The 1,153,433-nt window shown below is 37.8% G+C and overlaps 2 protein-coding genes, 2 non-coding genes and 1 pseudogene across 4 annotated transcripts; 3 read left to right on the top strand and 2 right to left on the bottom strand.

Moving 5' to 3' along the window:
* The first annotated feature begins 336,200 nt into the window (after positions 1-336,200).
* Positions 336,201-336,272, top strand: TRNAC-GCA (transfer RNA cysteine (anticodon GCA)). The gene has a single exon. It is a non-coding gene; the product is annotated as a tRNA-Cys (tRNA).
* A 137,206-nt stretch (positions 336,273-473,478) lies between these two features.
* Positions 473,479-1,141,244, top strand: NBEA (neurobeachin). Its single transcript, XM_052650319.1, has 59 exons — positions 473,479-473,775; positions 565,747-565,978; positions 569,487-569,587; positions 569,829-569,924; positions 578,692-578,813; positions 580,706-580,832; positions 585,867-585,986; positions 587,839-587,985; positions 617,411-617,608; positions 618,224-618,357; positions 640,221-640,329; positions 648,044-648,196; positions 650,106-650,274; positions 650,700-650,779; positions 651,498-651,560; positions 651,657-651,754; positions 655,430-655,522; positions 670,390-670,498; positions 672,248-672,329; positions 672,557-672,680; positions 673,533-673,725; positions 675,624-676,634; positions 678,464-678,681; positions 680,974-681,127; positions 687,186-687,194; positions 689,754-689,934; positions 692,202-692,332; positions 696,159-696,266; positions 699,952-700,120; positions 701,571-701,666; positions 717,490-717,928; positions 728,944-729,098; positions 731,316-731,442; positions 742,501-742,628; positions 773,726-773,787; positions 790,883-790,947; positions 811,501-811,609; positions 816,757-816,923; positions 876,941-877,065; positions 897,288-897,431; positions 921,312-921,448; positions 1,009,831-1,009,948; positions 1,010,271-1,010,373; positions 1,017,522-1,017,637; positions 1,032,062-1,032,174; positions 1,058,282-1,058,422; positions 1,068,948-1,069,067; positions 1,080,998-1,081,150; positions 1,100,687-1,100,854; positions 1,117,378-1,117,440; positions 1,117,760-1,117,849; positions 1,120,636-1,120,828; positions 1,122,686-1,122,757; positions 1,124,658-1,124,813; positions 1,125,339-1,125,509; positions 1,136,001-1,136,102; positions 1,137,876-1,138,072; positions 1,139,190-1,139,341; positions 1,141,154-1,141,244. The coding sequence occupies exons 1-59, from the start codon at positions 473,479-473,481 to the stop codon at positions 1,141,242-1,141,244; spliced, it is 8,901 nt and encodes a 2,966-aa protein (XP_052506279.1).
* On the bottom strand, positions 924,031-925,110 carry MAB21L1 (mab-21 like 1). The gene has a single exon (XM_052650320.1). It carries the CDS (start codon positions 925,108-925,110, stop codon positions 924,031-924,033), a length of 1,080 nt encoding a protein of 359 aa, XP_052506280.1.
* Positions 974,361-974,432, bottom strand: TRNAE-UUC (transfer RNA glutamic acid (anticodon UUC)). Its single transcript has one exon. It is a non-coding gene; the product is annotated as a tRNA-Glu (tRNA).
* Positions 974,884-976,247, top strand: LOC128057823 (protein ABHD18-like; annotated as a pseudogene).
* Positions 1,141,245-1,153,433: the final 12,189 nt, after the last annotated feature.

The raw sequence follows: 1,153,433 nt of genomic DNA, 5'->3' as shown, positions 1-1,153,433 counted from the left end.
CCTAGATAGGTTCACGTGCAATAATCTGATGCAGTGTTACCTGGAAGACATCCAACTGGAGCTCTCCAGGAATCTGGCTGCTTTTTATTTGCTGTTTTTATAAGACATGTGTCTGACAAAATCTTGAGATCTCAACAAACAGTCTTTGGTATGAGAAACTGCCATTCAGTGACTGTGATTTGGGCGATTTGCTCAACTATCCCATCCAAGCCTCCATTTTCTAAAATGGAGAGGAAATAAAAACTAAAGTCGTCAGTGAAGACTAAGTGAAATAACACTTATAAGGGAGTGGCCTCAGGTACAGTAGGTGGTCAGTAACTGTTGGTGACCATTTACCAGCATCACAGACTTAAACACAGCTTCAAGTCTGGAGCTGACTAATGCAAATGTTATTGTCTCCTTCAGAGAATAGGTCCCCTAAAGTGAAGTGAAAGTGAAGACGTTCAGTCGTGTCCGACTCTTCGTGACCCTGTGGACTGCAGCCTACCAGGCTCCTCCGTGTTGTTGTTAAATGAAAGTAGGAGCAGACGCTAAGCACTGTCACCTACAAAAAGGAAAGGCAGATGCTGCAGGCATGGCAGTGAGTTGCCCAAAGTCTGAGGATTCTGATAGAAGAAGGCTGTAGGAGCCAAACCAGGACTGCAGCTCAAGTCGCTGATATGGAAGCAATTAAAGAATGTGATAAAGGCTCTCTTTCATCCACATGTAGTTTGATTTAAAGTGAAAGCAATAGGAAGAGACCTGGTGGCATCTGGAAGGTATCAGCAGGTCTGATTTTAAGTTCAGAAACATACAACAGTCATGTTAAACACAGAGGAACTGTTGGGTGGTGGGTGGCTCTGTGCGGCTGAGGGCCTCAAGGGAAAGTGAGTTACTGACACTACAAGGACCCTCGGAGATAGAACTTACTGGCTTGGCTGGGCTCACTTCATCTCCTGCAGCTGAGTAGAGAGGTGTGAGCAGGAATGTGGGAGAGACCCAGAGCAGGCGTCACAAACTCACTGAGTGTTCCTGATGACCCACTATGTTGTTCTCCCGAGGGCACCACATATATCATCAGGTGCTCCACAGCCAAAGAGCACAAAGTCAGCCTCACTGCTCATCAGCTCAAGTGAGCTTGACAAACTGACACCCTAGTGCCTATGGGAAATGGGATGGCCTGTGTGTCTGGAGCGGAACACAAGCAGGAGACTCACAGGCGTTTTCCAAGGCAGTTAGAAGACAAATGGAAGCGCATCAAATGAAAATCAAATGTCCCTGTCTTGATTTTGCAGATTGTAATCTGTGAATGGGTAACTGATACTGAAAAATAATAACAGAGATAGATATAACAAGGCAATATTTTGAAAATTATGAGTGTGACTTTTTCCTTGCCTTTCTGAGTTCATGATCTTCACCCACCTTGGCCCGAGACAACCACCCGCACGGGAAATCAAGATTTGTTCCAGAAATGTACAGGGTGAGATTGAGGTTGTACTTGGTTTCTGACAATGTAGGAACTTTTAGCAACATAAAGCTTTACTAATACTCTAAATCGCTTTATTCCTTACATTTCTTCTTCCATGGTATAAAGAAAATAATCCTCCTAGCTATGTTGTGACTAGAGGAGCAAGTCAATAAAGCTTATGGTTCTACTGCAGATGAAAGACCTTACACAGAAGAAGGCGGTGGGAACCCGAAGGAAAGAGGAGACCAGGGAAAAAGAAAGGGAGGAGGGGAAGACCATTACACTGTGTGACCATTTCATTGTGCAACAGACATTGCCTGTCTTATCTGGGCCTCAACCTAGCCTGGTGTGGATATCACATATCAAACCATCAACATTCAGGCTGAGGACAGATAGAGGGCTCCTGGGACTATACCAGCCTGTACACAGTCGCAACAAAATAATCTTGGTTGTTTGGCAAGGTGAGGGGGAGACAGGCCTAAGTTTTAGCTTCTCTGGACCACTCTTGGTTCCAAACAGCATAGAAGAGACCCAGGTATACTGAGAATATGGCTGGGGTCCAGGCTCAGAGCATCACTGCCCCTGGGGCCAGGTAGCTCTGGATTGAGGGTTTTGGCCTAGACAGAAGCCAAATGAGAGTCACCCTCAGAATTCAGAAGGCTTCCTAGTACCCCTGGGAGAACAGTGGAGGCTAAGCGTCCTGTAGAGTATGACAGGCATTGACAAAGAGGGAGAAACAACAGCCAGAATGCAGCCACAGAGGTTCACAGGGTGCAAATCATCCCAGGAGCCAGGGAGCCAAAGGACACCAAGTCTGAGGACCCTGATTTTGCTTCCACCATGAGATCTTGTAAGTCTCACCATTCTTACCACTTAACCCAGATGACTTTTTGAAATGAAACTACGTGCTAAGCAGATGACACAAATCTGAGAGATAAATAGTGTTGGGGTTCTTTTCCTAAAAGACTGAGCTGAAGGTGCCTTTTTAAGACTGCAAATCAGAATCCAAAGTATTAAAGTTAGTTGCGAATTGTATTGGCTTTTTTTTCCCCAGGTAATTCAGTTCAGTTCAGTTCAGTTCAGTTGCTCAATCGTGTCCGACTCTTTGCGACCCCATGAATCACAGCACACCAGGCCTCCCTGTCCATGGCAACAAAACCAGATTAATTATAGAAAAAAAAAAAGAGAGATACATAGTCTCTGCATATTATAGCTAAAGTGTGAATGAAATCTGCAGTCCTACTCTGTAGCTGAATAAAACGAGAAGTGGGAATGGACAGACCAACCAGGAGATATACCAGGCATTTGTTCCTCATCAAAGTGAATCAGGAATGGGGTAATCCACAGCAATAACAAGGAATGACAGTGTTAAATGTTGACCTTGTTCTTATGTATATTTTTTGAGGGATTGCATGAACATGGATGAATGTCACTAATGAGCTCACCCTAAGAGACGAGGCTGATTATCATTTAAAAAAATAATGTTTATGGTCAGTGACTAAGCAGTAAACACATCTACTGCCTGAATTCAGGAAGTGACGTTTCATAGTGCTTCTCAGTCATTAGTTATACACACGTACCTACATCAGATATCTGCTACCACATAACCAATAGCTTAAAATAACAAACACTTACAGTCTCGGAGGTTCAGGGATCCCAGAGCAGCACAGCTGGGTAGTTGGATGGTTCCAAGTCAGGGCCTCCCAGTTAGCTGTTGCCTTGCAGTCTGCAGTCCCCTGAAGGCTGGCTCTAGAGGATCAGCTCCAAGATGCTCCCTCTCATGGCTTTTGGCATGAGGCCTTAGAGCCTTGTCATGGGAGTTTCTTCATAGAACAGCCAGAGGGTCTTCATGATGTGGCAGCTGGCTCCCTCAGAGTGAATGATCTGAGAGAGAGAAGCAGAAATGACATCCCATCACTTTGCAGTATTCTATTAGTCCCACTGACCAACTGTAATACAACATGGGCCGTGATTACACAGGGCAAGAATACCCGGAGCTGGGATTGCTGGGACCATCCTGGAGGCTGCCTGTATGAGGCTTTGTAAAGGAGAAAAAAATCAACAGACCACCCCTGCCCCCAATAAGTCCTCTGTGACTTGAACTTGCAAAAACATGAAACTAAATTACAAACCCCTTTGGCATAAATAAGTTGTACAAAAATACACTATAACATTTTAAAGCTTTGTTTTGCTCCAGAATAATCAGGCCTCAAGAAATCTTCTCAATCCCAAGATACACATTTTAATAAGGTGTCCCTTGATAACTCCACAACCATCTAGCTTGCTCACTGGAAGATAAGTTTCACATTGCAGTGTTATTGAAAGCTGCATTAAATAGATATCTAATCCACTTACTGCTAGAATCAACAGAAAATTCTGCATTGCTTTTTTACTGCTACACTTTTTGCTGATGAATGGCTGCAAGTTTGCCTGTGCAAAAATGGAATCTGCATAATACATCTGCTCCCAGCATAAATATGGTACTGGCTGCCACAGCACAAATTCTTTGGATTTCGGCATGCCTATATTCTGTAGGCCCCAAAATGATTCATTTCCCCTCTCCCCTTTTTGATCTGAACTACTGTAAAATCTTCCTTTTCAGAATGCTGTGATATCATTTGCCTTTGGCTTGGCATAAGAAAGATCATAAATGAAACTGCAAAGCAGCCACTGAAATCACGTGGTGATGCTCAGTTTGAAGGCGAATCTCTAGATGGTACACAACATACTCATATTAATTAATTCTAATCACGGAAATTAAAAAGTGACCTCAACTTGTGTCCTACTAGTACAAATGTTTTCTCCGCATGCAACTGTTTCCAAATGTTTCGATTTATGCTGAGAAGCACAATCGAATGAAAAAGTGCCAGTTTTCATTTATAGACACATCAGAATGTTACCCCAAGAGAGGGGAAGGGAAAGGCATCCCCAGATCACAGCTGGGTCTCCATCAGTAGCGCTGGTTCCATTAGTCCTGCCAGTGTGGGGGCCATGCTGAGAACCAGGGGCCTTCTGTTCCGACTCCCTCTTTCTTGTGTCCTGTCTAGATTGTGAGATTACCCCACCTTCACACCAGGTCCAGCAAGATGACAAGTCATCATTTTGAAGTATTAACTGAAGGGGCAGAATGACTGTGGGGATTAGGAAGCTCTTGTCACGGTAAAGTTGGTTCAGTACTGGAAAACATTTTCTATATGTTTGAGGAGATTTTGAACCACTTGCTACTGAACTTCCTTTGACCATCCAGAAAAATACTCTCTGGGCCTGAGAGCTGCTTAACAAAGGATTTTGTAGCTTTGACATGAGCATGGCTTTCAAGGATTGGACATCGGGACCATCAGCCACAGTCCATTATGTTCTAACAGTCTATCAGGACCCCTTGTCTATCTGAGCACGTAAAATAATCCTCAAAAAATATCCCCTAGCCTTGACCCTCACTTCACGGGAACCCAGGAGATGGAGCTCTGACATTAGCTGCTCAGCTCTGTCTGTTGGTTTATGGCAGCTGACATCAACACCAGTCCTGGAGAGATATAGCTCATGGGTCTTCCTGTTCACCCTCTCTCTTGCCTGCTGTTAGGAGATGAATGGCCACTTACTCATTGAAAGAGACAAGAAATTAAATCTCTCACATAGAGCCAAGAACACACCAACTTCAGGCCTTTGTTAAAGCACAGCTGCAGACGGAGAAAGGCCCCCTACCCCGACCCCATCCCACTCCCAGTTTCTGGCTAATCAGTATATGGCTTGGGGGGACTCTGCAGAAGAGCCTGAAGTACTGTAAAGCCCTGCATGCAAAATGCTGATGTCGACTCTGCTCCAGGCCTTTGCTTTTTAAAGACATGCTTTCAAAACCCTAAAAGCATGGAGGGATGATGGCTGGAGACAAAGAGAGAGAAACTGCTTTGCTATGAAATCCCTTGGGATAGTTCTCTGCTGTACTCAGGATTCAGTTCTGGTGGGGAAGTTCCCAGAAACCCATTTTACCGAGGGTCACGTTCACTCTTTGCTGCTGAACTGCTTCAGGTGATCCGAACTAAAGCATCACGAAGAGAAGGAGGAAAGGAGAACAAGGAAATCCTCACAGCAGCAGAGTAGGCTTGGGGCGCCCACAGCCAAACCCGACCCGCCAGCAGTCATCTCAGGTCCCCTGGCAACACTTCTGTGTTGCTGGGACATGGCTAGATTCCCCTTTCAGTGACGATGAAAATGCATCCTGTAGAGACCAAGAAAGGGATCCCTGGAAGTGAGCTGCCTGTTTACACTTTAGCCACCTGGGCTGGGAGGAGACACAGGGGCTAGAATCTCATTAGACCTGAAGCCAGGGAGTGGTTTCAAGCATTATTATGTCATGAGGTCGTCAAGGTCACTGGCCAGGCTGCCTCTCTGAAATCCTGTGGTTCTTGATGACAGGTTCTCTCAACCAGGTAAGGAGCGGAGCGGTGGCCAGCAGCCTGAGGCACACGAGCAAGCAGCCCAGCTTGGCTCACGAAAGTGACTGCACACTGAGCTGAGTCGTGGGGGGCAGGGGCCGGCAGCAGTAACAACCCTTACTGTCCACTGAACTGGTGGAAAGACTATCCCCGGTGTTACCACCACTCACAGTTCTGGAAGAGTCCCTGCCTGCCCTGTCATCACCCTGACATCTGAAAGAGACACCCATCACTCCCTGAGTGCTCAGGCTGAGTTACCTATCCCTTCATTTCCAAATGGGACCCTGTATTAGTTCCCTCAGGATATGTAACAAAGTGGCACAAACTGTGTTGTCTCAAATGATGGAAATTTATCCTCTTACAGTACTGGTGTCTAGAAGTCCAAGATTAAGGTGTTGGCAGGGCCAGGCTTCCTTCAGCGCCTCTGGGAAGGACTTTTCCCAGTTTCTTCACATGTCTCATAACCCCAGGTGTTCCTTGATTTGCAGTGGCCTCATCTGTCTTCCCGCTATGTCTTTTTGTCTTCACACGGCATGTCTGTCTTTGTCTAAACTCCCCTCTTATAATGACACCAGTCATACTAAATTGATCTGATTACATCTTCAAGACCCTATTTCCAAATAAGGGTCATTTACAGAAACTGCCAGGTGAGGATTTCTACATATCTTTTTGAGGAACATGATTCAATCAACAACAAGCCCATTCTTCACTCTGTACCAAGACAGGAACACATATGACTTTCCCAGGTTCACAGCTGGACAAACCCTGCTGCCTGACAAGCTCACTGAACACCAGGCAGATGGCCAACCAAAGTCGAGGTATTAAAATGGAATCTTTGAAGAAGTGAAGGGCAACCCTGTGCCCTTGGAAGTCGAGGTCATCTTAGGATCCTGAACCTGACAACAGCTTCCATGGTTGTCCCTGTCTTCTTTCCTGAAGTTCCAGAGGAGAAGGTATAGACCTTCCCCAAAAAAGTTAGCTGGGAGGGGCTGTCCTTCCTGCAACCTCAGAAAAATGGATCCTGGCTGTCTGTTCAGTGGTGTTCTTGAAGATCTCTAGACCTACCGGGCAAAGCCTTCTCAGTTTGGGAATCACTCAGTCTGCGGAACTCAGAGAAAATGTGCCTGGTGAGATGTGCCTGCCTTAGCTCTCCCAATGGAGGCTGTTCCTTAGGACTAGCACAGCCCTTTTGCATTGTCCTCATGTCAGGACCCTGTCAGAAACTCTTCCAAAGGGTGGTATTCTTGTGCATCGAAGCCACAGGGTGGAGATCTCACTCTGGAGAAACAGAAAAGACCCAAACATCACACCTCACCACTTGTGTGCTTTCTCTAGGATGTTCAGAGAGGGAGGCTCCGATGCTTTTCACCGGACGCTACTACTGTGTTGTCTAAAACATCACCCTTCATAACCGGATTAAAGTTACTGACTTTGACACAGCAATTTTCTTTTTGGAAGCAAGGATATGGTTAATATAAAGTGCTGTTATTGTTCGGTTGCTAAGTCATGCCCTACTCTTTTGCAACGCCACAGACTATAGCCTGCCAGGCTCCTCTGTCCATGGGATTTCCCAGGCAAGAATACTGGAGTGGGTTGCCATTTCTTTCCCAAGGAGATCTTCCCGAGCCAGGGATTGAACCCATTGGCAGGCAGATTCTTTACCCCTGATCCACCAGGGAGGGTTGGAAAAGGTTAATGGGCAAATAGCAGAATTGGGAGAACATACTTCTCACAGCCAAGGGAGAGAAAAAAACAAAACAAAACCACAGAGATATTTGGTGTTCATTACAAAATTCTTTCTCATATTCGGGGATTATTTCTCTCTCACATCTTGAAGCCAGCTTGGTCCTCAAAAATCTGTGACTGTCATTTAGTCACTTGCTGGGGGGTTTACATATATGATCTGACAGACCCCTAAAGAGACGGTCTAGCATGGTAAGTAACTGGTCCCAGAGCCAGACGGTTGGGCTCAAGTCCACATCCTACCTTCTATCTCCTCACATGACTCTAGGCAGGCTGGCAAGTCTCTGTGCTGTGAAAAAGGAGATCTGAGCACCAACTTCCCAGAGCGATTACAAAGATTAAAAGAAAAAACCTGTAGAAACACTCAATAAATGTTAGCTCCTGTGGTTAGGTAGGCTTCCCTGGTGGCTGAGTGGTAAAGAATCTGTCTGCAATGCAGGAGACGCCAGGAGACGCATGCTGGATCCCTGGAGGAGGGCATGGCAACCCACTCCAGTGTTCCTGCCTGGAGAATCCCATGGACAGAGGAGCCTGGTGGGCTACAGTCTGCAGGGTTGCAACAAGTCAGACATGACTGAAGATGACTGAGCACACCCTGTTAGGTACTATAACTATCCCCACTTTATATAAAAGGAATCTGAGCTTTGGGAAGAATGAATTGTTTGCTCTGGTCACACAACTACCTGTGGAAAACAGGACTCAACCCTGGATTTGAAAGCTCCCTGGACCCCCACCACAGCATGACTATTACGCATGACTGGCTCCCTGACAATTTGGACCAACATCACCTTTCAGATTTCTCCTGGAAATCCAGCACTGTCCTAGCCTCCCCTCTGGCTCAGAGCTTTGGAACCCATCTTCCCCAGCAAGCACCTCATAGTTCAGTCCAAACCCCCACCTTCAGCCAGATGCTTTCCTTGGAATCTCCTTCAGCCAGCACTGCTCTTGAATTTCTAACACAAGAGTGGCCACACATGTCTGCTGAAACAGCAGCAGCTGATGATAGCTTAATTCCTTGTCCTTCCTTCATTCAGTGATAACAGATTTTCCAGGCACTATGGGTCAGGCACCATGTTGCCACTGATGACACAACCCAAGCTCATGGCCCCAGTCCGCACAGAGTTTACGGTCTAGAAAAGAAGGAAGACATATGGGTAATTAACTCACACATAAACGTTATGAACTGAGGTACCATTTATGAACACTGAGCAGTGGGAATACCAAGGGGGAGATGCTTTGGATGGGTCTAGATGATTGAGTCTGATTTCATAAAGAGGGTATCAGAATTGCAAAGCACACTGGGGAAAAAGAAACAGGAAAGAGAGATGAAACAGGTCTGAACTTGAGTTACCATGGTGGTATGGTCAGTGTGGCTAGAGCTTGCTGAGCCTGAGAGAGGGTGATAGGATACGGCTGGAGGTCCAAGTAGAGTCCAGAGGGAGAGGTCCTAGAAAATCTGGTGAGTAAACAATTTGTTTTTTCTGGTCCTGAAGCTGAAGCTCCAATACTTTGGCCATCTGATGTGAAGAGTCAACTCACTGGAAAAGATCCTGATGTTGGGAAAGATTGAGGGCAAGAGGAAAAGGGTGCGACAGAGGATGAGATGGCTGAAAGGCACTTCTGACCTAAAGGACATGAGTCTGCACAAACTCAGGGAGACAGTGAAGGACAGGGAAGTCTGTCATGCTGCCGTTCATGGGGTTGCAAAGAGTGGGACTGGACTTAGCAACTGAACAACAATTGGTTCTTAAAATTTAAGCTGCATCAGAATCGCATGAGGGATTGATAAAACACAAATTTCTGGCTTCCTCCCAAAGTTTTTGATTCAGCAAATCTGGGATGAAAGTGAAAGTGCTAGCTGCTCAGTTGTGTCCCACTCATTGCAACTCCATGGCCTGTAGCCCAACAGTCTCCTCTATTGGAGTGGGTTGTCATTCCCTTCTCCAGGGGATCTTCCCAACCGAGGGACTGAAGTTGGATTTCCTGTATTCCAGTGGTCATGTATGGATGTGAGAGTTGGACCATAAAGAAAGCTGAGCACTGAAGAACTGATGCTTTTGAACTGTGGTGTGGAGAAGACTCTTGAGAGTCCCTTGGACTGCAAGGAGATCCAACCAGTCCATCCTAAAGGAAATCAGTCCTGAATATTCACTGGAAGGACTGATGCTGAAGCTGAAACTTCAATACTTTGGCTGCCTGATGTGAAGAACTGACTCATTAGAAAAGACCCTGATGCTGGCAAAGACTGAAGGCAGGAGGAGAAGGGGTCAACAGAGGATGAGATGGTTGGATGGCATCACCAACTTGATGGATATGAGTTTGAGTGAGCTCTGGGAGTTGGTGAAGGACAGGGAGGCCTGGCGTGCTGCAGTCCATGGGATCTCAAAGAGCTGGACATGACTGAGCGACTGAACTGAACTTCCTGCTTTGAAGGCAGATTCTTTACTGTCTGAGCCACCAGGGAAGCCCCCAAATCTAGGATGGGGCCTGGAAATTCCCATTTCTAACATTTCCAGGTCTCTGCTCCCACTAGCACCACACTTTGAAATTCCCCTGAAACGGCAAAGAAAATCTCTTGAAAAAGATACATCATTGAGAAGTTGGGAACCAAAATTTAATGATTTCTGCATATCTCTCTGACCTTGTGACTTTCTCTCTCTCTCTCTTTTTTTTCTAGCCCACTCACCATGCTATCGACATTTATCTGATAAAGCAGGCAAGCCTCGGTGCTCTGCACTGGTTACTCCTCTTGCCTGGCATGCCCTTTCCTCATAGCCACAGGCTTACTCCTGCCAGGCTTTTGGATTTTTCTCATTGAAAGGTCTTCTGGACAATGGTTTAAAATAACATGGCCCCTCTCCCCAACACAGACACACGCACACACACACTATCCCCCTAATCCAGTTTCATTTTTCTCCATAGCATACATTACCACACTTTACACTGTATATTTTAAATCACTTATTTGAATAAATGTATGTATCTCAACCATGAAAATTTAAGCTCTATGAAGGCATGGATTCTAGTGTTGTTTGTTCACTACGGGGAATCTAACAGAACAGTACTTGAAACACACAGTAAAAATACTTAATATTTCTTGAATGAATCAATCAAATTGACTTTCTCACACTCTGTTTTAAGACCTAGGCTTTCTCAGTCATTTTCTTGCTCAGTAAGGCCAGTCAAATGGCTCTATGTCACTTATTAATAGAATGGGAATAACAACATCTGTTTTACCCAGATTTCAGAGTTTGAAGAAGAAAAACTGAATTATGAAAGGGCTGTGAAACATTAACTGTAATGCAAATGAAAGTTGTTTTTAATCATTTTCCAATTCCCACAAAAGAATATGACATATATATGCAAAGGAGCCATTACTATGACCAGTATTTTTTTAGGCATACTTGAATAGGCAGATTTCTTTATTTCGCTATGTATTCATAAATAACTCTTTGTATGTGCCATAGAAATAGAAAAAATACAAAAGCTTCTAGTAGTGAGAAAAATAAATGGAAAGAAGTCAAGTGTAAGATTATTCAATTGAGTATATTTAATTAATATATAAACAGTAATGAGTGACATTGTTACAAGGCAACTCAAGGATTGTTCATTCAATATCATCTAGTAAAGTAACAGGGAAAAGCAAATGTTCATCAATTTTATTAATATATATATATATAACTCAAATGTCCCTAGGCCACTCCAAACTATGGGTTCAACTGAGATCACACTGACTGAATTCACGGTCTGCTGGCCTATAGGCAGGCTCCCCTATACAACAGGCCACCTGAACAGACTGCTCCATTTATTCCGTGATGCTGTGGGTTATTTCCCTTTTGCTTATGATTATTTCAGGGTTTTCTGTAGCATCCTGTTTATTGATGTCTAGCACCCATAGCCCTTAAAGAAGGTGCCATGGGAACAGTGCTTTAGAGATTAGAGAACCATTTCTTATCACCTCAAAGTTATATACCCTACAAAGAGCCCACGGGTCCTACCCAGACTGAAGCCATGTTGTGTCAGCTTCCAGAAGGATCAGGTTGGCCCCTCTCTTTAGGTCTAGCATCTAAACCCTGGGGATCTAGACACTGAGCATCTAGACCCTATGAAATGACAAATGAAAAGACAATAGCCTTTTTCCCTTCCTCCATGTCATGCAGTTTAAGGCAAGTCCTATAAAATGATCATTATCAGAAAGCATGCCTTCTTCACATGACCACAAAAAGTCCTTACTGTTGCACAAGCCATAAACAGGCTTTATCTTAAATTTCCTGAAAGCTTTACCTGGTGTATTAACTCCTCTAAGAAAGCAGACAGGGTTGTTGAAAGATAGGAAACAGGTAAAATAGACTCTCCGGCTTCAGCAGAACTAGTCGCAATTACACTTGAATTATGATTGGTGGAGCTACAAATAGGGCTGTTTTCCAAAGCACCCCTGACTTCCCCTTTGACCATTCTGCACTCTGGGTGAGTTTGCTCCAGAGGCACATATTTTCTGCTTTCCGGCAAGGGGATGGAGTGCCTGCATGCTAAGTCACCTTGGTCGTGTCCGACTCTTGCGACCCCATGGACTGTAGCCCACCAGCCTCTTCTGTCCATGGGGATTCTCCAGGCAAGAATACTGGAGTGGGTTGCCATGCCCTCCTCCAGGGGATCTTCCCAACCCAGAGATGGAACCTGCGTCTCTTACTTCACCTGCGTTGACAGGCAGGTTCTTTACCACTAGCGCCACCTGGGAAGTCCACTAGCAAGGGGACATTTCTACAATTCTTCATTAAAGCAGTGAAGAATGACTCTTAATTTTTTCACCTTTGATGGGAAATATAAACAATCAGGACACCCTATCCTCTGGAGATGCACAATGGAGGGACCATCTCAGGTAACAGCCCTCATGACAGTGCTCCCGACAGGGTCGCTGCTCCCACTCCATTTCTCTACTGAGCAGGTGGCAATGCCTTTACTTCAGGCCAAGCACGGGGAGTCAGCGGGCTTTTGCATTTACAGTTGAGGAGTATTCCACATCTAACAAATGGGTATTTTCTTCTCAGTTAATAACACAACACTCTGACTTCCCTGGCAGTCTAGTACTTAAGACTTTGCCTTACAATGCAAGGAGTGTGGATTTGATCCCTAGTTGGGGAGCTAAGATCCTACACACCTCAAGACCAGAAAACCCAGAGAACCTGAAACAGAAGCAATATTGTCACAAATTCAATAAAGACTTTAAAAATGGCCTGCATCAGGGCTTCCCTGGTGGCTCAGTGGTAAAGAATCTGACTACCAATGCAGGGAACCCAGGATGGATATCTGATCCAGGAAGATCTCACATGCTGCAGAGCAGCTAGGCCTGTGCGCCACAACTATTGAGTCTGTGCTCTAGAGCCTGGCAGTCCCAACCACAGAGCCCATGAGCTGCAACTACGGAAGCCTGAGCGCCTAAAACCTGTGCTGCACAAGAGAAGCCCCCCAAAGAGAAGGCTGCACACCACAGCTAGAGAGTGTCTTGTGCAGCAACGAAGACCCAGAACAGCCAAAAATCTCAATAAATAAATAAAATTATTTTAAAAACGGTCCCCATCAAAAAATTTAAACATAAACCCACCACAATATTGTAAAGCAACTATACTCCAAATTAAAAAAATAATAATTTTGTTAAAAATAAAAATGCAGTTTTATTGTTAAAAAAAAAAAAAAAACCTCATTGGAGAGATCCTGAAATTCAAATGTCATAGAACCTTTCCCTTGATAAGATATACTCTTATTTCCATTTTTCTTGATTTTTCACTCTCCCCCTGAAAAACCCACAAATATTTGCCTGTGAGCTGTGATCTGTACAGTGCTCATAAACTGAGTATCTGATAGTGAAAATGCCATGTGTTATTAGCCCAGCTTGGAAGTCATTACAAAATGCAGCCACAGAAGCTGGTAGAGTCAGAACAGGCACTGCAAATTCAAAGGAGTCTCTTATATTATACACTTAAGGAGACACAATGCCACTAGCACTATTTACCTTCAGGTTCAAGTTCAAAAATCTCATTATTGTTTTTTGTGAATAATTTAACAACATCACATCTTGCAAATTTAAAAAAATGGTAAGAAAAGAAAAAGAAATGACAGAAAATTGAAATTTCTATTTTGTGTAATATTTAAAAGCAAACTGAGGGCTTAAAGGAGATGCTACATTGGAGATTAAAAATAACAACAAAATGGAGAAAACAGGAGTGAGGAGATAGGATGAGTAAGAGACCTTTAGCACCCTCAGCTTTGTCTTTCCCTAGGTTCTATTGACAGTAACCTATTTGTTTGTTCAAAGGTCTAACTCTTTTTCTGGAGCCCAAGAATGATAAGAAGGAAATTGTAAGCAATAGTCCTGCTCAACCCCAGTCTGAAATCGGAAGTTTAAAAAAAAAATAGGACACACATAATGGAAGCCGCCTCTTGAAGGACATCAGAAAGGAGATTTCTAAGTCATTTCTTGTCAGTTCGGTTCAGTAGCTCAGTTGTGTTCGACTATTTGTGACCCCATGAACCGTAGCACGCCAGGCCTCCATGTCCATCACCAACTCCCGGAGTCCACCCAAACCCATGTCCACTGAGTCAGTGATGTGATCCAACCATCTCATCTTCTGTCGTCCCTTCTCCTGCCCTCAGTCTTTCCCAGCATCAGGGTCTTTTCAAATGAGTCAGCTCTCCACATCAGGTGGCCACAGTATTGGAGTTTCAGCTTCAACATCAGTCCCTCCAATGAACACCCAGGACTGATCTCCCTTAGGATGGACTGGTTGGATCTCCTTGCAGTCCAAGGAACTCTCAAGATTCTTCTCCAACACCACAGTTCAAAGGCATCAATTCTTTGGTGCTCAGCTTTCTCTGTAGTCCAACTCTCACATCCATATATGACCACTAGAAAAACCATAGCCTTGATTACACAGACCTTTGTTGGAAAAATAATGTTACTACTTTTTAATATGTTCTCTAGGTTGGTCATAACTTTCCTTCCAAGAAGTAAGTGACTTTTAATTTCATTACTGCAATCACCATCTGCAGTGATTTGGGAAAAATAAAGTCTGACACTGTTTCCACTGTTTCCCCATCTATTTGCCATGAAGTGATGGGACCGGATGCCATGACCTTAGTTTTCTGAATGTTGAGCTTTACGCCAACTTTTTCACTCTCCTCTTTCACTTTCATCAAGAGGCTTTTTAGCTTCTCTTCACTTTCTGCCATAAGGGTAGTGTCATCTGCATATCTGAGGTGATTGATATTTCTCCCATAAATCTTGATTACAGCTTGTGTTTCTCCCAGCCCAGCGTTTCTCATGAGTACTCTGCACAGAAGTTAAATAAGCAGGTGACAATATATAGCCTTGACATACTCCTTTTCCTATTTGGAACCAGTCTGTTGTTCCATGTTCAGTTCTACCTGTTGCTTCCTAACCTGCATACAGGTTTCTCAAGAGGCAGGTCAGGTGGTCTGGTTTTCCCATCTCTTTCAGAATGTTCCACAGTTTCTTGTGATTCACATAGTCAAAGGCTTTGGCATAGTCAATAAAGCAGAAATAGATGTTTTTCTGGAACTCTCTTGATTTTTCCATGATCCAGCGGATGTTGGCAATTTGATCTCTGGTTCTTCTGCCTTTTCTAAAACCAGCTTGAACATCTGGAAGTTCATGGTTCACATACTGTTAAAGCCTGGCTTGGAGAATTTTGAGCATTATTTTGCTTGCGTGTGAGATGAGTGCAATTGTGCAGTAGTTTGAGCATTCTTTGACATTGTCTTTCTTTGGGATTGGAATGAAAACTGACTTTTTCCAGTCCTGTGGCCACAGCTGAATTTTTTAAATTTGCTGACATATTGACTGCAGCACATTCACAGCTTCATCTTTTAAAATTTGAAATAGCTCAACTGGAATTCCATCGCCTCCACTAGCTTTATTCGTAGTGATGCTTCCTAAGGCCCACCTGACTTCACATTCCAGAATGTCCAGCTCTCGGTGAGTGGGAGTGATCACAACTTCGTGATTATCTGGGTCATGAAGATCTTTTTTGTACAGTTCTTCTGTGTATTCTTGCCACCTTTTCTTAATATCTTCTGCTTTTGTTAGGTCCATACAATTTCTGTCCTTTATTGAGCCTATCTTTGCATCAAATGTTCCCTTGGTATCTCTAATTTTCTTGAAGAGATCTCTAGTCTTCCCATTCTATTGTTTTCCTCTATTTCTTTGCATTGATCGCTGAGGAAGGCTTTATCTCTCCTTGCTATTCTTTGGAACTCTGCATTCAAATGGGTTTATCTTTCCTTTTCTCCTTTGCTTTTGACTTCTCTTCTTTTCACAGCTATTTGTAAGGCCTCCTCGAACAGCCATTTTGCTTTTTTGCATTTCTTTTTCTTGGGGATGGTCTTGATCCCTGTCTCCGGTCAATGTCACGAACCTCTGTCCATAGTTCATCAGGCACTCGGTCTGTCAGATCTAGTCCCTTAAATCTATTTCTCACTTCCACTGTATAGTCATAAGGGATTTGATTTAGGTCATACCTGAATGGTCTAGTGGTTTTCCCCACTTTCTTCAATTTAAGTCTGAATTTGGCAATAAGGAGTTCATGATCTGAGCCACAGTCAGCTCCTGGTCTTGTTTTTACTGGCTGCATAGAGCTTCTCCATCTTTGGCTACAAAGAATATAATCAATCTGATTTCGGTGTTGATCATGTGGTGATGTCCATGTGTAGAGTCTTCTCCTGTGTTGTTGGAAGAGGATGTTTGCTATGACCAGTGCATTCGAGGGCACACGAGCACAGCAGCTGTGATGGTGCAGGAGCGTGGCTGAGAGGAGCTACCCCACGTCCAAGCTCAGGGACAGCAGCTGAGAGGAGCTATCCTATTTCTTGTATAACATAGCTATTTAAATTAGCACACAATCATTGCAACATTTTTAAATAAAACGTTTTTTAACCTTCAAAAACAAAAACAAAAAACAAAGGTTTGTGAATCATTTATAATATTTTGTGAAACTGTAGGATTAATGCATTTCCTTTTAATTTTTAAACTTATGGAAAACATTATAATATTAACATATCTTGTGAGTGAAAGTCACTCAGTCCTGTCAGACTGTCTGCGACCCCATATACTATACAGTCCATGGAATTCTCCAAGCCAGAATACTGGAGTGTATAGCCTTTCCCTTCTCCAGGGGATCTTCCCAACTGAGGGACTGAACTCAGGTCTCCTGCATTGCAGGCGGATTCTTTACCAGCTGAGCCACAATATTTCTTTTTAATATAAGATTACTCAATTGCAAAGTAAAAGTGATTATAATCTTCAAATCATTCCATTTGCCTTAATTCTTTAAAAGTAAAAAAAAAAAAGAAAAGATAGTGTCAAATGCTAATTGTTTAATATTTTTGTTCATGTAATTTCTTTATGATATTAAAATGTTCACTGAAACCAATCACAAAGTCAATATATGTTGAAGGACTTTTCTGAAGTGGGGATGCAGCAGTTTAAAATTTGGCAAAAATGAACATCAGCATCTCAGTTATAGGAGATGACACAAGTTACTACGTATAGACAGGACCAATAGGACACACAGGTAGTGAGAGAACGTGAGAGTTAAAAGAAGTGATTCACAGAATTATGGAGGTTGGCAAATCTAAAGTAAGCTGAAAATTCAGGTAAGAGTTAATGTTGCACTCTTGAGGGCAAATTTGTGGGGCAGGCCAATTGACTGGAAACTCTGGCATGATTTCTTTGTTTCAGTCTTGAGAGGAAATTTCTTCCAGAAACCTCAGTATTTGTTGCCAAGGCCTTCAACTGATTGGATGAGGCCTGCCATATTATACAGAGAAATCTGCTTTATTTAAATCTTCTTTACTTAAATATTGTATATGTCAATCATATCTAAAAATACCTTTACAGCAACATCTAGCTGGTGTTTGACACTGTAGCCTAGCCAAGTTGACATGCAAAATTAACCATCACAGTCCTAAAAGTAGCTAGTGTTCTAGGAGCAAAGGTAGGAGTTAAAGTTTCCTTATCTTACTTTCCCACAAGAAACACTATCTGTCAATAACTTAGTCCTCATAGAAACAGAGAGAAGGCGATGGCACCCCACTCCAGTACTCTTGCCTGGAAAATCCCATGGACAAAGGAGCCTGGTGGGCTGCAGTCCATGGGGTCGGGAAGAGTCTGACACAGCTGAGTGACTTCACTTTCATTTTTCACTTTCATGCATTGGAGAAGGAAATGGCAACCCACTCCAGTGTTCTTGCCTGGAGAATCCCAGGGATGGTGGAGCCTGGTGGGCTGCCATCTATGGGGTCACACAGAGTCGGACACAACTGAAGCGACTTAGCAGCAGCAGCACAGAAATAGATTTCTGTGTGCAAGAATAAGAATGTGTCTGTGTATGTAAATAAAAGGGAGCTAGCAAAGGAAAACACGTGATCAATAATGACTTTATTTCTATTTGATTATACAATTTAAAGGGAGCATCTTTTATTCATAAGCCCAGGGATTAGACATAAACATAAATTTATATTAGTGTTAAAACTATAAAAATTACTGTTAAAAACTGTAAAAAAGTATTTTTTTAAATCAAATGGCAGTCTGATAACAGTGGTTTACTTTAAAATAAATTAACCTTCACAGAGATAATTATTATAAATTCTATTAACAAAACAAAAAAATCCAACTATTTCAAAGTACTGAAAGTCTCTAAAGCAAAACAAAAACTAGGGTCAAGGAGGAGGGTAGTGTGAAGGAAGGGACTCACTGGGTCAGATTCACATTTGTATAACCTCTCCTGGGGACACCTGCCTTTTCTGTAAAGCACAGGATGGTTACAACTCAAGAAGAAAGTGACATTCTTATGGTGTAAAGTGTTCTGATAACGAGTGAGTGAAAGTTGCTCCATCGTGTCTGACTCTTTGTGACCCCATGGACTATACAGTCCATGGAATCCTCCAGGCCGGAATACCGGAGTGGGTAGCCTTTCCCTTCTCCAGGGGATCTTTCTAACCCTGGGATTGAATCTAGGTCTCCTGCATTGCAGGTGGATTCTCTACCAGCTGAGACACCAGGGAAGCCCAAGAATACTGGAGTGGGTAGACTATCCCTTCTCCAGAGGATCTTTCTAACCCAGGGATTGAACCCAGGTCTCCCCCATTGCAGGCAGATTCTTTACCAGCTGAGCTATCAGGGAAGCCCAATAATGATAGCATTTGAGGCTATAAGAGTCATAGTAAATTAAGGGGGGAAATTCTGGAGAGGTGGTAGCTACAAAGATACTCAAAATCCACATATAAAAGACTGACTGACCCCTAACTGTACATGCTCAGAGGAGACTACAGAGGCTCCAGCAGAAAGCAACAGGTGAAAGACTGAAAGAACTGGGCACACGCTCCAGGGGCTACCCCCACAGAAGATAAAGCAGTTGAGTTTGAGTCTTTCCAGTAACCTTGTAGGCTAGAAGGAGAAGCCTGGGATATTAAAAGACTGTGGTTTAGTGTAGCCATGTGACTTTGCTATGGCTTTGGGTTTTGTCCCAAAAGAGCAAGTCAGTAACAAAAATGGGAAAATGTGGTTCAGACCACCTAAGTGTGAGATAGATGCATCATTATTTGGTGAACCATGACAAAGAATAATTATCAGTGGGTTCCCAGACATGATCAATCTGTGCCAAGGGTGAGAAAATATTTTCATCAAGATGTTATCTGATAAAACAGAGAGCAGCCTTTTCTTTTCTTTTTCATTTGTAGAGGGATCAAAAATGAGGGAAAGAGAAATGGTGAATCTTCTTAACTCATAAAGATCCAGATCCAAATGGTCTTGTTAAGTTGAAGAAATGGTTATATCAATAATCTAACAATACAATCTGGTAGACAAATGTGTAGGCAAGTGAACCAAATGCACAAATACATGTGACAAAAAGCATGAGACAGACTAGGAGAGTGGCTCTTAAACTTCCTGGTCTTAGGACCCCTTCATTCCCTTAAAAACTATTGTGAACTTCAAAGTGCTTCATTGGTGTGGATTGTATACTCTGTGGGCATCTGTGCTCAGTCATGTCCAACTCTTTGCGACCCCATGGGTTGGAACTCGCCAGGCTCCTCTGTCCATGGAACTTTCCAGGCAAGAATACTGGAGTGGGTTGCCATTTCCTACTACAAGGGATCCTCCAGACCCAGGGTTCCAACCTGTGTCTCTTATGTCATCTGCACTGGCAGGCAGGTTCTTTACCACTAGCATCACCTGGGAAAACTGAAGACTATATATATTAGAAGCAGAAATTGAAAAAATTTGAAATGTATTTTATTCATTTGTAACTAATAATTCATTCCAGTCTTTATCAACACATAGGTTTTTATGAAAAGTAAAATAGCGGCTGATTAGCACAGCATTATTTGATATATTTGCAAGTCTCTTTAATGTCTGTCTTACTAGAATATAGCTTAAGTCTCTTATCTGATTTGATAACGAACATGGTGAATTGTCACCTATCATGTAGCCCCAGAAAATACCACTCTATACTCACGAAACATTATGAGCAAAAACTGCCAATAATGTCTTAATATTATTAGGAAAATAGTTCTGAATCTGTGGACCACCTGAAATGGTCTCAAAGGCCCCAGGAGAATCCCCTTGCAGAGAATTCACATGTAAAACGAATATTCTCAAACTCTGGGTAACCTCTGAGACTCCATTTGACATACTTCCTTTCTGGGAACTCTATCGCCAGTCCTTCAATCTTCTTCTTTACAAATATCAGGTCATCCCACAGAATCATTCATAGCTTCCCAAGAATCTGTAGTTCCACACCTCTGTTCATTTTTCTTTCTAAGCAAAGTGGACAAGCATATGTATCACTTGAAATTCTGACCACTGGGGAATACACCTTCCTGGTCACACTTGTTGGATACCTGTCAGGTAAGGCATAAACCTGCAGCATCCCACTTTGGACTGATTCTAGCATATTGTGCTGACACCTCTCTAAATCAGGCTGGAATATTCTCCTCGGCTCCCGTGATGCCCTGTAGCTGGCGGAGAGGTGGGCAAGGCAGCAAATGCAGGTGCATTAAGACTATGAGGCACCTGACCATGTGGAATACCGGTGCCTTTAATACCTGCTCTAACCCAACTCTGTAACCGATGTTGATCCACTGTCCAAATTTATGGCTCAGTGGGTCAAAAAGCACCCTGCTTCTGATAGACACTCGATTTGCTTGACCACTTGGTATCCCTTAAGTTCGATAGTTTCCCAGGTGGCACTGGTGGTAAAGAATCCCTCTGCCAAAGTAGGAGATGCAAGAGACGCGGGTTTGGTCCCTGATTCAGGAAGATCCTCTGATTCAAGAAGGAAATGGCAACCCGCTCCAATATTCTTATCTGGAAACTTCCATCGACAGAGGAGCCTGGTGGGCTACAGCCCATGGAGTAGCCAATAGTCAGACACAACTGAGCCCAAGGCTTAATAACTAGGGGTTATTTCTTTCAAAGAGAATAAATATTTCCTGGAAAAAGTACAGTTCTGCTCTGGGACTCAAGACACGTGCACTGTGATTCTCCTAATAGGCCTTCCCACAAGATCCATGGAGTATCTATCATAGTGAATACTGAACAGTGTTACATTCACTGTGACATAAGGTCCAAGTAGCGGAGCTTCTTACAATGCAGCCGGGGTTTAGTTGCTCCCAAATGTGATAAATTGTTGCCTTCAAAATCCCCAAAGCTCCTTTCTTAAGTGGTGGGAGTTTTGCAAAATATAGAAACTTGTCTTCACTTTGGATGTAATATCCTGATGTGCCCTGTATTACAGGAGTACCAGAAATTTCTCTGAGATGACAAGCACATACATTTTCATTGAGTTTATATTCCACCGTGGACAGACATATATCTTATCAGGTGTTTGGGCTCTACTGTTGTGTAACAAATCACTCCAAAACTTAGCGACTTAAAACAACAATCATTTCATTATCTCTCACGGTTTCTATGAGTCAAGAATAAGGGGAGGGTTTGGCTGGGCAGCTCTGGCTCAGAATCTATCATGTAGCTGCAGTCAGATTGCGGCCACTGGAACGGATGGAGTGCTGAGGCAGCTAGAGGAAGGCGAGATATCTCCCTTCGTGTAATCTCAGGTCTCTTTGTATGATCTTTCTATTTCTTTACAGTATAGAGTCTTTCTGCTTCTATAGCAGGTGGAGGCTTCCGGGACAAATAATTTACTGAATAGAATGAGAACGGAAAGCATTTTATTTCTTACGACCGAGTCGGGTAGGTCACACCGCACTACTTTCTGACGTGCTCTTCTGCTTGAAGGAGTTAGAAAAGCCCACCCAGTTTAGGGGACAGGAATGTCGGATTGACTCTACTTTTGAGTGGGAGGCGTGTCGGAATCCCACTGTATGAAACATATGTGGGGTTGGAGATACCGTTGCAGCCATTTTGGGAAAATGTGGTCTACCAAACCAGGTATCAAACGTATCGACTCACTCTTGCCACAGAAGTGCTGGAACAAGTTATCACCTATCAGAGTGAAAATGAAATGATGAGATGGTCACAGTTTAGAGGACAGATGGGCATGAGAGTTTGTTTTGCCTTCTTAGTAACAGCACAGCAGCACGCATAAGGGTACTGCTGTTGCCTTTCAGAGGAAGGCAAATTGCTTCTAGTTGTTCTCTGTTTATTAGAATAGTCTTCAAAAGCGTTTTCTAGAAAAACAGCTGCAGGACAGTGGTGGTTTTAGAAAATAAGACTACACCTAGAACAGTAAGTATAATTTGAATCACTTCCTGATAGCTTTACAATAATCCCGTCATTCTCCTAGACTCTTCCATTTTCTGCACGGAAAGAAAAATATGTTGCCTTCTTTGAGAATAAACTAGAAATCTCTGAATATTTTATGTCTTTGTATGTGGCACTAATGTGTGTTGTAATTCACCATGAGGTACAGTACCGCTTATGTGTAACTTTTTAGTTAGACATGCAGTTGCAGAGTCTTACGTTTGGCCCAGCCTCCCATAATAGCCTTCATTCTTTTTATCAGACAGTTATTCTGGGGAATCTGTTAGTAGCCAAATTTGTATGTTACAACTATGCCTTCAGGAACCAGAGAAATAACTATGGTACAGAAAATGCACATGGACACTGTGACCCACTGTTGACAGACAGGGGCCAACTCCACTTGACCCCTGATCTCCATTCTGAGTCTTAAACAGATTTATATCATTCAAAGTCAGTAGCCAATAATGCTCACATTTCCTTGGCATTTATTTCCTCAACTCAGTTTTTCTGGTAAGTGGCTGTAAGTCTCTTTGAGAACACATAGAAGGAAACTTGCAAAGTACATAGTCATTCCAACATCTTAGGATATTTCTGCAAGGATCTGTGAACTGGTTCATGTCTGGACGTTGAGAGAGTGACCACAACTCTCACTCATATAACCCAAATCATATTTCATTTCCAGATTTAGGTGTTGTTTTGGTTTCTATTTTTTTAATGAAGCCTAACTTTACAAGCCTCCCTATTTAGTTAGAGTTCTAGGGATCATATGATCAATGATTAACTTGTTGTTTAGTCACTAAGCAGTGTCCAACTCTTTTGCAACCCAATGGAGTTTAGCCCACTGGGCTCCTCTGTCCGTGGGATTTCCCAGGCAAGAATACTGGAGTGGGTTGCCACTTCCTTCACCGGGGGATCTTCCTGACCCAGGGATCGAACCTGTGTCTCCTGCATTGGCAGGTGAATTATTTACCACCAAGCCACAGGGGAAGTCCCCGTGATCAATTAACTACCAACAAAGACATTCATGGGTCAAACTGTTGTGATGACCACAATAGCTTACTGTTTGTTTCAGTAATAGATGACCATTTTCTGGTGATTAATTATAGCCACGGGACTCTGCCAACAGGAGATCTGATCAGATTCTAACTCAGGGAACTAGTTTCAAAGCCAGAACTTTTTGAAACTTTCATACTGAGCCTAACAGAGACATGCATTCCCTAGCATTTTTCAAACATACTAATCCTTACATAGCTAATATATATTTTGTGTGCATGCTCAGTCACTAAGTTGTGTCTGACTCATTTGCAGTCTTATGGATGGAGGAGCCCACCAGGCTCCTCTCTGACCATAGGATTTTTCAGTGGGCTGCCATTTCCTTCTCCAGGGGAGACCCAGGGATCGAACCCACAGCTCCTGTGTCTCCTGCACTGGCAGGCAGATTCTTTACCACTAAGCCACCTGGGAAGCCCAATATATATTTTATTTCTTAGTTAACAGAGTGTCCTTGAGGATCCTTTCTGGGTACGTGATAAAGGTGAAAATGAAAGTCTCGCAGCAAAACTCTATTGAAAATTTCCATCTCCCTAAGTTTCTGGCTTCCTCCTCTACATTATCTAAGAGTTTCTGATATCTCAGCCTTGTTTAGTGGAAGCATCACTGCAACTAGCAGGAAACAGGAAAAGGTAGAGTTTTGGCTCAAGACTCTATAGTAGAAAACAGAAAAACATAGAGTTTTGACCCAAGACTGTCTCAGAGTGGGTTCTCAGGGTGCACAGACTTATCTCATGATTATTTCTTGAGTGTGTATTATTATATTCCAAAACTTGGTAAACCAATATTTAAATTTTCTAGACTCTTTTCAGAAGGTTTTGAATATTAATAAATATATCTGTACTTATTAGAAGAAGCTATGCAAGACTTAGAGGAGGGGTTGGTGAAAGTAAGTTATCAACTATATCCAATAAAAAGACCAGTTAAAGACAAGTATCAAAATAAAACTAGCTGAGATCCAGACCTTTGAAACGTGTAATACCGAGATTTTCCAAGGTTTGAAATCAGAGCAAAGGTGAGGAAGTATTTCTGTAGTATTAATAAAATGAAATGCCCTTTCTAAGTTCTAATTTTTTTTCTGTATAGTTATAATATGCATATGAGTATAGTAGTACAAAGAATTTATAATACAACTATGAACAGAAAGGATGTTTGCTTTAAAATATTATTGATGAAGTGTACATTCAGAATATTTGAATACCACTGATCTAGAAGACAGAGCACTAAGCCAAAAGTTACGTACAGCACTATAGTTTAAAAAAGAAGAAAGAATCATATATGCGTTAGATTTGATATATACATATAGTAGAAAAACACACCCCCACACAGACACATACATGTATACAGGTACATGTATCTTTTTGAGTTGCATTGTTAGACTATTCAGTTATAATGGCCCAACTTTAAAGCCCTCATCTGATATAAACACAGAGCTGACATTTTTTGAAAAGCATTTGTTTCCATTTACTGGATGTATGAGCTTGGCAACCACCTCTATGGCAACAATGTAAGTTAAGAAAAATCTTATCAATGTTCTCCTTTAAAAGAGATTTGTAAGATGTAGGTAATGAATATGATGAAGAGTGGACCAGAAAGACCAGGTGAAACTCATCAAACATATTTCAAATTCTACTTTAGGTTTTCAGCCAGGTTGTTAAATATGCAAGATATTTCCTTTTAATCTAAGTGGCTTAATCTCAAAGATGAACGTTTTTAAAACCCATTCTACATCATATGGACTTGTGATAGACAGAACAACAGAGATTCTGGAGATTATTTCTGTAATGATTCTGAAAAGCACTTAAGGAAAGATTGCAGATCTTTTATATAAAATCACTTACATTAATGAATATTAGTCAAGGTCAAATAGTTTTCCTAAGAAATATAAATTAGTGAATTAAGACAGTGCACACAGTATGAAAAAATGCAATGCTGTGTACAGTACATTTCAATAACATTTCTTATCTTCGACAAAGGAGGCAAGAATATACAATGGATTAAAGACAATCTCTTTAACAAGTGGTGCTGGGAAAACTGGTCAACCACTTGTAAAAGAATGAAACTAGATCACTTTCTAACACCATACACAAAAATAAACTCATAATGGATTAAAGATCTAAATGTAAGACCAGAAACTATAAAACTCTGACATAAATCACAGTAGGATCCTCTATGATCTACCCCCCAGAATTCTGGAAATAAAAGCAAAAATAAACAAATGGGATCTAATTAAAATTAAAAGCTTCTGCACAACAAAGGAAAATATAAGCAAGGTGAAAAGACAGCCTTCTGAATGGGAGAAAATAATAGCAAATGAAGCAACTGACAAACAACTAATCTCAAAAATATACAAGCAACTTATGCAGCTCAATTCCAGAAAAATAAACAACCCAATCAAAAAAATGGGCCAAAGAACTAAATAGACATTTCTCCAAAGAAGACATATGGATGGCTCACAAACACATGAAAAGATGCTCAACATCACTCATTATTAGAGAAATGCAAATCAAAACCACAATGAGGTACCATTTCACACCAGTCAGAATGGCTGCGATCCAAAAGTCAGCAAGCAATAAATGCTGGAGAGGGTGTGGAGAAAAGGGAACCCTCCTACACTGTTGGTGGGAATGCAAACTAGTACAGCCGCTATGGAGAACAGTGTGGAGATTCCTTAAAAAATTGCAAATAGAGCTGCCTTCTGACCCAGCAATCCCACTGCTGGGCATACACACCGAGGAAACCAGAATTGAAAGAGACACATGTACCCCAATGTTCATCGCAGCACTGTTTATAATAGCCAGGACATGGAAACAACCTAGATGTCCATCAGCAGATGAATGGATAAGAAAGCTGTGGTTCATACACACAATGGAGTATTACTCAGCCATTTAAAAGAATACATTTGAATCAGTTCTGATGACATGGATGAAACTGCAGCCGATTATACAGAGTGAAGCAAGCCAGAAAGAAAAACACCAATACAGTATACTAACACCTATATATGGAATTTAGAAAGATGGCAATGATGACCCTGTATGTGAGACAGCAAAAGAGACACAGATGTGTAGAGTGGACTTTTGGACTCTGAGGGAGAGGGAGAGGGTGGGATGATTTGGGAGAATGGCACTGAAACATGTATACTATCATGTAAGAAACGAATCGCCAGTCTATGTCCGATGCAGGATACAGGATGCTTGGGGCTGGTGCGCGGGGATGACCCAGAGAGATGTTATGAGGAGGGAGGTGGGAGGGGGTTCATATTTGGGAACACATGTACACCCGTGGTGGATTCATGTCAATGTATGGCAAAACCAATACAGTATTGTAAAGTAAAATAAAGTAAAAATAAAAATTTAATAAAAAAATAATAAAGATCTAAATGTAAGACCAGAACTATAAAACTCCTAGAGGAGAACATAGGCAAAACACTCTCCAACATAAATCACAGCAGGATCCTCTATGATCCACCTCCCAGAATACTGGAAATATTTTCTAAAAATAAATCAAAATTGCTGAAATGCAAGAGCAAATCTACTTTTGACTGAGTCATATTTTCAGTCATAATTTAAATAAAAATACTTTACCTAAATCTCTCTATTCCTCAAAAGTAATACAATATTTTCCTAGACATTTTCATCACCCTATCAGAGTAGAGATGATGAATCTTGAAACACAGTCATCAGTCAAAATGATGTCATGCAGGGATACTCAAATCATAATAGGATAAGGATACTGAATGATTAGGAATTATGAATAACTAAAATATTTTTAACATTTTTCCAACTTTTCCCAATTAGATTGCTTCTTAAAAAATTCAACAAGAAACTAAAGTAAAATTAAGAAGTGCATCTGCTAATCTGAAATTGAGACCAGAGGAAGATCACATACGTGGTACAAATGTCTCCTTAGAGATAATACACGATATAGAAACCTATGGAAACAAGTTTCTTGAGATATTTGTTGTTCACAAGCCAATAACCACTTCCACACATCTGAATATTGCTCACTGTGAAATACACTACTTTGAATGGATGTGGGATATTTGCAAGCTGGACATTTCAGTCAACTTCTCTGTATCTCAGATGGTAAAGAATCTGCCTGCAATGCAGGAGATCCAGGTTTGATCCCTGGGTCAGGAAGACCCCCTGGAGAAGGGATTTGCAACCTACTCCAGAATTCTTGCCTGGAGAATCCCATGGACAGAGGAGCCTTGCCGGGGTCCAGCCCTGGTGGATCCAGGGAATTCGAAGGTGGGGACGGTGTCGGTGTCTTTGGAAAAATACATATTTAATTACAGATATAGAGAGAGATTAGAAATGGATAGTGTAGTAGGAGATAGTGTAGTGGAGAAAAGGAGGCTGAATCCAGATGGGAATTCAGCCAGAGAAACGGGAGCAAGAAGGAAGTGACATGGGGGAATCAGTCTTTCCGGAAACTGATCTGATTTCTTTATTTTGGGGTTTGCTTATATACCTTTTGTTACATATAGGGATGAATACGGAGTCACATGGGGGTCAGCAGTCCTGACCTTTATCAAAATCAGGTGCTTCACATAAATGTATAAAAAAAAGGTCTTAGGGATATTACATCATCTTCTGGCCATGAGTGAGACCTGCTGACATTTTATGATCCTTTCTTTCTGATAACCAAAAAACTTATTTCTTCCAAGGGTGTTTTTCCTTAAACCAGGCACCACCCTCCAAATAAAGTTACATTCCTATAGGGTGAGGGTGTAGTGAGTTACAATCAAGAAAGGAATTTATTTAACCCAAGGTTAACATGATTAATCTTAAAGGTTAATACTTATTTCTCCTATATGCTTAAAGGTTAATACTTATTTCTCCTATATGTTAGTTATATTCATTATAAGGGCAGGGAATATGGAGATTTAGCAGCAAACATCAGCCCAACAAATGAAAATCCTTTCAGCAATGTTCCCCTTAAGATCTATTTAGTTTTAAGATAGTGATAAAGTTACATTTTTACATAGCAAGGACACAGTGATTTATAACAAAGTACAGTGATCTATTACAAAAGAGAAAATTCATTAACTCAAAAAGTCTAGTATTGCTAACCTTAAAAACTACTATATTTCCTTTTCTATATTCCAAATACATTGATTAATATATTCCCAGGTGCCTAAGGATATGGAGGCCTGGTGGCAATCATTGACTCAACAAGAAGAAAAAGCCCTATGCTAATTAAGACTCTCAAAATACTCCAAAACTCTGTGCTGTTTATGGTTGAGAGGTAGTAAACAATCATGTGGGTAGTGGCAGGAGTATGGATAATCCTGTCACACAAGCTAGTCTGTCAGCAGAGAGGTTTGACCTGAGACATCCTTGTCCCACCCAGGGCAGGGAATTAGCAGCAATTATTGACACAACAAATGAAAAACCCTTCACCAATATAATTCCTAACCAACCCACTATACTAATAATTTCTAACTCCGCACAAGAATTTGCCTTTAGTAAGCCTAAAACATCTCATGCCTCTCAGATTGGGAGGCTGTAAACAATCACATGTGGCCGGATGAACCTATACAGGTGGGCTAGATAAGCTTCAGAAGAGTCTGTAAGCTGAAACACTCTTGTCACGCCCAGGAATTTTTATTGCCTTGGAGCTGCAAGTTAACTCCTTCTCCAAGAGAAATGGTGATGGGGGAGAGCCCCCCGTAAAGTCAGAGGTGTAGGTGAGAGCATAAAATAGACTCTGGTTTTGGGGTTAGCTGCTTGGGAACAGGGGGTTTCCTGAGGCTTGATCACGCCTTTGCGTATGCCAAGCCTCCTTCCTCATGAGCTTTGCCATGGGCGGAGTTCCTCACGCTGGCCCCCGGCAGAGCCTGGTGGGCTATAGTCCATGGGGTCACAAAGAGTCAGACATGCCTCAGTGACTAGCACTTAGCGCTACTACATTTCAGTCAGGTTGGCTACCTCTAGCCTGCTGCTGCTGCTGCTGCTGCTGCGTCGCTTCAGTCGTGTCTGACTCTGTGCGACCCCAGAGACGGCAGCCCACCAGGCTCCCCCGTCCCTGGGATTCTCCAGGCAAGAACACTGGAGTGGGGTGCCATTTCCTTCTCCAATGCATGAAAGTGAAAAGTGAACGTGAAGTCGCTCAGGCGTGTCCAACTCCTAAGGACCCCATAGACTGCAGCCTACCGGGCTCCTCCATCCATGGGATTTGCCAGGCAAGAGTACTGGAGTAGGGTGCCATTGCCTTCTCCTAGTCTTATTTATATATTTATTTTTTGCTCTAACACTGTCATTTATTATACAATGTAAATTAAATAAATAGAAAATATTTGAGTAACAAGGGATTTTAGTAGGAGGAAAGTACCTTGATTTTACGTTATTTTGAGTTTTGTGATTCATAACTGAATTCAGAATTGTCCTTTTCTGCCAATGATAATGTTATTAATCCTAGAAGGTTAAGGACTCTGTTTTCTCCTGTATTTTCCTATAGCTTCTCTTTTATTTTTCCATGGATGATAATGATAACAAAGCAACAACCCCACATTTTTATTTAGTTCTTACTGGGTGGTACCAGACATGCTAGTGATTTCATGTATTATCTCGTTAACTCTCAGAATAACTCTAGGAGGTAGGTATTATTTCAAGGCTCTATTACAAATGAGGAAACCAAAGTTAAAGAAAGGTTAAGTAAATTATCCTGAAGTGGAGTGACTCTGGGTGTCATACACGCACTTTGAGCTGTCTTATACTCTTAACCACGACATCATACTGTGCTTCCTAGAAATGAAATGTCATATCCTATACCAAAGACAGAACAGCTTTTTATAGAGTCAGATGTTCACCTCTGACTCATTTTCTTTTATACAATTCTAATAAGGGTATGGAAAATCCTGGGGTGAACTGTTTCTAGACTTCTCACGCTTGCAGAGATCAGAGATCGCGACTCACTTTCCCTCTGTCATCCTGCAAGTCGGGTGTATGTGACATAGTGACACCCAGATTTCAGACCCTCCTTCCAAAGTTCATGCAAGCCCTGGACTGAGGAAATGCTCGGGGTGATCAGGAGAGCAGGATTGAGAAAAATAAGCAAAACTTAGCAATTTTTCTCTCCAGTAGAAGTGCACAGAATAAGAGTCTTCAATAAATTATTTATGTAATGTATATTTATGATGCAAATTTGGTCTAAAAAATGAATTATCAAAAACAAAGTGGTATTTACAAAGAAATTCCACTAAAAATTCCCTTTGAACGTCTAAGATAAGATTTATTGAATACATAATTTCTAGTATTTTGAAGTGATAGTGAATTATCTGTTTACCATTGTCAGGAACACATTTATTTTATAAATAAGAATCCCCTATATTTACTAAATCAATTCAAGTAGATTTTTTTTTATTACCAATTTATAATATTGGTATATTTAATTATGAAAATATGAGGGAATTTTTTTTTAAATTGCTTCTTTCTGGCTGTGCTAGGTCTTTGCTGCTGCCTGGGCTTTTTTCCAGTTGCAGCAAGCAGGCCTGCTCTCTAGTGTGCTGTGCAGACTGCTCATTGCCATGGCTTCTCGAGTTGTGGAATATGAGCTCTAGGGCACTTGGGCCTCAGTGGTTGCAGGGGCTTAGTATTTGTGGCCCACAGGCTTAGCTGTTCCTCGGCGTGTGGAACTTCCCAGATCAGGGATCAAACTTGTGTCTCCGGCATTAGCAGGCAGACTCTTCAGAACTGAGCCACCAGGGAAGTCCAAGATGAGGAAATTTGTTAATAGAATTTTTCTCAGCGCTTTGCAAGGAATTCAGGTAGGGATGCTTATTAAAAATATGAGACAATTTCCCCAGTTTTCAGTGCAATATATGCAAGTGAAATAAAAGTAACCAATCAATAAGATTCATTACTAAATAAAAGAAGTTAAATGGTAACAAAATGTTAAATCTTTATTGAATTAGAATAACACCATTTAGCAGATGATGTTATTAAAAATAAACATTTTGTTTTATATATTTCTTGAATTTATCAATGTGAACAATATCTAAAGATAATTTTCACATAAAATTCTTCTCAATTGCATTTTCTTCATTATCAAACTTGATATTATTAGCAAATCAATATGTTTGCTATCATAGTGTAATAACTTAATTTGGTCTTTTCAGAATCCAAATTAGGACCAGTTTGGATTTTTCCTTGAATGAAATCACTGGGGAAAAAATATTCCACCCATTTAATTTAATCCTTCCTTTTTAGTACAATATCTTCCTGGAATCACAATCCTGGCCATGATCTCAGCATTATTCAGGTATGTAATTGGCAGTGTGCCCTGAAAACAAGAGTTCAGTTAAACTTTCACAGTTCTAAATATAGATGTTCTTCAGAAAACGTGGTAACAGTCCTTAGTAAATTTAGTCTTATTGAAAATTACTATATAAGGCACATAATAAAAAGTTAGAGAAGTGTGGAATGAATGGAAACAGAAAACAGTCCATTGAGAAGAGAAATTCTGGACTATGAGAATGCAAAGTTGTCTAGACCTACAACCACTATACTATTGCTTTAACCCTCTCTCTTTTGGCTCAACTATCATGTACATTTTCACTGCAGCAGTTCGTGATGTAGTGACACCACTTTATTTCCCTCTTTATTGGTCTGGTCGTCATTAAGATAATAATTAACAGCAAGGGTATAGGTGCAGTTTTAACATAAGGAAATTATTTCAAAGAAAAAAAATTTTTTTAACTTAAAGTACTTTCAATCTAAAAAAATCAAATTGAAAGCCAATTTTTTAAACTGAATTTTCCCAGGGTATAGTAAAATATTTCAAATTCATGTAATGACCTTAAGAAGTCCAAGTAGTTGCTCTCCAGTGAGTAACTGTTGTTCGCAGGGGGGAAATGATGTGGGCATTTATTTCATCAGAAAGCATTTTTAAGAATTGAGCCCACATTTCCTCTCTCTATGGACATTCCTAACTCTTGAATTTCTTTAAAGCTAGAAAAGCAACTCATCTACATTATCAGGAATGTTACTTGGACCTAGAGATTGTCAAAGTGAGTGAAGTAAATCAGACAGAGAAAGACAAGTATCATATGTTATTGCTTATATGAAGAATCTTTTTAAAAAACGGTTACAAATGAACTTATTTACAAAAGGGAAACAGAGTTACAGATATAGAAAACAATTTATGATTACCAAGGGGGAAAGAGGGTGAGGGTAAACTGGGAGATTGGGATTGACACATATACACTACTATTATCTATAAAAGAAATACCTAATAAGGGCCCACTAAAATAGTAAGTAGGCTTCCCTGGTAGCTAAGGAGTAAGGAATCTGCCTGCAATGCAGGAGCAGTGGGTTCGATCCCTGGGTCAGGAATATCCCCTGGAGAAGGAAATGGCAACCCACTCCAGTATTCTTGCCTGGAAAATCCCATGGACAGAGGAGCCTGGAGGGCTAGAGTCCATGGGGTTGAAAAAGAGTGAGACATGACTTAGTGACTAGACAAGAACTGTATAGCACAGGGAACTCTGCTCAATATTATATAATGACCTATGTGGGAAAAGCATCTTAAAAAGAGGGGATATATGTATGTGTATAACTGATTCACTTTTACTCTACAGCAGAAACTAACACGACACTGCAAATCAACTACACTCCAATAAAACTAAAAAAAAAAAAAAACCTGAAAAAAACAGAATGTTACTAAAATAAGACATCTTTTAAGTCACTCTCATCTATCACTGCCAAAGTGACTGATTCCTTTGGGCTACCCTGCCAAAAAATTTAGTAGATTACTTTCCATTTTCTGCCAAAAGATGCTCTACCTCATTTCCTACTTCAAGTTAGTTCTCCTGGTTAACATACTGGCAGTATACTCTTCTCTATAATACAAAACTAAGAAGACAGACTTTGAGATGGAAAAACAAAACATTTTCCACATTAACCAGTGTTCATGATATATACCAGAAATTTGGCAAAAAGAAAAAAACAATGTTCTCAGTATCTCTCACAGTTTTTAATACTTTGCTGAAATACAGTATTGGATAGGGCCTTGAACTAGGGTTCTGTGACTTAGGTTAAATATCTAAACCTTGCTAATCTTGGTTTCCACACATACATTAAATAGGTAATAATAGAATGCGATAAATAATTCATGGTTATTTAAGGGAGCAAAAATATTAGAAAATTATGAGTATTCAAATTACTATGAAATATTATTATTGCAGCTGATGACTAGATAACTAATTCTGCACTGCAGCAAAAACAGAAATCTGTCTAATCCTGATTGTGGACTGTTAAGGGGCTGTTGCAGAATTAAGTTTGAAAAAGGTAAATCATCCCTCGGTACTTAGTAAAAGACACTCATGTGGTCCTACACTCCTATGGTATACAGATACCCTACTGACTTTAAAGCCAACACACAAAAATCTTTCCTTGGTTTTTCTTCCATCCCTGCATGTGAAAGGCACTGCAATGAATGCCGAGGGCGTCCACATGAATCCGACCCCCGTTCAGTTCCCTCCACTGCCCACATTCTTTCCAAAGAGCTCACAATTTTCTGCTTCTTCCTTTAGTTACAGGATTAGTAAGGCCATGAAAACCAAGAGGACACACACACACGCGCGCGCGCGCACACACACACACACACACACACACACACACACTAAACTAAACTAGGACTTCCCTGGTGATCCAGTGGTTGAGAATATGCCCGCCAATCCAGGGGACACGAGTTTGATCCTTGGTCCATGAAGATCCCAGATGCCACGGAGCAACTAAGCCCATGTGTCCCAACTGCTGAAGCCTGCATGCTCGGGAGCCCACGCTCTGCAACAAGAAACACCACTCCAATGAGAAGCCCGTGCACAGCAACTAGAGAGTAGTCCCCACCTGCCACAACGAGAGAAAGTCCATGCACAGCAATGGAGACCCAGTACAGCCATAAATAAATACATAAATTAAAAACAACAACAACACAAGACTCAAAAGAAGCCAAGCTAAAATAAGCATTAATCTGGCAGAAATCCGGGGTATAAAGGGAACCATCCGGTGCCAACCAAATCATGTATTTTGACCAGATTTAAGCAGGTAATGAAGTTCCTCTCCACAGAGAAATGAACAAACCCTGAAGGAGTACTGTTATTTGCAATGGTGCCAAATCCAAGAACTCTATAGCTTGTAAGGGCTTCTGACTATAAAATCCCCTTTCATCATATATCAGTTTTCTAGGGCTGCCATAACAAATCACCACAAACTGGGTGGCTTAACACAACAAAACTTTGTTCTTTCAGAGTTCTGGAGGCTCGAAATCAAATCAAGATATTGGCGAGGTCATGTCCCCATGGAAGGCCTTAGGGAAGAATTCTTCCTTGCTTCCTCATAGCTTCTGGTGGCTCCTTGAAACCCTTGGCGCTCTGACTGGTAGATGCATCACTGTAATTTCTCCCTTCATCTTCACGTAATCTTCTTCCCTTGGGTCGTCTCTGTATCCAAGTCTCCTTCCTTTCTCTTATAAAAATACCAGTCACTGACTTTCAGATCAGTTCAGTTCAGTCACTCAGTCGTGTGTGACTGTTTGTGACCCCATGGACTGCAGCACTTCAGGCTTCCTTGTCCATCACCAACTCCCAGAGCTTGCTCAAACTCATGTCCATTGAGTCGGTGATATCATCCAACCAGCTCATCCTTTGTTGTCCCCTTCTCCTCCTGCCTTCAATATTTCCCAGCACCAGGGTCTTTTCCAATGAGTCAGTTCTTCGCATCAGGTGGCCAAAGTATTGGAGCTTCAGCTTCAGCATCAGTCATCCCAATGAATACTCAGGACTGATTTCCTTTAGGATTAACTGGATTGATCTCCCTGTAGTCCAAGGGACTCTCAAGAGTCTTCTCCAGCACCACAGTTCAAAAGCATCAGTTCTTCAGTGCTCAGCTTTCTTTATGGTCCAACTCTCACATCCATATATGACTACTGGAAAAACCATAGCTTTGACTAAATGGACCGTTGTTGGCAAAGTAATGTCTCTGCTTTTTAATACGCTGTCTAAGTTGTCATAGTTTTTTCTTCCAAGGAGCATGGGAAATTGATTTTAGGTCCCACTCTAATTCAGTTTCAGCTTACCTTGGTTACATCTGCAAAGACCCTATTTCCAAATAAAGCCACATTTACAGGTACTGGGGACTAAAATTTGAATGTATCTTTCAGGGGAACATAATTCAATCATTGCACCCAATAAAAGAAGGATTGTATTTAAACCTGAAATACCTGAGAAATAGTGGATAAAACAACGTGAATTAAGAATTAGTGATTAAAGTACTAAAATAGACCTATGTGTGTCCTTTGAAACCTGGTTTTATTTTAAGTATACAATCTTTTAGAAAAACACTATATATTATTTACCTTTATAGTCAATTATAATATTAAAGTCAAGTGAGTGAAAGTTGCTCAGTCTTGTTCAGCTCTTTGCGAGTCTATGGACTATCACACAGTCCGATACAGTCCATGGAATTCTCTAGGCCAGAATACTGGAGTGGGTAGCCTTTCCCTTCTCCAGGGGATCTTCCCGACCCAGGAATCAAACCCAGGTCTTTTGCATTGCAGGCGGATTCTTTACCAGCTGAGCTATCAAGGAAGCCCAAAAAGTCGAGAGAAAACATTAAATATGAATAAAATGATAAAATAAATAAATAAAGTCATAGTTGAAATAAAGAATACACTAAATAAGTAGTCAGATATATTTCATGAAAAAGGAATTTATGAATCAGAAAGATTGTACCATCTCAGAAGTCGTCAAGAAATGATAAACAGATAAAATATAAAACAAAAACCAGGAGGCAGAGGAGATTGAAATAGAGTGTCCGCATCCATAAGATAGAAGTCCTCATGTATGTATATATAAAAATATTTGTATATATAAAAATGTTTGTAAAATTTGACAAGTCTTGATTTCTACTTCAACTGGTAGAGTATTAAAGATTGTTTGGGCTGAAGTCTAATAGTTGCTATTCTTTAGTCATTAAGTCATGTCCGACTCTTTTTGGGATCCCATGGATTGTATCCCACAAAACTCCTCTGTCTATGGGATTTCCCAGGCAAGAATACTGGAATGGGTTGCCATTTCCTTCTCTAAGGGATCTTCCTGACACAAAGATTGAACCTGAGTCTCCTGCATTGGTAGGCGGATTCTTTACTGCTGAGCCATTTAGGAAATCCATTGATTAGTTATGCGTGTGTTACAATCAATTTCAAATATGGTTCACCTTGATCAATCTCTTACTATAGTCAGAGGTGGCTTTTTAGTTTTTGTTTGTTTTATCATAAGACTGTACTACACCAATTTATATTCAAATAACTTTACCTTCAATATTGAAATGTTTAACTAAATTTACAATAATTGCAAGTATTTCATCTTCTCTTAAACGAGCATTCAAAGCTTTTTTTTTTTTTTTTGGATTGCATAAATTGCCTGAAAATACTAAGCTACGATTGGAATTAATTTGACTGTTATTTCCATTTGAATCATTTGATGGCACTGACATAAAACTCACATTCCTCAAATGTTTACCAAGTTCTTCAAAAAATATGGCCAGTTTATTAAGAACTATCCTTTTCTTTTCATGCCTACAAAGGAAACCACAGAATTTAACATGAGTAAAATAAATTTAGAGAAACAATCATTTCATATATATGAAAAGTCACATAAAAAAATTAAACACATTTCCTGCCACTGTTCATGTTTAGTTATTATCCTCGGGCATTTTAAAAATACCTACCAATTTTTGAAGTATATGCTGTTGCTTCTTTAGGAAATTTTTATTTTCTGATTTTCTAGTAGTTAGTGATATCATTATGACACCCATAATGGATAGTGAATGTTCATAAATATTTTGTGCAAGTCACGCAGTTATTATCACTTTCTCAGGAAACAGAAAATCAGTACTTCATTTTAACTAAACATGCACTTTCATTTTTCTTGTAGCACTTGGCTGTCAAAAAGGTTTACTAGGGGAAAGAAAATATTACCAAGTAATGAGAAGCACTTATAGAATTATAGCTTAAAATTATTGAGAAAACCACTGAAGCAAGGGTGTTCAGACTGTTTTTGATATATTCTACTGCAGAATTTCTCAGCACCTATTTCCCAGACACATTTCACATACACCTAAATCATAACTTCCCATGGTTTTCACTGACTCCAACTGACTCTACCAACTGGTAGCCTGGTGTCTTCATGCATCTCACAGAGGATTACATAAGCCACAGCACAGCTTGCTTCCCCCACCACCATCCAAGTATTTGCCAATGTCCAACCTCACTTATTTTTATCAGTAAATGCCCTGTTTGCTGTCTGTAAAATGAAGGAGTTAACTCAGTGCATCTGGAAAGAGATGGAAAAGAACATGTATCTTGTTCTCAATGCAACCATGAGCTAAACTGAGAATTCTGTTTACTATAAGTACCTCTCACACATTATAAGATGACATCATCTGGAAAGACAAAGTGAAGGTCTATGAAGCCAATCCAGGTTAACTCTAATACAACTATAAATGAGAATACTATATTCAAAAACAATGAATTTATAATGAATGTGAGACAGGATGATGCAGAACAATAGATTTAAACCCGTGATCATGGGCTATCTGGCTACTCTATGTTTAAGGTTCGTGTAATGATTTACTATTAAAGATACCAAAGAGGCATAAAGTATAATTGAGCAAGAAAGCTGTGAATATCATCAACCCTTCCTATTGGAAGATGAGTCCTGGCTGCCATCTCGTTACATTTTATTTTTTGAAGGAAAAGTTTCTAAAAAGAAACAGTCACTTAAAAACTACAAACTCAAGAAGGGCAAATCCCTAATCTTTTGAAATAAAGAAATCTTACCTTAGGAAAGCAGGTTGATAACAGAAGTATTAACGATCTAGCAATTTTAAGTCATCCAAAATTAAACATGTTTCAGATTGGCTATTGGTTTTGTTACAACTGAAGCTGGAGATTTTCTGTGCATCTTGGAGTTTATAAAGGAAAATCTGCAGTTCAAAGATCCCTTTTGTCAATTTGTTTCAAGGTATTAGAATCGTGGCTTCCCAGCAGCTTTTATGATCCAAAACACTATAATTCTGCATTTCAAATTTCTAATTCAATAGAGTAGAAATGAAGGATAAAACATGTCATTATTACAACAATAAAATCTTTTTATTCGCTAAATGTAAAAGAAAATAAAAGTGAGTTGACTGAGATTAACGGCTGACCAGTTTTTACACTGAGGCCATTTTGAGGTCATCAGGTTTGTTCCTGCCTGTCTCTTGTGAGACTGGCTTCAGAGGACGGTGCATATCTGTAAGTCTGCAAGGAGCTTTCAGACTAAAAAGTGGTCTTTTCCTGGGACAAGTCTTGACAGTTTTCCTGGGACAAGTCTCGACAGAGACACTTAGGCTATGTAAAGCCAAGACCTTTGCAGATCATTACATTTTTTATTTCTTTTGGGGAACTTTTAGTTTCATCATTAGTTTGTTTATTTCATCATTTAAAAGTTTTTCCTTAAGTTAAGGTGATATAACTTCCAAGAGCTAAACAGTATCAACAAAAAAAGGTAAACTTGGGCCAAGAAATTATGGATTTCTCCCATGGACATTAAGGATCAATCAGAAGATTCTGTTTTCTGACTCAGAAGCCAAATTCCTCATATAATCATCAAGTGTTTTCCCTGTGCGTTTTAAGTGGCTTCAGTGGTGTCGGACTCTTTGCAACCCACAGACTGTAGCAACCTGTCAGGTTCCTCTGTCCATGGGATTCTCCAGGTAAGAATACTGGTTTGGGTTGCCACGCCCTCCTTGTTTTCCATATGTTTTACTTATTTTTATTCATTTATTTGGCTGCGTCAAGTCTTACTCATAGCATACGGGATCTTTAGTGGTGGCATGTGAGATCAAGTTCCCTGATCAATAACTGAACCCAGGGTCCCAATATTAGGAGCTCAGAGTCTTAGCCACCGGACCACCATGGAGGTCTCTTCCCTCTATGTTTTAAATAAATTTTGCAAAGTGCTATGTGCCCACTAGGGATCCCATCTTGTGACCCAAAGTTCACCTTGTGAACCCAGAGTCACACTGAGGAGAGAAGCAATGGGATTGAAAGCACGACCTCATTCCTCCAGGTTCCACCTCACCCCCAGCGAGAATCATACAGAATGATGTCAGGATGAAATTTGCACTTGGGTCCTAGATGACCTGTTTCCTTTTCTTTCCTTTCTCCACTATGCCATCTTCTTTTCCAAAGAATTCTGTGAAGCCTCCTGCAGTGAGGGCTTGCTTATGTCCACAGTAGAGATATATCGAGCCCTGCTGACACCTACAGAGGCAACATATTTGTAAGAAACTCCTATACTTTCTCCTTGTTAATTTTTATTTTATACTGGAATATAGTTGATTAACAAGGTCGTGTTAGTTTCAGGTGTACAACAAAGTGACTCGGTCATACACACATACTTGTATCTATTCTTTTTCAAGTTATTTTCCCATTCAGGTTACTACAGAATATTGAGCAGAGTTCCCTGTGCTATACAGTAGGTCCTTGTTGGTTATCTATCTTAAACCTAACAGTGTGAACATGTCAGTGCCAAACTCCCAATCTATCACCCACCTCTCTTCCCTCAGGTAACCATACGTTTGTTCTCTAAGTTTGTGAGTCTGTTTCTGTGTTTTGAATAAATTCAGTTGTATCATTTTTCCTATACTCTTTCTTTATTGGGGTATGGTTGCCCCATAATGAGGTGCTAGCCTCCATTGTAGAACAAAGCCAATCACCTTTCTGTGCATGTGCGTCCTGGCCCTCTTGGACCTCCCTCCCATCTCCAGCCGCATCCCGTCCATCTCAGTCACCACAGAGCACTGAGCTGAGTCCGCTGTGCCACACAGTAGGTTCCACCAGCCATCCGTTCTACACTTGGCAGTACACATACGTCAATCCCAGTCTGCAGATTCGTCGTCCCACATCCGTTCCCTATATCTGTACTCTTTATTCGTGCTGGAGATTTATTCACCTCCAGAGACGACGGGTGGAAGAGTCTCTTTCCCACTTAAGAGAAGATGAGATCCTCTGAGTTTGATACTAACTCCCATTAATGGCTCAGAAGAGGAAGCACAGGCCCTGGGTGCTCCTTTCCTAAGTGTTATGAATCTCTCTATGGCTGTGGTGGACCACTGGAAGAGCCTCATGCAAGTTTTAGTACTTTTACAGAGTAGTTCTTTCTCTCTCACAAAGAATAAGAGAAATGATAGCCCTCAATGCATGGTCATGGAATGATGCTGCCTAAAAGAGGTAGCTTTCCAACTTATTTCTCTCAAGTGCTCCAATACAATTCACTTGACCAGTGGAACAAACTTTATCCTTTCTTTAAGCACCTAGACAAATTGTGAGCAGCTTTATGGGGTTTGTAATATTTCTTCCTTCTGTCCAATTATAAACATATCAGAGGAGACTCCCTGATAGGATAGAAGAGGCATTCAGGAGTGTGTGCAGCCCAAATTTTGCTGAGCCAGGAAAAGGAAAATCAGAATCATCAGGAATAGAAAGCACATTTGCCTCCCTCACATTTGCTTTCTTTTGCTGTACCATATGGAAAGTGCCTTTTAAAGCAAAATGCTTTACAAATGAGCATGACTTCTCCCCAATGTGTTCTTGGCACACTCAGCTCATTGGTGGACACTTTATCCTATTTGACTTTTCGAAAACTCTACTGTCAAACATCACAGAACATCAAAAGCAGCTGTAAATATCCTATAGGTTTTGGGGAAAAGCAGATGGAACTCCAAATCCATTAACCATTAAGGAGTGTCCTCCCCAGCGATTTGCTCTGGAAACCTGAGATAAGCATTCTGCCAGAAAGTTGTGCATTTCCAAAATCATGGACATGAAGCTTCAACAAGATAGCCCTAGAGCAGGGAGAGGAAGAACTGGCCAGAACTATGAGACAGATTGACGTGCTTAGAGCAGTGAGGCAAGGGGCATAAAGGAAATGAAGGTTCAAATCAGAGTCTTCAGTATGATTTATCACACCAAGGAATCATCATTCTGCAAGGTATTTCTTAGGCAGGCTTCTGAAGGAAAGACAGGGGACCAACTTCTCCTGAACATGAACCATTTGACAAGCTTTAAACATGCACTTCTCCTTTTACCCCGCTGATAATTTTAGGAGGTTCATTCGAAGCACTCCTAACACATCTTCACTTAACAGACTGACTGAAATGACTGACGTTCTTCATTCTCTCCATATGCCAGCAGATGTCTGTGGCCAGTGGGAGGCTGTTCTCCTGTACATTCACTGGCTTCTGCTCTCACCATCTGAGTTCTTTGCCTGCCAAATACCAGTTGCATTTGCTCGCAAACCAGCTGCAATTATAATTAGGTAAGCCCTCGGTGGCTAAGACCGTAAAGAATCTGCCTACAATGGCAGAGATCAGGTTCAATCCCTGGGTCAGAAAGATCCCCGGAAAAAGGGAATGACAACCCACTCCAGTATTCTTGCCTGGATAATCCCATAGACAAGAGGAGCCTGGTAGGCTATAGTCCATGGGGTCACAAGAAGTCAGACATGACTGAGTGACTAACTTTCACTTTCAACCTAATGAGTTAGTGGTAGCTCCACAGTAGAGAATCCGCCTGCCAATGAAGGAGACACAGTTTCAATCTCTGGGTGGGGAAGATCCCCTGGAGAAGGAAAATGGTAACCCACTCCAGTATTCTTGCCTGAGAAATCCCATGGACAGAGGAGCCTGCTGGGCTACAATCCACAGGTTCGCAAAAGAGTAGGACATGACTCAGCAACCAAATAGCAACAACAACATAGTAATATATCAATGAAATACAGTGGTAAAGGAATGAAAGCTGCTGTTCCTATGAAAAGCACGCTGAATAATCTGAAAGGACTCATTTTAAAGGCAAGTCACACAACTGGAGCAACTTAGCACGCATGTAAGCACAACTAAAATTTGCAAAAAAAGGACTTTAATCAACCTGTCATGGGCCAGATCCCACCCCCCTCCTAAAACAAAAACAAAAACAAAAACAAAAAAAGAGTGGAAATAATGGGAGTGAGAAAAAAGATTTAAAATATCTGTCTAAACTGAAGTCTAAGATTATACTCCATTTAAACACAAAACCAGAGGACCTCCCTGGTGGTAGAGTGGATAGGAATCTGCCTGACAATGCAGAGGACCCGGTTCGATCCCTGGTCTGGGAAGACTGCACATGCCTCAAAGTAACTAAAAGTAACGAAGCCTGTGCACCACAACTATTGAACCACACTCTAGAGCCTGCCTGCTACAGCTACTGAAGTCCCTGTGCCTGGAGTCTGTGCTCCACAACAAGAGAAGCCACCACAGTGAGGAGCCCAGGGACTACCACAAAGAGTAGCCCCCGCTCAGTGCAACAAGAGAAAGCCTGCGCGCAGCAACGAAGACCCAGCACAGCCAAATCGAAATAAATTAATTTTAAAAAATGAGATCACTGACGATTCATCATGGGTGTTGCTTTTGCAGGTAAAGGGAAGGACTCCAATCTTATTCCAAAAAATGTCTTGGCCCGCACCAAAATACTGGGTAACAAATGTAAAAATACCTCAGGTGTAATGCATATTACTGCTCCAGGCTCCCCAAACACAAACTTATTTTTTTTTAACTAATCAAACAGCTGATCATGTCAGACATGAGAACTTGCACTGAATCCTGAGCTCCACTTTACAGACAGAGAAACTAAGGGTTTGAAAGAGTAAGCTGATTTCTCAATAAGCCACAGCTAGTTTATGGCAGAGGTAAGACTTGACTTCTGGCTATTTCTACAGAGTTATAATTCTGAGGGTATGTTTTTTTAATCCCTTTCAGTCTTTTCTTATAATCTCACCCCATGTTTCAGTCCTTCTGTGAACCAGCTCAGAGCCTGGCAGATTTCTTCTGGCCTCAAGCGGGGACAGGGCAGTCAGATGAAATTCAACCAAATGCCTCCGGAAGCATCAGCACGGAGGGCCTCGTCAGAAACTCCTCCGGGTTCTGTCTGAGCCCTTGATCCTGGAGCCTGCCCTTCTGCCCAGCCTGCTAGGCTGACTTCTCTGGACAGGTTTTCTTAGCTCTTACTGGACCTCCTCTGCCTCATACTCTATAATCCTGCCTTGCTTCAAATCTGACCTGGATTTGAATCCTGGAATCTGGAATCTCTTCCTGAATCTGGTGCGTCAAAACCTAACTTCTCATGGAGAGGAGTTGAGGCAACCATCGTTTTACCTCATCCAGGTGGTTCCTTGTGATCACTTGCTTTCATTTTATGGAAGCCATGATTTCCCATACCTTGATGAGAAACCAAAAGGGAATTTTCTAATCTTATTTTAATTTCCAAACTAGGTTTGTACTCCGAGTCTTTAGGATATTGGCCCCATCTCTAAATACTTTCAAAGTCTCCATGTGTGTTCACTTCGTGTGTTTCTGGGCCCTTGGGAGAGCTTTTACACCCCGTGAATAGGCACAGTGCCCAGTCACTAACCCTTCTCTTTACTCTCCTCGTGGCTCCCTGTTCTCACTGCCCCTGGAATCAGGGCAATGCCAGTCAGAATCCAAAAGAAGGCCTCAGAGATACTGCTAAGTGACCTATACTGTGGGCTCTTTGATTCCTCTGGATTCACAGCAGAGATGATTATTCTTTAGGACTCTACACCTGCCACGTTGAACTTTTTTACACCAACTCAATACTCTGAAAGGGAAAATAATAATGACTGAGAAAAACTGAGCAAAACTTTCATTTCTCTAACGAATAATTTTGAGTATGATATCAAACCATAGGCTGTCAGAGGCTTATTCATGTGCTGGGCAAGGGGAGGGCATTAATAAGCAACTAAAATGGGAACTGACAATGGATGGCCCAGCCTAACCCTAATATTTCACTGCCCCCACATTGTCATGACGCAGCTGTACATAACAGTGTGAAATCATCAGAAATAATGACTTGTCTGTGAAGATGTTGCAGACTGAAATCGTAATGAGCTGTTTAGGCTGAAAAACTTAATTATTTCCATTCCCTTAGTGTGAGCTTATAAAATGAATTTATGGATATAAATATAATTTTAAAAACTAGAAAATGGTCACAGGAATATTAAGTGAGGCTTCCTCTTCCATGCGTAGCTCTGACTTGAGTTGTCACAACTAGACCCAAACCCTTGCCCCATGACAAACAAATGACTTTGGCCCTCTGCCAAAAGCATTTGCTTTTATTGATTTCATATCAGCACTAAGTGATCTCTAGCTTCTCATGGAAATATTCTGTAAGACAGGACATATTTTCATTTGGGATTTATCTGAGCTTGTCAGAGGGGGAAGAAACTTCTCTTGTGTTATCTTGAGCTATTATTACACTTTGAGGCTGTTTGTCAGCAGTTTAGCCCACCTTACCTAACACGTATGATAATACTGCGGTTTGGGTTGGGAGGGCACGGGATGGTAAGCTGGATAAGCTGTCAGCCTAGGCAGCACTTCCACCCGTGGGTTCTGTCACCTGTCATGACCCCGTTCCCCTACAAAACTTCATGCTTTGCTCCCTTCCAGCCCAGCCAACCTTGGGGAATCAGCATAAACAGGCCAAAGAAGCTACAAGTTACCCCAGCACTGAGGAAACTGGTAGAAGGCTGGAATTCTAGCCATAAAATGGTATATTTTATGTTATACACATTTACATATATATAATTTAAAAAATGAAAACAAATTTAAAAAGAATAATGGAACATATTATGAATTCTTTAAAAAGTACTTTAGCATTAGTTACATATAATACATTAGGATTAAGGCTTCAAGCATCTGAATTATTCAGAAAATCTTCCTGCACAGAACTAATCTTTTTGGGAGGTGAATAAACCGCTTGGAAATTTTGCTCCCATTAAGTAAGAAAGTTGAGTAAATGTGCAGGAGTCACATTTTGGAGCGTTTTATTCGGGTTTGTACTCTTCACTTGCCTTCCTCATCCATGATGGTCCCTTTGTTTTGCCCAACCACTGCCACCACTGGGCACACCATCTACACTGTGAGTCTGCACTCCTCTAAGCTCACTGGAACAATAGGCACTGGGCCCAAGCTGAGTCAATGAAAAGCGTGTGCTAATGACTTTGGAACTGGGAGAAAGATAAAGACAGAGAGGATGTGATAAGCAGTCTCTAAAAGGCCCTGAGTGATCTCTACATAGAATTTCTGCCTTCTCCCCCTTGACTATGCTTTGAACCTACTATTTCACTTCTCACAAGTTGAACAGGGACAAGTCATGTCATGTCACTTCTGAGATCAGGTTACAGAAAGACAGCAACTTCTTTCTCTCCCTCTCTTGCAACTTTCCTCCGACGGAAACCAGTTGCCATACTGTGAGCTGCCCTACAGAGAGGCCCATATTGCAAGGAATTGTGGGAAGTCAATAGCCAGTGCGCCCAACAACCTGCAAGGGACAGAAACCTGCCAACAGCCATGTGTGTGAATTGAGGAGCAGATCTTCCCTCAGAAGAGCCTTTTGAAAAGACTACAGCTCTAGTTAATGCCTTGACTGTGGCCTTATATGATATCTTGAGGAAAAGACACCCAGCTAAGTCACACCTGGATTTCTGCTCTGAAAAACACAGCAAGATAATAAATGTTTGCTGCTTTAAGTTGCTAAGTATTGGGGTAAATTTTTAATATAGCAACAGATGAACCTAATCAAAGGAATGGAGATGTTGACCTTTTGGGAGGCAAAAATTAACACACATAAACATAGCAGTTGAGGATGGCTGCATTATGCCATGTAGATGAAGAAGCAGGGAAATGAGTCCTAAGAAAAAGAAAACAAGGATCTGCACGGAGAGAGGTAGGGATAGAATCTCCCAGTGGCTTGCCAGTTTCCCATGCCTTCCTGAGGCTTGACTGCATCTCTGTCTTGGTGTTCTGTGAGGTCCCAGTACTGTATGATAAACTGCCTTTCAGTTCAGCTCAGTCGCTCAGTCATGTCCGACTCTTTGCGACCCCATGAATCGCAGCACACCAGGCCTCCCTGTCCATCACCATCTCCCAGAGTTCACTCAGACTCACGTCCATCGAGTCAGTGATGCCATCCAGCCATCTCATCCTCGGTCGTCCCCTTCTCCTCCTGCCCCCATTCCCTCCCAGCATCAGAGTCTTTTCCACTGAGTCAACTCTTCGCATGAGGTGGCCAAAGTACTGGAGCTTCAGCTTTAGCATCATTCCTTCCAAAGAAATCCCAGGGTTGATCTCCTTCAGAATGGACTGGTTGGATCTCCTTGCAGTCCAAGGGACCTTCAAGAGTCTTCTCCAACACCACAGTTCAAACGCATCAATTCTTTGGCACTCAGCCTTCTTCACAGTCCAACTCTCACATCCATACATGACCACAGGAAAAACCATAGCCTTGACTAGGTGGACCTTAGTCGGCAAAGGTCTGTCTCTGCTTTTGAATATACTACCTAGGTTGGTCATAACTTTTCTTCCAAGGAGTAAGCGTCTTTTAATTTCATGGCTGCAGTCACCATCTGCAGTGATTTTGGAGCCCAAAAAACTAAAGTCTGACACTGTTTCTGCTGTTTCCCCATCTATTTCCCATGAAGTGATGGGACTGGACCATGATCTTCATTTTCTGAATGTTGAGCTTTAAGCCAACTTTTTCACTCTCCTCTTTCACTTTCATCAAGTGGCTTTTTAGCTCCTCTTCACTTTCTGCCATAAGGGTGGTGTCATCTGCATATCTGAGCTTATTGATATTTCTTCCAGCAATCTTGCTTCCAGCTTTTGTTTCTTCCAGTCCAGCGTTTCTCATGATGTACTCTGCATAGAAGTTAAATAAGCAGGGTGACAATATATAGCCTTGACGTACTCCTTTTCCTATTCAGAACCAGTCTGTTGTTCCATGTCCAGTTCTAACTATTTCTTCCTGACCTGCATACAGATATCTCAAGAGGCAGGTTAGGTGGCCTAGTATTCCCATCTCTTTCAGAATTTTCCACAGTTTCTTGTGATCCACACAGTCAAAGGCTTTGGCATAGTCAATAAAGCAGAAATAGATGTTTTTCTGGAACTCTCTTGCTTTTTCCATGATCCAGCATATGTTGGCAATTTGATCTCTGGTTCCGCTGCCTTTTCTAAAACCAGCTTGAACATCAGGGAGTTCACGGTTCACGTATTGCTGAAGTCTGGCTTGGAGAATTTTGAGCATTACTTTACTAGCACGTGAGATGAGTGCAATTGTGTGGTAGTTTGAGCATTCTTTGGCATTGCCTTTCTCTGGAATTGGAATGAAAACTGACATTTTCCAGTCCTGTGGCCACTGCTGAGTTTTCCAAACTTGCTGGCATATTGAGTACAGTACTTCCACAGCATCATCTTTCAGGATTTGAAACAGCTCAACTGGAATTCCATCACCTCCACTAGCTTTGTTCATAGTGATGCTTTCTAAGGCCCACTTGACTTCACATTCCAAGATGTCTGGCTCTAGATTAGTGATCACATCATCATGATTTTCTGGGTCGTGAAGATCTTTTTTGTACATTTCTTCCATGTATTCTTGCCACCTCTTCTTAATATCTTCTGCTTCTGTTAGGTCCAGACTATTTCTGTTCTTTATCGAGCCCAACTTTGCATGAAATGTTCCCTTGGTATCTCTAATTTTCTTGAAGAGATCTCTAGTCTTTCCCATTCTGTTCTTTTCCTCTATTTCTTTGCATTGATCGCTGAAGAAGGCTTTCTTATCTCTTCTTGCTATTCTTTGGAACTCTGCATTCAGATGTTTATATCTTTCCTTTTCTCCTTTGCTTTTCACCTCTCTTCTTTCCCCAGCTATTTGTAAGGCCTCCCCAGACAGCCATTTTGCTTTTTTGCATTTCTTTTTCATGGGGATGGTCTTGATCCCTGTCTCCTGTAGAATGTCATGAACCTCATTCCATAGTTCATCAAGCACTCTATCTATCAGATCTAGACCCTTAAATCTATTTCTCACTTCCACTGTATAATCATAAGGGATTTGATTTAGGTCATACCTGAATGGTCTAGCGGTTTTCCCTACTTTCTTCAATTTAAGTCTGAATTTGGCAATAAGGAGTTCATGATCTGAGCCACAGTCAGATAAATAAACTGCCTTTATTTTCCTTATTTATTTCAGTTGATTTTTTTTAAACTTGCAATCGGAATCCTAAGATCCTAGGATGCATCAAGCTGTGTGTGTGTGTGTGTGTGTGTGTGTGCACGCGCGTGCTTAGTCGTGTCCAACTCTTTGCCACTTCATGGACTGTAGCCCACCAGGCTCCTCTGAACATGGGATTTCCAGGCAAGAAATACTGGAGTGGGTTTGCCATTTCCTACTCCAGGGGAAGCCAGGGATCGAACCTGAGTTTCCTGCATTGGCAGGTGAATTCTTTATCACTGCACCACCTGGGGAATAGCTGTGATTTTTGAAGCCAATCAGATGCTTGACAATGAGTTTGGCAGTTTAAGAAGCTCTTGGCCTGAAAATCACCCAGATGTTCTGAGCCACTTGACTTCCGGTCATAAGAAATGGAGCCAGCTTCCAGGGGATGTAGCTTTCAACCTACTACTCTAATTAGCGATCAACCATAGCAACATCTATTCCACATTACATGGTTTGGATAATATTTGTACAGAACTTGGAGATCCTAGCTGAAAGCTGTTTGAAATACACAATATTGCTGTTGATACAGAACAAACTGTTACCCTTTATTCAAAGAACACAGTGGTATTTTTGGAGCTCTCTTATTATATTACATGATGGAAACACATATCCAGAGGAGAGATATTTTAATTCTTGGAAACAGCCTAACTACATAAAATGTACTATGCTTCTCTCTTAATCCTGTTAAATCTCTTCTCTGTTTTCTGTTTTAAAGTTTTGTCACTACCTAATCACTCATGTCTTAACAAAATTCAAAGTAGTTTACATACTACGAGGTTGACAATAAAACAGAGACTTAAAAGCAATAAACATATTTGGAACAATTCATCAAGCCCTAAGAAAGTGCCAGAATGAGTTTTGGAATGGTAAGTCTGAATTTAAAAATAAAAACTTTGTCTCAGGCTGAGCCTGAAAATCCATAAATACATTTTTATAGCCAATTTATAAACCTTAAAAAATAGCCTAGACCTCGAAGCAAACACAGATGCACTGCTGTGGCTCTTTGATGGTCAGGGCACCTCTCTGGGTTCTAGCTAAGTGTGTCTCCTCATGTGTGTACACTTGAGGCTGTGACTTGGGACCCTTTGCTGCAATGTTTGCACCTGGACAAATGTCTCAAGCAACAAAATACAAATAAACTATAAGGGGCTAAAAATAACTGTGCATGGGCAGTTGGGGCAAATTAGGGACAAGATACAAGAAGACTATATCATCAGTTCAGTTCAGTCACTCAGTCATGTCCAACTCTGCAACCCCATGAATCGCAGCACGCCAGGCCTCCCTGACCATCACCAACTCCCAGAGTTCACTCACACTCACGTCCATTGAGTCCGTGATGCCATCCAGCCATCTCATCCTCTGTCGTGCCCTTCTCCTCCTGCCCCCAATTCCTCCCAGCATCAGAGTCTTTTCCAATGAGTCAACTCTTTGCATGAGGTGGCCAAAGTACTGGAGTTTCAGCTTTAGCATCAGTCCTTCCAAAGAACACCCAGGACTGAGCTCCTTCAGGATGGACTTGTTGGATCTCTTTGCAGTCCAAGGACTCTCAAGAGTCTTCTCCAACACCACAGCTCAAAAGCATCAATTCTTTGGCGCTCAGCTTTTTTCACAGTCCAAATCTCACATCTATACATGACTACTGGAAAAACCATAGCCTGACTAGAAGGACATTTGTTGACAACGTAATGTCTCTGCTTTCCATGAAAGAGACCAAAAAACCCAACCTCCACTTCTAAAGGGCCAGGATCAAAAGCAGGGCATCTAGAGCAGGGTACTATGCATGCCCCTTGCACACAGCACCCCCAAAAGGGTGGGCAAACCGCATAAGCCACCCCTCTGGCCAGACTACTGGATACATTCCTACCTTCACCCCATACAAGGGACCAGTTCACTCCTCCTTGGAGAGGGAGCAAGGGGATCTGTTGCTTGTTCTTGCTCCCCTGCTGCAGCAGGAGTCTTAGTAAAGACTTGCTTGAACTTCTTAACTGACTTCTGATCAGTTTCTATTAAGGAGGCCAAAAAATCTGATTAGTTACACAATATCTGGATTTCTGCCTTATTCTTTCCACATATTTAACATTCTTTCTAATGCAGAGAGGTGCAGCTTCCACATGATGCAAAGGTGCCTGTTTCTCACTAGTGCTTCCCCAGTTCCACTGGTCCCCAGGGTCCTCAACCATAGTGAGTGTCCCATTCCCTCTTCACCTTCTTGAGGACCACATCTCACAAACTTCCAAGTCCCAGGCAACAGGAATGAATGAAGCAGTAACATGTTAAGGCCAGAAGATACATTAAGGGAAGCTCAGTAATCTTGTTGTAGTCACATTTTGGAGTGTATCACTTTATCTGCCTTCTTCATCCCTGATAGTCTTGCCTTACTACTGCCCCCACCATGCCAGGATACCATGAATTCACAGCCCCATTAGAGCTGACTGAAGTAACACACACAAGACCCAAAGGCACTCTAATTCAAACATTTTTTAAAAACATTCATCAGTTTATAAATTTTTACAAAGCATCCTCAAAACAAGTCCTCAACCTGTGGTTGATAGCTCAAGGTTCTCTCTCAAGTCAACCTTAAACCATACCTGCCTGGTGTCCTGTCCCTCCAGGACCCACGTGGCATATACACTTTGCTGTGATCACACCCATCCATGGGCAAGTCCTTCCTACCTGCCTAGGTGATCATATTTCCATTATTACTGGATCATAGAAACCAGGATCTTGATGGCAACTGCCAATGGGTTCTACCATTTCCAAATATCGCTTTTAGATAATAACATAAAGAGTTTCTTCTATTCAGACATTTGCGATGGCAGCAACATTGAGAATACCTAAATAACAATACTAAATATATGCAGTTTACTTTTTTTTTTTTTGGAAAAATGTGTGTGCATGTCCTCATCACTTGAATGTTTATCTCCTCAACAATATCGACTGGCCCTTCCTGAGCTTTGCCTTCTCTGTTCTCTACTGGAATCACTCTTCCTCTTCTTTTGGTCTCTGCTCAGATGTTGCCTTATCACAGAGGTTCCCTTGATTGTCCTGTATCAATAGCAACTCCTGCCCCTCCACCATGCACACTCTTTCTCTTACCCTGCTTTATTTTTCTGCATGATACTCACCACCTTCTGACACACAATCGTTTGTCTTCTTCCACTGGAATCTTAAGTGCTAAGAACACAGAAACTGCTGAGTGGGCAAAGCCTAGAACAGACCTCGCCTCCAGCAGTCTCTCAGTAAATATCTATTGCATGAATAAATACACACATTATATGTAGATACCAAAAAAAATCTATCTGATGTTTCAGTAAATTGTGATGATAAGGCTCGATGAAGCTTAACTGGTCTTAAAGCCATCTTATCTTGCTCTTTGGAATTTTTCTCTAAATCAATGGCTCATCTTGTTTTGTGTATTCTTGTCCTGTCACACTAATCTATATCAAGTTGCTCCCTTGTATTGTATCTGAAATACTGCATTGTAGAAAGATCTTACTCTGTCACAACTACTCAAACTGCTCATTGCAGGTCAAGTTGTGATCAACTCCATGCCTCTAATTATCTCCTTTACTGTTGGCTTCCACACAGCTCTGCAATGCGAGAACCAAAAATATCATTCTTTCTCAGAAGTGTACTCAGCAAAAGAGGCAGCAGAAATGATCTAAAGTGGCCTCCTTGATGCTGTGGTTTATAGTGTGGTTTATGCATCAGCCCAGACCACACACAAGCCAGGTGTTGCTCACAGTCAGGGAGCCTGCTTGCAGCTGCTACACGTTTACAAACTCGGGGTCCTGGGCTGCATCCTTTTTGGGAGAGTGACGCACTTTACACCCAGGCCTTGCAAGTACCCGAGCACTTCCCTGTGGCTGCTCAGTGTGTACAGATGTGTGACTGAGGAGGGAAGGCTGTGAATATACTACAGAGGTACATTTCAGCCCCCAAGAGATGGAATCCAGTGACATAATTCTCCTCCCCTTCTCATCTCCAAAGTTTTCTGGGGCACCAAGCACTCAGTTCATCATCATATGATGATGTGTATGAGATGTGTTCATCTCAGGAAAAGGCTCCCTTCTGTTAGTTCACTCCCCTTCCCCACCTCACCTTGCTTCTCTCTCATTCCTGCTTCCTTGGGATTCAGTCTTCAATAAAGTTTTGGCACAGAAGCTTTATTTTAGGTTCTGTTTTCTAGCGAACTGTACACACACACACACACACACACACACACACACACACATATATAAACCTACCTTTTAAAGGACAGAAAATAACTTTCAGACTGAGAGTTACCAAAAAAGTAAAACAAAATAAAAGCCAAGGCAAAACAGCATAAAACAAAACAATAACAAAACTCATTCTATCACCTAGAAGTTATCCCTACTGTTATTTCCTATGTCGTACTATGAGAAATTTTCCCCTGTGGAAGGTGGCTGGATTTTGCCATTTAATTATTCGCTTCGTATGGACATGTGAGCTTTGAAAATACTTTACAACATACAATGTGTGCTCATACACATCATCTCATTTCATTCGGAGTTAGGAGGACAGGCACTTCTGGCCGTGTTATATTAAAGAGTAAATGAGTTTTTCCTCCCATACTACCCAAGAACCCTTAGCAATAAAGCACCTGAACCTAAGAATGAAAGAATGATGATGGTAATTTCTGCAGTGTGCTCAGAGAAGGTAGGAGAGACCTGATCTACTGAAGTTTTGTGGGCTTTTCAAATCAGACCACCCTGACAATATTTTTAGCTTAAGTGTATTTCTAACTCCAATGAAGAGTTAATCCACATCATTCGTTAGTTCTCTATAACCATATAATCTTTATATGAGGTTATTCAGTGTTTTTTTTTTCCCAAAATATAGATACTTTATGATTTGGGTAAAACAGAGCTTTTGTTATAAGTGAACTGAGAATTGTCAGTATAAAAGTGTATTCAGAGCTTGGCACCACAAAATCAGAAAGATAAAAAATTTACTTAATGAAGTCAAAGTCACAAACTCCCACAATTAGAATGCTTAATATTTAGTCCCAAATTCCTTCAAAAGTTAATATAGTGATAAGCGACTTGCTATGGACTGCACGGAGATCCAACCAGTCCATTCTGAAGGAGATCAGCCCTGGGATTTCTTTGGAGGGAATGATGCTAAAGCTGAAACTCTAGTACTTTGGCCACCTCATACGAAGAGTTGACTCTTTGGAAAAGACTCTGATGCTGGGAGAAGGGGGCGACAGAGGATGAGATGGCTGGATGGCATCACGGACTGGATGGACGTGAGTCTGAGTGAACTCCGGGAGTCGGTGATGGACAGGGAGGCCTGGCGTGCTGCGATTCATGGGGTCACAAAGAGTCGGACACGACTGAGCGACTGCACTGAACTGAACTGAACTGATCCCTATTAAGCCACTATGAAGAGTGGCTTCTAGGTCAGTTGTTTGGAATTTGGAACTTATTTCCCATGGGAACAAAATCCCACAAGGTGATCAAGTCTCAGACCAATTTTACCAGGCCCATTTAACCCATGATGTTGAATCCTATTTCTGGAAGGAAGAAAAATCAAAAAAAGAAAAATCAGCTTTCTCTAGTTTTCCTGGCTCAGAGCCATCTTCCAAAACACTTTTGAAAAATGGCCGATCTGGCTTAAGCCTCATTTCACTTTTCTTTTTTCAGCCCTTTTCACCTCTCTGCATTCTTCCTAAAACACTTCATGGGCAGGGAGCCGGCATATCCCTCCACTGAGGACCTACTCTCCCCTGGGACTCCCCTCTCTCTGGGATCCACAGGATCTGCCCCTGCTCACAGATGCTCTTCTCAGATGTTGGGTTGAACCATCTGCCCCAATAATTTACAAGAATGTATGACTGGTCAATCATACACCATCACCCTCTCATAGTGGAGACCTGCTGAAAATAGCCTAAAAACACTTGTTTTCAGAGTACTTTTGTTTACAATAAAATTGAGAGAAAAGTACAAAGATTTCCCTCATAGCTTCTGCTCCCACACATGCATGCTGCTGCTAAGTGGCTAAGTCACTTCAGTCGTGTCCAACTCTGTGCGACCCCATAGACGGCAGCCCTCCAGGCTCCCTTGTCGCTGGGATTCTCCAGGCAAGAACACTGGAGTGGGTTGCCATTTCCTTCTCCAATGCATGAAAGTGAAAAGTGAAAGTGAAGTCGCTCAGTGGTATCCAACTCTTTGTGACCCCATGGACTGAAGCCCACCAGGCTCCTCCATCCATGGGATTTTCCAGGCAAGAATACTGGAGTGGGGTGCCATTGCCTTAGCTTCCCCTGTTATCAACATCATTCACCATAACTATATATCTTTTTTTTTTTTTTTTTAATACCAAGGCAAGGACAGATACATCACAATCACCCAAAGTCCACAGTTTACACTAGAGTTTGCTCTTGGTGTTATAAATTCTGTGTGTTTGGACAAATGCATAACCCATGACTGAGCAACTAAGCAACAACAACAAAAAGGAATCACATATATTAGTCATTATAACATCATACTGAGTGTTTTCACTGCCCTAAAATCTTCTGTGCTCTGTCTATTCCGTTCTTCTCCTCCCACCCTTCAGTTCAGTTCAGTTCAGTTGCTCAGTCGTGTCCGACTCTTTGTGACCCCATGAATTGCAGCACGCCAGGCCTCCCTGTCCATCACCATCTCCCGGAGTTCACTCAGACTCACATATCTTCGAGTCCGTGATGCCATCCAGCCATCTCATCCTCGGTCATCCCCTTCTCCTCCTGCCCCCAGTCCCTCCCAGCATCAGGGTCTTTTCCAATGAGTCAACTCTTTGCATGAGGTGGCCAAAGTACTGGAGCTTCAGCTTTAGCATCATTCCCTCCAAAGAAATCCCAGGACTGATCTCCTTCAGAATGGACTGGTTGGATCTCCTTGCAGTCCAAGGGACTCTCAACCGTCTTCTCCAACACCACACTTCAAAAGCATCAATTCTTCGGCACTCAGCTTTCTTCACAGTCCAACTCTCACATCCATACATGACCACAGGAAAAACCATAGCCTTGACTAGATGGACCTTTGTTGGCAAAGTAATGTCTCTGCTTTTGAATATGCTATCTAAGCTGGTCATAACTTTTCTTCCAAGGAGTAAGCATCTTTCAATTTCATGGCTGCAGTCACCATCTGCAGTGATTTTGGAGCCCCCAAAAGTAAATTCTGACACTGTTTCCACTGTTTCCCCATCTATTTCCCATGAAGTGATGGGACCAGATGCCATGATCTTCGTTTTCTGAATGTTGAGCTTTAAGCCAACTTTTTCACTCTCCTCTTTCACTTTCATTAAGAGGCTCTTTAGTTCCTCTTCACTTTCTGCCATAAGGGTGGTGTCATCTGCATATCTGAAGTTACTGATATTTCTTCCGGCAATCTTGATTCCAGCTTGTGCTTCTTCCAGCCCAGCGTTTCTCATGATGTACTCTGCATAGAAGTTAAATAAGCAGGGTGACAATATACAGCCTTGACGTACTCCTTTTCCTATTTGGAACCAGTCTGTTGTTCCATGTCCAGTTCTAACGGTTGCTTCTTGACCTGCATATAGGTTTCTCAAGAGGCAGGTCAGGTGGTCTGGTATTCCCATCTCTTTCAGAATTTTCCACAGTTTCTTGTGATCCACACAGTCAAAAGCTTTGGCATAGTCAATAAAGCAGAAATAGATGTTTTTCTGGAACTCTCTTGCTTTTTCCATGACCCAGCGGATGTTGGCAATTTGATCTCCCACCCTCAGCAACCATTAATCTTTTTACTGTTTCCATAACTTTCCCTCTCCAGAATGTCTTATAGGGCTTTCCTGATGGCTCAGCAGTGAAGAATCCACCTGCAATGCAGGAGACCAAGAATGTCATATAACTGGAAGCATACAATATGAAGCCTTTTCATATTTTCTTCTTTCACACAGTAATATATAGTTAAGATTCTTCATCACTTGATAGATCATTTCTTTCATCATGCAACAATGTTCTGTTATCTGGATATACCACAGTTTATCCATTCGCCTACTTAGAGGCATTTTTGCTGCTTCAGAGTTTTGCCAATCATGAATAAAGCAGCTACAAACATCCATGTGCAGGATTTTGTGTGGAGATACGTTTTCAATTCCTTAAATATCAAGGAGCACCATTTCTCTATCATATAGAGTATGCTTAGTTTTGAGAAACTGCCAAATGGCTGTATCATTTTGCATTCCCATCAGTGATGAATGAGAGTTCTTGTTGCTCCATATTCTCATCATCATTTGGTGTTGTCAGTCTTCTGGTTTTAATCATTTCATTTTGCAGTTCCCTGATGATGTATATTATAGGGCATATTTCCATATTTTTTTTTGCCATGTATGGCTTCTTTATTTCTGAAATTACAGATGTCTTAAGAAGTTTAGATGTGATTTCCCTGGCTCTGATAGTAATGCCAGGGCCTCTGATAGAAGGGAGAGCAGGCCTGGATGATGGTTGTCATCTGGACACACAGATGGTTGGTGAGTTGGGATTGATTATCCAGCACAAATAGAAATCTGCATATATGAGCGTTACCTCTGTTTTAGACAAAAGATAAGCACCTTTATTCATGAAATTATTTAACTCATTCAAAAGTCTGACCTTTCTGCATTAAATAAGGGTTAATGTTCAGTCCTTCTCCAAGTCAGCACCATCACCTCAGAAACCTATCCATCAGTACCTATCCTCAGCACCTATGCATCAGTGAAGATAGGAACTTCCCAATCTCTGGGATCCCCACTCTTGCTTCCCCACATCCAAGGTCTGGGGTACTGCTTGGAGGACAAAAGGTGTTTAATAAGTGAGTTTTATTAAAATTCAATTTGATAAAACTTCTACTTATTCCTCCAAAACTCACTGAATAAACCCAAGGGTGGGAAGAAGCATATATCCACTGGCAATGGAAAAGGAAAGAAACAGAACCAAGCATGCCTCCAGCTCTTCAAGTCTTCAGCCTAACAGTCGTTGGATCAAAAATGACTGAGCTAAAATCAAGCAAGTTTCTAATAATCACTGCAGGATGAGGTAGAGAATGTCAGTTGAGAGCAAGGGTGGGAAGGATGAAGCCTGGCACTTTCTGAGGAGCCCGATTAGAATGCTGCAAGTCAGCACTTTAGGATGCTGCTGAGAACTGGTGAGAGATGAGGAACAAAACAGGATAAAGGGGCCAGACAGAGCCAGGAGCTCACACCCAAATCAGTAACTTGAGATGGATGAGTAGGCACCCTGGGTGCCTGAGGAGTTGGAAGGGCCTGGGAGAAAACAAAAGGGAGTAAGCTTTGAGCACAATCCTATCCCAGGAGACAGCAGGTGAGGCCCTGAAGAGGAAGTCTCCACATAGCAGGAGCCCCTGGTTTTGAATCAGGAACTAGATTTCCTTGAAAAGCTGCAGGAACTGCCTTCTCTCTATGATGTGCTGCACCTCCTGTCCACATCCACACTTTCCCTAAACCTCCAGGGTCTCACTTCTGCTCTCTGGGTGATATATTCAGTAGAAAATAAAAGCACTGTTATTAACTGTGTCCTGAGCACACGTGTCTTTTGTTTCTTTGTTGTCCTCTTTTGTTAGAGCCTCAAGGAAAGTTCTAACTATCTCACTGAGATAAGAGGGGTGAGGTAAGAGGTGGGGAACCTCATAAAGAGCCTAGTTGGCAACAGCCAGAGCAGCAGTAAGATGCTCAAGAGGAAAATGGAACTCAGAGCTGCAGCCTGGATCAGAAGGGCCTCCACACCTGCCGCCTGCAGGTTCTCCTACCAACCCCAGCCTTGGAGCCGCTGGGAGGCATTGAACCATACAGTCCCCTGCCTCCTTGATTGATCAGCTCTGGATTTTTGCTTTCTTGTGTCTTTGATATATGATCAAAAGATTGGGAGGAGTAATGCTTATACCTTTTTTTAATTTTAATTGATGAGGAAACTCACACAGAAAGAAAATAAACCTTATAAAATCCAGCCAGAACAAGCACAGAATTTGGCATTTACTTTTTAAAATGGTTTAATCAAGTCACTTTAAATGAAAGTAACTTCATTTAAGAAATTGCCTTCTCCAAAGAATATGTGTTGGAGAGATCAGGTATTACTCATCCCAAGAAATCATAATATGATGGAGTAACAGAATAACACTGTTACACACAGGGGCCCGTGAGCCCGGCCTCTGTCTTTTAATTCTAAGGATGGGCCTCCAAATTGTCAGGAACTTGAAGGCAACTGCATTTCTCTCAACTCCTGTATGCTCTGTCGCTCAGTTATGTTCAACTCTTGGTGACCCCATGGATTGCAGTCCTCCAGGCTCCTCTGTCCATGGTATATTCCAGGTAAGAATACTGGAGTGGATTGCCGTTTCCCACTCCATCTGTCCCTGTAAGGAGGTACTATATTCCTAAGTTAAGGCTTTGTCTTTCCTTTGAAAGGCAGCATGACTTACTCAGGAGAGAGGTTCTCTTACACTAGAAGAGAAACTGTGGGTCCTCAGTGAACTTGGGGTGACAGTGAAATGAATAATTGCCAGTTGACCTGTGAACAGATCAATTCTTATTCAAAAATCACCAAGCAAATTCTGGGGCTAACTGACATCTGTCCCTCAGTCCTGCCCCTGCAGCATCACAGTTCAAGATGCTGTTATGTCAAAATGCTGCTGTGCCACTTACACTCCATTTCTTCTTCCGGTTGTGGTTTCACTGCAGGCGTGTGAAACCGAGGTCCTTCCTGGAGAAACAAGGGCAGCTGCCCATCTCAATGAGTCACACCGATGGCCTGGTTCAGCAGTGCAGACTGATGTGGGAGAGGCTGTCGGGACCAATTGTGATGACTGGCCCTTCTGTTGCCTGGCTTATTCACTCACTCTGTCTAGACTTCAATTTCTGGAGCCTTTAGTGACTCATTTTTCAGCAAAATGCAAGTAATTTCACTTTGCTTTGCCTTAAGCTCTATATAACCTAATACTGAATGTGCGCTGAATAGCACTATGTGCAGCCCTCAGAAAACCCTCTGCAGATGTCCTAGAACATTAGGTCACTTTGACTTTGATCATAATTATACATTAATATTAACCCTTTTATTGAAAACTTGGTGGAAACATACATCCTAGAATCCTATTCAAAGCTACAGTTGGCCTGAATACCTTCCACAATATTTTGACATCTCATATTTGCTTTGCAATAAGCTTAAAATGCTATAACCTCTCCTTAGGTTGGCCTGAAGTTAACTGCTGCCCATTCCTTTAACATCTTAATATGAATTGTCTTAAAAGACTTGAACATATACACAACCCCTGTTTGAGTTTCCTAAGCCATACAGCAAATTCCCATTGGCTATCCATTTTACATATGGTAATGTAAGTTTCCATGTTACTCTTTCCATACATGTCACCCTCTCCTCCCCTCTCTATAAAGCAATTATCCTTCAAGAAAAAAAAAAAAGACTTGAATAGTCAAATCATAAAGGATGATTGTTCAGAGTACCTTAAATGGTTAGACTACAGAGCCAGCAGCAAAAGCTTGGGGATTTTCCGAAAACAGCCAGCAGTAACTGTATGAACACATCCCGTGAGACTAACTATGTCGTGCTTTCAAACAAGCATATGTAGGCACAGGGCTGAAAATTTTAAGATTCTGCATCTCCGAAGTTCTCAGGAGAAGAGTATAGCCTTGTTCTGCCTATAGGTTTTCAGAGAACTGGACTTAGAAGCAAAAAGCAATCTGTTACGGTTATTCTGTCTACTGCAGGGCAGTGTTGTTTCCTTAAATATCCCAACAACTTTGTTCACTTGAGAATGGTCCCTTACCTTCATTGTAAAACATCACTCAATAGGCTAATAAAGTTAACACTGAAACTATTTCCTGAGATAATGCAAAAACTTTGCTTTCCTTCAAGACCCTTGGTACCAATGGTAAAGAATCCACCTGCTAACGCAGGAAACACAAGAGATGCGAGTTCAGTCCCTAGGTTGGGAAGATCCCCTGAAGGAGAAAGTGACAACCCACTCCAGTACTCTTGCCTGAAAAATTCCATGGACAGAAGAGCCTGGTGGGCTACATTCCATGGGGTTGCAAAAAAGTCAGAGACGATTGAGCACACACACACGTGCATAAGACCTTTATTTCTGCTAAGTCTGTAAGATCATTTGAAACATCTGCCCTGCCCTAGACTTTACCTTTTCATATACATGTATCCTATTACCTAACAAGAATTCTCTGAATTTTCTCATAAACCAACTTAGATACACCATTTTATTCAAGTTCCTCATTTATATATATTCATTTATTTTTATTTTTTTAATAATTCCTATACTTTATTTTTTTAGTGTTTTATTTTTTATTTTTTTTAATTTTTATTTTTACTTTATTTTACTTTACAATACTGTATTGGTTTTTCCATATATTGACATGAATCCACCATGGGTGTATATGCGTTCCCAAACATGAACCCCCCTCCCACCTCCCACCTCCCCTTCATATAAATGAACTTATATTCATTTATAACTTTTAAATTTATTCTTTCAATAACTGTTATGAGTCCAGAAATCATTCTTGGACCAAAGATATGTCAATGAATAAGTCAGACAAGATCCGGTCTCTCGTGGAGTTTACAGACCAAGGGATGATGACTGGTACAATCATCAAGGGCTAAACATTCCCCTTCCCCGATCCCATTTAATTCTCAGATCAGTCTGAGGCAGGCGTTATTATCCTTATTTTATCAGTGAGAAGAGTGAAGTTCCGAACAGCATGTCCAGGGTCCTTTGGCAATTTAGTTCTGAATCCTGGACCAATTCTGCATCCAGACCCTGCTGCACATTAGCAACATCCTCACAGGGAACACTCAGCTACCTTTCCTCTGCTACCCCAAATTCTTACACACTCAGGCCTTTCCCTCGCTCTTCGGCATTACAATCACACACCTCCATTGCTTTTCTTTTCTCTCTCTGAGTCTCCTCAGGAGTTCCCATTTATTCTGAACAACTACGATATCTCTATTCATGATTGCTTTCACTACATAATTACCAAATGGGAAAACATCTATAACATTACAGGTTTCTTTTCCCCTCTTAATTATGGCTTTGGCAATCAGAGGAACTTTAATATTTAATATTGAAGTAAAACACTTAATGATTACAAAGTGATCTTCCACTTTTGATGTAAGACCAGACTTAATGTGAACTCTGAGCAAAGCTAATCTGCTTGCCTGACAAATGGAAGAAAGCATGCATTTAAACTCTTTACAGATGACCTGCAGAGCCATCCTGTGCCTCAGTTCTGGTCCCCCTTTGTTTGCTCCTCATGAATTATCCAGGACTTTTATGTGATGAAGATAAAGGAGGTTCTTCATTGCCAATACCCCTCCACACTGTCGTGATGCAGATGAGTTGATAAACAGGCTGCTCATTATATTAGCATTTTGCAATGTATGATTCAGTGTTGTTCAGTGTAAAAAGCAACCGTCCTGACTTTGAATATTTACCTTTTTTCCTGATGGTGCTTTGCCTCCAGTACATGTTGGAGGCCCACCAATCTTATTCTCCTATGATAGGTGACAAACTTCAGGAATTATAAGAGTATATCAATAAGTGAACTGTAAAAAAAAAATAAGATGAAATACCAGAGCTGCCTAATAGATGACAACTTGAAACTCAAGGGAAACAATTTCTATTCATAATAAATTATCAGAGAGATCCCTGCCTGTGAATATTTACGGAGGGTCACTGAGAGGAGCTTGACTTTACCAAATCTCTTTTAAAACAAGTCACCTAAGGATTTGGTTGGGGTTGGGTTTTGCTGGTGCCATTACCATGTATGGGAGGGTAGATTCTGAGATTTCTAGCTAGGACCTGGAGGGTTACTCTGAGTAACAGAACATAGGAGAACCAGAAAAGTAGGCCTTTCCAAAAGGTGGTGCCAATTAAAATGATGACAAGCCTCAGGTTTCATAGGTGACCGATGCTAAGAGATCAGAAGCCAGAAGGTCAGAAGTTGCCAAGGCAGCTTTAGCTAGAGTTGGAAGGGAAACTGTGAATAATGCAGTGCTGTGGGGGCACACTGTTACACATCGTTGAGATAACCGTGTGTTGTCCTGATGGCTTTACCTTGCCCTAACAAGGGAATCTATGAACTTCTTACCAGGTGCCAGAAAACCTAGCTCAGAACTTTTGTTCCCCACATAACTAGCTGGGTGAGCCTAAGCTAATAAACTAGGTAAGTACCTTTCCTACCACTTACTTGGCAGGACTGTCGAAAGGTAAAGCAAAATGTTACTTACTATCTGGCCTATGGAGGTGCCCACTTGCGGCTTTTATTATTCATTTATTATTATTATCATTGCTGCTAATATTTATTTTCAGGAGTGAGGTAGTTGATATGATATTTCCTAACATTTCCCTTCTTTTGCTCCGTTTGACATTAGGCTTGACCATGTGAATTCTTTTAGCAATGAAATGTAAGAGAAAGTGGTAATGCCCCTTTATAGCAGAACCTTATAAAGCCATCATGTAGCACTTCCATTACTCATTTCCTACTATCACAAGACCAGTATACCCTAGATGGGCTGAACTTTTCACACTGGATCCTATAAAGAAGAGAAATTAAGAACATGTATGGAAGCAGAAAGAAGATATTTTCCTCCAGTGAGAAATCTGCAAACCCTAGTTATAGGAGTTGCAGAAAATCCCACCATGATCAAGACATACACCCTGTTCTCTGTGAGGGAGGGTGTAGGTGTACAGACTGCTCCAACCTTCTATGAGATCACAGTGGCCCTGTGTGCCATGGAGTGGCTCCTTCTCTTAGGAAATGTGAGTCATCAAAATCTTCTTTCAGTGGCATGAGCTTCTCCATGTTATCACTCAGTCACCTTCACAAACTGAAGTTTCACACATACACTGAGACAATCATGTTATTATTTATCATCTGGTACCCACCCTCCCCAATGGAAAGCAGACTTAATAAAGCCATGGACCTCTAGCAGAGGTCAGAGGAAGCTTAGCGAAGTAGCTAATCTTTGACTTGCACTCCTGCAGGCTAGATCACATTGAGAGTGGCAGATTATTTGATGTGGGGAAGCATAGTGAGTCGGGGGAGGAGGGTGGAGAGAACAGTCGAACAAAAGCACAGAAGTAGGAAATTAAAATTATCTTTAGGAAATGACTAGCAATTCAGTTTGACTGAAGTAAAGAGTTCATGAGGAAGCAAGGCTGTAGTTGAGCTGTTTTGGTACTGAGTCAGTGAGAACTGATAAACCAAGAAGGGTGAAGACTTCTTGGAAAGACATCCCATGTCTTTGAACAGAGGCTGTCTGACCAGAAGTGCGTTGATTCCAATTCAGGCATAAATAAAAGAGATTTAAATGTATTGGCTAAACAGCAAAAATTACAATAAGAGATAGTGATTTTCTATTTGAGATGGTGGCCAAGCACACAAGTTTCATTTCCTTTCCTCTCAAAGAATTACAAAAGCCATGGGTTTGTAATATCACTGAGAATGAGAGTGGGTCTATCAACCGTCCAGAGTTTGATAAATATTCAAAATCTGATAAAATTTCAGAACTTTAATGGATATTCAGAACATTTGTGGATAAGAAAAGAATGCAGAAAGTTCCCATTTAGCATCAAAAATATGGATAGTCTTCATGGTAAGTTCATAGAAGCTCAAAGCTCTGGACTGGCAAATGAGAGAATGGGAGTGAAAAGTAAGGTAAGGGGCTTCCCTGGTGGTCCAGTGGTTAAGACTCTGCACTTTCAATGCACTTCAGATGCAGGGGAAGCAAGTTCAATCTCTGGGGAACTAGGATCTCACAGGTCTTACGGTTTGGCCAAAAAGAAAAGGAAAGTAAGGCAAAAATCTGCTGGTAATTGAAGGTCTGTCTATGAAAGAATTCTGCCAATAATCCACCTTTTTCCCCCTGCTTTCTCAGGTGCCTACCAGTGGTATTTACCTCCCTCCAGGCTAAAATTGGGAAATTGCTCTTCAAAAAGTTATAATCCACCAATGAAAGGCTGGAGGTACTAGCCTGTGGGTTTGAGTTTTTCCGTCCCTTCTCATTTGAGGGGAATGGAATATAAACACCAGAAAGTCTGTCAGTGTAAAAGTAGTGGAACTCTTCTCTGGAAGAATGTATGAAGCCGTATTTCTCCTCCTAATGGTTGTCTGGAGATACTGTCTAAAGTTGATGGATGAAGAAAGGGGTGAGTATATTATTTAGTGCTATAGAGGTAACCAACACAAAATCCTAAATTTATAACATTAATAACAAAAACATGAGAAGTGGGAGGAGAAGGAAAGAGAAACTTAAGTATGCTGACTTCTTCATCTTTCATAAAGGGAAGTTACTGAATATGTTTAACTTTTTAAAGTGCATCAAGAAATATTGCTGTTACTACCTGACTCAGATATAAGGAGGTAGCCACTAGAAGAACCAAAACAGACAAGATTAAAACTTGCGCCTTCTCAGCAATGAAACTTGGGTCTAGTGAGGATTTTAAGGGTTAGGGGAGGCATTTTATGTCCTTCTATTCTTTTGAATAACTATGGATAAATCATTTCTGTTGAAATTTAAACATAGGAAAAGAGATCATTTGAATTTTACTCAATGCTCAGATGACAAGCATTACTAATTAATTTTTTGTTGAGCCCAAGAATTCCTAGGAAAACAAGTAGTACAAGTCTGCTATGGATTTCTCTTCTGTCTCATGGCAATGGTCTGACAACAGCAGATTTTTGTTTGTTTCTTTGCCTTACATGATTTTATTCTCTTAGAAATAAAAAGGTGGGTGTTTTTTTTTTTTTCTGTTGTGTGAGTCCTACACTTGGACTTCTACATGCCCATTTATCAGTAATGTTGAGTTTTACATTTCCCAGGAACAACTGGGCCCAATACAAAATGACATGAGCTTTAGTTCGACCAGTCTTCAGAATTTAAAGAAGAAAATGACAGATATTTAGTGTTAAGCATGTAGTTATATGTAAATATTATTATAGAATATACCTACAAATAAAAAAATAGTTTAATTTAGTTTAATATCTAATTGCTTTAATTTTCCTTCATCTGCTTGACTGTACATGGATATCTGCATGAGGGCTATGAGGGAAGATTTAAATGAAGTTATTTTCCTAATAAGATTTCAAGTAGGCAGATGTTTGCCCCAAGGAGCTGTTCAAACAACAGAACTGACAGAAGAACATTATGAGAGCTAGAAAAAGTGTACATCTTCAACTATCAAATTTCTGTATCATTTTTAAAGACAAATCATGGTTCACTTCAATTTCCAATGTATAATTTTTGAACTGATGGAATTAACCTTTGCCCAATGATAAGTTTTCCACTAAGGAGACCTAGAAAATGCTAAATGTTTATCCTGAATATTCTCCTGAGAATATTACAGCTTTAAAAAATGTTAATTTATACAGATATAAACTACTCAATTAGGCTCATGCTCAGAACAGTCTTCTCTGACAAGAGCTGCCTACCATCTGTTAAGTCAACTATTTCCATTTCCAGTGATCCCAAGTTCATCATTTTAGTTGCTGAGATTGAAATTCTCAGTCAGTCATAAATATCATCTGTTCTATCCCTCTTTCTCCTGTGCTCACTTAAGTCGTGATTTTTTCCTTCTTTTTCAATCAACAAGTTTGAAAGCGACATCATATGAAGAATGGGTAAACAATTTCATTTTCATGACTGATGACTTTGAAATAACCTCTAGCTCAAGTCTGATGGTCCAGAAGACTTATTTTCCTGCTGTGTAAAAAGGAACAGGTGACAGGTAGAGGAGAAAATGTGCAATACGGGGAGGATTTCAGGAGGACCTGCAATTCTATACCCTTCTCCAGATCAAGAGCCACTTCAGATCTGCAGAGTCAACTCCTCAGTTCTAAAAGCTCTGACATGACAACAATCCCATAAAAATCATGTGGGTAGTTATTTGCAGCAGTTAACAATTTTATCGTCACTGCCTGGTCTAGGATTTTAAAATCCAGAAAGTCAACAAATCAGTAAAGAATTGGTCCACTTAGCTAAATGTCTCTGACTCTTCACAGCCCTTTCATTCTTCGTCAGAGAAGAACGTCAGTTGGCAGCATAGCAGTTGGGTTAAAGTCCTCCTTCTCATGAGATTTATTCTCCATGTGCAGTGTCATAGAACTCCACGGAAAGACTGGAGAGGTCATTTGGTTCATTCCCCTGACTTCAAATAGACAAAAAGGGAACACTTGTGTGCTGTTGCTTGGAATGTAAATTGGTATAGCCACTATGGAAAATAATAAGGAGGGTCTTCAAAACATTAAGAAATAGAGCTATCATATGATCTAATAATCCCACTTCTAACAATGAAAATACTATCTCCAATAGACCAACTAAACCTCTGTGTTCTGCAACATTATTCACAATAACCAAGATATGGAAACAACCAAAATGTTGATCAAAAAATGAATGGATAAAGAATATATGATGCATAAACATACAATGAAATAGTATTCAGTCATGAGAAGGAAGGAAATCCTTCATTTTTCACAACTTGGATGAAACATGAAAACATTATGCAAAGTGAACTAAGTCAAACAAAAGACAAATACTGCATGATATCACTTACATGCAGAATCTAAAATAAACAAACAAACAAAAAACTAAACTCATAGAAACAGAGTGTAGAGTGGTGGTTACCAGGGGTTGGAACATGGGAGGGAAAGGGAGAATGTTGGTCAAAGTGTACAAACTTCCAGTTACAAGATTAACAACTTCTGGGGATATAATGTACAAGGTAGTGATTATAGCCAGTAATACTGTATACTAGAAAATTTCTACGAGAGTAGATCTTAAATATTCTCACCACAAAAAAGAAATAATTATGTGATGGGTTGGTGGCATTAGCTAATGCTATTGTGGTAATTATTTTGCAGCATATAATTGAATCAAATCAACACATTTTAAACATTTAACTTACTTAATGTTATATGTCACTTATATCTCAATAAAGCTGGAAAAACATGAATGCATTGTTGAAATTAGTCAAATTATTCTAGAATGTATAAAGAAAAATTTATTATTCATTCCCCCCATCCATTCTCATCTCCAATCCTGACCTGAGGTAGCCATTGTTAATACATCTTTCCATATATGTGTACTGCTCCTACAAAGATACACACACACACACACACACACACACACACACATTTATATAAATATACATACAGATGAACAAATGTGATGCTGCTCTTGTTTTTGTTTTTGCTTACTCTATTGCTTATATAAAACTGGATTATATTATACACATTATTTTATAGTTATGTTTTCTTATACAATATAGATACTAAAGAACTAAATAATAATCTATAGAATGGATGTACTATATTCATTTGAAATTCTCATTATTAATACATTAAGATTATTGCCAATTCCTATTCTGCTATAAATTATTCTGCAGTAAATAGCCTGTATATACATCTTTTATGCACTGGAACTCTTATTCCTACAGCTGATGTTCCCAGGAGTGGGACTGCTGGTTCAAAGGTCAGGTACAATGGAGGATGATTTGTTGGGAAGTTAAAGAAGCTTCAGTTTCAAAGCCCTGGTTACATAGACTTCTTACATGGTCCTAGACTTAACTTTTTATTTTTATTTAATTTTCTTTAATCTTTCCTGAAGAATAATGAAAAAAGGCTAAAATGAAGGAAGCTAATGAAATTTAAGCTCTGGGCCTCAGGACCTCACTATGCGCCAATATGACATATTCAGTTTTAACAAATACTGATGAATTACTTTCCCAAAATGTAGTAGCAATTCATGTATTCACCAACAAGGTAGGGCAAAGCCCAATGGCTTGCATATTTAAGTAGCACTCGATGTTACTGCATTTCAACCTTCTTGACAATTTGATGCGTAAACATATGGTATCATTCTATTACTGTATATTCCCTTTACTTCTATAAGTTTAAGCATTTGCCATATGTTTATTGACCATTTAGATTTCTTCTGTGAGTTTTATAGTCACGTTTCCATTAGATTTTAATCTTTTTCTCATCACTTTATAGAAGCTCTTCATATGGTATGATTCCTTGGTTCAAACAAGACTGACCACGGACTATACCCAGGGCCCTTCTGTGGGCTGGGGATAGAGCAGTGAGCAAAATCCCTGACTTCACAAAACTTACTTCCTGGTCAAAAGACAAACTAAAAGCAAATAAGCAAGAGTAGGAGGAATATAGCAAAGTGCTACGCAGAAAATGAAGCAGTGTAAATGCAGTCCAAATGGGAAAGGTTTGATCGTTTGTGTAGGGTTTGGGGGAAGGCCACACTGATAAGAGCATCTCAAGGAGCCTGATCAGCACTGGCAGAGGGCCCTGAGGTGGCACACGCTTGATCTATCCATGGAACAGCAAGAAGGCCAGTGTGACTAGGACAAAGTGAACAAGGGCAGGACATGGAGAGCAAGTGATAAAGGCTGGAAGACGGTGCGAGATGATGCTGACCTCCTCAGTCATAGTAGTGACACTGGCTGTTACTCAACAAAACTGAAGGCCAGTGAAGGTTTTCCTCAAAAGAGTGACATAATTTAATTATAAAGATCTCTCTGCTGCTGGAGAGCAAATACACTGGATATCCTGTTATCTATCACATCTATTCATTAGAAGTACTAATGCTGAAGCTGAAGCTCCAATACTTGGACCATCTGATGTGAAGAGCTGACTCATTGGAAAAGACTCTGATGCTGGGAAAGACTGAAGGCAAAAGGAGAAGGGGGCAACTGAGGACGAGATGGTTAAACAGCATGAGTTTGAACAAGCTCTGGGAGATATTGAAGGACAGGGATGCCTGGGGTACTTCAGTCCACGGTATCACAAAGAGGCAGACATGACTTAGCAAGTGAACAACAACAACATCACATCTATATCCATTGCAAATATTTTCCCCCAGTCTATTGTTTGTCCTTTGAATCTATGCTAGTTCCAACTGAGTATTAAAACAATAAAAATGTTATATAATTTTTATCTGCAAAAAAGTTGCAGAAAATTCTAAATTTTAGTATTTTTTTTCTATTATTTAAGCTAATGATATAATACAAGTGTTAGAGATTCAGAATCTGATCTGAGACTACAAAATACTGTCCCCTTTCTCTATTTTAGATGATTTGGAAACACACTTGGGCACATATTTAACTCTTCTCTTTGTTTGATTGTTTTGACTTTTTGGGATTCAAAATTATCTTAGGAAAAGAAGATGGAAAGTAAGAAATCTCTGACTTAGCACTAAATGTATGAGGATAAAATCCTGAATAAGGATTTTATATTTTAATAAGATTATATATATTTTAATAAACTTTTATATTTTAGTAAGAATAATAATTTCTTATTTCAGGAATGCACATAAACGTATAAATATATTAAAACTTGTGTTTTTTAAGACATTAAATTATCTATATGTACTATAAAAAGTGGGTTTCCCAGGTGGCTCAGCGGTAAAGTATCTGCTTGCAATCTAGGAGACATGGGTTCAATCCCTGGGTCAGGAAGATCCCCTGAAGAAGGAATTGGCAACCCACTCCAGCATTCTTGCCTGGAAAATTCCATGGTCAGAGGAGTCTGGCAGACTACAGTCCATGGGGTTGCCAAAGAGTTGGACATGACTTGGTGACTAAACAACTACCGAAAGTGAAAGTGAAAGTCACCCAGTTGTGTCCAACCCTTTGCGACCCCATGGACTAGAGTCCATGGAACTTTCCAGGTCAAAATACTGGACTGGGTAGCCTTTTCCTTCTCCAGGGGCTCTTCCCAACCCAGCGATCGAACCCAGGTCTCCTGCATTGCAGGCAGATTCTTTACCAGTTGAGCCACAAGGGAAGCTGAAGAATACTGGAGTGGGTAGCCTATCCCTTCTCCAGGGTATCTTCCCAATCCAGGAATCGAACCGGGGTTTCCTGTATTGTAGGCGGATTCTTTAACCAACTGAATTATCATGGAAACCCACAAAGAGTGAGTCAAAAGCAATACTAATATCTGAAGAAACAGGAAGGAAAAGCTTGTTTATCACATGAGCAACAAAAGCAAAAATTTCTTAACACTAGATTCTCTAGTTATTCTCTCAATTATGCATATAAATTTGACTTTGTATTGATAGTATTCAAATTAATGCTTCAGTATAAATCTTAAGTTTTCATATAAGTACTGAATAAACAGAGCTGTATTCATAACAAATATGAGTATAGGATTTATTATTCTGATTTATTTATTCAGAAAACATATTAATATCAGAAAATTAGACAACTCCTATTATTTTGCATTTTACTGACCCATTTTCCTACCTTTAACATACACACAATGTGCTAAAACTTTGGCTGTAGGACTTTACTAAATTTCAGTGTGATCCAGTTAGTCTAGGTTCATGTAGACAGAGTCTAAGTCATAGTAGATATAGCACCAGATTTAACTGTGGTCAATGTCCCTACTGTTAAAGGGGAACGATGACCTGGATCATAAAAGAAAGCATGTCATACCCTGCTCTCTTGATTGTCTGAGGTTGAATAGAGATGACAGCTGTCAAGTGAAAAGCAGGATGTGAACCAGCCCTGTGGTCTCTTCCCTGGACTGAGCAGCCTCCTTTGGAAGAGCTCCTGGACACATCCAAATTGAAATTTCTACACTATTGCTGCCTTTCGTTTCACTTTCTTTTCAACTCCATCTTCCACACACTGCTGCTTCTCCCAATAACCTTTGGTTGCCTGCACACGGGATGTCAGAACCGCACCATCACCCGAGGGGTCCTATGAAGGGAACAGGAGAATGAACTGTGTGGCCTTTGCCACCATAAAAAATGTGAATGAAAAATTATAGGGAAATGCGATCACATTTCCTTAAAACCACAGCTTACAGGTCAAACTATGAAAGACGCTTACCACCAGAAGTTTCATAAATACCCGCAGGCATATTCTCACCTTCTTAAGAGCCGCGGTCTGCTCTTGAGCTGACTGCCTGTCTGTGTTCACCTCGGAAACACACAAGCGTGTCCTTCTGTAGTTAAGCCCTGAGGCCCTTGGATTCACTTTCTCTTTGTCAAGGGTCAGGACTTAGTCTACTTTTGTCCTCACTTTGTAACTGACACTGGGCACGCGCACACACACACACACACACACACACACACACATTCTACACAGATAATGCCAACAGCTAATGTTTCTTTAGTTTCCTCGTCCTTTGCAGCCCCAAAGTTAAGCATACAGGCCCTTTCTGTTTTCAGATTTGTATTCTAATTGTTTTAGCAAAACAATCATTGAGAAATCAGTAATACCACAGGATCTTATAAAATGTTTACCCTCTTGGTCCCCACATGGTACCGTCTTCCATTCTAGCTGAAAGGTTAGAGCATTTCCAACTCTCTGCTGTTACATCTGAGCTCCCTGAATGCTTCTCTGTATGTTTTCAGGAAAAGCCACCCCTTTTCCCCAAGATCTTCTCTTATTTCTTGTAGAAATAAATCAACATCCTCTAACCCATATGGAAAACATACTTTCATATATGTCACACTCTCCCTGAGCTCCAACTGGGCAAGGGGGCAAAGTAACCCACTTAAATCATAGTGTAATTTATTTAAAATGTTCTTTGATACACATCTCTTTGATATATATTTTAGTTGCACATTTTGGGCATATGAGAATAAACTTGACATATTCTTCATTCATAATCAGACTCAAGAAACTATCCCGATGTGATGGAGAAGACCCAAAGGGAAACTGGCTGCTGGGCAGTACCTTAGGTAGTTGCATCCTGGAGGTGGGATTGGGCAGGGGCCTCAGATTGCCTGGCATAGCTGTAATCACCAAGGTGGCAGTTGCCTCCAAGGTCATTCTCCTAAGTTCCCACTCCACCAGAGGGAGGAGCCACCTCTGGGAGAGGCTGGATATCATCAGGACTGACAGGCTAATGGGTGGTTTGATCCACAGTTAGATCAGGAAAGTCTGCTTTGGAATGGGAACCACTCCCCACCCCCGCCCCCCGCCCAGGTACTACCACCCATATGCTCACATATAGTAGGCATGCCTCTCACTAGTTCTGAAGACAAGCTTCAGGGGGAGGGGGTGGGCTGGGGATCCCCAGGAACAATCAGTTACCGTCTCTGACATTTCCTTGCCAATTTCTACCCCATATTTCCCTTTGGAAATCCTTATTTTAAAAGGGATGTGAGAATTAATTTTTAAAGTTTCATAGGTCATTCAATAATACAAATGAATATTTACTGAATACTTGCTATATGTCAGGTTGTTGTGTATGTTTTACAAATATCAATGTCACATAAGTCTCCCAAGAGCCCAAGAGGTGGGTATTATCCATTTATATAGATGGGATGAAAAGTTTAGCTCAAACTGAAGAATTTCTTTGTCCTCCCCAATCACCTTCATTCCTTCAAGGAAACTTATATGAAGTATCTACAAGTTATGAGACCACATTGCAAGCAGTGGAGCAACAGAAATAAGTCTCTACTCCCAAGTAGCTGACCACCTAACAGGGGTTTACTGATAAAAACAAATTTAAAAAATTAAATTTACTATTAGAGGGAAGTGCATATCAGGTGCTATGATAGAGGCTCACCCAACCAAAATGAGGGCAGGAATTATTATTAGGGAGTGTGAGTGTGAGTCATGGAAAATTTGCCAGAGAAGGCGATAAAGGCTGAACAGGACAAAGCATCAAGCATTAGGGTCTGGGCTAAGTGACAAATGACAAGCCAGAGAAATGAGCTGGGGACCATAACATGAAAAATATATGTATTATGCTAATAAACTGGGATTTTATCCTAAAACTAATGAGAATCCAGAAAATAATTATTATAAAATATATGCAACATAAATGTATCATTTTAACCAGTTTTAGTTTCAGGGGTAGAGTTCAGTTCATTGGCAATAAATACAGTCACATTGTTGTACAACTTTCACCACAATCTATCTTCAGAAACTTTCATCTTCTAAAACTGAAACTCTGAACTCACTAAACAGTAACTGCCCACTCCCCCACCTTCTATTTCCTGGAAACAACCATCATTCTGCTTTTAGTTTCTAGGAGTTTGACTACTCTAGGAAACTTACATCTGTGGAATCACACAATATATGTCCTTTGTGACTGAGGTTTTACTTAATAGAATGTCTTCAAGGTTCACTATGTTATAGTATATGCCAGAATTTCCTTCTTTTTTAAGGTTGAATAATATATCATTATACACATATACCACATTTTATTTATCCATCTGTCAAAGGATACTTGGGTTGCTTTCACATTTTGGTTATTGTCAATAAATGCTGCTATGAACATGAGTGTACAAATATCTGAGTCTTTGCTTTAAGTTTTGGGAGTATATACCTAGGAGTGGAATTGCTGGATTAAATGACAATTTTTATGCTTAACTTTCGAGGAATCTAATACTGTTTTTGACAGTGACTAAGACAATTTAAATTCTCAGCAGCAATGCACAAGGGTTTCTAATTTCTTCACATCCTCACCGATATTTATATTTTTTTTTTTTTAGTAATAGTGATCCTAATGAGATAAAGAGGTATCCCTTTGTGGTTCTGACGTGTATTTCCCTAATGACTGGGGCTTTCCTGATAGTTCGGTTGGTAAAGAATCTGCTTGTAAATGCAGAAGACCCTGGTTCAATTCCTGGATCAGAAAGATCTGCTGGACAAGAGATAGGCTACTCACCCCAGTATCTTGGGCTTCTCTTGTGGCTCAGCTGCTAAAGAATCTGCCTGCAATGCGGGAGACCTGGGTTCAGTCCCTGGGTTGGGAAGATCCCCTGGAGAAGGGAAAGGCTACCCACTCCAGCATTCTGGCCTGGAGAATTCCATGGATTATATAGTCCATGGGGTCGAAAAGAGTTGGACACAACTGAGTGACTTTCACTTTCTTTCCCTAATAACTGTAATGGTGATCACACAACTTCATGTGATTACTGCCATCTGTACATCTTCTTCAGAGAAATTTCTACTTAATTCTTTCCCCCACCCAAATTGATTTTAAGTAAGGGGTCATATGATGCAATCTGTGTTTCAGAAAGAGGCCTCTGGTGCAGAAAGAACCATGGCTCAGAGAGCAAGAGGCTGGACGTCACCCAGGAATGAAACAATGAGGCCAGAACTGCACTGGTGTCAGGACGGCTTTGAGAGGATTGGACCTGCGATGTGTGAAGAGGTAAGATTAATAAGATTCAGCAGTATGGTGAATGAAGTAGAGAGAATCAAGGCTTGTCCTGCTACAGCCGAAGGGGAGGCAGTGACCTCTAGATAACTGTCCCTCAAGGGCTTTGCCCCATCTGTGGAGCATCTGGGCAGACCTCTCGAGTCTTTCTGTCTTCTACCTCTGCATTCTCTTGGGTCTTTCTCCCTTCCTTTCCCATAACACCCCTTTCCATTTTTCCATAAACCCATGCCCTCATGTGGTCTCAGCCTTGCTTCTTCTCGACACATCTATCTGCATCACCACTGCATACTTCTTCACACATACTTCTTCACATCTCTGGTCACCTCTTTTCTGACTGTTCAGGGGAAACTAGGCCCTGATGTACTTCTAGATGGAGGCAGAAGAAAGCCAACAGCCCTGAGGCCACAAAGGAGAAAATGAGCATTTTTGTCTTTTTTGACTTCATGAATTCCAATTCCCTCTCCTTTAAAGAATCAATATCATTTCTCACTTTCTTATGTAATTGTTACTCATCTATCATCTTCTCAGAAAAATGTTAAACTAAAATATGTACAATATTAGTATCATACATATTATATATGTGATAGAGTGATATCAAATTCCATCTAAGCTGACTAGTGTCAAATATATATGCTGAAATCATGAGAGAGAAAAGATTCTGTATTTCTTTATAATACATGCCTTTTAATTTTCCGAAGAGGAGTTTTTAGCAGATGTTATAATAAATATAACCAAGGTATCAAAATAAATGGTGAGGAAAATGTAATGACGAGTGATCAGGCTTTATGGTAATTAACACTGAGGAAACATGTTATAACTACATTAATGCTTCTAAATATGAGGGAACAGTACTAAATATGCTAAAAATGATTGTCACTTTTTAAACTGGCTTCCCTGGTGGCTCAGACAGTTAAGTGTCAGTCTGCAATGCAGGAGACCTGGGTTCGATTTCTGGGTTGGGAAGATCCCCTGGAGAAGGAAATGGCAGCCCACTCCAGTAACCTTGCCTGGAAAATCCCATGGACGGAGAAGCCTGGTAGGCTGTCCCAGTCCATGAGGTCACAAAGAGTCGGACACAACTGAGCGACTTCACTTTCACTTTCAGATTGTTCATTATGAGGTGGGCTCAAGAAAGTATTGCAAGAGATATATTTTATAGAAATTTGTTGTTGTTCAGTTGCTAAGTCATGTCCGACTCTTTGTGACTCCATAGACTACAGCACACCAGGTTCTTCTATCCTTTACTATCTCCCAGCTGCTGCTGCTAAGTCGCTTCAGTCGTGTCCGACTCTGTGCGACCCCATAGACGGCAGACCACCAGGCTCCGCCGTCCCTGGGATTCTCCAGGCAAGAACACTGGAGTGGGTTGCCATTTCCTTCTCCAATGCATGAAAGTGAAAAGTGAAAGTGAAGTCACTGAGTCGTGTCCAACTCTCAGCAACCCCATGGACTGCAGCCTACCAGGCTCCTCCGTCCATGGGATTTTCCAGGCAAGAGTACTGGAGTGGGGTGCCATTGCCTTCTCCAACTATCTCCCAGAGTTTGCTCCAATTCATGTCCACTGAGTTGGTGATGCTATCTAACCATCTCATCCTCTACCACCACTTTGTGTTGCCTTCAATTTTTCCCAGCATCAGGGTCTTTCTAACAAATCAGCTCTTTGCATCAGGTGGCCAAAATATTGGAGCTTCTGTGTCAGCATCAGTTCTTCCAAAGAATATTCAGAGTTGATTTCCCTCAGGATTGACTGGTTGATCTCCCTGTAGTCCAAAGGACTATCGAGAATCTTCTCCAGGACCACAGTTTCAAAGCATCTATTCTTTGGCGTTTAGCCTTCTTTATGGTCCAACTGTCACATCCATACATGACTACTGGAAAAATCACAGCTTTCACTATATGGACCTTTATCGGCAAAGTGATGTCTCTGCTCTTTAATACCTGTCTAGGTTTGTCATTGCTTTCCTTCCAAGGAGCAAGTGTCTTTTAATTTCATGGCAGCAGTTTACATACATGTTATCATTACGAAATTAGCAAATTTTTGTCAGCAATGAAGGTTTCATCAGAAGAAAAATACATTGAGGTTTTTTTTGCTTTTCATAAAAATTTAATGGAGCAAGCTTTTTCTTTTTCCTCCTCTTCATTCTCCCCTTCCTTTTCCTCTTTCTTTCCCTTCTTCTTCTTTTCGTGAGATTGAGACTTCTTTACTACACAGCAAAAAAGTCCAATGCCAACTTTACTCATTCAGCCAATAAAAACAGATTTTCAAAAACTGGAGATTTTGTACACTTGAATTTAGAAGTTGGTTCCCTATCTCTCATACCCAGGAAATGATCTAACATCGAAATATGAGGAAATAGCATTTTGAGTTAAGAATTGATAAGATGTTATGCTGTGATTCTGGGAAAAATAATCAACCCGAGAAAAGTATATGTTTTTTCTAGTAAATAAAGTTACAGGCTGGTAGATGACAGTTTATGAGAAGAAAGAGTTGTTTTAAACCCTGCAGCAGGATTTCACACTGAATAAATGCCTTAAGTAAAAATCACAACTATGAGATAAAATGCCACATAATGAATAGTACACAAGTTTCCTTTGTGCAGTTAAATTAACAATAATAGGCAACAACACTGAAGTTGTATGCTCTAGCCATTGGTACCAATCTTATCACCTGACCTCCTGTTTTACAAAAAAAAAAAAAAGAGTTTCTTTGGGGTTTTTGTTTTCAGAAACCAATTCAGTTGCTACTTTTAGGATAGAAAAACCTATTTCATGGTTAGTTTGGAATTAGGGGAGCCCAGAGTCCCAGGACTCTATTTGTGATGCACCAGTAGTATTAAAACAGCTAACAGTGTAACACTACTTATCGCAACTACTGATTTTGAAAAAGAAAAGCCTAAAATCAATAAGAAAGAAAAGAACTTAAATGCCAGTTAAAAGAATGGAAAACGGATATGAATAACAATTCACAGAAGAAATGGAAAAATAGCATATGAAAAAATATTCAATCTCCCAATAGTTAAAAAATTCTAGTACATAATATGAGAGCACTTTTTACTATTAAATTAGTAAATATTAAAAGAAATAATGATGCCTGAGTTTGACAAGGTTGTTGGGAATATAACTCGGTATTTAAGTTTTTTAAAAACCATTTTATACACACACACACACACACACACACACACAAATAGTCCTTAACAATGCATCTAGTTTAGGCCAACAATGCCCTTGCTGGGAAAACAACCTAAAGAAATAGACAGTTGAACAAAGATATACATACCAGCAACATAAACAACCAGGTTTTAATAAAATGAAAATAGCCTAAATGTTAAAAAATAATGTAAAGCTTAAATTAATTGTGGCTTACAAATGCAGACAGACCTCATTTTACTGCACTTTGCTTTATTGCACTTCACAGATATTATGCTTCTTACAAATTGAAGGTTTGTGGCAACCCAACATTGAACAAGGCTGTCAATGCAATTTTCCCAGCAGCATTTGCTCATTCTGTGTCTATAGGCCAGTTCAGTTCAGTTCAGTCACTCAGCCATATCTGACTCTTTGCGACCCCATAGACTGCAGCACACCAGGCTTCCCTGTCCTTCACCAACTCCCAGAGCTTGTTCAAACTCATGTCCATCGAGTCAGAGATGCCATCTAACCATCTCATCTTCTGTTGTCCCCTTCTCCTCCTGCTTTCAATCTTTCCCAGGATCATGATCTTTTACGAGTCAGTTCTTCGCATCAGGTGGTCAAAATACTGGAACTTCAGCTTCAGCATCAGTCCTTCCAATGAACACCCAGGACTGATTTCCTTTACGATTGACTTGGTTGATCTCCTTACAGTACAAGGGATTCTCAAGAGTCTTCTAAAACACCACAGTTCAAACGCAATTCTTCAGCATTCAGCTTTCTTCATGGGCCAACTCTCACAACCATGCATGACTACTGGGAAAACTATAGCTTTGACTAGATGGACCTTTGTCAACAAAGTAATGTCTCTGCTTTTTAATATGCTGTCTAGGTTGGTCATAGCTTTGCTTCCAAGGAGGAAGCGTCTTTTAATTTCATGACGGCAGTCACCATCTGCAGTGATTTTGGAGCCCAAGAAAATAAAGTCTGTCACTGTTTCCATTGTTTCCTCATTTATTTGCCATGAAGTGATGGGACCAGATGCCATGATCTTTGTTTTTTGAATGTTGAGTTTTAAACCAACTTTTTCACTCTCACTTTCATCAAGAGGCTCTTTAATTCTTCTTTGCTTTCTGCCATAAAGGTGGTGTCATCTGTGTATCTGAGGTTATTGGTATTTCTCCTGGCAATCTTGACCAGTTTGTGTTTCATCCAGGCTGGCATTTCACATGATGTACTCTGCATATAAGTTAAATAAGCAGGGTGACAATATATAGCCCTGACATACTCCTTTCCCTATTTAGAACCATTCTGTTGTCCCACGTCTGGTTCTAACTATTGCTTCTTGACCTGCATACAGATTTCTCAGGAGGCAGGTAAGATGGTGGTATCCCCATTTCTTTAAGAATTTTTCAAACTTTGTTGTGATTCACACAGTCAAAGGCTTTGGCATAGTAAGTAAAGCAGAAGTAGATGTTTTTCTGGAACTCTCTTGCTTTTTCCATGATCCAGTGGATGTTGGCAATTTGATCTCTGGTTCCTCTGCCTTGTCTAAATCCAGCTTGAACATCTGGAATTTCACAGTTCACGTACTGTTGAAGCCTGGCTTGGAGAATTTTGAGCATTACTTTGCTAATGTGAGGTGTGAGATGAGTGCAATTGTGCAGTAGTTTGAACAATCTTTGGCACTGCCTTTCTTTGGGATTGGAATGAAAACTGACCTTTTCCAGTCCTGCGGCCACTGCTGAGTTTTCCAAATTTGCTGGTATACTGAGTGCAGCACTTTAATAGCATCATCTTTTAGGATTTGAAATAGCTCAACTGGAATTTCATCACCTCCACTAGCTTTGTTCACAGTGATGCTTCCTAAGGCCTGCTTGACTTTGGATTCCAGGATATCTGGCTCTAGGTGAGTGTGAGTGATCACACCATCGTGGTTATCTGGGTCAGGAAGATCTTTTTGGCATAGTTCTATGTTTTTCCCACCTCCTCTTAATATCTTCTGCTTCTGTTAGGTCTATAGCATTTCTGTCCTTTATTGTACCCATCTTTCCATGAAATGTCTACAGGTCAAATTTTTGTAGTTCTCACATATTTCCAATTTTTCCATTATTATTATTATTATGCCTTTGTTATGGTGATCTGTGATCAGTGATCTTTGATGTTATTTCATAAAATGCAACCTTTCAAGATGGTGAACCTCCCAGGCCCCCCCGTCAGCAGGCCGGCAGCAGCCATGCCCACCAGCAGGCATGTCACAGAACAGCCACACAGGGAGTCTGCCCACAAACCAGGGGGTCTGCAGCCACTGCACAAGGCAGGGCCTCAGAGCCAACTGGAACAGGGTTCGCCCCTGCCTATCAGTGAATCCACAGCAGTCAACCCTGCCATGGCAAAGGGCCCAGGCAGCCTACATAGGGGCACCCCTTGAGCATACAGCTCTGGTGGCCAGGGGAGAGTGTGCTGGGCCACAGAGGACACTCCCTATACAAGGCAACCTCTCCAAGGTGGAGATGTAACTGACCTCCCTAACACATAAAAATAAATACCGAGGATTAGGCAAAATGAGAGGACAGAAGAATGTACTCCAAGTGAAGGAACAAAACAAAATTTCAGGAAGAGAACTGACATAAAAAATTAATAGAAGGAATCAATAGTAAATTAGATTATACTGAGGAACCGACCAGCAAATTGGAAGAAAGGACAATGGAAGTCACCCAAGCTTAACAGAAAAAAACATTTAAAAATAAGGATAGTACTTTAAGCCATATCTGGGACAACATCAAGCTTGGTACGTTCCCCATTATAGGAGTCCTGGAAGGAGAAGAGGAAAAGGGAAGAAAATTATTTGAAGAAATAGTAGCTGAAAACTTCCCTAACCTCAGGAAACAGTTACTCATGTTCAGGAATCACAGAGAGTTCCCTAAAAAGAGGTCCACACCAAGAAACATTATAATTAAAATTAAAAAGATAATGATAAAGAGTCTTATAATAAATAAAAGAAAAACAACTACTTCCATACTGGGAATTTCCAAAAGACTGTCAACTGACTTTTAAAGAAAGAATCTGTCTCCATAACATAAAGTACAAGGTGAACTAGCACGTGATGATGTAGAAGCTATAGCAGGTTACCCAGAAGATCTAGCATTAACGGAGGAAGGTACACTAAATAGAAGATTTTCAGTGTAGATGAAACAACTTTAAATTAGAAGAAGATGCCATCTAGGACTTTCATAGGTACAAAGGAGAAGTCAGTGCCTGGCTTCAAGACAGGCTGATTCTCTTGTTAAGGGCTAATGCAATTGGTGACTGAAGTCTAATCTAATGCTCGTTTACCATCCTGGGAAATTCTAGGGCGCTTAAGAATTATGCTCACCTCTGCCTGTGCTGTATAAATGGAAGAACAAAGCCTGACTGACAGTGCATTCATTTAAAACATGGTTTACTGAATATTTTAAGGCCACTTTTGAGACCTACTACTAGGGAGGAAAAAAAAAAAAAAGATTCCTTTCAAAATGTTACTCCTCACTGATAATGTACCTGGTCACCCAAGAGCTCTGATAATGTACAATGAGATTAATGTTATTTTTGTGCCTGCTAATACAGCCTCCATTCAGCAGTCCATGGATCAAGGAGTCCTTTGATTTTCAGTCTTACTAGTTTACATTTCATAAGGCTATGGCTGCTACAAATAGTGATTCCTTTGATGGATCTGGGCAAAGCCAACTGAAAACTTTCTGGAAAGGATTTACCATTAAGGACATTTATGATTCATGAAAAGAGGTCAAAATATCAACATAAGCCTCATGGATGACTTTGAGGGATTCAAGACTTCAGTGGAGGAAATAAATGCAGATGTAGTAGAAATAGCAAGATAACTAGAATTAGAAATAGAGCCTGAAGATATGATTGCATTGCTACAATCTAATAAAACTTTCATGGTTGAGGAGTTGCTTCCTGTCAGTAAGCAAAGAAAGTAGTTTCTTGGGGGACTTTCCTGGCAGTCCAGTGGTTAGGGATCCATACTTTCACTTCAGTCAGCAGAGGTTCAATCCCTGGTCTGGTCAGGGAACTAATATCCCACAAGCTGTAAACATGGCCAAATAAAAAAAAAAAAAGATGCTAACAACAAAAGATTTAGAATATTACATAAATTCAGCTAAGTTGAGGAGATAGACGTCAATTTTGAAAGAAGTTTTACTGTGGGCAAAGGCTGTCAAACAATACTGCATACTGTGAAACTGTGGAAGGAGGTGTCAATAAGGTGAAAGAGGAGTCAAGGAAGTGGTAAATGTCATTGTTGCCTTATTTTAAGAAATTATTAAAACCACTCCCACCTTTAGCAACCACCACCCCAGTTCAGTCTACAGCTATCAACACTGAAGCAAGACTCTCCACCAGCAAAAATTACAACTGGCTTAGAGGCAACCCACTCCAGTATTCTTGCCTGGAGAATCCCATGAACAGAGGAGCTTGATGGGCTACAGTCCATAGGGTTGCAGAGTCAGACATGACTGAAGTGCCTTAGCACACAGCACACAAAGGTTCAGATGACAGCACTTATTAACAATCAAGCATTTTTAATTAAGACATGCACATTGGTATTTTAGACAGAATACTATTGCACATATAATAAATTACAGTGTAATGCAAACATAACTTTTTTAATATAAATTTATTTATTTTAATTGGAGGTTAATTACTTTACAATATTGTATTGGTTTTGCCATACATCAACATGAATCCACCACAGGTATACACGTGTTCCCCATCCTGAACACCCCTCCCCCCTCCCTCCCCGTATCATCCCTCTGGGTCGTCTCAGTGCACCAGCCCCAAGCATCCAGTACCATGCATCGAACCTGGACTGGTGGTTCGTTTCATATATGATATTATACATGTTTCAATGTCATTCTCCCAAATCATCCCACCCTCTCCCTCTCCCACAGAGTCTAAAAGACTGTTCTATACATCTGTGTCTCTTTTGCTGTCTCACATACAGGGTTATCATTACCGTCTCTAAATTCCATAACTTTTATATGCTCTGAGAAACCAAATAAAAAAAAATTATGTGACACACTCTATTACACTGTTCACCTTATTATTGTCATCTGGAACTAAATTAGCAACATTTCCAAGGTATGCCTGTACTATTGAATATCATTTTACTATTAAAAGTTGTGTTAATGAGATAGGGAAATGCTCATGACACAATGTTAGTTAAAAACAAGGACAGTGAAGTGAAGTTGCTCAGTCATGTCCGATTCTTTGCGACCCCATGTACTGTAGCCTACCAGGCTCCTCCATCCATGGGATTTTCCAGGCAAGAATACTGGAATGGGTTGCCATAACAAGGATATAAAATTATTAATTAATCTCAGTGTGATTTTGTAAAATATGTATGTGTGTATCCATGCTAAGTCACTTCAGTTGTATCTGACTCTTTGTGACTGCATGAGCCATAGCCCACCAGGCTTCCCAGTCCATGGGATTCTCCAGGCAAGAATACTGGAATGGGTTGCCATGCCCTCCTCCAGGGGATCTTCCTGACCAAGGGATCAAATCCCCGTCTCTTACATCTCCTCCATTGGCAAGTGGGTTCTTTGCCACTAGTGCCACCTGGGAATGTCCATATGCAAAAACATGTATTTATATCCATATATGCAAAAATAATTCTGAATTTGTAAAAATTAAGATTCTTATGTTATAAACAAGGATAAGAAAAATAATGGAAAAACACATCAAAGCTATAATCAAAGTTGTGTATTTATGTTAGATAAGAAAAAGAATAGGAAGTAAATATATAAAAATTGAATCAAAGGTGATTTAATTTTTAAGAAGTTATTTAAAAGATGCTTACTCCTTGGAAGGAAAGTTATGACCAATCTAGAGAGCATATTCAAAAGCAGAGACATTACTTTGCCAACAAAGGTCCATCTAGTCAAAGCTATGGTTTTTCCAGTGGTCAGGTATGGATGTGAGAGTTGGACTGTGAAGAAGGCTGAGTGCCAAAGAATTGATACTTTTGAACTGTGGTGTTGGAGAAGACTCTTGAGAGTCCCTTGGACTGCAAGGAGATCCAACCAGTCCATCCTAAAGGAGATCAGTCCTCGGTGTTCTTCGGAAGGACTGATGCTAAAGCTGAAACTCCAATACTTTGGCCATCTCATGCGAAGAGTTGACTCATTGGACAAGACTCTGATGCTGGGAGGGATTGGGGGCAGGAGGAGAAGGGGATAACAGAGGATGAGATGGCTGGATGGCATCACTGACTCGATGGACATGAGTTTGGGTAAACTCCGGGAGATGGTGATGGTCAGGGAGGCCTGGCATGCTGCAATTCATGGGGTCGCAAAGAGTAGGACATGACTGAGGGACTGAACTGAACTGAAGAAATGTATCTATTGGGATTTTTCCGACTGTAGCTGAATCCTACTAACTTGACAAAAAAAAAGTTTACTTATTTGTTTTCATGATACAAAGTTCTGGGACAGGCATTGCTGCTTGGCTAAATACAGGGGCTTAAAGGAGTCTAGCAGGATTCTATTTCTCTTCTAAGTTGTACTTCTTGTGTTGGTTACTTCTCAGAAAGACTCTCCCTTGGGGGTCCCAGTTCTGGAGCTAAATATTTCCATGTTCTAGTCAACACCTCCAGCAAAACTCCTATGGTCCATTCTGATTGATCTGCCTTGAATTCTGTGCTCAAAATAAACTGACTGCATGTCAGGAGAATATGAAGCACTTGTTCAGCTCAGGTTATGTGCCCTGTCCTAGGCTCTCTGGGAGAGCCACCTAGACCGAGTGAAATGAAAATTAGGAAAAGACGGGTTCCCAGATAAAAACCCAAGCTGCTGCCAAGAAAGAGAGTTAAAAGCTGATGGCCCAGTGGCTAAGAATCTGCGCTCCCAATTCAGGGGACACGGTTGCATCGGTGGCTAGGGATCTAAAATTTCCCATGCTGCACAGCACAGCACAGAAAAAAAAAAAAGAAAGGTAGTAAAACCACAATCGCAAATACAGACATGTATAACTTTTATAAGCAGAAAATGTAAGAATATTTTTTCAAACACAGGGCCACTCCTCTTTTCCATTAAATCTGAAGTCTTTCTTTATCAGCCACAATATCCGTTAATCTCCTATCATCTTCACAGGATGGAACTGTTCAACTTGCTGATGGCAAACATATTGTTTATATACTTCATAATCGCAAGTGATATTTCTTGTGGATATTTAGAATGAGTGACAAAGTAAAAATCTTTGTTTCCTGTTAGAATTCAAAGTAAAACTAAAAACTGTTATTGTCAATACTTGATGCTATGCTTTTTTCTCCAATAGTTATGTCAGGCCACCTAGATACAGTGACTCTATTATGCTGCACTGTTGTTTTGAAGTATCATTAGAGAGAAAAGGAGAGGGAGGTGATGCCAGGCTATCAGCTTCATCTCACCTAATACTACTCTGCCTTTTCCAGTAACCTTGGCAACATTTGCCAATTGGGTAACATAACATTCACTAGTTTGAATTTTGGAAATTATCTTAAATATATTCTTCTAATTTTTTCATTGTTAATTTTTCAGTAACAATACTTTTCGAAATGGAATGCAGCTTTTTCTTTGTGAGCCTTTTCTCGTGTGACTATATGAATGATTTTGGTGGGCATAATTTTACTCTGTCTCATGAAGCTAATTTATTCTTGAAAAACCACTTGTTAAATGAATTCTCACAAGTAAAAACATAATAACCATTAACTTTTATGAACACCGATTTACACTAAAACAATGCCAAAGCCTATTAAAATCAGTTCAATTTCTTCAACAGTCACATTAGTTAAACAACTAATAAGGCCTTTTTGCTACATTAATTATACCAAATTATGTCTGTTCACCTGTTCTCATTAAGTTCCTGGAGAGCTATTATGTAATATATCCTTGAGATTATTCTTACAAACAGAACATATTGGATACTCAATATTTAAATAGCTTAGAATTTATTGCAGAAAAACAATAATGACCCAAAGATTTACTGCAAACAAGGGCAAATTATTTCACACTCACCAAATAACTCAAAATCCCTAAAGCATGAGATTATCATTGCTGTAAACTACAAAACACTAGGCCTCTGCAAGAACTTCATGCATTATTGGCTGGAGATGTATTAATATGTTTTTACAAAGTGATACAATTAATGCATTACTCCATCAATGATAGTGACCATTTGAACATAGTGCTTCTGGTCTGGCAAGGTTCAGATACCCATGTGACATCTGAAATCCAAATCTATCCTCATAAGTTCAAAGAAATACCCTGTAGGCCAAAGCTTTGAAAACAATAAAATCCAGGCCACTCTGCTCCATGTTCAGTACAGTACAGTTCAGTACAGTCGCTCAGTCATGTCCGACTCCTTGCGATCCCATGAATCACAGCATGCCAGGCCTCCCTGTCCATCACCAACTCCCAGTGTTTACTCAAACTCATGTCCATCGAGTCAGTGATGCCATCCAGCCATCTCATCCTCTGTTATCCCCTTCTCCTCTTGCCCCCAATCCCTCCAGCCTCCAATCCCTCCCAGCATCAATGAGTCAACTCTTCGCACGAAGTGGCCAAAGTATTGGAGTTTCAGTTTTAGCATCAGTCCTTCCAATGAACACCCAGGACTGATCTCCTTTAGGATGGACTGGTTGGATCTCCTTGCAGTCCAAGGGACTCTCAAGAGTCTTCTCCAACACCACAATTCAAAAGCATCAATTCTTTGGCCCTCAGCTTTCTTCACAGTCCAACTCTCACATCCATACATGATCACTGGAAAAACCAAAGCCTTGACTAGATGGACCTTTGTTGGCAAAGTAATGTCTCTGCTTTTAAATATGCTCTCTAGGTTGGTCATAACTTTCCTTCCAAGGAGTAAGCGTCTTTTAATTTCATGGCTGCAGTCACCATCTGCAGTGATTTTGGAGCCCCCCAAAATAAAATCTGACACTGTTTCCACTGTTTCCCCATCTATTTCCCATGAAGTGATGGGACCAGATGCCATGATCTTAGTTTTCTAAATGTTAAATTTTAAGCCAACTTTTTCACTCTCCTCTTTCACTTTCACCAAGAGGCTCTTTAGTTCCTCCTCACTTTCTGCCATAAGGGTGGTGTCATCTGTGTATCTGAGGTTATTGATATTTCTCCCAGCAATCTTGATTCTAGCTTGTGCTTCTTCCAGCCCAGCATTCTCATGATGTACTCTGCATATAACTTAAATAAGCAGGGTGACAATATACAGCCTTGACGTACACCTTTTCCTATTTGGAACCAGTCTGTTGTTCCATGTCCAGTTCTAACTCTTGCTTCCTGATCTGCATATAGGTTTCTCAAGAGGCAGGTCAGGTGGTCTGGTATTCCCATCTCTTTCAGAATGTTCCACAGTTTATTGAGATCCACATAGTCAAAGGCTTTGGCATAGTCAATAAAGCAGAAATAGATGTTTTTCTGGAACTCTCTTGCTTTTTCCATGATCCAGCGGATGTTGGCAATTTGATCTCTGGTTCCTCTGCCTTTTTTAAAACCACCTTGAACATCTGGAAGTTCATGGTTCACCCAAAACTTCAGGAGAACTGACAGTTTTAATTTGCTTATGTGACGATCACACCAAGTGACCAGAATTATCAATATCTTTATTAATATTTTTTGAAAGTGTTTTTTAAAATGTTTCATTTGCCTGAACTAGTTGAAGTTATTTGTTTTCAGTCACTCTACAAAGTATCTCAGTTTCCCACCCCAGTGTTTAATCAGTGAAAATGTATTAATGACACATCATCGCAATCATTACTCTGTCAGAGAAATTTGCTGAATTTGAGTGTTTGTGAGGACAGCTGCCCTAAGTATTCACCTTCGCTATAATTGTGACAGCAAACAACTCTTAACCTCATCTCTACTTTCCAGTTCCTTTTTTCACAACTATAAATTAGCTGTTAGTCTTTGCTCAGCTTTATTACTAAGGATGAGGTGTCCCTCATAGCTCAGTAAGTAAAGAATCTGCCTGCAATGCAGATGACCTGGGTTTGATTCCTGGGTTGGGAAGATCCCCTAGAGAAGGAAATGGCAACCCACTCCAGTGTTCTTGCCTGGAAAATCCCATGGACAAGGAGCCTGGCAGGCTACTTGGGATCGCAAGTGTCAGACATGACTTAGCAACTAAACCACCATCACCACCATTACTAAGGATACTATCCTGAGAAAACACGGCCCAGGAACAAAGAACAGCTCTAAAACTGAAGTATCACTAACAATGCTTGGATCTTTTCTCCATTTTAAAAGAAGGTACAGAACAGGAAATGAGCTTTAGCCTTTAGTTTCACCTTGTCTTGAGAGAAATTCAATATAAAGCTGAAAATGAAGGATGCTTCAGATTTGAAAGGTAATTGTGAAATGGAAGGGAAGGGTGTTCTTCAACATTCTAGAAGACTCTTCAGCCATACTAATAATATTGTAAAGAAATGGCCCATAATAGCATTGAGCGTCCCATGTTTTGTTCATTCCATCTATAGCACATCAACAGGCTTTTTGTAAAAGTGTGTGAACAAAACACTTTGAGCTGAGATCTGTAGCCTTAGCCTTCGAAAGATGATATCTACAGGTTGTCATGGTAACTCTCAGGGCACCATCTTTAAAAACACTAAATTCTGAGGAAAAATGCACACAGAGAAATTTCTGTCCTAAAAGCTATTCTCTCAGACAAATTGTCCATTAGCCTGCATATTTCTGTTCTTTTACAGCTTTGCTTTGATTTTTATTTTCATTCTACTGTTCAATGAATACAGAACTCTGAAACAAGTGAAAAAAAAAAATTGAGGTCTTTTGCTATAGATTTTCCATGATAAATTCTGCATTAGTTTTGAACTGAATGAGCACCGCTCGCACCACTCCATGTTTTGCCTTCTGTTTGACTTTTTATGTGCACTTTCTCCTTTTATCAATAGACACAATTTGTTTCCTCTTCATATTGTCCTGTTGTTTAGTCACTAAGTCATGTCTGACTCTTTTGCTACCAAATGGACTGTAGCATGCCGGCTCTTCTGTCCATGTGATTTCCCAGGCAAGAATACTGGAGGGAGTCACCATTTCCTTCTTCAGGAGATCTTCCTGACCCAGGGATAGAACCCACATCTCCTGCATTGGCAGGTGGATTCTTTACCACTGAGCCACCAGGGAAATCCCAATATTGTCCAATAGCCAATATTAAAATGAGAGATTTCTCCCTTTTTTGAAACTGCAAGTTCTAGATGCTGATCCATTAGTCAACAGTATGGAGACACAGTAACTGCCCTCCTCTCTTAGAACACTTGTTTGTGTGTGTTAGTCATAAAGGAATTAGCAGGTTTGACCTTGAATCTCTAACTACTTTCACATTAGCATCTGATAACCCTCCAAAGTGGCTTATAAGCTCTCAGAAGACAAGGTGAACTCTTTGTATCTCTGGAGTTAGAAGCACTACACAGAAGGTCACAGTAAATATTTTATGACTTAGACCCCAACTTCAAGGATAATGGCACTAAAAAGACCTTGTGTGCTATGTGCTAAGTCACTTCAGTCGTGTCCCCGACTCTTCACGACCCTATGGACTGTAGCTGGCCAAGCTCCTCTATCCATGGGATTCTCCAGGCAAGAACAGTGGAGTCAGCTGCCATGTCCTCCTTCTGAGGATCTTCCTGACCCAAGGATCAAGCCCACATCTCCTGTGTCACCTGCATTGGCAGACAGGTTCTTTATCTCTAGTGCCACCTGGGAAACCCTTGGGGATCATCAAAGCTACCTCTTTTTTTTTTCATAAATTAGGACACTGAAAAAAGGAGAGGTAAATATTTTGGCGAGAGTCCCTTGGACTTCAAGGAGATCCAACCAATCCATTCTAAAGGAGATCAGCCCTGGGATTTCTTTAGAAGGACTGATGCTAAAGCTGAAACTCCAGTACTTTGGCCACCTCATGCGAAGAGTTGACTCATTGGAAAAGACTCTGATGCTGGGAGGGATTGGGGGAAGGAGGAGAAGGGGACAACAGAGGATGAGATGGCTGGATGGCATCACAGACTCGATGGACGTTGAGTCTGAGTGAACTCCGGGAGTTGGTGATGGACATGGAGGCCTGGCGTGCTGCAATTCATGGGGTCGCAAAGAGTTGGATACGACTGAGTGACTGAACTGAACTGAATGTTATACCTAGTTAAAGACATTATTTTGAGGTCAGCAAAGGAGGTTCTAATCCCCAGGCTGCAAGTATGGGGAAAGCAAAAAGGAAAACTGAGATTCTTTATTCACAAAACAAAGCAACTAATAGCCACTCCTGGTTTACATACCTCATCAGATTGTTGTTTTGAGGTTCCCATTGAACAGTTGGATCTGTAGCAGAGGGAATGTTTTAAGCATTGTTCAAACATGAAGCATCATTAAGAGAAGGGTGCAAATAAAGCTCATGAGGAAAAGATGAATGGAAAAAGTAAGGAAAAGAGTTACTGGTAAATTGAGCATTGCCTTGTTCTTAATTTACAGGCAATCTCTCATCATGAAAGTGACTGCATTTGGAAAACTAATGATAGGGAAAATTCTAAACCATAAGCTTAAGAGAGAAATATGGATGAAAATAACCAGCATAAGGGAATGGGCTAATCAGAAGTCTAGAATAGACATACAGAGTAGTATAAAGCGGATTCTCCTTCTCTGAGTTTCTTTGTAGTTAATCCTTAACAGAATCTGTACTAGGGAAAATCCCATATATGCATGTGCCAGGAAGATTCTTGCGTTCTATTAGTTCATTTGTATCTGTTCCAGAAACAATGGAAGGTAATGATTAAAGGAAGGGCCACATAGATAATTAGAGAAGGACCTAATAAAAAAACATGTAGAGATTACAATGATATGTGTATGTGACTTAAATTCTTAGTATATTGATTACAAGGAAAGTTGACCAGTAACAGTTTACAGGTATATAAGGCCCTTACAACTTACATTCCTCAAGGAATATCCTCCACTACTCTCAGATGTTAGAAGAAGAACTGTTCTCGTTTCTACTTATTGATGGGTTTTAGTTAAGTGATTTATACAAGGTTACACATTAGGGAGTTCTGATACAAAAGCCTAAGAATTTTAGAGAGGGGAGTTCCTTGGTGGTCCAACGACTAAGGAAGGTTCTGGGCCCCCAGTGCAGCAGGGCAGGGTTCGATCCCTGGTCAGGGAACTAGATCCCACATGCTGCAACTACAGTTTGCATGCTGCAACTAAAGATCCCGCATGCCTCTACTAAGACCCAGCACAGCCAAATAAATAAATAAAAATAAATATTAAAATATTTTAGAGAAAAATTACATTTTGCCTCTTCATTACTTTTGTAGGTCCCCATTCAAGACTCTGCCACTACCTGGAGACTGCTTCATAAAGACTGGGCAGATGTGAAAAAAAGAAGATAAAATAGCTGTTTCATAGTCAGTCAATAGGAATAGGAAAGAAGGTTCAAAGGGCTTAAAATCAAATTTGAATCTGAATGGAGCACTACTTTATGTGTCTTCAGCTAATATATATATATATATACATATATATATATATATATATATATATATATATGTATCTGATTAGTTAGAGCTTCTAAAAAGAAGGCCAAAGGAGAAATCATTGTTACAGCTAAGCCAAATGACTTTAACAGCTGTTTTAATACTAATTTTACAAGAGCAATGGTAGCAGGTGATCACTGGTGATAAACCATCGGAACAATGTACAGCACATTACCAGTTATTAGCAATGATTTGGGAATAACAATTGAACAATTGTACCTGTGCTAATAACCAAGCATGGAAGTCTGGGAAAATAATGAATGAATGATTTTTCAGAGACTAGCTGAAAACATGACTTAGTAAATTAATTCCTGCAATTGAAATCTGACTAGAAAAGAATGTAAGACAAACATTGGGACCATTTCATACAAGACTGAGGAGATTCCCAAATATCAGTTATTCCATCACTCACCTAGCACTGGTTAATAAGAGTCAAGCCAGACTGAACAGACTGGGATGTTGCTGGATCAACTGGTGAAATGATCATCTATAAAATGATATATAAGTTGAGTAGAAAGAACTCAGAAAGCTGTTTGGGTGTTATAAAAGAGATATCAAGAAGATCAGGGCTTAGAGATTTTTACAATCAAATTTCCATGGAGGTTCTCCCCAGAGGCCTGTGTCAGAGATGGCCCCTCTGCACGGATCATGTAACCATGAACTTCTGGTGCAGAAGGATGCATACCTGTTCACAGGCTGGTTTATATACACATGTGAGCTGGTGAACAAAACTGTTAGATTAATAAATCTGCTACTAAAAAAAATTAGGGTTTCATGGTGCTTCCTCCTCCCACTCTTCCAAAATGTTTCACAGTGTGAACGAATACTGCCTTTTTGTTTTATATCATCCTTTCATTTCTACAACAGTGACAGTTTTCAGACTGAATGAAAAGGCTAAGAAATCAGAATGGATGTTAAGAATAAAGTAATGATTTTCATTTATTGAACACATACCACATTTCAGCACTGTGCTAAATAAAGCACTTTTCCCTGAAGGGGTTCAGAACTTGCCACCCCAAAATGTACCACTGTGGCATATGGATAATTTTGAGCTGAAAGCAATCAAGACACAACAGATGCAGAGAAAGTGTTTCCCTCTTAACTACCTAAAAGAGTTTGTGGAGGAAATCTACATTCATAAAGGACATTTCCATTAGAAGGGGTGCCTATTCTAGGAGGAGAGCTTCTATTAGAGATACTTCTTTTTTCTACTTGAGAGAGCTATCTGCATAACAAGGCAACATTTGTTTTCCATACTTTTCCTCTCATCTTCCCTCAAATTGCCTCCTCTGCTTCCAGAAGCACCAAAGCCCCATCAATTTCCTTTAATCTGGATGATATATAAGTTTCAATCACCTAGCTGCCTTTCGAATCTCATATCTTTGTGAAACTCCTGCATATACATACATAATTAAATTTGGTGGTTTTTCCCCCCCCTTCTCTTTATCTGCTTTATGTCAATTTAATTCTTGGACCAGCTATAGAACCTAAAAGGGTAGAAGATAAAATTTTTCCTATTCTACAACCTATACTGTCTTCTTTAATCCTCATAATGAATCTAACAGGTAGGTATGATCACTTTCATCTTATGAATGAGGAAATCCAGGCTTCATGTAGTTAAATTAATTGTAGACTAGGGATTTGAACCAGGTCTGTCTGCCTACAAAGTCTATGTTTCGATTGTTTTAATGCCCAACTTAAACTTCTCCTGTCCCAGTAGGAAGCAGACAAAGAAACAGTGTTGTGATGGGTCTAGAAGCTGAAAATGTTCAAAGAGAACATTATCACCTCAATGGGGAAGACAGACTTCCTTCCTTCCTTTTAGCTCAGTTGGTAAAGAATCCGCCTGCAATGCGGGAGACCCTGGTTCAATTCCTGGATTAGGAAGATCCCCTGCAGAAGGGAGAGGCCACCCACTCCAGTATTCTTGGGCTTCCCTTGTGGGTCAGCAGGTAAAGAATCTGCCTACAATGCAGGAAACCTGGGTTCAATCTCTGGGTTGGGAAGATTCCCTGGAGAAGGGAAAGGCTACCCACGCCAGTATTCTGGCCTGGAGAATTCCATGGACTATACAGTCCATGTGATGGAGGAAACAGAGAGAACAGGCTCCATCTTGAAAGCAGGACTCCATCTTGGGCCGGACTGTGGACTTTGAGCTATATGCCCAATATCTATGGAAACGACAAATCAACTGGAAAACCAGACCCACCCGGAAGGAAGAACCCCAGAACTCATACCTAGACTCTCCATTGCCTAAAAGAACACCCTAATTATCTGTGTAACCAAATAGAATAATAAATTCTATTATGCTTATTGGGGTATGACCACAGGCCTATTGTCCACTGTTAACTACCTAGGCTTAAGGCATATGAATCCCGGGTTAACTTGGATTGTATCTTTATCTTCCTTTGTTCAGACTAGTTTTCAGGGAATTTGGGGAGGTGGATTTGGGCATGTACACTTTGGGTATATAAGGTTTTCACAAAAACTGGTTGGGGTCCTTGGCTAAGAGGAGACTCTGCTTTGGGCCCTCCGGTGTAATAAACTGCACTTCACTATCTGCATTGTCCTTCTGAGTGAGTTTGTTTCCTGGAACGCGTGGCTACAACGATAAAGAGTCAGACATGACTGAGCGACTTTCACTTTCACTTTTATCTGGAAATGTCTTGCAGAGGAGAGAAAAGAGGGTTCCCTCAAGGGCCCTCAGACCTTCACTGTCAGCCTTAGTAGAGAGAGGTCTATTGAAGGTCTCTTTTACGAACAATGGGATATTTTAAGTAGTAGGCAAAAAGCCTCTGAATCAGTCCCGTTTCCTGGATGTGCGTGGCAGGCTCAGAGTTTGAACCCAGAAAAGGTGTTTTAATCAAGTCTAATCAGTGTAATCTGATTAGATTAGTCCACTGTGTGAGTCCTTGGCATTTGGTATAAAACCATTCCAGTTCTTCAGCTTTGGGGCAGGTGTGTGTGCGTTGGGGGGGAGGGGAATTCTGGTGGAGATGAAGCCAGCCATCAAAGGCAATGTTGGCTTCTTTCGAGGCTGGATAAGAGAAACAAGCAGAAATATTGATATCTCCCACACTTACCCCAGCAAATATTTATTGAAGTCTGTCTGTGTCTCGACCTGAGCCAGAGGTCGAGACACAGACCTCTGTGTCTGTGAACACATGAATCCTCTTCATATGTTCATTCTTTCTCCTGGGCTGATCTTGAAGTGAGCAGTCCAGAGAACACTGGGGGCCTGTTTCTTTCGCAGGTTCATCTTTTTCTACTTACATGAAGTGTCAGATACTCCAGGCTTTGGACTGTCCTTCTCACTCCATGTTCTCCCTCCTGGAAATCTGACCCAAGCCCTTTCAGCAGCTACACATACATAAACAAGTAACTTGCATATTTATATTTCTAGGCTACATCCCTCCTTCCAAGGTCAGACCCATGAAACCAATTGCCTACTTGAACTCCTCACATGTATGGTCCAAAGGAATCTCAGTAACCTTATGTCCAAAATCAGTCCTGTGGTCTTCACCATAAGACCTGATCTCTTCCACTGTCCCTTGTCTCAGTGAGTGGCACCACCCTCCTTCCTCATGTACAAACCAGAGACCCAGAAGTCACTCTTGATGCCTGATTTTTCCTCACTTCATTATCTGATTCAGGCTTCCCTGGTAGCTCAGTGGTAAAGAATCTACTTGTAATGCAGGAGACATGGGTTGGATCCTTTGGTCGGGAAGATCTCTTGAAGTAGGAAATGGCAACCTACTCCATTATTTTTGCCTGGGAAATCCCAAGGACAGAGGAGCCTGGTGGGCTACAGTCCATGGGGTTGCAAAAGAGTAGGACCCGACTTAATAACTGAGCATGCACACGTGCTGGGAGGCAAGTCTTGACTCAGGTCTTTTCTTAAGTCTCGCCTTCTCCATGAGACTTACCAGACCACACTGTTTAACACTGTGATCTATTCATATGCCACCCACTGACATTTCCTAAATCCTATGCCAAGCTCTAATTTTTTTTCCCTTTTCTCTGAACATTTATCACCTTATAACATACTGGAAAATTTTGCTTATTTATAATAAGCAAAATTGTTCTAATTGTGTTTTCTTAGATTCTACATTTATTTTGGCATCCATTCACCATAGGGTCAATTACATTAATTACATTTTCTTGTTTTCCATATTCTTGATGATCTGGCATTTGTGGCCTCACTGACTAGAGAGAAACTGCCAGTTTTGGCTAAGTCTTGAGATAATAAAGTCCTCAGCCAGGACTTCCATATGCAAACTAATCAACCAAGGGCTGAGTATCAGATAACCAAGGAAAACCCTAAATCCCAAAGTCTGCAAGAATTATTCAAACTAGTCAGTTTTAAGATGTTTACCCTGTCCTACCTTGCCTTTTCCATGGAAAACACAACGAAAGTTCTGTCTTTCCTTCTCTTAAATGACACTGGTGCTTCCCCAGGTCACCCTGCATGGCACAGTGTGTCTCCTCCTCTCAGAAAATGTGAGTAAACAAAATCTTCTTAGTTTCTCTATATCATCACCCAGTCACCTCCATAAATTATATTCCACAGATATAATGAGACAGTCATGTTATATATCATTTAGTACCCACTCTCCCTGATGGAAAACAGACTTAATAATTAAGTCATGGACCTATGTCTGTTTCGTTCCTGTGTTTGGTGCTTTGAGCAGTGCCTGGTACATGGTAGAACTTCAATAAATATATGCTGAATGAATGAATGAAATGAGCGACTGAATGGATGCTTCTGGCCCCAATTGTAACACAATATTATTCCAGACTTTGAGCTTTCATTGCACAAAATCATATCTGACTCTCTTTCATATGACTAAGCTCTCTCTCTGTGTCTGGTTAAAAGCTCAGTAACTCTTTGGTGTGATTCATGTAAACTAGCCCAGTGCATTATGCTTAAGTTTTGCTGATCCTGAGCTCTCAAGTTCTGAGGCCACCAATGGCTTCTGCCGTCAATGGCAAGGAATACTCTTTCTTGTATCTTTTCAGGGGCTTCCCAACCACAAAATGTATGATTTGTGGCCAAGAAAGAGGTGAGAACCTGGGTTCGGCGCCCTGCCCTGCCTCTAACCCTGGGTGCCCTTAAGCAAGTGAATTAATCATTATGAGAGTCATTCAGTACTACCTTCCTGAGTAGACAAGTGTAGGAAAGACAAATACACAGAATTTAATGCCTTCAATGTGGATTACATTAGTACTCGACCAGTTAACAGCTCAAGATCTCTATGACTTTTATGAGTTCGTGATCCCTCCTATGACTGCCAAACATGACTGCAATTTATCAGTCTCACCGCACTTTCCAGCTCTGCTACTAAACAATAAGGTACAATTCAATGCTTAAATCTTTTCCTTTGAAGTTTATTGACATACGCCATCTATGCAACATTGATTGTTTTTATTTCATTGATTCAAACTTCTATTTACAGCTGCTATATTCTTAAAACATGCTTGAAGCCCAACTCTTATAAGCTCACTGTACAAATGTAGTCTTGGAATTCTGTCATTCTCTTTTGAGTCTAGGAAGATTCTAGATGAAAATAGCTGATATTATTGAGCACTGCATGCCTTACCTTATTTAATCCTTATAATAGTGAAGTCTAATTTTACAAATAAGGAAAAGGAGGTCCAGAGCAGTTAAATCATTTGTTATAGGTTACACAGACAGTAACCACTTACTTGCATTACCTCTGTGGGTTGACTGAACTCAACTTAAATTCTTACTGACTTAAGTCTATTTTCTTTCCTAATTGTGTATTTCACAAATACATTATGTTTCAGACACATGCGGGACTCTCTTGAGCTGTATATTGTTGGTAAGTGAGTATAATCATCCTTATTAAAGATCAGAAGACAGATGCAGATAGAGGCTGCTATAGCCTGGGGAAGCTGATGGTAAGAGGAGGGTTAAAATTCATTTTAATACTCTGTTATTTTTGTAACTTCTTTGAAACTTCGTAAGTTTTATTTAATTTTTTTAGCTTCACAGAGATGTTCAGGAGCTGAAGGTAGATTCAGGTTTCATTCCTGGATAAAGGTAGTAGCTTAGATGACAAATTACTTTATAGACATTTCAGTACAGGTAGCAGCAGGCATGTTTGAGGATTTGAAATTTTGCCCATTAATATGCAGAAAATCCATCAACCGCCTAAGTCACTTTCTAATAAACCAGGTCTTCATTACATCCCAATTGCCCAAAGTGTGTTTGCCTTGTCAGACACAGATTTTTAAAAGCAGTTCAGTCTTGAGCCATTTTAACTAACATGGATTTCTCTCTCCCTATTCATTTGCAGGCCTCCTCTCTGGTGCTCTATATCTTTTTTCCAATATATTTGAAAAGCTTTTATTCCATTTAATCCATCCAGCTCTTTTTAGCACAGTCAGCAATTTTGCCAGCCTTATCTCTTTCCTCTTGGCTTCAGCAGTCTGTTGCTTGCACTTCCACAGTTTATTGGCAGCATGTTTTTTGACAAGCCATCTTGAAATCTAATTGACTGTTTCTTGTTTTAAAATTTCTTTCTCAGAGGAACACTAGCTGGCTGGTTCTCCATCACTGCCTTCTTTCATTAACCTTCTACCTGCACTCCTACTTTAATATAAAATAAACATTCAAACTGTGCAAATCAATATATGTTGAATTAAATTAATTAAAAGAAAATATTTTGAGAATATAGTAACACGAGGGGAAAAATGTTCCACCAGAAGGCAATTCCTTAGATGTCAGTTCAAAGAAAACATCATCAAAATTTTCAAACAACCTTCCTGGGGCACACATATTTTACTTTCAATTCAAATAAATTTTCTAAGTGTACAGGAATAAAAGTATTGTCAAAAAATCAAAAGAGAAAATATTTTGGTATTCTGATATATTTCACCCCGAGTCAAGCAAAGCAGAAAGGAAATAGTTTTCTATTTGAATCTCAAATTGAGTATAAATGTACACAATCAATATTTTCAAAACTGATGGTCATTAATAGTTAAGATTACATTATTTTTCCACAATGTGTTGTGAACTACACCATCAAAGGCTTTCCTGTAGTCACTGAGGAAAAAGTAGATGTTTTTCTGGAATTTGCTTACTTTCTTTATGATCCAACAATGTTGGCAATTTGAACTCTGGTTCCTCTGCCTTTTCTAAATCTAGTTTGTATATATGGAAATTCTCAGTTCATGTACCACTGAAGCAACAAACTGGAAAAATCTTACAGATATGGGAATACCAGACCACCATATCTGTCTCCTGAGAAATATGCAGGTCAAGAAGCAACAGTTAGAATCAGACAGGGAACAAATGACTGATTCAAAATTGAAAAGTAGTAAGACAAGGCTGTATACTGTTATCCCACTTATTTAACTTATATGTAGAGTACATCACGTGAAATGCCAGACTGGATGAATCACAAGCTGGAATCAAGACTGCTGGGAGAAATATCAACAACCTCATATATGCAGATGATAACACTCTAATGAAGAAAATGAAGAGGAACTAAAGAGCCTCTTGTGAGGGTGAAAGAGGGAAGTGAAAAAGCTGACTTAAAACTCAACATTCAAAAAATTAAGATCAGGGCATTCAGTCCCATCACTTCATGGCAAACAGAAGAGGGAAAAGTGAAAACAGTGACAGATTTTATTTTCCTGGGCTTCAAAATCACTGTGGATGGTGACTGCAGCCATGAAATGAAGATAGTTGGCTCCTTGGAAGAAAAGCTAGGACAAATCTAGGCAGTGTATTAAAAAGCAGAGATATTACTTTGCCGACAAAGGTCCATATAGTCAAAGCTATGTTTTTCCAGTAGTCATGCACAGATGTGAGAGTTAGACCATAAAGAAGGCTGAGCGCTGAAGAACTGATGCTTTCAAATTGTGGTGCTGGAGAAGACTCTTGAGAATCCCTTGGACAGCAAAGAGATCAAACCAGTCAATCCTAAAGGAAATCAATCCTGACTATTCATTGGAAGGACTGAAGCTAAAGTTCCAAAACTTTGGCCACTTGATGTGAAGAGTTGACTCATTGGAAAAGACCCTGAGACTGGGAAAGACTGAGGACAGGAGAAGGGGGTGACAGAGGATGAAGTGGTTGGGTGGCAGCACCGACTCAATGGACACGATTTCTGAGCAAACGCCGGGAGATAGTGAAGGACAGGGAAGCCTGGCGTGCTGCAGTCCGTGGAGTCGCAGAGTCGAAGACAACTTAGCGACTGAACACAATAACATATTATTTTTCCAATATGGTTAGAGCTCTATTTTTTAATCTTTGATTTCATTGTGATGCACACCAGATTTTCATAACCTTTTTAAAAAATAACTGAACACAGCCTTTCTATTTGATAGGGTAACCATTTATTCACCTCAAATAGTATCTCCTAGAATAGTAAGACTACTTTATAGATAAAGAGTGAAGGACTAAAAAAATGGAAGAATTAATCTTCATTATTTTTGTTTTGATGTTTACTACTTGCTATATGTTAGTAATAAATATTTGAGTTAATTTAAATATCAGTGTACTTGTTGCTGTTTAATCCAAAATAAATGTACATAAAAATGACCCTGAAAAATCAGAATTTCTCTTTATTTTACTGTGTTTATTTAATAAACCTACTATATGGAAAATATGCTTCATCCAGTGGAGGATATAAACATTGCTTAGCTATTGCCAGAGGAATCTTTTAGAGTTAAGTCAAGTCTTATTACTCTGCTCAAATATCCCCATGGTTTTATATCTCATTAGAGGGAGAAATCAAAGATGAAGAATCTGAGGCTTGCAGAACTGAACTTAGGATTCAACATTAAAGCTAGAAATGAAACACTGAAATGGTTCCCTTACAGCAGATGTTTGTCCCATGCTCTACACAGCCTGGGTGACGGGCTCCCTCCTGGACCTCCACTCTTCTCTCCTGCCACTCACTCGCTTTCAGGCACAATAGCCACCGTATCCTTCCTCGAAAATGCCGGGCAGGCTCCTGCCTCAGGACTTCAGTAATTCTCCTTGTCTTTGTTGGATGCTGTTTCCCCAGATGAAACATGTTCCACGTCACCTGGCTCAATCTCTCCTTTCTCTCTCAAATATCAGGAGGATCCTCCCTGAAAACCCAACATGAGATTATGCTGCCCACCTGATCACTCCCTATCCACTTATCCTTGCTGTATTTCCCACATCACATTTGCCTTTATCATCACCTTGTATAGTGTATGTTCGCACATTTACTGGCTCCCTGGCTGTAACTTAAATGTAAGCTAGGGTGAGAACATGACTGCCATGGTTTTCACAGTATCCTCAGAAACTAGAAGAGTGCCAGGCATATAACAGGCATCTAGGAATTACTCACTGAACTAGTGAATGACGTTGTCCTCCCTGACCTCTGGAGGCAAATAAATTGTGAAGACACAGACATATAAGTAAAACGAGCACTGAACCAAATGAAGGGGAGTGACAGACAGAGACAAGTGTTGAACTTGTGCTCGGTATGAAATTAGACAACCTTAAAGGTAGAAATTGAAATGCTAAAAAAGAGCTCCCAAGCATCAGAAAGGGGGCTTACATTATATTCCTACCTGAAAAATGGGGTCAGGAAAGGAGGCCAGATGCATGAGCCATCTAAAAATCTCTCCCCCATTGAATGATTGATGGTGAAGATGCTTTCAGTGGCGCTCACTGCTGTCTGAGACAACCATAATTTCAAATATGTTAGACATTTGCACTGGGAAATCCAGGAGGGCCTGAATGGATTTATGCCAATCAAAAGACATCCATTTTTAAGATATTATAATAGAAGCAAAATTTTCTAAGTATCCTACTAAGATAAATTTTCAGAGCAGCCTTTATAGACCCTTAAAAAGTCTATGAGTAGGGGGACTTCCCTGGTGGTCCAGTGGGTAAGACTCCAAGCTCTCAATGCAAAGGGATGGGTTCAATCCCTGGTCAGGGAACTAGATTCCACATGCTGCAACTATTATAAAAAGATCTTGCATGCCACAACAAAAAAGATCCCTCAGGCCACCACGAAAAGATCCTGCATGTTCCAATGAAGATTGATGCAGCTAAATAAAATAAATATATTTAAGAAAATCTATGTGTGTGAAAGACAGGGACTTGTCTATACCCCTGGTGCTTGGGTTCCCAAGGCTAAAAGGAACAGCCCAAAATGCCACTGACCCATTCAGCTTCTTTGTGTGGAATCAGCAGAAAGGCACCTCTTCCTCCTGGGGATGAGGAAGCCCTTGCCTAGCTAATGTGTCCCCTGTCCAGCCCACCTTACACAGGGGGCCGTTATTTGTGGTGGCTGAGGGAATAGTGGGATGCTTCAGAACAAACTGAGTTGACCGCTGGCCCTCAACATTTCCACCCCAGCAGCCTTCCATGGCCTCCAGCTTTCTGAGCTCTCCAGCTGAAAGAAAGGACTCTAAAAGCCGCAAGGTCCTTCTCTCTCAGATCCTTCAAATTCTAGGTGAATATTTCGTCACAGCACCTGATGCATGGGATCTTCACGTCCAGTTTGTGCTCCCCCCACCCATCTCCTGGCTCTTTACACATCTACTGAGAGGTCTCTGTGCACACCAGTGCCACAGAGCATCATGATTAAAGGCACTATTAAGGAGTCAGACGGGCTTCCCTGGTAGCTTAGTTGGTAAAGAATCCACCAGCAGTGCAGGAGACCCTGGTTCAATTCCTGGGTGGGGAAGGTCCCCTGGAGAAGGGATAGGCTATCCATTCCAGTATTCTTGGGCTTCCCTGGTGGCTCAGACAATAAAGAATCCACCTGAATGCAAGAAATCCCTGTTTGATCTCTGGGTTGGGAAGATCCCCTGGAGGAGGGAACAACTACCCACTCCAGTATTCCTGCCTGGAGAATTCCATGGACAGAGGAGCCTGGCAGGCTAAAGTCCATGGGATCACAAAGAGTTGGACACAACTGACTGACTTTCACTTTCACTAAGGAGTCAGACAGGCACAGGTTTGAATGTCAGTTTGGCTCATATCATTGTGAAAATCTCTTCATTTCCAGAAAGCTCCATTTCTCTATCTTTAAAATGGGGGTTGATAAGAATAGCTATCTCAGGATTGTTTCAAACTTTAAATAATAAAATGTACTTATATAGTGGCTGGCAGATAATGCTAGGTATTATCATTGTCTGTTAGCTACTATTCTTAGTACTGTTAGTATATTTGACCACAATTCATACCCAGAGTTGAAATTATGAAAAACTCTAAGCTTTTGCTCTGAAAAAAATGTAATTCCTCACCAGTGCAATATATCCTTAAATTCCAAATACAAGTTACATAAGCCTTATAATCAGAGAAGGCAATGGCAACCCACTCCAGTGTTCTTGCCTGGAGAATCCCAGGGATCGGGGAGCCTGTTGGGCTGCCGCCTACCGGGTCGCGCAGAGTCGGACATGACTGAAGCGACTTAGCATAAGCACCAGCAGCAAGCCTTATAATTGCTGATGGCTCAGCTGGTAAAGAATTCACCTGCAGTACGAGAGACCTGGGTTCGATCCCTGGGTTGGGAAGATCCCCTGAAGAAGGGAATAGCTATACGCTCTAGTATTCTGGCCTGGAGAATTCCATGGACTATATATATAGTACATGGAGTCACAAAGAGTCGGACATGACTGAGCGACTTTCACTTCACTCAGAGCCTATTATATACTATTACACCTTTTCACTTAAAAATATGTCAGCACAGATATATCAATTCCTTTCGATCTATTTTCCTCCATTTTTTCTAACTTTTCTGAACTTTTCTAAGTGTGTGTCTTTAAAGAGCATATTCTAGATTTTTGAAATCCACCTGTAAAATCTCTATGTTTAGTTGCAAATTTATGTCATTAGCATTTATTTTATTTAAAATTTGTGATTGGGACTGATTTCTACCATTTTATTTAGAGCTTTCTTTTTTTTTTTTTGAAGACTACTGATGTTTGTTATTGACTTGTAGTGCAATATGCTTTCAATCTACCATGTTTTCCCTTCATTTCTACCTTTTATCAGTTATTGTTTTAATTTTTTATTCTGTATTAGTTTGAAATTTAGATAAACTATTTATTAAAGGTTACCTTTAAATTTTTAGTTTTTGTGCTCGATCTAACAATGTCTAAATTTGATCATTATCTCTCTTCCTCTAGAAAGGGAAGTATCTTTTCTTCCATCTCACATACCATTTGTGTCAACATTTCAATTCTCTTACCTATCCCAGATTAATCATCATCAGCTAATATTTTATACAATCAATGCTTATCTACATTCACCCATCTTTACCATCTTCTTGGTTCACGATTATTTCTTATCTAGCAATCGATCCTCTGGATTCAATTTCCTCCTTGTGAAGTCCATTCGTTTTTTAAATGAGCTTTTTCTCCTAATTTTATTTTGTTTGTTTGTTTGTTTTGTTTTGATTTTTTTGGCCGCAGCTCGAGGCACGTGGGATCCTAGTCCCCTGACTGGGATTGAACCCACATCCTATGCATTAGAAGCATGGAGTCTTAACCACTGGACCACAAGGGTAATCCCTGAAGTCCATTCTTTAGTAATTCACCCCTGTGCCTCTTGGCATTAAAGCCTAAATCCTTTGTTGAGACCAGCACCAGCACCCAGAGTAGCTGAAGCATCAGCTAATGAGTTTTCAGCTCTGGTTTCCCAATCCTGCTTTAGTGGTGGCAACTGAAGAATTTAATTTCTCTCTTTCAAGCTCAGATATGCAGCTAAAGAATGCTTATTCTATCATAGTATGTATTTCAAGGTATTTAAGGTGGAGTTCATTTTTCCGTGATGAGATGTCACCATTCTTTTATCTGGTGTGTATTACGTGGCAGACTGTATTCTAGTGTTAGAAATATAAAGATGAAAATGAAATAGTTTGGCCCTCAAGGAGCTTACAATCTAACAGAGATAGTTATCAAACAAATATATGTAATAATGTATCATAGGTCTTATGTTTGATACAATGATCAGATTCTGCACTATATTGAGCTCCTTAAGAATAAGTACATTGTCTTAGTGTCTTTCCATTCTTAGTATCTAGGGGAGTACTAACACATAGAAGTTGCCTAATAAATGTTTCTTGCCTGGAAGTATGAGCTACCAGGGAAGCCCCATATGAACTGTAGAGATCAACAAATATTTTCACTGTTACTTATTCCCACTTTTTAATTCATGAAAAATAAGATATTTATTCTTTTCTAATTATAGAAGTTTTATAAAGATTTAATTTTAAAGATGTTCAATTTTTGTTGTAGTATTAAAAAGTGTTCATAATCGAGTCCTCATTCGATGTCAGGCATTGTTCTTGGAACTATTCAAGAATTACCTTATTTGAATCTCAAGATAACCCTAAATGGTTGGAATTTGTGATGAACCCTGGGTAACAGCTGAAGCTATATTAAGGGTTAGTTTAAATTAGTCTGACTCTAGCTTCTGTGCCTAGGTACTATGTATGTGTGCATTTGTTCAGTAGTAATTTCCAATTAGAGATTACCCTTTGTTTTAACAGCTACCATCTATGTTTGCAGAATTTAGACCATTTACAATGTGATTAGTGTCTTACTGATTGATTAATTACCATTGGACTAGAAAATCCCCTTCATTTCCAGTGACTACACACCACGCTGGTTTTACCACTCCTATGTTCTGAAAGTGCATGCTAGAACACACTTTAATCTGGGGCCTATCTCTCATCCTTAGTTCTCCTATCACCTTCCACCTAGGAGTGGCACAGTAACTACTCTAATGAACAACCCCAAACACTTACAAATAAACCACTTACTAATAATTTAGAATTTTTAAATTTAGACGGGAACCAAAATTTAGCATATTGCCCTTAAGAATTGGGCTAATATTAGCCCATACATTTTCTTGTTATCTTTGCTGTTCTCCATGAGCTCTCAAAAAATTATTGACAGTAGTTATGGAATTATATCTGAAATTATTTTAGTAACCTAATATGTCATTTTTCAATAGTCCAAAATATTGAGCTTATTAAAATCTTCTAGATGTCATTTTACTGTCCTGGCTTTATATGTCCTTTACTGATAACATTCTATGTTTCCAGTTTGAGTTTTGTCTCTTTGATAGAGAAAATGTAAACAAAATGAGAGTTGAACATTTCCACAAAGATAAGACTTACATTTGCCATCCTCAGAATAATAGTATTTCACAGTCACTCATCAAACATTTATACAGCACACACTATGTTCTAGGTACTCTTCCAGAGGCCATGCACAGAACAGTAGGCAAAATGGACAAAAATTTCAGATTGCCTACAATGGAGTATTATGTGACATGAACGACCTTTATCTACTCTGAACTCTCTGTCTTTACAGATCCCAGCAAGCCTTTCCAGCCCACCCCCACCCACTTCTGCCATCCTCATCATGAACACCAGCAGAAAGACAAGTGTAGAAATATATGACCCTCAAGGCACACCAGACTGCTCACTATTTCAGAATCCAACTTTGCATTTTCCTATTTCTATGCCTTTGTTTTGGGCATCATCTCTACATAGAAGGGCCTTCAACATTCAAATCCTACCAATAATTCAAAACTGACCATAATCTTATCTCCAGTTCAATTCAGTCGCTCAGTCGTGTCCGACTCTTTGCGACCCCATGAATCGCAGCACGCCAGGCCTCCCTGTCCATCACCAACTCCCGGAGTTCACTCAAACTCACGTCCATCGAGTTGGTGATGCCATCCAGCCACCTCATCCTTGGTTGTCCCCTTCTCCTCCTGCCCCCAATCCCTCCCAGAATCAGAGTTTTTTTCCAATGAGTCAACTCTTCTCATGAGATGGTCAAAGTACTGTAGTTTCAGCTTTAGCATCATTCCTTCCAAAGAACACCCAGGGCTGATCTCCTTCAGAATGGACTGGTTGGATCTCCTTGCAGTCCAAGGGACTCTCAAGCGTCTTCTCCAACACCACAGTTCAACAGCATCAATTCTTCAGTGCTCAGCCTTCTTCACAGTCCAACTCTCACATCCATACATGACCACTGGAAAAACCATAGCCTTGACTAGACAGACCTTTGTTGGCAAAGTAATGTCTCTGCTTTTGAATATGCTGTCTAGGTTGGTCATAGCTTTCCTTCCAAGGAGTAAGCGTCTTTTAATTTCATGGCTGCAGTCACCATCTGCAGTGATTTTGGAGCCCAAGAAAATAAAGTCTGACACTGTTTCTACTGTTTCTCCATCTATTTCCCATGAAGTGATGGGACCAGATGCCATGATCTTCGTTCCTGAATGTTGAGCTTTAAACCAACTTTTTCACTCTCCTCTTTCACTTTCATCAAGAGGCTTTTTAGTTCCTCTTCACTTTCTGCCATTAGGGTGGTGTCATCTGCATATCTGAGGTTATTGATATTTCTCCTGGCAATCTTGATTGCAGCTTGTGCTTCTTCCAGCCCAGCATTTCTCATGATGTACTCCGCATATAAGTTAAACAAGCAGGGTGACAATATACAGCCTTGACGTACTCCTTTGCCTATTGGAGCCAGTCTGTTGTTCCATGTCCAGTTCTACGCATAGTGCTATTTAGGCACTGTATGAATTTAGAAGATATAAAAAGTCTCTTAATCCCTGGTTCTATTTCTCATAACTTAAGGAGTATATATCTGTACATACAAGTGACTCCAATCCATAACAGACTATAAAAGGTATTATCACTATAATCCATAACATACTGAGATAGCATGAAATGAAGACCTGTAGTTGTATTAAGATGAATAAAGATGTATATTGTCATCCTGGTTATTTAACTTATATGCAGAGTACATCATGAGAAACTCTGGGCTGGAGGAAGCACAAGCTGGAATCAAGATTTCCAGAAGAAATATCAATAAACTCAGATATGCAGATGACACCACCCTAATGGCAGAAAGTGAAGAGGAACTAAAAAGCCTCTTGATGAAATTGAAAGAGGAGAGTGAAAAAGTTGGCTTAAAGCTCAACATTCAGAAAACTAAGATCATGGCATCTGGTCCCATCACTTCATGGGAAATAGATGGGGAAACAATGGAAACAGTTTCAGACTTTATTTTGGGGGCTCTAAAATCACTGCAGATGGTGACTGCAGCCATGAAATTAAAAGATGCTTACTCCTTGTAAGAAAAGCTATGATCAACCTAGACAGCATATTAAAAAGCAAAGACATTACTTTGCCAACAAAAGTTCATCTAGTCAAGGCTATGGTTTTTCCAGTAGTCATGCATGGATGTGAGAGTTGGACTGTGAAGAAGGCTGAGCATTGAAGAATTGATGCTTTTGAACTGTGGTGTTGGAGAAGACTCTTGAGAGTCCCTTGGCCTACAAGGAGATCCAACCAGTCCATCCTAAAGGAAATGAGTCCTGAATATTCACTGGAAGGACTGATGCTGAAGCAGAAATGCCAATACTTTGGCCACATGATGCAAAGAACTGACTCACTGGAGAAGACCCTGATGCTGGGAAAGATTGAAGGTGGGAGGAGAAGGGGACCTCAGAGAATGAGATGGTTGGATGGCATCACCGACTCAATGGACATGAGTTTGAGTAAACTCCAGGAGCTGATGATGGACAGGGAGGCCTGGTGTGCTGCAGTCCATGGGGTCGCAAAGGGTCAGACATGACTGAGCAACTAAACTGAACTGAACTGAATTGATAGAATAAGTTTTCAATAATACTTGGTAACTAGAACAATTACATCACTTTATCTGCTGTGTAAGTTAATTTTAACATATTTATTCAGTTTTTTTTATTCATTTATTCAAAAGATTTTAGTTAGTGCCTTTTAGTTTTGTAGTTTAGTCGTTAAGTCCTGTCCAACCCTTTTGTGACCCCATGGACTGCAGCCCGCCAGGCTCCTCTGTCGATGAGATTTCCTAAGCAAGCATACTGGAGTGGATTGCCATTTCCTTCTCCAGGGGATCTTCTTGACCAAGGGATTGAATCCAAATCTCAATGGCAAGAAGGTTCTTTCCTGCTGAGCTACCTGTCCCAGTTAGTGCCTAATAGATGCCAATCTCTTTCTCAAGAAATTGAAGCTATGTGGATGAGTGAAGCAGACAATAACATTTTTTACCTAGTTTTGAAATTATTTATGTTAGGGCTCATGAAAAATCACCTGTCCGTAAGGACTGATAAGACACTGGAGCATATATTAAAGTGGCAGAGTTTCTTCTGGAGATTGTTAAGTGCAGTCGACTTTATGTCTTGAGGTTTTGGAATAAATTTTCCCTTGGAAGCTGCGGATGGAGGCTTTTATCTCAGAATGTTCCCTTCAGGTCTTTGGTTTTATGCATTAGTATGCATGAGGGCAAACAACCAACTGAGTCCATTGTTCACCACCCCCCCCCCTTTGTTATTCTTTCAAACAATGATGCAAGTGAAAGGCTTCTGTAAAAATCATTAGTTGTGGGAAATTATAGTAGATTTAACACATTCAACAGCACTTGAGACCTCATCTAAAGTAATCTATTTTTCCAGGAGCTGAAAGAGTTTAACAACCTAGAGAGGTCAGTTCCCTGAAAAGGATCTCAACAATATCTGGATTGCTCACATTTTTTGAGAAGGGCAGATACAAGGTAATTTTGTAAGGAAAAAAGTTACTTGAATAGCAGAAGAAACCCAAATTAGCCTTTTATCCCCCAGAGAATAGTACCTGGAGAATGTCAAGATTGAGCAAAATATAAATGTATAATACAGACCTTAGGAAAGCCTGGAATTATAAAGTGGCCACTCCTAAGAAAAGATAGGAAGATATGGAGATATTCATCATTCATCAGCGGACAAGTTCATAACCCTTTGTCATCTCTCTCTTCTCCTCCCCACTGCCTCCATTTGCTTGACACTTCCAACCCTCCTGCAAGATAGCCAGGACAGGGGCCCCAGAGAGATTCTTTCTTAAACTGACCTGACCACTTGCAGAAATTTCACCATTCAAACTTCTGCACTCTCTCGAGAGCCCTAACGCTATTTTTCCAACTGGATGACTTCAAATGGCGTTTATTTCAGCTGTGCTGAAGTCAGAGGAATTAGTTGCTTCTGATCACTTGCTTTATGCCAATGAGATGCCCATGTGAAAGGTTGAAGAAACTTATCTTTCTGTCATTATTACTCAAAGGCTCCTGGAAGTCAGTCCGGATCAGGAAAAGAAATTCAAGCATGAGTAATAAAACTGTGTTTATCACTGAGCAGCTGAAGGGTGAACAGCACAATTGGGGATGCTCTGACGTCCCCAGGATTCCAGGAAGACTGGTTCCTCCCAGGATGCTTAGGGATCCCTGGCCTATCTCAGACAGACTATTAAGATGTGGAAAACGCCTCTCCACCTCTGCGTCAAGCACTGACCACCCTCCTCCTGGAAGATGGAGCAGCTGGCAAGTGAAAGCTATACCAGAACAAAATATTCCACTCGGGTTTTTGCCTTTATCTGGGCCATTGGCAGTCAGCCCAGCCATGAAAGAAATATTGCTGGACTGGGCTGAGGCAAGGAATTTCGTCAGAAAGGATTATAGGCTGAAGGAGCTATGGGGGAGAGATTGCATTGAGGGCTTCTGGCTGGAGGAGGAACTAGGCCTATTTTGAAATGAGAGCAGCTGCCACCCACAGAAGCCCTCAGGCTTTCATCTATTTTAATAAGATTTCTTCAGTGGAGGCTTCTGGTGTGGGGTTGGTTTATCATTTATGATAACCCATTCTTCACCATAAATTCAAACATTTCCTTTCAGACTCACTGACATTTAGGAAACATGATTTTACACTCCCTTCACTGAACAAACACATATTGAAAGCTTACAGTGTAACAGGCTCTGAGCATTAGTCCTGAAACCAGAAAGGCAGGGCCTGTCTCACATGGGCTTTGCATTCTGGGGTGTGGGCTTCTGGGGAAGGGGACATACAGAATAAGCAAAGCAACAAAGATATTAATGTAATTTCTTATACCCTTCCTGGTTAAAGAAACTAAGACAGGGCTTTGTGATCAGGTGACTGGACTAAAGATAGATTTTGATTTTTAGGATGAGGGGTCAGGACACATCCTGCTGAAGAGATGACCTTGGAACTTGAGAGTCAACTATAAGAGCAGTCAGCACAGATATGTGGACAGAAGACTGTAATGGAGGGTTTGAGAAGTAGAATATTTAAAACAGAACTAAAACTTGGAGCTTAAATATAATAAAAATATGGACTTGAGAAAATGGATAGAGAAGAAAAGCTTGACTTTTCATAAAAATATTAATCAAAGAAAGTAAGATATATGAGAAATAGGATATTACAAATATAAAATGTTTAAGTATTTTCTATTCGTATGTATATGACATTATAGCTCATATTATATATAATCTCAAAGTACAATACATTTTACCAAAAATTATTTGTATTTGTTGTTGTTGTTCAGTCACTCAGTTGTGTCTCTCTGCAGCATTCCAGGTTTCTCTGTCCTTAACTATCTCCCAGAGTTTGCTCAGAAATAGACTTTGATTCATAGTTCACTTCTTCAATTTGAAACTTTAATCTTTTCAAATTAAAGGCATGATAACAATGAAGAAAGACTGGTCACCAAATTTAAAGACCTGAGATAATCCTGCCTGTGCCAGGACACTGCCTACAAGAGTGAACTCCAGAAGTCAGCTGATACTTACCAAGTCACAAAAACAAACACCTCTGTCTTTCAGGAGTACAAATGTTGTCAAAATGTTTGCTATATCATAAAAATATGTCATTAAATGTAAGACGTAATGACTACAAGTGACGTATAAACAAAGTTTCCTAAAAGCATCCGGATATAGTGATTTATGGTGGCTCAGATGGTAAAGAATCTGCCTGCAATGCAGGAGACCCAGGTTTTATCCCTGGGTTGGGAAGATCTCCTGGAGAAGGAAATAACAATCCCCTCCAGTATTCTTGCCTGGAGAATCCCAGGAATAGAGGAGCCTGGTGTGCTACAGTCCATGGGGTCACAAAGAGTTGGACATGACTGAATGAATAACACTTTCATTTTCATAGTGATTTATTCCAAAAGAACTGGCAAAAGCAAACCGAAAAATACTAAGAAAAGGCAAACCGAAAAACACTGAATTCAAAGTCCATGGCAAACGATCTCTGAGAATTGCAAAACTGTTGTTATGGTAATGCATTAGGAAGAGCTGAAAATAATATTTCTAAGTGATTTACTTTTTAGCTTAACCAACTGACTGGCTTAAAACTATTAATACAACTCAATCCAGACAGAATCTAGGAACTAGAATGAATAATATCTGAAGTCTGTTTTGATGATTTGCATCAAAAAATATTCTATTAATTAATAGATATTATTAAGAAAATGTTTATTTTGACTTTTCAAGAGGGACTTTAAAATTATAAAAGAAACAAAGTACAAACAATAAAATTAATTTTTGTTATCCACGTTCTTTTGTTTATTGGATATGTATTTGAGAGGCTCCTAGGTATCAGGTAAGAATACAAAAGAAAGATGTAATTTTTCTTTAGTTTGTTTCTGGTGTATCTGGGAAGAAAAAACAAATGCTGTTCATGCAAAACTTGGAAGACGAAACACCGTGAGTCAGTGAGAAAATGAATGATATATGTCAATGTTCACTTCAATTTGTTGAACTGTCAACCCTGAGACTACTTGTGGGATGTTTAATCAAAGACAGCTCACACAGTTAAGATGACCTTAATTTGAGGAGATGCGTAGTGTTTATTTTGCTATACAGCAAAAAGATGTAAATACCAAGTAGCCATACAAATGACCACTCTCAGTATTATTATTCTATAACCAAATAAAACTTCAGCCGTTTTCTCTTCTAGGTTCTTCAGTTTTTTTCAACATGTATAACCAGTGTTGATAATTTCCCTGATAAAGTATAAACACAGCCATGCAGGCACCCTGAAACCCTCAGGTGTTTTATCACAAGGTTCAGATTTTATTCCTGATACTTAAGAACTTCTTGTATTTCCAGTCCTGCTTTCTTCAAGTCATAATTCACTTGTGAATTCTCTGCACCTGCAGCCCCAGCACCAGACGGAGCATTGACTCTTGCCCTGCTGTGGAACTCGTGGGGATCACAGTCACTTCACTGTGTTGGGAAGTGAGTTCCCGCACGGAAGACAAGCACCTGGAGAAAGACCCCATCTGCAGCGAACTTTGAACAAGTGAGAAGTAAACCCCATAGTTAAGCCACTGAAAAGAGAAGTTAACTTTGCTATGAGGCCCCCCAGATGGGGACTTGTTTGTTATTAAAAGTATAATTTAGCTTATCTCGATTAATAAAGGCACTGGAAGATTCAGTGAAATGATACGTTTTTGAGGATAAGTTATTAAGGAAAATAGACCAACTTTGAAGACTACTTTGTTCTCAGTGAAAACATATCACATTCCATGAAAAAGGAACAGAAAACCATAAAGAGAAATAACATATAAAAGTATAAGAAAAAAATAGGGAACAAGTTGAAATAAGAAAGGATTCTAAATAAATATGTTAGATACTAGAATTAAAATTCAAGATGATCTCCTGTAAAGCAGGGGGAAAGGCAAATAAACAGAATGAGAGAGAGTAAGGTAAATGTGGAAATCAAGAAGAAAAAAGAAGAATAATCAGAGATAACTGAAGGAAATGTTTCTTGGTTAACTTTTAAAGCTAACTTGGCAAATTGAAAGAATTTCTCAACTAACGACACACTTTGGTTTGTTTTGTGAGGTTCTAAATGAAAGGATAAAAGAAAAATACCAAAAGATGTTGACCTGTCTCCAAATTGTGCTTTGGCTAGTGATGAGGCATCATAAAGTTTACCACTGAAAGGGCCGAAGATCTACCAGAAAGAGTACTTTTCAGTTAACTCACATGTGGTGGTCCCTTGAATCTAGTAATTCTCAGAACAGCTTCCACCCAAGAGCTCTTGCCTCTCAATTTATCTGGCAGAAATTCAATGACAAGATAGAAAATCTGACGTACGTACCAAGAGAAATACAGTTCTTTCTTCCCCTACCCCGTTTCCACCTCCAGCTCCCTCCCTGGAACTTCCTCCTTCTACATAAATGTTCCTCTCTTCTTTGTTATATATCTGGCTTCAGTTTTATAATTACTTTATTGTGAATCACTATTTCCTATTATATGACATATCTTTCTCTTTTCATTACCGATAGAATCATCCAGAAGCTTTATCTCACAAGAACCATTCTAGGTGCTCAGCTTTCTTTTTCAGACACTTGGCTAGTCTAACATTGTACAACTTAGTACAGGGGGCTTCTTCTACCTGGTTATTATGTGTGACCCTCAGTCTCCATCAGTTTTTCCTTCCTTTTCATAGTATAAGATTCTATTGTTTTCTGTAACTCCAGATTATTCCTAATGCCTTATACACACCCTCCACTACGTATTCTAGAAATGAAAATAGTTATCTATACTGTATAGTAATGTTTCTACTTAAGAGACAAAACAGAACTATCATACACACCAACAAGAGTATGCAAGTGGTAAGAAAGCTAGGTGAGCCTCAGAGAGCTCATCTGCCACATGAAAGGCTGGATGAAGACAGAACAATACATACGAAACCATGGAGAGGATAACATCTGAAGTCAAGAACCTTAAGCCCAGCCAATTGCTATTTATGTATAAAAACAGTCTCTGCCATATAACTTCCTAAGGAAAACTTCATGTAATTCATTTCACCAAAAGCCAAACAAAATTTAAGAATCTCCAAATGGGGAATGTCATGTAAGCTATGAACTAGTTAAACTGAGTTAAACATCAGTAACTTTGGAAATATGGTTACAAATGGTAAAGCAGAATGTAAACATAAAAAATTCTTCCCAATGAAGAAACATGGTGCAAAATGTAATCTTTGGCTCCATACCCCATATGAGCTTAGAAAAGTTTGGGTGTTAACTGGGGTGGAGACAGAATGACAGGCCATAAATTCCTCATTTCATCCATAGGGACCCAAGAGATACCATTTCATTCTTGAACTTTCATTAAGTAGAAAGACTTAGAGGTGCATTCTTAGAGTTTGTCTATTTTTTTTTTTTGCTCCTTACTCCAATACTCTGGCCACCTGATGCAAAGAGCCGACTCATTGGAAAAGACCCTGATGCTGGGAAAGATTGAGGGCAGAAGGAAAAGGGGGCAACAGAGAATGGGATGGTTAGACAGTATCACCGACTCAATGGACATGAGTTTGAGCAAACTTCAGGAGACAGTGGAAGAGGAGCCTGGCGTGCTGCAGTCTATAGGGTTGCAAACAGTCAGATACAACTTAGAGACTGAACAACAACAACAACAGAAATGAGGTTTGACATGCTGACTTGTGTATCTAAAGTTACAAAGAATAAAAATGTTAGGTAAAGGAATTTTTATTAAAGCCAAATTCTGACTTCTGGGTATTCCAGTCTTATGCAAGTCTTTCTGGTGACCCCAACCCTGTCTTCGAACTCATGCTTCACACAGACTCTTCTAGCTTCAAGTATGTGCCCACAGAATCAGCCTCCCTCTGCTCCTGCTTCCTTCATTCACCTGAGAACATAACTTTTCTGCCTACACAGCCCTACCTGTACCTTAAACTTCTCAGTTGAGTTTCTTTCCCATATAGTTTGCATTAACAGGTTGTCTACCAGTCCTTCTAGACTACAAGGCACACAGCACCCAGCAAAATTGCCCATTTCTCCCAGGCACTTAATACAGAGCAGTAATAAGCAATATTCCACTCACCTGTTTCTGCACCTGTTTTCTATTTCTCCCCAGCTGCTCTGATAGCTAGTTCCTGATGTAATGTCTCCTTAAAAGGGATCCTTCCTACAGTTAATGCTCCCCATCCCGTCTCCTCACACTAATAAAAGCAAAAACCGGAATAATGTTAACAGTGAACAACAGCAGCCAAAAGAAACCCAAAGCAGCACACTGGCCATATTTTCTATTTGGATTATAGTGTCTATTTGCTTGGACCATTATTTCTTTCAGGCCTAATGCCTAGAGGTACGTGCTGAAAGCCAAGCTGCTTTAATATTTAGTGAGGAGCCACAGCTGACTAATAATTTTTAATAGCTTGTCTTCTATTGATTTCAACCCACACACTAAAGCACCTAATAAAAATTTTAAAAGGATAGGTGAAGGGACATAAGGACAAAAGAAAGTTAATAGCCTTTGTCCACCTCCATTTGAAGAGATAAAGAGGATTATTTCAACTTATAGGCAGAGTTTGTATAATAAGACAGTTGCTGACTGCACCATCTTTCAACAATGGCTTTTTTCCTTTTGATGAGCTTCAAAATATACATGTTTTAACTGATAGGAAGCGAGCTCTGAAATCAGTAATTTCTGATGAGGCACAGATGGGTGGGTGGTTTGCATAAAACCCTTGTGGACACAGTAATGAAATCAGAAAAAAAAAAAATCCTTAACAAGTTAATGGAACTTCTAATGTTGACAAACACATATCCCCACATACACTAAGACGATCTGATTTGCTATGGGGATGCAACAGGTAGAGCAAAGATGGGCCTAAAAGAGGAGGCATGAATTGCAATTCCAAGGTAGAGGAGTTGAAGGAAAAAATTAAGGTTGGGATTAACATATACACACTGCTATATATATAATAGATAATCAACAAAGACTACTACTCTACAGCACAGGGAACCCTCTGAGAGTCAATATTTTGTAACAACCTATATGGGTAGAGAATCTGAAAAAGAATAGATATATGCGTAAGTGAATCACTTTGCTGTACACCTGAAACTAACACAACATTGTGAATCAACTACACTTCCATATAAAACAATAAGAAAAAAAAGAAAGGTGAGAAAGAATTGCAGTTTCAGAAATGGACCGGAAAACCTCCCTGCAGCCTTAGGCTTTATTAAAGCTGGGGACTGTGCTTGTCCCTGGATATGGCTTGAGGGAGAAAGGAGGCAGCAGAGCTGTCTGAGATGCATTATATCAGAAGGAAAGGGTTCATTTAAAGCATCCCCCAAACTTAGCATAAAAAACAAACACCATCAAAGGAGGCTTACCCCCCAAAATGGACAGAAATCAAATCCTCCTTTGGGTCAGAAACTCCAAAAATTCTCCAATTTAAACCTGCTCAATAATTCACTATCTCTATTCTCATGAATGTTGAGGTTAGTAGATTACCTAAGGGGTGATTTCTCTCAGGCTAAGTACCAGGAGGCTGAGGGGAACAGAACTATCATAGGCATTTAAATCAGGAAAGGCCAGGAAAGGGGCAGTACACAATGGTACTTATGTGTCCTTGGTAGCTGTGCCACAGGGCAGTGCCCTATTTGTGCGGAAAGATATTCTTGGAGACATCAAAAGTGGTGCAGGGAAAGGATTGTTTACAACACTGAAGAGGGATTTAACAGGCTGCCATTTAAACTCATATGTTCAGAAAAAAGAGGCCATCAAGCTTTCCTACTCAGCAAGCAAGCATGTGTTCATCACCTGCAGGCCAAGCACAGAGCTGGCAGCATGGGGACACAAAGCAAAAAGGACATAATTTCTTCCTCAAAGATAATCACACTGTCACTGTAAAAACCAAAGACACTCATGAACCAGTGCTGGGGAGAAAGCAATGTGACATTTCAGTGGAGCATTATTCAAGGCTTGGAGGAAAGCATGGAGGAAAGGCCTTGGACTGTGTATCAAGGGCTTCTTTCTAACACAGCTGGGGAGTCACAATGGGAATGTCTATTGTGTATTCAAGGGGGCTGAAGTCTTGAAGATGTGGTAGGAGAAGAACCATCCAGTTTGCCAGGGACCATGTGAGTTTCCTGCAATGTGGGATTTTCAGTCCTAATACTGGGACAATCCGGGGAAAGCCAGGATGAGCTGCCATCACTGTGGTGGCTCAAGCACAAGTGTAAACCAAAATTCTTCTAGCACTGTCTCTGAGAAGCAAGTTATGGAAAACTGCTCTTTGTATTTTTCTTCTCTGAAAATAGATTTAATTGATTATAGATTAAAGATAGTGTATTAAAGCCTTTAGCATATAGTAGGCACATTATTTTTATGGTGTATTCTATGTGTTATCGGAGAAGGTGATGGCACTCCACTCCAGTACTCTCGCCTGGAAAATCCCATGGACAGAGGAGCCTGGTAGGCTGCAGTCCATGGGGTCATGAAGAGTCGGACATGGCTGAGCAACTTCCATTTCACTTTTCACTTTCATGCATTGGAGAAGGAAATGGCAACCCACTCCAGTGTTCTTGCCTGGAGAATCCCAGGAACAGGGGAGCCTGGTGGGCTGCTATCTATGGGGTCGCACAGAGTCGGACACGACTGAAGTGACTTAGCAGTAGCAGCTCTGTGTTATAGCAGGGCTTTAGTCAGGAAAGCCCCAGTGGATTTCAGAGGAGGAAAATAATCACTATGTTTGGGATAGAAAAGGAAAGATTCAGAAGTAGAGTGACCATCCCATTTCTCCTCCAAGCTGGGGCATTTCTGAATGACAAAGAAGGTGTTCTCATTACGTATGTGAGGCAATGGGTATCAACTATGTATATTTCAGACCAACCAGAAGAGTGGTCAACAAGCACTGAATTTAAGATTTGAAGGAAGAAAGGAAATTAAACAGCAGAAATGCCACGAGATGCAAACGCCAGGGGACATGAAGTGTTTTTAAGAACTGTGACGAGAGGAGACTGATCAGTCCGTGCTAAGGAATTCTGAATGAAGTTTGAGATAAGAATAGGGATAGAAAGAAAGGATTTCTGCTGTAGAACATCTTACATAAAAAAAAAAAAAAAAGTAGGATAGCAAAACACCAAAATAGCAATATTAAGATCGATTTGGCAAACTGGAATGGAGGGAGATTTTAAAAATCAAATGGGTAAATACTAAAGGCAATCTAAAGGCAATATTCAGATATAAGGCGAAGTGACAATGGTCTAGAGCAGAAGAAAACTATCTACAGTAAGAAATACGTGGAAGAAAATTTGAGAGGGCTTGGTCATAACTAATTATGAAAAATAAGAGAGAACTGAACATAATTTAATGGGCTGAAAGCTATTTGATTAGAAAGAAAAAACTGATGTTGGTGGCAAAGACTGATAATACATGTCAATAATTTTCAAAAGTATCTCAACATGCTTTCACTGACAAGCTCTCATCAGGTGATAATATCATAGATGCAGATGCTTTGACAGGATGCAACCCTGGGACCTTGACTTTGTAATCTATACTGAATGACAGCTGCAAAAGTGGGCGGGCGTCACTGATATAGGCGTCCAGATGGTCAGGCGTGGCCTGAGATCAAATATCAAGCCCAGCAAATCCAGTTAAGGAAGAGAAAGTCAAGTTCATTTGTGGATACAAGTAGGGTAAGAAGGGTAGGATTCAATGCCAGAAAAATCAGACCACGGAAAATGAGGAAACCAGACAAGGACATTGAGGAAGTTATCTGAGCCAAGTGAGAAAGATGTGAGAAGAAATGAATGGGGGCAGTGAAATGACAGTTGAATGGGAAGGAATTTGACATCTATTGAAGAGACCTACAATTAGTCTCATGACAGGCACCAAATAGGCCACCCTAAAACATGCCACTTTGGCATAAGTATTATTTTGAGCTGAAGGCAACTGAGAATCAACAGATGCAGAAGAGTTCTCTGCCCTCCTCTCATCTGCCTAAAAGCAGGGCATGTTTCCCTTTGAGGAAGGTACCTCCCACTTCAGCCCTCCTCATTTCTCACCTCCTCCCCCAATAAGAGAAGAGCAAAATTCTCACTGAAGAAGGGGCAGCTGACATCAAAATGTTTTTGCATAAATAAACCTCACTAAAATAACCCATTTTCCATTAGTTGCCCCATTTATTTCCTAGTCACTCCCCCACAATTCATTGACCCTTTAAGCCCAAATCCCCTTTTTTTTGCTACAAGGATATATAAGCCCCTGAGTATAACCCCTGATTTAGTTCCATTTTTTTTTCTGTGAATTTCTGTTCATGTAAAAATAAATAAAGTTCTATGCTTTTTCTTCTTGTTAATATGCCTTTTGTTAGTTTAAATTGCAGTCCTCAATTACCAAACTAAGAGGGTAAGAGAAACATTTCTCCTCCGAGACACTCATTTTACCATGAGAAAAATCAAGGAAACTCCAACTTGTCTAACTGCAAGTCTCTGTATGATATACCAGAACTCCCTCCATATCATACTTCCCAGTGGAAGCAGAAAATAGTTTCAGAGAATGGATGCTCTGAGGTCACAGGAGACATGGGGTCCTCAGACTGGCTGAGAGGAAAGGGAGTGTGGAGAACAAGGCAAGATTATTCTAAAGCAATGTGCCACCTAATTTCTCCACAGGTAAAACTCCTGAAGGCCAATGAACTGGGTGAAAAAAAGCTAAATGAACCTGCTAGCTCTTTTTAAATTTTTTTTTTAATTTTTACTTTATTTTACTTTACAATACTGTATTGGTTTTGCCATACATTGACATGAATCCACCATGGGTGTACATGCGTTCCCAAACATGAACCCCCCTCCCACCTCCCTCCCCATAACATCTCTCTGGGTCATCCCCGTGCACCAGCCCCAAGCATGCTGTATCCCGCATCGGACATAGACTGGCGATTCGATTCTTACATGATAGTATACCTGTTTCAATGCCATTCTCCCAAATCATCCCACCCTCTCCCTCTCCCTCAGAGTCCAAAAGTCTGCTCTGCACATCTGTGTCTTTTTTGCTGTCTCGCATACAGGGTCATCATTGCCATCTTTCTAAATTCCATATATAGGTGTTAGTATACTGTATTGGTGTTTTTCTTTCTGGCTTACTTCACTCTGTATAATCGGCTCCAGTTTCATCCATCTCATCAGAACTGATTCAAATGTATTCTTTTTAATGGCTGAGTAATACTCCATTGTGTATATGTACCACTGCTTTCTTATCCATTCATCTGCTGATGGACATCTAGGTTGTTTCCATGTCCTGGCTATTATAAACAGTGCTGCGATGAACATTGGGGTACATGTGTCTCTTTCAATTCTGGTTTCCTCGGTGTGTATGCCCAGCAGTGGGATTGCTGGGTCATAAGGCAGTTCTATTTGCAACTTTTTAAGGAATCTCCACACTGTTCTCCAAAGTGGCTGTACTAGTTTGCATTCCCACCAACAGTGTAGGAGGGTTCCCTTTTCTCCACACCCTCTCCAGCATTTATTGCTTGCAGACTTTTGGATCGCAGACATTCTGACTGGTGTGAAGTGGTACCTCATTGTGGTTTTGATTTGCATTTCTCTAATAATGAGTGATGTTGAGCATCTTTTCATGCGTTTGTTAGCCATCCATATGTCTTCTTCGGAGAAATGTCTATTTAGTTCTTTGGTCCATTTTTTGATTGGGTTGTTTATTTTTCTGGAATTGAGCTGCATAAGTTGCTTGTATATTTTTGAGATTAGTTGTTTGTCAGTTGCTTCATTTGCTATTATTTTCTCCCATTCAGAAGGCTGTCTTTTCACCTTGCTTATAGTTTCCTTTGTTGTGCAGAAGCTTTTAATTTTAATTAGATCCCATTTGTTTATTTTTGCTTTTATTTCCGGAATTCTGGGAGGTGGATCATAGAGGATCCTGCTGTGATTTATGTCGGAGAGTGTTTTGCCTATGTTCTCCTCTAGGAGTTTTATAGTTTCTGGTCTTACATTTAGATCTTTAATCCATTTTGAGTTTATTTTTGTGTGCGGTGTTAGAAAGTGATCTAATTTCATTCTTTTACAAGTGGTTGACCAGTTTTCCCAGCACCACTTGTTAAAGAGATTGTCTTTACTCCATTGTATATTCTTGCCTCCTTTGTCAAAGATAAGGTGTCCAAAGATAAGGTGTGGATTTATCTCTGGGCTTTCTATTTTGTTCCATTGATCTATATTTCTGTCTTTGTGCCAGTACCATACTGTCTTGATGACTGTGGCTTTGTAGTAGAGCCTGAAGTCAGGCAAGTTGATTCCTCCAGTTTCATTCTTCTTTCTCAAGATTGCTTTGGCTATTTGAGGTTTTTTTGTATTTCCATACAAATCTTGAAATTGTTTGTTCTAGTTCTGTGAAAAATATCTCTGGTAGCTTGATAGGGATTGCATTGAATTTGTAAATTGCTTTGGGTAGTATACTCATTTTCACTATATTGATTTTTCTGATCCATGAACATGGTATATTTCTCCATCTATTAGTGTCCTCTTTGATTTCTTTCACCAGTGTTTTATAGTTTTCTATATATAGGTCTTTAGTTTCTTTAGGTAGATATATTCCTAAGTATTTTATTCTTTTCGTTGCAATGGTGAATGGAATTGTTTCCTTAATTTCTTTTTCTACTTTCTCATTATTAGTGTATAGGAGTGCAAGGGATTTCTGTGTGTTGATTTTATATCCTGCAACTTTACTATATTCATTGATTAGCTCTAGTAATTTTCTGGTGGAGTCTTTAGGGTTTTCTATGTAGAGGATCATGTCATCTGCAAACAGTGGGAGTTTTACTTCTTCTTTTCCAATTTGGATTCCTTTTATTTCTTTTTCTGCTCTGATTGCTGTGGCCAAAATTTCCAGAACTATGTTGAATAGTAGCAGTGAAAGTGGGCACCCTTGTCTTGTTCCTGACTTTAGGGGAAATGCTTTCAATTTTTCACCACTGAGGATAATGTTTGCTCTGGGTTTGTCATATATAGCTTTTATTATGTTGAGGTATGTTCCTTCTATTCCTCTTTCTGCAGAGTTTTTATCATAAATGGATGTTGAATTTTGTCAAAGGCCTTCTCTGCATCTATTGAGATAATCATCTGGTTTTTATTTTTCAATCTGTTAATGTGGTGAATTACATTGATTGATTTGTGGATATTGAAGAATCCTTGCATCCCTGGGATAAAGCCCACTTGGTCATGGTGTATGATCTTTTTAATGTGTTGTTGGATTCTGATTGCTAGAATTGTGTTGAGGATTTTTGCATCTATGTTCATCAGTGATATTGGCCAGTAGTTTTCTTTTTTTGTAGTATCTTTGTCAGCTTTTGTTATTAGGGTGATGGTGGCCTCATAGAATGAGTTTGGAAGTTTACCTTCCTCTGCAATTTTCTGGAAGAGTTTGAGTAGCATAGGTGTTAGCTCTTCTCGAAATTTTTGGTAGAATTCAGCTGTGAAGCCATCTGGACTTGGGCTTTTGTTTGCTGGAAGATTTCTGATTACAGTTTCAATTTCCGTGCTTGTGATGGGTCTGTTAAGATTTTCTATTTCTTCCTGGTTCAGTTTTGGAAAGTTGTACTAGCTCTTTTTTAAAAAAATTATTTAATATCTTAATTTGTCCTTTCCCCGAGCTGTATATTGAAGTACACAGTAGTCCCAAAGTACATAAACACCCCCAAAGCTATAAATGTCACATCTTCAACTCTTGGATCAGCTGGATATAAAATAACATTGAAGTAGGGATTCACAATAACATATTTTAAAATGTTATTCTGTCCTACACATTGTTGTTGTTTAGTCACTAAGTCGTATCTGACTCTTTTGTGACCCCATGGACTATAGCCCGCCAGCCTCCTCTGCCCATGGGATTTCCCAGGGAAGAATATTGGAGTGGGTTGACATTTTCTTCATCTCCCCTACTCATCCTCCATTGAAAATTGCAAAAAAAAATTATTTTAAATTAAACTCTGGAGAAATTGATTGTCAGTGACAGTCTCTATAGAGGAGTATGGGAATCAATTAAACAGCAGCTGCAAAATGTCTCAGGGTATAACTGATAACATGATGAGACAGGAAGAACAATTTCAAGTATGAAGTTAAATCCGAAACTTCTTACTTAGAGAAAATGCAGAGGCTTCTCGTGTCCCACAGGACCAATCTGCAGAACTATTAGAGTTTGAGGAAGCAAGAACCAGAGAATAATTGTTGTTGTTTGTTTATTCTTGGCAGTTTTAAAGGACAACTTCTCTCGGGGAGGAAATTTCTGTTTTCCTACTTAGAAGTTACTTCTAAACTCAAGACTGTCCCAAGAAAGCTTTTTGGCTCTTTCTGAAACTTTGGAAATGGATTTTGCATAAAATTGCATAACCTGTTTACTTAATTGCTTCAGTATATTAACATTCCTCAAATTCAGAGGTTTAAAAGCATCACTGAATATGAAACATGTTCAGAAAAAGTGAAAAAAAAAAATGTCACTGTTACAAAGATTAGTTGCCAAACCAGTGACTGAAAGAACAGCATTTTGTCCTTGGTGGTCTCTGAACTGGACAACTGCCATTTTCAGCATGAAAGCCTATTCATTGTTGATGTGATTTTTTTGTTAAATGTTAAAATGGCCCAAATGTTTTCTTGAATTATAGCCCAGGCAATTTAGGCCTTTAGGTCTAAAGGTTGGTTGCCAGATTTTCTTAGTGCATTATCCACTAAGCCACATGCACTGCAGAGAAAGCCTTAATTTCTATTAAAAATTTAAAAGTTGATAAAAAGAATTTGCTTTTGTGTAAGAACAAACTCATCACTTGCAGTATTAAAAGTTTAATAATTGCCTATATGAGAATTAAAATATAAAAGCATTTGGTACTAATGCTACATAATACTTCAATTCTTAAATAACTTTTTGAATCATGAGGATCTTTCAAGGAAAATAGGAAGTACAGATACCTGGAATACATTACTAAAATTAAGGTAAAATTATCGTACACCATTAAAATTTGTAATCTCCTGTTAACGAGGTTTTAAAAGACAGCCCATTTATTGCAGGGGAGCTTAGGGAAAGGAAGTAGTAATTATCAGAATATATGCCCCAAATCATTATTCTACTTAATTCCTTATGCATTTAAACTCTCTCCCTCTGCTACCAGAGTCTTTGTAATAAAAGCAGAAGATTTTGATAGCCGACTTAATGTAAATTTAGATGTAATTCACAGCAAGTTTTAAAAGAAGGAGAAAAAGGTCAAATTTTATTAGCAAAGCTTCAGATTAATTTGTTGCAGAAGGGTCAAAATACATATTAGTCTTGTTAACAGATAATTGATTCTTATTCCTAAAAGACAGTTCCTCCTTTTTTATGCCAGGCATCTAGGTTGCAAAATTAGGTAATGTTCTTGAGGAAGACAGTGTAGCAAGAAGGGTCTATGCAGGCTTCATTTATTTATCCCTTTCTAAAGTTATTTTTAATCATAATAATAACAAACTTTTGTGTGCCCACTGTAAACTAAGCACTTGATAAGCACTATCTTGTTTAAGCCTGACAGCAATTCTATGTTGTCTGAATTAATATTTTCCTTATTACACAAGTGAAAAATTGAGGACTAAAAGAACTAAGTTGTTCAAGGTAGTTCAGCAAGTAAATGGTATGTCTTGGATTTGAATCTAGGTTCGACTGACACTTCAGTTTGTGGTTTATTACTGAGCAAAACTGCAGTCATCAAATCATCTGATAAATTTCTTCTGCAAAGTCGGAAAACTTTTCAAATTGGACAAGCTATCTCACTAACATTTTTCTTTCTTTACTGCCTATAAATGATGAACCTGCCAGCAAAAATAGGCATAAGCTTATCAGCTGTTCCACTTTTAGCAGAATGATACTCTCAAAACATGTCCATACATTTAGAGTCTTGTACCACTTCTTTATTATGCCTGTAACAGCTTTATGATCTATATGAGAAAAAAAAAAACGTTCCATCTCACCCCTCTGGCTGACTTGTCAATCAACAGCATCCTTCCCCAGTAATATCCATATCTGAAATAGCAAAAAAGACCTAAAGACATCTCAAATAAACTACTTCTCTGAAGTTTTCCTTTGCTCACTCAGAAAAATGAGGCATTTTGGCTTTGACACTATCTTAGTGCTTAGTCTTTACTGCCATCAGAGAACAAACCACAGAACATTCTAAATTATTTGCTGGTGAATCATCTTCTACGTGGACCAGACTCCAGATCTCTTAGCTTTCAAAGAATCTGTATGGTGAACACAGTAAATCCATTTCTTGATTATTCTTTCATTTTTTAAAAGCATGTTGAAACAGCTGATTATTACTGCAATTTTTTCCTCATGAACTTTCTCAATTATTATTCTAAAAAACAAACAAAAACAGTGCTCTTCACTTTACAAATGGGAAAACCAAATGGTTTTAAGCACTGTACCACAAAATCACAAAGTATCCGAAGCTTCTGCTTGAGGAAAGACTTTTGAATAATAGAGAATGCCACATACTGCATTGCATTCCATTTCTTACTACTCTACACCGTAAATATTCTAGAGAACTTTCATAATTTAGAAAGGGAAAATTAATACTTAGTTTTTTGAAAACTAGATATTTGATGAACATCTTGAAAACTGTAAATTATATAAATCTGATATAATATGAAATAAAATAGAAAATACTACTTAGCAAAAACAAACTCAGTTTTCCCTTAAAGGAAAACATAGAGATCTTTTAGAAGATTCAAGATTCATATTTGTGCTTCTTTCTGATAATTGCTATGAATCATTCAGTCTTATTGAAGTGTACAATTACTACATACATAAATAGAACATTCTCATATATATATATGTGTTCATTTTTATATTTTTGTGTCATCAATGTAACTAGAATTTTAAAATTCATGTATTAAAAAAAAACAAAACAAGATATTTGAGATTTTAACCAGCTTCTATTCTGCCTAGAGCTGTGAAATAAATGAGTAAAGACAGACAAGATTAAGATATTCTAGGAATGGAAGAGTCACTATAAAGTAATATGCTCTGAAAATTCCAGAAACTCTAACCTAATCTGACAGGATTCTTCTTAGCTATGAGCCTAAGGATGAAAGGCAACTATTTCCAACCTAAACAATTTCCAAGACTGGAGAAATCTCAAGCTGTAGGATCTCTTGGCTACCAAAGATGCTACCATCAAAATGCTTCAGAAGGGAGCTTTTTTTTTCCCTTCAAATGATTAAGGAAAGCCCAGCATTTATTGAAGGGTGCCAGGCTAGAAGAATGGGCAGCTAATGCTCAAAGACCCAAACTCCACAATGGCTTTCAAGTAACGGTTTTAAAAAGCAACAACTGGGGTGAGGGTTGCACCTCATGGACTTTTTTTTTCTTTTCTGATTGGTTGGTGGTGAGATAATAGGATGGTGGTGATGTTTCCAAAATCTTAATCATTAACTTTCTCACTCCAATCAGTCTGGGGTCTATGTACTTTTGGTCAGCATGTAGTCACAATCCTCAACCTGAGGCGGGCAGGTCTTAATTTCTGAAGAACAGCTCAAAGACATGCATCAAATCATTATGCATGTAAAAGGGAGTTCACTTGTGCCCCTGTCATAATGTACTTGTAGGGCTTACGCATTCACATGTGGACATGTGCACAGCGCAGTACTTAATTATTGTTCATAGCTAAGAAAAGAGAAAGGTAAGCAAGCAAGTGCACACAAAAAAAGTGTCAATACAAAAAGTGTCACACGAAAGTCATCAGTCACTGAAGATGTTGGACAACAGGTGACAAGACAGAGAGCGAAATGACTGATTTTACTAATGATCTTCATTCTGTCTTTTGGGAATGCAAAAGATCATATCTTTTATCTCCCCAACTAAAAGTTTTATTTAACACCAGAAGTAACAGAATCCATGTTAGACAGGAAAAAATGACCCCCTGAAGACATCCATAATCCCCAGCACCTCCATAAATAAGTCACCATATAGTGGCAAAAGGGACTTTACAGATGTAGTTCAAGATCTTCAGATAGATTATTTTGAATTATCTTGGTGAGCCAAATGCAGTCACAAGGTTCGCAGGAGGGGTAGAGATAGAGAAGGAGATGTGAGGATGATGATGATGATGATGACAGAAGTACAGGTCAAGGGGATGTTGCCATGAGCCAAGGACAGTGGTCTGCCTCGTGAAGCTAGGCGAGGCAAGGAATGGATTCTCTCATAGAGCCAACAGAAGGAATGCAGTGCTACCAATACTTTGATCTTAGCCCCATAAGCCCTATTTCAGAATTCTGACCTTCAGAACTATAAGATAATAAATCTCTGCTGCTTTAAGTCATTAAATTTGTGATAATTTGTTACAGCAACATTGGAAACTTATACAATGTCTTTGTTGAATATCTTGTTTCCATTGATGTCTTCAATCTAAATATGCATTTTCTTTTTCCAGGGAGTAATCTATGCTAGGGCCCTATTTTGTACCATAATGTATAAAGCATTTGTAAGTTAGTGTCAGGATATGCTTTTATACATCAGAGAGTTACCTTCAACTAAAAAGGCTAGAAATATTAAGAAGTCCTATAAATTGTCATTTAGGAATTAAGTCCTATGTTTTTGTAATACATCCTTCATCCTGGTTCAGCCCTCATCCTCTTTCACATACAAAGAGAGTAGGCAAATAATTCAGACACTGTGACAGACACAATGTAGGGCAATCAGGATGGCATAATGCCTTTGTAGAGGATTGAGGTTGTGTGGGGTTATATGGCAGCCTGTGCCAGAGAAACCAACAGATGCCCAAAGATCTCAATCAACCTTATAAGCTGTCATGAAGTTCTGCTACCTAAGCAGCATAAAATGCAATGATAATGAAATAGAAAGCTAAACTAAGAATTTCAATATGTCCTATAGCAAACTGGCAGAAAAACCATTGCACCAATGTGATCTGCAGCCCAATGAGTCTAGTTTCAATGGGAAATCAATTGGCTGCTATCTCTTTATCTTGAAATACTGTCACACTATGGTAGACCAGTTGACTGCTCTATCCAGGTGATTCCACCCAAGACTTGAGGTATTCCACCCAAGTGTCCTTAGTAACCATGATAAGAGCAGGTAGATTTGGGAATCCTTTAGGCTACCAACAGTTTGTATAACAAGTTATTTCTCAGGATTCTGGTGCTTTTATTCATCTTGGACTCAGCCCCATCAGCCTCTCCACTCAATATCAGGTCAGGAGTCTAGACAGCAAAATTTATACTAGAGAACTAACATGAACACTCCCTATTCACGTGCTCTCCCAGCAATGCATCAGGGATCGTTCTTAGCATGGTGGTCACTGGTAATCTTCTCAATAGGGAAAAAGAATTTTAAAAAATGTAAATGAACGATTTGAAAGGCCAAGTGGAACTCAGGTACCAAATAACTAGTTACATTTTTACCTGCCTTCTTCTCCCAAAGGAAGTCTCTCCCCTGAGATTTCCAACTCTAGAGAAAAGGAAGGGAGGGATCCAATTACAGGTTGGAAGGGTACTTCCTGACAGTCAATCATAGTCTTTATGTCTCAGCAGTTTGACAAGGGATGGAAGATATTGCTGGGTTGTGTGTGTGGGATAAAGCCTTGGTTAAGACAAAAAATTCTACATCCCTCGATAAAGAGAAGTCTATTACAGAGGCCACTGAATTACTTGGAGAGCTAAAAACTATCAGTTATCAGTTCACTGGGGGGATGTAAACAGGTGGCTCAGATGGTAAAGAATCCACCTGCAACGTAGGAGACTTGGGTTCATATGGGTTAGGTGCTGTCTCGTTAATGGAGATACAGACATGATTAGAGCAGAGCACTTCACAGACAGGCATATGGAGACTTGTACTTTCCTGAGTTTAAATCCTGGCTTCATCTCTGAATAGCCATGAGACTTTGAATAGGTTCTACTGTTTCTCTCTCATCTACAAAGTGATGATATTGAAGCTCCTACTACCTAATTAAGGTAGTTGGATACTGTTTCTGCTGAGTAGCTTATAATCTGATGGGGGAGATAAATACCCACACAGATGCCTAAATGTTGCAAGAGAGGTGTATGCAGTTATGTGGAAGCTTAGGGACCTAGCTAGAAGGGGACTTGAAGAGGAATTTGTAGATGGTGGAAGAGCCTGCAGTCCAGACAAAACTCTGATTTATCAGATTTAGGGACTAAGGCTCCTCTGTGCTCATTTAGCCTGACATGTTCTAACAGAGAATCCTACCTACATAGTCTAAAAGTGCAGGCTGAACTTCCAAGGTTCTCTTTCTTGTTTGAAAGTAAACTGAAACTAATAAAACAATGTACTTGCACTCATTTATTCTTTCAGCTCCTATTTGGACAAAGAAGTAGCAAGCATCAGTCAAGGCTAAGAATTTTACTGAAATGCTAACTCCAAGGCAGGAAGTCAGCTGCCCCTTACTCTTCAGGCATTGATTGAGTCTGATTTAATTGATTAGCATGGATTCCTTTCTCCATATAAACCTGCTAGTATAGATTCAATGTTAATCAAAATATATTTCAAACGATGAAATTGGGCCAATTTGAATTAAGTAGGGAAACTAGGAAATAATTCCTGTAATTATAATATAATTACAATCTATTTAAGAAACGTAAATTACATTGGGAGTCCCTAACTGGATGCCCTTTGTTGGCCATTTTATTAAATGGCATAATTCTATTTGCAGTATTAGGCCTACAACTATCACACGAGAAGCTTACTGGCAGATCATCAATTTATATTGTATTCATGAAACAGCATTCCTTACTAAGTTGTCTTGGTCTTTTGTACAATTAGAAGGACATTCAGAACATGTGACCTATTGGAATAGAACAATTTTTATGGGTTTTCAGAATCCTAAATTCTTACTTCCATGTAACAACTGCACTGAGGGTCAGTTTCTCACCTCTATTGAATCCTACTTTTCTAACTTTCCAAGACTGTATTTCCCAAGAGTATTAACCAATATACCACTCTGAAAGTGATCTTACATCTCAAAAGTCTGTTTCCAGGTAACCCAGCCTAACATGGGGTTGTCAATCAAAATGGTCCCCGTGGGAAGCTTCATATAATTCTAATCATTCTGCCCTTGCTTGGAACCTACTGAGAATTACACTTGAGGGTCTGTTTTTAGAAACAAAAGCACATTTTGGGGGAGATCTGTCCTAAAGTGCCAAATCTTTATCAACTGGGAGGTATGTATGTATATGTTTTGAAAAAGGCTAAAAGTTATTCTAAGTTGAATCTGAAAAATAAGATTTATGACTAAACTAGAGTCTACTATTTAGGACACAAAATTAGGTGCAGCTAAAATGTGTTGGGTATAATCTGCTAAATGGTGATCAAATGGGTTTGGAAACAATATCAAAAAAGATGCTAAATGTGTTTTTAGCAACAGCAATATCAGTAAAATGAATGTGCAGCCTCTCAAGAGAATTACTTAAAAATGATAAATCTCATGTTTGTGTATAGCTTGTACCATTCTTATTAAAATATCAGTGTCATCATTTTATAGTCACACTGAAGTTGCAACTATGGAATTCTATTTAAAGCCTATTATTCTCCTTCTAATTATAGACCAAAGAGCTTCATGGAAAAATGGGACTTAAGGACCTAGGTTGCAGACTCTGAATAAATGAAGGGGTTTAAAGAGCACCTGGTATTTTCCCAATACAAGGATTTGAGAATATTTATAGGTTAATGGCAATAATTATTTCTGACTCATCACTAGCTCCCAGTTCAGTACCTGATACACAGTAGTTCACTGTGGAAATAACTAAATTATTCAATTACAAGACAAGTGCTAGAGACAAGCAGGATTTCTGGGAACCCAGCGAGCAAAAAAACACCCCAGATTATAAGCAAGATGTATAAGTATAATGATTATATCTTGTATTTCTGTAGGTTATTTATTATATTCATATAATGAATACAAGGGCATCCCCTTGTATTTCCCCCACAACTTCATATTCTCTTTAGTTATCAGCTGGATCCTAAAAGTATAAAGAATCTCTATGTTTGTGTGCACTGATACCAGGAGCTAAGTCCTCAGCAAGTAGCCGGAGAACCCAAGATATAAAGTGGGTGGGGGTTATTGCAAAGAGAATAGAAAAGCTGAGGAACCCCCAGGACCGGGAGTGGAAGGGGAAACCTAAGGAATAACCGCAGCCTAAAAACAGGGCCCAGGATTCTCAAAGCAGGATATGTTCACAGTTTACCAAACAAGAAGCACTGATGTTACAATAACCAACAGCATATGGTTATGTTGAAAAAAGAGTTGATGATGTGTGCTATGTGACATAAGGGCAGAGATCATTATACACTGGGGAAAAAATCATTAGATATATAAAGAGAAGCAGAGCTACTGTTTGAAAGAAAGATCATTAGATCTTCCAGGACTGCACAGGAAGTGCTAAAGGAAGAAAGCATTCCCAGCAGGAAGAGTTTAAGTGAAGGCTCAGAGGCACAAAGAGCCCGGACTTCAGTGGCTGCCTCGTGGCAGCCACATCCTCTTCACAAGCATTGATAGAGGGTTCTGTGGACCTGCTGAGCCAGATCTGGGCAGGCACTGAGAAGGCTAGAGATGTGTATAGATAAGCATTCCATCCAGAGTTTTCTCAGCAGGGTTGTAGAGGGAAAACCAACACACACAAAACCATTAACCCTAAACATGATACCAATTATCTGGAAACAGAAATTCAGAGAAATAAGAGATACATTTGAGAAAGATTCATGGAGAAAAGATCTCAAGCTAAGTCCTGAGGAGTGGTCAGGATATTGATAGGCTGATGGGAGTGGAAAAAAAGAGCAGCAGGGTGGTGGTGGGGAGGTCAAAAACAAGTATGATTTGTGTTCTGCAGGACAAAAAGGGCATGTTGGATAGTATGAGGAATTACCATCAAACATATGCATATTGGACACATGCATATCAGATAAAAAGCAGAGACATTACTTTGCTGACAAAGGTCCATCCAGTCAAAGCTATGGTTTTTATGGATGTGAGAATTGTATACAAAGTCATGTATGGATGTGAGAGTTGGATTATAAAGAAAGCTGAGAGCCGAAGAATTGATGCTTTTGAACTGTGGTGTTAGAGAGGACGCATGAGTGTCCCTTGGACTGCAAAGAGATCCAACCAGTCAATCCTAAAGGAAATCAGTCCTGAATATTCATTGGAAGGACTGATGCTGAAGCTGAAACTCCAATACTTTAGCCACCTGATGCAAAGAACTGACTCACTGGAAAAGACCCTGATGCTGGGAAAGATTGAAGGTGGGAGAAGAAGGGGACAACAGAGGATAAGATGGTTGGGTGGCATCACCGACTCAAGGGACATGAATTTGAGCAAGCTCTAGGAGTTGATGATGGACAGGGAGGCCTGGCGTGCTGCAGTCCCTGGGGTCACAAAGAGTTGGACATGATGAGCGACTGAACTGAACTGAATGTGCATATCAGAGCCAAATTAGAGAGGGCTTTAAAAGAACAAGAGGGCTTGGGTTTGGTATGGTAGATGATGAAGAATCACTTCACAAATGGGCTGCAGTAGGGAGAGACTGAAGCCAGAGCCACCCTCCAGGTGGCAGCTACCTTTACCCAGATCAAAATTGATGAGGGCCTCGATGAGGGAGCAGAAATGGCAGGAGAAAGGGGGAGACACTAACAAACATTTCAAAAAGCCCAAGAGAATTAACTATGAGGATGGAAACAGAGACAGATCCAAGGTGACACTGCTCACAGAAGCTAGATTATTAGTCAGAGAACTCAGGTTAGAAAATAGATAGTACGTTGGTTTAAAATATAGGAGCCAGGACTTCCCTGGCAGTCCAGTGGCTAAGACCCCATGCCTCCAATGCAGGGGATGTAGCCTTGATCCCTGGTTAGGGAACTAAGATCCCACATGCTATGCTGGGCAGCCAAAAAAAAATTTAAAAATAATTAAATAATAAATTAAAAAAATAAAATATATGAGATATGGCAAGGGCACAGGCTCTGAATGGAAAGGTCTGCATGCTCATTTCAATCTCAGAGGCTCAGTCACCCCACAGACTCCTAGAAATCAGTCTTAAGCATTTTCCCATTGTGACTCAACTAGTCCCTTATGCTATTCAGCTGCTCCTCACAAAGCTTATGCATAATTCTTTAGTCCAGACCATATAGAGTTAACAATCAGGATATAGTATCAATTGTTAGATTCATTACAGTACATCCACTATGTTCTAACTACTAACCTAGATTTCTCTCTTGTATCTCACTTCATTTTTAAACACTAACCCAATGTCAAAGATTTGTTCACCTACTTTTACAGAAAAAGAAAACAAGTTCAAGGAGGTTGAATTTTAAATTCACAAACTCATATAAATGGAGCAAGAATTCTAACTCAGCTCTTTTATGAATACAAGCCTATGGTCTTTCACAAAGATGCACACACACAGAGTGCATACATGTGGGCAATAATGTCAAACGTGCTATGCAGCCAGGTAACATTTTAGATAAACTTGATTGACTTTTAATAAAAACTGTTAAAATGCACACTGATTGTATATAAAAACCTTATATATGACAAATTAAATTTAAGAAAAAGGAAAAAAAAAAAATATATATATTCTGAGAACCCAGATGAGGGGGAAGTGATAATCTGATCAAGAGTTCTACATTTTCATTCCTGAGAACTGCAAAGACTTAAATGACTGCCATCCATTTATTATTAAGAACTCATCGATATCTAATTTTTTAGATTCAGAACACCTGTAATATTTATCATTAATGATTTTAATAGCACTAATCTGTGTTTCAAAATATAATTTAAAAGTTAAACCTCATTACATCTTCATCAGTAAAATCAAAATATATATCCCAATACAAATGGGCAAATGACAATTTATAAAGAAATAAATACAAATGGCTAAAAAGATAATTGAGTAAGTTTACAGTATCATTAATAACAAAAACCACTGAAATAAAGGAGATAACATTTTTCATCTCATAAATAGCACAGGATTTTTCTTGGAATCCAATTGATGAGATTAAGTAAAAATTATGAGTCTCATATCTTGTTGATTAAAGTACAAATTGACATCATCTGTCTAGAGGACAGGTTGGTGGTATAAATCAAAATCATAAGAATAAACAAACTGTTTGACACAGCAATTTCTTATGTATAAATATATTCATCACAATGTTATTTAAAGTAGTAAAAAATTTCAAACAGCCTAAAGTTCAACAATAATTAATCACTAAACTGAAGTTAAAGGTAGCATACAATAGAATGCACTCAGTTATTAAAAATCAAGTTGTGTAAGGATATAAAATGACCTAGAAAAAATGATTACAGCATATCATTAAATAAAGAAAACCATACCTCACATTAGTATCCCACTACGATTGAATTTTGTTGAGTCTGACCTAGAACTTCACCTTAAATCTTAACAAAGATCCTTTTTGAGCAATGGGATTATTTTTCCTTCCCGGTGCTTTCCCATGACCTCTGAATTTTCTACAATGAACTATATACAGCTTTTATCATCAGGAAAAAGCCATGTAAAAACCATATTCTGTTAAATGATCTGTTATATATTACCAGGGAAACCAGGAACCAGTCTAGCTCCTGCACTTGTTCCCTCTCTTCTATCTCCAGAACATCCCAAACCCTCTTTAATTCCTCTCCTTCCATTCCAGAAGGATGCAGCTTTGTGAGACGTGCACAGCTGGTTTCAGCCATTGCTCTGATCACAAACCTTTCCACAAGGATGTCCCATTGGGTCAGATTTTCATCTTCTCCAATCTGATCTATTAACTCATTTGTGCATTTAGCAGTTACTGAACATCTACTTTGTGCTAGGCAATATCGAGATTCCCATGCCACAAAAGTCAAGTAGGACAAAGTCATACAGTTGGATGTACATAGATCCTGTATACACTATGAGTTTAATGGATGCACAGAGGAGGAAATTCAAAATCAGATACAGAATAGGAAGGAAAGCAAGAAAGAACACTCAGAGGCAGTGATGCTCATCCTGAAAAAAAACAGGAGCTATTTAGATGAATAACTCAGGGAAAGATACTCTAGGCAAAGGGAAGGCCTGTGTAAGGCACACAGGTGAGAGGGACTATCACATTTTCTGGGAACCTCAACAGTCTCCATTTGGCTACAGTACAGTGAGTAAGGACAAGTGTCAGGAAATAAAGTTGGAAAGGGATGTTCCAAAATGTGTTACATGGACTCTCAAAACTCTGACATTATCTTTGGGGGGAAAAAAAAAGATTCCTTAACCAAACAACTCTGAGAAGCACTGTGTGGTGTTATCTACCTCTGGTAAGACTGATAGTAAACAGAACCCCTCTATTCCTTTCCCTCAGTATTCCTGGAATCCAACACTATAGGAAACATTAAACAGAGTAATGAGAAGAGTCCAGAATTACCCTGAGAGCTCTGGCGAACCGTGACAGCTTTCAAACAGAAGAGCCATGCGGGCAGCTTCGATTCAGAAGGTGCCCCTGTGGCAGCAGCAGAGAGCACTGCAGTGAAGGGAGCAAGAGGAGCAGCAGATGCCATCCGTGGGAGACTGGTAGGGTGACCAAGAGGGGAAGGAATATGGCCTGAGACTAGCGCTGAAGGACAAGGAAGAAATTGTGGATTAGAGAGAACGTCACCTGAGCAGAATGTAAGACTTAGTAACAGACAGAAACATGGTGGGATCAGGACAAAGCTCGTGACCGGAAACTGTCTAAGATGTTTTAGGTATTTCTCAGCCTTTTTTTTTTTTTTTTCTTGAGAATCACTGGGGGAAGCAAAGTAGGTCTGGAGTAAAATGCAATAAAGCCTTGGACTTGTCCAACCATGATGGGAAATACAAGTCTGGAGGTCAGCAAAAAGGTCTAAAGAGACAATATCTATTATGGGGTAATTAGAATATCAGAAACCATGGGCTTTGGTGGGAAATACAATGAGTGTGCAGGTTCAAGGATATAATCCTTGAGTCACATCAAAGTTTATCCAGAAACAGTAAATCTATAAATGTGGAAAGGAGAGGTCAGAAAGGAAGGATGAAGACCTCAAGAGAAAAACGCCAAGGGAGCCCATGCAAGAGACTTTTAAGTGTAGGTCATGGCAACTTGGATTAAATGCCAGAGAGATCTAGTGAGACATGAACCTGGACGTATCTACCAGCTCTGGTGAAATGTGAGTAATCAAGACCTCATCAGAGTCTTTTCAGGGCAGGTGGGACTGGAAGTCAGAGTAAGAGTGAAATAAGAGAGACAGAGCAAGGTGGACTTGTCCTTTACAGAGCTAACAGAGAGGGTGTTTCAGACTCAACAAAATGCTGATGTTTTGAGTTTGGATGTTTTTGCTTTCACTTGGGAGATAGCTGAGTATATGTTTCTATGTTAAGAGTGAGTGGCAGGCACAAGACAGTGGGATGTCAGTAGAAAAGAGAGATTGAAGTAAAAAGAGCAGTGGTTGCCAAGAGAGTCTGGGGGTGTGGATGGCATGGTGCCCACAGTGCAGATGCTGGAGAGCAGGAGAGACCTGAGCTCCTCAGAATTCAGAGGAGGGGGGAATTGATAGGCAGCAGGGAAGGAATTAAATACTGTGTTCACCTGATGACTTCAAGGTACCCAAAGCAAAGTTTTGTAAAAGGTGCTTGGAAGGCATGAAATGGTTTAACGGGAAAAGGTTAGGTTTCAGAAATGAGTCAGTTAATTATTCTGAATCACAAAAAAAGAAAGACTCCAGAATTGTCAAATCTGCCTGTGTGTCTATGTGTGCATGCGTGTGCATGTGTGCATGCTCAGTCGTGTCTGACTCTTGCAACCTCATGGACTATAGCCTGCAAGGCTCCTCTGTCCATGGGATTATCCAAACAAGAATACTGGAGTAGGTTGCCATTACTTCTTCAGGGGAATCTTCCCGACCCAAGGATCAAACCCAGGTCTCCTGCGTCTCTTGCATTGGCAGGTAGATTCTTTACCAATTAGCCAACAGGGAAACCCAAATCTGCCCTTAAAGCTTCTCAAATAAGATCAATTCAATACCTTTTTAAATGTCAATATTAGTAAAGATATATGAGCATAGGTTTCCCCGGTGGCACTAGTGGTAAAGGACCCACCTGCCAATGCAGGAGATGCAAGAGACAAGGGTTCAATTCCTGGGCTAGGAAGAACCCCTGGAGAGGGGAATGACAACCCACTCCAGTATTCTTGCCTGGATAATCCCATGGACAGAGGAGCCTGGTGGGCCACAGTACATGGATTCACAAAGAGTCAGGCGTGACTGAGCACACTCAGCACAGATGTAGCACAGCATATGAGCACAGTTAAAGTTCAAAATAAAGTTCTTTGGACATAAAAATGTGACTATTTATGCCAGGTGTATGCATTTTTTGCATATTTTTTTTAACAAGAATTTTTTCTTAGGCATGTAGATTTGGTGAAATGTAATCTGAGCTTAGTGAATTTCTCTTTTACTTCCCCTTCAAAATCTGGGATCATTTAGTTTAAAAACACATGAGTAATATAGACACTACTTTCCACTTATTACTCTTGTTCACACTACTTTCAACTTCTCAGGTAATAAATTGAAGTGTTATCAATTACTAGGGTAATAATGTTTCTTCATTTTCACCATTGATTTCCATTTAAAAGTCTATCTTTGAGCTAATTTAAAAATTAAGCTATCGACTAGGTCGATGCAGGAACAGGATGCATACCATCTGACATTATAGCAAAACTTTAATCAGCCAAGTGGATTCTTACACCATGGCCTGAAGACAGAAACAAACAACAACAACAACAACAACAACAACAAATCCACACCTGGAGTAAAAATGCTAGGCCCATTTACGAGTTATTTTTGGTTCCTTGATTACAGTGAAATGTCGAAAGTACATATGTTTCAAGCAGAAACAAATCCACACAGTATGGAGGCAAATCAAGCAAGATAGTGCTTCTAAAATTGATTGTAAATGTCACTACCCACTACCACCATTTCTTCTAACATAACCTTAGATAATGCAGTGCTTCCTTCTAAAGGCGGAATGATCTTGTTAGCTGAACTGGAGAGGTTCAGACCCAGAAGGCAAGCTTAAGAGGAAAGACCTATGAGCATTCAGTCTGTAGAGACTGGGGGCTCCAGAAAAGCTTCAAGGCTCAAGAATTCAGAACTGCTCTCCCTCCCTACAAACTCAGACTCTGATATAAGCAAAAACAGCCATTGCAATCCACGTACTTTTTCAACAATGCGTCCTCTTGTGATCTATTTAGATAGCCACATTTACCTAATTTATTGTCTACTGCTTTATTCAGAATTCACAGGGGGAAGTTAACAATTTATAGAAAATCTTTAAAAGACATAATTAGTATTTAATTTATCAGGTCTGTAAACCTATATTTTTCATATACTTTATTGGGGTTGTTTTAAGAGGGGCTTATCTTTAATTATAAGTGTGTAGGAGCTGGGTACCACATTTTTAGTACCAAAAACAAAAAAACTTTTTGGAAGACTATCCTCCTCTAGTATCAGTGAGAAGTCTATAGAACTAAGTTTGAAAAAGTCATGAAAAACCATTAAAGTTCAGGCAGCCAGAAATACAGCCCAACCATACCTGATAAGGAGTCTGGTCAGGATGCTGCTGCCATTGCTGCTGGTCACTGCACGTGATCATCACGGACGTGGACACCATGACCAATACTGACTATGAAGGCCTGTTGACATGGAACCCTGAGACCTAACCCAGGGCCCCATGGTCACTGGCACAACAAGACATCCAGGTCTTTCCCATCTATTTTGGTGAGGACATGGGATGGACCAGGCTTATTTATTCATTCACTTTACAGCAGCCAAGGAGCTAGGGAAGGGAATATTTCTTCAGCCTCCATGGGATTCTCTCCAAGTAGGAAAGCTAGGTAGATGCCAGGTGGCTAATCATAGCAAAATCCACTATGGGCTACTACTCTGCATCCATAAATATGTCCAACTGTTGCTAGGGATGATACAGAATTATCTTTTTACAGTAAATAAAAAAAAGAGGTCATGATTTTGTGCAGAAAAGGAGTGAGAAAGATTGTTAGGTCTCTTGGAGTTTTAATGTCTTGGATGTAGTTCCAAATAACATTGCAAAGAGCTGTTGAGTGTATGGAAACTTTTTGCAAGAGAAATAAAGGCCAATTTTCACATTCTGAGCAATCTTCATAATTTGCACATTAAGGAGAAAATAAAGGCATAGTAACTGCATTAGAATAAAGGCTTAATGTGCTAATGTATAATAAATTAGCCCCTGTGGAGCCTGAAAAGAGAAGATGGAGGAGCTATGACACTCCCAGCTCTACTCCCAATCTTAGGAAGCCTTCAGGCCCAAGGTAGACTTTTACAGAGAGAGAGGAGCCTCAGGAGCTGCCCTCCATCTGACCTGCCTCGGTAAGGGACAATATGGAAGAATCACCTTCTCACAGTCAATGAGAGAGTCAAATCTTCTCTGTGGTTCCCAGATTCATCTGTTCATTCACTCATCCATTTATGCAATGACACGCATTGGTGAGCAAGGGGGACATAATCCTTCTTTTCTTTCTGACTGGTTTCTTTTTCAATATTCCTACCCCTCCCCTCCTATGGACTCAGTGGACCTGAGTTTGAGCAAACTCCAGGAGATAGGAAAGACAGGGAAGCCTGGTGTGCTGTAGTTCATGGGGTCACATAGAGTCAGACATGACTGAGCAACTGAACAATAACAACCTCCTATGGACATTGCAGTATACTTCTTTGGAAGAGCATGCAATGCATTCTTATGAAGTGAGTACAGATGAAGCAGAATGACTATACATTGATAGATTTGGATCAAGAGAATACTCAGCTGACCCCTGTTCAGTTCAGTTCAGTCACTCAGTCGTGTCCGACTCGTTGCGACTCCATGAATAGCAGCACGCCAGGCCTCCCTGTCCATCACCAACTCCCGGGTTCACTCAAACTCACGTCCATTGAGTCCGTGATGCCATCCAGCCATCTCATCCTCTGTCGTGCCCTTCTCCTCCTGCCCCCAATCCCTCCCAGCATCAGAGTCTTTTCCAATGAGTCAACTCTTTGCATGAGGTGGCCAAAGTACTGGAGTTTCAGCTTCAGTATCATTCCCTCCAAAGAAATCCCAGGGCTGATCTCCTTCAGAATGGACTGATTGGATCTCCTTGCAGTCCAAGGGACTCTCAAGAATCTTCTCCAACACCACAGTTCAAAGCATCAATTCTTTAGCGCTCAGCTTTCTTCATAGTCCAACTCTCACATCCACACATGACCACTGGAAAAACCATAGCCTTGACTAGACGGACCTTTGTTGGCCAAGTAATGTCTCTGCTTTTCAATATGCTATCTAGGTTGGTCATAACTTTTCTTCCAAGGAGTAAGTGTGGAATAACTGTCTAATCTGGCATAGTTTTAAACAGGTCTTCTTTTACCCGGTCAGGTAATAATCTCACACATTGGATTAGGAAGATGGAAACTATTTTTAAAATTCAAGTTGCTCACATGAACTATCCTTTTGCCTCTATGAGTTTGCGGCGGTCAAGAGGACAAGTAGTCCAATCAAGTCAGAACACTTTTAGTCCCATCTGCCAGTAGATATCCTCCTAATAAACTGTCCCTTCTCCAGTCTCTGTATGTTGTAACTCTGATTTAAGATGACAGTTAAAGCATTCCCTCATGGCTCAGAAGGTAAAGAGTCCACCTGCAATGCAGGAGACCTGGGTTAAATCCCTGGGTTGGGAAGAGCCCCTGGAGGAGGGCATGGCAACCCACTCCAGTATTCTTGCCTGGAGAACCCCCATGGACAGAGGTGCCTGGCAGGTTACAGTCCATGGGATCGCAAAGAATTGGACAGGACTGAGTGACTAAGCACACAGCAAAGCATGTGATGAAGGTGACATGAGGCATCAATAGATTCTCTGGATTTTTTAAAAAAGAATCATATTTTATAAATCTTCTTGTGCCAGACACTAATCAAAACATTGGTGACTGAATTGTAGGGCTTACATTCAAAAGTCGTCTACACTGACATGGATTTGCTTCAGAAAAGGACAATTAGACAAATAGTTACAAACAATGGATCTACAAAGATATCTGATTTGTAATGCAAGGAAGAACTGATCTATAATGAGAAACTAAGCTAATAACAATAACAATGACTGTTAATGTTTACTGAGTTCTTCCTACATTCTCCCATTATTCTAAGCTATTGTGCCATATATCATTCCATTTTCACTGTCTCCTGGTGAGGTATAGAGTGAAAGTGTTCAGGGCCCTGTATTCCATTTGTTGAAGCTGTAAGGTTGATCCATGTTGGTTCTCCATTTAATCACAGAATTAGGGGAGAAAATGGTTATTTTAACCAGTGTTGATGGGCTTAGAGGATGGTGGGCTAAGTCCAGAGATGTGGAAGGCAGAAAATGCGACTCATGAATTGCCATGGCTGAAAATAAAGACAAACACTGTGAGATAAGAAAACCTAGGCAATACAGGGAGCTTGACCATGCCTTGAAATAAAGGTAAGAAAGAAGGGTCCATGGAGAACATGGTAGGTATTCATCATTCGGACCAAACCAAAGAAGAGACCAGCAAGAAAATAAGCAGAGAGAGAAATGTGACTGGTGTGGTTCCTGGGGAGGGGTGAGTGCTGGAAATAAGCTTAGGTTTTCATGGGTCAGGTAGGGGGAGTCAGAGCTAAGCATAGATATAAACAAGGGCAGAGAAAAAAAGAGAATAGACACAGGAATATATAGAGAGAGAACCAGCAGGCTAACTTGCCAGATTGGACGTGGGTGTGGAAACACAACAAAAGAAGATGGCTCCAAGGCTAAACTGGCAAGATGTATTTTGGTGTCTGCAGAAATATGTCCACAGAGCTGCCCTTTCTTTGTTCACTACTCTTGTTATCTGGTCCTGTATCAACAACAACCAACTAATTTTTCAAGCTGTTCCACTTTGCACCTTCTATGTATGCTGACATTTTATTGCTCACACTTCTCAGTTGCCAGAGCTGCATGGTAACCATTCTCTGCCCAATGTTATGTAATTCAAACCCTAAACATCCAAAGGTTGTTTAGCCAGATTCTCCCCTCCACAGAAGGCATGGAGATCTCAAGGCTGAGAGTGGCTCAGATAGCTTTAGAGTTCACTTTCGGAGAAATCTGCAGCCCAAGAGGCCAAGCAAATCTCAGAAGTGCCTGGATAATCAAACAGTTCATCTGGGAAGGACCAGAGAACCAGGAGGTCAGGATGCTTATGGTAGTCTGAATAACTATGCCAAAGATATCATGTTCTGGTCCTTGGAATCTGTGATTAGTAGCTTTTATGGCAAAAAAAAAAAAAAAAAAAAAAAAAAAGAACTATTCAAATGTGATTAGATTAAGGATCTAGAATTGGGGAGATTATCCTGGGTTATTTTGATGAATTAAATGTAATCACAAGTGACCTTATAAGAGAGAAAGGGGGGAATATGAGCACAGAGGAGAAGGCCCTGGGATGGCAGGGCAGGAGCTGAATTCTAACCCATGGAATGCTGGCGCCATCAGAGGCTGAAAGAAGCAAGGACTATATTCTTCCCTGGAACCTCTTTAAGGAACAGCCCTGCCACCATCTTGATTTTGGACCCTAAGACTCATTTTAGATTTCTAGCCTCCAATATTTCAAGAGAATAAAATTCCATGTTTTAGTAATTTGTCACTGCAGCCATAAGATCCTACTACTAGGCTTTTTCCTCAGTTGGCTGAGGTAGACAGTTAAGCCCGATTATTAAAGAAAACAAGTACTCCTCTAGCTATATCAGCTTTCCAATAGTGGTCCAAAGAAAAGACAACTTTCATGTTTTCCTCAAGAACCTAAACTAGTACACATATAGATTTATTTTCTCCATGCTCTCCTTCTCTTCATTCATACCCTCCACCCCCAAGTACTCAGCTACCTAACTACACCCCCAGTTTGCTCTTCTCAGTGTATCGCCAGTTCCTCCTCACCTCCCTGCCTCTGCTCATGCAAGATCTCTCTTCAGAGCCAGACCTGTGCTGTTCTTTGCTCTCCATTCTTAAAATGCCCATCCATCCTTTGAGACAACAGAAAACGTCCTTCCTTCCAATCCCTCCTTTTATCAAGAAAAGGAGTTGCTCTCTCCTTTGCATTCCCATGGCTTGAGATCACTGAGCACAAACCACGCCCTATTCATCATGGACTCACCAGAGGCAGAGTTCCCTGATGATGGAGACTTTTGTATCCTCCTCCCCAGCAATGAACTTGCCATGTGTTGGGTATAAAGGGGATATATGAGTGAACGAAGACATGAACCTTTCTTTTCTCCCTGGAGTCCACATTCCACATTCTGATTCTCCCATACTTTAAAAACCAAGTTTATCTGCCCCATTTTTTTTTTTTTTCCATTTAACATCTTTAAGTTAAACGGGAAACTCTTTCCATTAATTTGATAATTTAGTTATCAAATTCACATTACATGAGAAAATGACATGGTAACTGCAGTGACAGCATGTCAGGTTAAACCAAAAGGCTGATAATTCTGTCTTTTCGAAAAACTCTTCTAAAGCCAAGTTTTGTTCCAGATGAAAATTGATCCTTCTGGTCACAACAATTCCAATCCACCACCTCCTTCTACTGCCGATTAGTTCTATTTCAATCTGATATAACTGAATATAGATAGATACATTCAGTTCTATTTCATGAGTGTGTGTGTATGTATATATATATATATGTAATTGTACAGCTACAGATTCAATGGGGCTTCCCTGGTGGCTCAGTGGTAAAGAATGTCTGCAAATGCAGGAAACACAGGTTCAATACCTGGGTCAGGAAGACTCCCTGGAGAAGGAAATGGCAACCCACTCCAGTATTCTTGCCTGGGAAATCCCATGGACAGAGGAGCCTGGCAGTCCATGGGGTCACAAAAGATTTGGACATGACTTAGTGACTAAACAACAACAACAATAGATTCTATAGATATATTAGACGTGTCCTATATCTAGTACCTGTAGTCACATGAGGCATATATGCAAGGTATGAGTCGATGCCTTTATGCATCAATATTAAATGGTAGGAAGCATAGGTTTAATTTAATGTTCTGTTGTTTACTCTTTGCATGGCCTTAGAAAAATTCTTCAAAATGAGGTTTAGTTTCTATAACTGTAAAATGGGGATAAGTAGCTATATTTTAAGGTTATAATGAGAACTATCAAACATAGGTAATAAAGCCTAGCATATACTGAGTGTTCACTAAATTATATCTATCATTAATACCCCCCCCCCCCCCCTTACATGTTCCTTATTCTTTAGAAGGTTGCCTCTACACAGTATTTCCTTACACAGGTCCTGAAAACGAGTGTGGTATATGGACAGATCATTAATGGCAGAAACCAACACAGCACTATAAAAAATTTTTTTAATTTATACATTTAAAGAAAAAAAGAAGTTGAGTGATATACAAATATCTTCAATCCCTCCTAGTGCATCCGACTCCCCTAGACATCTGCCCAGTGAGATCCAGCCTCTTATTTCAGCTCTTCTCTAAGTCATTTTAGATCGAGTCTTCTTCATCATCATTCTAATTATTAACAGCTTATTAGCATCACACTATAAGTGATTCAAAATTGCCTAATATGTTAGACCTTCTTTTCTGGAAATTTAAATTTGGAAAGGTCACAGTGATGGAACAGACTATTTTATGGGAGTCGGAAAAGCAGGGTTCATTAAGAACTAGAAAATCCATGCGAGTGGACACAAAAGAGAAAACTCTGAGTCAGAACGAAGCCCTTCTAACGAGCCACTGCCTGCTGCCTGCTTTCCCAACCACCTGAGATCCTTAGGGCCAAGGTGAAGGTTACCTGAGCCTTTTAACAAGGCTAGGCTAGTCCAGGTCCTGGATCTTTCTGATGTACGATCTGGAGAATGGGTTAAGGGGCTGAACAGGAGATTGAGAGGAAACCTGTAAGAATAAGTGACAGATTTCACAATATACATTATAAACGGCTCAGCCAGGGAAGGGGAAAGGGTATAAAGCCTTCTAAGGCTGAGCAGTGGCAGAAAAGTTTGGAGTTTGTTATGGGAAAGGCTAGTGGAGAGGTGGAAAAAAAGGAAAAGGAAAGGCCAATGTGGTGGAATCAGATCCCCTTGAAAGTTCTTCCAAAGATACAGGTAAAAAATCAATTTATTCTTATTTCTGTTTGGACACTAATTGAGCCTCTCCAATTTGACCTCCTTGAGAAGCAGAAGCCTCTGGTTTTACCAGAGTTATATATGAAAACAGAGAATGCATAAATTAGTACTTAGTGTAACCTAAGCCATTCAAGAACCCTACAGGCTGATACTCCAGTGCCACATGTTGAAGCCAGAAATCAGCAAGGGTGGACCCTGGGGAGTTCATCTCTTTCAAGGTCAATGTCCTGACCTTGTCCTCTTAAACAGCATTAAATGTAGGTACCTTATGTAAGTATGCCTTTTCAGAGTCTTGGTCCCAGCCTTGTGTCTTAACTACAGCTCTAAATTTCATTCAAGACTGACTCTGCTGATTTTCAATACTGACCTCTGGCTTCTCTGCCTCTTTGAGTGGCTCTTATCCTTCTGGTCTCAACTGCTCAGGACTGGGCTAGACCTAAGCCTCAGAAATCTTCCTCAGGTAACCTTTACCCTGGCCCTGAGTTTCTCAGATAAGGTGAATGTTTTAATTAATCCAGGACAGCTTCATGGAGGGAAAAAAATCTCAAACTATTTGAATGAGAGCTTAGATATTTTAAGGAAAGACTAGAACACAACTCAAAATAATTTCATTAATATAAGTTTGTGGGTGCTGAAAGGTTAGAATGGATTCAGAAAGGGGTTCTGTGCAAACCTTCCTTAGAATGAAAGTAAAAGCTACTGAGGAGGAAACAAGAAGAAATAATTCACATTCTGGTCCCTCAAGTGGTTCTTTTCCTCAATTGATATGCATTCCACTCCTCTGGGGGTAACTTTGCTCCCTGGCTAATAGAGCAGTAGACGAGTGAGCCCCATTTTCCTCCACCATCAAAAACAGTAAGTGATTCATTAAGTCAAGAGCTGGGGTGAATTTGGGTCTGGTTGAAAGTGATAGCAGGCTGGAGAAAATGCAACAGCTGTCTTCCATTTTCTACAGAACTCTTGCTGGAACTTTTTTTTTTTTTTTGCCTTGCAGTTTATTTAAAAATGTTGCCAAAATGCTGCTGCTCTGCCTGCTCATCCTTGACCCAGGCATTTTGTGTGGGAGTGATTGAAGTGGGCAATTAGATTCCCCTCTTAGTTCCTCTTCATTTTCCTTTGGTAGACATTTATTTCTTCACTGTGCAATAAAAAAAGGATTTTTGAACAGGAGGAAAAAAAAAACTCATTTCATTTTACCCTATTTGGATCCAGGATTGATCATGGATATGTGTGTTTCCTGATACACTGGTGATATTAGACAGTAAAAGAGAAGAAGCATTTTGATTAGGGGGAATTAGAGAAAAAATATGAATATCCCCTTAGTCTCTGGGGCTACTGGCACCCTTAATTGTTCTGCTCCGTGCACTTCACCAGTGAAAGAGAAAAGTGTCCAAAACCACATATTTTCAAATATACTAATTATAAGTGTTCTACACTGAGCCCTCAACTGAACATAAACAGCATATCAAAACATGTTCATTCATTCATCTCTAACTTTGCTGATAATAATGCCAAAATGTAAGTATGTCTCTTCCTAACCATAGGTGGGGCTTCCGCAGTGACTCAGCAGCAAAGAATCTGCCTGCAATGAAGGAGACCTGGGTTGGATTCCTGGGTTAGTAAGATTCCCTGGAGAAGGGATAGGCTACCCACTCCAGTATTCCTGGGCTTCACCGGTGGCTCAGCCGGTAAAGAATCCGCCTGCAATGTGGGAGACCTGGGTTTGATCCTTGGGTTGGGAAGGTCCCCTGGAGAAGGGAACAGCCACCCACTCTAGTATTCTGGCCTGGAGAATTCCATGGTCTGTATAGTCCATGGGGTTGCAAAGAGTCAGATACGACTGAATGACTTTTACTTTCACTTAACCATAAGCGCCCAAGTTCTCCATCAATGTTCTCCCCTCAAACTACACATTTTATCACTTCCCCTCCTTCTTGATCCATGCACTCCTCTTAGTTGCCAGGACACTGAATGAGAAAGTAATGCTCTGGAGTTGATACTTTCAATGCTACCCAGGTTTAGTATGGAGAGACTTGGGACTTGATCCTGTCAGCCTCCAAAGTGCTCTGATATCTGAAGCTACACTTCATAGATTTCAACATGTTTTATCAGTGTGCTGCGGTTTTGCTGCCCTTCATTTCGCAAATCTGCTTGGTGCACCAGTAGATGAGACCTACATTTAAATCCAACAAACAGATTTTTTCATCTTAAATTACCAGGACCAATTTAAAGACATCATAGACAAAAGGCTTTGCTGCTTATTGGTTGGTGTTCTCTTTGCAGAGTTGGGTGCTCCTGCCAGCCTCCACTGCAGAAGAGAATCATGTGAAGAAGGGGGAGATCTGGTCAAGTCTGCATATGTCGTTTTAGCACCTGACACTCCTTGTACACTCGCACTGTGTAACTGTTTCCTTGTGCTCAGAACTCTATCCATGGCCCACTGGAAGAACCTGACTAAAGATCATCACTGCAGCCTACAAAGAGGGGGCAGTGCTCAGTCACATGGACATGTCCATCAGGATCTCTGAGGCTGAAAGGACTGCTCATGACAAACTAATACGTGAGTGTGTGTGTGTGTGTGTGTGTGCTCAGTCGTGTCTGAGTCTTTGTGATCCTATGGACAGGCAAGAATACTGAAGTGGGTTGCCATTTCCTCCTACAGGGGATCTTCCTGACTCAGGGGTTTGAACCAGTGTTTGGCAGGCTGATTCTTTATGTCTGAGCCACCTGGGAAGCCCCATAGAAATGGCAACCCACTTCAGTATTCTTGCCTGAAAAATCCCATGGACAGAGGAGCCTGGAGGGTCATAGTCCATAGGGTCACAAAGAGTCAGACACGACTGAGCACACACACACACACAAACACACCCCCCTACACACAAACACACCCCCACTCACACACACACACACACACACACACCCCTTCCTTCTTGAGAAGTCATCATTTTACAACTAAAATTACATAAAAGCTATAGATACAGTGGTGTTCTAATCTCAGTCTGTATTCTCTCCTGTTACCACTCTACCCTAAGCTTCCTCATCTTCTAACATCAGGTACCCTGTGTTTACGGAATGTAAATCAATTAAATTTGAGCCCAAACTAAAGAGAAGACTCTTGAGAGTCCCTTGGACTGCAAGGAGATCCAACCAGTCCATTTTAAAGGAGATCAGCCCTGGGATTTCTTTGGAAGGAATGATGCTGAAGCTGAAACTCCAGTACTTTGGCCACCTCATGTGAAGAGTTGACTCATTGGAAAAGACTCTGATGCTGGGAGGGATTGGGGGCAGGAGGAGAAGGGGATGACAGAGTATGAGATGGCTGGATGGCATCACTGACTGGATGGGCATGAGTTTGAGTGAACCCGGGAGTTGGTGATGGACAGGGAGGCCTGGTGTGCTGTGATTCATGGGGTCGTAGAGTAGGACATGACTGAGCGACTGAACTGAACTGAACTGAAAACAACTGCTAGGGTAAACCTGCTGTCAAATTTCTTCTGAAACAAATAGCACCAATACAATGCTTAGCCTGGAAGACTTTTGATAAATATGCCTTGAATCAGCAAACATTTTAAAACAAATGAATATTATTAATTCTTTGCATCCATCCACGGTTTGGGTTATCTGTCATATTAGATTATTTTTTCCATTTATCCCTTCTTTTCGTTAGGTCATTGAAAATGTACTACAATCTGAGTTGTCCTAAGAGCACATAAAATAAGAATCAGAATGTTGGGAAGGAAAATGTATTATCTGCTTCACAAAATCTGTGTGTTATCTTACAGGGCTCTCTGTTTTATGTCCACATGAGAGGATAGATAAACTTGGAGGGAAATCAGAATGCCCTACACCATCCAGTGGTTCTAATTTTTTTAAAAGTTTGAAGGAAATAACATTATTAAATGCCTACAACATGCCTTTGCTTTTACATATATTATCTTGCTTAACACTCAACACATCCTTGGGTAGTATAATACTATCTTAATTTTAAAAAGGAAAAAGAACTGAGACTCAGAAAAAGTAAGTGGAGGAACTAATTTAAAAATAGCTCCCAATCTGGCAAGGCTAGCTATGCTCAGCATTTGTGGAAACTGTACAGACTACACATGCCTGAGAGTTACTACTGATAGCGCTTTATTGAAGGTTTAGTATGGCCAGACACCATTCCCAGTGGTTTATATGGATTTACTCATGAGACAGGAACTGTATGGTCTCCACATCATATGCAGAAAATACAGGACAGAGAGGTTAAAAACTTGTCCCAAATCACACAGCTAGTGAGTAGTAGGTCCAGGATTTAGACTCCAGAAACCTAACTCCAGAGCTTATGTTTATAAATGCTGTCTTACAGAGCTCCTCAGAAGGGACACAACAGATAAATGACTATCTGTATAGGTGGTAATTGCAGCAAACCAATCAGAAAAAAGGCTGACTCTAGGTTTTACTGATTCTGTGCACCAGTTGATATCTTTGGGAACAATGTCTTTTGTTCTCTCTCACTCTCTCTCTCATTTGAGGTACTGTCCAGCAGAACTTTCTGCAATGATGGGAGTGTTCCGTATTTGCTATACTACCCAATATGGTTAGCACTGGCTACATGTCCCTACTGAGCATCTGAAATTTCACTAGAGCAACTGAGGAGTTGAATTTCTAACTATGCTTAATTTTAATGAATTTAAATTTAAATAGTTACATGTCTTGAGTTGGCTATATTGACTGTAGAGTGCAACTGGAGAGACTCCAGTGAAATGATAATGGCTATGGTAAGACCTAATGTGTGTTGAGCATCTATTAGCCCATTCAAGCCTCAAACGATTCTGTGTGGTAAGTACTACAATCATCCCCACTGTACAGATGTAGAAAACTTATTTTACATAGTGTAACTGGCTTGTCCTATCCCATGTAGCATGTAAATGCAACAGATAGGAACAGAAATTAAGGGTTGTAAAAAATTGACCTAAGGAAAAAAAAAAAAAGCAAAGATTCTTTGAGCATGAAGATAAATTCAAAAGGCTGAGGCACTTTTGTTCTGCTAAATATTTTCCCAGGGTCTGGCTCTTAGTTTTAGTAGATGCTCAATAAAAACATGTTGAATGAAAGTGTGAATAAATATATAGCTATAATCTTGGTCTATTATACAAAGGATTGTAGCCAATTGTCCTTCATCTTTGCTAAGAATAGCTAGAAGATTTAGACAAGATGGAAAAAACTTTCTGACACTGAAATGTTTCTGGAGGATATTAAAAATTATATTCTGAAAGTATGTAAAACTATGATTTCTTCTGATCAAAATGTAATGAATTTGATTTCCCACTTACAGAATAAAGGACTAAGTTCATCCTTCATACCTCTGAAATAATCATTCATTGTTAAATGTTAAAAGAACCTATCCTAGCATATAAAGCATGACAAGCACTTCCTGAACCAAAGCAATTTCTGAAAACAAATTCTTGCCAAATGTATTCCACTTGGGGAATGAGTCACAAAGAGGGCACACTTATTCCCTAATTATAGGTCTGTTGATTAAGAAGGTTACAACAAATCATTTTTGGGTTATTTAAAACAGTATACATTTTACACCTCTCTCAGCTTCATTTATAAAACTCCTTAGACTAAAAGGGTCCATGGTCTCCATCTAGTTTTAATGAGAGCATTTCCACATGCTTTGTGATCCTCAAACAGTTACATGGTCATTTACTAACACTGACTTGAAAAGGTAATGGGTGCTTTAAAGGAAATATGACTACTGAGGCACTGCTATTGAAGTCAGCATCTTTTAAATGACTGTGTTGCACACACCTTTCATCCCCCTGGTCTGTGATGTTCTGGACCAGCGATCATATCTGTCGTGATGATTATCATCCTCAGGGCTGGTATGGAACCTCCGCTGAGTAGATCTTCCACAAAATATGTTGGATGAATGAGTGAATAAATTCCAAGATGGAAAAATACATTACATTTTTCTGATTTTCTTTAGGTGAGAGATCTGAGTCCAAGGAAAATTAAAATTTTCTCTATAGCATCGACAAGACAACAATAGGATATTAAGCACTGATATAAAAAGGGATGAAATCTCTAGAAACTGCCCCATTCCATTAGCTTTTAAATATGCCCTTCTTTTGGGTCTTCCTGGTGGTCCAGGGTCTAAGACTCTGAGTTCCCAATGCTGGGGGCCTGGGTTCAATCCCTGTTCAGGGAGTTAGATCCAAGATGCTGCAACTAAAGATCCCTGATGTTGCAATGAAGATGCCACATGCCACAGCAAAGATCAGAGAAGCCCCAGCAAGGCAAGTAAATAAATGAAAATAGTTTTAAAATATGCCCTTCTTTGAGAAGTTTCTGAATCAGCCAAGGTTGAGTCGGGAAACAGCATTTAAGGCGTTTCAATGACTTTATTGTTGGGTATGGATTTCACAGGTGATGGAAAAGCCAAGGAGCCTGTAGGGGTGGGGGCCGTGGCAGCCAAGAGACTAGAAAAAGCATGAGCCTTACAGGAAGAAGTCAGTGTTTCCAGCGCCAAGGAGCTGGGCCCCCTGGAGGAAGCTGGAACAGTCGGCTTACCCAGCAGGTCTGGCAGCCACGCAGGAGACTCAGCAGCTAGTGCTGCAAACCCCACGCCGAGCAGAGAGATGATGGAGAAACACCGTGATTTATCTCCTCATCTGACCCTTACTTTTTCCACCCTGCCTCCCTGCTGGCTTCACTGGAAGCCAGGAGGCAAGGGATCCTGGGAAATATTGCTCTCTGAGTTATACTACAGAGAAGAGTAGGACAGAAAATGCATGTAGAGAAAACAGGCAGACAACCCATACATCTGCTTTTATGCTTTCTGACACAGTTAGCTTCTTCCTCCTATGTATCTGTACAGCACACTAGGCAGAAAACTATCATAACACTCATCTTATTACATAGTATGCTTTGCTTACACATCTGTATCGACTTGTATCTTCTGATTTCCCCAGCACCAGTACTGGGGCATTGCAACATCTGAATAAAAGATTTTTGAATGAATGGCTAAATAAATGATGGATTTCATTCAATTTCAACAAAGGCTTATTGAGCATTTACATTGGACCACAATGTTCTGGTTGATGCCACCTACAAGCTTTCATTCACAGAATGTTCTGAAAAGCCTACCATCTATTACATACTCCTTGCCACAAACTGTCAATTCTCATCAACGAACCAATTGTTGGCAGTGTGTGTTATGGCCCATCAGCACAGATAGTGAGTTTATTTCCATGGTAATGAGTATTAAACTTCAACATATATGAAGCCTGGCATTACACATGGTGCTCACCACTGTGTGGTGACAAGGGTGAAAATTCATGCCCCTGTCTTCAAGGAACTTGCACTCTGCCAGGGGCATGGAAAGACACATCCAGAGACAATTCTGGTGACCTGCTGAGTTAGAGTTATACACAGGATGCTGTGGAGTTAGAACTGGTACTTCTCCCAGGCTGGGAATTCAGGGAAGTTTCTGGAATCATGAAAGGGGACTAAGTGTGCATCAGTAAAGATAGAAAGGGACCAGCATGAGCATGGGCCTCCCACGGGGCTCAGTGCTAAAGCAGCCACCTGCCAATGCAAGAGATATGGGTTGAATTCCTGGGTCCAGAATATCCCCTAGAGGCGGAAATGGCAACCCACTCCAGTATTCTTGCCTGGGAAATCCCATGGACAGGGAGTCTTGTGGGCTACAGTCCATGGGATCACAAAAGAGTCAGGCATGACTTAGCAACCAAACAAAAATAATAAATAGCCTGAACACAGGCACAGTTGCAAAATTGATTTATACATGTTGCTCACTATGACTGGACAAGAGGCTAGAGGCTAGATGGCGTCAATATTGTAAATACTTAGTCTGAAGGCAGTGGGGAGAAACTGGTGTCACATGGTCCACTCTGGCCACAGCATGGAAGATTAACAGTGAGTAACACTGGATGCAGTAAAAAAGGTAATACAGATCCTACAGAAACAGGCAGGCAAATACCAAAGCCCATACGTAAACATGTGTTCACATCAGCATTGCTTCTAGGAATGCAAACCTGACAACCAACTAAACCACCACTTTTTAAAGTTTTTGTATGCAAAAAAATGGTTTTCAACTTCCAAAATCTCATGTCAGAATGTGATTTTGTATCTATGTTTGTCTGTGTGTTCCACACTATTTTTGTAACAGGTCCACAATTATAATCATTTAGCAAGGACCAGGCCCTACAGTGTCCCAAGTACTGGTGTGAAAGTCAGTCCCAGGGTTGGGAGGGAGACAGATAATCTGCTGGGCACCTCACCAAGCTGGGAACAACTCATGGAAAGATGCTGTCAGCACTGAGACTTCTAACATCATATGGTTCCCTCTGGTCATAGATCTATAACTGCTTTCTCCTTGAACTGTGTAACATCTGTTTTCTTAAAGTGTGAGGGTATGTCTGATTATATCTAACATTCTTTCTCTCAGTACAAAAATTGCTCAAGGACTTCCTTGTCAGTCCAGTGGTTAAGATTTCACGCTTCCAATGCAGGGGACCTGGGTTTGAACACTGGCAGTGGGGTAACTAAGATCCCACATGCTGTATGGTGAGGCCAAAAAATTTTTAAAAATAAAAATCTCTCAGTGATGTGGTCACTTTCTCCTAAGTTTTCATTAATTTCCCCTTTAGTCAGTAGCAAGTTCTTCCCTTATTTTCAGGTAATAGGAATTAATTCCACTCACAGTTGCACTCTTCTTTCTACGTACTGAGCTTACACCTCTGCCAAAAAAAAAAAAAAGAAGAAGAAGAATTTATTAGATATTCTGGAGATGGTGACTATCTTATCAATTTTGTATATCTGGTTTCTGGCCCATAGTCATGGTCTATAAATGGTTAGCCCAATTTAATAAACTAAGTTGTATTTTAAAAATTCAATTTCTTCACTGTATAGGCAGGATTCACTGTGTCCAATCATTTTTTTCCTTACCTTTGAGCCAATTTTGTATTTTAAAACAATTTTTAAAGCTATTTTTATTATCCCACACCAAGTTGGACATGCTTGCTATCTGCCGCCATGACTGCAATGTTTTTATGGCCTGTTATAGGCTGACTTAGCAGCAGCAGCAGAGGCTGAATTATGTCACCCAAAAGACCACTGGAGTCTTAACTCCCAGCCCCAAGGCATGGGGCCTCATTTGGAAACAAGCTCTTTGTAAATCATCAAGTAAGGCTGCAGGCATGAGAATAATATGTAAACCAATGTAAGCACTAACCTTGAAAATACTGAAATCTGGACATGGACACATTCAGCAGGAAGAATATCATGTGAAAATGAAGGCAGAGAGGAGCTTCTATAAGCCAAGGAGTGACAAAGATCGCCCACAAACCATGAGAATCTAGGAGAGATGCATAGGACAGAGTCTGCCTCAAGGACCCCAAAAAGAACCAGCCCTACCCACTCCTTGATCCCAGACTTCCAGTCTCCAAGACTGTAAGACAATGCATTTCTGTTGTTTAACTACCCAGTGTGTGGTACTTTGTGACAGCAGCTCCAGGAAATGAATACAGAGCCCTTCGGGCATATCAGTTACAATTCTTATCACTTCTTTAGTTAAATATTTACGTATCCATCTCCCCTTGTGCTTGTAAATTCTTTGATATCAAATATTAAGTCTTAGACATCTTTGTATCTTTACCTCCTCTGCACAGACACACTATTGATCTGAATTAACGTTGTGTTCTTGATTTGCTCTGCTAGACCCCTGGTCCGTATCGAATGTATTTCTTTGGAACAGTATGTTGTCTTCTATTTCGGTTCACTGAAACATACTGATAGCTATCAGATAACCTCTGCTTCCCTGTATGAACATTTCAAGCTCATTTTGCTTGAATTCCTCATTGTTCTGCACTTATATGCAAACAAGTTTGGCCATAAATTATTATTCTTGACCAGTTTCTCTGCTGCTTTCTCATGAGAATAACTGGACTCTTCTTGCACTTTAGTTTGTGTTGTCTTTTTTTGTTTTATCTCTAATGTATTATCACTTATAGAATTGTGATTACTTTGGTCTAACATTTTCTTCTTTCTACCTCTTAAAGCCTCAGTATTAAGCCCCTACTATTTGTAGAGCACTGTATTAGATGCTAAAGATGCAGGCATGAATAAAATAGGACTTTGCTCTCAAGAGATTCAGTCAGCTCCTTTCCTGAACAATATTTTCTTCAGTCTTCATGGAATACTTCTTATTATTTTGCTATCATAAACCACACATGAGAGGACCAAATTCATTTGTTTTCTAACGTATATCCTACTTCCTATATATTCCTATCTTCTTCTCAGTGTTATGACTTTAGAGGAATAAATAACACGCTCTATGCACCTAAGTCCACCAGCTTTCTATTCAGAACTTCCAAATAACTAGAAATATACTGTAAGTTCATGTTTGCAGAAACATGCATTCTCAAGTGGGTACACAGAAAGCAAATGCATCAGGTAGATGAAAATCGGAGGGCCACTGGGTTTTGTCAGGCTCTCTTTAATACACTCATATTATAACTAGGACTTCCCAAGTGGCTCAGATGGTAAAGACTCTCTGCACTGTGGGAGACCGGGGTTTGATCCCTGGGTTGGGAAGATCCCCTGGAGTAGGAAACGTCAACCCACTCCAGTATTCTTACTTGGAGAATTACACGGACGGAGGAGCATAGTGGGCTACCATCCGTGGGGTTGCAAAAAGTCAGACATGACTGAGCAACTAACACTTTGACACTTTTATTTCTTGCATATTTCTTGGTATGGATTCATCCACCACCATCCATCACTGTGTATATGTGCATTGAAGAGGTGGGGAGAGTAACAGCTCCCTGCGGTGCCAGCAGGATTTCACTCTCACTAACAGCACTTAGGAATCCTATTCCCAGAAAAGCAGCCCACTGTTTCCTAGAGCAGAGTTCTGTTATGTTGTACTGGTGATGATATTTTTCCTTGTCTTTTCCCCCAACGTCACATTCGTTCACTGCTGTACTGCTTAACACCGGCACTGATTTTTCTAGTACTCACTGTTACTTCTTTAGAATATATTTTTATGATGCTTTCTGAATTCTTTTCTTTTTATCATCTCTAGAGATTTTTCATCCTCCTTAATAAGCTGGAGCACAGAGGTATGCTGTTGACATCCTTTAACCTTCTTCTAAAGGAAAGATTAGTATGCATTTAGAGCACACAGAATTGATGACTGTCTCAGCAGAGGAGACAAACATAGCATATATTCTACAGGTCATTGGAAGAGGACTCAGTTCCCATACTTCCTGGATTCTCCGCTGAAAACATAACCAGAGGAGGCCAACCATCAAGACTCCCACATAAAGAGATCTCAGGGTGCCCATGTTGAAACGAAACATAAATACATCTACTTAGCACAATGCACCTGGAGGGGAACTTTCAGATAGATACTGTCATGCTCTGTCAAGGTTAATGACCCTACCTGAGAAAGATATTTTAAAATAATGACATCTCAAAGTCAGGATTTGATTAGATAAGCAGATTTATAACCCTGGTGGTTTACCTGCAGAAGTATAGCATCTGTCTGCAATGGAGGAGACCTAGGTTCAATCCCTGGGTAGGGAAGATTCCCTGGATAAGGGAATGGCGACTCATTACAGTATTCTTGACTGGAGAACCCCATGGACAGGGGAGCCTGACAGGCTACCGTCAAAGGGGCTGCAGGGAGTCAAACACAACTGAGCAACTAACACTTTCAATTTTAACCATTGAAACAGTCTTTTCTTGGAAAAAAGAGGTATTTACTGAATATTTATACCTTGATTTACACTAAAGACAATGTACAGATTACCTTCATTGTGCCCAAACACTTCCTCTTTGCCCTAGATTCCTTCTTTTGGACACAATTACATTCTGGCTTCCCTTCAACACTGGCAACCCAGTTCCTACCTCCTCACTTTTCCAAACTCAGCCATTGCCCATTCATATCTCCCCACACTATCCTCTTCTTGAGAAAGCTCCTGAGGCTCCACTAGTCCAGAGCGCTTTTTGCATTGGTCAGCACGCACAAGCAATTGTACTCTCTGAGCTGCTGCTACTCTTCACTCTTTATTGTTTTTAACATTATGAAGCCCATTATGTATGGTAAACTTATTTCCAATGCTTTTTCTTTCTTTATTTCATGTCCTTTTATGTTTAATATATAAAAATGCACATTATATTGTAAATTCTTAAAAAATAGGGATACCACTCCCCAAATCCTCTCTACCAATATCTGACATTACCCACATAGAATAAATTGTTCCAAGGAATGGTGTAAGAAAAAGACAGTCACCCATGGCCAGTCTTTCTTAAAGGGGCAACTATATTTTGAAGAACTTTTTGAAAGAATTGCACTGCACTTTCTTAACGGAACAGTTTTAAACTATTCTACTCAATTGTGTATAAGGTGTTCTTTAAGTCAAATCTAATCAGTCCACAAATTGTGTTTTATTTATTTAGTCTTCATAGGACCCCAAACACTGTATTTGGAAATTTTTACACACACACACACACACACACACACACTTTATATATATATATATGTATGTATATATAACTATATAAATATATATATATATATATATATATATACACACACACACACACACATGAATTGAAGTTTAGGCAAGGAGCTCACATTAAAAGACTTTATCTTGAACTCCAAACCCACTGCATATCTCCCCTTCATGTCTCTGGAACATCTCAAATTAAACACGGTGCTAAAGTAATATTAAGACAGTATCTTCTCTGTGAATCTTTTCCTGGCATCCCCTCCTTCCGAGCACATGGGAAGTGATCTGTCATTGGTTCATTGTTAACTTTTTAATGAATTCCTCTGTTGGTCCTCTGTCCTCCTTTGTCTGTGTTGTTTTTGAATGCAGGGACTTTGTCTATTTGACCCCCACGCTCATTCACTCAGTTACTATTTCTTTAGTGTTTAACCATGTTCAGATGCTATGACCTAGAGGAGGAATTCAACAGTGAGCAGAAGAGTGGGTCCTCCCTAAAGAAGCTTATGTCTAGTGGCAGGGGGAGATAGTAAGAAATAATATCAAAGTGCATGATAGCCTCAAAATTTGGCAAATACAGGCTCTTAAAATAGCATTCATAAACACAGAATAGAAGATACTACATAGAGTTGACAGACACATAAAACTGTTTTTCTTATAGGGCCTGATTGGTATGAAGCTATGAGAAAGTGATTATGGTTTCTTGGCATATCTTCTGTTGGGTACCAAGCAGGCAACGTTTTGCCAACAAAGGTCCATATAGTCAAAGCTGTCGTTTTCAGATGAGAATTGGACCATAAAGAAGGCTGAGTGCTGAAGAATTTATGCTTTCTAACTGTGCTGCTGGAGAAGCCTCTTGAGAGCTCCTTGGGCTGGAAGAACATTAAACCAGTCAATCCTAAAAGGAATCAACCCTGAATATTCATTGGAATAACTGATATTGAAGATGAAACTCCAATATTTTGACCACCTGATGCGAAGAGCTAAGTCATCGGAAAAGATCCTGATACTGGGAAAGATTGAAGGCAGGAGGAGAATGGAACGACAGGATGAGATGGGTGGATGGCATCACCAATTCAGTGGATATGAGTGAGCAAACTCCAGGAAATTGTGAAAGACAGGGAGGTCTGTCGTGCTGCAGTCCATAGAGTCGCAAAGAGTCAGATACCACTTAGCGACTGAACAACAACAAGGGAAAGATAAATAAACAATTGTCAAAAACTTTGTTCATATATTTTTTGTTGCCCAACCAATGGTAGTTTCCACACCAAAATTTGGAAGTGGGAATACACAGTACTGGCTGCACCTAAAGAAGTCAGAACTTCAGCCAGAGAAAAAGAAAAGACTCCTGGCCAAAAACAAAAGCACTCTAATTAGTTGTTTCATTTCAAGATGTTGAAACAACTCCAACCCAAGGAAACCAATGCCTTCAGAGTGAGAACAGATTATAGAAGGAAAAAAAGATGTTTCACTTATTTAGGAGTTTGATCTGAATCCAATTTGGAATGAAAAACCTAAAACCTTTTAGAATAATAAACCCGAATAGAACTTTTTTTAATATGAAAAGACCTATGCTTTGCATGAAATCTATTTTAAGATCTTCAATTTGTATAATCAGGGCAGGTATTTAAACAGTTATCTTAAATGGTTTTTAGTTAATACTCAGTATTGCTTTCTGTGAAATAGTCCCTTTAAAGTAATCTGTATGCTCTTCATTAAAAGCTTGATTTTAGAAATCTCATGGACAAATAACTTTCTACTGGCAGGTAGTTCTCAAACAGAGACTATATCTGAGATAATTTGGAATCAGATATAATTTTTTTTAAATAGTAAGAAATATGATGTGTGGGAAAATTTCAATTCTTATGTTGTAAGAATGAAAGGCTGTATATTGTAATCCTGCTTATTTAACTTATATGCAGAGTACATCACAAGAAATGCTGGGCTGGATGAAGCATAAGCTGGAATCAAGATGTCCAGGAGAAATATCAATAATCTCAGATATGCAGATGACACCACCCTTATGGCAGAAAGCAAAGAAGAACTAAAGAGCCTCTTGATGAAAGCAAAAGAGGAGAGTGAAAAACTTGGCTTAAAACTCAACATTCAAAAAACTAAGATCATGGCATCTGGTCCCACCACTTCATGGCAAATAGATGGGGAAACAGTAGAAACAGTGACAGACTTTATTTCGGGGGCTCCAAAATCACTGTAGATGGTGACTGCAACCATGAAATTAAAAGATGCTTGCTCCTTGGAAGGAAATTTATAACCAACCAGAGACATTACTTTGCCAACAAGAGTCCATCTAGTCAAAGCTATTGTTTTTCCAGTAGTCATGTATGGATGTGAGAGTTGGACTATAAAGAAAGCTGAGTGCCAAAGAACTGATGCTTTTGAACTCTGGTGTGGAGAAGACTCTTGAGAGTCCCTTGGACTGTAAGGAGATCCAGTCAGTCTGTCCTAAAGGAAATCAGTCCTGAATATTCATTGGAAGGACTGATGCTGAAGCTGAAACACCAATCCTTTGGCCACCTGATATGGAGAACTAATTGGAAAAGACCCTGATGCTGGGAAAGATTGAAGGTGGGAGAAGGGGACAACTGAGGATAAGATGGTTGGATGGCGTCATCAACTCGATGGACGTGAGTCTGAGTAAGCTCCAGGAGTTGGTGATGGACAGGGAAGCCTGGCGTGCTGCAGTCCGTGGGATCACAAAGAGTCGGGCATGACTGAGCAACTGAACTGAATTGAAGAATGAATTAACATTAAAAAGCATGATCTCTTCCCACCTGTGAAACCTGTCTTTCCTTTAAAACTAAAAAGATGGTAAATAATGATCTTTACTATGTCTTAACTTGAATAAGAAAGGAACAAAAGGGGAGAAAGAAGAAAATAGGCATGCTTACAGAGGATATTTCAGGCTACTCAAAAATGTGAAAGCAATTTATTAAGAGATTCAGATCCTTGTAATTATTTCATCTGCATCCCAGCAGGTATAAGGTTTCTAAATTAATTATAAAAAGTCCAAATGCATTATTCTATTGTCTACACTCTTCATTATCTAATTAAATTAAAGGAAATTATATCAAATACTTTATTCACAATGTCTCTCCTTGCACAGCCAACACAATTTTCCATGCCAAAATGCACACCGGGGAATGAAAAAGTCATCTGACATGAGATTTTCATTTTTCTCTACTCATTCATAACTATTATCCAAATTCTTGCAATTCTCCAAATATGCTATATTTTTAACCCCTGCCTGCTTTGGACACATGGTGTTTCATCTGTCTGGCCAATCCCAGTCTGCTCAATCCTAGCTCTTCCTTCAAGCCTTCGCTGGCCCTTCCTCTGGAACACCATCCTGATAGTTCTTCTTTTGTGCTGTCATAACAGCTTGTGGAAACTTTCCCCAGTAAATAATCAGGTTTGGTTAGTTTCCATGTCCATCTCTTCTAGTAAATTCTAAAGATCAAAGACTATGTTCCTTTCCCATTTGTATTTCCAGAACCTTGTGGGGTTCTACAACTGAATTAAACATTCAGTAAGCTGTCTAGTCAAGGCTATGGTTTTTCCTGTGGTCATGTATGGATGTGAGAGTTGGACTGTGAAGAAAGCTGAGAGCCAAAGAATTGATGCCTTTGAACTGTGGTGTTGGAGAAGACTCTTGAGAGTCCCTTGGGCTGCAAGGAGATCCAACCAGTCCATTCTGAAGGAGATCAGCCCTGGGATTTCTTTGGAAGGAATGATGCTGAAGCTGAAACTCCAGTACTTTGGCCACCTCATGCGAAGAGTTGACTCATTGGAAAAGACTCTGATGCTGGGAGGGATTGGGGGGCAGGAGGAGAAGGGGATGACAGAGGATGAGATGGCTGGATGACATCACTGACTCGATGGACGCGAGTCTGAGTGAACTCCGGGAGTTGGTGATGGACAGGGAGGCCTGGCGTGGTTGCAAAGAGTCGGACACGACTGAGCGACTGAATTGAACTGAACTGAAAGCTAACAAGGGAAATAAAAGTGGAGGTGGAAACCTTAGATCGTGAGCAATATTTTTACTTTGTAAGCTTGTCCATCTAACTTGTTGATCACAAACACTTTCTGAAAAAAATGATCTCTCTCTGGATGTTTTTCAACACAAAAGGAAAAGATTACATATCCATTCAATGCACAAAATAGATGGGAAAACAAAACATTGACTTGGTCAAGAAGTTCATTTGGGTTTTTCCATACAATGTAATAGAAAACACCGAACAGACTTTTTGGCCAAACCAATAGTATTAACATAATGCCAACCTACACTTTTTTTGAGGTAGATATTATTTCATGTAAGCACAGATCCATTAATCCTCAGATTTTAAAGACTGAATTATTTTTATCCCTTCATAAAACAATTAGGAAAGTACTTTTTAGAACATCAAATGCCTTTAAAAATTTTTTATTGATATGAAGAAAAATATCCAAAAAATAGATCAACATAAATTATACCTATGAACATATCAGAAAGCAAAATAAAATGGTGCTATGACATGAAGTAAGATATAAAATCAGTATTTTCAGTTTCAATCATATAATAATTCATAATGGCCAGGAAATTTTTAAATATACATTTTGTTATCTGTGTTTGTACTGTTTTATAAAATATCAGGGAGAAAGGTCATATTAGCATATCCCTGTATCTTTTTTCTAATCACATCCTCAAAAACCACTTTACTCACAGAAAGCCATTCTAGAGGCGAATTACATGCAAATGTGGGAACTCTGGAGCTCCACACCTCATGTTTATGCACGAGCCTCACAAATCTCCCGCGCTTTAGGGCAGGGGAGCATCACACAGCGTCATCCTCTTACACCACATGCACGGCTGGCATCTGCTGTGTCATCGGTAGTCTCTTGCACCTGCTGCGATTCACTATCGATCAGTCTGCTGAAAATAACAGCCATATTACCTCCTCGACAGTTAACAACACTCCCACTCTGTCTTCCCCACACCAGTCCACTCCATGTCCCCACCATCTTGTGCAGGAACTTATACAAGAGCTGACTTCCCAGGCTCCTCATTTTCCTCAATCTATTTCTCTCCTCTGCAGCAAGAGTGATAATTTAAAATACAAATCTGACCATGTCTTTGCTTTTTAAAAGCTTTTTAATGACTGATGTAGGATGTTTAGCTAAAAACCAGAGCCTGCGACAATCTTGAAAGCCTCCTTATGCCTGTGCCCTGCCCACCTCCACCCCACAGCCCGCTCCAAGCACTCCTCATTCCCCATGCTCCAGCCACTCAGGTGCCTTCAGCTCCCCGGGGGTGCCACAGACCCTCCAGCCACGGAGTCTGTGCTGCCTCCGCTGCCTGGGAATCTCATCCACTCCCATACACAGACTAACTAACTGTTTTGCCTGCCTCGGGCCTCAGCTTGAACTTCACACCTTAATCCTGCCAGGTGATGACAGGCCGCTCTGATACTCACTCCATTCCCCTCAGGCTCTCCGCTTTGCCTTTACAGCATTATCACACTTTGTAATTCTACACTGACCTGTGCATTTACACCCTGTCTTTCCACCTGAGACAGGGATTGTGGCGATTTTCAATCCCCAATTTTATCACCAATATCCACAGCTCAGTTCAGTCGCTCAGTCGTTTCCGACTCTGCAACCCGATGGACTGCAGCACACCAAACCTCCCTATCCATCACCAACTCCCAGAGTGTACCCAAACTCATGTGCATTGAGTCAGGGATGCCATCCAACCATCTCATCCTCTGTCATCCCCTTCTTCTTCTGCCCCCAATCCCTCTGAGCATTAGGGTCTTTTCATGTGAGGCAGCTCTTCCCATCAGGTGGCCAGAGTACCAGAGTTTCAGCTTCAACATCAGTCCTTCCAATGAACACCCAGGACTGATCTCCTTTAGGATGGACTGGATGGATCTCCTTGCAGTCCAACGGACTCACAAGAGTCTTCTCCAACACCACAATTCAAAAGCATCAATTCTTTGGTGTTCAGCTTTCTTTATAGTCCAACTCTCACATCCATACACGACTACTGGAAAAACCATCACCTTGACTCAACAGAACTTTGATGGCAAACTAATGTCTCAGCTTTTTAATATGCTGTCTAGGTTGGTCATAATTTTCCTTCCAAGGAGTAAATGTCTTTTAATTCTATGGCTGCAGTCATCATCTGCAGTGATTTTGGAGCAAAAAAAAAAAAAAGTCTGACACTGTTTCCACCGTTTCCCCATCTATTTGCCATGAAGTGATGGGACCAGATGCTATGATCTTAGTTTTCTGAATGTTGAGCTTTAGGCCAACTTTTTCACTCTCATCTTTCACTTTCATCAAGAGGCTCTTTAGGTCTTCTTCACTTTCTGCCATAAGGGTGGTGTCATCTGCATATCTGAGGTTATTGATGTTTCTCCTGGCAATCTTGATTCCAGCTTGTGCTTCTTCCAGCCCAGCATGTCTCATGATGTACTCTGCATAGAAGTTAAATAAGCAGAGTGACAATATACAGCCTTGATGAAGTCTGACTTGGAGAACTCACATGCTAGTAAAATAATGCTCAAAATTCTCCAAGCCAGGCTTCAGCAATACGTGAACCATGAACTTCCAGATGTTCAAGCTGGTTTTAGAAAAGGCAGAGGAACCAGAGATCAAATTGCCAACATCCACTGGATCATCGAAAAAGCAAGAGAGTTCCAGAAAACCGTCTATTTCTGCTTTAGTGACTATGCCACAGCCTTTGACTGTGTGGATCACAAGAAACTGTGAAAAATTCTGAAAGAGACAGGAATACCAGACCACCTGACCTACCTCTTGAGAAACCTATATGCAGGTCAGGAAGTAACAGTTAGAACTGGACATGGAACAACAGACTGGCTCCAAATAGGAAAACGAGTACATCAAGGCTGTATATTGTCACCCTGCTTATTTAACTTCTATGCAGAGTACATCATGAGAAACGCTGGGCTGGAAGAATCACAACCTGGAATCAAAATTGCCAGGAAAAATATCAATAACCTCAGATATGCAGATGACACCACCCTTATGGCAGAAAGTGAAGAGGAACTAAAAAGCCTCTTGATGAAAGTGAAAGAGGAGATTGAAAAAGTTGGCCTAAGGCTCAACATTCAGAAAACTAAGATCATAGCATCTGGTCCCATCACTTCATGGGAAATAGATGGGGAAACAGTGGAAACAGTGTCAGACTTTATTTTGGGGGGCTCCAAAATCACTGCAGATGGTGATTGCAGCCATGAAATTAAAAGACACTGCTTGGAAGAAAAGTTATGACCAACATAGATAGCATATTCAAAAGCAGAGACATTACTTTGCCAACAAACGTCCATCTAGTCAAGGCGATGGTTTTTCCAGTAGTCATGTATAGATGTGAGAGTTGGACTGTGAAGAAAGCTGAGGGCCAAAGAATTGATGCCTTTGAACTGTGGTGTTGGAGAAGACTCTTGAGAGTCCCTTGGACTGCAAGGAGATTCAACCAGTCCATTCTAAAGGAGATAAGTCCTGGGTGTTCTTTGGAAGGACTGATGCTAAAGCTGAAACTCCAGAACTTTGGCCACCTCATGTGAAGAGTTGACTCACTGGAAAAGACTCTGATTCTGGGAGGAATTGGGAGCAGGAGTAGAGGGGGACGACAGAGGATGAGATGGCTGGATGACATCACTGACTTGATGGACGTGAGTCTGAGTGAACTCCGGGAGTTGGTGATGGACAGGGAGGCCTGGCGTGCTGCAATTCATGGGGTCACAAAGAGTCAGATATGACTGAGAGACTGAACTGAACTGAAGTGAACTGACTTGGAGAATTTTGAGCATTATTTTGCTGGCTTGTGAGATGAGTGCAATTGTGCAGTAGTTTGAGCATTCTTTGGCATTGCTTTTCTTTGGGATTGGAATGAAAACTGTCCACAGGGCCTGGCATATAAGATGACCCTAGTAAAATCGTGTTGAGTGAAAACAGGACTTACCTAAGTATATGAATGAAATCCAGTAGGCAAAGGACACGGCATACCTAAGGGAATATATAATTTGAGACCAGATGCAGTTGATTCTTGTTATTTGTGTTAGTTTCTATCTATAAAGTTGACATAAACACTGCATTAGTGATGCTAAAGCACTGCTCCTAAGGCAGAAACATTTAGGTTTCTAGGAGCCTCTAGTCACACATTTCATCAACCAATCAATACAAAACCTTGTTTTAAGTGTGTTTACGGCATCTCATTTAATATCTATTACTGATTCATTAATGTTGACCTCACAACACTATAACTCATGTCTGAAGCAGCTTATTGAACACACACCCTTTTCTCCATAAGGCACATCCCAGATTTCACAGACTTAGGACACTTAGACAGCTCTTCAGTACTTTATCCAGGGGCCTTGTAAACACTGAAATCACCAATAAAAATTATATAAGTGCAAGACACAGATTAGACTGTGAAAAGGACATGTGTCCACAGTGAACAGAAACAATGTCGCTGTGCTTGGCCTTAGCTGGGAACATGCTCCCCCAACAACTCAAAGTTTACACTGCTCTGCTCATGTCCAGAGATGACTACAAAATACTGCAAATATTGATCTGGAGGTTACAAATCAATCTTAGTGAGTAGGGGAATTCACAAATACAGGGTCCTTAAATGATGAGACTCAACTATATTTGTTAGAAGTCGGTGGAGCATGTATATATGGGGGCCTATGCATGCATACTCACCAAGTCGCTTCAGTTGTGTTTAAATCTTTGATATCCTGCGGACTGTAGTCCACCAGAATTCTCTGTCCATGGGATTCTCCAGGCAAGAATACTGGACTGGGTTGCCATGCCCTCCTCTAAGGGATCTTCCCGAAACAGGGATCGAACCAGTATCTGTGTCCTGCATTGGCAGGTGGGTTCTTTACCACCAGAACTACCTGGAAAGCCCAAGGGTACGTATATATATACATATTTACTGGACATGGAGAATAGACCCTGCCAGTTTATACTATGTAGTTCACAACCCTTTATAGGTGTGTAACAAACGTTTAATTACCATATCCAATTGGAGACGATTAAGCTTCTAAGATTCTCTTATTCAACTGACTTAACCACTTAAGATCCTAGCACATCCAGTTGGAGGAAAACACCGTAATATTCGATTCTCACAAAGAATATGCAAGACGTGAGAGCAAGCCAACAGATCATTAATTATATACATCCTCTTTGTAAGAATCTCAATGCTTTCTGATCATAAACTGTCCTAGAAATAAATAAATGTGTGATTCTTAGACATTTCCAAAATAACAAAACCAACTCTGAATTTATTTGCTAAGTAAATAACCATGCCAGTGAATCATATGTATATAAATCTTAAGCCCAAAGGACAGTTTAATACCCTGGTTACTCTTTAAGTATATCTACGTGAGAATTTTAGTACCTAAAGTGAAAATGGCGAGTTCTGGGCTTCTCGCCAATTTCATTTTGGGTGTGAAATTTCTGACTCGCAAGCTGAAATTCTTGGAATCTTATAAGCCTTTTTTTTTTTTTTTTTGCAATTGAGAGTGGTTTTTCCACTCACAAAATTACCTACTTCCCTTTACTTAACAGTTATGGAGAAGTATAATTTACAGGCATGAGGACGACTTTCTGAGAGTGAGCATCTCAGCCCATCTCCAGCCCCACACCTCTCTCCTCACTGCTGGATGCCACTTTGGGAAATGAGCATCCCATATCTTAAGGGATGTCACAGCACATAGTAGGGCAGGAAGCCAGAAGCACCAAATCCCCACCCCAAGTTATGTGAGGCAAAGGAATCAATGAGTAATGGGAGGAAGTGACAGCACCCACTTCCTGCTCCCTCCTCCAGCTTCCCCAAAGCTCCTTCCTATGGAGGGTCATCATAGCCACCCTTTCTCCAGAAGCTCCCTGACCTCCCTCAAATTTGCTGCCTAAGTAACCGCCTCCTATCACCTTTATTTCTCACTTAGGATATTTTTACCCATGTATGTGAGGAACAGAGAAGTATGCTGGAAGAAGGGTGATTTCTCATCATTCTTTTACCAAAGCCCCATTCTCCTCCTCAATGCAGGAAGAGGAAGAGAATTTCTCAGGGGCACACAGCTCTTCCTCATCCTGGAACACTTGGCTTGCCTCCCCTGAAACTTCACAGTGCAGGAACCGGCTACCTGTTCTCACTGGAGGAAGCTGAAGACAACTATAGGTGTGGTCTGATTCCTGCACAGGAAATACAGTAAGGTTTTGGGCAGCGGGGCAACACACCACCCTGCCACTGGGTACCATGGCCACATTTCTATGCCAGGTCAGACGTGGGCCTTGAAGGACACAGGGTGTTGGTGTGAGTACCTGGGTCCTGTCCCAACTGACAGAGTTACCAGGAGGTGCAAGGAGCCGCCTGCAGAAAGAGGTTGTTGGGAGATAGGGTAGGGATCCTGCCTCAAGCTGAGAAAGGAACCACAGGTGACCACCAAGAATAGAGACTCATGCTTTCTTATGACAGTTTCGGGTGAGAGGGCCCACACCAGAACCTACAGAGTGCATGGCCCCTAAACAGGACAAAACATAGCTATTAATATCTGCAAGGCCCAGAGTGTAAAGCCATTGGCCCATGTATGTGTCAGGAAGCGCCTGATGCTTTCTTTGATGTTAAACCAAGGGAGACATCTTGAGTAATACCTTTGACTGGACATTAAGTGTTTGAGATTATGCCTGCAACCCCAAATCACCATAAGAATGTGCTTTTACCAAAAATAAACAGAATGCTTTATTATACCAGATGCTGAGATGATGCTTTAAAATCCCAGATGCTGGAATCTTCCAGCATCTCCATCCAGCATCTGAAGAAGGAAAACTCCATTGAAAAAGCTTAAAGGAGGAGTGAGAGGCAAAGTTGTGATTGTCCTAAATGCAATTCTTGTTTGTTACATTTACTCAGAGTTAGAAACAACAGGAAGGATAAAATGAAGTAGGAAACTAGCTCATGGATTACCAGTCAGAGGTTTAGGAAGCAAACATTTAGAAGAACATGTTCAGAATCTCTCAAATCCATCTCCAGCTGGATTTCTCTGACCTAAAACCTTGTATCTTTCATGCAAAATGCTCCACAGGCATCCCTGCAGGAACAGGTTCAAAGAGAGAACCTCCCCTACTTCAAGGCACTCCCCTTCCAAGGATCCATATTCAGGTTCTTACAGCAGCTTTTTTGTTCATACTTTCAATAACAAATAAATGGGAAATGCATAAACCGCAGTTAGTAGTTTGCTGGGGACAAAACATAGTTCTCATTATTACAAGCTGGCCAAGGGAAAGAAGGAAGGAAATATGGTAAAAAGGAAGGCAGGAAAGAAGGAAGACAGAGAGAGAGAAAGGAAGAAGAGAGGAAGGGAGAGAAGAGGGAGGGGGAAGGACTGAGGAGGAGGAAAGGTGCCCACTCCATGACACGCACATACAGGTGTGCTCCAGCCTACGCCTCCACTCATGGACAGAGATCCTCAGGCTGACACACACGAGGACATGCAGTTTAATCACAGCAGCTCACTCGAAGAGCAGGCATTTCAACACTGCAGGGGGAATCTGGTATTCTATTTAGTAAGTAGATACCTGTGACAAGGAGGTGGTGGGTTATGTGATGGAGGAAAGAGTGTTGACAGGACATGAAATCAGAAGACCCGTTTGAGACTTAGATGCATCATTTGCAACTTTGAGAATTTGAGTAAGCTATTTAATCTCTTTAAATCTCAGTTTTCTTACCTGTAAAATGGGAATAACAATTGTAACTCTGGTTACCTGCCTGGAAGGTATAGAAATAGATGTAATGGGTATCCAGATGTCCAGCAGAAGATCAAGTCACTGATTTCCCCAGCTCTCAGGACTTCCTTGGTGACTCAGATGGTAAAGTGTCTGCCTACAGTGCAGGAGACCCAGGTTCAATCCCTGGGTTGGGAAGATCTCCTAGAGAAGAAAATGGCAACCTACTCCAGTATTCTTGCCTGTAAAAGTCCCATGGATGGAGGAACCTGGTAGGCTATAGTCCATGGGGTTGCAAAGAGTCAGACACAACTGAGCAACTTCACTTTCACTTTCAGGAGAGTTGACTGCTAACATCCCTCTCTGAGACTTACCCTCAACTTTTCCCAAAGTCTGTCCCCGGTGCCTGCCTACTCCAACAACTCCTCGATCCAAATTCAAAATATCTTCAGAATCCAACACCATCTCTACACCTCCTCTGCTTCCACCATGAGCCATGCCTCCATCATCTCTCATTTAGCTTCTTGCAATAATTTTGTAATTGTTCTCCCTCATTCTGTGCTTGACTCACTACAGCCTGAATGATCCCTTTAAAACAGGACTTAAGTCATGTCCTCCATCACCTCTCACTCCCTTACATAAAAGCCAAAGTCCTTGTGGATGGTTACCAAGCCCTACACAATGTTCCACCACTGGCTCACTCATCCTGGGGAAATCCTCTGATCTCGCCTTGAGGTCTACTGTCCCCCCTCTCTTGTTTATGTCGCCCCAGCCATACTGGTCTCCTTGCTCTTGTTAGATGTGTCAGGAGTGCTCCAAGCTCAGTCCAGACCTTGGAACTTGCACCTCCCTTTATCTGGAACACTCTTCCTCTACATGAATTGTTCCTCTACATGAATTGTTTCCTCAAATCTTTGTACAAATTACTCCTGATTAGTGACATCTTCTCTCGCCACCTTAATTAAAATTGCAATACCCCATCCCTTCTTTCTGCTTCATTTTCCTACTCAATACTTATTATTTATCAACACACTATGTATTTTACTTACATGTTTGCTTATATTCCTCTCCTTGCACTAGAATATAACCTCTGTGATTATAGGAATTTTTACTTAATTTTGTTCACTGCTATATCCTCACCACTTAATACAGAGCTGAACACATACTAAATGACCAATAAATATTTACTGATATAGTTTAATAAATTAATAAAAGGTGAGGAATTTTCATAACAAATGGTAATCAACAATTTTTTCCTGTAAGGATCCAACAAAATTCAGATACACCTAACCTAAATGTATGTGGATACATATCCACACATATAACATTTTGAACACAGTGACATTATACATCAAAAGACACACAAAAAATCTGTAGAGCTGGTTAGGCGTGACAGGGATATGTTCTGAGAACTGACATTATCAACATCTAACTCCTACTCCATCTCGTTTCACAGAATGACATATTTTCATTATCATGACATCCTTTCTTCTTTGTCAAAGAAACTGGTGAGAAAAGTCTGTGAATTCAAAGGGCAGATGCTAACATACAGTCTATGTGTTTTTCTTCCCTTACCATTTCTCAAAGCACTTGGGCTGTAAGCATCCAATCACATCATTGTTTTCCATAATGAATACTAAGCCTGGGAGTCCTTTCCAAATAACAAACAGCTCCTAATGGTGGAAAAATATCCTCTGTCTTCTGCAATTTGCCTGCACTCTCTGTCCCTGCTACAGGTCCAGCTTCTCAGATTTAGACTTCTCACTGAGTTGACAAAAGGCTTTGCTGGATCCATTAATAGAGTCATCTCCAGTTTTTGCTATTAGCCAACAATTTGTTGTTCCGTGCTTGCCAACAAATTTCTTTGCTCTACCAAATTGCTGGAGTCCACATAGTTGGCAGTGGTTTGAAGGGACTGGGTCTCTCAGCAACACCTAACAGGAAAACAAATTTGAACCAGAAACGCTTTGGTTTCGGTGGCACTCAGCCTCTCGGGCTTTGCCAAATCTCTCTGATTGCTAGCCAGGCACTCTTTGGAAAGGCAGAAAGAGCATGAACCACAGAAAGAGTCACACTCACCACCTTTGAGGCATCCTGAGAAATGTGATTGGTGCATCACAAGCCCTGTTGAAGCTTTTGCGTAAATTCCTAGGATCAATCTCCCTCCTGGCTCTGATCCAGAGGCTATGAGTAGAAGACACCCACTGACTATCCTCATAGACCCCCTCTCAGAACCCATGAGAAAAGGAACTCAATAATTAGAATAATGAGAGACTTCAGGCCTGAACATTTGGTGGTGAAGGGTGGTAAAAAAGCAAAAAAATTCTAATGCTAGTAGGGAAGAAGACAAAGCAATGGAAAATCCTATTTGGTTGCCCGAGAGCAAGTACAATACCTCAGCGTAGTATCTTTGTGGTCATAGGAAGCCCTATAGAGATTTCTTACTATAGTAGGAAAGGGTATATATAAAAGACTGAGAGCAGAAGCAGAAGTTTTCATGTTAGGGTCCCTCTCTGCAGTTTCAGAGAGCTCAGTAAGAATTTGGTCATTCTAAACTTGGCAGATCTTCAATGGGAAAGCAGCCGCTGGCCTCCAGACATGCAGGTTACTTGGGTGCTACTTATGTTTTGATAGATAAGTGTACACTGTCTAGATAAGAAGCAAAGTTCTCTTGCAGTGATGTTTCAAAGGAGCAGCTGTCTGGGAAGATGAATCAATGCCAGGACAGTTCAAGAGCCAAACCAAACACCAGTAACCATGGTAAACACTAACAGATGAGGCAACCACTTGAAAGAGGCAACTTACTCTCAATCCACAGAGCACTCAACATAGTATGATACATATTTCTTCTTTATTTCTCATTAAGAGGTCACCTAACAAAGAATTATCATCTTTAAAGAATTATCTTGGTTTCTATGAATTGTGACTGTCATATTGCTTTCAAAATAAGGAAGAGGAAGCGTATTTTATTTCCCATTCTCTTACATTCTTTACCATAGCAGTCAATGCCCCTAATGGTTTTGTGTTGTATGCTTTCACATTCCATCTACTGCGACTCCCCACCATCCATACATTCAATTTAGTAAAAGCTGAGGGCCCATCATTCCTTAAACTTTCAGAAATTTCACTTATTCTCTTTCTTCTGTCTGGAATTGCTTCCCCACAGTCCCATTGGATCAAACCCTAATCCCCAACTGACATCTTCTTTGGGGAAACCCTCCCAAATGTCATCCTAATTTAATTTATTCTGGAAAATGTGATCCTCTAGTATAGTAATGACACTACTGCAGCATTTGTCACACAATGTGTTTGTCCATTGTTCATAGGTCTCTCTCTTCTACTCTACAATGAAGTTTATTGGTGGATTGGTCTGTATCTTACTGATATACCACATGCTCCTTCATTAAGTATTTTATCAATGAATGAACAAAAGAAAAAGGTCAGAATCTTTTGGCTCTCTTACTTTACACCCTTTGTTTTACTGAAGAAAAAACTACAATAGTCCAGAGAAATTCAGAGTCTTGCTCTAGATAACATTATCAAAGCTGAAAATACAGAATTAAATCTTTATAGAGATCCTTCTTGGATCCATGAATATAGTTAATATGAGGGTGACCATACTGTATTTTTTCCAACAACCAGAAGCAGGTATAGAACAGGGAAAGATCACAGGTGTTAAAAAGAAAGCATCAGTTCAGTTCAGTTGCTCATTTGTGTCTCACTCTTTGCCACCCCATGAATAGAAGCACGCCGGGCCTCCCTGTCCATCACCAACTCCCGGAGTGTACTCAAACTCATGTCCATTGAGTCAGTGATGCCATCCAGCCATCTCATCCTCTGTTGTCCCCTTCTCCTCCTGCCCCCAACCCCTCCCAGCATCAGAGTCTTTTCCAATGAGTCAACTCTTCGCATGAGGTGGCCAAAGTACTGGAGTTTCAGCCTCAGCATCTGTCCTTCTAATGAACACCCAGGACTGATCTCCTTCAGAATGGACTGGTTGGATCTCCTTGCAGTCCAAGGGACTCTCAAGAGTCTTCTCCAACACCACAGTTCAAAAGCATCAATGCTTCGGCGCTCAGCCTTCTTCACAGTCCAACTCTCACATCCATACATGACCACTGGAAAAATCATAGCCTTGACTAGATGGACATTTGTTGGCAAAGTAATGTCTCTGCTTTTGAATATGCTATCTATGTTGGTCATAACTTTCCTTCCAAGGAGTAAGCATCTTTTAATTTCATGGCTGCAATCACCATCTGCAGTGACTTTGGAGCCTCCCAAAATAAAGTTTGACACTGTTTCCCCATCTATTTGCCATGAAGTGATGGGACCAGATGCTACGATCTTAGTTTGCTGAATGTTGAGCCTTAGGCCAACTTTTTCAATCTCCTCTTTCACTTTCATCAAGAGGCTTTTTAGTTCCTCTTCACTTTCTGCCATAAGGGTGGTGTCATCTGCATATCTGAGGTTATTGACATTTCTCCTGGCAATCTTGATTCCAGGTTGTGCCTCTTCCAGCCCAGTGTTTCTCATGATGTACTCAGCATAGAAGTTAAATAAGCAGGGTTCTTAATAAAATTCTGAAACTTTAGATTAAAACTCCAGTAAAAGCACCTGCATGGTTTGCAATAGGTATCAGTCTTTAGCAAAAAGGAGTGCTTCTTCTGGATCTGACCTCCTCTTTCCTCAAACTCCCAACACATATTCCAACCCACAGACACTACCAAACTCAAAGGTTGACAACCATCCTTGAATCATACTGCTGTCATTGAGAGACGTCAATGAGTCAGTTTTTAGGAACTGGGAGCATCACCTCAATGACGGTTCCTTGGAGTGGGAGATATAGGCAAGAGTTTTGATTCTAATTTCTTTTATTTCTGCATTACAACCTTTTAAGTTCATGTGAGTGATCAACACATGCAATCTTTAGCAAGTGGGAACTTTCATCTGAGAGAAAAGGAATTTTCTAATGTCAATAATGTCTGTAAATTCACTAAGTGTAAAGATCTTGGAGGGGTCTAATAATACTATTCTGGAAAGTTTTCATTCCAATCCCAAAGAAAGACAATGACAAAGAATGTTCAAACTATAGCATAATTGTACTCATTTCACACACTGGCAAAGTAACGCTCAAAATTCTCCAAGACGGCTTCAACAGTATGTGAACTGACAACTTCCATATGTTCAAGCTGGATTTAGAAAGGTAGAGGAAGCAGAGATCAAACTGTTGGATCAGAGAAAAAGCAAGAGAGTTTCAGAAAAACATCTACTTCTGCTTCATTGACTATGCTAAAGCCTTTGACTGTTTGGATCACAAACAAAATGTGGAAAATTCTTAAAGAGATGGGAATACCAGTCCACCTGACCTGCCTCCTGAGAAACTTGCATGCAGGTCAAGAAGCAACAGTTAGCACCATGGAAAAATGGACTAGTTCCAAATTGAGAAAGGAGTATGTCAAGGCTGTATATTGTCACTCTGCTTCTTTAACTTTATGCAGAGTACTTCATGCAAAATGATGAGCTGGATGAAGAAAAACTTGGAATCAAGATTGCCGGGAGAAATATCAATAACCTCAGATATGCAGATGACACCACCTTTATGCCAGAAAGGGAAGAAGAACTAAAGAGCCTCTTGATAAAGGTGAAAGAGGAGAGTGAAAGTTAGCTTAAAATTCAACATTCCAAAAACTAAGATCATGGCATCTGTTCCCATCACTTCATGGCAAATAGATGGGGAAACAGTGGAAAGGGTGACAGACTATTTTCTTGGGCTCCAAAATCATCGCAGATGATGACAGCAGCCATGAAATTAAAAGACACTTGCTCCTTGGGAGAAAAGCTATGATCAAGCTAGACAGCATATTAAAAAGCAGAGACATTACTTTAACAACAAAGGTCTGTCTAGTCAAAGCTATGGTTTTTCCAGTCATCATGTATGGATGTGAGAGTTGGACCATGAAGAAGGCTGAGTGCCAAAGAATTGATGCTTTTGAACTGTGGTGTTGGAAAGGACTCTTGAGAGTCCTTTGGACAGCAAGGAGATCAAATCAGTCAATCCTAAAGGAAATCAGTCTTGAATATTCATTGGAAGAACTGATGCTGAAGCTGATGCTCCAATACTTTGGTCTCCTGATGGGAAGAGTTGACTCATTAGAAAAGACTCTGATGCTGGGAAAGATTGTGGGCAGGAGGAGAAGGACGACAGAGGATGAGATGGTTGGATGGTATCACTGACTGTAGACATGAATTTGAGCAAAGGGATGGTGAAGGACAGGGAAGCCTGGAGTGCTACAGTCCATGGGGTCACAGAGAGTTGGACATTAATGAGCAACTGAATAGCAAAAGATCTTGGAGTGTTTTAGTAATACTACTCATGTCTCTTGTTGAATAAGCAGAAACAAAGACAAAGACAAAGGTATTGAACCCATTTCTTGGCCCAGATCTCAGGGCCCCAAACATTGCAGGGACTTGGCAGGGAGCTTTACCTTAGAATGGGAAGCATCCCCATATGAGTGACTTTCTGGAAGCTACTGAAAGGGAGAGAATGGTAATTTCATCATTATCACATCAACATGCCCAATGATGCGTTTATAATGTACAAGAGCATTCCTAAAGCGTTTGGCCAAAATTGCTGGGTCAATTCACAGGGCAGTCAAGATTCTCCTCGAGTGCTATGGAATAGGATGCTAATGGCACACAGCAGTGACAGAATGTCAAAGTGATGATAGTCTAAGATGCATGAGATCTCAGTAAGGGTGAGAGCAAAAGGAGATGCAGAACCTTATCTCTGTAGGAAGAGAGAAAGGCTTAGTTTAGCTAAAATGGCATGTTATTCCATAACCATCATCATCATCATTCTATCACTAAGTAATCATTATCGATCACTGGGTCAGAGTTAATTCTCTCTCTCTCTCTCTCTCTCTCTCACACACACACACAAATGAATCTGATCTCAGACTCTGCTCTGATCAGCTCCCACTTGATTTTCAGTAGCTGAATTTATAAGTAACTGTAAATACACATATTTAGACTTGGCCATGGAATTAGGGATTGCAGTAGGAGTGACAAGGGTACACAAAGGTAAAATGATTTGTGTATACGAAAGTTAAGAGAATCTCTGAAGAATAAGTGTTCTTCACCAAATATAAAGTCCTAGGACCATCAGCTCACTCTCACCTGAGTTTTATATATCCTGGCTTCCACTGTCTTTTCATTCTATATGTTTTACCTGAGTCTCTTGACCATTTCTATGACTTCTATATATTGATGATATCCTAATATCTAAGGTCTAGACTCATAATTCTAACTGTCTATTGGTACTGAATATTGGTATCTAGATACCTCAAATTCAACACATCAAAAAGAAGATGACTCCAGTGGGTCAAAGATGGGTAGTTTTGATTTGTAACAGGTAGCTTTTATGACTGTGTTCAATGACAAAAAAAAAATAGGGCAGTGTTTCTCAATCCTATATTATCTATTGTCTAACTACTTTATTGGTAATACAGGCCACAAACCAAAAGGAATGCTAAAGCTCTCAGTGGATGAACTTAGAATTCAGACAAATTCTTCATATGTCCCCTAGAATTCTCAAAAACATATTTCAAAGTGCACATGGATCATCATCCAGGAGGTGATTCCTGATTTTCTTCAAGGAAAAGATGTTGCAAGTTGAGGTGTCCTTCATCAGTCTCCAAGGGGAAAGACCTTTGTACATAAAGACTGAGGACAAAGTTACAAAAGAGGCTTAATTCAGAGGTCGAGCACTGGAGCACTGAGGGCTTGGTGTAATTACAACGAATTTCACCTCCTTCAAACCCTTCTTCTGCTGTGTTCAGTTGTGGAAGCTCAGAAGACACACCTAACTTTCTAAATTTCAGGGGTTCTCATCTGTCATAAAGGACAAAAATGCTTGCTTTGAGAGGCTTCTGTGGAAATGAAATGAGACAATTCATAAGAAATACTTCGTCTGGTATGATCTGGTACAGAGTAAGCAATGAATGACTATTAGCCTTATTATTTATATTGTTGTTATTACCACAGTCAGGGTTATTATTATCATTCTATTATCTCAGACACCTAAAATTAACTTCCATATTAAATCAACAACATTATTTGGTATCATTTAGGAAAGACGCATCCCTTTTCTTATTCTACAGCTTTTTTCTACTCATCTATTAGCCCGCTGTAAATTTGTTTTGTTCCTCTTATTACAATTTACATTGGATCAGAAGTCTTTTTGAATGACTCACAGTAACAACAGCAATGACAATTAATAGATATCAAGTGTTTATAGTGAGCCATATATGCAGCTAGGGGTTCACATGCATTATCTCACAACCACCTGATGATAGTGGTACTTCTGTTATCTTCTCATGATAAATTTACCAAAAGAATATACATTATTTCTTCCTTCTGTTGTCCAGACCACGATTCACTATTTGGCTTTAAGGAAAACAAAATCCCTTTTATATTGCTCTGATGGTGAGGTGCACAAGGTACACAGAGGACATGAGGGAGAGGGTGCCCAGCAACGACTCTACGAGGCCACCGAAGGCATCCCACATAAGATAAACATGAACCCTGTCTTAAATGACGATACAGATCCACCACGCAAAGCAAATATAGGAAAGCCAGAGCACAAAGGCTCTCTGGAGACTGGAACTACTACAGGGGCTGATAGAAGGAGTGATGCAGGGAAGAAATGCAGGGCCAAACTGTGGAAGACCAATGCACCTAATTACAGTGTCTGCACTTGATGTTGTAGGGATTGTGGCAACGGGGAGCACTGAAGGGATTTAAGCTGGAGTTTTACATGATCCTTTCCCATATATTTTCTCTTACAAAGACCTCTCACTGGCAGTGTGGAGGTCTGTAATTCTAGACAAGAATTACTGAATACAGGACATATGAAAATGAGAAGGACCTGCAGGAAGTCTGTGTTAGCAGAGCTAGGAAAGAGGGACAAATTCCAGAGAGAGGAGATGGAATGGGCAAAGCCTGGTGGTGATGGGATGTGCCTGATGAATAGGAGAGAGGCCAACAAGATTCCTAGTCTTGATGACTGAATGGATGGTGGTAATAATAAACAGAAAAAGTTTTTTTTTTCTTTTTGGTTAATGGGGGAAAATAATGATTTCAGGATTGGGCATGTTGGAGAAGAGTAATAAGGATTTGCAAAATTTCTAAGTACCAGGTTGGCAAATATTTAAAGATTAAAAAAAAAGATTGTGGAGGGGCTTCCAATGGATTACAGGAGAGTCTTTAGTGGCTGGAACCTTGCCCTGGGTCACCTGGCCTTTGGTTTGAGTCCTGCTGCTGCCACCTACAAGGCACAGAGGGCTGTGTAGACCTGTGGTGCCTGTGAGTGTGTGCTAAGTTGCTTCAGTCATGTCTGACTCTTTTTGAACCTAGGGACCAGAGCCCACCAGACTCCTTTGTCCATGATATTCTCCAGGCAAGAATACTGGAGTGGATCGCCATTTCCTTCTCCAGGGATCTTCCATACCCAGGGATTAAACCTAGGTTTCCTGTATTACAGGCAGATTCTTCACTACTGAGCTACCTAGGAAGCCCGTAGAATTGTGGGGCTTACACAAAATGCCTATAAATTTTGACTATATAATCCTACTTCTGGGAATTGATCAAAAGGAAATAATCAGGAGGGCTCTGTATGTGTGACCAAGGCAGCTCCTTTAAGCACTGTTTATAGCAGTAGGTACTGGAATGAAGGGAAGAAAGTCATGGCACAACTATAAAGTAGAATCCAGTGCAGCCAGTGAGATGATGCACAATCATGTTTCTTACATGAGAGATATCCACCACTCTGAGGAAGTCAGAGCACACATCACAGAGCAACTCATCTCATCCATCCCCCACTCCATCACTCTCTCCAACAGCTGCCTCCTTAACAAGACTTCTCTGACCCTACCTCCCAAGTCACTATCATTTCTCCCAGTTTATATTCTTATCATTCATCAAGCTTCTTAATCATCATGAATGTGTTTCTATATCAAATGGAAATTGTGTGAAAACTATGGTGCGATTTAAATAAGCTGTGGGTTTCCTAGGCAATGCATTGGTAAAGCATTTGCCTGTCAGTGCAGGAGATGCAGGAGACACAGTTTCAATCCCTAGGTCGGGAAGATACCCTGAAGGAGGAAATGGCTACACACTCTAGTATTCTTGCCTGGAAAATCTCATGGACAGAGGAGCCTGGTGGGTACAGTCCATGGGATCACAAAAAGACACAAATAAGTGACTGAGCAAACACTTACACATAATTTGTGTCAAATGAGATGGTAGGTAAATATATAAATATGCCTGGTACAAAATAAATGCTGAATACTTTTCAACTTTAATTATTTATTTATTTTCTTTCCTTAATAATTCTCTGCTAAGTATTTGTTGTTATCTTCCTAACATCACTTTGAGATCTCTCAAAAGTCCCTTGTAAAAACAGTAGGTGAATATGTGGGGTTGAACATGATGAAATGCACACTGGTATTTAGGGAACACCAGATTATTTCTTCATGTAATAAGAAAAAGAGCTATTAAATCTCTTTCTCTGTGAAGATATAATTTATCATATATACATACATAATAAATACATTAGTACTTTATTAAAAATGTGAAGTTGCTCAATTGTGTCCAACTCTTTGTGACCCCATGGACTATAGCCCACCAGGCTCCTTCATCCATGGAATTTTCTAGGCAAGAATACTGGAGTGGGTTGCCATTTGCTTCTCCAGGGGATCTTCCCAACGTAGGGATCAAACCCAGGTCTCCCGCATTGTGGGCAGATGCTTTACTGTCTGAGCCACCAGGGAATCTCCAAATTATTTTCTTATTAAAAAATAAGATGAGTGACAGAGTTTTTTCCCTATTTAAATATTTATGAGTTTGTAAATCCTTAAGGGAGGATTTGAATAACACTATCTTGTGCTTTAAAATTAATCTTTAAAATACTGATCTAGTATTTGGCTGATCTAGCTAGTGGAATCACTTCTGAGAATATATCCAAAAAATATGGACACACAAGTTCGAGAAGACAATGTGCACCCCATGTTCACTGCAGTATTATATACCATAGCCAAGATATGAAAAGAACACATCCATCAAAGGATGAATGGATAAAGAAAAGGTAGTGTGTATGTATATATATAATATACACACATACACACAATGGGATACTACTTACCTCATAAACATGAAATCTTGCCATTGCATACTAAGAGAAATGTCAGATGGAGAAAGACAAAGATCATGTGATTTCACTCATGTATGAACAACAGACTGGTTCCAAATAGGAAAAGGAGTGCATCAAGGCTGTATATTGTCACCCTGCTTATTTAACTTCTATGCAGAGTACATCATGAGAAATGCTGGACTGGAAGAAACACAAGCTGGAATCAAGATTGTCGCGAGAAATATCAATAACCTCAGATATGCAGATGACACCACCCTTATGGCAGAAAGTGAAGAGGAACTAAAAAGCCTCTTGGTGAAAGTGAAAGAAGAGAATGAAAAAGTTGGCTTAAAGCTCAACATTCAGAAAACTAAGATCATGGCATCTGGTCCCATCACTTCATGGGAAATAGATGGGGAAACAGTGGAAAGTGTCAGACTTTATTTTTGGGGGCTCCAAAATCACTGCAGATGGTGACTGCAGCCATGAAATTAAAAGACGCTTACTCCTTGGAAGAAAAGTTATGAGCAACCTAGATAGCATATTCAAAAGCAGAGACATTACTTTGCTGACAAAGGTCCGTCTAGTCAAGGCTATGGTTTTTCCTGTGGTCATGTATGGATGTGAGAGTTGGACTGTGAAGAAGGCTGAGCGCCGAAGCATTGATGCTTTTGAACTGTGGTGTTGGAGAAGACTCTTGAGAGTCCCTTGGACTGCAAGGAGATCCAACCAGTCCATCCTGAAGGAGATCAGCCCTGGGATTTCTTTGGAAGGAATGATGCTAAAGCTGAAAGTCCAGTACTTTGGCCACCTCATGCGAAGAGTTGACTCACTGGAAAAGACTGATGCTGGGAGGGATTGGGGGCAGGAGGAGAAGGGGACGACCGAGGATGAGATGGCTGGATGGCATCACGGACTTGATGGACGTGAGTCTGAGTGAACTCCGGGAGATGGTGATGGACAGGGAGGCCTGGCGTGCTGCGATTCATGGGGTCGCAAAGAGTCGGACACGACTGAGCGACTGAACTGAACTGAACTGATGGACTCTAAAAAGAAAACAAATGGATAAACAAAACAAACTCATAGATGAAGAAACAGCTTGGTGGTTACCAGAGGGGAAAGGGGTTGGAAAGAGGGAAAAGTGAGTGAAAGGGGTGATAATGGATGGTGACTGGACCTTAGGTTGGTGATCACTTTGTAGTCAAATTATAATGTTGTACACCTGAGTCTTGGGTAATGTTATGTACTAATTTTACCTCAATTAATAACATACTGGCTGTCAATAAAGAAACAAACTCAAACATTCTGGAAAGTTTGAAAGACATATGCCCATCCTCAAACTTGATACATTCTTATGAGTCCCTGAGTACCTTAGTCAATATACATGGTTTCTGAAGCAAACCCACAGGAACACACAGCCCATAATCTGCTATTTAATGAGGGTCTAGATATATTACAGATTCTAAGAAAAGTAAACAGGATACATATACATATGCCCTTCCACACACACATAAACCATGTGCCATAAAAATCAGACCAAATGTACAGGGTCCTCCCCCTACTTTAACATACAGTGATGTAGCTCAAGAGCTATGCATTAGCTCAGCATGTTGCAGCAACTAGCTACTGAAAGGGCAAGATAGCAAAACAGTATTTGAAGGCAACACTTGGGAATCTGCATTTTTTAAATTAACTACTAAAAATAGAATCTTTTCCTACATTCCTCCCTTCTCCTTACCTCACAATAGCCTTTAAGCCAGTTATCTTCAGCTTCCATTTGAAATACTGCAATTGTTATAAAACAATGAGGGTCAGAGCTGTGCAGCAATAGATGAACCAATTACAGGACTGGGGTGGGAAGGGGCAGTGTGGAGTTCATTTATTAGCAGGAACAAAATTGCATCATTATAATTTTAATAAAAAACATCTCTCGTTCTCTTATTCTTTGAAAACAATTAGCTTTTTGATCCTAATTGTGCTTTATTTACATGCCCTCAAATTGCTTATTTAACAGTATTTTTGAAAACATGTAATTTTAAATTTTTTCATCATTTATTTTTACACAGAAAAGGTCTTGTCATTTTCAATATTAAGATAAAATTTGGTAGGTTTCAGAATGATGCAGATCCAGAAAAGAAAAAGTGCTAGGAAATGAAATAGTGGGAAGTAAAAAACCATAAAGCAGTATCAACTGATGTCAAGGGAAAAAATATATACACTGATGTTAATAAAGTGACAAATGCTGCTACCTGACATTTCTACTGCTCCACTCCAAAAAAGAGGATTTGCCCTTTGATACTTATCACTCCTTTGTGTACATTTCTTTCACAGATTCATTTTGCATTGTCTTCTCTTCTTTTTTGAAGTGTTAGTTATGTAAAGACCAATGTTATTTGAATGCAGAGATTCTGAATAACACACATTCTTTTTCCTTTATTTTCCTCTCTCATCTCCTTTGTGACTCTCATATTTTTGTGTATCTCATCTATTGTAGTAAGATGAATGCCTAATTGTTCTCTCATAAAAGAAATGACTTGTTAATGAGAATATGCTTACTACTGAAGCATATGCATGAAAAAAAATAGTGTTTCTATGGAATCTGTGGAGTCAGGAGGGTAGTCCCTGTTAGGTACTGGGGAGAAATGTTGGTTCTGGTTTCAGAAGAGAGAAGCTTGCAATTTCAATTCCTTGAAATCTATCAGAAGCCATTTTCCATGGCCATAGGAAGGCTGCCTGATAAGGCTGCAGTTGAAAATGTACTCCTTGGGCAGAATTTCTGATACACTATGACAATGGAGGAGTCTGCACACTTAATAGCATGAAATTTGGGTAAGAATTGACAGCCAAGTGTGTATCTAAGAAAGCCCATCCTAATTTGAGGACAAGTTTTGTTAATAAACCAGGATATAAAAGTTTATCGTCCCCTTCCAAAAAAAAAAAAAAACCCGAAATGGCAATAAAACGCCTTAGGTTAAGTTCTGCTTGCATTAAAGTATTGCCCACAACACCATATCTTTTATGCTGGTGGGCAGCTCTGCTTCAGCTCAAAATCTTAAGCAACATACATTTAACAGCGTGACACGTTAAAGGGAGAGCAAATTTCTTTTCTTCACACCAGATGGGAATAAGAAACGTGAGTGTTGTGCACAATGAAACAATATCTATAAATCTACCATTTTATCATCCCATTTCAGACTATAAAATTAGAAGATTCATCAGTTACACCTCTACTCATGAAATATACCTGCTGAGGTATGAGGTCCCTGTGGGAAGACTGATACGGATAACACATTCAGAGGGTGAAGTCATACATCAGTGAGCATCACACGATCAGCAAGAGCTGTGACCCTCATACCCAGCTGCATTTGCTTTATGCTGGGGATGTCAGGAGTGTGTCAGAAAACAAAGAATTGTTAGGAATCTGCTTGTTACCAACTCTGCAACTGGAGAGATCTAACACAAAGATCTCGACATACAAAGATATTCCCAAATCATAATAAGGTAATATTCAAAGTTGCCTAAAAATGTTCTCCTATTATCAGGAGGCTATCTTCTTATGTGGAAAAATAAGCAGCTTTTCACGTATTTCTTCTGTTTTCTCTCTTTCCCAGTTTCTAATTCTAACCCACATCCACACTTTGTCCTCACAATTGTGACAATGACATGTGATAATCTGCAAGGTGCAGAAAATATTTAGAGCTCTTCCACCTTTATCATCTCATGTGATCCCCCAGCCACCCAGGGAGGTTAGAGCAGAAATGGCTTAATGATTTGACCAAGAGTGGGGATGAAAACAAAGATTCTAAATACATTTTCAGTGTTTCTTATTTTCTTCCTCCCTCTCTCAATATGTTGTGTTAACACTCCCAGTGTTTCAGTGGTATTAGCAAACTAGGAAAAATACAGGTCAGAGATTCTTTGTTTTCTGTATTCTTTTTTTTTTTTTTTTGATAGACTAGCTGTAGAATCTAAGGAAAATAACTAGGTTTCTGTGGCCATGTCCTCTCTATTTGAGTCATGTTAGATGGGCATCATGCCTACTTCAGGCCTGGAAGGTTTACCCTAATTTGCCTGGTTTGGGAAGATGACACAATTAATCATACATAATAAACTACTCCGAAACCTAGTGTCTTAAAAAAGAACAGTAAGTACTTATTATCTTTGCCATTTTTTCATGGCCAAGAATTTGGGAGCAACTTAGCTGGGCAGTTTGACTTGGAGGAGTCCTTCATGAAACGTTAGTCAGAGGGGCAATTATCTGAAGACAAAAGGATCAGCTAGCAAGATGACCACTCACATGACTGACGTTGGTGCTGCTGAGTGGCAGGAGGTCTTAGCTCCTTTCCATATAATCCTCTCCCAGGGCTTGTTCAGTGTCCTGCCAACCAGACCAAGCAACCCATAAGAGCAAGTGGAAGCCACAGTGCCATGTATGACCCAGCCTGCAAAGCCATAATTCCATCTGCCTCACTGTTCTTTTTATCACACAGGCCAGTCTGGATTCAACATGGGGTAAAACCACGTGTGTAGTTTCACTGGGTCCATTTTGGAGGCTGGTATGATTACTCTGGACTTTCCTGAGGGAGTCAGCAAATATACCATTTTTCCCCCAAGAAGCAAGAATGTCCTGGGGAGTGTATACATGGTGGCAGAGGGTTGATGTCATGTTGGTGGATATCTGGTACTTTCTTTCACCATCACCCTCACTCTTATGTCTTCTGGGAACTGTCCCTCCAATACACGACCACCACGGGAACCACTCTGGACTTACGCAATCCTGACTGCTTAACCATAATTTGCTGGTTCAGTATCAGGCAACGGACCCAAGAGCGGGGAGGAGCATTAAAAATAACACCGCCTGCCAGGGACTTCCCTATTGGTTCAGTGGTTAAGAATCCACCTTGCAATGCAGGGGACATGACTTTGGTCCCTGGTCAGGGAACTAAGATCTCACCTGTCGAGGAGCAACTAAGCCCGTGTCATAACTAGAGAGTCCACGGCCCACAAGAAAGATCCCCCATGACAACAAAGACCCAACACAACCAAATAAATAATAAAGATAAACATTTAAAAATGTTTAAAGTAAAGGAAATAACATTCTGTAGACTATACAGATATTTTTTCCACATGGGACACCCGACTCGTAGACTAATACAGTCATTCCCTGGGATTTAGAACTTGAGAGGAAAACAACCTTGAGGGAGATCTCCCTTCTTCTAATGGTTAAACTATAGAATATAAAACTTCCCCATGTGCAGGATCTGGTTCATAGTGAGAAAGCAAGTCGGTAGTGGACAAAGCAGAGATTAGAAGAGAACAAAACTGAGCTCCTGCCTCCAGGTTAGACTGTACACTTTTCACAGCTTAGTTTGTCTCCTTTACAACCCTTTGGAATCTGTGAACCAATAAATTCCCACTCACAGATGAACTAATCTAAAAAGTTGCAAAATCGTTCACAGTTCAACTCATATGCAGAGAAAATATAAATTTTCTGGGCTTTGAGGAGAGAAAACGTACTTGACTTTCTCTAATCTGGGATAACTGCTCACTCCTATGTCTGCAAGCTCCCTCTTAATGGTACTGGGTATTAAGGGACCAGAGCTCGCGTGGCCTTGGGCTCTGAAGCACAGAAGTTCTTAGCTCTCCATGGCGCCTCTGGCCTCTGGTTAGGTATCTTTTGTCCATCTGACCACTGCTCACACCCTGACAACATGCACAGCTGCAGCCCCTGGAGTAATCCATGGTCTAGCCTCTTTCTGCTTGCACTCCAATAGCACCTCTTCCTCTGCCCCTCAGTGGCTACAGAACACTCTACTCTGAGCCTCAGCTGCTTTCTCCTTGAGACTTCAACTTCTGACAACAGGGCGCCTCTAAGCTCAGCCTCTGCAGCTTCCCGGGGTATCAGAGAGAAAACCATTGTCCTCTGAGCTTCCCTCAATTTCCCTAGCACACCTGCCACTCTCAGGCAAATGTCCAGCTCGGTCTTTCCTCTCCTTTTCACCATCAGCCTGCTACAGGGACGGGTTTCTCCATCTGTCGTCCACTTGAGACTTCCCTTATATAGAACTCTAAGACCTCTCCCCAAGCCTGCTATGCCACTAAAATGATGATGAGTCGTTCTCCTCTACCCTGGGACAATAAAGCAAGACTTTAAGGGAAACAAGAATTTGAGAAGAATGTTTAGACTAACAAGCTCAATACTTTTTTTAATAGCCTCTTTAAGCACATCTGAATTCTATAACCTAAACCCAAAGTCCTAACAAATGTCATCAGGCAGCAGTAAAACAGCCAAGTGACAGTCAGTCAGTCAGTCAGTCAACTAGTCAACCATTTTTTGAGCAACTTTGAGTTCCTGCATCCTGAAACCGTGAATATAACTCATTAACTTACTCACAATCTAGGGAGGGAAAACATACACCTGTATGAAAAGAAGAATATAATGAATTCATTGTATTCCCTAAAAGAAAGATGATCAAAAGTCCCCCCAGCACCACCACCACAGATGGATGCGTGACATTCTGTGAGGGAAGAGTGGGGTTGGAAGCAGATGGCTGGGCTCTGTAACCTGAGAAACTATTCCCTCCCCGGTTGCTGAGTCAGTTTATTAAACTTAAATCTTTGAACAAAGTGCTTCAAAAGATTGAATTCTAAGTGAGACAGGGATCATAAAAGATTGTATCACGCACTATGTTAGACTGTATAGATGGACAAATGCAAAACATAGTTCTACCCACGATCTTTGTTTCTGTGAACTTAAATATAAAACACAAGTGAAGTGATACTAGAACACACTGGCCAGGACTAAGGGACGCAGGCACACCCACACAGGGCTGCAAACTTGGTGTGGTTCTGCTTAAGCCCCAGTAGTCCCTGGATCCCCCCTGTCTGGCATCCAATAGTGCTGTTTACATACTTAGTGACGTCTCTATTAGGACAGGGTCTGTGCTGTCTTAGTCACTGCTTAATCCTCATCTCATAGCACAACTCTGGCCACAGGCAGGGCTCAGTTAGTAAATGTGTGTTCAGTGCATGATGACTGGACACAAATTTTTAGAATGATGATTTGGTTATATGTATCAGAAGTTCTTAATTATCTTTAGAGATTCATCCCAAGGAATAATAATGTATGTATGTATGTATGTATGCATGTAATTATCTATATAAATATTCAGGAAAATGTGGTTTATACTAAGAGAAATTCAGAAACAACTGAAATATGAAACAATAGAGTCTTGTTTAAATACATTATGGTATCATCTTAGATGACTATTATACAACCATTGAAAACAATGTTTATAATAAAACGATCACATTTTGGTAAATCTGTATGTGCTGTGTGTATATGTATAAATGTACATGCAAAGAAAAGATATCAGAAAAATGGACACTTTTATGTAAACTGTGATTCTCTTCCAGGTGGAAAGTTTCAATCCACTCATTATCTCACTTTTGTTTCTCTGTATTTTCTCAGTGTTCTAAAATAACACATATTTCTTTGTGGTAAGAGTAAAGCAATAATAACAAAAATGCATTAACAATCTCTGAGCATGTACCCTAGAAAGTTGTCTAACAGGACTTAAACTCATCACTGTGTCCCCATTTCCAGAGAGGGTCCCCTCAGTCTCCCTGGGAAAGTTACATCCAAGTGTTTGCCCAAGACACTTATGACAGAGTTCATATCACCTCCTGTCCTTCCAACCTGCTCACCAAAACATGTGTTGGGCAGCAGTATGTTAGGTAAGGTACAAGCAAGTCTTTATTAATAAAGCATTTCTCTACTGACACCCATACTGACCTGGGCAACGAGTCAGACACTACTGAGCGACTGAACTGAATTGAACTGAAGCCAACACTACTGTCCCTTTGCACCCAACAACCAAAATGGGGACAAGCCTTGCTGCTAACAGGAATTCAAAAGAAATAAAAGCAACCACACTGGCTCATCCCACCTCTTAACAGCTGTACTGACTGGTGTGCCATTGTTCGACAAGTCTGTTGCTCCAGACCTACAGCCCACTCGTCCGAAGTCATTTCAAGGTGGGCTGGCACCAGCAGCCTCTAATAACTCTGCAAAAACTTGTAATGGGTCCAGGCATTTTGTACATAGCCTGAGACTACAGTATATCTTCTAAAGCCATGAAAATCATCTACCACACTGTTCCTCTTGACTGAGTAAGGAGAGATGTAGGAGGAAGGAGAAGGGGAAGATGATCATGATATTTCCTTAGCAGAAGGAGTAATTGCCTCAGATACAGTCACAGATATAGGAAGAGCCACCTCCAGCCTCCTCAATGTCCGGCTTAAATCTCTCCTAAACCTCTACCATTGCTGCTCTCTCCCAAGACTAATTCATCCCTGTGTTTCACCTTGCCCTCACCTCAATGAGTTCTAACTTGGCAACTCATTTTTTTTTTTAAGTTTGTGCTTTCTTCTATGAGGGCTTCCCAGGTGGCACTAGAAGCAAGAAATCTGCCTATTAATGCAGGAGATGCAAGAGATATGGGTTCCCTGGGTTGGGATGATCCCCTGGAGTAGGAAATGGCAACTCACTCCAATATTCTTGCCTGGAAAATTCCATAGATGGAGGAGCCTAGCAGGCTACAGTCCTTGGGATCACAAAGAGTTGGACAAGACTGAGCACACACTGGCATCCACTTCCTCTTTGAAAGCACTTTTAACTCTTTTTTTTTCCCCTAAAGGGTTCATTTAAAAAAAAATGAATTTAGTGATAAAATTCCTAATGAAATGATTGCTTCTGTGTAAGTGATATTAATAGAAGTGAAATGCCCTGACAAATCCTACAGGATAATGGTTTCTTTGCTAATGTTTACCATCATTCAGTTCAGTTCAGTTAGGTTCAGTTCATTCGCTCAGTCATGTCCGACTCTTTGCGACCCCATGAATCGCAGCACGCCAGGCCTCCCTGTTCATCACCAACTCCCAGAGTTCACTCAGACTCACGTCCATCGAGTCCATGATGTCATCCAGCCATCTCATCCTGGGTCATCCCCTTCTCCTCCTGCCACCAATCCCTCCCAGCATCAGAGTCTTTTCCAATGAGTCAACTCTTCGCATGAGGTGGCCAAAGTACTGGAGCTTCAGCTTTAGCATCATTCCTTCCAAAGAAATCCCAGGGCTGATCTCCTTCAGAATGGACTGGTTGGATCTCCTTGCAGTCCAAGGGACTCTCAAGAGTCTTCTCCAACACCACAGTTCAAAAGCATCAATGCTTCGGCGCTCAGCCTTCTTCACAGTCCAACTCTCACATCCATACAGGACCACAGGAAAAACCATAGCCTTGACTAGACGGACCTTTGTCGGCAAAGTAATGTCTCTGCTTTTGAATATGCTATCTAGGTTGCTCATAACTTTTCTTCCAAGGAGTAAGCGTCTTTTAATTTCATGGCTGCAATCACCATCTGCAGTGATTTTGGAGCCCCCAAAAATAAAGTTTGACACTGTTTCCACTGTTTCCCCATCTATTTCCCATGAAGTGATGGGACCAGATGCCATGATCTTAGTTTTCTGAATGTTGAGCTTTAAGCCAACTTTTTCATTCTCTTCTGTCACTTTCATCAAGAGGCTTTTTAGTTCCTCTTCACTTTCTGCCATAAGGGTGGTGTCATCTGCATATCTGAGGTTATTGATATTTCTCGCGACAATCTTGATTCCAGCTTGTGTTTCTTCCAGTCCAGCATTTCTCATGATGTACTCTGCATAGAAGTTAAATAAGCAGGGTGACAATATACAGCCTTGACGTACTCATTTTCCTATTCGGAACCAGTCTGTTGTTCCATGTCCAGTTCTAACTGTTGCTTCCTGACCTGCATACGGGTTTCTCAAGAGGCAGGTTAGGTGGTCTGGTATTCCCATCTCTTTCAGAATTTTCCACAGTTTCTTGTGATCCACACAGTCAAAGGCTTTGGCATAGTCAATAAGGCAGAAATAGATGTTTTTCTGGAACTCTCTTGCTTTTTCCATGATCCAGCAGATATTGGCAATTTGATCTCTGGTTCCTCTGCCTTTCCTAAAACCAGCTTGAACATCAGGGAGTTCACAGTTCACGCATTGCTGAAGCCTCGCTTGGAGAATTTTGAGCATTACTTTACTAGCACGTGAGATGAGTGCAATTGTGCGGTAGTTTGAGCATTCTTTGGTATTGCCTTTCTTTGGAATTGGAATGAAAACTGACCTTTTCCAGTCCTGTGGCCACTGCTGAGTTTTCCAAACTTGCTGGCATATTGAGTGCAGCACTTTCACAGCATCATCTTTCAGGATTTGAAATAGCTCAACTGGAATTCCATCACCTCCACTAGCTTTGTTCGTAGTGATGCTTTCTAAGGCCCACTTGACTTCACATTCCAAGATGTCTGGTTCTAGATTAGTGATCACATCATCATGATTTTCTGGGTCGTGAGGATCTTTTTTGTACTGTTCTTCCGTGTATTCTTGCCACCTCTTCTTAATATCTTCTGCTTCTGTTAGGTCCATACCATTTCTGTCCTTTATCAAGCCCATCTTTGCATGAAATGTTCCCTTGGTGTCTCTAATTTTCTTGAAGAGATCTCTAGTCTTTCCCATTCTGTTCTTTTCATCTATTTCTTTGCATTGATCGCTGAAGAAGGCTTTCTTATCTCTCCTTGCTATTCTTTGGAACTCTGCATTCAGATGCTTATATCTTTCCTTTTCTCCTTTGCTTTTCGCCTCTCTTCTTTTCACAGCTATTTGTAAGGCCTCCCTAGACAGCCATCATTACCTACCCTAAATTTCACCCCCAAAACAGATCAACACAATTAATCTGATTAAAAAGGAACCATTTATAGTTACAAACTGCCTTCATCTCAGGTTGATCAAAGCATTTCACTGATGATAATTTGTTCCAATTCACTATAATTTTTGCATTGCTCATTGCTATCAAATTGAGTGCTTTAATCCTCATAGGTTTGTCTTTTTTAAAAAATAAATTACAAATTGGGTATCATACAAAAGTTATTGAAGAATCTGTTCTTTTCATACCCTGCTTCTGAGTTGATAATCCTTTTTGCCAACATTCTCATCATTATAATTCTCTTGATGGGGTCAGAGCTCATGAAAACTTGTACATGGAAATTATAACATGGTTTACAAAGGTGGGGGATAGAAAGAGGAAGAAGATACTAAATTAAAAATCTGCTGTGAACACCCTAAATATGGATTCCAAGTCTTTTTAATAGTGAATGACTGACTCCTCCATGCAGACTCTAAAAAGTTGTGTTCTCAGACTAAAAGACATAAGTACAGAAATTTTCTCCCAACTTAATCTTACATACATTTTTCTTTCCCTTGCAAACTCAGTGCATGATTGCCTGGCTGCTTTCAGCCTGTCTCACACAAATTATGTTGTATCGACTTCAAAGAAAGGGCTTGTGATTTTTGTGTATTCAATCTACCCCGTAATGCTCTCAGGGCAGTGCCCAGTACTCCAGGAGCTTGACTAAATAAATACTGAGTTGAAAAGTATAGACTAAAAAAATTACTTCTATCCAACACAAATAAAAATAAGCACCCAGACTTCAGTGTATTTATTCTGTCCCTTACAAATCACCCGAGGTGATTCCCTTTTCTTAAATAATAACCACACTTTCATCCCATGACTCAAATTCTTTCCTAGAAATTGGCTGCTAGCTCAGCTACTCTTGGGAATTCTGAGTGATACAGAGGGAACTAGATTCTCCTTCTGGGCTGAAAGACAGCCATTAACTAATGTAGGAGCACAGAACAAAGAGCTTCCTTACTTTCTTTCTGGGTTTCATAGCCCGGCCAGAATTAGGAAATGCCTCCATTTCCATCACATTTTGCTACTAAATGAGCCCAAGTCAAGAAACACCCTTTGACACACTGATTACTGGTGTTCTGGATAAATCTCCATAGCTGGGAACTTTGTGGAATCTACCCAATTTCAAATTCCTTCAGTCTCAAAATATTTGGGATAGTAGCTACAAATATTGTTTTACTAATAATTTTATATTAACACAGTGATTTGAATATTTAAAAACCTTTCCAAAGGCAATGCATAAGTTTGCTGGGTCTGCCATAATAAAGTAACAAAGACAAGGCAATGTGAACAACAGAAATATATTTTCTCAAAATTCTGGATGGTATCTCATCTATGCATTGTGTTCATTTGTGTCCTAATCTCCTTTTCATATAAGGACACCAGTCATACTGCATTCTTAGAGAAGGCATGGCAACCCTCTTTAGTATTCTTGCCTGGGAAATCCCATGGACAGAGGAGCCTGGTGAGCTACAGTCCATGGGGTCGCAAAGAGTCAGACACGACTTAGCAACTAAACGGCAACAGCATATAGCATTAGACCACATCCACAAAACTTTAAGTTAATTACCTTTTAAAGACATATCTCAAATACACTCACATTCTGAGGAATTGGAGGTTAAAAGATCAACCTATGAATTTGTGGAGGAGGGGACATAATTCAACCCATGATAGTCATGCTTTCATTTTATAATTATGAACCTAAACTTTAAAAAAGAAAAAAACAAACAAACTGCATCACCAAGCTCACCAGTCATTAGGTGATATAGCTAAAATTGGAGCCCCTGGGTCTCTGATTCCAAATGCTATACTTTCTCCCTTATAATCTGCTGCTTCTATGATACCTAAATTGTGTCTGTTTATCATTTATAGACAATGCATCATCTCACTGATTTGCCTGAGGAAAGAAAAGCTGGTATTACCCTAGGAACCACCTGGCCAATTTGATACGTCTCTACTTTGAAACTCCTGGGGCAGGAGAGGAGATTCTTCTAGAATTCTCATCAGTTTACTCTCTACCCACAACCCTTACCCACTAGCTGGACCTTAACATTGAAGATGCAGAAAAAGGTCATTGGACCAAAGCTTGACTCTCAAAAGTTTTCCTAATTTTGACTGCAGCTCAGAACCAATTTCATCTAAGGAATAAGTATGGAGATTCATCATAATGTTGCTCCCAATTTATCCGAGTCAGACCTCAGGTACCAGCTAAATCTGAGAGTAGGTGGATGGATCTAGAGAACAGCAGATATTCCTGAGTCCTCCATACAGTCAGCCTAAGAGAAAAGAACCTGTTCCCATCATTCACAGCACTTAAATAGCCGTTGTGTTTTAAATTCTGAAAGCACCACTTTTTGGAAGGTTAAATGTAAACAAGAGTATTTAAACACCTATTTACCGTTTTTTCTAAAAAAACAGAGCAAAGATTAAAAGTGTGTTAAGAGACATACAGATGGATAATGGGCACATGAAAAGATGCTCAGCATTGCTAAGTATTAGAGAAATGCAATTCAAAACCACAATGTGATATTACCTTAAACCTGTCAAAACGGACATCATTAAAAGTCTACACTGTTGATGGGAATGGAAATTGCAGCCACTATGGAAACAATATAAAGTTTCCTCCAAAAACTATAAGTAGAACTACCATATTTTAACAATCATGAGAAATGATACAAGGACTGTGGTGTAAATCACTCAGTTCTGGAGTGATTTATCACACAGCAACATATAACCTGTAATATCATTCTTTATTTCCCACCTTCACTCCTCAGTTCTGCTTCCTTTTGTATTATTATTATTTTTAATTGGAGGACAATTGCTTTACAATGTTGTGTTGGTTTCTGCCATACAGCAACATGAATCAGCCATAAGCGTATAGACAATCCATGCGTGCTCAGTTGCTTCAGTTGTGTCCAACTCTGTGTGACCCTATGTACTGTAGCTCACAGAGCTTCTCTGTCCATGGGATTGTCCCAGCAAGAATACTGAAGTGGGTCACCGTTTCCTTCTCCAGGGAATCTTCCCAACCCAGAGACTGAACCCACATCTCCTCCATTGGCAGATGGGTTCTTTACCACTAGCACCACTGGGGAAGCTCATAGACAGTCCTTGGGGTCACAAAGAATTGGACACAACTGAGTGGCTAAATATACATATACATATATACATATATATATCTGTGTGTGTGTGCACAAATACATATACTTAAATATATATATCTATATATAAATTTACATATATATATAGCCTGGTGGGCTACAGTTTACAGGGTCACAAAGACATTTGAATCAGTTCTGATGAGATGGATAAAACTGGAGCCGATTATACAGAGTAAAGTAAGCCAGAAAGAAAAACACCAATACAGTATACTAACACATATATATGGAATTTAGAAAGATGGCAATGATGACCCTGTATGCAAGACAGCAAAAAAGACACAGATGTGTATAGCGGACTTTTGGACTCAGAGGGAGAGGGAGAGGGTGGGATGATTTGGGAGAATGGCATTGAAACATGTATACTATCATGTAAGAATCAAATCACCAGTCTATGTCCAATGCAGGATACAGCATGCTTGGGGCTGGTGCACAGGGATGACCCAGAGGGATGTTGTGGGGAGGGAGGTGGGAGGAGGGCTCATGTTTGGGATCGCATGTACACCCGTGGTGGATTCATGTCAATGTATGGCAAAACCAATACAGTATTGTAAAGTAAAATAAAGTAAAAATAAAAATTAAAAAAAAAAAACATATTCAATAAAAACAAAAAACAAAGACTGACACCTCCCTCTTACCCACCCCCCAATTTTAACTCCAATCTAAGTTCTGAAAGTTAGAGCTACAAAATCAGTTCTTTCCCCTCAATGTAAACATTTATACTACAAACTCAGGCATCTGGAAAAACTGATCGCAAGGTCTTAATGTTGTTTCTGCTCTTTTCATCAAGAAATAAATAACTCTAGTGTGATAATTTTTTCCTCCTGTTTATATGCAAATTGTTTAAGAACTGAACTGTTCCAGTTGTTTGCAATTGCTTCCATATTATCCAAAAACAATTCAAAATTCAAAACATGCAATAAAATCAGTGATTTATTGGTCTCACATTTCTTTCCTCTCAGAATCCATCAAACCAACCATATTTATTTGAATTTTTCATTTGGAGGAGGGGACAGTCTGTCTTTTCCTTTGTTCTTTTCTTGGCTATTAAACAGGATTATTTGCCAATTTGATAACTGACATCTAAAGGCATTCTTCATTCATTAAGAAAATAAAATAATCATCAGTCTAATGAAAATGCAGAGGAGAAGGGATCACATTTTATAATATCATGGTCGATGTAGGTGGTTGAGCTGAGATGTGTTTATTAAATCTCTGAATATAGATGGATGCTCTTAAAAGCTAATTTTAAGATGAAGAAATTGTTGCTTATCCTAATTGCTCTCTAGAAAGTGACTGCATGTGATTAATAGGAAGGGAAAAAGTGAGGGTGGGTTTGCAATGTGACTCCTCCCTATGACACTCCTTATTCCATTTTTAGTAAAATCAACTGAAATTATAGGAAGAAAAAAATCTTCACACTGTAAAAACCTGTCCATATTAGCTCTTTACAACTCAGAGAAGCATAATCATTTAATGCAGTATTTTCAGCAACAAAAAAATCCCCACCTTCAAAAAATGTTCATTTACCCTTGAAATTGTTTTTGCTATCACCACATGATGAATTCTGAAGCAAGGCTTGAATATATGTTGAGTCAGTGTTGATTTAAACACAGATCGACCTCCCACATAGCTACCATCTTTGAGTTGTTTCTAGAACTGAAAGAAGCTGAAAGGAAATGATCAAAATCCGTGCCCCCCCCCCCCCAAAAACTAATTTCCCCTCTGCCCAAATTGCTTCTAATGAACAGAAAATCAGTTCCTCTAACACAGAATGTGAAGTAATTTGGTTTAAAATGACACATGAAAGGTACTGCTAAGGGAACATTTTCTAAGTTTTTGAATTCTTTTCTACTTATATCAAATGCATCCTTCTACAATAAGAAAAGGCCAAAGTTATGTCTTACACTGCCTTACACTCCTCGGGAGCTTCTCCCTTGGCCTCAGCATTTGGAGCTGGAGATACTATTTGTGGAATGAGGCTGAGGACATGAGCCAAAATGAATTTCAGGCTTGCCAGAGCTTACAGTCTTAATGCAAATTCAACAATTAGCAATGCCTCAGCTGTGAAAGCTGGAAAAAATTCCACACATCAGATGGTGAGAGAGGCTGGTGGGGAAAAGCACTTCCATTTTACTGTTGTCATCCTGTCATCTCCTAACTCAACGCATAACCTTGAAAGCAGACCTGGGCTCTACGGGTTATAAACTCATTCAGATGGTTCCAGAAAGGCAGCACCCTCACTAATCCAGAGTAGAACTGTAAATGTGTAAAAAGGCTAAATAGAGAAAGAACTTTAAACTATAAGAAACACTGTATCAGCAGCTTCAAAAAACCCCTAGGCTAATGAGTATCACTAGTTCAGTATTACCGAATGCTAAGAGGATCCAACTATACGAAGTCAGAAGAAACAGCTCTAATGTGTCCTTGTCAACCTGAACCACTGAGCGAGTGTTGCTCTGTAATAAGGCACTTTTTGTTTGTTTCTTGAGATGTTTGAGGCCGGCAGAAAAAAATACACATGCATTACAAACAATGAGATCATTTAAAAGTGAAAGTCACTCAGTCGTGTCCGACTCTGCGACCCCAGGGCCATACAGTCCTTGGAATTCTCCAGGCTAGAAGAATGGAGTGAGTAGTCCTTCCCTTCTCCAGGGGATCTTCCCAACCCAGGGATCAAACCCAGGTCTCCCACATTGCAGGCTGGATTCTTTACCAGCTGGGCCACAAGGGAAACCTTAGAAATCATTTAGAAACCCAAAAACATTGGGTTTCCTTGCCTTCATCTTCCCACATTGGTCTTTTTCTAAAGAAAAGAGAAAAAAATATAGCTGCAGTTGTACAAGTGAACACTTCCACTGGAAAGAATACGACGATACAGCCCATTGAGGGGAAAGATCAGAAATTCTAAGGACTTCACATGCTAAACACAATTATTCATTCCTTGTATGGTTTCCTCCCAACTATTTTCTTCCTATTCACATCATCAATCATTATTTTTAATATTTATTTTATTTATTTATTTAGCTGCCCTGGGTCTTAGTTGCGGCATTTGGGATCTAATTCCCCAACCAAGGACTGAACCCGTGCCCTCTGCATTGGGAGCATGGAGTCTTAGCCACTGGACCACCAGGGAAGTCCCACCAATCATTACTGATGATGCAGACTTTGTGACAATGCCCCAAACTAAGAATCACATTCTACTGCAACCTGTTAATCAGTTACCTCATGACCACACTGGGAGTAAATCTTGCTATTTCCCTTAAATACTTCCCTTCATGACTTTTCCTCACTACCATTCATCAAAATACTCACAGCTCCAATAAACTCTGTTCTTCTAAATGAAAATCAAACATGATTCAAAAAAAATTTTTTTTTTTTTACAAAAATGCCCTCAATTGTTCTCTATCAAGCATCTATTCTGCGTGTATCTTTGTTTGGATTCCCTCCAAAGAAAAGTCAGGGGAAAAATCTTGAGTACAAGTAGCTTACTTAAGAAGTGATTCCATGAAGCAGAGTATAGTTCAAGGGATGTGAGCCAAGGAAGAGGGAAAAGCCAGATGCTTGAAGGAGAAAGCCCTCAGTGTGGTCGGGAACCACCCACCAAAGTTGGGTAAGGGATGTTGACGGGGCTCCAACTATGGTGACCGCCGTGGCAGATGCCTGAATTCCACCAGATGCTCAGCTGTGCACATAGTAGGGAATTGTGTTTCCCGAGTGAACATTAAAATTCTCTCCCTTTTATGCTCTCATGAAATTATGACCCTTATTTGTATCCTTTCCCAAAGTCGACCTTTAACCCAATCATTCATATACACATCTTTTCACCTGTACGAAAAGCTTCCTGTCTCCACTCTGCAAACACTTGTTTTGAACCCAATTATCTCAGTGCACTTCTCTCTCTTATGCACTGTCAAGGCAATTTACTTCAAATGAGCAAATAGCTCCAGCTCATGGCCCTTGCTTTCGAATCTTCAAAAAGAAACTAGGATATCTTTTTCAACCAGAGGGATACATCAAGAGTTTTTTCACAAGTTTTAAAAAATGTTTAAATTTTCAGATTCACAGTGTTATTTTATACATCTTTATTTACATAAGTAAAAATGAAACATGTCCCTTTGTATATTAGCCTCTTTTCCAATCAGCAAATTTGAGGGCAAGAAATTTTATCACAGAAAATTCTGTTGATTTTATATCTAGAGCACAATTGGCACTTTGTGAAAGAGAATAAAGGCCATATAGAAACAGAAAGAATCAAGCATTATCCTAAAATGTGAACCATCATCTTAAAACTCATTTTTATCTTTCATACTAGACAATATCTATCGAATATTCTTCTTTCCACCACATCATCTCCTTCTTATAACCAAGGATGGTTTATTAACCCCAATTTTGGGCAACTGTACCAATGTATTGATACCCAAAAGATTTTTCCACCGAATGGTGACTTTTTCAATTAACTGTCATTACCAAGAATGTTGAGGTGTAGACATGTGCTAGGGATTCGGAGACATCATTTCTCACCTTCTGTCATGGCTGAAGTACCACATTTTCTAAAATGGAATCAACAGCCTTAAGTACAATATTGTCTCCTGTCTGATTCACATTTGTAATGAACCTGCTTTGGGACTGCTGGCAATATAAGGGACATAATCCTTAAGTAGGTTTCAGAGAAGCTTGACTAATTTATGTGACAGGACTCAATCTCATGCGAAGGTTTAATGAGAACCTCAAGTTGTATAAAGTGTGCCTGGCATCCGCTTATCCCTCTGTCAGGAAGAGCAGAGGGATACCTTATGTGAAGAACATATATCCAGATTTCTTTAACTGATATGGATGAACCTAATAGAGAATAAGGGGAAAGAGCAACAACCACCAAAAAGACTAGTGCAGCAAATATTGATCCATTATACACTTGCTGGTTATTGTAATAACCTTTGAATGTTCCCCAAAAGGAAAGCATGACATGGATAATGTATGTGCCTACTGCAAGTCATCTTCCAAGCATGAATGGCTGAAGGATTATAATTTCTTTTCACCAGATCATCATAGGTGTCCCAGAGGTCATACAAATAACCAGCATCCTTTCATCCTAAACACTACCAAGCCAAGGTTGAGATATAAGCCTATTAAAATCTGGTTTAAAAAAGAATTTTATTGTGCCGGTGATTTCATCCATTAATTGCAGACTGCCTTTTAAAGCCTTCTGCGAAAGACAAAGAGACCTTCAAATCCTTTCTCTGAGAATTAAAGCTTTCATTTAAGGATTCCAGATGGGCTGTATTTTAAGTATAAAAGTTCAAATACTTTTAACCACCGACAGATGAAAGGAATTTTACACAGTTATGTTGCACAATTGCCACCCAGTAGTTCTTCAATCCTGGCCAAATTGAGCATCAATTTAAATTAGATTTAATCGTGGGACCCTTGACAATCACAATCAACACAAGATATTAGGGAGTTTAGGAAATGGGTCTATTAAATGACAATTAAAGCTGTCAGCCTTCCAGAGCTTATTTTCAGTTAATTTGATCCCTAGTAGACAGCCGCATTCAACTGCTATAAACAAAGAGGTCTGTTTGAAAGTGCAAGCTGAGATGGGAACTGGTTCCATAGAACCTTGGTTGATGGCGTGCTTCACTTCCAGGTTCGGGTGGCTCCATCTGTTACTCAGAATAAGTGACTTCAAAATAACTTCCTGTGCAACTACTGAAGTCCTCCTGAAAGTCCTGAGAGAGTGTGGGGAGTGGCTGGCTTTTCCTTTTTGTGTAAAGTCACATGGAAATTCTTTAGGGTCAGGTGCTCTCAGTCTGGCACAAATTAAATAGTGCTTTTGCCTAGAATGTGCCCGAAATTGACTATGGAAAGTCTTAGATTATCCATACCCTTTAATGCAGTATTTTCACTTTCAGGGATTTATCCTAAAGAAACAGATATCTGCACAAAGAGTTATGAACAGGCGTGTTTGCTACAGAATGAAATGAGGATAAAACATAGAGCAAGTTTAGTTTTGGCTGTTCTTCTCACCCTATTCCCCTTAACCCTTCCAATAGGCCAGACCATGTTTCTCTACCTTGAAACCTTCTTCAGCGTTACTTCCTCCCATACCTTTGCATGGAGAACCTGCCAAAAATTTCCAAGTCCTGGGCTTTTCTCCATCAAAATATGTCTCCCACCCCCTTAGGTTCATGCCCTCTGCAGTCTGCCCAGGCCAGAAATTAGGTACATTTTTCTTTCTGAGATGTTAATGGATTTATATTACCTTCTAGAAGCAACATGTTATATTTTAAAATGAGATCCTCCTGAAGACAATGCTATCAACTCAAAGTGGGATTATAATGGGAATTTCAGTCTCCAAATAAACCCAGTAGTTTGTATGATTTAAAAGTCCTTTTCAAATACATTTCCAGGACATGTACATGTGTATATGTGTCTTACTCATTTTGCTTTATTATGAAAAGGCATTCATGTTTATTAATAGAGAATGTGGGAAACAAGAAAAAGTAAAAGGAAGATGAAAATCATCAATATTCCCTACCACACAGAAATGACATTTTTAACATTCTATTGTGCTTCTTCCCAGTCATAGTCATATGCACTAATTTATTTTCTGGAGGCATGATTACAGCATATGTAAATTTTTGCATTCTTTTTTTCACTTTGCTATTTATTTGACAATTGTCAAAATAGCTTTATTCCAAAGACATCATCAATGGGGCCATGCTACATGCTAGGTCACTTCAGTTGTGTCCAGCTCTTTGTGACCATATGGACTGTAGCCTGCCAGGCTCCTCTGTCAATGGGATTTTCCAGGCAAGAATACTGGAGTGGGTTGCCACGTCTTCTCTAGGGAATCTTCCCAACCCAGGGATTGAACCCATGTCTCTTATGTCTCCTGTATTGGCAGGTGGGTTCTTTACCTCTAGCACCACCTGGGAAGCCATACTTCACAGTAATTCACCCTTTTCTTCAGTCATTATTTTTCCTGCCAAGAATACTTTAAACATGTGGCTATTCTTTCTGGACTTCTTATCTATTACAACCGCTACATTACCATATTTAACTGGTAAGTCAATTTCCCAAGATAAAAGCACTCAAATTCAGTTCTGGAACAGGAAAGGACTGAAATGAGTTAAAGCAACATGGATGCAGCCCATGCAGGACACTGGCAGGAAGTCAAGGTCACGGTCTGTCATCGGGGTGAGAGCCTCCAATGGCCACAGCAAAATATCTTCTTTTTTTCCCTCACCCCTCTCATCACTCAACTCAGCCATACCCACTTCCTTGTCTCCCATTTTAAAGGTGCAGGAAGACTTGGAGACTCATAGTTGCCTGTGATCTGGGTAGCACATTCACATTACTACCTGGGCTGTTTTTATCCTAGTGTTGCCCCTGACCAAGTGACAAATGCCATGTAATCCTACTTGGTAACTGATAATCATTCTTATTACAGCTTCAGATTAAATAGAAAAAGTACAGCCAATTTTTTTTTAAGGAAACAAGGTGGGGAAATCTAGCTTTGTTTTGAGTCAGACCAATTAGGCATGTTTTTCAAATAATGTTCAAAGAGGACATTAAAAGAAGAAAGGGATAGAAAGGGTGTGGAGAATTTTTTAGACCACAGTTGATTTGAGTGTTTTATTTGTAAATAGCATGTTATTTTACTAATGGAGTTGAATTACATTTAACCACTCTATAAACGTTGGTTTGTATTCCATTTAAACATGTTATAAAGAGCTTTTAGCTATTTTTGAGCAAGTAAGACTGCCCTGCCTATTAATAAACACTTAGGTGGAGTATCAGATTTCCAATAACTAACAATATGATTATCTACCCAGCGACTTGGAAAGAACTATGTTCACATTGTCTTATGATTGGCAAGTTTGCTGCCTTTGACATGGAATACTAAGCACACAGCATGCTGAAACACTGGGGGAAGGGGCTCCTTTTCTCTACCAGTAACTGCTAACCTGCCTGGCAACAAGTGGGGTGCCCTGAACTGCCTTGTGAAACAGAACCTGCTTCTCAAAGGGGATGCAGGGAAATGGGGACATGGGATTCATCAGAAGTCAGAGCTTTTTCTGAAGTCTTGGCAGTTATGTGACTGTTGTCATTATTCTTATTGATTGCCACACCAGATCTGTTCAGCCTTGTAATAAAAACAGATAAAGGGGGTGACCAAATCAGAATAAAAATGAAGAGGGAGCCTAAATGGTTGAGAATATGCATTATTATCCTCATAAATGACCTGACAGATACATAGCCCAATAGAATGAAATGAATGGTATGTTTCTTTTTACCATTGTCTTACATCAGGAAAAGTCTGAAGTGGTATAGAATCTCCATTTTTTAAACAAATAATCACCAATCTAGTCTATGTTTAAGAGACATCATGATTTATTTTTTCATGTTCTGCATTTCTCCATGAAGAGATACCTGTTAGAAATGTTACCATACATATACCCGCTAAAAGTATTATTCTGTGCTTTCATTAATCATCTTATAGTGCTCTCGGAATGGAACTCATACATATTAGGGAACTTACTTATTGTGAAGTTCTTACCAAAATCTATAACTTGAACTTGATATGAGGAAAACACAGCCTCAAATTGATGGGCTTTTTACAAAATAACTGAATGATATTCTTCAAAAGTCAGGAAAAATAAAGACTGAGAAACTGTCCCAGATTGGAGACTAAGAAATCAGGAAAACTAAATATAATGTGTAAACCTGGACTAGATCCTAGGTCAGAAAAAGAATACTAGTGGTGCAATTAGAAAAGTTTTTGTAAGGTCTATAGATTAGTTAAGAGTATCCTATGTTAGTTTCCTGGTTTCAATCATTAAACTAAGATTACATAAGATGTTAACATTAGGGGAAGTGAGGTGAAGGGTATATCGAAATTCTTTGTACTATATTGCTACATATTTTGTAAGTTCAGAATCCTTTCAAAGGAACAGTTCATTTTTTTTAATTAAAAATAAATCTGAAAATCTAGGTAATTGGATTTCAGTGCATATCTGCAAGGAGTTGATGCATTTCTGAGAAAAAGAAAATGGAGATTTCAAGTTGCTTGCATTTACTTAAGATCAGTGAATAGCTTGAGCATCCTGGCATTTTAATTAAACAGAGAATGAGACCCACGAAGGCAGAAAGACACACAGTGAAAGGCATCCTACGATGGTGGTAGGCATTGACAAAGCATTTCAGGACTTCCTCTTGGAGTCATACCAAGGAGGTGATCCCTGGCCTTGTCACAGCCATGTCTGTGCTGCAGAATCAAAGGCAGGCTTTTCTCTGATTGGTTGGGTCAGGCTGCTAATGAGGCAAAGGTCGTGGGTTGGATCCGCTCTCAGGGCCTGTGAGTGTCACTCTGCCTCCTGACATTTCTCTGATCACAGAGAGCCAGGTGTGACAGCTCTACGGCACCAGCACAAGGCTGGCTCTGCTGTGGAGAAATAATGAAGACCCTCACCCTCCCTAAGGTCACCTTTAAACATAATAGGCATACTTGAGTAGAATCCCTGTCATCTAAATATGTTTCTAAAAATAACTGCACCAGGAAAGGGATCCCTTATTAGATTCACTTTCCCATATTTAACCTATAATTAGGAGACCTGGAAGGGTGAAGCTGATTGGCCTCCAATGCAATTCATAGACACAGAGAAATTCTTGAAAGCCACATTACCTTCTTAGCAGAAGCATGAGCTTGCTTTAAAGGCATGAGCTCTGATTTAATATCACTTAGGCAGCCACCAAAGAACATAAAGAATGAGGCTGGCTGACCTTGTTCCTGATGGACATTTTCGGTTTTCATGTTCCAAAAATTATTAAGAAGGGCCTTCTATCAACATGACTTTTCCTGAGTCTCTTGTGTTTACGAGGAGAACTTTCCTGATGTACTCACAATTTCAAACTGGAAGGTAAGCATGAAGATGGAAAAGTCTTTGTTTCAAGTATCAGTATGTTTCAGAGACAAAAGCAGCTAAGAAATTAGAACAGATTTAAGCATACAAATTGATCTCATTATCATGAGCAAATACAGTAATTAGAAAGAAAATTTACTTGTGTGGTAATTTTTAAGTTAAAAAAAATCATTTAGTGGGCTTTAGTCTCTTCTACCTACAGTTAGAAGAGCTGAATCTATACTAAGTGAAGTTATCCATTCGAAATTCTTTTTTAATTTTTTATTGGAGTATAGTTGCTTCCCAGGGTCTTCTGTGCTGGCTCAACAGGTAAAGAATCCACCTTCAGTGCAAGAGACACAGGTTCAATTCCTGGGGTAGGAAGATCCCCTGAAGGAGGAAATGGCAACCCACTCCAGTATTTTTGCCTGGAGAATCTCATGGACTGAAGAGCCTGGTGGGCCACAGTCCATGGGTTTGCACAGAGTTGGACACAACTGATGTGACTTAGCACACACGCAGGTATAGTTGCTTTCCAGGTGGCACTAGTAGTAAGAAACTTGCCCGACAATGCAGGAGACATAAGAGACATGGGTTTGATCCCCTGGAGGAGAGCATGGCAACCCACTTCAGTATTCTTGCCTGGAAAATCCCATGGACAGAGGAGCCTGATGGGCTATAGTCCTAAGGTCGCAAAGAGTCGGACAAGACTGAACAAACACATCCACATTCATAATTAGTTTACAGTCTTGTGTTAGTTTCAGTTTGTAAACATAAAATGGCTGGGTGACAGGGAAGTGCCTTTGAATGGCAGCGTTCCCCACTCCAGTGCTTTCTCCAGTAATAGATGGATCTTCAGGTCCTCCCAGCATTTACTGGACAAGACGAGGTTTGGAAATGAGCAACACATACCCACCCCCAAAAATCTTTTAAATCTCTCTTGCTGCTGCTGCTAAGTCACTTCAGTCATGTCCGACTCTGTGCAACCCCATAGACAGCCTCCCAGTAGGCTCCTCCGTCCTTGGGATTCTCCAGGCAAGAACACTGGAGTGGGTTGCCATTTCCTTCTCCAATGCATGAAAGCGAAAAGTGAAAGTGAAGTCGCTCAGTCATGTCCGACTCTTAGTGACCCCATGGACTGCAGCCCACCAGGCTCCTCCGTCCATGGGATTTTCCAGGCAAGATTACCAGAGTGGGGTGCCATTGCCTCTCCTAATATCAGCGTACTCAATAGATGGCAGGAAAATGAGCTGTTTCTCTAGGTTGAGACTTGTCCAAAGTGCCTCATGATAACAGAAATAAAATGAAAACTAGGAACGTATTCTCCATCTAAAATTTGTGAAACCATAGTCCACCTGGGCTGAGTAGAGCTGAAGACAGCTACAGAAATCAATGGTAGCAAAACCAACACCTGTGGAATAGAAGGGAGATAAAATCCCTCGAGACTCTGGAACCACTTGGTTGTAAATATTCTTAAACCAAGGCTTATAAGACAAAGACGCCAGCCCATATTATACTAAAATGGTTGTCATTTTTAAATGAAGTGATTCACATTCGGCCATTCCATCTTGATTTGTTTTCCCACAGGCAGACCTGAATAGGCATATCCCTGTGTTCCTTTTTTATAGATTTTTACTGTCCCAAGAATAGATTAATTTCACATTTCTATTGCCTGGGTCCTTTACCAGTACACCAAACATAAGGAAAAATAGTCCAAATTATATTCCTCTCTGGAAATAGTTATAAAAGTTTATGTCACTCCACATATACATTCTGCTAGGAGAGCTGGGAGAAAAAATTACCTACAACAAATTGGTCCATAAGATACAACATTGTCCCAGAGAAAACCAGAGAATATGTTAAAGAAAAAAAGTTTGTATGACACTTGCTAAAGAATGGTATGGGCAACTTTATACAGAACCATGGCAATAGGTGTGGGGATCACTGCAGTGGGATTTTGCAGGAGGAGAGAGTGATCTGGCTCAAGTCAGAACAGAACAAAAAGTAGGGGTTTTACAGCCAAGGGGTGAGGTGGGAGTGGTGGTCAATAAATGGAAAATTACTACGAGGGAGGGCAATTATTGCTAAACCAGCCTACCAGGACTCTTGCTCAAGGCAAGCCATAGTGATCAGATGTCACCTGGGGGATGGTGGGGGTGAGGAACCCAATCAGATATCAAGGATGATCAGATATCAAGGATGATCAGATATCGGGGATGGGGTATTCTGGCTAAATCAACTTAGCAGGACTCTTGCTAAAATCAGGCAATGTGAAGACAAACACAGAAGCCCCAAAGTTGAGGCTTAGTTAGGGAGAAGATTCAGAGGAGGCTGACTGAAGTTTGGTCAAGGAGAGACCCTTTGTCAATAATGGGAAGTTACCTCCTAATGAGGACCCAGCTTCCCGTACTATAGGGTGAGCCATGAGGACACAGGAGTCATGACTGCTCTTGGAAAGACAGTAAAAAGCAGTGAGGACCCCTATTCAGGGCTGAACAAACCCCTCCAAATAACTCGCTCAACCTCGTTTCTGCCCATGCTTGTATTGGGAAATCATGAAGAATTTCTTTTCATAGTTTATTCTGCACATTTTCACACATTATCTCATTCAAAATAAATCATTTTACAAGTGAGATAGTTGACACTCAGAAGCCAAGGTGAGACTCAAGAGGCCAGGGTGGAGACATGCCCCAGCTTGCAGAGCTGTTCCTCCTCTCCCCATCTCCCGCGGGAGGAGTCTGTTTCCGACCAGCATCCTCATGACGACAGGCCTGCACCCTTTGTGCATGCAGGTGCCTTAGATCACCTCTCTTTTTCTCTCAAAATCCACAGAATGAACATTTGGCCAAAGGGTCCCTATCAATCCTACCAAAATATCACCTCAAACTGAATGCAAAACATCCACAGCTTCCTAAATGATCCTTTTAATAATTATAATGGCCCTGTTGGAGACAGAAGTAGTTTTGCAATCTTGCTTTTAACCATGGTGACCTATCACCTAAAAGTTCACGTTCAGACATGAGCACATGCATTACATTCAAGCTTTGAGAAATCTCGAGAAGCATCAGGACTCCCTGATCAAGTTTTAGTCCAAGTGGAAAAACTCCACAACATTCAAAACTCCGAGAACCACTACAGTCCATCTGAGATTGGTTAAATCCGTGGATGCAGAACCCGCGGTTACAGAGGGACAGCCATACTTCAAAATGAAAACACCTGAACAAACAGCAGCTGAGAAAAGTTTACCTAAACTTTGTTTTAACAGAGCTTTCTGAGAATTCAGCTGCCAGAGATAGAGAGAGAGAGAAGACTTACCCTCAGCACCTAGAGAATGTGAGAATCCACTGCCACAAATCCCCATCCAGGGACCTTCCAGCCAGGCAGGAGAGCGACCATTTGCACCAGCACCTGGATGAGAATTGTGAAAATATGTCACAAACCTTATCAGAACCTCCCACACTTTCCCACAGAAGCTCTGACCATCAACATGCCCTTATTATGCTGATAGCATATAAACCTTTACCCATGGCTGTTCAAAGAGATTCTCTTTACAGAATGCTGCTGCATGAGTGTGCAATAACATTTTCTCCTGTTACTCTGAAGAAAACTCCAGATTGTCGATTAATTTGCAGGCCCCAACCACCACCATTCAGACCTCACTTGGTCAAGGATAAGTTTTCCTGCCAGGTCTCCAAAATCAACAAGCCACTGAAATGACCCTGCTCCCCCTCACCTCCAGGATTCCTGCCATGAGAGAATAAACCCCAGTTTGTTTAAGCCACTATTGGTTGGATTTTCTGCAACTTGAAGCAGAAAGAAGAGCCAGTAGTTCACCCTGTTCATTCTTTTTGAGCCAAGACACAAGTGCCCACTCTCCATTCCCCAAAATGATGGGAAAACTCATAGTTCAGACTTGGACTCCAGAACAATCACAAAGGAAAGTGGAACCTTGTCTGGTCAGATCTATGTTCCAACTTCTATATATCGCTAATGTAGATCAGCTTCTCACACTTTTTCTGTGCACTGCTGCTGCTGCTAAGTCGCTTCAGTCGTGTCCGACTCTGTGCGACCCCATAGAAGGCAGCCCACCGGGCTCCCCCGTCCCTGGGATTCTCCAGGCAAGAACACTGGAGTGGGTTGCCATTTCCTTCTCCAATGCATGAAAGTGAAAAGTCAAAGTGAAGTCACTCAGCCGTGTCCGACTCCTAGCGACCCCATGGACTGCAGCCCACCAGGCTCCTCCGTCCATGGGATTTTCCAGGCAAGAGTACTGGAGTGGGGTGCCATTGCCTTCTCCACAACCTATATCAACTCTGGATTAATCTGGTAAAATGAATAAGACATTTTTAAAACACTGCCATGGCTTTCAAAAACCCCTTTATTGTTCAGAAAATGTTTAGTTTGGGAAAAAAGCAACTATGTGTTTTCATAATTAAGTGACGCTCTTTTCCCTGAAGTCCTCAGTTTGTTGAGGGACATTTGGAGCTAGGTGATGAACGGTAGACAGAGAAATGCTGAAAAGGCAGATCACCCAGGAAAATTTCTCAAGAGGATCCCCCAGCCAAAGTCCTCCCCACATCTGCGGCATTTTTCAGTGTCTGGGGTTTCTAGTGGTCCAACCTATGACACTTTGCAGCAAGTGTCAGTCACAGAGACACACAACGTGGCACCCACTGGCAGCCATTCCCTAACTTTTCGGGTCCCCGCACATCCTCCCTTCTCCATGGAGAAATTAGAGTCCTTGAACTGAATGTGTGTTTCTTCCAGAGTTAGCAGTAGAGGAGGAGGCAGAGGTGGGAGTGAGCTGAGTTCTAGGCAAACGGGCTGAAAGAAGCAGGATGGAAGGATGGGAAATAATGAGCGCCACACCCAGACCTGTGTCCCAGTGGGAAGCATTCAGAAACTTTGAGAAACTGAACGGGAACTTGACTACAAAGCCCAAACCTTTAAATTAACCTGGCAGTTGGCAAGACTCTAATCGAATATTTTCACATTTTAAAAGCTCCATGAAAACTATTTGAATCTCAGTATCTTCATTCACAAAATAAAAGTATGGGAATAAGTGGGTCCTGAGATTCTCGAGGCTCTGAGACCTTATAATTGTATAATTGTCTTCATGAGAGGATTTTGGCCATAGCTTTTTCAAGTTAAATCCATATCTCTTTCAACAGCCTGAAGAAAGAAAGCTCATGAGCTTGAAAAAGAAATTCTCATATTACCGCCCCCCTCCTCCAATGGAATAGCTAGTGCATTTACTTCCAGCCAACAATTGAATCTCATAAATTAGCAGGTTCAGTAAATCTTTCTGTAAATTTTTTTAAAAAACACCCACCATGTATCAGAGACACGGGCTGCATTCAGGATTCAAAGAAAGATAAGATACAGCATCTGCTTTCCTTGCTTAGCTTACACCAACAATTTTTCAAATATTTGTTCCAAATATTATTGATTAAATTAATGAAAAATTATTGTGATCCTGTAATAATTATTCTAAGGGGAAGAATCTTCCTTTTCGTTAGCACCACCTGACGTTGTTAACATAAAAGAGAATTTTCTTATTCCTCTGGCTGTTTTCGGCCTAGCACCCAATAGCCCATAATGAGGGTGTGGACTGCTGTTGGATGAACAGCAAAGCAGGGCATTCCTACCCATTCTGAATGCTTTCTTGCCCAAACATGAGTAAATATGTTATGAAGGGTTAGGTATTTCTTTGTTGAAGGGTTCAGGTAATTTTTCCAAAAGCTGACAGAGGAGAGAAATGAGGGTGAAGGATGGGATCAATTACTATGCCAGTGAGCACTCTACTCTCTCCAACCTCAAAAGGAAGAGGCTCTTCTTTCAAAGGTGCCCCACATGGATGGTCCAGTTTCTTCTCTTATTCTATTCTTCTTTCTGTCTCCCCCTTTAAGTTTCATCCTCACCTATGACCTAATATCACAGTCTCCTTCCTTATCTCAGGATATCCCAAATCCTCTAGCAAATAATTATTTGTTAGAATTACTGACTCTAGTCAGTTTGTTAGAAACTCAAGTCAGTTTGTTAGAAACTGACTCTAGTCAGTTTCTGCTTCTAGGAAATTTCACAATTTTAGGCACCTAGTACATAGCAAAGCTTTCTCCCAGACACAATTTCTGTTGGTACTGAAAAGAGGGTTCCCTAGCCCCACTTAGGAAATGAGGAGCTCACAATCCTTAGATTTAGGTTGATGGTGAAAGGAGAGAAACAGTAGAGCTTTCTCTCAGGATTGAGGTGACTTTTATTCAAATATAGCAGCAATGCCCCCATCCTGAAAAGAAACATGAGTGGACTAACTTCCTTCCACTGCCCATGTGTACTTGTCCTAGTAGTATTACTTTAAGAGTGAGGGTTTACATTTACCCATCAGGCTGAGAATAAAGAGATATGCAAGCAGATATTGATAAACACACAGAAAAAGGAGTGACTCCATTTAATGAGCGTGAGAAAGGCTTCACAATGTGATATTTAACTTCGCATATGAAGGCAGTTCACCAGGCACAGAGGTGGTATAAGGATGGAAATTCTGAGGTCATATTTTAGGCAAGGGGAAAATATGAGCAGGGCACAGAGGCATGAATATGTCTGGTGTGTTAAAGACATTATTAAAAGGTAGTCATTCTAAGAGTATTTTGGGAATCGTAGACCTGTAGCTTCCTTCCTAGTTGCTACTCAATGAAAAGACTTTTGAAGGCTCAAACAACTTTTGAGAAATAACAGTGGGAAACTCTGAGATGGTCCCCAGCTAATTTCATAAACATCCTTCTGATGTTAAATGAAGCTGTCTAGAGGACAACGGAAGCAGAGTCAAATAGGGAAGAACAAAGCCATGTGCACTGCTATTTGTACAGACTATGTCCTCTAATAAAATATAAACTTCAGTTCTATCTGTCATTCCATGGCTTCTTAAAGTGAGTAATTCAATCTGACCCTTATTTTCCACAAACCAATTTAAGCAAAAAAAAAACCAAAAACAAAAAAAACAGAAGTTACCATGGGGTTACTCCACAGGAAGCATGAGAGCCTGCAAGAATAAAGTAATTATAATAGAGCAGGATAGCATGATAGAAAAGATCACTGATCAAGAAGAAAGACTGTGAAAAGTGCCAACAGAAAGGTATAATCCAAGAAATGAGAGGTGATGTCTAAATAGAGGCATCAGTGAAGGCTTCCTGAGGGAAACGGTAAGCTAGGTCATGAAGACCGGGTAGGAGTTTGACAGGTAAACATGTAGAAGGAAGGCAGTTCAAGGAGGAGCAGCATGGGGTGGGAAAACCATAGCATGTGTAGTGTCCAGTGAAACTTCTGGAGATGATGAAAATATTCCATGTTTACACTGCCCAGTACAATAGTTACAAGTTACATGGGGCTACTGAGCACTTCAAATTTAGTTAGTGCAACTGAGGAACTGAATTTGTCATTTAATATAATTTTAATTAGCTTAACTAGCCACTGTGGAAATAAACAAAGACCAACCAAATGAGAACAGGCTAAGTCTTTACACAGAGTTCACTCTAACAAGGGAGTCAGACACTGTCAGTCTACACTCTGCATTTTATAGAGGCTCAAAGGCAGGCAGGGGAGCAGGAGAGCTTTATGGTGGAAAAAAGGGAAGGAAGGCCTCAGGTGCGCCCTGACTGAAGGCTGTCAGCCTGGGGAAGGTTCAGGCATTAAGAAGTGGTGCAACCTATGTGGTTGGTTAGGGGTACACAGTTGGCTTTCTCTGATTTGTCCTATGCTGGAAATGGAGACAAAAAAGAGAGAAACTGTCAGTTATGAGTCAAGTCCTGGTTTGGGGGCACTACTGTTGCAGGGGTTACTGTTCAGCTTCCTGGAGTGTTGCTGGAGATGGAGATCCAATTTTCTATAGCTCTGACATATAGACAACCAGCTGGTTACAGCAGATCACGGGCTGGTGTTCTGGGTTATCTGCTGCAGATGGTGTGTCAGAGTTCTATTTTCCTACGTGGTCTTCACATCTGTATATGCGTTCTCTCACCACTAAAGGCTAGTGGCTGCAGCGTCAGATGGTGCAGTCCTGTAGCAACAAGAGATTGGCTTTGGTGGAATATAGGATGTGTTTCCAGAAATGGTAGAACATAAGGCTGAGAAGAGAGAGAGAGAAGACCAGAATGTGGAAACCAGGGTGCCAGTCTAAAGAATTTGTTTCGTTACATCAATAAAGTATCATGGGAAATTTAACAGCAGGAAGCTACATGATCACAGCTTTGTTTTATATGGATTAATCTAATTTTAACATGTAAGATGGAACTGAAAAAGAAGTTGCTGGAAATAGTCAACATACTTTCATAGTCCAAGCAAGAGGAAGTGAGGCTGCAGGATGCTAGAAACGTGAATGAAAAGTGAGCAGGGGCAAAAACAATTTGGATGCACTACCCGGAGTTCTTGAAATCTGATTGGATATGATGAATTAAAACACAAGAGGCTTCCCAATGACTTTTGATTCCAGAGTAGGTGAAGATCATAGATCTTTTAAGGACTAAGAAAGTAAAGAAATAGCAAGGTTGGAGAATAGTGCAAAGAGAGGGAAAATTATGAGTTTGGGTTTCAGACTAGTCAGCCTCAAAAGACTGAAAACAAATAAAAATTAGGAAAAATAAATCAGAAGAAACCAAAAGAAAATATACATTCAAACAAGAGAAAGAACCCCTGAAAGATTAATAAATAGATATGCCAATCAAAAATTACATTATTTAATGGGGAAGATCCCCTAGAGAAGGAAATGGCATTCCAGTATTCTTTCCTGGGAAATGCCATGGACAGAAAAGCCTGGTGGGCTACAGTCCATGGGGTTGCAAAAGAGTTGGATATGACTTAGCGAATTAACAACAAACAACAACATTCAATAAACAATTATGTTCAGTTCAGTTCAGTTCAGTTCAGTCGCTCAGTCATGTCTGACTCTGCGACCTCACGGACTGCAGCACACCAGGCCTCCCTGTCCATCACCAAATCCCGGAGCTTACTCAAACTCATGTCCATTGAGTCAGTGATGCCATCCAACCATCTCATCCTCTGTCATCCCCTTCTCCTGCCTTCAATCTTTCCCAGCATCAGGGTCTTTTCAAATGAGTCAGCTCTTCACATCAGGCGGCCAAAGTACTGGAGTTTCAGCTTCAGCATCAGTCCTTCCAATGAATATTCAGGACTGATTTCCTTTAGGATGGACTGGTTGGATCTCCTTGCAGTCCAAAGGACTCTCAAGAGTCTTCTCCAACATCACAGTTCAAAAGCATCAGTTCTTCAGTGTTCAGCTTTCTTTCTAGTCCAACTCTCACATCCATACATGACCACTGGAAAAACCATAGCCTTGACTAGAGGGACCTTTGTTGGCAATTATGTATTCTACTTCAATCCACAGATTATGCTTAAGACACAGTTTTCAGATGGTCTCAATTAAATTAAGAGTCTGTTCAACATAAACAGTAATATCGGGAATTGTTTTGTTTTGTTTTGTTTTGTTTTCAGATAAAAGACCTGATTTGGCTCTCTGTTCTGCTTAAGTTTTCTTAGTTGATTAAAATAAACAAATCTAAACAAATGTTCTTAGTAACATGCTCTGCTACTAATTAATACAGTCTTTGTAAGAGGACTCCTTCACTTTTCAAGAGATTGTAATCAAGGAAATACTGGTTTCACGGAAGAGACTGAGTGTTCATCAAGGCTTTGGTGTCAACTAGTATCTCCTCTTCCTGGTTAATCAGTTTCTTTTGGTTTATAGAAACATTTTTTAAAATTTTCATCCCATTGTATCACTTTTCTTGGTGCTTCTGTGGCAAAGGTAATTCTAATTCAAGCACACCAGCTCCCTGAGTAGGTGATACTCAACAACCAGGACCCTTCCTACTAGCCAGTTTCCTACAGCTGTCGTCTTTCCAACCTCTCACATGGAAACTGATCAGTGAGGGGTCAGCTAATTCAAAGGCAGTTGACAAGCCTGACAAAGATGCCCTCCTCCCAAATGACCACCACCGTGTGAGATCTCAGAAGCCAGAGAGTCTTCTTCAGTTCAATGCCACCTTTGATGTCCCTCATAAAAAGGGGTCGTCCCTCAAACCACTTTTGCTGAATGAATCACTAAAACAAAAAAAAAAGTGGGGGGGAGTCTGAAAAGCAAGGTGAAAAACTTGACGTACGCTACATCCTCAAGGATCATTACATCCTTCATTTAAGTACTTGCTGAGTGCAAACTACAGGTCAGACAGCAGTAGCCCACTGCCTGATATACAGAGAGAAATACTATACAGACCCTGTCTTCCAAAAATACATTAAGTTAAAATCTTTCTTATCTGTGTTTTCATGTAAAGTTGACAACTTATCATGCTTAATTCCTATGCCATTTAATATGCAGCACTGCACTGCACTTATGCTCAAATTCTGTATTAAAAAAAAAAAAAAAAAACAGTGTTGAAGGATATCACTGTCACTTTTCAGGAATGCCAGGTCCTTTCTGTTTGTCAGCTCTTTCACTTTAGTGGTTTAAACAAGAAGATGTGATTGAAAAGTTAAAACACAACTCAGCTATTTCATACTGAGGAAGTAAACGTGCTAAAAAACATTTTTTCTAGTCTCATAACAAAATCCAAACAAGCTAAAAATCAAATGCAAGTTCTTTGTTTCAATAATCCCCCCTTAAAAAAGTGAATCTTTATAGACCAGACTATATAAGTTAACTAACATGAAACTTTCCAACTCAATTTATTCTTTAAAAAAATTTTCTATTGGAGGATAGTTGCTTCACAATGTGCTAGTTTCCACTGTATAGTGAAGCGAATCAGCCACCTGTACACGTACATCCCCTCTTCCATGGATATTCCTCTCATTTAGGATAATTCTGTGTTAACCAGTCAGTTCTCATTAGTTATCTATTTTGTAGATAGTACAGTATATATGCCAATCCCAATGTCCCAATCCATCCCACCTCCTTCCCCCACTGGTATCCACACATTTGTTCTCCTAACTTCATCTTACCTTCAATTCCAGAAAAATAAACGACCCAATCAAAAAATGGGCCAAAGAACTAAATAGACATTTCTCCAAAGAAGACATACGGATGGCTAACAAACACATGAAAAGATGCTCAACATCACTCATTATCGGAGAAATGCAAATCAAAACCACAATGAGGTACCACTTCACATCAGTCAGAATGTCTGCGATCCAAAAATCTGCAAGCAATAAATGCTGGAGAGGGTGTGGAGAAAAGAGAACCCTCCTACACTGTTGGTGGGAATGCAAACTAGTACAGCCACTATGGAAAACAGTGTGGAGATTCCTTAAAAAATTGCAAATAGAACTGCCATATGACCCAGCAATCCCACTGCTGGGCATACACACCGAGGAAACCAGAATTGAAAGAGACACATGTACCCCAATGTTCATCGCAGCACTGTTTATAATAGCGAGGACATGGAAACAACCTAGATGTCCATCAGCAGATGAATGGATAAGAAAGCTGTGGTACATATACACAATGGAGTATTACTCAGCCATTAAAAAGAATACATTTGAATCAGTTCTGTTGAGATGGATGAAACTGGAGCCGATTATACAGAGTGAAGTAAGCCAGAAAGAAAAACATCAATACAGTATGGAATTTAGAAAGATGGCAATGATGACCCTGTATGCAAGACAGCAAAAAAGACACAGATGTGTATAGCAGACTTTGGGACTCAGAGGGAGAGGGAGAGGGTGGGATGATTTGGGAGAATGGCATTGAAACATGTATACTATCATGTAAGAATCGAATCACCAGTCTATGTCCAATGCAGGATACAGCATGCTTGGGGCCGGTGCACGGGGATGACCCAGAGGGATATTGTGGGGAGGGAGGTGGGAGGGGGGTTCACGTTGGGATCGCATATACACCCGTGGTGGATTCAGGTCAATGTATGTCAAAACCAATACAGTATTGTAAAGTAAAATAAAGTAAAAAAAATAAAAAAATAAAAAATCAAGATTCCTTCCAAAATCAAACCAAAAAAAAAAAAAAAAACAACTGGATATGTAATCAACTGTTTTCAAAAATACATAAAGGAAAGTAATTAAGATACACTGATGATAACAAATGCATAATAAAATTGCGGTCACTTATTTTCAGTTGCCTTTTCTTTTCACATCCTGAATATTTCACAGATAAAAAAACAGTCATAAACAGGATTTGGTTTGAATCTGTGACTATACATTTTTAGAGCAATTTTAGTTATCACTCATGTAATATATGCAAATCTGGAGTTGAATACAGCCTCAGGTGTTAAAAGTCTTATTCTCAGCCTTAAGGAAAGTATTAATGAACCACAGTTCTGATTCCCAAAGCCAAAGTAAAATATCTCACTGCTGTAGTGATCTAGAAACCAGTAGTTCTATTTGAGTATTTTCAAAATTCCAAAGGAGCCTGTAAAAATGGATATCATTCTGAAAGCAATGATCCAGCACCATCCTCAGTGGTAAATTTTTCTCCCTGGGATTTTTGCCAACCTGGAAAAAGATCAATACCACATTTAGATAGATTTATTTGCAATAGATAAATAACCCACATATGGGAAAGTCACCTAATGCTACACCGAGCTCTCAGACTCCTCATCACTCCACTCCCTCAGATTGCATTTATTGGAAGCAGAACAAGACTCAAGGAAGTCTCAAAGCTGTTGCGTGCCCCTTCTGCACACTGCTCTGTCCTTCACAGTCTCTGCTTCCTTACAGTCCATTCATATGAATAAATGCTTATCAAGCTTCCTAAAGAAACAGGTCAGCACTTTCAGGAAGCAGCATGCCTGATGAGGCCAAGAACAGTGGACACTGGGCTCATTCTTATTTCAAAGAGACTATCTATCTGAAGGGTTCTGGCAAGCATAATAATCCAACTCAGGCCAATGTAGTCAGAAAGGAGATTTCATCAAGACACACCACGGAGCTCACAGAACAGAATTAGGAAGATCATAAAACCAACCTGGAGGATATACACATGGAAAAGAGGCCCTCTTGCACAAGAAGGAGCCGTCATGAAAACAGTAACAAGGGGACTGGAGAAACAGCCCAGCACCTCCACCCCCTGAGACTGACTGGCCAGCTCACGTGGACCCTGATTCCTCTCAGCTGCATTAACTGTGAGCCCAAGCCAGGGTGGCTCTGATATCTGCACCAATCCCAGAAGAGATGTACAGTGACAATATAAATACCCAGGACTTAAAATGAAAACTGACATAATGACCAGGCTCAGAACTGAAGCTGTCCAAGGCACAGAGAAGTCCAAGGCAAAATTAACAAAGGCTGATGATTCATAAACTTGCAGTAAAGAAACCCAGCTCTGCCCTTATCCTTGATTCAGTAGGGGTCCAGGGTTGTAGGTTCTATGGAAGTTAAAAGAGCAAATACTGAGAGGATGTCTGATTGGCAAGCATTCTGTTGCGGTGGGATTTTTGGAGGTGGGAGATTTTCTAACTGGTCTTCAGGTACATGTGACAGTCCCTCGTTGGCTACAACGGGGAGGGTGGGGGGCAAATGTTCAATTTTGAGGACATTTCAAAAGAGAAAGAATTGTTCAATGTCAAGGGCAGTGGGATTTCTATTCTGCCCATTATGTAGAACAAGACCGGGTAGAAGGGATGGAGGGGTGCTTTTTTACAGCAATGGTCCTTGTGGCAAGCTGACTCCCAGGACAGGCATTTTCTCAAAGTTTAGGAGAGAAACTGGGTCAGGAACCAAGGGAGGCCCCGTGTGGCACAGATACAAACCAGAGAAAGCGGGTGCAGGGTAGCACTGACAATTGTTTTCCAGCAGTTTTCTGCCATCTCAGCTGAATTTTACTAGTCCAGCCGTAGAAACAGCAGCTATCCACAGAAGAATCTGGGTTTTCAGATCTCCCAAACACAATATTTCCATCACTGGGATTGTGAGCTTCTGGTCATCAGAACTGCAGATTGCCTTTGCATTGGGTTTCCTCTATGCAATCGGACATTCAGAACTCTCTGACATGAAAATAAGGATGCTACACAGAACATGTGCTATGGACTAAATGTTTGTGTCCCTGCCCAAATTCGTATTTTGGAACCCTAATCACTTAATGGGATGGTTATTGGGAGGTGGGGCTTTGGGAGTTAAGTAGGATTAAATGATGTCATGAGGGTGGAGCCCTCTCAAAAGAAAGGTATTAATGCTCTTAACGGAGAAGGAAATGGCAACCCACTCCAGTATTCTTGCCTGGAGAATCCCATGGACGATTCATGAGAAACTGAATTGTGAATTCATGATTCATGAATTAATGATTCAACAGTCTTGAGAGAGACTGCTTCTCTCTGCTTTCTACCACTAGAGGACACAGCTGGAAGTCTGCAACCCAGAAGAGGGCTCTGAACAGAACTCGACCATGCTGGTGCCCTGGTCTTTGGCTTCCAGGCTTCAGAACTGTGATAAATAAATATCTATTGTTTAAAAATCAGTCAGTCCATGGTACTTCTTTTACAGCAACCATGACTATGTCACTAACATATCGGTAAGGCTACCATTAAAAGGCACTGGGCAGCCCCTGAACCTGATCCAACAATACAAAATTATAAAATTGTTCTCCAAATCGACCCTACAGCACTGTGTCTTTCAAGTTAATAGCTTACCCTCTATCATTTCTTCCTATACCACTGTAAGTGTATATGTGTGTTGTGTATGTAGGTGCACACTAGATTAATGATCCGGGTTGGAATGAATAAAAAGAAAAGAAAAAGAAAAACTGAGAAGTTCAGAAAACATCTGGGGAAAAGTCTGTGCTTTCTACATAGCCCGATGTAAATTTTATGTAAATACATATACTTGGCACTTAATTTAGCTTTCAGTAAAAACTAAGTGATGACCATTACTTCTAACATTTCATTAGCTTTTCACCCTGTTCCTTATGAAATTACCTAGTCAACATTCTCATGCAAATTTATCTTAAATGCTTAGTACCAATCTCTTTGATTAAGTGCCTCCTAACAAAAGCAAAAAAGAGAAAAAAACATTGTTCACTCTGTCAACTTGTTTAAATTAAAATCAAACTTCTGGAGGAAAGAAGTATCTTTAATAAGATACTTATCACACTGAGAGCTTTAAATATCAAATACCACTGTGTATGAAATACCCACATCTTTGAAAAAAAGGACCAACAAAACCTTACCATGAATTCATCAGGAGTTAATACATAGTTTGAATGGTATTTGTATATTTTTTCTGATATTTTCTGGAAATGCAGAAGTGAATGTTAATTTTTCCAAATACATTTTATTTTGCTTATCAACAAAAGCTAGTTTGAACAAAGCAGCTTTTTGTTTTTTTCTTTATTAAACTCATACCTGTACACAAATTGCCCTTCTCATTTGTAGTTTTGGTGTTCTGATTACTGTTGCTTTTTCCTTCTTGTTTTGCAAGTCCATAATTTGATGGTTGCCTTGGTAATAGAAAAGTGGATTCAAACCTTCTCAAATGATAACCATCTCTATGCCACATTATATATTGGATTTCATTCAGGTGTATTCTCCTTTCTATTTTTCCCTTTGTGAAACTGAAAGTTACTCCTTCCTTTGTCATCCTGATTTCCATTTTCTAAATACTTTTCTAACAGCCAGTATGTCTTTATTCTATTCAAATGAAAATTGAGTCCATTATTTTATATGCATTTGAAGAATACACATTTGCACTTGCTTTTTAACCAGTACTGTGACTGGGCACCACCTGCACAGACAGTCACTCACACCTACTATGTCTGATAGCTACCCTGAGCAGGGATTTCAGGAGGACTAAGATCTGGGGTGTAGGGCAGTCAGGAACCATGCGGCTGGGGAGCACCTGGTGAACTCCACTGAGCCATTAGGCAGCACTATTCCTTAGGTTAGCAGAGAGTTTCTGCTGCAGTGGCTGGTCCAATCTCCCCCTCTTCTGTGGGTGATTGTGGAAAGAAGCTATATCTTATATGTAAAGCGTAAAGTCTCACAAATATAAAGAGACATCAGGTGTGGATCTGTAGTAAGGGCTGAGTACTTAAGAGTGGAAACTGTCCAGAGTCAGCGCTATAAATGACTCAGATTGTCAGCATACTAGATTGATGGAGTTACATAATTTTAATGCAGGAACTTCGGGTAATTTTACTCAGGAGTATTTTTTCTTAATCTATAAGAAACCTATAGGAGATCCCTATATTTCAATAGATAAACTGTAGTGGGATCAAGCACTACTCAAATTATATGAAAATTTTAGGCTGCAAGTGTGTGTGCTTCTCCAAAAAAAACCACCTTTTTTTTTAATACATTCTTATAGAGGCCTATGACAAACATATCTTCTCACAGCTTGCATTTAGTTTAGGTGATAAATTATATGGTTTTCCTACTTTTGACCAACAAAAGGATAAAAACGACTGATTCGGTCCAACCTTCCATTTCCACACAAAACTATCATGCTATTTATTATTTTATAGCAGAAACTGTCAAGACATAAAAATTTATGGACAAATTTATTTGAAAAAGTAAGTTGTAGTTAATAACACAGATCTGAAAACAAAGCAAAATTCTTTAGGCACCACTAAGATAAATATTTTAATTATCAATATCAGCACTGTTGCAAAGTTAAAACATATTCCTAATCATAAGAAACAACTTGCTTGTGGCAGTGGTTCTGGGATTAATTAAAAAATTAGGGAAGTCCACTTTGTCATTGCAGTTCAGAAATGTTATTCTTTCAAATATCTTTTTAGTTCAAGTTAACAGATACCAATTGAGCTTTGACCATATACCAGACACTGTACTAGGTTCTATGGGAAGACAAGGATGAACAAGGTCATAGGTAAGCCTTCAAAGATATTAGAGTCTAACAGGGAAGAAAAAAAAATACAAATAATGGACAAAATGCAATCATTCAAAGCACAACTATTTATAAAGGATTAGGTTCAAATGAAATGGGAAGAAAATTCACAATAACAAAGGCTTACTTAACAAGATTAAATTTTCTTTAAAACATTCTTAAATTTTTGTCTCTTTACAAAAATATGAAACAGGCAGTTCAAAACTAGAGGGTTTTCTGCAGAGTCAAGGGCCCAGGCTTTCAATTGTTGATCCATCATTTACAGCCTCTGTTACCAATGTTATCATAGACCTGGATGGCTGCTCCAGCTCTAGCCATCTCATCTGCATTCATGCCAGGAGAAAGGAAGAAAGAGAAGGAAAAACATACACATCTCCCCTTAAGGATTATTGTCAGAAGATACACATCTCACTTCCCCTTATGTCCGATCAACTAGACCTAGCTCACATGGCCATACCTGGCTACAAGAAAGTTGGAACTGTGGCCTTTATTCTTAACATACATGTGCCTGGGTAACACTCATGTATTCTATTACTATGGAAGGAAAAATAAAGCTACTGGAAGACAATTAGTTGTCTCTGCAACATCTATAGTGATACAATTGGAAAGGAGAAGGAAAATCCTTCTCTGCTGACATGAAAGGTGTCCAATAAATATTTCCAAGTGAAAAGTGACATTATGGAGTCATATGTCTATTAGCATCCATTCAATATTTTTTAAAATGATATATGTTTATCAGTGTCTGGAAAAAGTTCTGAAAGTAACACTTGCCATTGGTTTACTCTAGGGAATAAATGGGATTGAGGAAGGAAGAGAAGAGGAAATATATATACTTCCTCAATTTTTGTATTTTTTGTTAGACTGCCTTGAGAACTTGTATTCTGCTGTCATTTTAAAAACCAAGGGGTTAAAAAGAACAGGATACAAGGAAGAATGCAATAAGAGCTTTCAGAGTAAAATAGCAAATAACAGATGAAAGCCAACTAGGGATGGCTTTTGACTTAGGGTGGTTTTGAGTTTGCCTTTTAAAATAACAAGCTTTAAACTGGTACAAATTTGAGAAGAAGATAATCCTGTCATAGAGTAAAGCATGAGTTGATTCAAATAGTAAGGGATTATAACTGGTGTCCACTGCCCTGAATGCAGTTGCAATGGATTATCATGAGCAGGAAAACTGGAAAATGTATTGAAACAAGATTACAGAGTGCCTTGAAGGATTTGCTGAAGTTTTGGTTTCTACTCTGAAGCTGAAGGAACTTCAAAGATTTCCAAGCAAAGTAGTATCAATGACTATATTTGAAAAGATGATCTGGGCAGTAAATGGAAGGATATTCTGACCAAATGAAATATTGAATTTGGAAAGGCTAGTTAGGAGGCCTGACACCTCAGGTCCTGGATGGTGAGGTTCCATATTTGGTTAGAAGCCCTAGGAACTGGAAGGACTGGACAAATTCAAAGTATATTGGTTTTTATTTCCAGTATTGGGAAGATAGAGCAACAGTCTCGTTACCCACTTTGCTTTAGGAAGTAAAAGAGGAAGGTTGAGAAAAACACTCTGAGTAATTCAGAGAAATCTTGACGTTATTAACACAAAAGAAGAAACAGATTTATTTGAAGGAGAGGTTTAATTCCACTTCGCATCTTTTCAGAACACAGGTTTGTCCTCAGGATGAAAATAAGGACTAGAAATGCAGCTTACTGATAATTTGTGGTAATACATTGATAATATGTACATTCAGAGGAGAGAACAGTGGAAGAGAAGTGGACCCAGAATCTTAAGAAGGAAGAGGAGAAGGGAAGGAAAATGAGCACAAACTTAGTCAGAAAAAGAAAATATTTCATTATGTTTATGAAAGCATTGATTCCACTAATTCTCACCTTTCTATGAGCTAGCAAAAACTATGCCACTTATGTTACAGGGAAGAAAATAAGGAGTAGGTCTTCATTCATTTAATAACCATTTATTAAGCCCTTATTAGACATGAGCATGAAGCTAGGCTCTGAGAATTCAGTGTGAGCAAGTTAGTCCAAGCTTCTGTTTTCATAATACTTATATTCTTGTGCAGTAAACAGTCAACAAAAAAAAAGAAATAATGAGTTAGACAATCATAGTTTGAGTGCAATAAAGGAAACATGCAGAGTGATGCAATAGAGTACCTGGGGGAGGCTGCTTCAGAGAAACAACTAAGAGAAGTCCTCCTTGCAGAGGTGAACTTTGCCTTGAGATTTGAAAAATAAGGATAAAAAGAAGTGGCAAAAGTCATTTCACCCACAAGGTGAAAATAAGAGCTCATAACAGAAAAGGACCTGATGTGTTTAAGAAACATGAAGAACCTACTGTGTTGCTGCTTAATGAATAAATAGCAGAGCCTGGTGGTCTACAGTCCATGGGGTCACAAAGAGTGGGACACGACTGCACGTAGCAGAGTAAAATGAGATGGGATTGGAAAGATGAGAAGATGAGCAGAACCTTGTAAATCATGGTGAATAGCCAGGGCTTCATTGTCTGAAGGAAGAAGGAGCCAAGTGAAGGGTCTTAAGCAGGGAAGGGACATAATCCAATTCACATATTAGAAAAGGTCCAGGGTGGAAGATTAAGACATAAGATATAATGGGAGTCTGATTCAAGGTAGTGAACTAGAGACAGAGAGAAAAATAATTTGAGATACACTGAAGGTGAAAATTACAGGACTTACTATTGGAGAGAACAGAGGGAAGATAAAGAATCAAGGATAACTCCTGTTTTTGAGGCTTGGCAACTAAGTGGATGATGGTACTATATACGGAGAAGGGAAAGACTGGGAAGGGGGTTACTTTGGGCACAAGAATGATGGGGGTGTAGGAATGGGTTGAGGAGATAGCTATCAAAATCTGCATTTTAGAAATATTTAATATTAATATTGGAATGACTATTAGACATTCAAATAAAATTGTCAAGTTGGCAGTTGACTATATGTACAACTACAAATTTGAAATATGTTGGAATATAGAGGGATTTAAAATCTTAGGACTGGATAAGTTTATAGACCAGGAAGAAAAAATCGATAGAAAAGAAAATCTGACCAATAACTGAGTCCCAAAGTTGGAAAACTCACTCTGGCCCCTTCTAAGCACCAGAGTCGACCTTAGCAATTATTTTACCTAGTCAAGTATATTGGGATGGATAAGGTCATTTTTCGGAACTTGGCTAAAGGGAGGTAGAATTATGAATATATTTAGTAGATTCAGTAAGCCATATTTCTGTGATTCATAGCCTCTGTATTGTACAGTTAATTTACGTTTTACCATCCCTATATAGGAACTTTTTACTATCTTTATATAGGAACAGCTTACAGGAACACTCTAATCATCATCTTACTTAGAGATTCTATGTTGGTTGTTACAAGTGCAGGTCAGTTGGCAATTATCATGCCCTACTTTTATCAGGGAAAAATTCCATGGCAATTCTTAACTTTTTCACCATCAGAAGGCATGTGAAACATAAAATGCTTCTGGAGTTCACAAAGTGTAACAAATTCAGGTCAGTTTTAACCTGACATTGAGCTACACAGTTCATGGGTGGTCATATGACAAGGCAACTATATAAAACATATGACAATGCAACTATATAAAAAGTAAGGGCAAAGGGCTGCAACACACTTTAAGAACTTTAATAAGTATTTATAATACATACCTTGCACAGCTTATTCCCTTAATTGTTCTAGAGAAAAAGCTGCTGCCACATCACCTAATACTATTGGACTACCCAGTAGGTTGAAACAGTTATGAATACCTCATTTTGATTGTTAAGAATTTAAATGTAACAAGACAATGTCTCCATTACAAAGTTGTTCAAGCCCTACAACCTAGATACATTGATATTCTAAAGACCCTAAAATGTTGTGGAAGAGTTGAAAGAGAAACTTGAACATAAACAAGAAGCAAAAAAGTTTATTCAAAAAGTTACTTAAATGGATACATGTATATGTATACTTGAGACTCTCTGCTGTCCACCTGAAACAATCACAACCTTATTAATTGGCTACACTTCAATATAAAATAAAAAGGTTTTTTTTTAAGTTACTAATATTCCAACACAGCATTTTAACTACAATTCTGAAAGACATTTGTATCATCTTAAGAGAAATAACAGAAACTACACATTGAATTGAGCTTCATATGAAGAGTTCCTTCTTTTGTTGTCTTTAAATTTATTTAATTATAGAATTAAAAGGTAAGTCCAAGTAAAATTATTAATGGACTGTGAAACAAAAACAATAAAGATGAGAGATGAAATCAATATATATTATTCTAAAAAAGCAAATGGTAAAAAAATATATGTATATATCATACTAAGAGCAGTTATTTATTAGGAGGAAAAGATAAATTTAGAATAGCAAAGAATAGGATTTATGTTGTTTGTTAGTCTTATTAAGGACAAGAAGTGAATCTCAGTAGCACAGTGGAAAGGAATTAAAGCTCTTGCTGATGTGAGGAAAAATACTAAGAATGTACAAGATAATATAAATCTCATTCTACCTCACAATGAGGAGGACACTGATGACAAATGGTTAATGAGTGTTGTCATTTCACAGTAATTATAATTAATCACTCTACAAGAAGACTTGAAGTGTCATAAAATCTTACAGCTTAAATATGAAAGAAACTTGATTGAAGTTATGCAAGTTAGCCATCCTAAAACTTTATATGGTATTACCAATAATGATACAGAGCTGAAAAAAAGTCACTAAGCTATACATAATATCAAACAATTTCTGTTCAACCAAAAGAAACAACTGCATTATTTTTCTAGTCTCTCTACAGAAAATATTACAAAATCACTGTCATATGAAGTGATGACCAAAAAATATCCAGGCAAAATTGTAGAGGGGAAAAAGTACTATGAAGGCATGTCTGAAAGCTAATTAATTAAAAATATGCTTTCTAAGAATTTTAAGATGTTTTTGGTTTATAAACATTTAAAAATTGTTGCAATTTCTCTTTCTGAATAGATACTTTCATAGTTAATTATGTATTTATAAATTTGTATCTTTTTACTTAAGAATGCCTCTACATTAGATAAGCACCATGCCACACACACCTGGCTAGACCTCTGTCTGAGGCATTTGAGAACTCAGATTTTGGATAGAGAAAGAGAAACTATGCCAAAGGGTAGGCAACTGTGCAAAATGCTCCTGGAAGTCAAGATAAAGGAAGAGATGTGTTCTTTGCATTCAGCAACTTGAGCATGTTGGTGACCTTGACAAGACCTGATTTCCTGGCATATGGGAGATGAAGTCATATTGGAGAAGGCTGAAGAGCAAATTGGCCACGTGTAATATTCAATTATACTGTGCTGGTTATTTTCTGGTTTTCTCTCTAGATCAATTTTCCACCCTTCCCTGCCTGGCTTAGTCTTGGGAGGCTGACTTTTATCAACAGTTTCACCAGCCCTGCCTGCTGGTTTCCCCTTGGGTGGACTAGTTAAAAGCTCTGGCAGAAAACTGAGGTGATAGACAGATGAACTAACATAATTATAGCAGTCATTTTGCAGTATATGCATATATCAAATGATTATATTGCATACCTTAAGCCTATACAATGTTGTACATCAATTATATCTTAGTAAACCTAGGAAAAATTGATTAAATCTGAGAAATAATTATTTCAATATAGAGAGTGTACTCTGAATGAAATTTCCCTGCTGATGTAGAAAGTCGCTTCAGTACAGCTATTAACACAGAAAAAGAAAATCTCACTGATCCATCTTTGATGTTTCCTAGCACTTTCTCTCTCAAGAAGATTACTAGAAAATGCCTATCTGATCATGTCACTCCCGTGCTTTAAATCTTTCACTGTTCTCCAGAGTGGTGGGAGTCAAGTTCAAATTTGCTGGTTGAATACACAGGCCTTTCATTCCCTGAATTCAGCCTACCTCTTCATCTTCACTTCTTGCTATTCCTGACTCAGGCTCTTGGGAGCAGCCTTTGCCACTACCTGTCTATTTCCTGAGCACACTGCGCTCTGGAGGCCTCTTTTGTTGACATGTGTCAACAAAACACGTGGCTGATTCCTCAGCTACTTGGAATGCCCTTCCTCTTCTTCTTCCTTCAATATTTATCTCAAGCATTCTCTCTTAGGGAGAACTATTTTTTACACTCCAGCGAATGTAAAAAGTACTTCCTTTTGATATTCGTATAGTCTCTCTCACATGAAATCGTCATGCTTAACATTATAGCACTTACTCATCTGTTGATTATTAGCCTCTAATGATTTCTGGAGAAATTGTTCATTTTGATATTTCCAGCATCCAAGACAGACTCTGACATGTAGTGGCATTTAAATTTATGTACATATTGACTAAATAGATTAGAGGAATGAGGGAAAACTGTGGTGAGGAAAAGCTATGAGAAAAGACAAGACATGAAATGAAAATATTGGGAATATTTGTACTAGGAAAGACAGGATATAAGATAGCCCATTTTCACATATGTAACACATTATCACAATTATAAGTAGGCATATTAAAGGAAATGTGCTAGAATTGTGTCAAAGAGTATATTTAAACATGAAGAAACACTTTCATCATAACTGGGGCATATATAAAGTCTTCCTTTATATTTTTAAAAAATGCTATCCTTGGATTGGGATTGACATGTATACAACATTATATTTAAAATAGATAATTAATAAGGACCTACTGTATAGCACAGGGAACTCTGCTTAATATTCATAATAATTTGAAAAAGGATACATGCATATATATAATTGAATCACTATGCTATATACCTGAAACTAAAAACATTATTAATCTACTTTGTACCAATATAAAATAATTCTAATGGTCTCCCTAGAAATAGTAAAAAAAACAAGATGGAAAACCATCTTGCTTAATGGTTTGGGTAGGCATTTGCCTGGAGGAAAAATATATGGAAATATATTGTCACATCGACTTAGAGTTGCACATATCAGCTAGTCCACCTGAGTCAGGATAGCACAGTGGTGGAGTATAGACCTGAGCACAGTTCTCATCCTCACTTCATGTGACTTACTATTAACTTATTACTACCTTACTACTTGCTAACCATGTCACTTTTATCATCACCAACACTATTGTTTCACACAGAAGGAAGTTATGATCCAGGAAGGTGCAATTACACCCAAGGTTCCACCTCAAACCAGCTATTCAGATATGCTTCCCACTACACTTTCCGTGACAGAAGGACTAGGAACCGAATATACTGAATGCTGCTTGGCTTTCACACAATACTGAATACATAGTGAAAAACTGCATTAAGAATTCAAAACTGGAATCATGTAACCTTTATTAATAAAATGTTTAAAGCTCTATTTTCATTAGGCTTATTTTTTTTTAACTGCAAAACACTTTTCTGATGATGGGTTATTTAAAGACTTCCTTTCAAAACCAAAAGGTTTAACATTACTTCCTTATTCGAAGCTAGAATTTTTTGAAGGTAATTGAAAGTTAAATTGACATCAAGACCTCCACAATAGAGCTAAAAAAGAATGTTGGCCGTAGGGCTTCCCCAGTGGCTCAGAAGTAAAGAATCCACTTGCCAAGCAGGAGACATGCGTTCGATCCTTAGGTCAGAAAGATCCCCTGGAGGAGGAAATGGCAACCCTCCCCAGTATTCTTGCCTGAATAATGCTAAGGACAGAGGAACCTGGCAGACTACAATCCACAGGGTTGCCAAGAGTCAGACACAACTGAGTAAATGAGCACACATGCACATACAAAGTTTGTTACCTACGAGAAGCTTCATAGTTATTATTTAGAAAAAGCTGAGTGATGAAATGGAGGGTTTCTGCTTACACTTGGATGGCTGAGGTATGTGCTTGTTAGACAACTGTAGGCCCACAAATAGACAATTTACTGTGTGTATGTATATATATATATATATATATATATATATATATATATATATACACACATATCTTTTTTGTTGAATACATTTGGAAATTGGTCCTTAGCTATCTTTTTAAATATCACTTTTACTTCAATATTTTTTCAAGGACAAAATGTAGGTAGAAGATGAAAGTTTAAAGGATTATAAATAAAAATCATGAAGATTCATGGAATCATCAATCCATTCGTATTTATAGAGTTTGCATGCCTCTCATAGTTTTAAGATGATTATTTCACAGTCAGGGTTGTGCTTTCCTCTTAGTAATCTCTGCCCTCTAAAAATTCAATTCACAGTAATCTTTTTCTTCCTACATTGCATGAATTAAGTCTTCTCCTCCAGTGTGATAGATTTTTTAAAAACCTAATGACTAGGTGATTGCAAATCTTTTTGCAGCTATTATAAATAACAATGTCTCATTTCTGGATGAATATGAAGAATTTGCACTGTGCTTGCTGTTTAAAATATCTTTTAAATGTCCACAATTGAATTAAAGCCTTATGTTCAATCATGAACCATGAAATTAGTTGGTATTACCAGTGTTCTGCAACTCAGCCCTTGAAAAAAATTAAATAAAAAGATGCAATGCAAAATCACTGAGTCTCAACTAAAACTGGGTATTTGTAAATTGATACTTTATAAATGTATTGATTGCATCACTACCAAAGGACAAAAAACAAAAGAACCTCACCTTGACTGCATAATTTTTTATTTTAACCCCACCCACCCCCAATAAACCAGGTAAAGTTGATTTTTGTGGCAGAGACTATCACAAGATTATTTCTTTGTTTCAGTTTTTTTAATGAGAGCTAATATTATGTTTACATATAGTGTCTGTTTAAATTTTGGATGACTTTCTGACCCATTTAATCAAGTACTCATCATTTCACCCAAAGGATAAGATATTATATAGTGATCAAAATAATAGCCAAATAGTCAAACAGACTATACTGCAAGATCTGAACTGAATTGAAGCCAGCCCATTACTGTTGCACCAAGTCTTTACCAAATTTTGACTTAAAACAACAAGAGACACTACTTTTACCGCAAAATGGATTTATTAGGGATTAACAGGGACTAGAAAATGTAATTTATGGCAAATCACAGACAACTCTGGAAAAAAAGGACTCTTTCTTTTATAATGGGTAAGGGGATTTGGGAGAAGCTTAGTATTATAAACAAAAAGCCCATTGGAGGAAACTGAGAGTTCAAAGTGTAATAGCTTTTCATTGGTTGAGTTGTGACAGGCTCTCATTGGCTTGGCTGTTGCTGGGCAAGGAGGAATTTTTCTTTTTCTCCTGCTGAGTGGTAATAGCAGTAACCTCATTCCAACTGGAGATGAAGATATTCTTCTTTTCCTGAAGGGTCTTAAATTGTTCCCTTAGTTTATGAGAGCTTCCCCTTCTGGCTTCCCAACTCCATTTTAAATGGGGTTTCTGATTATTAATTTTCACACCAAGGACAATTTCACTGTGTCATAAGGGAAGTTGCCATGGTTTGGCTCTTTGCTACTCAAAGAGGTCTGCAGAATGCAGTGTTGACATCACCTTAGAGTGTGTTAGAAATGCAGAATTTCAGGCCCTTCCTCAGACTTCCTGAAGCACAATCTACACTTTAACAAGATCCCAGGTAAATCAAATGCATGTTAAGGTTTGAGAAGCACTGATTTAGCTGATTAGCCTAAAGGTTTAAGTTTCTTCCCTAATTGCTTAAAATAATACCTAGGAAGAAAACTGAGCAATCGTTTTGGGAGAGAAATGCTATGGCACCTACCATGTGCAGTTTCAGATTTTACCTCATTTAATCTTCTCTGAAAACCCTGCACTTCAGTTCAGTTCAGTTCAGTCGCTCAGTCGTGTCCGACTCTTTGCGACCCCATGAATCGCAGCACGCCAGGCCCCCTGTCCATCACCAACTCCCAGAGTTCACTCAGACCCACGTCCATCGAGTCAGTGATGCCATTCAGCCATCTCATCCTCGGTCATCCCCTTCTCCTCCTGTCCCCAATCCCTCCCAGCATCAGAGTCTTTTCCAATGAGTCAACTCTTTGCATGAGGGGGCCAGAGTACTGGAGTTTCAGCTTTAGCATCATTCCTTCCAAAGAAATCCCAGGGCTGATCTCCTTCAGAATGGACTGGTTGGATCTCCTTGCAGTCCAAGGGACTCTCAAGAGTCTTCTCCAACACCACAGTTCAAAAGCATCAGTAGGTTTACTTCCATTTTTACAGTGAAGGAACTAAGTACCTTGTCAAAAATTACACAGCTAATAAATGTTGGAGCCAAGATTGGCTCTGACGAACCCCATGTCTTTTCTATTATAAAGCACACTACCCTTTACCTTATTCATTTTAAAATATTACTTAGAGTCATTAAATGTTTCCAATATAACCCTTAGATTGAACTTTATCATCAAAATCCATTTATTAAGCTCACTTGGTTTGTCACTTGCAGTTTTCCATTCAGTGTCCAAGGCTCCCCTGTATTGGTCACATCTTCAGTATAGCAAGCTGAGTTGTTCATCCAATCACCTAAAGTCCTTTATGGCATATATTTTCCCCTGGACCTCAGAAATTATCTTTTTTGGAATTTTATAGATACATATATTTTTCAAGGTTTATTACAGGTAAAATGATCTCTAATCTTATTTTCAAACATGGTGGTTAAAAAATTACATAGGAATCCAGCAAATGGTGCCCCACTAACTATGTAAGGTAAGAATTACTATTTTCTTTTCGTTTGGTAGGGGAAGTAAAAGAAAGTGAAAGTCATTCAGCCGCGTCCGACTCTCTGCAACCCCACGAACTATACAGTCCATGGAATTCTCCAGGCCAGACTATTGGAGTGGGTAGACTTTCCCTTCTCCAGGGGATCTTCCAATCCAGGGATCAAACCCAGGTCTCCCTCACTGCAGGAGGATTATTTACCAGCTGAGCCACAAGGGAAGCCCTTGGTGGGAAGTGTGTGCCACTTAAGATAGTCCACTAGGGTCACTGTCATGCCACTGCCCATCATCGCCTACAGATAAATTGTAATTCTGTCACCCATTGAATTAGTCTCTGGATCTGATGTTCAGAAATATGTCACACATAAGATAAGGTTTACATTTTAGAGACTTCCTCACCACATTTTCTAAGGTTCTTTTCCTCTAGTACCACTTTCTAGTACTAATTTCTATATCATTTCAGCTTAACTAAAAAGCACAACTGCTCGTAAATTATGTTAAACCAAAACCATTTTAAGAGAAGGGAACGGCAAACCACTTCAGTATTCTTGCCTTGAGAACCCCAAGAACAGTATGAAAAGGCAAAAAGACAGGGCACTGAAAGATGCACTCCCCAGGTTGGGAGGTGCCCAGTATGCTACAGGAGATCAGTGGAGAAATAACTCCAGAAAGATTGAAGAGATGGAGCCAAAGCAAAACCAACACCCAGTTGTGGATGTGACTGGTAATGGAAGTAAAGTTCGATGCTGTAAAGAGCAATATTGCATAGGAACCTGGAATGTTAGGTCCATGAATCAAGGCAAATTGGAAGTGGTCAAACAGGAGATGGCAAGAGTGAACATCAACATCTTAGGAATCAGCTAAAATGGACTGGAATGGGTGAATTTAACTCAGATGACCATTATATCTGCAACTGTGGGCAAGAATCCCTTAGAAGAAATGGAGTAGCAGTCAGAGTCAACAGAAGAGTCTGAAATGCTGTAACTGCATGCAATCTCAAAGAAACAGAAGGATCTCTGTTCATTTCCAAGGCAAACCATTCAATATTAGGGTGATCCAAGTCTGTGCCCCAACCAGTATGCTGAAGAAGCTGAAGTTGAACAGTTCTATGAAGACCTACAAGACCTTCTAGAACTAACACCCAGAAGATATGTCCTTTTAATCATAGGGGACTGGAATGCAAAAGGAGGAAGTCAAGAAATACCTGGAGTAACAGGCAAATTTGACCGAGGAGTAGAGAATGAAGGATGGCAAAGGGTAAAAGAGTTTCACCAAGAGGACACACTGGTCATAGGAAACACCCTCTTCCAACAACACAAGAGAAGACACTATACAGGGACATCACCAGATGTCTGAATCAATACCAAAATCAGATTGATTATCTTCTTTGCAGCCAAAGATGGAGAAGCTCTATACAGACAGCAAAAACAAGCCCAGGAGCTGACTGTGGCTCATATCATGAGCTCCTTATTGCCAAATTCAGAATTAAATTGAAGAAAGCAGGGAAAACCACTAGACCATTCCAGTATGACCTAAATCAAATCCCTTAGGATTATATAGCATAAGTGACAAATAGATTCAAGGGATTAGATCTGACACACAGAGTGTCTGAAGAACTATGGGCAGAGGTTCACAACACTGTACAGGAGGCAGGGATCAAGACCATCCCCAAGAAAAAGAAATGCAAAAAGGCAAAATGGTTGTCTGAGGAGGCCTTACAAATAGCTGTGAAAAGAAGAGAAGTGAAAGGCGAGGAAGAAAAGGGAAGATACCCGTTTGAATGCAGTCACAAAGAACAGTAAGGAAACATAAGAAAGCCTTCCTTAGTGACCAATGCAAAGAAATAGAGGAAAACAATAGAGTGGGAAAGACTAGAGAGCTCTTAAAGAAAACTAGAGATACCAAGAGAAAATTTCATGCAAAGATGGGCATAAAAAAGGACACAAGTGGTATGGACCTAACAGAAGCAGAAGATATTAAGAAGAGGTGGCAAGAATACATAGAAGAACTATACAAAAAAGATCTTCATGACACAGATAACCATGACGGTGTGATCACTCACCTAGAGCCAGACATCCTGGAATGTGAAGTCAAGTGGGCCTTAGGAAGCATTGATACAAACAAACTAATGGAGGTGATGGTATTCCAGTTTAGATATTTCAATTCCTAAAAGATGATGCTGTGAAAATGCTACACTCAATATGCCAGCAAACTTGGAAAACTCAGCAGTGGCCACAGGACTGGAAAAGGTCAGTTTTCATTCCAATCCCAAACAAAGACAATGCCAAAGAATGCTTAAACTATTGCACAACTGCACTCATCTCATACGCTAGCAAAGTAATGCTCAAAATTCTCCAAGCCAGGCTTCAACAGGATGTGAACTGTGAACTTCCAGATGTTCAAGCTGGATTTCGAAAAGGCAGAGGAACCAGAAGTCAAATTGCCAACATCCACTGAATCATTGAAAAAGCAAGAGAGTTCCAGAAAAACACCTACTTCTGCTTTATTGACTATGCCAAAGTCTTTGACTGTGTAGATCACAACAAACTCTGGAAAATTCTTAAGGGAAGGGAATACCAGACCACCTGACCTGCCTCCTGAGAAATCTGTATGCAGGTCAAGATCAACAGTTAGAACTGGACATGGAAAAACAGACTGGTTCTAAATGGGGAAAGGATTATGTCAACACTGTATATTGTCACCTGCTTATTTAACTTCTGTGCAGAGTACATCATGAGAAATGTTGGGCTGGATGAAGCACAAGCTGGAATCAAGTTTGCTGGAGAAATATCAATAACCTCAGATATGCAGATGACACCACTCTTAGTGGCAGAAAGCAAAGAACTAAAGAGCCTCTTGATGAAAGTGAAAGAGGAGAATGAAAAAGTTGGCTTAAAGCTCAACATTCAGAAAACTAAGATCATGGCATCTGGTCCCATCAGTTCATGGCAAATGGGGAAACAATGGAAACACAGAGAGATTTTATTTTGTGGGGGCGGGGGGGGGGGGGGTGTCCAAAATCACTGCAGATGGTGACTATGGCCACAAAATTAAAAGATGCCTCCTCCTTGGAAGAAAAGTTATGAACAACCTAGACATCATATTAAAAAGCAGAGACATTACTTTGCCAACAAATGTCCTAGTCAAAGCTATGGTTTTTCCAGTAGTCATGTATGGATGTGAGAGTTGGATTATAAAGAAAGCTGAGCACTGAAGAACTGATGCTTTGAACTGTGGTGTTGGAGAAAACTCCCTTGGACTCAAGGAGCTCAAACCAGTCCATCCTAAAGGAAATCAGTCCCGAATATTCACTGGAAGGACTAATGCCAAAGCTGAAACTCCAATAGTTTGCCCACCTGATGTAAAGAAATGACTCATTTGAAAAGACCCTGATTCTGGGAAAGAGTGAAGGCAGGAGGAGAAAGGGATGAGAGAGGATCAGATGGTTGGATGGCATCACTGACTCAATGGACATGAGCTGGAGTAAGTTCCAGGAATTGTTGATGGACTAGGAAGCCTGTTGTGCTGCAGTCCACAGGGTTTCAAAGAGTCAGACACAACTGAGCAACTGAACTGAAACTAAAATTCTTATTGCAGGAGTAGAACTCACTCAGCTGTGAAAATTGATGGAGTATTCTATGAAGGCTGATGCCTCTGCACCTAAAGTTAGCTCAAAGTTCCTTTAGGCCAGCCAGTCTAGATGTCAGAAAAGAAAGTTGGCTATGGATGAGAGCAAAGACAGGTAGAACCTATGGGAATAGTCAAATTGACTTGGAAAACTAGAGGCCATGTCTCTCACCAACTCCCACTTCAATGCTGTAGGTGACCTGCAAGGGAAGCCACTGTCTTTTCCCATAAAGAGGTATACACAGTTGGCTCATCTCTCAGGATCTGAAAGAATCACCAGATGTTGCTCCATTCCAACAAGATGAGCAGATAAATGACCTTGAACATTGGCCAAGGTGGATTGGCCCTTAACGGGTATTCAAAAAATTAAAAATGCAGTTTCTCTTTCACATCCACTTTCCAAATCTTGTGCTTAATGACTTTATAGACAATGTCAACCCAGGACCATACTGGAAAGGAAATTTCTGAGAAATGTCATTCCATATTAGGTGAATTGAAGCTGTAGAAGCCACTATCAAAAATCATTAACTAACTTTTTTCCATAAATCATCAAGATGTTTCACATACATTAATACAATAAAACTTTATATAGGTTTCCCCACAATGTTTATTTTAGAAATTCTGGATCTGCAGGAAACTTTGTTGGGGGAAAATTAGGATTACTCAAATTACTTAATTAAATTCCATCACCCTCTCTAGATGTACAAAAATACACATTATTTTATGAAAGGTTCTGAGAAGTCTTGAGTCCTATTTACCATGGTTTCACCCAAAGTCACCCAAATTCATTTGTCCATAGAATCCTTTTTCACCCATAGTAACTTTTAACATCCTATACAAATAATCTTTCATAAAATAAATGTTAGAAAACACTGCCTTAGAGAGTTACCTAAAACAAAACAAAAAAACTTCTATCTCATATGCCAAATCTAACCCATTTACAAGGTTCTTGAAGCAGGGAGGTTAGAAGATTTAGAAGTCTGAATGTAGGCTCCATGAGTGAAAAAAAGACCATGATCATTTAGAAATGTCTATTCTAGCCATGGGCTTCCCACATGGCTCAGTGGTAAAGAATCCACCAGCAGTGCAGGAGATATGGGTTCAACCTCTGGGCTGGGAAGATCCCCTGGAGAATGAAATGGCAACTCACTGCAGTATTCTTGCCTGCTAAATCTCATGACAAAGAAGCCTGCTGGGCTACAGTTCACAGGGCCAAAAAGCCTCAGACATGACTTAGCGACTTGAGCACACATCCATGCTCTAGATATGAGAACTGAGAAAAATACCAGGAGTGCATTTGCTAACATTGACCTCTGTGGTAGTAATTTACCTCAACCAGCAGTGAAACAGCAGTCTCAAGTTTACAACCAAGGAGGAAAACAGAATTCACATCAAACTCACAATGTATAGGTCATTCTTCTAAACTGGATTCTTATTCTGTTTCTTCTTTTGCTTGTTGAGCTAACTCACATGGCTAGACAGACATTATTCTTGGACAAACTTTCATACCCGCTCTCGTGAGACCATGTTTTGATTAAACCTATTTAAAGTTTCTCTGTTTAGTTATATCCATTAATAAAATAAATGTGTGTATCTCAAGTATTGATTTTGGACTGGTTTATTCTGAGCTATATTTTCACGAACTATTTCATTCTTAGCAACTCTTAAGTCAAATTGTTTCATTTATTAAATGAAACAGGCATAAATTATCTTCAACTATAATCAATGTCTGGAGATTAATTTTTGTGGTAATATTAATAATTAAAATTTGTATAGAACAGTACTATTTATAAAGCAATTTCATATGCTTTAACAGTTTTAGAGGTTACTTCAGATGTTTCAGACACTTAGAAATGCAGGTAAGCCTATCAAGAAATGTTTTCCACTTCAGTTCCCACATTTCAGAAATCTGAATAAGTCTAAGAAGATAAAAATATAGAGCAACTCTAGCTGAATGCTTACTTGTGCACAGGACAGTCTCCTTAATAAATGGATATTGCTTCAGAAGACTGAAGTGCTACAGTTGCCTTGTTTATTCACAGCAACACAACATTCTATTTTCGGTCTCATTCAAAGTGAACTCAGAAATTCCTATAGAGACTTGCACAATCAAAAGCGCTTCCTGTTGTCTACTAGAGAAGTTGAGTTCATGATGAAAGCTGCTAGGTCAAGTCTCACACCAAGTAGAAATTTAACAATTTCACAAATATCTAGTTTAGCCACCCGTACAACAGATTCCAGTAAATTTTAATGTTCCATATTTACCTCTGGATATCTAAGAGCCATTAAAAATTTAGAATTTTTAAATTCTAAATGAATTAAAATCACTAAATGAATTAAAATCACCATCATGAATTTAGGATCATGTTAAGTTTACTTAACAACTCATGGACAAGACGATCAAATATATCATCATTTATCTGTCTATGTACCACATCAAAAAGCTGAATATTAATCAACTAAATGCTGAATAATTTCAACTCTCTCCATAATAACAAGAAAGGCTCATCTCAAGATAGCAAAAGTATTGAAGTAAAGAAACGTGTGGCAAAATGGCAGCCAAAAGTCTCCAGGGCCATGTATGATGCTATGAGAGGAAAATGATGGAAATTTTGCTGGTGTCATTCTGAGAAATATTCTTATACAGATGCTGTTGGTGCCCATATGTATGTGATTCTCTGGGTAAAGAACCTGCCTGCAAATGCAGGAGACACAAGGGACATGGGTTGGGTCCCTGAGTCAAGAAGATCCCCTGGAGGAGGAAATGGCAACCCACTCCAGTGTTCTTCCCTGGAAATCCCATGGACAGAGGAGCCTGGCAGGTTACAGTCCATAGGGTTGCAAAGAGTCAGACATAACTGAGCATGCATGCACACACAGCAGACCTAACATTAAAGTTAAAACTATAAAACACTTGAAAGAAATGTATGAAAGTTTAATCTCAAAAAAAAGACTATCAAAAATAATAAACAGTAGTAGAAGAAAGAAGCAAAAATGAAAATAAGAATAACAAAATGGTGAGAGCTTTTGAACTAGGTGACGCAGGGGAAGGTTCATCAAACTATTCTGTTCATAAATAAATGCACATTTAAATACATTAACCCATACATGGTGAGTTGATTATCAACAAAGGTGCCAAAGGGAATGAATAATCTTTTCAATATATGGTAGTGGAACAACTAGATACATATATTTTAAAAAGAAGAACAATGCTTACTCACAGCACACAAGAATTATTTCTAAATGGTTCTAGACAGAAACATAAATCTCCAAACTATAAAGCTTCTAGAGAATACAGGAGAAAATTCATGCAACTTTTGCATCACAGAACTTCTTTGGACACAAAAAATATAAAGCACAAAACACTTCGGTAAATTGGATCTTATCAAAATTAAAAACTTCTAACCTTCAAAAGACATTGGTAACAAAGTGACAAGGAGGCACAAGACCAGAAGAAAATATCCTCAGTACATATTTCCAACAAAGGCTACACATATAGACTATTTAACAAATCCCATAATACAAACCTAGACAGCATATTAAAAAGCAGAGACATTACTCTGTCAACAAAGGCCCATATAGTCAAAGCTATGGTTTCACTAGTAGTTATGTATGAACGTGAGAGTTGAATCATAAAGAAGGCTGAGCGCCGAAGAACTGATGCTTTTGAATTGTCGTGTTGAAGACTCTTGAGAGTCCCTTGGACTGCAAGATCAACCCAGTCAATCCTAAAGGAAATCAGTCCTGAATATTATTGGAATGACTGATGCTGAAGCTGAAGCTCCAATACTTTGACCACCTGACGCCAAGAGTCAACTCACTGGCCAAGACTCTGATGCTGCAAAAGATAGAAGGCAGGAGGAGAAGCGGATGACAGAGGACGAGAAACTTTGATGGCATCATTGACTCAATGGACAGGAGTCTGAGCAAACTCCGGGAGATAGTGAAGGACAGGGAAGCCTGGCATGCTGAAGTCCACAAGGTCACAAAGAGTTGGATACAACTCAGCAACTGAACAACAACAATAATACAAAGGCCAAATATTCAAGATAAAGGGAAAAAGATCAGAATAATTACTTTACAAAAAGGACAAACAAATGACCAAAAGGTACATGAAAAGATATTCAAGAACATCATCATCAGAGAGTTGCAAATTAAACCATGAAAGATCAATACAGTCACCAGAATGGCTAATACTGAAAATGTCTGACAACTGCAAGCATTGTTGAGGATATAGAGCAGCTGGAACTTTCATGCACTGCTGATGAGACTATGAGGCAGTTTAACCACTTCGGAAAAGACCGTATAGTCTTTTCTTCTTAAATGCACAACTCAAAATTCCACACTAGAAAAATGAAAATACATTATCAAAATGAAAACTTTTACATGACTGATTACCATAATTTTACTCATAACAGCCGAATGAAGTAGTTCAAGTATCCATCAAACGGTAACTGGATAAACAAACTGGAGTATAGCTCTCAATGGGGAACTAGGGTAAGGCATAGATGAAACAATCGTAGAAAGCTGATAGCCATTGATGCTGAATGCTTGATGCATAGGGGTTCATTATCCTGTCCCATTTACTTTTCATATATTTGAAATTTTTCCATAATAAGTATTTTTAAAGTAACGTGGCAACCATTTTTCAAAGTTATATTCTTTGATCTAGTTATTCCACTTTTGAAAAAGTTATCCTAGAAAATAATCAGAAAGAAGAAATAAACTAAATGCATGAAAATAATCATCCAATCTGATTTACAATGTTGGAAAAATTGGGAAGACCCCAGATATACAAAAGCAAAGAAATGTTCAAGAAACAGTACTTTGAGAATATTATGCAGAATTACAATTCATTAAATTGAAAAAACAACCAACATTTATTGTGCACTTTTCATGTTCTAGGCCCTATTCTGAGCACTTTAATTGACTTAACTCATTTATTATGAATCATATGGAGGAAAAATAGTTTATTTAACAAATATTATCCACTATGTGCACCAGGGATGTCTGAGGCCCTATGAACTTAAGAGTGACCAAAGAAAAGTTTCTTTGGTCTCATGAAACTCTGATAGTCTATTAGAGGAAACTGAGAAGCAAATAAATGATTACAATAGAATGTAATAAGCATACTGATGAGGAAAACAAAACACATCTTTTGATTTAAGCAGCAAAATGAATATGTAAGTGTAGTTCGCATATGATGACATCTATATAAGGGAATCAGGAGTAAAGAAAAAGGCTTGACTTCTTCAGTTCAGTTCATTTCAGTCGCTCAGTTGTATCTGACTTTTTGCAACTCCATGGACTACAGCACACCAGGCCTCCTTGGTCATAACCAAATCCTGGAGCTTACTCAAACTCATGTCCATTGAGTCGGTGAAGCCATCCAACCATCTCATCCTCTGTCATCCTCTTCTCCTCCCACCTTCAATCTTTTCCATCAGGTGGCCAAAGTATTGGAGTTTCAGCTTCAGCATCCGTCCTTCCAATGAATATTCAGCACCAATTAGGATGGACTGGTTAGATCTCCTTGCAGTCCAAGGGACTCTCAAGAGTCTTCTCCAACACCACAGTTCAAAAGCATCAATTCTTCGGTGCTCAGCTTTCTTTATAGTCCAACTCACAAATACATACGTGAGTACTGGAAAAACCATAGCTTTGACTAGATGAACTTTGTTGGCAAAGTAATGTCTCTGCTTTTAATATGTTATCTAGGTTGGTCACAACTTTTCTTCCAAGGAGCAAGTGTCTTTTAACTTCATGGTGGCAGTCATCATCTGCAGTGATTTTGCAGCCCAGAAAAATAGTCTGTCACTGTCTCCATTGTTTCCCCATCTATTTGCCATGAAGTGATGGGACTGGATGCCATGATCTTGATTTTTGGAATGTTGAGTTTTAAGCCAACTTTTTCATTCTCCTCTTTCACTTTCATTAAGAGTTTCTTTAGTTACTCTTCACTTTCTGCCATAAGGGTGGTGTCATCTGCATATCTGAGGCTATTGATATTTCTTCGGTAAATCTTCATTTCAGCTTATGCTTCATCCAGCCCAGAATTTCTCATGATGTACTCTGCATAAAAGTTAAATAAGCAAGTGACAATATACAGTGTTGATGTACTCCTTTCCCCATTTGGAACCAGTCTGTTTTTCCATGTCCAGTTCTAACTGTTGATTCTTGACCTGCATACAGATTTCTCAGGAAGCAGGTCAGGTGGTATGGTATTTCCATCTCTTTAAGAATTTTCCAGAGTTTGTTGTGATCCACACAGTCAAAGGCTTTGGCATAGTCAATAAAGCAGAAGTAGGTATTTTTCTGGAACTCTCTTGCTTTTTCGATGATTCAGTGGATGTTGGCAATTTGATCTCTGGTTCCTCTGCCTTTTCGAAATCCAGCTTGAACATCTGGAAGTTCATGGTCACGTATTGCTGAAGCCTGGCTTGGAGAATTTTGAGCATTACTTTGCTAGTGTATGAGATGAGTGCAGTTGGGTAATAGTTTAAGCATTCTTTGGGATTGGAATGAAAACTGACCTTTTCCAGTCCTGTGGCCACTGCTGAGTTTTCCAAGTTTGCTGGCATACTGAGTGCAGCACTTTCACAGCATCATCTTTCAGGATTTGAAATAGCTCAACTGGAATTCCATCACTTCCACCAGCTTTGTTCATAGTGATGCTTCCTAAGGCCCACTTGACTTCACATTCCAGCATGTCTGATTCTAGGTGAGTGATCATACCATTGTGGTTATCTGTGTCATGATTTTTTTTTGTATAGTTCTTCTGTGTATTCTTGCCACCTCTTCTTAATATCTTCTGCTTCTGTTAGGTCCATACCACTTGTGTCCTTTATTGTGCCCATGGTACATGAAATGTTCCGTTGGTATCTCTAATTTTTTTGAAGAGCTCTCTAGTCTTTCCCACTCTATTATTTTCCTCTATTTCTTTGCATTGGTCACTAAGGAAGGCTTTCTTACGTTTCCTTACTATTCTTTGTAACTGCATTCAAACGGGTATATCTTTCCTTTTCTTCCTCGCCTTTCATTTCTCTTCTTTTCACAGCTATTTGTAAGTCCTCCTCAGACAACCATTTTGCCTTTTTGCATTTCTTTTTCTTGGGGATGGTCTTGATCCCTGCCTCCTGTACAGTGTTGTGAACCTCTGCCCATAGTTCTTCAGGCACTCTGTGTGTCAGATCTAATCCCTTGAATCTATTTGTCACTTATGCTATATAATCCTAAGGGATTTGATTTAGGTCATACCGGAATGGTCTAGTGGTTTTCCCTGCTTTCTTCAATTTAATTCTGAATTTGGCAATAAGGAGCTCATGATCTGAGCCACTGTCCGCTCCCGGTCTTGACTTGCTGACCATATTGAGCTTCTTCATCTTTGGCTGCAAAGAATATAATCAGTCTTATTTTGGTACTGACTTTTTCAGGTGATATAATTATAACATGATTTAAATTTTTATTTTTAATTCCTTTAATTTTGCTACACTCTTTTAAGTATAACAAAATGAAATCACATACATCAGATAATCAGTTTAGGAGCGCAAGAAGTTTATTACATAGTAATTTTAATGGAATTTTAAAAATATAATTAGCAAATCTTTCTCAGACTTCTCCTATTAATCAGGCTAACAGAAAATGTATTTATTTGTTCTGGTCCTCTATATACTGAATGTCTGATCTAGTTACTCTTCTAAAGTAGTTCTCAACCTGGCTCTGTATCAGAATCCCCATGGGGATTTTAAAAACCTAATGATGCCTGGCCTTTACCCAAGCCAATTAAATTCAAAACTCTGAAGAAGGACCTGCTGATCCAGGGGAAGAGCCACGGATCACTTCAAAAATTTTACTTAGGTTATTACTGAGTTCTTTCCATTCAGGATGTTTGACATCCATAAGCACTATAATTTGGACTGGGAAGATAGTTAAATTTACTAATGTAGACACTTCAAAAAGTGACTAAACAAAATATAAGCCTTCAATTCATTTTTCTGTATTCTAAATGTGTTTGCTCTGAGGAGTGTGAATTTCTGATGACTCACCACATACAAGGCAACAATGGGTGCCACACAAAATGAAAAAAAGCAAAGTTACTTATTCCCTCCAAAAAGTATTTTCATCATTCCCCAATACACAGAATAGATACCACAAAGAAAGAGAATAGAGAATGCATGCTACCGGAAGTAAACATCAGAGCTCAGCAGGAGCCTAGAGACAAGAGGCTAAAATGTGGATAATCCTGCTGCAGATGAAATGACAGCAGTGACAGTTCTCTCGGTCCACCTCCTTCCGAACAGCCAGTGTACCAACTTAGGCTCCCACACGAAGAACTGAGATGACTCCAAGTGGAGCTGACTCAAAGAGATGAACAGTGTCAATATTTCCTCAGTTTTCATGAGGTACGTTCTCTTCACACCTTGACTCTCCTTCCATAGGCTACAATGGAAAGGGCCTGTATAGCTGCTTATACTCTCCTGCACTTTGGCAGGTTGCCCTGGTAAATCTTCAGCAAGGACCATGTGGAAGGCAGGGATAATAGCTATTTAACTTGCTTGATACAGTACTTAGGACAGTAACACATGCATGTGGATCCCTAATAAGCCACGGAGTAAAATTAGCCTAATTCTGCTCAGATTCCTGGTTTCATCAGCCTTTGGGGAGATAATGATAATTAGCTGATATAGCTGGAGAATAGCACTTAATCATAGAAAACCAATGCAGAAAAATTACCAAAAACAAGTTGTCTTTGCCTAAGGTACATTTCTATCTGAAAAAAAAAAAAAAAAAAAAAAAGCTAAATTAAGCAACCATGAAGTCCTCTAAGCCTTGTATCCTAAAATGTTGGGATTTTTCCCCCCCTTCTTTTAATATAATCACTGTAGGCAGATATTTGACTCCAATTTTCACCTGGGTCAAGATTTCCTCAACCTTATCAAATAATTAATGTGAGATTTGTACAGAAACCTTCACAGTTTATTTTACTAATTAATGTAAAATATAATTAAATGCACAGCAATTCTTTCAAAATGTTCAATTATTTCAAGTTTAGAGATAATCACTTTGTCTCATATACAGAGACCAATACTGTTTTTGATACACTAACTTGCATAATGTTCAACAAGGTAATTAAAAACAAAAGAAAAGAGAGCAAACTTTATCTAAAATAATAAAACCGTTTCAGCTGCTTGAGTTCAAATTAAGCACCTTTCTGAAAAAGAAAAGTATGATTAAATAAAGTGTATGGTTATAAAGTGTGGGTGGTTAGATACCCAGATTTGCAGAATAGTTACAAGCTGTGCTTTCTCCACCCTGAACAGCCCTTTAAGGCTTCTCTAATACTATTAAGGTGTCAATTAAAGGATAATTAGCTTCGTAGCAAAACTGACACTCAAAATAGAGAAACTTTTCCATGCATTTCAAAATATAACAATACTAAAACACAAACCCAAAGAATATTAGCTGCAATACATTTTAAATAGTTTTTCTTTTTTTAATTTGCATGCCGTCATTTTGTAACAATGACAATTTCCAAGGGCTGCAGCTCCCCGTCCCCCACAGCGTAGGTGTGAGACTTCAGGGCTGTTTCTGCCTGCAGGCTCCCTCCATCGCCAGGGTTGCAGCTCCCTTTCTAAACAGAATGAGGGCTGGAGGTCCTGAATTGTTCTCATATTTCCTTTTACTTTTGGAAAATATTTAAGCAAGATTCATGTCTGCTTTAGCATAGTGGCTATGCCAAATTATGACTTCGATTTGCCTTTTTTATACAATCTTTAATAAAGTCATATATTGCAAAGACTAAGCCAAGGAAGAAAAACAGACTGCTTGGGAGCACCTGTTACTGCACTCCTCTGGGGTGAGAAAAGCAGAAATAGGAGGCACACCCACAGGGCTGCTAATGCTAGTGAACGGGTATGTAGAAAGTAAAATGGATTCCAGTAAGCCATCTGCCTTTGACAGAGAACCTACGACCATGTCAGCAGTGAAAATCATCTGAGAGGTACAGGCTGAAAATCAGCTCTGTCCCCTCAAGAGCACCGCTTCCTCTGCTACAGGTGGTTTAACTTAACCTCGCCCCCCCACCCCCACCCCAGGTAATGTTTTCAGAGTCCTATCCTCTTTTTCTTTGCCTTCACACATCCTTTTGCCTTTGAGGAATGAAATAGGCTGGACTACCTGAAGCCTGACTTTTAAAAGGAACAGATCTGAAGTGCCCTCTCTTTCTCTGTGTGTGTCTCTACTGTGTGTTGAAGTTCAAAAACACACACACTTTGTTGTTGAGGGATGGCTGCGGGGTGTTGTATTTGGTATATAAGGTATTGATTTATGAATGAGCAATACCTTGAACTAGGCTTGACAGATATCAGTCAAGGTGGAGCTGAAACCTAAAGCCTGAAGTAGCGGGACTGGTTCTGCAGAGCTTGCTCAGTATCTGACAGAGCAGCTGTGCAGAAAAAGTTCAGCAAGAACAAATGAATGAGCAAGTCAATGGATGAACAAACGAATCTACGTGGACCAACAAGTTAAATGAGGCATCCATCACCACTTATCATTCCCACACGCCTACAGCTTTTATATACCTGTTTCTGCCCAGCTTTTCTTTTCCCTCTATAACTTCATCATAGACCCCTAGACTCCGTTTTTAGCCTCATGGTTTCTCCCCAACTTTTCCTAAAATTCTACTATTCACCCACTTCCCCTAGGACCTCAAGGCTTTATGCCCCAGTCCACCTCACATACTGCCTCCAGAGAGACCATGTAAAGAGTTGATAAACCCCTGGCTTATTGGACTCAAATCACCTAAAATTATTAAGCCAAATAATAAATCATGGTCCTTGTGTCAAATTTCATCATAACAATTAATTTCCTCTCATATTACCCCATTTTAACTAGTCTAGGTTGCTTTATGAAATAATTTATTATTTTAGTATTTAAATAATGGTGGCTCTTATCTCCATAATCTGTATTCTATGTGGCCACCATTACTATATTTGAAATGCCAGTGTCCATCTGTTTCCTGGGAGATGATTCCAGTTCAGAGGGTGTCTGTATGTGGGGCTTCACAAAGCGTTCAGAAAACAGGATCACTCAAGTATTCAGTGGTGGGACATACACATGACAAGACAACTGTGAAAAGATGTACCTGACCTCTCTTGTAAGTAATGCATTGAACAAAAACCTTTACCTTGATTGAACAACTGTGCTCTGAGAAAGAATTTTTTTTTTTTAATGTCAAGCATCAAAGTCTTCAAACAATTCCACACTTCCCTGGTTCTCATTGTAATTTTCATCAGAAATCAAACAGGATAATCTACTTCGAGGCAATACCTTTTGCCTCAACAAATGTGATCAAAAAATGATATCCAACAATGATATTATTCATGTTTTGGGGTTAGTTATGATTACTCAGAGGTGAGCTAAAGATGAGGAAAAAAAAAAAAAGAACCAGCTTCCTAGCTTGAGAATATACACTGCTTGTTCAGATAACTCAGAATTTTCTATTCGAAGCTTAGCTTTCACCTTGACCCCCATTTTCTAGCTGCTTCTTTTGCTGATAGCAGGAAATGTCCCAGCCCAAGCACAAACATGATTCAGGCATGTACCAGCAAGCGTGGAGTTAGAGGGAAGCGTCCAGGGATTACTTGCAGGAATCTTTGAAGAGACACCAGCTGGAAATAAGTGGTGGCAACAATTAATTTTTAGGGAAAGTGGAAAGGAAGTGGGAGGGGTTAAAAGTTTATTCAAAGGTAGAGGCCAGTCATTGGACTAAAGGGAAGTACAGTGTCCATTATTCTCATAGTCCACGGGCCCAACTCACCAGAGATTCAGTCAAAGGACTATGAGAGGTGTTAAGTAGAAACAAAAGCTCTGAGTTTTTTTTCTTACAATTTTAATGGGCATGGAGAGGGCAATATTATCCTCCGTATCTGTGCCAGAAGCTACTAGTTGTATTTCTGGGTCAGGAATTGACTCAGAATCTTCAATAAAATAGGAATGACAAGAAAAATATTATTTTGCTGCACTTATTTGGCTCTAGGCACTGTGCTAAGCACTTTATGTACATTGTGTTATCTAAGAAGCATCAACAACCTCAACTTCAAGAATCCTCAGCTTCAGCCCAGGCACCTAGCACAGCTCTGATGTATAGAGCTCTGGTCAATATGGGAAGTCTCAATGGAAAGACATAGTCAGTGAACACCTGTGGCATAGATGCTGATTTGGGTATCTGTAAGAGTCATCCTCCAAGGTACCCCACCAAAGTTCTCTCTCTCTCCTAGTACCCATACCTTTGTATAATCTCTCCCATGTAGAATGAATATAATTGATCTGTGAAACAAGTTGAATATTGGCTTTTCTACAATATTCAACTGGTTTCACAGATCATAAAAGACACTGCAGCTCTAATATTTTTTTCTTCTTTCTTGAATCATTTGCTCTGTTTATAAGTCAGCTGCCATGAACACTCAAACAGCCCTATGGATAGGATATGTGATGAGGAACTCAGAGCTCCTGTCAAAAAGCCAGTGACAGGTTGAGGCTTTCTGCCAACAACCCTGTAAGTGAGCCATCTTGGAAGCAAATCTTCCAGCCCCAGTTAAGCCTTCAGTTGACTTCATCCCAAGCCAAAAATTTAACCTTAGCCTCATTAGTCATCTGAAGCCAAAATTACCCAAACGAGCTGGATTCTTGACCATAAAAATGGTGAAAAGATAAATGTTTACTAGTTTAAGTAACCAAGTTTTGGAGTAATTTATTACATAGCAATAGATAATATTATTGATTGTGTTACTCTGGTACTTGGAAGTGGAGCATCAGACTAACAAATAACTAAAAATATGGAAATGGTTTTGGAAAAGGCAGTGGACAGAAGCAGCAAAGACTCCGGAGAGAGTATTAGTGTGAGCCTCATGTGTGGTGAACAGACTACAAGTAAAAGTCAGAATGCCTTTGAGGAAGGTATGAGTCAAGGCTGAAAGGAGATGTACAAAAAATCACTGGAAACTGGAGGAAAAGGGATACTGTTATACAGCATCAGCAGTTTAGTGACACTACTTCCTGTGGTTATATAGGAAGCAGAAAATGTACCATGTAAAATGGGATGACCTAACCAATATCAATGCAGGTGTTTAATACATTGGATGTTCCTTGCCACTTATAGTGAAATGTAAGCAGAGAGAGAGAGAGATGCTAAAGGAAAGACAAACAAAAAGGAAAAAGGACCTTCTGGCTTTACAAATCCCTAGTCTCTCCAGGTAACTGACAATGCTATAATTAAGAAATGGCTTCCAGGCGACGGTGAAGTCCAAGACATTTCCAGGAACATATCATCTTATAGATTTGATGTGGTGCCTCAAAGAACTGTTCAGTCACACAGTAGAGCTTCTAAGAAACTTTAGGGTGGATTTCCTCAGCGATTTCAGCAGAAATCCAAGTTAGAGATGGACTTATCTCAAAAAAGATTTGCAGACATGCTTCCTGTCTAATAAGGAACATACAAAATTTTTAGAACAATTATTTTGGCAGAAACACCACTACCCTGGACTGAATGGGGCAGAAACAGCACAAAATGAAAAAGAAAAAGGGTTTGGTCTTTCAAAATTCAAGTTGCAGGGATCAGGCTTGAAAGCTACACAGCTGCAAACCTGAGTTGCCTCTCATGGAAAGTGATGAGTGACTCAGAGGCCAGAAACTAGAGCCTGGAGGGCAGATCCATGAACCACAGAGAGGTACAACCACATTCTAATCTAGTAGTTTCCAATATGTGCCCGGTTAGGTTTCAGGCCACTGGCACTTGTGCGCCTCCTGTTTTCTACCTTTTTAAACAGCAGTTTCTCTAGCAGTTACCTTATGTATCTCTCACCATTGTCTGGTCGGTGCGCTAGAGGGGAAAAAAAACCAACTTGCCTCTTTAGGTTCATAAATGTTTAGATAAAGCACAATTGTACTCAAGGAGTTGTACTTGAAAAACTATACCTGAGGAAGTGCATCTATATCTGGGCATGACTTAGATGATGGGATTCTGGACTTCAATCTGAAATTGTAGCTGGTTGAGACTGTAGGGGTTGCTGGGAGGCATGTGAGTGCATTTTGCATATGGAAGAGACATGAATCATCGGGGACTAAAAGGCAGACTAGCTGTTGGCCTCCAAAGTGGTCCCCAATGTATTCCCTGACTCATATATTTTATTTATGTGTATATGTGTGTGTGTGTGTGTGTGTGTGTGTGTGTGTGTGTGCACTTAGTCACTTAGTTGTGTCTGACTCTTTACAACCTCATGGACTGTAGCCCACCAGGCTCCTCTGTCCATGGGGATTCTCCAGGTAAGAATACTAGAGTGGGTCACCATGCCCTCCTTCAGGGGATCTTCCCAACCCAGGGATTGAACCCAGGTCTCCTACATTGCAGGCGGATTGTTTACTGCCTATATACTGTCAATACCATATATATAATACATATATATATCAATACCATATATAATATATATATCTCAATACCACATACATAATATATATATCTCAATACCATATATATGGGCTTCCCAGGTGATGCTAGTGGTAAAGAATCCACCTGCCAATGCAGGAGATGCAAGATTCACAAGTTCAGTTCCTGAGTCGGGAAGATCCCCTAGAGTAGGAAGTGGCAACCCATTCCAGTATTCTTGCCTGGAAACGTCCATGGACAGAGGAGCCTGGCAGGCTACAGTACATGAAGCTATAAAGAGTCCGATACAATGGGGCGCACGTACACACACACACACACACACACACACACACACATAATTAAACCATTATAAAGGATGTACAGGGCACAAATTATACTTTCTAAAGTCTAAACAATCAATAATACAATAAATCAGGTTTTGATTTGTAGTGCTTGCTAATATCTACATATAAATGCTTCCACCATGACTGATTTCAAGCAACCAACATAATGTCACTGAATTCAGAGATAGGATGAGACTGATATATGCTATAGGTCACAGCAATATATTATTTCCTCCATAAAGATATAAAAGACCTAAAGAACCACAAGGGCATCAATACAGGAAAAATGGAGTAAGTGAGTACTTTTGATGATTTATTATCTTAACTTTTAGTACATTTGTCAAAAATACATTTTACAAAGTTTAATTTTTAATAATGGCGTTTTTTAACAATTGGCTTGCAAAATTCTTAAATGTTTACAATTAGTTTTTAAAAGCAATAATGAGCCAGCTTCAGCTCACCACTGAACTGAGGCTCCTGTCAGCAGCCCTGCACATGAACCATCTTGGAAGCAGACCCTTCAGCCCCACTCAAGCCTTTGGATGATTGAAGCCCCACCTAATATCTCCATTGCAACCTCATGAAGAACCTTGAGCCAGAAGCATTCAGCTGAGCCACCTCTGAATGCCTGACCTATATACTCTGTGAGATACTAAATGTTTACTATTTAGTCCACAAAATGTTGAGGCAATTTGTCACTCAATAACAGATAATAATATATCAGCAGCTGCTGCAGCCATGAGAGACACTGCCTCCTTGAAACAAAGGATTAAAGGAGGGAAATGGGGAGTCCCAGATAAGTAAGAGTAACATTTCATGGGGTACCCGTGGCACTTCTGTAAGTAACCCAAAACTATTTGAGATAAATTTATGAGGAATTGGAGTTTTTCCTGGGTTGCATTTTAGTCTCATATTACCAGTGAAGTAGCTGAGGCTCGGAGAAATTAGCAGATCTAAAAGCACATAGCCAATAAGCCAGTAAAAGGTTAAACCAGGATCTAAACCCAAATCTAAGTCTATGCTCTCGCAGGGAGACCTTAAGAAGGCCATTAGTGTTTAGAACACTTTATTGTTTATGAATAATTCGATGCCCACCTAATCTGATGAGGGAAGGGATTATTATTTCTACTTTAAATTTTTCAAAATTGAGATTTGTATAACTATTTCAGAGCTGAAATGAGAAAATCTGTAAACCTCTAGTATAGCATTCCCAAAAGTTCATTTGAATATAAAATATGATCATGTGCAAAATTAAGTATTTAAATTAGGCAGTATAGAAAAACTGGAGAAGAAAATAGCAACCCACTCCAGTATTCTTGCCTAGAGAATCCCAGGGACAGAGGAGCCTGGTGGGCTGCCATCTATGGGGTCGCACAGAGTCAGACACGACTGAAGCGACTTAGCAGCAGCAGTATAGAAAAATAAAATTCAGAATTCAGAAGCCTTGTTATATTTTACTAGTCTTTGTAATTTACAGTTAGAGGCAAGGACACATAACTAAAGCAAGCCTCTATGGTCAATAAACGTAGACATTTTTTAAGATTTATTAAAATTTGTATTTGTTCAAAATCAAATTTCTTTTGGGCCTTATCCAGTTTGACCCAGTACCTATAGGTTTCTACTAATTTGCATGATTGCTTCATACAATATTAAAATACTTCCAAGCTCTTTAAATTATTCCCTTTAATAGCTTTCTATACACAGTTAAAATGAATAGTAACATGGCTTTGTTTTCCAGATGTCATTTCATGTGCCTGAATAATTCTACCAGACTTTAGTGATTACATCAATACACGATGGCAAAGAACAAACACCAAATTTAACTTGGAACAATTTTAACAAATCCCATATTTGCTTTTCCTATTAAGCATTTACTGCTGGGTTTCCCAGGTGGCGCAGTGGTTAAAAAATCCACCTGCCAATGCAGGAGACACAAGAGATGTCACTTCAACCCCTGGGTCAGAAAGATCCCCTGGAGAAGGAAGCAGCAATCCACTCAAGGATTCTTTCCTGGCAAATTCGATCCCTAGGTCAGGATGATCCCCTGAAGAAGGGAATGGCAACCCACTCCAGTCTTCTTGCTGGAGAATCCCAGGGACAGAGGAGCCTGATGGGCTACAGTCCACGGGGTCACAAAGAGTCAGACCCGACTGAGCACACATGTGCAGGCACAGCAGGTAGAGTGGTGGAAGCTCCATTAAAAAGACCTAGAAGGTGAAAGACTGGGATGTTCTCTGGGATTAAGTTTGAGGAACATAAACCAAATGGCCGACCCTGAGAGGTGGATTGGAAATGTGATGATTAGAGCAACAGGATGAACTCAAAATCCATTCAGGAATACCAGAAGGTGGCTGCAGTTCAATTAACATGAAGCGGGCAGAGTTTCAGGAAGGCATAAAAATGACTGCAGTCAGAGGAAATAGCATCTAATCAACTACACTATAATTTGTAGGAGAGGAAGGTTTCAACAGAACAGTACAAGTCTTATCTTCATAAGAATCTGGGGAAAGGGAAGTAAAGATTCAGTGATGCAGGAGAGTGTGTAGGCATCAAATACCTCCAGACAAAAGCTAGAGAATGGACCCATTCCAGAAATAAAATCGTCCCCTCTTGGATTAAACATTCCAGACAGTTTGGTCTCAGTAGCCCTTATAACTTTCAAAATTATTGAGGACTTCAAAGAGCTTTTTAATCTGAGTTATATCTATTGATATTTACTATAATAGAAATTAAAGCTGAGAAAAATGTTTAAATGCAAAATACTTAATTGTAAATTCTTATTAACTGTCATAATGATATCATCATCATATATCATGCAGACTCTGGAAAATGCCACTATACATTCAGGATGGAGAGTGAAAAAAGCAAATAATCTCTTAACATTGTTATAAAAATGTTTTGACTTCAGAGATGTCCTAAAGGGTCTCAAGGACTTGGAGGACACCCTGTGGAGTCCTGTCCTTGATGATAACGGTTAAACAATTGCCTGAGGGCACGATGACTTTCCATGTGAAACTGACTACAGGAGAGAAAGGAATGTTCCTTCTCCACAGTCTACTTACCAGCCTTTTCCTCACCAGCATTCTGATTTATATGCCAGACTGGGGTTGACTAGCTTAGGGAAAGGGGTTTTTCTCAGAGTCTCCTCAACTACAATAAAACCATATTTTGATTTTTTAAAGTTGATAAAGAACCTTTCCCTTTGTAAAGCTCAAATTCAATCTCCTCCTGAAACCTCACTGCTCAGGAATGTCAGAAATACATTAGGCCACACGTTCATAGTTAGGGAGCCACTGAAGAAGTTAGAAGCACGAGTAAGGAGCGGTGGCTGCGCGGGCGCAGGAGGGCCGAGAGGGGCAACTCCATGTTCAATGTCAGGAGGGGTGGCAGTGAGGAGATACCCCTCATCCAAGGTAAGGAGCAGCCGCTGCATTTTGCTGGAGCAGCTGTGAAGAGACACCCCATGTCCAAGGTAAGAGAAAGCCAAGTAAGATGGTAGGTGTTGCAAGAGGACATCAGAGGGCAGACACATTGAAACCATACTCACAGAAAACTAGTCAATCTAATCACACTAGGACCACAGCGTTGTCTAACTCAATGAAACCAAGCCATGCCATGTGGGGCCACCCAAGATGGGAGGGTCATGGCAGGGAGGTCTGACAGAATGTGGTCCACTGGAGAAGGGAATGGCAAACCACTTCAGTATTCTTGCCTTGAGAACCCCATGAACAGTATGAAAAGGCAAAATGATAGGATACCAAAAAAGGAACTCCCCAGGTCAGTAGGTGCTCAATATGCTACTGGAGATCAGTGGAGAAATAACTCCAGGAAGAATGAAGGGATGGAGCCAAAGCAAAAACAATACCTGGTTGTCGATGTGACTGGTGATAGAAGCAAAGTCTGATGCTGTAAAGAGCAATATTGCATAGGAACCTGGAATGTCAGGTCCATGAATCAAGGCAAATTGGAAGTGGTCAAACAGAAGATGGCAAGAGTGAACACTGACATTCTAGAAATCAGCTAATTAAAATGGACTGGAATGGGTGAATTTAACTCAGATGACCATTATATCTACTATTGCGGGCAGAAATCCCTTAGAAGAAATGGAGTAGCCATCATGGTCAACAAAGGAATCTGAAATGCAGTACTCGGATGCAATCTCAAAAATGACAGAATGATCTCTGTTCGTTTCCAAGGCAAACCATTCAATATCACAGTTATCCAAGTCTATGCCCCAACCAGTTACGCTGAAGAGGATGAAATTGAACGGTTTTATGAAGACCTACGAGACCTTTTAGAACTAACACCCCAAAAAGATGTCCTTTTCATTATAGGGGACTGGAATGCAAAAGTAGGAATTCAAGAAACACCTGGAGTAACGGGCAAATTTGGCCTTGGAATGCGGAATGAAGCAGGGCAAAGGCTAATAGAGTTTTACCAATAGAACGCACTAGTCATAGCAAACACCCTCTTCCAACAACACAAGAGAAGACTCTACACATGGACATCACCAGAGGGTCAACACTGAAATCAGACTGATTATGTTCTTTGCAGCCAAAGATGGAGAAGCTCTATACAGTAAACAAAAACAAGACCGGGAGCTGACAGTGGCTCAGATCATGAACCCCTTATTGCCAAATTCAGACTGAAATTGAAGAAAGTGGGGAAAACCACTAGACCACTCAGGTTTGACCTAAATCAAATCCCTTATGATTATACAGTAGAAGTGAGAAATAGATTTAAGGGACTAGATCTGATAGAGTGCCTAATGAACTATGGATGGAGGTTCGGGACATTGTACTGGAGACAGGGATCAAGACCATCCCCATGGAAAAGAAATGCAAAAAAGCAAAAATGGCTGTCTGTGGAGGCCTTGCAAATAGCTGTGAAAAGAAGAGAAGTGAAAAGCAAAGGAGAAAAAGAAACATATAAGCATCTGAATGCAGAGTTCCAAAGAATAGCAAGGAGAGATAAGAAAGCCTTCCTCAGCGACCAGTGCGAAGAAATAAAGGAAAAGAACAGAATGGGAAAGACTAGAGATCTCATCAAGAAAATTAGAGATACCAAGGGAACATGTCATGCAAAGATGGGCTCGATAAAGGACAGAAATGGTAAGGACCTAACAGAAGCAGAAAATATTAAGAAGAGTTGGCAAGAATACACAGAAGAACTGTACAAAAAAGATCTTCACGACCCAGATAATCACGATGATGTGATCACTCACCTAGTGCCAGACATCCTGGAATGTGAAGTCAAGTGGGCCTTAGAAAGCATTACTACGAACAAAGCTAGTGGAGGTGATGGAATTCCAGTTGGCTATTTCAAATCCTGAAAGATGATGCTGTGCAAGTGCTGTACTCAATATGCCAGCAAATTTGGAAAATTCAGCAGTGGCGATAGGACTGGGAAAGGTCAGTTTTCATTCCAATCCCAAAAAAGGCAATGCTAAAGAATGCTCAACTTCAGTTCAGTTCAGTCGCTCGGTCGTGTCCAACTCTTTGCGACCCCATGAATCGCAGCACGCCAGGCCTCTCTGTCCATCACCATCTCCCGGAGTTCATTCAGACTGACCTCCATCAAGTCCGTGATGCCATCCAGCCATCTCATCCTCGGTCATCCCCTTCTCCTCCTGCCCCCATTCCCTCCCAGCATCAGGGTCTTTTCCAATGAGTCAACTCTTCGCATGAGGTGGCCAAAGTACTGGAGCTTCAGCTTTAGCGTCATTCCTTCCAAAGAAATCCTAGGGTTGATCTCCTTCAGAATGGACTGGTTGGATCTCCTTGCAGTCCAAGGGACTCTCTAGAGTCTTCTCCAACACCACAGTTCAAAAGCATCAATTCTTCAGCGCTCAGCCTTCTTCACAGTCCAACTCTCACATTCATACATGACCACAGGAAAAACCATAGCCTTGACTAGATGGACCTTAGTCAGCAAAGTAATGTCTCTGCCTTTGAATATACTATCTAGGTTGGTCATAACTTTTCTTCCAAGGAGTAAGCGTCTTTTAATTTCACGGCTGCAGTCACCATCTGCAGTGATTTTGGAGCCCCCCAAAATAAAGTCTGACACTGTTTCCACTGTTTCCCCATCTATTTGCCATGAAGTGATGGGACCGGGTGCCATGATCTTCGTTTTCTGAATGTGGAGCTTTAAGCCAATTTTTTCACTCTCCTCTTTCACTTTCATCAAGAGGCTTTTTAGTTCCTCTTCACTTTCTGCCATAAGGGTGGTGTCATCTGCATATCTGAGGTTACTGATATTTCTTGCGGCAATCTTGATTCCAGGTTGTGCTTCTTCCAGCCTAGCGTTTCTCATGATGTACTCTGCATAGAAGTTAAATAAGCAGGGTGACAATATACAGCCTTGACGTACTCCTTGTCCTCTTTGGAACCAGTCTGTTGTTCCATGTCCAATTCTAACTGTTGCTTCCTGACCTGCATAAAGATTACTCAAGAAGCAGGTTAGGTGGTCTGGCATTCCCATCTCTTTCAGAACTTTCCATTTTCACAGTTTATTGTGATCCACAAAGTCAAATGCTTTGGCATAGTCAATAAAGCAGAAATAGACGGTTTTCTGGAACTCTCTTGCTTTTTCCAAGAACCAGCAGATGTTGGCAATTTGAACTCTGGTTCCTCTCCCTTTTCTAAAACCAGCCTGAACATCAGGGAGTTCACATTTCACGGACTGCTGAAGTCTGGCTTGGAGAATTTTGAGCATTACTTTACTAGCATGTGAGATGAGTGCAATTGTGCGGTAGTTTGAGCATTCTTTGGCATTGCCGTTCTTTGGGATTGGAATGAAAACTGACCTTTTCCAGTCCTGTGGCCACTGCTGAGTTTTCCAAATTCGCTGGTATATTGAGTGCAGCACTTTCACAGCATCATCTTTCAGGATTTGAGAATTCCATCACCTCCACTAGCTTTGTTCGTAGTGATGCTTTCTAAGGCCCACTTGACTTCACGTTCCAAGATGTCTGGCTCTAGATTAGTGATCACATCATCATGATTTTCTGGGTCGTGAAGATCTTTTTTGTACAGTTCTGTGTATTCTTGCCACCTCTACTTAATATCTTCTGCTTCTGTTAGGTCCATACCATTTCTGTTCTTTATCGAGCCCATCTTTGCATGAAATGTTCCCTTGGTATCTCTAATTTTCTTGAAGAGATCTCTAGTCTTTCCCATTCTGTTCTTTTCCTCTATTTCTTTGCATTGATTGCTGAGGAAGGTTTTCTCATCTCTTCTTGCTATTCTTTGGAACTTTGCATTCAGATGCTTGTATGTTTCTTTTTCTCCTTGCTTTTCGCCTCTCTTCTTTTCATAGCTATTTTAAGTCCTCCCCAGACAGCCATTTTTCTTTTTTGCATTTCTTTTCCATGGGGATGGTCTTCATCCCTGTCTCCTGGACAATGTCACGAATCTCATTCCATTGTTCATCAGGCACTGTATCTATCAGAAATAGGCCCTTAATTCTATTTCTCACTTCCACTGTATAATCATAAGGGATTTGATTTAGGTCATACTGGAATGGTCTAGCGGTTTTCCCTACATTCTTCAATTTCAGTCTGAATTTGGTAATAAGGAGTTCATGAGCTGAGCCACAGTCAGCTCCTGGTCTTGTTTTTGCTGACTGTATAGAGCTTCTCCATCTTTGGCTGCAAAGGATATAATCAATCTGATTTCAGTGTTGACCATCTGGTGATGTCCATGTGTAGAGTCTTCTCTTGTGTTGTTGGAAGAGGGTGTTTGCTATGACTAGTGCGTTCTATTGGTAAAACTCTATTAGCCTTTGCCCTGCTTCATTCCGCATTCCAAGGCCAAATTTGCCCGTTACTCCAGGTGTTTCTTGAATTCCTACTTTTGCATTCCAGTCCCCTATAATGAAAAGGACATCTTTTTGGGGTGTTAGTTCTAAAAGGTCTTGTAGGTCTTCATAAAACTGTTCAATTTCATCCTCTTCAGTGTAACTGGTTGGGGCATAGACTTGGATAACTGTGATATTGAATGGTTTGCCTTGGAAAAGAACAGAAATCATTCTGTCATTTTTGAGATTGCATCCGAGTACTGCATTTCAGATTCCTTTGTTGACCATGATGGCTACTCCATTTCTTCTAAGGGATTTCTGCCCGCAATAGTAGATATAATGGTCATCTGAGTTAAATTCACCCATTCCAGTCCATTTTAGTTCACTGATTCCTAGAATGTTGACGTTCACTCTTGCCGTCTCTTCTTTGATACTTCCAATTTGCCTTGATTCATGGACCTGACATTCCAGGTTCCTATGCAATATTGCTCTTCACAGCATTGGATCTTGCTTCTATCACCAGTCACATCGACAACCAGGTATTGTTTTTGCTTTGGCTCCATCCCTTCATTCTTCCTGGAGTTATTTCTCCACTAATTTCCAGTAGCATATTGGGCACCTACTGACCTGGGGAGTTCCTTTTTTGGTATCCTATCATTTTGCCTTTTCATACTGTTCATGGGGTTCTCAAGGCAAGAATACTGAAGTGGTTCGCCATTCCCTTCTCCAGTGGACCACATTCTGTCAGACCTCTCCACCCGCCCGTCTTGGGTTGTCCCGCAGGCATGGCTTGGTTTCATTGAGTTAGACAACGCTGTGGTCCTAGTGTGATTAGATTGACTAGTTTTCTGTGAGTATGGTTTCAATGTGTCTGCCCTCTGATGTCCTCTTGCAACACCTACCATCTTACTTGGGTTTCTCTTACCTTGGGCATGGTGTATCTCTTCACAGCTGCTCCAGCAAGCACAGCTGCTGCTCCTTACCTTAGACGAGGGGTATCTCCTTACCACCGCTGCTCCTGACCTTCAACATGGGATAACTCCTCTATGCCCTCCTGTGCCTGCGCAGCCACCGCTCCTGGGGTTGCTCCTCCCGGCCCTGCCCTGGGCTTGGGGTGGCTCCTCAGGGTCACCGCCCCTGGCCTTGGACACGGGGTCTCTCCTACTGGCCACCACTGGCCTGAGATGCCGGGTAGCTTCTCCAGGCCGCCACTGATCTCGGACGTGGGGTAGCTCCTCTCCGCCGCCACCCCTGACCTTGGACGTGGGGTGTCTCCTCCCGGCCGCCGCCCCTGACCTCGGACATGGGGTAGCTCCTCTCAGCTGCTGCCCCTGACCTCGGATGCAGGGTAGCTCCTCTCAGCCGTTCCTGCTCTAGCAGGAACGTAGCCTGGCACTCTGGGCGGCTGCCCCTGACCTCGGACGTGGGGTAGCTCCTCTCCCCTGCGCTTCATGCGCTGGCTAGCAGCCGCCTGCGCTTCGTGCGCGGCTACCACACAATTGCACTCATCTCACACGCTAGTGAAGTAATGCTCAAAAGTCTCCAAGCCAGGGTTCAGATATACATGAACCGGGAACTTCAGATGTTCAAGCTGGATTTAGAAAAGGCAGAGGAACCAGAGATCAAATTGCCAATATTCACTGGATCATGGAAAAAGCAAGAGAGTTCCAGAAAAACATCTACTTTTGTTTTATTGACTATACCAAGCATTTGACTGTGTGGATCACAATAAACTGTGGAAAATTCTGAAAGAGATGGGAATACCACACCACCTGACCTGCCTCTTGAGAAACCCATATGCAAGTCAGGAAGTAACAGTTAGAACTGGACATGGAACACAGACTCGTTCCAAAGAGGACAAGGAGTACATCAAGGCTGTATATTGTCACCCTGCTTATTGAACTTCTATGCAGAGTACATCAGGAGAAACGCTGGGCTGGAAGAAGCACAACCTGGAATCAAGAGTGCCAGGAGAAATATCAGTAACCTCAGATATGCAGATGACACCACCCTTATGGCAGAAAGTGAAGAGGAACTAAAAAGCCTCTTGATGAAAGTGAAAGAGGAGAGCGAAAAAGTTGGCTTAAAGCTCAACATTCAGAAAACGAAGATCATGGCATCTGGTCCCATCACTTCATGGCAAATAGATGGGGAAACAGTGGAAACAGTGTCAGACTTTATTTTGGGGGGCTCCAAAATCACTGCAGATGGTAACTGCAGCCATGAAATTAAAAGACTCTTGCTCCTTGGAAGGAAAGTTATCCAACCTAGATAGCATATTCAAAAGTAGAGACATTACATTGCCAACAAAGGTCCATCTAGTCAAGGCAATGCTTTTTCCAGTAGTCATGTATAGATGTGAGAGTTGGACTGTGAAGAAAGCTGAGTGCCAAAGAATTGATGCTTTTGAACTGTGGTGTTGGAGAAGACTCTTGAGAGTCCCTTGGACTGCAAGGAGATCCAACCAGTCCATCCTAAAGGAGATCAGTCCTGGGTGTTCTTTGGAAGGACTGTTGCTAAAGCTGAAACTCCAGTACTTTGGCCACTTCATGCAAGAGTTGACTCATTGGAAAAGACTCTGATGCTGGGAGGGATTGAGGGTTGGAGGAGAAGGAGACGACAGAAGATGAGATGGCTGGATGGCATCACTGACTCGATGGACGTGAGTTTGAGTGAACTCCAGGGGTTGGTGATGGACAGGGAGGCCTGGCATGCTGCGATTCATGGGGTCGCAAAGAGTCGGACACAACTGAGTGACTGAACTGAACTGAGGCCCTTATATAGTCCAAGTTCTGTGTTCTCTACTCTGTATTTTCTATAATATTAATTCCCACCCTGTGAAAGAGGTCTTATAATCTTCATTTTAGAGATTGGACAAACGGAAGGGTTAAGACATTACACAAGATCATATTGGTATGTGATGAAGCTGGAGTGTGAAAGTGTTAATAATAACAATACAATAATAAATAGCAACTGACTACATTCTGAGTGTGTTGAAACATTGCTCTAAATACTTTGTGTGTAAAGTAATTCTATAAGACAAATACTATGATTAATTTACCATTTATATTTGAGGAAACTAATACACAAGCAGATTGAATGAAATATGCAAGATCATATAGCACATAATTGGAAGAGCTGGAATTTGGCTGAAACCAGACAGTCTGACTCCAGGACCCATGCTCTTAAACCCTACATTCCATCCCTCTTAGCAGTCTTGTTTAATCCCAAACCTATGCTCTTACTTAGCCTCTTATGCACTGTGTATGTTAGTCACTCAGTCATGTCTGACTCTGCAACCCCTTGGACTGTAGCCCACCCGGCTCCTCTGTCCATGGGATTCCCCAGGCAAGAATACTGGAGTGGGTTGCCATTTCCTTGTCCAGGGGAGTTTGCTGACCCGGTGATCAAACCAAGGTCTCCTGCCTTACAGGCCGATTCTTTGCCATCTGAGCTATAGGGAAGTCCCAATGCACTGCCTCTCCAAAAATCTTCCAAGGAGAGACCTCACTAAGTTTCCCTCTCCTGGCTGCAGAGTATGTACTATGGTTAATCAGTTACAATAAGATCCTCATCATAACATGAATGTATATAAGCAGTGTGGCTGTAAGTATTTAGAAAAAAATGCACTAAATATCTGTATGTTCTCAGGAACAAACTTGATAGAAAAATTAGGAGCCATTTTTATGGAAGTATTAAAAAATAAAAAATAACTACAGAATAAGAGAATCCTCGGTATGCCAAAACCAATACAGTATTATAAAGTAAAATAAAGTAAAAAAAAAAAAAAAAATAAAGAGAGAGAGAATCCTCGAATCTCAGAATCATAAAGGTTGACTTATGAATAGAGAGAATATTTAAATCTATGTAGTGCTTCAACTCTAGATTACTAAACAGGAATATATGGACTTTGGCCAATAGGAATAATTTCAAGCACTCTTACCCTCCCTGGCCCAGGAGTATAAGTGAGCCCATTGGCCACTTTTAAACACCCATTTATTTCCTATGTGCTCTAATTCTGAATATCTGTAAAGTGGCTTAACTTTCTATTTAAGAGGGGAAAAAGCACATCACTGTTAAGAAAGAATTAAAAACTGGTTCTTAGGTAATGAATTTTATGGATGCAGAATATTTTTAAGAGTATGATTAAAATTGATTTTTTTAAAGATATATTTAACACATCACACCCTGTTTTCATCTATATGGTTATTTATTTACCGTACTGGCAACTCTGATGATGACTTAGCACTCCGAATTCCTGCTGACTAAAAATCCATTTCCATTAGCAATAGTTTAAGATTTTTTTTTTTACAGACATTTGGAGAGAAAGATGAACTTAGAAGCAATTCCTTTGATATTCTTTGAAAATTTCAAAAAGGAGGGAATTTGGAATCTGTTTTCAACTGGCAAATAAGTGCCAGTCAGAACCGGTTTAACCCTTCCCAACCTTGTGTGGCATTTAAGTACTCTTCTTCCAACCTAACTTACTTTGTCCTAGCTAGATAGACACTGGATTTTAGTGTTTATAAAGGGAGTTCAAGCTCCACTGTATGGATTGTAGTGCTATTCACATGTAGTCATAAAATCTCTCTCTCTCTCTCTTACTTCCCTTCAATATTTCATTCCTTCCCTTGCTCCCTTGAAGTTCTGGACAAATGATCAACTTGCCTACTGGTTATAAATCATTCTCCTATTTAGGAGGAGAAAGCAATTAAACCTAATTGCTCCAAGAGTTTCCTTATTATAAGCCATATTATCAAAAATTATTTAATAATGCTTTTAAATTACTTTACTAAAACACTGCAAAATATGTATGACATTCTATGGGACTTCCCTGGTGGTCCAATGGTACAGAATACACCTAACAATGCAGGTGAAACAGGTTTGATCCCTGGTCTGGGAAGATCCCACATGCTGCAGGACAACTAAGCCCCTATGCCACAACTACTGAGTCCACACTCTGCAACTACTGAAAACCCGTGCTCCGCAACAAAAGAAACCACCGCGAGGAAGAGTAGCCCCACTTGCTGCAACTAGACAATGCCTGAGCGCTACGCAGACCCAGCAGAGCCAAATAAATAAATAAAACAAAATAAAAACATGTATGATGTCCTAGGCCACATTTTTTTATTGGTTCTATTTTCGGTTGAAACAGGTATGGCTGGGGGTAGGGAAACATTAAAAAATAGATTTTAGAAAAGAGAAGGACTATAGTGAAAGGACAACCTAAATGAAGTTTTAAAAACTAATTGGCATTTTATGTGTATTTGTGTGTGTGTGTGTGTGTGTGTGTCTTAGGCAATCAGTTCAGTTCAGTTCAGTTACTCAGTCATGTCCAACTCTTTGCGACCCCATGAATCACAGCACGCCAGGCCTCCCTGTCCATCACCAACTCCCGGAGTTCACTCAGATTCACATCCATCGAGTCAGTGATACCATCCAGCAATCTCACCCTCGGTCGTCCCCTTCTCCTGCCCCCAATCCCTCCCAGCATCAGGGTCTTTCCCAATGAGTCAACTCTTCTCATGAGGTGGCCAAAGTACTGGAGTTTCAGCTTTAGCATCATTCCTTCCAAAGAAATCCCAGGGTTGATCTCCTTCAGAATGGACTGGTTGGATCTCCTTGCAGTCCAAGGGACTCTCAAGAGTCTTCTCCAACACCACACTTCAAAAGCATCAATTCTTTGGCTCTCAGCTTTCTTCACAGTCCAACTCTCACATCCATACATGACCACTGGAAAAACCATAGCCTTGACTAGGAGGACCTTAGTCAGCAAAGTAATGTCTCTGCTTTTCAATATGCTATCTAGGTTGGTCATAACTTTTCTTTCAAGCAGTAAGTGTCTTTTAATTTCATGGCTGCAGTCACCATCTGCAGTGATTTTGGAGCCCAAAAAATAAAGTCTTAGGCAATGAGTGGCATCTAAAACACTGGACAGCATGAACAAGAGGATTCAATATGCAGATCATATAGACAATGTACATTTCAAAATTTTTAACTGAATTGGGTTGTGTAATTAATTATCCCAACAGCAGCAGCTGATAGACTCAGAAAAGAGTTCAAAAGAACCAGGATAAACACGCAAGAATTTATAAATAACATCCATCTGTTAATAGTTATATCTCATAGATGCAGAATATCAACACATGTTCCTCATACCAATTACTGTTTATCCTAAAACATCTCTCTTGCCAAAGCACCTTGATGAACAGGGACAGGAGACAAAGAGAGAGTTGGGAGGGAAGACACTTCAATTTTTTAGTTTGCAACATTTCTATAAGATGGTGTGTTTTCTTTTCTTCCTCCTTTTGCAACACGCTTGAGAGGTTATCTTTATCTGAAATCATAGGGCCAATACCAAAGAATGAAGCAAGGGAAGTCATGGGTCAGAGTCAAGCATTGTTCAATCTGTGATGTGACTCTGCTGAGAGTATCAGGGCTGCAGAACCCAGAGTACTCAGTGCAGGTTAATGACAGCAGTGCCTGCGAAAGAACCAGCAGCAGAAAAGGACAACCTGGGACCTCCAGAGAGCTCAGGGAAGCAAAAGATTTGAAACATGTTGACTTGATACATTCTTTTCTAAATCAGGGTTTAGACATCAGCTTCTGTTAAGTTTTAGGCCCATGGTCAAATAATTATCTTTAACTTGTCCCATTCATATTAGAACAGCATTAGTAGTGCCCGTTTTCTCCTACTGACCTCACAGGCACTGTTCAGAATAGCTAGTACCTGTGAAAAAGTTTAAGCAGGTAGATAAAAAAATACTTTTCTATCTTTCTCTCTTGAGTTGAATAGATAAATGTGAGCACCATGAGGAATCAGAAAGCTGGGAATCCTTCTTCAAGGAGCTTATAGTCTAGCTGGGGAGATAAAATACTTAGTCATCTAAGGCTACATAACAAATTACCCCCAAATAAGTAGATCAACATTCATTATCTCACAGTTGCTGTAGGACAAGGAGCTGAGAGCAGTTTGGCCAGGTCAATCTGACTCAAAGTATCTGAGAAGGTTGCAGAGAAGACACCCACTAGGGCCGCAGACTAATCCACGAAGGGATTGACCGCTTCCAATCTCAACCACATAGTTGTCAGGCCTCCGGTTTTTGCCTGCTTGTTTGCCAGAGACTTCAGTTACCACAGGGCTCTATCCACAGATGGTCTGAGTGGTCTCAGGACGTGGTAGTTGGCTTTCCTTGAGGAGCAGAATCTGAAAGAGAAGGCATCCAAGGTGGAAGCTACATTCAAATATCAGAAGTGACATACCATCACTCCTGCCACGGATTGTAGTCATACAGACCAGCTCTGATGAAATGTGGAAGGGGACCACACAAGTGTGTGAAAACCAGGAGGTGGGGATCGCTGGGGCCCACCTTGGAAGCTAACACACATACATCCTTACAGAAGCACATGTGCAAGTTCAATGAATGATAATTCTGAGGGAGTGATTCTGAAAATAAATGCTGTGCAAGAACATTGCAGGAGGTTAGGCTAATCAGGAAGGGGTCATGGTGCTGACAGGGCTTCCAATAAGTCTTAAAGGATTGGTTTAGCATTTAAACAAGCAAACAGAAGCTGGGAAAACATTCCTGTCTCCAGGAAGATTACCCACAAGACAAACAGTGGAGGAACTAGGAAAGCCAGCCAAGTGTTGCTCTAGCAGCCTTCCACTTTGGGGGCCAAACAAGTTTTTTAAGAGAAAGTAACATTGACTTTTCTTGCCTAGACTTCTGATTTGTAACTCTTTGATGCTAGAAACTGTGACCCACTGAATCTTTTGAAAAATCATGTTTAGAGTAAAAAATGTAGAAGGAAATTTACATGGCATCAACTCCATGGCATCAATTACATGGAGTACCTGTAACACCAAACAGGGAAAACTCTATGTAAGGTGTCTAATGCTCCCCACGGGTTTTGTATACTGCATCCGAGTGTTACCAGATGCTGAAAGAGAGGATTGTTTTTCAAATCAAAAATATCACATCAAAAATGGGATTAATAAAACATTAATGGATTCTGATGAGCTGTTTTCACAGTGTGTATTATCTAGTGATTAATACTCTATCAATGAAATATTTCTCATATCATTTAGCCTCTTAATTTATGTAGATGTGAAATAAACAAAGGCAAATGATATATTTATGTTGGAGTATTTTTTTTGTCTTTGAGGTTGATGTTTAATAGTGAGATAAGCACTCAACTCAGAAGCCCCTGCATTGTTCCCTCTCTTTTAGGGTGTGTGGGCCGTCTGTAATGAGCACCTGGATGCAACAGATGATGAAGGCAAGTCATATTAATAAGTCTCCTTTGAACTCTCATGGCCTGTACTCTGGTGATTGAGAGGAAGTGACTTGTTCCAGCTCCAGAGTATTTAGTATATTTCAAATGTGGTTCATTTTGCCCTGCACTATCTTTGTGGGTGTGGGTTGTGGCACTAGTGGTAAAGAACTCACCTACTAATGCAGGAGACATAACAGATGTGGGTTTGATCTCTGGATCAGGAAGGTCCCCTGGAGGAGGGCATGGCAACCCACTCCAGTATTCTTGCCTAGAGAATCCCATGGACAGAGAAGCCTGGCAGGCTATGGTCCACAGGGTCACAAACAGTCATACACAACTGAAGCAACTTAGCACTCATTCATACACAAAATACACATACCTTAAAATTTACCATGTGAACCATCTTTAAGTGTAGAGTTCAGTAACATTAATCACATTACTGTGTAATAATTAACACAAACCAATTCCAGAACACTTCATCAACTGAAAGTCTATACATATTAAATAAAAACTCTCCAGTGACCCCCCTCTCAACCCCCTGGCAAACACTATTCTACTTTCTATCTGTATGAATTTGACTATTACAGGCGCTTCATATAAGTGCGTTAGTTGACTTTTTGTGTCTGGCAAAATCACATAGCAGAATGTCTTCAAATTTTGTCATATGTCTTAAATATACTTTGACCAAGAAGAAAGTCAGAGTCCCTCTTGAGCATATGGCATTTGTCTGTATCTTTATGTGAGACTATATGTAGTTTCATCTCCTGTCAACGTGCAGCATGCACGTTATCTTAGGAGGGCTAAGGGCTGTATACTTTTACCCCTGAAACAGGAGAAGAGAAACAGAAATAGTTCAGTTGACATTGCTTCTTGAGGATGTGGGCAAGAACCTATGGGATCAGGATTAGTGAGCAGCAGGAGTTGGAGGTGAGGGGTTATGGGTATTTCCCCTCACCCTTCTGACTTCTACCTTTTTAACAGGCCCCTGAATGATCCTTTTGTTGTTGTTGTCATTAATTTTTTTTTTTTCTGGAGTGTCTATCTTATTACTACCATATGGCATGAACTGCTTCTAGTCTTACGCATTTCCCTTCATTGATGCAATGATATAAACGATTTTTTAAATGTTCAACCTTCATTACATTTCACTGCTTATGAAGATTTATGGATTTTGTTGCTATTAAATGGAACCAGAAGTTGTTTAAAATCTCAGTGTGTCCAGGAAGAAATGTTACTGAATCATTTCAAGACCTATGTGTGATATATTTCACAATATCAAATATATACAGATAGATAAATCACATCACACTAAGATCATTAATTGATTCATGTGTGTCTGTATGAGTGTGGGTATATGTGCACGTGTGTGACAGAAATAACAACGGGATTTCTAGATGAATATGACAGACAGTGAGGATAGAAAATGTCTCCTTGAACACCTGATGAGCTATAATCAGCAAATTGACCAATCTGATACTGTCCCTGTCTCAGACATCAAAAAAGCAGTCAGAGAGGTGTGATCTTTACAGTGGATGTCACCTCATGGTCCACAGCTGTGAAATACATAAAAATATGAGGAGAGGAAAGAAGCTTTTCAACTCTGTTTGAAGGCATAATCTGGATTCTTTTCAATGTTCTTTAAGAGATTCAAGTAAAGCATAAAAACTTCTTTTAAAATAATTTTGGCTGTTGGACTACAATTTACATGTAATTCTATGCAGAGATGAGACCATGTGCAGCCCTAGCTAGTATCACAGTTACAAGCTACAGTTTCACTTTTTTCTTTCCATCAATAGAAACATCATTACATGGTCTTAACTGGGCACATTTTCAGTTCACCATTGCAAAGGAAAAAAGGCAAAATTCAACTAGTGGGATTACATCAAACTGAAAAGTTTATGCAAAGCAAAGGAAGCAATTAAAACAAAAAAGGCCACCTAATGAATGGGAGAAAATAGTCTCTAATCATATATCTGATAAAGGGCTAATATCCAAATATAAAAGGAACTCTCTTAACAACTCAACAGCAAAAAATAAAAACCCAATTTTAAAATGGGAAAAGAACCTGAATAGACATTTTCCCAAATAAGATATACAAATGACCAACAGGTATATGAAAAGATGCTCACTCAAACACAATAGGATACTACATCACACCTATTAGGATGGTTATCATCAAAAGGACAAAATAATACATGTGTGTGTCAATGTGTGTATCAAACCATCACAATGTACACTTTAAATATATTACAATTGTATTTGCCAACATCAACAAAGGGGGAAGACTTCTCTGATCCCATGGCACTCTTTCCTTCCTCATTATAGCATTTACCTCATAGATAGTCTCATTTAATAAACATCTCCTGAGCACCAATTATACATCAGTCGGTATTGAAAGTATGGAGGTACATCATTAAACAAAGCAGACGAAATGGTTTAAATTGTCTAGTACTTGTTTGTGATTTTTCACAGGACTTGAAGTTCCAGGATGGTAGAAATATAATCTTTCCCGCTGGTATATCAAATCTCAATGCTTAGCACTGGATTTGACACATAGTAAATAGGCTCTTAAAATTAGTTTTTGTTTAATGAATATTATTGAATGACAAAAGCATGTCACTTTAGCATATAACAGAAACCTCCCATACTCAATATGCCGTCTTTTAGTTAAATTCTGCTAGCATAACAAATAAGCCAGTGACCACCAAAGACACATAAGTTTTCGCTTATAAGAAAAATTCAAACATGCTTGGTGTTGAATGGACTTGGGTGTGACATCAAAGGGGAAAAAATGGATGAGGAATATCATTAGAGAAAATGCACTTTATACCTTCTCTTCTTCCTCCCTTCTGAGGAATAAGCTTTGCAACAGCCAGCACACACATATAAAAGGACACCAAAATAAAACAAAAACAACCCCAAAACTTTCTTTGCATACAAATTGCATGACATCACATGGCATACATTTCTATACCCAAGTCCATATGACACCAAAGGCAAGTGTTAACATAGAAGATAGGCTTTGAAGGGACTTCTCTGGTGGTGGTCCAGTGGTTAAGAATCCACCTGCCAGTACATGGGACATAGGTTCAATCTCTGATCTAGAAGATCCCACATGATGCAGAGCAAAAGAGTAGCTCCTACTTGCTGCCAACTAGAGAAAACCTGCACACAGCAATGAAGACCCAGCACAGCCAAAAATAAATAAATAAATAAACAAATTTAAGAACAGCAACAACAAAAAGAAAATATGCTTTGGGCCTTGGATGATTAATCCATCAGGTAAATTTTAGGTTCTAATTTCCCTGTAGTTGCTTCTCCCAGAGATGAAGATAAAAACTCCCCAAAGCCACCCATCCAGAGAGTCCTGCAAAGGAGAGAGACAGGAAGCATTCCTTCCTGGCAACAAGCATCTACTTACCACTCACCAGTAAAAGTCTTTCCTTTTGGGAGCCTAGTTTTATTCCACATGACAATGATAGCACAGAAACCATGTTACATCCATGTCAGCTAGGCATACAATGGCTTACCCACACCCTTTTCATTTTTCATTTTAGTTTTCCTTTTCTTTTTTTTTAACTACTTCTCTTCTACCACCTTTGTTTAATGGACCCCCTGTGAGCTATTCATGAAAATTCTTTAAACTAGGAGGAAAACTGATTACTAAGATTTATGAGGTTGTGATGATTTATTCACCTCTTACGGAAAGAGGCAATCCATCACACTTTGAAAGGCTAGACAATCAAGTTCTGCCTGTATTTATATGATATCATAAAGCTGTTTTCTTGAAGTACAACTAAGCCACCAACTTAAAGATGATGCTGATTTGCTGTAGGCAGATATTTTGGACAAGAATATTTTAGAGGCCAGTGTATTTGCTTGCCATTGAGGATATTTTCAATGGAAAATAAGCTCAATAGTGGAATTACTTTGACTCAATATTGCCTGGCATTTAAATAAATTCATTTGGAAAAATGTTTGGTAGGCATCTATCAATACAATGGGACTAAGTGCTATGCTAGATGTAACAGGTTTCCTACCAACCACGGGCTCACAAGAATTCACAGTATAAAAGGAAAGTGAAGTGAAGAAGTGAAGTGAAGTCACTCAGTCATGTCCGACTCTTTGCGACCCCATGGACTGTAGCCCACCAGGCTCTTCCGTCCATGGGATTCTCCAGGCAAGAATACTGGAGTGGGTTGCCATTTCCTTCTCTAGGATATCTTCCCAACCCAGGGATTGAACCCAGGTCTCCCACATTAATAATAGGGAAACAGATAGCTAGATAAAAAATTGTAACAACGCTAATTGCTAAAAACACAAAGCCAAAACTTGCCCAAATTGGAAAGTTCATTATTGTCTATATGAACCCCAAACCATGAGTAATGTCCATTTTTGACTGTTGGCGTTAAAGGATTTTCAATCTTTTACAGAAGAAAAAATGATATTATAGGAAACCCCAAATATGAAAAAAAAAGATCTACTTTCAATACATAAAAAGAAACAAGAGTGTACCCTTGCTTGTTTCTTTTTATGTATTGAAAGTAGATCTTTTTTTTTCATATTTGGGGTTTCCTATCAAATTGCCAACATCTGCTGGATCATCAAAAAGGCAAGAGAGTTCCAGAAAAACATCTACTTTTGCTTTATGGACTATGCCAAAGCCTTTGACTGTGTGGATCACAATACACTGTGGAAAATTCTGAAACAGATGGGAATACCAGACCACCTGACCTGCCTCTTCAGAAACCTATATGCAGGTCAGGAAGCAACAGTTAGAACAGGACATGGAACACAGACTGGTTCCAAAGAGGACAAGGAGTACGTCAAGGCTGTATATTGTCACCCTGCTTATTGAACTTCTATGCAGAGTACATCAGGAGAAACGCTGGGCTGGAAGAAGCACAACCTGGAATTAAGAGTGCTGGGAGAAATATCAATAACCTCAGATATGCAGATGACACCACCCTTATGGCAGAAAGTGAAGAGGAACTAAAAAGCCTCTTGATGAAAGTGAAAGAGGAGAGCGAAAAAGTTGGCTTAAAGCTCAACATTCAGAAAACGAAGATCATGGCATCTGGTCCCATCACTTCATGGCAAATAGATGGGGAAACAGTGGAAACAGTGTCAGACTTTATTTTTGGGGGCTCCAAAATCACTGCAGATGGTAATTGCAGCCATGAAATTAAAAGACTCTTGCTCCTTGGAAGGAAAGTTATGACCAACCTAGATATTCAAAAGCAGAGACATTACATTGCCAATAAAGGTCCATTTAGTCAAGGCGATGCTTTTTCCATTGGTCATGTATGGATGTGAAAGTAGGACTGTGAAGAAAGCTGAGTGCCAAAGAATTGATGCTTTTGAACTGTGGTGTTGGAGAAGACTCTTGAGAGTCCCTTGGACTGCAAGGAGATCCAACCAGTCCATCCTAAAAGAGATCAGTCCTGGGTGTTCTTTGGAAGGACTGTTGCTAAAGCTGAAACTCCAATACTTTGGCCACTTCATGCAAAGAGTTGACTCATTGGAAAAGACTCTGATGCTGGGAGGGATTGGGGGCAGGAGGAGAAGGGGACGACAGAGGATGAGAAGGCATCACCGACTCTATGGACGTGAGTTTGGGTGGACTCTGGGAGTTGATGATGGACAGGGAGGCCTGGCGTGCTGCAATTCATGGGGTCGCAAAGAGTCGGACATGACTGAGCGACTGAACTGAACAGAAGGATAGGTATAAATGTGAGGCTACTGGTAAAATTTCCCACCCCCCCCCCCCTTTTTTTTTATAGTGGCTCCTTGTTGGTTATCTATTTTAAATATAGCAATGTATACATGTCAATCCTAAATTCCCTAATGATCTCGTCCCCCAACACCTTTCCCCTCTGGTAACAATAAAGTCATTCTCTAAGTCCGTGAGTCTGTTTCTATTTTGTAAATAAGTTCATGTGTGCTCCTTTCAGAATTTTCCAGTTCTATGTACTATTCCATCTCAGACAACTCTTATGTTGGAAAAAAATCTGATAAATGAATTTTAACTGAGATGCTAATGGCTTGTAGTCTAAGATATCATCATACTGGAAATTTTTACACTAATAGAAATAAAATTTTACACTCTTAGAACTAAAAGCTTTAACTTACTATTATGAATCACTGGAGTATAAAGCATTGCATGAGTTTCATCTCCAAATCTGAATACTCTGCCCTGATTTGTTCAAATTAAAATACTCTGACATTCACCAACTCCAAAAATCAAACACTGTTCTAAGTCACATGCATCCAGAAATAAATAATTTAGTAGACTACTGTTTTTTATCTAATTATGTGTGACATAGAATACATGATAACAAAACCAAAATGAAAAATTTATATAAAACTATTACCATCAGAATTATGGTAATCATGGGAAAATGACTCAAGTTGTATTTTTTTAAAGGCCTGGATCATATTTTGCTTTTTATTTTTCCCTTTCACAAGAAAACTCAGAACTATAATAAAGTAATTTTTAAAGAAATAATATATTCACATCCTTAACTAAGCATATACTCAAACACCTCACCTGTGTATAACCACTGCAGGTCATGAGATTTCACTCTTTAAGCAGCCACATCCCAGATCAGCAGCAAGCAGGCAGTCTGTAATTCCTGCAACTTCTGCTAAGGAAAAAAAAAAACATTAATAAATAAACTCAAGAAGAAACTAATGGAGGAAACAGTGTCTTCTGATTTACTGAGCAGTCTTCCAAGTGCCATTCAGATCAGAATTTATACTAGCAGGGGTTTTAAATCACCCCAGGCCAAAGGTTATCTGGAAATCCCATTTTAGAATAAGGCAGAGAGAAGCTCTCTAATTTTACCGCTGGAATATACAAACTCTGGCCATCATACCTGGGTCAGGATTCTGGGAGGTGAGCCCACGGGTGAGGGAGGTGGGTCTGAGTCCTCAAGATAACAACTTATATGAGACCAAGATAACTTTCTAGCAAAATCAGAATTTTATAAGTGTAAATCAAGCGTCAGATTAAAGGCTTGGTCACAGAGGTGAAAACTGTACAGGATGTTGGGATGGCCCTCCAACCAGTAAGATGGGAGCGGGCCAGACATGTTGGGGGAAAACCTGAGGCCCCCTGACCTGCCTCATCATAATGTCCACTACTTGCCTGTATGGGGTGAAGAAAGCAAGGACAGAGCAGATATAAACAGAGGAAAGGCTTCCGAGCAGAAGATGTACAGCACGCACTTTTAAGAAAGTTATTTCTGAATTAAGATATGGAGTAGGCACTAGTGGGCGAAGGTTAGGATGCCCCAAGAGATAAAGAGTGAATGCTAAATTCCTCTCAACTTTGTTCAACAGATTTCAGTTCCCAAAGTGCCAAATTATTTTGGTTTCACTAAACTTAATCCCAAATGCAAAGCTTCAGTTCATTAAAATAGCAACACCTAACATTCTCTGCAGCTAATTCAGTTGGTTTCAAAACTTCAGCAGAGCCCTTTTAATAGTTTCAAGCAAATTACACATCAAAACTGCTATTGGGGCTGCCTAGCAACAAAGCTAATTGCATAACATAAACTCACTGCAAATTCTTAGTAAAACAGATTTTTATTCAAATATAAAAGTCTTTCTCCACAGAAATATTTTTAAAGGTATAATGTGGAAATAACATATAAAATATTCCATTAGACTATCATATACATGAAAAACATATGAAAAACTTATATATGTACAAAATCAGTTTACCTCTGGAAACTGCATATTTATCACAATTAATGCATTAATAAATGTTTACTTTCTTCCACCCTGAGTGAAAGTGTTAGTTGCTCAGTAGTGTCTAACTCTTCGGACCACATGAACTGTAGCCTTCCAGGCTCCTCTGTCCATGGAATTCTCCAGGCAAGAATACTGGAGCCAGTTGCCATTCCCTTCTCCAGGGGATCTTCCCAACCTAGGGATTGAATCTGAGTCTCCTGCACTGTAGGCAGGTTTTTTACCAACTGAGCTACCATGGAAGCCTCAACCACCCCTTGCATGTTGTAATATGTTTCCTCATTTATGAACTAGAGATGATTTCTTCTGAACCCATGAAGATGTCTTTATGGCATCATCCATGGAAGTAACTGTCCTGCTGGTTAGCACTACCGTCCTATTCATGGCACTGAGTTTGACAGAAGCCTTAAAATTAACCATGCCAGACTTTCCTCTGTCTGACTTGTTCTTATAGGGATGAAGAACATAGTCTGAGTTATTTTGGAAAAGCATTTGTTTACACGCTAAAAAAATCTACAACAGAAATCAAGAAGAATATTCATAGCCAATGTCACTGGACTATTTTTTACACAAGAACTAGGTAAATCCTACAATCTCATTAATCTTACAATCACTAATATTAATAGATAATCCTGTGGTAGTGATTATGTCTCCATAAATATCAAATATATTTTAATGGCATGTTCATCATGAAAACATTAAAGTAAAAACCAAAATTTTATTATAGGTTTCTATAGGAATGGTTCAACTGTGACTAGTTCTTGTAAGGAAACATTAAGGACTAGGTGTTTTTTCCTCTAACCTACAACATTTTCCCTCTAACCTACAATCATCCTTCCAATCCACAAGTTTTTGAAATTTGATGATAAATGACTAATGCCCTATTAAGTTACTGTGCTGAACATTCATTAGTGTTCAATAAATACTGATTATAGTTCTTTTCCTCCTCAGCATGTATCAATATCTAGCATTTTTATTTCATTTCTTACCATTCCCTTGAAAAATAATGATTGCAAATTATTTTATTCCACAGAGCTTCAAATACTTAAAAACCACGTTAGTAGAAAATCTGATTTTTTTTAAAGTAAGCTTTAGAATGTAATGTATTGGTTTTCCTGTATACTTCATAATGACCTGTGGATTTGTTCATTCTGCCTATAATCATTTAATTATTTGTTTAAGCCAGTATGAAAGCTGCTCACTATGGTGTTTTAATTTATTGCCTCAATCTGTAGTAAAGATTTACAAGATAACCTCATCCTTTCAACCTGTCATGACTGATAAAAGCTTTAAATAATCTATTAGAGAAAGGCAATGCCACACACCTGAGTAATGCTTCACATTTTAGAGCCAATTTTGATATGCAGAATTCGGAAGACAAGGTGTTAATCATCCTTGTGACATTTCAGAAATCCCCAATGACTGACAACGTTTGGTGCTTAGTAAACTAAACAAGGCATTACTAAGACAATCATCAAAAATTTGCCTCAACTGTGAAGGACCAATCTGATCAAGAACAGATACACCAGTTCTGGTGAAAATTCTAAGGAACCATTTTCAACCATAATAGTGGGGGTAATAACTGGGCTTAGGGAGAAAATTGGAACTGGCTTAATATTTCAGAGCCATACCATTCAGTAGTGCTTAGAGAAACACAGCTACGGTGTTCAAAAGCTATAGAATTGAAAACTGAAAAGACAAAAAGTGTCTCTACCATTCTCTAAAGTTGAAACTAAACAAAATATGCAACACAAAGTCAAAACAGATTTAAGCCTGCACAAATGGAACAAAAAATTGATTTTGTTAATTCCTTGAAGAATAATGAAAAAGGAGATCTTTGTAATCAAGAGAGAATTATTTTGTCTTTTGTTTCTTTTGTTTTTTGTTTTTGGTCACTGGCATGTTTTTTCCTGCAAACACTGCGGTGTTTCTTCCTGTTATGTTTCTTCCTAGGTGCATATGATTTAAGGACACTGAATGAGAGGAAGCAGGGTATTAAAACAGTTATTATAACAGTTACCCTACAGAGGGTTCTAGGGTAAGAGCCTTCTCACTCTAGATTTGGTTTTAAAACCTGGTTCCATCATTTCTTTCCATAAGATTTTTAGGCAAGTGTATGCTTAAGAATTCTTCTGTAGAATAGGAATAAATAACAGCACTGTATCATAATCTTGCTAGAAAAACTGAGAGAAGGTACATAAAATTTTTAACATGGTAGCTGCTCCGTCACTGATGCTCAGAAATAAATGGTAGCTATTATAATTAATAGCACTTTGAACATGTACATGCTCAGCAGAGGCTGATCGGATGGATAGATGGATGCATTGCTGAAATAAGAGAGTTGGAGACAGTAAGCAAACAGCTCAGTAGGTATAGACATAAACCCTTTGTTTACCAGCATTTTACTCTCTGGAAAGACTGAATACCAGAGATGCTGAACTAGAAAATCACCAGTCCAGCAAATCAACGCAAGAGAATTGGGATAACCAAGCACGTCAGTCCTTTCAGTTCTGGGTTATTTGTTAAAACTTTCAATTCACACAATGTTTTGAAATGTCATTTCATAGAAATCCTAGGAGTTTCCTCTTAGCCTCTTAATGTTGGAAATTTTACATCTAAAAATCTATGAGACTGATAACGATATTTGTTTCATGTTCATTACAAAGCACTGACATTATTATTATCTCTATTTCTTAAGAAATTTAGAGTCAGAACTTTTGATAACTTGTCCCAACCCCATATCAAGCAAATGGAAGAGCCAAGACTCAAACCTGGGTTTTAAATCGCATTTTAGTGCAATTGTATTCAATCCCTACTATATGTGTGGTGGTGTTTAGATATTATGGATACAAAGGTAAACAATATGCCACAGCTCCCCTCAAATGGTTTATGAATTAATATTTTTTTTAAAAAAAGAGAGAAATACACTCAAAACCACACTAAGTAGCTTATGAAAACTGGATTCTGGGTCACACCCAGAGTTCTGATTCAGCAAGAATGGGATACAGGCCAGGAATCTGCACTTGTAAGAGGTCTTCCCAGGGTCATTCTCTCAGACCACACCTTGTTGTTCAGTCACCAAGTCATGTCTGACTCTTCATGCTCCTATGGACTGCAGCAAGCACCCCCTGTCCCTCACCATCTCCGGGAGTTTGCCCAAGTTCACAGTTCAAAAGCACCAATTCTTTGACGCTCTGCCTTCTTTATGGTCCAGCTCTCACAACAGTACATGACTACTGGAAAAACCATAGCCGTGACTATATGGACCTAGAGACCACACCTAGACAAAGTTTATAATAGAGACAAGTCTAGGAATGGAAAGGGACACTTCTTGGGATGATGGCTCCTGAACTGAGGGTTGAAGGACCAGTGGAAGTTATCTAAACACAGAGTAGGGAAGAAGAGTGAAGCATTTAGACAGAAAAACAGAATTTATCAAGGTTTTGAGAGATGAAACTCAACACTGGGAAAATACGGCAGATAAAGTAAGTGAAGCTGTTCAGTCATGTCTGATTCTTTGTGACCCCATGGACTATAGCCCACCAGGCTCCTCCGTCCATGGGATTCTCCAGGCAAGAATACTGGAGTGGGTTTGCATTTCGTTCTCCAGGGGATCTTCCTGACCCAGGGATCAAACTGTATGCAGACTCCCACACTGCAAGAAGACTCTTCACCATCTGAGCCACCAGGGAAGCTCCATGGCAGTAAGTGTAACTAAATTAAAAGGGGGGTAAAGGGGAAAGGATTTAGAGAAAATGAATGCAAATACCTAGGGATCAAGGTCCCATGGGAGTAAAATACAGAGTTAGAGAATGTGCAGAAGGCCAGGGCTGCCCCAGGTGGATCTGAAGCAAATGAGCAAGAGACGTAAGTTGCTTCCTCCCAAACTTCTGTGAATCTCAGATTGTGCTATAGTGAGAGTTGTACTAGTTATTCCTGAAAAATAATATTTCCCTTGGAATGACCTGTTTCAGTTAAAATGTGTCTCTAAGGAGGATCTGAGCCAAGTTAGTAGCAGGTTTCTATATACAAAACACATATTTCAAGATGAAACAGTGAATCTTCCAATTACACTTAAGTCAATACAAGTTACAAAGCCAATGAAAGTGCAGTAGAGGTGAGACCCAGTAGCTCTTAATCTTCTGTGCTTTGCTTTACCAAATTTGAAGTCTTTCCTCTCAGGTATGCAGAGCAGATGTTAAATCATTATGCCAGGCCTTGTCCTGCTTAGAGGCCTCCTACATCTAAAACATTATCAATATTCCCTGGGTTCTGTGTAGTAAGAGTTGGCCTTTTAGACTGAATCTTCTCCATTTCACCCATGGGGAATGACATTTGTTCTCCACAGTCTTTGGTTTGAAGAAAGTGGGTATAATAGGATGAACATAACGAGATGGATAAGAAAAATGACACAAAAACATGCAAGCTTGTAATGGGGCATAGTTATTGATTGTTGGAGAAAGACATCTGTCCGACCCAGAAAGTCAGAGATAAGAGTGGCTCAATTCCAGCAATCTGGGAGACAAAGAAGCAGCACATTTCATCAGCAGCCAAAGTTAGATTGCTCTGTCAGCCATGGGGGTGTTTCCATTATGTCCTACTCATGCAGGAAAGGGCTAGGATAGGAGAAGCCAGGAAGCAGAAGAAATCACTTCATGGCTAGTTGTTCCTATTTCTCATGGTATTTCCCAGAGGGACATCACTGGCTTTTACTTTATCCTGGACAATTCTTTCATTTGCAAGCTTTTCTCATTTACTCAAACATATTTGTTATCCCTGGCCCCTGCATACTAAATGCCAAAAGTGACCCCAAAACTCTCCCTAGTGAGGATGAAATTCCCGTGAGGAGAACCACTGAGTAGATCTTTGAACCCTTGGAGAGGATCTTTGAGGTCATCAAGGTTCCACATTTCTATTTTGTAGATAAAGAAAGTGAACTCCATTCCAGATTTTATTAAGTAGGGACAAGCCTAGAACCTGATTTTCATGACTCTCAGGTAAACACTTATCCCCTCTATCTTGGTGCTGCCAGATTTTGAAATGGTTCCCTACCTTCCCACTGACATCTCTTATTTACACCATCTAAAACCTCTCTCTTGACCACAAGGAAAATGCAGATTTCTGACAACTTCTCTCTGTGGCAACATATGCTGGCCTACTTTATTTCTTGAACTTAAAGTACTGGCTAGAACTGAAGCCGGTAGGCAAAAACTAGGCTTAGAGCTATGGGAAAAGCCAGACATCTTTAGATGGAAAGTGTAGGCAAGATTAATGGATCTTATCCTCATGAAATTTCAGAGTAAAGATAAAAAAAAGAACTGAAAAGTTTTGCAAGAAAAAGGTGAAAAACAAATTTCTTTAAAGAAATAATCAGATTTACACCATAATTTTTATCAGAAATATTGGATCCTAGTAATAATAGCCAGTAAGCATTGCTATCAAGTAGATAAAGAAACAAAATCTTCAAATTGAAGGGAGGAGGGTGGCAGTGTTAATTTTTGAAACTAGAATTCTGTATCATTCAAAACAGGAGATAAAATGCATGCATATATGAATATATATTCAGGCGTATATGCAATAAAATGTTCATCTGACATACAAAACAATTACCTCAGTTTTTTCCCCCCAGAAAGTGAGAAGTCTAAGAAAGACATTCAGTTCAGTTCACTGGCTCAGTTGTGTCCGACTCTTTGTGACCCCATGGACTGCAGAATGCCAGGCTTCCCTACCATCACCAACTCCCAGAGTTTACTCAAACTCATGTCCATTGAGTCAGTGATGCCATCCAACCATTTCACCCTCTGTCGTTCCCTTCTCCTCCTTCTACCTTCAATCTTTCCCAGCATTAGAGTCTCCCTGGTGGCTCAGACAGTAAAGCATCTGTCTACAATGTGAGAGACCTCGGTTCGATCCTTGGGTTGGGAAGATTCCCTGGAGAAGGAAATGGCAACCCACTCCAGTACTCTTGCCTTGAAAATCCCATGGACGGAGGAGCTTGGTGCAGGCTACTATCCACAGGGTCGAAAAGAGTCGGACACGACTGAGCGACTTCACTTTCACTTTCACTTTCAGGGTCTTTTCCAATGAGTCAGTTCTTCCCATCAGGTGGCCAAAGTACTGGAGTTTCAACTTCAGCATCAGTCCTTCCAATGAATATTCAGGACTGATTTCCTTTAGGATGGACGGGTTGGATCTCCTTGCAGTTCAAGGGACTCTCAAGAGTCTTTTCCAACACCACAAAAGCATCAAATCTTTGGCGCTCAGCTTTCTTTCTAGTCCAACTCTCACATCCATACATGACTACTAGAAAAACCATAGCCTTGACTAGATGGACCTTTGTTGGCAAAGTAATGTCTCTGCTTTTTAATATGCTATCTAGGTTGGTCATAACTTTCCTTCCAAGGAGCAAGAGTCTTTTAATTTCATGGCTGCAATTACCATCTGCAGTGATTTTGGAACCCAAAAGAATAAAGTCTGTCACTGTTTCCATTGTTCCCACATCTATTTGCCATGAAGTGATAGGACCAGATGCCATGATCTTCGTTTTCTGAATGTTGAGTTTTAAGCCAACTTTTTCACTCTCCTCTTTCACTTTCATCAAGAGGCTTTTTAGTTCCTCTTCACTTTCTGCCATATGGGTGGTGTCATCTGCATATCTGAGGTTATTGATATTTCTCCCAGCAATCCTGATTCCAGCTTGTGGTTCATCCAGCCCAGCATTTCTCATGATGTACTCTGGATGTAAGTTAAAAAGCAGCGTGACAATATCTAGCCTTGACGTGCTCCTTTCGCACTTTGGAACCAGTCTCTTGTTCTATGTCCAGTTCTAACTCTTGCTTCCTGACCTGCATACAGATTTCTCAAGAGGCAGGTCAGGTGGTCTAGTATTCTCATCAACAAAAGAGTCCAAAATGCAGTACTTGGATGTAATCTCAAAAATGACAGAATGATCTCTGTTGGTTTCCAAAGCAAACCATTCAATATTACAGTAATCCAAGTTTATGCCCCAACCAGTAATGCTGAAGAAGCTGAAGTTGAATGGTTCTATGAAGACCTACAAGATCTTCTAGAAGTAACACTCAAAAAAGATGTCCTTTTCTTTATAGCAAAAGTGAAAGTGAAATCTCTGAGTCGTGTCTGACTCTCTGCAACCCCATGGACTATACCCCAGCAGGCTCCTCCGTCCATGGGATTTTCCAGGCAAGAATACTGGAGTGGGTTGCCATTTCCTTCTCCATCATTATAGGGAACTGGAATGTAAAAGTAGGAAATCAAGAAATACCCGGAGTAACAGGCAAATTTGGCCTTGGACTGCAGAATGAAGCAGGGCAAAGGCTATTAGAATTTTGCCAAGAGAATGCACTGATCATAGCAAACACCTTCTTCCAAACAAACAAGAGAAGACTCTACACATGGACATCACCAGATGGTCAATACCAAAATCAGACTGATTGTATTATTTGCAGCCAAAGATGGAGAAGCTCTATACAGTCAGCAAAAACAAGACCAGGAGCTGACTGTAGCTCAGATCATGAACTCCTTATTGCCAAAGTCAGAATTAAATTGAAGAAAGTGGGGAAAACCACTAGATCATTCAGGTATGACCTAAATCAAATCCCTTATGACTATATAGTAGAAGTGACAAACAGATTCAAGGGATTAGATCTGATAGACAGAGTGCCTGAAGAACTATGAAGAGAGGTTTTTGACATTGTAGAGGAGGCAGGGATCAAGACCATCCCCAAGAAAAAGAAATGCAAAAAGGAAAAAGTGTTTTCTGAGGAGGCCTTACAAATAGTTCTGAAAAGAAGAAAAGTGAAAGGCAAAGTAGAAAAGGAAAGATACACCCATTTGAATGCACAGTTCCAAAGAATAGCAAGGAGAGATAAGAAAGCCTTCCTCAGGGATCAATGCAAAGACATAGATGAAAACAAAAGAATGGGAAAGACTAGAGATCTCTTCAAGAAAATTAAAGATACCAAGAGAACGTTTCATGCAAAGATGGGCACAATAAAGGACAGAAATAGTATGGACCTAACAGAAGCAGAAGATATTAAGAAGATGTGGCAAGAATACACAGAAGAACTATACAAAAAAAGACCATCAAGGCCCAGAGAAGCACGATGGTGTGATCACTTACCTAGAGCCAGACATCCTGGAATGCAAAGTCAATTGGGCCTTCGGAAGTATCACTACGAACAAAGCTAGAGGAGGTGATGGAATTCCAGTTGAGCTATTTCTAATGCTAGAAGATGTTGCTGTGAAAGTGCTGCACTCAATATGCCAGCAAATTTGGAAAACTCAGCAGTGGACACAGGACTGGAAAAGGTCAGTTTTCATTCCAATCCCAAAGAAAGGCAATGCCAAAGAATGCTCAAACTATGGCAAAATTGCACTCATCTCACACACTAGTAAAGTAATGCTCAAAATTCTCCGAGCCAGGCTTCAAAAGGATGTGAACCATGAACTTCCAGATGTTCATGCAGGATTTCAAAAAGGCGGAGGAACCAGAGATTAAATTGCCAACATCCATTGGATCATCAAAAAAGCAAGAAAGTTCCAGAAGAACATCTACTTCTGCTCTATTGACTACATCAAAGCCTTTGACTGTGTGGATCACAACAAACTGTAGAAAAGAAAGACATCAGATTTTTTAATATAATGAAACTAACTCAATTTAAAACAACATAATTCCTGGTGTGCCAGCTGCAGCACACACAGAATCCACTAGGCATGTGCATGAAAGATGTTAGAGAGCTCAGTGCAGGGAGACCACACCAGGGTGAGCAGACGGGGCAACCTCTGGGTTTGTTCATTCACAAATGGCACCCCAGTCTACCTCTAAAGCAGGTTATGCATACACAATGTCACAGAGATGCACAAGTGAGGTTTAATTCTTGAAATTTTTGATGGTTTGAACTTCCTTCCCAGAAAACTTAAATGACAGTGGCCTAAATAATATAGGGATTCATTTTTTCCTCATAAAATAAGAACCCAGCATGAATGGAACTTAAGGTCATTGAATTAAGTGAAATAAATCAGAGAAAGATGAATACTGTAAGATCTCACTTGCATATGGAATCTAAAAAAGTCAAACACTAGAGACAGGTACTAGAAATGGGGGAAATTTTGGTTACAAGATGAGTAAGTTCTGGGGATCTAACATACAGCATGGTGAATATAGTTTACAATACTGTTTTATATGCTTGAAAGTTGCTAAGAGAGTAGATCTTAAATGTTCTCACTAAAAAAAAGAAGGTCATCATGCAGTTTTTGACTGAAGCATTAACTAATGGTGCTATGGTAACCATTTCACAGTATATATGCATCAAATCAACAGATTTTACACCTTAAACTCACTATTTTATATGTCAATTATATGCGGGGGGAGAACATTCAAGCCCAAGGAATGACATAAGCAACAGGAGTCAGGTAAGCAGACTGGACAGACAAAGAGCAGGAATCAGAACAGCAGTTCTCAGCCTGTGGGCCTGGGACCTGGGGCTAAGCAGCTCTTACAAGAGGGCTGTGAGTCAAGGTATCAGACTCCTGGCAGACAGACTGAGTAGTACCCTTACACATAAATACTACTACTGTCACTCAAATGTATTAGGTTCCCTTGTGATTAGATAAATTCGTGTGAATTTAAAAGAACTAGTAAATTCATTTTCAGTATCTAATCTTACATTTTCTCAACTAGTAAGTATTAAAATACAAATTCTCCATATCAAGAAGTGTATAGGTTTGTTTTTTTATGGTTAAAGTGAGAATTTCATACTTTAAATGTTTGAAACTATTGTGTTAATAAATATTGGAGGTTTCATTCTCTGACAATGGAGATGGGAGAGGCAGTGTATATGAAGCAGCCCAGACACCATAGGCAGTTGAAGACATTTTTTTCTAACTAATATTTCGATTAAAGAGAAAATCAAATATAACATTTTGTAAAAATGTATTAAAAGGTTACATATTAAAACCTGTAAACTTTGAAGCTTTTTCCAGGAAATACAAAGTATTAAAGTCGATGTAAAAAGAAAGGGACGACAGAGGATGAGATGGTGGGATGGCATCACTGACTGAATGGACATGAGTTTGACTAAGCTCTAGGAGATGGCGACGGACAGGGAAGCCTGGCATGCTGCCATCTGTGGGGTCACAAAGAGCTGGACATGACTTAGTGACTGAACAACAATAATAATGTGGTCTTTAAATATAGACAACACTGGAAAAGTTGATAAGTAGTTGTATGCTAGAAGGAATCTCTCTCAAAGAATAGATAATTATTGTCATATTTAAACTATTCCAGGAAATTGGAAAATATTTTTTCAAGACTAACATAAGCCAGATACCCAAACTGAACAAGAACAAAGTAAAGCATAATATAATTATGACTTAAGAATACAAGATAAATATACAGTACTCTAAGCATTAATATATTAAATTCAGCCTTCTATTAAATATTAATTCACAACGATTAAGTAGGGCTTATTTCAGGATGTTTTAGTATTAAGAAAATCTACATGAACAGATTAAACAAGAAAAACTCATAGATCATTCTGAAATATGACAAAAAACTTTTAGTAAATTTCACCTCACTTTCACGATGGAGGAATTATATCTTACTACTAATTGATTGGGAAAATACAGGATAAGACACCATAAATGAATTAAATAACACTTTCAAATGAATTTGACTTTCCTTAATTATAGTAGTTAATGTGATAATGGGTGACTGGCAGAAGCCTTCAGGAAACTACACAGTGAAACATTAGAAAGGTTGCTATTAGTTTCTAGAGTAAAATAAAATGTTGTGTGCATCCAAAGTCGTGCTGGAGTTAAAAAAAAATCCCCAATTTCAGTTCCTTACAACTATGTAGTTCTACTTTTCACACTTCATGACAATCCCTTGTCAATTCCGACTTTGTCCCACATGGTATACACGACTTCAAAACTCCACCTCTTTGTTATTTGTCAGAGAGATATTCCACACATGCACAAAGATATTTGTATAAATATGTTCACTGAAAACCCAAAACCCATCACTAGCAGAATAGTTTTCAAAATTATGGTAAATCCCTACTATGAATCAAGAAAACTTATCTTCAGGAATTGAAAAGCTCTATGAATGATTAAGGAAAAGTTATACAAAGATACATAGAAAATACTAGAGGTCATCTCTGGGCAGATTGTAGAATAAGGGAATTATAATTGAGATGTTCTCTTTTCTTATTTTATACTTCTATGTTGTTTGAACATACTGTATAATAATCATATACTATTAATATATACTTATATTTCCTTTTTTTCTTAATTTCAAATATACTTCAAGTATACTACTGTATACTCACTATGATGGCTTTATCAAGTTCTTGTGTTTCTGGGACATTGTATTTTGGGGTTTTACTTTTATTTGTGGGGTTTTTTTGGTTTATTATTTGTCATACAAAAGTTTAAGACAAAGATAATACCTTTGTAGTTTATATTCTTTATTATTACATTATAACACTCTATACCCCAATTAATTCCTTGAGATTTGGATTCCACATTCTAGAAAATTGTAGTATCATTCCTGTTTTCATCTTGTTTGCATTTGGTGAGTGTGTTTTGCCTCTTGTTTCCTTTGTACTCTTTTTTAGTTATTGTGGTGTGCTTCTTCCAGATCTTACAGAGCCTTGACTTTAAAAGTATAACTGAAGCCAGAAAGTTCATGGATTCAATGAAACTCTGAAACAATGAAATATGGTTCAAACAAGTTCTTTGAAAAGCTACATGCTTAGCTGGCCATAATGTCTTATTGGACAGATAAGGTAAGCCATCAGTGAAATTTTACATACTTGTTCTCTTTAATTGAAAGTAAATGTATACCCACTATTTAACTTGCCATTTTAAAGTTGAATTTATATGTCAGCCTGTTTTCTAAGGAAGGAGAAGAGCTTTCCTAATATTTAAGGATTTGTTTTAAGAGTTCGAAGAATTGTTGATTTGTAAAGTTGACACAAGACTTCTTTCTATAGGAAACTATTTAAACTGTTTATGGTATAAGATTGTGTGTGTTCTATGATGTGGTAAACCACAGCTGTCATAGGAGATTAACCTTAACTACCAATTATATCTCACTGTGATCTTAACAACTAGAGCTAATTAATTCTACTTCTTGAAGGGACTGTGCAGGTTACCTAAACACAAAACATAAAAATATTTTCTTCTTATATAAACTACCTTTAATAAAATACAAATGACTCTAACAGATTAAAAGATAAGAAAAAAAATCTCAATTTGCCATGTCAGTAAGACTAGTATGATTGAACAAAAATGTAACATGTGTATCTTATGGGTTATTTTCAAAGAAACTGCAAAAGATGAAGACTGACAATCAGGAAAAAAAATTCCACAGATAGATCTAAACCTCTTTCACCTTGAGACTCACATCTGTAGCCAGGATAACTGAGCTGGAAGAAGTTCAAAAACTGTCTACCATACTTAGCAAAAATCTTTATCCCCATAGAAACTGAGACTTGTTACACTGAGTATGTCTCCAAGAGCAAGATAAAATGGTGAGCTAAGTCTCTCTCATAGTCCAAGCTCCATGAAAGACCTTAGAATATAGCAGTGACACGTGTAAACACTGCCCTCCTGAATTACAGTTTAATATTGTTGTTTAATCGCTAAGTCCTGTCTGACTCTTTTGCGACCCCATGGACTGAAGACTGCCAGGCTCCTCTATCCATGGGCTTCTCCAGGCAAGAATACTAGAGTGGGCAGCCATTTCTGGGTTTTTCTTACAGATTAATATATTAATACTTGCCTGTTATCCTGCTCTTGCTGCCCAATTTGGTACCATAAGCCACACATAGATATTTAAAGTTAAATTTAATAAAGTTTAAAATCAGTCATGCTAGCCATATTTCAAGTGCTAATGGACAACATGATGACTATAGTTAACACTAATATGCCTTCCCTGGTGGCTCAGAGGTTAAAGCATCTGCCTGCAATGCGGGAGACCTGGGTTCAATCCCTGGGTTGGGAAGATACCCTGGAGAAGGAAGTTGTTGACAGAGTAGATCCTAAGAGTTCTCATTACAAAAGAAAGAGATTTTTTTCTTTTTTTCTAGTCATTTTATTTATTTATATATTTTTACTTTACAATATTGTATTGGTTTTGCCATACATCAACATGAATCCGCCACGGGTATACACATGTTTCCCATCCTGAACCCCTCTCCCACCTGAGATGATGGATGTAACTAAACTTATTTGGGTAACTATTTCACAATATATATCTTAAACTTACACAGTACTGTGTGTCAATTATATCTCAATAAAACTAGAGAAAAACAAATTTAGGACTTAACTAGAGGTAAGTCCTATCTATGAGGTAAAACGAAAGGAAAGGGAAAAATCTATCTATGAGGTATGAAGTAAAAAGAAAGAAACGGGAAAACCCATTTCTTTGCTATCTCTTTGTAAATTCTGAGACATTTAATACTGAAACACGTCATGTAACTCTTGCTCAGCATCACCATCCCATGGTTATGGAGGGGGCCACATTACATCTATACCCTTGCTAGAGCTATGAAAGAATTTCAGTATATTTAAAAGCACAATACCTTGCATACAAGAATTGCACAATAAATATTTGGACAGTCCCTGAGAGGTGCCTATATACCTGAATTAGTGCAAGCTTCCAGTAATCTTTTTCTTTCTGAGCCTAGGTGATCTAGCCAGCATTTTACTCTACAAGCATCTGTCCATCCAAGACCACAGCTGCTCTTCATCTTTTTTTTATTACTATACCAGGCCATGCAAAATGAGCACAAGCAATCTCTCCTCTGTGTTACACTTAGGTAAGGTGGGAGGACCAACACAGCAGGGTTGCTGGGTCCTCTCCCCTAACCCATATGCATTGTCACTGAGTCCGAGTCTGGTTATACTGCCAGAACTCACAGGAGAGATCCCCTAGCAGGGCAGGGCCTTTGCCATTGCATCTTGCAACATGACCTCTACTGCTCGACTCCCATCCTCATCTCCCAGCTCCCATTCTTAGACCCACCCAATCTGTCTGACGTGAATGTGGGTCAAGTTTTACTTCTCCTCAGGAGGTTCCTCACCCAGTGTAAGTCTGACATTGATTGTATCCTGTAATAGCTGCTGGTCAATTGTGATGTAGCTGTGTCCGTACAAACTTGGTCAGAATTGTTCATGTTGTGGTCCCTTGTGCTAAGTGATACGTATTGATCGGTAACTACAATGAGTTCAATTTCCATGTAAAATATCTTTAGGAAATTCATACTATGATTCAGCTTTGACATGAAAAGCTGCTATATATGAAGGAAGGAATGGAAACAGCAATGGAACACAAGTGTGAACTTAGTAAAGCCATACTTTGTCATTGGAAGAATGACTGAAGTTCTATATTTTATTGCAAAAAACAATAATCAAGTGCTTTGTAGGAACTAAAAAAGAAAGATACCCACAACTAAATGAATCTGTGTTACATTCTGTTACTGCTGCTGCTGCTAAGTCGCTTCAGTTGTGTCAGACTGTGTGCAACACCACAGACGGCAGCCCACCAGGCTCCCCCATCCCTGGGACTCTCCAGGCAAGAACACTGGAGTGGGTTGCCATTTCCTTCTCCAATGCATGAAAGTGAAAAGTCAAAGTGAAGTCGCTCAATCGTGTCTGACTCTTAGCGACCCCATGGACTGTAGTCTACCAGGCTCCTCCATCCATGGGATTTTCCAGGCAAGAGTACTGGAGTGGGGTGCCATTGCCTTATCTGTCTGTTACTGAGATAATGGAGAAGAACTGACAATCACACCTAAGCAACATATGTGAAGGGAGAGGAAACTGCTCAGACCATCAGATGGGTGAAGGAAAATTCAAAGCAATGAGAGGTTGATGTGATTGGTTTGTGCATGCAATGGGACTAGCATTAAGGGACCCAACACTATTTTGTCTTCTAATTTTGAACAGGAACCACTTAAATTCCAATAAAAGTGATTTAATTGATAAAAACATGAAATTTAATTTAGACAAGTATACAAAACCCTAGAGAAACTCCAGTATTCTTTGACATGCTTAGAAATTATATTATGAATATAATGAAGTCAAGAAATCAAAATCATGAGTTTGAGTAACAAAGAGTGGTTTATTACTGTGTTGCTATGCTAAATTGCCAATGGCCAAAAGTTTGGTTCCACACTTAAGAGTGTAAAGCAAAAAAAAACAAAAAAAATCTAGAGTAAGAAATCACCCCCCAAATAAACATCACTTCCCCCCAAATAATTATTTGTGACAGCTGAGTGATTAAATTCCATCAAAGAAACTCCAAAGAAACTCCAAAGAACCTAAGTAACCCATCAAGCATGTTAGTTCTGGATGCTTTCGAGATGTGTCTAGACAGTTCTAGCAAGAACAACAAAATGATAGCACTGAAACTGTTGGTGGATTGGAGAAAAATTCCAAAGAAAACAACGGAGTATTTCTTTCAAGAACTGTTGCATCAGCAAGGTTTCTGACATATGCATTTATGGGTGTGATTCAAAAGTCATTTAGAAGAGTCAGACCATGAATGGGAAGTATTTCAGGAATGCTTTAACCAATCAGCTTCATTTATATTTCCCTTTTAAAAGGAACGAGTGACAAATTATTTTTTAAACTATGCTAAATAAGTCTAAAAGAGCTCTTCAATATACAAAATGTTGTTTAATTGGAAAGATGCACTGTGCCATGGTTTAATTTGAATTATTTTCTCTAAGTAGTATATAAGATAATGGTGCACCTTACAATAGGTAGCACCTTTAATTTGATGAAATTCTATACACTTTTTTGCTTATTACTTTTCTAGCTGGCTGTAACAGTTTAGACAGCCATAAGGACATACAATAAAGATGACCATTTCAGTGGTGAAAATTAAACCCCAGGCTCTTAATCCTGACTTTGTTGAGACCATTGCACTTCTCAGGGAATCTCCAGTGCATACTCTAAAGAAGGCTCATTCTCCTTCAGCACCAAAACACGATGTCTCTATTGAGCTATCCTTAGGAATCAAGAAGAATGGAAATCTTTGATGAAAAAGCAATGTAACGGCCCTTCACATATGCCACAAATACACCCAAGTGGCTGACATTTTTCCTACATTCAACAAGCATTTTGGAGCATATTTACTATTGTCTAGATATTACAGTAGGCAGATCTCATTTTAAGGAAATTTAGTTTTGAAGTGATCTTGATGTTTTTGCCCCTAATTGACCGTTAGTCAAAATATTAAGTCTTGAGATGTTTAATTAGAAAAGCATGTTTTCATAGTTTTATAATCTGTGTAATAAATATAACCATGTAAAGGCATAGCAAAACGTAGTCTTTCTTTCACTGAATGTCACTGTAGCCACAGAAGCAGCCTGCTGACAAGCCTGATAAGGCTATTTTTAGCATATCACCTTTTTAGAAGATTTGTGATTGTTAATTATGACCATTTGGAGCTCACAGATGGTATATGAAATTGTAGTGTTCTGTTTTAGATAATGAGGGTGGTGATATAACAAATAAATCATTGTGAAACAAAAGGACAAAGTTGGTGCACAGCATGGTGTATTGGTTATTTATTACACACAGTACCTTGCCTGTTAACAGTGCTTTCTAGTTGATTTCTAGCCACTGTTCCATCTGCCACTCTGGTCTTCTGTTTACACAACTTGCTACCTCTCTACTTGTAACCTCTGGTCTCTCCTTTTTTGCAGCTCCTGAGTTCCTCAGCTTAAAGTTCAATGCTAAAGAATTAGACACAACCCTGCCAATGGAAATGATTTTCCACAGCCTCCAACAAGCAGTTTTCCTTCAGTTAGTACATTCTTCACCCCGGTTCTCTATGCCTTCTGGTCATTGCCAGTTACACTCCCACCAACAATTTCTCTACGTATAGTGATTATTTTCCTTTCTTCTGCCTATCAAAACTCTGCCAGTCCTTCAAGATACACCTTAGATCCAAAGCTCTCTGCACAGCATGCACTGACTTCACAAACTGTCATCATTTTCTTCCTTGAATTCCAAGTGCAAACACAGTAAGTGCCACATAATTTTATATGAAATTTTCCCTGATTGTGTCTTATTCCCATGGAGGTCTTAGTTCAACCAGTTGACAAAGTTACGAACAGCAGAAAGCCTAGATGCTCTTCTGTGGCTTCCTCCACCACACCAAATAAAGATACAAGTGAGACAAGGAAGAATCGGTGGTTAATAAACACCTGTTGAGTCTCTAATACAGAAATAATTTCCAACTGAATATTCAGAAGATAACATTTTCAGGTCCATTTTCTTAAGGTAGAAGAAGCTGAATCTAACAGCTGGTGTAGAATGTTGACTCTGATGATGTGATAAATAATCCCTCAGAAATTTACAATTCTGTAAACTGTCAAGGACCTCTCCAAGGTGTGCATCACAGGATCCTGAATTTCCAGGGCTCAAATCACTAATTTAATAGTTGGAGCTTTACAAGACCAAGGAGACTGAGCAACAGAAGGAAGGAATCTATTTGGGGGTTACCACTAGCAATTTGTTACAATATTCAGTGCCCTGTTCTGTATTGATTTGGGCATTTGGCATAGTGTTTCAGTTATATATTATTCACTTAGCATTTTGATATTTCTACTGCTGAGATAAAGGCCTCAGGAAAATGGTATACAAATTCATATAATGAGATATAAAAAGTTACTTGATAGAAAATTATTAGGAGGTTTGATCAGTATATTATTTACATTTGGGATACTTAAATTCAGAAAAACAAGGTTTGCTATGAACTAATATACATTTTAAAGGGAGGGAGGGAGAGAGAGAGAAGATAAAGTATCCATGTTAAAGAAGACAGGAAATCCAATCAATGAGAAGGAAAATAGCTTACAAATTAACTATTGCATCCCTCTGTCACACTGTCTTGATATGTTATCTGTCTCAATGGCTCTGATTTTGATGGTAAAGAAAAGAACTGGAGCCTCATACTCCTCTTTGGGTGTCTGCATCCCTTTTGTGACAGTCTTTTATTTTGAACCTGAAGTTACAATGTGTACAAAATACTACGATGATAAAGGAGATGAAACTTCACTGGAAAGTTTAAATTAGATAGCCAAAGTGGCAAGTCAAGTCAGCATGGCTTCTGACCCAACAACTCTACTGTCCTAATGATTTCTGATACTTCATATTAGATCATTGTTGCCAGGGACCTGACTTTCTAGAAAAGCCATTAGTAAGAGAAGGTAGGGCTATCCAAAAAAGTGCCCTTTATACCCTCTTTTCCTTCTCTTGTTTTCTACTTTGACCTGTGTTGCTCCTATTTTTCTAAGTAGTGTGGGCACCTCAAAATAGAAACCGTTTTTTTTATGTCTGTGAACGGATCTTACAATGTCTGTATTATGCTAAGCAAACTGAAATGTAAAATGCATACTTGGTGGTTGATTACTAGTTTGAGAGAAGTTAGTAAATTATATGTATAAGAAAAAGAAGAAAGAATAATCTGACTATTATAAATCTAGTTACTTATGAACAATTCTCACCCAGAATTCATCCTAAGACACTTATTTGAAAACTCTCTGAGATTTTCCACCGCAGGGACTTTAGATAATTATGGAGATACATTAAATTTTAAGGTAGGTAGAATTAATTTTATTTATTTTGTTAATCCCCTGCCTCTTCTTTTTTCCTCATGTTAATTCTCTAACTACTCATACACATTTTTTTTACTCTTTTTAACATTCATACTTTTATTCAGCTTTCCAGAGACACTAGATGAACATCTAAGTTCTGAGCCCTCTGAATGCCACCAAGGATATAAACAAATAAGGCATGTTTCAGGCTACCCAGGTGGTGCAGGGGTAAAGAATCTGCTTGCCAATGCAGAGATCCAAGAGACTCAGGCTCCATCCCTGGGTTGGGAAGATCCTCTGGAATTGGAAATGGCAACTGCTTCAGTACACTTGCCTGGAAAATTCAGAGGAGCCTGATGGGTTACAGTCCACAGGGTCACAAAGCATCAGACACAAATGACCACACAAACACAAAGTTTCTTAGTAACTATCAAGTAGCACATGAGAGAGTTTTTGTGCAACTGAATAAGGTTAGGACTGCTATTACAGGAAACTAATTTTGTGCAGAAGCATTTGATAAGTCATGATTAACTAGAATACTACAATTTCCCATTTTATTCTTGCTGAATATATACTATCACTCCAGTCATTCTTTAGAGGACAACATGCATGCACGCTCAGTCTCTTTATCATGTCTGACTCTTTGCGAATCGCACAGACTATAATCCACCAGGTTCTTCTGTCCATGGAATTTTCCAGGCAAGAATACTGGAGCAGGTTGCCATTTCCTACTCCAGATGATCTTCCTGACCTAGGGATCAAACCCATTTCTTGCACCTCCTGCATTGGCAGGTAGATTCTTTACCACTGAGCCACCAGAGAAACTTTTTAGAGGACAAAGGATTCTATAAATGGAACAACAGGTGTGTGAGTGTCATGTGTAATTATGTCCTATTAATAGAGGTTTCCTTTTCTATAAGATTTCTCATGATTGAGTGCTTGGTACATGGTTTGTTTTCTAATTATAATTAATCATTTTTTACTTGAAGGCATTCTGGTAACACATTTCTGCCACTATTTTTAGATCTATGACAAATCATATATTCTGTACTAACTCAGAAATGTTTTTCATTGAATAGCTCTCATCAAACACTGCTTGAGAGAAGATACAAATAGTCTCATGTGATCCCAAGGGTTGGCTTCACTTCAAAGAGAGGAAATTTAAGCCCATTATACCAACTAACCCATCAATGAGGGCTGCAGGGAGGGCAATCTTAGGTCTGTTGTAAAGAAGACATTTGCTGTTGTTTGGAATGGACTCTGACCCCAAAATGTCTCCTTATAGAGTCATTTATTGTTGATTTTCCTTCAATAAAAGATGATCTTTTATTTCCGAACTCCTTCCTGTTAAAATGTAAACAATACCGAGAGATCCAAATTCACACCAAAGTAAAAATAATATCAACTGATGTCAGCTCTTACCTGAGAAAAAATTGTGTGATTCAACTGACTTTAAGAACCTGGAAGAATTTATCCTGAAAGGAGGAAAGGACAAACATTTGTGAGATGCTGAGGACACATTTCTCTTTATTTGCAGTTTGCCAAGGATTGAGGCAGACTAGAAAGTTGGCAGAATTTTCACCAACGTTTTCAGTCTTAAAGTCCATCCTTCCACCTGCCAATTTCCTGACTTCTGGGGAGGGAGGCTTGCCACTGACACCCAAGCCACGCACATAGTCAAGTCCTTACAGGAACCACAGTTCACTGTATGTCTGCTTATGTTTAAGTCAAGGGTTTAGCGGAGTTTCGAAAGTTCAATCCATTACGCAAACTCAACTGTTCTCAGTCCAGTTACCTTTCTGATCACCCGGGAAAGATAAACCACATCTCCTCAGATCTTTCCTGAATTCCACTAACACGTTCTGGGCTCTTCAATCTACAGAAGCACTAGAATATTTATTAAATGGGTGAATAAGTGAAAGAATAAAGAAACAAAAGAAGGTAAAATATGGTGGAAGCAACCTGGTAAGCAAATGGTTTGGGAAGCAGACAATCTGATTTAAATATAATCACTCTCCGTGACTGCTCAATAGCTATAAGCTTTAAATATCACTAAAGATTCTTCCTCTTTCAGATCCCTTCACTTGGTAGGACATACCACGACACTAGGAATGCCTCAGAGTAGTGAGGACAGTTGCATTAAAAAGTGTTGATTCTCACTCTACTTTCACAAAATGGTTTGGGTATAACTGTAGCATGACTGCCCCGAGGTTCCTAGCCTTCCCGCTTATCTCATTGAGAAGAGGATTATGTGGTGGTGTAAGGCATTATCTATACAGCACTCCCGCTTCATTGTGTGTGCTTTTACCAGCTTGTGAAAAGTGAAAGCATTGCCATTATGTGGTGTTCTACGGAAAAACCTCTCTTTTCACAGAATACAGGTGTGTGGGTTTGGAACAAAGTAGTTTCTGATGCACAAGTGGTGACTACTCCAAATGCCTTACGCTTGGATTTATCACACAAAGAACCAAGGTTACACTCTCCATAAAAAAAGCCTTTTTTGCCAGCTAAAGTTCATTCTATGCAAGCAGAGTAACAGGGAATTTGATAGAATCATAGCCAGAACATTCAAGCAAAACAATTACTCTTGCCTGAATTATTCAGGATAAGGTATTTCTCCCATTAAATAATGGCTTTACCAGAGTAATTTAAATAGCCCTATCAGAATCTCTAAGTGAGAACTTATTTGATGAATAGAGATAAAAGATTTAAGAAAAGAAGTCTAATTTTTCAATTACTAAGGAAACATATAGTTAACTAAAAATAAATAAGATGTTGAAGCTCCCTTGAAAGCGGGGCAGGCGGGGGGGAACTAACAAAAGATACGGATCTTTCAGTATCAAGCAATACAGAATTGTTTATGGTCTTAATTTACCTGAAGAATCTTTTGCCTTCACTTAGAAGACTTTCATGTAGTTAAAATCAATCTCTTACATTCCCTTGGACCATTTTGGTGATTTTTGACATGCAAAATCATTTTGATATGCAAAATCATTTACTCAAAGTGACTAGAAAAGCGGAAAAATTAGAGTTTCATGGTTTACGAATTGGAATTTATACAGATTTTACAGCTTTGCTTTTAAAGAAAGGAAAATGTTTTCTGCAGTTAAAAAATCACTTCAACAGATGGACCTATCTCCTCTATTTTTATTTCTAGTTGGCTTACGGGTGAATTACCCTGGACATAGTTATAAATTTGAAATTATAGGAACTGCTGAGGGGTGATTTTTTTCTGGCTATAAAATACAATGAGGACACAGCTGCAGCATCTAGAAAGTAAGGGAAGCTAAAACCATAAAAATAATACTGTTTCTTCTTTGTTTTGGATGCAAGAGTAAGCTTCTCTGGTTTCCCATTATTTATAATGATTAATCTAAGGCCACATTCCCAGAAGAGTAATTAGCCAGTCAATTGCTTCAGTGTGAATCCAGCATTTCTGATTAAGTGTAACTTTACAATTAGAAGTGGCCAAACATTCAATAAAGCATAGTACAGTGTATCTTTTTATATCGAGGGAGAGAGGATCTATGGGAGGAGGCAGAAAATATGATAGGAATAAGTGACTGATGTAACTCCATTGAAAAGAGGTATTAGGACAATTGTGAATCATCTACTGAATAGAAGTCAACACTGAAATTCTATCTATTTATCTTTCTATATATGTGCTTCTATATATGTCTGGTTTTTACATGTATTTGGCCTACTACATGCTCAGTCTCTAACTATCTACTTCATACTTTATCTTTGGCAAATTTTTTTTCATTAAGAGCTAACTCTTCTGACATTTGATATATTTCCCAACTTTCCTCACTATCTCCTAATCAACTCCTGTATATTGGTGTCAGTAGCAATGCTCTGAATAGGCATTTTCAAAACATATTAATCCTCTGATAAAATTCTTTAAGAACATATTCCCCAGTAGCCACAATATCTAGCTACAGTTCTTTCATATGAGGCTCTTCTTGGATTGGATTTTGCCTACCCTTCCAGTTTAATCTTGCTCCCTTTTTATGCCTTATGCTCCAGCGATACTAACAGAAATGGTAGTATTAGAAATATCTGTAGCAATAACAGTGACCATTTATGGAGCATCAATTACATGAGAGATAAAATATTAAATAGTTTATCTCATTTAATAATGTTTATAATATCACCACAGGGCAGGTATTATTATTCCCATTCTACAGTTGGAAGAAGTGGGGCTCTGAGACATTAAGTAACTTGTTCAAGTACCCACAGGTAGTAAGTAGCAGACCTCAAGTTCTTCTCTTAATCTCTTTGTTTTAACTTGAATAGGCCACGGTGCTTCATGTCCTTAGACTTTTTCACATTTTCTTTTATCTTACTATGGTACCATTCCCTGCGTTGTTCACCTTGTTCACTTTAGAAACTCCTGCTCATTTTTCAAAGACTTTCTCTATGAAGATCTTCTTTGATCTGCCACCCTGGAAAAGGTAGTCTTCCTCCTTGTCTTCCATAGTTCTATCCCAGACATTTGCACATACACACCCATTACTATACTCTTCATTATGCTTTATAATATTTATATACATATGGAAATAGCTATCTCTTTATTAAGTTGTGACAAGCCTTCATTAATCTTGAAACAACAAAAAAAAGCACTCAATAAATTTCCATTAAATTCATAGAGAAATGTATGTATTTCATAGAGAAATGTATGTATTTCAGAGCAATCGATGCACTGTGTTGGTAGTCAGGCCATGGATCATCAGAAGAGTTTGTAAAGGAGAAGAGCACTCAAGCAGCTTTGTAGGCTGTGATCAGAATCATATGTGATTTCTGATATCTCTTGCTCTCTTCACAGGTTCATAGCAAGTCTGACTGCAATTTTTTTGCCAGCTCTAGGTTCTTGCATTATCTCATGCTTTTATTTAGATTTTCTAACACTGAATGGAAACAGTGACAGACATTATTTTGGGGGGCTCCCAAATCACTGCAGATGGTGACTGCAGCCATGAAATTAAAAGACGCTTGCTCCTTGGAAGAAAAGTTATAACCAACCTAAACAGCATGTTAAAACGCAGAGACATTACTTTGCTGACAAGAATCCATCTAGTCAAAGCTATGGTTTTTCCAGTAGTCAAGTATGGATGTGAGAGTTGGACTATAAAGAAAGCTGAGCGCCAAAGAATTGATGCCTTTGAACTGTGGTGTTGGAGAAGACTCTTGAGAGTCCCTTGGACAGTCCATCCAAAAGGAAATCAGCCCTGAATATTCATTGGAAGGACTGATGCTAAAGTGGAAACTCATACTTTGGCCACCTGGTGTGAAGAACTGACTCATTGGAAAAGACCCTGATGCTGGGAAGGATTGAAGGCAGGAGAAGGGGATGACAGACGAAGAGATGGTTGGATGGCATTACCAACTCAATGGACGTGAGTTTGAGTAAGCTCCAGGAGTTGGTGATGGACAGGGAAGCCTGGCGTGCTGCAGTCCATGGGGTTGCAAAGAGTTGGATACGACTGAGCAACTGAACTGAAGTGAACACTAAATACCTAAGAAATGTGCACCTGTTGGCTGGCTTCCCTCTCATTTTACTGTACTTAGATCAGGTGATCTCAATTCTAAGAATATTTTTTTAATCTGTCAGTAAACAAATATTTTTCACCTAATATTAGCTAGGGATAGCTAGATAAACAGAAACAGACAGAAGTCTTTGGTTTTTACGAAGCATATGGTAGTCTAGTAGAAAAAACAATAAAAATATAGGAACAAATAAAAAAGACATTCTACAATTCCAGGTACACTTTCCTACTTCTTTACTATATATCCTTCTCCAGGAAGAGCTATGACTACACTTGGAAAATACAAAGCAATTTAAATTTTGGCTAATTCTACACAAATATATCTATACTGGTGTTTTATTCTACACCATTATCAGCTTCCTGAAAAAAAAAAAAAAACAGAAAATAAGAAATAGGGAAGTGAAAAACAAATAGTAATATAACAGATCTGGTGGTGGTGGTTTAGTCACTAAGTCACGTCCGACTCCTGTGACCTTGTGGACTGTAGCTTGCGAAGATAACTTTTGTCCATCAGGTTTCCCAAGCAGGAACACTGGAATGTTGCCATTTCCTTCTCCAGAGGATCTTCCCAACCCAGGAATCAAACTCAGGTCTCCTGCATTGCTGGTGGATTCTTCACCAATTGAGATAACAGATCTAAACCTAATTATATCAATAATCACATTAAATGTAAAATGCCTAAACTCCCCCAGTTAAAAGGCAAGGATTATGTATGTTGCCAATACGAAATGTACTTTAAACATGAAGATACAAATAGGCGAGTAAAAAACAGGAAAAGAAATAGCATGCCAATTCTAACCAGAAAGAAAGCCAGAGTGACCCTGGTAATATCATTTATTACTCTCTTTCTCAGAGAAAACAGTGGTTTTCAGGGATAAATAAGGTCAGTTTACAATGTTAAAGCAATAAATCTCCAGGAGGACAGAAAAATTCAAACAAACTTCAAGATATATGTAGAAAAGCTGGTAAAAAAAAAAATGCAAGGAGTAATTTAAAAATTCACAATTAAAAGCAGAGATTTCAATATCCTCTGATAATAACCAGGAACAAGGAGACTGAAAATATATCACCAACCAGCTGGCCTAATTGACACATTTAGAATATACCACTTAAAAACAATAGTATACACATTCTTTTCAAGTGTATAAAGAAATCTTACCAAAATATACCATAATCTGACGGTTAAAACAAATATCAGTAAATTCAGATTATCCAAGTCACACAAAGTATGTTCTGTGTAAAATGGAATAAAAATAGAAATCAATAACACAAATTTCTCTAGAATATTCCAAATATTTGTGAACTAAACAACATTTCTAAATAACCAAATGGATAAAGAATACATCAAATGGAATACAGAAAGTATTTTTTTGACCTGAAAGGAAAGGAAAACACAGGATATGAAAATTTGTAGGTTGCCAATGAAAGAAAAATGTATAGTACTAGAACTGTGTATTAGAAATGTAGGAAGATCTTAACTCAATGACCTCAATGTCTATCTTAATAAACTAGAGGAACAAAGGAGCAAATGGAGTCAAAGTAAGCAGAAGAATGGAAATAATAAAAATCAGAATGGAAACCAATGAAACAGGAAACAAACAAAAACATATTTTTGAGATCAATAAAATGAAAAAAATATCTAGACAAATTAGGAAAGAAGTGATAAGACAAACATTACCATTGTCAAGAATAGGGGAGTTGATGTCACTACTGATTTCACAATGCTAAAAGGAAAATATCATAAATTTAACAACTCAGATAAAATGGACAAAGTATTTGAAAAATACAATACCAAAGTTCATTCAAGAAGAAATAAACTGCGTATTTATAGGGTTCTTTTTTTTTTTCAATTTTTTACTGTGGTAAAATACACATTATCATAAAATTTACTATCTTAATCCTTTTAAAGTATACAGTTGAGTGGAATTCAACTCTTTCATCTTTCATAATGTGGTACAATCACCACCATTCTTCTCCAGAATGCTTTCATCTTGCAAAACTGAACTCTGTACCCATGCAATAATAACTGCCCATATCTCTTTTCCCTTACTCCCTGGCAACCATCATTATACTTTCCATCTCTATGATTTGGACTGCGCTAAGTGGAATCATACAGTATTTGTGTTTTTGTGACTAGCTTATTTCACTTAGCATAATGTCTCTAAGTTTCATCCATTTTGTAGCATATGTCAGAGCTTTGTTCCTTTTAAAGGTACATTTATTGTATATACTGTATTTTACTTACTCATTTATCCATAAATAAACATTTAGGTTGCTTCCATATTTTGCTGATGGAAACAATGTTTCAATGAACACGAGTGTGCAAATATCTCTTCAAGATCCTGCTTTCAATTTTTAAGGGTATATACTTAGAAGCAGAATTACTAGGTCAGATGGTAATTCTATTTTTAATTTTTTGAGGAACCACTATACTGTTTTCAACAACAGCTGCACCATTTTCAACTCCCATCAATAGTGCACAAAAGTTTCCATTTTTCTATATCATCACCAATACTTTTTATTTTCTGTTTTTTTAAATAGTACCCATACTAATGGTTGTTGAGTTTTAGGAGTTCTTTATACCTTCCAGATATTCATCCTGTATCTTAAGTATAATTTGTAAATATTTTCTCCCTTTATGTAATTGCTTTGTTGCTCAGTTGATAGGGTCTTTTGATGTACAACTGTTTTTAATTTTCACAAAGTCTAATTTGTCTTTTGCTGCTTGTGACTGTTCTCTCCCAACAACTGGCCATGCACTATACTAGTTATCTGTCACTGTGTAATAAATTAATCCAAAATTTAGCCGCTAAAAACAACAAATATTTATCATCTCATGGTTCTGAGGGTCAGGAATCTGGGAACAGCTTAAGTATTGTAGTTCAGACTCAGGTTCTCCTTAAGGCTACAGCTAAGTTTTTGACCAAAGATTCTGTCATTTCAAGGCTCCAAAGGGGAGGACTCACTCCCAAACTTGCTCACTTGGGCCCTTTTACAGGACTGCCCCATGACATAGTAGCCAGTTGGCTTCCTCTAGAGGAAGCGATGCAACAAAGATTTATAGAGAACCTAAGATGTAAACCACAGTTTTTGTGTGTTTTTTTTTTTAATAAACTAACCTCAGAAGTGTATTTTATTCATGCTATATCCTATTTATGAAAAGTGACTCAGTAACTCCAATTCATATTCAAAGGGAAATGATTACCCAAGATCACAAATATTAAAAGGTTAGAGTCACTGCAGTCTACCTTGAAGGCTGCCTACCATACACACATAGAAGTCCTCAAATTTCACTTTTAAAAGGTCAAGATTTAAATAATAATTTCAACATTTGATTTTTCTAACTTAAAAGCACATCAGATGCCATTATTTCATTTAATACTGTGAATCCCCAAAATACTTTTTTAATTTTCTGAGCACTGGGAAAATCTGACACTAGATTTCCTAGCACACCTAAAATTTTGGAGCAAGTATTTAATTTAGGGCTGATCAGAGCAGACAATGTGATTTAAAGACATCAAGTAATTCTGTTGACAAAAACTGTGTATCTCTTATGATAACTTTTACAATTATATCCTCATTTTATTTGATCTGAAAGTCCTACTTTCAAGTCATCTGTTTCATCAATTAGTAATATTTAAGTATCTACCAGTAGCTAAGTTTAAAGCATTATGAGTTTAAAACATTATCATCTTAAAAAAAAAAAGTTATCATCTCTGCCTTTAAAAACTTAAATTTAGTTAATAAAATATAAGCAGCAAAATAATGAAATGTAAGTAACATAGTAAAATAGTGGTGAAATATAAGTAACACCAAGAGGGAGGAGGGCTCCCTAAATGATCTTCAGCAGAACAGTTCCTTTCTGCTTAAGAAAATAAATGACTAGAAGTTAATAAAAAATAATTGAAAAATAACTCTACCATATCTTTACTCTCCCTAGAATCACACTTAATTGGATCATGGAAATGGAAAAAAAAATGTAACTAAAATAGAATACCCTTTCAGCAGGAGCAGTAGGCTGCCCACTACCACCAGGTTCATGAGTCCACCTGAGTTAACTCATGACTGTTCTACCACTGTGATGCTCAGTTACATAGAATGCCAGGAGAGCCAGCAACATCACTAGGATAAACATGCAAAAAAAGAGTCTATATTAATGTCTGTCAGCGTAAAACCAAAAGAGATGCATGTTACATTTCTTATGGATAAATGTGACTCTGTCCCTACATTAGTATGAAACCTTTATTCTTCAGATCAACTAATCTAGTCATCATGGAAATACCATGTGGATATATGTCAACATCCTCTAAAAAACATAGCTAGTATATAGTAACTACAAGAAAAGATCCTGTGGCAACTACGATTCATGATCTCTAATGCAAGTTCCACGTCAATGGATGGAGTCTTGGGCTGCAAGGACAGAGGGGCACAGTAAACGGAAAGAGTGAGGCAAGAGAGATGGAGGTTACCATCACTAAAAGTGACTTCTTTTACACACATACACACACACACACACACACACACTACCCTTCTAAAATTCAAAAAAAGTTAAGAAGAATCAACTATATTTCCCTGAACATAAATGATTTTATTTCTCATAACATGATAAATTTAAAGGGATTCAGAAATGCCCTTGAAAGGACTATTCTGCTTATCTCTATTTATTAAAGAGGTGTAGAATCATTAAAATCCTGATCGACAAAGCAGATGTTGAGAACCATTCTCACTCCCATACCACTATACAAGACTGACCAATAGAGCCCAAGCAAGCACCTATTTCATAACACAACTCATACAAGTACCTCCTCTTAAATTGAACTGTAGTATTCTGACCTCAACAGAGTACAGTATACTTAAGATTTTCTTTTTATATTTTGAAAGAATTTATCTTACACATCTTGACAGAGTGAACCCTTTTCTTGAGAGAGAGTAAAATAGGGAAAGTAAACTCATTATCTTTGTAATTACAGCTAAATTAAAACAACATTATGTCAATTATCTGACCAGGATAATAACCTTCACTCTCTACTTCACCTTGCATGTGTAGCATGTCTGTTTTCCAAGATATAAAATTAAAAATTAATAAGTATTTAAAAACAGCTATCTCTCAGGAGTCTATGAAAATGGGTGGAATTTAAGATAGAAACAATGCAATTAGCTGGCCTGGAATTTGGCTAGTACAGCTATGTTAACACCATAGCTTTTTCAAAACTGTGCCATGAGGCCTGTAAGCTTAGAGAGTACAATGCCCGTGACCCCGAACACATGTCACCTCAAGAAAAGGTCCTTTCAAGTCAGAGGCAATCCCTTCACTAAAGCACATGACCAGTCACCAGTTACAGGTCGGCGGAAATAACAGTCTTCTGTCATTTACCAAAAATTCCTTCTATAATAAATCAGAAAAAATACCGAATGCATGGAAAGCCTGATCAACTGAGCTGGAGGGTCTGTTCACACAGGGTTGTTAAACTCAGTGTTATAATGAATCCTGCTGTAAAAGCCTAACCTTAAGCAACATGTGCAGAAACTCTGTATCCCTTAATATTTAGATCAATCAGAAGTCCTAAACACCTCTGTTCCCTCCAACAGCTTGTCCGACAAATTAGCACTTTCTCTTAACCTACATACTACAGCAAAAAAAAAAAAAAAAACAACTAGTAATATTTTTGAAATTATCCTTGGTTGGATTTGGTTGGATTAGTAAAAGCATTCCTAAGACTCTCTGAAGGCTGTCTTTACACCTCAAGCTTAGAAATCTTTTCATGCACCTATTAAGTTTAAGGCTGAATTGGGTGCTGGCCTCAACTCTGCATTAGAGAAGTCTGCCTTTGACTCTATAACCAGGGATTTTTTTACCCTGTTTTACAGGTATTCATTAACCCTTGACATTTTAAGCAAAACTTGGGATGTTTTCTGTGAAGAGAGTTGTTTTATAATAAAGAATTTGTTTGTTCTTTGTTCTGGGTTTCTGGCATGGAGCTTCTGAAACAGTATTTCCTGAGTGATGGCATTATCTTTGTTATTTATGAGCTCCTAGATCATCCCTTAGTTTACACTAATGAGATGACTCGGGATGAGAGTTGCTCACCAGAACAAACAGCCATATGACTGGGGCTTTAACCCAGCCTGACCTCTGAAGATGGAGGTAGGGCTAGAGAGCGAGTTTAGCCCTATGACAAGTGCTTCAATCAATCAAATTCATGTACAGAAGCACCAGTAAAAACTCTGGACATGGAGACTTAGGCAAGTTTCCTGGTTGTTGGTTGCTGAACACACTGATACATCAATATCCAGGAAGTGATGCATTCTCATTTTATTGGAAGAGGACAGTGGAAACTGTGTTTGAAACCATCTCAGCCTTGTCCCATGAGTCTCTTCATTTGACAGGTCCTCATTTGTGTCTTTTATGATAAACTGGTTTAAGTGTTAACACTTTCCTGAATTCTATGAAAATTTCTGAATTTGTGGCCAGTTGGTTAAAAGTACAGGTTGCCTGGGAACCCCAAACTTGCAATGGACATACAAAGTGAGGACAGCCTTGTGGGGACTTGTGCCCTTAAACTTGTGGAGTCTGACATTAACTCTGAATGGTTAACATTAGAACTGACCAGCAGTAAACTGGGCATCCATAAACTGTTGTCAGATTCCCAGAGGGCTATTTGGCCCAAACACTAGCATTATAAACCACTTCTATAGAGAGTCCTAAGAAAAGAGTTTTCCAAATGAAGGTAAAGTTCTTAAAGAGAGAACTAAGAAAGCTACACTAGCTATGAAGAACAGTCAGATGATTTCCACAAACTTGTAAAAGATTGGAAAAATGCTCCAGATGCTTAAAAGTCAGAATAAATAGTAAATCTTAAGCTTTCAAAACTGAGAAACAAAAATTTTAAAACTAGCCAACAAGTTTTCCCAAGGCAGAAAGTTCAATACCTAACTCCTAATTTCTGTGCCCAGCCCAAACTTTCCACCTTTATTCCTTTATCTCCACTCCATCACCTGTTTCCTTCCATCTTCTCATTCTCAGCAAATAATAACACTAGTTATTCAGGCATCAATTCTGGAGTCTTCCCTGCCTCCTCTATTTTTCTCACGCCCCACAACTAAAATACCATCAAATTCTTGAAAATGTATTCAATAGCAGACAATACCTCACCTTCCACTGCAGTCCCCAAGAACCTTACAGGGAAAGGGACAGTCCAACAAAGTTAGCCTATCACTTCAAGGGAAAAAAATTACAAAATACTCAAATATCTGACTTCTTCACTGTGTTGTTGCTTGCAGAGATGGTACCAAAAAAACAATGGCAAAGAAAACTGTTCTTAACACAAATCCAACCAATGGCACAAAACTGCACTACTGATCTGTATTTCTCACTGGCACACACTCATGGTGGGAGGGAGTAAGGGAGAGGGAGCCAGTTTTCACTTAAGAATGCCCTTAATGAATCACTATCGATTTTCAATTTTAATGTTATTAAATATCAACCTTTGAGTTCATGTTTTTTTAAGACTCAAGATGATAAAAGAGAAAACATAAATAAAATACTTTGTTAAATGCTGAAATACACGTGTGCAATTGTTTGTGTTGTAAGCTCAACTAACCACTTTTTCCATGGAAGACCATTTTAACTTAAAAGAATAATTGATAGACAAACTATTATCATTGGTATTGGCTATTTGCAGGTATTTTCCTGAAAAATGAACAATGAGTTTGTCACTTTTCAAGGAAAAGGAACCACAGAAATTTGATGCCAATGATAAAATTGAAGATTATTTGGGGAAATCAGAATTTTTGAAAAGGCGTATCTGCCACTGGGGCTTGAGAGCTTCTGAATAGTTGAAAACTTTTTGATAAGACTGGTGGCAATATGAGTGAATGTGCTTTTTATATTATACAGTAAAATGCATCATACCATTTTGGAAATCTGCATAACTCAATATTCAGTATTTTCCAAATGACCACTTCATGATGTTGTCAAATTAGGCATGAATGAAGATGTATTCACAATATGGAACAGATCAATGAGTATTAATAAAACAGAGTACAAAAAGTTTGTTGATATAGTTTCAATAAAATTATATTGCTCAAATATATTTTGAATTGATAATTGAAAATAACATTGAAGAACTATTAACTTTTTAAAAATTTTGACCACATTCTGTGGCATATGGGACCTTAGTTCCCTGACCAGGGATCGAACTCCTGCCCCCTGCACTGGAAGAAGGAATCAGCCTCTGGATCACGGGGTAAGTCCCAAAGAATTATTACTTATAAACACTGGCAGAATATCAAAGAAGAATATCCACTATAATCTGAAAACACTTCCCTTTTCCAAGAACATATCTCTGCAAGAATAGATTTTCTTCATATACTTCAACCAAAACAACAAACCACAGCAGATTGAATGCCGTAGGAAATATGAGAATCTGTCTTCTATGAAGCCAAATATTAAGGAGATTTGCAAAACTGTAGCTAAAGCAGTACTAATACTACTATCAATATGTATTCTACCAATTTTTTTTTCAGTTGTCTGCTTCTCTCTACTAAAGGAGAAGTTCTTTTCAAGCAGGAATTTTGCTAATTTTCTGCTGTATCCCCTGGTGCATATTAGGCACTCAATGTATACTTGCTGAATGAATGAATGAAATGAGACAGCATGAATATAAAGAAAAATACCTCCAAATATTCTAAAAAACTCTAGCCTAACTTTGGCCACCTGATGTGAAGAAACTGATTCATTGGAAAAGACCCTGATGCTTGGAGAGATTGAAGGCAAAAGGAGAAGGGGTCGACAGAGGATGAGATAGTTGCATGGCATCACAGACTCAATGGACAGGAGTTTGAGCAAGCTCTGGGAGTTGGCGGTGGACAGGGAAGCCTGGCGTGCTACAGTCCCTGGGGTTGCAAAGAGTCAGACATGACTGAGCGACTGAACTGAACTGACTGAATCAAAGAGATTCTTTGATGATTAAACTTTAAATCTAATTTTAATTAATTTAAATTTCAATGCCCACATTTCTCGAGTGACTGCTGTACTAGACAGTGTAGCACAAGAATTATAGACCAGGTTGCTCAGATGGTAAAGAGTCTGCCTGCAATGCAGGAGACCCAGGTTCAATCCCGAGGTCAGGAAGATCCCCCGGAGAAGGAAATGGCAACCCACTCCAGTAATTTCGCCTGGAGAATTTCATGGACAGAGGAGCCTGGTGGGCTATAGGCCATTGGGTTGTAAAGACTTGGTTACACCTGAGTGACTAACACTTCACTCTTAAGATCCTTCAGAATTTCTAGTCTAGGACCACTGAGGTCATCCTCTATCTGCCTAAGTCACCTAAGGAGTTCATTTACAATGCAAACTCTATTTGCATGTTGATAGTGGCCTCTTAAAAATATTAACTGATTCAGGGGCATAGGAAACAGGAAATTTACACTGAACAAACCAAAAAAGTGGACTATTTCCAAATAAACATGAAGCTAGAATTATCATTAGGAAATAGAAACTTTTAATTCCACCACAATCTCTTTTCTCTCTGAATTCGTATTTGCATCAATTTATTGATCACTATTTGAGCGAGAAAAAGTTTCTGGTTTATTATTTCTTCTAAATCACTCTTGCCTTTTTAAAAAAAAAAAACAACTGATCCTTTCTCTCTAATATTGATGCTTCAATGGATGAATTATTACTACTTCTCCAAAGTTAAAATTGATCCAAACATTTAAAATGTAAAAATCTATATATACAGTCATTTGACTGGAGACATGAAAACTTCTATACAAATGAAATAATTAAAAATAAATTTACCGGAGGTTATCTAAAACCTTATTTGGATATTCAGAGTAAGACCTAGGGCAAATCTTTACAAAGAATGTAAATCACATTCCAAAAAGTTGTAGTTTGTCCTTATAAAATATGTACATACATATATACATAAATGGATAAATCCAAATAGAGAAAATTTTAAATCCTTTATGCAAATGGTAGAAATATACCTAAAAATCATAAGATGAGAAGACCTGGATATCTTAAACACACAAGCAAAAACACACAATACTAAAGTTGCTTGCTGCTGCTGCTGCTGCTGCTGCTGCTAAGTGTCCGACTCTGTGCGACCCCACAGACGGCAGCCCACCAGGCTCCCCCGTCCCTGGGATTCTCCAGGCAAGAACACTGGAGTGGATTGCCATTGCCTTCTTCGCTAAAGCTGCTTACATAAACAGAAATAGTGACATAATAAAATAGCATACTGTCTTAACCCATTGTTTGTTGAATACACGGGTGGTTCCTACATGCCAAATTAGCGGGTGATCTGTTAGCCACTCAGTAGTCTATCCCATTGCTTCCCTGGAGGTTTACTGCTGCTATGGCTACTACCACCGCCTCTCCCACTGGGAGCTCCCTTCTGACTCCCACAGTCTATTACCCTAATCTCCCCTGAATCTACAACTTTGGAGTCAATTTGTCAGCCTGCATGCCCTCTGAAAGCAATAACTGGAGACAAGGAAGTATATTGGGAAGGAATATAAGGCCAACAAGCATTTTCAGTTGAGCTGAGGCCATACAGGGCATTGCTGGCTGCCAGAGGACTTTGAGATGTTTGACATGTTTCTGCAGAAAGAAAGTCCTCATGCAGGGACTTTCCTGGTGGCCCAGTTGTTGAGGCTGAGCCTTTTAGTGCAGGGGTAGTGAGTTCAGTCCCTGGTCTGGGAACTGGGGTCCTGCAGGCCTCATGGCCAAAGGGCCAAGATGTAAAGTGGGAGCAATATTGTAATGAATTCAGTCGGGACTTTGAAGATGGTCCATATCAAGAAAAATCTTAAAAAAAAGAAAGAAAGAAAGCCCTCATGCATACCAATCAGATTGTGTATTCATATTTCTATATCATTTGTCCAGCAGTGTCACTATTTTTCATTGAGCACTCTGATTTAAAAAAAAATAGTCTTTACCCCCTAATGTCTGTTGATCCTCACAGACCCAAGGAAATAGTAATGGTTATCCCATTTTACAGAAATATATGGAGTCTAAGAACCATGGCTGAAGACCCCAAGGTAGTAAAGGGTGAAGTTAGTTCACAAGAGCAAGTCGGAGACCTGGAAATGTCTTTCCTCCTCTACGCAGATTATCTCATCACACAGATAAAGTGCATGGAGGTCATTAGAGGTCATCTAAATATTGTGCTTCATTTCCTCCTGCCTCATAGTCTGCCTACATGAAGAGAAGGAACAGCTGGGTTAATTCCTAGGCAGCAACACCCAGGAGAGCTTTCGACAGAAGTCTAATTTTATATGAAAATGCTACAAGATCACTTACAGCAGAGACATCCTCCAGATGAATCCTAATCTTAAAGTGAACAGATCAGCAAATTATATTCATATTTAAGGAAAGAGGTCCTGTAAAGACACGCCCTAAAATATGCCATTACATTTCTCTGGAATGTGTTCAGGAGGTGAAAATAACTTAAAAAATCGGCTAGCTTTCCTTATCACACAATATTCCCAACCATCTGCTGCATGTGCTTATGAAGACAGAGCTCAGTGCTTAAAATTCTCATCAAAGAAAATGTGAATAACCAGTTTACAACCTGTGAGGAAAAGGGAAAAGAATGCCTCCTTCCCATTGCCACAAGTTCAGATTCACAGTTAACACATGTAGTTGTGGGTGGCTGTGCTTGTTTCTTAAAAGAAGATAATTGCACACACCACCAAATAACAAAACAAAAGGAGAAAATGTGTGTGGGAGGTGGGAGTGAGTTGTTAGAATAATTTAATTACTGCCAGGTGGTTTTCAAGCTGCACTAGAGGAAAAAAAAGCCTAAACAAGATCTATTACCCAGAAAACAACTTGAGCTACCATCTCTGCTCATTTTTATCAAATGATCCCAAAGATTTTCAAGAATTTGACAAACTTTAGGTAGATATATGAACCAGTTGCTACTTGCTTTGAATGCAAAGATAGGTTTAATAAAGGCCTTAAAGGCCAATAATGTGCAATCTATTCTATGACTATTAACAGTGTTTTACACACTGGTGAACACTGGGACCATTACTGATAAAAACAACCTTCTGGCTTCCTCTGAACAGTATGTGTGGCTCAGGCTCATATAGAAAGTGAAAGTGAAGTTGCTCAGTAGTATCTGACTCTGTGGCCCCATGGGCTGGAACCCAGCAGGCTCCAGGAATTTTCCAGGCAAGAGTACTGGAATAGATTGCCATTTCCTTCATATAGAGACTCGGGAAATTTATTACCTATTTGTGTAAGGTCTCAAGCTTTGGGAAGGGGGGAAACTCACCTTATAGGGATGATAGGGAAAGTGAAAGTGGCCACTACAATAGGAAAGAGAGGCTTTAAAAAAAAGAGAGAAAAGACATGTCTCCTGCAGCCTAGCTCAGACCCATGGCCTCTGCCCTACTTTAATGGCCTTAAGCTTTGAGGATGGCACTGAAATGTGCCACAGGTAAAACATAGGCAGGTGTGGCCTGATTCCTGCCCTGAAGGGGTACTTCATGAGGCGCGTCATGCTTTGAGAGTTCAGAGTCCAGAAGAGGAGGAACACTGGCAAGAGAGGTACCCATGTGCCAGAGACACACACAGCTATGAGCCCCTGTAACAACAGTATTCCACGCTCTGGCAGTGGCCTAGAGCAGGTATCAGTGTGGACATGATAGAAGATTCTCTAGGACAGTGACGAAGATTGCAACAATGCTTTGGCGAACTCAGCAATGGACAGTCGTGGAATAGACAAGACCTGACATGAAGAGAGGTAACTGCATCATTCAGGACAGGCTTCATATAAGGAAGCATAGTAGGTTGATCCAAATAATCTTTGGAATGACAGTCATACAGGTCAGGTGAAAGAGTCCTGAACCTGGGAGTACTGGCTTGATGGACTGCCCAACTCTCCCCACACCCTCTCCACTGCTAGCTCCAATCACACACTCCACCTTTGCCTCAGAACTTTAAATCTGTTGAGGATTAAAACAAATACTCTGTGAAATGTAATAAGCATACCTATCACTGTTAGCTGTCAACAGGATCACAAATGTTGACACTGACCATCAGAGTATTAAATGAATATGTCCTTGAAAATAAGACAACTGGTTATATGCAGGTCTGTGAGCAACTCTGAGTGAACAGAAAATTACTACTGTCATCTTGACACACTACAGGGTTAATTACATACTAATAAAAGTCAATAATTGTACCATTACAGTTACTAAAATTCAAATGGCGTCATTTTGTTTGTGAATCATTGGATTAAAGATATTAGGGCCAGTGAATTAATCTTTGCATTCCTTCCTTTAGACATAGCACAGCCAAATGCTTGTTTACTTGGCATGCTCCCTGTTACTCCAAGAGAAGCACTTGGGCTGAACTGAGTCCCCTGGTTACAAGCACGTCATCAACCACACTTAAACCAGGAAATACAGGGCTCTCAGGAAGTGCACTTGATAATGAAGCATAGAGAGCCAATAATCAGCATTACTCTTCATCCTGAAATGATGCAATCGTATTTTACAAGGCAGGCTAGCAGTGGAGATCAGTTTGGTGAACATATAGGAACTCTTTCCTAGGTTTGTCACCAGTTTGTATGGTTTTAAATAACCAGGTTTAAATGACTTCCCAGTGTATCAAACTTTTCTTTTTCAAAATCTCAGAAACAGCCCATCAGTAGCAGAGCTCATAGTTCATATGGGTGGCAAATTTAACTAGGCTGTAAGATCTTTAATGCTAGGAACAATGTTTTATCCTTTCTTATATGTAGTGAGCACAACACTTGGTACTGAAAATATTTAATTAATGTTTGCTAAATTATTAACAGTGAGAATACTAAATGATGAATGAGCTCTATTAGTCACTGGCTGATTGGACAGGACTTCTTATTGTCATCTGGCACTACTGAGCAGAGGGATGATGGGAATGACTAGCCTAAGATAGTTTACAGAATCACAAAAGCCCATGTGGCTTCCTAGCTCGTGGAGTCAAGAGCCCATCTAAACAGAACTAACTCAGTAACACACTCTTCCTACCAACATGGAGAAAAATAGCTTTGTTAGATTCTAGGATTTTAAGGCCCACTTATTTCAGGTTACTTGCTTTCGGCAGGTATTGCATAAATACCAAAGAAACAGTGCTAAAAGTAAAGGGATTTTCTATTTTAATTCCTAGAAAACTCATAGATAGTATTATGTCTTGTAGTGGATGAGTACAGCTGGATTCTCTTTATACTGAAAAGTGCACAGCAGACAAAGGTACTGAGGAATCATTCCCAGAGAATGACAGAATCCTGTTTTTTTCCCTGATTTACAGTCTAACACCTGAGTGACTCTTTAAAGAAAAAGCATCTAGGCTTACCTTTAGCAAACTGTTAATTAGCATGTAGGCTTGCACAGGCACTGGAGTGAAAAGAACTGGGTTTTAGATTTCCCACTTACTGGCTATACGACCTTGGGCAAATCACTTGACCTCTCTGAACCTTGGTTATTATAACTGTTCCATTTCTCAGCCTTCTTTTAAGATCCAGCTGAAGCCAGGTATGTTCCTAGAGACTCCATAAGCCATAAAGAAATAAAAAATGTTATTCACTGTTGTTTTCATAGATGTCTCTTTCTGTATATATAGAAGGTAAAGATCTATACTATAGGAAAATACCCAATTTAAAAGCAGTGATTCAGAGAGATATAATTGCAAATTGGAAGTGAATTCCAGTGTGATGGAGTGACTGAAAATCAAATCGTGGATTCATCCAGGTGTCCAGAGACATCACTGCATACCAGGAAGGTAATAATGTCTTTCTACACAAGTCTGTTTAAAAGACAAAAGAATTTGTCTCTAAGTTCTGGTGCCTCCAATATCACAGTGATTCTGATACCCTGAAATTAAAAGTGGCATTCACTCAATGTCTACCATATGTATTTAATTTTTTAATTTAAACTTTAACACATATCTATCACATAGCTTTTTATTCAGGTTTTATTCAGGTTTTAAAATCTACTTTTAAAACTTTCCAGAAATACTTGTGTAAGAAATATTACTGTTGGTAGAAACAAATATTAATAAAAGGGCTCGAATGTCCAAAGTGTAAGACACTGCCCAATAACAGAATTTCAGTGATTTTATGCTTTCCTATAAACCCGTGTGCCTTCTCTATAAAATAAGCAATTTTTCTGACATTCTTTAATGGCCCAGTTCCTCTAGTCATTAAGAGACACATTTTTTAAATGAATTTTAGTACTTTTGTATTTGTAACAATGGTGTATTTTACAGAGGTATATACAGTTAGCTTTTCTTTTCTTTTTTTTTTTTTTTCCGAGTTTCTAGTTAACCTTTCCCCTGCACAGTTGGGTTGCTGCTGTAAATTTGTCAGAGAATCCTTAATTTTCTTTTCTCCCTCATCTTCTTTTCCTCGTTGCGTCCTTCCGACAATCATCATGACTCTCCTGACACTGATGCGGGGGAAACAGATGGCGCCCTAGCTCTCCTCTCAGGGCTTTATCGAGCTGCGTCTCAGAATCCACACAGAGGGAGGAATTTAGGTCCCAAACACATGCTTCTCTAAAGATGAGGTAACGTCTCTCTTCTGCACCGAGATCAGACAGAGGCTTATCCACCGAGGGGGTCCGGTGAGGTAGAGGGTTGGATGCTGTGTTGGGCTCCTCCCTGTGAGCAGTCGGTCTCCATGGAGACAGACGCTCAACAGAAGAATCACGACGGGGCCAGGTGGGGACCAGAAGCAGCAAAGGGAAACGCCAAGAGTCAACAGATTGGGAAAAACAAGGAACTGAAATGAGAGACTCAGTCGTTTGGGTGGGAGGATTTACCTTCTAGCTGATTTTTTAAATATTTCGTCTCAAAAAAATAAAATAAAATAGACTATTTAGGTGAGTAAAACTAAACTTTTAGTTGTTAATTACAAATAATTTCCTCAGGGTCAGAATGTTTTTTATCATTTCAGTGTTTATCATTGTAGATCTGCTCAACTTTCATTAAGCAGAATTAGTGAAAAAGTAGTTGATCATGAAAACTGTTGCTTCCACTTGGCAAATAATCACATTCCCATTTAAAACCCTCATCAAATTGCACACACGATATGATCTATTAAGCTCTTGGCTTTCTCTAGCATCTCATTAATTTCAGAGAGTGATTTCTAATGATCACATTTCAGAAATTGTCAAAAACGTTTTTCTCCTTTTGTTGCCTGTCACCGAGTGAGAACAATCTTGGAATGACACCACACGTTTCAACATGCCTTTTCATAATGAGTCTTTAGGGGGAAATTCAACTTATGAGAATTAAGAAAACAGTCTGCTACTTCCCATAACATCAAAACCATAGGAACATAGCTTTGCATGCATAATACCACATGACTATAATGCCACCAATGGGGGTGGTTGTATTCTACATAGATTATGAGCCTTTGCTGCTAATCAGTTTAAGTGCAGTATTAATTGCACTTGCCAATATACACAAAGTCATTGACTACCATATAATTTGTCACTATTTCTAAGAACTAAGGAATAAAAGGGAAATGTGAAAGGTGAAAACAAATTCTCAGCTTTGCCTCTCGACAATTGTATGCTATGGATCACAAAAAGCTAATGTACTCAATCTTACAACTTCTAAAAAGCAGGAATACATTCATTTTATTACTTTCTGCCACCACTCAGGACAAACCTTAGTTATTAGTATTGTTTTCAAAATAAAACAGTGAATTATAATCACTGCAGGAAAAACAGACTAGTCAAAGAGGTGCATTTATCTAAAATCCTTTGTCCTTAGAGACCAAAAATGACTCACAACTTGGGACTTGAACAGCAGATGTGACAGCCAGTGTCACAGGAGCCAAAAGTGAAGTGAGAGCAATGGTCTCAATCTCATTCCCTAGGGGATGCTTTTTAAAGAAATGTCCTTTGAGTTTATGCCAGTCACACAACACCTTTTTATGATACTGCAATGTTGTTCTGCTACATTGTCAAAAATCCTTGGAAACAGAACAAACCTGTGATATTTCAAAGATATTTCAGAAAGACCTAATAATTCATTTTACTTATGAAATACTTGAACTACCAGGGCAAGAAAAAAAAAAAAAAAACGTGTTCATTGTTACAGTTTAACTCATGATTATCAAAGTCAGTTCTTCTGCATGATCTGAATCAAGTGAAAAAATCCACATACCCCAAATATAATGCTTTTGCCCACCTGAAGTTGCATTTGAGTCAACATAGATTCTGACTTCCCTGGTAACTCAGATGGTAAAGTCTGCAATGCAGGAGACCTGGGTTCAATCCCTGGGTCGGGAAGATTCCCTGGAGAAGGGAATGGCAACCCACTCCAGTATTCTTGCCTGGAGAATTCCATGGGCAGAGAAGCCTGGCGGGCTACAGTCCCTGGGGTCCCAAAGATTTGGACATGACTGAGTGACTAACACACAGATTCTGACATTATTTCCAGAAGAACCCTATTAAACTTACAATTCTATCATCAAAAATTAAAGAATTAAATTATACTAGTAAAAAAAATGCTTAGCTAAATGAAGTTCCTTGAGGAAATATGATGACAGATACAATAGGTAAAGAAATATTGAGACTGAGAGAGAAAGATCAATCTGGCATTTTTTGAATACATATTATGTCCCTGCATTCTATTTTTGAATCCTCACAATAAATTATTATTGCTCCCATATTATAAGTCGATCACACAGACAGTGAGGAGCAGAGCCTGAATTCTAAGTACACTGATGAGTGAGTAGAGATGGTGGATGAGTGGAGAGGAGTGTCTGGAGATAGTTCACTGCATGAGGAGATCCTAGGACAGTTGGGAAAGTAGTAGGTGTCAGAGGACAAAGTTCCAAAGGCAAAGTTCACCAAAGAAGTGGTTCAAATGGACATAACAGAATCCTAACACTGGCTCTACTTTATTTCATAATCAAGTTTAAAACATCTGAAGGATTTGGGAAGAATGATTCATACAGGGGAAACTACAAGGGCCCTTTAATGGTCACATTCTTCAAAAATAGTAGTAAAATGCTGTTGCGGGGTTAATGCAAAAATTAAGTGGTCTAGTGCTAAGTGTGGTGAGGGTGTATATATAAGTGTGGTACATATGAGTGTGTAGGCATGCACATGGCAGTGTAGTATGTATGTGAATAAGTGTGGTGTGGGGGGTGCGTGTCTGTGTGTGCTGTGTCTGGATCTGTGTATGTGTGATGAAGCACATTTAACACATTATTACTGATACTTTATGATCCTTTATTCACTCACCTAGGGAAACAACTGACTACTTGAACCCTCTACCGACTGGGAGCCCTGCCCTTCAGAAAATGAGCATAGTGTTGCTGACTGGGCTCCTCTTGAATTCAAAAGGGGTACCAAAAAATGCCCAGTAAATCTAATGTTTCCTATAAGCAAATCTTCCACATTCTCCAAGAAGCCCATTTAATACCTTCTCGTCTGTTTTCTGACCTCCAATATTCCCAACTCACTCTTTTAACTGTTGACTTCAACTTGTATTTCTCTGAGAAGCTAGATATAACCACATAGGAATTCTCTCACATTTCCAGCATCACCACCTACCCCTGTTGCTACCTAAATGCTCTGCCTTTCTTCCTGTTTGTTACATTACTCATTCTTTCGCAGTTCCTTTGCTGGTCACACCTTAGTATGAATAAAAACAAAAATACAATATATCAAGATGGATGGGATGCAGAGGAAGTAGTACTCAGAGGGAAATTTATAGCTGTAAACACATATATTGTTTAAAAGATCTCAAAACAATAACCTAACATTATAGAAAAAAATATTATTAACATATACTAGGAAAAAATGTATGTCAACAGTTAGATAACTTGGATATATTAAAAACAACTGAATTGAATATTTTAAGTGAGTAAGTTTTCTGGTATGTGAATTATATCTTAATAAAGATGTTAAAAAATTAGTGTGAAAGAGTCCCTGCACAGGGCTGAAGTGAAAGAGTTGTTCAATATCTGATAAGTTATTAAATGCAATTTCTTGCCACGCCCTCCCCCTCATCTTACACTTCTGCCACACCAAACAACCAAAAGGCCATATTGTACCCCCATTACTTTATCTTTCTTTCAACTTGAATTCTTTGTCCCACCCTTTCCACTTCATGAACCCCCAAAGCCTCACAGCTGGGTTCCAACCATCTCCTCTGTCGACACTTGGGCAAAACTCCCTGCTTTTGCAGTGACTGGCTGTGTAGTCCAGAAGTGATTTGTTCATTTATTTATCTTGCATATTAGATGGTGAATTTCTGAGGGCTACAACTTTGACTTTTCCAACATAAGTTTCCATGGCATCTACCTCATAGTAAATGCTCATTAAATATTTACTAAATAAGTGTACCACTAAAACAGCCACATGGACTGCTTGTAAGTCATTGTTTATATGAAAAGAGTCACATGGACTGTTTGTAAGTCACTGTTTATCTGTTGAGAAAGTTTTTTTTGTTGGGCCAACTTGGAAGCAAAAAAGTTAAAGTAGATACCATGCATCCAGGGAAGGTGTTCAAATGATGAGCAGGCATTCCAGATTTACCTGAGCGTGGTTTCAGCATGCAGGAGAATCCTGTCCTCTCTGTGTCTGAATATACAATGCTGTCAAACTGTGGAATATGAGGTAAACTCAAGGATTGGCTCCATCAGAATGAATTATGTTCTGTCTTTCGGTTATACTCATGAAGTTTCATTGCTTTCAAGTACTTCTTCAAAATTATTTTTAGTATATTTTTATCTATCAAAATTTCTTTTGGTCTATTGTACTAGACTAATTTTCTCTGTCATGTGAAAGTGTCATCATTTTTGGAACTTAGAGGACTCAAAGTTTTAATGGGAAGATTTAGTCCATCTTTTAAAATATGTTTTTTAAAAGTATACTTTCTTAGATGCACACTGTAGTTAGATTTTCTTGCTCTATAATTGATTTCTCTGTCTTGAACTTATTTTTGCTGATGGTTTTTTTTTTCTGTCCTTGAAACAATAAGATACTATAACTTCACCTGCCTGTTTATAAGGGTTTTCAGGTGCAGCAGCACACCTGCTGAGAAAAACTGTTAGCACATAAGGAAAAGTGAAGTGGACAGCCTTGCCTGAGAGAATACAAGCAATTTTGAATGCATGAAAAGATCTGAATAAAATGAGAAGCAACATAACCTGATAGACCCATGGTTCAAAATACACTGAAACAAATTTAAAAATCACTATTATAAATTACTCTGGAAAATATTCTACAAAAGTCAGTACTTTGAATCTCACATAAAGGCACCTTACTGAAGCAGGAAATGCCCAGGTATTAAAAGAACAGCAGCAGCATTCTTTATAGACTAAAATGAGGATGTACTAGAAAGCAATCTTCAAATCCTACTTTTCACAAAGTCAAATCCATTTTGCAAAATTTGAAAGTTTCTAGAAGCAACCAAACATTAGAGCAAGGATTGCTTAGGGTACCAATTCTTTTACATAAAAAAATAATGAAATACGTTGTTTCTTGCCTACAGATGCAAGAAATAGAAACTTGAAAAATTAAAGTTCTGATATTGATCAGTCTTATCTAATTAGTGCTATAATTATTCCTGATTTTTAAATATTCTTGTCACTTACTGATTTCATCTTGGCAAAAGGAGAGCACTAGTGTGGTAGAGTAGGGTTCAGAAACCTAGCTTCAATGCTGGCAATATCTAGTTGTGTTCCCATGGGTAAGTCCTTTCATTTTTTTGAGTTTCAGTTTTTTCTATTTAAAAAATTAAGAAGTTGAATAAAATTATTCCAATTCTGGTTGTGTGACTAAAATTAATTATATAAAATGAAATATAAAGCATAGTCTGGAAATAAAAGCAAGATGAAAATTAAAATTTAAGGGAGGAAGATTTGACTTAAAAAGACAAAAAACAACATTTCATTTATTTATTGTCACACCACTGTCTGTAGATAAGATTGGTGTCAAAGATACAAAAAGAAGAATGTTGTAACTTTAAGCAAGAAGAACAAATAAACTGCTGATGGAATGCCATCTCTACCTGATTGGAACAGAATACAGAGGAGCCCAAGGCCAAGTCTAAGTTCAGTGGGAAAGAATGCTAAGATTTATTAGTAACGTCTATCATAGACTCAGTAAAAGAAGTAGCATATGCAAGATAGTTGCCATTACATAAGCTCTAAAACGATATTTTAACCAAGTATAGTACATACCTGTTATTTGTGTTTCAAAAAATGCCTGAAGACTTTAGGACAGTCTCTATCCTCAAATAACACAACAGCATATAATCTGTCACATGAATTACAGTAAAACATAACTTTAAAATGTAAGTATCTCCTCTCAGGCCCTAAACTGTTCTATAAATATGAGTTAAGCAGAAAAGCTAGTTGCAGCTACATGCCCTCCCCATTGTTATTCATCTTTTCTGTAGTAGTAAGAGTTCTGGAAATTTATTTGGGAAATTTACCCTACCACTCTAGTGCTCTCCTTTTGCCAAATAAATGCTCTGTTTCTCAGCCTTTCTTGTAGTTTTAGATGGGGCTGTTTGGCTAAGTGCTGACTAGTGAGATCTGAGCAGAAGTGACGTGACCAACTTCCTGGTTGTACCCTTACCTTTCCTTCCAAAGGCAGACTGGGTGATGGTGAGCCATGGATGGGGATGAAGATAAGGTGACACCCTGAATCACTATATCAGCTATACACTTCTAGGGAAAGTTACTCATGACAGAAATAATCCTCTATCTTGCTTAAAGCCACTATAATTTCAGATCTCTCTTAGAGCAGCCAAATGCATAACTTAACTATAAAATAGTTATAAAATAGTAACTTTGGGATAAGAAATGTGTCTCATTGTGGGAAATGTGATTCAGGAGAAACCATACCCATTATGTGGATATTTTCAAGAAGTATCCAAGAAGGTGAAAGTTGCAGTGCAGCTACCCAACATATTCTTACACGGGAGTTACATGGGTCAAATACAGCCAAGCACCTGCTTGTAAATAAAGTTTTATTGGAACACAGCCATGTTCATTTGTAATTGCCTATGGCTGCCATCTGAACTACAATAGCAGAGCTGATTCATTCTGACAGACACCATATGGTCCACAAAGATACTTACTATCTGGACTTATACAGAAAAAGTTTGATGGCCCCTGTCTTGAAAGACGTTAGCCACACGAACTCTGAACTAATTTCAGATACCACTTCTTATTTCCATATGGCAGTTTGTCACATATGTATTAATATTCAACATCTTTGTTTCAGTTTATCCAGATACAGTATTTTCTGTCAAAGAACTATTTCCCCTCTTTCCTCTCCCTAGTAACTATACTTCAGTGCCACTTAACCCCAGGACCATTTTTCATGAAAAGATGTTATTGCTTCACAAGAATTAGTGCATCACAAAGGTGAGTAAGGAAAACCAGTGGGATAAGGCACAATCTTCTGGTTGTTGGCTCTATTCACTTCCAAATTTAGTGACTGATGCCCACATTCTGGTCTCACTATGTGTAAGTTCAAGTTCACTCTCTGATCTCAGACACTTAGAAACAGTGACTTTTTTTCACTGTTAAAGAAAATATATCTAAAATATTTTAAAAAAACAAGACTGTTTACATTAAATCTAATAATGATATGGGTCTATTTTAGCAGAAGTTTTAGAGATGAGCCAGTGTGAGTTTTCAAAGGTGAATCTGACTTAAACAGAATTTCAGATGGAAAAAGAAAGTGAGGCCAATGAAGTAGCATATGCTGCATTTATCTCAACAGCAGTCAAATAATCAAAAAGAAAGAAAATGATTGCATTTCTAACTGCAAATTAAAAACCACACCTGTCAAATTAGGCATCCAACTAACAGTGAAAATTTGTAATGCTGGCTCTAAAAATGCTTGGTTTTTGAATTCATTCTTTCAATATATTTTTAATAAGAAAAATTGAGTCAAACTTTAGGCCATTGAAATATAATGAAGACTTTGTAAAAAAGGATCTATAGATCAAAATTAATAAAAGAAATTCATTTGGTATATGTGTATAAATCCACATATAAAAAATACATCATACCTATATTTTAAAAATATATTTTAAAATTAAATTTATTTTATATACCCATCATCTATAACATGCCTGGTCTTAGTACCTATGAGATTTCAAAATCTAATTTGTAAAAATTTATTTTAAGAAAACCCAAGGTTGTGGGAAATATAAAATGTTTTAAAATTATAGTTACACATATATTTAGAACATGTACTAATTTTATTACCCTTATTATCTCTGAGTGTGTCTAATATAGTAGCCACTAACCACATGTGGTTCCAAGTGTTACTGAACACTTGAAATGTGGCTAGTTCAAATTTAGATGGTATAAAATACATACTGAATATTGAAAACTTGGTATAATAAAAAATATAAAATATAGTGTCTCCATTTTTACATTTTGATTATATATGGAAATAATGTTAGATACATTGAATTCAATACATTTGACCTAAATAATCTCATTCAAAGAACAAAAATTTAGCACCTTACATAATTAATTTTTCTATTTATTGATTGATTGCACCTTCACAATCAATCTAGGATACTAGCTTGGTACAGATGGAGAAAAGGCTTGTATGCAAAAACATATGAGATTCTTAACTGATATGCCCTCCAAGGACAATCAAGTAATACTATTTAGGACATGAATTCTAAAACATATTACAAAGTACTTTTTTACTGTAACAGCTCTAAAATGCTGACTTACTTTCCTGATCATCTAATTTTGTCTTAATGAACTTTATTCTTTATTCAATGAATCACTATTCTTGTAAGGTCTTCTGCATAACAGAACAGAATGTGACAGCTAACAGCATGGACGAGTGACAGTGCCCACTGCCTCTAGCCCTGTTGTGTTGAGTGATTTTCTCAGGATAGAGATACTTGACCCTGCAGAAACACAGTCCTTTGAATTTTCTCCTAAGGCCCACTTGAAAGCTATCTCCCACTGCTCTTTCGATGTCAAGTCTTGCCAAGAATAAAAGTGCTGTGTCACACAATCCATCAGTTCTTTGTCTCCAAACAGATGAAAAGTCCTTGTTTTCCCTTCTAAGATGTCAGGGAATGAAAAGAGAGAAAAGTAATTTCAGTGCCCAGAAGTAGACATGCCTGTGTGATCATTTCCAAACAACACCAGTTGCTCCTAAAGTCAACGGGGGGACATGAAGTGCAATTCTTCTGTTTTTAATTCTCTGGTGAATTAAAAAACTTCACCTGTCTTGAAAAAAATCCATACTTTATTTTTAATTCAGTGAGAGAACAAAGACAAAGGAAACTGTGGTAAATGTTTAGAACATGTATCATTCATTAACAGGGATCGCGATTACAGGAAAAACAACCCTCCCTCCTTAAACTTCCAAGTTAACCAACCTACAGCAGGATCTTCCTACCATGCCTGACATGAGGGCTTTTCATATTTGCTCTTTCGGAGGTGAGAAGAGTGTTTGCAGGAGCTCTGGGGAAAAGTACAGTTGGAAAAGACGCAACAAATAGAGAGGACAAGATAGCCTAAACCAGACTCACGGACTAGGTCTAACCTTTCTCAGAAAGGGATGAAAATGTTTTTTTGATGAAGAAACTTATGAGACGCTGGATATAAATTTGAGTTTATATTGTTAACAAGGGAGAGATAATATGACTCCAACAGAGTTCATGATATGACCAGGTGCTAAGACATGGTGAAGCCAGCCAGGGCAGGTGGTGTGTTGTTTGGTAAGATTATCATCAGTGATAGCTGAGGAAGTGAGCACGCATATGAATAGTACCACATTTACCTATTTCCTGTATCTATATCGCAGTCTTGTCTTCACTTTCTTCCTCATTTTCCTGCCATCACAATCTTAACTGCAATGTCAACATAATGCCTTTTTAAAATCTGTTCATACAAACACTTCTGGTGCACGTGATGGGTGTGCATTACTGTTTCTGTCACAACCTTTGTGCAGCAATGAAGCTATAGGATAAGGATGAACAGCAGCCAGAAAGTGCCCACCACCCCAGCACAGCAAATGGGTTGCCAGATGCAGCCACTGTAGTCAGCACCTTCCCTCAGCTAAACTGCTGGGGTACCTAGAGAGGGAGAAGATTTGAAGTCTTGATCAAGGCCACTAGTGAGACAAAGCTTAGGAAACTCTGAGGAGGGACTGGGGTCACCAACATGTTCATGTGGCCTCCTCATTCACACACAGAGCCTGGAGAAGTCAACACACATTCAGATCACATGCAACTTTTCTCCCAGAGAATGAGACAGGAGTCAACAGAGCAGGAAGTAAGAATCTCTGATCCCAGAAGTGATGTTACTACTACATCTCTATAACAGGAAGGAAGGACAGAAAATAAAACTGGTTCCAAAATTTAGATTGGGATTTTTTTATTTGCATACTTCTTCAATATTTATCTCATATTACTCAGTAGATGCACTCATGAACTTAATAGTATTTTTTTTTTGAAACTGAATTATACTTTAAATTCTCCAGGGAACATCATATTGAAAGGAATCTGCAATAACATCCCTTAGCAGCTCGGACTGTAAGGAATCTGCTTGCCATGTGGGAAACTCAGGTTCAATCCTTGGGTCAGGAAGATCTCCTGGAGAAGGGAATGGCTACCCACTTCAATATTCTTGCCTGGAGAATTCCATGGACAGAGAACCTGGTGCACTACAGTCCATAGGGTCGCAGAGAGTCGGACACAACCGAGTGACTAACACTTACTAAAACACCACCTACTAAATGCATCTGCTTTGTACAATTGTACTTTTACATCCTGTTTTCTTGAAAAAAAAATAATTTCTAGCAAATTCACAATATATTCATTCAGTTCAGTTCAGTCGCTCAGTCATGCCTGACTCTGCAACCCCATAACTGCAGCATGCCAGGCTTCCCTATCCATCACCAACTCCTGGAGCCTACCCAAACTCATACCCATTGAGTCGGTGATGCCATCCAGCCATCTCATCCTCTGTCGTCCCCTTCTCCTCCTGCCCTCAAGCTTTCCCAGTATCAGGGTCTTTTCAAATGAGTCAGCTCTTTGCCTCAGGTGGCCAAAGTACTGGAGTCTCAGCTTCAACATCAGTCCTTCCAATGAACACCCAGGACTGATCTCCTTTAGGATGGACAGGGTGGATCTCCTTGCAGTCCAAGGGATTCTCAAGAGTCTTCTCCAACACCATAGTTCAAAAGCATCAATTCTTCGGCGCTCAGCTTTCTTCACAGTTCAACTCTCACATCCATACATGACCACTGGAAAAACCATAGCCGTAACTAGATGGACCTTTGTTGACAAACTAATGTCTCTGCTTTTTAATATGCTATCTAGGTTGGTCATAACTTTCCTTCCAAGGAGTAAGTGTCTTTTAATTTCATGGCTGCAATCACCATCTGCAGTGATTTTGGAGCCCCCCCACAATAAAGTCTGACACTGTTCTCATGGTTCCCCCATATATTTGCCATGAAATGATAGGACTGGATGCCATGATTTTAGTTTTCTGAATGTTGAGCTTTAAGCCAACTTTTTCACTCTCCTCTTTCACTCTCATCAAGATACTCTTTAATTCTTCTTCACTTTCTGCAATAAGGGTGGTGTCATCTGCATATCTGAGATTATTGATATTTCTCCTGGCAATCTTGATTCCAGCTTGTGCTTCCTCCAGTCCAGTGTTTCTCATGATGTACTCTGCATAGAAGTTAAATAAGCAGGGTGACAGTATACAGCCTTGATGTACTCCTTTTCCTATTTGGAGCCAGTCTGTTCCATGTCCAGTTCTAACTGTTGCTTCCTAACCTGCATACAGGTTTCTCAAGAGGCAGGTCAGGTGGTCTGGGATTCCCATCTCTCTCAGAATTTTCCACAGTTTATTGTGCTCCACACAGCCAATGGCTTTGGCATAGTCAATAAAGCAGAAATAGATGTTTTTCTGGAACTCTCTTGCTTTTTCAATGATCCATTGGATGTTGGCAATTTGATCTCTGGTTCCTCTGCCAGAGGAACCTAAAACCAGCTTGAACATCTGAAAGTTCACGGTTCATGTATTGCTAAAGCCTTGGGAACTGAATATGTGCCAAGCTTTGAGCTACATCCTCTGATTTCCAAAGTGAATAAAACACAGTCCTTGTTCTCAAAGATTTTATGGATTCTCAGAGAAGATAGTTATGATGCCATGTGGGAAAAACTCAGCACTAAGGAAGAAGTGATTAATTCAGCAACAGCAGGGTGAAGTTTGGAAAGCTTTATGACTTTGAAGCCAGGTATTAAAAGAAGGATGGTTAAAATTTCAATATGTCAATCAGTTAAGGGAAGAAGTGATATCCCAAACATAGAAAAAACATGTACCTGGGGCAAAATGGATGAAGCATACATAAATAAGACCTATGTCAGTTATCCAACTTCCTGTGAATTTACATTTATTTTAATTTTTTACTGTTTTATATGCTAATACTCATATGTATGAATATGCATGGTATTTAGGAAAAATTGCAAGTAATACTGGGGGAGGGATTGAGATGGGAGAAGGTGGGACAGGTAGCTAGGAATCAGCTTGTACTGCAGAAAAGTAAAGCTGTCAGCAAGTTGAAAAGCCTTGGAACATCAGAAATAGAAGACAGAAGAGATAATTTTAGGATAAAAGCAAAATTCTTTGTTGATTCTGGTAAAGAAAGAGAAGACGTAAAGAGAATTCTAAGACTAAGGTGAGAATTCATGTCAACAATCACTGTAGAATATTCAAGGAAGCATTTATAGTGAAAGATGATGAGTCCAATTTGGAACTATTGAACTTGAGTCTCAAAACCCATACACAAAATGAGATTGGAATTCAAGAACAAAGTCTCAAAATGTGCATTTCCCATGTTGTTGGAGAATATTCAGTTGTACTATAGAAGATAAGGAAACAAATGGGAGAGTCTGAACTCATAAGAATTGTTAAATATAGTTCATATAAATTATAAAAAAATAGGTAAAGCTTATAGGATATATTATATATACATAATAAGCAAGCAAGTAATAAGTAAGCAAGTTGCTCATGAGACATAGGTAGAACTCATGTGCTATGTTAAAATACATGGCAAGTTAGCAACCTGTAAGACATGCCAACAATTGATTAATAAAATAAAAACCATGATAGAATAAACAAGATTGTTGTTTGGAGGTGGAAAGGAACAAAAAGACCAAATCATGCCAACTCTAGGATGAATACTATGTCAGCCTCAAATTCGGTCATCCATTGGTGACATCTAGTATGTCATTCTGGCCCCATTTGTACTCTACCCCAGATGACTTGAGTACTCTACACCTATTTAGCAGGCTGACAATTCACTGTGATGTCCAAATGTCATTGGTCTTGAGTGTCTCCAATAAAACAAGTATATATCATGGCCCAGGACTACTACCTGTGAAGTTCCACCTCAATCATCAACTCTGGTCCTCATAAGCACACTATGAGCAGGGAGGACAGCAATGGCAAAGAGAGACAGAGAGGAAAAGAGGATACGTGAGCCTTGTGAACTCCAGGTCTTAGATACGATGGTCCTTCCATGTGCTTGTACCCTAATCTAAGAACGTTTACTTACTCTATCTCTTTACCCTTGATATTATTGTGTGTGTTGTTCATTTAATAAATCCTGTGGCCTGTGATCCTTTCTGCTCTGTGACTTCTAAGATACCATGCTTCAGGCAATTCCCTGGGGGTCTAGTTGTTAGAAATGGTTGCTTTAACTGCCAGGGCCTGGTTTGATACTTGGTCAGGGATCCCACAAACAACCCGGCACAGCACAAAAAGAGAGACAGAGAGACAAATAAGATAGCATGCTTCATAGTGTACTTGTAACATTCAAGGTCACTACCCATAGGTTAGGTCTGAGCTAGAGTGTTATAGTGGAAAAGGCAATGGCACCCCACTCCAGTACTCTTGCCTGGAAAATCCCATGGATGGAGGAGCCTGGTAGGCTGCAGTCCATGGGGTCGCGAAGAGTCGGACACGACTGAGCGACTTCACTTTCACTTTTCACTTTCATGCATTAGAGAAGGAAATGGCAACCCACTCCAGTGTTCTTGCCTGGAGAATCCCAGGGACGGGGGAGCCTGGTGGCCTGCCGTCTATGGAGTCACACAGAGTCGGACACGACTGAAGCGGCTTAGCAGCAGCAGCAGCAGCAGCAGCAGCAGCAGAGGGTTATAGTCATTGAGGTGGTTGAAATAATCCAACTAGACCCCAGTTACCTTGTTTTAACACAGTTTTTTGATGTATGCAAGCTTTCAATACATGGAAAATAGCATGATGCAAAATCGAGCCTCCACCTTTGAAAATACATTGTCTCTTTTTATATCTATTTCTGAAACCTAATGTAAGCCCTTTGAGGGCAAAAACCATACTCCATTTATCTTTGTTTCTCCATGCATGGGTGTGTGCTAAGTTGCTTCAGTCTTGTCTGACTCTTTGAGACTGTACAGACTGTAGCCCACGAGGCTCCTCTGTCCATGGGATTCTCCAGGCATGAATTCTTCCCTCCTCCAGTAGATCTTCCCCACCCAGGGACTGAACACACATCTCTTAGGTCTTCTGCACTGGCAGGCAGATTCTTTACCATTAGCACCACCTAAGAGGCCTTTGCACCTCCATACCTAGCCTATTACCAGTAACACTGCAGATACTTAATGTGTTTTGCTTAACTGAAGAATAGGTTACAGTGCCTTTTCATAACTTGAGCATTCACTTACTGATATTTATATGTTGACTCTGACAAAGTTCATCAGTACAACAAAAAGCAATTTTATTAACAACTGAATGGATTAGATCATTTATCCAGACAGAGACTGTCATGGGAAAATACTGAATTCCTCTTGGGCAGGACTGACAGAATGAAAATGACTTCAATGACACAATGGCTCAAGACTCCTGGACTGATGAATCTCAACTTTGTTTTCAACAGATTATCACAAAGATCCCAAATCCTCGATTCATTGTCAAAGTAAGCTTGCAAACAGAATTTGAGACTGTGGGAATGTGGAAAAGTAAACTACATGTCATATAAATTGTTTGCTGAGGCATAGTAGAGCAGAGGGGTGATGCAAGTGTCAGGACAAGCCAAGCCTCAACACATGAAAAAGTAAGAAAGAGAAAGAAAAAAATATGAAAGTCTCCTTGTTCATTTATCTGAGGTGATTGTTAAACTGAAGACACATTAGATAATTATGGTTCTTTCATACAAGAGAATATTTTGTAGCTGTTTAAAAAGAGACAAAAAACAATTTACAAGACAATATAGAACAATCTATCAGATAAATGGTTAAACAAAAGAATCAAGGTAAGGGTAAGTTTGTATAGCATGTTAATAGTTTGTGTTTAAAGAAAACAATGTGGATAGACACTTGTAAATGCATAAAATTTTGTTAAATGATAGACCATTTATTATAGTCATTGACTCTAGAAGGGGAGCTGATAATTTTGAAATGTAGCAGAAAGAAGGCTTGTTTTTTTGTTTTTCTGTATTTTTAAATTTTTGTAATTTTACATGTACATTTAAAAAAAAACAAAAATAGAGAAATATAATTAAAAATAAATATTTTTAATGACAGAATGTATGGCAAAACCAATACAATATTGTAAAGTGATTACCCTCCAAAAAATAAATATTTTTTTTTTTTAAAGGGAAAAAGAAAATGCTTTTCCATCAAAAATACCTGGAGGGTGTTGTGCTTAGTGAAATAAGTCAGACAGAGAAAGACAAATACTCTACATGATCACTTATATGTAGAATCTAAAAAATAAAATGAATGAATGTAACAAAACAGAAATAGACTCAGAGAGAGAACAAACTAGTGGTAGGGAATTAAGAGGGACAAACTATCATGTATAAAATAAATAAGCTACAAGAATAAACTGCACAGCACAAGGAACATACCCCACATTTTATAATGATTTGAAATGGAGTATAACCTTGAAAAATGTTGAATCATTATATTGTACACCTGAAACTAGTATTTCAACTATACCTCAAATAAATAAAGCCTTAAAATATGTAAAACTCAATACAGTAAACAAATATATTTCTATCCATATTTATATCTACAGCAAACAGTATTTCACTGTGCAGTGGAAGGTTTTTCATTTAGGATTTTCTAAAACTCCCAAAACTGGATAAAACACTAATTTCTAATTATGTTGTATATTTTGAGTACTTTTCTTTCAAGTTCATATGTCACAAGAAGCCATTAACTCACTAAGCCCTATTCAACACTTCAAGGTTCCAGTTTAATTGATTTCAGAAATTTCACAAATTTTAATTTATGAATTGAATTCTTTAGAATTAATTTATTTCTTTAGAAAACCCTTTCTTCACAATAGGAGGTAGACAGTCCCATTAAATTCAAATTGTGAGTCTGACTCTTCAGGAACAAGATCGAGAAGAAAATAACAGATAAGCACCTTGGTTTCTTCTCTATAAAAAAGAAAAAATAAAAGTAGCCTGAAAATATCTATAAAATCCACAATGGATAATAGTTGTGACTAACACAGCTTAAGGCCAAATGAAGATATGCTGGTTCTATATAAATTTATGTCAGAAAACATGATTTTATTGTCTTAGTTAAGTAAAAACGATGCTTGGTGATGGGTACTATCCTTGTATTACGGCTTGGCAAACATCTCTCCCAAATATTATGATTACCTGTCTGAATTGGAAATGGCTCATTTCCCAGTGTATTCACAATTAACTGTTTCCATCTGCTTTGGTAAACAAAATAACAAAATTGTTGTTCAAATTACTTACATAGTTGTAAATTTTAATTCATTTAAAATGGATTTCTAAAATGTAGGTTTGTTTAAAAAAAAGAAAAGAAAAAGATACATACTATATATTTACCTTCCTGTGATGAAAATCCTGAATTAGGATTATAAAGATATTAAGATATATTTGGGAGAGGAAGAATTAAATCTATCTTCCTAAGGACTGATGTAAAACTAATTTTAAAACAACTCATCACCGTTTTCAGTGAGAGAGAGAGATTTAAGACACCAGCCCACAAGGCACAGGGAACTTCACCCCATCTCACTAACCAGGTTAGTGACTCCTTGCTTTGAGGACTGGGAAAGTTCAAGTTTAAGCTACATCCTCAATCCAATCCTGAGAAGGTGGGCATGTTGGTGAAAGTCCCTATTTAACAAAAGCAACAGAAGGAGGTGAAGAAAAGTGTTTCTCTTCATGAGCCCTAATACTAATTACATAGGTTCCTCATGCCTCTTATCAATCTTCCACAAACCTGCAGGCCTTCCCTAAAACGTGTTAGGCACTGTCACACCTTAGGGTGAAGACATTCATACTGTTTCCTTTCCCTGAATTCATTCTCCTCATTCCTATCCATCTTCTCTTCCCCTATTGTTGCTATCTTATGTATCTCTGAGGTCATCTAGAATATTCTCTCCTTTTAATATCTTTCCCCAACTCTCCACTCCCACAGGAAAGTAAATTCCTGGCACTATCAGTTGCTCTGTGACCTGGGGTAACAGTCTCACTGTCCTCATCTATAAAACAGGAAAGTTGTTGTGCAGTTGCTAAGTCATGTCCAACTCTCTGTGACCCCACGGACTGCAGCACGCCAGACTTCCCTGTCCTTCACTACTTCCCAGAGTTCGCTCAAACTCATGTCCATTGAGTGAGTGATGCCATCCAACTATCTCAACCTCTGTTGCCCCCTTCGCTTCCTGCCCTCAAGCTTTCCTAGCATCAGGGTTATTTGCAATGAGTCAACTAATAATACTACTTAACTCTTCAGGGCTAGAGTGAAGATTAAAGCATGCAGTATTACCTGGTTAATAAGTGATGTTTAATAAATGTTACTTTCTTTCTCGACTCTGAGACTGAAATTGAATTAATTTACTGTGTCTTTGTTAAATAGTCCTGGAACCAAGAATATTTTCCTTTGCCTATGTTAAAAAATATTCAGAAGCAAAAATAACTTTGCTCTTTCCTCTAGGAAATATTTGTTCCTATAAGATAAAACTATGAGTCAACTCAAGTAGTTTACATATCAAGACAGAGTGTTCATCAAGACTCACTCAATATCCTCAACTCACTGTGTGCTTACCAACCCGAAACTATTTTATCAAAAACTCTGGACACTGGTAGTTTGGCTATGTTTAATAAACTCATTTGATCTGGGTTTGATCCCTGGGCTGGGAAGATCCCCTGGAGAAGGGAAAGGCTACTCACTCCAGTATTCTGGCCTGGAGAATTCCATGGACTGTATAGTCTATGGGGTCACAAAGAGTTGAACACAACTGAGCGACTTTCACTTTCACCAAACTAAACTTTGCTTAGTCAACAGGTCTTTTTGGAGAACTGACAGTTGACACCTCTTTTTAATAGTGATTCAGTTGCACTTTGCTTAAACGTCTGCTGTAAGCACTATGTTGTAACTTCATTGTTGGTTAATTGTCTGATTATCTGCCTTTCTTTATAAAATGGTAAGTGTTAAGAAAGCAAGGTTGTGTCTTTGTAATGCCAGTGCTCATCATCAGTGTGCCAAAAGGTAAGTAGGAAAAAACAAAACAAAACAAAAGACAGACATATTTCCTTGAATGAATGGATGAATGAAGGAACAGCCATCCTTGAAGTCACATAATCCACTTTTAATCCATTAACCTAGTTGTTTCACCCAAGGCTTTAATCTGGCTTCCGGTTAGACCCAGCCAAGGGGAAGCACCAATTAAGGGTCAGAACATGCTAGCAGAACAGGGACCAGGTACTTACTTCCCCAGCTCCCTGCTCCCAGGTCACAGTTGCCAGAGGTTGCTCTACTAAGGCCAGAGCTCCTCCTCAGGTACTTTTCTTTTAGCTATACTGCTCCAGGTTCTAACAGTCACTTCCTTCCCTTTGCCCCCACAGGCCATGGCACAAGTAAATAGCCCTCCTATTGATTGCCTTCACCATCCTTCATGGATTTCCTAATCCTAGTTACACCCTGAAAATGAGACCCTTCATTAAATCTTCCTCAGTTACCCTATATGGGTGTGCTGTCAGTATTACAAGGAATCCTGACTGATGCATCTTCTAGGGATAGGGATCACACAGAAAGAGGTACCACCATCGAGCTGATATCTCTCATAACATAAGAAGTAGTAAGTCTGAGTCTACCTAAGTAACAATGCCAGGACTCCTTAGAATGGAGACTTGTGCTTCTGGAAAAGCTGCTTTCACTTATGTCTTCTGGGAACTAACCTGGCCCCTAACCACTGAAATCAAAGAGTGCCTTTTAAAGTTGTTTCTGGGGGAAAAATCTTCCCCTCTGAACCTTGGTGAAGTGGTTTTAGGGCAGTAAAGGCCATTATACTTTAGCAAAAACAACTGCATCAAGCTATAACATTTGTGCTGAGTGGTGAAAACCATTCCAGTAGCCTCTATAGCATATCTGAATTATGAAAAGAAAAGCTAAGAAATAAGAGGTTTGATCTCTTCCCCTCAATTCAAAAATTACTGAAATCTGTAATCCTATTAGGAAAAAAATCAACAGAATAAGCAGACTTCTCTCACATGCAGAAAGAACCTGAGATTTACTCTGATTTTTAGTTGAATTTGATATGTACTACAGTACATAGCAAAGCCCTTCTATAAACTAATACTCAGGAAAAGAGAAGATATTTGAAATTGGAAAAAACATCGTATGTTTTCCCTGGTATATCCAACTACAAGTCCAGGTATAAATCTTTTCAGTGCTGTCAGGCCTAGAAAGGGGGGAATTATATAATGGAATATGCAAGAGGAGGGCTTAAGGTCCTTATACAGATGCAAGTTGATTAAAATTAGCACTTCATGAAATTGCTTTTTTCCCCCTACTAGATGAAAAGTGATTCTAAGTGGGACAGAGCTATAAAAGTAAAAAAGTCCTCATTTTTCAACCTACACTAGAGTTTCTTTCCATGTGTGACCTTATTTGACACTTTAACCTAAGATTGTAATACATGAAGAATTTTAAACATTTCCATTTGCTTATTATGGTTCTTATGAAAAACTGCCAAGATTATCTGAGGGCAGAGAAACTAGCATAGTAGAAAGAAAATTCAAACCCCAAGCTTAGGACTTACACAAAGCCACATAGTGTGTTTAAGATTTAGTCCTAAAGTTGCTGAGAGGATTAGGTGAGAGTACATCTACATAGCACTTCTTACAGTGTCTGGTGCTGTGCACATGGCAACTCAGTAGCAGTTACCATCATGATCAGTGTCCATGAGTGGCATAAGATTCAGAGGCAGTGCTGTCATTCAAGTCTGAAAACTTCGGCAGTACACCTATGAGGCAGTAGATGCCTGCAAAGAGTTTCTAATTTTGTACGTATACAAATAACTTGACTCAACTTGATTTGAAAAGAGAAGAAGTTACAGTCTAGCAGGAATTTTAACCAAAATTGAAATTCCCCTTGGATTGCTGATTCAGATCTGTTACTACCAAAATACTGCAGAGCCTGTGACGTGGTAGTGCTGAAAAAAATCATCCTTAATGACATAAAGGGCCTGTTTTAAGACTACTTGGTTCCATTAGATTTCCAAGGTAATACAGTCTTCTGGGTGTCTTCATATTATCAAGTTAACTGGTGCACCATCCTACTAGGGTTGCCAATCACCCCTGAGTACCTTTTATCACATGCTTGGGTTGTTTCTATTTAAGTGCTCTCTGTTCTGCTGACTCACCATCCTCAGAAGTGCATGCTGCCTATTACTGACATTTCTGAGAGATGCACAAATTAGACTGAAGCACTGGCAATTAATACTTCTACTCTTCTCTGCATGACATATACAATATTATAAGTGGTACTTTTCTTTTGTAGAAATGAAATTAAGTTACAGAAAAAAGATAGAGTTTTTCAGATCAAAATCAATGACAGGCACACTTTCCAGACAGACTTATAACGGAGAAGAAGACTAAAACATAATGTAGCACTTTTTTTTTTTCCTCTCCCCAAAGAGCTTAAAGCAGGAGGTGGAATAGCATCTATGACATTATATTATTTTTAAAAATCCCTAAAGGAATATAATAATTATTTTATCACTTAAATGTCTTTATCATTTAAAATTAAACAAATATAATCTATGATTCAAAAACTGTTATTAGGAGCCCCAAATTTATTGGCCATGGTAAAGGCCAAACTTTTAGAACCATACAATGGTTATTATGCACGGTTATTGCACAGCATTTGACCACCCAATGGTTACACGCAATAACACCAAAGTTCTGAAATGTCATCTAAGCCCATACCAGTTAGAAGTTTCCCTCTTCACACCCTTCTCTCCGAGGGAGACAATACAAACTCCATCATCTCCCTGTGCCCAACCTTGGCACCAGTCCTCTTCGCTACCTTTATATCCACTCAAGTGTCACTTCTATGAGTGTTTCCTAAAAGTGGTAACACTCCTCTTTCCCACTTCTTGCTTGATTCGTGGCACTTTCCATCATTTGACACTGTCACACATCTCAACACCCAACAGTCTCCACCTAACATGTAGACACCTGTTGCTTATAATCTATCTCCTCCTACTGCCTGCCCTCCTCTAGGGGATCTTCCCAACCCAAGGATCAAACCCATGTCTCCCTCATTGCAGGTGGATTTTTTTTTTTTTTTTTTTTTACTGTCTGAGCCACCAGGGAAACTACTAGAATGTAAGGACCATCAGATATTTTGCAATGATTTGCTTATTGCTATACTCTTGGGCCCAGTACAGTGTCTAGCACAAAATACATGTCAAATACTTTTGATGAATGAATAAAAGAGACCTTCCCTTCCTGAGAATAGAAATTTACATTTCTGTGTAAGTTCCCTGGGGCCAACTACAGGAGAATATCATACTCATAAAATTAAAAAATTGCAAAATGAGGAAAAAGGAAGGTTGCTTGTCCTGTTTCACTGTTATACTGAATCACTGTCTGATAGATCCATGCAGGGAATATTTAATTTTCCATGGGACTGTAACTCTGTCATATCATTTACTGTTAATTAGGGTTCAGATGCTACGAAGTTAAACTGTGACTATCAGATTTTTATATTATAGAAATTAAATGATTTCTGTGCAGAAAAAAATAACTCCAAAGATTATACCTTTATTGCACTTTATAAAACAATTTTTTATCTACCTGGCAATCGTTTTTTTTTTCTTTTTTTCATTGCCTTTAAATGCACTGTGCCTCAAATGCATTTTGAACCAGCTTTACCACTTGTCTGGTTCCCTTACCAATGAATTAAATAAATCTTTTACATGCACTTAGTCCATATCTGTATGAGAGTAATATTTTAAAATTTTAAAGATAACATTTTGGGAGTTTGTGTGTGTGTGTGTGTGTGTGTGTGTGTGTGTGTGTGCCGGGGGAGGGGGGGGGTGGCGGTTGTCCTATCACAAGATTCCCAAACATATAATAGAGATCAGGAAAAAAGCAGTAAATCTGGTTTGCTGGCATATTCATTTCTTTGTCAAGTTGTTTGCAAGCGCAAATCAGTTTTTTAAAGTATCCACTTGTGTTTTGTGATTTTGAATTTAATTCTGACCTATGGCTGATGTTGCAGAACTGGAGAGTCAAGCTATGTCCAGCTGTTTGTCATTGAGAACATCTTTCCCTCTTGTTTGGCTTCCCTGGTGGCTCAGATGGTAAAGCGTCTGCCTGCAATGCAGGAGACCCAGGTTCAATCCCTGGGTTGGGAAGATCCCCTGGAGAAGGAAATGACAATCCACTCCAGTATTCTTGCCTGGAAAATCCCATGGATGGAGGAGCCTGGTAGGCTACAGTCAATGTGGTCGCAACTTCACTGAGCGACTTCACTTTTCTTTCCCTCTGGTTTGGAGAAGGAAATGGCAACCACTCCAGTATTCTTGCTTGGAAAATCCCATGGACAGAGGAGCCTGGTAGGCTACAGTCCATGGGGCTGCAAAGAGTTGGACACGACTGAGCAACTTCACTTTCACTTCCCTCTTGTTGCCTGAGACTCAAATATGTAACTACACTGGGCAAGTATTAACAAAATAGATTATAAAACCTCACAAAGGAGCTCTGTTCTGATTGTGTTATAAATAATAATAAGCCTGTACAAAAATCTAACATTACCAGAATTCCCAGAAAGTAAACTAAGCATCTATACTTTAAATATGTTATCATTCATTTCTTAAATCCACAAACCAACAAATAGCTAACAGGAAAGCTGCTTGCTTGGTAAAAACCCAAGTTTATGTAACCAAAGTGAATCCTTGGACATATTAGACTTGTTTGACCATTTCAGTTTAAAAGCAGCTATATATCTTCTCCCTGACTTTATCTATGTAGACTATAATACAAGAAAACATTTCACAATAGATTTCTATTTTTTTTCACATGAATAAATAATTTCATCTGAAGTCCTCAAAACTCCTATGTGTTTACTGATCAGAAAGACAACATATTTGACATAAAATTTGGGGTTATAAAAACATAAAATTATTTAATTTAAACAAGTTCTGGTAACAAATTAAACAAATTAAATTATAATTCTGATAATTACATCCGTTTAATGTCATCAGTGATTGTGTTCTGTAATATACTAATTTACACATAATATTCAAGATCTTTAGTTAACATTAAGAACATAAGATAATATTAAATTTAGTTAATTAATAAATAATCTTTGGGTATCTGGATAATTTTTTAAATTTTGTTGAAAGTGATCATGAAGTCACTCAGTTGTGTCTGACTCTTTGCAATCACATGGACTGTAGCCTACCAGGCTCCTCCATCCATGGGATTTTCCAGGCAAGAATACTGGAGTGGATTGCCATTTCCTTCTCCAGGGCATCTTCTCAACGCAGGGATCGAACCTGGGTCTCCCACATTGCAGGCAGACACTTTACCATCTGAGCCACCAGGGAAGCCAAATTTCGTTGAAGTCCAGCTGATTTAAAATGTGCTAATTTCTGCTCTACAGCAAAATGATTTAGTTACACATGGATAATTCTTTTCTGGGGGTAATTTCTAATAAGATAAAATATTATAACATTTGTCAGAAAGCATAGTTTTATATGTATACATGTGTATATATTATATGAGAAACCCTGAATAATACAGCTTCAAGGAAAAGCCCATTGCAATATAAGCAGAAGCAAAGATTACATATATGTGTGTGTGTATATATGCAACTCAAGTTTGGGACATATATTCATACGTATATCTGTGTGCATGCATGCTTAGTCCTATCCAACTCTTTGCAATCCCATGGACTGTAGCCTGCCAGGCTTCTCTGTCCATGAGATTTCCCAGGCAAGAATACTGGAGTGGGTTGACATTTCCTCCTCCAAGGACCTTGTCGACCCAGAAATTAAACCCGGTCTCCTGCATCTGCTGCACTGGCAGCAGAATTCTTTACCACTGAGACACTTCAGAAGCTACTCTGTTAATAAGGGACCAAATTTCCCCAGATTTCAAAATGGGGAGAAAATTCAAAGTGTTTTTTACACTTAAACTGACTTTGGTGTTTTCCAGAGGGTCCTGGGATTTCCCAGGTGGTACAGTGATAAAGAATCTGCCTTTGAGCCAGGGGGTTCAATCCCTGGGTCAGGAAGGTCCTCTGGAGAAGTAAATGGCAACCCACTCCAGTATTCTTGCCTGAGAAATCCCATGGACAGAGGAGCCTGACAGGCTACAGTCCACAGGGTTGCAAAGAGTTGGAAACAACTGAGCATGCATGCACACTTGGAAAATCACAAAGATTTGTTTTGCTTTAACTCATGGATTTGCTATTGTCACTGTAACAAATCACCACCACTTGTCTTAAAACAACACAAATACAACCCCCCTTACATTTCTGGGAGATCAGAAATACAAAGCAAGGTTCAGTCAACTAAAATCAAGATGTTGGCAGGGATGGTTCCTTCTAGAGGTTTTGAGGGTAGACTACGTTTCCCTCCTTTTTTTCAGCTTCTAGAGTGCCCACCCATATTCCTTGGCTTATGGTCCCTTCCCCCATATCCAAAGCATATCACTCCAATTTCTGCCTCCATTATCACACCACATACTCTTCTCTTTTATATAATCCTTATGATAATACTGGTCTCACTCAGATAATGCAAAACAATCTTCCATTTCAAAAACCTTAATTTAATTATGCCTGGAAAGACATGTCTTTTATGGTAACATATTTTACATTAGATATAAAGATCTCTGGGAACCCATTATTCAGTCTAGCATACCTTGTAAAAAGAGAACCAGAAATAATTAGGTAATCTACTTGAAGACCATGAGCCTGTAGCCCCCAGACCTAGTGGAGCCTGAGGATTGATAATGTTAACCCTTCTGGCAATGCCCTGTTACCTCACCATCAACCAAGCAGAGAACTGTTAAGGAACTGATCAAACACCTAAGATTCTTCTCCCTCACCTTGTCTTTTAAAATGCTTCTCTGAAACTCTTTGGGGAATTCAGGTGATTTGGGCATCAGCTTCCCTGCTCTTCTTGTGTGGCCCTTGCAAAAAACCTTTCTGCACTCCAAACTCTGACTTTTTGGTTTGCTTGGCCTTGCTGTGTATTGGGCATGTGATCTTGGGTTCACAATACCAAGAAGGAGAACCCTTGATGTTCTGACATATCTCTTCCCTGAGACACTTTCTTTTGTTCTCTGTGAGATAGTCTTATCTTTTTCAAGCTCTGAAGGCAAGGCTTGCAGACAGCTGAAGTCATCTTAGATTCCTTAAAGGCATCACTGAGAGGTATGCAAATATATGCAAATAGAGTACACAACAGAGTAATTAAAATAAAATCTAGTAGCCTTAAATAGATACCAAATAATAGTCCTAGGAGAGGCAATTAATTCTATTGTTTACAACCACTCCCTTTGTTAGCTGATCTTTTTTTTTTCCCCCAAATGAAGAGATAAATCACTTACTTTGCTTCTGTGAAAGAAAAACAAAAAACATTTCATTTATATTCTGCTTCATTTTTGTCTGGAAAAGCATAGCCAAACAATGCCTATTAATAAGAGGAAAAATAACTCAGAAATGGACAACAGCTTGGAAAGCTTTCAGAGTCTGGCCACTGCTCACATTTTAGCCTCATCTTATTCCCCAACCCCCTCTCTCAACTCTCAGCTCCTTCTACATGGAAATCCTGGCAATTCCACCATCCCACATGCAACCAGTCCCAACCAAAGGTTATTCCTCCATCAGAAGACAGACTACATCCCTTCCTTCAGATGCACACCACCCAGTCAGGGAAAGATACTAAAAAAGCAGGTAATTGTATCATCCAGGATGCTGAATGCAATGCTGCAGATGCAAACAGAGTGTGGTGGAGGTGTGAACTGGAGCTCCTAAAAGAGGAGGAAGGACCGGTCAGTGAAGAGCCTGAAAGATGTTACACTTGAGCTGACTAAAGGAGGTATAGGAAGCAAGTCCTAGTAGAGCAGAGACCTAGAATACAGGATCTAAAAATCTGTATTTGGAACAACTACTCAGAGTTACAGGGGTGAAACATCAAGTGTGAGGCCAGGAGGGACAGGAGAATGAGGCTCCAAAGGCAGAGCGGCCAGAGTCTGGGGCCTGGGTTTGCCACTACTAAAAGATGAACTCTGGTGCGTTCAAAGTTCAAAGCTTATTTAAGCAAGGGCTTCCCTGGTGGTCCAGCAGCTAAGACTGCCCGCTTCAAATTCATGGAGCCTAGGTTTGATCCCTGGTGAAGGACTGGGAAGCCTGGCATACTGCAATCCATGAGGTCACGAAGAGTCAGACATGACTAAGCAACTGAACAACAACAACAGGGAACTAGATCCACGTGCCAAGGACTAAAAGATCCTGCATGTAGTGAGGAAAACTTAAGATTCAGCATGCCACAGCTAAGATCCGGGGCAGCCAAAAAATTATTTTTTGAAAAAGTTTATTTGAGCAATAGTAAATTCCAACCCAGCAGCACCAAACCAGAAGTGGTTAGGAATGTTCTACCAACAGGGACTGGGCAGAGACTTTTATAGAGAAAAGGCAGAGTAAGGAAATTATTGGCTCTCTACAGCTTATGGGAGTAACTATCCATCTAGAGTGGAGACCACCTGTGTACACCTTCACAGAAGAAAGGAGGGGCCAAGACTAAAGGAGCCGGTCTCTAGTTCAGAGGCTGCTACTGTAAAACCCAGGTGGCTTCAGTGAAATAAGCATCAGTGGACAAGAGAGGGGGGCACATTTTAAATATATTAAGGATGGAGAGAATTAACTGAATTGATCATAGATAAAGAGCTGGGATGAGAAAATAGTCAATGTCACTTCCCAGTTGTCAATGGCAAAGCCCTTTGCTATGCTATGCTAAGTCACTTCAGTCGTGTCTGACTCTGTGCGACCCCATAGACGGCAGCCCACCAGGCTCCCCCGTCCCTGGAATTCTCCAGGCAAGAACACTGGAGTGGGTTGCCATTTCCTTCTCCAATGCATGAAAGTGAAAAGTCAAAGTGAAGTCGCTCAGTCGTGTCCGACCCTCAGCGACCCCATGGACTGCAGCCTACCAGGCTCCTCCGTCCATGGGATTTTCCAGGCATGAGTACTAGACTGGGGTGCCATTGCTTTATCCGGGCAAAGCCCTTTAACGAATCCCAAATAATAAAAATAGGTTTCGGGTAATAAAGTCAAGTCTAACCGTTACCCCCTCCCCACTCCTCCGCCACCCCTTTTCCTTTATGCTTAGTTCCACTGGCTCATAAGGTGGCACGTGCAGAGGCCGAACACCTGGAGCTTCGGACCCAAGTTCCTGGTATGAACCGGCTGGGCTGCACATCACCTCGGGGCATGTGCTGCTGCTGCTGCTGCTAAGTCGCTCAGCCGTGTCCGACTCTTAGCGACCCCATGGACTGCAGCCCACCAGGCTCCTCCGTCCATGGGATTTTCCAGGCAAGCGTACTAGAGTGGGGAGCCATTGCCTTCTCCTCAGGGCGTGTACAAGTGCCTAAAACAGCCCTCAGGCAAGATGGCGACAGGCCACGTGCAGAGAGGCTGCGCAATCCTGGAAGAGAGGCGGGAACCACACAGCAGGGCCCGGCCCGAACCCCACACCTCCTCGCTGACTACACCCCCGAAAAGCCGCCCTGCCCACCACCTGATGCCACGGCAAGAGAGCGTTTACGCTCACATGTCTCTATTCTCTGATAAAGACTTTGCTTCTGAACTGAACTGAGTCTCATTCTGTGGGTGGGCTCGAGTGACACCAGACAGGCTGACTCGTGCAAGGCCTGACTTGGAAGAACTGCTAACAGAATTTTCATGCTTGGCAACTCTGTAGGTACTGGTGTCCACAATGAAACAGGAGCATGGGAATAGGATTTGGGGTTGGAAAGATGCTGAGTAGCATATTAAATGCACTGAGGAAAAAAAAATGCTTGATGAGCAGGAGGCAGATAGGTTCTGGCACGTGGATGGTCACATGGAGTATTAGTGTAAGGCGATATGGCAATAGGGGAAAAAGACCCCATAAGAGGCTAGCTGGCAGCTGGGCAGGGGGAAAAAAAAGTGATGGTTGAAGTAGGACAGTGACAGCACGGATTTAGAAGTGACAGATTCAAGATATATTTAGGAAGTAAATTGATTTTGTCCCCTTCATTCTTCAACCATTCAAACATTATTCATGAGCCCAAGACTATGTTAATTGCTTTTATGGAATGAGTAATCACAAGCTAGAAAAATTTGGATGCTGAAGACTTTGGCATGTATTGTTAGGGTCTTTTTTTCCACTCTAATGTCTAGAGCCTTCTTAATGTTCATGCTAGAAATACGCAAAAAGAGTATTCCAGTCTCTTTATTTTCTGGGAGTAATGGAGGTGATTTACCCAAGTCACTTAGCTAATTGACAAAGTAGAATTAAAATCCTTCTGGTTTCTAATACGATACTGATCTCTCAACTTGGTGTGTACTTATAAATATTTAAAACAGCCTTCTAAAGATACACAGAATGTCAGAGAAGCTACACTTTAAACAATCCATCCTTATGCCCAAAGGTACATTAGAACTAGAATCATGAAATTAATAGCTATTGATACTTACTCACCCAGAATCAATACATTTCTTGGTTAAGATGAGTGGTTGTTTTTGGGTGTAACATAAAGAGATCTGGGAAAGCCCAGTGCACCTGAGTGCTGCTGACAGACGGAAACAGCATGCTGGGAAGGCAGGGGAGCCTGCAGCTGGACACAGGGGCTGGGGCCAGCTTCAGCCAGGCCAGAGCTTACGACTCGTGTTATGACCAGCCCTGGGCATGGGTGGAGACATGAAATTAGTAACTGAGTCCATGAATTTAAGAACCTCAAATCTGGAAACCTTCAGGACATCCAGGTTCCTAATCCAGGTCCCCAAATTTAAGTGTTCTGTGACTTTGGACCAACATAATTTTTTAAAATTTTTTCAAAATTGTTGTTGGAGTGTAGTTGCTTTACAATATTGTGTTACTTTCTACCATACAGCAAAGTGAATCAGCAATATGTGTACATATATTCCCTCTTTTTTGGGTTTCCTTCCCATTTAGGTTACTGCAGAGCATTGAGTAGAGTTCCCTGTGCTATACAGTAGGTTCTCATTAGTTATGTTTTAAACAGTAGTAGTGTATATATGTCAATGCCAATATTCAAATTCATCCCACCCCCACTGTTCCCCCTTGGTATCCACACATTTGTGCTCTATGTCTGTGTCTCTATTTCTATAAAAAAGATTGTCTATACCAATTTTTTCAGATTCCACATATATGCTTTAATATATGATATTTGTTTTGCTCTTTCTGATTTACTTTACACTGTAAAATTGATTAGCCATATGTGAATGTTGCAGGCTAGAAGTAGAAGTGCGCCCCAAAATGTGATATTCTAAAGAAAACCTATGACCAAAATGGTGCTCTGGCCCTAGACTGGAAGTAAAAATACATGATGTATATAGGTTATAAAAACCCCTAAAACAGGTCATGTTTATTCAAATTATTTTATCGTGAAATGAAAAAAAAAAAAACAAGCAGACTTACTAATATAATGAATCTAAATTGAAATGCCACATTCTTTATGAGCCACTGCTACTTTCAAACAGTGTTAAGAACAAGTGTTCACTAAATGCATTCCTTTTAGAAGCTGTCTTAATGTGGAAGTGAAATACCATATACACTCACCATTTCTATGGTAACTATTTTCTTACTAAATGGAACTAGCATAATCAGCATTTAAGACCTTCTATTTCCTGAAATGTTCATCTTATGTGAATGTCTTTATATTCAAGTTACATGCAGTATCTTCCTGTTTTATTTTCTTCTTTTAATTAAACCTAATTTTGTTAAATGTGGTGGCTCTCTAGAGGAAAAATAATGTGGTGTATTTGTTGCTCTATTGTTTATAAGAGATTCCTTTAATATTTTAGTGTTTTCTAATAAAAACTGACATATTTCTTTTTTTCGTAATGTTGAGAATTCAGAGCTTCTTTAAAAATAATTCAGTCAATATATGTCCTGGATGTGGTGGTTAAACACCACAAGAAATGTTTTGTCTGTGTTAAAAGATTATTTTCAGAAAACGTAGAATCATGTTTCTTATAAACATATGAAAATAAATATGTGTTTAAAATGTTTATTTTACTCATTATATGAATCTCTCTCCATGACATCTGAGTCTTATTTTCTACTAGGTCTCAACCTTTAGTCCTTGATGAACGTGCATAGCCCAGTTTTACCAAGAATCAATTTAGAATCTCCATCCTTGATATCTGATAACCCTGGCCTGCCTTCAAGAATAATCCTGTTAAGTTGGTTTAGAAAGAATCCCTCTACCCTTGAAATCCACTCTTAGTAAATTTTCATTGTTCATCTGCTCACTCAGCTGTTTGGCTATAAATTCCCAGCTGTTTTTGCTGTATTTGGACTTCCCTGGGAGCTCAGATGGTAAAGAATCTGCCTGCAATGCAGGAGACCCCGGTTGGATTCCTGGATCAGGAAGATGCACTGGAGAAGGGATAGGCTACCCACTCTAGTATTCTTGAGCTTCCCTGGTGGCTCAGCTGGTAAAGAATCCACCTGCAATGTGGGAAACCTGGGTTCGATCCCTAGGTTGGGAAGATCCCCTGGAGAAGGGAAAGGCTACCCACTCGAGTATTCTGTACAGTCCATGGGGTTGCAAAGAGTCAGACATGACTGAGCAACTTTCACTCACTTGCTGTATTTGGAGTTGAGCCCAGTATCTCAATAGTCTTCACATTTATCACAACAGTCCTGAAAAAAGTCTTCCTTACCATTTGAACAAGCATAAGCATAATTTTTTTTCTTTAACTCAGACATGTTATAACCAGTTCAAAGGAAAAATAAAAAGCACAAACTTAAGGAAATAAAGGAATAAAATTGTAAATGGTGACAAAACTGGTTTTTCTCAAGGGGCAAGGAAGTCTCATAGACAAGACAGAGTTTACATATCTGCCAATTACCTACAGTTTACAAACCCTGCAAAATAGTTCAAAGACAACATTCTAGAATTTGTTGCAGAGCGACAGGAAGACAGCCAGGAAGACAGAGAGTACTTAATTTTCCACCAAAGTATAATTTTTATTTCTAGCATTGTGTGGTGACCATAGACAGCACAAGTCACACTGTAAATTTCTTTCAGCATCAGTTTTGTAATCATACTTTTCCAGAACCCTAAGCATGGCTTCTCACAATTTGAGCTGAAAAACAATTAACTGTGACAAAGTAAGAAAAAAGTAGATATTTAACTCTTACAGGTCATCTATGAAGTGCAATCTATACACTTTTGAGAAGAATCCAGTCTATTGATAATACTTATTTAAAACCCCATAAATAATCACTCAGTATGGCCAATAAATGTATAAGATAGATTAATATTCTCATTAGTAAATACATCTTTTGAATTTTAAGAAAAATACATTAGAAGGAAAATAGAAACTAGCTAGATAGAAAAGAAAGTGCTAGAGAGATCAAAGAGTTCTTAATTCGTTGAAATAATTATATAGCTTTCATGGCAGTTTTTTCATACTGTCTTATTTAAACTGTTTTAAAACATATTTTGACCCTACTCCATTCAGTACAGTGGTGGTGCATGCTCAGCCACTATCGTGTCTGACTCTTTTGCAACCCCATGGAATGTAGCCCGCCAGTCTCCTGTACATGAGACTTTTCATGCAAGTATAGTGGAGTGGGTTGGCATTTCCCCCTCCAGGTGATCTTCCCAACCCAGGGACACAACCCACGTCTCCTAGGTCTCTTGCAATGGCAGGTAGATTCCATCGAGCTACCTGGGAAGCCCCTGTCCAGCACAGGGACTGTGTCTATCACCATGGTCTCCTCCACAGATCTTAGTGCCTTGGACATATTATATGTTGAGTGTGGGACTGAGTTGAATGCAACTCAATGAAGGCTTCTCTGTGTATGTAAAGTGCCATTTCCCAGGCTTTCTATGGCCCTAATTTAATTTTAAAAATCATTTTAGATAATACTACTATCATTTATTGAGCACTGATCATGTGCCAGGCTGTGTGCTAAGAGTTTTACACTTATTATTTCATTTAATCTCTGAAACAACTATATGAAGTTATTATCCTCCTTTTACCAGAGATATAATGGTATTAGATTTAATTGTTGTGCAGACCTACCCAAATATACACATGCATTTTGTCCTCTGCACCATCATCATCTTTCTGGGATTAAAGCTAGTTTTCTTACCCCCATTTCTAACCTCTATGTTTTGGGCCATTAAAAAGTGGGGGTGTGCACATAGGCAATTTGAATGGGGCTCCACAAAGTGTTAGGCTTCCCAGGTGGTTCAGTGGTAAAGAATCCACCTGCCAATGCAGGAGACTTGGGTTCAATTAATGGGCCAGAAAGAACCCCTGGAGAAGGAAATGGCAACACACTCAATCCAATGGACAGAGGAGCCTGGTGGCTACAGTGCATGGAGTCACAAAGAGTCAGTCATGACTTAGTGATTAAGCAATGACAACCACTAAATCTTGGGGTGTATATTCTGCTGAGTTATCTACAGGCAATTATAGACATCCGTGGAAGGAGACCCTCACACCCAAGTGAGGAACAGCTCACCATATGCCTCAGCTCAGATACTGTGAAGTTGTCATCTCAAATGTAGGCAGATTGCAGGCACTGATCCATCTTTCTGACAGCAGAGGTCACCAGGTTATCCTCCTTCTAGGCTCACTAACCTCCTCTAAAGACAGAACACACACCCCACTCAGGCACAACCCAACATTCTTCTGATCTCCCTGGGCCATAGCAAAATGAGTCTTCATCCTTTTTCTAATTAATTGTTATGGTACCAACATCTCTCTTGATTTTTTAAAAAATTTTTATTTTTACTTTATTTTGCTTTACAATACTGTATTGGTTTTGCCATACATTGACATGAATCAGCCACGGGTGTACATGAGTTCCCAATCCTGAACCCCATCTCTCTTGATTTTTAAGAAGCATTTATTTTTCACTCTCAAACCAGCTAAGTTCTTGAGAAGGAAAAACCTTAATTTTAGAAACTTACTGTTCTGATGTAGGCTTCAGAGGTTTTAGAATTCAAAAACTGAATAGGCTTCTTGTGCCTTCATAAAAGAAGAGTCCAGATGCTTCTGCAACCATTTGGAGGCCTCTGATTGAGTCTCAGGGGTAGGGAAGCATTTTCTGTTAAAGGCCAGATAGTAAATATTTCAGATTTTGTGGGCCACAGAGAGTCTGTGTCACATAATCAGCATTTTTTGCATAACCTTTTCAAAGTATAAAACAATTCTCAGCTCCATTGCTTCTGTAAGTTCAAGGGATTCACTTTCGTGATCTGAGTTGTAAGAAGAGATGTGTTCAAGACATTTGTTTGTCTATTTTTCTCTTTTGAGCTCAAATCAGTTAAGAATGTCATGCCCATTGAGAAGTGAATATCTGAACTTGTGAGTTTTGTATTTCTATATGTATGTTTGACCCATGGCTGAAATTTTAAAACTCAAGCTATAATAAGCTCTTTTTCAAAAATACAAATATTATATATCTTTTCTGAATCTTTATACATCTATAATTTACAATGACCTTTAAGTGTTGAGTGTGCAAGATTCATAAATTAGATAACAAAGTCTCTCCAATTAAAGGCACTCTATTATAATTGACTTATAGGGATAAATGGTATTTATATAAATTGAATATTACTAAAATTCTGAGAAATCAAAGAAACTTATCTTTTAATAATTTCAGTGAGCTAAAACAAGACATTCTTAATGAAATTAACTGAAATAATTTAAGAATTCAAGTTCACATAATTTGGATAAGTTTTTGCAAACGAAACTAATTTAATATTGGTTTGGTAAAACAGTTATATCTTCTCTGGGATATCATCATTTAAGAATCATACAAGATTACATTTTTATTTAACTTGGGTATGTTCTTCTTACATTCATACAGACTTACTTATGGAATAAGCTGCTGCTGCTGCTGCTGCTTCTGCTAAGTCGCTTCAGTCGTGTCCGACTCTGTGTGACCCCACAGACAGCAGCCCACCAGGCTCCCCCGTCCCTGGTATTCTCCAGGCAAGAACACTGGAGTGGGCTGCCATTTCCTTCTCCAATGCATGAAAGTGAAAAGTGAAAGTGAAGTCACTCAATCGTGTCCAACTCTTCGAGACCCCATGGACTGCAGCCTACCAGGCTCCTCCGTCCATGGGATTTTCCAGGCAAGAGTACTGGAGTGGGGTGCCATTGCCTTCTCCATGGAATAAGCTAGCACTACTTAAATAAGCTAGCATTACTTCTGAGGAAATATCAATAGCCTTAGATATGCAGATGACACCACCCTTATGGCAGAAAGTGAAGAGGAACTAAAGAGCCTCTTGATGAAAGAAGAGAGTGAAATAGTTGGCTTAAAATTCAACATCCTGAAAACTAAGATCATGGCGTCTGGTCACATCACTTTATGGCAAATAGATGGGGAAACAATGGAAACAGTGACAGACTTTATTCTTTTGGGCTCCAAAATCACTGCAGATGTTGGCTGCAGCGATGAAATTAAAAGACGCTTGCTTCTTGGAAGAAAAGCTATGACAAACCTAGACAGCATATTAAAAAGCAGAGACATTGCTTTACCAACAAAGGTCCATCTAGTCAAAGCTATGGTTTTTCCTGTAGTCAGGTATGGATGTGAGAGTTGACTATGAAGAAAGTTAAGCGCTAAAGAAGTGATGCTTTTGAACTGTGGTAGTGGAGAAGACTCTTGAGAGTCCCTTGGACTGCAAGGAGATCCAACCTGTCAATCCTAAAGGAAATCATTCCTGAATATTCATTGGAAGGACTGATGCTGAAGCTGAAGTTCTAATACTTTGGCCGCCTGATGCAAAGAACCAACTCATTTGAAAAGACCCTGATGCTGGAAAAGATTGAAGGTGGGAAGAGAAGGGGACGACAGAGGATGAGATGTGACGACATGATGTGATGACATGTCACTGATGTGATGACATGAGTTTGAGTAGGCTCTGGGAGTTGGTGATGGAGAGGGAAGCCTGGCGTGCTGAATTTGCAAAGAGTCAGATAGGACTGAGAGACTGAACAGAACTGAGCATTATTTCTACTAACTGTTTAAGGTTTTGAATAGTGTGAATTTGTGTTTAATCAAATTAAATCACTGTTCTAATAACTTTATTTCAACATTAATTATATTTTATAATATGTCAGCTAAATGATAGCTTCCAAGATTTTTAGATAATTTAAAATCTTGCACTGATATTAAATTGAATAAATTAATGGATATTCATTAAATACCAGATCATTTCTAGATCATTTCTAGGTAAGATGGAATACTGACTAAATATATTAATTACTAAATATAACTATAAGTCTATATGCTTTTTATCTCTTATTTTTTGATGGTATGGAGAATCTATATTTGGGGTGTTTTATGAATGTTTTCATATTTTTCCACTTTGAAAACCTGTACTTAAGGACTATATAGGAAATAGGAAGTTACAGAGGTTCAGTAAATGGGAATTTTATTCATCCTGGTCAGAGATGGGTATAGTTTGATAGTTTTGTTTATAAAATTTTCAAAAAGAGTTTTATATCAAATATTATAATAATATAAAACTAGAATTTAGTTTTCTGTTAAAATGAAAAAATTTGTCTTGGATTATTGACTAGGTCTTGATAAATAGTCATGAAAGTTTATTTTTATCTTCTGTCTAGATAGAAAAAATTCTGTAATACAGATTCATTTTCACAGATTATGTTTATTATTTCCTTGATTATACAGGAAAACAAATGTTTCTCATTTAGGAGAAAGTTAAGGTTCTTTCCAATCAAGTTACCTTCCAGGCTTACTTTTAAAATATTTTATAGTCACTTTGGTATTTAAGCATCCCATGATCTTAGATAGCCAAGTATCCCATAATCCTGGCTCAAAAAAAAGTGAAAGTGTTAGTCACTTAGTTGTGTCCAACTTTTTCTGACCCCATGGATTGTAGCCTACCAGGCTCCTCTGTCCATGGAATTTTCCAGGCAAGAATACTGGAGTGGGTTCCCATTTCCTCCTCCAGGGGATCTTCCTGCACGAGGGATTGAACCAGGGTCCCCCACACTGAAGGTGGATTCTTTACCATCTGAGCCACCTGGGAAGCCCATTCTGGCTCAACCAAGCATTCAAATCTCCTAACAACTTTTCATATCTTGCCTTTCCAAAATTGAAACCTAAAATATGTCTTTTTAATATATATATTTCATTGTGGATAAAGAAGATGTGGTTAAAGAAGATTCTTTATCCACTTATCTGTGGATAGTCACTTAGGTTGCATTTATATACAGAAGGTCTTCCCAGGTGGTGTTAGTGGTAAAGAACCTTCCTGCCAATGCAGGCAATGTAAGAGATTCAATCCCTGGGTAGCAAAGATACCCTGGAGGAGGGTATGGCAACCCACTCCAGTATTCTTGCCTGGAGAATCCCATGGACAGAGGAGCCTGGCAGGTTACAGTCCATACGGTCACAAAGAATTGGACATGACTGAAGCAACTTAGCATAGCACACAAGGGAATATTATTCAGCCATGAAAATAAATCTTGCCATTTTCTACAGCATGGATGGGCTTAGAGATATTATGCTAAGTGAAATAATTCAGACAGAGGAAGACAATTTCCAGTCCTCTTCTTCTGGCAGGCTGGGAGGTAGGGCTAAAAGATCCAATCATCTAATTACATGTTTAGTTTCTCTGGAAACCAGGTCCCATCCTCCAAGAATCACTTCATTAGCACAAGGAGGAGAAGGGGACGACAGAGGATGAGATGGCTGGATGGCATCACTGGCTCGATGGACGTGAATCTGAGTGAACTCCGGGAGTTGGTGATGGACAGGAAGGCCTGGTGTGCTGCGATTCATGGGGTCACAAAGAGTCAGACACGACTGAGCTACTGAACTGAACAGAACTGAAGATGTGGTTGAAAGGGGCTTATTGTGAATAACAGAACATTCTCTTCTCAGCCTTATCTCTAAAGAAATTACAAGTGTTTGGAAGTTTTGTGCCAGGAACCAGGGACAAGATCAAATATATATCTCTTGTATGTAACAATATCACAAGGTGTGAGATAAAACTTTAGCTGAAACAGTTCTAAAACGTACAGTAAAAACATATGCCAGAGGCCACTTCAAGTAAGGACAATTGATATACTTAATTACTCATACATAAATGACACTGCTTTTCAAATCTTTTCTAAAAGAATAATACATATAAATAAATAGTATTAGGAGCAGGAGCAAACTTCAATTAGCCCATCATTTTTAATGATGTAATAGTTTAAAGAAATGGTAATGGTAATAGTTTAAAGAAATGGTAATGGTAATAGTTTAAAGAAAAAAACAAAGAAATACCCCAGAGCTATGCATTATTTGGTTAACAAAACTTACTATGACAAAATATGTCTCTTGGACTTGATGATTATTCGGGGCTGGTTGTTTTTAAGAAACAAAGCATCTCCTCCCATTAACTGCCTGAAATAATTCATATAAAAGGCCTGTTCCAGGAAGAACTATCAGCGTAAAGTACTGAAACATAATATGAACTAGGGGTGGCACTGTAGGAGAAACTAAGCATTTTGTTTGCTCAAAGTGTTATATCTGCCCATTGTCTCTGTGTGGCCTGGAAATCATTTGTTTGCCAAACATTTGCATCTTTCATTGCCAACTAAGAAGTATCACTTGTCATCAGGCTCTACAAGAATAGAGTGCTTAGCCACTGCAGTTGCTGACCTTCAACACACTCTGAAAGGTGTTCAGGGAAGAGGTCAGAATGAAGCACTCTGTAGTCTGGGAGAACAGGCCTTCAGGTAGATATTTTCAGATTTATGAGCCCAATATCTTGGATCTTCTCATATCCAGAAAAGCAGGAAAATCATGAAAGGAGGTATCTGTTCTTCATGACTAGCAGTAACATTCTTGTGACTAGCCTGAACCTTCTGCCTAAATGTGTGCTTAACTACATGTACACACCCTTTACTAAAATCATGTACATAGAGACCTCCCCCAAGATCTCCTCTGAGTAGTTCCTCAGAGCTATCTGACAGGCTTTCTCCCATGCTTTTTTCCTCAACTTGCCCCGAATAAAACTATACTCACAACTCTTACATTGTGCATGTTTTTTTTTTTTTAATAGACATCATCTTCCTATAAATTGTCTCCCTTCCCTTTGAAGTCCCAAACCCCTACCTGCTTCTCTTTCTCTCAGATGGCACAGAAGCTTCAGTTGCCTGGCCTGCCTTAGACTCATATTCTTATGGAGCCTCCAAACATAAATAAATTTTATTTTCTCCTGTTGATCTCTCTCACACTCACTTAATTCTGACCAGCCAGATAACCTAGAAGGATAGAGAAAAGTTTTTTCCCTTCTGCACAGTGAGCACTTTTGAAATATAGTGGATAGTAAAATGATGGGAAAGTGAAAGTGAAGTCGCTCAGTCATGTCCGACTCTTTGTGACCCCAAGGACTGTAGCCCACAAGGCTTCTTAGTCCATGGAATTTTCCAGGCAAGAGTACTGGAGTGGGTTGCCATAAAATAATGGGAGGGGAACACTAGAACAGCAGAATGGTTTTCCCAGGACTCTGGAAAGGCTGTAGGGCTTATTAGGAAGTACAATCTACAAGTGAGTAAAAGGTAATGGAGTGAATTACCAAAGGTAGCAAATTATCAAAGGAGACAATTCTACGGTAATGCTCTCCATTTCACGCCTTGAACTAAAACCCAGCCAGCAAATGAAATAAAGTGAGCAGGAAGATCCTAGGAATTGACATTCAAATAAGCACTCCAGGCAACCCACACTGAATTCTGCCAGGGAAAGAATGTTTGGGGTGCTTATTTGCATGTTGGTTACCAGACAGTTCTTTCAGTTCATAGTCATTTTAAGACACTCATTGTCAGAGCCTGGGAACACACTGAAGTATCTGAACAAAGGTGAACTGGCAGTGAGTTCTCTTCTGTAACCCATAGTAGTTTGTTGTTGTTGTTTAGTTGCTAAGTCCTGTCTGACTCTTTGCAACCCCAAGGACTGTAGTCTGCCAGGCTTCTCTGTCTATAAGATTTCCCAGACAGGAATATTGGAGTGGGTTGCTATTTCCTTCTCCAAGGGATCTTCCCAACCCAGGGATTGAACCCAAGTCTCTGGTGTCTCCTGCACTGGTAGGCGGATTCATTAACACTGAACCACCTGGGAAGTCCATAGGAGATAATATGTCTACATGTTTATCACGCAAATGGAGCCGTGCCTATGACCACTGGACTCCTGTTAAAGAAAAGAGCTCTGACCACATTGACTTCTGTTTCCGCCTTAATCTCTGTATTCTGATGCTGTGGAGCCTCTGAGTTCCCCTTCTCAGAAAGAGTAATATCTCAACTCTGCTGTTACTGCATCCGCTTTCTATTTATAAAGGGTGCACTTTAAGAAAAGCAATGCTTCTTTCTTTAATCCACAGCAATATTTATTGCGTCAGGGGAATTCCGGTTTTGTCCTTTGGTAAGTTCACAGCTATCAATTTAAAAAGGCAAAGCAAATGCATTTTCTCTCCTTCATGTGAAAAAGGCTGTCGTTAACAGGATTCTGTCACTGGCAACTATAATCATTTTAATTATTTTAAAATAAATAAACAAATAAAAGTAAACACTAGAAGATAATCTTAAAGTCAAGAGACCACTCTAGACATTTCTCTCTCCAGGCATCTTTGCAATTAGCACAATTCAGCTTCCATCATCATTGTTTTTTAAGTGCCTGCTAAGTACTAGTTGTGGTTAGAGTGCCCACCTCTGCCCTTTAGTCACCAGTACTCACCAGAATAAACACACAAACAGGTCTGTACAATAATTACACTCAATAGTTTCTAAATCTCGTAAGTTGACACAGTATTCTCTTTAAGGAAAGAGTACCAGGAAGACTATAGGTTGCATGATGATGAAGAGAGATGCAATCCAGGATGATGTGCTTATAAGCAGGATAGAACAGCAACAAAGATAATATCTCTTTCCTTTGGACTAAGGGGATGCTTTATAATGATGGCCAGATTTTTGCAGTGAACGCAAATGAATTAGGACAGTCCCCAGCTGTTTCTATCCCTTTGGTATGTATAAGGTGAGTTCTTCTGAAACGTGGTCTTAAGAGTAGAATAATTATTTTAGGTATGCTGGTATAATAGACTTCATCAGTCTCATACTCAAAGCTCATTTCAACATTGATCTATTATAATACCAACTATACTCAGAGGATCCTCTGAAATTAAATTCCAGTCACTTTTACTAGTGATACTCAAAAGACAACAATGGTGTGTCCTCTCGACCTCATAATCAAGGACTGTGCAGAGAAAATACATAAAATTAGCTCAACAGATCATATGATGATTTTTTTTATGCACAGTGACTGCAAATAGCTCTTTACTAAGGGAATCCCTAGCTGTGTGTATGTACTGCTTTTAATCCTACCTACTTCCTTTTAGTATGTTAGTTGTGCTTCACGCAGGAGAAATGCAAACATTTTTTTTAGCATGCAAACAAAAGTAAATCACCTCTTTTCTCAGTTTTATAGCTCGATGCAAATATTTAACATTTATCTCATGTTTCTTATTATCAAAGCACCTGCTATCATGTGAGAGAAATAGATTTTCATTTTAGTCACTATATAGAGGAATAAATCAAGATAAAAAGAGAAAAATAATGTTGAATATACATAAGGTCTATGATGGGCTTCCCAGGTGGCTCAGTAATGAAGAATTTGCCTGCAGATGCAGGAGTTTGGGTTCACTCCCTTAGTCAAGAAGATACCCTGGAGAAGGAAATGGCAACCCACTCCAGTATTCTTGCCTGGAAAATCCCATTGACAGAGGAGCCTGGTGGGGCCATAGTCCATAGGGTCACAAAAGACTTAGTGACTAAGCAGCAACAAGGTCTACGACACAACTGAAATCTGAATTCAGAATTTCTAATGTAGATTCTTCTCATAAATGTAGGTATAGCACACAGAATTTTTGACCAATGAAAGCCACAGAATGAGGACCAACTACTTAGTGGAAAGTGTGTATCTTGTAAATGTTTTATCAGTGTCTTTTCCCAGAAATAATTTGCTTCTATATTCCTCATGAAATGGCCTGAATAGAATAACTAATAACGTAATTACTTAAGACCTTTGAAATAGTTGAAGAGAATCTGATGAATGTATTAAAAACTCTGTCCTTTTTATGAGTATCATTACTATAATTTGATTGTATACGGAGTTTTATTGAGCATTATTAATCTTTCTTAAATGCTAAGACAGGAGATTTAGATATTTTTAAAAGTTCTCTCTTAATGTTTGCCAGGCCACAAAAACTACTGAAATGTCAGGGTTTTTAAAATGTTGATGGTAATTAGAATGAGTATGTGTTTAAATCAAAAGAAACAAAATTTCTACAAAGCTAATATCTTTAAATACTTACTAAATATCAACATATTGAGCAATATTAAATCATTTCGTGGAGGTGAGTTGTTTATTGAGGAAGAAATCTAATCTAAGATACTAACCATTTAATTTTGGTATTAAATCAATTCCTTTTTTAAGGCAAAGTCCTGCCCAAAGTCACTGTAATTTAAAATTCTAGAGAGAAATCTATCTCAACTGAAAACTAAACTGTTCCACACATCTTATTTTGTAGAAAATACATCTTAAATTTTATAGGTTGACTGGAAAGCAACATGTTCATGAAATACCTGGAGATAAATGACTAGAACAAAAATATGGGTTTTACTATCATATATCAAATAAGTAGTGGGCTTTGACTGCCTTTTTTTCTGATTCAAAATTTTAGATACGTTTCAATTCAACTTTTATTGAAATAATCATTTTCTCTACTTTATTTTGGTTGCTTATCATTGCCAATATTTCTTCAGATGACAGAAATAGGACTTTATAGACAAATTTCAAAAGTACTGGAGAAATGAGATGGTTGTGGATCTCAGAGAAAGCATCAGAATTGAACAGCATGAAGGGATTGGGTTGGGAGAGAAACAAGGAAAACTGAACAAAGGGACATGTCTTAATCAGAGCACATTTAGAAATGTGAATTTACTAAAAGTAGCTTAAATAAAGAGGGATCTCACAGGTTCCAGAGAATGAAATCTAAGTTCACACAGGGCTGGGAGTCTGAATGAAGATGAAGACCAAGATGGCTCTGCATCTCTCAAAGACACGTGGCTTCCCTCCATTCTGCTTCTCTGCTCTGGCCTCTAGTTTTCTAGCTTTGTCTTCAAAACTATTGATTATTCTTTCTTGAATCATTGACAGGCAGGCAGTTCTGGTTCTCCATGGTACAGATTCTTACCCTGGTTCTATAAGACAAATTATTTCAATAACTGATTTTCTTCCATTCTGATTGCTTCAGTTCCTGAGCCTCCACCTCTTGCAGTCAGCTCTGGTCATGGGGCAGAATCAAATGGTGATAAGGTTGCCCCATCTGGAACCTGTCTGAAGCAATATTTCTAAAATGAGTGTTAGGAAGGTATGAAATGGCCAGCGTCTGTATGCTATGGAATAGAAAAAATCTTGGGCATTTGTAGAGAAATCGTCACTTGTTTATCAGGCTATATTGTTGTCTTGGAAGGCTGAATTTGAGACCAGGCAGTGAAAAGTGGAAATGATGGGATCAGTGTTACAAAGTAACAAAATAAATTCTGCATGAAATCAAAAGCAGGAGTCTTTGGAGAATGTCCATAGCAATATAGAGTAGAACATTATCCATAAGTTTGTCTTTTATGTAGTGTAGAAATGGAAAGGAATGTCAACAATTATGTCTTGAAAATTGTAAATCCTTATATACTGTGTTAAGAAATTACTATTTATAAAATACCATAAATACAATAAATAATAGTATTTCTATTTATAGATGATTAAATGTGGGTCAGAGAGAAGGCATTCATGATGACTATTCATAGATCCCAAACCAATCTGTTGTCAGGTATAAAAAAAGAACTTAAAGTCTGAATCTCTGATATCTCCAGGTTACTATATTTAATATACTTATGAAAATGAGTCAATCTCTCACATATTTGATACACAATTCCTTAAATGTAAAAATAAATAAAACTCTTTCTAAATAACAAAATTAATAAGCCTTTAGAGTTTGGAACACCTTTACTTAGTATATGAAATAATCTACTTATCAAACCAAGAGTATGTTTACTTCCCTGTTTTACCCAGCATTCATTCAGAGCTAAAATGTGTGATTAATTCTTCATCCCAATAGTTTCAGTAATAAGAAATTAATCTGGGATAGGTATGTTAATAGAAGATCTGACTGAAGGGGGCTTTATCTAGAACCCTTTTCTCCAGATCTATGGCTTTAAAATTTCTTTGATGTTTTATGTATTGATCTAGTATATATACATATAAATAAGTTTATATAATATATATATATACATTTTGCATGTTACAAATATGCATGTACAATAGAATGTACAGTTGGCCCTCCATATCCACGGGTTCTGCACCTGCAGAGAACCATCTGTGAGGGGCTTGAGCATCTGCTTAGTTTGGTATTCAAGAGATCCTGTGGCCAATCCCTTGTGGATACCAAGGGACAAATGTGTATAAAATATGTATATACATATGAAATAAAAATGGGATTTTTTGGCTGCACAGTGTGGCATGCAAGTCTTATTTGGCCAGGGATCGAACCCACACCCCCTGCATTATGAGCAAGGAGTCCTAAACACTGGACAACCAAGGAAGTCCCTGAAAAGGAAATTTTACAAAGTATTACTTATTCTGTCTATAGGCAATATTCTCTGCTCTTTTCATTATTTTTCTTATTGTTTTCTCTTTTAAAAAACACTGGTCACAACCCACTAAATTGATTTCACAAGCCATTAATGAGTTTCAATCTAGTTTGACAAACATTGCTGTAGACCAATTAAATATTGTACTTTATTTCAGGCTTCTTCAATTAATTTGATACACCTAGAGACGACTGTGTCACTTACGAAGGTGATAGCTAAGACCAATATATGACACATTGGTCTACCAACCCATAAATGTTCTACCTAGTAATCCATGCAGCCTCTCTCTTAGCACGGTGGTGGCACTGCACATTGCAAGGCATTTCCTTTATCTGGAGAAAATATCTATTTTTAAATGTAAGAAAAAATCCCCATGAAAAAAAAAATCTAAATCACACAATACATCTAACAGAAAGTGATTAATGGGATTGGTTGTTAGCATAGTCCAGCTTACTTCCCTCAAAAAGTGTGAGTAGGACCTCGAATTCATCTTCATTAATATGTTATCACTTAGTGAGGTGTTCTAGAGATGCACTTGCTAGTTAGTAATTAATCAGAAAAGCCTCTAGTGATAATGGCAGAACGCAGAATGAATGGGTAGATTTGCCCTGCATAGAGAAAGATTTCCAACAATGATACCATAGCCTTAAAGACAAAAGAACAAAGGCTTTTATGAAATCTGGATGAAATGATGGATTTTTAAAGACACACCCCTCCTCAGAAACAGGTTTAGTCTCATTACACCAATAATGCCCACTGTTCCACATCACCTCCCGCTCTGGCTCATATATCCCTAAACTTTCCCTGTCACATAATATACTGGTTTATCCTTCAAAATGCTCATCCTGACTACAATTAATTATTCTAGCCTTATTTGCTTTATGTCTGCCCTTCCCTCCAGATTAGCTAAGTCAAGATGGAATTCACAATGCCTAGCTGGGGTGGGTACCACATCAACAGAACTCAACAAATACTTAGTGAATAAATGAATGAACAGATGAATGAAAGTAAGTGAATATTTTATAACATTGATTATCACATTTTTTCTGCCTTGAAATAAGGAAGAGACTAACAGTACTAGGACATGTGTTTGTGCATTTAATAAGAAGCCCATTCCCTTCCTCGTATTCACCCAAGCCAAGAACTCTTCAGTTCTGTTCATCTTTTCTCCCTTGTATTTCATTCAGCTAATGTTTATTGAGTTCCTGCCGTGGGCCAGCAACTATAATCTCTCTCTAATCCATCTGTTGTGCCACAGTCTTACCATATCTCCCCTGCATTATTGCAGTAGTGTCTTAAATCTTCCCTGCATTCTGTCTTAATAGTGATCTCTCCAAACCTATTCTACACATGGCTGCCTAAGTCATCTTCCTGAAACATATGCTATCCCCTAGCTCAAAATCCTCAAATCCAAACTTCTAAGTCTAACATACAAAGCCCTACCATTTTTCCCCTAGGTTTATCTCCCTGACATCAATTCTATACTGATAGAACAACATTTCTGTAATACTTTGCTGAATGCCCCATCCAGTGTCATCACTCCATAACTTTGAACATTCTATTCCTTCATCTTGAAATAACTTTCCATTTTCTTCACCTGACATATTATTCTTAAAGATCTAATGCTAAGTTTCCTATTAAATCTTCCTCAGTCCAACAACCCTTCACAGTCAATTGCACTTCTAGGGCACTGTTCTTTTTTTTGTTGTTCTTCTCACTCATTTAAAGCCCACAACATCTATTAACTTTTACTGTTATTTTATCACTAATTATCTGGGAAATGCAAATCAAAACCACGATGAGATATAACTCACATCTGTCAGAATCAGTTCAGTTCACTCAGTCGTGTCCGACACTGCAACCCCATGGTCTGCAACATGACAGGCTTCCTTGTCCATCACCAACTTCCAGAGTTTACGCAAACTCATGTCCATTGAGTCGAAGATGCCATCTAACCATCTCATCCTCTGTCATCCCCTTCTCCCTCCTTCAATCTTTCCCAGCATCAGGGTCTTTTCAAATCAGTCAGTTCTTCCATCAGGTGGCCAAAGGATTGGAGCTTCAGCATCAGTCCTTCCAATGAATATTCAGGACTGATTTCCTTTAGGATGGACTGGTTGGATCTCCTTGCAGTCCAAGGGACTCTCAAGAGTCTTCTCCAATACCACAGTTCAAAAGCATTAATCCTTCAGCACTCAGCCCTCTTTATAGCCCAACTTTCACATCCATACATGACTACTGGAAAAACCATAGCTTTGACTAGATGGATCTTTGTTGGTGAAGAAATGTCTCTGCTTTTTAATATGCTGTCTACGTTTGTCATAGCTTTTCTTCCAAGAAGCAAGCGTCTTTTAATTTCATGGCTGCAGTCAGCATCCATAGTGATTTTGGAGCCCTAAAAAATAAAGTCTGTCACTGTTTCCATCATTTCCCCATCTATTTGCCATGAAGTGATGGGACCAGATGCCATGATCTTCGTTTTCTGAATGTTGAGTTTTAAGCAACTTTTTCACTCTCCTCTTTCTCTTTCATGAAGAGGCTCTTTAGTTCCTCTTCGCTTTCTGGCATAAGTGTGCGGTCATCTGCATATCTGAGTTTATAGATATTTCTCCCAGCAATCTTGATTCCAGCTTGTGCTTCATCCATCTTGGCATTTCACTGATGTAATCTGTATATAAGTTAAATAAGCAAGGTGACAATATATAGTCCTGACGTACTCCTTTCCCAATTTGGAACCGGTCTGTTGTTCCACGTTCATTTCTAACTGTTGCTTAGAAGCAGGTCAGGTGGTCTGGTATTCCCATCTCTTGAAGAATTTTCCACAGTTTGTTGGGATCAACACAGTCAAAGGCTTTGGCCTAGTCAATGAAGCAGAAGTAGATGTTCTTCTGGAATTCTCTTGCTTTTTCTCTGATCCAACAGATGTTGGCAATTTGATCTCTGGTTCCTCTGCCTTTTCTAAATCCAGCTTGAACATCTGGAAGTTCTCGGTTCACATACTGTTGAAGCCTAGCTTGTAGAATTTTGAGCATTACTTTGCTAGTGTGTGAAATGAGTGCAATTGTGTGGTAGTCTGAACATTCAATTCAGCAGTGGCCACAGAACTGGAAAAGGTAAATTTTCATTCTAATCCCAAAAGAGACAGTGGCAAAGAATGTTAAAACCTGTCAGAATGGCTGTCACCAAAAGAACACTAACAAATGTTGGTGAGGATGTGGAGAAAAGGAACTCTTATACACTGTTTTTGGGTATGTAAAATGGTGTAACTACTGTGTAAGACAGTATGGATGTTTCTCAAAAAATTTAAAATAGAACTACCATATGACGCAGCAACATATACACACACAATGGACTACTACTCAATCATAAATAGGGGTAAAATTTTGCCATTTGCAGCAATATGGATGGACTCTAAGGGCAGTATGTAAGTGAAATAAGTCAGACAAAAGATAAATACTGTATGATATCACTTATATATGGAATCTAAAACTACAACAAACTTGTGAGTATAACAAAAAAAGAAGCAAACTCATAGATGCAGACAATGAACAAGTGGTTACCAGTAGGTAGAGGTAATGTAGGGATGAGGGACGGGAGGCATAAACTGTTGGATATAATGTAGGCTTAAGGAGGTGTGGTACTACATTGAGAATGTAGCGAATATTCTGTAATAACAAATGGAAAGCAACTTTTAAGATGTAGTTTAAAACATTTTTAAAAAGTAAAATAATAAATACATTTTTGCTGTTATTTACATGCCTATTTTTGCCTCATCCACAAGACTTTAGAGTGCTCCAGGAGGAATATTAGTGAGTATGAAGATTTGGGCATAAACCCACTTTTCTACGTGTAGTACCAATCACAGATGTTGTCCATCAGATTCCACAGTTGCTCGACACTGTATCCAATTAAGCTGGTTATGCAAAACAGAAGCTATTATAAGGTGTAAGGCAGATAACATGCTAAAAGGGGATTAAAGTAGGTGATGAGTGAACAACTTTGCAGTTCCTCTCCCATAAATGCCTAATAAATGATAAGGAGGAATGAACAGATAGAAGGAAAAAATAAAAGGGCTGTAATGGTGGCAAGTGTAAAGAATCCACCTGCCATTGCAGGAGATGCAGGAGAGGCAGGTTTGACCCCTGGGTTGGGAAGATCCCTTGGAGTAGAAAATGGCTTCCCACTCCAGTATTCTTGCCTGGAGAATCCCATGGACAAAGGAGTCTGACAGGCTACAGTCCCTGGGGTCACAAAGACTTGGACACAACAGAGCAGCTGAGCATGCTGGCACACAATTATTATCTTAACTCGTCCATATTGCTCTGTTTAAGCAATTCAAATTTAGCTTTTAATTAACAAAATATAAGATTGTTTCTTCAAAAATATTATTTACTTTCTTCTTTTCAGGAGTTGTTTTGTTCTGTTTTTAGTACATCATGATCTCTAAATTTTTCTACTATTACATATGTTTCTTCTAGTTTAGCTTGTGATTCGGAACATACTGCATTCTTTTTCATTCGTACAGGAACATGCACCCTGTGATTATAACAACACATACTGACTCTGACTAACAATAATAACAATAAAAATCTCTTTCATGTGAAACCGTAATTCCAAATTATTTCTATCAGAAAAAATTGAACATAATTTTGATTTCTCTCTGAATTTGAAATCTTTATAGCACATTGATGACAGCAATTAAGCTATCTATTTTAGGCATATTAAATACAGAACTCTTTTGTAAAAACTCACAAGTCTAAACATTCTTTTTTTTTTAAAACCTGTATTTAAGTTTTTGTTTTCCAAAGATCAAGCCCCAAATAAGCAATCTTGTAGTGAGTTTCCAATGCATGGCTTTTATACACCCAGATTGAGTTTCTAAAGATGAAAGTATGTTTAGTGATAGAACTTACTGTATCCCAATTCAGTCATTGACTCACTGCATAATACAAATCTTTCCTGTTGGCTCAGACGGTAAAGACTCTGCCTGTGTTGTGGGAGACCTGGGTTTGATCCCTGGCTCAGAAAGATCTCCTGGAGAAGCAAATGGCAATCCACTCCTGTATTCTTTCCTAGAGTATTCCATGGACAGAGGACCCTGGTGGGCTATAGTCCATGAGGTCACATATAGTCGGACGTGACTGAGCGACTAACACTATGTCCTATGTAAGATATAGTACTCTGTTTAAGTACAGCAAGTGAACTACAGGAAGTGTTAGAGGTTAGGAGAATAAAACTCTGGTAGATGAGAACTGGGTGAATTTTTTTTTATTACAGCAATAATAATGTGAAATCATTTCTAAACAGTACTTTGTAATTTGTAAAAAAGTGCTTCTGTTATTAAACAATGCTCACATTTCTGGGAAACAATCAGGTATTTCCATTTTGAAGATGTGGGAACCAAATTGAATAAGTAAAACACAATTTGTATGTTGAGCACATACTACATGCCAGATGCTGTGTTAGGAATGATGCTCAGCACAGCACAGTTACAGTATCTGCAGATAGTGCAGAGGCAGCGTAGTGAATGTAATAAATACCATGATAGGAAAGTACAGAGTAGAATAGAGTGGTGTAGGATAGGGTAGAAGTATTAAAGTAGAAAAGATGCACAAAATCAGCTCTTAGCCCAGACTTCCAGTGAAAGTGAGAGTAACTCGAAACCAGTGGTTCTCATCCAGTGGCGGTTTTATTTGCATCCCCACCTGTGGGACATTTTCTAATGTATCAGGATATATTTGATCATCTCAAATTTTTGAAAGGTGGGAAGTACTACTGGTTTCTAGAGGCTAGAAGTCTACCTGCAGTCCTGTGGAAAAGATTATTCAATCCAAAATGTCAATAGTGCTGTAGCTAAGAAACCTCGACCAAGGCTGAGCTGATATACAACTAGGAGTTGACAAGTGGAGGCAGAAGGGGAGGAAATGCCAGGAGTGGAGAAACGACAGAGAACATGTTCCAAGGGTGAGAAACACTTGTGTGAAGGACCTCCACACTGGCTTGTTCACCATTTTTAAAAAACTGTCATAAAATACTCATAATGTAAAAGTTACCAAACCACTTTTAAGTGTACAGTTGAGTGACATTAAGTACTTTCACACTGTTGTGCAATAATCACTACTATTCATCTCCAGAACCTTTCATCATCCAAATTATAATTCTGCACACAGTAAACAACAACTCCCCATTATCCCTTCCCACAGCTCTGGCAACCACATTCCACTCTTTGTTTTTATGGATTTGACTGCTCTAGGTATCTCATATAAGTGGAATCAGATAGTAGTTGTTCTTTTGTGTCTGGCTTACTTCACATAGTACACTGTACTCAAGGTACATCCAGATAGCATGTGTCAGATTTTCCTTCCTTTTTAGGACCGAATAATATTTATGAATAGATCACATTTTGTTTATCCACTCATCCGTTCAGGAATACATGAGTTGCTTTCATCTTTTAGGTATTGGAAATAATGCTGCTATGAACATATGTGTACAAGTATCAGTTTGAATCCCCACATTCAATTTTCCTTTGAGTATATACCTAGAAGTAATTCACTAATTGTTTTTATGTACCAATTAATTGTTTTAGGACTTAGTATATGGTAAAAAATACCAATGACCTCTCTTATCATGAAACCAATTCTAGTGAAGGAAAGCAAACACATGAACAAGGTCATTTCAAAGAGTCTTATCCAGGAAAGAAAAGGAGACCATGTGGAGTCGAATATGACTGGAACTTAGCGTGTTAGAACCTACAAAGGGAGTGGTAAGAAGGAAAGGTGGTAGAAACGTTACAATGCAGGTAACCCAGGTAAGGATTCTCTATTTCATTTTATGTGCAATGAAAAGTTCAGAGAAGTTAAATGAATTGCCCAAAGTCTTATAGCTAATAAATTCTACATGCCTAACCTTACAGCAACCTTACTATACAGATTTCCTATGAAGCTGCAGAATTGGATGAGGGTACATGTTTGTCAAACACCCCCTGGAGGAGGAAATGGCAACCCACTCCAGTATTTCTGCCTGGAAAATTCCATGGACAGAGGAGCCTGGCAGGCACAGTCCATGGGGTTGCAAAGAATCAGGTACGACTGAGCAACACTTATCAAACACAGCAACCTACACCCTGCCAATCAGACGTCTGATCTTCTCCATCTGCTTTCATGACTTTCTCCAGAATCAAGGCCATGAATGGTCAGAGGACATTTTAATGTTCTACTTACCCACATTCATTCTGTATCCAGCTTTGCTGCTGGTAGTCCTTTTTGCTTTTATAAAGAGATATTCTACAAGTATAAGATAAAATAGAACTGATTCTAAAAAGAAATGCCATACTTTCCTACAGCCTAGCTTTGAAATAAACAACCATTATTCAGTTCAAAAAAATCTGCATATGACCTGAGTAAGTAATATTTGACAAAATAAAGAAGCATTCTGTTGAACAATAAGAACACTGTTTCTTCTAACCCTTGCTTTCATTCAAGGTCATGTGCAGATTACATAAATATTACATGAAACCTGTTTTGCAAGGAATCACTGTCTATGTTGATTTATAGAGACAAAAGTCCATTGGCAGAGTCTACCTTTTCAAATACCACAAGCTTTTATTTTCTAACAAGAGGAAAACGCAACTCTCATTGGGTAAATGGAGCTATTCTTTCATGTAGGATTAAAACTTTAACAGTTTATGTGTACAGTTAAGATTTATCAAAAGTTTTCTTGTGTCAGGTGACAAGATGTGTTGCAATTTGGTTTTTAATCCAGATCTCATTGAGATCTGGAAGAGCAAAATAATTTATGACACAAAGTTTGTATCAGGAAAAGAGAGCATATTTTCTTTTTCATTCTCATTTAATCTTTTGCTGTAATGTGAGCTATTATGGAATTAAATAGTGAGTAGATACGTTTAGCCTTAAAAGTGTTTTACAAAGAGACGCCAATTTTGCTGAATATATTGCTCTGTCAACAAACAGTTGCTGAACAACTATTATGTATAAAACACTTTAATAGGTGTCATTTTGAAGAAAAACACTTTCCTACATATATCAGCTGATTGGTCTGGTTAAGGGAAAACCAAACACCCTGTGTGAAAAGATTTAACATGCTTTAGAGAAGTTTTGGAGAAGGAAATGGCAACCCACTCTAGTGTTCTTGCCTGGAGAATCCCAGGGACAGCGGAGCCTGGTGAGCTGCCATCTATGGGGTTGCACAGAGTTGGACACGACGGAAGCGACTTAGCAGCAGCAGCAGAGAAGTTTTACTTTATTATTTTAAAATCCCATAATTACTGCCAGGGGACCTCTTATTTTTATCATTTACAATTGACCTCAGATAAAGTATTTTGTAAATACGTTACTTAATATAATACCACAAGAAGTAATAAGGTTTTTCATTGTCTTGCTTTTCACATAATCTCCTTCTGCCTCTCTGATAAACTCCTTAGCTCTTGTTTGCTTATTCAATATTCAACACATTTTTATTGTATCAGGCACTGTGCTTGACATTGAGGATACAAAAGTGAAGAAAGAACACGGTTGCTCTTTTGTGAAGTTGACAGTCTGTTTGGGGAGACAAGTAAATAACATGACAGGTCAAGTAGAGGTTACCATTGGGACACGGTAGGAGCATCACAACCAACACAGGGTGGAGAGATTGAAAAGTGGAAATGGCAGGGAAAACATCCCAGAGGAAGAGACATTCATCTCATCCATAAAGAATTCTCCACAGTCTCATCACTGCTAGAGAAAGAATGGTTTTTAATGCAGGTTTCAAACCCAGTTTTATGTGACTCCTTAAATCATTCCACTAGGTACCCATTATCCCCAACTGATTCATTCTTGAATTGGTCTTGCTTCCTTAATTCCATTACTTGATGAGTCTGAAGGGGCCCTAGCAATTGTGCCTCCCAAGCTGTAATGTTATTAATTTTCTGTTGCCTTTGTTTTAGGAGTGAATTTCATTTTCCAGTGAAACTGAAGCACTCTCCTGAACTCCAAGTGGTTTATTTAGTACCTGAATCCTCTTCCTGAAAAAGTGAAAGTTGCTCAGTCGTGTCCGACTTTTTGTGACCCCATGGACTATACAGCCCATGGAATTCTCCAGGCCAGAGTACTGGAATGGCTACCCTTTCCCTCTTCTAGGGGATCTCCCAACCCAGGGATCACACCTAGGTCTCTTGCATTGCAGGCGGATTCTTTACCAGCTGAGCCACAAGGGAAGCCCAAGAATACTGCAGTGGGTAGCCTGTCCCTTCTCCAAAAGATCTTCCCGACCCAGGAACCAAATCAGGGTCTCCTGCATTGTGGGAGAATATTTTTACCAACTGAGCTCTCAGGGAAGCCTCTTCATAGCTCTTGCCAGGTTCTCCCACACTCATTCCCACTCTCCTCAAATATCAAAGTGCCTATTTCTGGGTTACTTCCATTATAGGATGGGCCCATTCTCCAATTCAGACAGAAGTCATAAAAACTGTATCTAGTTTCACATATCAAATTGGACCCCAGAAAACAAACACCATTTCACGAGGAAGGCAGCCAGCCACACCCCCATGAACATTGTGATCCAGAGGCACTGCAAGCTGTCCCCTCATTTGGGCTGAGGATTTGTATCAGTAAGTGTTGTTTAGTTGCAAGCGACACAAATCATTTCAGCATCTTTAATTAAAGAAAAGAGAAAACACATTGGAAAGAAGCTGAGTAGCTCACAGAGCAAAAGGAAATTCTAAAGAACCAAAGTTCAGAAAGGCCAGAAACCAGAGCTGTTCTGAGCATCTCTGATGCATGAGGAATGAAAAGACAATCTCTCCAGGTGGGCATCACTGGAATGAATTTACTCTGAACACATTCTGCAAGACTTCAAGCCTAGAGAAAAGGTATCAGGTTGGCTAAGCTTGGAACATGTGCCCACCCATTGACCAGAGGAAGACAACCATCACTATTAACTACATGCAATAGAAGAGGGGATTTGATTTAGGTCATTCCTGAATGGTCTAGTGGTTTCCCCTACATTCTTCAATTTAAGTCTGAATTTGGATATAAGGAGTTCATGATCTGAGCCAGAGTGCTTAGATCTGATAGACGGAGTGCCTGAAGAACTATGGATGGAGGTTTGCGACACTGTACAGGAGACAGTGATCAAGACCATCCCCAAGAAAAAGAAATTAAAAAAAGGCAAAATGGTGTCTGAGGAGGTCTTACAACTAGCTGAGAAAAGAAGAGAAGCTAAGGGCAAAGGAGAAAGGAAAATCATACGCAACTGAATGTGGAGTTCCAAAGAATAGCAAGGAGAGATAAGAAAGCCTTCCTCAGTGATTAATGCAAAGAAATAGAGGAAAACAATAGACTGGGAAAGACTAGAGATCTCTTCAAGAAAATTAAAGATACTAAGGGATGGCATCTGGTCCCATCACTTCATGGGAAATAGATGGGGAAACAGTGGAAACAGTCTCAGACTTTATTTTCTGGGGCTCCAAAATCACTGTAGATGGTGATTGCAGCCATGAAATTAAAAGACGCTTACTCCTTGGAAGAAAAGTTATGACCAACCTAGATAGCATATTCAAAAGCAGGGACATTACTTTGCCGAATAAGGTCCGTCTAGTCAAGGCTATGGTTTTTCCTGTGGTCATGTATGAATGTGAGAGTTGGACTGTGAAGAAGGCTGAGTGCCGAAGAATTGATGCTTTTGAACTGTGGTGTTGGAGAAGACTCTTGAGAGTCCCTTGGACTGCAAGGAGATCCAACTAGTCCATTCTGAAGGAGATCAGCCCTGGGATTTCTTTGGAGGGAATGATGCTGAAGCTGAAACTCCAGTACTTTGGCCACCTCATGCGAAGAGTTGACTCATTGGAAAAGACTCTGATGCTGGGAGGGATTGGGGGCAGGAGGAGAAGGGGACGACCGAGGATGGGATGGCTGGATGGCATCACGGACTCGATGGACATGAGTCTGAGTGAACTCCAGGAGATGATGATGGACAGGGAGGCCTGGCGTGCTGCAATTCATGGGGTCGCAAAGAGTCAGACACAACTGAGTGACTGAACTGAACTGAAGGGAACATGTCATGAAAAGATGGGCACAACAAAGGATAGAAATGCTAGGGACCTAACAGAAGCAGAGGATATTAAGAAGAGGTGGCAAGAATACACAGAAGAACTATACAAAAAATATCTTCATGACCCAGATAACTTTGATCCTGTGATCACTCACCTAGAGCCAGACATTCTGGAATGCAAAGTCAAGTGGGCCTTAGGAAGCATCACTATGAACAAAGCTAGTGGAGGTGATGGAATTCCAGTTGAGCTATTTCAAATTCTAAAAGATGATGCTGTGAAAGTGCTGCACTCAATATGCCAGCAAATTTTGAAAACTCAGCAGAGCCCACAGGACTGGGAAAGGTCAGTTTTTATTCCAATCCCAAAGAAAGGCAATGCCAAAGAATGCTCAAACTACCACAAATGGCACCCATCTCACATGCTAGCAAAGTAATGTTCAAAATTCTCCAAGCCAGGCTTCAACAGTACATGAACAGTGAACTTTCAGATGTTCAAGCTGGTTTTAGAAAAGGCAGAGGAACCAGAGATCAAATTGCCAACATCCATTGGATCATCGAAAAGGCAAGAGTTCCAGAAAAACAGTTATCTACTTCTGGTTCATTGACTACGCAAAGCCTTTGTGTGGATCACAACAAACTGTGGAAAATTCTTAAAGAGATGGGAATACCAGACCACATGACCTGCCTCCTGAGAAATCTATATACAGGTCAAGAAGCCACAGTTAGAACCTGACAGGGAACAACAGACTGGCTTATTTAACTTACATGCAGAGAGCATCATGTGAAATGCCCGGCTGGATGAAGCACAAGCTGGAATCAAGATTGCCGGGAGAAATATCAATAACCTCAGATACGCAGATGACACCACACTTATGGCAGAAAGCAAAGAGGAACTAAAGAGCCTCTTGATGAAAGTGAAAGAGGAGAGTGAAAAAGTTGCTTCAAATTCAACATTCCAGAAACTAAGATCATGGCATCTGGTCCCATCACTTCATGGCAAATAGATGGCGAACAGTGGAAACAGTGACAGACTTTATTTTGGGGGGCTCCAAAATCACTGCAGATGGTGACTGCAGTCGTGAAATTAAAAGATGCTTACTCCTTGGAAGAAAAGTTATGACCAACATAGACAGCATATTAAAAAGCAGAGACATTGCTTTACCAATGAAGGTCTGTCTAATCAAAGCTATGGTTTTCCCAGTAGTCATGTATAGATGTGAGAGTTGGACTACAAAGAAAGTTGAGCACCCAAGAATTGATGCTTTTGAACTGTGGTGTTGGAGAAGACTCTTGGGAATCCCTTGGACTGCAAGGAGATCTAACTGGTCAATCCTAATGGAAATCAGTCCTGAATATTCACTGGAAGGACTGATGCTGAAGCTGAAACTCCAATACTCTGGCCACCTGATGCGAAGAACTGACTCATTTAAAAAGACCCTGATTCTGGGAAAAACTGAAGGCAGGAGACAAAGGGAATGACAGAGGATGAGATGGTTGGATGGCATCACCGACTTGATGGACAAGAGTTTGAGGAAACTCTGGAAGTTGGTTATGGACAGAGAAACGTGGTGTGCTGCAGTACATGCAGCATCACAACTGTGCTTTGAAGACTCACTCCTCTTCTATTCAGTTCAGTTCAGTCACTCAATCATGTCTGACTTTTTGCGACCCAGCAATGGAAAGAGGGATTAGTTAACATGTCAATTAACTACTGAGAGTTGGTATAAATATAGGGCATGACTTTTCAAGGTTGCTCTAAAAGATAAGATCACACAGAATCCTTTTCATATAACAAAAGGATTTGTTAGTGCCTTTTGACTTTATAAGTCATGCCCTATATTTTATACCAACTCTCAATAGTTAATTGACATGTTAACTAATCCCTCTTTCCATTGCTGGGTCACAAAGAGTCAGACACAATTAAGTGACTGAACTGAACTGAATAGAAGAGGAGTGATTCTTCAAAGCATAGTTGTGATGTTGTTACCACCAGGAGGGATAATAGACACTGAGCTGTAAAAAATAAAAACTTACACTATAGGAATCATCTTGTTGCTGGGTGAATTCTCAGAGCACCAGTCTTGTGGGTTCCTAATCTATACACTTCTCTCCACTGTATGAAGTTTTGGCATTCCTTCTAACCCATTCCACATGGGTTCCAAAGCTTTCAACATATGAGCATCAGGAGTCTTCAAAGATATAAACCTCAAATAAAAATTAGAAATTAGCCTCCAATTAGAATAAATAAATTTAAATTTAAAAAAATTAACAATGGAAACAAAACCATCTTTTTCCAGAAAAGTCATTTTTTAGTATTGATCATGTAAATAACAAAAAGAGCACACTAACATATTCTTTTGTTATATGGGAAAAAAAAGAATTCTGTGTGTTCTTATCTTTTAGAGTAACCTTGAAAAGTCATGCCCTATATTTATACCAACTCTCAATAGTTAATTGACATGTTAACTAATCCCTCTTTCCATTGAGCTAAGGATTTTTTTGAGCTATTTTCCTACTTGCACTTTTGAGATTCCTCCATAAACTGTCACATGGCAACACTTTAAATTACACTATTTCACTGGGCTCTCCCCATTAACCACCACGTGAGCATAGACATCTTGTGGTGTCAGCTCATTCTGTCTTCCTATCTTTTTTTTACAAAAAGTCAGAAAATATTAAGAGCTCATTTCTCATCTTCATCATCTTTGAGTACCTAAATGTTGGTCTTGATGACAATCTTCGGAGTGGAATTTTTCAAGACTTGATACGGAAGGCCTGATACATATCACTATGACAAACTTCAATGTGGATGATTCTGAAGAAGATGACAGTAATAGCAATACTAACAGATGATATGATGAGCCTTTATTGTTCACAGGCTCTGCCCTGAGTACTTCACATGCATTATGCTTCCACACTGGTGGGAATGAGCTGGGAGAGAGAGAGAAGCACAGGAGAGAAAACAGATTACTGCTGGAGCCAAGTCCCTGCATAGATGGAGAAGGGAAGGAAAAGAGGATCAAGTGGAAAAGCTTCCTCAAAAGGAACAGGGGTGTCCATCCATTATAACTAAGAGACTGGTTGATTTGGTTTTAGAAAGATGAAGCAGTTGTCTTATGATACCTTCTAGCTTCTCAGAGAAATAAGAGGAAAATGGTAGAAGAGAAAAAGGTGGGTAGTTACTGGAGGTATTAGGGAAATGGCAGGCAACAGAGCTGCTACTATTAACTTTAGCCAAAATAAAAGACTGTCACAATAATCTGGAGAAGAGGGGAAAAACTGTAAATTCTAGGTGGAACAGCAGAAGATACTCCTGAGGTCATGCTTAATTTTTAGAAGATGATTCTGAGTTCTCACAAAACAGGCTGGAGCAGGGCAAATAGAAACAATCTTCTGTGAATAGTTCAGTCCTACTTCTACAACCACTGTAATAGATGGACCTTGAAAGAAAAGGATTCCATGTGTTTTTTATTCAATCCCACTAAATCCAACAGTTAAAGAAGCAACACCATACACTTCTTAAGATAAGGTGCATCTATCTTGTTCACTGCTCTATCTCCAGTGGTAGGCAAAATGCCTGAAATGGAAGAGGAGCTTGATAAATATTTTATCAATGAGTTGACAACTACATAGACGGATGGATGAATAAGGAATTTATGACATTTTATTGATCACAGTCTTGTCGTGGCAAAGGGGCTTGCTTAACTCAATGCAGCTATGAGCCATGCTGTGCAGGGCCACCCAACACAGAGGGGTCATGGTGAACAGTTCTGACAAAACATGGTCCACTGGAGGAGGGAATGGCAAAACACTCAGGTATTCTTGCTGCGAGAACCCCATGGACAGTATGAAAAGGCAAAAGACATGACACCAGAAGATGAGCCCCCCAGGTTGGAAAGTGTCCGATATGCTACTGGGGAAGAGCAGAGGGCAATTACTAATAGCTCTGAAATGGTGAGATAGCATCACCAACTCAATGTATATAAATCTGAGCAAACTCTGGGAGATAACTGAAGGACAAGGGAGCCTGGAGAGCTGAAGTCCACGGGGTTGCAAAGAGTTGGACACAACTTGGTGACTGAACAACAACAACAAATTGATAGTCCACATTCATAGCTTTCCTACATAAAATTCTATTGCATGTCGATAGCAGTGTCATGCTTGGGTTTCTCCCAAGCTGCTACTCAGAAACCAGAGGAAGTCCTAGTAGGATTTTTTTTTTTAACTAGGACTAAAAATGAAATAAAAATTATATATTATCTGTAGATATTTATAACCACCTAATATTCCCCAATGTACTGGAATAAGTGTCCCTCCTTATCACTTTCTGGTTTAATAGGAGAAATATTTTAGTACTAAGCTCTCCCATGAGTCAGAAGTCTGCTGGAGTTGTCACTCCATGTATATTCTGCTCTCTCAAAGAAATTATTCCAGTTGAAGTGGGAATTCCAGTCACATAACTACTCATAATGTTCTCTGCTTACTTGATTCAACATCTTCAACTGGAGTTCTCTTTTGTACCATGAGAGTACCTAATGTTCCCCTTGGATCGCTCAAGAGAGTCCAGAATTCCCTTCTAATATGCCTAACATTCTATCTATACAACCAGAGGCCACAGGTGTTGCTGCTGCTGCTAAGTCACTTCAGTAGTGTCTGACTCCAGGTGTTGCTACAAGATTTCAAATAGGTGTCCTCTTTTAACACCCTTACCTCCCCTTTCCATGTAATGTTTGCAATGGCAGAAACTCATCCTCAGAGTATGAGCCTGTGTCTTATTTGATACCGTCAGCACTTAGCATGGAATCTGCTGAAGGAATAAACACATGATTGACTAATGAATGAATACTGAATTATTCTGAGTGACCTACCCCAGTCACTGGAATTCGATCTGTCCTCCACGCTGCAGGAGAGGCAACAACACTGAATGCTTATCTCAATGTCTGTTCTATCTTCACAATATAGAATTAAACATCTTTCCCTTAAGAATTAGCAAAGTAGTACAGTTGTCCTCTTAGTCCTATTTACTCTCACTAAGCAGAAAAATCTAATCCCTCAGGGAATTCAGAGTCTAGCATTGACTGTTTGCTTTCAACTAACAGAGAGTAAATACATTCACTGTTTCTCTCAAACTCTACTACCTCTAAAGCCTACTTTCAATTTTCTTGGAGCTATTCCTTACCAATAACTTTATGGCATCTCCTGTACACAATTCCTCTTTCCAGCATTTTCTTCTATAGATTACATTAAGTTTGAAATGCTTTTAACTGAATTCCCGGGGATGTGTGTACGTACAAAACTTGGCAATTGTGTCTAGCACTACTCCTTTGTAATAGTTTCAGATATTCTTCACTTTTGCTAATATTAAAATTAAAAATAAGTATTATCCAGCCACAAATTATAAAATCATTAAAATGATCTTATTTGCTGTTTAGTTCAAATGTGGGCCAAATTCAAGACTCTTCCTATAGAAGTAAAGTCCCAGAGGACCAGATTATAAACCAGTGAAGGCTGACTCTGTTCTAATATTCAATTTGCTTTGATTTGGGGAAAAGCATGTAACTTTCCTCTCATCTTTTTTTCTATATTGAAAATAATGCATTTTCTTACTAACTGATAAAGATGTGTTTTGATTGGTGAGATGATAGCTCTTAATCATATTAAGTATCAGATTACTTAACCAGTAATAGCTTCTTGGCATCTCCGACACACAGTTCTTTTCTCAAACATTTCCTTCTAGGGAGCCTACATTAAGGATGAAAAGCTTTTAACTAAGTGTGCAGAGAAGAGAGGCAGGCTTTTAAATCATTTACAGAAAGGGATTAATAACAAACATTTTTAAAACATCCATAATTAAAACAATTCAAGCTCTAGGAAAAAAAATAATAACACTCCATTAGGGAGAGAGAGAAGCAATAAGCCAGTTCTGAGCCAGTGTCTACAAGCCAGGCCTTCTCCAAGGGTTCTGTCCACTGCTTTTTTCATTTGAATTCTCACAACAGCCTATTAACAGTGTTAGCAGCCCCATGATCATAATGAGTACCACACAATTGTACTCATATCATATGCTAGCAAAGTAAAGCTCAAAATTTTCCAAGCCAGGCTTCAACAGTACATGAACTGTGAACCTCCAGATGTTCAAGCTGGATTTAGGAAAGGCAGAACCAGAGATCTGTTGCCAACATCTGTTGGATCACTGAAAAAGCAAGAAAGTTCCAGAAAAACATCTACTTCTGCTTTATTGACTATGCCAAAGCCTTTGACTGTGTGGATCACAACAAACTGTGGAAAATTCTTAAAGAGATGGGAATACCAGACCACCTGACCTGCTTCTAAGCAACAGTTAGAAATGAACGTGGAACAACAGACCGGTTCCAAATCAGGAAACGAGTATGTCAAGGCTGTATATTGTCACCCTGCTTGTTTAACTTATGTGCAGAGTACATCATGAGAAATGTCGGGCTGGATGAAGCACAAGCTGAAATCAAGATTGCCAGGAGAAATATCAATAACCTCAGATATGCAGATGACACCACACTTATGGCAGAAAGCGAAGAGGAACTAAAGAGCCTCTTGATGAAAGTGAAAGAAGAGAGTGAAAAAGTTGCCTAATACTCAACATTCCAAAAACTAAGATCATGGCATCTGATCCCATCACTTCATGGCAAATAGATGGGGGAACAGTGGAAACAGTGACAGACTTTATTTTTAAGGCTCCAAAATCACTGCAGATGGTGACTTCAGCCATGAAATTAAAAGACGCTTGCTTCTTGGAAGAAAATTCATGACCAACCTAGACAGCATATTAAAAAGCAGAGACAATACTTTGCCAACAAAGATCCGTCTGTCTAGTCAAAGCTATGGTTTTTCCAGTAGTCATGTACGGATGTGAGAGTTGGACTATAAAGAAAGCTGAGCACTGAAGAATTGATGCTTTTGAACTGTGGTGTTGGAGAAGATTATTGAGAGTCCCTTGGACTGCAAGGATATCCAGCCAGTCCATCCTAAAGGAAATCAGTCCTGAATATTCATTGGAAGGACTGATGCTGAAATCCTTTGGCCACCTGATGGAAGAACTGACTCATTTGAAAAGACCCTGATGCTGGGAAAGATTGAAGGTAGGAGGAGAAGGGGATGACAGAGGATGAGATGGTTGGATGGCATCACCGATGCAATGGACACGAGTTTGAGTAAACTCCAGGATTTGGTGATGGACAGAGGCTGGGCGTGCTGCCGTCCATGGGGTCACAGAGTCTGACACGGCTGAGCGAATGAACTGAACTGAACTCAGTAGCCCCACCTTATATAGGGTATAGGCTAAATCTTTAAGACACATAGAATGCTATTTTAATAAAAACACAACTAAAAATCTAAACCTATTGTTTGCATACATAATATCGGTAAGATTTTTGTATCTCATATCATCAGAAATTGCTTCCTAAATTCTACTACTGTGGCCCAAAGCCAGGTGGCCCACAGGAAAGAAGGAGATATGATATAGGGAAAGCCACTATCAGAAAAGGACAGGAAACTCAAGGGGTGTGTGGAAAGGGGAAGAAAGACATGGAGAGGGAGGAAAGCAGTTACACAACCGACAGGAGTTTCCTCAACTTTTTGCTCCTGTCTCCCCACACCCTAGTCCGAGTCAACATGCCAGTGAGATCCCAAGGGCAAAGCCAAAAGCAGAGAGACTATTTTCCCCATGCTACATTTGTAGCCTTAGGTAAGTGACTACCCTGGGACCTCCCTGTCAGTCCAGTGTCTAAAACTTTGCCTTCAAATGCAGGCGGTGCAGGTTCAATTCCTGGTGGGGAGCTAAGATCCCACATGCCTTGCAGCCAAAAACTAAAACATAAAAATAAAAGCAATATTGCAACAAATTCAATAAAAACTTTTTTAAAAATGGCCCATATCAAAAATACCTTTAAAGGAAAGAAAAGGGACTACCTCTTCAGTGCCCTCAGCACCCCTCTTCTGGGGAAAGCCCCAGGAGCTGGCAGTGGCCACTTCACAGAGTTAAGCTCAAAGTCCGAGTTAATGCCCCTGGGTTGTATTTGGCTTCCACATAGTATGGGAAAGACTCAGAAGTGCCTGCAAAGTAGCAGAGAATGGGACCAGGAAACTTCCTGGAGGGAGTTACTACAACAAGGACAAAGTGATCTCATCACCAGAAAGACCCAGGAGTTTGGAAACTCAGCTGGGATCCCCCAGCAGAAGGGGACCACTGAGTCCAGGGAAAAGGTCAGCAGCAGAGACCACTAGTGGAAGTGTGGCCAGTGAAACAAGGGACAGCATCAAGGCACAGGTGATTAGGGAGCCAGAAGGTAACAGAAGGACGTCCACAGAGCCACGAAAAGGACAGTCACACAGAGGGAAGAAGTCTAAACATTTATCTACAAGCAACAGCCTTTTCAATCACTTATAGAAAGGAATTCATAACAATTTTTTTTAAAATCCACAATTAAAATAATTCATGCTCCACACGCAAAGGTGGCTCAGTGGTTAAGAATCCACCTGCAAATGCAAGAGCTGCAGATCTATGTCTGATTCCTGGGTCTAAAGAGCCCCTAGAGTAGGCACCCCACTCCAGTATTCTTGCCTCAAGAATCACATGGACAAAGGAGACTGGCAGGCTACAGTCCACGGGGTCACAAAGAGTTGGCCACAGCTGAGCACACATGCAATGCCAATGCCACAAACAGAGACACCACGCCAAACAAAATATGGAGTTAAACCAGAAGCCACAGAGAACTCACTCCTGGCAGTTTAAGACTTTCTCTGCAGCACAAAAGGGTTCACGACACTGATTAGATCTGTTCCAGGAAGTAAAGTGTTGAGGAACCAAATTACTTTTTCTTTGCACATTTCAGTCATGGTGTGAGTAAACACACAGGCCAACTACAACATGATTACAAAGATACAATGCTCAGGGCACTGTGCATTAAGTGTGTGTGTGCAGTCGTTTCCAACTCTCCGTTACCCCATAGACTGTAGCCTGCCAGGCTCCCCGTCCATGAAATTTTCTAGGCAAGAATACTGGAGTAGGTTGCCATTCCCTCTACCAGGGGATCTTCCAAATCCAGGGATCAAACTTGTGTCTCTTGCATCTCCTGCATTGGCTGGCAGATTGTTTATCATGGCACCTCCTGGGAAGCCCTGCAGAGGGCACGACTGTCCATAAAACAAGGAGACCCCCCCTGGGATTTTTCTTCTATCAGCTGATATCATGTCTTCAGACACTTAAGTCAAAGCCAGAAAATAAATACATCCTCGCCATTTTCCTATAGTGTCAGTTTAAGTTAGAAAAATTTATTCTCAGTTCTGTGGTCTTAACATACCTAGAAGTGAGACTTTACCATAGAAAATATTTTCTTTGAGATAACATTCTAGAGAGCCAGTCCTTCACTTGTATGCCACCAAATTTGATTATTATGTAAACTTTATTTTTGTTTCTAGTCTAAGTGCTTTATATAAAATAAAATGTTGAGTTAAAGGGATTATGATGCAACAGACAGGACTTCAAGGAAAAATATTTGGAATGGAATAGCTACCATTCAGTCATGACTAGAGAAAGAGTGTGTGTTTGCTAAGATAAGTGAAAATTTTGCAATGAATATACCTGGGACAGGATATTGTTTTATTCAAATTGTGACATAGAGTTAAAGGTTAAACAGGTACAAAGAAAGAAATTGTAAATATTTTTTATACAGCCATTTGCAGTAGCAACAAAAATATAACGGATTTAGGAATAAAATTTTAAAACTTTATTGAAAGAAATTAAAAACCTGAATAAATCAGAAGATAAACCATGTCCATGTGTAGAAAGAGTCAGTTTTGTCAAGATGCCCATTTTTTCCCATATTAATTGGATACTTCAATGCTATTCCAATCAAATTCTCAATAGTGTTTCTCATGGAATATCTCAAGCTGATTTTAAACTTGTATGGATATGCAAAAATCAAGAAGAGTCAAGGCAGTTTTGAAGAAAAACAGATGGCGACACTCATAAAACCGTAATAATTTTTAAAAGGTGTGATAATGGTGCTAGAACAGACAAATAGATCAATAAAACAGAATAAAGATCTCATAAACATATCCAAATACATGGATACTTGATATACAGCATTCTGATCAGCAAGGAAAGAATAGACTACTCAACATACAATACTGGGCTGTTATTCGAATAGGAAAAAATGAATTGAATTGTTATGTAAAAATACACAAAAATCAATTCCAGATACACTGAAACCCTAAATGTGAAAGGCACATTTTAAATCCTCTGGAATAAATTGTGAGAATATATTTATGATGTCAAGATAGAGTAGAATTTCTGGAACTAGACATACCAAAAGAAAGGGGAGAGACAAAGAGGAGCTTAAAGAAAAAGATTGAAATATTTGATCACATTAAAATTGTATATTTCTGTGATTCAAAAGTTACTGTAAAAAAGTGAAAAGAAATGTCACAGGAATAATATATTTGCAATGAATATAACTGACAAAACATTTATATCCATAATATATAAAGAATTCCAATGTTGATAAGACAACCTAGTAGAAAAATGGACAAATGTATTATTAATAAATAGATATGTCAAAAAAGGACACTCATAGTGCCAGTACATGTATAAGATAAGCTCTATCTCACTAGTAATCAGGGAAAAGCATATTAAAACCATACTAAGGTACTTTTTGGGCTTTCCAAGTGGTGCTAGTGGTAAAGAACCTGACTACCAATGAAGAAGACATAAGAGACACGGGTTTAATCCCTGGGTTGGGAAGACCCCCCGTAGGAGGGCATGGCAGCATACTCCAGTATTCTTGCCCAGAGAATCCCATGGACAGAGGAGCCTGGTGGGCTACAATCCATAGGGTCACAAAGAGTCAGACACTAAGTGACTTAGCACACATGCAAGATACTTTTCATCCATTATATTACCAAAACCAAAAAATCTGACAAATCAATAGATGACAAGAATATAGAGAACCACGATGTCTCATTTTCTGCTAGTAAGAGTACAAACTGAAACGACAGCTTTGGAGATCAATTTGACAACACCTTGTCAAATCAAAGATGCACATACACTATGACTCAGCATTTAACTCCTGTATATCACAGAGAAACTATAGGAGTATACAATGGAGACAGATAAAAGAGTCTTCATTACAATATTACAAGAGCAATAATTTGGAACAATATAGATGTGCATTAGCAGGTTAATGAATGAATAAATTATAATATATTTACATAATATATTAATACAGCAGTAAAAATGAATTATCAGCTATATAACATAGATAAATCTTAAACAAATATCATTGTGAAAAAAGAAAGTTGTAAAAGCTATGTACAAAGCTTAATAACCTAAAACAATAATATATAAGTATACTTTAAATGGGTGAATTGGATGGGATGTGAATTGTATCTCTCAATAAAACTGCTTTTAAGAAAGTATATATGTGTGTATATATATATATATATATATATATATATATATATATATGACAGAAAGACAAACAGACATGAAAATAATGAACACCAAAAATCAGGATAGTGTCTGTGGTACTTTGGTATTCCAAGATAGGACTACATGTCAAAAAACTTTTGGGGAAAATGGCTGTGAAGGATGAAGGAGAAGAAACAGGAGTATCAGGAAAACCCTCCCACTCCAAGGCAAGATTGGTACCTATGAAAGGAGACAGGAAATGAAGAAGGATCAGGTGAGAGAGATTCACCTGCACCAGGGACGTTAAGAATGTTGTGGCAAGGCCGATAAGGAGTCCTTAAGCCAGTCACCTTTTATGGAAATTTTGCAACAAAGAGAAACAAGCCTGAATCTGTGTCCCCACCATGTACAGTCATTACTGGGAGCACCCAGGGGGAATTAATACGGCAGTAAATTCAGAAGAAAATCATCTAAGACCATTATAAACTATGTTTCCCACAGCAGAGGAAATGAGTATCCCAGTTATCCTGGTGCCACATGAACTACCTCTGTGTTCAGGGGTGGGAACTGTGATCCAGAAGAGAGAAAAGAAAAGCTCTAAGTGTGTTTGTAACATTTTACTACTAAAGCTGAGCAGTAGGGGTGTAGATGTTCACTATACTGGTCTCTTTAATTTGGGGGGCAGGGATGAGGTAGGAAAAATAGGAGGTTAAGAAGCTGAACTCTCACATCCATACATGACCACTGGAAAAACCATAGCCTTGACTAGATGGACTTTTGTTGGCAAAGTAATATCTCTGCTTTTGAATATGCTATCTCGGTTGGTCATAACTTTCCTTCCAAGGAGTAAGTGTCTTTTAATTTCATGGCTGCAATCACCATCTGCAGTGATTTTGGAGCCCAGAAAAATAAAGTCTGACACTGCTTCCACTGTTTCCCCATCTATTTCCCATGAAGTGATAGGACCAGGTGCCATGATCTTCGTTTTCTGAATGTTGAGCTTTAAGCCAACTTTTTCACTCTCCTCTTTCACTTTCCTCAGAAGGATTTTTAGTTCCTCCTCACTTTCTGCCATAAGGGTGGTGTCATCTGCATATCTGAGGTGATTGATGTTTCCCCCAGCAATCTTGATTCCAGCTTGTGCTTCTTCCAGCCCAGTGTTTCTCATGATGTACTCTACATAGAAGTTAAATAAGCAGGGTGACAATATACAGCCTGGACGTACTCCTTTTCCTATTTGGAACCAGTCTGTTGTTCCATGTACAATTCTAACTGTTGCTTCTTGACCTGAATATAGGTTTCTCAAGAGGCAGGTCAGTGTGAAGAAAGCTGAGCACTGAAGCATTGATGCTTTTGAACTGTGGTGTTGGAGAAGACTCTTGAGAGTCCCTTGGACTGCAAGGAGATCTAACCAGTCCGTTCTAAAGGAGATCAGTCCTAGGTGTTCATTGGAAGGACTGATCCTGAAGCTGAAACTCCAATACTTTGGCCACCTCATGCGAAGAGTTGACTCATTGGAAAAGACCCTGATGCTGGGAGGGATTGGAGGCAGGAGGAGAAGGGGACAACAGAGGATGAGTTGGCTGGATGGCATCACCGACTCGATGGACGTGAGTTTGGGTAAACTCCGGGAGTTGGTGATGGACAGGGAGGCCTGGTGTGCTGCAATTCATGGGATCGCAAAGAGTTGGACACAACTGAGTGACTGAACTGAAGAAGCTGATAGACTGGATTTACACAAGGCCTTCTCTAGAAATTTGCTATAGTGTGAAGTAACAGACCAACAGGACTAATGGATAAAAATATTACAGCCTTCTCGATGCTAATCCAACTTATAGGGAAATTTGGAAGATTAAAAATAAAACAGGGAAAGTTGCAGGGGAAAATGTCCCTATGTGCTGCCTGGGGCCAAAAGGGAGGAGTTAGCTTTACCTAGGAGCACAATAAGTTTATTCACCCTTGAAAAGGAAAGACTGAATTTATGGGAAAGCTGAAAGTAGAAGAACAGATTCTGTGGTGGGTAGGCAAGGAAATTCTCTAATGACTGCTTTCATTTTCTCAGTAAAATGAGAAGTGAGCTGATCAGTTGTGAGTGAGGAAGAGGAAAGTGGTTTAGGAGGTTTGAGGACACTGAAATTGCCAAGGAGTCCCGAGGGCTCACTTGAGGTTTGTGGTAAGAGATTCAAAATGATACCAGTCAGCAGAGCTGTGTGCTTTCTATCAGCCAGAAACTGTTGCTCATGCAGTTGGCTGAGAGAACGGAATGTTAGATTTAACCAAAGCAAGGTTTTGCCAGTAAAATACAATGAACAGAGATAAGGTGGAGGACTTTGAAGCTGCAAGGAAAGACACTGTTATATGATGGACTACAGGGAGTGTGGATACAGTATCATTTTACTCCCGTTTCCTTTCCTTTGTATTTTCTATAAACTGGAAGTTAGAGCTAAAAGCTTGATTAGTTTCAGTTAAGCATTTTTGGCAAGAATACTTTGTAGGTGATGCTGTGAATTTCATATTGCATATCAGAAGGCACATAATATCTGGTTGTCCTACTATTTTTGATGCTAAGATTGATCTCTGTGAGAACAATAAATAACTCAGGTAACACCTTGCAAATATCCCATTTTGAATATGTAAATCTCTTAACTGTGCCTGAGAAAAAGTCTAGTTATCAAAAGTATGAAGCAAGCACAAAAGTTTGGAGAACTGCTGTTTGAGAAGGTTACAGAATTTTTGACATTGAAGGACTCACAAGGCAGAGTTTTATAGTCATTGTTAGAAGCACAAGACCTCAGTGTGGAGAAAATTGTGGACAGGAAGAAGTTATGCATTACTTTATCCCCTTCCATTACTCTAAGCCTGAAACTAAATGACAGCTAGACTATAGATCGTTCCCCCCAAAATATCCCTGGATAGTCTAAGTATAATTTTGTAACACTACTGCATGCTGGCGAACAAACTAGTTTTTGGATTGCATCTGAAAAACAACATCAAATGTTGTAGAGGTTCCTGCTGTTTTTTGTAAAAAGCCTGAGAGGGCGAAGACCAAAGAAAGAAACATAATTAAAATGCATTTTTATATAGCATGTCAAGGAACTCACTGAGAAGTAGCAATGGTTCCTTCAATACAGAAACCTGTCAGCATTCATTTGGCTAGCATAGATAGCAAATACTAACTTGTGACACATATTTCCTGATTTTAGAATTTTGCCATTGAGCAAGAAAAATTAATTTAATCAATATGGTATAGAGGTTTTCTACCTGCTAACAGTGATTATCTGAAACTGAAGTAGTCTTTTCTGACCTTAAGGGCTGCCTGATCCTATTGGTATAGGTACCTTGTCAACTGTCAGGCCAAAGACACCCAGAGTCCCTCTTCAACCAAAGGCTGTATTCAGGTATTGTCAAGATTACTCACATATAAGTAATTTTGAGTACAATTCAAGCCGGTGCTGTTTTTGTTCTATATTCACTGTATCATATAACACTAACACAGGTTGCATCTGAGCCTAGAGGAATCATTTCTAAACCCAACTGCATTTCTGAATCACCAGGGAGCTTACAAAAATTACAAATTCCAAAACCTCATCTGAATCTGATCATACTGAAAAATATATGAAGGTGAAGCCCAGAGCAGAATCTTCTCTTTTAGTGGAACACACTGACAACGAAGGTTCTCACAAAAATGAGATAGTTTAACTCTTCTTTGCTTTTCTCACCTGTAGGAACTCTGGCTAATTATCAGTTCAGTTCATGTGCCCTTTGATCAGATAGTTTAGAATTCCCAAGGAAGATTTAGTACTCAGAATTCCTCTTCAAATGGAAACTGCTCGGGTGTCTTGAACAGCTCAAGGGAATTCTGTTAAGCTCAAACCTTTGGTGCACTGAAAGGCAAGGGATATTATATATGTTTTTAAAAATGAGATTTTAGATTTGACTTTTCTTGGTCACTTTGACTTAGGTAGATTCTTTAAAAACAACATATACCTGGATTTATTGTTCCATCCCAACTTCTTGCTCTCTGTCTTTTGATAGGTAAATTCAGTTTGTTCAGACTTATCTTGAAAAGTAATATAGTTCATTTTACCTCCTATCTTCTTTATGTTTTTACTTTTATCCTGTGTGATTTTCTTTCATTCTCTGTTACATTTATGGTCTGCTTCAGTTATTTTTATCCCCCCCTACCTACTAACATTAATTTGTAAATTCTCCTATGCTTTACAAAGGCAATGCCAAAGAATGCTCAAACTACTGCACAATTGTACTCATCTCACATGCTAGTAAAGTAATGCTCAAAATTCTCCAAGCCAGCCTTCAGCAATATGTGAACCGTGAGCTTCCTGATGTGCAAGCTGGTTTTAGAAAAGCAGAGGAACCAGAGATCAAATTGCCAACATCCGCTGGATCATGGCAAAAGCAAGAGAGTTCCAGAAAAACATCTATTTCTGCTTTATTGACTATGCCAAAGCCTTTGACTGTGTGGATCACAATACACTGTGGAAAATTCTGAAAGAGATGGGAATACCAGACCACCTGACCTGCCTCTTGAGAAATCTGTATGCAGGCCAGGAAGCAACAGTTAGAACTGGACACGGAACAACAGACTGGTTCCAAATAGGAAAAGGAGTACATCAAGGCTGTATATTGTCACCCTGCTTATTGAACTTCTATGCAGAGTACATCATGAGACACACTGGGCTGGAAGAAGCACAAGCTGGAATCAAGAGTGCCGGGAGAAATATCAATAACCTCAGATCTTCAGATGACACCACCCTTATGGCAGAAAGTGAAGAGGAACTAAAATGCCTCTTGATGAAAGTGAAAGAGGAGAGTGAAAAAGTTAGCTTAAAGCTCAACATTCAGAAAATGAAGATCATGGCACCCAGTCCCATCACTTCATGGGAAATAGATGGGGAAACAGTGGAAACAGTGTCAGACTTTATTTTTCTGGGCTCCAAAATCACTGCAGATGGTGATTGCAGCCATGAAATTAAAAGACGCTTACTTCTTGGGAGAAAAGTTATGATCAACCTAGATAGCATATTCAAAAACAGAGACATTACTTTGCCGACTAACGTCCGTCAAGGCTATGCTTTTTCCTGTGGTCATGTATGGATGTGAGAGTTGGACTGTGAAGAAAGCTGAGCACGGAAGAATTGATGCTTTTGAACTGTGGTGTTGGAGAAGACTCTTGAGAGTCCCTTGGACTGCAAGGAGATCCAACCAGTCCATTCTAAAGGAGATCAACCTGGGGATTTCTTTGGAAGGACTGATGCTAAAGCTGAAACTCCAGTACTTTGGCCACCTCATGAGAAGAGTTGAGTCATTGGAGAAGACTTTGATGCTGGGAGGGATTGGGGGCAGGAGGAGAAGGGAACGACCGAGAATGAGATGGCTGGATGGTATCACTGACTCGATGGACGCGAGTCTGAGTGAACTCCGGGAGTTGGTGATGGACAGGGAGGCCTGGTGTGCTGTGATTCATGGGGTCGCAAAGAGTTGGGCACAACTGAGCGACTGAACTGAACTGAACTGAACTGATGACATAAAAATGCAACAACTATTACTTCCATCAAAGTGTTTACCAACATTCTCCCAACTCTGGAAATAAAACTTGAGATTGCCTTTACCTCCCACCTTTAGCCCACTTTCCTTAGCCCTGCACTCAACATCTTTCTGGATTTTGCCAAAATAGTTCAGAATTTCAGCTGAAGGCTGTCATTTAGTCTTCTATTACATGTATTTTCCATTTTAAAGTTTACTTAGCACTTGCATTGTCACTTCTCAGTAATATGATCAGTATCCATTGATGTAGGTAGATAGGTAGATAACCATTGAGGTAGACGGATAGATAGGTAGATAGTCAATTGACTTTATTTTATTCTTGTTAAAGGAAATATTTATATTCATCATAATTACTAATATCTTCCAATTTTTCTTCATTACATCATCTATTGAGTGAAATCAACCCTGAAAATTCATTGGAAGGACTGATGCCAAAGCTGAAGCTCAATACTATGGCCACCTGATGTGAACAGCTGACTCACTGGTAAAGACCCTGATGCTGGGAAAGACTGAAGGCAAAAGGTGAAGAGGGTGGTGGAGGATGAGATGGTTAGATAGCATCACTGACTCAATGGATAGGAATTTGAATGAATTCTAGGAGACGGTGAAGGACTCGTGTACTTGGCATCCTGCAATTCATGGAGTTGCAAAGAATCAGGCACAACTTAGTGACTGAACAACAACTGAGTGAAATTCATTCTATTTTCCTTGTTGGCAGTTTTCTTTCCTAAGAGTTTTCTTCAGATAGTGTTCATGTCCTTTAGTGGCTCTGTAAGGAGCAATATCTTATCAATGTATTTAAAGCTTAGATCACAGTCTGTTTCTCCCAAAAGATTATCTTTCAGGTTTCACTGTAGCAAATGGAAATCTGATGCTAACTGCCCTTTCTCTGTGAGTAATTTTCCTTGAATCTAGAACTAAAAGATTTTCTCATGACTCCTGAAATTCAGAAACTTCATTAGAATAAGTCTTGGTGTGCCCGGGTCTTGTAAATCCTTTCAATATATGATGTCAAGCCTTTTTTCCACCTTTTTATAATATTAAGGAAATTTTTCTGTACAAATTAATTTTATGCTCTGCCTTTCAATCTAGATATTTTCCACCATTTGGGCTTCTTTATATTCACAAGTTAAGCTTCCTGAACCTATCTTTCAAATCTTCCTAATTTTTATTTTATTTTTCTCTGCAGAGTAAGATATTCCCTTTGTTTATCTTCTGTTTATCTCTCAGCAGCAAATTATTTTTTTCAGTTCGTTATTTTCTGTCCCTCTCCCTTCAGTTCATTTTTAGTTTTGGAAAAATTACAGAGTTTTTTTTTTTAATGCCCATAAATATCCTTCCTATGATCTTATTGCATCTCTGTGAAGATTTTCATTACTTTTTTGATAAAAGTTTTTGTCATTGTTCTATTGGTTCATGTCATCTGGTAACTGAGCTTGGACTTCTTCCATCAGGTCACTGTAGCCGTTAAAGAAGGGTATGATTTTTCTTTGCCTTCTCTACCTCCAAACATACTCTAATAAGTCACTTCCCACTATCCCCACTGCTAACACCCTAGTCCCACTCATCATCATGTCTTCCCTGGATTTCAGCAACAGCCTCTGAACTGTTTTCAGCCCTGCCCTCCCCATAGCAGCCATCATGATCCTTTTAAATGTGAAGTCAGATCATGTAACTTCTTTGCTCTTTTTTCTGCAAGGGCTTTCTATTTCATTCAGAGTAAAAGCCTACAAGGCCTTACAAAGGCTGGACTGGGTTATTTCCCTCCTCTCCTATTACTATGCCTCAGTCCTTTGCTGCAACCAGAAGTGAAGCATCCTTGCTTATCTGAAAGGATACTAGATGAACTCCTGTGTTAGGGTCTTTGCACTGATTGTCCCCTCCTCCTAAAAAGCTCTGGAATCTTGGCTGATTCTCTTACCAGTTTCAATTCTTTGCTCAAATGGCATCTTCCCAATAATGCCTGCTCTAACTACTCTATTTAAAACCACAACTCACTCTGCCCCATCACAGTACTTTTATCCCTTTTCCACTATTTTATGTGTTCTATTTGCATCTTTACCATCTTACATGCATTACATATTCCTTTTGTTTATTATTTATTTTTAATAAATGAAATCATACATAAATTATCCTGCTAGAATGTAAGCTCCATGAAGTCTAGATCTTTGTTTAATTCACTGATATGCCCAAGTGCCTATAACAGTTTCTGGAACACACTGGATATTTAGGAAACATTTGTTAAACGATTATCAAGTAAATTATTTTTAAAATTATTTGCTGTCCAAAATTCATCAGTTTCTTTTTAGGCCACTTGTTTTTGCTGCTGCTTCTTGTGCTATTTATTTACCCAAATATCTGACAGTCCTGAGACATCTATTCATATTTATGAATGAAGGTAGCTGGAATGGCATATCCCTGCAAGTACAAAGGTCTGTTTCCTTTAATGGGAGGTTGGCTGCAAGCAAGTCTTTCATGGAGGTGCTTGGAGATAGAACAGACACTTATACTTGGACCACACCCAACCCCCAGCCTCTCTGATCAAGCTAAAATGGTAAGGGCTACATCCTTTGTGCCAAAACCAACCCTACACCTCAACAGAGCTATTAATGTCTTTGATGTACAGGTCTTGGAATTTAGTCTGAGGATAAACATGAGATCAGGAACTCTGCATATTGATGATGGAGGAAAGTAGGAAGGATGGGAGAGGGAAGACTAGCACACCTGTTTTGAAGATGTCCTTTCCACTCGTCATTTCAGTGGGTCCTTCCTGGCACCTTTCATTCTGTTTGCATGCTTGTTTCCAAGACTCTCAGTGAGGAACCATACTTCCTTACAAGGGATAACTCTCCACCGATGACCTCAGTGCATGTGTGAGATGAAATGCCCTCCTGTCCAATTTATTCCTCAGGATAATCCCATCATTTTCACTCTTTCAGAAATCCTCTGCCAAATTGCTTAGTATTTTGATGACCCAGCCTACATCACCTTCTTCACAGCTAATCATTACTCTATTCCCTTTTATGTATTTTAATTAGCATCTCTGTGCAATTTACTTAGAGATGTGAATAAAGGAATATTTAGACCTGTATCTTGAACCAGAGGCCAGATGAAACTTTGAGGAAACAGTACAACTTCTTAGGAAGAAGAGAAAACATTTATCTGAAGTAGAGAAAATTCTTAAGTTTTGCTTCTGTTTCTTTTTCTTTTTTTTAATTCAGATAAAATTACATTTAATATATTGAAAGTTAATGCTTTTAAATATCCAAGAAGAAACTCCCCATGTGCACACTGGAAAATGCAGTCACTATGATTCCTAAATCATTCCTACACAATAGATGATGGTCATAGTCCATTTCATTTTCAGAAAGATGGATGGAAAGATATGGGAGGTGACTAAGGACTTAGAGCAATCCTACCAATCATCTACATACTCCATAGACATGTATCAAATGTTTGTGTCATACAAATTCACAAATCTGGTTTATCTTAGAATTCTATAAGGACTATATAAATCTTTGACTTTAATACAGTCTTTGTATTTGCAATACCCAAAAGACAATGACAAAATTGGTTTCTATAACAAAATCAGCCATTTAAAATTAGGATGTATTTTATCCTTGGTGATAACTATAAAATGATAAACTGACAGCTTTTTAAATGTATGTCAAATTTCTTTTGTGATCACCCAACTGAAAAATATTTCTAAATGCATTCCCTGGTGATAACTGACAATGACTTTAGTATTCTCAAATCTTTGATTCAAATACATCAGAACTCTAAAGAAGTACATTTCAGAATAAATTTCTTAAGATAAAAAATTCTTATAGGCTTAATTCATTCCAATAGTTCAACTGCTCTTTGTTTCCCCAGGTTAATTGTAAAGCAGAATAAATACAAGCTGGATTACATTACAACAAAAGTGATACAGCAGCCTATGATGTTATACATGAATAGTTACTGCAGGCACAGTCTCTCTAGAAAAAGCATACTTGTTACAGTGAAGATAGAGTCTGCTCTTGAAAGAGAATGAGAGGCTCTCCAAGCGATAATTTTACAGTGTTTCTTCAAGGCATTGATCTAAATTATACTTACCTTAAACCAATAAAATGAAATGGCAATGTTCATTAACAAAGTAGGTGACTGCCTACATGGTTTAATTTGAAGGTTGCTCTGAGCTCTCTCTATTAATGGGATGTTATAGTGCTTGGAATCCACAAAAATCTGACCTATTCTTTGAGATTTTCAGAAGGATCCTAGAAAATGCTGAAAAAGTTTCTTGGGAGAAAATAAGGAGCTTTGAGATAGGAGAATCTGAAAGGTCATGCAGGCCTGATTTTAGATCCAATCATTAGGCAGATAGGGCTTTCCTGATGGCTCAGATGGTAAAGCATCTGCCTACAATGAGGGAGACCTGGGTTCAATCCTTGGGTTGGGAAGATCCCCTGGAGAAGGACATGGCAACCCACTCCAGTACTCTTACCTGGAAAATCCCAAGGACAGAGGAACCTGGGAGGCTACAGTCCATAGGATCGCAAAAAGTCAGACATGACTGAGTGACTTCACTTCATTAGGCGGATAATCTCCAGCAATAAACTTTCTCTTCCACTTAACACTATTACAAAGAAAAAAAATCACTCCATCTATCTTAAGAAAGGAAGAGAATTTATTTTACATTCAGTGAAGTATCATAGGAAACCAAGAAAAAACACCCAACCAGAGGCCAGAAGATGGGCTGACTCCAAGGTAACTTTCTTTGTTGTTGTTGTTGTTGTTTTTTCATTTTTATTTACTTATTATGTGGGTGCTCCAGGTCTTAGTTGTGGCAGCAGGATCTTTGATCTTCATTGCAACATGCAGTATCTTTAGTTGCCTTGCATGTGAACTCTTAGTTGCAGCATGTGGGAATCTAGTTCCCTGACCAGGGATTGAACTGGGACCCCTGCATTGGGAGCACAAGTCTTAGCCTTTGGACCACCACCAAAGTCCCAGCAGTCACTTTTTTTATCTTCATTTCTCTCACCATTTCTGTGCATCTTAGAACACCTCTGTCATTCTCCTTCGTATTGTTCAGCTTCTCTATCCATCTTAAACACAATCATAATGGACAGCTTCCTCTTTAAGCCTATAGATCCTTAAGTTAGTGACTCTCTGCTGGATTTGCTGGTTACCTGCCCAAAGAATATCAGATGGTCGCAGCTCATCTTTTCAGGCCAGACCATCCACTCATGTCTCTGGTCATTGGTAAGCAATAAGTGGACCAATCTTGAGCCAGGGGTTCACCTTGACCCAATACTTGCAGCCAGGGGGAGTATGGTCACACAGACAGTAGGTCCATCCAAAGGGGCCAGGTGGCGGGAGATGAAAGGCTGGTATACATTCTGCATCTTATTTTTTTTTTTCTGTAAAAGATGGGCAAGTAAACTGTTCCATAAATTTCCCTTGGGATTGAGGTACTTTAGACATTTTTGTTGTTCAGTCACTAAGTCAACTCTTTGTGGTTCCATGGACTGCAGCACACCAGGCTCCTCTAATCCTTCATTATTATCCAGAGTTTGCTCAAATTCATGGCCATTGATTTGGTGATGCCATCCAACCATCTCACTCTCTGCTGCCCCCTTCTCCTATTGCCTTTTTACTTAAACAAATAATAGCATGTTGAGAATAGCACATTGTCCTTCAGAGCTTCTCAGCAAATGCCACTAGCTTAATTCACTTAATATAGTTATCACTGATGGTGACTGCCTTCAAATTTGATCTTCACTGCAGTGTCAGCATGTATAAGCAATGGGTCCAGAAGATAAAGACAGTGCCTGAATTCTGAGGACAACTTCTTGAGATCGATTTATGTAAAGCCTCATATTTGCAGAACATTTTATAGTTTACAAAGTGCTCTCTCACAGATGCCATCATTTCATGCAGATTCCCTTCCAAGGCCTATGTAACTATTTCTGCTGCATCTCCTTTGCTCTGAGGCCAGAGTTCTGCTCACCAGCTCTGCTGGTGCTACTCCTTAAGACAGAAGGCTGCCAGGCATGTGATTCATGATTTGATTTTGATTATTCAAATGATAAAAGAAATTCCATAGGTGGTACCAATGTTAATGGAAGAAACACTCAGGATGGGCATGTTATGGGAAGTTAGGAGGGTGGAGAAGTAGTGGCCCAATCCTCCAGTAAAAGAGAAAACTAAAGAGATTAATATAGTTCAGAAACTATCTTGTAGTTTTTTGATGATCCAAAGCTCAAGGGGTTACCTCTTACCCTTCCTTATTTCAGACTTCTCAGTATGTTTCATTGATGAAAGTGAAATAGGAGAGTGAAAGAGTTGGCTTAAAACTCAACATTTGAAAAACTAAGATAATGGCATTTGGTCCCATCACTTCATGGCAAGTAGATGGGGAAACAGTGGAAACAGTGACAGACTTTCTTTTTCAGGGCTCCAAAATCACTGCAGATGGTGACTGCAGCCATGAAATTAAGAGACGCTTGCTCCTTGGAAGAAAAGTTACGACCAACTTAGCATATTAAAAAGCAGAGACATTACTTTGCCAATAAAGATCTGTCTAGTCAAGGCTATGGTTTTTCCAGTGGTCACGTATGGATGTGAGAGTTGGACTGAATATTCATTGGAAGGACTGATGCTGAAGCTGAAACTCCAATTCTTTGGCCACCTGATGCAAAGAACTGACTCATTTGAAAAGACTCTTATGCTGGGAAAGATTGAAGGTGGGAGGAGAAGACGACGACAGAGGATGGTTGGATGGCATCACTGACTTGATAGACATGAGTTTGAATAAATTCCGGGAATTGGTGATGGACAGGGAGGCCTGGTGTGCTGCAGTCCATGGGGTCGCCATGGGTTGGTCACGACTGAGCGACTGAACTGAACTGACCTGAAAAATCTTGGATAATTATTATATTTGCATCACTTCAGAGGTTTAAAATACAGCCTGATACAATGGGGAAAAGATACTTTCTTCAGCAAGTGACGCTGGGAAATTTGAACAGCTCCATGTAAATCAATGAAGTTAGAACACACCATCACAGCATACACAAAATAAATTCAAAATGGCTTAAAGACTTAAATATAAGACAGGACACCATAATTCCTATTAGAGAACATAGGCAAAACACTCTCTGACATAAATTGTAGCGATGTTTTCTTAAGTCAGTCTCCCAAGGCAACAAAAATAAAAGCAAAAATAAACAAATGGGATCCAATCAGACGTACAAGCTTCTGTACAGCAAAGGAAGCCATAAACAAAACAAAAAGACAGTCTATGGGCTGTCTATGGGCTGGGAGAAAGTATTTGCAAATGATGTGACAGAAAAGGGCTTAATTTCCAAAATATACAAACAGCTCATAGAACTCAATAACAACAACAAAACAAACAACCCAATCAAAAAATGGGCAGAAGAGCTAAATAGACATTCTCCAAAGGAGACATACAGATGGCAAGCAGACACATGAAAAGATGTTTATCATAGCTAATTATTACAAACATGCAAATCAAAACTACAGTGAAGTACCACCTCACACCACTCAGAATAGCCATCATTAAAATGCCTACAAATAACAAATGCTGGAGAGGGTGTGGAGAAAAGGGAACACTCTAACACTATTGGTGGGAATGAGAGTTGATGCAGCCACTATGGAGAACAGTATGGCATTTCCTTACAATGCTAAAAATAGAGTTACCATATGATCCAGTGAACCACACTCCTGGGCATATACCCACAGAAAATAATAGTTCAAAAATTACATGCACACCTGTGTTCATGGCAACACTATTTACAATAGTCATGACATGGAAACAAACTAAATGTTCATCAACAGATGGACAGATAAAGAAGATATGGTACATATATATTGAAATACTACTCAGCCACAAAAAGAATGAAATAATGCCACTTGCATCAACATGGATGGACCTAGAGATTATTATAATAAATGAAGTTAGGGAAAAACAAATACCATATGATATCACTTATATGTGGAATCTAAAATATGACATATCTATGAAACAGAAACAGACTCACAGACATAGAGAATAGATTTGTGGTTGCCAAGGGGAAAGAGGGGTTAGGGGAGGGAAGGACAGGAAGCTTGGGATTAGTTAATGCAAACTAGTATACATAGGATGGGTAAACAACAAGGTCCAAGGTCTACTGTATAACACAGGGAACTATATTCAATATCTTGTGATAAACCACAATGGAAGATAATATGAAAAAAATGTGTGTTTGTGTGTGTGTTTAACTGAGTCACTTTGCTATACAGCAGAAATTAAAACAACATTTTAAATCAACTAAACTTCAATAGAATTTTTTTAAAAAAGAAAAAATAGCCTGCAATCTGTCTTCTTACAGCTATCTTTAAAGAAACAGGTGCCCTGCAAACGGTACCTGCTTTGAAGACTCATCCACAAATTAGTCCTTTCCTCCTCTGTGGGTTCTTCCTATTTAGAAAGAATCACATATAATTGGATAGTCAATTGTATCTAGGATTCACCTTTAAATATGAATTTTAGGGAAACAGCATAAAAGCAATCTAATAGCAACTTGTGTTGTATGCTTCTTATCAGATTCTCAGTTTCCAGACTCATCAAATATTAAAGTTCTTGGAGCAAAACCCAACCCTCCAGAACCTGAAATATTTACCTGGAATTATACTCGGAATACAGAGAGCTAAGACAGGAAAGAAAAACAAAATACAATCACAATGGTCTGTTTCTCCCAGAATGTGTGTTCTGAAAGAGGAATGTCAAGGGGCAGTCAGATGGAACCTGCTTAGCCTATCTCTTGTTCTCCAGCCTCTTGGACTATCCCTGGCCTTGTGCAATGGTAGCAACTGTTAAATTACCACCCACTACAGGAAACCCTTCTCTGTGGGATCATGACTAAGGAGAACACGATCTAGTACTGCCTTTGCCCTTAGAGAACCAGGTGACTTGCATTTCTTATTTAACCTCTTGATCTGCTTGTCTTAAAATGAGGTCAGACAGTCATAGCTGATCTGCTTACTTCAGTAGGCTGTTTAAAGTATAAAATAGGATCATATATGAAACGCTATTTTGAAAAGATAAGAATTGCTAGCAAAATGAGAAATGCAGTGAAGGTGGGCTATTTTTGCTCAGAACCCAAACAGTAACATTATTTTTGATCTTATCCACTGAAAAGCAGCCTCAATCTAAGTAATTTTCTTTTCTTGGATTTAAGCAGTTTGGGAAAGAATGTGATGTGAACATTCTGCCACCATCATCCCACCTGACCTCTTTAGGCATCTGCTGACACTTTTCTCAACACACTGGTGGATCCTACTGACATTTTCCTCAAAGCCCTTTTGGCTTCTGACCACAACCAAGTCCCAAAGTCAATGCCACACGTTTCATGGTTTTCTTACAGATAGCCAACTCCTATATCTATTTATAGGGAGTCAAATCATAATATGTGTAAGCCATTACACACAAACACACACCACATATACCTGCTGAAAAACTGTCCTTTCATATTTTCAATTCTGCTGCCTACATTTCCTAATACTAAAGGTTCTGAGTCCCTGACTCTGTTCTTCATACTTCAGTGGCCCAGTAGCAAGGGACCAAATTCAAATTTTAAATATATCTGCCAGATTTTAGTGTTCTTCTATGACTACACATATACTGATAAGCTAGAAAAAAGTGTCTTAATCAAAAGCAACTGCCTTAACTGCTTGGAAGAGACACCGTTGTTGTTTATATTTTGAAAAACCAATGCTTCTTTCAATATAAAAAGGCAAACAAAAGCCAGACAAGCAAATCCAAACCCTGATACCAGATCTTTATTCACAGAATGGCATATAAGTGTCCGATGCCACTGTAACTTCATTGCAATAAGATGATATTCAAATTATTAATAAATTTCCAAACACAGAAATTAAGGATTAGAATTAACTGCAAATGCAAGTTTATAGACAAAAAAGTCTATAAATCTTAATGGAATTCTCCAAAAAGGTCATTTAAATGATAAAGTTTAGGGTTTCCCTGTGGCTCATGGTAAATGCAGGAGACAGAGGTTCAGTCCCTGGTCTGGGAAGATCCCACATGCCATGGAGCAACTAAGCTCATGGGCTACAACTATCGGGCCTGTATGCTAGCGCTCAGGAGCCTTGACTATTGAAGCTCGTGTGCCCTACAGCCCATGGTCCACAAGAAAAGTCACTGCAATGAGAACCTTGCACAATGAAACAAAGAGTAATCCCTGCTGGCCCCAACTAGAGAAAAGCCTGAGCAGCAATGAAGACTTAGCACAGTCAAAAATGAAAAAGACAATTAAAAAAATTTTAATTTAGAGCTGCTGCCCTTTTAACAGAATAAACACTGAAGTCTAACTAACTACACCATCTGCAGAAGTTAGAGCCTCTACAAAGACGTGTCATCTGTAAGTCAGACACCCAATAATTACAGAATCCTAGAGGTGGAATGAATTGAAAAATCCCTTAAAAGTACTGAGACAGACAGTACAGGTGAAATGTATATACTATAAGAACCAAACACACAACCTGGCAAGTTTAAGCACTGTAAATATTTCAACTGAATCTATTTCAGTTGTTACTGAAGGGAAGCCCAGGGGGGTAAGAGGTAAAGAAACTACCTGCAATGAAGGAGACAAGGGTTTGTCTGGGTCGGGAAGATCCCCTAGAGTAGGAAATGGCAACCCACTCCAGTATTCTTGCCTGGAGAATCCCATGGACAGAGGAGCCTGGCAGGCTATACCCCATGGGTTCGCAAAGAGTCAGACACAACTGAGAGACTGAACACACACACACAGTTTTTACTGATTGAAAGTAAATATTTCAGATAAAATCCTGCAACAAGAAACACTCCCCTATAATTTAGAGTACGCAGATTAGCAAGCACATACATTAAACACACAGTAGGTAGTAGCACTGAACTTTAAGAAAAACTAAGTTCAAATCCCAGCTCAACCACCTACCAGCTGTCTGACACTGGAAACTTCATTTAACTTGTCCAAATATCCAACTTCTTACTTGGATAGAATGGGAATAATAGCATCTCATCACATATTAGGTAGGGTTATTATAAGCATGAAATCAAGTGAGATAATTTTCTGGAAAGAAAAACATAAATCCGAGATATCACTGTCATTGTTATTACTGTACCAGTATAATTTTACTCTTCAAATATTCTGAAGAGTAGGTTTGGAAAATGACAGATTCAGCTGCAATATTAAAGGGAATTTCAACAGAGATATGGACATTCGTACATTCTTGTAAAATAGTTTCCCAGAGGTATATTGTATTGTAATGTATCAGTCAGTTCAGTTCAGTCGCTCAGTCATGTACGACTCTTTGCGGCCCCATGAACTGCAGCACACCAGGCCTCCCTGTCCATCACCAACTCCCAGAGTTCACTCAGACTCACGTCCATCAAGTTGGTGATGCCATCCAGCCATCTCATCCTCTGTCATCCCTTTCTCCTCCTGCCCGCAATCCCTCCCAGCATCAGGGTCTTTTCCAATGAGTCAACTCTTCTCATGAGGTGGCCAAAGTACTGGAGTTTCAGCTTTAGCATCATTCCTTCCAATGAACACCCAGGACTGATCTCCTTCAGAATGGACTGGTTGGATCTCCTTTCAGTTCAAGGGACTCTCAAGAGTCTTCTCCAACACCACAGTTCAAAACCATCAATTCTTCAGCGTTCAGCTTTCTTCACAGTCCAACTCTCACATCCATACATGACCACTGGAAAAACCATAGCCTTGACTAGACGGACCTTTGTTGGTCACGTAATATCTCTGCTTTTTAATACGCCATCTAGGTTGGTGATAACTTTCCTTCCAAGGAGTAAGCATCTTTTAATTTCATGGCTGCAATAAACATTGCAATTTATATTGTGATGCAATTTATACATCACTGTAAATCAGATGAAAGAAAGTGAAAGTGCTAGTTGTTCAGTAGTGTCTGACTCTTTGCCACTCTATGAACTGTAGCCCACCAAGCTCCTCTGTCCATGGGATTCTCCAAGCAAGAATACTGGAGTGGATTTCCATTTCCTACTCCAGGGGATCTTCCCAACTCAGGGATCGAACACACATCTCTTATGTCTCCTGCACTGGCACTGGCAGGTTCTTTACCACTAGCGCCACCTATGAGTGACTTAGATAAATCAGATAGAACAGATAAATTTTGCACTTAACCCAGTAAAACTTTCAGAGTCCATGCAGTTTTCATTGAAGAATTTTGCTTAGGACTTATAGGCAAAAAACTCCATAGTAACCAAGTAGAGAGATTTATAACAATGACTTTAAAACCATCCAGTGACTCACTAGACAATTTCCTCAATTCTGGAACAGTTTTGCAAATATTTTTTAATAACCGATAAACTGCCTAAGCTGTAAAATATAAATCAGCTTAAAAGAGGCAGATATAAATAATTTTGAAAAAAATTAAATATGTGTCACCCAATTCACCATAAAATAACTTTCTGAAAAACATGTAGAGGTTTTAAATATAAAAGGCTAAATCACACATCAAGATATCTTTGCAATAATTAGACATTTTATTTTTCATAATAAAATGCTAAACTATGAAGCATGGTTTCCTAGTAACAGTAATACTAGGTAAATAAAATAGAATTCAGCTTCCAGCAATCAGCAACCATTCAGCTTCCAATGAGAGGTTGAAATCACATGGATGCCTGCTTTTTCATTTTCATTATCATCAAAATAAAAAAAAAGTAATTGACTTTCTAGTTGTAGAATTATTCTTTCAAAATTTGTAGGAGACATCAAAGAGGTGCCCAGTGTTCCCTGGACAATCTTGATCCTTCCTGGTCAGTGTGTAACTACACTCAACAAGATCATCCTTACCCAATATGTGAAGGAAGAAGCTTCCAACATGGCATAAATTTTGAAGGACCAAGACTGATCTCAACTCTACTCACTGAAGTCTGAATTTCCACACTTGGAAGGAATCTGTTTTTGCTTGACTGGAGCTCTTTGCTTTGCTTTTTTTGTTTTTTTCTTTTTCTACCTTTTCTGAAAGATGTCTCTCTCTTTTTTTTTTTTTTATTGCAAATATTCCCATATGCATCCTGGTGTCTCAAGTATAAATCTTTGACCAAATCAAAGGCTAGACATGTGAAAGAACTGCGCAGAAACAGACAGAAACTGATAACATCTTCCTTCCTGGAAGATCCCTGTTTTTGGTTTGTGTCATTTGTCTATCCTACTTCCTTATGGTCAAGTGCTTATGAAGTATAATCTAATTCCTAGCTAAGGAGTAAATGCTGAGTACTCTAGGCTAATCATGGTAAAAACCCTTGCTAGTGACTACTTTAGAAATGGGTATGTGGTATAATCTGATCAATGAAACATTAGATAGAAGTCTACTCTGTAGATCTCTTCACTGATGTATAAAACAAAAAGACACAGAAAAAGATATGCTTTTATAGTAGAGAGTGTTTTGCCCAGGTGCAATGCAGGTATCCTGTGACCAAGAGGAACAATATCCTAAAGATAAGCCAGCATAATAAAGATGGTAGGACATAAAGAGGAAAAGAACTCAGATCCTTTATGTCAATGAACTGCTGAATTAACCAACCCTAGTGAGTGAGTGAGTGAGTGAGTGACTGAAGTCGCTCAGTCGTGTCCGACTCTGAGACCCCATGGACTATGGCCTACCAGGCTTTCCGTGGGATTCTCCAGGCAAGAGTACTGGAGTGAGTTGCCATTTTCCTTCTCCAGGGAACCAACCCTAAAGCTGCTTCAAATCTGGGTTTCTTAAGATAATACATATCTTTACCATTCAAGTCAATTGAATAGTATGCAAATTTTCTATTATTTGCAGTCTAAGAGCAAATGCAAAGTTGCATTCTAACTACTGTAGAACTTATGTCAGAGCAAGACATATGAGAAGTCTCTTACAATATCCTTGTGGATTTGATGGAGAAATGTGGATTGAAGGACAATTTTATTCAGTCGACTAAATTAAAAAAACCACTTATTTGAAACTGAAGGACAAGAATAAAAGAAACAAAATTGAAAAGTTAATGGAAACTATTGAAGACCAGAAAAAATCTGAGTCCAGCCACAATAAGACAAATTATTAAGAAACATTTTAGGAGGTTGTTTTGTCTCCTAAATGAGCCTTTTTCTCCTTCATTTATAACTTGTTCATATATGTGTGTTCACATGCACAAATGCACAACCTAGTGTTATAGATGGCCGGAATATTTCACACTCTTCAAGACTTTCTTTGCAAGAACACAAACTAGCTTTAAACAATAATCACTGAATATTCAGTTACTGTAGAAATCACCAATAGCCCAGACAGAGCAACTCTGTACTTTAGCCTCTCTGAAAAGTCCTGTGCCATGATGATGGCAATGCATAATAAAATACTTGGAATTAAAACCTAATCTCTATATAATTTTCTTGTCCTTCAATAGCCTGTTTATTTTACTTTCCAATGCCTTCTCCAATTCCACCCCATGTTCCCTTTTACTAGTCATGCTCATAAATTTGTTAAAGCATGAGATGTAAGATTTATGCTAATTCTTAACTGTACAGAGCTAAATATATATTACATGTTTTCTAGAAAGCTTAACAATTCAAAGCAATCATATGTGTTCAGAATAAAAGTGATATATTCACTTTGTTTGAGAGTGAGATAGAGATGCACTGACTTCAGAATGCAGAGAAGAAACCAAAATTATGACCTACCAAATCATACTTCAAACTCAAAGACCCATTCACTGAAAGTGAAAAACCGGCCAATAAAACCACTGACTAAACAATAAAATTCATAATACTTGAGCTTTATTTTGATATCACAAGGCTTCAGGTTAATTCCTCCACATGAATGAGCTCTTGGTAAATATTCTCAAACCTTCTCAGTTAGAGCTAGTTGTAAAATCAAACTAAGAATCAATGTGAAAACTGAAAATTCATGTATGAGCCTTAGAGAAGACAAATTTAAATATTAATTTAGAATTTTGAAAATGTGACTATGAGCACGTGAGTAGTTTTTTCATCTAAGCTTAAATGATCCAGTCAAGAGGTCACCAGTTTCTACTCTCTGACTCTAGTGACCACTTCCTTATGTAGCTCTAAGAGAAAATTATTTATAAGAAATACGGTGTTCAGAGTATCCAAGATAATAGTCTCTCTATGTCATGTCTTCTATGATTTACAGGAAATATTCGTGTTGGTACCATGTGTTATGTACAGGAAAAGGAAGAATGAACATTATACCAAATCATATGTATATATGTAATGGATTATAGGAAAGTTTCAAGTACTAAAATTTAAAATTCTATTCAATAATAACTCACTGAGCACACATTCCATGTAATGTTATATATTTTATGCTACGCATTGATTTTTTTAAAGTCACATTTATCAGAGTCCTGCACTCAAAAAATTCTTGTAACATCCTCGTAAGGGAAGTATAATTGAATGGCTAAGAAAAGTGAAATTAGCCAGTCACAGAAAGATCAGTAATGTATAATTCCACTTACATGAGGTATCTAAAGTAGCCAACTCTAAGAAAGTAGAATGGTGCTTGCCAGGGGCTGGGGGATTGGGAAATGAAGAGTCACTGTTCAATGGTTCATGAAGTTTCAGTCATTCAACCTGAACAAAATCTAGAGACCTGCTGTGATATGGTGCATGTAGGTGGCAATACTATAAACTTACAAGTTTGTCAAGAAGACAGATAACACATTATATGTTTCTTAACCACAATGAAAAGCAAACATCATGGAAATATGAAATTTCTTTTTTATAGAAATAAGAAATTTGGATAGCCACAAAAAAGAAACTTTTAATTCACTCTGATTTTAAAAACACACCATTCACAAACTTCAATACTTTAGTGATTAAGCATTAATGAGATGCCACACAGTGTACAAGTGATTGTAAAATGTCACTGATTACTCTCCACATCTGGGAGCATCTCTGGTTCAAGAGGATGGGCTCTGGAATCAGTAGAGATGGCGCTGAATCTCACCTCTGCCACTTGCATCTTAACACAATAGCTGATGAGAGAGGACAGGGGACCTACGGAGTTTGTGAATCTGGGTTTTAATCCCAGGTATACCACCTTGCAGCTCTCCATGACCTGAAAAAAGATACTTAATCTTTGTCCCTCCATCCTAGACTGGCCTGACAATATTTCTATGATGACTAAATGAGATAATGCCCTTAAAACAGTGTCTGGCACTGAGAAGTCACTCTCTGCATACCATCTGAAATGCCACATGTTCTTAGAAAGGCTTTTTACAACTCTGCAAATTAGAGCTTCAGGATATTAGAAGTAGGATAACAATATCCAACTCATTAAGGTGATTGTTAGGATTAAATAACAGACAAACAATGGCTCAAAAAAATGGCAGCTTAATATAACTTGTTGTTCAGTTATTAAGTCATGTCCGACTATTTGCAACCTCATGGACTGCAGCTTGACAGGCTTCCTTGTCTTTCACTATCTCCTGGAGTTTGCTCAAATTCATGTCCATTGAGTCAGTGATGCTATCTAACAATGTCATCGTCTGCCGCCCTCTTCTTATTTTGCCTTCAATCTTTCCTAGCATCAGGTTTTTTTCCAATGAGTCAGCTCTTGGATCAGGTGGCCAAAGTACTGGAGCTTCAGTTTTAGCATCAGTCCTTCCAGTGAATATTCAGGGTTGATTTCCTTTACGACTGACTGCTTTAATCTTCTTGTAGTCCAAGGGACTCTGAAGAGTCTTTTCCAGCACAGCAATTTGAAAGCATCATTTCTTCAGTGCTCAGCCTTCTTTATGGTACAACTCTCACATCCAAACACAACTACTGGAAAAACCACAGCTTTGAGTATATTGAGTTTTGTCAGTAAACTCATGTCTCTCTTTTTAATATGCTGTTTAGGTTTGTCACAGCTTTCCTTAAAAGGAACAAATGTCTTTTAATTCCATGGCCACAGTAACTGTCCACAGTGATTTTGGAGTCTAAGAAAATAAAATTTGTCACTGTTTCCATGCTTCCCCCTTCTATTTGACATGAAGAGATGTGACTGGCTTGCCATGTTCTTCGTTTTTTGAATGTTGAGCTTTAAGCCAGTTTTTTCACTCTTGTCATTCACCCTAATCAAGAGTCTCTTTAGTTCCTCTTCACTTTCTGTCATTAGAGTGTTAATAATCTGCATATCTGAGGTTGTTGATATTTCTTCCAGCAATCTTGATTCCAGCTTGTGATTCATACAGTCCAGCATTTCACATGATATACTCTGCATATAAGTTAAATAAGCAAGGTGACAATATGCAGCCTTGTTGTACTCCTTTCACAATTTTGAACCAGTCATTTGTTCCATATCCAGTTCTAACTGTTGTTTCTTGACCCACATATAGGTTTTTCAGGAGATAGGTAAGGTAGTTTGTGATCACTAATATCTGCCCTAGGCATGAAAGTAGTCATACACATGCACCATGTCTGCAATTCCTAGTAGTACATGTGGTATGGTCACAAGCATTTACCAGCATATATAGGTACTATGTGTGCGTGTGTGTGTGTGTGTGTGTGTGTGTATGCATACGTGCAAAATCACTTCACTGTGACCCCATGGTGATCTTCAGATTGTGATCCTAGGGTGATTTGGTTTGAATTTTAAAATATTTAGGTATTTATCACATTTTCTACATTAAGCACATATTGGTTCTACATTAATTTCTTTTTTAGATCTTCAAATTGTTCAAGTAATTTTTTTTTAACAGGATGTTACATTTGCTCTAGGGAAAGGGGCAGGAGGTAGGGAATAAAAACACAGGCCAATAAATTTTAGGTGCTTTCATTTCTTTTCCCAGGAGGTACATATATTATGAGAGTTAGGAATATCTCAGTGCAGGTGAATTCTAAATCTCTTCAAGCTTGGTTATAAATAAGAATATGACCTTTTGTCTCCTATGGAAATCCAAGAACTTGAAAGAAGATTTCTGTGAATGACTTTTTAAAAAAGAATCAATTTTTGTCAGTATAAATACCAAAGGGCCTGGAAATAATGACTACATTTGAAAGTGCCAGTCTTATGGTGAGTTTTTAAAATTTTGAAACAGTTAATGACATTTTTCTTTTTTTATCAGTTTGTATACTGCTGAGTCATGCCCACTCTTGGAGCTGGTTTTTATATTTTTAAAGCTACTATGTCTTTACAAAAAGTAATTACCAGGTGAAGAAGCATGTGAACAGGGCTTCATGGCTGAATTTCTTGTTCCTGGAGGCTTAGTCTCAGAACTGGAAACCTTAAGCTACAGAGAGTCAGGGACAAGATGTTGGCCCAGATGCTGCTCTCCATTTAGTCAGCTCTGTGACATGAGACAACTCATTATCTCTGTTCCTTTTAAGAATTTCCACATTTGTGATATGAAAGTATTCCATTACTGTCCTCCTGGGCATGATATGTGAGGATAAATTGAGTACAAGATGCAAAATGTATAACCTGACAGGCGGCCATCCTTCTACTGGGTCTCTCTCCCAGAGGATAGTGTACAAATTCCTCTGAAGGTGTTAACTGATAATTAGGATGTTAGCAAGCAGCTAGGGAGTCAGTGATACTTGAGTTTCTAAAACTAAATTAAGTGGTGGTGGTGGTTTAGTCGCTAAGTCGTGTCTGACTCTTGCAACCCCATGGACTGTAGCCGACCAGGCTCCTTGGTCCATGGGATTTCCTGGGCAAGAATACTGGAGTGGGTTGCCATTTCCTTCTCGAAGGGATCTTCCTGATTCAGAGATAGAAAACACATCTGTGTTGAAGGCAGTGACCAGCATTGCATCTGTATCTGGCTACAGTTTCCCATAGCCTCAACCCAATGGTATCCAAACTAAAATTCATCAAGACAATCACATTGCCTTTCACTAATTAGTGTTCAACCACAGCTGAGTGAATTTTCCACCTTGCTTATAGCTGATGTTTGTGTTAACTTTCTCCATCGGGATCTGAAAGAACCAGGTAGGCCCCCACCTGCTTGCTGGTTCCCTCTAGATTTGTAGTTTAGGAAGCTCATTCTGGATGTAGAATGGAAAATGAATTGGAGAGAAACAAAAGCAGTAAGCAGGCAAAGGTTGCCTGGACTGGATGGTGGCTACAATGATGAAAAGAAAAAAATAGACCTGTCAGATATTGGTCAGGATTCTGGGGGATGATTTAAAGTGGGTGATGAGGGAGAGAAAACAAAAAACAAACAAACAAAAACTTCCAAGCTTTTCATCTAAGGAGTTGGGTCTGTAAACAGTTCTGTTTACAAGGAGACATAGGATGTTTAATTGTAGACCTTGTGAAGTTGAGACACCCAAGAGGCCACTAAGTAGATATGTCCAGTAGTTTGGACACTCGTGTTTGGAGGTCCAAACTAAAATCTGGAGTGGATAAAATGATTCCAGTATCATCAGCATATTGCTTCCTATTCTACAGTCTCTCTGAGAGAATAAGTTGAGCACAAATAACCAGAATCCAGATGGAGGGCTGTATTTAAAAATATTAGAGAAGAAAAGGAGCCTTTGGAAAAGGCAGGGAAATTCTACTGGAGAAGGAGGGAGGAGACAAACCAGGAGAGTAAAATTCCTAGAAATCTGTTGGAGAAGGAGAGTGTTGTTAGTGCTATAAAGTAGTGCTGAAAAGTGAAGTAAGATAATTACTGAAGTGTTCATTAGTTTAAAGGACACGGAGGCTACTAATGACCCTGCAGAAAGCAGTTTCAATGGAGATAGAAAATAAATGACATACAGTGCTTTGTGGAGAAAGAGCAAAAGAAAGAAGGGAGAGAACAGTATAGAAATGTTATTCACTAAGTTTGCCAGTGTAGGAGAGGTGGGAGACAGAAATGAAATGAAGATAGGGCATGACTGAGAATATGCGACGTAATGACGTTAATTAGAGAGAAGTTCTAAGGCAGCCGTGTATACAAATGTCAACAAATGGGCATCAGCCCAGCCACAGCAGGGCACAGCCGAAATCAGAGTGAGGGAGCTTCTGTCTTGGGCTCCAGTGACAGCAAAACAAGTACCAACATGTCGTGGGAGTCAGGAGAAGAGAGTTAAAACTCTCACTCTGGCACTGACTAAGGTTTTCTCATCTGTGAAATGGGAACAATCCTTACTTTTTTTTGAGACAATCTGTACAAGAGTACTTGCTATCTAGCAAAAAGTTACCACATATTAGTTTTTCTTTCTCTCTTTCTTTTCAAGTTAAAACAAAGGAGCAAGAAGACTTTAATAGTAAAATGTAGATCCATAAAATATAGAAACCTCACATAGTAAAGAATTTTGCATTTTCCCATTTAAAATGCACTCAGCCAACGTTCTATGATAACATCAACACTGTATATTTTATACCACTTTAAATTTGTTCCATTGTTTTGCTTTAGTCTCACAACAACTCTGTGAGGGAAGCAGAACAAGTATTATTATCCCTTGTTAAAGATAAAGAAACTGGGGCATGCTGAGGTCAGGGAACTGCCCATCCTCGATGGTTAGCAGTGAAGGCTGGACTGGAGATGGTCCCTGGAATCAGTGCTTTGTTTAGGAGCTTGTAATATACAGATAAAAACTATCACAACTGCAGTCACAGTGGCACATTGAGAATAATATTTAAGTGGGAAATTATTTGGTACTTACTCCTGAATTTTTAGAAATGAATACATTAAGTTTTATTCAGCTGAATTTCATATCATCCTTACAACTAATTCCTTGGGATTGAATCCTCTTTGCCTCTGAGACAGACCAGGTGTTTGCCTTTAAACCCAAAGGGACTTAGGAGGACAGAGATTTAGTCCCCATAACCCAGCTGCAAGGCAAAGAAAACAAGAAACCTATCCAAGAGAGTCACAACAACCCAGGAGAAGAAGTTTGGTTAAAACACCAGAAGAGGGCTTCCCTGGCAGTCTAGTCATTAAGAATCTATCTTGCAATGCAAGGGCACTGGTTCAGACCCTGGTCTGGGAAGATCCCAAATGCCACGGAGCAACTAACCCTGTGCACCACACCTACCGAGCCCACATTCTAGGGCCCATGAGCCAAAACTGCTGAAGCCCACATGCCTAGAGGCCGCGCTCCTCAACAAGAGAAGACACGGCGATAAGAAGCCCGTGCACTGCAACTAGAGAACAGGCCGTGCTCTCCGCAACTAGAGAAAGCCTGCATTAGCAGCAACAGGCCCATCACAGCCAATAAATAAATAAATCTTTAAAAATCCAGGAGAGAATTTCTAGCAAAATGGAACTGTAAAAGAAGACAGATCTCAATCCAAACCAAAATACTACTATTGTTACTTCTGCTGCTACTACCATTACCACCACCACCTGTCATTACAACAACAGTAACAGCAGTACATGAAGGAAATTTAATTTCATCACATATTCCCCCAAAAAGGACATTTGCAAAAGAAAATCTCTGATTCTCCCACTTAAAAGATAAAAAAGAGTAATCTAGAACATCAAGTGGGACCAAAAAAGGGAAAAAAAATTACAAAGGACTAGATATTATGAGAGAAAACATAAGGTTAGATAGACAGATCCAGGGGACATAATTCCAGGAATTCCAGGAGAAAAACGTTACAGATTCAGAAGAGGAAGTAATTATGCACATAAAAGAAAAATAATGTCCCTGAGTTGATGGAAAAGAATAGATGTAAAGGGCTAAGTTCCCAGCAGGACATACATTTGGCATATGCAGGTAAAATTCCTGAACTTATGAAAAACTCTTACAAGAGTTTTATGAAAGAAAGATTAAGTTCAAAACAAATCATCAGAAAAGCTTGGCTTCTCAGCTACACACAACAGAGGGACCCAGAAAATGACAGACCACTTTCAACTGACAGAGAGTAAAGGACAGAACTCAAGAATCCTAAAGCCATCCAAGGTGCCATATACCAACCAGATCAAAGGAAAAATATTTGCCCAAAAGCAGAAATTCAGAGAACTCCCAATAAGAAGCATACTGGAAATAAATCTACAACCAGACAGTAAATTAACAAGAAAGACCGTAGGAAAAGGAAAGATGAAGATGAAAGGAACAGCAATGAAAGTTTACCTAGCAACATGCATACTTAAATTTAAGTAGATAATAACTGGGAATGGGGCAAAATATATGCTAAATAAAGATTCTTGACATAAAAAAGTTATGCTTAAAAGGAAAAGCTAATAACAGTTTGGAAAGTAAAATTGAGTATGCACACGAAAGGACCTTTATCTTCCGAAGAACTGAGAGAACTACAAATAAAGTAACTAACAATCACTAAATTAATAATAACTTGAAAAGTTGATGATATCTATTGCTGTTAGGGATGTTATAAAAAAGCATTTCCAACCAAATTGGTGAAAATACAAATGCTAGCATGCGGGGGGCAATTTGTATGTATATTATTTTTTTACTGAGGTATAGTTGACTTGCCTGGAAAATCCCATGGATGGAGGAGCCTGGTGGGCCACAGTCCATGGGGTCACTAAGAGTCCGACACAACTGAACGACTTCACTTTCACTTTTCACTTTCATGCATTGGAGAAGGAAATGGCAATCCACTCCAATGTTCTTGCCTGGAGAATCCCAGGGACGGAGGACCCTGGTGGACTGCCATCTATGGGGTCGCACAGAGTCGGACACGACTGAAGCAACTTAGCAGCATCAGCAGCAGTGTATATAATGGCAACCCACTCCAGCACTCTTGCCTGGAAAACCCCATGGCCGGAGGAGCCTGGAGGGCTACAGTCCATAGGGTCACTAAGAGTCGGACATGACTGAGCAACTTCACTTTCACTTTTCACTTTCATGCACTGGAGAAGGAAATGGCAACCCACTCCAGTGTTCTTGCTTGGAGAATCCCAGGGACGGGAGAGCCTGGTGGACTGCCATCCATGGGGTTGCACAGAGTCGGACACGACTGAAGTGACTTAGCAGCAGTAGCAGCAGCATAGTTGACATATGGGGCTTCCTCAATAGCTCAGCGGTAAAGAAACTGCCTGCAGGGCAAGAGACTCAGGAGATGCAGGTTCCAACCCTAGGTTGGGAAGATCCCCTGGAGATGGAAATGGCAACCCACTCCAGTATTCCTGCTTGAAAAATCCCAGGAACAGAGGAGCCTTGTGAGCTACAGTCCAAAGGGTCTCAGAGTTGGACACGACAGACCGAATGAGCACACAGTTGACGTATATGGCTTCCTAGTTGGCTCAGCGGTAAGGAATTCATCTGCAATGCAGGAGACTTGGGTTTGATCCCTGGGTCAGGAAGATCTCCTAGAGAAGGAAACAGCAAACCACTCCAGTATTCTTGCCTAGGAAATCCCATTGACAGAGGAGCCTGGCAGACTACCATCCATGGGGTCCCAAAGAGTGGGACATGACTTAGCAACTAAACAACAACAAAATGTTGACATATAACATTATGCTAATTTCAGGTGTACAACATAATTCAGTATTTGTATATATCGTGAAATGATTACCACAGAAAATGCACCATTCATTTCTTTTTATGAGAAATTTTAAGATTTACACTCATAGCAACTTTCAAATATGCGATACTAACTATGGTCAGTACTATAGTAGCATTGGCATTTCAACAATATTAATTCTTTCAACTCATGAGCACAGAATATCTTTCTATTTATTTGTGTCTTCAATTTCTTTCATTAACATCTTACATGTTTTCATGTCTCTTTGTGACCTGATGAACTGTAGCTCACCAGGCTCCTCTATCCGTGGGATTTCCCAGGCAAGAATATCGGAGTGGGTTGCAATTTCCTTCTCCAGGGGATCTCCCTGACCCAGGGATCAAACCCACGTCTCCTGTTTGGCAGGCAGATTCTTTACTTCACCACCTGAAATTTACTTTATTCTTTTTATGCAATTGTAAATGCCATTGTTTTCTTAATTATTCTGAGAGTTCATTATGCCTGTATAGAAATGCAACAGATTTTTGTATAGTGATTTTGTATCATGCAACTTTAATGAATTCACTTACTGGTTCTAACAGTTTTTTTGGTGAAATTTTTAGGGTTTTCTACATCTAATATCATGTCATCTGCAAACAGTGATAGTTTTACTTCTTCCTTCCCAATTTAGATATCTTTTATTTCTTTTCTTTGTCTAATCACTCTGGCTAGGGCTTCCAGTACTATACTAAATAAAAGTGGGAAGAGTGAGCATCCTTGTCTCGTTCCTGATCTTACCGGACAAGCTTTCAGCTTTTCACTATTGTCTGGTTTTTAATTACATGCATCTTATGTTCAGCAACAACACTCCTAGGAAACAAAAATTTCCAGTACATATAAGAATATGGTGTTTACACAATATTCTTTTAGTGGCAAAAGATGGAATCAAAGAAAGAACCACCCATTTGTGAAGAGTTGAATAAACTGCAGCATAGTGGATATCTTTTTCTAAAATAAAAGTGTCTCCTGAAACCCTGATTACTATATGACATGTGTGTGTATGTGTGTTTCCTTTCAGTTCCTCTACTCCTCTTCACACGACTCTGTGCCTAAAATATTTATCATTCCAGTTTTCTCCTTTTATAAAGTCCTTGTTCCTCTTCCTAGGCCAACCTTTACTCCACTTTTTCAGGAAGACTTCCCTAGTCCCCTAGCTGAAGGTAAGTCTGCTCCTTATTTGCTTCCTTAAAGTTTTTCTCTCTTTTACAGCTTTCATGAATATTATAATAATTATTTTAATTGTTTATCTTTCCCACTAAGGTAACCAGGGACTGTGCAAACCAGGGACTGTCTATCGTATTCACCCCCACTTTCTTGCATGGCTCCTAGCATATTCTAGGAACTCAAAGCTCAATCAATATTGACTGAATGAATGATTCCCTCGTAAGGTTCTCAAGGACACAGTCAGTATGTAACTTCTACATCTAGAGAGTAGAGTCTAGACTCTATTGCCTAGGCAGGAACTACCAACACTTATTAAGTTAATATATGAATCAGTTCAGTTCAGTTCAGTCGCTCAGTCGTGTCCGACTCTTTGCGACCCCGTGAATTGCAGCACACTGAATAGATGAGAGGAAAAGTCATAGTTATGATACATGAAAGATCTACATCCTAGAGTAGACTTGAATAACATTCAAGATACTAGACCACTTATGGCTTTTAAGGGAATTCAGGTCAGGTCAGTCACTCAGTCATGTCTGACTCTTCGTGACCCCATGAATCGCGGCACGCCAGGCCTCCCTGTCCATCACCAACTCCCGGAGTTCACTCAGACTCATGTCCATAGAGTCAGTGATGCCATCCAGCCATCTCATCCTCTGTCATCCCCTTCTCCTCCTGCCCACGATCCCTCCCAGCATCAGGGTCTTTTCCAGTGAGTCAACTCTTCTCATGAGGTGGCCAAAGTATTGGAGTTTCAGCCTCAGCATCAGTCCTTCCAAAGAACACCCAGGACTGATCCCCTTTAGGATGGACTGGTTGCATCTCCTTGCAGTCCAAGGGACTCGCAAGAGTCTTCTCCGGCACCACAGTTCAAAAGCATCAATTCTTGCTTTCTTCACAGTCCAACTCTCATATCTATACATGACCACTGGAAAAACCATAGCCTTGACTAGATGGACCTTTGTTGGCAAAGTAATGTCTCTGCTTTTCAATATGCTATCTAGGTTGGTCATAACTTTCCTTCCAAGGAGTAAGTGTCTTTTAATTTCATGGATGCAATCACCATCTGCAGTGATTTGGGAGCCCAGAAAAATAAAGTCTGACATTGTTTCCACTGTTTCCCCATCTATTTCCCATGAAATGATGGGACCAGATGCCATGATCTTCGTTTTCTGAATGTTGAGCTTTAAGCCAACTTTTTCACTCTCCTCTTTTACTTTCAAGAGGCTTTTTAGTTCCTCTTCACTTTCTGCCATAAGGGTGGTGTCATCTACATATCTGAGCTTATTGATATATCTCCCAGCAATCTTGATTCCAGCTTGTGTTTCTTCCAGCCCAGCGTTTCTCATGATGTACTCTGCATAGAAGTTCAATAAGCAGGGTGACAATATACAGCTTTGACGTACTCCTTTTCCTATCTGGAAACAGTCTGTTGTTCCACGTCCAGGTCTAACTGTTACTTCCTAACCTACATATAGGTTTCTCAAGAAGCAGGTCAGGTGGTCTGGTATTCCTATTTCTTTCAGAATTTTCCACAGTTTCTTGTGATCCACACAGTCAAAGGCATTGGTATAGTCAATAAAGCAGAAATAGATGTTTTTCTGGAACTCTCTTGCTTTTACGATGATCCAGCAGATCTCTGGTTCTCTGCCGTTCCTAAAACCAGCTTGAGCATCTGGAATTTCACAGTTCACATATTTCGGAAGCCTGGCTTGGTGAATTTTGAGCATTAATTTATTAGCGTGTGAGATGAGTGCAATTGTGCAGTAGTTTGAGCATTGTTTGGCATTGCCTTTTTGGGGGATTGGAATCAAAACTGACCTTTTGAGAGCTAGTAAATAAGACTTTTATGGATATGTTTCATTTACTAAAATCTAATTTGAGACAAATTGATTATATCACTTTCCCTCTATAGATCACTTGAGGGATGAATGTAGTTACAACTAGAGTCCTTGCTGAAGAGATGGGTTATGCAGCCCTACATAGTTTGTGACAACATATCCCCACCCCCACCTGCAGTTCCTTACATAAAGCATGGACAATGACCCAAATGTTTCTTATTCTCCTTCTTAAATTCACAGTTGAGAAACTGAGAGACTCTAGAGCCAAAAGAACAGGCAAAATCAGGGCCAAATTACTGAGATAGCAGAGCAAAGCCAATGATAAGTATATATGAGAGAACAAAGACACCAATGTATAGCAGGGAGAGCATATAAATGGAGCAGATGTACATGAATGATGGATTATCTAGCACCATGAGAGACAAAGTGAGCAACCTCATTTATTTATCCACTCATTCAAATATTTGCTAAACCTACTAGGATCCCTACATTACCATAGATTCTAGGGATTCAACAGCAGATGGGACAATAAAAGCCCACGCCTTCATAGGCTTGATTCTCAAAAAGGACTGAGAGGAACTGATTATGATAAATGCCACAATTGTTATGATAGGGAAAGTTCAGGATACTATGGGAACATAAAAGTGGGAAACCCAACCCCACTTAGCCGTAGGGGAGACTTTGCAGTTCCAATCTCTTTGTGGCCCTGTTGTATCTCATTTCCTGTTTCTAACCCTACAAGATTCCTCAAGGTCTTTTTTTGTTTGTTTGTTTTTCACTTGAACCAGAGTACTAGATGTCAGACAACTTTTGTCTGCCCATCACCCTTTTGGATGCTCTTGTTTTAGGAACTGTCCCTTCTCTTCCTAGTGGTGAAGGGGGAGGTTGTTGAACAAAACCCATCCTCGGTGATTTACAATCCCTTTCTGGAGACTGGTAAGAGAATTGAGAGTCTCTGCCCTTCTGAGATCTCAAGCACAAAGGGACTTCACAAGGTTGGGAATTGTTGAGGCCATTCTCACCACCATTTGGGGGTGGCTTGCCTGAGCATGAAGATACCACAGAGGACAACAGAGCCAAGAAATGCTGAAAAAGATGAAGATTCCTCATGACATCTTTTCCAGCATCTCTAAGGCTTTCTAGTTGCATGAACCAATGAATTCCGGTTTTTTTTTTTTCCCTTAAGATTAATGAATTGTCACAACTGAAAAGTATCCTCATTGTTCAATATCAGCTGTTCTGGATAACTGTCTGTTTGAGGCACAAATAATCCTTGACCAAGATGGTTTAGTGGGATGGGTGGTGGGGAGGACAAAATTGACTTGCTTTGTTTTTCCATTACTCTTTTCCAGGTTATAATAACTCATTGGCATAATACAGTTCCTCACATAGCTTCCTGTGCTCCTCCTGCAATTTCTGTGAAGCAGAATACAGTGGTGTTCTAAGGTTGATCAGCTACAAAGTGATTGATTTGGTACTTGGAATGCTGTTCTGACAACGATGCACACTTCTGATTCCTGCTCTCCCTGAATCCAGACCCCTCATGCCAATGCCACTATAATCAGTAGTAGCCCCTTAAGATGCCAACTGAAAAATGCCCAGTGGGAAACCATGAACCTGTGTAACTATCTTTTTTGAAGAATTAAAATCATAGCATAAATTTTATTATCCAGCTAGAGTTTAATTTTCATATGCAAATTTTTGATAAGTTAATAGTATAATCAGACTTTTTAAGAACCTTAAATCATTTTTAATGCAGTAGATAAATGCATATTTTTTGGAAACTTGGCAAAAATATCTGGAAATGGTTAGGGCAATAATCACACATAGGTATTCATCAGATGATGGATAGAAAGATCTCTTTTATCCATATTCCTTCTTCTCATAAATACATAGGAGTCCAGAGCCAAAATAAAATACATAAAACTGCCACTATTTTTTAATAATATATTCTCTGTACTGCTATGAACTTGGTCCTTAAAGCAGTAGGATTTGGGAAACAGAATTCATTTTTTGCTCAATTACCCTAAAACATTCCAAAGAAATATTAGTTTGGATTGAAACATTTAAAATACTATTTATTTTAAAATTTCACTGATGATTAAGTTTATGTTAAAATAAATTACTTCACTTTAATTTCTTGACAATTTAATAAAATTAAACTCTCTCTTTCAAACTTAGTTATATTTTTAGTACACTAGAATTTCACTTGGATACTGTCTTGTATTTGTGCTGGGGTTTGAAGAATGACACCAACAATTATACCTTTGCAAGCCCTCCACTAAGTTACCTGCTAAAAATAAGCCAGAGGCCATCAGCACTCAATACAGTTTTATTTTGATGAGCTATTAGGTAGAGGTTTATTTTAAAATTTAAATCTTACCATTTGCTACACATAATGCAGTCTATGACCACATATTACAGACACTGAAACACAATGTCTTCATTAAAATATTACCCTAATTTGTACATGAAGCAAAAATTTTTAAAAAGCCTAAAATTCTTTTCCAAGCCCATTCTGAAATTCCTTCTTGGTTATTATAAGATAAATCTAGTTAAGAATTTTGAGGGGGCTTCCCTAGGGTTTCAGTGGTAAAGAATCTGCCTGTCAATACAGGAGACATGGTTTCGATTCCTGATTTGGGAAGATCTCACACGCCTGGTGGGCTGCCATCTATGGGGTCGCACAGAGTCGAACACGACTGAAGCAACTTAGCAGCAGCCGCAGCACATGCCACAGAGCAACTAAGCCTGTACATCACAACTACTGAGCCTGTGCTCCAGAGCCCAGGAACCACAACTACTAAGCGCAAGTGCCACAAGTACTGAAACCCTCGCACCCTAGAGCCTGTGCTCCACAACAAGAGAGGCCACTGCAATAAGAAGCCCACAAACTACAACTAGAGGGTAGCCCCCACTTGTGGCAACTAGAGAAAAGCCCGCAAAGCAATGAAGACCCAGCATAGCCAAAAATAAATGAATAAAAATTTAAAAATTAAAAAGAAAAATTTTTTCTGAACTTATTTTCATCTCACCCATACAATAGTCAAGCATGAAAAAGACATGGCAGATTCAGTTCTAAGACACTCTACACAATAGGATTTTGAAGATTTCTCATCTCTCAAAATTGAAGTCACTTAATACTTTTTAAAAGCAGACACCTTTGTACCTCCTTGAAGAGTCATTGTCAACTGCTCATACCTGCCATAGATAAATCAGATTTCCTATTAGAATGAAATGCTAAAAGAATGGAGTAGAGAATCAGTGAATTTTTGGAGGAGTAGGAGGGAGGGAAGAAGACATGTACAGAATGACTGCATGGAGTTTTGAGCAGGCAGGGAGCATGAGAAAAGCCCTGAGTCACTAGACTCCCAGGACTAGGGAAGGGACTCAATAAAACGTAGGACATGTTAAGGGATCTAAAGAGAAACCCACAAGAAATTCCCCCGAGTTCTCATTTTTGACGACACTAACTGTATTTAGTAATATTTTCAAAATGCAGCATCAGGATCTTGACATTGAAAACAGACTCTGGAACTAAAGGGAAAAATTATTCCATTAATTAAGCTCACGGAGATAGTCAGCTGACTTTGGTGATGAAACTTAATTTATTCTTTTCTTCATTCTCTCATATGCACACTCTGCTATACCTTACTGAACAAGTTGAAAATTCAATAAATAAATGCACTCATTAATGATTTAGTATAACCCAAAAGGAAAGGAAAGCTGTCAGAGCCACTCCACAGGTCTCCCACTTTTCCAAAAACAATTACAACTATGCAGAATTGATGGTGTGAATCCGAACATGAGGGGTGGGGGGCCAGGGACATTGGGATGCCGCTGCTCTTCAGCTGCTGCAGTTAGAGCAACACTGAAGTAGCCATGTCTCTGGCCCTAAAATTTGCACACCCACTGTGATTGGGAAGCTGCTGCTGCTGCCGCTAAGTTGCTTCAGTCGTGTCTGACTCTGTGCAACCCCATAGACGGCAGCCCACCAGGCTCCACCATCCCTGGAATTCTCCAGGCAAAAATACTGGAGTGGGTTGCCATTTCCTTCTCCAATGCATGAAAGTGAAAAGTGAAAGTGAAGTTGCTCAGTTGTGTCCGACTCTTAGCGACCCCATGGACTGCAGCCCACCAGGCTCCTCCGTCCATGGGATTTTCCAGGCAAGAGTACTGGAGTGGGGTGCCATCGCCTTCTCCGGAGTGGGGTGCCATCGCCTTCTCCGGACTGGGAAGAGAGGAATTTAAATATATTCAGGTTCTTCCTTCTTTCCCTTCATTTTGCACCAAGAGATGTTCTAGTAAAACTCAAGACATCAGCTTAGAATATGTTAATGCTTATAAATTACATTGCTCACAGAAGGTGATCAATTTTTAATGTTTACACTCAAGATTTTCTTTTTAATTAACACTTAGCTACATTTGTACTCTCTGTTTGCTGCAGAAAATGTCTGAACTTGCAGAGAACTGCAATAAGTTGTAAGACATCAAACTGCAGTCATTTTCAAAGCTGCACCCTTCAACTAAAGAAAAAGGACTTAGCTTCAGAGGGCTGACATCATAAAAAGACCTAACTTACTCTTAGGAGGTGGTGGGAAGCTACTCTGGGTATGTAGATATTTTTGGAAAGTTACCACATTCCTCATATGGAGGTGGAAATTACTCATTCATAAATGCCTGTGATGCATCCTGAGGCATATATGAAAAAATGAAAAGTGATTTCCAAATTTAATGAGCAAGAGCTCATTAAATAAGAATCCACTGATTTATAATTAATGTTAATTGATCACTTGTTAGTTACATCGGACTATAAAAAAGATTGTTTACCAGCTTATGACCTTGAAAATCCACCTACTCATCAGTAAAAATGGAAACGATACCTGTATGATGATTTCTTATGACAATTAAATAACATATGTGAAGTGCTTATCAAGGCTTTGCATGTATTAGATACTAAATAAATAAAAGTTTCTTTCCTGTGTTATCACTGTGCTTTTTTACACTGTGCTTCTTAGTACTTTTTCTCTAAAATTGGGAATAAGAGTATAAAAAAAATTATATATATATATGCATATACATATATGTACACACCACACACACACACACACACACACACACACACACACATACATATTCCCAGGTGGTTCACTGGTAAAGAATCTGCTGCCAATACAGGAGACACAGGTTTGATCCATGGATCTGGAAAATCCCCTGGGGAAGGAAACTGCAATCTACTTCAGTATTCTTGCCTGAAAAATCCTATGGATGGAGGAGCCTGGCGGGTTACAGTCCATGGGGTCATAAAGAGCTGGACACGACTGAGCGACTGAACATATGCACAGTATGTATATGTATATATGTATGTATATATATATACACACACACACACACACACACCCCAAGAGAATGTTATTCTCTCACTGTGGAGAATATTACTTCTGATACAGTCTGAGGTTCTGCTGTAAGAAGGGAAGCAGACCCAGGATTTTGCAGTCTTCTGCAAAGAAAAATGCATGCATCATTTAAAGAGAAACTAGTCTCAGTAGAAAACAGATATTCTCAGATGAGGATGAACAGATTGGTTTTCATGGTGGCATTGCCAATTCCACAGAAAGTAAGAACAGAAGAGTAAGTATAAAGAGAACATGATTTAAAAAAAAAATTAGATGGATTCTTCTCATCATTACAATCTATCAGAATTTCGTTAAGGATCTGTAAGAATATCTCTAGCCAAAAGATTTCCAAGTTTTCCTAGTTTGATGGGAGAGGAAATTTCAGGCTTTGAGAAGACAGTAGTGAAGAAGAACACAGTAGTGAAGAAGAACTGGCACCAAACAGGGTGGGTGTGGCCAAGACAGATATTTTAGACTGATTTGGCAAAATGGATGGAAATTTTCATCTCCACATATGCTTGAACTAGTTGCTAGGCTGGTAAAAATTAAATTATAAATGTATAATTTTTACTATTGGTGCACTAACCTGTCTAGGAAATTCTCAAGATACATCTTTGGAATAAGCATCTTAAAGTGTGATTTTCTCCATCTATAAATAACTTCTGCCTTTGTGTCATTCCAGTAATTCACTGAAGTCTTACTTTCAGATGTCTATGAAAAAATTTGGAATATGCCTTATCAAAATTACTACTTAAACTCATAAAAAGTCAGTGGTGCACTAAACAGGACAACGAGTGTATATATCCTTAGAACCAGAGCTGCGAAAGAGCTTCCTGAGCCACTATTCCTGGGATACCCATTATAATTTGCCACATGTTGAACTAGAAAAAAATTGTCTTTATCTAGCCAAAACTAAATTCTCTTGTATTCTACCAAATTTTTCAAGTGCTTTCTAAGTAGTATTTCAATGTGAACAAGATTTCTAACTGCAAGACAGAATATAGCTATATCAGGATTTATTTTCTGAAGTAAATGATTCAAGAGTGTTAAGAAAGTAAGGCACACACACAAAAAATAGACTTAAATAACTTTTTTGTTAGCCTGACTATTAGTTTTGAATCTGGAGATTTGTGGCTGCTTTACAAATAAGAAAATTGGATCAGCAAAAATTCTTTCGGCTTGGGACTTTAAAATGGCTCAGTCTGAATTAGTACCGGACATTCCCGGAAATTTTTATATTCCATTTTGTTAAGCTATTTCAGATTCACTTTCTATCATATTTGAACCACTGTAAGTCAAACAGGCTAGTTATACCATCTAACCTCTGTAAGAGCAAACAACTAAAATATAAAATAATAACCTTGATCAATGCTTTGTAACCTTATAGCATATCAGATTCAACTGAGCAGCTTTCAAAAATATGTATACCTCACATGGGTCATATCCCAGTATTAATAGTTTTAACAACTCTACTCAGTTAATTTTAATATGCAGACAGAATTAAAAACCACTACTTGGGCTACACTGCTTGTGCTACCATTTTTAAGTAGGAAAGAGCCCATCAAAGGGTTACGTCCATTCCAGTTCCCTGAATATGGAAAGCAGTTAATCAGCATTAGCTCCTTAACCATTTCAATTCATCAGGGGTTGACAAACTTTTTCTGTAGTAGGTCAGATAGCAAATATCTCAGGTTTTGCAGGCTATAAGGTCTCCACTGCAGCTACTCAACTCTGCTGGTCTCCACTGCAACTACTGGATCCTGTTATCCTGGTGCAAAAATAGCTATAGGCCGATGGCTGTGTTCCAATAAAATTTTATTTATAAAAACAGATGGGACCTCCCTGGTGGTCCAGAGGTTAAGACTCCATGCTTCCACTGCAGGGGGCACAGGTTTGATCCCTGATTAGGGAGCCCACATGCTGCCTGGCACAGCCAACAAACAAAAACAAAAAACAGGTGGCAGATTGAATTTGGCCCACTAGCCATTGGCCATAGTTGGCTAACCCTCACCTCTCAATTTAACTCTTACAGACTTTTGCAATTTTATCATTGTAACTTTATTTTATAGTTTAAAAATATTGTTTATTGCAAAAAATATTGCCATGGATTAAATAACTAAATAACCATTATACATAATTGTTAAAGAAACTGCATAAATAAGAATGACCAAGATAATAGCCTTTACACTTTAGATGAGGTTACTATCTCTAAAGATGTCAGTTATCAGTGAATCTTATTAAGCTCTATCTAGGCTAGCTAATATAACTTTATAAACTATGCCTACTGGGTACAAAGTGATTAAACAGAAATCCCCTAGTGTTGCTACTATTAGAGGAAAGGAGCTGTTTAATTGTTTTCAGAGAAAGTACCATGACCAACAGTAGGAAATACAATGCAAAGTGTACCAAGCACCTCTTTCCTCTCCAGGAAAGACATCGTCAATCAGTTATAGCTGAACCTGGATGTGGCTTTGCAGTATTTCTTAATATTACTCCAGGCAGTCACCACAAATCAGAATTATCAGACAAGATGAAATATATGTGATGTTCTTGGCACAAGAAGAGATCTTTTTCCAGCTCAGACAACAAACAGGAAACTACTCTTCTCTCCAAGAGCATAAATGCCCTTCCCAACACTGAACTGAAGAGGGTGCTGATCTTGCGGAGGGAACACAGAATTGCCTGTTCATGTTAGCACAGCAGAAAACTTCAGGAAGCCACCCATTCAAAGCAGATTTCCCAAATAAATCAATCAATTAAAATTTTTCTTATTAAAGTTTTATAATTTGAGCTCATGCAAAGGAAAACAGTAAAATCTTGCTTATCATTTATATAAAACAAAGCTTGAAGCAGAGATTTGGGGGCAGCTGGTATGAGACTAGAGAATGTAGGGCACAAAGAAGATGACCAAGATGGGACCAGAACTTTTCACTTTGCCACCCTGACATGACTCTGGCTATCATGGGCTATCACCTGGGCAACCATGGTTCTCCTCCACACGGCCTCTCACCCTCCAGCATATAGATCAGTTTCCTCACATGGTGGTCTTAGGGAACATTCCGAGATAGCAAAGATGAAAGCTGAAAGGCTTTGGAGTCCTAAGATCCAAAACTTAAACAACACCGCTTTGCACAAATTGAAGCAAGATTCAAGGGGTGAGAAAAAAGACTCTCAACAGGCAGTAGTACAAAATATTGGGGCTACCTTTCCCAATCTTCTGCTCATGGTGGAGCTATAGTCTTATTAACACATTCTTTGGTTTCTTCATAAAAGCCTGAGTTAGGCTCTTTTAATTTCTAAGTATGAACAGCAGGACCTGATGGCCTCTCTCACACTGCCTTAAGATTCTGATGCCCAAGGACTTCCCTAGTGGTCCAGCGGCCAAGACTCTGAGCTCCTAATGCAGGTTCCACACCTGGCCAGGGAACTAGATCCCATATGCCTCAACTTAAAATTCACATGTACCACAGTGAAGATAGAAGATATGGCTCCCGCCATAACTAAGACCTAGCACAGCCAAACAAACAAAAAAATTCTGATGGCCAGAGTATTCAAAATGGATGAGGTTGGTCTAATGGAATTCTTTGATTTTGGACTTCGACGCTCCAGAACAGTGAGACAATAAATCTCCATAGTTCTAAGCTACCTGGTCTACAGTACTTTGCTACAGCAGCCCTAGCTAACTAACACACTATATAACTTGCTTTGTCCAGCGATGCAGGGCTGGAATAGCAGTATGCCAGCCTACAGCCTAGGCCTTAAGAAACTTCACACTCACTTTTTCACCTGCCCTCTTACACCTACCTCTTCCATTGTTATGAGAAAAATATTCTCTAACAGCATCCTGCTGATCTAAGAAGCCTGAAAGACATTTAAATCAGAGACACTCCTGAGCCAAGACTAACCTCCTGCAGATACAACAACAGTATGTGGTTTCCGTTAAGCCACTGAGTTTTGGCCTGGACTGCAATATACTCATGGGTAATTGATTCAAATTTAAGTTTAAGATTAGATAAATTCTGAAAATAGGGGGGCTGTGCTCAGTTGCTTCAGTCATGTTTGACTCTGCAACCTTGTGGACTGTAGCCCTCCAGGCTCCTCTGTCCATGGGATTTTTCAGATAAGAATACTAGAGTGGGTAGCCATGCCCTCCTCCATGGGATCTTCCTGACCCAGGGATCAAACCCACATCTCCTGAGTAACATCTAATTAAGGACTACGACTTTATTTTTTCTTGCATGTGCTTTGCTTATTCCACTAAAAAAAGTCAACTATTGAAAACGCTGTTCTCTACTTCCACCCCCACACCCAGTTCTTTTCCCCTCTAGTGAAAACAATAATGAATGAGTACTTGAATGGATTAAAAACCCACTAGCCGGTTTTCTTTTAACTCAGGCCAGAAAAACTGATACATAGTTCCATTCCTCAATTGCAGCTGCAAAAATCTGCACTGCTTTCAGGAGCCTAATTTTATCAGCCAGGCTAAGTCTCCCCTCCCCAAATGTATTGATATATAATTGACAAAATTTTTATATATTTAAGGTGTATAATATGATGATTTGATAAAGACTACTTACGAAACCTTGAGTTTTATCTATAAAAATATACTTTGTTGTTGTTGTTGCTAACTAAATAATGTGATCCATTTCAAACACACAGAATTACAGCATATTTTTTGAACAGATACACAGTAGATCTCTTCGGTACTCTCAGTCTTCAGTATGCTGCCTAACCTCTTAATTTTTGATCAGTTGAATGAAATCAGACTAGTCAGTGCATTAGGTTTCTAATGTTGTCGTAACATAGCACCACAAGTTGGGTGGCTTAAAATAACAAAAATTTATTGTCTCACAGTACAGAGTGTTAGAAGTGCAAAATCCAAGTATCAGCAGGGCCACGCTCCCTCTGAAACTTAGAGAGGGGAAGCCTTCCTGGCTGCTTCTGGCTTCTGGTGTTTCCCAGGATTCCTCAGTGCTCCTTGGTTTGCAGCTGCTCCTGTCCCAGCCTCTGTCTTCACATGACTGCCTTCTCCCTGAGCATCTTTCTTCTCTTCTTACAAGGACACCAGTCAGGTTAGATTAAGGTCCCACTCCATACTGCCTACTGAAGTATGACCTCATCTTGATTTTAATTATAACTGCAACAGCCCTATTTCCAAAAAAGGTCACTTTCTGAAGCACTGGAGGTTCAGATTCAATATAATGTCTTTGAGAGGCACAATTAAACCTGTAACAATTGGTTTTCAGTTCTGTTTTGCATTTTTAAACCCAAGTACCTTTTCTTCAGATGAGCTTTTACCCAGAAATATAAATCAGGAAAATAGTTTGAAACACAGCTGCTCTGGTTCAAAGAACAGCAGGCACTCAAAAGCATGCCCAGTCACCCAACAAGGCCCGTTTTCAAAACTCCTGAATCCAGTGGTGACTCAGGAACCTTGAATCATAACCTTTAAAACCACTGGTCTATTTAAACTCTGGCTTTGAATGATTTTTCTTACAAATATAAAATATTCTGAAAGATTATATTTTCTCTCAATTATTGTGTTGAGTAACACTTTCTATTGGAAAATAAAATTTTATGTCCCAAATCAGTTACTCTATAAGTGATTAAAATTTCTCTATGAAGCTACATTTTAGGTGGCCAATTCTATTTCAATTCATTTCTGCATATACCTATTAGATTTATCTTAACTGTGCATAATGGCCTTTGACCAGCTACTGGGAGATATCCTCTAGACTCTTGAAATATCTTGCCTGATAAGAGTGTTTATATACTTGTAGCTTTGGGACTTGCCAGGTAGTTAATCAATGTGATTTATAGTGGGAGTCTGGGCCATGCTGAATCAGTATGACCTCTGAGGGGAGCTAGAGATGAAATAACTAAAGTCAGTCATATGCACGAGTCCTATCCAACTCTTTGGGACCTCATAGACTGCAGCATGTCAGGCTCCCCTGTCCTTCACCGTCTTTCGAAGATTGCTCAAAGTCAGGTTCATGGAGTCAGTGATACTATTTAACCATCTTATCCTCTGCTGCCCCCTCCTTTTGCCTTCAATCTTTCCCAGGATCAGTGTCTTTTCCAATGAGTTGGCTCTTCACATCAGGTGGCCAAAGTACTGCAGCTTCAGCTTCAGCATCAGTCTTTTCAATGAATATACAAGGTTGATTTCCTTTAAGACTGACTGATTTGACCAACCTGCAATAGCAACTCTAGACATTAATGCTTGAGTGAGTTTCCTGATAGGCAAAGCACTGTGTATCTGTCCTGTCATTGCTGAGAGAATTAAGCTCTGCCAAGTGACTCCACTGGGAAAGGACAACTAGAAATTGATTCTGGTCTCTCCTCTCCAATTTGTGACCCTTCTGCCTTTGCTGATTTTAATCTGTATCCTTTGGCTGCAATAAACAATTACTATGAATATAACAGTTTTTCTGAGTTCTGTGAGCCCTTTTAGCAAATCACTGAAACTGAGTGGTCTTGAAGACCCCTAAACATCGAACTATCTGTGCTAATATACCTGAATGGAAAATGCAAGAGTGTGATATAACTTCTGTATTGAGTATATGTGTGATAATTGTATAGTGTTCTGCTATACATTACATTCATTTAGGTTTTATGTATGTGGAAGGTTCCTAAACCTATGTGTAAGTAGTCAAGTCATTGAAACCAGTGGGATCCTGAGTCAGGACCTGTCCACCCATTTTGTTAAAAGGGTATCAGCATTACCATTGGCTAATCCAGTCTTTACAGGGAATGGATTTGACCTTAACCAGTCTCACAAAAAACTTGCCCTCTAGGCTCTTACAAGACCAGGATTCACAATGTCAGCTGAACCAGTTTCTAGTTATGAGACTCTGAGCAAATTCTATAAACTCTTGGAAACTTTGTTTCCTGCATGTAAACAGAAAAACAATATATGTCACACTGCATCATTATAAAGTTTAACAAAGATAATGTATGTGTGACTGAATAAAACTTAATAACAGAGGCTGGCTCTTAACCACTAACCTTGTTAAGGATCCTGTCTATCTACTCCCCCTTCCCTGCCTTCCAAGGAGGATTCTGCCTTTGTCAGGTTCATTATTTGTTATTCAATGGTGTAAAATTAGAAAAGAGGTACAGAGGGTAAGACCGGAAAACAAGTTTTTCGGAAAGAACTCTCAGAGAAATAGGTCTGACAGCTCTGCAGTAGGAGAGAAAGTATATGGGAGATAAATACTGGAATTTGAACGAGGGTGGAAACTGAACAAGTGTGGAATCCTCTTCATAATATTTAGGGATCACAGGTACATACTTGAGTAACCTCAAACAGTTTGCTGCCCAACTTACACCAAAACCCTAGCTGAGAGAGCAAAAATGGAATAATGTTTAAAGAATAGTCCATTTTTCTGTCGATTAGGCCAGATCAGATCACACAAAACTTCATATGCTTGTATCTGTCTTAGTCCCCAGAAATTCTTTCACTAAGTTCCACTTGAGCTCTCTGTCCTTAACTTATATTGAGGGGACTGTAGACTCAAAAATGTACTGTATTGGGGGACATTTTTCAGTGTGATGTCACACTCCAGAAATGTCACTCAGAACCTAATGCCACACAAAGTTGTTTCCCTAAAGATCTAATACATTCCTCCCTCTATATACTGATAAACACATATGTTTGGCTATAAGGAAGATCAGAAGAAAGCTGAGCACCAAAGAATTGATGCTTTTGAACTGTGGTGTTGGAGAAGACTCTTGAGAGTCCCTTGGACTGCAAGGAAATCCAATTAGTCCATCCTAAAGGAGATCAGTCCTGGGTGTTCATTGGAAGGACTGATGCTGAAGCTGAAACTCCCAATACTTCAGCCACCTCATGTGAGGATTTGACTCACTGGAAAAGACCTTGATGTTGGGAGGGATTGGGGGCAGGAGGAGAAAGGGATGACAGAGGATGAGATAGCTGGATGGCATCACCGACTCGATGGACATGAGTTTGAGTAAACTCTGGGAGTTGCTGATGGACAGGGAGGCCTGGCGTGCTGCGATTCATGGGGTCGCAAAGAGTCGGACACAACTGACTGACTGAACTGACTGACTGACTGAAGATCAGTCAGATTTCTAGTCCAATGTCTGTAATGATCTAAACCCTGACTTTTATCTATTTGCATTTGAACTGCCTTCTTCATCCTTTCATGATGACCAGATGAGGCCACTGGGAGTGGAGGAAGATAATACCAAAAGAGCAGGGATTTTTGAGGTTGTTGGAAAGGACAAGGAGGTTAACAGGCTTCCTTCATGTGTGTGTGTGGAAGAGAATATCAGTGGGAGTAAACTTAAAACAAGCAAGCATTAAACCAACACAAATTTAGGAGCTCCGGGAAGCCAGCGAGAATGGGGCATTTTGATGGAGCTTTAAGAGTCAAGGCTAAATGAAAAAAGCTTCTTATAAAACTTGACCCAGCTTAAAAGATCTGAGTGATAAAAACAAGTATGGTGTTTTGGTTTTAGGATCTATGCAAAGAATTCAATTCATGATCAGTGGCTGCCAAGTGTTCAGTTTTGATTTTTAAATACCAGAAGACTGAACCTTGGAGCCCCACCAGAAAGGATTGAGAGAGGTTTAACCAGCTGGGGGTGAAAGACTTTGCAACGGAATAATCTAAATGGTTATTTTAAGTACTGTGTCATGCAGAGAACCCATAATTTACTTCTATGATTATTTGAAAAGAAGAATATTCTTGAACCACTACTGACTCTAGAAGGCAATATGAAGAGCCTTCTTTTTGAGGATCTTTTTATTCGTCTCATGAAGAAAATCCAGCCTGTCCACATCAGTTTTTCTTAACATGGTCATTATTCAAGGTTAGTCAAATGGACTAAAGATAAGACCCTCAGAACTGCATCCAAGAAGAATCTGATAAATCATCTAGCCCTACTCCTCCATTTTATAAATTTAAGACGAAAATTCTCAAAGGTCAGAATCAAATGGCTCAGCTAACAGCAAAAAGCTGAGGTCTCTGGATCCCAGGACAAGCTCCCTGTTCTGTGAGAAAAGCATCAATCTTGCTCAGGTGCTAAGTCGTGTCCAACTTTCCAACCCCATAGACTGCAGAAGGCCAGGCTTCCCTGTCCTTTACTACCTCCCAAAGTCTGCTCAAACTCATATTCACTGAGTTGGTGATGTCATCCAAGCATTCTCTGTCAACCCCTTTTCCTCTAGCCCTCAATCCTTCCCAGCATCAGGGTCTTTTCTAATGAGTTGGCTATTCACATCAGGTGACCAAAGTATTGCATCAGTTCTTCGGCGTTGAGCATCAGTCTACTCTACCCCAAATGCAACGGATGCAAGCCATACAATGTGTTTGAAGCTGTTTCTGGTGCAAGAACAAAGAAACCCATCTCTACTATTCCCTGTGTATCAAACAGCAGTTCACATTTGCCTTTTTTCTTATAATTATTTCAACTTTTTTAGCTTTAAAATTCCACTGTAATTTGCATTTTCTATAAAATTCCCAGGCGACTTTATTGAGCATATGTGTTGATGGTACAGACAAATTTCATCTTATGACTTGTTACTACATGTCTTTCTTTATGACTCTCCTCAATGTTCTTTTATGACTCAAAATTTCCTTTTAAATCTCTTTGGACCAATATTTCTACATTTCGCTAACGTTTGCTTAGCACTTTCAAACTCAAACACATAATCTATAACCATGAATCTTTTCCTCAGCAGGATAAGCATGCTTTTGTAGTTCTTGGAAACTAAGCTTTTCCCTTCAACTCCTTTCATGCCAGGATATCTGCAGAAAGTTTCATTTGTCCTAATTTTCAGTCCATAAGTATCTCTTCTACCCACAGAGCATCCTCATTCCAAGTTGAAGGACAGATACAAAACAGAATCAAAGTTGTATTAAAATATAGCAGATGCACTTTTAAGACAATTCAGATCTTTGCTTTGTTTAGAAATTTTGTGCACTATTTACTTTTTCAATAACACAATATCTATATCATTTTAAGAACATACTGTCTATGTTTCCTATTGTAATAGAGCCAATTATTTCTTCTTATTTAAGAAAACGGTACTCTTGCTGTTCAGTTCAGTTCAGTCGCCCAGTCGTGTCCGACTCTTTGCAACCCCATGAATCGCAGCACGCCAGGCCTCCCTGTCCATCACCATCTCCCAGAGTTCACTCAGACTCACGTCCATTGAGTCCGTGATGCCATCCAGCCATCGCATCCTCGGTCATTCCCTTCTCCTCCTGCCCCCAATCCCTCCCAGCATCAGAGTCTTTTATCCTGTGTAATTGACAGAAGTAAACTCACAAAGAATGAAAAATTATTTTTGCAATGAAGAGTTAGTCAAAACAGGCAGCTATTTCCTCAAACATTAAAACTATGGGAAAGTTTCTGTAAGAATTAAATTCACAAAGTCTTCAGTTCAGTTCAGTTGCTCAGTCGTGTCTGACTCTTTGCGACCCCATGAATCACAGCATGCCAGGCCTCCCTGTCCATCACCAACTCCCGGAGTTCACCCAAACTCATGTCCATCGAATTGGTGATGCCATCCAGCCATCTCATCCTCGGTCGTCCCCTTCTCCTCCTGCCTCCAATCCCTCCCAGCATCAGAGTCTTTTCCAATGAGTCAACTCTTTGCATGAGGTGGCCAAAGTACTGGAGTTTCAGCTTTATAGCATCAGTCCTTCCAAAGAACACGCACGACTGATCTCCTTTAGAATGGACTGGTTGGATTAGATGAGCTCAAATCTGGAAACAGCACATATAGTCAATATATCTGAAGCAGCAGATAAAGTAATTCCTCAGAATGGCTCTATCTTTTCCATTTTTCATGTCCCCTTCTTGAAATTTATTATCATAAATTATTAGATTCTATTTGGTTTTTTCAATTCCCCTCTCTCCAAATTTGTCACCACTTAGAATTCACCTCAAGCTAATATTTGAATTATTGCTTTATCACTAAAAACTTTCTAAGTCTGATGAAAAAGTGAAAGTAAAGTTTCTCAGTCGGTCCAACTCTTTGAGACCCTATGGACTGTAGCCTGCCAGGCTGCTTCATCCATAGAATTTTCCAGACAAGCGTACTGAAGTGGGTTGCCATTTCCTTCCCCAGGGGATCTTTCCCAGCCCAGGGATAGAACCTGGGTCTCCTGCATTGCAGGCAGACACTTTACAGCTGAGCCACCTGGAAGCCCTTTAAGTCTGCTACTGCCTGTAAAATTCCTTCAGGAGCAGGTTCTCTTTGAAAAGATCAAATTTGTAATTAGGATGAATTTCAAGGCTATGATTTTAAACCATCTCCAGTTTTTCCCAGAGCATTTCAGGGACACTCGCCTCAAGGAAACGTGTTCTGGAGTCAAGCCAGCATGGCCAGAGCCCAACTGTAGTGGAGTTATTTTAGTGCCCTGTGATATTTTCATCTCAATTCTTTGTCCTCCTTTTCTGTAGTATCACTTTCAGGATTATACCTCATACATAAAAAAAGGAATAGAAAAGTGCCAAGGAAAAATAAATATTAGTAGAGTAGAATTTAAAATGTGGTTAAAGGGTTATTTACTTATTTTTCTAATAAGAAAATATCTTTCTCTATGTGTATATATCAATTCAGTTGAGTCACTCAGTCGTGTCCCATGAATCCCAGTCTTTGCGATCCCATGAATTGCAGCACGCCAAGCCTCCCTGTCCATCACCAAATACCGGCGTTTACTCAAACTCATGTCCACCGAGTCAGTGATGCCATCCAGCCATCTCATCCTCTGTCATCCCCTTCTCCTCCTGCCCCCAATCCCTCCCAGCATCAGGGTCTTTTTCAATGAATCAACTCTTCACACAAGGTGGCCAAAGTATTGGAGTTTCAGCTTCAACATCAGTCCTTCCAATGAACAACCAGGACTGATCTCCTTTAGGATGGACTGGTTGGATCTCCTTGCAGTCCAAGGGACTCTCAAGAGTCTTCTCCAACACCACAGTTCAAAAGCATCAATTCTTCGGCGCTCAGCCTTCTTCACAGTCCAACTCTCACATCCATACATAACTACTGGAAAAACCATAGCCTTGACTAGACGGACCTTTGTGGGCAAAGTAATGTCTCTGCTTTTCAATATGCTATCTAAGTTGGTCATAACTTTCCTTCCAAGGAGTAAGCGTCTTTGAATTTCATGGATGCAATCACCATCTGCAGTGATTTTGGAGCCCAGAAAAATAAAGTCTGACACTGTTTCCACTGTTTCCCCATCTATTTGCCATGAAGTGATGGGACCAGATGCCATGATCTTCGTTTTCTGAATGTTGAACTTTAAGCCAACTTTTTCACTCTCCTCTTTCACTTTCATCAAGAGGCTTTTTAGTTCCTCTTCACTTTCTGCCATAAGGGTGGTGTCATCTGCATATCTGAGGTTATTGGTATTTCTCACAGCAATCTTGATTCCAGCTTGTGCTTCTTCCAGCCCAGCGTTTCTCATGATGTACTCTGCATAGAAGTTAAATAAGCAGGGTGACAATATACAGCCTTGACGTACTCCATTTCCTATTTGGAACCAGTCTGTTGTTCTATGTCCAGTTCTAACTGTTGCTTCCTGACCTGCATATAGGTTTCTAAAGAGGTAGGTCAGGTGGTCTGGTATTCCCATCTCGTTCAGAATTTTCCACAGTTTATTGTGATCCACACAGCCAAAGACTTTGACATAGTCAATAAGCAGAAATAGATGTTTTTCTGGGACTCTCTTGCTTTTTCCATGATCCAGCGGATGTTGGCAATTTGGTATGTATATATATACACATACTTGCGTATACATATGTTTACCTATACACACCTCTCTATAAAGATATACACACATGTGAGTTTAAAAGTTATATGTAATTAAGCTACATTTTCATATTGCTTCTGAATATCACTGACCTACATGTGCACAAACTTTTAAAATCATGAATCTTATTTAACTTATTTTGCCAATTCAATTATAACTTAAAATTTAATTTACATATGAATAGTTACCAAAACATATGTTTTTAATGACCATTTACTGCTTATTTTTTCTTGTGTAAAAACAAGTATTCGTAGACTTTTTTGGCTCCATGTCCTTCACACACAACTCATTTCCTGTCAACATTGTCTTTCACCGCATACTGTGATTTTCAAAGTGCAGGAAATAATGTTTCGTGAATATTTTGTAGAAGCTTTTGCTGTAAACTTTCCCTCTCCTCCAATTTTGAGTTTTTCTGTCTTCCTACACACAAAAAGGGAGTATGACATTACTCTTTGGACAATTATGATTCTAAAGTCTTTTTCCGCACTTGACAATTTCTCACATGAACCCTTAAGTATTCATGTGTGCTTAGTCACTCAGTTATGTCCAGCTCTTTACAACTCCCATGGACTGTAGCACACCAGGCTCCTCTGTCCATGGGGATTCTCCAGGCAAGAATACTAGAGTGGGTTGCCATGCCCTCCTCTAGGGGATCTTCCCAACCCAGGGATCAAACCCAGGTCTCCTGCACTGCAGGTGCATTCTTTACCATCTGAGTATCCATAACTTCACATATAAAACTGAAGTATTTTTAAGTAACAAGTTTGTATCAGTTATCTAAACCACATTTTAAGTTTCAGTCTTATCTTAATGCTTTTTTATGTCTCAGTTAATACAGCCAAAAACATTTTTATTGTCTTTGATGGTATTTTTAAAAGGTCCAGTTCAAGAAAAAAACTTAATTATTCCTCAAATGAGACTTCCTACATCATTGAATTTTCAGCTACCTATGCTACTGCTAAGTCACTTCAGTCTTGTCCGACTCTGTGCAACACCATAGACAGCAGCCCACCAGGCTCCCCATCCCTGGGATTCTCCAGGCAAGAACACTGGAGTGGGTTGCCATTTCCTTCTCCAATGCATGAAAGTGAAAAGTGAAAGTGAAGTCGCTCAGTCGTGCCCGACCCTCAGGGACCCCACGGACTGCAGCCTTCCAGGCTCCTGTGGCCATGGGATTTTCCAGGCAAGGGTACTGGAGTGGGGTGCCATTGCCTTCCCTGACAGCTACCTATATTTGTATACTAAATTTCCTTAACCTATTTTCTAGGGCTGTCATTTTCTCTTGTACTATAATTAGTTTATATGTTTTATCCCTGATGGGAGACATTTTGATTCATTGTTGCTGTATTACTGCTCTTCACAGCCTCCAGAAATATTTTTAGTTCATCAATAGTGTTAACTGGTTTAGAATTTTTTTTCATTGTCATAGTTAATCTTTTTCTACAATCTTTGTTTTCTCCTTAATTACGTCTCAAAAAGAGTATGTGTCAGTTCATTTACACATACAGGTCAGCCTTCTTTACTTATTTCAGGCATCACAGGTTTCTTTTCCAGGTATATCTGTTTTCCCCTTTGGAGCTGCAATATTTGTTCACCAGGCACAGAGTTTTGAAAAGGCTTCATTGTTGTTGGAACTTATATTATTGGATTTTGTTATTTTCCCTTTTCAACACTTTTTTTTTTTTAAACTATATGCAGAAATAAGGGATAATCTGATGCCATAGTGTTACTTCTCCCACTGTACCATCTTTTCAGAATGTCATAGACTGGCACCACTGAATACAGTAATTTTTTTCTATAGTCATACTTGATTTTTTTCTTGTTAACCTCTTATGATGATCACTGCACAGTGTATTAAAATAGATGGACACATCGCTTCCAAAGTATCTTTCAGTCTTCCAACAGACTCTGCCTGGTGCTCCAGGTTTGGACACTAAATGATAACCATTTAGAATATAAAATAATTCATGTTCATAGATTTCTCCAAGTAGGATTAATGAGTAAATTTAGAGGCAATTTTCTTTATCCTAGCAACCTTTTTTACCTAGAGCACAGCACAGCTGTCATCCCTTCCTTGCTGTGATGCTGGGAGCCTCAGTTACTGAGTCAAGCCCATTCTTAAACAAGCCAAGAGTACTGTCACTTGCCTTACCAAGGTGCAGCTTCAAGCCCCAGCTACATCATCACGTACACAGAAGGGTTGTTTTGTTTTGTTGCTGACTGGTTTTCCTTTCTGTTAAAACTACGGAAAAAGTTGGGGTAAGTATAAAATATAAGCCCTGCTTTAGAGTTTAATACGGGCCACTCCTATGTTTTAATTTGTTTTATAATGTTCTATTTTGTCTCCACAAAAAAGACCTCCAGTCACTTTCTCCTTCAAGCAGACCAAGTGGTACCTCTGCCTTGAATCACTGTGCCCTTTTATTCTCATCCCCAAAGCACTGTAAGCTCCTTTGACCCACATCTGGACTCCAAGACTTTTATTTATCTTTGCATAACTTAAAGATGTCTATCTCCATCATAAAAAAATAGTTTGCCTGGAAGCTGCTTGGAGCATCTATCTCCCACCAAAGGAAAACTTTTTGCAGTTTTTAAATAATGAAATTTGAGAGGCTGGAGAGTTACACTCTGTCATGCCTGCTCTAGTTTTCTTTGAAGTTTGTGGAACCTGGGAAATCTGATAAAACTTCTCATAATTTGTGAGACTGGCATTACTGCATCCAAGCAATTTTCACAGCATTCTGCAAATGTTTACTGAGTGTTTATGATGTACCCGACTCTGTCTGGGATGTATCAGCGAACAAGGGAGACAGAAGTTTCTCCACTTATCTAGCTGGTGGAAAGAACTAACCTTAAATGAAAAGAGAAACCACAAAAATAAATATATATTACATCTAATATATATATTATGTATATATATGTATATATGCATAAATATATTTATAATATATATAATGTTATATATTATCTATATTATATATATCTATATTATATTATATATATTATATATTGTATTGCATTATATATATTCTGTATTATGTATATACAGTAGATGTATTAGATGTAATGTATATCAGATGTTATATATAACTATAGGCACTAGCAAGAAAAATAAAGAAGGAAAGGGAGGTGGGAATGTTATTGTGGCATGATGAGAGCTTTGAGACATCATGCAAAGCCCTAAAAGAAGAAAGAGTTGCAGGTAAAGGAGCCCTTGAAGAAACCAGAAACCACAGCTCTCAGACCTCTCAGGACTAAAGTTTCCTCAAATCGAGAAAAATGTGATATACAATTAAAGTATGCATGTGCTCAGTCACTCAGTTGTGTCCGATTCTTTGTAACCCCATGGATTGTAACCCACCACTTTTCTCTGTCCATGAGACACTCGAGGCAAGAATACTGGAGTGGGTTGCCATTTTCTCCTCCAGGGGATCTTTCTGACTCAGGGATTCAACCCATGTCTTGAACCCATGTCTCCTGCTTGTGTCTCCTGCACTGCAGACTGATTTGTTACCGCTGAGTCATCAGGGAAGATTTCTCTTTTTCTTAAGCTTTCTTGACCCTTATTGCATCTGAGATCCTTGAGCTGTCTTAAGAACTCCTTATGTTTAGATCTTTAATACATTTTGAGTTTATTTTTGTGTATGGTGTTAGAAAGTGACTAGTTTCATTCTTTTACAAGTGGTTGACCAGTTTTCCCAGCACCACTTGTTAAAGAGATTGTGTTTAATCCATTGTATATTCTTGCCTCCTTTGTCAAAGATAAGGTCTCCATAGGTGAGTGGATTTACCTCTGGGCTTTCTATTCTGTTCCATTGATCTATATTTCTGTCTTTGTGCCAGTACCCTACTGTCTTGATGACTGTGGCTTTGTAGTAGAGCCTGAAGTTAGGCAGGTTGATTCCTCCAGTTCCATTCTTCTTTCTCAAGATTGCTTTGGCTATTCGAGGTTTTTTGTATTTCCATACAAATTTTGAAATTATTTGTTCTAGCTCTGTGAAAAATACCGTTGGTAGCTTGATAGGGATTGCACTGACTCTACAGATTGCTTTGGGTAGTATACTCATTTTCACTATATTGATTCTTCTGATCCATGAACATGGTATATTTCTCCATCTATTAGTGTCCTCTTTGATGTCTTTCACCAGTGTTTTATAGTTTTCTATATACAGGTCTTTTGTTTCTTTAGGTAGATATATTCCTAAGTATTTTATTCTTTTCATTGCAATCATGAAAGGACTTGTTTCCTTAATTTCTCGTTCTATTTTCTCATTATTAGTGTATAGGAATGCAAGGGATTTCTGTGTGTTGATTTTATATCCTGTAACTTTACTATATTCATTGATTAGCTGTAGTAATTTTCTGGTGGAGTCTGTAGGGTTTTCTATGTAGAGGATCATGTCATCTGCAAACAGTGAGAGTTTTACTTCTTCTTTTCCAATTTGGATTCCTTTTATTTCTTTTTCTGCTCTGATTGCTGTGGCCAAAACTTCCAAAACTATGTTGAACAGTAGTGGTGAAAGTGGGCACCCTTGTCTTGTTCCTGACTTTAGGGGGAATGCTTTGAGTCAGTTCTAATGAGGTGGATGAAACTGGAGCCTATTATACAGAGTGAAGTAAGCCAGAAAGAAAAACACCAATACAGTATACTAATGCATACATATGGAATTTAGAAAGATGGTAATGATAACCCTGTATGAGAGACAGCAAAAGAGACACAGATGTATAGAACAGTCTTTTGGACTCTGTGGGAGAGGGCAAGGGTGGGATGATTTGGGAGAATGGCACTGAAACATGTATAATATCATATGTGAAACAAATCACCAGTCCAGGTTCGATGCATGATACAGGATGCTCAGGGCTGGTGCACTGGGATGACCCAGAGGGATGGTATGGGGAGGGATGTGGGAGGGGGGGGTTCAGGATAGGGAACACGTGTACACCCGTGGAAGATTCATGTTGACATATGCCAAAACCAATACAATATTGTAAATCCTCCAATTAAAATAAATAAATTTATATTAAAAAATAAAAAAGAACTCCTTAGCAAACAGAGAGTTTTAGAAGCTGCCTTCAACTTTTTCTGCAGCCTAGGCCAGTTTACTTTAAAAGCAATCATTTCATATCTATTTCTCCTAAATATATAGACCATAATTAAACATTTTTTTGGATCTATTTTGGTTTTTCTTACCCACAGCCACCCCCTGCTGTGTTCCTAATTGCTTAGAGGTGACATCTCATTGAGAGCTGTAAGGTGACAGACCTCATGCCAATCTCACCAAAATGAAATGATTCAGTACCTGAGGGGATCCTGGCCTTCTGGACTCTGGCTCTGGCTGAGAAATCCGTGTCCTACTTTGATGGCCTGAACCACAGGGGAAGAAGGTAATTTACAGAAGTTCCTATTGCTCTCATTCCTCACCTCCAAAGCCGCCTTAATGTGAAACAGGGCTTATAGATCCTGCGCCTGTGCTTTCTAGACTGAAAATTCTGGGAGATCTGAGTGAAGAGCCATAAGCACTTAAGAGTCACAGTAGAACAAGGAAGGGCAGTCAAAGTTTATCATGCAAAAAAGCCAAGTTCGATGAGAGGGGCCTGGGACAAAGTTGGGAGCTTCCAATGTTGAGGGGAGAGCCACTTCTCACATCCAGCCAGTGGCTGCAAGATTGCAATAAAAGTCAAGCATTGCCAAATCTGTCTTTTAAAGGAAAGAGAAATCTGAGTATTTGTAATACATTTCTTGATGTTTTACTGTTGGGAACCAGTAAATCAAAAAAAAAAAGGCAAAAGTGCTGTTGAATTAGGCCAGATCAAATTTGTCTGCAGCCTGGGTTCTGCCTAAGGGCTCACATTCTACATCCCATCAGTCATTGCCTATTTCATGGTGTTCATCGGAGACTGAAATTCAAAATCAAGAGACAGAGCAAGGATGGCAAATAATTTTTAAATTGCATGCCAACTCTGATTTAAGTGGCTGCCCTGAGCATTGTGTTTAGGATGCTGAGGTTATTTCTGGGTCAGCAGAAAAAGTATTGTGTGAATTATCAATGTTGAATGGTGGTCCATAAGACATGTATTTGCCACGCCTCACCCACATTATCCACTTGATGGTTATGTTGAGGGTGGCAGAATAAATGTTTTCAGCTGCCCCTATTTACTTAGCTTGTCATTTTATGTTCATTTCTCTCACATTCCCAGAACCTGGGAAAATAGGTGCTGACTTTCAAAGAATGGGTCGGTGGGGGGTGGTTGCGGGAGGCAGGCAGGGGCCTGTCAAGACCAGTTGACTTTACAGGTGTGTAATTCATGACACACAAACCACATTAACACTATCATTTTAAAGAAGGAGGGCAATCTCTCTGATCTATCAGCCACACACCTAAGGCATAATTTATTCAGTTTATGTGATGTAAAAATATCACAGCAAAGTACTACTATAGATCAATGAGGTTTCACATCATCAAATATTTTCATCTTTTTGAGTTGATTTTAATTTACCAAGATGAGTTCCATCAGTATTAGAATGCTTTTTAATACAAGATTCAAGCATTTTATCTTAAAGAGAACAATAAAAAGCAACACTGGAAAGCAGGCTAAAAGATTGTTATTTTTGGAGTTTTAATTCTTGCTCAGGAGACCAAAACCAAGAAAATAATTGAAAATGTTATCATCTGCAAGAATATCTTATAGGTAAAGGTATTTGGGTGTTTAGAAAAATATTTTTAAATATACATGCAATTATGTTGAAATTCAGAGGGAATTTCTTTACAGGAAAATAGAGACAAAAACACAAAACTTATCAGATACATTATTATCTGTTAATTCACTCTGTTTTCCATATAATAAATCCCCTACTCTGTTCAAAATAAGAGAAGGCTCAACAAACTCCCAGTTTCAAATAACTGCTAACTTGGTATTAAAATAAACTTTTGAGTAAATGGAGAAGACAGTAGAGGGTCATATGTGATTTTATACCCTACAAGATGAAAGTGTTTGATATGAGAAAGCTTCTTCCCACAACTGTAAAGTTGCTTTCCCACCAACTTGCTGTTGATGCCTGAATTTTGAGAGAAAATGGTGCATTATCGATAGCATGCTCTCCCACTTACTTGATTCTGATTCTATGGGAGAATTTTTTCCCCCCAAATGTGTAATGTGGAGGGTGCTTACAGCACTGTAAAATGATTCTTGTTTGTAGGCACACAGGTGAACTGGGATCAACTCCCTAACCGATGAAAAAACAGTTTTCTCTCCATTGGTACATTCATTTCTGTTGTCCTGATCTAGAAATGTACTTGTTCTTTTTTGATCTTTCTTTGAACCACTTGCAGCATCTGCCTGGTTCTGTCACTGATCAATGAATTAACAGATTTTTAACACAGATACAGTGTTTTACACCTGTCTGAAAATCATGATATTCCCCCTTTGAAAATTCTCTCTTAACAGTATTTACCTCTTGACCAATGTAAGTGCAATTTGTAATAAGTTCAGATGGTAAAGAATCTGCTTGCAATGAAGGGGACTCAGGTCCAATCCCTGGGTCAAGAAGATCCCCTGGAAACCTGAGAATGGCAATCCACTTCAGTATTCTTGCCTGGAGAATTCCATGGACAGAGAAGCCTGGCAGGCTAGAGTCCATGGGGTCAAAAAGAGTCGGACATGACTGAGTGACTAACACACACATACACAATATCAAAATTTCTCCACATTTTGAAAAATTTTTAAAACTTCCAAAAAAACCATAAATCAACTATATTCCAACTAAAAAGGAAAAAAATCTTCTGGCCTGATTAATTTTTTGTGTGACTTTATTTTACTCTATCAAAACTTTCATTGAGAAATTTGTTTACAAAGAATATATTTCACAGCTAAGCACACTTCCACTTTGTATTTCACTTAATATCCTATTCATTCCAATGGTTTAAAAAAAAAGTAAAGAATATAAATAACATGAAAAAAAGTTTCAAGGAATACCTAATGAGCATGTGCTCTGTTCTACCCTTGTTCTTTGTTAGAGAATGGATTATGTTTCCCCCTCTCCAAATTCATATGTTGAAGTCCCAATCCTCAGTACCTCAGAATGTAACCATATTCGGAGTTAAAGAGGTGATTCATTTAAATAAGGCAATTAGGGTGAGGCCCTAATCTATTATGACTGATGTCATAAGAAGAAGAAACACCACAGCTAACATGCACAGAGGGACAACCATGTGAAGAGGCAGAAAGACAAGGACCATTCACAAGCCAAGGAGAGAGGCCTGGAACAGATTCTTTATTTATGGCCCTCAGAGGAAACTAACCCTAACCTTTCTCTTGAACCTCCAGCCTCCAGGACTATGCAAAATACATTTCTATTGTTTTAATCCATGCAGTCTGTGGTATCTTGTTATGACTACTCTAGCAAACTACACATTTGTATGTTAGACTGAGGGATCCAGAATGTGTCTCCCGTTTGGAGAGCCCCTTTAAAGGCCACCCAAGAAATTCACCTTGCCAGTACCCACTACCCCAAGCAAAAGCCGGTCAAAGCACATGCCACAAGTCCTCAAAGAGCTGCTTCAATATAACATCCACTGTTAACAGGATGACTGAGCCAATTCCCCAGGCTGCCACGCCCTATGCTACCTTTGATAAGCCTGTCTTCCAATTCAGCTTAACCATTGGTTCAGTCAACGTCAACCTTGCTACCAAGACAAACTCTCACTCAGCCTAGTCCTGCCTTCCAGTAAAAAGAGCAGTTCCAGATGATGGAGAGAGTCTATAGCCTGGGAAGGAAGGATGTGGGAAAAAGTAAGATGGCAGTAAATTTGGAGGTGAAGACTTTCCATTCACTAGTCTTTCCATTTCCAGTAGTCACAAGGCTGTTGAAGTCCCTCAATATAAAGCAGGGGTAGAACCAGAGAGGAAGATCTGTAGCCAGAGGTGAGAACATCCCCATGAATATGGGAGAATAACAACAAGGCTGAGGCAGGTAACAGAAGAGAGTGGAATCATCTGGAACAAGCAAGAAGACAGCATTACTCTCCTGCCCTAAAGGTATTAAGTCAGGAGAGGGAGACATATCAGCAAACGGGTAATTAAAATACACTCTGATGTGTACATGATCAAGGCATGCTAAGGGAGCCCATGAGAGGTAGAGGATCCTAGTTTGGGTCAGAGTGTTACGAAGCGAAGGTTAAGGGAGAATTTGGCCCAATCCAGAGAGGAATTGTGAGACCTGCCTTTTGAGAAACCTGTATGCAGGTCAGGAAACCAGTTAGAACTGGACATGGCACAACAGATTGGTTCCAAATAGGAAAAGGAGTACGTCAAAGCTGTATATTGTCACCCTGCTTATTGAAATTCTATGCAGAGTACATCATGAGAAACGCTGGGCTGGAAGAAGCACAAGCTGGAATCAAGATTGCTGGGAGAAATATCAATAACCTCAGATATGCAGATGACACCACCCTTATGGCAGAAACTGAAGAGGAACTAAAATGCCTCTTGATGAAAGTGAAAGAGGAGAGTAAAAAAGTTGGTTTAAAGCTCAACATTCAGAAAACGAATATCATGGCATCTGGTCCCATCACTTCATGGCAAATAGATGGGGAAACAGTGGAAACAGTGGCTGACTTTATTTTTTTGGGCTCCAAAATCAATGCGGATGGTGACTGCAGACATGAAATTAAAAGACACTTACTCCTTGGAAGAAGAGTAATGACCAACGTAGACAGCATATTAAAAAGCAGAGACATTACTTTGTCAACAAAGGTCCGTCTAGTCAAGGCTATGGTTTTTCCAGTGGTCATGTATGGATGTGAGAGTTGGACTATAAAGAAAGCTAAGCACCGAAGAATTGATGCTTTTAAACTGCAGTGTTGGAGAAGACTCTTGAGAGTCCCTTAGACTGCAAGGAGATCCAACCAGTCCATCCTAAAGGAGATCAGTCCTGGGTGTTCATTGGAAGGACTGCTGTTGAAGCTGAAATGCCAATACTTTGGCCACCTGATGCGAAGAGCTGACTCATTGGAAAAGATCCCAATGCTGGGAAAGATCGAGGGCAATAGGAGAAAGGGACAACAGAGGATGAGATGGTTGGATGGCATCACCAACTCAATGGACAGGAGCTTGGGTGAACTCTGGCAGTTGGTGATGGAGAGAGAGGCCTGGTGTGCGACGTGCGATTCATGGGGTCACAAGTCGGACACAACTGAGCGACTGAACTGAACTGAACTGAGAGAGGAATACCAAATGTGGCCAAGATGAGCTAGAAAGTTTTGAGAAAAACAAACCTGTGCATGAAGTAGAGGCGACTGACTAGACCCTGGCCACAGAGAGACCCAACCACCTGAAAGGCAGACTTTTAGTGTTCTCCTTTTTTATTGCTTTGTTCAGTGGCTAAGTTGTGTTCAACTCTTTGTGATCCCATGGACTGTAACATGACAGGCTTCCCTTTCTTTCACTGTCTCGCAGAATTTGCTCAAACTCATGTCCTCCTGGCAGCACCCTAACCCGCTCTATAAGGTCTTCTGCAACTTTAAACAGTGGGTGTGGTGAGTATGGCCTGGACGTCACCCATTAGTTTGGTGGAAACACAAAGCCCATTCTATTTTTATGATGACCTCATCTTTCCTTTGACAAGCCCCATTACTTCTCAATAGCAGAAAAACTAAATTTGGTCTAACAGAAAATTTAGTCTAGACCAATAAAATTTCCAAATGCTTCTGACTTAAAATTGAGCATTTCTCTGGCAAATATACAATCTAATGCAGGTATTATTATTACCTGTCACTGTCCAGCTGAGTATTCCCTCTGCCCAATGGATCGAATGTTTGTGTCCCCCCACCCCAATTCATATGCTGAAATCCTAATCCCCAATGTGATGTTATTAGAAGGTGGGGCCTTTGGTAGGTAAATAGCTCACCAGGGCAGAGCCCCTGCGTGGAATTAGCTGCCTTACAGAAGGGACTTTAGAAGCCCTCTACCCGCCTATGACACAATGTGGTCCACTGGAGAAGAGAATGGCAAACCACTTCAGTGTTCTTGCCTTGAGAACCCCATGAACAGTATGAAAAGGCAAAATGATAGGATAATGAAAGAGGAACTTCCCAGGTCAGTAGGTGCCCAATATGCTACTGGAGATCAGTGGAGAAATAACTCCAGAAAGAATGAAGGGATGGAGCCAAAGCAAAAACAATACCCAGTTGTATATGTGACTGGTGATAGAAGCAAGGTCCGATGCTGTAAAGAGCAATATTGCATAGGAATCTGGAATGTCAGGTCCATGTATTAAGACAAATTGGAAGTGGTCAAACAGGAGATGGCAAGAGTGAATGTCGACATTCTAGGAATCAGCGAATTAAAATGGACAGGAATGGGTGAATTTAACTCAGATGACCATTATATCTACTACTGCAGGCAGGAATCCCTCAGAAGAAATGGAGTAGCCATCATGGTCAACAAAAGAGTCCAAAATGCAGTACTTGGATGCAATCTCAGAAACGACAGAATGATCTCTGTTCGTTTCCAAGGCAAACCATTCAATATCACGGTAATCCAATTTATGCACCAACTAGTAATGCTGAAGAAGCTGAAGTTGAAGTGTTCTATGAAGACCTACAAGACCTTTTAGAACTAATAGCCAAAAAAGATGTCCTTTTCATTATAGGGGACTGGAATGCAAAAGTAGGAAGTCAAGAAACACCTGGAGTAACAGGCAAATTTGGCCTTGGAATATGGAATGAAGCAGGGCAAAGACTAATAGAGTTTTGCCAAGAGAACACACTCGTCATAGCAAACACCCTCTTCCAACAACACAAGAGAAGACTCTACACATGGATATCACCAGATGGTCAACACAGAAATCAGATTGATTATATTCGGTGCAGCCAAAAAAGGAGAAGCTCTGTTCAGTCAACAAAAACAAGACCAGGAGCTGACTGTGGCTCAGATCATGAACTCCTTATTGCCAAATTCAGACTCAAATTGAAGAAAGTAGGGAAAACCACTACACCATTCAGGTATGACCTAAAGCAAATCCCTTATGATTATACAGTGGAAGTGAGAAATAGATTTAAGGGACTAGATCTGATAGAGTGCCTGATGAACTATGGACAGAGGTTCATGACATTGTACAGGAGACAGGGATCAAGACCACCCCCAAAGAAAAGAAATGCAAAAATGCAAAATGGCTGTCTAAGGAGGCCTTACACATAGCTGTGAAAAGAAGAGAAGTGAAAAGCAAAGGAGAAAAGGAAAGATATAAGCATCTGAATGCAGAGTTCCAAAGAATAGCAAGAAGAGATAAGAAAGCCTTCCTCAGTGATCAATGCAAAGAAATAGAGGAAAAGAACAGAATGGGAAAGACTAGAGATCTCTTCAAGAAAATTAGCGATACCAAGGGAACATTTCATGCAAAGATGGGCTCAATAAAGGACAGAAACGGTATGGACCTAACAGAAGCAGAAGATATTAAGGAGAGGTGGCAAGAATACACAGAAGAACTATACAAAAAAGATCTTCACGACCAAGATAATCACGATGGTATGATCACTCACCTAGAGCCAGACATCTTGGAATGTGAAGTCAAGTGGGCCTTAGAAAGCATCACTATGAACAAAGCTAGTGGAGGTGATGGAATTCCAGTGGAGCTGTTTCAAATCCTGAAAGATGATGCTGTGAAAGTGCTACACTCAATATGCCAGCCAATTTGGAAAACTCAGCAGTGGCCACAGGACTGCAAAAGGTCAGTTTTCATTCCAATCCCAAAGAAAGGCAATGCCAAACAATGCTCAAATTATTGCATAATTGCACTCATATCACATGCTAGTAAAGTAATGCTCAAAATTCTCGAAGCCAGGCTTCAGCAAAACGTGAACCGTGAACTTCCTGATGTTCAAGCTGGTTTTAGAAAAGGCAGAGGAACCAGAGATCAAATTGCCAACATCTGCTGGATCATCAAAAAAGCAAGAGAGTCCCAGAAAAACATCTATTCTGCTTTATGGACTATGCCAAAGCCTTTGACTGTGTGGATCACAATAAACTGTGGAAAATTCTGAAAGAGATGGGACCTGCCTCTTGAGAAACTTGTATGCAGGTCAGGAAGCAACAGTTAGAACTGGACATAGAACAACAGACTGGTTCCAAATAGGAAAAGGAGTACGTCAAAGCTGTATATTGTCACCCTGCTTATTGAACTTCTATGCAGAGTACATCACGAGAAACACTGGGCTAGAAGAAGCACAAGCTGGAATCAAGAGTGCCGGAAGAAATATCAATAACCTCAGATATGCAGATGACACCACCCTTATGGCAGAAACTGAAGAGGAACTAAAACGCCTCTTGATGAAAGTTAAAGAGGACAGCGAAAAAGTTGGCTTAAAGCTCAACATTCAGAAAACGAAGATCATGGCATCTGGTCCCATCACTTCATAGCAAATAGATGGGGAAATAGTGGAAACAGTGTCAGACTTTATTTTTTGGGCTCCAAAATCACTGCAGATGGTGATTGCAGCCATGAAATTAAAAGACGCTTACTCCTTGGAAGGAAATTTATGACCAACCTAGATAGCATATTGAAAAGCAGAGACATTACTTTGCCCACAAAGGTCCATCTAGTCAAGGCTATGGTTTTTTCAGTGGTCATGTATGGATGTGAGAGTTGGACTGTGAAGAAAGCTGAGCGCCGAAGAATTGATGCTTTTGAACTGTGATGTTGGAGAAGACTCTTGAGAATCCCTTGGACTGCAAGGAGATCTAACCAGTCCATTCTGAAGGAGATCAGCCCTGGGATTTCTTTGGAGGGAATGATGCTGAAGCTGAAACTCCAGTACTTTGGCCACCTCATGCGAAGAACTGACTCACTGGAAAAGACTCTGATGCTGGGAGGGATTGGGGGCAGGAGGAAAAGGGGATGACAGAGGATGAGATGGGTGAATGGCATCACTGACTCGATGGACGTGAGTCTGCGTGAACTCCAGGACTTGCTGATGGACAGAGAGGCCTGGCGTCCTCCGATTCACGGGGTCTCAAAGAGTCGGACACAATTGAGCAACTGAACTGTACTGACCCACCTTCTACGATGTGAGGACACAGTGAAAAGATGACCATCTTTGAACCAAGAATCATCTTCTCAATAGACATCAAATGCTCCAGTACTTTGATCTTGAGATTCCCAGCTTCCAGAATTGTCAGAAGTAAATTTCTGTTGTTTATAAGGCACTCAGTGTATAAGAAAGACTCTGTCAGAAAGGGCGGACACTGGTTCTCCTTAAGGGCCAGTCACCCTCTCTTTTTTCTTTAATAAATTTCCCTTTTCTTGCCTAACTCCCCAGCTCTCTCTCTCTTTTTCTCTGCACTCACCCTTACATTCTGGAGCTGAAACCCCAGAGGGAAGATCCACCGCAACTGGGTTGTCCCCTCCCTTGGACCCTGCCGAGAAACAGAGACAAGCTCCGGGATGGGATTTTCCACTTGCCTTGCTGGACTAACATCCCCACATCCACCCACATTTCATCCATTGGTTTCAATGGTAAGTGAAATCTCATTCCCTCGGATCCTCTCTCTCTCGCCAGGTTTCCAAGTCTTAGCACTAGGCAGGAAGATCCACAATGCCCTCGGGCCCTTGGCCTTGTGTCCCGTCTGACTTTGAAACAGGGTACACTCATTTCAAAGCAGAATATTATTACTCTCTGAGAAAGTCCTGAGAATGGGGATGCCTTTTCTCTCAGACCTTTCTCCGCATTTTATCTCACTCTTGTCTACACTTCCTATTCAGCTGCAATGGGAAATTCTTAGTCCCAGCCCTCAAAATCTACTCCTCTAGGATGCCTTCTCCGAAACCTGAAAGCCTTGGCCTTCCAAGGGGAGATAAGACCAAAAACACTTATTTACTATTTTAACAGTGTTTGGCTGCAATATAAACTTGATAAAAGGTCCCAATTGCCAGAAAACGGAACTCTCGATTATAATACTCTACAGTACCTCGATAACTTCTGCTGCTGCAATGGCAAGTGGTTAGAAATCCCTTATGTTCAGGTTTTCTTCGCTCTCTGCTCTCGACCCTCTCTCTGTGAATCCTGTTCTACTTCTCAAATACTCTTAGCTTTACTCTGGGCCACATCCTTCTAATATAATGTCTCCCGGATCCCTGTTCAAACTTTTGTTCTTCCTTCGACTCTTCTGACCACAGCGCACCCCCCCTCTAGTACTCCCAATCACTTGCAGCTGCTCCAGATCCAGTTCCACAACCTCCACCTTATGTCCCCTCTTCCCTCCCTCCTCATAAGCTCAGGCCTCCACCACCAGCCACCACTGCAGCTCCCAACCCCCTTCCCCAGCCTGTGCCTGGGATTAGCTCTGAGACCTCAGCCCCACCCTCTACCCCGAGGGTCCCAAGGCTTTACCTCCGACTTCCCTAGGTCCCCTCCCCATGCCCAGTCCGAACAACTTTAAAACAGGAAACTTCACTGCAGGACCCTGCTCCACTCCTCCCTTTAAGGGAAGTAGCTGGAGCAGAAGGCATTGTTGGAGTTCATGTCCCATTCTCAAATCTCTCCAGTTTTCCTTTGAACACAGTCCTACTCTCGACCCTGTGACACTCATCCCTAATTCTTCTGAGCCAGCCACTCATACTTGCAAAAAGGCAGAAGAAGGCCCTCAAACCCCTCAACAAGACCTTTTAAGTTTAGACTTTAAGATTTTCAATAACCAGGAAGGAACAGGCAAAGCTAGAGAAGACCCAATGAGATCAGGCCAAATACCACCTTTTATCCACTGCCCTGCTCCAAGCCTCCATCAACCAACAAAGAAATGAAGCCACCTGGGCCCTGGGCCCGCTCATGCCTCAAGCCAAGGCCCCCTCCAGGTCCATGTCCCACTGTGGCATAAAGGGACATTGGAAGGTGGACATAATGACCTTCTTATCAGTGAGACATGTGGACCCTATCAGTTATATCAGCCTGGTTGGGCAGGTCCCGTAAGGAGAATCCTTAGCACATGGTCTACCCCCATTGATTTAGTATGTGAGGCCTTGTCTCAATTGGAAGCCTCTTGTTACAGAGTGTTTGGCAATGCAACCAAGATTTCAGCTATCTTCCCTAGCTGACCCCAAGCGCACAGCAGCCTGTGAACTTCCCCAGGCTGAGTTTGGTTCCAGGGGAAGCTGAAGGTGATCTCTGCCTTCTCCTGATTCACGCTGTTATTTCATCAGGGCCCTTCATGCTCCAAAGGCAACAGAGGGCTCTGCAGAGCCTGTTGTTTTAGCAAACTCTTGAAATGGCACATCCCTTTCTTACTTATTTGCTCATAGCTGCAAAACTAAAAATGAAGGTTTAGAATATGTTTCCCATGTTTAGACACATGGTCAGAATAAATCTCTCCACTCAAATGCTCTCTTTTTCTTCCCCTGTCCTGACCTTCTTTCTCTTTACAGTCATGTTGCACAGTAAGAGTTTCTGTGCTCACTTTCTTCACTCCCTCTCCTCATATTTACTCTTTGTTGCAATCTGACTCCACTCCCTGAAAGTCCTCTCAGTAGTCATCATTCATCTTCACATTGTTAAATTCAACAACAGTTTACATGCTAGCCTCGTTTGACCTCACTGTGGCATTTGATACTGCTCTCCTCTCCCTTCTTAAAACTCGCTTTTAGTGTTAGTAACACCATGCATCATGCCTAGCTGTTCACCTCCTTCTCTGATCATTTTTCAGTTTCTTGAAAAGCAGGCTCTTCCAGTGACTGCCTCAGTGATGCTGCCACCACAGCTTTAGGGTGTGATTTTCAGTCCTGTGCTCCTCTGTCCACATATGTTCTCATTGGCCACCATGTTTAAGTCTCTGCTCTCTTTCAGTGACAGCTTAAGACCCAGTGTCTCCATCTCCTTATACTCAGCTCAGACGTCACTGCTGGGCTCTGGACCCACAGCATCTGCTCTGTGTTTGACAATTCTAACTAAACGTTGTCTACTCACTTCCTATACAATATGAATTAAAACCTCTTACTCCCTCTGCATTCCCCTCACTGAAGGCCCAATCATTTCCCTAATGACCTAGTAAACCCAGTCATTCTATCTGTCCCTTCTATCTTCATCTCCTAAGAGTTGGGTTTTGCTTCCTAAATATACGTCAGGGCTCTTTTTCCTGCTTGCCAATCACACTGCATGATCTTAGGCCCTCACTACTACTTTTTGCCTGGAGCACTGCTCTCTCTAGGCTGTACCTACCCCTTCCTCTGCCCAGTCTCCACAGTGATTTTTCTAGAGCTATAAATCTGTTTGTGTCAGGTCACTTTCCTGCTTCAAACCCTTCAGGCTCCCATCACTTTCAGAATAGAGGCCAAACTCCTCAGACTGGTACACAAGGCCCATCAAGATCCAATGGTGAGAAGCTGACACTCAGCATCACACTTACTAGCACTGGAAACGTAGACAATAACTTAACCTTTCCATACCTTGGTTTCCTCCACCTGAAAACATACATGATATCACTTATGAGATAAGATTGCTGGAAGGATTGAATGAGGAGATATGTAAAGCAGCTATGGTAGTGCCTAGCACATCCCAAGCAACTACTGTCTGATAGTAGCTGACATTTTTTAGCTGACTGAGGGTGTTAGTCTAGTTGCTCAGTCATGTCTGAGTCTTTGTGACCCCATGGACTACAGCCGACCAGGCTCCTCTGTCCATGAAATTCTCCAGGCAAGAATACTGGAATGGGTAGTCATTCCCTTCTCCAGGGGATCTTCCTGACCCACGGATCAAACCTGGGTCTCCTACATTGCAGGTGGATATCATCTGAGCCAACCAGGAAGCCTGTCTTTATGACTATCCTTCTAATCCTTCTCTTTCCGTTTGATTGTATTGTTCTACTTCACATTTCTGAAAACAGCCTGTGGTTTCATTCTTCTGAGCTTTATTTTTACCTTGTTGCTTCCTTCATCTGTAATGTCTTTCTCCCATTATCCATCTAGCTAACACACACTTTAAAAATCTCCTCCATGTCACTTTCAGGAAATCTTCCTTACCTTTCGACTTCAATCTGATTTAGCTTCTCCTAGTCTTCAAGAGATGGGAATACCAGACCACCTGACCTGCCTCCTGAGAAACCTATATGCAAGTCAGGAAGCAACAGTTAGAACTGGACATAGAACAACAGACTGGTTCCAAATAGGAAAAGGAGTATGTCAAGGCTGTATATTGTCACCCTGCTTATTTAACTTCTATGCAGAGTACATCATGAGAAACACTGGGCTGGAAGAAGCACAAGCTGGAATCAAGAGTGCCGGAAGAAATATCAATAACCTCAGATCTTCAGATGACACCACCCTTATGGCAGAAAGTGAAGAGGAACTAAAACGCCTCTTGATGAAAGCGAAAGAGGAGAGTGAAAAAGTTGGCTTAAAGCTCAACATTCAGAAAACGAAGATCATGGCATCTGGTCCCATCACTTCATGGCATTAGATGGGGAAACAGTGTCAGACTTTATCTTTTTCAGCTCCAAAATCACTGCAGATGGTGACTGCAGCCATGAAATTAAAAGACGCTTACTCCTTGGAAGAAAAGTTATGACCAACCTAGATAGCATATTCAAAAGCAGAGACATTACTTTGCCAACAAAGGTCCGTCTAGTCAAGGTTATGGTTTTTCCAGTGGTCATGTATGGATGTGCGAGTTGGACTGTGAAGAAAGCTGAGCACTGAAGAATTGATGCTTTTGATCTGTGGTGTTGGAGAAGACTCTTGAGAGTCCCTTGGACTGCAAGGAGATCCAACTAGTCCATTCTAAAGGAGATCAGCCCTGGGTGTTCTTTGGAAGGAATGATGCTGAAGCTGAAACCCCAGTACTTTGGCCACCTCATGTGAAGAGTTGATTCATTGAAAAAGACTCTGATGCTGGGAGGGACTGGGGGCAGGAGGAGAAGGGGACGACAGAGGATGAGATGGCTGGATGGCATCACGGACTCATGATGGACGTGAGTTTGAGTGAACTCTGGGAGTTGGTGATAGACATGGAGGCCTGGCATGCTGCAATTCATGAGGTCGCAAAGAGTCGGACATGACTGAGCGATTCAACTGAACTGAGGCTTTTGTAGCTCTTTTTAAAATTAAGAAAATAATTATTTATTTTTGGTTGTGCTGGGTCTTCATTGATGTGTGCAGGTTTTCTCTAGTTGTGGCGAGTGGGGGCTACTCTTCATTGCAGTGTGCAGGTTTCTCATTGTGGTGGCTTTTCTTGTTGCAGAGCACAGGCTCTAGGCACACAGACTTCAGTAGTTGAAGCAGGTGGGCTTCAGTCGTTGTGGCATATGGACTTAGCTGCTCAGCGGCATGTAGAGTCTTCATGGACCAGAGATCGAACCCATGTTGCCTGGATTGGCAGGTGGATTCTCATCCACTGTACCACTGGGGAAGTCCTCTAGTTCTTTTTAGAAACATTTATTCCAGCACTCAATACTCTGCATTAGACTTGGTTATATGTCTGCCTCCTGTACAAAACTGTGGTTGCTTAAAATAAGATACAACTCTAAGTCCTCGGTTCTAAGAGTAAGGCTTGACACCATTCAAGTAGGGGGTCAATAAATGACTGTTGGGTGAATTAAGATACTAATCATTTCCTTTCATCAGATGCTCAGAGATTCTGGACCATTTTTGCTTCAGAAAAGCACCTTACTCCAAAATTATTTTTATCTTATTCCTTCCTCTACTAAAAAAAAACACCCTTTAAGCAGCACTATTAGCTTACTGTCTGTGGAGAAAATGAGCTAATCAACTGATAATACATTACAGTTCAATATACTTCTAAAGGATATCTGTATTTTCAAAGTAGTTAATTAAGACAACAGGAAGGTTTTTAGTGATGGTATTTAAAGAAGTATAGAATAAGTCAGGGAGTATATGATAAGGTGGGGAAGATAAATTTTACAGGGGAATTGCTTAGCGTTCTTTAAATAATATCAAATGAGTGTTCAGCCTCTATAGGTAGGTAAGGCTTAGGGCTACTGTATGGGGGGTTTGGCTAGGAAAGCATCAAGAAAATTTTCATAATGAAGCTAATTGCTGAGACACTTGAGTGACATCAGTAATGAACTAACAGTATGACCATGTGTGTGTGTGCATGCTCAGCTGCTTCAGTTGTTTCCGACTCTGAGACCCTATGGACTGTACGTAGCCGACCAGGCTCTTCTTTCCATGGGATTCTCCCGGTAAGAATACTGGAGTGATCTTCCTAACCCAAGGATAGAACCTGGGGCTCCTGCATTGCAGGTGGATTGCTTACCCACTGAGCCACCTGCAAAGCCCAAGTATGACCATATAAAGGAATAAAATCTTGAAAGATGCTAGAAGAAGCTAAGTGAAAAAAAGAAAAAAGATGTAAAATGCCGTACATACATTATTTAATTCTATTTATATGAAATGTTCTGAATAGGCAAATCCATAGAGACAGAAAATAGATTAGTGGTTGCCAGGGGTTGTAGGAATGGGCAGTGACTTCTAATGAAGTCACAGTTTTTTGGGGTGACTGATAAAAGTGTTCTGAAATAGTGGTGATGGGGGTACAAGGTTGTGACTACACTAAAAGCTGGGTCAATTTTATGGCATGTGAATTCTATTTCAGTAAAATATATATAAGAAAACAAACAATATACCAGAAAAATTATCAATAGAAAAAGCAGCATTAGTTATTTATCATTAGTATTAGAAGGTCCAGAAATAAAATTGCAGTTTCTAAATATAAAGGATCATGTAGCTAGCCATTTTAATAGCTTATATAAAGAATTTTTACATTTATTTTCACCAGTCCTATAAATCTTCTGCTATATTTTAACCATTCATTTATAGACTCTAAAAACTACAATTGTCAGTTATTTGGTGTTTATTTCTACTTTAATCTTTCAATTAAAAAATATTTCTCTTAGTTTATACTGCTCTCAACTTAGATCTTTAACAAAAATAAAAACCTATCTTAAGTTAAATTTAAATGTTCCTTTCAAATATTAGTTCCATTTTCAAGATGGGCATTTTAAACTATTTATTCTATGCCAAATATATGCTGCAATTAATAACATTTTATGCTTCTTTTTTATTTTTCATAGTGATGTAATTTTTTACTATAGCTTTGTTTTCTTCATCACACATATTGCCACTTGTTATATTTATTCACCTGTTATCTGCTCCCCATATATATATCCATGAGAGCAGAGAAATCCTAGGGCTTATGCACTAGGCTAGACCCTTAGTGCCTGGAACGAGTAGGCTTTCAGTATTGACTGACTGAATAAATGAAGTAGGTCACTGCCAGGTACAGAGAAGATGTTGCAATGAACATTTGCAAAAAACTTTCTGATTTACTCTAATTTGGCTTTGCACACTGAGAAATACAGGCTGATGTGGTGACTTACCTTCTCACTTAAGTGAATCCTGAGGCTAAAACTCAAGAACCCTGCTTTCCTTTATTTCCACAGCTGACATTCTGTGATTATAACTTCAGTGATGATAGAATGAATTTTGTGTAGGATCTTAAGATATTGTCTTATTTACTGTTGCCCACGAATATTAACAAAATATAGGCATGCCATTACCTCAGGTTCAAGAATCATCTCTACAGTAATAGGAAAACAGAACATCTGAAAGAACCATATGCACGACAATTGTTGCTGCCTCCCAGAAAGATGTGACCAAGGCTCTGTAACACCCTAACAGCACAGTTTGTAAATTGCCTAGTTAAGTCTGGACTCAAACTGTGTTACCCACTTTTAAACTGTTGTTAAATTCCTTAATACTTTAGAGTTGCTAGGGTGAACCCATTTACTGTGACAAAAGGATTACCTTTAAGTTGGTCTTTTACTTTAAGTAAGTGATATTTCTTCTTTAATGATTCTAACAAAAGAGGGCTATAGTTTACTACCTATGAATGAGAAAACAGATGATCAGAGGCATATTGGATTCTCACAGGAGATGGTAAGCACATGTACACTGTATCCCACAACAGATACTGGGAAGCTGTATAAAGAAATCATTTGGATGATGGGCCCTTAGACACCAATCTCAGATTATGAATACATATTCATAAGTAGATCCAAGCACTTAATAAAATTAAATTTGATAATTTGAAAATGTTCTCTCCTAATTTACATATGTAAATATTTACCTTTTAAAAATAAAAATAATAATTTTGAAATCAGCACTCGTCAAAGGTTTGGCAATCAGGCAGTAGCTGTGAAAGACTGATTTTTTTTTAAATACCAAAAGGATATTTTTTCCAATTGCATTCATTTATTTGTTTCCATATTTTTAAAAGATCCTTCTTCAACTTTTTAAACTATTCCTTTTGGTAACAAAAAGTGCTAATGTTCTCCTGTTTTTGGTTTCTTTGTATAATATCCCATTACTGTATTCTTTAGGAAGTTCAGGTCTATGCCAGCATTCTCTCGTCTCCATCTTTCACATTTCATTCTTCAGAGATCTCTTGAGATTTTTGGCATCTATGCTCCACTTAGTTTTGCTTTAGAATTTTTAACTGGTTGTCCAGTCCCAAAAGACCCATCACATATCTTTACTGACAAATAGACAGTGGATTTCTCATTGATTTCACTGAGAAATCAATCCCTAAAGGCAGCACATTACTTTCACTGAAAAAGGCACAGTTAAGTGGTATGCAAAAGGCATTTCTGAATTATAAGATGAGCCCTAAAATTGACACTGAGTCAGCACTATTTGTAGAAAATATTTTACTTTATTTTCAAAGTGAAATTATTCTATTCCCTACAGTGACATCAGAGATAGGTTTGCTGTTATTGACACAGAGTTTCCTGCCTTGAGTCAAAACAGTTAATTCCTTCCTGCAGTAAGGCTTCTAGGAAATGAACTTATTCTGTACTCTGTGGACAGAGAATAGGATATCTTTGGAGGCACTGTAATTACTCCCTTGGAGGCCCTTTGGTTATATCTCCCTTAAAACTATCAGGGAACATACAGGCAACTGCAAAATAATCTTGCTTTTTTGGAAACATCTCCACTCTCTTATCTCCATACCTCTCTGTGCCTTACTTCTGAACCAAACTTTCTTCCCTCTTCAACTTTTCCACTGTGACTTCCAGAAACATTATAGGATATTCATTTCATTTCTTTGCTTTAATTAAAAGTTCCTTTCCTCTGTGGAGGCATTGCTTCTCTTGAAATGTATTCAAGTGGAAGTTGGCTATTTTCCCAAAGACTAAGTTGTCACAGGATTTAAAAGTGGGTTTGCTTTCAGCTCCATGTTTCCTATTCTGAATCATTGTTCCCATCCAGGCATATCGTCTGTTTTTTAAAAAAACACTTGTTTAGTTATTTGGCTGTACTACGTCTTAGTTGCAGCACATGGGATCTTTAGTCTTCAGTTGTGATATGTGGGATCTAGTTCCCTGAGCAGGGATCGAACTCAGGCCCTCTGCACTGGGAGTGTGGAGCCTTTGTGAGTGGACCAGGGAAGTCCCTCAGCTTCTAACAACAACTACCACATTAATTTCCAGAGTCTCCTCTCTATCCAAGTCCCAGACTAGTTAACTCTTTGAGCTCCAGATCTGATGTAGATAACTGCCTATCTTCAGCTCCACTTGGATATTCCACAGTCACCTCCAACTTAGCAAAATGTGAAAATTATCAAACCTCTAAATATGAACTACCATAGAACCTGCTCAGATTCTATTTCTTGGATATGTTATGGTTATGAAAGACACTATTAGTTCAATCAAGAATCCCGTGAGTGACCTTGAATCCTCCCCCTCCTTTATTTCTTCACCACCTCATCCATCCTTATTCAATAAGCCATCAAGTCTTGTTAATTCTACCACAACGTATGTACATTTTCATTTAAGTCTCCATAAACAAGATCACACAGTCTTTCTACTCTTCCTAATATCGCATTAGACCTGTTCATAGTCTCCTAACTGATCTGTCTACTTCTAGGCTTGCATTTTCCAATTCATCTCCTTACTGCTGTCAAACTGATTTTCTAAAATGCATATTTGAGAATGCTTATTCCATGGGTGGCGAGGAAGTCAATGGTTCTCAACTCAAATCAGGAATAAAATTCACATACTTTAACAAGATATAGAGGCTCTTCATAGCCTCAGTTCTTCATCTGTCTTCAGCTTCATCTCTTAAGCGTCTCTCAGACACCTTCTTCTCAGTATGTTATAGCTACATGTAGGCCATCACACATGCCATATCTTCCCCAAACAATTATTTTCTATGCATGTTCTGCAGTGGCAAACTCTTTGCAGCCCCATGGACTGCAGTGACTTCATCCAAGTTCTTTCATCACATGGATGATATCTACTCTTTCTTTAAGACTCAGTTCAGTTATTTTTTCCTTTAAGAAGACTTCCTACCTTTCTTCACCTTGGTCTGACTAGGTCTGTTTATTTATGTTCCCTTCATACTACTTCTTATCATTGTTTTATAATTATTAATATTCTGTCTCCTCCATCAGACATGAGCTCCTTGATGCAAGGAGCCAAGTTATTTACCTTTGAATTAACACCTAGCATGCTGCCCTGTATACTCTGCATGCTCAATAAACATAAAAGAATCAATTTTGAACAATACTATTGACCACTGCTTATAAACCAGTATTACTACATAAGAAGTTTAGACAGATCCATAAGAAATCAAGAAAAGCCAGAAGCAATTTGAAATGTTACAATGTTCATCAATTTTACCTCATAGAGGGCAATTCCTCCTATTATAAATCTTGGCTTTACTCCCAGAAAAAGAACACAATAGATGACACAAAAAAAGCTATTCTTACATTTTGAGTTCCTCATTCCTTAATTTACATTAGATTAAGGACTGGGATGTTGTCTTTATTTTATCAAATTCAGTAACATAAATATGTATGTACACACATAATTTCAATAGCATAGATATCTTTTTGAAGTGCATTTATAAAGTTGGAAGTAAATGATTCTGTGCTCTTTTTCAATTTTCTAGTCTTACCTCAAGTCTAGAATAATACTTTCTCCAAAAAAGAAAAAAAATAGGAAACTTATGAGAATCCTGTTTAGGGATAGCCTTTCTAGTGAATTCTGTCACTTTTACTACAATCCTTAATAAAACCTGTCAGATTAATTAAGATATAGCTATGACTAATGTTGTAAATGTCTAATCTAACGGTAAGTTCATAAGATGGAAGTTTATTTCTTTTACACTTAACAGTCCAAGCTGGTATTGTTTCATGAACAACGGAAGTAGTTCTGTTTCACGAAGTCATCAGAGGATCAGGCTTCTTATTGTTTCTCTCTGACTAGCATGTCACCTTGCCGTCATCTGCATGTCTTAAGACAGCTTGCTAACAGACCCACTAACCACTGGAAAGGGGAGAGGGGACATACCATTAAAGGCATGTCTTAGAAGTTAAACACCTCACTTCTGCTCACATTTAATTGACTCATGGTCTCTTGACATAGTAATTGCAAAGAAGCTAAGAAGTACAACCTTTAGTCCAGGAACCCAGGAACCTACCTAAAAATTGAGCTTCTATTAATAAAAAGAGAGACTGACATAATACTAGAACATAAACTCTTTGAGAACTAAGATTGTGCATTTTTGCATTTGTAGATGCTTTGTGTTTCTTCTGTTATTTTAATGACCTTTTATATACTTAAGAAAAGAACTTGGGTGCATTCTATCTCATCTTCCATTTTCCTCAAGGCATGTATCAGATAAGGGATAATGGGACTCTATCAGGAGAAAGGAACTCAGATCAGGAAGTTCAACACTTCACAGCCTGTCTTGGCCCTGCACTCAAATGTTCTAGAACTAAAGATGAGGTTTTCTGACTATTTTTAACTCCTAGAACTGGACAGCAGGAACTTCAAGGAAACAAAAAAAAAAAAAAGAAAAGAAGAGGCTTTCTTTCAACTTCCTACAAGGTTTATAATAGGAATGTAATGGATATTTTCAGAAAACAGAATAGAAGAATCTTACTGAAAAAATCATGACAGGTAATTTCATAAAAATTTTGCTCCTAAACCCATCCTCTTACTATATATACTTATCTGTCAGGCTATTCTGAGAACCTGCTATTCATTTTTCAAATAATTCAAATAGTAATGTGTTTCCATAGGTAATTTACATAAAATTATTTTTAGAAATCATGATCAATTGCAATCTGTCACCTGATTATCTATGGTTTAATTCCTCTGGAAGCAATTAAGTCTGTCTGGACTCTAACTATGATGATCTCTAATTCTGTAGAGCTCTTAGTTGTTCTTGCTCATTTACTTGTTCATTTAGAATGACCTTCTGTGTCTTTTCATCTGTAGGGATTTTCTAAGGTTAAACGGTTTGAATTCAAAAGCTCACAGATACATAGTGCTTGAATGTCTATCAAACATGTAAGAGGAAGGGAGGATATAAGTTGATGTAAGAAACATTAACAAGAAGTGTTCTCAGACAGTTTACCAAGGTTGCTTTCTTTGACTTTCACTTTCATATCTCCTGATTCAAAACCTTGGGGAGCTGTCCCTGGAACACTTTTTTCTCTTAATCATAGAAAGCTAGACCCAACACATCAGACAGTATTAAATGTTTTAAAAAATAAAACAATAAGTAGTCTCAGAGAAACAGCAGCATCACATATTTGAAGATATATATATATATATATGTTCTTCTTTTCTATTCTAAGTTCAATTCAGTTCAGTCGCTCAGTCATGTCTGACTCTGCGACCCCATGAATCGCAGCACGCCAGGCCTCCCTGTCCATCACCAACTCCCGGAGTTCACTCAGATTCATGTCCATCGAGTCCGTGATGCCATCCAGCCATCTCATCCTCTGTCATCCCCTTCTCCTCCTACCCCCAATCCCTCCCAGCATCAGAGTCTTTTCCAATGAGTCAACTCTTCACATGAGGTGGCCAAAGTACTGGACTTTCAGCTTTAGCATCATTTCTTCCAAAGAAATCCCAGGGCTGATCTCCTTTAGAATGGACTGGTTGGATCTCCTTGCAGTCCAAGGGACTCTCAAGAGTCTTCTCCAGTAACACAGTTCAAAAGCATCAATTCTTCGGCGCTCAGCCTTCTTCACAGTCCAACTCTCACATCCATACATGACCACTGGAAAAACCATAGCCTTGACTAGATGGACCTTAGTCAGCAAAGTCATGTCTCTGCTTTTCAATATGCTATCTAGATTGGTCATAACTTTTCTTCCAAGGAGTAAGTGTCTTTTAATTTCATGGCTACAGTCATCTGCAGTGATTTTGGAGCCCAGAAAAATAAAGTCTGACACTGTTTCTACTGTTTCCCCATCTATTTCCCATGAAGTGATGGGACTGGATGCCATGATCTTAGTTTTCTGAATGTTGAGCTTTAAGCCAACTTTTTCACTCTCCTCTTTCACTTTCATCAAGAGGCTTTTTAGTTCCTCTTCAGTTTCTGCCATAAGGGTGGTGTCATCTGCATATCTGAGGTTATTGATATTTCTCCCGGAAATCTTGATTCCAGCTTGTGCTTCTTCCAGTCCAGCGTTTCTCATGATGTACTCTGCATCTAAGTTAAATAAGCAGGGTGACAATAAACAGCCTTGACGTACTCCTTTTCCTATTTGGAACCAGTCTGTTGTTCCATGTCCAGTTCTAACTGTTGCTTCCTGACCTGCATACAGGTTTCTCAAGAGGCAGGTCAAGTGGTCTGGTATTCCCATCTCTTTCAGAATCTTCCACAGTTTATTGTGATCCACACAGTCAAAGGCTTTGGCATAGTCAATAAAGCAGAAATAGATGTTTTTCTGGAACTCTTTTGCTTTTGCCATGATCCAGCGGATGTTGGCAATTTGATCTCTGGTTCCTCTGCCTTTTCTAAAACCAGCTTGAACATCACGAAGTTCACGGTTCACGTATTGCTGAAGCCTGGCTTGGAGAATTTTGAGCATTACTTTACTAGCATGTGAGATGAGTGCAATTCTAAGACAATGAGACTATTAACTGATTTTTTAAAAATCACATAATCTTTTAATGTTATACTGGTCTGAGATCAGTATGTGTTTTTTATATAAAATTTGAGACAAACTCAAAGAGATCACAGTCACAGTTTTTATTAGAAGGAAAAAGTTATAGATACTGTATGAGGAAGAGAGTTTCTCTTCTTTGCCAGTTGTTATTTCTTAAGCATACTAATTTTCAAGCCACAACATGAACAAAAGAACTCATGTAATCATGTCACTAGGTATTGAACATTCAGTTGTTCATTTGCTCATTTCACGTTTCACTAGTGCCTGCCAGAGCCACCAATGAAAGGGGAAGTGGCTCACAGGCAAGTGAGGACACGAACAACCAACACACAGGTTTATGAGGGCTGCAGTGGAAGAGGGTACTGAAGAAACTAGTGAACTCTTGCTATTAATATGCTCTAGTCATTGTCGGAGATGCACCTCATAAACTTAACTCACTTTTCCCTTATAGAAACTCCCTGATAAAACATTATTAATCCCCAAAGAAACTAACATTCAGAGGGCTGAAGTGACTTTTCTAAAGTCAGAAAACCAATATGCAATGGAGCCATGAATCCAAATCAGGCCTGCCTCACATTACAATTGTATTCTGTCCACTGAACTCCTGAAGTCTCCCTGAGCTTTGCAAGGTGCCATGGGTGCCAAGACTTTAACCCCATCTGGGAAGATAGCAACTTTTTTTTAAATATAAATTTATTTTTAATTGGAGGCTAATTACTTTACAATATTGTCTTGGTTTTGCCATACATCAACATGAATCTGCCACGGGTGTACATGTGTTCCCCATCCTGAACCCCCCTCCCACCTCCCTCCCGGTACTATCCCTCTGGGTCATCCCAGTGCTTCAGCCCCAAGCATCCTGCACTAAGAAAGGACAGCTGGAGTCAAGTCTTGAAGAATAAGCATTGGTCCTATAGGCAGATAACAGTTGGGGAAGGCTTTCCAGACAATGGAAAGACCATGTGAAAGACACAGAGGCTTGTCAGAAATGTCAAGGTTAGGAACTCCAAGTTTAGCAAAAGAAAGCCACTGTAGACACTAGAGGTAGGCTGCCTGGATTCAAGTCCCAGCTGCTCTACTTCTTAGATGTATATATCAGTAAGAGAAGACTTTAACTTCTCTTTCCTTACCTATAAAGTATGGATAAAAATAGGACCTACCTAATAAAGTTCTTGAGGATTAACTGACATAATATAAGTAAATTATTTTACATAGTGGCTGGGACCCAGGGAGGGCTCCATGAATATTGCGGATTATTATTTTGAAATATTAATAGCTGGGATATAATGTACAAGGGAAACAGTGACAGGATACAAGTCTGGGTTGAAAGGTCAGGGGTTGATCATAAAATGCCTCTTATTTTACATAATTAGGAACATCACTGAGGGATTTCAAGTGTGTGTTTATGTGTGTATGTGTTTTTCATAAAATTAGTTTCAGTTCATTTAAAAATATCTTTGTGACGTCAGTGCAAAGAACAGATCAGAAGTGAGATTTGAGTCAAGGAGACTGACTCTGATTACTGCAATAATCAAGGGAAGCTACCAGAAGGATATGAACTTGAAGTTAAGTAAGTAGTGATAAGAGGAAGGACAGGCCTAAAGAATACTCAGGAATTAGTATTTGTAGGACCTGCTAAACAGTTACATGGCAGAGGTAAACTAGAGGAGTTGGAGGTGCCATCTGCAGAGATAAGGAATATAGAAGTATTCTCTGAAAAAGATGCTTATATAGTAAAGTCAAGTCTTGCTAAAACAGTAGAAGAAATCAACTCATTCAGGCACAAAATACAGGAACTATTGTGGTTGAAAAGAGTGACCCTGAAACTCTTGCTTGAAGTTTAAAGTTAAAAATAAGGAAATTTATTGTTACTAACAAAGTTATTCATAGGAAAAAAAAACACATTTTGTAGGATAAAACTAATAATTAGTTTAATGTCATTCACGTTCAACTTTTATATACTATCCCCCAACACACACAAACACAGTATTTTCAGGTTAGGTATAATTTCACAAAAAGAGAGAACACACAAAAAGTTTAGATTACATTTATGATTTTATTAGTAATGAAGGCAAAATTGGTTGGCCACATCAAGCAGAGGCAGATGCTGCTTTCCCAGCACAGACTTCTTTGATTCCCAAAGTCCCCAAGTGGGCACGTAAATGCAGGTGATATAGTCAGAACAAAGCAGGACCAATGTATTTACTCTGGTCTTACCTGTCTAAGAAGAACTTGTACCAACATTTTACCTACTTCTATTTACAGGAACGTATAAAAGCATAGCTGTCCCCAGATTTGTTACCCTTACTCAGGATTAACAAAGCAATTCTCTTGGAGAAAGCCCATTTTGCCATAATTCTAAGTTATTTTCAGTGTTGAATAAGCACTAACTACCTGCAATCAAGTGGGCTGTAATACAGTTAGGGAATTTGATTGCATGTATTTATTTCAAAAACAAATCCTTTAATTTTGACACATTAAATCAAAATGCTAGTTGACATGAACAAAGTCAAGCCTTTGGTGGGTATTAATATGTTTTGATATCTGGAACATTCATTGATTTCTCAATGTCCTATGTACTAACTTTTTTTTGAACTACTAATTATCCTCTGGAAAAAAAATTTCCAAAGATAAAATAGCCAGAATAAACAGAATATATTGATTTGAAAATTATTCATCAAGACATTAACATAGATGAAATTTAATACTTCCTTCTAGATATGAACATTTATCTAGTTCATAACTTCAATGAAAGGGTACATCTAAAGAAACTGTTTCATTCTTCAACCACTAGGACTACACAAAGCAGTTTCAGCACCAGGGATAGAAATCTTCCCTGATAATAGTGAATGCCATAATACAGAGGAGTAAACGCTAGGTTTACATGACTAAGTATAAGCGCAGGCACAAGGGAAGCATTCTATAAATGTGTTGTTGTTGTTCTTGCTATTATTCTTGCTATATGTGAAGCTGATGCAGTAAAAATAGTTATATTTCTCCTCAGTCACAGAAACCCATAATATGTGGAAAATTGATGACCCTAATTAAATATTTCTTGTTTTATATGCATTAATTTAAAATCTAGCACAACAGTGAACCACCATTTCTCAATATGAGCAAAATACAAGAAAGAAAAACAATAAAATCATGAATTAAAGTTCTTTAATCAAATTAAACTTCACTGTAAAAGTTAAAAAGAAAAAAAATACAAAGTTTTAAAGAAAAATTATCTTTGCAAACATAGTCATAGGATTCTTTTGCATTATCATTTTTCATAGAAATTTTAACCAGTATATTTTTACTACATGTTTTGAAGAATAAAACAATTAGTGAACTGTTGATGACCAACTGTAATATATTATTTCATATTATGTGCATTTCCAAATAAGCTGAAAAAAATCACATTAAAATCTCTAGGAAGTCAAAATATATTTAGCAATTTATAGAAATAACCAAAAAGTGTTAATGTCTACTCCAAGAATGACTGCAAATTCATGCATTAAAAAGCCATTCATATGTGAATAGACATATTTGAACTAACATATAATCTTCATTAGAAACTAGGTAATCTGGGTTCTGCATAATTTTGGATATGGACATTTATTTGTTTATATACCAACAACAAATATAAACATATTTTGATGTCACCAATACCCAATATATTTTCAGTGGATAGATCAATCTCTGTGTTACATATATGGTTATCAGACCAAGTTACATTTTAACAGGCATCTAAGTGTGATGCTGGACCAAGATTACCTAGGTTTTTTTGTTCTCTAGTGTTTCCTGACTCAACTGTTTGCCCAACTCTGGATTGCTTTCTGCCTCTATTCTTGAGGATTCATGGTTGCCTCCACTTTCCTTTTCAAGTTTGCCCCCACTGTGGCTTTTTATTCCTGACCATTTAATTCTGACTATTTACTAGCTCTTGGCATTGAACTTCCTTCTCCTCAAAGAAAACCAGTTTCCTGCTGCATATACACTCATGACTCACTACTGCCTGTATTCCCAGAACTGAGAAAGTAGTCCTTATTTCGGATGTCTGTCAGAATTCATGCTATTGTTTTCACTGTAATACTCTGTACTTTTCAAAGCAGGATCACAATTTATATCATTTGTGAGACTACAATAATCTCATTACATAACAAGCATTGTTCATTCCCATTTCATTGGTAAGGGAAGTGAGACTCAAAGAGGTTGAAGAGTTTACTAAACAGTGACAATTCAATAACTTGAACACTAGTTTTAAGGAACTTAACCTCCTCAAAATTCATGTTTTAAATAATTTAAGAATACTTTAGAGGAATGATTTTACTCATATTTTAAGTCTATTCATTTCTTCAATAGTTGAGCCAATTAAATCTTGAATATATTCACATTGTTGAATATACTGAATTATTAAAATCTGTTTTTAATTTCTTTCCTCCTCCTTTTATTTATCCAAACATTTATTAAGTACTTACCATGTATCAGTCAATGATCACAATATACTACTGAAGGTTTTATTTGTAAGAATGATATAGTCCTTGACTTCAAGTAGTTGCTGACCTAGTGAGAAAAAAAAACAAACGAACATATAATGAATGGCTGTACCACCATACTTTTTTGCATAAAAGTAATTATAATGTAAAAGCACACTTTCTGAAATCATATTATTTATATAAATTTTACTAATCTATTGCCATTGTCTGTTGTAGAATATGAATAACATGAAGACAGGGACTTTGGCTTACTCATTGCTCTATTTTCTGTGGGTTTGAACTATCTACACCTTGTACAACATACTCAACAGGTACATGCAGTGAGGAACATTATGTTTATTTTCTTCTAGGCTTTTAAAAAATTATACTGTGTGTTTAGCAAATGAAGACAATCTATTAGATACATAAATTCAATGCATTTCTCCCAAACTTCTGGCTAATTTAAACTTTTTGAGAAAAGTTTTCTACCTTATCAAACAGACATCTATATCTATTATCCATCAGATATACCATCTATTAAGAATAGAATTTCTTTCAGTTATTCAACAATAAATATACACTGTTAGAAGTAGATAATGTCTCTCTAAAGTTGTCCTGTTGCATAGTTTCATTATTTGAGACTTTTTAGTATGTTTTCTGAAGTATCTAATGAATATTAGAGAGTTTCTACTTGTTTATGTAATAACATCGGAGGAATAAGTTCCTATTAATTTATTAGTCTACATGAAATTTCATTTTCAGTTAATGCATATTGAATAGTACATGGTCACAAAGCTCAAAGGATTGATGTTTCAATTATACTATCTTATGTTTATAGTTGCTAAGTTCTAAGTTTCACTGCACGTCTTCTCTTGGTCTAAACTGTGTCATATATGACTATATTTCCTTTGGCATTTTCCTTATTAAAAAATCAAATAGATTATATCTTACAGTTCTAGAGTGCTGAGAACATATCTCTCTGGTTTGCTTTCAAAACAATTAACAGTATTGTTCACATGTGAAAAGTTAATATATGTTTTACAGTGATTCAATATTTAAGATATTTTCAGTTTAGACATTAGTAAAGGTATCAAGGCAATGAAAAAAACATTATGAATTCTATAAACATTCCAGGTTAGGACAATCCAAAGAACTAGCAAATAGGAAAAGAAAGTAGAGATACAAAAATATCCAATGTCAACTCACATTTCAATAACTGGAAGCTATGTGGGTAACCTTAGGAATTGCTGAGAAGTTTATGGCATATGAATGATGTCATTAGTGTTGTGGGTTCCTGCCAATCAATGTCAAAATTAAACAAACATAACTAAGAAATAATTTGAAAAAATTAATTACATGAAATCCCACTGTCTCTTCAAAAAAGAAAGGGAAAATATCTTTGTCTTGGTATGAATTCAAAATACTAAACTTTATTTACAAAGAAAGCAATAACCAAACATTTACTGAAAATGACAAGTAGAGAATCAGATACTGAAACAACAGGACAAAATTTGGGTTTAAACCTTCCGATATATTTTGGTAGACATTTTACTTGTGTGGGTTAGTAAACCATGAAGGATCATTTTAGTATTATTTGCTTATTCTTTTGGCTATTTTATCTTTGCAAAGTCTCAGAGAAAAATCCCTAGTTCATAATATGCCTTCTCTCTCCATGGCTAGTGAAAAAAGAGAAAAAATATATCGCTAATTAGGTTTTAAATACTTAAAAGCGATACAACGTTTAAGTATGAAAGGGGAATTGTCAGAATTCTTATAAATACAGAATGTGTATAGCTATTTATTTAACAAAACTAAAAAAGAAAATGCTGTTCTATTTGCTCTCTGAAGAAGGGAAAATCAGATCAATGAATAAAGACAAAATAAGTGGATATTAGTGTACTCCATTAAATAATTTGAAAATTCAAAATTCTGCTGTCTTTTTGTGTTAGTGTATAGTTGCAATTTCTACCATCTATTAAGTACCTATTATAGGCAATGTTCTAAATGCTATATATCTTCAATCTAGTACAATGTAGTACATGCTTAGAGTATTTAAAAACTCCATACATGTGAGGTAGTTATATTTTATAGGTGTAGAATGAGGTTCAAGGTCAATTTGTTTGCATATGAACCCAATCTATCTGATTTCAAAACCCTCCTTTTAGCCACTCTACCCTACTTCAAAGGACTATTTGGGATTAGGATGCAAATGGTAGAACAAAAAATATTGAAATGTTTATAAAATGAGATGTCTTATTTCATAAGGTAACCATGTGAGTTTTCTGTTATGCATATGAAAGAAAACACCATGGTGTTAATTATGGGGGTGAATCATGTAGCCATCATCTTTCTATGCTTCACTGAATGCAAACAGCCCCAAAACATGCTCTTTTATGTCTTTTGCCACTGCAAAAGAAATCACGCTGAGTTTGTTTTAACAGAAACAAAGAAACCCATGACAAAGCTGTGGCCAACACAGAACATTCCATCTACTTCTCACAGACTTAAGATTAGCCAAACAGAAATAAAGTTTGATATACACATTTATGTTGCTTTAACAGACACCCAAACATACTGAATGTGATGAAGCATCTTGACTCTTAAGATATCTGTTAACCTTAAGATTATCTGTGCTACTTAAGCTTCATTTTCACATTAACAACAAAGAGGCTGTATATAACAAATTCCCCAAAATGTGTAAGATTCAACTCCCAAGGAAAAGCTACAGTCCTGGTAATCTGTTCCACTTTTCCTCTCCATTTCCTTTCTCATTCTGATTCTTGTGTCTGTTAAGAGAGATGTACTATAGCTACAGAATATCAAAACATAAACCTCAGATTGTTTCCATGTACTATCTGTTAACTGATTAATGAGGTGGTTATTTCAAGACATTCTTCCACTGGTTAATCTGTGGCTGCCGGCACCATTAGAGGAAGGTTCTAATCTAAAGTTTTATGTACCAGGCTCAGACTGAATCTATGCACTGCTTCTCAACTGGGCTAAAGTTGGTAAAGATCCCTCTCATACTGTGCAGAGATCCTATTAATGAGATAACTATTCTAAAGAACTCTTGGACACTTCCTCATAGCATGCTTTCCCTCTTTCTAGGCAGAGTATGTGCTTTTTTTTAAAAAAAAATTATGATTATATAGACATACAATGACAATACTTTCAACAGGGACTAGGAGATTAATGGTTAGTTAGACATACAACAAAATCTTTGCCAGAAAAGCATAATAAGGAGTGATATATTAATGGAACCATGCAATTAAATTTTGGTTAACCTTAATGAACATAATTAAAAACAATTTATTTATTCCAAGTAATTTTTGTCTAGAATTAAAGTGATTCCCAGGAAACAAAAAGGCTAATAGAGTTTTCTGAACCTTTATAGGCACAAAGACAATACAATCAGATTGACTCTAAAGATCATCTCTTGGGACTAGCATGCTGGTCCAGTGGTTAAGAATCTGCCTTCCAGTGTAGGGGATATGGGTTTAATCCCTGGTCTGAGAACTAAGATTCCACATGCTCTGGGGAAACTAAGCCTACGTGACAACTAAGTCAAGACATGGAGACTATTAAGCCTGTGCCCTTTAGAGCCTGCGTGCCACAACTAGACAGCTTTGTGCACACCACAACAAACAGCCCAGGCAGCAAATAAACTCAAACAAACAAACAAAAGATCACCCCTTGGTGGGGTGCTTTCACCAAAACATGTAAAACCATGATGACTTTGTTTTTTCCATGAACTTGCCTAGTCTCCTTATCTTTCGTCTGGTAAATTTGGTAAAAATAAAATAACGACCTCATTCTAGGTCCCAATGTGGCCTTGCAGAATAGTGAATAAACCTGAGGAATTGGCCAGCCATAAGTGGGATGGAATCCTAATTTTGTCACTTCCTAAACTATGATTTGCACAACTGATACCTTCTCTTCACACTAGTTTCCTCATTTGAAAAATGCGGACAATAAAACCTTACTTAAAGAACTGAAGTCAGAGTTAGAAATCATACATGTAAAAATGCATGGTAGACAGGAGATGAACAGGATATGACAGCTTTAATTATTAAAAATAATCAACTATGACCTCACTCTTTAACATACTTGTCTTCCTATCACACATGCAAACCAAAGACAACAATGATGACAACGCACTGGCTGCCGCTGTGTAAAAACAAAGAGAAACTTATGGTCATGTTGTTAGTATGGAAATAATTATTCATGTACATTTAAAAAATTTTCAGTGAAGACTGTTTAGGTGACTACATATATTGTTATGTGAATTCCTCACTCTTGGCAAATGAGGGTGAGAGGATGGAAACTATTAATTTATTTAAGCAAAAATGTGCCAACCTATGCTACCTGGGGGAAAAAAGGCAGAATCTTTTTTTTTTTTTTTTTCTAATGCTGGGAATGGTAGAAAGTTTCAAATCATTTTTCTCTAGGTTGTATTCTGAATGTATTCATGAAAGTGTATTTCAGCTGGTAAGAATTTCAGTAGGGGAGATAAGGAGGACAGTGCTATAGATAGATGGACAAATACTAAAACACTGAAATATAAAAGCACAATGTATTAACTGGGGACAAAGTAATTCGGGGTTGGCTAAAGCATCTTTCCCCAACCCAGGGACTTGAGAATTATTGAAAATGATCCACAAATATTTACACGGTAGGCATTGTTTGTGGACAGAATAAGTATCAAACATATTTATGTTGTATGTAGGAATACTAGTTTCCTAGGGTTGCTGTGGCAAAATATCATAAAATATGTGGCTTAAAACAACTGAAATTTATTCCCTCCCAGTTCTGGAGTTTAGAAGTAGCAAGGTATCAGAAGGGTCACGCTTTTTCTGAAGGCTCTAAGGATGAATCTTTCCTAGTTATAATGAGGTTATAACTCCAGTATAACTTCCTCTGAACTTGATTACATTTGCAATGGCCTTATTTTCAAACAAGGTCACATTCCCAGGTACTGAGGGTAGGACTTAAACATATCTTTTTGAGAGACACAATGCAACCCACAATTGTGTGTTTCAATTATATGTAGATGTTATGATTTTTTTTTGATGTTTTGATTTTTTAAATGCAAACATTTTTAAATAGGATATTAAATTGTTAATACTTTTACCATACTTTTCTCAATCAATGGATATTAAAAGGATAAGTCTCAGGCAGGAGTTTGCTGCTGCCGCTGCTAAGTCGCTTCAGTCGTGCCTGACTCTGTGAGACCCCAGAGACGGCAGCCCACCAGGCTCCCCCGGCCCTCCGATTCTCCAGGCAAGAACATGCCAAGGAAGAATGTGTAGAGGTATGGCTAATCTGGTGTTGAATGTGTATGTGTGTGTGTGCATCTATATGTAGATTTATGTGGATGTTTAAGGGCGTATATGAACAAAGGGTATTTGCAAGTCTAGTTCTTTGGAAATTCAAGAGTACTTTTTATTTCTGTTTGATATTTTTAATATATTGACTTGCTGATTAACTTTCCACGCATAAATACAGAATTTCTCTAAATGGGAAATTTGAAAATATCCATCTCGTTTACTTTTTTGCACACAATGGGCGCTCAGATATTTGTTGGCTGGTAAGCATCATTTTAGCCATCCCCAAACTAGGTCAGACTTATTAACACGTATTGAATTTCTATGTGTCTGTTTTCTGTTTAAGATTAAAAGTAATGGAGTGAAAGGTAGAACTAATAATAGCTAGAAGTTTAAGTTTGGTAAAGAAACTGTAAATAGGAATCCAGCTAGTCTAAATGGATTCAAGTCCCTAAGGCAGGACAAATTATATCCATTGATCCTGAAAGATCTGAAAACTAGATCACTGAGCAACTCTCAAATATCTTTGAGGAGTTGTAGAAAATGAGATGTGCCAGAGGATTAAAGGGAGAAGGAGGGGATAAATTCTTAAAAATCCATAGCAAGTAGTTTAATACTACCTGTAGGTGAGATTATGGAATGACTCATTCATTAGAAAGAGAGCAGTAAGTCCTATTATCAAATCAGAAACATTTTCTTATTTGTGAAATAGATGTTGGAAAAATTGATAATAATTCTATAATTATAGATAATAAATCTATGTATTTTCACTTTAATTTTGCTCAGAGAAACAGAGTGCATCCAGACTTCAACGAACTAGTTGTCAAGGACCCTTATGATATTCTGTTGGACAAGCTAGAGAAATATGGCCTGTTTTTCAGCACAGGATGGTAGCTATTTAATAATTGAAGGATTATGCCAAACAGGTGTTTATATACAACTTAAATCAGTGTTTTTCAAGCTTCTTGACAATGACTTGCAGTAAGAAATAGATTTTTCATATTATCCACTAAGCATACACGTATGTAGTATGTGCACGTGCATAATTTTAAAAATGGATGTACTGTCATGTTTTTCAGCCTATATTTTCCTATTATATTTCATTAAGAAAACTGCTGGTTATAACCTAATAAATCTGTTTCGTGACTCATTACTGGCTTGGGAGGCACAGTTTGAAAAATGTGATTTCAATCAGAATGTTTCTAGGAACTACAGAACTGTTTTTATCCTGTTTGATAAAATATTTGGATGAAGACATAGAAGGACTGTTCTCAGATATGCAGATAATAAGATAATAAAAAGAAGAAGACAATTTTTTTTTGCATGATGTAATCAGGATTAAGAAATTCCTAGCATATTAAATTTAAATAGAAAATTAAATAGAAAATTTAAATAAAATTAAATTAAATCTAAAATAGATATGTACAGTTCTGCAGTTGATATCTTCAAATCTACGTGCAAAGCTACTACTGGCTATGTGCTGCTGCCTAGAAGCAGAATGGCTAGAAACAAAACAAAACAACAATAAAACAGAACTCTGCTGTTTCAGTTCACAGTAATTTTAAGATAAGAAGGGAATGGAACCAAAATTGTCTGAGAACCTACTACACATCAAGTATGAATCACTATGCGTTACATGAACCACTGGTGTTATATTGCTGGAAAACCCAGAACCAAACCAAACCAAACCAAAGCAAATTAATTCAACTTTGGGATACATTAACAGAGAATCTGTTTCTAAAGACGGAGGTTCAGGGTAAGAGCTTCCCTCTGTTTTATACTGTCTAAATTCATCTAGGATTTGGAGTACTTTGTTCAGATAAAACTTAGAGGAAAGCAAGAAATTTGCTTTTTAAATGACATCTGAAGGGAATGGGAACATTTAGCCTAGCCAACTGCTGTTTTCGTTCTTTTTTTTCTGGTCACATATAAGGTGCAGGAGACACACAAATAATTACAGTGTAGTCTTTTCCCACAGCCAGAGAAAGGAAACATTATTTATTGACACTTGCTACTATGTTAAATACCTTAAATGTATTAGCTCCTTTCATCCTTTAATCCTATCAATCTCTACTTTGGGTTGGGTAAAATGGGCCTTTGAAGAGAAGCCATTTGCCCAAGATCACATGGATAAGTGGGTAGTGAAACTGGAATCCAAACCCCGGTTCCACTGAGTCTGGAGGCTGTGTTCACAACCACTACACAGTATTGCCTCTTGAAACTCAGAGCTTCATGGGCTTATCTTTGAAGGACTGTCCTTTGGAAGTATGGGTATGCATCTATTAAAGCATGAATGCATACACAATTGACATTTACTACATAAAATATTTTTAATCTGGAGACTTTAAAATGAACATTATAGGTAATCTCTTATATTTCAAAATACTGTTAATGCAAATGCTAAGTTATTTGTATCTCTGTTAGAAAGAGGCTTTGTTGACTATAAGGAAACAGACCTGCTTGAATTTTCTAAACTTTATGTTTCAGAGGGCAGTGCTGAAACTACAGCACATGTAACTGCAATTATAAAGACTTGCATGTGGTTATAATTGCTCTTACTAGTGTTTATAGGTAATTCAACACAGATTGTTCCTGTATACCAAGTGTACAAGGACATATTTACTCTATGCTGGCTGCTGAGTTGAAATTATTTCATTGAATTCTCACTCCCTGTGGAATAGATAATCTCATCCCTATTAGTGAATAGAAGACTGAGTTCAATAACTTGAGGAGACTGCACAGGTGGTTAGTTGTGAGTGTGGTTCAAAGTTGTGTGTGTAGTTTCCACCATGCCACACCCACTTCAAGGAGCTGCCAGGGAACTGGTGAACACTTTTTAAAGTCTAAAAGTAGCAAGAAGTAGAACCTGCTGTCATATTGAACAGCGGGGTAAAAAGAAGCTAGTGTGATGACCTTTCAATCTGGATTTACAGATATAAGATAGATATATCATTTTAACTTGCACATGAAAAAAGTGCTTACAAAAGTAGATGCTATTCACTTGGGACATATAAAAGGTAATAGGTGGATATATGTCACAGGATTTTTCTTTCTTTCTTTTTCTTTTTTTTACTTTATTTTACTTTACAATACTGTATTGGTTTTGCCATACATCAACATGAATCACACTATTAAGATCTAGAGGTCACTTTTAATCTTTCTAACATTTTATAATTCACTTGCTATTTAATTTATATGGACATACCAATCACCATTTCTTTCAGAAATTTTTGCTGAGCTATTTTAATAATTCAATTACTTCAGGAAAAGTTTAAACAGAAGCACACAATCAAGGACTAATCCAAGCACCGGTCTTGAGGAATTTTGGTATACATGACTTATGGCACTTTAGAATTTTAATGCATCCCAATATCCCAGGAGTTAACTTGACTAGCCAATCCAATTAAACATGAGCACTAACAAATCAGATTATGACAGATTTGTATATCGACTATTTTCAATTGAGATGACAGTTAAAATGATTTGAATATACCTCAAGATACCTAATAGCTAAAATGATTTGAATATACCTCAAGATACCTAAGTTCTGGTATCTGACAATATATTTCTATTGAAAAGGGTATACCTCATGAAATATTAAAAAAAAATACATCCTTCATTTCAAGATAAACACTAGTCCTGCCTATTTAGTTTTAATTCGACACGAGCGGCAAGACTGTTGTGTACATTTTAATTTTCAAAAGTAAAACTATTTTTTGTTTTCATTCTCTATACGTGAAGACACAGAAATCCATTACTTTAACCACAAATTAAGGCTGGCAGAGAATTACTTATATTTTAAGATAATTCTCAAATCCTCTGAACTGTACATGCCTAACAAAAAGGGGCACATCATTAGTTGGCATCATACCTGAGGATCGTTAAGGATTTTTTAAATGTGGGATTTGTCGCTCCCACCACCTACTACCCCACAGTGCCACACGGTGCAGCCTTTTTAGTCTGGGAGGTGAGTTCAAGAACTGTTTGTTGTTCAGAGCTCCATCCAGAGAGGATCACTGTTTGACAAGTTCTATTTTAAGTCGTGCCTGTGTGTGCAGGTGTCAGCCTCTTTGATGGCTGTAGAAAAAGACCCATTATACTCCATCTGTATCCTTCCCCCGACAATGCAGGATTATTCCCCACAGTGCGTTCGTTTCTGCTTTGCCAGCCACTTTTTTTCACTGGGCAATTCCAAGGCGGGCAGGCGGACAGGACTGAGGGAAGGGCCTGAGGGGGCAGAAAGAGGTCGTCTGCCACTCCCCTACCTTACAAGGCACGTGGCACTGGCTGTAGCAGCTGCTGGATGCGACGACGAAGATGACGAACCTCCTTCCTAGCAAGAGGATAGCAAGGGAATAAGGAGGTGGCAGCGAAGGCGAGACACACACTCGGGTGTCCTTCCCCACAGGGAGAGTCCACCCTCAAGGGAAAAACTCTGTGGAAACCACCACCCGCCCCGCCTCTGCCAGCTCGCCCCAGTGTCTGGCAGCGGTCCCCATGCACCTGCTCACCTGTCTATCCGTTCAGGGCGGTTGGGGGAGGGACGAGGGGTGTCGGGCTGGGTGGGTGGAAGGGGAAGGAGGGCAGGGCGAAAGAGGGGGTGCACGAGGGCTCCGCCCCCCGGAGGCTCTGCGCAGGCGCGGTGGCCGCTACCGCAGGCAGGGGGCGGCAACATGGCGGAGTGAGCGGCGGCGTCGGGGCTTCACAACAACAGTGGCGCCTGTAGCAGCGGCGGCAGCGGCGGCAGTCACAGCTCTGAGCTTCAGCGCCGGCCAGCGCCTCGGGCAGCTGCTCGCGCCCCAGGGTTATTCCGAACGGCGGCAGCATCTCCGCGGGGGGCGGGCCGGGCCGGACCGACTGGGAGGGGGAGCGTGAGGAGGCAGCGGCGGCGGCAGCGGCACAGCTGCTGGGCGGGCACTGCCGCTCGCCGGGCAGCGGTTAGCGGCGCCGCCACCGCCGGGAATAAGCCTGAGAATAACCCACCGCCTCCGCCTGGGAGGGCGTCGGAGCGGGCCGGGTCGAGGCGCAGGCGGGGAGCGGGCCCGGCGCCGCGGCGCTGGTGGATGCTGGGGCTCCGAGGCGACGGCCGGGGGGCGGGGGCCGAGGCAGGTATAACGGTACCGGCGGCGGCGGCGCCTCGGCTCTTCCCTTCTCGTCAGGAGGGGGGCAAATGGCGAGCGAGAAGCCGGGCCCGGGCCCGGGGCTCGAGCCTCAGCCCGTGGGGCTCATCGCCGTCGGGGCCAGCGGTGGCGGAGGCGGCGGGGGCAGCGGCGGCGGTGGCAGCGGGGGCAGCGGGATGGGGGAGTTGAGGGGGGCGTCCGGCTCCGGCTCGGTGGTGCTGCCCGCGGGGATGATTAACCCTTCGGTGCCGATCCGCAACATCCGGATGAAATTCGCAGTGTTGATTGGACTCATACAGGTCGGAGAGGTCAGCAACAGGGACATCGTGGAGACGGTGCTCAACCTGGTAAGGGGAAAGGCGTGCTCGCCATCTGCCTCCCAGCCCCCCCCCCCCCCCCCACGGCCTGCCCCCCTCCCCCGGCGCTGGCTTCCACCCCTGCACCCCCCTCCCCGGGTCCCACAAGCAGCGCGTCCCCGCGAGCACAGATCGTCCAGCGGGTATCGCCCAGCGGGTGAGCTGCCTGCGCGCTGCCAGAGCCACGCCACCTCGCCGTTCTCTTCTCCGGTCCTCTCCTGCCACCTGAGCGCAGTGCCCAACTTAGCACCGCCTAGGATCACTTCTCATGACTGCGAGTCGTCAGTCGTCCCTGGCCGTGCAGGGTTTGGGTCTTCTTGAGAGTTTATGGTCACGGGGAGAGGAGGGCCTCCTTTTCTCTGGGGTCCTTCCTGCCACACTCATAACTGTCGGTGCGGTGGCTCTCGGAGGATGGAAGCCTTGCCCCTGGAGCCTAAATTCCCCGGTGCTCCTGAAACGTGAGAAGCACGTTAGCTCCAACTTGAGCAGCTGGGTTGTGATGTTTTCGAACGAGGAGGAAAATGATGCAGTTTTGCATCTGCCTTTAAATATATTCCCAGACTGTGCTGGAGAGTGTTGTGGCTGTTTCTCCTCCCCAGGCCCCCCCTCCCCACCCCCCCTCCCCCTGCCCGCATCTCTTTTTAGGTAGCCTTTCTTTCTTTGTAATACGGCCCTGAATACACTGACCTCGTAGTCATTTTTTTTGTGCACGTGAGGTGTTAAAATGTGGGGACACCTAATCATACAGGTTGGTTTCTATGGTTGCCTTCAGAGAGCGTGGCATGTGCCTAAAGACGAGAGGAAAGGTGTTAAATTCAGTCCTAGGCTTTGGTTTCTTACATGATAAGAAAGAGTTACTGCAGAACTGTGTATGACTTAATGTTTGGCGATATCTATCTACGGAGAGGCTAAGAATCTAAAAGATGTCAGGGAAAGACACGGGGAAGAACTAAACAGAGGAGAATCATAGATTTCGGGTAATAAGACTAGTTCATTTAAGATTAGTTCTTTTTTTTTTAAGTGCCTTTTAAATGCAGTTTTTGCTGCAGCACAGCTTTTTAAACAGTTTCCTCTGCAATATTTAGTCTTTGACAAAATGTCAGGTTGGGTTTTGGAAGGCAAGGCTTAAATCAGGAGCAATCAGTTGACTATTGTATTTGATGTGGAGTCACAGGAATATAAAAATATGCTTATAAGGAGATTTGATAACACCCATGCAGTCAGAATTTTCAGCTAAGCAATTATTTTTATTTGATCTATTGGGAAGCTGAAAGATAGCTGCAGCAGCGGTGCCCTGAGACAGGGATTAGATAATGTCTATGGTATATGTACCTCTTAAATGTACAGAAAAGTTAAAGCTGTTGGTTTTTTTTTTTTCTTTTTGTTTTTTTCTTGCTTGGGTGTCAAGTGAAAGATAGGAAAATATCTGACTCTTCTTTGTTGTATTTATTACTGTTTAAGTACCAAACATTTCTTTGTACTTCTGTGTACCCTTCAAACAAATCACAAAAAAGTCAGTATAAGTTTGGGGGACTGTCACTTCCTTGGTATAACCAAATTCTTTTCAAAACACTAATAGAAGTACTGTTTTCTTGGACATTTTAATTTTAACCAGCAGCCAATAGGAGGTCAGTACTTGCCTTTTTTAAAGAGATGAAATCTCAAAATATGTTAGTAGGTTAGCAGATACTGTTCTTCTGTAAATTTAAAAGAAAACATTTAAAGTTTTTTTTTTTTTTAACAGTTTTCTAATACCATTTTTACCTTAGGTGATGTGATTTTAGGTTATTTTAAGAAGTATTCATATGCTTACCTAATACATTTTTCTGTGAGAAGAGGCAATAGAGACTGTTAAAAGCTGGAAACTGATTTGAATGTGTAACCAGTTTGGACTCTGCAGCAGTACCAATGTATGCTGGATCAGTTCTTAACAGATGGGGTTCTATAGATATATAGTAGGTTAAGAAAGGAAGTGAAATATATCTGTTGAGGTGAAAAAGAATTTTCACTATCTTCAGTGCACTGAAAATCTGGCATGAAGTCCCCGTATGCAGACATTATTAAAGATTAACTTTACTGGTAAGCTTAGAGTAACCAGAAATAAGGTAATACTGACATGGTACATCCCCAAATCCACTTAAGATGTAACTGCATTGGTTTTTGGCATTAAAAATCAGGTTTAAAATTTCTTTGTACGTACTTAAAGAGTACAGTTGATGGAAACTTTTGAGGAAAAGAATGACAAAAGCATCTATTTACTATTAAGTTGTTAAGTATATTGATTGTGGAATGCACATTAGTCATTTGCAGTGTAATATTTCTTGAGTGGAAGGTTTAGTGCTTTATTTTTCCCATATACTCATGATGAAAGTGTCATGTGAAAATTTGTTGATTGAGAAAATATTTGGAAATCAATATGTTTAAAAATAATCATCAAACTTAATTCTGTTTACTTAATGAGTATATCAGTAAAATCAATTTAGGGCTCTCTGTGACCTGCTAAAGGTTGGAAGCCTCTAATGTCTCTTAAAATGAGTTTTTTGTTTTTGATCTTAATTTAAAACATTAAATTAAAATGTAGTCGGGAATAGTGGAATATGTATCACAATGCTTTTCATGACAGAAAAGAAAGGAAGAAGAACTAATGAAACTTCAAAACAATTCCTGCCTTAAAACCCTGTCTCAGCCACCTTTGTCAAAATATTTTTTTCCTGTATATTCTTTTTTTTATATGATGAAACTACTAATACTTGGTTTTTAGGTTTCTCACATACCTTACCCAAAGAATTAAAAGTTTTACAGAGCAAAGTTGAAGTATACACTTAAATATTAAGACTCGTTTAATACAGCCATGGTTGTAAGTTTGGGTCGTTTTTTGGCCAGAGGTAGAGATCCATTTCCACTGTTAGGTGGATTATGGGAATTTGTTGAAGAATCACCAATGGAATGAGAAATAAAATGAGTAATTCCACTGTAGATGAATGTGTTTGTATGATGATATTATAGTTCACTTGAAACATTCAAATATGAGATGGATCGGATCAGGGATATGAGTAAGTATAATTTGTACATAAATTACAATGAGAATATATTGTGAAGGATTTTGCATTACAGCTTTACCAATGGAAAAAACTGATCATCAGCAAAGTTTGGCTTTGGGAGGTATTATTTAATCTGGCAGAATAAGAGCATTTAACTATAGAAAAGGAATTTTGTTGGTTGTTTCAATTATAAAACAGGCATACTACTTAATCCATTGCTTACTTTGTAAACACTATATATGTGTGTGTGTGTATATATATATATATGGTTTTTACTTTCTTGAAGTAAATTTTGTGTATACATAACATGTTCTTTGTTTATACCATAAAAGTATCTTATCATAGATTTTAATATAAACATTTTTAGAGCAGATAAAATACAACATTAATGTTTACTTAATTCACAATAGGTTTATTTTTGGGAATTGCTGTCTTAGGTAGTATAAATCTATAGCATTTGATTTTTTCACAAATCATGCAATATACTAGTGTATCTTTAATGGTAGAAAACATTTCCTTTGATAATTTTTTTACATTCTAAGTGATATACTGTATATTGTAATAAAAGTATAACAAGATACTTTGAGGGGATTTTATGTGCTAAGTTCCTCTCTACTCTTGATATATGAATTGTGGTATTATTGTTAAAAAGAAATTTAAAAGATTTTCCCTTCTGTACTTGAATGTGACAGTGACTTTTCTTCCTTAGAATTTTTTTCATCTGCAGCTTCATAATCAGAATAATTTATATTTTAAAGATATTTATAATTTCATGAACAAAAGATGTGTTCTGCTTTTGAACTAAATTTCTTTTAAAAATATGTAGTTAGATTGTTGAGCCATGGAAGCCCTTAATATCAACAGAACCACATTTATTTATATTAAAATAGAATTTTCTTCATTTTATGTTCATATGTAAGTCCTTTCACATTAATTTGAATTATATTTTATTCTTATTATTAGGTATAGAAAACTAAATTGAGTGTGTATGTAGATATTGGGAATTTCAATATCCTGAGGAGTTCTGAGGTTTTCTTTTAAAGTGTTAGTTTTGTTGTATTAATACAACTAACCACTAAGTAGCATGTGTTCTATGTGTTTGTGATCAAGTTATAGTAATTTTAAATAAGTATTCTTTATATTGCTAGTCAGTTTTTGGCAAATACTTTGTGGTTAATTAAATGTATCTCAAGGTTCTCATCTTTTGCTCTACCTTCTCCAAATACAGTGTCAAATTTATTGATTCCAGTAAACTCAGCTTCCATTTTGGATCACTGATGTGGCAGTATTGTAAAATTCAGTTGTCCACATTTTTTATTATTTACTTTAATAGTAGTTTGCATCAGTTTCATAGGTTTTTTTCATTTATTGCCTCTAATTGTGATATTTTGTCCAGTGTCAGCATATCTCCTTATTATACAAAGATATAACCATCATTTTCTAGTTTTGTGTGTGGTGTTTAGTCTCTAGTTAATTATACATGTTTCATTGCCTATGCTGTGAACTCTGTGAGGGCAGAAGGCTATGTTATGTATACTTTAATTTATTTATTTATTTTGTATTTCTGGCTCTTGGATAAGTTAACTGAATTTTGAGAATGTACAGGACACCATTATTAGGCAGTAGAGGGCAAGTTTCTGAAATTCTGTTTAGCAGTAGGGTCCAGAAACAAGATCTTGAAATAAATGACTCATATAAAGTTAATGTATTTCCTGTTCTTACAATTAGAAATATTTGTTGACTATATATGAATGTTTTCTATGTAGGGTATTACTATATAAGTAAATATTATTTTGAACTGATGTGTTGGAATAAATAAGAATCTGTTAATTGTTTTTCGGTATATATTGTCAGATATATACACTCATAACTAAGAACACGTTATTTTAAGCAAATTATGTGTGTATATATGGCATTGAATAGAAATTAAAAATATTGTTACTATTTGTCAGGTATAGTGGACATTTCTTTTTTGTCTATCTTGCATACATTTCTCCTTTTAAATAATAGTACCCCACTTTCCTTAAAGTTATTTCCTTAGTTGCAGCTTCCAGGATCTTTGTTTCTCTCTAGTGGTGACCTGCAGGCTCAGTGGTTGCAGGGCCCTGGGCTTAGATACCCCAAGGCAAGTAGGATCTTAGTTCGCCTGCCAGGGGTCAGACCTTTGTCCCCTGCATTGGAAGGTGGATTCTTAACCACTGGACCACCAGTGAGGTCCCCAGAGACCTATATCTTGATGCTGCTTGAGCACCTGGAGTTCTTTGTCTGTGGTGATCATCTTCTAACCATTGACGTCTCTCTTGTAAAGTTTATTATTTTTTATTGTTATTACTTTCAAGTCAGCTTAAATTGCATTTTTGTCACTTGAAAAATTTCCTTGCTAGCGTAGACATTAGTAACTGGAAGTGGGACAATGTGGGAACAGATCCTGAATGTTGAAATGGAGTGCAAGGCAGTGAGGACTGCTTTCCCCCAGCAATTCCTTTTAAGGAATTATGAAACAGCTCTTTCGATTGTTACCTGGGTTGTCTTTGGCCGTAGAGCTACTGAGGCTGGAACTTTAGGGATTCTCAAGTGTTTTGGCCAGTTTTTGCCTCATAAGAAAGGAATTTTCTTCGGTCCAAGCTGGTGTGCTTGGAAGAAGAGAGGGAAGAACAGATTGTCTTTCCAAGTAAGGAGGCCTTTTCTGCTTGTAGCTGCCATCTAAGAGAATCAGAAAATCAAGAATCTTGAAGGTTGGAAATTCTGATTTTTTATTTTAACCTTGTGCTAAAATTAGTAAGAGGAAAGACGGGAGTTTAAACTCAGGCAAAGTTCTGGTTTACAACTTTTCTCAAGCACCTCATCCATTATAGTCCCAGTCTGCTGACCAAAGTAACAGTCCAGTAACTAAAGAGTTTTGAAAGAGGATCTAACCAGGGAACAAATGATAGGGTAGCTGTGCCTCCTCTTCCAGCATATTATTTCACATCGCTTCAAGGAAAATCATTAAACAGAGGGTTTTAATGGGTGAGTAATGTGAAGGCTTATTGCTATGAGATTCAGTATTGCTATGAAACTTAAAAGGTAGTTTGGTATCTTGACAAGATCTCTGGCTTTGGTTGCTAGTTCAACCAGTTGACTGAAGTACATTGACCAAAAGTTTATTGAGCTTTTAGGGGCACTATTTCCAGGGTAACCTCAAGCCTGGTAAACAAAGTCTTGTATTCTTTTTACTTCTAAGGCAATTCTCAGCCTCAATAAGAGGAAGCAGGCTACTAAAACAGCACAGCTGCTAGAAGGAAGATCTGAGGCCATAGAGGATAAGGGACAAGTGAGGTCTTCTGAGGGGGTGGTGCATCCCCATCATGATGATGGTGGTGCATCCAGATTGGTTGACCAAGAGACTCCATTGCTACGACAGGCAGTTCTTGCTACTCTGACCAGTAGTATATGGTCTGTTGGTTTGAATTAATAACCATGATATGTTCACTGTTGGTTTGTGAACTGATCCATATTGCACAGAGGGCAAGGAGATATCAAAGAAAAGAGGGAGACCACTCCAGATTGGTCACTGGCAGGTTTATTAAGCAGGAGAATGTGTAAGGCTTGTCTTTGGCAGCCACAAGATGAATGGTTTCCACACCTGCCTACCAGAATCTTTAAACTACAGAGGCCTTAACTGAGTTCACTCATTTGTACCATCCAGATGGTTTCCATACCACCTTGCTCTCAAGGCTGTTTCCCATTGTGGGGAGAGTAGACAGAATGTACATTCAAAGGACAGGGGAGGGGGTGAGGAGCCGGATTGCCCAGATCCAGCTCATGGGTCAGCTGACGGTCATGTCCTCTTGATTATCTTCTCCATATTTACATTTTCCACTCTTCTAAGTGGGCATTATGATTATTTATTTTTTCGTTTACCATTGTGTATTAATTACATGGGGGATAGTTACATTTATTATATAGATATACATTTGTTATATAGATACTATTGTGAGATTGTGAGGTACCACCAAAAAAATTCATGTTTGGACCTGCTCTAGAATAACATTCATAATACGAACATTTCAGACTTGTTGAATCCAGTAACTTGGCATTGTCTTTGTCTTCCGTCCTGCCTTCCCACCCATGATGAAGTAATGGGTACATTTTCTGTTATGGTTAAGATAGTAATATTGTTAAACATGGATATTTAAGAAGTTATATATATGGAAAGAAATGAATGTATAGGTGGTTGGAGATCCAAGGGATAGAATGTTACAGATTTCTATTGATTTTAACTTCCTAGCATCCATTCCTTTTAAATTTTTGATACTACTTTGAGAAGTCTTCTCTTCTTGATGTTTGGTTTGCATGCTTTGAGCTTTTCCTGGACTCCTTTCGGCTTTCCTGGACTAGAAAGAGAGACTATACTTGGCCCATCAATAACATTATGGTTAAATATCTACTTGCACATCTGCGAAGGCTTTGTAACTCCTTTCCTTATGCTGGAGAAAGAAGATGCTCATTACTGGAGTTGCTAAGATGTTAGAATGTAGGTCTAGACTTGACTGGCATGCTGCTACAATGAAGGCAGAGGATGCTTGAGGATGGGGCTATTATACAGGCCTCAAGAACCAAGAGAGAGATTACTAATGATATCTGTGAAGCCTTTCGAGTCTCTTATATTACCAAGCTTTTCAGTGCATTAGACTAATGTATTTCTTGTTTTGCTTAAGCTATTTTGAATCAGGTTTCTCTTTGCTGCATCCCAGTGATTTCTAACTAATACTTAGAATTAAAATTAAAAGAAAAAACTTTAGGTATTAGGTATCATCAGGCAAATCTTAAGAGAAATATTAACTTGGCAGAGGGCTTGATAAATTTCAAGAAAAAGACATTGCAAATTATTTTAATAATTCACTAAATAAGAACATAAGGTAAAACTGAGATACCATGAAAAAGGAATGATTAAAAAAAAAACTACCAGTGTTCATCAGCATGCTAAAATAATCTTAAATGATGTTATAGCGTCTGTAAAATGTTACAGCTGTTCTTAATGAAATTTTCCCGATATGCATCAAGAAATTTAAGAAGTTCTTTTTATTAATCTTCATTCTTTTTAAATTAATTTATTTTTTAATTGAAGGATAATTGCATTACGGGATTTTGTTGTTTTCTGTCAAACCTCAACATGAATCAGTCATAGGTATACATATATCCCCTCCCTCTTGAACCTCCCTCCCATCTCCCTCCCCATCCCACCCATCTATGTTGATACAGAGCCCCTGTTTGGGTTTCCTGAGACATACAGCAAATTCCCATTGGCTATCTATTTTACATATGGTGATATAAGTTTCCATGTTACTCTTTCCGTACATCTCATCCTCTCTTCCCCTCTCCCCGTGTCCATAAATCTGTTCTCTTAAGTCTGTTTCTCCATTGCTAGCCTGCAAATAAATTCTGCAGTACCATTTTTTCTAGATTCCGTATATATGCATTAGTATACAATATTTATCTTTCTCTTTCTGACTCACTTCACTCTGTATAAATAGGTTCTAGGTTCATCCACCTCACTAGAACTGACTCAAATGCTTTCCATTTTATGGCTGAATAATATTCCATCATGTGTATGTACCATAATTTCTTTATCCATTCATCTGTCAATGGACATTTAAGTTGCTTCCATGTTGTAGCTATTGTATATAGTGCTGCAGTGAACAGTGGGATACATGTCTCTTTTTCAGTTTTGGTTTCCTCAGAGTGCATGCCTGGGAGTGGAATTGCTGGGTCATATGGTGGTTTTATTCCTAGTTTTTAAAGGAATCTCCATACCGTCTTCCATAGTGGCTGTATCAATTTACATTCCCACCAACAGTGCAAGAGCATTCCCTTTTCTCCATACCCCTCCAGCATTTATTGTTTGTAGACTTTTTGATGATGGCCATTCTGACCAGTGTGAGGTGATATCTCATTGTAGTTTTGATATGCATTTCTCTAATAATGAGCATTGTTGAGCATCTTTTCATGTGTTTGTTAGCCATCTGTATGTCTTCTTTGGAGAAATGTCTGTTTAGGTCTTTACCCCACTTTTTGATTGGGTTGTTTGTTTTTCTGATATTGAGTTATATGAGCTGCTTGTATATTTTGGAAATTAATCCTTTGTGAGTTGTTTCATTTGTTGTTATTTTCTCCTGTTCTGAGGGTTGTCTTTTCACCTTGCTTATAGTTTCCTTTCCTGTGCAAAAGCTAAGTTTAATCAAGTCCCACTTGTGTACTTTTGTTTTTATTTACATTACTCTAGGAGGTGGATCATAGAGGATCTTGCTTTGATTTATGTCATCAAGTGTTCTGCATGTTTTCCTCTAAGAGTTTTATAGTTTCTGGTCTTACATTTAGGTCTTTAATCCATTTTGAGTTTATCTTTGTGTATGGTGTTAGGAAGTGTTCTAATTTCATTCTTTTACATGTAGCTGGCCAGTTTTCCCAGCACCATATATTTAAAAGGCTTTGTCCCATTGTACATTCTTGTCTCTTTTGCCAAAAATAAGGTACCCATAGGTGCATGGGTTTATTTCTGGGCTTTCTATCTTGTTCCATTGGTCTATATTTCTGTTTTTGTGCCAGTACCATACTGTCTTGATGACTGTAGCTTTGTAGTATAATCTGAAGTCAGGAAGGTAGATTCCTCCAGCTGCATTCTTCTTTCTCAGGAATGCTTTGGTTATTCGGTGTCTTCTGTGTTTCCATATGAATTGTGAAATCTTTTGTTCTAGTTCTGTGAAAAATGCCATTGGTAATTTGATAGGGATCACATTGAATCTGTAGATTGCATTTGGTAGTGTAGTCATTTTTACAATATTGATTCTTCCTTCCCAGGAACATGGAATATCTCTCCATCTGTTTATGTCATCTTTGATTTCTTTCATCAGTATCTTATAATTTTCTGTATACAGTTCTTTTGTCTCCTCAATCATTCATTCTTTAGGTTAAGGAAAAATTACCTGTTGAGAAGTATGAGGGTTAAATGAAATTTAATGATATAAAAAGAAATCTGCAGTAAGTATATGGTCAACAATGGGAAAAGGTTAAGTAATTTTAAGTCTGTGTTGTGAAATATACTGCCATTAAAAGTTTACTTAACCTCAGTTTCCTTATGTATGAAGGGGTTACCTCAAAAGATTGTTGCACAGATTAAATGAATTAATATGTGTAATGTGCTTGGTACAAAGTTAACTTTGTGTAGTACTTACTATTGTTATTTTTATTATCCTGAGTCTGATCATCATCTGATTATAGAAAGAAAATAATGATCTAACTAAAACTGAGTTCTGTTTTAACTTGAAGTACCTGAGCTGGTGAACCTGTCAGAGAAGGGATCTCAAGTGTCCACAGATCCTGATCTCCTAATGAAACATAGAGGAGTTTATCCTGAATCCTGCATAGTCTTTAACAGTGTCTGGGGTTTTTATCATAATGAAAAACTGGGGAACAAATAGGATAAAGAAACACAGACAGCTTCCTTTGCCTAGAATCCCTGCTATCTCTTCCTTTCTTGACAGCTGAATGTCACTTGTGGATGTGTACTAGGACATGAAGGGTGATCTTGGGTAAATAATACCTCCCTCTTGGAGTATTAGCTTAAATATTTAGAAAAATTTTTCAGTAGCAAACCTTGAGGCAAGGTGGGGGACTAGAAAATATTTTGTGATCGGTTGTTTTAGAAAATAATATTAGTGTAAGTATATCTTTTAATAGCTCTTAACTGATTACAGGGTACTTACAGAATTGTGCTGTGTTAACTCATCCTCAGAAGCACTTCCTTTTCAGGTGCAATTTCTTCTCTACAAATGTGGAAACTAATACTGCAGGAAATATGAAATATTAGTCAGTTGTCCAGGTATCAGTTTCCATAGCTTAGACTCAGGCCTTCAGATTCAAAGACTATCGTCTTCTGCATTATTTGAACAAAACATAGCTACTTAGAAATTATCCCAAAGCACTGCATTACATGAAGAGATGGTGCTGAAAGGTGAGGGACCAGCCAGCTTTAGTGAGGTGATTCTGTGGTAAAAAATGCTGCCCATAGAGGACTCGGTCCACAGAAAATAAAATGAATGCAGGACAATTTGATGGATATGTACAGAAAATGATCTAATGACTTACATTGTGAACTTTTAATTTTTGAGTTTGGGGGAACTGATTATACAGTATTATTAATGTTAACTAGCTTTCATTTGTACAACTTTTCACTAGGCAAAGTGTGGATATTTTAGATACTACTATGAAAAAGAAATAATGTATGCATTGATATTTTTATATGGAAAAAGTAAATGTGTTATGTTTTAGTGTTAATCAGATGAACCACCGCATAAATCATGTTTGCTTGGATAAAACAGATGAATGAATTATAGAAGGAGTTATAATAGAGTCTAGGTGATACCATTTCCAATAATTATGATTCACTTTTTTCAGTTCACTGATTAATAGAAAATTTTATGGAAGGGTAAATGTCTAGATATTTTCCTCTTTAGCAACCACTTCCATTTTCTAAGAGAAATAAGCTACAGCTGATTTAAAAATGGCACATAAGTATTTTTAGTGTTATTTTAAAACTTCTCACGTGTGGGAAAGGGAATTGGCATTTATAAAATTGGGTTTGATGTCATACCTCATGCTTTTAAAATCCTCTATCAAGCCCTTTGAAATAAAGCCCTTTCAAATAAATATATTCGAATAACTATACTTTAATATAATAACTGCTGCTGCTGGTCCGACTCTGTGTGACCCCATAGACGGCAGCCCACCGGGCTCCCCCTTCCCTGGGATTCTCCAGGCAAGAGTACTGGAGTGGGGTGCCATCACCGTCTCCAATATAATAACTAAACTATGACAAAAATTAAGGGGCTTGTTCAAGGTTGCAGATCTGTTTAGTTGCAGAAATTAGACTCAAAGCTAGAGGTTCTAAGTTGTGCTTTAATGATGATGACAGTGATAAATGATACTTATTGAATCTTTACATGCCAAGCACTATATTTAGCATATAATATGCATTATCTTATTATCTTGACATGGAATATATAAACTCTTCAATGAAATAAAAATAGTCATTGTCTTTCAGGGTTAAACTAAGTCTGGTATTTTAAGAGAGGAGAAGTACTTGCAACTTTAATTATATCAGCAGTATTTTATTATAAAATGTCATAGAATTATTTTATTTGACTTGTAATGATTTTTTATAGCTTGATTACCCTTTAAAAGTCCTTGAATTTAAATTAAATATTTAAATTATTTTTAAAGCTTATTAAATATGAGTCATCAGGGAAGAATGTTTATTTTGTTATACTGTCTTGACTATTACTTCCTAAACAATCACTGCATTTCTCAAGTCATCCTGTCGTCTTTTTTTTTTTTTTTGGTCTAAAGAACTCCTGCTCATGTTTCAAGAATTAACTCTATCCCCCTCTTAAGTAATGCCTTCTTTGATCTCCCCCTAAAAGCACTTTCTCCCATCCTGTGCTCTCCCATCACACTTTGTACGTAATTCAGATTTAAAGTAATTTGGATTGCCTGATCTATTTTAATTGTTTGTTTTCACTTGTTGGACTGCCATAGGGACTCTGAATCCCTTGAGATCAGAGCGTTGTCACCTTGGTATCCTGAGTACTTAACATAAAATCTAGAAGTTTTGTGCTGCTTAGTGAACTTTCTCTGAATGAGGATTTTTTTCACATTTGATACAGTTTGCTTGTTTTTGTCACTTCTGGCTTGGATATGAATCTTTTCTTTCCAGGCTATTCTGGTTTTCCAAATTTCTGTGTTTACTTCTCGCTTTAACATACCAGTTTTTTTTTTTTTTTTTTTTTTTTGAGGAGAAGGGAGGATGGATGTGTGTATGTGTGTACACACATACACATGCGTGGAGTCATAGAGTCTTCAAATCTGGTGAATAACCTGACACACACACTCGTATATGTGGAGTCATAGGGGAGGATGGATGTGTGTATGTGTGTATATACACACACAGAGTCATAGAGTCTTCAGATCTGGTAAATAGTCTGACTCTGTCACTTGCATAGGTGAAGAAAGAATATGGGTCAGATCCCATAGCTTTTCAGCAAATTTTAATTATCACCTAGATTCTCAATCCACTGTTTGCTTGTTTAATTTTATCTTTGTGCCTGTAGTTCCACTTTGCCTCAGCCCATTTTGAGGTTACAACTCTCATCAAGGCACATACTTTAAAAAAAAAATACTCCTACACACTCAGAACATTTGAAATGATGATTAAATAAATTACTGAGTAATCCTAACCTAGCATTCTTTTGCCAGAGTCAAGATACTCATTGGGAATATAACAAGGAATTATAGTCTCTGCTTTCAGTAACTCAACACTCAGTACAGGAAAAGGAAGGAAAAGACACACAGATTCCATTGGCAAAAAGTGATACTATAGAGATTTTAACAAAATGCTCTGGAAATATTAATGGTTCCACTGCCTTTGCCTGGAGGAGTCTGGAAAGTTATCATTGGTTAGATCACTTTGGATTGCATCTTGAAGGACAAGTAACTGTTTCCCAGGATAAAAAGGGCAGGAGTGGAAAAGCTTTCCACACAGAGGGAATGAGGGAGTCCTTCCATGGTTGTATCCCCTAATGTTAACTACAAATTACAGTCAGATAAGCTTTATTTCTTCATGTAGAAATCCGCCCCACATCTTTTTTTTTAATTTCATGAGTGTTTATTGGCTTAATGTTTTTTAAAGCCCTTTCAAGCTTGCCCAGGGGAAATGGTAAAATTTATTAGAGTCCAATTAAGTGAGTTATTTCAGGAGTTCTGTTTATGTGGGCATTTTTGGTTCATCAGTAAGAGAAAAGGTGAAGAGATGAACAGAACTGAGGGTGTTGAAAGTTATTTTTAATTTTTTTAGTCTTATAAAATCAGAATTCTTAACATTTTATCAAAGTACAGTTAATGGTTTTCTAAAATCTAGAAGAAAATTCAAGTGCTCCTGATACAGTTCAGTATCAGGATCACCATGAATAAGCTGTTTTGCTTAACTGGTTTAGTATTAGTACTGTTTTGTTAAACTTCTTCCTCTGTAAGGAAATCCTGTTCCCTCCCACCCCATTAAGGACAGTGGTTTTTCCCTTCTGCAAATCAAATTATAGTTTTTCCATTACCAACATTACAAAATTGAAAGAATGTTCAAGAAAAAATTGTCAGACACTAAGTCAAGTAATGTTATATATAATAATACTCCAGCTGTTTATAAAGTTGTATATTTTCATGATTTTTAAGAGTTGAGATTTAATGATTAATGTTTATCAAAGTGTGACTTTCACATTTTCGTTTCTTTGGAGTTTCTGAGCCTATTAATAAAATATGCTAAGGTGTCAATTTTATGTTTTCCTTTATTTTTGCGTGTTAATCTGTTAATCTGCTTGTTTCTTTGCTGTTATCCGTATGGCAGACAGCAGACCTTAATTGGGTGGGACTGTAGGTGCAGTCTTTCAACCACTGACTATATACTAAGTTTAGATTCAAATGGAAATGTAACCCATTATTTTGGTCTCATTAGTACCACCTAGGGACTGACTACATTAATTGGTCACAGTTCAGCAAGACAGCCTGAGTGGTCTTGGAGTTGTTTTGAACCTTTAGCATTTTTTCATCCTGGGCTTTAGGATCAAAAATACTCATTTTTTAGGATGACTGCCTTATTTTAGGGGTGGGTGGTGTAGCTACGAAGAAGCATTTTTCTATGTGAACATACTCATTTAGATACTTTGATAGGAAGTATGTTGAGCAAATAGATTTTAGTCAGATTTACTGTTTTTTTCATTGTCCTGTGCTTTTTTATTCTAAAATAATGTTTAAACTTATTAGTGATCTATACACTGAAAGGTAAACTAATGTATTTTAGTTACTGCATGACAAACTGTCATTCAGAATGACAGCTGCACCCAATTACATTGAAAAATTATGCCGCCATACTCTGAAATAAATTGAAGATGCCCTGCTTAGAAAATATGGGAAATAGACATTTACAAGAGAGATTTTTCTGGTGAAATAGTGCTTGGGGTTTTAGATCACTGTTATAATGCATTCTGTATCTTAGAGCTCAAATTTATTATCTTTGTATATAAAAGAAATAATGTATTTTCATTTTAATGCCATACCTGACCACATAACTAACCACTTTATTTCACAGATACTTTTTGAATACTTACACCGTGTGTGATTCTAAGGTCTGAGGATATAGTGATCATGACCACAGTCCCCACCGTGGAATTTATAGCACTGTAGGGAGTGAAAAATGCAGGCAATCAAAGTGTAAATTCTGTGATAGAAGTAAGTTAGCGAATAGGTGGTGACACTGAAGGGAGAAATGTGCCAAGGGAATCAAGGGAGGACTTCATGAAAGTGATGATGTTTGAGTTGAGTTTTGGAAGATGACCTGATCTGTGTAGGGCTGTGCAATCATATGGTAGCTACCAGTCACATGTGGCTAAGTGAGCACTTGCAGTGTTCCATAAGCATAAAATGTGCTCTTGATTTTGAAGAGCTGGTATAGAAAATGTAAAATCTGTCATTAATAATTTAAAAATATTTATTACATGCTGAAATCATGCTTTAGATACATTGTGTTAAATAAAATAAAAATTTGCCTATTTTCTATTTTTCTTTTAATGTAGCTAATAGAAAATTTTAAATTACATGGCTTGCTTTATATTTTTATTGGCACTGAGTTACAGCATTGATTTGTAGGGGACATCTCAAAAGTTGATGAACTGTTGGGAGTATAGGAAGAAACTACTAGATACTCTAGCATGCTCTCTCTTTTAAGAGAAATATGTATGCCTATGCATGTGTGTGTAGTGTGTATATACTATGTATTCATATACTGAATATACTTAGACATACAGACCTATACATAATATTTATATTGTCTGAGACACTCATATTGTGGGTTTTCCTGTTACATGTCAGTAAACCTCAACCTAACTAATGCATTGACTTAATAGCAACAATTTAAAAACCGCAAGTCACTAGGGAAAAACTTGTTCTCCCTGCCCTGGTAAAAGTTGCCTAAATAATTCATGGAAATCAATATTGCAACAAATTAAAATGCATTTTATTGTCAGCAAATACTTTGGAAGGCAAGTTGTAGATACTGCTACAGAGTTGAAGCAGAATAAAATCTAGTTGCTTTAAAAGAGTTGGACGAAGTTATTTCTAACATGTTTTGCTCATAAAATTTGCTGGATAGTTTCTTAATGAATTAAACAACTGGTTTTTGTAAGTTAACTATTAAAAATTTATATGAAAATATACTTTCTGGAAATGCATGTATGCCTTGTTTACCAAAACCATAAATCAGAAGTAACCTTACCTTTCTTTGGAGAGCAGATTATATATATATATATATATATACACACACACACACACACACACACACACACACACACACACACACACGCGCACACACACACACACACTTCATGGAGGTTTATTTATCACGATAAGAGGTCTCTATTGTATTTAGGTTGCTAATTTCACTATTAATTATCAGGAATACCATATTTTAAACAAGACATAACTGAATACTAAAATACTAAAGTTCTGTAATGCTAGTGCTTATCTTGCTAAGATTTCAAAGATTATCTTGATTTCAGATATGGAAACCTAGGCACAGAGGAGTTACGATGTTTTCCTTTTGCAGTGCCCATATTCTCTTACTTGGAATCATTTTATCCTTTCTTCAGCTTTTCCCCTCTGTCTCCCTCGTACTTTTATTCTCTTCCGCCTTCATCTGTGCATTCAAAGGCATTGCATGTGTACTGGTGTCACCCCTAGTCCAAACAGTGGACTAAAATAATTAACTCTTTCCTTTAGTTAATTAGAATTTTATATCTGCTGCAGTGTTTGTAGAAGATTGAGATATTTACTTTAATAATAGCAATAATAATCATACTTGATGGAGATGAGAGGGACGTTAATTTAAACATACTTTTATTTCTAGTTACTTAGGGATACTATAATCAAACCTAGGGACAGAGTGAGACTGGAAAGATGATTTGTTTCTTTAAGGACTTCAAATTCTAGAAAAAGGGACCACTGTATAAATAAGAAAAAGAAAACAAAACAACTATGTGATCAGACCTTTGTGGTGTAGCTAATCTGAATTCAGATTCTGGCTCTGCTTTTGTTTTTCTCTTGTGACCTTGAGTAGAAGTATGTATTAGAATACAGTATCAGAGAGGAGGAAGTGATGAACTATTTGCAGGAGTCAGGAAAGACTTCAAGTGGAGGCTTCTCTTGAAATTGGCTTCAAGGGGAGCAGGCATTTGCTGAGTAAACAGAGTGGAGTTAAGGACATTCCAGATCTGGAAATTTAAATCGGCATATTATAAAGTAGTTAACATCGTTCTAGGAGTACTTTTTTTCTGGCAGATTTCTGCCTATCTTTTTGGACTTAGCTTAGGCTTTTATCTCTACTGCAGATCCTTCTCTAACTTTTGAGGCAGTTAAGCAATTCCATTTTTGTGTTCCATTAGTGCCTTCTATATACATCAATCTCCCAACACCCTTAGGAGTCACATTCTTGAAATGTAATATCGTTTGCAAAACTGCATGGCAAAACTTCAATTGGCAAAGTCAAGGTCAAGGTCAACAAAGGGTAGGGAGAAGAAAAAACAATGCATTAAACGTGTATATTTGTATATAAGTATATAAAGAAAAGTTCTATAATGTAGCCGTTTCCAAAGCAAACCAGGTTCATCTGGTTTTTGTTTGTACAAGTATAATAAAAATAATAGAGTAGCCTGGTAGGCTGCAGTCTATGGGTTGCAAAGAGTTGGACATGAGTTGGGGACTAAAAACCATTTTTGTTAGCTATGCTGCTAGATTGTTGACTGATTTAATAACACGTCTTGATGGGGAATGAAGAAACACAGCTACGTTAAATGTATGTATCAGTTATGAGTTATATGTTGATTTCAGAAATGTTAAAATGTGAAAAATATTCCTTAGAATAAAAGAAATACAGTGTTCTCCTTTAGTATAAGAACTCGATGACATAGACATTCCTGTCACCATTTAGGACTTGGGAAAAGTGAAACTGTGTATTTGTAGCTGAGAACTTTGGGCAATGTGGAGCAAGACGTTTTGGCAATAGAGACATGAGCAAAGCAATATGTTCATTCCATGTAAGTTGATCTGATTAGAGAGACCAGTGTTATCTTACTCTTTGAACAACAGGATTGGTCAGAGAGGACAGCTTGTTCAGTGGTCAAGTGTGTTATTTGTGGATGCTGCTTCTTGCTCCATCTTGTACCTGCTTCTTTTAGGACTTTTATAACTAAACTACTATATCTGACTCTCTGTGTTTAGATTTGTAAATTACTGTGTAAATACTATTTGAGTCAAACCAGTCTTGGTATCCTGCTGCTGCTGCTGCTAAATTGCTTCAGTCGTGTCCGACTCTGTGCGACCACATAGACGGCAGTCCACCAGGCTCCCCCATCCCTGGGATTCTCCAGGCAAGAACACTGGAATGGGTTGCCATTTCCTTCTCCAGTGCATGAAAGTGAAAAGTGAAAGTGAAGTCACTCAGTCTTGTCTGACTCTTAGCGACCCCATGGAGTACAGCCTACCAGGCTCCTCCGTCCATGGATTTTCCAGGCAAGAGTACTGGAGTGGGGTGCCATTGCCTTCTCCACTTGGTATCCTGGTTTTCTGTAAAGAGCTTGACTTTTGGGATAAGACTGATCTGAATTCAAATTCTGGCTCTGCCTTGGCTTTGTGACCTTGAAGCAAGTATTTCAGCTCTCTGACCGTCTTTCTCTTTCTTGTTCTTTGAGTCTATGTGTCTATCAATGTCTAGGTCTATATATCCCACTGTATGTACTTTATATATGTATATTCATATATAATATATCTGAAAAGATTTTTTTTTGAAAAAATGTTCTTTTCTCTTGTATTCTTCTTGTGTGGGAACTGTGGATGTGAATTATATATATGACAGATCATTGTATTATTAAATTTCTCCTACTGTACAGTATGTTCATTTAGCACATGGTATTCAAAGTGTGGTGGTCTCCCTGGTGGTTCAGTGGTAAACAATCTCCCTGCCACTGCAGAAGACTCAGATTCTATCCCAGGAAGATCCCCTGAAGAAGGAAATGGCAACTCACTCCAGTGTTCTTGCCTGGAAAATCCCATAGACAGAGGAGCCTGGTAGACTACAGGCCATGGGGTAGCAGAGTTGGACACGGCTTAACAATTAAACAAAAACAATTCAAAATGTGGGCCACAGATCAGGTTTACATATTTGTGAAAATGTCTGTGGTATAAAATGAGATACAGAGCTTGTGACAGAATAGACATGATTTTGTCAGTAAGCACACTGTTTATTTCAAATGCTTCCTTTCCCCCCCATAATAACTTTTTAATTGTTTTTTTAAAGACTTTCTTGATGAGGGAAGCAGTGTGTAAATGCATTTTTGATTCAGTTGACTTCTCATTGGCTGGTACTCTGAATAGCTTGAATTAAAGGTACTTTTCCAGTGAACAAAACTTAGTTTTGTGTTATTTTTTGTTTGTGGTGTTAGAAAGGTTCACTGCTGTTAATGAAAAGGTACTGATTTTGGACTTGGATCCTAATCTTGTCTGTGTTACTAATTAGTTGGGAGCGTTGTTTACGTGTCATAGACCTTACTTTGCTTGACTGAAAATGAGGATTACGTTAGATGATAACATGTGGACCTTTCAAGGTTTAACATGCTATTACTCTGTGATTTTAAATAGTACTTCTTTTCTTTTTCTTTTTTTTAGAGCCAGAACATAGAATTGTTTATTACAGTTGAAGATAAGATGCACTAGGATAGAAACATACTGTAAGAAGCTTGTTTTTGAAATAGATATTTTTATTAAACTTTAGTCAACCATATGCCAGGAAGTTGGTTCTAAAGGTAGAATGGTTAATGAAACTGGTTTTTGTTTATAAGTAGTAATCTCCAAGGGGAGATAGGTAAACAGAACAAGGTTGACCCTTGAACAATGTGAGGATTAGGGGTGTACAAGTGCCAAGCACTCAAAACTTGCATATAACTGTACAGTTAGTCCTCCATGCCCATAGTTCCACATCTGGAGATTCAGCCAACTACAGATCCTGTAGTTCTGTATAGTATTTATTGAAAAATACCCACATAGAATTAGACCTGCATAGTTTAAACTCATGCAGTTCAAGAATCAACTGTATATATACATGTAAATATACAAATGGAGTAGGTGATGTGTTAGTGATATGGACCAAAAATGTTGAAAGAGGAGGTCGTGAGAAACCATCTAGGGGTAGGTAAGCTTTTTCTATAAAGATGCAAGTATGTTAGGCTTTGTAGGCCATATGGTGTCTATCACAACTACTCAGTTCTGTAGTTGTAATGGGAATGCAGTCATAACCAGTATTTAAATGAAAATACATAATTTTCCAACACTAATTTTCTGGCAGACTTTAGTGCAGTTCTGACACAACCTGGAGTTAACACAAACCCCAGGTTAAGGGCTTAGTCCCATAAGAATGCCTACATTTCAGATGCCAGCTGCAAATGGGGTTACCTGAATTTGGCCTGGCTGACAGTAGTCCCTTAGGGTCACTAATTTGCTAGAATGACTTACAGAACCCAGGAGAGCACCATACTGGCAGTTTTACTGTAAAGGATACAAATCAGAAACAGCCAGATGGAAGAGAGTTAGGATAAGGTATTGGAGTGGGCACACAGAGCTTCCATGTCCTCTCTGTACCCAGAAACACATCAGTGCATTGACTAACCCAGAAAGCCCCTGAACCTCATTGTTCAGGAGTTTGTATGGAGTCTTTATTATGTAGGATGGTTGATTTAATGATGGCCACATGACAGAATTCGGTCTCCAACCCTCTAATCACATGCTTGGTCTTTCATTGGACATCCCCTCTCTTGAAACTATCTAAAGGCCCACCTCGAGTCACTTGTTAGCATAACTTGAGGTATGATCAAAAGAAGCTAATCATGAATAGAAAAATAAATTCCTATCACTCATGAAATTTCAAGGATTTTCAAAGCTTTGTGAGGGCAAAGATCAAATATATAAGTTTTAAGTTATGCTATAGGCAGGTTTAACCAATATGTAAATGAATGGGCATGACCTTTCCTATAAAACCTTATTTACAGTAAGGCAGCAAGCTGAAATTGACGTTTAGGGATAGTTTGAAGACCCTTGCTCTAGAAAAACAGGAAAGGCTTCTCCAAGAAGATGACATTTAAACTGTGTCTTTTATTTCTTTACAAGTTTTTATTGGTGTTATACTATTTTATAGAATTTTAAAATGATACGTTACAACCCTAGTGATGTAATTTTAGGGAAAATTTGTATAATTCTGTGGCACTACCTATAGAGAGACCTTTTTAAGGTGCTTGGTGAGTGAACAAGGAAATTTTCCACTTATGTACATTGATTACTAATATGTTTTAATAATTGAGAAAATTCTCTCAGATGTTTAATTCCTTTTAGCTACTATGAGTAAGTAGGCTTGAATATTACCTGCTGGGTAACAGCTGATAGGTGTTGTTCTGTTGATTAACCATGATTTTTATTGGATTCCTTGATTAGTGATATTTTGTATAGTCTTTTGCTATTGGAATGCTGTTTTCTTCCTGTTGTTTTTATTTTGAATCCCACCCTTTTGGTTTTTGTTTTTTTTTTCTTTTTTTTCAGTGAAAGGAACTAGAGCCTTGAGTTTGAGTTTTATACCTTTGACTAAGGGAGCCTATGCAAGTTCCACATTATGATAGCCGTCTAGTGAGACAATAGAAATCACACTTATTACTGTGTATTGCAGATCAAGGCATCGACTTTTGTATTGAAGACTTTTGGTTTCTCCCTTCTTTTTTATTCCTGTTTGCCAGAGTATGAATTGTTTCCTCTCCTTTCACAATGGAATGAATAATCATGCTGTTAACAGTTTTTCAACTTCTCTTCTTAATTATTTTGTTTATGTCTTAGCATATATGAAGTTTCAAATTTTCATGTAGATGAACATTTGGAAAGGCCTCTAACCAAGGAAAATTGGGTGAAAACCAGAGCTATTACAATAGGGATGCTGTGGTTTCAGTTGGCTTTCATTCATGTGTTTAGGTGATACAACTATTAGCTTAGGGTAAGGAGTGGAAAGAATTACCTTCATGAAGCCATGCAGAAATGTTGATGAAAATGAAGGTGATGAAAATTTATGTAATATTTTAGGACTAAAATAAAAGCAAAATTCAGAAGAATCAAAGGGAAGCTCATTTGTTTTTTTTTGTCAATAGCCACAGAAGAGTTAGTAGCATCATTGTTAAACATAAAAGGGCATAAAAAGTTACTTATGTTTATGTTACATAAACATAAAAAGTTACTTAAAAGTATTTGTATCTATGGGTTTCCTTGGTGACTCAGTGGTAAAGAATCTGCCTGCCAATGCAGGAAACACAGGTTCTATCACTTGGTTTGAAAGGTCCCCTGGAAAGGAAATGGCAACCCACTCCAGTATTCTTGCCTGGGAAATCCCATGGAGAGAGAGGCCTGGGAGGCTGCAGTCCATGGGATCCCAAAAGAGTTGGACACGACTTAGCGATTAAACAACAACAATTTATATGTATGGGTCAACAGCAATATTCTGTCAATCAGTAACACATGAATAGCTTATTCACCTGCTGCTTCAGTAAAGTATTTTTTTAAGTTGACTTACCTATTAAATATTGTTGGTACTGAAGTAGGCTCATAGGGAGAAAATGATAGAATAATGATAATTTTTATCCAATGGTCTGTGCAGGAGGCTAAACTTAATCTTCACAGTACATTGTGAGACAAAGTCCTGTTGTCTACAGTCCACATGTGAGAAAATAAGATTCTGCAGGTAAAGTTGATTGCCTGATGCTCAATCCTTTTAAAAGTCTGTTTCTTCCTAGTAGACACAAATTTCCTTAGTTTTATAAGAGAAACTAAAAAATCATAAACTTTCTGAGATGAGGTAAATCTTTGAGGCTTATTTGAGGAGTGAGCCTCAGGGAAAGTGGTGTAAAGAAGAGACATGCGAGATGATGTGAACATTAAAGTGAGACCTGAGCCTGGAAGACATTGAATATTAGGTCACAACATGGAGAGTGACCTGAGTCATAAAGCTAATCTTTTTATTCATTGAGGCCTGTTGCAAACTATCCCATGCTGCTTTCTTTTCTGGAAAATAAAATTCAGATTTCTGAGGCTTTGTGCTTGTGGTGTTTTCCTCTAGAGGTCTTATCTGGTACCACTCTGCTGCTTTACTCTTCCTCCACTTGTTTGCATGCTTGTGCTTGTGGATTAAGTGTGTATATAAGTGAATGTAGATTGTACAACATTATCTTTAACAGAATAGATGCTATCATTAATCAGTACTTTAAACAATTGTAATCTGTCTTGAAGTTTGGAGTCATTTTCCTTTCTAGATTAAGGTTCACAAGGTTCAGGATTTTTTGATTCATATTTCCTGTGCTTGTTAAAAACTAGAGATTTAGTCACTGTGGAAGGAGAGAGGGAAGTAGAAGGATACACATATAATGTAAAGTTGTTCTTTAGTCAGTGTTCTTATCTGTGCTTGGGCGTATTCTAAGCAATGCTGATCAAAAAGTAAGTAACAATAGGTTAGAGAAATATTTAGAAAGACTGTGGATTGGTCGTATTTGTTAATGATAAGATTTATTGCTGGTTCACTAGCCTCTGATAATCAGTCTTTACTGATGGAATTGGAAACTTTTTACAGTGAACACACATATACCCAGCATATCTATTGTACATTTAACATTTTACTAAACTTCTTTAATACGTATTTTCAGGAAAATGGAGAGGGAAGATAGATGGACTGTGTTTTCAGAGACCACTTTTAATGTAAAGATAAAAGAGTGATGTGAAACATAGAGCCAGGTCTGGTTGGAAATCTTAAAATCATCCTTAACTTCTCCTGTCCTTCCTTCTTCTATTATGTCTGAGATTTCTTCAACTTCGATAATTGGGTTACTGACCTCTGATGTGCTGATTTATAGAATTCCAGTATGAATTGGCCAGTTTCCTCTGTGTTCTACAAATACTTCAGATTAGCACTGTAATGACCCAGAAACTGGGAGGAGTGAGAGCTAGAACATAAATGTGATAATTGCTCAGTCGTGTCTGACTCTTTGAGACCCATGGACTATAACCTCCCAGGCTCCTCTGTCCATGGAATTCTGATACTGGTCCTGAAATCTGTCAGCTTTTCAAACAGCTGGGATGGCAGATAAAGATTGTAACCCATAGATCACAGTGATAAGCTTACAGTAAGAATTAATTTTTGTTTGTGAATTGATCAGTCAACAGTGTTAAGGTCTGTGATCACATAGTTTATTTTAATGCAACTGTTTGCATCAGGGATTGTTTTATTTGTACATAACTTTCAGCAGAGGCTTGCTAGTACCTTTTACTTTTGCTGACAGTTCTCAGTTCATCTAAAGGGCTAGATTAACTGTCTATGTTAGCAGTTGTTGGGCTCCTCAGGAAATTGTCACCGAGAGCTGAGGAAATTGTAATCTTCCATTTGGGGAAAGTTGACTCAATTTCGTAATCCCGAGTCCCTTAATGAGAAGAAAAGGAGCTAAATGAAATAAATCTTTAAGTGTTAACCTTTTGACTTGATAAAGAGGTATTTGAAAGAGGAATAGTATCCTTCAGTGCTTACCCATTGCACTTAAAGCTGGAAATTCTTAGTATGACTGAAGCTCTGACATGGTCCAATAACCCCTCAGTATCATCTCCTCCTCCTCTTCCATTCTTTACTCCTTCCTCATTGTCCTTGCTTTCTGCATGCCAGCCACACTGGTCATCTTTTGTTAGAGATTCTTCCTATTCTAAGACTTTGATAAATCCTAATATCTCTGCCTGAGATTCTTTTCCTCATTTCTTTCATCTTCCCATCCTTACTTTCTCCACTCCCAATGATCTCAGCTAAATTTTTAAAGTTAATTCATAGTCTACCAGATAAACTTACAGGCAGTAATCTGCTTCAGGGCTAGAATTTAAGCTCTCTGACAACAAGAGTTTTTTATGTTCGTTACTGTGTTTTGAGCATCTAATATAACCCCTTACATATAGCCCCTTGCTCAATTAAACATGTGAATGAATGATGGTGAATAAATAAATCCAAGGATGAATTATCTTCCCTGGTGGCTCAGAGGTTAAAGTGTCTGCCTCCAATGCGGGAGACCCGGGTTCGATCCCTGGGTCGGGAAGATACCTTGGAGAAGGAAATGGGAACCCACTCCAGTACTCTTGCCTGGAAGATCCCATGGACAGAGAAGCCTCGTAGACTACAGTCCATAGGGTCGCAAAGAGTCGGACACGACTGAGCGACTTCACTTACTCACTTCATTTACTTACTTAAGGATGAATTGATTATTTGGAATTCCACCTAGCTGATTTTCAAGGAGAAGTAAATTTTTGAACATTAGGATGAAAAACTTATTCCTGCCTGTTTTATTATCAGAGTGAGGAGGTAAATCTCTGAAACTAAATAACCAAGATATATGAGAACTGCTTTTAGAGATTTATTGTCATATTGCTTGAGTATGATCCCTAGTTACAATATTGTGAGTAGTGCCTATCAATAACAATAGAATGGGAAAGACTAAAGATTTCTTCAACAAAATTAGAGATACCAAGGAAACATTTCATGCAAAGATGGGCTCAATAAAGGACAGAAATGGTATGGACCTAACAGAAGCAGAAGATATTAAGAAGAGGTGGAAAGAAAACACAGAAGAACTATACAAAAAAGATCTTCACAACCCAGATAATCATGATGGTGTGATCACTCACCTAGAGCCAGACATCGTGGAGTGTGAAGTCAGGTGGGCCTTAGGAAGCATCACTACGAACAAAGCTAGTGGAGGTGATGGAATCCCGGTTGAGCTGTTTCAAATCCTGAAAGATGATGCTGTGAAAGTGCTGCACTCAGTATGTCAGCAAATGTGGAAAACTCAGCAGTGGCCACAGGACTGGAAAAGGTCAGTTTTCGTTCCAATCCCAAAGAAAGGCAATGCCAAAGAATGCTCAAACTACTGCACAATTGCACTCATCTCAAACGCTAGTAAAGTAATATTCAAAATTCTCCAAGCCAGGCTTCAACAGTAGGTGAACCGTGAACTTCCTGATGTTCAAGCTGGTTTTAGAAAAGGCAGAGGAACCAGAGATCAAATTGCCAGCATCCACTGGATCATCGAAAAAGCAAGAGAGTTCCAGAAAAACATCTATTTCTGCTTTATTGTCTATGCCTTTGACTGTGTGGATCACAATAAACTGTGGAAAATTCTGAAAGAGATGGGAATACCACATCACCTGACCTTCCTGCTGAGAAATCTGAATGCAGGTCAGGAAGCAACAGTTAGAACTGGACATGGAAGAACAGACTGGTTCCAAATAGAAAAAGGAGTACGTCAAGACTGTATATTGTCACCCTGCTTATTTAACTTCGATGCAGAGTACATGATGAGAAATGCTGGGCTGGATGAAGCACAAGCTGGAATCAAGATTGCTGGGGAAAATATCAATAACCTCAGATGTGCAGACGACACCACCCGTATGGCAGAAAGTGAAGAACTAAAGAGCCGCTTGATGAAAGTGGATGAAAGTGATGAAAGAGGAGATTGAAAAAGCTGGCTTAAAGCTCAAGATTCAGAAAATTAAGATAACTTCATGGCAAATAGATTGGGGAACAGTGGAAACAATGCCTGACTTTATTTTCTGGGGCTCCAAAATCACTGCAGATGGTGACTGCAGCCATGAAATTAAAAGACGCTTACTCCTTGGAAGAAAAGTTATGACTAACCTAGACAGCATGTTAAAAAGCAAGAGACACTACTTTGCCAACAAAGGTCTGTCTTGTCAAGGCTATGGTTTTTCCATAGAGAGTTGGAAAGACACTCTATGTAAGAGTTGGACTATATAGAAAGCTGAGTGCCAAAGGATTGATGCTTTTCAACTGTGGTGTTGGAGAAGACTCTCGAGCATTCCTTGGACTGCAAAGACATCCAACGAGTCCATCCTAAAGGAGATCAGTCCTGAGTGTTCATTGGAAGGACTGATGTTGAAGCTGAAACTCCAGTACTTTGGCCACCTGATACAAAGAGCTGACTCATTTGAAAAGATCCTGATGCTAGGAAAGATTGAAGGCGGGAGGAGAAGGGGACAACAGAGGATGAGATGGTTGGCTGGCATCACCGACTCAATGGACATGAGTCTGGGTAAACTCCGGGAGTTGGTGATGGACAGGGAGGCCTGTCGTGCTGCAGTTCATGGGGTGGCAGAGTCGGACATGACTGAGCGACTGAACTGAACTGAACTGAAGTGCTGATCAAGCTCTTGTTCTTATTATGTAGATGGTGTCCAGTACACACTCGGAAGTACAGTGAATAACATTATGTCTGACTTTCACTCAGTTTTTAAAAAGATGTTTGTAAATAAGAGATATGGTAATTTTTTCTATACTCTTTATTAGTTATATTAAAAAAAAATTAAGCTGTTCTAATTGTTTTTAGCTGTTTGAACCCAGTTTTGATAATGATTTTTTTTAAATTTATGTAGAAACAAGCATAAGGTCACATAGTTATGAAAATAGGTTGAATGTTGGATGGCTTATGTTAAATAATTGAGAGGATGCCTATATTAAATTTCAGTGACATGAAAGGGATTTGTACCAATCACTTATCTACTTTAGTGAAGGGATGAGAAAAAATTACATCTTTCAACAGGGAAAATTTATTTCAGATGAAGCACATTTTGATAATTAAGGGTGAAATCAGCATAGAAGAAATATTCTAGGAAGTTAGGCTGTTGACAATCCATTTTTGAAGATCTTTTAAAAAGAAAGTAGGAAAATATTAGTTTAAAATATTTTATTGAATACAGACAGCTGGCTTGGGTAAGACCTCTTAGCTATTTACAGTTGTGATTGCCTAGTTTTATTTAAAGCGCTTGCTAGTTTCAGTGGGTCATACAGAATTAGTTGTTCAATCACCAAGTCATGTCCGATTCTTTGTGACCTCATGGACTGCTCATGCTGGACTTTCTGTTCCTTCACTGTCTCCCAGGGTTTGCTCACATTTATGTCCATTGAGTCAGGTATGTCATCTAACCATATCTGTAAATATACATAAAGGTCCCCGAGAGCAAATGTGTGCATGTATCGGCAGTGGCAGCCCACTCGGGTACTCTGGCTGGAAACTCCCATGGACGGAGGAGCCTGGTGGGCTGCAGGCCATGGGGTCACTATGAGTCGGACGTGACTGAGCGACTTAGTGGCAGTAGCAGCAGTCTGTCTGCAGTGCATGAGTGTTGCACTTTTTCTTTCCCTCTCTCTTTTTTTTTAATGGTGCCTTACATAATGGACTAACTTAAAAAAAATTTGGAGTATATTTGCTCTACAGTATTGTATTAGTTTCTGCTATACAGCATAGCAAGTCAGCTATATGTATACATATCTCTCCTCTTTATGGGTTTCTTTCCCATTTAGGTAACCACAGAGGATTGAGCAGAATTCTCTGTGCTATATAGTAGAATCTCACTAGTTATCTGCTTTATATATGGTAGTGTGTATGTTAGTCATAATGGACTTCTAAAAATGAGATACACTTTTTAAAAGAACTCTTGTTGATCTTGCTTGAAATTTGAGATAAAACATCTCATGTTGTCTGAACTGTTCATGACTATGTCCATGGTTCATATTCTGTCTAGAAAATCATAGTAGCAGAGAGGAACCATTGCCTGTGAAACTTTTGTCCCAAAGAGGAGACTTTTACCAGGTTTTGTAATTAGGAATGGTTTGGGGTCAGAGACCAATGAAGTTTCAATATTTTTTAATTAAACATTTTATAATTTGAAAAAAGTTCCCTCAGTGAAAATTTCAAGGTATTAGGAAGTAACAGCCATCCACAATGTCCTTGAGAGTCAATATTTATAATTAGCAGTAGTTCTTTCTAGGTTTTTGTGTTTTTGTTCGCTTGTTTTTTCTTTTTCTGGGTTGGATATGCATTGTTGTTGTACAGTTGCTCATTCGTGCCCAACTCTTTGCGACCCCAGGGTTCCCTGTCCTTAATTATCTCCTGGAGTTTGCTCAAACTCATGTCGATTGAGTCAGTATGCCATCCAACCATCTCATCGTCTCTCATCCCTTTCTCCTCAGACAGAGAACATCAGAGTTTTTTTCCTGTGAGTTGGCTCTTCTCATCAGGTGGCCAAAGTATCAGAGCTTCAGCTTCAGCATCAGTCCTTCCAGTGAATATTCAGGGTTGGTTTTCTTTAGGATTGACTGAATAAAATCACCATATTCCCTTTGCCCCAAATATAATTTCTAGATGAGACACTGCAATGGCAACAACAAAATAAAAATTATGAATTCACTCTCTCTAATGGATAGGCATTAGACAGAATAAAAGGCAGCCTCTACCATGTCGGTACACATTTGGAGTGTTGCAGCGAAGATGTGGTGCTGTGAGTTAAACACTACTCACCTACCCCCTCAAAGGCTGTGTATCTTCACCCTGCTTATATAACTTATATGCAGAGTACATCATGTGAAATGCCGGACTGGATGAAACACCAGCTGGAATCAAGATTGCCAGGAGAAATATGAAAAACCTCAGATATGCAGAGGACACTACCCTTAAAAGCGAAGAAGAACTAAAGAACTTCTTGATGAAGGTGAAAGAGGAGAGTGAAAAAGCTGGCTTAAAACTCAACATTCAGAAAACGAAGATCATGGCATCCTGTCCCATCACTTCACGGCAAATAGATGGGGAAACAGTGAGAGACTTTCTTTTCCTGGGCTCTAAAATCACTGCAGATGGTGACTGCAGCCATAAAATTAAAAGATGCTTGCTCCTTGGAAGAAAGGTATGACCAACCTAGACACCATATTAAAAGCAGAGACATTACTCTGTGGACAAAGGTCCATCTAGTCAAAGCTATGGTTTTTCCAGTAGTCATGTATGGATGTGAGATTTGGACCATAAAGAAAGCCGAGCGCTGAAGAATTGATGCTTTTGAACTGTGGTGTTGGAGAAGTCTCTTGAGAGTCCCTTGGGCTGCAAGGAGATAAAACCAGTTAATCCTAAGGAAGTCAGTCCTGAATATTCATTGGAAGGACTGATGCTGAAGCTGAAACTCTAATAATTTTGGCCACCTGATATGAAGAGCTGACTCATTGGGAAAAACCCTGATGCTGGGCAAGTTTGAAGGCAGGAGGAGAAGGGGACAACAGAGGATGAGATGGTCAGATGGCATCACCAATTCGATGGACATGATGAGTTTGAGCAAGCTCTGGGAGTTGGTGATGGACAGGGAAGCCTGGCGTGCTGCAGTCTGTAGGGTTGCAAAGAGTTGGACTTGACTGAGCCACTGAACTGAACCCCCTCAAAAAAAAAAAAAAAAAAAGGCTGGGAATCTTAATGTTAGCCATATGGCCTTATTTAGAGAGAGAATCAAGTTAAAATGCCATCATTAGGGTGGACCCTAGTCCTACATAATTGATGTCCTTATAAAAAGGGGAAATTTGGACTCAGAGACAGATATGCATAGAGGGAAGATGATATGAAGAGACACAAGGAAGATAATATGAAGATGGTCATCTGTATGCCATGGCCTGGAACAAATATTTCCTTCACAGACTGCAGAAGGAAACAGTTCTGCTTACACCTTGGTCTTAGACTCCTAGCCTATGGACTGTGAGAGGATAGATGTGTTATTTAAGGCACCTAGTTTGTGTTACTTTGTTAACACAACCTTAGCAAACTAATACAACATGGTATCAAACTGCATTAAAGCAACTTTGTGATTACTTTATGTTTTGATGTTTAAAGTTTTCTTAGATTTGTTTTATGCCTGTGCTATGTATACCCAAGTAAATTGTAAAATTTATGAGATCTGACTTATACTTTCCTATCTTTTCCTTCCTTATAGGGATGTAAAAGATGTTTGTAAGATGCAAATAGGCATGCTGTTGATGAAAAGAATTCACATTATGCAAAAATAATACTATGTACAATATAGAAATAGGGAGAAGCTATTCAATTTTAGATGATTTTCTTTTAGCTGAATGGTTATTTTATATTCTTGAAGTCTATATATATTTGTGTGTGTGTTTATATATAGACTCCCAAGAATATATCCGCACATGAAATTTGTGTATTTTGATTATATCATGAGAATTTTTATTTTAAAGTCAGTGTAACAGTTTACAGGGAAATTGGATAAACAGGAAACAAGATGGCTCATTGTTCTATCCCTGAAATACTACAACTGCTAAAGTTTTTGTTGTTTTTCTTTTAGATTTTAACCTAATACAGAGAACATGTTTATTTGTATAATTATAATTGTGTGTTTGTGTATATAAAGTTAAATCTTTTTTAGCTAACGTTATGAATATTTATTTCTTATATAGTCTGTCAAATTTAGAATGGATGTGTAATATTTAACTGTACATATAATACATATACATGACTTTTCTATTTTGTGGTATTTAAAATTGTTTCCACTTGTTGAGTATGAAAGCTGTGCTGCAGAGAACATTTTTGTGCATGAATATGTTTCCATCATTAGGATTATTTTTTTGAAGCTTGACTTCTTGGTCAAAGTAATGGAATACTTTTTTCTTAGTAATGGAATTTTTTTTTAAACTCTAGATGCATACTGAAATTGGCTTTACAAAACGATTGTACAGTTTTCAAAGGAATTATTTCCTATATATTCTAATTTGGAGCCAAACTTGCAGTACTTATTGAAATTTATTTTTATATGTATAATTTTTAATTATTATTTTCAGCTACATTTCCCTTTTTTTTTTCTTAATTTTTTCATCTCTTGATTTTGGAGAAAATCCTTCCTTTACTGGTTTAGATGAGAAAAAGAGTTTCATTACAATTATTCCTCTAAGTCTTGATCACCAGATATCATGTACATGAGTTGGCATAGTGAGAGACCTTGTGCAACAGGGAATTCAGCTAAAATGTGTGAAATGATAAGTTTGCCTCTTGGCACATTCCTGGAAGTTCACATTACCATATCTGAGGTTTTGGTGCATTTAAGTAGATTTTTAGATTGGCTCTGTTACCCAGAGTTTCTGACATGGTGGGTAGTATGCACAAGTGATGTTTTTATTTGAGTAGTTAACAGTTTAATGGTTACAAAGAAGAATCATTACACGTTGAAACGGAATTTCAGTCAGTGGCTAGAGATAAATGCACAGACCTAGAGATAGGGACTTTTGAGAGCTTGTTAGGTGTTAGGGACCCCAGCTCTATGTTTTCTTTGCCCCTGATCTTCTGGCAAGGAGAGTATAATTAAGTGAGGAAACCAAAGCAGAATCTCTTTTTCTAGAACTAGTTAAACACAAAGAGGATTAGAAGTTAAAAGTTTACCTTCTCTCCCCTTCGAATATCTGAATTAGAACACAAAAAAGAAAGATAATCTTACCTGCCTGTGGGACCTGGGTCCTGCTGCCCTGCTAGGTGTGACTGATTTAGCTCTACACCTGAGCTTTTGTTACCTGTACTGTTGGAGTTTGGAAAAGCAGGGATTCAACCAAAGATAAATTGAGTTGCCCAAGATCACATTATTAACTTGAGATGATGTGAGAACTGAGATCCACATCTTATGTGCACTGCTAACTGTATAGTGCTTTGGCTGTATAACATTGTCTGAAATGTTAAAATGAAGTGCAAACTCATAGTTAATTTACAAAGTGTGATTATTGCTAGAGGACCTACAATATAACTCGCCACTTAGAGAAATATTCTTGAATATTTAGATTAATCTTGACTTTATATAAATATAAAATTATATAAAATTAAAATTGATATGGCTTTTATTCTTTTATTTTGATTTTCATCCCAGGTTATTAACTTGCCACACTATGTTGAAGTTTTAGCAGTATTGCATACTCAGTGGCTCAGTTGTGCCTGACTGTTTGCGACCCCGTGGACTGTAGCCTCCTTTGTCCATGGAATTTTTCAGGCAAGAATACTGGGGTGGGTTGTCCTCCTCCAGGGGATCTTCCTGACCCAGGGATCGATTTGCATCTCCTGCATCTCCTGCATTGGCTGGCTGATTCTTTACCCCTGTGCGTCCAGGGAAGCCCTTATCAATATTAGACTTTGATAAATATTTGTGAAATGAATACTGATACCTGAAATAGTAGTCAGAGGAGTTGGGCCTTTAAAAGAGTTATATGTATATGTAATCTTGATCATGATGGGATTTATACTGAACGAAAATTAACTTGGTTTTAGAAGTGATCTGTTAAAGAATTCTTTTGCTTTTGCTCTTTTGAGTTGTCACAACAAAAGTAGTGAAACATAAAACTGTTGTCTTTAATTTATAAATAAGAAAATATGATCAAGAAATTATGTGAATGGAAGATAGGGCACATTGGAAAATCATGCTTTTGGACATGACTTGTGTGTTTAACAGATTTGGTTTTGGGAAAGGTCACTCTTAAGTGTGTATTTTTGTATTTTCTGATTATAATAGTGTATATTTTCATTGTAGATCATTTTGAAAATATATGTGAAGAAGAAATTAAAAATTAATGGGGAGAATGGGTGCATGTATATGTATGGCTGAGTCCCTTGGCTCTCTACCTGAAACTATCACATCATGGTTATTCAGCTATACTCCAATATAAAATAAAAAGTTAAAAAATTAAACAAAAGATAAAATAAAACAAGTGAAAAATTCCTACTGCCAAGAAATCCTTTGGATCTTTGACTATACTATAATAAACTGGGTCTAAAGAGTTAAAAAAAAAAAAAAGAAAGAAAAATTAATCTCATTGCTCCATAGTAATTGCCGTAAACACTTTGGTATTCATTAATGCCATTATTTATATTCTATATTTAAAGAGGTGTGGAAGCAAGAACACTGTTTCTGCAAGGTAGGAAACCTGGATGTTCTACTTAGCTATTCCTGCAGTTGTTGATTCCTATTGTAGGAATTTCATAAACTTTTTTTTTTTAATCATGAAGGATTCCTTTGTTTTTTAATCACAAAGGATTCCTTTTCTTACCCTCCCATCTGTCACATTTTTAATATATTATTTTATTAAATAAATATTAAAATCTGATTTCCTGTGAGGTAAATAGTGTAACAACACTGCATTTATCTGTACCCAATGAAGAATAAAGAAAGATGATGTTTAGGTTAGCAGATATAATTTTAATTATGGGGGAATATGGTATGTTCGATTTTTTTGAAGTATTTGAAGTAGGTTGAACATTGCCCGTTTGACTGTGTAAAGGCCTATGGTCTCCATCAAGGGAGCCACTGGAGCAGAGAGTCTGTAATAAAATACTTTTCAGGTTTAAAATGCTGCTGCTCTGACTTCATTGCACATTGGTGTGAAAGTGAAGTCGCTCACTCGTGTCTGACTCTTTGCGACCCCGTGGACTGTAGCCCACCAGGCTTCTCTGTCCGTGGGATTCTCCAGGCAAGAATATTGGAGTGGGTTGCCATTTCCTTCTCCAGGGGATCTTCCTGACCCAGGGATCGAACCCAGGTCACCTGCATTGCAGGCAGACGCTTTAACCTCTGAGCCACCAGGGAAGCCCTGCACATTGGTGTATGAACTTGATTTTATTGTTATTTCCAAAGTGGTAATTATTATATTTTGCTTTCCAAACCAAGCTAATATACCCAAAATCTTTACCTGTGAATATAGTTATTTTAATATATTTGTGCTGTATAATACAAATTGTGAGTTACAGATATGATATCCCTCAAACTTACCATACTCTTTTGTCTAATAATCTATTTAATGAAAAACTAAAATTTATTTTATTACTTCACCTGAAATCTAAGTGCTTTTTCATTCTTTTAAGTCCAGTATACCACAAGATGAGCAAAGAACTTGGCATTCTGTAGATATTTTGCTTCCAGATCCCCTTTTGATCACCTTCTTTCAATAATCTCTTCTCACCTTGAAATCTGTGCTATACCTGCTTTATCATAGTTGCCTCTGTACTTACTGCCATTATCTATTAGCCTATGGGTATCCCTCTAGGACTCTTGTTTCGTGGCTCATCGTTTTCCTTTGTAGCCTATCTCTTTCCTGAGCATCATCACAGGGAAATGTCTCCTGTGTAGCAGGCCTCTGATGCTACTCCATCAGCTTGTATTTTCATGCCACTTTAGCATCTGGCATATATGGCCAGACATCAGACCTTGGAATCACCAGAATGGTTGTTTTAAAAATGTTAATGTTGGGACTTCCCTGGTGTGTGGCTAAAACTCCACACTCTCAATGCAGAGGGCCAGGTTCCATCCCTGGTCAAGGAGCTATTGATAGATCCCACGTGCTGCACGACTAAAACATCCCACCTGTGGCAACTAAGACCTCGTGTAGCCAAATAAATAAAACAAAAAAAAATAGTAAAAATCTTAATGTTATAATTACCTATTCTGATACCAACATACCTTTCCATGTTCCATTTCCAGTAACCTGGCTTTTGTGTTCATTGAGACACTTGGTGTCTTAACTTTCTTTACTTCATTCTTGTTTATACCAAATTCAGATCTGATCAAAGGCTGACTCAGTTAGGTACATATGTGAGAATCTTTGGCTTATTTGATCTTGGCACTCTTATTTTTTGATAATCCTATAAGACCTTTATCTGTATGATTTTTGTATTAGCTGTAAGTGTGCCTGGCATTGCTGGGCAGAGGGAAGGATAAGGTGGAAGCACATATTCATCTTCATTAGGGTATTAGAAATGCATGTTCTACAATCTTATCTGCTATCTTAATGTCTCTAAATTTTTAAATGTTTTTAATTTGGCTTGTATATGCCCCAAAACTTTTTCTAATGCATAAGAAGACTTGTGGTCAGATGTACTGCTATAAAATAAGTTTGTATATTATACATTTGGTAATTACCTTCTATTCTTCATCCACATATCATTCTCAATAATATTAATAAAATAATGAACCCACCCTCCAACTTAAGATCTAGAATAATTTCCATATTCTTTTGTTTTTAGTTTTTTGAATGTTGGGTTTTATTTATTTATTTAAATATAAATTTATTTATTTTAATTTGAGGTTAATTACTTTACAGTATTGTATTGGTTTTGCCATATATCAACATGAATCCGCCACAGGTATACACGTGTTACCCATCCTGAATCTCCCTCTCGGTAATGATAACCCTGTATGCTAGACAGCAAAAGAGACACAGATGTATAGAACAGTCTTCTGGACTCTCTGGGAGAGGGAGAGGGTGGGATGATTGGGAGAATGGCATTGAAACATGTATAATATCAGATATCAATATTCTTGAAGCTCACCTCCCCTTGTGTTACTTCCCAGTCCCACTTTCCTGTGTGACTAATTTTGTGATTATTCTGTTTATCATTCTATTTTACATGGTTTTATATATATATATATATATACACACACACACACACACACACACACACACACACACACACATGCACTTCAGCCATTTACTGTTCAGTTTTGATTTCTTAAATACGCTTTCTAAAAATGGAAGCCAAGTGCAGTGAATTTTTCTTATTTTTAAAAAATTCTGTATCATGGTCTTGAGTTCCTTCATTTGACTATCTTCCAAAAACCTTACAATGAAACTATGAATTAGACTGTTATTATCCACATATTACAGTTGTGGAGGCTGAGCACAGTATATAAGTAACTTGCCTAAAGTTATACATCCAGTTAGTGTCAGTGTGTAAATTTTAACCCAGATAATCTATCTCAAATTCCAAACGCTTAAACATTATACTGTACTCACATTCACTAGTAATCAGGACAATGCATGTTAAACTGTGATGCCCACCATCCATGGATATATCTGTATCTATTTTCTTTTTGTCTTTACATTTACATGTATTTAAAATATCAACAGGTTATCTGCAGATGACTCAGACTAAGATGGAAGGACAGCAGATTTCTTATCAGCAACATTGTTATTCCAGAAGACAGTGCACTGGTAAAAGGGGTTGGGGAAATGAATTTGAATCTAAAACTATTTTAGCCAGACAAATTAACATTTTAGAATAGGATAGAAATAAAGACAGTTTCCATCATTCGGGAACTTAGAAACTATCCTGTCCGTTCATCATTGCTGAAAGACTTAATAATGATGTACTCTAGCATGAGGAGCAGTGAACTGAGATAAAATAGTTGGATATAGGATGTAGTGATGCACAAACAAAGCAGTAAAACATGTTGTTAAACCTAAATATGATTGGAAAAATCACATGGGGGTTGGAAGAGGAGCAAGTGTAGAGGAGAACAAAGTAGTAAGCTATGATTCTGGTCCTGTTTGGGAGAAAGGTGGATAAACTTGCTAACATTAGATTTGGCTAGGAAAAAAATTACTACTGCTACTACTACAACTTACTACAATTTAGACACTTTGTAAACATTTTACAGGTATTATAAGAGAATATATATGTGTGTGTGTGTGTATATATATATATCTTGATTTTATATATACACATATATATCTTGGGGCTTCCCAGCTGGCACAGTGGTAAAAGAATTTTCCTGTTGATGCAAGAGACAAGGGTTCGATCCCTGGGTCAGAAAGATCCCCTGGAGAAGGAAATGGCAACCTACTCCAGCCTTCTTGCCTGAGAAATCCCATGGACAGAGGAGCCTGGCAGGGTCCCTGGCAGTTGTCCGTGGTTGGACAAGACTGAGCACACACATACATAAGTATCAATGTGAGCACACACTCGTGAAGGTGTGTAAGCAAGCCCTTCTTCATGCCTTTATTTCCTCCATTTTATACAATCTGTGTTTTAATTGTGTACTAATTACACGGGTCCAGGGGGCCACTTTGAGTGAGTACAGGGGGAGACCTGTTTGTTTTCAGTCACCCTGTACACCTAGAAGAGAGTTTTTTGGTGGGCGTCAATGTGTTACTCTAATGTACCCCTCAAATTCCTGTAGTGATTTCCTTAGGGCTGTGGCCCATATGGGCATTGCTCAAATAGGTCAGATTTCCATTGCCCTCCTGCCTGACCATAGGGCCAAGGCTATTGGCTACTACCCATGTGTCAGTAAAAACCCAAACATAGGGGCTTTTTACTTCTGTTCACTTTTTCCATCACTGCTAGGCAAACAGTATGCAATTCAGCACAACAGACTGATCTGTTTATATCATCTTTGATCAGAGTGGTGGCCATCCAGATAGGATGTTGTCCATTCACCTTGGAACTGCCAAGCAGCTCTTTGTTGGTCAGTTAAGAACTGTTTATGGGGAACTGCCAAAGTGACGGTGGAATCCAGCAACTCCTCATACAGTTGCAGAGTCAGTCCTAGGGAAAAAAGGCTCCCTACTCCTCCTTGCATTCCCCAGGCAGCATGGTCTTAGATAAACCATGTCCAGTTTGTTACTTTACTCTTTTGGATACACCTTCCCCATTAGAGTGTTTCTCAGACATCCTAGACGTTATGGCTATTTCACGATTCAAGATCATTTTATGTCCTTCAGTCATAGTGGTAGCTTCAGTTAATAATGTCCAATGGCAAGATAGTAAATGCCCCTCAGTTGGAAATTCTCCAGTCTGAAGTCCCAGTAGTCATTGCTGAGAGGTGCTCACAGACATTTGCCCTAAGCCCCAGTTTGCTGCATATACTGCTGTTACACAGAGAACCTGTCCCTTCTAGCACTCTAGCTTCTGTTCCACACCGCGAACACTCAAGCAGTTTTACTAGTTCCCATTTAGCATATTCAATTAATCTTACTTGAAACATGGATTTACATGTCTAAGGGGAGTGTTTCCCAATCAGATACAGTGTTCATCCCTGTAATAAAGTCCAGTAAAACGGTGCAGCCACTTTACATAAAGCTTGTTCAAATGTACCAGGTCTCCTGTAAATCTTTAGAGATCTCTTCAAGAAAATTAGAGATACCAAGGGAACATCTCATGCAAAGATAGACACAATAAAGGACAGAAATGATATGGACCTAACAGAAGCAGAAGAATATTAAGAAGAGGTAGCAAGGATATGCAAAACAGTTATACAAAAAAGATCTTAATAACCCAGATAACCATGATGATGTGATCACCCAGCTAGAGCCAGAAATTCTGGAGTGCGAAGTCAAGTGGGCCTTAGGAAGCATCACTATGAACAAAGCTAGTGGAGGTGATAGAATTCCAGGTGAGTTATTTCAAATCCTAAAAGCTGATGCTGTTAAAGTACTGCACTCAATAATGCCAGCAAATATGGAAAACTCAGCAGTAGCCACAAATCTCGAAAAGGTCAGTTTTCATTCCAATCTCAAAGAAAGGCAATGCCAAAGAATGCTCAAACTACTGCACATTTGCATTCATCTCACATACTAGCAAAGTAATGTGCAAAATTCTCCAAGTGAGGCTTCAGCAGTATGTGAACTGAGAACTTCCAGATGTTCAAGCTGGATTTAGAAAAGGCAGAGGAACCAGAGATCAAATTGCCAACATCCGTTGAATCATAGAAAAACCAAGATAATTCCATAAAAACATCTGCTTCATTGACTATGCTAACACTTTTGACTGTATCAAGCTGTGGAAAATTCTTCAAGAGATGGGAATACCAGACCACCTTACCTGCCTCCTGAGAAACCTGTATGCTGGTCAAGAAACAATAGTTAGAACTGGACATGGAACAACAGATGGGTTCCAAATTGGGAAGGAGTGCATCAAGGCTGTATATTGTCACCCTGGTTATTTAACTTATATGCAATGTACATCATGTGAAATGCCAGGCTGGATGAAGCACAAGCTGGAATCAAGATTGCCAGGAAAATATCAATAACCTCAGGTAGACAGATGATACCACCCTTATGGCAGAAAGTGAAAAGAAATTAAATACCTTCTTGATGGAGGTGAAAGAGGAGAGTGAAAAAGATGACTTAAAACTCAACATTCAGAAAATTAAGACCATGGCATCTGGTCTCATCACTTCATGGCAAATAGATGGGGAAACAATGGAAAACAGTGACAAACTTTCTTTTCTTTGGCTCCACAATCACTGCAGATGGTGACTGCAGCCATGAAATTAAGACACTTGCTCCCTGGAAGAAAATACATGACCAACCTAGACAGCATATTAAAAAGCAGAGACATTACTTTGTCAACAAAGGTCCGTCTAGTCAAAGCTATGGTTTTTCCAGTAGTCATGTATGGATGTTAGAGTTGGACCGTAAAGAAAGCTGATCACCAAAGAATTGATGCTTTTGAACTGTGGTGATGGAGAAGACTCTTTCGAGTCCCTTGGACTGCCAGGATATCCAAGCAGTCCATCCTGAAGGAAATCAGTCCTGAATATTCATTGGAAGGACTGATTCTGAAGCTGAAGCTTGAATACTTCAGTCACCTGATAGGCAGAACTGACTCTTTGGAAAAAAAACCCTGGTGCTAGGAAAGATTGAAGGCAAGAGGGAAAGGGGTGGCAGAGGATGAGATGGTTGGATGGCATCACCCACTCAATGGACATGAGTTTGAGCAAGCTCCGGGAGTTGGTGATAGACAGGGAAGCCTGGCGTGCTGCAGTCCAAGGGGTCACAAAGAGCTGGACACGAGTGAGTGACTGAACAACAACTGCTGATAGGTTTTCCTCCCTGGGTTTGGGTTTTACAATACTTGGTAGAGAAAGGTGTCGTCACCCAGATAGAACATCCATCTCCATAAGACATTCATGTGAAGTTGATACAACTTTTTTACATAATAGCTGCTTTAGCATTCCAACTTTCATACCACATCATGCCATCCATTACATTTTACATGCTTTCACTATAATTGTAGCCCAAGTGAGGAGTTAGGCAATGGTTTCGCTACCACAGTTCACAAAACTCTTGTAGAAAGTGAAAGTGAATGTTGCTCAGTTGTGTCTGACTCTTTATGACCCCATGGACTACACAGTCCATGCAGTTCTTCAGGCCAGAATACTGGAGTGGGTAGCCTTTCCCTTCTTCAGGTTATTTTCCCAATCCAGGGATCGAACCCAGGTCTCCCACATTGCAGCGGGATTTTTTACCAGCTGAGGCACAAAGGAAGCCCAAGAACACTGGGGTGGGTAGCCTATCCCTTCTCCAGTGGATATTCCTGAACCAGGAATCAAACTGGGGTCTCCTGCATTACAGGCAGAATCTTTACCAACTGAGCTATCACTCATGAAAACTTATCTTTCCTGTCCCTTACCAGTTTATTTACTCTTGTGCAGAAAGCTTTGATTCTTAGTGAGGGATTGAGCCAAGAGACCCTGCCCTTTTTTCAGTTTTTATTTTGAATAATTTGCTAAAGCACTGTCCCAGGATGTTGCATGTCAGGTTTCTCATTGTAATTTCTGCTTTCTGACTTAAAATTTTTTCCAAACTAGGGTAAATAGGATAGATTTGTTTCGGGCCGTTTAATGTTGGAAGGCCAGCAGGGGACCGGGGTCTCTACCTCACGTAGCCTTTGGTAAATGACTGTATTAAAAACTGTTTTTAACCTCATCATGTTTGTTTATCCTATTTCATAACAACCTCCAAACACTTTCCATCCTGCTGAGATGAGTCCCGTGATTCTCCCTCTGTCATTCTTCTTTTTTCATTCCTATCAGTAGTTGCTTTATTCACCTGATTTCTTAATAACCATTAAACATTTCCATTTATTGGAAAGAGTCCCTTGACTCTCCCCTGGGCCTCTTCTCTGATTATCCTAATGTTTTTACTAGCATCTGTGAGACCTATGAGGAGAAGGTGAGTCAGCAAATTTGATAAAGTTCCTGGAACTGTTTTGGTTCATGGGCAGTAAGGTATATACAGGATACCCGTGTGAAAGGGGCCCATTAACAAAGAAAGGCATTTATGATGATATTCATAATGGGTATATTCAGCAGGTGAGTATCCCTATAGGCCAGTCCAACATGGCTTGCCTGAAAAGTATATCAGCTGTTTCACCTGGGGTGTTCCGCTTGACATTTATAGATGGTGATGGACAATTCCCCTTACTCAAGGAAATCAGACCTTACAGTGGCTTTCTAAAAAATCTAGTCTTCCATACTGGCTGTTTTCTCAGGAATAATCTCCTATGTGTCTGGATCACAAACCTGTGAATGTTCTGTAGTGATGCTCTTTTACTCTTCATCATTCACAACCAGAGAGACTCCTCCTAAATTAGTCACTCTCATAATCCATTTCAGTAAAGTTTCCTTAGGAACCTGATGATACTGATCTACAAAATTAAACAAATCCTTCACACTCTACCACCTCTTCTTTGTGGTGACCAGGGTTCTTAGGGATGCTTTCTGTTGTCCTGCATAATTTTTCCTTTGGACAGCAGATTTGAGGCCTGTGCCGAGGTGGAAAAATCTGAACTTGGTCTGTCAGTGTCCAACTTGGCACTCCTAATTTTGTTTTAGCTGTTATAGATAATGATAACCAAGAAATTATATATTTCATCTTTTTCTTATTAGTTTATATTTCCTTGTTCATCCCGTGAACCAGCTCCTAGGGAGTTGGATCTGTCTCTCAATTCCTTTGGTAACTTTTTCCTTTAGTAATTGCAGAACAGCTTCTGCTCCATATCATGGCTGACCATGTGGCTACCCAAGAATCATAGATTGTTCATCAGAATCACTTTCATCCTTTCTCTTCCTAAGCCATATTTCCCGGAGCTAGGCCATTCTAGCAAATCCCACTTCTGTCATGAGCTTGCATTCTGACACCAATTCACTTTCTAATACCAATTCTGATATAGTTTACCCTCCCCCAACCCATACCATCAAGCACTTAATTCTGATTGTTTACTTGAGATAATACTATCAGGTCCCATAGGTTAAAGGCTCAGTTTTTTGTGTGTGTGTGTACATAATGAATTTATTTATTTATTTATTTATTTTTAAATTAATTTTTTATTTTTTTAATTTTAAAATCTTTAATTCTTACATGCATTCCCAAACATGAACCCCCCTCCCACCTCCCTCCCCATAACATCTCTCTGGGTCATCCCTATGCACCAGCCCCAAGCATGCTGTATCCTGCGTCAGACATAGACTGGCGATTTGATTCTTACATGATAGTATACATGTTAGAATGCCATTCTCCCAAATCATCCCACCCTCTCCCTCTCCCTCTGAGCAGATGAATGGATAAGAAAGCTGTGGCACATATACACAATGGAGTATTACTCAGCCGTTAAAAAGAATTCATTTGAATCAGTTCTGATGAGATGGATGAAACTGGAGCCGATTATACAGAGTGAAGTAAAGGCTCAGTTTTACAAGACTGCTGTCCTTCCCACCTTATGCTACTTGTTAGACCACGTGTCTCTTGTATCTGATCAGCTGGCTGTAAGATTAGAGGTTCTAACAAACTCCTTCCTTAGGTTTGCTTAGTTTGCTAGAGAAGCTTGCTCATACAAGTCAGAGAAGCATTTTACATACTATATTTCTGGTTTATTAGAGAAGCTCAGAAACTCCTAGATTGAAGAGATGTGTAGGGCAAGGTTTGGAGAAAGTGATGTGCAATTTCTGTGCTCTTTTCACTACTCCCTTGAATTGCCAGGTGTTTATCAACTCAGAAATTCTTCAAACCCCATTATTTTGGTTTTTATGGACCCTTTATTACAGAGGCATGATTGATGAAATCTTTAGCCATTGGTGATTGAATTTAACCTCCACACTTCTCCCCAGAGGGTGGGAGGATGGGAGGGCTGGACTCCCGAGTTCCAACCTTCTGATCTGTGGTTGGTTCCCCTGGCAACCAGTCCCCCACTTTAGGTTACCTAAAGGCTTTCCCCACATCACCTTAACATGACAAAGTATATTTATTGCTCTCTTCTTTTAGAAAATGTCAAGTTTTAGGAGCTCCCTATTGGGAATAAAGACAGACAGAAAGCAGTTGACCCTTGAACGACATGATTTGAGTTACATGGATCCACTTAGACGTCAATTTTTTTTCAATAGGAAAGAGTATAATAATAGTACACTGTGTGATTAGTTGAAGCTCAAAATACAGAACCTTGGTTAGAGAGGATCCAGGGATACAGTGGACTGACAAATTATATGTGGATTTTCAACTGCATGACGCATTGGCTCTCATAACCATTGTGTTGTTAAAGGGTCAAGTGTATAAATTTCTTATTATAAATCACAGAATTATCTCACATCAGCTGTCAGCAGAAGCTACAATATGTTTGGGCTTCCCAGGTGGTGCTAGTGGTAAAGAATCTGCCTCCCAGTACGGGAGATGCAAGAGACACTGTTGTGATCCCTGGGTTGGGAAGATCCCCTGTAAAATAGCACCCTACTCCAAGTATTCTTGCCTGGAAAATTCCATGCTCAGAGGAGCCTGGTGGGCTGCAGTCCATGGGGCTGCAAAGAGTCAGATATGACTGAGCGCGTGCAGACGCACACACAATATGTTCAGGGAGAAAGAGACATATTAATAATCAGAGACTTTAACACTTCCCTCTTACCATTTCCCTCTTCATCCAAGATAGATCATATTCATGAAAAATAAGCAAGTATGTAAGATATGATCAAGAGTGGATCTTGTTTATAGCAAATTCTAAGCCCTGACATTAAGGTACTATATTTTCTTTATAAGCACATACAGAATGTTAATGAATTTTGAACAGGTCAGAGACCAATAAAATTACTCTGATTTACAAAGAATGGAGATAATAAAAAGAGCATTTTCTGATCATAATGCAGTGTATTAAGACTGAACAGCTCAGTCCAAAAACAGCAAGAAAGGAGAAAAATGATTCATAGAAAACCTTGGATAGATAGTATCAAATGACAAAATTAAAACAACTTTCTAATGGGTTTATTGTTCTTTATTGAAAAGAAAGCAGTGCATGGGTTGAGAAAGTAAGTTCAGAGGCCTCACAGCTGTGGAACTCTCCAGAGGGATTTGGACCAGAGGGATTTTTATAGAGCACTGGGAGCTGCAGTGTAGAAACAAAGCATGATTGCTGGGGATGCATATCTATCATTATTTAGAAAGACTGAGGAACGAGGAAAGAAGTATAGAATCCAGCCTTGACTTTGCATTTGGGGTTCAACCAACTGGATATATTGCTATTTGGGGCAAGGGAAGCACCTATAGGAACACCAGACTTTGGTTTGCTGATGTGGCAGTGGGCAGAAACTACTCCATCCTGGACCTAGAAACTTATTCAACAATAGAAAACACAAAGATGATAGAAAAAAATTGAGGTGTTGATAAGTCATCGTGGAGTGTGTGTAATAGTACATGACTGAGGACTTAACCTGGCAGTCCAGTGGTTAAGGCTTCTATGTCCACTACAGGGGACACAGGTTGCATCCCTGGGTGGGGAACTCTGGCATGCCATGTGATACATGCCAGCTCCTCCCTGCACATCGCCCCCCCCCCCCCCCCGCCCCAAAAGAAAAACTAGCCATATATGACTGAGGTTATACTTTGGGGAAGAGAAGGAAATTCTGGTGTATGCTTTTTACAACAGGTATGTAATTGGCAAAAAGAAGACAAGCCAGGTGATTAGCACTCCTCTTTACCACCTCTTACCAAAAGTTAAGCAACTTTCTTAAAGAGTACACAAATTTGATTTCAAGATAAAGAGGATAAAGAGGTTCACTAAATGATATGTTTGGGTTCATAATCTGTAAATGATTTTGGTTCCACCAAGTTTGTGATTGTGTGTTCCCATATGGTTCAGGAATATGACATCCTAAAATTGTCATCCATGTACGTTTTATTTCTTAAGTTGAATTTTGGTCTGATTTAGACTTAGGAGCATGCGTTATCTTCCATTCTAGATCGTAAGTCTAGTCAAATCTGTGAGTTGCAGGATATTTGAAATACTTTGCTGAGATGAAAAAGAAAATAAAAGCACACACACGAAAACAAAACGCTGCAACTAAAGAGTATGCAACTGAACTTGGATAGGTTACTACCATGCTTTGTTGTTTCCTCTTGAATAATTTATTTTTTTGTTAATGCCTTTTAGGTCCATAATATCCCGTTTGGGAAGCAATTCTTGTGTGTTAGGGATATCTCTTTATTTTTGCCTCTGCAGAAATTATCAGTGCGTTTCTTTGATTTGCACTTTAGCTTATTTATTTCAGCAAGTCTTATCATTGAAAAAAATGATTACGACATTCCAAGTGAGTACATAACATCATAAAGGTATTATCTGGTTGAAGATTGAAAATAAATAGAAATTAGAATAACCAGTGCTTGCCTAGAAATTGCTCATCTGAAAAGAGAGTAATAGAACAAACAGTGTGACTTTGCAGTTGACATAATGCAGTTATACACATGGTAGAATCAAAATATAGCTAATGTCTTTATTTTAAGAAAGCTTGAGAATTCAAAATGATTTAATGTTTTATCATGACAGTTAATATTTTTCCCAGTTTTTCATTGCTTCACTTATTATATATCTGTCATGCATTCTGCTACTATTGATTACCATTTATGTGTCAAGCAATTAATTATTGTACGTAAAATAGTGAACTATATTTTGGAAGACAGTTCTCCATTTGGGGGGGGCATTTTTTTAATATAAATTTATTTATTTTAATTGGAGATTAGTTACTTTACAATATTGTATTGGTTTTGCCATACATCAACGTGAATCCGCCACAGGTATACACGTGTTCCCCATCCTGAACCCGCCTCTCTCCTCCCTCCCCGTAGCATCCCTCTGGGTCATCCCAGTGCACCAGCCCCAAGCATCCAGTATCATACATCGAACCTGGACTGGCAATTCGTTTCATATATGATATTATACATGTTTCAGTGGCATTCTCCCAAATCATCCCACCCTCGCCCTCTCCCACAGAGTCCAAAAGACTGTTCTATACATCTGTGTCTCTTGCTGTCTCGCATACAGAGTTATCGTTACCATCTTTCTAAATTCCATATATATGTGTTAGTATACTGTATTGGTGTTTTTCTTTCTGGCTTACTTCACTCTGTATAATCGGCTCCAGTTTCATCCACCTCATTAGAACTGATTCAAATGTATTCTTTTTAACGGCTGAGTAATACTCCATTGTGTATATGTACCCACAGCTTTCTTATCCATTCATATGCTGATGGACATCTAGGTTGCTTCCATGTCCTGGCTATTATAAACAGTGCTGCGATGAACATTGGGGTACACGTATCTCTTTCAATTCTGGTTTCTTCAGTGTGTATGCCCAGCAGTGGGATTGCTGGGTCATAAGGCAGTTCTATTGGCAATTTTTTAAGGAATCTCCACACTGTTCTCCATAGTGACTGTACTAGTTTGCATTCCCACCAACAGTGCAAGAGGGTTCCCTTTTCTCCACACCCTCTCCAGCATTTATTGTTTGTAGACTTTTGGATCACAGCCATTCTGACTGGCATGAAATGGTACCTCATTGTGGTTTAGATTTGCATTTATCTGATAATGAGTGATGTTGAGCATCTTTTCATGTGTTTGTTAGCCATCTGTATGTCTTCTTTGGAGAAATGTCTATTTAGTTCTTTGGTGCATTTTTTGATTGGGTCATTTATTTTTCTGGAATTGAGCTCTAGGAGTTGCTTGTATATTTTTGAGATTAGTTGTTTGTCAGTTACTTCATTTGCTATTATTTTCTTCCATTCTGAAGGCTGTCTTTTCACCTTGCTTATAGTTTCCTTTGTTGTGCAGAAGCTTTTAATTTTAATTAGGTCCCATTTGTTTTTTTTTTGCTTTTATTTCTAATATTCTGGGAGGTGGGTCATAGAGGAACCTGCTGTGATGTATGTCAGAGAATGTTTTGCCTATGTTCTCCTCTAGGAGTTTTATAGTTTCTGATCTTACGTTTAGATCTTTAATCCATTTTGAGTTTATTTTTGTGTATGGTGTTAGAAAGTGACCAGTTTCATTCTTTTACAAATGGTTGACCAGTTTTCCCAGCACCACTTGTTAAAGAGATTGTCTTTAATCCGTTGTATATTCTTGCCTCCTTTGTCAAAGATAAGGTCTCCATAGTTGCGTGGATTTATCTCTGGGCTTTCTATTTTGTTCCATTGATCTATATTTCTGTCTTTGTGCCAGTACCATACTGTCTTGATGACTGTGGCTTTGTAGTGGAGCCTGAAGTCAGGCAGGTTGATTCCTCCAGTTCCATTCTTCTTTCTCAAGATTGCTTTGTCTATTCGAGGTTTTTTGTATTTCCATACAAATTGTGAAAATTTTTGTTCTAGCTCTGAAAAATACCATTGGTAGCTAGATAGGGATTGCATTTGAATCTGTAGATTGCTTTGGGTAGTATACTCATTTTCATTATATTGATTCTTCTGATCCATGAACATGGTATATTTCTCCATCTATTAGTGTCCTCTTTGATGTCTTTCACCAGTGTTTTATAGTTTTCTATATATAGGTCTTTAGTTTCTTTAGGTAGATATATTCCTAAGTATTTTATTCTTTTCATTGCAGTGGTGAACGGACTTGTTTCCTTAATTTCTATTTTCTCATTATTAATGTATAGGAATGCAAGGGATTTCTGTGTATTGATTTTATATCCTGCAACTTTACTATATTCATTGATTAGCTCTAGTAATTTTCTGGTGGAGTCTTTAGGGTTTTCTAGGTAGAGGATCATGTCGTCTGCAAACAGTGAGAGTTTTACTTCTTCTTTTCCAATCTGGATTCCTTTTATTTCTTTTTCTGCTCTGATTGCTGTGGCCAAAACTTCCAAAACTATGTTGAACAGTAGTGGTGAAAGTGGGCACCCTTGTCTTGTTCCTGACTTTAGGGGAAATGCTTTCAATTTTTCACCATTGAGGATAATGTTTGCTGTGGGTTTCTCATATATAGCTTTTATTATGTTGAGGTATGTTCCTTCTATTCCTGCCTTCTGGAGAGTTTTTACCATAAATGGATGTTGAATTTTGTCAAAGGCTTTCTCTGCATCTATTGAGATAATCATATGGTTTTTATTTTTTAATTTGTTAATGTGGTGAATTACATTGATTGATTTGTGGATATTGAAGAATCCTTGCACCCCTGGGATAAAGCCCACTTGGTCATGGTGTATGATCTTTTTAATGTGTTGTTGGATTCTGATTGTTGGAATTTTGTTAAGGATTTTTGCATCTATGTTCATCAGTGATATTGGCCTGTAGTTTTCTTGTTTTGTGGCATCTTTGTCAGGTTTTGCTATTAGGGTGATGGTGGCCTCATAAAATGAGTTTGGAAGTTTACCTTCCTCTGCAATTTTCTGGAAGAGTTTGAGTAGGATAGGTGCTAGCTCTTCTCTAAATTTTAGGTAGAATTCAGCTGTGAAGCCATCTGGACCTGGGCTTTTGTTTGTTGGAAGAATTCTGATTACGGTTTCAATTTCCGTGCTTGTGATGGGTCTGTTAAGATTTTCTATTTCTCCTGGTTCAGTTTTGGAAAGTGTACTTTTCTAAGAATTTGTCCATTTCTTCCATGTTGTCCATTTTATTGGCTTATAATTGCTGATGGTAGTCTCTTATGATCCTTTATATTTCTGTGTTGTCTGTTGTGATCTCTCCATTTTCATTTCTAATTTTATTGATTTGGTTTTTCTCCCTTTGTTTCTTGATGAGTCTGGCTAATGGTTTGTCTATTTTATTTATCCTTTCAAAGAACCAGCTTTTGGCTTTGTTGATTTTTCCTATGGTCTCTTTTGTTTCTTTTGCATTTATTTCTGCCCTAATTTTTAAGATTTCTTTCCTTCTAGTAACCCCAGGGTTCTTAATTTCTTCCTTTTCTAGTTGCTTTAGGTGTAGAGTTAGGTTATTTATTTGACTTTTTTCTTGTTTCTTGAGGTATGCCTGTATTGCTATGAACTTTCCCCTTAGCACTGCTTTTATAGTGTCCCACAGGTTTTGGGTTGTTGTGTTTTCATTTTCATTCGTTTCTATCCATATTTTGATTTCTTTTTTGATTTCTTCTGTGATTTGTTGGTTATTCAGAAGCGTGGTGTTCAGCCTCCATATGTTGGAATTTTTAATAGTTGTTCTCCTATAATTGAGATCTAATCTTACTGCATTGGGGTCAGAAAAGATGCTTGGAATGATTTCATTTTTTTTTTTGAATTTACCAAGGCTAGATTTATGGCCCAGGATGTGATCTATCCTGGAAAAGATTCCATGTGTGCTTGAGAAAAAGGTGAAATTCATTGTTTTGGGGTCAAATGTCCTATAGATCTCAATTAGGTCTAACTGGTTTGTTGTATCATTTAAAGTTTGTGTTTCTTTGTTAATTTTCTGTGTAGTTGATCTATCCATAGGTGTGAGTGGTGTATTAAAGTCTCCCAGTATTATTGTGTTATTGTTAATTTTCCCTTTCATACTTGTTAGCATTTGTCTTACATATTGCAGTCCTCCTATGTTGGGTGCATATATATCTATAATTGTTATATCTTCTTGGATTGATCCTTTGATTATTATGTAGTGTCCTTCTTTTTCTCTTTTCACAGCCTTTGTTTTAAAGTCTATTTTATCTGATATGAGTATTGTTACTCCTGCTTTCTTTTGGTCTCTATTTGCACGGAATATCTTTTTCCAGCCCTTCACTTTCAGTCTGTATGTGTCCCTTGTTTTGAGGTGGGTCTCTTGTAGACACCATATATAGGGGTCTTGTTTTTGTATCCATTCAGCCAGTCTTTGTCTTTGGTTGGGGGCATTCAAACCCATTTACATTTAAGGTAATTATTGATAAATATGATCCCATTGCCATTTACTTTATTGTTTTGGGTTTGAGTTTATACACCCTTTTTGTGTTTCCTGTCTAGAGAATATCCTTTAGAATTTGTTGGAGAGCTGGTTTGGTGGTGATGAATTCTCTCAGCTTTCGCTTGTCTGTAAAGCTTTTGATTTCTCCTTCGTATTTGAATGAGATCCTTGCTGGGTACAGTAATCTGGACTGTAGGTTATTTTCTTTCATCACTTTAAGTATGTCTTGCCATTCCCTCCTGGCCTGAAGAGTTTCTATTGAAAGATCAGCTGTTATCCTTATGGGAATCCCCTTGTGTGTTATTTGTTGTTTTTCCCTTGCTGCTTTTACTATTTGTTCTTTGTGTTTGATCTCTGTTAATTTGATTAATATGTGTCTTGGGGTGTTTCACTTTGAGTTTATCCTGTTTGGGACTCTCTGGGTTTCTTGGACTTGGGTGATTATTTCCTTCCTCATTTTAGGGAAGTTTTCAACTATTGTCTCCTCAAGTATTTTCTCATAGTCTTTCTTTTTGTCTTCTTCTTCTGGGACTCCTATGATTAGAATGTTGGGGCATTTAACACTGTCCTGGAGGTCTCTGAGATTGTCATTTCTTTTCATTCACTTTTCTTTTTTCCTCTCTGATTCATTTATTTCTACCATTCTATCTTCCAATTCACTAATCCTATCTTCTGCCTCTGTCATTCTACTATTTGTTGCCTCCAGAGTGTTTTTGATCTCATTTATTGCATTATTCATTATATATTGACTCTTATTTATTTCTTCTAGGTCCTTGTTAAACCTTTTTTGCATCTTCTCAATCCTTGTCTCCAGGCTATTTATCTGTGATTCTATTTTGATTTCAAGATTTTGGATCATTTTCACTATCATTATTCTGGATTCTTTATCAGGTAGATTCCCTATCTCTTCCTCTTTTGTTTGGTTTGGTGGGCATTTATCCTGTTCCTTTACCTGCTGGGTATTCCTCTGTCTCTTCATCTTGTTTATATTGCTGAGTTTGGGGTGGCCTTTCTGTATTCTGGCAGTTTGTGGAGTTCTCTTTATTGTGGAGTTTCCTTGCTGTGGGTGGGTTTTTACAGGTGGCTTGTCAAGGTTTCTTGGTTAGGGAAGCTTGTGTCAGTGTTCTGGTGGGTGGAGCTGGATTTCTACTCTCTGGAGTGCAATGAAGTGTCCAGTAATGAGTCATGAGATGTCAATGGTTTTGAGGTAACTTTGGGCAGCCTGTATATTGGAGCTCAGGGCTGTGTTCCTGTGTTGTTGGAGAATTTGCATGGTATGTCTTGCTCTGGAACGTGTTGGCCCTTGGGTGGTGCTTGGTTTTAGTGTAGGTATGGAGGCATTTGATGAGCTCCTGTCGATTAATGTTCCCTGGAGTCAGGAGTTCTCTGGTGTTCTCAGGATTTGGACTTAAGCCACCTGCCTCTGGTTTTCAGTCTTATTTTTATAGTAGTCTCAAGACTTCTCCATCTATACAGCACTGTTGATAAAACACCTAGGTTAAAGATGAAAAGTTTCTCCACAGTGAGGGACACCCAGAGAGATTCACAGCATTACATGGAGAAGAGAAGATGGAGGAGGGAGTTAGAGGTGACCCGAATGAGATGAGGTAGAATCAATAGAGGAGAGAGCAAGCTAGCCAGTAATCACTTCCTTATGTGCACTCCACAAATGGACTGCTAGAGATGTTGACAGAATTATACAGAGAAGAGAAGAGGGAGGAAGGAGACAGAGGTGGCCAGGAGAATAAAAGGGGGGAATCAAAAAGGGAGCGATCCAGCCGGTAATCAGTTCCCTAAGTGTTCTCCACTGTCTGGAACAAACAGAGATTCACAGAATTGGGTAGAGAAGAGAGGGGGTAGGGTGGAGACAGAGATGATCTGGTGGAGAAAAAGGAGAGTCCAAAGGGGAAGAGAGCAGTCAAGCCAGCAATCTTGCTCCCAAGTAAAAATGAGTACTGAAGATTGGGTTCTTAAAGGTACAAAATTAATAACAAATACCAAAAAGCAAAGATTAAAAGTCTAGAGTAGAGTTTGGAATTTCAAAAATACAATATTAAAGAAAAGAAGGAAAAAAACCCAAAAAACCAAAGTCACAAAAATTATAAAATATATATATATATTTATGAAGTTTGCTTTAAAAATTAGGGTCTTTTTTTTGCAAAGTAATAGGTTATAAAAGTGAAAATTAAAGGAGTAGTAAAGGACTTAAAAATTTTAAAAAAAAAATTAAAAAAAAGAATGATCATAAAAATAGTAAAAATATATGTAGGACTTTCTCCGGTGGTGTTGTGGGCAGTATGGGGTCAGTTCATTTTTGGATAGTTCCTTGGTCCGGCTTGTATTTCTCAAGATCTATAGGCCCCTTCCTATGTAGTCGGTACTAACGACAGGGTTTTAATCTATTGCACCTGTCACTTCCAAGGTGGTTCCCTCTGTTTTAGGTTCTTCTGTTTGCTGGTCTCTTCAGCGTCTGATTTCCGTCCTGACACAAAGGGGGTGGTGGTGGACACTTTTTTTAGGCCCACTTGTTCAGTTGTGCTGTGGGGAGGGAGGGATGCTGCAAACAAATAACACTGGCATGTGCTCTCAGTGCCTCAGCCACCCTGGGCCTGCCCCTGCTCATGGTGCGTGTGCCCTCCCTGCCCACTCTGCTCAGGCTCTAGGTTGCTCCTCCGGGAACCATCAGAGGCTGGCCCTGGGCTGCATGCACCTCCCAGGTCTAAGCCGCTCAGGTTCAGGCACTCGGGTAGTCCTCAGAGGTGCAGACTCGGTTGGGCCTGCGTTTTGGCCCCTTCCCAGGTCCGAGCAGCTCAGGTGATGAGGTGTTTGGTGAGCACGGTCGCTGTGACTTATCGCCTCCCCCATCCCTGGCGCTCGGTTTTCTGGGTGTACAACTGGCGCACCTTCTCAGGTGGATGTTGACCGTCCAGAACCCTAAGTAGTCTTAGTTAGCAAAGAAGCTTGCTTGCAGTTTGGTAGATAATGTCTCTCTGGGGCTATGATTGCCCCATTCCGGCTCTGGCTGCCTGTCACCAGAGGGGGGATGGTCTGCAGCCAGGTAGTTCTGTTCAGTCCTTTGTTCTGTGCGCGGGCCTGGCGGTGTCTTAGGGCTTTTTGCATGGTAGCTATCCCACATTCTGGTTTTCTAGCCCAAGTTAGTTCACTCAGATTGCCCTCGGGGCATTCAGGCCAGATCCTTACTCTAAGCAATGTAGCCTGCGCCTCCCTGCCCAGCCCCCACTTGCTAGTGGTGGATGCAGGTGTCTGCGCTGCTTCTCCGCTGGGGGAGTTACCGTTGGGCTCATAATCTGTGGGTTTTAATTATTTATTTATTTTTCCTCTCTGTTATGTTGCCCTCTGTGCTTCCAAGGCTCACCACAGACTTGGCAGTGAGAGTGTTTCCTGGAAACTTCTCTCTTTTTAAGACTCCCTTCCCGGGACAGAGCTCCATCCCTACCTCTTTTGTCTCTTTTTTTGTCTTTTGTATTTCTTCCTACCTCCTTTCAAAGACAATGGGCTGCTTTTCTGGGTGCCTGATGTCCTCTGCCGGCATTCAGAAGTTGTTTTGTGGAATTTACTCAGCGTTTAAATGTTCTTTGGATGAATTTGTGGGGGAGAAAGTGGTCTCCCTGTCCTATTCCTCCGCCATCTTCCATATTTTGTATCATTGGTTTTTTTTCCAATAATTTTTGAATCTTTGAATCTTTTCATTCTTTTCATGGGTTTTTGTATAGAAAGTCTACTTGATGGAGATATTTAGGACACAAGGCAGATTCTTTTCCTAACCATAATAATAAAGATGTCTCCCTCTAAGGCAAAGGTTAGTCAGGCTTGCTAGCAACCCCTGGGAAAGATTGGAGTTTCTGTGTGTGCAGAAACTGCTTGGACTTCTCTCTGCATCAGCTTTATGGGACTTTGGAGGGCAGAGCAAACCAATGCAGACCTGAAGCTCATACAGCCTGCTGTGCTTGAGTAATAGAATTCCCTGTCTCTGACCCAGTAGCCTCCGGCTTTTGCCAGCATTTATGAAATGTGTAGGCTAATTTGTCAGCTTGTAAGTAGGGCAAAATCTCAGACCTTTCATAGTTCTTGACCCAGTAGATTCTGGGTTCTTGATCTTACAGAATTTGTTTTCTAGTGGAAGAGACAGACTATGAAACAGTCTACACTGTGATAATTGTTGTGATGGATAATTACAGTTAGTTTTGAAGTACCTACCAGGAACACTTAACTCAGCTAACCTCGTTAAAGAGAATCAAGGAAAACTTTCTGAGGGAACTGACATGATAAAAACTAGAGAAGTTAGCCAGGGAAACAACAGGAATGCAAAAGAGTTAAACTTCTTAAAATGTGTGTGCATGATTGTCTTACATTTTGTTTTGTGTTTATGAATTATCTTGTTCACATTTTAAACTTCTGGAATACAGGCACCATTTCATATCTCCCATAGGTTCTATTCTGTGCTGTTGCTCATGATTAAGATATATTTTTTCATTTCTTGTAAGCTGCACCTAGTTGAGTGTTTTGTTCTTAAAAATATATCCAGTTTGACAATCCTCGTCTTTAGATTGGAGTGTTTAATCTCTCTACATGTAATGTAACTACTGATGTATTTGGCTTTAGTCATATCACATTACTCTTAGCTTTCTATTTTTCTTGCCTGTTTAGCATGTTTTCCTCATGCTTACTGACTTTTATATTTACTTTTTAAAATTATTTTCACCCCCTCTATTAAGTTTTAGAAGTATATTATTTCGCTTTCAGTGGTTATACTAGAAATTATAATGTATATCATTGATTTATTAAAGGGTGAAATAAACTCCATTCTTTTTATCTCTCTCCCAGCTTTAGAGCTTTTGTTTTTATTTATTTTAATCTTTTTTATCTTTTAAGCCTTTTTTGACTTTGTTGTTACTGACAGATACATATAAAATAAATATTTATTTAGATTTACCTATATTTTTACCCTTGTTGTAAGTTGTAACTCTTTTGTCGCCTATGTGTATATGAAACTGTTTTAGTTTCCTTTCATTTTTGAAGAATGTATTTCTTGTTATTCAGTTGTTCAGTCATGTCTGACTCTGCAACCCTATGGGCTGGCTTCCCAGTCCTTTACTATCTCCCAGACTTTGCCCAGACTCATATCCATTCAGTTGATGGTGCAATGCAACCATATCCAACCTCTGTCGCCCCCTTCTCCTGCCGTCAGTCTTTCCTGGCATCAGGATGTATTTCTGGATATAGATAAAAAATGATAGTTCTTTTCTCTCCTCACTTAGGAGATAAAATGACTTGTTTTGATATCTTCTGACTTTTTGTTTTAAAACAGTATCTTGCTACCTCTTTGAAGATAATGTGCTTCTTCTGGTTACTTTTTAAGATATTTCTTTGTATATTTTTGGCACCTTTTCTCTGATGTGCACAGGTGTGATTTTTGTAGTGAACTGAATGATAGAAGTGATTCTTAAACCTATGGCTTAATTTCTTTAAAAAGCCTTGAAAATTCCTCTACCTTTGTGTGTTTAAATAGTGCCACCTGTCTGACTGGAGATCTAATTATCCATATAATAAATGTATTAATTGCATTTCATATCCTTCCCCCACCACCTGATCTATTTTAATCCTTATTTTACTCAGTTCATATGTCTGCATTTTTTGCAGGCATGTTCCAGTTCACTAATTCTTCAGCTGTTTGTAGTCAGCTATAAGACTCACTGTTAAGTTATTAAATTCAGTTATTTTATTTTTCAGTTCTAGAAAGTACATGTTATAGTCTTATAGTTTCCAATTAACTGCTGAAATCCTAAATCCTGTTGCTTATTTCCTTGAACACATTAGTTAAAACTGGTTTAAATTATGAGTCTCATAACTCCATGTATTTGCTTCCTAGGTGGCTCAGTGGTAAAGAATCCACCTGCAATACAGGAGACGTGGGTTAGATCCCTGGGTTGGGAAGTTTTTCTGGAGAAGAAAATGGCAACCCACTGCAGTCTTCTTTCCTGGGAAATCCCAGGGACAGAGAAGCCTGGTGGGCTAGAGTCCATGGTATCGCAAGAAAGTTGGACATGGTTTAGGCACTAAAAACAAAAATATATTTGCTTCATGTATGTCTCATTTTTCTTGGCTTTCATTCCCGTCTTCTCTTTTGACAGGCTATTTTTGTGTAAGGTCTGAATAAAGTACACAAAAAGTTGTGGAGCTAATTTGAGGCTTTGTGTGCTGTTCTCATCCTCCAGGGGTTACTTTTGCTTTAGGCAAGCACCCAAGCTTGAGACCCTAGCAGTCTCAGATTGTCATAATCCACTCAGGAGTTGAAATGGTTTGAATTTCTGTTTCATCTCTGCAAGGGCTTTTCTGTTTCTTTCTTTTTAAAATTGGTATAAAACTCACATTAAGCAATTCACCATAGCCATTTTAAAGGATACAATTCAGTGACTTTTAGTGTATTTACAGTGCTGTATGACTGTTACCACTGTCTAATCCCAGAATATTTCTATCACCCCCAAAAGAGACTGTTTACTTCCCAGTCTCCCATCTCTCCATCTTTGACAACCACCGATCTACTGTTTGTCCCTGTGGATTTGCCTTTTTTAAGTGTAATCATACAATAGGTGGTCTTTTATGACTGACTTCTTTTACTTGGTATGTGTGGGCTATAGTTTTTCCGCCTTACCCCTGGTTAGTAGCTCTTCATGGTAGCAAGCAAGAGGTCCATGTTTGTAAAGATTCTTCCCTTGTAAGATTCTGAACCATAGTTTTTGTCTCACTGTTTCCAGAGTGAGAAAACATAAATAAATGTTCAGGTTCTCAGCCTTTCACTTATTTCTTTTGCAGTGGCCATTTGGCTTCAGGGGAAAAATAGCTTTAATACTGAGATTATTTACTTCTCTGAGCTTTCTTCCTCTCTGAATCTGGCTTGGGAATTCTTTCTTGTATTCAGAGATCCTGATGTCTTCAAATATTGTTTTTATATTTTCTAGTTTTCAGGGGGAGGACAGTGGGAGTGGGCTCCATAAATTTTCCTGAACAGCTGAATTCAGTTATTCAGTGAGTATCTATTGAATGACATATAGGTGCCAGGTGCTAGCGTATAGCTGTGTACAAAGCAGAGAGAAGTCTATGGTCTCATAGTGGTGACATTCTAGGGACAGGTAGTACAAAATAAACATATACTATATTGGACCATACAGAAAGCTGAGCACCGAAGAATTGATGCTTTTGAAATGTGGTGTTGGACGTCAGGATGGGGAACACATGTACACCCATGGCTGATTCATGTGAGTGTGTGGCAAAAACCACCACAATATTGTAAAGTAATTAGCCTCCAATTAAAATAAATTTTAAAAAAAGAAAAAAAAATGAAATGTGGTGTTGGAGACATCTCTTGAGAGTCCTTTGGACTGCCAGGAGCTCCAACCAGTCCATCCTAAAGGAAATCAGTACTGAATATTCATTGCAAGGATTGATGCTGAAGCTGAAACTTCAATACTTTGGCCACCTGATGCAAAGAACCAACTCATTTGAAAAGACCCTGTTGCTGGGAAAGATTGAAGGCAGGAGGAGAAGGGGATGACAGAGGATGAGATGGTTGGATGGCGTCACTGACTCAGTGGACATTAGTTTGAGCAAGCTCTGGGAGTTGGGGGTGGACAGGGAAGCCTGGCCTGCTGCAATCCATGGGGTCACAAAGATTCAGACATGACTGAGTGGCTGAACTGAACTAAAAATACATAGTATGTAGAATTCTAACTTTCTGTGGAGAAAATAATGTGAGAAATAAGGATAGAGGGGGTTCTGGGATGCTAACTCTTCTAAGTAAAGTAGTTTATGAAAGCCCTGTTTTATAAAGTGATGTCTGAAGAGAGACCTGAAGGGAAAGAGCCATATGGATATCTGGGGAAGAACTTGGCAGGCAGAGGGAACAGCAGATAGTCATGAACATGTGGAGATTGTCAAGACGATAGTATGGTTGGAACAGAAATGAGTGTGGTGGATTTGACCTGAAAAGTAGAGGATGGGGCAGATTATGTAGAATGGCCTACGAGTTTGAACTGTATTGGAACTGAGTTGGGAAGCCATTTGAGTGTTTGAGCTTAGAGATATAATATGCTTAGCACTCACATTAGAACCAGTGTTGAGAATAAGTTCCAGGTTGTGAGGATGAATAAAGAGAAACCCTTGAGGGGGAAGTTCTTTCAGTAACCCTGACAAGAGCTAGATACTGTTCAGATCATGGTGGTAGCAGTATATACAGCAAGAATTGATCGGATTCTAGATATATTGTGAGGGCACAGCTGATTTTGTTTGCTGGAAATTTGGATGTGAGCATGTGACAAAGAGGAAAAGTCAAGGATGACTCTGGAACTTTTGGTTTTACCAAGTGGAAGAAGAGAGAGTTGCCAGTGATTGAGACTGGGAACTTCGCTAGAGAATCTAATAAGCAGGTGCAGTGGGGAGAAGATTGGGAGTTTGATCTTGGTCCCCTTAAATTTTAGATGTTTATTATCTATCAGAGAGGAGATGTCAGGAAATCAGTTGGATATATGAAGGTACAGATGGTCTTAGCTGAAGCTATACATTTGTGAGCCAGTAGTATCTAGTTATGCAAGCAAATTTGGAAAACTCAGCAGTGGCCACAGGACTGAAAAAGATCAGTTTTCATTCCAATCCCAAAGAAAGGCAATGCCAAATACAGTTCAAACTGCTGCACAATTGCACTCACCTCACATGCTAGCAAAGTAATGCTCAAAATTCTCCAAGCCAGGTTTCAATAGTATGTGAACTGAGAACTTCCAGATGTTCAAGACAAACCAGAGATCAAATTGCCAGCATCCACAGGATCATAGAAAAAGGAAGAGAATTCCAGAGAAACATCTACTTCTGCTTTACTGACCACACTAACGCTTTGACTATGTGGATCACAACAAACTGTGGAAAATTCATCAAGAGATGAGAATACCAGACCACCTTACCTGCCTCCTGAGAAATCTGTATGCAGGTCAGGAAGCAACAGTTAGAACTGGACATGGCACAACAGACTGGTTCCAAGTTGGAAAAGGACTATGTCAAAGCTCTGTATTGTCACTCTGCTTATTTAATTTATATGCAGAATACATCATGGAAAATGCCAGGCTGGATGAAGCACAAGTTGGAATCAAGATTGCTGGGATAAATATCAATAATAACTTCAGATATGCACTTGACATCAACCTCATGGCACAAAGTGAAGAGGAACTAAAGAGCCTCTTGATGAAAGTGAAAGAGAAGAGTGAAAAAGCTGGCTTAAAACCCAACAGTCCAAAAATGAAGATCGTGGCATCTTGTCCCATTTCTTCATGGCAAATAGATGGGGAAACAATGGAAATAGTGACAGACTTTCTTTTCTTGGGTTCCAAAATCACTGCAGATGGTGACTGCAGCCATGAAATTAAAGGATACTTGCTCCTTGGAAGAAAAGCCATGAGCAGCCTAGATAGCTATTGAAAAAGAGAGACATTTGCTGACATAGGTCCATCCAGTCAAAGCTATGATCTTTCCAGTAGTCATGTATGGATGTGAGAGTTGGACCATAAAGAAGGCTGAGCACCAAAGAACTGGTGATTTTGAGCTGAGGTGTTGGAGAAGACCCTTGAGAGTCTTGGACTCTTTGGACTGCTAGGAGACCAAGCCAATCAGTCCTTAAGGAAATCAGTCCTAAATATTCATTGGAAGGACTGATGCTGAAGCTAAAGCTCCAATACTTTGGCCACCTGATGCGAAAAACTGACTCATTGGGAAAGACCCTGATGCTGGGAAAGACTGAAGGCAGGAGGCGAAGGGGAGGACAGAGGATGAGATGGTTGGATGGCATCACTGACTCAGTGGACATGAGTTTGAGCAACCTCCTGGTGTTGGTGATAGACAGGAAATCCTGGCATGCTACAGTCCTTGAAGTTGCAAAGAATTGAACATGAGTGACTGAACTGAACTGAGTACCTAGTTGGTATTATAAGCTGTGAGTTTGAATGTCTACTTAGAATGGACAGAGAAGAGTCACAAATATTGGGACTAGGGACAGTTCAAATTTTTAAGTCCTGGGGATGAGGAGGATTCAAAAATAAGAGTAGAGAAATAGGCCAGTGGCTGAAGAGTGAGGTAGAGTCTGATTTTTATTTTGTTAAGAAGAGGTAGTTTTTAGTGTGTTATCCCCTAGACACACTTGTGTTTTTAGTGTGTTTGTTTAGTGCTGATAGGGATAACCCAGTAGAGGGAATGATCTACAGGGACATCTATGGTTGAGAACAATTCACGGAAAAAAAGTGACATCCAAAGAGCTAATATACCCTTTTTAACAAAGGAAAGAGGGCATGGACTCCAAGGAATGCTTTATGGGGAAGTGACTAGGACATATATGGGATAACTAATGGAAGATAAGGGTTATTTTAGTATAGTTTAGGGTATGCAGAGTCATCCTGGGGCTGCTCTTCATCTTCAGTGACAAGGGTTGCTCTCTCATGGTAGAACTGAAGAGGTGGAATATTTATGGCACTTTCACAGTGGGAAATTTATGCCCAGCTTCCAGGCAGATAAGGGGAAAGTGGAGAACTCTGTTGACTCTTAATTGCCTTCAGGTTTAAATAACCCTTATGCCAAAATGGCATTTTTGGGGATGGCATATGCTGATTCCTTTCAATGTCAATCAGTGATTGTCTACCACACACTGAAACTAGATGGATTATTTCTCTTGATTTAATTTTCAAAGAGTAAAAACAACTGAAGTCTACGTACACATATGTATTACATTAATTGATGGACATATGATATAAAATACAAACTGTATTTCAAGTAAAAATCATTTTGATAGTGACTTCTGTACGTAAACTGTTGATCAAGGAAAACTACGGCAGTTATCCATAGTTGGGAATTCCTGTAAGAACTAAATGCTGCTCTCAGTACTCCTTAGGATTTCTAAGAAGTATTTATGGAAGCTGAGTTTAGGTATGTATCTTCATTTTAAGGATTATTCATTGAAGGTTAGATGATGTTTTACTTATTTAATCCTTCACAATTATGCTATTGTATTTACAAGGGAAATTATTAGTTTTTATGCCCATGTATACAGGGCTTCTCTTGTGGCTCAGACGGTAAAGCGTCTGCCTACACTGCAGGAGACCCGGGTTCGAGCCCTGGGTCGGGAAGATCCACACTGCGGGAGACCCGGGTTCAAGCCCTGGGTCGGGAAGATCCTCTGGAGAAGGAAATGGCAACCCACTCCAGTACTCTTGCCTGGAAAATCCCATGTATGGAGGAGCCCGGTAGGCTTCAGTCCATGGGGTCACAAAGAGTCGGACACGACTGAGCGACTTCACTTCACTTCACTTCATGCCTGTATATGAAATGTGTGTTTGTATTTTCTAAAAAGCAAAACTAACACTTCCTATATTTTACTATCTCTTAAAGTTTTTGGTAGTTTCGTTTTTTAATATAATATTGCAGTTTTATCTGATAATAGTATTAATCACTTGTCATTTAGATCTGTTTATTAGCACATGATGCTAATGAAGTTAATGTCATGAGTGTTATTCCCATGTAAACTGGTAAGTTTCCTTTTCCTTCCTTATTTTTTTCTGGCTGCCTATCTCATCCTGGAAAAATACGGGAAATAAGTGTTTTTTGTGTACCTGTTCTAAGCTGGTTACTGTTGGGTACTTACATGGAATAGCCTCTTTAATCATCCAGTGTATCTGTGAGGTAGGTGGTGTTATATCAAGAATTTACTTGCCACGCCATGAATTCAGTGAGCTGCAGAGTCAGGCTTTGGTCCCAAGTTGGCCCAACTGCAAGAATTTGTATCATGATCAACTGTGGGTCAGTGAAAACCACTTTTTACATAAAACAGAACAGTGGATTTTTAGCCTTGTGTTAGTGAATTGTTCCTTTTCTTCTTGGTTAAGTGGCATCCTTAATCAGTATCTCCTTGGACTACATCACCTTCCTTTAATTAGCTTTTATTTTATATTCTGATTAAAATTTGATAAATCGCCATGTTAGGGGATGAAGAGAAATTGTATAATGAAGGGACTGCTTAGAATATTATGGTGACTTCCCTGGTGGCTCAGGTGGTAAAGCATCTGCCTACAATGCAGGAAACACGGGTTTGATCCCTGGGTCAGGAAGATGCCCTGGAGAAGGAAATAGCAACCTACTCTAGTACTCTTGCCTGGAAAAAATCCCATGGACAGAGGAGCCTGGTAGGCTACAGTCCATGGGGTTGCAAAGAGTCTGACATGACTGAGTGACTTAGGATATTACAGAGTGGAACTGGAGGTGGAAAGTTGAATGGCATTAGGGTTGCTTCTGATTCTGTATGTAAAAGATACCTCATTTTCATGGGAGAATTGGGAGGAATTCTTTGATCAAAAAGGCCAAAAAACTATAAAGTTGAAAATTCTAAAAATGTAAATACTATTTTATATCTCATTTTAAATATACTAATATCACAGAACTATATTAAATGCTTGTTTAGTAGGTACCTAATAGTTTCAGTATTATAGTGCATACTGTATAGGTGCTGCTTATGGTTTGGTTAATAAGACAAATGTGAACCCTGTTTTCAGGGAGCTTATGGTCTAGTATTTATATACAAATCCTGATAATTACAGTTACTACAGCCCTCTCCTCAGCTTATATTTTTCTTCTGATTGTAAATATAAAAGATTTTCTTATTAGAAAATTTATAGAATCAAAAATATATAAAGATTAAAAGATTGCCTACAAGTCAGTTACAGTTTTAGAAACATTCTTATTCCTTTTCTCTCCATGTAAATTTATTAACACAGCTGGAACATTTGTCTCATGAGAAAAAGGAAAAAGTTTACTGTTTTAATGTAGCTCTCTTTTAAATTTTAATTTTCAGAGTCTATTCTCTTTTTGTTTGAGGATTGTATATTACTATATTACTCATTTTCTTCTATGAATCATATTATGGATTTATCTATGAGATCTATAATATTTCTGTTTTCAAACCCATGAAAGAAAGAAATGGCAAACCACTTCAGTATTCTTGCCTTGAGAACCCCATAAGCAGTATGAAAAGGCAAAAAAGACAGGACAGTGAAAAATGAACTCCCTAGGTCAGTAGGTGCCCAATATGCTACTGGAGATTGGTGGAGAAATAACTCCAGAAGAATGAAGAGACGGAGCCAAAGCAAAAACAATATCCAGTTGTGGATGTGACTGGTGATGGAAGTAAAGTCCGATGCTGTAAAGAGCAATATTGCATAGGAACCTGGAATGTCAGGTCCGTGAATCAAGGTGCTTAATTGGAAGTGGTCAAACAGGAGATAGCAAGAGTGAACACCAACATTTTAGGAATCAGTGAGCTAAAATGGACTCGAATGGGTGATTGTAACTCAGATGACCATTATATCTGCAACTGTAGGCAAGAATCCCTTAGAAGAAATGCAGTAGCCATCATAGTCAACAGAAGAGTCTGAAATGCTGTAATTGCATGCAGTCTCAAAGATGACAGAATGATCTCTGTTCTTTTCCAAGGCAAACCATTCAGTATCACAGTGATCCCAGTCTGTACCCCAATCAGTATGCTGAAGAAGCTGAAGTTGAAGGGTTCTATGAAGACCTACAAGACCTTCTAGAACTAACACCCAAAAGAGATGTCCTTTTCATCAAGGGGACTGGAATGCAAAAGTAAGAAGTCAAGAGATACCTGCAGTACCAGGCAAATTTGGCCTTAGAGTGCAAAAAAAAGCAGGGCAAAGGCTAACAGAGTTTTGCCAAGAGAAGGTGATGGTCAGAGCAAACACCTTCTTCCAACAACACAAGAGAAGACTCTACACATGGACATCACCAGATGGTCAGTACCGAAATCAGATTGATTATATTCTTTGCAGCCAAGGATGGAGAAGCTCTGTTCAGTCAGCAAAAACAAGACCGGGAGCTGACTGTAGCTCAGATCATGAACTCCTTATTGCCAAATTCAGACTTAAATGGAAGGAAGTAGAGAAAACCACTAGACAATTCAGGTATGAGCTAAAGCATATTCCTTATAATTATACAGTAGAACTGACAAATAGATTCAAGGAATTAGATCTAATAGACAGAGTGCCTGAAGAACTAAGGACGAAGGTTCATGACCTTGTTCAGGAGGCAGCGATCAAGACCATCCCCAAGAAAAATAAATGCAGATAAGGCTAAATGGTTGTCTGAGGAGGCCTTACAAATAGCTGAGAAAAGAAGAGATGCTCAAGGCAAAGGAGAAAAGGAGAGAGATACCCATTTGAATGCAGAGTTCCAAAGAACAGTAAGGAGAGATAAGAAAGCCTTCCTCAGTGATCAGTGCAAAAAAATAGAGGAAAACAATAGAATGGGAAAGACTAGAGACCTCTTCAAGAAAATTAGAGATGCCAATGGAACATTCCATGCAAAGATGGGCACAATAAAGGACAGAAATGGTATGGACTTAACAGAATCAGAAGATATTAAGAAGAGGTGGCAAGAATACACAGAAGACCTATGTAAAAAGATCTTCGTGATCCAGATAACCACGATGGTGTGATCACTCACCTAGAGCCAGACATCCTGGAATGCGAAGTCAAAGTGCCTTTGGAAGTATCACTACAAATAAAGCTAGTGGAGGTGATGGAATTCCTGTTGAGCTATTTCAAATCCTAAAAGATGATGCAGTGAAAGTGCTGCACTCAGTATGCCATCAAATTTGGAAAACTCAGGAGTGGCCACAGTACTGAGAAGGTCAGTTTTCATTCCAATCCCAAAGAAAGGCAATACCAAAGAATGTTCAAACTACCGCACAATTACACTTCATATCACACGCTAGTAAAGTAATGCTCAAAATTCTCCAAGCCAGGCTTCAACAGTATGTGAACCGTGAACTTCCATATGTTCAAGCTGGATTTAGAAAAGGCAGAGGAACCAGAGATTAAATTGCCAACATCCGTTGGATCGTTGAAAAGGCAGGAGAGTTCCAGAAATACATCTACTTCTGCTTTATTGACTATGCCAAAGCCTTTGTGTGGATCCCAGCAAACTGTGGAAAATTGTTAAAGAGATGAGAATACCAGACCACCTGACCTGCCTCCTGAGAAATGTGTATGCGTGTCAAGAAGCAACATTTAGAACTGGACAGGGAACAACAGACTGTTCTAAATCATGAAAGGAGTATGTAAAGCCTGCATATTGTCACACTGTTTACTTAACTTATATGCAGAGTACATCATGAGAAATGCCAGGCTGGATGAAGCACAAGCTGGAATCAAGATTGATGGGAGAAATATCAGTAACCTCAGATATGCAGATGACACCACCCTTATGGCAGAAAGTGAAGAGGAACTAAAGAGTCTCTTAATGAAAGTGAAAGAGGAGGGTGAAGAAGTTGGCTTGAAACTCAGCATTCAGAAAACTAAGATCATGGCATCTGGTCCCATCACTTCATGGCAAATAGATGGGAAAACAATGGAAACAATGATTGAGTTTATTTTGGGGGGCTCCAAAATCACTGCAGATGGTGACTGCAGCCATGAAATTAAAAGACGCTTACTCCTTGGAAGGAAAGTTATGACCAACCTAGACGGCATATTCAGAAGCAGACATTACTTTGCCAACAAAGGTCTGTCTAGTCAAGGCTATGGTTTTTCCAGTAGTCATGTGTGGATGTGAAAGTTGGAGTATAAAGAAAGCTGAGTGCCAAAGAATTGATGCATTTGAATTGTGGTGTTGGAGAAGACTCTTGAGAGTCCCTTGGACTACAAGGAGATCCAACCAGTCCATCCTAAAGGAAATAAGTCCTGAATATTCATCAGAAGGACTGATGCTAAAGCTGAAACTCCAATACTTTGGCCCTCTGATGCGTAGAACTGACTCACTAGAAAAGACCTTGATGCTTGGAAAGATAGAGGGAGAGAGGAAAAGGGGATGACAGAGGAAGAGATGGTTGGATGGCATCACTGACTTGATGGACATGAGTTTGAGTAAGCTCCAGGAGTTCGTGATGAACAGGGAAGTCTGACAAGCTGCAGTCTATGGAATTGCAAAGGTCAGACACAACTGACTGACTGAACTGAACTGAACCCATGAAATGAGTTCTTCTTTACCATTTATTTGTCGCTTTTTTTGAAAGCCTTTTAAAGGAGGTATTCATTCTTTTAGGATATAAACAGCCCTTTGGGAAGTCACATTCCTGTCTTGGTTATTACTGGTGAAAAACTGTTTATTTCATGCAACTTCTGTGAATTGTAGGAATCAAAGTTTAATATTTATTACTCTAATGACATTTTTTATATCTTTCAAAGATAAATTTTGAGTTAATGAATCATCTCTTTAGCTTTTACCTCATCAGTCAACCTTTGGAATTCATTCTTTGCTTTACTTGCAGTCTTTAAAAATGACTTTACCCACTTTGGTCTTTAGATTATAAATTCCTTCCTTGTTTTATGATATATACCGTAGCTGTTGCATATATCACAGTGGTTTTCTCAATTAGAGGTTGTAGTTCATTGTATCATAGAACTAGAAGATCTAGAAATCGTATAATTTTGGCGTTTTCCCTTATATATAAAGAAGTGTAAACTGAGGTTTGGAAGAGAAATAACGCTGATGTACCCACTGTACTAAATGAAATATACTTTTGCCCATAGCTTTTAGCAGAGCTTTGCTTTAAAAGCAGGGCTCTAGCTCTTTTCCATTTTACCAGTTTGTGCCTGATCAGTACTTGTGTGAGAAGAGTTTCTGCTAATAAATTCAGATAATTCAGATAACTTAGATATTCAAATATTAGAGAAATAACTCATTTAGTAAAAAAGTTGTTGAGACACTGATTATTAAGATCTAAGGGCTGTTGTAGAAAGATTAATTTGGCAGTGGTGACTTGAAGTAGGAAGGTATTGCAAGAAGGCAAAAAAGTGATTTTGAAAATACCTTATGTGAGAGCTAGGGAAAATTAAGGAGGTCTGAGTCAGGTATGAATAAGGAGGAAATACTAGGGCTTGACATGAAAAAAGCAGAGCAGTCAAAGGTAATGTGAAGGCCTCAAGGGTTTATGACTGAGCTACAAGAGTAGTTAATTTTATTTTAGGGAGATAGTTTTTAGTTGGTTTTTTTTTTTTCAATTCATGATGTGTTGCAGAACGAATGATCGTCTTTTTCCAAGAAGTTGAAGTTCTGAGGGATGTGTTTTATGTTATATAAATGTATTCTGTTTCAGCTGAACGTGAGCTCTTAGGTTTAGTTAATTTTTTTCTTCTTTGTTTTAATTTGTCATACATTATAGAGATTCTGTGCTAGTTCCTTGGGAAAGAAATTGGCAAGAGAGAGGTTGAAACCTTGAGGAGTTCAAGGTTGTGTTACTTAGAGTATTCTAAGTAGTAGCTGAATACTGATAACCCATGACTTGAAGTAATACACTGTAGTGATGTTTTTTGTTTGTTTGTTTTACTTTGTTTTTGTAAAATGAACACAATAGTACATGTAATTAATGAATTTTACAAAGTTCTAGAATTCCGAGAAAATTTAAAGATGTAAGAAAAGTGATAATGGAACACAATAAAAGTGATTGTTTCCTTTTTATTCAAATGTTTTTATTTTTCTTCTACAAATTGAAGTTTTATTGCATTCGTCTTATAGGTACAAAGTTACTTTAAAATGTTGGTGTTTATTTTTGTAATATGATTTCAGTTGTTTATTTGTTGGTTTCTTTATTTGATGCTAGAAATCCTTAAAAAATAAATACCCAAAGTAAACAAACAGTATTTATAAGTACTTTTTACTCTTTTTCAGTATTAGTTTTTACATTTCTTTTATGTGAAATAAAGCATTATACTTCTCTGTAACAACTAATGTCATATTAAATGATATAATTGTTGTTGTTGTTGTTGTTGTTGTTAAGCCATGTCTGGCTCTTTTTAACCCCATGAACTGCAGCACACCAGGCTTCTTGTCCTTCACCATCTCCTGGGAGTTTGCTCAAACTCATGTCCATTGATCTAGGGATGCTAACTAAACATCTTATTCTCTTTTGCTCTTCTCCTGCCTTCAGTCCTTCCCAGGATCAGGTTCTTTTCCAGTGAGTTGACTCTTCACATCAGGTGGCCAAAATATTCGAACTCTTCAGCATCAGTCCTTCTAGTGATCATTCAGGGTCTGTTTCCTTTAGGATTGACTGGCTGGATCTTCTTCCTGTCTAAAGGACTCTCAAGAGTCTTCTCCAGTATCAGTTTGAAAGCATCAGTTCTTTGTTGCTCTGCCTTCTTTATGGTCCAACTCTGACATCTGTACATGACTACAGTAATGACCATAGCTTTGAGTATACAGACAACATTTTTCAGAATTAAGATTAGAATAATTATAATTGCAAAAATATTTTAGAATTTAAATTTAACATTTAAAGATTTTCTATATATAGAAGAGTATATACAATAAAAATCCATTTATTATAGAAGTCCTTCTCTGTGCTGTTTTAGAGAACTTACAAAATAACCTTACTTGACCAGCAAAATACATAATGATTTATGTGTGCAGGTTTTATGTGTATTTTCACAAAGTACTGGTATATTTATGACTAAAAATTGAAATTCAGATAAAATAATGAAATTTGGATGTTTTTTCTTCTTGTATAATCTCTGGTGACCTTTTATTCATCCATTCAAAAGACATCATTCGTTATATAGTTACATTCAGTTCAGTTTAGTCACTCAGTTGTGTCTGACTCTTTGCAACCCCATGAATCGCAGCACGCCAGGCCTCCCTGTCCATCACCAACTCCCAGAGTTCACGCAGACTCACGTCCATCGAGTCCGTGATGCCATCCAGCCATCTCATCCTCTGTCGTCCCCTTCTCCTCCTGCCCCCAATCCCTCCCAGCATCAGAGTCTTTTCCAATAAGTCAACTCTTTGCATGAGGTGGCCAAAGCACTGGAGTTTCAGCTTTAGCATCATTCCTTCCAAAGAAATCCCAGGGCTGATCTCCTTCAGAATGGACTGGTTGGATCTCCTGTGGCCACTGCTGAGTTTTCCAAATTTGCTGGCATATTGAGTACAGCACTTTCATAGCATCATCTTTCAGGATTTGAAATAGCTCCACTGGGATTCCATCACCTCCACTAGCTTTGTCCGTAATGATGCTTACATTAAGTTGAGGCAAATAGTTAGAGTTATATTTTTATATCAAAGTCATCACCTCTTAAAACCCTCAAATATTCAAGCATTATTATATTTAGAATTTTAGAAGTTGGAAGTGAAATTCATTATGCTGTCATATAATTTTTGTGAGTTAGTCTTGGATGTTGCTGATTCCGCATAATTTCTTTGTCAACAGACACTGCCATATGTGTTTGTGTGCATGTGTACACACACGTAAAATATATAATGAAAATTATATATTTATATACACACAAAACATATATAATGAAAATTATTTGTGAAGGGATTTTTAAGTTTTATGGTGAGTAATGGAGTAGTACTGTGTCTAATTGAGAAATGTACTTTGTAGTAATTGATTCATCAGCTACTTGAATTTCTAGGGCCTCTTTAGTGAAAGTTACCTTATGTACCAGACACTGAGGTAGGCACTAGGATATATAATGGAAAGCAAGACTAGGCCTCTGTCCTTCAGTCGCTTACATTTTTTATGAGATACAGATAAAATACATATAAATCAAGTGTAGGTCTTAATTAGTTCTATGAATGAAATAATGTGTTTCAATATAGAATGATGGAGACTTAACTTTAGGTAGAGTAACCAGTAAATGCCTCTTTGAAGAGATGGCAGCTCAAACTGAGAATTGAAAAGTAAGAAAGAGTTGGTCATGCAAAGAACTAGTGAAAGAGCACTGTAAACAGAGGAAACAGTGAGCAAAACATCTGTGAATTGGAGGAAACAAGGTCTTTTGAGGAACTGATCAAAATCTGGGTGATTGGAGCCTATAGAGACCAAATGGAAGAACAGTGTGAAATGAAGCCCATAAGGTAGACATTGAGATTTGTTAAGGTTTTACAAACTGGGGGACAGAGCTTATATTGTGTTACAGGAGCAGTGGGAAGCCATTGAAAGGCTAAAGGAGTGACACTGATGTTTTAATAAGATCTTTCTGCTGTGGTGGAAAGAGGCAGGGGCAAAGTAAATGGAGATCTGGTATAGTGTTTTGTTCACGTTAGCTACACAGGAATTTATTAAATTAATGAAACTAAAATTAAGCAGAGGAGTCTTGTTTCTAGCTGTTTCCAATGAGGTTGTTTCCACTTGGTGACTATGAGTAAAATGCATGGTCATATTTTGATTTCCCATGGGTAAATATCTAACAGTAGAATTACTGGAAGATATGGGTAAATGTGTGTTTAAGATTATTAGAAACTTGATCAATTGTTTTCCAAAGGTGGCTATGACATTTTGTATCCACACAAGAAACAATGGAGTTCTAAATGTTCCATATTCTCTTCAAATCTTTGTATAGTCAGTCTTTTTGATTTGAATCCAGTGTGTTCATAGTGGTTACTTACTGTGGGTTTAATTTGCATTTTCTTAATGACAAATGAGGTTGAACATCATTTTTTGTGCTTATAGGACAGTTTTATAACTACTTAAAAATATGGTTAGATCTTTTGCTTACTGAAAAAATGAGTTTTTATCATCATGAGAGAGCTGTTTATAAATTCTGGTATTGGTCCTTTTATCAGATAAATGATTTCCTGTTCTCTAAACAGTAAATTAATTTTGCAGAATTCTGAGTTAGCAATATATCTTATGTAGCTTGTCCTTTTGTTTCCTGTTTAAAAATATCTGCCTCAGTTCAGTTCAGTTCAGTTGCTCAGTCATGTCTGACTCTGTGACCCCATGAATTGCAGCACGCCAGGCCTCCCTGTCCATCACCAACTCCCAGAGTTCACTCAAACTCATGTCCGTCGAGTCGGTGATGCCATCCAGCCATCTCATCCTCTATCATCCCCTTCTCCTCTTGTCCCCAATCCCTCCCAGCATCAGAGTCTTTTCCAATGAGTCAACACTTCACATGAGGTGGCCAAAGTACTGGAGTTTCAGCTTTAGCATCATTCCTTCCAAAGAAATCCCAGGGCTGATCTTCTTCAGAATGGACTGGTTGGATCTCCTTGCAGTCCAAGAGACTCTCAAGAGTCTTCTCCAACACCACAGTTCAAAAGCATCAATTCTTCGGCGCTCAGCTTTCTTCACAGTCCAACTCTCACATCGATACATGACCACTGGAAAAACCATAACCTTGACCTTTGTTGGCAAAGTAATGTGTCTGCTTTTGAATATGCTGTCTAGGTTGGTCATAACTTTTCTTCCAAGGAGTAAGCGTCTTTTAATTTCATGGCTGTAGTCACCATCAGCAATGATTTTGGAGCCCTCCAAAATAAAGTCTGTCACTGTTTCCACTGTTTCCCCATCTATTTCCCATGAAGTGATGGGACCAGATGCCATGATCTTCGTTTTCTGAATGTTGAGCTTTAACCCAACTTTTTCATTCTAATGCCAGAATATCTACCTAATTTAAAGGCAATGCCAAAGAATGTTCAACCTACTGCATAATAGCTTTCATCTCACATGCTGTCAAAGTAATGCTCAAAATTCTGCAAGCGAGGCTTCAATAGTATGTGAACCAAAAACTTCCAGGTGTTCAAGATAGATTTAGAAAAGGCAGAGGAACCAGAGATCAAACTACCAACATCTGGAGAAAAAGAGAGAAAGCAAGAGAGTTCCAGAAATAACATCTGCTTTATTGACTACTCCAAAGCCTTTAACTGTATGGATCCCAACAAACTGGAAAATTCTTCAAGAGATGGGAATACCAGACCACCTTACCTGCTTCCTGAGAAATCTGTATGTTCATCAAGAAGCGACATTTAGAACTGGACATGGAAGAACAGACTGGTTCCAAGTTGGGAAGGGAGTACTTCAGGGCTGTGTGTTGTCACCCTGGTTATTTAACTCATGAGAAATGGTGGGTTAGATGAAACACAAGCTGGAGTCAAGATTGAAGGGGAACCATCAATAACTTCATATATGCAGATGACACCACCCTTATGGCAAAAAGTTAAGAGGAATTGAAGAACCTCTTGATGAAAGTAAAAGAGGACAGTGAAGAAGCTGGCTTAAAACTCAGCATTCAAAAAATGAAGATCATGGAATCTGGTCCCATCACTTCATGGCAAATAGATGCGGAAGCAGTGGCAGACTTTATTTTCATGGGCTGCAAAATCACTGCAGATGGTGAAATCACTGCAGCCATGAAATTGAAAGACACTTGCTCCTTGGAAGAAAAGCTATAACCAACCTAGACAGCATATTGAAAAACAGAGAAATTACTTTGCCAACAACAGTCTGTCTAGTCAAAGCTACAGTTTTTCCAGTAGTTGGGTATGGATGTGAGAGTTGGACTATAAAGAAAGCTGAGTGCCGAACAATTGATGCTTTTGAATTTTGGTGTTGGAGAAGACTCTTGAGAGTCTCTTGGACTGCAAGGAGATCCCACCAGTTCATCCTAGAAGAAATTAGTCCTGTATATTCCTTGGAAGGACTGATGCTGAAACTGAAGCTCTGATATTTGGCCACCTGATGTGAAGAACTGAGGCACTGGAAAATACCCTGATGCTGGGAAAGACTGAAGGCTGGAAATGAAGGGATTGACAGAGGATGAGATAGTTGGATGGCATCACCAACTCAATGGACATGAATTTAAGCAAGCTCTGGGTGTTGGTGATGGGCAGGGAAGCCTGGCGTGCTTGGGGTCACAAAGAATTGGACACAACTGAGCAACTGAACTGAACTGAATCTAAAGTAGTAAAAGAGAGATTTTTCTAGATGTTTTATAGACCTAACTCATATCATTGTGAATAGTGTAAAGTATAAGTCAAGGTTCATTTATTGGCCTATGGATGTCCAGTTTTTCCTGTTAATAAATAGTGACCATCTATTATCGTTTATCTTGTTTTTTGTCAACTGATCATCCACTGATATGATTTGTGTGTGTCTATTTCTGGACTTCCTGTAATGTTTTATGAATTCAGATGTTAATTCTTGTGGCAGTACCATGTTGTCTTCCTTTTTGTTACTTTGTCATAAAATTTACTAGTTTACGACCTCTCAAGTTTGTTCTGTGTTGGATTTATTTGGTCTGGTAAGCATGTGTGCTAAGTTGCTTCAGTTGTGTCTGATTTTTTGTGATCCTAGGGACTGTAGACCGCCAGGCTTCTCTGTCCATGGGATTCTTCAGGCAATAATACTGGAGTGGGTTGCCTCCTCCAAGGGATCTTCCCAACCTAAGGATTGAACCATGGGCCCTTAAGTCTCCTGTGTTGGCAGACAGGTTGCTTACCACAAGGGCCACCTGGGAAGCCCTTGGGCTATTATAATCCCCTTTAATTTCCATGTGCATTCTAGTATCAGCTTGTGAATTTCTGACAAAAAGTCACAATTTTGATTTGGAGTATGTAAAAACTGGGGTGGGATTAACAGATGATGCATTTCTATGTCTGTTTAGGTTTTATTTCTGTCTTTTGATAAAAATCTTAGGAATGTTTTCTAGTTTTAAATGTGTAGACTTTGCAAATATTTAGATAAATTTATGAGTATTTTATGTTTTATGCTATTTGTAAAAATTATTTTTTTCTTAATTTTTAAAATTAATTATATATTTCTCAAATGTGTATATCTCTCCTTTTCTCCTTTTCCTTTAGGTTCTCTTTTTTCAACTATCTGTAAGGCCTCCTCATACAACCATTTTGCCTTTTTGCATTTCTTTCTTTTGAGTTTGATCTTGATCACTGCCTACTATACAGTGTCATGAACCTCCATCCATAGTTCATCAGGCACTCTTGTCTATCAGATCTAATCCCTTGAATCTGTCACTTTCGCTGTATAATCATATAGGATTTGCTTTAGGTCATGCTTGAATGGTCTAGTGGTTTTCCTTACTTCCTTCAATTTAATTCTGAATTTGGCATAAGGAGTTCATGATCTGAGCCACATTCAGCTCCTGGTCTTGTTTTTGCTGACCATATAGAGCATCTCCTTCTTTGGCTGCAAAGAATATAATCAGTCTGATTTCGGTATTGACCATCTGGTGATGTCCATGTGTGGAGTCTTCTCTTGTGCTGTTAGAAGAGGGTGTTTGCTCTGACCATCACCTTCTCTTGGCAAAACTCTGTTAGCCTTTGCCTTGCTTTATTTTGTACTCCAAGGCCAAATTTGCCTGTTACTGCAGGTATCTCTTGACTTCTGACTTTTGCATTCCAGTCCCCTATGATGAAAAGGACGTCTCTTTTGGTTGTTAGTTCTAGAAGGTCTTGTAGGTCTTCATAGAACCATTCAGCATCAACTTTTTCATCATTATTGGTTGGGGCATAGACTTGGATCACTGTAATATTGAATGGTTTGCCTTGGAAACAAACAGAGATCATTCTGTTGTTTTTGAGATTGCCTCCAAATACTACATTTCTGACTCTTTTGTTGACTGTGACAGCTATTCCATTTCTTCTAAAGGATTCTTGCCCACACTAATAGATATAATGGTCATCTGAGTTACATTCACCCATTCGAGTCCGTTTTAGCTCACTGATTCCTAAAATGTTGATGTTCACTCTTGCCATCTCCTGTTTAACCACTTCCAATTTACCGTGATTCATGGACCTAACATTCCAGGTTCCTCTGCAATATTGTTCTTTACAGTGTCGCACTTTACTTCCATCACCAGTCACATCCGCAACTGGGTGTTGTTTTTCCTTTAACAGTGTCTCTTCATTCTTTCTGGAGTTCTTTCTCCTCTTTTCTCCAGTAGCATATTCGGCACCTACTGACCTGAGGAGTTCATCTTTCAGTGTCATATCTTTTTGCCTTTTCATACGGTTCATAGGGTTCTCAAGGCAAGAACACTAAAGTGGCTTGCCATTTGCTTCTCCAGTGGACCATGTTTTGTCAGACCTCTCCATCATGATCTGTCCATCTTGGCTGGCCCTACATGACATGGCTCACAGTTTCATTAAGTTAGACAAGGCTGTGGTCCTTGTGATCAGTTTGGTTAGTTTTCTGTGATTTTGGTTTTTATTCTGTCTGCCCTCTGATGGATAAGGATACAAAGCCTATGGAAGTTTCCTGATAGGAGAAACTGAGGGGAAAACTGGGTCTTGTTCTGATGGGCAGGGCCATGCTCAGTAAATCTTTAATCGAATTTTCTGTTCATGGTCGGGGCTGTGTTCCCTCCCTGTTGTTTTACCTGAGGCCAAACTGTGGTGGAGGTAATGAAGATAATGGTAACCTCCTTCAAAAGGTCCCATGCAAGCACTGCTTTTCTTAGTGCCTAGGTCGCTGCTGCAAGCCACTGCCAACCCACAGTCCTGGATGCTCTTGGGCAAGTCTGGGTCAATCTCTTGTGGTGTCACTGCTCACTTCTCCTGGGTCCTGGTAGGCACAAGGTTTTCTTTGTGCCCTCCAAGATTCTGTTTCCCAGTCCTGTGTAAGCTCTGGTGGCTCTATGGTGGGGTTAATGGTGACCTCCGCCAAGAGGGCTTATGCCATACCCGGGTCTGCTGCACCCAAAACCCCTGCCCCTGCAGCAGACCACCACTGACCCATACGTATGCAGGAGACACTCAAACACTCAAAGGCAGGCCTGGTCAGTCTGTGGGGTCTCCTGGTATGCACAAGGTTTTGTTTGAGCCCTCTGAGCATCTCTGGCGGGTATGGGATTTGATTTTAAACATGACTTCACCCCTCCTACCATCTTCCTGGGGCTTCTCATTTGCCCTTGAATGTGGGATATCTTTTTTTGGTGGGATCCAACGTTCTCCTATTGATGGTTGTTCAGCAGAAAGTTTTAATTTTGGCATTCTCACAGGAGAAGATGAGTGCAGGTCCTTCTACTCCACCATCTATATATCCATTTGAATGCAGAGTTCCAGACAATTGCAAGGAGAGATAAGAAAGCTTTCCTCAGTGATTAATAGAAAGAAATAGAGGGAAACAATACAATGGGAAAGACTAGAGATCTCTTCAAGACAATTAGAGATACGAAGGGAACATTTCATGCAAAGATGGGCACAGTAAAGGACAGAAATGGTAAGGCCCTAACAGAAGCAGAAGATACTATACAGAGGTAGCAAGAATACACAGAAGTATGCAGAAAAGATCTTCATGACCCAGACAACCATGCTGGAGTGATCACTCACATAGAGCCAGACATCTTAGAATGCGAAGTCAAGTGGGCCTTCGGAAGCATCACTACAAACAAAGCTAGTGGAGGTGATGGAATTCTTGTTGAGCTATATCAAATCCTAAAAGATGATGCTGTGAAAGTGCTGCACTCAATATGCCAGCAAATTTGGAAAACTCAGCAGTGGCCACAGTACTGGGAAGGTAAGTTTTCATTCCAATCCCAAAGAAAGGCAATACCAAAGAATGTTCAAACTACCCCACAGTTGTATTCATCTCACATACTAGTAAAGTAATGCTCGAAATTCTCCAAGCCAGGCTTCAACAGTATGTGAACTGAGAAATTCCAGATGTTCAAGCTGGTTTTAGAAAAGGCAGAGGAACCAGAGATCAAATTGCTAGCATCTGTTGGATCATTGAAAAAGCAAGCGAATTCCAGAAATACATCTACTTCTGGTTTATTGACTATGCCAAAGCCTTTGACTATGTGTATCACAACAAACTGGATAGTTCTTAAAGAGCTGGGAATACCAGACCACCTTAGCTGCCTCTTGAGAAACCTGTATGCAGGTCAGGAAGCAACAGTTAAACTGGACATGGAACAACAGACTGTTTCCAAAACGTTTTGGAAAGGCATATGTCAAGGCTTTATATTGTCATGCTGCTTATTTAACGTTTATGCAGAGTACATCATGAGAAATGCTCTACTGGATGAAGCTCACATTGGAATCAAGACTGCCGGGAGAAATATCAATCACCTCAGATATGCAGATGACACTACCCTTATGGCAGAAAGCGAACAACTGAAGAGCTTCTTAATGAAAGTGAAAGAGGAAAGTGAAAATTTTGGCTTAAAAACCAACATTTAGAAAACTAAGATCATGGCGTCTGGTCCCATCACTTCATGACAAATAGAAGGGAAAACAATGGAAAGAGTGCAAGACTCTTTTGGGGCTCCCAAATCACTATATTAAAAAGCAGAGACATTACTTTGCCAGCAAAGGTCTGTGTAGTCAAGGCTATGTTTTTTCCAGTAGTCAGTTATAAATGTGAGAGTTGGACTATAAAGAAAGCTGAGTGCTGAAGAATTGCTGCTTTTGAATTTTGGTGTTGGAGAAGACTCTTGAGAGTCCCTTGGACTGCAAGGAGATCCAACCAGTCCATCCTAAAGGAAATTAGTCCTGAATATTCATCTGTAGGACTGATGCTGAGGTTGAAACTCCCAATACTTTGGCCACCTGATGCAAAGAACTGACTCCTTAGTAAAGACCCTGATGCTAGGAAAGATTGAAGGCGGGAGGAGAAGGGGATGACAAAGCTTGAGATGGTTGGATGGCATCACTGACTAGATGGACATGAGTTTTGAGTAAGCTCTGGGAGTTGGTGATGGATAGGGAAACTTCACATGCTGCAGTCCATGGGATCACAAAGAGGCGGACATGACTGAGCGATTGAACTAAACTGAACTGAACTGAATTATATATTTTCAGCCGCTCTGGGTTTTCATTTCTCTATTTGAGGCAAGCAGGGGCTGCTCTCTATTTGTGACCCTTGGTCTTCTCATTGCTGTGGCTTCTCTTGTTGTGGAGCACAGACCATTGGTGTGCAGGCTTCAGTCTTTGTGGTGCTTAGAGCTGGTTGCTCCGAAGCATGTAGTATCCTCCTAAACCAGAGATCGAACCAGTGTTCCTTGCATTGCAAGGCAGATTCCTAACCACTAGATCACAAGGGAAACCCCTGCTTTATGCTTTTTCAAGTGATCTTCCTTTCGAATTTAAATTATTGTTCTAATTATTCTCTGCCTATATAAAAATGTAAAGAGTTTTTTGTATATTGATTTTAAATCTTGAGAATTTAGTAAAATTTTTATTAATTTGAAAGTTTTGGAATAGATTCCTTAGGATTTTCCATGGAGACTGGTACACGATTTGTATATGTGTTTTTTCTTTTACAATTTATATGTCTGTTACGTATCTGTTTTTCTTATTATTTTACATTGGCTTGGGCATCCAGTATAATGCTGAACAGAAGTGTTTTGAGAGGAAATCTTGCCTTATTCTTAAAAAGTGCATATTCATTCACCGTTAAGTGTGATGTTTACTGTAGATGTGTCATAGATGCCTTTTATCAGTTTAAGTTCCTTTATACTCCTATTGCTAGAAGTTTTTTTAATGAATAGTTTTGGATGTTGTCAAATGATTTTCCTATGATGATAATGGGACTTTTGTTCTTCATCTGTGAATCTGTTGAATTAAAGTCTTTCATTTTTTCATTGGTAAAACCTACTTCCTTTCCTGGGATAAAATGTACGAGGACATGATTTTTTTTTTATTTTTGTAACATGCTGCTGGATTTGACTTGCTGTGTTTTGTTAAGATTTTTTTGCATGTCTGTGTTCATAAGGGTTATTTCACTGTAGTTTTTTGTTGTTCTTCCTGACATGGTTTTCTATTTTTATTGTCGTGATATTGTTGGCCCATAAAGTGAGTTTGGAATTGTTCCTTTTTTTAAAAATTTGACTCTCTGCGACCCCATGGACTATAGCCCGCCAGGCTCCTCCGTCCATGGGATTCTCCAGGCACGAATATACTGGAGTGGGTTGCCATTTCCTTCTCCATTAAAATTTGAGGAAACTATTGTGCAAAAATGATGCTAATTCTATGTAATTGATAGAACTCATCTGTGAAATGTAAATCTCTGTGTTACTCTCTCCATACACCTCACCCTCTCCCCCCTCCCCTACCCCCATGTCCATAGGTCTTTTCTCTAGGTCTGTTTTTCCATTGCTGCCCTGGAATTAAATTCATCAGTACCATCTTTTTAGATTTCATATATATGTGTCCATATGCAATATTTATATTTCTCTTTCTGACTTACTTCAGTCTGTATAATAGGCTCTAGGTTCTTCCACCTCTTTAGAATTGACTCAAATGTGTTCCTTTTTATGGCTGAGTAGTAGTCTGTTTTATATATATATACCACAGCTTCTTTCGGAGAAGGCAATGGCACCCCACTCCAGTACTCTTGCCAGGAAAATCCCATGGGCAGAGGAGCCTGGTAGGCTGTAGTCCATGGGGTCGCTAAGAGTCGGACATGACTGAGCGACTTCACTTTCACTTTTCACTTTCATGCATCGGAGAAGGAAATGGCAACCCACTCCAGTGTTCTTGCCTGGAGAATCCCAGGGACGGTGGAGCCTGACGGGCTGCCGTCTATGGGGTCACACAGAGTCGGACACGACTGAAGTGACTTATCAGCAACAGCTTCTTTATCCAGTCATCTGTTGATGGACGTCTAGGTTGCTTTCATGTTCTAGTTATTGTACACAGTACTGCAATGAACATTAGGGGTGAATGTGTCTTTTTCAATTGTGTTTTTCTAATTTTTTAATGTAGAAGCAGAAGTGATTAATTTGAAATCTCACACCAACAGTAAAGAATCTGCCTGCAGTGTGGGTGACCTGGGTTTGATCCCTGGATTGGGAAGATCCCCTAGAGGAGGGCATGGCAACACACTCCAGTGTTCTTGTCTAGAGAACCCCATGGACAGAGAAGTCTGGCAAGGTATAGTCCACGGGGCTGCAAAGAGTCAGACATCATTGCACACACAGACGTGGAATCAAATACAATTTCCCCTTCCTCCTTAGTAATATAAGCATTTAATGCTATATATTTCCCAAAAGTACTCTTTGAAGAAAGCTGAGTGCCAAAGAATTGATGCTTTTGAACTGTGGTATTGGAGAAGACTCTTGAGAGTCCCTTGGACTGCAAGGAGATCCAACCAGTCCACCCTAAAGGAAATCAGTCCTGGTTGTTCTTTGGAAGGACTGATGCTGAATCTGAAACTCCAATACTTTGGCCACCTCATGCAAAGAGTTGACTCACTGTAAAAGACCCTGATGCTGGGAGGGATTGGGGGCAGGAGGAGAAGGGGATGACAGAGGATGAGATAGCTGGATGGCATCACCAACTTGATGGACGTGAGTTTGAGTGAACTCCGGGAGTTGGTGATGGACAGGGAGGCCTGGCGAGCTGTGATTCATGGGGTCGCAAAGAGTCAGACACGACTGAGCAACTGAACTGAACTGAAAGCACTCTTTTTCTGTATCCCGTAAGTTTTGATATGTTATGTTTTCGTATTTATAGAGATAAAAAGTAATTTTCCCTGTGACTCCTTTGACCCACAGTTTATTTAGAATAGGGACTTCCCTGGTGGCTCAGATGGCAAAGCATCTGTCTACAATGCGGGAGACCCGGGTTCAATCCCTGGGTTGGGAAGATCCCCTGGAGAAAGAAATGGCAATCCACTCTAGTACTATTGCCTGGAAAATCCCATGGACAGAGAATCCTTGTAGGCTACAGCCCATGGGTTCGCAAAGAGTCAGACATGACTGAGCGACTTCACTTTCACTTTTACTTAGAATAACGTTCCAGATATTTTGTTAATTTTTTCCTCTTATGTATTTTTATTGTTTTTTTGCTTAATTCCACTGTGTTCTAAACTTTCAACTTTATTGAGAATTCATTTATAGCCCATGATATTCTCATTCTGATGAATATTTGATGTGTTTTTGAAATGTGTTGCTTGATAGAGTGATTTATTTGCCTCTGTAACAATTAGATTGTGCTTAGTCACTCAGTTGTGTCTGACTCTTTGAGACCCCATGGACTATAGCCCATCATGCTCCTCTGTCCATGGGATTCTCCAGGCAAGAATACTGGAGTGGTTTGCCGTGCTCCCCTCCAGGGGATCTTCCCAACCCAGGGACTGAACCCAGGTCTCCCACATTGAAGGTGAACTCTTTGCCATCTGAACCAGCAGGGAAGCCCAACAGTTAAATTAAGTTGTGATAATGAAGGATTGATTCTGTATACCAAAATTTGAGGATGCTCAAGTCACATAGTTGGCTCTCTGTATCCAGGGCACCTGCTTTTAAGGATTCAACCAATTGACAGGATCTTGTAGTACTGTAGTATTTATTGGGGGGAAAATCCATGTCTTCCTTCAGGGAGTGGCTGTTAAGGTTCTAGTATTTATTTTCTTTTCACATTTAGTGTTTTCTCTAGAGTTTACAATATGCATTCTTAACTCATCACTCTGTACCTTGACATAATATACTACTTCAAGTGTAGGGTATGAGTATCTTTTAAAAGTGTACTTACATTTCTCCTTTCTTGTCATTTGTAATCTTTCTGTCATTGGTTTTATTTTCATGGGTTATAAATTCCTTAATGCATTATTATTTTTTGCTTTAGATAGTTTTCTTTTAAAGAGTTTTCAAAATGAGAAAAAAGAATGTCTTTTGTATTTAACAACAGTCTTAACAATTCTGCCTCTCTTTGGTTTTTCTGTGACATTTCAAATTTCCATTTGGTATTGTTTTCCTTCGGTTGAAAGAACTTACCTTAACATTTTTTATAGTAAAAGTCTGTGGGCAACAGACTCTCTCAGCTTTTATTTGTCTGCAGAAGTCTTTACTTTGTTTTTTATTTATGAAATACGTTAGTGTTTTCAGTGTTTGGCTGAGAATTAGAATTTAAAAGCATATTGTAGTTTGGCAGTTAACAGATTTAGTTTTCCTTCAAAGATCAACTGGCTCCTTACTAGCTCAATGTATTTATTATCTTTGCTTGTGTAGTCTTATAAAACAGTTATAAAGTAATGGTTGTACTGCTTTTAATAAAGTGCATTTTGTTTAATATATACTTTATAGAAGGCACTTACTATGTGATAGTCATTCCCCTTGTTTTTTTCCTCCCTTCCCTAGAGTTTTTATGGATGGTATTTGTAGCAGCAATTGTTGTATTCTTGGGTATAGTTATTTCTGTACCACAGAAAGATCGTCAATATAAACTACTTCTAGAGAGGCCTGGTGGGAAAGAAACAGGAAAAAAAAATTTTTTTTCTATTTTTCTTGCCTTGGTTTGTTGAGTATAGGATCATTAATTTTTATTGTGTTTGTGTCCAAATTATAAAGTGCTTTTCTGTTATTTACTGAACATTTTCCTAAAAGTCATTTATTATACATGTTAATGTGTAGCACCATATCTGGAAGGGTAGATGACTGGTGGAAATACTTATTTATGTCTTGTGGATGATCTGTCTGGTAATGATATACTGCTTAATTCTTTATGATATTGAAAAGAGAATTCTGATGCTGACACTGGCTTAGGGACCTTGGGAAGCTTACTTAACTTATGCTCACCTCGGTTTCCTTGTTTAAGGTTCTCATCTTAGAGTTATTAGAATAAATGAGGCTATATGCTTTAATTACTCAAGACATAACATGTTCACAAAACGGTGGTTCTTCATTATCTTGTTTTTTACTTTTTTGTTTCTTTGTAAAATTACAGACATGTATGAGGCTTCCCAGGTAGCTCAGTGGTAAATAATTCACCTGCCTATGCAGGAGATGCAGGTTCAATCCCTGAACCTACATGGAAAGATCCCTTGCAGGAGTAAATGGCAGCCCACTCTAGTGTTCTTGATTGGGAAATCTCATGGACAGAAGGAGCCTGGTGGGCTACGGACCATGAGGTCACAAAGAGTCAAACGTGACTGAAGCAACTGAGCATAGCTTTATACTGAAGATCAATTCTTTAGAAAACATTAATTCAAGAGCTTTATAATTTCTAAAAGTAATTTGATTGGCTAAGAGTAGAAGACATCTGAATACTAATAGAAAACAAAACATAAGCTGAAAGGCAGCATAGAGGATGGAGATAAGACAAAAGTAGTTGTCAGATTTTGAAGAGAAAATTATTTTTTTTCTTTTGATAGGCCATTCTTTCTGTCACTTCGTGTGTCTCATAAATTTTCTTTGAAAATTGGACGTTTTGAATATTGTTAAGTGGAAACTGAAAATTGAATTCTTTTCCTTACTCTCTCATGTTTGTAGTTAATATTGTGGGTTGTTAGTGCTATTAAGAAAAAGACAGTTATCTTCCTTTTATTTTGCTCTGTGCTGGAGATTTCTTCAATACTTAGGCTGTTTACATCTCTGCCATAGCTTTTACTCCTACTAGTGTAGAACCTAAAGGTCAGCTACAGATGAAATCTTAAAGTCTTTGTAAGCCTTTTCTGAATGTGTGACCTGCTCTGGGCATACATGTGGCTTTCTGGATTACCCAGTATACACCGTATACCCACAATTGCCTTCTTTCCCCATATCTTCCTTCCCAGGCTTCTAGATCTGTCTATTGCTTGTGTCAAGTGTTGTTTTGCTCCAGACTGCTGCAGGTAATATGTGTGACTTTAAATGCTTTTAGCAAAAGTGTCCTAACTCTTGAGGTGTTATGATTTGGGTAAAGCAAAGAGAATCCTTTGGATCTATCCTTGAGGGAGCTGCCAGTCAGGTTTAGACTCACAGTTCTTTGAGGATAAGGTCCTTAGTGCTCCCTTTGGAACTAGCAACCCTCACCAAGGTGCAGGCTGGAGTCCTTGTAACTGCGGAAGTCTGGGCTGTGGAGGATTGAAGGTGGGATAGTGCTTTTCACCACAAAACAACAACTTCTTTTTAACCAAGTCTTCCTTGGGTTATTGTACATTTTTTACTTTATTTCAGAAATTTTCAGAAGTTAATGTGCCAGTTTTTCCAGATCATTAGTATGTTTGTTTCTTTCTGTCTCTCTCTCTTTCTTTTTTAGGAGGATATACTGCCCAGTCTGCTGTTTTTTGGTGACGTCATTTCCAACATTCTTTTTCAAAGGAAGATGTTGTAACTGATTTCACTTGAAAATAGAATCTGGAAGTGAAAACATATTTAAGCCTAATTTTAATAACTAAAAATTGTGTGTTGAATACTTAGCCTCTTACTTAGACAATTTTGCCTGAATTTTGCCTGTGAAACCTTACATATTTTCTAAGTGATAAAGAAAGAAAAAGTAAGGCAACCAAGGAATATAAACAAGAAGGAGGAAACATTTTCTTTGACTTTGTGATCATCTCTGGAATATTAAAAGTTATACAGCATTAAGAGCAATTCATTGCCCAAAGAGAAAAGTGGATTATGGTAGTAGAAAGTCTGGCTTACAACCTGATGATGGACCATGAATGTGTGAAGTCCTCCTGCCAGCCTGCTTCCTTCCCTCTTCCTCTCATCTGGCCATCTTTTCATTCCATGTTAAATATTGAGTAATTTGCATAGGTTTGTCAGTGTGCCAGTAATCTGGATAAGGTTGATAGGTAAGAAATAATCTTTACCCTTACAAAGCTTACTGTAAAGTGAGGGTTAGAAAGAAATTTGTAAACATCTGGGATATACTGAAATGATTATGGTGATGTAGATAGGTTGTAATGAGAATTCAGGGAAAGGCTCTGTTTGTAGTTAGTAGGAGGACTTTCTGTGTTAAGTTGTATTTAAACTCATATTTGGAGGCTTCAGTTCTGTTCAGTTCAGTCGCTCAGTCATGTCCGACTCTTTGCGACCCCATGGACCACAGCACGCCAGGCTTCCCTGTCTATCACCAACTCTTGGAGCTTACTCAATCATGTCCATCGAGTCGGTGATGCTATCCAACCACCTGTCTCATCCTCTTTCGTCCCCTTCTCCTTCTGCCTTCAATCTTTTCCAGCATCAGGGTCTTTTCTAAGGAGTTAGTTCTTCACATCAGGTGGCCAAAGTATTGGAGTTTCAGTATTTCAGTTTCAACATCAGTCCTTCCAATGAATATTCAGGACTGATTTCCTTTAGGATTGACTCCAACACTCACATCCGTACATGACTACTGGAAAAACCATAGCTTAGACTAGACAGACCTTTGTTGGCAAAGTAATGTCTCTGCTTTTTAATATGCTCTCTAGGTTGGTCATTTGGAGGCTTAATGGAAGTTAAAATTAGAAGTTGGGAGAGAGCCCTATCTCATGCACAGGGAATAACATTATACAGAGTTTTAAAGGACTTCCCTGGTGGTCCAGTGTTTAAGAATCTGCGTTGTAATGCAGGGGACATGGTTTCTTTCAATCCCTGATTGGGGAACTAAGATACCACGTGCAGTGGGGCAGCTAAGCCCCCCTGCCACAACTGGAGCACCCATGTGCTGCAACTAAGACCAGATACAAGCCAAATAGATAAATATTTGTTTTAAAAAGAGTTTTAGGTGAAATGAGAAATGGCATTACAGAAATGTTCTTTATGACAGTAGCTAGGGACTGGGAAGTAGAGGAAGCTGAATGTGGGATGCTGAATTGGGGCTTTATAAGCAACAGGACTGGAAAAGGTCAGTTTTCATTCCAATCCCAAAGAAAGGCAATGCCAAAGAATGCTCAAACTACTGCACAGTTGCACTCATCTCACACGCTACTCAAAATTCTCCAAGCCAGGCTTCAGCAATACGTGAACCGTGAACTTCCAGATGTTCAAGCTGGTTTTAGAAAAGGCAGAGGAACCAGAGATCAAATTGCCAACATCTGCTGGATCATCGAAAAAGCAAGAGAGTTCCAGAAAACATCTATTTCTGCTTTATTGACTATGCCAAAGCCTTTGACTGTGTGGATCACAAGAAACTGTGGATAATTCTGAAAGAGATGGGAATACCAGACCACCTGACCTGCCTCTTGAGAAACCTGTATGCAGGTCATGAAGCAACAGTTAGAACTGGACATGGAACAACAGACTGGTTCCAAATAGGAAAAGGAGCACGTCAAGGCTGTATATTGTCACCCTGCTTATTGAACTTCTATGCAGAGTACGTCATCAGAAACACTGGACTGGATGAAGCACAATCTGGAATCAAGATTGCCGGGAGAAATATCAATAAGCTCAGATATGCAGATGACACCACCCTTATGGCAGAAAGTGAAGAGGAACTAAAGAGCCTCTTGATGAAAGTGAAAGAGTAGAGTGAAGAAGTTGGCTTAAAGCTGAACATTCAGAAAACTAAGACCATGGTATCCAGTCCCATCACTTCATGGCAAATAGATGGGGAAACAGTGGAAACAGTGGCTGACTATATTTTGGGGGGCTCCAAAATCACTGCAGATGTTGATTGCAGCCATGAAATTAAAAGACGCTTACTCCTTGAAAGGAAAGTTACGACCAACCTAGACAGCATATTAAAAAGCAGAGACATTACTTTGTCAACAAAGGTCCGTCTAGTCAAGGCTATGGTTTTTCCAGTGGTCATGTGTGGATGTGAGAGTTGGAGTATAAAGAAAGCTGAGCACTGAAGAATTGATGCTTTTAAACTGTGGTGTTAGAGAAGACTCTTGAGAGTCCCTTGGAGTGCAAGGAGATCCAACCCGTCCATCATAAAGGAGATCAGTCCTGAGTGTTCACTGGAAGGACTAATGTTGAAGCTGAAAATCTAATACTTTGGCCACCTGATGTGAAGAACTGACTCCTTAGAAATGACCCTGATGCCGGGAATGATTGAGGGCAGGAGGAGAAGGGGACAACAGAGGATGAGATGGTTGGATGGCATCACCAACACAATGGACATGAGTTTGGGTAGACTCCAGGAGTTGGTGATGGTCTGAAGACTCCATCTGGTGATGGTCAGGGAGGCCTGGCGTGCCGCGGGGTCGCGAAGAGTTGGACATGACTGAATGACTGAACTGAAGCAATGTTATCTAGCTTAGAGTTTATCCACAGAGTTGCAAAGAAATCCAACAGGTTAATGATTATCCAATTTGATCTAATTAATGTAAACTGAATTATTCTTTATGATCCTAACTAATAATCTTTCTAAAGAAAGATATTTAAAACTCGATACTTAAAAAATAAAAGATACTTGAATCACTAGTAATTATAAACCATAGAACTTTCAGAAGATAGTACATTTGCAGGCCAGGATTTTATATTCTAAATTTTTATACAATAATTTTTATGCTTTAATGTAAATACAATTTAGTTAACTAAAAAAGAATATTTTTATTTATTTTCTTTTTCTTTTTTTTATTGCCAGTTTTCATGTAATTGGGCCTTCAGTTTTCTTTACTGTGATTTGCTATCTCTGAATGTTTCGTTTCTTACCCACAGAAATCATTTTGTCTTTCCTCATTTTACCTATACATTGTTCTTAAGGCACTGATTTTTTTTTCATAGAGCTACTGACATGTCCCAGCTCGATGTTTTAAGTTTATACCCTTGACTTCATAACAAGGCATTTCATTACATTTTTTAGTCTAGATTAGAAGTTTGGATCTGCCACTTAACTCATGTGTGACTTTGGTTATATTGCTTACCCTCATTTATCTCCATTTTCCTTTTCTGAAGGCAACTATGTCTTTTCCTCATAGTGTTGTTAAAGAATTGTTTAAATAATGAAGACTGATTGTTTCTACTTTTTCTTGTATGCTTTGCTTGATAAATACTGAACTATTCATTACAAGGGAGGAGTAAATGTCTCCCTAATGATGGAATGATAGTTATAAGCAATTAGCCTCCTTAATATTAATGTGTTAACAACTAATGAGTTAAAAATTAATAGGGTTAGAAGGACCATCTGAAAACATAGGTCCATTCTGTTATAACACATATAATAAATATTGTTACAGTTTTTGGCAGTGAAATCAAGGAGCTGTAACTATGTTTTTTTGTTTTTTGTTTGTAATTAAGTGATGTATAGAAAGGGGCATTTTTTTTTTAATTGTGAAAGATGGTAACTTAGGCTTCACATAATAGCCTGATTGTTAGAATTAAACGTTATAATTGTTCATTCTTTTAAAAACAGAGTGTTTTTTCTTTTTTACCACTGAGCCCATTTCTGCTATTTATACATTTGATAATGTTTCTTAATTATACTAGATTCTATTTAAGCATTTACAACTAATTAAGGAGATCAGTCTGAAGAATTTGTGAGTGTTCTTCCATTTTAGTGTATGCTAATTTTACATAGATTTATTCTGAGGCTTACAGAATTAAACATTGGAATCTACTTTTTTTAGTTCAGTCAGTAGGTTGTCCACGTCATTCTTTTTCAACCTACTTTATTTCTCTGTATGGTTTGATTCTAGAGAACCTCTTCTGAGTTACTAATCATAGGTCCAAAAGTTGACAGTAGTGACCCAATTCAGTTGGATATATAAATATGAATAAATAAGCAGTTCTTGGTTTGAACATGGCATAGTTAAACTGTTGCTTAAGTTGGTTTTGCTAGATTGACAAGTAATATCTAAAGGAGTACACAGTCCATAATAATTTATCATTTACCAGAAACATAAAGGTTACCCTGGCTGTTTCTTTGTACTTTAGATGTGTGTGATCAGATGACTACGTTTTTTACCTCAAAGTTGGGGTTAGAGAACAAGTAATATCTAATTTTAACTCCTTGATTGAATGCTCCTGACTTTGTTACTATGTGCTTATAAGCCAGCTACTTTATTTATTTAATCTTCACAACAGCCTATTAGCTAGGAACTTTTATTCCCATATGTAGCATCATTAAGGGTCACATAGCAAATGAGTAGTACAGCAAAAATCAGCATACAGGAAATCTGAATTCAGAGCCAATCTCTTAACCTTCCTCATTGCTATTTTTGTTAATAAACCAGAAATAGGAGGAGTTGAAATTGTTTGCCATGTAGAAATAAAACCAAGGTTTAATCAGAGAAAATATTTAGTTCAGTAAAACGTCAGAAGTCAGCATAAGGGTTATAGCCTCTTATAAAATTGAATTTTGGAGCTGTTACAAAGAAAATATGTATACAGAGTATAATATTTCACAATTTGAGAATACTTTGTTTTTAACTCTTAAATTTTAGAAGACTTTTAAAATGTTCTTAGATGAGATTTTATTGCTTTTGTGAAATTTTATAAAGAAAGACTTAGTGGATTTTGATCCTGGGTTCTCTATCTACTAGTTTTGTTAAATTTTTTCATGTTGCTTGAACTTTCTGTACCTGTGATTCCTTACCTGTAAAATGAAGATAATAATAAGTTTCTTTGTTAAGCACTTAGAATAAGTGCTAAATGACGTATGAAGTTCAGTTCAGTTCAATCGCTCAGTTGTGTCCAACTCTTTGCAACCCCCTGAACTGCAGCATGCCAGGCTTCCCTGTCCATCACCAGCTCCCGGAGCTTACTCAAATTCATGTGCATTGAATCAGTGATGCCATCCAACCATCTCATCCTCTGCTGTCACCTTCTCCTGCCCTCAGTCTTTCCCAGCATGAGGGTCTTTTCCAGTGAGTCAGTTCTTTACAGTCAGCTTCTATATCAGTCCTTCCAATGAATATTCAGGACTGATTTCCTTCCGGATGGACTGGTTGGATCTCCTTGCAGTCCAGGGAACTCTTAAGAGTCTTCTCCAACATCACAGTTCAAAAGCATAAATTCTTTGGTGCTCAGCTTTCTTTATGGTCCAACTCTCCCATCCATACGATACACGGCTAAATGAACCTTTGTCGGCAAAGTAATGTCTCTGCTTTTTAATATGCTGTCTAGGTTGGTCATAGCTTTTCTTCCAAGGAGCAAACATCTTATAATTTCATGGCTGCAGTCACCATCTACAGTGATTTTGGAGCCCAAGAAAATAAAGTCTGTCACTATTTCCATTGTGTCCCCATCTATTTGCCCTGAAGTGATGGGACTGGATGCCATGATCTTCATTTTTTGAATGAGTTTTAAGCCAGCTTTTTCATTCTCCTCTTTCACTTTCATCAAGAGGCTCTTTAGTTTCTAGCATAAGGGTGATGTCATTGGCGTATCTGAGGTTATTGATATTTCTCCCGGCAATCTTGATTCCAGCTTGTGCTTCATCCAGTCCAGCATTTCTCATCATGTACTCTTCATATAAGTTAAATAAGGTTAAGTAGTGTTGTTGTTATTGCAGTTATTTTCCCGTCTATATTATATTATGTGCTCATCCATCTGTATTAATGAACACCTTTCATGGATGGAAAATTAATTCCACTTCTTGAGTCTAATCTCTAGTCCCTAATCTTATCTTCCTTTATTTCCTCTTTCTCAGCTACTCACTCTTTATGTCTTCTTTTATACTTTATATAATTTGTAAGCCAACTTCAACCTTTTTTGAAATAAAAATAAGATTATATGTCAATACAAATATACATTTTTATTTCTAGAATTTAGCACTGTTAGTGCATGGGCTTTTTGTATCCACAGATATACTTCTATTTCTTAGAACAGGAAGTTCTAGTCTTTAATAAATATAGTATCTATTGAATAACGAAATGAATGACTTCAAATTTGTCACATATTTTGTATATGCCTATTATCCTCTGCCTAAATTTCCCATTCTCTAGATCAAAAAGATACCCAAGTTGTTAATGTTTTTCTTAAAAATGGTACTGATTACTGAATAAACTAATTCATGTGTGATTTGACCAGTATGGAATTAAGAGGATCATCATATCTTTTATTCCATGTGTATTTGTCTGTCATGGTACTTAAAGTAGCATTTAGGAGGGATAGCAGTACTTATGACTCACTTGGCATAATGTCACAAGTCAAACACGTTGCCGCCTTTCCCAGTTTACATGTTTTTTTTTTTTAAGTACCACTGGATATTAGGTATTTCTCTTTTAAACAATTTTACCATTAATTCTTTCAACATTTATTATAAGTTTGCTACTATAGTTTCTTATTTCTTCATATTCTATACATGGATATTAGACCCAGTTATTCTTTTTTTTGTTACATCTTTTTCGTCAGTCTAGTAGTATAAAAGAAAATGAATTTCCATGCCTTGACATTCAGCTTTAGTGATCTGCATCTTCTAGTATTTATCCCTTTTCAGAGTCAGTGCCTTTTTAAGAAGATTTGTCTCAGAGCTTACCTCTTAGTCATTTGTTCTACTTTGCTCTATTCTTCGAGATTTGAAATTGCCTTTTCCCATTTGAAAGAAAAAAAAATTCTCTTAGACAGTTTTATTTCTTACAGTGCCTTTCACTTATCTGTAGCGACTTTTTTTTTTAATCAAAATTAGTTTTCGACTAGAAGGCTTGAAATTTTTTAGACTCTTAATATGTTTATGCTAGCTAAATATTTGTTTTGTTGTATATATAACCTGTCATATTATCATTAGTGATTTTTTTCTGTTTCTTTTCAGCTGGTTGGTGGAGAATTTGACTTGGAGATGAACTTTATTATCCAAGATGCTGAGAGCATAACGTGCATGACAGAGCTTTTGGAACACTGTGATGTCACATGTCAAGCAGAAATATGGAGCATGTTTACAGCCATCCTACGAAAAAGTGTTCGGAATTTACAGACTAGTACAGAAGTTGGGCTCATTGAGCAAGTATTGCTGAAAATGAGTGCTGTAGATGACATGATAGCAGGTATGGGATTATCTGATAGGAAAGTATAATTTAAATATTCATATACTTCTCTTATTCTCTAGTTTAATACAGGTTTGTTGAAGCTACCTTGTTTTAAAATATATAAGTCAAGATGTATTGGAAATGTGCTGTTTATATTAAGGGAAAACCTGAAGAATGAAAGATGATTTCTGTATCAGACAGATACAATTACTATTCTGGTTTTCCGGGTTTCAGAAAATCTGAGTAATGTGGAATAAGTGCTCTGAGATCTATCAGAAAAAGGAACAGTACCTTTTGATGTAGAACTTAAACTTTTACATAATTAAAATACTACAATACATATTATATTTCTATAAAATTGGTACTTTATTAAAAGTTCTCTGAACTCCATCTTCTTCAGTCTGACATTTTTGGAACAGGAAATGCTAAAAGCCTTAGGACAAGCATGTTGTGATTTTTGAAAGTGTCACTCTTAGTCTGCTATTTTTTGGAGGAACTTTTGTATTAAATGCAGACATTGTGGATTAGAGTATACAATTTGCATGAAGTTTCAAGATAAAAGTTTTAATAATTTTGTGTTGTTATATGTTATTTGAAATAATGATTTTGATATGTGTAGTTCTTCATCATCAGTCCTTTACTTATATGCAAATCCATTTCCCTCTGTGGTTAGATGCACTTAGGTAAAAATATTTTGAAGGATGGTCCCAGAGCACCAGCTATTTCCAGAAAATAAGGAGTTTGTGATGATTCTCTTAAGCCATGAGTCTTTAGCCTAACTTTCTTCTGACATGAAAAGGTTTCATAATTCTAAAAGTGCTAGTATAATTCCTCTCAATATCTGATCATATCTGATCCTTAAAAATAATTCAAACACCAGGAAATCCTTATAATGTTTTGCTTTATGGATAATTAGTTTTAATATCAGTAGAACAAAATATTAAACAGGAAAGAAGGAATGAAGAATAAAGATCAATGCTTTTTAAAATTTAAACAATATTTCACAATTTTTTTTCTCTTATAGAATATATTAAAATCATTTGTAATTGTTTTCAAGATGGCATGTATCTCTATTTAGAATAATTTAGCATTCTCTGTCTTGGTTACTCATGGTTAACTTGAAAAATAAGAATCAAAATTAAAAGGTATTTTTGATGGAGATATGGTACCATTTTGCTAAATTTTAGCATTAGCAGGAGTTTATTTGTATAAACTTACGAGTACACATGTTGTATAGAACATCATTTGATCTTTAAATCCTCATATCTGAGTTTAAACCCTTAAAATTCTTTCCCTTTTCTTTCTTTTTTGTAAATAAAGTGCACTTTATAGAGTACACTTTAGAAAGTGAGCCACAATTACTAACATACTGTACATAATTCATGAGTACTGAAGTAAGGTGATAGTAAGCTTGATATTACCAAGAAGCTCCTATCTTCACATTTTCTGTTATATAAAGCCTCTTAGTTCCCCTATCCCTTATTCTCATTAATAATATGGATAACACAAAATTTTCACTTTTTGTTATTTAAACATTAAAAAAGTGTTAGAAAATTTTCTCTGCCTTACTTTTCTTTTCTTTTCTTTTTTTTTTTAGTTTTTTATTTTTTTAATTTTAAAATCTTTAATTCTTACATGTGTTCCCAAACATGAACCCCCCTCCCACCTCCCTCCCCATAACATCTCTCTGGGTCATCCCCATGCACCAGCCCCAAGCATGCTGTATCCTGCATCAGACATAGACTGGTGATTCAATTCTTACATGATAGTATACATGTTAGAATGCCATTCTCCCAAATCATCCCACCCTCTCCCTCTCCCTCTGAGTCCAAAAGTCCGTTATACACATGCCTTACTTTTCAGTAGAGAAAATAAAATCTAGATAACATACTAATGAAGCCCCAGTAACCACCAAAAGGCTACTAAGTTTTCATTCTGAGTATTTTCTAACATGCTACATTAGAAGAGATTCTTTTCATGTAATAATGTTGACGGTATCACTAGAAGGTGTTTAAACATCTGTTGTAAATTGATAGTATATTTTCATAGTATTTTATCTCCTTTAAAAATCTTGTATGAGAAAAGAGTTTTTATAGTGAAATTACAACTTGAGGTGCTTGTTTATGTTATCTGTATAATAAATAAGAAATTTTAATAATTATGTAATTAAATGCAAATTTAGTAGTTTTTTTTTTGTGACATATGTAGGAGATGAGATAAAGGTTTGGAAATACAATTCTTTTACTGTAGTATGTGTAGACATACCTGAACGAAATCTTCTATGAAGATTTTGCCATTTCAGCTAGTTGCTTTAAAATGCTTAATATTAACTTTTTATCACAGAGATTGCTTACTTACAATGGTGTTATGAGTAAGTCAGCTTAATGACTTAACCATATTACATTTCTATTTTCAAATATATACATAATAAATATTTTTAAAGTCTCAAAGTTCAGCTATTAATCTGTGATATTAAATAATGTATATATCAATAACTAATTATTTCAGTTTATCCTAACCTAAACTATTAATTGATGATAACCTTCTTATAATGTTTATATGTATTTATTATAACTTGTGTAGTATCTGAGGTCTTAGTAAGTGCTTTAAGAATTGAGATATGTAGATTTAAATATTTAATATCTTGCAAAGAATGACTCATAGAGGTACTATGACTCACACTGTCTAGAGATGAGAAAGTAATCAGAGACAAGAGATTAAATGTATTTTTTTTTCTTATCTAGTGGGCCAGTATATCTCTTATATGCACATAAATACATTGTCATAATGGATATAACTAGTCAGGGGTTGAAATGGTGCTTCCATTTAGAGACTAGTGGGTAAAAATCAGAGCTCTGAAGACATATTGCCTAGGTTTGAATTTTAACTGTACCTCTTACTAGAGTATGTGCTTTGGCAATGGAATTAAGTTACCTGTGCCTCACTTCCTCATTTTTAGAAGAGGTTAATGATAATACTTAAGCTTGTTACAGGGATTTGTGAAGTTAATGCTTGTAAACCACTTGGAATGATGCCAGGCAAGGAGTGAGTACTCAGAATTGTTGCTGATGGGCCAGGGGATATTTCAAGAATATATTTTATTAAGAGTAGATAATCCTAAAACAAAATGTGGTCAAACATCAATTTTCATTTGAAAATAACAAATTTACAATGTTAAATCATTGTAGCTTTGCATATTTTTGCCTGTCTTTCCCTACATATAGCAGATTTATGTGCATGTATGTATATTCTGGGAATTTATAAAATCAAATTTTTATGACTTTGCAAAGAGAACTTAATTGAAATCATAGTTCCGGGTGGGAAAAAAGTCTTTAAAGTATTTTTTTCTTATATGATGATTGATAATTGTTAATTCGAATGGCTATTCATGAGGTCATTTGGCTATAATGGATACAGATATATATGTAGAAATGATGAGATAACTTTTGCTCTTTCTAAAAGTGTATTACCTTGACAGATGACAGCTTATGACTAGAGTTCAGAATAACTTTATTTTCCTTTGAAGATCTTCTAGTTGATATGTTGGGGGTTCTTGCCAGCTACAGCATCACTGTCAAGGAATTGAAGCTTTTGTTCAGCATGCTTCGAGGAGAAAGTGGAATCTGGGTAAGCTGTGGTCAAAGGGAAAAGTATTCAATATCAGTGCATTAATACTTAATGTTCAACAATTTGTCTCTAGAGAGCTATAAACTTGAATTGGTAATAGAAATTATTCCTCCTATATAGTTCAGTAAATGATTTAAAAATAATTGTCTCTCTAGTTAGAAAACAGTCTGATGGTAAAGGTGATATATTAGATATTTTTGTTAAATTTGTACAGTGACATTTCTCTTTTTTGTTTCCTTAGCCAAGACATGCAGTAAAATTATTATCCGTTCTTAATCAGATGCCACAAAGACATGGTCCTGATACTTTTTTCAATTTCCCTGGTTGTAGTGCTGCGGTAAGTTTTAAATACTTGTTTGTTTTTATTTGCTTTAAGTCAATTCTGTTATGGCATAATTTACCCACAGTCAGTTCAGCAGTTTAAAAAGTACAGTTTGATGAATTTTGAATAATCCCTTCACTGTTACCACAGTCATGATTTAGAACAATTCCGTCACTCACCAAAATTTCCTTGTCTCTTTGAAGCCAGTTCCCTCTCCCTGGTCCTCTCCTTTGCAACCTTTGGTTTATTTTGTGTTTGTATAATTTTACCTTTTTAAAAATTTCATATAAATCAAATCAAATAGTATCTAAGGCTTTTTCTGTCAGCCTTCTTTTACTTAGCTTAATGCTTTTGAGATTATCCACTTTATAATAGATTATCAGGAGTTTATTCTATTCCTTTTATTCTGAGTAGTATTACATTTTATGGATATATACTATAGCTTACTATTCACTAGTTGCTGGACTTTGGGGTTTTCAGTTTTTTGTTATTATAAGTAAAACTATTAGGTCTCGAGTGTAGATCTTCTGCAGGTATGTTTTCTTATCTCTTGAGTAAGTACGTAAGAGTGGGATTGCTGGGTTTCTTATTAAGTGCATATTTCGTTTCATAAACAAGCAAATTGCTTTCTGCAGTGAAAAATTTTGCATTCTCATAAGCAGTATATGAAAATCCCAGTTGATCTGCGTCCTGGACATTCATTTCATTCAGTTCAGTCCTGTCTCTTTATTTTGAGACTTGTAAACGGTAGTATAAAGGTAACTCATTGTAGTTGTAATTTTGTGTTGCCCTTATGGGTGATATTGAGCATTTTTCTTGTGTTTATTGGCCATTCTTAAATCTTTTGTGATGTATGTGTTCAAATCTTATGTTCACTTTTAAAAATGTGATTATTTGTCTTGTTATCTCAAGAGTTCACTATACATCTGGGATATAAGTTAATTTGGAAATGCATTTGTCAAATATTTTCTCCCAATCTGATGCTTGTCTTTTTATTTTCTTAATATTTCTTGAAGTGCAAAAGATTTTAATTTTGATAAAGTTCAATTAAAATGTTCTTCCTTTTATTGCATATGCTTTCTATAGTCTAAGAATTGGTATAAACCAAGGTTATAGGGTTTTTTCTCGTCTGCATTCTACTGAAAGTTGGTTATATTAGCTCTTCTGTTTAGGTCTTATGTTAGGATCACACAAAGATCTCTTTTGTGTGAATTTTTTAAAATATGGTGTGAAAGAAGATTGGAGGTTAAGTTTTGTTTGTTTTAACGTGTGACTATTAATTATTTCATAACCATTTGTTGAAGCAACAGTTCTTTACACTTTGGATTGTGTTGATACCTTTCTTGAAAACTGTCTGGCCATTGTTGTGTGAGTCTAGTTCTGAATATTCCATCTCATGAAACACAATATATTTCTCCCTTTGTTTCATTTTCTTTTGATTTTTCAGCGTTTTGTAGTTTTTAGCATGCAAGTATTAAACATTTTTGGTTACATTCATTCAGAAATATTCCATATTGTTTTATGTTAATATATAAAAATGCAAAATTTTATTATTGTTGACCTTATATCGTTAGAACTTAATAAACTCACTGACTTGTCCTAGCAAGTTTTAGTAGATACCTTTTAATTGCATTTCGTACCTTATTTACACTGGCTAGGACCTACAGTTAGTAATCATAACAGTTTTGACTTAGTCTTAGGGAAAACATTAAATATTTCACCATTACATACGCTTATTAGCATTACGTTTTAAGGTAATGTCCTTTATCAGGTTGAGGAAATTCACTTCTATTCATATTTGCTGGGCATTTTTTTTTTCACAATCAGTATGTTAATGTCATTGTTGAATTTCATAAAATACTTTTTCTGATTTTATTGAAATGATCATATACTTTTTCTTCTTAATCTTATTAATGTGGTGAACTACAGTGACTGATATTTCAGTGTTGAATCACCTTTGCATTCCTAGGAAAAAATCTATTTGATCACAGTGTAACAACCTTTTCATACAATACTGGATTTGATTTGCTAATACATTACTAAGAAATTTTACAGTTATTTTTATGATTGATTTGAGGATACATTTTTCTTTTCCTGTAAAATCTTTCTCCAGTTGTGATCTTAAGAATCATAAACTTATTTCCTCATAAAATGAGTTGGGAAGTATTCATTTCTCTCTGTTGAAGAGTTTGTGTAGAATTGATAATACTTACTCTTGAATGTGGGCTTCCCAAGTGGTGCTAGTGGTGCGGAATCTGTCTGCCAGTGCAGGAGACCTAAGAGATGCACCTTTGATCCCTGGGTCAGGAGGATCCCCTGGAAGAGGGCATGGCAACACACTCCAGTATTCTTGCCTGGAGAATCCCATGGACATAGGAGCCTGGTGGGCTACAGTCCATAGGCTGGCAAAGAGTCAGACACTACTGAAGCGACTTAACACGCACACACACACACACACACACACACACACACACACACACACTCTTTAATGTATGCTAGAATTCACTATTGAAGCCATCTGGGTCTGGGATTTTGTTTGTGAGAAGGTTTTAAATTACAAACTTCATTTCTGTAGTAGATATAGGAAAGTTTTTTGTTTGTTTTGAGTGAACATTGGTAGTTTTGTGTCTTTCAAGTAATTTTTTTGGTTGATTTCAGTTATCAAATATATTGGCATAAACTTTTCATCCTATCCTCTTATTATCCTTTTAATGTCTATAGGATGTGTAGTGATGCCTCCTCTTCCATTGTTACTATAATTTCCCTCAGTCTGTTGTACTGGAAAGTGAAAGTCACACAGTCATGTCTGACTCTGCGATCCCATGGACTGTAACCTGCCCAGCTCCTTTGTTCATGGAATTCTCCAAGCAAGGGAGTATTGGAATGGGTTGCCATTTCCTTCTGCAGAGAATTTTCCTGACCCAGGCATAGCACCCAGGTCTAGCTGGAGGTGTTTCCATTTTGTTGCTCTTTTCAAAGAAATAACTCTTTCAGTCTTCTTGATTTAATCATCTCAATCTGTACGGTAATATTGTAGAGCGTATGTGGAATTTTTGGCTAGAAGAACAAGTTTTGATTTCAGAATCCTCTAGTTCATTACTGTAGAGGACTAATCTTTAATGTTTCTTGGCTTTCATGTAAAATATTAGTACTTTTATAATGGAATAGGGGTTGTGGGCCTATAATAAAATAATGTACTGTTTAAACACTGTAAAGTTGTAAAACATCATGTAAATATTTATTGCTCTTTGGTTATTTTAAGTACTTCAGTGTTCTTGCAATCTCCCATTTTTTCAGCCATTCTCCTAATTTTATATTTTTTCCTGAATATTTTGTTACTGATCTTTTTTTTTAAGCTACAGTTTCACCAACTATGAACAAAACATAGGAACATTAAAAAAAAAATACAGGATGGAAGTCAATCATTTTACGTATCTGTTTGTTAGAGTGGAACATATATAATCTGCAGAGAAAACACTGTCACTGTCCCTAAGTAGGTGAGGGTCCTCTTAGATATAATAGTTCTGTTCACACACGTACATATTTCTAACACATTTTACAGAACTGTGGTTGATCTGATGTCTGATAGGTTTCAGTCTAAGGTATGGGAAAGAAGAGCAAAGTGTTTTGAATGAAATATAATCAAGTCCCTGTTTTATATATAGAATTAACAAAGTTTAGCTAAAGCTAATGAATGACTCTGGTTTAATAAATTCCCTGAATTGCCTCAGTATGGTTGCAGTTCATCCTGTTTTTAGCTATTTGGCCATCAATTACCTATCAATATGCAATACGTTTTACATATACATAACATGCACAGAGATTATTTTAATGTCATTAGTAGTATATGTTTGAATTGTTTTTGCTCATGGGATATTAGTAGACTTATACTATCTATTCCCGTTTTCCTGGTTTTCCCTGCATCACTCATTTTCTTTTTTTTTTTAATTTTTATTTTTACTTTATTTTACTTTACAATACTGTATTGGTTTTGCCATACATTGACATGAATACACCATGGGTGTACATGAGTTCCCAAACATGAACCCCCCTCCCACCTCCCACCCCATATCATCTCTCTGGATCATCCCCGTGCACCAGCCCCAAGCATCCTGTATCCTGCATCAGCATAGACTAGTGATTTGTTTCTTACATGATAGTATACGTGTTTCAATGCCATTCTCCCAAATCATCCCACCCTCTCCCTCTCCCTCACAGTCCAAAAGTCTGTTCTTTACATCTGTGTCTCTTTTGCTGTCTCACATATAGGGTCATCATTACCATCTTTCTAAATTCCATATGTATGCATTAGTATACTGTATTGGTGTTTTTCTTTCTGGCTTACTTCACTCTGTATAATCAGCTCCAGTTTCATCCACCTCATTAGAACTGATTCAAATGTATTCTTTTTAATGGCTGAGTAATACTCCATTGTGTGTATGAACCACTGCTTTCTTATCCATTCATGTGCTGATGGACATCTAGGTTGTTTCCATGTCCTGGCTATTATAAACAGTGCTGCGATGAACATTGGGGTACACGTGTCTCTTTCAATTCTGGTTTCCTTGGTGTGTATGCCCAGCAGTGGGATTGCTGGGTCATAAGGCAGTTCTATTTGCAATTTTTTAAGGCATCTCCACACTGTTCTCCATAGTGGCTGTACTAGTTTGCATTCCCACCAACAGTGCAAGAGGGTTCCCTTTTCTCCACACCCTCTCCACCATTTATTGCTTGTAGATTTTTGGATCACAGCCATTCTGACTAGCATGAAATGGTACCTCATTGTGGTCTTGATTTGCATTTCTCTAATAATGAGTGCATCACTCATTTTCATAAAGAGTAGTTTGGATCAAGGGTATCGTCTGTGTAAAGGAGGAAGTAGGGAAGAAACAGGAACTTTTATTATTATTTCGTTTGAGTCATACAGTCTGTACAAGATAGTGACATTACTGCTGTTGTCAGTTGAAGAAACTAAGTAATAAGCCTCCTCAGTGTAAACATTGTTCATAGCCTTAAAGCAGAGTCACAACCTTAAGAATTTGCCTGATCTTAAATTCAGTATTTCACTTAACAACAAATTGGCTAATTATCAAGCATGTTACTTCTGCTGTTGAACTGCTGAAAAATTTAGATAGGAGCTGATTTTAAACCCTTCCTATCACAGTGTTTTGATGATCTGCTTCTGAATGAGCATGAACCAGTGGCATTTTAGTAATAAAAAAATACATAGTGTTTGGACCACTGCTCACATTGGTGCCTTTGGATGATTAAAATCATGATACCATTTACTTTCCCTCCAAAATGACCAAAATAACATATTAGGCCTTCTGAATTGTATTTCACATTTTGGAGATACTTTCTATGAGTTTTATTGCCTCCATGTGAGCAATTTGGTAATATTTACAGAGAGTTAATTGAATTTTTCAGTGATTTGTGTGAAGGTAAATGATAAATATAAGATTACATTTTATATGCCCTGTTACCTTTATGAATATATTGTTTAGATTTGTTTTTCATGATTATTATCTATTTCATGAATTTGCTTAATTTAAGAAATAGTACACTTCTATATTCATTGAAATAGTTAACTGAATGCATCCTATCTGAACATCAGAATCTTCTCCATTTGTATTTTTGTAAAATGAGACAGAAATGTAAATTTTGGAGTCAACTAGTCTAGGAGGCAGTGAGGGATACAGATTTCAGAGTTCTGTGGACTCACTAGACACAATGAGGGACCCTATTTATGGATACCAAAATATTGTAGAAGGAAGTATGGAAGAAATGTGAAGGCAGCTTAAACCCATAATCACAAACATAGTCCAAAGGACATGCCATTATCACCATGGGATAATGGATATTTAGGCCTGAATGATTTGGGAGTAAATGAACCTGAGTTCTGCATTAGGCAGTCCTCTCACAAAAGTTAGCTTTTTATGCACTGATTAAGGGAGCATGTATGCATTAAAGAGTTGGAAAAAACTAGGGATACAAAGTGTACTGTATGAAAGACTTTGGTTGGTACATAAGTAAGAACAGGAAGTTGAGTCATACCGTTTAGAAATGGGACATTTTAGGTCCCCAAAGCATTTTTTCTAGCTGTTACTTATTAAATTTAAGACTATACTTCAGTAAAAGATAATTTTAGAATATACATGTAATAAAAAATAAATGTAAGAGAATGTCCTTGAGTAGAGTTAACTATCTTGTTGAAGAGACTGGCCATAAATAAAGATTATTATTTATCTATAGAATTGTTGTTCAGTCGCTAAGTCATGTCCAACTCTTTGTGACTCCGGGGACTGTAGCCTGCCAGGCTCCTCTGTCCGTGGGATTTTACAGGCAAGAATACTGGAATAGGTTGCCATTTCCTACTCCAGGGGATCTTTCTGACCCAGGGACTGAACCTGTGTCTCTCGCATCTCCTGAATTGGCGGGTGGATTCTTTACACTAGTGCTACCTGGAAAGCCCCAAAGAATGTAATTATATCATTATAATATGGGAAGCAAGACCAAAGACTATTGTCATATCATTATCACTGAAGCTTATTATATTTTTCTTTAGTGAGATTTTTCTTTTTGTGTTGTATTTAGTTCACTGGTGTTTGCAGCTGAATGTGGTTTAGGACTCTTTCCGTCTTACCATTTGGATAATAACAAATGAGTACCACATGTCTTTTCCATGGTGGAAGAATAGTTCTGGAAAACTTGAAGAGCAGTTCAATTGAATTTCTTTACTGCATCTCTTAGTTCAACGCATTGTCTAAGTTCTGATGTAGAGCTCAGTAGACCATATGATGAGACTGATGATGTATTAATAGAAAGTGCTGGGGCCATTGGCTGGAAGTAAGAGATTGCTTTGATATGTGGAGTAATGGGGGAAAAGATAAAGAGTGAGCTGCCCTCCTGAATGCTTATTAATACTGCAGTGGCAGTGTTGTCATGAATTGCTGTTGCTGATATTGAAGTGTACTTGGGCATGCTGATCATGGCAAGAGTTTGGAAACCATGAGTCTAACCCTGTGCCAGTTGTGTTCCACAGGCATTATGAACAAATGAATACATTTAAGTTATTTTTATAATTCTGTAGAATCACTATTCAATGTCCTCAATAAAATTTCTCCTGTTTACGTTGGTACTCTAAAGCAGCTATAGTAGGTGATGTCTGGTTTAGTGAAACTTATAGAGGTATAATCCAGCAGTAAACTTGGCAAGAATTACATTTTACTAACAAGCAAACAAAAAAATTAAGTAAAACATTTTCCTTTTTAAAAAAGTTTAAAAAGCTATATTGACAATTAAACTGGACTAATTGCTTAGTATTAAAATCTGAAAGGACATGACATGTATTGTATAGGAAAACTTGCATTTCATTTTTAAGGTTTCAGTCTTCATTTCAAATGGTATGTTTCAATTTATGTGTTTGTATGTGTGTTTTCCTTTTTTTTTTTAATGCAGTAGACATTTTGCTACTTTGAGATTTTTCAGTGATCACATATTGAATGTTTTCTATGTCTTAAGTCACAATGATGGGAGTATAAACTGTTTTTCTAACTCTTTAGGAACTCATTGGTAGACATAAAAGCACCTTGTTACAACAAGCTACTAAATGCTATATGCTAGGGACTAACTCCTGTGGGAAAACAATGAAACAAGAAACTAGGCTATGGTGAAGTTCAGGAGAGCTTCACAAGAGAGAGATGAATTAGCCTGAAATTGAGGGGTAATTGGGATCTTATTGGAGGCTGTGTTTTGGGCAGAAGTAGCATCATGTACAAATTGAGGAACAGGTAACAGAACAGAACATGTAACTTTTGGAACAGCTTGTATGTTCAGATATACTTTGGGATGTAAGGTAAGGCACTGCAAGAGAATAAGATTGAAAGGGTTTGTTGGAGCCAGTGTATAAAGAGCCTTGTGTAACCTTAAGAAACTTAGAATTTATTTTATATGTAGAGGATATTTAATATGGAAGCTATGTGTTATATTTGAGTAAGTTCATTAGCAGCAATATGAAGGATCTGCTTGGAGGAACAGATCAGTAATAAAATCATTAAGGGTACTTATCTTTTATGTGAAGGAATTTAGATATCTCATAGGAAGATAAGTGAATCCACTTAGATACTTCTTGACTTCAGGTCAAGTAATATATTGCTTTCTCATTTCTTTTTCCGAGAATGGCTAGGTTTTTTTTTTAAATTACTATTATCAACTGAATACTGTGTTAATTTCTTTCCTACTTATAAGTGGGTCTGAATCCTTTTTGATCATAAATTTCAATGGTTCAGTTTCTGAATGATAAACCTCATGTTCCCCTTCTTTGTTTCAGTATTAGTGTTATTTCTTAATACTTCTGTTTCTTCAGTATTGATTCCATTAACATTTCTAACACAATTGTTTTTTGATTGAAAATTCAGCTTCCTTTATCAAGTAAAATATTACTGAAAACCTAACGTAAGCTGAAAACTGAAAATTTTGTAGCATATGTGTAAGGGACTGTATATTGGTGAAATTGAAGGAGGTGTTATTGGAGTACAGTTTGAACCATACTATATAAGATGAATCTTGATTTATTGAGTATTTGAAAGAGTAGTGCTTCTATAGTCAACAAATAATATTAATAGATTACTTTAATAAGATAATTTCTATTTTTATATTTGTCTATGATTCTTTGATACTTATTCCTTCATTGTGTTTTAATCTGTGAAAGCCATACTTGACCTTAGTTGCTGTCACATTTTCTTTAACTGATACTTTCCTATTTTTTATCATTACCTTGTAGGCAATTGCATTGCCTCCTATTGCAAAGTGGCCTTATCAGAATGGCTTCACCCTAAATACTTGGTTTCGTATGGATCCATTAAATAACATTAATGTTGATAAGGATAAACCTTATCTTTATTGGTAAGTTATATATTTAATTTTAGTACTTTTGTCTTAAGCATTTCAGTTTTTAAAAATAAGTAACATAGTATCAAGGCAACATAGTACGTAAAATAAGTAAATAAAAATGTTAAACCTATAAAGATACAGTTATGTCAGTTTATTTTATTCATTTTTTGCTGTTGGTTCTAGGCTATCTGCCCTACTATTTTTTCCCCTTAATTCCATTTTAAGAATCAAGTGTTACAGACCTTCTGTTTCGACTCTGCACATATCAGTTGTATGTTCTGAGTGAAGATGCTGATCAAGAAGAGAAAATGAAAAACAAACTACTATGAGATTTCTTTCACTTTGCCTTTTGACTTACATAATTCTGTGAGCATAATTAAGATATGCTTTGAAATACTGATTTTGGTAACTATGTGCTGCTGCTGCTACTGCTGCTGCTAAGTCACTTCAGTCATGTCCAACTCTGTGCGACTGTGTAGACAGCAGCCCACCAGACTCCTCTGTCCCTGGGATTCTCCAGACAAGAACACTGGAGTGGGTTACCATGTCCTTCTCCAATGCATGAAAGTGAAAAGTGAAAGTGAAGCTACTCAGTCGTGTCCGACTCTTAGCTACCCTATAGACAGCAGCCCACCAGGCTCTGCTGTCCACAGGATACTCTAAGCAAGAATACTGGAGTGGGTTGCCATTTCCTTCTCTGGATAACCATGTGAGAAGTTATAATTAGATAAGATTGACTATTTAGTAGATAACTAGCAGAATGGATGGATCATCCCAACAGTGGGTTCACCTGTAAGACTCAGAACTTGGTCATTTTAGATTACCAATAATGCCAAGTTACAAGAACATCAAACTTTCATTTATTACCTAACTATGTATTAGCCATCATAAGTGCTTACTTGTATTACATCATTTAATACTTAACAGTGCTCTGAAATAGGATTGCCTGAGTTTAAGTCCTGCCTTTACCACTCACTGTTTGTCTTATACTTTGGTGTCTTTAGCTGTAAAATGAGGATAATAATAGTACCTATCATGTAGCATTTAGTGGTAGCATAATATTTTATGTGCTTTTTATATATGACTAGTTCAGAAATGTGAGTGTTGAAAAATGTGAGCTTTTGATAGGTTGTAGACTCTACTACAGAAAGATTACATATGGATAGTATGTATGGATAGTCTGAGAGAGAGTTTTAACGGACATCTGAACTTCCAAACATAAATGAGGTTGAACTTCCAAAAGATCATTTGGGAAGATCATACTTTTATTGCATTAATACTATCATTTGTCAGAACATTTACAGGTTTTTATGTGTGATTGAATTCACAGCTGGAGGAGTATTTCTCTGAAAGAAAATAACTCTATTTCTTAGTCACATTTTTTTTCTTTTTTTCTGATTTTGACAGTACATACACTCCTTTGCTTGATTTTGCTTGATTACCTACCTTTTTTTCCAAACTTGGCTCTCACTTTTTCTGTAAGTTTGTAAACTGTTTTCAGAGATATAGTAGAATTAAAGAGGAAGTTGTTTTTGGAAACATTAACTGTGTATATGATTTCTGTACATGCTAATCCAGGTGATCATTGAAAGTTTATGAAATCTACTTGGTAGCCTTTTATTGACCATTAATTTGTTTTTGTGTATTTGTGTTACTTTATGTATTTGTGAAATTGAAATGTTAAAAGATTTTATGTCTTCTATTTTCCCAACTTAAATTTCTTCTTTTACTTCTAAAGTTTTCCTGTTTTAGTCTTTATTGGTACCTGTACTACACTTTCTACTCTGTAGGTATACAAGTTCTATTTTTATAATTGTGTTTTTTATTATTTATATAATAGTAATCTTCAGGTATATTGTTCTTTGTAGCAGAGGATATTATACTACTTTCAGTTTTCTTTGCAGTTTTCGTACTAGCAAAGGAGTTGGTTACTCTGCTCATTTTGTTGGCAATTGTTTGATCGTTACATCACTGAAATCCAAAGGAAAAGGTTTTCAGCACTGTGTGAAATATGATTTTCAACCACGCAAGGTATGTATAAGTAAATCATCTATTGAAAGTAATGCAATTCACCATTCCTACTGTCTTAAAACTTACCTATTTTGACTTCCATAATATTCTCTTTTATTGGTTTTCTCATGACTCCTATATCTTATCTCTGCCTCCATTTTCTTTCTACTTTTATGTCTAACTTTTGACATAAAACAGTTTCCTGACCTCTTGCAGTGTCTGTTTCTCTCATTCACTCTCCCATTCTCTCTCTTGTTGTGATATATTCTATGACATTGTTTCAGTGAACACTCAGTGCATATTTACTGAGTGCCAGACACTGTTGTAGGCACAGGAGAGATGACAGTGAACAAAACAAACAACATCTTTGCTTTTGTGGAGCTTCTTTTTTTTTTTCAGGGATTTTTATTCAGTTTCAGGACATATTCTACCCCATATCCACAGGAACCCATCCTTACAGATTTGGAACTCATGTAAGGTGGAGGGACTGCTTCATTTCTTTTCCTTTTTTGTTATCCCATGTGTATTGTGCCACATACTGAAGAAAATACTATTTTGAATGGGGTTCTCAAATATATACCTTTATTTTTTACATGAGTCTAATAAAAAGTTTTCCCTTATGTGAGGGATAATTTAATTGTTATTTCTATTAAACAATGACAATTTAGCAATAATTCATTAATATATTAGGAAATAGCTTAAAAGCAATGATTTTAAATAAATTTATACATTAGAAGGAGATTTCTTTTTTTCTTGATATAAATCCCACTTATTTTCATATAATTCTCATTGCCTCTCCTCTAGAAATTCTGAGAAATTCTGATTTATTAGATTTGGGATGAGACCTAGGCAGTATCTGTCAAATGTGCCAAATTGTTTTGAATTTTAATGGGAATTTGTTAGAAATACTGATCCTCGGACTTATTTTCATGGCAGGAATATAAGTTTTTAACAAATGCTCTATATGATTTTTCTCATCAGACAGGTTTGAGAAACAGTGCTTCAAATAGTAGAAATAAGAAAACTTAAGAATCAAATAAAATTACCATTAATTAATAAAAAGCAGTTTAACCTGATTGTTCTCTCTCTCTCTCTTTTCTCTCTCTTTCTTTGTCTTTACATTGTGACCTTTTGAGAAATACATTCCCATTTGTAACAAGTCTCTCTCTCTCTATAAATATATATGTATATATATGTGTGTGTGGGTATGTTTGTGTACATATATCTTGGTAGGATCAGGGAGTGAAGTGGGTCTTGAAAGGCCTTCTGTAAAGACTTTTATAACATCTTGAAAATCATAAGTATTTAATTTTGTGTTAAGTTGCTTCAGTCGTGTACAACTATTTGCAGCCCTATGAAGTGTAGCCTACCAGGCTCCTCCATCCATGTGATTCTCCAGGCAAGAATACTGGAGTGGGTTGCCATGACCTTCTCCAGGGGATCTTCCTGACTTAGGTATCAAACCCATGGCCCTTACATTTCCAGCTTTGGCAGGCTGGTTCTTATTGTTACATCAGTCAAGATAACTCTACTCTTATTTTTTCCCTTTGTTTAGTTTTTTTCAGGTGATACCCTAGCTAAGTTGTTATCCTTCCTCCTAAGAAGTTTAATTAGACTATCAAGAAGTGTTTTCCTAGTGCTATCACTTAACCAGATGTTTGACTTTGTGGAAATGAATGTGAATGATTAGTATATTACCTCATATGTAGTAAGTGCTCAATGCATATTGACTACTATTGATATTTGTATAAATATCATGTTATATTTTTCTACTGAATTCTTAATATATGCCTTTTTATTATTCCTGTTAGTATCTCTCTTTTATACTGCTATTTTTGAGTTTCAAACTAAATGCAGACCTCAATGTACATTTATAGTATCAATATACATACACAACTCTCAAGTCAAAACTTGGGCTTTTTTGGTTCAAAAAGTCACTTGTCTATCATCTGTAGAGTACATCTTGATTTTCCTAAGGAAAGAAGATAGAAAAATTTATTTTCTTATAAATAAATATTATTCATTTTGAGATGATTCATTAAATTTTGTATTCATTTATTCACCCATTTAATCTTATATGCTGATGTTATGACCAAAAGCAAATTCCAAACTTAATTATCTGGCTAATAATTGGCTAACTTTATTAATTAATTAAGTTGGTTACCACTGTCCATTTAAGTGAAAAATTGGAAACCTTTTTAGATTCCCTTTTTAAAATTAGTACCTCCAGTCAGTTTTGTTAGCTAGTTCCTGTCCCCTACTTTTAGAATTACCGATGTCTTTATCTTAATGGCATCACTCACTCGATGGACATGAGTTTGAGCACACTCAGGGAGATAATAATAGACAGGGGAGCCTGGCATGCTGCAGTCTGTGGGGTAGCAAAGAGCTGGACACAACTGAGCATCTGAACAGCAACAGCTCTTAGTCCTAACAGTCTCACTTCCTCACTGCTGTCAGTTATGTTCCTAAACTATGGAGATGATCATTTCACTTTCCTGCTTAAAATTCTTCAGTGATACTGCACTTCAGTTCAGTCGCTCAGTTGTGTCCGAGTCTGCGATCCCATGGACTACAGCACGCCAGGCTTCTCTGTCCATCACCGACTCCCAGAGCCTGCTCAAACTCCTGTCCATTGAGTTAGTGATGCCAACCAAACATCTCATCCTCTGTCGTCCCCTAATCTTCCTGCCTTCAATCTTTCCCAGCATCAGGATCTTTTCCAGTGAGTTCTCATCCGGTGGCCAGTGTATTGGAGCCTGAGCTTCATCATCAGTCCTTCCAGTGAATATTCAAGACTGATTTCCTTTAGGATAGACTGGTTGGAGTCTCCTTGCAGTCCAAGTGACACTCAAGAGTCTTCTCCAACACCATAGTTCAAAAGCATCAATTCTTGGACTCTCAGCTTTCTTTATAGTCCAATTCTCAATCCATACATAACTACTGGAAAAACAATAGCTTTGACTAGACAGACCTTTGTTGGCAAAGTAATGTCTCTGCTTTTTAATATGCTGTCTAGTTTGGTCATAACTTTTCTTCCAAGGAAGTATCTTTTAATTTCATGGCTGCAATCACCATCTACAGTAATTTTGGAGCCCCCCAAAATAAAACACTGTTTCCATTCTTTCCCCATCTATTTGCTGAAGGATGGGACCAGATGCCATGATGTTAGTTTTCTGAATGTTGAGTTTTAAGCTAACTTTTTCACTCTCCTCTTTCACTAAAGAGCAGTAGGCTCTTTAGTTCTTCTCTTTCTGCCATAAGTGTGGTATCATCTGCATATCTGAGGTGATTGATCTTTCTCCTGGCAATCTTGATTCCAACTTGTGCTTCATCCAGTCCAGCATTTCTCATGATGTACTTTGCATACAAGTTAAATAAGCAGGGTGACGATATACAGCCTTGACATACTCCTTTCCTGATTTGGAACCAGTCGGTTGTTCCATGTCTAGTTCTTAATGTTGCTTCTTCACCTGCATACAGATTTCTCAGGAGGCAAATCAGGTGGTCTGGTAGTCCCATCTCTCTAAGAATTATCCACAATTTTTTTGTGATCCACATAGTCAGAGACTTTGGCATAGTCAATAAAGCAGAAGTAGATGTTTTTCTGGAACTCTCTTGCTTTTTCGATGAGCCAACGGATGTTGGCAATTTGATCTCTGGTTCCTCTGCCTTTTCTAAAACCAGCTTGAACATCTGAAAGTTCACGGTTCATGTACTGTTGAAGCCTGGTTGGAGGATTTTGAGCATCATTTTGCTAGCCTGTGAAATGAGTGCAATTGTGTGGTAGTTTGAGCATTCTTTGGTATTGGCTTTCTTTGGGATTGGAATGAAAACGGACCTTTTCCAAGTTGACCTGACATTTTTTGTAACTGAGAAAGAATGTCATTTTGTGTTACTTTATTTTGTGAATTTTTTAGTGCACTATTTTATTTTGTAAATCAAAAGGAGGAAAATTAATTTTTGTTCAAAGTATTTCAGGTACCTTGAAATAAATAATATTTTAGTGGTTGAGAATTATTATGGCTTTATAAATATCATGCAAAATAATAAATAATTTTGTATCAAATAATTGAATAATGTTTTTAAGTAATCTGCAGAACGAAGTTTGTGTTTTATATTTTTATGTTTGGAGGGGAAATGAGTCTAAATCCCTCTTTACTGGTGAAAGCATAATTGTTCAAACATCTGTAAATCATGTATTTTTCTGTTGTTTAGAAATAATGTTTACATATTATCTGTAATACACTATTATCTGAAGCAGACGTTTATCTGAATTAGACTAAGGATTAGATTCACAAATTGTTAGAGAACTTAAACCATCTCATGTCAGAATGCTTTTTGTTGACATTAGTAACAATAAAATTAGATCTCAGTATAAACTTATTCCTTGATTCTTAATTTATAGTCATATACTCTTAAGTTAGAAAATATAATTACTCCTAGATTTAATAATTCTACATTGTGAAATTGAAATTATCTCAATCTTATTATAGCTATTAAAATGGTATTCCTTTGACAGATTTTGCCTGACTATGCAATCCAAAGTAGAATCCTACTTTATTCTTTCTCAGTTTACAATGTCCTTTTCCACACACAATCATCATCGTGGTTTTATAATTCTGTATTTGTTTACTTGTCTAATGTATGGGTCCTTCCACTGCTCCCTAAATTCCAGGGAATCTTGAATAAATAAATCTTGACCTATGATCTGAAACTGTCAGTGTGCCTGACACACTGCAAATATTATTAAATGAATGACAACAAATATAATTGTGTTTCCACAATTTTTGGATCTTGGTATAGTGAAAGGAATATCAGTCTGGGGCTCCAAAGGTTCTCACTCTATTTCCATCACACATTTATTCTCTATAAATCATTTCCTTCATCTGTAAAATGAGAAATGGGAGAGGGAATTTGAAGTATTCATAGTGGATTATCATTAATATTCCTTCAAGTAATTTTTTGTAGTGTGAGATAAATGTTATGATTGCCTTTAATCAATAATAACCAAACATTACATATTGATTTCCTAATTTTTTTTTTTCATTTAAGTGGTACATGATCAGCATTGTCCACATTTACAATCGTTGGAGAAACAGTGAAATTCGGTGTTATGTTAATGGACAGCTGGTATCCTATGGTGATATGGCTTGGCATGTTAACACAAATGATGTAAGTTTTTATTTATCTGTACTTTAATGTATTTGAGTGTTTGATATATCACTGCTTATAGCATGAATTGAATAATATAACTGTTTGGTAGTATAATATAACTTTATTTTGAAGTTTTTTTCTATTAAGTGAATTTTACCTTAATTTAAAATAATTATATTGCTGAAAGACACAACTAGTGATACAAAAAAAGAAAATCGGTTGGGCAGATTATTAAGTTTTAGGTCAAAATTTAAATGCAATATTCTGTTCTTTTCAGGATCTTAAGCATTAAAAGATGTGTCTTATACTTTATTTTGATGTGAAAGGAGTACCTTAAATAGAATAAATATGTATAGTATGTTAATATTGTTTATTAGATAAATGATGGTAAATACTGTGGAGAAAGGTTAAGTGGGAACAAATGTAGAAAGTGTAGGTGTAGGTGTATGGAAGGGAGAAGCCAGATCATCCAGAGATGGCCTCAGTGATGAGACTAGAGAAAGCCATGTGGATATTTGCAAGAAATATCCCATTCAGTGGAATCATGAATGCAAAGGCTTTGGGACAGAAGTAAAAAGTTCATCTTGGTTTTTATATTTCTTAAAAAAATTTTTTTTTCTTTGAAGACTCAACAAAACAAAAAATCAAAGAAGAATCCGTGGCTGAAGCAAGTTGTAGATTGCAAAGTTTGAAAATATTTACTATCTGTTCCTTTATAGGAATAGTTTGCTTGTTCTGTCCTAGAAACTTATAGTTGGGTCATAGTCAATACATATTTATGAGAATAGTTTTTTCTAGAATTAGAATATTCAGTGAAATTCTGCTTCATATTTGCCTTCCAGAGGGGACTGTCTTTTTATTATAGAGTGATCTTGTTGACTGCCATTGACTCTACAGTCATATTTTAAAAAAGAAAGGAAACAAAGACTGATTTTTTAATTATTTGCAATAATATTCCAAGAAATGGAGAGGCCTGGAGAATAACACACACACACACATACACACATACATTATGTAGTCAGGTCTTTTAATTAACGATTAAGTATTCTATGAGGAGTTTCTTCTTTGGACCTCATTCACAATTTTTAAGTTATTTTATTGAGGCATCAAAGGGATGCCATATATATATAATGTCTTGCTTGTAGAATAACCTGTGAGGCTGGATAGTGAATAGTGACTACTTTTGCTGGTCTGGATAGATGGGGCCACGTGTTAGGTGAGATGTAAGAATTAGAGGTCGGAAGGATCTTGTTAAATGTGGTTTTTTAGGTGCTAAACTCCCTAGATGGAGAGCATTGTATAATACCATCTGATTTTGTCAGTAGATTTTAGTAATTATTGTTTATTTGATTCTGCATTATACCAATTCATCTAAGAGAGGAAGTGATTTTTCTTTGTGTCTTTAACTTAGGGTAGAGAAATAGAGAAATATATCCATAATGGAGAAATTAAGTAGAATTAAAAAATTTTGGTTCAGTGTGTTTATGGTTAAATTTGAGAGTCATTCTTTTGATTCAAGTAACTATCTATGGACAATTACAAATCAGTATAGTTTAAAAAGTAAGTTATACTTTGGTAAATAAATAGTTTTTAGCTCTTTTGCTGTAGAATTTGGAAAGTTGGTCAAGTGATTATACAATAATCATTGTTTGTTTGCTTGCCCATAAGTATGAAACATTTGACTGATGAACTTTCCCCAAAGAATCTTTAGTTTTTTTTATTATTTAAATAATCCAGAGTCTTAATTGTTGGTTTCTCCTGTTATTATTATTATGCTTTATGGTATTACTGACAATGAAGGCAGATATCCTTAAATATTTTGTCATTGCAAAATAAAACATTGGGTTTTTTTATGACTTTTTAAAAATAGAGCTATGACAAGTGCTTTCTCGGATCTTCAGAAACTGCTGATGCAAACAGGGTATTCTGTGGTCAGCTTGGTGCCGTGTATGTGTTCAGTGAAGCCCTCAACCCTGCACAGATATTTGCAATTCATCAGTTAGGACCTGGATATAAGGTAGGAAGATCATCTTATTATAAATTCTGTGGAAAGTTATAGGTGTGAAATGTGAAATACTATACACAGTGTAGTATATAATGATAGGTTTTCTTAAATGCGGTTTAAGTCATCTCAGTATTTTGGAACTGAGTCATTATTTTGTTTCATTTTGTTTCAAAGGTGTTGTTTTCTCTTTTTAACTATTTCCCCTTTCCCTTCCTGAACTTTTTTTATTCTTTAGAATGTTTTCTAATGATGAAGCCATAGCTTTTGTTGACATCATTCTTAAATAACTTTTGTAAAACCATATTGCTTAACATGATATTTGAAATCTCAAATTATAAAATATATGAATTATGTTATGAACAAATGAAATGTTAGAGATAACCCAAATAGAATAGTTAATGATTTTGAAGGAAAACGATGTAAAATATTACGTGTAGCTGAAAATATTGAGTGTTAGCTTCTGTTTTTTTGTTTGTTGTTTGCTCTTGCATGAAAGTGGGCAGAGTAGTGCATATTGTAATTTTGCAACACTAATTATTTAGTGTGATTTACCATATTTTCTTTTTTTGAGTTTAAAAACAAAGATTTATTTAAGCAAGATATTGCATTCACATATATGAATTCATTCTTAATGGGCAGTACACCTGGCTGGGGAAATATATGAGTTTTGTGTAAGTCACATTTGGAATTGTGATATCCCAAACTATGGAGTTGAGAGAGAATACTACAGTGTAATTCAAAGCGTTTATAATTCTGGTGATCTTTCATGGAAGAATTATTTTTCCTTTTAAAAGTTAGTGTTTAAATAATCATTGTGAAGATTGTGCTATGGGAAAGGGAGTACTAAACATTAAAACTATTTTTCCTTTTGCCTTTGCATTTTTGCATTAATATTTCTGTTTAAAACTTTATGTTCTATATTGGACATGTAAGTGACAGTTTGAATTTACCCTTATGAAAAGATATTTCTGTTCCCAGTGATTTTAATAACCATAATAATATTGAATGACAATAGTGCTGTCTTTTCTATGTCAAGGTGACAGTACTTGCTGCCATCTTTTGTCCATTTTATTTGTTTTGCTATCCATAGAAATGAATTTGTGCTTGTTACAGCCACTTTTTCTTTCATGAGTACTCTTGTTGGGTTTGAGCCCTAGTTATGCCGTGTGTTGAATTTGCATGGAAATGTTTCTATAATTCAAATTTTTGAGTTAATATGCAACTTGCCTTCCTTTCATACTTCGTTTCCTTATTCCATATAAATATTTGAAGTTGGTTTCTTCAGGCACTAACAGAATGATATTAAGTCAGGTGACAAACCAGTGAAATACAAATAAAGTAGAAAATAAAATACAGCTATGAAAGCCATAAATCCAGTGTGATTGCTATAGTGAAACTTCAGAGTTAGTGGGAGCTTATTAGCAGCAAAGGAAAAAAAAAGATTAAACATCAGCAGGTGTTAATTCTCTCTTTCAGAAAGGAGCAAATATTGTTCTGAACTACTTTATAAACTTAGCAGTTTGTCATATGGCTCTTTCTTATCACATTATTTTATACCAATGGTGAAAATAAATAGTAACTCTTTGTCACTTTGTTCTATATGCAAGTACTCATGTGATAAAGAATATATTCCTTGAACCTTAACATAACAATAGAGTATATGTCATCATCTGTGTCAGAGTCAGAACCTTTAAAAGAGAATGCTTCTCAGGATATCCCTGGTGGTCCAATGGTTAAGACCTAATGCTTCCACTTCCAGGTGGCACAGGTTCAATCCCTGGTCGGGGAATTAAGATCCCACGTGCTGTGCGGCATGCCCCCCCCCCCCCCCCAAATTCCCGGAATTAAAGTAATACGTGAAGAAAAAGAGAAAGAAAATGCCTTTTGGGCATTTCATGAAAAAAAAATTTAAGTTTTGAAAGTTCCCAATCTCTAGGCTTAGTCTGTGTGTTTCCTTATTGTTAATGGAGGTTGACTCTTAAGTTCATGGGTGTGTGTACTTCCTCAACTTGTGAATTTAAAAAGTACAGTACCATCAGGGCAGGCACCTGCAAAAATTTTGACATTGAAACTTTATTTTTGGAAATTTAGAAAATTAAGAAAGGGTACAGAGGATGCAAATGAAGATCAGATTGTGTTATGACAGGGGACAAAGCTGAGGTGGCTCATACATTATAGTCTCAGTTTCCTTGGTAAGTAGGAGGCAAAGTCACTTCCTGTGAGAGAAGGGATAATGTGTTGCAGTGGAAATTTTAAGATATGTCAGTCAGTCAGTTCAGTCACTCAGTTGTGTCCGACTCTTTGTGACCACATGGACTGCAGCATGCCAGGGCTTCCCTGTCCATCACCAACTGCCGGAGCTTGCTCAAACTTATGTCCATTGAGTCAGTAATGACATCTAACCATCTCATCCTCTGTTATCCCCTTCTCCTCCTGCCTTCGGTCTTTCCCAGCATCAGAGTCTCTTCTAAGGAGTCAGTTCTTCACATCAGGTGGCCAGAGTATTAGAGTTTTCATCTTCAGCTTCAGAATATTCAGGACTGATTTCCTTTAGGACTGACTGATTTGATCTCCTGGCCGACCAAGGGATTCTCAAGAGTCTTCTCTAGCACCACAGTTCAAAAGCATCAATTCTTTGGTGCTCAGCCTTCTTTATGGTCCAATTCTCACATCCATACGTGATGACTGGAAAAACCATAGCTTTGTCTGGACCGATCTTTGTCGGCAAAGTAATGTCTCTGCTTTTTAATATGCTGTCTAGGTTGGTCATAGCTTTTCTTTCAAGGAGCAAGCATCTTTTAATTTCATAGCTGCAGTCACCATCTGCTGTGATTTTGGAGCCCAAGAATATAAAGCCAGTCATTGTTTCCCCATCTATTTGCCATCAAGTGATGGGACCAGATGCCATGGTCTTAATTTTCTAAATGTTGAGTTTTAAGCCAGCTTTTTCACCGTTTTACTTTCCTTTTTTCCTTTTCCTTTTGCTCTCTTCTTTGCTCAGCTATTTGTAAGGCTTCCTCAGACAAAAATTTTTCCTTTCTTTTTCTTGCAGATGATTTTGATCACTGCCTCCTGTACAATGGCACGAACCTCTGTCCATAGTTCTTCAGGCACTCTTTCAGATCAAATCCCTTGAATCTGTTTGTCACTTCCACTATATAACCGTAAGGGATTTGATTTAGGTCATAACTTGTATGGTCTAGTGGTTTTCTCTACTTTCTTCAATTTAAGTCTGCAGTGTGCAGTAAGGAGTTCATGATCTGAGCCACAGTCAGCTCCCAGTCTTGTTTTTGCTGACTGTATAGAGCTTCTCCACCTTTGGCTGCAAAGAGTATAATCAATCAGATTTTGGTAGGGTATATTAATTAGTTGGCATTTGGTTTAAATTAAAAATGAAGTTTGTATCATTAGTTGTTATATAATAACAAAATTTGTATTTTTTGCCTCAAAATGTCTGCAGAAAAGAGACACCACAGAAAGCATTATAATGGTCAAACCATATTGTCTGTGATTTGGAGCTTAATGTAGATAGCATGTCAACATCTGGGCTTTGAAATAAATAAGTTAATTGTCTCCACAAATAATGTCTTCACACCATCTATACCATGAAACTTGTCTCAAGTGATTTTCATCTGTAGATCAGAAGCATGCTAGGTAATTTTCTTTATCTGAAATGCCTGATTTTAAGCACTTGTCAGTGAATATTTTGTACCTGGTTATCTTTGGTAAACAGTAAATGAGGTAGGATATCACTGACTAATTAAATAAATCATTGTGAGTAATTCATGGAATACAGGATTTCTCACTGTAACTTTCTCAAGTTTAGTAAAGTTGTAGCTCATCTGGCAAAGAATCTGCCTGCAGTGCAGGAGACCCCAGTTCAGTTTCTTGGGTTTGGGAAGATCCTCTGGAGAAGGGATAGGCTACAGACTCTAGTATACGTGTGCTTCCCTGGTAAAGAATCTGCCTGCAATTTGGGAGACCTGTGTTCATTCCCTGGGTTGGGAAGATACCCTAGAAAAGGGAAAGGCTACCCACTCCAGGATTTTGGCCTGGAGAATTCTAAGAGTCAGACACGACTAAGCAACTTTCAGTTTTCACTCTGAGTTAGATTGATTTTGGAGCTCCATTTGATTGTGGTTATTGAATTGTTTGCAAGGTTATGGAGTCATCTATAATATAAGATGGCATTTTGACATAAACTTGCAAAACAGATGTTTACAAAGTTTAGATATTTTATAATCATTACTGGAGATTTCCTAATTGTGAAATAAACATGTGGCAAACAATCTTTATTTGCTGTATATTTCAGTATTTAGTTTTGTGTTCTGTCTTTCATTCAAGAAAATGGTAGCATCATGATTTTTAACAGTTTATTATATTAAGATGAAGATCTAACTAATAGGGGAAAATGTATAAGACAACCATCAGAATTAAAAGTCACTTTGGAGATTTTTCAGTACTTGTATGGAAGAGAAAGTTCCTAAGAAACTGATGTTCCCACAGATAGCCATATGAAAAGTCTGGACATAATGCAGAAGACGTCAGAGCCTTGGAGACTGAATATAAAGCAGGCAAGTTTTAGAGGAGAGTCAAAACATGGAACCAGGTAGTCAGCATGGGCTGAGTGCCTCATTTTTTATCTTGATAGACAAACTTCCTGGCCAGAAAAAATAAGGTAATAAGCATTGGGGTAACCAGGAATACAGAATGAATAATGGGCCCCTAGAAAAGAGGCAGTCATAAAAGGGTATGCATTCTGGGTTAACAACAACTAAAAGAAAACAGTTGGAAGTATGTGGCTTACCCATGAAACCATGTATGATCATGATAAATGGATACTAGATTGTAAATAACAGTTCAAGAAATGAACTGACATCTTAGATGCCACACATAGAAAAAATGACAGGCTGTAATCATATCTAAAAGAGGAAATGATCCCCTGAAACAAAAGCATCAGGATATTTCAGAATATAGTCTCCACAGGATAATATCCAAAATGTCCAGCATATCATCACAAATTATTCATCCTATGAAAAGTCAGGAAAGTGTGACTTATTTTCAAGGGAAGCGAAAATTAGCACATACCAACTCCAGGATAACCTAGAATTGTTTAATTATCACATGAGGACTTTTGGGGACTTTTTGTAACTAATAGGGTAAAAAAAATGCTTCTAATGAATTAATAGGTGGAAATTATCAACTGCGACATACAAATATCAATGGAAATTTTGGAACTGAAAAATATCTAAGGTAAAAAAGAAATCCACTCTTTGCCTATTGGCAGAAAGAGAAGTGAACATGAACATGAAAGAGAGATGAATGAACTTGGATATAGATTGATAGCAATGTTAGAAGAGAGGTAGAAAAGATGGAGGGATCGAGAACCAAAGAGTTGTATGGGTGCAACCTTGAAATCTAGTATGCAAAATGATGAATGAAAAATTCATTTTTGAAGGTAAGACAAGAAAAATTTAAACATAAGATTTTTCTCTGCTCTCTGAACTCCTTTCTCCCTTTTAGTATGATTGTGCATCTGCATTATGGATTAACCAGACCTTGCCCATGGCAGAAATACCTACTCAACCCTAAAGATCAGTTTTTCTTCTGTTGCCAGCTATGTAATTCCTTAGAATCCACAAGGAGCCACAGGAATCTACTATAATATCTCTTTACTCCATTTCCATCTTTTTTCCTTTTGAGGAACTGTTTATATGTAGTTTTTTTTTCAGATCATATTCTTATTTCCTTTTGCTGTCTTACACATATATTTATGTCCAATACATTTGTAAATTTTTTTATAGAAATAACCTCTTGAGTAATTGGTATTTAATGTGCCTATGAAGTATGGTTATATAAATTCACTATGTAAAATAGAGAAACTATTTTTAAACTACAATATTTTAAATGATTTTCCTTTTTAGCCAGTTTCTTTTGGAAGGTATATGCATATTCAAAATATGCTACCATTTTTCAAGTTAATTGCATTTCTTTTTTGAAATTGCCTGCAGGGTCAGTTTTTAAGTGACACAAGGAAACAGTTCTCATTACTTTAGAGATAAACTGTATTTTTGATGAAAGATGGTTTTATGATGGCTTCAGGTCTTTTATTTTATTCTTTTTCCCAAAATTAAATCAATCCCTTGAGGATGACAGTTTGCCTTCAGAAATATAATTTAAAATGCTATAGAATTCAGTTGGTAGTGGGAGTGCAAAGCCAACTCCAGAAAGCCCTGAGTCGCATCATTATCTCCCCAAGAACCTTAGCTGCCTCAGCTGGCCTGTCATTATTGCAACTGTGAACATCCAGGCCCCGGCACAACCCAGCCGTACCACAAGGAGCAGTGGCCCTGGTCACCTTACATTTTCAATAACTGCACACAGAAGCAAGAATCTCATCACAAGAAGAAATGAATACAACATTTCAGCAACAAGAAATGAATGAGAGTGGTTCAGACCTCAAGTACTTGCTTTTCACCCCTTGTTTGTTGTTGTTTAGTTGGCTAAGTTGTATAACTCTCTTATGTGTATAACTCTCTTATGACCCCATGGACTGTAGTTCACCAGTCTCCTCTGTCCATGGGATTTTCCAGGCAAGAATACTGGAATGGGTTGCCATCTTTTACCCCCTAACCAGATAGTAGAACTATTACCTGGACTACATTACCCGAGCAGACTCGAATTTTTATTATCTTTACCTAAAGACTTTTCTATGATGACAGACACGTTTGTTTGTTGTTGTTGTTGTTTGTTTTTTAAAGCCTGTTTTTTAAATACACCTTTAAAAGTTTTTGTTTCATATCCATTCAAGTTGAGATTTTTAAGAACCTCATTTTCAATTTGTAATAAAAGTTTACAGTGTGATTTTTTTTTCCAAAAATGTCAACAAATTACAAGTACCTGTTAATAAAGGTCTTTTAAAAACTCTTTAGATTCTGCAAATATTTTTAAAACCCCAGATATAAGGAATATTTTGAGTATTGGAATATATGTGTAAGTAGTTCTGAGAGGACTCTTTTGCAAAATACATCACTCATTTGATCATATTTGTTAAGGTATATTTGCTTTAAAATACCAGTCATATTACTTTATAGCTATAGTATATTTAGAATGCTAGAATTTCCATGAATGGAAAGAAAACTGTTCTGTATGTTCTTCCAAAGTTCTAGTTTTATTCCTTCAATGCAATGCCTTCAGCAGAATCTTATTTCCCATAGTCAAATAATTGTTACCCATTGGTCATAAAATGGTTAATTCCTACCAGATTTTTATCTAGGTAATATACTAACAGCTTTCTCTTCTGCCAACTCTGATTAATAAAGCTACCAAATGTTCTCTCAGGGGAAATAATATAATCTAATGTCATTCCTCATTGTTCAGAGATGTCCAGTTACTATTTTTAAAGTGTCATTATAAGCTTAGAGATTTAAGTGTATTTGAGGTGTTTCAACCAGTTGTAGTTACTGTGTTTTTCTTTAAGAAGTTCAGATTGCTCCAAATCTGGGCAATTCACATCCCTTATAGTTGGTCCCTTAGTCCTCTTGACATGACTCTGAAGTCTTTCATAACATCCTTACTATTTCCTATGATGGTATGTCTGGCTCATCCTGAACATTTTATTGTTTCAGCCCTAGAGTCAATCATTATTCCAGGAATCCCTAGTTTTTATTAATGGGAAATGTAAAATTTGTCTTGACCTCCTCTTAGTTAAATATGTATCTCTTTTCTTCCACTCTGAGAGTTCTTATTGGAAAGCACACATATTGTTATAGAATTAGAAAAACCCATAATTACACAAGTAACAGTCTGAGAATAGTAGTGCCAACACTATCCTACTGATAACTGAAAACACTTAAGCTTGTTTTGCATATACTCTCTCTATTCTTGCCATTTTTATTTTTTATTTATTTTTTTATTCTTGCCATTTTTAAATTTTGAGGTATATTATGGGCTGACTTGTGGTTCCCCCAAAATTCATATGTTTAAATTCCAACTCCCAGTATCAGAATGTGTCTATATTTGGAGATAGGGTCTTTAAAGACATAAAGTTTAGTGCAGTCATTAGGGTGGGTCCTGATACAATATGAATATTGTGCTTATAAGCAAAGGAACTTAGGATACAGACACTCACAGAATACCACGTTAAAGCACAGGGAGGAAAGTGGGCCATTTACAAGCCAAGGAGAGAGGCTTGGGAGAGGGTTCAGAAGAAACCAACCCTGCTGACACCTGGAACTTGGATGTCTAGCCTCCAGAAGTGTGAGAAAATAAGTTTTTGTTGTTTAGGCTACTCAGACTTTGGTATTTTGTTATCACAGTCCTAGAAAACTAAATATAAGAGATTAGCTACATTGTGAGTCACATAGTTATTACATATTGTTGTTGTCCTCCAGTTGCTCAGTTGTGTCCAACTCTTTGTGACCCAATGGACTGCAGCACACCAGGCTTACCATCTCCCAGAGGTGCTCAAACTCATACCATTGAGTCAGTGATGCCATCCTACCATCTCATCCTCTGTCGTCTCCTTCTGCCTTCTATCTTTCCCAGCGTTGGACTTTTCTGATGAGTCAGCTCTTCGCATCAGGTGGCCAAAATATTGGAATTTCAGCTTCAACATCAGTCCTTCCAGTGAATATTCAGGACTGATTTCATTTAGGATTGACTGGTTTGAACTCCTTATAGTCCAAGGGACTCTTAAGAGTCTTCTCCAACACCACAGTTCAAAAGCATCAATTCTCCAGTGCTCAGCTTTCTTTATAATAGACCAACTCTCACATCCATGAATGACTATTGGAAAAACCATAGCCTTGACTAGACAGACCTTTGTTGGCAAAGTAATGTCTCTGCTTTTTAATATGCTCTCTAGGTTGGTCATAGCTTTTCTTCCAAGGAGTAGAATTCATGGCTGCAGTCACCATCTGCAGTGATTTTGGAGCCCAAGAAAAGTCTGTCACTGTTTCCATGGTTTCCCCATCTATTTGCTATGAAATGATGGGACCGTATGCCATGATCTTCATTTTTGGAATGCTGAGTTTCAAGCCAGCTTTTTCACCCTCCTCTTTCACTTTCATCAGAACTCTTTAGTTCTACTTTGCTTTCTGCCATAATGGTGGTGTCATTTGTGTATCTGAGGTTATTGCTATTTCTCCCAGCAGTGTTGATTCCAGCTTGTGCTTCATCCAGCTTTTGCATCATCATTTCACATGATGTCCTCTGCATATATGTTAAATAAGCAGGGTGACAATATACAGCCTTGACGTATTGCATATTATTCTCCTTTTTTTAAAATTCTTAGTCATAGTTTTATAAGTATATATTTGATATTCATCACAGTCCTTACATTGATCTGTCTTGCCTGTGCTGTGCTGGGTCGCTCAGTCGTGTCCAACTCTTTGTGACCCCACGGACTGTAGCTCTCCAGGCTCCTCTGTCCCTGGGGAGTCTCCAGGCAACAATAATGGAGTGGGTTGCCATGCCCTCCTCCAGGTATCCTTCCCAACCCAGGCATCGAATCCTGGTCTCCTGCACTGCAGGTGAATTCTGTACTGTCTGAGCCACCAGGGGAGCCCATTCTGTTTACCTATCTGAAGCTAATTATATATTCCTCAGGAGGGACTCATGAGAATAATATTTTTGAGAGCTATATTACCGTATTAGTTTATCACAAGCCATTATGTTTGACAGCCATTTGCTTGGCTATATCTAGACTGACATTTCTTTGTACCACTCAAACATGTTACTGATTTTCTTCTGGCTTAAAGTGTTCTGTTCAAAGGACTATTTTTTTTTTTTTAACGTTTTTCTTTGAATTCAGCAATTTTGCTGGATATGTCTTGGTTATCCTGAGTTGATTTCTCAGTTAAGTGATACGCACTTTCAGTATGCAGTTTTGCATGTTTTTGTATTACAAGAAATTTTTGATACTATTTACTGTTTGTTCTGTTTCATTGCTTTTGTTTTCTTCAGAGACTTGACTATACTTGTTTGGTTTACTTTGCTTATCTTTAATATTTGTCACTATTTCTTGAATTCGCATTCTTTTTTCTTTCTCATTCTTAAATTTAAAAAGAAAGTGAAACTTACAGAAAAATTACAAGCATAGTAGTAAGATAAATTTCTCCGCTGAACCATTAAAGAGTATTGCTGACATAATGCCCTGTCTTCCCTGACTATCATGTTTATACAAACAAGAACATTCTTTTAAAGAATTTCTAACATCAGTGTGTTACTACCATTTAATTCTCAGACCCTGTTAAAATTTTGCTAATTGACCCATAATGCCCTTTATAGGAAAATTATCTAGTTCACAGCAGTTATATTATAATGTATCTTTTGTCTGCTCAATAAAACGGTTTCTTAATCTTTGTCTCCCATATCTGGATAACTCTGTTGGGTGAACACCCTCCTCACCTCTGTAGGACTTTGACACCATGGTGCTTCCTTGTGTGGTTATGCTCCTGACTTTACTCAGGGCTCTGCTGTGCTTCTGGCCACTGCAACTCCTCATCTTTCCTCCTAGTGGCTACTCCTACCTTGTTTAGCCCTTCCTGTTAGCTTTATGAATTTTCAGGAAGGCAGGGAAAATAGCAAGAGAAAAAGAGCTTCATTTAAAAAATTTTATTTTTATTTTTTTGAACACCAAAAACATTTTATGTTGGGGTATAGCCAATTAAAAATTTTGTGAGTTTCACATGAATAGTGAAGGGACTCAGCCATACATATACCTGTATCCATTCTCCTCCAAAACCACCTCCCATACAGTCTTGAACATTATATTGAGCAGAATTGCATGTGCTATACAATAGGTTTTTGTTGGTTATACATTTAAAATACAACAGTGTACACATGACTTTCCCAAAGTCCTTAACTATCCCTTCCCCTGGCAACCATGAGTTTGTTTTTATTTGTGTAACAGCTTTACTGAGGTATAATTTACATATATGCAATTCACTCGCTTAAAAAATGAATTATCCAGTGGTTTCAGTAATGCAACTATCAACATAGGGGGTTTTAGAGCATTTTAAGGGAGTTGGTGATGGACAGGGAGGCCTGGCGTGCTGCGATTCATGGGGTCGCAAAGAGTTGGACACGACTGAGCGACTGAACTGAACTGAACTGAACCATCTCAGAAAGAAACGTTTTACCCTTTAGCTCTCACCTTTTTATTGTCTCAGTCTACCTCATTCCTAAGCAGTCACTAATCTGATTTCTCTTTCTATAGATTTGCCTATTCTGGGCTTTTCATGTAAATTTTGAAGTTGGGATATGCTGGGTCTCTGTCATTTCCACATGAATTTTAGGATCAGCTTGTCAATTTCTGGAGTCAAAAATAACAAAACAGTAACAACAAAACCCAGTTGGGATTTTGTGGAGATAGTATTGAATCTTCAGATCAATTAGGCGACATTTACTAAATACACGATAGTAAGTCTTTCACTCCTTGAACATGGATGGCTTTAGATTTATTTGTGTCTTCATAATTTCTTTCAAAGATGTTTTGTACTTATTCAGTTCAGTCAGTTCAGTTCAGTCACTCAGTCATGTCTGCCTCTTTGCGACCCCATTGACTGCAGCACGCCAGGCCTCCCTGTCCATCACCAACTCCCAGAGTTTACCTAGACTCATGTCCATTGAGTCGGTGATGCCATCCAACCATCTCATCCTCTGTTGTTCCCTTCTCCTCCCACCTTCAGTCTTTCCCAGCATCACGATCTTTTCAAATGAGTCAGCTCTTCACATCAGGTGGCCAAAGTATTGGAGTTTCAGCTTCAACTTCAGTCCTTCCAGGGAACACTCAGGACTGATCTCCTTTAGGATGGACTGGTTGGATCTCCTTGTAGTCCAAGGGACTCTCAAGAGTCTTCTCCAACACCACAGTTCAAAAGTGTCAATTCTTCAGCACTCAGCTTTCTTTATAGTCCAACTCTCACATCCATCCATGATTACTGGAAAAACCATAGCCTTGACTAGATGGACCTTAGTCAGCAAAGTAATGTCTCTGCTTTTTAATATGCTGTCAAGGTTGATCATAACTTTTCTTCCAGGGAGCAAGTGTCTTTTAATTTCATGGCTGCAATCACCATCTGCAGGGATTTTGGAGCCCAAAAAAGTAAAGTCTGCCACTGTTTCCACTGTTTCCCCATCTATTAGCCGTGAAGTGATGGGGTCTGATGCCATGATCTTTGTTTTGTGAATGTTGAGCTTTAAGTCAACTTTTTCACTTTTCTCTTTCACTTTCATCAAGAGGGTCTTTAGTACTTATTGCCATAAGTCAAATGCCAGAATTCTTGGACTTCTTTTGTTAAATGTATTTTCGAGTATTTTATTATTTTGGTGCTGTTGTAAGACAGAGTTGTTTTTAAATACTATGTTTGGATTTTCTTTGCTAAAATATACTGTAGATTTTTGTATTTCAACTCTGTATGTTGCAATCTTGGTGAATTTATTCACACTAATTGTGTGTGTGTGTGTGTGTGTGTGTGTGTGTGTGTGTATTCTTTAGGATTTTCTATGTACAAAGCTATGTCATCTGCAGATAGAGATACATTTACTTCTTACTTTCTGAGTGCTTTTTCTTACCTATCTAGAATATCCAGTATAAGATTGAACATTAGCACAGTTATCTTTGTCCTGTTACTGATATTAGTGGGAAAACTTTCAGATTTTAGCATTAAATGTGTTGTTATCTGTGAAGTTTCTGTTGATGCTTTTTATCAGAATGGGATAACTTCATTCTGTTCCTGTTTTGCTGGACAGTTTAAAATAAAAGGGTACTGGATTTTGTCAAATACTTCTGTGTTTATTAAGATGATCACCTCTTGAGATGATATTAACATAATAATTAGTCTAGGTACAGGTTTGTCACTTTTGATCTTTACAAAGAATCAGCTTTTTTGGTTTTGTTGCATTTTTCTCTGCTGTTTGTTTTTCTTATTCTCTATTTATTAATTTTTCCTGTAATTCTCAGTCTTAATATTTTTGTTCAAGTCTTCTCTTTCTTTGTTGACTTCTGCCTAGTTGTTCTCTCCACTATTCAAGTTGGGAATTGAACTTTTTGTCTGTTACTATCAACTTTTCTATTTCTTTCTTCTTACCTGTCAAGTTCTTCATGTATTTTGGTGTGTGGTTGTTAGGTCCGCATATATTATCATTTTCCTGATGGTTTGACTCTTTTATTATTATTAAATGTTTCTCTATATCTAGTAATATGTTTTGTTTTGAAGTGTTTCTCTCTGACATTAGCACAGTCATTGGAGCTTGTGATTTATTGATAAAGTTTCCCTTTCTTTTTATTTTGAATCCATTTTCAACTTTGATTCTGAAGTATGTCTCCTATAGGCAACACATTGTAGGTCTTGTTTTATTATCCTGTCTAATAATATTCTCTTTTGAGCATATTGTTTTTCCATTCACGTTTAATTTTACTGATATAGTTGAATTTACATTCGTCATTATATTTGTTACCTATGCATTATGTTCTTTTGATTCCTTTATTCCTTCTTTATTGCTTTATTTTGAATTAAATGAATATTTTTTTTACTGTAGCATTTTCATTTGTTTTTTAACTTTTTTTTTGGCCTTATTTATTTAATGTTTGCTATAGTACTTGCCACTTAAATTTTAACTTAGAATTAGCTTCAGGTTTATACCAACTTAATTCCTGTGAGATACAGAAATGTTACTTTTATAGGTCTATTGTGTTTTTTGCTTTTTGTGTTAAATTGTTATACATAGTACATACTACAATGTTGGTTAGAAACCCAACATTACATTAGTTTAATTATTATATTATATACTTATATGTCTTTTAAGGAAGTCAAGAGAGGAAAAGTAACTGGTTTATAGATTTTGTTATATTAAGCTCATTTTTTATTTATGATTCCCTCGTTTGGTCATTTACCACCTAAACTTACTTCATTAGCTCAATATGGCTTTTCCACCCTCCTCCTTTGTGTTGTTATTAGCAAATGTATTACATTTTTATGTTATAGGCAAAAGCATACATAATGTATATATATTTTATAAAATTGCTTTCGAATCAATTAAGAGGGAATAAAGGAGAATAAATATGCATTTTTACCATGTTTTATAACTACATGACTACTTGATGCTCATTGTTTTTCATGTCTGTTCAAATTGCTGTCTGAGCCCTTTACTTTTAGCTTGAAAGACTTTGTTATTTCTTGTGTTTATGAAATTCATGAAATTAAAGGATGCTTGCTCCTTAGCATATTAAAAGCAGAGACATTATTTTGACAACAAAAGTCTGTCTAGTCAAAGCTATGGTTTTCCAGTAGTCATGTATGGATGTGAGAATTGAACTATAAAGAAAGCTGAGTGCTGAAGAATTGACGCTTTTGAACTGTGGTGTTGGAGAAGACTCTTGAGAGTCACTTGGACTGCAAGGAGATCCAACCAGTCCATCCTAAAGGAAATCAGTCCTGAATATTCATTGGAAAGACTGATGTTGAAGCTGAAACTCCAGTAATTTGGCCATCTGATGCGAAGAACTGACTCATGGGAAAAGACCCTGATGCTGGGAAAGATTGAAGGTAGGAGGAGAAGGGGATGACAGAGCATGAGATGGTTGGATGGCATCACCGACTCAACGGACATGAGTTTGAGCAAGCTCCAGTGGGGTTGGTGACGGACAGGGAAGCCTGGCGTGCTATAGTCCATGTGGTCGCAAAGAGTCTGACATGACTGAACGACTGAACTGAACTGAGATCAGCTAATAGCCCATTATATCAGTTTTTATTTACTTGGCCATGTATCTTGTTTTCCTTTTAGATTGGTGGATATAAATTTTTGGTTGATTTTTATTTTTTTCCATTGAATACTTTGAATGTTTTATTCCTCTGTGTTCTGGCCTCCGTTTTTTCAGATGAGAAGTTTGCTGTTGATGTTACTCTTGTTCTCTTTTAAGTAAATAGTCGTTTTTCTCTTGCTGCTTTTAAGATTTTCTCCTTGTGTTTCAGCATTACTATGTACGATTTTTCTGTTAGCAGATTTCTTTGCTTTAATTCTTCTTCAAGTTTATGGGCTTGCCGAATGGGTAATACAGTGCTTTTCAATAAATTGGTAACTTCTATCCATTAAGGTTTTGAATATTTGCCTCTCTTTTCTCTTTCTTGTCTACCTCTGATATTCTCATTCTTCATATGTTCATATACTTGTTTCCTCCATTTTTCTGAGACTTTGATCATTCTTCAGTATTTTTCATCTCTGATTTTTGGATTGTATAATCAGTATTTATTTTATATTTGCTAATTCTTACTTCTGATTTTTCACATCTACTGTTCACACCCTCTGTAGAATTTTTCAATTCAGTTATGCTTTTCAACTTCAGAATTTCCATTTGGATTGTTTTTATAGTATTTTTCTCTCTTTTAAGAAATAATGTGAAAATTTAATTGTATTACTATTTTAAAATATAAATTTTACTGTTATTTTAATAAAATACTAATTTTATTCATTTTTTCCAGTTTTATTTAGAAGTATCTGGCATACATCACTGAGTAAGTTTAAGGCATACATCATGGTGATTTGATTAAATAGATTGTGAAATTACTATCATAATAGATTCAGCTAATATCCATCTTCTGATACAGATATGATATAGAAAAAAATTAAAAAGACAAAAAATTTTAATGATTAGAACCCTTAAAATTTATTCGCTTCACTTTCCTATATATCAGTGTCTCTCTCTTAATTGATACTCTCTGTTAATGTGACCTTGTCATAAGTGTATTTACTTCTCTGATTGAGGTTTCCTTTATTTCTTTGAACATATTTTTAATGGCTTCTTTGAAATCTTTTTCTGTTAAATCTGACGTCTGGGCTGCTCTCACTAGCCCTTTCTGTTGCCTGCTTCTTTTTTCCATATATGTGTCATAGTTTCCAGTTACTTTCTTTCCCTCTCGATGTTTGGTTGGAAAGCAGACATTTTTAGGTAGTACATTGTTGCATGTCTGGGTACTACTTCCTTGTTCACATATTGTGGTTTGTTTATTGACTACATGGCTTACTTTAGTGTTATTTTCAGTTTTCCTTTTTTAATTTTCTCTTCAGTATCTGTAAGAACTCACCATTGAAGTTCCAGCCTACAGTGTTCTCTATATAGAAATTAAAACTTATAAATACAGATTTTTAAACAAATGTCAGAGGATTCATATTTTATATTTCTTGGAGTGCTTTTTAATTTTACTTTTCAAGGAATATAAACATTTCATTCATATGATTTTAGTCTTTGGAAATTTGCTGAAGTTTGTTTTATGAACCCAGATGTGTTCTTTTTGCTAGTCACTCCATGTGTCCTTGAAAAGAATGTATATTGTCCTCTTTTTACATGTAATGTTCCATATTGAAATATTATACTGAAGTGTTCCATATTTAAGAAAGCTGCATCATATGTCACTCCTTTGAGAATGAAAGTGAAAGTGCAAGTTGCTCAGTCGTGTCTGACTCTTTGCGATCCCGTAGACTATACAGTCCATGGAATTCTCCAGGCCAGAATACTGGAGTGAATAGCCTTTCCCTTCCCCAGGGGCTCTTCCCAACCCAGGCATCAAACCCAGCTCTCCCACACTGCAGGCGGATTCTTTACCAGCTGAGCCACAAGGGAATCCCCCTTTGAAAAGAATTAGTGCAAAATGTTCTCGAATGTTTTTTTGTTAACATATGTAGCAGTTTTATTGAAGTATAATTTGCAATCTCTCATCTTAAATATACAGATTATTTTATGTACGTTCATAGAGTTGTGCAAATATCACCACAATCCAATTTTATAACATTACCACCACCCTAGAAAGATTTGACATGCCTATTCACAGTCATTCCTTGTTCTCATCCCCATCCTACTCATACCATTTATATAATACTCTTTTAAAAAATGCTTCTTAAAGTAATAATGCAATAAATATTTATATTTATGCATAGATCAGCTTATTGTTTGACTAGTTGGTAGTGATCTGAACCCAACTGAGCGACTGAACTGAACAAGAGAATTACATTTACATGATTGATTATATGTTTACAGTCATTTAAATTGGATCATATTTTAAAAATATGATGCAATTAATTGTGATATGAAATTGTTTTGCTGCTATAAGCCAAACTACAAAATAATGATCTTTGTATAACAAACTGAAAAAATTAAGACCATTTTTTTCCCAAGTAAGGCTAGGTTTTATTAGACATCTTACAGTATATTTCCCCTCCCAAAATTTTATAACTTTCATGAGACTATATTAAACATTTCTGATTACTTTGAAAGCTCTGTGAACAAAATGGAAGTAAAGGTTTATTATTTGATAATGGAATGTTCATATATTTCAGCAATGTTAAAATGCAGACATGGAGAAGCTATTTATACATTTGCAGTATTTTATTTCAGTCATTATTTTTAGAAACCATATGGTCTGAGTTCATAAGCATCACAGTTATAATGATACCTATGATACATAGGAATGATACGTAATTATACTCCCCCCAAAAAACAAGCAAAAAAGTGTAAGAAGTATCACCAAACTGCTTCACAAAAATTGGTTTTTAAAAGTAGTGATTATGAGCCAGAGTGGTATCTTTAGTGTTTTGCATAACTTTTTACTTAAATTTACTTAAATTCATTAAAAGTTCAGTGTAGGACAAAGGACATGAGTGATTTCATATCTATACTTAATGATTCTTACTTGGCACTTATGCTAATTTCATATTTTGTCATAATTTTAGGATTTGATTGGTTGGGTCATTTTCAGCTATGTAGAAGTACTGTCTTCACTTCATTCATTGAAATATTCTATGCTAATCCATTTGCCCTTTTTGTTGGCACAGTTGTGACTATATAATCTTTTATTTTCTCTACATTCTTGTTTATCAGAGACTGGTAATCATGATTGCAGGGCATGTGATGGGCTTCCCAGCTGGCGCTAGTAGTAAAGAACCTGCCTGCCAATGCAGGAGACATAAGAGACATTGGTTCGATTCCTGGGTGGGAAGATCCCCAGGAGGAGGAAATGGCAACCCACTCCAGTATTCTTGCCTGGAGAATGCCATGGATGAAGGAGCCTGGCAGACTACATACAGTCCACAGGGTCGCGAAGAGTCGGACATGACTAAGGCGACTTAGCGTGCATGCATGCAGGGCATGTAGTTGAGTAAAATTAAATCATATATTAAATAATTGTTTTATTCAATGAACCGTTCTAAGCTTTGGGGATTAAAAATGAGTAAGCTTCTACTTTATTTATGAGAATAATTGCACATGTAAACATTTGTAATTAAAAGTTGTATGTATATACCACAAAGAAAGTATAATGCAGATACTATTAACATTTCGTAGAATGATGATTAATTCCAGCTACAGAAGATTTAGGAACTCTTCATAGAGAAATATATTTTTTAGGGTTCTTGAAAAAAGTAAATTTAAGAGGCAGAGCAGGACAGTGGGCATGAATGAAGAGATAGAAGCAAGGGATATGTTTATGGATTGTTCCATAATCAGGTGTGACTGCAAAGCAGAACAGAGAGTAGATAGAGTGATTTGTGGTAGAATGTGAGAGTGATTACCGTAAGCTGAAACCAAGTTGATGAGGCTTTGAATATCAACATAATTTCCTTTCATGTGGAATTATCAAAAAATTGCTAGCAGGAAATGGTTTAATCCTACTTATTTGCCTTGAGAAGTTTGGAGATATTAGAGTTTGGATGCTAATTTTTTAATGAATTCAGATGGACTATTTATTGATTTTGAAGAGAAAATCATTGTACATTATACAAGTAGAAATATTCTCTTAATTATACATCAGGAAAAATGATTCCTTGAATATTGGAATATCATTACTATGTTAATATCAGCAACATTTGTCACATAATGAGTCTGGGGAAAGGAATAGGTTTTGTCATATGTATGTTATCCTAACATAAATTCAATGAAAAAGGACTATATTTTTGATGCCTGTGAAGGTTTCAGAGATAAGTGTTAGAAAATAACATGCCTCTGCTCATATAATAATTAGATAAACAGTTTTCTTGCATTCAGCAGTGTTGTGACACATTTTCTCATATTCGTGTTAAGTAATTCCAGTTTGATTGATTAAGGTTCTACTCAGTGAAATTTTGCTTAATTAGCAGCTATGTCAGTTGCCTGAATTCCACTGTCATCCATATATTATGCCATTACTATAAAGTTTACGGTGAATGTTTTATGAGTAATGTTTAAGAAAAATTAACATAGAAGATGTATAATATTAAGTAGAAAAGGATATAGTGATAATAGCAGCTACCATTTGGCTTTATAAGTACCAGGTATTGTTTATAGTGCTTTATTTATAATATTTTGTGTGTTGGGTGTGTAGCAGATGAAAGGCAAATAACTTGTGGGTGGTCATACAACTATAGGTGATAGAGTTGAGATTCAGATGCAAGCCTAACTGGTTTTGAAGCTACAGCTTTTAACTCCATTGTACTGTACAGACAATATGATATTCTTTTTTAATTTTTAAAGCTTTTTGTCCAGTTTTATTGAAATGTAATTGATACATAACTTCTCTTAGTTTGGGTTTCCCTGGTGGCACAGTGGTAGAGAATCCACCTGCCAAGCAGAAGGTGTAGGTTCAATCCCTTAGTTGGAAAGATCCCTTGGAGAAGGAAATAGCAACCCACTGTAGTATTCTTGCCTGGACAATCCCATGGATGGACAACAGAGCCTGGTGGGCTACAGTCCATGGGGTTGCAAAGAGTGAGACATGACTTAGTGACTAGACAATAACAACAAATTTCTTAGTTTAACGTGTAGAGCATAATGATTTGATATATGTATATCATTGCAAGATTTATCACAGTAAGGATAATTAACAAATCTATCACCTTTCATAGTTATGATTTTTGTGTGTATTGAGAACTTTTAAAATCTACTCTCAGGAACTTTCAAATATACTGTTATTAACTATAATCAACATTCTATATATTGTATTCCCAGAACTTATTTATCTTGTAACTAAAAGTTTGTGCTCTTTGACTACCTTCATCCACTTTCCCCATCCCTTACACTTACCTCTGGCAATCACTAGTTGATTCTCTGTACGTAGGCCTCAATTTTTGATTCTCCGTGTGAGTAATGTTTGTCTTTCTCTGATTTATTTCACTTGACTTAATACTCTAAGGGGCTTTCCTGGTGTCTCAGATGGTAAAGAATGTGCCTGCAGTGCAGGAGACCTTGATTTGATCTCTGGGTCAGGAAGATCCCCTGGAGAAGGGAATGGCAACCCACTCCAGAATTCTTGCCTCGAGATTTCCATGAACAGAGGAACCTGCTGGGCTACAGTCCATAGGGTCACAAGGAGTCGCAAAGAGTCGGATATGACTGAGCATGGATACACTTTCACTTTCAATCCCCTAAAGGTCCATCCATGTTGTATATAGCAAGATTTCCTTCTTTTTTATAGTTGAATAATTCAGTTCATTTCAGTTGCTCAGTCGTGTCTGACTCTGCAACCCCATGAAATAATTAATACCATCTTATCTTTATTCATTCATCTTTCAATGAATACTTAGTTTGCTTCCATGTATTGGTTAAAGTAAACAGTATTGCACTGAATGTGGGGCTGTGTATCTTTTCTAGTTAGTGTTCTTGTTTTCTTTGGATAAATACCCAGAAGTGGAGTTGCTAGCCCACATGGAAGTTTTGGCTTTAAGTTTTGGAGAAAACTCCATACCAGTTTCCGAAGTGGCTGCAATAACTCACTCAACTTTTAGTGGAGCTTTCTAAGAAAACAAAGATCGCTATTGCAGTCTTTACCAAGATGGGCTGTTTTACAGATAAAATAAGTACAATGTCAGAAGTTTAACATTATGTAATAATAGATTATAGTTAATTGAATATTTGTAAGCTGTTCTTGAAGCTTGAATTTCCACTGGAAATTCTAGGTGGAATAGCACGGTAAACTTAAAACTGTCTTAACTTTGGCATCAATAAAGTGTGGGTTTTCCAACATGAATTCCAGTTACATGCTGAGACTTTGGTTTATCTTGCTCTTTGAAAAGAATTTCAGGTTCAAATTCTACAAAATTTTCGATACAGCAGTGTGTGTGCTCTAAAACCAATTTTTGCCTACTCTTTCCTCCAGAGTTTTACTATCTGTGTTACTTAACTCCTCTCTCCTCCAAAGGGTCACACGCTCATGTCATTCTGCATTAAGAACAGTGAATATGACAGCTCATCAGAATTAGGAAGTTGTGTAACTTATATCTTCACACTTTGACATGTTAAGAGACAATTTGAGGATTGTATAACATTTAACATTTTTACATGCTGCCTTTTTAGAGAATTTTTGAAGTACATTTATTTATACTTATAATTTCTATTTTCTAGATATTTCAAGACTAATAATTATTTTTGTTCCATAAGCATAGAATTTTATTTAGGAAAATAAATTTTTAAAATACGAATTTATGTTGAAAGCTCATAAAAAGAGAGTTAACAAATTTGCCTTGTTTTTGCTGGTGTTGGATGTATTTTTAGATACATTTTTAAATTAAAATGCTTGATTATGAGTGAACACTAGGTAGCATGTTGTTTATAGTCATTATTAGTTAATACATTCTACTATTTTGGCAAACATTTATGAATAAACATTATTTATATTAATTCACATTGGAAGAATGATATCTGTTGGAGCTGAAGAAAAAAATGAGTCTATTAGCAATACCGTATATGAAGGATCCCAATGAAACCTCAGTCCATAGTTCATCAGGCACTCTATTTATCAGATCTAGTCCCTTAAATCTATTTCTCACTTCCACTGTATAATCATAAGGGATTTGATTTAGGTCATACCAGAATGGTCTAGTGGTTTTCCCTACTTTATTCAATTTAAGTCTGAATTTGGCAATAAGGAGTTCATGATCTGAGGCACAGTCAGCTCCTGGTCTTGTTTTTGCTGACTGCATAGAGCTTCTCCATCTTTGGTTGCAAAGAATATAATCCGTCTGATTTCTGTGTTGACCATCTGGTGATGTCCATGTGTAGAGTCTTCTCTTGTGTTGTTGGAAGAGGGTGTTTGCTATGACCAGTGTGTTCTCTTGGCAAAATTCTATTAGCCTTTGCCCTGCTTCATTCTGTATTCCAAGGCCAAATTTGTCTGTTACTCCAGGTGTTTCTTGACTTCCTACTTTCGCATTCCAGTCCCGTATAATGAAGAGGACCTCTTTTTTGGGTGTTAGTTCTAAAAGGTCTTGTAGGTCTTCATAAAACCGTTCAACTTCAGCTTCATCAGCGTTACTGGTTGGGGCATAGACTTAGATTATTGTGCTATTGAATGGTTTGCCTTGGAAACGAACAGAGATCATTCTGTCATTTTTGAGACTGCATCCAAGTACTGCATTTCAGACTCTTTTGTTGACCATGATGGCTACTCCATTTCTTCCAAGGGATTCCTGCCCACAGTAGTAGATATAATGCCAAAGAATGCTCAAACTACCACACAGTTGCACTCATCTCACACGGTAGTAAAGTAATGCTCAAAATTCTCCAAGCCAGGCTTCAGCAATACGTGAACCGTGAACTTCCAGATGTTCAAGCTGGTTTTAGAAAAGGCAGAGGAACCAGAGATCAAATTGCTGACATCTGCTGGATCATCGAAAAAGCAAGAGAGTGCCAGAAAAACATCTATTTCTGCTTTATTGACTATGCCAATGCCTTTGACTGTGTGGATCACAATACACTGTGGAAAATTCTGAAAGAGATGGGAATACCAGACCACCTGACCTGCCTCTTGAGAAACCTATATGCAGGTCAGGAAGCAACAGTTAGAACTGGACATAGAACAACAGACTGGTTCCAAATAGGAAAATGAGTATGTCAAAGCTGTATTGTCACCCTGCTTATTGAACTTCTATGCAGAGTACATCATGAGAAATGCTGGGCTGGAAGAAGCACAAGCTGGAATCAAGATTGCCGGGAGAAATATCAATAACCTCAGATATGCAGATGACACCACCCTTATGGCAGAAAGTAAAGAGGAACTAAAAAGCCTCTTGATGAAAGTGAAAGAGGAGAGTGAAAAAGCTGGCTTAAAGCTCAACATTCAGAAAACTAAGATCATGGCATCTGGTCCCATCACTTCAGGGCAAATAGATGGGGAAACAGTGGAAACAGTGTCAGACTTTATCTTTTTGGGCTCCAAAATCACTGCAGATGGTGACCACAGCCATGAAATTAAAAGACGCTTACTCCTTGGAAGAAAAGTTATGACCAACCTAGATAGCATATTAAAAAGCAGAGACATTACTTTGCCAACAAAGGTCCGTTTAGTAAAGGCTATGGTTTTTCAGTGGTCATGTGTGGATGCAAGAGTTGGATTGTGAAGAAAGCTGAGCGCCGAAGAATTGATGCCTTTGAACTGTGGTGTTGGAGAAGACTCTTGAGAGTCCCTTGGACTGCAAGGAGATCCAGCCAGTCCATTCTGAAGGAGATCAGCCCTGGGATTTCTTTGGAAGGAATGATGCTAAAGCTGAAACTTCAGTACTATGGCTACCTCATGCGAAGAGTTGACTCATTGGAAAAGACCCTGATGCTGGGAGGGATGGGGGGCAGGAGGAAAAGGGGATGACAGAGGATGAGATGGCTGGATGACATCACCGACTCAATGGACGTGAGTCTGAGTGAACTCCTGGAGATGGTGATGGACAGGGAGGCCTGGCGTGCTGAGATTCATGGGGTTGCAAAGAGTCGGACACAACTGAGTGACTGAACTGAACTGAATGAAACTAGCAGAAAATCATCTAATGGGCCTATTTGTATTTGATTTACTAGCTATAGAAAAGTTTTTATATAGATTTGTCTGAATTGCCCATATTTTATATTTAAAAAGCACTAATAAGCAAAGTCTGTGATTAGGAAGCAAAATCTCCTCTAGGAAGCTGTGCTTAAAAGAAAACAAAGCAAATATGAAAAACTAGAACATCAGAATAATCCCCTCATTGGGTACATGCTTTCTAGGTTAAATTTTTTATAAGATATTTGGGAATAGGGTTAGGATAGACCTACCTTATATTGACTAATGCTTCATAATGAACAATAATTCTGGTGACGCTTTTAGATATTTCCCACTGGTTCTGGCTACAGCAGAACAATTGAAAAATCAGCAGTTACTGATGATACTCAAGATAGCCGAAATATGCACGCCCAGTACATAAGTTTTTGTGCAGAAGAATCTTAATTCTACTCACGATCTCATCTTTTGTTTGCTGTATAAATCTCTACAAAACTTTTTTTCCCTTTTTTTAACTTAGAAAAATTAACATACAACTGAAATATGTTAGTTTCAGGTGTACAACATGATTGTATATTTTGAGTATATTGCAACATGATCACCACAATAAGTTCTAGTTAATATCCATCATCATAGTTACAAATTTTGTGTGTGTGTAATGAAAACTTTTAAAATCTTTTCTTTTAGCAACTTTAAAATATACCATATACTGTCACCCTGCTGTATATTACATTCATATTTTATAACTGGAAGTTTATTCCTTTTCACCGTTTTCAGCAATTTAGCCAACCCCCCAAATTCATGAAACTCAAAGTTAAAAAAAAAACACTAAGATCATGGTGTCCAGTCCCATCACTTCATGGCAAGTAGAAGGGGAAACAATGAAAGCAGTGACAGATTTTATTTTGTTGGGCTCCAAAATCACTGTAGACCATGACTTGCAGCCAGGACATTAAAAGATGATTTCTCCTTGAAAGGAAAGGTATGACAAACCTAGAAAGCATATTAAAAGCAAACATCACTCTGTTGACAAAGATTCATATAGTCAGGGCTCCAGTTTTTCCATTAATCATGTAAGGATGTGAGAGTTGGACCATAAAAAGGGCTGTGCTTAATTGCTTCAGTCATGTCTGACTCTTGGCAATACTGTGAACTGTAGCCCTCCAGGCTCCTCTGTCCATGGGATTTTTCACGCAAGAATATGGGAGTGGGTTGCCATTTCCTCCTCTAGGGTGTCTTCCCAACTCAGGGATCGAACCTGTGTTTCTTACATCTCCTGCATTGGCAGGCAGATTCTTTACCACTAGCGCCACCTGGGAAGCCCTAAAAAAGGCTGAGCACTGAAGAATTGCTTTCGAATTGTGGTGTTGGAGAAGACTCTTACTTGAGAAGTCCCTTGGGAAGCAAGATCAAACCAGTCAATCCTAAAGGAAAATCAACTCTGAATATTCATTGCTGAAGCTGAAACTCCTCAATACTTTGGCTGCTTGAAGGGAAGAGCTGACTCATTGGAAAATACCCTGATACTGGGAAGGATTGAAGGCAAAAGGAAACAGGGATGGCAGAGGATGGGATGGTTAGATAGCATCACCGACCCAATGGAAATGAATTTGAGCAAATTCCGGGAGATAGTATAGGACAGAGGAGCCTGGTGTACTGCAGCCCATGGGGTCACAAAGCGTCAGACATGACTTAGTGACTGAACACCAACACCACCTCCTTTAACTCTGGCAAACCATCTATCTGTCCTCTGTATCTGTGAGCTTTCTGTTTGTTTTTGTTTTTGTTTTTTTTCTTTTAGGTACCACACACAAGTGAGATCATATAATATTTAACTTTTTCCTATCTGACTTATTTTACTTTTTATAATGCTCTTAAGGCCGATGCACATTGTTGTAAATGGCAAGATACCATACTTTGTTTATGACTAACATTCCAATGTACATATATCCCACTTTTTCTTTGTTCATTTATTTATCTTCGGATGTGAACATCCTTGTTATTCTCTGCTTTTCTATACACCCTCACCAACATTTATTATCTCTTGTTTTTCTGATAATACTCTTCATTGTGGTTTTGATTTGTGTTTCTCTGATGGTTAGTGACTTTGAGTACCTTTTCATGTACTTTTGGGCTATTTTACATCTTACTCAGAAAAAATATATGTGTTCACATCTTCTGCCTGTGTTTTAAATGAATTGTTTCTTTGCTGTTGGGTTGTGTGAGTTACTTTTATATTTTATATATTAACCCCTTATCAGACATACGATTTGTAGATATTCTCTCCTAGTTTACTTCCCTGGTAGCTTAGACGGTAAAGCGTCTGCCTACAATGCGGGAGACCTGGGTTCAATCCCTGGGTTGGGAAGATCTCCTGGAGAAGGAAATGGCAACCCACTCCAGTACTCTTGCCTAGAAAATCCCATGGATGGAGAAGCCTGTTAGGCTACAGTCCATGGGGTCGCAAAGAGTCGTACACGACTGAGAGACTTCACTTTCACTTTCACTTTCTCCTAGTTTGGTAGGTTTCCTTTTCATTTTTTTTTGATCGTTTCCTTTATTGCTGTACAGAAGCTTTGTAGTTTGATGTAGTCCCACTTGTTAATATTTGCTTTTGTTGTTAATATTTGCTTTTGTTGTCAAATTTTTTAAAAAATCATAAGGTAGCCTCTACTAAGAGCATATGTTGGTCTTTTTCCAGTTGCTATTTCCATCCTTTACATATTGCTTTTCTTGGTATATTATTATCATCATAAGGAGACATCACTTCTCTACGTGATTGTCCTACAGTTTGCCTTTCTCTTATCCAGCTCCTTTAGTCTTTACTTATTTGGTCAGCTTCCCCAGTGTCTCAGTGTTCTGTGTACTCTTCTCCCAGATTCCGTCAATTAAATAATTTTATTTCTATAAGTTGCTGCTGCTGCTAAGTCACTTCCGTTGTGTCCGACTCTGTGCGACCCCATAGACGGCAGCCTACCAGGCTCCTCTGTCCCTGGGATTCTCCAGCCAAGAACACTGGAGCGGGTTGCCATTTCCTTCTCCAGTGCATGAAAGTGAAGTTGCTCAGTCGTGTCCGACTCTCCGCAACCCCATGGACTGCAGCCTACCAGGCTCCTCTGTCCATGGGATTTTCCAGGCAAGAGTACTGGAGTGGGGTGCCATCGCCTTCTCCTTTCTACAAGTTAGCTCTTTTGTTTTACTCTAAAATAATTAATAGTGCTTTTGATCTTTGGTTCACAAAATAGGTCAAAATTCTAACATATTTGTTAAATCTTACTCTAAAAAGGTGTTAAAAACACAAATGTTGAGATTGATATATACACTTTGCTATATATAAAATAGATAACTAATAAGGACCTACTGTATAGCACAGGAAACTCTTCTCAATGCTCCATAATGACCTATATAGGAAGAATGTATTTAAAAAAGTGGACGTGTAGCAGAAACTAATACATTTTAAATCAACTATACTCCAATAATTTTTTTAAATAGCATCTTAAAAATGTTCAGATGTTAAACATTTTGACCATTTATGATTTTATTAACATTCATATTAAAGTATTTATAACACTAAGGCAATCAGTGAAGGAGGCAATTACATGTATTTTATATTGCCAGTAGTAGCTCAAATATGTATTAAAATATTTTTTAAAGAATTTTTTGTTTCAATTTCCTGTTATAATAATCACCTATTCTTTAGTACATTAGGAATTGAAGTAGAGTCTTTGATTCAGATATATTTTAATTTACCTGTTACCTCTATCTTGTATGAATCTGTGAGTTATAAAAGCGATTAAATTAGGAAACATTGAGATGAGAGATAATGTTCTACATCCCATTTAATTGAGAAGATAGCGAAAGATCTGATCCAAAATAGTGACATTTTCTTACCTTATGTCTAATATTCAAATATTTAGACATGCATACATTTAAAAAGTAAGGGTACCATCTATAGTGACATACACATAGTTTTCATTTTTCATGCTGCTCCTGTCTTCTGGCATGCTAATAATGAATGATTTGCATCCAGGTTCAAGTTAGTAAGACTCTTTCAGTAGTAGTTCAGAAAACTGTAGATAATTGGCTAAATTTGTCCTGACATGTTTGATCTGCATGCAGTTCAGTTCAGTCGCTCAGTTGTGTCTAACTCTTTGTGATCCCATGGATTGAAGCACTCCAGGCCTTCCTGTCCATCACCAACTCTAGGAGCTTACTCAGACTCATGACCATTGAGTCGGTGATGCCATCCAACCATCTCATCCTCTGTCGTCCCCTTCTCCTCCTACCTTCAGTCTTTCCCAGCATCAGGGTTTTTTCCAATGAGTCAGTTCTTTGCATCATGTGGCCAAAGTATTGGAGTTTCAGTTTCAACATCAGTCCTTCCAGTGAACATTCAGGACTGATTTCCTTTAGAATTGACTGGTTTGGTATCCTCACAGTCCAAGGGACTCTCAAGAGTCTTCTCCAGCACCACATTTCAAAAGCATTGATTCTTCGGTGCTCAGACTTCTTTATGGTCCAACTCTCACATGCAAACATAACTACTGCAAAAACCATAGCTTTGACTAGACGGACCTCTGTTGGCAAAGTAATGTCTCTGCTTTTTAATATACTGTCCAGGTTTGTCATAGCTTTTCTTCCAAGGAGCAAGTGTCTTAATTTCATGGCTGCAGTCACCATCTGCAGTGATTTTGGAGCCCATGAAAAGGAAATCTGTCACTGTTTCCATTGTTTCCACATCTATTTGCCATGAAGTGATGGGATACTAATATGTGATTTTTGCAAAGGTTAAATGTATTTATCATTGTCAGTTTCATACACCTGCAGAGAAATTTTAACTGTTTCTAACCGTACTTTTCTTATTGTAGTCCTTTATTTCTTGTCCTTCATTTAAAGTGATAATATGAACTTTTCTTCTGGGTTTTGACATGGTTATTGTGATTTTTTGTGGAGTAGCATTGATATCACTATCTTGATATACTTTTTGTAATAAAGACATATTTTTATGAATAAACATTTTTTAGTCTCAACTGATAGCCTTGTTTCTATATTAATAGTTCATGTGCCGGGCACTGTTTACTTCTATACATGCTTTTGAAAGTATTAACAAGAAAAATTTAAGTTTATGTTATGAATTATTGAAGTAAGAGCCTATTTACATTTAATACCATCTGACCTTGGTAGGCTGCAGCCCATGGGGTTGCCAAGAGTCGGACATGACTGAGCGACTTCACTTTCACTTTTCACTTTCATGCGTTGGAGAAGGAAATGGCAACCCACTCCAGTGTTCTTGCCTGGAGAATCCCAGGGACGGGGGAGCCTGGTGGGCTGCCGTCTATGGTGTCACACAGAGTCGGACACGACTGAAGCAACTTAGCAGCAGCAGCAGACCTTATAATATCTTAATAAAATTATTTTATATGTGATCAAAATTTTAGTAAAAGTGATAACATGAAGATTTGAGTGTGTTTATTAGCATAATAAACTGTAACTCATAGAACTGAGGTGAGAATAACAAAATAATGCCACTGACAAGTACCCAACACATGGAAATATCACAACAAATTGTTTATCTTAGTTTATCTTAAGGTTTTCTCTGCTTTAAAACTTGAGATTTTTAGTATGTTTCATTTAAAGAGTGTTTAACTCAAGTTTTATTTTTTCAGAGCACCTTCAAGTTTAAGTCTGAAAGTGATATTCATTTAGCAGAACATCATAAACAGGTTCTGTATGATGGGAAGCTTGCAAGTAGTATTGCATTTACATATAATGCTAAAGCCACTGATGCTCAACTATGCCTGGAATCATCACCAAAGGAAAATGCATCGATCTTTGTGCATTCCCCACATGCTTTAATGCTCCAGGTAGGTGAATAGTAGCTTAGTCTTAATGTTCTCATCAACACTGTGTCTTTATTTTACTTTTTATACATTGCTTACCTGTAAATCTCCAGTTGCTCTTTGTTTTTCTTTTTTGGTCTTCTAGTACTTTGAACAGTGTTTTTGCCTTCTGTATTTTATTTGGCAATATAGTTTACCTTGGATTTGTCTCCTTAGTAGGAAATCTGTCTTTTCTGTTGCATTTTCTGTTTCTTACCCTTTGAAATAAAATCAGTGAATTAGTAAATAGATAATTGTAAATATAAAAATACTTTCCTATAAGTATTTTTTCCCCTAACATAAAAATTATTTGAGTGCTTTTGTATCTATTAATAGCATCTCTTCTTTAAAATATATTTTGATTTAGACACTCATATTTTCAGTGTAAAAATCTCTCAACTTAAGCTTTAAATTTAAGTGATTATCAAAATATTTCAAATTTTTAAATTTGTATAAAATTATATAATTTTGATTTAAAAATTTAAAAATAGATTTAAAAATATCTATTTTATTTAATTTTCTTACAAAGTTATTTGAAACAAGGAAATAGTGATAACATGCTTTAGAAAATTTAATAAACATTTTTGTTTTTGAACATAGGATGTAAAAGCTATAGTTACACATTCAATTCATAGTGCAATTCATTCAATTGGAGGGATTCAAGTGCTTTTCCCACTTTTTGCACAACTAGACAACCGGCAGCTCAATGACAGTCAAGTGGAAACCACTGTCTGGTAAGTTTTCTTTCAATATGTAACTTATGGTATTTTTTAATTGTTTAGATTATGCATGGTGCCCTTGGTGCTATGTAAATATATTATAATACTGGTTTTTATCCTTATAATGCTAATAAAGTTTCTTTAGGATTAAGGCAGATATATTTACACAAAGTAAAAAAGTTGACAAATTTTATAACCACGAAGGAGTGACTTCCTTGATAAAAATATTCTTACTAGGTGTAGCATAGTGATTATAATATGAAGTAGGAAAAGTGTCAGTCCTGGCCTTTCATTTTGCAAATGAATGCTCATTGTTTGAATTGTTGGTGAAATCCTGTCAAATTAAACAAAATTACTAGGGTAAAGTTTATTCTCAAGAATAGTATTTAATAACAGTTATATAATTTATATCCTAAATATTAGTATTATTGTATAATGCTAGTATCATAATACTAGAGCAATATTAATTGAAATTAGCCTTTTTTCTATGTTTGAGAACCTAAATCTAACCACTGGCATATCCATGTTTTATATATCCAGAATTTTCTAATTAGATTTATTTCATGTGCAATTTTTATAACTTCTTTTTTTTTAAATTAAATACCTCATGTATTAAACTCCAACTTAACTTTATTTCGTAGAATCATTTATGGCATAAGTTAAATGTGAATTACACAGATAGTTTAACTATTTCTGTATATGTTTGGAGAATTTAAAGGGAAAGTTATATAAGTAAACATTAATTTAGTTTACTAAACAGTAATATAGAAATGCTTCATTAATATATACATATATACATGAGATTCTTTATGGATCATCCAATTTTGAATTGATAGAAAAATTAGTAAATGAAATTAAGATGGGGAAAAATTTAGAGTTCTTGAAATGTAACATGATTTTTCATATTAATTATTTAAATTAGCTATTAACAAACTTCTCTCTTAATATTGCTCATAATATTGTCCCTGTATTGGGACCATCTTTATGTAAAGTATAAATCTAAATATAAATCTGACCTGTACATTTACAAAACTCAGCTCTCATCCATGGGTCATGCTTTTTTTCTTTCTTTTTTTTTAAATCAGTATAATGTATTGGTTAGCATTTTGATGTGAAAATGAATCTGGAGGCCATGTCCTGCTGAGATACTACTTTGCTATGAGATCTTCAATCATTTTATTGAGAAATAGATCAGCTTAGCTGAAAAATGAAACTTTAAATCTCAGTCCTAATTTAAATGCAAATGTTTTGTTCTTTATCATCTAAGTGAACTAGGATACATTATGATCAGTAATTTAAAACCTAGTAAGTGCTATGAAAAGAAGTTAGAGGTGAAATAGCAATTAGAAAACTTCATGTGTAATATAAATATTTCTTATGAATTAATATTAAGTCCATAATTATTTTAACATGAAATATAGTGACTTACTTCATGCAGAAAAATTAGAAAGATTATGCAGCTTGAATGTTATACTTAAAATGATTATAATAATTTATATTATTGAATAGTTATAAAATCTCAGTGCTAAAACTATATTTAACAGGTCCATTCATCTAAGGACCGGGACCAAGTACATGATTATTTGTCATATCCTGTTTTCAAAACTCGTTTTAGTGTTTGTATTATATTTTGATATTTAAATTATATTTATTTTATAACAGATAAAAGGTAGTATAAAGGATCAGCTTTCTGATTTTCATTTGGATTTGTTTTTAGTTCTTTTATATCATTCATGTTAATTTTTCCATGCCATAGCTTTAATTTTTTCAGTGATATATGTGTTCTTAGTTTATGGCCAATAAAAAAAGTATAATAAGAAATGTATCACTTTCCGTTTCAGTAATAATACATACCTGTTTTGGGTATGTATTTCAGCCCTCCCGTGTGGTTCACTTATGTGCTATTTTGAATTCTTATCCAATAGTTTTTCATTAGTTACTTCAAAGCTCTTGATGTCTGAGGTTGGCTTTTTGACATTTGTGTGTATCAGTAATGAAGTCTTTTGTTACATTTAAAGTTTCGAGGGCCACCATTTTGGTGGTAATACTGTCTTTCAGTTTTTAAAATGTTGAGAAAAATTTTTAAATGGAACATACCCCTCTACTTGAAGAACATAAATTGTTAGCTTTAGGGCAAGGATTGATAGAATTCCTTAATTTTGGGCTACATCTTAAATTCATGTATATGAATGAGAATTTAAAATAGGATATGTTATCTTATTTTTAGTTAACTTTAAACTTCTAGGTGAATAGGGATGGCCTTCCATATGGTGCTAATGATAAAGAACCTGCCTGCCAGTGCGGGATACTTAAAGAGATGTGGGTTCTGTCCTTAAGTTGGGAAGATCCCCCGGAGGAGGGCATGGCAACTCGCTCCAGTATTCCTGCCTGGAAAATCCCATGGACAGAGGTTCCCAGCCGGCTACAGGCTGTAGCAGACATGACTGAAATGACTTAGCACACACGCAGGCACGCACCGATGAATGAGAATCTATTTGAACTTTAAAAATCTTCAACAAAATTTTATATGTGCCCATTTTAGAAAATTTTTTTTATATAATAAATATATGCCCCAAATTGCAATATTGTCTAATTCTTGACTACTTTTTGGAGAAATTGAGAGAAACTCTGAAATAAGTTAATTCTTTGCCTTTTATGTTTCAAGCTAAAACATCTTAGTTTCATGCACTTTCCTCCACTCAGTAGCCTGATTTATGAAGCATTTTATTGTTTATATAAGGTTCACTTCTATTGACACTATAATTTATTATTGTTCTGATCATTGATGAGTTTTACTGTATATATGGAAGTCTTAATATTAAAATAATTTATTGAAGAAATTATTTTCTAGAGCCTTTAAAAATAGACTTTGTATGTACAGGAGAAATTTTATGACTTTGTTTTATCATGAAGGCTACATATTATAGTTGTTAACTAGTGTGGATGTTCAAGTTAGAAAAACTTGAATTCAAACCCCAAGTTTATTTATTATTATTGCCATCTGACAAAAATGGTCCACTGGAAAGGGGCAAACCACTCGCGTATTCTTGCCTCAAGAACTCCTTGATCAGTATGAAAGGGCAAAAGATATGACATTGGATGATGAGCCCCCCATGTTGATAGGTGTCCAGTATGCTACTGGGGAAGAACAGAGAAATAGCTCCAAAAATAAGGAAGAGGCTGTGCAGAAGTGGAAATGATACTCAGTTGTGGCTGTGTCTGGTAGAGCAAATAAGGTCCAGTGCTGTAAAGAACAATATTTCATAGGAACCTGGACTGTTAGGTCCATGAATCAAGGTACATTGAATCTGATCAAGGAGGAGACAGAGCAGCCTGGTGGGCTACAGTCTGTAGGGCTGCGAAGCGTTGGACATGACTGAAGCAAGTGAGCATACAGCATGCAAGTAGGAGATGGAAAGAGCGAACATCTACGTGTTAGAAACCCGTGAACTAAAATGGAACAAAACGGACAAATTGAATTCAGATGGCCATTATATCTACTACCGTGAGCAAGAATCCCTTAGAAGAAATGGAGTAGCCCTCATGTCAACAAACAGTCCAAAATGCAGTACTTGGGTGCAGTCTCAGAAATGACAAATGCTCTTAGTTCTCTCAATTTGTTTCAAAGGCAAACTGTGCAGCATCACAGTAATCCAAGTCTCTGCCCCAACCACAGAGGCTGAGGGAGCTGAAGCTGAATAGTTCTTTGAAGACCTACAAGACCTTCTAGAACTAACATCAAAAAAGATGTCCATTTCATTATAGGGAGTTGGAATGCAAAAATATGAAGTCAAAGAGATACTTGGAGTAACAGGCAGGGTTGGTCTTGGACTACAAAATGAAGCAGGGCAAAGACTAACAAGAGTTTTGCCAAGAGAACACACTGGTCATAGCAAACACCCTGTTCCAATAGCAGAAGAAATGATTCTACACATGGACATCACCAGATAGTCAATACTGAAGTCAGATTATGTTCTTTGCAGCCAAAAATGGAGAAGCTCTATACAGTCAGCAAAACAAGACCTGGAAGTGACTTTGGCTCAGATAATCAGCTCCTTATTGCAAAATTCAGGCTTAAATTGAAGAAAGTAGGGAAAACCTCCAGTGTATGACCTAAATCAAATCACTTATGATTATACAGTGGAGGTGACAAGTACATTCAAGGGGTTAGATCTGGCAGACAGAGTGCCTGAAAAACTATGGACAGAGATTCATAGCATTGTATAGAAGGTGGTGACCTAAACCATCCCCCAAAAAAGAAATGCAGGAAGGCAAAATGGTTGTCTGAGGAGCCCTTACAAATAGAAAGAAGAGAAGCGAAAGGCAAAGGAAAAAGGGAAAGATACACCCAACTGAAGAGACTTCCAGAGAACAGCAAGGAAAGAGAAGAAAGCCTTCTTAAGTGAACAATATAAAGAAATAGAGGAAAACAATAGAATGGGAGAGACTAGAGATCTCTTCAAGAAAATTGGAGATACTGAGGGGATACTTCATGCAGAGATGGGCACAATAAAGAACAGAAACAGCAGAGACCTAACAGGAGCAGAAGAGATTAAGAAGAGGTGGAAAGAATACACAGAACTAGACAAAAAGGTCTTATTGGATAGCCAAGACAGTGTGGTCACTCACCCAGAGACAGCCATCCTAGAGTGTGAAGTCAAATGGGCCTTAGGAAACATTACTTGAACAAAGCTAGTGAAACTGATGGAATTCCAGCTGGGCTATTTCAAAGCCTAAAAGATGATGCTGTTAAAGTGCTGGGCTCAATATGCCAGCAAATCTGGAAAACTCAGCAGTGACCACAGGACTGGAGAAGATCAGTTTTCATTCCAATCCAAAAGAAAGGCAGTGCCAAAGAATTAAAACTATTGTACAGTTGTGCTCGTTTCACATGTTTGCAAAGTGATGCTCAAAATCCTTCAAGCTAGGCTTCAACAGTATGTGAACCAAGATCTTCCAGATGTAAAAGCTTAATTTACAAAAGGCAGAGGAACCAAAGATCAAATTGCCACTATCTGTTGAATCATAGAAAAGGCAAGGGAATTCCAGAAAAACATCTACTTCTGCTTCACTGACTACAGTAAAGCCTTTGACTGTGTGGATCACAACACACTGTGGAAAATTCTCATATAGATGGTAATACCAGACTACCTTACCTGTCTCCTGAGAAACCTGTATGCAGGTAAACAAGCAACAGTTAGGACCGGACATGGAACAGCAGACTGGTTCCAAATTGGGAAACAAGCACACCAAGGCTGTATATTGTCATTCTGCTTATATAACTTATATGCAGAGTACAGCATGCAAAATGCCAGGCTGGATGAAAGCACAGACTGGAATCAAGATTGCTGGGAGAAATACCAACAACCTCAGATATGCAGATGATACCACTTTAATGGCAGAAAGCTAAGAGGAACTAAAAAGCCTCTTGATGAGGGTAAAGAGGAGAGTAAAAAGGCTGACTTAATACTCAGCTTTCAAATATTAAGATCATGGCATCCCGTCCCATCACTTCATGGGAATAGATGGGAGGAAAAGTAGAAACAGTGTCAAATTTTATTTTCTTTGGCTCAAAGAGCACTGCACATGGTGACATCAGCCATGAAATTAAAAGATACTTGCTCCTTGAAAGGAAAGCTGTGACAAACCTAAACCTAGACAGAGTATTAAAAAGCAAAGACACAATTTTCCAACAACGTTCTGTATATTTAAAGCTAATTTTTCCAGTTGTCATATATGGATGTGAGAGCTGGACCATAAAGGAGGTGAGTGCAGAAGATGCTTTTGAGCGGGGTGCTGGAGAAGTCTCTTGAGAGTCCCTTGGACAGCGAGGAAATCCAACCAGTCAATCCTAAAGGAAATCAGTCCTGAATATTCATTGGAAGGACTGATGCTGAAGCTGCAGTACTTTGGCCACCTGATGTGAAGAGCCAACTTATTGGAAAAGACCCTGATGCTGGGAAAGATTGAGGGCAGTAGGACAAAGCGGCCCCAGAGGGTGAGATGGTTGGATGGCATCACTGAGTTTGATCAAAGGACAGGGAAGCCTGGGGTGCTGTAATCCATAGGGTCTAAAGGTGTCAGACGTGACTCAGGGACTGAAGAAGAACAACAACAGCAACAATGATTTATTAAAAAGTGTTTATTGGAGTATAATTGCTTAGAAGTGTTGTGTTACATTGCATTTATTATTAATACAACTTTGAATGTGTTATCTATTTTGTTCTTTAGTTTCTACCATTATATAATTAGAATAATAATAGCTCACCAGATTATTAAATTAAATGCAATAAAATACGTAGATTGATACAATAGGTACCGAATATATGCTGGGTTTGTTATTCGGATGACAGTAGGTTATTTAAGATTATCCTAATTCTATGGTTTTATATTTAAAATATATTTCACCAAGCATAGAGATTCATTGTTATGGTAGGAGCCATATTATTTTCTGTTTGAACCATATTGTTTTCTCTTTGATGTTTACAAGATCATTGTAAATGATGTTATTTACAATGGAAAATTACTTATTTAAGTGATGAAGTAGAACTCATACTTCGAATTTCAGTTGTAGTGATTAAAACTGATTGTGAACTGTTTATCCATTTTCTAGGTATAGTGGTTTAAAAGTGAGGAATGTGTTACATGTTTGGAAGCCAATACCGAGTTATAAAATAGCTGTAAGGATTTGAGATGGTGTTCTTTAGCTGGTTTTTAGATTTCATAGCTACCCCACTAGCATCCCCATTAAATATCCAATTGTAAGATTTTTCACTGCTCTTTCTTTTGACATGTAGTTTAGCCTTTATCATGAAACAAAAAGTGAACCAAAAATGTAATAAATGATAGCTTTTGAAAACACATACAATATTTTTAATGTGATTTTTTTGACTAAGTCATCTAGGCAGAGTTGTTATAGTGATTCCATCCTATTCATAATGATTCTCAATCACCATCATCACCTTGAATAATTCTGCCAGTGATGAAAGCTGTTTGGAAGTTTTTTATTTTCTCATAGATTAATAATGTTTGTATTGGACTTTTCAATCCCATTCTGTCAAGCGGTCATTGAGAGCAATAATTAAACAAATTGCCTTTCACTAAACGTTTAGTAAATACTTATATAATGAGTAAATAATGAACAAATGTTTAATAAAAGATTTCAAGAAGTATAACTCCAATCTTGAAATAATCATGGCTTCGGTATTTTGTGTGTAACGAAGAGTCTGTATATTAGAAATACCATATTCCTTTGATTTGATTGATCATATATCAAGACATTAACTATTAATGTCCTGTCTTCTCCATCTTAGCCCCCAACCTCTTTTTTTGAGTACATGTTACTGAATTCTATAGATGATAGAAAGCAAAACAAATCTTCCCCATGTGTTTGACTTGGGAATAATGTGTTCTGAAAAAATACCTGTTTACTGGCACAAGATATAAGGATTTTGTATATCAAAGGATTAAAAATACACTGAGTAGTTCTTTTTAAAGACAGTGTTATGCATCTTTTGTTGTTAGGGCAGACTAAGGCTCAAACTTGTATTCTGTTTTGAACTATCTGTTCTTAGGTGCTGGGGCTATCTGAGGGTGTGTAGTACTAACACAAGACATTTACTGAGTGCTTATTGTATGCCATTAGCTGTTTATATTATCTCATTTAATCCTTTCTGCTGATAAGGGAAAGAAAAACTTCATGCCTGTTAAAGGTCACAGAGATTAAGTGGCAGAAGGCAATGGCACCCCACTCCAGTACTCTTGCCTTGGAAAATCCCATGGACGGAGAAGCCTGGTGGGTTGCAGTCCATGGGGTCGCTAAGAGTCGGACAGGACTGAGCGACTTCACTTTCACTTTTCACTTTCATGCACTGGAGAAGGAAATGGCAACCCACTCCAGTGTTCTTGCCTGGAGAACCCCAGGGACGGGGGAGCCTGGTGGGCTGCCGTCTATGGGGTCACACAGAGTTGGACACGACTGAAGCGACTTAGCAGCAGTAGCAGTAGGACCAGAGTTAGAATTCTGAAAGCCTGATTCCAGAACTGTCACTCTGAACTGCCATGATTAACTCTTTAAGAATCACCTTTGCAAGGTGTGGAGTGATTTTAGTAATGCAGTCTTTATCTGATAGTAATATGAATTAAAGTAAGATAGAATATATAAAATATCTATCACAAGGAGCCTCTGGTACATGTAAGCGTTATTGAGTTGTATTTCCTCAGAAAATAGTAGGTAGTCTGTTTGATGTGATGCAATTTTGTATTACTAAAATGTATTTTAATGCTATTTTTAACTGACACATTTTATAAACTAAAACCAACCACAAGTGATCATGTAAATGAATTCTTGTAATTATATAAATATTTTTATCAGAAAAGTGTTCTTTCTGTTTCTAGTTATAATACAGGTTGTTTAATAGACTGATCGAATATAAGCTATAAAAAATTTAGCAAATCCCATAAAACATTTGTGTCAATGATCTTATAATTAAGAATACTCTTGTAAGGTGAGTATTTATGACTTATTTGTTCAGTGGGTGTAAATCTATTTTTTTCCCTAAAAACTATCTTGCTAGCCAAAGATATTCCAGCAATTTTTTTGAATTTCATAGCCCCTTTAATAATTAAATTTTCATTTTGAAGTCCTGATTAACATCATTGTCATATATAAACTAACAAAATTACCTGAAAATTTAAGCATTTCAGTGTGTTAACAACCTAAATTTCCACTTACACTTCAAAGTGATATAAAAATTCTTTGACCATGTTTTCTGGTTTTTTAGTTCAAGGAAAAGTGCCTATTATATATATAATATCAAATATCTCTACATATGTTTCACTGGAACTGACTTAAAAAAATGAAATGTGCATGCTTTCTATAGACTAAAGAAGTGAAATCAGTTCTTGTGTGTAAATGATTCTGTCCCTTATGGAGGTTGTTGTTTGTATATGTAGAATATAATTATTATAATTTTGGTTTCCAGAAGTATTTAAACATTTAAGGCTCTGTATATGTAAAATTATTTTCTATATATTTTTTAGGAATATATATATCTTTCACTTCTTTATATGCATACTTGCTTTTTTGGCTTTTTCTTTTTTAAGTTTATAAAATTGGTAATGAAAGTGTTCTTTGAAGCAAAACAGACTCAGAAAATATATTTGATGTAGGTATACCACTACTGGGGCTTCCCATGTGGCTCAGTAGTAAAGAACGTACCTGACAGTGCAGAAGCCTGGAGTTCAGTCCCTGGGTTGGGAAGATCCTCCTGAGAAGGAAATGGCAACCCACTCCAGTATTCTTGCCTGGGAAATCCCATGATCAGAGGAGCCTGGTGGGCTATAGTCCACGAGGTTGCAGAAGAGTTGGACATGACTTAGTGACTAAACAATAGCAACAACACACACCCCTCTATTACTAGTAAAGGAGGAAAACCAAATAATAATTTGTTTAGTGAGATTTAAGTAGAGTAAAATGGAATTTACATTTAATTTATTGTAGAAATTAATCTGTAAATAAAAATTAAAATGCATTATTCTGCCTGAAACATAGGGAAAATATAGTGTAATGTTCAAATAGCCTTTTCTTCTTTGTCAGCAAAGTATTTTTTACTCACTGGATCCCTTACAGAAGATATTTGGTAATACAGTTTGTAGTACATCTAACAGTTTGGGTTTGTCAGCTATCAACAAGAAAGGACATTTTGTTTCTTTCAGACTTATGATGTCTGATTACATTGACTTTTCAAATAAATTATTTTTCTACAGTCCATTTTAAAGTGTTTTCCATAAATGGTCACTTTTCTACAATAATTCCTTCATAAAAGTTTCCTTTACATTTACTGAAACTTGTTTTTAGTTCTATGTTACTTTGTGCTGTTTTAATTTACAACACATAATTTTGCTTTGTGAATTTTTCCTGCCATAAAGAAAGGCTTCTGCTTTATATTTGACCAAAAGCAAACAAAGAAAGGCATTGTTTTGGCAAAGGAGTGAAATACAAATTATTAATTTCAGGAGTTTTGGCAACCAGTCACATCTTTATGCATTTGTTGCCTCAATTTTCCTCTAGTTTGCATATCCACATTCTCTGTCCTTCAGTATTTTAATACTATTTTGTAATTGAAGATGTTATTTTATGCATAGAATAGCATTTATTTCTTTTAGTTTTTCTATGTCTTTACATTCCTTCTGAAATAAGGTAAATTGTTTCATTCATTTTGATATTATGATATTCATACAGTCTAAAACTAACATAAGTATTACTAGCTTTTCTGAGAAAAATTACCATATGCCTGAATATTCACAGCTCATACTCAGAAGCACAGAATATTTTTGGTGGAAACTGTGTGTAAAACTCCCAAGTGTTTCTGCTGTCTTCCTGTTCACTCCTGTGGATATGATGACCTTAGGTGCAATAAGTGGAATCTTTAATAAAATAATTAATAAGGTATCATTCTAATTAATTTAGTATTATAATTTCATTGACTTTTATTTTATTTTGTTTCTGGATTCATAATCTTATTACCTGGATGGAAAACACCCAGGGTTTTTCTCTAGCATCCTTATATTTAGGCTCGTATACCCCAAACCATGAGGAAATTATCTGAAACTGAGCCTCCTCCAAATAAAAGCTCATAACCTGTTCTTCATTTTCTGTTACTTTTGACATTTTTTTTAAGTTGATTTTTATTTTTGTTATTTTTTAGAGAAATTTAATTTATAATAAAATTAAAAGGAAGTAGCAGAAATGATTTTTCATATACTCCTTTTCTTCACAAATACATACCCTCCCCTATTATTGGTGTCAGTCACCAAAATCTTAACATCTTTTTTTAAAAGGATGAATATATTTTGATAGATCATAATCACTTAAACTCCATATTTAAGACCTCGTCTTGGTGTCATACATGTTACAGGTTTGAAAAAAGTATAATGCCATATGGCCATCATTATAATATCATAACAAGTATGTTTACTTCCCTAAATGTATTTTTTGTTTTACCCTTTTGACTGTCCCCAGGCAACTACTGATCTTTTTATGGTCTTCATAATTTTGCCTTTTCCAGAATGTCATATAATTGAAATCATATAGTGTGCAACTGTTTCAGATTATCCTATTTCACTTAGTAATATGCAGTTAAAGTTCCTCCATGTCTTTTCATGATTTGATAGCTCATTTCTTTTTAGCACTGAATATATATCCTTTGTCTAAATGTATCACAGTTTATTTTTCCATTCATCTGTTGAAGGCCATCTTTGTTGCTTCTGAGTCTTTGCAATTAAAAATAAAGCCTCTATAAATATCCGTGTGCATGTTTTTGTGTATATATATGTTTTCAACACCTTTTCAGTTCAGTTCAGTTCAGTCGCTCCGTCGTGTCAGACTCTTCGCGACCCCATGAACTGTAGCATGCCAGGCCTCCCCGTCCATCACCAACTCCTGGCGTTCACCCAAACTCATGTCCATTGAGTCGGTGATGCCATCCAGCCATCTCATCCTCTGTTGTCCCCTTCTTCTCCTGCCCTCACTCCCTCCCAGCATCAGTCTTTTCCAATGAGTCAGCTCTTTGGAGGAGGTGGCCAAAGTATTGGAGTTTAAGCTTTAGCATCAGTCCTTCCAAAGAACACCCAGGACTGATCTCCTTTACAATGGACTGGTTGGATCTCCTTGCAGTCCAAGGGACTCTCAAGACCTTTGGGTAGATACAAAGAATCATGATTGCTAGATTATGTTTACTCCCATAAAAAACCTCCAAACTCTTCCAAAATGTCTGTACCATTTTCATTCCCACCAGCAATGAATGAACTAATAGATTATTAGTTCCTGTAGTGTTTTTTTTTATCAGTTATTTCAAACTTTTAAAATAGATAATCATGCTGTTTGTGAACAAAAACAGTTTTGTGTTTTCTTTCCCAATTTGTGTATGTTTTATTTCCTTTTCTTGTCTTATCACATTAGCAGAGACTTCCAGTGTAGTGTTGATAAGGAATGGTGAGAGTGGACATCCTTACTTTCTTTTTGATCTTGAAAAAGTGGGAAAGTTGAATTTTTCATCATTAAATATGACATTACTTATAGGTTTTTTATAGTCTTTATCAAGTTGAGAACCTTTCCCTTTATTCCTAGTTCCCTGAGAGTTTTTATCATGTTGGCTGTCGGATTGGGTCCAGTGCTTTCCCTACATCTATAGATATGAACTTGAGAATTTTTTTTAGCATATTGCTGTGATGGGTAATTGTTGTTGGTGTTGTTTAATCGCTAAGTCGTGTCTGACTCTTTTGTGACCCTGTGGACTGTAGCACACCAGGCTCCTCTGTCATGGGATTTCCCTTGCAAAGATACTGGAATAAGTTGCATTTTCTTCTCCAGAGGATCTTCCCAACCCAGGTATCGAAGTTGAGTTTACTGCATTGGCGGGCATATTCTTTACCACTGAGCCACCAGAGACGCTTTGTAATGGGTGTTGGATGACATAAAATGATTTTTTAATCTTGAGCCAGTCGTGCATACTTTGAATAAATCTCATTTGATTATGGTATATAATTCTTTTATCTTGTTTAAATTCAATTTGGTCAGGTTTTGTTGAGAATTTTCTGTTCTTAATAGATATTGGTCTATAATGTACTTACTGTGACTGTCTAGTTTTGATTTGAGTGATAGTTTTTCCTAACTCTTTCTAGTTTTTCATATAATGAGTTAGGAAAATAGTTCCTCTGCTTCCATGCTCTGAAAAATCTGTAGAGAACTGGTACAGTTTCTTCCTTAAGTATTAGGTAGAATTCACCAATGAACCCATCTGGCATTGGTGATTTCTGCTTATTAATTGTTGATTCAGTTTTAAAATGTTTATTTCTTCTTGTGTGACTTTTGGCAGAATGGTTCTGAATTTCATTTAGGTTTTCAAATCTGTCAGCATAGAATTGCTCACGCTTTCTTTTATTATTATTTGATTTTCATGAGGTGTGTGGCTATGTTTCTTCTTTTATTTCTAATACTAATATTCCTGTCTTGTTCTTTTTTTTTTTTTTTTTCCCTGTTTGGCCAGAGGCTTATCAATTTTATTGATCTTTTTTAAAGAATCAGCTTTTGCTTTAATTGATTTCCTATTTTCAATTTATTTGATTTATACTCTGATTCTTATTATTTATTTTTACTGCTTTGGATTGAATTTACTCACTTTTTTTGTAGCTTATTAAATTAGAAATTTATATTATTGATTTTAGTTTTTTTTTAATATGTTAAAAAAAATTACCTCATTACAGAGATCTGAACACCTCTGTTTCAACAGGCAAAAGTGTGGTTTTCCTTCCATACCACCAAGAAATTCCCTGTGACACCAGCTGAGTATTGTATAATTTAACTCAGTTCTGACACTGAAGTCTGGCATAGCATCAGATCCCACAGGTTAGGGCTCAGTCTCATAGGACTTGCTATCTTCACTTTAGTTGCCAGTTGCAAGTCCAGATTATCACCTGTGCTTCTCACCAACTGACTATAGATTGTAGGTTCTGATAGCCTCCTCCTTGAACTTCAGGTGCTAATTGCAAGTCCAAGTCGTTACTGGTACTTCTGACTGACTAGCTATAAACTGGAAGTTCAGCCATCCCATCCTTGGATTCTGTTACTTTGCTAGATTGGTTCATAGAGCTTAGGGAAGCATTTTATTTACTGGACTAAGGTGATGGCACCCCACTCCAGCACTCTTGCCTGGAAAATGACGGAGGAGCCTGGTAGGCTGCAGTCCATGGGGTCACGAAGAGTTGGACACGACTGAGCAACTTCCCTTTCACTTTCATGCATTAGAGAAGGAAATGGCAACCCACTCCAGTGTTCTTGCCTGGAGAATCCCAGGGATGGGGGAGCCTGGTGGGCTGCTGTCTATGGGGTCACACAGAGTCGGACACGACTGAAGCGACTTAGCAGTATATTACAAAAGGATGATAAAGGATACAGATGGACATCCAAATGGAAGAGATGCACAGGGCAAGCTATGCGGAAAGGACACAGAGCGTTCATTCCCTCTCCAGATGTGCCAGACCTTTTAGCACCTTCTTTTATTCACATACCTGGAATCTCTCCCAGCCTTATTCTTGTTTTTTTTTTAAATGGTGGCTTCATTATATAGGCATCACTGATTAAATCATTGACTGTTGGTGACTGAACTCACTCTCCAGCTTTTCTCCCATCCCTAGAGGTAAATAGGTGGGAGGTGGGAGGGACTGGACTCTTCCCTGGAACTTCCCAGAAAAAGTTCCAATCCTCTGATTATATGGTTGGCTATGTTGTCAACTCGGAGAAGGCAGTGGCACCCCACTCCAGTACTCTTGCCTGGAAAATCCCTTGGATGGAGGAGCCTGGTAGGCTGCAGTCCATGAGATTGCTAAGAGTTGGACACGACTGAGCGACTTCACTTTCACTTTTCAGTTTCATGCACTGGAGAAGGAAATGGCAACCCACTCCAGTGTTCTTGCCTGGAGAAACCCGGGGACAGGGGAGCTTGGTGGGAGGCTGCCTATGGGGTCACACAGAGTTGGACATGACTGAAGCAATGCAGCAGCAGCAGCAGCCCCATGTTGGCAACTAGCTTTCATCCTTAAATAAATTCTAAAGGTCACTTCACTAACATGACAAGACACCTTTATTGCTCCCCTCCCTTAAGAAATTTAAAGGGAGCTTTGTGTCAGAGCTCTGTGCCAGAAATATGGGCCAAGAACAAATAGATATTTCTTATTAAAATCACAGTATCACAGCATTCAATGCTATAAATTTCCCAGGAATCATTGCTTTCATTTTATTCCACAAATTTTGATAAGTTGTATTTTCATTTCTTCATTCAAAATAGTTTTTAATATCTCTCAAGGTTTCTTCTTTGACTCATGTTTTATTTAGAAGTGTATTGTTTAATGTTCACATTATGGGATTTTCCATTTGTCTTTCTGTTTAAAGTCTTTCTGGTTATAGTTAATTTCATTGTGATCTGAGAGTAGACTGTGTAATTTCCATTATTTTTAATTTATTAGATGTGTTTTGTTTCCCAGAATGCAGTTTATCTTAGTGAGTGTTCTATGTGAGCTTGAGAGAAATGTTTATTCTGCTGTGGTTGAATGAAGTAGTATATAGTTGTCAGTTATCTCCAGCTGTTTGGTTATTGTTGTGTTCAACTAAGTCATAACTGGTTTTCTAATAACTAGTTGTCCATTTCTGAGATAGGGGTTTTGAAATCTCCAACTATGATAATGATTTCATCTATTTCTCCTTATTATATCAGTTTTTGTTTCACACAGTTTTAGACTCTGTTGTTAGGTATTTGCACTTTAGGTGTTGTCTTCTTAGAAAATTGACTCTGTTATCATTGGGTAATGCTGTTCGTAATCTTTGATACTTTCCTTCCCCTGAAGTCTTTTCTGTCTAAGACTAAAACAGATACTCTTAACTTTCTTTGTTTGGTTTTTATCAAAGGTGCAAAATCTACCTATAGGAGAAAGGATGGTTGTATGCTAAAAATGAATCTTGACTACAACCTCACACCTTAATAAAAACTAACTCAAATATCAACTGTAAATGTAAAATATAAAACTGTAGGACTTTTTGAGAAAACATAGGAGAAAGTCTTTGTGATCTAGGCTAGGCAAAGTCATTTTAGACATGACCCAAAAGTGCGATATATACAAGAGAAAGATTGGCAGATTTGACACTGGCTTCATTAAAGTTAAAATATTCTACAAAAGAAACAATCAGAAGACATTTTACAGATTGGAGGAAGATGATAGAAAATCACTTATTTGACGAAGGATGTATATTAAGACTACCTTTATAACTCTTGAACACTGTTAGTAAGAAAGCATAAAATCCAGTTTTAAAAAATGGGCGAAAGACTTGAGTAGATATTTCACCAAAGAAAATATAAGGATGTCAAAATAGCACATGAAAAAACGCTTAACATTCTTATCAGATATATTTAAAATGAACATTTTTAGAAGGGCTAAAAAAAAATGAAATATGCATTATGCCAAGTGCTAGCAAGGATGAAGAGCAACTGGAACATATTACTGGTGGGATTGGCAAATGGTACAGCCATTCTGACAACTGGCAGTTTGTTATAAAGTTAAACATGTACTTATATAAAAACTTTCACTCCTGGATTTGTATTTGTGAGAAAATGAGTAAAAAGTGTTCACACAAAAACCTTTATGTGAATGTTTATAGTAGTCCAACTGTTCATAATTGCCATAATCTTGGTACAATTCTGGCTTCCCCTGTGGCACTAGTGGTAAAGAACCCACCTGCAAATTCAGGGGACATAAAAGACACGGGTTTGATCCCTGGGTTGTGTCAGGAAGTTCCCCTGGAGGAGGGCCTGGCAAGCCACTCCATTATTCTTGCCTGGAGAATCTCATGGACAGAGAAGCCTGCCAGGGTATGGTCCATGTGATCGGAAAGAGTCAGACACAGCGACTTAGCATGCACAGGTACAATTCAAATGTGCCCTTTAGGTAGTCTGTTCATTCAAGGGAATACTCTTCATCAATTAAAAGTTTTTTTTTTTTTTTTTTTGAAAGAGAGACTTCTGATATATGCAACTATTTGGATGATTCTCAGACAATATATTTTGGTCAAGAAGTACATATTAAGATTACATACTATATGATTCTATATATATAACATTTCTTAAAAAGTCAGAACTATACCACTATCAGGGACAAGTAGCTATCCAAGGTTGTTTTGGCTGTTGGGAGAATGTGACTGTAAAGGTCTAAGGATAAATGAGTTTTTTGTGTGTGATCAAACTTGTTTTTATCTTGATTGTGGTGGAGTTACAGTAATATGCTATATATACACACAAGCAGAAAAGATGTAAAGGAGTTGATTTTACTAAGATCATTAAAGAATGAAATAAATTATGAAAAGGATAGAAAATTCCTGAATGTATGTGAAGCCTAACTATGAAATAATTATTTCACCTTTCTGTGTAGCTAGCTGTTTTAATATTTATTTTATTTTATGGCAGTTTCAGCACTTACAAGGTATGTTTTTAATCCTACCTCTGTAAAACAGGCTGGGGCTTGGCTGAAAGTAGAGCCAGCATCAGGAGAAGAACCAGGCTATTTGTCCTCCCTGCTTTGCATGTTTTACTCTTGAAAGGTGTTAGCATATGAATATATAGTTAAGATCACCTATATGTCATTATAATTTATCTCTGTTTTTCCTTTGAAGCTTTGAAGTTGTTAGGTATGAGGGAGTTACATCATTAAATTTATAAATTTCACATGTATTCATGGATTACACATACAGTGGTGGTGCCACTTGTAACATGTCCAGAAAGCTTCTGTAAAGATTCTAGGAAATTTAGAGCATTGTGAACATCCTGTGGCTGAAATTAAATTGCAAATAGGCTTTCAGCATTATCTTTTTTTACATTGGAACCTTTTAATAAATACCTATTGCTTATTTATAGAGAACTGTGAACAGAGATGATCAGAAGGCTATTTGGTTGTCATACTATGTAAATTCTGGTAAATGCTATAAACTTACACATAATGATGCCATAAGAGGTTTGGAATTTATCCCTTGTACAAATTTTAAAATTTCATTTTCTTCATAAGACAAACTTTGAAAGATTTCAGTTACAATTTTACAAATGTCAATTTTTTTTCTCTAATATATCTTGTCAGAAACAAAATAGGCTGATGAAACATAAAATTAAAATCTGTTACCAGAGCAAGAAAGATAAAAACGGGTAATAGCCTGACTAATATTTAGTAGGGCCTTTAAATAATGTTCCTTGACAGCCAAGACAGTGATAGCAATTCAGTCCTGAAGCTGAAAGAAAGGTAGAAATTACTGAGGAGAGATTCCATGGCTTAGGGCCTAAGGATTTCATGTGCTCCCCAGTGTATTTCATCTGTCCTCACATTTTGCTGTGCCACATTTCACTGTTTTCCTTATTTGACTCTGAAGATAAATGTATTTTACTTATTTCGGCATGTATCTACATTTGATGTCTGAATTGATGAATGTGACAATTTGTGTATCAAGGTTGATTGCCTAAGTAGCCAGTTAGAAGGTGGTCTTTTGAGAAAGCATCTTCAGGAACATTTGGTCCAAAAATGACTGCTAAAAATACCTGGAGTTAGAAACTTTTGGTTTAGACCTTTCTAATTTTGCACTGTGAATGGATTTAACTCCTCTAACTTGTGGGATGATTTTTGTATGTATCACTGGAAATTAATTATGTTGAGTATGAAATTATTTTGGGTATGGACTTGAGGTGATTTCTTTTACGGTTTTATTCCTACTAGGATCGCTTTCATCTTAGAAGAGTTTTGTAGTGAAAGAAATAGCGTAGAAACTATGTTTTAGATATTTTATATATTCATTCATCTTTTGCAAGATTTCAGTGTTTCTCAGTAGTAGATTGGGCTACCCAAAAGATGAAAGCATATGAAAAAGTCAAAAGATTTTCCTCTGCTACGGGTACCTTAAATCTTGTTAGAATTTAATGTATTTCTGAATTTATTCTGACAGTTATTTTGCCTGTTAGGTTTCTTAAGAGATTAAAAACACCCTTATGTAAGTGCAGAGGGTGTTGAATTTCAGAGGGAACCTTCAGATTTTTACATTATTAATTCCATTCTTCTTAAAGCATTTAAAAAGCCCATCTGGCTGAGGTAATTTGATTGTTTCAGTACAATGTAAATTGAGAAGCCAGTTTCCTGTACCCGAAGAACTGTCTTTGAATTGAACTTAGGTTATATATTCAGTCTTATTCATTTCAGATATTTTAGGTCTATCTTTATGATATATTGTATATTTAAGTAGTAAAATTCCTTCAAGATAGTAAGACTTGAGATCACATTACATGGATTATCTACATTAGTTATTTTTTAAAAAATAATGAAGAAATTGAAATGGATAAAGTTATATTAAAATAAAGTCAAGATCTATATTGACATAAATTTTAATGACTCCTAAAGGTAGTACATATTTTTTCATTAGTAACAAAAATAAGTCATGTTTATACATAGTTATTATCAGTTATTTATGGGCCAAGACTATTGTGGTTATTCTTAATAATGTGAACCAGTAAAGAGATTATTAATATGCTAAGTCATAAAGGTATTATTATATTACTTCCTTGATTTTTGCTTAAGGTCTAGCCCTTTATTAGTATATTTGAAATAAATATTTCTTAATTTAATTAAAATTCTTTAAGAATCCAAAGATGGTAATTATTTTGAAGAAATAGTCCTGTAGGTTATTAGTGTCATTTTCCTTAAAAGAAGACAGTATTAAAAACCCTTAACCATTCCTGAAGTAGAATCACTACTTACAGAACATGTTATAGTACTGTCTGTTGAAAAGTTTAGCAATTTGACTTTCTGAGGTAAAAATCAGTTTACTTTTTCTCTATCAAATAAAATATTCCTGTGAAATCTGTTTCTGGGTATTGCTATACTTTTCAAAAGAATGTTCTGTGTTGTGTATACTAGTTTTGGCTGACACAGATTTGGTTTATCCTAAATATTTAGATCCTCTACAGATGAACTGATGTGTCTAGACAGGAAGTGGTATGTAGGAGATATAGGAATGGGCTGAAGTATCCTTTATATTTGCCTTTGTATCTAGGGGAGTTGGAAATAGGCAAGAATGGAGAGAAATTTTGTATGGCAGTACACAGAATTTTGCAAGTTTATTGTGAGCCCTGAAGCAATCCGATGCATTTTAGTTACTGGTAAGTTTGTTAAATTATGTTTGAAAATGTACCTCTTCGAAGATGGCCATCTATTTACTATTAAGTCCACCATGTCAAATATACCTATTTTAAAGATACTTTTGAAAAGATGTAGTATTGCTATTGCATTGGGTTTTAGGTATAAATTAAAAATACTTTTGTTAGTGAATGCATTTTACTCTTCAATTGTTGTCATAGTTAAAATTGAAGTAAAATTAACATTATATGGCTAGTCTTTGTTAATATTTTGGAATAATAAACTTAATATTTCTGATTTTGTAAGGGAACTTCACCATGTTTAGAAGTCTTAATTAATTCATTAGTTGTTTGAGAAAGAGTGTTCCTTTTGACATAAAAGAATAAACGTCTACGGCATCTTTGTCATTTTGTGTAGTTCCGTATAGGAGGGTGATTTATTGTAAGAAATACTTACTTTACATTTTATTTCATGGACCATAGGAACCATGGTGAGGCGTTTCTAGTCTTTCTTTTCGGCAGTGCTGATGTTTAGGAATCTTAGTCGGTCTTTCCCACTAAATCTCTATGCAATAGTTTTCTTTATTTTTTTTTCAGACACTTAGGCAGACCTATTATGTGTGCTAATGCTTAAGCAATTATTTGTGAAGTGGCTTTGACTATTGATAAAATTCATGTAAAATGGACTAGATTGCTTATAGGTGTTCTTTACAGAAACATTAAAAAAATAAATAAAATCCCAGGGGATTCCTTGCTATTTGTGTTCTTATGAATATCTATCTTTGACTTTAGGACAAAGTACAAGAGTATCAGTGATTTGCAATACTAGTTTACTATTTTCTTTTATGTGGTTTAAAGGCAGAGGGCCAGTAATGTAATTGAATTTTAATTTCTTGTAACAAAGTATTTTATTTAAAATATTTAATATATACTATCTAGCTTATATCAGGCTTTCCATTAAACTATCAATTTTTATAGTGATAATAATGATGCTAATTTTCCATTGACTCTTTTTATTAGAATGTTTCTGATTTGAACAAAAATAGCCACATTATCAGAGAAATGTGGTGTTAATCCTATAGAAACCTGAAGAACTAGAGTAACTTCAGAAAATAGAATAACTTTAGTTCCTTTTGAGCCTTCAAATTTTCCTCATTACCAAATTTTCTTCATTTCATGTAGAAATGAGTAATTGTGAATCTAAAATATATTTAGAAATGTATATAAATGGAAATATACAATTTGGGGTATATTATAAACCAATGTAAGTGGATATTATTTTAATTATTGATAAAGTTTGGCTTGGAGTTATTTATTGTTATAAACTACAACAAAGATATATTATGAAGAGTATATATTGTCTTGATTAGGAATGCTGCCATGTATCACTGCTGCTGATTTGAAAATTGTTTGTGTAATTTTGTGAAGTAATACATTAACAAAGCTTAATGTAATGCAGTCATTTATTTTTCTTTTGTTTCTTCCTTCATTTCACAGACATACCAAGTACATTATCTTTGTCTGGCACATATCTTTTTGTGCTTTTATGTATTTGTGTATACATTGTGTAATCAGTTGTCACTTTTTATTTCAGTATGACATAAATCATATTATTTTCTTTGCTCTCATGAATTTTCCTGAGGGCATATATGGGACATAAGTAACGTGTTGCATATTTCTCTGGATATTTTAATATATGTATATATATATATGTGTGTGTATATATATATATATAAGTTGTTTTTGAAAAATAAGTCTAAATGAAAAGTTTATTTTTTTAAAAAAAAGGTGACCAAAACAGTATTGTTAAAATATTTTAAATTTTCTAAGAGAGCATGGGCTTCAAAAGAATATTATGGTAGTCTTTATTATGGAGAAGTATATTTCTTATGTAATATTTACTTCAGGGAATATATATGTATAAAGATAAACTTAGATATTTTACCTTGGAATATAAAATAACTCCATAGTTATGTTTCTATATAATGTTTAATTTTAAAGATATAAAACCTTATTTTTTTCATGCTTGTGAGAAATATTCTTACCTAAGATAACAGCAAAATAGATTAAAATTGAATATGATTGTTACACTTTAGATTAATAAAATGGTGTTTGTGATCGATATTTGATAGTGACATAATGGAATTTTCTGTACTTTACATGCAGTGCTACTCTTTTGGCATTCCTGGTTGAACTACTTAAAAGTTCAGTAGCCATGCAAGAACAGATGCTGGGTGGAAAAGGCTTTTTAGTCATTGGCTACTTACTTGAAAAGGTAAGTGAAATGTATTGATGGTTTTATACAGATGGACCACTGACAATCACTAATTATACTTTTTTTCTGTAGTCTCACCTTTACATTGACTGCAGAGGTCACATATTTGGTTAATTCACAAATATTTTTAAGTTATGTACTTGAATGTATGTATAGGCACTAAATTGGGTGTTAGAAATCTACATAATAAATTTTGAATAAAAATAGAAACTAAAGAAAAGTTATTTCATCTACTTTTCTTCAAATTTAGAAATATTTCTCTTAATTATTTTTCTAATTGATTCTTTGCTGTCTTTTATTTTCAAACCAAGTTTCTTACACATTTTATCAATTTTAGTTTAAGTGGATTTACTTTTTTCTTTTTGCTTTCTTTCTCAGTTTTAAGGTAATAAACAAAAACCTATATTTGGTAGCAACAGAAACATTAGTTATTGCTTTGTCCCTGATTTTAATATATTTCAATGTTTAAAGTAGCATTTTTAATACATAGTGTAAACAGTGCAAACTAGATCACTTTAATTCTTCCTATGTGTGTCATTTATGCCCTGCTCTTTTAATGACCTTTGCTTTAGTTACAACTGTACTATGATGGCAATGAGTGCTGAATTTCTGATAATGGTCTCACAAGAGTTTGAGTGTATCATGTGATTTCCTTCAAACAGTTAAGTGATATTTCATAAATAAGTTTTTTTCTTTCCTTAAGAAATATCTACCACCATCATTAGTGCTTCCAAACCTCTTCTTATGAGTTAATCATTAACATTCATATGACATTGAGATGCTTTGTAAATGGAACTATCCAAGAAAATAATAGAGGTGAGACCTGAACTAAGAAAAATAAACTTATTTTTCTCTTGAGAAATAAAATTTAGAGGTCTTTTAGAAATACTTTTTTAACATCAGATTGATGATCTACATTTAAAATTCTTCTATCTTTTCTTTGAAACAAGTACTTTTCTTTCTTGAAGGGTAGAGGAGTAATAACTTATAAAAGAGATCATAGGCATCATTTTTTAGTCAGATAATTTTTTCAGTAAATTTATTAAAGTTTTCATTAAGACTGTTTAGTTATATTTAATCATAGAGTACTCTTTTCCTATGTCTGAACTATTAAGAGCTGTTTATAAGACTTGTGTTAAATTATATTTTACATGAGTTGCTGCTGCTGCTAAGTTGCTTTAGTTGTGTCCGACTCTGTGTGGCCCCATAGACGGCAGCCCACCAGGCTCCCCCGTCCCTGGAATTCTCCAGGCAAGAACACTGGAGTGGGTTGCCATTTCCCTCTCCAATACATGAAAGTGAAAAGTGAAAGTGAATTCACTGAGTCATGTCCAACTCCCAGCGACCCCATGGACTGCAGCCTACCAGGCTCCGCCATCCATGGGATTTTCCAGGCAAGGGTACTGGAGTGGGGTGGCACTTATGAGTTAGATATTGTGAAAACCTTTGTGACACTGCTGTATATGACATAATCACTATCAGGAACTGCCTCTTAAATGTACTTAATCTATTCACTGAGGGTTTATTAGCATAATTTTAAAGTGAGCATTCACTTGTACACTTTAAATTTAGCTTAAAATTAGAAATATTGTGAAAAGTCTTCAAATCAAATCGAAAGAACATTAGACTAATAATACTAGCTCCATCATTTTACAGTCCCTCAGCAGTGTATGAGGTTTCTAGTCTTTTCACAGCCTTGGAAGCCTCTGTTATTATCTGATTTTTTTAGTATTCTAGCCATCATAGTGAATGTTAAATATTTTATCACTTTTGTATTTGCATTTCTGTGATGTCTAAATGATGAGCATTTGTGTGTTTTTTAAGAAATATTTATTACAAAGACCATTTTTAAAAACTGTGGTATTTCTTTTTATTACTGAATTGTAGGAACTTTTTATTCTATATGCTAATCCTTTATTAGATATATGATTTGCAAAGATAGTCTTCTATTCTGTGGATCACTTTATGTCTTAATATGCATTTCCTTAATTACAAATTAAGTTGAGCATTTTCCGTTTGTTGTCCTTTAAGTTATGCTCTTTTGCTAAATACCTATTCAGAGTATTTCTGCTTTGTCATTTGAATTGTTGCTCATTTTCTTATTGATTCATGGGAATTCTGTATATATCTTGGATATGAGTCCTTATTGGATATACATCAATAATATCTCTTCCTCTGTGACTTGCCTTTTCACACTCTTAATCATCAAATGCTTTCTCTGCATTCAGTTTAGTCCAGTTCAGTCACTCAGTCGTGTCCAACTCTTTGCGACCCCATGAATCACAGCACACCAGGCCTCTCTGTCCATCACCAACTCCCGGAGTTCACTCAAACTCATGTGCATCAAGTCAGTGATGCCATCCAGCCATCTCATCCTCGGTCGTCCCCTTCTCCTCCTGCCCCCAATCCCTCCCAGCATCAGGGTCTTTTCCAATGAGTCAACTCTTCGCATGAGGTGGCCAAAGTATTGGAGTTTCAGCTTTAGCATCAGTCCTTCTCTGCATTATTTGAGATAATTATGATTTTTCTACATTTTTTTATTAGTTTACTGAGTTACATTAGTTGATTTTCAAAATTAAATATTTTTATATTCCTGGAATCCTATGTAGTCATAGATCCATTCCCATTCTAATCCTTATGCTTCTCTTAAAATGACTTATATCAGTGTCAAGTCTTCATCTTATTTGACTTAATGATATTTTAGTTTAACATTCTTTCCTTCTTGAACTGCTTTGTTTAATTGCATTTTGTAATAACATTATTTCTTTGCTTTCTTCTTACCTCCTTGGCCTCCTTGAATTCTCTCCTAGTCCTTCTTCTTCCTAAGCTTTAAAGCCTGTGGTGTCCTTGTGCTTAATCCTAGAAATCTTGTCACTTTTCTGTTTACACTTTACTCTAATTGACCTCAGGGTTCCTTAGCTTTCCTTATACTGCAGATGCTTATACTCAAATGTGTATCCCCAACTACCAGCCTCTCCCTTGAATACGATTCCACTTACATGCTTAATAAGCTTCACAGATTTAAATTATCCAAACTGTTACCTTTGATTTTCCTTTCAAATCTTTTGTCCTTTACTCTTCTCTTTCTCAGTTAGCAGTATTGCCCTTCAACAAGTAGTTCAGATAAAAAATGTTAATTCTTTTTTACTGTTTTTCATACAGAAAATTCCTTCTGTCAGCATACTGTGTTGTTTTAGTATCAAAACATATCCAGAACCAGTGACTACTTGCTACTTATTGATACTACTCTACTTGTTTCTATGCCTATTTTTATTCACACTGTCATCATCATTCACCACTAGTTACCCACAGTCCATTTTTTGCTTGCAGTCAGATTAGTCTTTTGAAAATGTGCCAGGTCATTCTAGTCCATCCTTCTCAAAGTAAATTCATGTCTCTTACCTCGGACATATCCCTGCCACTCATTCTTTCTTTCTCTGTTGCAGCCACACTGACCTAAAAAAGCCTCTTTGCGGACCTTTCTCTTAAAAACTAAAATAGTAAGCATGAGCTCTTCATAGGACTTTTGCATTTGCTTTTCACATTGCTTTGGTAATTCTGTAAATATCCACATGGCTTGATTCTACACTTCATTTAGGATTTTGCTTATGATACTTTATCAGAGAAATCGTCCCTGATAACTCTGAATAGAATAGTACTCCTTTGCTAACCATCAATGATTATTTCCATGCTTAATTTTTATAGCACCAATCTGGCATTTTGTTTGTTTGTTTGTTTTTTCTGCTTCCTCTGCTCTAGTGTATGCCTCAGCTTCATGAAAACAGCGACATTTTTCTTACCTAATTGCTGTATCTTCTACCTAAAAGTATGTCCCCTTTTATACATTTTTGTTGAATTAAATAAATGAAAAGGGCTTATGTATTTATCTGATTACATAAAATAATTGTTGTCATTGTTCAGTCACTAAGTTGTGTCCAACTCTTTGTGACCCAATAGACTGCAGCACTGCAGGCTTCCCTGTCCTTTACTATCTCCCAGAGTTTGCTCAAATTCATGTCCATTCAGTCAGTGACGCTATCTTACCTTCTTATCCTCTGCCGCCCTCTTCTCCTTTTGTGTTATCTTTCCCAGCATCAGGGTAAAAGAATAAATAACTTTTTTTTTCTTATATTAATGTTCACCTGTTTTATTTTTAAATAATCATCTGTTAGGTGAGTAGTGTAGATAATAAAGTCCCATTTTTATTTATCAACTAATAACAAGTTAATGGTTAACTGTCACTTAGCTTTATCCTTGTTTTGGAAGATGCAAGTTAATTATTAAAGAAAATAGTCTAATGAGAGGCCATCTTATTCATTATGTTTAGACTATTTCATGAAAAACTTTTAAGGTATTTTTGTTTTGTTTTATTTGCCAAAATATGAATTTGAAAAAAAAAAACTTAGAGGCAATTTGATGTATTCAGTATTTTTATTGTGGTTAATAAGAATTTGATTAATTATCTTAAACATTAAGGGAATATGCTTGCTAGTGTAACTAGAAGTCTAGTGATAGGTGGCTTATCAGTTGTCTTGTTAGGAAACAGATGCTGTGCTCAAACTTGATTGTTGAAAGTGTTCAATACAAGGCTCTTTAAAAGATTTCTGAGCATTGTTAAAGGAAATCATCAAAATTTGAAGAGATGAAAGGAATGTATGTTTCAAACACAACTCAGAAAGCTATTTTAAGTATAGGAGAAGTATACCTGACTAGAGTATGGCCTTTAATAAAGGAATATAATGTATTGACCTGTAGGGGTGAAGCCAGGGAGATGAATGTCCCAGACTTCATTTCCTTCCTATCCTTTAATTTCCTTCTGGAGTCTTCAACTAGCCAAACCCACTGGAAGCACAGAAATAGGATGGGGAAGGTTGGAAAATAGATCATTACAGCCAGCAAAACATATCCAATAAGTTGGACTTCAGGGTTAGCTTGTCTTAAGTCTCAATTATGTATGTCATCAGAGACCACGTTTTTCTCTCTCTCTCTACTACTACCTACAGTTATGCTTTTGTTCTGTAGCTATTATTCTTTGTGGTCATAGAGTTGCTGGGCCGACTTGGCGCTATAAGCCTTCATATCCAAGTGGAGAGAGCTCTTTTCTCCCAATTACTAAAGAAGATCCTTCCCTCCAGTTTGACTAATCAGCTTAGGTCTCAGTCTCCTTTGAACTTAATGTTGTGAAAATTTTGCTGCTCTCTCTCTGACAACAACAATAATACACATGATTGATAGATCTTGGTGTGCAGAAGGAGCTAAATGGGTAATGAAGGTTGACTACTTTATGATATACCTCAAGTAATTAAAATAATTTCCCACAACTTATAGTTTGCTTGATATATGATGCATGTTATATCTATCTTCTGTATCTATCTATCTATCTATCTATATATATATATAGAGAGAGAGAGATAGAAGAGGTTCTTGAGAAACATTTCTAGCAATCCATTTCATTGTGGGCTGCTCTAAGGGTGGGGAAGACCTCTTTTTACTGCATAGCAATTTCTCTCTGTAACATTCATCACTCACTCTTATTTGGCTTAATAACTTTTGGAGTAGATATTATAATAAAATAGTTTTTTCTAGCTTTCCAGATTATGCTTCCAAATGTGTTTATTCACCCCTTATATAGCACTTCTTGGAAACTATGTATTCAGTTGCCACACTAAAGTAACATCATATAGTTTAAATTTCAGAGCTTGCATTTTACAGATTTATAACTATAAATTGTCTTGGAGTAGGAAATGGCAACCCACTTCGCATTCTTGCCTTGAAAATTCCATGGACACAGGATCCTGGTGGGATACAGTCCATGGGGTCTCAAAGTGTCAGACACGACTGAGTGACTAAGGAACTAACTATAAATTATTCAAGAATAAATCTCTTTTTAAAATAGCTTTCCTTGACAAAATGAAAGCAAATATCATAGTTTAAAAATATTTTCAATCAACCTATCTTAATTAAAACATTAAAACAAAATTGGATATCCTTCTATCCTCTTCTGATCAGTGTTTTGTCTTATCTGTTTTATTCTTACTCTGTTCTTGAATTTGACATGAATTCAGTTAAACATTTAGTGAAGAATTATGGCAGGTTCCAGACAGTTAAAAGATGAATAAAATAGTATACTTTTTTAATATCAGGAAAGAAAGGTATGTAAATAACAGTTATCCAAGGCAGAAGGAATAAGTACTGCATACTTACAGGGAAAGGTCACATCCTGTTGAAGAGAGCTTTCATGCTGTTGAAGAGAGCTTTCATTTTATGCCTGGTAGGATTTTGTGTGGCCAATAAAACACAATTGTAGAAAAATGTGTCCTAAAGATAAAGTTTAGAATTAAAAAAAGCTACCAACAGTATTAATTGCTATGAAGAACAAAGTAACTTTTTTTTAAATTAATGTTAAAGCCTCCACCTGATGCTTCTAAGCATATCTTTTAATTAGGTGGAGAAGTTAAAAGCTTATTTCCAGATTATGAATTAGTTCTTCAAATGAGTATGTTCATAATGGTCAATCTGATTTTATATCACTTATGTGTTTTTATAAACACATGACAACTTTTAAGGCTAAAATCTGATCTCTTAAGACAGGTTCTAACTATTGGTCTGTTATTTTAATTTTATTCCCCTCAGTTCAGTTCAGTTCAGTTCAGTTCAGTCGCTCAGTCGTGTCCAACTCTTTGTGACCCCATGAATCGCAGCACGCCAGGCCTCCCTGTCCATCACCAACTCCCGAAGTTCACACAGACTCACATACATTGAGTCAGTGATGCCATCCAGCCATCTCATCCTCTGTCGTTCCCTTCTCCTCCTGCCCCCAATCCCTCCCAGCATCAGAGCATGAGGTGGCCAAAGTACTAGAGTTTCAGCTTCAGCATCATTCCCTCCAAAGAACACCCAGGGCTGATCTCCTTTAGAATGGACTGGTTGGATCTCTTTGCAGTCCAAGGGACTCTCAAGAGTCTTCTCCAACACCGCAGTTGAAAAGCCCAACACCACAGTTCAAAAGCATCAATTCTTCGGCACTCAGCTTTCTTCACAGTCCAACTCTCACATCCATATATGACCACTGGAAAAACCATTGCCTTATTCCCCTATCCATGATTAAAATAGTTTAAAATTTTAAAGTAGTAGTATTTTTTTGTATTAAAGTTCCTTTAAAATGAGTGACCAATCTGCTTTTTTGTAACTCACATATTTATTTATCTTTGTCTCCCTCCCCCTTGCAATAACAGTTATTTTTTTAGGATTATTTCTTCCATCTTACGAAGTTTTCATCTGAACTTATATTCTAAGGCTTGGTTTGACTTTTGTCAGACTGTTGCTGATCTCAGTGTTGGTGTTTTGTCACACAGCTTACTAATGCAAATCATTGCTAGCCTGCTAGCCTTATACTTCAAATTAGTTAAATGTTACCTTCTCAGTAAAATCTCTCTAATCCACCCTTCCACACATTTTCCATTCACTTCATGTTCTTTTTTCACACTTTTCGTACACTTGTTATATTTATTATGTTACATGTTTTACCTTTTTAAGTTTATTGGATGTCCTTGTCTTCTCTTTTATTAGAATGTGAGTTTTTTTTTTTTTTTTCCAGTTTTATGTTTTGTTAACTAGTCTTTCCTCAGTGCCAAGAAGCATACCTGGTAAACATGCATATTTCCTGAATACTAAATGAAAAGCATGAGCTTGAATTTCTACTTTCTTTCTTTAGTCATCAAGAGTTCATATAACTAGAGCTGTCTTGGAGCAGTTTTTATCATTTGCAAAATACCTTGATGGTTTATCTCACGGAGCACCTTTGCTGAAGCAGCTTTGTGATCACATTTTATTCAACCCAGCCATCTGGATACATACACCTGCAAAGGTATACTGTTTAACTTCAGTTACTTTATTTTAATATTGTAAATTATAAATATATAGTTATTGGATCTAAACTATTAAGTAGAAAATCTTGAAATTTTTCAATTTATGTTATAGTCAGTCTGAAGCAGTCATATTAGGCAGTATTAAAATCAAAAAGGTAAATACTCAAATATTAAAATAAGTGGAACTATAGTTAAAAATTACAAATTTTTTAATGGAGTGATGAGAAAGTTCTGGAACTAGATAGAGGTGATGGTTGCTAAAAAAATATGAAAGCTGTATTTCTTAACCTATTAAAGGTGAAACCCACTTAGATTTAAGACCAAAATTTGAGAGGTAAAACTATAAAGCTTATAGGAGAAATTGTTGAAAGATATCTTTACAGTTTGATGATCGTCAAAAGGTTCTTAATTAAGACCTTCCAAACCTCTCTTTTTAGGGGGTTAAGTAATGCATTTGATAATATCAAAATTAAGGATGATGTTAATAAATAAATAATAGATTAGGGGGTATTTTACAATGTCAAACTATTGGGATAAGAGGGAAACATTAAATATGAGCCTCGATTCAGATATTAGTATTGCGTAAATGTTAAATTTTCTGAGTGGAGGAATTATATTATGTCCTGTGTAGGAGAATGGCCTTATTCTTAGGAGATTCACATTGAAATATTTGGTGGTGAAGTGTCTGAATGCCAGCAACCTCCTGTCAAACATTTCATCAAAAAAAGTTTTATCAAAATATATTTATAAATCTATATGTATAATATAATAGGAATAAAGGAAACAGATGTGGAATAATATTAACAGTAGGTAAATCTTTTATGATAGTTACATAATGATTTTTTTTTAATTTTTCAAAATAAAAAGTTGGAGAAAATAGTGATTAAAAACATTCAGAATATAAAAGGAACTCTTGAAAAATCAATGCTAAAAATATTAAAATATTAGGCTTGATTTAATAAATGCATTCTGAAGTCATTAGATAATGACTTACAACCTTTCAAAGAAAGAAAATCTGGTACAATGATTGTTAAGATTAGGAAAAGAAAAAATACTAGATAACTAATTATATCATAATAATTGTCATCGTTGTGGCTGGAAAATTCCTTCTATTTGAACATAGATTTTTTTTTTTATCATGATAGCATGATATGTAAAAATGTTTGTTTTAAAAGAAATTTATTCATAATTTTTTAGATATCAGCATAACATTTTTATTATTTTACATACCTGAATTTAGCTCTCTTTTATTCTAGTAGAAATCAAGGGACCTTTTGAGGTGCCTTTTATAATTTTCAAGTCTCCCACATAACTTCAAAGTTCTATTTTTTTTATGGTTTGTCATTTTAATTATTGTGGTAAAAGTCAAACCTGGTGTTTGTTCATTCTTTAAACAGGGTGGTTAAACTTGTCATCTTTATACTTACATGTTAGATTCTGATACTGTGACAATAGGTTAAGAATATTTGAAATTACATGAACTTTTAAGGTCTATGAAAACAATGTATAATTTTTCTAAATATGATATAGCTGACTGATATTCTGTTCCTTTCAACTGCTACATTGTACTTTGATTAAGGGCTTTAGTCTAGCTGGCTTTTTAAATAATTTGATTTTCCTATCAGGTGTAATTTCAGTAGAATTATTTAGTTAATTAAATTTATTTTATTTTTAAGAGCTATTATATTACCTTTAGTAAAATAAATTTTATTAGAATGTGTTGATTGCAGATTATCTTTATAATATAAATAACACTTAATAAATAATTATTTTTAACCTCATAATAGATGATTCTTTCTCAGCCTTTATATAGATTTACATTTAAATTAGAATAGAATGTGTATTTTTAATGTAAACACTTGAGGCATTTTAAATTTATTTTAAATTTTTGTTAATATCCTGTACTAGGTTCAGCTTTCCCTATACACTTATTTGTCTGCTGAATTTATTGGAACTGCTACCATTTACACCACCATACGCAGAGTAGGAACAGTACTACAGCTTATGCATACACTAAAATATTACTACTGGGTCATTAATCCTGCTGACAGTAGTGGCATTACACCCAAAGGTTTAGGTAAGTACAGTATTTACCTATGTAAGTTGTGCATGGTGATGAAATTGGGAAAGAAATTGGATGAAGAAATATTAGGACAACTTTGATTTGAGGGGTAAAAGGGAATTTATTAAGTTAATAAAAGTAGGGAACTGTATCCATGTAAGACAGATGTTATAATTTATCAGTGAATAGTAATATAATTTAAAAAAATAATTTTTCCCCCAAATCTGACATTAGTAAGCAATTTGAAATCTCCAAAATCTGAAACTTTATATTCTCTATTGTTGAAAATGTACAGAATTACTACTAATTTATATTATAATTGCAATATATATAACTTAAATTTTCCGTAATATCACAACATAATTTCATTAAGCTTATTATTAAATAATAATAGTGAGCGAGGTTTTTGGGTTTTTTTTTAAATTTCTGTTTTATTCTAGATGGTCCCCGGCCATCACAAAAAGAAATTATATCACTGCGGGCATTTATGTTACTTTTCCTGAAACAGCTTATACTAAAGGTAAAACCGTTTTACATAATTCATAATTGCAGTATATTAAGTGAAAAGAATTTTTGCCAGAGTTTAAATCAATATTGTAAAATCAGTAATAGCTACCTTCAATTCATGAATTACTTTCAATATTCTGTAAATCTTAGTATTAACTCTTGTCGAACTTTACTTTGCATTAAACTTTGTGTTAAATATTCTCTGAAAGTCTCCATACTGAGGGATGTAGCCAAAATGGACAAGGAACATGTGCATGAAAATTGAGCGTGAAGATTTTATTCTAGAAAATCATCTGTGTTTCTGTTTTAGAAGTCATATGTTATATATTTTATCACAGTAGGATTTTTTAAAGATTAAGATGTATAGAAAATAAAGGTAAAATACACAGTAATTGATATTGTAAAGTCTTATTATAATTTGCATCATTTTAAGAAGAGAATATGAGATTAGAAAATAGTGATTGAATATACTTAGATGAAGAAAATATAATTTTGGATAGTGAATTCAATGAAATATCAATTTTAGATGAATAAATATACTTTTCTAAGTATTTACTTATTTAACTTGATTTGATATAGCCTATGGGTTATGAAGTGTCTGAGTATTATAATTAAAGCATCATTACTTTTAAGTAGTTTATATTTTATTTTAAAATGATTAATTTGATGTATGTCTTTAATTAAAGTTTTAATTTTAGATTTAAATAAAATATATATATTTTTTAAATTAGGATCGAGGGGTCAAGGAAGATGAACTTCAGAGTATATTAAATTACCTGCTTACAATGCATGAGGTAGGATATGGTCTGGGTCTTCCATTTTAACAATTTTATTGAATGCATTAGAAAACATTTATTATTGAATAAATATTGATAATCCTTATTATGCAGGATGAAAATATTCATGATGTGTTACAGTTACTAGTGGCTTTAATGTCAGAACACCCAGCATCAATGATACCAGCCTTTGATCAAAGAAATGGAATAAGGTATGAATGTAATATAAGTATCATTAGTAGAGTTTAATTTAGTATAGGTATGCTTCCCAGAATAATCCTATTCAATTAACTTTTGAGTATATATAGAAAAATCTAACACATAAGAAGGGAATAGATGGAGAAAGCTATCATTAATCCTCCTAATACTCAGGAAACTGATGAAATGTATAGACAATGAGTCTCAAGTCTCAGAAAAGAGTAATTATATTGTTACTATAGTAAAGACATTTCAAGAAGTTGAAAGAGCAAATATTTTGACAAAAAGATGAGAGGGCATGCTAAAGAGAGCTCTAGAAAATTCTATGAGCTTAGGCTCAAGAGGTAGAGAGTGGCCAGTTTGAAAGATCCATTTAATGGTAAGAACTTTAAATTTTTTCTGTTGGTGATGAAAACTAAAGAATTTTGAGTATAGAAATGAATTGCTGATTTCTATTTTTCCAAGGAGCAATGTATAAAATGAGTTGGAAAGGGATAAAACTAATGTAGCAAGACCAGTAGAGAAATTATTTTATTCATAAGTATTAAGGATAATGAGCTAGGACAATGGCAGTGTGATGGGAAGATGGGCATGAAATGTTTTTGAATAAGAATCCAAAACCAAAGAATTTGAAAACTTTAGTTATGTTGATTGTAAAGTAATTGTGTAGATATGAGTAAAACAGTTTCTTGGTTAGTATTCTTAAGTACTTTAAACCTATAACCTAGCCTCTTAGGGATTCTCTCACTTTTTCTGGAATCTGAGTTATTTATATAAATAAGAAATCTAGGTTATGCCACATTAATTCAGTGAGCTTTCACAGGTAATAAAAGGAGTTTGGAAATAATATATTAATAACTGTCAAGAGACTGTATTATTAGTGCTTCTTTTACTTGGTCATTTATATCAGCAAATAACAGCTTTATAATCTTGAAGGATTTCCTTTTCAAATTAGAGAAGCCATCACTTTATTTCTATGTGGATATCCATCTTGTGACATCACTCTTACCATTGAGTTTACAACCCATGGGGTTACTAATCTATTTGAATAATAGCATTATACATTTCATTAGTAACAACTACAAGTATATTTTACTGTGAGGTTGAACTCTATGAAATTGCAGAAACTTAGTGATTTTACTGAATAATAGCAATTTCATGTGGTACAATCATGTTTCTCATAGTTGATACCAGCTGAACATGTCACGTTGTTTCTTACCAGTATGTTAAAAACAGTCACAAAGATGAAAAATTTGCTACTTTAGATTTCCATTTCAAAAAGAATGTAGAGAATGTAGGTTCTGGTTTAAAATATGGAAAAAATAGACATATTAGGTATACAATTTTAAATTCTGTACCCTAGAAAATAGGAACTAAAGGGTAACAGTTATGTGTGGGGAAATTTTTGATTAATTATAATTCATACATACTAAGAAGTGAACACAAAGATTGCACTTAATTTAATACTGATAATATTAAACTGGGTTTAAAGAAAACCTTGTGGTAATATACAACACTGAACTGAGCATCAAAAAATGTAATATTTTTGCATCTCAAAATCTTCAAAGAAAAGAATACATAGTTTCTTTTTTACATCATTTTCTGGCCGAATATAGTAGGCTAGAGCAAATTAACTAGAATTCAGCTAGCAATCTTATTATATTGTAAGTACTTCCCTGGTGGCTCAGACGGTAAAGCGTCTGCCTACAATGCGGGAGACCCGGGTTCAATCCCTGGGTTGGGAAGATCTCCTGGAGAAGGAAATGGCAACCCACTCCAGTATTCTTGCCTGGAAAATTCCATGGACAGAGAAGCCTGGTAGTCTGCAGTCCATGGAGTCGCAAAGAGTCGGACACGACTGAGCAACTTCACTTTCACTTTCATAAACAGTCATTAACTGAATCATTGGTAAATTTCCTATTCATTCTTCATATTATTTTTTAAATAACTACTTGGTTATAAAACAAACCCTATGTAGCATAGATGTCTGATGGCCTTAGATCTTTCGTGTTTCAAATGTTAAATCATAATTTCTGTTGATCTCAGATGTATTTATACCTTTTTATCCCTTAAACTCAAAGTTATTCCTAGAGAATAGGAATTCTGTGGAGTTTCTGATGACATATTTTGAGTAGAGTCACATTTTTATGCTGTGAGGTTTTACTTTTGTTTTCAAGATTATTTTTGCTATTGAATATTCTTTTTATGATTCCCTGAATATTTCTTTCTTTTTTTTTTTTTTTTTGACATGTATAACTTTTCTATGGGCTTCCCAGTTGACTCAGTGGTAAAGAATCCACCTGCCAGTGCATCTGAGGCAGGTTCGATCCCTGGGTCAGAAAGATCCCCTGAAGTAGGAAGTGGCAACTCACTCCAGTGTTCTTTTCTGGGAAATCTCATGGACAGAGGAACCTGGCAGGCTGCATACAGTCCATGGGGTCACAAAAGAATTGGACACGACTCAGTGACTAAAACATCAATGATAAAATAATAACTTTTCTGTTCTCATAATTGTCTTTTTTTTCCATTACTGATATTGGTCCTTAATAATTCTGAAAGTATATTTCAGTGTAAATTTACATTCATTTAAGAACTTGAATGGCAAGAACTGGAGTGGTAACCCACTCCAGTATTACTGCCTGAATCCTATGGACAGAGGAACTTGGCAGGCTACAGTCTGTGGGGTCGCAAAGAGTCGGACACGACTGAGTGACTAATGCTAATAACTTGAGGCTTTTCTAAAAAACTATCTTCTGAAGGAAGTAATCACTCTTCTCATCATCTGTTCTTCAGTAGAGTAATAAGACAGTATTATCAACAATATTTTGTTTCTAATAGTATAAGCTACTGTTAAACATAAGATAGAGTTATTAACTTTCAGTTATTTGTTTTTCTCTGTTACTGTCCCTGAAATGATAGGAAAATTATACTTTGCCAACAGTCAGGTTGGACAGAACTGAGCAACTAAGCATGCACACGCTATACAGGAAAAAAAAATTATTTTTTGGAAAAAAATGAGATAAAATTTCTGAAGTACATATAAATATTATTTGAAGGGATTGTAAGTCAGTTCATGTGTTACTTTGTTGTACAACACGTTTGCGTAGGAACCAAGAATTGAAACTCTTTGAGGAAACAAGGTTGCTTTTTCTGCTACTTCCTGTATAGCTGCTTTATTCTTCTGTATACAGGCTCACCTTTGTGAACAGAGCAAGGCTGTCCTACAGTTTCTGTTCTAAATCATTTCCTAATTCAAGAGCCCAACAAAGATTAGCTATTGTTTCTCAGAATTTATTCCAAATTTTCAGAAAAGAAAAATTGAGCAGGTATGTACTCCTGTGGTCCAATTAGCCATAACCAGGAAAAAAGGTCATTAAGTACAAATGTTAGGGGAAATTCTAATAGAAGAAATGTGGTTTAACTGAGCATGCATCTTAACATTGAAAATTATATTCAGTGTACTGGGAGGCATTACCTACGAACAACCAGTTGCTTTGTCCTTTTGAGTATGTATTTGAAGTTCCAATATAAAGAAAACTAATATGGTAGTTTTCAACTTTTTTCAAATAATTTAAAATTCTGAGATATTTTATGTTTTATACATTTATAATTTCCTTGTAAAGTATACAGTGCTTATATTTTTAATATTCAGATGTTCTCAAAAGATCATTTATTTCTATATATTTTAGGGTAATCTACAAATTATTGGCCTCTAAAAGTGAAAGTATTTGGGTGCAAGCTCTGAAGGTTCTGGGATATTTTCTGAAGCATTTAGGTCACAAGTAAGTTGATGTTTTCCATAATGAATTATAGAAATATCTACTGGAATTTTGTTTTTACTGATTTAATAACGCATAAATTTGATTGGAATGATGTTACAATGAAAAGTAATAACTTCTTGTGCTAAAAAGAAAAACATTTTATAAAAGAATGTTTAACAGTTTATCACACTTAAGTAATTTACTGTATTCCTGTTGCATGCTGGAAAGAAAATATTGTTCTTTTAAAGATAATGGAACATATTTCATCAAATAAAGGACATGGGGATATGATTTCAATGAAGCTTTCTTGACACAGGCAAATATGTATATTGAGGTTTTGCTGACAACTAAGTCAATATTTAATATCTGTTTGTATTAGTTTCTAATTTTGAGGCTTATTGTGATTTGAAGATCCTACAGTATTCCTTTTTCCCCCAAAGTCCAGATTTTAGACACCTTTAAAAATTATTTACTGAGAAAAAAATTTTTTTAAAAATCACTTGCTGATATAATGAGTGTTTTTCATACTATGTTGTCCTGTGCATGAATAGTGTTGTATAAATCCATTTTATATACATTTTATATACAAAAACAAATCCATTTATATACAAATACTGCCACTTAGTAAGGATGGATAGGGTTCCTCTCAGAATTTTTGAATTGCTAATTTTTTTTGGTATTTTGAATTGTGGAGAGTGATCAATAACACTAATGAAAATTTCACACCATTCAGATAAACATGTCTAACATGCTAAATAGTCTAGGAAAGTAAATATTATTTTCATTTTGGTACCAAATCAGTAGTTAAGAGAGAATAGTGATATTACAGATCTAGAGAATAGTTCAACAAAGCCAGGATTGTAGAAAAGAGTAATGCGTACTTGAGGAACTGTAAGTTTACGAGGTGATAGAATACCAGGAGTGAGAGCATATTCAGTTTTAACTTAAAGAGATATGGCTCTTAACTTTGATTAAGAATAGGAAATTGATTGGGAATAATTAATAAAGGCTTCTTCCCTATATGCAGCCTCTTAAAAATTGTCAAGAAACACACATTTTAAAACATAGAAATGTGGAAAAGATAAGCAGAACTAACCAGTACGTGAAGAATAGTCACTGGAAAATATTGCCATGAAGTACACAATAAATACAGTTAAAATTTTTACTGTAAGTTTAAAAAGTAAGAAAGAATTTCTTGTGAGAAAAGGAAGCTCCAAAGCAGAATTTTACAAAGTTAGGAGAAATGATGGAATAACTTTGAAATGTTGAATCATGAGCTAATAAAATTTTGAAACAAATTGGAAGGAAAAACTCTCACACAAAAATGAAATTGAAAGATGCTCAAGGAAGAGCAGCTCTGTGGATAGCACAGTATGATACATGGAAGATAAAAATGAAAACAAAGCAAATAATGTGCCTGGGTGAATATAAAAGAGTTCAGAAGGATTAAAGAGGAAATGATTGATCCAGAAGACATAGAAATTCCAAAACATTAATGGCATAAATAGAGTTTCCAAATAAGAAAAGCAGAACAATGTAACTAAACAAGTTTTTTTTTAATCTATAATTCAGTGAGCTTCTAATATAGATCTTGCCATCCACATTAAAGGGTATATGCTGTGTACCAGGAAAAGTTTTCTTGAAATAGTCTGTAGGAAAGTATACTATTGGATTTAAATATAAATATTTTTTTAAAGTCCTTTTTTCAACATTCACAAGTTAAAGGAAAAAAAATAGTTACTCTGGGCTTAGGCTTCTCTATGATAACCATCAGTAGAAAATGGAAAGCAGTAACCATAAAGTACTCAAGAAAATAGAAGCCAGAGTATCCTTTACATAAAAGTATGCTGCCAAACAATTTTTAACCGTGTAAGGAACTGTTTTTCTGAATAATTCTTGAGAAAATTACTTGGGGTTAAGTTCAGCCAATTAGGACTGACTGGACAGACTACAGCCAAGTACTATTGATGAACACTGAATTAAGTTAATAGTAAAACTAAGACTAAAACAAATAACAAACCGGTATTTCCTTTTTGTATGCCCTAATAAGGTAGAAATTCTTTTGTTATAATGAACTGAGAAAGGACTAGGGAAAGGAGGAAACTAGACAAAGTTCAAAGAGTCAAAGGATATCCATGTAAGCTGACAATAAAAGTGTAGGCCTGTTGAATAAAATTTGATGCTTTAGGAGAGAGGAAAATTTGAGTAAATATGGAGATTTTATCATCGCTCATCATTGGGAAATACATGAACTGCCTAAACACATAAAGGACTTCTTATTCCTGTATAACAACAAAGATGAGCAGTTAAAACTGTAATGCTCATCAAGACTTCCCTGGTAGTCCAGTGGTTGAGACCCTGTGCTTCCAATGCAGGGGGCACAGGTTTGAGCCCTGGTTGGGAAACAGATCCCAAATGCCATGCAGCCAAGAAAAAGAAAGGAAAAAAAAGAAAACTGTAATGTTGTCTATATATTAAAAAATACTGTATAAATAAAACTGAGAACAATGCATATAATGGATGATTTTTTTTAAATCTATAACATTTAAGAAGCATAAAATGTGGCATATGCATGCTAAGTCCTTTCAGTCGTGTCCGACTCTTTGTGACCCCATGGACCATAGCCCACCAGGCTCCTCTGACCATGAGAGTCTCTAGGCAAGAATTAAGCTGTGGGTTGCCATGCCATCTTCCAGGGGATCTTCCTATCTAGGAATCAAATCCACATATCTTAAAGTCTCTTGCATTGGTGGCATGTTCTTTACCACTAGTACCACCTGGGAAACCCAAAACTGTAATACAAAAATACAAATGAAAAAGATCAGGAATCATGGTGTTATTATTGGACAAGTTAGAATTCAAGCCAAAAAGCAATAAACAATATAAACAAAGATACTTTATAATATTAAAGGTTGAAACTTTCATGAAACAGAAATTACAGGAGAAATAATCACTAATAATTTAAAACATCGAAACAAACTCTAATTCACCCCAGTCCATAAAAAGGCAAAAGGGAGAGTAATGTAAATAATAAAGTAAATCTAATTAATATAGCTTGAAGTCAGTAGGTACCATATTAATAAAGACTGTAACTCCAGGTGCTCATAGAACATGAATGAAAATTTGACTTGGTGTGAAAGTGAAAGTATTAGTCTCTCGGTCATGTCTGACTCTTTGCCACCCCATCGACTGTAGTCGGCCAGGCTCCTCTGTCCATGCAATTCTCCAGGCAAGAATACTGGAGTGGGTTTCCATCCCTTTTCCAGCCATCTTCCCAACCCAAGGATCAAACCCAGGTCTCCTGCATTGCAGGCAGATTCTTTACCATCTGAGCCACTAAGGAGGCTGGACATGGTAGGGTGTAGCAGGGATCAAAGAAAAAATCCAAAACAGAGAGACAAAACAGTCAAGATTTTCTTGTTAAAATGCAACAAAATTGAAAATAGGAATAAAATAAAAAAGATAAAGTTTCTTCTTCCTAGACATTTAAAATTTATTAACTTTTGTGTCAAAGATAAAGTACACTGAAATTGCAGAATTTTTAGAAAACAACTTCAAAACCCCATTGAATACAGCTAAAGAAGTGCTTGGGAGAAGGAACTGGCAACCCACTCCAGTATTCTTGCCTGGAGAATCCTGTGGACAGAGGAGCCTGGAGGGCTGCTGTCCATAGGATCATACAGAGTTGGACATGACTGAAGCGACTTAGCATGTGTGCATGCATTGGAGAAGGAAATGGCAACCCACTCCAGTATTCTTGCCTGGAGAATCCTAGGGTCAGAGGAGCCTGGTGGGCCGCCATCTGTGGGATCGCACAGAGTTGGACACGACTGAAGCAACTTAGCAGCAGCAGCAAAGAAGTACTTAGAGGAATATCATAGCTATGGAACAATAGAAAAGAAGTACAGAATAAAATAATTAAAGCATAAATGTTAGATAAGGAATTACAATAAATGGAAATAATAAATTAGAAAGTAGGAGTTAAAGATTTAAAAGACATAATCATTTAAAATCTGATTTTAAAAAATTGTAATAAAAATGGCTAGCTAACCACTCAGCAACTGAAGAAAGGGCAAACATAATGAATGTACAAAATCAGTGATAATTTTCTTAATTAGTATAGAAACTGAGGAAGTTAAAAGAATCTTACATGATGAGCTTTCTCTAGAAATTGATAAGACAACCCAGTAGAAAAATAGGCAAGGGTATATGTAAGGAACAGTTTATAGAGGCAAACGCATGTGGCACATCAGTATTTAAAGGAGGTAAATTCTGCCTTTAGTAGAATATATATGTATGTAATGTAATTCTACCTGTTGGGGCTTCCCTGGTGGCTCAATTCTACCTGTAGTAAGGGAAATACAATCTAAAACTAAGCACATTGTTCATGTATTAGATGGATAGAAATCTCAAAATTCAGAATCCTTCTCTGTTAGCAAGGCACATGGGAAGAGCAAGCATCTCACACATTGCTAACGAGAGCATAACTAGTGTAACCCCATATAGAGTGCAGTTTATTTTCGTTGATATCTGTCAAAATTACAAATACATGTGCTTTTTAACCTAACAATTCATCAGTTGCAGGCATGTGAAATGATAGCTATTCAGAGTTATTCATTTTTTCTTTGTTTATAATAGTAAATGTTAGGAGAAATCATAAATTTCTAGTAATGGGGGAATTTGTTAACAAGTAAGTTATAGTTCATTTATTAAATGGAATACTATGTAGTTATAAGACAATGAGATAAGTCTCTACATACAGATATAACAACTATATTGTTAAAAGATTAAAAATAAATAGTAAAGATGGATATGTATTATTAATAGATGCTATTTTTGTTTAAAGAAGAGAACATGAGAACATAGTACTTATTATATTTGCAGTGAGAAAGTCTAATCGAATTCATAGGAAATAAATCAAGAGCAGTGGTTTCTAATGGGGAGTTGGTAGAAATGAAGGTATATATAGATTATGTTAATATTTTAATCATATTGATGTTAGTTATAGAAACAATTTTTCAGGAACAAATTGTTTAAAAAACTGCAAACATTGAATGTAAAAAGTGCCTTTAAAATCTTGAAAGGAATTACATTATAAATGGAATTACTTAAGTACAATCAATGACTGATTAGTTAAAATGAGTTATCTATTGGAGAATGATGAAGCAGGACCAGGCTTAAATACTTACCTACACAATTTAAGAATTGATGCTTTTGAACTGTGGTATTAGAGAAGACTCTTGAGAGTCCCTTGGACTGCAAGGAGATCCAACTAGTCCATTCTAAAAGAGATCAGCCCTGGGTGTTCTTTGGAAGGAATGATGCTAAAGCTGAAACTCCAGTACTTTGGCCACCTCATGTGAAGAGTTGACTCATTGGAAAAGACTCTGATACTGGGAGGGATTGGGAGCAGGAGGAGAAGGGGACGACCGAGGATGAGATGGCTGGATGGCATCACTGACTCGATGGACGTGAGTCTGAGTGAATTCCGGGAGATGGTGATGGACAGGGAGGCCTGGTGTGCTGCGATTCATGGGGCTGCAAAGAGTCGGACACCACTGAGCGACTGAACTGAACTGAACTGAGCACAGTTTAAATAATTCATATCAGTGTTACTATGAAATTAAATTTAGTAGTAAAAAGAAAAAACACTTAAGTGTTTTAAAGCATATACAGCTTGATGGTTAATAGATATAATTGATTAATAATATACATGTAGTTCATTGGCTCTCAAGTTGGACTGCCTAGGTTTGGATCTTACCTTAGCCGTGTGTTTTCTGAGCGGTTTCAGAAACATCTTTGAATCTCAGTTTTTATCCCTATAAATGAATAAAATTATACTGCTTCCCTCATTGAAATACATACTATATAATAAATATAATTGTTTACAGAATATTGCTACATGCTAATTTGAATAGTTAACAAAAAGGTTAATTATTTAAAGTGCAGTTTTGATAAAAGAATATTTCTTCCTTATGATATCTTACATACCTGACACCAAATATAAATATGAAACACTGCTGCTGCTGCTAAGTCACTTCAGTCGTGTCCAACTCTGTGCGACTCCATAGACGGCAGCTCACCAGGCTCCCCCATCCCTGGGATTCTGCAGGCAAGAGTACTGGACTGAGGTGCCATTGCCTTCTCCGTATGAAACACTAGTGGTATTCAAATAGAAATGAGATGTTTCTATTACAATCTAATCATTACTAGTATTTCAGGATTTGAAACAAAACACTATTAATAGCAGGAAATAGGTGCCATAATTAATATACCTACAATCCTAAGAGAGACATCTTTAAAACTGTTAAAAAATAAGATATCACCCAAAATCAGCATCTCATTTGTGTATGGGGGAATCATTCTATAGTGAAGCGAAATTGTGTCTGTGGGTGAAACTAAACTGAAGTCTAGATGGGGTCGTCTCTACTGAGTTTTCGATTTCTCTTAGTACCTAGGACACAGCTTGGGAGATAATCCATATACTTTGTGAGCTGAACTAGAGATAGGTTTGGCATCTCTCATAAAAATTGAGAAGTCTGTTCCAAATAATAAATGTAGTTACTCCCACTGCTTGACGATGGAACTTAAACCCCCTCTCCTTGAGTGAGGGATGGGCTTACTAGCTAACTTCCAAAAATAGTGAAATCTGATTGAGTTTTCACTATTGAATAAGATTAACATCACCAGTCATATGTCATTTTAATAGCATGTTCCCTGATGCGATATGATGAGAAGGGCACTTCATCTCTGTAGTATTCTTCTAAGAAACAAATAACCTCAGTCTAATTATGAGAAAGCATCATATGCCTCCCAGTTGAGTGACATTCTTCAGAATACTTGACTGGTACTCTTCAAAACTGTTAAAAGACATGAAACACAATGGATGGGAACCTGCTAAAGACCAGAAAGGTTTAAATGTACAGTGGTATTCTGGATTGGATACTGAACAGAGAAAAAAAAAAAAGTCATGATGAAATCTAAATAAAGTCTGTAGTTAATAATATTATACCTGTGTTCAGTCTTAGTTTTGACATATGTACCATGATTAGGTATGTTAACATATGGGAAAGCTGGTTAAGTAATACAAGGGACCTCTCTGTACTATCCTTTCAACTTTTCTGTAAATCTTAAGAATTTTCAAAATAAAAAGACATAGAAAATTGAGTAACCTTCTCTTTGATATGTGCTTGAATAGAAAGCCAACCTGGCCCTTCATGAAGATGGCTTAATTACAGTTACTCTCAGGACAGAATTCTGACAAATGTTTCAACTAGATGATCAAAATGCCCAATATTGTACCATAGTGAAACGATGACGATTTCAGCTTAAAATTTTTTAAGTACATGTTACTGAATATTTACTGTGGAAATAAACGTTTCTCAACCAAGTATGTTTGTCTAATGTCTTAAACTTCAAACACTGTTGCTTTTGGATGAATTCTAAAAGATAATTTCACTCAAAAGTATACTATTGGTAGTTAAATGAATCAAAATGCTGTCTGTTAGTTGTGCATTCTAGCAATTGCCTGTTACGTGTTGATAGTTGTTTAACCTAATAGCTTCTTTCTTTTTTGGACTAGTTGAAATTAGTCCAGTTTATTGTCTGTTAGTAAAAAGTACTGATGCAGATTCTGGGGATACAGCAGTTAAAAGAATGAAAAAAAAAAAAAAAAAAGCTGTCTTCTCATCTACTCTAAACTCCAAGCTTGGCTCTCTTCTACCAAAATGTTGGCTTTTGTAGGTACTTGGGTAGGTATAAATGAGTCTTGATGTTCTGTTGGGGTACTAGTAGAGTAAAAATGGCAATCTGTGAGGGTTTTTTCTCTCCCATGGTACTGACAAATGGCTAATGAAGTATGTTAGTAGCCTAACTTAAAGACTAAAATGCAGCAATTCTTGATCTCAGCGATCTCTGCCTTCCATTCTCTCTCCTCTCCTCTGTCTTCTCCTTCCAAGGCATATTAACTTTGACTTCTCTGTAAGTTACCATCAGAATGGCAAGAGGTTCCTGAAATGATGGGATGAATTTTCCTTGTCCTTGAACTTGTAAAAGTAAAAGGATATTGGAAGTAAAAGGATATTGGAGTGCTAGGATGCTGCCTTCAGGACCTACACCACGATAAGTTAAATACTTCAGATCAGTGTGCTTAGAGGGACCTTTGCCTTACAGCAACCTCAGGGAGGGACTTCATATAAAATTTACATCAGGGGGATCTGAGTGCAACATTGTGAAAACAGGAGATAACAACTCGTCTGAAGGGGCGTAAAAGACAGAGACAAGAGATAAGAGAGAATCAAGTTATGTACTCAATGAAATAGAACTAGTGTGGAAGCTTTGATGGAATCTCTCAACTTTATTTTTTGGAAGTGCATCTGGAATTCAAGGAGACTACCAAAGGTGACATTCTGCCTCTTTAAATTATTATTTTTCTGTATTCATCCAAATTAGTAAACCGAAGATCTCAAAGAATGGACCAAAAACATAAAATGAGAGAAAATATAAAGGCATAGAAGACTTACCAGGACTGTTAAGGATAATTGGAGAAGAAACAAGATGGGTAAAAAAGATATCATGAAACACTTTGTACCACTAAAATCTTAAAGATGTTGAGGAAAATATAACAAAATTCCTTTCAGATGTGTAGCTCAGTACACAAAAGTAAGGAACATTTTCTCATATGCCAAAAATGAATATCAAACAAAATAGGAGTTATAATTCTTAAGAGACAAGATCATATTGAAACAAGCTATTTAGCTTTTAAACAAATAACAAATAACTTCTGGAAATGAAAAGGTACTAACTTAACAACTCCATGGACATGTTAAACAGATTATGTAACTTAAGAAAGAATTGGTGAACTAGAAGAAATATGTATAAGGAACACCTAGAAACAAAGATGACAAATAGGAAAGGAGGTTAAGTATGTATAGAAAGAATGAAAGATTTCATAGAATAAAATACCTAGGAATAAGTTTAACCAAGGAAGTTGAAAGATCTGTATACTGAAAACTATGACATTGATAAAGAAAAGAAAAAAGTGAAGACACAGACAAAGGTAAAGATATACCATGCTCATGGTTTGGAAGAATCAATTTTGTTAAAATGCCCATACTACCCAAAGTGATCTACAAATTGAATGCAATTGCTATCAAAATGAAAATGGCATTTGCTTACAGAAATTGACAAACAGTTCTAAAATGTTTATGGAACCATAGAAGACACTGAATAACCGAAGCAGCCTTGAGAATGAGCAAAGCTGAAGGCATCACATTTCCTGATTTTAGATTATAATCCAAATTTACAGTTTTTAAAACCATATACTCTTGGCATAAAACAGACACATAAATAAGTCAATGGAACAAAATAGTCCAGAAGTACAGCTGAAATACATGACCAGTATTTCTTGACAAAGGAGCCAAGACATAAGAACGAGGGAAAAATAATCTCTTCAGTAAATAATGGGAAAACTGGACCAAGTTCAATTCAGTTCAGTCGCTCAGTTGTGACTGACTCTTTGCAACCCCATGGACTGCAGCATGCCAGGCCTCCCTGTCCATCACTAACTCCCGGAGTTTACTCAAACCCATGTCCATTGAGTTGGTGATGCCATCCAAGCATCTCATTCTCTGTCATCCCCTTCTCCTCCTGCCTTCCTTCCATCTTTCCCAGCCTCAGAGTCTTGTCAAATAAGTCAACTCTTTCCATCAAGTGGCCAAAGTATTGGAGTTTCAGCTTCAACATCAGTTCTTCCAATGAATATTCAGGACTGATTTCCTTTAGGATTGATTGGTTTTATCTCTTTGCAGTCCAAGGGACTCTCAAGAGTCTTCTCCAACACTACAGTTCCAAAGCATCAATTCTTCAGTGCTCAGCTTTCTTCACAGTCCAACTCTCACATCTATACATGACTCCTGGAAAAACCATAGCCTTGACTAGATGGACCTTTGTTGACAAAGTAATGTCTCTGTTTTTAATATGCTGTCTAGGTTGGTCATAACTTACCTTCCAAGGAGTAAATGTCTTTTAATTCCATGGCTTCAGTCACCATCTGCGGTGATTTTGGAGCCCAAAAATAAAGTCAGACACTGTTTCCACTGTTCCCCCATCTATTTGCCATGAAGTGATGGGACCGGATGCCATGATCTTAGTTTTCTGAATGTTGAGTTTTAAGCCAACTTTTTCATTCTCCTCTTTCACTTTCATTAAGAGGCTCTTTAGTTCTTCTTCACTTTCTGCCATAAGGGTGGTATCATCTGCATATCTGAGGTTATTGATATTTTTCCTGACAGTCTTGATTCCAGCTTGTGCTTCCTCCAGCCCAGCATTGCTCATGATGTACTACGTATATAAGTTAAATGAGAAAGGTGACAATATACAGCCTTGACATACTCCTTTTCCTATTTGTTCCATGTCCAGTTCTAACTGTTGCTTCTTGACCGGCATACAGATTTCTCAAGAGGCAGGTCAGGTGGTGTGGTATTCCCATCTCTTTCAGAATTTTCCACAGTTTATTGTGAGCCACACAGTCAAAGGCTTTGATGTAGTCAATAAAGCAGAAATAGATGTTTTTCTGGAACTCTCCTGCTTTTTCACTGATCCAGCGGATGTTGGCAATTTGATCTCTGGTTCCTCTGCCTTTTCTAAAACCAGCTTGAACATCAGGAAGTTCACAGTTCACGTATTGTTGAAGCCCGCCTTGAAGAAATTTGAGCATTACTTTACTAGCCTGTGAGATGAGTGTAATTATGTGGTAGTTTGAGCATTTTTTGGCATTGCCTTTCTTTGAGATTGGAATGAAAACTGACCTTTTCCAGTCGTGTGGCCACTGCTGAGTTTTCCAAATTTGCTGGCATATTGAGTGCAGCACTTTCACAGCATCATCTTTTAGTATTTGAAGTAGCTCAACTGGAATTCCATCACCTCCACTGCTTTGTTCGTAGCAATGCTTCCTAAGGCCCACTTGACTTCTCATTCCAGGATGTCTGGCTCTAGGTGAGTGATCACACCATCATGATTATCTTGGTCGTAAAGATCTTTTTTCTACAGTTCTTCTGTGTATTCTTGCCACCTCTTCTTTATATCTTCTGCTTCTGTTTGGTCCATACCATTTCTGTCCTTTATCGAGCCCATCTTTGCATGAAATGTTCCCTTGGTGTCTCTAATTTTCCTGAAGAGATCTCTAGTCTTTCCCATTCTGTTGTTTTCCTCTAGGTCTTTGCATTGATTGCTGAGAAAGGCTTTCTTATCTCTCCTTGCTATTCTTTGGAACTCTGCATTCAGATGCTTATATCTTTCCTTTTCTCTGCTTTTCACTTCCCTTCTTTTCACAGCTATTTGTAAGGTCTCCTCAGACAGCCATTTTGCTTTTTTGAATTTCTTTTTCTTGGGATTGGTCTTGATCAATACCCTCTTCCAGCAACACAAGACTCTACACATGGACATCACCAAATGGCCAACACTGAAATCAGATTGATTATATTCTTTGCAGCCCGAAATGGAGAAGCTCTATACAGTCAGCAAAAACAAGACCGGAACCTGACTATGGCTCAGATCATGAATTCTTTATTGCCAAATTCAGACTTAAATTGAAGAAAGTAGGGAAAACTACTAGCCTATTCAGTTATGACCTAAATCAAATCCCTTATGATTATACAGTGAAAGTGAGAAATAGTTGTAAGGGACTAGATCTGATAGAGTCCCTGATGAACTGTGGGCGAAGGTTCATGAAAACTGGACAACCAAATGCCAAAGGATGAAACTAGAATTCTGCCTTACACATTAGATAAAAATTAACTCAAAATGAAAAAGAAAAAATAACTCAAAATGGATTAAAGACTTGAGCATTACACCAGAAAACATAGCTCCTTGATGTCAGTCTTGGCAGTGGTTTTATGAATTTTACAACAAAAGCAAAAATAATCAATTATGTCAGTCTAAAAAATTTCTGTCCAGCAAAGGAAAACCAACAATATGAAAAAGAAACCTACTGAATGGGAAAAATATTTGCAAATCATATCACTGATAAGATATTAATATATAAAATTATAAAGACTTAATAAACTTAGGAGCAAACAACCCAATTTAGAAATAGAAGATGTGAGTAGACATTTTCCCAAGGAAGACCTACAACAGGTACATGAAAATGTGCTCAGTATCCCTAGTGCAAATCTAAGCCATACCTGTTAGAATGACTGTTATCAAAAGAGTAAGAGACACAAAGAAAACAGTCCATGTGCACTGTTAATGTGAATATGTCAGTGCATCCACTATGGAAAACATAATGGAGATTCTTCAAAAAAATTAAAAGTAGAACTACCATATGGTCCAATGATGTCACTTCTGGGAATCTATATACAATGGGATTAAAATCAGAATCTCAAAGAGATTTCTGTACCCTATATTCATTACAGCATTATTTGCAAATAGCCAGGACATGGAAACAGCCTAAATATTCATCTGTGGATGAATAGATAAAGAAAACGTGGATAGTTAGGCTGTAGATTTCCCTGTTTTTTTAATTTATAAAGTGGAATATTACTCAGTCATAAAAATAAAGCTGTCCTGTCACATGGCACAACTTGGATGGATCTTGAGGGCTCTATACTAAGTGAAATAAGTCAGACAGAAAAGACAAATACTCTGCCATCTCATTCATAGAGAACAAATGGGGTGCTTCCCACAGCCTGCAGGGTAGAGACTAGGAGAAATGAGTGGATGAGGTTAAAAGGTACAAGCTTCCAGTTGTAAGATAAATGAGGTCTGGGGATGAAGTGTACAGTATGGTCACTATAGTTAACAATACTTTATTGTATATTTGAAAGTTTCTAAGAGAATAGATTTCACCACAAGAAAATGTTTTCATCACAAGGTTTGTGAAATTGCTAGAGGAAGTAAATACCACACTTGTAAATAACTCCTGTGTATAAAAAGAAATCACAATGAAAAATAGAAGATAATTTGGTTTGAATAAAAGCAGAACCACAATGCAGTCCTCATGCATTGCTGATGAACTGAATGCATAGAGTTGGGTCTTTCCTTAGAAGTCCTATGTGAAACAAAATCATGTGATTTATAGAGCCAGTGTACCCGCTTTATGCATGAAATGATGAACGCCATTTTTGGCTTTATCTTGACTGCCATGCAGCAGCGTTTATTGGTGAGCATTGTTTTAAAGGAAACTGCAAGAGGAAGCTGCCTCATCTCTTCCCTGGTGTAAACACAATATTCTTCAAGTCCCCCGAAGAATTGAAATTAAGCTCCTGAATAAGCATTTACACTGTAGAAGATAATCAAGAAAGCATGCATTTCTTTAGTAGTTGAAATTGTAGTGTCACAGTTAAGAGATTGCCCTAAATTTCAGATAGCCTAATTTAACCAGTTCTGTGTATCAAAAAGATACATCAAGGGATATATATTGGCATTTGTGTTTTCCTGACCAGATACAAATGAAAGTGCCTGACTTCCTTTCCTTAGGTGTGGCTTGAGTTGGAAGAGACCAAAGTCTCCCCCTTGGTAATCCTGTAATATCCATCTGTCGTGACATACATATAACTATTTGACTTCCCAGTCTTATTTGTTTTGCAAACACCTGTTAGACACTTGCCCTAGCTGCTGTTTCCCCTTCTGGGCTGAGGAAGATTGAGTTGAGGGTATCAGCTGTCCTACCTCTTTTGTGTTGTGTATTGTAGAGTTAGAAGGCTAATGGAAGAGGATTTCCTGGTGACTGGTGTCCAGATAAATTGTTCATTATTTGATTTCTATATTAAGATGGCAGAAGCTCCTGTTACAGACAGTGAAGTTTTAGTAACTTACCACACTAGTAGTTTCTTTTTTATTCACTTAAGAGCCAAGTAGGTATCCTCAGTAGGTGATTTCTGTAAGTGATGCTCCTTTCATCTGGTACCTCTTCATCCTTATCTTAAAGCTTCTGTGTTGCTTCTATGGGGAAGAGTTTTTTCTGTGGCCTAGACCTAAAATTGACCCACAAAGTTTCTGCTCAAATTCCATTGACTAGAACTCAGTTTAGAGGCCACACCTAGCTGCAATAGAGACTAGAATTACAGTACAGCTATGGGCTCAGGAAAAAAAGAACAAAAGTTTGGTGATTATCTAGTCAGTTTATGTCATAGTTGCCAAATCCAAACAACAAGGAAAATCAGTGTAAGAAATGAAATACTGAGGGTTGAGAGCCAAGAAGATCCAGATCCAGACCTGTAAGAAAGTGATGTAAATGAGAGGTGAGTAGTAATTCCCTGGGCTCAAGCCAAGTGTTCCAGGAGGTCTCTAATAGAGCTGTGCTGCAGTCCATGAGGTTGCAGAGTTGGACACGACTTAACAACTGAGCAACAACAAAAATTCTAGGTATGGATTTGTTGGAGGAGCAGTTAAATGAGCCACAAATACAAGCAGTAATGAGTTTCCTTTACTTCTGCCAAATTGCTTTGTATTCATTTTTAACCATAATTTGAAATTTTTGCTATTAAAGTTTTACATAGATTATTTCATAGAATTTTGACAGAAAGGCTTTGAAAACTTTGTGCTCTATGTGTTAAGGGAAACCAATTTAGCATAATAAAATAACTCCTAAATAGTTATTAGAAATTTGAAAATTACAGCTGTCAACATTTATATAATATTTTGTAATTTGTATACCTAACATTTCAGTTTGTGCAGATGTTTTGAGAAGTGTTTAAGTAGTAGTCCTGGTAATTTAGAAGGCAGCTATGCTATAAACTGTCATTTATTTTAGAAGATGAAAGTTAGTAAACATAACCACTTCTGTAATTCTGTATCTGCTTATAGATTTTACTACTTACCCTGAAAGCCATATGGTTAGAAAATCCAGTGTGTTTAATAGTATTATGTTTTTCCCCCTTTTTCTTCAGAAGAAAAGTTGAAATCATGCATACCCACAGCCTTTTCACTCTTCTTGGAGAAAGGCTGATGTTGCACACAAACACTGTGACTGTGACCACGTACAACACACTTTATGAGGTAAAATTTTTTAAATGTGTGATGAGAATTTTAAACGTATGCAGTGGAAGCTTTCTATGTGATTGAAATAGTAGTTGGTCATTTAATCTAAAAAGGTAGTAATTCTTAAAAAATAATGAACGCGTAGTTACATTTTTAAAACTTTGTTTTAAAACATATCCTTGTACAATTATTTAGCAGTCTTCCTATGTTGTGCCTAGGCCTTTTCTTTGAGTATTTATACAACAAAGTGTTTGTTTCAATAAAAGTATGGGAGTGAAGATAAGGATGCTTGTGCCCTATATTTATTATTTTAATAATAGTAGGTTATTTTTAATTTTCAGTCAGTACCTTTTTGATACACATTTATAGTATACTTAAGTAAATGTCCTATCTTCTTAATGCCACTGCTGGATGCCATGATCTTTTTCTGATTTGAAAGGGCCATCCATCCCTGTCTCTTGATTATTTTACTCTCCATCCTCAACTTTTATAAGTAGCTATGTATAACTAAGCTCTCAAGTAACTTGTATAGTTTCCTCAAAGTTTTCTATATGACTTTAGGTTGAACTATTTAAAAAGTTTCATTCAAAACTCTGTGTGTTAACCTAAGTCATGAAATTAAGTCATAATATAAAGTGATATCATTATTAAATATAATTTCATTGGGTTTTTTAATATATGCAAGAAAAAAGGTAAACACAGGGTATAGCCTAAAATACAGTGAAAAATCATATATGCATAATTTATATATGATTATTCATTCTTTACTGTGACAGATGTTTATTGACTATGGGCAGTGTGTTAGGCACTTTGCTAATTGCTAGGAATGTAGCAGTGAAAAGGATGTATAGGAATCCTGCACTCATAGAGCTTGGGTGCTAGTAGAAAAGTCAGTAAATGTTTTAGAATTCTGTCTTTCCTTTATATGGTCAGCTTTGGTAATTTCTTGTTACTTAAAAGAAGTTTAACAAAAAAAACTCATTGGGGGACTTCCCTGGTGGTCCAGTGGTTAAGAATTGCCTTACAGTGCCAGGGACATGGGTTTGATCCCTGGTCCTAGAAGATCTAAGCCCATGCCCCACAGGTCCTGAGCCTACATTCTAGGACCCATGGGCTACAACTCCTGAAGTCTGGGCACCTAGAGCCCATGCTCTGTAACAAAAGAAGCACCGGAATAAGCCCACGCACCACAACGAAGAGTAGCCCCTGCTTACCCCAACTAGAGAAAGCCCACGTGCAGCAACAAACACCCAGTACAGCCAAAGATAAATAAATTAATTAAAACTTAAAAAACAAACACCTCATTGGTTAATGACAATGAGCCACATTTTTTATAAAGATTTTTTTCTTTATCATTCTTCATTTGAAGTTGCAATCCAGGCTCAGTCATTATTTTCTTATTTACTGATTTTCTAAGTTTGTTTTTTTTAATGACAAAATAACAGTCAAATGTTTACAGTCCCCAATTTAAATGTTTTAAAGATGTGCACTGAAAAGTGATTTCAAACAGAATTCGTTCTTGGAATTCCTAATGAATCTTTCCTTCTATAGATACTGGCTTTACTTTTGTCTGTATCTGTAACAAAGAAAATTTAAAGACTGTAGAGTTAAAAGAGTTTAGAAGTATGTGGAATTTACTGGAAGACCCTTTAAAAGATATATTTCTTTTGATTTGAACAAATAGACATTTTTTGCAGATTCGTTGTATATCTATAATTTGCAATTATGAATTTATTTTCTAAATGAAATTCAAATTCTGTCTTTCAGATTTTGACAGAGCAAGTATGTACTCAAGTTGTACACAAACCGCATCCAGAGCCAGATTCTACAGTGAAAATTCAGAATCCAAGTGAGCAAAGAGCAGTTCTTTAATGCAGTAGTAACATGGTAACATGTGAAACTAAATCAAAACTTTTCCCAACCACCTGAGTCGGTATGGCATTTATAGTTTAACTTATGACATTTACAACTCGCCTACCATCATGCTAAGCATTTAGTTGAAAATCAGTAAATACTGTTTGAGCAGAAAATATGATGCAATTATAAGTCTTTACTGTAACTTTTATTTGTTTTCAGTGATTCTTAAAGTGGTGGCAACTTTGTTGAAAAACTCTACACCAAGTGCAGAACTCATGGAAGTTCGTCGTTTATTTTTATCTGATATGATAAAACTTTTCAGTAACAGCCGAGAAAATAGAAGGTGAGTAGTTTGAATACAATTACAAAGCTTTATCCCGTAACTAATCTTATTTTCTCTCCATTATTTTCAGTCTCTTGCAAAGAAAAAATTTACATATCCTATATTGCTAATGCTTTCAATCATTAGAAAAGGCATTTATGTCTGTGATATAGTTTGCATACTTTTATTTATTTTTATATAATTTTATTTAACTTTATGGGTAATACATTTTAATTATATATAGGAATACACATACCCCAAACCCCTTATTTAAAATGTACACTTCCTTTTCCTGGTCATTGTCTACCACCAACAATACTTTAAGTGAAACTATGTTGGATTTGCTCAGATCATCTATGTTTTTCTTAAGGTGGTCTAATAACTGATTATTGTCATGTATTTTTAAATTGGTTGGCTAGGACATGGGGTACAGTTCGGAACCACGGTTCCTGCATGAGTTAAATTTATCAAATATTGATTGAATGTCTGCCATATATAAAGCACTATGCTGCACAGGTTATCTTGGTGTACATTGTATTTGGCACAGTTTAGTGGGAAAGATAACAGTGAAATGATGATTAATTTATCATATGTTAAGTGCATTGTGAGTACTACATGTGATGAGGGAGTAGGGAAACAATAACTAATCTAACTGGAAGTGTCAGGAAAGCAGTTTTAAATTATAATATGGATTTATCTATGTAGAAAAATGGAGAAAGTCATTCCAGGTTAGAGTATTAAATGTACAGAATAACTGTATACTTTGATTTACCTAAGTCAGATCATATTTTTGCTATTTATCTCAAATAGTAAATTCTAATATAATCTAAAAATTTTTAATGAGTTTCTATCCCCCCCGCCACCCCCAACAAGATGCTTATTGCAGTGTTCAGTGTGGCAAGATTGGATGTTTTCTCTTGGCTATATCAATCCTAAAAATTCTGAGGAACAGAAGATCACAGAGATGGTCTACAATATCTTCCGGATTCTTTTGTATCATGCCATAAAATATGAATGGGGAGGCTGGAGAGTCTGGGTGGATACCCTCTCAATAGCTCATTCCAAGGTAACAAGGGATTTAACATTTTACATCACCAGGGTTTCAGCTGTGTATTAAATGTCTGTAAACACTCTCTTGGCGCCATCTTGTGGGCATCTTGCGTTATGGCTGATTCCTTTATCACAATTTTCTTTCTGTTGTTTCTGTTTTTCTATTTTAGGGGTCCTGTTATAATTAAATTTTACACTGTAGATGCGACCCCCACATATGTTTTATAGGATATCTGGGAACTTATGTCTTAGTCTTTTAACTCTAACGTCTGTACTGGGTCTTATAAGAATGTTTCGTGAAAGAGAGTCTGATATATACTTTTTAAGCCTTTCTAAATTGGAAACTGTTTTTAAGTGAATAATAAATACATTTAAAGTACTGAAGTTTAGTGTTGTTCTTAATTGAATTATCTTTATTTTTAATCCTAAGAATCAATGTTTGTTTATATTTTAAATATTGTCTGATTTTGGGGAAAAGGAAGTAGTGAATTAAAATTTAGAATATGTACATATTAGAGTACAGAAGTTCAATTAAGATTTCTCATCATGTGGTGGTGTCATAGGAGAAGCATAGGTGTCAGAAGTTGGCTTTTGATCCAGTCTCTGCCACAGTTCAATTTTGTGGCATTAGGAAACTCATTTCATCCCTTTGCACAATGGTTATTAGGCTTTATTGGCTGTGCATCCTCTAATGCAACTACTCAGCTCTGTCATGCATTGTGAAAATAACCATAGACAGTATGTAAAGTTTGAACATGGCTGTATTCTAAACAGGAAATAAGCAGATTTGATCCATGGGCCATAGTTTGCTAAGCCCTACTTTGGAGACTTGATTTTTTTCCTGTAAAAAAAGGGGTTTTATATTAAGATAATCCTCAAAGCAAGATCTCAACCTTAAATTCTATTATACTGTCATTTGAAATATAAATTAACATCATATGTGTCTACAGGATTTTAAACATTAAAAATTTTAAAGACCTTTATTTCTGTTATAAAGTTATATTTTATAATATATCAGTACCTCATTTTCATCATTGCATTAATAAGTTTGATAATAGTATTTTATGGGGAAACACATTGCAAGTCTTTGTGTGAGAAATATATATTATTTCTAGCTACACTGTGTACTGATTATTCCTAAACAAGACTATATAAAGTATCAAAGTAGTCTATATAAAGATGCAGTGTTTTAACATTTTATAACTATATATTTATAAATATGTGTTATTTTTTTTACCTCACTTGTTGCAATAGACACACCTTTTTTTCTTTTTTAAAGTAATATATAGTAATAGTAATAATAGTACTTTGGGGCTTCCCTGATGGCTCAGACAGTAAAGAATCTGCCTGCAGTGAAGGAGACCTGGGTTCGATCCCTGGGTGGGAAAGATCCCCTGGAGAAGGAAATGGCAACCCACTCCAGTGTTCTTGCCTGGCAAATCCCGTGGACAGAGGAACCTGGCTGGCTGCAGTCCATGGGGCCGCAAAGAGTTGGACATGACTGAGTGGCTAAGACACACACACTCTCACACATACACACACACCATGGTACTTTGGATATTGTGTATTATTAGCCAATTCTGTTTTAGCTCAAATAAATGAAATATGTAGGAGTTCAGCTGGCATATTAACTGGGGTAACATTAAAATACTTCACTTAAAGATATCATTTTATTTAAATCTTTAATGCTAGTTTACCTGCGTGTTGACAAATCATGTAATAAGTCATATATGACTATTTTGATGATATTCTAATTACCTGATGAAGTTAAGCATTTGTCTTAGTGTTATTAATATATATTTGATACCTTAAAATTACTGATACCATTTTTGCTATTATCATAATTTTATATCATTTTTAAAATTTTAACATGTACAAAAGTGCCTTTAAGTGTTTTCTTTACCCATTTCTAAGGTCACTTATGAAGCACATAAGGAATACCTAGCCAAAATGTATGAAGAATATCAGAGACAAGAGGAGGAGAACATTAAAAAGGGAAAGAAGGGAAATGTGAGCACCATCTCTGGTCTCTCATCACAGACAACAGGAGCAAAAGGTGGAATGGAAATTCGAGAGATAGAGGATCTCTCACAAAGCCAGAGCCCAGAAAGTGAGACAGATTACCCTGTCAGCACAGACACGAGAGACTTGCTCATGTCAACAAAAGTGCCCGATGATATTCTTGGAAATTCAGATAGACCAGGAAGTGGTGTGCATGTGGAAGTACATGATCTTTTAGTTGATATAAAAGCAGAGAAAGTGGAAGCAACAGAAGTGAAGCTTGATGATATGGATTTATCACCAGAGACTTTAGTAGGTGGAGAGAATGGTGCTCTTGTGGAGGTTGAGTCTTTGTTGGATAATGTGTATAGTGCTGCAGTTGAGAAACTCCAGAACAATGTACATGGAAGTGTTGGTATTATTAAAAAAAATGAAGAAAAGGATAATGGTCCATTGATAACATTAGCAGATGAGAAGGATGAACTTCCCAACAGTAGCACATCATTTCTCTTTGATAAAATACCCAAGCAGGAGGAGAAACTCCTTCCTGAACTTTCTAGCAATCACATTATTCCAAATATTCAGGACACTCAAGTACATCTTGGTGATGATCTTGGATTGCTTGCTCACATGACTGGTAGTGTTGACTTGACTTGTACATCAAGTATAATAGAAGAAAAAGAGTTCAAAATTCATACAACTTCAGATGGAATGAGCGGTATTTCTGACAGAGACTTAACATCATCATCTAAAGGGTTAGAATATGCTGAAATGACCGCTACAACGCTGGAAACGGAATCTTCTGGTAGCAAAATTGTACCAAATGTTGATGCAGGAAGTATAATTTCAGACACTGAGAGATCTGACGACGGCAAAGACTCAGGAAAGGAAATCCGTAAAATCCAGACCACCACCACGACGCAAGTAAGTTACCCTACATGTGCTCAAAATTCATTGAAGACATGCGGAGTTGTTAGTACCAAAGTAGAGTAATTTCTTACCAGTCACACCATGTTTATATTTAATTATGGTAGAATAATAATTTATGGAATTGAGTGATGTGGGTTTACATTATAAAATAAATTCAAAATATCTGAATCATATATCCACCTCTACCACGTTCTGTGTGGCCTGAATTTTCTCATACGGTACAAGAGCTTGTGCCAGATTGAAATAAGACCTTTAAGGTCTCTACAACTACATTTACACATTTGTACTCAAGATTTTCATTCTGAATACTTGATTAATTTTAACCTTTTAAGCTTCAAGTCCAACCCTGTTCTATGAATTATAGAGAAGAGGACTTGGAGTCCATATTAAACTGATTAATGAAATGAACAGAAAAGGGAAAAGGGAAGTGTTATTTATCAAGTGCTTACTATGTTCTGGGCTTCCCTTGTGGCTTAGCAGGTAAAGAATTAGCCTGCATTGCGGGAGACCTGGTTTGAATCCTGGGTTGGGAAGATCCCCTGGAGAAGGGAAAGGCTACCCACTCTAGTATTGTGGCCTGGAGAATTCCATGGACTACAGTCCATGGGGTCACAAAGAGTCGTCGGACACTACTGAGCGACTTTCACCTGTGTTCCAGGCACTGAGCCATATGTTTTCAGATTTAATCCTCACAGCAGCCCTGTGAGGTGGACAACATGGCTGAGAAAATTTGCAATTACTAGCAGTGAGAGTTTTCCTTATAGCCACATCTATGGGGATTTGTATGAGAAAATTAGACACTCAGGCTTGGTAGTAAGGAAATGTTAGTGCTGCAGTTGGGCCTCACCATACTAAAGCTAGAAACAGATGATGTTTTCTGATGTGAATTTTAATTGTTGAGCTTTGAGTACATACTTGCCACTAAATAATACCTTATGTTTAAGAGTTGAAGAAGCTTTTACCCTTAGTGACTTGGTTTTTGTTGCTGTTGCCTGGGTTTTCCGTTTACCTTTTAATATCATCAAAGAATAATTTAGCATGTGTCCATTAGCATTACGGTAGAGAGAGTACACTGTACCTCACTAGTGTCTTTGTATTCAAATAAGAATCTTTGAAAATATATTCTGTATGTGGAAAAGGTATTTTTATTTATTTTCTGTTAAATACTGCCAGTTTCTATTTTTGTGGCAGTTGTGCTACCGTGATAATTAGCAGAGGAATGAAAATGCTAAATTAAGCCCAAGTTTAAAATAAAGGAAACCATGGTACATTGTTTACTGAGCCTAATAATACTAGGTTTGCCTGGTTTTCAGTCTGAGTTCACAGACCTTTGTCTGGCTTTCTAAATTATAAAAGGCATTTGTTTTTCTCAGTTGAAATATTGTAAGTGAAATACACTTTGAAGTTAACTTGAATCTGTTCAAGTAATATTTCTTTTAATCTTGTATTTCTGATTATAATTAGTTGATGATATATATCCAGTATTTTTCACTTTGAGTATTTGCTCACTTTCATAAAGAAGGAATGTGGTCTAATGTAAAGACTCAAAGAGGGCTAAAGAGGACCTAGTTTTCAGCATGAACTTTGATGTTAAACTTAAGTATTGGATTGCCTTGCCTAGTTTCTGAAACATAATAGAATAAAAATAATAATAGTATCCTTTTCTTGTCAGAAAAGCTCCTGTGCAAGCAATTACCAGGTGATTGATAAAAGCAGATATACTAACCTATTGAAGTCATATGCAAAAGCTTGGCTCACTTAACTGTACTTAACTGTTTTCATTTCTTTTGCACTATACAAAAGTCCATCTTTTCCATCTCTAGGCTGTTCAGGGTCGGTCTATCACACAACAAGACAGAGATCTCCGAGTTGATTTAGGATTTCGAGGAATGCCAATGACGGAGGAACAGAGGCGCCAGTTCAGCCCAGGTCCACGCACTACAATGTTTCGTATTCCTGAGTTTAAATGGTCTCCAATGCACCAGCGACTTCTCACCGATTTGCTATTTGCATTAGAAACAGATGTACATGTTTGGAGGAGGTAGAAATGTTTCTTTTCTGTAAATAAGACTACTTTCAGTGGGAAAAAAAATGACTATTTTAGATTAGTGGAATCACCTGATTATTAAGTAAATTATATCATTAAAAATCTCACAAATGTATTAAAAAGAATATTGAAGTTTCTGTTGAAACATAAATATTTTCATAAGAGTTATGACCTGGGGTGATTCACATTAAAAACTAATCAAGAATTTAGGCTTAAATTAATTAAAAAGCAAAACTTTAAAATCGGGCATCGCCTATTCTATATACAAAAGAGAATAAAACCAAAAAAGGTTCAATATTGGTTCAGATAAATTTCTACATTTTTATCTTTTAATTTTAAAATTAATGTCATATACTACATTTATTCTTGGTAATAAGATTTAACACATAGTGCTAAAATTTTAAAATCACTTATGACATCATTTTTAGAGCTTGTACTGTTTAAGTGGTAAGTGGACATTGTTTCAGATATAATCACTGAAAGAAAACAACATAAAAAAGTTCAATTGTTTTATGTTTTTCAGTTTAAATAAATTGAATAAATTCTAAAATAGAAAACAAAGCCTGCATGAATGTTAAAATTACCTTGCCTCACTTCCAGTTTTGTTTTGTAATAGCACATATGCAACAAATTAATCAGTTTTGAAATGTCATATGTTCATGCAGATAAATTAGGAAGCGGATGGCTGTACATAGCAATACCCTACCATCAGCGATTCAAAAAATCAGTGGCACAATATTCTCAGCACGCAATAACTTCCTTTGCTTTTCTTGGTTATCCTTCGAAGATTCAAGGTGGTTGCTTCAGCTCCCAGGATCAGTTCATCCTAGGAAACTTCCCTCAACTAGAAGGCAGGACTCTTCTACTGCGGCTCTCACCCGATTCTTCCTTCCCCTTCCTTCCATTCTCTCTCCTTTTTCTTCTCCTCCACTTCCTCCTTTTCTGTTCATCTACTTTTTCTAAGTGAATCCCCTCATGAAATTCCCTATTGATATCTCATATGTCGGCTGGATCATATGCTTTCTTTAAGTCAGTTACCAGCAGACAGGAATGGGATTATAATGATTGGCCTCCACAAACACAGTAGCTGTGTTTTTACGTGCTCACAAACACAGTAGCTGTGGTGAAGCCAATCTTTCTTGTACCTGATGTAGCTCAGCAATAGAACAAAATCTAGATCACATTAGCAGGGAAAAAGAAATAACTTTACAGAAGTAATCAGTGTCTGCCATAGACAGTTTTTAGTTCTGATTTTATTTGGTTAATTTGTCTTTAGTCTACTTATGTGATGGTAAATAAGGAGACTGGCATACCATGAAATACATTACTGTTAACATGAGTATCAGTGTGTGGAGAGACATTGTATAACTTACTACCTGTTATATTTTAGTAGCCGCTGAGTGAGTGATACTCAGCTTTCCTTCTCTTAACATACTATGTGTGTCTTTCAGTGCTTTATTTCATGGACTCTCATAAAATTCCCCAGACATAATTTTGTGTAATTTAACAAAATTTTTTAAAAGTTTAAAAGATAGATAGCACTTTAGTTTTTAGGACAGGAGAAAACATCCTGAGATCTAAGATAGAATAGATGATGTTTTGCAATTCTGAAAAGGTTAGAATCATTGACTTAAATTTGGTCATGGAGCAAAATTTTTTCTGTTAGAGAATAGTTCATATTCTTGACTTGACAATCAAACTGAAGCAGTGCGTGTATTTTTCTGCGAATCTGTATTGTATGTTTTGTATGGCAAAGCTGCACTGCTGACTTTTGAGGTCTTTTCCATTTTTTATTAAGTACTTGAATTTTTACTGACTCATTTATACTACCCTATCATGTAACTTCTGTGACTAGCAGTATATGTTTTCAATATGTCTGGTCAAAGCTGGAGCTGCGGTCTGGTGATAAAACAGTTTGTCAGCTAACTATCCACTTCCTCTGCTTTTCAATACCAAACAACTAGCTTTTGGCAAAAATAAATGTTTCAGCCAAATTCATTGACCTAGTCATGTGTCTTTGAATCGAGTTAGGACACTGTAGTGTTTTAAGCAGAAACAAAATATAAAGTTAATATGCTTGGACTCACAAAAAATCCGTGATGAGATGAATGCTGGTTTTGGTAATATGACATCTCAGTTGTTGTAAATTATGTTCTTTTTTAATGAATCCATTTTAAATTTGCCTAGCTCTTATTTTTCACTTTAAAAAGGACATTAAAAATAAGTTGTAAACTTTTTATTCTTAAACCAAAGAAATGTTTGTTTGTTTTTGTTTTTCTATTTTAGCCATTCCACAAAGTCTGTGATGGATTTTGTCAATAGCAATGAAAATATTATTTTTGTACATAACACAATTCACCTCATTTCCCAAATGGTAGACAACATCATCATTGCTTGTGGAGGAATTCTACCTTTGCTCTCTGCTGCTACATCACCAACTGTAAGTACTTTGACTCCATCTAGTGGTTATGTTTTATAATTACATTATCAGAGCATGTCAGTGGCGTTCTATCCTATAAATATGGATTTTAACAAGTCTTGTTCACCTGAGAAAAGTTTTTAACCGTATAATTTGAAATTACGTACATTTATATTCTCACTTCTTTTAATTGTCAGTGTTGGGTTTCAGCTGTGTGTACTTATGAAAATATTTACCTGATAATTCTGATGAATGTAACTTAGGAAGAGCTATAACCATAAATGGTTTAACTTTATTTTCTCATAGTTTATCTCTTCAAATCTACATTAAAATAAACTGTTAAAATTCTTGTTCTGTAAATCTTGGATTTTGGAGTACAAGTATGTATTTATCATGTAATAGAGTCATGCATCTAAAATAGGAAAAAGTCATCTTTAAATATTCAGTCTCATATGATTAGCTTGAAATGTGATTTTAAGCTATAGATAGTAGTTTTATATTTCTATTCTTTGAGATTTAATCTCGAAGCCAGTAGTTTGCTTCAAAAAGAGAATCAGATGAAATCTTAGAGTGTTTCTTACTTAAAATTTAGGTACCTCAAATAGAAAAACTATAAATGTCATAACATTTTCTGTACTTGAAAAATATGGTAATTCTTAAAAATCTCAAAGAACTTTATGTTAGTCATATGATATCTTTTAGAATTTTTATCTGACACGATTTTGTGGTTCAGCATTTATTTTTTTAAAATATAGACTTTTTCTTTGTAAGACATCAAAATCTATTAACATAAGTTGAAAGATATTCAATGTTGTTTATGTCATTTAACATATAATAGATAAATAATTCAGTGTTTTAGTTGTCATTTAAAAATATATCTCTGATTCATATTTTGAAAAACAAGCTCCATAGCTAATTGATCAGATGGGCGAGAATATACTTCTCATATTAATATCTGTGTTATTCCTGCCATATTGGAAGTTCATCCTTAAGCCCAAAACAGATCACTTTTCCAGAGAGAAGCTTGCCATTTTACTAGGATGTCTTTTACTTGTTGAGGCAGTGTTTCCAAACTGATCTCTGGTTTTATTCCATCATTAACAAGCTTTTTCTACGTGACTCTTTTTCTCACTCTCCCTTTGTCATCGTCCCTGAAGCAGCACCGAAACTTGAATATTAGCAGCAAAAGAGTGTATACAGCCTCAGCACACTTCTGCCTCACACATACATTTCTCTTTCATCCATGAATTTATTCAAGAGTCTCCAAAGGCAAGAAGGCTAGTTCAGGAGGGAGTGCAACAGAACAGATCCTAATTAGGGCCTTCATGAAACTAGCAGCTGACGAAGGAAACAGAATCAGGAAGAAAAATAGCTGATGGTGTGTGAAGGGTGCAGGTATCCTGTAACATACCATCCCTTCTCTTTCATCTCTGATTTCCTCTCGTGACTTATACCAAATTCTGGTAAATTAAGAGTTGCATGTGATATTAAGAATACATGCTAATATTGAGACAGGAAGAGGTTTTTGTCTCTTCTATCCATTGAAGATTTACTTAATGTTTCATCCTGGGATTTTTCTCCATCATATACTTTTTTTATGTTTATATATTGTCATTGTTATCAGGAAATTTTTAAAAGTTATATTGAGATTTGCTTTAAAGTATAATATTGTTTTAAAATCTTCTGTAGAACAGAAGTGATCTTTATGTAAAATTAGCAGTAGATAAGAGAAGTTTTATAGATTTGAAATATTTATGAGTTTTCTAAACTAGAAGATCTCCATCAAGATAGAGAAAATAATGAATAAAGTGTTAATAAACATTATGAATTAAATAATATACTACCCAAATTTTCTCATTTTTTATTTTATAATGAATGTATAATAAAGATACTGATATTTTGACTTCCAAAATTATTACCTATACAGTTATAACTACCATAGTTCAGAAGTTAAAACTACAGTACTTATTTCTTTAGACTGTCTTCAGTGGATTTTGGAATTCATTCAATTGTAGAAACTTTTCTTCATTGTCTCTGTCTCTGTATTTCTGCTATTTTGGCTGACTAACTGATTGCACCTGTGCCTGCTTCTACGGGCTTCCCTGATGGCTCCCACGGGAAAGCATCTGGCCGCAATGCGGGAGACCCAGGTTCGATTCCTGGGTCGGGAAAGTCCCCTGGAGAAGGACAGGGCAATCCACTCCAGCACTCTTGCTTGGAAAATCCCACTGACGGAGGAGCCTGATAGGCTACAGTCCATGGGGTCGCAAAGAGTCGGACACGACTGAGCGACTTCACTTCACTTCACTTCACTGCTTCTACACCATAGCTAACTTTATATTCTTTGAATGAATTGCTTCCTTAAAAGAAATATCAAGAACCTTTTCTCCCACTTCCTACTGGGAGAAAACATGGTTGGTGCCAATTTTGAGTGATGTTTTCTGTTCCTTGATTGCCTAATTCTCTTGCTAAAAATTTTAATGTAATAGTGGAAAAAAGTGAACAAGGAGGAGGTTGAATAAAGGAAGAAATTAAAACTAAAGACATGGAGCTTTTTAACTTAGATTTTTAAAGAAATATTTATTGGAGTGTAGTTGATTTACAATGTTGTGTTAACTTTCTTTAAATTTGATTTAAAATATTAATATAAAAAGCTGAAAGATAATTCTGGATGGAATAAGTCAAAAAGGAAACATTGTCAATATGCAGGTTACCAAAGGGAGAAGCATTGTCATGGATGCCCTAGAATTTCAATACTAGATATATGAGAGAGATAGAGACATTTGAAACTAATGTTTGAGTGATCTGTAACATTGTTTAGGTTTGTGGAGTTTTTAGAAATACTCATGTATTATATACAGATATGTATCTAAGGAATAAGTATGAGTAATATTGGTATGCAGTGGTTGATAAATGATCATATAATAAATATTTTTGGTTTTGGGGGCTATGTATTATCTGTCTGACTACTTAAATCTGCTGTTTGCAAAAGCAGACATATGTCATAACACAGAGGAGTAAATGTGAATGTATTTCAATAAAACGTTATTTATGTTTGATTTGTGGGTCCTAGGTTGCTGACCACTGACTTACAGCACCATTTTGACCTAAAATACAAATCCATAATATAATGTTTCTGTGTAAAGCATTAAATTAAAAATTCATTAAAATTTAGTAGTTAGAGTGTAAGATAAATCCAGGTTTCCTATTAAATAAGAGCTTGCATTTGACTTAATGAGCATTTATCAAAGTTAATTTCAACAAATTCACTGAACATTGTGGTCATTATGTTTTGTTAGAAGATACGTAACATTTTCACATGCAACCAACTAAATTTTTTTAGCATTTTACACATCTAATATTGAAATTGTATGCAATTTTGAATGGATAAGTAGAATGCTAAGTATTCTTTATAAATCGCTATTAAAAGCTCAACCCAGGAAGATACCTTTTCTATTTCTCAGTATAAGTGTGTATCTCAAATAATTTACTCCTTTTCATCAAAAACAAGCTTGTTTTCCAATAATCAATGAGATTCATACATGATTTTCTTTTCAGTTAAGATATAACTGAAAGCATTTGCATTCTAGCATAAGATAAATCTATATTTTAACCTTGCTTCTACCACTTACTAGATACGATGTCAGCCTTAATTTCTTCATTTTAACAGTGCTAATTTTACTTACCCTACAGGAACTTGTGACACTTAAGTTAGGTAATGTCACGAGATGGAGAAGGCTCTTCCTAAATGTTTCCCTCTTTTACTTCCTTTTGGAGCTTTTTATTCAGAATTGTATCATGATAGAATGATCTTCCCGTTTACAAAACAAGCCTGTCAAATGTAGAATTCTGAAGTTTAAAATAGGATATTTGAGCCATGTTACTTATTATGGGTGATCCACTTTTGACAGCAAAAAGTAAAATGGTGTAACCTTTTCGTCTGCTGTCTCCATGGCATTGGTATAGACGTGGTCTATTTTCTGCCCTGAGACCTTATATGGATACCATAACTCATACTAAGGATAGCATTTGTGTATTGCTGTTGTAGTGTCATCACATGAAAAAATTTCAGCTGCTTAATCTTACTTCTAGAGAAGTACTTCAGTGGAAACTTTAAGGAAAAAAAGTATAGATATACATTATTTGTGTTATACTGACACCTTGAACTTGAGGAATATTGGAGTTTCAGTTTTATCTAGATTATGTAAAATGTTACGTAGCACAGAAAGTAAGTTACAAAAATAGCTGCAAGTCTTCAAATTAGAACAATAGTTGAACTTAAACAGTCAGCTAAAAAAATTTAAAACTCTTAGTATGTAGCTTGACTAGTCTGGTTTTGGGAAGGAGCATTATTTTTATTTGGGCTTCCCAGGTGGCTCTAGTGGCAAAGAACCTGCCAGCCAATGTAGGAGACATAAGAGACGCAGGTTCAATCCCTGGGTTGGGAAGATCCACCGGAGGAGGAAATGGCAACCCACTCCAGTATTCTTGCCTAGAGAGTTCATCCCAGGGACAGAGGGAGGAGCCTGGTGGGCCACAGTCCATAGGGTTGCAAAGAGTTGGACACAACTGAATCAACTTACCCTGCATTATTTTGTTAACTGTTCTTGAGGTCTTGAAGTTAATGTTTCTATCACTAGTCAGTTGAATCCTCTCACTTATTTTCTACACTTTGTTCCAAGTTGGTCATGAATGAAAGCAAGGAATTGGAGGGAAAAATTGAAGATAGATAAAGAGCATAAATCAGCTACAAACTGCATAATCACTTCATGGTTGTGGTCAACCATTTTGGTCAACCATACTGAATGTTTAGAATTTCATTCAGTTTCAGTCTCTGTTACAGAAAAATAATAAAGACTGATATTTCTGCCTTTCCTAATAGTTTTATAATCATAAGAATGAAAAGCAACCATTTCTGGCAAAAAATAAGGATAAGGACTTAGTTTTAGTTTTACCTTTTCTTACCATTATTAGAAAATGTAGCTAATAAATTTGGAAAAACCACTAATAATTTTTTTGTTTTGTTTATCTCCTAACACTATACTTCAGTATTCTCAGAATGCTTTTAAATGTTCTCCTGTACTCAGACGGCAAAGAATCCACCTGCAGTGCAAGAGACCTGGTTCCATCCCAGAGTCAGGAAGATTGCCTGGAGAAAGGAATAGCTACCCATTCCAGTATTCTTGCCTGGAGAATCCCATGGACTGAGTAGCCAGGTTGGCTACAGTCCATGTGATAGCAAAGAGCTGGAATTGACTGAGTGACTAAGCATAGCACAGCACCCACTCTTTGAAAATAGTGTTTAGAAATTTGTGCCTACATATAATGTCAAAAATCAAAGATTAAGAACAGTTTGTTGACTTTATCATGAAACTTAATTCTATCCAGTTTTTTTTTAAATATCCTGAATATAATTCTTAGTAATACTCTGAAACTTGGTACAAAGTCTCTGTGATTATCTCAGTTCACATACAGTTTTGTTTAGTGTATCAGTAAGTTCTTTTCTAGCAAAGGAGAGTAGTTTTTAAGTTAGAATTACTCAAATATTTCACTATCTTACTAATTCCTGGAGATTTTGTTCTATAAGAAGGGCTCCAAATATTTTAGGAAACAAAATAGCATGATTCCTTAATGAAAATTTTAGAAGGTATTGGTATAGTTTATTTTTCTAAGTCATTTCTGCTTAAACTAATAGTAAGTTAGGGCTTTTACGGAGACATTATGTTAGTTTGTTTATTGAAATGTTTCCTTGGTCATTTTTTAGGAAAAGATATTTATTTTGTAAAATAGAATTTGCATATTTATAATATATGAACTTTATTTACATATGTATTATTTAGGAAGTTACTCTAATGGAAAAAATAAATAGAAGTCTATTTGATATTTAATCTTAATCATATGTAATTTATAAAATGAATATCTCTTCTGAGTATTTTTGCTTTTAATAAGATAATCAAATATTATTTTTAATATATTATTTTGTGTTTCAATTTTGCATTGTATTTTCATTTAATTTTAATGATTTTCTTTTCTTGTACTTTTTTTGGTCTGTTGTCTGTTTTGTCTAATGCATGTCCAGGGTTCTAAGGTTAGTATTACTTTAGTAATTTTTCAGGTTTTCAGTTTTAAATTTTATTTTTGCTTATTTATGAAATTTTTGACTTGATTATATTTTGAGTTTCCATACCATCTTTAACATTAGGCATATTTTTGGTATATTTGAAAGATTCACTGGAGGGTTATTTTCTCAATGCACTGATGAATTACTGTTTTATTATTCACACTAATCTTTAGACTAAACTGGCATAGTATAATGAAAACAATAATATTTCAGTCATATGTACCATCAGATTTTAACTGGTGCCACTGAAAGAAAATTGGATAGAATATATATTAAGATTTAATAATAATCATATGTGGATGTTCTTTATTTTTAGATCTATATTATGATGTTTATTAGAATTAATGGGAACTTCCTTTTAGGTTATTAGTTGTGTTAAGAATACTTATTATTTTAAAATTTTATTTTGTTTAGTCAAAAATAGCAGTTTGACAAATTTCATGGATGGTTAATAATGCTTTTATAATGTCTCTACATAATTTATTAATTTAATATTGAATATTTTGATGTTTATAATTTATAGACTCTAAAAGACTTCAAAATAAAATCATTAATTAATAAAATAAGTTAGATTTCCCATATTTTCCTAATTCAAAATGATAAATTTCTTTGAGAATCCATGTATATAGATATCCTAAAATTCTAATATTTTGAAAGTTTTCAGAATGCTTAATAGGCCTAAGCAATGGCCAGATCTTCCATTCCATTATGTTGATAACTGAGATTTTAAAAGGAAGTTTTATATAAAATTTCATTTTTTGCCTTTATTGTATTATGATAACAGATTTTTAATTCATGCTATGAAATGATGCTGTATATCAGTGTAGTGCTAGCAAATAATGAATATTTTTAAAAACATCCTAGTAATGAAATTAATCATTTCTTTAGGTCATAGAAGCTGAATTGGCATAATGTTACAAATCAATAATTGAAAAAAAATTGTCTATTTCCAAGCTCCTCTTAGAGGGAATGTTTTAACAATATTTTGATGTTAAATGGAAGGGATAAAGGTTGTTCTTTTTATACCCCATTTATAATTGTTTAGTTATATAAGTGCTTGCTCTAGTCAGCTATCATTTTTCTTACCCATGTTTTAAACAAGAAGTGTTGAAGATGTTGTTTTTTAATGTGTTTCCTGCTGATATTTCCCTGTTAATGTGAGTGAGTGTATGTCTGTGTAGAATGATGGGTGTGAATAATGTCAGATGGAGCATTAAATAGGAGCAGATACCTATAATACATGCTTACTTTGTAGTTGAATTTATCATTGGTGAAAAAGTAAAGTTAATCAGTATGGCTAGCTTGCCCATTTTCAGATGATTCAAACAGTAGTATTTTTTATTTCTAAAGTATTCCTTACTTTTCTCTGCTTTTGAGGCACTGAGAAAATGAGGCCTAGTGATAATGAACCAGGAGAAGGCAATGACAACCCACTCCAGTACTCTTGCCTGGAAAATCCCATGGCTGTAGAAGCCTGGTAGGCTGCAGTCCATGGGGTTGCTAAGTGTCAGACATGACTGAGTAGCTTCACTTTCACTTTTCACTTTCATGCATTGGAAAAGGAAATGGCAACCCACTCCAGTGTTCTTGCCTGGAGAATCCCAGGGACAGCGGAGCCTGGTGGGCTGCTGTCTCTGAGGTCACGCAGAGTCAGATACAACTAAAGTTACTTAGCAGCAGCAGTATCATAATGAACCAAAATAATTAAAATCTTATACAACATACAATGAAAAATAAGAAATACTGCTATTGCTTGTAAGATGCAGAGTTATATATCTTACAAAACAGAATACCTTGTACCATTTCCTTCCAAAGCAGAAAATTATATTTTAGCATAGACAGTATTTTAGTGAAAGTACAGCTTTGCCAGTCTAAAATGCTACTGATTCTTCTCATTGCTAGTGTCACTGATTAATAGTGGTAGAGGAGTTCATGATCTTGAGTATTTTTACCCTAGATTTTGTTACTCATACAAGGTACCTAGTGGTTTCTTACTCATTTATTCTGAAATGGATAAGAAATTATTATATATTCTAATTGGACCATTGACAGTTATCTCCCTTTGATATCAAATGAAAGTGCCATATATCTTTCCTATTATCATACATTCATAGGAAAGAAAAATTAGCATATTTTTACAAATAATGAGGATTTTAGGAAAGAAATATGAGTTGTATGTCTTTGTTAACAAACTTAAAATAGAACAAAACTAGTATAAATATTTACATTGATTATTTCTAAGTGTCTTTATAAAATGATCTTAAGTTTGGAATGTAGTGTTTACAGGTAATGATATTTAAATCTAACATTGATTTTAAAATAAATTTTTTCTTTATTTGAAGTTAATTCATAGCTAAGCTAATAAACTTGATAATCAACTCTTATACTACATGGAATTACTTTATGATTTATAACTTATTTTGTTTACAAAATATAAATATACTAAACTACTATTAAGCTGCAGCATGTATGTGCATGTATTATATTTCCAAATTTTAAACAAGATTTATATCTACTTTTTTAAAGACGGAATTGGAAAATATTGAAGTGACACAAGGCATGTCAGCTGAAACAGCAGTAACTTTCCTCAGCCGATTGATGGCTATGGTTGATGTACTTGTATTTGCCAGCTCTCTAAATTTTAGTGAGATTGAAGCTGAAAAAAACATGTCTTCTGGAGGTTTAATGCGACAGTGCCTAAGGCTAGGTAAGTCTGTGAAGAATAACGGTGCATGTTAAATAATTACCTACAGATTATTTTGTGATATTCTGTGATACATAAAGTATCAGTGATACAATTTGATTATGTAATATAGAATTACTAAATTAAAAAAATATAATATCATCACATTGGAGATTTCATGGAATAAATCTTTAATGGATTCTAATTTGAAGCTGAAGTTCTAGCTCTTTGGCCACCTGATGTGAAGAGCTGACTCACTGAAAAAGACCATGATGCTGGGAAAGATTGAAGACAAAAGGAGAAGGGGGCTGCAGAGGATTGAGATGGTTAGATAGTATCCTGACTTAATGGACTGTGAATTTGAGCACACTGGGAGAGAGTAAAGGATGGGAAAGTCTGGCGTGCTACCGTCAGTGGGGTTGCAGAGTTGGACACAACTTAGCGACTGAACAACAATGAAATTTGAAATAAAGTCGATGTCGAATATATTTTGAGCTCTTTCAAAATCAGTAGGACAGTAGGATCTTTAATTGGAGTGATTTTAATGTAAATCCATTTATGAATTCTTTTTTTTTTTTCTGTAAATGAATACACAGGCCAGTTATCCTGGGCCCACAAATAAAATACATCAGAAAACCAATAGTGTAGTTTTATAAACAATGCTAAAGGATAAAATTAACTATGCCAGTCTCACTGTTTTTCAGAATGAACATTTAATACTAGTAGATATTACTATAGCTATGATATTTTTGTTGCTATCTTGTGTTATAAATGAAATTTAGCCCTCAAAACTCTTGGTAAATTTGACCAATTCCTTAGGCAGTATTCATTCTTACATCTTTTACTTTTTATAAAGGCAAAATTTAATTTTACTGTTTAGTCTTTACAGGGGACCAGACAACTACTGTTTTCAGACAAAAATGGCTGCCGTTTTCATACTTGCCTTAGAGTGGGAACAGGGAGGATATGAAAAAGTAAGGCATTTGATAGGATGTTCTTGACATGTATTCTTTTCACCCATTATTTAAAAAGTTAGGTAAAAATCTTCAGGGTACAAGTTTCTGAGCCAAGAAAGGAATAAGTGCTTGATTTAAGAATGGTGGAATAAATCTACTTTTTACTGCTATTTTGTATTTCCTGTGACAAATCATTTCATATCCTATTAGGGAAAGATTGATCTTATGGATAACTTCAGCCAAGAGGTGTAGGCTTATTTACTGTGGGGCATATGAACATTTCCATTGGTATTTAATAACAGCTGACAGATTGAGCTTTGTGAGAAAGAGAAATATTTTTAATGCCTGAATATCTTAAAAACAGCATTTATTTGGTTATTTAGAACTTTTATTTCTGAATATATTCCTAAGTTTTACTGCTGATTTCATTTTTAAAATGATAATTTTTAGCAGATTTGGTTTTTATCATTCACAGGGAATTTTTATAAGTGAGTAATAATGAGGCAAACAATTATGTATCAATATGTATTGTTTACTCTTCTAAGCACTTTGCATATATATATCCAGCTAATCCTCAGGGTAGTCCTCTAAGGAAGTCACTGTGCTTATACTCATTTTAGACATGAGGAGACTGAGGCACAGGTAATTGAAGCAGCTAGCCGAAGATCACATAGCTCATAAGTGGCAAAGCCAGATTCAAGTTTATGTGGACTGATTCCAAAATCTATACTATTTATTACTATGCTTTGCTGCTTCTTACAATAATTAAGTAAATAGAAAGCGAGTATGTAATTATTGAATGCTGCTTGATGAAGGTGACTTTGCCACCATGAAAACAAGTTGATATTGGGACTTGTGAGACTTGGCTGTGTGGAGTACCTCGTTATTATTGCCTAAAATGGGTGCTGTGCTCTGTATAATCACTAAGATGGTCAAATTACAGGCAGATAATTATTATTTTAAAAATTCATCAAATATGAATATGTTTTTAATTAATTTTAATTAATCCATAAATTTAAGAATTTTGAAGGATGGAAGGGGATAGAATAAGGAAGGATATATTGGAAGCCTCAAATATCCTAGTAGTGTTGTGTTTCTTGAGTTGGTTGATAGTTTATGGTAATTTGTTTTCACTTTTTTGATTACATGGGTTTTTTTGTGTGCTTTTCATTACTATATTTTCTAATTAAAAATATTTATTGATCTGGTTGATTTTAAGAACAATAGTGGGATGGTGAAAGTTGAAAGAAATAAAAAATAGAACCAAGCAACTTTTAAAAACAACATCAGAGTCAACGATTTATATTAATAATATGCTTTCATTTTTTTTAATAGTTTGCTGCGTTGCTGTGAGAAACTGTTTAGAATGTCGGCAGAGACAGAGAGACAGAGGGAACAAATCTTCCCATGGAAGCAGTAAACCTCAAGAAGCTCCCCAAGGTGTGACTGCCACAGCAGCTTCCAAGGTAATTAAACATTTTCTAAGTTAAATATAATTTACTTTTCTTTTTTTTAAGTTTGTGAGCACAAAGTGAAAAGGAGTCTCCAGTGCTGGCTTCTCTTCTTCCAAATTGTTAGGGTTCCTTGGTGGCTCAGACACTGAAGAATTGCCCTGCAATGCACAGACCTCTGGGTTCAGTCTCTGGATCGGGAAGATCCCTTGGAGAAGGGAATGGCTATCCACTCCAGTAGTCTTGCCGGGAGAATTCCATGGACAGAGGAGCCTGATGGGCTCCAGTCCATTGAGTCACAAAGAGTCAGACACATCTGAGCAACTAACACTTCCATTTTTCAAAGGAAGTGTCTAGTAATTTCTAATTCATAGGATTCTTATAAAGATTATATCAGTTCATAGCACTGAAAAGTTCTTAACTATTACTAGCTTCAGTAGTTAAATTTTCACTGAGTTCAGTGTATGAATAATGCACTTTTTAAATGGTTACGCTTTGGGGGATAGAATTCCCATGGCATTCAACAAAAATTATTGAATGCCCATGAAATGAATATATGGTATGCAGTATTTCAGAATGCAGCAGTGACTGTCATTCTAAATTAGCTCTATTTAACATATGTTTATTGGAGAAGGAAATGGCAACCCACTCCAGGGTTCTTACCTGGAGAATCCCAGGGACGAGGGAGCCTTCTGGGCTGCCATCTATGGGGTCGCACAGAGTCGGACACAACTGAAGCGACTTAGCAGCAGCAGCAGCAGCAGCAGCAGCCACATGTGTTTATATTTGATTATGACCATTTGCATCACTTCCAAAGTTTCAGTAATGATTTTTAGGGCCTGTATGTTTGTTGCTTACTTCAGCTACAGCTTGGAATCTCTTACCCTTGCTTTTACTATTTTATTTATTTATTACTATTTTATTTTAGTCACACTTGTAGACTTCATGCAGTTCATCAGAAGAATTTTTTTAACCTTTTAACTTTTACATAGCTTTGTTTTTCTTCAAGTTCCCATCCTTATTTTTCACCCCAGTAAATATGTTCCACTTTTGGTGTTACCTTAAGTTCAACTTTGAGTAAAATGTTTTCTAATACCTTCACTGCCAACTCAGTCTAGAGGAGGTTCCTTTGTTTGGTATTTCTGTAAAACCCAGTATGTCTCTTACCACTCACGGTACTTGTAATTAGATGTTTGACACTGACTAGTGAAGGTTCGATAAGTGAAGGAATAAAGTAAGAGTTTAATTCATTTAAAAAAATTCTGTCGCTTCTAACTTTTGCAGTTTTCAGTCAGAACAACCACACATTTAGCATATCTATATTATAGCCTCTTTCTTTTTCACCACTGTTAGAGACACATTCCTAGAATAATTAAACCATATATTTTACTGTTGACAAGTCTCCACAAAGCCCTCCATTGCTTAGAAAATTAAATGCAAACACATTAGCAGTGTTACTTCTAGTTATTTGTATAGGCACAGGAGATTGTACGTTACTTGAGTGTGTTGGTATCTTTTACATCTTCTCAATTGCAGATTGTGTCTAGCATTGTGAATACTTTACAAAAGAGCACAAAGTCTAGAATCAAACAGTTCTGAGTTTGTATCTTGCCTCTACCACTTAACTGGTTTTGTGAAATGAAAACAAATTTCTTCGTCTCTTGTTCCTCAGTTTTCCAGTCTTTAAAGTGGACATATATCTTAATTTGTATGGTGTTTGTATGAATTAAATAAAAAACAGTAATATGTTAAAGTACTTAGTAATTTGAGAAATGAAGTGAGGACTTAATTAATGCTAATTCCTTTCCTGTCTCTAGGAGTTAACCAATCAATATTTATGTCATGAAATAAATAAGTCAGTATTTTTGAGTGCTTAGATCTTAAAGGTGACTATAGTTAATTCAGTGTATAATTGGGAACTTTTCAGGCCCGTCAAACCAAGTATTAGGTTGGTGCAAAAATAATTGTTCAGCAAATCAATGAGCTGTACCAAAAACCACAACGCCTGCAGCCAGTGTTTGTCAATAAAAAGTGCCCAGTTTTTCTCCACAACAACACCTGACTACACGTTGCACAACCAACACTTCAAAAGTTGAATGGATTGAACTTCAAAGTTTTGCCTCAGCTGCCTTATTCACCTGACTTCTCACCAATTGCCTACCACTTCTTCAAGCCTCTTGACAACTTTTTGCAGGGAAAACCGGTTCCACAACCTGCAAGAGGCAGAAAACTTTTCCAAGAGTTCATCGAATCCTAAAACAGATTTTTATGCTACAGGAATAAGTAAAACTTATTTCTTGCTGGCAAAATGTGTTGATTTTAATGGTTCCTGTATTGAATAATAAAGATGTGTTTGAGCCTAGTTATAATGATTTAAAATTCATGGTCTGAAACCACAATTACTTGTATACCAACCTAATAGTACACTGATGATAGAATATGGACAGAAAAGCTCAATGAGCAGGAAATTCATGGTAATTGAGCTAGTCTGTCCTTTTAGCAAGAATCTTGGCAATGAAAATTAGATTATAAATTATGGATATAGAGGAAAAGTTGAGTTGGTAAGAAAACATATTTCAAAACAGAGAAACAGTAAACCCAGTTTGTGAGAGTTGTTTCCCCATTTTTATGCATTTTTAATGTGGCACTTGAGTAAGTAAAGCATAGTTACAATAATTTCAATGTGTTATGAACCTGAGTGGACTTGCATTAGCCACACATTTTCTTTGGGCCTCATTTTTTTATATTTTCTAAAAAGGAGGTATAAATAAGATTTTCCTACAAAACACATCTCTAATTAGATTATGGACATAGAAGTACTTTGTAAACTGTAAAGTAGTATGTAAATTAAAATATATGTATTTTTTTCTGCTATATTGTAAATAGTATTTCTTTAATCATCCTTTGATAAAGATCATTAGCCTATTATTTAAATATTAAAGCTAAGCTCACCTAAGCTAATATAGCTGGTAAGTTTTGGAATTGTAATGGAAGTAAAGTAACTGTCAACCTTCAAATACTGTACTCTTTTGTGGTGCAAGAGAATCAAATAGTTTAAGAGGGGAATAGTATAATTGAGGTTTATAGAAGAAGGAGGCCTGTTATTGAATAGAGTTACTTTTATATGCAGGAGTTCTATTTTATACTTTGCATATATTATCTAATTTAATTCACACAATTCTTATGTTTTGTAAGTGAAAAAGTGCTTGACTGAGTTTCAGGGATTTTGACTGTCTTACGAGTTTACTATGTGACATGTTACCTGAAATTTGTGGATTTTTGTGTCTTCAAATATAAAAAGGATTTTAGTGGTAATGATCTTTAATGTCTTTCAGCTTTAATATTAAGGCCATGAGTAAAACATTTTTTGCTTACCTTTTCTGACTTTTTGTGGATCATGGAATGCTTTCACAGATGAAATCTCATATATGTAATATAATAATCTCATATATTATGAAAACATGACAGGTAAATGAACCTGATGACTTAAAGAGGCTTGATAACCAGAGGTAGGGAATGTAAAGCTTAGAAAAAGTTAGTAACAAGCTTGAGGTTGCACAGGAGAGATTTGAGCCCAGAGTAAAAGTTTAGTCTTTTTTTCTGCCACAGTCCTCCAGCCTTTCTTTATCTATAGCGGTACCTATGCAGATAAAGAACAAGAACACTAGTAAGTGAAACTATGGTAAAAGTAGAAGAGAACAGTCAATAAATATTGTTCAGTGATGAGAGATGGTAAAGTGTGTGGCCAGTTTAATTACAAAATTGAAGGTATTATTAATAGAAATTAATATAAATGTCTGTATTATACTATTTTTTCACAATTCTCTCTCTCTTTTTTAAGACTCCACTAGAGAATGTTCCAGGTAACCTTTCTCCAATTAAGGATCCCGATAGGCTTCTTCAGGATGTTGATATCAATCGCCTTCGTGCAGTTGTCTTTCGGGATGTGGTGAGTTATGCCTGCTTGATTTCCCAGAGAAAAAACAAAACTTTTCACTGTAATTTGTGTAAAATAATTTAAATTTCATAGGAAACTTGCATTTTAAAACTAAACGTCCTAGTGTCAGGGATTGTAGGTTTATAATGTGCTCTGTTTGTAAAATGATTGAGCTTAGCTTTCTCTGAAAGCTTATTCATTTTATTTTTTAATGATGTGACAATTATAGTTAATTTGTATGTATACTAAGAATTAAGATAACTTTGAAGATTATAACTGATTTTATCTTGAATAACAATTCCTGTCTTTTAGTATTCCTTGCTCCATCTCTAGGTTCTGAATATTTTGTTATTATCAATGTTCCTTATATTATTGGTAAAAGAGATTAATTCATAAAGATGTTCTTGGGAATTACTTTTGGGGGCAATTACTTTTGAGAGAAGAGTCTGCATTTAGAAATAGAGACACCAATGGGAATTTGAGTTAGAAAGGTTGCTTAATAAAGCTTATTGAAAATATAGCTTAAGGATACAATTTCATAGACCCCTCCAATTATATGATCACTTATTTAAAGTAAGTAAAAATAAGAATGGCCCTTCCACAAATTATGTAGAAGCATCCATAGCATTTCACAGCAGACTGAATGTTGGTAGTACTTCTTACTATAGTTGCTATTTATCAGCAATTTTGGATTCTATTTTTCTTTTTTAATTGATGTTTTATGAAACATAGACATTTATATTTTAAATTTGCATTTAAATAATACCTTAGATAGAGTACTTTGTACTTGAGAAAGTGGTTAAAATATTTAACACATACTAACATGGTAGAAATATATGAGAAAAATTTACATTGTTTTTAATGTGTATCAGTTCTTATAAATCATTAAGAAAATTGCAATCATACCAACAGAAAAATAGGCAGATATGAAATATGAAAATAAGGTGATAAACATATGATTTAAAAGTCAGTATAACTAGTAGTCAGAGATACAAATTAAAACAAGAGTAAGATATTTTTACCAAAAACTAAAAATTTAAAATAATAGTATCTGTCATGAGAAAGGTATACTGAAAGTGCTCTATCATTTATCACTGGTAGGAGTACAAATTGGATAAACTCTATAAATAGCTTTTTACATTGTGCTAAAGCTCTTATAAATTTGATGGCTATGACCCATTGGTTCTACTCATGTGCTTATCAGAGCTGTCCTCAGGAAAATTGGCAACATCATAAATATCCAACGCAGAGCATAATAAATCACAGTATATTCATTTAGCAAAAAGTTATGTAACTATTAAAATCATATTTTTGAGGGAAACTTTGTGACATGTAAAACACCCATGATATATAGTAAGGGAAAGAAGCACTATACAAAAGAACTTAGACTACACAAATACTGCATTTTTGTGTGTCGAGTATACGTACATGCACATATTCACGTTTATTTAAAAAAAGGCACCCAAATGCTGCCAGTTATTATCTCTAGGTAAACACTTTTTATTTTGTACTTTTTTTAATTTTCAATTTTTTTTAGAGTAAACCTATATTGCTTTCATAATTAATAAAAGTAAAGTAGTCTTTAAAATGGGAGATAAAACGCATTAATAGTGTAAAAATCTTGATGTAAGGATCTGCATAATCTGGACTTAAAAAAAAATTCTTACGAACAGTTTAACCATTCAGAAATGGGAATTATTTATCCTGAAAAAAAATTTGTTGTGGAAGAATTTTTTTTTAATGATAGATGATTTAAACACAGATTATGTTTTCATCTCCAAGAGACTCACTCAGACCTAACATAGAAGGAATTTATGTTGTGTGACATTGCATTTAAATTGTTAGTAAGTTCTGTATCAGGTTGTTACGGTGGATTGTATACTTTTTCTAATATCTATAGATGTTTTGTAACTATTGTATATTGGATAACCCTACAGTGGTTCTTATTAGCTTTCTTCCTGAAGGAAGGGAATTAATGTTCAGGTGTTCCTTCCAAACATCATTGAGGTAACATAACTTGTGTTCATTCAATTTACACTGTGTATCAGACACATATATATTACCCTCAGCTTTCAGTAAAAGGTTAAGAGAAAGCTAAGACTGAAAAACATTAAGATGACACAGCTAGTATGAAGTAGAGTCAGAATCCCAAATTAGGCCTTTCCAAAGCATTCTCTCTCTTTTACCACCATATTTCATAAACTCCAAGGAACGCTTTTTTCCCTTTAAATAATCTCCAGAATTTGAAAGTATTTTTGAATTGTTATATTTTAAAGTCAGTTGTAGGTATTATAAGATTTCTACTTAACCTTTGAATTGTTCAAGTCACTTTATGTTGCCTTAAGTTCAGAAACATATGAGATTTTAAATTTTAGTTATTTAAGGAAAGTAATGTATTTAAAAGCTGTCTGTTACCCACAGAGTATGAAACACTTAATTCACAATATTTCAAAACAATGTAATCTATTTTGGTCATTTTCTCCATTACCTATACTAATTCTATTTCAGAGTATTAAGTCATCTGTAAATATTTCTTGTTTGCTTTTTTTTTTTTTCTGACAAATGCACATGAATTTTGAGTCTTGTTCACGTAGTGCTGAAATGAAGTAATAAATGTAAAGTGACTGTTTATGGAGTTAATAGACTTTAATGCATGTTTGTTTTCCTTATTTCTGTTTTATCTATGGGCCATGGTAATTACTTGCAGTTTTGGTATGAAGCATCACTTTTACCTAACTTAGAAAAAAGGCTTAATAACCATATATTTATGATTCCTTAAATATAGTCTAATCTGAAAATAGTTTTAGAGGTCATTTAACATTTTTATCCCTATAGGATAAATACCTAGGCTTTTTCAATAGAGCTTTCAAGTTATATGCAGTCCTTCTTCAAAGAAATAAATAAATAACTATTATCTCTTTATCCTAACATGGTCAATCTTTTTCAGATCTTTTACCATTTCACTGCTATCCTCTGGAATAACTTCATTTTGTCATTGAGCTTTTGAAATTCAGAGCCTCAAATATTGGCTCCCAATTCTGCACTGGAAAAATGAGGTTATTTTTCCAGTACAGAATAGTGGGGCTATTATTTATTTTTATCTGTTCATGTGTCAAACATTGCATTAGCTTTTTCTGAAGCTGCCATATTGAACTTGTATAAACTCCATGCTTTATGCTCCCTGATTTTTATATCTCCCTTATTTTACTCATATTTCCTGCTCAGGTAGTGATATGTTAGAATTGTATGTATAGTCCAATAGTAACTTTATTCTGTTATTATTTTTCAGCTATAGTATTTGCAACTCTTGACTTTTTTAGCCAGACATTAAATTATTCTTTTCAAGCTTGTCCTATCTGCATATCTTATAAATATGCATTCTCTGATGTTATAGAAGTAATAGATACTAGTGAAGAGGACAAATAATAAACTTTGTGGTGTATTCAGCAAAATTTTAACATTCTTATTTTTTTAAATTATATTTCAACCTGTAAATCAGATGATATTTTTCTGGAGTTTTTTTTTTTTTATAATATATACTTAGATAATACTAACAGTATATGCTTAGCAAGTTTTAGCAAAAGTTAAATGTATGTTTTCCTCCATAAAGAAAATAAAACAGGAATAGTTTCTTATACTCTGAGAACTTATACTTAAAATTTTTTGAGTGTCAAAACTACCTTTTCATTTTATGCAGGATGATAGCAAGCAGGCACAATTCTTAGCTCTAGCTGTTGTTTACTTCATTTCGGTTCTGATGGTTTCCAAGTATCGTGACATTTTAGAACCCCAGCGAGAGACTGCAAGAACTGGAAGCCAACCAGGTAGAAACATCAGACAAGAAATAAATTCACCAACAAGTACAGGTACTTAATATTTGTCTAATTATTTGAATTTTCATCATCATTTATCTCCTTTTTATTTAATTTTTACATCTAGATTTAAACTGGTTGTATTCATAATCATCTCAAGTATTTATAAGTAGGCAGTATATAAATGCCAATTTAATCTTGTTTAATTACACAAAAATGTAGAATATTTGCTATATTCTCATTTTATCAGGGTTTTGGGTTTAGTTTTTCTGTTTATTATCATAAAACGTTTATACCACTACTTGATATACAAAAAACCCATATATTTTAAATGTATTATTTTTAACTTTTATAAACATATGATAGTAGGAGGTCCTTATAGAGTAGTTCAAAACCAACAGTAAGCCAAACTATAAATCTTTGTAGCCAAGTTCAGTAGCATCTTTCTTTCTTTCTTTTTTTCTGTCTGCCTTTCTTTCTTTCCATATGTGTAGTTATTTCAGTATCTTTAAGTATTCAGCCAGAGATTTATAATAAGCAAACATACATTCTGAATATTATACCAAAGTTGCATCAACTAAAGTCAGAAATTTCTAGACAGCAGTGAACCGTTTTGGGTCATGTTGTCTTTCTCATCTATAGAACATGCTTATGTTGTAGGAGTTCATGTATTATCAGCTTTGTTTACTCTTCTTAGAAATGATAAATACATTTTTTGGCAACTAATATTTTAATATCACAGGATCCCTTTTGTCTATAGCATTTTCTGCCAGGTGTTTACCTCAAGGTTGTTTCTCTATTGTTTGCAGTGTTGCCTTAGCAGCCGTGATTATTTCATGTACCACTAGATTAGTTTGTAATGGAAATTGACCTTCCTAAATAAATGCATATGATATATACATTAATTGAATATTTTAAAAAATGAGTAGAAATTAGTGGTCAAATCTCTGCATTCTGTTTTCCATAGTCATATCATATCTCATTTACTTTTTGTTTCTGTGTGGAAATACAGATTATGTTTAACCTTAATTCTTTATTGTTGCATGCTATATTTATTTTGAGTACATAAACGTGGTATTTCTTTATAGTAAAATCTTACTTTTAACTTTTTACTTGACAAATTAAATGTTGTCCTGACATTCCAGTTTCTGTGTTTCAACCATTTAAAACACAGAGACTCTATATGTTAATCAACTGTCTCTTCATTTTTAACGCATTCAGTCATGTATGTATAAAGCAAGCAATATTTTAGTGAAACCTTCCAGTTCTGATTTTCTTGTGTGTTTGTATGTCTCTGTGTTTGTTGCTAAAATGACTCTACTTAACAAGTGTGTTATTTCCTTTCCCTTAATACATAACTTCTTTCCTTCCTCCAGAAACACGGTCTTTATTGCTAGTACTGTTTGCATGTTGCAGTGATATAGAATTGTCTTGGATCTTCAGTGGACCATGTTGCAGGTTGTTACATGCTGGCTCAAATTTGATTCCATGATTTTCTCCACAGTTGTGGTCATACCATCTATCCCTCATCCAAGTTTGAACCATGGATTCCTTGCCAAGTTAATTCCTGAGCAGAGCTTTGCCCACTCATTTTACAAAGGTAATATTGACCTCATCTCCTGACCTGTTTGGATATTCTTAAATTTCATCAATTGTTATACAATAACATTCATTAATGTAGTTGTTTATAAACACCTCAGCATACGGCTCAGGTTTCATGGAGATATAATACGTTGTATTTGTACCTGGCTAAATATTTGTACCTGGCTCTCTATATTGAGAGCAAAATATAGTTTTTATATTTGTATTCCCTTGTATTTCTTTAAGTATCATCTTCAAATTAAGGCTGCCTAGTTATATGGATAATAAGATGCATGGTGGTGGCATGCAGAAGTGATCACAGTAAAGTCCTGCCTTGTTAGTGGGACCGAATTAGCTCTAAAATGAAGGCTACTGTAGAATGACAAGTAAAAAGATTTTAAACAAGCCTCAAAAGGATCATAGTGATCTATAATTATTTTGGATAAAAGTTGTAAAATAGATACATGTTCTGAGCTCTCGGAATTCTCATTCTGTCAACATACCTCTGTAAAACAGCTTTCTCCGTTCTGCATGTTATTAAAACAAAACAAAAACAGACAAGCTATATGTTATTCCCATGAGTACTAATATTGCCGTTTCTTCTTAGATAAGTTCATAAGCAAAAGTTCATCACACTATAAACTTTAAGTACTTATATTCCCAATATTTGTTCAAAATGTTTATAGAGACATTTCTTTGGGGGAATCACTCTTTGCTTAAAACTTTTTGTTTATTTATTATGTATACTGAAAAAATTACAAGTATAATGACTTTTGTCTAGATTGATCACCTATGCACACACTCTCAGTGAACAACATGGATAATTTTTGTATTTTTTCCCCAAAAATTCTATTTATTGAAATTTAAATTTATGTCTATGGAGTCAAATAATACAAGCTATTATGCTCTATCTGTTTTGAGAAGACTAATCTGGACTATTCTTCAGCTCTTTCACATTTCACTCCCTTTTTGTTCCTCACAGTTAAGCCCCTTAGAAAATTCTGAACTAGCTCTTTGGCCTCTCTCGTCTTCATCTTTGATAGTTCTTCAGTTCAAAGCCTTAGCCCTTCTTTGAGTATTGTATAGTTTCTTCATTGGACTTGTCTCTAGTCTGTTACTGATGACAAAATTTTAAGTAACACTAGTATATAAAATAATAATGTAATGAAATATTTATATTTATTATATTAATATAATATATATTTTCTAATAGAGCCAATATAATAATTTTTCTTTCTAAAAATTTCTAATAAATTCCTATAGTTTTGTGAACAAAGTTAAAATATCTTAATTGTGGCAAGAGTACTCTGGTTCTGACTTTCCTGGATTACTACAATCATCTCTTAAGTGATTTTCTCACCTCTTGTTAATCTTTGTTCTTTTTTTTTTATAGTTTTGCTGAAGTTCATTTTAAAATATAAATGAGGTTATGTCTCTTTTTAACAAAAAACATTTCTCATAACATTTAGAATAAAATACCACAATCTTCCTAACTTCATGTCATGTGGTTCTTGCATTTGCTCACTATGCCACAATCAAACTAACTTAGTTCTTTAATTATGCCAAGCACTTTCCTGTCTCGTGATCTTTGTTTGTTGTTCTAAGTTTTGGCTCTCTTCCCTATATTTCATATGACTGGAGAGTACTCATTCTTCAGGTGTCTGGTTAAAGGTCATCGCTTCCTCACAGAAGCTTTCCCTGCTACCATAGCGAAATAGCTTCCACCCACAGTAACCTTATTTTCTATCATAGCATCCTCTTTATTTCCTTTCTTAAATTTAAACAGTTTATTTATTTAATTGTCTATTAGAATGTGTGCTTGAAGAAAGTAATCCCTAATCCTAGCATGACACTTAGAAGTTAATACAGTAAATATTTAAGTAAATGAGTAAGCCAGTGAGAATGCTAAACACTTTTTTTTAAGTTGAATACTGATGGTAGACATAAAATGTATTTAATAAATACTAAAAACAGAAAATAAATTTTTATTGATGACATGTCCTAGTTGTGATTGAAGTTTTATGGTAATTATTTCACATTAGGTTTGAAACAACATTAATATTTAAGTGACCTGAAACATAAACACATTGTATACTTTTCCTCTAATGATTTATTGTCAGGCAAAAGAAGTATTTTTAATAATTAGGGTATTGTGCTAAATAATTCTTTTTAATAATTAGGGTATCGTGCTACTTGTATAAGAATAGATGTATGGCATAAACCGTTGATAAACAGGCTGGAATTTGTATGAGTATCTCATATATGATAAGTATAACTTTTCTAACCAAATTTAAGGAGAAGTATTTGGCAAGTGGTAAGATTAGCAAATGAGGTAGCTAATTGAAAAAAATTTAATTTATATCCTTATTTCGTATATCATGTTAAATGAATTCTGCATGTATTAAAATTTAAAGCTAAAAAGGAAACTGAACATCATTCAAGAAAATTAAAATTAATATTTTAAATAAAATATGTTTTAAATCATAATGTCAAAATATGAAGGTGTAAAAATATGGCTAAAAAGTTTTCTCTCTCTGTATCTCTAAACAAAATTAAAATTATTAATAAAATTAAAAGAAAAAATGCAAACAGGAAAAAATTTATATTTATTGATAAAAGTTAATAAATAAAAGCCTTAGTAAATAAAGAGCTCTTGCAGATCAATTAAAAGAATGTATCATAGTGATGAAAAAATATAAAAAAGAAAACTGAACAGTTAACAGAAAGGCAATATAAATGCAAATAAGGAAGATTTATGTAAATCTACTAATAATCATTATAGCATTGTTAATCAGCTATACTCCTATATAAAATAAAAGATTCAAAAAAAGTAAAAAGTCTACTAATAATCAATACCTTTATGTTGAAGCAAAACTATACCATAATTTTCAAATTGGGTAAAATTTTGAAGGGTAAGAATGCAAATCTGTGCATTTTATATAGCATAAAAATATTCATAATCCTTGACCTACTAATTTTACTCTTAGAATTGTATACAAAGGAAACAATGAAGGATATACCAACAGTTTATATACAAATAGTTTTACCACTCAGGTTTTATTTAATTAATACCTTGAAATAAAACTCATATTTTTAAATAAATAGTTACATTCAAGTTCTAATTACATGTTGATGTCAGATACACTATATATTTTATATTACTTATAGGTGAAAATCATGTAATTTTCAGTTACTCCTAGCAAATATTTTTCTAAAACTTCTACTCTTTAAAATAAATGTCTGCTTTCGGTATTAGTAAAGGAAGCCAACAAAAGCCTGCCACCTCTTTTTTTCTTTCGTTTTCTAATTTAATCTTTCTTTCAGTTTACTTTAAGATTTATTCAGTATATATTTGCTGAATAAATAAATTGTTTCCTGTTACATACTAGGTATTGGAGACATATAATAGTGGGCACTAAGTTTTTATCTTTATGAAGGTACCATTCTAGTGAAAGAAATAGACTTTTAGAAACCACACAATTAAATAATATAATTGCAAGCTATGTTTTATTCTAAAAAATAAAATCTCACAGTATTATGAGCCTTGGTACATCAGATGTTAAAAAATCTGCCTGCAGTGCAGGAGACCTGGGTTCAATCCCTGGGTTGGGAAGATCCTCTTGAGAAGGTAATGGCTACCCACTCCAGTATTCTTGCCTGAGGAATTCCATGGATATAGGAGCCTGAACTTCTACAGTCCATGGGGCCACAAAGAGTCATACACGACTGAGTGACTAACTCTTTCAAGAGACCATACAAAAGAAGAAACCTAATTTAGTTTAGAAATAGAGGAAAACAATAGAATGGGAAAGACTAGAGATCTCTTCAAGATAATTAGAGATATCAAGGGAACATTTCATGTAAAAATGTGCACAATAAAGGACAGAAACACTATGGACCTAACAGAAGCAGAAATATTAAAAAGAGGTGGCAAGAATACACAGAAGAACTATACAAAAAAAAGGTCTTAATGTCCCAGACAACCATGATGGTGTGATCACTCACCTAGAGCCAGATATCCTGGAGTGCAAAATCAAGTGTGCCTTAGGAAGCATCACTACGAACAGAGCTAATGGAGGTGATGGAATTCCAGCTGAGCTATTTCAAATCTAAAAGATGATGCTGTGAAAGTGCTACACGCAATATGCCAGCCAGCTTGGAAAACTCAGCAGTAGCCACAACACTGGAAAAGGTCATTTTTCATTCCAATCCCAAAGAAGGGAAATGCCAAAGAATGTTCAAACTACTGCACATCTGCATGCATCTCACACGCTAGCAAAGTAATGCTCAAAATTCTCCAAGTGAGGCTTCAACAGTACCTGAACTGAAATCTTCCAGATGTTCAAGCTGGACTTAGAAAAGGCAGAGGAACTAGAGATCAAATTGCCAACATCCATTGGATCATAGAAAAAGCAAGAGTTCCGAAGAAACGTCTACTTCTGCTTCATCGACTATGCTAAAGCCTTTGACTTTAGCCTTTGTGTGGATTACAACAAACTGTGGAAAATTCTTCAAGAGATGGGAATACCAAGCCATCTTACCTGCCTCCTGAGAAATCTGTATGCAGGTCAAGAAGCAACAGTTAGAACTGAACATGGAACAACAGACTGGTTCCAAATCAGGAAGAGTACATCAAGGCTGTTACATGCAGAGTATACATCATAAGACATGCTGGGCTGGAATCAAGATTGCCAAGAAAAACATTAATAACCTCATTAATAATTGGTTCTTACTGAACTAAAACCAAGGTGTTTTCAGGATGGTATTCCTTTGGAATGCTTTAAGGGAGAATCTGTTTCTTTCTCTTTCCTAGCTTTTAGAGGCTGCCTATATTTTGATTCCAAAATCACTGCAGATGGTGACTGCAGCCATGAATTAAAAGATGCTTGCTACTTTGAAGAAAAGCTATGACCAACCTAGACAGCATATTAAAAAGCAGAGACGTTACTTTGCTAACAAGGGTCCATTTAGTCAAAGCTATGGTTTTTCCAGTAGTCATGTATGGATTTGAGAGTTGGACGATAAAGCTGAGCGCTTAAGAATCGATGCTTTTGAACCGTGGTGTAAGAGAAGACTGTTGAGAATCCCTTGGACTGCAAGGAGATGCAACCAGTCCATCCTGAAGGAAATCAATCCTGAATATTCATTGGAAAGACTGATGATGAAGCTGAAGCTCCAATCCTCTGGCCACATGATATGAAGAACTGATTCAGTGGAAAAGACCCTGATGCTGGGAAAGATTGAAGGCGGGAGGAGAAGAGGGTGACAGAGGATGAGATGGTTGGATGGCATCACTGACTCAATGGACATGAGTTTGAGCAAGCTCCGGGAGTTGGTGATGGACAGGGAAGCCTGGCATGCTGCAGTCCATAGGGTCACAAAGAGTCGAACACGACTGAGCAATTGAACTGACTGAATTTAAGGTTCGAAAAAAGCCTCCTGGAAGTAATATTAAGCTTTGAAACGAAGGATGAATATGTGGCTGCGTTTTCTGAGAAATTCCTTGGCATATTTTGGGAATATATGTGAATGGAACATAAGAATGAAGGGAAAGAGAAGCATTCCATGAATTTTTATAGATAGGCAAGAACTTAAACATGTAGGGCTTGCAAGATTGTGGTTTTTACACCAAGATTGTGGTTTTTAAACTAAGCAGAGGATTGTTGCACTAGTTTTCTATTGCTGCCATAACAAATTACCACAGACTGACCTGAAACAACACAAATTTATTATTTTACATTACTGTATATAAGAAGTCTAACATGGACTTCTAACTGGACTAAAATCACGATGTCCTCAAGACTACATTCCTTTCTGGAGGCTCTCAAGGAGATCCATTTTCTTTGTCTTTTCCAGCTTCCCAAGGCTACTCATATTCTTTGGTTTATGGCCTTCTTCCTTCTCCCTGCATCTTTGAAACCAAGAACAGGGCATCTTTCAGACTGTTCTGGAGGCACATCTTCATCTGAGCACAGCCAGGAAAGACTTTCTGCTTTGGGGTTTGATTGAGTCGACCTGGGTAATCCAGGATGGTCTCTTCAAAGCCCTCACATTGAATGTAAGGTAATATTCACAGGTTGTGGAGAGTAGAATGTGGATATCATTGGAAGGGAGGGAGCATTGTTCTGCCTACTACAAGTATCATATAGTTTTACAAAGTACTCTGAATACAGTGAGGGAATAAATTAGAAGAGCAGGGAAGGAAACTGACAAAACCAATTGGAGGCTGTTGCTTTCTAGGTAAGAAATGCTGTGGCTTAGAATTAGGGTGGTGGCAGTAGAGATTAAATAGGAAGGTAAATAACAGACGTATTTTGGTAGTAAAATTTGACAGGATATGGTAACAGATTGGATGTGGCACATTAAGGTATATGATGTTCTCAAAGAGAACTGGCTGTTTGGGAGATACTGGTCTGCATATAAAGGGGCCAAAGCTAGGGAAACTGAAGATTAAAAGAGAATAGCTCTTAGAGTGGTTGGGCTCTGTATTTTCTTTTCTCTTTAGCATTCTGGTTAATTTTTATGCAGTTTACCTCAGTTCAGTTCAGCTCAGTCGTGTCCCACTCTTTGCGACCCCATGAAATGCAGTATGCCAGGCTTCCCTGTCCATCACCAACTCCCGGAGTTTACACAAACTCATGTCCATTGAGTCGATGATGCCATCTGACCATCTCATCCTTTTCATCCCCTTCTCCTGCCTTCAGTCTTTCCCAGCATCAGGGTCTTTTCCAGTGAGTCAGTTCTTTGCATCAGGTGGCCAAAGTATTGGAGTTTCAGCATCAGTCCTTCCAATGAATATTCAGGACTGATTTCCTTTAGGATAGACTGGTTGGATCTCCTTGCAGTCTAAGGGACTCTCAAGTTTTCTCCAACACTGTAGTTCAAAAGCATCAGTTCTTTGGCGCTCAGCCTTCTTTATAGTCAAACTTTCACATCCATATATGACTACTGGAAAAACCATAGCTTTGACTAGTCAGACCTTTGCTGACAGAGTAATGTCTCTGCTTTTTAATATGCTGTTCAGATTTGTCATGGCTTTTCTTCCAAGGAACAAGTGTCTTCTAATTTCATGGCTGCAGTCACCATCTGCAATGATTTTGGAGCCCCCCCCAAAAAAAGTCTCTTACTGTTTCCATTGTTCCCCATCTATTTTCCAAGAATTGATGGGACCAGATGTCATGATAATAGTTTTCAAAATGTTGAGTTTTAAGCCAATTTTTTCACTCTCTTTCACTTTCACCAAGAGGCTCTTTAGTTCTTCGCTTTCTGTCATAAGGGTGGTGTCATCTGTGTATCTGAAGTTAATGATATTTCTCCCGGCAATCTTGATTCCAGCTTGTGCTTTATCAGGCCGGAATTTCACTTGATGTACTCTGCATATAAGTTAAATGAGCAGGGTGACAACGTACAGCTTTGACATACTCCTTTCCTGATTTGCAACCAGTCTTTTGTTCCACATCCTGTTCTAACTGTTGCTGCTTGACCTGCATACAGATTTCTCAGGAGGCAAGTCAGGTGGTCAGGTATTCCCATCTCTTGAAAAATTTTCCATAGTTTGTTGTGGTCCACACAGTCAAAGGCTTGACATAGTCAATAAACCAGAAGTAGATGTTTTTTTGGAACTCTCTTGCTTTGCAATGATCCAACAGATGTTGGCAATTTGATCTCAGGTTGCTCTGCCTTTTCTAAATCCAGCTTGAACATCTGGAAGTTCACCGTTCATATATTGTTGGAGCCTGGCTTAGAGAATTTTGAGCATTACTTTGCTGGTGTGTGAGATGAGTGCAGTTGTTCGGTAGTTTGAACATTCTTTGGCATTGCCTTTCTTTGTAAATGGAATGAAAATTGACCTTTTTCAGTTCTGTGGCCCCTGCTGATTTTTCCAAATTTGCTGGCATATTGAGTGCAACACTTTCACGGCATCATCTTTAAGGATTTGATATAGCTCAACTGGAATTCCCTCACCTGGGCTAGTGTTGTTCGTAGTTATGCTTCCTAAGGCCGACTTGACTTTTCATTCCAGGATGTCTGGCTCTAGGTGAATGATCACACCATCATGATTATCTGGATCATGAAGATCTTTTTTGTTGAGTTCTTCTGTGTATTCTTACCACCTCTTCTTAATATCTTCTGCTTCTGTTAGGTCCATACCGTTTCTGTCCTTTATTGTGTCCATCTTTGCATGAAATGTTCCCTTGGTGGCTCTCATTTTCTTGAAGAGATCTCTAGTCTTCCCATTCTATTGTTTTCCTCTGTTTCTTTGCATTGATCGCTGAGGAAGGCTTTCTTATCTCTCCTTGCTGTTCTTTGGAGCTCTGCATTTAAATTTGTGTATCTTTCTTTTTCCCCTTTGCATTTAGAGTCTCTTATTTTCTCAGCTGTTTGTAAGGCCTCCTCAGACAACCATTTTGCCTTTTTGCATTTTTTTTCCTTTGGGGATGGTCTTGATCCCTGCCTCCTGTACAATGTCATGAACCTCCTTCCATAGTTCTTCAGGTACTCTGTCTATCAGATCTAATCCCTTGAATCTATTTGTCATTTCTACTGTATAATTTGTAAGGGATTTGTTTTAGGAGCAGTGACCCCACAAGAGACTGATCCAGACTTGCCTGTGAGTGTCCAGGAGTCCCTTGTGGAAGCATGGGTTGGCGGTAGGTGCTGCAGGGTCGGGGGCACTGAGGGTGGCAGTGTGTGCATGGGACCTTTTGAAGGAGGTTGTCATTATCTTCATTACCTCCACCGTAGTTTGGTCTCAGGTCAGACAACAGGGAGGGAACATAGTCCAGCCCATCAACAGAAAATTGAATAAAAGATTTACTGAGCATGGCCCCACCCATCAGAACAAGACCCAGTTTCCCCCACAGTCAGTCTCTCCCATCAGGAAACTTCTTAAGCCTCTTATCCTTATCCCTCAGAGGACAGACAGATTGAAAACCACAATCACAGAAAATCAATCAAACTGTTCACGTGGACCACAGCCTTGTCTAGCTCGATGAAATTATGAACCACGCCCTGTACAGCCACACTCAAGACAGATGCATCATGGAGGAGAGTTCTAACAAAATGTGGTCCACTAAAGAAGGGAATGACAAACCACTTCAGTATTCTTGTCTTGAGAATCCCATGAACCATATGAATGGCAAAAAGATATGACACTGAAAGATGAGCTCCCCAGCTCGGTAGGTGCCCAATATGCTCCTGGATAAGAGTGGAGAAATAACTTCAGAAAGAATGAAGAAACAGAGACAAAGCAAAAACAACGCCCAGTTGTGGATGTGACTGGTGATGGAAGTAAAGGAATCAGTGAGCTACAATAGACTGGAATGGGCGAATTTAACTCAGGTGACTATTTTATCTGCTACTGTGGACAAGAATCCCTTAGAAACAATGGAGTAGCCCTCGCAGACAACAGAAGAGTCCGACATGCAGTTCTTGGGTGCAAGCTCGAAAACAACAGAGGTCTCTGTTTGTTTCCAAGGCAAACCATTCAGTATCACACTAGTCCAAGTCTATGCCCCAACCAGTCATGCTGAAAGAAGCTGAAGTTCAACAGTTCTATGAAGACCCAAAAGACTTTCTAGAACTAACAACCAAAAAAGATGTCCTTTTCATTATAGGGGACTGGAAGGCAAAAGTAGAAAGTCAAGAGATACCTGGAGTGACAGGCAAATTTGTCCTTGGAGTACAAAATGAAGCAGGGCAAGGGTAACAGTTTTGTCAAGAGAATACACTGGTCATAGCAAACACCCTCATCCAACAACACAAGAGAAGACTCTACACATGGACATCACCAGGTGGTCAATACCGAAATGAGATTGATTATATTCTTTGGAGCCAAAGATGGAGCAGCTCTATACAGTCAGCAAAAACAAGACTAGGAGCTGACTGTGGCTCAGATCATGAACTCCTTACTGCCAAATTCAGACTTAAATTGAAGAAAGTAGGGAAAACCACTGGACTGTGTATGTATGACCTAGATCATATCCCTTACAATTACACAATGGAAGCAGTTTACCTAATTTGCATTTAATATAGTAAAAGATCCAAGTTAGTTACATACAGATTTTTAGTTCATTTTAAATTACTCGAATGTAAATAGTTTACTTCATGTTGCTATATGAAAAGCAAATAATTAATGTAATTTTTAGTGCTGTACTAGCAAGAAGCTGTATGTTTGTTTCATGTTATTACTTTTAAGGTTGTTTGGAAAAAGCAACTTGAGTAACTGAAAAAGTAAGAAACATTGAAACACTTCATAAATCACTGTAAAGCAAGAAATTTTTTTGGAGGAAGGAATGTGACAACTGAGGTCACCATGTAGAAAGTATGTCATTTTGCTGCACTTAACTCCATATTTTCCAAAATGCATTAGATGAACTCACTAGGTTCAATGGAAATCAATGAAAGACAGTAAGAAAAGGAAGCATCTTGCATGTAACTGCTTTTTTCTGACAAGGTTAAGATCACTTAGGCTGGGAATGTTTCTCCTTTGTGTACTGACATGGCCTATTGCTATAGAAACTGTTGAGAACTACTGAAAAATTACAAGTCTCCTGTCAGTAATACAACTTGCACAGGTGCAATCATTTATACTTTGTGTGCTGCTCAAGCGTGGCTTCTATTGAAATCACTTGGGTTAAATTCTCAACGTACCATAGTGTGGAAAGAATCATTTTGGAAACGTGGATTTTAAGCTGAAGTTTATGCTATCTTCTGAGAGCATGTTCTGTAAAAGGTTAATGAATAACGAGAAATTAAGGTAGGTTTTCTGAATACTGACCTGTGGGTGGCACTAGTGATAAAGAACCAGCTTGTTAATGCAGGAGAGTAGAGAAACACGGGTTCAGTCCCTGAATCAGGAAGATCCCCTGAGAAGGGAATGCAGCCCACTCCAGAATCCCATGGACAGAAGGGCCTAGCTGGCTTTAGTCCATGAGGTCACAAAGAGTCAGACACGATTGAAGTGACTTAGCATGCATGCCTGACCTGTTTTCTATTTGCAGTTATTAATATAAAAGTTTTCACTATTGTTTATTTTCATTTCTACATGAATATCATCACAAAGTATGCTTTACAAAACTTATGTATTTGAATAGAATTCCTATGAAATATCTAAATTACTGCATCTTTTTGAAATAATTTTTATCATTTACAGTAAAAATAAAATTAAGATTTTTATCATTGTGTAAATATTTTGATATGGTATGGATCTAACAGAAGCAGAAGATATTAAGAAGAGGTGGCAAGAGTACACAGAAGAACTGTACAAAAAAGTCTTGGTCCAGATAACCACGATGGTGTGATTACTCACCTAGAACCAGACATCCTGGAATTCAAAGTCAAGTGGGCCGTAGGAAGCATAACTACGAACAACACTAGTACAGGTAATGGAACTCCAGTTGAGCTATATCAAATCCTTAAAGATGATGCTGTGAAAGTGCTGCACTCAATATACCAGCAAATTTGGAAAACTCAGCAGTGACCACAGGACTGCAAAATGTCAATTTCATTCCAGTCCCAAAGAAGGGCAGTGCCAAGAAATGTTCAAATACTGCACAATTGCACTCATTTCACATGCTGACAAAGTAATGCTCAAAATTCTCCAAGCTAGGCTTCAATAGTACATGACCCTAGAACTTCCAGATGTTCAAGCTGGATTTAGAAAAGGCAGAGAAACCAGATATCAAATCCCCAGCATCTGTTGGATAATAGAAAAGGCAAGAGAATATCAGAGAAGCATCTAGTTCTGCTTCATTGACTATGCTAAAGCCTTTGACTGTAGGATCACAACAAACTATAGACAATTCTTAAAGAGATGAGAATGCAAGACCACCTTACTTACCTCCTGAGAAATCTGCATGCAGGTCAAGAAGCAACAGTTAGAACTGGACATGGAACAATGGACTGGTCCCAAATTGGGAAAGGAGTCCGTCAAGGCTATATACTGTCACCCCCACTTATTTAACTTATATGCAGAGTACATCATGCCAGATGCCAGGCTGGATGAAGCACAAGGTGGAATCAAGATTGCCGGGAGGGATGCCAATAACCTCAGATATGCAGATGACACAACTCTTATGGCAGAAAGTGAAGAGGAACTAAAAAGCCTCTTGATGAAAGTGAAAGAGGAGACTGAAAAACCTGGCTTAAAATTCAACATTCCCAAAACTAAGATCATGGAATCTAGTCCCATTTCTTCATGGCAAATAGGTAGGGAAACAATGGAAACAGTGAGAAACTTTCTTTTCTTGGGCTCCAATATCACTGTTTATGGTGACGGCAGCCATGAAATTAAAAGACTGCTCGCTCCTTGGAAGAAAAGCTTTAACCAACTTATACAGCACATTAAAAAGCAGAGACATTACTTTGCCAACAAAGGTCCATCTAGTCAAGGCTATGGTTTTTCCAGTAGTCATGTATGGTTGTTAGAGTTGGACTATAAAGAAAGCTGAATGCCAAAGAATTGATGCTTTTGAACTGTGGTGTTGGAGAAGACTCTTGAGAGTCCCTTGGACTGCAAGGAAATCCAAACAGTCCATCCTAAAGGAAATCAATCCTGAATATTCATCGGAAGGACTGATGTTGAAGCTGAAACTCCAATACTTTGGCCATCTGATGCCAAGAACTGACTCATTGAAAAAGACCCTGATGCTGGGAAAGATTGAAGGCAGGAGGAGAAGGGGACGACAGAGGATGAGATGGTTGGATGGCATCACCAACTCAATGGTCTGGGTAAACTCCAGAAGTTGGTGATGGACAGGGAGGCCTGGTGTGCTGCATTCCATGGGGTAGCAAAGAGTTGGACACGACTGAGTGACTGGACAACAATAATATTTTGATGCATCATCTGAAAATATTTTAATATTCAAATTTAATAAACTTTTAATTGTTTTATAATCAGGAAGTCTAGATTTACATTGAAGGTCTATGTATCAAGCTACTGAGTTATTTTAATTGTCTAGTGAGTGAGTCTGTTGAACAGAAAAGCAAAAAGCTCTATAGATAGCAGAAAAAATCTTTTTATATGATACTTTATGAACTCAAATCAAAGATTTTATGTTCTTAGATATTTTATATGCTAACAGAATGCTTATATTTTAGCCTGAGTTGAAAAATTTACTTTTTTGTCTAGCTCTTAATGTGAAACATATCATAAGATTCTGAAACATGTTTAGGGTAAAACCAAACCTGTAGACCAAATCTATAAATGAGCTAAATTTAGACTAAGTTCTATCCTTGACTGAATGCCTTGTAGCAGCTGAACTCTGTAAGAAAATTTAACCCAGGCTAGTAGCTGTTCCACTGTGATATTTTGTTGTTAGAGTTCTGTGTTGTTTCTGTGTTTACATTCTCTGTTTTACTAGTATAGGAATGTCACTGCTGCCGCTGCTGCTAAGTCGCTTCAGTCGTGTCCAACTCTGTGCGACCCCATAGACGGCAGCCAACCAGGCTCCCCCGTCCCTGGGACTCTCCAGGCAAGAACACTGGAGTGGGTTGCCATTTCCTTCTCCAAGGAATGTCACTACTGCTATTTAATTCCATCCTGATTTTTTTACTATAACTGTTTTCTCTACATGAATGTATAGTCTATAGATTAAACATAAATTTAGTAAATTCAATAGTTTCTGTAAGAGTGTAAATAACTGGCTTAACCACCTTCTCATTCTATATTCCTAGGTAATTTCAACAGTTTTCAGTTTCAGTTACCACCTCTGGTTGAATGATCCCCAAATACGTGGCTATAGTTTTCTTGACTTCCAGATATAAATGTCCCAGAGATTCTACAGACTCAATTCACTCAAAATTTAATTCATTATCTTCCTGAACAACTTGCTTCTTTTTCATGTGCTTTTTTGGTTAGTGAGATACCCCTATTTTTTTTTTTTTCTTCAGCTCGATACTCCAGAAGCATCTTGATTCTTTATTGTCCTTCTTATTCCTAATGTAGTTTTTCTACTTTGTCTTAATCTTCTGTCGCAAGGTTTTATTTTAAAATGTGAAATTGTTATGTTTACCTCTTACCTTTTTCCTTCTCTACTCCTTTGCCAAAAATACTACTGAAATTTTCTGACTTCTTAAAAATACTTTATGCAGTTAAGTTTTAACCTTGAGAACAGCTAAGAACAACCTGTCTTTCATGTTGTTCATCCAGTGTTTTAATACTATCATATTCTACAAAGTTGTATTAAAGCCCTTGCCTAAGCAAACAAGCAAAACTAAAAGCTATTTCATAAATATGAGGAAAATTACAGTATATCATGGACTTGTAAGAGATGTATATTTTTAAGTTCTTTGTCCAGTAAAATTCTAAACAAATAAGAGCAGCAAAACACCTAAGGTTAGTTTTATAGAACTTACAAATGTTAATTTCAAAGAGATCATCAAAATAGTTTAGTTTGCCCTTCTTGTTTTATAAAGAATAACTGTTAGTTATTAAAGTAATACAAATAGCTGCCATTTACTAAATATCTATTTTATGCATGAACTGCAAGTAATCTACATATGTATCTTATTTTCTGCTTCAGCATGACTTTATTAAGTTAAATACTATTACTATTTCCATGATACTTTTTAAAAAATATTTATTTGACTGTGTGTGCATGCTCAGGTGTGTCCAACTCTCTGACCCCATGGACTATATAGCCCACCAGGCTCCTCTGTCCATCGGATTCTCCAGACAAGAATACTGGAGTGGATTGCCAGTCCTCCTCCAGGGGATCTTCCTGATCCTGGGATTGAGCCCATGTCTCCTGCATAGGCAGGCCGATTCTTTAACACTGAGCCACCTGGGAAGCTGTTATTTGATGGTGCTGGATCTCAATTGCCACCCCAGGTCTCTTCAGTCTTTGTGTCATGCAGGATCTTTAGTTGTGGCACTCAGGATCCTTTTTTTTTTTTTTCGCAGGATGTGGGATCTATATAGTTCCCTAACCAAGTATTGTTCCCAGGTCCCCAGGATTGGGAGTGTAGAATCTTAGCCACTAGACCACCAGGAAATTCCTCCATTATACTAGATTAGATAAATTTTTCAAGGTCATCATTTAGAATTTGGTCATATTTTATTATAGTGGCCTTTGTATAATGAGATTTGATAGGGATTTAACATTTTAAAAGATTTTTTTAATCTATTTTAATTGGTAATACTATATATGTTTTCATACATATATATTTGTGATTCAATTTCCACATATTGAAATTTATGTTTATTCATAAAGAATCATCATGAATATTCCAAAATAATTGTTCTTAAAGGCACATACAGGTTAAATTCTCAAGGCTCACTATTCTATTATTAAAGCATTTATCTTTTTGAACTAATCATTTGACTTGGTTTTTGCAACTAACTCTTTAGAATTTTATGTATTACAAATAATTTTTTAAAATACCTTTAGTTTAAAATTTTCAATTAGTTATTTCATTACTGGTTATTGAAATACCAAAAAAATATAAAAATGGCTTCATATTTTAAGGAAAATATTAAAGGAGTATAATTTATCTTGCATGATTGGTAGCTGACAAAGGATAAAAGGGAGCTTAATATAATTATTTATAAGCTGGTATAAGAAATTATAGTAGGAACTATTTCCCCATGTTTATAAAAGTATCACTTTTGACATGCCAGATGATTATAAAAGAAACAGGGCTCTGTTGATGCTTACTGAATAAAATAACAGGTGTATATAGCTGATACGTTTTAACCAAGTTGTGTTGTTACGCACACTCATTTAGCAGAGTTTTTGCTCCTTACAGGTTTTCTTTTCTCTTCTGTGAGTATATTTTATTAATAACAGTGGGTTTTCATTTGTGAAGCATTTTGTTTAAACTGATTTCTATCATTATAGAAACACCTGCTGCATTCCCGGACACTGTAAAGGAAAAAGAAACACCAACCCCTGGTGAGGATATTCATCTAGAAAGTTCCATTCCTCATACCGATTCAGGAATTGGAGAGGAGCAAGTGGCTAACATCCTGAATGGGGCAGAATTAGAGACTAGCACAGGCCCTGATGCTATGAGTGAACTGTTATCCACTTTGTCAAATGAAGTGAAAAAGTCACAGGAAAGCCTGACCGAGAACCCCAGTGAAATATTGAAGTCTGCACCGTCCATATCTAGCATTAGTCAAACCAAAGGCATCAATGTCAAGGAAATACTGAAAAGTCTTGTGGCCGCCCCAGTCGAAATTGCAGAATGTGGCCCTGAGCCTATCCCATACCCAGACCCAGCATTGAAGAGAGAAGCGCAAGCTATTCTTCCTATGCAGTTTCATTCCTTTGACAGGTAGGTACTGAACTTACTATTCACAGTGCTCTGTGTACAAAGGGAAAATTAGTGTCTGTTTAATTTAAAAATATTAGGCAGATCTTGAAAACATGTTTATTACTGTAGATTCTTACACAAAGACTATCAAAGTGATAGGCCAACCTACTGTCTGATCTCATAGTCAGACATTTTAATTATATGTTTCAAAAAAGGGGCTTCAGTATGAAATGGGGGATGACACATTGAGTTGGAAATAGGGTAACACAGATTCTGATTATGACCTATCGTCAAGTGACTATTGTACATTGGAGAAGTCACTTTATATGTATGTGTGTGTTTATATTATGTACATACATATATATAAATATGTGTGCATATATGTATATAGCTATAAACATAGATATGAGGTAATTGACAAGTAATTGTTTTTTGTTTTAAAGAGAAAAAATTAAGTAAATCAGATATTTCTTAAACTGTAATGTCAGAATAAATAAATATACAGTCAGAATGCAGTTTCTATTCCATATTATTTTCTCTAAAATAGACAAACTGCTTTGTCTAAGTTAGAGCCAGTACTTTTTGAGTTTAGGGGTTGAGGTGTGGCAATAAGGCATTTTCAGTTAGGGTGCATTATATTTTTTATACATAAAAAGGATTTAAAAATTGCCTATAAACATTTTAACCATTGTCCTATATATACTTTTTGAAAATCTGTTGTGAAATATAAATGACATTAGTCATCATGTCAGATATAAAAAGATAGAATCAGTTTTGTTTTCTGTGAACTTACAGTAGTTAAAGGAGATAAAATGTTTGCAAATATGTGTCATATAAGATAAAATGTGTTAAGTGTCAGACATTTTTTAACAACTAATAAAGCAGGGGTATATGAAATTATTTCTTTTTTTAACAGTTTGGAAGTTTATTCATATAGTTCCTTGGATATTCCCTATGCCATTTCATGTTTAGTTTGCATTCCTAAGAGATATGTGTATGTGTATTTATGAATTTATATAAGCATAACACATAAGTATTTTTAATTGTATATATGTATAAATCTATCTGTAAATAACTGTTATAATAGTTTAATTTGGGATCATAAGTTTTATGTTCCATTTAAAGTTCTGTATCTAAATTTTGTTAACATATAAGCAATAGAAAAAGAGAAATACTGTGATTTATATAAGAGAATCCAATGAAATAAAGATTAGGTAAAATATTTCTTTCCTAATTTGGATTATTGTTAGGACAATTTTTTTCATTAAAACTTAACAAAGCTGTCACCTGAGTGCCAATATTCTTAGCCACTCAAAATTTATTATACTTTCGAGGATATTGCTGTACAAAAAATAGAACTTTCCATTTGTTCTTCGTAGCATTTGTGCAAAACGCAATGGGAGTGCAATCATTATTCAAAATTGCATAAGTAGAAATGAAATCGTGGAGCACAAAGCGTATTCCAATTCTTTTTAGGAGAAGGGTCTCCAGTGTAGTTAATATATGCAGTAGCTCAAGTACTATCAAATGTAAATGATGAGGTGATACTGATGAAAGGAGGGGATTGAGGTCTCAGGGGGCGCTGATGACGGATTGAACAGAAGCGGCCTTGCACTGCACGTAACTCAAGTCTGTCGTCTTCACTGCTCAAACCCATAATGGGAGGTGGCAGTCTGAAATGAGTTGCCACGGCAAAGAGTATTATTTTTGAAATGCTTTCACACAAATCACTAGGCCCTGCATACAACTTAGTTTCATGCTTTAATGTCATCAGGAGGCACAAATTGGTGTGTCTAATTGTTTGCCACCTGCCAGCAAAATGAGCTGCCAGCCAGCCAGACCGGTTTGATTGTCTGTCAGCCATTCAATAGATTGAGAGTGACAACATCAAAAATTTAACTTCAAACTCTGGAGCTTTGAGCAGCTTTTCAGAGACATCATCCTCACAAGTGCTTCTGGACAACTGCATTTTTCAATTATATTTGTGATATATTGCTACCATTTGCCTTAAAGTGTTATCTGTCTTAAGGTAGCTATAATTACATTACGAAGTATATAAACATATTTCTGAAGCACTAAAATCTGAAATTCAAGTTATGACATGTCTTTTAGCATCAGATTGAGTTCCTTGAAAATAGGATCCAAGAAGACAGACTTTAGATGCAAAATCCTGAATGCTTTTAGTTTCAAACACAGAATTATCTTGGGTCTTCTCTACCAATAATGTATTTTTCATTTTTATCTTTGGTTGAAAGTAGCTATAAACTCAGTTGCTCATTTCTTTGTAACTAAATCATACATAATAATATTATACAATCTCAGTGGAAATCACCTAGGATTATCCTTGATTTAGCCAATATTTTATTGGTTCTTTGGAAAACATGCTAGCGAAGCATTCTTTATATTTTCTCTAGATTGTAAGTTTGGGAATAACTTCCCAAAACAACTGATGTCATATATGAGTCATACATTCAATTACATTTTTCATAAGGAGTTTCTCTTCACTTAGGATGACATTTTGACAAATTTCAGTATTTTGAAGTTTGTAATATCATTTTTATTAGGTAAATTGTAACATCAAAATTTAGAAACGTTTAGACTTAACTAAAATAAACCTTTTTCCTTTAGTATTAGATCTTCCATCAGGTTGTATTATGAAACATCATATAAATATCCTCATCTGCATATATGGAAAGCACTGATTCTTTTTCTTTTATTTTCTCCAGACATAATCTGTGCAGATTGAAGTATATGTCTTTGATTTCACTGAGTGACCCTAACAAATTTATATTTATGACTGTAAAGCACTGAAACTGCTAGACATCCACTAGTACTATTCTGTAGAGGGAACACCGTATGTATAGAGGAAGTGTGATAACGAAATTATAAGAACTTTCCTACTGTTCTATTACTATGAAGCAAAAGTAAATACAGGTTTTTTTCTAAGAGAACAGTTTAATAATCTCATAATAGAACTTCTAGTTGCAAAGTTCCTCAACAATTCTGTTTCTTCTGATAGATTTCTGTATAGATGTGTGGTTTATAAAATAGTCTAGCTGAGCTGTGTTTTTTTTTTTTTAATGTATTAGTAACTGTAACTTTTAGATTGAGAGAATGGTTTTCTCTAAAACCATCCATTACGTTTTACCACATCTTTTAAACTAAAATTTAATCCTGCATATCCAAATGCTTTTCATCTTCTGAGAATTTGGTGTATATATCTGTGATTTAGCTCAGTCTTAATTCCGCAGGGATTCTTGAGACACCCCCTTAGTTTGGACAAAAGACCCAAAAAAAAGGCAGAGGACAATATGTTTGTCTCCATACATTTTAACTGTCATTATATTTCAAAAAATTGTTTTTCATCTTGATTATCATCAAAAGCTTGTAATTGTGTTGCTTCTCTGACTAACAGACAATGATCTTATGGTGTATACTTTATCCCTTTTGATTTTAAAGACCCGCTTATGTGTGAATTACTGGGTTTGATATGATCAAGTGAAGTAGTTTGTATTTTTCCCCTCAAACATTTAGTATACTTGCTTTCCAGTGTTTCATTCTCTGAAAAAGAAAATCTCTTGAGGAAAAAAAGTATTTTGTAAATACTATTTGACTAAAAAGCAGTATAGATAGCCTTCATATTACTAAACTTCAAGTATAGGCTTTGTCTAAGTATTTTCCCTGTAGTTCTTTTTTAACATCAGTGCTTTAAATATTAGTGCTCAGAATGATAGTTTAGGATAAATTTTTAAAAATTTGTAGAAATGATGGAATCCTACATTGATTTCTTCAAGCTTAGAATTATGTAAGAATACAAAAACTTATAATTACTACTGAGTACTTCAGTTTCTGTGTTTATAGTTTTCTAATGTTTTGTTAAGAAAGTATTTTGATCATATCACTTAAAGGATGAGCAGGTAAATGTAATCTAGATTGATTAATACTCTGCCAACCATTACAATTCAAAGTTTCAAGGTTACCGAGCTACTGAAATCCCACCTTTTATTATGTTCCAAGTGCCCTGGTGATAGTAGTTAAGGCCAGCTGCCAGATGATGCAGTTTTGACCCAGCATGGTTGTATTCTAATTTTCCCAATATTGTTGCCTTTTTCTGTCCTGACATTTCCACAGACAGTTCAATGAGTTGAAAAAGGCATCTCTCTTTAAAGGGTGAATTAATGAAATAGTTGTTTTTCATATATCCTATTTTTCTATTGGTATTCTAAATATTTTACAAAGTAGCAATTAATAAATCATTAAAATGATAGACTTGCAATTTCTAATGAGCTTCAGTAAATTGTAATATCACCTTAAAATCAGAAATAATTATTTTTTCTACACAGTTTTTTTTTCAAATTTTTTTTTCTTTCAAGATAAATGTCTAATGTCAGTAAAACTTGTTAGAAAAAGAGTAATAATATAGAAATTAGGAGAAATGGCTCTTAGTAGTGGATCTCTTTATAATTAGTTGTGTGACCCTTATCTATTCTCTTTGGTTCTCTGGGACTCAGTTTCCCAACATGGAAACTAATACATTGTTTCCAGAAAGTCCCATAAAGTAAGAAAATCCTGGAATAAATGAGATAGCTTTATAATTAGTTTCAAAAAGTAGTAGATGACTATTAACTTGGTTAAAAGACCTGAACCCCAGAAAAGATTTGGCGGGCCTTTTTTCAAAGCTTTTACCTCACTTTAGGCTCTTGGCATCTCTGAAGTGTGTTCCTTCTGTTATCTTCCAGCTGGCCTCACTATTTTCCAGGTTTTGGCCCACCAAATGGACCTTCCACATTTATGCTAGAAATGTTTTTCTTAAATGTAAATCACATGAAGATTTCTAAATAATATCTTGTATTATTCAATAAGAGATGAACTTAGTTTGAAATAGAAAGTCCTCACCTTTCACCAGCTATAGTGATCTATTTACAGTTCTTCAATCTTTTATGATTTTTCAGGTATCTTTGCCTTAAGAAGTTTTTGCTATTGAACTTTTCTCTTCTTAGCTGAATCCCACTGATCCTTTTTGATTCAGCTTACTCTCCCCTGATAATGTTCATCCTTTATGTTTCTGAAGGCTCCTGTGCCTAACTCTAATCAGAGTGGTTACTGAACTATGTTGAACAGTTGATTTATTTGTCTCTTGTATTTTATTTTTCAACTATCTCTAAGGCATGGGTTCTGTCTTAACTTGTCTTATGTATCCCCTGACTTGGCAGTGTAGTTGTATTCCCTTAACCTTTTGCTGTTCAATAAGTGTTACAGAAAAGAGGGAGCAAGTGGAAAGAAGAAAGGAGTTGTATTAAAATCCATGAGCAATTATAAAACCCACTTGTCTTATTAAGTCACTATTTAAAAGCCATTTCTTATCTTCAATATCTCAGTTTACACTTGACAGTTCTTGAGTTGTGCAGATAAAATAGTGTCCTTTTTACAAAATTCACATAACTAGTTAATGGCGATATTTAAGATTTTTGTAAAGATCTTTAAGACTTTTTACTATAGTTATCTAGACTCTCAGTCTTTCTTGACCGACACAACCTGTGTTCTAGATCTACTGTCATTCTAACTATTCTTTTATAAACATGATGGTTTTGTTGTTATTCTTGAAATGTGGTGTCTAAAACTTCACGTAGGATTTTATGAGGTCTAACAGACACAGAATATATCAGGATTATTGCTTCTTTCACTCTGGAAACTGTTGTTGTGGTAGACCCAGATTGCATCAGCACTTTTGAGAGCCATCAGTTCAGTTCAGTTCAGTAGCTCAGTCGTGTCCAACTCTTTATGACCCCATAGACTGCAGCACACCAGGCTTCCCTGTCCATCACCAACTCCCGGAGTTGACTCAAACTCACATCCATTGAGTCAGTGATGATATCCAACCATCTCATCCTCTGTCATTCCTTTCTCTTCCCGCCTTCAATCTTTCCCAGCATCAGGGTCTTTTCAAATGAGTTAGTTCTTCGCATTAGGTTGCCAAAGTATTGGAGTTTCAGCTTCAGCATCAGTCCTTCCAGTGAATATTCAGGATTGATTTCCTTTAGGATGCACTGGTTGCATCTCCTTGCTGTCCAACGGACTCTCAAGAGTCTTCTCCAACACCACAGTTCAAAAGCATCAGTTCTTCAGCACTCAGCTTTCTTAATAGTCTCTCACATCCATACATGATTACTGGGAAAACCATAGTTTTGACTAGATGGACCTTTGTTGGCAAAGTAATGCCTCTGCTTTGTAATATGCTGTCTAGGTTTTCTTCCAAGGAGCAAGTATCTTTTAGTTTCATGGCTGCAGTCACCATCTGCAGTGATTCTGGAGCCCAGAAAAATAAACTCTCTCACTGTTTCCATTGTTTCCCCACCTATTTGCCATGAAGTGATGGGACCAGATGCCATGATCTTAGTTTTCTTAATGTTATGTTTTAAGCCAACTTTTTCACTCTCCTCTTTACTTTCATCAAGAGGCTCTTTAGTTCTTCTTCACTTCTTCCCATAAGGGTGGTGTCATTTGAGAGCCATAGCAGTACTAATGATAGCTAAGCTTTTTGGACCACTTATAGTGTTCCAGGTAAAATGCTAAACATTTGATATGTATTAATAGTATATAATTTTATCTTTGTAACAATCTTACGAGGTACAAACTATTATGAGTCTCATTTTAAAGGTATGGAGAATGGGGCTTAAAGAATTTACTTGCTTGATACCTTAGAGGTAGAATTCTAACTCAGATCTGTCTGAGATTAATAACCAGGCTTCTAGTCACTGTGTACTCTATTTATATCCCATGTTGTAGTAACTACTATACTGCTGAGTTTGCTGTCAGTGAAGTGTCTGGAGGCTTTAATGTCAGCTAATATTAAATCAGATATTTTCAGAAGTTTTCTTTTAGTAGGAAGACATTTAATGTTGTTTGCATTTATTTATAAGCCATCAGTACAAGTTGTTGAGATGAAATTCTTTTCCCGTATTCATAGAACTCATTTTTCTTAATACACATCTCAGAGCTTCAGTTCTTGACAAGATGCCTTGTTACAGAGAGTTTGTACGAAGTTAGTAATGATTAGTTAATCAGGAAACTTTGGCTATATATATATATATATATATATATATATATATATATATATTTTGTACCATTTACAAATACACCTCATTGCACTATCAATCAGTTTGCGTTTCTTTATGTTATCCATAGAAATTTTAATGAAAGATTTATGGGAAAAAATAATAGTTTTACTTCTTTTCAAATCAAGAATTGATAATTTTGTTTTCTTCCTAGCTAGTCAATGAAATAGTTTATAAGTTTAGGGAAGAGTTTTGATGATAAATCCAAAATATTAGTTTGTTTTTTTTTCTGTTGATCTTTATGTATATCATTGTAAATAAATACCTTATCTTATAGGCAGAGAATTATTTCAATTTAGAAAGTGGTAACAATTATTAACATTTATAAGGCACCTCTTTTTTTATTATTATTATTTTTTTTTACTTTACAATGTTGTATTGGTTCTGCCACACATCAACATGAATCCGCCACAGGCATACACGTGTTCCCCATCCTGAACCCCCCTCCCACCTCCCTCCCCATACCATCCCTCTGGGTCATCCCAGTGTACCAACCCCAAGCATCCTGTATCGAACCTGGACTGGCGATTCGTTTCATGTATGATATTATACATTTTTCAGTGCCATTCCCCCAAATCGTCCCACCCTCTCCCTCTCCCACAGAGTCCAAAAGAATGTTCTATACATCTGTGTCTCTTTTGCTGTCTCACATACAGGGTTATCGTTACCATCTTTCTAAATTCCATATATATGTGTTAATATACTGTATTGGTGTTTTTCTTTCTGGCTTACTTCTTTCTGTATAATAGGCTCCAGTTTCATCTACCTCGTTAAAACTGATTCAGCTGTATTCTTTTTAATGGCTGAGTAATACTCCATTGTGTATATGTACCACAGCTTTCTTATCCATTCATCTGCTGATGGACATCTCTTAACTTAACACGGTTCTTTTAAATACAGTCTCATTTAATTTATCCAGGTATACGTGAAATAAGTCATATTTGCCTTGCCATTTTTACTGAAAAACTGAAATTTAATATCACATATCTTGAAGTGATTTAGTTGTTAAGCCTTAATCTTCTAACTCCACATCCTATACACTCTCCATAATGTCACGCCACCTCTCAGTGAAATAAATTAAAGTGTTGAATCAGGAATGGTCAGTGAAGAGATTGAAAGCATAGTGTGTGCTTTTGGAAATTTAATAAGATAGTTGAAAGTACAGGTTGAGTCTAATGAATTGACTCTGTCAATTAAGCAAAAAAGAAAAAAGTATCTAGAAAGAGCTAATGGAAGAATTTGGGAGAGCAGAGGTTAAAATTATCTAACATTATAATTACTGTTGTCACAAAAATATTTTAAAAGCCCCTGAAATTGAAAATAATAATCCTTATAAATTTAAATTTTTTTACATTGATGAAGTCATTTTTGTTTTAAAAATTGTTGGTATTAAAGAAGTTTAAACCATAGACTTGTCAGTGAACCATTGATACAGTTTCTTTTAAATAGAGCTTTTTAATGAGAAAATTAAGTTTGTCTTTACAATCTAAAAGACCTAGTTTAAAAGGTCTATTTTAGGGACTTCCCTGATGGTCCAGTGGTTAAGACTCCATGCTTACATTGTGGAGACCTGGGTTTAATCCCTTGTCAGAGAACTAGACCCCTCATGCCACAAGTGACAGCCCTCATGCCTCAATTAAAGGCCTGGTACAGCCAAAAAACTAAAATAAAACAACATCTCAGAGATAGTACTTTAAAAAGACCTAATTTAAATTGGATATATTTTTGCTGACATTCACTTGTTTTCAGGCATTATATTTGAACTTAAAATACCTCATACATCCACTTTCAAGATAAATAAGTGAGTAATGCTTGAAAGTGTTTATTAAATAGAGCTGGTGTACTGTAAACTCAGAGTACATCATGAGAAACACTGGGCTGGAAGAAACACAAGCTGGAATCAAGATTGCCGGGAGAAATATCAATCACCTCAGATATGCAAATGACACCACCCTTATGGCAGAAAGTGAAGAGGAGCTAAAAAGCCTCTTGATGAAAGTGAAAGAGGAGAGCGAAAAAGTTGGCGTAAAGCTCAACATTCAGAAAACGAAGATCATGGCATCTGGTCCCATCACTTCATGGCAAATAGATGGGGGAAGAGTGGAAACAGTGGCTGACTTGATTTTTCTGGGCTCCAAAATCACTGCAGATGGTGATTGCAGCCATGAAATTAAAAGACGCTTACTCCTTGGAAGGAAATTTATGATCAACCTAGATAGCATATTTAAAAGCAGAGACATTACTTTGCCGACTAAGGCCCATCTAGTCAAGGCGATGGTTTTTCCAGTGGTCATGTATGGTTGTGAGAGTTGGACTGTGAAGAAGGCTGAGCCCCGAAGAATTGATGCTTTTGAACTGTGGTGTTGGAGAAGATTCTTGAGAGTCCTTTGGACTGCAAGGAGATCCAACCAGTCCATTCTGAAGGAGATCAACCCTGGGATTTCTTTGGAAGGAATGATGCTAAAGCGAAGCTCCAGTACTTTGGCCACCTCGTGCGAAGAGTTGACTCATTGGAAAAGACTGTGATGCTGGGAGGGACTGGGGGCAGGAGGAGAAGGGGACGTCAGAGGATGAGATGATTGGGGGCAGGAGGAGAAGGGGACGACCAAGGATGAGATGGCTGGATGGCATCACGGATTCTGAGTGAACTCCGGGAGATGGTGATGGACAAGGAGGCCTGGCATGCTGCAATTCATGGGGTCGCAAAGAGTTAGACACGACTGAGCGACTGAACTGAACTGTAAACTTTGAGAAAGATGAAGCTTTACTGAAAGAAAGTAAAAATATTTATTATTTTAAAGAAATAGTTTCTTTATCTTTGAAGTTGACTGTTCACATCTATTTATTATTTAAGGTTAACACAAATGTTAAGTTCAGAATTTTTAATGAAATTCATTTAAGTATGCTAAAGAAACGAGAATATTTTCAACTCCTAAGCTCACAAAGTCAGTGTTTGAAAGCTAAAGAGATCTTTTTACCGAATGTCCAGTGTATACTCTCATTTCTCTTTCATTATTCCCTATTATGAAAAACAACTCAATTTTATTCAGGGAAATAAAGTTTAATTTTATTGTTTGTTGTTGATTCTCTTAAGTCGTGTCTGCCTCTTTTGTGACCTCATGAACTGTAACCCTACAATCTCCTCTGTCCACGGGGTTTCTCAGGCAAAATACTGGAGTACTTTTCCTTCTTCAGGGGATCTTCCCAACTCAGGGATCAAACCCATGTCTCCTGGATTGCAAGCAGACTCCTTACCACTGAACCACTTTGTTATTCTGTATTCCTTGCCTTAATATTTAGCTTTACTATGAAGAAGTTCAGAATTTGGCTTTCAAATGTTTTTATGACTATTTTCCACATTTAGAATGTAATAGAGATACAATGGACACTTTATATATGTATATTTACAAAAAAATCCCTATGTGCATATATGAAAAATATTCTAACTAGAGCACACCTTTTTCACATTTTCCTAGGGTTATGATTATAGACCACATGTCATCTTTTAAAAAAGTGTCCAAATTCTAGAGTCTACGTAAATATTTGCCAAATAAATGATAATAGTTAACACTTTACAGTATATCCTTAATGTCTATATTCTTTTCACCAATGAAGTTGCAGTCAGAAAAAGGAAAAAGAGGAGAAAATGTGATGATAGGACTTCCCTGGTGGTCCAGTGATTGAGACTTCACTTTCAAATGCAGGGGCTGCAGGTTCAATCCCTGTTCAGGGAGCTAAGATCTCATAAACCAAAATGTAAAAGAGAAGCAATATTGTAACAAATTCAGTAAAGACTTAAAAAATGGTCCACATCAAAACAATGTTTTCTAAAAGATAATTTGATATTGATTACATGTATCTGCCAATGCAAGATTAGAATTCATCTTAGACATTATGTTATTTTTCATCATTTCTTTGCAGGAGTGTTGTGGTCCCTGTTAAGAAGCCACCTCCAGGTAGTTTAGCTGTAACCACTGTAGGAGCCACTGCTGCTGGAAGTGCACTGCCAACAGGCAGTACCTCTAATATATTTGCTGCTACTGGAGCTACACCAAAAAGTATGATTAATACAACAGGTATTGTCCTTATCTATTTTTGTGATACTTCATCTTTTTCTTTCTGTTTCCTGTATCTTCATTTTTTCTGCTTATTTTATCTTAAAAATTAAAATACTGTGATCATTTTAAGATTATCTTAATCTTTAAGAAGATTATTCTTTATGTTTTCAGATTTTGTAATTCTAGGGTAAACTTTTTAGGCACTTTTGAGAACACTATGGGTTTTGTTTTGAGTCTTCTCAAAACAAGATGCTGTTTACTTTCATAGTGAACTCAGATTCCTGAAGGATATTTGGGGAGCAAAGCCAAAATACAATTTGAACACTGACATTTGATATGTAAAAATTAGTAAACTGTATCAAGAATATCAAAGTATACTATATATATTAGTGACAGCAAATGGATTTAGTAACATTTTCTGGTTGAAACCAAATATATAGTTTTCACAAAGCTCCCCTAACAACCTTGACGATATGCAAGAGCCTCAACTTAACAAAAAGTGCATGTGAATAAGAACCGTTGTTTGACATTGTATTAATTTATATACTTAGATTTCAATTTTATCCATTCACTGTCCAACATTTTCCTAAAAATTCTAGAAACAGAAAAATTCCAAATCACTACAAATTTTAAAAGCCTGCCTAAAATAACTTTTTTCTTTTTTTGTAAATTTCCAGAAATGTTCCTGTTGATTATTAGCGAAATAAATCCTTACCCAAATCTTTGTGATTCCATTTTAGGTATTTACACAACGCAAGATGATCCCTGACTTTCCTTCCCTGACTATAGTAGCCTTCTCTTCTCCAAACTGTATAGCCTTGAACTTTTCCATCTATTATCATTACTTAGATTATTCCCATTTTTATTAATTTCATAGCTCTTTGTGCTTTCTGTATTTATCTTGTTTATCATACCACCTGAGTCCTGACACATCATGAACAGCACATTTATGGGGTTGTAGTAAGTAGAATGTACTCTATGAAGCATATTTATGTTAGCAAATAAACATCATTAATGGCATTGTGTTAAAGAACAAAACATCTTTGATTTATACATATTAAAACAAGTATTTATTTCTAACTTGTTTGAAGACTTCTTATATAAAGTTGTTTTTTTTTTCTATCTAGTTTATAGCCTTACTCTTTATATTCATTCTGCTTTCTAGAGGAAGGAATAAAAATGTTTTCCTTTTAGCAAAATGTAAACTCAGAAAAGTGTTAAGAACTTTAAAATATGCCAGTGTAGTAGGGAAAAAAATCTGTATTTGGTGTTTATGGACTAAATCCTTACTTTTATGAGTAAAAAGCAAATAATTTCTTTTTTATATTTATTTGAAACAAGGTATGATATTTTCCTTGAATTTCTATTCTATGAATTAATAATAGATTTAGAAAGTGATGGTAGCCAGAGGTCTAGTGATAGTATAAAACATATATTACAATAAAAATGTAGGCAATGAATATCCTCCTTAGAAATACATATATACAGATACACACACACACGAATAACCTGAGGGTCAGCATCTAAACTGGACCCAAAACTAGTTTAGATTTTGGCACGAACGTGCTGTGTAAGTGTTGTTGTGAAATCCAAGTTTTAAGTATTAGTGTAAGATAATATAAAGATAACAATTAGGAACAGTAGATGTCCCTCAACTCCATGGCTATTTAATATACGTATATGGTGTAATATAGGAAAATCTGTTCTAAAATGGCATCTTCATATCGTTGAGGAAACTCATTATTTTAAAATTGGGTACAAATATACTTATTATAGTCCTTCTTAAGCTATCATATTAAAATAAGCATTGATGCTGCAGGGCCACAAATTTATGTTGAGACGGTTTTTTGCTAATTATTTCTTAAATGATAAAAACTAAAAGTATAACAACATAGCAATAAAAAAGCAGATAATATTTTCCCATCTAAATTTGCTTTGTTTTATCAACCTCATTTTATCTAAAATTGTTTTCATTTGTTGATGTCTTTTATTTATGCCCCATTTGTAATCTGTAGTTTTGTTAGCATAATATAAGTAAATAAACTGTTTCAATGCATTAGCTATTTTTTAATAATTATAGTTATTAATGTACTGTTGGCCAAATGATGTTTTTAATGGCCTAATTCTATTTTGAAATTCAGATGAATTTTTTTTTCAAACTCAATAATGATGTAATGAAAATTATTTTGTTCAGAAGTTTGTATTTAAGGCTAAAAACTATTATTTTGGGAACAGGTGCCGTGGATTCGGGGTCTTCGTCTTCTTCCTCGTCTTCTAGTTTTGTGAATGGTGCTACCAGCAAAAACCTTCCAGCTGTACAGACTGTTGCTCCAATGCCAGAAGATTCGGCTGAAAACATGAGGTATACATAACTAATTGTTTTTTCACTCATTTTACTCCCTTCCTTCCACCTCAAAAAGAGTGAAACAGTATTCATTAAGTTTAAAGATACAGTTAAGAATTCTTAAGAATGTTTATGTATTTCATTGTTTTGATATTTTAGATAATTATTCATTATATAAAAATTATTTATTATATTTCAGAGTCTAAACTGAGAAGTCTTGAATGGCTTTCAAGATGTTTCCTGAATTTATAATCCACTGTCATATAGCACATGTTACAGTTCCATGTAAGGTAGAAACATGCACATGTGGCACCATGATAAAATTGGACATCTTTGGTGGGGTGATGAGTTTAAAATATAGTCTTTCAGAATAGAGTTATATGTAACATATATATTTGGAGGTAGAATCACCAAACATTATCGTTTGTATCTTGATACATAGATAAAAATGATTTGTAGTAACATATCAAACAACATGGGCTTCCCTGGTGGCTCAGTGGTAAAGAATCAATGTGGCTCCTGCAATTCAGAAGCCACAGGAGAGTCAGGTTTGATCCCTGGGTGGGGAAGATCCCCTGGAGGAGGAAATGGCAATCCACCCCAGTATTCTGGCCTGGAGAATCCCATGGACAGAGGAGCCTGGTGGGTTACAGTCCGTGGGGTTGCAAAGAGTCGGACACGACTGAAGCAACTTAGCATGCATACATCAAAGAATATTCCTAGAAGAGATTGGCCCACATGCTTGATGTTAAATTTCACATACACACACACATTTATTCATGTTCGTAATTCAAGTATCACACAAATACAGACTATAGAAGCTCAATGAAAGAATGATGTTGTGTCACCACCACTCAGAACAAAAAACAGAGTATTGCAAGTACCTCAAAGCCCCCATCTTGTGTGCCTTTTTTGACTCTATTCTTGTTCTTCTTCAAATCTACCACTCTGACTTGAAACTGGATTAGTTTTGTCTTTTTTGTATTTTCTATGAATGGAATTGCACAGTATGGGTTCTTTTTGTCTCTGGCTTCTTCTGTTCAACATTATGTTTCTGAGATTTTACCTGTATTGAATGTAGCAATAGTTTTGTTCATGTTTATTTCTTAGTGCTGTATACTAAAATTTATTAATCTGTTTTACTGATGATGGGTATTTGAAAGTTTCCAGGTTTGCACTATTACGAGTAATGCTACTTTTTTACATAACAATGCTGTTTATACATTACTCTTAGGTATATTACACATTTGTATGCATATACGTTGGGTAAATAACTGAGTGGGATTACTGATTCATATCTGTATGTTCAGTTTTACTGGATAATGCCAAATGTATTCCAAAGTGGTTGATGCAAGTTTACTAAACTCAATTAGCACCTTACAAGAGTGCCTAATTCATTAAATCTGTAACAATACTTACTTATTGTCACTCTTCCATTTTTGCCGTTTTGGTGGAAGTATAGCGGTGGTGATTGTTGTTCAATCAGTAAGTTGTGTCTGACTCTGCCATCTCTTAGACTGCAGTTCGCCAGGCTCCTTTCTCTTCTACTGTCTCCTGGAGTTTGTTCAAATTCATGTCCCTTGAGTCAGTGGCATTCCATTGTATTTTCTGTTTGTATTTTTCTGGTACTTAATGAGGTCGAGCATCTTTATATTGTAATAGCTTATGTAATATCATATATTGTAATATCTTGTGTAATAACTATCTTAGATAGTTGTAAATTCCTCAAATGGACTTTTTGGCATGGACAAAGGGACCAATATTTATTGGTCCTTTGGTTTTCCTCTTTTGTGATTTCTCTGTTGAAATCTCTTACTCATTTTAAAACATTGAGTTGTCTTCTCCTTAATTTGTAAAGGCTTTTCTCCTTATGCATTTTGAAAATGAATCCTTTGATGGTTATATGTTTTATGTATATACCTTCTCCCATTCTGGGGCTTTTCTTATCATCTGTGGAATCTGTTTTCATCAAAAGAGGCTGTAAATTTTAATGAAACTCAATTTATCAAGTTTTGGGGGTTTTCATGCTTTTAATTTTCCCCAACTCATCCTCTGGCTGCTTTATTTTTGCTTTTTATATTGAGGTGCATAGTTCATCTGGAACTGAGTTTTGTGAATTTTATGAAGCAGAAGTGATATGGATGTCAGGATGACCCAGTACCATTTATTTGAGAAACTCTCCTATCTCTACTTTTGTCATAAATCGTGTTCCTATGTAACACGACTCTGCTTTGGCACTCCATTCTACCCAGTTTGTCCGTCCTTAAGACATACTGTCATAATTAGCTTTAGGTTTAAGAAAGTAAGTATCTGGGTAAATATTGTTTTCCCATCCTGTCCTTTTTATTCCAAGGAATGCTAAACTATTGTTGACGCTGTGCACTTCCATTTAAATTTTAGAATCAGTATATCAATATCACTTCATGGCAAATAGATAGGGAAACAGTGGAAACAGTGTCAGACTTTATTTTTCTGGGCTCCAGAATCACTGCAGATGGTGATTGCAGCCATGAAAATAAAAGATGCTTACTCCTTGGAAGGAAAGTTATGACCAACCTAGACAGCATATTAAAAAGCAGAGACATTACTTTGCCAACAAAGGTCCGTCTAATCAAGACTATGGTTTTTCCATTGGTCATGTATGGATGTGAGAGTTGGATTATAAAGAAAGCTGAGCACAGAAAAATTGATGCTTTTAAACTGTGGTGTTGGAGAAGACTCTTGAGAGTCCCTTGAACTATAAGGAAATCCAACCAGTCCATCCTAAAGATCAATCCTGAATATTCATTGGAAGGACTGATGCTGAAGCTGAAACTCCAAACTTTGGCCACCTGATGACAAGAGCTGACTCATTGGAAAAGACCCTGATGCTGGGAAAGATTGAGGGCAGGAGGAGAAGGGGACGACAAAGGATGAGATGGTTGGATGGCATCACCGACTCAATGGACATGGGTTTGGGTGCACTCTGGGAGTTAGTGATGGACAGGGAGGCCTGGTGTGCTGGGGTACATGGGGTCGCAAAGAGTCGGACACAACTGAGCAACTGAACTGAACTGATATCAATATCCATATTAAAACCAACTTCCTGGAATTTTAATAAGGAATGGAATTTATAGATCTAAGTCGTGTCCGACTCTGTGCAACCCCATAGATGGCAGCCCACCAGGCTCCCCCATCCCTGGGATTTTCCAGGCAAGAACACTGGAGTGGGTTGCCATTTCCTTCTCCAATGCATGAAAGTGAAAAGTGAAAGTGAGGTCGCTCAGTCGTGTCCTACCCTCCGCGACCCCATGGACTGCAGCCTACCAGGCTCCTCTGTCCATGGGATTTTCCAGGCAGGAGAACTGGAGTGGGGTGCCATTGCCTTCTCCAGATCTATGGCAACAAGGGTTATATATCACCTGGCAAGCCACTCCAGTACTCCTGCCTAGAAAATCCCATGGACAGAGGAGCCTGGTAGGCTGCAGTCCATGGGGTCGCTGCGAGTCGGACACGACTGGGCTACTTCACTTTCACTTTTCACTTTCATGCATTGGAGGAGGAAATGGCAGCCCACTCCAGTGTTCTTGTCTGGAGAATCCCAGGGATGGGGGAGCCTGGTGGGCTGCCGTCTGTGGGGTCGCACAGAGTCGGACACGACTAAAGCGACTTAGCAGCAGCATAGATCTCTTTTAGTGTTGTTATTTCCAAATTATAAGTAGCTTCTTTACCTTCCAATTCTTTAGTTTAAATGAACAGATTTCCAATTGACTAGATGGAACTTTGTTGGCAAAGTAATGTCTCTGCTTTGTAATATGCTGTCTAGGTTGGTCATAGCTTTTCTTTCAAGGGGCAAGCGTCTTTTAATTTCATGTCTACAGTCACCATCTGCAGTGATTTTGGAGCCCAAGAGAATAAAGTCTCTCACTGTTTCCATTGTTTCCCCATCTATTTGCCATGAAGTGATGGGACCAGATGCCATTATCTTCGTTTTTTGAATGTTGAGCTTTAAGCCAACTTTTTCATCCTCCTCTTTCACTTTCATCAAGAAGCTCTTTAGTTCTTCTTTGCTTTCTGCCATAATGTTTGTGTCACCTGCATATCTGAGGTTATTGATATTTCTCCCGGCAATCTTGATTCTAGCTTGTGCTTCAGCCAGCCTGGCATTTCACATGATGTACTATGCATTTAAGTTAAATAAGCAGGGTGACAATACACAGCTTTGACGAACTCCCCTGGTGGCTCAGAGGTTAAAACCTCTGCCTGCAATGCGGGAGACCTGGGTTCAATCCCTGGGTTGGGAAGATCCCCTGGAGAAGGAAATGGCACCCCACTCCAGTGTTCTTGCCTGGAGAATCCCATGGACGGAGGAGCCTGGTGGGCTACAGTCCACGGGGTCGCAAAGAGTCGGACACGACTGAGCGACTTCACTTTCACTTTCACTTTCCCTATTTGGAACCAGCCCATTGTTCCATGTCTGGTTCTAACTGTTGCTTCCTGCCGTGCATACAGATTTCTCAGGAGGCAGGTAAGGTGGTCTTGTATTCCCATCTCTTTAAGAATTTTCCACAGTTTGTTGTGACCCACACAGTCAAAGGCTTTAGCATAGTCAATAAAGCAGAAGTAGATATTTTTCTGAAATTCTCTAGCTTTTTCTCTGATCCAGCAGATGTTGGCAATTTGATCTCTGGTTCCTCTGCCTTTTCTAAATCCAGCTTGAACATCTGGAAGTTCTTGGTTCACATACTGTTGGAGAATTTTGAGCATTACTTTGTTGGCGTGTGTGATGAGCGCAATTGTGGGGTAGTTTGAGCATTCTTGGGATTGGAATGAAAACTGACCTTTTCCAGTCCTGTGGCCACTGCTGAGTTTCTGTCCTTTATTGTGCTCATCTTTGCATGAAATGTTCCCTTGGTATCTCTAATTTTCTTGGCGATCACTAGTCTTTCCCATCCTATTGTTTTCCTCTCTTTGCATTGATCACTTAAGAAGGCTTTCTTAGCTCTCCTTGCTATCCTTTGGAACTCTGCATTCAGATCGACCATCTTGTCTTTGCAACTACTTGTAGCTTTAGTGTTATTTATTCTTAGATGTTTGAGATTTCACCAGTGAAGCAATCTCTGGATTTTTTTTTTTAAACTGAGGATGTTTTACAGATTAAATTCTTTCAGTGGGTAGATGACTATTCAGATTTTCAATTTTCTTTTTGCATCAGTTTTGGTCATTTGTGACCAAAATTCAGCCACTTTATCTACTTGATTAGATTTATTATCATAAAGTTTTTCATAATTTTATTATTTTAAAATACTTGTAGGAACTCTCTAATGATGTTTCCTCTTTCATCTTTGAATTTGTTATTAATATTTTATGCTTTTTCTTATTTTAGCATTAGCAGAGTACCATTGATTTTTCAATACTGTAATTTCCCTCCAGAAAGTAGGTATTTGATTCATTACTTCTTTTTTCTGTTTCAATTACATCAAATTCTACTTTTAAAAAATTTCCTTTTAGTTATTTCAGGTTTGCTTAATTTTCTTTTTCTAGAGTCTTAAGGTGGATAGTAGATCAGGAGTCTATAAACTACCACCCAGGGCCCAAATCTGCCTGTCATCATATACTTTATACACTTTTATTGGAATACAGTAACATCATTTGCTTATGTATTGCCTGTGACTGCTTTCACAGTACAATGGCAGACTTAAGTAGTTGCAACAGAGATAACATTGCCTAAAATCTTAAAATATTTTGTATCTTACCCTCTGTAGAAAATACTTGCCAAGCACTTGCTTAATTCTTTGGTTTTAGATTTCTTCTTTTCTATTATGAGGATTTAAAGCCATAACACTTCCACTAGGCATTATTTTAACTATATTTCACAATTTTAATGTTTTAATTTTCATTCAGTATTTTTTCTAAGTTTGTCTATGATTTCTTCTTTGACTCGTAAGTGTTTCAGAAGTGAATTTGAAGATTGACCTTTTTCAGTGTAATGTCATGCAAACCATCCAAGTGTCATTGTGTTTTAATGGGTTGTTTCTTTTGAATTTCTGAGTACTATTTCATGATATGGATGTATGACAGTTTGTTTAACCATTCATCCTCTAAAGAACATTCAGGTTTTTTTCGAGTTTTTGGCTAGTACCCAAAAAAAAAGGCTACAATAAACCTTTTTATTTTTATGTGGACATATGTTTTCATTTCTCTGGGATTAGTGCCCAAGAGTGAGATTACTGGGCTAATATGGTAAGTACCTATTCAGGTTTATTAAAAAACTCCCACAAGCATCGTATGAATAGTCCAGTTTCTCCTCATTTTTATCAACATTTGGTTTTATCTTTTTTTTTTTTTTTTGTAGGCCATTTTGGTAGGTATATAAGGATATCTCATTGTGGTCTTAATTTGAATTTTCCTAATGGATGATTCTGAACATATTTTTGTGTGCTTATTTGCTATTAGTATGTCCTCTTCAGTGAAATGTCTGGTTATGTCTTTTGCCCATTTTATAATTAGAGTGCTTTTTCACTTTTGAGTCTTGTGCATTCAGTATTCTTAGTACAATTCCATTTTCAGAAATGTTGTTTCCAAGTATTTGCTCTCAGACTATAGCTTATTGTTATGTTCTTTGTAGCAGAGGAAAACTGAATTTTTATTATAGTCTAGTTTATCATGGTGTCTTGTCTAAGAAATCTTCACCTCACCCAAAGTCCCAAAGACTTTTTTCCTGTGTATTCTATAAAGTTCTGTGGGTTCAGTAACAGTTTTAGTCTAAAGTCAGGATCCCATTTTGAGCTGATTTTTATGTAAGAGGTGAGATCTATGTCCAGGTTTATATTTTTGATTATGAAAGTTCAGTTTGTGTTGCACCATTTGTTCAAAAAACTGTTCTTCCAGATCTAGAATGGCCTTTATTCTTGGACTAATTTTCCCATGCTTAGAAAGTATGCTGGATTTCTCCAAAATGCTCAGTGTGTCTACAGAAGTCTCTAGGCCCTGTGTGGGATGCAGATGTCTGTTATGACTCTTCCATAATTGTTCTTTCTAAGTTGTTCTCTTCTAACGTTGAGAGCTTTCACACATCACATACAGAGATTGTTATTCACCCAAGGGTTACTGTTCTCTCCATGACACCTTCCTCATAGGTGTTAAGTCCTATATATTCTGTTCTCCTTGAACTACAGTTTTAGTCTTGTTGAAATACCTTCATGTAGGAAATCTGAGTGATGGTGGGACTCATGTTGTTTATTTTTCTTCAGGATTTATGGTCTCATACCCTGCATTTTGTATGAAAATAGTTGTTCTCTGCATTTTGTAAAATTTTCTAGTTGTTAGCATGGGAGGTAATTGTAGACTCTTTTAACCCCTTTAAGGTGAAAAGTGGAATTTGATATTTTTAATGTAATTTTGTTTATTGTATAAATTTCATTTTAACTGTTTTCCAGTATATATAATTTGTTTCAATATATTGGGCTAATATCATGAAACCTTTATTTTTTTTCTAATTTATCCATTATTATCGCTAAATAAGCATATATGTACACAGTCATTTGATCTTTGAATATTGACAGTTTTATTCCCCATTACATCCTTACACTTTTTTGTTTCTTTTTCTTTATTTTTAGTATCACCTAGTACCTCCAGTACAGTTTTCTATAGACATGACTACAACAGTCATTCTCTTACTCACCTCAAATGAAAAGTTACGAATATGTCATCATTAATAATGATGTTTCCTATTTACTAAAGATACTTTTTATCAAATATAATACTTCTCTTGTGTTTATAATTAACTGAGTTACCATCACTATGAGTGTTAAATTTTATCTCTTTTTGGAGGGGAGTAATAGAGATGACCATGTGATTTTTTTCTCCTTTTTCTGTTAATGTGGTCTGTAATAATGACTTTTAATTAAAAAAATGTTAAACAAACCTTTACTTCCTAAAAGAAATCCAGTCTTTTTATGATGTTATATATAGCTGTTTCATCTTTCGAAGAGGTTGCATATGATTTTTTATTAATTTGTCTTGTTTTATTTGTTTTTTTATTCCTAAAATATTTGGTAGTGTTCACAAACAAAGATGTCTGATTCTAGATTTCCTTTTGAGGAGAAGTTTATAAATTAAATTTTTACAGTTATCCCCAGATTTTCTATTTTTGTCTTGTGTGACTTTTGGTAGATCCTGTTGTTATAGTTCACAATATACTGTTATTATTATTTTAACATTCATGTAGTCTGTAGGAAAGTCCTTCCTTTTTATTCTTAATATTTATTATGAGTTTACTTTCTGCTTTCCTTCCTTCCAAGTCTTGGCAGTGATTAATCAGTTTTATTCTTATTGCCATTAAGAAATATTCACTATAGAGAAATAACAAGAAACTGTAGGTTGAGTTTATACCTTATTTCTTTTGCTTAGTGCAATGGATCTTAAGCATCAGTAGGCAACAGAGTTAAATAGGACGCTTATTAAAACACATTGCTGAGCCAATATGTAATTCTAATTCAAGTCTAAAGGCCTGATAGTATAAGTTCCAGTCTGAAAGCTGAGAGGCTCAAAACCCCAGAAGAGTTGATGTTTCAGTTGAGTCTGAAGGCCAGCAGAGACCAACTATCAGGTAGAAGGAGTTCCCTCTTATCAAGCCTTTTTTTCTATTTACATTTTCAATTGAATGGATGAGGCACAGGCACATTAGGGAGGACAATCTGTTTTACTCAGTCTACCCATTCAAATTGTCATCTAATCCAGAAATACTCTAATAGACCTTACCCAGAATAATATTTAATCAAATATCTGGCCACCCTGTTGTCCAGTCAAGGTGACACATAAAATTAACCATTACACTAAGCGATCTTGGTACTGCTGAGAATACACTTTGAGAAACAGTGTTTTAAATGATCATCCTCCAGATTGGAACATTAATTCTTGATTATCTAAGTTCTCTTCCCAGGCAATGCATGGATCTCAGTATAGCTTAACTTCATTTAGTCCAGATTTTGTAACCACATTTATACATGTATATGCCTATGTGTGTGCTTGTTAAATTTTAAATGCCTCAAGAGAATACAATTACTGTCTTACTGGTCAACATGTATTTATATTTACCCAAATGTTTATCATTTATTTTTGCTCATCATTTTTTTGAATGTCTGACTTCTATGTGCTATCATTTTCTTTCTTCCTGAAGAATACTCCTTTTGTTTTCATTTAGAGTAGGCCTGCCACTCATGAATTCTTTCAGTTTTTTTTTTTAACTAGAAATATTTGAAATTCACCTCTCTTTTTTGAAAGATATTTTGAACCAGAATAGATTCTTTTTTGGCAACTGTTTTCTTTTAATGCTTTGAAGATAATATTCAGTATCTTTCATTTCTTTCTGTGCTTTTTTTCCTTTCTTTTTTTTTTTTAAAGAAAGATGACTTTCATTCGTAGTGATGTTTCTACAATACACTAAATAAAGATTGAGAAATTGAGAACCCTTGCCCTAATGTAGGTATTTGCTCGTAGAGTAACAGAGTAGGGGCAAATACTGAAAGCTCTTTATCTTTAGCAAGTTTGCAAAGCCCCACCATTTCCCTTTTTCTTGCCTAAAAATGTTCCCCCAGGATATTCTCTTTAAGTTATTAAACCTGAGTTCTTGTTTCTCTAAAGCTGTTGACCCATATAAAAGAAGGCAAAGTTAAATTGCAGTACTAATGGTGAGGCTTTGTGTACAAAAAGAGAGAGTTCAGATCATGCTAATTCCAAGTTAGGAAAAAAAGCATCCTTTATTATATAATTCTATATTATCCCATATTATATAGGATACTATTATTATTATATAGGATATTATTATTATTATATAGGATATTATTATATATTACTCCGTAATTCCTCTTTATTCACTTAAAAAAATAAAATAGTTTCATTTTAAATGCTAATCATATGCTACACATTTTTTTGTGATTTTTTGTCATTTATGGTTTCCTTATATATAGCAAAAATATTACTTAGCACTGTGGAAGAACTCTTATTATTGTGAAGTATTGTTTAATTCCTTACTGTACATGTCATCCATGTAGAAGAGTGTGTGCTTATCTAAGGTTACTATAATGATTTTGTTTTGGTTCAGATGTATGAGTCACATTTTGTATGAGTAAGTATAGGTGTGTTTTGTTCAAAGTAACAGTTACAAGAGCTATCATTGTTGACCTCTCACTGTATGTCAGGTTCTTTTCTGTGCACTTCACATGCCTTAGCTCATTAACTCTCATTGGGGAAGTAGAGTTATCATCTTCATTTTGCAGATGTAGAAAGTTTGATGTCCCAAGGTCACCTGGGTAGCATACATTGGAGTCAACCTTCCAATCCAAGCATTCTTACTCTAAAGCACTTACTTCTAAGAGAGATATTTAGATATAACCAAATTATTTATTTGAGCAGAATTATTGAGCAGAATTTATTTTTCAGCAGCGTTATTTTCTTCATCCATGTTTTATTTTTACATATCCTACTCGAGGTACTTTCAAGAATATCAGAGAGTGTTTATGTAAGGCCATGTAACTTGAAATTTAATATTAAACAATATAAATAATGATATAATGATTGGTAAATTAAAAGTGAGTGGGCTTATGATATAGAAAATGCCTGCTTTGGCAAAGCAATTCAGCTCCGTCATACTGAATTCCAGTTATTCCCTTATTTGTCCAGCTTTTCAGGGAACTCTTGAGAACAAGAGTTTATTCTTTGTAACTTTCACAGTGACTCATATAGTAGGTATTCAAAACAGTTTTTCTTTGGTGAACAGGAGGATAGACAAGACATATAGCAGCTTCTTTTCTTGAAACTCCTAGAGTTATGGCCAGTATCTGTGGCTCTTGTAGGTGACAGGACCCTGTTTCCTTTTTGCAGCATAATCATTCTGATTTAGCTGTGGCCTTTTGAGTAGCTTTGTGACTAATGTGAAACTCTACATTGTGCGTTCTACATAAAGCTGTTACTATTTTAGTGGGTTAGAATTGGACTTTTGTGACTTTTTTAAAAAAGTTTTAATTTAGAAGTAAAGTTTATTTGACATTTTATATTGAACCATATTTACTAGTCTTTATGTCTTAATTTCAACAGCATCACTGCAAAACTTGAAAGAGCTTTAGAAAAAGTTGCTCCTCTTCTTCGTGAAATTTTTGTAGACTTTGCCCCATTCCTATCTCGTACACTTCTTGGCAGTCATGGACAAGAGCTATTGATAGAAGGTATGATTTCTCTATATATTCTGATTATTTTAGTTTCCTGTAATGTATCTATTAATCATGGCATAACTTGTATTACTAAAGGAATATTTATTGCCAGAAGAATAAGAAGACATTGCTTCCACAAATTTTAGTAAGATATTCATGTATGCTTTCTCCTTATTTATTAAAAAAACAGAGTATTTTCACAATCAGTGCTCATAACAGAATGAAAAACTTTGAAAAATTGTTGGGAAGGGAAACTCTGGCCCTTATAATCTCAATCTGTTAGGGCTGCTATATATCCTTTTTTAGGTTGCGTGTTTGCTAAGCAATGATGTTTAAAATCTCCTTCTAACTATAAGATTGATATTTCTTTAAGTGACTTTGCTTAGTCACAAATAGCATGTAATATGACAGTCCTTAACTGAGAAAATATAAAGAAATACTTAACTGGGAATTGATGAAGCTGTTATCTTCTACTCAGTAGCAGCTTAAATGAAGTGAGAAGGCAAAGAAGATCAATTAACTGTTGGGAAGATTTAATACATACACCTATATTAGGAGATTTGAAAAGTATGGTTGTCTGAAGCCTTGTTTCTTTAAAAAGAAGTTTTGACTTATAAATATTCATGAGCTTCAGAAAGGGGTAATCAAAATCTAGTTGATATAAGTAAATGATGGCTTTAGGCGCTATTCCTTGGATTTAGCAGATATATAATAAGCAAATATATTTATATACATATATTTGCTTTTCACTTCCTATTTACTGTAGACATTTTTCTGTACCTGTTCTATTATTGTCTTAATTGCTTTTGCACAATCTGTCTCTATTAGTGGAGACAGTAATAGTTAATAACCTGAATTTAAATCCTTGTTTCACTACTTTCTTAGCTATATGACCTTTGTGAGTTACTTAACCCATTTTGTAGCTTAGTTTCTTTCTGTAAGATGTAGTCAGTGATAATACTTCCACATAGAGGACTTGTGAGAATTAAATTTTAAATAATGCATATAAAGCTCTTAGAATAGTGTCATATGGTTGTCTTCTTGCTCTATTATTTTATTCCAAGTGCTATTAGATACTTGGAATATATTAGTAAATAATAAAGATCCCTGCCTTGTGGACCTTACATTCTATCAAAGAGAAAACACAAATAAACACTAAACAAAATAAATAATTAAATGAGATAGCACATTAGAAGGTGGTACAAGTCCTGTGTAAAATGATAAGTACTAATACATCATAGGGAATTGGGATTATAGCAGTGTCAGGGTTAGGATGCAGTTTTAAAGAAGGATGATTAATTTTAAATTATTCAATAGAAAAAGTTACATCTCAGCAAAGACTTAAAGGAGATAAGCCATGCAGTTTACTAGAAGAGTGTCCTAGGTCAAAAGAATGGTTAGTGCAGTGACCCTATAACACATGTTATAATTATAATAAGAAAAAAATTCAATAAGCATTATTGAAAAATAAATCTCAAATGTTTCCTTGTTACCCGAAATATTTTTTTCTATTATATATGTATATATTTTCCAGAAATTATTACAAATTTACCAAAGAAAATCATAAATAGTGAACAAAGACATGCTAAACTAAACATGGAATAAAGTTAGTAATGTAGTAATGTAACTGATGGATCCTATACTGTTACTAAAATTAGGACACAAATTCAGCACTGTTTTTCAGTAGCCAAAGCAAAGAAGGAATGAATTATTTGAAGTTTTGAGGCTTACATTATTGATTTCTAAATGATAATTTGTGACAATTTTAAATTACTATCAGATGACCTTTAACAGCTCTACGTTGGTCAGTCAGAACCCCACATATGTAGCCAGCCCCCTTTTCCAGAATTTTCCATGGTCAGACATCTAGTCTGTTTCTTATTTCTTCCCAGCACTGCAGAGAAGATTGGAGAAATACCCTGGTAATTACGAGTTTTTTTTCATGGGCTTCCCTAAGTTTACCTCAAAAACTCTGAATTGAGTTGAAAGAGCATTAGGAATATTCCTATTGCATTTTTTAAAAAGGTAACTATGCTAAAAATGAAGCATTAGAACAGGTTATATATTCAAAGTTCACTTTGCATTTACTTAGCAGAATATAATTTTATTCCTTCACTTTTCTACATCTAATAAATTTTAATATATCCAATTTTTAAAACTATGTTGATTTAATGTTCCTCCTTTTTCATTAAAATTATTTTTCTTAATAAAATTATGGTAGCAAATGGGAGATGTTGATTTAATGTTCCTCTTTTTCCATTAAAATTATTTTTCTTAATAAAATGATGATAGCAAATGGGAGATTATTCGGTTTTAAGTTTTGTTTTGTAAATGCCATTCCTTGACAAAATATAAAGTTGACCATGTTAAGGTACAGTCCTCCAAATTTCTGCTAGGCTGAACAATCAAAAAGATCTAGAATTCTCTGCTGTATTCCAGAACAACATTTAGTATCCCTCACAATTTAGTCATAACCTTCCTTTTCAGACTCAACTAGTCTCTGTGTTTTTGCTAGAAGACATTCCTTGAACATTCAGTGAGTCACACATGTCCCATCTCTTTGTTTTTGTACAACTCTTTCTTCTGTACTGGATCTTTTTATGGTTTTCTTTCCTCAAAATTATTCTCTTCCATTGAGTCCTGCTTCAGATTCCTTATGCCAAATTAATGCCTTCTCGTCTGTTCTTCTCTGCTGTTTCATTTATACAGTATTAATAAAATTATTTTCATTTGTAAATAGGAAGTATTTTATTGGTTTTATTAACATTGCCTAGCTTAGATTCTTGTATGTAATATTGAGTATCTTTTTCTCTTGTACTTGAATAGAACATTATTTTTGTTACTGATAATGTTTAGTAGAGGTAAGTTTTGAAAATAAAATAAGGGGAGATAGATAAAATTTGTGTTCTGTGGTGAGAATTCCCAATATTGATCAATCATCTACACCCATAAAATGACTCCTTTATGTGCGCAAAATCTGCTTTTGCTCTCTACCCCAGCCTATGGAAGTTACGTATCCTGTCCTGTTCTCATTCTTGAACGTGTATTCTTGATGATTCTTTCTTTTGCCCTCTGCTCCATTTCCCCTCTTTCCATAGTTTGGTACATTATTTCTCTCCTCTGAGAAGAAAAACTGTCAAACTGTCCTGAAGAGCAGGAGAGTTACATGATAATATCTTACCTGTAGCTGTTGAATATTTCTGTTCAAAAATAATCCTTCTAATGAATAAATCTCAATACTTTTGATTTCATCATGTGTACATGGTAGGAACAAAACTGGATTTAAGTTATTGAGGATATTTTATCATCATATGAAAAGAGAAAGCAATTACTCCTAATTTCAAATAATCATAAAATATATTTGAATTGCATCTTTTTTGTTTTTTTATTTTCAGTTTTTCTTAATTCAAATGTATCCCATTTAAGTTTTTCTCATAGAATAATTATCAGTAGTTTATATTGTCTGTGTCCTTTAAAGCACATGTCAAAATAATATCCTTTTATTTTCTTAATTTGTCTATCACTTTTATTAGTTGAACTGTGTTAAATTTATTATTGTATGTTTCTAGAGTAAGCACCGTTGTTCACATCTTTTAAGTTCATTTATTAACATTTACTGCTTTTGCATAGCTTTTGATGTGTGTGTGTGTGTGTGTTCCTCTTGGCAATAATTAAGGATTTTTTACTATGAACTTAGGAGCTTGGTGAACTTTCTCTAAGAAAAGTAATAGCCTTTCAATTTTTAAACTAATATGTAAAAATTAGGGTAGATATGTATGCAAGTATCAAAATATACCAGCCCAAGATGACAGAACAACCTTTGATCCAAAATTGTTTTATTTATTTGGCTTAAGGAGCAATGGAGGATTCACTTCAGAGGAACCATGAGCCTTTTCTTAAAGGGTTGAGAACAGCCTATAAGTGAAGCTTAACCTTGAGTTAAGATTTAAGGAAGAAAGTCCAGTTGTAGTTTGAGTGCTGATATTAGATCTTTATAATTTTTATTCAGGAGGTCTTAGAACTACCATGAGTCTAGAGTTGCCATAGTAATAAAGAAGCAGTAATCACCCAAGTTAATTAGAAAGGAGGATGTTTCAGTGTGGGCATGTGTGTGTGTTTATGTGTGTTAGCCTAGTGCTCTTTACTCTGTCTTATTCCACAACAGCACAGAGTGGCTCTGAATATCACTGTTATATTCCGTGAGCATTATTTATATTTGGTTGAGAACTCACAAGATCATTACATATAATTTAATTATGATGGGGATACAGCAGTTAGTCTCATAAGCATCCAGAAACAGGAAATAAAATGCAGATAGACTTGAGGCGGCGTAGAAATGGGAACAGGGAGTCAGTAACCAAGGCTATTCCCTTTACCTCTAAAGGCAGCTTCATATCCTCCTATCTTTGCTTGTCTCTGTTTATCAACTCAAATTTTTCACTTCAGACTAACTTCGTTTTCTTAGTCATCAGGATGTGGCCCAGCATGGCACCCCATACTTGACTGTCAATGTACCTGAATATAAACTTCTTTTACCATCTGACTATAGTTACTTCCTATCAGGAGAGAATCTGAAGGGCTCAACCTTGGGTTAGGTGTCTATCCCTGTCATAGTTAAGACTGGGGTCGGGGGGAGGAGCAATACTAGACATAATACACAACCCACCTTAGAAGCAGCGTTTAAGTTGAAACATCTTACGAAGGGATAATAACAGTGCAGGAAATATCACTAAAGTATCTACTATACTTTTAGTAACACTGATAAATGTTATTAAAATTATATAATACTCAAGTATATTTATAGTTTAAATTAAGAACATCACTGAAATGTTATGAAAGGAATGAGCCTACTCAAAGAACTTATAGCACCTTTGAATTATTCACAGTAACAATATGCCCACATAATTAGAAAAACTTGAGTATGTTTAATTCAAAACTTACAAATTAAAATAGTTTCAGTAGTTACCCACTTTTAAAATTGCAATAATACAAAAAAGTACATGACAAATTATAGATGGTGATGGGAGCTTAGTTTTTAAATATCCCTGAATTCCTCCATGAGCAGAACAGTGGATAGTAAAACAATAACCACAACAACACGTATACCTTTACATTAAAACCAGGTGACGGTGTATCCTACTGAACCCTAAAATAGCCTGGGGGGACAATCCAGCTATAACTAGGAGATATACACGCTATCAGCAGATGAATTGAATAGGATTGTGGGAAGCAAAAGAACATCTGAAGAATATGGTGTTGTACAACTACTAACTGGAAAACCCAGAAGGCTAATTTGAAAACAGCAGATAAAACAGGGAGATGAATCCAGGGGTTCCCTGGTATGTTTAGAAGGGGTGAGAGCATCTAAACACCATGAAAACTTAACCCAACCAGAGTTCTCTTCCAGGACAGAGTCCCACATTGAGGAGAAACTGCTACGAATAGAATCCAAATTGAGCAACAGAGAACAAAAGAGACAGAACACCCATAAAACTGGGGAAGACAGACAGAGCTAACAGAGCTCAGAAAGTAGACTCATACTTTAAAAAAAAAAAAACAAAAACAAAAACATAAAAACAAACAAGAGAGATCTCTAGAATCTGAAGAGCAAAAGAAAAGCTATCTAAAAATGATCTAAAAATTCAGATAACCCAACTTCACAAAAAATAGTAATAAAAAGGATCAAAATACCATATTTTAGGAAAAGAAAAATGAGAGGAAGTAGAAAATACCTCTAAAGCCATAAATACCAGGGAAAAAACATGAAAAATTTTAATAAACATTAGGAAATAATATAGGATAAGAAGTAATTTATATCAGAATGTAGAGAAACCCACAGATGTACTGATAGGAATTAAGAAAGAACTGGAAATAAAGGGAAACATAATTTTAGAAATTAAAATCAAATTAGAAGATATAAAAAAGTAAATAAGTTCACCAGATAAGGCTATAAGAAAAATATAAGGTAAAAAGAGAAACTATAAATATCAAAAAAAGTGACTTAAAGAGATGAGAAAAGATGAGAGTGAAAGGGGCAAATATAGAATATTCAACATTCATACGAGTCTCCAAAATAGATAAAAAAGCAAAGAACAGAAAAATACAAGATAATAGGATCAGTAATTCACAGAAACTCTTAGCATTAAAAAAAAGTTTTAAAATATATATATTTAAAAGGCACAGTGAATATCTGAGAAAATTACCTAAATAACCAACCTTGAGATACATTCTAGTAAAATTAATGGACTTTAGAGGAGAAAAAAAAAAAAACACTCTGAGCATCTAGATAAAAACATAAATTAACTTAAATTGAAAGGAAATCAGATTATCATACTTATAACATCTTCAAAAAAGAGTTTTTCATAGGAATCAACAAGGATTCCACCTTGTTGCCTGTTGGATTAGCTGTATCACTTGACTCAACATTGACAGCCAGATTGCCTTCATATATTATAATCTAACATGACCTTAGAATATCTTTGAGTATCTGTTACATAGTATATACTGTATATGTTTAAGAATTTTACTTTAAATGCATAAGATCCTGTTTTGCTTTGCTGTACTAGTTTCAGAAATGTGAAGAACAAATTAAAACACATGAAATAACACTTTAGTCAAGATTAACATTTCTTTAGTAATCTAAGTTGAATATGCATGCTAAGTCATTACAGTCCTGTCCAACTCTTTGTAACCTTATGGGCTGTTGTCCCCAGGGTCCTCTGTCCATGGGATTCTCCTTACAAAAATACTGGAGTGAGTTGCCATGCTCTCCTCCCTGAGATCTTCCCAATCTAGGTATTAAACCCTCACCTCTCATGGCTCCCAAATTGGCAGACAGGCTCTTTACCGCTGTTACCACCTGGTATAATGTCCTATAAGAGCTATTTGCAGGACTTCCCTAGCAGCTTAGAAGGTAAAGAGTTTGTCTGCAGTGCAAGAGACCTGGGTTCGATCTCTGAGTCTGGAAGATCTCCCAGAGAAGGGATGTCTACCCACTCCAGTATTCTTGCCTGGAGAATTCCATAGACAAAGGAGCCTGGCGGGCTATAGTCAGTGGGACCGCAGAGTCAGACAGGACTGAGCAACTAACACTTACTTACTTATAAGCTGTTGACAGGAAGAAAGATGCAGTAGTGTAATATTTTGAAGAAAAATTCTAAAAGAGTTAGTGTGATCTTGACTTTGTTATGATAGAATCATAGGAAGTAGACTTGCCCTCTCAGTGTAACTAACCTGGAAAATTCATTTGATGGATTTAATGGCTTATTATACACTAAGACAATAATACTGAATTAGAAGTATAGGATTGTATCTTTAAAAACTGAAGTAGGAAAAAAGGACTAAATAAATAGGGAACAGAGCCATAGAGGCTATGAGATAAACCAAGCAGTTTAACATACATAAAATTGGAGTCCAAGAAAAAAGAAGTTAAGATGATATGGGTGTATGTGTATTTTTTTTTTTTTGAAAAAATAACAGCCAAATAATTTGAAAACTACAAATCCTAAGATCCAAGAAATTCAACTAACCTCAGTCAGGATGAACACAAAGGAAAAAAACCAAAACAAAATCCATGGAACAACATAATTAAACTGTTCAAAACCAGGTTTCAAGAGAACATTTCAAAAGTAGTCATCAATATTAAGCAAACCAACTAATTTAAAAATGGCTTGAACAGATACTTGAGGAAAAATCACAGTAGGATGTGAAATAAGCTCATAAAAGATGGTCGATCTTATCAGAAAGTAAATGCAAATTAAAACCAGGTTGGCTGAGCACTACAAACATATAGAAGAATGACTAAAGTAAAAAATAAAATAAAATAATAATTCCGAGTGCTGGGGAGAAGTTGAAACAACTGACACTGTCATCCATGGCTTTGAGACTGCATGATGGCAGTCACTGAGGAAGATAGTTTGGGAGTATTACTGAGTTAAACATTCAGTTATATGACCCTGTGATCCTCTTCCTTGAAATTAAGGAAATAAAAACTTACTTTCATGCAAAAACCTTTACATGAATATTCATGGAATAGCCAAAACTGAAGAAAATGGTTTTCAGTGAGTTTTTTTGTTTTTTGTTTTTTAAAAAAAGGACTGTGGTGGATTCAGACAGCAGAAGAAAGGGACAAACTGTTGGTAAACCTTACTGCTTGGTTGAATCTCATTGGCATTATTGTGTGAAACAAATGCTTATCTCAGGGGTTCTGTATGTTATGTTTCCTTTTATTTTTTGGACATTCTCAAAACAGATCAGTGTTGACCAGGGTTTATAGATGGGAAAGGGTGTCATTGTAAAGGAATATTACAAGGGGTTCTTTGGGATGATTGTGATACATGGATCAATATATATGTTATACCTCACAGAAAGTTACACACAAAGACAGTCAATTTTAACCTATAATTAAAATTAAAATTTTGAGATCACTGTCAGGAAAAACCATGATTTCAAAATAAAATTATCATCAACCTTTAGTCAGAAATTATGTGAATCAGAAAATAATGGAACATCTTTTAAGTTTTGATAGACTTCCAACTTGAAATTCTTTGTCCAGTGACAATACTCTTCAAAAAAGAAGGGAAAATAGAGACTTTTACAGACAGTTAAAAATAATGAAATTCATTGCTAGCACAGCAGCAAATACATTTGTGAAACAGGGTTGGAAACTAGATACATACAAAGGAGAGTGTGGGAAATAGTTAATATATGCATATATATGAAATATATATGTTAACAAATATTTTTCCATCATAGGCAACTTCTAACAGGAAAACAATATCCTCTAAAAGAAGAAATTATACTCTCATCATAAGTAAAAAGTTTCAAACTGCAAAGTTTTGTATTACAATATGGGAATCTCATTTTAGCTGATAAAGATGATTAAAGTAAAGAAGACATAATTTGTCAAGGAGAATGGTTTTACTAAAGCCTTCAAACTAGTATTATTTTTTCATTCACTAGAGTTTTTATGACTCTTACCATATACTCATTGACTAGCTAAACTGGAAATGTATTCCAACAACCTAGTATAAAGTTCAGAGGAGGCAATGGCAACCCACTCCAGTACTCTTGCCTGGAAAATCCCATGGACGGAGGAGCCTGGTGGGCTGCCATCTATGGGGTTGTACAGAGTCGGACACAACTGAAGTGACTTAGCAGCAGTATAAAGTTAAAGACTGATGAAAATTCAGAGAAACCTTATTTACCAAAAGGATTTGCTGAATATGATACATATAGTACATCAAATATAGTGGTATGTATAAGATACTACACGAAGTATTTTGTAGTATACTATAGGCTGCATGGGCACAGGAGGGCCTAGAGGAGCTATCCCATGTTGAAGGTCAGGAAGGGTGGCAGTAAGGAGATACCCCTTGTGCAAGGTAAGGAGCAGCGGCTGTGCTTTGCTGGAGCAGCCGTGAAGAGATACCCCACGCCCAAGGTAAGAGAAACCCAAGTAAGATGGTAGGTGTTGCAAGAGGACATCAGAGGGCAGACACACTGAAACCATACTCACAGAAAACTAGTCAATCTAAACACACTAGGACCACAGCCTTGTCTAACTCAGTGAAACCAAGCCATGCCCACGGGGCAACCCAAGATGGGTGGGTCATGGTGGAGAGGTCTGACAGAATGTGCTCCACTGGAGAAGGGAATGACAGACCACTTCAGTATTCTTGCCTTGAGAACCCCATGAACAGTATGAAAAGGTAAAATGATAGGATACTGAAAGAGGAATTCCCCAGGTCAGAATGTGCCCAATATGCTACTGGAGACCAGTGGAGGCATAACTCCAGAAAGAATGAAGGGATGGAGCCAAAGCAAAAACAATACCCAGTTGTGGATGTGACTGGTGATAGAGCAAGGTCCGATGCTGTAAAGAGCAATATTGCATAGGAACCTGGAATGTCAGATCCATGAATCAAGACAAATTGGAAGTGGTCAAACAAGAGATGGCAAGAGTGAACATCGACATTCTAGGACTCAGCGAAGTAAAATGGATTGGAATGGGTGAATTTAACTCGGATGACCATTATATCTACTACTGCGGGCAGGAATCCCTCAGAAGAAATGGAGTAGCCATCATGGTCAACAAAAGAGTGTGAAATGCAGTACTTGGATGCAATCTCAAAAATGACAGAATGATCTCTGTTTGTCTCCAAGGCAAACCATTCAATATCACAGTTATCCAAGTCTATGCCTCAACCAGTAATGCTGAATAAGCTGAAGTTGAACGGTTTTATGAAGACCTACAAGACCTTTTAGAACTAACACCCCAAAAAGATGTCCTTTTCATTATAGGGGACTGGAATGCAAAAGTAGGAAGTCAAGAAACACCTGGAGTAACAGGCAAATTTGCCCTTGGAATGCGGAATGAGCAGGGCAAAGACTAATAGAGTTTTGCCAAGAAAATGCACTGGTCGTAGCAAACACCCTCTTCCAACAACACAAGAGAAGACTCTACACATGGACATCACCAGATGGTCAACACCAAAATGAGATTGATTATATTTTTTGCAGCCAAAGATGGAGAAGCTCTATACAGTCAACAAAAACAAGACCAGGAGCTGACTGTGGCTCAGATCATGAACTTCTTATTACCAAATTCAGACTCAAATTGAAGAAAGTAGGGAAAACCGCTAGACCATTCAGGTATGACCTAAATCAAATCCCTTATGATTATACAGTGGAAGTGAGAAATAGATTTAAGGGCCTAGATCTGATAGATAGAGTGCCTGATGAACTATGGAATGAGGTTGGTGACATTGTATAGGAGACAGGGATCAAGACCATCCCCATGGAAAAGACATGCAAAAGAGCAAAATGGCTCTCTGGGGAGGCCTTACAAATAGCTGTGAAAAGAAGAGAGGCAAAAAGCAAAGGAGAAAAGGAAAGATATAAGCATCTGAATGCAGAGTTCCAGAGAATAGCAAGAAGAGATAAGAAAGCCTTCTTCAGCAATCAATGCAAAGAAATAGAAGAAAAGAACAGAATGGGAAAGACTAGAGATCTCTTCAAGAAAATTAGAGATACCAAGGGAACATTTCATGCAAAGATGGGCTCAATAAAGGACAGAAATTGTCTGGACCTAACAGAAGTGGAAGATATAAAAGAGAGGTGGCAAGAATACACAGAAGAACTGCACAAAAAAGATCTTCATGACCCAGATAATCATGATGATGTAATCACTAATCTAGAGCCAGACATCCTGGAATGTGAAGTCAAGTGGGCCTTGGAAAGCATCGCTACGAACAAAGCTAGTGGAGATGATGGAATTCCAGTTGAGCTGTTTCAAATCCTGAAAGATAATGCTGTGAAAGTGCTGCACTCAATATGCCAGCCAATTTGGAAAACTCAGCAGTGGCCACACGACTGGAAAAGGTCAGTTTTCATTCCAATCCCAAAGAAAGGCAATGTCAAAGAATGCTCAAACTACCGCACAATTCCACTCATCTCACATGCTAGTAAAGTAATGCTCAAAATTCTCCAAGCCAGCCTTCAGCAATAAATGAACCGTGAACTTCCAGATGTTCAAGCTGGTTTTAGAAAAGTCAGAGGAACCAGAGTTCAAATTGCCAACATCCGTTGGATCATCGAAAAAGCAAGAGAGTCCCAGAAGAACATCTATTTCTGCTTTATTTGACTATGCCAAAGCCTTTGACTGTGTGGATCACAAGAAACTGTGGGAAATTCTGAGAGAGATGGGAATACCAGGCCACCTGACCTGCCTCTTGAGAAATCTTTATGGAGCTCAGGAAGCAACAGGTTAGAACTGGACGTGGAACAATAGACTGTTTCCAAATAGGAAAAAGGAGTACATCAAGGCTCTATATTGTCACCCTGCTTATTTAAGTTCTATGCAAAGTACATCATGAGAAACACTGGGCTGGAAGAAGCACAATCTGGAATCAAGATTGCCGGGAGAAATATCAATAACCTCAGATATGCAGATGACACCACCCTTATGGCAGAAAGTGAAGAGGAACTAAAAAGCCTCTTGATGAAAGTGAAAGAGGAAAGTGAAAAAGTTGGCTTAAAGCTCAACATTCAGAAAACAAAGATCATGGCATCTGGTCCCATCACTTCATGGGAAATAGATGTGGAAACAGTGTCAGACTTTATTTTTGGGGGCTCCAAAATCACTGCAGATGGTGACTGCAGCCATGAAAGTAAAAGACGCTTACTCCTTGGAAGAAAAGTTATGAGCGACCTAGATAGCATATTCAAAGGCAGAGACATTACTTTGCCGACTAAGGTCCGTCTAGTCAAGGCTTTGGTTTTTCCAGTGGTCATGTATGGATATGAGAGTTGGACTGTGAAGAAGGCTGAGCCCCGAAGAATTGATGCTTTTGAACTATGGTGTTGGAGAAGACTCTTGAGAGTCCCTTGGACTGCAAGGAGATCCAACCAGTCCATTCGGAGGGAGATCAGCCCTGGGATTTCTTTGGAAGGAATGATGCTAAAGCTGAAACTCCAGTACTTTGGCCATCTCATGCGAAGAGTTGACTCATTGGAAAAGACCCTGATGCTGGGAGGGATTGGGGGCAGGAGGAGAAGGGGACGACCGAGGATGAGATGGGTGGATGGCATCACGGACTCGATGGACGTGAGTCTGAGTGAACTCTGGGAGTTGGTGATGGACAGGGAGGCCTGCTGTGCTGTGATTCAGTGAGTCGCGAGTCAGACACGACTGAGCGACTGAACTGAACTGATAGGGATACCGTCAGAGATAATATTATTTCCTAGTCTCCCAGGAGAGAAATTAGGAGTAAAAGAATATTGAAATGCATCTTTTCCACGGAGATAGGAAATATGAAAGCAGTATACAAATCAAGAGTAGACCTTGAAAGGAAGGGAAAGAAAAGTGAAGTCACTCAGTCATGTCCAACTCTTTGCGACCCCATGGACTGTAGCCCCCCAGGTTCCTCAGTCCTTGGGATTTTCCAGGCATGAATACTGGAGTGGGTTGCTATTTTCTTTTCTAGGGGATCTTCCTGACCCAGGCATCGAACCCAGGTCTCCCACATTGTAGTCAGATGCTTTACCGTCTGAGCTACCAGAGAAGTAGACCTTGAAATGGAGTATTATTTGCCAAATAATATAGCTTGAATTTAAACATCGGGAATTTTTTTTTAATATGGAGGAGGACATTTTGGGGGAGAAAAACAGGAAGTTTTAACGTAAAAGAAAGCTGCAAACTGTTGTAGGTCAAAGGATACTAATAAGATATGACAACTAAATGTTTAGTGCAGGAGATAGTGGAGGACAGAAGAGCATGGCAGGCTACAGTCCATGGGGTCACAATGAATTGGATGTGACTGAGTGTGGATGTGCGTGCGCACACACACACATGAAATGGATCATATTCCTTGATATGGGGTCCTTCCCAGGTAGTATAGTGGTAAAGAATCTGCCTACCAGTGCAGGAGACTCAAGAGAGATTCAGTCCTTGGCTTGGGAAGATGCCCTGGAGGAGGAAATGGCAACCCAGTCCGGTATTCGTGCCTAGAAAATTCCATGGACAGAGGAGCCTGGTGGGCCACAGTTCATGGGGTTTCAAAGAGTTGGAAGTGACTGAGCACTACAACAATAACCTTAATACGGTGTTTGGAAAGTATTTTTGTATTAAGAAATAATAGATTGTAGCTACCTATATCATATATTCCATAATAATATAATTTTAAAAGAAAATAGCTTTGTCTTATGTCCTAATAAAATTATTCATACAAATTTTCATGCAAACAGAACATTTTTAAAAGAGAAAAAGTGAATATTTAAAATTACACTCTTGCAGGCATCAGCTTGGATTATATTGGCAAATCAGTACATACGGATGCTCTAAATCAATTAACAATGAGAAGAAATGGTCTATCTATTCCATGAAATATGTTACATCAAATAACAAGTCTGTTTTTGGAGGCTACACATGTAGTTTTTACTGAGGCATAAAAGTAATTTGTTTTTATATTGTGAAAATTGCCTACATACTGATTTAGATACAGTGTTTATATATATGGTAAACTACATGGAACGCTCCATAAACGAAGCTTGAAATCACTGCAGGCTTTCATCATTTCATCCTTTCTCTGATGTTTATGCACATTGAAGAAATAAATAATTGGGAAAGAAAAAGTAAATTAGAAAATTTAAAAGAGGAAATATACTGTTGAGCACTTACAGTGGTTATATTTTTCAGCCACTTCATATTCTTATTATAGACATAATATAGTTATAATATGTAATTAGTTTACAGTGTTTATCCTGAGTTTATTTAGTAGCTTGATGGCTCTCTGTATGCTTCAGTTGCTCTAAGGTAAATCCACCTCTTTTTTAAAATTGAATTCTGATTGTTTTGGATTATGAAATATATTCTTTTAAGTTTATGATATTATATTATTACTTAAAAGCTTGAGAATATTACTTTTTCTTTCTGTTGTAATAGGTTCATGGAAAGCTTTCACTAGCTTCTGTAGCCCAAGGTTTCAGGGAGGATGATGGCAAACACCTGTATGTAAAATTCAGTTAATTATGGACAAAATTCCTACAGAATAACAATTGACTACCATTGTAAATTATGGAACAGCAGCATCTGGCAATGGGACTAGTGTATTTCCCATATATAAGTATACTGCATGCCAGTTGCTAGAGGGATTGATCTAGGTAATGAAACAGAGGGTAATTTGGTTTTTTATATTTATTTATATGTTTACATATTATAAATATATATATTATCTAAATAATTTGATTATTTAGATAATCTTTTAATTTCAGTTAATTATAAAGCCAACAAATATAAAACCTTATATACATTTCAGTAATACTTTGTATGTGTGTGTTTGTGTGTGTGTGTATATATATATATAATATAAATTAATTTTTCCCATGGTGATTTGTATGTTTTATACATTATAGCTAGGGAATTCAACTAAATCAATATATTTCTGATTTTTAAAGAATATGAGGGCTTCGGAAAAGTCTTTCCATATTTGAATTCTTTTGTAGTGATCATGGAATGCTTTCCATTTACCTGTATTTGCCTGGCTGACCCTTCTACATTCTTGTATCATAAACTTTTTGCCTTTTCATACTGTTCATGGGGATCTCGTGGTAAGAATACTAGAGTGGTTTGCCATTCCTTCCTCCAGTGGACCATGTTTTGTCAGAACTCCACTGCTACTTGTTCGTCTTGGGTGGCCCTGCACAGCATGGCTCATAGCTTCATTGAGTTAAGCAAGCCCTTTCGCCATGACAAGGCTGTGATTCATTTCACATGCTAGTAAGATTGTGCTCAAAATCCTTCAAGCTAGGCTTCAGCAGTATGTGAACTGAGAACTTCAGACGTACAAGCTGAATTTAGAAAATGCAGAGAAACCAGAGATCAAATTGCCAATATTCTTTGGATCAGAGAGAAAGCAAGGGAGTTCCAGAAAAACACCTACTTCTATTTCATTGACTGTGCGAAAGCCTTTGACTATGTGCATCACAACAAAACTCAAATTTCTTAAAGAGATGGGAATACCAGACCACCTTACCTGTCTCCTGATAAACTTATGTGTGAATCAAGAAGCAACAGTTAGAACCTTTCATGGAACAACTGACTGGTTCAAAATTGGGAAAGGAGTACTACAAGGCTGTATATTGTGACCGTGTTTATTTAACTTATATGCAGAGTGTGCATGCCTGTTAAGTCACTTCAGTCATATCCAACTCTGTGCAATCCTATGGACCATGACCTGCCTGGCTCGTCTGTCCATGGGATTCTTCAGGCAAGAATACTGGATTGTGTTGCCCTGCCTTCCTCTGGGGATCTTCCCAACCCAAGGATTGAACCCACATCTCTTAAGACTCTTGCATTGGCAAACGGGTTCTTTACCACTAGCACCACCTGGGAAGCCCATATGCAGAGTACATCATGTAAAATGCTGGGCTGGATGAATCACAAGCATGAATCAAGATCACCAGGAGAAATATCAACAACATTAGTTATGCAGATGATACCACTCTAAACATAGGAAGTGAAGAGGAAATAAAGAGCCTCTTGATGAGGGTGAAAGAAGAGAATGAAAAAGCTTACTTAAAACTCAATATTCACAAAACTTAAGATCATAGTATCCAGTCCTATCACTTCATTGCAAATGGAAGGGGAAAAGTTGGAAGCAGTGACAGATTTTATTTTCTTGGGCTTCATAGCTCAGTTGGTAAAGAATCTGACTGAAATGTCCCGGATTCGATTCCTGGGTTGGGAAGATCCCCTGGAGAAGGGAATGGCAACCCACTCCAGTATTCTTGCCTAGAAAATTCCATGGACAGAGGAGCCTGGCAGGCTACCGTCCATTGGATCGCAAGAGTCGGACACGACTTAGTGACTGTACCACCACCACCACCACCACCACCAAAATCACTGCAGATGGTGACTGCAGCCATAAAATTAAAAGACGCTTGCTGATTGGGAGAAAAGCAGTGACAGACCTAGACAGCATATTAAGAAGCAAAGACATGAAATGCCGACAGAGATCTGTATAGTCAAAGCTGTGGATTTTCCAGTAATCACATACAAATGTGAGAGTTGGACCATAAAGAAGGCTGAGTGCTGAAGAATAATTGTAGTAAAAAAAAGTTTCAAAATCACTAATCTGTTGTTTACCAGCAAAGAACTTTAGTATCAGTAAAGGCAGATATCTTAGCTCAAGAATATACAGCTGTTTAGTTTGTATTCTAAAGCCATGTCTTCGGATTTTCAATTTAGATCTTCTTGAGTTAATTAAAAACTAGATCCAGATTAAAGAATTCTATAATGCTAATAAAATTGCCTAGTTCTGAGAGCTCAGGATACGTTCTAATATTAACAAACCAATTAGTTCTTACTAACATTCGAATAATTTAAAATATCTACCTACATCGTATTTTAAACACCACTAAAGAGAATGTACCTCTTGGTCCATGATCTCTGCTGTCCAGATATGTTGCTCTGTGTCTCTAGTTTCAGAGATCGAGGTCAGCCCCAGGGCATTGTCACCCTTGACCATCAGTCTCCAGTCTGTCCTTCTCAGGTATCAAAACACAGTTTCCACATTACAGATGACCTTCAATTACGTAGAGTTGCCTCGATTTAGGTGGGCCCTGGATCACAAGAGAAATAAGCCCTTTCTGCAGTAACTCTTTCCCCAGAAATCTTCCCATCTGCCAAGTGAGAATCTTTGGCTTCTTGTAACTGTTTTTTAGAACTCACATTGTACCATCCTATTTTTCTCACAAACAGACTTTATTTCATTACATCCCTCAGAAATTGTAGTACTATAAACTATTTTTTGTCCCATTATTGCAAAGGTCAGTGGAATATTGATTTCATCTTTAATTTTTCTATTGTATAATAATGAAAACCAAAATTGTATAATTTTTATACATGGTGAGATTTTGATTGTGTGATAATATTTTTTTCTGTTTCAGCTCTGCTTAAGCCAGTATGTAAAATAGTTACCTTTGTGGACTTTTACCAGAGGTCTAAGCTTTTTCCCCCTTATGTTTCCTTTAAAGTTTATTTTCCTGGGTAACTTGTTTACCTTACTTTCTTTTGTATATACATTCCCTTTGCATATAGAATCAATCCTTTAAATCTATCTATCTATCCATCCAGAATTTACTTTATTGTATAAAAAGCAAATATAAACTTTATTGTGCATAATAGAATCCATGAAAGCTACAATTTAGACTTGTTAAAATCTGTATGCAGGTCAGGAAGCAACAGTTAGAACTGGACCTGGAACAACAGACTGGTTCCAAATAGGAAAAGGAGTGCGTCAAGGCTGTATATTGTCACCCTGCTTATTTAACTTATATGCAAAGTACATCATGAGAAACTGGACTGGAAGAAACACAAGCTGGAATCAAGATTGCCAGGAGAAATATCAATAACATCAGATATGCAGATGACACCACCCTTATGGCAGAAAGTGAAGAGGAACTAAAAAGCCTATTGATGAAAGTAAAAGAGGAGAGTGAAAAAATTGGCTTAAAGCTCAACATTCAGAAAACGAAGATCATGGCATCTCGTCCCATCACTTCATGGGAAATGGATGGGGAAAGAGTGGAAACAGTGTCAGACTTTATTTTGGGGGGCTCCAAAATCACTGCAGATGGTGACTGCAGCCATGAAAGTAAAAGACGCTTACTCCTTGGAAGAAAAGTTATGAGCAACCTAGATAGCATATTCAAAAGCAGAGACATTACTTTGCCGACTAAGGTCCGTCTAGTCAAGGCTATGGTTTTTCCAGTGGTCATGTATGGATATGAGAGTTGGACTGTGAAGAAGGCTGAGCCCCGAAGAATTGATGCTTTTGAACTATGGTGTTGGAGAAGACTCTTGAGAGTCCCGTGGACTACGAGGAGATCCAACCAGTCCATTCGGAGGGAGATCAGCCCTGGGATTTCTTTGGAAGGAATGATGCTAAAGCTGAAGCTCCAGTACTTTGGCCACCTCATGTGAAGAGTTGACTCATTGGAAAAGACTCTGATGTTGGGAGGGATTGGGGGCAGGAGGAGAAGGGGACGACAGAGGATGAGATGGCTGGATGGCATCACTGACTCAATGGATGTGAATCTGAGTGAACTCCGGGAGTTGGTGATGGACAGGGAGGCCTGGCGTGCTGCTATTCATGGGGTCACAAAGAGTCAGACACGACTGAACGACTGAACTGAACTGATACCAGTTTTAACTGCTGGAGGATTATTTTCTCCTCTTTCATATGGAAATATGACCTGTGATTCATGATAAACATGTTATTATCTACGGCTAAAATGTTCTCTCTGTCCGCAATAGGGTTATTCCAATTACACTAAGCCCAACCAAAGATAATCTTCTAATCAAGGATATTATTTAAACTTGAAAACTGATTATGTAAAAAGTTATACAGATTATTTCAGTAGCTGTACTTTGCAACATATAATCTAGCAAATATTCTCACTTTAGTTCTGCTATCTATTAATGTATTTGTTTTGATACATGGAGAAATCTTGAGGTTTGATTCTCTGTTAATGGGTGTTTTTATACATCAGATTAAACAAATTCTGTTTTACAAGTCAAAATATTTCTGATTTTTTTATCTTAGAGTTATCTCTAAGTCAGTTTTTCCAAAGAAATTAATAATTGCACACTGTGTGTGTGTGTCTGTGTTTGCTAGTTGCTCAGTTGTGTCTGACCGTTTGTGACACCATGGACTGTAGTGAGCCAGGGTCGTCTGTCCATGGTATTCTCTCGGCAGGAATACTGGAGCAGGTTTAGGTTAAATATTTCCCCTTATTAAATTTCACCCTTTTCCTATATCACAAAAGAATTACTTTAATGACATTGTTTATGTTGTTTACCAAGTCAGCATCCTATAATGGTTCTGAGATAACAGTTCTCTTCACATTGAACTGATCAGTTTATCTGCTGTGTTCTCCATTAGAATGCAGGATTCTCTAGCACATGGAACATATCTGTTTCATATCTGTGCCCTGCATATAGTAAATGTGCAATGTTGTTTTTATAACTGAATCATGAAATGTCTTTAATTCTTGGGAATGACCAGCTCCTTTTTGTCAGATATTTTTTATTACCATTTATTATATCTCACTTCATAGATTTTCCAACTCATACAATTTCATAAAGCAACTGTTATTTGTAGTAGTTCTATTACTGCAAGAATTAGAAAAAATAAAAATACCATTTACTTTTATAAATGGGTGTAATATTTTATGTTGAATTTTTATTTATTTTAATTACAGTGCATTTCACACATTGACTTCTCTATTATTAACAGATTGTATTCTGGTACTTACAGAAATATATAATTTGACTCTGAGTTGCAGATAGGTATGAATCGGATAGGCTTCCCAGGTGGCACTAGTGGTAAAGAACCACCTGCCGGCGCAGGAGACAAGGAGACTCTGGTTCAATCCCTCGACCTGGAAGATCCCCTGGAGGAGGGCAGGACAACCCACTCCGGTATTCTTGCCTGGAGAATCTCCACTGGCCGAGGAGCCTGGAGGGCTGCAGTCCATAGGGTTGCAAAGAGTTGGACATGACTGAAGTGACTTAGCATGCACACATGAGTTGAATATAGAGTTTTCTGGTATAGGTAAAGTAATCTGGTTAGTTTAGTGATCTATTCTTTTTTGATTATATAATTTTTGGCATATAATCTCACTAAATTATTACTTAGGCAGAATATATACTTAGAATAATTTCTGTGACTTTTGGCAGCATTTTTAAAAAAATTCAATTTTAAAATTGAAGGAATTTTCAAGTTCTTCTGTATTATAAAAACTTTATTTTATTCTTAAGAATGAATAAAACTGGACTGATTACTCATCGCTATTTGATATTTTGTTTAAAATGGAGGATTTAGTAAAGAAGATTCTGCTTGGATCAAATTTGAGAATTTTTTGCTTTGAGCACAAATGAGTTTTCTGAAGGTCTAGCTTGTTTTTTCTCAAGAGTGCTTCGACAGTTTAAGCCTATAATAATTGGATACAGTTAATGTACTCTTGAAAATATGCAAGGTTCATCTGACTGACCTCTACTTGAGCCTACCTTAAACTATAGCCTCTCTTTCCTTGTTTATGCCTTAACTATAATATTTATCAAATAATTTTCTTTTACTAATTATGGTTCTTAGTTTTTATCTTTGACTTTGTGAATCCGTTATTAAGAAAAGGGACTCATGGTATTTTTGTGGTGTATTACATAAATATTTAAAAGAAAATGAACCAGTGTTTTTCTGAATACAAAAATAAAGAACTTAAAGGTGTATTTTATTAAAAAGCAATTTTAAACAAATTTATTTAAACTTGAGAACTTTAAATTATTAAATATATTTATTTAAGAATATAAATACATGAAAGTCAGAATTTGGATAGTTTGGAACTGTTAGTATACACATTATTCACTTATACATACTGTGTTTAAAAGGAGGAGCCCATAGTTTGTAGAATATAAATTACTGTTTCATTTTTCATAACTAGTCATTGGTATAGCCATTTTTATTCAACTCTGTTCATATGATTTAATTGTATAAATGTCTTGCTTTTTTCTCTTTTGATTATTAATATTTCTTGAAATGAATTACATGGTTAAATATATATGTATTATTCTTAATAATTATTCAGGATCTGAGTCTCTAAGGTAATGTCAAAATTTGAACCAGACATAGTTTAGTAGTTTTAAAATTTAATTGAGGCTTTTGGAATTTGAAGGAGCACAGGGAGAAAAGAAGAAAGTTGTTGCAGAGGAGTGATACAGGAATAACAATTGGTTCTATAATTAAATTTAACCCAAAGAGAATTGCAGGATCCAGATGATTTATGATAGTGAAAATGTCTCTTATTTCCCTTATTTCACTCTTATTCATTGCTGTTGTGATTAAATCAGGAAGTTAAGGAAAAGGGCAAGACATTCAGGTCAATTACTTCTGTAGTGAAAACTTGAGTCTAATACTGTAGGTAACAGTATTTAATGAAGACCTCTATTTAAAACAATAGTTGTTTTAAGTTATTTGGAGTCACAGTACTGTATAATTTTTTCTGTATAATATTCTCTGTGGACACATATATATACATATATTTATGTGCCTTATTTTTGTAACTGGGATTTCATTTCTTGAGGTCAAAGATAGCGTCATCTCTGTGGCTTACTTATAATTCCTAAAATAAATAGTTTAAATGAGAATATCTCAAGAGACAGCCAACTCAAAACTTAATTAATCCCAAGTGATTTGGAAATTAGAATCTATTGTTTGGCATGTGTAAATGTAAAATAGTATTTCTGTGGGATGTACAAAGAGAAGTGAAAGTCAGGTGGAGACAAAAAAAAGTGACATTGAATACCAAGAATTTTCCAAGGTATTTCCCTTGATGCAACATTTTTGATAGGCTAGCACAAACATGGTTTCTAAAGCATAAGTAAAAAAGAGTAAATTTACATCAGTGTTTCATATTTTATAGGTGTTAATAATAGTACCATAAGAATATTCTCTTCAGCTTAGCTCATTCACAGTCAAAGCAGGAGGAAATATCTATGTAGGTTCATTTTTTCTTTTAATTGTAATCTGTCATTCCATGGAAGAGTTATCTATGAAAGAATATTAGGAACTTCAACTTTATCACTATGCAAAAATTCTTAGCAGGAGCAAAACTATATTAAAAAAAACATATTCACAGTCAATAAATTCCTAGGCTATATAAATACAATGACCAAAACCAAAAATAAACAAATGAAAAACAATTTCAAGTTTATTTCAACAAGTCAGTCAAAATGACAGGGGATTATGTAGCTACAGTTACAGTTAATCTTGTCTCTGAGCAATCTAAACATTCTAAATTTATGATTTAAAAACACTTAGCCAACTATTCTCATATGGAAATAGATTTTTAGTTCTGAACATACAGAATTTTCATTGGAAAAAATGCAATATCAAATTACTTTGAGATGGCAATTAAAATTAATATTAATTTCTTTATGAATCATTCAAAATATTTCATGTGAGAGTACCACTGATTTCTGACTTAAAAAACAGTCACATCTCTTATATTTTAATAGCTTAGAGCCTGATGTATTCTGTAATTCAGATATTTTAGAATTAAAAGAAGAGTAATAGGTGCTTGTACATGTATTTCATAGGATCTTCAGGGGACCCTGGGTTAACTTGTTACTTAAGCACATTAATATATCTACAGCAACATGTAGAGAAAGTCACACTATTAATCACACTAAGTAGAATAAAGTTTGTAACTAGTATCATATTAATTGGCTGATGATTAAGGTTATGACAATCATGCAAGAAATTTTCCAGAGCTTTTTTGGATTTTGAAATTATAAAATGTCATAGATAAACATCTAAAATATTTTCCCCTGTAGTTTTAAAAATTTGAAGATGTATATGTAAGTTTGTGTGCATATGTATGTGTTCTCTGTCTCTGTCTGTCTCTCTGTTACATGAACAAACCTTGGAATGAGGAAATAGTTTTATTGGAAGACAGCCGAGCTCATTTGATTATGTGTTGTCCTGGCTGCTTTTGCTCTACAATGGCAAAGTTGAGAAGTTGTAGCAGAAATTTATTATTGTCACCTGACCCCATACCCTAAGCCTAATATATTTTATCTGAGCCTTTACAGAAAATGTGTGCTAGCCCTAATAACTCCAGAATTCAGTTATGTTCCTCTTTTAAAGCGAGTAAGACTGCCATAAATTTGTGTTAGCTTAATATTTATATAAACTGAAGTAAATCACTGAATGGATGAACTTTCATTGTCTGTGTAGTATTTTGAAAATTTTAATTTTCAATTAAAATTTATAGTCTAAATATAAAAATAAGCTGTAATTGTTTAATTACATTTTAAAAAGGGAAATGAACTTAATGTTATTTTTGTTTCTTGAAGGTAATATTATGCATTGTTTCTGGTTGTACAGTTTTAAATTCCCTGAAACATACAGGCAAATCTTGAAGTGTCCAATTAAAATAGTATATAATACTACATAGACATATATTAATATTAATTGTAGCAATAATAATACAAATTCAGACCATTATTGGTATTTCAAAAGATGCTTAATATTAATTTTTTGTTTAATTTTGATTTTTTAGTTTTAAGTTATAAAGGCACACTAATTTCTCAGTTTGATAATTGATAAATTTTTGACCTTATTAAGTTTTGTGCTGGTGCTCAGTGACTAAATCATGTCAGAGTTTCTGCGACCCCATGGACTGTAACCCACTAGGCTCCTCTGTCCATGCAATTTTTCAGTCAAGAATACTGGAGTGGGTTGCCATTTTCTTCTCCAGGGAATCTTCCCAACTCAAGAATTGAACCCGTGTCTTCTGCATTGGCAGGTGAATCCTTTACCACTGAGTGACCTGGGAAGCCACAATTTGGGCACTTCTAAAAGTTAAAATCATTAGAAAGTTATTTAAAAACTAAATTGGATGACTTTCCCCCTTTTTTTGCTTATAGGATTAGCATCATGCAACTCAGAGGTCATAGTCCCTATGAATTCTCCTCGGCAGAGCTGCTCACTACCCTTTCTGTGTGTCTTACCCTCTGTTGTCCCTGTGTGTCTCCTAAGAGTCTACGTCATGATTATTTGTTTATATAAACTGTCCTGCTTTCCTCACTTATTTTTAAACTCAGCACCTGGCCTGGTATCTGCCACATAAGACACAATGCTCAATAAATGCTTTTTCAATACATTAGGCTCTTGTTCTTAAAAGAATACTCTCACTTTACCTTAAAATCTTTTTTCTCCAACATTTATATAAATATACATCAACTATTTATTTATTCAATAAATGGTGGTTTTTCTTAAAATTTAAAAAATCTTTTAAAATCTTTTAAATCTTTTAATCTTTAAAATCTTTTAAAATTAAAAGATTTATTTTTTTAATTAAAGTTTAATTAAAGAATGTACTCAGAGCACTGCCCCAGGCATAGACGTGTATGCTCTTCTCTCTTGGGAGAGGGCCCTTGCTGAAAGAAAACAGTGTTCCTTAGAAGATGAGTCCCACCTCCAAGTATGATTCCTTGTTTGTCACCGCAACACCTTGTACTCCTCACCACCTGCCATAAGGGGGCATCCTGTTAGACATGGAATTTTTCCACGCTATCTTAGAGCATGTAAACTTGATCTTGTAATTCTGCATATACATGAAGTCAGACTCACACATTGAACTAAAGTGTCAGTATTTCTTGTATTAAAGAAAGATGGTTGTATCCCAAAAGGCAAACTTTTAACATTCATTTTACAGTTTAGTGGGATTTGGTGGGGGTTTAGTTCTTGCTGTTGATAGGTTGTTTTTGTTTTTGTTTTTTCCTTTTGGCAAGGGAGTGTAGTTCTAAAAGTTGAAGCTGATTTCTCACCCCCAGTAAATGGAAACCCGGAAAACTGCCAGTGACTTGAACAGTCCTTTACTCATCTGGACCCAGCAAATTTTTGCTGCATGGGTCTGGACCACCTCTAATTTGTCCACCTAATTCATCTTCTCAAATACATGTATCTTGGCCAGTCAGCTAGCCAACGTTATCTTTCAACAACATAGTTCGTAATGTAGTCAAAAGCTTGAACTATACAGTTACCTCACCATTAGAGTACCTCCTACATATTTAAGTTTCTTTCTCTTACATGTTGATTATCTACACTCCTTGAATTCACTTTATACTGGTAAGCTACTATGATCTACAGTTCAGTTCAGTCACTCAGTCATGTCTGAGCCTTTGTGACCCCATGAATCACAGCACGCCAGGCCTCCCTATCCGTCACCAATTCCCAGAGTTCACCCAAACTCATGTCCATCGATTCGGTGATGCCATCCAGCCATCTCATCCTCGGTCGTCCCCTTCTCCTCCTGCCCCCAATCCCTCCCAGAGTCTTTTCCAATGAGTCAACTCTGCATGAGGTGGCCAAAGTATTGGAATTTCAGCTTTAGCATCAGTCCTTCCAAAGAACACCTGGGACTGATTTCCTTTAAAATGGACTAGTTGGAACTCCTTGTAGTCCAAGGGACTCTCAAGAGTCTTCTCCAACAACACAGTTCAAAACCGTCACTTCTTTGGCTCTCAGCTTTCTTCATAGTCCAACTCTCAAATCCATACATGACCACTGGAAAAACCATAGCCTTGACTAGATGGACCTTTGTGGGCAAAGTAATGTCTGCTTTTCAATATGCTATCTATGTTGGTCGTAACTTTCCTTCCAAGGAGTAAACATCTTCTAATTTCACAGCTGCAATCACCATCTGCAGTGATTTTGGAGCCCCAAAAAATAAAGTCTGACACTGTTTCCACTGTTTCCCCATCCATTTCCCATGAAGTATTGGACCAGATGCCATGATCTTCGTTTTCTGAATATTGAGCTTTAAGCCAACTTTTTCATTCTCCTCTTTCACGTTCCTCAAGAGGCTTTTTAGTTCCTCTTCACTTTCTGCCATAAAGGTGGTGTCGTCTGCATATCTGAGCTTATTGATATTTCTCCCGGCAATCTTGATTTCTGCTTGTGCTTCATCCAGCCCAGCGTTTCTCATGATGTGCTGTGCATATAAGTTAAATAAGCAGGGTGACAATATACAGCCTTGACATACTCCTTTTCCTATTTGGAACCAGTCTGTTGTTCCATATCCAGTTCTAACTGTTGCTTCCTGACCTGCATACAGGTTTCTCAAGAGGCAGATCAGGTGGTCTGGTATTCCCATCTCTTTCAGAATTTCCCACAGTTTCTTGTGATCCACACAGTCAAAGGCTTTGGCATGGTCAATAAAACAAAAGTAGATGTTTTTCTGGAACTCTCTTGCTTTTTCCATGATCCAACGGATGTTGGCAATTTGATCTCTGGTTCCTCTGCCTTTTCTAAAACTAGCTTGAACATCAGGAAGTTCACGGTTCATGTATTGCTGAAGCCTGGCTTGGAGAATTCTGAGCATTACTTTACTAGTACGTGCTGCTGCTAAGTCGCTTCAGTCATTTCCGACTCTCTGCGACCCCATAGACGGCAGCCCACCAGGCTCCCCCATCCCTGGGATTCTCCAGACAAGAATACTGGAGTGGGTTGCCATGGTGCAATTGTGCAGTAGTTTGAGCATTCTTTGGCATTGCCTTTCTTTGGGATTGGAATGAAAACTGCCCTTTTCCAGTCCTGTGGCCACTGCTGAGTTTTCCAAATTTGCTGGCATGTTGAGTGCAACACTTTCACAGCATCATCTTTCAGGATTTGAAGTAGCTCAACTGGAATTCCATCACCTCCACTAGCTTTGTTCGTAGTGATGCTTTCTAAGGCCCACTTGACTTCACATTCCAGGACGTCTGGCTCTAGGTGAGTGATCACACCATCGTGATTATCTTGGTCATGAAGATCTTTTTTGTATAATTCTTCTGTGTATTCTTACCACCTCTTCTTAATATCTTCTGCCTCTGTTAGGTCCATACCATTTCTGTCCTTTATCAAGCCCATCTTTGCATGAAATATTACCTTGGTATCTCTAATTTTCTAGAAGAGATCTCTAGTCTTTCCTATTCTGTTGTTTTCCTTTATTTCTTTGCATTGATCGCTGAGGCTTTCTTATCTCTCCTTGCTATTCTTTGGAATTCTGCATTCAGATGCTTATATCTTTCCTTTTCTCCTTTGCTTTTCTCTTCTCTTCTTTTCACAGCTATTTGTAAGGGCTCCCCAGACGGCCATTTTGCTGTTTTGAATTTCTTTTCCATGACGATGGTCTTGATCCCTGTCTCCTGTACAATGTCACAAACCTCTATCCATAGTTCATATACAGTATTCCATCATTATTTCTAGTCAGAATATTTATTCTGGTGAGCATATATCTGTGGGTAAAGGTGGCTTTTTGTTTTATTTGTTCGAGGAGCACATATGTTTAACTCCCTTGGGGCCTACTTCTTAATTGACAAGGTGAGAAAAGTCATCATGGAATAGGAATAACTGATCCTAAGTATCATTTCCCATTGTATCCCATTCTCTATATTCTTCTTAACTTTCAAAAATGTGTAATTTTATTTCTTTCAGTTGGAGATAGATAATCTTTGAATTTTATCTTAACCCTCCAGTCCCACTTTCTCACACTGCCTATATTTTGATCAGCCAGTCGCCCAAGCTACTGTATAGGCCTTCTCAGGATTTATTGGTCCTCTGCCCCCTTTGTACTTTTTGTTAAGCTTTTTGATCCCACATCTGACCAACATATATGTTATCTTCTCCAAGAAAACTGTCAAAATCGGCCCAAGATGGAATTAACCATTATGATTTTTCTCATTGTCACATGTTGTCATCCTGTTAGCGTCAAATTGTTTAAGCAGCTCTGCAGCAGATGAGAAACGGGCTTTTGAGTTAGATGACTTGAATTCAGGTCCCAGTGCCACCACTTACTGAATAAAACACCTTGGGCTAGTCACTGAATCCCTTCATTTTTTAACCTATCACATGAGGTAATAATAACTAGTTCAAATAGTTGTTAAGAGAATCCAATAAAACAGCATGTATAAATTCAACCTGTAAATGATAAAGTTCTTTGTAAGTGTTAGATAATCTTAAGATTTGAATTGAAAAATGGAGCCCTTAGGAAGATGTAGATACTGTCTTATTACTTATACTCCTGAATGCTAACACTGTCCTTTACTCATACCAGGAGTTTTCAAAAGAGTTGATTTGATTATTAATTTCTTGCCAGATACAAAAAGGAAAACAAAATCACATCTCATTTGAGAAATATGCTTGTAAAATACTTCCTTTATGCATATATAGCCTGAGTTATTTGTAGCATTGCTAGATAAATTTGGCTTTCTTAAGCTTATGGCTTAAGTTGTACAAAATCACATTTATTGCTTTCACCTTAAAATTTCAAAAATAAGTGCTTTTTTATTTAGAGAATGTGCAAGGATAATGTCGTCAGACAGTGTTTGTATTTTCAGTAGCTCTATTAAATGTCTCAATATCTCTAGATATCTTCAGTGTGTATCTCTAATAAAAAATCCATTTGTCTTAGTAATACTTTTGTTGACACTTAGAAATAGTGCCAACCAAAATGATTATAAAGTTTTTGAAAGGCGATAAGTCTTCCAGAACTGTCTGCTTGTGTTCTCATGGCAAAATTAGGTTTTAGTTTTTGTTTCTTCTTTTTTTTTTTTTTTAATTTGAGGAGGGTCCATTATCATTCTGTTCATTCTAATTACATCTCATTAGTAAAGGTGCAAAGATATAGTGACCTGAAATCACAATGGCCATTTTCAAAGTTCCCAGAATACTTTTTTTTCAAATTGCAGTTTCACTATCCTGTCATTTTGTTATCACTTCCTTGAACAAAAGCATTGATGGAGCATTTGTCTCTATTTTTCTTATTTTCTTATGATAGTATATACTTGGGAAAAAATATGAATCTTCTTGTTACATGCAGTTCTTTAGAAGTTCATTTAAAATTAGTCTGTGAGAAATGAATATAATTGCATATATTTTTCTGATTTGTAAAAACTGTATGTATTTAAAAACTTTAGTACACAGAATATATGGTGAATAATTCTTTGTATAATCAATCATTATATAGCCTTATAACCTAATACTTCATTATATAGCCTTACAATCTAAAATCTAAATTGATATGGAGTACAAATTTTAATTTTGATTTTTCTACTATGCATAGCTCTTTGGCCTTCTACTTAGTTTCTTTGTCTGAATTTCAAATAGTTGAGTAGCCAACAGGTGATAAACGTCCCATTAATCTTTCTGACTCTAGCTCCTGAGTATTAGAATCGCTGATCAATTACAACAATTGTGTCTTAAATGAGCTTTTCACATCTGCCTCTTATTTCATTAGTTAGCTGTCTGCCCAAAGATCTGATAAAATGGAATACTAGTGCCTTTTTACAACTTGTTCTGTAGGTCTGCACATTAAGGGTAGAGTTGTTAGCAGAATGGGCACAAAAGGGTATTTATCCACTCCCTACAATAAATATACATGCTAGTGTCTGGAAGACATTTGAGACTCTTTACTGAAATCACCTTAAGAAGAAAAATATAACTGGTCCACTTTAGCTAGCTATTTAGCAACAGCTAATGTAAGATCGGGCTTCCCTGGTAGCATGGCATTTCTTATTATGCAGTGCTTTTACTGATTATATTTGTCTTCATATAAAAAGAAAAATGAGTCTATTAATTTAGTTAATTTTAGCAACAGTTAAAAACTTTAAAAAATATATTTGAAATTAGCAAACATCATGATTAACATACTCTCCTCCAGAGATTGTTATTAATCCTTGGTTACATTTTTCTCTATATGTTAAAAATACTACCCAATCATGACCTGCCTTCTCTTCTTATACAGCAGTCATCCTTTTAATGGAAAAAAAGTCAATGAATAATATATATAATCAACATTTAGACTTTTTAAGAAGAGTATTTTCTTACCTGTAGAATGGTAATAATAATAGTATGTCTTAAACTGGAGCCTATTATACAGAGTGAAGTAAGTCAGAAAGAAAAACACCAATACAGTATAATAATGCATATATATGGAATTTAGAAAGATGGTAATGATAACCCTGTATGCGAGACAGCAAAAGAGACACAAATGTATAGAACAGTCTTTTGGACTCTGTGGAAGAGGGAGGGAGTGGGATGATTTGGGAGAATGGCATTGAAACATGTATAGTATCATATATGAAATGAATCTCCAGTCCAGGTTCGATGCATGATACTGGATGCTTGGGGCTGGTGCACTGGGACGACCCAGAGGGATGGTATGGGGAGGGAGGAGGGAGGGGGCTTCAGGATGGGGAACACATGTATATCCCCAGGAAACAGGTGTGGCGGATTCATGTTGGTGTATGGCAAAACCAATACAATATTGTAAAGTAATTAACCTCCAATTAAAATAAATAAATTCATATATATATAAAATAATACTATGTCATAAAATATAATGAGAACTAAATGAGTTATTTGTACATAAGGCACTTAACACAGTACCCAGCACATAGCATGTGATCAATGAGTAGTAGCCATTATTACATTGAATTCTTTTTACTTCAGACTTCTATTCAGAGACTTTGGAAGCAGAACATGGAATATTTTATTTTATAAGTATTGTGTAACATGGTAATTGTATGAGAAATTCATTTTATAATATTTCAAAATTCATTTAACCATTGACAACCTATGGGTGGTTACCTATAACAAAGTAAAAATTATTTTATTGTCTTTTGGAACAAAATTTAGATAGATCTTCAGTGATCATTGTTCTGTGTTTCTGGAGACAATCACATCGTAAATGTCATTGTAATAAAAGGAGCTCTAACTGGCTTATCAGTTTTGAAAGCTACCCATGGCTTATTTAAATAGAAGAAATGCCTTGACCAAATAAATAACCCAAATCTGAGGTCAATTTTTATGTATTTTTCATATCTTCTTGAAATATCTGCATATTTTGAAATTAATGCTATAAGAATCTGTTACTGAGTATCTCTATTTTATTTTAGGAATTCTATTTTTTAATGTTTTATAAGTTAAAACTACATAATGAATTAACTTAGAATGATGATTTCTACCACTATTATTTCATCTTATTTTAACCTTTCTTTTTTGTAGGCCTCGTTTGTATGAAGTCCAGCACATCTGTAGTTGAGCTTGTTATGCTGCTTTGTTCTCAGGTATGAAATCTTAATCACGTGATTACATTAAATTACATGAGGATTGCTTTATGTCATTAAACAGGAGAATGGATATAAATATATATGTATATGTTTATGTATTTTAAAATATTTATCTCATAGATGAAGAAAATAGAGATACGTATTTATGTAAATGATCTTACCATGCAAATATTGATTGAATCTCCCTCCTTCTGCCGTCCTTTTAGCTATCTTATTATTTTCCATCTTACCTAGCCTTCTATTGTTCCTTATTTTTTATTTTCTGCAAATATATATATATATATAATTTGTTATAGCTATTTTGATACCCTTGTTTACATCCATCATTTTTAAATGATAGAGTAGTATTTATAATTTTAATGTTCATTGTTAATTGTATGGTTTCTTTTTCACTATTAGAGATAACGCAAACTGCAGGTTGTTTTTTTAATGCAGTAGCCAGAGTATAAAACACTGCTGATCAGCGAGGGGTTTTTGATATGATACATTGCTGCTTTCCCTTTTTTAATGTAATTTATATATTTCAGTATAAAATCTAAAAATCTACTTATACTATTTATCTTTAATAATCAGAATTAAAAATAGAATTATAATTTCTGGCTATTGTTTTTTTAAGCAGTTAGAAGAAAATAGTATGTAACATTTTTCTGATAACCAAAATAGGGACCTAATGGTCTTTCTTCTCGCCAGCTCTGCCAAGTCTCCTGGTGGTCCTGATTTTCACATAAGTATTAAATATTTTGTAATATGAGAATGAAAAAAGAACTTATGTATGTTTGTAATAAGTTTTTACATCCTAATTTCTGCAGTAGAAAGGAAAATTTATATATACTGTTTCTAGTTACTGACCTGAGGTCTGACTAAAACCACAACTAACTTCCAAATAAACAGCAATAGGGCTTCAACCAGTCCTTTAAAACATCAACAAAAGTAAAACCACCAAAACTTACCTATTTTTCAGTCTTCAGGTTTACTTTCTTCAAGAATATATTCATAGGGAAATCATTAGATCCATTTTCCACTTTTCATCCAGATATGTAATTAAGGAACATGTTAAAGGAAACAGCATCCCTGGCAGGAGTTCATCTGCAGGACATTTGAGAATTGTTACCCAAAGCCAGAGTCCTGAGTTCTAGAGACATTCTGTGAAATCTGTCTGGACCTCATAGGTTCTTGATGATGCTGGTTAAAAGAAATGGTTTCATGGGGGAAAATAATGTAAAATTCCTTCTTCCTTAGCTCCTGGTTTCACTGCAGTTCAGAGAAATGAAGAATGTAGCATTAGGATCTAGTGTCTTTGATGGCCTCATCATCTAATCATAGGTTTAACATTACTCATTTGCTGGCTCCAGGAATTCCTGCCATTAAGGGCCCTAGAGATGAAACTTTGCCTCAGTTATTGATTGAAAGGAAGAGTGAGAAATTTAAGCTCTCTATGCAGTGCATTTTCTTTCAGTGTTTCAGCAAAGCTGTATTATAAACATGTCTCTCAACTTGATCTTTAGGTTGAACGTCTAAAATAATTCAGTGCATTTTAAATATTTAAGTGGTTAATTGATTTAAAATACCTTGTTTAAATGGTTTAAAAATGTCTTTATTTTTTAAAAAAACAAGCTGCAGTTGTTACATTTTCTATTAAACTGAAAAACTTTACTTTCCACAAAATATTTTCAAAGAAATAACTGATAAACAAATCAGTAATCTTCCTTTGATGCAATTCAGGTGGGAAGAATTCACTGTTCTACTTTAAAATTAGCTAATAAAAACATCTTTTGCAGATCATTCATTGTTGGACAGATATATAAAACCTTGGCTTTGAGGATACAAAAAATGGACATGTCTTCAGAATTTCTTAAAATAATCTGCCATTTTCTCCACTACTCAAATTCATGATGATTTATATCCTGTTTTCATCCATTAGCCAGACAACATAGCAGTAGCAGACTTCTGATAAAGAAAGATAAATATAGTTGTGGGTACTGTGGAGATTGCTTAGCAAGCAGCTCTCTCCAACGCTGAGTTCTCTCCTTCAGACCTTAATGCATTTCTTTGACAATGGAGCTGATCCCTATAGAATTAGCATGGTTCTGTAGGCTTTTTTTTTTTTTGGTGCCAAGGCAGAGGCAATCCTGAGGAATCGTTAAAACAGCAGAGTTTTGAGTTGTTTTTCTTCTGTTTTACAGTTAGCCCTTTCCAAATGTTGATATAACTCCATGTTATTATGATCAGCAGTTACTAGTACTAATAAAATAGCTGGAAATCTGAATGAGTAACTATCTTGATAGACTGCATGAATAAGTTTTTCCCACAATGGGAAACACAACAAAGATATTATCCACACTGTGTTTTAATTATTGGCTAAAATAAGTTTTCAATGCAAAAGGAATTTTCTGGTTTATTTATTTGTTTAGAATGTGTTTTGTTTCTCTAAATTTGGATAAAACATGGAAAGATAACATTTTGTTTGGAGAAAACAGGTAGTGAAGAACGGAAAAAGGAAAGGAAAAAGCAGCATTTCTCACAGCATTTGTTTTTCTTTCATTAGATGCCTTTATTTTGATGCTTTTGATTTCGGAAATTTCATGTTAACTACCACATATTATTAAGTCTATCAGCTTTTCTTTCCTTTTTATCTTGAGCTCTTGAATAAACTTACTATTGCCAGTGGTTTGTGTGCAAAATATGGTCTAAATTTACATGCGATCATATTACAAGTGTCTGAAGGTACTTGTCAAGGATAATTCAGTTCATATGGACAGTCTTTTAAACTCTAAGGGACATACATGCCAGTGGAATTTTAGGTCTCTTGAAAAACATATTTTAAGTTCTAAGATGCTATTAGCATTATCATTATATTGCATTTATTGTTCCACAGATACTCAAAAACCTTTTTTTTTTTACTGTATATGGAGTTTTCTTCTTCCCATAAATCTCATGACATAAAAGTAAATTTCAAGATTTACCTATTCTTCTTTTCTTTCAATTTGTTTTTAAAATGTACTTAGCAGTATCTTTTCAAAAAATTAAGAGTAAAATGAACTGGAGTAAAATAAAACAAAGTATCTTGAAAAGTCAGTGCTTAATAATGAATACAGTGTTTCCTCCAGAGTTCTTCAGTATCTCACAGGTCTACTATTGTCCTCTGTCAACTTCTTTAAGTTTCACAATCAGATGTGGTTGAGATGCTTTTCATTATTCTGTATATGTACCTTATTTTTCCATTACATTATTCTGAATGTATTATGTTCTTTGATGGAGAGCAGATTTAGTTTTCAAGTAAACTTTTTAAGGTACTATAATAGTTTCTAATTATTTCCAGATTTTTTTTAGGAAGTCTCCATCAGAGGTACTCCAGGAAAAATTGAGTGATGTTATCCCATAGGATTTCTTTAAGTTTTCATAAGTAAAGCTTAGCAGATGTCACTTGCATTTTTCTGTGCCTTATCTGTCAATAAAAAATGTTTTATAAATTGAGAGACTTTTATGTAAAAAAAAATGTCTCTCGGTATTTAAGTACTTTCTGACTAGAAACACTGATTAAGCAAATGTATGCTTAATAAATCATTTTTATTCTCATTAGAAACCCCAAAATATATAAGTAACATAAAGTAGAAGTCAGCCTTGCAAGTCTCTTTAAGATCTGTGTATGAAGTTACTAACATGAAATATTTTGTGGTCTTGTTTGCCTTTATTCTTTTTAAAATACATCATATACTTAAAGAAAAAAGAATTCTAGTGACTTCACTGATGTGATCAAGGCCATAACCCAGGACTTCTAAACATAGCACTTACAAAAGGAACCACAACTAAAGAACTATCTTCCTGTTGTTAAATGATTTAGCCTTTGAACTTTTAGTTTTTTTAATTTTTTCTCCAATTTGATACAGTTTAATCAGATGGTACAGAGGAAAAGACATACTTTCCTTCTTCTAAGTATAATAAACCTAAGACTGAGGTGCAGAGACGTAGATAAGATGAATATAGAGGCCTACAAAAGAATATTTCTTTATAAGTACTCAATATTTAAAGATTTTTTTGGTGTTTAAAATAAGATGATAAATTTAAGAAAAATATACATGAACTACATTTTTTCAAGCATCTTTGAAAATATGAAATCTTACTAATTATCATGGTGAAATTATGTCACATTTAATTATTTAGTTACAACTTTTTCTATTTTAGCTTTGTAATCTTTATTAAACATCTGTTGATATATTTTTCTATTTCTTAAAATCTAGTGTTCTCCATGAAACTTCCCTGTTAGTCTAGCTGAATTTGAAATGAAGGAAGAATAAAATGTAATGGCTTGATATTTTAAATTGAATATCATCAAGTGATAACTATATCACTGGTACAGAAAATTGATCCTGTGAACTATAAAAATAAGATTTTCATGAATGACTTTAATAAGATGGACTAAAGATGCACCTCTTGAAGTTAATAGACTTTCTACACAACCTAAGCAGGCAAGGAGATTCAGTCTAAATAAAGGTCTGGAGAGAAATGAAATGAACCTGTATGTGCTCAGACCAGTGACTAGCCTCATTTTGGAGTCTATCAGAAATTAAGTAGGAGACATGTGATTATTTGGGTTTATTTGCAATACAGGTAGTTACCCATTTCCATGCAGTACATCTCAAAAGAGTAGTTTCTCATATAAAAGATTATAGTATGTTAATAGCCTAGAGTTGAGATTGATAAGAAACATCTCACTTGTAAATAGTTTCAGTAGTCCGTGTTGTTTCCTGTTACCATTTCTGCCTGTGTTTGTTAAAGGAATAAAGCCACTGTTTTATTCCTGAATATCTAAGAAATCCCTACCTTTTTCTCTGGACCATGCCTAACCTAACCCCAGCTTTTATCTGTGGTATAATGTCATCTCAAAGGAGCAAATCAGGCATTTAAAGATTTTTGGAATTAATATGGTTGTATCATCTTTATTGCCAGAAACTTTTAATATACCCTAAGTATAAATAAAAGTTAAGCAGGAAATTGAAAATGTAACATATATAGAGCATTCTCAATATGGGTCATAATAATCACTTTCAGTTATTAGAAAATAGGAAATGGCAGCCCACTCTAGTGTTCTTGCCTGGAGAATCCCAGGGAGGGGGGAGCCTCGTGGGCTGCCGTCTATGGGGTCGCACAGAGTCAGACACGACTGAAGTGATTTAGCAGCAGCAGCAGCAGCAGGGAGAAAATTATACAGTGAAATGTATACATTCTAAAGAAAAAAGCTTTTAGTAAGTATTACTACTAAAGTATTACTAAGTATTTGTAATCAGAAAATGTGTTTTTAATGTGTCTTGGGGAGAATGCTACTGAAAAATCACAGCAATAATTGTCTTACCCAATTATTTACACCATCTTCTATGAAAATTTAATCAAAGATTTAAAGAGCATGGAATTCAAATTACTTTTGATCACTCCATGAGATCTTAATGGACATGATTTTGAGCAAACTCCAGGAGATAAGGACAGGGAAGCCTGGTGTGCTGCAGTCCATGGGGTTGCAAAGAATCAGGCAGGATTTAGGGACTGAACCGCAACAGCAGTAGCATGGGGTCTTTTATTGTTGATTTCTTTTATTTCAACTCTAGAGAAATTGGCAGGTGTATTTTGAATTGATCACTTTTCTGTTATAACATATTTTTAAGCTACCTTAGTAGTGTATGATACTTGTACATGATACAGCACTTCAATCCTTGATAATGATTAGTTCCCATCCAACCTGAATTATAAACACTGAAGGAAAATGATGGCTAAACTTCAGTGCTGGACTCATCTGTGTGAAAATGGTACTAATATAAGAGAAACAACAGTTATTTTCTTACGTATGAATTCTCATCAATTTTTGCCAAAATTGGGACAAAAAGAAATTGGTAAGCCTTGGCCTCCTGCAGGATAGTCTTTTAAGAGTGCTACAGTGTCTGTGACACAGGAGAAGGAATGTAGTATATTCTGAGGTACACAGATTTCGCTGGATACTGATAGACAACTTCCTTGAACTAAAACTCCTTTCCACACTTGGCTACAGTGTCCACCCCTTTCCTGTCTTACCTGTTGGGTTTGTTTGTTTTCTTCTAATTTTTATTTTTCTAGATTTACATTATATAAATTCTTCAGGGGCATTACAACAATTTGAAAAATAGTGAAAACAGTGGTATATATTTCATTGTCCTTCCATTTTGTATATTCTCTTGCTCTTTGGTGGATTTTTTCCGTTCAATCCTCTGTACTTCAACATACTTTATTTTATAATAAGTTATATAAAATACTTTATAGTAGGTAATTTTATTTGTCCTCTTTTGCTTCACTTGTACATTTCTTCATGATCATTTTTTTCTGTGGTTTTGTTGTTGTTGTTTAAATAATTATAGACTCATAGGAAGTTGCAAAAATAGTACACAGAATCCAGTGTACCCTTTCCCCAGCCTTCTCCAATAGCACCATCTTATATAAATATAATACAGTGTCAATAGAAGGAAATCAATATTGGTATAATACTTTTAACTAGATTACAGACATTTTTCAGCTTTCACTGTCCTTTCCATGCATTCACTTGTGTGTGTGCTATTTCATTCCTATCAGTGCTATTTTATTCCTTATATTGATGTAACCTCTACCACTATCAAAATATAAAATTCAGAATTACTGCTATTACTTCATATCTTCCCAGCTATTTCAAACTCTTTTCTTTCATGAAACTTTTCAGGTTTATTGTTATATGGTTTTAATCAATCCATCCTTCCCTTTTACATTTGAAATACATATATCTAGACAGGAAATATAGGTCCCTGTTTACATGTTTTAATTAGATGTTCTTATAGGTGAAAAAGGCATGATATTCTTTATCTATTACATTGGAGTTTCCTTTAGAGTAAGCATCATGCCAACCATTCTTCATTATTGGAAACATTTCATTCAGCCAATGGAGAAAATAAGTTTTGTATAGTTTCATCAGTATATTTATTTCACATTAATTGAGATCTCTTTGAATTGTAGAATTTTTTTAAACTATGCAAAAAGAAAGGCTAAACTTATGGATGACAAACCCTTAGAGTCTTTCAAGGTTGCATTAGGAATGTTATTAATTTTAATTATGCTATACATTTACACCATAAAAAAAGCATTTTATTTTTATGTTGCCAGTGATGTTTTTTGTTTCGTTCCTCACCATGCCATCCACACCTTGCAGTGTCCAGCACTTAGTATAGATATTTATTAATTACTTACAGAGTTTATTCTTTGAATATTGTGAATAATGCTGCTATTAACATAGACCTACAAGTTATCTGAGTCTCTGTTGTCACTCTTTTAGGCTTATACCTTTAGGTATCAGATGTATAATTGAGTAGAATTGTTGAGTCATTTGGTAATTCTGGGTTTAGTTTTTTGAGGAACTGCAAGTTTTCCACAAAGTCTGTATCATTTTATATTTCTATGAGGAATAAACCAGGGTTCTAATTTTCTCCATGTGCTCTCCAACACTTACTATTTTCTCTCTCTCTCCCTCTTTATTTTTGGTTTGTTTATTTGTTGTTTTTTAAATTATAGCCCTTCCTGATGAATATGAAGTAGTATCTCATTGTGATTTTTATTTATGTTTTCTTGATAACTAGTGTTGTTGACATCTTTTCATATGCGTATTCAAATCCTTTCTCATTTTTAATTGAGTTTTCTGTTGTGGAGTTGAAAGTGTTATTCTGGACATTAAATCCTTATCAAGTATATGATTTGCAAAGATGTACTTGGATGCTGTAGGTTATTTATTTCCATTCTCTTGATAGTGTCCTTTGATGCACAAAAGTTTCTAATTTAATGATGTCCAGTTTATCAACTTTTGTTATTGTTACCTATGCTTTTGATATTATGTTTTTGAACCTATGGCCAAGTTCACACTCATGGAGATTTCCCGCTTTATTCTCTTCTAATAGTTTTGTTATTTTAGGGCCTCAGTTTAGATCTTTGATTCATTTTGAGTTATTTTTTATATCCAGTATGTATAGGGATCCAAATTTATCCTTTTGCAAATGATTATCTATTTTTCTAGCACCATTTGCTAAAGAGACTATCCTTTCCCCATCAACAGATCTTGGTACTCTTGTTGAAAATCAATTGAGCATAGATGCCCATGATGATTTTTAATGAAAAAATAGTCCCTGAAAATTAAGCACAATTTAAAAATAAGTATTAGAGGTTTGAATAAAATTTCCTATTACCTCATATTTTTACTACCCAGGAGTAGTAAAAAATTATCATTTAATATATATCCTTTCAAATTATATTTCTACACATAATACAAAATTGTTACTAGTATAAGCAAAAATTGCTGTTGTAACAGCAATAGCTTACAAATTACTTTTCCCAGTTGATAATCTAGAGTAGTGCTGTCCAATCAAAGTATAATGTGAGCCACATATGACTTTAAATTTTCTAAAACTATATTTTAAAAAGTGAAAAAGAGTAGATGAGATTAATTTTAATAGTATATTTCATGTAACCTAAATATACTTTCAGCATGCATGTAATCAATATAAAAGTATTTAAAATGAGGTATTTTACATTCCTTCTTTCCTTAGCCTTTCAAATCAGGCATATGTTTAATACTTAGAATGTTTATCAGGTCACACTAACCACATTTCAGGTGCTTATAATAGCTGCATGTGATGTAGATTCTGTATTGGTTAGTACAGCTCTTTCTTCATATACGGACATCTGTGCTTTACTTTTTTAAATGTTAATGTAGTCTAAAAATAGAGCTAGGTATCCCAGAAGTCCAGAATATTGTAGGTCTTCAAGCAAAGATCAGCTAATTGTGTCAAAGATTCTTGCTCTGGGTAAAAAGGATAGACAATACATCAGTTTCTGTGCAACACTAAAATTCTAATGGCTTATCCGCCTATAATTGCATTGTTATTCATAAATAAATATAAAATATTCTACTGTAACTGTACATAACTCTGCTTCATGGTAATAAAGCACAAACAGGGATTTAACATTTCAGGTTTAATACTAGAACTTCCTTCTGTTTTTAAATGGTAGCATAGATAATGGCTATGGGGTATTTAGTGGTATAATTTGTATATAATTAAGTTATATATGTATATAAATAAATGGGGTAATTTATTATTTTGCCAAGGTGTGAATTGAGATAGTGTGCGCTCTATGGGAGTGAATAAGCCAAGCAGACAACGAAGCATCAACAGCTCAGTCCTGAATGGTTGCTTCCCTATTTGTTGTTGAAAATAAGGAAATTTTCAGAATGGTTTCTTGCTTCTATATAAGTATAGAAGGTAGCCACAAAGTACATCTTGAGAAACACTGAATGTCTATTTTATCTTTGGTTTATCTGTGAACATATTTGACAAGCTAAACCTGCATCATAGTTTAATAATACCCAGCACTTTTATGATAGTCCCATATAGTCTAGAGCTCTTAATTCTAAAGGTATAATTTCTCTTAATTCATATTTTAATTTATCTTACTTTTTCCCTTTTTCCTGGCCAACTATCTCAAGTTATCAAGTTTTCAGGATCACTCTGCTGATACACCTATTCTTAGCTCTAGAAAAACATAACATTCAAAGATGATCATCGAGTGGCCTGAAAAGCATTACATAGTTTAAGATAAAATAGTATATCAGCCAAGACTTCACTCTTGAGTGTTCTATTAAATGTAAATTATCTTTTTTATCATAAATCATTGATATTAGAGAAAGACATTCCTTGTTGTTTCATTGACTATAGACCAGTAGGATTTTGTTTTATTGGTTTTAAGTTTTAAAAGTTCTTTTTCTTCAAAACTACATTCTAAAACCCTATTCTATCTTTTACTCTTTTCCTACCTATGTAAATCTTAAAATATGAAACATTTTCTTATTTAATAAAGTTGGCATTTCCTTTATTTCTTCTGATCGTTTCTGGTAGCAGGTAGTAAAGAAGGAGTATCCTCTCAAGTTTAGCTGAATAGAAATTTGCTTGTATGTTGTATATGTTCATAGATATAGAAAATGCTGTTTAAAAATACATATTGTAAACCAAACTAGATTATTTTTCATTATGAATACAAACATAAGTATGTATATATATATATTCATAAGATTATTTATTATTAAAAGTTGTGTTAATTTTACTACACAATTCAGCAATCTACTGAGATCCTCCGTAACCTCATTATCTTTGTACAATACACCAACTCTTCTTTTAGTGATCAACTAGATATATTTCCATGTTGCCTAATGATTTTTCTATTATTGACCTTCATATCAATAATCTCTTTGTACTAATCATTGATTATTCATTTCTTACTTTCAGGTTTTCCTACAATGCTTTCTGTAAACTGTTCATAAAAATAAGCAATGAAAATTTTTTTAACAATCTATACTTTGAGTACTTACTTATTTTTCCATTAATTATTTTGCATACATTGAAAACATTACTCATCTCTGTTTTTCTCTCTGCATAGTATTTTTTTTTACTTCAGTCCTTGTACTTAACAACTTTTCTTATTGAACAGAATTTATCAGCCTACCAGTTATAATGAACATTTGTTATAAAGTTGTTTTGAGGAACATACCTATTTCTTTTATTGGCAACTAATGATAAATAGGCATTAAAGATCTAGGAAGTAAAAACTGATTCTAGAGTTCCAAAAGACAAGATCTCAGTTTAACCTCCCATTTTTACCTTGAAACATTTCCCTTATTTTCAAATAATTTGAAATGAATTAAGTCTCTAAGGACATTAACTTGGTTAACTTAATTATATACAAAACAGAAGGCAATGGAAAATGTGCACTGAATTGATACAGAGGATAAAACACTGGTAGGGGAAAAATTATGTGCAGGGTCCGATATTTCTACTGTGTTATCTAACACAGCCATAAAGTGATTGTGAAGAGAACATGGGGATTTCATTGTCATCCTTCTGGAACCTATTTGTCTTCAAAGTGTTTAGTTTCAAAGGATCCTTAACTTGATATCCAAATCTCTGAAAAAGTCCTTCATCTTGAGGAAATGTTATGCGTCCATGGAGAAGAGTTAAAAAATTGTGACAAACCTGTCTATACTTGACAGCTCTCAACACGCATTCAAACCCAGTTTAGTATGTTTCCCCCATGAGGATAAAAATTTGATGCCTACGTTTAATTTGCACCTTTTCTTATGGCTGCTCATTTTCTTCAGTAGTGGAGCAAGTGAGTTGAGTGTATGTTTTCTCAAATGGCAGAAGACTTTGGAATGATTTGTAGCTAAGATTTTTGAGTATACTTTTTTCTGTCATTACCAAGAAATCGACTTTGTTGAGATGACAATGAATTATTATTATTATCCTTTTGTATACATTTTCATGTATTCATTTACTTTGTTTTGGAACAGTCATTAAAGTGTCCTTTCCTTGCCCAGCTATATCCTATTTCTTAACTCTCAGTGTACTTTATATGTTGTGTACTTTGTTTGTCACAAAGCTTTTGATATCTCCCCTTTCAGTATTTTACTTGATTTTTATTTTTTAATTTTGGCTGTGCAAGGTGGCCTGTGGGATCTTTGTTCCCTGACCAGGGATCAAACCCCCTTAACCTATATTGAAAGCATGGAGTATTAACCATGGGACCACCAGGGAGGTCCTCCCTAATAATTCTTTTGAAACTTGTAGAATCAGTTACACGGTAATATGCATTTAAGAAATACGCTTTAAAATGCAGGAACAAATGTGTATCAGTGTAAAGGAATAGAATCACTGCATAACCTCATTCATTACTCATTTTTTTTACATGTTCATTATAAGGTAACACTTTCAGTCTTACACAAATACCATATTATGGGAATGAAGTACTGTCTGAGAGCTAAAAAGGGCTATAGTAATAAGGGATGTGGACACTTCAATAGTTACGATGTAATTATGATGCAATAATATACTACTTTACAAATAAGTAGAAGGAATTTAAATAATTGAACAATTTGAAAGGAAATGTACACATCACTTTATAATAACTAAATCACTCCATGTTGGTGAGTTAGGAACTTTGAGGTTTGTGTGTATGTAGTCTTGTTGAGAGGGAAGAATGACTTTAGTCAGTAGTTCTCAGCACTGAATTCACATCACAGTCACTTGGGAAGCTTTAAAATATAATAACAGTGATGCCTGGGCATATCTTCAGAGACTATTCTGATATGACTGGTGATTTTTAGCGACAGTCCTGTTGATTTTTTGTTTGTTTGTTTGTTCAGTCAGAATTGAGAACTCAGATTTGTGATACCATAGATTTTAGAGAAATAAATTCAACAACAGAAATACACTGAGTATGTATAGTATGGCAGTCACTTGCTACTTACTATATATGCATAGTTGGATAAAATAAGATCTTTCTTTTTATAAATGAGTTTATGATTTAGAAGGGACACATGTGTGTGAGATATCACTACAAATTATAGATAATTATATTTCAGAGGGGATGTTCCATGAGTTATAAAAGTAATATTAAATGTTGAGAAAATGATGATGTAGGCTTGATCCATTTCTCATTTCCAAAGTTTTAAAATTATTATTTCTCTACACACTTTGATATTTGCTTTGCCAACATAAATTATTGTTATAGTATTGCGCTTTTTCATAGGAGTAAAATCTAAAGACTCATTTACAGGATAGAGAATATGCTGTTTGTTACACTTTTCCTATGGGGTACTTTTTACTTCACATTTCATTTTTTTTTCTTTTCACTTATACATTCTTATTTACCACCAAATACTGTATACCGTATTTTGCCAACAATTCAAGGAGTTTAGAGTTTTCAACTAAAGATGCCCTCAAAATTGATTATTTGTTGTGGCTCAGCTGGTAAAGAATCCACCTGCAATGCAGGAGACCACGGTTTGATCCCTGGGTCAGAAAGATCCACCCTCTGAAGAAGGGAAAGGCTACCCACTCCAGTATTCTGGCCTGGAGAATTCCATAGACTGTACAGTTCATGGGCTTGCAAAGAATCAGACACGACTAAGCAACTTTCACTTCACTACTAGCACAACTGTCACTTCAGAAGTCATTAAACAAGCTTAAAACCTGCATTCAAGGGACTTCCCTGGTGGTCCAGTGGCTAAGACTCCACGCTCCCAGTGCAGAAGGCCTGGGGTTGATCTCTGGTCAGGGAACTAGATCCCACATGCTGGAACTAAATATCTCACATGCTGCAACTAAAGACCTGTATGCTGCAACGAAGGTCGAAGATCCTCCGTGCCGCAGCTAAGATCCAATACAGCCAAATAAATTTACAAACAGACAGACAAACCATATTCGATCTTGACATTTTCTGAGAGAATATACTTTGTGAGGAATATTGTTTTTCCTTTTTCTCTCTCTCATTTACCGTTTTTTAAAGTGAAGAAATATCCACATTCCCTTATAAGGTATATTTAAAATTCACTGTAACAATAGAGATTAAAATAAATGTCTCATGCAGAATTCCAGAAAACAATTATTTTAAACTCTTAAAAACTTACATTTAAAATATCTAGTTTTATTGTTACTTTTACATCTTGTTACTTCTCTAAGCCTTCTATTGAAGCAGCACCCCGAGGTGCAGTGGATAAAGGGGTGATACAAGCTATAACCTATGCCATCCACCATAACATGAGCATCCTATGCTCTTATGTTTTCAAATCTATATTTACTATATTTTCTTATATTACTTACAGTTTTAAATTATATGGCTTTGTTTTTTCCTCTCAGACATCAGATAAATGAATATGTATGTCCTGGACTTAGTATGTCTCCTGTCTGGGACTTTGATCTCATACTGCAATTTGAAAAATAAAAAAACTCACTTTCTTAAGGAAAGACAACTGGTAACATTTTTTTAGCCTTATAAATATTAATTAATGTAGTTAAAAGAAATTGACTTAATAAATTGAAATTGTCCAAATTGATTATTGTAGTTGATGCGAAATTTTGAAAATCTTCACACAAGGTGAATTCTGCTTTGGTCCTTACTTAAGACAAGGCCTGGAAAAGTACTCTTGTACCCCAAGCTATATAACCTTAAAGTGTAACCAGTAGGCTTCTGTGGAAGAAAAGAAAATATTCATGTTTGGCGAGCAAATAGCTACTAGAACTAGAAAAAAGATACTGGGAAATGTATGTTTATAATGTTTTATACATAGTAATATTAATTTTATATGTAAGATCTTTTTTCTGTGTTTCCCATCCAACATCACTAAACTTCAGAATTAAACTCTTGTTGCCTTAATGCTGTATATAGTCATTGTGCAGTTTGAATCTTCTATTTTTTCTGTTTCTGTGGTTGCCACAGATGAATAAAATATGGTTCTTCCTGCAATGATTCAGTATGTAAAATCTAATCATATAATATGCATATAAACATACAAAAGTTCAGCTGCAGAGACGTATGGAAACTACTATTATGTTATCAAGTTTTAAACTGTGTGTTAGAAAATTGGCATTTTAGCTTTTGTCATCTTAAAATCCTATGTCACATAAGTGTTTGATATGCAATGGCACCCCACTCCAGCACTCTTGCCTGGAAAATCCCACAGACAGAGGAGCCTGGTGGGCTGCAGTCCATGGGGTCGCAAAGAGTCAGACACGACTGAGCGACTTCACTTTTCACTTTCATGCATTGGAGAAGGAAATGGCAACCTACTCCAGTGTTCTTGCCTGGAGAATCCCAGGGACAGGGGAGCCTGGTGAGCTGCCGTCTATGGGGTTGCACAGAGTCAGACACGACTGAAGTGACTTAGCAGCAGTAGCAGCATGTCTGAGAAAGGATGACCAGGACAGTTAGAGGTGGCAAAAGAGCAAGACAGATTAAACCCATAATTTTTGTTGTTGTTGTTGGGCTCAGAGCACATAAAATAGTTTCCCTTCCTATGGATGGGAAAAAATGGAGAGAAATAGAGATCCTTTCTTTTTGTGTTCTCTCTTAGAACCAGCTATGTAACTGGAGCCAGCTCCAGAGATAGAGGTAGTTCCATCATTAGCTGTCAACTCCATCAGCAGCTACACAGCTATAGCAAATACTAGAACCAGTCCCAGCAGCACCTCTGAGCTAGAACCAGTACCTGCACTAGCACTGGGATAAAGGTAGGTCCACCTGTAGAGCTAGAGCCCGCTAGCTTACCAGCTCCTTTTTATCGCCAACTCTGGCTTCAGCTCTAGAGTTGACATCAGCTCCAGATCCATAGTTGTCTAGAGTCACTTCTCTCAGCAGTTCTCACACCAGGCCTGGCACCAGTGCCAGAATTAGAATCAGTCCCAGAACTGGAGCCAGTTCACAGCCAGTTCTAGCACTGCTGTCTGAGCTAGAGTTAGTTTGGCACCAAATCCAGAGACAGAACTAGAGTCAACAGCACACCTAGTGCCAACCTCAGCGCTGTACCCAGTACCAGCACCAGAGATGGAGTCTCTCCACAGCTAGAGCCAGCTCAGGCACCAGCTCCTGGGCCCATTCTTCAGCCTGAGTTGGCACCAGCTCTCAGGCCATCCTCTGGCTCTGATGCGACTCCACCACCAGAGCTTCCCTTACCCTCCTCTGGAGTGGCGTCTTTTTTCTTTTTGTAGTTTCACTTTTGTGTTTCATATATTTTGTGGTTTGCTATATTTTAATTTTTCAGTTTATATACAATAATATTTTTAACTTATTAAAAAATGCTGTTAGTAATTAAAGGGTCTTGTATTTTTCTATTTTCCTGAGCCAATGTATGTACATGGATGTTTTCTAATATTTTGCAGCTGTCCTTAAATTTTGCTAGATCTTTTCTTGTCCTTTTCAACTGCTCTTTTTCTAATCTGAAAGATGTGAATGGTTCCCAAGAATCATCCTAGGTCTTCCTGTTTATTCTTCTTTGGAGACTTACACTTAATGCTGTGCCTCAACTCAAAATATATGAGGATAGCAATAAGTCATTTTGTTAAAATGTAGAGAAAAGTGTTTCCTATAATTGTTTTCAACAAAAATTATTTGAAAGGTTTAATAAGTTCAATACAGTGCAACAAAGATCTTTTCATTTTGATAAAGGTTACGGCAGCTAAAATACAATGTGCTCAGTCACATCTGACTCTTTGCGACCCCATGGGCTGTAACCCACCAGGCTCCTCTGTCCATAGGATTTTCCAGGCAAGAATACTGGAGTGGGTTGCCATTTCCTTCTCCAGGGTATCTTCCTGACTCGAATTGAACCTGAGTTTCCTGCATTGCCAAGGTGGCTTCTTTACCACTAGTGTTACCTGGGAAGCGTTTAAACACAACGGCTTTGCTGAAAACAGGGTCATTTAGGCTTTTATTAGGTCACTCCTGTCCCCAGACTATCACCTCCCTGTTTCCAAGTTGTTGATTCTGTCTCCTGGGGAAATATAGATTTGTTCATGATTTGTTTTATTTCTTCACAGATCTACTTAGAACAGAGAATATTTACAAAGTAATTACCTACTTTGGGGGACCACATTTATTCCCAGCATGTGTTCACAGCTTTAAAAGGGAACAAGATCAGGAACAGAGTGAAGGAGTGACATGGAGACTGTGTTTCCAAAAGCCATATTCATGGCCAACACTTAATTAGTAGAAAATCATGGAGGAAAACTCTACAGATGGGTCGCATGACTGATCAATAAGGATTTTTAACAAAAATTTATTAGACAAATATTTATTGGTAGTATCATTGAAAGAGGTATAATCTTTAATATAAAAAGCTAAATTTTCCAGCTGTATTAAAAAGACCAAGAAATTTGAAGTCCCTGGAATAAATTAATAAGCAAAAAGCTCTTTAAAACATATTCTAAATATTCCATAGAAAGAGTGTAAAATAAGCAACATTTTACAGTCACAGTGAGGATCTGTTCTTGTGACCTCACTTTCTATCTCAGTCTGTATCACTGGGAATTCAAAAGCACCTTTTAACTAAGCAATAAAAGATTGCTTTTAAAATTTTCATTTCTCAGAAAACAGCATTTGTTAACAATCTTTTAGAAAGATTTAGAAATATCACGTGGAGGTTATTAGCATCAACATGATCCTTAAACCAGATGTTAACTTTCGTTTATGTGCTCATTTTTCTTACACGTGGTCTGCTCTCTCCTTTTAGGAATGGCAAAATTCTATTCAGAAGAATGCAGGACTTGCATTTATTGAGCTCATCAATGAAGGAAGGTAATTAATTGTACAGTATTTAGACAACTAGTCAGTGTACATTTTATTCCACTGGGTGACTGCTCTTTCCTGCCATCTGTTCCAAAAATATGTAACAAAATATATCTTAGTTAAATGATTTATCACACAGGTACTTATACCTTAAAGGAGCAAAGTTTAAAATGTTTAGCAATTTTCATTTGGGAGAGGGGAAGCAGGTATGAAATAAAGGGACAAAGTCTATAAGATTTTTGTGAGTTCTGAGCCATGTCTTACCAAATAGTAAAGTTGTTTTACACAGATCAAGTGAACCCAGTCTGCAGTCCCATCTGCTGCTCCATCTGTTTTCAAAGCCATCTTCAGTGTTTACTCCCTCAGCCCGTCTCAGTTCATGTGAAGTAGTTTCATTCGACCGTGTCATGCTCTCTGCTATCCCAGTAAAAATGTGAGAGAAGTTAAATGTAGGAACCTCAATGGTCTGGCTAGGAACATGTTTATACCATTGTTAAAATGATGTTATGGTAAGATTTATGTTTGAGCTCATTATTGCATTTATCACTTTTATGATAAACTGTCGTTCATTATGATTTTTCCTATACTTTATTGGCAATAAATATAGTAAGACAGATGTAAGAGACAACATTCTGACATGTACAGCTTCTGTTAGCCAAAGACTTGCATCCCTTACAACTTGAGTTTCATCTATGACAGAGTGCATTCTTTGGAAAATAATGCCTGAAGATTAGGCACAGTCTGTCTTATTTGAAACCATATTTAATTATATTAATAAGGAAATAATTTTACTGTATATAAAACTTATCTTTATCAAAAGAGGTGTCATGAAAGAATATTTTATAGGGTAGTCTTTGAAACCTGTTGTATATGCTATAACTATTTTGAAAAAAGTTAAATACAATTTAGTATTTTTTTATCAATGTTTTATATTCTGAGAAATAGCCTCTGTTTTTACAATAATTCATCTTACTGTACATTTCTCACTTAGATATTTTATGATTTAATTATTTTTAGTCATAATATTACAACTCTAAATATTAAAATGAAATTTGCCCTACTGCCAAGCAAAAGATACAAAGAATATTAGTTTTCTTTTATAGCATAATCATTTTAAACATAGTAATATACTCTACTTCTTATAAAACTTTATTGTGAAAATAATTGATAATAATTATTATCCATGTTCAGGCAGTGAAAAATAGAAAAAAATTATTTCTTCAGGCAGTTCATTGTCATATGAGTTATAAAATCTCTCATTTCACATAATGCTAGTTTTGCTAACTCATTTCAGCTGTGAAGTAAAAAACAAAAATTATGCTGTTATCAGTAATTCTGAAGAGTTAATGAATTGAACCTCTAGTTTGTAGAATTAAGATTATAGTTATTTCTTGGAAAAGAAGAAGAGTGAAAATTTTGCTAATAGAGATTTTTAGCTTTTGAAACTTTTTTGTTATTCATTGGTATTTGGCATTTATTTTGATTTAGGGAAGGAGTTGGAATTATAGAAAGTAGTTATAATTTTTTTTAATTTAATCCAGGAAAACCTCTAAATGCTCATCATAATATTCTTTGCACCATTTTAGATTTGTTTTTCCATTTTTATACCAATAGTTTCTCTAGTAAAAATGATTTTGGAACAAATAGTGAAATATAGCTAGCTATAAATATATACTCACATCTCATATATATATTAACATAGCAGATGTCTATTTAGCACCTACTATATGTGGCTCAGATGGTAAAGCATCTGCCTACAATGTGGGAGACCTGCGTTCAATCCCTGGGTCAGGAAGATCTCCTGGAGAAGGAAATAGCAATCCAGTTCAGTATTCTTCCCTGGAAAATCCCATGGACAGAGGAGCCTGGTAGGCTACAGTCCACGGGATCACGGAGTCGGACCCGACTGAGTGACTTCACTTTCATATACTAAACACGATTATGGGCACTGGGAATAGATAAGTGAATGAGTCAAACATGTTTCTAAATTTTGGAGGAAAGACAGACTAGCACATACAATAACACAAGGGTGCTGTGATAGGGTCACATGTTATAGGTACTAATCTGAGAAGAAGGCAGAGCACTTAACCTAGTCTGGAGGAGTGCATTCCCCAGTTGGTGGTGGTTATGATAGGATTTTCAAAAGGTGCACCCAAGCAAAGCCAAGACCATGAAACAAAAATAATCTTTCCAACAAATGATGCTGGAACAACTGGACATCCAAAAATAAATGCAGACACAGACTTTATACTCTTCACAAAACTTAGCTCAGTGTGGATCACAGACTTAAATGTAAAATGAAAAATTATGAAACTCATAGAAGACACAAAGGAGAAAATCTAGATAACATGTTTGGTGATAAGTTTTTAGCTCTAAAACTAAAGGCATAATCCATGAAGGAAGGAACTGATGAGCTGGACTTCATTAAAATGAAGAACTTCTGCTCTGCAAAAGACAGTATCAAGAGAATGAGAATACAGCCACAGACTGAGAGAAAATACTTACAAAAGACGCATCTAATAAAAGGCTGTTACCTAAGTATACAAAGACCTCTTAAGACTCAGCAATAAGAAAACTAGTTAGAAAATGAGCCAAAGACCTTAACAATTTCCTAAACAAAAGATGTACAGATGGAAAATAAGAATAGGAAAAGATGTTCCACATCATAGGTCATCAGAAAAATGGAAATTAAAACAACGGTAAGATACTACTACACACCTAGACGAGCCAAAACCCAGAACACTGGCGACCCCAAGTGCTGCTCAGGCTGTGGAGTGACAGGAACTCTAATTCTTCACTGGTGGAAATGCAGAATGGTACAACCACTTTGAAAGACAGGTTGGTATTTTTAATAAAATTAAACTTAGTCTTCCCATACAATACAGTAGCCATACTCCTTGGTACTACCCAAAGGAATTAGAAACTTACATTCACACAAAAACCTGCATGTGGATGTTTATAATCATTTTATTCACAATTTCTAAAACTTGTAAATAGCCAAGATGTACTTTAGTAGGTGAATAGATAAATAACTACCCATTCATTTATCTGATGTATCAAGACAATGGAGTATTTATTAATAAGTGCTAAACAGAAATGAGCTATCAAGCCATGAAAAGACATAAAGGAACTTTAATTGCATATTTCAGGATGAAAGAATCCAATATATGAAAAAGCTACTGTATAATTCTAACTATATGACATTATCAGAAAGGCAAAACTATGGACACAGTGAAAAGATCCATGGTTGCCAGGGCTTAAAGGGAAGCAGAGATGAATAGGCAAAGCACAGAGGATTTTTAGGGCATGAATCTACCCTGTATGATACTGTAATACTGGATACATATCATTTTGCATTTTTCCATACCTTTATAATATGCAACACAAAGCGTGAATCGTCACGTAAACTGTAGACTTTCGGTGATAATGCAGTCTATGAATGTAGGTTCATAATTTGTAACAAATGTAACCACTCTGATGGGGATTAGTGATAATGAGGGAGAGTACAGTAAGTTGGGGAGGACATCTGGAATATCTCTATAACTTCTGTTCAAATTTGCTGTGAACCTTAAACTGCTCTTAAAATTAGTCTATAAAAGGAGTGAAAGTAGGAGGCCCAAATGCCAAAAAAGAATGGCAACTGACTCCAGTATTCTTGGCTAGAGAATCCCGTGGACAGAGGAGCCTGGCAGGGTCCATAGGGTCGCAAAAAGTCAGACACGACTGAGCGCTCATTGGTTGATATACTACAGTAAACAGAGCACCATGTTAGTTGAGAACTGAGAAGTAATTAGGACATGGCTAGATGAAAGAAAAAAAAAAAGTAGAAATAAAATTCTGGACTGAGGGAATAGTATAGTGCAAAAGCCTATTGGTGAAAGCCAGCAAAACGTGTTGCTGGAGAGCTCTTCTCAGTCACGCGAACAGCTGTTTCAGCACATATTGTGTGCCAGCCATAGAGAGGCCAGGGTCAACCCTTTATGGCAAGAGTCCTACCACGAAGGGGTTTGTAAGTAGTGCTAAGGGTGCAGGAGTGTAAAGGATGGAAGAAGTTTGGCATAATCTGCAGAGTGACAAATGGATTTCTGGGGCTGGAGACTGGAAGTGAGATAGCTGTCTGAAATTTCAGAATCTCGTTGAAGAGAATAGTGTCATAAACCAACTAAGAGTGGCTATGAGAATGGAGGAAGTGGGCAAATTTGAAGTAGCTGGTGGCTCAGGTGGTAGAGAATCCACCTACAATGGGGGAGACCTGGTTTTAATCCCTGGATTGGGAAGATCCCCTGGAGGAGGGCCTAGCAACCCACTTCAGTATTCTTGCCTGGAGAATCCATCTCATGGACAGAGAAGCCTGGTGGGCTACAGTCCATGGGGTCACAAAGGGTTGGACAGACTGAGCGACTCAACACACAACAGAACACTTAGAAATTAAATCTATAGAACTGCTGATAGATTGAATGGTAGAGAGGACAGAAAGAATCATGAGTACTTTGCCTTCTTGTTTAAGAGCTGGATAATTTACAATAAGTGTAGTTTACTTAGAATGATACAGAAGGAGAGACATAGGTTGAGTAAGAGATGTTTTTATTTTTGGTTACACTGAGTTCATAGGGCTTCCCAGGTGGCGTTAATAGTAAAAATCAATAAATAAGTAAATAAGTCAGTTGGGGCTTCCCTTGTAGCTAAGTGGATAAAGAATCTGCCTGCAATGCAGGAGGACTGGGTTCGATCCCTGGGTTGGTAAGATCCTCTGGAGAAGGAAATGGCAACCCACTCCAGTATTCTTGCCTGGAGAATCCCATGGACAGAGGAGCCTGGCAGTCTGCAGTCCATGGTGTCATGGAGTTGGACACGACTTAGCATCTAAACCACCAGCCACTGCCAATGCAGGACAAAGCTTTGATCCCTGGGTCAGGAAGATCTCCTGGAGTAAGAAATGTCAACCCACTCCAGTATTCTTGCCTGGAATGAGGAGAGGAGCCAGAAGGCTACAGTCCATGAGGTCGCAGAGTCAGACACGACTGAACATGCAGTCACATGCTCTGAATTTGTAGCACCTGTGAAAGTTCCAAGTAGAAATGTTAGATTGATGTCTTAGCTTTGGGTGTCAGGCTTCAAAAAGACAGCTCTTGTTGTTTAGTCACTTGAGTTGTGTCTGGCTCTTTTCTGACCCCATGGACTGTAGCCCACCAGGCTCTCTTTCCATGGATTTCCCAGGCAAGAACACTGGAGTGGGTTGACATTTCATCCTCCAAGGGATCTTCCTGACCCAGGGATCGAACCCATGTTGCCTGCACTGGAGGTGAGTTCTTTGCCACTGAGGCACTTTGGAAGCCCAAAGAGACAGTTCATGTAGAGATTTAGATTCAGGAGTTCTCGGCTTGCATGTGGTCAGTGGGGGATAAGGATGCAAATGTGGTGCTCAGGGAGAGTGTGTGGAGTGGAAAACCTGGGGCCAGGCTCTTCCTGCTGTTTCTGCTGGGAGTCTTCCTTCCCCACATCTTCACATGATTGATTCCTCCCATCGCTGAGAATCCGCTTAAATGTCACACTCTCAGAGAGGCTCCCCTGACTATCTTATTGAGTTATCGATTCAGTAGCATTGTCTCAAAATACTTTCTTTGTACAAGGTTCAAATACCAGTTCTTCTCTTGATAAACATGTTTCAGTTCAGTTCAGTCGCTCAGTCGTGTCCGACTCTTTGCGACCCCGTGAGTCGCAGCACGCCAGGCCTCCCTGTCCATCACCAACTCCCGGAGTTCACTCAGATTCACGTCCATCGAGTCAGTGATGCCATCCAGCCATCTCATCCTCTGTCGTCCCCTTCTCCTCCTGCCCCCAATCCCTCCCAGCATCAGAGTCTTTTGCAATGAGTCAACGCTTCGCGTGAGGTGGCCAAAGTACTGGAGTTTCAGCTTTAGCATCATTCCTTCCAAAGAAATCCCAGGGCTGATCTCCTTCAGAATGAACTAGTTGGATCTCCTTGTAGTCCAAGGGACTCTCAAGAGTCTTCTCTAACACCACAGTTCAAACACATCAATTCTTTAGCTCTCAGCCTTCTTCACAGTCCAACTCTCACATCCATACACAACCACTGGAAAAACCATAGCCTTGACTAGACGGACCTTAGTCGGCAAAGTAATGTCTCTGCTTTTGAATATGCTATCTAGGTCGGTCATAACTTTTCTTCCAAGGAGTAAGCATCTTTTAATTTCATGGCTGCAGTCACCATCTGCGGTGATTTTGGAGCCCCCCAAAATAAAGTCTGACACTGTTTCCACTGTTTCCCCATCTACTTCCCATGAAGTGATGGGACCAGATGCCATGATCTTAGTTTTCTGAATGTTGAGCTTTAGGCCAACTTTTTCACTCTCCTCTTTCACTTTCATCAAGAGGCTTTTTAGTTCTTCTTCACTTTCTGCCATAAGGGTGGTGTCATCTGCATATCTGACGTTATTGATCTTTCTCCCAGCAATCTTGATTCCAGCTTGTGTTTCTTCCAGTCCAGCGTTTCTCATGATGTACTCTGCATATAAGTTAAATAAGCAGGGTGACAATATACAGCCTTGGCATACTCCTTTTCCTGTTTGGAACCAGTCTGTTGTTCCATGTCCAGTTCTAACTGCTGCTTCCTGACCTGCATATAGGTTTCTCAAGAGGCAGGTCAGGTGGCCTGGTATGCCCATCTCTTTCAGAATTTTCCACAGTTTCTTGTGATCCACACAGTCAAAGGCTTTGGCACAGTCAATAAAGCAGAAATAAATGTTTTTCTGGAACTCTCTTGCTTTTTCCATGATCCAGCGGATGTTGGCAATTTGATCTCTGGTTCCTCTGACTTTTCTAAAACCAGCTTGAACATCAGGAAGTTCACAGTTCACGTATTGCTGAAGCCTGGCTTGGAGAATTTTGAGCATTACTTTACTAGCGTGTGAGATGAGTGCAATTGTGCGGTAGTTTGAGCATTCTTTCGCATTGTCTTTCTTTGGGATTGGAATGAAAACTGACCTTTTCTAGTCCTATGGCCACTGCTGAGTTTTCCAAATTTGCTGGCATATTGAGTGCAGCACTTTCACAGCATCATCTTTCAGAATTTGAAATAGCTCAACTGGAATTCCATCACCTCCACTACCTTTCTTTGTAGAGATGCTTTCTAAGGCCCACTTGACTTCACATTCCAGGATGTCTGGCTCTAGATGAGTGATCACACCATCGTGATTATCCAGGTCGTGAAGATCTTCTTTGTACAGTTCTTCTGTGTATTCTTGCCACCTCTTCTTAATATCTTCTGCTTTTGTTAGGTCCATACCATTTCTGTCCTTTATTGAGCCCATCTTTGCATGAAATGTTTCCTTGGTATCTCTAATTTTCTTGAAGAGATCTCTAGTCTTTCCCATTATGTTCTTGTCCTCTATTTCTTTTCATTGACCGCTGAAGAAGGCTTTCTTACCTCTTCTTGCTGTTCTTTGGAACTCTGCATTCAGATGCTTATATCTTTCCTTTTATAATCTCCCTCTGACATTGTTTCACATCTTGCCTAGTTTCTCTGAAAGTTGGAAGTAATATATGACATTTTTTTTTACAAACAAGTAATATTAGCACTTTAAAAATGGAAGTTTTTTTAATAATTTTTATTATGACATAGAATATTTTACTGATTCCTATCTTTACTTTGGCCCTTTCCTTTTCAATTTAGACTTTTCTCTTTCATAAATTTGAGCTGGGAGTTCCAAATCAAAAAAATATCATATTTAAATAGCTGGGATGTAGTTAAAGACACATTGCTTTGTTTATCTGGCCTATATTTGTTGATGCCCACTATATGCTAGGCACACATTAGATTCTTTGCATATACTTTTTAGCACATTCGCATGGAAATGCAACATTTTTCATAACATTTGCTAATAGTGTAAAATGAAACATACACGTAATGTTTTCTCTTGGTTGTTAAATATCAGTCTTTAATTTGTCCTTGTGGGAATGAAGATAAAAATCTTTAAGTGGAAATTGTTATAAATGTTTATCCTACTTAACAGCTACACTCGTGAATAAAATTCATCAATCATAGGTGGAGAAAGCAATTGTGCAGTTGTCTACAATTAACAGGACAAAAACAGTTGATGAATGTGCAGCTGAATTAAAATACTCCCTAGGACAGGCTGAATTATAAACTGGTTCATTTAAAGGAATCTAACAAAGGATCTTTATAATTAAAACAAAGCAAGGTTAATGGGATGTAAAATTGCCTATAATATCTTGGCAATAATAATTGGATTTTAAATTATTAAAATATGAATTGAAGTATAAAGCAAAGAAAGACTTTTAAATTATAGAACTTTAGTAATCTTTTGAAATAAATTAATCATTTGCCTAAAATAAACCTTTATCATTCTTTTGGAAATGTATAGGATGCAATTAATGAATATTCATGACAAGTCAGAATGTATTCTTGTTTAGCACTGAATTTGACCAATGATTCATGAAATTCCAATTTATCGGTTTGTTCTTTAAAATCAGGAAAATATATCCCTTATATTTCTTACATTTTGAAGAAGAGAAGCATATTGCATTCAAGTATAATTTTTTATTGATAATATAAGTGAAGTCGCTCAGTCGTGCCCGACTCTTTGCGACCCCATGGACAGTAGCCTGCACCAAGCTCCTCCGTCCATGGTATTTTCTAGGCAAGAGCACTGGAGTGGGTTGCCGTTTTCTTCTCCAGGGAATCATCCCTACCCAGGGATCGAACCGAGGTCTTCCGCCTTGTAGACAGACTTTTTACCATCTGAGCCACCATAACCTAAACTTTAATGTCCTCTTTAATTTAACAAATGCTATTTAATAATTGAACCAATAAGCTCTAGTTTACTTGAGTTTGTTTTGTATCCTTGATTTGGCAAAAACCATGTTTTAAAAAGGGGCTTCCCAGGTAGCTCAGCTGTAAAGAATCTTCCTGCAGTGCAGGAGATAGGGTTCGATTGCCGAATGGAGAAGCTCCCCTGGAGAAGAGATAGGCTACCCACTCCAGTATTCTTGGGCTTCCCTGGTGGTTCAGCTAGTAGAGAATGTGCCTACAATGCGGGAGATCTGCATTTGATCCCTGGGTTGGGAAGAACCCCTAGAGGAGGGCATGGCAACCCACTCCATTATTCTTGCTTGGGGAATTTCCATAGACAGAGGAGCCTTGCAGGCTATAGTCCATGGGGTCGCAACAAGTCGGACACAACTGAACAACTAAGCACAGCAAAACACATGTTTTAAAAACCAGCACCTTCAGACTCTATAAGAAACTTTTTTCTTAGAGTTAAGATTCTGATTTTGAACCAAGAAACCATAGAACTGCCTGAAAAACAAAGTTCCCTCTATATTTTTTCATGTAATAACTTATTTATATTTTTTCTTACTACTCAGTTATTCATTTTACATATTAGTAGATTATCAAACATATGAGATTCATAAATGAGGTAAAAAAAAGTCTGTCCTTTTACAAAATGAATAGATCTTAAACAGTATTGCTAACTTACTGACTTAAATTTAGATATTGACAATAATATATTTACTGAAAACGAACATAAACAGCTCCCATTGATTAATGGCTAAATTTCAAGTAAAAAGGAAATTATTTCAAGAGTAGTAATCATAAATTTTATCTGAATTACATTTAGAACCATGTTTAAAAAATATATGCATATATATATATATATGTATTTAGTTTTTTTTTAGTCCCTCTGAGAATGACTTCAAATGGAATTTCCTTCTAGGCACCATTATTTTAGCTTCGATGAGAGGTCAGTAGTCTGACAGAATGTGGTCCACTGGAGAAGGGAATGGCAAACCACTTCAATATTCTTTCCTTGAGAACCCCAAGAAGAGTATGAAAAGGCAAAATGATAGGATATTGAAAGGGGAACACCCCGGGTCGGTAGGTGGCCAAATATGCTGGAGATCAGTGGAGAAACAACTCCAGAAAGAATGAAGGGATGGAGCCAAAGCAAAAACAATACCCAGTTGTGGATGTGAATGGTGATAGAAGCAAGGTCCAACGCTGTAAAGAGCAATATTGCATAGGAACCTGGAATGTTAGGTCCCTGAATCAAGGCAAATTGGAAGTGGTCAAACAGGAGATGGCAAGAGTGAACATCGACATTCTAGGAATCAGCAAACTAAAATGGATTGGAATGGGTGAATTTAACTCAGATGACCATTATATCTACTACTGTGGGCAGGAATCCCTTAGAAGAAATGCAGCAGCCATCATGGTCAACAAAAGAGTCCCAAATGCAGTACTTGGATGCAATCTCAAAAACGACAGAATGATCTCTGTTCATTTCCAAGGCAAACCATTCAGTATCACAGTAATCCAAGTCTATGCCCCAACCAGTAATGCTGAAGAAGCTGATGTTAAACTGTTCTATGAAGACCTACAAGACCTTTTAGAACTAACACCCAAAAAAGATGTCCTTTTCATTATAGGGGACTGGAATGCAAAAGTAGGAAGTCAAGAAACACCTGGAGTAACAGGCAAATTTGGCCTTGGAATACGGAATGAAGCAGGACAAAGGTGAATACGGTTTTGCCAAGAGAACGCACTGGTCATAGTAAAACCCTCTTCCAACAGCACAAGAGAAGACTCTACACATGGACATCACCAGATGGTCAACACCAAAATCAAGATTGATTATATTCTTTGCAGCCAAAGATGGAGAAGCTCTATACAGTCAACAAAAACAAGACTGGGATGACTGTGGTTCAGATCATGAACTCCTTATTGCCAAATTCAGACTTAAACTGAAGAAAGTAGGGAAAACCACTAGACCATTCAGGTATGACCTAAATCAAATTCCTTATGATTATACAGTGGAAATGAGAAATAGATTTAAGGGACTAGATCTGATAGAGTGTCTGATGAACTATGGTCGGAGGTTAGTGACACTGTACAGGAAACAGGGATCAAGACCATCTCCATAGAAAAGAAATGCAAAAAAGCAAAATGGCTGTCTGGGGAGGCCTTACAAATAGCTATGGAAACAAGAGAAGTGAAAAGCAAAGGAGAAAAGGAAAGATATAAGCATCTGAATGCAGAGTTCCAAAGAATAGCAAGAAGAGATAAGAAAGCCTTCCTCAGTGATCAGTGCAAAGAAATAGAGGAAAACAACAGAATGGGAAAGGCTAGAGATCTCTTCAAGAAAATTAGAGATACCAAGGAAACATTTCATGCAAAGACGGATTCGATAAGGGACAGAAATGGTATGGACCTAACAGAAGCAGAAGATATTAAGAAGAGGTGGCAAAAATACACAGAAGAATTATACGAAAATGATCTTCATGACCAAGATAATCACGATGATGTGATCACTCACCTAGAGCCAGACATCCTCGAATATGAAGTCAAGTGAGCCTTGGAAAGCATCACTATGAACAAAGCTAGTGGAGGTGATGGAATTCCAGTTGAGCTACTTCAAATCTTGAAAGATGATGCTGTAAAAGTGCTGCACTCAATATGCCAGCAAATTTGGAAAACTCAGCAGTGGCCATAGGACTAGAAAAGGTCAGTTTTCATTCCAATCCCAAACAAAGACAATGCCAAGGAATGCTCAAACTGCCACACAACTGCACTTATCTCACACGCTAGTAAAGTAATGCTCAAAATTCTCCAAGCCAGCCTTCAGCAATACGTGAACTGCGAACTTCCTGATGTTCAAGCTGGTTTTAGAAAAGACAGAGGAACCAGAGATCAAATTGCCAACATCTGCTGGACCATGGAAAAAGCAAGAGAGTTCCAGAAAAACATCTATTTCTGCTTTATTGACTGTGCCAAAGCCTTTGACTGTGTGGATCACAAGAAACTGTGGAAAATTCTGAAAGAGATGGGCATACCAGACCACCTGACCTGCCTCTTGAGAAACCTATATGCAGGTCAGGAAGCAACAGTTAAAACTGGACATGGAACAACAGACTGGTTCCAAATAGGAAAAAGAGTATGCCAAGGCTGTATATTGTCACCCTGCTTATTTAACTTATATGCAGAGTACATCATGAGAAACACTGGGCTGGAAGATACACAAGCTGGAATCAAGGTTCCCAGGAGAGAAATATCAATAACCTCAGATATGCAGATGATACCACCCTTATGGCAGAAAGTGAAGAGGAACTAAAAAGCCTCTTGATGAAAGTAAAAGAGGAGAGTGAAAAAGTTGGCCTAAAGCTCAACATTCAGAAAACTAAGATCATGGCATCTGATCCCATCACTTCTTAGGAAATAGATGGGGAAGCAGTGGAAACAGTGTGAGACTTTATTTTTTGGGGCTCCAAAATCACTGCAGATGGTGATTGCAGCCATGAAATTAAAAGACGCTTGGTGGCTCAGAGGTTAAAGCATCTGCCTCCAATGCGGGAGACCTGGCTTCTATCCCTGGGTCGGGAAGATCCTCTGGAGAAGGAAATGGCAACCCACTCCAGTATTCTTGCCTGGAGAATCCCATGGACGGGGGAGCCTGGTAGGCTACAATCCATGGGGTCGCAAAGAGTCGGACACGACTGAGCGAACTCACCTTACCTTACCTTACCTTACTCCTTGGAAGAAAAGTTATGACCAACCTAGATAGCATATTTAAAAGCAGAGACATTACTTTGCCAACAAAGGTCCATCTAGTCAAGGCTATGGTTTTTCTAGTGGTCATGTATGGATGTGAGAGTTGGACTGTGAAGAAAGCTGAGCGCCAAAGCATTGATGCTTTTGAACTGTGGTGTTGGAGAAGACTCTTGAGAGTCCCTTGGACTGCAAGGAGATCCAACCAGTCCATTCTAAAGGAGTTCAGTCCTAGGTATTCTTTGGAAGGAGTGATGCTAAAGCTGAAACTCCAGTACTTTGGACACCTCATGGGAAGAGTTAACTCATTAGAAAATACTCTGATGCTGGGAGGGATTGGAGGCAGGAGGAGAAGGGGACGACAGAGGATGAGATGGCTAGATGGCATCACCAACTCAATGGTCCTGAGTTTGATTGAACTCCGAGTGTTGGTGATGGTTAGGGAAGCCTGGCGTGCAGCAATTCTTGGGGTCACAGAGAGTCAGACACAACTGAGCAACTGAACTGAACTGAAGTAGTTTATTTCATAAGACACAAATGGTTTTTTATATTTAAAATAAAAGGGAACGGTGCCCTATTTTTCGTAGAATCATTTCAGTGCCATATTTCTTTCTGTTCCTTATTTCCTAGAGACATAATTTTTTTGTTGTTGTTTTTATTGTTCTTACTTACTGCAAGCAAATACCAGCTGAGATTCAAAAAACCAGTCTTGGCATTGTTTCCCAAGTGGCTCAGTAGTAAAGAATCTGCCTACCAGTGTGAGTGTTGCAGGAGACGTGAGCTCAATCCTGGGTCAGGAAGACCCCCTGGGAGAGGAAATGGCAACCCACTCCAGAATTCTTGCCTGTATAGATAGTTCCATGGACAGAAGAGCCTCGTGGTCTACAGTCTATGCAGTTGCAAAGAATCAGACGTGACTGAGGAACTGAGCACGCGTGCACATAGTCATGGCCTGGCCATTAATTTAGTCTAGGAACTCTCCCCAAGGTATCTGGGTAATGGCTTCAATGCATTGATTATAGGCTGATTAGTTCCCATATTCATAAAGTGAGAACACAGACGATTTATATCCCTCAGTTGCTCTCTACAAAACAATGTGTGGAAAAACAGAATACTTATTTTATAGTATGACTGTTATAAAGAGTCACAGTCCAAGCTGAAAGGATTAGTTATTTTCTAATTACCAAAAATAGTGTAATAGCTGTACAGGTATTTCTGACATTCTTAATGTCTATATAATTACCATACATACAGCAAAAAAACTGAATAAATGCTTATAAAATACTTGTTAAATAGTTTTAGCAGTGATATAAATACATTTTACATCTGGTCTTCATCTAAAAGTATTTTGTAATTGAGAAGTTAGAGTTTACATGCACAAAATATTAAACAGTTCAAAATGTCACAGGCATTATGAATAAGTCGTGCAAAAAAAATGTTATAAAAACTGCATTGACTGTAGAAGAAGGATATGTTCCGGTAGACAGTAATGATTGGGGAAGGCTTCTTTTAGGGCCTAAACAGATGTAGGCACACTATGTAGGATTAAAAAAAGAAAAAAATCAACTCTAGCTTTTTTTGTGAAAATGAGATTTAAAACAATTAAAAAATACCTTTATGTTTTTATTATCTGATAAAGCAAATACAAACATAATTTTATTTTAAGAATTATAATCTCTTTTGAACTTTATATTATTTAAATTGAAAAGTGAAAATCATATTTTTTCCCAGATTTTTTAATAGTCTTTAAAAATATCACAGGAAGAAATTAAACTTTTCTTATTCAGTCAAACTTTTCCTTACAGTGTCACCAGAAACTTTATGCCTTTCTTTTTAAATTCTGGGGCCAGAAAAATTAACACAGAGGTATTACATCTGCTCCTACACCATGTGGCCACGTCACTTCTGATAAGGACCTGTCTTCATGACTAAATCGGGATCTAAAAATCTAATCGTATTACAGCTTGAGCATGCACTATTTCTTCTAGTGTTTAGGATATGTGAGACAGTACACACCCATTTTCTAATCAAGACTAAAACTTAAGACACATGGAAAATTATTTGTCCAAATTTATAACATTAATAAAAAGCAGAATTTAAATATAAACTAGTTCTTCCTTCTGTTCTCCCGTTCATCTATAAAGGATGAAAGACTTATTTGTCTAATTTCTAATATTGCCTTTTCTATTGACATTTTTTCTTTCAGTAAAACAACAGAAACTTTATATTTGAAATTCAGGATTTCAGGGCTTCTGATCAATGAAAAACAATTTAAATTATAACAAATTGCATAGAACTAGAGACTTCCTAGTAAACAGAACTTGCCATAATGATATGTATTCCATTTGTAAGAGAATGCTTTGTTTGGTTCCCTGATTGCTTTCCTGTATCTATGACAGCTCCATTCTAGAAGAAGAATGAATGGGATTCAACAAATTGTTTTCTTTTTCTAGTCCCTTTGAAAAATAAACTTAGAATAGAAGATGAAGACCAGTTCATTTACTTCCTGTGTTGTACAGTTACTCTGAGGAAGAAAATATTCCATAATTACCAAGTTATATGATATTTTTATTTACCCGTTTTTTATGTGCTAAATATATAATAGAATTTTATAGTGTTAAACTAACATCATTAAAATTATATTTCTTCTTTTACCCTCCTTCCTACATAACCTGCTCAGGAATTCACTCAGTCATTTTTTCCATTTAGTCATGTGTTACTGGTGAGTCCATGTTTCTCAACAGCTACCATGCAAATCATGTTGGATACAGAGATGAATGGGATTGTACTTCATTTAATGAACTTCACAGTCTTAAGAGAGACTTGTTAAAAGGAAAAAAGAGGGAAAAGTCCATAAGACAGTGTGATAAATATAATTCCCAGAACATCTGAGAAATTGGGAGAAGGTCTCTTAGTTGTGTGGAGAGGAGTGAGTGGTAGGAGTTCCAGAAAGAAGTGGCACATACAGAAATCCTGAAGTTGCATGCATCACTAAAGAACTATGTTCTCTGAAACACAGAAAACATATACTGAAAAGGCGGTAGATAAAGTTGGAAAAGTAGACCGATGTCTATATATAATGTTTAACTATTATCTTGTCAATAAAAGTAGCTAAGAAGTGTAAATAACACTAGTGGCAGAGCGAAAAATGTAACAGAGGAACTGAAGATTTGAGGGAGTCAGAGAAATCAGGAGGCTGTTGTAATTGGATGACAGATGATTAGGCTTGAATTAAAACAATGTTTAAGTAATAAAGAAGCAGATTAAAAATAAATAAAATTAACAAGACTAGTGATTAATGTAGGATGATCTTAAAGTCAGATTTCAACAGATTGAAGAGTGAATAAAGCTGAATGGGTCACTGAGGATTATCTTCTGCTATAGAGCATTCACATCCTACCCCTAGGAGCAACCCCTGAGCAACCAGGAAAGCCTTAAATTCTGTCACCTCTCAATTTTTCAAAGCTTCCCATGGTCTCTTTTTATTCATTCGATTTTGTACTATTTTATTTCCTGAATTTCATAATTCTAACCTTGATAGTCCTTGGGGGATGTATATATATATATATATTTTTTTAAATATGTATATATATATATATATTTTTTTTTTTTTTTTAAGGTTTTCCTGGTGGCTCAGACAGTAAAGAGTCTGCCTGCAATATAGGAAACCTGGGTTTGATCCCTGTGTCAGGAAGGTCCGCTGGAGAAGGGAATGGCAACCCACTCCACTAACTTTTGCCTGAAGAATCCCATGGACAGAGGAGCCTGACAGGCTACAGTCCATGAGATCATAAAGAGTCAGACATTACTGAGTGACTAACAGTTCATAGATTTTAAAAATACAATTTGGAAAAACTCTGTGTATTAATGATTCATCAGATTATACAAAGATGAAGGGAATTATACTGACTTGAAAGATAGATTTTGAGATTTTTACCCAAAATGCAGAAAGAGAAAGAAATGAAAAATGAAAGTGATATTAAGAATTGTGGGGGTAGAATAAGAAAGTTTAATTTGTAAATCATCAGAATTGAAAAAGGAAAATAAATAGAGTAGGTGAAATGAAATATTTTAAAAGATAATGTTTGTGAATTTTTAAAAGCTGATTGAAAATAAAAATATAGTAATATGAAAATCACAGTGTACCTCAAGTAGGATAAATAAAAAGAAACCCAGGCTAGACACATGGTACTGAAACTGGGCAAAGCCAAAAAGAAAGAGGTAAAAGCACCCAGAAAGAAGGAACTGATCATTTAGAAAAAGGGGAAAGTAGAATGACAGCAACAAAGAAAGCTAGAAGATAAGGACATAATACTTGCAATGTTTGAAGAAAAAAGTCTCAATAATTGTATATACAACAAAAATATTTTCAAAAACTATTAGGGGGTGTGATGGTGCAGTAATTTTGTGACATTTTAACTTAACTCCAGTGCCAACCTTTGCTTTCCAGTTCAAAGGAAACAATTTAAAAAGCACACATTATAAGCCACTGTGCCAGAGGGAAATAGACATCATTAGCAAAGAATTTTAATCACTTACTTTTGATCTGTCTAGTGACTCCCTGGGAGAATAGGTTAAAAGATTCATTTTGCCTAACTTGGAACTGGCCTAGTGTGAAAAGAAAGCTGCTTTACTGAGGGCATTTGTTGAAGGCATTTATAGGCCAGTATCTTAGGTTGCCATTGCCTGAGGTGATAGAGAACAGTTGAGGCCAATGGTAGACAAACCGAAAAGCTAGAGAGGAACAGCAAGGGAGTAAAATGTACACAAGACTTTGAAAAGCTCGGACATATTTCTGAAATTCTAAAGGGCCCTGCACATGCTTAGTTTTCATGCTCTGGAAAGAGGAGAAAGTTCCAAACTCTCACCTATGGATGCTGAGATTCTGTGGCAGCAGAAAGTAAACACAAAGGTAGGGTTCAAACCTGCCTGGTTCAGTGTTCAAGGGCTGTCAACACATACACGCAGCTCCTTGAGAAAGTCTGGGAGATTTTTTGGATTCAGGCATTTAAAGACATTTTTTCTAATCGTTAACTTTCACTAACGTAATAAAAACAGAGACTTAAATAACCACACATGACAAGGAATACAGCCTTAACAAAATTAGCTTAGAAAAGTCAACTTAAGTTTCCTCAGAGGTCCAGATGTAGAACTGAGAAGGGATACCCCCATCTCTACCTAGTGTTAACGTATTTCCTAAGCAGCTATAGCACAGATCATGGATTGAGTGAAGGTGTTGCAAGAGGATGCTTAAAATGTGGAATCATGGGATCCAAGTTAGTGAAAAAGGAAATAAATCGAGCAGTGGATGAAGGACTAAGAGAAAACAGAAGGATCACAGAAGTGGAAGTTGGAAGTCTTTTTTTTTTTTTGCCTGGAACCAGGGAGAGACAAGTGAAGGGAAGAGAGAAAGTTTAGGATTCTTATCTGTGACTGTGACACAGAGTAGATTATTTGAGCTTAAAAATTTAATATGTGAAGCTGATTATGGCCAATAGAGTGACTTCCTGAAGTGAGATAGAATTGAAGATTCTAAAGGAATCTTAGATTTTGGGATTTTTAGCTCCCCTTTAAAAGAGTCAGATAAGTAGAGGCATGGAAATAAAACATCACACGTGCCTTTCAATGGCCCCACCCAAGCAGCTGCCTGTGACCTGCCTGGGCTCAGGGCATGGAAAGCTGGGAAGTGCAAGTTCAGTTCAGTTCGCCATGGGGCTATTTGGAAAAACTCAGGAGAAGCTGCCCAAAGAGCTGGCCAACGAATGGTCACTAAAGAAAAGAAATGAGAGTTGTTGACGGGCAGATATGAGATATCCATAGAGAAGAAGAAAAAGTGAAACAGTCTATGAATCATGCTGCCAGAAAGGGTCAGAAGGATGTCTGCATGGTTCTGGCCAAGATGATTCAGGTCAAGGAAGGCCATGAGCAAGCTCTGTACATCCAAAGTACACATGAACTCTGTGCTCACAGGGCTGAAGAACCAGCTGGCAGTTGTGTGAGTGGCAGGTTCTCTTGCAGAAGAACACAGAAGTGATGAAGGCCATGCAGCATCTTGTGAATATCTTGGAAATCCAGGCCACCATGTGGGACCTGTCCAAAGAGATGATAAAGGCTGGGATCATAGAAAAGATGTTAGAGGACACTTTTGAAAGCATGGGCAATCAAGAAGAAATGAAAGAAGCAGCAGCAATAGAAATTGACAGAATTCTGTTTGACATCACCATAGGGGCTTTAGGCAAAGCACGTAGTAAGGTGAGAGATGCCCTCCCGGAGCCTAAATCTCCAGGAGCCATGGCTGCATGAGAAGATGAGGAGGAATAAGAGGCCCTGGAAGCCATTCAGTATTGTCTGGCCCCCAGCAGGGCCCCCAGGCTCTCCTCACAGCCCCATTATTGGGTACACACTCCTTGAAGCCATTTCTGTGTCTCTTGTACTACCCATCTGGGTGTGGCACTGTGTTGTGGAGAAGGTTCTCTGCTAATCTCTCTTCACCCTCTGCAGAGGTTTTGGGATTAGTGGGATTGTTCTTGAGAGGTGGTGTAATAAATTCATCATTTTTAGGAGTATAAACAGAAGTATCTTTTTAGGGGATGAGGTCAAAGAAGTCTGTCTTCTTACAATGCACTTCTGAGAATAGTGTTGATTGCCTGAATGTTGAGGATTCTGTGTGTGTAAAACACTATATAAATGGATCTTAATAAATTTCTGCTTAAAAAAAATACACACACAAACATATCATGCATTAGTTGATGTATAACTCCTCAGTGAAAAACTAGGAGAACAGACAACCGATACAATTTCTCTGGTGTATCTGAGGCATGAATCTCTCCTACCCCATCCCCTGCTCTGCCGCCATGCCTCTTGGCTTCGGTCATCCACTGTTTTGTTCCTAAGAATGGTATCATACCTATTAACCAGCCAGACCCTGAGTCTCTTCCTTCCTCCTGTCTTCTGTTAATCTATTTAAATGTTGTAATCTGCACTAATTCACACATATTAGATTTCTTCCTGGCTTTCTTCAGCCTTCATGCACTAGATAAAGCCATTGAACCAAAGACTCCAACCTCTTCTCTTTTGAAGATTATCTATAAAATATAGACCAATGAGGTCATCAAAACTTACTAGTTGGAAAGTTTAGTCTTTAACTTCTTTTATTTTCCCAGCTTCCTTAGTGATTAAATTTAAGACTATCTGTACGATTGTTTGCCCTCCAACATTATTTACAGAAGTGTTTGAGCCACTTTCCCCCAAGTATTGTGCTTTCTAGTAGATTTCCCCTTACTGTTGTGTTCTTTGAGTAACTTAAGTTGTTAACATCCATCCTGAAAAGTAGACATATTCCCATTGGAATGTGCCTGCGTTCCTCTTATGTGAGGCCTCCGTCATATGGCCAAGAAGTTCCTGCTGTTTCTAGAGTGACAATCAATTTAACCCAAATCTCACCATGGGATAACAAAGTTTATGTCAGAACAGACATAGATTTTTGTAAGATTTCTAGTGAGAAACTATCTTGAATTCACTGCTCCTCAGAATTTATTTAAGGAAGGTTCCATCTTAGAATTAAGGATCTGAGCATGTAAGTGAATTTTAGATGTAATTTAGTCCTAGTGTCTATATATTAATTAAAGTCAAGAATACAGTCTAGATTTTCTAACGAACGATTATCCAGGTTTTTTGTAAAAATTTACTTTCATGACACTGAATTCTGTTGCTTTAACCATTTTCAAAGTGTCCAAAATCCTTGTTTTTCTTGCCTTTAATACCTTTATTAAATTAACTAAATCATTTGTTCACAAGACACACTGTATTTAAGAGGCATTGCTGTAACAGTTTAATAGCATATTTTGTAATTGTATGATTTAGACTTATCTAAAATTTATGCATAGTTAATATTTACAATACTGAAATTTGATTACTGAAAAAAATTGAGTTGCACAAAGTTATTATATTAATTCCAAAGGTATTTATCTTTTCAGATTGCTATGCCATGCTATGAAGGACCATATAGTTCGTGTTGCAAATGAAGCTGAGTTTATTTTGAACAGACAGAGAGCTGAGGATGTACATAAACATGCAGAGTTTGAGGTAAGGATTTGGGAGTGAATTAAATTCTGCTTTTTTGTTTCAAGTCAGTTGTCACCAATGGTAACCTTACATAAGTTTTTTTTTTAAGACGAAAATTTCAATGAAAATTTCAATTTCATTTCAGTTGTTTTTAAAAGCTTTAGTAAATGTCAGACAGGGCACTTATTACCTCATTTGCAATATGAAAAGACCACTCTAGCATTATGCCTAACCACTTGATAGACTGAGGTTTTTCTAACTTATTCTTAAAGGCACATATAGTTTTACAGTGCAATTCCTTTAGTAATTTTTAAGCATAGTTTACACACCATTAGATATGGGTGTAATAGTGGTTATGTGAAGAAACAGTTTTGCTCTTCAGCAATTTATTATTTAATAATGTATTCATCTCTATTTAGAGTAGCCAAAGATCATTTTAGTTCATATTTTATTTTTATAATTTATACTTGATTAACGAATGAAGCAACATATTATATATGATGTATATGTAGATCTGTATGTATATATGGAAACATAACAGTTTAAAATCTTCATAAGCACAAATTATCATTTGCATAAAGAACAAACTATCATTTCTATTTTATATTCAAAAACTTAAGGTATTCCAAGTAGTATATAGTAATACTAACAGTTTTTTAAATAAATATTATTCTTATATTTCTAGCATGTCAGTAATTATTTGACATATTACCCTGATTCAATAAACTTATTCTCAGAAATATTTAGGTGACCTGGTATTTGACTTAGGTTGGCCTTGAAAATAATACTTAAGTCCAGCAATTTATGGTCATGATAAAACATATGAACAAGTGTGGTGCACCTGGAAGCCAGAACCCATATTTCCAGTTTTGAGGTTTTTATCTCAGTAAAGCAGTTCTGTTAGTCATGCAGGTTGATGTCCTAGGTCTAGAGATCTCTGATCTACCTCGCTGAAAAGAATAAGGCAGAAATAACTGTTTTGTTATAATAACCATAATATCCACTTCATTTGTCAAATGAAACAGCACATACCTGTCATATGGGATTGTAGCAGTCTTATTTGAAAAAAAAAATATAAATTCTGATAAAAGTACATCGACAGTTAAGTGTCTGTCAGAATGAAGTTTTGTATCTTTCCAACCATAAATAACTTCAAATCTTTACAAATCAGGTATCATACTCTAATCTGGATGATGAGAAAAGATTAAGTTATCTGCTTTGAATAATATGTTTAGGTATAAGATATGTCAGAACTCTAGACAAAATAGCAATGTTCAGTTGACTTTCGACCTCTGTTAGTAATAACATTTAGGATATTAACTGAATTCCCTGCAGAATCAGTTTTGAGTTGATTATATTTCTACTAAGAAAAGCAAATTATTTTGTGGGGATATAAGCAGAGCAATATTTGACATGTGAAAGCATTTAAGATACATTTTCAAGCCATCAGATATTAATTACAAGCTCTAACATACATTTAACCAAGGTGATATTAAGCTAAGAGTGGTGTTTTTCAACCTTTTAATATTATTGTCCCCTCTAAGGAAAATTTTTAAATAGTTGTCACCCTAATCAGCTCCTACCATGATTTATTATAATTATCACCAATATGCTATTTATTTGTTTATGTACTGTGTATGCGTGCTTTGTACATTTAAAGAGTAAGATTGTTTTCACACACCCTTAATAAAATTTTCACCATCTTGGTGAAAATCAGATCTGTTTGATTGAGGACACACAGCTAATAGAGGTATAGATGCTGTGAAGGGAATGTGAACAACTCAGTGTTTCTACATTGTGTACACAAAAAAATAATGATGTAAACCAAATTTTGAGAGTATTATCATTGTTACTTAATGAACGTGCATTGTTTTTTTTAACTCAGATTTTCTATTTATTCCTTTTAGGTTAAAGCTGTATTAATAAAACTCACTGATGTGTGTGTATCTGTGTGCATATGTAGTTTACCAAACCTATTCCACTTCTATATTGTAAGAAATTTTATGAAAGCCATAAAATTTTATGCTAGGACTTTTTGAAGAATTTCTATATCTCCCATATAAGCCTGTAATTAAGAAAAAAGCTATATTTAATTTGAGATGGGTACTTAACAGTTAAGTTTTTTTGGCTAACCACTGTAATCGTTAAGGAAGAAAAAATGAAAATTTAATTTTACTCTCCAATGAGCTAATGAAATATTAACCTCATTATGGAGGCAGATCATTGTACTAATTGGTGATTCCCTATACAAAAAGATAAATTGGAAAATGAATTAATCCTTCTTAGGTTACAGAAGGATTATTTCTCTGGAAGACACGACTTGTGGTAGTCTGAATCAAGGGATAGTTGAAAGGATTATGCTCAGATACCTTCCATGAAGGATTTTTACTTTGTAATAATGAATGTGAACTCATTATATGTATATTTTAGATGTATGAAAGTTTTTTATAATTATATGACTCATATTAATACTTGATAATATTAAAATTTGCAGTCACTGTATACATAAATCATTATACAAAAAAGACTTATGATTAAAGAGATGTTTCGTCTTCATGTTCATGTTTGTATTGAACCTTTTTGATACACAAGATTGCCTATGTTTCTAATACCAATGAACTTGAACACAGATAGCTGACAGGACAACTGATTACTAGGTAGAGAAAATTAAGAGAGTAGTTATCATTCAAAGACACTTTGAATACACTAAATTTGAAAGCTAAGATACTCTGTAGAGAAAATATTGTTTTAGCCCTTTATTTTATGAATATAAAGCTGATTACAGAGAAAAAAGAATTTACATAAAGTGTGAAATTGAATGAAAGTCAAAATTCCTAAACTATTTCTATACCACATTGCCATTTATGGGATGGAACACTATTAAATGGCACTGTTTTGATTTATATATAATTATCAGGAACATAACATTTTTAAGTAAGACATTTCATTCCAATCCCAAAGAAAGGCAATGCCAAAGAATGGTCAAACTACCACACAATTGCACTCATCTCACACGCTAGTAAAGTCATGCTTAAAATTCTCCAAGCCAGGCTTCAGCATTATGTGAACCGTGCACTTCCAGATGTTCAAGCTGGTTTTAGAAAAGGCAGAGGAACCAGAGACCAAATTGCCAACATCCGCTGGATCATGGAAAAAGCAAGAGAATTCCAAAAAACATCTATTTCTGCTTTATTGACTATGCCAAAGCCTTTGACTGTGGATCACAAGAAACTGTGGAAAATTCTGAAAGAGATGGGAATACCAGACCACCTGACCTGCCTCTTGAGAAACCTATATGCAGGTCAGGAAGCAACAGTTAGAACTGGACATGGAACAACAGACTGGTTCCAAATAGGAAAAGGAATACGTCAAGGCTGTATATTGTCACCCTGCTTATTTAACTTCTGTGCAGAGTACATCATGAGAAACGCTGGGCTGGAAGAAGCACAAGCTGGAATCAAGATTGCCGAGAGAAATATCAATAACCTCAGATATGCAGATGACACCACCCTTATGGCAGAAAGTGAAGAAGAACTAAAGAGCCTGAGAGAGGGGAGTAAAAAAGTTGGCTTAAAGCTCAACATTCAGAAAACGAAGATCATGGCATCCGGTCCCATCACTTTATGGAAAATGGATAGGGAAACAGTGGAAACAGTGTCAGACTTTTTTTTTCTGGGCTCCAAAATCACTGCAATTGGTGACTGCAGCCATGAAATTAAAAGACGCTTACTCCTTGGAAGGAAAGTTATGACCAACCTAGACAGCATATTAAAAAGCAGAGACATTACTTTGTCTGTACAAACGTCCATCTGGTCAAGGCTATAGTTTTTCCAGTGGTCATGTATGGATGTGAGAGTTGAACTATAAAGAAAGCTGAGCGCCGAAGAATTGATGCTTTGAACTGTGGTGTTGGAGAAGACTCTTGAGAGTCCCTTGGACTTCAAAGAGAGCCAACCAGTCCATCCTAAAGGAGATCAGTCCTGGGTGTTCATTGGAAGGACTGATGTTGAAGCTGAAACTCCAATACTGTGTCCACCTGTTGCGAAGAGCTGACTCATTTGAAAAGACCCTGATGCTGGGAAAGATTGAAGGCAGGAGAATGGGACGACAGAGGATAAGATGGTTGGGTGGCATCACCGACTCAATGACATGGATTTGGGTGGACTGCGGGTGTTGGTGATGGACAGGGAGGCCTGGCGTGCTGCAGTTCATGGGTTTGCAAAGAGTTGGACATGACTGAGCAACTGAACTGAGCTGATACTATATTGGGCTTCCCTGGTGGCTCAGATGGTAAAAAAAAAAAATCTTCTTGCATTTCAGGAGACCTGCATTCAATCCCTGGGTCGGGAAGATCCCCTGGAGAAGGGAATGGCTACCCACTCCAGTAATCTTGCCTGGAGAATTCCGTGGATAAAAGAACCTGGCAGGTTACAGTCCATGGTGTGACAAAGAGTTCGACATGACTGAACAGTGAACACTTATATACTATATTAGGGCCTTCCCTGGTAGCTCAGCAGTAAAGAATTCCCCTGCCAATGCAGGAGACCTGGGTTCAGTCCCTCGGTTGGGACGATCTCCTGGAAATGGAAATGGCAAACCACTCAAGTGTTCTTGAGGGGAAATCCCATCTGTAGAGCAGCCTGGCAGGCTACAGTCCATGGGGTCACAAAAGTCAGACACTACGTAGCAACTAAACAGCAACAACAACATTGTATTGGTAAAATAATAAGTAGATTTGAATTTTTGATAAACTATTTTGTTTCTAAAATGCTCACTTTTAGAGTATGTTAAAATCAGAATTTCAGAATTGGAAGGTAGATTAAAAGTCATAAATTATCTGATAATATTACTTAATGAGCTTTCCTTGTGACTCAGATGGTAAAGAATCTGCCTACAATGCGGGAGACCCAGGTTATTAACATTCAAATTGCTTTCCATGTACTTTATGTATAAACACATAGAAAGAACACAGTTTTACCAGTTTGCAAAGTGACCATATGTATATGCACATATATATACACACATACATATATACTAGAATAACTTTCAAAATATTATCTGAGTTTTAAAAATTGAATTGATAATTACCCTTTAACTCAAGGCTAGATATCATTTCTCTCCTATGTAGATAGAGGTGTATTATCATGCACTGTTGGTATTTCTTTTAGTCACAGTGTGCCCAATATGCTGCTGATAGAAGAGAGGAAGAGAAGATGTGTGACCACCTCATAAGTGCCGCAAAGCATCGGGACCACGTGACTGCAAATCAGTTGAAACAGAAAATCTTGAACATTCTCACAAATAAGCATGGTGCATGGGGAGCGGTTTCTCATAGGTGAGTTGTAAGAAAAAATACTAGAAGTAAATAGTAACTCATAGGTTAATTTTAAAAGTTATAAATAAAAAGTAACTATAAACTTAAAAATTACTCATATACTGTTATTTTAAAGTATTATAAATTGCTTAATTTTTTTCCTGAAATCTTTTTAATGGCTCTTTAGAATGGCTTTAAAAGAAAATCTAAACTTTTACAAGTAATCTAATGGAAGTTATTTCTAATTTATAATTATGTATAACAATACAAAATTTGTTTAGACAAGTATTTTAGAATATCATTTCTCATATATAGTAAGGGTGTAGAAATGGTTTGTTTTTAATCTTTTAGAGTCAACTCTTCAAATTATTAGATTTATATCATTCTTAATTTTTCTTACATATAAGTAGTAATAATATAAGCATGTATTATGGAGAAGTAATACATTGTTTAAAAATATTTTATTTCATGTTTCTCTATTCACTTTTTCTTAGGAAAGGTTTTCATCTCAAATTAGGCTATTTTTGAGACTATAATAAAAAGTGTTTTTCTACTAAAAATTTGTGGACATAAATTTGTTTTGCTTTCTTCTGCACAATGTTTTCTAGAAAAATAGTAGTGAGTCAGGTCACTATATTTAGATTGCTAATGTCCTTCCTTTATATATATTAGTATTATCTTATCTCATTGAATGTTTTTATCCAGTCTCTGTCTGGCAGAATTTAGGGATTGGTTAATTGTGGAAAGGACCCTAAGAAAAATTCTGGTAGAAGTGATTCTGTTAGCTAGAAAGAACATCTGGAATATGGCTAGGATAGTAGTTGATCAACTGTCCTGGGATCTCAAGTATAAGATAAATTTAAGAAAACTTTATTATTTGAATTTAAAGTAATATTAGAACATAAACATCTTTAAAAATAGCTAACTCTAGATATTTGTTTCTTATAATAATAACAATACCACCACATCTAACATTAATTAAATATTTATTGTTTGCCGGGCACTATACTAAGAATGTTAAATGAGATTTTTTTTTAACATTCATAAAATCTCCATTAAGGTTGATACTGAATTTTTTTTTCATATTACAATAAAGAAATTGAAGATTTCAGAGTTTAAGTGAAACCTGTATAGTATCACACAGTTTTACAAGTAGAAGCAGACTGTATCAGTCAGGGTTCACCAGACAAACAGAAAAGATCCAACAGAATATAGGTAAAATACAGATATAGATTTGGGTATGGATATGAATATAGATATATAGATATCAATTTATTTCAAAGAATTGGCTCACATGCTTATGGGACCTGGCAAATCTGAAATCTGTAGGCTGGGCTGGCAGTCTGGAAGCACAGACAGGATTTCTGTCTTGAGGCAGAATTCCTTCTTCTCCAGGAAACCTAGGTCTTTTCTCTTAAGACCTTCAACTGATTAGCTGAGTCCCACCCACATTACTGGGCATAATATCCTTTCAGTTCAGTTCAGTTCAGTCGCTCAGTCGTGTCCGACTCTGCGACCCCATGAATCGCAGCATGCCAGGCCTCCCTGTCCATCACCAACTCCTGGAGTTCACTCAGACTCACGTCCATCGAGTCAGTGATGCCATCCAGCTATCTCATCCTCTGTCGTCCCCTTCTCCTCCTGCCCCCAATCCCTCCCAGCATCAGAGTTTTTTCCAATGAGTCAACTCTTCGCATGAGGTGGCCAAAGTACTGGAGTTTCAGCTTTAGCATCATTCCTTCCAAAGAACACCCAGGGCTGATCTCCTTCAGAATGGACTGGTTGGATCTCCTTGCAGTCCAAGGGACTCTCAAGAGTCTTCTTCAACACCACAGTTCAAGCGCATCAATTCTTTGGCGCTCAGCCTTCTTCACAGTCCAACTCTCACATCCATACATGACCACTGGAGAAACCGTAGCCTTGACTAGACGGACCTTAGTCGGCAAAGTAATGTCTCTGCTTTTAAATATGCTATCTAGGTTGATCATAAATTTCCTTCCAAGGAGTAAGCATCTTTTAATTACATGGCTGCAGTCACCATCTGCAGTGATTTTGGAGCCCAAAAGAATAAAGTCTGACACTGTTTCCACTGTTTCCCCATCTATATTTCCCATGAAGTGATACTTATAGTCAACTGATTATACATGTTATCACACCTACAAAATACCTTCACAGCAACATCTAAACTAGTATTTGATGAAACAGCTGAACACCAAAGCCTGGCCTGCCCTCGCATAATTAAATTATAGTCTGGTAGAAGGGGCTCATATTAAATAATTATAGAAATAAAGCATTAATAACAAAATTCAGCAAACATTAGGAAAGAAAAATATAGGGTACTCTGGAAGAAAGAGTGTAACAGAGGATCTTTATTTTAGATTAGAGATTCAGGGAAGACTTTTTCAAAGAAGGTCAGTTTAGGCCAAGTTTTGAGGGATGAGAAGGGAATCATCAGCAAAGGGTGGAATATAGAACATTAGAAGAGAAACATTACAAAGACTCAGAGCATAGAAATAATAAAATGAACAGAAAGGGGAGTTTTATGTCTACAGCTCAGTGAGTGGTGGGAGTGGTGTCTTGAGATGAGGCTGGAGAGGAACATATGAGCCTGATGATTTAAAGTCCTGTAGATCACAAGGATTCGTGACTTTATCCTAAGTGGCATGAAAAACAGTGAAGGGTTTTGAGCAGAAGGGTAGCATGATCTGATTTATGTTTAAAAAGATTAGTCTGGCTGCTTTATGAAGACATATACTAGAAGAAATAGGAAAGTATGGTCACCCTGTTATAGCTGAGGTCACATGTCACCCTTTCTATAGAGTTTCCTGGTTTCTCTATCTTTTGTAAATCTGATTCCTCATAGTTTGTGGTAATTATCTGTATTGCAACTATCTATGGTATATCACTTAATGTTTTATAGCAACGTAGATGTGCCTGTCTCTTCCAATAGCCTTGTAGTTTCCTCAGTGGAGAGGTTGAATACCACTTACAGATATATTCTTGTTATTAAATATATGTTAAATCTGGAGGAATTTCATCTCTATAATGTTCTACTTCCTGTTTTATAAAAAAATGTTTAATTTTAACATATAAGTCCTTTTAACTTTATCTTTTGACTCAATTATGCCACTTGCTGGCTCTAACATATTTTAACTTTTGAATTCATATAATGTTATTGATCTTGATTTCTTCCCTATGGAAAAACTAGAATTTGAAAGCTTTTTTAAAATATAAATTACAAGTTGTATTGACAAGTATATTGGTAGCACTAAGTAGAAGAAACAATCTATTAATATTAATTGTGGTATTGTTAACACTGTGAAATCTAAGATGACCAAAAAATTAACCTGCTTAGAAATAAAAAATATTCGTATCATAGCTCATTCTCACTTAATGGCTATGAAACTTCATAGAATAGCATGCCATAGCTTCTAAAAAGTTATATAAATAAATGTAACAGGTTGGAATGAGAGGATGGACATAGTTATTGGATTTCAGTCTGATAGTCTACACTTCCAAAACAAGACTTCATCTGTATCAAGAATTCTCTCACTCTATCAAGAATTTAAAGTCAAAGTAATGAAATAACTCAAAATCAGCATTATAAGCACAAAATATTAACTTAAAGTAATGTAAATTAAACACTAAAACATAAAGCAAGGAGTGAGCAGGTAGTATTTGAAGTGAAAATCATATGCTTTTGAAACAAAGTCTAGATTTGGAATATTCTGAAACAGTCCTATTAACTTTCACTTCCTGGCTCCATTTCTCTGTCCTTTGTCTTAAAACGTTTACTGATGCCGTTTATAACGGGTATGAACTACAACCACTGTACTCAGATTTTATTTAAACCTGAATTAATTTGCCCTGAGTCCCCTCCATGAGAGGTGGAAAACTCAGTCTTATTTATTAATAGGGCCCCACACACTCAAGGATTATGCTGAGATTCTGCTAATCTTATTAATGTAAAGCTCTAGATCTTCATTTTACTCTGGGCTCTAGAGATATGCTTATTCTTGAAAGCAGGTCTGTTTCTGGACAAAATTAGACTTCAGTTTCTGCATTAATGCCAGGAGCTGTGGTACCTGGGGAACAGCTGCACATGTTCCTGCCCTTTCATTGGAAGTAAATGTACCATCTCACTTTCAGGACCCTCTTCTTACATCATCTTCTTAGTCTTACAGTAAACTACCCAAACCCCAGATACCTCAGTCTCTTTTCCCCTCAAGACTCATTGTCCAGCATGTCTTCTGGGATAGTTCAGCTGCCTTTTAAAAGGAGTATCTCATATCTGCTAAGAATTTAAAAATAGCCTCAGATTTCTAGATTCAAAACCCTGCTTATTTTGGAGAAGTTGGCATAGAGTGTAGTGGAGATTTTGCTTAATTTTCTGATCCATTTTATTCCCTGGCTAGGACTTTTTTGCAACCATCTGTCTGAGCTATAGGTTCTGTAACTATGAAACAGATTTTCATTTTCCTTGGGTACTTGAATCTTTAACATTCAACTCATTGGGTTCTATTTAATTTAGGTCACTGATGCTAGCCACTTTAATAGAAAACATACATCTAAAATTATGTAACGTCATTGTGACTTGATGATTAAATGGTTAGTAAAGAATCAAGAATGTTGTCCAGGTGGCTGTCATCACTCACCAGGTAATGGTGGTGCCATTCTTAGAACTCAGAAACACTGAAGGAAGTGGTGTAGATGGGAAGATGATCATTGAGTTTCCCTTGCCCAGATCATATTTTAATGGAAAAGTCTACCATGAAGAAGAAAATAGAGCTCCATATGACAGTAGGTCACTGTTCATGTATGTGATAAACTTCTTAGACATGGCCAAATATATATTTCCAATCCCCAACAAATCCCACCTCTCTTGTTCCTTGATTTACTTCTTTCTTTCATCTCCCACTCCCCATACGACACACATACATACATTGTCCCTCAACAGATTGTGTCAGCAATACATCTATATGTTTTCTTCTTCCAACCACCAAAAATTGTTAGAATATGGATTCTTGTAGGGTAGTGGGATTTTATTCTGAGCTAATTATACTATATTTTGAATTATTTTCCCAACTAATCTGAATGTATCACATGATGTTTTCTCTGATACAGCAAAACATTGTATTACAATAGATTACAAGGTTTGTACTCCATTTCCTTCCAAATAAAAGGAAGGCGCCTAATTGTAAATTTTTAAAATATGTAAGAAACTGCTTATATTCTGTCAACAGCCAAAAAGAGAAAGAGCCATACCTGTGACTATTAAGCCGTACCTGTGACTATGTATCTGTAGATAGGTTAAAAAACACATTGTCTTTAATTCATCACTTCTAGGGTTGTTTATTGCTGGATAGTTTCATCAAGGCAAAGGAATAAACATATTAAGTTACAAATAAGAAAGTGATTGAAGTGATAGAGTGATAAGTGATAATCTAAAATAGTTAAGTAAGGAAGCAAAGTAAAGAAAGCAGGGGACTGATAGACAGAAAATAATGGATTCAAGAAAATAAGAGTCAGTGAACTGAACTATGGGAATCTCTCAGATGTTTGATTTTAAGATTTCAGAAATATATCAGAACAGGTTAACACATCCAGAATGTGGTCATAAAAATCCAATAATTAAGTGGAGTCAAGTTGAAAATCATAATAATGAGATCAAGAAACTGAAAGGATGGAATCTTGCATTGGCACTTAATTTGAATTGTTACTATTTAGTCGCTAAGTCATGTCTGACTCTTTGTGAACCCATGGACTACAGCACGCCAGGCTTCTGTGTCCTTCCGTGCCTCCCAGAGTTTACTCAAATTCATCTCCACTGAGTTAGTGATGCTGTCTAACCATCTTATTCTCTGCGGCCTTCTTCTACTTTTGGCTTCAATCTCTCCCAGCATCAGGGTCTTTTTAAGTGAGTCGGCTCTTTGCATAAGGTAGCCAAAGTATAGAAGCTTCAGCTTCACCATCAATCCTTCCAGTGAATATTGAGGGTTGACGTCCTTTAGGATTGACTGGTTTGATCTCCGTGCAGTCCAAGGGACTCTCTAAAGAGTCTTATCTAGCACCACAATTCAAAAACATCGATTCTTTGGCATTCAGCCTTCTTTATGGTCAAGCTCTCACATCCATACACAACTACTAGAAAAACCATAGCTCTGACCATACAGAATTTTGTTGGCAAAGTGATCTGTCTGCTTTTTAGTGTCCTATCTAGATTTGTCACACTTTCCTTCCAAGGAGCAAGCATCTTTGAATTTCATAGCTGCAGTCACCATTTGCAGTGATTTTGGAGCCCAAAGATAGAAAATCTGTCACTGCTTTGACATTTTCCCCTTCTCTTTACCATGAAGTAGAGGGACTGGATGCCATGATCTTAGTTTTTTGAATGTTGAGTTTTAAGCTGGCTTTTTCTCACTCCTGTTTCACCCTCATCAAGAGGCTCTTAAGATCCACTTTACTTTTCTGTAGAGTAGCGTCATCTGATATCTGAGGTATTGATATTTCTCCCAACAATCTTAATTCGATCTCGTGATTCATCCAGCTCGGTATTTTGCATGATGTATACAACCTTGACGTATAATTACAGTATTGGGGATAGAAAGGAAAATTGTGAGCAACTTCTGAGTCTTCAGTAAATAAAACAAAAAGCCTGGGAAACTGGGAGAATATTACAAATGGGGAAAAGACCAAAGTGGTATTACCAGATTCAGCAAATACCTTAAAGGAGTATCAAACTTCATCTTCCCTTAGAGAGAGAGAGAAAACTTTAACAGCCTGTCAGTCTCTCCAAAGTAAAATAATTTATAAAATGCTTCACATAGCATTCAGTTCAGTTCAGTTGCTCAGTTGTGTCCGACTCTTTGTGACCACATGAGTTGCAGCACGCCAGGCCTTCTTGTCCGTCACCAGCTCCTGGAGTTCACTCAAACTCACGTCCATCGAGTTGGTGATGCCATCCAGCTATCTCACCCTCTGTCATTCCGTTCTCCTTCTGCCCCCAATCCCTCCCAGGATCAGAGTTTTTTCCAATGAGTTAACTCTTCTCATGAGGTGGCCAAAATACTGGAGATTCAGCTTTAGCATCATTCCTTCCAAAGAACAACCAGGACTGATCTCCTTTAGGATGGACTGGTAGGATCTCCTTGCAGTCCAAGGGACTCTCAAGAGTCTTCTCCAACACCACAGTTCAAAAGCATCAATTCTTCAGCGCTCAGTTTTCTTCACAATCCAATTCTCACATCCATACATGACCACTTAAAAAATCATAGCCTTGGCTAGATGGACCATTGGCAAAGTTATGTCTCTGCTTTTGAATATGGTATCTAGGTTGGTCATAACTTTCCTTCCTAGGAGTAAGTGTCTTTTAATTACATGGCTGCAGTCACCATCTGCAGTGATTTTGGAGTCCCAAAATATAAGGTCTGACACTGTTTCCACTGTTTCCCCATCTATTTCCCATAAAGTGATGGGACGAGATGCCATGATCTTAGTTTTCCAAATGTTGAACTTTAGGCCAACTTTTTCACTCTCCTCTTTTACTTTCATCAAGAGGCTTTTTAGTTCCTCTTCATTTTCTGCCATAAGGGTGGTGTCATCTGCATATCTGCCATAAGGGTGGTGTCATCTGCATATCTGAGGTTATTGATATTTCTCCCGGCAATCTTGATTTCAGCTTGTGTTTCTTCCAGCCCAGCATTTCTCATGATGTACTCTGCATAGAAATTCAATAAGCAGGGTGACATTATACAGCCCTGACATATTCCTTTTCCTATTTGGAACCAGTCTGTTGTTCCATGTCCAAGTTCTAACTGTTGCTTCCTGACCTGCATATAGGTTTCTCAAGAGGCAGGTCAGCTGGCCTGGTATTCCTATCTCTTTCAGAATTTTCCACAGTTTCTTGTGATCCACACAGTCAAAGGCTTTGGCATAGTCAATAAAGCAGAAATAGATGTTTTTCTGGAACTCTCTTGCTTTTTCCATGATCCAGCGGATGTTGGCAATTTGATCTCTGGTTCCTCTGCCTTTTCTAAAACCAGCTTGAACATCAGGAAGTTCACGGTTCACATATTGCTAAAGGCTGGCTTGGAGAATTTTGAGCATTACTTTACTAGCGTGTGACATGAGTGCAATTGTGCGGTAGTTTGAGCATTCTTTCGCATTGCCTTTCTTTGGGATTGGAATGAAAACTGACCTTTTCCAGTCGTGTGGCCACTGCTGAGTTTTCCAAATTGGCTGGCATATTGAGTGCAGCACTTTCACAGCATTATCTTTCAGGATTTGAAATAGCTCAACTGGAATTCCATCACCTCCACTACCTTTCTTCGTAGAGATGCTTTCTAAGGCCCACTTGACTTCACATTCCAGAATCTGGCTCTAGGTGAGTGATCACACCATCGTGATTATCTAGGTTGTGAAGATTTTTTTGTACAGTTCTTCTGTGTATTCTTGCCACCTTTTCTTAATATCTTCTGCTTCTGTTAGGTCCATATCATTTCTGTCCTTTATCGAGCCCATCTTTGCATGAAATATTGCCTTGTATCTCTGATTTTCTTCAAGAGACCTCTAGTCTTTCCCATTCTGTTGTTTTCCTCTATTTCTTTGCATTGATCGCTGAGGAAGGCTTTCTTATCTTTTCTTGCTATTCTTTGGAACTCTGCATTCAGATGCTTATATCATTCCTTTTATCCTTTGCTTTTCCTTCTCCTTCTCTTCTTTTCACAGCTATTTGTAAGGCCTCCCCAGACAGCCATTTTGCTTTTTTGCATTTCGTTTCCATGGGGATGGTCTTGATCCCTGTCTCCTGTACAGAGTCACAAACTTCTGTCCATTGTTCATCAGGCACTCTATCTAAATCAGATCTAGTCCCTTAAATGTATTTCTCACTTCTACTGTATAATCATAAGGGATTTGATTTAGGTCATAGCTGAGAGTCCTTGGACTGCAATGAGATCCAACCAGTCCATCGTAAAGGAGATCAGTCCTGGGTGTTCATTGAAAGGACTGATGCTAAAGCTGAAACTCAAATACTTTGGTCACCTCATTCGAAGAGTTGACTGATTGGAAAAGACTCTGATGCTAGGAGGGATTGAGGGTAGGAGGAGAAGGGGACGACAGAGGATGAGATGGCGGATGGCATCACCGACTCTGTGGACATGAGTTTGGGTGAACTCCAGGAGTTGGTGACGGACAGGGAGGCCTGGCGTGCTGCAATTCATGGGGTTGCAAAGAGTCGAACACGACTGAGCATCTGAACTGAACTTAACTGAATGGTCTAGTGGTTTTTCCTACTTTCTTCAATTTAAGTCTGAATTTGGCAATAAGGAGTTCATGATCTGAGCCACAGTCATCCCAGTCTTGTTTTTGCTGACTATATACAGCTTCTCCATCTTTGGCTGCAAAGAATATAATCAGTCTCATTTCGGTGTTGACCATCTGGTGATGTCCATGTGTAGAGTCTTCTCTTGTGCTGTTGGAAGAGGGTGTTTGCTATGACCAATGCGTTCTCTTGGCAAAACTCGGTTCACCTTTGCCCTACTGATTCCGTATTCCAAGGCCAAATTTGCCTGTTACTCCAGGTGTTTCTTGACTTCCTACTTTTGCATTCCAGTCCCCTATAATGAAAAGGACATCTTTTTTGGGTGTTAGTTTTAAAAGGTCTTGTATGTCTTCATAGATCCATTCAACTTCAGCTTCTTCAGCATTACTGGTTGGGGCATAGACTGGGATTACTGTGATATTGAATGGTTTGCCTTGGAAACGAACAGAGATCATTCTGTCGTTTTTGAGATTGCATCCAAGTACTGCATTTGGGACTCCTTGTTGATCATGATGGCTACTCCATTTCTTCTAAGGGATTCCTGCCCACAGTAGTAGATACAATGTTCATCTGAGTTAAATTCACCCATTCTAGCCCATTTTAGTTTGCTGATTCCTAGAATGTCGACGTTCACTCTTGCCATCTCTTGTTTGACCACTTCCAATTTGCCTTGATTCATGGACCTAAAGTTCCAGGTTCCTATGCAATATTGCTCTTTACAGCGTTGGACCTTGCTTCTATCACCATTCACATCCACAACTGGGTATTGTTTTTGCTTTGGCTCCATCCCTTCATTCTTTCTGGAGTTGTTTCTCCACTGATCTCCAGTAGCATATTGTGCACCTCCTGACCTGGGGAGTTCCTCTTTCAGTATCCTATCATTTTACCATTTCATACTGTTCATGGGGTTCCCAAGGCAAGAAGTGGTTTGCCATTCCCTTCTCTAGTGGATCACATTCTGTCATATAGCATTAGAATGATATAATCTACACAAATGAAAATAATCAAGAAAATCAATAAACAAATATAAAATAATAAAACTCACAAAAATTAGACACTTTCTCAGGTGTTGAAATCATTAGTTTTAAAATAAAAATTAAAGTTTTGGATCTCCACAGAAACAAAACTTATCCTTGACTTTCAAATAGGATAAAGTTAAAATTTTTTGACCATTTGAAATACGTGCCTAGAGGTAAATTAAGTTTATCACAGCCCCTCAGTCCTTTATTTGGCTGCTAATTAAAATATTCATATACCAAACTATAGAAAATATTTTTCAGACAGTAGCATCTGTTATCTTGGCAGCTGACAGTTTTGTAGAACTCATTGGAGATAGTACATTATTAGACTGTTGAGAAAACTCTCTGGATGCCTTTGAGGTAATTGTTTTTATAAGCTTGCTTTTTTTAATATTTTTAAAGATAATTTTGATATTTTTACTTAAATATCACTACACTCCCTAAAATAATGTGTTAAACTCATTGACTTTTTGGAACTCATGAAATGACATGAAAACATTCTTATAAACATTTAAGAATTTGAACAATATTTTCCTCAGCAAATACCCTTTTTATAACTATATCTTTTTTGCTTTTATAAATGAGTAGTTTACAGTGATACTGCTCTATATTTTATGCAGACTAAAATTTTATGGATTAAAATGTTGAAATTGCTTTTAATATTTGTGTTTCCAAGTAGTTTAGTGTCTTTTGTCAACAATAAGGGTTGCCTGTTTAGTTGGAAAGTGCCATTGCCCTAGAGTGCTGTATTTTGAAGTCATCTGTCACAAATACAATGTAGAGGGAGAAGACTATTTATGTTTATGGCATTTTAAGTAACTGAGTTAAACCCTTTGGAATATAGAGAAATGGCTTATTTACTGTCATCACTGTTCACTTAATCTTGTGACCCTGACATGATAGCATTCCCATAAATCTCCCATGTGGTAGTTCAATAAAACAGATGAACATCAAAATGTAATGATTGTTTCAGCTTTAGGAATTAACTGTGTGATGGAATAAATGTGGCCCAGATAGTGATACTACAGATGCATTTTACCACTCCCTTTTTCTAACAAGTAATGCTAGAAAATAATTATTTATTATAATTTATTCTCTATTTTCAGATAGTATTTTCAGTATCTAATACTCATTAAGAAAAAAAAATAAATGCAAATAATCTGCATATTGTGACTATTTTTTTAAAGTTTAATTCTTTGGCATTTTAAGGTTATTAATATAATAAGGTTGGTTTTTACAAGTATGTTTTAATATAGCTCTGTCTTATACTGTGTTTTCATTATATCACATCCCTGTGTTAGTTTTTTTCTATATGCACTTTTTTAAATATTTGATATTATATGGTTTCTCAAACATAGTCTTAATGTCTGTTTATCTGTTTGTTTTATCCCACTTTTTTGTAAACAACTAGTGAAGCATTCTGCAAAACAACAAAAACAAAAATTGAGGGTATTGAGTCATTCAAGAAGGAAAAAAAAAGTGTGGCACTAGGATAATTAGTGGAAGAAACTAAAACATTCTAACATGTCTTAATGTACTGCATACCCAAGACCATCTCCACAACCAGAAGAAAATCCAACTTCTGTTCAACATTTTGTAAAAGTAAATGTTATTAATATTTTACTGCTTAGATAACAGATCAAATAAAATGATCTTAAGCAGTTTACATTTGTCTCCTACCAACTTCATACGTAAAAAAAGTTTTTGTCAGTTTTGTTTGGCATAGTAAAACCTTTAATCCTCTTTTCAAATAGGATTTGATACTTTGGCTACTATTAATCCAATTTGCATGGTAATGATAAATTCTAAATGTGAAATGTGTGCTATATAATGTAAAATCTGTGGGGAGAATTCTTCTATGGAGGTAGTATGGTACTTATATTTTTACAATATTATTTTAGAAATATAAAAAAATCTGTAAAACAAGCCCATAAGCACTTTAGTAGCAATTCAGGAAGGAAACAAAATGAAGCCCTGAAGTCTGTCAGGAAAGACCAATTACTGATATGATACAAGTCCCCAGAAAAATAAGATGAATCATGTATCTTTACTAATTGAATCTTGGGCCATTAGCATCAAGTTGGAAACAGTCTTCCATGAAGAAAAGGCTGATGGGTATCGTTAAAGATATAATCAGCTCCTTTACTTTTAGGTATAGACAACTGAGCCCTAAGAAGAACTGTTTTAATAGCTTTTCAAGCTAATGTAAAAAGTGGATTCATATGATTTTTGTAGAAGCTACAAATTGTAATATCTCTTTGTAGACAGTAAGACAGAAACTGTTTTCTTTCAAGTGGAATTCTTTTGTGTTACCATTATTCAGTAAATAGTTACCAAATTGCAGTCAAACACTCTTCAGATGAAGATCCAGTTCAGAGCCAGGGAATGGGGTATTCCATAAAGAGGGTTTTTATGCCTTTTGAGTCTTAACATAAATTTTAAAATTGAGTTCAGCTGGCTTTTGCGTGAAGAAAGACATTTGAGGGCTAGGCAATAAAATATGCCAAATATAAGCCATCACACAGGCATTTTTAAAGCTTTAGATTTATCAGCTGAGAAGCTGAGTGTGTTTTAATGCACTTTAAGGTACATTATTAAGCAGTAAGTTAACATATGAAAAAGATAAATAGCAAAATACCTTGTTAACTTCTTTAGGAGCTGTCGTTACACATATAATAATTGAGTGATAATTACAATTTTCACCTTACAGTAGATTTGATGCTGTCGTGGTCAGAGTTATGTGAGCATTGGTTTCAAGTATGGCTAGTTCAGAGGCACTAACCTGACGTTCAAGGGTACTGTTCCCTTAAGGAATAGTTGCTACTTACTTTAAAGTAAAACTGGTAAATCAGTTTATTTTTTATGTGATTCTGTGTCACATATAGGTCTTTTAAATCTATATCAGAAGTAAAGTTTTCTTCTCTGGTTTAACCTAATTACTGCTTATTTACCATCTCCCAGATTGTTTTGATGAAACCTCAACTTTGGTCAACTCATTCGATCTATAAAATGGGAGTCATCTTATAATACAACCTAACATATGCTCCACAAAGTACCTTTGTGACTACTCTCTGCTTTTGGCATATATAATTCAGGACCTAGAGAAATAAAATACCTCACATTTGTCACTTTGTGTTTCTTGAGTTTCTTCAATATCTATTCTGTCCAACTTGAAGCCCTGCCATTTTAATAATGCTTTTCACTTTGAAATTACAGTTTCATCCATCTTCCTGCAACCCACGATTATTTGTTTTTATTTGGAGTATATATTATAAATCCCTTTACATTAGTATTCTTTGTTTCATCTTTTGAAACATTCTGAACTCCAAATATTTTAAAGTTACCTCTCCGATCTATTTTGCACATTTAAAATTTACATTATTATTGATACAGCCAGCTCTTAAGTAGGTTGTGATGATTAAAAACAGTAAGTACAAATGTTAGTTATTTTAATTATTATGATAATTTCACTCCTTACCCCCATATTTCCCCAGAGGATAACTTCTTAAATATTTAAAAATCCAAAAATACTTAAATTACACCTAAAAAGTAGTATATCAACTCAGTTCAGTGTGTTTGGGGTTTCAGATGCTAGGGCTAGAAAATACTGTTAAGGAGGGTTTGCTATTCCAGCCTCTGCCTAAAATCAAGCACTCAAACCATCCCAGCACGTGTTTGTTCTCCACAGACTGACTTGTTGAAATGCCACCTGGTCAGATTAGAATTTCCAACTATTTACTTAACGTCTGTGAGACCTTAAAGTGGAGAAGACTGAACTTAAGTGTGACATTTTTGGTTTAGTTCCTTCCTCCTCGCTTCTTTAACACATTTTTGCTTGGTTTATATCCCTGCCATACATGTATATTTATCTTTTTACTTTACTTGGGGTTTACTACCCAAACCCCAAGTTCCTCAGGAGCCAGAGTTCTTTGTATGTATCAGAGTACCTGACATGTAAGAGGCGGTCTGTAAATAAATATTGCTGAGTAAGTGAGGAGGTAATTGAATGAAAGAATGAATGAATACAGAAGTTCAATGTACCTATAACTGGTCCCAAAGGATTCTGAAATGTTACCAAATGTACTCAATAAAGAATAATAATATTATTTAGGTTTCTTTGCTAATGTTTCAGAAATTATTAAGTTTGGATAAAGAACGAAATAAGGACTTTACTTCAGCCTCCACCTCTGACTTTCTTTGTTTACATTGCAATATAGAAAGAATGAGCAATACTATAATTCAGAATATTTTGAATATATTAACTACAATATTTTATGTGTTTAACAGAATTCTAATTTTCATTGCATCATTTGGTAAACTTTGAACATAAGAAAAATAAACTAAATTGATAAATGTAAAATTTAAGTTCATTACATTATTGCTTTGTGAGTATTAATTGAATAATTATATAGATAGTATTACGTTCGAGGTTTGGACTCAGACTTGAATTCAAATTTATCTCCAGAGCTGAAGATTTGTAGAACTTTAGTAAATTTCCTAAATTCTCCAAGCTTCAATACTTTTCATTTATAAAATATAACATAATGATTTCATAGAATTGTGGAATATAAATTAGATAAATTAGAAAACAATATCCTACTGCATCTGCCTGCCAGTACAGGAGACACAAGAGACATGGATTTGATCCCTGGGTCCGGAAGGTCCCCTGGAGTAGGCAATGACAAGCCACTCCAGTATTATTGCCTGGAGAATCTCATGGACAGAGGAGCATGGCGGGCTACAGTCCATGGAGTTGCAAAGAGTTGGACATGACTGAGCACATGCACACTATTCCTATTCTACACTATCCTGCAACATTTTATCGAGTGTTTATTAAAGAAATTAATATTTTAAGCCCACAATATTAATAGACACTTAAACATATCTTTACCAGTCTGATTTCTAATAATTTAACTTATGGTTTTCTTTTATACTTCTCACTGTCATGTAAACGCAAGCATTTAGTAATTGGCATTACCATTTTTACAAATATATAGAAATATATAACGGTATGCATATTTTTATACATATAGAATATTTAGTAGAAATAACCTTCCTAAATAAACTTTTGGAGAGTATTGTTTATTAGCAAAGTTTTTCTAAGAAAAAAATATCACCAACTATGCTGTAAAGTCAGAAATTCAGCCTTTGGTTTTAAAATTTTGAGGCAGCTTTTTAAAAATTACTAAAGTTAACATATTTAGGCCTAATGTTTAGGAAAAATGTTAGGCATGTTTCCTGATTTTTTAATTTGTAGTTTAATATGAATATATTTTTGTTGTTTTCAGTTACTTAATAAATTGTTGATTCTTGAATATTTGAGAGACAACACCTCTTTGTTAAATATTTTTTACCTTTAAAGTGTTTTGAGGGGAAACCTAACTGGCATATGATTTGTCAGGGACTCACTGGGTAATGTAAGTCATAAATCTTTGATGTTGTTACTTTAAAAATTTTTTCTTTTTATTTTTTAAACTGTTGTTTTTGGTCAAAAATGGGGGGGTGGAAATGGCCCATTATTTCCACAATCTAGAGGTTTTACTGCAGCAGCTGAGCAGCTCACTTTTATTCAATGCTACATTAACTTTTCCATTACAGGTACTGCTGTAAAGCACAGAGCCCTTAAGCATTATGAAGTTGTTGTCTGGCATTTGTTCATTGATATGGCTGCTATATTTGAATGTTGCAATCATTCCAGAGAAACCTTCATCACTTTTTAAAAATGTTGTTCCTCTCATTTTAAATTTAGTTAAATTTCATTTCCCTACTGTGTTTCAAGTGTCTGTAAACATTTTTATAAGCCTAAATTTTTTCCTTATTTAGAACTTCTGTCACGTTAATGACAATATAATGTTACTGTTATTCATAAAACGCAGATTTGCACGAGGCAACTCTTATTTTAGAGTAAAGGCAAGTCTTTTGCTGTCACACATGTCCTTTGGTTCATTGTTCTTTTTTCCCCCTACTTTTCATTCATTCTGTAAATTATCCCAGTTGTCTAGAATTATGCAAGAACTGAGGAATGGTCTCCAGGAGGCAAAAGTCTTGAGGGGAGACTGATGACAGAAGGAATGAGGTGTTCCTCCCTTCCAGATGGTAAAACTGTTGAAGGAGAGGAAGATTAAGAGTAGTGGAATAGTTAGGAAAAAGGGTTGTGAAGTTGTGGCCACATGCTCCAATAAAGGGAGATAAGTTGTGATAAGCCTGCTTAGGTTTAATGGTGGTGTTCCCAATTGAACAGCCTGGAGATCTCCTGTCTTGAGGCCCCTGTCCAACATTTCATCCTAGTTAATGTTTAGGTGCCCTTGCTTCCCAGTGAGAGGATAAATTCTGTGGGAGTGAAAAGGCTATGACTATCAGATACCCTTTGTTTCATATTTCCTTAAAGAGTTAATCAATAGGGAAAGCACTGATAAGAACTGAGTATCTGCTGTGAGATGTTTTGTTGGCAGGTTGGGGTTGAGCTGTTTGGTTTGGTTTGGGATTTTTTTGGCAGGGAGAGGGTTATATTTTAACTCAACGTAGATTAAGAGAAGAGACAGATTTTCCTACCCCTATGGAAATGATCTACAGTGGTGGTAGGACTGTTGATGTTGATCAAAAGGAGTATCAGCTAATGAGCAGCATGGACCAGTAGCAGAGATGGTGAAATGCTAGGCAGAGGAGGAAGCTTCTTAAGTAATGATCTGTGATTGTGGAGGAAGACAAATGGCAAAATCCAATCCCCTGCCAGTGAAGAACTAAAAGGTCCATTTAGGTTAAACTGATGAGGCTGGTGATAAGAAGAAACTGTCCTATGGGGATTAGGGTTTGACAGGATATTCTTTTCTTCTACAGTGGTAATCTCTATTCCCTATAATTTTGATGGTTAATTTCCCCCAGTGCAAATGCTTCCAAGCTTTTACATCTGAACTGTCATGAAGCAGCAAGGTGCCATCTCTCATTTCATAACCTTGTTAAAATTTACCTCTTCCAATGAATAAGCCTCGAGCTCAGAGCCCAGTGATGATTACTTATCCATCCCAGATATTTAACCTTCCAGTTGTCTCAGACTGATTTTAAATTGCTTTCTTGGCCCAGTGCTTGGAAAGCGTTTGCCTTCTACCTTCACAGTTCAGTTCAGTTCAGTTGCTCACTTGTGTCCGACTCTCTGCGACCCCATGAATCGCTGCACGCCAGGCCTCCCTGTCCATCACCAACCCGGAGTTCACTCAGACTCATGTCCATCGAGTCAGTGATGCCATCCAGCCATCTCATCCTCTGTCATCCCCTTATCCTCCTGCCCCCAATTCCTCCCAACATCAGGGTCTTTTCCAATGAGTCAACTCTTCTCATGAGGTGGCCAAAGTATTGGAGTTTCAGTTTCAACATCAGTCCTTTCAATGAATACCCAGGACTGATCTCTTTTAGAATGGACTGGTTGGATCTCCTTGTAGTCCAAGGGACTCTCAAGAGTCTTCTCCAACACCACAGTTCAAAAGCATCAATTCTTCGGCACTCAGCTTTCTTCACAGTCCAAATCTCACATCCATACATGACCACTGGAAAAACCATAGCCTTGACTAGATGGACCTTTGTTGGCAAAGTAATGTCTCTCCTTTTGAATATGCTATCTAGGTTGGTCATAACTTTCCTTCCAAGGAGTAAGTGTCTTTTAATTTTATGGATACAATCACCATCTGCAGTGATTTTGGAGCCCAAAAAAGTCTGACACTGTTTCTCTATTTGCCATGAAGTGATGGGAACAGATGCCATGATCTTCGTTTTCTGAATGTTGAGCTTTAGGCCAACTTTTTCACTCTCCTCTTTCACTCTCATCAAGAGGCTTTTCAGTTTCTTTTCACTTTCTGCCATAAGGTTGGTATCATCTGCATATCTGAGGTTACTGATATTTCTCCCGGCAATCTTAATTCCAGCTTGTGCTTCTTCCAGCCTAGCGTTTCTCATGATGTACTGTGCATATAAGTTAAATAAGCAGGGTGACAATATACAGCCTTGACGTACTCCTTTTCCTATTTGGAACCAGTCTGTTGTAACTTTACTTAAATTCTTATGCTTTTCACCAGTGCAGTTCTACTTTTATGACCTCTGTGATACCTTTCATTTATCCAATCAAAACAGCAGGAAAAAACAAACAGAAAACATATACACAAATATACAGTTTCATTCCCTGTCCAAAATAAAACACAGATTTGGGTCTTTTCATTGAAATCTTTTATTCTTAACTCTGGTTTTTACCAAGCTTTTTACTAATCACTTTATGATAGTGGCTTAGAGGAGTTAGTGCTATATCAAGATACCTTTCTAAAAAACCATCATAGTGTAGCTTTAGGATTAGAAGAACAAAATTGAATTGATATATTGATAGCATGTCAATAATAATGACAATTTTGATGGTTTATATCACAATTGAATTGATGTATCATTAAATCTTACTGTCTTGGGGAAAGGGAATTTAGATATACAGAATGAGGAATGTGCTTGTGTGTATGTATCTGTGTGTCTAGGAGTAGACCTATACAAATTCAAGTAAAGCTAGTTTTATTTCTTCCCACCTTGCATTCTGGAGTTCCCTGCTGTTAGAAGACTCTGTGACCCAGGTTACTGGCATGGCCTCTGGAAAACAAACCTTAAAAAAACTCTCTCCTTCATAGGCATAAGTCTGTTTTGCCAGTTGAAACTAAAAGACAGAAACCTGTTCATAACTAACAAGAATGAATGTCTGTGGTCGAATTCTAGGAAATGGGATTGGTCATTCTTTGTATGTTTTTGAGATTCCCTGATATGTTTAAACTATACCATGGCATTGGCTGGACATTTAACATCCTCTGCTTATAAAATTGTATTTGTAATTTTTGCTTGTGTGTTGGTAAGATTGCAAATAAGGTCAGGGTTTTAGCATTTTAATTTATAGGTAAATCAAATTGATAAATTTAAATTTCAAGTAAGCAGTGAAATGAACTGCTGATTCTGTTCAGTTCAGTCACTCAGTCATGTCTGACCTTGGCAACCCCATGGACTGCAGCACACCAGGCTTCCTTGTCCATCACCAACTCCTGGAGCTTACTCGAACTCATGTCCATCGAATTGGTGATGCCATCCAATCATCTCTTCCTCTGTCATCCCTTTCTCCTGCCTTCAATCTTTCCCAGCATCAGGGTTTTTTCCAATGAATCAGTTCTTCTCATCAGGTGGCCAAAGTATTGGAGTTTTAGCTTCAGCATCAGTCCTTCCAAAGAATGTTCAGGACTGATTTCTTTTAGGATTGACTGGTTTCATCTCCTTGCTGTCCAAGGGACTCTCAAGAATCTTCTCCAGCACCACAGTTCAAAAGCATCAATTCTTCTGTGCTCAGCTTTCTTTATAGTGCAACTCTCACATCCATACATGACCACTGGAAAAACCATAGCTTTGACTAGATGGACCTTTGTTGCCAAAGTAATGTCTCTGCTTTTTATATGCTGTCTAGATTGGTCATAGCTTTTCTTCCAAGGAGCAAGCATGTTTTAATTTCATGGCTGCAGTCATCTTCTGCAGTGATTTTTGAGCCCAAGAAAATAAAGTCTGTCACTGTTTCCATTGTTTCCCCACCTGTTTGCCATGAAAGTAATGGGACTGATTTCCATGGTCTTAGTTTTCTGAATGTTGAGTTTTAAGCCAACTTTTTTGTTCTGCTCTTTCACTTTGCTCAAGAGGCTCTTTAGTTCTTTGCTTTCTGCCATAAAGGCGGTGTCATCTGCATATCTAAGGTTATTGATATATCTCCTGGCAATTTTGATCCCAGCTTGTGCTTCATCCAGCCCGGCCTCTCGCATGATGTACTCTGCATTGTAAGTTAAATAGGCAGGTTGACAATATACAGCCTTGACATATGCTTTTCCTGATTTGGAAGCAGTCTGTTTTTCTATGTCCAGTTCTAACTGTTGCTTCTTGATCTGCATACAGATTCCCAGGAGGCAGATCAAGTGGTCTGGTATTCCCATCTCTTTAAGAATTTTCTACAGTTTGTTATGATGAACACAGTCAAAGTCTTTGGCTTAGTCAATAAAGCAGAGGTAGATGTTTTCTGGAACTCTCATGCTGTTTTGATGATCCAACGGATGTCTGGCAATTTGATCTCTGGTTCCTCTGCCTTTTTTAAATCCAGCTTGAACATCTTGAAGTTCATAGTTCACATACTGTTGAAGCCTGGTTTGGAAAATTTTGAGCATTACTTTTCTAGCGTGTGAAATGAATGCAATTGTGCAGTAGTTTGAGCATTCTTTGGCATTGCCTTTCTTGGGGTTTGGAATGAAAACTGACCTTTTCCAGTTTGTGGCCACTGCTGAGTTTTCCACATTTGCTGGCATATTGAGCACAGCACTATCACAGCATCATGTTTTAGGATTTGAAATAGCACAACTGCAATTCCATCACCTCCACTAGCTTTGTTCATAGTGATGCTTCCTAAGGCTCACTTGACTTCACATTCCAGGATGTCTGACTCTAGGGGAGTGATCACACCATCATGATTATCTGGGTCATGAAGATCTTTTTGTATAGTTCTTCTGTGTATTCTTACCATCTCTTCTTTATGTCTTCTGTTTTTGCTAGATCCACATTCCAGGATGTCTGACTCTAGGGGAGTGATCACACCATCATGGTTATCTGGGTCATGAAGATCTTTTTGTATAGTTCTTCTGTGTATTCTTACCATCTCTTCTTTATGTCCTCTGTTTTTGCTAGATCCATACCATTTCTGTCATTTATGGTGCCCATCTTTGCATGAAAAGAAGATCTATACAGTCAGCAAACACAAGACTGGGAGCTGACTGTGGCTCAGATCATGAACTCCTTATTGCAGATTTCAGACTTAAATTGAAGAAAGTAGGGAAAACCAATAGACCATTCAAGTATGATCTAAATCAGATCCCTTCCTATTTTACAGTGAAAGTGACAAATAGATTTCAGGAACTAGATCTGATAGACAGAGTCCCTGAAGAACTGTGGACAGAGAGAGGTTCATGACATTATACAGGAGGCAGTGATCAAGACTATCCCCAAGTAAAAAAAAAATGCAAAAGGCTAAATAGTTGTCTGAGGAGGCATTACAAATAGCTGAGAAAACAAGAAAAGCTAAAGGCAAAAGAGAAAAGGAAAGATATAAGCATCTGAATGCAGAGTTCCAAAGGATAGCAGGGAGAGATAAGAAAGCCTTCCTCAGTGATCAGTGCAAAGAAATAGAGGAAAATAATAGAATGAGAAAGACTAGAGATCTCTTCGAGAAAATTAGAGCTACCAAGGGAACATTTCATGCAAAGATGGGCATAATAAAGGACAGAAATGGTATGGACCACAGGTTACTGTAGCAGAAAAGAAGAAAGCAAACAAAAGGCATTAAAATAATTAGCAATTTTTTTAATCTTTAAAATATAACAGTAAAAGTACATATATTTTAATGAAAAATATCAATGAATTTTAAAAACTAAGGCTGTCTATGCAATTATACTGGAAAACCAAGAAAGACCTACTGTATTCAGTTCAGTTCAGTCGCTCAGTCATGTCCAACTCTTTGCAACTCTATGAATTGTAGCACGCCAGGCTCTTGCCTGGAAAGTCTCATGGATGGAGGAGCCTGGTAGGCTGCAGTCCATGGGTCTCAAGGGGTCAGACACGACTGAGCGACTTCACTTTCACTTTTCACTTTCATGCATTGGAGAAGGAAATGGCAACCCATTCCAGTATTCTTGCCTGGAGAATCCCGGGCACGGGGGAGCCTGGTGGGCTGCTGTCTATGGGGTCGCAAAGAGTCAGACACGACTGACGCAACTCAGCAGCAGTAGGCTTCCCTGTCCATCACCAGCTCCCGGAGTTCACTCAGACTCATGTCCATCGAGTTAGTGAAGCCACCCGCCATCTCATCCTCTGTCGTCCCCTTCTCCTCCTGCCCCCAATCCCTCCCAGCATCCAGTGAGTTTTCCAATGAGTCAACTAGCACAGGGAATTATGCTTAATATAACAATCTAACAGGGAGAAGAATTTGAAAAACAATAGATACATTTGCGTGTATAATTGGTTATTCTCATTGCTGCATAGTAATCTGTCCATTTGTGAATATACCTGAACTTATTTATGAATTACACAGATGGTGACTGTTATGTATAGTGTTGCTATGAACATTTTCATATGTTTGTTTCTGATTCCATTATTTGTTGATAAACAAAAAAATATATTTCTGGTAGGCATGTACCTGGAATTGGAATTGCCATGTGATAATACTGGCTTGGCTTCCCCAGTGGCTTAGCGGTAAAGAATCTGCCTGCAAAGCATGAATCACAGGTTCAGTCCCTGGGTCTGGAAGATCCCATAGAATAGGAAATGGCAGCCTACTATAGTATTCTTGCTTGGGAAATCCCATGGGCAGAGGAGCCTGATTGGCTACAGTCCATGGGGCCGCAAAAGAGTTGGATATGACTTAGAGACTAAACAAGAAGTATAGTCTTATGTTTAGCTTTACTGCTTAACAGTTTGCCAGAGTTTTCAGTTGTTCTGCATTCTCTCCAACAGTTGGCATTTTCTGTCTTTTTCATTTTGGACATCAGGTAGAAGTAAAATGTACTGAATTATAGTCTTGGTCTGCATTTTCTCAAATTCATACCTTTTAGTTTGTTTTACTTTATTACAGTGCCTAGGAACTCCAGTACGTGTTGAATGAATTGAAGTGTGATAGTGGACATACTTGTCTTGTTCTTAATGGCACGGGAAAGGCTTTAAATATTTTGCCATAATCGTAATATTTGCCATAGGGTGTGTTGTTTGCTTTTTTGTTGATATTCTTTATCAATTAAAAGGAACTTCTTTTCCCTTCCCTTCCCTTCCCATACTGGTTTGTTAAAAACTTTTTATCCTAATAGGTAAATAATTTTGTCAGTGTTTTTTCCTGATTTATCATAGTGCCCATATGATTTTTCTTCTTTTTTTCTGTTAATGTAGTGATTCACTTGATTGGTGTTATAATGTTAAGCTGATATACCAAAGGGTGATTGTTAAGCTGGTTAATGACTTTTCAGACTAGCAACTTCTCAAAAGTTTAAGTGCCTGGCAGAGTGCTAGTACATAGATCGGTGTTTTGTTAACTAACTGGTAGTTCAATTAATATGTCATTTTGGAGAATATATACATTCTTCCATCCAAATTAATGAATGTTAAACAACTATGCAATGATATGACACACAGCAGGCCACTGTGCTATGTACTATGTGGAATACAAAGATATGTGACTGAGTCTCAGCTCCAAGGAGCTGTAGTCTAGCTTGTGAGATCATACTGTTTCTTAGGTAATTGTAATGTTAACATAAAGCAATATTTAATAACAGTTAAGTGAAGCATTGATTAGATTGTATATTTTATAAAGAAATGGATGAATGTTCATCTGTGCAGTCCCAAGAAATAGCACAGAATTGAAAAAGCCAGGCTTGTTTCATTACATTAAATGATCCAGAATAAAGTACAAGACTGTTATTAGTTAAAGATAAGACTCCAAGAGAGTTCAGATTCAATCAAGGAAGATCTTTAATGCCCAGTGAAAGATTAGACCTGGATGTGAAGGCAACTCAATTTTACCAGATAAGAAAATAAGTCTTGAGAGGTCATGACCTACCTGTGGTGATACAAAATCAGAAGTGGAGTTCATGAGAAAAAAAAATGTAATCGTCTTCATCCTTAATGAAATTTTCCACCCCTTCCAAACTAGTTTATTTGACTAATTATTATAGTGGTGTTACTTTATATTCATAAGAATAGTTTGTTTCTTGTCTTTCTTAATTGTATTCTTCTATGTCTAATTATATACAATGCCATATATAAAGCTCAGTTGTAAAATCAAATTGATGAGAAGTGGGAGGGGGAAAGCAATTATTCTTTAGCCATGACAGATATAGTAGGCATTCATGTCATATGATACTGAATGTTAAAACGAGGTCACAGGGCACTAGAGAAAAGGAAACAAGCAATATAGTACCTCTGGGTGATGAATGTGATGGGAAACATCTTATGGGTACTGGCCAGGATATTTGTCATTTAGTACTGAAACTCTGGTGACATGATAACAGGGTTTTTCTATAGTGGTCATGATACCAGAAGCCCATAGACTCTCGTCATGATGACTTCTTTATCCCATTAACTCAAAGCTTTCTTAAAAAGAGGTCAAGGACCACAGGTTTTATTAGGGATGATGAAAATGTTGTTGCATATTCCCTTTTTTGTACTGTCTTTTTTAATCTTAATATTCAAAGCAAATCATGTAATTATATTTTCTTGGGTTATCCCTTATTTAGAGTCAGAAGTACAGGAAACATTAAAGGAGGAAAAAGTACTAACTGGATATTGGAGTGAATAATTTTGTTGTTATTTTTATGTAGCATACTATCTTTTGGGAGGTAAATTATATATTTCAGAAGACATTACTACATATAAAAATGGTCAATGATATGTATAATGAATGAATTAATGGAGAAAATAACTGAATTGTTATTATCACTCTTTCATAAACCTGGAAGTAAGGCATTCTTCCTTTCTCATTCACTCTCTATTTATCTCAATTTTGTAATAGGCTTACATTTTCAAAAGTGTTATGCTGCCACTGCTGCTGCTGCTAAGTTGCATCAGTCGTTTCCTACTCTGTGACCCTGTAGACGGAAGCCCACGAGGCTCCTCTGTCCCTGGGATTCTCCAGGCAAGAATACTGGAGTGGGTTGCCATTATAGTTATTAATAATACCCACTCTAATAATAAATCTCAATTTTTAATATGAACTAAAAATTCATAAGTTAAAGTAAATTGAAAATGAAAATGCTTAACTTTGGCAACAAAGGAAACTTTGGTTCAGCCCCTAGTTTGACTTTTATGAGCTGTATTTCAGGTTTGAACTTGTACTAGAAACGAATGAGTAATGGGTCTGGTATGAACAATGTACCTTAGCACATGATTCTCTTGTGTCATCTGCCTTTCTGTAATCTGGGGACCAGCAGATACTGATGCATAATGTAGCTGCTTTGCCCTGTGTCCTTAAACACATTAATGCCGGCAGGATGTACACCTCCTTGTAAGCGATTGTACATAGCAGTACCTTACAGATTGAAAGAGATTTGAATTTCTAAGAGCATTCAGTAGAAGAGAAGTTTAGACATAGCTTATAGAAGCAATAAGTAAGCATTGATCAAAACTGCCACCTAGGAAGACTGCCTGCATTAGATGGATTGCTGCTGCTGCTGCTAAGTCGCTTCAGTCGTGCCCGACTCTTCGCAACCCCATAGACTGCAGCCTACCAGGCTCCTCCATCCATGGGATTTTCCAGGCAAGAGTATTGGAGTGGGTTGCCATTGCCTTCTCCAGTTAGGTAGATTAGGTGGCCTTAAAATGAGAGTGTTTAGATGACTAGTAGAATTTTTAAGATCTGTCACAGTTGTGAATCAAAGAAACTGTCATATATTGTCTAAAGTCAGAAATTAAAATAATGTCAGTCAAAAGCAAGCTATGTCTAATCAGTGTATAAACTTTAAATAGCTTTACTTAGAGGGGTTGAGGAAATAGAACAGAAGTGAAAGTGAGAGTCGCTCAGTCGTATCTGACTCTTTGCGACCCCATAGACTGCATAGTCCATAGAATTCTCCAGGCCACAATACTGGAGTGGGTAGCCTTTCCCTTCTCTAGGGGATTCTCCCAATCCAGGGATCGAACCCAGGTCTCCCACATTGCAGGCAGATTCTTTACTTGCTGAGCCACAGAAAGAACAGAGGTCGTTCCTTAAAGTGGAAGTAAGAATTGAGTCTTATTTCAGAGAATTGCAGGCCTCCACATGACTTCCTTCATAGCTCAGTTGGTAAAGAATCCTCCTGCAATGCAGAAGACCCCAGTTTGATTCCTGGGTTGGGAAGATCTGCCAGAGAAGGGATAGGCTACCCATTCCAGTATGCTTGGGCTTCTCTTGTGGCTCAGCTGGTAAAGAATCTGCCTGCAATGCAGGAGACCTGTTTTGGAAAGATCCTCTGGAGAAGGGAAAGGCTACCCACTCCAGTATTCTGGCCTGGAGAATTCCATGGACTGTATAGTCCATGGTATCGCAAAGAGTTGGACATGACTGAGCAGCTTTCACTTCGCTTCACTTCACATGCTCAAAGGAATCATCAGTGTGTCTTTGGGAAAAAACGCTTTTTAGTGAACTTCCAGGCTGAGTGGAAAGGACAGAGAAGAAGGCCACTGAGAGACCATTGTGGTGAGCAGGTCAGGCGTGGCTAGATGTGACTTGTCCTAGTGTGGGCATTCTCCTCGCCCATCAACAGCTTGTAGTAAACAGGACATACTTTGTGTTTCTTTGCTGCTGGGAGAAACATGGAAAGAGATAGTAAATATATAAAAGTTGGGAAAGTTGAAAATTATTAAAAATATTCATAAAATTTGACCTTAATGACAAAAATAATGTTGACAACATTTCTACTAGTGTTTTAAAAAAATAAATAGGGAAAATAATTTCAGGAAAAGATACAGACGTGTGTGTGTTCTTGTTTAAACATATTCTTTTATGTTGGAGATAAACGGGTATTTTCTTCCATGTTTGGGGCTGTGGTGAAACAGCCAGTCAGATTGGTACTGGCCTGTGATATGATGGGCTGGCCATATGAGAGCCCCATTTGGAAAGGTAAATCTAGCACAGAGGCCCAGGTGGTTTCTAGAAGCGACTAAGATAAAGATTGAAAAGAAAGGAGACTCTAAAACCCAAACCCAGTCACAAACATACTGATTGGCAGAGCACACCATGGCTTAGTGATAACACAGCAATCAAATGCCAGAAAATAGAAAAACCATGAACATAATTAATATCGATTTTAAATGCAGTGCTATGGACTGTAGCCCGCAAGGCTCCTCTGTCAGTGGGATTCTTGAAGCGAGAATACTGGAGTGAGTTGCCATGTCCTCCTCCTGAGGATCTTCCTGACACAGGGATCGAATCCGTGTCTCTTATGTCTCCTGCATTGGCAGGCTGGTTCTTCACTGCTAGCACCACCTGGATTAGCACTTTATTATTGAGTCCCTTGTCATGTTCTAAAGTCCTTTATCATGTCATGTCATTTACTTATCCTCAATTTTTATACCTAAATAAATTCTTCCTAATAAGTTACATCTCTAAGGCATTAAGTAGTATCCTTGAGATATGTAAGAGTAATATATCTCCAGAAGTATCTGATACATAATCAGAGGAGTACTTTAATCACTCAGAAGGTTGCAGACTATTTTTGTCATTACTCAAATTTATTTATGCTTTTTTTCTAAATCAGAGTATTTTAGCACCTACAACCCTAGAATTGTAAGACATTCTTAAATTACTTATTTTCAACCATGTCCATTTTACAAATGGATACCTTTTCTAGAGAGATAAGAATATAATATTGTACCATTCCCAAAGTTAATTATGAGGCTTGTTTAAGGATCACCAGACAAAATTCAGTTTAAAGATTTCATCCAGTTTTTTTTACCTTTTCCTCTCAAAAATATATTTCTGTCACTATTGGCTTAGATACTCTAGGTCTGAAACCTGCATTGATTGAAGTACATTTTCTTCTTCAAGCATTATTTTTGTTCTTCAGGTAAACCTCTCTGAGTCTTTGCTGTATTAAAATTTTTAGTAAGTTCTGTGGAAGTTCAGTTTTATTAATTTAAACTTTAATAAATGAAGGTTGGCATGAGTGTATTTATATATTATCTACAGAGTACTTCTTTTTTTTATTATATATGGTATAAATTTAAAATATTCTTGTTTTAACTTTACAGTTGTTTTTATAAGAACCAATTTTTGTCTTCCTTTTCTTTTGTTTAACCGTTTACTTCTACCTGGTTAAAAAATACAAGTCATGTGTTTCTGGGTTTGCAACTTTAAGAAATTAATATTTTCCTTTATTTAACATGTTAGTTGGAAATGTCTTATCTGTGGTATGTGTCTAATACAATAAAATCTCTTTTGATGTTATCTGTTTCATACTGAGTAGGCAGGGACTGAATCCATTTATCTGAAGACTCACCACAATGATATGCACATGTGGAAAGGGAATCTTAATAAATAACAGTTAACATGTATGATTTACATCATTTCCCACTCTTTTCCATTTCTCATTATTTTATATAGCTTTCTATAGAGATCCACAGTAAAAGCAGTGGTATTTCAGGTATGCATAAAAAATTATGTAAATGTGATAAGCTTTTAATGTGAGTATATATTTTCTAAATATATAACTTGAATGTTTTTATTGTGGAAAAATTTTTAAAGGCAGGATTTTTCCATAATAATATTTCCTTCTGCTCATTTCCTCTAGATACTTAAATAGCACTTACAATAAAATACTAATAGTGTGTGACAACAAATACTGACACTTTGTTTACAAAATGTATTGACTTTTACTTTTTCTGCTTTAAATCTTCCAGAACACAACGGATGACTTTGAGTAAAATTCTCATTTTACTAGCAGAATTTTCATTTACATAGTTGTGAATTCAGAAATATTTAAGACTTCTGTGCCCCATATTTCTACTACACATTCTGAAATTCTTTGTCACTTGGCTGTCACTCTCAGCTGTTGATTAACAAGTAAACGTATTTCTGTAGTAAATAATAATTCACTCTTTAATTTTTATCTGTTTAATTGTAAGTATTTAGAAATAACTTATGATAGAATAACTCTAGGATAAGTTTAAGTAAGACTAAATTAACTAAGAAACCTAGGCAACAATACTGGACTAGTTAAAATTGAGAACAAAGTGAAAGTAACAGTTATTTCCTAAAAAAATTTTTTTAAAAACCTCATTATCTTGATTAACTAAACAATATTTGGTAGTAATGATTAACCAGTAAGGCAAATAAACTTGAATTTCATTTGATCTTTTTATTTTCTGAACCTTTGTTTAAAAATATATACAGTTTTTTTATGATTGTTGATAAATGTGGCTGTACTAAGCTTACGCAGAAGATCAATGTTTTAAAAATTGAAACAGTATAGGTTTGTATTGATTAATGTGGCTAAATCAAAACGAGAGGTTTTGTAACGGCTTTCTTAGACACAGTACTCCCCAGTAATGGCAACCTATCAATTTTAGCTTTCCACTGATAAATCAGCTTGAAAATTGTATGTCAAAATTTTTTTCACTGAAAGAGTGATTTTTCCATGCCCTTTAACCTTTTCTGATATATTAGATTGGTTTATAAGACTAAGCCCTATCTTACAGAAAGCAGTTGTCAAATTGACATTTGGATAGATTTGCAAATGATTGTAACACCTATTTTTATCCATGTGTGTAAATAAGCATATATATAAGCATCTTAAGATCTGCCTCCCTAATTGTAACGATTGTTTATCTTGAGAAAAATTGTGTTGCGCATTTTGAAATTGTAGATTGTTCTCCTTAAGGAGCTCAGAAGTTCGAAGAAGGTCAGAACCTCAATTCAAGATTAAGAAACATGCTTCCAGTGAGGTACTTTAGTTTTCACTGAGTAGGGACATTGATTGTTTTTTCCATGTGAATTGATTTTTTATTTATTTATTTTTTAAATTTCCTTGAAAAATACTAACAGGTTAATTAATGGCAACTTTCCTATATTGTTATGTGGTCGATAGTAACTTGGTATGCTTTAGTAACAAAACACAGAAACAAAACCTGACACCTTATTTCTAAGGAACCAGTATTGAGGAGTTGAAATAACACTAGGAATGATTTGATTAACAGCACAGAAAAACAGTCTTAATTTGGATTTAATGGGGTAGACTTTAGTGACAGCTGATACTGCCATACCTTCATGCCTTTATAGCCGATTTTAAGTTAGCCTGAGAAGGTATTGATTGTGAAGTTTCTGTTGTATAATTACTTTTTGCTAGGGGGGAAAAAAAGCATGGTGTATTGATCTCAGTGGGAGCATTTGAGTAGCAGTTTCCCTTGGCTAACAGTGAGTGTCATCTTTCAGCCATGATAAATGGTAACGTTCCAGCTCACCATAATTGCTTTGTGGTGAAATGAACCTCCTATACCCTTCTCCTTTTCCCATCAAGGAGATATAGTAATCATCTTTATCTCAAAGCCATGATTTACTGAACTAATCATCCTCTTAATAGAGGAAATTCTACCCCCACCCGCAGAGCATGTCCAGTTTTGCTAACTGAAACAGAAATGCATTATGAAGCCTTGAAATTGTTTCATATTTTGGGGTTCACAAGTATACACATTTCTAATCAACTATTGGTTATTCCTGACCTATTTTACTTATCCTTAGGCCATTACCAGTCTGCTAGGTAGCCTTTGATCTGCCATTAAATGTAAATTAAAAAGAGAAAAGATAGAGATGGTCAGATCTTATACACTTATGACAATAAGAGACATCATTAAATAAATACTAGTTTTCTGAAATTTAATGTATTTAGCAAGTATGAAAATTTAGTTTAGTAGCCTTCTCTGGGTATATGGCTTATTTTTTACAATTGTAAGTATTATTAATCTATTTTTAGATTCTTTTTCTATGATGCTTATCTTCATTAAGAGGCAAGTAAAATGCTTTCTGTGTGAAAAACATATATTCCCTACCAAATTCTGAAAAACTCAGATAATTTGTTTTATTCATTAGCTTTCTGACAAAGATGTTTAATGTGTTGTCAATTTTTCATTAAGCCTATGTTATATTTTGCCGAAAATAGATCTGTATTTACTTTCCAGTACTTTAATATTGCCCCTGGGTAATGACTTTTAGTTAAGTAATATTATTTAAAGAATATCTGGCAATCATTTTAGATCGTTTAAGGACTGCTGTGAAGGGTTTGGATAAAGGTCATTTTCAATGATTGTGCTTAGTTAAATAGATGTGAAAGGTTTCACAAAGGGAATCTTGCTTTTCAGTGTGCTGTCATAAATTTCCTCTTACCACTACTGGGAATACCAAGTAAAATGTAGTGTTTCTGCCTTGAAGGCAATATATTTTATATTTTCCTTCTCTTTGTTTATTTTCTCCTCATAATTCTGTTTATTCCCACAACTGGGCACAAAGGTTTCATTTTGTCACAAATTAGATTCACCGCTCTTGACAGTTTGTGGAAATCCCTATATATATTTCTCCAAACGTTTAAAACAACTTGTTTTTTTGTGGGGGTTTTTTGGCTAAGACTTATTAAAAAGTCTTACTTTTAATTTTTTAAAACTATTCCCCCTCTAGTGTATCCCTGGTTCACAGTTCGCTCCCACTCTGACCACAGCTGGCCTCTTGCTGTTCACAGCTGAAAAGTGAAATCAATGCTTGGCCTAACAAAATGCAGATGAAAGCCATTCTGATCATGCATAGTCATTTCCCGTGACTTTATCAGCCTTCAGTTACTCCTGTGCTCTCTGGAAATCATTGTTTATTCAAGTAAATAGAGCCCCAACTTCTGTGTTGAGAGGTGCTGTCTTCTAGGAAAATAATACTTCCTTAAAGCCATAAGCATTGTGAACTGCTCATCATTCCAGTTTTCTAAAGTAACTATTGCTTTTGTTCCCCTGCAAAGGAAACAAATCTAATCAAATCATTTTCTCATTTAAATTCTGGAAACTTAAACTCTAAACAAAGAAACCCTTTTATTCTTAATGTTAACACGGTTTGAAATTTTGAAACAAAAAATGCGGAAATACCTCAATCCAAATTATCATTGATCTAGTATTTTCTTAAATATTTATTTGAACAAAACTGGATAGAAAGCTGTATTGTAGCTGGATACTTCGCAGGTCACAGAACTACAATGAGTTTGATGGAAAACAGCCTTTCTCCTTCATATTTTAAATGGTTCCTTCTTTGATTACAAGCATTTGTTATAATTATCAAGAGATTAGGCTGTTGTTATAGAATCCTTGTAATGGAACCATTTAGAAGGAGTATAATGGCAGTTTATTGGATTCTGCAAAAGAAAAGAGCACAGATAAAGTGGTCCTTTTTGGTAAATGGTTCAATGCTAGCTATACTAATTTTATTATTCTGTCTTAGTTCATTTGCTTTAGTAATTTTTGTGACTAAGGGTGCAATTTTTTCTAATAAATAACCTGTCTTCTAGTCTTTATGGTTGTGTCTTTTGTAGGGTTTCTGTGTGTATATGTGTTTTCTGAAAGACAGGAGATTCAGAAATAAGTAGCACTCAGTACTATTGATATGTAGTCTTTGTTGTAGAATTTACATTCGTACAGTATCTTTCCTTAGATGGCTTTTTATTATAGTTTATTTTTTATTTTTAAAATTATTGGTATATAAGATGAGTCTGTTAACTGAATCACTTCTAGTTACCTTTTAATTTTTCTTCCAATTGCAGTAAAAACAGTCCTAAAGAAATAAATACCCACGGGTTGTCAGATTTAAGACCTATTCTGTGCTAATATCTTTTCTATAAAAATCAATACTGTTAGAGCTCAGAGTAGATGTATTTTTTTTTATCTTTCCTAATTCCTCAGAGGCAAAGATACAGAATTTAAAAACATTCTTTCTTTTGAGATGTTTGTCCATCTGAAGCCAGATACAAGAAAATGCAGGATGCAGTATTTTGAAAGATGCTAGAATTCAGTCAAATGAATTTTCCCGTTATTTTCCAGGCTAGCAACTAGTAGTACTACAGTGTTTTCTAAAATACTAGAGTAAGCAAACAGTTAGGGAATCTTTGTTTGCAGAGAATGAAGCACTCAATGAAGTGTCAGGGTAGGTAGAAGGCAAAGTTCAGGAAAAAAAAAACAAAACTGGCTCTTCTGAAGTGGGGGACTAGGCTAAGGGATATCAATGTCATTTTAGAGATTTTAAACTTTCTGAAAGCAAAGATCACCTGGCAAGTACTGTGCATGGATAGGTATCTTAAACAAGTCTTCAAAAATGTTTTTTAGAAAAAAATTTTTTTATCAAAGCAGCAAAGGAAGCATCACTTTTTAATTTTAGATTTTATATTTATTTGAAGAATTTCAATCATATCATGTCTAATTTTTATATGCCATGTTAACAATATTCATAGTTATTTTGTTAATACCATTGCTATGCAAAGTACCTAATTAAACTAGGAAGTATTTTTATTCCTACACTTACCTGAAAAATCTTAAATCACTTATTATATACCATAAAATTTTTTGCATTTTGTTTAAAGGTTTCTAGAAATAGTAACTTAGTATAAGGATATGCCTAGCCTTCTTTTCTTCGTTACTGTTCTGAGTTTCATGTATATTGTATGAGTGGGGGTATTTGAAATTGCACTTATATGCCAGTTAACATAAGATATTAGGGAAGTGATATAAAGAGAATAGACATGATTTAGAAAGAATTTGTTAATAACAAGGATGGTTTAAAATATACAAAATCATTATAAATTCTACAGATTTACTCTATTTTTTTAAATTTAATTCCTTGTTAATTTAATACCAAGCTTTTTAAAAGAATATTATATGTTTGTATATGTTTGTATGCTGACACTTTACATAGATTTATATTGATAAACAAGAATTATAGATGCATGGGGTATATATAGATAAGTAAATTAGAAGTGTGGAAATGTGGAACATAAAGGAATTCCAAGAGGGAAATTGCTGTTCTCTCCATATTTTTTATAAGAATTAGACTTCAATATTCAGAAAAGTGAAATAGAGAAATATACACAAATCAGTTGAAGATTTTATCTCTGTCATTAATTGTCAGACCAGGCCATCATGAAGTTATTTCTTAGTTATTACTAAATCTTCTTCAAGTATAATTATGTATGTCAGCTTTGTAAATTAATTTTCTATATGACTGAATTGAATTTTCCCTCAGATCTCAGATGTATCCATATCACTTTTGATGCCATTTTCATTCATCTGACTCTAATCTTTGTTGGTGCTAGAATCTGTTTATAGAAGAGACCTCAGAATAACAGCAGTCAGTTTGATAGTAGTGGTCACAAGCCCGAGGTTGCCCTTGTATATTTTATACCAAATCAATAAAAATAAACTTTCCTGCAAATGCTATTACTCATACATTATATCCAGAATTTTTATTAATCTTATTTAGAGGGACTCTAGTAGACTAATAAGATTATTATTTCATCATTTATGAAATAAAACACACAAAAAATAGGGTTTGCATATACTTGCTAGGACTATAACATGGCAATTGAGTAATATTATTGAAAAGTAAAATAAATTACAGATACTCTGCATTTGCTTAAATTTGTGACAAATGAGAATAGGATTTTTCCTTCTAGGATTTAACACAGGTCTTAATCACGGTAATCCAAGTCAGTGCCCCAACCACTAATGCTGAAGAAGCTGAAGTTGAACGATTCTATGAAGACCTACAAGACCTCCTAGAACTATTACCAAAAAAGATGTCCTTTTCATAATAGGGAACTGGAACGCAAAAGTAGGAAGTAAGGAAATACCTAGGCAAGTTTGGCCTAGGAGTATGAAGTGAAGCAAGGCAAAGGCTAATAGAGTTATGCCAAGAGAACGCACTGGTCATAGCAGACACCCTCTTCCAACAACACAAGAAATGACTCTACACATGGACATTGCAGATGGTCAATACCGAAATCAGATTGATTATATTCTTCGCAGCTGAAGATGCAGAAGCTCTACATAGTCAGCAAAAACAAGACCTGGAGCTGCTGTGCCTCAGATCATCACCTCCTTATTGCAAAATTTAGGCTCAAATTGAAGAAAGTAGGGAAAACCAGTGAGCCATTCAGTTATGAATAAATCCCTAAATAAATCCCTTATGATTATACAGTGGAGGTGACAAATAAATTCAAAAGACTAAATCTTGTAGATAGAATGCCTGAAGAGCTATAGACAGAGGTTCATAACATTGTACAGGAAGTGGTGACCAGAGCTGTCTCCAAGAAAAAGAAATGCAATAAGGCAAAGTGGTTGTCTGATGAGGCTTTAAACATAGCTCAGAAAAGGAGAGAAGCGAAAGGCAAAGGAGAAAGAGAAAGATACACCCTACTGAATTCAGAGTACCAGAGAATAGCACAGAGAGAAAAGAAAGCCTTCTTACATGAACAATGCAAAGAACTAGAGGAAATCAATAGATTGGGAACAACTAGAAATTTCTTTAAAAAAATTAGAAATAACAAGGAAATGTTTCATACAAAGATGGGCATGATATAGAACAGAAACAGCAAGGACCTAACAGAAGCAGAAGAGATTAAGAAGAAGTAGAAAGAATAAACTGAAGAACTGTACAGAAAAGATCGTAATGACCTAGATTACCATAATGGTGGATAACCATAAGGGGCAGACATTCTGTGTGAAGTTAATTGGGCCTTCCTAATGTAGGAAGCATTACTACAATCAAAGCTAGTGGAGGTAATAGAATTCCAGCTGCGCTATTTCAAATCCTAAAAGATGATGCTGTGACAGTGCTGCACTCAATATGCCAGCAAATATGGAAAACTCAGCAGTGAATACAGGACTGAAAAAGATCAGTTTTCATTCCAATCCCAAAGAAGAGCAGTGTCAAAGAATGTTCAAACTACCACACAATTGTGCTGATTTCACGTGCTACAGACGTAATACTCAAAATCCTTCAAGCTAAACTTCACCAGTTTAGGAACAGAGAACTTCCAGATGTACACGCTGGATTTAGAAAAGGCAGAGGAACCAAGGATCAAATTGCCAACATCTGTTGGATCATAGAAAAAGCAAGGGAATCTTTTTTTTAAATCCACTTCTGCTTCACTGACTATGCTAAAGCCTTTAACTGTTTAGATCACAACAAACTGGGCAGAGTTCTTGAAGAGATGGGAATACCAAACCACCTTACCTGTCTCCTGAGAAACCTGTATGCAGGACAAGAAGCAACAGTTAGAACTGGACATGAAACAACAGACTGGTTCAAAATTGGGAAAGGACTTTGTCAGGGCTGTATATGGTCACCCTGCTTATTTAACTTCTGTGCAGAGTACACCATGTGAAATGCCAGACTGGATGACTCACAAACTGGAATCAAGATTGCTGGGAGAAATAACATCCTAAGATACACACATTATACCACTCTAATGGCAGCAAGCAAAGACAAACTAAAGAGCCTCTTAATGAGGGTGAATGATGAGAGTGAAAAAGCTGGTCTAAAACTCAGATTCAATAAACTAAGAAGATCATGGCATCTGGTTCCGTCACTTCATGGAAAATAGATAGGGAAACATTGGAAACAGTGACAGATTTTATTTTCCTGGGCTCCAGAATCAGTATAGACAGTAACTGCAGCCATGAAATTAAAAGACTCTTGCTCCTTGAAAGAAAAGCAGTGACAAAACTAGACAGCATATTAAAATGCAGAGACATCACTTTGCTGACAGAAGTCCATATAATCAAAGCTATGGCTTTTCCAGTAATTATGTATGGATATGAGAGTTTATCTTTTTGGGCTTCAAAATCACTGCAGATGGTGACTGCAGCCATGAAATTAAAAGACGCTTACTCCTTGAAAGAAAAGTTATGACCAACCTAGATAGCATATTCAAAAGCAGAGACATTACTTTGCCATCAAAGGTCCGTTTAGTCAAGGCTATGGTTTTTCCAGTGGTCATGTATGGATGCGAGAGTTGACTGTGAAGAAAGCTGAGCCCCGAAGAATTGATGCTTTTGAACTGTGGTGTTGGAGAAGACTCTTGAGAGTCCCTTGGACTGCAAGGAGATCCAACCAGTCCATTGTAAAGGAGATCAGCCCTGGGTGTTCTTTGAAAGAAATGATGCTAAAGCTGAAACTCCAGTACTTTGGCCACCTCATGCGAAGAGTTGACTCATTGGAAAAGACCCTGATGCTGGGAGGGATTGGGGGCAGGAGGAAAAGGGGACCGCAGGGGATAAGATGGCTGGATGGCATCACCGACACGATGGACGTGAGTTTGAGCAAACTCCAGGAGTTGGTGACGGACAGGGAGGCCTGGCGTGCTGCGATTCATGGAATTGCAAGGAGTTGGACACAACTGAGCAACTGAACTGAACTGAACTGAACTGATGAGAGTTGAACCGTGAAGAATGCTAAGCACTGAAGAATTGAAGCTTTTGAACTGTGGTACTGGAGAAGACTCTTTAGAGTCCCTTGGACAGGAAGGAGATCAAACCAGTCAATCCTAAAGAAAATCAACCCTGAATATTCATTGAAAGGACTGATGCTGAAGCTGAAGCTCCAATACTTTGGCCATCTGGTTCAAAGAGCTACTCATTGGAAAAGACCCTGAGGCTGGGAAAGATTGAGGACAGGTGGAGAAGGGGGCGACAGGGGATGAGATGGTTGGATGGCATCACTGACTGAATGGACATGAGTTTGAGCAGACTCCAGGAGATAGTGAAGGACAGGGAAGCCTGATGTGCTGCAGTTCATGGGGTTCGAAGGAGTCAGACACGACTTAGCAACTGAACACCACCAACTAGGTTAGACTCAAACAGTGAAAAGTCTATCACATTTACAGTGGGTTGTGGCTCAGATCTTAGTTCATGCTACTTTTTTCTGTCTTATGGTTCATGATCCAGCAAAAGATTTGAACAGGATTTAAACATATCGAATTTGGCATTTTCCTTCTCAGGCACTCTCTTCTCCATAGTTCCCACCTCACTCTCCAACATTCTACCTCAAGCTCCTTGTTATACCTATTGCTAGGAGCAAGCTTTCTATCAGAGTTTCAGTCACCCTGCATAGATCCCATGACTGTAGCTGCCCTGGAGACAAACCCTCAAAAATGAAGACCTCACCTCATAGTGACCAGTTTCTTTAGTTTTAACACTTTCCCAAAGTCACACTGTTTTTCTGTACTCTTCACAGCTCTCAGGTTGTGGTTTCTAGTTTGCTGTGATCTTAATGATTGTTATCTGTGAAAGATTCAGTTTGTTGTTGGGAGCTTACACCTCCAACTAGGGGTGAGTTTTCATTCTTCTCTTTCCCTCACCACTCAGTGCCCTTCCTCTGCTTCTGTATTATGCTAGCAAGTCCTATTGGCTCTGTCTGCAAAATATATCCCAAATCTGATGTCTTCTCTCAAGTTCCAATGCTGCCTACCACAACTATTTCCATCTCAGCTCTTCCACCACCCCCCTAAACTACTTTTCAGCTTCCGCACTAGCTTAGGATCATTTTTTTCTTCACACAGCTGCCATAGTGACATAAAGGGTAAATCAGATCTTATCACTGCCCCTTTCTTAAAGTCTTCCAGAGGCTCCTTCAAGACACTAAATAATCCTGCACCTGCCTAATTTCAGGACACAGTGTAAGTCACACTAACATCCTTTCTGTGCTGAAACATGCAAGCTCATAACCAATGTGATGCTTTCTAAGCTAGTTCTCTCTACTGTTTAGAATGCTGTTATCTTTTATCTTTGGGTGACAGGATTCTTCTCATCACTGAGATACCTGCTCATATGTTACCTTCCCATAGAGCACTTCCCTAAATATACTGTGTGTAATAGTCACTCTAAACCCCATAACTAAGTTTGTTTTCATCATAACTCTTATTATTAATTTGTGCATACTTATCTGTTTCCTATATGAAAATGTAAATTCCATAAGGACAGAGACCTTTTCAGTATTAATCATTACTGTATCCCTACCTCCTAGAAATAGTGCCTATTCTAGAATAGTCATTAAACTAAATGTGTGGTTATTGAATACTGAATCTAGTTGGGCTTGTGTGAGTTCTTGACCCTCCCTCTTCTTATCTGTGAACTTTGGGATTAATATTTATACAACTGTTGTAAGGATTAAATGATATGTTTATAGAATATAATATGATGCCTGATTCATATTTGTTACTCAGAAAACATTAGCTCAAAGAGTGTCACAAAAAAGAAAAGAGAGACATCTAGCATGCTATGTTTTCTTCAGAGTGAGAAAAATGATATAATTTTAAAGCATCATAGCAAAATCATGGGAAAGACAATGAGGGGGAAAAAAACTTCAGAATTCAGAATACTGAAGATGATTAAACTGCATGCAGGCCTAGATGCTATCTGTAATCTGGCTCAGTCCTTCCTTCTGCTTCTGCTTCAAAATCACAGTATCACTTTCTTTTCCATGTATCACCACTTCCAATCTGGAGCTTATAGACTGGAAAGTTCCCTGGGAAGATTTGGGTGGGATTAAAACTATGGAATGCTTGACATAAACACAAGTCTCACTGAACCAAAATTCATTTATCCATTCATTTATTTATGAAGCACTCCAGTGTTAGAAGAAAGGGAGAAAATCACTAAGAAATCAGTTATTAGAGTTAGAGACCTTAGGGTTATTTCGTGTGACTGCAGCACAGGATCCATACCTTCCCTTTCCTTGCTCACCTGGTCCATCCTTCTTTATTGTTTAAAGGCTTATTGCTAGCATCATCTCTCCCTGACCTCTCCAGGCAAATTCATAAGTCTTTCTCATTTGCCCTCAAAACACTTCATTCAGACATCACTCACCACATTATATTGTAATCGTTTATACCTTTGTCCTCTTTTACACAAGGCTGTAAGTTTCTCAAGTAGAAAATACTCTTTACTAACCTTTGTTAGCCTAACTGTTAACACAGTTACTAGAGGATGCTGGTCACTGAAACAGGCACTGTAACACAGGTTATTTCTAAGGACTGAGGATATAGCAATGATCAAGACAGAAAAGTCTCTGTCCTCATGAGCAAGTGGGAGGTTTCATGAGTGAGCTAACATACTGATCAGTCCCTGGCCTATAGCACCTAGTGGTTTTAAATGAAAAATCACTATGTTTCTACAACATATTCCTAAGTATGACCCAAGGGCTGTCAAGAAGTGTTCCTTGAGTAAAGTATTACATGGGCAAATGAGTTTGGGATGTTGAGTTGGGATGTTTAATGCAACTTTCCACTTACATAGAAAATTCTTCACTAGAACCTCTAAACATTTTGTTAATTGAGTTTTTTCTACATGAAACAGTATTCTAAAACATTTGCCAATAGTCTCTGCCTCGATCCTGAGGCAATTGTAGGACAAAAATGTTTCAATATTTTACAAAGGGTTGTTGCCATCTTTAAGTAGTTCATTAATCAATCATATCTGTCTATTTTAGAAAGAATATGGTTTTAGGGAAGACAGAAGTCATTTATTATCAACTAAACTCTACATCATTTTATCCTCATTATTTATACTTATATTCAAAATAACCTCCAATGAAGGTCAAATCAATAGATATGGATTAGTGAATTATGAGCTATGTGCTGTTTTCCTAGTCATGATATTATGTTATTGTTTTAAGCATATAAACTACCTTTATATAAAAGAGGAAATATGAAATTTATTAAATACTGAGTAATAACTGTCCATCCGTAACTAAAGGATGTGTAGAACAAATTTTTATTAGTGTGTCCTAAGAAATTTACATAAGCCATTTATATTTTGAAAATTGAGTCAAAATAAACAAAAAGTAAAATTTAGCTCAAAAAACTTATCCAAATTGGTAAAATAGTTTATAGCCACTCAAAAAAAAAGAGTAAGAAAATTTTTGAATATTATATTTTAATGGAAAATTTAAATATAATTCTAATAACTGAATGATGAACACTGAGGTGAACATTAAAATATACTTAAATTATAGAAACACAAATGTTATGCTACACTTTGGAAAAACATTTTATCTGAACACTAAAATTGAATTCAAACTTAAATGTTATTCTTAAATAGTAGCTTTAAAATAGTGATGTAATTATTCCTCTATTGTGAATACAGTTTTAAAATATTTATTAATATCTGTATTAATGAGAATTAAGGGTAAATATATCATGAAAGGTTTACTGTATTTTTATGCAACTAGTAGGTGCTTTCTTCTCCGTTGTGTGACAAATATAAATCAGGGAAGGAAGATCACTTGGAAAAATCGTTTCATATTTTTAAGGACTGATATTTATAGGGAAAAAAAGTAGAAGGGATGTAGTGTTGGTTTTTTTCTGAACAGGCAAAACTGAGTGTCAACAGAATTAAGACCTTTTGTAAATAAAAAGTTAATTGTGAAACAAGTAACCATACTTTTTCAATTAATTTAAAATATATGTGTTAGATAACTGTTTTTGGAGAGAACATTTTTCTTGGCATGCCTCACAAATAACAGAATGAATCAAATACAAATGGACCAGCTTGTGTTTGATTACTGAAATGATCATAAGCCATAAAACAAATTTCACAAAGGTCACTAATTTGTCACCATGTTTTAAATTTGCTGTTCTGTTTTTCTATTTGGATTAAATATGTCACTGGCAAATCATTCCTCTACTAAGCATGATAAGCCTCTAAGAGATTTTGATAACTTCTTCCACCCCACTTAGTGTGTATTGGTGTAAAAGACAAAAAGCCATGTATGGTTTTGTGAAAATTTATTAGCATGTTTAATAATTGGTGATGGCACCCCACTCCAGTACTCTTGCCTGGAAAATCCCATGGACGGAGGAGCCTGGTAGGCTGCAGTCCATGGGGTCGGTAAGAGTCAGACACGACTGAGCAACTTCACTTTCACTTTTCACTTTCATGCATTGGAGAAGGAAATGGCAACCCACTCCAGAGTTCTTGCCTGGAGAATCCCAGGGACAGTGGAGCCTGATGGGCTGCCGTCTATGGGTCGCACAGAGTTGGACACGACTGAAGCAACTTAGCAGCAGGAGCAGCAGCTTTGCTCTGCTTTTCAAGACTTGTCGCTGTTATAATTTTGTTTTAAAAGTTAAATCTAAGGACTTTCCTGGTGGTCCAGTGGTTAAGACTCAGTACTTCCAATGAAGAAGGCATGGGTCCGTTCCCTGGTTGGGGAGCTAAGATCCCACATGCCGTGCAGACGCGACCAAACAATAAATAAGTAAATAAAGATTAAGAAAAATTAAGTTAAATCTAATTTTATTACATGAAAACACCATGAGGGAACAATCAAGCATTATTTCTTACCTATATTTGCAAACTCTTCTAAAGTACTGTAGACTTGCGAAGCTGTGTAAATCAGAAACTCTGGTGTCTTGTTGTTTACAGTCTAGTAAGAGAGTCGAGGTATAAACATACGATGAAATGGAAAGCTGAGATATGCCAGAATATAATCAAATATTTAATTGCCAAATTTACAAGCAAGACTGTTCTGGAGAATAATGGCATATGATACAAAACAATCCGAAACATTTGGATGAGCATGTACATTTAAATGAAAGGAATAGCGTATGGCTAGGAACGAACAGCACAGGTTTGGGGGACACTCTGAGGGAAACCAACATTCTCAATAATGCAGTAGGGGTGATGATATTGGAAAGAGGAACACTCCAGGGACCCTGCAGAGGATGATAAAAGGTTTTTTACTTCTGCATAACTGTCACTACAGTTAGGTGTTGGATTAAAAAATGCTAGACCTTTCAAAAATACATCTGAATTTCTGGCAAACTTGTTTAATAGAAATACATAACTGTATCCAATTTGTATAAGAACTGATATAATTATTATTTATTGGTGGACTTGTAGCAAGCACTGAACAAACCACTTTAATGAGAACTATTACTCCCACATAGATAAGAAACTAATACTCAAGACAAGTTGTCATTTACTTAAGTGAGAAGCAAGGCTGGATTTGAAATTATTTCTAACTATTCTGCCTCCTGCTACTGCTGCTTACTTCTGTGTACCATGCACAGGGCCGAACGCTAAATGCCTTCCTTGCAACAATTCTATAAAGTAGGTTTATTTATCCCCATTTTATAAATGAACCAAGATTTAGAAAATGTAACAGTGAAATCATAAACTTCATTTTAAATAATACCAGGCATGTAAGTGTTATGTAACTAATATATCTTTTATATGAAATTTTTTATGTTATTGAAAACATTTACTTTGCAGTAATAGATATAATTTTAAAGATAATTGAAAATTGTACAGTTTAACGTAAAGTTAAGCAAATTCTTTCCTGTGTAATTTCTTATAGTGATCAATTTCTGAAGTCTTATGGGAAATAATTTTTAATTATTTCTAAAATTATTTAAGCCTATCCACCACAGCAGTAATTATTAAGATGAAAAAGTATCTCCTTTCTTCAAGTGGGATAATTGCTTTATAGAATTAAATGTTTCATAAGTAACTTTACAGTTTGCCTAATTAAGATAAAAGTAATTATTTCTGCCCTAAGATTTCTTTAAATTGAGACTAGCTCTACTGGAAAAGGAAGAAAATTCATAAAGGAGTGGAAAGATGCACCAAAAAGCTTGTATGCTGTTGCCCCCAAAAAAGTAATAAATACAAAATGAGTCAGGAAAAAAGTTGGTTAAAGAAGCAAAGACAAAGAGTGAAATTGCAGTTCACCCTATTTGCTAATTATGTGGGTCCCAGAGAGCTCATTGAATAAAGTTCTTTTTTGCTTTCTTTCTTTTTGGAACTGATTGCTCTACTCTCCAGCCCTGCCTTATTTAATTGTTCATGATGTTGGAACCACTATTTTTTAGCAAATGTGAATAAAGTGAAAAGGTATAGAAAGTAAAAGCTATAAAAGTGAAGATGTCCTTTAAACTATTTTATCATAAAAGCTTTCCACTTATTTGCTGGAACCACACATCTTCTGTTGACTATGATGGCTACTCCATTTCTTCTAAGGGATTCTTGCCTACAGTAGTAGATATAATGGTCATCTGAGTTAAATTCACCCATTCCAGTCCATTTTAGTTCACTGATTCCTAAAATGTCAGTGTTCACTCTTGCCATCTCCTATTTGACCACTTGCAATTTGCCTTGGTTCATGGACCAGACATTCCAGGTTCCTATGCAATATTGTTCTTTACAGCATCAAACTTTACTTCCATCATCCATGACATCCACAACTGGGTGTTGTTTTTGCTTTGGCTCCATCTCTTCATTCTTTCTGGAATTATCTCTCTGCTCCTCCAGTAGTGTATTGGGCATCTACTGACCTGGGGAGTTCATCTTTCAGTGTCATACCTTTTTGCCCTTTCATACTGTTCATGGGGTTCTCAAGGCAAGAATACTGAAGTGGTTTGCCATTCCCTTCTTCAGTTGACCACGTTTTGTCAGAACTCTCCAAAATGACCTGTTTGTCTTGGGTGGCCCTACACAGCATGGCTCATAGTTTCATTGAGTTAGACAAGGCTGTGGTCCATGTGATCAGTTTGGGTAGTTTCCTGTGATTGTGGTTTTCATTCTGTCTGCCCTCTGATGGGTAAGGATAAGAGGCTTATGGAAGCTTCCTGATGGGATAGACTGACTGAGGGGGAAACTGGGTCTTGTTCTGATGGGTGGGGCCATGTTCAGTAAATCATTAATCCAATTTTCTGGTTATGGGTGGGGTTGTGTTCCCCCCTTCGCTGTTGCTTGACCTGAGACCAAACTATGGTGGAGATAATGAAGATAATCGAACTTCCCTGGTAGCTCAGAGGGTAAACCAGTAAAGTGTCTGCCTACAGTGTGGGAGACCTGGGTTCCATCCCTGGGTCAGGAAGATCCTCTGGAGAGGGAAATGGCAACCCACTCCAGTACTCTTGCCTGGAAAATCCCGTGGACGGAGGAACATAGTAGGCCACGACTGAGCGACTTCACTTCAATGAAGATTGAAGATAATGGTGACCTCCTTCAAAAGGTCCCATGCAGGCACTGCTGCGCTCAGTGACTCCGACCCTCAATCAGGCCACCACTGACCCACACCTCTGCCAGAGACTCCTGGACACTCATGGCATGTCTGGGTCAGTTTCTTGTGAGGTCACTGCTCCTTTCTCTTGGGTCCTGGTTCCCCCAAGGTTTTGTTTGTGCCCTCCAAGAGTCTGTTTCCACAGTCCTCTGTAAGTTCTGATGGTTCTTTGGAGGGGTTAGTCACAACCTCCTCCAAGAGGGCTTATGCCATACACAGGTCTGCTGCACCCAGAGCCCCTATGGCAGGCCACTGCTGACCCATACCTCCACAGGAGACACTCAGACACAGTTCTGGCTCAGTCTCTGTGGGTTGGGCATGCATTTTGTGCCCTTCCCAGGTCTGAGCAGCTCAGAAGACCAAATGTTTGGTGAGCACACTGTCCCAAGTGTACCATGCATTTTAATCACTTCCCCAGACCCACCCACTTACTTTCCAGGGCGTGCCGAGTATCTCCTCTGGATAGCTGATCTCAGGCTGTGACCCTCCTGGCGGATGTCAGTCATCCAGGATCTCAGGAAGCTGTGGTTAGCAGTTGGGAGCCTGCTCACAGTTTAGTGGAAGATGCTGGCTCTGGGGCTGAGATTGTAACAAACCCTTGCCTTCCAGCTCTGGCTGTCTCAAGCCTGCCTCTCTGCCTCTGGGCTCAGATCATGAACTCCTTATTGCCAAATTCAGACATGAAGAAAGTAGGGAAAACCACTAGACCATTCAGGTTTGACCTAAATCAAATCCCTTATGATTTTACAGTAGAAGTGACAAATAGATTCAAGGGATTAGATCTGATAGAGTGCCTGAAGAACTATGGATGGAGGTTCATGACATTGTACAGGAGGCAGTGATCAAGAACATCCCCAAGAAAATAAATGCAAAAAGGCAAAATGGTTGTCTGAGGAGGCCTTACAAATAGCTGAGAAAAGAAGAGAAGGTAAAGGCAAAGAGGAAAGGAAAGATATAAGCATCTAAAAGTAGAGTTCCAGAGAATAACCAGGAGAGATAAGAAAGCCTTCCTCGGTCATCAACGCAAAGAAATAGAGGAAAACAATAGAATGGAAAAGACTAGAGATCTCTTCAAGAAAATTAGAGCCACCAAAGAAACATTTCATGCAAAGATGGACACAATAAAGGACAGAAATGGTATGGACCTAACAGAAGCAGAAGATATTAAGAGGTGGCAAGAATACACAGAAAGAGCTTCATGACCCAGATAACCATGATGGTGTGATCACTCACCTAGAGCCAGACATCCTGGAGTGCGAAGTCAAGTGGGCCTTTGGAAGCATCACTACGAACAAAGCTAGTGAAGGTGATGGTATTCCAGTTGAGCTATTTCAAATCCTGAATTATGATGCTGTAAAAGTGCTGCACTCAATATGCCAGCAAATGTGGAAAACTTGAGCAGTGACCACAGGACTGGAAAAGGTCAGTTTTCATTTCAGTCCCAAAGAAGGGCAATGCCAAAGATTATTCAAACTCCCGTACAATTGCACTTATCTCACACACTAGCAAAGTAATGCTCAAAATTCTCCAAGCCAGGCTTCAACAGTACATGAACCATGAACTTCCAGATGTTCAAGCTGGATTTAGAAAAGACAGAGGAACCAGAGATCAAACTGCCAACATCTGTTGGATCATCGAAAAAGCAAGAGAGTTCCAAAAAACATCTACTTTTACTTTATTGACTACATCAAAGCCTTTGACTGTGTGGATCATAGCAAACTGTGGAAAATTCTTAAAGAGATGGGAATACCAGACCACCTTACCTTCCTCCTGTGAAATCTGTATGCAGGTTAAGAAGCAACAGTTAGAACTGGACATGGAACAAGAGACTGGTTCCAGATCAGGAAAGGAGTATGCCAAGGCTGTATATTGTCACCCTGCTTATTTAATTTATATGCAGAGTACACCATGCAAAATGCCAGGCTGAATGAAGCACAAGCTGAAATCAAGATTGCCGGGAGAAATATCAATAACCTCAGATATGCAGATGACACCACCCTTATGGCAGAAAATGAAGAAGAACTAAAGAGCCTCTTAATGAAAGTTAAAGAGAAGAGTGAAAAAGTTGACTTAAAACTCAACATTCAAAAAACTAAGATCATGGCATCTGGTCCCATCACTTCATGGCAACTAGATGGGGAAACAATGGGAACAGTGAGAGACTCTATTTTCTCGGGCTCCAAAATCACTGCAGATGGTGACTGCAGCCATGAAATTAAAAGACACTTTCTCCTTAGAAGAAAAACTATGATCAACCTAGACAACATATTAAAAAACAGAGACATTACTTTACCAACAAAGATCCGCCTAGTCAAAGGTATGGTTTTTCCAGTAGTCATGTATGGATGTGAGAGTTGGAGTATAAAGAAAGCTGAGTGCTGAAGAATTGATGCTTTTGAACTGTGGTTTTGGAGAAGACTCTTGAGAGTCCCTTGGGCTGAAAGGGATCAAAGCAGTTCATCTTAAAGGAAATCAGTCCTGAATATTAATTGGAAGGACTGATTGCTGAAGCTGAAACTCCAATACTTTGGCCACCTGATGTAAAGGACTGACTCATTGGAAAAGACCCTGATGCTGGGAAAGATTGAAGGTGGGAGGAGAAATGGACAACAGAAGATGAGATGGGTGGATGGCATCAGTGACGCGATGGAGATGAATTTGAGTAGGCTCTGGGAGTTGATGATTCACAAAGAAGCCTGGCGTGCTATAGTCCATGGGGTCACAAAGAGTCAGATACAACTGCGCGACTGAACTGAACGCCTCTTCTGATCTCACTGGGCGACCTCATTGGTAAAGGTAACCCTTAAAAGAAAGAGTTAATAAGACTCCAACGGGGAGGCCCGTCCCCTTCAGCTTTTGGTTACAGAAAGCTCAAGAACCAGCTCTATCTCTCTGCTAGATACTCGACGACTATATTTGTTCCTCTTCCTTTAGTGGAGATTCAAAATTTACGAACATTATAAATAAGTATTTTGTAAGGATTGAGCCGTTTCTTGGACACCACACCAAAAGTAGCTGCTCTTGAGTCTTCCAAAAGCATAGAGAACCTGACCAGATGCTTACAGGCTTATTTTTGTCATCTCATTTTCACATGAAAAACTATCCCTTAAAGACTCAAAACCACTGTATTCCTTACAATACCAAAAAAACAGGCTCATAAGGAGCGTTGGTGCACCCGAAAAGCAAAAGAATAACATTTTTGTCCTCAAAAAAACTGCTTTCCCTGAAGAAAGCATAATGCAAATTAGAGAATCAAATAAAACATACAGTACTCGATTAGGAGACTTTTCACTCAACAATAATGAATAAAAAGGAAATATAAGCCATCAGATATGATTAATTACTCTAAGGACAGAGTGATATTTTCTTCAATGATTTGTTCTGCCCTTTATCAAATAGATATCTGTCCACCTTCAAATTTACAGTATAAATATATCTCTTTAAAATTACTGGGCGACATCACTTTGGCTTTTCAAAGGTCACCTTGAATAAACTAAGGGTTTTCTTGTGCAGTGTATTTTATAGGTTTTACTTTTCATGCACTAGGATTAAGATTATACTGTAATACTATAACCAACTGATACTACCTTTTTCTCTTTTTTTGATTAAAAAATGTAAATTAGGAGCAAACAAGATGAAAAGTTCAACAGATTGTCACTGCAGTAAACAGTACAAGGGAAGTGGAAGAGAGAGGGTAGCATAAGCTACCCATGGAACCATCCTGAAGAGTAGCACCATTAAGAGAAAGTTAGACTTACCTCTGATTAAAGTAAGAAACCTGAAATGGAAACAAAATTTTAAGCAAAAAGTTTACTTTCCTACCCACTTTCTTCATGCCTTTAAGGTGTTTGATTTGGCTGCTAACAAAGCTTTTCTCGTTATGAAGTATGGCTTGTGCAGTCTACATATGTGTGCCTGCTCAGCTGCACAGTTGTGTCTGGCTCTTTGTGACCCCGTGGACTGTAGCCCACCAGGCTCCTCTGTCCATGAAATTTTCCAGGCAAGAAGACTGAAGCAGGTTGCCATTTCCTATTCCAGGTAATCTTCCCGACCAGGTTAATAATATTCACTTTTTTTTTTTTTCATTTAAAGCTTCATTAAATTTAATTGGAAGCCTAGTTTAATTCATATACATTCATCAATCACTGTCTCCCTCTCTGTAAATCCAAAATGTTTCAGAGAGTGTCTCAAAAATCATCATTCACAGTAACTACTCCCCACTGGTATGCTTGGGAACAAATGACATGGACAGACGTTGGAATGCATCCCCAGTGTTGTATTTGGAATCGTGTATTTCTTTTCAGGTTCAGTAATGCAGGGAGAGGGAACAAACTAGCCTGACTTGAAAACCCTGGACCAAAGTCTAGAATTTGGCTTTGTAAACTGACTTTACAGTGTCAGAATGTGAGGGTACACTTTTCAAAGACAGGAAGGATGCATTTTTCAGAAGTATCACCAATCACTTTGTCATTTAAATCACCAAATATAATACAGCCTCAGGTCAGAGAGGATGTAAAAGTGTCAGAGAAATGAAACTTTGGTAGAAGTGCTTAGTAATACATAGGAGGGTCAGGACAGTACTAACAGCTAGACATATGTCAAATTTATCTATGTTGATTTATACTTTAGAGTGAATGTGTGTACATACACATAACCTTGACGTAATATAGATCACTAGGAATTGACTCAGTAGCACACCAGACATGCTAAATAAAAGGTTGATGATTTTTCTTAACAGAGGAGGACTAAGTGCCAATAAATACAGAATTTGTTTTTCCAACATACTTTGTAATCATGTTTCATTGGCATAGTCATGCTTGTGTACTGGCACATCTATTTATATGGTAAATTGTTTCCCCCATTTTTATTAAAGAGAATTTGTCTCATCTCTTTCCTTTTTAACACTGACCAAAAAAGCTATAAATTTATTTACATTATGAAATGGACTGAAAGCTGCACAAAGATAGAAATCATGTCTTTATATTCATCTATGGAGAAGGAAATGGCAACCCATTCCAGTATTCTTGCCTAGAGAATCCCGTGGACAGAGGAGCCTGGTGAGCTACAGTCCATGGGGTCACACAGAGTCAGACACGACTGAAGTCGGACATTACTTTCAGAGTAATATCCTCAAGTTTGTTCATTTCATGGTTGCTCTCTCTACTTACTGTTAGAGGCAGTGTGGTGTGAGCTAGGAAGTCAGCTGGAGTGAGGACAGATACTTCTGCCACCTACTGGTTGCTTAATCTTGGGCTCTCCATTCACCTTCCTGCACCTCCATTTCTTCACTTGTAAAATGAGTTCACTTATCTCAAAGGGAATTTTATGGAGAGTAAATGACTTAATACATACACAATACTTAGAAAAGTACCTGGGATACCATAATCTCTCAGTAAATACTGGCCCTTCTGTAAGTATTATTATTCTAGGAACTTACTCCGTTCTGGAGTTAGATTACACTACAGTGACAGGACCTTCAAATCTCAGTTCAACACAAGTAAGGTTTATTTCTCCTTCTTGCTACATGTTCAGTCTGGGACAATAGGGAAGCTCTGCACATTGAAGTCACTCAGGGATGGAAAATGATGGAGACTCCACATCAGTGCTTGTTTTCTTGTTGGCTACAACAAAGGGAGGGGAACACAATAACTTTTCACTGACTCTTAAAACTTTTGTCTGGAAGTGACTTACATCTGACATTTTATTTCCAAACAGATGGAGGAATGCCATCTACAGTGTGTTTGGAGGAGGAGAGGGTAACAATTTTTAACTATTAGTCTGTTAGCGTTTATGTCTTTGGTCGATCTTGACAGAATTAGGTCATGCCCAGAAACCTTGAGCTCAAGTGATCACCACCGGTTCTCTAGCCAAGCCAAAATTCAGTTCTGATTGTATTTTGTGTGTATGTTTAGCAAAATATTCTTTTGTTCCTTTTACTCTTTTGTCTGCTCCGCTGGATAGTTTTTGTTACCAAATATCAAGTAACCAATTAACTGTTCAATTATGCCTTACCAGGTAAATTCATTTTCCCTTCTAGCTTATGAAGGTGATTGATTCCTGGCTGGGGTGAGGTGGTGGGAAGGGGGGGATATTCTTTTTAAGAAAATTGAGTGCATTCTAATAAGTCTAAAATGTAACTATCAGAAATTTCCTGGAAAAAAATGATGATTCCTGAACCCTATTTGTGCTAAAATAACACCAAATTCCAATTAGTGAACACTGTTACATTGATAGTGACCTTAATTATCATAATACAACCTAACTGGGAATCTTCCCTTCATTAACTACTGGCTCTTTACCTCCTCTTTTCTGGCAATTATGTACTATACTTGTAAAATCACAATCATGAATAAAATGTATATATAATGCTCAGTGTTTCTACAAGTCAGTCTTGAAAGGCAAAACAAAGCTATAAGCACCAAAATAAATAAATATTGGGAAACAGTACGTATGATAGCACATTCATCCTCCCAGCTGACATCATTAGAGGTATCACACGTGAGATCATAGCTGGTATAAACTTGCACATACAAGTGAAATTTCAGTGCAGCATGACTACCTGTACAACCATGAGAGTGATGGCACAGTGGGTCCTCTGTGTGTCCACCTGACTGCTCTTCAAGTGCAGGAAATCTAAATGAGCTCTCCTTCAAGAAAAGACGTGCTTGTTGACCTTATGTAAAGTATTAAAACAATCTCTTAGAGTGCTCAAAACTTAGTGACCTAAATAGGTACATCCCAGAGTAAAAATTTTTGATGTTGCTTGCAAATTATTAATCACATCTAGGGTTAAAACTTATTGAAAACTTAGAGTAGTTTTTAAATTTTTTAATTAATTATGTTTTAATTAAAAATCAAAAATTTGAATTAAAAATTTAAAAATCAGAGTAGTCTCTGTTATCTTTTTTCCTGGAATAGTTCACATGTTACAGAGGAATATAGCTAAACACATCTGTTGAAATATTAAATAAGAGGTGTGGTAGAGGAGTGATTTAGTTAAAGGGTCAATAATACATATTCAATTTCCGTGGGAAAGCAGGGTAAATAATGCGTGAGTTAGAATAAAAGGAAAGGAATATATGTTATACATATTAATCTGCTATAATATATCTTCAACACCAAGAACATTGCCTAATACAGGATAAGTACTCAGTAAATATATTTTTGAATAAAAAGATTGAAGAAAGGAGAGAACAAAATAAGTGAATATTGATTTTAATGGGTGATACTGTTTGCTCAGAGTTGAAAGCACAACTCTGAATACCTGTCTTGTACTCACACTATCTTTAAATTGTAAACAGGAAAACAAGCATGATTCAAAAGAAACAAAACTTTGGGCTTTTTTAAAGAGTTTATATCTATTCAAATATTGAAAATCCTGCAAATGATCAAAGACTGGACTCTCAGTAATATCAAGATAATTTCCACATAGAAAATAGGGAAAATACCAGAAGAACAAATCAGAGAACAAATATCTAAATTTTCTCAATTCCCACTTCCCTCAAAAAAAAAAAAAAGATAATAGATTTTAGATTTTAGAAACTACAGGTAAAAACGTTTTTATTATTGTGGTCTATTCAGATCCTCTGCCAGTTTTTCAATCAGGTTGTTTGGTGTTTTTGTTGTTTTGTGCTTCACAAGTTCATGATACATTTTGGATATTAGCCTCTCATCAGATATAGATATATGATTCCCTAATATTTTCTTTCTGATTTGGTAGACTGCCTTTTCATTTTATTGATTTTTTTCTATGCAGAAACTTTTTAGTTTGATTTAGTTCCACTTGTTTGTTTTTATTATTGCCTTTGCTTTCGATGTGTGCTAAGTCACTTCAGTCGTATCCAAGTCTTTCTGACCCTATGAACTGCAGCCCTCCAGCTTCCCCTGTCTGTGACGATTCTCTAGGCAGGAATACTGGAGTGGGTTGCCTTGTCTTTCTCCAGGGGATCTCCCTGACCCAAGGATCAAACCCATGTCTCTTATGTCCCCTACACTGGCAGGCAAGTTCTTTACCACTAGTGCCACCAGGGGATCTTTTGAAACCAAATTCAAAAACTCACTGCCAAGACAGATGTCAAGGAGCTCACTGCCAAGACAGATGTCAAGGAGCTCACTGCCTGTGTTTCCTTCTAAGAGTTTTATGGTTTCAGGTCTTACATTTTAAAGCCTTTGACTCATTTTTAGTTAATGTAAGATTGGTCTAGTTTTATTCTTTTGCATGTGGCTGTTCGGTTTTCCCAACACCATTTTTCGAAGAGACTGTCCTTTCTCCATTGTGTATTCTTGGCTCCTTGGCCATAAGAGATAGATAAATATGTTGATTTATTTCTGGGCTCTCTATTCTGTTTCATTAAGTTGTGTGTCTGTTTTTATGTCAATATCATACTGGCTTGGTTCGTATAGGTTTGTAATATAGTTTGAAGTCAGGAAGCATGATGCTTCTAGCCTCTATCAGGATTGCTTTGTCTATTTGGGCCGTTTGTGGTTCCATACAAATCTTAGGATTCTGTGTTCTATTTCTGTGAAAAATACAATTGTAATTTTGATGGAGATTGCATTGAATCTGCAGATTGCTTTGGAAAATATGAACATTTCAACAGAATCAATTCTTTCAATCTGTGAGCATGGAATATAATTCTTTTTTTTTTTTTTTTTTTTGTCTCTACTTCAATTTCTTTCTTCAGTGTCTTTGTTTTTATCATACAGGTCTTTCACCTCTTTGATTAATTTTATTCCTAGGTATTCTTTTTGACATAGTTGTGAATGGGGTTTTTCTTAATTTCTCTTTCTGATAGTTCATTAACTATAGTCATTTTTAACATATGTCTTTGTATAGCTTTTTAGTGTTGCTCTAATTAGGTTGCTCAGTAATTCAGTTCAGTTTAGTTGGTCTCTCAGTTGTGTCTGACTCTTTGCGACCCCATGGATCACAGCATGCCACGCCTCCCTGTTCATCACCAACGCCTGGAGTCTACTCAGACTCATCTCCATTGAGTCAGTGATGCCATACAATCATCTCATCTTCTGCTGTCCCTTTCTCCTCCAACCTTCAATCTTTCCCCAAATCAGGGTCTTTTCAAATGAGTCAGTTCTTCATATCAGGTGGCCAAAATATTAGAGTTTCAGCTTCAACATGAGTCCTTCAGTGAACACTCAGGACTGATCTCCTTTAGGATGGACTTGTTGGATCTCTTTACACCACAGTTCCAAAGTGTCAATCTTTCAGTGCTCAGCTTTCTTTATAGTCCAACTCACATCCATACATGACTAGAGGAAAAACCGTAGCCTTGACGAGACGGGCCTCTGTTGGTGAAGTAATGTCTCTGCTTTTTAATATGCTGTCTAGATTGGTCATAACTTTCCTTCCAAGGAGTAAGCATCTTTTAATTTTATGACTGCAGTCACCATCTGTAGTGATTTTGGAGCCCAAGAAAGTAAAGTCTGTCACTGTTTCCATTGTTTCCCCATCTGTTTGCCATGAAGTGGTGGGACCAGATGCTGTGATCTTAGTTTTTTGAATGTTGCGCTTTAAGCCAACTTTTTCACTTTCATCAAGAGGCTCTTTAGTTCTTCACTTTCTGCCATAAGGGTGGTGTCATCTGTGTATCTGAGGTTATTGATATTTCTCCCGGAAGTCTTGATTCCAGCTTGTGCTTCCTCCAGCCCATCGTTTCTCATGATGGACTCTGCATAGAAGTTAAATAAGCAGGGTGACAATATACAGCCTTGACGTACTCCTTTTCCTAATTGGAACCAGTCTGTTGTTCCGTGTCCAGTTCTAACTGTTGCTTCTTGACCTGTGTACAGGTTTCTCAAGAGGCAGGTCAGGTGGTCTGGTATTATTCCCAACTCTTTCAGAATTTTCCACAGTTTCTTGTGATCCACATAGTCAAAGGCTTTGGCATAGTCAATAAAACAGGAATAAATATTTTTCTGGAACTCTCTTGCTTTTTTGATGATCCAGCAGGTATTAGCAATTTGATCTCTGATTCCTCTGTCTTTTCTAAAACCAGCCTGAACATCTGGAAGTTCATGGTTCATGTACTGTTGAAGCTTGGCTTGGAGAATTTTGAGCGTTACTTTACTAGCGTGTGAGATGAGCGCAATTGCGCGGTAGTTTGAACATTCTTTGGCATTGCCTTTCTTTGGGAATGGAATGAAAGCTGACTTTTTCCAGTCCTGTGGCCACTGCTGTTTTCTCCACACTTGCTGGCATATTGATGCCACTTTCACAGCATCATCTTCCAGGATTTGAAGTAGCTCAACTGGAATTCCATCACCTCCACTAGCTTTGTTTGTAGTGATGCTTCCTAAGGCCCCCTTGACTTCACATTCCAGGATGTCTGGCTCTAGATGAGTGATCACACCATCGTGATTATCTGGGTCATGAGGATCTTTTTTGTACTGTTCTTCCATGTATTCTTGCCACCTCTTCTTAATATCTTCTGCATCTGTTAGGTCCATACCCTTTCCCTCCTTTATTGAGCCCATCTTTGCATGAAATGTTCCCTTGGTAACTCTAATTTTCTTGAGACGATCTCTAGTCTTTCCCATTCTATTCTTTTCCTCTGTTTCTTTGCATTGATTGCTGAGGAAGGCTTTCTTATCTCTCCTTGCTATTCTTTGGAACTCTGCATTCAAATGGGTAGATCTTTCCTTTTCTCCTTTGCTTTTCACTTCTGTTCTTTTCACAGCTATTTGTAAGGCCTCCTCAGACAGCCATTTTGCTTTTTTGCATTTCATTTTATTGGGGATGGTCTTAATCCCTGTCTCCTGTATAATGTCCTGAACCTCCATCCATAGCTCAATAATTAGGTTGCTCTAATTGTTACATTATATCTACATAGCTCATCACAGTCTACTGGTGCTGTCATTTTACAAGTCCAAGTGAAGTATAGAAATTTTTACCTCAGTGTGTGTGTGTGTGTGTGTGTGTGTGTGTGTGTGCACCCAGTTGTATCAGACTCTTTGCCACCCCATGATCTGTAGCTCCCCAGGCTCCTCTGTCCGTGAAATTCTCCAATCAAGAATATGGAGTTGGTTGCCATTTCCTTCAGGAGATCTTCATGATTCCGGGGTGAAACTCATATTCTTTGTGTCTCCTGCTTTGGGAGGCAGGTTCTTTACCAGCTGAGCCATCGGTGAAACCCTTACATCACTTTACCCTCCCTCATTTATATTTGTTTTAAACATTACCTCTGTACACAATTCAGGCACAACTGCCACAGCAGGCACTGTTGTAATTTTTGCTTCAACAGCAAAATTGTGTTGTCAGTTTTGAGAACACTTGAGGAAAAGTAAAGCCTGTTCTTGCTTCCCTTGTGTTTATGATTGCCATTAGCCATTCTTTTAGACTAGTCCTGAGGCTGGCAAATTCTTTTTCATTTTCTGAAAATATTTTCATTTCTTCTTTATTCCTAAAGTGTATTTTCACTGTTTGTAGGATTCTGGGTTGACGTTTCTTTTAGCGCATAGCAAAAACTTTACACTTCCCCTGACCACCATAGCTTTGAATGTGAAATATGCTGTCATTCTAATTGCTTACCTCTATAGATGAGATGTCATTTTTCTCTGGCTGCCTTTTACATTTTCCTATGTCCTTATTTTTCAGAACTTTAATTACAGCATGTCTTAGCATATATTTCTTTGGGTTTACTCTGTTTCTGTGGGTTTATTATGTTCACTCAGCTTCCTAAATCTATACACATTTATGTTGTGTTTTTCTTTTTTTCAAATTTGGGAAGTATTCAGCCATTATTTCTTCAGACTCTATTTTAGTCCTGCTTTCTTTCTCATCTCCTTCCAGGATTCCAATAACACAAATGTTAGATGTTGTAATCTATAATCTCTGAGGCTCTGTTCAATTTTTTTCAGTCTCTACTTACTCTCTGCTATTCAGATTGGTTAATTTCTATTGTTCTGTCTTCTGGTTAACTAAATTTTTTTTTCTTCTGTCCCCTTCATTCTTCTGTTAAACCCATCTACTAAGGTTTTTATTTTTTTCACTATATTTAATCGTTCTTAAATTTCCATTTGGTACCTCTTTACATCATCTGTTTTATTTATTTATTTACTTTGCTGGAACTGTTTGCTGAGTCTTTCTCTATTTTTTTCTTTCAAGTATGTTCCTAATTACTCACTGAAGCCTAGCCTTTTTCATCATGGCTGGTTTAAAATCCTTGTCAGGAAATTCTAATATCCTTGTCATCTCAGCATTGGCATCTGTTGATGATCTTTTTACATTCCATTTGAGATCTTCCAGATTCATGGTATAACAAGTAATTTGAAATTGAAACAAGATGTTTTAAATTATTATTTTCTGAGATATTTTTATCTTATTTAACTCTTCTATTTTAGTTGACTTTCTCTTACATTGCTCCACGAGGGCAGGTGGGGAAAACAGCCTCTTCACTACCAGGTGGAGATAGCAATCTAGGTTCCCCACTTCCCTTCCATTGACATCTAGGGAGTGGACAACTCTTTATTACTGCTTGCCAGCAGTGGGAGTTCCAGCTCCCCACATGGTGTCCACTACTGGGGGGTGGCCTCATTGCTTTCCGTTAGTAGTAGAAGTCCTGACTCTACTGTGCTTCCTTCCAATATCATCCCATAGGAAAGAGAGAAGGATGCCTCATTCTGTCCATAGGGGAAGGAAATGCAGGCTCTCCACGTGTTCTCCACTGACTCCTTGAGGGTGGGGCACCTGGTCAGCAACCAGCAGAGATGAGAGTCCTGGCTCCTTATTTCACTTTCTCTGATATCACCACCCCAGTGCGGATGTGAGGGCGCCCCATTATACCATCATGAGGTTTCAGATCTACACTCCCCACTCATCCTTTGCTAGTGTGTGTCTCTAGGGGACATAGCTTCTCTGTGGTGTTTGGTTGGAGTACAGTAATTGTCATCAAGTTGCCTGTCTTCCTAGGATGCCCTTTTCTTCATCTTTCTCCTAGAGAAACATGCTTTTATGGGGCTTTTCCTTTTTTTTTTTTTTTGTCTGTAGCTGTTGTCCTGTCTGGATTGCTAGCTTCTTTGCCTCCAAATCTAGGGTATCTAAGACAAAAACCAGGGAGGAACTCACCACTTTGTTGTTCTCAGGCCCTGTAACCTGTCTGCCTTCCATGCTCCATTCAGAATTTTGTTATGTTTGTTTTGTATATATGTATCATCCAGTTTATTTTTAAGTTATATTTAATTGGGGGAATAAAGTATATCTGTGGTTAGAAATTGGCGAAAAGATCAGATATCAGGTTTCTGCATGTGAAATTGGTTACTTAAATTTAACATACTTTTAAGGAAAATCATTATAGCAAGTGGGCTTCCTCAAACTATTAGAATTAATTTGCGTTTGTAGGGATAGAAATTAGCCTATTTTAAATTAATGACAGGTACACTATTTGTAATAATTAATCAACAGGTAATCCTTATTTTGACAGAAAATAATATATGCTTAAAAAAACAAGTATATTAAAATAGAATTTAAATGATTATAATTTTAATGTTTTTATGTATCCCTTATATTGATATGTCCTTTTACAATTAAGTTATAGAAAAATTCAAATATAGCTATAAAATGTAAATTTTTGTTTTCAATGACTATAATTTTTGTGCAGATTTTCAAAGTAACAAAAATTGTTTTAAATTAATTCATTGAGTGCTTATTAAAAACATAGTATGTGCCAGACATTGTGCTAGAGAGATAATGATGAGCAAATTTGTATAGTTTCTGCCTTAATCAAGCACAGTGTTCTCATATAATAAAATATCAAAATAAAAACTGAAATTGAACCTTCTATGAAAGCATTTTATATGTTTTTATGAATGGTGCTGCTCAGGAAAGTCAGAATGTTGGTATTATCTTTTGAGTATATGTCACCAAGAATTATACAGAGAGAAACAGACTTTTCAAGCAGCAGCATTCATCACCGTTTACAAAACTAAATTGAACTTAAAAGTGATATCGTAAAATGTTCCATCATTATACAACAAATATATTTCAGTTGTTTTCTCTAATATCACGTAGATTTTTAATATTGGTTTAAAGTGTAACATAGTTTAGACAATGTTACCCAATGATGGCCATGATTGTTAATGGTTTATGTTAGCTGAAAGCTGTAAAATCATCCAAGGACTCTGTGAGCATTAGAATAATAATTTACCAAGACGATTACCACATACTGAAATTTTTTGCAGCTCTAATTCAGTATTATTAATAATGGATAAAATTGCACTTTTCTCAGGTTGCTGTGGGCAGTAGGGAATTATTTCAATGAATATTTCAGCACATTATTTTAATCATTGTTCTACCAAATCCAAGTGGGCAATATTTTATAGTTCTTAATTCAGTTACTAAGAAACCATGGTCATTAAATTGCAAACTATTTGTAGTGAGGTCTATCCTGTGATTTACAAGCCTTGTTAAAAACAGTGTAAAAGAATGCAAACTGTACCATTAATACTTGTAATTTGATGCTGCATTTGTTCTAAACTCCCAGTGATAAACGTTTTTAGTAAAAGAAGGAACATTGTAAGGAAAGCAGACCTGAATGTTATAATGCCTAAAATATGAGAATGTTACTATTTTAAGTTTGTTCGTTTGCAGGAAAACATAAGTATACAAATGCAGTTATAAAACAGACATATCTCAAAAGTTACCTTAATTTTCCAATGAGACTAAAGAAATAAAGATGTAATTGTATTTGTTATTAAGCATTAGATTTACCATAATATATAATGCCATTCACATTCTTGATGGGTTGAATGTGTGAAAGTCGCTCAGTCATGTCCGACTCGTAGCAGCCCCATGGACTATAAAGTCCATGGAACTCTCCAGGCCAGAATACTGGTGTGGATAATCTTTTGCTTCTCCAGGGGATCTTCCCAACCCCGAGATTGAACCCAGGTCTCCAGATAATATTTAATCCTAATAAAAAGAAAGTGTGCAAAGCTTTTAAATTTTATTGTGTAAACAGTGTATTAATTCATATAACTTGAAAAAGTATATTTCCAGTTATACATAATTATTAATAATCATTCTTGTTTTTCATATTCCCATTCTTAGCCAATTGCATGATTTCTGGCGTTTGGATTACTGGGAAGATGATCTTCGTCGAAGGAGACGGTTTGTCCGTAATGCATTTGGCTCCACTCATGCTGAAGCATTGCTCAAAGCTGCGATTGAGTACGGTGAGTATCAGTGCCTCTTACACAGGAATGCTCCTCCATGTGAGGTGACTGTGATTGATAGTTCTTTTTCCTTTCAGTACCTTTTCAGGTTCTCCATGTCATAAGTCAAAAATGTTACATTCTACTTTATTGTGAAGCATCATTTAGGTTACGCTTAATTAACGCAGTATTTCTCCCTTTTGATGTATGTTAGGCTTTTCAGCTTCTTTGTAATAGATTAGGAAGACTTCACATAATTGGTTATTACCCACCATCTTCTCCCACAGCCTAAAACAAGAGTAAAGACATTTTCCTTTTCAACATGTTTCAAACTTTGGTCTTTCAGATTTTTTTCACTTAAAAAAATTTACTATTGTAACTGTATTCAAATTTATATATTTTTATGTGTAATTTGTGTGGGTATGTGTACATACATGCACTGTGTGAGTATACATGAAATATATATACAAACATGTGGACTGTTATGTATATACACATATACCTGCACATGCTTGAGTATTTAACTGAAATAAATATCTTATTAATAATCTCACTACATGGCATTCTCTATTTTAACCCTATTCTATCATTTTCAGTCTAATAAAATAAATAATGCTTCTGTATGCCCATGTAAGTTCACAATCTTCCAACTGCAAATAAAGTTTGAAAAATACCATCCTATATTAAAGATAGCATGAGCTATCACACTACAGTAGAATTGCATCCTAAATTGTCCTTTATAAAATGTGCAATAAATAGTAAATATCAAAATATTTTTTTGTAATTTAATAAAAATTCTGCTACTTTAGATTTCTGTCCACCAAAAAGTGTACATAGGGCTATTCTGTCTGTGCACCTAATTTTAAATGGTCTAAGAAATTTAAGTTTGATTGATCATGTCACAATTTTCTAAACCACATACCTTCAGAAAATACCATAATTGAATACTGTCCGTATATTTTTTTATTAACTACTTTTATTCTCACAGTCACTTGATTTTTTTTTTTTTTTTTTTTGAGAGTAATAAGTGAGCCATGGGGCTTCCCAGGTGGCTCAGTGGTAAAGACGAGGATTCTATCCCTGGTTCAGAAGATCCTCTGGAATGGGAGATGGCAACTCACTCCAATATTCTTGCCTGGAAAATCCCATGGCCAGAGAAGCCTGATGGGCTACAGTCTGTGGGGCCACAAAAGAGTTGAACATTACTTAGTGACAAAACAGCACCAACACACACTAGTGAGCCATGTGTTTTAAAATTTACCATAATAATATGTAGCAGAGGATGCCACTCATGTTCTGATAGATAAAATAGAGAAAATATATAACCTTAATAGAAAGAAAATGTACACAGCTTTGAAAATTTACTGTATAAATAGTCTATGAATTGATACAGTTTACTGAGGATCAAAACAAAAATAAATATGTGAGGATTCCAGGCTCCTCTGTCCATGGAATTCTCCAGGCAAGAATACTGGAGTGGGCAGCCATTCCCTTCTCCAGGGGACCTTTCTGACCCAGAGATTGAACCCCAGTCTCCTGCACTGCAGGCAGATTCTTTACAGTCTGAGCCACCAGGGAAGTCCCAAAACTATTATACCTAAAATAATACTATACAGTAAAAGTAACTACAGGAGAGACAGTGCTAAAAAAAAAAATAATACATATATATATAATAGTTGACTTGTACTGTAGGTGATTTCTTTTAATCAACTCAAAAAAAAAATCACCTAAGGATTCTGATACCTAAGGAATTAACACCAACTTAAAATGAGTTGTTACCTTTATGTCCTACAAAAGAAATTCTTTAAAATATCTACTTAAAATGCATGCTTTATAATATGAACTTTAAATTTTTAAAACTTCATTTTATATATATCCATTTAGGCATTTTCATCAATTCATGTTGAATTCAGCTCATTTAAAATTAGAAACTTCTGAACACAATATATAATAGAAGTTGGGCTGGTGTAATACTATTAGTGACACTGAGTTGTCAATACCACATTTGTTTGGATTCAGATTATACCACATTTGTCACTCCACAGGTTGCTTGTAGAAAAGGTTTGTTAGAAAAATATTTATTTTGCTTCTCTATAAAAATGGATGCCTTATTGTGTATGTTCAATTTGTAAAATGTCTCTTTTGCTAAACCAATGTCAAACCTTATCAGAAATAAACTTATTTTTTTTTATTAACACCTTTTTAAGATTGACTGTCATGTATTTTAGTAATATAGTAACCACTATTAATGTATCTAAACTAAAATATAAAATTCTGAATTTTAAATAGATGAATGATATAGATGATAGTAAACATCTGTGTAATATAAATGTGTCTTAAAATATATAGTGATTGAAGAGGGCTTCCCAGGTGGCACTAGTGGTAAAGAACCTCCTGGCCAATGTAGGAGACATAAGAGACGAAGGTTTGATCCCTGGGACAGGAAATCTCCTTGAGGAGGGCCTGGCAACCTACTCCAGTGTTCTTGCCTGGAGAATCCCATGGACAGAGGAGCATGGTGAGCTACACAGTCCATGGGGTCGCAGAGAGTCAGACGCGACTGAAGCGACTTAGCACAGCATGACACAGTTGTTTATGAATTTTGAATAGTAGATCATTGGAAATAATCAGAACCTATTATCCCTCCTGAGTTGGATTCTTTGATAAAAGGAAGGTAGGGTATGTTTTTAAGTTACGCATCCACATGTATGCCATGAAGCATTCAAGACATCTACATGGTGCCCATGCCAGGTTTACTTTGTAGTCACTCCTGGAGGTAAGGTAGAGTGTGCTATGCTGTGGTCAGTCGCCTCAGTCGTGTCCAACTCTTTGTGATCCCATGGACTGTAGCCCGCCAGGCTCTCTGTCCATGGGTTTCTCCAGGCATTGAACCCGTGGGATCTTCCCAACCCAGGGATTGAACCCATGGTTCCTGCATCTCCTGCATTGCAGTCAGACTGTTTTACCACTGAGACACCTGGGAAGCCCCTAGGATGGGTAGTAGAAGACAAAAAAGAACTCAAACAATTCTACTTCCAGAAACAGTTCTAGAACACTCGTCTTCAACTTCACATCGGAGGACTTTAGGAAGTGGGTAGAGGGTAGGGAGTAAGGTGAAGTATGGAGGTTGTGAAGAGGTGAGTGAAAAGTTCTCCCTGGAGTGATCTGTACCTAGAAGTAGAAAGAGGAATTACAGATGGCCAGGAACATAGTCCTATATCTTCTCCCAAACACTTTTGTGCCTTCTAACCTATGTATAAAGTATTTCTTCAGAAGAAATAGGAAGTAAGTGTCAGTAATTATTACAAAGCACTTCATTCAATGAAAATAGATGTTGAAAGACTTAATTGAAAACATATTTTGTATATTTTAGAGAAAGCTTTTGTATTCACATTTTCCCAGAACATTCATAAAAGCTAACAAAACTCAGACCATCATCTGGCCACTCTGCCTGCCATTAAACATTTAAATGTGTTTTAAGTACCTTAAAGTCTGGCAGTGTGTAGACTAACATCCAAATGATTTAATGTTTTGGTTTGTATAGATGTAGATGAAGGGTATAAATATAGCACAAACCTACAAATTTTGAGAGAGCTTTTAGAACAAATTGAAATTCAATTATTTCTTTTTCTGTATTAAATAATTGCAGTATTTCAATTCTGTCTTGAAAGTTAAACATTAAAAAAAAAGAAGAAGAAAGTTAAACATTAAATGCACAGAGAAACTCTGCTGTAATCTATAGTCAGTTTTTTTTTTTTTTTCTGTTCATCTACATTGTGGCAACAAAATTGTTTTAGGAACAACAGAATATTTTATGACTGGAATGTTAAGTATGGCTAGAAGTATTTGAATCAGTGATCTAAGTTTTCAGAATGTTAACCAAGTTGTATAAGCTGAAAGAATAACCTAAAATTATTTAAATAAAAAATATTTACATGGCCATCAAAGCAGTCCCTGAGATTGATCACTGGTCATGTCTCTCTGTTCATGTGGTACACTATGTTTCAAGAATGTGAGCCTATGTTAATATAATAGAAGTGAAACTGAATTTGTGGAGTTAATGTTTTAATAAATATGTTTTGAATCACTATACTTTTTCTTCAATTCAAACATTTCAGATTAAATTATAGTTAAACTTTCATGTGCTGGGCAGAAACAGCTGCAATTTAAATTCCATGACATATTTTTAGGTAATTTATTTGGAGCCACAAAACGAATACATTAGCAATACTTTCTTTTAAATGAACAAATAATCAGAATTGGATATATTTTCAAAGAGAATTATTTCATATTTACTTTGAAAAGTGTTCTCTTCCATTTCATTATTGAAACTTTTGGTTGACCTTTTTCAGTTGGAAAACATCCTTAGCACTGATGGAGTTTTTCATGCTTCTTAATAATACTAATGAGTTGAATAATTTATGAGGTTGTCATGTGCAAAAGATTTGGTGTGATTTGATATACTTTCAGCCTCTGGTGTTGGAATGTGATTAATAAAAACCTAGAGGCATGTAATTTTTTTCCTGGTGTTTAATGTTCTAATTTCATATGTACTCAATGTGCTATTTCAGTATTTTCTAATACTAAAAATCTCATTCAAGTGCAAATTTAATTGATTACCAGGAATTTTGCAGACCATAGCAATGGAAGAATATAAGGAAAATATCTTAAACTATAAATTCATCTTTTGATCTGCTGGACTTTCTTCTTCAGGCATATTAGCTAATAAGCAAATGATTGAAATAGGAGTATTCTATGTATTGCTTGTATATTAAAACCTAAACTAGACAGATTCTGGCACTGAAAGATTATGCTGTCAAAAAAATAGTTAAAATCTTAATAAGTTTGGTTATCTTGTTGACTGTCAATTATCATTTTGGACTCTCTTTCCCTTCCATGAAATTATAGTGGAACAATGTTTCATCAAAGCTTAAGATCTCAGACTCCCCCATGTCTGTGATCAAAGACGTCATCCTAAATAGGTCTGATCAGGCATCGCAGAGGAGGGCAGGCTGGTTTAGCCAGAGGAAAAAAAAAAAAAACTTTGAGCAAAGATGACAAAGTTAATCAGTCATTTCTTTGGCAATAAATAATAAGATATGCTGAGAACTGCAAATGAGAACATCCTTAGGTTCCTCAGAGATGTGTCTGCTTAGCACCTGGTTTATCCAAGCTTGTGAAGCCATCATGATATGACCTTGAAGAAAAAGCAGCACTGTGATAAATCTGGAATTAAATTAGTTTTGATGGTATATGCATGACTACTGTAAAATGCTACATGCAGTATTCAAGAAACAAGAAAAGCACTGAGAATTTAAAAAATACTAATGCAGCTACATATGGTTGTTGAGACAGGAACTTCACATTATCTGACTTCATTTTTTTTTTTTATTTCAATTTTTTGAAGAGTTTACACTTAGAATAGTTGGAAAATAGAATTATTTGAGTTTTTAACCTAGTGGTCTTGATTATTTATACCATATTGTCTCTAGCAGACTTCTTATAATTGTTCATTGATAAGTTCATTTTAGTTGGTGTATTATTAATAAAATCTTCATACCTGAGTGAACCAGATGATCTGGTTATTGTAAAAATAATTTATTGAAAAATTAGTGATGTAACTTTTGTATGAGTGAGAGAAAGACATACATGGAATCATCTTTTAGCTCTTTTTGATGCCAGTGGATATTTTAAAATAATCTCATCTTTACCTCGTGGTTTTACAGTCTCTTAAAAGAACTAAAATGGATTATTTAAATGCTGACTTATAAAATGTTTATAAAATGCATTTTAAAGTTTTCATATAAGAACAACCAAGGTTTTAACAACTCCCCTGTTTTTACGTTGAAGCTTTAGATGGAAGGCTTTAAACTGACTCAAGAGGAAACAAGTAGCTTCATTCATTTGAAAGCATTTATCAGGTATCTTCCACATGCCATGCATGCACAAAGTACAGGTTCAGAGGCTGAGACACAGTTTCTGCCTCCCCACAGCACTTAGTTTAGTGTAGTGATTCTCAACAGGGATGGAAGTCAGCCCGTGTTCCTGGTGTCTAAAGGGTAGAAACTAAGAATGCTGCTGAAATACCCAACCATTCACCAGACAGTTTATCAAAAGGACAACAAAATCCAGCCGAAAACATCAGTAGTACCAAGGTTGAAAAATCCTGGTCTAGTGGAAAGAAATAAGCTGTTCTCATAGAGGGAAGTGGTACTTCATAAAGGAACAGAAGGAAGATGGATGACTCTGGGGATAGTGGGTTGGAATCAGCTTCACTGAAATAATTACTTATGAACTGACTTGAGAGAAGGTTAGGAATTAATCAGAAGCGGCAGAGTTAATAACAGGAATTTCCAAGACATGGAGGCATAAAAATGCCTAACTTACTTCTTTGAAAGGGATCAATATTTTGACTTGGTAGTAGCTCACCTTATGAAGTTATCACAAAGTATTTTGATTTTAAGTATTTTATATTCTGAGATTAAAAAAAAGCTGAGGGCAGGAATCATATCTTTCAACCATTTCATTTAAAGCATTCATATTAATATAAGTTCATGTACTTAATTGCTGCTGTTTACTTGGCAATTCATTCATTCCAAGGTATCAGTTCAGTTCAGTCACTCACTTCTGTCCGAATCTTTGTGACCCCATGAATGGCAGCACACCAGACCTCCCTGTCCATCACCAACTCCTCGAGTCTACCCAAACCCATGTCCATTGAGTCGGTGATGCCATCCAATCATCTCATCCTCTGTTGCCACCTTCTCCTGCCCTCAATCTTTCCCAGCATCAGGGTCTTTTCAAGTGAGTCAGCTCTTTACATCAGTTGGCCGAAGTATTGGAGTTTCAGCTTCAACATCACTCCTTCCAGTGAACACCCAGGACTGATCTTTTGGATGGACTGGTTGGATCTCCTTGCCATCAAGGGACTCTCAAGGCTTCTCCAACACCACAATTCAGAAGCATCAATTCTTCGGCACTCAGCTTTCTTCATAGTCCAACTCTCACATCCATACATGACTATTGGAATAGTCAGCCATAGCCTTGACTAGACAGACCTTTTATCACAGACCTTTTTGACAGAGTCTCTGCTTTTTAATATGCTGTCTAGGTTGGTCATAACTTTCCTTCCAAGGAGTAAGTGTCTTAATTTCATGGCTGCAGTCACCATCTGCAGTGATTTTGGAATCCAAGAAAATAAAGTCTGTCACTGTTTCCACTATTCCCCCATCTATTTGCCATGAAGTGATGGGACCAGATGCCATGGTCTTAGTTTTCTGAATGTTGAGTTTTAAGCCAACTTTTTCACTCTCAACTTTCACTTTCATCAAGAGGCTCTTTAGTTCTTATTTACTTTCTGCTATAAGGGTGGTATCTTCTGCATATCTGAGGTTATTGATATTTCTCCTGGCAATCTTGATTCTGCTTGTGCTTCTTCCAGCCCAGCGTTTCTCATGATGTACTCTGCATAGAAGTTAAATAAGCAGGATGACAATATACAGCCTTGGCATACTCCTTTTCCTATTTGGAACTGGTCTGTTGTTCCATATCCAGTTCTGACTGTTGCTTCCTGACCTGCATATAGGTTTCTCAAGAGGCAGGTCAGGTGGTCTGGTATACCCATCTCCTTCAGAATTTTCCACAGTTTATTGTGATCCACACAGTCAAAGGCTTTGGCATAGTCAATAAAACAGGAATAGATGTTTTTCTGGAACTCTCTTGCTTTTTCCATGACCCAGCAGATGTTGGCAATTTGATCTCTGGTTCCTCTGCCTTTTCTAAAACCAGCTTGAACATCAGGAAGTTCATAGTTCACGTATTGCTGAAGCCTGGCTTGCAGAATTTTGAGCATTACTTTACTAGCGTGTGAGATGAGTGCAATTGTGTGGTAGTTTGAGCATTCTTTGACATTGCCTTTCTTTGGGATTGGAATGAAAACTGACCTTTTCCAGTCGTGTGGCCACTGCTGAGTTTTCCACATTTCCTGGCATATTGAGCGCAGCACTTTCACAGCATCATCTTCCAGGATTTGAAGTAGCTCAACTGGAATTCCATCACCTCCACTAGCTTTGTTTGTAGTTATGCTTCCTAAGGGCCACTTGACTTCACATTCCAGGATGTCTGGCTCTAAGTGAGTGTAAGTGATCACACCATCATGATTATCTGGGTCATGAAGATCTTTTTTGTACAGTTCTTCTGTATATTCTTGCCACCTCTTCTTAACATCTTCTGCTTCTGTTAGGTCCGTACTATTTCTGTCCTTTATTGAGCCCATCTTTGCATGAAATGTTCCCTTGGTATCTCTAATTTTCTTGAGAAGATCTCTAGTCTTTCCCATTCTATTGTTTTCCTCTATTTCTTTGCATTGATCACTGAGGAAGGCTTTCTTATCTTTCCTTGCTATTTCAAGATATACATACAGCATTTTAACACATATATTCATCCTTTTCAGTAACCACATTGAAGAATGACAGTGTATGGAATAGGTCTATAAATACGGTATTTTCAAATTCTGAAATTGTTTTTTTTTTTAATCTGTACTTTATTTCCACCTAGTGAGTCAAAAGCCACCAAAGATAAGGAGCTGACAAAATTATATCGATAGATCTATTGCTGAGTGGCATGGAACTGCTCATATTCTTGCCCATATTTGTAGACTGATTTTTATAAAATGCACCCAAAATTACATTTGTAAATAATTAAAATAGAGTATGATAAGTGTTTTCATCAAAGTATATTAAAAATGTTACACAAACTCAGTGAATAAGGCTGTCTGATTGAATAAATAAATTTTAGTTAGACTTGAAAGAATGAATGGAGATCTTCCCAAGCCAGTAAGTGGAATGCTGGCAACATGGACAAAGGGACCACACAACACAACATGAATTGTTTGGGGAACAAAAAGATAGTGTGGGGAGATAAGGAAAAGGCTGTTTGGAGCTATCCTGTGAAAGACTTTGTCAGCAGAGCAGAAGAGGATTTTTATTTGGGAAAATGACAAAGCATAGAAATTAAGTGTCATGCTAACTAATAAATGCTTGTTATTGTTTAGTTGCTAAATTGGTCCAACTCTTTTACAGCCCTATGGATTGTAGCCCACCAACCTTTCCTGTCCATGGGATTTCCCAGGCAAGAATACTGGAGCAAGTTGCCATTTCCTTCTCCAGGGGATCTTCTGACCCAGGGATCAAACCTGCATCTCCTGCATTGGCAGGCAGATTATTTGCCACTGACCCACCCATGAAGGCTTTAACTAATAAATTTTATATAGTGCAAAATCTCAACACCATTCTTTTCCTAGACAGTGTGTTGCTGTAGATACATTTGAAATTTTTCCAAGTGCAAGAGTCTCATTGAACATTTCCGCTCTCTAAAGTTAACCTGCTGAATTTTGGCCCACTGGTCTAGTCTGTCATCCACAGAGGTTTCTCAGTACAGATGAACTGACAGTCATTCACAGACTGTGCATTCAATGTCATTTATAAAAACATTATTTAAAATATCTTTGGTGTTTTTGAAGTGTTTTAAACAACCTATACCAACACCATCTGTTAACTATCCTGTTTTTTAAAATGAAAGAATCCATCTGCTGTGCGTTCAGTTCCTGGGTCAGGAAGATGCTCTGGAGAAGGGAATGGCAACCAACTCCAGCATTCTTGCCTGGAGAATTTCATGGACAGAGGAGCCTTGAGGAGGGCTCCAGTCCCTGGGGTTACAAAGAGTCGGACATGACTGAAGCAACTAACACTCCCATGTCTCCGAGCCAGTTTCTTATTTATCCAAAACATCTCCTACTCCCATTTCTCATATTTTTAAAGTAAAATATCCACACTGAATTTTATGCAAGGCTTAAGAAAGAAAAGACCCTGATGCTGGGAAAGATTGAAGGCTTGAGGAGAAGGGGGTGACACAGGATGAGATGGTTGGATGGCATCACCAACTCAATGGATGTGAGTCTGAGTGAACTCTGGGAGTTGGTGATGGACAGGGAGGCCTGGCATGCTGTGGTCCATGGGATCGCAAAGAGCTGGACATGACTGAGCGACTGATCTGAAAAAAGAAACACCAAGCTTCATTCCCCAGGTTAATTCCATTCGCTGCCAGAGGAAGTCTCGCCACCCTCTCAGCCCCTGTTCAAGTTGTCCAGTTCATCTTTTCTTTCATTCCAAGAGTTGCAAACCTTTCCATTCTGCCATTCATCTGCCATCTACCCCTCTAGACTCATAGTGAGAAATGTCTTTTGTGTGTTTTCCCCTCCCTTTCATCTTCCCTTCCTTCCTTCCTGAAAATAAACATGATCATTGTATAAAATCTAGATAATGCTCAAAAAATTTAAAGAAGGGAGGAAAAGGGCACTCATGTGAAGATAGCTGCCTTTACCATTTTGATATACTTATTTCCTGCTGACCTTTTTCTAAGCATACTTTTTAACATAGGGACCAAACACTATGCTATTTATTCAAGAAGTCACAAAGGTGAATAATCCATTATCTCTCTTTGTTATGCTATTTAGAGGGTTCCAAACTGGCCTAAATTTTCTATATGTTTTAGCTTTTTTTTTTCCACAAGTGTGCCATGTGATTTTTAACGTATTGAAATCCTATTTAAAATATTCTGAAATCACCTTAACTTAATGATTAATCAGAATCCTACCACATAATATTCAGTCTAAAACACAGAGACTCTACATTTATCATCATGTATAGTCTTAAAGTATGGCTTATCAAATTTCCTTTAAAAAGCATAGAGCAGTTTTCTGTGTTCACTCCATTAAGAAGATTGTTAAGTTAGCATGCTGTACTTAAATTCAACAATATTTTCTCAAACCTTTTTAATTGCATTTTTTATGTTAAAAAATGCTGTTTATGAATATCCCCTTTGTTGGTCTGCTCTAAGAAATACTGCTTACATATGAATATTTTGAATTAGGAATAAATGAAATTCTGTTTTTGCTATCAGAACCAAATTGTAAAAATGCACTGCTTGTCTTTGAAAATCAGTATACTCTATTAGCAGGCCCTGTCAATATAAAAAGTGCATTCCATTTCCACCTCTTGCTCTAATAACCTTTTCTGTGTTACTCTGAGGCAGTTCACATAATCAGAGTATATTGTCAGCTTACTGGAGTTGGGGAAGCATGAAATGAAAATCACGTTAATATTGATCCAATTCTTTTACATGCAAGTGTCCTTGATGTCCTTTTCCACAGAGCAATAACTGTTGATGTTAGGTAGCCATTTTCTTTTATTTCTTGTAGTCTAGCAAATCGTTTACAAGCATAACTAATGTGAATAAGAACTTACCACTTAGAAGAATAATCTGTCAACATTCCATCTTAATTAATGCCCATATTGCTAATTCTGCATATTTATCCTGCCACTGAAATATTTTGGGGGTGCTTTTCAGAGAACAGCCTACTGGCAGATATAAGGTCTGTGTCTCGTTTAAAACAATCAAAAGTCTGCAAAAGTTACTCATTTCATTAGTAAAAGCACAAAGGATACTGCACTCTAATTTTATGCGATCCAATGATATGCTAGATGGACCATAAATAGTAGCATCAGTTATTAGTTCAGGGAAGGATTACCATTTCTGAATCAAATTCGTTATAAATTTGAAACTAGTATCTTGGTAGTTTTATGGTGATATAGGTAGCATCTATTTGGGATTGTAAAATATATTCTCTGTCAACAAAAACGAACTGAAGTAAGAACCATGATTAAATCCAGTGCATTCAGACTAAAATACCGACAACTAAGGAAGGAGTCTATAAACTGTCCAGATTTTTTATCTATATTTATTAAATGTGGTCAGTAACTTCAGATTTCTTATTTAAAGTCTTTTTGAAACAACAGATGGGAACTGTCTATTTGAATAGAAACAGTCTGTTTCACTTATGAAAGTATATACTTTCATAAAATAATTTTGTATTGATAAAGCAAGGCTCCTGACTCAGCATCAGATATAAAGGAGAAAAAAAAGATCCTGAGATTTCCAGTCATTCTTTCCAATAGTGTTTTTATTCAGTGTCACTTTAACAGTCTTCACCATTAGGATTTTTCTGTTACAAAGACTGTTTTTCCTTTAATCCTATTCTGTACAGAAGAGTATTTTTTTAGTCCTTGTCTTTAGCAGATCTTTAGTTCTCTGTCATCATCATTCATGCTTCTTAAGAAAGGAAATGCTGTTTGTACTATAAAGTCAAAGACAATTTAATTTTGAATTTAAATTGTTTATGGAGAGAATTATTTATCTTTTTAGTAAATGATTGTTACAGTAAAGTTTGTTCTATATATGTATCTGCTGCTTTTCTCTCCATTAAGATTGGCATAAAATATTTTTGAGTGGTAGGCTTCTCAATACAACAAAAAGCATTTTTTCATCTTTTTTGAAATGTCCAAAATTGTAAACCTCTCGGTAATACATTAATTCATATGTATTATTACATGAGATATTATCACCATATCTCATGTAATCAGCAGAGAGGTATATTTATCTTAAAATCTTTTTCTCTTAAAGTGGAAATTAAATAATATCATTTGGAGTTATTAAAAGCACTATTCTGTGAAGGTATTTCTTGCTCTGATTTCAACTTTAATGAGAAAAACCAACCTCTATTTTAAAATTTGCCAAAGTATCATATGTCGTTAATAGTCCTAGTCCATTTTGTCAAAACACATTTTCCAAGCTAAAAATGTTGTGAAATGCTATATATTGAAAAGAATTTCTTCCCCCAAAATGAATGCCATCTTAAACTGATTTCAAGATGTTTAGAAACGTTAGAATTTCCTATTAATATATTTACATAAAATTAAAATGAGATGAAATTTCCATTCTTTCCATCTCCTTCCAATGATGGAAGGAAATTATGTACTATATGGATCATCTATATAATTCTATAAAACAAATTATCAACAAATTATCAAACAGATATCAACTTTGTTGAGAAAGCAGTTTTTTCCCTTATGTAAGATACTACAAATATTTATATTCTTAAGATGCCTCTATTCAAAATCAAAAACAAATTTCAAATATATTGATCCTTATATCATTTTATTTAATAATACCTTTAAGTGAATGATATGATTATTGAGGGAAAACAGTTTTTAATGTAAGCTATTTACACTCTCTTCAACTTTACAAACACTTCTTGGTACCTGCCTACATGCTGTCCTTTCTGTCTTGAGGAAGCATCTGATTTAATGGCGGCATGGAAGGCTCATATTGCCTTGTAATGAATACAAACAGAGTATCACAACACCATGGTGACAGGAAGATTAATCCCAACTGAAGGAAGGGAAACCATTACTGAATAATCAGTATCTGCTGGGTATTGTGCTCATAAAACCTAAGATGCATTTGGTAGCTTATTTGAGTTTTTTGATCCTCACATCAGCCTGCATTTTTCCCCCTTTGCATAAACCTTAGGCAGCAGTGTTATAATCAATAAAGAATTGGTTGTATCCTTGTTCAGTTTTAAGTTAAGGACTTAGTAAACTCTTTTTAATACTCTTGTTAGTTTATTTTCTCAACATTTTAACAAAACATTTTAAGAGCTTATTATGGGAGATGTGATAGATGTGGGTTCGATCCCTGGGTCAGAAAGATTCCCTAGAGAAGGAAATGGCAACCCACTCCAGTATTCTTGCATGGACAGAGGAGCCTGGTGGGCTACAGTCCATAGGGTCACAAAGAGTTGGACACGACTGAGCGACTAACACTGTATAAATAATATTCACACATTTCAAAGTATTTCAGCATCCATTGTCTCATTTTAACACTGCAATAATCCTTTAAGGGTTCACTTAGTAAATACTTAGTCCTCTTCCAACAGCCTAGGGAACTGAAGTTAGGAAATTGGTCTGGATTTTTTTTTTTTAGTATGTTCTTAATGGATGCTTATAGGAAAAAAGGAGGAAAGAATTGCAAATCACATAGTTCACCTTCCTCATGATGAGGAAATTGTAAAGGATGTGAAGAGAAAAGTAACTTAAGTGCTGTGCTTTTTCACACTCTTCATGGGGTGCTCAAGGCAAGAATACGGAGTGGTTTGCCATCCCCTTCTCCAGTGGACCACATTTCGTTAGAACTCTCCATCACCAGCTCAGATGGACATGAGTTTGAGCAAGCTCTGGGAGTTGGTGATGGATAGGGAAGCCTGCGTGCTGCAGTCCGTGGAGTCGCAACGAGTCGGACGTGACTGAGCGACTGAACTGAACTAAACTGAAGTTCTGTACATATAAAATGATTAATATACTGATTATGTATTTATTTTCATGTGCTCACTCAACAAATATTTATTGATTGCCACTTTTTTGACACTTGTTGCACTGGAAATAAAAATCTAATTAGTACACCTAAATGAAAAACTTAGGAAAAAATATCAAAAATAACAGTATATTGGGACTATATATAAGATACAAAATGTATGCAGTGAAGAGAGTAATCAAACTGAATCTTGAAGAACAGGGCAGGTGAGCAAATTCCATGTAAGAGAAACTCCACATGTCATACTTACAGGTTTGAAACAGTGTGGCATGTTTGGTAACAAAAGCTCTCAGCTCTTGGGGATCACAAGGTGTGAAGAGGTCAAATTGGCAAATTAGTGAGATTAAATAGGCAGGGAGAGGATCATGAGTTATAGACCATATACTTAAATTGTACAGATCAAATAACATTGAGAAGAGATTCTCACAGAGTAAATATACATAATATAGGTAGATACACAGGTAGGTAGGTAGGTAGATAGATACATATTTGTAATAAATGAAAATTAAAGACATTTCCAAACTCAATGAAGAATAAGTAATAACTGTAATATAAAACTGATAAATATGCCACACTAAAATTGGCTTGCTATGGGTTTATATCTTTTCTTTGTGCATTAGCAAAACAGACATGATTTATTGCTTACCTATTATTATAAAGTACTTTTTTCCTTATTGGTATAGATATTTAATTTATTTGTTGTTTACCTATTATTATAAATTAAATTTTTTCCTTATTAGTATAGATATTTTAGAGTTGACTATAGAATAATTCCTTAAACAGAAATAAACTACTGAATAGTACTTTTCTGTACACTGACTGCTTGTGTTTATCAGTAGAAAAAGATATGATGGGCAAATGAAATAATTTATTTGCCTTAATTGTCCAGACTTTCCAGTTAGACATATTCTCTGAATATTATCAAGATAAGTTAATATGTCTGATTTCTGTATTTTAACATATACTTTTTTAAAATAACAATAAAACTTTTAAGTGATAATTATTATTATAATAGTAATGCTAGAGTATAGTAACAGTACTAACACTAGAAACATCTTAGTTTTCTTGTTAACTTCACTTTTAATATATATTTTGTTTCATATAGATCCTTGGTATTAAGAGAAATATTATGAGAGAGGAGCTTTATTTAGGTTCATGTAATGCCATGTACTGTATTAGATAACATTTTCACATACAGTGCTTTAAGCATATTTACATACTAAGAAATCTAACGTGTATAGGATAGTTTCCTGGATTTGTTATTTGTAATATGATGTGGAAAATATTTTAAGTGTAATTTTGGATTTGACTTCTTGAATCTATAATTTGATGGGATTTTTTCATTCTGAAACCATTCAAATGTTATGGCATTTTAATGTTTTCCTGGAAAATAAGCATATATGTCTATCCTGTGCAGGTTTACACATAATTCACATTTTCGAATCTAAGGCTTTCTGGTGGTTTGTGGTACCCGCTCGTTAATTTCTTGATGAATGGCTAAAGAGGCCAAGAGGTGCTCTCAGTCCAACATGTCTTCTGAAGATAGATGATCTCAGATAAATTCCCTTCCCAATCAGATTTTGATTTGTTGGGTGTTAAACCAATTCTTCCTAAGGACAGTGTTTATAAGCCTTGTAATGAGACAGCCCTTTGAGACCTTACCTCTTTTTGCCTGTAATTTTGATAAATGAAAGTCTAATTCATAAAGGATATTGTGATTGAAAAGCACCTTTGGATCTCATACACGTTAATTTAGATAAATGTTTGGTGCAGTACCATAAAATTAGGAAGTTTACCGAGCTGCAAACTGATAATCCTTCAACAGGGATGGTAAGTTCTGGTATGTTGGTAGGAATTCATTTACTACATATCTTTTTAAACACACAGTTGTTTTGCTGCTTTAAAACTAGAGGGGGTAATACTGAAAGCTTAATATACATTTGAGAGCTCACATTCCTTTAACTGCAATTTGTTTATTGGTAAATTTTAATTTTAATAACACAAGAGTAATGTAAAGCCTTTTTTTTTTAAGACAAAGCAGAATACAGACTGTTGTGATATGAGCAAAAACTTACTTTATCAAGCTGACTCATGCATGCATAAAGGAGGTTATTGACTATTTCTTGTTAAGAACCAAGTTCCCTTTTGTGTTAATACATAAGATTCTTCAACTATCTCTCAAACTGAAGGCAGTTCACCAAGAATCTCTGAGACATCCTGGGATTTTCAGGTTAAGAGATATCCAGAAGTAACTTTTATTCATTTATTCAGTATTTATGAGAACTTGCTCTGTCCTAGGCAGTGTGCTGAGAACTGGGCATACCAAGACAGAAGGATGTTTCTAGTCATCAAGGAAGGAGCTTCCAGGCTCTGTGGAGATAACAAGCACACACCAATTATAATACATGTAACTACTGTAGTAGCAGGACTTATGAGATATGATGGATGTATAGGGAAAGAGCACACAGACCTACCTAAAGAATTCAGAGGGGGAACTCGGGATGTGTAGACTTGAACTTCAGTTCAGCAAGTGTTTGTGGCACACGTGCTTATTACCAGGCACTGATGCTGCAGAATGAAGCTACAGCCCAGAGGAGAAGACATACTCGTAATGGAGAGCACCCGCTCAGTGTGGTTGAGTTCTATGTAGACTGCGAAAGTATGGGTTGTTTAGGAAAGGCACCCAAAAGAGGTGAGTTTTGAAGGCCAAGTAGGAATTAGCCAAACAAAGGAGGAAGGAGAGAACATACCTTATTGAGGGAATGCTTTTAACACAGATTAAGAGATCCAAGAAAGCATGACATATTCTGGAAGCTATAAATGGTTCAGTATTGCTCGTGGGAGAGTAAGAAAAGGTTAAACAAAACTGGTAATGAGAGGATAAAAGGCCTTAATCAGTCATACTAAGGAGCTTAGATTTTATCTTAGGGTATAAGCCTTGCATTGAGTGTTGTTGATTGGAGGAGTTAATAAATAATATTAAGCAGGAAAATATTTTCAAGTTATTAGTGTTGAAATAAAATAATACTTTGACAGAAATATGAAGGATGGTGTGAATAAGGGAGCTCTCAAGGCCTTCTAAACCAAAATGATGATGGCTTGAATTACAGCTGAGACCATCACCTTACCGGGTGAATCATGTGTCTGTGGCTTAATGAAGTGTATTGATCAAAATAGGAGGAGGTGAAGGAACAAGAGATAATTCGTTCATTTAGGGAAATGTGGTAGAGAAGGAAATGGCAACCTACTCCAGTGTTCTTGCCTGGAGAATCCCAGGGGCAGGCTGCCGTCTTTGGGGTCGCACGGAGTCGGACACAACTGAAGCGACGCAGCAGCAGGGAAATGTGGAATTAGGAATATCTAGCTGAAGATGTCTAGTAGACATATGGCTATAAAGGCCTCAGGAGAGAGTTCTTGGTTGTTAATCTTTGGATTTGCCTCTTTGTTCCAAAAGGTGCAAGCTTCGAATTTCTCAAATTAAGATACTAAGCAAGCAACAAACAGCATATAGATAGCTGCCCCCAGAAGATCACTGTGGGGCTGGCTTTATATCACCAAGACTCCAAATGAAATAAAGATAAGGTTCTGGAGCATTCAGTAATCAGTCCTCAATCTTTTATTCCAGAAATGAGAATCGTCTGTGGGCCAATGAAAGAAGACTACACATATAAGCCATTTAAGTCTCCTTGCATTCCAAGCAGCATTGATCTCTAATAGTACTGCTTGTTTTCTTAAGTGTTTATTGAAAGATATATTTAACAATCCATTACTTTATACTGTTAAGTTGTATTTATACTGGGCTCTCTAAATGCTATTATGCAGTAAAAGCTAGGATGACAGAGTATACCTCTCAGCCAATGACACAGTGCTACTGTGACATGACTGTGTACCTCAACATGTATTTTTTACTCCTCTATGGACTACCTTTGAGTCAATTTGTTAATGTTTTAGCAAACAGAATTGGCTCTGAGTCACTAACAAAAAAGAATTGTGAATGCTGCAAAGAAAGAAGCTAACACTGGTTTACAGTGCAAGTTTTACCACAGCTAGATGCTTAACCAAGAAATGGTTGAGCAAATATCAGTAGACAGGAAGGACTGTTGGAAATCTCTATATTGGGCCTAGGAGAATTAACCAAAAGTATTCATTGTTCACTGGATTTTTGGCCAAAGGCATGACAAGATTTGGAAAGTAATTACATGTATACACAAAACCATAGCATCCCCTGAAACTATGATACAAAAATACTGTATAGCAATGATTTGTTATGCCTCCATTTCAGAAATGGACTTCCCTGGTAGTTCAGCTGATAAAGAATCCACCTGCAATGCAGGAGACCCTATTTCTATTCCTGAGTCAGGAAGATCCCCTGGAGAAGGGGTAGGCTACCCACTCCAGTATTCTTGGGCTTCCCTGGTGGCTCAGGCGGTAATGAATCTGCCTGCAGTGTGGGAGACCTGGGTTTGATCCCTGAGTTGGGAAGATAGCCTTGAGAAGGGAAAGGTTACACACTCCAGTGTTCTTGCCTGGAGAATGCCATGGACAGAGGAGCCTGGCAGGCTACAGTCCATGGTATCGCAAAGAGTCGGACCCAACCGAGCAACTTTCACTTTCATTTCAGGAATATATACAGCACGCCAAATGAAATGTGAAGATACTTTTCTAGTTAATGCTGCTCTTTGAACCTTATACCCTAATACTAAAGTTGGAACACAGTAAATTAAACTATATTCCTCCATGTTGAATTCCAACTTCAGGTGACATGAAATATAGGTATTTCTTAGCTATATATATATAATTTACTTGTAGCTCCGATAATTTCACATTCATTATCACCTGCCAAAGCAGATGTCTGAATGTAAATATTGAAATATTTGTTAAGGAGTCAAATCCATGAGACATTTAAATGCATTCTAATTTCTGACATTCACATGGATTAACATGTTAATGCTAGGCCAACTAATTTTTCTCAGTTACTTTTTGTGTGTTTGAATTTTAGCCATTTGTACCACTTTCGTTGTTGTTTAGTCGCTAAGTTTTGCCCAACTCTTTTGCTACCCTATGAACTGGAGCCCGCCAGGCTCCTCTGCCCATGGGATTTCCCAGGCAAGAATATTGGAGTGGGTTGCCATTCTGTTCTCCAGGGCAGGGGATCTTCCCGACTCGGAAATACTGAACCCGCATCTCTTGCATTGACAGGCAGATTATTTACCCTTGAGCCACCAGGGAAGCCCTTGTGCTACTTTATATATATCAAAATAAGGATATCACGGCTAATTCAGTTCAGCCCAATTGCTCAGTTGTGTCTGACTCTGAGACCCCATGGACTGCAGCACACCAGGCTTCCCTGTCTATCACCAGCTCCTGGAGCTTACTCAGACTCATGTCCATCAAGTTGGTGATGCCATCCAACCATCTCATCCACTGTCATCCCCTTCTCCTCACTGCTAAGGAAATAGCTGTTTTGAAGTATTTATACTTTATGCCTACATCTTTCCTTACTCTTTCTGTGGCTTTCCAATAACAGCCATTTCTCCCTTCAGGTGTGAATGCTTTCTTGTTTTCTTCATACTTATCTACTTTTGTGAATGATCTGATCAGTTGATTATCTGATTCACACTAAAGTGTAATTGTGTAAATGTGTGTAACATTTATGGATCAGAAAACCTAGTTTGTGGTGAAGTACAGATTTTTTTTGTAGAAAGTACAGTGATCTTAGAATGCCAAGTTCTAGGTTCCCCAACCATGCATGTGGCTTTCTCCGCCTGTTTCCTCACCTGTAACATTAACACCCCTTGCCTTTCTCACAGAGTTATTTAAACCAAACTAAATACAAAAGGTACAATTTTTCTATAGTTGAAAGTAATATGTAAATGCAGTATATATCTATAAGAAAGTAATAGCTTTTTCTCTAACACTTACTGAAAGTAAAACAATCACAGTGACCTAATTTACTATATTTTGGTTGTGATTAGGGACTGAAGAAGACGTGGTAAAGTCAAAGAAAACATTCAGAAGTCAAGCGATAGTGAATCAGAATGCAGAGACAGAGCTTATGCTGGAAGGAGATGACGATGCGGTCAGTCTACTCCAAGAGAAAGAAATTGACAATCTTGCAGGTAAATCGTTATTTTTTTATTTGTTGTAAGTAATAAGTGCACACGACGTTTGTGAATTTGAAGTCAATCTCCTGGTGAATAAGCTTGTGCCAGTGGTTGGAACAGTGCTCAGTCATCTTAATGTTAATAATTTATCTCATTTCTAATATTGAAAAGAGGAAACTACACATCAGGCTAATGATAAATGAATAGCATCTACTGTCTGTGTAATGAAGAGCAACTTTTAATATAGAAAAAATAATGGAGAGCACAAATTGTTCTCACTTACTGCCTAAATGATTGGGGGTGAGGGTGGCAAGGGGAACACGATGGTAATTTAACCTGTGACTAACATGCTAACAGCTATGAAAAATAGTTACTTCAACCAGGTGACTGTGGAATTAGCCATTTCCTCCCTGCTGTCACTCTTGGGAATTCCTTCCCCATTTCTGTTTTTTCTCTGTTCCCACAGCTCTAATCCCCATTACTACAAAACATTCACTGCATGCCCACTCTCAGTTTTCACTCTGTTCTGGTGCTCGTCTAAGGTCAATTCAGAGCAGCAGATCAATGGCCCGATGGGTTATAGATGTCTTAGTGTTGGCCCATAACCATTTTGGGGTTTTAAACCACTTTGAGAATTCGATGAAAGTAGATTGTTTCATGAATATACCCATACAGTCCTGTACAGAGAGCTCACTGACCCCTGGAAACCAATCTGTGGAATCATATCCTAGATCTCAGACTAAAAACTCCTGCTTTAGAGCCTCAAAAGGGGCTGAGTCTTAACCTTTATTCTGCATTTTCACCCCATACAACTTCGGAGTGGCGGATGGCAACAGAGAAGTGGACTTATAATCATCCTTCTGTTTGCAAAATAGTGCTCCTTTTTCTAGAAGTGTGCCAGAAATTACCTGGCATGTTTTAGGAATGTCTCCAACCATATTTCTGCCAGTTAGAAATCTCTCATTTTACCAAAGAGAAGTTATTGTTGATTGTAAACTGGAGACAGCACATTATTGTCCCTCTCCTAGAAAATGTTTAATAAGGCTGTTCTAATACCAGCTCTTGGATGTCCCTATGTTATTAGCAATTCTGTATCATGAAAATGATTTGTCCTTTTCAAAACTAATCTTAAGTCTATGAACCAATGCTTGCCTCAGATTCCTAAGTAAATGTTCAAGTTTTGATTCTGTTGTTTTTGTATTTGTTAAAAATACTTCAGAGATTTTTATCTGAGGCCATTTGGCAATTTAAGCAAATGAAGTCATTATTTCTTTTTGCCACAATTTTTTGTTTTGTTTTGTTTTTCCGGTCTTACTCTTGATCCTAATGAACTGGAGAATATTCACAAACATGATTCCCGATATTTTTAGATAATGTGTTGTCTTTCCTCATTCCCATATCCTCGCAGATATGTTCAGTAATTATACAGTTATTTAGTTTAGCATCTCTGGACTTTAGTTTCCACTAAAGGTAATTAGTTAATACAAATTTGGTTATTGCCAAAGTTTGAAGTTTATTATGATAAGATCTGCCCAGTAATACCAGAGGCAAAATCTGATAAAGGTTAATAACTCCTTTGTATTTCTCTCTTTTAATAGTAGACAAAGTAATTATTAATATTAATTTATGCTTATAAGCAAAATTCTCAAAATAACCTTAAGTTAAAATACTTGAAGAACAAAGAAAGTAGACTTGAAGTAAACTGTTTAAAAATCCAGTTGTGCAGCCCTTGACCAATTCACTCTCTCAGTACTCCTCCCACTTCTGTCTTTTAAACAGATTTTTCTTTGAGCAGATTTGCTCCTTTCCCTTTCCACCTGGTCCTAACTCATAGCCTCTGTAGAATCCTTGTGTCTGAAAAACCTTGCAAAGTGTCCTAAAACACTGATCTTCTACCAGATCTTCAGTGTTCATGTTTAAATCAGCAGTGCACAGATGTGATCCTGATCTCTGAATGCGGGAGGAAAGAAGTAGGGTATGGATGTTTTGTGAAGCGAGAAGCAAGGGTCACAGAAAGCATCTGTATAGTTTGTAGGTGTCTCATAGATTCATTTTGTAAATACTAAAGCCTGTTTACTAATCTGGACTGCTGTGATAGTGACAGTGTTACAGAAAAATAATTTGAAAAGTTGGTTACAAACCAGTATTTTTACATTCAAAAAATCAGCTGTTAATAAGTTTTAAACCATATATATATATAATTTATTGTTCTAACGAATTCTGGTCTAAATACTTATCTCTGTCTCAGAAATTAAAATTTGTTAATTGATAATGCCTTTCTTAGGGTCAGTTTCTGTTGATAGGGGGAAAAAAAAAGTAAGAATAGCTAGCATGTCTTGCTAGAAACCAGTGTTTGAAGAGCTTCATGTGTAATAACCTATATTACCTGAATTTTACAAATCAGGATATAGAGGCCAAGACAAATTTAAGTAGCTTGCATAAGGTTAAGAAGTATATAAATAATATACTTCCTTAGAAATTCATAGTATATGGCATGAACTAAAATGAACCAAGTAGTGTATTTAAATAAATATGTATATATATTTAAATACTCTTCTGAAATGATGTAGAATTGGTTTATAACTCAATTTTTATGGACTCCCAGTATACTGTACGTAAAAGTTTATGAATAGGCCTGGTAATTAATTTTACCTTTATATATGGGTTCCCCCAAATCATCTTGTAAGTTAAAATCTGACAGAGCATTTTTGGCACAGTTGGATTTAAATATTGACCCTTTCTCATGTTTTCTCCATTTTCTTTTAGTTTTAATAAAGATAAAATGTCAACAAAGTTCTACAGTTTTAAATGTCATACAATTTTCTGTTTCACTTTTAGTTCCTTTTCTTCCCACGCTGTTCATCTCAAGAGGCAAGTTAAATAAATGTGTGTGATTATTAATTGCTCAATTTATTATGTATTTTGCAAATGGCTAATATGATTATAATATAGAACTATGTCAATCAATTCAGTAATTATTACAATAACACCTAACTTAATTTATTTAAATTGCTGTTTTAGTTTGTAGTGATTGACCAATGTGAATTAGTACCTAAGATACCCTAATGTAACTAAAATTTTCAATTTACTAATTATATTTCTACTTAAAACATTGAAATTATTTTAATTCAACTGATTTTAGTCTAAAATCTCATTTATTTTCATCTGAAATTTAATTTGGCAAGTTATTTCTTCAAACAGTTGTTGGGTAAAATTTAAAATTAACTCAAATTTATGTGAATTGACAAGTGAATGATTTAATTGATTGAAAGACTTTTCTCCCACTGATAAAATGTATTTCATTTCTTTTTAGAGTAGTAATTCTGTCACATATCTGGAAAACAATAGAAATATTTTACATAATAGAATTATAATGCATATGGATTCCTTTATTATTACTTCCAAATGTTAGTAATTTTGCTAATTTAGGGAATTCTGAGTTAATGACAATGGTCCTTTATGCTTTATCAGCTCTGTAAGTGGTAGAAAAATGTTTTGTGTGTATGTAAGCTATTATTACCAACAATCCACCCATATACTTAACGTCAAATAACTGAAAAGATTTTCTGTAAGCCCACATTACCAATGTTCAGACTTCTCTTTCCACCCAAAATGTTCTTGATACATCTCTGCAGTACACCATCCCTTATCTCCTGCTATCAAAATCTCTACCCTTTTTAATACCTACTTAAATACAATACTTTATGAAATACTCGCTAGCCAATCTTAGCTTCCCATAACAGTTTTTGGCAGCAACTTTTCTGTTGCCATACAATTGACTCATTTAAAGTGCACAATGATTTTAATGATTTTTGTATATTTACAGTTACGTAACCATCACCACCATTTAAGAACATTTCATCACCCCAAGAAGAAATCTCATACTCTTTGGCTATTCCTCCCAAAATTCTCATCTTCCCTCCACAGCCCTAGAGGATCATTAACCTGCTTTCTGTCTCCATACATTTGCTTATTCTGCACATTTCATATCAATGGAATCATATAATATGAAGTCTTTTGTGACTAGTATCTTTTAGTTATCATAATGTTTTAAAGCTCATCCATGTTGTAACGTGTATGTCTTTTTTTACTGTGAATAATATTTCATTGTTGGACTGTATCACATTTTATTTATCCATCCTTCGTTGTTTAGCAAATGTTTATGGACATTGGGTTTGTTTTCATCTTTTGGCTATTACAACAATGCTGCTGTGAATATTCATTTACAACATTTTATGCAAACATGTGCTTTTATTTCTCTTGGGTGTATACCTAGACATGGAATTGTTGGGTCAAATAGTTACTTTTAACTTTTTGAGGAACTGATAGACTGCTTTCCAAAGTGGCAGCATTATTTTATATTCCTGTCAGCAGTATGCAAGGGTCCAATTTCTCCACATTTTTCCCAGTGCTGGTTATTATCTATCTTCTTATTATAGCTAACCCATAAATTTTGATTATATTATTCTCAAGATACTTTATTACTGAAGCCTTGTTTTGCAGATGCTTTTCTGTATGTTTTGTCCCTCCTTTTAGACTGTAACACTAGCAACTATATCTCTTGTACTTTTGAACCATGAGGAAATTGTCTAAAAAAATTACTTGCCCTTAAAATGTTCCCATTGAAAAAGTTCGTTATAGGTAAACTGGAGAGCGGAGATAATTACTGGATAATTTATACCAAAATCAAGAGACAAAATAAAACTTCTTTTAAGCTATTGAAATTAAGTGTTTGGGGCTTGAATTATCAGATCATATATTCATACTGATTTAGTCACTCAAATAATTACTTGACTTTTCCAAAGTAAGAATACCTACAGTTAAGCTAATCTTGGTTCCATCCCAATTTCCAGGAATTATGTCACTTTAACTAAATGTTTCTTGAGGTTCCACCATTTTTAACATCAAGATACCACTGTGAACTCTTAATCAAAAAATTGTTTTTCTCTGCCACATGGAAAACATGTCCTGTAACCAATGGACTATAATGTTGCTTTGAATATTTTTAAAAGAGTAATTATAATTAGTACAGGGAACTAGCATTAGGAGGAAGAAGTGTTAGAATGTAAGGAGTTGGATTTTTCTATGGGGGAAGGTTTTCAAAGTGGTGAGGTGGTAGATTTACAATCACACAGGTGCACACAAACACACACACTTTCTAACCAAAGTCAAGAATCTGAAATTTATAAGAAATACATTATGTGAATTTAAGACTGAGAAAAAATATAGACATAAGTAGGAGACCTAAGAGAAATAGAATGTAGTCAATGGGAGGTTCTCCTACATGACAGTTGCCTTCCTCACATGACTCACCGTTAATGTTCATAACAGTTCCCAGTGCAATTTCACTGATGTTTATTGGGCAGTAGTTGTTCAGACTGCTTTTCTCATTGTTAACTGGTAAAATTGTTTGCATTTCTTTCACTCTTTGTTCTACCAATTCAAAATGAATGCAATTATCAAATAATGTGAATAGGGGAGAAACTTGCTTAGAGTTTTTTTAATTATGAAATTTTCAGGTATTCAGCATTATAATTCAACATCTGTATACATATAAAGTGCTCACCTTCACAACTTTAATTATCTTCCGTCATTGTACAGTTGACTCCCTACACCAATTTTTTAGAAATTTTTTTAAATTTGACCATTCCTACCTCCCTAAATCTACTTGACTGCATTTTATGTACTCATTTACTTACTTATTAACACCTTTTGAGTACTTAGTGACTGTGTAGAACTCTGGGGTTCAGAAACTGATAGGGAAGAAAGTCATCAGGAGAATTAGTTCTACTTCCACTCTTCACTAAAGCAAGTAACCAGGAAATTATGGTATAAAGTATATCTACCCTAGTTAAGTGAAAGTAGACAGTTAAGATGATCAGAGAGATAATTAGGCCTTTAAATGTTCTAACTTGGAATGTTCAGCACCCAGAGACAAAGCTGTTTATATAGCAAGTGAAGGTTACCTAAAAACTGAGCTAAGAAAGGAAGGTAAAGCAAAATATAGGGCAAACAAGAAGGAAGAACTCAAGATTCTAGACAATTATAATAATGAAATGAAAGGAACAACAGAATTCTAAACCTAAGACTTTTTTTCAAGGAAATGTTATTTAAATAAGAAAAAAAGAGTATGAGCTGAAATCACAGGAAAAAAAAATATTGTAATTGTCTAATGCAATAAGAGAGTAAGTACTGTACATGAATACAAGGTCAGTGTTTCATAGATGGAGATAAACTCTGACTCAGATCTTGTCTGCTTGAGTTAGGCCTAACTATTCCACACAACTCAAATCAAATAGAATTAATGAAGATTCTTTTCCTGACAGAACTAATTTTTTTAAAATCTCTGGCATTTATAATTAAGTAGTTTTAATTACAAAGTCTAACTAGACTAGAGTAAATACAAATACAACCTGATATTTGTATTTAGAGGATAATAGTTTTTAAACATGCTAGATTCTCTGAAAAGCATTATTTTTTGCTCAGGATTCTTTCCTTAATTTTTAAACCCATGTGTATTTTAAGGGAAATTTAATCCATATGTCCCTGACTCAGTCACACTTAACTCATCAAAATGTTGTTTAGTAAAAGCTATTTGATGTTGAAAAAGCCTTATGAGTCTTTGTAAGTCTTTTTTTCTCTCTTTGAATTAGAAGGTTGCTTTGCAGTCATAAATAGTATACCCAAAGGGTTCGTGTTCAGTTTCAAACACAGAATTCACAAAGATCTTAGAGACAGTGTTAACATATGCTTATTTCTTACCAAAGCTAAAATATTTTAACTTCTAAGTTAATTTTTAAATTCAGTTGAAAAGTTGTGAAAATCAGTGAAAGCTTCACCTTGAATATCTATCCTTCTTAGCCTTTCTTCATTATTTTTAGTGTCTCCATGGCCATTTTAGAGCCTGCAAACATTATGCTATATCCATCTTTCTTTATCTGCCAAAGTATCTGTCTCCTCCAACCATGGATTCTGTAGTCTATAAAAACACTTTTAAGGTACTTTTAACTGTAATGACATCCCACCAATCAAATTCTGTAAATTTAAAATATAAAAGGACATAATTCAACTATGTTTATTACACATAAACCATGATTCCAATCATATATAATTTTCTCGCTTTTTTTTAAATTTTAAGAATAAGCGTTTCATTGTTATGCTGCAGATCTTTCAAGACCACAGTGATGATGTCTCTTTCTTTCTAATAAAGCATTTTAGATGAGACCTATTTTTATTTTTTACTGTTTGTGCTGTATGGAGAGTATCCCACAAAGTAATCTCTTTCAGATTTATAGTTAAACTATAAACTATAGTTAAACTATACCACTAACATGCAAAATAGGGGTAGCTTGCAACTCAACTCAAGTACCAATCAACCATCTCTCTCCTAGGAAGCTAATGTTTCATATGCCATGATTTTTTTTAAAAACAGTATACGAATGAGTGAATTTTATTCACTTCTTGAAAATGTAGGGGTCACCACGTTTGTTACACTTGGAGAAAAACAGTGTAAGATAACAAAACTGAGACTGTGGATTTTAGTTAATTGAAGAAGAGGAAGGGGTGAGGTTTCATTATGGTGTCACTGCCTCATTCCAGAGTGTTCTGTGCTCCCTCTGAAAGAATTTGGCACTAATTCACAATTTGGTGAAAAACTGATTTTGCCCCCACATTTAGAACAGTGCCATATAAAAAGTCTTTCTGCATACTGAAAATATTTAATTGATTTAATTATTTTGCTTCAGTGACTTAGTGCTTCGGAGCCAGAGTCACAGCCTGCAGAAGGATCTCCAACATAAATAGCACTAAGAATAAGTTTTTACATGGAAATCCATTTATATGTAGTTATTCCAGTAGAATCTGCTCCATCAGTTCAGGCATCAGTCCAATAAAATATAAATCTAGAACTTTTTATCAGCAAAAAAGAAGAGAAAGTCAGACAGAATTTGCTGGCTCAGTTCAGTTCAGTTCAGTGGCTCAGTTGTGTCCGACTCTTTGCGACCCCATGAATCGCAGCACGCCAGGCCTCCCTGTCCATCACCAACTCCCAGAGTTCACTCAGACCCACGTCGATCGAGTCAGTGATGCCATCCAGCCATCTCATCCTCTGTCGTCCCCTTCTCCTCCTGCCTCCAATCCCTCCCAGCATCAGAGTCTTTTCCAATGAGTCAACTCTTCGCATGAGGTGGCCAAAGTACTGGAGTTTCAGCTTTAGCATCATTCCTTCCAAAGAAATCCCAGGGCTGATCTCCTTCAGAATGGACTGGTTGGATCTCCTTGCAGTCCAAGGGACTCTCAAGAGTCTTCTCCAACACCACAGTTCAAAAGCATCAATTATTTGGCACTCAGCCTTCTTCACAGTCCAACTCTTACATCCATACATGACCACAGGAAAAACCATAGCCTTGATTAGACGGACCTTAGTCAGCAAAGTAATGTCTCTGCTTTTGAATATGCTGTCTAGGTCGGTCATAACTTTTCTTCCAAGGAGTAAGCGTCTTTTAATTTCATGGCTGCAGTCACCATCTGCAGTGATTTTGGAGCCCAGAAAAATAAAGTCTGACACTGTTTCCACTGTTTCCCCATCTATTTCCCATGAAGTGATGGGACCGGATGCCATGATCTTAGATTTCTGAATGTTGAGTTTTAAGCCAACTTTTTCACTCTCCTCTTTCACTTTCATCAAGAGGCTTTTTAGCTCCTCTTCACTTTCTGCCATAAGGGTGGTATCATTTGCATATCTGAGGTGATTGATATTTCTCCCGGCAATCTTGATTCCAGCTTGTGTTTCTTCCAGTCCAGCGTGTCTCATGATGTACTCTGCATAGAAGTTAAATAAGCAGGGTGACAGTATACTGCCTTGACGTACTTCTTTTCCTATTTGGAACCTGTCTGTTGTTCCATGTCCAGTTCTAACTGTTGCTTCCTGACCTGCATACAGATTTCTCAAGAGGCAGGTCAGGTGGTGTGGTATTCCCATCTCTTTCAGAATTTTCCACAGTTTCTTGTGATCCACACAGTCAAAGACTTTGGCATAGTCAATAAAGCAGAAATAGATGTTTTTCTGGAACTCTCTTGCTTTTTCAATGATCCAGCAGATGTTGGCAATTTGATCTCTGGTTCCTCTGCCTTTTCTAAAACCAGCTTGAACATCTGGAAGTTCACAGTTCATGTATTGCTGAAGCCTAGCTTGGAGAATTTTGAGCATTACTTTACTAGCGTGCGAGATGAGTGCAATTGTTCGGTAGTTTGAGCATTCTTTGGCATTACCTTTCTTCAGGATTGGAATGAAAACTGACCTTTTCCAGTCCTGTGGCCACTGCTGAGTTTTCCAAATTTGCTGGCATACTGAGTGCAGCACTTCCACAGCATCATCTTTCAGGATTTGAAACAGCTCAACTGGAATGCCATCACCTCCACTAGCTTTGTTCATAGTGATGCTTTCTAAGGCCCACTTGACTTCACATTCCAGGATGTCTGGGTCTAGGTGAGTGATCACACCATCGTGATTATCTGGGTCATGAAGATCTTTTCTGTACAATTCTTCTGTGTATTCTTGCCACCTCCTCTTAATATCTTCTGCTTCTGTTAGGTCCATACCATTTCTGTCCTTTATCGAGCCCATCTTTGCATGAAATGTTCCCTTGGTATCTCTAATTTTCTTGAAGAGATCTCTATAGTCTTTCCCATTCTGTTCTTGTCCTCTATTTCTTTGCATTGATCGCTGGAGAAGGCTTTCTTATCTCTTCTTGCTGTTCTTTGAAACTCGGCATTCAGATGCTTATATCTTTCCTTTTCTCCTTTGCTTTTTGCTTCTCTTCTTTTCACAGCTATTTGTAAGGCCTCCCCAGAGAGCCATTTTGCTTTTCTTTTCTATGGGGATGGTCTTGATCCCTGTCTCCTGTACAATGTCAGAACCTCATTCCATAGTTCATCAGGCACTCTTGTCTATCAGATCTAGGCCCTTAAATCTATTTCTCACTTCCACTGTATAATCATAAGGGATTTGATTTAGGTCATACCTAAATGGTCTAGCAGTTTTCCCTACTTTCTTCAATAAGTCTGAATTTGGCAATAAGGAGTTCATGATCTGAGCCACAGTCAGCTCCCAGTCTTATTTTTGCTGACTGTATAGAGCTTCTCCATCTTTGGCTGCAAAAAATATATGAATCTAATTTCAGTGTTGACCATCTGGTGATGTCCCTGTGTAGAGTCTTAAATATCTTCTTTCCAGACAAAATGTTTAGGCAGTTTTATTGATCAAAAGAGGATTGATAGTAATGTTTTATGTGTTTTTTTGTTGAAAAGTTCTGTTGAATTTTCCCTTCATTTTTAGAAGATGAAACAGCTAAATTTATTTTTAGCAGATGAAGCAGCTAAATATGTTCAATTTGTATCTAAAATAGGAACCTTAAGAACCAAATATCAGGAAAACTTTCTTAAAAAGTATGGCTGAGTCCCTTCACTTTTCACCTGAAACTATCATGACATTGTTAATCAGCTATACCCTAGTACAAAATAAGAAGTGTAAAAAAATAAAATCTTTCTCTTTCTCTCTCTCTCTCACACACACACTCACACACATTCACACACACACACACACACACACAAATAAATCTTGCATCTAAGAATGGATTGTGTGGATAAGTCTGTATTCACCGGGCAGTTTTCAGGGCGTGGGGAGAGGTTGAGCTAGTTAAGCAGTAAAGAGTAAGTGCAGATGGGCAGATGATGCCAGGAGACAGAATTTGCATTTATTGAGAGAAAACAGCCCCTACAGGCTGAAAACTTCACAACTCTATGAATTAGGTATTACAGTTCATTCTAAGATGTGTAAACTTAGGGTCAGACTTTGGGGTGTTTATGATCACATAGCAAATAAGTGGGCCAAGAAGTGAACCCATTCTTCTTTCACCAAAAGCCCTTGTTCATCTACTACATCACTGTTTTCTTTTTTTAATCCTAAGTTATAACCTATTGATGGGTTAGCAAATCAATTACTTGAACTATTACCAGTGTTATTTGTAAATGAAATAGAAAAGATTCAAATAGAAAATGTCAAAATTCATCGCACACAATGAAGATAAGAGCTGGAAGGACCTATTTATTTGAGTCCTTATTCTCTGTTGTCAGATCCTGTCTTGACCCAGGTTGGATGTGGTTATCCAACCAAAACAAATATAAAATATTCAACATATACTGTGTGTAAGACATTGTGGTGGGTATTTGGGGTAAAAAGACACATGATTAAAGTTCCAAAGTTTCAAAGAGTTTACAGTGTAGTGGGAGAACAGATAATGGAATAAAAATTTTTTAAAGTCCTAGATATACAAAGAAAGCCATGATAACACAAAACAGGGCCTTTGACTACCATGTGTATTCTGGAAAGCCTTCCTAGAATGGATGTTTCCTGTTTTGAGTCTGGAATCATAAGTAAAAATTTGGAGTTTTTATAGACAATGTGTAAACATCATATGCTAAAATATCACCTTCTCTGTGAAACTACCCTAGTTCTCAGTTATTCAGGTCGAAGTATGAGGCAGAAATCTCTGAAGCTGAGATTGACAGGGTTACAGGTGGTGTATTTTGTGCCATGAGGACCCTATATTTTACCCTAAAGGCTACAGTGAGATAATAATGATTTTTAAGCATAGCAATGGAAAGAACTAATTAATTTTTTAAAAATTACTCAGGCCACTGTGCTGATTATGATTTTAGGATGTCTAGACTTGAGGTAAGAGGCTCTTGTTGCCCACATCAGAGGTAATGAAAGCTTGAACTCAATTGGTGGTAGAAGAAAGAGAAGGGGGCAGCTTCAGACAACACTGAGGAGGTCAGATGTGAGGGACCATGATAATTAATCAGTTGTGAGGAGTAGGAATGTTGGGAATCTGGCCTGGGAGAAGACATTATCTAGAAGCTATTAAATGTGTTTGGGAATGTAAAGATGCAGGGCTTTAGGGGAAAGGGAAATGAAAATGACTGGTCATCCTGGTCTGTTGGATATCTGAGTTTTTCTAATATATATGAAGTTTTGAAATTTGAGAGCCAAGTTGAGCATAGAGTTCATAATTTAAACCTCTGAGATCACCCAAGGAAAGTAAGAATAGATAAAGAGAAGAGCAGCTGCCCAAAGTCAGATCCCCTGTGGAACAATAAGGTTTAATTGGCCAAAAAAGGACAGCATCTCAGGGATACCAAGAAGGAGGTCAGGCAGAAGGAGAACAGGAGAGAGTACAGGCACACCTGGGAGATCTGTAGGTTCCGTTCCACAAAGCGAGTATTGGAGTAGATAAGTCACGTGATTTTTTGTTTTCCTAGTGCATAAGTTATGTTTAATGTTAAATTATACTATAGTCTGTTAAGTGTTCTATAGCATTGTGTCTAAAAAAGTGAAAATATCTTAATTTCTAAATATTATATTGTTAAAAAACGTCAGCCATCATCATCTGAGCCTTCAGCTAGTCATAATCTTTTTGCTGGTGGAGGGTCTTGCCTCTATGTGATGGCTGCTGACTGACTGAGGTGGTGGCTGCTGAAAGCAGGAGTGTCTGTGGCAATTTCTTCACATAAGACCACAGTGAAGTTTGCCACATGGATTGACTCTTCCTTTCACAAATGATTTCTCTGTAGCATGCAATGCTATATGATCACATTTGCCCACAACAGAATCTTTTAAAACTGAGCTTTGTCTTCTCAAACCCCACCACTGCTTTATCAGCTAAGTTTACGTACCATTCTTTTTTTTAATGTATGTATGTATTTATTTACTTGGCTGGGCCGAGTCTTAGTTGTGGCATGTGGGATCTAGTTCTCTGACCAGGGACCGAACTGGGCTCTCTGCACTAGGAACGTGGAGTCTCAGCCACTGGATCACCAAGGAAGTCCTTGTGTGCCATTCTTAGTCCTTTGTTGTCGTTTCCACAGTCTTCACAGCAACTTCACAGGCAGTAGATTCCATCTCAAGAAACCAGTTTCTTTGCTTATTATCTATATGAAACAATTCCTCAACTGTTCAGGTTTTATCATGAGATGGCAGCACTGCAGTCACATCTTCAGGCTCCACTTCTCATTCTAGTTCTCTTGCTGTATTTACCACATCTACAATTATTTTCTCCAGTGAAGTCTTGAACACCTCAAAGTCATCCATGAGGGTTGGAATCAACTTCTTCTAAACACCTGTTGACATTTTTATCTGTTCCCATGAATCAGAAACCTTAATAGCATCTAGAATGGTGAATCTTTTCGAGAAAGTTTTCAAAGTACCTTGCCCAAATCCATAAGAGGAATCACTATTATGTCAGCTGTAGTCTTATGAAATGTACTTCTTACAAAGACTTGAAAGTCAAAACAGCTCCCTGATCCATGGGCTGCAGAACAGACATTATGTTAGAAGGCTTGAAAACAGCATCAGTCTCCTTGTACATCTCCTTCAGAGCTCTTGGGTAACCAGGTAGATTGTCAAGGAGCAGAAATAATTTGAAAGGAATTTTTTTGCTGAGCAGTATGTCTCAACAGTGGGCTTAAAATATTCAGCAAACCAGGTTGTCAACAGATGTGCTGTCATCCAGGCTTCATTAGTTCATTTTACGGATCACAGACAGAATAGTTTCAGCATAATTCTTAACGGCCCTAGGATTTTCAGAATGGCAAATTCGCATTGGTTTCAACCTAAAGTCATCAGCTGCTTTAGACCCTAACAAGAGTCAACCTGTTCTTCGAAGCTTCTGGCTTTGAAAGTCCTAGAAGGATGGCATCCTCTTCCAATAGAAGGTCATTTTTCATCTACATTAAAAAAAAAAATCTGTTGTTCAAGATACTGAATTAAATATCTTGGCTAGATCTTCTAGAAAACTTGATGCAACTTCTACATTAGCACTTGCTGCTTCACTTTTTACTTGTATATTATAGAGATAGCTTCTTTCCTTAAACCTCATGATTCAGCCACTACTAGCTTCAGACTTTTCTGGAAAAGTTCTTCACCTCCTCTCTCAGCCTTCATAGAATTAAAGAGAGTTAGCATCTTTGGGTTAGACTTTGGCTTAAGGGAAAGTTGTAGTTGTTTTGATCTTCTATCCAGATCACTCAAACTTTCTCCAATCAGCAATAAAGATGTTTCCTTTTTTATCATTCATGTGTTCACTGATGTAGCACTTTTAATTTCCTTCAAGAACTTTTCCTTTGCATTCACAACTTGGCTAACTCTTTGGCACAAGAGGAATAGCTTTTGACCTATCTCTGCTTTCAGCATGTCTTCCTCACTAAGCTTAATCATTTCTAGCATTTGATTTTAAGTTAGAGACCTATGACTGATTCTTTCACTTGAACACTTCAAGGCCAATGTAGGGTTATTAATTGGCCTAATTTCAATATTGTTGTGTCTCAGAGAACAGAGAGACCCAGAGAATGCACTGGTCAATGGAACAGTCAGAAGAAACACAACATTTGTCACTAGGGTTAACAATCTTGGTGGGGTTCATGGTGGCTAAAAGCAATTACAGTAGTAATATCAAGGATCACTGGTCATACATCACTGTAACAAATATAATGATAATGAAAAAGGTTGAAATATTATGAGAATTACCAAAAGATGACACTCAGACTTGAAGTGCACAAATGCTGTTGGAAAAATTGGTGCTGATAAGAGTTTCTGTATGCAAGATTGCCACAAACTTCAATTTGTTTTTTTAAAAAAAACTCTCTATAAAGTGCAATAGCATGAGTTTTGTTTGTAATATACTTCAGAAATCAAGGAACTCTGACTCAGTAATTTTTAAACTGATATTCCTTGGAACACAGTTATTTTGAAATATGCTAAAAAGAAAATATATAGTTAAATATATTTGGGAAATTCTGGGTTTAAAAATAAAATGTTACACAGATTGTGTTTTCTTTTTTATTTTTTTTAATGAATGGAAGGACTTTTCCAAGTCTTTACCATTTTAATTAACATGTAGGTCCCTAACACCTTGGCCTAAGTAGAGGATGAGGGTGAAGCCAAAAGGAGTAAATGGGAGTGATGAACCAAGAGGTAAAAACTGGTTTAAAGAGAGGAAACCAAGATAAGAGAGAAGCAGAAGTGGGGGAGGGTAAATGGGAGTGATGAACCAAGAGGTAAAAACTGGTTTAAAGAGAGGAAACCAAGATAAGAGAGAAGCAGAAGTGGGGGAGGGTAGGACCGATAGCCAGGTGGAGAGAGTACCTACCTGACTTGAACAGTATGAAAGTTCAAGTTGAGGATGAGCAGTTTTTTTCTGGAGAAAAAATACAGAGGCAGAAAGATCTTTAGATAGAGGAGGACATCAAGATAAATAACCAAATTTTATTTTCTGCAAAATATGAGTACTTCACTTTTATGCAGTCAGGATGGATGAATGTTCATATGTGGATTTTTCTAGGAAGGGACCAAATATTTAATCATCTTCAAGAGATGCATGAGCTCAAAAAAGGACAGACACCACTGCTCCACACTGTGATACCTGAGCTTTGGATCCTTAACCTAAAAAATACGACATTCAAGGCTACATATATTTTTTCAGTCTCATCAGGCACTGTTCCCCTTCACATCTATTAATTGCTGTCCCATCTGATTTTCTCCTGTGCGTATTCTGCCCTATTTGTTCAAATTCTTCCTGCTTACACACTCTTCCCTGTACATCCACCTGTCAGAATCCTACCCATCCATCCATCACAACTCACTTCAGTTCACTGCCTCACCTGGCCCCTACCATATCCTCCCCAAGAGACTGGAAATCTTACAGTTCGATGACTGTCTATAGGATTTTTATTATTTTTATGTTCTGCTCTTAGTGGGAGGCTGTATGCCTTGCCGTGCCATGCTAAGTCGCTTCAGTCAGTCCGACTCTCTGCAACCCTATGGACTGTAGCCCACCAGGCTCTTCTGTCCATGGGGATTCTCCAGGCAGGAATACTGGAATGGGTTGCTGTGCTCTCCTCCAGGGGATCTTCCCCACCCAGGGATCAAACGCAGGTCTCCCTGCGTTGTAGGAGGATTCTTTACTGTCTGAGCCACCAGGGAAGCCCAAGAATACTGGAGTGCGTAGCCTGTCCCTTCTCCAGGGGATCTTCCCAACCCAGGAAATGAACTGGGGTCCCCTGCATTGTGGGTGGATTCTTTACCAGCTGAACTATCAGGGAAGCCCGGGAGCCAGTATACTTACCGGTAAATACCCTGGAGTCAGGTCACCAGGTTTGAATCATGTCTCTGCCCTTTCCAAGTTGAGTGACCTTCCCTAAGTTGCTTCAGCTCCCAGTCTCATTTTCTCTCTGTAAAATGGAAATCATAGCTGTACCTATCTGCTGGTGTGTTATAGGAACAAATGAGATTCATACACGTCAAGTGCTTTAACAATGCTTAGGTAAACTCTTTCTCCCTTATTCCATACTTATTCCTATATATTTCTTATCTTTGCTATGTATTTTAAGCAGTTTGTGGGTAAGAGCCACACCTTATACATTACTGAATTCTCTCAGTGCTTGAAACAGTGAACAATTGAATTGAATAATTTTTGTTAGGTACATGAATGAATGAATTAAATGAGTTCAACATTTGTCTCAGTATTTAATTTACAAAGAGAAGACAACTTACATACTGGGGAAAATGTGGCAGTTATAAAATTATGTCATTTAAAAATAATAGAATGCATGTTATATATATATAGCTGGAATGACCAGCTGCATTTTAACTCCTATTTGAGCATATGTTAAAATTGATCTCTTCTATAAAATGCAAAGTCTAGCATATTTTTAAAGGACAACTTGAAATCAATTCCAGAAAAATATAAAAGATGTAATCTGTTATTTTAATTGACCATTTTACTCTGATATATAAATGCAACAAAGATGTATATCATTTTCTGTATTCAGTTGAGAGAAAGTAATTCCCTTGTCTTCAAGTAGCTTATGCCAAATGGGAGAAACAGCCTTCTAAATGCAGACATTTGATGCATTACAAGTGCTGCAATAAAGATGTGCCCAGGAAACTGTGAAAAAGTAAAAACAAGTCAGTCCTCCAACCAAGGGGTGCGAAGACTTAGTCCTCCTGGTCCAGTAGATTTAAATCATGTCCCCCAGTTTATTCACTCATCCAATCTAGTAGGAAGTTACTCTTCTTGATCATTAAATGATATCCTAGTACCATAAAAGAGTCAGTACCCTTCCAGAAACAGAAGAATGAATTCCATATGTTGTACTGAATGTGATATAACTAGAATCACAGTTCTCAGCTGGCTCACCTTGTGAATCAAAAGGGAGAGCAAATTATCACCCACAAACACTGAAATTGTCACTGCTTTTTAGTATACGTTTATGCTGGGAAATAATTCAGGAATATTTTACTTAGAGTATGTATGCTTTGTAAGCTGTTTCTTCTGTAGAGTTGTCTTTGCCAAAAATGCACTGGTTTTTGTTGGTTTCATTTTCACTTAAAGAATTATCTGCTCTACAAAAGAATCACAAACATAAATGATAGGTTAACTAAAGTTAAGGCCTATCAGATTATCTCTTAGGACTTATAAAATTATTTATTATAAACACATTAAATGGGATTTTAGATATATGTTCTACCATGGTGAGTAGATATTTTGTTAAAATGCAGTCTTCAGTTTATCTTACATAGAGGGCTCCATTGTTTCTGTTTCTGCTTCAGACTCTGGTAAGCTGAGTTTTACCAGAAGTAGGTTTGCTCACGTCTGAAAAGATTCATGTGTAATCTGAAGCATCTGTCTCATTTTACACAGTAACAATCTAAGGAAGACACTGCACAGCAGGATGTTTGGTTATTGTTCATCTCAATTTATGGATAGATTATGTTCAAAATTTAAGGATAGATTAGGTTTGCTTCCCTGGTGGCTCATCTGGTAAAGAATCCGCCTGCAATGCGGGAGACCTAGGTTCAGTCCCTGGGTTAGAAAGATCCTCTGGAGAAGAGAACAGCTACCCATGCCAGTATCCTGGCCTGGAGAATTCCATGGACTGTATAGTCCATAGGGTCACAAAGAGTCGGACACAACTGAGTGACTTTCACTTATGTTCAAAAAGTCACCAAAGAGCACAAAGAGGCCATTTCTTGGGTACAGTGAGTTTTGTATAAAATTTGGATTTATAGAGTGTTCATAATCGGTAGTGTGGGGAGTGTGTGTGTGTGTGTTAAGGAAGGAGGTGATAAGGCTGGAATGCAATTTATTATTCTTGGGTTATGTATGCTATGAGTTGCTCAACTTATATTTTCCTGATTTAAGCAAAAATACTCTGGAATTCTTTTCACTGCAAGAAAAGTTTTTGAGAAATCTCAGAGCATCATTACTCTGGTAATATATTTGGACCACTATCAATATTTTCTGCATAGAAAGAAAAGCGTCACTGGTAGACATTTTGTTACTTTCCTTTTTTTCTGCAGCATTTCAAATGCTTGAAACCCAGGAAGCTACTCTGGGTAGTAGGAAACTCAGATCTTCTGCAGCATTCACCCCTAATTGCCCTCGCCCTTAGGCACATACACAAACACCTCCATTTTCTTAATGGTTAAAGTTTTCCTAGGATTCCAAAACAAAGTTCCAGCTTTCTCATATTCTCATAGTCTTCAGTTGCTTTGAGATTAAACATTTCATTCATGTAATCCTATGGTGTAACATTCCTTTACATTGGCAGTGCCCTACTTAAAAATTAGTTCAAAGCAGCAATAAATATTTTAGATATGCTCGGTCACTCCTGCCGTGAGTTATTTTCCTACAAATTCAATTCTCACTATAGAAGTGTTTGTAAAATTTTACATACTATATTTTTGTGCTAAACTTTTCTGGAATGATATCCTTTTCCACTAAACATAAAGAATCTCACATTAGTTTTACTTCTTCTAAATAATGCAGGACTGTAAGTTTAGTAATTTTTCAAAGATTAGTCAATGCTTATTATCCCCAAATAATGGTCTTTTACGTGTTCCAGCAGCAAACTGAACATGTGGTTTCAGAGTAATTGAGGTTGGAGTAAATCCATATAGCTAATAAAACATTTATTAATATTAAACTAAGTTCAGAAAATATTCAAGTGACTCTAAAATACATCATAATTTCATGTACACTAAGTATATTTTTTGCCAACTAAAAGTCATCAAGTAATTGTAATGATGCCAATTTTAATTGAATTTCAACTCCTTGTCCCTATAATATATATATATATTCTTTGTCTTGCTTTATATTGAAGCTTGTAAGAATTTTAGCAGTTTGAGAATTTAATCACCATAATTGACTTTTAATAGCTAGAATGCTGTTGACTCTCTCCCTTAAAAAAATGATTAATTCCTAAATCCGAGGAAGAGAAAAGGAGCCTCTGACCTCAGGAAACTGGCCTGACCCTTACAAGGAGGCCTCAGGATCACTGGGAGCTGGCCTGGGGCTCACAGCTCCGTCATGGTGTTCTCCTGTTGGACATAAACAACCTCACAGAACACCAGCATCAGACAAGTCCACATGATGATATGAGGCAAAAAAAACACTATAATTTTGTCTAAGCACAGACAAAAGCAAGATTACTCTATACAACTTACCTGAACATTAACATCCTCTTTTCCTCCTTATAGGAGTGACTGCTACTTCTCTATCAATTACAGTTTTAGCCTAGGTCTAGTCACTAATTTGTGTCCGACTCTTTGTGAACCCATGGACTGTAGCCCACCAGGCTCCTCTGTCCATGGAATTCTCCAGGTAAGAATTATGTAGTGGGTTGCCATTTCCCTCTCAAAGGGATCTTCCTGACCCAGGGATAGAAACCCAGTCTCCTACACTGCAAAGTTTTTACCATCTGAGCCACCAGGGAAGGTCTAGTCCTAGGTAAGATTTATTAAGCTATCCAATCACAGAATTATCGCCAATCCGTGACAGAGCCTAATCCAGAGCAAAGCTCTGCTTCTTTGAACCCTTCCCCAAATCACTTAACCAGAGCTCTGATCCTACAGCAAGTCCTTTCTGACACCCTCTCACCTAGTCATCTCATGGTTCCTTCCTGCCTCCCTCACAGCAGAGAGCAGTTAGCACCGCCTTCTCAACTCCAGTTGTGTTCCTGGTGGTTTTTGGCAGGAGGGTATTGATACATCCATAGTTCCCAAATTGTGACTGTTGAACTGCTGCTGCCGCTAAGTCGCTTCAGTCGTGTCTGACTCTGTGCGACCCCATAGACGGCAGCCCACCAGGCCCTCCCCCCCCCTCCACCCCGTCCCTGGGATTCTCCAGGCAAGAACAAGAGTGGGTTGCCATTTCCTTCTCCAATACATGAAAGTGAAAAGTGAAAGTGAAGTCGCTCAGTCATGTCCGACTCTTTGTGACCCCATGGACTGCAGCCCACCAGGCTCCTCTGTCCATGGATTTGCCAGGCAAGAGTACTGGAGTGGGTTGCCATTGCCTTCTCCAGACTGTTGAACTAGTAGTTAAGTAAAACTGTAAAAGAGCTGTGTAAACGGTAAAGTTCCGTTTAAAAGTTGATGTATCATGACTTCTAGGCTTAGAATTTTGTTCTCAGTAAGATCCTCCAAACCCACAAGTGGTTTTTAACATTCTACTTTTAAATATATATTTGATGAATAGTTCCCTTCCTAAATATAAAACATATGTATTTTCTACTCTACTCTACCCCTCCACTGAATAAAGATCCCATGGCTCTAAAGAGAAGTTAATTCTTCTGAAGAGTTTCCATTATGCTTGGGTAATCTTTGTTCTAGTTCAGATTTTAAATTAGCATCTAAATTAATGGCAAGTCATATCCCTGTCCTCTCAAATAGTAATGGATCAATACCTCTTAGACATTATAGTGCCAATTCTAAAAGGTAAGTAACATTTATTTTTCCTTTAGTTAGCACTTTCGATGGTAGAATTTTAAACCACTGGGTGTAGCAACACAAAGGGGGGCGGTTTGGTTCCACCCGTTTGTTTCACTATCTTTTAATATCCATCACTTTACTTGTGTGTGTGCCTGAGGACCTTGGTATAATGGATCCTTTTATTGCCATAGTACTGATTAGCATGAATAGATCTACATCCAGTCCCCAGTTCCCTACACCTAACAGAAGATTGAAATTATGTATCTAGTGATCTTCTAGAACAGAATCTGCCACATCACTCTGTCTCTGACGTCTAGACATGTTGCCCTTTCTAAACTATTTTTATTTGAAAAGGAACCCAAGGTTTCCAAATAACCAGATCTTCCACTTGGAAGATGCTGGGTGCTGGTTTGTGACCATGCCTTATGTAAACATTTTAATATCGGATCCCTAAAATCCAGAGGCTCCCCCAAAAGGGATTAAAACATAATCCCCTCTCTGTTATCGCTGTAGTGGATTAACTCTGTTCTCTCTGCGGCTGGTTTGCTCCCTGAAGGCTACAACAAAAAGACTCAGCGCTCCTTAAACATGCTATGGAATTGGAAGTTGTAATTGGAGATTTCCAAAGGACAGGGGTAAAAATGACACACTATTAAGGCTGAATATTTCATGAGTGCCTTTCTTAAAGAAGGACCAGTTCGAAGCCCTTTTATAACCGCCCCCCCCCCCCGCCCCCAGAAAAAAAATTCCAATTCAGTAGAACGCGTTTGGAGTAAAATCAAAAGGAAATGCAGTCGCCTTTCAGAAAGGCAGAGAAACAGGTAGCGGAAATGTGTTCCCCGTTAAAAGTTCACAGAATTGTGTACTTAAAATTCATAATACCGTATATTTCGGTCAATCAGTTTCTGTGGTTTTAATAACGGGTATCATGATTTTTACCTTTTTTCCAATTTGTTTGGATGTGTTAAACTGTTTTTTAAGAGAACGAAGCAGTTCGCCATTTTTAATGTTTTTGACCATTCATCGTCTCCAAACACCAGACTATTCTATGAAACCAGAGATCAGTAGCTTTCCGTGTTTAGAATGAGGACTTTGCTGAGGGTTCATCAAGGCCCAAGGATGCGTAGGAAGACACTGTGTCCGATGTGAATCAGGTCACCTTTCTCATCTGGCCCCAGTCAAGAGTAAACCTCCCAGATTTCTACCGAAGAGAAGTACGAAGAGTGGCCGCCAAACGAGCGACACGGCGGCTTAAGGGTTAAGGGAGCGGTTCGAACCGGCCGGAGCGCGGGGGGCTTCTGAGGAGCGCGCGCGCAGACCCTCCAATAAACACAAAGGAGGGCCTGGGGAATAGAAACCCAAATCCACTTGTAATCGTACAAGAGATTCGGGCATAATTACTTGAGCAACCTAGATTAAGATTGATGAGCCTTTAAAGTGGCGCTTCAGATCGACCGCCTCGCCCTTTGGAAAGAAAAACCTTATGGAGCCAAGGCGGACCCCCGACTCCGCTCGGCCCCAGCGGAAGCTGCCCGCCCGAGACCCGCGCCGGGAGTCGGCGCGCCTCGGGGCCGGGCAGGCTCCCCGGCTGCGGGCTCGAAGGGGCTGGGAAGCAGCAGAGTGAAAGCAGGGGCTCCTCGTGAGCCCGCCCCGGGCGGGCGGTCCCGACCGGGATGCAGGCTGACACCCAGTTTGCCCCACAGCCACCCCCCCGCCCTTTAAGCGCGACAGCCGGCCGATTCCTCCCTGGTCCTCCTGTAGCAGAAATGCCCGGCTTTGTGCAGGACGGTCGGGAACTCGGCGTGTACCGCTCCCTGGAGTCGTGGGCTCCGCCGCGGTCCCCGCGCTCGGACAGGGAGCAGGCCCGGCCTGCTCGCCGCTGTTCCGGCGGTGCGAACGGGTCTCCACGCGAGGAGCCGCCGCTCGCGAGGGGCCCGGGCCTGAGCGGCCGCAGGGGACCTACCTTTTCATTCCTTTCCCCTACTGTTACTGTGACTCCTCTAAGTGTGTACTGGAGAGGGCGGGTTGGGGGTGAGGGGTTGCGGGGATATAAGGGAATATAATGAGCCCTGGCTACAGAATAACGAAAAATACATTTTTTTTTTCTAAGTGTATATTTTAAGTACAGACTTGAGGGGAGCGAAGAATGTCCCCGCTCTACGGGGAATCTTAAAGGGGCAGTTAAGTAACCCCCTCCCTCTTTGAATTAATATTCTAATACGTGACATTTTTAATTTTAGATTTTAACTCAGATGGAAGGAATTGGAAGTAAGCACCTTGTAGGCACACTTTCTAAAAATCTCTTTACTGAAGCTTAGTTTCTCTAGTCCCCAAAGTTGAGAAAGGGCACTTTGCAGATGCTCTTCTGAGAATCGTTTTGTTCAGTCGTCTTACAATTTCATAATGTTTGGCTTATTCAAGGTGAGAAAAAAATCACTGCTACAATTTTCCTGCTTTTCTGCATAAACAATGTATTTAACGTCCGCGTTTTGCGAGTATATCAATGTGCTCTGCGCGTGGGGATACCTTCCTGCAAGATGCAAACCCGTTAGTGCAGTGGGATTTACATAATAGACCCTGTACCTCTTCACATCCTCCCGCCCATCCTGGGGGGCCGCTGCTGCCCAGTGGACGGGATTTACACGTTGGCTGGTCTTTGGGGACTGTGCTGACTGCCCAGAGGGTCTCTTCCGAACGGAAAGCCTGTGCGTGCTCAATGGAGAATCAGGGCCTTAGAGAGTCATTCTGCACCTTTAAGTTGGTTAATGTCAGCGCCCCACTAATTATGTAGGATTTCTAGGCAGAGGTTGCAAACTTGCTTGCTGAGGGTCACTTATTCGATTTTGTGACCTCTTGGGTTTTTGTAGAATTACTTATCTCCAGTCTGGTTATTATAAGGTAATGTGTAACAACTAAGCAGACCTATCTCACATGAAAGGAGCTTGCCGCATAATATAGACACTTTTTTTCAGTGCATGTTTAAAAACCTGAGGTGCCCTTCCGGGAGGGAGCAGACAAGGGGCAAAGAGGCACAGCCTGACTCCTCTGGTGCCTTCTTCTTTCAGGTCCAGTGGTTCTCAGCACTCCTGCCCAGCTCATCGCTCCTGTGGTAGTGGCCAAGGGAACTCTCTCCATCACCACGACCGAAATCTACTTCGAGGTAGATGAGGATGATCCTGCCTTCAAGAAGATCGACACAAAAGTGAGTTAAAATGATTCCGTGTGCTGTACTGGTGGCTTTGTGGCAGGCAGGAAGTGGTTTTCAGTTTTGCTTGGTTTTAAATGACAGTGGGGGAGGGGAGCACATTCCCATCCTCCTCATAGAAAATGAAATGAATGAAATAACACTTGCTCTATTTTATGGGATTGGAGAATATAGTAACCATCTTAAATCCTGTTATTACATTTTAACAGTCTCTGTGTGCTAGTGCCTTTGTGTGCATTTGGGCAAATTTGGTAGTGAAGCCAGTTGCTCCCAAGTCCCTGGGGTACAGCATCTCAGATTCTCTGGGAAGACTGGGAAAGGGCTCATGGAATTTCTTACTAAGGTCACTTTTAATTTCCAAAAGTATACATTGAAGTATGAATCACTGTTTGTTAAAAGATTGTAAGAAAACTGTGGAGGGGCATTTAGATATAAATTCATCTCCATTATTACATCCAGTTTTCATCTCCTGAAATAAGAATGAGTTTTATATGTGAATTTAAGAAGAGAAATTGATTCTCTGAGAAGCGTTGCTTTAAAATCTGTATACATAGTATGTATTGTGCTCAGATGTTTAAAGATGAGGTCTTCTGTGGTTGTAGTGCTGGACAACATATATTTGGATGATTTGAAATACATAAGTATTTGTTTATTATATTTTATTTTGTAAAACTTAAAACCTGAGTATTCAGCAGCTCTATACCTCTGAAGTTTCTTCTGAAATCAATTTCATTGTTGTTTTAACTTTTATGTTACTCTGCCATTTGTAAACTTTTTTTTCCTGAGGCTATCAATTCAAGAACATAAGCCATGCTAGATAAACAAGCATCATTTTACAAAAATCTGCCTTTAAAGTATTTTTCAGAGGCAATTGTTCTCAAATAGCAAAAAACAAATGCTCCCAAAGATCCAAAACTTTATTATTTGTGTTTAATTTATATATAGAAGTAAAACATTATAAAATGCTATTTGTGGAATAGCAATTAAAAGTCTCAAATTTACCTCCACCTGAATTAACTAACCAAGGCCCATAGGTGATTAGCCCCTCCCAGACTTGTTGACTCTTAAAATACTCTGGACAATAATCACAGGACTTCTTTTATTTCTAGCTCCAAAACAATATAATTTTGAAAATGAGTTTGAATGTAGTGCATTTGATTTTAAATCATTTAAAGTTTGTCTTTATGCTTTTATCATTGGCTTACTCTATGAAGTAAATGGTAATTTTGGATTTCTGATTAATTTATCCTGCCAGTGGAACCCTTACTGCATAAAATAAGGTTTGACATATATTAGGTCAGAAATTACCTTCATTTTATTAGCAAAGTTTTCATATACAAATTTCAAAAGTTTTATTAGGACTTTGTTAAGTTCATTTTTCTCAGAGTTTGTCTGATTTTTAACTCAGCAACCATGACTGTCATGACATATTTCATCCTTATAGTGTCAAAAATTCTACATAAATAATTAACTCAAAAGAGCACGCTTTCAAAGGTAGATTTAAATTATTTCTGTTGTCAAATGCAATAGTCTTATAAGTAAGTCAGAAGCTAACACTAGATCATTATATTGTGTAACTATACAAAAAGAGCTTTTTGCCAGTTTTAAGGTTTTATTTTTAATTATTTCATTAGCATATTTCTCAAAATGTTTAAAATATTCAAGTGGTTCAGTTTTCAAATTGAAGCATTACATCTTTTGACAGGAAAACAATTTAAAGTGAGACACAAGTTTTATTTTACTTCATTTATTAGCTTCTAATTAAATAAAAACAACAGAAATTAAAATCTAAATCACAAAAGTAATTATCCAGTGTATTTCAAGTGCATTTTTCAAATATATAATTCAGATATTCAAGCGTTATTATATAAGCAGAATTCAAATTTCTTTGAATATATTTAAATAACATTTCAAGTATATTTATGGAATGTTAGAAATAGAACAAGCAATATATTTGAAACAAAATGTAAACTTTTTAAAGTTCAGACACTTTTAAAGACAGATAAAAGTACCAGGAGGAAATCTACCTTTAAATTATATCTTTGTTAGTGGAAAATGTCTGGAAGTATCCAAAATGCCAATTTGACTTTTGTTCACCAAATCACAAAACACCAACATCCACACTTTCAAAGACAATGTGAGATCACAATATTTGTTACAAATCAAAATATACATTACACTTTCCTTCAGATGGCATATCCAAATCATGTTTACTCACAGCCAAGATTGCTATAATCCTCTGATAGGCAGCGTTCACTGCGGTCTTGCATTACAGCCAGGCTGTTTTCCGGGTGTTCCTGTGTACTTTTCAAGGGCGATAGGAAATCCTTTGTAAAGAAGTCTTCTAATACTTCTGGGTTTGGGGTGTTCTCTATCTGCTCTCCCTACCTTTTCTCCCCTTGGAGGGGTGGGTGAGATGATGCCTTAAGCGGTTGCCTTAGCACTCCTTTTGAAGGAAGAGATTGTTTGCACTGCCGAGTGGAATATTAGATAGGAATCGAACAGGAAGTTTATACTGCATGAGAACTTTTAAGAATGAATAGTATAATCACATTTCGGCTCTCGATTAAAATTGTCCTCTAAAGTTTCTCCAAACTTTTCGGGTTGGTCAGGATCTCCCTCGCCAGTCGCCACGTTTGTTTGGCAGCGTTCTCTAGAGCCGAGTGAGGTTTGCCTTGAAACAGATCTAAGTTCGGTAGGAAGTAGTGAGGACACCGCCGGCACTGCAGGCAGGAGATGAGTTGCAGCAAAATCCCGTTCAGCCTATCGCCCAGGCAGGACTCGTCCCAGTCCGACTCCCGGGGATGCTTCTCGCACTCGTAGGAAACCAGAGTCTTCATGTGGTAGTTGTTGAGGGGCTGGCCCGGCAGTTCCAGGTGACGATCCCGCAAGGTTTTGAGGATGGAGAGGCATTTCTTCCTGCAGCCCCCCATCTGCAGTCTGTTCTCCGCTTCCGCGAACTGCAGCACCCAGGCGTCGCTCTCGGCCGAGCTCTGCTTGCCGGCCAGGGAGTGGCACTCCTTGGACAAGAGATTGAACCCTTCCGCTTTGACCTCCGCCACCCGGTTGGGTCCTGGCCAGGGGATGTGGGGAAGTGGCCAGTGGGCAGCACTCCTGGGCCAGATCCCGGTGCACTTAAAAGCCGGGGTAATTTGCACCACGTACCTGTCTCGGATCCTCAGTTTCACTTCGCTGGTGTCCGCCACCATCTTTACCACATCCCTGTAGCTACACTTGTCTACCGCCTGAGCCACCAGCGTCTGAAACCTGGACCGGATTTTGCGCGCCGAGAGGTAGCCGGAGGCAGTAATGAATTCTACCCAGAGGGACATGCTCCTCTTGCGGCCGTCGCTCAACTTGAGCACGGCGCAGCCGGGCAGCGAGCCGTCGTCCACAAAGTTGAACACCCCCATCTGGTTAAGGTAAAGCACCACTTCGAATTCGGTGGGGGAGATGACCTCGAGGCCCTCGTAGCGATTGTCCATCTCGTTGAGAGAGCTGATGAACCGGGGCTCCTGCACCTCCACCTCCTTCAGGACGTCGGAAACTACTTTGCAGACTTCCCGGATAGTTTTGGCAATGGCAGCTTTCCTGGCTTGGCATTTTTCGTTGTAGTATTTATTCAGATGGTAAACCAGCTTGGCCTGGGCCGCTATCATGTTGGGGCAGAGATCCGGGTTGTACACCGGAGTCTCGCAGTAAGCTGTGGGATCCAACGCGGCTGCTAGAGCTGGAGCCAACTTCGGTGGAGAAACGGGCCGCGGCGCTCGGAACTGTACCAGAAGCGTCTCTCCGAAGTGCGGCGGCGGCCGGGGAATCCCTCGCGCTGTTCTCCCCTGCCTTTTATCTTTGAGCCCAGCCGGTCTTAAAGTGAAAGGTTGTTCTCCCCCCACCCCTTCTCTCTCTCTCTCTCCGTCTCTCTTCCTCTTTTAAAGAATCCTTCCTTGTGTGAAAGAAACGCGTGCAGAGATCATGCAGAGATCACCTCAGTTATAAAAACAAAAGTTGCGGCGAGACCCAGCAAAGCTCTTCCAGTAGTCAAAATAATCAACCCTTTCCGTATTTATTTACGCTTGCCCGTGATCATGGTGTGTGCCGGGCTGTGAATCGGATGGAGGAAAAGTGTGCTGAGTGTGCGTCGGGGGTGAGTGTGCGTCTGTGTATATGTCAGAAGAAGCTGCTGTTGGTTTGTCTTAAGAGCCCAGATGCACTCGTGTGGAAATTATAAAGGCAGGGCCAGGCAGGCTGGCGGCCAATCGCCACTGGGCTCGTCACGACAGCCTCCGTCAGCTCCAGCCCGGCTAATTAATCCCCCCTCTTGGATATAGGCACACAAACTAAAGGTAGGAGGCTGCTGCTGGGCAGAAAACCACCCAGGCCACCTAGACAGTTTTGGAAATCAGGAGGAATCTCTCAGCTTTGGTATTAATTGAAGCATATTGACGTTTTGAAAAGACTTGGCAAAGTGGTTCTCTTCTGTGCTGAAAAACCCTGCTTGTCTTTTTAACCGACGAAATGCAAATACAGGTGTACTAATGGTCATCCATCAATTGGTGAATTAGATGGGGTTTTCTAAAACAAAAGTCACTAACTTGCATTTAGAGTGAGATAATTAACGGCTGTTAATCCTGGAGGTCTTTTTGAATGCAGGTTGGGAGTTTTCTCTTCAGTGTATATGCAGGCTGATTTTGGATGGACTGATACCAGTGTAATTTTCTGGATGTTCCCATACTAGAATGATTTTTTAAAATGTTATGCAGTGTTTTACCTATGTTTTTCTCATTTGCAGTTGTTGAAAGGAATCTGAAAATGATTGCTGTTAGATGTTGTCTACTCCAGTTTAAGCTGGGATGTTTAAAAAATGTTTAGTACACCCCTCCCCCCATCTGCAGTCCTCTTTGTACTTTGGTAGACTTGCCCACCATTATAACCAAGACACTAACTTTTTGTATGCACTGGCAGACATATCTGTGAAATAAAACTCTCTCTGAGATTGAGAGATTATCTTAATGTGAGTTCATAATGAGCTGTGTTTGAATACATGACAGTTCAGGAGAGGTCATGGAGATGAGACCTAGGGGCAGATACCTATCCTGAAAATTTGCATGTTCGGGCTTTCTGTCTTATTTACAGATGTATTAATTTAGGGTATATGTTCTCTCCTAAGGATCTTTAGTGGTCATCTGACAGTAGACTTCTATTTTATAATATTGCATTGACTTAAGGGAAATGGTTAAGATTTTTAAAGAAAATTAATTTGCAGTCACCTGGGATTTTAAAATTTACACATTATTTTTTAAAAACTTTGAAAGAAATCAATATTTTTAAATTTGGGAATCTAAAAAAGGAGGGCAAAATGGATTTATGTAGAGCTTTTTTTTTCCCCCTGCTGGTACCAGCTGTGTGCTTGATGTACAGGAAGTGGAAGAAATACTACTTAGGGGTTCTGTAGTTGTTTTTAAACCTAGGCAGATTTTTAACACCCTACCTTGAATTTAGATGCTGTCTCTTTCAAATTAAGACTATTTCCAGCAAAATAGTATAATTCCTGGAACAGGTTTGTAGGCACTTTCTTTCAGAGCCACTTGTAACAAGATCTTGTTCAGGGCTCCCACTTTCTACTCAAGCGTTTGAATTTTTTTTCCCCCTTTCTTCTTTGCACAGGTACAGCATCATAATTTTTTGTTATCCAAGGGTGGTAGATTCCGATTTAGCTTGAAATAGTGTATTAGATTCGGGACCCAAGGCATCCACCTACTCTGTTCCCCACGAACCTTGCATCCCCTTAGGAGCAGGGATTGGGCGTAACCACCAGCCCCTCCCTACTTTGGCAGCGATGCGGGTGAACGCACTGCTACCTTTTGGCAGTTGGAAGAGAAGGAAGAGGAGGCAAGTCACCGCCGGGGAACTTGCGGCCACGACGACGAAGATGTGCCGGTGGTCCCTGGTGGAAGCCACCTCTGTCCCCACCCAGTGCAGGTCCCGCGTGCTCCCTGCCGGTCCCGCGGCCCTATGCTCCCTGACTATCCTTCTTTCCTCTATCTGCTCCATGCCTCATAGATTTTGTGTGTGCGCGCTAATGTGGTATGTGAAAACCTTACTAAGGGTCCTGGGTTTCTCCACGTCTGCTGCAGGCCAAGTGTTCTGCCCACGCGCCCCGCCGCCACCCGGGCGCACGTGTGGTCGCGGCCGAGCCCGCGCTTTCTGGTCCCGAGGCCCTTGCGCCCAGCGCGCTCTCCCTTGGGTTCAGGTCAGAGTGTCCCTTGTTTTCTTGGACCACCTGCAAATGCCCCAGTTGTCGAAGACGTCAGGCAGCCTGGGATGCGGAGGCCCCGAGGCCGTTCGGGGGACCGCTGCGGCGGCCGTCCGGGTGGGTCGGACTCGAAGGACTCGAGGCGCACCGGGCGGTAGCGCTGGAGCCAGGCGCGCAGGTGGCGCATCTTCGGGGCTCACTGTGCGGCTTAATTGGGTTAAAGCGGAGCTAAACGCCAAAGCACTTTGTGCAAACTAATTGGTGTAAGCAAGGCCTTTTCACTAACGATTTGCACTTTGAAGAAGAAAAATGGATGGTGAGAAAAGGACTAAGAAACTCGTTAGTCCTAGAGTGTTCCCGGGAAGTGAAGTCTTTGGGCTTCAAGGACGCTGGGACCGTGTTTTCTGAGCTGCTTCCTTCAGCACCCTTCACGCTGGGAGCTGACAGTGATTTACATAACATAGGATTCACCCACCCGCTCTCATCACCGCGGGTGAACTGGGCGTCCTAGAATAATACTCCCGCGCAAGTATTGCTTGTTGCTGCAACACCGTGATTTTCTGTTACACTGAACACGTGAAATGAATTGCCTTCTGTAGCTGATCCTTCCAGTGATCTCAGACACCTCTCATTGTTGAAGGGAAAATTAAACTATTCTGAGGAGTGTGCTTTCTATTCCCCCCCCTTTTTTTTTAATTGAAATGACCTATGGAGAGGAACTTAAAATATATAGTACGCTTCTGTGTAATTCTGCTGATTTTCAGCTGGGCTTTGGAGATGTATGATTTGTGAGAGCGACGTATTTAACAATTTTAAAGTAATTTTTATAAAATATCATTTGACCTATGGAATTGGTTATTTTCTGTGGTTGTGTAATGCACGGAAATAGCTTAAAATCAATTTTATTTACTTGTGAAAAGTTCATAAAACAGCTCTAATGACACCAGTCTTGTATAATTTTTTTTTTACTATAAACATAATCATAGTAGTTAGTATTAGAATGAAAGCTTGTGTGTGTCCAGTGCTTCAGGATATAAATGCTTAATTGTTTTCATTGATATGCCGTGCAGACATCTTTGACAAGAGCTAATAATAGAATGATAATTGAAGAAAACTGACCTAATTGAAGAAAAGAACCCAAGAATCTCAGGATTTAATGATTGTTTGAGATGCTCATATTTGAATGGTATTTGGGATTTTAAGGTCTAACCAACTTGACTTTTCCATTTCCATGCACCTAGTTCACTAGGTGGCTTTGATTTAGAATGTTCTATTATTTTTAAAAAATGGAGAAAATCACAAGCACACCATTATCAAAAATTGTAAGACTGTTAATGAATATAAAATAATTAAATATTGTGATCCTTACCACTTCCAAGCATTCAAAATAACAGTGGTGAAATAACTTTTTTCTGAAGTGGTATTTCCTAAGTAACTTATTCTCCCTTCTGTAAACCTACATAACTTATATGGGACACACAAAATAATGCGCAAAGAGACACCCCATTAGATTAAAGAAAAACTCTATTATGTTGAGAAATGTAGGAATGCAGGGTTTCTGTGTTTTTTTTATCCTAATTTAAATATGAATTACATGTTCATAAATTTAAGCAATTGTGACCTTTCATCTGGAAAAATGTATCTGTTAGAGGTTATGCACACACATGTTAAAGATACTGTTCTGTTTTTTCATTATCTGCTGGCTGCTATTCTACTCACAAGTATTCATGAATATAAAGTTCTATTTTTTTAATATGTGCTTATTACACTGGGGAGATAAAAAGAATATGAAGTTGAGTTTATTAAATTATTTATCCCTACTGCTGGAGTGGTTTTGAAAGCTCATTGTACACATCTGATGTCTTCCCCTGCCCCCACCACCCCACCCCGGAACCCACCTCCTCTTTTTTTAAAATGCACCTAGGCTATTTCATCTGTTTCATTCTGCCAGACACAATATATTTCTTTTTTTACACTGGAGAAATTAAAGAGAGATATTTGTGCGGGGTTTTCTTTATATGTCACATTAAATAAAAATAGAGTTTTTCTGGTGATGTAATTTGATGGTGCATCTATACCTTTCTTTGTATTGTGACTCCTTTTATAAGAATACTTGAAACAAAATAGCTTGAAAGCTTCAAAAGTTTCAGTGAGTTCTTAAAATAATTATTTCATGTTTTAATATCGTCTATGGCAAAGGAGAGCAGAGAATTGAGATCATTGTTGGCACAATTTAGACCCTATTTTTCTTTAACCAGAGTATCTTGATAATTGTGATTACATTTAAAAATTATTTTTTTAATTCTTCACTTGAATATTCTAGACTGTTGCCTCAGTTTTCTTCATCCCCCTAGTACATGATGATACAGTCACAATGGTAGCATGGAGTACTTTTTTTTTTTTTGCTACTTTGTTGCTTAGAAATTTTGTTATTGGTCTTAATAAATGTTGAAGGTAATTTTGAGATTAAAAATAGAAATTGGAAGTGTACTTTACCAGAATCATCACCACTGCTAGATTTGCAGATTTGAGTGATTCTGGATAACTGTGGCCAAACCTTTCTTTTGGTAGAAAAAATAAATTTAAGCCTTGGTTATTCAGATCATTGTCTCAGTTTCCTCACTTATTTTGAATGTAGACACAGAGATGCAGGATATTTTAAGTTGTATCTGTAAACTGACAAATTTAAGGGGCAGGGTTATCAACCAAAAGATTTTCTTATGGTTCACAATGAATTGTGATCTCTAACTGTTTGCAAACATTTAAGGGTAGTGAGGTTAATCAATCATTTATTGATGAGTATCATGGAGTATCCCAACATTCCAGTTCTGCACTGACCCTTTAGAAAGTCACCATTATCTTTATAAACTGTAAAATTTAAATTCATTTTGCTAGATTTCAACTTATGTTTTTAATTTGGATATTGTAAACATATTGTGACATAGGTGGACTCCTGTGATTCTTCTCCATATGAATATATGAAAATTAGGTATTCCTTAGACCATCACTAACATGGATCTATAGACATTTGTGCATATGACTGTATCCTTAGTACTCTTAGTACAGTACAGTTTTATTGCACTTTGAGAAAACAATGGAATCAGATGTGATTAGCGTCTGTTAATCTGTCCATCTGTAGTGGGTCATCCAGGATTGCATAGCTCTCATTACTGTCCCAGACTGTATGTGATTAGCCACTGAAAACATTCTACATAACCTTGAGACTAGAATACAGGATGTAGATAATCAACTTATAGTGACTGCCTGTCTGAAGTAACATTTTCTATTATTAATTTACAATTTTGGAGCTTATTTCTTAATTAGCAAAGCCGTTCTTCTAAACTAGGATTTTTTTTTTAAATGATCAGTAACTGGAGTAATAATTTAAAGGAATAATTACATTAATAAAACCTATTACCTTTTGTCACATATATCCAATAAAATAAATATTTTATAGCAAAAACAGGAAATCAGTTTATGAATAGCAATTTCTTGGATAACTTTACATACTGATACAGATTATAACCATTTTCTGCGAGTAGAACACCTAAAGTTTAATTTCCACTTCTGTATAATTGCTTTCATGATACTAGTAATATACATTTTAGTATACTTATCTGTACTATTACTATTATTTAGTACTCTGAGTACTATTTTCATGAAAGCACAATTTTTCCATGTGATTTGTCAAAAATGTCAAGTCAAAGGTACTGATAAGTTATTACTACTTTTTAATCTCAATATGTTTGTTTTATCTAAACATCTAGATCAAACAAAAACATGAAGAGCATAAAGAACTTGTAAGACATCGTGTCTCTGATAAAAACTTGTGAATCTGCTGGAAAAAGTTAGAGCATTATTATATTTTTGTGGGAAATCATTTTTATTATGAAAGTCAGGTTTATTATGTATATTTTGCATATGTACTGTTCTAATCTATGCTTTTTCAATATGAATGTTCCAGTCTATGAGTTCTGACAAATGTATAGAGTTGTATAACATCTGGCACGTAGAACATTTCCATGGACACAAGAAGTTGCCTCATGCCCTTAATTTTTTTTTATTTGTAAATTTTATGATTCATTTATAAGTATCTGGGTGTTTTAGTTTTATATCAAAAAACTTTAGACTATAAACACCTTTAGTTATTCCCCTAGAACTTATTATCTTAATCATGATTCTATTTTAAGACCAGTTTTAATCAGAAAGCCCCAAAATAGACTCAAAATATAAAATGCTATTTCAGATATACAGGCAATAAGTTAACAGTTTTTAATTTACATGAAAGTTGTTTAATTTTACAATGTGACATTAAATGGTTAGTAAAGGAATCATTTTCAGAGGTACTGGTAATATTTGTTATGCTCACAAAGAATATATATATATTAGATTTAGGAGTATAGTTTACAGTTTACACATCAAAATGCATATTAAGTTCCTTATATAAGTTAGCAATATTTGTAACATTACTAGCTTTATGTCTTTGGAGAAATAAATCTCTCAACATTTGCATTGTGTATTACCTTACATTTTCAGTAAATTAATCCTCCCTTGATGGTGGGGGATGATGCCAAAGAGTTTATTAGAGCTAATATTCATTAATATGTACATATTCTTGGAACATATGCTTCAAATCCTAATTTTGTGTAAATATACATTGTCATTTAAATTTAAATAGTTATAAATATTCCAAACAAAGAATTCTTAAATTGTAATAGTACCAACATCTTCACTGATACTGATGCCCTCTCAAGTATTTTGCTCTTTTACAACTTGGAATAGTACAACTAGTCTTCTCTTTCTACCCCCAAGATATAAAATTATTTAAATGGTTTCTGTTTTCTATTTTAATTTGGCAATTACAATAGGAACTTTAATGTTATGCATGCTTACAGGCCTATTAAGAAAGAAGTTATTGCTTTCTTAATAATCTTAAACCATTTTTAGGAAGTACCCTCTTTTTATGGTTTGCAAAATAGCCTGTGCATGCAGGCTGTATGTACACACACGTGCACACACACACACACACACACACACAGTGTTTCAGATAGTAAAAGGTTGAATTGCCTTCTATACATTTTTATGTTAACCTGTTAAAAGGAAACAGCCTCTAAATATAGGATTCTTGTCGCCACCAGGATTTAATATCACATCCACAAGATTATTCTGTAATAATCCTTATAGTTTTCAATAATACCTTAGGAGATTGCAGCTAAATGGATTTTTAAAGTAATAATAACTAAAGGGTCCAACCAGTATATATGACCAGTATTTATGACTGGCAGTTTTGAATGTCATATACTTTTAATTGTGAAATTGAGAAGTTTAAACATTACTAGTCATCCTGTCCATATAAATAAAAATATATTGCTCAGTCCCTCCCATACAGTCCCTCACATACATCATCTGCATGTGTATACAGAAAAACGCCTTCACTTACTTAAACTGTTTTCACTTTTTTGCAACAAACCAAGGTCACTTTTTTTTTTTGCAACATGAACCTGTATTTGATAAACAAATAACTCACTGGGAGGAAAAATGTGGGATTTTTGATTTGGGGGTTTGGGTTTTTTGTTGTTGTTGTTGTTTTTGTTGTTGGTTTGTCTCCCCCTTTTTCTAGCAAATTCAGTTTTTCATTTGTTTTGCTTTCCACGCTGCATTACCACAGTTTTCCCCTGTGTGCATCTGCCAGTGTACAATTTAGCCACGGGCATCTGTAGACCTTGTGGTGATCAGTATTGCAGGCAAAAGCCATATGTGTTTAAATAAAAAAAAAATCTCTTTATTTCATTTGCTGTTTTAACTGGATGGATAACTTTTGTGCCTCAAGACAGAAGAAAAAATACAGAAATAATTAATTGCCTCTATTCTTGAGGCAGTTTCATTTCCCCCTCCAATATGGAATGCTTGTCAGCTTTCCTGATAAATGACTGCATGTATTTGCATAGATTTTACATTAACACAAAAATTAGTTTTATTTGTAGAAAACTAGTTTACATAATAATATAAAACCTAGTGTTATTGATTATGTTTGCAAGCATTGATGATTTTTTAAAGGGATTGTAGCCTTCTTATTTTTCAAAGATCTGATCAACCTATTTCTTAATATAAACTTGCTTTTGCTTTATATGTTTTGCACTGTATGAAGCAAACATGCTTATAAACTGTTAAAATTTGACAACTATTTTATAGGTATATTAACCACAACTGTTTCAGACCCGTGGCTAGTAGCACTCATTTGGTAAAAAGATTCTGGCTTTAAACTTTTGCTGAGGAATATTTTAAAATATGTTTTATCAACTGTACATACCTCCAACAGTTGGAGGATTTCATCTGTGCAAATGATTTTAGTTTTCATATTCATATTATCAAAAGGTTGGGTAATATATTGAGTGTGTATACTTGATCTCACTCCTAAGACATTATGCATTGTTTACAACCAAATTTAAAACATGTCTGAGAAGTATCCTTTCTATCTTCAGTCTGTTTCCTTAAATATACTTAATCAATTGATCACCTTAATGTAGCCTTAAAAAAAAAAAACAAAAAACCACTCTGCTGGAGCTACTTGGGTGCTGAAACAATTCTCCCCCTCTAAGTGGCAGGCAGTAAATGTTTATTCATCCTGTAGTCTGGCATCTTGTTGTCTAGAGGCAACCTGCTAATTATATGCTATCATTGTATTATCCATGTTATGGAAAATCCAAATATGTTCACTGTTGTTAGTTACATCACAGAGCTTTTCATAAAATATACTTGATCCTCAAGAAACCTGCTACACTTAATGGCAACCTAAACCAAGAGTGTCTCTGCCACCCCTTGATTCTGGGACACCCTGGGTGCCAGCTGTCACAGCTCAGCTAATGATGACAAATGCCCCTCTCTATGCAGATTGCAGAGCTTGCAGGCTGCCGTGAAAGGCAACCAGATTACCTTTCTTCAGAGAGTAACTTAACCTTTTAAACTCATGTCAGAATGAAATTATCAGCTGGGATAGTTTCAATATCTGTATCTTTAAAACTAAAAAGTCAGACCATTATCAAATTACACAAGCTCACTTTTTTTAGAAAATGTTCCAATTTTTATATCATTTATGTTGCTTTACCCTTGAATGGCTCTGATATTCTTAAATCAGAAAGTCTAGGAAAGATATACTTCTCAACCACACTAGAGCGTCAACCCTGACTATAAGTCAAGTAGTGTGAATTATTGACAAAATTATCCAGATTGTTTGGACTAGAAAATAGGCTAGTGAAATTTTGGGGGAAAATTTTTGTTTTCCTTTTCTTCACCTGCATGGTAAAGCCTCTGTTCTGCTGTTACATGTACAGGCCCAGCCCATTGCAGATAAATGATATATTATTTTTCTAAAATTCTATGGATTATTACAAAATGACATAGAGAATATTTGTTACTGATGATTGTTTTCTCTGTTTTCAAACCTGATCTTTTCTTCTAAGTTGCCGATTTGTGCTACAGAAATTTGTTATCATATTACGATGCATCTACTACATGCTGAAAACATTAATGAATACCATTAACCATAATGTAGTGCAGAGGGGAAGTTGCCTGTTAAATGCAATAATACTTTACAGTTGCAACATTCTTTTCAATTTATAAAAGACTTTTATATGCATTTATTCATCTGATACTTAAAATAATTCAGTGATTTGAGAGATGGGTGATAAGGACCAGGGACTACTACTTAATGAACGTTTAATTTCCTTTAATCTTCACAACAAGTATTAGTTCCCATTTACAAATAAAGCGACTGAGGCTTAGAAAGATTAAGTGTCTTACCAAGGGTCATAAAAGTACTTGCAGAACTAGGTCTGTCTGATTGTGACTGCTCTTGGCACTACAGTATCTAGACTGTATATTGTGTATGTGTGTGTGTGTGTATATATATATCCTTCCCAGGTGGCATTAGGGGTAAAGAATCCATCTGCCAGTGCAGGAGGCTCGAGACATGGGTTCAATCCCTGGGTTGGGAAGATCCCCTGGAGTAGGAAATGGCAACCCATTCTAGTATTCTTGCCTGGGTAATCCCATGGACAGAGGAGCCTGGCAGGCTACAGTAGGGCTGCACAGAGTCGGACATGACTGAAGCAACTTAGCACTTAGCATATATATGTGTGTGTGTGTGTGTGTATGTAACTATGTATGCACAAATACATACATCTATGTCCTGTCTGTACCCAGAGATAATGTTAGCATCCTAAGGGAGATCAGTCCTGAGAGTTCATTGGAAGGACTGATGTTGAAGCTGAAACTCCAGTACTTTGGCCACCTGCTGCAAAGAGCTGACTCATTTGAAAAGACCTTGATTACTTTGCCAACAAAGGTCCATCTAGTCAAGGCTATGGTTTTTCCAGTGGTCATGTATGGATGTGAGAGTTGGACTGTGAAGAAGGCTGAGCACCGAAGAATTGTTGCTTTTGAACTGTGGTGTTGGAGAAGGCTCTTGAGAGTCCCTTGGACTGCAGGGAAATCCAACCAGTCCATTGTAAAGGAGATCAGTCCTGGGTGTTCATTGGAAGGACTGATGCTAAAGCTAAAACTCCAATACTTTGGCCAGCTAATGCAAAGAATTGACTCATTGGAAAAGACCCTGATGCTGGGAGGGATTGGGGGCTGGAGGAGAAGGGGACAAACGAAGATGAGGTGGTTGGATGGCATCACCAACTTGATGGACATGAGTTCGAGCAAACTCCGGGAGATGGTGATAGACAGGGAGGCCTGGCGTGCTGCAATTCATGGGGTTGCAAAGAGTCAGACACAACTGAGCAACTGAACTGAACTGAACTAGAATAGCATCACCAACTTAATGGATGTGAACTTGAGCAAATTCCAGGAAATGGTGGAAGACAGAGGAACCTGGAGTGGTGCTGTCCATGGGGTTGCAAAAAAGTCAGACATGATTTAGTGACTGAACAACAACAATAAGGATGTAAGGGGCTTCCCAGGTGGCTCAGTTGTAAAGAATCCTCCTGCCAATGCAGGAAATGCAGGTTCAGTCCCAGGGTCAGGAAGATCCCCTGGAGAAGGAAATGGCAACCCACTCCAGTATTCTTTCCTGGGAAATCCTATGGACAGAGGAGCCTGGTGGGCTACAGTCCATGGGGTCACAAGAGTTGGACTCAACTTAGGACTAAACAACAACTAGGGTATAAGTGTTATTCTGAAGAGAAACTGCAGATTTACGTTTACATTAAGAATATAATTGATGAATTTTATTAAAGATTGCATTCTTTTTAGGAGGTTTTTAATTAAGTTAATATTGAGACACTTTTTATGTTATAGATTTTCATTTTATGATATTATATCAATCTATTCCATAGGGAGAAACTACTTAGGAAATATACATAGACCACCTAATAGATATGAAATTGGACTAATTCACCTAAGAACCACTTCATTGTCCAACCTAAGTTTAATGGGATATACCTTTATGAAAAATGACAAGGAGAAATAAGTCTTTCACAATTAAGTAAAGTATATGTATGCTATTTTTTACATATGGTTTTACTCTGTGACATCAATGAGTTATATAAGCCACAATATTGTATATCTTTCAGTTCAAGACACACTGAAAACTCCTTTTATCATGAATTCAAATGCAATCATTTCAAGAAAGCTGTCTGAATACAGACTGTTTTTATTCCTCAATAAAAGATTTTCTTTAGTACAGATACTACAGGATTTTTATCAGTGATATATCTAATGTTATAAATGGTCTGTCTGTATTTTAGTTATAGAATTACTTATAATTACTAGTCAATATTAATGCTTAATATGTTGTAAGTATTCCACTGTATATAAGAACTATATACACTAGTATATAGTAAATTTTAAATTTTACGGTGATGATTTTATTAAAATGTACCAAGCAACAACAACTAAGATTTAAGGTGCTTGCATGGTGGCTCAGACATGGCATTGCAGTAAAGAATCTGTCTGCAGTGCAGGAGACCTGAGTTCAGTCCCTGGGTTGGGAAGATCCCCTGGAGAAGGGAATGACAATCCACTCCAGAACAGAATCCTGGAGAATTCTATGGGCAAAGGAGCCTGGCGGCTACATGGGATCACAAAGAGTCAGACACGACTGAGCAACTAAGACACACATAGACACACCAACCAGTTAGAGCTGCTGCTGCTGCTAAGTCGCTTCAGTCATGCCTGACTCGGTGCGACCCCATAGACGGCAGCCCACGAGGCTCCCCCGTCCCTGGGATTCTCCAGGCAAGAATGCTGGAGTGGGTTGCCATTTCCTTCTCCAATGCATGAAAGTGAAAAGTGAAAGTGAAGTCACTCAGTCATGTCCAACTCTTCAAGACCCCATGGACTGCAGCCTACTAGGCTCCTTTGTCCATGGAATTTTCCAGGCAAGAGTACTGGAATGGGTTGTGATTGCCTTCTCTGAGTTAGAGCTAGGAGTTAGAAACTAATTCCACCTCATAAGGAGAAATTTTATATGAGAGCAGGAGAGAACATTAGAGGAGAATATAATACAAGCCTCCTCATTAACTTTCTGGATCTTCTCTATGACATTCCTACAAAATGCTCTGTTTTTACCCGTTGATGAGAAATTCGTTATCTACTCAGTTACATACAGTTCTGATTGTTAGAATGCTCTTCCTAATATTGAACCAAAAGTGTCTGACACTTTTACCTTTTGATGCCTTCTGTATGGTCTTGCCCCTTTAATGGAAATAAGTCTATTAAACTCAGAATTTAGGATATCAAATTAAATACATTCTGGCCTTTCAGACATCACACCTACAGCATCTCATCACTCAGAAGCCATTCTTGTACATCAAGTGTGGAGCCTAGAATTCATTACACTGGAGTGGACTGGTGAATGCAGGGTAGAGAAAGACCTCTGTCAAGTGAAACAAGGCCGTTATACCCTTTTCTGGGGAACCTCCATAACTCTGTTACAGTTGCCAAGATGTGTGTCAACAAATAACACATTTGTTTAAGCTCAAGATGGCGTCCTAAGTTCATGACTTCTTTTTATTTATCCAACTCATTTTATCTCACTATTTTTAGCTCTTTTCCTCATGGCTTGACTTACAATAAAGTTGTTATTATTTTAAATATGAATTAACAAGCATAACAGTTCTTTCCTAAAATGTGTCCTAGGCTACATATAGAACATTCATAGCAAAACAGAATTTAGTTATAATGAACATACTGTTTTTGCTCAGCCTAGGTATACTAAGATGCTTATCTACTTAATAAGATTTGTAAATAGATTACATTAATAGATTACACAGTCCACAACCTTTTGATAGTTTTTATTTGTTTACTTTTGCCAGACATTTGAAATTCTAATACTTGTTTTTCATGGCCTTCTCAAAATATATAGCCAATAACCCCCATTTATGTAAAATGTGTACTTTATATATTTTGACATATTTATCAATTTTACTTTGTCAACAAACCTTTTGTCTGAAAGTTTCCCATGTGTCTTTACTGTGAACTGTAAAATATATATATATAGTAACTTTTTTGGTGACTGTATTAAACTCTTGAATTTCTCTAAGTGTAGGCAGAGATTTTTGTTTGCCAACTTTTTTTTTTCTAAATGAGAATATTTTATTAATACTTTACTTATTATTGCTGTGACATCTAGACAATAAAACACAAAGCAAGCGTGCCTCAGATTTAGCTTTCTTGCAGTTTGTGTCTCAAATGGAGAATAGGGAAGTCCCATGCTTTTACAAAAGAGACATTCTAAAGTGCAGAGCTGCCCCATCTGTTTCATCTGGTGGCTTATGCAATAAGAGGTGTTATCACATGAATCTAAATGCACAAGCAGTTGTCTTATGAACTCTTTCATGCTTTGAGGAGTTTATAAGTTGCCTACTCTATTGTGTGTCAGTCCCAGCTGACCCAAGTGCATTCTGCTGAGCATATTTGGGGGATAATTAGAACTAATGAAGCCCGGAACACAGCTAATTCTCTACATGATTTATTCTCAGGCTTTTATCTGATTCCAAAAAATTCTCGAAGTCATAACCTATACCGCTCATTTTTTCCTAGCATTGTGTTGATACAGCTACTCTATTTTTGTTTATTTGATGTGCGTTAAAAATAAATCAGGTATTTTAAATGCTAAGAAACACGTTTCAGAGTAAAAGTTTATATTGTTAGTCCCCAGTCTTGAGTGGAATGCCATTTCTTGGCTATCTTTTGTTTGTTTGAATCTCAATATATTTATGGTGCCTATGAGTAGATAATAGGATTGAAAACATCAAGTGATAAGAGCCTCTTAATAAAATGTACCACTGGGAAATATAACCCACAAGTAAAATAATGGAAAGTCATTAATGGAAGATTCCTCTGTCTGGATTAAATTTCACAAGGAAATCAGAAGATAGTAAAAAATCCTTATGAATAGCCTTCATGTTTCAAAACTGTTTCATTAATATGGCTTTACTGTACCAGCATTGTTGAGAATGACATTTCTCTACATGCCCTCACCAAGTAGTCAGTGATTCAGTGGCCTGTAACACTTTAAATCCCATCAACTTGCTTTCCTTTCCTGTTATAACTGTTTCAATGAGTGGCACTTTTGTTGTGCAGGTTAAGTTCTGGTAGCTTACTGAGGGCATACTAGAATGAGGACAGACACAGTTGCCAACACAGGAAAGCTACAACTTTATTAAAGCCTTACATTCAGTAAATACGACACTGAAGTCTCTTCAGGTAGGTCATTTCTGTAGCTTATGTCCTATTCATTCTCCTGTTTTCTAGAAACAGTAGAACAGGATTTGCTGTTAAGAATTATTAGTTTTATCTATTGATCTCACTATTTAGTATTCACTGTATGTAGAGCTCAGATAATAAATACCTTTAAGGCAAGTACCACTTGATTAGATGCACTGAAATACCTAAAATACCCACTCTACTACCTAAGTATTGACCTAGGAACCAGTTGCAGAGTCCCTGAATCTCATTATAAGATATTTAGTGCTGCCATTTATAAATGCTAGTCTTAACTGTATGCCTTGACCTTGGGCATTAGGCTTCCTCATTTCTAACCGTCTGCCAAAAAGTGAGTTAAATATTCAAACAGCATGTTTTAGAACTTTGAAGGACAAAGTTGGAGATCATTGTTACTTATTGGGCTTCGAGAACATCTTTTTTTTTTTTTCCAAGTACTTAAAAAGAGACAAAGTAGGAATTCCCTGGTGTCCAGTGATTAGGACTCAGCGCTTTCACTGGGACCAGCTTTGATCCCTGGTCAGGAAACTAAGATCCCACAAGTCACATGTCATGGCCAAAAATAAATAAATAAAACAGATAAAGAATGAGTTGATAAACTTAGTTGTTATTGAGTTTTTATTATACTTGAGTACTTATTATACTAAGACTGTGCTAAGTTCTGCCTAGATCCTACTTTCTTAGTCATCCTTTTAACCCTTTAAACTTACCCTAAACTAGTTCTCTCACTGGTAATAGGGATAATGATATCTATATTATAGATTTGGGGCATAGATTAAAATAATTGATGCATATAAAAAGCTTATACTATTTTTAACCTTTTTACCCAAGTCCAAATAGTAACTGTAGCAGTAGGGTTCAAACCCAACTCATTTTGTCTCTAGATCCCTGAGCTTATCTAGAATACTGCTTGGGTGAATATTTGTTAAATGAATTATTAAATGAATATCATCTGTCTTGTACTTCTGATGGAAGAATTGGTTGATTTCTATTTTTGTTTTGATAGCATACAGCACATACTCCATCATAGCTGAATGAGTGGATGACTCAGTTCAGTTCAGTCACTCAGTCATGTCCAACTTTTTGTGACCCCATTGACTGCAGTACTCCAGGCTTCCCTGCTGCTACTGCTGCTGCTAAGTCAATTCAGTCGTGTCCGACTCTGTGCAACCCCATAGATGGCAGCCCACCAGGCCCCCCCGTCCCTGGAATTCTCCAGGCAAGAACACTGGAGTGCGTTGCCATTTCCTTCTCCAATGCAGGAAGGTGAAAAATCAAAGTGAAGTCGCTCAGTCATGTCTAACCCTCAGCGACCCCATGGACTGCAGCCTACCAGGCTTCTCCATCCATGGGATTTTCCAGGCAAGAGTACTGGAGTGGGGGGCCATTGCCTTCTCCCCAGGCTTCCCTGTCCATCACCAGTTCCTGGAGTTTACTCAGACTCATGTCCATCAAGTCAGTGATGCCATCCAACCACCTCATCCTCTCTCGTCCTCTTCTCCTCCCACCTTCAATCTTTCCCAGCATCAGGGTCTTTTCAAATAAGTCAGTTCTTCGCATCAGGTGGCCAAAGTATTGGAGTTTCAGTTTCAGCATCAGTCCTTCCAATGAATATTCAGGACTGATTTCCTTTAGGATGGACTGGTTGGATCTCCACAGTTCAAAAGAATCGATTATTCAGTGCTCAGCTTTCTTTATGGTCCAGCTCTCACTTCCATGCTTCCCTGGTGGCTTCTAAACTGTGGTGTTGGAGAAGACTCTTGAGAGTCTCTTGGAATGCAAGGAGATCCAACCACTCCATCCTAAAGGAAATCAGTCCTGAATATTCATTGGAAGGACTGATGCTGAAGCTTCAATACTTTGACCACCTGATTCAAAGAACTGACTCATTGGAAAAGACCCTGATGCTGGGAAAGATTGAAGGCAGAAGGAGAAGGAGATGACAGAGGATGAGATGGTTGGATCACTGACTCGATGGATGTTTGAAAAGGCTCTTGGAGTTAGTAATGGACAGGGAAGCCTGGCATGCTGCAGTCCATGGGGTTGCAAAGAGTTGGACACAATTGAGCGACTAAACTCATATCCACACATGACTATTGGCAAAAGCATAGCTTTGTCTAGACAGACTTTTGTTGGCAAAGTAATGTCTCTGCTTTTTATTACACTCTTCAGGTTTGTCACAGCTTTTCTTCCAAGGAAAAGTTATCTGGGTCATGAAGATCTTTTTTATATAGTTATTCTGTATATTCTTGCCGCCTTGTCTTGATACCTTCTGCTTCTGTTAGGTCCATAACATTTCTGTCCTTTATTGTACCCATCTTTGCATGAAATGTCCCCTTGGTATCTTTAATTATCTTGAAGGGATCTCTAGTCTTTCCCATTCTATTGTTTTCCTCTATTTCTTTGCATTGAACTTTTAGGAAGGCTTTCTTATCTCTCCATGCTGTTCTTTGGAACTCTGCATTCATATGGATAGATCTTTCCTTTTCTTCTTTGCCTTTCGCTTCTCTTCTTTTCTCAGCTATTTGTAAGGCTTCCTCAGACAACCATTTTGCCTTTTTGCATTTCTTCTCCTTGGGGATGGTTTTTATCACCACCTCCTGTACAATGTTATGAACCTCTGTCCATAGTTCTTCAGGTACTCTATCATGTCTAATCCCTTGAATCTATTTGTCACTTCTCCACTGTATAGTTCTAAGGGATTTAGGTCATACCTGAATGGTCTAGCAGTTTTTCTTACTTTCTTCAATTTAAGTCTGAATTTCTCAATAAGGAGTTCATGATCTGAGCCACTGTCTGCTCCTGGTCTGGTTTTGCTGACTGTATAGAGCTTCTCCATCTTTGGCTGCAAAGAATATAATCAGTTTGATTTTGGTATTGACCATCTGGTGATGTCCATGTGTAGAGACATTTCTTGTGTTGTTGGAAGAGGGTGTTTGCTATGATCAGTGCATTCGCTTGGCAAAACTCTTAGCCTTTGCCCTACTTCATTTTGTACTCCAAGGCCAAACTTCCCTATTATTCCAGGTATCCCTTGAGTTTCTATTTTTGCATTCCAGTCCCCTGTGATGAAAAGGACATCTTTTTTAGGTGTTAGTTGTAGAAGGTCTTGTACGTCTTCATAGAACCATTCCCTAATGGCTTCCCATTTTAGAGTAAAAGGCAACATCCTTAAAATGACCTACCGGTCCTTCAGTCAGCTCCTTTCCACTGTTTCACCGACCTCTCTTTCTGATGTTATCACCTGCTAATGTAACCAAGCACCATGGCAGCCACTCACATGGGGGCCAGGCATGTGCCGGCTCCTCTGTGGAATTTGTCTCCCGGGATCTACATGCCTTTTTCCCTCAGGCCATTCAGATATTTAACCTAAAATGGCAGCATTCTCTCCCCCAGACTCTCTGTTCCCTTCTGGGCCTTCTTCCTACTGCTTACCAGTAACATACGCTTTTAGTTATTTATCTTGATTAATGTCTCCCTCACCCTGATTTAAATTTAAGCTCTAATGAGGGTAAGGATTTTGTCTCTTCGTTGCTACCATACCCAGAATCTAAAACAGCGCCCGTTTTAGCGCTCTAATTTAGCACTCTAATAATGAGTGCTCAATAAATATATTCTTAAATAAAGGAAGGGAAGAAGGAAAGAAGGGCTCAATCAAGGGGGAAAATATGGAAAGAGGGATAGAATCATCAAAGATGATCATTTAATTCTGCTGAATGTTACGTTTTAATAATGCTAAGGGGAAAAAATGTATCTCAACCTGTTAATTCACAAATCTGACTGACTTCTTGACACCATTGACCTCCTCCTCCTTTTGGAAATTTTCTTCTCTTGACAAAAAGAATAATGTCAGCTATTGAATGCTTATTCTGTGCAAGTCCCTGCTAAAAACTTGATGTGTGCAGCACATGGTTGAGTAGGATTTCTCCTGTGGCTCCAAGAAGCATGTCTCACCTTCTAAAGAGCTGAAAACAATCAAGACTGCACAATGGAGCTTGCAGTTCTAGTGGGGAGACACCAAGTTAACAAACCCATAAGCAAGGAAACAAATCTGTAACATGTCAGGTGGTAATAAATGCTCTGAGGAGTAGGTACTGCAGTCTTATTTTGAAGATAAGAAAAGTAAAGCTTCAAATAGTTATTTGAGGTCCTCTGGCTGAAGCTAGGTCATAAAACCATTCCTTGTGACTTCAGTATCCATGCACATAACTGTTCTGCTCTGTCCACTACCTGCATTCATATCCTGTCTTGTTTCTTATCCCACTGATTTTTCACCATTGACTCTCATCTGTCTTTCTTCTCTAACTTCCTAAATATGAGTATACGATTTAGCTGCTTCTCCTATCAAGGTTATGTTGCCAAATACAAGCACAGTTCACCCTTGAACAACACAGATTTGAGGTATGTTGGTCCAATTATACATGGATTTTTTTCCAATTAATAAATTTATATACTATAAGTTGTTTTACCTTCCTTATGATTTTCTTAATAACAATTTCTTTTATCTTAAGAATATAATATATAAAACATAGGTTATACAGAATATGTGTTAATTGGCTGTTTATGTTATTAGTAAGGCTTCTGGACAGCAACAGGCTATTAGTTGTTAAGTTTGTAGAGAGTCGAAACATGGCTATTTGACTGTGCTGGGGGTTGGCACACCTAACATCCACATTGCTCAAGGATCAGTTGTATGCTGTTTCAGTTCATCTCACTTTATGGTTATAGAGCTTGAACCATCATCTCTGTGGAGATGCGTCACAAATCTGTACCTCCAGTCCTGACTTCTGTTAATTCATCATTGTCATTTTCTACATCCTGGGAGGTATTTTCCAAATGGATGCCCCTGTCCTCCCCATGTTATTGAACCATCTTCCTCTCAAGTTGAAATCAAAAGCTTTTTTTGAGGATTACTATCTCTTATTTCTTCCTTTGTTTCTGTCATTGACTTGAGTCACATATAATTTCAAGGACTTGACATCCTAGTGGCTGACTCCTCTCTTGCCCTTTGTTTCTTCTCTAACATATTGATGCTGTCTTAATCACCAAGTCTTATGGATTCTCATTCCCACCTAGAATCTTTCACATGTCTTCTTGTCATCCACACCACCATCACTCTAGTTCAAGGTCTTTATCACTTGGTCACTGGACTGTGTATCCCTCTTTCTGTCTGTCCCTTCTCTAGGCCATCATGAAGAATGCTGCTGGGTTGACTTTCTTACAGACCAACTTCTATCATATTAGATCCCTGTCCAAAAACCTTATATTGACTCCCAGTACTCATGAAGGGAAGAGAGGGTGGAAGTGAGGGAGCAAAGGAAAAATGCCTCTCTGATCTTCAAGGTGCTTCACTGTCGGACCACAGCAGTATTCTAAGATTAACTTCCTGACACCTATCCTTGCTTTCTCTACTATATACTATTTTCTAAACGTAGTTCTTCCATTTTTTCCTCTGCCTTTTTACCTCTTTCTCGTCAACCTATCAGAATTTCATTCCTTCTTTCCTTAAAACAAAATGTATCCTTTCTGTGATTTTCCTAAGTAAAAATGGTCTTTTCTGTCTCAGTAGTCTTGTATATCAACTTTTCTACCATTGGCAGTATAAAGTAAAGAGTTAGTCATTCAATTGTGTCCACCTCTTTCCAACCTCCATGGACTGTTACCTGCCAAGCTCCTCTGTCCATGGGATTTTCCACACAAGAATACTGCAGTGGGTTGCCATTTCCTTCTCCAGGGTGTCTTTCCAACCCAGGGATCAATCCTGGGTCTCCTGAATTGCAGGCAGATTCTTTACTGTCTGAGCCACAAGGGACACCCTTTGGTATAGTATAGATGAGTGTTATTTTAAAAAGTAACTTAAATTTGTAGATGTCTTTTGTCCCCAAAATGGATTCAGAATTCCTGGATGACAAGCAAAAATTCACCCTTCTTCTTACCTTCACCTCACAATGCCTAGAAAAGGACTGTTGCATAGTAGATGATCAGTATATATTGTTGAGTGATAAAACGTTTCTTAATCTTAAGGTATAAAAATTTTAAGAAGAAATAAGATTAGGGCAGGTTTAGTGATTATAAGCAAGACTGATGATAGTGATCTTAGTAGCCATTTCATCGATAGACTGATTACAAGTAAACTGGACAAACTTTGATACTTTGCATTTCATCCATGATGTAGGTAACAAACATATTTGGCTTATTGAACAAAGAGGCTGGCTTCTGTTTTCTTTCCTGATAATTATTAAAACCCAAAATTTGGTTAGTAGGTTGCTACTCTGCATAGCCATCTCATTCAACCACTGTTATCTTGGTGTCATAAGACAACAAGGAAGCAATTCCTGGGTTTCTTTCTTTTTTTAATCATTAGTCTTTCCTGAAGACAGTCATTCCAACTAAGTATCTTCATTCAGGAGAATTTAGAGAGATTTGAAATAAATATCTTCAGTATTCATGAATCATCATATCTCTAGTATTAAACACATGTGTAAGCAGATTTGAAAATTTTAAAATTTATCACCTGGCTGCTGAATGCAAGAGAGGAAAATGCAGTTGTAATGCTTTCTAAACATTAGATCAGGAATGTGGAAAACATTCTTTTGAAATTGCCTGCAGAATACTCATGCAAAGAACTTCTTAAGTCATTCAACCATCAGATATTTATTATCTTCTGAACCCTCTACTGTGCCTTGGTGATACTATTCTTGCCTTCACAGAGCTTTCAGGCCAGAGGAGATTATAAAAAACTGAGCACATGGTAACAATTCTGAGGGAAATACTAGGTGATTAGAAGAGGAGCAATTACTAGGGATCGTAAAGGAGGGGCATGGAAACACAAGCTAAGAAAGCTTTCTGTGGGAAAACTGAAGGATGGAATTGATCCTGTTAGCAAACATTTATTGAGCATAATTTTTTTCTCTTTCTATCCTGTTCTCAAGCATCGTGCTAACTAATGTAGTGGATATGTAGCTCATCTCCACTGTGAAAAGCATTTACATGAGGAAGGCAGAGAAATCATGAAAGAGTATTTGAGTACACCTGAGATAATTCTCAAGTTACTGCCTTCAGTGACTACAGTACAGAAACCCTACCAACTGAGATACAGAAATATGGAGCAAAAAGCAGGTTTTCTGGGAAGATCATGAGTTCAGGTTTAACCATGGATCTGTGGGTTTATCCAGGTGGAAGAGTCAAGAGGGCAGATTTTATATACACACACACATAAACTTTCTCTAAAGCATATGAGAAAGGTCTGGGATTCATTATACTATTTTCTGTAGTTAGAATCATATTTTTTGTACTTAGAGACATGCTTGCTTAGAAGTGTCCAGGAGACAGTATAGAGTGAGCTCAGCCCAAGGACATTATCCTGAGCATCACCAACAGAAGAAGATGCCCCAGGAGAGGTGAATGAGAAGTGATGTTCAGAGAAGTAAATAAGAAGACAAAGAGATAGGACTGTCCTAAAAGCTAAAAACAAGGGAGTTTTAATAAAAAGGACATAGACAACAGTTAAACTACCATATAGAGGTCAAGTAAAAAGAAAAGTTTTGTGTCTGTCCACATCACTTTCAGCAGAATCACAGAGACAGAAGGCAGATTACAGTGGGGTTGAAGAGTAAATTGGAGTAAGTGAAGTGTAAAATACGCTTTCAAGGGGACTGGATATACATGAAATGTAAGAGATATGGTGGCAATTATGGAGTGATGCAGAATAAAATTTAACAGAGACATGCACATATTTATGGCTTAGAGAGAGGAGCAATAGAAGAGAAGTTAAAATTTGAAAACAAGGGGTCTCATCCTTGGAGACCTATCTCTAAAACCAGAGAAGTAAATGGTATCATTCTCTTGAGCCTACAGTTGTGAGATGGCTCAGTTTTTCTTGAAGGTAAACTCCACACAGTTGTTAGTATTGCATTTCATTTCCTGCATGCCATATGTATTGGTAACAATAGAGAATGAGGACCTTGGCTTGAAACAGACAGGTAAGGTCTAGCAATATATGAGGAGGAGCCTGCTGCATTATGGTACGGATGGAGATAAGTTTATAGATAGTGGTTTAGACAGTTGATGGAGTATATAAACAAGGCCTCAATTTTGTCTTGGCGACAGAAAACATTGGGCCTTACGTAAGGGTTAAGGAGGGACTTGAATGTTTAAATCATCACTAAGAAGAATGGAGGTAATACACTGGTCAAGAAGTAAAAGATCGAGGAGGAAGAGGAAAGAACCACCATGATGGAAATCATAAATTTGTAATGGTGTCAACTTGCACAAAGTCAAAATGATCCATATCACTCAGCCATACGGAAGGGAAAGAGGGGAGCAACTAAATAACAGAATATATCTTGAATAAGAATTTGGGGAGAGCTTATGGCTGAAGGATATGGATGTGAAAAAATTTAAGATAGACTACTGGTTCTACACTAGGGGGAAAAAAGTATAGTCTGATTGATAAATTGAAAGAAAATGGGGTGATGAAGAAACTGGACATCTTATGGGGTTTAACACGTGGAAGTGCCAGACTCCCCACTTCTTTCCATCTTTACCCAAAATCTTAGCATATGAAAATATAGCATTTCCAGTTAAATGTATTTTTTAGAACATTTCATTGTTTATCTGAACAAGCATCCTGTACTTTATCTGGCAGCCCCAGATGAGAGTGAGAAGATGAAGTAATATTCCTGAATAGATGAGTTAATGAAATAATTTAAAGGTAGGACGCAGAGTAGAACTTGAAACAGAATATGGCCATAGAAGGAGACAGACAGAATTCAAAGAAATCAAATAATTTCAAGATTAAACTTGGAATAGATTGAATATTGAAAATAACGAATCTTGAATTCTTGAAAAGTGATGACAAGATTTTGGACAGAGAGAGAAAGAAAAACCTTTGGGGAAGAAAACCCGCAAGGGATAGAATGAGAGAATAGAGAGGAAAACAGGCTGAGTCCCCACAAGTTGCACAAAAGGAAACAAATGAGTTTGAGAGGGGTTGCTGAAATATCAGAAGCCAAAGACAACCTCACAGAATCATTTTTAGTTTGAGGCTTTGAATATTTTTAACATATTCAATTTAAAAATTATCATCAATAATAGAGTATACTAGAGATACTAGTATACTAGAGTATATTTAAATGTATTCATATAGCTAGGGAATTCATAAGTTTTAGAAGACCTTGATATATGAAAATCTATTTAGGAGTCAGTTCAGTTCAGTTGCTCAGTCATGTCCAACTCTTTGCAACCTCATGGACTGCAACACGCCAGGCTTTCCCGTCCATCACCCACTCCCGGAGCCTACTCAAACTCATGTCCATCGAGTCAGTGATGCCATCCAACCATCTCATCCTCTGTTGTCCCCCTTCTCCTCCTGCCTTCAATCTTTCCCAGCATCAGGGTCTTTTCAAATGAGTTGGTTCTTCACATAAGGGGGCCCAAGTATTGGAGTTTCAGCTTCAGCATTAGTCCTTTCAATGAATATTCCTTTAGGATGAACTGGTTGGATCTCCCTGCAGTCCAGGGGACTATCGAGAGTCTTCTCCAACACCACAATTCAAAAGCATCAATTCTTTGGCACTCAGTTTTCCTTACAGTCCAACTCTCACATCCATACAAAACTACTGGAAAAACTACTGCTACTACCATATCTTTGACTAGACAGACCTTTGTTGGCAAAGTAATGTCTCTGCTGTTAATATGCTGTCTAGGTTGGTCATAGCTTTTCTTCCAAGGAGCAAGCGTCTTTTAATTTCATGACTGCAGTCACTATCTGCAGCGATTTTTGAGCCCCCCAAAAATAAAGTCTGTCACTATTTACATTGTGTTCCCATCTGTTTGCCATGAAGTGATGGGAACAGATGCCATGATCTTAGTTTTCTGAATGTTGACTTGTAAGCCAACTTCTTCATTCTCCTCTTTCACTTTCATCAAGAGGCTCGTTAGTTTTTCACTTTCTGCCATAAGGGTGGTGTCATCTGCATATCTGAGGTTCTTGATATTTCTCCCGGCAATCTTGATTCCAGCTTGTGCTTCATCCAGCCCAGTGTTTCTCATGATGTACTCTGCATAAAAGTTAAATAAGCAAAGTGACAATATACAGCCTTGATGTGCTTCTTTCCCGATTTGGAACCAGTCTGTTGTTCCATGTCCAGTTCTAACAGTTGCTTCCTGACCTGCATAGAGGTTTCTCAGGAGGCAGGTCAGGTGGTCTGGTATTTCCCATCTCTTTCAGAATTTTCCACCGTTTGCTGTGATCCACATAATCAAAGGCTTTGGCTTAGTCAACAAAGCAAAAGTAGATGTTTTTCTGGACCTCTCTTCTCTTTTGATGATCCAGCAGATGTTGGCAATTTCATCTCTGGTTCCTCTGCCTTTCCTAAATCCAGCTTGAACATCTGGAAGTTCACGGTTCACATACTGTTGAAGCCTGGCTTGGAGAATTTTAAGCATTACTTTGCTAGAATGTGAGATGAGTGCAATCGTACAGTAAATTGAACATTATTTGGCATTGCCTTTGTTTGGGATTGGAATGAAAACTGCCCTTTTCCAGTCCTGTGGCCACTGCTGAGTTTTCCAAATTTGCTGGCATATTGAGTGCAGCACTTTCACAGCATCAGCTTTTAGAATTTGAAATAGCTCAAATGCAATTCCAACACCTCCACTAGCTTTGTTCGTAGTGATGCTTCCTAAGACCCATTTGACTTTACATTCCAGAATGTCTGGCTCTAAGTGAGTGATCACTCCATCGTGGTTATCTGTGTCGTGAAAATCTTTTTGTGTAGTTCTTCTGTGTATTCTTGCCACCTCTTCTTAATATCTTCTGCTTCTGATAGGTCTGTACCATTTCTGTCCTTTATTGTGCTCATCTTTGCATGAAATATTTCCTTGGTGGCTCTAATTTTCTGGAAGAGATCTCTAGTCTTTCCCATTCTATTGTTTTCCTCTATTTCTTTGCACTGATCACTGAGGAAGGCTTTTTTATCTCTTCTTTGGAACTCTGCATTCAAATGGGTATATCTTTCCTTTTCTCCTTTGCCTTTAGCTTTTCTTCTTTTCACAGCTATTTGCAAGGCCTCGTCAGACAACCATTTTGCCTTTCTATTTCTTGGGGATGGTCTTGATCCCTACCTCCTGTACAGTGTAACAAACCTCCTTCCATGGTTCTTCAGGCACTCTGTCTATCAGATCTAATCCCTTGATTCTATTTGTCATTTCCACTGTATAATCATAAGTGATTTAAGTCATACCTGAATGGTCTGGTGGTTTTCCCTATTTTCTTCAATTTAAGTCTGAATTTGGCAATAAGGAGTTCATGATTTGAGCCACAGTCAGCTCCCAGTCTTATTTTTGCTGACTGTATAGAGCTTCTCCATCTCTGGCTGCAAATAATATAATCAGTCTGATTTCGGTATTAACCATCTGGTGATGTCCATGTGTAGAATATTTTCTTGTGTTGTTGGAAGAGGTTGTTTGCTATGACCATTGCATTCTCTTGGCAAAACTGTGTTAGCCTTTGACCTGCTTCGTTTTGTACTCCAAGGCTAAACTTCCCTGTTACTCCAGGTAGCTCTTGACTTCCTACTTTTGTATTCCAGTCCCCTATAATGAAGAGGACATCTTTTTTGTCTTAAACCAGTAGTTTTATCTGTATCTGATGCTGCCAAAGTGTGTCTCAGGATTTTTGTGTATAAACCAATTATATCTGGTTCATTTTAGGTTTGTAAAACTGCCCCAAATATTTTTCCTTCAAGTCTTTGTTTATAAAATATATATCTTCCTTTACTTCCACAGTAGAGTAAGTAAAGACCTTGACTAGGAAGAACACTCAGGTTCCAGGGGTTGATCTTTTACAAATGAACTATCTGACCTTTATTAATGGCTTTCATTAATCTCTGTGTCTTGTTTCTTGCCCTATAGGATGAGAACGTTAAAATAGATCTTTAAAGCTTCTTATACCCATCCACATCTGAAGTCATTCAGTTCTCTGTACTTTGTTCAATTTTTGAGGTCAGCACAAAACATCAGCAGATTTATCTTTGAAAGTATAGTTTATCATATGCAGCATATATGTCTTCCTGAAAATTTAACAGTAAATTATATTTTTATCATTCAGATTATAGTCAAATCTATTTGAGTTTATTCTTCCAAGGATGCTTATAATAATTCTTTTTTAAAAAAAAACTTTTTTATTTTGTACTGGTGTATAGTCAATTAACAAGCAATGCCGTGACAGTATCAGGTGGACAGCAAAGTGCCTCAGCCATCCATATCCATGTGTCCATTCTCCCCTAAGCTCCTCTCCCACCCAGGCTGCCGTGTAACATTGAGCAGCTCCCTGTGCTATACAGTAGGTCTATTTTAGATACAGCAGTGTGTGCATGTCCATCCCAAGCTCCCTAACTATCCCTTCCCCCATAATAATTCTTTTAGAAACAATCTGTTTTATACTTTAAAAGATTTCTTTATGATATATCATTTTAAAAATAAACCTTTGGCTATTAAATATTTTTCCACACAACTCTATGTATTTAGCTTTATATCTTTAGGAGGAATATAATAAATACAATTAAGAGTAAAAACAAAATTGATGCTAAATAATAAAATGATAAGAAAGTATGATCACTTGAAATGAATTCATGATTTCCGGGTACTAAAAGAACTTGTACGTTTGGCTGAAAAACCAATCATTGTTGAGAAATTATGGAAAATGTGAGATGTATCAGAAGAGCAGATAAGAGCAAAATATTAGGAAATGTTGTACTTTGCAGTTTCTTATTCAACATTGTTAACAGAGAAGTGTTAAACACTTAGGGAGAAAACTTAAAAGTGCCTCAAATACTTCTGGTAAGCAAGTAGCATCTAAATTTTTTTAAAAATAAATTTATAAGTTAAGATGTATATTGTAAGGTCTGAAGCACTCAAATATATATAGTTTTAAAAATCATTAAAGCAATTACAGTGTTGATCTAGCAACTGTTTACTCAATGTGAGTAAAGGCAGTAAAGGAGAAACAGATGAAGAAATATAGACATGAGCCATAGAGAAGACAGTTGCAAACCCAGTTATGTCAACCATAATATTACATGTGAATGGGTTAATCAATCCAATCAGAAATAAACTATTAGACTGATTTTTTCCTAAAGCAACAAGATCCAACTATGTGCTATCTGCATACAACTATATGCTATCAACTATATGCTTTGTCCCAGTCTAGACTCAAAGGTACAGATAGGATGAAAATTTTTTAAAAAGGTGAAAAAAAGATATACCATGCAAACAGCAACCATAAAAGAGTTGGAATGACTGTACTGATATCAGAAGAAATAGACTTTTAACTAAAAAAATATTACTAGGGATAAAGAGAAAGATTTTATAAAGATAAAAGTTAGTGTCTCAAGAAGGTGTAACAACCATAAATATTTCTGTGCCTAACACAAAGCCGTAAGTACGTGAAGCAAAAGCTGACAGCACTGAAGGGAGAGACAGACAGTTCTCCAGTCATAGTTGGAGACTTCAGTATTCCACTGTTAATAGCAAGTCGACTAACTAGACAGTAGATTAATAAGCACATAGAAGACTTGAGTAACACTATGAACTTGAGTAACACCAGACCTCATGGTTTTCTATAGAACATTCCATCCAACAACAGAATTGTTTTCCAGTGTTCCAGTGTAAGATTCTCCAGGCTAAACCATATGTTAGGCCATAAGAATAGACTCAGTTTAGAAGGATATAAATAATACAGAGAATCTTCTCTGACATAGTGAAATTAAATTTAAATACAATCTACAAGTGACACAAACCTGATTTAACAAATGCTTTGACAGAAAAATTCATAAATGATTAGGAAATCATGTCATGTGACTTAAAAGAACTAAGGCTAGTTTAGCCTAAGAAACTAACTTGTATGGTAAACAGAGGACCAAAGTAGTTTTCTCTACAAAGTCTGTCTTTTATAATAGAGACTATAATTATATTTGATCTTCAGACGATACAAGTAAAACCAATGGATGGAAGTTATAGCACAGAGTAAGGAAGACAAGTCTAATAATACTTTCCGGTAAGATATAGGCAGCCTTGTACTTCCATATATTGTGTCCTTTCAAATATGTTTTTAGAATCCTATATCAGAAAATTAAGTAATAATCTATAACAATGCTTTTAAAAAGGTTCCATTCCCAGAAAGGTTAAAAGATTTATATGGTTCTTAAAAAGCATCTTTTCTAAAAAAATCAAGAGAAATCCCTAGGAATTTTTCTTGCCCCACCCATGGTCAGGTCTAGAGCTTAGACCCCCAACGCAGTCTACTGAACTTCTCAAAATAATGTCCCCCCCAAAATAAATTTAACTAATTTAAAAATAAAGTCTTATGTACTTTCCTTACATTTGGGATCTTTTCCTTACCTTTATCAAGCCCAATCCTTAATTGTCTGAATTTCTAGAGAGAATCTATGTTCTAATCATTCAAACTGTGAACTACATAAATAACAATTGACTTGTTTCGGTGTGTCCATGTAAAATCTTCAAAAATTCTGACTGTACAGAAATTAACAGTATGAAAGACCACAGTCACTTCCAGTAGATTTTCTTGTAAGTAGTGAACTTTATTTCTCAGAGTTATTCAGTCAGGATTTGTGGGGGAATTGAGGAATGCCCCTGCTGAGCATGCATGTGAGGACACACACATGTGAATGGACTGAAAAATGTAAATCAGTTTTGCCATTCTTAACTTCTATATTTCTCTTCATTAAGACATTGAGAGTAGAATTTTCTAAAATATTTTAATAATAAAAATTGTTTCACTTACAACATTCACCTAGAACATAAGTTACACTACTAGCATAAAGTTAGGCATATTCTCTTACACTGTGGGGTTCCTTCAGCGCTGTGTTTTTCCAGTGAACGACTTAATGTCCTTTGAGTGCTGAAGAAGTTAGCTCCCAAATTGTCTGGTGTACCCATGAGGTTAATTTACATTTCAGGAAGATTGGTGTAAGTCTGGGTACAGCATCTTTTAGTCATTTCTCTTCTCTAACTGTTGACCCATCAATTTAGATAGCACCCTGAACCTCATAAATGAAGGATATAGTGGCTTATAGTCTCTTTTAATGATGGGAGATGAGAAATCTCAAGTCTTAAGTATATCTCGGAGACTTCAGATTATCTATGGTCTTATCTGGTATTACATAAATAAGTATACTTAGGCTTTTCCATTAATTTTCTACCAAATATTTAAAGAGAAGTCTATTTAAAATAAAATTCACTCAAAATGAACATTTGTTTATGGCTTACTAAACCTTTGTAAGAGTGGCTCTTACTTTTTACCTTGAATATGTTGTTTTATTTACTTGTACTTCTTTTCCTGCACACGGTTGTTATTTCAGGAGCCGCTTTATTTAATGATAGATTTATAACATTGTAAATACTGGCATTTTTTGTTTTGTGCAAAAGCTCTGTTCTTTAAGAGTCATATAAATAAAAGTTCATGTAGGAAATTCATTGGGGATATTAAGCAGACATTTTCCTGATTTTAAGAATTACTTATTTATGTGGATATTTACCGTTGAGGTAGTGGGTAGATACTTGTAACACCCCATCCTTCCTGGGTTGAAAACCTTTCATTGCGCATCTTGTCTTTTATGTATTCAGTAAGAATTACCAAAATATCTTCCATGAGGTGTGGCAAATAACTGCTAATCACTATTCAGTTTTTTCCTCCCTGGGGCAAGTTGGTTCCTACCTAATACCCAGAGCAGTGGGGCCAAAGCAGGAGTCTCTGTTGCCGATGCTTGGTAAAATAAGCCACATTGACACATCACTACTGCCACGTGAAGACATCATGGTTCATTTATCTTAGAGATGGTTGTAACAATGTCGGATGACGAAATACTTTTCTTAAAGTGCTGGGAGAGACAGAATTACTTGGCATTTTTTAAAAATGTCCTTCCAGATAATTTGAAGAAAAGAAGTCCAAAAACAAAACAAAGTGCTCCCGTCTCTTTAATAAATTATATTTCTCCTTGACTATTTACCTTTTCCAAATGTACCCTGAAAGTATTTTTGCATCGAATCTGAATTTTCCTAAGAATATTTATATAAAAAAACTAGAAATATATTTGTCAATAAGCTACATTAAATGTTTAATTTCTATTGTCATTTAAATGATAATCTGTCTCCACTAATGGACACATAGCATAGCAAATGGTCCATTGATGTTTTTCCTCTAGTATATTATGGTCAATATTATGGTCAACCGTGCCTGGTACAAGAGGCATATAGATATACTTTTCTGATACTATGAATCACTTGTTCGTGACCTTGTAGTTGAGACTCATGTGCTGTTTTGTTGTTAAAGATAGTGTTTAGTAGAACTGATGTGACCACACCAAGCAGTTTAAGATGAGGTATTATCTCTGGTTTGAATCTGTATCCCAAATTAATCACTTGTTAAAAAAAAAAATAGCCTTGCCATAAGCAAGCAATTTTGTTTTGGTTTTGTTTTTTTCCCAAATGAGAGAAAATTGCTGTAATGCTCTTTACATTGCTCTTTACAGAAGAAGCATAAGATCTTTCTACCTGGTTGAAATTTGAATTGTTTTATTATGGTGTCAATTCTGGGGTTTTGGCAGCACTTCTAAAGTGTCTATTCACAAAAAGACAACCATAGTGAATGAATGCTAGTGTTGACACCACCTAACAAGCGGGGATTATGTGTTTACAGAAGAAGTAATATGATAGGTCAAGTATAAGAGGCACTTCTCAAGAGCACTTCAGCACATAATGAGTGACTGACGAGAGAGCACGGAGCTGCCACTCTCTGGCTCGAGTCCGTGGTGATGCCTGCCTCTCTCCTCCAAAGCGCTCTTGATCACGTTCAGCTGCTCTGTTCTCATGTGGGGAATAATAGTAGAGTAAAGCTGCTTTTCTGTCTCATTTTTCTTGCTAATTTACACATTCAAGCCATTTTTTGTTTGCTACCCTTATTTGCTATTCCCTTTTGTCAAGGCACTGTTCTCTTTTTTGCCTCAGGCCTAAGAACTAATTTGAGCTTCTATAATTACTTCATGTTTTACACCTGTCTGCATATCCTGCGCCCCCTTGTCTCTGTACTTAAGCTGTATATTTCCTAGCAGAAAAGTGAGGTTTCATATACAAGGACGCCTAAGTTTCTTCCCCCAGAAGAAACACAATCAAACTGTTGAGATACCTCGGCCAGGCGGCTGACCTCGGGGGTGCAGGGAGGACAAATGAAGCCTGTCTGCTCAGACAGTTTGTGTTAAGACGTTGTGAGCAGAGAGCCCGAGCTTTGTTCCTCATGAATGAAGCAATGGTTGTAGTCATTTTAAAATCATTAAGGCTCTGAATGCACAGTATCACTCGACAGTGTTTGCGCTACAGCTGCTCTTCTGCTGTAATAGCAGCTTATTAAATTTGGGTCAAGCGTCCTCTGAAGAGTATCACAATGAAGAAACTGTTCTAAAAGTTACCTGTTAAAAAAAAAAGGCAATTGATTAGATTTTTAAGTTAAGTGACAGCTGCAGTTCATTGCCTATTCTTTGTGATGTCCTGCAGCCAGAGCAGCCTTTTGTAATTTGGGCTTCATTTGGTAAGAGTTTCCCTGAATAATCCAGGGTTGCTTTCCACCCAGAGCCTGCTTCAATCCAATTAGGAGTTTAACAAGGGTCAAATTAAGGAGACTTTACACTTCATGTTTGCATCATTAGCCAAGACTGTTGTGTGAGGGCGTGGCTGTGTGTCAGAGTGGAGCAGAAAAGGCTGCAGTGGGGCAGATGCGGCACCCTCACCCCACCCTGGGCTGCACCCAAGGAAAAGAGACAGAGTGAGTGAGCAGAGACATTTCCAGTTGTCTTTTGGGGTTGTCACCTTGTCAGGTCCACTGGTCGATAGCTGTTTGGCCGTTCCAGGGGCTGGCTGGGGCTGATGGAGAAGACGGTTTCCTCAGCTGCTAATCTCTCTTCGGTAGCCTGCTGTGATTGGACCAATGGCTGGGAGACAGGAAGTTGCAGCCTCTTGAGCGTTCATTATTTTTGATGAGATGACAACTATCTAGGTTCATGTTCTCACTCCTCAAAGCTGTTTCCTACTTTTTCTTTTGAAAACATAATTGTTCATTCTGTAAAGTACTATCAGAGAGGGTGGAAACTCCTTTTTTTAAGGGAGTTGTTTGTTAGAGTCCTAGTCAAACAAAAAAAGAGTCCTGAGGGTCTCCTCAGATTGAAATACTTAGAAAAATGTTTTGTTTGGGTTTGTCCATACCAAGTTATGTGTATATTAGTTAATGTGCTACCTCTAATGCATCGATGTAAAGAAAATGACCTATTTCTAAAAAGAAAAGGCAACAGAATTCCACTAATCAGCGTCTCCATGCATGGGATATTGCTAGAGAACTATTGCTGAGCCCTTCTGCAAAGCTTTGTGCTGCTACACAAAAAGTAAAGATTTATCTAAAAATAACACTTTCATTGTTCCTTTCTTACCTCCTCAACCCATTAATAGGTACTTTAGTATCATGAGAGTTTTCATAGTTTAATCCCCTTTCAAAAGCTTTTCAGAATAAAAGCCCTAAATGGTCCTCAGTATTAATTTGATGTGACTTCTGTACAATATGGTTTAAAACTCTCAGAAGCACATTTTTACCGCTTACCCTTTTTCAGTGGACCACTGTGTGGAAAATACCAGCTAAATGTTTAGTGGAGGATCTAATATAAAACATTTTGCTGCTTTCTAATAGTATAGTTTTCCAACTTAAAAAAAAAAAAACTGGCAGGATGATATAATTCTTAATCCTCCAGAATATTATTTTGGGTTCTCTCTTAATTTTTTGTACATGCTTTGTCTCTGACTTGCTAAGAATTAAGAGCCAGCCTGGCAAATAGCAATCAGGCTAGATTATATGCAGTCTATTACATCTTTGTTTGTTTGGACCACAGTGGCCGCAAACACAGATCTTCCAGTACTAATGACCCACTTTACCATTTGTGTGTGTTTTGTGGCTTTTGAATACACATCTCCCTTTCTTGAAAAGTAGTAGATGGTGGATATAATTCTTGCTCTCCACAAATCATTTAATTCTGAACCCATGTACTCCATGTCAAGTTCCATTTCCTCAACTTCTTGTTCATCACCAGAGCCTCCAACATGAGAAAGAAAACCTGTTAATTCCTTTAAATTTCACATTCCTTCACCGAATTTTAATGTTCACATTTCCGAAGTGCTCTGTGTATCCATGTGTATATACTCACACATACAAGTGTATGCCTGTAAAGATTGATCTTAAGATAACACTTTCATAAAAATTTCACACCGTTAAAAACTTATTTATGTATTTAATTTAAAATATTTTGGATGCCCTACTGGTGCAGAGACTGGGCTGGTTAATAGTAGAGAGAGCTAAAACAATGCCAGCCTGCTCTTTGGAGCTTTACTGCAGTGGGAAGATAGGAACAAATCAAATAAGCACCCAAATATATGTAAATTTATGACCATTGAATGTACATTTGTTGGGGAATGTGATCCGGTCAGCAAGTTAAGGGAAGATTTTCCTGAGAAAGTGACTTTGAGTTGACTTGTTGAAGACACCTTGCTATACAGAAATCATTTTTATTTACTTTCATTCCAAAGACCTGAAATTTGCACATACACTTTCAATTCAGCATTTACAACCATAGTGAAACTTTCTATTGATACTACGTTAAATGAGAGGACATGTAGAAAAAAGTATCTGAAAAGGGTTATAAATAATTATAATATCAAAGGGAAGTGTTAGGGTACTTTTAGGCTGTGTTCACAGACGGAAAAGAGCAAGTGACTTCTGAAGTGTGTCTTTCTTGGTTACATATTCTCTGGTATTTTGTTTGTTTGTTTCTTCTTTCCATGAGGTTTACTTCATGATTTATTTTCTAACCATGGAGAAACAGATTGGAAATCTCCAGTGTGAAACCAGCCAGGTGCTGGAGGCAAGTGCTATACACTTGTGAGTCACATGTGCTCTTTTTTTCCGAGCTGCATAGCCAGTGACCACACCTGAGGGGCTTGAAATCCACGGTGGTGGAATGGCATGCCCTGCAGATGAAACTTGCCACCCCGCTGGTCATATCTGCACCCTCTTGATCATATCTGATACTGTACATTGGGTCTGGGCCTACTGGTAGACTTGGGAAGGGTCCATAAATTCTCACAGCTTCCCTGTGAGGAAATGTAAACTAGAAAATATAAAGTCAAGTTTTGGGTTATTTTAAGTTTTATGAGCATATAAAACTTACAGTTAACAAAATTCCATTTCTCAGTGTATAAAAGTTTAGCTAATGATATTGTTTAACTTCCAAGGAAACAATAACAGCTCTTCCCCGTGGATTCAGTGATGATTCCCTTTTTAAAATAATTATTTTCTTCATGTAAATGTTTCCTAGTTCCCAGTGTAATTGCAGACTGCATAAATTTAAAGGTATATTGTTAGCCTACAGACTGCATTTATTGCTTTTAATGCACATAATATAATAATACTTGTTAAATGTTAAAATGTAAGTAATATAGAAAAGCATAAAAATAAAATTAACAGTGCCCATAATCTAACAGACCAGAGATAAAACCTGGCATTTATAATACCATACTTTTTCAGGATATATATTCACATATATGTCTATATACATGTGGATGTATTTTGACAAGTGATAGTATACAAATAGTTTTGTGACTTATTCATGAAGCAGTATCATATGGACACATTTCAATTAATATAAATCTTCGTCATTCCTTTTAGGAGAAATATAGTTGATATTCATTGTATAAATATGATGTGTAATAAACACTTAAAAATAAACATTTTAATTTTTCTCTATTCTAAGTAATGAATAATTTTGTAATACCCCCTTGTACACTTGTTCACTTATTTCTTTAGGATAAGTACCTAGAAGTAGACTTGCTGGTATTGAGAATTTGTCTTGCCTTTGTTTTTTGAAGCTTTCATATGTATTGTTTTCAAACCTTCGCTCCAGAAAGTTTATACTAACATATAAAATACCATATACAACAGCCAGGTCATTGATCCCCTGTCAACATCAGATATTATCATTTTTACTTAATGTTGTTAACCTGGTTGATTGTCAAAATAGTTTTAATGCTATACTTTAAAATCTTTCAAATTTCTTAATTTATAGATTTAACCTTGAAATTGTCCAGTAGAATATTAACACCTTGCCCAATTATAGTAATTCCCTCAGAGAAAGGAACAAGACCAATTTGGAATGTGAAAATTTGAAGTAAAGAAGTAAGACTACTTTCAGTTAAAAAGCAGGCAAGATGTATATTATAATTATACTATGTAGAAGGAAAGCAGCAGATATGAATATTCAGTTGGATATTGGGATATGTCACATTCTTTATATACAATCCTGAATGAGTATTCGCTTTAGAGGAAATATTTTGGATTAAAATTAAACTGTGGAACATCTCAGCTGTAGAATGTTGCTAGCTAATTGAAGTTAAAATCAACAAAACAACCAAAAGTACTGTGCAAGCCAAGCAAAACATATCTGTAGCAAAATTTGACCAACAAACCGCCAATTTACAAACTGCCAAAGGTTCTGTGGCCCTCTTCCTTGAAAAGTAGTATGCAAACCAGTTCTTAACTGAAACTGTGTTCTCATTATTTTACCTAAACTTTATAAAGCTTCAGATACACACACACACACACACACACACACACACACACACACACACATTTTTCCCCCAAAATATAACCATTATCCCCCACAATGCTGGAACTGAATAGTACCTACCTCCTATACACTGGGTTTACCCAATGTGGAGACTGATGCAGTTCAGAACCCTCTCTCAGGTGTCACTCAATGACATGACTTGCAATTTATATTTTTAAGTGTAAAAATAAAATATAGAAATTCTTTTATTGCTATTTTTTTTCCTAAATGAAATGTTGCATATTTTTCCCATACTGAATACAGATCAGTTCAGTTCAGTCGCTCAGTCGTGTCTGACTCTTTGCATGAATCGCAGCACGCCAGGCCTCCCTGTCCATCACCAGCTCCTGGAGTTCACTCAGACTCACGTCCATCGAGTCAGTGATGCCATCCAGCCATCTCATCCTGTGTCGTCCCCTTCTCCTCCTGCCCCCAATCCCTCCCAGCATCAGAGTCTTTTCCAATGAGTTAACTCTTCTCACGAGGAGGCCAAAGTACTGGAGTTTCAGCTTCAGCATCATTCCCTCCAAAGAAATCCCAGGGCTGATCTCCTTCAGAATGGACTGGTTGGATCTCCTTGTAGTCCAAGGGACTCTCGAGAGTCTTCTCCAACACCACAGTTCAAAAGCATCAATTCTTCAGCGCTCAGCCTTCTTCACAGTCCAACTCTCACATCTATACATGACCACAGGAAAAGCCATAGCCTTGACTAGACGGACCTAGTCGGCAAAGTAATGTCTCTGCTTTTGAATATGCTATCTAGGTTGGTCATAACTTTTCTTCCAAGGAGTAAGCGTCTTTTAATTTCATGGCTGCAGTCACCATCTGCAGTGATTTTGGAGCCCCCTAAAAATAGTCTGACACTGTTTCCACTGTTTCTATTTGCCATGAAATGATGGGACCAGATGCCATGATCTTCATTTTCTGAATGTTGAGCTTTAAGCCAACTTTTTTACTCTCCACTTTCACGTTCATCAAGAGGCTTTTTAGTTCCTCTTCACTTTCTTCCATAAGGGTGGTGTCATCTGCATATCTGAGGTTCTTGATATTTCTCCCGGCAATCTTGATTCCAGCTTGTGCTTCTTCCAAATATTACTATTCAAAACATCATTGTTATCTCAGTAAATTACTGACTTGCATTAATTGAGGTTTTCTTTTTATATTTACAAATACATATATTTAACAAAGAGCTCATATCCTTGGAATAAAAGCAACTTACAAATTAGTAAGGAAATGATGGGCAACCCAATTAAAAATGTGCACAGATTAAACATGCATTTGACAAAAGAGGATATCCAAATGGCCAGTTAACAATAGATAAACTGTAGAATTTAATTGACTTTTAATAGTAAATACATATATAGGTAGGTATAGTATTGTAAAGAATATGAATGGGAAAAAAACAGAATTCAAAATAACATTTCTAAAAGTTACTTTTGCAATGAGACTATTCTATTACTGTGCATATCAAAATATATATGTAAATAATATATATATATATTCTTATTTGGAACCATAATAAATTCACATGGAATCCAAACATTTGGGTGAAAACTGAATTTTTACAAGATTTAGTATGTAAAGATACATAGTGTTTTAATTTACGCTCAGAAATAGCAAACTGTTATTTCAGGGATAGATATTTGGTCTTTGACATTTGTTGCTTTAAGATTAACTCACTGTGCTCTGTGGTTTCTCTAAAATTTTAGACAGTTCATCTGGAATTTGAGAATTAGGAGTGAAAAATGGAAGTAGGAGTTCTGAACTAAAAGTATAATCTCTTAGTTTTTATTGTTTAAATAATCCATTTTTAATTATTAGCTTTTCAACTCCTCATTTATATTTAGTGCTAGTGTTACTTGCTCAGTCGTGTCAGACTCTTTGCGATCACATGGAATATCGTCCACCTGGCTGCTCAGTCCTTGAGATTCTCTAGGCAAGAATACTGGAATGGGTTGTCATTCCCTTTTCCAGGGTTCTTCCTGACCCAGGGATTGAACCCAGGTTTCCTGCACTTCAGGCAGATTTTTTTACTCTCTGATCTACCAGGGTTTATATAGTGTGCATGAAAAAAAAAACTTGTTTTATCAGGAATACATCTAGACCTAAACTGGAGTTGAAGCTATATTCTGAATTTGTGATTGCATCTTAGAAGGGATAGCCAAAGTACAAGGTGGAAGAAATAGAATGTTGTTAAAAATATGTGGCTTTCAATTTCCATTACCTCTTGGGGAAATTTCCTTAATAAATACATCTTCCTCATCTAAGAGATAATATAATAAAATAAATAATCTTAGCAATATTAGTGAGTTTTAGTATCTGGGAGATCTTTTGTGCATGAGAGAACTTTAAAAATTATGTTTTATTATTATTCAATTAGTTGATTTTAAATGAATTAGTTTTAATGATAGAAAACTTCCTACTTGATTCTTTAAGTTTGATTTACAGATTTTATTTTATTCATAAATGTTTTAATATGTGTATATAAATAACATTTACTTTAAGTTGATCTTTAATTCAAATTTAAATAACTGGTAAGTTGAGAAAGTAAATTCCTATAATCATTTAAACCAGGTTCATATTAATTCTTTAGAATATCTTAGATATTTCCAGTTTTATTTATTAAATGTGTCTGATTTATTATTATTTATGGCAGTTTTAAAATGTTTAGAAAGATTTATGGGCTTCCCAAGTAGCTCAGTTGGTGAAGAATCTGCCCGCAATGCAGGAGACCCCAGTTCGATTCCAGGGTCGGGAAGATCCACTGGAGAAAGGGATAGGCTACTCACTCCTATCCTAGAAAGATTTATAGGTCTGTCTTATTAGGTTTTGGAAGTGTTTGAGAAATCATATATATTAATTTAGCAGTACTAATTTGAAATACTTCACAGAATTGTGACATCAAGATGTTATGTTTAAGACAACTCAGGCTGTACAATTAGACTAAGTTGGATATAAAACCTCTTAACTTTTCTTGTCTTTAGTTTCCTCATTCAAAAATTGGAACCATTAAGATCTGCCTCATAAGATCTTGGGAAGGTATGAATAGGGTGTAAGGACTAGCAAACACTCAACCCATTAGTGTTCAGGTACTCTCTCACTTATCCCCTGCAACATAGTAAAAACATAAATTCTTAGTACATTACCTCTTAAATGTTTAGAGTTAGAATTTGCAATGTATTATTTCATTATTCCAATTTTTTGGTACAAATAAAGCCCCCAAATAACTTGTTGATGATCATACAGCTAGTTAGAAGGACTAGAACAGTCTATTCTTTTGATTCCTAGTTAAAAGTACTTAACTTCAAACCATTTTTCAGTTATAGAACTATTACCACAGAGGTAAAAAGGACTTTTAAGTCATCTGGTCTAAATTCACACTGCAGGACACTTTCTTACTATCCACCCACCATCTTGGATGTATATAGCAATACAGATCTCCTCTTTTTTTTTGTCTTCTAGCCACTATACACTTTCTTCCAGTAAAATGTTCCCGATGATTTCTTCCTTTCTGTTTTAAATCCACTCAAAGAAGAGTTTCGCTTTCACCACTGCACTGAGCGTTCTTTTGTCGTGGTCACCAGTGATCTCCATTTTGCCAAAACTGGAGACCAGCGTCAGTTCTGTTCAACATAATTTATCCCATTCTCATCCTTGACTCATTCTCATCCTTATTTTGGCTTCCAGAAACCCTGGTTATCCTCCTTCCTCACTCATTTCTCCTTTTCAGCCTCCTTTGTTAAATCTTCTTTTCTCCTTACCCACCCTACCTTAGAGATCCCCAGTGCTTAGTTCTTGGACTTCTTTTTCATTTTACAATTACTCCCTTGGTAATCTCATTCGGTCATATGACTTTAAATATCATTAATATTCTGAAAAATCCACTATGTATATTTGTGTCCTGGATCTCTGTGTCGCCCTCCAGGCTGTTATACTCAGCTGTCTACTAGGCATTTCTACTTGGATGTTTGTTTTAGTAGATAAATCGAGCTTGCCTTATCTAGTTCTGAGCTCCTGTTTTCCTTTCCTTCTACACCTGATCCAAAAAAAATTGTTTTACCTATAGTCTTTCTCATCTCACCTTTTTGTAACCTTAGCAATCCAGTTGTTCAAGCCATAGCCTTGAAGTTATGCTTGACTCTTGTCTCTCTCTCTCATGTCTCACATATACAATCTCAGCAAATAATTATTACTACCTCAAAATACTTTATCACTTCTCACCACCTGCACAGCTGCCACATGGGCCAGCCTCTCCTAGGCATTCTTTAATTTTAAGTGTACTTCTTATAGTACAATACTCAAAAATGGCCTGAGTGAACATGTTACAGTTATATCCCTTTCCATCATAATAATTTATTCTAGGTTTGCAAAGACCATTTTAGTACTTCTGTTACAGTATTGACTGTAATATAATCAAAATTCCCTGATGTTTGACCCAAACTCACTGATGTTGATATTAACTGCTAATAGATTGGTACCCTGATCTAAACTAATTACAGTGACTATCATTTGTTGCATATTTACCTACACAACTTTATCCCCATAGTCTCTTACAGATAGATACTATAATCCAAATTGGCAGATGAGGAAATAGAGATTCAGAAAAGCTAAGCGATTTGCCCAAAATCACAGAGCTAAACATTAGTAGAACTGGCAATAGAATTGAGATCTGTGTGACTTCCATGCTCATTCTTGGACCACTACATATGAAGGCCTGGAGATGAAACAGAACATGATGCACTCAAGGATTTGAAAGAAGCTGTGTAGTGGGAGACTATAAGGTATAGGATGCTGGCAAGAATTAGACTAGAAAGGATTGTGCCAAATTTTGAGGGAGAATATAGACCATATTGAGAAGTTTACACTTTACTATCAAATGTTGGGAAAGGAAAGCTGGTAAAATATTTTAAGCAGATTTACTTTTCTCAGTAATTACTCTAACTTTAGTGTGAGAGTGAATTGAAAGAATTTTTGATGGTCTAACCTGGAATGTGAGTGAAAGTTTCTCAGTTATGTCCAAATCTTTGTGACCCCATGGACTATAAGTCCATGGAATTTTCCAAGCCAGAATACTGGAGTGAGTAGCCATTCCCTTCTCCAGGGGATCTTCCCAACCCAGGGATTGAACCCAGGTTTCCCACACTGCAGGCAGGTTCTTTTCCAGCTGAGCCACCAGGGAAGCCCAAGCATACTGGAGTGGGTAGTATTGGTAGTGAAAATGAATTACCCAAAGAGTAGTGTCTGTGAATTGCTGCTACAGTCAAGTAACTAAAAAGCAATGTATGAAACTGCACTGACTTTGGAGACCTTTGCTGAAAAGTGACCTTAATGCCCAACATAAACATTTTTTTTTAATCTCTGCCTCTAATTTATTACTTGTTTGAAGCAAACAGTTTTATGACTATTAGTTGTGGAGCTTCCCTGGCATTTCAGTGGTAAAGACTCCACCTGCCAAAGAGGAGATGCAGGTTTGATCCCTGGGTTAGGAAGATCCTCTGGAGAAGGAAATGGCAACCCACTGCAGTGTTCTTGCCTGGGAAATCCCATGGACAGAGAAGCCTGGTGGGCTACAGTCCACGGGGTCCTGAAAGAGTTGGACATGACTTAGCAACTATACAACAACAAAAATTTGAGGATGAGATTTTTCTCTATTCCTTGAGGGATCTCAGACTTCTTTCCTCAAATCTGTCTTAGCCCCAGCTCCTGGTTACCCATAGCAGAAATGGGATGGTCTTCAATTCAGGCAGGCATTTTAAAAAAGAAAGAAAGAAACACTAGATTTCCAAAGGAGCTTGTCAGACTTACCCGTGTCTTGCACTTGCAGTGAAAGCATATGGTGTTGCTTTCAATTTCTATAGGTACATGGCAGGAAGCAAAATCTTAACACACTGCCCAACATCAATTAAAAATTTGACTGAGTGAAAGAGCATTTATAGACGCTTGCGTGAATGTTAAGAAATTTGTGTGCATGCATGCTCGGTCACTCCGGTCGTGTCCAGCTCTTTGTGACCCCATGGCCTGTAGCCTGTCAGGCTCCTCTATCCATGGGATTCTCCAGGCAAGAATACTGGAGGGGGTTGCCATGCTCTCCTCCAGGAATCAAACCCTAGTCTCCTGCTTCTCCTGCATTGCAGGCGGATTCTTTACCCACTAACCCAGCTGGGAAGCCCGTTGAGGAGTCTGTTCATTCCTAAATATTCTGTACTCCTGGTGAAACCTGGTTAGCAGAAATTACTTGGCTCATTGTGTCGACCTCTTTTTTGGTTAGATCCTTTGGTTGCGTGGACTAGACTTTGTTCCAAGTTACCTCCAGAAACAGGAACTTTATTGTAAAGATATATGTTTTTTATAGTCTGGAATATTAAAAGTCAAGAAGTAAGTCAGCTCCAGGGACTGCTCTGTCTATTCTCTTTCCTAAACCACTTGGTCTGCTCATCTCTAGACATCCTCGTTTCTCCTTCAACACGTAAGCTTCCTGTACTTGGTCACAGCTTTGGTTCAGTTGAATTTTAGACTTGCCCCTGTCCCATCTTGGCTCCCCTGTCCTCTCACTACATCATGACACATTTCGGCTGCAGTTCCTCCTGCCAGTTATACAGTGCATCCTATGTTTCCTGTTTCCAGTTCTCTACAGGAATCTGATTCCCTGCGCTCGTACCTACAGGAATCTGATTCCCTGCGCTCGTACTCATGAGCCAGGCCAAACCACAGAGTATTGGCAAACGCATGGATTAGCTGCCATTGATTCTGCCTGGAGGAGGCACCTCCTGGCCCTTGTAAATCAGCCCTTGCACAGAAACTCTGGATGAGCCCCTTTCTCTCAGAAGGCAAGAGTGGCTCTGTCCTCCTAGCTCTCTGTAGGATTCATTTTTCTAAGTTGTGCTTTGGGAAATGCTAAAAGCCTTAAAATTCAGTGTGTTGATATTGTTCAAACATTATTTTTATACTAAACAGTGCCCTTTTTTGTGAAAACCCTTGACTTAAATTTATTTTGAGCTTTAGGATTAGAAATAATTATGCAATTATTCCTGAACTGGTTTTTGTCTTATTAACTTTATGGTGAATTTATTACCTCTTTTGTTTTCCCTTGGTTTTGGGGAGTTCATGAATTTGTGGCCCAAACAATGAAAGCTTAAATGACTCTGCTGTGCTTTTTCATTTTTATTATTAATCCTACATCTAGATTAATTTTCTATTTTTGACCTTGTTTTTCATACATTTCCAATTCAAATACCTTATATATTCCCATAAGTCTCTTTATATCTTTCAGAAGCAAAAATTATAAACATAAATTATATAAATGTTAACACTCAGGGACATGTTAAAGTTCCTAGCTAGTTTTGAGTTAAATGTGACTTAATTTTAAAGAAATGGACAAATAATTTAAAAATATTAACATCTTACCTTTCCCTACATTTATTTATGTAATTATTAAATTATCCAGCCACATTTTTAAAATGTAAAAATCCCTTTGGAATAAAAATATCTTTCAGATAAAATTAGGGATAGAAAAGATTTTATTACACACTCGTCTTTTTTTGGCATTCATCATAATTTGTTACATAGTCTTGTTACGGGGAACATAGATGTGTAATAAAATCAATGTCCACTTTAATTTTTTTTCGCATAAACCCTGTTTCAAAACAACAGCCTCTATGCCTCCAACAATAACATACTCTCCATATTACTTCTTTTCTCCCAGATTTTACTTCCTGGCTACTCCTTTTTCAAAACGAAAAAAGAAAACTGACATCAAATTTATATAAAAGAAGCCCATGAGGTGGAAAGTTGGGGAAGGCTGCAGGAGTTTTGAGCAGACAAATGTCGCTTACATTTTGCTGCTCCATCGTTTGATATACTCATTTGCTGATGTGAAATGACGAGGGCTTACAAAACAGGGTTTTGTTTTTTAGCTGCCTGTAGACCTAGTGGGGCCTAACAGAACCCAGTCAGCAGGTCATTAACTCTGGAGAAAACAGCTTGCATTAATATGCTCTAATCCGGTATAATTAGTCAAATTACTGCACGCCAACCAGCTTGTCATGTGTTGTCAGACTTGGCACACACACTGGATTGCCTGGGTCCCTCTGGAATGCCACCCTCAACCAGGGAAAACTGCTCATTTGTAGTGGTCTTGAACTCTGGATAGAAAACACCATTTGTGGAGGAACTTTTACAAATTCTTTTGGTTAAAATATTTTTTTTCATCAATAATAGTTGAGTACTAGGGATTGAAATGGAATCTTTTCATTTCTACTATTTTCCATAACATATCTATATAATATTCCAAGTGAAATGAACACAAATATGAAAAAAAGATTGAAAATCAGTAACTACCCATTGACCAGCTATCTTTCCGGTACATGGGAGTGTGAGTCCGCATGTGTTTGTGTATGTGTAAGTCTTTTTCTAGTAGGGTAAGAGGTTATTAAACTCTAAAAGGACCATATTAGCATAAATTTACAAGAGCTCTTGTTCTGGAGGCAGGATAAAAACCCATGTTACCTTTGCATTAACGCTGAATTGCTTGTTGTGCTTTTGGCAATGACAGATAAGTCAGTGTAATTCCCCATCGCAACGGAAATGATGCTCCAGATTCCAAACGCATCCTGAAGATGTCACTGACAATAATCTTCAAAGAACGGCCAGTGAAAGTGGGCTGTATGTTTGTAGGATGATATACTGCAAATGACAGGAAGAATTATGTGAGTGAAGACGAATCTGTAACATATTATTAAGCAATTTCACGAGAATAACAGGGATAAAAGGATAATGGATGAGGGTGTCATTATTACCTTCATGTAGAGGGAAAGCAAAAGCAAAGGTAGAGAGACAAGATTAATTGAGGAAGGGTGAAGCATTCATTGCTCATCAGCTCCTTTGTACTCTTTGCTTCTGAAATTCCAGACTGAGGAGGAAAAAAGGTGCTCAGAGCTGCATTTTAATGCAGCTGGCAAGGAATGGAAAACTGACAAGGCACTTTTTAGTCACCTCCCTTATCAAAAACCACATAATCACTATTGTCTTTTGGACATTCTGAAGACACAACAAAAAGCAACCAGGATATTTATTGTTTTATTTTGTAGCAACTTTTGTTATTGGCCATACCTTTAAAAAACAAATTTATAAAATTTTGAAATCCATTTTTCCATTCATTGCCCTTTAAATTTAGAGATTCAGTCAGTGATGGAACACTTCAAAACCCATTAGATTATTATCTTAATCGTCCTGAGAACATTAGGTTAAGGAAACAGTATATTTTATAATCAATTTTGACTGTTACTTTCATTTTCTAAGCACATTTCCCATTCACATAATACATGTCTTTCTTAAATAATAGTAAATACATTCCTTTTATCAAATGACGGTATGAGTAATCGAAACTTTAAAACACTTCAGTCTTTGTTTTCCTCTTTTACCTGTTTCTTATAACTTTGCATTTGGTCAGTTATTCCAAAGGATACATTATATCACGCACAGTAAGATGCAATTATAATGTAAAAACCACTATCCTGTTTGCAAAATAGTAACACAGGTGTTTTGCTGGAATCTAAGAAATCTTTTGGGGCATTGAATTCCCTTCTGATTGTAATTTACTCCTGCCATGGAGTTAATCTTAAATGCTCCAGAAATGTTAAAAATAGTCCCTTGGACTGCAAGGAGATCCAACCAGTCCATTCTGAAGGAGATCAGCCCTGGGATTTCTTTGGAAGGAATGATGCTAAAGCTGAAACTCCAGTACTTTGGCCACCTCATGTGAAGAGGTGACTCATTGGAAAAGACTCTGATGCTGGGAGGGATTGGGGGCAGGAGGAGAAGGGGATGACAGAGGATGAGATGGCTGGATGGCATCACTGACTCAATGGACGTGAGTCTGAGTGAACTCCAGGAGCTGGTGATGGACAGGGAGGCCTGGTGTGCTGCGATTCATGGGGTCGCAAAGAGTCGGACACGACTGAGCAACTGAACTAAACTGAGCCTACAGGAAAGTCAGATGACGAAACTACAAGCTTAAATATATACTCAGTGGAGATACTCAAAAGTTGGAGATTAATTTATGAACCTGAACCTAAAACCTAAATTTCATCCTTGTCTACATAGTGGGTTTATATATTCAGGAAAAGTAACAAATGGTTGGGATTCAGATGTCAGAGAGAAGTAAGAATCATTCAAGGTTAATATCCAGCTAGCAACTGACAGTTTAACGTGTGCACGCACATGCAGACATGGATAGCCGTACTGCTATCAAATGCTAGATGTGTATACCTTCCAGTAATTCTTTTTTATTGTGTAATAGTTTGTAAACTGTTTTCTTATACATCTTATATTTGATCCCCAAAATAGTCATTTTTGTTCAGCGGAACTAGAATTCTATTTCAGTTCTATAAATGGGAAAGCTGAGTACTGAGTAGAAGCTTAAGTGAGTTTATCAAAGAATTCCATGGTAAATGATGTTTCTGGGAATAAAACCAACATCTTCAGACACCTGGTTCAGTGTTTTTCGCTTTTTGATTTTTACTTTTTTAATGTTTATTTTTATTTACTTATTTGGCTGTCAGGTCTTAGTTGCAGCACGCAGGATCTTTTTAGTTGCAGCATGAGAACTCTTTAGTTGTGGAGTCTAGTTCCCTGACGAGGGATTGAACCTGGGCCCTCTGCTTTGGTAGCACAAAATCTTAGCCAATGGACCACTGGGAAGTCCTGATTTGATTTTTAAATGTATTATTCATGCCACACCCTGATTCTTGCTGTTTTACTGCTTTTCACATCTGTCTTTCTGATTATCTTAAATGTCCCTTCAATGAAGGATTATCCTTTGCCTGATATTCTCCATGGAGCAAGTGAAAAGGAACTAACATTCATTAGTTTCAAGCACATAATATGACCAGACACTGTACTAGGCACTTTACATATGATATCCAAATTTAATATTCACAACAACTAAGGAAGTTAGACATCATTATCACCACTTTGCAGAATAAAAACCTTGACATTAAAGATGTCACAACTTTGAAACGTCAGAGATTCACACCCAGTTTTCCTGGCTCCGAAGCTCATATTTGTTCAAAAACTACATAGCCCTTTTCCTTTGTCTTTACTGTATCTTATATGGGCTTCCCAGGTGGCGCTAGTGGTAAAGAACATGCCTGCCAACACAGGAGTTGTGACAGACCCAGGTTTGATCCCTGGGTCGGGAAGTTCCCCTGGAGGAGAGCATGGCAACCCACTCTAGTATTCTTGCCTGGAGAATCCCATGGACAGAGGTACCTGGTAGGCTACAGTCCATGGGGTCACAGAGAGTCTGACACAACTGAAGCAACACGTATCTTATATATATATATTCAGTCAAAATCCTGTTGCCTTTTTACGCCTATCCTGTATTTTAGATCCATCAGGGTCTAAATTCAGTGGCTTTTTTTGTCTTAGTAGTCTCCAATTTCTATACAGCATTTCACACTGAGCTTCCCAAATCCTCAAGCACTTTTTTACTAACTCACTGGCCCTTAAGTGTTTTTCACTGGCTGCTCTTCTTTCTGCTGTGACCCTAATATAGACTGTCTCATCCCCAAAGGTGCATCCTTTCAGTCCCCTTCGTTCTTTAGCCTAGAGACCTAATCCCTTTCCGTGCTTTAAGTTCTTTTTGTGTAGATAATGCCAAACATCTCCTCGTCTTGTCTTCTTGCTGTTACTCCATAGTCTTAGCTGCCTGCTCTCATAGGGAGTCCTCTCAGGATGCCTTGCTTACCCCAAACCAAATGCATCATTTTCTTTTTCTTCCTAAATTTTCTTTTCACTTCCTGATCTTAAAAGAAACCGTTCTTCTAATCACCAAGGCCTTGTTGCCAATTTTAATTAGTTTGATGTTTTCCAACCTAACATTAGAAGCCTCTCCTACCTTTATAAGCTGCTGAATTCCATCCTCCATCCCTTTTCCACATTTTAAAGACTAGGCATCCTTCAAAGCCCATATCAAATATCATCTTTAATAAGAAGTTTTCCCCCAAACCGTTAAATTTATCTGTTTCTCTCTGAAATCTCCATACACTTAATTTGTACCCAAGTTTTCCTGGCTCCAGAACAGATGAAATCTAGCAAGAATCCAAATAAATATTTGTTGAATTTGAATAAAATAAAATTCTCAAACCATCACAATCAAGTACTTTTATTTATTTATTTAGGCCACGCTGCACAGCTTGAGGGACTTTAGTTCCCTGACCAGGAATTGGACCCGGGCCACAGCAGTGAAAGTACTGAGTCCTAACCACTGGACCACCAGAGAATTCCTTGAGTACTTTTATGCTATTTATAGTTATACTTTTTATTATACTATATCATAATATGATTATATTATAATTATATTACATATATAATTATATAAAACATTGTATATATACAATTATATATTGTATATGTAATACATTTATTATTATATACAATAGTTATATATACAATAATAATATATAATATATATACAATAATATATATTATTAATTATATATATAATATTATAATATATATATATATATGGGAGACTGTTGTCACTGCCTTTGGGGCTCAGAAGGACGGCGAGTCCCAGGAGCCTAGGGAGCCGTGGTGCTGGGAGTCTCGGCCAGCTGGACAGCAGGCGTCCGTCAAGCGGCCACTGAGTGAGTAGCTGTTCCAGGCCACGCTTCCCAAGCTACTTGCAGCGCTTGCCTATGTGCCAGGAGGCAGATGTTTGTTGGCTACTGATGGGTGTGAGCAAGTTAGATATTCTATACTGGAGACTGATGGGGAAGGCCAGAGGATCTCAAAAGACTCTTTGAATTCAGAAAGATTATTGGAAATCGAGAAAGATGTCAGAATCTGGTTTCAAGTGATTATCCAGTGTACATCGATAAGATTGAAGAGCAATCAGATTGTAAGATCCTAGATGGATCCTTTTTTCCCCCATGGCCCATTATGTGCCTGATATCATGCCAATTGAATCTGTTATTGCTAGGTTCCAATTTATTGTGCCTAAAGAGTAGAACAGCAAATACAGACCTGTATGCATTCATCTTGCTGGAACAGGAGATCGTCATTACCAGAGACAACGAACACTAATGGCTTGTCCTATGATTAAAGAAGCCCGAATGGCCTCTTTGCTGTTAGAAAACCCTTATTATGGCTGCAGGAAACCCAAGGACCAGATAAGGTCCAGTTTAAAAAACATGTCTGACCTTTTTGTGATGGGAGGAGCTCTTGTTTTAGAATCTGCAGCGCCCTTGCACTGGCTAGAGAGGGAGGGTTATGGACCTCTAGGAATGACCGGAATATCCATGGGAGGACACATGGCTTCCTTAGCAGTATCCAACTGGCCTAAGCCCATGCCATTGATTCCATGTCTGTCTTGGTCCACAGCATCTGGGGTCTTCACTACAGGCGTGCTAAGTAAATCAGTTAATTGGAGGGAACTAGAAAAGCAGTGTTATACACAGTTTATGAAGAAGAAATTATTCACATGCTTGAATAGTGTGGAATAGATTCTTTCAGAATGGGACAAGAGTTTGTGAAATGCTTCCCTAGCAGTGCAGACAAGCTAACTAACCTTAATCTGGTTTGTAGAACTTTAAATTTAGATATGACAGACCAAGTTGTGTCCCAAAAACCTGTTGAGTGCCATAAATCTGGTAAAACATCTATCAGTGCCACATCAGAAGGACTCTTGTTACAAGATACCTCCAAGATGGACTGCTTCAGTCAAACACTTTCAACCAACAAAAGTAGTTGCACAAGTCGCAGTCCTCAGTCATGCCACCTACCCAGTAAAGAACAAAGAAGAAACAATCTTCAGAAAGAATCTTTAATATTTATGAAAGGAGTTATGGATGAATGTACTCATGTAGCAAATTTCTCAGTTCCAGTTGACCCAAGCCTCATCATAGTGGTTCAAGCCAAAGAAGATGCCTATATTCCACGAACAGAAGTTCGAAGTCTACAAGAAATTTGGCCTGATGGTGAAATCTGATATCTAGAAGGGGGTCATATTAGTGCTTATCTTTTTAAACAAGGGCTCTTCAGGCAAGCCATCTATGATGCATTTGAATGCTTCCTCCATAAATATGCCAACTAATGGGATCACTGTATGTAGCCAGTGGAGCCATCATGTTTCTTACAAAAGGAGCTTCATCCTTTGATGATGTGAAGAACAAGCAGACAGCACTACATACTCTACCTGTTGTCAGTTGAGCCTGGAATTCAGTATTACAAATCAGTCAACTGTTATCTTTAAATACGTTTGAATACGGACACGACTGAGAGACTTCACTTTCCCTCTTCACTTTCCTGCATTGGAGAAGGAGATGGCAACCCACTCCAGTGTTCTTGCCTGGAGAATCCCAGGGACAGGGGAGCCTGGTGGGCTGCCATCTATGACGTCTCACAGAGTTGGACACGACTGAAGCGACTTAGCAGCTTAGCAGCATTGTATATATATATATTACATTATACTATTTTTCCTTATACATGACTGAGCTTTGACTTTCTCATGTTGAAATTTAATATTAACCTTTTGATTATTTAACATTTAACATTAACATTGGAATGCTGATTGGTACATCCCACTTTATTATGAAGGAGTTACCTTTATTCAGTCCTGAGTGTAAAGAACCTGCCTTCATGAAGTGGCCTGCATGGTTGGGAAGATAGTACTCTTTTCATGTGGCATTTGAATCAAATTTATTAAACACGACACTATTCCCTTACAGTTATATTGATGGTACATGGAGATAAGGAAAGAGTGAAATATAGGGCACTTTATTATATTTATTTCTTTCTTATACACTCCTAAAATATCAGTACTTTTTATCCCTATTTTATAAATGTGGAAATAGACCCTGAGAGTCCAAATTACTTTCTGCAAAGCACAAAAGAGTGAAATGACAGAATCACAAGTGGAACTGAAGTTTATTTAATGCCCGAGTCCATGCTTTTCCACCATACCACTAGGCTCTACATGTCCTTGTCTTAGTGAGAGAGATGCTATACGACAGGCATTCTTAACTCTGACTCCTGTGTTGATCCAGTTGCCTCAGTTTAGGGAAGGCAGGAAACATTAGTCATGATTATGTCAGATGATGGGTAGAATGGTTGTTACTTATTAAATGTAGAGAAAAACACATCCCTGCAGCTTTATGAGAAGCATAAAAAACAGCATACTATTTTTCATGTACAGATCCCCAGTCGGTGTGAGTACACATGGTTTCCCTGCCAGTTAGCACTAGTCACATGATTCCAGTTGATAGAGTTTGGGTCAGGAAGAATGTCGCCTGCTGCTGCTGCTGCTAAGTCGCTTCAGTCATGTCCGACTCTGTGCAACCCCAGAGACAGCAGCCCACAGGCTCCCCCGTCCCTGGGATTCTCCAGGCAAGAACACTGGAATGGGTTGCAATTTCCTTCTCCAATGCATGAAAATGAAAAGTGAAAGTGAAGTCGCTCAGTTGTGTCCAAATGTTCATGACCCCATGGACTGCAGCCTACCAGGCTCCCCTGTCCATGGGATTTCCCAGGCAAGAGTACTGGAGTGGGGTGCCATCGCCTTCTCCGAGAATGTCGCCTGGAACCTGCCGTTTGGGAGAGGAGTTTTGTGGGCTAGTTCATGGAGCCTGACCATTTCCACTGTACATGCTGCCCCTCAGATGACTGTAAGAGACAAACCATTGGCCCAAATCAAGCATAGAAGATGGCAAAAGAAGTAGACTTTGTTCCTCTCTCACCCTTAGCACATTTTGATGCTCAGTTATGGAGACAAGAAGTAAACATCTACAAATTACCAGGACAACTCTACTTCGCCTTTCAAATCGTCTGCCAAGTTGTTATGCCTAAATTTCTTTTTTCTTTCTTTCTTTTAGAATTCAAACTTCCCTTATTAATTAGGGCCTCTTTTTTCCTTCTCTTATAAACTGTTTCTGAATCATCTTTTGGGGTGGGAAATGTAGACATTTTCTCATGGTCTCACATTACCCAAATTTCAAAATTTTAGACTGCTTCCTAGTGCACAAAATGACACTCCTTAATGTCAGATAAGTTAGGACTTTAGCTGCAGTCAATTCTTTGCACCTATGAGTTCATTCTATTTTTATATTTCAACTGATAGTCTTTTAAAGGTAAGATCATTCAAGTCTCTAATTGGCTTTATATAGTGCTTATCACATTGGCATCCCCAAATAGTTATAAAGAAATGCTTTTGATAATGATATTATCTCATTTACCTTTTGATTTCCTAGGCATCCATGAATAAGATATTAGTTTCATTTATTTGTAAAGATAATGTGAGCAAAAGTCTGAAAATAGCACTCAGTATAATATAGACAAGAGTCAGTATACTTTAGGAAGCCTAATGTAATCTGATTATTTGTTTAGTTAAGAAGGCAAGCCTAGAGTGCCTCATGGTGATACAGTTGCCATGTATGACTATGCTTCAGTGATAAAATCGCCAAGTGAACCAATGCTCCAGTGGTGAGAATGCATCAGGCACCATGTCTCTCCCTGTACTGAACAGATTGAAATGTCTCTTCTGCTTAACTCGGGTGGCACTGAGGACACGGGCATTGAATAGAATAAGGGCCCAAGAGGAGGGGGTCTGCTAGTGGTGGCAGTACTGAGGAGCAGGTGAGACTATCTGGAGCTACAGGCAGATAAACCGGGGACATCCTGACCACCGGACTCCAAGGGACACCACCCCAGTGACCACCATCCTTTTCCCCAATAGCTCCAGGAATTGGTCTCTCCCTTTTCCACTATGGGTGTATGTTATTTTCGTCCTGACCATCTTTCCTTCTTCACCCTCCTGGGAAAAATAACAGTCATCACACTTCTCACAAGTCTCCTCTCTCTTAAACCACAATAAAGTCCATTGGAGGTTTCAGCGTGTTTTTATTGCCTCAGTTGGAGAGGTTGCTCTTGAAACTCACAATTTATTTATGATGTACCATAGCCGAACTTTTTCTGTCTGGACAATTTTTACTGCTAAGACTTCTGTTGAGAGGAGATTCTTTTATTTCCTCACATCTCTGCTTTGTCCATGCAGAAGAAACTACTGCTTGGTTTTGTTCCCATAGGAAAGAAATTTCTACTCTGATTTTCCAGAATTCACAGTATTTAATGACCCATAAAAATTCAGTACTGGTAGGGTCAGTATAATGTTAAATTGTCAGGGCTCCCATGAGGTAAACACATCTGGACAGAACTGATCCCTCAAGATAAGCTACCCAGCCTGCTTTCTTCTACCTTGTTCTGTAGAATCATCAGGTTGAGATAGGTCTCTTTTGAAGCCCAGCCATTTTTTCCCACAGAGCTATCCAGATCTCTATACCTCCAAATTTCTTTTCATGCTGGGTGATAGAAGCCTTGCTTTGGATTCAGATCCACAGTAAATTCTTCAATCCAACTCTTGCCAGAATAGCCTTGCAGTGACAGAGGATAGTATCAGCTATTGATTATTTTAAAGTTCTTAGCTTTGCTGCTGCTGCTGCTAAGTCGCTTCAGTCGTGTCCGACTCTGTGCAACCCCATAGACGGCAGCCAATCAGGCTCCCCCATCCCTGGGATTCTTCAGGCAAGAACATTGGAGTGGGTTCTTAGCTTTGCACCTGATTATTATTAATTTTGTGTTTTCTTACTCAAGAACCCTACAGGAGAAAATAGAATCTGATAGGATGTAAGCAGCCAAGTGCCAGATGCAAGTTCTAATCCTGATTCCGTTATTATCACAAGTATAAACTTTCAGGAATCATTTGACTGCAGGAAATAGAACTCAAACCACCTTAAACTAAAAGAGCACTTATTTTAAGCAGTTAGGGGTGATTTATTACATCCAGTGACAAGTACAGCTGGAGCTTGATGGGAGACTGGAACTGAGAGTTGGAAAACCTAAATTTTTAGATTTGGAGAGTCTATATTTCTCCCTTTTTTGGCCATGTGGGTTCTTGTCTCTGCTTCTGCTCCGTTGTTATTTCTCTCCACTGATTAGATTTCCCTAAATCTCCCTGCTCAAAACCGCAAAGTAGCCTCACTGGCTCCCTACAATTTATTTCTGCTCCAATACAAACTAAAATTCCAGTTTCAAATTTCAAGGAGAGGGAATCTGATTGTCTAGTGTCTGAAACAGGTGTTCACCCTGGTCTCAATCAGCTATGACTGGGGAGAAGTGAGTGGACCATACACATAATTTACAGAGTATACCATGGATCAAAGCAGATTACAGATCCGGTTAAGAGACTTGCTGTAGGCCAAGTGAGGGCTTTAGACCTGGAAATGGAGAGGAAAGGGCAGATTTGTGAACTATTTTGGAGGGCTTCCCTGGTGGCTCAGATAGTAAAGAATCCACCTGCAATGTGGGAGACCTGGGTTCAATCCCTGGGTTGGGAAGATCCCCTTGAAAAGGGAATGGCTACCCACTCCAGTATTCTTGCCTGGAGAATTCCACGGAAAGAGGAACCTGGCAGGCTACAGTCCATGGGGTGGCAAAGAGTCTGACACGACTGAGCGACTTTCACTTAGAGCTAGAATCAACATTGTTTAGTCATCAGTTGGAGATAGGGATTAAAATAACATTTACAGATAAATTCCAGATTTTCAGCTTTGATTATTTAATGAATAATAGTGCCATCCATTAAGATAATAACGGGAACTTTACTACTGTAATAGTTACCACTTTTTCCGAGCAATTATGCCACACAGAAGCACCATGCTAGAGATTTTCCTATTCATTGTTTTATTTATTCATCATAATGTCTCTGTGAATTTCTATCTTAGTTTCACTATTTGATAGGTCAGAAATATAAGCCTTCAAGAATTTAGGTACTTTGAATGTAATCACTTAACTCATAAAGTACAAAGTTCATTTTCACAGAATTTCATTCTTGACTTCAGAATGATCAATCATTTAAGCTTACTTTGCTTAAGAAAGATGAGCAAGTTTTAGGGAAAATAGGTTTCTCTGGTGGCTCAGGTGGTAAAGAATCTGCCTGCAGTGCAGGAGACCCAGGCTTGATCCCTGGGTTGAGAAGATCCCCTGCAGAAAGGAAATAGCAACCCACTCCAATATTCTTACCTGGGCAATCCCATGGACAAAGAAGCCTGGCAGGCTACAGTCCATGGGGTCACAAAGAGCCGAACGCAACTGAGTGACTAACACCTTCAGTTTTCACTAAGTTTCATATGAGATGTATTGCACTGTTTCCTGTGAGACATTCAGCTGAAGGGGACAGTGAGTGATGGCTCTGTGCCTTGGGGGAGATCTGGGCTGGACCCTCAGGTCTGAGAGACAGTAACTTGAAGTGGAAACTCACAGTGGAAGAAACCCCTCCAGATGTGGACACCCAGTTAGTTACTATCCAAGCAATACTTACCTCTTCTGGGAGTTGTTCAACATTGTAAAATAGAAATTATTTTAAAATATAGTTTTTCAGAGTATTCATTTTCAATTGTAAGCATCTTTCTATATCCATTGTTACAACCCTACTTGTTAGATTTGTGTACTCTTTTCTCCCTCTATTTTAAAGATACTTACCAAGTGCTGTGTCTTTTCACTTTTTTTTTCCAAAGAACCATTTTTAGACGTTCAAGATTTTTACCTCTTTAACTTTATATTGATTTTTTTTATTTTAACTTTATTTATTTCTGTTTTTTCCTTTGTTATTTCTTTGAAATTAAAATGAATGCTTGATTCATGTGTTTTCTTTTTCTGTTAGATGAAAACATTTAAAACTAAGAACTTACATTGCCAGCCTCTTTTCATCACATTCCATGGTAATGTTTTAATATTCATTGTTTCCTCATTACTCTTTTGCTGTATTGATTCCTAAAAGATTGATAATCACCCCAGTGAAGCTAATTGGTAGGATGTCCTTAATGAGAGCTCTTTCCTTGAGGCATGGCAGAGAGGAGACTCTGGCGCTTCACGCGCTCCCTGTAGGTCTACACCACAGTTGGAGCCGACTCAGGGTCCATCAGGAAGAACTGTGCTAGAGGTTAAAAGAGAGAAGGATCCTTCTCTTCCCTCCTTCCATCTCCTGTGACTCACTTCTCCCACTCCCACAAGTGCCTATCAGTGTTCCCTATGAGCTCCATTTACAGGACCATCCTCAACACATTCATAGATTATTTATTCCAGTTAGAGTAAATTCTGTAGTTAAGTCTATGTCATTGAACCATATTGTCATTTTTAAGTTCCTTAATTTCAACATTGAGTTTGTCTTTCTCAGCAAACCCAATTAAGCCGAACATTTTCCAAGGAAAGCATAAATGCCATAGTACATCACTTGGATTTTATTTCACATTATCAAACATAGCATTAATTAGTGTATATAATGTGAATTTTATAATTGAACATATTGGTTTATATATCATGGAAAAGTGGAAAACAACCATCTTCCAATAAAGGCTTGTTTACACAATGTTGAAGAGTTACAACTGCAAGCACTTATATGGATGTTCCTGATCAGCAGGCAAGGTACTGTTATGAGAACAGACCACCTGGATGAATGATTAGAAGGCTTTTATTCAGACAGCATTATAAAGGTAGGGCACAATGTATTCTGATCCTTGACATGGATCCACTTTTAAATTTTTATGTATAGAACTAAAATTGGTGTGATTTATTTAGTATTATGCTGAATCACAACATTTATTACTTTCTTTTTGGTGTCCTACCATGTTTCAGAAAAAATTTAAGACAAATTAATGCTTATCAGTGAGTTAATATCGAAATCTATTAAATTTTATTGCTTTTAATATAGTTGCTTTGCTTTAGTGCCTTGTATAGCATATCATTGAACATTTACCAAGATATACATTAAATGATTATAGAAATCATTGAAAATATTATTAATGAAATACATTTGAGAAAACCTGCCCATATTTTTGGGAGAATGTGCTCTATATGGAAACTCTGAGGCTATAGTCTCAGCTGCACCAGCATTCAGGCCTTTGTGACCTTGATGGAAGTAGGCTAACATCATTAAGTCTTTTCCATCTCACTGATAAAATGGAAGTAGAAATTTTGTCCCTACACATCACACAGTGATTTTATGATGACTAAATAAAGTTGAACATGTGAAAATGTTTGGCACATCTTTAGAGAGATAGATATAAGAGCATACACTTAATACTTTTCATTTTATTAATATTTTAAATTATCTTACTGTGAAATGCATCAACAGAAAAAAGAGTAATATAATGAATGCCATGTATCTGATGTCTGCCTTTAACATACTGTAAAATTCTGCCATATTTGCTTTTGATAATTTTTATGAAACAAAACATTACAGATACGAGTTGTACTCCACCATGGTTCTGTTCTCTTCCTTTTTTTCCTAGGAATTCCACATTGTTTTATGGTGCATTATAGTAATTTGATCATGTTCAATTTAGACTTCCTATCGAATTTTCAGTATTTCATATATCCAGTAATTTTACTCCAAGAATAAGTGCATCCATTATGATGGCTTTTAACAGAAGGGCAGGCCAAAGATTTCCAGAAAGAGTGTATCTAGTCATTATCAAGAAAACCTATAATCATATTCTGTTTGCCTTGTTTTGCTCTCTTTCTTGATGTTAGTTGATGCCAAACAAAAATAAAGAAGGCATTTTTAAGTGCATTTACATGGTAGTAAAGATAATTCATTGAAAATATTTATTTTTCATCTTCTCTTTGGGATAGGTAAAGTAAGAGCAGGAGCAATATTTTATAACTTGATAAAGTTGCAATTGTAAGCAAACCTGGATGACAAATATGAGTATTTACTGTAATGGGAATAAGGTTAATATTTTAAAACAAGGTTGACAGGAGAAAAATTGTCTTAGTTTGCAAAACGGAAATTTGTTTCTTTAAGTGAAAATTGAGGTCATTAGGCCATAGCTCTCCTTACTCCTACATGACTGAAATGAATTAAATAATGCACCAGGAACACAGTACTGAGCAAACTAATGACAAATTATACACAAAAGTTTGAGTGAAGTTATTATATGTTAGACACATGTATTTTGTATAAGAAAATGTGACATTTTAAATGCATGCCCACTTTACCTCAGTTATCTTAGAACAGAGTAGCTTAGTCCTATTCTCTTGTAGTCACTGAGATTCTCATGGTTATTTGCGGGGAGTAAGGGTGATAACCATAGTTTAGGCATATTCCTGTCTCAGTTGCTGCATTCTGTTTACTTAGTGTGATTTCAGTGTCATTGGGCTTCCCTGGTAGCTCAGATGGTAAAGAATCTGCCTGCAGTGCAGGAGACATGGGTTCAATCCCTGGGTCAGGGAGATGCCCTGGAGAAGGAAATGGCAACCCACTCCAGTATTCTTGTCTGGGAAATCCCATGAACCGAGTAGCATAGCGAGCTACTGTCCACAGGGATGCAAAGAGTCAAACATGACTGAGCACCCAACACTTAGGGTGGTAACCATAGTTTAGGCATATTCCTGTCTCAATTGCTCCATTCTGTTTACTTACTGTGATTTCAGTGTGATTGGGTATTATGAAAAACTTGTCTTTTACACAGTCGAATCAATATCTAGCCCCATATTTGCTCTCCATAAGGAGTATTATTTTTAGACAGTAAAACCTAATTTTGTATTGTTTGCTCTTTGGATTCTCTTAAGTAAAATGCAGCAGCAACTTTGTTAGTCATGCACTGTATTCTAGGCATTATGCTAGATACACTCGGCACACTCTCTAACCCACAACAGTCCCATGAGGCAGACACTATCTCCACCATTTTATAGATGAGGAAATTGGCTCACAGAGGTCACTTAAGTTGACTGAATCAGCCAAACTAGTACATGGCAGCTATTAGATTCTAACTTTGTATTTTCAATAGTGACATTTTCAGTAACATGTCTCAAACATACGAATATTTAATGTAATATTATGACCATTAAATTGAATGTTGTGGCTCATGACTTCAAAAATAAGTGGGAGTGTACTATTAGCAATCAGAATGAATAGCACTTTCAGCCTGTTCTGTGCATTTATAGACCCACAAATACACACAGAGCCTTTTTTGTTTTGGTGCAAATGCTTGCAGTTACCCTATGGGAAATGTGACTGAAAAACACTACTGAGTGTAAAGTATATTTTATTATATAATCATTTATTTATATGTGGTCATATCATGAACCAAGGGTTGGCCTATACATATTACATGTAACTCTGCTTTCAATAGTTATGTGTAAAATGATTATACTTATGTGATGATCTACCTGATGCTAAAACGACCATCTGATTCACAGAAATTAATTAGACTGTGATTTTTACAACTCTTTTAGTCCCTTGTGTCAAGTTGTGCAATATAAACACAAGCCAAGTCATACTGTCCTCGTGTTTATTCATAATGACACTTTCAACATCACAAGTGCAGTAAATGTGCCGTTGGAAAATAGTTTTATCCTGTTACTCTCTTCATACATTGGGCTTCCCTGGTGGCTCAGTTGATAAAGACTCTGCCTGCAGTGCAGGAGACCCAGGTTCATACATACTGGTTTTCAAAACGCAAGAAATAAAATCAACACCACTGCTCCCCAGTGATCTCTACAAGAAAACTCTTTGAAGATAACTGATTATGATATCAATAAACCAAGTTGAAAACAATGTTAAATTTCTGATACAATATAGCCTAGGTATGGCAAGAGATGGAGGTGCTCTCCCTTTCTTTTTCTGTGTCCATATTAGCAAAGTACCTTTATATCCATTTCTAATAATGACATTTACACTTTGTTGCATAAATACAAAGTAACATGGATTGTGTGTGTTAGTAAATTTCCTTTTAATTACTGCATAAAAATGATATGTAATTGAAACAAAAAGCATTGTTTCCAGCCTTATTTTTTTTTTTTCCTCGAGTCCATCCTGTCAGGCTGAAAGCGTGAAAGTTATTTTCTGGTGGTGTGATTAGATTGGGGCTGAACTCTCCAGCTGGCAGGCCTGTCTATGACTGGCGGCGGCCTGTCCCCAGTGCTTGTCATTTCCTGACATGCCTGACAGGATGGGGACAGCCGCCCCAGACAGGTTCATTAGATGGTGTTTTCTACAGCTGGGCTAAAAATAAATAAATAAATAAATAAATAAAAAGTCTGTGCTTTGTCAAGGCCCAAGCTGTAGGGGCCCTCCTTGTTGGTTTAAACCAGGGCCTTGTTTTGACAAATTTTGATCTGCGCGGTTTTTAGATTTTCTGACACATTTTTGTTTCCTTCCCTCTTGGCCTGCTCTTTGTGCACTCTGCCTTGTTGCTGCTTCAAAATCCTAACAGTCTTCCCAAGAGAAAAAGAACCCCAGGTATTGAGATCTTAAAAGAAAAAAACAAAACACAGTACTCTAAAATCGCAATAGTCGGTTTATTTCCATGGTGATCCTCACAGTGACTGGAAAACAACCTTGGGACTTGTGATAAGCCAATTACAAGAAAGGTTAAGAGTTTTCCTAGTGCCAGAGACATGCCATCTACATGAGAACATAGTGTCATTAGTAGCAGCCTACACTCTCAAATACACTGCTCTTTAGAACTGCCAGACATTTAAGCTATCTTCATTCTTGGGCTTTTAGGGAGCTGACAGAATTTTCCACCCATGTTGATAAACTCTGATGCCAGGAAGAGAAATTATAGAAGATTATAGAATACCTGCTAATTAAAACCAGAAATAAGTTACAGAATCAAATTTGGAAATTTTTTTTGTCAGTATTAGGACCCCTTTTAAAGTTAACTGGATTTACTAAAAATTGGTATACGTTTGAAACATGCATGCAGGCAGGTCATGCTTTATCATTTTCAACCCCGAATTTAAACTTTTACAACTGTGTTGTCGTAAGGAAAACAGATATTTAGCCAAGAAATAATTCTTGTGGATTTTACCTGCACATAAGAAGTAGATATTGACATCTTTATAGGCTTGATAGCCGTAGTCTCTTCACTCTCACAGTATCTGATAGCTGCTTTCCACTGGGAAAAACAGTTGATTTTAATTTTTAGTAAAAGCAGAACACGCCCAAATAGAAAACACTTGGCTATGTAAGTTGACATAATCTTAGTGCTACCATTAGTTATCATTCCATTCACATGCAAGACACAAAATGGAATACTGTTTGTGTCTCTTGTACTTTGTCATCGGTCTAATAAACAGTGTTGCTGAAAAAAGCAAGCTCCTCATTCACAGAAATCTTAGCCCTTACCTTTCCTTTGTGTTGTTAGTTTCTGCTGCTTTAGTTCCCCGTCTCTATGACAACTGTTTAAATTGGGATGGGCAACTGTCATCTGGAGTATTACTGAGAGAAAAGTGTTAGTGAGCACACAGTTCCCATAGATAGAGCATTTCAATATAATCCAATTTTAATTGAGCTCCTGAGACTTTGATGTGCTGCAGAAGGTTGGGAGAGAGCTATTCCAGGGAGAAATTAAAGCAGCCCAGCAAGGCTTCACCACTCCAGACTGTCACCATTTTAAGTAAGCATTAGCATCAGACTTAACCTGCCCCTACGGAACATCTCACTTCTTTTTTCAGCTTTTCACTGATTTATTTTGCCATATGTAAAAGCAAAGCACTTTCATCTTTTTATATATCTTTTTATACCCATTTGATTAGGCTTAAAAAGCTTGTACTGGACCTGAGATTCATCTTCTGCTGTCTATTGGACTTTGCTTCAGCGGTTCAGAAAAGAAAAAGCAAGTAGAGTTAGGGATTAGTTTGAAATTGTCAGCTGTCATATATTAAACTTTCTTTTTAATATTACTTTGTAAAACCTTACCTTGGGGCTAAACAGTTTGAGGAAATGTAATTTTTGTTTAGCTTTGATTTACCATTGAATTTCATTTTAATGCCTAGATGCCTAGGCCTTTATTAGAGGTTAGAGTTTTTATTTCAAAATGCATTAAAATATCTTTTCCTCATCACATGAGAAATGCTTTTCAGGCAAAGCTAGTTTAAAGCAACTGAACACAGGCGTATCAGTCTTTGAGCAAGAAAGCATTGGTCTTTTTTTTTTTTTTTAATGGGCAGGAAAATAGTATTTTTCCATGATTATCCAATATCTTTTAAATACTTTGAAATATAAAGTTGAACATGCATTAGGTATTTTACTATTAATAAAAATGACATAAAAACACAATGTTAATTAAAATTACATAAGCTTAATATTGTGCTTAATATTAATACTAAATATATTGCTTGTGATGTCAAAAAGATTTGTTAGAGATATGGTAAACTTAAGGAAGTTATTACCTGTTTAAGGCATACCTGACAGTTCAGATCGACATTGGCACATTTTAAAAAATAAATTAAAATGTATATTGAGAAATTAAGTAAGCTTATGGCAGCTAGAAATTTTTCTGAGTATATGCATCATTGAGACACCTAGATTTGCTTGTAGATTTCCTGTAATCTGCAAGCTAATGAAGCTTTTACATCAGGCCCCCTTACTTCACAGGGCCTTATGAGAGATCAGAGTTACCAAGGATTGTATTGTGATCTCGCTCTACTCAACTGCCTTAAGACGCCTCAGGGAAAAGAAGTAAACAGAAACCTACATTTCTAAGCCTCCAGTATTTGTTGTAATTGTTCTATTCTCATTCTAAATAATTATTCACTTACATAGCTAATTTTTATTTGTAACTTTGTATTTTTTTTCTTTAAAAAGGCATTTCAAATAATGTAAGCTTATTTGACACTGTTTAAAAATTTTTATTTAATGTATATTTTTTTATTTAGTGTCCTCCTCCTTCCCACCCATGTTCACTTCTTTCCATTATTTTTTAATTATAACAATTCTGCAATGTAAAATCTGGTGCATACTTCATCTTGCTTTCTTGAGTGTATATCCACAGGATAAATCCCTAGAAATGAAACTGCTTCATTAAAGGGCATATGTATTTGACATTTTTGATAGGCAATGACAGAATGTTCTTAATATGTTATACTAACCTGGACTTGCCCCAGCAATATGATTGCCTGTTTTCCTCACAATCAAAGTTTGATTTTTGCCAGTCTTATAGATAAAAATAGTATCTGCATATTGTTTCAGCTGTACTCTGGGGGAGGTTAATCAAGAAAAAGCAAGTTGTGCTATTTTCTGGGGGTTTTTTTAAGCAGAATTTTACTGTATCTCAGTGTTTATAGAAGGAGATTATTGGTAAATAATATAGTTTGTCTCATGTATCTGTTTCTGTGTATTACATATCATATAGAAATATATCATTAAAATTCTATACATATGTGTATATAAACATGTCTTTTTCTCCCTACTTCTCATCTAAATTAATTTGTATTCCTCTATGGAATACCCCCACTCAAATCTTAATGGCATTAGTTATGAGGATGAGGATCTTTTTTAATCTACCTACTTACCCAGTAAGAGTGTTTCCCCTCTGACCAAAAAAAAAAAAAAAAATTGCTAACTGCATGACATAATTTATAATTAGCTAAATATATTAACAATCTTTATGAATTAGTTTATGTGGACATCTCTAGTCTACATTTTTATTTGTTTACTAAAGCATGAGTATTGGAGAAACATGCAGTGGAGCTTCATGCAGCTGCCCCCACTCCTGTGTGCCAGACACCATGGTGAGCACCAGGGGAAGCAGCGTTAAGAAGGGGTTAGGACTGCGACCTGTAAATATCCTCCATATCTGGAGGAAATAACAGCATTTGGTTTATTTATATTATTACTGGAGAGCAAAACCTTAATAGCAAATTAAATGGGACACAGACTCCTCTGTCCATGAAATTCTCCAGGCAAGAATACTGGAGTAGGTTGCCATTTCCTTCTCCAGGGGATCTTCCTGACCCAGGAATCAAACTCTGGTCTCCTGAATTGTGGGCAGATTCTTTACCATCTGAGCCACTAGGGAAGTCCCATAGTAAAGTACAAATGGGAATGTCTCACCAAGCCTTATGCAAAACTGAAATTCCATCTGAGTTCCAGTGCCCGGGTCTTTTAAATGTCCCTTCAATCCCAGCCATCCATTAACACTAAGGAGCCAATTGTTTATATTTTTGCTACTACAGACTGCCTGACTTTAAATATACCTAAAATTTAATCATTGAGCAGAGTACTTACTGAGTTTCTACAGTGTGCCAGGCACTGTGCTAAGCAATAGGAGATAGAGTAGTTAGAGAAGCAAATGATTAAGGTGGAGGGGGGCAGGCAATTATATTAATAAATTACATAATAGATTTGCGAAATGACACTTTGAAGAGAATGTCTCTCACATGTGGTGCTATGACAGTGTGTGATAGGGTGATTTTACCCAGCAGGAGAGGTCAGTTGAGAAAATAAGAAGGCAAGAGAGCTCAAGGGTGAGTAGAACTAAAGTAGGCAGATACGGGCGGGGGCTATTTTCAGAGAGGGGAGAGTATGTGCATTGGCCCTGTGACAGGAAGCCACATGGTATGGACCCAGGACTGGGAAAAACTCAATGGGACTGGAGCCAGCAGAGCAAAGTGGCCCCAGATGTGTCTGGAGCAGGAGATGGTTGCATCCACCACTAGGCTCATCTCTTTATGTCTTGGCTTCTGCCTCTTCAGAATTCCTGCTGCCTTATGATTTCTGATGACTGCCTTCTCCATCTTTTGGCTTCTTCCTACCCTCCTGCTAGAGTTATCCCTGAATATCTCACATTGAAATCATTAAAAAAGATTATCTGATGGGGTCAGCCAGCCAGCATTCACAATAGCATGGCTATGATGGACAGGGTTCTCACTGCCACTATTTGTGGCTGTTCTAGTTAGATAACTACTTATTCTTTTTAATATTTATTTATTTGGCTGTGCTGGGTCTTCCCAGGTGGTGCAAATGGTAAAGAACCCACCTGCCAGTGCAGGAGGCGTAAGAGACATGGCTTCAGTCCCTGGGCTGGGAAGATCCCCTGGAGGAGGGCATGGCAACCCACTCCAGTATTCTGGCCTGGAGAATCCCATGGACAGAGGAGCCTGTCTGGCTACAGTCCGTAGCATCACAGAGTCGGAGATGACTGAAACTACTTAGCATCCATGCACACTGGGTCTTAGTCGCCACACACAGGATCTTTGATCTTGGTTGCAGGATGCAGGTACTTTAGTTGCAGTGTGAAGTATCTAGTTCCCTGACCAGCAATCAAACCCAGGCCCCCTGCATTGGGAGCTAAGAGTTTTAGCCACAGGACCATCAGGGAAGTCATGGTATCTACTTTAATATTAGGTGAGCCAGAGAGGTAGGGTCAGGTAATCAACATGGTGAAAAGGGACTTATTAGGAGGGGATACCTTTCATGCTCTGTCTGGTACATAATAAATTGGGAATCAACTCTGGACTATCTTAATGTGATAGCTTTTAATTAATATAGGCCAAATAAATTAATAACTTTTCTGTGTATGAGTATTACTAAATATAGGTCAATAAAGGCATTCATAATTAAGCAGTACTATTAAGTGAGTGCTCCGTGCTGAGCCTTGTGCTACATGTGAAAAGCACAGAGATGCATTGAGAATTCCAGCCATCAGCAGGTTCACAGGTTTGCAAGAGACACCAGTGAGTAAACCAACCATGATAATGATGGTTTGGTGAGTGTCAGAGTTGGGTAGAGGGCTCTCAGAGGGAACAGCAGGCTCTCCGAGCTTAAGTATCAATAGGAGTTCATCAGAAGAACAGACTAGGGAGGGATCTGCCAGGCAGAAGAATCATCATGTGCAAGAGTGCAGAAGCGTGACAGAAGATGGCACATTTGGGAGCAGAAAGCGATCAAGGGTTAGAATGTAAGAGCTCGGTGTAATGCCCCTTGTAGCTTAATATGGGATTTTATACCACTATTAGTACAGGCAGTTACCACTTCTTAAATACCTCCTTATGTACCATACATGCATACACTATTTTTTTTCCCATATGCACGTATGCTTTTTAAACTGTTAGGATTTTCATGATGTGCAGATTTCTTTTCCAGTGTTTGAACCTCTCATGGTATGAACTGAAAAGTGCACGACTATCTGTATTGCATATGCAGTTTTGTTTTGTTTTCAGGATAACATAAATAAACATCAACTAGAGAAAAAAGAATGGTTTTATCTTTAAACTTTAAAAAAAAAACACCTCTTTTCACTATGCATTTCTCACTAAATGAGAAATATATAATGAAATTTTTGTTTTAAATGTGTAAAATAAAAAGTGGAAAATAAAAAAATGTTAAAATGTTTTCAAATATTTCTCTATACCCTGATTAGATCTTTTGTTAAAAGCAGTTTCTCCTTTATAGCTGCTCGTTGCAGACGTAATTATGTCTATAACAATAATTTCTGCAGCTCGCCCATCTAATCTTGTATCATTTCTGACTATATCTAAAAACTTTAATAAGAAATATTTCCAAAAAGAGAAAAACAGTTTGTGTTGACAGTTTATAGTATCTACAAAATCATACCCTGTTAACAGTTTGATTCAAAGGAAACCCACTAACCCAGAAACCCAAATAACCCAATAGGATTATTTGGAGTTATATAAGCATGAACACTTTAAAAATTGTCACTATGCAGAGTAACACTAGGCAAGTTAATATGCTCAGTGTAGAAATGAAACTGAGTGCTAGAAACTAGAAACTCATTTCCTTTTAATACTGTAGAGTTCTCCGTCTCCTGGCCCTTCCCTTTGTAAAATTACAGCAGAGGGACAAATACAAGCTTTCCGAGTTTGCCAAATTTGAGAAAATAAAACACAGGTAGATATATAATACTTACATGTGGGGGCATTCATGAGTAGGGCAAAAATGAAGCAACCTTGCCAATATAATTTTTTTTTTTTATTTTGAGAGTTTTACCCTAATTTTGAGAGTTACATGCCTTTGAAGATGAAGGAGGCACAGAGAATTCCAACTGCAAACCAAAGTTTGTTTGTAAATTAAATTTTGCAATATTTTATTCAACAAAATTGACTGAGTTCCTTTCATGTACTGATTCTATAAGAAATAAAACCTAGTCTCTACTCTTATGAACTCTGCAGTTGCGAGGATGTATGTTATAGAACAGATCATTTTAAAAGCACTTCCCATACTGTGAGGCAGATTATTGGAGTGGTACAAATCCTACCTTTTGGAAAGAATTTGTTGTTTTCTACTAATGAGTATATAATAATGTTTGCATAGTTTATTAGAATAGCATTGTCCTTCACTAGTCAAAACAGCCTCTAAACTCTAGTCACAGCAGTGATTTCTAAAGTTTGAATTTAATCATCTCACCTTAACAAAGGGGGCTCATCATTGCTCTCAGATCAGAAGTCCAAACTCTTTAACATGAGTTACTTGATCTAGCCCCCACATCCTGGTTCCCTACTCACCTTTCATCATTCTTAGGTTATTTTTCACTTCTCTCCTCTTGACAATATGTATTTCAGACTGCCTGAACCCATTCCCCAAGGCACTGTATTTACATGTTCCTTATGCTTGAGACCTCTCCACCATGACCCGCCCATCTTGGGTGGCCTCATGGGCATGGCTTAGTTTCGTTGAGTTAGACAAGGCTGTGGTCCTAGTGTGATTAGATTGACTAGTTTTCTGTGAGTATGGTTTCAGTGTGTCTGCCCTCTGATGCCCTCTTGCAACACCTACCGTCTTACTTGGGTTTCTCTTACCTTAGACGTGGGGTATCTCTTCACGGCTGCTCCAGCAAAGCACAGCCGCTGCTTCTTACCTGGGATGAGGGGTATCTCCTCACTGCCGCCCCTCCTGACCTTGAACGTGGAATAGCTCCTCTAGGCCCTCCTGCACCCACGCAGGCACCGCTCCTTGGACGTGGGGTTGCCCCTCCCGGCTGCCACCCCTGGTCTCGGACATAGGGTAGCTCTTCCTGGCCGCCGCCCCTGACCTCGGACGTGGGGTTGCTCCTCTCGGCCACCGCCCCTAACCTCAGACACGGAGTAGCTCCTCCCGGCCACCGCCCCTGACCTCGGACTGGGGTAGCTCCTCTTGGCCACTCTCTGTGCGCCAGTCGCAGCCACCCTCGCTAAGTTCGATGTTCACAGTAATCCAAGTCTATGCCCCAACCAGTAACGCTGAAGAGGCTGAAGTTGAACGGTTCTATGAAGACCTACAAGACCTTATAGAACTAACAGCCAAAAAAGATGTCCTTTTCATTATAGGGGACTGGAATGAAAAAGTAGGAAGTCAGGAAACACCTGGAGTAACGGACAAATTTTGCCTTGGAATGCGGAATGAAGCAGGGCAAAGACTAATAGAGTTTTGCCAAGAGAACACACTGGTCATAGCAAACACCCTCTTCCAACAACACAAAAGAAGACTCTACACATGGACATCACCAGATGGTCAACACTGAAATCAGATTGATTATATTCTTTGCAGCCAAAGATGGAGAAGCTCTATACAGTCAACAAAAACAAGACCAGGAGCTGACTGTGGCTCAGATCATGAACTCCTTATTGCCAAATTCAAACTTACGTTGAAGAAAGTAGAGAAAACCACTAGACCATTCAGGTATGACCTAAATCAAATCCCTTATGATTATACAGTGGAAGTGAGAAATAGATTTAAGGGGCTAGATCTGATAGACAGAGTACCTGATGAACTATGGAATGAAGTTCATGACATTGTACAGGAGACAGGGATCAAGACCATCCCCATGGAAAAGAAATGCAAAAAGGCAAAATGGTTGTCTGGGGAGGCCTTACAAATAGCTGTGAAAAGAAAAGAAGTGAAAAGCAAAGGAGAAAAGGAAAGATACAAGCATCTGAATGCAGAGTTCCAAAGAATAGCAAGAAGAGATAAGAAAGCCTTCCTCAGTGATCAATGCAAAGAAATAGAGGAAAACAACAGAATGGGAAAGACTAGAAATCTCTTCAAGAAAATTAGAGATACCAAGGGAACATTTCATGCAAAGATGGGCTTGATAAAGGACAGAAATGGTATGGACCTAACAGAGGCAGAAGATATTAAGAAGAGGTGGCAAGAATACACAGAAGAACTCTAGAAAAAAGATCTTCAAGACCCGGATAATCACAGTGGTGTGATCACTCAACTAGAGCCAGACATCCTGGAATGTGAAGTCAAGTGGGCCTTAGAAAGCATCACTACGAACAGAGCTAGTAGAAGTGATGGCATTCCCGTTGAGCTATTTCAAATCCTGGAAGATGATGCTGTGAAAGTGCTGCACTCAGTATGCCAGCAAATTAGGAAAACTCAGCAGTGGCCACAGGACTGGAAAAGGTCAGTTTTCATTCCAATCCCAAAGAAGGGCAATGCCAAAGAATGCTCAAACTACCACACAATTGCACTTATCTCACACTCTAGTAAAGTAATGCTCAAAAATCTCCAAGCCAGGCTTCAGCAATACGTGAACTGTGAACTTCCTAATGTTCAAGCTGGTTTTAGAAAAGGCAGAGGAACCAGAGATCAAATTGCCAACATCTGCTGGATCATTGAAAAAGCAAGAGAGTTCCAGAAAAGCATCTATTTCTGCTTTATTGACTATGCCAAAGCCTTTGACTATGTGGATCACAAGAAACTGTGGAAAATTCTGAAAGAGATGGGAATACCAGACCACCTGACCTGCCTCTTGAGAAACCTATATGCAGGTCAGGAAGTAACAGTTAGAACTGGACATGGAACAACAGACTGGTTCCAAAGAGGACAAGGAGTACATCAAGGCTGTATATTGTCACCCTGCTTATTTAACTTCTATGCAGAGTACATCATGAGAAAAGCTGGGCTGGGCTGGAGGAAGCACAAGCTGGAATCAAGATTTCCGGTAGAAATATCAATAACCTCAGGTATGCAGATGACACTACCTTTATGGCAGAAAGTAAAAAACTAATGAGCCTCTTGATGAAAGTGAAAGAGGAAAGTGAAAAAGTTGGCTTAACGCTCAACATTCAGAAAACGAAGATCATGGCATCCGGTCCCATCGCTTCATGGCACATAGTTGGGGAAACAGTGGAAACAGTGGCTAACTTTATTTTTCTGGGCTCCAAAATCATAGCAGATGGTGACTGCAGCCATGAAATTAAAAGACACTCCTTGGAAGAAAAGTTATGACCAACCTAGACAGCATATTCAAAAGCAGAGACATTACTTTGCCCACCAAGGTCCGTCTAGTCAAGGCTATGGTTTTTCCTGTGGTCGTGTATGGATGTGGGAGTTGGACTGTGAAGAAGGCTGAGTGCCGAAGAATTGATGCTTTTGAACTGTGGTGTTGGAGAAGACTCTTGAGAGTCCCTTGGACTGCAAGGAGATCCAACCAGTCCATTCTGAAGGAGATCAGCCCTGGGATTTCTTTGGAAGGAATGATGCTAAAGCTGAAACTCCAGTACTTTGGCCACCTCGTGCAAAGAGTTGATTCATTGGAAAAGACTCTGATGCTGGGAGGGATTGGGGGCAGGAGGAGAAGGGGACGACAGAGGATGAGATGGCTGGATGGCATCACTGACTCGATGGACGTGAGTCTAAGTGAAGTCCGGGAGTTGGTGATGGACAGGGAGGCCTGGCGTGCTGCGATTCATGGGGTCACAAAGAGTCGGACACGACTGAGCGACTGAACTAAACTGAGCTGAACTATGCTTGAGACCCTCTTCCTTCCCTGCTTCCGCTCATACTTTCCGTATAGTTGGAGAGTCCCCATGCACCTATGACCTCTTTGAACAGGGACTCTGCCTCTCATTCACTATCAGCTGGTGAAGGTCAATCAATAAATACTTGTTAAATAAGAGTCACTAAAAAATCAATTGATAAATCATGAAAAGAGCAAGAGCTAGCCTAATTAGAGAAGACACTATAGCTCTGTTGGTAAAGAATTCGCCTGCAATGTGGGAGACCCTGGTTTGTTTCCTGGGTCGGGAAGATCCCCTGGAGAAGGGATAGGCTACCCACTCCAGTGTTCTTGGGTTTCCCTTGTGGCTGAGCTGGTAAAGAATCCCCCTGAAATGTGGAAGACCTGGGTTCAATCCCTGGGTTGGGAAGATCCCCTGGAGAAGGGAAAGGCTACTCACTCCAGTATCCTGGCCTGGAGAATTCCATGGACAGTCCATGGGGTCGCAAAGAGTCAGGCATTTCTGAGCAACTTTCACTTTCACCTCCTAGAGTTATCACTGCTAACAATGGATGTGGTAGCTGACGTCTCAAATAGTTGTGATTTTGGAAAACTTCTAGAATGCAAACTGCCACTAAGGAAACAATAGTTATGGCTGTTAGTTTTAAAGGTCATATGCTGTGGTCCAGGTTTTCTGTTCTCTCACTGGCAGTGTCATTTTTGAAGGTTAAAACCAGAGATGTGCTCAGTGCATGTATATGTGTATGTCTATACATGTGCACATGAGAAAGTAGGCATTAGAGTAGAAGGCTAACATTTGTTAGGCACTTCCTGTGTGCTCATGGGGACTCTCCAACAATGGGGAAGGTATGAGCGGAAGCAGGGAACTGTACTAAGCATTTTTAAAAAGAACTCATTCAGAACTCATTCAGCTACCCTATGAGTTTAGGTATTGTCATTTCCTCCATCTTATGATATAGAAGCTAAATAATTAGAAATGAACTAACTTCCCTGAGGTCTTACAGCTTATAAGAGAGATGGACCCTAGGAAGGCTTTAAATGTAGGAGAGGCAGGTACATAAAGTGATGACTTCGAGCAAAATGCTGAATAAAAAACCCTCTAGCGATTTCCCTGCCTTCCAGTGGTCCAGCGGTTGGGACTGTGCTTCCACTGCGGGGGGCACGGGTTCCATCCCTGGCTGGGAAACTAGGATCCTGCATACCACACTGCATAGCCAAATAAAATAAAACTAAAGGAAAAACTCTGTAGATGAGCTGCCTAAATGTTTCTGTTATACGATATTTTGACCCTGTAATTTTAATTCATTTAGTGATAATGACTGTGTTTATGAATATTTAACCTCAGATGTATAACAATATAGTATATATTATAAATTTTTCATTGAAAATGTATTTCCTAGAAACTGTCTTTTTGCTAGCCTAATTTCTTGATCATTTTCATTGACTTCACAGTTAAACCATTTTCAGCTTTTTCCATTTTCAATTGTATATTACATGAATTATTTATTTTCATTGGGACTAATTATTTTCCATCTAAATTTTAATGAAAAGATTTGACTCAGTGATCATTTTTTGGTCTGTATTAGATTTTACTGATTACAGTGCCTACCCCTGACAGTTTTATTTTGATGACTTTATTCATTATTAATTGGATAAAAAGGTTTAGTGAGACTTTCCCATGAGAAATTTGAGGTTTTCTTTATTGTATAGTGCAGGTCCGTTGTAATTGTCCTCTAACATTTTTTTAACCCCCCCTGTAAAAGACTTTTATACCACGTTACACATGTATAAAACAATTTACATATTACACATGTTAATGTTTAATACTTTTCATAAGTTTAACCTTTTTTAAAGATGTGATATCCACAATGTTCTACATATTGATATTTTAAAATAAAATTCTTAAAAAAATCACTTTTCAGATATACCCAATAGAATCAAATATATCCAAAGGAATAATGATTTGGCTGTCATCAACATCCACTTTAAAATGTACAAATAATATTTTTTCAAGTGGACATTTTATGTAATTCCTCTTTCTTACTCAACAAATATTTCCATTTGATCCCTTCTCCAAACAGCTATTCTAAAACTATTTTGTGCTTGAAAGTCATATATTGATCATTAAATTCTAATAATCTACAGAAAGCATATACACTAATGAATTAAAGTTTTAATATTTTAAATACCTAAGACCATAAAATTTTAAGTGTTTAACATTTTTATTCTGAAACAAATTGTTTTTATAAATATTATCAGCTTATAACCATACAGCATAAATATATTGTGAGCTTTGAAAAATAATTACAAAACATATAAAGTTAAAATGCTATGGGAAATTCATCTCAATGAGATGGTTAGTATATCTACATAGGAATATTATTTATTGCTAAAACAATACAGGGATCAATATTAAAGCTATCCCTAACTTTTTAAAAATTGAAATATAGTTGATTTATAATATTGTGGTAGTTTCAGATATATAGCAAAGTGATTCAGATGTATATTGTTTTTCAGACTCTTTTCCATTATAGCTTACTACAAGATATTAAGTATAGTTCCCTGTGCTATATAGTAGGTCCTTGTTGGTTATCTATTTTATATATAGCAGTGTACAGTGTTCATCCTAAACTCCTAATTTATCCCTTCCCACCCTTTCCCCTTTGGTAATCATGTTTGTTTTCTATGTCTGAGTCTATTTCTGTTTGAAAAATGAGTTCATTTTTATCATTTTTTTATTAGATTCCACATACTATGTCATCTGATATTTGTTTTTCTCTGGTTTACTTCACTTAGTATGATAATCTCTTGTTGCTATAAATGGCATGATTTCATTCTTTTTTGTGGCTGAGTAATATTTCATTATGTATTTATGCCACATCTTCTTTATCCAGTCATCTGTTGATGGACATTTAGGTTGCTTCCCTGTCTTGGCTATTATAAATGGTGCTGTAGGTGATGGCACCCCACTCCAGTACTCTTGCCTGGAAAATCCCATGGATGGAGGAGCCTGGTGAGCTGCAGTCCATGGGGTCGCGAAGAGTCGGACACGACTGAGCGACTTCACTTTCACTTTTCACTTTCATGCATTGGAGAAGGAAATGGCAACCCACTCCAGTGTCCTTGCCTGGAGAATCCCAGGGAAGGGGGAGCCTGGTGGACTGCCATCTCCAGGGTCGCACAGAGTTGGACACGACTGAAGCGACGCAGCAGCAGCAGAGATACTGGGATGCATGTATCTTTTTGAGTTATAGTTTTCTCCAGGTATATGCCCAGGAATAGAATCGCTAGATCATATGGTAACCGTTTGTAGCTTTTACACCACCATACTGCTTTCCATAACGGCTATAGCAATTTATATTACCACCAACAGTGGAGGAAGATTCCTTTTTCTCTCTACCCTCTGCACCATGTATTATTTATAGACTTTCTGATGGTAGGCATTCTGACCAGTGTGAATAATAACTCTTATAGTTTTTAACTTTCTTTTTTGTAGTTCTGTTGAAAAATCCTGTTCACAAGTTTAAACTATAAGTAAATAGAAGGATATTGACATTTTATTCCAGCAACATTTATATAGGTTTTTGTGCTACTTCTAAGTTGTATGCTAAAAATCACCTAGTGGATCTATCATCAAAAATTATCTTTAATTATCTTCCAGCTGTCAACCCAATAAGATCCAACTTCAGCTCTTTGAAAGTAGAGAATTAGGAAACCATTTAACTTAAAGATTTTTCAAATCCAGTCATTGAGGGCATACACTTTCTAATAAATTGTCCCTTATTTGAGGCTCCTACCCCCTCAACAGATTTTGTACCCTAGATGATACATCACAGAGAGCCTCCCTCCCATTTTGTAATTGGAGAATGGCGATGGGAAAAACAACGTGTATTTCTCTCACATATTCATCCTCAGACAAGTAGATTTTAAGAAGGTAAGGATCTGAAAACTTACTTTTAACTTGTGCATACGTATGTAACTGACCTCTTGGAAAATCATTCATTGCCCAATTAGAAGAGAAGAGTCCATTGTGTTGCTATTTCCTTTTTTCCATACACTTCTAATTAGTTACTTCTTACATCTTATTCTCTCTATGCCTTTGGTGAAGAACTGGTATCACCACAAAATGCAGTGAGAACTGGAAGAAGGCAGTTCCAAACATTTGGCCGTTTTTTCTGCTTCCTACTTCCTCATCTCATGTTCCATGACCTCGACTGCCAGTCAGAGATGATCTTCCACAGCATAGTCGATGTAGAACCCGAGCTTCTTCTGCTCTGGGGTTCCGGTTTTCTTCTGGGCCTTAGAATCCTCTTTATTCATCTGGCAAAGGGAAAAGACCGTGCATGAATGCAAACCTAAAACCTCTCTTGCACTCTTCCATCCTGAATATATTTGCTACATCCAGAATCATTGGTAATTTGTACAGAATTATCAAAGTAATGGGGGTTACAGTTTCCCATTGCACTAACAGCCCTTTAATTAAACTGTTCAAGCTCAAGTGTCTGTTGGATATGATGACCTGATGAAAACTGAACAGGGCATGTCTAGCCAGCCCTTTGCATCATTCTCATCAATTCTTAACAGAAAATACAGCTTGAAGCAAAATTTAGTTTTTTCATATCCAAATACTTGTTCTGATATATGCAGTCAGATGATTTGAGATCACCAAAGCTATCACAAAACAAGTACTTTTTAGGTCACACAATATTAACTGTCTTTAACAGAAAAAAAGATGAAATTGATTTGACAGCCATACCCATGTTTCTGACAAATATGCATGTCTGATACACATGAGTGCACAGCAACCCTATTTTTCTTCAACACAGTCATCAAATATGTGTTAAGCACACATTTGGGTGAAGTGGTTTACAAGGGGTCTCTACTACATTTGTTTTAGATTGCATCCTGTGTGCTTCAGTTCGTGAGTGGGGCAGACCTCAGGGTATAAAGCCAGTGTAATCTCTCTCTCCCTTCACTGTTTTTGGATATAAAGCCCTTAGTTCAAAGCAGATCAGTGGTCACTTAAGAAAATCACAGAACTTTCATAAAATTTGTGATCAAAATGCTTTAATTTTCCTGTTTATGATCTATGTGTGTGGTGCTAAGTCGTGTCCGACTCTTTGCGACCCCTAGGTCTAACCCACCAGGCTCCATATGATGTAATAAAACTTCTTCATTCAACTTTTCAGAAAATGAAACTGAGTAGACTAGTTCAGCATTTGCTGATTGGTTTCATAGTATATTAAGAAATTTGGACAGCCTGGGAAGCACAAATCAGATAATATGGAAAGGTTGACTTAAGAAAGAAAGCAAAACCACAAACCTCAAGTCTAGATGAAAGTACTTCTATGGTTTATAAAAATATCTTGGACTAAATGAAAAAGTAACTTAAAGCATTATTATTTTATAGAAGAGCCTGAAATTTACAGAACACTATGTAACTAGTGGAGATACAAATAAAATACAGGCAATTTTATAGGATCAAGTCATATTTCAGACCTAGGCTTGATGCCCAGAATTTTATAGAAACATACCATAAATTCAGTATTTAATCCACTATAAATGATATTCTTTGCCCTTTTGAAGCATATACAAATTGATTAAACTCATCACATGCCCAAAGTAGCATCCTTACGAGTCTCTCTGCCTCCAGTGTCACAGCGTTCTACTTTGGCCTCCATGAGCCCCCTGAGTGTGTGTCAGTAAACTCTCTCTAGTTACCCTCATGCTCTGTTTCAGGGCTTTCTCTCGGTATCTGAGCAGAGGAGAGGAAACGGGACTGGGGTATAGTCCCAGGCAATCATGGCGATCAGTGAAATTATTTGAATGCTAGTGGTTTATCTCAACAGTTCATCATTTCTTTAAATATTTTATTTTCCATCCTTTCTGCAGTAATTTCACTACCAAAAAAATGTCTAATTACTTAACAGAAATGAAACCGATGTTTAAAAGGGGTGTCAAATGATATTCTGTGACACACCTCAGTATATATTTTCTTAAATGAGAGGCATTAAGTCTATCAACTAAAATGCCTTAGCCTAAAAGACCTTCCATAGCCCCTCTAGAATGAAGGAATCCTTTTTATGGAGACAGACCTTTCAGGATATGGTATAACCCAGTCTACCTTAGTGACTCAATGATAAAGAATCTGCCTGCCAGTGCAGGAGATGGCAGATCCCATCCCTGGATCAGGAAGATCCTCTGGAGGAGGACGTGGCAGTCCTCTCCAGTATTCTTGTCTGGGAAACCCCATGGACCGAGGAGCCCAGTGGGCTACAAGTCTGCTGCATTGCAAAGAGTCAGACATGGCCTAATGGCTGAGCACAGCACAGCACATGACCCAACCTAGAGTTCCTTGTGAGTGCGAATTAACGCACTAGAAAATGTAGAAGTTATTCTATTTAGATCACTTTGTTTAGATCTTGATTAAATCGCAAGTCAGGAGAGACTTCTGGCAGGCTCCAGCCTTAGGATAATAAACATGAGAAGTCTGAAGGTGAAACTGGAAAGCTCTCCAATTCAGCAAAGGAGTCAAAGATACGCATACTTTGTAAGATATCTTTGTAACCCTCCCCATATGTATTATCTGTCCGTTTCTCTTGGTGATTTAGTCAGTAAATAAATGTTTATGGAGCACATATGTGTGAGGCATTGCTTTAGGCTCTGTGTATTGAGCAGTAAATAAGATGACTGAGGACCTTGTTGTCATGGAACTTTCACATCACAGGGAGGGGACTGAGAAAAAGCAAACAAATGAGTAAGTTCCATGCACAGAACTGACACAAAATGATGTCATAGAAGAGATACTGGAGGTTAGTACATGATAACTCTTAAGCTGGATACCAGGAAAGGCAGTTCACAGGAAAGGATACTTAGAAGAGAAGTTTTAGTTAAATTAGGAGAGTTTCGTTCCATAATCAATCTGAATGGAAATGCGAAAGTAGGAGGTGGCATGCTTTAAAAAAAAGAAAAGGACTGTTGGCTCTCTTGAGTTTTCTGGCAGGAAATTATGAACGCCTCAAAGCACTGTCTTTTATCAGTCCCTTTTAAGGATTTCAAAAGCTTAGCTATAACGTCAGTGACTGTAAAGGAAAATTTTCTTTTCCTTAGCTTCTCTGAATGGGGGCTGTACCACTTATTCAGATGATGCTGTCCTTGTTCAAAACAGCTTGGAACTTTGGATCTATCTTCTGGAAATTGCCTCCTGAACTGTTTATGATTGTTGATGTTAATTTACTTGCTCAGTCATATCCGACTCTTTGTGACCCTGTGGACTGTAGCCTGCCAGTCTCCTCTGTCCACGGAATTTTCCAGGGAAGAATACTAGAGTGGGTGCCATTTCCTTCTCCAGGGGATCTTCCCAACCCAGGGATCGAACCCACGACTGCTACACTGGTAGGCACATTCTTTTCCACTGAGCCTCCATGGAAGCCTAAGCCTGTTTATTCAGTTCAGTTCAGTCACTCAGTCGTGTCCGACGCTTTGCAACCCCATGAATTGCAGCATGCCAGGCCTCCCCGTCCATCAGCAACTTCCGGAGTTCACTCAGACTCGCGTCCATGGAGTCGGTGATGCCATCCAGCCATCTCATCCTCTGTCGTCCCCTTCTCCTCCTGCCCCTGAACAGTATGAAAAGCTGTTTATTACTTGCTAGCAAAATAATTTAATTTTATTCTGTCTCCTTTTACTCTTCACCTCCAGACTTTACTGAGTTCCTCTGATTATCTCAGTTCCCTTTTTCTTGTTCCCAAGGGTCCCTCAGGGCCCCTGAGGACTGCTGTGGTCCCAGCCTGGAGGAAAACTGATTGAGTTCCTGTATCAGTTTGTAACCAATCAAGAGAAAGAAGCCACATAGCAATTTGAACAGGGAAAGTGTTATAATTTATAAACACTATAACATAGAAATAATGATAATATGAATTCTACTAGAATTTTGGAGAAACAAGTTAGTAAGAAATAACAAGCACTCTGAGGAACATAGGAACAGAATACATGAGGACCAGCCACTGTATTTTGAGCTGATATTGAACCCAAGCAGGGGCCCTTGACTTAGGTAGGGAGGGCATGGATTTTAGCGCCCTTCATTGTACAAAGTCACTCTGGTGCCCTGCTGGGGGAGCTTGGTGCTCTGTCTTTTCGAACTTTCCAGAAAACCACCCTCTAGGGATTGGTGAAGCTCCTTATAGGAGGGTTCTCATCAGAGCACCTTGCTATAAAAGTGCCTGGGGCGCTGAAGTACTGGAGAAATCTTCTCATCACCGGGTGCTGTCGGCCATCACACACTGCAGGAGCCGGGCCCTGGAGAAGCCCACACTCTGCAGAGACCTGCTAGGTGAGCATACGGAATGGGGAAGAAAAACCCCTTGCCTCCGCATCGTCTCTTCAGAGTCCTTCCCTGATGGACCTCAACATACTCCTGGCTACCAAAGGAAAAATTAAGGGCACAGATTCATTTTCACGTGATAAGCAATTAAGGGTGACTCCAGAGCCGAGACACAATCATTGAATAACTGGCACAGTTGGTAAGACAGTTTTACATGAAGCACTTAGAGTCAAACCAACTTCTATGGGTGTGAGCCACCTGCCTGCTAAAGGTATTCAATAAAATAAACTGATAATATGATTAATGGAGAAGAATACAGAGTCAAATATCCATTAAATCATGGTTCTCAACGAGAAAAATAAAAATATTAATGTGTGTATGTATATCAGTTCTGTTCAGTTCAGTTGCTCAGTCGTGTCCGACTCTTTGCAACCGCATGAATTGCAGCACGCTAGGCCTCCCTGTCCATCACCATCTCCCAGAGTTCACTCAAACTCACTTCCATCGAGTCAGTGACGCCATCCAGCCATATCATCCTCTGTCGTTCCCTTCTCCTGCTGCGCCCAGTCCCTCCCAGCATCAGAGTCTTTTCTAATGAGTCAACTCTTTGCATGAGTTGGCAAAAGTACTGGAGTTTCAGCTTTAGCATCATTCAATCCAAAGAAATCCCAGGGCTGATCTCCTTCAGAATGGACTGGTTGGATCTCCTTGCAGTCCAAGGGACTCTCAAGAGTCTTCTCCAACACCACAGTTCAAAAGCATCAATTCTTTGGCACCCAGCTTTCTTCATAGTCCAACTCTCACATTCATACATGACCACAGGAAAAACCATAGCCTTGACTAGACGGACCTTTGTGGGCAAAGTAATGTCTCTGCTTTTGAATATGCTGTCTAGGTTGGTCATAACTTTCCTTCCAAGGAGTAAGCATCTTTTAATTTCATGGCTGCAGTCACCATCTGCTGTGATTTTGAAGCCCAGAAAAATAAAGTTAGCCACTGTTTCCCCAACTATGTGCCATGAAGTGTTAGGATCTTCGTTTTCTGAATGTTGAGCTTTAAGCCAACTTTTTCACTCTCCTCTTTCACTCTCATCAAGAGGCTGATTAGTTTTTCACTTTCTGCCATAAGAGTGGTGTCATCTGCATGTCTGAGGTTATTGATATTTCTCCTGGCAATCTTGATTCCAGATTGTGCTTCTTCCAGCCCAGTGTTTCTCATGATGTACTCTGCATAGAAGTTAAATAAGCAGGGTGACAATATATAGTCATGATGTACTCCTTGTCCTCTTTGGAACCAATCTGTTGTTCCATGTCCAGTTCTAACTGTTGCTTCCTGACCTGCCTATAGGTTTCTCAGGAGGCAGGTCAGGTGGTCTGGTATTCCCATCTCTTTCAGAATTTTCCAGTTTCTTGTGATCCACACAGTCAAAGGCTTTGGCATAGTCAATAAAGCAGAAATAGATGTTTTTCTGGAACTCTCTTGCTTTTTCAATGATCCAGCAGATGTTGGCAATTTGATCTCTGGTTCCTCTGCCTTTTCTAAAACCAGCTTGAACATTAGGAAGTTCACAGTTCACGTATTGCTGAAGCCTGGCTTGGAGATTTTTGAGCATTACTTTACTAGAGTGTGAGATAAGTGCAATTGTGTGGTAGTTTGAGCATTCTTTGGCATTGCCTTTCTTTGGGATTGGAATGAAAACTGACCTTTTCCAGTCCTGTGGCCACTGCTGAGTTTTCCAAATTTGCTGGCATACTGAGTGCAGCACTTTCACAGCATCATCTTCCAGGATTTGAAATAGCTCAACGGGAATGCCATCACTTCTACTAGCTCTGTTCGTAGTGATGCTTTCTAAGGCCCACTTGACTTCACATTCCAGGATGTCTGGCTCTAGGTGAGTGTAAGTGATCACACCATTGTGACTATCTGAGTCGTGAAGATCTTTTTTGTACAGTTCTTCTGTGTATTCTTGCCACCTCTTCTTAATATCTTCTGCCTCTGTTAGGTCCATACCATTTCTGTCCTTTATCAAGCCCATCTTTGCATGAAATGTTCTCTTGGTATCTCTGATTTTCTTGAAAAGATTTCTAGTCTTTCCCATTTTGTTGTTTTCCTCTATTTCTTTGCACTGATTGCTGAGAAAGGCTTTCTTATCTCTCCTTGCTATTCTTTGGAACTCTGCATTCAGATGCTTGTATCTTTCCTTTTCTCCTTTGCTTTTTGCTTCCCTTCTTTTCACAGCTATTTGTAAGGCCTCCTCAGACAGCCATTTAGCTTTTTTGCATTTCTTTTCCATGGGGATGGTCTTGATCCCTGTCTCCTGTACAATGTCACCAACCTCATTCCATAGTTCATCAGGCACTCTATCTATCAGATCTAGTCCCTTAAATCTATTTCTTATTTCTACCTTATAATCATAAGGGATTTGATTTAGGTCATACCTGAATGGTCTAGTGGTTTTCCCTACTTTCTTCAATTTAAGTCTGAATTTGACAATAAGGAGCTCATGATCTGAGCCACAGTCAGCTCCTGGTCTTGTTTTTGTTGACTGTATAGAGCTTCTCCATCTTTGGCTGCAAAGAATATAATCAATCTGATTTCAGTGTTGACCATCTGGTGATGTCCATGTGTAGAGTCTTCTCTTGTGTTGTTGGAAGAGGGTGTTTGCTATGACCAGTGTGTTCTCTTGGTAAAACTCTATTAGTCTTTGCCCTGCTTCATTCCATATTCCAAGGCCAAATTTGCCTGTTACTCCAGGTGTTTCTTGACTTCCTACTTTTGCATTCCAGTCCCCTATAATGAAAAGGACATCTTTTTGGGGTGTTAGTTCTATAAGGTCTTGTAGGTCTTCTTAGGACTGTTCAACTTCAGCTTCTTCAGCGTTACTGGTTGGGGCATAGACTTGGATTACTGCGATATTGAATGGTTTACCTTGGAAACGAACAGAGATCATTCTTAGATTGCATCCAATTACTGCATTTCGGACTCTTTTGTTCACCATGATGGCTACTCCATTTCTTCTTCTAAGGGAATCCTGCCCATAGTAGTAGATAAAATGGTCATCTGAGTTACATTCACCCATTCCAGTCCATTTTAGTTTGCTGGTTCCTAGAATGTCAACATTCACTCTTGCCATCTCCTGTTTGACCACTTCCAATTTGCCTTGATTCATGGCCCTAACATTCCAGGTTCCTATGCAATATTGCTCATTACAACATCGGACCTTGCTTCTATCACCAGTCACATCCACAACTGGGTATTGTTTTTGCCTTGGCTCCATCCTTTCATTCTTTCTGGAGTTATTTCTCCACTGATCTCCAGTAGCATATTGGGCACCTACTGACCTGGGGAGTTCCTCTTTCAGTATCTTATCATTTTGCCTTTTCGTACTGTTCATGGGGTTCTCAAGGCAAGAATACTGAAGTGGTTTGCCATTCCCTTCTCCAGTGGACCACATTCTGTCAGACCTCTCCACCATGACCCACCCATCTTGGTGTATTAGTGTATGTATATACATACACTGAGATATATAGATATATATATATGTGTGTGTATATATATATATATATACACATACAGTAATATATAATATATGTAGACATAAAATCACCCATCCTCCTGACATACCACTTTTAGTATAAAGGTGCCATCATAACTTTCATGGAAAGATCTCTTCTTGTTTCAGAGATTATACTCATTTTGTTGTTATTCAGTCACTAAGTTGTATCTGACTCTCTCTGACCCCATGGACTGCAGAATGCCAGACTTTCCTGTCTTCTCTGTCTCTGTTAACTCCAAAAATGTGTTTATTGCAGATTTGACTGCAGCAGAATAATCAAATGTGAACTTATCTGTATCATGAAACAAGAAGTCCACATATGGATAATTGCTAAGAATGTTTCAGCAACTTAGTATTAGGGTCATACTCCCTGGGATTATCTTGGCCTTCCTCTAATTGCTACACAGTTGCTTCTACAGTTTCTGCCATTACATCTCCATTCAAGCAAGGAGGAGATAGAAATGTGCCAGCTACATATGACTCCTTTTGTCAGCTTTTCTGGAATATCCCCAAATGACTGGTTTCATTCTCATTAGCCAGTTCTGGGTCACATGTCCTTACTTATAGTTGCAAGGGAATTTGGAGAAAGCAAAGAATGACTTTATCATCACTATCTTCAATCAAAGTCAGACAAATTCTGTCCTCGGGAACAAATTCAGGCCATTGTTGCAAATAAAGTTTTATTGGAACACAGTCATGCCCATCTACTTACACATTATCTGGGACTGCTTTTACCACAGTGGCAAAGTTGAATAGCTGTGAGAAGGACAGGTGGCCTGCAAGTCCTAAAAATTTTTACTATTTCACCTTTTGCCAGAAATGTTTATTGACCTCAGGCTTAGACCAATCATGAACCCTTGCTTGGGGTTGACCACTTTGAGGGCTAAATGGTCTTCCATTAAGCAAGGAAGAAGGAGGAAAAATGACATTGGAAAAGCACCAACCGTATATATCCAGCCATCTGGTCTAACCAATCATATATAAGACCAGCAAGGCATAACACGTTTTCTGTTTTGTCACAGGGTCACCTTGAACTTACAACTTTTCTGTTCCTTTGTTCCTTTATTTCTACATGAGCCAGGTACAAAAATTTAGAAAGGTAGAAATTTTGTAAATATACAGAATCAAATGATTGACAGTATTGTGATACATCATGAATTCAGGAAGATAACCCCTAATTTACTGACTTTTATACAGCACTAAAGTATTATCAGACTAAGTCTGAGACACATATTCCACTGACTGACACTTCCCTTCAAACTGTTTATTTTAGGTCCTCGCATACACTGAGGGACTTCATGGAAAATGGATGTTCAGCGAGATACGAGCTGTATTTTCAAGACGTTATCTTCTACAAAATACTGCTTTGGAAGTGTTTATGGCAAACCGAAGTAAGTCTCCTTAAATATTTTGAAAAAAAAATGTGCTGCTCATATTTGAATGTTAATGATTGACATGATGTGATACTGACTTGATTTTTTGCATTGTATTTCTTTCTTTTATATGCTGCTGCTAATGCAAAAATTAAAATTAAAAAAGAATGTATTTGTTTGAAAATGTTAATCCTAGGATAAACTTATAAGGAAATCTAATTTCTATGAAGATTCATTACCTTTACAAGTAAATCATGAAAGGCACTTGAAAAATGATTTCTGAAATTGGTGGTTAGCTCTCCTGTGGTTTTCTAAATCATGTTTTTTCTTTTTGCCCCAGCTTCAGTTATGTTTAATTTCCCTGATCAAGCAACAGTAAAAAAAGTCGTCTATAGCTTGCCTCGGGTTGGAGTAGGGACCAGCTATGGTTTGCCACAAGCCAGGTAATTATATCATATTACACATTATCTATGGTTGGCTAACATATTTCCATCTAAATACAACAAAAATCTGAGTAGAGTTATGCCCTTGTAATTATTTTGAAAACCTAGGAATTGTCTTCCTCTGCAGGTCATTTGTAGGGAAAGAGGTTATGAAAACAGCTATTTTAAGAACGGCAGAATGGGGCATAATTTTATTTAACATAATTTTATTTAAATGACAAAGTAAGAAAGTTGATTGCATCTTATAGTAAGCATGTTAAGACATTTTTGCTGAAGATCTTACCAAAAGCCTCATGATGTTTGTGGTTAATTGTTGTATAATAACATATAGTTTTTTATAAATGTTGTGTAAAAAGACTTCTTCATTACAGTAGTAAAACTCTTAGGGTTTATTGAGATTAATAGTCATTCATTATGGTGTGGTTACAATCATTTCCTGAATCTTTCATCTTTGTATTTTAAATGTATTATTTTGAATTCTTACTTAGTCAAAGATACTACTCTGTATAGAAAACATGGTCAGTAATTATGTGTGTCACTAATATCAATTAGTTGGTTTTGGCTGCAAGTAACTGAATAACTGACTAAAAGTGGTTTAACCAATAGGGTTTTGGTTGTGGGGGGTTTGTTTTATGAAAGAGGTGGAATTAAAAAGAAGTTGCCAGGGGATCCCCTGGTGGCTCAGTGGTAAAGAATCCACCTGCCAGTGTAGAAGACACAAATTCGATCCCTGATCCAGGAAGACCCCACAGGCCATGGAGCAACTAACCCCGTGCACGACGACTGCTGAGCCTGTGCTCTGGAGCCTGTGAGCCGTACCTGCTGAGCCTGTGCGCTGCAACTGCTGAAGTCTGTGTGCCTAGAGCCTGTGCTCTGCACCAAGAGAAGGCAACACAGTGAGAAGCCCACAAACCACATCCCCACACACAACTAGAGAAAAGCAACAGGGAAGACCCGGTACAGCCAAAAATAAATATATATGTAAATAAAAATGTAGAACATAAGAAAAGGAGTTGCCAGTATTGGCTCAGAGGTTCAGTAATGTCAGGACTCTAAGTTGGCTTCGTGTTCACAAAATAACCACTACTGCTCCGAATAACACATCTTCATACAACTGCATTCAAGTACGAGAAGGACGCAAAGGACTTCTTGAAATTCTGTGTTTTAGAATGGACTATATTTAGAAGTCCCTTTGGCCAGAATGGAGTCACCTTCCTGCCCCTAAAACAATCATTGAACACTGAATGTGAAGCCAAATCATCCCCTACAAGTCAAGGAAAAATATACCTCTGAACTCCCTGCCACTTCCTATCTGAAAAAAATACACTTTCTGTTGTTAAGGAAGAAAGAGAATAATCGGCTTTGGGCAGACAAGCAACAGTGTCTTCCGTGTAGATCATTAAGTGCCTGGGAGTTATTCCAGAGCACTGCATGCATGGAAAGGAAAACCAATCTTTGTCTATCTTCCCCTTAAATAGGCTACAGACATTTAAAAGACAGGAACTGTGTCTTATTTATCTTTTAATCTACAGTACCTAGCACACTGCCTAATTGCAAAGGTGCTTTTAAGTGCTACTCAACTAGAGTTACCCTACGTTACGAAGTCTCAATTCTCATATTAAGCTTATAGTGTAAAACCAGTTCACAGACATGTATGCACATGCTCAGGATATTTGCTATTTTGAACAACAAAATTCACTGAAGACATTAGTAGACGATGAAGTACTTATATAAAATACAGGTCAAAAGACAAATGCATTTAATCTAGCAAAAAAAAAATGAAATTAGTTTTGCAAGGCTTAGTCTTACTGAATCTAAGCTGTCTCTTAGTAATCATTACTTCCTTTCACAAGTACCTACAAATTGTTTAATCATCAAGTCAAGGATTTTTCCAGGAATTGACATTAAGAACTCACAAATAGGCCTAACCCTTTCCTTTTAAAGAATAATCATCTGCCTCCTGACATATTTCTCAATGACCATGATTCTTCAAAGATTACCAATAGAGTTTTCTGGTTTCTTTTGGTATTCTTCTACTTGTCAGGACCTGAAATCATTTAAAACAACCAGAAACTCTTTTACTATATTCCTTATTTCTTATGAGTGTAATTTTCCTTTCAACCACATTTAGTCTCAGATTTTTGGAATGCTGTTCTTCTTGATGGAAAAACTGGAAACAAAACATGTTTAGTAACTTTGGAAATTCTATCTTAAGACACTTTTTTGTTGCCCCCTTTGTGTTCCCCCCAAAGACTCAACTCATTAAGTTTCCCAATAAAATACTCATAAGTTCAATTTTCTTTATTTCCTGTGATATTTAGCCTTGGAGGTAGCAGATTGAGGTTGGCGGAACATTGAATCTAGGCTCAGACCTGCCACTTACTGGCTGGGTAACAAGGATAGGGTCTGATCTGATTGTAGGAACTCAGTACATATATGTTGAAAGAATGAATAACATTAAACAAGAAGACTGAAGTTCTCATCTGCTATAAACTGGGCATAGTATTTTGTGAAAGACATTTCAACAATTGTCCTGAGACCATAAAATGAATGCACTTTGCGGACTGTGAGCACACATATACACTATACACATGCATATGGGCATGCATACATAGATATAGATGGTAGGTAGGTGAGGAGGTAGGTAGCTGGGTGAGTAGGTAAATAGATATACACACAGACACCTACAAAGAGTGTATGATATGTAAGATCCTATTACATTTAGAAAATTGTCAAAGGGAAGGGATGATGTCTGACCCCTACAAATAGAAGTCTTCCAGCTGAGAGTATCTTGGTAAAATCACCAAGGGATCCATTCTTTACTTTGTTTCTTTGACAAAAGGTTTTGTCAGTTTAAAGCAGAGTTTATCAAATGCTTCACGGGCTTCTGGTGGCTCAGATGGTAAAGTGTCTGACTGCAACACAGGAGACCCAGGTTCAGTCCCTGGGTCAGGAAGCCCCTGGAGAAGGAAATGGCAACCCACTCCAGTACTCTTGCCTAGAAAATTCCATGGATTGAGGAGCCTAGTAGGCTACAGTCCATGGGATCGCAAAAGAGTTGGACACGACTGAGTGACTTCACTTTCACTTATCAAACGCTAGGGAATATACCCTAAACTAAGCCCAAAGGAGACTGCTTTAGAAGTAAACAGACAAAAATAATCAAACTCAAAGGCAGGTATACAGCCAGAAAATCAACTTCATGTATCACTTAGGCCGCTTCTTGGGCAAGCCCACCAAAGAGATCACATTGCAAAGATTTAGAACAAAAGAAATGTTTCCATAAAGCTAGCAGAAAAGACCATGATTCTGGGAAAGATTGAAGGCAGAAGGAGAAAGGGACGACAGAGGATGAGAGGGTTGGATGGCATCACTGACTCGATGGACATGAGTTTAAGCAAGCTCCAGGAGCTGGTGATGGACAGGGAGGCCTGGCATGCTGCAGTCCATGGGTCACAAAGAGTTGGATATGACTGAACTGAACTGAGCAGAGCCTAATGAACACCCTTTTAGTTTACATGCATGTCTTATTTGCTGAGCACTTTCCAATTCCCAGGGACTATACTTTGTGTTCAAGTTTATAAGCATTAGTTTTTAGCTTATAAACAGCAGACATTTATTTCTGCCGGTTCTGAAGGATAGAAAGTCCAGGATCACTAGCAGATTTGGTGTCTGCTGATGGCCCAACTCCAGATTCATAGATGGTCATCCTGTCCACGTGTCTTCACGTGGCAGAGGGGCACTCAGCCCTTAATTCTTAAAACCATGTGGATTCTTAATGGATTTCTTTTTTTAACTTTTTTCTTTCTTTCTTTTTTTTTTTTTTTTTGCCATACCTGTGGCATGAGGGATATTAAGTTCCTCCACCAGTGACCAAATGGTTGCCCCTTGACGCAGCAGCATGGAGCCTTAACCTCCAGATGGACAAGGAAGTTCCTTAATGGAGTTCTTACCCATGTTACAGATAGGAAGTTTTTGGTTTAGATAAGTTACTTATTTTTCCCAAGATCATAGCCACTCTCTTAATTTCTATTTGGTGTCATCTATCACAGTGGTCCACATTGGTCAAAAGAGCAATACCCTTACCCCATGCATAATGATAGAAAAATACTGACAAAGAATTTGTCCGTTTTCTAGACTCCGTACTGATTGTCATTGTTTGGTTAATGTATTGCTATTTTCTATTCAGACGGTCATTATAATCAATAAATTTTGAGTATAGTTAGATTCTTTACTTATTAAGAATATACCTCGTTGCATATATAGTTAATGATTTTAAATGGTCACCATTTGTTATAGTACTTAGTATTTTTTTCCAGAAGGCAATTTTATCTTCTTCTTATTTCCCAGTTGTAAAAGCATTTTTGTGTAACCCAAATATGTACCAACTATACTCATTCAAATGTCTAAATGTTTATAGGATATTTTTAATAGCCCTATTGATTTACTGTTTATCATTTTTATGCCTCTTATGATTGAATTTATTTATTTTTTGAATTTCATCTCTCTGTAGCCATTTTTTTTTTTTTTGAGGGATAGAAATCCAATAACTGAAGTCATTTGGTTTATACTTTATTTAGACCCCACTCTAGTTCAAGTATTGTTAAATGCTAAGGACATAACAGTATGTATAACATAGTTCCTGCTCTCAGCGAGTTTATAGTAGAAAAGAGAGAGCAGTAAACAGGAAAAACTGGTCCTTTCCGTGAACTTGCTAATAATAATCTGATTTTCTAAATTCATTTCGTATGCCTGTATTTTTCTTCACAACTACATTCTCTAAGAATGACATGATAACCTACTCCCATGAGTCTCATTTATTTATCCTTATCACAATTTATTTGGTCTTGGTTTTTGAGTGTTTTTGGTGCTCAGGATTATTTCCATGTCAGCAGCTTTCTTCTTAAATTTTCTAGGTTTAAAATGTCAACAAATAAATTTACAACTTTATTCTATACTTTGCTTTTAGCAGACTAAGCATACTGCTGGTAAGAATTTTAGTCAGATTAGCAAGAATATGATTACAATAGTAATCCAGTGAAAGTTGGACTAAGCACATAATTATAATAGTGACAAATACAAATTGGGTCAATATAGTTTATTAATTGATAATTCAGAAAATATTTTAGCATGTTGCTATGATAAATCCAGAATCAAGGCTAAAATTTATAACATAAAGAATTGTGTCAGTGAGAGTATCTGGCCTGGAAAATTTTTGAATAGTGGTGCTAGAATGGCTTAAAATCTGAAAGCCCTGTGAAATCTGTAGCCCTGTGAAAATCATATTGCCAGTTAATTGAAAAGTGTACTAAGATATAGTATTTAAGTATGCAATATATATTCCCCTGACCATTGCAATTAGAATTATATAGTTCTTATGGAATCCTTAGGATCTATTATCTCAAGTATATATAACTAGGAAAGCTCCAAAAATGTTAACATGTGACCAAGCTGCTGCAAAATATTAACATTTTAAGCATTGAGTTAGACATAATTATTTTTTAAATTCTTAATTCAAATTTTAATTTGACACACCGAGTTTATTCCCATTCTTCCTTCCTCCTTACTTTTCTTCAACCCCTGTATCTTGGGTTTTTCTGGTGGCTCAGTGGTAAGAAATCCACCTGCCAATGCAGGAGACACAGGTTCAGTCCCTGGGTTGGGAAGATCCCCTGGAGAAGGAAATGGCAACACACTCCAGTATTCTTGCCTGAGAAATCCCATGAACAGAACTTGGCTGACTACAGTCCATGGGGTCAAAAAGATTGGACATGACTTAGCAACCAAGAGGCTTAGCTCTTGGCATGGTTATTAAGATCTCATGTGAGTGTAAACATGATAATAAAACATGGGAGATAAAAATAGTCTTAGGTCCACAGCTCCCACCATGGAGCCCTAAGATATCACAGTGAACTCTCAGGCCTACTGCAGGGCGTTTTATGTTTTTTTAGGGAAATACAGCAACATCTATCAAATGCTGCATGAACTCAGCTCAACTTAGTTCTAATCTTCAACATTTGATGGCACTGCATTCTTGTATTCTTTTTGATGACATCTTAGCTTTGTGAAACTAATTTTCAGGGGTTGCTGTGGTTTAAAAAAAGAACAGGCACTCCATGAAAATTCATGTGGGATAGGAAATGAAAATGGTAGTGTCAGGTATGATTCCCAGGTTTAAGAAGCTGTACAGTGCCCAACAGGTGTGCACTGCACCCCTTTAGTAAGTAATTGGGTTATTTAAGAAGGAAATAAAATACTATTTTTCTTTCAGTTTTTGAATATTGTATTCTCTCAGATAGCTACTAAGTTGTTATGGCTCAAGTGTTAAGTTATTTAGACCTAACTACTCAATAAAGAGAACTGTTAGATGTTTCTCTTGGGCTAGGAGCACCATGAAAAAATTCCTGAGACACTGAAGGTGGCACAAATTCAAAACGTTTGGGAACTTCTTTGTTAAGTGGTGATTGTTTTAGAAACTCAGCCTTATCATGCTTTCACAAAATCAGTCAGCTTTTAGAGAAACACATCCCTTCAAAGGTTCATAATTTACACACATTCTCCTGACTTACTCTCTTAAGATATTCCTATGTTCCTTCTTCTATTCCTATATTTTCAAAGATATTCCTATATTTTCAAAATTCTCAGTTGTTTGCTTTTGACCTTCTAGAGGATTATGTGTCATGTGGTTAGAGGCTGTGCTCATGTGCACACTCTGTGGGGAGACAGGCTTAAAAAGTTCAGTGGGGTCATTATTATATAAGGTTTGAGTCAAATGCTTATAAGCTGCTACCTGACCATCTACCTAGCATCTTAGCATGGGGTAGGTTTGCTGTGTTGTTTAAAAGCTGCTTTGACTGATTTTGAGTACAGTTTCGCCTTTTTTGTTCTTGTTGACTTGTAAAATATCCATTTGGAGCAATGTTATACAAATAGGTGCTTTCATATTGATTTATTCTAAGTAAATATGTGTATCTTCTCTGTAATAGATTTTTTCAAATATTGCTAATTCTACAACTAAAACGTTTTTTGTAATTTATCTAAGAAGGATAAACCATATATCGAATTATATCAAATCCATATATTAGTTATTATTTGACTTTTAAAGGTTATGAGTTTAAAGAAACTGTTATAATTTGCTTAATTGCTAGGAGGATATCACTGGCCACTCCTCGACAGCTTTATAAATCTTCCAACATGACTCAGCGCTGGCAAAGAAGGGAAATTTCAAACTTCGAATATTTGATGTTTCTTAATACTATAGCAGGTAAGACATCTCATTCTTTAATCTCACAATATGTTTATGTTCATCAAAATCCTCGATAATGTGACTTGATGGAATACATTGTTCTCCTTGGAATTCAAATACAGCATCAGAATAAATATTGAAGCACTCATATTAAATTGCTATCAGAAACTATACAAGCTAGCACTAAGGTTTAGTTGCATTTTATTGTTGAAGGAGCTTTTCCTTACTCTCCTTCAGCCATTTCCTTTGCTGACAGCTTTGTCTGAAAGTTTATTAAGAGTCAACAAACCATTGCCAGAGAGTGTCTGGAAATAATAATGGAAAAATGTAATTTCACTACTTTGTCATTCTCATCAGTAGCAGCTAGACAGGAGAATAACAACAGGATTCTGCCTAGTACAGATGTCACCTGGATTGTGGCATGGTTGGGTTACAACATGTTTTATTCCTTAAAATCTTCAAATGAAAATATAAAATCAGATTGCATTTCTGAATGGTGAGTAACTGCCATCAACTTTAGCAATACCATGCTTGTAAATTAAGAGAGGGTAGTGCTAAATCAGTGGTCATCAGTGGCTGAGTATGTCTACGAGATTTAAGTACCTATTTCTTTTTTTTCAGTTAGGCTCCAAAACCCTTATTCAAGGCCTTTGAATTACAAAGAGTTTGCTTCTGTAAATCAGGCTCTACAAAAACTTTTATTTTACAATAAGATAAATTTAAGTAACTATGCAGTGCATATGTATATGATTATTCTTTTTTATGAATGAATGCTCAGAACTGTGGATTTAGAGCCCTGTTCTCTGAATCACTGCTTAAAAGGATAACTGTGTAGTATAGCGCTTTTATAATCTATTATATATGTATGAATATGAACACTATAGTCTTATATTAAATATGGATAATATAGATATATATTAAATAGACAAAATAACTCAATTTGTTGACATAAAGTGATAAAAAGTTGTTTAAAATGGTTTTGCATTTTAATCATTTACTACATATTATAGTATTAATGCCTTTGCTAAATAGGATGTTAGAAGTACAACCAAAGAATGGTTGTATTACATATATTAATTTTTACTGTATACTTTATACACGCATATCCATTATATAGCTATATCTTCGTTACATATTTATATATACTCACATAATAGTCTCTACAATGTATATATCTTTAAAAAACCTATTTACTTACTCAAAAATAAAGGAAATATGTTATACTATTTAATTAATACATACTATATACATACAGAGAGTATAATGAACTTAAACATCTGAAATGTAAAGAACCTAATTTCATTAGTATATTTAGGTAAACAGCATGATGTAACATAAGTATCGTTGCCAAAGTGAAAAAGGATAGAATATCAAATCTTCCAACCTCCTGTCTTAGACCATAGGTGAAATTTCAAGTTTTAACTTTATCTTGGACTTTAAATCTTTTGGTGGGCATGTTTGGTATTTCTTTGCATATGTTTTAACAACTGATATGTTTAGTCATATATCATCTTGTCTTATACTATTGCTTGTAATATTTTCTTGCTTTCCCCACTGTTTTTTCTTTGGCCATTTAAATGAATTTCTGCCTATTTTTTTAGAGATTTATAACATAAGCTTTTTAAATCAGTCCTATGCAAAATAAGAACTTTCACTCAATGTACTACTTCTTATTCATTGCTTATCTTTGTCAATATAATTTCCTACCAGAATCCATATTATTATGAAACACTTGTTTTTGGAGTCCATATATTTTTGCATATTAAGAATGGTTTGACTTTTTATTAAAATCTTCTCATTATTACAGTATATTGTTTTCAGCTACATGGATCTTTGGGGCTTCCCTGGTAAAGAATCCTCCTGCAATGCAGGAGACCCAGGTTTGATCCCTGAGTCAGGAAGATACCCTAGAGAAGTAAATGGCAATCCGCTCCAGTACTCTTGCCGGGAGAATTCCATGGACGGAGGACCCTGTTGGACTACAGTCCATGGTGTCACAAAGAGTCAGACACAACTGAGCAACTTTCACTTTTCACATGGATCTTTACCTGATTTTTCAGGATAAAGTTCTTTTTTTTTCCCTTCTGCAGTATTCTTCCATATTCCCTGTGTTCGGTTTCTCTATTATCTATCCTTCAAAGATCTGTCAAAACTCATCATCTGTCATATGTCATAGATAAGCATATGACTTTTTCCCCTTGATTCTGGTACCTTATTGGAGCTTTTGGAATTAAAACTGGAAGACGTGGTGGTATGCCTCACTCCTAGTTCAGTTTCCAGTGGAGCTGGCACTTTTCCTAAAAGGTTTTGCTGTTCTAAAATGGAATTCTCTCTGCCTGTCCTCTGGATGGAGTGTTATCTAGTTGGTTATGTTAAAGGACATGTCTAGTCTCCATCCCTTCTCACTGCCTTTTACTTATGTCAGCTACATTTCCCAAAGTGTGGTGCACAGTTCCACCTGTAACCACTACCTACTTCATGCCTGTTGCTTTCTGGCCGTTTCTCTAACTCTAGAAGAATTGCAGTCTTGATAGAGATAACATCATGATCTGGTCTAAAAGCTTCCCTGACCAGTATGAAGTGAAAGTGTTAGTCACTCAGTGGTCTCCAACTCTTTGTGACCCCATGGACTCTAGCCCTCCAGGCACCTCTGTCTGTGGAATTTCCCAGACAAGAATACTGGGGTGGGTTGCCATTCCCTTCTCCAAGGAATGTTCCCAACCCACGGATCAAACTCAGGCCTCCTGCACTGCAGGCAGACTCTTTACTGTCTGAGCCACCGGGGAAGCCCACCCTGAGCAGTATAGACAGAGGTCTTCTTTCTGGTTGGGACAGTCTTTGGGTTTCTGAGCCAGGACACACAGATAGTAGGGGGAATTGGAGTGTCTTCCTAACTTCTTTTGAATAATTGGGGTCTGTTTTATTTGGTGACATTAAAAATGTATAGACCACAGTGTTAGTCAGTGTAAGTCACTCAGTTGTGCCCGGCTCTTCGCGACCCCATGAACTGCAGCCCACCAGGCTCCTCTGTCCATGGGATTTTCCAGGCAAGGATACTGGAGTGGGTTGCCATTTCCTTCTCCAGGGGGTCTTCCAAACCCAGGGATTGAGCCCGGGTCTCCTGCACTGCAGGCAGATTCTTTACTGACTGAGCTACAAGGGAAGCCTCAGGTGTTTTTCGAAAGAACGTATTGGATATTTTCCTTAATATGATTATAACTAAACATTAAAGTCTGTGTATTGTAGACAATAGAGTAAAAAGAAGTATAAAGCGGGTGAAGAGTCTCCCTGCAATATGGGAGACCCAGGTTCGATCTCTGGGTTGGGAAGATCCCCTCACAAAGGAAATGGCTACCCACTCCAGTATTTTTGCCTGGAGGATCCCCATGGACAGAGGAGCCTAGTGGACTATAGTCTATGGGGTGGTGACGAGTTGGACACAACTGAGCAACTTCATATTTACATTTAGGAATCAGAGCATTGCAACTAGTCAGGTGAATGAAATATACATAAGGGAGCATTTTAAGACAGCTGATGGTTAAGTGTTGAATAAGTGCTGTAAATAGTGAATGGTGCAAGAGCTAAGCAGACCAGATGAATTTTAAGGATGTGTTTGGGGAGGAAAAAAAAAAGAACAGAGCTTTACAAATTTCTGCCAGTTGAATATGTGATATGTGTTCAGTAGACATGAGTATCACAGCTTGGCTACTACTGGAGCTATTGGTTATCAGCCAGACTATAAAGAGCCTAAAACTAGGAGTCAGTATAGTTTCATAGTAGAAGGCAATGCAATATGAAATTTTAGGAAAATTAAACTGATAGCTATATTTCACATGAATCAGGAATCAGATTCCTTAACATTAGGAAGAGCTATTAGGAGAGGCTTTAGGACTCTAGATATGAAATCGACTTGTTCATCATTTTAACAGTTACTGAACACTTCTACTATGTGGCATGTACTGTGTTTGGAACAAACACTTCAGAGGAGAGCACTGCATGGTTTCTGCCTTTGAAGGGGTCATGGTATGCTCAGGAAAACAGATATGTATACCAGCAATTCCAGCAAAAAGTAGTAATTATTATAATGAGAAAATATACAAAGCTATTGGGCTTCCCTGGTAGCTCAGCTGGTAAAGAACCCACCTGCAATGCAGGAGACCCTGGTTTGATTCCTGGGTCAGGAAGATCCGCTGGAGAAGGGATAGGCTACCCACTCCAGCATTATCAGGCTTCCCTTATGGCTCAACTGGTAAAGAATCTGCCTACATTGTGGGGGACCTGGGTTCGATCCCTGGATTGGGAAGATACCCTGGAGAAGGGAACGGCTACCCACTCCAGTATTCTGGTTGCAAAGTTGGATGCGACTTTCACTTTCATTTGAAGTCTTAAATCCAGAAGGCAATATACTTACAGGAAAAGTTTCTTGTAGTCTTTTCATAGGCTTCTCTCATAGGCAACATTAAAGTTGAAAATTGAAATACAAATAAGAATTCACTAGAAAGTAAAGCAGAAGTCATTCCAAGAAAAAAGAAAATGTGGGCTCAAAAATTGGATTACAGTTGTTGTAACAAGTATGGCAGGGAAAAAAAGTAAATAATTTAATGCACAGTGTCATTATACAGAAAGTAGAAGTCACTGTAATATACTCTAGTTTGCTGCTGCTGCTAAGTTGCTTCAGTCGTGTCCAACTCTGTGTGACCCCATAGATAGCAGCCCACCAGGCTGGGCTCTCCCAGCTCCCCCTTCCCTGGGATTCTCCAGGCAAGAACACTGGAGTGGGTTGCCATTTCCTTCTCCAATGCATGAAAGTGAAAAGTGAAAGTGAAGTCGCTCAGTCGTGTCCGACCCTCAATGACCCCATGGACTGCAGCCTTCCAGGCTCCTCCACCCATGGAATTTTCCAGGCAAGAGTACTGGAGTGGGTTGCCATTGCCTTCTCCGTACTCTAGTTTAGTTGTTTACAAAGTAGGTCCCCACCCAGCAGTATTAATATCACCTGGGAACTTAGAGATGCAAAATTTAAGATTCCTTCTCAAACCAACTGAGTCAGAAACTTGAAGTGAGGCCCAGCACTCTGCATTGCAGGGAGCCTTCTAGGTGGTTCTTATGCTTAAAGTTTGACCATGATTGGTCTAACCATTTAAGATCTAATTATAAAAAACAAGATTTACATATGAAAGCATATAGAACATACAAGAAAGCATGCAGTCAATTGTCATTAACTGTAATAAAAATTTAGAGAAGTGAGAGATTAATATGACCTAGTCTAATCAAGGGAAGCCTCATTGAAAAGATGGGCTTTGAATGTATTCTAAGGATTTTGTCATACGTAGACAATTATGTGGATAAAATGAACCTTCATATAAGAGTAGAATGACAACCTGAAAAAGTTATAAAATACATGCAGAGGTACTCACCCTGCATGTATTCCTGCAAATTCTTCCTTTGCTATCGTCTTGAAGTTCTAAGTAGAGGAGCCAGTGTATATTGAGCACCAGCATTAGTTAAGCCGAAGAACTGATGCTTTTCAACTGTGGTGTTGGAGAAGACTCTTGATAGTCCTTTGGACTGCAAGGAGATCAAACCTAAAGGATCAAATCCTAAAGGAAATCAGTCCTGAATATTCATCAGTCCTGAAAGGACTGATGCTGAAGCTGAAACTCCAATACTTTGGCCATCTGATGTGAAGAACTGACTTCTTGGAAAAGACCCTGATGCTGGGAAAGATTGAAGGCAGGAGAAGGGGACAACAGAGGATGAGATGGTTGGATGGCATCACTGACTCAATGGACATAAGTTTGAGCAAGCTCCAGGATTTGGTGATGGACAGGGAGGCCTGGCATGCTGCAGTCCATGGGGTCACAAAGAGTTGGACGTGACTGAACTGAACTGAACCAGCATTAAAGAGTTGGGTGATGCTTTTATAAAGAAGCTTCACCAAAGCCACTATTGAGTACTTGATTAGGAAGCAGCTAGAATTACCTATTTTCCTGAATTGTGAAGAATATCATATATATCCATTCATCTCTTCTTTTTAATTTTTTTTTAATTTTTATTTTTACTTTATTTTACTTTACAATACTGTATTGGTTTTGCCATACATTGACATGAATCCACCACGGGTGTACATCATCTCTTCTTAATGGAACACTTTTCACAGTTCTTTAAAGGCAGGACTCTAAAGGATCCTAGAATAAAGGGAACTATAAAGATGTTAAACTGTACCAGGACCACTTTTACTAACACAGTTCTACTAAATAATCATGTTGTTTCATTGCACAGTTTTAGGGATATAGTTATTGTTCAATAAATACTTAAGTCAATTGATTGAAACTTTAGATTTATCAGTGTTCTTACTGACACATTATATTTAATTTCCTGGGTAACCCAAAGGCAACAAATGGTTGGCTTATATTTTATCATAGTCTTCTTTAAACATTTCTTTAATTACTCTTAATATCAAGATTCAGGAAAAATATTTTTATTATTTCTTTGTTAAGTCTTATTATTTCTTTTTTAAACACTTCTTTAATATTAAAAGCAGCATTCAGAAAAAAATGGTAAAAGTTAATGTTTATTGAGACATTTATAATGTTGCAAACACTGTTTCCTTCTAAGTGTTTTCCATTAAGTGTTTTCCTTAGTGTTTCCACTAAGTGGTTCTAAGTGTTTTAGGTGTATTTACTCATTTAATCCTAACAATAGCCCTGGTCCTTAACCCCATTTCACCAGTGAGGAGATGAGGTACAGAGAAGTAAATAACTTGCCCGAGTCACAGAACTAATTAGTGAAGTCGGGATTCTAATGTAGGTGGTTTAGCTGTAGAGCATCATTCAACTTCTGTACCACACCGTCTCAGGATATTCATGGTGCTGTGCAATTTTTACCTCATCAGCCTTAATCCATAGCTACTTTTAAGACTGAAAAAAAATTAATGATTCTTCAGTTCAGTTCAGTCGCTCAGTCGTGTCCGACTCTTTGCGACCCCATGAATCACAGCACGCCAGGCCTCCCTGTCCATCACTTTTAATTCGTATTTCATCAAAAGAACTTCTGACGTTTATTTACCATCATGACTTTTGTCCATAGGGATATGCTAGCAATAGATCTGGGCCTTGAATTATTAGCTCTAATGTAGACCCTGGTTCATGTTCAGTTGGGTCTCAGATCCAGAGAAACAAACTCTGAGACAGAAATGTGCAGGAAGTTTATTGGAGAGTATCCTTGGGATCAGTGTCTGTAGGGGAGTGAGGAAAGTAGAACAGAACAGGAGAACTTGAGCCCCAGAGTAACTGCAGGAAAGGCCTCAGCAGGTCCCACAGGAAACCAGAAGCTGGGATACCTTTCAGAGATGTCTTGCCCTGAGGCAAGGTGGCCAGGCCTTTGTTACCTACAGTTAGCAGTCAGTGGATGGAGACTCCTGGGAAGGACATAGAACCTTGGGTGAGAGGGCTTTCTTCTGATGATAATGACTCCCGGGGAATGCCGCCAGCCATGACACGACAGGAGCCACACAGTCACCAACCCCACATCCAGGATGGAGTGGTTCTCAGAATCACCTGGAGGGCTTGCTGAAACACAGGTTTTGATTCAGTAGGTTTAGAGTGGGGCTTAAAAGTTTGTATTTCTAAGAAGTCCCCAGGTGATCCTGATGCCACTGCTCCAGTGTCCACATTTAGAGAACCGCCATGTTACACCTATATTCTTACAATATACCTTACAATAATTGTCTTAATCTCCTATAGCATTCACACCTTCTATGGCACTATCTGTCCTATGAATGTTGGCACTTCAGGTAATGTGCCCTTAACATTTTATGTCTGTATCACTTCTTTCCAATAAGATTATGAAGTCAAAGTTTTGCTCTATAAACTCTCATCAAATAGAGCTGATTTAATGTTCATACTCTGAGTTTGCATGATTTTATAATCTATTATGTGAATGCACTAGAATCGCTGGATGAGGGATTCTTTAATTTCCTGGATCAGACAAAAGAGTTACAGAATAGAAACCGAGTGAGAAGATGAAACAACTCTTTCTGGCTTCAAGTTTTTTAAATTATGGGTCAATGTGACGTAATAAATCCACGTGTTCTGTAAGAAATATTCTAGTAATTCTCCTATAATCTCAGATTTACCATTTATCTCCATAACGTTAACATGAAATGTGAATTACATTTTATGACTCATTTCTTGCTGTCCGTTTCTTGAGGTCTCTCATACTTGGACAATTTGTCTTTTCTCCTTCATAGATTCTTTTAAAGATAAGACTAAAGCAGACAGAAGCAGTGTCCTAGTATTAATACAGTATGTAGATTGTTAGACCCTCATGTGACATATGTGTGTATGTATATATATACAATTGCATATAAATAGTTTATATATGTGCATTTTGTAAAAATACTTCACATAGTAAAAGAAGCTTATCAAATATTCAAAAAACATACTGTTTTGAAAAGTCACCTAAAGGCCTGCAAATGTTTTCATGGCCTTTATTTTGTTATATTTATAAATTTAACAAATACACTATAGAAAAATGGAAATATAGAAAATTATAATTTAAAATATAATTTTAAAATTTAATAATAAACTTAATTTAAAATTTTTAACATTTAATTTAAATAATTTAAAATTTTTATCAGTCCTAAGTCTAGCCATAAATATCATATTTAAGATTTTGGTGATTTTTCTGTGTGTGGTAATCTTTAGGAATCTGCTACACCTAAAGGTTTACATTCTATTCTTCCCATCTCATTAAATAGTATTTGAAAGCATAATCTTTAAAACTACATGAAAGTCTAGCATAGAACTGTTCTAAAATTTAACTATTTTGAAACAACAGGGTTTTTTTAATTTTTAAAGAACATTAATTTTCAAAGAAATTTAAAGAAATTAATTTTTAAAGAACAAAGCTAGAGGAGGTGATGAAATACCAGTTGAGCTATTTCAAATCCTGAAAGATGATGCTATGAAAGTGCTGCACTCAATATGCCAGCAAATTTGGAAAACTCAGCAGTGGCCACAGGACTGGAAAAGGGCAGTTTTCATTCCAATCCCAAAGAAAGGTAATACCAAAGAACGCTGAAACTACCGCACAATTGCACTCACCTCACACGCTAGTAAAGTAATGCTCAAAATTCTCCAAGCCAGGCTTCAGCAATACATGAAACGTGAACTTCCTGATGTTCAAGCTGGTTTTAGAAAAGGCAGAGGAACCAGAGATCAAATTGCCAACATCCGCTGGATCATGGATAAAGCAAGAGAGTTCCAGAAAAACATCTATTTCTGCTTTATTGACTATGCCAAAGCCTTTGACTGTGTGGATCACAATAAACTGTGGAACATTCTGAAAGAGATGGGAATACCAGACCACCTGGCCTGCCTCTTGAGAAACCCGTATGCAGGTCAGGAAGCAACAGGTAGAACTGGACATGGAACAACAGACTGGTTCCAAATAGGAAAAGGAGTACGTCAAGGCTGTATATTGTCACCCTGCTTATCTAACTTATACACAGAGTACATCATAAGAAACGCTGGGCTGGAAGAAGCACAAGCTGGAATCAAGATTGCTGGGAGAAATATCAATGACCTCAGATATGCAAATGACACCACCCTTATGGCAGAAAGTGAAGAAGAACTAAAGAGCCTCTTGATGAAAGTGAAAGAGGAGAGTGAAAAAGTTAGCTTAAAGCTCAACATTCAGAAAACTAAGATCATGGCATCCAGTCCCATCACTTCATGGCAAATAGATGGGGGAAGAGTGGAAACAGTGGCTGACTTGATTTTTCTGGGCCCCAAAATCACTGCAGATGATGACTGCAGCCATGAAATTAAAAGACGCTTACTCCTTGGAAGGAAAGTTATGACCAACCTAGATAGCATATTCAAAAGCAGAGACATTACTTTGCCAACAAAAGTCTGTCTAGTCAAGGCTATGGTTTTTCTAGCGGTCATGTATGGATGTGAGAGTTGGACTATAAAGAAAGCTGAGCACTGAAGAATTGATGCTTTTAAACTGTGGTGTTGGGGAAGACTCTTGAGAGTCCCTTGGACTGCAAGGAGATCAGCCAGTCCATCCTAGAGATCAATCCTGGGTATTTATTTGTAGGACTGATGTTGAAGCTGAAACTCCAATCCTTTGGCCACCTGATGTGAAGAGCTGACTTATTTGAAAAAACCCTGATGCTGGGAAAGATTGAGGGCAGGAGGATAAAGGGACGACCGAGGATGAGATGGTTGGATGGCATCACCTACTCGATGGACATGGGTTTGGGTGGACTCCGGGAGTTGGTGATGGATAGGGAGGCCTGGTGTACTGCAATTCATGGGGTTGCAATAAGTCGGACACGACTGAGCAACTGAACTGAAAGAACATTAAGTTTTGGAAGAGTTTCAGTGATGCTTAGAGTTTGACTAAAAATGTGAGTTCAACCTCTAACTTCCAGAGTTGACCTAAGTTCTCTTTATTGTGCTTCAAAAGATACAGCCTGTGCCTCATTTTGTACTTTATTAGATAAGACTATGAACAAGGTGTTAAAATCTGGCATTGAAAAAAAAATAGAATAACTGCTAACATAGCTTCATGTGAATGATCCCGTTAGGTTTGGAAGGTTTCTTAAAAAGCTTTCTGAGTTGTTTTTTATATGATCAGCTAATGAATTCAGCACAACTTCCTCAACCCCAACCTTTTTCTCCTGTTTAGCATTTTCCACTTTTTTACTCTGTGATGTACAAGCCCTCCCTGGTTAATTATGTATATATTTAGCTACTGCATGTGTTAGGCTTATTATTGTCATCTAATTAGATGTAACTTGAACTGCTTGCTTCTAGAAAAATCATTAAAAATTCTTTCCTAATGACCTAGAGATGACAAAATGTCTGTAAAGTGTGAAGAAGCAGACAAGCACAGGAACATCGCTCTTAAAGAGTGTTAATCCAGATGCTGCAATCATCTAATTAAACAATATTTTGCTGTCATTAACATTTTCACCAAGGAATTGCAGTTATAATTTCTTTGTCAGCTGTCTCTAGATCACTTTACCTTCAAAACTAAAGTGCCATATAAAAACATTAAATTGGATGGTTTAATTAAAAGGTTTTTTTTTTAAGTGAAGAAATGTATCTAGTGTTTCTGAGATCTCATTTACTGTGCTTCACTTTTATTGTTTGAGTAGATTAGTATCATAAGCTTATGATATTTAATATTCATCTTCCAAGATAAGTCTTTATAAGCATGGTTAGTAAAAAAAAAAAAAAAAAGCTTTTCACTTATTACTACTGGAAAAAGAAAGGAACCCTACCAATTACAGCACAAGGTTATTTACTAAATTCCAATTATCCAAAAAAATTCATAAATACCTATATTTACCGGAACCTAACAGGTATTACTTTGAAAATATTTCACTTTTATGGTTAATTTTGTAAACAGCAGTTGTTGTTGTTTTGTTCCATTTCACAAAGATGTTTAGTAAAATAATTAAAAATAATAATGCTAATTTGTGGCTAAAACTTATAAATGGAAAATACCAGAGTACCAACTTCATCCATGAGGGTTTTAAATACATGAGTTTTTAATTAAAATCAAGAATATATATTTACTGTCTATGTTGCAAAGCTTTTATGTGGAGATTTTTATATAAAAAGATTTTAATATAACTGTCAGAACAGCTATTTATATTGTTTATTATATTTATTAGATTTAAAATGGCTTTAGTAATTTAAAACTTACCAAAGTTTTCTAAGCATTTATTTTTAAAGAATCTTCCAAAGATTATTAAAAGTGAATTACAAAAAATGCAGGACAGGTTAAGTATAGTGAGTTGTGACTGTTGGCAGCCATCAATTTGTGTGTGTGTGGTAAAGAGTATACTTTCTTTTTAAAAATTTTTTTCTAAAAATAGCATTATGTCTTTTATTAGAAAATCATTTCTAGAAAAAGCCAGTGTCTTCAAGTATGGTCTCTATTTTTATGCTGTTTCTGCTTAAACAATACATTTAAGTACTGAGTTAATGTAAATTGGCATTTTATTTATTTTATTTTGACAGTTTTTCCTTCTTATGAAATGTCATCAGAAATTTTTAAAAAATATTATAACTTTCAGCTGTTCATTTATTTATATAAGTAATATGTTACATAAATAACATCAAATTAATCTCGGAAAATACACATATATTGGAAGACCTCGCTTTCATTAAAATCTATAGATTTTTAAGGAGAATGGTAACTGAAAGAATGGCAGAGCACTAAATATGCCAGGGAACTACTTAGAACCCTAGAGATAGCTCTGCCCAGCCAGGCTAGATGCCCTGTGTATGTACTAGCGTAGAAAACACCCCTGGGAGTCATCAGGGGTCCTAGGTTAACATGAACGTGAACTCTCAGTAATAATATTAAATTTTAGAATTTCACACTGTGTATCTTAAAGTGACTGCTTTAGAAGAATGTCTCCATATTCTGCTAAAGAAAAACTTTAATTAAAAGGTTCCAAATTCTTGTTTACTCTCATCACTGTTATTCATCACAATAGAGTTGCAAATATGAAGTAAGCACATTCATTGGCTGCCAGTATGCCCTTCTAGTGGTTTAACATGCATGCTCACGAGGCCATTCTCTCTCTTGTGCACTTCCGTGCCTTTACGCAGTCCTCATCCTGCAGTTTCCATTCTTTATTTGGCTTACGTTTGTTCATCTTTTAAAATCTAGCTCACTTTATCCCATTTTTATCACGTATATGTTCATTCCTTCAACAGATATCCATCAGACAAACAGAATATTCAACACACAGAGTTTTGCTTTTTATTTTTAAAGTTCAGACCCTACATTTTGGAGTTTTCAGGACTAGTGGAGAAGCAGACAAATATTAGCTGTAATACATCTGCAACAGTGCTATGGCAGAGAACAAAGAGGAAGTCCCAACGTTACTCTCATCTCGTTTCAGGAAATGCAAAGTAGGAGTGACATTCTGCCTTCTTTCAATTGCCTTCATATATGATAAACACCTACATTAATTTATGCATTTAAAACAATAGGTATTTTTGTTGTAAGATGCAGAGATTCGCATAAGAACAGATAAAACAATCACCCAATAAAATGTTTACTCAGTGAATTAATTAATTTGATTTCATGCTTATAATTGTTAACAGATTTAGTTCTTCCTCAGATTATGTGTTGTTTTTTTTTCTATTTCACAATCAATGACCAATTGCTACAAGAGTAGGTATCATTTCATGTCAGTTCTCGAAGATAGATAAGAAAATGTATGTATATCTATGCTACTGTTTTACTAATATGGTGTGTGCAACAAGGTGTACAAGATGAAATCCTTATCAAGATGAAATCCTTATCACTAATATCAGGGAAATAGATGTTTTTTATGGGTTTGAATAGAAATCTAGAAAGTTGTATGTTCAATTCATATCATATTTTTATAAGAAACAATCTTGTCCAACAAAAGTTGTCTTTGGACCCTGTTTCCTTAATCATGTTTCTCTTAATTTCGTCTGATCATTTGTAATTTCAGCATCAGTTTATCAGGGTGAGCCTGTGCTGTACTCTCCCTAAGTTTTCCACAGCCCCACAGGCTTCAGTATCCTACCCCTGAAAAATTATTATGTCTAAAACTAAAAAACAAACAGGAAAAAATATCCAGCTAGCATTCAACAGCTCTCTTGCTAAACTGAAACAACATAATAGGAAAAGAAAATTTGTGAGCTTAAGGAAGTGAAAAAAAAACGTGCTTGACATCTGCCCCATTGCTTTTCCATACTGACTTCAGTGCACTTCCATTAACTTGAAAATTCTCTACTTTGATTGTCAAGAGAAGCACAATGTAGTATTCAGTGTGCTGGCAATAGAATTTTTAGAGATATACTCGGTATAATAGAATACCATCACATGATCTGCAAATAGGCAGGCCAGCTGGTGACCTCCTCCACGATCACTTTCAGGGAACTTGGCCTACAAGGCTCTGCTTCCGAGGTGACAGTAGCATCTTCATCATTTACAGCTGGAAAGAGATGGAACATGGAGCATCCAAGTGCCAAGTTGCAATGAACCAAGCCTGGAGGTGCTGATATCAATTGTGTCACATTCTGTTGATTAGAACTTAAGCCCCATAGCCATAGCTACTCATAAGGGAGCCTAAGAAACATGGTCTAGCCTAGGAAGAAGAGAGATGGATTATGACGGATAGCTAGCAATCACTTCAAGTTATCTTACAAAAAAGTAATTCTCGTTAGTTACTTCTAAATTAATTATTATTGAGTGAATTCACTTGAAACACGTCGTTATAAGTGCTTTTGATTAAATAAAGACATAGTTCAATAAACAAAAGAGTTACTTTTCTTCTGCAATGCAATAGTTGCCTCATTGATTATAAAGACGGTCAACACTTTCCTAAGCAGTTAGTGTATACAGATTTTCATGTCTCTCTCTCTTTACTAGGACGGACATACAATGATCTGAACCAATACCCCGTGTTTCCATGGGTATTAACAAACTATGAATCAGAAGAGCTGGATCTGACTCTTCCAGGAAACTTCAGGGATCTATCAAAGGTAACTTTTAAATACATAGAAGTCAATTTTCTTCGTAAGGCTATATTCTAAAAACATTTCTACCAGAGTATGTACGTTCAATTAGTGTTGTAAGAAAGGTAAAGTTGAATATCTCCTCTTTTTGTACTCAGCATCTAAATTTCATCAATCCTTAGCATAGGAGTTAAGCTATAAGAAGTTAAATTAGTACTAGTATAGACAAAATGAAATGGCTATTTGAGAAATAGCATATGTAAGGAGAGGTTGTTCTGATATTCTAGGTTTTAATGGTTCAGGCCAGAGACTTCAAATTAGTACAAAATATGACCAATAATTTATGTGATATATTTCTTAGATGATAAGACATGTTATCTTAACTGTAGTACATACATACATTGGAGAGTAGCTTTATAAGGAAAAAGAAAGTAGGACACAGTAATTTATCAAGGATCTGTTAAGATAAAAGAGAGAAGATTTATCCCAAAAATAGCAAGAAAAAATACATAATGGATGATAAGAATAAAAAGCCAATTTTTGGTTCATTCACCTCATTTGCTGAGACGAAACTTAATGTGGGATATGAAACTCTTTGAAATTCAGTGAAGAACTAGGTACTCAGCCCCAAAAGCTTCTCTCTAGCCTCAGCTAATGTCAGAGCCAGGCCATAAAGTTTAGATAGTTTAGCCATTTTAAGCCTCAGCTCATCCACTCTGGATTTTCTGTCTTCCTTAGTTGTCTAGTTTAGTATTCCACAACAGCATGAAAGGCGTGTGTGCATATGTGTATACTTTTGGTTTTGGCAGGGAGAGGGTTAAGGAGCTCATGAAAAAGTGTAGCATAAGCCCTGCAAGGCAGGAAAGTGAGCAATATAACCAATTTAAGTTTAATCTCACAGTTTTTAACTGAGCACACCTTCTCTTGCCTTTTTTTCTTGCCTTTGAAAATTAGATCCACATAAGTTGAAGTTCTCTATGTCACTGCTTACAGCTGTGGGAGCTGAAGCCATTCTCTTTGCCTCCGTATCTCCATTTGTAATATGAGAATAAGTCCTACTTCATACAGTTGTGAAGGTCAAATGACATGGGCATTTAAAGAATGTAACATAGTACTTGGATCATAGAAGCACTTCATGAATATGAGCTATTATTACATATGGAATGTTTCTTAGCCTGTGGCTGAAGTCTGTGTACTAATTTTTCCATGTTATCTGCCCTTCACTCTCTAGTTCTTATATTTTATGGGATTTCCTATCAAACTTGCTAGCTCATTGCTGATTTTAGCTGTGCTGTTATAGGTACTCCAGGGACCTAAGGGATCAGTTAGCCAGCATCTTATTGAGAGTCACATAGCTGGTAGAAAAGTGCTAGCAATTGAATTTCAATATGGCTACAGATATAATAATTTTTCCATTGTGATTGCAATGAACAAAAATCTTTAATCATTTACTGTGTGCAAATAAGTATTCAGACTCAGGCAGAATTCATAAGGCCTGCCCTTCAGAAGCAAATCTGATTATTGATTATCTGAATGATAAAATCATTTTCTGTAAAATTAAATAAGAATGTACTGTATTTTATAGGGAAATACATGAGAGGCAGTAAATAGAGGTTAGGAACAAGAACTCTGTAGCTAGACTGCCTGGCAGATACTAATTCTGCACTACTGGCTTTGAGGCTTTAGACAACTATTTCACTTCTCTTTTCCTCAGTTTCCTCACTTGTATAATGAGGCAGTAATAATAGGGTTGTTGTTGAATTGATAAAGTGTAAAAATACTGAGAGCACCTGGGGTATAAATATAATATAGTAAATCATTGATATATACTTTGAGTTATCTTTCAAGTTTCAAATAAGGATGATTAATATACACTGTTACATCCTTATTGGAATTAGGATGTTTGAATGGTATGCATTTTTTACATGAATTTCTAATATTGAGGTATAAACTTTAGATGTAAAACAAGACCAAACTAACTTATAAATGTGGAGGTGAAAACTGTTAAATTAGTTCTTTAACAAAATCTTACTAACATGTGTTTTATTTAACATTAATTCAATAGTCATTATGTATTAGACACTATGTGTGTGTATATATATGTACACACACAGTAAAATGTATAGTGTAGATTCTCATATAGCATCTTACATGAGAATTCCTCTCATGTAGTTCCTTATATAATATAGTTCATTCTTATTTAATTTTACAGAAAATGATTTTATCATTCAGATAGTCATGTAGCATGTTACATAGTGTTATAACCTTATGAGTTAACTACTACTATAGGTATTTTAGATTATTTTTAGCAAAGGGAAGAGAAAACCCTTTTTTTTTAATCAACTGGGATATTATGATGAAAGGAGGCTTACAGACCAAAGTTCCTCTCTTCCTCCATTTACATGTCCATTCTTTCAGTCATTAATTCAACAAACACCACACACACTTACTGTATGTATGTTAAGCCCTGTCCTAGGTGAAGGAGTGTACAGGAGTCAGTAAAGACGTATCTTAGCCATCTTGGAGAGACTCCAGTCCAGAGCTGAGAGGAAGACTCAGACAGTTACCAGAAATCTGGGAATCCAGCATTATGGCAGTAGGTATAGTATGGGCTGGAACAGACTGAAAAAATGCAAGCTCAAGTATACTAACACATTTGGACTCAAAGGTTCTTGAAACATTATCCCAACCAAAGAAAATATAGCCTTCATCTTGATTAATATGGATGAGATAAGGCATATGGTAAAATATTTGCTGGTAATTATAGATTTTTAGTTTATTCTTGTAGAAAAGATAAGTTAAATGAGAAAATCACAATTTCTAAAGTAACTAGAATATGTAAACATTCTTCAAGTTTTTTAAAGATGATCTATTTAACCTGTATGCCTTCTTCCAGAACTTTTCCTTTTGTGACCCACATGTGCTCTCCTAATTTTATTTAGTGTTAGATAAATAAAAGAGGTAAACAGACAGCCTAAACAAGTTAGGCGACATGAACACTGACTGCTTTTGCAAACATAGAGTCCTTCATATTGTGAAGTTTTGAACCCATGGTTCTTAAAAGATAGATCACTTTTTCTTCAAATTCTACTATGTTCCATTCTTTAGCAATTTGTTCTTTACATTCTGTCAAAATAACATGATAGGAAAATGGTAGCAAATTAAAACCTTGATCTGTTAATAAATTATTCTTACATTCTTTCCCATGCTTAGTTGAATTTCTTAATAGGAACTTCTTACAAATGGGCTAGAAACTGAAAAACATCCTGTATAAAAATCATTAATAAATAAGATTTTAGTGTATGAAAATATATCATATTATATGCCTAATGGGAAAATGATATTTGAAGTATAATATAACTGGAAAGAAAAACTTCTAATGATGCAATATTATTACAGTGAAGAGATTACCATTGAGAAGCGCATGAAATTCTTGTAATTATAACCAGTACTATGAATGAAATTTTTAATGAAAAGTTTGTTAATCTTCAGGAATTCAAGGAATATTTGGAATATATGAACAGTAGTATTAACTAGAAACATTCTAAAAGCTCTCCAATAACAAAAGTTTTTCCTACACAAAATTTAGGACCCAAGTCATAATTCCTATCAGTGAATAAATTGTAGAATTTGTTTTACTAAACAACATTTAGAGCCTCAACTAATTTTTACTTCTTTGCTGCATAAAAGTTAAGACATTAAGAGATGTACAGTCCTTTAAAAAGTCACAGATAATTTCTTTTCTATCTTCATACCTCTGCATTGCATTGGTTTCATAAATACTAGTTGTGTCAGGACTTCTGATGAATGTTTCAGATAGTCCAGCTTAAGCAGTTGGCTTGAACAGTAAATCAACATTATTGGTTCTCACAACTGAAAAATTCAGAGGAGGAAGGTTTAGTTTTCAGTCAAGCTTTTTTTTCTCCAGTGATGCAAATAATGCCACCAAGCACCGAGTTCTTTGCACCGTTCTGCTCTGCCTTCCCCTCTGTGGGCTTTGTACTCACGCTCTGCTGGATGGCCTCCAGTAGCTCCAGGAAATCCCCTTTTAGGAGCAAAATGACCATGACAGTTCCAGACTCATATCAAACTATCCAAAGAAAGCATCTCACCAAGTTCCTCATGTGAAAGACAAAAGAAACTTTGCTTTCCCAGAAATCCCAGAAAATATCTTTTCACGTGCAAGGCTGAGTTGACAAGAGGAATGTTGAATTCCTATACCCTAAAGAAAGGGAGCTTAAACTAACTCACTATTATAAAATGTCAAATATACTGTATCTGAAAGTTTCTTCTTTATAGTTTCTGTAATCTATACAATAGCAAATGAACTACAGGTTTGTATACACAGAGCTACTATGTAAAAGGAACTTTCCAAGGTGCTAAGAGAATTTTAAGATATAGACCTAACTCTCAAGGAATGTTCATTGGTTATGAAGGAGAAAAAACTAATTGGCAGTAGGTTGCCTATTACATATACAATCTGAACGGGTTACAAGCTGGAATCAAGATTGTGAAGAGAAATATCAACAACTTTAGATATGTGGTCAGTTCAGTTCAATTCAGTCGCTCAGTCGTGTCCAACTCTTTGCAACCCCATGAATCGCAGCATGCCAGGCTCCCTGTCCATCACCAACTCCTGGAGTTCACCCAAACTCATGTGCATGGAGTCGGTGATGCCATCCAGCCATCTCATCCTCTGTTGTCCCCTTCTCCTCCTGCCCCCAGTCCCTCCCAGCATCAGAATCTTTTCCAATGAGTCAACTCTTTGCATGAGGTGGCCAAAATACTGGAGCTTCAGCCTCAGCATCAGTCCTTCCAATGAACACCCACTCTAATGGCAGAAAGCGAAGAGGACTTAAAGAACCTCTTGATGAGGGTGAAAGAGGAGAGTGGAAAAGCTGTGCTTAAAACTAAATATTAAAGAACTAAGATCATGGCATCTGGCCCATCACTTCATGGCAAATAGAAGGAGAAAAGGTGAAGCAGTGACAGATTTCCTCTTCTGGGGTCCTAAAATCACTGAGGATGGTGACTGCAGCCATAAAATTAGAAGACAGTTGCCTCTTGTTAGGAAAGCTATGACAAACCTAGAGAGTGTGTTGAAAAGCAAAGACATCACTTTGCCAACAGAGATCCATATAGTCAAGGCTGTCATCTTTCCAGTAGTCATGTATGATTGTAAGAACTGGACCGTAAAGAAGGCAGAGTGCCAAAGAATTGGTGTTTTTGAACTGTGGTGCTGAAGATGACTCATGAGAGTCCCTTGGATAGCAAGGAGATCAAATCAGTCAATATTAAGGGAAATCAACTTTGAATACTCATTGGAAGAATTGATGCTGAAGCTGAAGCACCAATACTTTGGCCACCTGATGCAAAGAGCCAACACATTGGGAAAAAACCCTAATGCTGGGAGAGGTTGAAGGCAGAAGGAGAAGAGGGTGACAGAGGATGAGATGGTTGGATGACACCACCAATGCAATGGACATGAACTTGGGCAAACTCCGGGAGATGGTAAGGGACAGGGAGGCCTGGCATGCTGCAGCCCATGGGGTCATGAAGAGTTGGACACAACGTGGCGGCTGAACAACAATAATCATAATATATGAATCTCCGTGGTGGCTCAGTCGTAAAGAATCCACCTGCCAGTACAGGAGACATGGGTTTGATCCCTGGGTTGGAAAGAGTTCCTGGAGAAGGAAATGGCCAGTATTCTTACCTGGGAAATCCCATAAACATAGGAGCCTGGCAGGCTACAGTCCACTGGGTCACAAAAGAGCTGAGTGTGACTTAGTGACTAAACCACACAATGGTTGTAATATATGACATTAAGTGGAGTCAGAAATAAATTTATCATAATTAATTTAAGCTAGTGAAGCTTAAACTTCAAAGCCCATCAAGTTTCAGGGGCCTCCTCTTATCACTTGCCCCTAATTGTATGTCTGTAGCTTTATGCTCCTTTTCTTAAAGAGACCTTCTCCTACAAATTGCTTGTATCATAAAATCCAAATCTATTCTCAGTGCAAAGAAGGATCTCTCTCTCAAGGAATCCTGGATGCTTCACTGAAGCAAATGAGAGGGGTATGAAAGGGTATAAAACAGCTATGTACACCTGGGTCTGTTTCTTCCCATAACTGATCTAAGTACATAATTCAGCTGTTACGTGCGTTTCTTACATACATCCCCAAAATGTTCTGACAATATTAACAAAGCAATGGCTATTTCATTTTTAAGCAGCATCTAATACTTAACAGGAATTCCCTGGTAGCTCAGTTGGTAAAGAATCTGCCTGCAGTGCACGAGACCCAGATTCAATCCCTGGGTCGGGAAGATCCCTTGGAGAAGGAAATTGGCAACCTACTCCAGTATTCTTGCCTGGAAAATCCCATGGACAGAGGAGCCTGGTGGGCTGTAGTCCATGGGGTCTCAAGAGTCGCACACAACTTAGCAACTAAACTACCACCAATACTGAAAAAAATCACATTGGAAAAATTAGTAATAATATTTTTATAGGATCCAGACAAGAACCAAAAATGAGAAAATAAATAAAAATAATTGCTCTGCCCCAGACATACTTTCCCTGGGGCTTCGGTGCCGTGGGCAGGATAGCGATCTGAGTTGGAGATGGCTTTCTTACTCTTCACAAAGTCAGCTTCAGCAGTTATAGAGAGAGGGGAATACTGGAGGTTTCTATTCTCTGTACTGGCTGCTGGGAAAGGCTAGCTCCAGAATCATCACACCTTTTCAGTTTTCCTTTACGTGTATCGGTATTAAAATTGAGAGGAGAAAAAGGAGAAGTCGTCAACAGAACATGGAAAGAATATAAGCTCTATTCAAATGTAGCTCTCTCACCTGCTGTGCAGACTTAGGCTTGTTTCCTAAGCTCTCTGAACTTCTGTTTGCTCTTCTTTAAAATGAACACAATAGTATTCACATGGAGTTGTGAATTAAGTGCAATAATGTAGGTAAGGCATCTATCATAATGCCCAACACACAGTGGCATTCAGTGACTAGGGGTCAATAAAACAAAATTTTCTAATTCTCAGTTGAGAGTTTGTGATTGAAAACAATCTAGTGATGAAGATTGGTTTAATTTTATTTTAATAAAATCAAAAGCAACAATTTTTAATAAAATATGAAATATTTTTCATGCAATAAATGACTGTTTTTTCATCTGTGTAAATTTCCAGGTTAACAAAAGCCTTAAACATCAAATTGCTGGTTAAATGTTTACTTAAATTTGAGATACACATTTATTTAAATGAAATATTTTATTGTATTTATAATATTCTTACTCTTGCTTCACCCACTTAACTGAACAGTTGAAGAGCACAGGAGCAATGAAAGTAAGTTCCTCATCAGTAAAATGTATTAGACCCCTCTTCAGATTAGACATCACAAGTTTGAGTTTTATTCATTACATGTGCAGGTTAGAGGTCATATGTATTGTTTGACATGATGGACAGCTAATGACACAACCCATCATTGACATATCTTTTCCGTACTCAACCAACGCTGAGTGTAGAGATTTTTCTCCAAATTTGTACAGATTTTCTTCATGGAGATGTGACTTTGTGGCAAAATCTACCTTAAAGCATGATATATGCCACTGCTTCAGTTATCTACATACACCCATGAATTTTACTCTGCAGTTACAGTGGTTGTGTGGCTTTGACATGAAGCACAGCCCCTTGCTCACTAAAGTGTAAATGGAATTTTCCTATTTCCCAGTCAAGCCCTCTGATAAATGAAATAGTTTCATCACAAGAGCCAAATCTTACTAACATTGACATGAGCATAGGACATCACACACACACACCCATTCATTGTGTGGAAAAAATATGTTTTGTTAACACAGGAGTTGTTTGATTGACAGATGATGATAAGCATTACCATTATTTCCCAAATTATTCTGCCACTTTAAAAAGGAAGTGATAATGCCTCAAGGTTTAGAAATGTGATAATGCAAATGGATGCACTGAAGTGTGAATACTCTCAACTGTCCACCCTTGATATTGCCAAACACCTACATACCACATAGAAAAGGGTTTATTTACCTTGTTAGCGTAGGGAGTGCTCAACTAGGCAATGTGGTGCAAGTTTCTACCGTCATTTTATCTTTCTTGCTCATTATAAATCAACAATATCTAAAATGAAGTTAGTTTTATTTGCTTTAGCATGTAATTTACCTAATGTTCAAGCTTTAACAACAAAGCAAGAAAAATGGGTAAAACTAAGTGTATTGGTAGCTGACTATGATGATATAAAACTGGTTAGAATATGAAAATGTGAATGTGTAAATTTAATTATATAACATCTGCCAAAAAAAGCTACTGCCAAATAAGAAATTTTTTCTAAATGTATGTTGAAGGTCGCCTTAACATAGAACCCAATTTGAAAATCGTTTTTGTTAGACTGGCTTCTATTGCAAAACTGACGGATAAGTACTATTTTAAGACAAGGTTCATGTTGAGTCCAGTCGCTCAGTCATGTCCGACTCTTTGCGACCCCATAAACTGCAGCACACCAGGCCTCCCTGTCCATCACCAGCTCCTGGAGTCCACCCAAATACATGTCCATTGAGTCGGTGATGCCATCCAACCATCTCATCCTCTGTCGTCCCCTTATCCTTCTGCCCTCACCTCAGTCTTTCCCAGCATCAGGGTCTTTTCCAGTGAGTCAGCTCATCGCATCAGGTGGCCAAAGGATTGGAGTTTCAGCTTCAACATCAGTCACCCAGGACTGATGTTCAACACCCAGGACTGATCTCCTTTAGGATGGACTGGTTGGATCTTCTTGCAATCCAAGGGACCATCAAGAGTCTTCTCCAACACCACAGTTAAGAAGCATCAATTCTTCGGCACCCAGCTTTCTTTATAGTCCAACTCTCACATCCATACATGACCACTGGAAAAACCATAGCCTTGACTAGACAGACCTACGTGGACCAAGTTATGTCTCTGCTTTTGAATATGCTGTCTAGGTTGGTCATAACTTTTCTTCCAAGGAATAAGCGTCTTTTAATTTCATAGCTGCAATCACCATCTGCAGTGATTTTGGAGCCCAGAAAAATCAAGTCAGCCACTGTTTCCACTCTTCCCCCAACTATTTGCCATGAAGTGATGGGACCAGATGCCATGATCTTCGTTTTCTGAATGTTGAGCTTTAAGCCAACTTTTTCACTCTCCTCTTTCACTCTCATCAAGAGGCTTTTTAGTTCCTCTTCACTTTCTGCCATAAGGGTGGTGCCATCTGCATGTCTGAGGTTATTGGTATTTCTCCCAGCAATCTTGATTCCAGCTTGTGCTTCCTCCAGCTCAGCGTTTTTCATGATGTACTCTGCATAGAAGTTAAATAAGCAGGGTGACAATATACAGCCTTAACGTACTCCTTTTCCTATTAGGAACCAGTCTGTTGTTCCATGTCCAGTTCTAACTGTTGCTTCTTGACCTGCATATAGGTTTCTCAGGAGGCAGGTCAGGTGGTCTGGTATTCCCATCTCTTTCAGAATTTTCCAGTTTCTTGTGATCCACACAGTCAAAGGCTTTGGCATAGTCAATAAAGCAGAAATAGATGTTTTTCTGGAACTCTCTTGCTTTTTCCATGATCCAGCGGATGTTGGCAATTTGATCTCTGGTTCCTCTGCCTTTTCTAAAACCAGCTTGAATATCTGGAATTTCGCGGTTCACGTATTGCTGAAGCCTGGCTTGGCGATTTTTGAGCATTACTTTACTAGCATGCGAGATGAGTGCAATTGTGCGGTAGTTTGAGTATTCTTTGGCATTACCTTTCTTTGGGATTGGAATGAAAACTGACTTTTTCCAGTCCTGTGGCCACTGCTGAGTTTTCCAAATTTGCTGGCATATTGAGTGCAGCACTTTCACAGGATCATCTTTCAGGATTTGAAACAGCTCAACTGGAATTCCATCACCTCCACTAGCTCTGTTCGTAGTGATGCTTTCTAAGGCCCACTTGACTTCACATTCCAAGATGCGTGGCTCTAGCTGAGTGATCACACCATCATGATTATCTGGATCATGAAGATCTTTTTTGTATAGTTCTTCTGTGTATTTTTGCCACCTCTTCTTAATATCTTCTGCTTCTGTTAGGTCCGTACCATTTCTTCCTTTATTGAGCCCATCTTTGCATGAAATGTTCCCTTGGTATCTCTAATTTTCTTCTAGTCTTTCCCATTCTGTTGTTTCCCTCTATTTTTTTTTTTTGTTTTGCATTGATCGCTGAGGAAGGCTTTCTTATCTCTCCTTGCTATTCTTTGGAACTCTGCATTCAAATGGGTATATCTTTCCTTTTCTCCTTTGCTTAAGACAGGGTATGTATTGGCAAAATCTGAATACTGTTTTGGGGTTCCCAGGTGGTGCTAGTGGTAAAGAACCCACCCGCCAATGTATGAAGGGTTTGGGTTCAATACCTGCATCTGGAAGATCCAGGCAGAAGGAGTACATGGCAACCCACTCCAGTATTCTTGTCTGGAGAATCCTGTGGGCAGAGAATACTGTTTCAGACTCATGGAATAATCCAAACTGAAGGTAATAATTTGCAAGGGGTACTCTGCAAAAGGGTACCAGTTTCAAATTAATAATTTTATTCGTTCACTTATTCTTTCATTGCATAAGCATTTATTGCACATCTACTCTGTGCCAGGCAGTGGAAAGAAAAAGACAGTTAAGAACTGGCCCATACCCTGAATAGCTGACAGACATTTTTAGTTGACCTGGTTGTGTATTATGCTTCTTTCCTTCTAATTCGAAGGAAGAAAAAACACGAAAAGTGCAGACAAAGAAATAAGTTGATTCACACTCACTATAGTACCCAGGACTTCCCTGTAGCTCAAATGGTAAAGAATCTGCCTGTACTGTTTATAACAGCCAGGACATGGAAGCAACCTAGATGTCCATCAGCAGATGAATGGATAAGAAAGCTGTGGTACATATACATAATGGAGTATTACTCAGCCATTGGAAAGAATACATTTGAATCAGTTCTAATGAGGTGAATGAAACTGGAGCCTATTATACAGAGTGAAGTAAGCCAGAAAGAAAACCACCAATACAGTATACTAACACATATATATGGAATTTAGAAAGATGGTAACGATAACCCTGTATGTGAAACAGCAAAAGAGACACAGATGTATAGAACAGTCTTTTGGACTTTGTGGGATGATTTGGGAGAATGGCATTGAAACATGTATAATATCATATAAAAAACGAATCGCCAGCCCAGGTTCAGAGCATGATACTGGATGCTTGGGGCTGGTGCACTGAGACGACCCAGAGGGATGGTACAGAGAGGGAGGAGGGAGGGTGGTTCAGGATGGGGAACACGTGTATACCTGTGGCAGATTCATGTTGATGTATGGCAAAACCAATACAATATTGTAAAGTAACCTCCAATTAAAATAAATAAATTTATATTAAAAAAAAGAAAAAGAATCTGCCTGCAATGCAGGAAACCAGAGTTCATTCCCAGGAGTGAGAAGATCCTCTGCAGAAGGGAATGGCAAGCCATTCTCTTGTCTGGAGAATCCCATGGACAGAAGAGCCTGGCATGCTACAGCCTGTGGGGTTGCAAAGAGCTGGACCCAACTGAGTGACTAACACAGAAACATGGTACCCAGAAGGGCTTCCCAGGTGGCGCTAGTGATAAAGAACCCTCCTGCTAATGCAGGAGACAGAAGAGAGGCAGGTTCGATGCCAGGGTCAGGCCCCTGGGGTAGGAAATGGCAGGCTCCATTATTCTTGCCTGGAGACTCCCGTGGACAGAGGCACCTGGTAGGCTACAGTCTATATTTAGGGTGTCAAAGAGTTGGACACGACTAAAGTGACTTAGTATGCACACACACACCCAGAAATAGCGATACATTTCTGGTTTGTTTTCTTCTTCACTGTTGTTTGTTGGGGACACATAGAGGGTGACAGGGAGCTTTAAGGATTTACACAGAAGTCCCCACCCAGTCCTGCTTTGTCTGCTTATGCTAAAGTCCGCTTAGCCTCTTTTCTCGTGCCTTCCCATTTAGCTAAGTGTCCTATCCTTTCAGAAAGGGAGATAGATAGGTGAAAATACTGCAGCCTGTCCTACTTTTTAAAATGTAAGCTGGTAAAAAAGGAACTGGGAACAACTGGAGCACTTTTCCTGTGTATGCTATATGTGCTTTTATTTCACCCGCCATGTGTCACGTCTAAAATATAGCATCATTGTGGCAAATTTAGGCCAGAGTCAGTCTCTGAACCTTGCTTCCCAGCTGAATTGGAGTATTCAGTAGTGATGATCTTGAAACTTACAGACTCATCATCACCCCACTATTTAGCACTTTGACATCTTTTAGAACTGACACGTGAAGATTTAAGGTATTTTATTTTTACTTCTATTGTTTTTTATGTAAAATTGAGTACTTTTCACTAAGATATTTTAAATTAACTTTGTTAGGAATTATTCCGGGATAATGATAACAGCCCACATTTGACACATACTATTATGTGCCAGGCATAGTGCTAAAGCAGTGTACATAGATTTTCTCATTTTATCCCCACAATTCTACGAGAAATTGCACTAGTTAACACAGGTTGTATTTCCTTCTCATTTCTTACCTATAATTTCTCCACAATAGTCAGGTAGAATGTACTTTTTTTTTTTTTTAATTTAATGCCTATTGACGACGTTATCTCCTAGACACGCTCCACCCTTCCTAAACGCTGGGACAGCCATGTCAAATAGAAGCAGAGGAGGCAACAGCAATGCCTGGAGTCAGCCACTCTCCCTCTGCAGAGGCTTCAGTCCCATGTGGAACTGACCCATGTACTAATGTGCTCATAAATTTTGCTAATCAAATTGCAACTTTGGCTCAAAGTTTGTCTTTTTTCATAATATAATTAATGTTGTTTATTCACCGTGTGAAAAAGTATTAAAAGAAATATACTCGGTTAAAGCCAACAAAATATAATTCCTAACACTTCCTTTTATTAATGCTTCATTACTTCAAGCTCCATTTCTTAAGAATGTAAGTGGGAATTGTGTTGTGATTAGCTGAATTTCACCTGATGATGAAAGGCCATATTAAGCAAGTTAATAGTGTGCATAAAACTGCAAAGGGGAGATTTAATCTATTTAAGAGATGAAAATTTTCACACATTTTGCAAACACAAATTTCCAATTTAAAAGCATTCTTATCAATAAGAACAACTTAAAACATAAGTGGGAGAAGGCAATGGCACCCCACTCCAGTACTCTTGCCTGGAAAATCCCATGGACAGAGGAGCCTGGTAGGCTGCAGTCCATGGGGTCGCTAAGAGTTGGACACAACTGAGCGACTTCACTTTCACTTTTCACTTTCATGCTTTGGAGAAGGAAATGGCAACCCACTCCAGAATTCTTGCCTGGAGAATCCCAGGGACAGGGGAGCCTGACGGGCTGCTGTCTATGGGGTCGCACAGAGTCGGACACAACTGAAGTGACTTAGCAGCAAAACATAAGCACTATTGGTTAGAACTTGAAAGATATCTTTTGGTTTTTACATTCCATATTTATTTTATTTTGACTTTTTATTATAAAAGTTTTTCAATAGAAAAGCACCAACAGTTATTAATACCCACTTACCCAATACCTAGGTGTTAGTTATTAACATTTTAGCTTTTTTTTTTGTTTCACTGAAGTGCTTTAAGGTAAATTAAAGATATTACACTTTATCCCTAAATACTTTAGTATGAAAAACACATTTTCCTCCATTACCAGAATGCTATCTTCACACCTAACAAAACTTAATGGAATTTCCCTAGTATTATCTAACACTGTGACCACAGTCAGGTTTTTCTAGTTACCTACTGTATGTCTTTAAAAATTGGTTTGTTCAAGATAGTATTCAGTCAAGGACCACACAGTAATTTTTTTTTTAATGAGCAGTGTATTCTTTCTTATCCCTTTTTTTAATATAAGTCTAGTTGATATACAATATTATATTAGTAATAGAGGTACAAAACAGTGATTCAAAATTTTTATAGGTTATATTCCATTTAAAGTTATTATAAATACTGGCTATATTCTCTTTGCTGTACAATATATCCTGTAACTTATTTATTTTTTCATGGTGGTGTGTACCTCTTAACCCCCTCTTAACTTGTCCCTCCCCACCTTCCCTTTCCTGACTGGTACTACTAATTTGTTCTTTATTTCTATGTTTCTATTTTGTTATAACCATGCATTTGTTTTATTTTTTTAGATTTCACATATAAGTGATACTATACAGTATTTGTCTTTTTTCTGTCTGACTTATTTCACTAAGCATAATACTCTCCAGGTTCATCCATGTTGTTGCAAATGACAGATTTTCATTATTTTTATGGCTGAGTAGTATTCTACAGTATGTGTGTATATGTGTGTGTGACATTCTCTTTATCCATTCATCTGTTGATAGACACTTTGGTCCCTTCCGTATCTTAGCTGTTGTAATGTTGCTGTGAACATTGGGATGCATGTATCTTTTTGAATTAGTGTTTTCATTTTCTTCAAATATGTACCCAGGAGTAGAATTGCTAGATCATATATTAATTCTGGGGCTTCCCAGATGGCACTAGCGGTAAAGAACCCACCTGTCAATCAAGAGACATAGGTACAATCCCTGGCTTGGGAAGATCCCCTGGAGAAGGGAATGGCACCCGACTCCAGCATTCTTGCCTGGAGAATCCCATGGACTCAGTGTAGGTGGCTACAGTCCATAGAGTTGCAAAGAGTCAGACACAACTGAAGCGACTTAGCATGAACACAATGCTAATTCTATATTTAGCTTTTTGAGGAATCTTCATTGTATTTTCCATAGTGGCTGCACCAATTTACATTCCCACCAGCTTTGTATAAGGGTTTTCTTTTCTCCACATTCTCACCAACATTTATTATGTGTGGTCTTTTTGATGATAGCCTTTTTGACAGCTGTGAACTGATATCTCATTTTAGTTTCAGTTTATTTTTCTCTTTCATCTTTTCATGTGACTGTTGGCCACCTGTATGTGCTTTTGGGGAAATGTCTGTGCCGGTCCTTTGCCCAGTTTTTAAATTGGTCTGCTTATTTGTTTTAATTTGAATTGTATGGACTTTTTTTATAAGTTGGATATTAACCCCTTGTCAGTCATATAGTATGCAAATAATTTCTCCCATTCAGTAGGTTATCTTTTCATTTTGTCAGTGGTTTCCTTTGCTGCACCAAAGCTTTAAGTCCCATGGACTTAATTAAGTCCCATAACCACATAGTATGTTTGATTCTTAGGTCTCTTACATATTTTCTAGGTCAGAATAGTTCCTCACCACTACCTTTTCTTTTCATGATAGTGACTTATTAAGAAACCATGCCATCTTTCCTATAGAATATCTCACCCTTTGCCTTTGTCTCTTCTATCTCATGTTGTCACTTAACTTGTTTTAACTAGAAAAGTTCTGATATAAGGTGATTCAAATATTGGTAAATATTGATAGCAGGAATTTATATTTTATGCTAGCTAAAACATAAAGTTGCTATAATTTATTAAAATTTATGAAAATTAAAATGTTCCAATTTGAAAGATATTCCTGGATCATCTAACTTATTTTTTATTTAAGTATAATTGCTTTATAATGTCTTGTTAGTTCCTAGTGTACAGCAAAGTAAATCAACTATGTATACCTATATCCCCTTCGTTTTGAAACTCGCTCCCACCTGACTGCCATCCCAACCCTCTAGGTCATCACAGAGACTGTGCTGCGCTCCATGTGCCCTTACAGTAGCTTCAGTATAGCTCATGGAGCTCAGCACAGTGCTAAGTTGCTTCGGTCGTGTCTGACTCTTTGTGACCCTATGGACTGCAGCCCGCCAGGCTCCTCTGTCCATGAGATTCTCCAGGCAAGAATACTGGAGTGTGGTCTTGTCCTCCTCGAGCGGATCTCCCTGACTCAGGGATCAAATCCAGGTCTCTTATGTCTCCTGCATTGGTCAGGAGGGATCTTTACCACCAGTGCCACCTCAGAAGCCCTACAGGAGTTTCCCAGTAGCTGCTTATTTTACACATGAAACCTATTTCCAGGTCAGGAGTAGAGACGCAGATGTAATGAACAGACATATGGGCACAGCGGGAAGAGGAGAGTGGGACAAATTGGGAGAGTAGAATTGACATATACACACTACTGTAGTCATATAATTTAACAAGCCATCTAAAATTCTGTACATGGGTTAAACCAAAGTTACAATCAAATAGCAAAAATAGAATGATGGAAAACTAAAAATTACCACTATTCTTACTCCCCAGAGGCAACTGTTGTTACAGTTTCGTGTATATCCTTTGAAAATTTTTCTCGGAATATTTAAGCAAGAATACTTTAAGCATGTATACTATAGGATTTTTAGGGAAACACTGATTATGCTAAATGATGCTGTTCTTACAACTGGCTATTTTTCAATTCTGTTAGTAGTCCTGATAATTTAATATTATCTGTGATCCATTCTCCACAGAGCCATTGGAGTTACCTTTCTAAAGCTTAACTCAGCTCTTGTTTCTCTCATGCTTAAAACCACTGAGTGGCTTTCCATGACACTTCCCACCCATAAGATGCGCTTCATCACTCTGGTCTCCAAAGCCATATGACATGCCTCTGCTGACTTTAACTCTTCTCATAAACTCTTCCTCTCGTTTATTTTGCTTTAGTCACACTGCTTTTCTTTCAGTTCCTTGAACGTGACATCAGGGCCCCCTTTGAGCCTTTGCACTAGCTCTTCCTGTCTTGAATTCCCTCACTCCAGAATTTCTTATGATTGGCTTCTCCTGTCATTCGTGTCTCTGCTCCAAATTATTTAGAGATGCCTTTCCTATCCACACAGTTTTAATTGTCAACAGAGCACTGATTGCTGATAGTTTCTCATTTACCAAATTGTTTATTTACATTTAGTCTGTATCTGTCTCTACAGGCAGACAGGAACACATATACACATATACATACATTCTCTTAAATGCACAGATATATACCTACATTTAAATACAAACCTTATGAGAACAGTGACCTTGTTTATCTTATTTTAGGGTCTAGCATAATTTCTGACATATAGTAGGTACTCAGTATTTATTCAATTAATTTATTTTGGAATTTTTTCTCTTCAGCCTTTTTGATTTCCTGCACAGTACACAGCAATGGGGGTGTGTCATTATTTAACTAATCCTTTATTGGAAATTTAGACTACTTCTAGTTTTTATTTGTTTTTTGCCATTTCAGGCAATTCTGTTAAAAAATGCCCTTGCATCTTATTCTTCCCATATTATAAATTCCTCAGAGTGGAATTACTAGATTCAAAACATGTGCGTAGTTTTTAAAATATTACTTTTACCCCACAATAAATTTATACCAGTTATATTTCTACCAACTGTACAATGAGATATCACGTTTTGTCACACCCTGGCCAACAGTGAGTATTATGAAACTTAATAATGTTTGACAATCTAATGAATAAAAATAATTTTTATTTGACATTTTAAGAATTGCCAGTGTACTTTAGATTTTTGGTTACAAGTAACAGAAAGTCAACTTAAATCAGTTTTAAAATACAAAGATGTTGTGGATCATATAACTGAGAGATACAGAAATGGGTCAGTTCAGGTAAGCTGGACCCAAGGGCTCCTCAGTGTCATAAGATGCTGTGTCTCTTATAGTTTTCTACATTGGCATCATTCACAGTCAAGCTTCTCTATGTTATAGCAGTGATGCCTTTGTAACCCTACCAGGAACAGAAAATGCTTCTTTCTCAAGTAGTTTCAGCAAAGTTTCATTGAAATAACTTGAATTGTGTACTCATTTCTGTACCAGTCTTACTGACCATATAGCTAGAACATGCTGATTGACAGGTCTGGATCACAAGACTCTCCAACAGGTCTGGTGATAGAGTCAGCCTCCTGAACCAGGGAGACCAAGAGTGGGAAAGGAGTGGCTCATAGAAGAGGAAGGAATAATGAATGCTGAATAGCAAAAGGATAGGTATCATTATATCATATGACCTAGTGATATTTTTCCTACCTGTAGTCCATTGATTTTTCTGTGAATTGCCTGTTCATCTCATTTGCTCGTATACTTAATTGGATCATTCCTTGGTATTTTTATTGATTTGTATGAGTTTTGTCTCTGTTTTTTATTTTTTTAAAGAAAACTAACATCTTATCATATGTGCTATAAATATTTTTCACTATGTATTGTCTTTGGTGTCACCGACTTGATGGCATCACCAACTCAGTGGTATCACCAACTCGATGGACATGAGTTTGAGCAAGTTCTGGGAGTTGGTGATAGACAGGGAAGCCTGGCGTGCTCCAGTCCATGGCGTTGCAAAGAGTCAGACATGACTGCGCAACTGAACTGACTGACTGATGTATTGTCTTTAGATTTTTGCCTAAAAATTTCATCTAAAATTTCTATGTGGAAATCTAAAATATTGTCCAGTCAGATCAATTAGTCTTCATTCATTCAGGATTTATGATGCATCTAAAAAGAACCAGGTACTGTATTAGATTGCCAAAGAAAAGCAATGCCAAAGAATGCTCAAACTACCACACAATTGCACTCATCTCAAATGCTAGTAAAGTAATGCTGAAAATTCTCCAAGCCAGGCTTCAACAATACATGAACCATGAACTTCCAGGTGTTCAAGCTGGTTTTAGAAAAGGCAGAGGAACCAGAGATCAAATTGCCAACATCTGCTGGATCATCGAAAAAGCAAGAGAGTTCCAGAAAAACATCTATTTCTGCTTTATTGACTATGCCAAAGCCTTTGACTGTGTGGATCACAAGAAACTGTGGAAAATTCTGAAAGAGATGGGAATACCAGACCACCTGACCTGCCTCCTGAGAAACCTATATGCAGGTCAGAAAGCAACATTTAGAACTGGATATGGAACAACATACTGCTTCCAAGTAAGGAATATGTCAAGGCTGTATATTGTCACCCTGCTTATTTAACTTATACGCAGAGTACATCATGAAAAACGCTGGGCTGGAGGAAGCATAAGCTGGAATCAAGACTGCCAAGAGAAATATCAATAACCTCAGATATGCAGATGATACCACCCTTATGGCAGAAAGTGAAGAGGAACTAAAAAGCCTCTTGATGAGAGTAAAGGAGAAGAGTGAAAAAGTTGGCTTAAAGCTCAACATTGAGAAAACTTAAGATCATGGCATCTGGTCCCATCACTTCATGGGAGATAGATGGGGAAACAGTGGAAACAGTGTCAGACTTTATTTTTCTGGGCTCCAAAATCACTGCAGATGATTACTGCAGCCATGAAATTAAAAGACGCTTACTCCTTGGAAGGAAAGTTATGACCAACTTAGATAGCATATTAAAAAGCAGAGATATTACTTCACCAACAAAAGTCCGTCTAGTCAAGGCTATGGTTTTTCCAGTGGTCATATATGGATGTGAGAGTTGGACTGTGATGAAAGCTGAGTGCTGAAGAATTGATGCTTTTGAACTGTGGTGTTGGAGAAGACTCTTGATAGTCCCTTGGACTGCAAGGAGATCCAACCAGTCCATCCTAAAGGAGGTCAGTCCTGGGTGTTCATTGGAAGGACCGATGCTGAGCCTGAAACTCCAATACTTTGGCCACCTGATACAAAGAACTGACTCATTGGAAAAGACCCTGATGCTGGGAGGGATTGAGGGCACGAGGAGAAGGGGACAACAGAGGATGAGATGGCTGGATGGTATCACCGACTGGATGCACATGAGTTTGGGTGAACTCCAGGAGTTGGTGATGGACAGGGAGGCCTGGCGTGCTGCAGTTCATGGGGTCTCAAAGAGTTGGACACGACTTAGCTACTGAACTGACTGACTATTAGATACCTAGCTCAGAGGATACAGAGACAAATTAAACATAGGACATTCCGTTGAAGGGCTTATCTGCTGTGGGGGAAAAAAAAAAGTTATGAACTTTCCTCACTATTACCAGATGAGCTGCTACAGACATGTAATGATTCCAGTTCAGTTCTGTTCCATTGCTCAGTCGTGCCCGACTCTTTGCGACACCATGAATTGCAGCACTCCAGGCCTCCCTGCCCTTCACCAACTCCTGGAGTTCACTCAAACTCTACAAATAAAATGTTAGCTGCTTCCAGAAGAATGGTTTGAAATTCCCTGGTCAGATAAGAATAGAGTCAGGGAATTTACTTGAGCACAGAATTGTCTATACGTGTGATTTCTATTTTGTCATAACTGAGAGTTTTAAGAATGATGATAAAACAAGAGGCAGGAATTCTTGAAGCTTCTTCTAAGGGTTTCCAAACCCTCAGTTACTATAATGAGAGATAACAAGATAAACTAGATATGTTAGAAGCTCAGTTGTGTTGAATGTTGAGCTAATAACTCAAAAAAAAAAAAATACTTAGAAGCCAATTTGTCAGCTCTACCCAGCTTTAAGCTGTATCCAGCACACAGTTTCAGCTCATTCTGTAAAATGTACATATCACCCAGCAATGTGATCTTGATTTGACTTTTCTTCATTGTCTTCATCTATAACATTAAGGAATTGAATTACTAGGCCTGTAAGGTTCATTCCATTTCTGAGGATCCATGATGGACAAGGAACCTTATAGGCAGTTTTAGAAAAAAAAAAATGACACCAGGATCAGAACTTCATATTTAGCAATGAAAAAGCAGTGCAGTGTTGTGAAAAGTGTAGAGGCCCAGGCACCAGTTTCCATGTCATGAAATTAGGTTCTTAACAAATACCATGTCCACCTCAGAGACTTTTGAAAATCAGTCTTATGCATGATATTATATTAGCAGTTGTAGCAACAATAGTGGACTCTTAAACATTTTTATATATAAATAGAATCCTAATTCCGTGAACATAAGTATTTTCAAGTCATTTAGATATGCTAGAATTCAATGTTATTAATTTAATTGGACCTCTCATTTTCCCTTGAAAGTCCTTTTTATTCTTATTTTGTTTTATTTTTAAGCTATTTTAATGGTATTGACCATACCGCATCGATCCATATTATTTAAAGATATTGAAATCAACTCTATGCTCAGACTTTTATAATCTCTAAGAGTCCTTTTAGTGTCTCATATAGTAACATTCACTCAATAAGTATTTTTAATTTAGATCATTTTTGTTCTTCATTTCTCCCTATTTTATTTATGTATCTGCTCTGTATAAAAGACTTCATAAAACTTGTAAGGTTTCATAAATTAGGGAAACATTGATAAAGCCTAAGAGAACAGACCATTCAGGTATGACCTAAATCAAATCCCTTATGATTATACAGTGGAAGTGAGAAATAGATTTAAGGGACTAGATCTGATAGACAGAGTGCCTGATGAACTATGGACAGAGGTTTGTGACATTGTAAAGGAGACAGGGATCAAGACCATCCCCATGGAAAAGAAATGCAAAAAAGCAAAATGGCTGTCTGAGGTGGCCTTACAAATAGCTATGAAAAGAAGAGAAGCGAGAAGTAAAGGAGAAAAGGAAAGACATTCCCATCTGAATGCAGAGTTCCAAAGATAGCAAGGAGAGATAAAAAAGCCTTTCTCAGAGATCAATGCCAAGAAATAGAGGAAAACAACAGAATGGGAAAGACTAGAGATCTCTTCAAGAAAATTAGAGATACCAAGGGAACATTTCATGCAAAGATGGGCTCGATAAAGGACAGAAATGGTATGGACCTAACAGAAGCAGAAGATATTAAGAAGAGGTGGCAAGAATACACAGAAGAACTGTACAAAAAAGAGCTTCATGATCCAGATAATCATGATGGTGTGATCACTCATCTAGAGCCAGACATCCTGGAATGTGAAGTCAAGTGGGCCTTAGAAAGCATCACTACGAACAAAGCTAGTGGAGGTGATGGAATTCCAGTTGAGCTATTTCAAATCCTGTGAAAAGATGATGCTGTGAAATTGTTGCACTCAGTATGCCAGCAAATTTGGAAAACTCAGCAGTGGCCACAGGACTGGAAAAGGTCAGTTTTCATTCCAATCCCAAAGAAAGGCAATGCCAAAGAATGCTCAAACTACTGCACAATTGCATTCATCTCACATGCTAGTAAAGTAATGCTCAAAATTCTCCAAGCCAGGCTTCAGCAATGTTCAAGCTGGTTTTAGAAAAGGCAGAGGAACCAGAGATCAAATTGCCAACATCCGCTGGATCATCGAAAAAGCAAGAGAGTTCCAGAAAAACATCTATTTTTGCTTTATTGACTATGCCAAAGCCTTTGACTGTGTGGATCACAATAAACTGTGGAAAATTCTGAAAGAGATGGGAATACCATACCATCTGACCTGTCTCTTGAGAAACCTGTATGCAGGTCAGGAAGCAACAGTTAGAACTGGACATGGAACAACAGACTGGATCCAAATAGGAAAAGGAGCACATCAAGGCTGTATGTTGTCACCCTGCTTATTTAACTTCTGTGCAGAGTACATCATGAGAAATGCTGGTCTGGAAGAAGCACAAGCTGGAATCAAGATTGCTGAGAGAAATATCAATCACCTCAGATATGTAGATGATACCACCCTTATGGCAGAAAGTGAAGAGGAACTAAAAAGCCTCTTGATGAGAGTGAAAGAGGAGAGTGAAAAAGTTGGCTTAAAGCTCAACATTCAGAAAACTAAGATCATGTAAATCTCCATAAGCATCTGTCAGGAATTTTGTCCCATACAATAAAAATCACAGTTTATCAGAAAACAAAGCTTTTTATGATACTATTGCTGAAACAAATCTCTCTCTCAGTATTCGAAACAGGTAAATTAAGTGATAGTGCAGAGAAAATCCTGCTCTAGGATTAGACATGATAATGTTATGCATGTAATTTCCATCAATTTTGTATTGAAAATAGTGCTTTTTGCAAGCTATACAGGCTTTATAGAAGTGTTAGAATTTGAATTATTATAATAAAGTGTCATAGAGGTAAAATTATTTTTAAATTTTCATTGTAATTATCATAATTTTCTGCAATATGTTAAGCATCAACTTGTGACGTACAAACTTACAAGAACAAAATAACAAATCTAGTAGCAAGCTGTAAACTTTCAGTTATAAATTTCATGTGTGAATTCCTAAAGAGCACAGAGGTGGCTATATCTAAATGCCTACTGTTTGAGAGAAAATAAAACTGATTGTTGCTATGGTAGTTGTGATGAAAATTGAAAAAGATTGCAAAATAATGTATAAATTTCATCAAGTGTAGTTTTAGGTGTTTTTTTAAACTCATAATTCTACCTTATTTATTTACTAAATCCAAGTGGTATTGACATTGCATTAGTTGCTCACATTTTAGAAGGGTAACAAATTTACAGCCTTATCACTTTATACATGGGTTAAGTAGGTGGTAAATGGGCTTCCTAGGTGGTGCAGTGGTAAAGAATCCACCTGCCGATGTAGGAGACACTGGGGATGTAGGTTGAATCCCTAGGTCGGGCTCCTGGAGGAGGAAATGGCAACCTGCTCCAGTATTCTTGCCTGGAAATTTCCATGGAAAGAGGAGATTTGCGGGCTACAGTCTGTGCGGTCACAGAGAGTCAGACAAGTGAGTGACTGAGTAGGTAGTTACAGGGAGATGAATAATTGATTGATGATAGGTAGGTAAGTAAGTAGGTAGATAGTTTGGTACATAGGCCAAATAGATGGATATAGACAGATAGATAGATAGATAGATAGATCTATTTGGAGCTCATAAGAAGATGTCATCTGTGATGAAACCCGCATTTCCTGAATAGATATTTTGAAGCATTTTCCCTTTAAATAAAGTATTGTTTCTTGATTGAAGAAAAATAATAAGTACAAGCCAAACTATTTATACTTGTTTTATAAAATGTATTTCTAAACGCATCAGATGAAAATTCAACAGTAGACATGTATTTTAAGAAATTACTCATGGAGGCATATATAAGCTTTAATACAGGGCAGCTGTTTCCTACAACATAGTATTCTGTAAAACACTCCAATAAAATGACTTTGATGGAACTTGAATTAAATAAAAAGAGTACAGATTTATTTTTTTCTACTTTCAAGTAGTTGAGGGAAGCCTGGAAAAGATTAGAAGAAGGGCCATGAGGCCCTTTTGGGGGTTTTGGTTTTGTGAGGCCTTGTAGAACAGTGTCAGGTAAGGTCAATCCTGAGAGATTGTATAGACGTTTTATGCGTATGAAAGATCTATAAGCCTATTCAAGACAGAATAAAGTACTCAACATTTAAATACTCTGAAAAAAATAATACTATAATTTATAATATTGAGTTAGAAAAACTTATCTGTACATCTAAAAAGTATAAAATATGTGCATGCATGCTCAGTCATATCCAATTCTTTGCAACCCCATGGACTGTAGCCTGCCAGGCTCCTCTGTCCGTGGAATTTTTCAGGCAAAATACTGGAGTTGTTTCCCATTTCCCCCTCCAGGGGATCATCCCGATCTGAGAGTTGAGCCCATGTCTCCTGCTTTGGCAAGCAGATTCTTTAGCACTATGCCACCTGAGAATACCATAAAATATATAGGCAAAAAAAAAAAAAAAAATATATATATATATATATATATATAGGCCAGTTTAAATGAACAACTTACTCTTTTAATTTGTAATAGAACTCAACATTAATTTTATTGTAGTAATTGCTCTTTTACCAAAAAATTATATATTTATGTTAAATATTAATATTTTGCTGAAATTTAATGAAATTACATTGCTTTCTGTATGCAAGTAAAAATTTTTGAGAGATAGACAGTAACATTTAGCAGAGAATAAGGTTTAAGCCTTAGAATATTTGAAAAATATATTTAAGCCAAAGTTTTGAAAACATTAAATTATTTAGTCTTTGTTAAGTCATAATTAAGTTTAAGGGAAAAGAACATAATTTATAAATCGTTTTAATATTCAGGATAAGAATCCTTGCAAATAAGAGTTTATTACGAAAATTCTAAAAGACTTTTTAACTGCTGACATCATTGTATTGTTTGAATTAGTCCCCTGGGACCCAAAGAAAAAGCTTACAAGCAATTTATTTATCTTTCTCTCTTGTGTAACATTATTTGTCTTCCATTGAAACACTAATTTTCTACTACTTCTCTTGTTAAAATTAAGCCCTGGGGGGGAACTTCATAGCTAACTAGTAAGATTACATTTTGAAATAAAGGAATTATATATTTTACATATTATTCATCTTTTGCTTTCTAGAGAAGCTTTTGTTTCTTACAGTATGCAACCTAAACCAAAGCAGTGTAGCTATTAGGTTTTATATGAATGGATTCCATTTGCCCTTAAGTCAAAATCAGACAAAAACGTAAGCTAAGGCAGTTTGCTATTTGAAATCGTGAGTAATATATGTTAGAAAATCTTGATAAATGGTGTCCTGGGAAGTTTGAGACAATGGTCCAACTAACATATACTTTGTTGAAAAAATATATATGTATATACACACGTATATAGTATCCTGAGCATTTTACCATGTGTTCCACTGTAGGCATTAATGTCGTAATCAGTAGTGTAGTGGTGTTGCTAGGACAAGACTTAATGGCCTTAACACAGTGCTTTCCAGGGAATCTGAATTGTCTGGATTATTTCCATCAGCCTCAGATTTCCAGTTGAATTTAATAAAAAGAATACTTGCTACATCTGTATAATAACAACGGGACTAAAGTTCCAACAGAGTTTCCATATGTGTGACTACTGTCTTTCACACTCTGGGTAACTGGCTATTAAGACAAGATTTCGCTAATGTGATGGTCACATGGTCAACTGCTTCTTCACTTTCTCACTTGATTTCCTGTGATCAAGCTAAATATTCATTATGGCTGTGGTTAGGTAGGCAAAATAACACCAAAATACTGGTCTTGCCTTAACAGGTTAAACTGGCTCATCTCTGACAATCTAGTTTATGGAAACTTTCAATAAAACCTAGAAACCCTGCATACATAAATCATTTCTTGAGTGAATTTTAGCAAATGTAGTGATTATCAAAATCAAATGTCAATATCAAAATCAAATTTGGTAAAAATATAACACAAAATAACACATAGTCTATCGTTAAAATGAATTCACAGTAAATACTTTCAAGTAAAGAGTTATAATGTTGAATATCTAATATAACTGCATTAAACACAGTGCTTCTTTTTCTCTTTTTACAGCCGATCGGTGCTTTGAACCCAAAGAGAGCTGTGTTTTATGCAGAGCGCTACGAGGCCTGGGAAGATGATCAGAGTCCTCCCTACCATTACAACACACATTATTCTACGGCAACATCCACCTTATCCTGGCTCGTTCGAATTGTGAGTGCCTTCATTAAGTTACAGTTTGCCTTTAATATCTCAGAGTATTTAATATAAGAAAATTAAATAAAAATCAAATATACTTATTAGTTTTAAGCAGAGATTAGAGACCACTGAAGTAGAAATGAAAGATGCCAAACTCTAGCAAAACCTGATTCCTTTTTGTTAATGAGTGACCTTATTTGCAAAATTGGGTTAGAAAGAAAGATAGAGCTTCTTAAACCTAAACCATTTACTCAAGGAACCAGACTCCTAGATTGTGTCCTTAATATCCAGTGTTTCCTTTTTCACGGATGGTCACCAGCTGGTGTTCTTCCCAGCCCTCCCAGTCTTGCTTCTGAAGTTGTATATTTTAAAAACAGTTTTCTTAATGTTTTTGAAGACTACTTTCTGTTACTTTGTCTTTCTCCTAAGACATAAATAAATTCAAATCTCTCCAATCTTTTAAATGCATACTTACACATGACTCAGCAGGCTAAGAATCTGCCTACAATGCAGGAGACACAGGAGACGGGAGTTCGATACCTGGGTCAGGAAAATCCCCTGTGGTAGGAAATGGCAACCCACTCCAGTATTCTTGCCTGGAGAATCCCATGGACAGAGGAGCCTGGCGGGCTACAGTCCATGGGGTCATAAAAGAGTTGGACACAACTGAGCGACTAAGCACGCAGTTTACATGTACACATACTTTCATACTTACGCACATACATACATGCCTCCTCCCAGCCCCCACGCACTCTTTAGTGACTTCCCATGTCTCCCCCTGCATAGTCAAAGGTGCTAGAAGCACAGCCTCTACTATCCGGCTCTGCACTGTGCTGGTCTCTACCACCACATTCAGTCTTTATCCTGCTTGATGCAGGTTCCATCCCCAATGCTTTACTGAATTGTCTGTGTGAAGGTCACCAGGGCAGAGCTCCATGGTGTATCTGAAGCATGTGGCACCATTGCTCACCTCCTCCTACTTGAAGTTTCTCCATCTCATGGCTCCTCTGACAATATCCTCTGCTGATTTCCCTCCTGTCATTCTAACTGTCCTGCCCTATCTCATGCTCAGTTTTCTTTTTCTCAATATTTCTGTTCCCCAGGATTTTCCTAGATATGTTATCTGGACTATATCATTCAGTTCTAAACTAATGACTGCCAGCTTCTCTCTTCATTGCAGACGTTTCTCTTGGGCTCCTAACCTGTATTTCTAAGATATTAATATATTTGCTTATTTCTGTGTCTTTCTATATTTTTCTACCTGAACACCTCACAGTACTATAAATAGCATTTCCAAAAATAAACTTCTCATCTCCCTCATAAATGTGCAGGGGTGTTTCCTACTGATTATTTATCTAAATAATCTGCATTTATCACGCCCAGTTACCTAACCTAGATATTTTTTTCATTTTATCAGCCCCTTACATCCAGTCTGACATCATATGTGACAGGTTCTACCATCTACAGTCTATCTCCGTTCTCTATTAACTCTGGCACTTCCTTAGTTCAGGTTCCTGTTCTTTCTCATCTATATTATTGCAAAAGATCTTAACAAAATTTCTTTGCCTTGGTTTTGACCTCTCCAATCTAGTCTAGTTGAGAGCAATTACTGGAGTCAGATGGCCAGATACTTTTAAAACTATACATGACTGTGGAGTAAATCTCTGAATCAATACAATCAATAATGCTATCTCCTGTTAGCAAAATATGCTTCAGACTGCTCTGTTGCATGATGCTGATTTGCCTCAGAAACACATTGACAAAGTAGGGAATGCATCTCCAACTGACAAGGGTTTTTTCCCCACTGCCTGAAAAAACAGTTTGGTTTGGAGAGTTTCCTCAAGCAAATTGAACTCATTACAAACATGTAGTATGTGTATGTTTTAGGTAACTTGTAAATTAATGGTGGGTAATGTACTATAAATAATTACTGTTATGAAAAAAGTTTGTCAGAATTATGATTCAGTTTAATTGGATGCCTGTTTTATATTTTTCATAATCCTAAACCAAGGTAAGAAATTAAAGTTTAGCTTAGTCTTTAAGGAAGCAAACTCAAATCTTATTTTAAAAAACAAAGTCTGTAATTATAAACTAAAGGAAAAGACATAAAACTTTTTTAGACCAAAGTTGTTTGTCTAATTTGTTCAAAAATTCACCTTAACTGTGTAAATTTGGATCCTTTTATAAAAATATTTCTGAGCTAGCCATTTATGAATTTTTTTAACTCTAGGACTTTTAGAGTTCTATTTTTTAAAACTTTCTGTTAATTTGGAGGGAATATTAGATTTATACATGTCTGTTTACCTATAAACCGATCAGAACAAAACGCTTTTAGTTTATGGGTTGTAATAACTTATTAATTCTCTCCAGGTGTAAGAAAATACTAGATGCTCATATAAAGAGGTAAAGGCTTTTCTGAATTACAGTCACACATATATAGAGAACTATAGCAGCAGTCTCAGCCACAGGTCAAAACTAAACACAGAAACCCAAAAATTCACCAGTCAAGATGTCAAACATCTGGTGTCCTTTACAATAAATGTAAAATATTTTATCTGAGCTCAAAAATAGACCAACAAGAAAACAAAAAGCAAGAAACAGTTATTGCTTTAGTGAGCCATCACCCTGGGGGGCATAAGACACCTTTTTAGGGCATCTTGGGATTAAAAACAAGTCAGGGACCATTTCTGAAAAAACCATTATCAAGTCGGTTGGTTTAAGAATTATATGACAGTATATTATACATATTATAGTATTTTGAGATATATAAAATGATATTCAATGGCTTTTGTATAATCAAGTCTAAAATTGGTTTTCTAAGAATTTAAGTATGAATTTATAAAAATACTTATTATCAACAGCTTGATTTAAGTTAACACTTTTCTATCCCTGATAAACTAAACATTTTATCAAATAATAAATTATAATTCGCCCCTAAATTTATTTCTTATTCTAGAGAAATGGAGTACAAATTTGACTCTCTGCAGGGGTACAGCAGAAATGCTATCCTTGTTTATCCTACACATGCCCTTTTAGAATTGTCTATAGCTATGCTGAACAGCAGAAATGCAATGCAAGCTGCCTATGTATATAATTTAAATTTTCTAGTAGCCACATTTAAGAGTAAAAAGAAACAAGAAGTAAGAAGAGTAAGAGTTAGAAGGTGAGATTAGTTTAATAAATATATTTGTTAGCCCAGTAGATCCAAAATGTTGTAATTTCAACATTTAACCAATATAAAAGTTATAAATAAGATATTTCACTTGTTTTTTTTTGGTATTCTTTGAAATCCAGATGTATTTTCTACTTATAGCATATTCAGCTTGAACTCACCATGTTTTAAGTACTCAGTAGTCACATGTGACCTCTGGCTACTACTCTGAAAGAAGAAATCTATAGGGTTGCTTTTATGGGAACTCATTTAGCCATTGCATCTCAAGTTGTACTGTTATTAATAGAAGTATCACAGCCTAATAGCTTACTAAGTGTTTAACCTAATGGCCCAAGGAATTGTGATTTCCTCACTCCCATCTCAAGGAGTTTATGAAGTAGAAAATACATTAAAATTTGTGTCATTGAAAATTTGTTCATAAAAATAAGATATGGATTAAAATAAATATCTGTTCTTTATCTTTCAAGCCTTCTAGACCCAGTCATTAAACTCATTATTAGTTTCAGTCAATATATTTAGTATGACATTAATAATAATTACTTTAAAATGCAAATTAGCTACATACCTCATTACTTGAAATTTAAAAGTATTATTTTAGACACACCACCAGTAAAGTCGCTTGTCTAAATTGCAAGTTTCTAAAAAAGCCGTTTCTCTGCTTCCTGCTATTGGGCAAATGATGAATAAACTGTTACAGAATGTTTGAGTTTGTTCAGATATTAAATAGTATAAAAGGACACATTTTACTTGGAATATTTTTGCTTTAAATCTTACCCTGAATGTAAAATATATTCAATGAAGTAATTAAATTGGACTCTTGATCCTTTAGTAACCTATTCAAGTTCCAAATTCAGTATATTCCACCTACCTGTTCAAAACTCCATTGTCAAACATTTAATCATAATTTTTAGGAGGTTAAATAGGTTGTACAACAAGTTAATTGATAAATAAATTGTTTAGAACTTGGGACATACTTCATAAATTATGAGTTGCCTTGAAAGCCTACTCAAAAGCCTATTTAAACTGTAATATATCTTCAGCAGTATATATTTGTAGTGGGAAAAAAAAAATAGTAAAAGCACTTAATGCAAGCATTGTAATTAAGACCAAAATGTAGTGCTACTGAATAGGCTGTTGCTGTCCTGTTTCTCTTGATTGCTGATGCCTACGGACAATGTATGTTTACTTTGAGAAAGATGAGTGTTCTTAAACAAGAGCCTGGTGTATGGGAAACACAAAGGTTTCTGAAGATTCTAAAAGATACTTCTGATTACTTTTGCAAACACTGGGAGAAAATAAACTTCTGAAGTTAGACACAGCACACTGTAAACAGTGATTCCTCTATTTCAGAGAGTGTGGTCTTTCTCAGATGTAAAACGGGGATAATTACACCCACTTAAATATGCAGATGACACCACCCTTGTGGCAGAAAGTGAAGAGGAAAAGCCTCTTGATGAAAGTGAAAGTAGAGAGTGAGAAAGTTGGCTTAAAGGTCAACATTCAGAAAACGAAGATCATGGCATCTGGTCCCATCACTTCATGGGAGATAGATGAGGAAACAGTGGAAACAGTGTCAAACTTTATTTTTTGGGGCTCCAAAATCACTGAAGATGGTGACTGCAGCCATGAAATTAAAAGACGCTTACTCCTTGGAAGAAAAGTTATGACCAACCTAGACAGCATGTTGAAAAGCAGAGACATTACTTTGCCCACAAAGGTCCGTGTAGTCAAGGCTATGGTTTTTCCAGTGGTCATGTATGGATGTGAGGATTGGACTGTGAAGAAAGCTGAGCGCCGAAGAATTGATGCTTTTGAACTGTGGTGTTGTAGAAGACTCTTGAGAGTCCCTTGGACTGCAAGGAGATCCAACCAGTCCATTCTGAAGGAGATCAGCCCTGGGATTTCTTTGGAAGGAATGATGTGAAAGCTGAAACTCCAGTACTTTGGCCACCTCATGCGAAGAGCTGACTCATTGGAAAAGACTCTGATGCTGGGAGGGATTGGGGGCAGAAGGAGAAGGGGACGACAGAGGATGAGATGGCTGGATAGCATCACTGACTCGATGGACGTGAGTCTGAGTGAACTCCGGGAGATGGTGATAGACAGGGAGGCCTGGCGTGCAGCGATTCATGGGGTGGCAAAGAGCTGGACACGACTGAGCGACTGAGCGACTGAACTGAACTGAACTGAACTGAAAGGATAATAGGGATGATTGGGTTAGTTAACTGAGATAATACAGTGCCATGCACAAAAAGTGCTCATAACTTTAGTTCCCTTCCCTTTGGTCTTTATTATGCTTTATATAAGAGAAGGCAGTGGCACCCCACTCCAGTACTCTTGCCTGGAAAATCCCATGGACGGAGGAGCCTGGTGGGCTGCAGTCCATGGAGTCACTAAGAGTCGGACATGACTTAGCAACGTAGGTATATATATCTTTTCTTTGATAAAATTATGTCCTGACACTATTACCAAGGAATGAGGTTTGTTTCAAATGAAACAAAAAGAAAGATGAGAAGAGGGGAGAGGGGTGTAAAAAAGCCTCTTCTGGATGACTGAGCAGAAGTCATGTAAGACAGAAAAATAAAGGAACTGTCTAAAGAGCAGAGGGGAAGAGTGACAGAGTTGGATGGCCCAGGAAGGGTGAGTTGTCTGCGATCAGATCATGGGAGGGCTTCTCTGGTGGCTCAGATGGTAAAGAATCTGCCTGCAATGCAGGAGATATAGGTTCAGTCCCTCGTCGGGAAGATCCCTAGAGAACAGGATGGCAACCCACTCCAGTATCCTTGCCTAGAGAATTCGAAGGACAGAGGAACCTGGCGGGCTATAGGCCATCAGGTCGCAGAGTCACACACGACTGAGCGAGTAACACTTTCACTTTCTTTTCACATCATTGGAAGGCAGGACAGGTTGTTAGTGTCCTTGCAGGCACTGAAGGTTATGACATAATTCAGTAGGGCTCGTACTTCCCATGTAGGACAGGCTAGTTTGACTTTCTGTCCCGGAGGAAGAGTTGGAAGGTTAGGGTAGATGTAATCAGGAGAAAGAAGTCTGCCATCAGCCATTTATACTGCAGGACAGAACCTGAAGTTTTTAAAGCACAACAAGTTCAAGTATTTTAATTTCTGAAATTTCTGTTTAACGTTTATTTATTTGTCCACCTTATCTCCAAAGCCAAAAATTTTCTAGGAGAATGATTAAATATCTAATATGGTGATATACACATAGAAAGAAAGGAACATGGGTTCAATCTCGGGGTCGGGAAGATCCCCTGGAGGAGGAAGTGGCAACCCACTCCAGTATTCTTGCCTCGAGAATCCCATGGACAGAGGAGACTGGTGGGCTACAGTCCATGGGGTCACAAAGAGTCAGACACAACTGAGTGACTGAGCACACACACATTGAAAATGTTTGATCACCGTGTGTCAGGGGAATAAATATTAAAGTTTCTTAAGCTTAATATAGAGCTTGATCCTCTGTGTTAGTCAAGCGTGAATCAAATGAAACAGAAAGTCCTTGGACTGTGCCTTGAAGGTAATATGGAAACACATAGAAAAAGGTAATCTCTGCAGTGAGCAGGGCTTCAAAGATCATTACCCACTTATAAACAAATAGGTTATCCCTTTCTGTTAGTACTCTACCACTGTAGCAGCTGGAGGCCTTCAGAAATAATGAGAATATATATCAATAAATTAGTATGTGACCCTCAAACAGTTGTTAACCAGATCTTTTAAAAGGCTATATGGAACAGCAAAAAATGTGGAATTCTTCAATATTCTGTGCTTTGGGTGCAACCAGATTCATAAACTTCATGACCAGGAGTAATAATTCTTCAATTTCAGGTTTATTTTCACTGTGCCTATCTGCACTTATTCTTGGCATGACTTCACTAAGGGTTCAAAACTAAGGAAGGGTTTGATAATTTAGGCTAGGGTAGAGATCAGCTTTTAGTGGTTGATGATAAGAAGTAAGACTCTTCATGTATAAATGAGTCTTCACTCATATCTATAATAGGTTAAAAATCATGAAGATAACTCAGATCCCTCTAAATTATTCTCTGACTACTACCTACAAAGCAAACATAAATGCCCTTACATTAGCATCCTAGAATAACGAAGAAGTAGATTCTGAAGATACAACTTTTTGGTCAAACTAGTAGTTAAAAACTGACTAGAAAAACTATGTCTTACTCTCATCCAACCATACCCCTTCTCCTACCAGTACCTTGTGTGTTTATGTATGTTCAAAAACATTAATTAAGCACTAACTGTGAACCAAGCACCATGCTTGGCTCTAAGGATAGAGGGATGAATAAGACCTAAGGAACTGTCAGTCTTGCTGGAGCCCAACGTGGGTACTTGACACCAGGCATGAAGCTGGTAGTCATCGTCACCACTCTGTGTCATCTCTGATGCTATAGCCTTTCTCAATATTATTTAATCTGAATTACCCGCCAGGTATTGTTATTCCCAGTTAACACAGATGAAGGAACTGAGATATGGTTACTTCATATTGCTACCTACTTGAGATTAAGTAACTTGCTTAAGAGAGGTGAATGGTTCCACGAAGATTCAAACTTAGATCTGTCATATTTCATTCAGTTTGCTGTTGCTATTTCTAGAATTTCTCTATCCCCACTTTAATTTAGTGATAAGATATGCTGTTGACTACCTTATATTTAATAGGGAGTCTAAAATTTACAAGGCAAATTAGTGAAAGACATCCCTAAATTTTTTTTCCTAACTTGTTTTTGGTGGCATCTATTTGTCTGTCAAATCAGTTAAAATCTTAAACAACAATATAGACCTACTGGATGCATATTTGATTTTGAGGTAAATCAGTAATACCCTCTTTACCTATATGGTGTTATATCATTCTTCATCTTATCTCTTTCACCATACTTTTCTGTCATTCAGTATTAGACATGAAAATTGGTGGCACATTACAAAGTTATAAAATTGATGACATCCAGCCATACTAAATTTCAGGAAGATACTGAGGAATATAAATATTTCTAGCTGTTGCTGGACGACTGGACTTTATGACGAGTGGCAAAAAGAGGAGTTTAAAGAGACAGAGTATGTTTTACGGATATAAAAGAGTGAACAGAGATTATATATTAAGAAAAATAAGACCTAAATATGTAGGAAAGATTTCTTAACGTTATTGAACCTAGGAGTAACATGTCATTTATCCTAGACTTAAGAGAGAGGGACTGAACCATAGGAAAATAAATATATACTCATCTTTGTTATGATGAGTAACATAACAAAAAAGCAGTAAATTTAAATGCGTTAGGACCTTGTGATAATGTTATTCCTAGGTTTCCTGCTAAGGGAATATGTACTTAATGACGGACACCATGTTGCAGTAAGGTAATAGTCACAGAATACTAGAAGCACTAGAGTTGATCTAGCCCTATTTGATTTGTTTTAGTGTCATTTCATTCGTTCCTTCAACAGATTATATTAATACCCTGAGCAGCTTGGGTGTACCAGGAGTTCTTCTAAGTGGTGGAGATAAAACAGTGAATCTGGTAGCTGTTGTTGCTCAGTCATGTTCGACTCTTTGCGACCCCGTGGACTGTGGCATGCCAGGCTTCCTTCACCATCTCCAAGAGTTTGCTCAAACTCGTGTCCATTGAGTTGGTGATGCCATCCAACCATCTCATCCTCTGTTGTCCCCTTCTTCTCTTGCCTTCAATCTTTCCCAGCATCAGGGTCTTTTCCAATGAGTCAGATTTTTGCAAGTGGCGGCCAAAGTATTGGAGCTTCTGCTTCAGCATCAGTCCTTCCAATGAATATTCAGGGATTATTTTCTTTAGGATTGACTGGTTTGATCTCCTTGCTGTCCAAGGGACTTTCAAGAGTCTTCTCCAGCACCACAGTTTGAAAGCATCAATTCTTCAGTGTTCAGCCTCCTTTATGGTCCAACTCTCACATCCATACATGACTACTGGAAAAGCCATAGCTTTGGCTATATGAACCTTTGTTGGCAAAGTAATGCCTCTGCTTTTTAATACGCTATCTAGGTTTGTCATAGCTTTTCTTCCAAGGAGCACTGGAACCTATTCATATAGTGGGGAAGATGGACAAGAAAAAGAAAAACAAATATCATATATTAACGCATGTATATGGGATCTAAAAAATGGTACTGGTGTACCTGTTTGCAGGGCAGGAGCAGAAATGCAGACATAGAGAACAGAAAGGTGGACTTGAGGGAAAGGGGGGTGAATTGAGAGATTGGGATTGATGTATGTCCTGTGCAAAACAGCTAGTGGGAAGCTGCTGTTTAGCACAGGGAGCTCAATTCAGTGCCCTGTGATGACCTAGATGGGTGGGATGGAGGGGTGGGACGGGATCGAGTGATGGGGTGGGAGGGAGGGGATATATGTATACATAGAGCTGATTCACTTTGTTGCACAGCTGAAATTAACACAACATTATAAAGCAACTATACCCCAGTAAAAAATGTTTAAAAATCGGTTTCAAAAAACAGTCACAAATTCTTCAGGGATGTTTGAGGAAATGTATGTTGCCATTTGAACATACCGGAGAGCTTGGCCAATCAAGGGAGGTCTTTCAGAAGGAAGCAACATCTTGGGTTGAGACTTAAAGGATAAGAAGAGCTTAACCAAGTCAGGATGATGAGGTAGAGGGTTAAGTTTGTAGCAGGAAGAGGGAATATCCCATGCAGAGGATGATAAATGAGACCAGCATGGCAAGACCTTAGGATATGAGTAAGGGAATGGCAAGAGATAAAGAGTTAAGCAGGTTCCATATCACTCAGGCTCCCTTAAGACAAATCAAATAGTTTCTGCTTTTTCCTAAGAGCTCTGTAAAGCTATGGCAGGATTTCAGTCAAGGAGATTTGCATTTTTAAAACATCAGGTCATAATATAGCAGGTTTAGGAGACTTTCAGGTAGTCTAAGATGGACATCCCCTATGCAATTTTCACACCATAGTGTCAGAGAGATTTTCTTATTGCAGTGATACTATGTGTGGCCTTAGTTATGAGAAAGAAGATCTGAGTTACATGTTGACAGCAATGCACAGTCATTCGTCATAAAATCACAGAGCGCTAGAACTCCATCATTTTATAAATCAGAAGACTGAAGACCAAGAAGCAACATAAGCTGCCAAGGTTGCAGAGTGACAGGTGATTCAGCGACCCAGAGTTATTCAGACCAGCCCCTCCAAACAGGATCCTGCCTGAAAAGACAGGATCAAAAGGGTCTCAAACGGGTTTCAAAATGGTTTCCACCTCCAAAGGGTTTCCAAAAGTCATGTTTTACAGAGAAAGAGAACAGTTGTGTTCAGAAGGGTCAAATTATTGATTTTCTTTTTCTTTCTTTTTCTTTTTTTGCTTAGGAACCTTTCACAACCTTCTTCCTCAATGCAAATGATGGAAAATTTGACCATCCTAATCGAACATTCTCGTCCGTCGCAAGGTCTTGGAGAACTAGTCAGAGAGATACTTCTGATGTAAAGGTAAGCTCTTTTATTTGTTGATATTAATTTCAGACTGTGTTGAAATTTTAATTTGTTTAAGTGGGTGTATAAGATACTTTATTCTGCAGCTTTGTTCCATCATATTTTAAAATTATGTGGTACACCTAAGAGGAACTTGAGAATAATTTTGAGTGTCACAGAAAATGACTCAAGATTCTTTTATATTATTCAGTTAAGATGTTTTTGTTATTTTAAAAAATTCCCATCTAATTTAAATTGAATAATCGGTAGATGGAAAGAAAAGCCTATAAATTGCCTTTCCTGCTGTTAACTCAATATTTGGCCCATTCCAGAAAACACAGCAGGAATTGGATTTGACCTTAATGTGTCATATTGTTATAGCTTGCCCAGCTTTGGGTTTACGTAGCCTGGGGCAATTAATAAAGCATTAATGACAAGACCCATTTAAAATGTAGGCTTTTCTGTACAGCCTTAGCTTTTACTTGACTGTGCCTGGGGATACTACACAACAATACACATTAGATTAAACCAACACACACACACTATCCTGGGCCAGCCGGAGAGCAGAGTTATTTTACAGTTGCTACTGGCTTACCTATTGGTAAATATAAAGATGGATTCCTTTATTTGGATTTTCATTTTTTAAAAAATAGTCTTATTCAAAACATTAAAATACATTTGTTCTTCAATTTTTTCCTCATTTTTTTCCGATAAGATTATATGATCTGGTTATTGCAGAGGTATACGTTTCTTATTTTAACCCCTTTTTCTTCAGACTTTTCTCATCACTTCCACTTATGCTGCTGAATATACAGATATTATAGTATCATTCCATGTAGTGTTTTAATCCAACAAAAGGTAGTGAATTAAAGTAAAAATTGTCATTTACATCTTTATGCTTATCTATTGCATTTTTAAAAGGCAGTTACAGTGTTACTGAACTATAAGAAATTGGATGAATACAACTTTTATTCAGTTTCTTTCAAAGCAGAAAACAAAAGGAATGGATCAAGTAATCTGTAGCATCTTTATGTGTCTTATTTGTTGCTGTCACAGTTTGCATAAATGAATATTAGTTTATATGTACAATGTATTCACATTTGGAAATAAGATAATTTAACGTGCATTCTTACTGTATGAAACTCTGAAGGCCCATATTTTCCTCCTATCAAACTTTTGATTTCACTAAGGAATTCAACTCTGAAAGATCCATAAACCATCATTTAAACTGATTTACAAAGAATGATATCAAGAAGAGAATCCATTTCTTATTTAATAATGCTTTGAGAATTAACATAAAATGGGGAGTCAGTAGGCTTCTAGAATTAACACAGTATCTTTAAAAAGCATTCAATAGCTATTTTAAATGTGAATTAAATATTCTTATCTATATTTTAAGGCTTTCTATCATATGTAAGATTATTAATTATCTTAATTCAGAGCTGTGTCCATATTATATCAAACTTTCAAGTGAAAATGCTTGTTTTCTTGACACCATTTTCTTGACTCGACATCATCAGGAAACACAAACTTGATTTTTCGACCTAATTCAAATGTTCACCCTCACAAGCCCACACATGAGTCAGTCATCCTAATTTATGTATGTAGGTAGAGTTTTAGGCTTTACCTTCCATCCTAAGAATTTTATTGATTCTTCTGATCACCAGATATCTCCCCTAGTTACATGCCAGTCTCGGGACCAGTGTTTTTATATTTCTAAAGAAGAATGCCTCTGCAGTATCTCCTAACGTAGATTTAAGGTCTTGTATAAAAGAGAACTAGGACAAAGGGAATGGTTTTCTTCTTTCTTTGTTAGCGTCGGTCTTGTCCTGCAGTAATGAGTGCAAGCTGGGCAGAGAAGGAGCCGTGGTGAAGTGACCTCTCTGAAAAGGTTCTTACAAGTTAAGTCAGACCAGTTCATTTTTACTTTTTTTTTTTAAATTTCTCTCTTCTAGCATAGTCTTGGTAACAGTGACATTCAACTTACTGAAGTTCTTATACTAATTTTTCCTTAATGCCTTCAAAAGTTGTTATATTACTTTTTTGAATAGCTATGCAGATGTCAGAAAAGGGAGCTGTGACAAAATGTCATTAAGGTGACATAGTGTAAATTAATACAGTTAATGGAGGTGCTCGCCACTGACTCATTGACCCATTATGAGCTCTTGTGGAATTAACGAATGCCAGGGCATCAATCTTTGGAAAAAAGGAAGAAAAGAGATGGCAGCTTTAAAACCTTGCGGTGAATTATATTAGAAAAGTGAAAACGTCTGGGTTGGATTTGATTTCACTAGGAAGCCATAAAATGGTATGCTCTCTCAGCAAAATATATTAAACTGGAATGTCACATTTGATGCAATAGGTATACAATTATGATAGTGTTAATAGTGGTCTTCTATCATTCTAAGACATACTTTCAAGTCCAATTTCTCAGCAGCTTGAACTTGTCATAAGCTTGTAAATTAGAAATTCTGTTTGAGGATATTTTCTTATGTATAATACTATTAACTGTACCATGGGGTTTTAGTATAGCTGTTAAAACATACTAGAAATCACATTTTCAGACACAAAATGCCTGTTTTAATATTCATCTTGCCATTTCTTTAATAATATTTGGTGTCTTTCTGCACTATTTTTCGTTTAGGAAATTTTAAACTACTTGGCCTCTTTCCTTCTTTTCTTTAAAAGCTGATTAATAGAAATCTATCAAAGGGAAGAGAGTAAACAGAAGAGCTGTTATTTTAAGTAGGCAAGCTGGTGCCTTAAGTGACTGTAGGAGTGCACTTACCAGTTGTAATAGGGGAGTTCATTCTTCTCGAGTAATTCTCAACAGTTTTCAAACAGGCTCTTTTCTTGGTTATTTGATACAGTCCTCAAAACAATAGCGTAAGATAGAGATCATTATCCCTATTCCTTAAGTAGGTTCACAGATATTCAGTGACTCGCCTAAGTTCACACAGCAGTAAAGAGGGAGCCAGAATGAGCACTGAAGGCCGTTCGGTTTTCCCCACTGCTTTATCCAGTGGATGGTCTGCTGCTTTGTTTTTTCTGCATGATCTCACCATCATATCCAGCCATACCGGCTGGTGCTAAGTCTCTTCAGTCGTATCCAACTCTGCGACCCTATGGACTGTAGTTCGCCAGGCTCCTCTGTCCATGGGATTCTCCAGGCAAGGATTCTAGAATGGGTTGTCATGCCCTCCTCCAGGAGATCTTCCTGACCCAGAGATCAAACCAACGTCTCTGATGTCTCCTGCATTGGCAGGTGGGTTCTTTACCACTAGCGCCACCTAAGAAGCCCAGCCACATTGACTAGTTTGGAGTAATTGACTGATCAAGTCATACTGTAATCATTAATTGCTGTGTATAAAACACCCCTCAAAACTAGTGGCTTAAAAACAAATTTTTTTTATAAATGCAACCATTTATTTTCTCAGAGTTCTGCAATCAGAATAAGGTTCATCAGGTACAGCTTATTCTTGATCCATGTGGGGTCAAATTGGTTGGCTCCTCTGAGTCTGAAAAGTTCAAGACGACTTCCTTCACGTGCCTGGTGCCTTAGCAAGGATGGCTGGAACTGATGGGGACTGGCTGGTCCTCTCTCTCTTTGTATAGTCTGTCTGGGAAGACCATCACAATTTTTTTCATGGTGTCTCCCTACCAAGAAAATAAAAACAGAAGCTGCAAAACCCACTTATTGCCTGGGCTTGGAAGTCACATACTGTTACCTCCACTGCATTGGTTTTGGTCAGGGCAAGTCACAGGGCCAGCCCAAGTCAAGGGACAGGATAAATGGGCTCCACTTCCCCATGAAATGAGCACCAAAGTCACATCGCAGAAGTACATGGAGGTTGGTGGGATTGTTGTAGTCAACTTTGAAAAAAGTGTGCTTGAGTCCTCTTTCCAGTCACAATTCACATTCCTTCTACAAACAAAATATACTCAGCTTATCCCCCACAGTCTCATCCCATTATTGGGTCAGGCTCAAAATCTAGCAGCTGATGATCTCTATCAGGTCCAGATACAGATGAGGTACAGAAATTCCTAGTTTGGAGATCTGGAAGATAAAAAGACAAGTTATCTGTCCCATGTACCTTCAGCCCCCAGAGGTGAGACAGGAACAGGTAAACCGCAACAGACACTCTGTTCAGAAAGGAGGACGTGTGGAAGGTACACAGCAACTCCTGGTCACAGAAAGTTGGGGCCAAACCCTCTTTTGCCCAAGTTGGTGCAGCAACTTTAAAAACTTGTGGATTTTTTCTGTGTATCAAATTATAATTCACTATCAGAAAAAAAAAAAAAAACAAACTGTTGCTCACCAGTTCTTTCAAGAAGGATCCTCCCTACTCCAGGCTGTGAATAGGATGCCCTTGGTCATGCTCATAAGATTCTTGGAATCCCTTTGTGTGTCCCAGTGGGCCTGCAAACCACTATCTTAAATTTTCCTGAATAATTACAAAGAGTTTTACAGGTATCCTTTTACCTATGGCTATATTTTACTTATAGCACCTTAGAATATCCTTGTCTGACCTTTTTTCTTTAATTTTGAAAATCTGACAAAATTGTCCTAGGCCCCTGTGTTTCTCTAAGTACTGCTTTAAATCTGAGCAGATTCTTCCGTAGCTCATAATACTTATCCATGTACTAGTACAGGAGCTTCCCCAGTGGCTCAGCGGTAAAGAATTCACCTGCAGTGCAAGAGACAGGAGTTCAGTCCCTGGGTCGGGAAGATCCCCTGGAGTAGGAAATGGCAACCCACTCCAGTATTCTTGTCTGAGAAATCCTATGGACAGAGGAGCCTGGCGGGCTTCAGTCCATCAGGTCGAAAAAGAGTCGAACACAACTGAGCAACTAAACAACAGCAACAAATACTATTACAAGAAACCAGTGGTCACTTTTGACATTCTGCTTCAGTTCAGCTCAGTTCAGTTCAGTCGCTCAGTCATGTCCGACTCTTTGCGACCCCGTGAATCGCAGCACGCCAGGCCTCCCTGTCCATCACCAACTCCCGGAATTCACTCAGACTCACGTCCATCGAGTCAGTGATGCCATCCAGCCATCTCATCCTCTGTCGTCCCCTTCTCCTCCTGCCCCCAATCCCTCCCAGCATCAGAGTCTTTTCCAATGAGTCAACTCTTCACATGAGGTGGCCAAAGTACTGGAGTTTCAGCTTTCGCATCATTCCTTCTAAAGAAAACCCAGGGCTGATCTCCTTCAGAATGGACTGATTGGATCTCCTTGCAGTCCAAGGGAATCTCAAGAGTCTTCTCCAACACCACAGTTCAAAAGCATCAATTCTTCAGCACTCAGCCTTCTTCACAGTCCAACTCTCACATCCATACAGAAATACCTTAACCAGAAGCACGAGTTCCTTAGATCTTTTCTGTCTTTGAAGTGATTGAAGGCATGTTTCAAGTTAGTTTTTCCCATACTGCAAACCATGCATTGATTTTCTCCTGCTTCCAGTAGCAACTTCCTGTCTGACCCGCCTCCAACAGTCTCCTCACCTCCTTAGCTCCATCCTTCCAGCCTCTACCTCCTGCCTGTCCCAAGGCCAGTGCCACGTGTTTTTATTACTTCAGGACTCCACTCCCAGGCATTAATTTCTGTTTCAGTTACCTACCACTGTGTAACAAATCACCCCAAAGCCATTAAAACAACATCAACTATTATTTACTGACCATCATGAAATTGGAGTTAAGGCTCAGCAGAAACCACTCAGGTCTGTGCTCCAGTGAGAGCTGGAGAGGCTTGGCCGGGCCAAAATGGCTTTATTCTCATGTTTTGTGCCTCATCTGAGCTGATGAAGTGGTCAGGGACTGTCCAGGCCTGTCTGTCTGTCCATACAATCTTTCCAGTCATATGGCAGCCACACGGTTTTATATGATACTTGGCTTCTCAGGAAACAAATGAGGAGGCTGCCAAGCCTCTTAAGTCTTAGGCATCTGTGTAAGCCCTGGGGTGTCATTCTGTCCCATTCTGTGTGTTGAATTCCCCAATCCCTCCCAGCATCAGAGTCTTCCAATGAGTCAGCTCTTCGCATGAGGTGGCCAAAGTACTGGAGTTTCAGCTTCAGCATCATTCCTTCCAAAGAAATCCCAGGGCTGATCTCCTTCAGAATGAACTAGTTGCATCTCCTTGCAGTCCAAGGGACTCTCAAGAGTCTTCTACAACACCACAGTTCAAAAGCATCAATTCTTTGGCGCTCAGCCTTCTTCACAGTCCAACTCTCACATCCATACATGACCACTGGAAAAACCATAGCCTTGACTACACGGACCTTTGTTGACAAAGTAATGTCTCTGCTTTTCAACATGCTGTCTGAGTTGGTCATAACTTTCCTTCCAAGGAATAAGCGTCTTTTAATTTCATGGCTGCAATAACCATCTGCAGTGATTTTGGAGCCCCCAAAAATAAAGTCTGACACTGTTTCCACTGTTTCCCCATCTATTTCCCATGAAGTGATGGGACCGGATGCCATGATCTTCATTTTCTGAATGTTGAGCTTTAAGCCAACTTTTTCACTCTCCACTTTCACTTTCATCAAGAGGCTTTTTAGTTCCTTTTCACTTTCTGCCATAAGGGTGGTGTCATCTGCATATCTGAGGTGATTGATATTTCTCCCGGCAATCTTGATTCCAGCTTGTGTTTCTTCCAGTCCAGCGTTTCTCATGATGTACTCTGCATATAAGTTAAATAAGCAGGGTGACAGATACAGCCTTGACGTACTCCTTTTCCTATTTGGAACCAGTCTGTTGTTCCATGTCCAGTTCAAACTGTTGCCTCCTGACCTGCGATTTATACCATTCTGTTGAATCTGATTGTGCATTTGGACAAAACCAACATCTGAAGTGCAAGTAACTTTTATATGTGTATATATATATATATATATATATCTGCTTAGCTTAGGTAACATATAAGTTAGTCTAAATATTTGATGAAAACATTTAAATCATCTGAAATGTCTACATAGATATCCATTCAAACATATATATCCAAAGTGACAGAGCTTTAAAAAAAAAAAAAAAAACCCTGATTACAGGATATACTTTGATACTGGATAAACTCTATCAACTGAGTGAATAGCTTCAAAAATGTGTTCTGCATAAAGCTATGGAATGTGTTGTTGCACACATGCTGCCCCCATTTAATCCTCACATCCAAACTGTGACTTAGTTGCTGTCACCATCACAATTTTGTATATCAAGAACTGTTTTTTACTTAAAGCTTAAGAAATTTGCCCAGGCTGGCAAGAAGTCTGGATCTCAACTCAGAATGATTTGATCCCAATGCACAGAAAGTTGCACTTCCCCACTGGAAGGGACAGTCCCCCAACTGCCAGCCTGCCAGCCTTCCCTTTCACTACAACTGACTAGTAGCTCTGAGGTAACTGCTTTAACTAACACAGTTTGAAAACCACAGCTTTCAAAATTTTTTACCACTATTTCGTGGCAAAAATTCAGGATTTAATGAACATATCGCAATAATCTATTCATTTTTCATTCCACATATATGTATTGAGTACCATTTTTGTATGTCAGGCACCATTCCTACAAGTCAGTGGTGAACAGATGAGCAAGAGAGACAAGATCCGTGTCTATGGAATTTCCATCACAGTAGGACTCGAGAGCATAAGTAAATTAAAAAAAAAGAAAGAAAAGGAGACTTGCTGCACAGAAAATTAAAACAGAATGAAGTCATACAGAGTTGTTACTGCTTTAAAAGGAAAAACAGAATGTAAGCACAGGGACCTGGATCTAAAGTGTTTGGGCTTGGCTTCTGTCTTTATCACCTATTTGCAGTATAGTTATTAGCAAATCACTTAACCTCAGTGTTCATTTCTACGAAGTGGGAAGAATGAAGATACTTGTCTTAGGAAGATTTTGTGAAGATTAAGAGCAAGATGTGAAGTTCTTAGAACAGTGCCTGACACAGTAAGATACAAATGATAATTCCTGCTGTTTCAAGATTGAATGACCAGATGCGACATTTCAGCTCTTTGCTTGTCTTGGAGCCCAGACGTAGTGATTATTATCTTCTTGGACCTAACATTTGAATCTCAGTGATGAAACTCTTATTCAGGAAATTTTAAAAAATAAACAAACATTTTGAGCAATATAAATGTGAACATAAATTATGTACGAATGCCTTGTATTTATGTATTAAATTTAAAATCAAAATGCCGTTTGAAACAAGATTTTAAAACAATAAAATCGAGGCATAAAAACTTGCACCCACTCAGCTACTTTGGCAACTTCTCCCTAGACTCTTTGTGGTTTACTGTCTCTTTCTTCCCCTTCAGGGAAAAAAGGAAAAAAAAAAAATTCCCCAGCTCTGCAACTTTGGTCTTTTGGAGCTTCAAGGTTTTGCAAATATGCTGTGCCTCAGGAATTTTTCATAGTTCTTTAAAGTATTTCTGTGTTTTGTATTTTGATTTTTTTTTTAAACTGCATCCTAAAAGTCCAAAAGTAACTGACAGAGTGATTCAGGGAGTTTCTTCATCCTGTCAAATGTCAAGCCACTAAGAGCTTACACCAACATCTTAGTTAACACCCTGATTTATGACCGTGGTCTGGTCGGCCAGATGAGGACCAGAGTGGAGAAAATGTCTCACTTAAGGATCATCCCGAAGGCCCTGATGATCCTACTTTTTCAAGATTGGCCACAATTCAAGCCTTCCCGAGTGTTCCTGTTGAACCCTCCCTAAATAACCCTCAGGGTGGAGGTTCCTCAGCCTCACTTTGTTCTCTTTGGTGTCAGCCAGCTTCCAGCCCATTTTTTCTGGAGTGCTCACATTAAAATGAAAAGGACCTGGTCTTCCACATCTTCAGATTTGCTACAACTTTTCTAGCATTGTTAAAACCAACTTTTCATAAATTTAAATTGGACTCTTTTTCACTTCTGAACCTTTCAGCATAACTAAAATAAACAAGGTAACATTTTTTAAGCTTCAAAAGTTTCCTATCAGGAGAGGCAAATTTTATTTCTAGGTGCATCCTTTTTTCTTTTGTTTAATCGAGTACTCCATTGGCTCTTTTCCTATCTTGAAGCAGTCTTCCAACCATTTGCATATTCCCCAGAGGATTTCTAGTGATATTAGAATAACTTTGTCTAGCATCTTCAGTAGTTTAATATTTAATGAGCACCTGCTGTGTACATAGTATAGCACCACAAGCTGTGGGGGATTCAACAAAATATAAACCTCACAACATTAGGCTCAAAATCTGCTTTGCCCAAATTGTTATTAATATAAAATCCTAGGCTTCTTATGGCTTTGCAAATATAATTGAATGACATTCAGTGAAATATTAAATAGTATTACAGAGGCATGTAGGTTAATGATAACCATATATTTTATATGACCCTATTCCACAGGAAACAATGGGAAATAATATGTATGAAAAACAGGAGAGCACCGAGACAGCTGAAGATAAACTGAAACTCTTTGGGCGGTCTAAATAAAAAAATAAATTGTGTTGCCATATCCATGTGGATGTACAGCATATCCCTCTTGGTCCTTAAGAAAGCTTATCTGGTATAGCTCTGGACACAGAACATGAACACAAACATCCAACAAAAGACAGAAGGGAAATTCCTGACTTATGTGAGCCTCTTACATATAAATCACACTCTACATGGAGCAACTGTGTGAGCTTTCATTCCTCTCCCCATTTGGGACCATTTGGGAGGCTCCTTCTACTCTGTATCATATATAAAATGGGTAACGTTCAAATAGCATGTTCTACATCTTGAACTAATTTCCCATGTTTTCTCAAACAGTGAAAGCGTTAGCCGCTCAGTCGTGTCCAACTCTTTGTGACCCCATGGATTGTAGCCGCCAGGCTCCTCTGTCCATGGAATTCTCCAGGCGAGAATACTGGAATGAGTAGCCATTCCCTTCTCCAGGGGATCTTCCCGACCCAGGGATTGAACCCCGGTCTCCTGCACTGCAGGCAGACTCTTTACTGTCTGAGCCATTCTTTTTATATACCTTTTCATATGTCTGAGCTCCCTCCTCTCCACCTTTATTCTTTACTTTGACTCTTAGTGTCTTGCCTTAGAACAGATGTAAACATGGCAATAGCTCTTCCTTAAAATTATTGCAGTCCAAAATCCAAACAGCTTAGGTGGAGATGAACTTCTTTAATCATCTGACTCCGTATGCCTCATCCTCCTATCTTGATCTGTCCCCTAATACCCTACACTCTACCCATACTCAGTTCCCACCACTCCTTGGCAGTACTCTCTGCTGATTCCCTCATCTTTATCAAACTCAATGTCCGACCTCCAGTGTAATCTTTTCTGACTTGCCCAGAGTTGCCTGCTCTATCCTTCCTGCTCCCTTGTGCCTTGTTATTGTACTTCTTTCTTTATTATTGTGTATTGTAACCACCAGTTCATACATCTGCCCCAGAGGCCGGAATATGAATCACTCAAAGGTAAGGCCATGTCTGTTCATTATTTGTTTTCTCAGTACCCATCACAATGTCTGGTATTCAAACTTTACTATGTGAATAAATAAATATTGGGGATTATGTAATGGATTTTGGAGATTTCTGTTTAAATGGTTTAAATGGAAGAAATGGATTCTTAAAAAGCTAAGCTCTGCTTATACAGAAAATTCATTTATGTGAATCTGTTCAAACTCTGATAATGCTGGAGAAATAAACATTATTATGTATTTCTTATGGTTCACATTTATCATCATAAGAATGGATAAGGATCAATTTCTCACAGAGGATTTGCTCACATGAAAACTCTCTTATGCTATAGCAGATAAATGTTGGTTTTAGTATGAGAACCCATAGAGAGAATGCTTGTGTGTATGCATTTCTTGGGCTGAAGAATCCAATTTATTTGAAGACCTCAGAGTCTGTTCTGTTTTGTTTGTTTGTTTGCTTGCTTGCTTTGTTTTGTGGGGTTTTTATTTTCCTCTCTGTGGCTTGGGGGAGTTTGGGTTTGTTTTTTTTTTTAATGTTTTTTTTCATCCCTGTGTATCCATAGTGAGATTCAAATTTTGGTTACTGTGCCATCCATGTTGGACATGTTACTCAAATAAATGTTCTTATAATTTTCACAGTATAAAGTTAATTTAACCCTCATCTTGATATTTGTAAAGATTAGTATTTTTCGTGTTTTTGATGGTATACATAAAAACTGTAGTTTTTTGTTTTCATTTCCTGCAGTTGTTTTTTAAAAGAAAGGACAACAAAAATTTTTAAGGTTGAAATCAGTTTCTGTGGCATATTTGTTCTAAATTTACGCAAACCACATACTAGACATTGTGCATCAAACACAAGTTTGCCTTGAAGCCAGTTGTTAATGTCGTATGTACATACACTAAGTAACACAAGTTGTCTTTGCATTCAATTTAAGAATTTACTATTCAAGTGGCATGTACTGAATATTTAAAACTTATTATGTTACATTATCTCTTAATTTTCTTTAGTGGTAGGTATAAAAATAACTTATTTTGCCAAATTATAAAATGGAACTCTATCTCTCTTCATGAAAGTCATGTATTGTAATTGCCAGTGGAGTTAAAAAGAAAAGTAGAAGATGCTGCATGATTTTAGCAATATTTTAAACTTTTGGTATTTTAATAGTGTTCTGAAAAGTTTGTTGAACAGCATAGACTTGTATATATGGCATTATATACTTGTTTACTAATACTGTTGGGAACTATTGTTGATTCTGTAACCCATTTCTCTTAAGTAATCTGTGGCAAGATAAGATTGAAAATCTTATAAATTGTCAAGCATATATTTGAAGAAAAATATCTTCTTAGGCTCTTATCTGAAGAAAATTAAATGAAGAATAGAATCAAGTAATAAAATATTGGATTTAAGTGAAAAAATTAATTCTGTTATATAGTTTTTATAAATTAGTACTTCTGTTCAACTGATTTTTAAAGTGGTTTAATATGCTACATTTTTTATTCCTGGCAGGAACTAATTCCAGAATTCTATTACCTTCCGGAGATGTTTGTCAACAGTAATGGATATAATCTTGGAGTCAGAGAAGATGAAGTAGTGGTAAATGATGTTGATCTTCCCCCTTGGGCAAAAAAACCCGAAGACTTTGTACGAATCAACAGGATGGTAAGAGCAATTTTGTTTTTTCTTGAGCAGTCACAAGGAAGTAAAAAATATTCTGTAGTTTTTTTCTGTTTTTAGCTATTAACAAATTTTCATTTAACATCTATAAATACAAGGTTAATTTTTTGAGAAAAAAGAAAGGATTTTACAGTTGTCTTTTGACAGTGTTCTTTATTATAAAGTGGATTTTCCTTTCATGAGGACTAATAAAAGAATGGTAATTCAGTTATTTTCCCTCCCTTAGGAGAAGACAATCAGATGAGCATCTGTTGACTAATGCAACATATTCTAAAATGCTTGACATTAATGCCCATTCCTTATTTTTGTCTACTGGCTATATCTGTTCTCTTTCTTCACTCATAAAATATTCAAAACAAAATAGTGTACATTTAGAACATATTTGTCTGTAAGAAATTGTAAGCTGTGAAACATACCTTGCTGCTGCTAAGTCTCTTCAGTCGTTTCCGACTCTGTGCGACCCCACAGACATCAGCCCACCAGGCTCCCCTGCCCCTGGGATTCTCCAGGCAAGAACACTGGAGTGGGTGAAACATCCTTAAAGTATCATATACTTGACTTTAAGAGAACACTCATACTGTAAACGTTCTTAGACAGAAAATGCCATTGCTTTTTAAATCTGTATGAGAGATGTCTGGTGTAAAAGAATGTGTAGATATTGATAGTATGTTTGCATGTGGTTATTTTATAGATTTTAATATATTTATCCATATTTAAGAAGATTTTAGTCTCAGTGTGGTTTTGGTATATGGAATTAATTGATTTACCAAACAACCTCTCTAGTGCTCTTGTTCTGGTTCTTGGCCAATTGAAGAATTAGATCAATAAACTCAATGACCTAAAATATATTTTTAACCCTGTTTCACTCCCAGTTTTTTCCAGCTATCCCATAAATATGTTTTATTTTGTTTTGACAGTATATTTATTTGCATTAGAATCCAAATAATGCCCACATATTACAGTGGCTCTCACATATCCCCAAGTCCCTTCTTTTGTAAGAGCTGTGTAACATTCACATATATCACACAGATATAATTCACATACCATGCAAGTCAACCATTTAAGGTAAAAAAAAAAAAAATGGGTTTTAGTCTATTCATAGAGTTCTACAACCATCACCACAGTCAATTATGAACATTTTTATTATCCTGTAAAGAAACCCAATTCCCTTTAGCATCCTCACAATTTCCCCCATTCTTCCAACCAGCCCTCGGCAACCATGAATCTACTTTCTGTCTCTATAAAGATTTGCCTTTTCCGGATATTTTGCATAAACAGGATCAGAAAGTATATGATCCCTTCCTCTACCCTACCCCTGATTTTGTGTCTCTTTTTGTCAGTTAGTCACATGCTGCCTTCAATTTTAGAGCTATCTTTTCTGTCTCCAAGAAATATTTTAGTTTCAATATACTTATTCTAGAAAGTTGGTACTGAGGCAGTAGACTCAGTTTAAAGACTCATTTAACCTATCTTTAAAGTTACTGAATAGATCATCTGTAATCTAGTCTCATCCTGAGGTAATATCTTGTACACACGCGTGTGTGCTCAGTTGTGTCTGACTGCTTGTAACCCCATGGACTGTAGCCCACTGTAGCCCTCCTATAGCCCACTGTAGCCCTCCTCTGTCCATGGGATTTTCCAGGCAAGAATCCTAGAGTAGGTTGCCATTTCCTTCTCTAGGGAATCTTCCTGACCCAGGGATGGAACCTGTGTCTCCTGCATTGACAGGCAGTTTCTTCACCATTGACCCAGTGAATGGTGAAGAAGTGAGGTGACATCATGTAGTACCAGGATTTCTCTCACTTCTCCATCTATATATTGGTACTTTTGGATATATGTTGTAATTTTATACTATCTTCTTGAGCAGTAGATTTATCTCTTTAATTAATCTTTTAATGTGAAGGATTTATACTTTAGTGATGCATGTTTCTAAGAATCTTTGCTTATTTTTAGCACAGATAGTCCATTGTTACCACAGTACCCTTACATACTTGAATTTGTTATTGTTGTCATTTAGTTGCTAAGTTATGTCTGACTCTTTTGTGATCCCTGTGGACTGTAGCCACCAGGCTCCTCTGTCCATAGGATTTCCCAGGCAGGAATACTGGAGTGGGTTGTCATTTCCTTTTACAAGGGATCTTTCCGATTCAGGGATCAAAATCATATCTCCTGCATTTCAGGTGGATTCTTTACCTCTGAGCCACCAGGGAAGCCCCACATACTTGAATACTGACTATGATATCAGTGTAAAGATACTACATCTACAAATTCAACCCTAGAACCCACTATGTACTGAGTGGTTTCCGAGTTGAGTGGTTCTCAGTTTCTCAGTCATATCTGCCCTGGTGCCTACAGTAGTATTTAGTTACCAAATATTTGCTGAGCGAATCACATAGGGGTAGTAAGGATTTTAGCATGCTGTCTAGTCAGGTCCAAACTAGTGAAATAAAACAAATCTTTCACTCAGGCAAGCAAAGTAGCAAAAATTGTTGGACCAACTTTTCTCTTGCTCATGCTGTTGATTGAACTGATTGAACACAGGTTTTCATGTGGGCACTGATAACTAATAACTGCCAGTTCAGTTCAGTTTAGTCACTCAGTCGTGTCCGACTCTTTGTGACCCCATGAATTGCAGCACGCCAGGCCTCCCTGTCCATCACCAGCTCCTGGAGTTCATCCAAACTCATGTGCATCGAGTCGGTGATGCCATTCAGCCATCTCATCCTCTGTTGTCCCCTTCTCCTCCTGCCCCCAATCCCTCCCAGCATCAGGGTTTTTTCCAGTGAGTCAACTCTTCGCATGAGGTAGCCAAAGTATCGGAGTTTCAGCTTTAGCATCATTCCTTCCAGTGAACACCCAGGGCTGATCTCCTTCAGAATGGACTGGTTGGATCTCCTTGCAGTCCAAGGGACTCTCAAGAGTCTTCTCCAACACCACAGTTCAAAGCATCAATTCTTCAGCGCTCAGCTTTTTTCACAGTCCAACTCTCACATCCATACATGACCACTGGAAAAACCGTATCCTTGACTAGACGGACCTTTGTTGGCAAAGTAATATCTCTGCTTTTCAACATGCTATCTAGGTTGGTCATAACTTTCCTTCCAGGGAGTAAGCGTAATAAGTGCCAGGTGTTTATATTAGAGAGAGATTGACTTGGGGTTTAAAAGTTCCCTGGCTCTGGAATTTAAGCTCTCCCATTTACTAGCTTCATTGCCCTGAGCAAATTATGAGATATCTTTTGTCCTCGTATGTCTTATCTGTAAGGTGGGAATACCTTATATATGGGTTTTTTTAAAATAAAAAAATTATTTATCATAAAATATACTTGTACAAGTTAATGATTTTTAATATATTTACAGAGTTGTGTGGCCATCATCAAAATCTAATTTTAGAACATTGCTGTTACCCCAGAAAGAGCCTGTGCCCACCCCCAACCCCAGACAGCCATTAATCTTTTTTCAATTTCCTTGGTTTGCCTCTTCTGGATATTTTACTTAAATAGACCCATGTAATATGTACTCTTTTGTGTTTGACATCTTTCACTTAGCATAGTTTTTTAAGTCCATCCATGTTGTAGTATATATCAATTCTTTGTTCCTCTTTTTCATAACAATGCTCCACATTTTGTTTATCTATTCATCAACTGATGAACTTTTGGGTTCTTTCCACTTTTGGGCTGTTAGGAACAATGCTGTTATGAGCATTCCAATGGACGTCTCTTTATGGACAAGTTTTTTTCCTTGCTTTGGGGTTTATACCCAGCAATAGAATTGCTCAGTTCAGCTCAGTCACTCAGTCATGTCCAACTATTGGCGACCCAATGGACTGCAGCATGCCGGGCCTCTGTGTCCATCACCAACTCCTGGAACTTGCTCAAACTCATGTCCCTCACTTCGGTGAGGCCATCCAGCCGTCTCATCCTCTGTCATCCCCTTCTCCTCCTTCCTTCAATTTCTCCCAGCATCAGGTCCTTTCCAGTGAGTCAGTTCTTCACATCAGGTGGCCAAAGTATTGGAGTTTCAGCTTCAGCATGAATCCTTCCAATGAATATTCAGGGATGATTTCCTATAGGATTGACTGGTTGGATCTCCTTGTAGTCCAAGGAACCCTCAAGAGTCTTCTCCAACACCACAGTTCAAAAGCATCAATTCTTTGGCATTCAGCTTGTTTATAGTCCTGCTCTCACATCCATACCTGACTAGTGGAAAAACCATAGCTTTGATTAGATGGACCTTTGTTGGCAAAGTAATATCTCTGCTTTTCATATGCTGTCTAGGTTGGTCATAGCTTTTCTTCCAAGGAGCAAGTGTCTTTTCATTTCATGGCTGCAGTCACCATCGGCACTGATTTTGGAGCCCATTATATCTACTACTGTGGGCAAGAATCCCTTAGAAGAAATGGAGTAGCACATAGTCAACAGAAGAATATGAAATGCAGTACTTGGGTGCAATCTCAAAAATGACAGAATGATCTCTGTTTGTTTCCAAGACAAACCATTAAATATCACAGTAATCCAAGTCATATGCCCCAACCAGTAATGCTGAAGTTGAACAGTTCTGTGAAGACCTACAAGACCTTATAGAACTAACACCCAAAAAAGATGTCATTTTCATTATAGGGGACTGGAATGCAAAAGTAGGAAGTCAGGAGATAACTGGAATAACAGGCAAATTTGGCCTTAGAGCACAAAATGAAGCAGGGCAAAGGCTAATAGAGTTTTGCCAAGAGAACACACTGGTCATAGCAAACACCCTCTTCCAACAACACAAGAGAAGACTCTACACATGGACATCACCAGATGGTCAATACAGAAATCAGATTGATTATATTCTTTATAGCCAAAGATGGAGAAGCTCTATACAGTCAGCAAAAACAAGACCAGGAGCTGACTGTGGCTCAGATCATGAACTCCTTATTGCAAAATTCAGACTTAAAATTCAGAATTGCTGAGTCATGTGGTAAATTTATGTTTAGCTTTTTAAGAAATTAGCTGTTTGCAAAGTGACTGTGTATCTTACTTTCCTACTAGCAATGTATGACTGTTCTAGTCCCTCCATATCCTCTTCAACACTTGTTATTTTCAGAATACAGTGCTTCTTCAAAATAAATCTATATAATATCACTGTAAACACATATTATCAACCTTCATGTTCAGTGTACTAGGAACTAGAAGGATTGTGTATAATATGGTGAAGTACTGTTTCTCAAACGTTTGCTTTCTCTCTCCAAAATAATAAGTTTTATAACTAAAATATGAGAAATAAATACATGTGCATTTCTGAAAATGGCATAAAGCATTTTTATTATAAGTAATAAGTTCCAGTTCATAGGTGGCTCAATGGTAAAGAATCTGCCTGCTAACGCAGGACATGAAAGAGACTCAGGTTCAGTCACTGGGTTGGAAAGATCCCCTGGAGGAGGAAATGGCAACCCACTCCAGTATTCTTGCCTGGAAAATTCCATGGACAGAGAAGCCTGCCGGGCTACAGTTCATAGTATCACAAAGAAGCAAATACAACTGAGCACATAACAAGTTCCAACTTGGTTTCTTGAAGAAATGAAAGAAGCAAAGCACCATATTTTTTCTCTGTTTAAAAACAATTCTTGATATCTTTTAAGCGTTAATGAATTTCATAAAGCTTGAGAACTAAACCTATTCTGCATAGAATGAAAGACTTCACACAAAATTCTGCTTATTTGGGAAAGTCAAACTGCCTGCATCTTGGTTCTGTGAGGCACGAGGAGGCAGTGACAGGTTGAATCAGTCCTTTATAGGAAGTGGCTAGCCAGCACATAATAGGTGGCTTGAGGACGGGTTATTCTCTGGGTCTTCTTTACGTGGGTTTTCCTTGAAGGGACTCTATAGGCTAGAAAGGGAAAGCTACCACATGCATCAGCAAGATTCTGTGTCTATAGCTGCCATTCTTGGTATATCAGAATAGAGCCAAAGGCCAGACCCAAGCTGCTGCCTCTGGGAAGGTTCTTAATGCATCAGAGCTATCCAGACACCTTTCAAGTGTAGCTGGTGTGTCTAACAACTGCTCTCCTGTCTCAGGGTCTCCTGTACTGCTTTTCTTTAAATTGAAGTTTTTCTTCACAGCATTCTGTTCATAGTTTCCTTTGCTCCAACTTCTGGTCCATTTTCCCATCATACTGATGGGAAATGATCATACTGATGTTATGAAGAAATAGTCATCTGTGTTAAAACTGGAAAATGTAACCAGCTGTCCACCTCTCTTATTTTTTGCTGAAGAAATATTTGCTTGATGAATCTTTCTATAATATACAAAGCCTGGGTGGTAATATAAAATATAGAAGTATCTAAATTTTCATGAGTTTTCCATGAATTCTATGAATACAACATCCATTTTTTAATATTATTTTATAATATTAAAAGTTTCTATCTTTATACTGGCTCTGAAGTTCATACAGGATTTAGTACTTATGAAATGGGTTTAGAGAAAACGTGCTTTAGTATATTTATAACTTGGACTGGGATTATCTTCAGTGATTTGAAGGAGTTCTTTGTAATGAGCCTAAGGTAAAAAATGAAAATGTCATATAGCCCAAAGAAATGACACTCACATTATCACAAAAGGTCTTCAGCTCTCGTGTGGATTAGTATTCTGCATCCATACAAAGGAATATTCCCTCCTTGTTCTATCAAGCTATCGTTAACAACTTCAAGGCAAAGTAGACAAAAATAATGTTGTAAAAAGAGATATCATTGATTATAAATGATCAGTTTCATTATCCTATGCCAACAATTAAAAAGGCATTTGATGCAGTTGTAGAAGTCTTTACATCCTGACAGCTTCATTTCCTTTTATTTTTTTTAAATGAAGCAGTACTTGGATTTTTTAATGATATATTTCTTTTAGTCCTTTTTTTTAGTTGTAATTGATTGCAGTTGTTTGTATTTTGTAAATACAGTGACAAGCTTTGTGTTTCACTGAAGAACTGTGACATTCAAAATTTGGCTTCATTAGCAAATCTGGAAAAGTGATAGAGACACTTTGAGTAGGCATTTCAATAAATTCTCAGTGCATTGAATTCATACATCAAGAATCGGTTTAATTTATCCACATGAAGCTAGGCTGATTGCAACCGACGCACTCATGAAACATTAATAAAGCACTGTGTTCAGTTCTAACATGATTATAATCTGACCTCCTCACAAAGGGCAGAAATAGAAAGTATCTCTGATAACATTACCCTAATGCTGGGTTCATCAATCATAATCTGCCCTTTCTTAAAATTTGTTTTAGAAGAAGGGCTTCCATGGATGTGCACTGCTAATCTCCCCAGCTCTCCGCTCAGTGTGTTCCTGGTTGTCTGCAGAGCAGGCGCGGTACACTGAGGCAGAGAGCGCAATGCCGTGGCGTTTTCCTTTGAATGTATTACATCCTTTATAAAGTGGCTTTTGTAATAGGTGAAAATCAGCATTTAGGGTATATTGTACCTTGTTCAAAGATGAAGTTCAGCAAATAGCATAACATAAGAATTACTGGCAGTCTTGAAAAATAGATAGGGCTTCCCTAGTGGCTCAGTCAGTTAAGAATCTGCCTGCAGTGCAGAACACCCAGGCTCCACCCCTGGGTCAGAAAGATCCCCTGGAGAAAGGAATGGTAACCCACTCCAGTATTCTTGCCTGGGAAACCCCATGAACGGAGGAACCTGGTGGAACCTACAGTCCATGGGTTGCAAAGAGTCGAACATGATTTAGTGACTAAACCAGCACCATTGTGATAGGCACATTGTGTGTGAGTGCCCGCCCTGCCACCTGTTAGCCAGGACTCTCTGGACGAATAGGGTATCCTTATCCCTCGGAGCTCAGAGCATCCTTATCTCTGAAACTGGGGGTTTGCAGGTCATGTAACCTTTGTTGAGAGCCAGCTCTGAACAAGGATGGAAAATACAGAGAAGATGTGGTCATGAATCGTTCTCTAAATCAAGCTAGAGTAAAGCCTGATTTAGGGATCCCTTCATTTACCCCAGTCTTCACACTGCCCTGGGCTCTGGAGACATAAGCGTGAGCAGCAGAGCCAGTGGCCGTTCAGAAGCTCACCTTCTAGCTAGGAACCCACACGAGTAAACACACAGGCTCAGTCAATGCTCAGTCAGCAGGTAACCACTGAGAGCTCCTGGTGCTATTTTGCGTGTTTGGGGTATAGTCAGTTACCAATGAACAGAGAGAGATCCCTGCCCTCATAGAGCTTATTCTCGATCAAAGAGAGATGGACAATAAACAGAAATTAATAAGTAAGGTATCTGGTGTTTTAGCAGGTGATCAGTACTGTGGAAAAAAAGAAGTAGTGCAAGGCAGAGGGATCAGAAATATGGAAGTGGATGTCAGATTTTACCTGTGTTCTAAGAGGATCTCTTAGGCTGCAGTTCTGGGAATGAACTGTTGAGGCACAGGGTAGCATCAGGCACATCTGTTGGAGGTACTGGGAGGGGGGATGGTGACTTGGACCAGTGCGGTAGCCGCGAAGGTAGTAAGAAACTGATCAGCTCTGGAGAATTTTTAAGTTGGAGCCAACAGTTTCCCTCTGCAACTTCCTTGCAGTGGCCATTTTCCTTCAGATTTCTCTAGTCCCACAGAGTCAGATAAAGAAAGGTTTGCGGCCAGGTGTACAGAGTCATAATGGCTAGAGCAGCAAAGAGAGAGCCACTGCATTTTGGTGCTTTTTTCTAGGATGGGGGGAAGGGGAGAATGGACCTGGTGATGGGGGTGGCGGGGTTAGTGCCTGTCAGTTTTAACAGAAATTTGAGCATCAGGAAAAGCCCAAGTCAACATGTTTATCTTCTACCAAATTGTGATCTTTTTTAAGTACATGCCTTACTTATCCATCTGTATATCCTCCAAGGCTGGCGCCTGACATGCAGTAGGTGGGCTGTAGGTTGGGACATGGCTTACTTTGATTATTTGCATTTCAGTGGGATGTGCTGGAGGTCAGAGATCTTGCCTTGTTTGTCGAAGTCTCCCTGGGGAGACTTCCTGGTACATAAGAGGTACTCTTTATGGAATGAATAAATGATGAATGAATGAATGGTCCCCCCGTTTGAGATCTTCTTCCTTCAGATGCCCTTACAGTTCACTTCCTCCTTGTAGTCCTTAATTGTCACAAACTCAAGGACACTTTGTATGACCACCTGCTCTAAATCAGAAATCCACTTCCCATCCATACGTATCTGTTGACTTTCTTTTTCCCTTAACATTTATCACCTCTCGACATACGCTCCATCTCACTAATAATCTTGGGCTTAGTTAGTCTCTCTCTCTCTGATAAGGATTTTGGCTCTAATCCTAAGATCTGCAGTAGTGTCTGGCACATCGCAGATCATCAGTCAGTATTTGTTGAATGAATGAATGAATTTCTTTCCCACTCACCCTCACTTCCTGACATTCCTTCCTTCTTTTGGTGACCAACACATCTTTCCCATAGTTTAAATAATCACCCGATAAATATTTATTATTTAATGCTGAGTTAGGAGCTACAGGAAATGGAATAGAAGCATTAGGTACAGTCTCTACATTCCAAATGCTTAGATTCTAATTGAGGATGTAGTGCGTGTGGCCTGTTTGAAACAATTAAAGTGTTAATCAGTAATAACCCCATTCCTTTGTCTAGCACTTTACGATTTATATGCAAATTGATTTTCACAAGTAAATTTGTATATATTATTTACTACATTAAACAAGAGAGTACTCATGATAAGTGTCATAAAAATTCATAAAAGACTTCATAGACTGAGGTGGAGAACTCAGAAAACAAACATTGGACTTGAGTGAGGATGTCTCAGACTTGAAAAAGAAGCAGCAGGATGAAATGCTTTCATGTTAAGGGGAAAGGATCAACAGAGGTTCAGAGGTCATACCAGCTGCTGTGTGCCCAGGGCTATAAATTATGCTGCTGGAGCCAAGGATTTGTATCTAGAAGCCTAAAGAAATAGTGGGAGAGGGTGAGATCAAGGTTTGAAAGGTCTTAGGGGTCAGGTAAAGTTTACACTGAATGTGTTTTGCTAGGAGGAGCCTTGGAAGATTTGAAATCAAGGATGACAGTAAGAGCTGATGGTTTCAGAAATCTGTTCCACCAGCAGGGTGCAGGACCTGGAGTGGAGGAGGAGGTCAAAGGCTGACAGTAGCCCATGTGGAGAGCAGTGAGCGCTCAGACTAGGACGATGCTAGCAGGAATGGAAAATAATGCAGTGCATTATACACCCAGAAAGCAATCAAGTAAGAATAATTTAAGCCCTCCAAAATAAACATTTAAAACAAACTCATCACTTCATGGCAAATGGAAGGAAGAAAAGTGGAAACAGTGGCAAAGTTTATTTTCTTGGGCTTCAAAATCACTGCTGATGGTGACTGCAGCCATGAAACTAAAAAACAGTTGCTCCTTGGAAGGAGATCTATGACATACCTAGACAGCATATTAAAAAGCAGAGACATCACTTTGCCGACAGAGGTCCATATCATCGAAGCAATGGTTTTTCCATAGTAGTCATCTACAGATGTGAAAGTTGGATCATAAAGAAGGCTGAATGCTGAAGAGTTGATGCTTTCAAATTGTGGTGTAGGAGAAGACTTAAGAGTCCCTTGGACAGCATGGAGATCAAACCAGTCAATCCTAAAGGATATCAATCCTGAATATTCACTGGAAGGACTGATGCTGAAGTTCCAATATTTTGGTCACCTGATGCAAAACCCAACTCATTGGAAAAGACCCTGATGCTAGGAAAGATTGAAGGCAAAAGGAGAAGGGGGCAGCAGAGGATGAGATTGTTAGATAGCATCACTGACTCAATGGACATGAATTTGAGCAAACTCTGAGAGATAATGGACAGGGAAGCCTAGAGTGCTGCAGTCCATGGAGTCACAAAGACTTGGACACGATTTAGCAGTTGAACAACAGATGTTATGTTTATTTAAAATAATTACAGTCCCTGGTTTCAGAACTAAGATCCTGCAAGCTGCATGGTGCAGCCAAAAAATAAATAAATAAATAAGTCTTTCACTACGTCATTACTGTAACTTCGATTTAATCATGAAGAGAAGCCAGCATAGATACTTACAGAAGTAGCAATGTGAATTTGTTGTTGTCCACTAGTATATATGCAACTCTATTTGGTTAGCTTTTCCAGCATCAGAAGCAGGTTTCTGAGGCAATACGAGAAAGGACTTCGAAATGTTCCTCTTCTAGTCTAGAAGAAGAAATAGAAATTCGATATTCTTAAATAGAAGAATTCTGAAGAAAATAAATTCTCTCCTCACAGTTAATTCCACTAGCCTCGTATCCTTTTTCATAAGTTTCTGAGCTGCTTTGTCCTAAACCTGCCAGAGAAAGAATTCTCTGCAATCTAATATCCACGGGACAGTATGGAAATTAGAATTAGGTAACTATTATTCATCTAAGAGATATCCTCTCTGGTTCAAATCTCACTCTTTATTTCCTTCCTCTCAGATCCCCAGGGTAGAATTATGGATTGGGAATTGGTTTATCTGGGCTTAAAGCAATTGCTTCTGCTTTTAGATATGCAAGGAGAGAGTAAAACAAGCTATTAAGACCATTATAACCCTAATAGCTTAGTAATCAAGTATTTCTTTCTGTTTTTCAATTGTATTTGCAATAAAATCTTGTTTCAAAGTCCAAAACAGGTTCATACATGAAAACACAGTTCTAAAGAGAACAAATAAGTAGATATAGCATATATTTACTAGCAGATTAATACTGTTCAAAGTACAGTTAATCTCAGTGTCAGGCTTCAACTTTAGATAGGTCTTTATGCTTTAATTATGTGATATCTAAAATTCATTTCTTAGATATGCATTTTATTTACAACCAGACTTAGCTTTTAAGTGTTTTGACTGGATTTTCTTTTCTTTTTCCTGCAGTGATTAGCAAGACAATCTATAAGACTGTCTGTTTAATCTGTTACCTGATTATTCCTTTGTCATTTAATTTTATAACCCCCTGAAAAAAAACCTGAGGCAAAATTAGTTTTTATTGTTTGTTTATTAATTCACTCAACTGTCTAATGTATAGAATAGGGTAAGTACAAGCATAGAATTTTTTTTTTTTAAATTTTAAAATCTTTAATTCTTACATGTGTTCCCAAACATGAACCCCCCTCCCACCTCCCTCCCCATAACATCTCTGTGGGTCATCCCCATGCACCAGCCCCAAGCATGCTGTATCCTGCGTCAGACATAGACTGGCGATTCAATTCTTACATGATAGTATACATGATAGAATGCCATTCTCCCAAATCATCCCACCCTCTCCCTCTCCCTCTGAGTCCAAAAGTCCATTATACACAGCTGTGTCTTTTTTCCTGTCTTGCATACAGGGTCGTCATTGCCATCTTTCTAAATTCCATATATATGTGTTAGTATACTGTATTGGTGTTTTTCTTTCTGGCTTACTTCACTCTGTATAATCGGCTCCAGTTTCATCCATCTCATCAGAACTGAATCAAATGAATTCTTTTTAACGGCTGAGTAATACTCCATTGTGTATATGTACCACAGCTTTCTTATCCATTCATCTGCTGATGGACATCTAGGTTGTTTCCATGTCCTGGCTATTATAAACAGTGCTATGATGAACATTGGGGTACATGTGTCTCTTTTTTTGTAGAGAGCCTTGAGTTTGAAAACTTGAGATGAAATGGATAAATATAAGGAAAAGTATCAAGTGTCAAAATTGGCACCAGAAGACCTTACAAACCTTAAAGAAATTTAAATAGTAAATCTTTCCAGCCCCCAGAATATCCAAGGCCATATTATTTTATAGGTGAATTCTACCAAATTTTTAAGAGATAAAGAATTCCTTTCATAGGCAGATTATTCTGTTGCAGGAAAGGGGGACCCTTTCCAGGGCCCGAAGCTGGCTCTTGTCTAACACTCGGAAATGAATTGTCCGAGGAGACATATATGCTGACAAAGCAAGAGATTTTATGGGGAAAGGCGACCCGTGTGGAGAGCAGTAGGGTAAGGGAACCCAGGAGTACTGCTCTGCTGTGTGGCTCGCAGTCTCGGGTTTTATGGTGATGGGATTAGTTTCCGGGTGGTCTTTGGCCAATAATTCTAATTCAGAGTCTTTTCTCGTGGCCTACGCATGGTTCAGCCTAGATGGATGCTAGTGAGAGGGATTCTGGGAAGTGGACGGACTCACAGTGTCTCCTTTCGACCTTTCCCAAACTCTTCCGGTTGGTGGTGGCTTATTAGTTCCATATTCCTTACCAGGATCTCCTGTCATAAAACAACTCATGCGAATTGTTACTAAAGGGCCTGGCCAGGGTGGGTGGTTTCAGTCAGTGTTCTTCCTCTAACAGTTCTAGAAAACATAGCAAGCCATTCAGCTCATTTTATGAGACTACTGTGATCTTGATTCCAAAGTAGTTAAAGGGAAGGAAAGGAAAAAGTTAATAGGGCTGATTCATGTATGGATATAAGTATGAAAACTATGGGTAATAATATCACTCTAAGTAATAATAATCTAGTAGCCCAGTAATTCTAAATCTATATTAAATGTGTGTGTGTGCATTGACCCTTTTAAGATCAGAGAAAAGACTGATATCCCATGTCACCACTGTTGTTTAATATAGTTCTCAAAGTTGAAAATAATTCTATAAGAAAAAATAAAGACATTAACTAGTAAGAGTCAACAGGAACACAATCAACTTATAAACATCAATATCATTTTACTACGTCATCTATAACTGAGTTTAAAATATCATTTTTAAAATATTACGGTTGTATCAAAATTTACAAACTTCCTGGGAATTAACTTAACCAGGGTTACCCATGTCCTTTATGTCGTGGTCCATGCACGGGTTGGAAAAGAATTTCCAGACATGAAACAGAATGAGAGGGAAATAAAGTTTATTAAAGCGGGAGATGCTATTAGAACAGCCAGCTAGCTCAAGGGAGAGCCAACATTGAACAGGTGTCCTTAGTCCATTTTTAGAGCGAGGGTACAAGGAGCAGGATAGGGGTCTTGAGGATCATTTGCTGATTGTATGAGGCACGTATACTGGGTGGGGGAAGAGTAAGGTAAATACCTTCTCCCTGTGGGGTAGCATGATGGACAGGGAGGCCTGGCGTGCTGCGGTTCATGGGGTCACAAAGAGCTGGACACGACTGAGCGACTGAACTGAACTGAACTGATGGGGTAGGAGGGGAGACAGGTTATACTGCTCAGGAGAACTTGAAATTCATTAATAGTTAACAAGATGGGGAGGGAAGGATGATAGGGTCTGGTTTTTTCCATTCCTGCATTCCAAGGCCCTCCTTGGTGTTTTGGGGTTTTTTTCCTGTTTTTTTGTCCTTGGGACACCACACTTTATAGAGAAAATACTAACTTCTGTATGTAACAAAGTACTTAGAAAATGATCTGTTTAAATAAAGAGACATTCTGAGACCATGAATGGGAAAACCTATTATCAGTTTTCTCAGATTAACCTATAAATTTATCATAATTCCAATCAAAATTATTTTGATGTATCTATACACTTACTGTCAGAGAAGGCAATGGCACCCCACTCCAGTACTCTAGCCTGGAAAATCCCATGGATGGAGGAGCCTGGTGGGATGCAGTCCATGGGGTCGCTAAGAGTCGGACACGACGGAGCGACTTCACTTTCACTTTCCACTTTCATGCATTGGAGAAGGAAATGGCAACCCACTCCAGTGTTCTTGCCTGGAGAATCCCAGGGAGGGGGGAGCCTGGTGGGCTGCCATCTATGGGGTCGCACAGAGTCGGACACGACTGAAGTGACTTAGCAGCAGCAGCAGCAGCAGCATACACTTACTGTGAAAGTTACAGGAGAGAATTGTTGTTGCTTAGTCACTAAGTCATGTCTGACTCTTTTGTTACCCTATGGAAGTAGCCCTCCAGGCTCCTTCTGTCCATAGGGTTTCCCAGGCGAGAATAATGGAGTGGATCACCATTTCCTTCTCCAGGGGATCTTCCCGACCAGGGATTGAACCCAAGTCTCCTGCATTGGCAGGTGTATTCTTTACCACTGAGCCACCAGGAAAGCCCACAGGGAGGAATAAAGGTCCACAAATAGCTGAGTTGGCTCTTAAAAGAACGAATCTATCAGATATAAAGATATCTAAGAAATAAAGATAAATTAAGATAACAGTCGAACTAAAAGGTTCAAAGAGCTAGAGACACACATGTCTAGACAGATAAATGACAGGGTAGGAACATAGGTAGGGAGATGATAGATAGAAGAGGGAAAAAGCAAAAGGGAAGAAGGGTTGTATTGCTTTTTCTATTAATAGGAAGAATATTATATCAACTGTAAACAATAGAAATTTTATATCTTTGTTTCAAATATACAAGCACTAAAGATGACAGCACACATTGCTTAAGAAAAATGTGTTTGTTTAATAGATGGTATTGGAAAATCTGACTTACTATAATAACAAAAATTATACTGGATCTCTTCAGCATATTAAAAAGCAGAGACATTACTTTGCCAACAAAGGTCTGTCTAGTCTAAAGCTATGGTTTTTCCAGTTTTCATGTTTTCCAGTTTCCAGTTTTCCAGTTTATGGTTTTTCATGTATGGATGTGAGAATTGGACTATAAAGAAAGCTGAGTGCCAAAGAACTGATGCTTTTGAACTGTGATGTTGGAGAAGACTCTTGAGAGTCCCTTGGACTGTAAGGAGGTCCAACCAGTCCATCCTAAAGGAAATCAGTCCTGAATATTCATTGGAAGAACTGATGCTGAGGCTGAAACTCCAATACTTTGGCCCCCAGATGCAAAAAACTGACTTGTTGGAGAAGACCCTGGTGCTGGGAAAGATTGAAGGAAGGAAGAGAAGGGGACAGCAGAGGATGAGATGGTTGGATGGCATCACCGACTCGATGGACATGAGTTTGAGCAAGCTCCGGGAGTTGGTGATGGACAGGGAAGCCTGGCATGCTTCAGTCTACAGGGTCGCAAAGAGTTGGACACCACTGAGCAGCTGAACTGAACTGATCTTATGCCGCATATAGTGAAATTGGACTCTAGATAGATTAAAGGCCAGTATGTGAAAAGTAGGGCTTCGCAGGCGACTCTAGTGGTAAAGAACCCACCTACCAATTCAGGTAGATGTAAGAGACACGGGTTCAGTCCCTGGTGCCCTGAAGGAGGGCACATCTACCCACTCCAATATTCTTGCCTGGAGAATTTCATGTACAGAGGAGCCTGGCAGGCTGCCGTCCATAGGGTTGCATAGTTGGACATGACTGAAGCAACTTAGCATGCATGCGTGCATATGAAAAGTAAAACCATAAATATAACACAGCTGACACATCAGAATATACAAAGTTATCTTCATTACTATAAAACAAAATCCCAAGATCATAAACGTAAAGAAAAAAATTTGGTTGTTTCAAAATTAATAATTTCTATTCAACAAAGAACAACATGGATAAAGTTAATAGACATGTGACCTTTGGGAGAATTCATTGCAAAATTTGATGCCAATAAACTACTACCTGAAATATATAAAGAATTTCTGGGGAAAAAAAGTAAAGACAGGAATTTTCATAAAAGAATGGGCAAAAAGCATAAACAGAAAATGTACTGAAGATGAAACGCAAATGGCCAACAGCATATTAAAAACATGTCAAACCCCTCAGTAATCAGAGGAAAACAAATTGTAACAGCAGTGAGATACCATTTTGTATCTGTAACACAGGCTAATATTAAGCGCCTTGGCAATACCAGTTGTCAGTGGGGATGTGGCCATTAGACACACCTTCATGCACTGCTTGAGGGAGTGGAGACAGAAGCAGCCAGTCTACACTAATGACTCCGACTCAGTTTATGCACATCTAGCGTAGGGAGAAGGCAGTGGCAGCCCACTCCAGTACTCTTGCCTGGAGAATCCCATGGGCAGAGGAGCCTGGTGGGATGCAGTCCATGGGGTCGCTAGGAGTCGGACACGACTGAGCGGCTTCCCTTTCACTTTCCACTTTCATACATTGGAGAAGGAAATGGCAACCCACTCCAGTGTTCTTGCCTGGAGAATCCCAGGGACGGGGGAGCCTGGTGGGCTGCCGTCTATGGGGTCGCACAGAGTCGGACACCACTGAAGCGACTTAGCAGCAGCACAGGGATATATCAGTCCTACTCCAGGTTATGAGTCCCAAAGAAATTCACATAAAGAGTCAGACAGAGATGCAGGAGTGGACATTCGTCACAGAGCAGTGTGTCACGGCACATAGGAGGCAGTCTAGTGCTCACTGCTGGGGAAGTTCTGAGCAGCCCCTGAAAGCAGTGGATTAGCTATGCCTAGCCACACAGCTAGATCCTAAAAAACAAGGCTAAATGAAAAAAGTAAGAAACAATGAAACCTGTAACCCCACTCCATTTTTGTGAGTCAAAAATACACAACAAAAAAATGTGTGTGGGTAAAAAAATATGTAAAAAAAATTACATGAGTAAAACACATGCAAACAAAAGGAGAAACATTAAACACTTTATAGTATTGCCCATGGCAGAGGAAAATGAAAGTAGCAGTTGGAGATGCTAAATAAATGTTTTAAAACTCAAATTAGGAAACAGTGATCATTGCTTTCACCCCTCATAGTTGCATGAGGCATTTAGTTCAATAATTTTTTTATTCAAATGCAATAAATTTCATTGACCCTTTCTTCCAAATATGTCTGGTAGTCTCTACAAGATTGATTTGAAATGGTTACTGCTGAGCTAATTATGTAATTATGTTGGTAAGATCTTCCTTTAAAGAATTTCACTACTGTTTGACTTCCAGTGAACAGATTTGTGCAATAGCTACTCTATAATGAACTTCCATTTATTCTTTTTTTTTCATCCTTTCATTTATTGCACATGCACTGAATAATGACTGACTTCTCATTTATACAAATTGACCAAACCAGTATGATAGACATAATCATTATGGGATTTTAACCAATGTATCTTTTGTATTTTCATCCCTTTTCTTGTTCTCTAGTCCGAACTATTTTGTCCAGTGAGATACAGAGAATAGAAACTCAGTGTAGTTTTAATATGAAAGCTATCCGTTTAAAGTATCTGTTTATATTTCTGAATGAGAAGCATTCATAATCACTGGTGTAAACAAAATACCAAAATTTTTGAAATAAATGAAAAGGGAGTTTGATGGGAATAAGTTACTAGTTAAATGTGATCAAGGATCCACCTGCCAGTGCAAGAGACACAGGTTCGATCCCTGATCCAAGACGATCCCAGATGCCACAGAACAACTAAGCCCATGCACCACAACTGCTGAACTTGTGCTCTCGAGCCCGGGAGCCAGGACTGCTGAAGCCCACACACCCTAGAGGCCGTGCTTGGCAACAAGAGAAGCCACCACAGTGAGAAGTCCTCTCATCATAGCTAGAGAGTAGCACCCCCTTACCGCAACCGGAGAGGAGCCTACACGGCAACAAAGACCCAGCACAGCCAAAAATAAATAAATAAAACTATTTTTTTTAATGTGATCACAGGAAAAGTTGAAAAGTATCATTCAGATATTTTTTAGATTAAAAAATGAAATATAATTATCAAAGGGCTAATTTAAGAAACCATTTATTAATTGAATTCCAAGCTGGTTTCAACACCTTCCAAATCAGAGGGCATGCAGCCAAAGAATGACTTCACTCACATATTTAGTTACAGCTGTAATTGCAGAAATTGTTTCCTATGGCTCTGCGTAGTTGAAATTTAAGAAGGTAGTGCTACAGCTTTTCCCTCATGTTGCTGGAATCGGTGTGCCCTTCAAATCAGTATGAAGTTGATGATGAGTGAGGGTAGGAGGTGAGAGGCATAGTGAGCTACACGGATGGCCACTGCTCTACTGCGGCTGACAGGGCTGCGTGCCTACCTGCCAGGGTGCCTCTGTGACGCTTTTGATGGCTTCTCAGGAAATGCAAAGGCCTCTTTTTTTTTCCTGACTCTTTCTGGAAGTTTCTTATAGTCCCTAACTCTCAGTAATTTGCATTCATTTCCCACTGGCTAGCAAATACCTAAAATTACCCAGCGGTTCCTAAATAGTATAATAGCAGAGTTAACTCATATCAGGTCATTCCCTTTTAGTAGCGTTAGACGTAAATTGAAAGACTTTGGGCAGGAAAGTATATATCAAAGTTTCTAATGAAATTGTTTACTTTGAAACTAATGTTTAAAAATTAAAAATGAAATTATTATGAATGGCATTAAAACAGGCATTTCAAATTCCTTTTAACCATGAATGTGTCTTTTTAAAGAAAACTATTTAATGTTAAAATTTATATCACATATTCAATTAAGTCAAAAGTACATTTAATAGTTTAAAAGAAAAGTTTCTTTTAGGTCTGTGTTTTATTAGAGGTTGTACTTTGTCATTTCTAAGAATAGGTCTGACACATACAAGTGAAATACAAGAGGGCAAAGAATGAATTCTACTTATTTATATAGAATATTTCAAGCTAAGATTGGAGATTTACTAAATTTTCATGGTCTCTATCTCTTTCTTGACTGATTTCAGGCCCTGGAAAGTGAATTTGTTTCTTGCCAACTCCATCAGTGGATTGACCTTGTATTTGGATACAAACAGAGAGGACCCGAAGCAGTCCGGGCTCTGAATGTTTTTCACTACCTAACCTATGAAGGCTCTGTGAACCTGGACAGTATCACTGACCCTGTGCTGAGGGAGGTAGGTAATAAGTTGGATATTATTCTGAAAATTTCTGCCATCCCTTCAACACAAACTTGGCTCTCCATCTCCTTCTGCATAAATCTTCTTCCAGTGTAAATTTTAGAAACCATAGATTTCAAGTTCTTGACAAATGTGAAAAAGTGAGTGTTGTATATCAAAAACAAGTAATGAGGCTACCATGTAGTTCCTTTCTGAAATGCAGACATATAACAGTGCACTTTAGTATCCCTCTTGTATTTGTTTTATTTCAGCATCTTCATTGAAATGCTTAATGCCTTATGTGTTATAAATTAATGAAACTTCATTGAATATTTAAATATGAATAGTTCACATTAAAATAACCTGCCAGTACCTATTTTTTTAATAAAAGCAGAACTATAGCCTGCTAGACAGAATACTCAAAAAATGCATCAGTAAAATAGATGAGATTATAGTATGTTATCCCTGCACATTCTCACCCTGAAATTTTATAGCTAACAGTTGGGAATTATATGCTATAGTTTATGTATAAGTATATTTTATGAAAATATTCATAAAATATATTAAATAAATCACTTGCACATTGCACAAAATTATTTCAGATAGGTAAAGAGAGTGAAGATGCAACAGCTGCTAGATGAGTCTTGCTTCAAAGAAGCTGTATCTCAGTCTGCCATTCTACCAGATATCTGCCATCTGCTCTATGCAAAACAAGCAATCATTTCTACATTTCCAGTCACTAGGATGCTTTTTTATTTTTTTATTTTAGAGGTGGAAAACTCATAGATTTGGGAAATAAAGCTCTAAAAGAAAAATTTGCATCCATAAAGTTATTTCTTACAGACTTCTATAAAGACAAAATGACTCTATTTGTATGGCTTCAAGCAGAGAAGAGGAAAGGGAAGGGAAGAGCCTCATGCTCCTTGATCATTGAGCCCTTGGGGCTGAATATTTGGAGAACTCGTTGCAAGCATATTATTAGGTGTAGTATTCTACCATGTTGTATGCACAAGGAAATGGGATCATTGCCTGAAGCTGGAAGAAGGAGATAGGGACAGAGAAGGGATGAGTTAGAAAAGAACCAGATACTTAAACATTTGTTGGTGAAATAAGGGATTTTGTCTACAAAATAATCTGATTAGTTTGTTCACACCTGGGAATTCTAATTCTGAGCTTAATTATTCTCTTAACAATGTACCCTTAACATATACTCAGTGCTATAAATGCCTTACCACTATATTCTCTTTCAGAACCAGTACCTTTACAATCAGAAAAAAAGACAAAAGAATTGCAGTAGCTTATCCTTTTATGGCAAGACCAACTCCAGATTGTTTATTGACTTTTAAATATCATAAACATTTTTGCTCCTGAATATCTTAGTGTACATTTCCATCCATTATAATATGCTGTCCTTAAGTTGCAAGTTGATCATCTTGAGCAAAATAAAAATATTTTAAGCATATTGTGCATAATGAAAGAACATAGCAGCATTAAAATTGACTGAAAATAGCAGATCTTTCCAACTTAAATTGAAGAAGGAAATGGCAAACCTCTCCAGTATTCTCACTGGGAAAATCCCACGGATAGCGGAGCCTAGCAGGCCCCAGTCCATAGGGTCGAAAAGAGAGACAACTGAGTGACTGAGCATATTTAAATGAGAACAAAGAGATAAAGGAGAGAATGAAAAGGAAATGGAATTAGGATTGAGACTTTAAATGTGGATATAGTGTTTATTACTTGAATTCTAGAAAAATACCTGCTACTGCAAGGTAACACACCATTGCTTTGGACAGTAAAAAAACAACAACAACAACAAAAAACTGTATAGAATTGTCAAACTGTAGAAAATCTCCATGAAACATTATATGAAAGAGAGTAATAAAAAAAAAAAATACGGTTGGGAAGGGGTTCCAGCTTTCCCAATCTGAGGGCATAGTTGCTGAACACTGAGGTTCCATTAGAGAAGCTCCCAGAGTCACTCAGTGCGTGTATGTCCTCCCTACCTAAGCTCCTCGCCCACCTCTCTCACCCAAAAACTCTTCTGTCAGTTCTCAAAACACTAGGTGAGAGAGCATGTGCTTGGAACACTGTTACCTTACTTCCGCCAGGCGGCATGGGCTCACACACACTAGCAGAGCATTGGCCCTGACCCACCCAATGTTTTGTGGTTTAGATGCTAAGTCATGTCCAGCTCTTTTGAGACCCCATGGACTGTAGCCCACCAGGCTTCTCTGCCCATGGGATCTTCCAGACAAGATTACTGGAGTGGGTTGCCATGCTCTCCTTCAGGGTATCCTCCTGACTCAGGGCTCAAACCCTTGTTTCCTATGTCTCCGGCATTGGCAGGCAGATTGTTTACTCACTAATCCACCTGGGAAGCCCGTCCTACCCAGAGGCCCTGTGTCAACTCAAGATAGCTTTATCTCTTTAAGACCACTAGGGAAGCACTTAGTACGTTGTAGATATGACAGGTGAAATGACCTTGCAAGGAATAGGAGTTAATTGCGCCTTTCCACATTCCCCATGCTCACCTCCTTTACTCTACAACTAACATATTTCCACAAAATAAATTTTGTATTAATATTTAAGAAACTGCAAAGATGAGAACCTGCCTGAATCCTGTGAGCTTTCTAATGTGGCCAAGTCATTCAGTGTCCCTCCACTTCCATTGCTTTCTCCATAAAGAAGGGATAATACCAAACATATGTTTGCCAGCATAAAAGCATCTAGCATCTGTTGTCACAAGAAAGAACCCTGTGGATAAGTGGAACAGAGTATAGTATAGTCATTATTTGGTGGTCATTTTTGCCCCTATGCAGTGAGGAGGCTCTGCAAGGCACACTGCCTTCCATCAAAACATCAGCATTGAGTTCCAGGGGGTCTGCTCTGTGGTCCTGTGATTTGAGAGAGTTGCTTTATACCTAAATGATCAGACAGAGGCTTTTGGGGAAAGTAGTGTTCAAAACGTTGAGCCTTTTATTGAGTTCAGTGCATTCCTTTTATTTGATAAAGTTTATCTTGAAGTGAAGTGAAGTCTCTCAGTCATGTCCAACTCTTTGCGACCCCATGGACTGCTCCTCTGTCCATGGAATTTTCCAGGCAAGAGTACTGGACTGGGTTGCCATTTCCTTCTCCAGGGTATCTTCCTGACCCAGGGATCAAACCTGGATCTCCCACATTGAAGGCAGATGCTTTACTGTCTGAGCCACCAGGGAAGCCCCAAAGTTTATCTTAGTTTTTTTAAATGTGAAATCACTCTATTTCATAAAGATAAAACCAAAGGAAGGTGGCAGTTATCTTATACTAAGCTCCAACTAGCCTAAAGAAGATAATTTTTAATGCCTTAACAAATGCTGATTTAAAGGAGAAATTTAATATACAAAAATCTACATATGTCCTTTTTGTAAAAGAGAAAAGATATACACACACAGAGAGATATATACATCTACAGTCTACCTGGAACTTTGAAGTTAGGGCTAAAATTCGAAAAATGTCTTAAGGTTATTGATTCATTCTTCCTTGACAGGTGAAATCATGAAGCAGCACTAACCACAGCAATTATAGCATTAAAATGTCAAGAAATTAGAGGTCAGAATAACAGATAATTTTCTTCTCTATGTCAGATTTAAAATTGACATTCTTTGACAGCTTAGGATCTCTGGCTGAGAAAAATATGACAGCTTAACTTATTTTATACTTGTAAAGCAGTAATTGATAATAAACTTTATCATGACAGCCTCTGGGCAGAAACATGACAGAACAGTTTTGGTATCAAGCTCTTCATAACATGTAAACACCAGATCTGTGGGATATTAGGTATTATTTAAATTGTCCTAAGCCTGAGCTTTTATCATAGTCTTCTAGACACTTTTTTTTTTTTTCGTAGATGAGCTCATCTGACTATTTAAGCAGTATTTTTCAAGCATGATACTGAGTTTTTCATATTTATTTTTTCATGTTAATACAATTATGTGATTTGCTTTATGTTTTTACTCCCCAAATGATGGCCAAGAAACTTAATCCTATGACCTACATGAGAAACAGGCTATTCTGGTTTGTATCTGGTCCCATGGTTTTCTAACTCCTTACTACTCGAATATGGTCCATAGACCAACAGTATCAGTGTCAGCATCACCTGGGAACTTGTCAGAACTTCATACTCTACTCTCAGCAATGCCCCCACAGAGCCTAGTAAATCAGAATGCTAGGAAATGCCCTGGTGACTTGTTTGAGGCATTACAGTGTAAGGAGCACTGTGCTACCATTGGTCAGTCGCTAAGTCACGTCCGACTCCTTGCAACCCCGTGGACTGAGGCACGCCAGGCTTCCCTGCCCTCCGCTGTCTTCCAGCTCCAGCCACTCTCCATCCTCTTTGCCTCCATCCCAAGGGTATCTCAGAACATCCAGGAAGAGGGCTCAAGCAAGTTTATTTTGAAGAAAAAAAAAAATTCTCTAGGAATTTTAAAATAACAGAATATTTACTTAGGGTTTTGTTTTGTTTTATTTTTTGCTGTGCCACTGCAGCATGTGTGATCCTAGTTGCCAGACCAGGGATTGAACCTGTGTCGCCCGCCTGGAAGCATTGAGTCTTAATCATTAGCCGACCAGGGAAGTCCCTTACTTATTTTTAGAGATGATATTCTTCTTACTCCCAAAATGATTCTTTAAAATGTAAAAGGCTTTTTAATGGGCATTTCCATTTTAATTTAAACTGTAAGATTTTCTATTTTGTTTATGCTTTTAAATTTATTAGAGCTTTTAACTCAGTAAAACTTTAGTAACTGTAGAGAAAATTTTAAGGTAACTTTAAGAAACCTTAATCAGCCATTTTTTTTTCTTGTTTGTCCTTTACTCTTACAATGAGTGAAAAATATTCTAAAATTGTTTCTTAAAATTATCCCTGTTATAATTAGGAGTATAATTAGTCAAGCTTGTCTGCCTCAGAGTATGATTGTTTGATCCCTAGCAGTCAATGAAAGATGATGGAAAGGTGAACATCAGATAACAGATTATATCACAGCCCCAGCATCATTATTTGAGTGACATAAGGGATTCACTTTAATGTACTTTTATTTAACCACCTAAAATATGATAATTGAAATGATATCTAACTCAAAGGACTGTACTTGAGGATTGTATGTGAAAATACTTTGTAAACTGTGAAGCACTACTGGACATTGATTACTCCTACCCCCAAACATAATTCAATGAAGTATCGTGGAAGAACTTATATTTTAATAATTTATTTCTCTGTATCATCATATCTGTAGTCAACACTGCCAAACTGAGAAATGATTTAAATGACTTCTCTTTGTGAGAGAGATATACACAGAAGTCTACCATAAAAGGCTTGCTTTGCTGGCAAATTATTAGAACATATGGACCATGCAGCATTTATTTATACATATAATACTCATTTATGTTTATTCTGGGGATAGCAAAACATTAAATACATTTTGATATTACCAGTAGTCATAAAAATGTGGTTATTTTAGTCTAATTTTCTGTTAACAGTATTTCTTAGTCTTAGACTATATATTCTTCATTTATTTCTTTCTTCAATCTGATAGGGATAACAAAACATTCCTTTGGATCTACTATGGTGAAAATATCCCCATAGGAAGTAGAATAGATCTCTTCAGTTTTCACTTTATTTTCCTGCTGAAGCATTCCTTGCTACTGCAGAGAACTGACATGATAGGGCTGTCAAAAACCAGCAAGACAAATGTGTCTTTAACCAGAATAGCTGCAATGCTGACTTTCCTAGAAAAGGAACTCATAAAATTTATAAGGAAAAAAAAATGAACCCACTTTTCATCTTGATCATGTAAATGAAGGTATTTATCGTAACAACGGTGATGGCCTCTATAATAATTGCCTATTCTTTCTGAGAATCGGTTATTCCTAGTCTTTTCCTTCCCTCATTTCTGACTTCTCTCTTTGATCTGACAAGGGATATTAACTTCTGCCCCTCCTGGATCGCTTGAGTGGGTTGTAGAACAATATTGTCTGTTTACTGGTGCCGTGACGCCTAATTGTCTTCAGATGAGGGATGTTCAGGGTTCTTCTCCTAGGCGACTATTCTGAGGCATGATAACAAATGATCAACAAAAGGGCAGATAAATATTTCTTAAAACCATTTTCATTCCCCCCTATAATTACTAGAAATTTTACAGAGCTGAAAATCTTAACAAACTCAAAAGCCAAATTAAAATAGAAAGAAAAGCCATGCATTTTAAATTGTTGGAGTAGAAATATACATTGGGTCTTTTTTACATTCAAAGAATAATTTTGGGAACAACAAGAATATTATGATTCCTAAATCTAGTAAGAGTATAGGTTCAAATGTATCTGTTAATGTGCTTCTCATCTGTAGCAATAAAGCATGCATTGAGATAATTCAAGAATACAGTTTCTATATAGAAATTAGTATCAAGAAAATTAATGATACACATTTAATTTTGATTGGTGAATAAATCTTTTAATTTAGTTTTATCTTTTCTCCTTCTAATTACTGCAGTCCTTAGCTAGTCCATAGTCATCAATTACCCATAGAAAAGCGTAAATAATGCACTTGGTCAAAGTGAGATGTATGTCATTTATGTGAGATACGCTTTTTCTCTCTCTTTGTGTTCTTTTTATTGTGTGGTGCTGAGAAGTGCTAATTATTGATTTTCAGAAATTAACAGCAAATGCTTTTACAAGCATCTAAAGTCATATTTTTCACAAGGAAGAAGGGTGAAAATTGCAGCCTGCTGTTTGTAATAGGAATAGCTGAAAGAGACTTCCTTATCTTCAGTTAACATAGATTTCAGTTATATTACACAGTTGTTACCTTAGCATAAATTGACAATTATTCAAAACATACTGCATGCTTCAGTTTCTTGAAGTGGGTATTACTCAAGCTAAGTACCTAACCATTTTAGTTAGATGTTTAGGACTCATTTTTAAATGTTTTAAACATATTGATAATGAGTCTATTTATAGCCATTTGATCTCAGTATAGTATGTCTAAATTATTGTTTCCCATTTATGTCAAAGAAGAGCATTTTGTTTTGCCAAATATATGCAGTACTATTTTTAATTTGAATTTAATTTAGTGAAAGGGTATGATTTCATTTTGTAATGTTTATACCCACACCTGGTGAACCTTAGTCTTCATATCTTTCTACGTACCAAGCAAATCCATTTCAGCTTTATTATTTTCATTATTGTCTTTCCATGATGAGACACTCCAAGTGAATTTATTTTGTGTAGTGAAGAAGGTCACCACCGATACTACTCTCCCTTCTCCCCGCCGCCTTCTCCTCAACCTCCTTCCTCCTCCACTTCCTGAATCAGCCAGCATAGAGTTTGCTTTATGTGAATTTATTCATCAAGGGAGAATTTGGCATGGATATTGTACTGTTGTTACCTCTCACATATCATTAAGTATTTCTGGACTGAGTCTTCTACTATGTACTATTGAATGATCAAACCCAAAGTGGGCAAAGAACCAAAAACCTGGGGGCATCCTTAAGAACTCATCTGCTAAAACTCTTGCTTCCAGGTCAATCTGAAAATTATCCAGAACAGAATGTTTTAGTTCTTTTTTTGAGGGTTAACAAGCATAGATTGAAAAAGACTTCATGGCCTCCCCCAAGAAGCTTATAACAGTGTTTATCCCTCAAATATTCTAAATCTTCAATAAAAATCTTACTTGGATGTAATCACCTTTTGGTCAGTCCTACTTGGAAATGAAGCAAAAGCTAGCCAGCATTTTTCTTATTTATTATAACCTGAATACTAATCCTAGTTATGTCCGTCAATGTGCTGTATGTATCTCAGCACATTGCCCTTTCAAAGGGATAATGAAGACTCCGAAAAATGATATCCAAATGGTCAAAAAGAACAAGGAAAAAGTCTAAACATCACTAATCATTATGCAAATGCAAAACAAAACCACAGTGAGGTGCCACTCCATACCCACTAGGTTGGATACAGTCAAACAAACAAACAGAAAATAACAATGTTGGCAAGGATGTGGAGAAACTGGTATCCTTGAGAGTACTGTGAGAATGTAAAACGGTGCAGCCTCTCTGGAAAACAATATGGAGGTTCCCCAAAAAATTAAAGAGAGACTTACCATATGATCTAGCAGTTTCACTACTGGTTATATATCCAGAATTAAAAGCAAGATTTCAAAGAAATATATTGCATATCCATGTTCATAGCAGCATTATTCACAACAGTCAAAGTGTAGAAGCAATCCAAGGGTCCATCAGCAGGTGAACAGATGAAAAAAGTATGCCATTTAGATATAATGGGATATTATTTGGCCTTAAAAAGGAAGGAAATTCTGAGGCATGCTGTAACAGGAATGAACCTTGAGGACATTATGCTAAGTGAAATAAGCCTGTCACAACAAGACAAATTGCTGTTTGATTCCAGGTGCTTAGAATAGTCAAAATCAGAGAGAGGAAAAGTAGAAGGGTAGTTTCCAGGAGCTGTAAGCCGCTCAGTCCTGTCTGACTCTTTGCGACCCCATGTACTTCTCCAGGCCAGAATACTGGACTGGGTAGCCTTTCCCTTTTCCAGGGGATCTTCCCAACCCAGGGATCGAACCCAGGTCTCCAGCATTGCAGGTGGATTCTTTACCAACTGAGCCACAAGGGAAGCCCAAGAATTCTGGAATGGGTGGCCTATCCCTTCCCCAGCGGATCTTCCCGACCCAGGAATCGAACCAGGGTCTCCTGCATTGCAGGTGAATTCTTTACCAACTGAACTATCAGGGAAGCCCTTGATATCAGGGAAACCCTTCCAGGAGCTGGAGGAAGGTGAAATGAGCAGTTGTCGGATGGGTACAGAGTTTCAGTTTGTCAAGCTAAAGAGAGTTCTAGAGAATATGCACAATAATATGAATGTGTTTAACACTGCTGAACTGTACACTTAAAAATTGTTAGGATGGTAAATTTTACACTGTGAAATTTTATGTGGTAAATCTTACCACAGTTTTAACAAATTTTAAAGGGATAATCAAGAGTTTAAAAATAGTCCTATTTACAAAATTGTGGGGCAGATTAAAGTAGATAATCAAGGGAAGGTGAAGCCCCCTGGGGTTAACATCTGCTTGCCGGGCCTAGGCTTGAGGGTGTAAGGGGAGGCAGCTTGTTGCCAGAACCTGGCAGGAGAAGTAGCCCTGGGAATTGGTCACCCAGCAGAACCTGTGGCCTTAGGTAGAGAACTGCAACACAGCCAGTGCCCAACTGTGACCTGACAATGAGGGGAAGACGCACGATAAATGCTTTGCGTTCTATCTTGCGTCCCAACCAATCAGAGGCCAACCCAGTACCAGGGATGCAGTCCTTGGAGACCATCGCCCAGGGGCAAGGATGCCGATCCAGCTCACTTCTCTGTGCCCTGAGTGAGCCACCACTCTGGAGCAAACTTATTTAAGGCATTCAGGGTAGGACAGCCACTGCCTTCTCATTAAAATACATGGATTTTTCTACCTGATTTGACTTATTTTTCAGCAGAAAGATTGAGTGAGCCTGCCACCTGTGGTACTGACCTAATATATTTTTTTAGATGTTCCAGACAGAGCTTTTTTATCTAGAGGATATGGTGTTTTTCACATTAATTTGTTAAGTCAATTATGTAATATCGTTATAATTCATCATTCCAAGGAGGAAGTATAAGAATCAGCAGGAAGAGAAATCTCCAGTATATATGTGCGTATGTGTATATATATGTATTAGCTTTATACCAAAAGAATATATATATACACACATATGTGTATATAAAAATTTGCTGATACATATATATCATCTTTATACCAAAAAAGTAAAAGCAAGCACTGAGGCAAGTAAATGAGCAAATTGGAACCCCTTCCTCAGATATTTTCTAACACAGTCTGATAGTTAAAGCAAATATGGTCCTTTTTTGCTTGAGTTATCAAATATTTGCTTAAATACTCTAATACTTTTGTGAGTGTAGGTGGCCTACAGTCCATGGGGTTGCAGAATCCTGCAGGACTTGTGACTAAGCACACATGCACACATAGGTTTAGCCTTAATGCAGTTGATTGTTAAAACAAAGGAAGCATCTTGGTTCTCCTGTTTTGTAGTTTCCGTGAAAAACTAGAAGCAGTCTAATATAAAATAGCATTTTAATTTTTTATATAGTTAAGTGTTTATAAGGCAAGAAATAATAAAGTACAGATATTATTTGCTTGATTTATTTAGCTATTTTTCCAGCATTAAAAAGTAATGCTTTATATGATCTTGTTTTATTGCAACAATAAACCAGAAGCAAAGGCTTATCAGTTAAAATACATTCTGCCATTAAGTAATCTTTCTTTTTATCATTTCAGGCTTTCAGAATTCCATATTTTTCCTATTTGATAGAGAATTGGTAGAATTGGAGGTAGAACAGAGTGATAAAAATCACATATATATTTTTAATTGTATTATATGTTGAAGTTGTATTTTCTGGTCAAAGGGAAAAAAAAGAATATCCACTCTCAAGCATTAAAATAAAATCATTCTAAATAAGAGCTGTATACTAGGATAAGCACAACATTAAGTAAATTTTTTAAAAATCTTTTTCTGTATTCCCAAGCTTTTACTTTTTTTCTGAAATTTGCTGAAATTTGCTGATAATTGGTAATTTGAACATAATCTGATATTTTGCATTATGGATAGCATAGCCTATAGTATTTTACGAAATGCTAATTTTTTTTAACCATTTAGAAGATTTTACAAACCAAGGAAAATGGACATAAAACAGGTCATTTGACAGCCTACCTTATTAGCTTCCTCCTACTATCTCTCTCATGGCACTTCTTAGACCTGATGGCATTTCATCTGAAAGACAATACTAAATTAACATTTGCAAAAAAAAAAAGACTGGAACTTGTAAAGATTCTATCAGAGAAAAATATATGTGGGCTAAATTCATCTGCACTGAGGAAAAGAGGAGATTAATCAAAGTGTTTATCTGATGCATACCAGGGAAAGCGTAAGTAGATAACCAGACTACACAGAGGGAAGGAGAAAGCACATTTGTTCACCTAACTTTTGTCTTTTAGAGTGTTTTGAATTTACCATTAATTTGAACATCATTCTGAACTTTGACTTAACTGTCACTACGTTTCCTTGTACCTTGGTTGTGAAGTTTTTTGTATTAATGGGCAGACATGCAGCACACATGCACCACAGCATGTTCACTTTCTTTTCTGAGGATTTAATCCCAAACTTGGGCTTCCCTGGTGGCTCAGAGGGGAAAGCACCTGCCTGCAGTGCAGGAGACCTGGGTTCATTCCCTGGGTCAGAAAGATCCCCTGGAGATGGAAATGGCAACCCACTCCAGTACTCTTGCCTGGAAAATTCCATGGACGGAAGAGCCTGGTAGGCTACAGTCCATGGGATTGCAAAGAGTCAGACATGACTGAGCGACTTCACTTTCTTTTCTTTCTTTCTAATCCCAAACTTGTATCTTTGTTCATATAGGAGGTAGAACTTTCTTGGGAAGAAAGGCAAGAAGGAAAAACAAAACAATTAAGCAAGAGATATAGCAGGTCAGAGGAATAAGGCTTGTGTCACAGCTATTGCAAGCACATAGGGGGATGACAGAGGATGAAATGGTTGGATGGCATCACTGACTCAATGGACATGAGTTTAAGTAAACTCCGGGAGTTGGTGATAGACAGGGAGGCCTGGCATGCTGCAGTCCATGGGGTCACAAAGAGTCAGACACGACTGAGTGACTAAACTGTACTGTAGGGCCTCTTTATGCAAATTTAAAAAGTCACCGTCTTCAGGAGGTTGAATTACAAAAAGGGCTCCTTTCTTTGGTCAATTCTATCACTCGTTTAACCCCCCACTGGGCACCTTGGTACGTGGCATCTCTGATGACACCTGCCACACACAGTGCCCTGACCTGTGGGGAAGTTGAAAGACTAGAGAGAGCTCGTTGAGAATAAGTGGGCAAAGGGAGGGCTGGATGGGGCTTCCCAGGTGGCTCGGCAGTAGAGAATCTGCAGGAGCCATAGGAGACTGGAACTCGATCCCTGGGTAGGGAAGATCCCCTGGAGGAGGAAATAGCAACCCACGCCAGTATTCTTGCCAGGACAGTCCAGTGAATAGAGGAGCCTGGTGGGCTACAGTCCGTGGGGGTTACAAAGAGTCGGACACGACTGAGCAATGAGCACGCGCACACAGGAGAGCTGCTTGAAGGCAGGGGTAATTTTGTAATTTGACAGGTGGGTCCTGGAGTATTTTACAAAGAGAGCCTAACAAAACTAAGGAGAGGAACAATCAGAAAGTAGGGAGGACAAGAGGGAAACAGTGTGCATGGGAACTTCCCCTGGAAGGAGCTTTATATTCCATGCAAGCAGGCAAACTGAGTTGTGTGTCATGTGTGTATGAAAATCAGATGTACTTATATTGTCCTCCTAAGCATAATTCGGTTCACGTTTTCCTTTCCTTCTCTGCCTTTCCCTGCAGAATTCCTGTTTTAGAACTGCCTCCAAGATGTTAAAAGCAGTCTTTTTACCTTCTAATTTTAGAACATACCTATTTCTTTTTTTTATTATTGAAGTATAGTTGATTTTTGCAGTGTTTGAAGTGTACAACACCTGTGTGTGTCATACATATTACACAACTCATGTTGTCTCATATACAATGTTAATTTATCCTTTCTTCACTGAAAAGGGCAATAGACAATATACATAATGCAATAGATTTTTTGTAACATAAACTAAAGTTTTGGCATTCGATTTTAAAAGGATTCACAAATGCTGATGTCTATAAGTGGTCAGGCAGGGGATAAACTATTGAAGCTGGGCGAGGTGGCAGTTTATGCGCGGGTCACATGAGCGATGGGCCTTAAATAGGAGTCTCTGTGCTCCAGCCGAGTGTTATCACACAGGAATGATGATGCAGTCATGCAGGAGCTTCTGATTCTTAAGAGAGAAGCCAAAAAAAACCCAGTTTACTGTTTCCCGACCTGTACATGTTGACTCAAATAGAAACCGTGCCTGTGAGCTGAATGTAGCCCATGGGATGCTAGTATGTGACATCTGGCTGAATGTAAGCCCCTATGACATCCTGGCTAGAATGTAACCTTCACAAGAGTAGTCATCTGTATCTGTTTTATTTTATTTTTTTTTTTTTTTTTGGTGAGTATCAGAGATCTCTAGAATGGTAGGTGCAAAATAAATAAATACATGTCTTAATGAATAACATTATCTTTCTGACCCATGCAGAGCAATATATAGAGAAATAGAAATATGTTGAATTTTTTAAGATCCCATTTCTGATAATATAGAAAAAATCCAAGTTATAATTAACTTTTAGTAGTTGTTTGGATGTTTTTTACTTGATGTCTTTGGGAAAATTCCATTAAATGGCAACAAAAAAGTCCACATAGCAAAAACTCTTTTCTATGATGTTGACCAGCTAATTTCTACTTAACCTTCAAACCTCAGCTCTTGTTCTTTTTCTGGAAGTCCCTGTCCTTACAGCCCTTCTCCCCTTCCCGCATCCTCCACCTGAGTCTGATTGTCACTCCTTGGGACTCCCTGGCCCTCTGGGCTTGCCTCATCCATGATCCTCCCTAACATGCACCTTGATGTCCTCATCTCACGTCCTCATGGGCTGAAAACTTCTGGGGGACAGTCTGCTGTCTGAGTTTGTATGCCTTGGCGTAGAGTAAACATTCAAAAGATGTTCGTTAAGTTATTTCTGTGGTATTGAGTTGTAAGAATCAAGAGCTCTGAAGTTTTCCTTGCTACTGTGCTTTTCTTTTCAGGCTACCTTTTGGTTTTGCCCAAATGCCCTACCATTTCCACACTTCTGTATTCAGACACTTTTGGAAGGGCTAAATCACAGCCTTAACCTGCAGAGAGTCACAGGCTGAGCAAACAGACACACATAAAGAATTCTGTGTTGAGTTCCATGATAAACAGGGGAAGATATGCTGTGAGAATATGGAGGACATTGGTTATGATTTAGGACATCTGGGAAGGATTTAAAACCCTGCCCAAGGTTAGCATGAAGGGAGGTGTTTTTTCCTCCATCAGAACAACTATTCAATCTTTATGCCTCATAAGTTGCAGTATGGACTGTGTATATCCCCAGGCATGTGCCCATAGAAAGTACCTCCCTCCCTTTTTTATTTTTAAAAGATTTAATATGTTTAACGAAATAAAATAGGCAGTCAAAAATATGAGCTAGTAACAGAGAAATGAAACCATGAAAATTCGTCAGTCCCCTACCCCTTTCTGCTCTAGTTTTATTTGTATCTCTGTTCAAAGCCCAACCTGACCATGGAAAGGTTTTCTCCTCAGCACCACTTTTTAAAAATATCAAAATCTTTGAACATATGAAAGTGGAGAGAATGATATAAAAATAATAATATAACAGATTTCCACTTCCCCAATAACGATATTCAGCAGTAGTACCTCCTATCTTGGTGAAAAAGAAGACTTTGATTACTTTCTAAATGTGGGGGAACCAGTCAAAATCAGTAGGTGCTCACGTACCATTCAAACATTTTAATAGACTTAGGAGAGACAACATGCTTTTTCAAGATCAGAAAGGTCTGATCAGTTTAAACTCAAAGGGTAAGAAATTATTGGAGGGCAGGGTTACATGATAGCTAAAAGATAAACATTGAACTAGGAACCTTTAGGTCATGAAAGCATGTGATGTAGATCATAGGGAAGAGCAATTCAGTTTAGTCTCAAAAGAAATAAATGTTGAATGTTGGGAACAGATTGTCTTGTTGAAAAGGTAAGATTGAGTACAACTTAAACTTCACCCTGATGCCATTTGAAGCATTCAAGATACATATATATGTGCATGTGTACTCTGCCTCAATCCAAAAGGGTCAGTGGCAGAACCCAGTAAAGCGAACTGTACAGATGATTTCTAGAAATAAAGTCAGTTTTGTAACATTTTCTCATATAATTTTAATAGTTCCCCTTCAGGAAAAAAAGTCAAGCAAAGCATGTTTATTGATTCACTCCTTTTTTGAACATTTAGAAGCTACCTACTCAAATGCAGGGCACTGATCTAGGAATCTAAATATGTTTGATTTTACTTCTGTCTCCTTCCTCACTCCCTGGTCCTCTATCTGGAGGAGTAAAAACACAAGTAATAGTAGATACCATTATATTTAGTTTGTGATGCATTAAGCTAGGTATTGGACATTTTCTAACCAGGGCAGCTTTTAACAATACAATTCTTACTTTTTTTTTTCTTTTTTCCAAATAATTCCCAGAATTTATTGTTAATAATGTGAACCTAACCAGAAATAGTCTCTCCCCTTTGTAATCATAAATCTTGCTTTGGGGAGATGAAGTATGATGGTATCTATGTTAGCACAATTTAGTCAGTAGTCACAGTTCTCATGGAGAAGGCAGTGGCACCCCACTCCAGTACTCTTGCCTGGAAAATCCCATGGATGGAGGAGCCTGGTAGGCTGCAGTCCATGGGGTCGCACAGAGTCGGACCTGACTGAAGTGACTTCAAATAAATGTATACATTAAACTTGGAAAATACTTAAAGAGATTTAGTAATTCATCCTGTTGCCTCTGCAAATAAAGAGCCAAAGCCCCATTTATGCCCTTGCTAAAATATGGCAGATAATGATGCATTCATGTTTAATATTGCTAATAAATTTGAAAATTCACAGTTTTATTGATAAACGTTTTCTTAAAATGCAGTCCAGGAGGACAGATTGTTAAATTTAAAGACTTTATAAATGAGAATTGAAGATAGTGATACGATTAGTGGAAGGGCTGTGGCAAGAGTCATCTACCAACTTACCTGACTCCCAAGCATTCAGCAATGACTTTCGTATTTCACTTTTATGTGCCACCAAACTGCACACAATTTTAAGGGGAAAATTTACATCGTAACAGAGTAATAATCATAGTAAATATTGTGCTTCTCCTTATTGACTTAAATTACATACTTATAATATTTCAGAAAAATACTTCTGTTAGTCTGGTTTAATATATTGCAGTTTTTGGCTGTAAAATTTATGTATAGAAGAAATACTTAAATCTCTTTTAAGATTTTTCTCTTTGACATACCCACCAAAAAGACATATTATACACTTCATACAGTTCGAAATCTAGAAATATTCATTGGAAATGACAAAGTCTTGTTAATATTTCCATGTGCATAGGTTTTAATGACATATTGCATAGGTTTTAATGACACATTGCATAGGGTTTAATGACATATTGATAGGTCAGGATGCACCAAGAATTATTTCCTCTTTGGGTTAGTTCTCTGTAAAATTTCAGAAGATTTTTGAGAGGAATGAATTCACAGCTTATAAATAATATTTCAGAATATATCTTAGAATAGCATAGCACACTAAACTGTATTTTTTGTAGTGAAAGTTTTGCTGTATCTGATGACTATACAGAAGTCTTAATGTTCTTTCTACTTATTACTCTCTGAATTGATTAGAACACATGCTTATTTGAATTTTATCTTGTATCCTTAGTGGACTTTATGTTTCATTCTTTTTTTTTTCCCATTAAGATCCCAGAAGCTTATTTCATTAGAGATCCCCATACGTTTCTTCTTACAAAGGACTTTATTAAGGTATTTGTGTTGTATTTAGTGTTCAGAGTGTTCTCTGGTCTCTAGCTGCTTGCATGTACTCACAGGATAACATTTCCACATTTAACCCCAGCTTCTAAATGAGAATAGTGACTTAACGGAAGCATGTTTGGAAGGAGAAGCAGAGCTTGTCTACAAAATACTAACACTTGGATGATTCTGCACCCTGGGAGAAGAGCACCCGGTGAATTTTCTGGACTTTTTTCATGGCTGACTTGGGACACACTTTGCGTTGTCAGAGCGTGTTGACCTCTCTCGTTGATGCATACTGATTGTGACAATCACTCTCCTTCCCCTGCAGGCCATGGAGGCACAGATACAGAACTTTGGACAAACGCCATCTCAGTTGCTTATTGAGCCACATCCGCCTCGGAGCTCTGCCATGCACCTGGTAAGACATAGCAGCTTGCGGAACATTTCTGTCTTTCTTTGTACCTGAGTAGAGTTCAAATAAAATAGTGATTTTTTTAGCAGTGTTTTAAAGCTTCTCGATGTATTGGCTTAACTCTTCAGCCTCAGGATATACTGATTACCTAGAAAGAAACAGAGAAAGAAGTATAGTTTTTACCTTTAAGTTTGGCTTCAGCTAGCCCAGTTTTGGACTCACAAAGATCACCTCCCTCTCTATTAGGAGTTGGCTCATATACATAAACTCCTTCATACACATACAGGCTTATAGACATAACAGGCACCAAAATTAGGTTACACTTATAAATTAGAATGAAAAATATAAAATAAATACAATCTAAAGGTAGCTGGTTTGATCTTTGGGGGCAAAGTATGGTAGGGGAAGTAGTTCATTTTAAGAAAAGAAAAGAAATATAAAGATAATGCACAGCCTCTTAATGGTAGCAGTCAAGAAAATAGATTAAAAATAAGGACCTCAGAGCCAGATTTGGGTCGAGCACCGTGTCTGCCACGAACTAATGAATGAATTGGGAGAGGTATTTAAGTTCTTTGTTTACGTTTCAGCCTGTGTAGCCTGAGGGTAACAAATCACACCAGCCCTTAAAATGCAATGACTCAGTACTGTATGTAGCACTTAGACCAGCCCCTGGTGTACAGGTACTCAGTAAATGTTAGCTGGCATTATATTCTCAGTTTGCAAGGGAAGAAGTAATATTATTTTCATTTAAATCTGAATCTTTTAAGATCCATTTTCATAAGAATACGACCCCTTTTCAGTTTTTAGCAAACAGTTAACATTTCTCTATTTAATTTGAAGGTAAAATTTTTTCTAAGAAACTACTTTAGAACTTACTTTTTCACTGTGATTTTCCACTAAGTTTTTACTGAGGGAAAAAAAAATGCTTGACGGCAAAAATGTATTTGAAGAATGAATTACAGTTCATCAACTTTTCTAGATAATTGTCAAGGGGCCAGATAGCCTCATACTGGAGTAAAATGCCCTGGAACATGGTCCATAATATATGTGTAAGCAAATGTACAAGTTGTTATTGTGTGATAGAAGTATTGTTCATACCTTTCATTTGTCCTGTCAACTACTTTACACATTTGAATCGCGCCCCTTCTGTGTGCCAGGCATGGCACTAAGCATTGGCAGTACAGAGGCGAGGCATCCTCTACACTGTCAAAGGGTTGGTAGTCCCTCACCTACTGAAGCATAAATAAATGTGTGTTTGAAAACATTTCTTTTCCTCTACAATAACTCAGCTGAGCAATTTCACTGTTTAGTCACTAATGAACTCTGCTGCCTGAGGTGGGTCCTCACATGCAGCCAGAGAGGCTTTCACCACGCGTACTGTCCCCATCCCCACACCCAAGCGCAGCGTTGACGTGGAGCCTGCAGACCTGAGAGGAAGCATTTTTAACAAACTGTCCAAGAGAATCTCTCTCACACTTTATTCTATGAAATGCTTTGGCAGAAGAATTTTATCCCCATGTTGGTTTTCTCTGTTTAATAATAATAGTAGTAAAAAATATTTACCCTGGAGAAATGCCCAGTCAGAACTCATTACTTTCCTAAGGGAAATTGTTAGAGGCTAAATTGGCATGGAACTGTTTATAAAGAAAGTCAGCTTTTTAAGTTTATATAGCAGAGAATTCATACACACACACACACACACACACACACACACACACACACACGCCTATATAAAATAGTGAACAATTAGAAAACATGCATGAAAGCTAAATAGTGGTTATTTCCAGCATTCTTATCTGTCTTTTATGTAATAATGTGTATAGTATTTTGCAACCCATGCCAGTATTCTTGCCTGGGAAATCCCATGGACAGAGGAGCCTTACAGACTACATTCCATGGGTTGGCAAAGAGTCAGATATGTCTTAGCGACTAAACCACCACCACCATACTACTTACTAGTAGTACTAATAGTGTCTCCTTTCTGTCAAGTCATACACTAGATGTTTGAGAAACAAAGATTAAAAAAGCAAAGAGAGTGTTGTCTCTCAGGAAGTTCACCATCGAGCAGGGGAAGGAGCCTAAACCACGGTCATCAGAGACACAGCAGAAACGTGTCCATGGAGCATGGACAAGGGAGGCTGTGAAATTTTAATTATTTACACTGTAGCCATGGCCCCACATCAGCCAGGTAAAAAATGAAAGAATCAGTTCACTTCGTGTTTCACATAAACACTGTTGGGAACTGGCCTGACTGATCTTTCCACCACAGTGACGTGGTAGCTGCACTGAAAAATTACACTGCAGCATGTGGACATATCTCTAAGCTAACCTCTTAAATCATCTGGAAGCGTGTTAGTCACTCAGTCGTGTCCGACTCTGCGACCCCATGAACTGTAGCCCGCCAGGCTCCTCTGTCCATGGGATTCTCCAGGCTAGAACACTGGAGTGGGTTGCCATGTCCTTCTCCAGGGGATCTTCCTGACCCAGGGATTGAACCTGGGTCTCCTGCATTGCAGGCAGAGTCTTTACCATCCAAGCCACCAGGGAAGCCCTCTTCCATCGTCGGGCAGCACCTAAATTGCAGCTGGTTATTAATAATTGGGGGCCCTCTTTCAGCAACTGTGCAGAGTGCCTGCTCATTTGGCTGTGCCTTCCTCACAGACCAGAGCGCCGACTGCTCTGCTGTCTGCTTGTGCTCATGCTAGCCTGTTTTAATCTCACTCTCCCCCACGCCGTCACTAACTGTGTTATTCTTTTTGTTTTCTTTGTTCTCCTCCCTTTCTATTCAACAGTGTTTCCTTCCACAGAGTCCACTCATGTTTAAAGATCAGATGCAGCAGGATGTGATCATGGTGCTGAAGTTTCCGTCAAACTCTCCAGTGACGCATGTGGCGGCCAACACGCTCCCCCACCTGACCATCCCTGCGGTGGTGACGGTGACCTGCAGCAGGCTGTTTGCCGTGAACCGATGGCACAACACAGTAGGTACGTGGGCCTAAGGGAGTCACTTACTAGCAGGGTCTTAAAAGCTGTGGTTCAGGTAAGTGTGTGGAGGGCTAGCGAGTGTGCCAGATGAGCTGTAGAAGGCAGCAGAATAAATAATTGCCAGACTTCACTAAATAACTCGTCTGTCTTCTTCACTGCTGCTGTTGTAGTGCCATACATGGTGCAGTCACTCAGTCATGTCCAATTCTTGTGACCCCATAGATGGTAATCCACCAGGCTCCTCTATCCATGGGATTTCCCAGGCAAGAACACTGGAATAGGTTACCATTTTCTCCTCCAGGGGATCTTCCCGACCCAGGGATTGAACCCTTGTGTCTGCATGGACAGGCAGATTCTTTCCCACTGAGCCACAGGGACGCTCACAGAATGCTTGGCTAAAGGTTCAGTATCTAATAAGTATTTGATAAATTGAAGCAGTTCTACAAATAATTCAGGTCCTCCCACCCTGCTCCTGTAAGGGGAAGAAAAAAAAAACAAAACACAAATTTTATCCCATACTAAACAAAAACAAGTTTGAATCTAGGTGGTTTCAAATCCTTTTTCTCCCACTTGATTAACTCATTTAGGAAATATCCGAATGACCACTTTGTGTCATGTGGTCCTGGGCACTGGGAGTGCAGCAGTGGACGAGGCAGATAGCATCCCTCTCTTTGTGGAGCTTTGAGTCCGAGAGAAGACAAAATCCAAATTGCTTAGCTATTTCATGTGTGTTTTCTCCAAACTCATTCCTGAAGGTTCCAGCCAGTACATCTTGAAGTGATATAATCTGTCATGAAAATTCGGCAGATTGATATTTATCCAGCCAGGACAGCAGTGGATGTGACTAAATGATTTAGTTGGCCCAGTTCATTACTTATATGATCTCCCTAGAAGCCTCAAGATCCCCACTGTCTCTAAGTCTGAATGGCTGAGCCACACCAAGTTCACCTGAATCTTAATTCTACTGACTTCTACATCACTCTGGACAACCAGATTACTTTTAGCTTAATCTCCTAAGAATTTCTGAATACCCCTGTTTTATGGTTATTGGTAATACTTTCAACATGAAGTTGAGTGACTTCCATTCACTCAGAAATATGGAGAAGACATCTCTTAAAAATATCTGGGGTTGGCTAAAAGGTTTGTTCAGGTTTTTCCATAATACTTTACAGAAAAACCTGAATGAACTTTCAGACCAACCCAATATGACTTTATTATTCACAGGAGTCTTAGCCTCTTGAAATACTTTGCACTGAGAGAAAGCTATAAAGATTTGATTTTTGTTTTCTTTAGAGTTGTTCTAAAGTTTATATGTTACCCCATGTAAGAAATTATGACTAAAGAACTCAATCAAGCTCTAAATATTAATCCTCTGAAAGTAGCTTTTAGGTTAAGATTTTAGGTGTGGCTCAGTTGTACACCTTCAGTTGACTTGTCTTCTTTTGAAAGAAGCTGGAAGGGATGGGAGTCCCATCTTCCTCTCTGCCTTGGCCCAGGTCAGCCCATGCTTACACCCATTCCTACATGTAGACATAACCTTTTCTTAGATTTCAGCTCTCTGATGGATTCCAGAAATGTTATAGTCTTCTATTTTATCCAGCTTTTTCTGTTGTTAGAATAACAATACTCTTCCCAGCTTTCTCCATCTTAAGTGGAAACCAACAGTCCCTGTTGTAATGCTTTCTTTAAGATTTGTCTTCAAAAACATGTAGTGTGACTGAATGATTCTTACAGTAATTTACCAAATAATTTTTAAGAAAATATATATTTTGTATAATTTTTATAAAACACTGCTTATTAGGAAATTCCTCCATTCTGAGAACTTTATGATCATTTTCTCTTTTAATTAATCTTTAGGCCTCAGAGGAGCTCCGGGTTACTCCTTGGACCAAGCCCATCATCTTCCCATTGAAATGGATCCACTAATTGGTATGTTAACAACAAAAAGTCCATTTTCATAAATGCTGCCTATCCAGATTCCTGTGTGGTTATTTATCACAAATGACAGTTGAATGATACTTTTTCTGTCACAAATTAATGTACAAATAATGTCAAATTGCCATCAAGGAGCTGTGCAAATCATAATACGTCATCTAAGAATTTTTTGTTATTAAAATAATGATTTGTGGTATTTTCTTGGTATTTCCAGAGGTCATTTAGGTTGGTTCTAGACAAGGCATATAATTCCAAACTGTGCTTTCTTTCAGCCACAACTCTTCTTTAACAACTTTATATTATTTCAAATATATAAGGACTCAAAGCCATTATTAAGAAAGTTGATACTAAAGAATAACTTTTCTGGAAATCTCCATTCAATAGAGCTAAGCATTTTTTTTTTCTAATTTAAGATTTCATATGAATTGCAAACTCAGGAGCTGTAACTGTTTGCAGCAGTATTCAAAGTATTTTTAAATAATCGCATACGCATTTATTAGCTGTGTGATGCAGAACAAGTGCCTTAATCTTTCCGGGCCTCAGTTTCATATCTGTAAGATGGTTCCTAATAATATTCATTCTGCCTGTTCTCATGGGATCATGTGAGAGCTAAATAAGAAAAAAATCGAATGTGGTTTGAAAAATTATAAAGCCGTAAACAGTTTATGGTATTTTTTCCTCAGATTAATTCACCTTCATCTTTGAACCCAGAAATAAGATTCAAGGCAGCCATTTAGGTTAGTTACCTATACTCCTACACAGAATAGCACTTGCATGTCTCTCAGAGAATATATGCTTAGGACAAGGAATATTTTTCAAGTGGAGTCCAGCTTCTAGCTTTTTCTCTGCTAAAAAAATAGCAACAGTTTCACGTACAGCTAGAGTGTAACCGTGGAAGATTAATAGCTGTATTCTTATTAATCAAGCACCAACTACACAGTTTTCAAGGGACTCAGACCTTTGCTTTTCTTTTCCTTTGCTGTTTATTTATTTATTTAGTTTTGACTTTTTGCCTTCTCTAGTAATTATCGTAGTGTTAGTCGATATCCACAAATAGTAACACTTAAATTTAATTGGTGTTAGGAAGTGACGGTGCTCTTCTACATGTGCGTTTTCTGTTTAAGAATTCAGCCCAGGGATTTGGCCTGAAAGGACAGTGTGGAGTAAGGGACAGGCTGGCATGCAGACAGGCACTGGGGAAATCACAGGGCGTCTCTGGGTTCCTGACTTTATTCAGATTCAGTCCCAGTGCTGCCCATGACTCTCTGCCTGTCTCTTTCTTCCCCAGCCCCTCTCCCATCTTTCTCATTCCCCTCCTCCCCTGCCAGCCCATTCTGGAAAGGCTTCTGTTTGTTGACAATCCAGGTCTTTAAAGCTGCTGACCTAAAGCTCCCTGAGGGGCCACCTACATAACAACACCCCTCGCACAAATCCCTACTTTCTTCTTTTCCCATGAATCATAAAGGCCATCAGAAAATGACAGATGGGGGATATATGAAGACATTTTTTCCTTATGTAACATACTTCATACAATATTTATTCCTTATTATTATTGAACTTGTTGGACAATAATGAACTTGTGCAGGGTGAATATCTATTGAATTAAGTGCATATAAATATTTTTATTATGTTGTAAATTCCCATCTTGAATTCCTCATATCAGTGGAAGAACTACTTAAATTTCCAACAATTTTTTAAATATATAATATGGTTCATAAATAATCATTGCTGCTAAACAGTTTATATTCCTCATGAGGAAATGCTAAAATCTTAATCATATAGGATTAGAACCCATTTCTAGATAAATGAAGTATAAAAGTATTCCTTCTGTAAGTGTTTGGTGAAACTCTTCGTAGAATCTCTCTTTAAATTCCTGTATCTGTTTTATGTTTAGCCAATAACTCTGGTGTGAATAAACGGCAGATCACAGACCTCGTTGACCAGAGCATACAAATCAACGCACATTGTTTTGTGGTCACGGCAGATAATCGCTATATTCTTATCTGTGGATTCTGGGATAAGAGCTTCAGAGTTTATTCTACAGAAACAGGTAAACTGAACTATGAAATACCTTATCCTCTTCAAAATGCCTGTTGTTTCACCTAAAGCTTCATATGAAGTCATACTTCTTAATGTAGGTGGAATCTTGATGCCAAGATTCCAATTAAATGTCCAGATTGTAAATAATTGACTGCTTCTAATTTCATCCATTCTGAACTTTAGCGTGAGTTGAGCCCTGAGTTCATGGGACCAAAGGGACTACTGTCCCCCTCCCCCAAATCAAATCCAGTAAAAGGCCTTAAAGCTCCCCTTAGTCTAGCCTAGCCTGGGAGGAAAAAAATCATGATTGTGTTATTTTATAAGTTCTTTCCTTAAAAAAAAACCAAAGTGATGTTCTTGTATCATTTTTTTCAGCAGGGATTCAAGAACCTAAATCTGTAGCTAGATTTGAATTACCTTGTAAGTTTGCAGGTCTATAGAGTCACTTTCCACAAATCTAGTAAAATAAAGTTAAGCTTACTACCATTTAAAGAAAAATAGCCATTGGATTCGATCTGCCACTTCTGTGTTGCAGGGAAGCTAACTCAGATTGTATTTGGCCACTGGGACGTGGTGACGTGCTTGGCCAGGTCTGAGTCGTACATTGGTGGGGACTGCTACATTGTGTCTGGGTCTCGCGATGCCACCCTTCTGCTCTGGTACTGGAGCGGGCGACACCACATCATAGGGGATAACCCGAACAGCAGTAAGTATTGGTCTGGAATTGTCCCATCAGACTGTAAATTCCTTAAATTTCCCTAATAACTTTTGCTGGGGTTGTAAGGATCTTAAAATATGAAAGCTTAAATGGCATTGGAATATAGCTGTGTTCTTTTTGGAATATAGCTGTATTCAAAGTGTAACAAGAGAGCAACCATTGTAACCTTCAGCCTGAGGAAACTCCCAGATCCCCTCACAGTGACCATCTGCCCAGCTGCCCTTCCCCAGTCTCCAAATGTCTCCATCCTTTCAGAATTTCCTTCCATGTCACCTGGTCCTTTCAACTTTCTGTGATTTCTCTCAGCTGAATGTATTCTCTCTCTTGTCTGAAATTCCATACACTTTATTTGTGCCTCCTGAGGACACTTACTGCTTTCTACCAGGGGTATAGTAAGTATCTTTGTTTATTTATTTGACAATGATTGAGTACCCCTGGGGGGAGCAAAAGCTGAATAAGATGATTTCTTTGTTTAGGTTGATTCCTGAGTATTTTTTATTCAACAGTGCTCCCAAAAATATTCCATCGGAAAAAAAATGAGGTACTCCAGAGTAAAACAAATTTTAGAAAACACAGCATATATACTCTTATTCTCTATGTAAGCTCTGAAAGCGTCACACAAATACGTCTGTTGATGTCTCCAGAGTTTCTCAAGGGCTTCCCAGCTGGTGCAGTGGTAAAGAATCTGACGCAGGAGACACAGGTTTGAACTCTGAGTTGGGAAGATTCCCCTGGAGAAGGAAATAGCAACCCCACTCCAGTATTCTTGCCTGGAGAATCCCATGGACAGAGGAGCCTGGTGGGCTACAGTCCATGGGGTCGCAAAGAGTCTCACACGACTGAGCACACACACGTGCACATGGTTTCTCAAACATGTTTTCCGAGGAACCTTTTGCTCATGAAAGAGCAGTTATTATTCCTGTGAACTGTTGTTCTGAGGAAGCTCTGAAGCGCACCATGAGACCTCTCTTTGCATCTGAAGGTTCTGATTCCTGGCATAGTTGCACACATTATAGGTTTTCGATAAATACTGTTAAATGACTGAGGAACTAGATAACAGATTTCCTAGAAATAATTACTGCTTTTAACTACCAAGCTTGTATCTCCCGTAAAATAGAGAATAATTTCTGTAAACTGTTAATAATGGCGAGTACCTAAACTAGGGTTATTCCAATTATAATTCATACATTGGTCACAATTTTAACAGTACTCTGAAAACATGAGTTTGGGTATATTTATGATGAAACAGAGCTAAGAATTTCCCAGGAATACTATGTACCTGCCACTGAAATACTATAGCAAGAAAAGAAATGTACAGGAGACCAAGGTCTAACTGTGAGAGAGCTGGGCATGGAAATCTTCATATGTGTATGAAGGTAGTGAGAGAATGAATGGCCAGGTGATTTAGATGATCCGGTGATTTATTCTTGTCACCCATAGCTAGAGGTGAAGAAAAATAGATGAAGCAACTAAAAGTGTATTATGAAGCTGTGTCTCTGAGTGTAGGTACTAACTAAGAGAAAGTATGTGTAATTATACATTTTAGCCTCTGCTCCAAGTTGTGAGATATTGGTTTGAGGAAAACATATTCAGTGTTGCTTGATTTCCAACCAGCGCAACTGATCAGCCACCAGTTCTACAGTATACAGAACATCATACTCTAACTGCTAATAAGTTATTTACTCTTTTTAAGACTGTATCCCTAAAAAAAAAAAAAGCTTTGTTTTTAACAGGATTCTTGTGGTATGTGTCTGTGTGTAAAATATATTTGACCTACTTTATTATCATACTTTATTATGCTTAATCATGGTACATTATCACATGTATTTTGTCTAAATGCATTTTTACATATTTCCAAACTTCCTTTTTTGAGACTAGTGTAGCATTCATTACAAGAGAAGTTGAATTGAGCACCAGAGCTGTGTGGTATCTTCCATCTATTATTGACACAAATTAGAAGTTATTAGATAGAAAAAACTTTATAAAGAAGCAAAATAGTGTTCTAAATCCAATTAATTAACATCTTCAAAATGAAGCTCAGAAATGATGAAAATGATGTTTCCAAAAAAGAACATTTCTTAAAAACTACCATCTGGTAGTAGAGAAGATAATATAATGTCCTGCTATGAGATTAAAAATGTTAAATTATAGTAATTATCTGTTAACTACTTTATTTTCTAATTCTAAACGAAATGATGGTTGACAATTGATTGTATCTTTGCTCCATCACTTAGCAAGAAGAGTGAAATGTAGTATTATTTAGAGTATTCAAAGTTCCTGTGGTAGGAGCTGTGTAATAGGAATGTTTATGTTAATTCTTAAGAACAAAACTGTGACTGATAGATTTGTTAAAATGTAGCATTTTATTTAAGCTTTAAATAAAGACAGGATTATCCCTAAGAAATTATTGCATAATATTACGTATACAGTATTATCTCCATTTGTGGGGATATATTTTTTTTTATTAAAAACTGTCATCATCATTATAAACCTAAAGGACTTTCATAAAACCCACCCTGCCAGGACTTTCCTATACATTTAATGTGAGCATATATAGCATGGTTCCACTGTATTTGTTATCCTTAACATAAAAGGGAAGAAATGCTCTTCTAGATTAAACAGGATGAGCTGCTAAAGTATTGGCCAAGCAGCAAGCATGTACTGATGTACTGAACATGTGCTGTGTCCTGGTACTGTCTTAGCAGCTGGCAGGGCTGGGCAGTCAAAGTCTCTGACTTTCTGGGGTTCACCCAGAAGTCTGTATTATAATCTATATAGACTATATGAGTCACAAAACTGCTTCTCCTGCTTGGAATTATCAAGTGTACTGAGTACTGCATGAATCATGAATTCCTATCAGATAATATTTAGTTTCCTAAGTACTTGTATCTACAAAATGTTTAATGTTGTATCTTGGGCACAGATGCATGATTATATAAAAACTGATTTCAGCATTTTGCCACATGGATAGTAAAAATCATGATAGTAAAAAAAATAATCATTTTTAGTAGTTGATTGACTTGACGGATTTGTGACTGACTTAATCTGTTAGAAAAGGCAACCTCGCAGCTCATGTAGGCATGCCTAGAGAGACCATATATGTTGGTCAATTCACCTTTTGCAGAGGCAATCAAAGCACACACTGAATTGACTGTCACATCAGGGATCAGCCATGGGTATTTGCCATCAGAAAACTCACAATATGAAAGGAAAAAAGCTTTTATTTTTCCAGTTTCAGTTTAATCTGTTCTAGCTACCAATTCACAGGTCAGAGAATCAGGCTATATGTGCTTTCTATTTCATAATGCATTGCTACACAAGACCAAAAAGCTAGTTACGTCTAAATTCATATTAAAGTGTGGGACACAATGCCCTTAGGTTTCAAGGATTGTATATATTAACCTAGACTTGAAGAGGGAAGTCCTGGCATGAAATGTAATATCCCAGTAGCTGTTAGAATTCAGGACTTGGTCTTACTTTGGACATTAAATTCGCTTTGTATGTCAGAGGCTGAATATTTATCCAGCACACCACCATAATGTGATAGGATTCATTTACTCACCTTATGTGCACATCACTAAAACTTCTTCAAGATAAACTCAAGCACTTTAATAGATGTATGCTTCTTTTACATTGTCATTATTATTTTTTAATGGATAGCTCTATTGATGTCACAGGAAAAAAAATAATGTTTCTGCATTTTTTAGGTAAGTTTGAAAGAGGTTAATGGCTTCATTGTATCAAATACGTATATTGTTATGACTAACTTGGACATCTCATAAATAAATCTTTTTCTAATTGTCTTTACAGTTTTTATGAATTTGCCACAAAGACAATGAAAACGTGTAAGCAGATGATTACAGAGTTTCAAACCATAAAAGAAACACGCAAAGGCTACCTGGCCTAGGTTCCAGTTGAATTAATTATACTGGTTTTATTAATATATTGCAGGCTGATATATTCACTGCTACTCTTTCAAACTTGCGACCCTGAACATAGACAATTTTCCTGTAGATGTAAATAGGTGCCTGACGAGATAACAGAATTTCAGAGATGTGAAGGACACACGCTTTGATCTGAAGCAGACTCTTACACAAATTGTGAAACTAATTTGGAAGTGATAAAAATTAATTTGCACACTTTAATTGGAAGCAGGCAACCGCCTGAAAGGAAGGCGAGCGGAGCAGGCAATCTGTGCTCAAAGCTGATTGAATTTTTTGTCAGGCAGGTATCTTGGACTTGGCCGCTTATCCTCCTGAGCCCTTCTCTACAATATATTACAGCCCATCTCTGACTGGTGTTCTTTAAAAGGATCAATGCTATTCCTGTTGAATCCCTGGAGCCCCAAATTTCATTGATCTTGGGACTTGACATTTCTCATTACGTGCTGTAGCTTCCAACAAGATAGTCACAAGAGGGGCAAGTCAACATTGTCTCTTCAGCAGACACTTAAAACACATCAGGACCTCGGCTCCAAATCCAGTCTGCTTGTAAAGTATGTGGTTTTAATGTCTATACCAGATACAAGGTGCTGGATAGAGAGCTGGTTGACATTTTTTTTTTTTTTTAATCATAGCAACAGGAAACTTTGAAAGAGAATATACTGTTCATCTTTACAAATCAAATCTATGAATACACTTTGAGTCATATGTGTAAGAGCTTGTTATTGTGTTTTTCAATTTCACTTTTGAAAAACAAGGCTTTAGCTCACATTTGAGCTTTATGCAAAACAGACTATGAACCGAGAAGCCCATTGAAAAGGAGACTCCAGCTGTGCACACATCTTTTCCCTGGGCTCCCATTGTGTAAGCCTCAGCTCTGGACACTGACACCCCTGCCAGCTCCAAACATCTGCCAAATCACATCCCTTGCTTTGTCTGCATCTAGCCTTCTTTTCAAATGACCATCCTGGTGCCCAGCTCCACAGCCACCACTAACCAGTGGTGCTATAGGGGATGAAGAAAGCTTGGACAAAAAATGACCTACAGATATTGTATATTATATATATATAATGTATATAATTATATATTTTGAGAGGAGGTGTAGTTACGCATGTAATAACTTTGAGAGGAGGTGTAGTTACGTGTGTAATAATTCTTACCTTGTAGGGCTTTCTGGGGGCCAAAAGACAATGTCCATAGTGCAGCGCCCCTAGTACAGGGCCCATTCTGCAGGAGACCTCCTCCCGTGCCCTCAGCCCAACATTAGGAGACTTTATAGGGTTCTTGACTAAGAAGGGGACTGCTTGCCACTCAGCTTCTGCTTTTCCTTACCCCTTTAAAGAACTGAGGCTGCAAGAGTCTTTGTCTTGAGCCAGAAGCAATCTAAGAAACAGAAGTGACTAATGTGTTTTCATGATCCAGGTGTCTCGAATCTATACCAGCGGGATCTCTGGGCGTCTTGCAGAATCACACCTCCTAGGGAAAGGCAGGCGGATGATACTGTAGATTATTTGGGGAAGAGGATGGTAGCACAGTTGTGTACAGTGACCTGGATCCTAGTCTTGAAGGCTCAGGACTTCAAGGACAGACATCTGCCCTGAAACAGCAATGCTCAGGGGAAAATGTGGTCAGTGCCCTCTCTGAAGAAGAAAAAGAATAAGTTAGACTTAATGACTAGATAGGTTTATATCTATCGTCTGTTTTTTTCAAGTACTCCATGAGTGCGTGATAAAATGAAACCACATCATGGGATTTTTTCCAACCCATGAAATGTTTTTATGTGGGTTACCTTGTGACCTGTGGAAAATGCAGGCCCAGGTGTTTCTGGTACTTGGGCCACAAACCTCTGCAGCAGGCCCTCAGGTTGCCGAGGACACAGTGTCTCAAGAAGGGACTCCTCATGACTAAAATGATGTCTAGCATGATTTTTTTTTCCAAAATAAATCTTGAAATCAGACAGCCCTGATGAAAATACTGCACCCTTTGAAATCTCTTGTTCTCGAAACTCAGGTTAAAAATCCATCATTTTTATATAGGTATAAACATGACTGAAAATACTTTCTGCAGTGATTCTGCAATGACCCCACAAAGGCCAGGAATAAAATCTGAATGTCATTTATCATCAGGAGGTTCATTTTCTGACTCCAGCAGAACCACACTGAGGATCACAGAAAATCTCTGCTGTTTTTGTTTAGCTCTAATTTAGAAGAACCCAAGCTTCTGCATATTAGTAGTCCCGTAAATGAGGTTTAAAATAATAAGGACCATGAGTAATCTTTACTTTGATCACTTCTCTGAAAGCCACAGCCTATCACGCTGAAAGGCTCTCTTGTCAGTTCTGTGTGGATAGCAGCATCAAATACCTTTGTACTTTTTTCATCATCCATTTAAAAAATATTAAAATGACTTGTGATAAAAATGAGGTGGAATCTGTTTATTGTAAGCCTGGTATATTTGCTCTTTCCAAATACTTGCCTATGAGGAATCTCAAAATCGGACTCTTTTTTTTTCATTCATCGTAATTCCATCACACAGAAAGGTCTTCTCCTGAGAAAGTGAATCTGGAAGGAGGGCAGTGGTGTTCTGGTCCTCAGAGGAGAGGTCTCACCTGCACCTCCCTCTGTGCAGCACCCTTTGACCCTCAGCTACATCCATCAATTGTGATGTGACACTGACGGAATATTTCTAGGATTGTGAATGATTGTCCGGGTGGGTGACATCTGTCCCTGGCAGTGAAATGAAATATAGGGAATATGTTTACCCCCCGACTCCCGCTGCCGCTGCAGATTCCCCAACTCACAACCCCAGAATAACATGTTATTTACACTTCTCAGGGGCCCTACAAGATCTTCTAATAGTTAAGTTTCGCAGTTTACTCAAATGACCTGGGAAAATTGTAGTGAAAAATAAAACATTTTAAAATTTTTAAATCAGAGGTAAGCCTTGGAAAATGTTACTTCCTCATAGAAAATATATTACATACTTAAGGAATATGTTTACTATTTTTATACACTTTTTACATTTCCTGCAATAGAACTAGATTGCTTTTTACTTTTTCTGTGGCATATAGGGGAAAGGTTTATAAAACTATATACATTTTATTAAATATATAATTGTAAGATGTTTAATTCATCAGTCTCTCCAAGATAAAATAATCACTTAGAAAAATTAAGTGTGATATTACACATAAAATCTTGTTAGTAATTAATCCTCATTTTGCCAGGAAACTTAGGGCATCTTTGAAGCATAAATTTAGAATCAAATGACAGACTAACATGGGCTTTTAGCTTCCCCTCCCACTCACCGTCTAGGTAAGAAATGTCTCAAACACAGAATGGAAGCTGATGGATGTGAGGAAACTCACAGAAAACAGTGAGCAGTTCCTGGGGAGACAGACCAGTGGGTCTGAAGGAGGAGATATTGGCAGATGGAAAGAGTATTGAGTACCTTACTGGGTAGGGTGCTTTCATTATGCACTTTCTTCACAGAATTCTCCATGCATGGCCTCTTGAAGCCTTCCCTCCTGCCATGTGGGGCAGGAATCAGAGCGCTGCACAGGGCTGGATCATTGCCAGGGGAGTGGCTGACCCAGGAGGCGGGCACAAGCTCCAGCCCTCAGACATTCACTTCCTCCACCGCCCCTTCACAGTGAGGGGATCACAGCCCAGGAAGCATAGGGCACCTCTCTGAGAGACGAGATGGAGGAGGGGGTTCAGGCAAGTTCACAGAGAAAAATAGGCTAGCACGCAGGATCTCAGGCGGCATAAAGGAAAGATCACAGACCCAACAACCAGATGAAGCAGAGTGAACAGGAGAGAAACACAGAACTTTCTCAAAAGTCTTAGTATTTTCTAAGGTATGAGAAAGGGCACATTAAAGCCACTGGTAATGGTCTATATTTTTAAGTTGGGGGTGAGAAGGGGTGAGTACAAGGTAATTCATTTTATTCTCTTAACCTTTATATATATATATGCTCTAAATATTTAATATATAATTAATGTTTTTAATCTAAAAGCAAATGAAAATACACATAGTTTTGTGGAAGCTGCCAAATTGAATTTTTTAATTATCAATAAAAAATAGTCTACAATAATATTCCTCAAACTTAACTAATACACTTTAAAAAGTACAAAATTATTACTAACCCCCCAAAAATCTCTGACTCTAAGGAATGTGTTCTTGGACCCCTTGAATCTAGTTTGAGAAACATTGACTTAATTAGCTCATCTTAATCTTTAAGTGCATTTCAACTTTTAATTGCCACAGTATAGATTTTTGATGCTGGAGAGAGATTTCATCTTTACAACTGGTTAAAATTTTAGAGTATCATTAAAATTTAAATCTGAAATTTAAGATTTTTCATAGAACTTTTCAGTCTCAAGAAAACAGCCACAGATCCCAGGATACACAGACCATAATTTGATAAACACCAGGAATTCTGGAAGAGTTGCAGTCACAAGGCCAAGTTACAACATGACTTCTCAAGCAGAAAAAGTAATGGTCAAGTGATACTGACAACTTAACATGAAATAATGATATTTTTATATATGCACAAAGGCTTATTTATGTATAATACTTGGTCTTTGCTGAAATTATATTGTAGAATCAACTGAACAATACATCCAAGATGAATAACAAAATCATACAAGTCTGCTGGAACTATTTAATAATTAAAGAGGCAAAATAAGGCATTAATAAGTGTGACGTTAGTGAAAAGTGGAAATAGTTGGATATTACAAGGCATTGATAAATATTTGTTGGATCTGACGTGAATAGGCAGATGTTAGTTGTTAATAAGCGTTTCATGTCTCTCTTCCTGATCACCCTGCCTTCAACAGAGTTTCACTTCAGAGTCTGTTGGGTCCTCATAGCCTATCCTGTACAGCTGACTCTGGCTTTCTTTTCCCATGTACCAAAACAGCCACTCCAAACTGTACCCAGGGTGGCAGCATACCCGATGCAACTTCCAAAATTCCTCTCTGAATTTCTGTTGTTTCCTTTTCCTCCACACTTTTGCACCAAGACTGTAGCAATCCCTCATTTCCATCTCAAAAGTGGCTTCTGCAAATGACTTTCCCAGCAAGACATCGCTGGGCAAGAAGCCCTCTCAATTTTGCTGGTCCTTCTCAGTCTTTCATGCATGCAGTTTATACACCAATATTCTGCTTTTCTCTCCATTCATTTGTGGATTTTTTTTCTTTCTTTTTTCTTTTTTTTTTAATCCCATTTCACTCTGTGCACCCACGTTTGTTCTTCACACTTATCATTGCTGAGTGCCTCCAGTGGTCAACCTGTGGAAGATGTGCCATGGTTGTTTGATGTGTTCTAAGCAATTCCAGGTTAAAACTTATGTCTTTTTTGTACTCCCAACTCCTAACCCGCTGAGAAGACCTGTCACTTAGAAGGCGTGCACTCAGTACAGAGGGCAAAGCACTTGGCAGTCAGAATGCTGATGCAGACAATTCAGCTGCACTTTCTTGGCTAGGATCGTACCAGTAAAGTCAGATGGAGAATTAAGATGATCATCTGATTGTCTCTTCTTTCCTTTACTACTTTCCATTCCCATCTCCAAAAAACTCAAAGCACCACAGCCTGTTTTGTTGAAGATCTTAAGGAACATTTTAAAAAGGGTAAGAGCAAGGGTTGCAAAATTACCTAGCTCTGGGTTCAGTCCAACACTTGCTCCTATATGAACTTGTGTAATTTGAACAACCTTTCAAAGTTTTGGAGTTCTATAAAATAGAAACAATAATTGTACCTACCTCCTACGTTTTGGCAAGCTTGATTTCTATTTCTTCACATTAATCAGGAAGAAAAAAAAAGTATTTCTCACCACTATCATGATGTTATAAGTATATCACATTTGTTGACTTAGCCGTCATCTAAACATCCTGAGTCAAAGCTATGGTTTTTCCAGTAGTTGTGTATGGATGTGAGAGCTGAGCCATAAAGAAGAATTAATGCTTTCAAACTCTGGTGCTGGAGAAGACTCTTGAGAGTCCCTTGGACTGCAAGGAGATCCAACCAGTCTATCCTAAAAGAAATCAGCCCTGAATATTCATTGGAAGGACTGATGCTGAAGCTGAAGCTCCAGTACTTTGGCTACAATGTGTAGAGCCAACTCATTGGAAAAGACCCTGATGCTGGGAAAGACTGACGGCAGGAGAAGGGGGCAACAGAGGATGAGATGGTTGGATAATATCATCAACTCAATGGACAAGAGTTTGAGCACGCTCTGGGAGACAGTGAAGGACAGGGAAGCCTGGCGTGCTGCAGTCCATGGGGTCACAAAGAGTTGGACATGACTGAGTAACTGAACAATAGCAAAAGCTTCCTGTGTAGTAGGCACAGTAGGTTTCCCCATTTTGCAGATGAGGAAAAAGCAGATTAAGTAACTGCCTCGTGGTCACACAGCTATTAATAGTAAATGCCCTTACTAAACATTAATGATTGTTATTTTTAAGTGTTTGATTTAATGATAGAGCCCTTCATTCCTGCTATTGGTCCATAGACACTCACTGCCGTTGTTCCCTTCCAGGTGACTATCCTGCTCCAAGAGCTGTCCTCACGGGCCACGACCATGAAGTTGTCTGCGTTTCTGTCTGTGCAGAACTTGGACTTGTTATCAGTGGTGCTAAAGGTCAGAAGACATTTCTTTCTTTTTAGGTCTTTAAAAACTGTACTGTTTTCACAAGTTAACATGATTTATGATTTATTTCCTTGAGGAGGCTCTCCGTAGACAAATGCAATCCCTAGGTTCTTTGCAGCTGTTTAGTTTTATTAATATTTGCTAGTACTAATATAAGATAGATGTAAAATTTTATGAAGTACTTTGTGGTCACCAGCATTCTAGCCAGAACACTGGTAAATCAAACTGCAGCACACGCATCTGATGCAGTCATTACAAATCACATTCAGAAGCCAAGGGGGAGAGAGCCGTGATCAAGGGGATCACGGGGGCTCAGGTGGTTCACCAGACATAGCCCTGGGTCCACCCCCCTCCGCTAGTCCTTTCTTCTCAAGGTTGGGTAGGTGGGAGAGGAAATTTGATGACTTAGTTCTTTTGGCTTTTTATGAAAGAAGTACTGCTTCGGGAGAAGTCAGGAAACTTCGATTCTAATTCTGGCTCAGATACTAATTCTCCATGGAAGGCTCTAGGGCAGGAAGGAGCCTAATGCTTAAGAGAAACTGAAAGAAAACCAGAGGGGCTGAGTGTGGTGAGGACACCACGGAGGTAAGGAGACAGAAGGCTGAAGAGGCGAGAGACCTGAGGCACAAGGATTTGCAATTTGTGTTTGTTTTGAACATAGTAGGAAACCATTGAAGGTTTTTAGCAAGATGATGAGATGATCAGATTTTGTTTCTAGGACCTTATTCTGACTGCTTTATACATAGAGGATATGATGTCTGAACATAGGGACACTTTGCTTTTGTATTTAAGAGTAAATAACCCAGGGAGGAATACAAAAGTGTCTTTTAATGTCTGTTTTAGTAATAATATGTATAATATCATTCTATTCTACAAAGCAAAAAAAAGAAAAGGAAAGGAAAACACAAGCCACATAATACACATGGGGAAAAAACAGTAACTTTCTATAGATGATGGTTGATATTAGAAGTGATATCACTTGTAATACACTCATAATATCACTTGTTTTAAAAAATATGTATCTACTGAAATCAATTGATTGAAAAATAGGAATAAAATTCATACACAGTTTTATGGAGTATTTCTAAAGGATATGGGGGGTGGGTAATACCAAACCATATTAACCAATTATTTTTATGAACTTGGCAAGTGAATATTTTATCTCAGTGCTGTTTCTGCCTGAGGCAGGGGAGAGAAACAGTTGAAGCAAAATAAATTATTCCCCATACTACTTTTACATTCTTCCCTCATTCTTCATTTATTTGAAATAATGTTCCTACAGTCTGAATTACTTGATTAATTTTCTCAATTTTGCCTTTTACATTTTATATATAGACTATAGAAAAGGTACATTGATAGTAATGTATCTTTATGTGACACAATGTTAAAATTTTGATGATACTAAAGAAATTTAGCAACTGTTTTGATAATTCTCCCAAAGTTTCTAAAAAAAAATTTTCTAAACGCATGAGAACACTTGTGGGACATATAGTCTCTTTTATTCTCATGTAATGTATGGACTATATCCTGTTTTAATGAATATTATCCAGTGACGGAAAAGAGCAAGTATTTATCTAGATGAAAAGTTTGGAAGACACGTGTGTGTCACATAACAGTTGTCTGTTGATATCTAACATCAGTGCTTGGCTCTTGCCAGCATAGTTTCTTTTCTACCTCTTCCTACAAACCCGAGTGTATAGTCAGGTGCCAGTTGCGGGTTTGTGAGAGTAATATGAGTGGCCGTTGCTGTTCCCTACTCTGCAGAGGGCCCTTGCCTCGTCCACACAATCACTGGAGATTTGCTCAGAGCCCTCGAAGGACCAGAAAACTGCTTGTTTCCACGCTTGATTTCTGTTTCCAGTGAAGGCCACTGTATCATCTACTATGAACGAGGGCGATTCAGCAATTTCAGCATCAACGGAAAACTTTTGGCTCAAATGGAGATCAACGATTCAACACGGGTAAATCTGTATGTTGAGTCTAACTAGGGACTGAGGCAAGAGGTTAAAGATTGGCTCTTTTGCATTCAGTGACTCAGAGTAGAAATTCTCGGGTATCCAGGTAAATGTGTACTGGTTTATAAAAGCATATAAATCCATATTGATGATGCTTTGAACAACCAGGGTTCATTTAATCTCAAGTAGTTAACTCAGTGAATTAGACTTTGAAGGTGACAGCTGTTGTTTGATTAGACGTAAGACCCTTAAGCTGGGGTGGGGTGGGGGGTGCTTCCCTGATAGCTCAGTTGGTAAAGAATCTGCTTGCAATGCAGGAGACCCCAGTTCAATTCCTAGGTTGGGAAGATCCACTGGAGAAAGGGTAGACACACTCCAATATTCTTGGGCTTCCCTTGTGGCTCAGCTGGGAAAGAATCCACCTGTAATGAAGGAGACCTGGGTTCGATCCCTGAGTTGGGAAGATCCCCTGGAGAAGGGAAAGACTACCCACTCCAGTGTTCTGGCCTGAAGAATTTCAGGGACAGTATAGTCCATGGGATCGCAAAGAGTTGACAGGACTGAGAGACTTCCACTCACTCCCTCACTAGACCCTTAAGGAGACTTTTCTTAAACTCCCCTGACAAAAAGCTGTGTCTACACTGCACTCTCCTGACCTTAAAAGTGAGTTTATTGTCATAGAAACGTATGTTTTGAACCCTGTACCAAAATTACATACTGAATTGCCCATCACTCAGAAATGAATTAGAATTTCTGGTTTATCATTATTAAAAACAGTTTTGAAATGTGTTCTGCAATTTGTTCTAAAAAGTCTTGACATTGTTAATATTCAGAACTTAACAAACATCATGTTACTTAATTCTCAAGTTCTTTCTGGACTAGATTGGTAATATTCTTTTTGGAACTTCTGTTACTTTGTAACCTAAATTGGTTTTAAAGGATCCTTTAAGTAAGCCTTACTTTGATGAATTCCACATTGGGAAGTCTATGGGTTAGACTTTAGAAAACTTGGACAAATGGCTAATAGTAGATAATAATAACAAGGGACCTGTGTAAGTGCCTTTCAGGAGTGGTCATTTGGGAAACACTGAAAGAAATGGTTGCTTTTCTACCTTGTCTGAAGGCCATTCTCCTGAGTAGTGATGGGCAGAACCTGGTGACCGGAGGGGACAATGGTGTGGTGGAGGTCTGGCAGGCCTGTGACTTCAAGCAGCTGTACATTTACCCTGGCTGTGATGCTGGCATTAGAGCAATGGATTTATCCCATGACCAGAGGTGAGCCATGTCGGGGAGAAATGTAATCGCTCAAGAGTTGGCATTGAAGTTCTTTAGATTTTACCAAGGGTGAAACGTGCGATGAAAAATACTCCAGCATCCAGATGGAAGAAAGAGTATTGTTGAAAAGGGCAGACTGAGGAGAGGAGTAAGTACTTTAGGAAAGGATTCTGGTAAGAAGGAAACAGGAAAAGAATAAGGGGAAAAAAGAAAGAAATGAGTCTGGAGAAAAACAGATTCATCTAGATACTTCCCAAGACGTAGAGTTATCCCCACCAACTTCTCTGTTCTCAGATCTTTACCTGGTCTCAGACAGGCCTGCCTGGCTTCCATAATGTGAAAGACACACATTTTTTTAGCAGAGTCTTGGCTTGAGGTGTAGGTCTAGCTAAATGCAGCCAAATGCAAAGTGCAGACTGCAGCTGGCCTCTGTTTTACAAATACAAGGCACTGGTTACTTGGAACAGTCTCTGCCTCCCATTTGCTTATTCATGCATTTCTCATTTATGTTATTTTGTGGTATTTTATGTATTGCCCTAGGGTACTATAATCTTTATTTGGAAAGAATCAATAAGAATGTTAACAAAGTAATATAGTTTTCTGTTATTCCTCAGTTTGCAACAGGACTTTGTTATTTCCTAAAATTTGCCTTTGCATTTATTATAAAGTGAAATGAATATTTGGAATGTAAAGCCTAAATTTTCTAAATTAAAAAAAATAAAACTATATAATCTCAATATGGTAAATAATTTCTCATTTTTGCTATATATCTAACAGAAATAAGAAAAGTTTATTAAGCAACTCATTTCAACTATGTATATATGTATTCTTTATGAGTATTGGTTTTAAAATAGTATGAATATTAAGATTTACATGATAAAGTATCTTCACACTATTGTAAAATGATACTGAAGTCATCAAGAAAAGCAATAAAATTTAAGTTAGTTTGGGGATATTTGATCTGCAGCTCAACCTCTTTTTTAAGAAAATTTAAGCAGAATCCATATTCATGAAAAATGGGAGTGGTTTACTGTGTATAATTATTTGTATATAGATTCATGTTTCTAAAGTATTTTAAATAATTTGTGTTGTTAAGTATTTCAAGATCCCCCCTGGTATTCTTATCCATTCATGTATTCATGTTGCAGACATTTGCGGCCACCATCATACATTAAGGACTGTGTACAGTCTGGAGGATATAAAACAAGACCACTAATCCCAAAGAGCTCCAATAATCATAATAAATACATATGAGGGAGGCGGGAGCACAGGAACAGGAAAAGGCAGTGATTAGCTCTTCTCGAGGGGTGCGGAGGGCAGGAAAGGCTTTGTGAGATACTCATCCTCTCATATACTGTCTAGTAGATGAGAGCACACAGACAAAGCTGCATTCGTGTTAGCATCTCCCAGGAGGAGTGAGCAAAGATACTAATCAAGTTTCTATTTTTTCTTCAAGCTCATCCCAAATTGCAGTTATTCTTGATGTTTTATAATGCCCCTGATATGTTCAAACAGTAGTACATGCACATGAGTTACAAACTGACAGATAAACATACAGTGAAGATGCTGTCCTCAAAAAGGTGTTTATCTGATGAGCTGTGGGATCAAGTTGATAACACTTGGTCCAGCAGTCCAGGTGTTTGTTGGATTGAGTCAACTTCTCTCAGGAGAACCAAGAATAAATTTTAATCCTGTCTCAGGGCACACAAAACAAAAACTTGGTGAACTTTGAGATCATGCTATTGTTTAGTGTAAAGTAGAACCATGTCAGTGATTTTGTGTCTTTCTTAACAACTGTCTCTGCTTTTCCAGGACTCTGATCACTGGCATGGCTTCTGGTAGCATTGTAGCTTTTAATATAGATTTTAATCGGTGGCATTATGAGCATCAGAACAGATATTGAAGACAAGTGAAGAACCAACAGCCAAGTTAAAGCTGAGAGCACAAGTGCTGCATGGAAAGGCAATATCTCTGGTGGAAAAAAACTCGTCTGCATCGACCTCCGTTTGTACATTCCATCCCACCCAGCAATAGCTGTACATTGTAGTCAGCAGCCATTTTACTTTGTGTGTTTTTTCACGACTGAACACCAGCTGCTACCAGGCAAGCTTATATCATGTAAATTATATGAATTAGGAGATGTTTTGGTAATTATTTCATATATTGTTGTTTATTGAGAAAAGGTGGTAGGACGTGTCACAAGAGACTTTTGACAATTCTGAGGAACCTTGTGTCCAGTTGTTACAAAGTTTAAGCTTTGAACCTAACCTGCATCCCATTTCCAGCCTCTTTTCAAGCTGAGAAGAAAAAAAAAAAAAAAACCACATTTGATACTTTGTACATCAGATGCATCTTATTTAAAGGGATACTTTTGTAAAAGTAAAACCTTGTATAAAGAACAAAACGTTTCTTAATTTTACTGTGGAGTTACAACTTGCATGTTCTTTAATCCCTATGTCTTGATGGAACAGGCGCACTGACAGTAGGGAATAGTAAGATCTGTCCAAGGACACAGTTTGTATGAAAAGATTGAATTTGGGCTCAATCGATAATTTTTCACATTTTCACCAAAATATAGTTTGCACTTTTTAATCTGAATTCCATCCCTCTAGGTGAAATTTGCTCATAAAGCATTTGGATACTAAGCCATTATTTGCCATTTTTTGGTACTTTATACAAAGAAAATTCAGCCCTACCCTTCATAATTTGAAGACACAGCAGAAAGGGGGCTTAGGGATGAGGTCCTGGTTTTATTGTATAAATAGGAATCCCGATTGTTAGTTCCTTAGTGATGACTTCCCAACTCCTGGACAACGCTTCCAGACTCATCCTGCTGGCTTAGCGTGTGTACATTAGGGGAGGAGATCTGATGCTAACTTTTTTTTTTTTTTGGCTGTTTTTCTTTTAATTTTTCTCTCTCTTTGGTTCTTGAATAGCTTAGTTTCTTTAATAAATAAGTCAGACTTTATTATAACAATAACTGAAGTTATTCTTTTAGGTTCTTGTGAAATTCTCACCTAAAGCCACATTCTTAGCCTAAGGCACTTCATCTTTTATGATATAAAATGACGCTATCAAATGATTTTCCATACACTGTACTGATCAAGTTATACACCCAGGGGTATATACACTTTATTCATGTTTCTTCTTTGTATATTTGGTGACCGTATCGTCATAGATGTACATATTGTGTCGGTAGGGCTATGAGGCATGTTACAGGAATGTAATTTTCTCAGAACTTACACTCACTTGCAGTCATTTATTTAAAAAGATAAAACAAGATAATGGGTTCTTTGTATTGGCACTTTGCACCAGAAACATATCATTATTTATTGATGTGATTACTTATTTGTTATCCACCTTGTACTAGTAAGTTTTAGCACTGAATTCCTTCTTAACTGTTGTTTGTATTTATGAGATTCTGAAATTCTGGGGAATCGGCGTAATGATTAAGTTATTCATCACCAGGCTGTAAGCAATATCTTGAGTTTGTAGCTTAGAATTGGGAGGATAATGAACATCTGGAAGACAAGTTCATTTCATCTTGAGATCATGGTGAAATATTTTGGATATATAAATTCCTTAAGCTATTGTAACCATGTTTTATTGCAAAGATGTAAAATATGCCAGATGTGTGTGAGTTGGAAATCAAAAAAAGAAAAATAAAATATGCAAAGAATTCACTGATTGTTCCACATTTCATTGGACACTTCACTTACATGCATTCATTATATTGTCGTACACGTTTAAGAAGTCAGTGTCACCTCATGTAAAGGCCTAGAGCATCTATGAACATGAAATAGAGTCCTAATGATAGTCCATAATTCGCTGAAACTTGAGCTGCTTGGCTTGACCATCTGGCAGGGGTTTGGGGCACCAGCAACCCGAAGGAACCAGTTCTTGTTGTTTCTTCTGCACAATCATCACTGACAGGGACGGTTCCAGGTATTTTTGCCACAAGTTTCTTTGCTAAGCATCTTTTCCACGAACATTTTTGCCGTAACTATCTATAAGGTAATTTTGCTGTAAAAGATAAAATAATGGAAAATAGAAGAGGGGCATTAAGAAGGACATAATGAAACATGGACAATGAGTAACAAAATTTTTTTTTAGGGTAATGGCAAAATACAAACACTTGAATACATTTAAAATGTGTGTAGATTCATGGTGAGTGAAGTGAAGTGAAGTCGCTCAGTCATATCTGACTCTTTGCTACCCCCTGGACTGTAGCCTACCAGGCTCCTCCCTCCGTGGGATTCTCCAGGCAAGAGTACTGGAGTGGGTTGCCATTTCCTTCTCCAGGGGATCTTCCCCACCCAGAGATCGAACCCGGGTCTCCCGCATTCTAGGCAGACGCTGTAACCTCTGAGCCACCTGCTCAAATAACTGATTTTACTTTGGAGGCTGTACCTAAACACTTGTCTCCTAAGTCTTATGTTCATAATATTTTGTACTTTTTTTTTTTTTGCTTGTTGATTTATTTCCTCATTCAGCATTGCACTTTTTCCATAAAGTGTCTTGCTTCATTAAAAGGTCCTGATGATCACTTTCAAATTCTAGGATGCATATTTGTCCCTGAGCTCTGTACTGGGTAGTGAAAGCCTTCTACACTGCTGTGTGCTCTACTGGTATGTTGTCACAGGTCCACTGATACAGTTCCAGAGTTCTGTGGGAGACGTGAGTCCCAGTCTGCACCTTCCTTCCAGGCCCTTGGCCTCCTTCTCCCCCAACGTAATGTGTTTGAAAAGAAGAAATTTAACACTTGGGGCAAATCATCATCGACTGTCGTGATTCGTTTTCTGTGTATCAGACGGTCAGGTAGGTCATCTTTTACGACAAAATCGCCTTACGCCAGTTAATTATGCGGCATAATTATTGCTGCAAAGACGTTGACGGCAAAAAACGCGGGAGGCGGCCACAGCCTGGGACCTTCCCCCGCCCCGTGAAGGCACCGGCAATTTCCAAAGGCCAGCAGTGACCGAGGCTTTAAAAGAAGGACTATTCAAAGCCTTAAATTTCTACTCTCTGCCCACCTTCATCCCGTCGGAAGAAGCAACGCCACAGGGTTTTAAGAGCTCATATTCTGGGCGGGGTCGCATCGCTCGACAGCTCACTCTTGGAAGTAAGTTTTTTGTTCTCTCGTCAGTTAAAATGGGGCTAATTGTCTCTCCGTTGGGGTGTTTTAAAGCCTAAGTCGAGCTTTGGCGAGGTGGCCGTCGCCTTCAAACAGTCTAGGGGGTGCCTTTCATTTCACCTGTTTGGCGTCGCTTTCCCTGTTTATCTGCTGTGGATTTTCTGGGGGTACCTCCTCCTCCCCTACTTATCATGTGACTTTAAAACTGGCACTCAACCCCTGGGACCTCATGGATCCATCCTGGTCCCACCACGTAACCCCCTTTTCTGTTGACCCCAGTGCTTGGTCAGGGGTAGGTTTACCAGTGACCTTCCCCAAAATGTGTTTTGGTTTTTTTTTTTTTAATTTTATTAGTTTGGTTTTGGTTATGCTGGGTCTTGGTTGCTGCGTGGGCTTGTCTCTAGTCGCCGGGAGCAGGAGGCTCCTCCCTAGTTGCGGGCTTCTCGTGCTGGTGCTTCTCCGGTTGCCAGCAGGGCCTCCAGGGCCCGCGGGCCTCCGGAGCCGTGGCAGGTGGGTTTAGAGATTGCGGCTCCCGAGCTCCAGAGCACAGGCTCAATAGCTGTGGTGCACGGGATGTGGGATTCTTCCCGGCTCAGGGATGGAACCCGTGTCTCCTGCCATTGGCAGGCGGGATCTTTACCACTGAGTCACCAGGGAAGCCCCTCACCAATTTTTTTTTCTTTTGTATTCTGAAGCTAGGGGGAGAGACGCCTTCCATTTCTTACAGGGTCACTGGACTGTCACCTACTAACCTGTTGCTGAGAAACCAGGGACTGCCAGCAGCCAGTTCTCCACTGTGTGGAGAAAGCCCATGTGCAGTAGGGAATAAAGCTGTGAAAGGATTCCAGAGCTGGAACACTTGTCTGCCAGCCACGAGTCCCTGGGCACCCAAATTGCCCTCATTCTTAGAAGCGTCCCAATTCTGGACCTCTGCTTTAGTCAATAGACAATGAATACTTCCCCCACCCCACCCCAAGTTGATCAAAGCTGTATTTTTTGGTGCTTGAGAACAAATCAAAGCGTCCTTAATTAATACAATTCCCTGCCCCTGGCTCTGCTTAGAAAAACGTGACAAATCCAAATTTGGTGGTAAAGCTGCATCTATTCTTAGCCTATGTGTGACCCCACGATCTCATGTTTAGGTAAAGATCCAAAAGAAACCCCAACTTCCATCCATCAACAAGACATGGAAAAGAATGCTGTTGGCAGCTTTGTTCCTGGTAATCAAACATAGATGTTGACTTAAAAATCCCATCACAAGAGAGCGCAGACTCCATGTTATATAAAATACAAAGACTGATGAAACTGATATATGCTTTCAGAAATCAGCATTGTGATTACTGGATGGGAGGTCGTGGGCCCTTAATTAAAGGGCCATGCAGGGGTTTCTGGGCTCTGGGGGTATGTTGTAGAGTGCTGGACTCTTTCTCAGCCACGTGTTTCCTGCAGCTACATTCACTTTGTAAGCATTCACTGAGTGGTCCAGTAAAAATTTGTTTCCTTTTATGATAAAAAAAGAAAAAAAAGTATACTTTTAAAAGTTAAAAATGGAGACTTTTCCTGGTGGCCCAGGGGTTAAGATTTTGCCTTCCAATGCAGGGGGTACAGGTTCAATCCCTGGTTGGGGATCTAAGATCCCCCATGCCTGGCGGCCAACAGGCAAAACATAAAACAGAAGCAATATTGTAAAAAAATAAAATAAAAATAAGACTTTAAAAATGGTCCACATCAAAATAAAAAAATCTTAAAAAAAAAAATAAAAATGTATCCTGGCTCACACTGGCTCCTATGACCGCTTTGAATTTGTCAGCCCTGAGCCAGTCCTGTCCTTAGCCAGCACCCACGATCTTCACCTGCCCCTTTCTCCTGATATTTTTAGGTCCGCTGTCTTGACGGTCCCATCTTGATGAGCACTTTTTTTCTTCTGACAATGGCCTTGGCACCATGCCACCTCTTCCAGGAAGCTCCCATCCCCACGTAGCTGGTACCCATCTCTGTTCACAGAGCTGTTTGCACACACCTCTCCTTTTGCACCATCTCCCTGTATTCTCACTGACACACATCCCCCTTCCACTACGTGACAACTCAACTGCCAAGATTTTTCCTTTTGGTGTTGCAGGCATTCAGCACACAGCCACATTGTCACTGTCATTTATGTGTCTGTCTTCCCCACCAGACTGTGAACCGACATGCTAAGCCCTTGAAAATGTTGATTGAATGAATGAATAAACCAATGAATAAGTAAATGCATGGGTCATGTGGAGGAAAAAAATGAAGACTTGGGTCTGAGCCCTAACTCTCCTGCTCGCTGACCTTGGGCAGGTAATGGAGACTCTCTGAGGCTCGGCTCTTCAGCTGTGCTGCATTCTTCCCAAATCATAACGGGCTGCCTCTCCGTGAAGCATTCCCCTGGAGCAACGAAGCCCTCAGGCACCAGGTGGAGGGTGTTTATGACGTGGCCAAAACTCACAGGAGCGGTTGCGTTGCGTGTGTTCTTGGATGGAATCTATGCTCTCTGTGGGAGAGGCGGAGCCGGCAGCTTCCCGCCACCACCTGCAGACGTAAATCTGGATTCAGGTCTGTTCAGCACCTAGTAGGAAAGGAAGGATGCCCTTTGACTGAGTTCTGTTCTGTGATGCCCCTTCCTGATCACACAGAAACAGCTCCTGGGAAAGCCAGCTCCTTATTCTTATTCTTCCCTGAGTGATCATTCTTTTGGATGGTAAACTGTTTTCCCTGTTGGTGGTTAGAGCCAAAACCCTGGCAGGGACACCTGTGGTTAGAAACTCAGATGTCTCTGTACAGACTTCCCTCCCCTCTGATGGCAAGAGGTTCCCACAGAGATTATTCTGAAAGCAGAAGAGCCCTAGGCTATGCCTGGGACAGGGGTGGAGTGGGGCTGGGGGTACCCCAGGGGAGCATCCCTTAGGTGTGTTGTTGAGGGGCTTCAGAGGTCATCCAACCCACTCATCTGTTTTGTCCTACTAGGCTGCTGATGGCCAGAGGTCAGGACCTCTGCCTCCGCCAGCCACACAGGCAGTAAGTCAGGAAGTGAGGGCAGGACTTGCCCATGGGGCCAGGATTTGGGACACTTGTACCTCCTCTCCTTGGGCTCTGCAAGCCCTTCCCCTGCCTCTCAGGACCAGATGGGGAAAGGTGAACAGGGGGCCCTCCAGGAGCAGCAGGGGGTTTCTGATGGAACCCGTGTTCTCTGTGGGGGAGGCTGAGCCAGTGGCTTCCGCCGCCTCTAGTGGCCCTAGTGCTGTTTAACCGCCTGGTCATCCTCCCCCACCCTCCATCCAGCACCCAGGGGTGCAGAGTTTGGGATGAGGGAGGGAGGCCCTGAGCACCCACTGCCAGAGCCAGCAGCTGCAGCGGACCATGGTCTGTTCCCCTCATGGGGCAGAGGAGGGGCCCGCCCTCGTATTCCCCTGTGTAATTAGGCCAGCACTTCCCAAGCCTGATCTGAAAGCCCAGGATGAAGATGGCCTTGGTCTGAAGAGAAATCAAAGGCCAGAGATTGAGTTTCTCCTCAAACTAAACTTGCTCAACTATTCTTATTTTGAGATGATGCCTTTTATGTGTGCTGACATTTCCTTTCAAATGAAAGTGTGGAAATTGTAGACAGTCATTTTTCATGTCTTTCTTGGTCAGATAAAGTGAAAGTGAGAGTTGCTCAGTCGTGTCCGACTCTTTGCGACCCCTTGGGCTATACAGTCCATGGAATTCTCTAGGCCAGAATACTGGAGTGGGTAGCCTTTCCCTTCTCCACGATATCTTCCTAACCCAGGAATACGAACCCAAGTCTCCTGCATTGCACATGGATTCTTTACCAGCAGAGCCACAAGGGAAGCCCAAGATTACTGGAGTGGGTAGCCTGTCCCTTCTCCAGGGGATCTTCCCGACCCAGGAATCAAACCAGGGTCTCCTGCATTGCAGGCGGATTCTTTACCAACTGAGCTATGAGGGAAGTGGAAGCCCTGGTCAGATAAAGGTAATGCCCTAAATGTGTTTGGAATGTTCTTTCCTGAAATCCTGAAACCCACCTCTGGTTCAGCCTGGCACCTCTCCTCGGGAGTAGAGCAGGCCTGAAAGTCTGGGAAGAGGCATCACAAGCCAGGGGTGCCAGCTTCTGCCCCGGGTGAAACCAAGCTAACTTCCTCTCTGACCAGGTGGTTAAACAGCACTAGATCTGGAGGCCACAGAGGCCACTGGCTCAGCCTCCCCCACAGAGAACACAGGCTCCATCAGAAACCCCTGCTGCTCCTGGAGGGCCCCTGTTCACCTTCCTCCATCCAGTCCTACGAGGCAGAGGGAGGGGTTGCAGAGCCCAGATAGAGGGGGTGCAAGTGGCCCACATCATGGCCCCACCGGCACGTCCTCCCCTCTCTTCTGTCCCAGGGTCACCAGAAAGAGAGGGAGCCCCGAGGGTATTGGAGCAGGGGCCTCCCCTCCATCACCCAGGTTTCTTACACACAGAGAAAACCAGTTCTGACTGAAATAGAGGAGTGATTTGTTGGTGAGGTAGCAGAAAGCACCTCCATTTCAGGCCAAGTGGTAGACCGTACTTCCTGAATGCCCTTCCCAAATGGAAAGACTAGGATATTGGATCAAATATTATACTAAAACCATCGTGTGAATGCACTGCTGAGCTGGTGCAAAAGACCCACTGCTAGAGGCTAAGCCCCGGGGAAAGTGGAAGCCTGGGTCGCCAGCGGAAGCAGATAGGACAGCAGTGCCCCTGGCCCGGGAATGGCCCAGAGGCCCCCAGGGGCTCAGCACGTGCTAGTTCTCCCCGAGGCCATCGTGGGTCTTAACGTGTTCTGTTTCTGTGCTGGTGTGTCTTTTTTTCTGTATGAGAAAATGGGAGACCTTTGGCTTCCTAATGAAGATGGAATAGTTGAAACGGCAGGCTGAGTGTGAGGATAATAACAGTCACAAGAAAGCATGTCCATACACTGGGATTTAAAGACAGACAGCAGTTAAGCTTCCCTGGTGGTCCAGTGGTTAAGACCCCGCATTTCCGCTGCAGGGGTTGCAGGCTTAATCCCAGGTCAGGAAGTTCTGCGTGCTGCAGCCAAAAATATATCTATAAATAGCAAAAATGTTTAAAATAGAGAACAGTAAGAAATCTGTCTAGTCAGAGCTATGGTTTTTCCAGTGGTCATGTATGGATGTGAGAGTTGGACTATAAAGAAAGCTGAGCATCCAAGAATTGATGCTTTTGAACTGTGGTGTTGGAGAAGACTCTAAGGGTCCCTTGGACTGCAAGGAGATCCAACCCGTCCATCCTAAAGGAGATCAGTCCTGAATATTCATTGGAAGGACTGAGGCTAAAGCTGAAACTCCCATACTCTGGCCACCTGATGCAAAGAACTGACTCATTTGAAAAGACCCTGATGCTGGGAAAGATTGAAGGCAGGAGAAGAAGGGGACGACAGAGGATGAGATGGCTGGATGGCATCACCGACTCAATGGACATGGGTTTGAGTGAACTCCGGGAGTTGGTGATGGACAGGGAGGCCTGGCGTGCTGCGATTCATGGGGTCGCAAAGAGTCAGACACGACTGAGCGACTGAACTGAAGAAGTAAGCAACTATACTAACCAAAACGATAATCATGGCTGCTGTGGCTGAACTTCAGATTTCTGTGGTTTCAAAACCAGAAGAGGGAAGCAGAGCACCTCCAGTTACAGGTGGTTGTGAGCCCTGTGCCCGCTTCCTGTGACAGAAACGCACTGTTTCTCACCTCAAAACAGCCACATCAGGCGGCGTCTCCATTCCTATTGTCCACAGGAGAGGCCTGAGGGGGAAGCGATCTTGTCGAGGGCCACACGCAACGCTCTCCTCACAGTTAGCTGTGAAAATAATTCCTCTCTGTATGTGGGACACCCGCAATAAAAGGAGCAGTGGTTTTATAGCACAGGCAGATGCAAGGGTTTTTGTGGGGTTTTTTGTAAGTTTATTTAATTTTTATTGGAATATAATTGCTTTACAGTATTGTGTTATATCTTCTGAGGGGATCAGTTCAGTTCAGTCGCTCAGTCGTGTCCGACTCTTTGCGACCCCATGAATCACAGCACGCCAGGCCTCCCTGTCCATCACCAACTCCTGGAGTTCACTCAGACTCATGTCCATCGAGTCAGTGATGCCATCCAGCCATCTCATCCACGGTCGTCCCCTTCTCCTCCTGCCCCCAGTCCCTCCCAGCATCAGAGTTTTTTCCAATGAGTCAACTCTTCGCATGAGGTGGCCAAAGTACTGGAGTTTCAGCTTTAGCATCATTCCTTCCAAAGAAATCCCAGAAGGAAAAAAAAAACAAAAAACTAGAGCTGAATAAAATGAACAATTCCACTGCTACCAGGAGCCCCAGTTTTCCTTGGAGAGTATCTGTTTCTTACGGGAGGGACCTCAACATCAAAACCTTCACAATTCATTATTATAGGAATAACATCTTCCTGCTTTATTTGACAAAGGGGCCTCTGATAAGTTCATCCAAATGTGAGACCAAATCATTTATTTATAAACTGAAAATGAGGGGAAAAAATCTTTTTCTCAGAACCTCAAACATCTATCTACAAAGTAAGAGTATCCTGAGTCTCCACTGATTTTTATAAGTAGAATGCAGATTTTATAAGGGCATTAATGTTTGATCCATATACAGGCCAAAAAGAAATCCAGACAGTTGTTGCATTGTCCTTGCCAGCTTTTCTACAGCAGGTAAAAGGTAGTGTGGAAGTGCTGTATGTCTGGGAATGAGATCCAGTTGTTCCTTATATACTGTGATGAGAAATCCAGGCCTGAAGTTCCAAGGAGAAAACCGGCACAAGTTGAGCGGGAAAAGCTGTCGAAGTAAATGAAAAGGAATGGGGGATGCTGGCACAGCGATGCTGGAGTAACCCTTGGAGAAGACTGGGTAAAAGATCGCCTTCTGAGCTTATAAGGAAAGGCACATAATTGAAGGAGTAAACACAGGTAAAAATTTTGGCAAAAATCAGAGCAAAACACTGTGACTTTTTTTTTTTTTTTACAATATGGAGGTAGCTCAAAAACCATCCCACTACAAATCATCTTAAAATGCTGGGATTGGCAAAAGGAAAAAAACTAAAGGAGGTCAAGACTCAAGAATCATGAGTCCAGAGAGGTAAATTTTATGAAAACATACTATTACCCGACGGTCACTTGCCAATCCTAGTTTCAAAAAAAAAAAAAATAGAGAGTGAGCCAGTAAGTAGTATAAATACAGAAGTTCTTTTCTTGGACTTTGTTCAGTTTTGGGTGGCTGGTCAGATGGGGCAAGGTGACCAGGCCTCAGGCTGGACAGTTGTCCTGGATCAGCCAGCCTTGAGGACTGTTTGCAGGGGCTATCTGCTTCCACAGCCGCCATTACTAAAACTGCCCTGCAGCCCGATGCGCCCCTGATCCATCTTGTTTATTAGCTGAAGAAACTCAAACTACAGGTTTCCCTTTGCCATCTGTTGTACATTGTAAGTTTCGCTTAGGCAAAAACCAAAACTGAAAATTAGACGAAGTAAACTCAGGGGAACCTTGGCGGGTGTTGTATTTGATCTGTTACCTTCAACCTGCTTGGGCTTATTTTTGTTTCTGATTGTTACCAAACCAAGAACTGGAGGACGGAGACCGATGTTCACAGAGGGAAGACCTTGTAGGACCAGGGAAAGGAAAGTGCTCAGTGGCTAAGCAGCAGTAGCCTTGACTTCTATTTTCCACAGCTGTTTGGAAAGCAGTCAGGATTGAGAAGGAGCAGCTATTGCTCTGGGCTTCGTCAGGGAGTAGCCCGTGCAAGAGCAGGCACATGACGGCTTAAAACAGCACCCCTGAATGTAGGGGCGGGGGATGAGAAATGACGTCACACAGGGAGGGCTTTGCCTCAAACAGGGGATCTGTTTTCTGATGGACCCCAATCAGGGATCGCTCTCGTGCGGAAGAGCTGGTGACGCAGAGCAGACTGTCAGCAGGTCTGAAGAGAGAATCATCTGGCTGCCTAAGAAGGAAATAAGGAAGAGCCAGTTTTAAATGTTTAGCAGAAAGTATAGCAAGGAGGAAATCTCTTTTAAAATAACATTTATCGGATAGCCTTCTAAATGCGAACTCTAGCAATTACACAGCTACGGACTGAATTCTCCTGCAAGAAAACACACATGACGGGTAAACCTCCCATTGCGCTGTGGACCTGCAGGAGGGTGGAGGCGGCACAGCCTCCGCCTCATCAGAGCGACACCCTGGGTCACACCTGCTGAAGGATTTTCACCCATTTTTTAAAATCAAGCAAGAAATAGAAGCTAATTTTATAACCCCACTGTTATATTAGTAGTATTTTTTACATTATTTGATGATGGTTTTCATTTCCAAGTGTGGGTCCAGCTATCTAAGTTTTCATTTCTTACCCAAAGTCTTTAATTCAAGAAATTCTCCACATTTTGTCACAGAGGCCTCTGTTCACAAATTTATGGCCCCATTAAGGACAAGCATCTGGTTTCTTCCATGGGGTAAAAGTAGGGACGTAGCCCTCAGCCAGGAGTCTCTGACAGAACTGAGTTAATCAGCTCATGCTGCACAACAATACCACAAACGGAGGAGCTTAAACAACAGACATTTACTTTTCTCACAGCTCTGGAGGTCTACGATCAAGGTGCCATCGGGGCTGTTGTCTTTCTTCCTGGCTTTCAGACGCCTGCCCTCCCACTGTAGCCTCGTGTGGCCTTTTCTCTCTACATGCTCGGGGGAGGGGGCTGGACGTCTACCTCTTCCTGTGACACCGGTTCTGTGGGATGAGGGCCCCAGTTAAAAGACCCATCTCCAAATACAGTCACACTGGGGTTAGGGCTTCAGCACATGAATTTGGGGGGAATACAGTGCAGTCGAAAGAAAAATACTGCTTTATGGAGGGTCATTTGTGACATTTGAGACTATGACAAAATCCCAGACCTGTGTATAC

Source organism: Budorcas taxicolor, chromosome 12 (assembly GCF_023091745.1).
Source record: "Budorcas taxicolor isolate Tak-1 chromosome 12, Takin1.1, whole genome shotgun sequence".
Lineage (NCBI taxonomy): Eukaryota > Metazoa > Chordata > Mammalia > Artiodactyla > Bovidae > Budorcas > Budorcas taxicolor.
The sequence above is the reverse complement of the archived record's forward strand: the minus strand, read 5'-3'. Positions and strand labels throughout refer to the sequence as shown.

What these genes read in the sequence shown, in the direction of transcription:
- NBEA (XM_052650319.1), top strand. Translation starts at nt 473,479, where the DNA reads ATGGCGAGCGAGAAGCCGGGCCCGGGCCCGGGGCTCGAGCCTCAGCCC. An exon ending in GGCATGTTAACACAAATGAT is followed by an intron (nt 585,987 to 587,838) that starts GTAAGTTTTTAT and finishes TTTTAAAAATAG; the next exon opens with AGCTATGACAAGTGCTTTCT. An exon ending in CTGAAGCATTTAGGTCACAA is followed by an intron (nt 655,523 to 670,389) that starts GTAAGTTGATGT and finishes CTTTTTCTTCAG; the next exon opens with AAGAAAAGTTGAAATCATGC.
- MAB21L1 (XM_052650320.1), bottom strand. Translation starts at nt 925,110, where the DNA reads ATGATAGCGGCCCAGGCCAAGCTGGTTTACCATCTGAATAAATACTAC.